Genomic DNA, 1,034,084 nt, shown 5'->3' on the forward strand with positions numbered 1-1,034,084 from the left:
ATAATGTCCAATAACGGACCATTTATATTGGTATTATAAATTTGCTCATTCAGGACAAATATTTCAGATTCCCTATGGGAATCAACATTTATATCATCTGATGGCCAAGCAGGCATCAATTTTTAGTGATGAGACAAAGTCTCTTAGTGCATTGGCACTGCCGGTGGCTCCAGTTAGCCTACGCAGTGGCCTCCACGGTATGCACTAGCCAGCGTATTGGTAAGTGTGCTGGGTACCAACTGATGAGCCCACCCTAGCACATGAGGGCGAAACGCTGGCAACCAAGAATGAGCTAGCTGGAAAATTTATAATGTCCAATAACGGACCATTTATATTGGTATTATAAATTTGCTCATTCAGGACAAATATTTCAGATTCCCTATGGGAATCAACATTTATATCATTTCCCTCGTAAGGAAGAGTTATTTCATTTTCCCAGTCCATGAGTACTATTTTTTCTTTAATTTTTACCTCTACTGAATCTTTAATTTCTTTATTCTTACATTCACTTTCTTTAGCCATTGCACGGATATGACTAACAAATAAAGTGAGGGGGGAATCTATCATTGACTCGCAATTTGCGGTCGAATTTAAGGCGAGTTTGGTAGGTATATACACGGACTGCAGCATATGTAAATGTAAGAAGTCTACAGTGGAAGGGTGATTGTCACAACTACGGGAACGCAAAATTTTCAGGGACTTGCTTAAATAGGACCGTAAGTAAGGAAAAATGTGAGGGACAGCTCCTGGCTTTAAGCTCCACTTTATTCTCGGAATATCAACTTTTTCCCCATTAATAATAAATGAGTCTACCTTTATAATAAAATCTTCAAAAAATGACACTCACAAATCCTAGTCTTACGCGTAAGCTGCATGTCTTTTCTTGGGATCGCTCTAGCCCACTGAGAGAAATGCTCCTCATTCAGGTGGAGAGAAGAAATGTTTACATTCACCTGACCTGTAAGCAGATCGACACCCCGGCACAAAGCACGACGGTATTTTCACACTCACTATATTTCAAAATATAGTTATTACACTCCAAAAATCACTCCCGTTACAAGTAAAAACATGTGCGCCCGGTATAAACAATGCCATCTGTTCACCCAAAGTGATCGTTGCACTGCAGTGGCAAATCTCCGCACTGTAGTCACTAGTTTCTCCATTGCTGTAATGGGAAGCGAGTCAAAGTGCTCTCACTTCCTCTTTCTATTCACTATGGTACGAGTGAACCCTTAAAATAAAAGTTCTTGTGTTATGCAGAGATTACTAGTGGAACTTTTCATGTCATCATGAATGAACATTCAATAACACTAGCTTTGTATAGAATAAATTGAACATACTCTTCATTCTATAATACTGTATTAAATTTTCTACAGACACTCAACGCAAAGGACATTGTATTAAAAAGTTCTTCGTCTATTTTAACTCTGACAAACATATGTTTCCTTCATGATAATTGATGCAAACCTCAGCAGTGTTCACATACATGGATAAACTTGTAAATATTCACAAATAATCAAAAATAATTTCTGGTGACAAGTGGTTGCAGGTTTGATTCCATTGACATTTGAACATAATTCATTTTCTTTTCACCTTAAGTTTAATATCTTAAGTGATAATATCAGTTAAATTTAATTTCTTCATGTGAATGAACTTAGGATTCACATTACAAATAGTACATCTATTCTGGCTGTATTCGGGAGACTTGTTCTTTCAAACTCGTGTAGTCAACTTGGAGTGAAGGTGAACCCCGCATCGAGAACTTGGAGAACTTCAAGAACGTCTAGAGCATCCATTGAGGGAACCAGGACATGATAACATGGGGATGACAGCAGGACATTGTTTCATGGTGCTGACACAAATTCCATGGACATCTCAGAAGTCGTTGCACCAGAATAGCACTCCTTGTAAAATTGAATTTGAAACATAAAGCCAGAACTTTTAAAGTAATGCAAGTTACTGTGGTGAAAAACTGAGTGTGTGACGTGACGCTGACAGGGTGGGTCTGGGTCGTATTTTATGTAAAGTATGTACGCTCAGAATATGATCTCGCCATGCACCAGAATGGGAATGGTAAGACAATGCACCAAGAAAAAATCAAGGCATAAACCAGGATACTAATCCAAGCGACGCAGTATCAATCAACGCACGTGATGGCGTAGCAAAAGGGGTGTAACAACACTCAAAAAAAAAAAAAGGGTATAAGTCCGTCCGTGCACAAGCCCACAGGTAGTTTTCAATATTCAAAGTGAAAGGTTTTCAGCAGAGCGCATAATGGAAGCATTTTCACTGAGTCCATATTTTCAGAGGAACCGAGGTAGGTACCAAATTTTGAGGGCAAGGAAAGGCGTACGACAACAAAAAAAAAAGGGACAAAGAAGAAATAGTTTTTTCATAATAACAATATATTAACAAAAACACCCAGAAGAAACATTTACAGGCCAAAGAAAACAACAATGATCCAAAGGTCAGTCAGTTCTGACTTCCAAAAGAGAAAAAAACAGATGGGACGACCATATTAATTTTCTGATTTGTTTTTCAAAGAAAACAGCTAGTCTCGAAACCTTCAATAATAATACAACCTCTTTTACATGAGGAGTGTCCTACCCAAGGAAAACAGAAATTTACGTGTGAACACGAAAAAACATTAAAATTTGAAAGACATATGGGCCACTGTACAACAATACATGTAGAAAAAAAAAAGCACGGAAGGGATGCGGAATAGGAAGGTGGGGAAAGGGGAGGGACGTGAAAGAAAACAGTATCAATGGCTGCCAACAGGGATTTGGAAAAATAGGATCAGTGAGTATCGATGAAATTCCAAAATAGCAAACAGAACCTAGGTGATAGTTCAATTGATTCTATTCATGCGTTTGCTCGGGAAAACAGTTGAATTTGGATGGTTCATATCGCAACAAATCACTTGACGTATCACAAAGTCCAACTTCGGAGTGAGATGGTAATGCAATTCCAAAGTAAGGTACCGCTACCAATAGCTGCAGTTAGCTTATTATCAACATGAACTGTCATGGGCAGCCAGTAACGGCAACTTGAAAATTCAGTAAGTGCAGCATTAAAAGAAAGTTCCAAGAACAACATGGAAATGAAATAGATTAAAGTTTTCGCTCACCCGTCCAGCAGTCGTAGCTTTTTCAATGGTATACAAAAACACATTTTTAAAGAAACATTGCACACAGTCCAGCTGGTAGCAAAATAAAAGCAAGTCCTCCCTCCACACAAATCGTCGTGTTCTTCCAAACTCGCTGCTCAAGCCCAGAGCAGGCCAATTTATATTCAGGTAGAAGCGTCCAGAAAGGACGAGAGCATACAGTACCCAATGCGCAGCGAAGCGGTAGGGGAAGGAAAGAGGGAGGGTAAGCAGCACGAGCAGTTGAAGCTGGACGGGCGAAGAGAGCACAGGCAGGTTAGTAGCGGCATATGCAGCGTAGTAAACGTAGAATCCATAAAACAGTAGAAAAATTCGGAGCACGTTATATACTCCCAGCAGCCGGAGAAATCCGAAGGATTGGGTGTAGAAGCGACGAAAGTCCATTGATGCTCCAGAGGGGCGCCGAACTCAGGAACATGAAGAGAGTGTCGTCGTCGAGGAGGCAAAAACAAAAGCAAAAACAAGCATGAGTTACAAGTAAGAAGAGAAGAGAAAAAAAAGGGAGGGGAAGAGGGGAGGGGAATAAAAGAGAAAGAACGATCCGGATCGGAAAAAAAAGGGGGGGATGAGACAAGAAAAGGAGAGAGGTTACAAAAAGGTTTTACAATAAAAGTTAAAATATGTATATATATAAGTGGCCGTACAAAAATTTTTACAAAAAGTTAAGTAAATGAAGGTACAATGACAGAGGAGTATTTAATAAGATGGTGTCCCATAAAAAAAAGAAACCCATCAAAGGAAATGATCGATGGGGGAGCCGGAGGAAGTGACGAAGTGTGTGGAGGGAGCATGACCGGGTGAGCGAAAGAAAAAAAAGCAAAGATATGAACCACAGAAAAAAAAAAGGAAAGAAAAAGGGGGGGGAGACATGGGTGAACAAACGCAAGTAAAGAAAAAACAATAGTACACTAGGAAAAAAGATGAAAGGAAGTAAGAATTGTCCATCCCTGCGGCAAGCCAAGGGGTTAAGCGGAGAACTTTTTTAAGAGGGAAAAATGAGCCTTACGAATATCATTAGAATTGTCCAAGGATTGCAACAAAGCAGTAACAGGGGACGGAAAGGAAAGAATGCGAAAGGGCCCAAGCCAACGGGGAGAAAGCTTAGCAGATAAGTGTTGAGAGGAGGAACTGATGGGATGGTTTTTGAAGAGAACTAAATCCAAAGGTTTGAAGGTGGGAGAGCGAACGCGAGAATTGTAAGTTTTTTTATGGAGGTCTCTGGCTTGAAACAACTTGTTGAGAGCATCTTGCAAATGATTAGGGGTGAGAAGATGAGGTGGAGTGCTCAACAAAGAGGACAAATCCCATGTCAAAGAGAGAGGGGTGTGTAATTCACGGCCTAAAAATAATTTAGCCGGAGTATAAGAGGTTGAATTATGAACAGTAGCGTTTGATGCCAAGGCAAAATAAGGCAATTCGGCATCCCAAGTCCGGTGATCATGTGAATGAAAAATAGATAGAAGGGACTTTAGATTACGATGATAACGCTCAACGATGTTAGCTTGAGGGTGGTAGGGGGAAATATTGATTTTCTTAATCCCATGAGAAAAACAAAAATTATAGAAGAGTTTAGAAGTGAAAACAGTAGCATTATCAGACACCAACATTTTAGGAATTCCAGTGATGGGGAAAATTTGGGTAGAAAGTAAGTTAATAATTATCTGAGAAGAAATAGTTCGTAAAGGACGAAGAACAATAAATTTAGAAAAACTATCGAGTAAGGTGAAAATATAAGAGTTAGATTTCGAAGATTTTACAAGAGGTCCCACAATATCAACATAGAATTTCTCAGCAGGGTAAGTAGGGGGGGAGGCAGCATAATTACCATAGGGCTGATGATTGGGGGGCTTATGTTTCTGACACAAGTCACATAAGCGGACCCACGAATATACCTCTTTGAGCATCTGAGGCCAAAAGAACTGAGAAGCAAGACGAGCATAAGTTTTAGACATGCCAAAGTGACCCCCAACAGGGGATCCATGGAAATACTGAAAAACCATTTGTCGGAGACTGGAAGGGAGAACGAGACGAGGAGTGGCGCGGGGAGTAGGTTTGAAGATTAAAAGCTGATTGTGAAGACGAAAGGGTCCAGAATAATCGGGAGAAGAAAGATCTTGACAAAGTTGTTGACAGTAAGGATCAAGTTTTTGATGATCAAGACATGATTGAAAGGAAAGGGGAAAATTGATAAGGGAAGAAATAGAAGTAACAGAGTTGATAGGAAGTTGATTAAGCTCAGAAAGATGAGATGAAGTATCATCAAAAAGCCGAGATAGCGCGTCAGCAACAGAATTATGATACCCGGAAACGAACTTAAGAGAAAATTTGAAACGGGATAGGCGAAGCAACCATCTACCGGTACGTCCAATTTTGGGGGCATTATGTAATAACCAAGAAAGGGCCTGGTTATCAGTACTAACTAAAAATTCGCGATGGTCTAAGTACTCCGCAAAATGCTCAATGGAAAGAATGAGAGCTAAAGCCTCCCTTTCATACACAGAATATTTACGTTCAACGGGGGTAAGAAGACGACTGAAATAAGCAACAGGTAAAGTTCGATCGTTCTTCGTCTGCTGGAGAACAGCACCTATGGCAACATCGGAGGCGTCAGTGGAAAGTTCAAATTTAAAATCAAAATCAGGGATTTGCAAAAGAGGGGCCTGAGAGAGCTTAGATTTTAACGTATCAAAGGCGGTTTGTTGAAGAGAAGACCAATGAAATTTGATACCTTTACGTTTAAGCAGATTGAGGGGTTCGGAAAGTAAAGAAAAATTGGGAATATATTTGGCATAAAAACCAATCATCCCAAGAAAAGAACGTAATTGCTTAAGATTTGAGGGAGGAGGTATTTTGTGAATGGCAGAAACTCTTTCAGGGTCGACCGCCACACCCTGTGAACTTAAGATGTGACCCAAAAATTTAATAGATGTCTGGGCGATAAGCACCTTAGAAGGGTTGACAGTTAAGCCGACTGAGCGGAGGCGACTCAATACTTCACGAACATGGAGTAAATGGGTTTCAAAATCTGAAGAATAAATAAGAATATCATCAATAAAAGGAAATAAGTATTTATATTTTATATCAGCAAACAAGGAATCCACAAACCGCTGCATAATTTGTGAGCCAAGATTCAAACCGAAAGGGACTTTTTTGAATTGGTATAGTCCATTCGGGGTAATAAAAGCCGTATAGCGAGAACTAACGTCATCTAAAGGAATTTGATTATAAGCCGAATTTAAATCAAAGATGGTAAAAAACTGAGCATTTGAAAAATGTTGAAAAGCAGATTGCAATTTTGGCATGGGATAGGCATCATAGAGGATGCGAGAATTTAATTTTCTATAGTCCACTATAAAACGAGAGGATCCATCGGGTTTATCGACGATGAAAGCGGGAGAGGCATAATTAGAAGATGATGGAATAATAGTCTCAGTTTGAAGCATTTGGTCAACTAAGGCATTCAAAATTTTCATGCGAGGGGGACTCAAAAAATAGGGAGAAGAACGAACCGGGGTAGGATCAGTAAGATCAATGTGAGCAGAGAAATTTTTAACGGTGCCCAAAGTAGGGGTAATGACATCGGAAAACTCTTCAAGTAAGGACTGAACGCGGTCAGAATGAACAGAATTTATAGGGAAACATGTAGAGGGATGAGAAAGAGGGAAGTCAAAACTATGAACCAATGGAATAGACTTAGAGGAAAAATGAAAGGAGACCGTAGAGTTGACCGAATCCAATATAAGTCCAGTATGGGAAAAAAAATCAAAACCTAAAATAATAGGTGATGATAAGGTCTGAACAACCAAAAAGGTAAAAGGCCAAGAAAAATCTTGCATCTTAATATTCAAAGAAATAGCACCAACGATTTCTAAAGGTTGATTGCAGGCAGAAAGACAACGTACAGTAGAGGGAGAATAGGAGAGCTGGGGACATAAAGATTGCAAAGATTGAAAAAATGACAAACTAATAAGAGAAACAGCAGCACCAGAATCTAACAAAGCAAGAGAGGGTAGGTTATTAACGGTGACAAGAACATGAGAGGTCGGAGGTAGGAAAGAGGTAGAACAAGGCGAAAAGGAAGAAGAGGTAAGGGGAATGGGTGAAATCACAGAGGTAGGACGAGGTGTCAGAAGAGTGTGGGAAGGCAGATTTTCCCCATGAATACGCCGACTGCCTAGCGGCGAGGGGGAAAGGCGTTTCCCACAGGTACAAAACTTAGAAATATGACCCGGTCCTTTACAGCGAAAACTGAGAATGGGGGAACGAACATTAGAAGGAGGCAGAGCAGAAGATGATGTGGAGGAAAAGGAAGACGGAATAGGCGGTGGTGGAACGGAAGAATAATAAGAAGTATCGCTTAACGCAGACAAAGCATGAGATTGAGCCAGATTATATAATTGAAGCATAGAAGTTGGAGGGTTCAGTGCATTAAAAAGTTGTCGAAAGGAAGGAGTAGCATAAAACTGAACAATTGAAATTAATTCAGCAACATTGTGGGCAATATTTAGTACATCACTATAAGTAGTGATAGAATCTAAATAATCATGTGCGGACTCAGTCGGAAGTTGGTGACGACGAAGGAACTCGGTACTGAGTTTAAAACGTATCTCATAAGGCAAAAAATAATTATGAATAGCATTACGTAACTCATACCAGGTGGAAAAATGAGACATGTTATCCAACCAAAATTTAGAAAAAAAACCCGTGGTCTTAGCGGATAACAAACCAAGCATTTGAGGAAAAGAGGCTAAATTGAGATTGAGAAATTTACGAACAGAGAAAAGCCACATAGTAAGGTTACGAGGATCAGTCGCTATTAACTGCGGAACCTGAAGTAAAGATTGTTTGATAATATGAACATTCAAAGAACTGTCAACAGCACTAAGTTGGGGAGGGGATGGAGAAGAATGGGGGCCTAGATCGGGAGCCATGTTGTGATGGGGAAAAAACGGGAAAGATTTATGATCAGAAAACGGGTTGGTGGATGAAGGAGTCGAAGGATAAGAGAAGGAACTCGGAGGAGTAGAAATAGAAAAAGAAATCAAGTCATTGACGGGAGGGTTAGGCAAAGAAAGATTATGATAAGTAGGAGGGGGAGAAGAATTGTCGTCACCCAAAGGGAAATTATCAGAGAAGCATGCCATAATGGAAAATTTACTAAAAGAAATAGAATAAAAAAAGTCTGCTACCATTTGTGGTGTGATTTTGGTGTGTAGGTGTGAGTGTGGCGGGACGGTAAGGGTAGGTCTGTGTCGTATTTTGAGGTAAAGTATGTACGCTCAGAATATGATCTCGCCATGCACCAGAATGGGAATGGTAAGACAATGCACCAAGAAAAACACAAGGCATAAACCAGGATACTAATCCAAGCGACGCAGTATCAATCAACGCACGTGATGGCGTAGCAAGAGGGGTGTAACAACACTCCAAAAAAAAAAAAGGGTATAAGTCCGTCCGTGCACAAGCCCACAGGTAGTTTTCAATATTCAAAGTGAAAGGTTTTCAGCAGAGCGCATAATGGAAGCATTTTCACTGAGTCCATATTTTCAGAGGAACCGAGGTAGGTACCAAATTTTGAGGGCAAGGAAAGGCGTACGACAACAAAAAAAAAAAGGGACAAAGAAGAAATAGTTTTTTCATAATAACAATATATTAACAAAAACACCCAGAAGAAACATTTACAGGCCAAAGAAAACAACAATGATCCAAAGGTCAGTCAGTTCTGACTTCCAAAAGAGAAAAAAACAGATGGGACGACCATATTAATTTTCTGATTTGTTTTTCAAAGAAAACAGCTAGTCTCGAAACCTTCAATAATAATACAACCTCTTTTACATGAGGAGTGTCCTACCCAAGGAAAACAGAAATTTACGTGTGAACACGAAAAAACATTAAAATTTGAAAGACATATGGGCCACTGTACAATAATACATGTAGAAAAAAAAAAGCACGGAAGGGATGCGGAATAGGAAGGTGGGGAAAGGGGAGGGACGTGAAAGAAAACAGTATCAATGGCTGCCAACAGGGATTTGGAAAAATAGGATCAGTGAGTATCGATGAAATTCCAAAATAGCAAACAGAACCTAGGTGATAGTTCAATTGATTCTATTCATGCGTTTGCTCGGGAAAACAGTTGAATTTGGATGGTTCATATCGCAACAAATCACTTGACGTATCACAAAGTCCAACTTCGGAGTGAGATGGTAATGCAATTCCAAAGTAAGGTACCGCTACCAATAGCTGCAGTTAGCTTATTATCAACATGAACTGTCATGGGCAGCCAGTAACGGCAACTTGAAAATTCAGTAAGTGCAGCATTAAAAGAAAGTTCCAAGAACAACATGGAAATGAAATAGATTAAAGTTTTCGCTCACCCGTCCAGCAGTCGTAGCTTTTTCAATGGTATACAAAAACACATTTTTAAAGAAACATTGCACACAGTCCAGCTGGTAGCAAAATAAAAGCAAGTCCTCCCTCCACACAAATCGTCGTGTTCTTCCAAACTCGCTGCTCAAGCCCAGAGCAGGCCAATTTATATTCAGGTAGAAGCGTCCAGAAAGGACGAGAGCATACAGTACCCAATGCGCAGCGAAGCGGTAGGGGAAGGAAAGAGGGAGGGTAAGCAGCACGAGCAGTTGAAGCTGGACGGGCGAAGAGAGCACAGGCAGGTTAGTAGCGGCATATGCAGCGTAGTAAACGTAGAATCCATAAAACAGTAGAAAAATTCGGAGCACGTTATATTACTGAACTAAAATCCTTTCCTTCTGTACCAATAATGAATGTACCATACTCGCCCTGCGTCAGTATCTCATGCTCTTCAAGCTATCACCAATGTACAGGCATTTCTGGGTACAGTATTAAACCATCGAAATTAAAACATTTCCAAACCATGCATGGTAGGGCAGCTCACAAGCCTATTGACAGTTTTCACAATCAGTTCACTGAACTTCATTGCATATAGATTTTAGGTGATTGTCGAGAGGCAAATTTTGACCCAGTGGTTTGAACTGAGAGATGAAATGTGTCTATTTCTCCTCAATGAGATATGCAACTTCAAAGACTTCTTCAATGATTTCTCATGGCTTGCAAGACTTGCTCATTTAGCAGGTATATTCAGTCACTTAAATTAATTGAATTTAAGTCTGCAAGGAATCAAGTCACACTTTTCACAGTCCTAGACAAAATAAATGGAACAATAAAGAAAATGAGTATGGGCATGTCAAACCAGCAAAACCAAATTTGATTCTTTCCCAACACTTCATGATTTCTTGCCTGCAAATGAAAAAATACTACCAGATGGTGTAAGTGCTATAATGGTGAAACACTGGAATTGCTAGGATCTACACTCAGACAATGTTTTTCACCTCTGGTTGAGAAAATCCCATGGATCAGAAATCCTTTCTTGGAAGCTGGACATGAACTGCCCTCCCTTGAAGATCAACTAGCCGAAGTATCTTGTGACTCTTCTTTGAAGACCCTGTAACACAACTTCACATCTCTGATTGAGTTTGGGATCCATGCACGTCCCCTATGCCCTACCATTTCTAGAAAGGGGAATACTGCATTTGATGCCTTTCATGACAACATACCTGTGTGAGTGTACCTGTTCTGCTCTCACACGAGTGAAAGTGAAATTCAGAAACAGAACTAACATACAGACTTTAAGTAACTTTCCAATTCTTTCCTATTCTTTAACCGGGCCTTGATCCCATATTAGCTTTTGCCTTGCTGCTCAAATTCATTTCTGAGAGTGTTGCTCCAGGCTGTCCTGAGTCTTTTTTCTTCTATTTATTTCAAGGGGACAGCCTCCGTGGCTCAGGTGGCAGCACCCTGGCCTCCCCATCGCTGGGTTCCCTGGTTCAAATCCCGGTCACTCCATGTAACATTCATGCTGGACAAAGCAGAGTTGGGACAGGTTTTTCTCCGGGTATTCTGGTTATCCCTGTCATCTTTCATTCCAGCAGCACTCTCCAAAATCATTTCATTTCATCTGTCAGTCATTAATCATTGTCCCAGGAGAGTGTGACAGGCTTCGGCAGCCGGCAAAGTTCGTATCCTCGCCGCTAGATGGGGCTTCATTTATTACATTCGTGACCCAGTAAAATGACTGGAAAAAGGTTGTGGAATTTTCACTTTCATTTCAAGAGGATTCCAATAGAAGGGTGTTTTGATGATATTTCCATCCTCATGTTTCAATACTTGTCCAATACATCTCCACTTTGTATTTCTGACTTTTTTCCAGATTTCATGTTGGTTTGTTAATTCCACAAGTCATTCTTTGTTATAGTCCAATGGGTATGGCTAAGATTGGAGATTCATATGACAATACAAACTTCATCTCATTTTTGAACAATTATTGCTATCCTCTGTACCCAGCAAATCAGGCAAGAAGCTCTTCCACTACAATTCAAAACTAATATACTTTCATGGAAACAAACTACCTTACTTAGAATTTTACTACTGCTGACCAGAAAGGCTGGTAATTAGACCCTGCCAGCACAAGTTGGGAGATTAGGTGCTGTCACACGTCTTTAACTACAGCAATTATCCGAGCACCCTTTCAGATCTCCTGAGGCTGAGTGGACCCCGTTCCAGCCCTCGTACCACTTTTCAAATTTCCTGGCAGAGCCGGGAATCGAACCCGGGCCTCCGGGGTGGCAGCTAATCACACTAACCACTACACCACAGAGGAGGACAAGATTTAGGAACTACGTGTTGTTTTTGGTTGTTTTGTACTCATACCTTGTACCTGTGACTGGCGGAGGGTCCAGTTCGTGACCACGATTTATTGAATTTAATGTTTCGTCATGACCACGAAAAGCTAGTTCTTGCTTACTTAAATAGAGCACTGCATCAATTACCAACTGAAGGAAAAGCCTATTTAAATGTACATTTTCACTGAATTGTGCAATTACAATATACAGTCTGGCATTTTCCTTCAGGAGTTCAGAGATCGTATTTTGGTTTGTTTCCAATGTCTTGAAATCTAGCTGCCATATTTTATGTTCTGCAGAGTCTAAGTGCTTATGTAAATACGTGTTATGTTCAAAAGGGCTGAAAATCCTTCTTTATGCCAAACGTTATTTTTATTGATAAAAGGCAAGCAGGCCCAACAAAACAATTTCTGTAGAGCTGGAGAGGAGCACAACCATGGAAATTCCTTAAACCGCAATCGTTTGAAACTAAGATTGTAAGATTTACCGGAATGTTTCACTTCTTTTGTAGCACAAATTTGCAGTGATTCAGTAGGGCGATCAAAACGTAGAACTTCATTCTGATCTTTGTTTCTCCAACGTGAAAATGGTGTTTATAATAAAATGCACACTATGTCATAAATAGGATACATATTTAAATAAAACAGCACAACACTACGAATGAACCACGATGCATAAGTACTCGTACTTCACACAGGATGCCGCAGGGAAGACGAAACATTCTGCTCTTCCGACAACTTTACTAGCACATTACGCTATGTGGAAAGTACGTGGGTGACGTCACGGTTGTCATGGCAACCGCCAAGGCCAAGCGCTAGGAGGGAGCACTTGGGAGGTAGAGGCAGCTGCGGAATCTCTCGTCTTCACTCAGTCTCACGCGCCGTACTGTGGCCGACAGCCGGCGCTTTCGTGAGTTCCCCTGGTTCTCATCAGGTGATGAGGTGCTCCAAACGCCATACAATAAAACATTCTTTTTTCCGTAAAACCAAAAAATGCCATAAGAAAAATAAATTTAAGTAATTCATTATGGTAAAAATAAGTGGTGAAGTGGCACTTCACCTACTTCAGCTGAAAAGCCACCCCTGGTGGAATCTTAAATGTGTAATAATCTTGACGTGTTTTATGTCATTGTACAATGTAGGCCTACTACATAATGATTCAAGAGACAAATAAAAATTAAGAAATATAAACATTTTCCTAGATACCACTATATAATAATATAATTTTGTGTGCCTAAGGCTAGCCTGGTGCAGCCCTTGTACGGCAGACCCTCTGATGAGGAGGACAGCATCTGCTGTATGTAGAAAACTGTGTGTAACTGTGCTGGAGAATAGTGTTATGTGTGGTGAATGAGCTGCAGGGATGTTGGGGACAGCATTAAGATCCAAGTGCCGAGCCAAGGGAATTAACCATTAAGGTTAAAGGGAACTGGAAATCAAGTAGGGATGACATAAAAATGTTAGTGCTCAACTGTAGAAGTATTGTAAAGAAAGGAATAGAATTAAGTTATTTAATAGATATATACTTACCAGATATTGTAATAGGAGATGAGCTCTATGGTATTAGTGATCACGAAGCTGTTTGTGTGCTAATTAAAAATAAATGTGAAAGAAAGGAAGATATTAAAATTAGGACTATTAGGCAGTACCATATGGCTGATAAAACAGGCATGAGGGTGTTTTTAATAAGTAACTATGATCGGTGGAAATCGGTAAATAAAAATGTAAACAGACTCTGGGATGGGTTTAAAGCAATTGTTGAGGAATGTGAAAATAGGTTTGTACCTTTAAAAGTGGTAAGGAATGTTAAAGATCCACTATATTATAACAGAGAAGTAAAGAGACTAAGAAGGAGGTGCAGGTTGGAAAGAAATAGAGTTAGAAATGGCTGTGGAAGTAAGGAGAAATTGAAGGAACTTACTAGGAAATTGAATCTAGCAAAGAAGTCAGCTAAGGATAGCATGATGGCAAGCATAATTAGCGGCCATACAAATTTTAGTGAAAAATGGAAGAGTATGTATACGTACTTCAAGGCGGAAATAGGTTCCAAGAAGGACATTCCCAGGAACAATTAATGAACAAGGGGAGTGTGTATGCAAGGATCTTCAAAAGGCAGAAGTACTCAGTCAGCAGGATGTAAAGATTGTTGGTTACAAGGATAATGTCCAGATAGAAGAGGTGACTAATACTAAAGAAGTATTAAAACTTGCCTATGACAGCAATGACATTTACAGTAAGATACGAAAGTTGAAAACTAGAAAAGCAGCTGGTATTGATAAGGTTTTGGGGGATATACTGAAGACAATGGGTTGGGATATAGTACCATATCTGAAGTACTTGTTTGATTCGTGTTTGCATGAAGGAACTTTACCAAATGAATAGAGAGTTGCTATAGTAGCCCCTGTATATAAAGGAAAGGTTGATAGACATAAAGCTGAAAATTACAGGCCAGTCAGTTTGACATGCATTGCATGTAAGCTTTGGGAAAGCATTCTTTCTGATTATATAAGATATGTTTGCAAAATTAATAACTGGTTTGATAGAAGGCAGTTTGGGTTTAGGAAAAGTTATTCCACTGAAGCCCGACTTGTAGGATTCCAACAAGATATAGCAGATATCCTGGATTCAAGAGGTCAATTGGACTGTATCGCGATTGACCTATCTAAGGCATTTGATAGGGTAGATCATGGGAGACTACTGGCAAAATTGAGTGTAATTGGATTTGACAAAAGAGTGACTGAATGGGTGGCTCTGTTTCTAGAAATTAGAACTCAGAGAATTAGAGTAGGTGAAGCTTTATCTGTCCCTGTAATAATTAGGAGGGGAATTCCTCAAGGCAGTATTATTGGACCTTCATGTTTTCTTATATATATATCAATGATAGGTATGTGTAAAGAAGTGGAATCAGAGATAAGGCTTTTTGCAGATGATGTTATTCTGTACAAGTTACAAGGTTGTGAGCAACTGCAAAATGACCTCGATAATGTTGTGAGATGGACAGTAGGCAATGGTATGATGATAAACGGAGATAAAAGTCAGGTTGTGAGTTTCACAAATAGGAAAAGTCCTCTCAGTTTTAATTACTGCATTGATGGGGTAAAAGTTCCCTTTGGGGATCATTGTAAATACCTAGGTATTAATACAAGGAAAGATCTTCATTGGGGTAATCACATAAATATGATTGTAAATAAAGGGTACAGATCTCTGCACATGGTTATGAGGGTATTTAGGGATTGTAGTAAGGATGTAAAGGAGAGAGCATATTTGTCTCTGGTGAGACCCCAACTAGAGCATGGTCCCAGTGTATGGGACCCTCACCAGGATTACTTGATTCAGGAACTGGAAAAAATCCCAAAAAAAAAGCAGCTCGATTTGTTCTGGGTGATTTCTGACAAAAGAGTAGCGTTACAAAAATGTTGCAAAGTTTGGGCTGGGAAGACTTGGGAGAGAGGTGACGAACTGCTCGTCTAAGTGGTATGTAATAATACCAATATAATGGTCCGTTATTGGACATTATAAATTTTCCAGCTAACTCATTCTTGGTTGCCTGCGTTTCGCCCTCATGTGCTAAGTTAGGCTCGTCAGTTGGGACTTAGCACACCACCCAAGACGCAAGGCTAGTGCATACCATGGAGGCCACTGCATAGGCTATTTGAAGCCACCAGCAGTGCAAATGCACTATGAGAGCTATGTCTCGTGGTATGTTCTGAGCTGTCAGTGAAGAGATGGCGTGGGAGGACATCAGTAGAGGAATAAGTTTGAGTGGTGTCTTTAAAAGTAGGAAAGATCACAATATGAAGATAAAGTTGGAATTAAAGAGGACAAATTGGGGCAAATATTCATTTATAGGAAGGGGAGTTAGGGATTGGAATAACTTACCAAGGGAGATGTTCAATAAATTTCCAATTTCTTTGCAATCATTTAAGAAAAGGCTAGGAAAACAACAGATAGGGAATATGCCACCTGGGCGACTGCCCTAAATGCAGATCAGTAGTGATTGATTGATTGATTGATTGATTGATTGATTGATTGATTGATTGATTGATTGATCGATCTATCCGGAAATCAAACCTGGGGCCCACTGAACTGCATGCCACTATACTGACCATTCAGCCAAGGAGCCGGACACAGCACTAAATGGTACCTTTAAGATGTTAGACAACTCTTCATTTCTCCATCACTTTCCACTTGGGATGTTTCTTCTTCCTGTCTCTTCTCTCTCTTGCTTCATTTCTCCATTGTTGCCATTGTCACAACTCCATATTTTTGTCAATACAGTATATATTTTTTCTACAATTGAAGTTTAAAACATACCTAGTTTGTTTAGGATTTGAATTTTTACTTTTACACATTTGGCTCTTGTTGCCCTCTAGAGCCCTCAGGGAAAGGATTTCATTAAATGAAATAACAGACACTGAACAACATAAGATATTTCATTTAATAAGAAACATTTACCATTTTGTGAATGGATTCATAAAAATTGCATTGATTCACAAATTCATAACAGACTACAATATCACAACAATATTAATTAATAATATGTTTTGAAAGTACGTACACAATTAATAGGAAACAATAAATACAAATGGAATTGAAATAACAAGAAAATTACTAAAAACTCATACAGTAAGTACAGATTCCCCATTTTTACACATGGAATGAAATGAAAAATATACAATCATGAATAAATGTTGTTAAGAGAGAGTTTTGCAAATACTTCATTGGGAAAATGAGCATGTTTAAAGCATGTGCTAACTAAACTGTTGTTGTGGAAAATACACATTCCACACACATTTCAGGAAAGATTCTAGGCTTATGCTGTGCTGTCAAGACATTTGCTATTCATTACAAACATTTTGTGATCATATGAATGTGCTGTTTATAGATTCAGAAATTCATCTCGTTACCATAATGAGATTCATATTTTAATAATAGACTGCATCAAGTCTCATATACCAGCATCATATTCACAATAAGTAATTCTTAACAAGGTGTAAAGCTTCCATGGTATGTAGAGTTACTTAGTCCTTCTTCTGGGTTGAACCATGTTGTTGTTTTCCATACATTCCATACAGTTTGCTGATGTTTTGAATACATTACAGTATACTTTGTCAAGGCGGCTGAAACACCTCTACTCATCTGAGGTAATCAGTCTCCCAGGCTCTAATCGACTAGGAAACTGATTATCTTGGATAGAGTAGGGGTATTTCAGTCACCATAACAAAGAATACTCGGCTGAGAGATAGACTACCTCGGATTGAGCAGTGGTATTTCAGGCAGCTTGACAAAGAATACTGTAAAGTCTTTGAAATGTCGGCAAACTGTACAGAAAACAACAACATGGTTTAACCCGGAAGAAAAACTAACTGAATCTTAATAATAAGATGATGATGAATAATTGCCAGTTGCAGAAATTTCTGCCTCTAAATTGAGTAGGCCCTCCTTCTGTACCTCATTGATCTCCATATATCACCTATTGTTCTATGTGGAAGATCAACTAATGAAGACAAAATATAGATGGCAGCATTACCTCACATTAGACGCTTCTTCCTCCCGTACCGTTGATGTTATACAGTAATATTGAACTTATAATTGTGTTCTAACCTACAATAGTGGAACCTGAATTATTCCTCTAATGATTAAACTTCCAGTGTATTATCAGTCATGAATACAAAAACCACTGCATTTTATAAAGTTGTATGGTAGGCCTATATAAAAATAACTAACAAGATACGGTACCATTATTTTGTACTTTTTCTGTTAATACTTGAACTAACATAATAATTTAACTTCAGGCACTTTGTTCAGATATTTCTTGCAGTGTATTCATCAAGTTGAGATAGAGAAGTTAAACAACTGCAAGCTATAGGCAAGTTTCCATATTTCTTCAAATGGCTTGCATAATATTACTGTTACTTTATCAATAGCCAACAGAAATCAGAAATTATATAAATGCTCATCAATGTCAGTCTCCTGTAGGGCTAGAGAGTACAAGTTACATGTTTTTTGTTCTTAATTGTTTACTATGTCCGCCTCTGTGGTGTAGTTGTTGGTGTGATTAGCTGCCACCCCCGGAGGCCCAGGTTCGATTCCCGGCTCTGTCAAGAAATTTGAAAAGTGGTACGAGGGCTGGAATGGGGTCCATTCAGCCTCGGGAGGTCAACTGAGTAGAGGTGGGTTTGATTCCCACCTCAGCCATCCTGGAAGTGGTTTTCCTTGGTTTCCCACTTCTCCTCCAGGCAAATGCCGGGATGGCACCTAACTTAAGGGTACGGACGCTTCCTTCCCTCTTCCTTGTCTATCCTTTCAAATCTTCCCATCTCCCCACAAGACCCCTGTTCAGCATAGCAGGTGAGGCCGCCTGGGCGAGGTACTGGTCATCCTCCCCAGTTGTATCCCCTGACCCAGAGTCTGAAGCTCCAGGACACTGCCCTTGAGGCGGTAGGCTTGGGATCCCTCGCTGAGTCCGAGGGAAAAACCGACACTGGAGGGTAAACAGATAGAGAAGAAGAAGAAGAAGAAGAAGAAGACGTGTTTACTATGCCTGGACAAAGTGAGGTATAGGCGTATGTCCTTTTAGTTTTTCAGTTTTCCTAAAAAATTTGATTTGCCATTCTTATAATTTTTTATAATTATCTATGTGAGTTATATTGTTTAGTGTATGACTATAGCCTACAGTAGATTGCAAATTTTGGTAGGTATATTTTCAATGATTCATTTATAAGATATTATTTCTGAAGGGCCATGGCTTACGACGCGACAGCTGCTCCACCCACAGGCCTGCAGATTACAAGGTGTCATGTGGTCAGCCTGATGAATCCTTTCAACTGTTATTTTTGGCTTTCTAGACCAGGGCTGCTATCTCACCATCAGATAGTTCCCCAATTGTAATAATAATAATAATAATAATAATAATAATAATAATAATAATAATAATAATAATAATAATAATAACAACAACAACAACAAGTCCACCAGTTCAAGTACCTCGGCAGCATAACAACAGACAGTATTAATCCAGATAAGGAAATCAGATACAGAATTGAGAACGCTAGAGCTGCATTTCGCAGGATGAGCTCTTTGTTCTGTAATAATCATCTGAATCTGAAGCTCAGACAGAGATTAATGAAGTGCTACATCTGGTCAGTACTGTTATATGGAGCAGAAACATGGACCTTAAAAGCCACAAGTATCAAACGACTTGCCGCCTTTGAAATGTGGTTGCACAGAAGAATGCTTAAAATACCCTGGATAGATACGATAACAAACGATGAAGTCCTAAGGAGAGCTAGGATGAAGCAAGAACTAATAACAACTATAAAAGTTCGCAAAATAGCTTATCTAGGCCACATATTAAGAGGAAACAAATATGGCCTCATAATACTCATTCTCCACGGTAAAATAGAGGGCAAACGGCGAGTTGGCAGACGAGAGATAACATGGTTACACAACATCAAGCAGTGGACTGGTATTGAGACAACTGAGAGACTCTTCCGACTGGCAGAGGACAGAAAAACTTTCTCCAGAGTAATCGCGGACGTCTGGGCAACCAGATATGGCACTTGAATAATAATAATAATAATAATAATAATAATAATAATAATAATAATGGTGTGTGGCCTCCGGAGAGGCCTTGTGCAGGTCTTTTGAGTTGATGCCGTATAGGCGATCTGCGCGTCTGTGAGGATGGGGCCTATCTAAGATAAAATCTAATGCTGAAAACATCCAAATACCCAGCCCCTGAGCCATAAGAATTAACTAATGAAAGTTAAAATCCCCTACCCAACCTGGAATCGAACCCAGGACCCCTTGAACCAAAGGCCAGCTTGCTAACCAATTAGTCATGCAGTCGGCTCCCAATTGTAATTAAGTGGGCTAAATGGACCTCAAACCAGCTCTCAGATCGAGGTAAAAATCCCTGACCTGACCGGGAATAGAATCCGGGGCCTCTGGTTAAGAGGTGGACATGCTCCCCCTACACCGTGGGGCTGACTCTTTTCTTTTGAATATTAAAAAAATGTGTTTGCATTGTAAGTTTCGTCAATTAGGCAGAGTCCAAGTGAGGGAAGCAGACTGAAATTTTATTCTAAATATCACACACTTCTCTTGTCAAGAAGTAGATTGTGTTATGTAAAAGTCTATTTTATAAAAACTTTAACACATCTGCCATTTTCAGCCTACTTCTATTCCATTTTAAAAACATTGTTTATTACACTACTTAATCATTGTCCATTTTTTTTATTTACTTATAAATCACTGTAACATAAAATTTAACAATTTTTGTAATGTCTATCCTATATGATCTAGTTTGAGGCTGATGATTATAGAGTTACCACATTATTTTTGACCTCAATACAATGAAGTCTGAAAATCAATCAGTGGCCACTAGATCACAGTATGTGTATAGTTACAGTATATGGGTATGGATTTGCAATGAACAATCAACATATCCATGGAAATTTTAGCATTTAGTGTTAGGAAATATTCATGCTCATCCCTGGATCTTCACATTCTATATATAACAGCACATTCATTTGGAAGTATGAGCATGAGAAGTTGAGCAACAGAAAGGGATAGTGATATTAATCTGTAATAGAAAGGCAAGTTTCCTAACAATAGGTCATGGAATTCTTAGAATTCATCTTCAGACCAGATATAAAGCTTGACAGAATTAATTTTCTGTTAAATAATACAAGTTTATAAAAATAAGAATTAAAAACACTGACCCATTAGGTACTGGATACCTCTAATGTACCTGCTCCCATTTTGAAGTAATCTAAATACATGAAATGTACATTGTACATATTTACAGTCTCCATACAAGATTCACAGACATTCATCTATATAACATACATTCACACTGATAAGTTCATTCTTTGTACAAACAACAATATTGCCGGCCAGTAAACAAAAGTGCTACTGTACCATATCTCCATCACACTTTTTAAAAGACAGTAGCCAAAACAAAAAAGAAAAAATCTTACAGATATACAAGCTTATAAAATAAGTGAATCTACAGTGCAGATGTCCACAGACAATATATATAGCATCTGGACTTTAAATCAGTAATGGCAAGATTTTATCCTGTCACATTCTAGGCAAATACCTAGGGACGGCAAGTGTTGCTGGGGCGGCATAGTGATTTGGACAACTCTTGAGAAAACCAATGATTCCTAGATGTTAAAGATAGGAGGAAGTAACAGAATGCCAATAAAAGGGGACAGTATTAATTTATCAAAGATGTTTTGTAATTGTGACGAATGTTACTTTCCTCAAACTGCTACTATGATAATTTCTTTCTTATGTTTTAATTTGAAATCAGACCATGATTCATGTAGGAGCACCTTAGGATCATTACTCCCTATTGCACTTTCTTCATTATTTAAAATCAAAAATGTGAGTAAACAAAGGGAGAAAAGTGCATTATTGACAAAATTACACTTAAATATAGGAAGTAAAAAAAAAATACAAGAAAAACCCCCAGCCTAGCACTACAGTCCCGAAGGGCCTGGGCCTACCAAGCGACCGCTGCTCAGCCTGAAGGCCTGCAGATTACGAGGTGTCATGAGGTCAGCACAACGAATCCTCTCGGCCGTTATTCTTGGCTTTCTAACTGGGATAGCAAATAAGAATTTTAATGAAATATTTGGTTATCTTACATCTTCATCTGGGTTAATAAATGATAAGTAACATAAAAGGTAAGTTTCCTAGCCAGAACTAAATTTCTTTCCCATGACCTGACCATGACTTCCATAAGGAAGTCTCCTCATCCATTTTATCTATCATACTTCTCACTCTGTGATTTTTCAAACTACGTAACATTTAACTTTTATGGAGTGATGTGATTTCTTTCCAAACTTTTGTTATGAAATACCATCAATCAAACCTTTAAAAATGATCAAGTTTCAAGAAGGAGAACAAGCAGATGATATTTTTAAGTATCATGTAAGAGGAAACTCAAGCTAACAATTTTTTTTCACCTATGAAAGAGTAAGAAAATCTCAATTTCATCATTGTTGGGTAACAGCTTCAAGGTCTGTCCAAGGTGGGTACTATATTGACCTAAATATGTTGTTCCTCTGAATCATTTCAAGAGAGTCTCTATGTAAACTGAATATCTTTCCCTTTGGCATTACCATACAAGATTAACAGTTAAATCTGTGAGCTGAAAATTGGTACAAAATTGTCTTAATAATTATACTTTAAAAAGTATGTAGGCCTAATCTTAGATAAGAGAGAGGGAAAGTCACCCTGTTTACTTTGTGGGCATCTGCTGTTTGTCATGGCTACTAGGAACTGACATCTTGTTTTAACAAGCCAACTTGCTAAGAGCATAGGAGGTTGATGGAGTGAGTCTCACCCCAGCAGTTGGCACTAGTACTGTTGTTACTGCTATTTGTGAGAATATGTAAATGTTTCTGGGGTGAATTATTGTCTGGTGGTTGCTTCTGTACTGGATTTGTTGTTAATCTGAAAGAAAAAGAAAAGATCAGCTTATAGGCTACAGTTTGAAAAGAAGAGGAACTTAAAAGATACAGTACTCCAGTCAGTACTCAATTCAACTGGGACTTGCTTGAGTCTAGCCTTGGAACATGTTTTAACAACACTAGACTGGTCATTGATCACACTAGCCTGCAATGATATCGCTGTTTTGGTGAAAATAGGTGGTTCATATGGAAAACAATGTGCTGATTTTGAAAACACTAAGTAAGCCTTTTGTTGTAATGGTTAGTCCACACCAAAGTTAATAATCAATATTAATGAAACAAAGTTAATAAACAATGTTATTGAAAACATTTCTCCACATGTTAATAAAATCTTGTTAACAAACTTCTTCAGCATTGTGTTCATACCAAATGTTACAATTGATAGGATCAGGAAGAAGAAACTATTATTTAAAAACTTTGACATTTCTTAAGACTGTAAAAATCCTTAATACAACACTGCAAGTACTGCAAGACATAAACAAGCTTTGTGAGGTTACAATTGATAGGGTCAGGAAGAAGAAAATACTTACAGCTGCAGCTTTCATTGTTTTAGTGAGTACAATTAGAGAAATGTGCAGATGCGAAGTGTGGCAAAGAAAAATACTAGAAAGGCAAGTAGAATTAAGTTTGGAAAGAACACTTATGTCAGAACTTTTAATTCATGATGCAGGAGGCTTTCAAAATTCTCTCGAGAATGCCCTCACATGACTTTCAGTTCTTGTTGACAGTAATTGGGTCTGAAATTGCAAGTATTGATAGAGATTATTGGAAAGTCGGCTCCACTAATGACAGGCTATTTTTTTATAGATAGGCTATAACTTTAAAGATTCCTAGCAATTGGTGATATTTCACTTAGAGTATCAAAACAAGGCAATTTCAGTTATTGTGTCTGAGGTGTTTGAGGCTTTATACAACAATATCAAGGAATTGGTAGGGTGTATTTTGCCCGAAGGCAGGTCAGAACCTCCGCAGAGGTATGCCTGAGCTGGAGTTTACGTATGGTAGGGTGGCCAGTTCCTTTCCGCTCCTCCAACAGTACGTGGCAACCCATCCAAATCTTATCCACGCCCAATGTTGCTTAACTTCAGAGATCTCACAGGATCCGGTGTTTCAACACGGCTACGGCCGTTGGCAAGGAATTGATAAAGGTACGAAATAAAGAAAATCTTCATTTAATCTACCTAGTTAGGATAGTATTATTTTGATCATATACAAGCGATTATGGGAGGTTAGGTTATTCAGCGAGGAGCGAAGCTGGAAATGAAACTACCAACACAGCTAAAAGAATATCATACAGAATTACAGGTACTGTATATGAGAACTTTTGCTTGCAATTTGATAGTCAATTTTTAGAAGAAATAAAAAATCATGGTATTCCACGCTACGAATCTGCGTGCTCTAATTGCATCCTTGCACATGTGTGAACCAAAATGTTAATGAACCCACGAAATGTTAATGAAAAGTTTCATTCACAAAAGTTAAAGAAATTTTTGTTTATCAACATGCTCGAAAAGTTAATGAACACGCTATTTTGTTTATTAACTTACAAAAATATGCATGAAAATTGCTCATAAACATTGTTTATTAACAAAGTTAATGAAAATGCACTTTATAACATGTACAGATGTTATGTAAATAGATATTTTTTTATATATCGATGTTTGAGATTTTAAATGTAAATTTGAATTCATCTCATCATGTTTCAAAATGTTTTACCAAGCTTAAAAATACATGAAAAACACCAATATTAGCATGTAGAATTCAGTGAAAAAAATACAGAAATGTTTTATCCAAAAGATATCCTAAAATTCTTATATTATGCAAATTTACAGAAATATCAGAAATATGAACATCATTTTATCACATTAAAAAAAACTGCCAGTCATAACATTTGGTGGAATACATAATATTATGACTTACTATCTGAAAAAAAACCCTACCTGAAAAGAAAATACAACCTCAATGTTGTATTGGATGCTTTGTATACCATAAGAAAACTGGACTCGGATACTGAAATCAGTGTGTTAAAATTATTTACAATCATCTATAACATCTCCGAGCTCAGAAAAAAGTTTGTTTTGCTGGCAAGTCCTTTACGGTCACTTGTTAAATAATTTTCTTGCATGTCTTTAATGGGAGTCAAAATTTAGTGAAATGTGATGAAAATCATGATATTAAAGGAAATGATGTGGCTGGTGTGTGAAATCCTTACATAATATGAAAAAAATGGAAAGCAGATTTGAAATCAGCACAGGAGTTTTATTTATGTTCATTTATATATTCTTTTTTTTTTTTTTTTTTTAAGATCTTTAAGGGGTGTCAAAATTCAGTGAAATGTGATCAAAATCAAGATACTAAAGGACATGATGAGACTACTGTGAAAAATCCTTCTGTGATATGGGAAAATGGAAAGCAAATTTGAACTCAGTACACCTAAGTTACTTAAGATCGCCTATTAAAACTTTTACAGAAGAAAAATATTATTTTGCAGGCTAGTGTCATTAATATGGTTATTAAAACATACTATGTTGTGTCTTGTATTCTTGTTTATACAACAAGCTCCTGATCATCCAGTTAAAATGGAACTAGGAAGAGCACAAATAAATGAAAACACAGATAAGAGAAAACAAGTACATTTTATGAAATGCTCAGTTCTATTTAAAGTGCATACTGAAACCGTTATGGGTATTGCATTAGTACTGCAAGACCTATTTCATGATACTGCACAATGGTACAGGAGATAGAGCACCTGGGAGTTTGAAACCGCGATGGTGAGGCGCCAGGGCAAGCGACCAGATAAGGGAGAGCACTTGAAGGGAGTTCCCTGTAAAGCAGTTAGAACTGGGTATCGCAGGTTTCACAGAGGAGAGGGAGCGTAAAAATCTACTTAACCATGCCTCCCAGGAATGCCAATTCAAGGATGCCAATGTCTAAGTACATTCAAATATTATTTCAAAACTTTGACATTTCTTAAGACTGTAAAAATCCTTAATACAACACCTGCATTTAGCACATTTTAATACCATGTTTGGTACTAATTAACCAGTTACTGTGAAACCACGCATAATTGTGAGTAGAAAATTTTTATGAAACCAGACGCTAACCTCATATCCAGGCATCCCGAGGTGGGGAACCTCTTGAAGATTAAAGGACACAATGGGTTTATTTGATTAATTGATGATCAAATTACATTCCAGCAGGTGCTAATCATCACTGAGGACCACCAGCTACATGCTGATTGTATCACCTGGGTCATAAGACCCTGCAGTGAAGAGTTGCACCAATTTGGGTGGGGGCGAACAGAGCTATCCTCTTTTGCTTTCTCCAAGGTTACTTAGACAAGGCACCCCCCCCACACTATAAGGGAGATTGACCATCTTGCACTCCAGATGTTCAGACATGTGGATTGTGTCACCTGTCATGTGAATATATTTTGTCTTTATGTGGCAGTGAAAGAGACTGTAAAATGCAATAGCCGCAAAGTAAATCAAGAGAACTGCATTTTGATTTAATCTGAGGACTCATAACCTTCCCATTAGTGTTGGCTACTGAGTGTATGATTCGAAGCAGTATATCGATTCATTCAAGTGTCCGAGTGAATCAATTCACAGGAACGGTGAGCTCACGGCACACGATTCAGATTACTCGCAGCAGACAGTGCTGAATGGTGCACTCAGGGATCAGTGAGGCACAATACACACACGGCTCACTAGCGGGACACTGTATATTGGCGGGGATCCATGCTTCCACTGCAACGAGACATGCAGAGCCATAGCACACTGAAAGAATCGTACGAAGTCATGGATCAGTTAGACAACACACACACAGTTCATTATTGGCACACTGGACACTAGCAGGGAGCCGAACATCCGCTGCAGCGATACATACAGAGCCATAGCACACTGAAAGGATTATTCTCTATAATGGACTCTCGTGCTCAGCTCATTTGAAATTAATATCCACTAAATAATAGATGGGTTTATCTGCAGTGTTAAAAAGGTCAAAATATAATTCCGAAGTACCTAGCTTGTAAGTAGATAGGCTATTAGGTTATTGTATTTACCATATTAGTTTAATCAATCAGTATGTTTATAACTAGTTGACGTTCAACAATTAATTAAACTCAGCTCTCTAGCCTACCCGCCTGTTTGAGTGGCTCAGATGGTTGAGGCCTGGCCTTCTGACCCCAACTTGGCAGGTTCGATCCTGGCTCAGTCCGGTGGTATTTGAAGGTGCTCATATACGTCAGCCTCGTGCCGGTAGATTTACTGGCATGTAAAAGAACTCCTGCGGGACTAAATTTTGGTACTTTGGCGCCTACGAAAACCGTAAAAGCAGTTAGTGGGACGTAAAGCCAATAACATTATTATATAGCCCACCCTATGACTATAAGTCATGCTCATGACCACTCAAAATTGTCTGTTTTATATTGGGAAGAACCGCTTGGTATTATCTCAGTTTGTACACCACATCATTGCACAAGACTTCAATAATCGAATCACGAGATCACCGGTGTATGTGGACAGTGAGTAAGTGAGCTGACTGATGCAATAACTTAAATACCGAGCTCGATAGCTGCAGTCGCTTAAGTGTGGCCAGTATCCAGTATTCGGGAGATAGTAGGTTCGGACCCCACTTTCGGCAGCCCTGAAAATGGTTTTCCGTGGTTTCCCATTTTCACACCAGGCAAATGCTGGGGCTGTACCTTAATTAAGGCCACGGCCACTTCCTTCCACTCCTAGCCCTTTCCTGTCCCATCGTCGCCGTAAGACCTATCTGTGTCGGTGCAACGTAAAACAACTAGCAAAAAAAAAAAAAAAAAAAAAAAAAAAAAAAGTCTAATGAGAAAACCAGTGGACTACTGTACATCTCGGGTAGCCTATACAAAATATGACAATTTAAAAAACCCTCTGCTGATAGAAAAAGACATTTTTAAAGATGACCAAGTTAGTTGGCCGTGCATTTAGGGTCGCATAGATATGAGCTTGCATTCTCGGGATGGTAGGTTCGAATCCTACCATTGTCAGCCGTTAAGATGTTTTTCCGTGGTTTCCCATTTTCACACCAGGCAAATGCTGGTGCTGTACCTTAATTAAGGCCATGGCCACTTCCTTTCCACTTCTATCCCTTTCGTATCTCATTGTCGCCATAAGACCTATCGGTGTCAGTACGACGTTGTTGGATGACGAATTGAATGCTGTAGCACACATGTTGTATTACTAAACAGCGTTGATTACTCTGGTAGTGGACTGTAGTTTGGTTAAGCACGTGATAAGACCATAGGGCCGAGTCATGCATCAATATTACACGTAAATAAAACATTTATTACAATTAAACATGATTAACAAACTGCGTAGAAATTATTTACACATTAACAATAAACTGAAATGCCTGGATGGCTATTGATTAAGTTAGAGGCCATGTGGCCGCGAATGCTTCTCTCGCCGACATGTTGTCTTGTTCGAGTCTGTCTCGTTTTCCTGCCGGAAACCAGATGCATTCTGGACACTCAATAGAGACGCGGACAAGAGCGCGCTCTGTATAAATTTTCTAAGAGGACGGAACAGACATAAAGCAACTTATTTGATTTATATTTAATATGTAAGCTACTTACTGTGGACACAGGTATTTTTACATCTATTTCTGTATATATAATAGAGTTGTGACTTTCAGAGAACTGTGAAAAACCATGAGGTAGTGTATAAAATTTGAGTTATATAAATTATTATTATTATTATTATTATTATTATTATTATTATTATTATTATTATTATTATTATTATTCACGGGGTTTGGTTTGGTTTATTATTATTATTATTATTATTATTATTATTATTATTATTATTATTATTATTATTATCTACGTAAGTTTTGTGCTGTAAAAAAACTTGTGCCCTCATCCTGAGGTGGCACAGCTCTTTTTCAGCTGCATATGTACCATTTCGACCACATACCAGCCCTCCTGCCATTCTTAAATTTCTGACAGTACGGGGAATTGAACCTCGGCCCCTGACGACGGCAGCTAATAACACTAACTGTTACGCTACGGAGGCTGACTTTGTGCTGTAATAAGCATGTATAGTATTGCACAGGTACCTATTTTTTCCTGCATTTCAATTTTTAACATATTTATTTTGTATGATGTACTTACTGAGAACATAATGAAATTTCCAAGCTCTTTGAAATCATTTAAGAAAAGTCTAGGCAAACAATTGATAGGGAATCTCCCACCTGTGCAACAGCTCTAAATGCAGATCACTGATGATTGTGTGTACAAATATTTTACATCTAACTCTATATACTTATTTAATGGAGTTGTCACTGTCAGGGGAAGGCTTTGTAACATCAAAACTTGATGTGAAGAAGTGGCTGCAGGAGGAACAAGAATCTGAAAGCTAGATGACACATAGGAAAGCAGTTCATAGAATGAAGACCAGATGGCAGCAGCAAGCACTGAATGTTGTTGCTGCTGTTTTATCAGTACACACTACATAGATGCAATAGGATCGATGACTCTAATGAGTCGTGAATCGGCACACTGTATCGATTCAGTAACATGAACGGAATCAAATTAATCGATTCAGTAAAATTAATCTAATATCCCATCACTACTTCCCATACTGGAATTGGACGTCTCGTGAGGGAACTTTGAAAATTCTCTGAGGCAGCAGTACAGATTTTTTCTTTGCATTTAGGCCATCTGTGGACCACGGTGCTTGTGTTTTAGCTATATTTTTGTCGTCTGCCCCTTTTGGCATACTGGATTGTGTTCTTAGTAGCCTCTTGAGCCTTCCTGTTGGCCCAGTATTCCTTCATTTTCTCACTGAATTCTTTCCTGCGATCCTCTGACCAATTCCTGGCTTTTTTGTGGCTAGCTGATGTAAGGGATGTTAGGAAAGGTTTAGTTTTGACCATTAAATGGTATGCATTCCTGTCAGTAATGGTGGCTTGATTAATATTAAGCTCTGCAAGATCTTTGTCCACTTGTTTGGTCCAGGGAAATCCAGTAGCTATGCCTTTGTTAGCAACCTTGAAGATCTTATGGGGTAATCTATTAGGATCCATTCTGTACAGGTGTCCATAGAAAGTCAGACGTTTTCTTCTGATGGCATCTATGAGGTTTTCTTGTGCTGGTAGAGCTCATTGTTGGGTTTGTACCATCGCCTTCCATCTGGTAGGATCCTTGGCCCTTTTATTCTTCTCAGGATTTTCCGTTCTTGCACTTCCAGGGTTCTCAGTGGGGTCTTTTTAGTTAGGGATAGGCATTCTGCTACATAGAGGACTGATGGTCTGACTACTGCATTATAGTGTCTCAGTTTTACTTGTATGATAGACTGTATCAAACAGATGATTTTTATTATTATTATTATTATTATTATTATTATTATTATTATTATTACTAGGAACTCTGTGATGTGAACAGGAAGTCTGAACAAAATCGGAAGCGTGTACCACGAAAATGGTAGTATGAGTATTAACAGCCGGGTAGCGAATAGGGCACATGTTTTTAAGAACAGTTACGGAAAAATTTACGCCATGGGCTTAAGAACAAAGGGGAGTAAGAAGATTGGCCCCAATAAACTAGACAGGCTACATCAGAGAGGTGCAGGAGTTTTTCAAACTATGTACAGTGCTGTAATTCAGTGGCGGAAACTTGAACTCTCATATCATTGTCTGTGCCAGAGGTGTGACTGACCGGAGGAAACATTGTGTTTAACGAAGTGTTCCTTTGCAACAGTTATTACCACTGCAAAGCAGCCTAGCAGCATGGATCAGCAGACAGAAGCTGAACCCAGGAGCTTGGATATCCCAGTGATCAGCACAGTCGTCATGGAGGTGTAAATCTCCCTTTGAACCTCTCGAGGTTCGAATGAAGTAAAACATAGGAATAGGATGAGTATACGTTAAATTATTATGTAGCTAGTGACTGCAGTGCCACCCCACAGTATAGAGGTAGTAGTATAGGCCATGATTCCCAGCCAGTTCAGGGATTTTTACCTGGATCTGAGGGCTGGTTCAAGGTCCACTCAGCCTATGTTATTACAATTGAGGATCTGTCTGATCGTGAGATGGCGGAATCGGTCTAGGAAGCCAAGAATAACGACCGAGAAGAATGGTCCTGCTGACCACATGACACCTGATAATCTGCAGACCTTTGGGCTGAACAGAGGTCGCTTGGTAGGGCATGGCCCTTCGAGGCTGTTGTGCCATGGGGTTTGGTTTGTGAATGCTGCGGTTTGCATATATGTAAATAATATAATTAGCCTTTAGTATTGGCCAGATCAAGGGTCATTTAAGATAGGAAGCAATTTTGAGTGGGTTATATTTTGTTTATTTGAGAAGAGATAGTTTTCTTGGGATTTTTACCATGTTTTATTTTATTAATTTTTATTTTATTAATTCTCAATTAAATTTCATCTGGGAGATTTGCCGATGATATTGTTATTTTGTCCGAGTCTGTAGAAGATCTGGAGAAATTGATGAATGGTATGGACACAGTCTTGGGGAGGGAATGAGATGAAAAGAAATAAGTCCAAAACAAAATGAATGGAGTGCAGTGTAACAGTCAGGTGATGCAGGAAATATCAGATTAGAAAATGAAGTTTTAAAGAAAGTAGATGATTACTGTTACTTGGGTAGTTAAATAACTAACAGTGGCACAAAACAACATAAAATGCAGGCTAGCACAAGCAAGAAAGACCTTTCTTGAGAAAATAAATTTGCTCACTTCAAACATTGATATAGGAATTAGAAAGATGTTTTTAAATACTTTTGTCTGGAGCGTGGCATTGTATGGAAGTGAAACATGAAAACAAGTGAAACTAGCGCAGAAAGAAAGTGAAAGAAAGAAGAAGCTTTTGAAATGTGGTGTTACAAAAAATGGTGAAGGTGAGATAGATAGATCAAATCATGAATGAAGAGATACTGAACCAAATTCTTTAGAAGAATACGGTTAGGTGAAATTTGATCAGAAGAGGTAGAATGATTTGGTTTTGAAATGTAAGCAGTAAGAACGATAGGGGTAGATGAATGTATGAATATGACAAACAGATTAGAGTAAATGTAGGATGAATAGTTACGTAAAAGTGAAAAGGTTAGCACAGAATAGGGTGGCATAGAGGGCTGCATTAAACCAGTCTATGAACTTATGACCTTAATAACAACGTGGAATATTATACAAATATTCTTATCATTTATATAGATAACTTAAATGATATAGTTTGATTTTAGGAAATCCTTTCTTTTCATATTCAGCTTGTAATTTATACATTCTTTCTCACAATTATACCTTTATTTTTTATTGAGCCAAGAGACTGTGTAAGCAAAACAATCTTTCCCTTCATTCTCTAAAAATACTTTGAAACAATTTGATGCTTTAGTGCACATGATGGAAAATTCCTCAATCATCGCTGATACACTCTCGAATAAATCTGTACATACATTTTGTCTATACATCATTCCATGTTAAGAAAACAGCACAGCTTTTATGGACCTAGAAGGAGTGAACACACACCCTCTTAGACACCCATAATTTCTTGTGATTAAAGAATATTATAAATGTAATTTATATTGTATTATGAAAGAGAGAAAAAGGACGAGACATATTAAAATAATTATACCTAACATTCTCTGTTTTATAAATACATTCGCTGGGAGGAAGCACAATGATGGGTACAGCCATCACTTTGTTGCCTTCCTTCACTTTCCTTCTGAGTTACTCTGGTACATGTAATATGTAATCCGTTACGGTGTGAATTGCCAGCAGCTTATCACTGTTGAAGAGAAGTCATCTATTTGTGTGTGTGTGTTCTAATATTCTCGTACTTACAACAGTTCTTTTTGAAGATTTTGATGCTGTGCTGTGCAGCGTACTACACAGCATGACTTGTACTGATACAGAAATTTGCTATGAATTTTATCTGTACTTGGTTTTATTATTTAGCTGTTGTTTCTTAAGTGCATTTTATATTTACCATGTTTTTCACAAGCGCATTTAATTTTTACCATTACTTTTGTGGGGCGAAGCAATGGCACAGTAGTATCTGGCATTGCTTGAGCAAATTTTTTAAATGCAATTAACTGCATCCCCCACCTCTGAGCCTATAACATGATCTGTCTATTTCTTCCCCCAGTTCGCCTTGAACTTCAGTACCAAGTTTTGTATGTGCAGTGAAAACCTAAATAAGCCCCCCTCCTAGATTTCATAAAAATAATTTGCTTATTATTTTCTTCCTCCTTTTATCTTGAACTAAAATGCAGATTTCACAAATGTATGCACCACTACTTGCATGTAGGATGGACTAAGGGTTCTGTCCCAGTGTCATGCTATAAAATTATATTTACCTTGAGAAATTGCTGTTGAGGTTATCAGTCCTGTCATCATCGAAACAAACCTGAAACAAATCAAATATATTTATCTCATAAACTTAAAAATATTTAAGGTTAAACACAAGGAAGGGGTTTGAGAAAAGAACAGCTGAACAAGGAGGAGAGCTTGCAGTATCTAGGCAACTTAAAATACAGAAAAATGGAAGAAATGATAAGGAAGAAATTATAAGGAAATTAGTGAGCGGGCGATACAAGCAGAAACATTCCTCAAAAATGTTAGAAGCTTAGTGTGATGTAAAGATGTCCCCCCTCCAAAACAGCAAAAGAGTGATATACTACACATGCTATATCCCAGTACTGACATATGATTCAGAAACTTGGGTAATGAAGGGAAGAGGAAGAGAGAAAAGCAAGATCCGGGTCAATGAGATGTTCGATTAAGCAGTCTGTTTTATTAAAAACTTGTGAACTCTCCTGTTTGACACAAACATCTTTAAGCCCCATTTTAAGAATACTTGACAACCAGCCATCCATTGGCTTTAATCCAGTTCATTTATTTCTTTATGTTAATACAATGAGCCACGAAAACCTACGTTCATTAATAAGATTATAATCTCTTCAAATCAAGATCAAATCAAGATTCCTTTTCACAAGAGTTTTTTTTAAGTAAGTGTGTTCTTATAAGAACTGTTACAAGCAAGAAGTTGTACTTTTAGGTTTTACTGACTTAGATGTTTCAATCATTGTATTCTAGACAGTATAGCTTAAGCATCAGGAGTACTCCTTAAAAACCTGTGTTTTTATTGTTTTAATTTTAATCTTAGTCAGTAGGTAGCGGCTGATGATGTCCAAATATTGGATGAAACATGTTCTGCAAATAAAAGGATAATGAAATAATAATCAATGGATTATTTTGTGTATTGAACAGGTGGACCTTCAAATTGTACTTGATCATACATAAGTAATATGTTCTGAGCTGTCAGTGGAGAGTTAGTAAACAAATAAGCTTGAGATGTTGACAATGGAAAAAAATGGTGTAAAATTTCACTTTGGGAAAGTCAAAGGAACTCAAATTGAAAACTATCAATTTATTTGCATCTAACGAATCGTTTTCGAGAGATGTCTGTACAGAATTTGGAGTCGAAAAGTGTAGAATTCAGTGCCTCAAAAGTGGGGAACTGACTCAGGGCCTACGAAACTGCCACGAATGAGATAATTTCTCTAGAGTATGAAATAAGGTCTCTTTGATGATGATGATGATAATAATAATAATAATGATAATAATAATACAGTCCCAGCATTTGCCAGGTGTAAAAATAGGAAACTATGAATAATTATCCTCGAAGCTGCTGACAGTGAGGTTCTGGATAATATTGTTTGTTATTTTAAGAGAAAAACAATGTATTTATCAGCTCCAAACCATTACCTCCTGAATGCAAACTTACAGCTGCAAGACTACAAGTAGCCAACTTACTTGGTGTATATTGAAATAAAAGCTAGAATAGAACTAGAGTTTACTGGCTTGAGGTAGCAATTTTTGAAAGCTGACTAACACTTGATTAAGAACTCTGACATAATAATCAATGTTAACATTTCTTTCAGAGCTTCCTTATACAATACATATGTGTAGGATCAAGTGAGACGTTACAAATGAGGAATTATTCTATCTCACTTGAGTTCTCAATGTTAGATCAATGATGTAAATTAATATACTGGATCTTTTACAAGCAGCCAATACTTGATGGAAAAGTCAGAGTATCATGCCCTCAGTGATGTGGGTATGTCTTGAGAATTAATGAGTTATGTTGACAAAGTTGTCCACCTATAAGACAGTCACCTGGATGCATGAGTATGATATTGGATCACAGAGAATAAAAGAGTTATGATCATCCCTCCATTCGTAAAGTGTGTTTGGAGAGAGGATGATGACTAACTCAACGTACCCATGAGTTTCCATTTTCTGTGAAGGGCTCAGGGTCTGCTGACAGGTCTATCAGTAGGCTTTTGCTGTCGTGTAGATGCTGCTTGTTACTGCTGTTCTCTTTGGCCTTCATGTTGTGGAATCCTCCTAGAATTTTTACAAATCTATGTTAGACAGCATGGAAGTGAAGGGGGAAAAAATGGTGACTAGCTCTATAATTAGAAAACTTTCAACTATGATATTCTAAGCTAATACCTGGGAATTTTTCCATTTCATTGTGTAGGCCCAGACTTTTCTCATGCATCTGCATTTGTGAACTGCCTTGCGACATTTGCCACAATTCATAGGCTGTGTTGAAGGACTGAGCGACTGTTAACGTAACTGCTTGAGCCTAGAAGACATAAATATTCTCAATTACTGTAGGTACATATAAGGTGCTTTAAATAAGTTATTTATGTCAATCAAAATATTATCAAATTATTTGTGTCTAGCACAGAAGTGGATACAGGAATTTGGAAATATGGGATGTTTTTAAACCATATATTCAGCGTTATTTGTGATTAAGTGTAAAAGAGGACCAAAGACCAGAACTTCACTACTTTCTTAATAATATCAATAAATAAACTGCAGGAAAGCCAATCAGAAATGAAGAAGACTTCTCTGTGAGGTGATACTGTACAATCAATGAATCAATGAATCAATCAATCAATCAATCAATCAATCAATCAATCAATCTTGATCTGCAATTAGGGCTCTCATCAAGGTGGTAGATTCCATAGCAGTTGCTTACCTAACCTTTCCTTAAATGATTTTATTGTGTTGGAAATTTTTTTAAGATCTCCCTTGGTACATTATTCTAATCCCTAATTTCTCTTCTATAAATAAATACACCTATTTGTCCCAGTTTTTCCTCTTGAAATCCAACTTTGCCAGCCAGCTCTGTGGTCTAGGGGTAGTGTGCCTGCCTTCCCCACCTCCTCCCCGGAGATCCTGGGTTTGATTCTCAACCAGGTAAAGGATTTTTACCTGGACTTGAGGGTTGGTCCGAGGTTCACTCAGTATACGTGATTACATCTGAAGAGCCATCTGACGGTGAGATGATGACCCCAGTTTAGAAAACCAAGAATAATGACCAAGAAGAATCATCGCACGGACCATGTGTTACATCGTCCTCAGGATGAGCAGTGGGCGCTTGGTGGCCCAAGGCCTGTCAAGGCTGCAGTGCCATAGGGGAGGGAATCCAACTCTATCTTCATGTATAGACTTTCCTACTTTTAAAAACTACACTGTAGCTTTTTTATCTACTAATGTAAATCCATGCCATCTCTCCAATGACAACTAGGAACATATCACTTAGTCCAGTTGCTTGTCTTCTTACTCCCAAGTTTTCCCAGCCCAAAGTTTGCAATAGTTTCGTAACTCTACTCTCTTGTCAGAAATCACCAAGAACAAATTTCATTGCATTCATTTGGATTTTTTACAGTTCTCAAATCAAATAATCCTGGTGAGGGTCCCATGCACTGGAACCATACTCTAATTGGGGTCTTACCAGTGACTTTTACACCCTTATGATAACCCCTAAATACCCTCATAATCATATCAATAGTAATGAAATCTTTATGTACAATTGTGTATATGCAATTACCCCAATAAAGATCTTTCCTTATATTAACACCTAGGTACTTACAGTGATCCACATGAGGTACTTTCACCCCATCAACAGAGCTATTAAAAGTGAGAAACTTTACCTCTCAGTGAAACTTACAACCTGACTTTTTACCCCTTTTAGCATCATACTATGTCTGCTATCCATCTCACAACATTATAGAGGATGGTTGCCAAAGTTGTATTTCCTCTGAAAACAATAATCGCCACCACTGCCACCACCACCACCACCGCCACTCATCTCACAACAAAGATCATTTTGCAGTCAGTCACAATCCTGTATCTTATTTACTACTCTGTACAGTATAACATCATCTGAAAAAAAAATTTCTCTGTGATTCCAGTTCTTTACTCATATCATTTATTTATATCCAGTATATGTATAAGAAAAGATTAAAGTCCAATAATACAGCCATGCAAAACACCCCTCTCATGGAGGCCACACACCATTAGTTAAATTTATAGGATCAGATAATGCTTCACCTACTCTAATTCTCTGAGTTTCTAGAAATTTATTCACCCATTTAGTCACTCTTTTGTCTAGCCAAATAGCCCTCATTTTCGTCAGTAGTCTTCCATGATATAGCCTATAAAATGCTTTGGACGGGTCAATAGTAATACACTCCATTTGTACTCCTGAATCGCGGGTCTACGTTGCTTTATGTCCATGGGTTTAACCACCACTCTGCCCTACACGTATCCGCCGGGTGGTGCTAAGAAAGCAACAGTGATAAGATGAGACCGAACTGTCGGAAACGACCTCTCGGTCAAGGAGCGAACAGGGAGATGTGTGGTCCTTTTCAGGACCTTCAAGTTCGTAGAATTGAACCATCGCTGCGCATTTAGCAATTGAATATCGAAGGGATTAGTTAAGCGAAATGTGAGTATCTTTCCAGAATTGCATTGAAATATGCAGTTGATGTCATTGTGCTTCAAGAAACACACACAGCAGATGAATTATAATTACAGAGTAGGGGGAAAATTCCGGGCTTTAAATTGATAGCATCTAACTATCATCAAAATTACGACCTTACAACTTATGTCAGGAATTATATAACAAATGTCCAATTATAGGCATGATATTGTATAGGCTTTTGGGCTTATGTCGTGTCAAGAAAATAAGGTGAAATATTTTACATTTCGCAGAGAACTGTGCTCTGTGTCATCAGAAGAAAATCTTGACTGTCCACGAGAAAGGCTTCTTAAACAATGACTATACCTGTTGTTCGATCACATCCTAAACCAATGTGGAATTTCAAGAAAGCCAACTGGGCTGAATTTGCAAAGCAAACAGACTCCAATAAAAGATGGATCAAACCAACATACAACAACTACAGCAGATCTGTAGCAGTTATAAAAGGTGCAGCTAGACAATGCATCCCTAGAGGATATCGTAAGGAGTATATCCCTTGTTGGAGTTCAGAGAGTGAGGAATTACTAAGAAAATATGAAGAACATCCTAATTCCGACAATGCAGCTGGTCTCCTCCAATCCTCGGATGAGAGTCGAAGAAGGATCTGGCATGAAACAGTAGAATCCCTAGATTACACCCATTCTAGCAGGAAGGCCTGGTCTATAATTAGGAAATTAGACTCTTCAAACCCTGCAACTAAAAGAACAAAAACAGCCATCAATCTGAATGATTTTGCTAATCACCTAATATCAGATTCCATAAACACAAAAGACAAGCGAACACAAAAGGATATCAAATTAAAGTTGAACATCAACAAAAGAGCAGCAAGAGCAAAACCACAGTCTTCTGTATTCTCTACTCCATTCAAAGAAGAAGAAACCAAAGCCGCAATCATAAGTATGAAATTTGGAAAAGCTGCCGGATTTGATGGAATTTATCCTGATTTTTTGGCTCATTGTGGACCAGCCACAATAAATTTTAACTAACTTCTTTTCATATTCTGCGAACTGGAAACATCCCACATTTGATGAAGAAAATAAAAATAATAGCCATACTGAAACTAAAGTGGAAAACTAACATCCAACAGCACTTCTAAGCATCCCATATAAACTCGTCGCGAATGATCTACAATTGAATTTATGAAACAATCAATAGCTACATTCCTTTAGAGCAAGCAGGATTTAGACCTAGAAGAAGTTGTAACGATCAAGTACTGTCTCTCACCACGTATATCGAAAATGGATATGAGAGGAAATTGAAGTGTGGCTGCCTATTTGGATGTATCAGCTGACTATGATACTGTCTGGCAAGAAGGACTCTTCCTAACATTTTTGAGTGTAATCCGATGTCTTAAATTACGGCCTTACTTAGCAATATGCTTAGTAATAGGTACCTCCAGATCTACACTGATAATGACAGAAGTACAGTGTTTAAATTAAACGATGGTTTACCTCAAGGATAAGTCCTAGCTCCCCTTCTTTTCATTCTGTACATATATGACTTCCCAGACAAATCTTCAAAAAAATTAATTTATGCTGATGAGATCTGTTTGGCGACTCAGTGATCCAACTTTTATGAGGCTGAGACTACTTTAGCCACAGACCTGGAAGCCTTGGATGCATACTTCAATAAATGGTGCCTGCACCTAAATCCTCAAAAAAACAGTTATGTCTACATTCCACTTATGCAACATATAGTCTACTTACAAACCAACAATCAGACTGCCATTCTGCAGTACACCAAAATACTTGAGAATAACACTTGATAGAACTTTGACTTTCAAGCAACATCTCTCAAATGTAGCTGCTAACATTAAAACTTCAGAAACTTGCTGGTACATCATGGGGAGCCAATACTCATGTTCCAAGATCAACAGCATTAGCCTTATTATATTCTATTGCAGAATACTGCTGCCCCTCCTGGATCAATAGTGTTCACACTAAGAAGATTGATGTACAACTCAATCAGGCAATGTGCATAATCACGGGATGCATTCGGAGCACGAACAAGCTATGGCTTCCTGTTCTCAAAAACATTCCACTTCCAGCCCTAAGATGATTAGAAGCTCTCCTAAAGGTTTGGTAAAACATTCAGCATAACCCCCAACTACCCATCCATCAAGATATTACAAACACTGAACATCAACGACTGAAATAAAGGAAACCATCCTGGTGTACAACAACCGATCTTGAAAGAACCTCTTTTCATCTTAAAAGTTTATGGAAAGCCCAGTGGGTTCAGTCATCAGTAGTCAACAAACATCTAGTTGAGAACCTAATCAACAAATATCTAGTTGAGAACCCTTCTAAACGTGTACAAGGATTCCAAGGCGACAGTGGAGAATCATCAATCGGCTAAGAACTGGACAAGGCAGATGTGGTTATCTATTGTGAAAATGGGGTTGGACTAACTCTACAAATTGTGATTGTGGTGCCCCTTCTCAGTCAATCCACCACATTGTTGCTGACTGCCCAATTCGAGCTTTCGAAGGAAAGCTAATGGACATTCAACACACATCGGATGAAGCAGTTGATTGGATCAAAAAACTAGACTTAGAGTTGTAGTATTGTACGGACTTGTGACTACGCACATTTATCCTGAAAAAATAAATATATATGTACATACATTCATCATACGATAAATACTAATAAAACTCCTGAATCTAAAAACCCTAATAATTTAAAGTAATATACTAAAGATAAAATTCCAGCCCTAGTGACAAGATATTTCTAATGTTATAAGTAAGTGGAAATTAATGAAATCTTACTTGGAATGCATCTCAGAGGAGAGATGTGTTCATTGCGATGTCAAGGAACCCACCATCCCGCCCCAAGTACTACATTTACTTTTATAACCTAATGAAGAGTATTACATGCCATTTTCATTTCTGAAGTAGCTACTTGCATTTCTATTGGCCAACGTAAAGGGGCGCGTGATCTCATTCCTGTCTATAATCTTAATCATGATCCATTACTAATCCCAGCACAATAAAAGCACACGGAAATGTCCCTATATCACAGGTCTTGTCCAGATCCTATCTTAACCATCCGCATGACAAGAATATCTCCTCACCAATCGTGTAATAATAATCACCACCACCAGCTATCGAAGCACTGCTCACTCATTTGTTCCTAAGTACAGAGGTTGGCAGCACTGAGCACCGCTTGACAACATCCTTCCTGAGAAGGCTGCGAGCATGTAAACAAACGACAGTCATTCCGCAGGTGTGAAAGTCTTGTCACTAGGGCTGGAGTAATGATATACTAAAATACTGTAATATCTTATTTGAAATTCTTACCAGTTTTCTTTTTGGACAGAGGAAGGCATGGCACTCCATGGTCTCATTGCTGTTGGTGGCGATGAAAGCAAATACATGGTCATACGTGGCATCCGCTGAGCAGTACGAGATCCTGAAAAATATAAATAAAATAGTATGATGTTTTCCTAATGAATATATATTTGATATTTTAATAATTTATTTGTTAATAAGTAGCTCATGTGATGATGATAAGTATAGAATAAAATAAAAAGACATGATATACTTTTAGATTTAGCCTGGTATTTCATTTATACTTCCTTGTGCACTTAACTTTGTATCTTTTTCACCAATTTTATCCCCCATTTTATGCTTTGTTCTCTCTAAGTCCCCATCTTGATTCCATTCTTTATTGTAATGTTTAATCTACCATTCATTGCTCTGAAATTGTTGCAAACTCTTCTTTTTCTTCTGCCACTTTCTCTGCACCTTAGAGGGGTCACGGGTGCGAATTGTGTCACACATTTAGACGTGGCCCTGTTTTACAGCTAAATGATCTTCTTGATGCCAACCTCGTGAGAAGCAATGTATTAACTATTGTGTGTTTCTATGGTGTTTGGTTATGTGGTGTGTTATGCATATATATGATAAAGTGGGTATTTTTTTTTTTTTCTATTTGCTTTACGTCGCACCGACACAGGTAGGTCTTATGGCGACGATGGCAGGAAAAGCCTAGGTTTGGGAAGGAAGCGGCCGTGGCCTTAATTAAGGTACAGCCCCAGCATTTGCCTGGTGTGTAAATGGGAAACCTCGGAAAAACATCTTCAGGGCTGCCGACAGTGGAGTTCAAACCCACTATCTCCCGGATGCGAGCTCGCAGCTGCGTGCCCCTAACCGCATGGCCAACTCGCCCGGTATGAAAAAGTGTGTACTGGGACAAACAATAATGCACAGTTTCCAACTGTGAGGAATTTGCCAGATGTGGATAAAATTCCTGACCCTAGCAACAATTAAACCCAGAACCTTCTGAGCTGAAGGCCTTGGGCTGACCACTGAGCCAACGGACTAGGCTAGGTGACTATTTTTATGAATATAATAGCACATAGCAACCAGGTGACCAATGAAGGTATCATTTCATTAATAGAGCATGGGACACAAGAATTCAAATCACTTCTGAGGAAGAGGAACAAAGTCTTAGGAAACCGTTAAGTTTCCTGGCAGTTTGTCTCATTTCACATAGCAAAAACCTAAAAGAATATCATGTCCATTTTTCTGGGCCATGAAAGCATCAATATAATAAAGAAAGAAGGAAAGAAGAACAAATGAAAGAAAGAATGTAAGCTTCAGTAGGAAGTTAAGCACTACATGCCAGTCCTGTGATGTAGTAGTAGCAGCGAGCCTGCCTCTTACCGATGCACAATCTTGGTTCTCAGCCAGATCACAGATTTTTACGTGGACCTGAGGACTAGTTTCAAGGTCCACTCAGCCTACATGAGAAAAAAGACTAGGAAGCTAAGGTAATGGCAAAAAGGATTCGTTGCACTGACCATGAATTGCCTCATAATCTGCAGACTCTTGGGCTGAGCAGCAGCTGTTTGGTAGGCCAAGGCCCATCAGGGCTGTAACACCATGGTGTGGGAGGAGGTAAGTGCTGCAAAGTTATGTTGAAAATTATAGTTCCTTCAATTAATTTTTCAAATATTAACACAAACTTTTGTCCTCAATATAATGAACAGCAATCAAGGATAAAATTATGAACCCTGAACTTATTACATTGTGCTACTCAGAGACAAAATAGTTAATAGTAATGGTCCGATTTTAAATTAATTTAGATCTTTACTGCTGTGGCAAAGTCTGTTAAAACAGACTACCACACCAACTTCCTTATATAATCGGATTCTGTATTTAGTCTGCAGTTGTACCACTATGTTACTAACATACATGTCCCCCCAGTGGGTAGAGGCAGTAGAATACACCCATGGTATCCCCTACCTGTCATAAGAGGTAACTAAAAGGGGTCCTAAGGGCCCTCAACTTGGGAGGATAAGTTGGCAACCATGGGACCATTAGGTGAGTCTAGCATTGCTTCTATGTAATTGTGCCAGGCTCCTCACTTTCATGTTTTTCATTTCTAATGTACATTAGTCAACTCTAGTTTCTTTCCATCCCCAATGGTCTGTCAATAATGGGGAGTCCGACTCGTTGGCTGAACGGTCAGCGTACTGGCCTTCGGTTCAGAGGGTCCCGGGTTCGATTCCCGGCTGGGTCGGGGATTTTAACCTTAATTGGTTAATTCCAATGGCACGGGGGCTGGGTGTATGTGTTGTCTCCATCATCATTTCATCCTCATCACGAGGCGCAGGTCGCCTACGGGAGTCAAATAGAAAGACCTGCACCTGGCGAGCCGAACCCGTCCTGGGATATCCTGGCACTAAAAGCCATACGACATTTCAATAATGGGGAATATTCAAATGATCGTGCAGATTGTGAGTTAAATGTAAACAATGAAACTAAAAAGTTAGGTATTTGTCAGACAAAATTAATTATATTTAATTATATTAATTATTATAATTATATTTAATTATATTAATATTTAGGCCTAATTGTATTTATGGTGATATTCTCACAATCTTCTTTTTCACTTTCACAATAAATGTTGTCGCTACTACTATCTATTTCTGTACCAATTTTCACTTGAGGTGCACACTCATCTGTGATACTGTAAGATGGGGATGGAATATAATCTGTAACTGTTTCACTAAAACTAGAACTAGGAGGAGAGAAAAGAAACCCTTTTCACTAATTTGCTTGTTGCTTATTCTAACTCTCACTTTTTCTTTCTTTTTTGTGCAGGACTTAGATGTTCGTACTTAACTTTAATTGATATAGATGTTGATTCCCATACGGAACCTGAAATATTTGTCCCGAATGAGTAAATTTATAATACCAATACCAATATAAATGGTCCATTTAATAACTTTAATTCAGCTACACTCTATCTGATACTGAAGTCACAGTTATAATCATTTATTTTATAACAACATCGAAACATATACGAACAAAATTAAATTAAACACTCTTCAAATAAAGTTTGAAAAATATCACACCGCACAACTGGTAAGCCTGTTGTTAACTTTGCACAAAGAGAGTCGTTCGAAACTGAGTTGACTGATTGTTACTACACCCACTTCTTCCTGGCATAATACATTGTTGCTGAATAAAAGTGTTAAATTAATAAACTTCATTGTTTGTTCATATTGAACCAAGATTACAACAATCAGCCAACAGTGAGGTTCGAACCCCTATCTCCCGAATGCAAGCTCACAGCTACGTGACCCAAACTGCACAGCCAATCGCTTGGTACCATTTCCGTTCACTGCTTGCTGTGCTTCATTGCGCTTCGCATGGACAACGACCTTTTGAGGTCTGCATTGAACTGGGAACGTTGTTCTTGATAACATCTCAAAGGACTTATTGCTCGTTTCCACCTCATTATGATTGCTCCATTAAAGGGACACTGTAGTTTTTATTGAATTATTTCTACTACGATACTACGTCAGGTTTTAAGAAGTGCGATAAATTAAGCACATAGTGCTTCAAGACTATTCTATTTTTAATTTGTTGTTCTTTTAAATCCACTTTATATCATAAGTGAGCAAACCAGTTTGCATATATTTTATCAGTTTATGGCATAAGACTCACAAGTCTTGGACTTGTAGAAAATATTAACTTAGAGACAGTATATTTTTAACACAGTTTCATGTTGTTAATACGGTTTTAAATTGTGATGAATTTGACGTTGATAAATTTTTCTACAAACTTCTATCAGCTGATGATGGCGCAGAGGGGTGACGAATCTAGTACTGATTGAAATATATGTTGTAATTACATCTACACAACAATTCTTATGTATTGAATAAGGTGGACCCAAATTATAATAAAAGTTGGAATGAAAGTGTGACAAAAGTTAAATGTTCAGCAAAATTTGTGCATAATACAATCTCAAGTACAAAACACATCAAGAATGTATAATTTTATAACTAACATTTGATTTTATTTATTTATTTGGTTACAATTTGTTTCATGTTGCACCAACACTGGTAGGTCTTACGGCGATGTTGGGATAGGAAAGGGATAGGAGTGGAAAGGAAGCATCCGCAGCCCTGATTAATGTAGAGTCCCAGCTTTTGCCTGGTGTAAAAATGGTAAACCACGGAAAACCATCTTCAGTTCTGCCAACCGCGAGGTTCGAACCTACTATCTCCTGAATGCAAGCTCACAGCTATGTGACCCAAACTGCACAGCCAGTCGCTTGGTACCATTTCCGTGCAGAATGACATTGGGCTATATATATTTGTAAGGAGTCTGTGTGGCCTCTTAAAGGCCCAGGCCCTGCAGGGCCTAATGTTATGCCCCTGGCCACACACCATTATTTATTATTATTATTATTATTATTATTATTATTATTATTATTATTATTATTATTATTATTATTATTATTATTATTATTATTATTATTATTTCCTTTGAGACCCTTCCTTTATTTTTGGTGATTACTTCATTCTTTGAAGCATCAGATCTATTCCACTTTTTTTCTCTGATTAGTGTAAAGAGAGGATGGTTGTCCAGTTGTACTGCTTAATACAATAATCACCACCACTAACATATATGTGGATAAGTGGTAAAGACAATTTTATCATAAATTTGCTATCACTATTATCATTAATATTATGATGGTGTTTTAGTTATAATTTTTATGGTATCTTCCTCAAGTCTCTGATAAGACCCCAAATAGAGTATGGTTCCAGTGTATGGACCCTCACCAGGATTAGTTGATTTGAGAACTGGAAAAATATCCAAACAAAAGCAGCTTGATTTGTTCTGAGTGATTTCTGACAAAAGAGTAGCATTACAAAAATGTTGCAAAGTTTGGGCTGGGAAGAACTGGGAGAAAGAAGACAAGCTGCTCGACTAAGCTGTATGAATGATGATACAGATGTTGATTCCCATAGGGAACTTGACATATTTGTCCTGAATGAGTAAATTTTTAATACCAGCTACATGACTTAGCAACTTAGCACACTGGGGCGAAACGCTGGCAACCAGGAATGAGTTAGCTGGAAAATTTATAATGTCCAATAACGGACCAACTATATTGGTATTATAAGCAGTATGTTCCGAACAGTCTGTGCAGAGATGGCATGGAACGACATTAGTAGACGAATAAGTTGGAGTGGTGTCTTTAAAAGTTGGAGGAATTCAAAAGGGCAAATTGGGGAAATATTCATTTATAGGAATGGGAGTTACGGATTGGAATAACTTACCAAGAAAGATGTTCAATAAATTTCCAATTTCTTTGAAATCATTTAAGAAAAGGCTAGAAAAAAAACAGATAGGGAATCTGCCATCTGGGTAACTGCCCTAAATGCAGATCAGTAGTGACCGATTGAAATATATATAGATGTTCTGGTGTTTCTTGAAACTATTGAATTTAGATGGATAATATTACAACTTCCATCATTTCAATGATCATTCGTTTTAAATATGGGGCAGGTCTTATATTTCTTTTTAGACAGAGGAGTTTTCAACATTAATCTGTACCAGTTTTAACACGATTTCTTAATACTACACTTTTCTCTAACAGAAGATGATAAAACAAGCCTGGACAAAGGAATTGTAAGACTGAGTATTAAGATAAGATAATAAGACTGTGCTAGAAATTAATCACAGAAACTCACCTGTAAATGGAAACATCCAGATGCACTTCATCACTGCCAAGGTCAACCATCTTAATACCTCTGAGGCTTACCGATAATGCCACTCGCTGCAGTTTTTTTCCGCTTGCTTTGGCCTACAAAATTAAGAAAAGAATTCTAGGTTAGTAGATGAAGGAAAAACTGAATTATTAGTAAAAACTATGTAGGTTGTGGAAGTTTCATGAAGAATTTTATGTTAAATTTTTGAACATTGGATTCTTTTATAGGGTAAAGCAGAGCAATGTTGGTGCTTGGAGAAGTGGAAAGTAAAGGCTTTCTTTGGCTTTCTTTGGCTCTGAGTGGAACAGAGTGATTAGCTCTATGGTTGGACACCTTTGTCCCTGGGAATTAACCTGTTACCCATTTCTAGTGTAGGCTAAGTGAACACTAGAAGTGGAAGTCTTGTTTATAATTTTCCAACTTTCTGATGAGAAATCGATCCTATGTCTCTGCCGTGCAGCCCCCTTTTAGAGGATAAAGTTACCTAAAATATCTAAATTCCTAAGGTAAAATATACTATTTGGAGGCTGTCTAGCTAAGTGATAAAGGCATACTCAATTCACCAACTCGATTCCCTGTCAGGAACTCAAAAATTTAGAGATCTGGAGGGAAACAGGCCCTGGAGGGAAATGCTGCACAGATGTATAAAATATCTGCAAAGTGTTCTGTTGGTGATCAATGATTCAAAGGTGGTTTGTGAATTCAACAGCAGGGAATTCAGTTTAGAAAATGTAGATCGTTCTGCAAGTTTCTCATTCCTTTCTTTGCTAGTGGTTTAACATTTCACTAACAACTTCCAAAACCAAGGATTTGATTTCAGATGTATTCACAACTATGAGTACCTTCCACACTCAGATGATCAATTCAGTAGGAAGCAGAAATTGCACAAAATATTCACCAGAAGAGGCCAAAACTTACAAATGTAAAGTGTGCCTTGTTCCACTGAGATAATTCTGGGTTTCATGTGTCTTTGGTGAAATACAAGAAGTTGCATGAGATTGGCTAAAGTGCCGTACCTCATCTACATATTCACTTGACATGAAGACATTCACTTGCCCTTGTATCAAATCTGTGCAGATTCTCAGAATGGAAAAGTATCTGATGATTAAAAAAACAGTACCAGTATGTTCTTGGATGACATCCTTGCCTCCAAGCCATCCCAGTTCTATGTAGAAGGTTACAATTGTCAGAGAAGTTGATTAATGTAATGTGACATTTCTAGGATTCTTTTGCTGGATGGGGAATTAGCCAATAATGCTCAAAACTTTCTGGTATATCTAATACTATATGTAGTTTGGCAATGATAATAGGATAGATTCAATAATTTATATTCTAACTAACTTTACTTCTGAACATTTATTTTACTGTACTTTGATGAAAATTATAAGACCAGCTAAATGGAGAAGATACAGGAAGAAACCATACTGGTACAAGAAAGAAAGTGGCTTGCTTCTACAGAATGTTGAACTAATCATTTACCATTGTGATGACTGTCTTGATGGCTTCTGCTGTAGCCTCCTCATTACTAGGAGTTTCCACCAATGTGCTACCCAGGTATTTGACATTAAATGTTACTCCATCTGGTGGTGGCTCTGATTCAAATTCCTTACAGTTTGCAAGGGCCCACTCTTCACACAGTTCTGTAACAGACAATCAGAGAAATTATATTAGTGAAAGCTATAAACAGCATGTAAAAGAAGTCGATAATAATTTTAAACAATGCAATTCATCATGACTTCCTTTATAGGAATGATAAAATATTACAGACAGGGTAAAATTATGGCACTCCAATATTTCTTAATATCCATAATAATTGAAGGGACAGGGCAGTTTAACAAGTTCAATGGGCTTGTTAAGAAAATTGCACAGCTATGATATCTGTAAAAGGAACAAAAACTGTAGATGAAGATGAACATTTGTAGCTCATGACAATAATATCAAAAAGGCTATTCTAAATTACTAGGAGTTTGTTCTGAAAGAGAACCATATATTCACTGGAGGTGATCATTTATATTTCATCTGGTTTTATCATTTGATTTCTCTGATCACCATAGTGAATTAACAATCTCTCACCTACAACATAGTACAGTAAATGCTGCCTAGTGAAAGGTTCATTTTCAACCAGTGCTGACAAATTCGTATCTGTTTATAATGCTTTGTAGCCTGTTTTCTATACCTTCCTATTCATTTTGAGACTATCAACACAAGAAGGATGCCTTATTTTGGAAAGGAACTGAGGCGTTTAATATGCCCTGACTACAGCATATATGGTCCTGCAGTGTAGGAGTAGCATGCCTGTCTCTTACCCGGAGGCCCTGGGTTCGATTCCTGGAAGGTCAGGGATTTTTACCTGAATCTGAGGGCTGGTTCGAGGTCCACTCAACCTACATGATTACAGTTGAGGAGTTATCTGACCGTGAGATAGTGACCCCCATCTAGAAAGCCAAGAATAACAGCCGAAAGGATCCGTTGTACTGACCACACGATACCTCATTATGTGAAGGCCTTTGGGCTGAGCAGCAGTCACTTGGTAGGCCATGGCCCTTCGGGACTGCTGTGCCATGGTTTTTTTTTACTACAGCACATTCACTCTGTTCTTCCTGATCCACAATAAAACCAGGAGTTGAAAATTTGGGCAGTGTGAAGCTCACTGCTTGTTGAAAATATTTAAGCCCTTTAGGCCATTTCAATCATGAAATTACCAGTGTTTCACCCTAGTGTAGCAGTGGGCTCATCAGTTGGATTGCTACACCTTTTCAAGATGCTGGTGGCTAGTGTGTCTCTTATGTAGGACAATGCAGTGATGATGCACTAGAGGAAGCATGTGCCTCCACTTCTATGAATGCCTGCCTTTAGCCTTTATATCAAAAATTAAGTTACCAGAAGTATTGTTGTTAGCCAGCCCTGAGGTGCAGGGGTAGCAGGCCTGCCTATGACCCGGAGGGCCCGGGTTCGACTCCCGGCCAGGTCAGGGAATTTTACCTGCATCTGAGGGCTGGTTCGAGGTCCACTCAGCCTATGTGATTACAATTGAGGAGCTATCTGACGGTAAGATGGCGGCCCTAGTCTAGAAAACCAAGAATAATGGCCGAGAGGATGAACCGTTGTGCTGACCACACGACACCACCTAATCTGCAGGCCTTCGGGCTGAGCAGCGGTTGCTTGGTAGGCCATGGCCCTTCGGGGCTGTTGTGCCATGGGGTTTGGTTTTGGAAGGATTGTTGTTAGACCACAATGTGACACTTTGTAAAAAATATCAATTTGACGTCATTTGAATGGACAGCACTCCTGAAGATCAATGCAATCTATGCTACTTTTCATAGTGTTCCTGTTAATGGCAGTGAAATGAACAGGTCATCTCTTTGTAAAAGATGTACCACGGAGAAAAAACACTGAGTCATGTACTCGGGTCCTGTCTTTTCAATTCAATGCTTATCAACCAGAGACATCATAAAGTAAAACATTTATTCACCAAACTGTTGAGCAATATGGGAATATGGAAAGGATCTGGTCATGACTTTCATAGACATAGAAAAGGCATATGATAGTGTCCCCAGAGAGAAAGTTCTTGGAAGAGAAATGTTAGAAATGGTGCAAGCAATGTACAACAACTGTGTTAGTAGAGTACAGACCCCAGTTGGAAAGACAGAATGGTTTAGGAATAGGACTGGACTAGGACAGGGGAGTGTGCTGTCATCTCTTTTGTTTATTATGGTCATGGACGAAATTGTAAAGGAAACAAAGGAATCCTATGCAGATGAAGAGATGAAGATACTGCTACTTGCAGATGATGTGATCAGGGGAAAGAACAGTAAGGAAGTGCAACAACAACTAGATGTACTGAATTAAATAAATGAGAAGTATGGCATGAAAATCAGTACAAAGAAAAGCAAGACTATGGTGATGTCGACAGGGGAAAAGCAAGGAAAGGGCACTGTGAAAATTGGAATTCAGAGTCTGGAAATTGTGGACAGCTTTAAATACCTAGGAAGTGAATTAATGCAAATTGCTAGGGTGGACATGGAGATTAGCAGGAGGGTACAGCAGAGTAATGCATTCTATCAAAGTGTAAGAAAACTTGTTTGGAGCAAAGAAGTATCAAGGAAAAGTAAAAAGTAAAGAGATAATGAACAAAATGTACTATGTACTCACACTGACTAATGCAGCTGAAATGAAATGGCGTATGGCTTTTAGTGCCGGGAGTGTCCGAGGACAAGTTCGGCTCGCCAGATGCAGGTCTTTCGATTTGACACCTGTAGGCAACCTGCGCGTAGTGATGAGGATGAACTGATGATGAAGACAACACATGCACCCAGCCCCCGAGGCAGTGGAATTAACCAATTATGGTTAAAGTACCCGCCCCTGCCGGGAATCGAATCCGGGACCCCTGTGACCAAAGGCCAGCACGTTAACCATTTAGCCATGGCGCCGGACAATGCAGCTGAGACTTGGACTTTGACTAGCAGGCAAGAGAGTAGAATTCAAGCCAGTGTGATGAAATTCCTAAGAAGTATGATAGGAAAGGCAAGGAAAGACAGAGTGAGAAATGAAGATGTTAGGGAGGAAGTTGGGGTAGGAAAGTTCGATGAGAGAGTTGAAAAAGAATAAACTAAGGTGGTTCGGACATATCAAGAGGATGGAGGTGAATAGAATTCCAAGATAGATTCTGGAGATAGTGTGAGGGCAAGAGAGCAAGGGGAAGACCTAGAACAAGGTGGATTGAATCAATGAAGAGCAGCATAAGAAGACGAAATTTAGAATGGGACAAGATCATGGAAGAGAAATGGTGGAAGGAAAGGGGAAGATGAAGAAGTGCCATAAATAGCCTGACCTGGCAGGAGCTGGATAAGGGGAAATGATGATGATGATGATGATGATGATGATGATGATGATGATGTTGAGCAAAAAGGGATACAAATATTTTGAAGAAGTTCACGGTTTAGATCAGTAGCAAGCTAACTGATTCATGGACATTGTAGCTCTCTATAAAAATTCCAACTCAGTCCTTATTATAGCTCCTGCATTCAGGTATAAAACAAACACTGTCGACCAAGCAGGAGATGTTGACAATGGAAAAAAATTGTGTCAAATTTCACTTTGGGAAAGTCAAAGGAACTCAAATTGAAAAAGACAAATTTATTTGCATCTAACGAATCGTTTTCGAGAGATGTCTGTACGGAATTTGGAGCCGAAAAGTGTAGAATTCAGTGCCTCAAAAGTGGGGAACTGACTCAGGGCCTAATGAAACTGCCACAAATGAAATAATTTCTCTAGAGTATGAGATAAGGTCTCTTTGATAAAATAGCCTTCTGTATGTCTCTCAGTCATGGCCATCCATCAATATTTCACATCACAGCTTAAACAGTTGCTAGATATTGTGACACATTTTGTACACGATGCAAATTTTCAGAAGACCTTCAGCCATAACATATTATATTTATGTCAAAAAGCTGATTAGAGTAATTCATATTTACTCATGTAAGTCAACTATTGTGTTTAATGGGATAATAATAATAATAATAATAATAATAATAATAATAATAATAATAATAATAATAATAATAATAATAATAATAATAATAATAATAATCGTATGGCCTCAGCCTGATAAGGAGTTACCGGACTCGTTCACGAAAGCCAAGCTTTACAATTGAGGATGTCGTTACGCTGACCGCACGGAACTCTCCGCAGGCCATCTGACTTGACAGCAGTTGCCTTGGCAAGCCAGGACCTCAAATGGGATGTTTTATTTTGAACTCTGTCAGATACGAGAGAAACCAGAACTCTATTGCTGAGATTTATTACATTTTCTTGTCTAAACATAGAATGATTCACACGAGATTTTTTTACGAGCCAGTATTATGCGACACTGAACGCCGAATGGACCTGTTCCACATGCGATCATAGGATCCAGAAGCCGACGCTTCTTTTAAGAAGCAAATCGGAATATTATATCGGCTATTTGGTAATCACTGATTGATTGATTGATTGGTTGATTGATTGATTGATTGATTGATTGATTGATTGATTGATATGTCAGGAACATGAATATCTGTATTACCCCCACTTCATGATAATCTCCCGTATTTTACAACGATGTCTAGCCGGCCCTGCGGTGTAGGGGACCCTGTCTCTTATCCGGAGGCCCCGGATTCGATTCCCGGTTAGGTCCAAATCAAACTCCTCGACGCAACAACCCCGATGAGCCTTGGCCTACCAATCGACTGCTGCTCAGCCCGAAGGCCTGTAGATTACGAGGTGTGTTGTGGTCGGCAGGACGAATCCTCTCGGCCGTTATTCTTAGCCACTCCCTCAAAGTCAGATAGCTCCTCAAATGTAATCACGTAGGCTGAATTGACCTCGAGCCAGCCCACAGATTCAGGCAAACATTCCTGACCTGATCGGAAATTGAATCCGGGGCCTCCGGGTAAGAGGCAGGCACTCTACCCCTACACTACGGGGCCGGCTTCTGGCCAGGTCAGATATTTATATCTGTATCAAAGGTCTGGTTAGATGTCCATGCAGCCTACGTGAGAGTATGTGTATGTGAAGAGCTATCTGACGGTAGATAACGGCCCTGATCTAGAAAAGCTAAGAATAACGGCCGAGAGGATTCTTCGCGCTGTCCACGCGTCACCTCTCTGGGCCAATGACCTATATGTTAGGCCTTTTAAACAACAATCATCATCATCCTCGCAATCTACCAATTCTTCGGGTTGAGTAGTGGTCGCCTGGTCGGCTAAGGCCCATCATGCAGTTCCATAGAATTATTTTATTTGCTTTTATAACGACGTCTTAGCATTGATTTAATCCAGTGCTATTTATACGATGCTAGACACGGTAAAGGTAGAGACTATTGTTTTAACGGAAAATGCAGCCAGATAATTATCCTACACTTCAGCTAGGTAGAATTGTTGCTCTGTTATTACATAAGTTAAATAAAGAAGCGACAGGATTTAGAAATTTATATTCCAATATTAGTATTAACATTTATTTGCTCATTAGTATGAAAGCCTGTCTTCGACAGTCAAAATTGCAATTTTAAAGATTTTTGAAAATTTGAAACTTAACATGATGTTAATTTACTGTATCTTATACATAAAAAATGCACTTTCCATGTTATATACATGTCAATTGTATAGAATCAGAACATACATTATTATAACATTTCCTTATAAACCATTTAACGTATAATATTGTAGAGGAGAGATATTCTTTGACGTCTATGGATCTAGCTTTGCTAAGAGTACGCAGATGGACGGAATTTCTGTGCACCAGCACAGTCTAACTCGTTGCACAACCAGCTTTGGTATTAGTGAAGAATTACAAGGCATCCATCGTTTAAGTCAAACCTGTGAAGTGGCACTCCTGAAGAATTAAGAGAGTTAAAAAATCAAGAGTATAATGTACTGCTTCATTAACATCAATGCATTCTGCGGAATCGGTACTAATATTCGTTGCTTTGTCACCTTTAAACATGTTTTGTTTCAGATCTTGTTGATTGATGACTTAACTAAAATTCCTACTTTCGAAAATATTTAATTCTCACTTCGATCCAAAAAGAGAACCTAATAAAATCTTAAACGATATGAAATCTGATTTTGAGGAATCCCGATAATGTCATTTTGCCCTCGATCTCCATTGCGGAATTTTGAAGTCGTTCACTCTAGTTGGAATCAACAACTCGTTCCTTTTTCTTTGGCCGAAAAGTAGAATATTTGAAACTTGACTGAACAGAACTTGCAAACAGCCTAGATATAAACTCGTTTGAAGTGGGTGGTTCAAAACTCGTGCAGCTAATATGACTTTCGGTTTTAGTTTCCTGTCATTTACATACTGTACGCAAATTTCTGATTTCGTTTCCTAGGAGCTTCCATTAATTTCTGTTTGAACTCATTTTTACAATTCAAATCATAATATAACATTCTCGTGCTTGCTTCATATTTAACGCAATTCTATACACATCAACCGGCCCCTAATGTTTTGGCCCAAGCAATATGGCGGCCACGCGTGTCCGTTAGCTTCGACCCTGGCAGCACAATGGCAACTCCAACTTCAAAGCAAGCGGCAGGAATTAGTTCACTCATATGTCAGTTGATGATTTTAATGTTGCAATACGCAACCAAATGACAAATTCACCTCGCTGAATGAGAGGCATTTTATCCAAAAAGAACCTCACCCGAATCATACATCTAAAATGGAATACCTACAATGAAGTATTCACCATCAAAACTTGTTAGATGTCATTCTCCAAATCTCAGCGGTAAAAGTTTCATCTCGCGCTTATAGGCAGAAGTCATACCGTTGTGCACGTCAGGATGGTGAATATTATTCATTCATTTCACTGAAAGAAAGGAGGCATTTTCCACTAAACAATTAAAGTATGATGGTCACTGTTGTATTGCTCTTATAAGCTCTATTTGGTGCCAATTTCAGCCCTCCAGACGTTCTCGTTTTCTCAGTATCGTTGTAGAAGGCGAAAGAAGTGACAACTGGGCGTTGTTCGAACTCTTGTCGATAGAAGGGACTGTGCACGTAAACAGGGCGAATATCGCATAATCAATTCTCTGAAAGGAACGTGTTTTTCTTGAAAAACATTAAAAAAATCATGGACCTGCGAGATTCGTTGTATTTTAATGTAAATGGGAGGCACCGGTATCAATGTATATCTGGTACCAATTACAGCTGCTGAAACGTCGCATCGTTTTCTCAATATAGCTGTGAATGACAGACAGAATAGAGATTTTATACATATAGAAGATAGATTTGTCTAGTATCTTTTTCGTATTCCCTTTAGTTTATCCCACAGCTAAAGTGTTCATGTGTCTGGGCATTTTTTATGGGATGTTTTAGTGCGATAATAAAGAAACGTCACAAGAGAACTGTGCTATCAGTCTTATTTGTCAGAGATAGAAATTATGAATGATTCTTTACGTTGTCTATGACACGCACTAGCCACTCATTAACAATTACTGAAGTTATCTTGAAGTTTACACCACGCGTCTAAGATGGAAGGTTATCTATCACAGCCTTGATCTTCCCCAGACTTCTGTCTACTATAGCCTACTAGGCATCACAGTTCATGGCTAAACAAATGAAAAGGCATGGTAAGTAAAGCCGAGATTTCGGGTCTCATCTCAGTTAGATACTTCATATATGGTGCATAGAATATTTAATTAAGAGGGGACATAAAAGAACTTAAAACATTTCACAGTTGAGAATTACAAAGAATACGTTTATCGTTTCTTTCGTGTACTGTAATCCGCGTATAATTTTGATCGCCACACAGGAATGTACAGTAAGTTCAGCTTCATAACTTTACAACTATAAGCGACATTTTAATGGTTAATATACCATTAAAAAGGCGAAGGATGAAAATATTCTTTGAAATGAGTTTAAATAATAATTAGTGACGACATGGCGAATGGTAGGGGCGTCCGCTATTTCGTACTGAAATAGATATTGCCACGACGCAATATAATTAGCATAGCTCGCGATTCCGTGGTGCTAGAGTGTTGCATTTGTTTCGTAGGACTGTCTCATATTAGCTGCCACTGGTGACCTTAACCTCCGGTCATCATCGCCATAATCATCATTACCCCTGAACTATTGTCACCTTAATGAAAAAATAGCTGCGATCTTACAGATTATCACGACTCTCGCATATCGATTGCCGTCAACGAGGCATCTACCTTGTAAGACCTCGACATTTGCTTGTACAGTACTAAAATTATAGACGGAAAAATTTGAACTGGGAATGAATTTGCGTGTATCGATAGATTCTTTCACTCGTCAGATAGTACCAGGAGATATGATTATTGATTTCAGAATGGGCTTTTTAGGGATGAAAGAAACTTGCGTCGCTCTCTGCAAGATAGTACGTCACACTTTGGCGCGTGGTAGTACGAAAACGTGTTACAAGCATGTCTTGAACTGTCAGGCCAGCCAGATGGCGATGCGATGTCAACACGGAAAGAGTCAGGAGCACGTGGTGCACGTGATTGGTTGATGTATGCTACACAAGGTCGTTCCGGCTCCAGCTGTGATCGTGTTGCTCATTAGTTTCTCAAAACGTGACGTCCCCCTCTCCTGAGAAAATCGTAGGGAACTACTTGGGTTGGTCCAGACCGGTTGCCATGTAACTGGGTTCGAGGATCAATATAATATAATATAATATAATATAATATAATATAATATAATATAATATAATATAATATAATATAATATAATATAATATAATATAGTATAATATAATAATGTTATTGCCTTTACGACCCACTAACTACCTTTTAACGGTTTTCAGAGACGCCAAGGTGCCGAAATTTAGTCCCGCGGGAGTTCTTTATGTGCCAGTAAATCTACCCACACGAGGATGACGTATTTGAGCACCTTCAAATACCATCGGACTGAGCCAGGATCGAACCTGCCACGTTGAGGTCAGAAGGCCAACGCCTCAACCGTCTGAGCCACTCAACCGGCCGGCTATTCGTCGAAAATACAGATCACATCTCATCTTCTCTTACCAAATAACACTCTTGAACATTTTGTCTCTTGTGTACGCCCTGCAACATTTTTTAGAACACCGATGATTAATTTTCCAGTTTAGTTCAGATAATTATGACGATGTACAGTAGTTTATTCTTTACCCGCTAGGGACACCGCGCGCAGTTTGACCTTACTGATAACTTTCACACGTCTGCCATGCTATCTTTTTCCTTCCTTCGGAAAAAAAAATGCAAGAGAGTTTCCTTCACTGACCTTCAATGACTTCCGCTTATTTCTATGTACTTCGTGCCCTCAGTTGTTGCTGTGAATTACAACTTTTGCACTCGAGTAAAGTGGACAGACATGATAAAAATGTATATATCCATAATAATGGATGAGCGATTTCGTCCCGAATCAGAACAACATTTATTAAAATAGTTCTCCTTTCATAGTAAGAATTTTCTTACCATAGAGGAAGATGTTTTAGATTTTTAAGATCGTTCTGAGGTGCATGAGTATAGTCCATTTTTGGGTTTATAATAGCTAACTTTTTTTTTTACATAGTTTACGCCCCCACTGGAGCACTTTAATCAGTCATATACATTAAAGTCTAATAGTATTAAATAGCTGAATTATAAAAGAAGAAACCTAAAATTTAAATAGGTGAATTGAGGTTTTTGTATTCGATTAGTTGATAGCTTTTCTTTAACTCCTGAGTACCGTACTACTGCAGATACCTACAACAATGATACTGTAATTGGTTTTAAATACAACCGAGCGAGTTGTCTGTGTGGTTTGGCCGCGAAACTGTGAGACTGCATTCGGGAGGTGGCAAGTTTCAATCCTACCTTCCGCAGGCCAGAAGATGATGTTTCATGGTTTAACATTTTCATACCAGGCAAACCTTGGATGTGTTAGTGCGACGTTAAACTACTAGTACAAAAATCAAACTCCATGGCGCTACAGCCCTGATAGACCTTGACCTACCAAGCAACCGTTGGTCGGCTCGAAGGACTGCAGATTACGAGGCTATGCGTAGTCAGCGCGACGAATCCCCTCGGCCGTTATTCTTGACTTTCTACACTGGAGCCACTATCTCACCGTCAGATAACTCCTCAAATGTTTCTACGTAGGTTGAGTAGACCTTCAACCAGCGGTAAATTTACCGACATGCTGGTGTATTTGAACACCTTCAAACATTATCTTCATGCAGGAAGAGTGAAAGGTAAAAGCTACCACTACCCATAACGTCAGCACTAATTGGGATAGCGTGGTTAACCCTATGTCCGGCCACCTTCGTCCGCGGGAATTAACCTAGTACCGTATTCATTTCAGGTGTAGGCTGAGTCGACCCTTAGTAGGTTATATGCCTCTTCAGAAGTGGAAATCTCGGGTAATAATAATAATAATAATAATAATAATAATAATAATAATAATAATAATAATAATAATTGTTACCGTGTTTTAGCGGTAGTTATGCGTAAAAGAAGGTGCGGGTGTGAATGGGTTTCAAGCTACGAAATTATAGTGCATGTAAAATTAATTTAAAATTTAACAAAGTTATATTTTCTTTTCCAAAAACAAAGCAATAACAGACATGGCAGGTACAATGTAGCAAAACAAGGGGAGTTACAATATTTACAGGTTTTGGGCTTCACGCCCTGACTTCAGCGATCAGCTCAGTTTTACCACAAACACAAGTTTTAACAGAGGGGCAGAAAACCCCATTCATCCCTAGGAGCCCCTGGCTCCGAATTACACAGAAAAGCCTCCACGAGGCATATGACACTCCATTTTCAAAAGAGCGATCCGCTCTCAAAATTTAAGCCTCTCAAAGGCCACACCAAACTCTACCTTCAAGCTGTCCTCTAAGGACGTATTCACAGGGGTAAAATACCCAACCTACTGAGGTCTATTACATGAAAAGAAGGTTGATTACATGACCTCTAAAATAACAATTTGAGAGGAGGCTAACCGCACTCCTGATACACTTTGTTTAAGACCTACTTGGCACTAGGCCGTTAATACAAGGGCTAATCCCATACTACTGAGGTGACTTAAGAAAATAACAATTTACATTACATCACGGAAGAATGGGTTTGAGAAAATAAGTTCACCTCAAAACAATATGAGTGGGAACTCGAGAGGGTTAGCACTCTCTATCCCAGTATGTAGTTTAGAAGATAGGATAGGTACCAGTAGTCTTTACATTTTAAAGGAAGGTTACATGGTGGAAGGCCTAGAACCCGCCCCGAAGGTTAAACTGCTGAGCAAGCAAAGAAAGAAGTTATTACTTGGCCATTACCTTGTTGTAGACGCCGCCGAAGAAAGGGGCGCTTCCCGCCTCCTGCTAAGTACTTAATACACTGAAAAATGGAACAGAAGTGGCCCCGAGACCCTAAAATCAGCAGTTTATATCCTCTCGCGGAAGATTCTAGGCGTTAGGGGAAAGAAAACACCCTCCCACAAAATTTTTATTGGCTAGGGAAAAGAAACCCCTACATAGAGGAAGAAGAAACACATTATTGGTGGAAAAATTAATTAAAGAAATTCGGGATTGGCTAGATCCAAAATAAGGGGAAAAAGAGGGGTATACAGCCAACTTAAACAATGACAGAAAGAAATTTAACAAAGAACAAACTCTTGAAATAAAAATTTCTCCAACAAAATAGTTCTTTGACTCCGCACTAGGTCGCACTATTGTTGATCTTCAGTAGTGTCCTCTAGAAGAGAAAGTTCACACTTCTTACTTCAAGCGAAACAAAAACACATCAAAAATGACACAGTTCACAAACTCAAAAATTTCCAGGTAGTGACATCTTCTGAGAAATTAGTAGATTAATAGTGTAGATAAAAGTTCAGACTTCCTCCAGAAGAGGAGTTTCAACTGGCGCAACTTTTAAATAAACCGAGTAGAGGTGTACCGCCCGGTACAGACCTCCCCCCCCAAAAGTTCCTCCAGGGGTGACACATGAAATCAGTTTGAAACAAGTTCCAAGTTATAAGGTGAATATGAAAATAGATTACAAGATTCTCAGAATGTTGTGTGATTCAGTTTCACAATTTGTTGTTGCAGGTGAAGCAAAGTCTTTCAGTTTGTAGAAGTTGAATTTTTGAAGATAAACTTTTAATACTTGAAAGTGATGAAAAATTTGGCAATGTCCACCAAATATTGTTGTTGAATTCCCAAGTGTAATCATTACTTATAGTAACTGTTCATGTAGTTGATGTCGATGAAGTGAGGTGGCCAGACCGGCCGTTGCAGCTTGCGTCCAAAGGAGGCCGCTCGAACCCCTCAAGTACCCTGAGATACCGCTCGCCCGCACTATGAGGGGAGCAGAGGAGTTGAAACACGCCGCGCCCGCGGTGAACATATACAGGCTGCGGGCAAGTAGCAGGTCGTGCGCCGCACATCAGCCTTGGCCGGGAGGAGAGCTCCGGCTCGCCGGGCACATGTCGTCTTCGCTGGAGAGGAGGGGGCCCATCCCCCTCCCCAGTTGCTGCACGGCGCTGCGTGGCTGCGGGGGCACTGAAACATTAAAGCTAGGCGGCAGCATTGTGTTGGACCATCATGTTTCTTTGAGGGCACAGGCTTGTAGAGAGATTGAGGGGCCAGCGGCGTGCAGATATTCATGGTATTCATTAAGCCACTGTGTAGAGTGGAGCAGGAGACGGGAGCGTGGTAATGGCCGTGGCAAAGACAGGATATCAGTTTAATGGGTCGGGGCAGGTTTCACAAACATGCTTACATAAGAAACAAAATCCTATAGAAGGGGCAGAATGCCTAGAATTTGGAAACTCAAAAAAAAATATAACCTTCATATTCCTTTCAAAATAATATGAAGCAAGTTAACACGTAAATTACACCGGTTTCACCTGTGACAGGTGAACCCTAAATATCCTCTCGGTGGCTGGATTGCTAACTAACAACGTAACTGGCGTAAGAAAATCGAGAATGATACAAGGCCCATGAAATCTGGGGGCAAGCTTGCCCGCGGGAACAAAATTCTTGACCATTACTTGGTCGCCTACCTTCAAAGGGGTGGGTCTCCGTCCACGATCATACCTTTCCCTAACCTTTTCATGAGACACTTTAAGATTGGCTTTAGCCTTCTTCCAAAGATTTTTAATGCTGTCCGGATCTATTGTCTCGGGTAGAATGTCATTCAGAGACCAGAGGTTAGAGAGCGGCGAGTTGGGAACAAACTTAAACATCAAAGAAGCTGGAGTTAACTTGTGAGATTCATGAACCGCCGAATTCAAAGCAAAAGCTATCCAATGCAGGGACGTGTCCCACCTGGAAGGATCTTCATGATGATAGGCAATGAGTGCGGACCTGAGATTACGGTTAACCCGTTCAGCCAGAGATGGTTGAGGGTAATAAGCAGAAGTAGTTACATGAGAGATGGACAAGTCAAAACAGAATTTACGAAATAAATTTGATGTGAACGCCTTAGCATTATCAGATACAATATATTGACACGGACCAAAAGAAGCAAAAATAGAATTTAAGCAGGTAATGGTAGACTGAGCGGTAGCCAGTTTAGTCGGAAATAACCAAGAAAATCTTGTAAAACCATCTACACATACAAAGATGAACTTATTAGCATTACCCTTTGACTGGGGGAAGGGTCCTACATAATCGATATACAGGCGTTCCATGGGGCGCGACGCTTGATGCGAAGACAAAAGGCCTACCTTGGTGGACATGGTGGGTTTACTAAGCAAACAAGATTTACAAGCTTTTACAAGTTCACGGATTTCACCGTCCATACCTTTCCAGATGAACATTTCACGAATCTTTTCACGAGTTTTAAAGATACCCAGGTGCCCCCCCAATGGGGTCTCATGATAGTATTTGAAGATCATAGGCACAAGAACCGCTGGAACGACAACCTTCATCATCTTATCATGCCTCGATGGGCAACATAAAACACCATTCCTCAGAACATAAGGGACGACATGTTCCCCAGAAGAAAGGGTTTCCATTATCGGACCCAGCGTCGGATCTTCACGTTGGTATTTCTCAATATCCCTAAAGAGCATGGGAGCATCTGTTAAGATGGCATTAACCTCAGATAGTATGGACTCGGGAGGTGATGAACTGTCGGCCGGTTCCTGGGTCTCGACGTCGTTAGAAAACATACGGCTGAGTCCATCAGCCACAACATTTTCAGTACCTCTGATATGCCGTACATCGAATTGGAAAGCAGAAATACGGATGGCCCAACGGGCTATACGACCTGTACGACGCGGCCTACCTAAGACCCAGCTTAAGGCTTGATTATCTGTCTCCAGATCGAATTTGACGTGTTCCAGATAGAGACGGAACTTTTCTAAGGCGAATAAGACTGCCAAACCTTCAAGCTCATATATGGAGTACTTTGCTTCTTGAGCTGACAATGTCCTAGACGCATAGGCGATGGGTCGCCTCCCTCGTTCAGTCTCTTGAAGAAGGACTGCAGCTACCGCCGACGACGACGCGTCGGTTTGGACGATGAATTTCTTCGAGAAATCGGGCATAGCAAGTACAGGGGCATTACAGAGAGCTAATTTAAGGTCTTCAAAAGCGGCTTGTTGAGAAGGTCCCCACTCAAATTTGATGCCTTTCCTACGTAGAAGGTTTAAGGGCGCCGCTCTATTAGCAACCTTTAATGTCCTTGGGAGGTTTAAAATCACGGATGGCCTGTGTTCTAGAATGATCGACTGCTACTCCATCGGGTGACACAATATGCCCTAGGAATGACATAGAGGGCTTAGCAAAGGCAACCTTGGACAACTTAACAGATAACCCAGCCTTACGAAGGCGATCGAGAACTTCTCGCAGATGATCTAGATGTTCTTCAAAAGTCTCTGAAAATACGACGACATCATCTAAGTAGTGATATAAGTACTCGAATTTGATGTCGGAGAAGACCCTATCTAGCAGCCTAGTGAGTACAGCTGCTCCCGTAGGGAGCCCGAAAGGCACGCGGTTGTATTCATATAAATTCCAGTCCGTGGCAAACGCTGTAAGATGTTTAGACTCTTCGGCAAGGGGAATTTGATTATAGGCCTGATTTAAATCCAAGATGGTGAAGAACTTGGCCTTACGAAACCATGAAAAACAAGAATGAAGGTCGGGAAGGGGCACAGATTGCAACACCACCTTCCGATTGAGAGCCCTGTAATCAATGACAGGCCTGAAGCCTCCTTGGGGTTTCGGGACTAGAAAAATAGGCGAAGAATACGCTGACTTAGAGGGCCTAATAATACCATCCTTCAACATCTGATCGATGATTTCTTTCAGAGCTTTCATTTTAGGAGGAGACAGCCTATAAGGTGGAAAGCGAACAGGAATCGAATCCGTGACCTCAATTTTGTATTCAATAAGGTCAGTAACACCAAGAGTATCAGAGAACACCTCGGGAAACGACTGACACAATTTGCGAATACTATCAGCCTGCTCCTCAGGTAGATGTCTAAGGTCTAACAATATCTCATCCTGGGTAGGCGAAATAGATGAACATGATGCAGAATTACACTTTAATAGAGGGATTTTACAATTAGAGGCAAATTTGAATGTGCACGACTTACTCAGAAGATCGAGCACAAGACCAGTGTGAGACATGAAGTCCACTCCCAGTATGATGGGGCAAGACAAATGCTTGGCCACAAACAATTTGATTTTCCATGTAAATTTAAAAACACGAATTTTGACATGTAAGGAACCTAGAATTTCCAATGGAGATGAATTAGCCGAAACATATTTAACAGGAGATGAGTCATAGTCAGGGAGTTTACAAACAGATTTCAATTTAGAATACCAATCAGCCGAAATAATGGAACAAACACTGCCTGAATCTAAGAGAGCTGTTATAGGCTCGTTATTTAACTCAATCTTAAGGAAAGGAACAGGTGCGGGGGTATCCGCCGCAATCCTAAGACACTCTCTGGGGCATTCAAAAAAAGAATTTGAAGATTGCTCATTCCCTGAATTCTCGACCTTTTTGCCCGGGGCTGAGCCTTGGAAAGCAGAATTAGTCGACTCAGCCGAAGCCGCTAGTCACTTTTTATTATTGGCATAGGTGGAATTTGCACCAGAAGTTGAGCAGGAGGGGGTGCTATTTGAGTTTGGGCAATTCTTGGCGATATGTGAGAAAGCCCCACATTTAAAGCAGCCTTGTGATGAACCAGCTCCATTCCTAGTCCCACTTGGCTTGATTAGTGGACACTTGTTGCGCAGATGGTCAGGCGACCCGCAAGCATAACATTTACGGGGATTGACTGGTCGGCGAGGTGGAGGCCGAGTGTTACTAAAGGAAGGCGGGGGTTCTTTCGCGACACGCAAAGAATCGGCGTATCTAACTCCTTCCGCTGAGACGGCCAATGCTTCAAGTTCAGAGAAGGTTTGCGGACACGCCGCGAAACACAAATATGACCTGTAGGATGGCGAAATACCTTCTACAATAGCCTGCACAATCTGATCTTCAGGAAAGTGCAGAGCAAACACCCTAGTGTAGAATTTGATATCTTGTATGAAATCAGCCAAGTTTTCATCCAAGCGCTGTACACGGTAATAGTACTTCTGAATCAGGGAGGACCTGGCCCTAGCCGGGATGAAGTTAGCTAGCAAATGGGCATGGAAATCCTCAATAGATGATTGCTCGGCAATGGCTCTTACGATTTTATCAGAGAGAATACCAATAGCATACGGATAGATAATTTGCAAAATTTGACATGGCGAAAGAGAAAAAACAAGAGCATGATCCTGAAATTCCACTAGAAATCTTAAAAATGAAATTACATCACTGGTGGTGTTGACGGAAAACTTAGAGATACCTCTAAGCAACATTGCCAATGGATGAGGCAAGCTACTGAACCCAGGTGACATAGTCGTTAAAGGTTTCAATGGCAAAGAAGTTAATTCAGAGCGGATGTTACCCAATGACTCACGGCGTTCAGATTCGTTGTTCGATGGAGCAGAGATAGTTTGAGCAGCAACGGTTATCCTATTGACTTCCCCCTGAGGAGGCTCTTCATCACTACCTACATTCACTGTGGCGGGTTGATCAGTTTTGGGAGGAACTTCGCCGGTTAGCAATTGAGTGACCTTATTAGACAATTCAGAAATAGTTTCAAGGAGCGTATTAGCGTCCTTCCTCTGAACGTCATTCACCTTTAGAGACAACAGATCATTAACTCTATTTGCAAAGTGATACAGCCTGCCTTGCACACGCTTAATTTGATTAGGAGACGGATCGTTTTCATCAAAAAAGCTGACTACAGATGCTAGCCCAGTAATATTCTCGACGATCGTGGAAAGAGAATCATCAATTTCTTTCTCTCCCAAATTGGGGATGGAAATGGGCAAATCAAGGGACTCTCTAAGCTTGTTGGTGTCGATTGCAACCGTGCCTCCAGATTGCACATTTCTGATAGTTAACTCGTATATCAACTCCTCTTTGCGCAAATAGTTAAGGAGGAGAACATCGCGAGGGCCGGGCATGATGACAGAACAATTTTGAAAAACTCAAAAAATTCCAGCAACTGAGAAAATTGTTAGAGTTCGAATCAAAGCAATGTTTAGCCGTCAAAAGGGGCTAAATTGAGACCCATTCAACCACGCTCTGCTACCACTTGTTACCGTGTTTTAGCGGTAGTTATGCGTAAAAGAAGGTGCGGGTGTGAATGGGTTTCAAGCTACGAAATTATAGTGCATGTAAAATTAATTTAAAATTTAACAAAGTTATATTTTCTTTTCCAAAAACAAAGCAATAACAGACATGGCAGGTACAATGTAGCAAAACAAGGGGAGTTACAATATTTACAGGTTTTGGGCTTCACGCCCTGACTTCAGCGATCAGCTCAGTTTTACCACAAACACAAGTTTTAACAGAGGGGCAGAAAACCCCATTCATCCCTAGGAGCCCCTGGCTCCGAATTACACAGAAAAGCCTCCACGAGGCATATGACACTCCATTTTCAAAAGAGCGATCCGCTCTCAAAATTTAAGCCTCTCAAAGGCCACACCAAACTCTACCTTCAAGCTGTCCTCTAAGGACGTATTCACAGGGGTAAAATACCCAACCTACTGAGGTCTATTACATGAAAAGAAGGTTGATTACATGACCTCTAAAATAACAATTTGAGAGGAGGCTAACCGCACTCCTGATACACTTTGTTTAAGACCTACTTGGCACTAGGCCGTTAATACAAGGGCTAATCCCATACTACTGAGGTGACTTAAGAAAATAACAATTTACATTACATCACGGAAGAATGGGTTTGAGAAAATAAGTTCACCTCAAAACAATATGAGTGGGAACTCGAGAGGGTTAGCACTCTCTATCCCAGTATGTAGTTTAGAAGATAGGATAGGTACCAGTAGTCTTTACATTTTAAAGGAAGGTTACATGGTGGAAGGCCTAGAACCCGCCCCGAAGGTTAAACTGCTGAGCAAGCAAAGAAAGAAGTTATTACTTGGCCATTACCTTGTTGTAGACGCCGCCGAAGAAAGAGGCGCTTCCCGCCTCCTGCTAAGTACTTAATACACTGAAAAATGGAACAGAAGTGGCCCCGAGACCCTAAAATCAGCAGTTTATATCCTCTCGCGGAAGATTCTAGGCGTTAGGGGAAAGAAAACACCCTCCCACAAAATTTTTATTGGCTAGGGAAAAGAAACCCCTACATAGAGGAAGAAGAAACACATTATTGGTGGAAAAATTAATTAAAGAAATTCGGGATTGGCTAGATCCAAAATAAGGGGAAAAAGAGGGGTATACAGCCAACTTAAACAATGACAGAAAGAAATTTAACAAAGAACAAACTCTTGAAATAAAAATTTCTCCAACAAAATAGTTCTTTGACTCCGCACTAGGTCGCACTATTGTTGATCTTCAGTAGTGTCCTCTAGAAGAGAAAGTTCACACTTCTTACTTCAAGCGAAACAAAAACACATCAAAAATGACACAGTTCACAAACTCAAAAATTTCCAGGTAGTGACATCTTCTGAGAAATTAGTAGATTAATAGTGTAGATAAAAGTTCAGACTTCCTCCAGAAGAGGAGTTTCAACTGGCGCAACTTTTAAATAAACCGAGTAGAGGTGTACCGCCCGGTACAATAATAATAATAATAATACTATAATAATAATAATACTGTAATAATAATAATAGGTGGCCATTATCATTAAGGCGTGAAGTCTGTATGGTCTAACCATGACGAATATAAGAACAAGTGTGAGGACTCCTCGAGTTCAAGCGCGCCCCGCCAGGCAGCGCTCCAGTAGGCAAGCTCCACAGTACCGATCAGCTGGTCTTAGGAATGATTCCAGAGGAAATTTATTACTCCGTACCTGTTAAGTAAATACACTGTCTTTTAAAAATAATGAGATATTACAATTAAAATACCACGGCAGGGTACAATGGAAACAATCATACATCCAGCATATTAAAACAAACACCCATGAACTAAATTAGTCGGTTACTGAACTTTCGAAAGCTTGCGTGAAGATTTGGCACCAAATTAGGGAAAATGTGAGTCACTGCACCTGGACGTAAATTCCATCTCACATGAGAGATATCCACTTTTTCAGCATTCACTATAAATTTATCTGATTTTACTATCAAATCATCAGAGAAAAGAACATGAAAAATACTGCTGTTACGCGTTAACTCAGTATCATTCCGTGGAATAGCTTTGACCCATTTTTCAAATTGATTTCTATCCTTCGGCGGTGAAAAAATTCGCATATCATCAACTAGTCTACCATAGCCTGACTTAGAGCCAGGCACAAAACAGTACGACATGCTGAACTATTCAATCAATCAAGTCACATGCTTGAAGTTCACAACACACAATGAACAGAGTTTAGGAACTGAAAGCAAAGAAACTTCAACTTATTCATTGAAATATCTCGCACAGTAACGTCTCCCGCACTTTTCTATACCCGGGTTACCGGGACTACTGGAGCACGTGTTGGATATAATCGCTTGCAGTGCTTGCAGTGGCGGGACCACAAACTACCATACTATAATGGCTGAGTCCTCACACTTGGTCTTATATTCTTCATGGTCTAACACCGTGGTTAGCCAGTTCGAGTCCCGTTGGTCGAAAAATATTTCACTACCAGAATTCAGAATGTTGGCCGACAGGGTAGGAGAGATGGTGGTATACAATTTTTAATCAGTATTTTTGTGTGTCAATAGTCTGGATTGAATTTTAAACCTCTCTGCAGTGCTCATATGGAGTGAACTGAGTGATGCTGTTGATGGTCATTCGTCATTGGGATGGGGACATGAAACATTGAGCAGACCTCTTGTTGCTATTCGACAGGAGTAGGCACCGGGTTTCACCCTCTCCCTTCCTATTATCATATTATTATTATTATTATTATTATTATTATTATTATTATTATTATTATTATTATTATTATTATTATTATTATTTATCATGCTTGACGTCAACAAAATAATATGAATTTTCTCTCATACTGACCTCTCCATTACGTGTTCGTATGAATATCCTTATTGGTTATTGGTAACACAGCTATTGTCAAAGCAGCTGGGGCAGAGTTGGCGGAAATGACCTCTCGTTCCTTTCTCTCTCTCTCATATGGCACTATTGCTGTTACCGAGCGAGCGGCACAGACCACTTTCAATATTGAGTACGAACGTCTGGCTTATGTCCTCCTTGGACTGGCTCATACCTCACAGGCATCTATTACTAGCGCACTGAATTCCTTTAGCAACTTTATGGCAAACTCCAACTGGATGTATTTTAAGAAAATTGTAGGGAACGCTGAACCGTCTTGCCTCCACCTAAAATCTACCAGCGCCAGTAAACTGAAAGGAATATCTCTCATGTTAAAATGAATGTAAATCTATTTAACTGAAATTAAGTGATCAACAGCAATTATGACCATAGAAATATCGTCAAGGGTTTGCCTAGTACATTATCACGATCCGTTGTCGAATTGGAAGGCTATATCATTTGAAAATCCGAGATATGAATTAACAACGACTATCCTCAGTATGGTTCCTTCTTAGTTTCTCTCCTTCCCCTTCTACTTATTCCAGAGATATGTAGAGACAGTTCTTGATTTCATATTTCCAAATATGTATGTATGTATGTATGTATGTATGTATGTATGTATGTATGTATGTATGTATGTATGTATGTATGTATGTATGTATGTATGTATGTATGTATGTATGTATGTATGTATGTATCCCAAGAGAAAGGCAAATGCTATGCGGTTCGAGCATTCGGGGGATGATAGGTTCAAACCCCACTATGGGCAACTTTGAAGAGGGTTTTCCATTTTCACACTAGGCAAATACTGGAGCTGTACCTTGATTAAGCCAATTGGCGCTTCCTTCCCAGTCCTAACACTTTCCTACCCCACTGTCACCAAAAAGACCTGAGTTCAGTCACTGGCAAAAGAAAAAATTAAGCCAAATATCAGCAATTCAAAACACAGCTAGAGACTCTACAATGATACAAGTTTATAAGATAAACATTAGTAAAACGTACTGATGACCAAAGATGTTCAAGACTCTCAAACGAACCAACAAAAACACCAAAGTGGCCCCAGTAAGAAAAATCAAGTCGGCCTAAACATTTTGGTTCGAACGTCTTAAAACTACTATTTAAAATACTAAAATATTTATGTGCAGAATAAGAGATAAATGTTCGTGTCGACGTGGGTTCACTCGATTGCTACTTGTATTACATTATCTTCTTATTCTGGCCGCACACGGCAAACGTGAAGTAGGACGATTACTTACTAAGGACAAGCTGACCTTCATCTTAAGTTGACAGCCAGTCATAACCAATTCTTCTCTTAGCGCAGGTCACGGAAAGGAAACACTTTACACATCTATTTTAACGATCAAATTTTACCGTATATTAATACCGAGTATGGCATTAACTCTAATGGTTTATTGTCTAAGAGGTGTTGTTCCTTGGGATGTCTAGGTCAACAGTCCTATGTCGAGTGGATGACTGCGCGCTGGATCCCAGCCGAGATCGATGGACTTTTGAAGATGGGAAAATCCCAAGCCATGTTCTTCATGTTCGTATGTAAAAGAACCCTAGCGAACACATTAGGTGTTCATTCGGCTAAATTCAGCATTCTAATCCGTCGATACAGATTTTCAATTTCACTTATAGGAGCGCTGACCGCGACCTATTAGTGAGAACAGAACTTCGAAATTCACATACAAGTCACCCAGATGGCGTCAACTGACGAGACTAGCATATCTGCAACTGAAGCCATAAATACCTTTTTTGTTGTTTGTTTACAATTTGATTTACGTCGCAGCGACACAGATAGGTCTTACGGTGACGATGAGAGAGGAAAGGAGAGGTGAGAAGAGAGGAGGATCGGGAAGGAAGCGACTGTGGCCTTAATTAAGGTACAGCCCCAGCACTGGCCTGGTGTGAACATTGGAAACCACGGAAAACCATCTTCAGGGCTTCCGACAGTGGGGTTCGAACCCACTATCTCCCGAATGCAAGCTGACAGCTACGTGACGCAAACCACACAGCCACTCGCTCGGTATTCTTCTTCTTTTTTATTGTTCTTATCAACACAATGGACTTAAGAGTTTATGTGTGAGGTCTGTCTGATAACATGCATGAATCAATACCACCACCACCACCACCACAACGTGGCCCCAATAACAAAAATCAAGTTGACTTCATTTTGGTTAGGTCTTAAAACTAGTATTACATAATTAAAATACTCAAATATGTGTGTACAGAACTAGAGATGAATGTTAGTGTTCGTGTCGACATGGTGCACCTTGACTGCGACACGTAACGCTTTATGGTGTCTGTAAATTGGTAACTGGAGCAATGGTTTGAAAGAAGGCAGCCTGTAAGGTACAGTTCCAGAAACAGTATGGAACTGATCTGAAAACAGCTTCCAGATTGACTGACAATGTAACTGAACTGTAAGAACGTGCTCGGTTCACTCAGAAGGACTTGAGTTAGATTCTCGGTCAGGGTGGGAAAATTTAGAAATGAGATTTCCAATTCTGGAGTTACATGGTTCTGAGGTTGACCCTACCTACATAAAAACAAACTAGTACCGGGTTTATTCCTAGAGGGCAGAGGCGCCCGGGTATAGAGCTAACCACCTTATCTTACATGGTGCCTGGGTTACGGATAGTGAAAGCCACGGTTCAAATCTTGGCCAATGCATATAGGATTTTTGGAATTAAAATTCATGCCCCTGTGGTCAGATTCCACTCAAAAGTGGAGGTCCCGTAGTTACAATCACGATATCAACAGTCACGTACGTTTACTTGCTTGCCATAAATTTAATTTGATATTTTTGTAACTTGGCACATTGTAAAACATTATTCTATGACGTTCAAAGCATCTTTATAATAAAAATTAGTAGTTTAAGATAGATCTGATTTTTTATAATTTACAAAATCTATACATTCTATCATACTTACTCATAAGAGTTCCACAACATAGGCTACATAACAAAGAAAAACAGTTTCCTCGAATAATTTACTTGATCATTTATCTCATGAGATAAGATCGACAGACTACGCTGAAAGAGGATTAATTACAAGTACTCGATATATACAGTATTATATGTTGTAACGAAAACACTTGCATTTTCCATAGTATACATATCAATGTAATGTAAAGTTAGATTAACCCAGTTCTATGATTTGAAGATACTATGATAATCGCAATTAAAACAGATAGGAAATCTGCCATTTGTCCGACTGCCCTAAATGCAGATCAATGATGATTGATAGTAGCGGAGGTAACTGGGTGCAAGGTGTAGACAAATACGGTTCGATGTGATTATTGAAAATAATTCAGCAGATGTATGTTGAGTATCCAGCCCAAAGACTAGTTTGATCCCCAAAATTTCCATCATTAGCTTTCATAGATGGCCCAGTTGTCAATGAAGAGGCATAGTATGGAAATGAGGAGTGATGTTTTCCATTGCTTTCCTCACTGAGTCAGAATTTGCTATTGCATATCAGTCTGCTAAGCCCAGAGAAATGCACACACCAGCCGATACTATGAGCGACATTTTCACATCATTCACAACAGGGACTGGCTGCAAAAGGAATGATAGAGGCAGGTCCACCAAAGTAACAAATTTGATTCAGTCTATACTAGAAAGACTTAGTACACTGTGAACACCAGATCTCGCCAGTAAAGGCACTAATTTAGCATAACAGTTTAAAATGAAAATAGTACTTTAAATCCTTGATAGCTTTCGACCATCCGTCTAAATTAATCTCTACAACTGATCTCATTTTCTAGGCTATCGATCTGTCTCAATATTTTTTCACATTAGAACCATTTTAACTTTGCCACCTTTGATCTTGCGAAATTCCAGATATTCTTAGTCAGTCTGTCATTGTTCATACGGAAGAAGAACCCGTAGAACAGTACTATTTTAATTTTAATTGATGTTATTGGTTCTACCTTCCTCATTTTCCTCATTTGAAGTGAATCCATCTGTTGCCTAAAATAGTTCGCAATAACCTGCGTTTTCGTTTTTACTAGCTGGCCAACTCGTCCTTATCTAATATAGTAGTACTACTAATAATTTCATGTGGCTATTGCTAGCCTGGCGCAGTTCTTGTAACAAATGTATTGAAAACTGCGTGTTGGAGTGGCAGAGGATAGTGCTGTGATTGCTAGGGACTAGTCCTTCTGGTTTAACAACCGTGCGGTAGGTGTAGACAAATACCGTTTGATGCAAGACCTATACTCAGCCTGTTCTTCTACTTGACATTTTTCATCAGCTGATATATACGCTATAATTTCCAGATCCTGATATTGCCAGATTATTATTATTATTATTATTATTATTATTATTATTATTATTATTATTATTATTATTATTATTATTATTATTATTATTATTATTATTATTATTATTATTATTATTGAATGAAAACCTGCAACCTGTTTTCCAGTCTTTGACTGGGCCAGGGATGTAACGAATGAATCATATATAGGCTATTATTACAATGGGGACGCCACTCCCAAAGTGATTTATGAATGATTGATAAATGCTATGAGATGATAATGGAGAGTGTTGCTGAAATTAAAGATGACAGGGAAAACCGGAGTACCCGGAGAAAAACCCGTCCCGCCTCCGCTTTGTCCAGCACAAATCTCGCACGGAGTGACCGGGATTTGAACCACGGTATCCAGCGGTGAGAGGCCGACGCGCTGCCGTCTCAGCCACGGAGACTCATTATTATTATTATTATTATTATTATTATTATTATTATTATTATTATTATTATTATTATTATTATTACCTCAACACCATGCTACCCCACGAAAGTAGCTTGAAGAGTGGACTGGTGTTCACATTCTTTTCGTTGGATTACCAGACAAATATGTAATAGCATCCTCTGGCTTGGTGAACAAAGACCGGCAAACTATGCCTACCTCAATGACATCTCAGCTGGCTGATGTCACAACCTGTGAGAGAATCTGCCCTGTTTTCGGAATGAATACTCTACATACATACATACATACATACATACATACATACATACATACATACATACATACATACCGAAGGAGTTGGGTAAGCGGTTTGAGTCATATAGCTGTGGGTCGAACCCCACTGTCGGCAGCCCTGAAGATGGGTTCCCGTAGTTTCCCATTTTCATACCAGGCTTTACCCTAATTAAGGCTACGGACGCTTTATTCACAGTCCAAGTCCTATCCTAGTCCATCGTCGCCATATTATCTGCCTGTGTCGGTACGACGTAAAACAAACAGAAAAATGCACATACATAAGTTACATAGATACATACTGTACGTGTAGCCCATTAGCCTACAGCCAGGTAACCTCCAAGTGTTGGAATGTCACATGGTCAGTGAGACGATTTCTTCCTCATGTTAGAAAGCTTCTCAGCTCGTATTATGAGGCTGAATCAACTCAGTCCAGCTCTCAGACCAGAATTACAATTCTTATATAGAGAAATCCATGTTCCTCCTCACATAACAGCAAACTGACTCGTGACTGGACAATGCTTGTGTTAAGTTTTTCAATACGTAATTCGAAACGTTACCAGTGAATGAGTGACTTTCAATAAAAATTCGTATCTCTGCTGCTTGAGTACAGCGAAGATTTGTGGATCATGTGGCTTATAATGTGTTGAATGGTGTGAAGGTGTCGCTTGAAGAGTGGACTGGTGATCACATTCTTTTCGTTGGCTTACCAGACAAATATGTAATAGCATCCTCTGGTTTGGTGAACAAAGACCGGCAAACTATGCCTAACTCAGTGACATCTCAGCTGGCTGATGTCACAACCTGTGAGAGAATACGCAGATTTCATTCACCGCAGTTTGGTAGTAAGACTGGAGGAGCATACAGACTTTTATAAAGGATACCCATTATATCCACCTTTTACCAGTGTTTCTTGCCTTATACGGCCGAGGGCTAGTCCATATGGGAGCTCTTGATGTGTACACAAGTCATGGTGAATCACGGAGATAAACGCCATCTGATTATACCACGATCGAGGTATCAGCTTATCACTTCATTCTGTTATCCAGTCTCGTGCGGTGAGTGGCTTTCATCGGGTCGGTGTTCATCTCAGGTAAGAGAACTGGACAATGAAATCACGACACTGCGGCAGGTGTTAATAATACTTCTGATTAATAATACATGCTTAATGTTGAGGGTTAGAACACCACGAAATAGGAAAGGATAAAAATCGCACGCACAAAAGTATTCTATAAGCTATTACTATTTATGACGTTAGATAACTCTGTAACTATTCGCCTGTCAACCGTAGCTCACAGTCAGAGCGAGCGTAGAATTGAGTTTCGCTCTTGTTCGTTTTATCTTTTAATTTCAAGCAAGGAAGCTAAATTCATCAGCCAGCCAATAAATTTAGAATTTTAGTTCATATATACTCTTTAAGGTTTTCTTCGGTGAATACGTATTATTTTGAACTACAGAGTCATATGGCGAGTTCATAATGACAAATGATGGTTGGCTTACATCCATTTATTTAACATACATGAGTTTGAATCTGAATCAATTACCAACATTATTAATAGAAAAAGTTTAATAAGGTTAACATTATTAATTGAAGATAAGTGACCAAACTAAAAAAAATCAATACAGTGAAGAAGTTACCAACAGTGAAGGAGAACCTCTTCGATATTTCACTTTCCTGATTTTTAACATTATGTTCTTTGGATCAGAATTGCAGTGATTAAGTTTATATGATTGTGATTATGTGCTTCTACTTACAATTAAACAGTTATGCTAAACAAAAAAAAAAAAAAAAAACTAAATTTGGATTTAAGTGATAATTTGTTCAGAACACAGTGAGAATTGATACTGAAGTTACGAACATACTTTATATGTTTTAGCATGGAGATTAAAAAGTAAAAGTTAAATGTACAGTAAGGAAGTGAAATAGTCTCAGTGATTGAAAATATGAAAAACTGATAAAGAAAATGTGTCAATGATAAAAACGAAGGACAAAAAACGTTTGCACGACATTAAAAACTAACACAGCCGCTGAAGCAGAAGTAGGAAGATGGGAGATGAACCGTTGTCCAAATTTCAGAATATATGTCTAAAGTGGTAAAATATTTTTCTCGTAACTCCACGACTTCAGGTGCTGCGATTGTCATGTCCAAACTCACGTTAGTATGTACATAAAATAATAACTGCAATGGAAAGATTAAACTACAAATCAACGGTTAAATAACATAGGGTGTGCAGCTGAAAATAGCAGCAGAAATATTGCACCGAGTATCTACTAATGACGTTATGAGATTGTTTCTTCATAGGAGTTTAACGTCACTAACACATTTATGTTTTCGGTGCCAAAAAGGGTTAGGATGGGAAGGGAGATGACGTGGCCTTTATTCAGGTTGTGTGACCATGAGAAACCAAGAAAAACTATCTTTAAGACTATCGACGGTAGGGATCGAATCCACCATATTCCGAATGCAAGCTTAAAGCTACACGACAATGCGCAGTTAACTCGCGGTTATGAATTTAACGTCCCTTCGACTACGAGACTGCGGTGCCAAAACCATGCCACGAGAAAAGAGCTCTTAAATTATCAGGAGTCTCTTGCATTTAAGTAGGTACTCCTAAATGCCAAAGCAGTGGCGCAGATTCAATTCCGAGCAGGGAAAGCTAGCTTAATCAACTGCACTTCTCATCAGGAAGGATTCAGAAATAATATCATGCCTTGGTTATTCACGACTTTGTTGTGATAGGAGATGATCTGAGGTGGAAGTTGCATCATTAAATCTTGTCAGCACCGGGATTACAGAAAAAAAAAAAAAAAAGAATTGGCCAATAGAGTTAGAACAAGAAAGACAAAAGAGCGAAGGTTATCCATATCTGCTCAGGAGCGAGAATTATCTCGATTTTAAGGGGGAAGGCTCTTACTTTTACGAATCAGGCCAATGCATGTGGAATTGTTAAAATTAAAAGTCAAGTCGTTGTGGTTCAGATTCCAAATAAATATGAATGTCCCGATGCTATGGTCACGATATTACCGGTCATGTAACACTTGAAGAATTTTGTTATAATTTTGACCCCAGACTTGAAGTGATAAAGATTTCTAGCACATCATTCGTTGCTTCTCCTCTGCACAATAATATACAAGCAGGCATCCTCTTATCTAACAGATTCTTTCCAGTTGCTTTCAACCATTCATAACATCCCGACAAGAGCTGCAACTAATTTAACCCTCAAAATACCAAATCACAGATCCACCCTCAGTACAATTCAAACATGAAATTCGTTGCCCAATGTCCCATCTTAACCGGTATTTTAAACAAAATGTTGGCAGCGGTACTCTGGACGGATCAAGTTGAGTGTAAATGCATGAATTCTGTTTCCGTGTTATTTCATTCCGAGGGTTCTACTAAACTTGTTTTCATTGGAGTATTAGGATAACTCTCTTTATTCTGGGTTATTTTATGTACGTTTCTTTTTTCTTTCCTTGAATGTGTTTTTATAATTATGTGTAGAGTTTAGTATTACAGTGTGTGTAATATATTGTTAAACTGTATGTAGCCTATATTATAAGACATGGTTCGGCAGAATAGCAGGCTTCATAGTCTGAGTCACGCCATGGAAGTAAACGGATAATAATAATAATAATAATAATAATAATAATAATAATAATAATAATAATAATAATAATAATAATAATAATAGTTAGTGTGATTAGCTGCCACCCTCAGAGGCCCGGGTTCGATTCCCGGCTCTGCCACGAAATTTGAAAAGTGGTACGAGGGCTGGAACGGGGTCCACTCAGTCTTGGGAGGTCAACTAAGTAGAGGTGGGTTCGATTCCCACCTCAGCCATCCTTGAAGTGGTTTTCCGTGGTTTCCCCCACTTCTCCTCCAGGCAAATGCCGGGATGGTACCTAACATAAGGCCACGGCCGCTTCTTTCCCTCTTCCTTGTCTATCCCTTCCAAACTTCCCATCCCCCCGCAAGACCACTGTTCAGCATAGCAGGTAAGGCCTCCTGGGGGAGGTGCTGGTCATCCTCCCCAGTTGTATCCCCCGACCCAGAGTCTGAAGCTCCAGGACACTGCCCTTGAGGCGGTAGAGGTGGGATCCCTCGCTGAGTCCGAGGGAAAAACCAATCCTGTAGGGTAAGCAGATTAAGAAAGAAATAATAATATTATTAATAATAATAATATCCCAGTGCTGCCTTCGATAACTAAACTGCTCGTGTATTGAATTACTTTATTCCCAGTTTTCACCTGTGGTAGACGTCGGTCATCTTCCTGTGAACATGGAGTCTATACAAGTTCTGAGCGCAGCCAAGATGTGGAATGTAGTGACTTTCTTCGAGGATGGACATAAAACATAGTGGAGTAATTTCTCGGAAGAACTCGGCTAGACTTCACTGAGTGTGGTTTAACGGTCATGTTCGATGCGCGTCGACTAACGAGAGCGCGGAGAAGTTATTGTGTATGCGTTCAGCTAAAATGTAGAACAAGAATCTACAGTTTTAAAATTCGTAAGTCTTCAACATCGCCCCCTAGCTCAGTCTGGCATTGACTCCACTTGTGCCAGGCTCCTCTTATTCACTCTATCTGACATCCTGTGATCAACTCTTGTTCACCCGCAATCTCGATAGCATTAGGAAACCTAGGGAGACTTATATTATCAGATCCTTCCTTGCCCTTCTCTATCTTTTGCCGACATCATAATTATTTCTTACGAAGTGTCAGGTATTGTGATAATGTTCTATAAATGTTTTTTAAAAAATAATTTGTTTTACATCACACCGACACAGATAGGTTTCATGGTGATGATGGGATAGGAATGGTCTAGGAGTGGAAAGGAAGCCGCCGTGGCCTTAATTACGGTACAGCATATGATTGGTGTGAAAATGGGAAACCACGAAAAACCATTTTCAGGGCTGCTGACAGTGGAGTTCGAACCACCTATCTCCCGGATGCAAGCTCAGAGCTGCACACCCCTAATCGCATGGTCAACTCGCCCGGTTCTATGACAGAAATAATACGATATTATCATAGGAACTTTGCTGTAGGATAATAATTCAGATTAATCCCTAGTACTATTTCTTTTATATTTATTTGTATATCGCAGTTATTTTCCGTTGAAGAGAGCTATTAGCTTAAAGAAAAACATGGCAGAAGATGAGACAGTAAAGCCTAGGATGAATATATGAAATATATGGAGGATCCTTCGCAAACTTTCAAAGCTTTAAAAACTCCCAACATTTTGGGTCAACTTTTCAGCAAAGAGATATATCATCAGCATGTCAGCTACCAGCATGAGACATGCCATGAATTACGTGATACTGCTGTACTCAGAACTGCTAACTGGAACTTTGAACATTACGGTCATAGACTGAGCATCCACAGATTAAAAGGGAGAGGAGTCGGTACCATGAAGGGATCTGCAACTATCGCAAATTATTACTGTTGAATGATAGTAATAATGACTGGAGACAAGAAGTGTAGCCTTTATCACAGTTCTTTCTAAATGCGGCCTCCAGACGACAGCATCTCTTAAATAGAGCCTCCAGAAGTGTTACATTAATTGACTATGAAGTGAATGCAGGCACAGGTACAGTAACGCACGAATTTTTGCTCTCTAAGATACACTGATAAAGCGAGACTTGAGTAGATTATTTAATACAGTACTTCGTTCGTTCGTTCGTTCGTTCGTTCGTTCGTTCGTTCGTTCGTTCGTAATCTGTTTACCCTCCAGGGTCGGTTTTTCCCTCGGACTCAGCGAGGGATCCCACCTCTACCGCCTCAAGGGCAGTGTCCTGGAGCTTCAGACTCTGGGTCTGGGGATACAACTGGGGAGGATAGCCAGTACCTCGCCCAGGCGGCCTCACCTGCTATGCTGTACAGGGGCCTTGTGGGGGGTGGGAAGTTTGGCAGGGATAGACAAGGAAGCGACCATGGCCTTAAGTTGGGTACCATCCCGGCATTTGCCTGGAGGAGAAGTGGGAAACCACGGAATGGCTGAGGAGGGAATTGAACCCCCCTCTACTCAGTTGACCTCCCGAGGCTGAGTGGACCCCGTTCCAGCCCTCGTACCACTTTTCAAATTTCGTGGCAGAGGCGGGAATAGAACCCGGGCTTCTGGGGGTGGCAGCTAATCACACTAACCACTACACCACAGAGGCGGACTAATACATTACTTTTGATCATTTTATCAACGTTGAAGTGAGGTTAGAGGGGGACAAACAATTTATAAGCAATCAAATGGATATTCCAAGATAAATCAAAAGCGACAAATCATAGAATTAACGTTTATGCCACGCGCTGTTGGTGGGGGGGGGGGGGGTACGTGAATGGAGGAGAGGAAATGAACTGGCCACCCCACCGTACGTAAACTCCGGCTCAGACACACCTCTGCGGAGGTTTGGATCTACCTTCGGGCAGAATACACCCTTACCATACCTTACTTAGATTTGTTTTATAAATAATTATATTTACTATTTTTATTTTATATTTAAATAGCTTATAGATAGAGGATAACACTGAAGAATTTGGTTATTTAACTTTTTAATGTATTTATAAACATTAAAATATTTATGCATTGAAAGCGTACTGTTTTAGCTATAAATAAGAAATATTAATGGAAATATACCATTTTTTTTGCTATTTGCTTTTCGTCGCACCGACACAGATATGTCTTATGGCGATGATGGGACAGGAAAGGGCTAGGAATGGGAAGGAAGCGGCAGTGGCCTTCATTAAGGTACATCCCCAGCATTTGCCTGGTGTGAAAATCGGAAACCACGGAAAACCATTTTCAGGGCTGCCGACAGTGGGATTCGAACCCACTATCTCCTGGATGCGAGCTCACGGAAATAAACCATTACAATAAACAGTTAACATCCGATTTCCCATAGTATTGTACAAGTTCCTCACGCGTAAACTTTTCTCAGAAACAACTGAACTTATACTGCAGATATAATGTTTGTTGTGGGGTATCCATAGTGTTTGTATCTACATCTATATTTTGAGATCGAGCGAGTGGCTGCGCTGTCAACTTGCATTCGGGAGAGGGTTCGAACCCCACTGTCGGTAGCCCTGAAGATGGTTTTCCGTGGTTTCCCATTTTTCACACCAGGCTGTACTTTAATTAAGGCCGTGATCGCTTCCTTCCCACTCCTAGCCCTTTTCTATTCTCTCGTCGCCATAACACCGATGTGTGTCGGTGCGACGTAAAGCAAATTTGAAAAACTATATATTTTAATAATTAAAATTCTCATAAGTCCACCTCTGTGGTGTAGTCGTTAGCGTGGTTAGTTGCCATCCCTGGAGGTCCGAGTTCGATTCCCGGCTCTGCCACGAAATTTGAAAAGTGGCATGAGGGCTGGAATAGGGTTTACTCAGCCTCGGGAGCTCAACTGATTAGAGGGGGGTTCGATTCCCACCTCAGCCATCCTCGAAGAGGTTTTCCGTGGTTCTCCACTTCTCCTCCAGGCAAATGGCGGGATGGTACCTAACTTAAGGGTACGGCCCTTCTTTCTCTCTTCCTTGTCTATCCTTTCCACATCCAATCTTCCCATTCCCCGCAAGATCCCTGTTCAGCATAGCAGGTGAGGCCGTCCGGGCGAGGTACTGGTCCTACTCCCCAGTCGTACCCCCGGACCCCAAATCCCACGCTCCAGGCACTGTCCTTAAGGCGGTAGAGGACTAGCTGAGTCCGAGGGAAAAACCAACCCTGGATGGTAAACAGATTAAGAAAGAAAGAAAGAAAGAAAGAAAGAACATTCTGATACAATATTAAAAGCGAGGAGTATAAGTGCCATGCATCCATTCTTATCTTTAATGAAATTCGCCTTTTTTCTCAAAAAGTTATGGAATTTCATTGCAAACTTAGTAACATATCCCACTATTTACTTTTAATATTAATTTCTTCTCTATGAACAGGTGCTATTCATAGGGAAAGCAAAGTAATATTGCATGCTCGATAGCCAGAGATCCTTGAATCTCTCTCCAGTTTTTCATTTCCCTCAGCTATATTTCACACATCCCTTCTCGTGATATTGGTTGTTACATGCTTGCTAAACCAGGGCTCGCGCGCTGGCCTCCCCGTTCCCAATGAATCATCTCCTCCTGGGGGATTTCACAGTATTACGCGTCCTACGAGGGTGATGCCAGCTGATTACACAATTCGCATGGTACAAATACAACAAAACCCAATAACTTCCACACATACAGTATCAGAATATTGTATTTTCTGTTGCTTTCACCTCCATAGTGAAACGGTTTGCGCTATTACCTGCCGCCCTCGGAGACCCGGTTTCGATTGCTAGTACTGTCAGAAATTTGGCAGGAGGGCTGATATGTGGGTAAAAAGTACATGCAGCTTACCTCCATTCGAGATTTGTCTGAAAAGAACTGAACCACCTCGAGACGAGGAAACAAATTTACTTACCGTCGTATAGTCTATATGAGACCAGTTTCATGTTGTCCGTATTTTCTATTTAAAATTCAAGTTGGGGATGTTCCACCCAATCAATACAGTATTCTCAATTGTATTGATCACGTGGAACATTCCCATTCCAACTTGAACTATAAATAGAATTACCGCTGCATGTCCGACTCGTTGGCTGAACGGTCAGCGTACTGGCCTTCGGTTCAGAGGGTCCCGGGTTCGATTCCCGGCCGGGTCGGGGATTTTAACCTTAATTGGTTGATTCCAATGGCACGGGGGCTGGGTGTGTGTGCTGTCTTCATCATCATTTCATCCTCATCACGACGCGCAGGTCACCTACGGGTGTCAAATAGAAAGACCTGCAGCTGGCGAGGCGAACCCGTCCTGGGATATCCCGGCACTAAAAGCCATACGACATTTCATTTCATTTACCGCTGCATGACAATGTATATTTGTTTACGATCACTCACTTTCCGGGTCTAAGGCCGAAGGCGCCTTTGCCCAGTTCCCATCAGTATGAAAGCCTGGAGAACTGAGAATGAAGACAAAATTGCAGACCTTCGAGTCAAGCATGAAGTCATAATTCTTCTACAGAAGTGAGACGTGGAAGGTGACTGGAGATACAACAGGGAAACTCCAGACTTTCGTCAACAAATGTTTAAGATTCATCCATAGAGAGTAGTGATATGACGTTTCGAACCAAGAATTGTGGGGCGCACCCAGAAACGAATGCCTGAAATCCAAATAAAAGAGCGTAAATGGAAATTGATAGGTCACACTCTGAACCGAGGTCCTGACAGCATTAAAAAAAAAAAAAAAAAAAAAAAAAAAAAAAAAAAAAAAAAAAAAAAAAAAAACAGGTTCTTGAGTGGAATCCTCAGGGGGTTGTGCCTGGATGCTCCACCCAGGAGAGATAGGAGTTGAGTCAAGACATTTACGGAATCAGCAAGGCATCTCACCTGAGAAGCACAATCAGGCAATAGGACACGGTCAATCCTGGCTACAACTTGGGTGGGGAGATCGCACCCACTAGATTATCAAAAACAAATGCTATTAGTTTTATGTTCCATTAACGTTCGGAGTCGCCGAGGAGCCGGAATTTTGTCCCTCAGGAGTTATTTTACGTGTTGGTACATCTGTTGAAAGGTGGCTGGCGCATTTGAGCATCTTCACATATCACGGGACTGAGCCGGGATTGAACCAACCAAACTGGGCTCAGAAGGACAGCGTTTTGCCGTCTGCGTCACTCATCCCAGCTAAAAGAACACAGTGTGAAAAATGAATTTATTCAAGCTATTTTTAATGCAAATATTTATTTGAAGCAGATCATATGAGGGCGCCGTTTACGAGGATACACGTTATAAACGACGCTGCAACTAATTTGTAGGTTCCCCGGTATTGCTCCAGTCCTCGCTACCACACAACCAATAATGAAGTCCCAGTCGATGATTGCATATTCAGCGCGCGCTTTCATCACAAGTAATTGGGGTGCTTCGATAAAATGGGAGTGATGAAGCAGTTTGATTGGACTATTTACCTGGCGGCAAAACCATTTATTAAAAGAAGCAGCATGTAGGTGCCCATAATAGAGATCGACCAGAGCTTAGAACCCCTTATTTATTCAACCATTAATTAATTAATTATATGTCTTCATCATTATTCCAATTATGGTATAAATCACACTGAAGCTATAAGTCTGGCAAATTCAATTTAGGAGTTAGGGAGCTTTTCGGCCATCAATCTTAAGTACTCTCGTTTGTGGAACCTGTCCAGTAACCTGTATTATTTTAGTACCTATGAATTGCACCTTCTTTTCCTTTCTCCGCCACTTTTCTCACACCCTAGTTGAGTCACGGGTGTGACGAGCATGGTGTGGACTCGGCCCTGTTTTAGAGTGGATGCCCTTCCTGACGCCAACCCTTGGTGAAGGGATGTGGAAATATTACATATCTCAGTGGTGTTTGGCAGCGTGGTGTTTTGCATATATACTACCTGATCAAATATATCTGGACACCCCTATATAATGCGGAAATGAACCCTGGATGTCACGAGAGGCGGACCCGGCGCGGAGTATTGTGTTGTTGTCAATAGAGACGCAGTAACAACAGAAGAGTTAAGTGACTTCGAACGTGGACTAGTAATTAGATGTCACCTGAGTAACAAATCCACCAGGGACATTTCAACCTTTCTAAAGCTGCCCAAGTCGACTGTTGGTGATGTAATGGTGAAGTGGAAACATGAAAGAACAACCGTAGGTAGCTAAACCAAGACAAGGCACATTTCATTTAATGCCGGACAGGAGGGACCGTCGAGTATTCGGAGGGTAGTTGTAAAAAGTCGCAATAAATCAGTGGAAGGAATCACTCGTGAGTTCCAAAGTGCTACCAGCAGTCCAGCCCGCATAATAATCTGCGTCAGGAGTTGAAAAGAATGGGGAGCAATCGTCGAGCTGCTGCTCACAAACCAAACATTTCTGTAGTCAATGCTAAGCGACGCTTGGGGTGGTGTAAATAGCGATGCCACTGGCTGTCTGGGGACGAGTGATTTGGAATGATGATCATGCTACACCATGTGGCGATCCGATGGAAGGGGTTGCATTTGGCGAATACCTGGAGAACGCTACCTGCAATCATGTGTTGTGCCAAAAGAGAAGTACGGAGGAGGTGGTGTTATAGTATAGGAGTGTTTTTCGTGGTTATTAGGGTATGGTCCCGCCTATTGCGCTTAAGAAAACTCTGACTCGTTGGCTTTTTGCCATTTGAAAGAACTCTTCTGAAACGAAATATATATACCCTCGATTTCGTAAAGTAAATAGCAGTTGAAGAGACATTAATAATAATAATAATAATAATAATAATAATAATAATAATAATAATAATAATAATAATAATATCGTCTATAGTATGTACGATACACTCCCAAGGGATATGTCTGGTAGTTTCGCAAGTGTTTCAGTTTATATTTTGAGTCGCTTCTAGTTAAGGTTAATTTAAGTCTGAATATCATACGGGGAGATGTTAATTTAACAATAATTTATTCTTCAGAGCTGTTTAAAAATTGTACAGTTGGATACTTTATGGATACTTCAACCAATGCATTCGACCTCAGTGATAAAATGTAAAGTCAGAAAATTCTCCGTGCCAAGTGGCAAACTTAAAGAAAATGCAGTAAGGACAGCACGATGAACATGTTTGAAAGTTATTTCTCAAATTTGATTGCAGATATTAGGACTTCCATATCATTCCATTAATTGCATTCCAGAAACAATGCCAACTTCATGAATTAAGATTGTCTTATCATTTCGAGAATAGAATTGTTCTGATTTCATGGGAGATATCCGTATCTCGACAAGGTTGCAGTGATAATATTGTTCTTGTTCTTTACATACGTCACTTGTGGAGACGGTACTTCAAGTCCTTCGCTTCAAATCTAATCACAACGTGACGTGCTCTTCCATTAATCCTTTCACTGTGCACGGTACACTTTGTCAGCTTCTTTAGTAACAACCTTTTGGACGACGAGTGTTGCAGTGAGTTCCTAAATATGTTTTTTGTTACAGCTGTAAGTAAGAGATTTGGGGCATCGCAGTTAATATATTCATGTACTTAGTGTGTGCGAAGTTCGTTCTGTAGTGGTGACCGGAGCGGTTCGTACATTTTTAACAAACTGGAGCAAAAATGTGGACGGAAGCGGCCGTGGCCTCTATTTTAGCACCATTGCAGCTTTAATATAGAGTTAATGTGGGGAAACTGACTTATCAGGCTTTAGACCCCAAGCTAAAAACCAAATTGAGTCAGAATGCTCCAGAAATTCCAGAAATACCTGAAATGAGCTGAGGAAATCTTTTTAAAAACCTTATAGGATATAAGATGCTACTCTTTCGGCCTAATCCGTGCCGTTTACAACATAGTGTATCGTGATTTATATTATTTAAAATACACTTAACAATTGTAAACGTGTTTTATGTAACTTCGCTATAGTTCCAATAATGGAAAATCTGAGCGAGTTAGCAGTGCGGTGAAGGTCGTTGTCACTGTAAGCTCGTATTCGTGAGATGGTGTGTTCAAACCCCCCAACCTGAAGGTGGTTTTCTATAGTAAGGCATTTTCACACCAGACAACTACCAAGGCTGTACCTTAATTAAGATATCGGCCGCTTCTTTCCCGAAAACCTGCCTGCGTTCGTACGACGGTGAACCAACAGCAAAAATAAAAAGATAGTGGGGATGATAACAAGAGAATATTAACTCAGATATTTCTTATAAAATATCAATGGATGACATTCGATCCACTCTATCTCCCGTTCAATCATCATCGTCATCATAAAAAACGGCCGGTAAACATTTGAACTAAGTATCCGCCGCGCGGTGCTTTTCCCTAGCGGTATCCAAGGCCAGGACAGATATCACAAAAGAGCTTTCAATATTGATTAAAACGAGGTAGTTTCACTTATATTTAACAACAGTTGTAAACAATACAAACTACTGGATTAGAAAAATCAATGAAACGCCGCGGCATGTTCTTAGTTCAAATGCAATTCTCACCCTGTATTTTAGATCTAATTGAGTTATTAGTACCAAATTACATAAATCTTGTAAAAGGATAAGCTAATAAGTTGTGGTGTATACTGTAGGATGTCGGAGGATGCCAGAAGCAGCCGAGTGCGAGGGCTGGCAGCACGCTGGGAGGCAGTGGCTGCAGCGGTACTCAGCGGTCACGGGGATGGCACCACCACTACTGGACCGAGCGGCCTAGGACGAGCTACAGTCTCTCTCCGCCAGGTGGAGCAGGTGCTCTCTGAGATAGATCCACACGACTCTGTGGAGGGCTTTACTGCGGAACCTGGTGGTGGAGATCCTGAACGTCATACTAGCTTCGTGCAGATCGTGACGGTGTCAACGGTCAAGGGAGGTGTCCTGCACCTCATCTTTAAGACTCCTCGTGCCAGAGCAGAGATGGCAAAAGTACGTAACAAGGATTAGCTTGGAAATTGCAGCCACTTCTGTTCACTTGAGGCACGTGCAACCTTCGAGAAGTAAAAGGCCCTTTTTCTTCTTCTTAATCTGTTTACCTTCCGTGGTTGTTTTTTTTCCTCGGACTCAGCGAGGGATCCCACCTCTACCGCCTCAAGGGCAGTGTCCTGGAGCGTGAGACATTGGGTTGGGGGATACAACTGGGGAGAATGATCAGTACCTCGCCCAGGCGGCCTCACCTGCTTTGCTGAACAGGGGCCTTGTGGGGGGATAGGAAGATTGGAAGGGATAGACAAGAAAGAGGGAAGGAAGTGACTGTGGCCTTAAATTAGGTACCATCCCAGCATTTTCCTGGAGGAGAAGTGAGAAACCACGAAAAACCACTTCCAGGATTGCTCATTTGACCTCCCGAGGCTGAGTGGAGCCCATTCCAGCCTCCGTACCACTTTTCAAATTTCGTAGCAGAGCCGGGAATCGAACCAGGGCCTCCGGGGGTGGCAGCTAATCACACTAACCACTACACTACAGAGGCGGACAAACGCCCTTTTTACAGATTCATTTCTAAGAAACTGTTCGTTCCAGGGCAACAGTTCACATTTGAACATCAACTAGGTCAAAATACTTGCGAGAGGCTCGTTCAGTGTACATTTGCTGGAAATTTGAAGAATTTCTTTTCTAGGGTAGCCAGGATCGGCCGATGTGCGGGGGGGGGGGGATAGTTACAAATTGCTGTTATGTTAATATCCAGATCGCAGTACACTACAAAAACTTACATTAAAATACAGAACAAGAACAATACAATGAAGGTCAACAGTTTTACAGCGAATTGTTTACAATCTAAATCCAATTTCCGAGGCTTCTTAGCAAATAGATTCAACACATCTGTTGGTTTACAATATTATATCTCGAATGTTTGTTTAGTTGTCAGTTTCTGTTTATATTATTTTGAAAAATTCCATGGGGGGTGGGGGCGGCTCTAACCCCCAGAAACCGTCCCTCACTAAGCCCCTGCTTTTCAAGAGAAACCTCCTGTTTTGCAGCGTTGACGGAACGTTACATACGTAACATTAATGTCGTCGTGTTCGTCACCGTTGTTTGTTGTTCTTGATTATGATGATGATGATGATGATGATGATGATGAAAGTGTTACTTTAAGGAGCTCACTCTTGTGGTCACCAAATTTCGGTGGCGAAGATGACGAGATCACTATTGAAAAGGATAATAAAATATAAAATGCATTTCCTTAACACACGAAGAAGGAGGATCTCGGGGCTTGAAATATAAATAGACTCAAGAGAAGAGGATAGGAGAGAATGTAGAGGCTCCAGTGTTGTTACCACTTTTGTCACAGGTAGCTCACGTGCTGTGGCTACAGGCAGAGCGAAAGCTGCTTCTTTGGATCAGTGGAAGATCCCAAGATAGCGGGTTCAAACCCGGCAGAGGTAGTCGGACTTTTGAAGGGCGAAGATAGTTCCATTCGACACTCCATGTCATACGATGTCGGCATGTAAAAGATCTCTGGTGACACATTTGGCGTTTATCCGACAAAATTCAATAAATCTCAGCCACAAACCCCCAAGAGAGATTCTGTTTACTCGGTCTGCCATCTAGTAGGCCTAGAGTAAAACGGAACGCCGCAATTGACGAGAAGACAGCCAGATGGCGTCAATTTAAAATGTCTGCACATGGTACCTGAAGCCATACGATGATAATAATAATAATAATAACAATAATAATTATAATAATAATACATACGTCATTATAGATGTTATACCTTTCAGTGTTTGGGGTCGATTAACTTCGATGTTACGCCCCTTTAAACAGCAACCATCATCCTGCAAGCCTCTGTGAATTAACTAAACGCCTCCACAATCCTCAACTGGTAACTCTGTGGCCTCGTATATTTCCATATCTATTATCTTTAAATCGTCAGAAACTGAGTCTAACCATCGTCGTCTTGGTATCCTCTTACTTCCATTACTCTTCATTAAAGAGACAACTGGTACAGTCAAGAGTTCTTAGGGGAGAAAACTAACCTAACACAACAGTCGTTAGCTCTTCTATTGTTGTATTGGGTGCACTATGAAAAGGTAGGCTGCAGCATCCTTCGATCTCAACTCAGTTACGTCCTCCTTTATCCTACACAGTTACCGTTAAGAGGAACATTCTGAAACTTTAGCGTTAAAACGAGATACCAAAAGTAGGAAATGGAACTGTAAGTTCGAATAACTATGCACAAAGCAGTTATCTAACAATTGCTTTGCGACTTCAGTGATCATAATACCTAGAAGAATAAGAATATATTACGAAACATACTGTAAAGCACTTCACTATAATGTATTACAATGGAAATAATATATGCTACCTGTTCATGTGCATTTATAGTAATAATTTTAGATCTGAAATGTATTTCTTATACATATCATCTCCCTTGTGAATGTCTGTTCCTTTCTTTACATGAAAACAACACTCTATTACTCTATTTAACAGGTTCTGGAAGATGCAGCACATTTCTGAGGGGTTAAATAATTCCACATAAGATGATTCTGCATTCCTTAAAAATATAATTCCTCTATGCAGTATTATGTCACACGTCGGTAGATGCAGAATGGGTCTCAGCTCATAAGTGGCCACAGCTGGTCCGTGGTCCAACAGCTCTACACTATGACCGGCCAACCGTGCAGAGGAGGGGTGGCCACGGCTCTACCGTGGCTCTACTCCTCTGCATTCCGGACACAGGACAGGACAGGGCTGGCCCCAACCGTCGGCTGTCCTGAGAATGGTTTTCCGTGGTTTTCCATTCTCCTGCACTAAGGCGAATGCCGGGATAGTTCCTCGTATAGGTCACGGCCACCAACCCCCTCACCTTCTCCAAGCATCTCATTCAACGTAACAAATCTTCCGACCTGAGAGACGGTGTCACCGTCTAAGAGGCCCCCCCCCACCTTAGGGAAGGAATTAAAACATTTTAGTATTAGTAGTTATGTTACACATGCTTCCGAACATTTTGCCACAGACGAGGTTGCTTACTCTCTATAATGCGAATAACGTCGAAGTGTTCAGCAGGTAGCCTATACAATTACCAGAGGAGATTGTGATGTCTAAAACGTTCGGCAGGTAGCCTATATTGGTTATATTATCGGAACGCGAAATTGTTAAGTTTCCGCGTGTTTGCGTGGACATTTTCCATGCAAACACACTGCTTAAAGGTAATATATTATCAGATTTTGTCTACTCACGAACTAGAATCATACTGGCAAAGTGAGCTTTGCAATATTATCAAGGCAAAATGAAGTACCAACTGAGCAAAGCGGTTAGTTAATGCACTTGACTCCAGTGCTAAAGACGCTTAACTGCGATACAATAACTTTACACACGAACGGGCTCCTTTTCAATACAAATCTCCCGTTTATCTTGAGAGCAATAGTAGCTGACAAGTGGTTAAACACATTGTGATTATCTAATGCGAATCACTTAACTTTGCGCAGACATTATTATTATTATTATTATTACTATTATTATACCTTTTTAGCGGTTCAACGTCACGCAAAGATACAGGTTTTCTGGGACAGTGGAATAGGAAAGGGCTAATATTGGTCCAAATTAAGGTACGACCACGGCATTTGCCTTGTATGTAAGCGGGAAATAATGGAAAACCATCTTCATTGTTGACGATGTTGTGGGTTGAACTCACCATATCCTGAATCTAAACTAGAAGCTACACGACCAGTATTTGGAAATGTTATGAGAAATATTGCTGGTAATAGAAAAACAAAGAATATCAGATTAAAGTAATAAACAAGTTTTCCTGTTCAAAGCAATAAGGCAGACTGCATAGCATAGTTCATTATGTGTTTAGACGGAAGGAAGACTTTACGGTGCGAGTTCGCTGCGCACTTTGGGTCAGGTACTGTGAGCTTAATTTCAGGAGATGGTGAGTTCAATCCTAGGTGTCGGCAGCCCCTTTTCACATCAGGTAAATGGTGGGGCTTTACCTTAATTAAAGCCATGGTCGCTTCCTCCCCAGTCCAAGCCCTGTTGTAACCCTGTCCTATGTCCGGCTCCATGGCTAAATGGTTAACATGCTGGCCTTTGGTCCAGGGGGCATCGGGTTCGATTACCGGCCGGGTAGGGGATTTTAACCTTCATTGGTTAATTCCGATGGCTCGGAGGCTGGGTGTGTTTGCCGTCGTCATCATGAAAATTCATCATCATCATCATCATCATCCACACAGAAGCGCAGGTCGCCTACACGGCGTCAACTCGAAAGATCTGAATCAGGCCTCTTCGGAGGCCAAACGCCATTAATTTATTATCCTGTCCTATCCCATCGTTTCTGTAATAACTGTCTGAGTCGATGCGACGTAAAACCAATATAAAAAATACGTTGTAGATCTGGAACAAGGAGAATAGTAGTGCTAAGTATCGGGATTTGTAGAAGGTTGAATGGTTGAATACCTAAAGGTGGTCAGAGACGACCTAATTCGATTCTAATCTGTTGATCAGCTCTTCTTTTTCAAACGGATGTCACGTGATGGGCGAGGGGAAGGGAACGGAAGCCCGTATTTCAAACATTTGGTAAACGTCAACGCGATTCGAATGTTAAGCATAGATCTGAAAATATCTGGCATGGTCAACATAGTTTTGAAGAAGTGATTAGGATAGAAAGGTGTGTAGTCGGAAGGTATCTAAGTGTGACGTCAAACAATATTAGAAAAAATGGTGCCTGTTGCTTGTAGTTTAAAGGGTCCTGACATCTATGTCATCGGCCGTAGAAAAACTGGAAATCCGCCAAATGGGGAGTTCTCTCGGGGATGAATGTTGTATTTTAAATGCAGCATTTCTTTTCCTTTTTATTACTTATTTTATTCGTTGTAGTGATTTCTGGTGACGCGTGTTTATGTATTTGACGTCACCAATGTCAAGGCAAACGAGCAAGTAGATCGATTACTGCGTCGAGTAATATGAGCTGCTCCTCCGTCCTCTCTCTTGTTGAAGCTGTGCACTGCACAATCACTTTCCAGTACTAGAGGAGGAGCAAGCTAGTTATCACGGTGCGGTAGTCGAATCACAAACTACCTGCAAACAACAGAACTTTGTTACAAGATCTGTTTTCTTTTTCTGGTCTTTCTTCTAGCACGAGATATGGATTGAGGCCAGTTTTATTGGTGAATGCCTTTCCTGACGCCAATTCTATGCGGAGGGAGGCTTTCACATACTGGAGTTCCATGTGGTCAGTGTGGCGATATCCTCACCCGTATTGCTTGATTGCCTAGTCCGGGCCCGCTGTCTCTACTGTCAACAGCTTCTCGGTCCAGGATTAAAATCGAACCCGAGACTTCCGGATAAGCGGGAGGTACACCATCTCTACACCATACGGCTGGCTGAAATATCTACGACAAATGTTAAAAAAGAAAGAAGCAAACACATCTCTGTATAGGTAATGAAGAATGGAAGGTAAAGACTTCCACTACACACAACTTCGGTACTACGTGGGATGGAGTGGTCAGCTCTATGCCCGACCGCCTTTGCCCTCAGAAATTAACCTGATAATCATGTCTGTTGTAGGATGAGTGAACTTCATGATATTTGCCTCTCCAGAAGTAGATGCGTCGATATTTTAATTTAACTTTGAATTACCAGGCTGAGTAGTTCAGACGGTAGAGTAATTCTGATCCCCCAAGTTGGCGAGTCCCATCCCAGCTCCGTACGGTGGTACTTGAAGGTGCTGAAATACGCCAGCTTCGTGTAGGTAAGTTTATTGGCATGTACAAGTAAACTCCCGGGGGGGGGGGGGACGAAATTCTGGCATCTTGGCGTCTCCAAAAACCGTAAAGGTAGATAACTGAACTTAAAACCAAGAACATTATTATGTTACTTTGCATCAGACCGAGTACATCTTTACCGCCTCCGCTAGACATCTCCCTACCGCAGATGGTGGAATAATGTGACGCGTGAAACTAGTTAAAAATCGCGAGCTTGTAGGCTGGTATTCGTCTTCTAGAAAAGCAATTGGGATGCACTTACATATTTTTTTCTTGCTAGTAACCGTGGTGCAGTTAATAGTACGATGTACTTCCGAAACTCTATTCGACGACCTGTTTCTCAGTGCTAATTAAAGTTGTCGGTTAAATATCAAAGTGTCATCACAGATCGTTTACATACCAACATCGTTCGACATAGTGTTCAATGGACTTTCTCTGCTCTTTGAAAAATTTGACTACCTCTATAGTATTTGAACCCGTGATCCTAGGACCCGGAAGGTTACGTTCAACGCTCTACCACTGAGATTATATTTATTTATCACGATGTGCCATAGTATTCCAATTTATAAAATCAGATGAACGAATTAGTAACGATATTTTGATGGACAGCGATGATTATTATTATTATTATGTCCGCATCTGTGGTATAGTGATTAGTGTGATTAGCTGCCAGCCCCGGAGGTCTGGGTTCGATTCCCGGCTCTGCCAGCCACGAAATTTGAAAAGTGGTACGAGGGCTAGAACGGGATCCACTCAGCCTCGGGAGGTCAAGTGAGTAGAAGGTGGGGGGGGGGGTCGATTCCCTCCTAAGCCGTCCTCAAAGTGGTTTTCCGTGGTTTTCCACTTCTCCTTGAGGCAAATGCCGGAATGGACCAAACTTAAGGCCACGGTCACTCCCTTCCCTCTTCCTTATCTATCCTTTCCAATCTTCCCATCCCTGCCACAAGGCCCTTGTTCAGCACAGCAGGTGAGGCCGCCTGCGCGAGGTACTGGTTCTCTTTCCCAGGCGGTAGATGTGGGATACCTTACTGAGTCCGAGGGAAAAACCAACCCTAGACGGTAAACAGATTAAGAAAGAGAGAAAGAAAGAAAGAAAGAAAGATTATTATTATTATTATTATTATTATTATTATTATTATTATTATTATTATTATTTTCTTTCGACAAGTTAACAGGTGTTAAGCTTATGTTGTTACTACTGTTCCAGATGCTGAACGTTCCTGAGCTGTTCCGCAAGGAAACCTTCATGTACAAACATGTTATTCATCATTTAACCAACCTGTGGCCAGACGAACCCCTCACTGTGTTCCCTCGTAGTTACTACAGCTCCCCCGAGCTGCTGGTGCTGGAGAACCTCGCAGCTAAAGGCTACATGGTAGCGGAAACTCAGCTAGGACTGGACGAGAACCACTGCACACTTGTTATGACGGCGCTGGGACGGTTCCATGCTGCATCTCTCGCCTACAAAGAAGCAGACAATCGAGAGGCCTCCAACACACTGTGCGAAGCGGGCTATGAACCTCTGTACACAGAATCTAGGAGAATCTTGTTGGAACCGTTGTTTGCTGCGGCCGCAGAAAATACTGTCAACATTATCAAAAGCAGCGCGGAGGTAGCAAAACACACTCGCACGATAGAGGCCATCCTGGCATCTCGATTTGATCGAATAATGAAGTTCCATCGCCCCGAAGAACCTCTCGCCGTTCTCCTACACGGAGACTTATGGGCAGATAATATCATGTTCCACTATAATGAACTGGGTGAGCCTGACGATGTTAAGTTCCTGGATTTCCAGATGTGCAGGTACGGTTCTCCAGCACTCGACATCAACAGGTTCCTCTACAGCAGCACTACGAGGGAGGTGAGGATCAAACATGGAGATGCGCTTCTGAGGGCGTACCACAGGGAGCAGTCTCGGGCTCTACGACAGCTGAATGTCAAGCAGCGGTACACACTAGCCGATCTGAGGCGCGAAGTTCACAGTACAGCTCTCTACGGACTGCTAACAGCGGACCTTCTGCTGAGGATTGCTCTTAATCAGATCCCACCTGGTGCTACTCCCTATGACGTCGTGACCACCAATGTACCCGGGGATCCCTTCTCCAAACATCTAGTAGATATTGTGCTTGAGCTGGACGACATGGGCGTTCTCACACCATGAAACTACGTGCCCAGTCACTGTACAAGTCTTCTGTGCAATTTATTTCAAATGATTAACGTATATTAAAATTGCACAGTCTGCTTTGAGATTCTGGGAGAAATGATAAGCTTTCATGATCTTATCAAACTATTTATTGATGTAATGATAAAAACTTCAAGAAATGTAAGTTATTGATACGGTCTTTATGTTCTTTGAAACTGGATACTGTGGTACTGTGGCCAGTTGTTGAAATGTCATTTCATTAGCATGAGATGTCAAGAACTTGTAACATACAATATTTTCATGCAGTGTAAAGAAATAGATTCTGGTGCCATGCTTGCTAGTTTGGAAGATTACCTTCCTTCAAATGAGAAAGTTAGAACTGTTATATAACAAATAAACATGTTTCACAACCATGTATTAAATATCAAATCAGATCTGTTAGATTTTATAAAAGCAAATTTGTAGCACATACAACCGATTAAATGCCTTGGTCTGCCAAAACGACTACTGCCCAGCCACATGGTCTGCAGACACCTGAGTGTCACTACTTCACTGTGATGACTTCTTCGACCCTACTACTTGGCTTTATTGACCGGGAGCACTGCCTCTCACATCAGTAAACTCCACAGTTTGACTTGGTGAATCTATTCTAGCCTTCAGTCCAGGATTAAAATCGTTAGGCTGTACTTCCAGATGGGAGGAAATTATTCCTAAATAACGGAGCTGATGGTTTTCATAGAGAACTGAAATACATTCTTCCCGTTCCAGTTCTCAGCAGAGAAATGATGAATTGGTCAGGTTGAACTATAAAAAACTGAGGTATATACTTCGCAGTGCATCTGCCTTCGTTTCTCAGTAATTTACTTTTATATTACATATTCATTTTTACAAGTATGTCTGAGTTTTGAAAAATTATAATTTGCTAAACTGGCCCTTACGTGTGCGGGAAATTCGTTACTTGCGACACTTAAACTCACATATCACTCTTACTGTAATTATTTAGTAAATTTGACTTTTTCTATTTAGCATCTATATATTAAAAGGTAACATTAATACCAAAGGTTTTACTCTTAGCTGTGTATTTTATTTCGAAAAATGAACTATTTTTCTAATGTGCCAATGTTGCTTCGCTTTCCTCAATTCGTGTTGTTTGTAGACATATCAGTATGCTATAAACGTTTGATGGTTTACGTGTCGAACCCCCTATGTACATTTTTTCCCTATTTACATGTTGGAAATGAGAGCGGTCACTTTGGATATATTCAACCCACGTAATCTCCATTAGGCGGGAAATAACGCCAGGTAGTAGATAATTTTTACTTCTTAATGGAGCACTTATCTGTTTTTGGTGGGAGCACTTTGCCAAACGGAGACATAAACTAGTAGTTAAGAGCACCATTTACAGATCGTAAACCAAATTCATCGAGGAGTTTTATTGTCTCTCAGGAACCACTTACAGGGGCTATCTGATGTCAGTTCAGGAATAACAGTGGGATTTATAGATATGAGCTTCTTGGGTCAGAAGGATAAGTTGTTGGTAAGCTTAAACGCTGACTTGGAAACCTTATAAATACGTATATTTTAAAAACGCGATCACCATGCCTCTGCAGATTTAGATGTAGACGACATAATTTCAATAGTCTCCGAGGAACGCCGTTTATGGTGTAGACTGAACATTTCAAAAGATTGTAGGATATATCTGACTACCCAAGACTTAAGTAAAAATTATAAATACAATTTTGACGTAATTTGAAGATTTGCTGTTACAGAATGGTCAGAGTTCTGTAAACATCTCCTAGTTCCTTATAATAATTGGTTTCCCTCTTTCCTTCTTGGGGACTTCCTAGCCGAGAAGGTAAAGGTGAGCTCGGTTATCCTGAAGGATATAATTCGATAAAATTGAAAAATTTCGAAATCAGATACTTCTGGAGAGACTCATGACATTGAAGTTTACTCTGCCTCCACCTGAAATGCTTTTTTTTTTTTTGCTAGGGGCTTTACGTCGCACCGACACAGATAGGTCTTATGGCGACGATGGGATAGGAAAGGTCTAGGAGTTGGAAGGAAGCGGCCGTGGCCTTAATTAAGGTACAGCCCCAGCATTTGCCTGGTGTGAAGATGAGAAACCACGGAAAACCATTTTCAGGGCTGCCGATAGTGGGATTCGAACCTACTATCTTCCGGATGCAAGCTCACAGCCGCGCGCCTCTACGCGCACGGCCAACTCGCCCGGTCCACCTGAAATGGGTAGGCCTACCTTGGCCCAAGGACGTCCTGGGATAGAGGTTTATCTCAGTTAGTGCCAAGCTTACGGATAATGGACGCCTTTATCTTCAATTCTTTTAAGGTCCTTCATGACCTGTACGGAGATGATGTTTTTTGTTTGTTTCCTAGTTAACTTTGAAATAGGTAGTTACTAAGTGGTTAACAGCAAGAACAATGCTGTAAGGAAGTGGTTAACAACAATAACAACAATAACATATGAAGATGACGTTCTGCCTTGCACATCTCTGATCTTTTAGGTTCCAGAGATGACAACGAATTGCACATTGGTAGTGTAACAAGAAGTCACTTAACAATGTGCTGAATAAGAACAGTTCCATCGTAGATAAGTAAGTAAACACGTGACCTCGCACCGAGGTGGTGAAGCCAAATACTTTAATACACCAATACCGGACAGCTCTATCTCAACAGCATTGAGTCGAGTGCGAACAGCGATGGTGGTGACATCTAGCGTGTTGGTGTGAACTGCATACTCGTCTATGCTACAGTTGAGAGGAATGCACTACACTCATTGGAAATATTTTTGTTAAAATAATTTAATAATCATAATAATTAAGAATGAAATTTTAAAATATGAAATGCCTCTTTCACAAACCTCCAAACGAGCATTATGTTAGCCGTGCCTTTCGCTATGTCCTGAAAATTAAAAGCAGCATTTGTTTGAGGATCCACCCATCCTCTGGGGGAAATATTTAACAACTACCTACTCTCTCCAGTTTTTTCTAGCCTGGCGAAGGACTTTGTATGGACTTAGCCTAGTTTTGCGGCCGTTTGCCTTTCCTACCACCAATCGTATGTGGAGGGATATATATTCACTACCTCGTGTTTCTGTAGTTGTTTCTCGTGTGACATGTTGTATATATTTGAAGATGCGTATGAATGCGAACACAAACCCGTAGTCCCCGATCTACAGGAATTAACAGACGCGAATAAAATCTCCGATTCAGTGAGGAATCGTACCAGGGTCCTCTGGACCGAAGGCCAGTACGCTGACCTTTCCGTGGTGGTGATTATTTTTTAAGAAGAAGTACAACTGGCCAGCCATCCTCTATTAACACTAATCAGAAGGGAAATGGAAGAGATCAAACACTCCGAAGAATGAAGGTATCATAAAAACGGGGGGCACGAAGCGCTAACCATTCAGCCAAAGCGCCAGAGCGGGCAGATAACTTAACAACATCCATGATTTATTACAATTTTGGAAAGAGAAGCTGTAATTAAGGAACAGGAGTTCTGATCCATTATTTTGACTTCTTCTTTTTCTTCTTCTGCTTCGATACGGCCGATCTTCCCGAATGCTACAGGAGAACTCAGCTCAAGCTGCTCTCTCGTTTTCGCTGTACTTTGAATTTTCTGTTGTACCTCTGAAGACAGAAATACATAATATGTTTAACACAGTGGGGTTACGGTGAGTGAACTAGGATGTTCTTGACAAGGAAGAAGTGTTCAGAATTTCCTAAAGTCTCTTTCACAAATTTATGCATGAAGAATTACCATACACACCTATTAAATTAGTTGGACTGGTGTTCAAGCCTATGCCTGTAATACACTGAAATAATTGTCTTGCCCGCTTCTGTGGTGTAGTGGTTCATGTCATTAGCTAATACCCCCGGAGGCCCGGGTTCGATTCCCGGCTCTGCCACGAAAATGAAAAGTGGAACGGGGTCCTCTCAGCCTCAGGAGGTCAACTGAATAGAGGTGGGTTCGATTCCCACCTCAGCCATCCTGGAAGTGGCCATCCTTCTCCAGGCAAATGCCGGGATGGTACCTAACTTAAGGCCACGGCCGCTTCCTTCCCTCTTCCTTGTCTATCCCTTCCAATCTCCCTATGCCTCCGCAAAGCCCCTGTTCAGCATAGCAGGTGAGACCGCCTGGGCGAGGTACTGGTCATCCTCCCCAGTTGTATCACCCGACCCAGAGTCTGAAGCTCCAGGACACTGCCCTTGAGGCGGTAGAGGTGGGATCCATGGCTGAGTCCGAGGGAAAAACCGACCCTGGAGGGTAAACAGATAAAGAAGAAGAATTTTCTTACGCCGGGCTGAGTGGCTCAGACGGTTGGTGCGATGGCCTTCTGATCCAAATTTCGCAGGTTCGATCCTGCTCAGACCGGTGGTATTTGAAGGTGCTCAAATACGTCAGCCTCGTGTAGATAGATTTACTGGCATGTAAAAGAATTCCTGCGGGACTATATTCCGGCACCTCGGCGTCTCCAAAAACCGTAAAAGTACTTAGTGGGACGTAAAGAAAATTATTATTATTATTATTATTATTATTATTATTATTATTATTATTATTATTATTATTATTATTATTATTTTCTTACAGTAAAAAAAGTGACTGGATTCGAAACTCATGGGCTTCAATTTTCAATTTCAAGACTACCGCGATAACCATTACGCTACAGGCTCACAAGTTTTCGATTGTGAAATTTATGGTACTGTTTAACAATGTGGATCCCCAAGTTTGAGTATACTAGAGTTCCATATATGTTAATATTATTGCTTTTACGTCCCACTAACATTTCAGTAGAGTATTTGATTGACTTTCTTAATATTAAGGGTCATAGAATGTAACCTCAACACAGATGCGAGGTCATTACTTTTTTAATACTTGCTGTCCTTATCAGTTCCTATGCCCATTATCTTGTGGGTAATTTGTTCAGCGCATAACACTTTTCTTGGAACATAACTGCAATGTAAGATTATTTAGTGACAAACACTGATACATTATAAACAACACGACAGTGTGCCAAGAATCATACAGATGGCTATGTTATTGAAGAGTTGGTCACACCAAGCCATGTAGGTAGCAGCACTATCGACTTTCTCACTGAAAACAGCAAGCTGTCCGGTATTATCATATTAAAGTATTTGGTGAAGCTCTTTTCAGACACAGCCCCAATGGAGGGTCCGGCCCCGTGGCTAAATGGTCAGCGTGCTGGCTCTTGGCTCAAGGGGCCACGGGTTCGATTCCCGGCCGGGTCGGTGAGTTTAACCATAATTGGTTATTTCCACTGCCCGGGGACTGGGTGTTTGTGTTGCTCTTAAACAGATAATACAAGAAAAACAAAGAGAGACTTAGAAAAATAAGAAAAATATTTCAGTAAAAGTCTAAAAATATATAAAAAAATAATGGAGGTGAGTTGCGCGTACCATTTTAACCACTTGCAAGACCCCGCTGCCATTCTTAAATCTCCGGCAGTACCGGGTATCGAATCCAGGTCTCCGAGGACAGCAGCTAACCGCTGTGCTACGAAGGCGGACTGTAGACAAGTTAGAAAATTGCTTTAAGCTATTGTAAAGGCAACACCTATCAAGGAAGGTATGGAGATAGAAGCAGCAACTGGTAGTGTTAAACACATTTAAAAGTACTTCTACTGAAGTAGCCGGGCTCAGTGGCTCAGACGGTTGAGGCGCTGGCCTTCTGACCCCAACTTGGCAGGTTCGATCCTGGCTCAGTCCGGTGGTATTTAAAGGTGCTCAAATAAGTCAGCCTCGTGTCGGGAAGATTTACTGGTACGTGAAAGAACTCTTGCGGGACTAAATTCCGGCATCTCGGCATCTCCGAAAACCGAAAAAGAACTTAGTGAGACGTAAAGCAAATATTATCATTCCACTGAAGTAACGTTACTAATTTAAACACGCTAAATAATTAGTGAAAACACCAACACATTTAATCCTCAAAAATGAATAAAAATTAATGACAAATAAATGAGCCCTTCATGCCAAACATATCAGTTTATCATATCAAAAACATATCGTTACTTTTACATACAAATAACTTACGAATGTAGTTAGTTATGGAAATGCTGGGACTGTACCTTAATTAAGGCCACGGCCTCTACTTTCCCAGTCCTTGCCCTTTCCCATCCTTCCGTCGCCCGAAACCTTCGATGTATTACTGCGACGTTAAACAAGTAGAGAAAATATATTTATAGAAATTCCTTTTTTTGCTAGTGGCTTTACGTCGCACCGACACAGATAGGTCTTATGGCGACGATGGGACAGGAAAGGCCTAGGAATGGGAAGGAAGCGGCCATGGCCTTAATTAAGGTACAGCCCCAGCATTTGCCTGGTGTGAAAATCGGAAACCACGGAAAACCATTTTCAGGGCTGCCGACAGTGGGGTTCGAGCCCACTATCTCCGGGATGCGAGCTCACAGCTACGCGCTCCTAACCGCACTGCCAATTCGCTCGGTGATAGACATTCGGAAATAGGTGTAAGTACGATGATTTTGAACCAAAATATACATTTTACACAACAAAATATTAAATACATCATTAGAGTTATAAATAGAATTCCTACACCACTAGAACCACGAAGGTGTTTCAAGACTGCCAGGCTGCCATTGTGCGTCATAATTGCAATGCAAGTTTATCGAACTTGTTTCTTAATCGCTAACAGCCAACAACGTCCTCAATGTTGACTTTTACTTCAGGCTTGACTAGTAAACAAAGTGTGTCAAGCAGACACACTATAAACAGACTTTGACGTAGGCATCGCAACCATGAATACACGAGAGACCTCCAGAGATAAAGTTGTTATCAGTCAAAGGGAAAAATGGAGCTGTTTATCTTTTTTTTTGTAAACGTTGCAAAATATAGAACAAAAATCACAGACAGGCGGCTAGCTATTTATAGGATCATATTTTTTAAAAGTATTATAATTAGGCTATAGTATGTAACGGTGTTTATTGGTAGTTCATTTTGGGATCATATCCTTGTATTTGTTGTGATTATGTTCTGAAAAGTTTGATTTTTCATATACGTAAAATAATTCCTGCGGGACTAAATTCCGGCACCTCGGCGTCTCCGAAAATCGAAAAGTATTTAGTGGGACGTAATGCCAATAACACTATTATTATTATTATTATTATTATTATTATTATTATTATTATTATTATTATTATTATTATTATTATTCAATACGAACGGAACCGTTTTTCAGTCCTATCTTGAAACTATTGCTACAAAAGTGGTTTTACTGGTTTTTGAAATGCCATTCTGAAAACCTACATTATTTTGTTAAGTTCTAATAAATACAGTAGACTGAGTGGAAAAGCTTTGGGGTTGGAGTGATTTAGGCCAGCACTTCATGAATTCAAATCTCATCTTCGGCCATTCCTCAAATTATTTACCATGATTTACACGGCCGTGACCGACTGCATTAACAAAATGCAGGCCAATTAGTAAATTATAACTCCTATTATTGTAATGATCGGAAGTCTCCGTGGCTCAGGCGGCAGCATGCCGGTCTCTCACCGCTGGGTTGCGTGGTTCAAATCCCGGTCACTCCATGTGAGATTTGTGCTGGGCAAAGCAGAGGCGGGACAGGTTTTTCTCCGGGTACTCCGGTTTTCCCTGTCATCTTTCATTCCAGCAACACTCTCCAATATCATTTCATTTCAACTGTCAGTCATTAATCATTGCCCCAGAAGAGTGCGGCAGGCTTCGGCAGCCGGCACAGTTCCTATCCTCGCCGCTAGATGGGGGCTTCATTCATTCCATTCCTGACCCGGTTAAATGACTGGAAACCGGCCGTGGATTTTAATTGTTGTAATGATCTGTTTTTGCTAAAGGTTTAATGACACGCTAACACACGGAAGCTTTCGGCGATGCAAGGATGGGAAAGGGCTATGATTTATATGGTAATGCTGCGGCTCTTATTGCTTGATGCGAAAATGTGAAGCCAAGGAAAACCATCTTCTGGGCTATCAACAGTGGGGGTAGAATCCATTATCTTCCGAGTGCAAGCTCACAGATACGGACCCGAATCGCGTTACAAACTCGCTCGGTTATTGTAATGCATTATATCTATAATCAGTCCGACTCCTTGGGTGAATGGTCAGCGTTGAGGCATTCGGTTCAGAGGGTCCCGGGTTCGATTTCCCACCGGGTCGGGGATTTTGTGTGATTAATTCTTCTAGCTCGGGGACTGGTTGTTCGTGTTTGTCCCAACGCTTTCCTCTACATATTCAGACAAGACACTACACTAACAACCACCACAGAAACACGCAATACCGGGCGAGTTGGCCGTGCGGCAATTAGGGGCGCGCAGCTGTGAGCTTGCATCCGGGAAGATAGGTTCGAACCCCACTGTCGGCAGCTCTGAAGATAGTTTTCTGTCGTTTCCCATTTTCAGACCAGAAAAATGCTGGGGCTGTACCTTAATTAAGGCCATGGCCGCTTCCTTCCCACTCTTAGCCCTTTCCTATCCCATCGTCGCCACAAGACATTTCTGTGTCGGTGCGACGTGAAGCATATTCTCTTCTACCCCGAAACACGCATTAGTGATTACATTTCTCGACAGAGGGTTGGCGTCAGGAAGGGCATCCTGCTACAAAACGGGGCCAAATAAACATGTGGAACACAGTTCGCACCCGCGACCCCATTAGGTATGGGAAAAGCGGTAGAAGAAGAAGATATAGTGAGATGTGTTTGGAGACCAGCCATGTGAAAAACAAATATCGGGAGGCCTAAATAAATAGATGCATAAATAACTGAAGATGCGAAACTTAAACCTCTAAATAAACATCGAAGTAAATTGGCTCGATGAAAGCAAATCTCTATAGAGGGCATGAAGAGTTGTGGAAGGTAAAGGCTTCCACTATCCGTAACCTCGGCACTTGATGGGGTAGAGTGGTTAGCCCGGCCCCCTTTATCCCCAGGAATTAACATGGTACTCATAGGCTGAGTAAACCTCAGGGCCATGAACACCTTCGGAAGTGGAAATCTCGTTTCTTACATTTACTGGGTCCCTGACGGTGAATCGAACACACGTCTTTCCGGGTGAACCGAGCACGCCTTTACCGCTCGATTAAAGGTATAAGAAACTGATTTAGACCAGTAAGGATAACTTGAATCAATTGAATATTCAACATTTACTTACAATGTTAAAGGCTAACAATGTTTCTTACATCGGCGTTCACCCAACATAGATTACTGCGATCTGAAATCTATGATAGCTGAGAGTAGAAATTCGTAGTCACGAAAAGAAGCAATGAGAGCAACAATATTTTTAGAAGAATATAATTGAGATTTTCTAAAATATGACCAAAATTGAAATATGTGGTATTTGATAGAAAACATGAAGCTGAAAGGGCCGAACGTCGCAATTTACTGCTATCATCTTGGATGAGTAGATTTCATCACTTTCATGAGAAGGACATTTTTCTCCATCAAATTTAGAGACGCAGAATGATCTTGTGAAAGGTTTATAATCGGTTACATCAGAATTACTTCGTCTTCAAGGTCCACTGTTTCTGTACTTCGACCCCTGGGTTCAGAGGGCACGCGTGACCACCATTCATGTTTCCGCATGTTTTTCAGGAGTCAGGATTGTTATGAACCTTCCTAACCCACTTATGTTTGCCGGTCGGACAAAAAGTATTACATAACACGACATCAACGTAACTGAGTGTGTACAAACATTGAGAGATAAAATATCCCTTCTTTGTTGCCTCTTGACCAATAGTTTCGGTCAGAAATGAAATTTTAAAATACCGTATTCAAACATCATCAGGATTTGGAACAAAACAAAACTAGGGTGTAATATGAATGTCTGGCTCACTGTATACAGAATAAAAAGAACGTCATGAAAATTGTGCCAGATCAACACATACTATACATTTTAAAAAGAAGGTACATTTAGGCAAAAACATTGTTTTAACATAGAGAATAATGTTGGTTTATTTTGAGGGGTGAAGCATATCTATTTATAAGCTTCAGATACATGTGTATGTAAATTGTGTGATGACCTGTATCACTGTAGTGCTTGTAAAATATAACTGTGATAAGGTGGGAATAAGACAGCAATTAAAATAAGACACTCTGCTAGAATTATTCTGGCTTGAGGTGGACAGGACGTGGTGAACCGAGGAAAATACAGTCAGCCAACGGACTGAATCATTCGGATTTTCAACATCAATTAAAAGCACGATATCTTGCAGTTTTACAAGACTCCTAATTGTGATCTTAAATACATGGGACCTACGGTTTGATGTGCAATCCAAATCAGTAACACATTATTTTTCATTTAAGATTTAAGATTTTACATGTTCTGGCCAGGATACGAACCATGGCTACCGTGGTGAGGAGCTAGTGTCACGCTGCTGAACTTGTACGCTTCTTCAATTCTATTTTTCACTTACAAAGCCATCACAACTCCGAAAAAAAACCTGATATTGTTTCTAGGTACGTTAAAGAACATGGGCATCGTGGTTATCATCTCTATAAATAAGGAGTTAAATGATTTCTAATATTTCGAAGGATGACGGCATCGGCTAAAGAAGGGGAAGGATAAAGACAAACAAAGAAAAATGACACTCACCGGGAGTCATAAAAAGAAAATTACGCCGTGGGAAAAGAAATACAGCTGATCACCTGAGTTCAGAAAAGATGAAAGAGGCGATTTTTGAAGAAGTGAAGAATTAGTAGATGAAGTTATTTTAATTAAGTTAAATATTTAATCCGTCAGACAATACCTTATAATATTATTTCAGTTTTTATACAATTATACTTTATTTGTTTAATATTGTTATTTTTGAAATTTTACTTAATATGTTATTTGGAATGATTGTATACTGGTATCGTCCATGGTTTGACCATATACATTGCTAATTAATAGTTTGAATATGATGTTGATCTAAAATCGCAGTAAGGAAGCCCTCAAAAAGGTAGAAACATGTTTGCAAGGAATTGAAATAAAATGACAAATTATTACCAGCAGATTGTGTTGAACCTTATTAACATTAATTGATCAATGTTGGCAAATAGTCAAAAAGGCCGTCTCTCTCCTTCTGCGGGACATAAAGATTAATCTATTCTATAGAAAATGTTATAATGATCATAAATTGTTCTCTCATGTCATTACCACCCGCACTTTTCTCTTTCCAGTAGTCGGATCAAATGAGTGAAGCATCGAAAGCAATGATAAGCTATAAATACAAGCCCACTAGGGAGAAGGCAAAGCCTGACATATGCATGTATATTTTTGTTTTGTTAGTGTTTTCATGCCACACTAATACACTGAAGGTATTCGGCGACGCAAGGATAGACAAGGGATGGACGGGATGGATTCCTTTTCAGTGATGGTTAAACCTATTGGCTCTCTTTACCACCAGGAATTAACGCTGTCCTGATTTCTGATATAGGATGTGTGAATTCAGGGACTAAATGCCTTATCAGAGAATAAAATATAGTCTCTTAATTTGTGACTTCCTGACGAGGAATAGAACCCACGTCCTTCTGAGTGAACCAATCACAGCAACGAAAGGCTGGTAATAAGGGATATTTTAAACGTGAATTTTCTTGAAATAATGCTTAAACCTTTATTAACCGGGCGAGTTGGCCGTGCGCGTAGAGGCGTGCGGCTGTGAGCTTGCATCCGGGAGATAGTAGGTTCGAATCCCACTATCGGCAGCCCTGAAAATGGTTTTCCGTGGTTTCCCATTTTCACACCAGGCAAATGCTGGGGCTGTACCTTAATTAAGGCCACGGCCGCTTCCTTCCAACTCCTAGGCCTTTCCTATCCCATCGTCGCCATAAGACCTATCTGTGTCGGTGCGACGTAAAGCCCCTAGCAAAAAAAAAAAAAAAAAAAAAAAAACAAAAACCTTTATTAGGAACACAACACGAATGCAGCCAATTAACCAACAAATGACTAATCTTTCTTTCTTAATTTCCCTCGGAGTCAGCGGGGGATCCCACCTTTACCGCCTCAAGGGCAGTTTCCTGGAGCGTGAGACCTTCGGTCGGGGGTACAACTGGGAAGGAGGACCAGTGCCTCGCCCAGGCGGCCTCACCTGCTATGCTGAAAAGGGGCCTTGTGTGTGGGGGGGGGGATGGGAAGATTGGAAGGGATAGACAAGAAAGAGGGAAGGAAGCGGCTATGGCCTTAAGTTAGGTACCATCCCGCTATTTGCGTGGAGGAGAAGTGGGAAACCACGCAAAACCACTTCGAGGATGGCTGAGATGGAAGTCGAAACCCCCTCTACTCAATTGATCTACCGAGGCTGAGTGGACCCCATTCCAATCCTCGAACCACTTTTCCAATTTCGTGGCAGAGCCGGGAATCGAACCCGGGACTCCGGGTATGGCAGATAATCACACTAACCACTACACCACAGAGGCGGACACAAGCAAATAATAATAATAATAATAATAATAATAATAATAATAATAATAATAATAATAATAATAATAATAATAATAATAATAATAATAATAATAACGCTGGGATTAATAATATCGTCGTATGATCAACGTAGCTGAACATTCGTCGATCTTCGGTCACCTAAACTGATAAGAACCTAAATGCAGGCTGCCCTTTCTTCGTGGTATAATCACCACTAAAAGTGCAATGCACTTGAAAGGCTGCATTTTAGCAATTCTAGCCGACTAAATGAAACTCTTTTGTAGGGACGTTTCGGCCAGTCTGATTTTGATTAAATCTATCCGGCCGGTAGCCTTGTGCCACCAGTGGTATGGTGGTATGCGCTAGGAAAGAAGGTGGAGTGGTCAGAGCATGTGGTGGTGAATGACGTGTAGAGCCAACTCCCTAGACCGCGTGTAATAAAGTCAGAGATCGATAATACGAGCGCCTCATTGATGCTTCTCTGGCTTTGTGATGCGTGGCCAGCCGCGGTAGCTCAACTTCCTCTTCCAATTTTAGAATGACTCTAACTTACTTCCTCTTCGTGGACAAGTCTGTTAAGCCTGTTTTGACCTCAGATGACCAACCACGCTTTCATGGGTCTACCGATATTTCTTCTTCCTGCAGGATGGCTTTCGAAAACAAGCTTCAGTGTTAAATCTTAGAACGAGGGTATGCCTTTCTTTCTTAGTTTGGAAAATTCGAATGTTTAAACAAGCAAATCATCTTCAGTAGCAGGAATGTATTCATTGCACGCTCGTCAGGTTGTTCGATACACACGCACTAAAGCCAGTGTTGGTTCTGCTAAATCTTATCATCATCAATTTTAAATCATAAAACACAACCCAGGTAAGAGAAGTCTAAGGGAACGGTAGCCTAGTTGTTTTTGCACTTACAACAATAATCACAATCACCAAGCTGGATATTTGGTCGTTCATTGGATGACGTCATCACGCCGAACTAAAGTAAGACCCTAGAGTGGGATAAATATTTATAGCACAAGGATATCATACTTTCGCTTATAATTTCATTGTTTAGCAGCCATCACTTTCAGTGTTGTCCAGTTTGAGTTAATATAATATCTCGGCCTTTACAGTCCAGTACAAGTAATTTTATATTATACAGTATTTATATTCTGATGGTTCGAGATATGGGTTACTGTAGTCACGTCCTAGTTTGTGAACCATAATCAACGGCTTAGTGGCCTAGTAAATGGTCCTGAGAGTCGAGATACCAGTTTTTAACATTTATTTATTGAAGGTATGGAATTTGGTCTGTATCGATCATACTATCAACAATATACATAGCAACACATATAATATATAAATGAGCAATTTAATATTCCGCTCTAAAGACAATAGAGTTCATGACGTAAAAAATTAGCCGAACTGCAAAAGACTAAGAAGAAACAAACTGTAGGCTGAAATGGATTATTTACCAAATATTATAGTCTATTGTCACTGTTACAACATGTTAAAAAAACACACACACACTCAAGTTAACACAGGAATCAATACTATGTGCTTCAGTCTAATATCTTGGAACTTTAAAATGTGTGCACTGAATATAATATGAAACTCTTTCTAAGATTAAAGTGATGTCAGTAGGGAAGGAACCGTAAGAGAATTGAATGTCAGGTTAAGAATACAAAACTGGAACAGGTAGATTATTTCAAGTAAGTAGGGTGTGTATTCTCCCAAGATGGTAGTACAGTAAGTGACATTGGTGCAGTAAAGCTAATGCAGTGACCTCACAGTTGCAATAAACAGTATCCTGTAAGAAAGATGTTAGCTCCCGGAACGAAACTATCTTTACACTGGTCTGTTTTCAGATCAATTTTGCTATATGGGAGTAGAAACTGTGTGGACTCAGGATATCTTATTCATACATTAGAAGCAATGGACATGAAAGTAGTGTCAACAATCGCTTGTATAAACAGGTGGGAACAATGGGAGGAGGGTTCTCGGAATGAGGAGGTAATGGCTAAGTTAGGAATTAACTCTATTGATGAAACTGTGCGCATTAACTGGCTTCGGTGGTGGGGTCATGTGAGGTGACAGGAGGTGGATATGTTACCTAAGAGAATAATGGACTCGTCCATGGATGTTAAGAGAATGTATATTCTGAACGAGTGTTTCACATATTGTTTAAATCGATCACCCTCCCATAATCAATTTGGGAAGTCCCCCGGATTTCCGCCCAGATCGGGGATTTTAGCCGCTTCTAGTTAATTCTTTTTTTTTTTTTTGCTATTTGCTTTACGCTGCACCGACACAGATAGGTCTTATGGCGACGATGGGATAGGAAAGGCGTAGGAATGGGAAGGAAGCAGCCGTGGCCTTAATTAAGGTACAGCCTCAGCATTTGCCTGGTGTGAAAATGGGAAACCACGGAAAACCATCTTCAGGACTGCCGACAGTGGGGTTCGAACCCACTATCTCCCGATTACTGGATACTGGCCGCACTTAAGCGACTGCAATTATCAAGATCGGTAAATTCTTCTTCTAGTTCGGCAATTAGGTGTTTGTGTTTGTCTTAAACCACACATTTTAATTTACTAGTGTTTACAGTGCACTGTGTCTTCTGGTATGGGCTAAAGCAATTTTGTTACTTTCATTGATCTGTCTCAGCTTTATCCTTGGCTTTGACAAAATGAAAGTGACTGAGGTATGCCATTCTTTCTGCAGCCAGTCCCTGTTATGAATGGTGTGAAAATATTGCTCATAGGGTCGGCTGGTGCATGCATTTCAGTGAGCTTGCCAGACTGATATGTAATAGCAACTTCTGGCTTGGTGAGGAAAGCAACGGAAAACTACCTCACTCCTCATTTCCCTAATACGCCTCTTCAGTGATGCCTAGGCCATCTATGACAGCTGATGGCGGAGCTGTTGAGGATCCAACCAGCCTTCGGGCTGAGGACTAAACATACACACACAATACACCACATTAACAAACTGAGAGACACGCAATAGTGAATACATCCCCTCCGCTCCAGATAGGGTTGGATTAAGGAAGGTCATGCCGCCGTAAAAATAGGATTAATCCACATGTAGTGCCAACTTTATGTAACTGGGAGTCCCTGAATGAAAGTCACACATACAGACAGGAAAGAAAAGTCCGGTGTCGACCGACTGAACAGCCTAAATTGTTGTTGTTGAATTTGTTATTTTGATTAAGGTAAGATACTTATTCATTAATACTTCAACCAATAGTGTTCTTCTATTCTCTCAAGCGCACTTGAAAGATGTGATTACCTGAGTTGTGAGCTTCACTTAAGGCTATAATTTAATAAAGGTTCTGGAGAACTGCCAGTGAGGTGGTAAGGTTATAGCTCCTGGAAGTAGAGGGAAATCAGATCACCGACCTCAGTAAGTCGAGACTAAGAATGGAATTAAGCGCCTTTGCTAATGCCTCTCTCTCTCTCTCTCTCTCCACTCTTGAGCAAAGTGAGAGTATTTACGTGGTTTATGACTGCATATTAGAGGAGAAAGTGAACTTCATCATTAAGTATACACTTATACTTTACTAGTGATTTCTGCCACTTCTGTTAAGTCACATTTCCCTGATTTGAACACTAGAAAACTTGAGAATATCCTTTAACTTGAAAGTCGACGGAGATCTCTTATGTTTTTTGTCCTATAACGTATTAAAAGTATCTGATTGATAAAAGGGACACTTTTCAGTGTCGGCTTGTCGACAGTGCGATTGTATTTTCCAGTCTGTAGAACAGAATTTATAAATGAATAAATTCATACAGGAAACTTGAAACTAGAAACATTATAGACAGCTTAATGACGTGTTTCGTTTAATTTAGTGAATATGAGCGAATTTCTGAATCACATCAACATAAAATTTAGAAAATGAAATGTGATTTGAGTGGTCTCAAGATATCCAACTGATCGGACGAAAGATGTCATTCTGACTTTAATAGTAGTTTTTGTTTAAGTTTTGATTAATTATTTATTATATCCTTTTTTTTACGATTTGCTTTACGTTGCACCGACACACATAGGTCTTCCGGCGACGACGGGATAGGAATGGTCTAGGAGTGGGAAGGAAGCGACTTTGGCCTTAATTAAGGAACATCCCTAGCATTTACCTCGTGTGAAAATGGGAAACCACGGAAAACCATGTTCAGGGCTGCCGACAGTGGGGTTCGAATCCGCTACCTCCCGAATGCAAGCTGATAGCTGACCCAAATTACGAGACCACTTGCTTGGTATTATTATTATTATTATTATTATTATTATTATTATTATTATTATTATTAACAGCCACAACAATTGTACAGCCTCAGTCATTATGTACAGGCCTTTGGATTTAACACCATTTAGACTGGATGTATCCGATTCGTCATTCTGTTTTACTCTTCGAAATGGGAGAGAAACTAATCCTCTATCGGGAGAACTATTGCCGAGTTTTAATTTCATCGGGCAAACACCGAATGAGTCACCAGAAATATTTTACATGGAGTGTCTTCTTTAGACACTTTAAAAAATAAAAATGTACGAGAATCTCGACCGATTTGAACCTGTGACCCTGGGATTCGGAAACCGACACTCTACCACTGATCTACAGTACTAAGCAGAGAGTAAGTGATATAGTGCAAAACTGAGCATCCTACGTACATGCTAAGTCGAACAGATATAGTCTATTTCACACACTTACCAGTACTTTATAACGGATAATTTTATCGATATTCGAATCAGAGAGGCGGACGAATCAGAGAATCAATACTCTGAAGTCCATGGCTGATGTGAATTCCAGATTGAAAGAATTTTCCTTTAAATGTCGATTAAAAGAAACCGAATAGTGCAAACATTAGAAGAGAGACAGGTATCTGATCTCGCCCCGGTGCAGTGGTGTGGTGTATCATGTACGGGTGGAAGTCCTCGCTCAGTTTCACACGTGTGCTAATGACGTACTTCATCTTGTGTTAGACTCCCTTCACCTCTCCATCAAATTGGACCTCTGACTACAGTGTCCGATCCTGCCTGCCAGCTTGCACGTTACCATAGCGACCCGTTGCCTGGTAACGCGCAGCTTGTTTGCCCCCCGCCCACACAGCCAACGTGGCACACGCTCTCTTGGAATTAATTAGCCCGCAACAATCCAGATCTGTACACAAATGATTAGTGATTTAAATATCACTTTTGCCTGCAACGAACGTTATCTTCAACTTTAGCTTTAGTATAGAATTTAATAACTTAAATATTTGATTTTTGCTTTTCCCTGTTCAGCGATAACAGAATTGGAACTGATATGTGGAAAATACGAAACAAGTATAAAAGCCCATTCGCAATGAAAATTAGATGAAAACTTTAAATATAAATATTACGCGCAAAATTTGCACGTGTTTGAAGAACTGAAAATGGAAAATGGAAACGTAGGTAATAAAAGCAAAGCAAATCAAAGTCTTCTCCGTACAGGCCATGAAGGCCCTTGGAGGTGTGGAAGGTAAAGGTTTCCACTATTCGTAACCTCGGCACTTGATGGGGTAGAGTAGTTAGCTCTACGCCCGGCCGCCTTTGCCCACAGGAATTAACCTGTTACTCATTTTTGATGCAGGCTGAGTGAACCTCAGGGCCATATGCACCTCCGGAAGTGGAAGTCTCATTTCTTAAATTTTATGACTTCCTGACGGGGATTCGAACCCACGTCCTTCCGGGAGAGCCGAGCACGCCTTTACCGCCTCGGCCAGGCAGCCCCTAAACGTAGGTAATAGCCAATCACAAATTATAATAAATTACTTATTTGAAACCTCTGTCAGCGAAGAGACAACAGTTATTTACCCCTCATTGGCTGATTTGTACGTTTGCCATAGACGCAAATACGAAAGCTAGTAATATGCTGTCTTCCAAATTAATATATTACGTTGCGATGCGAACGTAAGTCATTGTGAATGGTTTCACGAAATATTTGACCGTAAGCTTGTGTGTAATGCTTATATCTAATTTTATTTGTGAGTGGGTCTTAAGGAAGTTTTCTTTAATTTCAGTACAACTGATTAATTCATTTCAACTTCCTGGATAATTTACATATTTCTTTTCTAAAGACGAACGTCTGAAAGGGTACATTTGAGTATGTAAAATGTATGTTGGGTGCACACTCCTTTTTTTAAATTTCAACATTCTTTTTACAATTTGCTTTACGCCGCATCAACATAAATAGGTCTTATGGCGACGATGAGATAGGAAAGGGCTAAGAATGGAAAGGAAGCGACTGTGGCCTTAATTAAGGCATAGCCCCGGTATTTTATTGGTGCCAAAATGGGAGGGCACGGAAAAAACCGGCAGGGCTGGCGATAGTGGGGATCAAACCTTGCTTATTTTCCCAATTTCACTGATATGATCCATCTGAAATGCATCGTGGCAAATTTCTAATAGCTCTCCCTGGCTGAAATACAATCGTGTAAGGTGAATACTGATCTTTGGTTGCCTCTAGGATATTACTGCACTTGCATTGCTATTTTCTTATTTAGCCTGTATACATAGGATAATTAATACCCCTGCAGTGTCTCAACACTCATGGCATATTAATCACACAACTGCCTTCAAAGAAGTCACTTAAACTTGCTTCCGTAATAGAAAAAAAGATTTTCAAAACCAATATCTAGAATATGGATACACTCTAATAATAATAATAATAATAATAATAATAATAATAATAATAATAATAATAATAATAATAATAATAATAATAATAATAATAATAATAACAAATTTCAATCCTTGTTATACCGTATAGTCTAATTTATGGAGTAATTTAGATTACATTAAATAATGCAAAGACAGAGAGATGTATTCTGTTGATTGCATAGGCCCACAACTGTTTCTAGGAATGTGTATTCGGAAACTAATATCTAACGCTCGAAATAATATGAAAATCTATGGAGGTAACCAAAACCCTGGGTAGGCTTCTTAAGACAGTTAGGAAACATATCTATGGAAAGTAAAAACTCGATTGGTATTTGGTGCTCCTGTGGATTATGTGGCCTAACAAGCACATCGGTACTGCTGTTTGTATATAATTAAGGAGTACTGTATTCTTAAATGATAAACGAAGTTGAATCGACAAGGAATTAGTTGAAAAATCATGTTTATTGATTATTCATTGATGAAGGTTATTTGATCTAAATTTTAGTTTGAATGAAAGCAGCGTCCTTTCTCACTGTAGGCGTTGCATGTCCATCATTCACTCAACACCACTAACGTAAGCAGTAAACACAGGAATTGCACTCAGCATTGTAGTGACGTAACAAGAACATGTGCTCTCCACGTGCTCCTCCTGTCACAAAGAACATATACAGTAACAACGCTATAAAATTTGATACACTTCTTGAGCAGATTAATTGAATGTGTTCTACTCTTTAGAGCGGAGATAATTATCTAATCAGCTTCAAAGATTTCCTCGCTTCTTCCCTGTGTACAGTCTAAATTAATAATAATAATAATAATAATAATAATAATAATAATAATAATAATAATAATAATAATAATTTCTGAAATGACTGAGGTTGCCGGACCGACACAGAATATCGTACAATATAAATTTAGTACCTAATCTAACCACAATACAGAATAAAAACAATTACTCTATAGATAATGTAGAGGAAACTATACTTATTCACAAAGAAGCAGCAGATACATTACATTAATTGATTTAATTAAGTGGGTGAAGCGTTTTGGCCGGCCCCGTCGTGTAGGGGTAGTGTGCGTGCCTCTTACCGGAGGCGCCGGGTTCGATTCCCGGCCAGGTCAGGGATTTTTACCTTTACCTGAGGGCTGGTTCGAGGTCCACTCAGCCTACGTGATTAGAATTGAGGAGCTATCTGACGGTGAGATAGCGGCCCCGGTCTAGAGAGCCAAGAATAACGGCCGAGAGGTCTCGTCGTGCTGACAACACGACACCTCGTAATCTGCAGGCCTTCGGGCTGAGCAACGGTCGCTTGATAGGCCAAGGCCCTTCAAGAGCCATGGGGTTTGGTTTATTTGGTTTGGTGAAGCGTTTTAAATTAGTTTTTTCTCCTTCTTTTGATGCCTTCTCCTTTCAACGAAGGTTGACGGTTATACAGCTGATTTACGTTTGCCGCATGAAATAAAGGGTGTATCTCTTGTTGCTACCAATCTCGTATGATTCACAACCAAGATATCCTTCTTCTGTCAAGTTTACGCGTGCCATCAATTTTCTCATGCAGAACAGGTTGCAAACGTCTATACTTCTTGCCACGCATTTGTCCAAAATAATCGAACTTCAGCTTCTTATTTGTCGGCAGAACTTCTGTCTGTGTACTCACACGCTTCAAAACTTCAAAGTTTGTTATCCTTTCCAACCATAAGATAACGAAGAATTGGTCGATAAGCCCGCATTTCAAATGCCTCTAATCGTTTGTAGAAGTTCGAAGTGAGTGTCCATCATTCCAAATCACAAAAGCCCAGTGCTGAGGTGCTTATTAGTTTATTGAACGCGTTCAGAGCTTATTCGATTCTAGCATGGACTTCTTGTGACAACTCTCATTGAGAATTGAGAACACACCGAAGGTATCTGTAGGTTTTAGCACATTAAATGTTTTAATCAGCCATTTCTAGTTTATAGTGGTCAGTATTACAGCCTTCAGATCAGACGGTCCCAGTTTCGATTCCGGACGGATCGGGTTAATCCTCTGGCTGTGGGTCTGGGTGTTCATGTTTGTCGTTATACACCCTTCTTCATTTACACACACCACATTACAAAAACATGTAACAGTTGAATATGTCCTTCCACATAAGGTTGGCGTAAGGAAGGACATACGGCCATAAAACTGATCCAGAAGAACAGGAGTGACTAAAGTCGCACCCGGAATCCCACTAAGGAATGGAAAAAGCGGGAGAGAAAGAAGGTTGTTGTGTAGAGGGACAAAGGATGCAAAGCAATCTCCGACCAGGACATAAGATCCTTGGAGAAGTGAAATATAAAGGTTTTCACTGTCCTTAATTTCGATAGTATCTGGGATAGAGTAGTTAGATATAGTCGCAGCCATCCTTGCCTTCCCCCCCACCCCGCCCCTTAGGAATAAACTCGGCATGCATTTTTTGTGTAGGCTGAGTTAATATTTTAAATTTTTCGACTTCTGGCGGGGAAACGGACGCGCATACTGCTAGTTTTATTTTCAATTTTCTTTACGTCGCACCGACACACAAAGGTTTTATGCAGACGATGGGATAGGAAAGCTATAGGAGTGGTAAGGAAGCGCCCGTGGCCTTAATTAAAGTACACTTTCTGCATTTGCCTGATGTGAAAATGGGAAACCACGGAAAACCATCTCCCGAATGAAAGCTCATAGCTGCGTAACTCCAAACGCATCGCCATCGGTTATCCTTCTAGGTGAATCTCCTGGGCTAGGCAGTGATGTGTTAGGAACTAGCTGTATAATAAGATTTGTTTTGAGCTGTGACCGTGCTTGGTTTCAGTGATAGCCTTGTAATAGTACATTTCGCTGTAGTAATAATATTGCTTCAGCTATTATGTTTACATTACGAAATGTTAATGACGAAATTGGTCGGGCTCTCTGAAGACATAGCTAGTCTACGTCAACGAGATCTCAAGTGGTATCATATGTTGCACTGGAAATGAAGATATTTGACGATATGATGTGTGGTATGTTGTTGCTTCAAAGACATTTTAACATGTCAAGACCCACGTATCTATAGATACAACAGGCAACTGACACCCAATTCAAGCACATGCAGCGAGTTCGTGCTCTGATGAGCTCATGTTTATCCACCCTGAAAATCCCGGGTTCGATTCCCGGCCATCCCAGAGATTTAATTCTGGACTGAGAGCTGGAACGGGGGTTTATTTAGCCTCGTGAGATCAACTGATGATCTGCCTAATACGAGAGAGGCAGCGGACCCGGTTATGGAAGCCAAACAATACGGCTAAGGATGTCGTAACGCTGACCACGGGGAACTGTAGTATTTCCAGGCGATCTGGATGGACCGCAGTCGCTTTCGGCAGGCCAAGGCCTTAATAGGATGTTTGTCATAGATTTGTGGAAACCATGACTGCATTTCTAGAGTGGTCGAGAGTAGAATTTTTACCCACTTCTCTACTCAGTCATATCAACTGGGTGTGTCCCGTTACAATTCTTGAACCACATTTATATTCGTGGCAGAGCCAGTAATCGAACCCGGCAAGATACCGGCACTATGCCGGATTCCTAGACCACGAATTCGGAGCTTCATTGTCGTTTGATGCCTATATGGCCCTCGATTGAGTACCGTGTATAACATATTCTTCGGTCTTGTGTTATACTTAGCCTGGAATAAATTAGACTCTCCACATGCAAGTTAATATTTTGTAGTTATCAATTATAGAAAAAAAATAAAATTGGGAGAAAACTAAGAGTAAAAAACCACGGAAAACCATTCTCAGGACAGCCGATGGGGTGAGGACCAGCCCCTCTCCGTCTCTCGAATACAGAGGCGTAGAGTTATGGGTAGAGACGTGGCCACCCCTCCTCTGCTCGGTTGGCCGATCGGAGAGCAGAGCTCTCGGACCACGGACGAGCCGTGGCGACTTGTGGGCCGAAACGCACTCTGCATCCGCCGACAGTAATTTGGAAGTAAAATAACATCTACTCCACTGTCGGCAGCCCTGAAGATGGTTTTCCGTGGCTTCCCATTTTCGCACCAAGCAAATGCTGGGGCTGTACCTTAAGGCCACGGCTACTTCCCTCCCAATCCTAGGGGTTTCCTATCCCATCGTCACCATAAGACCTATCTGTGTCCGTGCGACGTAAAGCAAATTGTAAATAAATAAATAAATAAATAAATAAATAAATAAATAAATAAATAAATAAATAAATAAATAAATAAATAAATAAATAAATAAATAAATAAATAAATAAATAAATGATAACATCTACTGATTGTAGTTGATGTGTAACACTATTAGCTTTTATTTATCCTCTGGCGAGTTGGCCGTGCGGTTAGGGACGCGCAGCTCTGAGCTTGCATCCGGGATATAGTGGGTTCGAACCCCACTATCGGCAGCCCTGATGATGGTTTTCCGTGGGTTTTCCATTTTGACAAAAGACAAATGCTAGGGCTGTACCTCAGTTAAGGCCACGGCCGCTTCCTTTCCATTCCTCGGCCTTTCCTATCCTATCGTCACCATAAAACCTAACTGTGTCGGCGCGACGTAAAGCAAATCGCGTTCTAGAATCATCCTACTTTATCTGTGGTCTTCCATGCTTGTAAAGACAGGCTAATGACATCGGAAACCGCTGTCAGATTCAACTGCTACTCAACAGGGCGTGGGGTGAAGACATATTTGTTCCCACAAGAGTTACATCAGTGCTCTCTGGGAGTGGGGGCTTCAATTTACTTTATATTGCATCACACCATACAGGAGATTTCGTGGCAGAGGCGGGAATCGATCCCGGACCTCCGGGGGTTGGCAGCTAATCATGCTAACCACTACACCACAGAGGTGGACTCATAGAGGAATGTGAGATAAAATAACAAACACACAAATGATAGGCATGAAGAAGAAAAATACATACAGTACAACCTTACGTTAATATAAATTTGAAGGAACATGATAGCCGAGTGATATAGCCACTGGCTTTTCACAAACGCGGTTGCAGTTCTAATTGCGACAAATGCACGCATAATTTATGAACTGAAAAATCATGTCCCTGTGGTTCGGATTCCACGTGAACGTCTTGTGGGTGTGATCACGATATTAGCAGTCACGTTAAGCATGTTTGCCTGCTTGCTTGTACATCAGGAATAAAACATGCGCTCAGCTGCCTAGATAAGAATCGTACAAGGGAAAAAATGAACGAAGGGAGAAAACGATTTGCCTCTCCTGTGCTAAATGTTATTATGCGACGACAGTAATTCAAACTCAGCACAGACTGCCCTATTGAGTTTTCTCTGCCATCTGCTGAATTAAAATGAAGTTTAAAACTGAAATTTAGACAGCCTATATGAAGTCAAATCAAAATGCCTGTATGGTATAGTTACGATCATAGTTTCTTCTTTTCCTTTTTTTCTTGTTATTATTGCTTAGTAATTTTATCTTAGACAGCGACGTATTACATTATGACGAAGCAGATGTTACATAATTTTGATAACTGGCTTGTGTAGAAATACCACAACTTGTAGCGTAATCCACTGTTTATCATTCTAGCAAGCTCTCTAGACAGATAAATGTAGGTCGCAATCCTTTTCTTTAATAAGGCGTGAGGAAACTCCTACGTTTATACTATATAGTTTGTTTCCAGTTCCAGATAACTGGAAAGTCATTAAATGGAGGAATGGAACTTGCTTCTTCAGGCTGATTAATGAATACCACAGGACGACCGGTGGCTCGCATCTAGTCACAGTCTTGGTGGTATTTAAAAAAATACCTACAGGGGGCTATTTTAAGGTCTGAAGTCTTTATTGTCTGATACAGTTCGAGTTCGAGTTCCGTTCGTGGATAAAATAATCACTACCAGAATACTGACCGGAAAGGTAGCAGAAGTGGTGGTATACGATTTCTAATCACTAGATTGTGTGCTAAATGCCTGTGTTCATATGAAAATCTCTCCGCAGTGCTCATATGAAGTGAAGGCATATGACGTTGTTGATGGTGCTGTATCCGTCGGAGAGCGACGTTAAGCCTTGAGCAGACCCCTCGGTTTTATTCGAAAGGAGTAGACTGTTGTACGTATCGAGGCATGGTTTCATTCTTTCCTTACATAATCATCATCATCATCACCATCATCAAGCAGGAAGGTGGTGGGTGTGGTACATCAAGTGTATTCTTCATTTGGTGTGATTCATATTTGCACAACAGATGTTCGTAGAATTGTTATTGGCAGTATGGTGGTGGTGGTATAGTTAATCAACTTAACAGGACAAAACTGTTTTTATAACTGCAAAAGTGGTAACGGATACAAGACAAGTGTTTCTGGCACAAGGAGTAATTACTGAGGAAGAACATTCAAAAAGCGATCGAAAGCGCTTCACTGAGATATCCCACTTAACGTCAAACGCAGTAGTGAAGTTTAATTCATTATATAATTACTTGTATTACAGATGTGGCATTACCATGGTAAGACTGGGCGGGATTTGCAAGAATTAAACATTTCTTATGCAACATTACTTGTCTTAATTAAAGAGCTTCTAATAGCTGTCATTTGTCTGGGTTGACTTATCCTACACTGGCCACGGGTGGAAAAGGAAGTAATATTCCGCGAAATACTGGCGAGATCAAAAGAGAATTGTATGCCGACCTCCATACAATACCGAGTTGTCTAACTTCGCTCAGCTTGACAACAATAGCTCAGCTTCCTGCTCAAAGTGTTCGAGAGGGCGTACTCGCAGGAAGAGAGAGACAATGGTGCTATTAGACACAGGGTGACGGGAAACAGATATAGCACAAGCAGCTAATGTGCAACCTAGGTCAACAAATTGGCTCTCACAGCTGTCATCGGTCATGAACAATGCGATATACCTTATGTTTAAGGGCAAGTTTTCGCACTGTTGGGTACAGCTTCACGAGTCTTTACTACCCGATCGTCACAACCATATCCAGTAGAACTTCGTTAACGCAGACTAACTGGGAGAATAAGTTGAACGGATTAAGGAAAGTCTGAATTAACTGAAATAAACTAAAGGAAGTCCGGCCCCATGCCTAGATGGTTAGTGTGCAGGCCTTTGGTCACAGGGGTCCCGGGTTCGATTCCCTGCAGGTTCGGGAATGTTAATCACAATTGTTTAATTCGTCATCGCAACGCGCAGGTCGCCTATGTGCGTCAAATCAAACGACCTCGGACACTCCCGTCACTATAAACATACGCCATTTCATTTTTAACTAAAGGAAGAGTTGAAAGTGCATTAAAACTCTGTTCACAACAAGAAGCTACGTTTACTGTGGTAAGTTTACGAGGCATAGGCACAGAAAAAAACACTATTTTCATGACTTCCTACAAATCTGAAGAGTTAGCCTGAACTCGATGACAGGTTTATTCTTAACTGGTTCACCAGTATTTCGGTAGTAGCTTGCATTTCTGTTCCTCTGAAAAATAATCCACACGAACATAATTGTGTAAACCATTCGTAAACAGCATCATCTAGAGCAGGGCCTCTCAAACGTTCAAAATCTCACGCGTGCATATCGAGGCGCAGAGACTCCGTGCACTGTGCATCGTTCCGGCTCGACTCAACTCGGCTTGACTCGGATGGTGTAGTGCGCTGAGAGCCACGAAGCGTTCGGTGATAGACGGCTTGTTTATCAGTGAAATAGATAAGCGTAAGACAACAACATAATAATGGAGCAACCTGTTTCAAAGAAAGCAAAGACTTCCGAAAGTCCATTTCAATCGAACTGGGAACTTTCGTATTTCTTTGTCAGTCGTGACGATAAAGCCAAATGCTTAATCCGTGGGACAATAATTATTATGTGATAAGTTAATCAAAAAGATCTATTTTCTAATACAAAGGCTTTGTTCAAATTCTACGAGAATTTTTCGGAGGAAGATTTTCCTAAGCTGCATCGAGAAGCAGCTAAGATTATTTCTATGTTTGGTTCCACATGCATATGTGAAAGGCATTTTTTCCTGTTTTGACTTGTACGAGAACTAGATTGCGTGCGAGTAGGCCTATTTCTGATTGTAATTTAAAGAAGTCTCTCAAATTGCTGTCCGCCGGTCCCTTGTTGCAGGCATAACTGGTATCATTGCAAAGATAAAGGGAAAAGAGCTAGAGAAGATCAATTGTCTGCTCAAACCAAATTGAAAGAAGAATGTTTTAACATCGGTAACGTCCCATACTACAGTGTCACCGCTCACCGCACATAAACATTTCGCAGTGAGGGGAGGATCAGCGGGGAAGGTGGAGAAGGCGAAGACAGGCCGAACGGGTGAGACAGGTGTAGGGGAAGTGGAGTGGGGGTTTGCACTCTGGTCAACGTAGTGAACTCGTCTCCTGCACCTTGCGCCCGTGCACTGCACGGCGCATGCACCCTGAGAGGCCCTGATCTAGAGTGTGTTCTGCAGGCTTTCTCCTTCCCTTCACTTTTCACCATTTCACACATATCAATCAATGGCTCAGTTTTTATTTCTAATCTCTAAGAGAGCTTGTTTTCCGATTCTGTACTCTGTCCAAATATTAACCAAAGACGCAACCTTTCCAAGTTTTCGTGTTTCACTAATATTTCATGTATAGAAAGACCCTTGTGTTTATGTGACTGTCCAGGAAAGGGCTTATTCGACGACATAATGCTAGCACGTTAAAATTAAGTAAAATGCAGTACTATTCAATCCAAGGAACGAGATGCATTTCATAGAACAGCTTAATAGAAACTGACTTCACAATGGGAAAACAAGGAGTTATGAGACAAAAGCGACTGTTGACTTCCATCCACTTTTAAAACCTTGCATTCTAAATTTTCACAAGCCTTTTTCCGTTGTTTTGCTGTCCGGATTAAGGAGATTTTGCTATTTCCATGACCAGACTGAATGTATAGCCATCACATTCATTGCTACGCCAATTAGCGCAAACGACAGCGCAAGTCTTGTACTACATAATCCTGTAATTACACAGACATTGTTCTTGTCGACTTGCTAGTGTAGTCGCTGGCCGACAACAGTGTGTTCTGAGGAGCGTAATTTTGTTTAAATGTTTGCTGTGTGGTTTTTAGCGTATGGCTTTTAGTGCCGGGCATTGTTGCTAGATGGAGGGAATATTCCCTCGACATAGGGAAAAAATACAAAAGAAACACAGTGATGGAAAAAAGGGAAATATTCTTTTTACATGTAGCCCCTGTAGAAACGTCATCAGTGTAAATACAACTAACGGATTATTTCCTACAGTGACAACTTAGAAAGCCAACAGTGGTGTAGTATAACAAGTAGTAATAGTAGTTCATTATATTTAGTTATAAAGAAACAAACAGTGATAATATTTCGAGATATTTAAGCAGATGTTATTTACTACAACTTCCCTCAGTTGAAGGTTACCACAAAGGACAAAGCATAATGAGGCCATGCAATGTATAATTTCGACTTACAGTGATAGTTTTTTTCGAGACTAAGCTGTGACCCAAGTACATTCAGATATGTAGTCTAGGCACAATGAACGAAAATTGACAGAAATCTGTGATTTCAAGTCTAATGCTTAAAAAATAAGATATTATCAATCATTAGAGAGCGTTAACATTTTAATATGTGTAAGGACCTCCTCATTTCTGGCATTCATTTTGATATACGGTTATTTTACGCCAGGACATTAATATTAATTGGTATTCATTTATGTACATTAGTGTCCAAAAGTTAAGCATAATCACTAAACGAGGCCATACCACCTGATAGGAATGTCAGACGGATTGCTGAACAAATGGAAGCTGACACACACACACCATACGTCACACAACTTGTCCAAAAAGACAGTGTGAGAAAGGTTCTGATAGTTAAGGTACACCTTTGACAACAACTAACAAAACTTGGCAATGTCTTCCACAACAAAATATGCTGTTAATAGGGTGTATGGTTACCCCTAACGGCCACATATGCTTCGCAGCAACGTGGCATGCTCTTTATCAGATGATCCAAGAGCTCTTGTGGCAGTCGATCCCATTCCTCCGAAAGGGCAATGCGAAAGTCTTGGAGGATCCTTGGTGGAGGCTGACGGGGTGAAATACGCCTCCCCAATGCATCCCAGGCATGTTCTATATGATTCAGATCCGGAGACCTCGCTGGCCAGTCTATGCGATGAATGTCTTCCCCAACCAAAAATTCATCCACCAGAGCAACGCGGTGCAGTCAGGTATTATCGTCCATTAAGAGGAAGTCTGGACCAACCGCACCTCAGAAGAGTCGAACGTGTGGTCTCAGTACCTCATCCCTGTATATCCGAGTGTTAACAGTGTTCCTTGGGCCACCCATGAAGATGTGCAGGTCCGTACGGCCATTCAACATGATGCCGCCCCACACCATGACGCCACCACCACCATACTGGTCCCGTTCCACGATGTTCCTGTGGTTGTATCGGCTACCCGGTTCTCTCCAGATTAATGTGCGACGGGAATCGTTCTGCAAACTGAAGCGGGATTCATCTGTGAAGAGCACATGCCTCCATTCATTCGTGGTCCAGTTTCGATGTTGACGGCTTCACAGTAAACGGGCCCGTCTCTGTGCTGGAGTGAGCGGGACGCACACCGCTGGACGTCGGGCAAACAATCCTGCTGTTATGAGCCTCCGGTACACAGTTTGCCGGGAAACGGCAACCCCTGAGACGGCTGCAAGCTCCGCCGACAATTGTCTTGCAGGTGCACTCCGATTTCGTCGGGCGGTAAGGGCCAGATATCTGTCCTGCTGTGAGGTGGTTGCCTTTGGTCGACCTGGTACTGGGCTACGACTAACATCACCTGTGCCTCGAAATCGTCTCCAAAACCTGGAAATGACACTTTGTGGCACATTCAAGGATACGGCGACTTCGGTCTGTGTCTGGCCTGCTTCCAGTCGGCCGAGTATTCTACCCTGCAAAACGGGGTCCAAACGGCGTCGTTGTGCCATTATGTTGTCACGTTCACCACGAGGCTACACTCCGCACACTATAACAGGGCAAACACGACTGAGGGAATATGGGGCGCAGGCACTGGCTGTCTTTACCTTGCGGTTACGCCGCTTGTCAAAGCAGGTAACACTCCTTTCCTGTACAGAGCGAACACGTAAGGTTGGTAGGTGTATACATATGTCGTGCGATTTGCGGTCTATTTCCTGTTGCCCTGCTTACTCGTAACTTATGCTTAACGTTTGGACACTGGTGTAACATTATTTTTACATTTAGTGTAGGAGTAGTCGTAATACTAGCCGAACTAAATTTCAGCGTGACATTCTCTTGCATTAGTAGGGAAAACTGCTATCGACCATCTTGCAACACTGGTGTTGGGAGTGTCCGAGGACATGTTTGGCTCACTAGTTCTCTAGCTGCTTTTCCCAGTACACCCCATGGAGGTAAGCTACATGAACCTCTGTCTCTGGGTGTAGGTGTAACTGGACGAGCTAGGAATGAGAAGGAGGAGAACGTAGGCTTGAGAAAGATACCATCCCGGCATTCTCTTGGAGTTGAAATGGGAAACCACGGAAAACCTTTTCGAGGACGGCCGACAAGTGATTCGGACCCACCTGTCTCTCAAGTATAGAGCTGGCAACCATAACTGGCCGTGGCTCAAAGCACTTAGCTAACCTGTTCGGTTGCTGCACGGTGAAGTAATGCTTTTTTTTCTTTCTTTGCTAGTTGCTTTATGTCGCACCGACACAGATAGGTCTTAAGGCGACGATGGGATAGGAGAGGCCTAGGAGGGGGAAGGAAGCGGCCTTAATTAAGGTACAGCCCCAGTATTTGCCTGGTGTGAAAATGGGAAACCACGGAAAACCATCTTCAGGGCTGACGACTGTGGGATTCGAACCCACTATCTCCCGGATGCAAGCTCACAGCTGCGCGCCTCTAACCACACGGCCAACTCGCCCAGTGTGAAGTAATGCGAGCGGCAATTATGCGATATGATGTTGGTTGCAATTAATGATGTAGAAACTGTCGAATAACCTGTGTTATTACGGTGATTCATTATTATTATTAATAGTATTATATTCAGTGAATAGAAATGTGAAAATTAATCTAATGTTTATATATCACACATTTAAAAGAAATTGTTTTAAGGAGAAATACATAGACAAGTTTATCAACATGTCCGACTCGTTGGCTGAATGGTCAGCGTTCTGCCCTACGGTTTAGAGGGTCCCGGGTTCGATTCCCGACCGGGTCGGGGATTTTAACCTTAATTGGTTAATTCCAATGGCCCGGGGGCTGGGTGTTCGTGCTGTCCCCAACAGCCCTGCAACTCACTCACCACACATAACACTATCCTCCACCACAATAACACGCAGTTACTTACAAATGGCAGATGCCGCCCACCCTCATCGGAGGGTCTGCCTTGCAAGGGGTGCACTCGGCTAGAAATAGCCACACGAAATTATTATTATTATTATTATTATTATTATTATTATTATTATTATTATTTATCAACATAGTTATAGAGCAAGGAATTTTAAGTGTTATAATGTACAGACAATTTCACCGAATAAATATGGAGAACAGCCTCTTGCTATTTCTTTATGAATATAGTGTTTTTGCATTTGTCCTTTAGTACAGGCCAGAGAGAAATGCAGCTTCAACTGAAGTGCCAGCCGCATTTATGGCTGAAATATGAGGCGGTGCTAAGTAATGCCATTCGAAGCACGACTGGGTGTTGCGAAAGCTGCTATTCATAGAACCGGTCGTGCTCCAATAGCACTTTCTGGTCCAGTGAGGAAAGCAACGGGAAACTACTGTACTCCTCATCTTGCCTTGTACGCCTCATTACAGCACCGTCATTGGTTTCTGCGATTTCTGTATAACTCCATAAACTTTGGTGGTGCTATTTGAGGATCCAAACCAGCTTTCCAGCTGAAAAGACAAATAGGGCGAGGGAATATTAGGGATTCTAGTGTCAATGTTTCTAAACAAACTGCCTATTAATCTTACAAATCTACAATTGAAGGCAAAGCTGGAATATTTGCTCAAATATATACTGTACTGTATATTGCTAGTGGCTTAACGTCGCCCCAACACATGGAAGGTTTTCGGCGACACAAGGATGGGAAATGGCTGCGATTAGGTCTGGGCAGGTAGCGGCCGCGGCCTTAATTAGGTGTGAAAATGGAAAACCATATTCAGGTCTGCCGACGGTGGGGTTCGAACCAACTCTCACTATCTCCCGAATGCAAGCTCACAGCTACGCGACCCTCACAGCACGGCCAAAGTATGTTTTAATTTTTTATAGGAAATTTGTAAAGATGTAATATTTAGTGATTCATATGAAATATATTACCATCAATAATTAAACTGTAAAAAAACCACATGTATGCAGTTTAGCACTATAACTGTATCTCCTTTTAAATGAACACCTAGCATGTTGTGATAAAATGTATTATAATTACTCAAATGTAAATTGTAGACTAGCAAATACCGGGCGAGTTGGCCGTGCGCGTAGAGGCGCGTGGCTGTGAGCTTGCATCCGGGAGATAGTAGGTTCGAATCCCACTATCGGCAGCCCTGAAAATGGTTTTCCGTGGTTTCCCATTTCACACCAGGCAAATGCTGGGGCTGTACCATAATTAAGGTCACGGCCGCTTCCTTCCAACTCCTAGGCCTTTCCTATCCCATCGTCGCCATAAGACCTATCTGTGTCGGTGCTACGTAAAGCCCCTAGCAAAAAAAAAAAGACTAGCAAATACAAATTTGATATACCTGTGATTGTGCATATTAAATTAAGAAGAATAAATGGAAATAATAAATAATAATAATAATAATAATAATAATAATAATTCAGAGTGATGACAGGTGTTCTGGGACTTGTTACTTTTCTAGCCTGACACAGAAATTCTGAACCATGGCTTCCTTATTCAAACGCAGAGCATATGTTCGTGCGCTGAGATATTTTGTTATGCTTATACTACGTCCTTCGGCACGACAGTCTGTGAGATTCTGGCGGCGGTTGGCGTCCTCTGGGTGTTACACGAGGAGCTAGAGCAGATAACAGATTAAACAAAACCTTCATTCCTAAAATACTGAAGATATCGCTGACGACCTTGAACGAGTCATAGCGGGATGTGTGTGAATGGAGCAGTGTTTACTACGCAGCGGACAAACTCCACATGACACCACGCGCGCGACCCCTTCCACTCAGCAAGTTCACATGGTTTCGCTGCCTCAGCTTCCCTTATGTTTACTTAGCTTTCATTAGAATTTCCACACACTGTGGCTCTTTGCTGCGCCATGGAACAGTTAACTATCACGGGCCCTAAAGAACGAAATCTCATCATATGTTAACCTTACATGCATTCATGAAATAAACTTCATCGGTACATGTTTCGTCTTTTATCAGGACATCTTCAGTCCACATGACACGTTTCTTTTCAATGACTACAATACTTTACACAATGCAAAACAACACGATCAAGAACTGCACACGTACTTACATGCATTCAGTCTGAAGTAATGATTTTTCTACAGTATGCGGCAAAATACTGTCATTGTAACCATGCTCTGAACATCAAGATACTAGTCGCTCTCACAACTGTGTGTACATTTTATTTATTAACCTAAATATATACAAAATATGTTTATCCAATTGACATAGTATTTACAAACATACACTAGTGTTCTTGACACGTGTCTAACATGACACGTTTCTTTTCATTGACTACAATACTTTACACAATGCAAAACAAATTAAGAATCAAAATATCTGTGTTTTATATGCATCACACACTTGAGCAAACACCCCCCCTAATTTTGTAAAATTCCACAGTTTTCAGCAACCAAACCTCCTTTAGTTCCTATAATGGATACTAGTCTCCTAGGTATCGATTGTATCCAGAGTGGTCGGAAACAAGGTGAACCTGGTGTATGAGCGTTACAGAGTTGGTCGTACTGATATATACTAAATTGAAAAAAAAAATCGATATCTCGCGCCGTTGCAATTTTATCAACTGCTGAAGTCAGCCAATTAGATCGCTTTGCGGGCGAATGCAAATGGGTTTTGCGAGGCGGCGTTGCTAAATCGGCACACCACTGAAGACCGGCTTGAGATCACCTTCGCCATGGGAGGGGTTTAAACACAGAGCTCGGAGATGACAGGATCGCGCCATAGCGGTGACACCGGCTGTATTCCACGGCGTTTTTGTATTTGATGCTGGTCTTAAGCCACGTGCAGATTTAGCAACAGCGCATTTGAATTCGCCCGCGAAGCGATCTGATTGGCTAACTTCAGCAGTTGATAAAATGACAACGGCGCGAGATATCGAATTATTTTTTTCAAATTATTTATCAGTACGACCAACTCTCTAACACTCACATACCACGTTCACGTTTTTTTCCGATCACCCTGTATACTTGGGTCACTGAAGGAAGAATCTTCTCCCACTCGTTTTGCAGCATTTGTTTCAGTATTGTTGGTGTGTTATACATTTTCTACAATTTCATAATCCACGCTGTATACTTAGGATCATTGTCTTCCTGAAAATACTGAGATAGCCCCGAGCCTAGTTTCGTTGTACTTTCCTTCACATTCTTGTGTAGTATTAATAAAAATGCATATTTGTCCATAACAGTTTCAATAGACCGAAACTTGACTTACAGCCCCCACATTATGACGGAGCCACCTCCTAGTTTGACAGTGGGCCGTAGATTCTTCTCTTCTAGGACTTTATTGCACTGCTGTCCATCGGACCCAAAAGAGTTAAATTTGCTTTTGTCTGAACATGACCGAATCCCAAAATTCGGCATAACACCTAATATTTCTTTTAGCGAATATCATTCTCTTCTCTCTTTTCTGCCTACTCGTCCTTGAAATTCAGTTACGAATAGATTCACAGGAAACGGATTTTCCGATGTCAGATGCAATTGTCGCCGTAAGTTTAGGTACACTTTGCCGTGGATTCCTTTTCACTTGTTTTATTTCTCCGAGTTCGTTCGTTAAAAATAGGTTTCCTACCTCCTTCCTACTTTATTGACCAATGACTCCACATACTTAAATTTGCCAACAATTTACTTTACTGTAGAGTGTCGTCTACCAACAAATCAGTCCGATTTAAAAAAGATTTTCCTCATTGAGCAAATTTGAAAATATACTGCGTTCTGCATATTTCGTCTCTCTCCTGCCACTCATTATGCATATGAGATATCACTGCAGTCTCTGACACTGCCGATGTTGCACTGAACTCCCGACGTTCACCCTTACAACCTAGGCACGTAAACAAGCAGGGAGGTGTACGCTCAATTCTGTATTTCAGTTTTGTACGTCTTACATGACTTACATGAATGCATATATCTTCCGAAACATTGGAGGTAATTATTTTTGTAACTGAATGGATATACGAAGGTCACAGCATAGTACCATAATATCCTAGCTTCATATCTTTACTTACTTGTCAGTAAGAATATTTTTAACATGATCACTCAATTGTGACAGCAACTGTACGACATTCATTGTAACATGCAATGTGATGACGCTAACACATATCTAACTACGTCGCTGCAACAAGTGTTCAAACTGTCTACCCTCACGTCTCGTGTATTGTTCATAACGGTCCTGTAGACTGTAATACATGTTGATGAACATAGGTAGCTGCAAGGCAAAAAAGTGACTATATATATTCTCTCCTCCCTCTTCTCTCTCCTAATTCGGGGCATGCTGAAAGAATACGTTTTCCGGTCAGATAATTTCGTGTGGCTATTTCTAGCCGAGTGCAGCCCTTGTAAGGCGGACCCTCCGATGAGGGTGGGCGGCATCTGCCATGTGGAGGTAACTGCGTGTTATTGTGGTGGAGGATAGTGTTATGTGTTGTGTGTGAGTTGCAGGGATGTTGGGGACAGCACAAACACCCAGCCCCCGGGCCATTGGAATTAACCAATCAAGGTTAAAATCCCCGACCCGGCCGGGAATCGAACCCGGGACCCTCTGAACCGAAGGCCAGTACGCTGACCATTCAGCCAACGAGTCGGACTCCGGTCAGATGATCCACCTAGACATAATAATTATTTTGTATTTAATCCATTTACCCCCAAGGATTGGATTTCCCCCGGAATCGGCGAGGGATCCCACCTCTACCGCCTCAAAGGCAGTGTCCTGGAGCGTGCGATATTTGGTCGGGATACAATTGGGGGTAAGGGAGGGGGAATGACCATACCTCGCCTAGGCGGCTTCACCTGCTATGCTGAACAGGGGCTTTGTGGGGGATAGGAAAATTGGAAGGGATAGACAAGGAAGAGGGAAGGAGGCGGCCGTGGCCTTAAGTTAGCTACCATCCCGGCACTTGCGTGGAGAAGAAGTGGGAAACCACGGAAAAACACTTCGATGATGGCTGAGATGGGAATTGAACCGCCTCTACTCAGCTGACTTCTTGAGGCTGCGTGGATGCCGTTCCAGTCCTCGTACCACGTTTCAAATTTCGTGGCAGAGCCGGGAATCAAACCCAGCTAATCATACTAACCACTACACCACAGAGGCGGACACCTAGACATTAACAGAGTAAAAATAAGTGTCTGAAATTCATTCTTGCTTCTTTGAAGTTGTGTCAGCGAACTTTGAAGGGTCTTTGTAGAGTAGGAAGGGAAAATAGAAATTTCATTATATGTAGTCACTTAAAAAAATGTAAATACAAACCCTGTGGATACTAACAGCAAACATTATATCTTCTGTATATGTTCAATTATGTCTGAGGAAAGTGTAGCTGCGAGGAACTTATACCCACCCTCACTTCTTTTTCTTTTTAGTAACTGTACAATACTAGAGGTGAATAGAAAAATCTGCAGCTAATGACTGTTGCACTCCCTTTCAAGGACTGCGAGTCGCCATTTCACTTTCGGTGTAGGATTTCCAGTTCCTTTCATTCTAGGAAAGAGAAAGATACTTAAAAAATCCTGCGCCAGGGATTTAAGTCAGGCATGATTGAGTGGGGGAGACTACATGGTAATTCCAGCGAGTCGTATGCTCGAAGCAGGCAAACTAGGGTCCAGTCCACAGACTAACCGTTAAGCCGGCTTTACATTTACGAGTAACTCGTATACGAGCGCTCGTATACGAGTAGGAAACGCGTTTACATTTATGGTGCTTACTCGTATAAGAGTACAGTTTCCAATATGGCTCCAAGCAGATGAAAACGTCTTACTATGGCTGGTATCTTGCTGTTGTGTTTTAAAACAAGACAACAGAATGAAGCGAAAAAAGTCAGGAGCTTTTGGGTTAAAGAATCCTTGAAGAAAAGACCCGTTTTTGGAATACAGGAACATTTATTAGCTGATTTATTAAACGAGGGAGGAGATGGTTATAGAGACTTCTTAAGGATGGATTTTAGTACATTCGAAATGTTGTACCTTTTGGTAAGTGGACGAAATGACTTTTATAATACCGGCACCGATATGCTAAATACTGGCATATTATTAGTAATAAATTTTTTCTAGGTTGCCCCTCATATCCCCATAGAAAACACTCAGATGAGAAGTTGTATCAATTCTTAGCTGAACTGGCAGTGATTCAGATTTTTAGCTACTGGAGATAGCTTCAAATCATTAGAATTCTTGACGCGTGTATCAGCCTCAACTTTTTCCTTGTTCATTCCAAAAATTGTTGATTTTCTTTTTAACTAGATCCGTAGTTATGTTTAACTTCATAGGCCTTTTTTCTCGCATTGATGTCCCGATATTGAGAACACTTAACACTCCACAGGCACTCCGCTCTGTAGTATAAATTAATGAACTCCAGATTTTCACGAGACATCCTGCAGTATTTAGTCTCCGCCATTTTTAAAACAGTCTAACTCGGATGCAAGTCGGAAGCCTCTCTACTTTGATTGCTATTCGTATACGAGCTACGAGTACGTACGAGTCATCGTTTACATTTACGATTTCTTATCCGAGTCAGTCCGAGTAGCCTACTCGTATAAGAGTTACTCGTAAATGTAAAGCCGGCTTTACAAATGTCTTAACTGATAGCTAACATTATATGCAAAGGGGGGGAACAGACAATGCTTCACGGGTAAAACTAGCGTGAATCACGGAGTGCGTGCAGGAGTTTGTGCTGATCAATGGTGTTTTAGCGAGATCTCGGTCGCCAAGGAGGACTAACGTAAGAAATAGTGCAGTGAATGTTAATGTGAACTGTATGTTGGTTTATCGTCACAATTCAAGGGGGTTCGACACCTATACACTGTGAGCCTGGTGATGTAGTCGAAGGATTTTAATCCTGGATTGACTGTTGGGACGGAGTCCAGTTCCTTGGCTGAATGGTCAGCGTAGTACTCTCGGGTTCGATTCCCGTCCGAATCGGGGATTTTAACCGCGTCTAGTTAATTCTTCTAGCTCGGCGGCTTCGTATATATCTTGATATAAATATAACACATGACACTACCAGGCACCATTAAATCACGCAATAATGATTACATCCCACCATATACGGTGGGCGTCAGGAACGGCATCTGGCCGTAAAACAGGGGTAAATCCATACAAAGTGCTGACCCCAAGTAATTGAGTAAAAGGCCAGGAAGAAGAAGAATTGGCCTCTGGGACGGAGTTCCTCAGCCTCGTGAGGGGAGTTTAACTAAGGAGTTGTCTGATGATAGAGGTAGCGGACCCGGCCAAGAAGGCTAAGCAATAGGCTGAGTAAATCACCACCTCGACTCCAATACCTGCAGTCGTGGCAGTTCAGTGCCCTTGATAGGTTGTCTGGGCCATAGGGACTGTTTTCTATACATCTTTAAGCAGCATTCTTGCGCCATCAAGAACAGTAATACACAAATTAGAAACCATAATACCGAGCTGAATGGTCCAAGTTAGTGGATTAGATCCCGGTTCAGTTCGATGGTATTTGAAGGTGCTCAAATACGCCTGTCTCGCGCTGGTAGATTTGCTGGGACACGTAAAAGAATTCCTGTGGCACAGCATTTCGACATCTCAGCGTCTCCGAGAAACCGCTACAGTAGTTAGTGGGGCGTAAAACCAGTTACATTGTAAAATATTAATTAAAATGGAAATACATGTGAGAGTAATCGAAACAAATACGGAGTCTTTTTTTTTTTTTGCTCTTTATGTGCTAAGAACCTGTCTGCTGCACATGCAACCATAAGATAATTGAAGGTTGTCATGGTGACAAGCTCTATTACTATCAAAATTATAGGTCTGGCTCAAATCAACACTATTCATCAGGTACGCCAATTATTTACATGTGCATAGGATTACAGCTGCTACGCTTTAAAGCGTTCAGTCTGCAAGCTTCAGTGAATTAAACATGCGCCTCCACAATCTTTTATTTGCTACTAGTTCCGTGGCCTCTTTTTGTTCTGTATTAAATCAAGCCTTTGTTTCTCTTACTTACCCTCCACAGCAGAGCCCATATTCTCTAGATAAACTATTCCCCTCCATCTGGCTTACATGATCCGAGCATTAAAGCCGGTTCATAAGCAGAGCTTCAACCATCGAGTTCAATCCTAACTTGACCTCTGTCTCCTCATTCCGAGCACCCAACTGCCGTGGTTTCCAGCTCTTTGTAACAGCAATCATGTTCGCTACTTTCATGCCTTTTTAGTCCATCTTATGAATAAGATGTCCACCTAGTATTCACTCTCGTACAGCAAAGTTGATCTGAAAATACACCGACGTACATTCATTTTTTAATACAAAAATACATTCGAGAACTAACTCCTTTCGTATAGAATATCGTTGATCTCAACTGCGAGTTCACTGCATTAGCTTTGTTACCCCGTGATTCGGTTTCACTTACTGTGTTACAATGCTATTATCTTGAGAGAATTGAAATTTTAAGCATTTCAAATGTTCCAGTTTTCTGTTTCCTACCTAACAATTTAGTCCTACAAGTAAATAAATAAATGGCGCATGGCCTCCGGAGAGGTCTGGCGCAGGTCTTTTTCTAGTAGACGGGCTATTAGGCGACCTGCATATCTGTGAAGATGAGGATCCTACCTAGGATGATTTCTAATGTTGAATAAGCCACACACACTCAGCCCCCAAGCCATTGGAATTAAGCAATTAAGGGTAAAATCCCCGACCCGGCCGGGAATCGAACCCGGGACCCTCTGAACCGAAGGCCAGTACGTTGACCATTCAGCCAACGAGTCGGACAGTCCTACAAGTAATAACATATACGTGTGAGTATTCGGCTCGGGTTATGACGATGCGAACGTAGAAGGATGTAAAATATCATATACAGTCACGGACATAAGTATTAGAACAGGAGTGTTGTTGAAGTAATGATCTTACATTCACCGCATATTTGAGAGGCATTCGTTCAGTTGTTTTCGGAACAGTTTCCTCCCCTTCTTCCCTACAACTATCGAGAAGGATATTATAGAACATGCTTCATATACGACACAGCTATCATTAGTTGCGCATATGACCGCTGGCTACGAGGAGAGAACTACAGGAACGTTTCTCTTACGTTAGTAAATTAAGTCGTTGCTAGTTGTCTGTCACGGGCGAGTTGTTCAGTACCCTACCTCCTCTCCAGTGTGACAAAGTGCACGTCGCCAATGCTCGATCCGTAGCAACTACAGTCAACATGGGATGCAAAGGAGCGGAGACCACGCTAGTAGTGTGAACTACTGAGTGTATGATTCGAAGCAGTGTATCGATTCATTCAAATGTCGGAGTGAATCGATTCACAGGAACGGCGAGCTCACGACACATGATTCAGGTGACTCGCAGCAGACACAGAGAGTGTAAGTGGCGCAACACATACGCGGTTCATCACCGGTACATTGGACATTGGCGGGGAGCCGAATCTCCGCTGTAGCGAGACATACAGAGCCATCGCACACTGAAAGAATTGTACGTTATAACGGACTTCCTCTCTCATCTCATTTGAAAATAATACCCACTCGCTTTCACTGTCCTCTTCTTACAGGGAGATTTAAAATGATGTATGGATCTATTTGCAGTGTTATAAAGGTAGTCAAAACATTTGAGGAGGAAAGTGACCTGCATAGTGACGATGAATGTGATGATTGATGATTAAGGTTCGGATGTTAAGTAAAAGTCATATTTCTTTCCTGAGCTAATTTTATCCAAAACTTTAAAAATAACTGTGAATGATAGGTCCTTGACCCCATTTAAACAATTTTATGTTGCATATAGATGCATATTTCGGACATTTTTATGGTTTGGGTCATATTTTGCTTATTTTAATAATAAAGGGGCATAGTTTGTTACAGTTTGAGCATCTTTGTTTAAACTGAGGAGTCGCTTTTAACAAGGTACATGTTATCTGCGGTCACTCTAATGTGCCGTGAATCGGATCACTGTATCGGTTCAGTAACGTGAACGGAATCAAATGAATCGATTCAGTAGAATGAATCGAATATCCCATCACTACACGCTAGAGGTTTGAAACAGTGCTAAATCAATTCAATTCAATCAGAGCAAAACTGCCCGACTCGTTGGCTGAATGGTCAGCGTACTGGCCTTCGGTTCAGAGGGTCCCGGGTTCGATTCCCGGCCGGGTCGGGGATTTTAACCTTCATTGGTTAATTCCAATGGCTCGGGGGCTGGGTGTTTGTGCTGTCCCCAACATCCCTGCAACTCGCACACCACACATAACACTATCCTCCACCACAATAACACGCAGTTACCTACACATGGCAGATGCCGCCCAGCCTCATCGGAGGGTCTGCCTTACAAGGGCTGCATTCGGCTAGAAATAGCCACACGAAATTATTATTATAGAGCAAAACTTATGTCCGGATTACAGACTCAACAAATAGAAGTCGAACGATAGTATTATTATTCAGCGATATAAGAACTTTCACGCGGTACTAAATAAACCGTCCGCCTCTGTGGTGTAGTGGTTAGCGTGATTAGCTGCCACCCCCCGGAGGCCCGGGTTCGATTCCCGGCTCTGCCACGAAATTTGAAAAGTGGTACGAGGGCTGGAACGGGGTCCACTCAGCCTCGGGAGGTCAACTGAGTAGAGGTGGGTTCGATTCCCACCTCAGCCATCCTGGAAGTGGTTTTCCGTGGTTTCCCATTTCTCCTCCAGGCGAATGCCGGGATGGTACCTAACTTAAGGCCACGGCCGCTTCCTTCCCTCTTCCTTGCCTATCCCTTCCAATCTTCCCATCCCTCCACAAGGCCCCTGTTCAGCATAGCAGGTGAGGCCGCCTGGGCGAGGTACTGGTCATACTCCCCAGTGGTATCCCCCGACCAAGAGTCTGAAGCTCCAGGACACTGCCCTTGAGGCGGTAGAGGTAGGATCCCTCGCTAAGTCCGAGGGAAAAACCGAACCTGGAGGGTAAACAGATGATGATGATGACTAAATAAACCAAGAACTGGCCGACGCACCGAAGCTTAGTCAAAGAGACGATAGGAAAACTGTGCCACATGTGAAGGAAAATCCAAAGGTTAAATCACCGGAGATTACAACACAGTTGAAGAAAGACTAGGTACGCACTTTAATGTTAGGACTGTTCTCAGGGTACTTAATGAAACTGAGTATAATTCCAGAACTCCCAGATGAAAGCCATATGAAAGTATGGTTAATTTTAAAAAATCCAGTTTACAAACGAATTGATAACGAAAGGCGCGGACTTCCGGGATAACGTTCTCTGGTCAGATGGAAGTAAATTTAACATCTATCGAACTAATGGGCGAACACATGTTTGGAGGAAAGCCAATATGGAATGGGCCCTAAGAACATGATTGGTACTGTGAAACATGGGACCTGGGGACTAATGGTATGAGAATGTATGGCACCTAATAGTGTTGGTAATCTTGTATTTACAGATGATTATATGGATACGTTTCAGCAAAAGAGCATCTTGTAAAATAACCTCAAGAGTAGGGTTGAGAATTTGGGCTAATGAAACAACTCTTATTTCCAACAGGACAACAATCCTAAACATATGTCAGAAATCATTCGGCTATTGTTAATGTGCAATACTCCCAACACGTTAAAAACCTCATCGCATTCTTCTCCCGACTGCAACCCAATTGAAAACATCTGGGAAAACTTGAAGATCGTGTGAGTAAACACCTCATAAGATCCAAAGCACATCTGAAGGACATTCTTATGCAAGAATGAGAAAATATCAGTTCAGACGTAACTGAAAATTACGTTCATTTGATGCCCAAAATATTCGCACTTTCTACAGTTTTTGCAGTTGTTGCACATAACGAAGTAGTATTGAATTACCTGTAAAACTCATGTTACAATACTTTTGTCAAGTAGAAATACGTTAGTTTTGTTTTTAAACATTCATGCATAAAGATTCTTATGTTACAACAGGAACTGGTAGTCAGTATAATATTATTATACAAAGCTGTCTCACGCCTTCCATTTCTTTTAGCTTGTTATTTACGACTTAATATCAACATGTCCTGCCGAAATCGATCCGTCCCAATACGACTGCAGGTGTTCGACATTGGCAATAAAGAACTGACAACATCACAGGAGTACAGACTGAGAAGTAGCGAGGAGAGCAATGACTCTGGAAGTTGCGTCATCAGTTTAATCCCACACGGGAACTTCAGCACACTCTGAAGCCCTGCTTGTTTCTCTAGTGGGTAGATAGTTAATTTAATGTAAACTCATTGTTGGAAGTCACACTTATAAGGGCCTGTGTCCCTGACGCCACCCCAATGCAGTCTAATTATTGCTAGCTACCGCTCCGGGCATCCTACTCGCTACGGCTTCTCCCCCATGACGTAGGCGGCCCATAGTCTGGTTCGCCTATGCTCGTTTCTCGCTTCTGTCACGAATATAACTCAATTGTGCTCAGAAGTATATTTACTCAAAAATACTGAAAAATCCAGCGTTAGACCACGAATATTTAAAATCAAAAACACATACAATAAGAAATCCCTCTCTTGGAACACCAAAATAAGGCATTATAACACAGTAATTAAGTCGGAAGCACCCTATGCAGCAGAGACACTAGTCATGGAGAGGAATGGGAAAATGGAGAAATTGGAAATCAAGGAGAGGAAAATATTGAGGAAGATCATGTGTCCCAAATTCCAAAATACCAAACACGTTTTTTATAGAAACGAATCCCTCTACGTAAAGTTGCGGATACCATGAGGAAAAGGTGGATTCATTTATATGGATACATATTCCGAATGAATCCTAACAGAATAACTAAACAGATCTTTGACTTCTTTTACAAGCAAAAGGCTAAACCCAATTGGTTTAAGGAAGTTGAAAAGGATCTGAGAGATCTTAAGATTACCGAACTCATGTTAAAGAATGGTACAGCCAAAACCGTGACCAAAGACAAAACTAAGAGGTTCCAAGTTAAGAAAAACACCAGAAAACCGATTCAGATATCAGAGGAGGAAAGGAGGAGAAGATCAGTTAGAATGAAGAACTATTGGGAGAAGAAAAGAGTACAAGCATCTAAGAAGTGATTGTTCTGACGTACCCCAAATATGGGTGATTCGAAATGAAGAAGAAAAGGTATACTGTGTTGTCGTACCCTAAAAGTGAATAAAGAAACATGTTGTGGAAACGCGGCCCTAGATAGAGGTGCAGGATAATAATTTGCTAATAACCTTGAGAATACAGAGTGTAAGAATAAGGTACGGTCAAAATCTCAGGGCACATTCATCACCAAGGACAGGTGCTTGAGATGTATTCCAAACACAAGTTATCATGACCCCATAAGAAAAGTAAACTCGTGTCCCCGTCCTGAGGTGGTGCAGCTCTTCTCAGGAACATCCCGAGTGTACCATCTTAACCACATACCAGCCCTCCTGCCATTCTTGAATCTCAGGCAGTACCGGGAATCGATCGTGGGCCACCGAGGACGGCAGCTAATATCGCTAACCATTACGATATGGAGGCGGAAGCATTGCGAACGATGAAGTGTGCTGATAAAGAGTGGTCTGCATAGAACCCACAAAATCATTTCCGGAAGAAGATAAAAACTTGTGGGGTATATTTTACGCATAGGCAATAACAAATTTTCCAAAACGGCTCTGTTGTGTGCACCGCCAGAGTAAAGAAAGACCACGTAGCACCTGAAAACGAACTTTTGCAAACGATTTTGAAGTTTATGGACGTGATGTGGGATGGAGCCGAAAACGGGCGGCGCATCGGATTCGCTGGAGGAAATTTATTGTTTGATATACCAGATAGCATTGGAGGAACCAGGCCTAAGTAGGTCCTTTCTGTTTCGGGTTAGGTATACAAAAGTTAAAAGTAGTTTCGGTATAATTTCTGTCTGTGTCTTTTTGCGAGATTGTTTTGTTTTGAGATAATTGGAAAACGGTTCTACATATTTGTAGAATAAACATCCAAAAGCCAAAATGTTGAGGTTTAGCGTTCCATTTCACTTTAAATTCGTACATAGAGTGAAATGCACAAGCTACCCGCCAGGCTACCAACTTCTTTATGGGCCAGTCGAAAGCTAGTTATTTTGAGGTATAAACAATGTGCCTCAGGACAAGAACCACAGGTCAGGTAAATATGCCAATGTCTACGATAATGACAGTGTTTCACAGTGCAAATAGCCATGCAGCGCAGGTCTTATTAGCAGAGACACAAGAAAGCAGGCAGCCCATCACTCACGTAACGGGAACAGTGCGCAGCAATCAGCGAAACAGGAAAATCTCGTTTAGCGCGCGGGCCACGCTGGAGCGAGTGACTTTCCCGAACCAGCTTCATCATCCAGGAAGTGAAGTGTTTATTTCCTGCCTGTACAGCCTCAAGCACTCATTTCTGCGCCAACTCTAACCCAAAGTATCAAATGAGATTATTTCACCAGAGAACAATCTTTAACTTAATCAATGGCGTTGACTGACGTCCATTTTCAACTCAGCTCGCACGGTGGAACTGTAGATTTGGGGAAACTACACTGCTCGGAGATCCGAGGTTCGAATAATTACGCTAAAAACGGCTATTGTCTTCTCTCAGGGCTCTTCTATACACAGTCCACTCAAAAGCTAAAACAGACCTTGATGTTAAGTGCTAGCAAATGTTTATCAATTTTAGACACTTAGTTATATTCTTTTATAGGACAGATCAGTGTTGGTTGGGTAACGTGCCCATCTCTCACCCAGAAGCCCTGAGTTCGATCTCGACCTTTACAAGGGCTGAGGACTGGAATGGGGTTCACTCAGCTAAGGAGCTGTTGATACGGAAAGCAGGGAACCCGGTCAGGAAAGCGAAGCAATACGACTGAGGATGTCGCCATACTGATCTCGTAGCACTTCAGTATCTGCAGATCATTCGGCTGGGCAATGGTCGTGCTGGCAGGCCAACACCCTTAATGAGCCATCGATTAAAAAGTCACATATACAGCATAGTAACAAATATTTTGACTCATACAAGTTTACAAAGATGATGAACACGATACCTACGTAAAACTGAAAGAAAAGTTATAGTATAAACTCAGCAGTAGTACGTTTTTTTTTTTTTTTTGCTATTTGCTTTACGTCGCACCGACACAGATATGTCTTACGGCGATGATGGGATAGGAACGGTCTAGGAATTGGAAGGAAGCGGCCGTGGCCTTAATTAAGGTACAGCCCCGGCACTTGCCTGGTGTGAAAATGGGAAACCACGGAAAACCATCTTCAGGGCTGCCGACAGTGGGGCTCGAACCTACTATCTCCCGATTACTGGATACTGGCCGCACTTAAGCGACTGCAGCTATCGAACTGGGTCAGCAGTAGTACATGAGCTTTCTTTACGCAGATACTGGTACTAAAGGACAGATACCGATACTAAAGGAACAGTAGTTTTAACTGAAGGAGAAATGATTCCCTACTTTCAAATAACGTTACACAATCACTTGCTCCCCCAAGGAGATGGACCTTGGCCTACCAAGCGGCCGCTGCTCATCTCGAAGGGCTGCAGAATACGAGATGGCGCGTGATGAGCGTGACGAATCCTTTCGGCCTTTATTTTTGGCTTTCTAGACCGCGGCCGCTGTCTCACCATTAGATAGCCCATCAATTGTTCTCGCGTTGACTTAGAGGACTTCGAACTAGCCCTCAGTTGCTGGTAAAAATCCCTGACCTTACCGGGAATCGAACCAGGGGCCTCCCGGAAAGAAGCACACCGCGGGGCCCTCCAACGTTGCACAGCAGAAACGACATGTTGTATTCTCATTGAAGATATTAATAGCAATTTCTTTGATATTTGGGTGGTTAGTTCATAGTTTTCCAGATTCTGAACTATATAGGGCCCATGAGCGAGCCACAGAGACCTACTTTGCAATTTGGCTGTTATAATCCAGGCGATTCAAAGTACTGAAATGAATACCAGAGAGGTTGAAAGAGTTTGTAGTATGAAACCAACTTACTCTCAAGCCAATCTCCAGCATCATAATTCAAAGGCATTGATTTATGTAGACATTTCGAAGAATTCAGATTATAGCTCAGATAATTCCTCTTCGGTCATAAGGCCTGCACACTTCAGTGGAAGCTATCTTAATGCTATAATGGAATTTGTAGTAGTGGATATACGAGTAACGACCTGGGCCTAGGATGGACACGAGTGCCAAGTATAGGCCTAATGAAATCTCAGCATTTTCCTTCAGAGAGAGAGAGAGAGAGAGAGAGAGAGAGAGTGTGAGTGTTGGAGGGGAAGGTGAGCATAACAACACTGAAGTTAGCCACCACGTCTTTGTGACCTAGTATTGGACAACCCTACCTGCGACATGCTTTAGCGGATTAAGCTCTTGACTCACTAGTGTACAGCTGTACAGTGTAAAGATAATATTTAATTCAGCACTTAATTTATGTTTCTATACTGATTTCTTGAAAGCAGGGATAATAAATAAGCCAGATTTGTGATTATATGAAAATATGACAATGATTAATGGAAAAGAATGATTGTTATGTGTTATGAGATTTGACTTCTGTTTTTGGAAAACTGACAGGAAGATATCTTAATCTGATCAAATTAATAATATGAAAAACTGTATATGTACATAAATGAAAACAGAAGTGAAAAAATAAACACGTATTATTTGTTTCAAAAGTAATATTATTTCTTGTGCAACTTAAGTAGGCTTATTAATGGTTTATATACAGTATATAATATGTTGAACCCTTGGGCCAAAGGTCATGGGTTCAATATATATAAAATAAAGCTCTAGCTGCAGCAGATACATCATACCCAAGTGGCAATATGCATCCTGGCGTTATCGTAGTTTGTTCAGAAAAATTACATATTTGAAAATATTGAAACCTAAGAACGGCATGGGAGATATAATACTAGAGAATTCTTGGGCACTAATGAGTTAAGGAATATAACTTATGTACTTAGACATTGTCGGATGTGTCTACGATCGACACGACCGAATGCGCAATTGCAAGAAAATCCTATACAATGCTTGTTCATTTTTTACTTCAGTCTATAACAGAATACAGTTATGTTTTACAAGATGACTGAGTTACGAACATCCTTATATTACAGAAGTTATCAATTTGCCTGAGACCAGACTACAGATGTTACGATCTGTTACCTCCAGAATTTTCGTCTACCTTCAGTAAGAATTTCACACAGGTCCTTCTCGACTTTCTCAAGGGTTCTAATTATCTTTTATGAGCTGGTTTGAATATGACGCTACCTGATTATTATCAAGTTTCATGTGTGTCGAACTTTCGTAATATGCACCGCAATAACAATCCTGTCTGGGTCCTGGAGGGGATAATGTAATAATCAAGAACACGTTGTTTATGGAAGAAGCCAGCAGAAATAAGCTCTATACTATGAAGACGTTTATATGCTAATTTGAAGATGGCAGTTTCTTTTTAGAATCCATTAATGCAGCAAACATTGCTTCCTCAGAACTGGCGCCTATGTATATAGGCAACCCATCATACATCGTATAACAGCGGGTAAGCATGTCCAGAAGTTTCACATACTGTACGTTTCCATATTTAAACAATTCGAAGCATTCCTTGTTACAGAGTTGTATACCTCGTAGTCACGATGACGAAACTTGCCACCAACGATACAGTCAGTTTCCTCCACTATCTGTAACCAATATTTCTATGTTTACTCAGTACTCCTCACAAGACAGGGTCTACTTTGATCTTGTCTCTGATTCTAAGCAAAATCCCATGGAATGGAATTCAAGACTATCTGAACAAAACAGTTTGCTATCTACGGCGGTAATTAAAATGTCTTTCATATATATATCTTATAAAGTAGGAGTCGATTTCTTATTTTGTAGTGGGGTCTTTAAGTTTTAATTTTCAGATTAAAGTATGAAGGCTTTCACGGCCGGTGTCAATATAATAAAAATCTTCCGGGCTATTATGCCGTGGTCCACTCCTCTCGCTTCTTCCAGACGTTTCCACTACCACAATCGCCAGTGGGATACAGGAGAGCGTATCTACACGACGCCACAGAAGATGACTACCGCAGCAGTAGTCGAAACGTCGTAAATAGCATTATGTAAGATAATAATTTCGTGTGGCTATTTCAAGCCGAGTGCAGCTCTTGTAAGGCAGACCCTCCGATGAGGGTGGGCGGCATCTGCCATGTGTAGGCAACTGCGTGTTATTGTGATGGGGGATAGTGTTATGTGTGGTGTGTGAGTTGCAGGGATGTTGGGGATAGCACAAACACCCAGTCCCCGGGCCATTGGAATTAACCAATGGAGGTTCCCGGCCGGGAATCGAACCTGGGACCCTCTGAACCGAAGGCCAGTACGCTGACCATTCAGCCAACGAGTCGGACTTTATGTAAGATATTCAGCTTATATTGAAAACGTTAGCCAGTTTCATGCACCAACTTCAGTGTTTTAAGCAATGATGTCTGATCAGGTGAAAGCTTGTATTTTAGAAAAGCTCATACTCTTCCAGTGTACAAATACTAGACAAAGATTCTAGAGTCAATGCTCGTGAACAATGAGCTGGTGTTGAGCCCCAATAAACAAATACAACAGGAGCCCGTCTGTCAGATGTGAGCAAAAGTTAGTCACTTCCCGAGCTCGTAAACATACATTACAAGGCGACTGTCCCTATTATGTAAATGGCATCAAGTAAGAGACACGATAAGAAAGTAAACTGTTTAATGAGGATATAATTACAGTAGTGCTGTCCCGTTTTACGATATGATGAAGTTATTTCACAGCTGAGCCTCATTACTGAGCTCAAGGTTAAACTTCCGCTGTCAGTGCAATAGTTATTCGCTTTATAAGCACTTATCCGTTTACATACAGAATAATTACACTAGATAACGGGGTAACAGGAATGCAAGGGAAGTTGAGTAGAAACTAGACTAGCTACCATGCCTCTGTTTCTTAAATTAGACTGAGGGTAATTTATGGTTTGTTAGTAATTTAAACTATGTTTATGTTTTACAACACATAAACGCTTTCCGGTGACATTAGGGTGGTAAGAACACGGTCGTGGTTTTAGTTATTAAGGTATAACCGTAGCATTTTCCAGGTGTGAAATGGGATAGCACGGAAAAATAATGTTCAGGACTGCCGAGAGTTGGATTCAAACCCACCATCTTGCGAATGCAAGCTCACAGCTAAACGGCTCGAATCGCGTAGTCAATTAGCTTGGTGAGGATAATTTATAAAATCCATGAACAAGTATTAACAAAAAGATGAACGGACTCTTGTATCAAGGAAACAGTGTCAAAGTCTGTACACTATGTCTCTTCTTGTCTTATTCTTTAATATAAAATTAAACAGACTCTTCAATCACCAACACAGTTCTTTATTAACATGTAAAATGAATATGTAAATTTGATTAAAATATTACAAGTAATTGCTGAGATTTATAAAAACATGAACACTGTTCGGCTTCTTGGTGAATGGTGATTCTACTGGCTTTCGGTGCAGTGGGGTCTGCGTTCGAATGCTGATTGGGTCGGATATTTGAACTGCGTATGGTTAATTCCTCTGGCTCAGGGACCAGGTGTTTGTGTTCGTCCAAAAATGCGCTTCTTTTTATTTACGTACAGCAAAACACACTGTCAACCACCACAGAAGCACGCTATAGGGAATACATCCCTGCACAGAGCGTGGTCATCAGGAAGGGCGTTCGGCCGTAAAAATGGACTACATCTACATCAAGTACTTACCCCATTATATTGAGGAAAAGGGAAATAATAATAATAATAATAATAATAATAATAATAATAATAATAATAATAATGATAATAATAATAATAATATACAAATCTGAATACTATTTATGTACGGTATACTATGCAAGCAAAATTCTTGTTTAAGTATAAAGTGTAGTTGAGCTATAAAAATTAATTTCACTAAATTTAATCTGGTAAAAGGTGTACACCCCTCTCCCCAACCAACCTTCAGAAGAAGAAGAAAAAGAAGAATGATACAGAATAAAGTAAAATTGGAGGACACGTTACGGAGGATGTGTCTTCAACTGATGAATGATGAAGGACGATTGAACATACCCATTCGTTAAACATCACGTTCAGTAAACCGAAATGAATTGTCCATTGAGTGTCTACTTCGTCACATTAGGCGAGGCAAGGCCGACTTCCTGTGACCCTTAGAGGTGAAAGTATTCTGTCAACAAGGAGGTTCTCTCCGTGAGATAAACTGCCACACACTATTAACTGGGGGTGTCTCAAGATCACCAATCACAGACCGACTCGTCATTAAACTCTACTTAAATGTTTGAATATTAATTTGTTAGTACCTAAGAAACTGTTGGTATTTTACTGGACTGATTGGTTATACAAATGCCAGGAAGAATTGTAGCTGCAATAATCTTGCATGCAGGAAATAGCAGATTAGGACTGCACCATCGGCAACCCTAATCCTTTTTTTTCATATCCTAGCGTCAACCAATATTTACCTTGGAGGAAAAGTGTGGTCCATATAAAGAAAGATTGCGCACTACCTAATATGCAAGGTGATGCTTGCCTGTAACACAAATTAAACTTGAATGGAATACCATAGGATTAGTATACCGGGCGAGTTGGCCATGCGGTTAGGTGCATGCAGCTGTAAGCTTGCATCCGGGAGATAGTGGGTTCGAGCCCCACTGTCGGCAGCCCTGAAGATGGTTTTACGTGGTAAATGCTGGGAAAATTTGGGGTTGATTAGCGGAGACTGCTTGCCGCAAAGAAGACGTACAATTTAGAAACGAGATTTCCACTTTTGCAAAGTCACATAGTCCTCAGGTTCACTCAGCCTGCATAAAAAGTCAGTACTAGCTTAATGATTCGGGGGCAAAGACGGTCGCACATAGGACTAACCACTCTTTCCCACTTCGTGCCGAGGTTACGAATAATGGAAGCATTTATCTTCCACTCCTCCAAGGGCCTTCGCGGCCGGTACAGAGTGCGCTTTGCTTTAGACATAGGTTTCCTAGTAGTTGGCTGCACTGCAGACTTATAATACAGGTTATCGCTCAACATTCCGCAAATACTACAATAAGTACACAGTGCAGTTGTCCACGATGGTCCATAAAATATTAGATGTAGCCACAACAAGAATCCCACCACCATCAATAATAATAATAATAATAATAATAATAATAATAATAATAATAATAATAATAATAATCTCGATAGCTGCAGTCGCTTAAGTGCAGCCAGTATCCAGTATTCGGAAGATAGTGGGTTCGAGCCCTACTATCGGCAGCCCTGAAGATGGTTTTCCGTGGTTTCCCATTTTCACACCAGGCAAATGCTGGGGCTGTACCTTAAATAAGGCCACGGTCGCTTCCTTCCCACTTCTAGTCCTTTCTTGTCCCACCCAGCTAATGCCAGAAATTTAAGAATGGAGGAGGGCTGGTATTTGATTATAATGATACGTGAAGCTCTCATCCATTGCGAGTGAGCCTGACTTAGTTTTGGTGCCGTGTGCAACTCGCTAAGTACAGAATGTATTGCGGGCTAGCGTGAGCCTTAGCCAGCAATTACTAGAGTGGTCATTTAGTGATTTTATTTTATTTTAGGATTACTCAAAGCTGACTGAACTTAAGAAGTCTATCAACGTGTGATGATTCACCGCAAGGTAATTACGGGGAAAATAAAACAAAACCCACGCAAATAGGGCCAGTAGGGCGTCCGGACGAAGTAGAAATGGCTGTTTTTAGTAAACTTAATAATAGTGACTGAAAATGTTCTTGTCTAAGAGTGAGTGAGTTGATGACTGAGCCAGGATTTGTCCAACCGTGTTACTACCCTTGTGGTGGCGTGTGGGTTGCAGTTGTGGGCGGGGAGTCGAGGTTCTCTCTGGTGAAGGCTATCATTGGTCCTTTCGCATCGTGGTCAATAAAGTGATTATCGGGCTGACCTTTCACTGAGAGATGTGGTCAGCGTTACTTCAGCATCATTGATCAATAACACTTCAAAGATGCTCTTAACGAGTGCATTAGTAGTGTTTACACATATCAAAGAAAATAAATAAATAAATAAATAAATAAATAAATAAATAAATAAATAAATAAATAAATAAATAAATAAATAAATTAAATAAATACATTTTTTCTAGTTGCTCTACGTCGCACCGACACAGATAGGTCTTATGGCGACGATGGGACAGGAAAGGAGTAGGAATGGGAAGGAATCGGCTGTGGCCTAAATTAAGGTACAGCCCCAGCATTTGCCTTGTGTGAAAATGGGAAACCACGGAAAACCATCTTCAGGGCTGCCGACAGTGGGGTTCGAACCCACTATCTCTCGGATGCGAGCTCACAGCTACGCAACCCTAACCGCATGACCAACTCACTCAGTAGAAATATTTCACTCAATTTCAAAACGCGAGGATATTCGTAAACTATGGATAACCGGTGGCGGAAGATATGATGCTTGGAATTCTATCGAGTCATTTGATTTGAAAGAAAGTCATCTTCTGCGTCGACCAATTTTTGTGTGGTTAATTGTACATAAACGCTGGCCGTTTTACATAATAATGGAAAATTATTAAATTACATGTAATAAATAACGCACCTCAAGAGTGGTTCTTCTCTATTTTGGATCATAAAATAAACGGACGACCTCAAGAGAATAGTAATTGTTTCACTGTATAAATTGCCTTTCACAATTCATGATACTCACCGCATGGCAATCCCTTCTCATTCCGCCTTACATACCAGCATAAAGAGTTATCTGATACCTACAGCACTATATTTTCAGGCTACAGAGTGTCGAAACGAAGTCTTCGGGACATGAGTCCTTGGATAGAATGGGTTCCTTCCGGCACCTTTTATAAACCTCCAGTATTTAAATCAGACTCACACAGATTTTAAGCCCCATGGAGGGGTAGCGTAGTGTTCTATTCCCAGCCACTCTAAGCATTATTCTGAACTGGGGGAACGGACGAGATTCACTTAGCTTCGTCAGACAAAATGAGGAGATATCTAATTTGCGAGATACTGGGCCTGGTCACGAAAGACAAGCAGTACGACTGAGAATGTTGTCGCGCACAATACGTGGATCTCCAATATCTACAGACGTCTTGGGAAGGCAAGATTCAAAATGGGCTGTGTATACCACGAGCTTTTTTTTGCTAGTTGGTTTTACGTCGCACCGACACAGATAGGTCTTACGGCGACGATGGGACAGGAAAGGGCTAGGAGTGGGAAGGAAGTGGCCGTGGCCTTAATTAAGGTACAGCCCCAGCATTTGCCTGGTGAGAAAATGGGAAACCACGGAAAACCATTTTCAGGGCTGCCGACAGTGGGGTTCGAACCTACTATCTCCCGAATACTGGATACTGGCCGCACTTAAGCGACTGCAGCTATCGAGCTCGGTGAGCTTTTTTTACTCAGATTCTAAATATTATGGTATTTTTGCAACTTATGGGGCATCAGTGAAATGCTTTTATAGTTAACTGGACATAAGCGCCGGGTTTTGCGGTCCTATTGTTCAATGTGTGATTTTTCCCGGTGCGTTTATTGGAATCGAACCATGACAACCATGTTGAAGGATCCTGAGAGCACCAGTTTCTCCTCACGAATAATTACATATTGCTGGACTATATAAATCTGTACTTGAATATGATTTAATCTGGCCGGCTGTTACCGAGTGAGATGTCGCAACAGCATGTGAACATAGTACGCCGAGCGTCGCGTGACGTCACGAGCATGTGGCCGGTACCACCTGGCGTCCCTTCATGAGCGTGATTCGCGGGCAATGACATGACTCCACCTCAAAATACCAAAATAACTGTGCAAGCTGTGCATGGCATGCAACGTCTCCACTAATAGCGTACCTGACTTCTCCTCAGAGACAATGAGGTTTCTAACTAGACAAACCTTGATGACACAATTTGCAGCAACTAAGACTAGACATTAAAATCAATTTTACGATTTGTTGATTCCACATGCTTATGTTCAATAACTATACAGATGATTCAAATGGGGGTCCTATTTCGGTCCTGAATTGGTGAAAGACAACTCACACATGATAATTATGATATCCTCTTCTTCCCGCTTTTCCCATACCTGTGGGGTCGCAGATGAGAACTGTGTGGCACATGTGGATCTGGCCCTGTTTTACGGCTGGATGCCCTTCCTGGCGCCAACCCTTTTAGGAGGTATGTAATTAGTATTACGTGTTTCTCTGGTGGTTAGTAATGCAGTGCGTTGTCTGAATATGAAGAGGAAAGTGTTGGGACAAACACAAACACTCAGTCTCCGAGCCAGAAGAATTAATCAGACACAATTAAAATCCCAGACCCGGCCGGTAACCGAACCCGGGGCCCTCTGAACCAAAGACCTCAGCGCTGACCATTCCGCCAAGGACTCGGACACACACAATTATGACTAAACGGTAAAATGTAGTACTTTAACCTCGAACAGACCCTACGCGAACAAGCGTACCATTTCATCCACTGAGCGGTCGATTTCCATTGTTGAATGGTTAGAGCCTTCGCCTTCGGTCCTGGGGGCGCCGGATTCGATTTCCAGCTGGGTTCGAGAGATTCTAATCGCAAAATTATTAATTCTCTTTATTCGGGCACTAGGTGTTCGTGCAGTCCCCAACATTCCTACAACTCATCTACTTCGCACAACACTATCCTCCACAGCAGACGCCACCCACCCTCGCCGGAGGGCCTGCCCCATAAGGGCTGCAACAGGCTAGCAGCAGCCACAACACATGATTAGAACAATGTGGAAATTTAATTCAAACTTTTCAACATGATAAGAAAATGCCGTAGTTGAGTTCTGAGGAAAGGGAACAAGATCTTCGTGAAATGTTTTCCTGTAGTTTGCCTCGTTTCAGAGCAAGTCTTCCTAGGAACAAAAGAAAGTAGTTATGCTAAAGTTGAGCCGGCAGCCTAAACGTCACGACTGAATTATGCTATGGATATTTGCTGGTTTGCCTTCTGGGACTAATTTTCAGCTCTCCACTGGACTCTGAGCAGTTCAGACCGCAAGTACTGTCAAGTTAAGTACAGACCAAAGTATATTAGTTATTTGACAGGGGTAAGATTACTTTGCCAGACTGGCCATAGAAATTGATGAATCGCAATAGAGCTGTCATCTCCACTGCTAGCTTTTGCATAATAATGTGGAAACTTTTAGGTGGCGTACTCCTGGACATTACAGTCAAGCTAGGCCTAACCCCGTGCTGTATGGGTAACCTGGAGGTCACCGTGTTCGATTCCTGAGTAGTGTAACGATTTGGACTGGAATTCATTCAAACTCGCAAGACGAACTAAGAAGTTGACTGATATGAGAAACAGTGGACCCGGTCATGAAAACTTAACAATGTGGCTGAGGATGTCGTTTTGCTGAACAGGCGACGTACAAAATATATGTACAGTACGTTATCTGGCTGGGCAGTAGTATTCTTGGCAAGGCAAAGACTGTAATAGACTGTAGGCCTACGTCCCATAGCTTGTATTTAATTTTACAGTTAGGCCTAAATATAATTTGGAGCCGTAATATGAACGTGGCGCCTTATACGCGTCGATGCCATCACGCATGGAACAAGTTATTAGTGCCCATGGAGGACCCAGTGCCTACTAGGCAACAGAACACATGCTGTAGTTGTACCCAATATCACCCCATACCATAAAGCCTTGAGTTGGCGCTGTGTGTCTTGTGCGAATGAAGTCAATGTGGTGCCCACCTTGTCTACGGGGCGAACCAAAATATGGCCATCATTTTCACACAAACAGAACCTGGATTCGTCCAAAAACACTATCTGCTGCCATTCCTGTCCCCAATGATGTCGTTCCATATACCATTGCAGTCTAGCATGTTTATGCACATTCGTCAAAGGTAGGCGTAGAAGTGAACGACGCGCCGGCAACCCAGACCGTAATAAACGGTCACTGTTGCGCCAGAATCGAGGAGGACGCAGATCTCTCCTGCAATGCCATTCGGATGAGGTGTCGATCTCCTCGGGGGGTGGTCTGGGTGGTGCGATCAGACCCATCTCATCGTGTTCTACGGCCTTCTGTGAAGCAATCTGTACACACCCGTTGTACTGCCGACACACTTCGTCCCACACGAGCAGCAAATTCCCGGATGGATACATCACGTTCTCTCATGCCAATAATGCCCCCTCTTTCAAACTCACTCATTTGACGTTACGGTTCTCGCATACGTCTGCGAGGTATCCTGCACGTCTGCTCAAGTCACACTGATCCATTACCTTCGTTTTATAGTGACAACGAGAGGCTCAGGCACATTTTACCAGTCGGTGGTGGTGCGCCGAGATATCAATGTGGAACCTTGAACCTGAGGGACGACATGGTTCAAATGTTCTTCAGAAGATACTAATGCAGATGTCCTGTGAATATGAACTTCCTATCTCTGGTCTTTCAAGGTGTTCTGGTTTTTATGGCCATGCGTGTATAATGTATATTCGAGAACCGATCTTATTAGTGGACGTGTATTTCTTGCCCTAAATATGTGCATACGCAACTTGACTATATTCAATGCGACTTTTTTTTTTCAGCTCATCCAAGCTATTTCTGCAGTTGCTGGAACCACCCAGGCTCATTTTGCTTTTTTTTTTTTTTCCAGTGGCTTTACGTCGCACCGACACAGACAGGTCTTATGGCGACGATGGGATAGAAAAGGGCTAGAAAGTGGAAGGAAGCGGCCGTGGTCTTAATTAAGTTACAGCCCCAGCATTCGCCTGGTGTGAAAATCGGAAACCTCGGAAAACCACCTTCGGGGATGCCGACAGTGGGATTCGAACCCAGTATCTGCCGGATGAACGCTCACAGCTGTGCGCCTTTAACCACACGGCCAACTCGTCCGGTGAATTTTTGCTTTTAGGCTGGGGGTTTGTGGTCGGACGCCCTTCCTGACGCTAAATGATTTTTAGATTAAAATCTCAACCCAGGATCGACCGGGATTCGAACCTCGGATTTCTGGGTGGGAAACCAGCAGCTAAGCCATTAAGCTAATCCCCACTTCCAGGTTCATATTTTATAGCGCTTGAAAATCTTCGATATTTTCGCCTCACTAAACTTTTCAAACTGACGTCCCAATTTATAACATGTATATGCGTCATTCACATACAATGAAGGACATGATGAGCATTGATAATACTTAAAGTAGTGTACATGTTTTTAAATAATAAAATAAATAAAATAAAATAAATAAAATAAATAAATAATAAATCTGTCCTTAGGGTATGATAATATCTGAATCTGATCTTCAATTTTCTTGGCAAACATACAAGCACGTCCTTCAAACTCTGCTATCCTATTGACGCTTAGTGGAAGGTCATACACACAGACGAACGAAGAATATTTAAATGACATTGGGAAGTTAGAAGTCTGACCTTAATCCACATTGCCGCGCAGGGTCGTCTATGAACTTGTGAACCTTGCGTCGGGTAGGATATTGGAATACTAAACTGTACCTGACCCTCAGCTGTCAGCACAAAATACATTTCCAATGACAATGATTCCCGATCTGAATACTGAAACATGTAAAGTTATGTGAACTAATTTATGAAGGGTACGCCGAGATCTAAATTCACACAATAATCACAAGACAGGAGAGATTATTTATTTTAGGCGGTGTTGAGATTTCGTGACCCTTCATTCAAAATGAAATGTGGAAAAAGTCGCGCGATACGTAAATCACGAGAACCAGTACAAAGAGAGAGAAATATCTGAAGCGATATCTTCGTCTTCATCCTGATATTTTCCAGATTTTTTGGGGCCGACACTTAATTTGGATTTGGTGAAGTTTTACGACCGAATGTTCTTCCTGCCACCAACCCTATGTGGAAAGGTGGATTCACTATTGCGTGTTCCTGTGGAGGTTGGCTGTGTGATATCTCTGAGCCAGAGGAAATAACCAAACGCCACTAAAATCTCCGATTGACACGGGAATTGAACCTGAGGCTGAATCAAAGATCGAATGACGACCATTCAGCCAAGAAGACAAACAAATATTTGAAGTGTTGAATGTTGAAGGAAAAAATGATTGTAATAAAAAATCATCCTTTGTATAGTCAACTGCTGCTATTATTATTATTATTATTATTATTATTATTATTATTATTATTATTATTATTATTATTATTATTATTATTATTATTGGATTCGCGATATACGGGTAGCTAGCCTGCCTCTTCGAAAGCCTCGGGTGCGATTCACGGCTAGGTCAGAGACTTTTACCTGGGTCTGAGGTCTGGTTCGAGGTAGACTCAGCCCACGTGAGAACAGTTTCATTGAAGAGTTATCTGACGGCGAGATAACACCTTGATCTAGAACGCCAGCGTTAAGAGCCGAAATGATTCATTGCACCGACCACGTCTCACTTCGGGCTGAACAGCCGTCGCTTGGTAGGCCAAGGCCCATCAGGGCTGTGTTACCATGGAGTTTAACTGTTTATTATTATTATTATTATTATTATTATTATTATTATTATTATTATTTACTTTTGATATTGTAGCAATAACCACGGGATCTCCAATTTTATGAAGAATCCGAACGACAAAAACGTGACATTTTATGCACAGGCATTGGTTTGTTATTCGAACTGCGGCTATTTTGGTGATAATGCCACTTAGCTATCATGCCCTCCACCTCTTTCTCTTATTCTCCTTCGTCTTGTTGTTGTTGTTGTTGTTACAATCATATATCAAGATAGATTCTGTTAAAAGGTTTCATAAAGGATGAATGGCCTTACTGGATATCCATATACTCGAATTTCAATCCTTTTCGTTTCAGATGACTGTGGTTACGGGCGACCACAATTTCTTCGTTTCTTGTTTCTTTCTTTTTGGGCTATATGTTAAACGTCGCACTAACATATGTTTTCGGTAGCAATACGTTAGGTTAGGGCTAGAATTTTGTAGGTAACAGCAGCAGCCTTAGTTAAGGCGCAATCTTGGCATTTGCCTTCTGTGAACATGGTAAAGCGCAAAAAACCATTGTCAGATCTGTCGACGATCGGCAAGGGCGTAATGTATACGATTCGGGCGCACCTGCAAAAAAAAAAAAAAAAAAAAAACCTTAAATTGTAAAACCCTATGAATAACTAATATAATTTTAATTACAGAAATTGATTGCCTTCGTGGTTTAACGTCTGAGCTCCTGAACTGCCAACCATGCACAACGCGGCAACACTGCGCCCAATTTCACCACCCGGCCTGCTGTTAATCGCACTGTCCGGCGTGGACAAAACCTCCCTTCAATATTACTCTTCATAAATTCGGTACCACTCTGTACGGTTACAGTTGTTGTAGTTTCTGATAACCATGACTGCGTGCTTCAAAATAAGCCCAAGTTTGCTGCTGTACCTTTATCCTGGGCTGAGAAAGACTTGCTTTAGAAAAATGATAAGAACTTTTTTCGAAGTGGTTGAAAAACGTTGTAACTTGAGTATTACGCTAAAAATACATGTGGTTATAACATATAAAAATTTCATTAGAATCAGACAAGTCGTTTTCCTTGTATATATTCCTAAGTGAGCGCTTCGTAGAGGAGAAGCCAAAAACCCGGGCAATATTTATTACAACTACACATAAAAAATATTTAATGAACGTCGAAAAAATGCGTCTTATATAAGCTAATGTAGAATTAAACAAGGAAAATATTGGTATAACTCGAATTTCCATAGGCCTATTGATTCGTTTGTAAGTAAAGCCTAAACTCGAGTGTCCATAATAAAAAATCCGACTTTAGATGTTCGAACTTAATTTTAATTGGTTTCATTTTTCAGTAACTACGGAACTACATATACTCTGTAACTGATACCGAAGTCTCGGTTAACAATTTTTATTTAAAAACGAAAAAGAACAAAATGAAATGTAAAAGTGCTTAAATGAAGTTTGAAAATGATCAATCCGCACAACTGATAAGCCTAATTTATTAGTAACTTCGTGCAGACGGAGGTGAGGAGTCTGCAGGGTCCCTTAAAGACCTGGGCACGCCTGCATTGCAGGCCCTAAGGTTGCACCCGTGACGATGGGATTCGAACCCACCACCCCTCGAATGCAAGCTTACAGCACGTAGCCAACTTTCCAGCTGAAAGTGCTCTCCCTGAAACTTTTTCAGAATTCAGATTTACTGTGAGGTAGGTGCTTGTTAGTCGCAACTCGAGGTTACATGCAGACAATTTTGGCGCCACAGAATTACGACACGTAGGAAACCGACCTTTGTACGTCGCTAATCTTTCCGCTGCCTTGACCTTAACAGCGCATGTTGTATTTAAAAATTGTCTCAATTCCTCGTGCGTTTTAATAATACGCCATGAAATTCAGGTCACAAAGATGTGTGTTGACAAACAACTTATTAGAAGAAAAGATCTCATCAATACTGCACCTATAAATAGAGAGTTAATGACACAGGACTGGACCAACTTCATCCGAACCATAACAATGACAACACTTGCTATCCTCATTCAGTAAACACTGGAGCAGTATTTTGTAAATAAGAGGCTTATCATATGAGTAATCATTTGAAGAAGGAAAAGAAATGAATGATAAAGTCTGATTAATATCGTAGAAGCTGAACTAAATATATGTTTAGAAAATGCTTTGGAGGATAACTTCCCTTAAAACGAAAGATATAATTTTGAATACCGAAGTCGGTCACATTTACAGCTTTTTCGTCTTAAAATTATGACCGCTTTAAGAGAAATCTTCCTTTCAAGCCATACCTAACTTTGAAAATGTCCACACCTCCTTGGATGAAAAGTTAACATAGCAGCCTTCGGTTAAGGGGGCTCGGGGTTGGATCCCTGGCCAGGCAGGATTTGATAGTACGGCCTCGAGGACTGGGTTTGTTTTGGTCGTGATGCATACTGTAAGTTCATCTACATGGTGTTGGTACTAGCAACACTATAAATCAAAATCACTTATCGTAGCAATTACCCCAATATTACATATAATGAAGTTCATCACCATGAGTCAAAATACTAACCGAGGCTGGCTGAATTATCGAACTTCTTCTTCTTCTTCTTCTTCTTCTTCTTCTTCTTCTTCTTCTTCTTCTTGTACCATATCCTCATTGTCTGTCAGCTGTCATCAGGACAATATGGTTCTTGTTCTCCGCAACTCGGAAAGCAGTGGGGGTACTGAGACCATACCATTCTCGTGGATTCCGTAGACAAGATATTCTCCTTCTTCCTCGAGTTCTCCTTCCTTCAATTTTACCTTGTAAGATAAGCTGAAGGAGCCTATATTTATCATTTCGAATGATATGGCCCAAGTGTTATGCATAACCTCTAGCCCTACCACATCTCAAAGGATCGAAGTTGTTTGGTGGTGTTCTCTGTTAGGGTCCAAGTCTCGGCACCATAAAGTAAGGCAGAAAATACATCACACCGTTGTATACGGAGACGGAGATTGATCCTAAAGTTCCTGTTACAGAGAAGTTACAGCAGATGTCTCTTAAAACAGCCATTTGAACAACACCGAAAAAAAAGAATTAAACAAGTTTTCGTCTGCCTCTGTGGTGTAGTGGTTAGTGTGATTAGCAGTGGTGGCTGGTGGTATCTGAATCTGGGTGTTGCACCAAAATTTTCCGTGTCACATTTTTATAGCTTGCAGAAATAACAAGAAACTCGATTATCGTTCAGTAATGACGTATATTCCTACTAAAACTGAAATATATCTGGCACTTACAACACAGGAAATAAGATGCTAATTTTACACTATAACTACAGTTACTCTTATTAATAATGTTATTGTCTTTACGTCCAGCTAACTACTTTTTTACGGTTTTCGGAGACGCAGAGGTGCCGGAATTTAGTCCCGCAGAAGGTCTTTTACATGCCAGTAAATATAGTGACACGAGGCTGAGCACCTTCAAATACCACCGGATGGCCAGCTCCTCAACCATTTGAGCCACTCAGCCTTACTTGAATTGAAAATATGCCCTCCTATTTTTCATGGAAACAAGACGTTGATAATATTGTGGGTGGCCTGATATGGTGTGGATAAGAAATTACCGAGCGAGTTGGCCGCGGTTAAGGGTCGCGTAGCTGTAGCTTGCATTCGGGAAATAGTGGGTTCGAACACCACTGTCGGAAGCCCTGAGATAGTTTCCCACCGTTTCCCATTTTCACACAGGCAGATGCTGTGATTGTGCCTTAATTAAAGACACGGTCGCTTCCTTCCCACTTCTAGCTCTTTCCTATCCCATGATTTTAACATGTTTTAGAATATACACTGACTGACAGAGCAAATGCAACACCAAGAAGGAGTGGTCAGAACTTTATGCCAATTGCAGGGTAGACTGACGTCACTGAGGTATGCTCATGATGTGAAATGCGCCGCTGTGCTGCGCACGTAGCGAACGATAAATGGGACACGGCGTTGGCGAATGGCCCACTTCGTACCGTGATTTCTCAGCCGACAGTCATTGTAGAACGTGTTGTCGTGTGCCACAGGACACGTGTATAGCTAAGAATGCCAGGCCGCCGTCAACGGAGCCATTTCCAGCAGACAGACGACTTTACGAGGGGTATGGTGATCGGGCTGAGAAGGGCAGGTTGGTCGCTTCGTCAAATCGCAGCCGATACCCATAGGGATGTGTCCACGGTGCAGCGCCTGTGGCGAAGATGGTTGGCGCAAGGACATGTGGCACGTGCGAGGGGTTCAGGCGCAGCCCGAGTGACGTCAGCACGCGAGGATCGGCGCATCCGCCGCCAAGTGGTGGCAGCCCCGCACGCCACGTCAACCGCCATTCTTCAGCATGTGCAAGACACCCTGGCTGTTCCAATATCGACCAGAACAATTTCCCGTCGATTGGTTGAAGGAGGCCTGCACTCCCGGCGTCCGCTCAGAAGAATACCATTGACTCCACAGCATAGACGTGCACGCCTGGCATGGTGCCGGGCTAGAGCGACTTGGATGAGGGAATGGCGGAACGTCGTGTTCTCCGATGAGTCACGCTTCTGTTCTGTCAGTGATAGTCACCGCAGACGAGTGTGGCGTCGGCGTGGAGAAAGGTCAAATCCGGCAGTAACTGTGGAGCGCCCTACCGCTAGACAACGCGGCATCATGGTTTGGGGCGCTATTGCGTATGATTCCACGTCACCTCTAGTGCGTATTCAAGGCACGTTAAATGCCCACCGCTACGTGCAGCATGTGCTGCGGCCGGTGGCACTCCCGTACCTTCAGGGGCTGCCCAATGCTCTGTTTCAGCAGGATAATGCCCGCACACACACTGCTCGCATCTCCCAACAGGCTCTACGAGGTGTACAGATGCTTCCGTGGCCAGCGTACTCTCCGGATCTCTCACCAATCGAACACGTGTGGGATCTCATTGGACGCCGTTTGCAAACTCTGCCCCAGCCTCGTACGGACGACCAACTGTGGCAAATGGTTGACAAAGAATGGAGAACCATCCCTCAGGACACCATCCGCACTCTTATTGACTCTGTACCTCGACGTGTTTCTGCGTGCATCGCCGCTCGCGGTGGTCCTACATCCTATTGAGTCGATGCCGTGCGCATTGTGTAACCTGCATATCGGTTTGAAATAAACATCAATTATTCGTCCGTGCCGTCTCTGTTTTTTTCCCAACTTTCATCCCTTTCGAACCACTCCTTCTTGGTGTTGCATTTGCTCTGTCAGTCAGTGTATGTTAGGTTTATTAAACTAAAACATTAAAAGAAAAGACGACAAATGTAGTCTAAAATGATTGGGAGTTGTGCAACACTGCAACAATACAACGCAGCTGCCACCCCCGGAGAGCGTAAAATCGTATATATCAGCTCCCGGTCACAACTTCCATGTGACCGTAGAACAGATGTTGCAAGTGCATGGTCCCCAACCGTTGGCGTTGGCTATGTTGCTTGAGACGAGGCCTGCTGCAATGAAAGAGCCTCGGTCACAAGGCTATCTGAAGGTGAGATAACGTCCCCGGTCTAGAAAGCCAAGAATAACGCTGAGGAGATCCGTCGCACTGACCATGCGTCACTATGTAATCTGCAGGTCTTCAGGATGTGCAGCGGTTATTTGGTAGGCCAAGGCCCATCAAAGTTATAGCGCCATTGTTTTTTATTTTACTTTCCAACACTACACAATAGCCTTTACTAAGCATACGTGTCCGCCAAGCTCAGTTTCGTACTCCCCCAACCATTTCATGTGATCTGTGTGGACGTATGTTCATGCCAAGACTGGGCTACTAAGTCGCATCAAACAAATTCAGAGAGCTTTGTGAGTGTGAACATGTAAACTACTGAAGAATATGTTTATTCGGATACGTGTTGCTGACGACGACGACGATGTCCTAAGCAGACGTCGGTATAGAGTTGAGAGTTCCATGCTCTCACAGATATGTTGATAAGAACTTACTTGTATAGAATGTTTCTTCTCACTAACTGGTACTCACCTGGAAACAGAAAGAACAAAATAAGGTTATTCTTTTTTCCATTAGAGATTTCAAACAATTTCAATAATATTTTCTCATAAAGCATCTGCTGAACATGTTCATAAATACGAAAATGACAATAATGACAATCTAAAAAAGCTCTGGGAAGATTTTCACATATAAATAGTTTTTATTTGATAAAGGTTGATTATCTGAAATAAGCAACACTGTAATGCCGCGAAGATGGCTGAAACGTGGATATATATACCGTTACTTGATGTGACAGTAGTGAGTGCAAGCATCAGAGTTTGGCTCTAGTCCAGTTACCCACTGACATTGTAATAGGACGTATTTGTCACTGCAACTACCTCATTCTGTCCCGCTTTATCGTCAGCTCTTTCCAACGAAGAACAATTATCCGTTCAAAGTTAGGTCAGCCGAATAGAGTATATTGCACTTGAATACCATCTAATATTGAAATAATATTCCAATAAATAATTCCACTCTTTCCATGGTGTGCAGTTGATAGCAATGGCATCCCGACTGAGGAAATCTAACTCAAACACGAATTACACGCACCACAGAGAAGAAGGTTTTAGACATGTAATTTAAATGTAATTAATGTGGCGTACAACAGGGATCAAACCTCCCCTACTACATCACACCTACACATATACATGATATATTTTACAAATTTATGTGTGCTGTCTTAGTAAACAGTAATAATAATAATAATAATAATAATAGAAACAATGCGGAAGAGGCGATTGATATTTTTTGGACATTCATACAACAGGTTAACCAAACAGATCTTCAAATAACTTTGGAACAAAAAGTCAACAACAACCTGGATTCATGAAGTCAAGAAAGATTTTGAAAGAAACAATATAAGAGAAGAAGCAGCAACAGAGAGATAAACTTTTAGAAAGAAAGTGTTAAAAATGGGAGGATTCCAAGGTCGGGAGGGAAAGAAAACAGGCTCAAAATGGTCCGAGGTGAGAAAAAGAAGACATAGTGAGCAGATGAAGGAGTATTGGAATAATAATAATAATAATTGTACCGGGCGGTACACCTCCACGCCGCTAATTTAAAATGTGCGCCAATTGAAACTCCTCTGCTGGAGGAAGTCTGAACTTTATTGATGGTATTAATTTTCAAGTTTCTCAGAAGATGTCACTACGTGGAAAATTTGGAGTTTTTGAACTATGTCATTTTCGACGTATTTTTGTTTTGCTTGTAGTAAGAAGTGTGAACTTTCTCTTCTAGAGGACACTACTGAAGATCAACAATAGTGCACCCTAGTGCGGAGTGAAAGAACTGTTTTTTTTTTTTTTGAGAAATTTTTATTTCAAAAGTTTGTTTCTTGTTAAATTTCTTTCTGTTATTGCTTAAGTTGGCTGTATACCCCTCTCTTTCCCCTTGTTTTGTATTTAGCCTATCCCGAATTTCTTTAATTTATTTCTGACCAATTGAATGTAGCTTCCCCCAACTGGAATATGTTGCGGTATCCTACCCAATAAAAGTTTTTGTGGGAGGGTGTTCTCATTCCCCTAACGCCTCGAACCTTCCGCGAGAGGATATAAAGTGCTGATTTTTGGGTCTCCGGGCCACTTCTGTTCCATCTTTCAGTGTGTAAAGTACATAGCAGGGGGCGGGAAGCGCCTCTTTCTTCGGCGACAGTCAACAACCAGGTAATGGCCGACTAATTACTTCTTTTCTTGCTTGCTCAGCAGTTTAACTCTCGGGGCGGGTCCGAAGTTTTTCCATTATGTAACCTTCCTTAAAATGTAAAGAAACTTCTATCTATTCTATCTTTTAAACTACATATTGGGATAGAGAGTGCTTAACCCTCTCGAGCTCCCACTCATATTTTTTGAGGTGAACTTATATTTTTCTCAACCTTTCTTCTTCGACTTAATGTAAATTATTTCCTTATTAAGTCACCTCTTTAGTATGGGATTAGCCCTTGTATTAACGGCCTAGTGCCAAGTAGGTTTTAAACAAAGCGTATTAGGAGCGCAAGATCGCCTCCTCTCAAATTGTTATTTTAGAGGTCATGTAATTACCCTTTTTCATTTAATAGACCTCAGTAGGTTGGGTATTTTACCCCTGTGTCTATGTCCCGAGAGGACAACTTGAAGGTGGAGTTTGGTGTGGCCTTTGAGAGGCTTAAAGTTGAGAGCGAGTGGCTCTTTTCGAAAATTGAGTGTTGTATGCCTCGAGGAGGCTTTTCTGTGTAATTTGGAGCAAGTGCTCTGGGACATGAATGGGGTTTTCGGCCCCTCTGGTAAAACTTATTTTGGAGTAAGGTTGGGCTAATTGCCCTAGAAATGTGAATTCGGGGCTCGAAGCCCAAATCCTGTAAATATTGTAACTACCTTTTGACTTGCTACTCTGTACCTGCCATGCTTGTTATTTCTTTATTTTGAAAGAAAAATATAACCTTGTTAAATTTTAAATTAATTTTACCTTCGTAGCTTGAGACCTATTCACCACCCCGCACCTTCTTTCACGCATAACTACCGCAAAAACACGGTAACAATAATACTAATAATAATAATAATAATATTGTCTCCCTTCTGTGGTGTAGTGGTTAGTGCGATTAGCTGCCTTTCCAGGAGGCCCGGGTTCGATTCCAGGCTCTGCCACGAAATTTGAAAAGTGGTACGCCGGCTGGAACGGGTCCACTCGGCCTCGGGAGGTCAACTGAGTAGAAGTGGGTTCGATTCCCACCTCAGGCATCCTCGAAGTGGTTTTCCGTGGTTTCCTACTTCTCCTCCAGGCAAATGCCGGGATGGCACCTAACTTAGGCCATAGCCGCTTCCTTCCCTCTTCCTTGTATATCCCTTCCAATCTTCCCAACCCCCCGCAAGGCCCCTGTTCAGCATAGCAGGTGAGGGCGTCTGGGCGAGGTACTGGTCATCCTTCCCAGTTGTATCTTCTGACCCAAAAGTCTCCCTCTCCAGGACACCGCCCTTTAGGCGGTAGAGGTGGGATCCCTTGTTGCGTCCCAGGGAAAATCCAACCCTGGAGGGTAAACGTATTAAGAAAGAAAGAAAGAAAGAAAGAAAGAAAGAAAGAAAGAAAGAAAGAAAGAAAGAAAATTGCAACACCCAGAAGGAGTGGTGCTATATTGCTGCATTTGAACATGCAGGACGAGTGTTCGGTTGTGCTTCGATGATTACACTTTCAGGTCCCTCTGACCGCAAGTTTGGACAACAATCAATACAGGATGTGCCCACCACGAGCTGCAATACATTGATGAATTCGTCGAGGCATGGAGTCAATAAGGCCCTGGATCGCTTCCTGAGGAATTGTGGTCCATACTTTCTGCACTGCACGGGTCAGTTGTTCCAGAGTTGTGGGTGGCTGAGGACGGTTTGCCAGTTTTCGACCCATCATGTCCCACACATGCTCAATAGGACTGAGGTCCGGGGATCTGGCGGGCCATTCTAAGGTTGTGTTGTCGTGGAGAGCTTCTCTGGAGATGCGTGCAGTGTGAACCCGGGCATTGTCCTGCTGAAACATCCCATTAGCAATGTTCGCCATCATAGGGACAACCACTGGATTGAGTACCCTATCAACGTACTGTCGAGCAGTCATAGTGCCCTCAACAAGCACTAATTGCGATATCACATTAAAGCCAATAGCTCCCCAGACCATAATGCTTGGTGTTGGCCCTGTGTGCCTCTCGGCAATAAGATCTGGGCGGCCCCTCTCCCCGGTACGTCGGCGCACACGATTCCGGCGATCACTGCGGGCAAGGCAGAAGCGCGATTCATCACTAAAGACGACCCTATGCCATTTGTCGACCCACGTCGATCTTTCTCGACACCAGGCCAGCCTTACACGTCCCTGTTGTGGGGTCAATGGAACACCTTCTGCAGGGACACGGGCTCGTAAGCCAGCTGCACACAGGCGATTACCAACTGTTTGTTGTGTAACGTGGGGTGCCACAGCTGCTCGAATTTGCGCTGCTGTTGCATGGGGTTCCATCCGGGCCATCCGAATGATACGGCGATCCTCTCTCACAGTTGTCAGTCGCGCTGGGCCTGTGGCAGGTCTACGAGTGTGGGTACCTTCATTTGACCACTGCTGCCATACACGTTGTACCGTAGATGCCTGTCGGCCAACACGTGCAGCGACAGATCTTAGCGATAATCCAGCCTCACACAGCCCAATTTTCCGACCCCTCTCAAACGGCGACAGTTGTTGATAGCGTGCTCTTCTCTGTCGTCGAGGCATGTTTGACGGGGAACACTTCACTGCACAGACTGCAAGTCAACTACGCTACACCAGAGTCCGTATACTGGAGTTGATTCCTTCGCGACCAATCACGTGGGGAGACCTGTAGCAACAATCCAATGGGTCTGAAACTTTGATCGTTTACATACCTACATGGCATCGTTCCCTATCTTGAAAATGAACACAAACGACTAATGCATTCATGGTGTTGCAATTTCCATTTTCTTAAGTGTAATAATAATAATAATAATAATAATAATAATAATAATAATAATAATAATAATAATAATAATAATAATAATAATACAGAAACAATGCAGAAAAAGCGATTTATATTTTTTGGATATTTATACAGAATGAATTATGAACAGGTTAACCAAATGGATCTTAAAATATCTTTGGAACAATAAGTAAACAACAAACAGGATTCATGAAATCAAGAAAGATTTTGAAAGACACAATATAAGAGAAGAAGCAGAAACAGAGAGATAAACTTTCAGAAAGAAAGTATTAAAAATGGAAGGATTCCATAGTCGGGAGGGAAAGAAAACAGGCTCAAAATGGTCCGAGAAGAGGGCAATAAGACATAATGAACAGATGAATGAATATTGGAGGAAGGAGAATAAAACAAAGGATGAAGCATAGGAATTGTTACGTGGTCCGTACAAGACCCCAATGGAGAAGTAAATAAATAAATAAATATTATTAATAATAATGTCATTGCCGGTCTGAGTGGCTCAGACGGTTGAGACGCTGGTCTTCTGACCGCAACTAGGTTCCATCTTGTGGTATTTGAAGGTGCTCAAATATATCAGCCTCGTATCGGTGTATTTACTGGCACGTAAAAGAACTCCTGTAGGAATACATTCTGGCACCTCCGCGTCTCCGCAAGCCGTAAAAGTAGTTAGTGGGACGTGAAGCATTAATAGTAGCATTAACTAATGTCTAAATAATAGACTACTGTTACTACTTTCCCGTCAGGAAATTGAAAAATTTAAGTACCACCCGGCTCATGGCCCTGAGATTCACTCAATCTGCACTAAGAATGAGTATTAAGTTAATTCCTGGCAGCAAAGGAGGCCGGGCGTAGGGCTAACCACTCTATCCCACTTCGTGGGTTAGTGGAGGACTTCACCTTCCACTCCTCTAAGGGTCCTCATGGCCTGCACGGAGATGGCTTCACTACTACTACTGAAAATGGAAAAAGCAGTTCTAGGGGTGTTCAGAAGAAATGAACCAAATTAACAACGTGCTATTTCATACTTGCATTACATATAAGTTATAAGTTATGTCGTCACTGCGGCTGCAAAAACCACCATGTGAAATATTTCAGCTTAGAACTTTGTCCGGTAAGGTTCTGTCATCTAAGATTCCAAATGCGCGAGTAATTACAAACAATTTTCCCTCTTTAGGAGCCTCCGTGGCTCAGACGGCAGCGCGTCGGCCTCTCACCGCTGGATACCGTGGTTCAAATCCCGGTCACTCCATGTGAGATTTGTGCTGGAGAAAGCGGAGGCGGGACAGGTTTTTCTCCGGGTACTCCGGTTTTCCCTGTCATCTTTCATTCCAGCAACACTCTCCATTCTCATTTCATAGCATCTATCAGTCATTAATAAATCACTTTGGGAGTGGCGACCCCATCGTACTAACAGCCTATATTTCATTCATTACATCCCTGACCCGGTTAATGACTGGAAAACAGGTTGTAGGTTTTCCTTTTCTCCCTCTTTATGATTTAATGCTGCGTGTCAGTATTTCTCCCACATACCGGTCTTCACAGGCGCAACGACGATATTTAATTACTCTAATGTAGATGGATTTGCTGTACCTCGATTCTACGGACTAAACAGGACCGGAGGTGATCGGACTAAAGAAAATACGGATTTAAAAAAACTGGGATAAATGCTAATAGACAATATATTTTTGAAACAGTCACTTCAAACAGTTTAAGGTTACCGTGCTACACATAGTATTAATAAAAATCAATACAATATACAAAATAATGCCTACCATACTGTATACAAATCAATTATTGATCAGTTAATCAGTTAGTCAGGAAATGTAAACGCATATTTTATTCTTAATATTATAGTTTTAGAAATAAAATACTGCCGGCCCCGCGGTGTAGGGGTAGCGTGCTTGCCTCTTACCTGGAGGCCCGGGGTTCGATTCCCGGCCATGTCAGGGACTTTTACCTGGACCTGGGGGCTGGTTTGAGGTCCACTCAGCCTACATGATTAGAATTGAGGAGCTATCTGACGGTGAGATAGCGGCCCCGGTCTAGAAAGCCAAGAATAACGACCGAGAGGATTCGTCGTGCCGACCACAAGGCACCTGATAATCTCCAGCGGTCGCTTGGTAGACCATGGGGTTTGGTTGGTTTAAAAAAATAAAGCACTGTACTGTAATCTGTGTTAAATTATTTGTTTTTGCATAACGAATGATTAATAATTTTTGCATAAAATACAATTTACAAACATTTTTGATGAGGACTAAAGAGAGGGAAGAGTGGGGGCGAAGAAATGAAGTCAACTAGTCTATTGCTCATGTAATACAACTGAAGCAGAATGGACATTTTTCTGAAAGCGGTTACCGAGGTCCAGAGTGGCATTTCTTTTCTCGCACAAGAGTTAAACGTATTTGAGATCGTGTAGACTGGTGATGGATGATTAAGGGCCTGGTCGCTTAAGAGGTTTCAAGTTACAGGTAGCCTATGATTCAAAATGAACATCAATTCTACGGGAAAATATACTGCAACATTTCTCCAGACTTAGCTAGCAAATTGAGATGTAGAGCACTTTCTACAATTACATATTTTACTACGGACTCGAATTTATGCACGATCCAATAAAGTCTGAGAATGTGCTACTTGCCTAGAGACACGTAGGCCCTCTAAATTTATACTGTCTGGCGGTCAGACTGAGCCAGCTATAGGGCACTGGTCTGATTTATGTTCTCAAGCACTTCGTATGCATATATTCATTCAGCAGCAGTGTCGGAAGGAACTCTTTACGCATGGCTGTCCTTTAATGTCCCGCATGGTAATGGTCAAGGGCATCATTGGAAAGGCGGAGCCGATATAGATAATACTCGTAATTACATTTCCATGTCTGCGTTTTCTTAATGGCAACGCATACGTCTAAGTACCACTATTTAGACTAGCGCACGATCATATATCGGGACTAACGATCAGTGGTGAGATAACTAGCTTCTCAATGCCGTCATTACTGGTTCAATCCCAGTCATAGTGAACCAAGCTAACTGAAAGTCCACCTGCTGCTACTGCATTTCTTGATGGATGTAAGATTTTTCCATCTGTCTCTTTGCACAGGCCAGAGCAAAGTGTAGTTTCCAGACTCACAGGGCTGGTCGTGCTGCAATAGTACTTTCTGGTCCAGTGAGGAATGCAATGGCAAACTATCTCCTTATTTTACCTTGTAAGCCTCACTATGGCACCACCATCGGTTTTCTTGTGGTTTACCTATAACTGCACCAACTTTGTTGATGCTTTTTGAGGAGTCAACTAGCCTCCGGATTGAAGATAAACAGACAGGCAGTAAACATAGCGATTTTTAATGTATGTCTAATGAGTAGCCTATATTTTGTATCTTGTGGCAGATAGAATTCTGGTGAAATTAATGAATCAATTCCACTAGTTGTTGGTCACAATAATTATTATGAAGAGGTTAAGTTCGAGAACAAGAAATATTACCACACATTCTCAGAGAGCCTACCGGTGCGAGTAGCTGTGTGCAATGAAAACCAGATACAATGTCAGCGAGAACTCTTTCTTTCTTCCTTCTTTCTTCATCCGTTTACCCACCAGGGTTGGTTTATCCCTCGGAATCAGCGAGGAATCCAGTGTCCTGGAGCGTGAGACTTTTGGTGGAGGATACAACTGGGAACGATGATCAGTACCTCGCCAAGGCAGCCTCACCTGCTTTGCTGAACAGGGGCCTTGGGGAGGGGGGGGGGAGATTCGAAGGGAGAGACAAGGAAGAGGGAAGGAAGCGGCCGTGGCCTTAAGTTAGGTACCATCCCGGCATTCGCCTGGAGAGGTGGGAAACCACGGGAAACCACTTTGAGGATGGCTGAGAAGGGAATCGAAACCCCATCTACTCAGTTGACTTCCCGAGGCTGACTGGACCCCGTTACAGCGTTCCAGCCCTCTTAACAATTTTCAAATTTCGTGGCAGAGCTCGGAATCGAACCCGGACCTCCGGAGGTGGCAGCTAATCACGCTAACCACTACACCACAGAGACGGTCATATTAAAAGATATAGAGAAATTTACTCTAATAATAATAATAATAATAATAATAATAATAATACCGGGCGAGTTGGCCGTGCGGTTAGGAGCGCGCAGCTGTGAGCTTGCATCCGGGAGATAGTGGGTTCGAATTCCACTGTCGGAAGCCCTGAAGATGGTTTTCCGTGTTTTCCCATTTTCATACCATGCAAATGCTGGAGCTGTACCTTAATTAAGGCCACGGTCGCTTCCTTTCCATTTCTAGGCCTTTCCTATATCGTCCCACTAAGACTTATCTGTGTCGGTGCGACGTAAAGCAAATAGAAAAATATATATGTTTACGGACACATACTGTAGCACGATTGGACGACTCTCGGCTGACCAAACAATTCTTCTTCATCATTAACGGAACCCGACAAACCAAAGTAGGCTGGTTGGTAGGCACACAAAGTGATCTTACAGAAATTAATATTGACCCTCTCGGAACTACACGGACTACATTCAGACAGAAAATCAATTCAGAAGTTCACATCCAAGAACCCAACAGCCAGGAACTTGAAACCCAAAAATGCTTGGACACATGAGAGAAGACAAGCCAACAGTGAAAGGATGACGAAGTTTTGGGAATATAAGAAGAACAAGAAGACCAGTGCTAAATAATGGTTCTATGTGCTCCTTAGAATGCAAAACTCATTGATTATATATAAAATACATGTTTAACGTTCTTTGATGCAGATTTTAAGAGACGCCAGGATGCCAGAATTGTGTTCTGGAGGGATTCTTATAAGTGTTCGAAACCAACTGCGTGGAGTTGTCGCACAATACAATGCCACGAACAACCTCAGGAGATCAAACCCACCACCTTGGGAACAAGATTACAATGACTAACCGACGGCTCCACCGACGTCGGGGAAATAGTTTCTAATTTTATTGGATGGATGTGCAATGCGTCACCAGTGGTTTTTAATATGCCACAATTAAGATATGGAGTGCCAACATTTTGCCCGACTGGGATGGGATTCACGAACTTTGGGTTCATTAGTTGAACAGTACCAATCAGTATTTAAGTTTGATACACATGTGTCAAATTTAACTGGCACGTTCAATAATACGTGGTGTAATTATTAGCGTATCATCGAAGCAGCCGTAGTTCGAATACCGGCCAGCGCATGTTGGATTCTTGAAACGAAGCATCAACTCCCAGTGATTCCGATTCCATGTAAAACTGGACGTCGCCCTGGCTATGATCACTATATCAATTGTCATGTAAAGCTACAAGTTTGCTTTCTTTTCTCTTTTTTTAATTTTTACCTTTCCTGGGCGAGACTATTGGACACTGATGGTATATTATTATTATTATTATTATTATTATTATTATTATTATTATTATTATTATTATTATTATTATTATTATTATTATTATTATTAATAATAACACGGTATATAGATCTCAGATTTGTGGAGCCAGATAATATATTACGTTACTGGTGTTGAGGCTTGTGGGAAACTCGACATTGGGTTTTATAATTGCATCGTTGTGATGATCGGCAGGTTACATAAAGCATGTACCTGTGCCAGGCACGGTGCAGCCATCTAGAAGTAGTCAAACCTGTTACTCTGCACGGGCACGTAGTTACTTAGAAACTTAGAAACTGCAAGCACAGTGTATTCTGCAAGCCCGACCACCGGCGAGCGAAGTGTAGTGGGAACGTCAGACAAATACGGTCCTCTCCTTGCCGTAGGCACTCGCACGTGTGGTCCAGCGTGACGTCTTGTTGCACGAGCTTTCTTTAGACACCGATTTTGACCAGTGATGGTGGAACAATGCCCATAAACAATTTCCAATGATGTTGATGGTAGTGATAATGAAAATTACATTCAATTGCTTGGTATTCCAATCGCACTATATTCGCCAAAGCCTTTGGATGCCTAGTCTGCATTAAAGCCTTTGAAGTAGAATCTTATCCACACTCCAGTCTTGAAGGACCACCCTCTAAGAGATGCAGGCGGTCTTCCTCGAATCAAGCGTTACTGCCAAATATGCTTCCTCCTCCACAATGACTTGAGCACACTCCTGTTTTAGTTCTCTTTAGTGCTTTTAAATGTTTACGTAACTGTATCTCAGATTATTGTGTAAGCCCCGTGCCTCTCTGCGGAAGTGAGTGGTCAAGAGCCAGCTTGGCAACCGAGCGCAGGGACACGCCTTAACAGCGTTTGTCTGGTGTGAAAATGGGAAACCACGGGCCTTCTGACCACAACTTGGCAGGTTCGATCCTGGCTCAGTCCGGTGGTATTTGAAGGTGCTCAAATACATCATCCTCGTGTCGATAGATTTACTGGCACGTAAAAGAACTCCTGTGGGACTAACTTCGGCACCTCGGCGTCTCCGAAAACCGTAAAAGTAGTTAGTGGGACGTAAAGCAAATAAGATTATTATTATTATTATTATTATTATTATTATTATTATTATTATTATTATTATTATTATTATTATTATTATTATTATTCGCTTTATTTGAAGAGGACCCGAATTTTTATTTTGGCAGGCAGGCCCGTATCACATTCGTTACGTCCCTGGCCGTTAATAGGTTTCAAGGGTGCTGAGGGGTAAAAGCTACTGTTTGAATACTCAAAGAATGCTGACTGGGGATTCCATGGTTGTGGGAACAATATCCATCTCTGTTTACAATCGTGTTGAACGCTTTACAACAACTCCCAAGGAGTTAACCTTTGATTTTGATGGTGCGGACATTCGTGATCACTGTGACGCGTCATTTTACTTTCGCTACTCATGGTGCAAGTTAGAATATTTTGTGAACATCCATGATGACCTTTTCGCGAAGTGTATCAAATGGAAGGTTGCTTGCTGTCTTCACTTTACTACCCGCATATTTCCGCCGCGCTAGCGAATACTGACCCGCAACACAGATGTTATAAGAACGAGAATTCCTTCGCAATATTCGCACAATATTAATCCTTGGATGACAGAACATTAGCCGCCTCTGTGGTGTAGTGGTTAGCGTGATTAGCTGCCACCCCCGGAGGCCCGGGTTCGATTCCCGGCTCTGCCACGAAATTTGAAAAGTGGTACGAGGGCTGGAACGGGGCCCACTCAGCCTCGGGAGGTCAACTGAGTAGAGGTGGGTTCGATTCCCACCTCAGCCATCCTGGAAGTGGTTTTCCGTGGTTTCCCACTTCTCCTCCAGGCGAATGCCGGGATGGTACCTAACTTAAGGCCACGGCCGCTTCCTTCCCTCTGCCTTGCCTATCCCTTCCAATCTTCCCATCCTTCCACAAGGCCCCTGTTCAGTATAGCAGGTGAGGCCGCCTGGGCGAGGTACTGGTCATACTCCCCAGTTGTATCCCCCGACCAAGAGTCTGAAGCTCCAGGACACTGCCCTTGAGGCGGTAGAGGTGGGATCCCTCGCTGAGTCCGAGGGAAAAACCGAACCTGGAGGGTAAACAGATGATGATGATGATGGATGACAGAACATTACCGGAGAAAGTTTTAACTAAAATATTTCAAATATATATTTTTTTCAGGCTAATTCATTTTCTGTTGTTCTCCTATGCCAACGGTGAGTCATTAACAGTACTGACGTTCTCGAATCGTCCTAACTAGAAATTGCGCGGCCGATGACCTAGATGTCAATCCCTTTAAATAATAATAATAATAATAATAATAATAATAATAATAATAATAATAATGTCCGCCTCTGTGGTGTAATGGTTAGCGTGATTAGCTGCCACCTCCGGAGGTCCGGGTTCGATTCCCGGCTCTGCCACGAAATTTGAAAAGTGGTACGAGGGCTGGAACGGGGTCCACTCAGCCTCGGGAGGTCAACTGAGTATAGGTGGGTTCGATTCCCACCTCAGCCATCCTGGAAGTGGTTTTCCGTGGTTTCCCACTTCTCCTCCAGGCAAATGCCGGGATGGTACCTAACTTAAGGCCACGACCGCTTCCTTCCCTTTTCCTTGTGTATCCCTTCCAGACTTCCCATCCCTCCACCAGGCCCCTGTTCAGCATAGCAGGCGAGGCCGCCTGGGCGAGGTACTGGTCATTCTCCCCCGTTGTATCCCCGACCAAGAGTCTGAAGCTCCAGGACACTGCACTTGAGGCGGTAGAGGTGGTATCCCTCGCTGAGTCCGAGGGGAAAACCGAACCTGGAGGGTAAACAGATGATGATGATGATAATAATAATAATAATAATAATAATAATAATAATAATAATAATAATAATAATAATAATAATAATAATAATAATAATAATAATAAGAATAATAATAAATAATAATGGTCGTAATCATCAACAGCATCATGAACTACGCATTGCACTTGCAACTTCGTACTCAAGTAACTTAGGCTCCTTGTAAATATACGGGTCTGATGACCAAAATCTCCCAACCCTGTTACATGAAGCTTCAGCAGTAGTAACAACAACAATAAATGCACAAGCATTATTTAAGGGAAGGTTTAAAGAACAAGTCTACTGTAACACGAGAAACTATGAACGTAGTAACACACTTTGTGTTTTAGAATAATACATTTTTACGTAAGCATTTTATAATAACAATAATCGTATGGCCTCAGCTACCGTGTGCAGACATTTCGATTTGACGCCATCTGGTCGTCTGTTCGTCAATTTTGACGTTCCGTTTTACTCTAGGCCCACTAGATGGCAGACAGAGTAAACCGGATATCTCTTGGGCGTCTATGGCTGAGATTTAATGAATTTTGACGGGTAAACACAAAATGTGTCACCAGAGATCTTTTACATGCCGACATTGTACGACATGGAGTATCGAATGGACTTTTTTCCGCCCTTCAAAAATCCGACTACCTCTGCCGGGTTTGAACCAGTTATCTTGGAATCCGGAGGCCGACACTCTACCACGGATTCACAGAGGCAGCTAACGTTTTATAAAGCGGTGTGATGGTGGTGGTGTTGGTCATGATGATGATTGTTTTAAGATGAAGTACAACTAGGCGACCATCCTCTATTAATCATCATCATCATCATCATCATCATCTGTTTACCCTCCAGGTTCGGTTTTCCCCTCGGACTCAGCGAGGGATCCCACCTCTACCGCCTCAAGGGCAGTGTCCTGGAGCTTCAGACTCTTCGTCGTGGGATACAACTGGGGAGAATGACCAGTACCTCGCCCAGGCCGTCTCACCTGCTATGCTGAACAGGGGCCTTGTGGAGGGATGGGAAGATCGGATGGGATAGGCAAGGAAGAGGGAAGGAAGCGGCCGTGGCCTTAAGTTAGGTACCATCCCGGCATTCGCCTGGAGGAGAAGTGGGAAACCACGGAAAACCACTTCGAGGATGGCTGAGGTGGGAATCGAACCCACCTCTACTCAGTTGACCTCCCGAGGCTGAGTGGACCCCGTTCCAGCCCTCACACTACTTTTCAAATTTCGTGGCAGAGCCGGGAATCGAACCCGGACCTCCGCGGGTGGCAGCTAATCACGCTAACCACTACACCACAGAGGCGGACTTCCTCTATTAATACTAATAAAAAGGAAAGGCAAGGGCCATGAACGGCGTGAAAATGAAAGGCTTCCTACGTCTCGAATGCTCTAATACCGGCGGAGTCTGAAAAGAACAAGAGCTGACCAAGGGAGGTCGGATAGGTAAAGTGGAAAGCAATGCCACGACTCACCTCCGCCCCGTGATCGTCAACCCATGCTGCCAAATTAAGAGCACCTTGGGCCCCTTTTAGTCGTCTCTTACGATAGGCAGGGCGTTATTCTATCGCCGCCACCCTCAGAGGGTAATTTTTATAAGGTAAGATGGTGTTTCTTGCTCTGCTGACTCCGTTATCATGGGTTTTTCAATGTTTCGTAACGTTACATTCCCACTACAAGCACAGTCATTTACATACTCAAGCACTTTGAAGTCCGGTTTCTTGCAAGCACGTTCCGCCAAGGTCAGCGGGAATCAAGGAAGGATTTATATAACAAGTAAGGAATGTCCTCTTATACAATAGCACCACCACCATCACAACCACCATCGTGGAGCGCGTTTACAGTCGCAACGAATCGTACGGTATGTTGGCAGGTATTTTCAGAAATACTGGGGATATACCTTCGTCTTCATTAGCCCTGAAGTAGGCGCATGGGGGGCACACGTATTTTTTATTTCGTTATTCTATCTGCTATTTCATTTACTCCAGGTTCACATTTCTTGCACTATCTTTTAACGACACTGTCAAAAACAAAAAAACAAAAGCCCATGGCGCAACACCCCCCAAAGGGCCATGGTCTACCAAACGACCGTTGCTCAGCTCGAAGGCCTGCAGATTACGATGTGTCATATGGTCAGCACGACGAATCCTCGAGGCCGTTATACTTAGCTGTCTAGACCGGGGTCGCCATCTCACCGTCATCCCCTTGTGGGTGAGGGCGGTAGAATAACACCCACGGTATCCCCTGCCAGTCGTAAGAGGCGACTAAAGGGGGCCCCGGGGGCTCTGAACTCTGGAGCGTGGGTTGGCGACCATGGGACCCTTAGCTGAATCTTCGTGTTACTTCCACTTACTTGTGCCAGGCTCCTCACTTTCATCTATCCTATCAGACCTTCCTTGGTCGGTCACTTGTTCTTTTCCGACCCCGACGGTATTAGGTTGCGAAGCCTAGGGAGTCTTTCTTTTTCACGACCTTCGTGGCCCTTGTCTTTCTTTGGCCGATACCTGCATTCTTCGAAGTGTCGGGTCCCTTCCATTTTTTCTCTCTGGTTAGTGTTACATAGAGGATGGTTGCCTAGTTGTACTTCCTTTTAAAACAATAACCACCCCCACCGCATCTTACCGTCAGATAGCTGCTCAGTTGTAATCACGTAGTCAAGGACACTATCAGCAATAATATTTGATAAGTACAGTCTTCGTAGCTGCATTCGCATCAGAGTCAGAAGACGTTGAACACTGCTGGATTGCAAGAGTTCCCCACGCACCTATTCCCGCAACAACACGCCACGTTCTTATCCCATTTCTCACCAGCAATAAATATCAACATAAATTGTCCATGGCATCAGCATCTATCGTGTCGGCACCTAAGATGAAGCGGTCCCGTGGTCATAAGTAGTTGGCTAAATGAATCGTGTAGTGGCGAGGACGAAATATCCTTTGAGGATGAAGAAAGCGGCAGTGACCAAGAAACGGAATCTGAGCAACAAGAGGACACGCCAAATGAAAAGGGTCAGGATGTATCACCGAAATTTTATGCAGAGAAGAATGGGACAGGTGGAGAAATTAAATGCCCAGCCTTAATATTCGAACCCGTAGGTACGATGTTGTGTTGTTTGAGTCATCAGTCCATAGACTGGATTGATTCAGCTCTCCATGCCACCCTATCCTGAGCTAACCTTTTCATTTCTACGTAACTACCGCTCTAATCTGCTTGTCATATGCATACCTTGGTCTACCCCTACCGTTCTTACCACCTACACTTCCTTCAAAAACCAACTGAACAAGTCCTGGGTGTCTCAAGATGTGTCCTATCATTCTATCTCTTCTTCTCGTCAAATTTAGCCAAATCAATCTCCTCTCACCAATTCGATTCAGTATCTCTTCATTCGTGATTCGATCTATCCATCTCACCTTCAACATTCTTCTGTAACACCACATTTCAAAAGCTTCGATTCTCTTTCTTTCTGAGCTAGTTATCGTCCATGTTTCACTTCCATACAATGTACGCTCCATACGAAAGTCTTCAAAAACATCTTTCTAATTCCGATATCAATGTTTGAAGTGAGCAAATTTCTTTTCTTAAGAAAGCTCTTCCTTGCATGTGCTAGTCTGCATTTTATGTCCTCCTTACTTCTGCCATCGTTAGTTATTTTACTACCCAAGTAACAATATTCATCTACTTCCTTTAAGACTTCATTTCCTAATCTAATATTTTCTACATCACCTGCCTTCGTTCGACTGCACTCCATTACTTTTGTTTTGGACTTATTTATTGTCATCTTGTACTCCTTACCCAAGACTTCATCCATACCATTCAGCAACTTCTCGAGATCTTCTGCAGTCTCAGATAAAATAACAATATCATCGGCAAATCTCAAGGTTTTGATTTCCTCTCGTTGGACTGTGATTCCCTTTCCAAATTTCTCTTTGATTTCTTTTACTGCCTGTTCTATGTAAACATTGAAAAGGAGAGGGGACGAACTGCACCCTTGCCTCACTCCTTTCTGGATTGCTGCTTCTTTTTCAAAGCCCTCGATTCTTATCACTGCAGACTGATTTTTATACATATTGTAGATGATTCTTCGTTCTCGGTAACTGATCCCTATCATCTTCAGAATCATAAATAGCTTGGTCCAATCAACATTATCGAATGCCTTTTCTAGATCTACGAATGCCATGTACGTGGGCTTGTCCTTCTTGATTCGATCCTCTAAGATCAGACGTAAAGTCAGGATTGCTTCACGTGTTCCTACATTTCTTCTGAAGCCAAATTGATCTTCTCCCAACTCAGCTTCAACATGTTTTTCCATTCTTCTGTAAATAATACGATACAATAACACAATTACCAGTGAATATTGAATTTTCACGACCGTATTGTAATCGAAATCGGATCCCACTGGTGTCGGGTTGGCCATTTTTGTTTTGTACTTCACATCTCTTCAACACGTATCATGTACGTATAAAACGACCTTATACGTTGAAAGTTCATTTCGAGTACAATGCGGTCGTGAAAATTCAATATTCATTGATTTGGCCCACAACGGGCGACTTGCACGCACTCTACAGTTTGATGGGAGTAGTGCCAGACCGATAGCTTAGATCCTTTCTAACACAGCAAATTGACCTAGGCCACCATAGATCAATTGGTAGAGCAACCGATGTGAACTCGGGAGGTTGTGGGTTCGGATACTACTGGTATCTGGATGGCCATTTTTGTTCTGTACTTAACATTTCTTCAACACGTACTATGTATGTAATACACGACCTAATAGGTTGAAAATCGATTTTGATTACACATTTACCAGGAATGAAAGGTAGCGCTTAAGTTCAAAAGATGTGATTCTCGTTTAAATGAATAGGGCTTAAATATAGCCTATGACATGAAAACTTTACAGAAAAAAGTAGTTACAATAAGTATACAATAAATCAGGCTGTTCATGAACAAAGTTTATACAGTACATACAACTATCTTTACGATTTAATATAAACACTCTGGGTGACACCTGTGACCAGCATGACCATTCGTGTCACCAAAAAACACGCACCTGCTTTAGGCTTAATAAATATAGGGGGGCAATAAAATAATAATAATAATCATAATCATCTATTATCTCAGTTTCTGAGTTGCAGACAAGAAGTGGTGCCATCTAAGCAGCCTGCCTACCAATTTCTACATTCCAACTGTGCTGCTGTTTAGCGAATAAAGCGAAATTCTGCTAGACGAGAATTAAATTAGGTGAAAAACAGAATGTACTGGACAAGTTTCTTTTCCGGGTCTTCGGCATCATTGTCAATTTCCTTCCGACATCACTCCACAGTCATTAATTTGCCATTGTTTCAGACGTACAGTATAATACAATATATACAACTTCATTATAAACTGTTATGTCCAGCTTCTTGGCTGAATGGTCAGCATAACAGTCTTATGTTCAGAAGGATCTGGGTTCGATTTCCGGTCGGGCCATGTATTTTAGCTGCGTATGGTTAATTCCTCTGACTCAGGAATTGGCCGTTAGTGTTCGCCTTAATATTTATCTCTTTAAATACACCCAGTGTCCGCCTCTGTGCTGTAGTGGTTAGTGTGATTAGCTGCCATCTCCGGAGGCCCGGGTTCGATTCCCGGCTCTGCCACGAAATTTGAAAAGTGGTACGAGGGCTGTCAACTGAGTAGAGGTGAGTTCGATTCCAACCTCAGCCACCCTGGAAGTGGTTTTCCGAGGTTTCCCACTTCTCCACGCAAATGTCGGGATGGTACCTAACTTAAGGCCACGGCCGCTTCCTTCCATCTTCCTTGTCTATCCCTTCCAATCTTCCCATGCCCCACCAAGGCCCCTGTTCAGCATAGCAGGTGAGGCTGCCTGGGTGAGGTACTGGTCATCCTCCCCAGTTGTATCCCCGATCCAATGTCTCACGCTCCAGGACACTGCCCTTGAGGCAGTCGAGATGGGATCCCTCGATGAGTCCGAGGGAAAATCCTACCCCGGAGGGTAAGCAGATTAAGAAAGAGAGAAGGAAAGAAAGCAATACATCCAATACATTACACTACAATACAACCACGAGAGAATCGCGCAATAGTGAACAGGCGAAGGGTATCTGACTGTAAAACTGGGCCAGATCCTCATCTACTATTGTACCGACCGAAAGTAATTGGGAATGAGGCCAAGGAAAAGTATTATAGACTGCTATTCTCTTCAAAGTTCAGTCTACAAGCCTGTGTGAATGAACTAAGCGCCATCACGATCGTTATTTGCAACCAGCTTTGCGACCACCTTCAGTTCCACACTTCTTACTATTTAAGGGTTAAAGGATTATTATTATTATTATTATTATTATTATTATTATTATTATTATTATTATTATTATTATTATTATTGTTTGTTATCGCATCATTCTACTTGTGTATTCTGATTGCAAGTATTATTGTGGTGTCCGTAGAAATTGATGCAGAGACAAGCTGTTGCAGTTTAATTCCGTATATTTTGAGGGTATTACAAAACTCGGGAAAATCACAACCAAAACATCTACAAAAGTTATCTAGTGGCTCCTTACTCCATTCATATAAACAGACTATAGATGATACATTGCAAAGTGTTTTTACTTCCTGTTCATCACGACGTTGTGAAGTTGTAAGTAAGGCAAAAGTTAACCACAAAGAGATAAGTTTGTGCAATGAATGTAATAGGTCCGTTCCTTGGCGCCAGGCTTGTCCCCAGCCGCACTATGTCCAAAGGACTTTCCCCACTGCAATCTTATCAGCTGAAGATACTGTGCGCACGGAGATATATGCATAACTGATCAGAATGATAGAATCAGACAGCAAGAGCTGCAAACCGGTTGTCAAGATCTGAAAATAGTTATAATTGGACTAAAGTTCTTTTTATTTATCACTCCTATTTCATTCTTCGTTTTATTCTTTCTCGACTGCTTACTCTTCGCATTCTACCCTACGTATCATTCTAGGGTTAGAAAAATGAATTCCTTAGAAAAGTAACTCGAAAGCTTCTGCTAAATTTTGTGCCATATTGGAGTGCCGCTTGCGAGTCGCACAATCACGCATCCTTTTCTAAATGAGAATCTCGACCGGTGTTGTCTCTGTCTACCACTCGAAATGTTCTAAAATATTATTTGTACGTGTTATCTCTCTCTCTTACTGTCGTGCAAGGCTCGTTAACTCTCTCACACACAAAAGTTATTGTTCTTCTATATTGGTCTAAGTATCCGTAGATCCGAGTTAAAGGGGACCGACTTAGCGAGGTTGTAATATATTAATATTCTGTGAGGTCCATCGTTCCTCTAAAATGATCTCACGCCATCCGACGGGTTGGCTGAATGGTCAGCGCACTGGCCTTTGGTTCAGAGGGTCCCGGGTTCGATTACCGGCCGGGTCTGGGATTTTAACCTGCATTGGTTAATTTCAGTGGCTCGGGGGCTGGGTATTTGTGCTATCCTCAACATCCCTGCAACTCACCACACATAACACTATCCTCCACCACAATAACACGCAGTTACCTACACATGGCAGATGCCGCCCACCCTCATCGGAGGGTCAGCCTTACAAGGGCTGCACTCGGCTAGAAATAGCTACACGAAATTATTATCTCACGCCAAGTCTCTCTTGACCCCTCGTAGACAAACTGACTACTACTACTGCTAAACCAAACTCCATGGCGCAACAGCTCCGAAGGACCATGGCCTACCAAGCGACCGCTGTTCAGCCCGAAGGCCTGCAGATTACGAGGTGTCGTGTGGTCAGCACGACGGATCCTCTCGGCCGTTATTCTTGGTTTTTCTAGCCCGGTACTACTACTACTGCTACTAATACTACTAAATCACTGATCTGCATTGAGGACTGTCGTCCAGGTGGCAGATTCCCTACCAATTGTTCACCTAGGCTTTTGTTAAATGATTTCAAAGCAACTGGCAATTAATCGAGCATTTCCTCTTGCCCCAGTTTGACCTCTTGAATTCCAACTTCATCTTCATATTATGATTTATCCTACCTTTAAATGCTCTACTCAAGCTTATTTGTTTATTAATGGCATTCTACGCTATCCATCCTCAGACAGCTTGAAACATCCCGCTTAGTCGAGCAGCTCCTGTCCTTACTCCCAGATCTTCCCGGCCCAAAGTTCGGACATCACCCAGAAGAAATCGTGCTGCTTTCCTTTGGGGCTTTTTCACTTCTCGTATCAAGTAATCCTGGCGTGGGTCCAATAGACTGGAACTGCAATGTTAATGGTTTTTCATCCCATTAACTATTTTTACAGTTTTCAGCGACACCGAAGTGCCGGAATATTGTTAATTTACGTGGCAATAAATATACCGGCACAAGGCTGACGTAGACAAACTGAGTGGTACATTTTCTTTATCTGTCAACCAATAGAACATAGGGCAATACGCTTGGTGGTGGTGGTGGTGGTGGTGGTGGTGGTGATTGCTTTAAGCGGAACTAGATCAGTAGAAAACCTGAAGAATTCCAGTACTTCAAAGAATGGGGGTATCGGTGAACAAAAGGGTGGGCCACGAGGACGTGAGAATGAAAGTCTCCCTGGGTTTCGCAAACCCAATACCAGCGGGGTCGGAAGAGAATAAGAGACGACCAAGGGAGGTCGAACAGGAATGATGAATGTGAGGATGCCAGACATAAGTAAATGAGAGTAACACGTACTCAGCTATGAGCCCTCGTGGTCTACAACCTACGGTCCAAAGGTGAGGGCCCCTGGAAGTTTCTCCGCTTAGTCCTCTTACAATAGGCTTGAGATACTGCGGGTGTGTTCTACGCACCCCACATCTCCGTACAGGGCATGAAGACCCCTGGAGGAGTGGAAGGTGAAGTCTTCCACTAGCCTAGTAAGTGAGATAGAGTGGTTATCTTTATGCCCAGCTGCCTTTGTCCGGTACTCATTTTTGGTGTAGGTTGAATGAACTTCAGAATCATGCTCCTCGACAAAGGTGGAAATCCCGTTTCTAATTTTTACGACTTCCTGACGGGGAACCGTACCAACGTCCTTTCGGATGAACCAAGAACGCTTTCACAGCTTTGCTAGGCTCCTCCTAGAGGTGACCCACATTCTAGAAAAACTAGATCACCTGCTCATTAAGGACTCTGCCAAGATATTTCTACAGCATGGAGTTTTACAGGGGAAGATTCATCACTTAATCTTCTGCAAGTGATAATATGGAGGAGGGAGTGAACGTTAAGACTTTTCATTTTCAGGTTCATGAGGTGAGATGAAATGATCTACACCCTACGCAGTCTTGCATTGTCTCCACTGACTTCTGCCGTACCCCCCATTTCATTTCTAGCATCCCATCTTCTCGACGGTATTAGATGTGCAAGGCCGAGAAAATCTTTAATTATCACGTTTTTCATCCACGTTCCTGTCTTTTTATTTGGTGGCTTCACGTTTGGAGGATTGAACCTCTAACTCTTATGGTTACAGTTCAGAGAGGAGGATTATCCTGTATTTTCTCTCAGAACAACAACCATCATCATCATCATCATCATCATCACTTCTGGTTGTCCAATAGCTATCTGAAGGGAAATGGCCAAGAAGAAAACCGATATCAAACTTTCAAACCAGGAAACGTTTTGAAAGCATAGCTATTATTATTATTATTATTATTATTATTATTATTATTGACAGAAAATTACATACAGTGGGAATATTGGGATGCCCTTGCAAAGTGAAAATATGACGCTTTAAGGGTACGATTAGATCCACCACGTGTCTGTATATACATATTTGGCTTTCTTACGTGTCGGACCATGCAACCAGTCTCTGTTTCTTATTTTACTACGGTAGAAATACATTAGGTCTGCCTCTGTGGTGTAGTGGTTAGCGTGATTGGCTGCTACCCCCGGAGGTCCGGGTTCGATTCCCGGCTCTGCCACGAAATATTAAAAGTGGTACGAGGGCTGGAACGGGGTCCACTTAGCCTCGGGAGGTCAACTGAGTAGAGGTGGGTTCGATTCTCACCTCAGCCATCCTGGCAGTAGTTTTCCGTGGTTTCCCACTTCTCCTCCAGGCAAATGCCGGGACGGTACCTAACTTAAGGCCACGGCCGCTTCCTTCCCTCTTCCTTGCCTATCCCATCCAATCTTCCCATCCCTCCACAAGGCCCCTGTTCAGCATAGCAGGTGAGGCTGCCTGGGGGAGGTACTGGTCATTCTTCCCAGTTGTATCCCTGACCCAAAGTCTGACTCTCCAGGACCCTGCCCTTGAGGCGGTAGAGGTGGGATCCCTCGCTGAGTCCGAGGGAAAAGCCAGCCCTGGAGGGTAAACAGATTAAGATAGATAGAAATAGATGTAATGAAATATTTAAAAAACGACATGCAGTCCACCAAGACATTTAAATTCACATGATAATATTAGTACGATGATGATTTTCTTCGAAACCAACATTTTCAATCGACCTCAGACCAGATTTAGCAATTAGGAACGAAACAGAAAAAGTATAGGCGCTTACTTTCGATGCTAAAGGAGGGGAATCAGACTCCAGTTCTGTCGACGGGCATTTAAGAAAACTTACAACGGAGAGACTTGAACTCTCATTAGGGTACAGTTCCGGCTCTGTGACACTTAACATTGATAGGATTTGAAATTGTACTTAACGCACAATGCAATTATCTTGCAGTTATTGTAATTCATCATTAGTACTCCCGTACAGAATCCCAAAAAATAGTGGCCGGCGACAAATATATTCACTGACTAGAAATCAGGAAAAGGACGCAGTCTAAGAAGAAAGCAATTTGGTTGCAACGAAATTGCTACCGTGTTATCAGCGTAGATGGCCGCAGGAAGTACATTTCCAGGTCGTTATCTTGTTTGTTAAGACGTGCTCATATCTCTCTGTTTTCCGTTCGCTTTCATGCATGATGTCAGCCGTGTTCCGGAAGGAAAAAAGAAAAAGGAAAGTGTGCCGAGAACTGAGCAAACTGATATAGGCTTACCTCAAACTCGAACTCGTACTAATGGTGATCACTTCCTCTACCATTGCATGCGGTCTAATAATTTGAAATTGTATCTTTTTGTCGACTCCGATCTCCAGATGTATGGGTACATATGTCTATACATTATTCTTCTTTTTATTGCTAGCCTTTTCCCCAATTTATTGAGATCGGCATATTTGACCCAGTTTTACAGCCTGATACGCTTCCTGCCGCCAATCCTGTGTGATGGGATAATAATAATAATTATTATAATTTCGTGCGGCTATTTCTAGCCGAGTGCAGCCCTTGTAAGTCAGACCCTCCGATGAGGGTGGCCGGCATCTGCCATGTGTAGATAACTCCGTGTTATTGTGCTGGAGGATAGTGTTACGTGTGGTGTGTGAGTTGCAGGGATGTTGCGGACGGCTCAAACACCTAGCCCTCGGACTATTGGAATTAATCAACGAAGGTTAAAATTCCCGACCTGGCCGGGAATCGAACCCGGTACCCTCTGAACTGAAAGCCAGTACGCTGACCACTCAGCCAACGAGTCGGACGTGTGAAGGGATGTATACAATGTTGTGTGATCCTGTGGTGATTGGTAGTGTGGTGTGTTGTATGTATGTAGATGAAAGTAAGTACAGTATATTAAGAACATAACCACTCAGTTCCCGAGCCAGAGGAATTGCAGTTAAAATCCCCGCCCCAGTCGGGAATAGAACCCGGATCCCTCTTAAACGAAGGTCATTACGCTGACCATTCAGCCATGGAGCTGGGCTACAGTGTTGTTGTTGTTGTCTAACCCTTGTCCCGTTTCCCTACGGGGTCGGGTATGAGCTGAGATGAATCTGTCGTGGCGGGTTTTTATGACCGGATGCTCTTCCTGACGTCAACCTCATCAGAGGAGTTAATGAGATGAAATGAATGACGTGATATATGATAGTAGGGAGAGGGTGAAACCCGGTGCCGGCACATAGCCTACTCCTGTCGAATAGCACCAAGGGGTCTGCTCAAGGCTTAACGTCCCCATCCGACGGACGAATCACCATCAACAGCGTCATATGCCCTCACTCCATATGAGCACTGTGGAGAGGTATGGAATGTAATCCAGGCTTTTGGCACGCAATCTAGTGATTATAAATTGTATACCACCACCTCCGCTACTCTGCCGGCCAACATTCTGATGGTGAAAATATTTTCGACCAACGGGACTCGAACTGGCTAACCTCGGTGTCAGACCGTTTAGACTTCATGACCACCAGGCGGGCTAAGGAGCTGGGCTACAGTGTAATGAAACATTTCCTTCATTAGGAAGCTGTCTTTGTGGCTCAGTGATAGATTATACGAGGGTTTCAGATTTGTTGGCGGGTTAAAGTCCTCTGGTGGCACACTCTACATCTGCCCGATAGAATTAACTCAACCTTAAGAAGCGTTCAGTAGAGCTCCGCTTTGCCGCTTGACGGTAGTTCAATCGGAATGTGCAAACTGGTATATGACACCATTACAGAAGTTCGGAAGCCCAGTGACAGAGACAACACGATTATTATTATTATTATTATTATTATTATTATTATTATTATTATTATTATTATTATATTGGTTTTACGGTCTGCGGCTTTCGGAGAAACTGAGGTGCCGGAATGTTGTCCCGCAAGAGTTTTGTTATGCGGAGGTAAATCTACCAAGACGAGGCTGGCGTATATAAGGTATCTTGGGCACAGAAGGCCATAGTTTCTACCGTCTAAGGCATTTATCCCGAAGAAAGTAGTAGGGTGGGGACTATTACTGTTTTAAGAGGAAGTACAGCTGGGCAACCATCCTCTAATAATACTAATCAGAGGGAAAACTTGGAAGAGGTCCATCACTTCGAAAAATGAAGGCATCGCCATAAGAAAGACAAGCGTCGAAGGGCGTGAAAATAGAAGATTCCTAACACTCGTAAACTTACTGTCGTCACATCTCGAGGAAACAAAAAATAGTAACTCTATTACACACGACAACGTTAGAATTACAGAAAATATAGGGGAATTGGAGGGACATCATTCTGAAGACTTTCATTTCGGAATATTTATTGTTATGTCAACTTGGGCTCAGAAAGCCAGTGTTCTATCATCTGAGTCACTCAGCTCAGACTGGTTATTTGTGCTACCGACGAGTTTATTTTACTTTTTTTTTTTTTTTTTTTTTTTTTTACAAGTTACTCTTCCGTCGCCCCAACACATACAGTATATGTCTTATGGCGACGATGGGACAGGAAAGGACTAGGAGTAGGAAGGAAGCGGCCGTGGCCTTAATTAAGGTACAGCCCCGGCGTTAGCCTGGTGTGAAAATGGGAAACCACGGAAAACCATCTTCAGGGCTTCAAACCCACTATCTCCCGAATACTGGATACTGGCCGCACTTAAGCGACTACAGCCATCGAACTTGGTACTATTTATTTGAGCAACATTTCTTATATTAAACGGAGGAGGAATCTATCATTATAGCCAATGAAACATACAGAACTAATGACAACACAGATCCATGCCTGAGGGTGGACTCGAAGCACCAGCCAAGAGCGGGCTCGGTTGGAAGGCCAACATCGGCTGGCTGGAGGCAGATTGACACCATCACTCCTGACAGTCATTAAGCTCTTAAAGTGCTCCTGTGATCAGTCCGATGTAAGGAATGAATATAGTTGTATAGTATGAAACAATTAATTGAATTTGTTGTTAAAAGTGAACGATACGACTGTCGTTGTTTTAGTAATAGTCACTACACGGTATGTTGAAATCGTGCATTATCCTCAGAGTAGTTTATGAAGGGGGGGGGGGGGTCATCTTACGCGACTCCAAAATCCCAAGCAGCTGAAATGGAAGTATTTCTCCGTCAGGTTAGTATAGTATCGCTTAAACTGGAAGTGAAGATTAGTTGCATCTGATCGTTGTACAGTGTCATAGACATGAGTTACATAACAGAGCACTTGTTGATTCACGCTTCGAAGGACGGCATGGTTGCAACAGTCAACGTAGCAGGCGTGTCATGTTTCACTTCCTTCACTTGAGCTAACACGTGCTCTCGCCATCACAACTGTTTGTTTACTCCCAATAATAATAATAATAATAATAATAATAATAATAATAATAATAATAATAATAATAATAATAATAATAATAATAATAATAATAATAATAATAATAATAATAATAATAATAATGTTATTGGTACCGAGTGAGTTGCCCGTTCGGTTAGGGCCACGCAGCTGTGCGCTTGCATTCGGGAGATAGTGCGTTCGAACCCCGATGTCGGCTGCTTTGAAGATGATTTTCCGTGGTTTCTCATTTTCACACCAGGGAAATGCTGGGGCTGTACCTTAATTAAGGCCACGGCCGCTTCCTTCCCACTCCTAGCACTTTCCTATCACATCGCCGCCATAAGACCTATCTGTAAAACAAATTGTAATGCTATTGGTTTTTCGTCTCACTAATTAGGCTACCTTTATGGTTTCTGGAGACGCTGAGGTGCAGAAATTTTGTTCCGCAGGAGTTTTTCTTACGTGCCTGTAAATCTACCGAGACGAGGCTGGCGTATTTGAGTACTTTCAAATACTACCGGACTGAGTCGGGGATCGAATCATCCAACTTCTCAAAGAAGAACAGCGCTTCTACCATCTGAGCCGTTCAGCCAACCAGTCGGACGGAAAAGATGTTAATATGCAATGACTCAAATTTGAAGCTCCACACGATTTTACCTGCTGATTATAATCTACTTTTAAGCTGAAGTAATTGATAAAAGAATTATCACTGAAACATATTGCTGTATCACGTACAATTTAAAAGAAAATACTGGTTTAAGTGCACATTTACAGCTATGAAATACAGCCACTCTATTACTACAAGAGTACGACGACTGTACTAGGACTGATCAACATATTTTTAATTCACGTGGAATGCAATGTTGTAGCAGATACAATAACAATATTGTACACTCACCCTGAGAAGGAGGGATGTTCTGCCTCTCGTTGGGAATAATGAAGGGAACGTCACACTTCGGAAAATAGAAAGTATCACGGGACAGATTTAATTCGAACCCTGTATCCACTACTGACAATAAGCAGGGGATAACACTCATCGTGTTCTTCCTGGCTTTCTACCCCATTTTTTTTGGGTTCAACACTTACAGTGGATTTGGTCTCGTTTAACGGTCCGATGCCCTTCCTGACACCAAACTTACGTAAAGGAATGCATTCACTATTGAGTACATGTCGTACGATATCGGCTTCAAAATATCTGTGGCAACCCATTCTGTGATTAAACGACTAAATGAAATAAAAATAAGCAATAGGCCGCCCATATAGAGTTCCGCTTTCTGCACCATCTGGTTGAGAAAATAGAATATCAAAATAGACACGTAGGCTGCCCAAATGGCATCAAATCACATGGTAGTTGAGGTCATAGATGATGATTATTATTATTATTATTATTATTATTATTATTATTATTAATATTATTAATATAGACTGGGGGCTAGGCCTATTCTTCTTTACAAGACAAACGGCACCAGTGATGGACGTTGTGTAGAGAACAACAATAAATCTTGCTTTCTTATGTAATTCACTACATCTTTCAGGGAATAAAGGCTTGTTTTGGATGTTCACATACAAGCTTTATCTTCATCTATTTTAGATTCATCCCCGATAAGTCGCGACATCACGATTTAACGTTCATTGGGGAGGCAAACTATTTGAATAATGAGACAGTGGTAACTTTAACAATCCGTCTTCTTTAATTCTCCTTCCCTCAGGACAGTTGATGATGGATTACCACTGCACAAGGAAACTTTCCCAGAGCTAACTTAATGGACCAAACGTTTCTTCCTCACTTCGAATCTGACAGCTCGATGCAGAAAAAAACAGGGCAAGTCTGTACGAGCGACGTCATCACACTACTGGTCGCTCTCAATCAACAAGCAGGAGGCTGCAGATCTTCCTACGGAGTCCACTAACTGACTTTTGCTGGCACTGGGCATTTTGTACCACTTGACTGGCTGATTACCTGCGAAGTGTTAGCTAATGACTTTAAAATATTTAGGAGAGGACATTCCGTACCACTAGAGAGAGTGAGAAGTATTGCGAATTAAAAACGATATCCTAATGAATGTATTCATTTGTATATACATTGTCTATTACTGGCGCAGAAGCCTCCGCACCCACTACTGATGTTAACCTTACGTCGTGAGCAACTGATCTGATTGGCACACGTGTTAATTCTCATTTCGTATTCGTCATTCGCGGGGACCCAACTACTTCTAACTTTCAATAATTTCCTGTTTCCGCGCGACCTTCAAAGCCTGTAACGGTCAGTTCATCAGAATATCTTATTTTACCTACTTGGCACTGAAATAATGCAGTAGTTTATAAATATTCACAATTATAGTAGTCTAATATTATCCATCTATATGCTCACCAGGCACATTGCGCCCGAACACGATGTATATTTCTATTGTTTTGTTTCAGGCTTTGTACTTAAAAAATCAACTTTCTTATGATAATATTTACGTAAACGTAAGTGATAAGTATAAAGGTAAATTATTAAAATAGTATAGAAGTTTTCTTCAGCAAATGTTGTAATTTGTTTCTGATTCCTAAGGCGTGTCTGTAAGGCTCATTACGCCCGCTAGCGTGGAAATGGAATTCCAATTTGACATCAAGTGGTACGGATTGTCCTGGCGTAAATATGTGGGGATTACGGGAAAATCGTTGGCAGGTAGATAAAGACCTAGGTGGTACGAAATGTCCTCAAAAATGTCCATGGTACGAAATGTCCGGACACCATTGGTGTAGGGTGCACCCGATCGATATACGTTAGGCTAGGAATATGGTAGAGTTTCGATACTGCAGAAGAGCCTAGTTGTGCGCTATGTATATAGCTAAAAACAATGTTTAAACGGATCTAGCACCTCCGGTCTCCTACCAGGCTGTTCCGTCTCGTGTCTTTCACCGAGGAGGGTAGGCTTCGGCTTACGGGCGGTGACGGCTTTATTGTGGCTCTACAGCTCTGAATTAGGGAGACGGTGGGCTGGTCCCGCCATCGGCTGTCCTGAAAATGATTTTCCGTGGTTCTCCATTCGCCTGCACTACGGTAAATGCCGGGACACATCTTTTATAGGCGCGGCTTGGTTCACGTAGCTGTGAGCTTGCCTTCGGGAGAAAGCGGGTTCGAACCTCACTGTCGGCAGCCCTGGAGATGGTTTTCCGTGGTTTCCCATTTCCATACCAGAAAAAACCGTATACGATCGCTTCCTTTACAGTCATAGCCCTGTGCTATCCCGTCGTCGCCCTAAGATCTATCTGTGTCGGTGCAATGCAAAAAAAAAAAAAAAAAAGCAAGAAAAAAGAGAGAGAAAACTCGCCTATTTTCCGTAGTAATGGGGGGAATAATTTCGTGTAGCTGTTGCTAGCCTGATGCAGCCCCTGTATGGCTGACCCCCCGGTGATCACGGGCGGCGTCTGCTGTGTATGGGAAACTGTGTGTTACTGGTCTCGTCACGTTTCAATTATAAAGAGTTATTTTAATCACCATGTCACCCCATCAAAATATATGTACATAATTGTAAATAATACTACTCAACAAAATAATCGTGTATTTATATAAAGCTCTATAGGGTCATCAAGTTGTTTATATTTATTTCTTTTAATTCAATAGATATTCATTAACCATTCATTCCTACTTTCAAAAGACTAATGATTTTACAATCTTTCTTCAGTCAAAATATCGCAGCCCTTTAATATTTATCAGAGGGCAGGCCCGGACCTTTAATCCAATTTAAAAGGACATACTTTCGATATTCAAGCGAACATCCAACGTTCCTACTTCCTTTGTATCTACTTAAAAATCTGAACCCAGCACAGACATGTACTAGTTTTGACACTATTACGATCACATTCTAATTTTATAATTCATTGCAATATACTAGGCTAACAATAATCAATACATTAATTATAACTACTGTAACTGCAAGTAGGGACTCTTCACTGTATGAGAAGCAACGTAGATTGCAACCCAACTACTAGTAAATAACTGTAATCTACTAGCTTAAGTAGACTAATAGTGAGGGAGAAATGATGGAGAATAGGTTTTATTTTGACATTTGCTTTACGTCGCACCGACACAGATAGATCTTATGGCGACGTTGGGATAGGAAAGGCCTAGGAATGGGAAGGAAGTGACCGTGGCCTTAATTAAGGTACGGCCCCATCATTTTCCTGGTGTAAAATGGAAAACCACAGAAAAACACCTTCAGAGCTGCCGAAAGTGGGGTTCGAACCCACTATCTCCCGAATACTGGATACTGGCCGCACTTAAGCGACTGCAGCTATCCAGCTCGGCGCAATAGATCTATACAGCATTAAAGGCTCGTATGTCCGGTTAAATAATCTCTTTTTCCGGCTCCATGGCTAAACGGTTAGCGTGCTGGCCTTTGGTCACAGGGGTCCCGGATTCGATTCCGGCAGGGGCGGGCATTTTAACCATAATTGGTTAACTTCGCTGGCACGGGGGCTGGGTGTATGTGTTGTCTTCATTACAATTTCATCCTCATCACGACGCGCAGGTCGCCTACGGGAGTCAAATCAAAAGACCTGCACCTGTCAAGCAGAATATGTCCTCGGACACTCCCGGCACTTAAAGCCATACGCCATTTTTTCAATAATCTCTTTTCAGAAAGTAATTTGACTATGTGTTTTTTCTCACATAAGATTGATATCAGATGAAGGAATGTAAAACAAGAATCTTTAATTAAGTATAAGAGGGATTTAGATTTCTAACTGGAACGACATTGACGAACTTGGCGTTGCAATAAACTCTTTACAGAGGCCAAATACTCTTACTCGTAAAAATTCCATCAAGTTAACAACAAGAGGTTCCAGTGCTTATTATTTTGTGCCTACATAGTTATGTCGAGGTTAAAATAAAAAAGATGACTGAATAAATAAGTACAAAATAATAATAATAATAATAATAATAATAAAATAAATTACAAAGTAATAAAATATATATATTTTACAAGTTGCTTTACGTCACACCGACACAGATAGGTCTTATGGCGACGATGGATAGGAAATAGCTGGAAGTGGAAAGGAAGCGGAAGTAGCCTTAATTAAGGTGTAGTCTCAGCATATGCCTGGTGCGAAAATGGGAAACCAAGGAAAACCAACTTCAGGGTTCGAACTCACTATCTCCCGAATACTGGATACTGAGCGCGCTTAAGCGATTGCAGCTATCAAGATCGGTAATAAATAAATAAATAAATAAATAAATAAATAAATAAATAAATAAATAAAAGTATAAAAATTATGTTGTTGGTGTTATAAAGATTTCGAACTAAGCTCCAAGCACAATCTAAATAATAGAACACGCCGACGTACAGAGTTTCTGGCTCATAGTTTTCATCGCTATAACTTAAGTCAAATCCTTGAAAACAATCTATAAATAAGACTAATTGGTAAAACTGTGACTCAGAAACACGAAACAGACTCCTGATTGAAAACAATGTTAAAATCATTTGGAAGCATTCGGAAGCATTCCGCAGTAAACAAATTATTATTCAATGTGTGTGTCAGTGATGAAAAAACAGACGATGGAACTGCGCGTGTGAACTCATTTGCATTGCTATACTGTATGTGTGGTAAATAGGAGGTGCTACTAAAGTAGGAAAGTATACAATAACAACAATAAGTGAGTGCTGATCCTTACAACTTAATAACCGTAAGAAAATACTATCAGTGGTGTAGTGGTAGAATGTCCCACCTTACGCGGATGTTTATAATGTCCCGAACATCCCTGCAACTTGCACATTACACACACAATACTATCCTCCACTACGATAACACGCAGATGCTACCCATCCTCGTCGAAGGTCTGCCTTACAAGGGCCGCGTCAGGATAGCAACAGCTATACTAAATTTTCAAAAATGATCAAAAGCTACAAGGAAGTCTTGCAAAACGTATATTATTTTCGCTAAAATATTAGTAGCATGACATTAACAACCTCCAAATGTTTCAGAGAAATATTTTCTTTCTGAATACGGTGAAATAAGTGTTGGATACACTTGTCAATTTGTATAACAACAACAACAACAACAACAACAATACTAATAATAATCATACTATTAATAATAATAATATTAATAATAATAATATTAATAATAATAATAATATTTGTTTTAGATTCCACCAACTATATTTTTCAGTTTTCAGAGACGCCGAGGAGTCGGAATTTAGTGCCGGAGGAGTTCTTTTACGTGCCCGTAAATCTACTGACACGAGGCTGACATTTGAGCACCTTCAAATACCACCGGACTGAGCCAGGAGGTTAACGCCTCAACCGTCTGAGCCACTCAGCACGACTTGTAAATTTTGATGGTAGGTACTAATGTTATCACAAAGGTGATGACTCATCAATTTGTATGTCCCGTGAAGATAGTACGTAGATTTGTGGTAGGAATTTGTATTTTTAAATATGCTTTGTTGCTGTTTGCATCTCTATTGATGAACTAACGGAGATTGATAGTTGATATTATGACCTAGTCGCTGTTGAAAGGCGAGCAAGATTTGGTAGTCTTGGAACAAATAAATTTTACGTCCAAGTGCCCTTACAACAAATGTATGAATTTATTTGGGTTTTGTTTTACAATTTGCTTAATGTCGCACCGACACATATAGGTCTTACGGCGACGATGGGAGAGGCATGGGCTAGGGGTGGGGAGAAATGGGTCGTGGCCTTAATTAAGGCAAACTTTACCGTGTGAAAATTAGAAACGACGGAAAACCATCTTCAGGGCTCACTATCTTCCGAATATAGGCTATGATTTGTATTATTTCGTAGCGCCGTATAGCTTCTGAGAAACAAATTCCTTAAATGATTTGAAATTCATTCGCCAGTTTCTCTCAGATGTTTGAGATATTCTATTTCGATGCATTGCTCCTGAACCATACTATGGAGAAATTCCAGCGTAATCTTGCCATGAACCTGTAGAATAATTATTTCCTCCTGATGATACAGAACAGGCATACTGAGTCAATTAACCCCATGATGTAATATTCCTTTAAAACTTTACATCAAAAACTCAACCACCGTATTATAATTTCTAATTACGAAGAGCGCTCCTGGACACAAACTGGTTACAATTGCAAATTGACCGTCCTTGTTTTCCTCAACTCGTCTGAAACAAACAACAGTCCAACTTCAAAAAGTTCGTTAATGAACCAGTCCTGTACTAGCCATGTAATGCCCTCATTTTTAGAACCAATCACATTCGTGTATAATGACTCCATAAATAAACGAGTAGTAGAGTTAAATTTCCACGATTCTAGAAGATGGCATTTCATTTAGTATTATTTGATTGTGTTGGACAACTTTTGTACTAGAGTGTACATCAATAAGTAAGATTAACGGACAAGAAGAAAAGTGAACTTTAAGTCATTTTTGTAGTTTTGGCTACTCTTCACTCTCGGCGTGGGGAATATGAGACATAACGCGCCAAAATTAATTGTTAGATATTCGCAGCAGAGGTGGTGGTGGTGGTGATCGTGGTGGTGGTGGTCGTGGTGATAATTGTTTTAAGAGGTAGTACAACTGGGCAACCATTCTCTCATCGCAGCAGAGGAAAATCAGAATTTCAACTAGGTATACGTTATAATTAAACAAAAAATGTTACAAAAACTCTAATTTACTTTGTAAAAAGAAACATATTTGCAATGTTACAGTAGGCTCTACCTGAACTGAATCTGGACTTTTGGCACTCAATCTACTGATTCTAAATTGTATACCACCACCTCTCCTACCTTGCCGGCCAGCAATTCTGATGGTATAATAAAAGGAAACCCAACTACCGTAGAATGAAAAAACGGCGCTCACTTATACAGCTGTGTTCCGTCAGGTTTCTGCAATGAACGATCATTACTGTGTACTATAACCGCACTATTATCAGCCAACAGAGCGAGGGAATCACACTTGGCTGTAAATGTTAAGATAACGACACACACACACATTAGAAAATGAAGGGTGAATTAAAACACTGGGAACCACTTTATACCATATTCTAAACAACTGTTCCGCTTACCCACTGTACAATAATCCACTCTAATATCTTATTCATTAATTGATTCAACTAATTCTTTCATTTTCTAATTCATCCATTTATCACATATACTGACTTCGTTGTTCTTCATCAATCAATTCGTTTTTACTTCTGGTATATATTTCAATTATTTCAACGTTCCTTTTCACGGATTCCTTCGTATCATCACGTTCTTAAATCTTTCAATCAATAATTCCCATTCGGTCAACTACGCAGTCCTTCATTTACCTATTCATTATATTTCTCTCATTCTTTCTTTGATCGGTGGTAGAGCGTCGGCTTCCGAATCACTTAATCACGGGTTCAAACCCAGCAGAGGTAGTTGGATTTCTGAAGCGCCGCAAATGCTTCATTCGCCACTTCAATTTGTAAGATGTCGGCATGAAAAAGATCTCTGGTGACACATTTGGTGTTTACTCAACAAGTGAGGATTGTTGCCTAGTCGTACTTCCTCTTAAAACAAGGACCACCACCACCACCACCACCACCACCACCACCACCACCACCACCACCACCACCACCATCGAGAAATTCTTTGTTTAAACTTATTGTACCACTAGCTGTTACCCACGGCTTCTCTCGCGAGGATTTCGTAATTTAATAAAATTGAATTGTTCCTCGGTGCTGCACTAAGACATTATTTGAAAATCCCTCAAGTACGAAAACTCACCGAAAAAATGTATTTCATTTACCCCAGAACCTCTTTGTAAACCACGTTTGTTGCATTCCCTTTTGCGGCTAAGATGACCAGGCTACTGACAGAGCTAAATCTTAAACGTGCAACATCGAACTATACATGTGAGAAATAGTCCTCTTTTAAGTCGAAAAAAGAAAAAAAGCGGAAGGGGGGGGGGGGGAAATTCCTTTATTTCTAAAGGACATTCCAAATACCAATTTTCACGTCTGTAACATCTTAGTTTTTTAGATATAAGTATCATCATAAAGATAATTCAACTCCTCCTTCACTTATTTTCGATCTCCAGCTTAAATTGATTTTCCGAAAACAAAAAGTGCGTGTTTCTTTATTTTTAAAGGAGTTTACAAATACCAATTTTCAGTCCTGTAACATGTTAAGTTCATAGGATATAGGCCTACTGTAGATATACTCATTTTAAAAACTGCCCCACTCCTTGGCTGAGTGTTCACTGTCGAGGCCTTCGGTTCACAGGGTTCCGGTTTCGATTCCGGGCTGGGTCGGGGATTATAATCGCGTGTGATTAATTCATCTGGCTCGAGGACAGGTTGTTTGTGTTTGTCCCAACACTCTCTTCATATTTACTCAACACACCACATTACCAACCACAACAGGAATACGCAATAGTTTTTTCTTTTTGCTAGTTGTTTTACGTCGCACCGACACAGATAGGTCTTATGGCGACGATGGGACAGGGAAGGGCTAGGAATGGGAAGGAAGCGGCCGTGGCCTTAATTAAGGTACAGCCCCAGCATTTGCCTGGTGTGAAATACGCAATAATAATTACATCCCTACACATAGGGTTGGCGTCAGGAAGGGCATCCAGCCGTAAAACAGCGTCAATCCACATGTGCGCCACAGTTCGCACCCTCAACCTCACAGGTGTGGGAAGACCGATAGAAGAAGAAAAAATTCACCTCTTTTTTCTTTTCATCCCCTTAAGTGGATTTTCCAAAAATGGTATGTTCATTAAAAAGAGATTCCAAGTAGGGCCTACCAATTTTAACGTCTATAACATCTTCAGTTTCTAAGACATACGTATCCTCATGTAAAGAATTCAACTCCTTCATCACTTCTTTTCAAGCGGCCTACTCCCCCCCCCCCAACCTCACCCCTAAAGTGGATTTTCTGAAAAGAAAAAAAGTGTTCTTTCATTTTAAACGAGATTTCAAATAGCAAATTTTATGTCTGTAACATGTCTACTGTAGAATCCTGGTGCTGACGTTGCCATGGTTACGGCAGTTCATTTATTTATTTATTCGATTCCTAAAGCAGGGGTAGTGTGGTGCCAATATCTCCATAACGGTTGGTTTTAGGACCTTAAAACATGGTTTTCTGGCCCGCAGGGCTTAGCGAGTTTTTTCTTTGCGTCAAGGGGCTTAAATTGAGCTTTGTCTCGTCCTTGTACGATAAATTCTATTATTTTTATATCTTCCCCGTCCCCCCTCGAATTGTTTTGAAAATAAAATGCAGCCCATGTCCCTCAGGGATAATGTATATTCACATTAGTAAAATGACTTTTAGGATCGGTCCAGTAGTTCCTGAAATTATCCATTACATACAAACTTTACCTCTTTATATATTAGTATAGATAACATTTCTTTTTCATTCTTCGTATATCTTTGAATTAGAAATGGAGGCTTTTAAGATTTTTCAAATACAGAAATGAACATTTAGGTTCAGTATTCAGATTTTCACATAAAACGTAGCTGTTGATCAAGTACAACGTAACACTTGCACCGTAAACTGAAATATGCGCTGTAACGTCATTCCTAAATATAATATTTATCTCTGTAGTTTACCATTGCTTCTACGACCTGCAGTGACCTCATTTAATAACAATGTTCCTGGAAAAGCAGTATAACCAGAGCAGGTTTGGTTTCCTAGGAAAAGCACTAAGTTGTAACCTGTGTTTCTGTCTGCTAGCCTACTTTCAGGATGCGGAAGTAATAAAGGAAGAATACTTGTAAGATCTAGTTGACCGGGCGAGTTGGCCGTGCGGTTAGGAGAGCGCATCTGTGAGCTCGCATCCGGGAGATAGTGGGTTCGAACCCCACTGCCGGCAGCCCTGAAAATGGTTTTCCGTGGTTTCCCATTTTCACAGCAGGCAAATGCTTGGGCTGTACCTTAATTAAGGCCACGGTCGATTCCTTCCCATTCCTAGGCCTTTCCTGTCCCATCGTCGCCATAAAACCTATCTGTATCGGTGCGACGTAAATCAACTAGCAAAAAAAAAAAAAAAAAAAAAAAATCTGCTTGCCACCGTCAAACAACATGTGACAGCATATATTGCACAAACTAATCATGAAGCAGTACTCGTCCATTGTTTTAAAATGATTATTCTCTTCGTTTGGGTCTGTCGGGAGCTGCGCAGCGGAGGCGGTAAAGGTATACTCGGCTCACCAGGAATGACATGGTTTCGATTCCCTGTGAGGAAGTGGAACATTTCTGGAGTGGCATATGTCCCTGAGGTTCATTCAGCATATACAAAAAATGAATAAGAGGTTAACTCGTGCGGCAAAGGTGGTCGGGCATGGACCTAAGCAATCTGTCCCTCTTCGTTCCGAGGTTACTGGCAGTCTTCTCCTTCTACTTCTGCTTCGTCTAGCGCTTTTCCCACACACTGATGGGTCGCGGGTGTGAAATGTATCACACATGTGTCTTCTTCCTATTTTACAGACGGATGCCCTTTCTGACTCCAGCTCTAAGTGGATGGATTGTATTAACTGTTATGTATTTCTATGGAGGTGGTAGTGTGCTGAAGAGGAGTGTATTGGGACAAACACAATCACTCAATATCCGATTCCGAGGAATTAACCAGACGCGGTTAAAATCCTCGACCCGCCCGTGAATCGAACCGAGGGTCCTCTGAACCGAAGGACTCGTTCTTCCACTCCTCTATGGCCTGTATGGTAATGGCTTTGATTCTGCTCTGCTATTTTACAGTCTACAGGAACTGTCAACAAGATCTGAGCGACAGAAAAACATAAGTAGACAAATGTTTCTCGTGTGATGGCCAACGTCTTGTGTATCTGTACTTTTTGTATGATAATAGAATTGTTTGAACAGTGCTTGACGTCTTCAAGATGTTTTATCTACATAGTTTATAAGTGAACTCAATTTGTAGTTCTAGTGATCACACAATGAGGCTGTTAACAGTCTCCAAATGTATAGTCAACAATGACATATATCCGAAGGTTAGCTCCCACGGGACAGGGAGCAGTATAAATTAGAAATCGACCTTGGGAAGTGTACACTGACCAAGCGGAGAGAAACTGTCAAAGGAGGTAGCGTTCAGTCCATAACCATGCACACGAACTTTAACCGGTCACAACAGAAAGATCCTGGTTTCCATGCAGATACAATATCATATCTCTCTCCCCCACAGCAGTCACTGATAATTCGCAATGCCTCACAGTTCATTTGTGTTATCTACATCGTTACACTCAGTGCTCGCAGGCGAGTTCTTATATCAGTTATATTTAGAGCTGTCCAGATTAGAGAAGACTGCAATAATTACGTACAGAAGATGATAATAATAATAATAATAATAATAATAATAATAATAATAATAATAATAATAATAATAATAATGTGTCTGTAGTGTACAAAATAACAAAGAGGAATCCAGTTGCGTGGAAATACAGTAAGCAGGTCGACCTACTGTATTTCTAAGACTTGGGCTTCATGGTAGACTGCTGAAAGCCTGCAGTCTAATTATATTTGAGTTTGAAAAGAGATGCAAACAGGTGAGTTGACCGTTGGTCATGCGGTTAGGGTCGCGTAGCTGTGAGCTTGCACTCGGGATATGGTGGGTTCGAATCCCACTGTCGGCAGCCCTGAAGATGGTTTTCCGTGGTTTCCTACTTTCAAACCAGGCAAAAGCTGGGGCTGTACCTGAATTAAGGCCACGGCCGCTACTTACCTTCCCAATCCTAGCCCTTACCCATCCATCCTTGCGTCGACGAAAATCTTCGATGTGTTAGCGTGACATCAAACCACTAGAAAAACAATAACAACAACAACAACAACAAACCTCTTTGTGTGTCCAAGCCTTGTCCGGTTTCTGTACAGGGTCGAGTATGATGTGAGATGGATCTTCGTAGCGAATTTTTACGACCGGATGCCCGTATGAAATGAATGTCATGGTATATGATAGTAGGAAGGGAGATGGTGAAACCCTGTGTCGGTACGTAGTCTACTCCGGTCGAATAGCACCAGGAGGTCTGCTCAAGTCTTAATGTTCCCATCCGACGGAAAAATCACCATCAACAGCAGCATTTGTTCTCACTTCAAATTAACAATGTGTAAAGGTTAGGAATTGAATTCAAGCTTTTGGCACTCAGTCTAGTGATTTGAAATTATATACCACCACCTCTTCTACCATGCCGGCCAACATTCTGATGCTGGAATATTTTTCGACCAACATGACTCGAACCGGCTAACCAAGATGTCAAACTATATAGATTTGACACCTTAAGGGTCATGGCAATCACTCGAAGCTGACTAAATATATGAAAGCACTTCCAATATTACAGCGATATCAGCAGGGAAAAAACCTAAGATAACAGTATGTCAGGTCAATAATAATAATAATAATAATAATAATAATAATAATAATAATAATAATAATAATAATAATAATAATAATAATAATAATAGCAGCGTATTGCTGCAAGTCTTTCGAGTTGACACCCATGCACATTCCTACCTAGGATGATATCTAATGCTGAATACTGCACACATGCCCAGTACCCGAGTCAGAGAAATAAACCTACGAAGGTTTAAATCCCGACACAGCCGGGAATCGAACCCGAGACATCTTGGACCAGAGGCCAGCGCGCTAACCAGTTAGCCACGGAACTGGGCAACACAAAACTGGCACAGGCGGATCATTTCAAGTATGTAGAATGTACATTCTCTCAAGATATTAATAGAAACTGAACGAAGGTACAGCGAAGCTAATACAATGAGCTCGCCTTTGTGATTAGCTTTACACTGGTCTGTTTTCAGACCATGTTTGCTGTACGGGAGTGAAAGCTGGATGGACTGAGGTTATCTTATTCATAAATTAGAAGTAACAGATATGAAAGCAGCGAGAATAATAGCCGAAAAAAACGCGGCAGGAAGGTAGTCAGAATGAGGAGATAAAGGGTCAGTTAGGAATGAGGTATATGTATGAATCTGGACGCATACTTCAGTGGTGAAGTCGTGCATGGCGAATAGAGGAGGATAGGTTACCTAGGATGATAATTGACTCGGCAATGGAGGGTAAGAGTAGCAGAGGGAGACCATGGTGACGGCTCAGTGAGAGGTGTAGAACTAAACGAGCCCTCAGAGCTATATGCAAGTAAAGGATGGTGGCGGCGCGTAGTCAATTCTCAGAGCCTTGCAGAGTGAACAGTGCTAGTTGCTTTTTGCTTTACATCGCACCGACACGGATAGGTGTTATGGTGACGATGGGATAGGAAATGTCTACGAGTTGGAAGGAGGCGGCCATGGCCTTAGTTAAGGTACAGCCCCAGCATTTGCCTGGTGTGAAAACGGGAAACCACGGAAAACCATGTTCAGGGCTGCCGACAGTGGGATTCGAACCCACTATCTCCCGGATGCAAGTTCACAGCCGCGTGCCCTTAACCGCAAGGCCAACTCGCCCGGGAACTGACTGAAGTCTGAAAGTCATAGCAGATTTTAAAATAAAAATGTATGTATGTATATATGCATGTATGTATCATAGTAATATCAATAGTTTTATGTCCCACTAACCACTTTTGCACTTTTTACAGACGCAACATAGAGATGAACAGGTTAGCATACAATAGGGTGGTATCAAACCAGGCCATAAACCAATCATCCAAACAACGTAACGGAATACCCATGGCAGTGGCATTAGCACTTCTTTAAAGTAAGTTTCCTTGTACAGGATGTTGATCTATTAGAGGGGTCTAATGAGGTACTTACCCCAATTTGAGACTGAGAAAGCAATACATTATTGAAATCGTTGAAAGCTCTATACAACATCTAATGGAAAACCTTGTCCACAGAAAAGGAATGGGAAGGTTATCTTTGGATAACAAAAGAAATATCTATCTGCCCCTGCATAGGATCAATAAGGACATCGTCAACCTTTAAGCAGCATGCTGTACAGATATGACCGCCCTATATGTTTACCGCACTGAAAAAGTTCGTTTCTTTATTTAGCTTTTGTGATCATTCCAGTGGCTCTTTCTTAAGTCACTACCAATTGTGCATTTTAATTTGCTTTGATCATTTTGTGAACTATGATGATTGCGAAATATACGTAATGTCTCCAATATATCATCTTCCTTTTCAGAGGAAGATGAATTTTGCACCATCCAACGGTTTTCTTTTTGCTAGTTGCTTTGCGTCGCACCGACACAGATAGGTGTTATGGCGACGATGGGATAGGAAAGGTCTGGAAATGGGAAGGAAGCGGTCGTGGCCTTAATTAAGGTACAGCCCCGGCATTTGCCTGGTGTGAAAATGGGAAAACACGGAAGCTATCTTCAGGGCTGCCGTTAGTGGGGTTCGAACCCACTATCTTCCGGATGCGAGCTCACAGCTGCGCGCTCCTAACCGCACGGCCAACTCGGCCCGTTCATCCAAAGGTAAACTCTTTTCCAGTAGCTGCTAGCACTGCGTTTGCGAACTAGACGGTGTCAACAATTTACTTTCTCGATCTCGAGGAGGGTTAGTTTCTTCGTGAGTAGGTAGATTTTGACATAGAAGTCATGTAGAGAAACTCTCAGGTGATCGTTACCAGTTCTATACGTCAGTACTGCGGGTTGCATAACACATCATGTTTATTGCTTCGAGTGCATTGAAATTTACGTTAGTGCAATACTCGTTGACTATGTGAAAAATATCGTATTTAGCTCTATTTTCTTAAAAATTTCGAGTGAATAAGGAAATCGAATTTGATTAAAACTTATGTAAGTAGTAGAGGATCATATTTCCATACAATAGATGACATTCTGTTACGTTCCGTAATATGTTAGTTAATAGTAGATTTCTATTAACTTTTTTTGTTTACAATTTGGTTTATACCGCACCGACACAGATAGACACACGTAAGTCTTGTGGTGACAATGGAATAGGGAAAGGCTAGGAGTGGGAAGGAAGCGGCAGTGGCCTTAATTAAGGAATACCCCAGCATTTGCCTGGCATTAGATTTTGCCACACCGAGCTCGATAGCTGCAGTCGCTTAAGTCGGCAGCCCTGAAAATGGTTTTCCGTGGTTTCCCATTTTCACACCAGGCAAATGCTGGGGCTGTACCTTAATTAAGGCCACGGCCGCTTCCTTTCCACTCCTAGCCCTTTCCTGTCCCATCGTCGCCGTAAGACCTATCTGTATCGGTGCGACGTAAAACAACTAGCAAAAAAAAAAAAAAAAAGAAAAAAAAAAAAAAGATTGTGCCATGGAACTTTACAATGGGAGATACAGTGCATGTAGCTTAATGACTGAAAATATTACTTACACCGGGCAGGCTCGATCCTGGCTCAGTCCGGTGGTTTTGAAGGTGCTCAAATACGTCAGCCTCGTGTCGGTAGATTTACTGGCACGAAAAATAACTTCTGTGGGACAAAATTCCGGCACCTCGGCGTCTCCGAAAACCACAAAAGTAGTCAGTGGGACGTTAAGACAATAACATTATTATTATTATTATTATTATTATTATTATTATTATTATTATTATTATTATTATTATTATTATTATTATTATTATTATTATTATTAAAATATCGCTTTCACGATATTTAACACATTTCGGGATATTTGAATAGTTTTAAAATAAATAGAGCATTTTGCATTTTAAAACAGGTTCAACCAATGTGATAAATTATCAAACATTATTTAATAGTACTGGAACTTCAGCCAGTAATTATGGTACTTTTGAAATAAATATTCTTCTGAAACGTAAAATAATGGTGGCAAGACAGAGGTGTGACAGTCAATTCAAGCAACAAGTTATCTTCAATATATTGGAGGGAAGGGGGTGGGGGGTGGGGGCTGAACACAGGGCAGGGTTTATTTTCAGATAAAAAGTTACACTCCGGAAGTATGAATACAAAACAGATGATACGTAGATCCTTGCTAACCATTATGAAAGAATAGACGGCTACAATAACTTCAATGAAGATTAAGCAAATGCATTGTAGGTCTATATTTATTTGAAGAGTGCAGAAAACTAATAGATTAGAGATAAATAAAAACTCACCCTTTTAATGATGAATGACCAAAGTGAGAAAATATAAAACTTACATTTCAGTTCCCTTCGTATACCTTCCTGCATATATAAAGTGTTAAATATGTAGTCTTTCAACTTTCTGGAATGTTATCAGTTGATACCGATATTGTTAGTAGAACATTTATGTAAATGATTAAATAAAAAATGGTCGGACCCATGTCTATGGACAGCGTGCGTGACTTATCCGGAGGCCCCGGGTTCGATCCCCGGCCAGGTCAGGGATTTTTACCTGGATCTGAGGATTCAAGATCCACTTAGAGCTTACATGACTAGTTGAGGAGCTACCTGACGGTGCGATGGCGGTCCTGGTCTAGAAATCCAAGAATAACGGCACAAGGGGCTCGTCGCGCTGACCACGCGAAACTCATAATCTGCAAGGCCTTTGGGCTGAGCAGCAGTCACTTGGTAAGCCCAAGCCCAACAGGGCTGTTGTGCCATGGAGTTTGCTTTTGTGTTTTTAAAATAAAAATGATAGTGATATGCCACACAGTTTTAATTTGTGCGACTGTTTGAAATTTGAATACGACATTCTCAGTACAACTAATCTTAACACAATGGATCACTAAACTAAACACATATTTCTAGGAAGACACAACTGTCAAATATTGCTGCATCTGGCTGCCCTCCAGAGGATTACGTGAGATAACACTTCCTGCATCTGCTTGCCAGCATTTTGCTGTCTTGATGCAAGTGTATTGTTTGGCATGTAACTGCTGCGGATGAGCACATTACCTCCAAAAGTTTCATCATGAACATTTTTCTTTTCTGCTCTTCACCTAGTTCTAGAAGTCTATATAACGTTTGGCCTATCAAGGGACCATAAGATCCTTCAGGTCAGAGGTATCCGATTACTCTTTGCCTGGCAACGGGTTCACAAATTCGGAAGACTGGTGAGGGATCCGCGGATTCCATTTGAGTCTGGAATTGCCTGCTCGAGCTATCTCGTTAACGTTTCCGTTCCGACCATCCTTGGTTACTACTGAAGTAATTTGGTTCCGACAATCTACGAAGTACATTATCTCTTCCGTTTTTTTTGGCCAATAACCTCACTCCTCGGGGGTTGGAACAGCTCCTATTCTCCCATAAATAATGCTGAATGGGGTCAGTAATACCATTCCTTCCTCAAAATACCAGTCACCACATTGCCTACCACCATCAAAATGTCCGTATTCACGTCCTAAATATATACAACGTATCTAGCTATGACTGAACGTGTTTGCTACGTGGTGCGGATCATGTAACGATTAGTTTGCTATAGAGGATTCCAACCCTGTACATTAATCAAGACCACGAGCCCTGGCTCTTTCACAACGTCACCGAAAATGTCACATTTGTGCAACATAATCAAGCAACAAACCAAGAGCACGGTTAAACGACTACATTCCTAACGTATAATTTAGGGTGCACATCTGGGTGAAATTTGCACTGGAGAGAACCGTATACAGCTCGTATCTTCCATTTTCCCTGTTCGATAATTGGGATACGATATGATCCGGATAACTTCAGAGATTTCCACCAAGGATTATTGAAGTTCTTCGTCCTGTTCTCTGTGAAGAGTAACATTTGCAAAAACACAACTCATGAGTGACATCATGTTGGTAAGAGGATTTTTCTCAATGGTGTCGGCAATATTGATATGGACTTGATCAAGTTTTACGACCGGATGCCCTTCCTTATGCCACCCGATGAAGATGGTTGTACTTACCTTTTGCGTGTTTCTGGGAGGGGGAGTGTTGGTAGTGTAGTGTGTTGCATGTAGATGAAGAGATGTGCATTTAGATGAACTCCAACATCTAGTCCCTGAGCCAGAGGAATTAACCATCTATTTGCTGGCGAGATGTACTGTTTACACTGCACTTTGTCTTCCGGTATGGGCTAGAATAAATGTGTTACTTTCATTGACGTGTTTCAGTCTCAACGTTGGCTTTGACAATATGAAAGTGACCGAGGTATGAGCGATGCTAGTAATACCGTTCCTCATGCAGCCAGTCCCTGTTATAAATGGTATGAAAATATCGCTCATAGGATCGGTTGGTGCATGCATTTCAGTGGGCTTGGCAGACTGATATGTAATAGCAACTTCTGGCTTGGAGAGGAAAGCAATGGGAAACTACCTCACTCCTCATTTCCCTACTATGCCTCTTCAGTGACACCTAGGCCTTCTATGACAGCTGTTGGCGGAGCTGTGGAGGATCAAACCAGCCTTCGGGCTCAATACCGAACATCCACACAACATATATAAAATAACAACATATATAAAATAAGAGTTTTGTGTGTTCATCGTTCAGAATTCAAAAAGAATGGTGTATCTGTATCGGTCGTAACCACAATAACAACGAAATGCACTTTTTATCTATCTATCTTTTTTTTGCTAGTTGCTTTACGTCGCACCGACACAGATAGGTCTTATGGTGACGATGGGACAGGAAAGGGATAGGAGTGGGAAGGAAGCAGCCGTGGCCTTAATTAAGATACAACCCCAGCATTTGCCTGGTGTGAAAATGGGAAACCACGGAAAACCATTTTCAGGGCTGTAGACAGTGGGGTTCGAACCTACTATTTCCCGAATACTGGATACTGGCCGCACTTAAGCGATTGCAGCTATCGAGCTCGGTATCTATCTATCTGTATGTATGTACGCGCATCACGAGAAAATGGCTGAAGGATTTTTAATGAAAATCGGTATGTAAAGCCGGGGAATGAGGCACTAAATTCTGGGCTATAAATAATGTTATTCACGCTGAGTGAAATAGTAGTTTGGGGAAGGCCTGAAATGTAATTCTCAAATATCTAAATTATTAATGGTCCTATCGATTAATACTATATAACTGAAGCTATATAATTAAATCTCCGATAATTAATGTCATACATTTTTACCATATCGGCTATGATCACAGAATTCATGAATTTAGACTTTTGTTACTTAGTCCATATCAACGCCGAGCATTGCTAATATGGAAATAATAAATGTTATTGGCTTTACGTCACACTAACTACTTTTCAGTTTTCGGAGACGCAGAAATGCCGGATGTTGTCCCACAGAAGTTCTTTTACGCGCCAGTAAATGTACCGACACGAGGCTGACGTATTTGAGCACCTTCAAATTCCACCGAACTGAGCCAGGATAGAACCTGCCAAGTAGGGGTCAGAAAGCCAGCGCCTCAACCGTCTGAGCCACTCAGCCCGGCTAATGTGATTCAATATTAACTGGCGATGGATTTTGTAATGTTTTCTTAAAGTGTAAAACCGTCTGGTCATCGGTCCATATCGACAAGAAAAATGGTGAAGATGATTGTAAGAATGAGAAAAAAGCTGTAAAGGAATGATCGCGTGAAGAATAGGACATGAGGGAGTCATTAAAGAAGCAAAGGACTCCATTTATATTAGCTTTTTTTTTTTTACAAATTGTTCTATGTCGCACCGACACAGATAGGTCTTATGGCTACGTTGGGACAGAAAATGGCTAGGAGTGGGAAGGAAGTGGCCGTGGCGTTAATTAAGGTACAGCTCCAGCATTTGCCTGGTGAGAAAATGGGAAACCACAGAAAACCATATTCAGGGCTGCCGAAAGTGTGGTTCGAACCCACTATCTCCCGAATACTAGAATACTAGACACTGGCCGCACTTAAGCGACTGCAGCTATCGAGCTCGGTCCTTTACATTAGATGTCCTAATATCATAGGGTCGGAAGAAAACTAAATGTACCGGGCGAGTTGGCCGTGCGGTTAGGGGTGCGCAGCTGTGAGCTCGCAACCGGGAGATAGTGGGCTCGAACCCCACTGTCGGCAACGCTGAAGATGGGTTTCCGTGGTTTCCCATTTTCACACCAGGCAAATGCCGGGGCTGTACCTTAATTAAGGCCACGGCCACTTCCTTCCCATTCCTCGGACCTTCCTGTCCCATCATCGCCATAAGACCTATCTGTGTCGGTGCGACGTAAAGCTAACAGCAAAAACAAAATTTAAAAGAACTAACTAAATGTCAAGGCCCACAATATCGAAAGTTCATAAAACTGATCAACAATAACATTACATTAGTGTTGTGATGTGATTTGTTCAGAATTGAGACGGCGGTGGATTTGTCTCTTCTGCTGTAACTCATCTCCGATAGATGGGATCAATGCTGCGTCCCGAGTAAAACAACCTGTCTGAATACTGGCGGGAAGTAGGTGGGGAGTTAGATAACTTTGCACCTGCCATATGATTGTCCCGTCAACAAGTAGTACTACAGCTAGTGTCTGGCTCCGTGGCTAAATGGTTAGCGTGCTGGTCTTCGGTCACAGGGGTCCCGGGTTCGATTCCCGGCAGGGTCGGAAATGTTAATCTTAATTGGTTAATTTCGCTGGCATGGGGGCTGGGTGTATGTGTCGTCTTCATCATTTCATCCTCATCACGATGCGCAGGTCACCCACAGGAGTCAAATAAAAAGATCTGCATCTGGCGAGCCGAACTTGTCCTCGGTCACTCCCAGTACTAAAAGCCATACGCCATTTCTTTTTTTTTTTTTTTTTTTTTTTACTACAGCTAGTATAGAATAAAGCTCCCAGCCCTATGAAATGAAGGTCACTTCACTGACCATTCCCGCGGAATGAACCATACATGTAAATTTTCAGCACTGAAATGTTCTAGCTGGACATCTTTACGTACTTTTATCTGTGTTGTTTGTCGAATTTTGTGCCTTTATTTCAAGCTTTTTTTAAAAAAAAATGACAGATAGATTTGTAAAGCGATTGTGCTTAACTTGTGGACATTACTGTACATCTGGAGTCAGCATCCGTGATGTAGTAAGTGAATGCTATGACATATGCAAGGTGTCGCATGCTCTACTAATATTACTTTCAATGGCCACTTTCTTTTTCTAGAGAGCCAAGTGCCGTTACCTTGTCCACAGTACCTGGCGGAGAGAAAAGACGTGCCGTAGCATAGCAGCCGACATGTTATGTTATTCAGTGTAATATTCTCGAAGAACCGTCACGCTTTTTATAATCCAGTTCACTCTATTCCATAACGGGGCAGTAAAAGTGTACTTAGTTCAAGTCGAAGGGCATAGATCCTACTCATCGTATGGAAATAGGGAAATTTAAAATACGTGAATGAAAACGTGAGAAGGAAGAGAAATAAGAGACCGCAGACTCCGGTAGCCGCCTCATTCGTTCCGCAGATGTACGCTTGGTATTATCCGATCCCTTACTGAGTCTAGTTTCCTCTCGTAATATGTAGGCTTTTACCGCTTATTTTTTGCTATTTGCTTTACGTCGCACCGACACAGACATGTCTTATGGCGACGACGGGATAGGAAAGGCCTAGGAATGGGAAGGAAGCGGCCGTGGCCTTAAGTAAGGTACAGCCCCGGCATTTGCCTGGTGTGAAAATGGGAAACCACGGAAAAACAATCTTCAGGGCTGCCGACAGTGGGGCTCGAACCCACTATCTCCCGATTACTGGATACTGGCCGCACTTAAGCGACTGCAGCTATCGAGCTCGGTTTACCGCTTATTAGTTGTATTACCGGGCGAGTTGGCTGTGCGATTAGGGGCGCGAAGCTGTGAATTTGCATCCGAAAGATAGTGGGTTTGAACCTCACTGTCGGCAGCCCTGAAGATGGTTTTCAGTAATTTCCCATTTTTCACACCTGGCAGGAAGCGGCTGTGGCCTTAATCTAGGTACAGCCCCAGCATTTGCCTGGTGTGGAAATGGGAAATTACGGAAAACCATATTCAGGGCTACTGACAGTGGGGTTCGACCCACTATCTATCGGTTGCAAGCTCACAGCTGCGCGCCCCTAACCGCACGGCCAACTCGCCTGGTAAATTGCATGTTTCATTTATCTGTCTGCGAAGTTTGAACATACTATGGTTAAATAACAATTCTCTATTATAATAAAATAATAATAGTAGTAATAAGTATAAATAAATTATAAACAAGTACGTAATATTAATAAATAACGTCCGGGCTTAATCCCTTGGTATCTGATACTTGGGATAAACGGAAGTTCTTCCAGAAAAAGAGATAGTAAAGTCGGATAGTAAAGTATTACAAATAAAAATATTTCAGTTACATGTTTGTGTTCTTTCATTGTTGTGCAGAAATCGTATTTTATGCGTGTTTTCATGAAAACTGTTTAAATTTTTGTTTCTCAAATCCAGTGACACAGAATGGAAGGATGAATTGGAGGCAATTTTCACATGATACTATGTTGGAAATTTGTTCTGATATGTGGCGATCATCGAGAATTTTAATGCCGATTTACTGCTGATGCGTTGAACATTAGTCCAAATACCTGGAAATTCGTCTGTACTCTACTGAAGGTTTATAAATGATTCGAATTAACGCCAAACGTTCGTTATTGGCTATTAGATAGTGCCAGAAGCTCCATCAATGGGCATGTATAAGAAATGCAGCCTGCGCAATTGTCAGGTGTTGGCAGCCGTCCATCGCATAGGTACGGTGGTCATAAATGTTTCATTAGGTTCAGTACTACTTTGCAGACATAAACGGCACAAGTGTTCAGACATTTGACTTTCAATCGGCAGTGGATTGAACGGGGATTGCTTTCAAGTGCTGTACCGTTCTGACAAGAAAGATCTTCGCAAGCCTTGTGGATATATGGAACGGGTCTGAGATCTATACCTTTATTTGTAGGTTGATATGCGGAAGGTACTTCAATGTGTCGCAATATCTTCTTCTTCTTTATCTGTTTACTCTGCAGGGTAGGTTTCTCCCTCGGACTCAGCGAGGGATCCCACCTCTACCGCCTCAAGGGCAGTGTCCTGGAGCTTCAGACTCTGGGTCGTGGGATACAACTGGGGAGGATGACCAGTACCTCGCCCAGGCGGCCTCACCTGCTATGCTGAACAGGGTTCTTGCAGGGGGATGGGAAGATTGGAAGGGATAGACAAGGAAGAGAGAAGGAAGCGGCCGTGGCCTTAAGTTAGGTACCATCCCGGTATTTGCCTGGAGAAGATGTGGGAAACCACGGAAAACCACTTCCAGAATGGCTGAGGTGGGGTTGCAATATCAAGTGCCGAAAATACTCCCCAATGCATTTTCGTACATATTTATATAAAGAGGAAGCATAATTGGTGCCAGCTGTGTTCAGTACATTAGACCATCAATATTCTAAGTATCTTATATCTAAAAGTACTGTGCTCCTTCGTTTTGGATACTTTGAAGAATTTGTATTTTTCATTTAATATTAAAGGAACTAGTCGCACAAACACAACACTAACCCAACACATCGCCACATAACATGGAACATTATGATGTAATATCAAAGATAATCACATTGCTCATTATTTAGACTACATTATCTACATTTTTAAACACCATAAATTTAATATTCCACTACCGCTGTACTCTTATATACTCTCGCCACGCGCGCGCATATGTACCGATCCATTACAATCAACATAATCGTACAGCTTTTACGCATTTACATTTTTTTTCCCCCGACAGCCTGCTTGAAACTACGGGGAGTAGGAGCTTTATTTGAACTCATCGAATGTTTGGACAAGGAAAAAAGAAACGAGACTGTGTGGAAAGTACGGTTTATTTCCTTCAGTTAAAGCGCCTCTTTGGGCCGACAGTGTATGAATTCGAAGTCCGGGCTGCTTACTTACAGAAGCAGCAAATCTGACGACTCCATAGAGAAGTAAAGACCAGCTACACAAAGCATGGACATCATCCTATGTAAACAAACCTGTTGTCGAAACGAGGACCATGTGCCGTTTGCTAAACATCACATTTCGTGAAACGCGCCTTATCCGACCCCACTATACATCTTCCTCACCCAGTAATTACTAACGCAACAGTACTCATTAACGATCTATTGAACGATATTTCCGGGGTTTCAGTAACTCTTCAGAGACTGAAAGAAGAATTGGTTATTTGTTTCCGCCAGCAGTTTTGTATCTAATTCCTCTCTTCAGGTCACACAATACAACAGAGCAGAAGGTGGACGATGGAATTGGAAGCCACATTTCTTGTCGACCCACTTATTACTTTATTAACATCAATATGCATGTGTACTGTACACTAGCAATTTACTCTGTTAATTACTCCAGCTGCACGGAATTACTTGCTTAACTTGACCTCTTTGTAGTCAGAAGGTTGCTGTCCAGACCTTGCAGACTGAAAAAAACACTTCCAAGAAAATGTAAAGCCTACACAATCAATATGGTGAGCCTCCGTGGCTCAGGCGACAGCGCGCCGGCCTCTCACCGCTGGGTTCCGTGGTTCAAATCCCAGTCACTCCGTGTGAGATTTGTGCTGGATAAAGCGTAGGCGGTACAGGTTTTTCTCCGGGTACTCCGGTTTTCCCTTTCATCTTTCATTCCAGCAACTCTATCAATATCATTTTCTTTTTTCTTTCATTCATTAACCATTGCTCCAGAGGAGTGTGACAGGCTTCGGCAGTCGGCACAATTCCTATCTTCGCCGCTAGATGGGGTTTCATTCGTTCCTTTCCTGACCCAGTCGAATGACTTGAAACACGCTGTGAATTTTCATTTTCACAATTAGTATGTTGTCTGGCTCCTTGGCTGAATGGTTAATGTAATGACCTTCGATTAAGAGGGCCCAGGGTTCGATTCCAGGCCAGGACAGAGATTTTCATCCTAAGTGGTAAATTCCTTTGGCTCGGGGACACGGACCTTATGCTTGGTTAATTCCTCTAGTTCGGGGCTGGATATTTCTTGTTGGTCTTCATCTACATACAACACATCACACTAAAACCACCACAGAAACACGTAATGGTGAACACATTCGTCAATAAAATATCGGCGTCGGGAAAGACATCCGGCCGTAAAATTGGACTGAATCCATACACCGTGCCGACACCAGGTAATTGGGAAAAGGCCAGGAAGGAAGAAGAGTACTCGTGTGGATAACTGTAGTCAGAAATTGGAAGAAGCAGCCGTGGTAGGTTCGATTCCCCGAAAGAAAGTGAAAGAATTTAGAAACGGAACGACCAGGCGAGTTGGCCGTGCGGTTAGGGCCGCGCAGCTGTGAACTTGCATCCGGGAGATAGTGGGTTCGAACCCCACTATCGGCAGCCCCAAATATGGTTTTCATTGGTTTCCCTTTTCGCACCAGGAAAATGCTGGGGCTGTACCTTAATTAAGGCCACGACCTCTTCCTTCCCGATCCCAGCCCTTTGCTATTCCATAGTCGCCGTAACTCCAATCTGTGTCGGTACGACGTAAAGAGTATTGGAAGAACAAAGGAAAAAACGGAACGTCCACCTCTGGAGAGAAAAACTGTCGCATGGGAGAGCACAGAGCCCACCATTGTAACCCGCTTGATGTTTAGGTTCCTGAAAGTGGAAAACTACCTTCCACACTTCCAAGGGATTTTATAACATGCGAAAAGCTTACAGTTTACAAGGTGGCATTGGTCTAATTAAATGCTATCCGTAATTATCATCGTAGTCCACAATTTACTGTATTAGTGAAGCAGACTTAACCTGCTGACACACTGATTATGTATAGGCTATTATCCTCATAGTAAGCAGAGTTTCCATTGACATGCTACGTAAACTTCTTGGCTGCAATTCAAGGCAAAATTCTTTCTGCGCTGAGTGAATAATAAATCCATATGTCGTTGAGAGAGTTCCTGCTTATTTATCAACACGGGATGGTGAAGGCTACCCGTACCGTCGCCTTCCTGAATGGCAAGTACTGCGAAATGTTCGTTCATGATTATACTCTTTCGAAATATTAATAAAACACCCAGCGATTGGTACAGACAGTCACAAACCAAAAAGTAACATTGAGCACAAAGCTAGTTATGATCTCTAAGATTCATTCACAACCAAATTACACATCACCGTTGCGCCTAGAGAACCACTAAGCTAAATATTTCAGCTGGTAACTCTGGCTTGAAATGTTTTATCGCCTAAGGCTGAAAACTGTACGAATTATTACAAATATTTCTCGTTCTGCCGGGTTGAGTGGCTCAGACGGTTAGATCACTGTCTTTCTGAGCCCAAGTTGGCGGGTTCGATCCAGTAGTATTTGAAGGTGGTTAAATAATATTAGATGGACTATTTTCAATTTTCCAATTTTATTCTAAAAAAGGAACGTTGTAGCAATTAGCACAAAGGGACTGCGTCTCAGTCCAAGTGGTAACTCAGATAAAGTGCGGTATACAGTAAGAAGTGCTCTCGTCCGCCTCTGTGGTGTAGTGGTTAGCGTGATTAGCTGCCACCCGGGAGGCCCGGTTTCGATTACCGGCTCTGCTACGAAATTTGAAAATTGGTACGAGGGCTGGAACGGGGTCTACTCAACCTCGGGAGGTCAACTGATTAGAGGTGGGTTCGATTCCTACCTCAGCCATCTTGGAAGTGATTTTCCAACTCTCCTCCAGGAAAATGCCGGCATGGTACCTAACTTAAGGCCACGGCCGCTTCCTTCCCTCTTTTTTGTTTATCCATTCCAATCCCCCACCAAGGCCCCTGTTCAGCATAGCGAGCCTGGGCGAGGTGCTGGTCATCCACCCCAGCTGTATCCTCCGACCCAATGTCTCACGCTCCAGGACACTAACCTTGCGGCGGTGGAGGTGGGATCCCTCGCTGAGTCCGAGGGAAAAACGAACCCTGGAGGGTAAATAGATTAAGAAAGAAGAACTAGTAGTCCTCTCCAGTCACCACTGTTTGAAAATGAAACATCATTATTTGACATATAGTCTGGTAATGACTGCTACACATTGATGGAGAAATTCACCAATTCCAACCACTGCTGACGCATCTCAGTTGCATGTATCTTGGTTTACTAGCTGGGCCGATGACCTTACATATTAAGCCCCTTTAAACAACAAGCACAAGTAAGGTTTAGTAGCTGAAGATCTGACTGTAGACTGGACGACCTGTCTCTCTGTTTTGGTAGCTAATTTTGTGGGTTAGAGAAAATCAGCCTTATACAGGGTCTTTCACTCAAAGTGGGGCCGGCCGGTCAGCCACCCAGCGCAGCGGGTAGATGGGCGAGTTGAAATGTCAGACGAGCACATGGCAACTCGCTGAGCTTGGGGCCGGGAGAGCGCCCGTACAAATCGCATGTACATAACAAGCACACATAACAACGCATAATCAAGGTACTCTAAAATAATTTCTCACCTTGTCATCGAAGATGTTGAAAATGTCCTCCACCTGCATCTACACATTTCTGGCTTCATTTAAGGAAATTTTCATTCGTACGCATTAGTTCATCTATAGAGATAGCCTCAATTTCTCTCGTGATACTTTCTTTGAGTTCATCTAGAGTGTGAAAATGGGAGTGTTGGCGGCAGTAACTGCAGACAGGATAATAGGGCCTAGAGTTTTTGAATCCGCCATCACCGGGCAGAGATATTGGAATGACATTCTCGTACCATTTTTAACATTTGAGACAATGAATGCCAATCTGGATATTTCCAGCAAGACTCTGCAACCGCGCCTACGGCTAACGAGTCATTAAGTTTGGAAACCTACAACCTGTTTCCCAGTCTTTGACCGAGTCAGGGATGCAATCAATGAACCATATACAGTAGAGTCTCGTTAATCCGAACTAATTGGGACCGGAGTCTGTTCGGATTACGAAATTTTCGGATTAACTAAAACTATTTTCTAATAATAATGTTATTGTTTTAACGTCCCACTAACTATTCTTACGGTTTCTGGAGACGCCTAGGTATCGGGATTTTCTCCCGCAGGTGTTCTTTTACGTTCCAGTAAAAAATGAAATGGCGTATGGCTTTTAGTGCCGGGAGTGTCCGAGGACATGTTCGGCTCGCCAGGTGCAGGTCTTTCGATGTGACACCCGTAGGTGACCTGCGCGTCGTGATGAGGATGAAATGATGATGAAGACGACACATACACCCAGCTCCAGTGCCAGTGAAATTAACCAATGATGGTTAAAATTCCCGACCCTGCCGGGAATCGAACCCGAGACCCCTGTGACCAAAGGCCAGCACGCTAACCAGTTAGCTATGGAGCCGGACACGTGCCAGTAAATCTGCTTACACGAGGCTGACGTATTTGAGCACCTTCAAATACCACAAGACTGAGCCAGGTTCGAACCTGCCAAGTTGGGGTCAGAAGGCCAACGCCTCAACCGTCTGAGGAAAATAGTTTCTACAATACAGTGCAGTACATACTGTAATTTGAAATGCCCATTATTTAGCAGTTACATTAATAAAATACTGTATAAAATTACAGTAGGTTAGTTAAGAACCCGCAGAGGAGGAAACGACTAAAACAAGGTTAAAACTTGTCTCCTAAAACTGCTAAAATACGGTAACGGGTTACACTAGTCTCAGATTCAGATGCCGCGGCCGCCTAGAACTTGCCGTACGCTACGTCGAGCAACATCCGCTACTACGCCCATTGATGTGATGTTTATGAGATTCTGGTTTAACACTGCATCTTCGAGTAGGTCCCAATCACTACGGCAAAAGAAACTAACAGACTTTGTAAAGATGAACGCCCAGTGATTGATGGTTTATGATGTGTAATTATGTTTACATTTATTCTAGAAAAATATGACTAATAAAGTGAAGTAATATGTTCTTTCATTTCAATAAGGAGAACTTTTTTTTAAAAAAATTGAATATTTCAGTTTGGATTAACCGGACTTTCGGATTAACGGGACTCTATAGTGTATAGGCTATTATTACAATGGGGTCGCCACTCAATTTATTAATGACTGATAAATGCTATGAAATGAGGATGGAGAGTGTTGCTGGAATGAAAGATGACAGGGAAAACCGGAGTACCCGGAGAAAAACCTGTCCCGCCTCCGCTTTATCCATCACAAATCACACATGAAGTGACCGGTATCCAGCGGTGAGAGGCCGACGCGCCGCCGTCTGAGCCACGGAGGATCCTCAGTCATTAAGTTTAATTGAGAAAATTTTTGATCCCCAGATCTTACGGTTTGCGATTTTTATTTATGTGGAAAATTGAAAAATAAGGTTTATGCAACAAATCCTCATACTCTAGATGAACTCAAAATATCACGAGAGAAATTGAGGCTATCTCCGTAGATGAACTAATGCGTATGAATGAAAATTTCCTTAGATGAAGCCAGAAATGTGTAGGTGCAGGTGGAGGGCATTTTTAACATCTTCTGTGACAAGGTGAGAAATTATTTTATTTTGATTATGCGTTATAATGTGTGCTTGTTATTTACATGCGATTCGTATGGGCGCTCTCCCGGCCCATTGCCAAGTGCTCGCCTGACGTTTCAGCTCGCCCATCTACCCGCTGCGCTTGGTGGCTGACCGGCCGGCCCCACTTTGAGTGAAAGACCCTAAAACTATGCTTCTGCTACGTCTCTGCGTTATAGTTATGTGTTATTCAATAGCTTTTAGCTAGGAGAAGAAAATTTGTGATGGGTATCAAAAAGTACCATTGAAATCTCTGCAGGATTGAGGGTGCAGCAGAATTCAGTGTGGGAATTCACTTATGGACGTACAATTCCAGTGCCAAAATTCAGCCATACGTCCAATACTCAGTCTAATATTTTTACCGTCTGAGCTACATTGGTTGGATGTGGCTTTTCTTCATCAATATTCCAGTTTTTCTTTGACTAATCTTGAACACTGTAACTAAAACTGTGATGACCCAGAACCTATTGTGCAGTACGAAGTTAATGACTACATAAGGCCACATAATCAAGATGCAGAACTTTAATTTTGGCGTTTAATGACTTCAGATGGATTTTTAGCGTTCTGAATTCTTTAAACGCGCACATCTAGCGCCCAAAATGATTCTGAATTGACTCTGATCTTGGTTCCTCTTGCTAGTACCAAGAATTCCTTTTCGTCCTTTATGCCAGACCTCTAATTTCCAGCTTTCTTTTCCATTTGACCTCAGAACGACAATATTTACGAACGATGAGGAACCCCTCATTTTCTCGCCTTTCATATCTCTAATACTCCGTAAGCTGGCACCTTATTTTTAGAAGGAGTAGGACTATCTTCTTACATGGAGCAGATCTTTAATTCATCAAATGATGAGCCCAATTAAGGGACTTTTTTCGTGAATACATTTTGAAGCAACCCTTATTTGAGAGTCCCGCTTTGTTATTTCTATTGTTGTCCAGAACTTTTTCAAGCCCGATAATTAAGTGATTGCTGAATCATTGTTTAAAATATTTTAGTTGTGCAGTATTAGTCTACTTGTAGGAATATAACAGGTTCTTCACGGTTGTCTTCATCTGATTGTTTTTAAAACGCTGTAATTCCAGGATATTATATTGTTTCTTATAGTCTGGATACAAGAACAAACAAATCCGTGGTGCGACAGCCCATTAGGATCTCCGCCTACTAAGATGACTGATGCGCAGACAGATGGCCTTCGGATAATAGGGGGGAGGGGGGTGGAGTAACCAGCGTGACATCCTCAGTGCCTGATCGGGTTCGCTGTTTCTCGCACCTGACAGCACCTCAGTCTCACGAGGCTGAGTAAACCTTGTTGCAGCCCTCAGTCCAGAATTAAATTCCCTGGCGGAAATCGAACCTGGGGCCTCCGGATAAAAGGCAGACATATTATCCCCATACCGCGGGGCTGGAAATGGGCCAATATACCTAAATGTTTACACAGATTATTTTCTATTGCTGTGGAGAAAAAGAGTGATCCCCGTTTGGGATTCGTAATAAATGATAGTTATTCAAAACGTGTCTTTGACGACATATTCCCTGATTTAAAGAGACCTAAGGACGTGTTACATTTCAGGAGAAAATAGCCAGTTAAGGGATTAAGGTCATAATAATAATGTTATTGCTTTTACGTCCCACAACTACTTTTTACGGGTTTCGGAGACGCTGAGGTGCCAGAATTTTGTCTCATAAGAGTTCTTTTACATGCCAGTAAATCTACCGACACGAGGCTGACGTATTTGAGCACCTTCAAATTCCACCGAACTGAGCCAGTCGAACCTGCCAAAGTGGAGTCAGAAGGCCTCAACCGCCTGAGCCACTCATCCCGGCGTATTAAGCCCATGATTTGGCAGGCAATTACATTCAACAACTTCTATATTCGCCTGTCTGAGGGATTAATTTGCTTGGACAGTTCAGGTGAGTTGGTCTTGTTACCGAGGGCTCTGGCTAGTAACCATCCCGGGGGTCAAACCTTGACCCGGCGACAATGATAACTGGAGCAGAGTGCGGTATTGTTGCCAAGTAAGTAAGGCCGTTCATTGCTCTCGGTGACAAACTCCATGTCAGCCTGACCCACAGTTACTGACTTCTTTCCAGATATACTCTTTTCGTTTTATTTGTTTTTTGTTTTTTGGTCTTAAATGACACTTTCCTTGCGGGTCATGAGTAAAGGAGACTTGGAGACAGCAGAATATGAAGTAACTCAAAAACATAACAGAAATTAAACTAATCTTTGGTCATGTAATCTACATGGATTACATTTCAATTTGGTCCGAATATTAATCAAAATAATCTCTCTCTTCTGGAACAATGAAACGAAAGCTCCAGAATTTATCTAGAGATAATCTGGTGCTCGGGTTGTATTTATTTTGAGTGTTTAGTGATGATGATAAAAGTGCATACATATAAAACAAATCAAATATATAGGTACTCATAACATATTTAGAGAACAAAACTTCCTGCACGGAAATATGCTGTTTCATTTTTGCATTTAAACTCTCAGGATGGCAGTCTACAACTTGCTTAACGTCGCACTGACACAGATAGGTCTTATGACGACGATAGGATAGGAAAGGGCTAGGAGTGGAAAGGAAGCGGCCGTGGCCTTAATTAAGGTACGGTCCCAGCATTTACCTGGTGTGAAAATGGGAAACCACGGGCAGTGGGGTTCGAACCCACTATCTCCAGAATTCAAACTGATAGCTACGTGAACCACATCACGCGGCCACTTGCTCGGTGATGGCAGTCTGCAAATGTGTGCCTGTTCCTTTCATCAGAATTACACTGTTACGTAAATGTATTACTGAAGGCATGATATTAGAACGAAGAAGCAATGAAGATGTTTGGGTGCGTTAATTGTGATAGATTTATGAAAAGCCAAGTGCAGGTAGGTGCGGTTATACGAAAGTGATTTTACGAAAATGATAATACTGTGGCGATATCCAGCTGTTGTTTGTTTGTTGGTGTGATCGATTGAAGTTTCTGACAGCCTTATATCGGATTGCTCACTGGAGCCGTGAATTAAAGTCAACCAAAAAATCGTTCGCATGACACACAAAGACCTTAGAAACCACCGGTTCAGTTTGCTTTTGCATGTATGCATGTGCGAATGGCGCAGTCCGTGATATTTCCAAGTTAAGCGTTGTCACCACTTAGATGGGTACTCATGAGTAAAAGAGCGCTTCGTTCACTGTGGAGTTCCCATATACTCGATCCCTAGAAAAAAAACTAGGTTAGTACCCCACGTATTATTGCCCGGTGGAAAAGTGGAAATGAACTGGCCACCCTACCACAGGTAAACTCTGGCAGAGGATGGCTGCCTAATGGCCCTTGGCTTAGCTGAGAGACAATGACTACGTTATCAACATCCAGGTTAGGATAGGTTAGTATGTTGATTAGTATGTATGTAGAAAATGGAAAACGAGGACCAGAAAAACCAAAGAGGGATATTTAAACAAGTGGTCTTCTTACACGTATCTCCGAGGCTGTATGTGCCGCATTCCAGATTTCAAACCAGTCAGTCTTAACCCACTGGTCTTATCAGTCCTATCTCCGAGGCTATATGTGCCGCATTCCAGATTTCAAACCAGTCACTCTTAACCCACTGGTCTTATCAGTCCTGTCTCCGAGGCTGTATGTGCCGCATTCTAATTTCAAACCAGTCACTCTTAACCCACTGGTCTTATCAGTCCTGTCTCCGAGGCTGTATGTGCCACATTCCAGATTTCAAACCAGTCACTCTTAACCCACTGGTCTTACCAGTCCTGTCTCCGAGGCTGTATGTGCCGCATTCAAGATTTCAAACCAGTCACTCTTAACCCACTGGTCTTACCAGTCCTGTCTCCGAGGCTGTATGTGCCGCATCCACGATTCCAAACCAGTCACTCTTAACCCGCTGGTCTTATCAGTCCTGTCTCCGAGGCTATATGTGCCACATTCCAGATTTCAAACCAGTCTCTCTTAACCCACTGGTCTTATCAGTCCTGTCTCCGAGGCTATATGTGCCGCATTCTAATTTCAAACCAGTCACTCTTAACCCACTGGTCTTATCAGTCCTGTCTCCGAGGCTGTATGTGCCGCATCCACGATTTCAAACCAGTCACTCTTAACCCGCTGGTCTTATCAGTCCTGTCTCCGAGGCTGTATGTGCCGCATTCAAGATTTCAAACCAATCACTCTTAACCCGCTGGTCTTATCAGTCCTGTCTCTGAGGCTGTATGTTCCGCATCCACGATTTCAAACCAGTCACTCTTAACCCGCTGGTCTTATCAGTCCTGTCTCCGAGGCCGAATGTGCCGCATTCAAGATTTCAAACCAGTCACTCTTAACCCACTGGTCTTACCAGTCCTATCTCCGAGGCTGTATGTGCCGCATCCACGATTTCAAACCAGTCACTCTTAACCCGCTGGTCTTATCAGTCCTGTCTCCGAGGCTATATGTGCCACATTCCAGATTTCAAACCAGTCACTCTTAACCCGCTGGTCTTATCAGTTCTGTCTCCGAGGCTATATGTGCCGCATTCAAGATTTCAAACCAGTCACTCTTAACCCACTGGTCTTACCAAGTCCTGTCTCCGAGGCTGTATGTGCCGCATCCACGATTTCAAACCAGTCACTCTTAACCCGCTGGTCTTACCAGTCCTGTCTCCGAGGCCGAATGTGCCGCATTCCAGATTTCAAACCAGTCACTCTTAACCCACTGGTCTTATCAGTCCTGTCTCCGAGGCTGTATGTGCCGCATTCCAGATTTCAGACCAGTCACTCTTAACCCACTGGTCTTGCCAGTCCTGTCTCCGAGGCTGTATGTGCCGCATTCCAGATTTCAAACCAGTCACTCTTAACCCACTGGTCTTACCAGTCCTGTCTCCGAGGCTGTATGTGCCGCATTCCAGATTTCAAACCAGTCACTCTTAACCCACTGGTCTTATCAGTCCTGTCTCCGAGGCTGTATGTGCCGCATTCAAGATTTCAAACCAGTCACTCTTAACCCACTGGTCTTACCAGTCCTGTCTCCGAGGCTGTATGTGCCGCATTCCAGATTTCAAACCAGTCACTCTTAACCCACTGGTCTTATCAGTCCTGTCTCCGAGGCTATATGTGCCACATTCCAGATTTCAAACCAGTCACTCTTAACCCACTGGCCTTATCAGTCCTGTCTCCGAGGCTATATGTGCCACATTCCAGATTTCAAACCAGTCACTCTTAACCCACTGGTCTTATCAGTCCTGTCTCCGAGGCTATATGTGCCACATTCCAGATTTCAAACCAGTCACTCTTAACCCGCTGGTCTTATCAGTCCTGTCTCCGAGGCTATATGTGCCACCTTCAAGATTTCAAACCAGTCACTCTTAACCCACTGGTCTTATCAGTCCTGTCTCCGAGGCTATATGTGCCACATTCCAGATTTCAAACCAGTCACTCTTAACCCACTGGTCTTACCAGTCCTGTCTCCGAGGCTGTATGTGCCGCATCCACGATTTCAAACCAGTCACTCTTAACCCGCTGGTCTTATCAGTCCTGTCTCCGAGGCCGAATGTGCCGTATTTCAGAACTCAAACCAGTCTTAAACCTTTTAGACCCAGTGGTCATTATTTTTAAGACATTTTCACATTTCTCTTCACTCTTCACCTCAGCCTAGAGTTTTTGAAACGACTGGCACGAGCTCGCGAACTTGTATAACAGTGTTATGTTTTACGTCTCAACAAATAGTTCTGTGGATTTAAATGGAGCCAGAATTTTATCCCACAGGAGTTCTTTTATGTAGGGTGCAGTCGCTTAAGTGCGGCCAGTATCCAGTATTCGGGAGATAGTAGGTTCGAACCCCACTGTCGGCAGCCCTGAAAATGGTTTTCCGTGGTTTCCCATTTTCAAACCAGGCAAATGCTGGGGCTGTACCTTAATTAAGGCCACGGCCGCTTCCTTCCCACTCCTAGCCCTTTCCTGTCCCATCGTCGCCGTAAGACCTATCTGTGTCGGTGCGACGTAAAACAACTAGCCAAAAAAAAAAAATATGTAGGGTTAATCAACCGACACGATTCTGACATATTTAACCACCTTCAAATACTAAGAAGTACAGATATTTAGCGACGACCGGATAGGAAAGGCAGCGGTCGAGGTCTCAATTAAGTTACAGCTCCCGCATTTCGTGCAGTGAAAATGAGAAAATCAACTTCAGGACTGACCACGGATTAAAAACTACAGCGAAGACACAATCCATACCTTGTAGCTGTTTTATTTCAAATATGCACATGAAAATCCATACGATCGGAATACTGTAACTAACTGTCCACAAAAAAGAGTCTTGTTACTGAATGACATAATGGGTAGATACAACGAGAAAGCAAACACGATGAGGTTTTACAAAAGCTGAGTTGCTTCTCGTTCCTTTCCCCGAAAAAGCTTTAGCGAATCCATCCCATTCATTGAATGTGTTTACAGCGTGAAGCCTGATCAGCATACAATACAAAGTCTGAACTAACAGAGTATTCTCGTTTGCTTGCTTGTTTCCAAGATACATCCTGCGATCACACACACCGATGAGTGTTAGAACAGTCTCTTGTGTGAAGTGCTGAAATACCATCCTACTTCTAGTTCGACAAGGTTACTTTTGTCCCAGATATGACTGTCTATCGCATGGGATAGGAGAGGTAAATTTGCATGTTTACACTCCTTGCTTCATAAACATTAACATATATCTAGCAATACTATAATATCTCAGGAATACTCAATGGGTCGTGATAGCTGAGTGACATCATCACTAGCTTCTCATCAAGGCGCTAGCGCTTGGAATACTTTCCAATACACACAAGATTGTTCAAATGAGTAAAGTCACGTCCGTTTAGTTTGGATACCACGAAAAACTCGAGGTCCTATGGCTATGATAATGGTATCAACAGTTACATAAAACAAAGTACAAGCTCGACTGCTTTGAGATGTTCCTCACCAAATTTAACTTTTATTTGTTATTCCGATATATCGTTTTTTTAACAAGTTGCTTTATGTCGCACCGACACAGATAGATCTTAGGGCGACGAGGGGAAAGGAAAGGGCTAGCGGTGGGAAGGAAGAGGCCATGGCCTTAATTAAGGTACAGCCCCGGCATTTGCCTTGTATGAAGATGGGAAACCACGGAAAACCATCTTCAGGACTGCCGACAGGGTGATTAGAACCCACTACCTCCCGAATACTGGATACTGGCCGCACTTAAACGACTTCAGCTATCGAGCTCGGTCAGATATATCGTTAAACCTTGGTAAGATATTTTTCTATCAGAGTGAACAAATCTTTTTCACGTTGGAATTCAGATTACCGTAACTCAACAAGTCTTTATAAGCATTAAGACGACACATTTTATCAATATGGATACCTTGTTATTCAAATGTAAACCGGGCGAGTTGGCCGTGCGCGTAGCGCCGCGCGGCTGTGAGCTTGTATCCTGGAGATAGTAGGTTCGAATCCCACTATCGGCAGCCCTGAAGATGGTTTTCCGTGGTTTCCCATTTTCACACCAGGCAAATGCTGGGGCTGTACCTTAATTAAGGCCACGGCCGCTTCCTTCCACCTCCTAGGCCTTTCCCATCCCATCGTCGCCATAAGACCTATCTGTGTCGGTGCGACGTAAAGCCCCTAGCAAAAAAAAATCAAATGTAAAAAAAAATCAGCTGGTCGTATAGCTTAAACGTCGAATGCAAATAAATAAATAAATAAATAAATAAATAAATACTATTTTTTACAAGTTACTTTACGTCGATCGACAGATAGGTCTTATGGCTACGATGGGATAGGAAAGAGCTAGAAGTGGGAAGGAAGCGGCCGTGGCCTTAATTATGGTACAGCCCCAGCACTTGCTTGGTGTGAAAATGGGAAACCACGCAAAACCATCTTCAGGGCTGTCCAGTGGGGTTCGAACCCACTATCTCTCGAATACTGGACACTGGCCACACTTAAGCGACTGCAGCTATCCAGCTCCGTAATAAATAGATAAAATAGGAATCTATCTAAAGCAATCTTACCCAGAACAGAATATTTTTTAAATCTGCAGTCACACACTCTCTTTTTTTTGCTAGGGGCTTTACGTCGCTCCGACACAGATAGGTCTTATGGCGACGATGGGATAGGAAAGGCCTAGGAGTTGGAAGGAAGCGGCCGTGGCCTTAATTAAGGTACAGCCCCAGCATTTGCCTGGTATGAAAATGGGAAACCACGGAAAACCATTTTCAGGCCTGCCGATAGTGGGATTCGAACCTACTATCTCGCGGATGCAAGCTCACAGCCGCGCGCCTCTACGCGCACGGCCAACTCGCCCGGTGCAGTCACACTCTACGATGCGACTGTGAAACTGAAGTTCAGTGGTTCGAATTTGGGACACAGCGACTTGCAAATCCTAACCTGAAGATTCTTCTAAGCCATGCTTATCAGAGGAAAATGTCGTGAATGTAGTTAGCCTCCGGGGTGGAGTAAGAACTGTGAAAATCCAATCACAGACAAAATATAATGTACTGTAGTAACTCTGTTCACTACTGTAACTTTCATAGTTGACTTTGTCCTGTATACGGTTCTTAGTCAGAGCTACCTGTCAAGAGATTTAGCCGAGGAAAGTTCTGATTAAATGGAAGAGGAACGCGGATCGGGTCGTTAAAGGTCGTTACCAACTTAAACAGAGAGCACGTCATACACTTTCAAGGTCACGGTCAACAGTGAAAACCACCATGACCACTCCTACTCGCTAGGAATAAATTGAAAAATATCAATTAACTCACTGTAGGATGTACACATCGAAGGTTATCGGCGACGCAAGGATAGGAAAGAGCTAGGAAGCGGCCGTAGCATTAATTAAGGAACAGCCCCAGCATTTTCTTGATGTGAAAATAGGAAACCACAAAAACACATTTTTAACAGCTACCGACGGTGGGATTCAAACTCGGATCAAAGCTCACAGCTACGCGGACCCTAACCGCGCGGCCAACTCGCTCGGTTATCACACAAGGAACAAAGGGCCTATTGGTTATATTCAGACCTAGGAATTGAAGTAGAACGTTCCGTTTTAGTGTCTACCTGTTCTTGATTAAGTAAACAAACACAAACAAACAAACAAGTTACAGTTTTACATGACTACAGGAGTCGTGATCATAGCCACAAGACTTCTAATTTTACGTGGAATTCGAACCAAAGAGACATGACCATTTTGAAACTCCACATGCACTGGACGGGATTCGAACTGCCTTGGTGAATAGCCAGTGGCGATGCTCCCCGGATATCACGCCCTTCCTCCCAATTCTTTCAAACATGTATTTGTATTAAAATCATCATACTCACGCCACTGTGGCTGATATGCCGTGGTGCTTCAACATAAGAATATTCATCGCATAAATAATAATTTAACATCCGTAAAAGTACTTAGTGAGACGTTTATTATTATTATTATTATTATTACGCCATGGTTTTCATGATGTATTGGGGTCATCATTTAACGTGGAGGAATGTATTCTCTATTTCGTGTTTCTGTGGTGATCGGTAGTGTGTCGTATGTTGCTTAAGACAAACACAAACACCCATTTTCCGAGGGAGAGGAATTAACCATACGCAGTTAAAATCCTCGTCCCGGCGAAGAATCGAACCTAGGGCCCTCTGAACCGAAGGCCAATACGTTGACCATTCAGCCAAAGAGCCGGACTAACAACAATCAATAATAATAATAATAATAATAATAATAATAATAATAATAATAATAATAATAATATGATTTTGACCGTATCGCAACCGCTTAAAACTAAAACAACACAATATATAATTGTAGGGGAGATCACATGAGTTAAAGCAAATGGATTCGTGATTATAAACACCGACATCACGCGACCATGAAGCAGACACGCTAGACCAAAGATTTCACGCAATCTGGCAGGCTGTGTCTGTTCAGAATATCCCATTATAGTATCGAAACTAAATAATCCGTAGAATAATAATAATACGTCAATATCCTCTTAACTGTTATAGATTTTGAGAACAATCGGAGTGCCGGAATTTTTCCTAAGAAAAAAATTTATATCACGGAGTAAAACTATTGAGCCGCCTCTGTGGTGTAGTGGTTAGCGTGATTAGCTGCCACCCCCGGAGGTCCGGGTTCGATTCCCGGCTCTGCCACGAAATTTGAAAAGTGGTACGAGGGCTGGAACGGGGTCCACTCAGCCTCGGGAGGTCAACTGAGTAGAGGTGGGTTCGATTCCCACCTCAGCCATCCTGGAAGTGGTTTTCCGTGGTTTCCCACTTCTCCTCCAGGCGAATGCCGGGATGGTACGTAACTTAAGGCCACGGCCGCTTCCTTCCCTCTTCCTTGCCTATCCCTTCCAATCTTCCCATCCCTCCACAAGGCCCCTGTTCAGCATAGCAGGTGAGGCCGCCTGGGCGAGGTACTGGTCATACTCCCCACTTGTATCTCCCGACCAAGAGTCTGAAGCTCCAGGACACTGCCCTTGAGGCGGTAGAGGTGGGATCCCTCGCTAAGTCCGACGGAAAAACCGAACCTGGAGGGTAAACAGATGATGATGATGATGATGAAAACTATTGAAACGAATCTTTCGCATTTTACCATTCTTGAATGTCAACATACTGCGTAAGGATTCGAACTCGCAACCCTCTGCATAGAGAACGAACACCTAACCAATTATAATACATACTTGCTTCTCAAATATAGAAGGTTACGCTAAGTTGCTTCACTAAGGAATCATCAGCCGCGCATTTGAAACCTGATAAATAATAGCAAGGTAGTGTTATTTCAGTGTCCGCAGTCGTGCATATAACATGAAGGATTGAGAAAGGAGGATAGGGTCTGCAAACTGCATTGTCACGACATTTTCTATAGGGAACATTTTATTTACCGATATTTGTTTGTTTCTTTCTTAATCCGTTTACCCTCCAGGGTTGGTTTTTCCCCTCAGCGAGGGATCCCACCTCTACGGCGTGAGACTTTGGGTCGGGGAATACAACTGGGAAGGAGGACTAGTGCCTCGCCAGGCGGACTCTCCAGCTATGCTGAACAGGGGCCTTGTGGCTGGGTGGGGGGCTGGGAATACTGGAAGGGATAAACAAGGAAGAGGGAAGGAAGCAGTCGTGGCCTTAAGTTAGATACCATCCCGGCATTTGCCTGGAGGAGAAGTGGGAAACCACGGAAAACCACTTCGAGAACGGCTGAGGTGGGAATCGAACCCCTCTCTACTCAGTTGACCTCTCGAAGCTGAGTAGACGTCCTAACCAGCCCTCGTACCACTTTTCAAATTTCGTGGCAGAGCCGGGAATTGAACCCGGGCCTCGGGGGCGGCACCCTTAACGGACAGTCACACCCCGTTGGCCAATGCATCGTCAGGATTAACCTCAGGTCAACATAGAGGGTTACTGCCGTGCCTTCTACAACAGTAGTTTAAACAAGTCATTCTAGAAGGAAGATTGAGTACAACACAACGCAAAGTCAAACAGGAGTGAAAGCGGATAAGAAGGCGGGAGGGGGTTAGTCAGACAATGGCCGTGTTTAAAACTCGTCCAATACATTCTGTGTCTCCCATTTTAGAAGTCGTAACTCCTTTGCAAGCAAAACGTGCGCGAGAGCTTGTAAGATATACTTTCGGGATTACTCAAGCAGTCTTGTCTGACTCGAGATGGCCTTGCAGACTAGATCTCACGCCGGGAAGGAGGAAAGATAACCTCTGAACTGTAGCTAGCATTCCTCCGTTATGTAATACAGTACTTGGATTATCAGGTAAAAATAAATATGTACAGTATTTTTCCACGTACTGTATTCAGGGACGGCGCACTACTCTCCCATAATATTTGGATGCTTAGGCGTATCTAGAGGGATGCAGTGATCATAGTATCAAAGTCGAATAATAATAATAATAATAATAATAATAATAATAATAATAATAATAATAATAATAATAATAATAATATACAGATCAATAAAATTTTGCATAATGTTTGTTCGCCATGATGTAGAGCAAATCTGGGGTTTTGGGCTAGGGTATTAAAAATAGACTGCATTCTCATGAATAATTTATTAATGTCTGACAAGAAAATTGGAGAAGACACACAGAAATAAATTTTGACCCGTTACATAGAGAGGGGTAGTGTTTGCGTGTTGCCATACTGTGCCATTTCAATAAGAAACGTGGCCATCATGGATTTCCAGCAGGGCTCGTACTCGCCGTGGCACACCACAGATCAAGTTGTCTAGCTCATCTAGAGAGAGGCGATCCCACTCTTCGACGGTGGCCTCGATAACCTCTTGGCGGATTATGAGAGGGTGTGGACGTTGAGTAATAGCACGCTTCAGAATATCTCATGCATGTTCGACAGAATTCATGTCCGGTGGCATCGCAGGCCATTGCATTCGGGCAATGTCGGAATCCTGGAGGAAGGTTTGTACCACCCCCACTCGATATGGTCTTGAGGTGACGTCCAAAATAACGATTTCATCGCCGATTTCTTCACGGAATGGACGCACCTCACATATGTAACGCTCGTCCGTCAGTACGCCGTCAAAAAGCACGAGCGGCGTTCGCCATCCCAAAACCTGACTGACCCTCCTTACAAGGAAACTGTCCACAATGTCACATCGAAATCGACAATGAAATTTCGCAGATACCATGAGGAGACCCATAAAATAGCGATGTACGAAAATTTAGCAGCCATTTCGAACCGGAAGGTTTCGATATCTTGATACAAATTCCGTGTGACAACGCAGCTTACTGGACAACCCGTGCTTCTTGCTAGCTCGCGCGGCGCACAGCGGAGTGGAGTTACAGTTGTGCAAGAGAGAGAGAGAGCGAGAGAGAGAGAGAGAGAGAGAGAGAGAGTTATAAAAAAAGTGGGGAAAGCGATTGGACGCTGGAAAGTACGCGAGCACGCGGATATTTGAAAACGATACATTTAGCAACATCATGAGTACCAGTGTATGAGGCTCAAAACAAGGCTATGCAAAACTTTTTTGATAAATATAATAATAATAATAATAATAATAATAATAATAATAATAATAATAATAATAATACATTACAAATCTGCTTTACGTCGCAACGACAAGATAGGTCTTATGGCGACGATGGGATAGGAAAGGGCTGGGAGTTGAAAGGAAGCAGCCGTGGCCTTAATTAAGGTACAGGTAAGCGATATCCGAAATGTGGACAGCCAGTAACATGAATTTAGGAACGCAATATATTAACAGATCAAAAGAACCTACCCATGTTCACAGCGATATTACACAACAGTAGGCCTACATATTTGTTTGGTGTGAAAATGGGATACCACGAAAAACCATTTTCAGGGCTGCCAAAAGTGGGTGGGATTAGAACCCACTATCTCCCGAATGCAGGCTCACAGCGGCGCGCCCCTAATCACACGGCCAACTTGCCAGGTAATAATAATAATAATAATAATAATAATAATAATAATAATAATAATAATAATAATAATAATAATAATAATAATAATATGGTGTGTACGTCCGACTAGCCGATAAATCTACGAACACGAGGTTGTCGGATTTGAGCACCTTCAGATACCACCGGGCTGAGCCAGGATCGAACCCACGAACTGCTCACAAGGCTAGCGCTCTACTGTCTCGGCCAGTCAGCCAGGCACTCAGCTAATGTTCGTAGGTGGCAACTTCGGACAAAAAAAAAAATCAGAAAAAAGTAGGCTACATGTTCTGAAGCGATATGATACACCAACATTATAGACTTACACCACACAGTTTCCTAGGCTGAGTGTAGTGAGCCAGTTTCTGTTGCTCACCATCTATAAAGTGCCCGGCTCCATGGCTAAATGGTTAGCGTGCTGGCCTTTGGTCACAGGGGTCCCGGGTTCGATTCCCGGCAGGGTCTGGAATTTTAACCATCATTGGTTAATTTCCCTGGCACGGGAGCTGGGTGTATGTGTTGTCTTCATCATCATTTCATCCTCATCACGACGCACTGGTCGCCTACGGGTGTCAAATCAAAATATCTGCACCTGGCGAGCCGAACCCGTCCTGGGATTTTCCGGCACTAAAAGCCATACACCATTTCATTACCATGTGTAAAACGCTTAAGGTATGTGATATCCGAGACGTGGACAGCCAATAACATGAACTTAGGAACGTAATAGATCAATAGAACCTACCCTGTTCACAGCGATATTTAACAACAGTACATATTTGCCATTCACATATCATCAGATGTTGGTTCAATCGAAAGGGTAAAGCAATTCAAATATTTGGGGGAAACAATCCAAGAAAATGGTTTGGAAAAATATGCTATAGAGGCAAGGATACACAAAATGGAAAGAGCATATAACAAAAAATGCATACAACAAAAAATGTTTATCTAAAAATCTTAAAACAAAGCGCTACAGCACAGTTGTGAAACCAGAATGCTTATTTGCCAGTGAATGCTCAGTACTCAATTATAAACTTGAAAGACTGTAAGTACTAGAAAGAAGAATTATAAGAAAATATTAGGCCCTCTGAAGCCTACAGAATGTTGTAAATTAAGTAATAACAAAATTTATCAGAGCATGGAAAACATATCTATAACAGTACGGAAGAGGAGACTGCTATTTTTTTGGACATATTTACAGAATGGACGACAATAGACTAACCAAAAAGATCTTCACGTATATCTGGAAGAAAAATCAACAACCACCTGGATTCAAGAGATCAAAAATGACTTGGAAAGAAACAATATCAGACAAGAAAAAGCAATGGAAAGAGAAATTTCCAGGAAGAAAGTTTTAAAGATGGAAGGATCCAAGGGAGAGAGGCAAAGAAAACCGGCCTCATGGTCTGAAGAAAGAAGAAAGAAATATACTGAAATAATGACGGAAAATTGGAAGAAAAGGAAGGAACAGCAACAAAGGATGAAGAATTGAAATTGGAAGGTGGTCCCTAGTAGGCTCTAACGCAAGATGAAGAATGTTATTTGCTTTACGTCCCACTGTACTTTTAAGGTTTCTGGAGACGCAGAGGTGCCGGAATTTAATCCCACAGCAGTTCTTTTACGTGCCAGCAAATCTACCGACACGAGGCTGACATACTTGAGAACCTACAAATACCACCGGACCTGCCAAGTTGAGGTCAGAAGACCAGCGCCTCAACCGTCTTAGCCACTCAGCCCGCCATAGTGTGTAAATGGCGTAATTAAAGCCAATTCTGAAAATGAAACAGCGTCCTAGTCCGCCTCTGTGGTGTAGTAGTTAGTGTGATTACCTGCCACCCTCGGAGGCCCGGGTTCGATTCCCGGCTCTGGCACGAAATTTGAAAAGTGGTACGAGAGTTGGATCGGGGTCTACTCAGCCTAGGGAGGTCAAATGAGTAGAGGGGATTCGATTCCCACCACAACCATCCTGGAAGTGTTTTCCGGGGTTTCCCACTTCTTCTCCAGGCAAATACCGGGATGGTACCTAACTTAAGGCAACGGCTGCTTCCTTCCCCCTTCTTTGTCTATCCCTTCCAATCTTGCCATCCCCAACAAGACCTCTGTTTAGCATAGCAAGTGAGGTCGCTTGGGCGAGGGGCTGGTCCTTCTCCCCAGTTATATCCCCAAACAAATGTCTCAGGGTCCAGGATACTGCCTTGCGGCGGTAGAGGTGGGATCCCTCGCTGAGTCCGGAGAAAAAGCAACCCTGGACGTTAATCAGACTAAAGAAAGAAAACAGCTTCCTTCTTAACTGTTTGTAATCTGCTCAGTAGTTAAGAAATGACATCCATAGCATATCACAATCACAAATTTCAGAAAGGTGCTATTGCCTTCACGGGGATGACTCTGGGAATCACAATCTTCTGACACACGACGTCCACAAAATTGGTGTCTCGAAATTACTCGTCTTGGGTTCTGTCTCTTCCAGATTATTTGGGTAGGCTTTCGATAGTCTTTCGTTTCTATAGTATTCTTAGGTTTTTAAGTGGCTTGATGCTTAAATGCCGACAAGCAATTGATGTGTTCTTATATATAGACCGATTGAAAAGCTTTAACAAGGTAGCATCGAAGATGACTTGTAAACAAGGTATTCCTATAAGTATTAAAAAAGGCCATACAGTCCGTATGGGTCTTGGTTTGTCTGAAAATACTGAAGTGCCATGTGGTCCTCAGCCGTACTGCTTGGTCCGCTGCCTCTCGTATCAAACAGCTTCTTAGTTGGACTGATGAGGTTGAGTGAACTTCACTCCATCCCTCAGAGCCGGGCTGGCCTTCTGACGCCAAGTTGGAAGGTTTGATCCTAGCTCAGTCGGTGGCTTTGAAGATGCTCAAATCAATCAATCAATCAATCAATCAATCAATCAATCAATCAATCAATCAATCAATCAATCAATCAATCAATCAATCAATCAATCAATACTGATCTGCATTTAGGGCAGTCACCCAGGTGGCAGATTCCCTATCTGTTGTTTTCCTAGACTTTTCTTAAATGATTTCAATGATATTGGAAATTTGTTGAACATCTCCCTTGGTAAGTTATTCCAATCCCTAACTCCCCTTCCTATAAATGAATATTTGCCCCAATTTGTCCTCTTGAATTCCAACTTTATCTTCATATTGTGATCTTCCCTACTTTTAAAGACGCCACTCAAACTTATTCGTCTACTAATGTCATTCCACGCCATCTCTCCGCTGACAGCTCGGAACATACCACCTAGTCGAGCAGCTCGTCTTCTTTCTGCAAATTCTTCCCAGCCCAAACTTTGCAACATTTTTGTAACCCTACTCCTTTGTCGGAAATCACCCAGCCTCATGTCGATAGATTTACTGGCTCGTAAAAGAACTCCTGCTGGACAAAATTCCGGTCCCTCGCCTTCTCCGAAAACCGTGAAAGTAGTTAGTGAGACGTTAAACCAATAACATTTTTTTTAATTAATCAATAGATTGCGTACCAAAAGCCTGGATTCAGTTCCTAATATATGGCACTCTTGATGGTGATTCGTCCGTCGCATGGCGACATTAAGTTAGTGTTAGTGTTAGTGTGTGAAATATGTCTCATGATCTGTATGGCTGTTGTGAAGCTGTATGTATAATACATCTGGCAAGGAGGTAATCTTATGTGTTGGGTGCAACCTGTGTAATCATGTGGAGTAAGGAAAACACATATAATCAGAGGCACAGTTTGGTCATAAAAATATCTCCCGTGACTTAATTTGTACCCAGCCACACCGCATTATGTCTATTGTACATTAACGCTCTAGATATTAGTTTTCTATGTTGGCATTACGATTAAAATGTTCGTGGTTGCTGTCGAAATGACACGAGGTGTCGATATTAATGACTCTTGTCGAGCATTTCATCACCACGCTGAAATGAAAGTAATTATTAGTCTATTTTATTTCGGAATACTTTTTTTTACAAGCAATGTTTGTAAACAATGATTAAATGAGCATCACAAAAATAAACATAGAGCTCATCTGCAATGCAAAAGCACACTATTGAAAGTAAACAGACTAAAACAGGTGAGGACTGTCACGCGAACTCTCATGTAGCAAATAAATTTGTGAAATTATACTTGAACTTTGCCTGCTGCCATTTCTTGATGGATACAGTACTTTTGTATCCATCTCTTGGCACAGGCAAGAGTAAAGTGTAGCTTTCACCGAAGTCCCAGTTTCATCCATGGCTGTGACAATATGGAAGCTGCTGGGGTATGGGTGGTGCTGAGTAATGGCATTCAAAGCACGACTAGTGCATCTGCGTGTTATGAAATGTGTTGCTCATAGGGTCAGTCGTGCTGCAATAGCACTTTCTGACCCAGTGAGGAAAGCAATGGCAAACTACTTCGCTCCTCGTCTTGCCTAGTACGCCTCATTTTGGTGCTGCCATTGGTTTTTGCGGTTTCCTTATAACCGCACAACCTTTGGTGGTGCTATTTGAGGATCCAACCATCTTCTGGGCTGATGACCTCACAGACAGACAGACAGACAGACAGACAGACAGACAGACAGACAGACAGACAGACAGACAGACAGACAGACAGACAGACAGATACTTGAACTACTCAGTCAATTAAGAGTGCCACGCAAGTGGAAGAGCGGAGACCGGGCGAGTTGGCCGTGCGGTTAGGAGCACGTAGCTGTGAACTTGCATCCGGGAGATAGTGGGTTCGAACCACACCTCTGAAGATGGTTTTCCGTGGTTTCCCATTTTCACACCAGGCAAATGTTGAGGCTGTATCTTAATTAAGGCCACGGCCGCTTCCTTCCCACTCCTAGCCCTTTCCTATCCCATCGTCGCCATAAGACCTGTCTGTGTCGGTGCGGCGTAAAGCAACTAGCAAGTGGAAGAAGTAACAGTAGAGCACACAGTTTTACAACGAAACCGTCGATTATTGCTTCAGTTTACTATTCTATAGCTCCGTCTAGATTGCCGCTGTCAGTTGGTTGGCCATCTGTTCCAAGGATAGAGGGTTTTGAATCCGACTGAGATCGGGTATTTTTGTAACTCCGTATTGTTGCTTTCCAGCGCGTAAACGAACATCTGGTGGACGTAATTCCAATACTCTGGTGTCTATTAGATCATTAATTAGAACAGATGTTAAACACTTATTATTATTATTAACCAAGATTAGGATATTTAAAGACTGGTATACAGGGAAAGAAAATTATTATGAAAATAACGTGTGTTTCATCATCATCATCATGACAGTCCGGCTCCATGACTAAATGGTTAGCATGCTGGTCTTTGGTCCAGGGGGTCCCGGGTTTGATTCCCGGCAGAGTGGGGGATTTTAACCTTAATTGGTTAATTCCGACCGCTCGGGGGCTGGGTGTGTGTGTGAATCTTCGGCATTAGAAATCATCATAGGTAGGTACCATCCTCACAGACGTGCAGTTTGCCTGTACGGCGTCAAATCGAAAGACCTACACCAGGCGTCTCTGGAGGTCAAACGCCATTCTTCTTCTTTTTCTTCTTCTTATCATCGTCAACACAAATAGATTTACTTATTTCTGAGTGGCATGACCCCGCTGGCTTTGCTGGTTACATCTCTGCTGTAGCTTCGCCGTCCTGGACGATTTTCGTTTTTCCTCAGGGCAGATTAGAGAGAGAAACCGGTGATAGTCTTCACTTGTCTTATAAATCCTTCCCCGTGGTCTACTGCCTTCAACCTTCCCTTTCATTATTAACTTCTCTACATTTTCTTCAGGCCGTTTCGCAATGTGTCCAAAGAACTGCAGTATTCTTTCTTTAATACGAGAAGAAAGGCGTTTTAAATAATTAAATACCTGAAGAATGGATGCACTGGTTCTTCTTGCGGTCCAAGCCACACGTAGTTAGCACCATATTTCAAAGACATCGATGCGTTTTCTGCCCAGAGTCTGTTACGGTCCAGGTCTCTCAGTCATATGTGAAAACAGAGAATACAAGGGTTTCAACGAGATGGGTTTTTGTATTGTTATTGTATGCTTAGACTGAGTTATATAAACATGCATTTAGTCTGAAAACATCTGTGAATTCTTCGGTCTCTTTTGCTTCTATGCCTTATTTCTTGAAATCATTAAAACACTGCGTCCAAATATTGTCTCCAATGTCCTTCCTTTGCTCTCCATGCCAAGTAGCCAGCCATTCTCCATTCATCTCATATGACCTCACCATAGCAACATTCTTCTTTCTTAAGTTTGGTGGTGGTGTTGAGGAAGTGTTATGAGTATCGAAGATTTTAATACAATTTGCTTTACATCGCACCGACACAGATAGGTCTTGTGGCAACGATATGATAGGAAGGGAAGGAAGCGGCCGTGGACGTACAGTCTAGCATTTACCTCGTGGGTTGCCGACAGTAGGGTTCGAACCGACTATCTCCCGAATGCAAGCTAATAACTACGTGACCACCTGGTGACATCTACAGCCGTACCGCTTCATTTTCGTGACAGGATTGAAGATTCTAATGTCCCAATAAATTATGAGGGAACAGAGTCATCCCGGGCTACTCATTGCAGGTGCCACTACTACAGCTGCAGTGAAACAGGAAATTGAAAGCGGTATGGCTCCCGAGTTGAATTCGGCCCTTTCTCCAATTATAACAATGACTCCTCCATTTCTAATTTCCAAATCTCTCCTTCCACTGAAGAATAGAATATCCCCTTGAGTGAGAGTGTTGGAAAAGGGGGGGGGGGGGGGAAGGGAGAGAGAATTCTTAATGAGGGACTGCCTAACCAAGGCGGTAAAGGTGGGCCCGTTTCACCCGAGAGGACTGGTTTCGATTCTCTGTCAGGAAGTCAACAGTATTAGAAACGAGATTTCCTCTTCTAGAGAGGCACATGGCCCTGAGTTTCACTCAGCCTATAAAAATAAATAATACTGTAAGTAGCAAGTTAATTCCTGGGTCAAAGGCATAGAGTTGAACAGGCAATCCTATTTAGCGCCGAGGTAACATATTCTACAATGAATGCAAATTTGTGTCCTCACCGCGGGATGGTACACTTCTTTTAAGGCAGATCCCCAATGGAGACGAGCTGCATCAAAAACAAAGCAAAACGTTGATAACTTAATCGATTATTTAATGAATTTTGTCAAAATAATTTTGGAATAAACTTCGTAACGTTACTTATTCGCTTCGTAGCCCTCTCTAGAGTGTATACAAAAGTGCATGGCAAGTTTTAAGGATTAATGAAAAATTAGCTTTGTATAAAAATTTGGATGGAGAAGACACGTAAGTTATTGGGAGGAAAAGTTACATTTATTCCAAAATGAGAGTAAGTCCAAAGAAAATTCAATTGAATTAGTATTCAACATCTATATTTTATTTTCTAAAGAGTTAGGCCACCGAGCTCGATAGCTGCAGTCGCTTAAGTGCGGCCAGTATCCAGTAATCGGGAGATAGTGGATTCGAGCCCCACTGTCGGCAGCCCTGAAGATGGTTTTCCGTGGTTTCCCATTTTCACACCAGGGGCCGGGGCTGTACCTTAATTAAGGCCACGGCCACTTCCTTCCAATTCCTAGGCCTTTCCTCTCCCATCGTCGCCATAAGACATATCTGTGTCGGTGTGACGTAAAGCAAAATAATAATAATAATAATAATAATAATAATAATAATAATAATAATAATAATAATAATAATAATAATAATAATAATAATAGAGTTAGGCCAGAGCACGTGACACAGAGATAAATGCAGCACCTGGAAAGGACTCTGACCTCATATCTTCAATTTTTATAATACCTGTGTCACGAGGCCTGGTCGGTATGATTAATGTACATATACAGGAAAACACATCATCTCCAAACAGTTCTGTAGAGGTTAAAAGCATGCATTATTTTTGTCAAGTGATAAGAACAAGCACATTGGGATAGGCTGTCCTTCCAGAGGTCACCCGCCAACGCTCTTGGTTGACCTAAGACTTATTTTACCGAATGGAGTCCCACAAATAAGCTACTATATATATCTCAACCTCATAATGCATTGATGAGAATGATTAGAATGAGTTTGGCTAGTGATTTAAGAGCAGAAGGAGTACATCCTGAAACTCTTCTTGCTAGTGGCTTTTTCAACGTCGCACTAACACACCGAAGGTTTTCGGCGACGCAAGGACAAGAGAGGGTTATGACTGAGAAGGAAGAGGCCGAAGCGAATTAAGATACAGCCGCAGCATTTGCCTGGTGTAAAAATGGAAAACCATATTTAGGATTACCGCAATGGGATTCGAACCCACCATCTCCCGAATGCTAGCTCACAGCTACGCGACCCCAACCACACGGCCAACTTACTCGGTATATCTCGAACCTTTCTCTTTGTTTTCTAGGCGACTTATTATTATTATTATTATTTGTTTCTTAATCTGTTTACCCTCCGGGGACTCAGCGAGGGATCCCACCTCTACCGCCTCAAGGGCAGTACCCTGGAGCCTGAGACTTTGGGTCTGGGGATACAACTGGGGAGGAGGTCCAGTACCTCACCTGCTATGCAGAACAGGAGCCTTGTAGAGGAATGTGAAGATTGGAAGGGGTAGACTAGGAAGAGAGAAGGAAGCGGCCGTGGCCGTAAGTTAGGTACCATCCCGGCATTTGCCTGGAAGAGAAGTGGGAAGCCACGGAATACCACCTCGAGGATGGCTGAGGAGGGAATCGAAGCCCCTCTACTCAGCTGACTTCCCGAGACTGAATGGACCCCGCTCCAGCCCTCGTACCACTTTTCAAATTTCGTGGCAGAGCCAGGAATCGAGCCCAAGCCTCCAGAGGTGGCAGCTAATCACGCTAACCACTACACCACAGAGATGGATTATTATTATTATTATTATTATTATTATTATTATTACTACTACACACTGGTTGATGTTGGATGTTTGAATTAACTCAGATGGTTCTAGATAGTACACGATAGAATCTGGCGTTTAAAAGCTAGTTCACGCCCCTGAAAGGGTTTTGCTTTCCCCATTACAACTTTATCGAGATGCCGAGATATTAAGGTCTGAGCCATTTCCTTCCTTATGCCAAACCCAATAAAATACACACTACCGATACCCTACTCCCCACCCTCATACACACAAATGTAGAGATTACAGTAATATTGGTTATCTTACATTAAGCAGAAAATACACGTGGTTGTTGACTACAATATATAAAAATAAGCAACAGATGGTTCTTGCGAAGCGAACAGATAAACTAAGATTACCTAGACGACTAACGACTTAAAATGTTCAGGGTGAGAGAGGTAAATCAAACAATGTTAGAGTGAGGAAACGTAAGGGTATACCCGTAGACTTAAGGCACGAGCTATTGATTGAGGACCATAGGGGTGCTTAGCGGCACAACAATTGCTGATAGATATAAAATGAATTATTATTATTATTATTATTATTATTATTATTATTATTATTATTATTAACAAATATGGTAACAACGATATTATGCCATAGATATTCAGGTTCACTAACAGCGACAAAATAACAGATTTGTCTTTCTTCTTATCAAAACAGTTAGGCCTACTTGAAATCTATCACGGTTTACAAGCAATATTATAAACGAACTACGTAATAGTAAATTAACTAAAGGCAGGGATAATAATATTTAGGTCATTAACTATTTTGACTGAAACTGAAATACAGTCGGACATAGGAAAATCCAGCATATATATTAAGAGTATTTTGGAATAAATTATTTTGTAAATTCCTAATTATGGATAAGATTGGATTATTGTGTACGGTATAGTATGCAAATTTTTCTGGAGGACAAAATAAATTACACGAAATGAGTTACACGAAATTCAAATCAAAACATCATGTTCAACAATAGAATACCACGAGAGTTGTTGGAAGTGAACACAAAAAAGAGATATAACAGTGGAAATGCTAAAAAAATTAAAGATCTAACACCTAGCAATTTTTCCATCACGCAGGCAACACAACGCCGCATGGAAAACTAATTAAATTTCCATCAATTTCAAACGAAATGTTCAAATTACACAAAGCTGAATTTTTATTAAAATAATTGAAAATTACCGCAGTATAAATGTGGCTCTGAGGGATATTCAGATTATAAAATATACATCAGTATGTAAAACGACAGAAAATATTTATAGGAGGCTCTTTCACTCGGCATTTGCTTTAATTGAATTATTAAGTTACTGTATTTAAAAAAAATCAAATTCATATTAATTCCTGTATTAAGTAAAAATAGTGTTCCAACATTTCTACACAAAATAAGCGTGTAAACAAATTCCGTAAGCAATAATATATGTATAATTTGCACCCAGCAAATGCAGCTGCAAGATGTGAACTCTGCATCGATCTAATTTTAAAAAATGTGCAGGTAAATGGTATGGTCTTACATAGACATTGCAGAGGAAAGTTGAAGTGTGACATGTGTGCTAATGAAAGTAGCAGACACTTAAGATTCAATCGGTGTCTCATGCAAAATGCATTAAGAGAGAATCTGGTTAGCAAACAGAGGGGGAGGAGCTATGTTGGTAATCAATAACATAGAATCTTCACTGAGAGTACGATACATAATAGGCTGTATGAAGGCAAAGAGTACTCACTTTTGTGTTTGGAGTTGCCTCGCCAGATCGCCTTCAGGAAGGACATGGTTACTTCAGTTGCTGTTTGTTCTATCACACGTGCTACCGCTTCGCAGAGCAGATGGCTTGTGTCTGTTAGGAGGGAGCCGTGCTCAGCCAAGCTCTAGCTGGCAGGGCAAGCGACTGTAGCGCTGCCTGGTCCCGGCGCGCAGAACTACCAGCTGTACCAACAACACTCGCACAGCACGTGAACACACAGCCACGCTCTTCCGTACTTGGGAAACGACAAGGGCGCCAGCAGAAACTTTCCTTGTTAGAGAGGGAGAGAAAAACACATTGTTAAATGATTTCTATTACTATGAGTGCAAGTTCGTAAACAAGTCAAGTCTTCAGCCTGATTCTCTTACACGAGAGTATACAAGAGAATGAACTGTGAATATTAGGATATCCAGTGAATGTGTGTTTTGGAAAAGCCTGCTGCAAGTGCTGTTCTCAGCTTCCTTCCTTCAACAATATTATTATACAACTTTCTTTCCAGGTATCTGTTATATGTATATCTTTAAACATTGTTATGTAAATTGTAATTGTTCAATAATTTTCAGGCTGTATGGTTAATAGGGCTACAAGCCAAATACATTCTTTAAAAAACAGTCATCAGCTCAGAGGCTAGTTGGAACTTCAGATAGTACCACTAAAGATTACGCACATATAAGAAAAACGCAGACACAGATACAATAATAATAATAATAATAATAATAATAATAATAATAATAATACTCGTATGGCTTTAAGCTACCGTAAGCAGGCATTTTAATTGGACGGCATCTAGACTACCTGCCCGTCATTTTCCGCATTTCGTTTCTCTGCCAGATGGCGGAGTAAACAGGATCTGTGGCTAAATTTCGATTTGTTTTGTCGGGTAAACTCCGAATGTGTCACCAAATAGCTTTTTCACGCCGACATCGAACGAATGGACCTTTCCCCACTCTTCACAAGTTCGACCAATTCTGCCGAATTTGAACCCGCGATCTTGGGATAAGGCGAGCTAGGCAAGATGAGGAGTGAGGTAGTTCTGCAATGCTTTGCTCACTGAGCCAGAAAGTGTTGTTGCAGCACGCCTGACCCCATGAGCAACGCTTTTCATAGCATCCAGGTGCATTAGCCGTACTCTGAATGTATGGACAGCACAACTCATACTTCAGCAGCTTCCATAACATGAGACTGGGACTTCAGTGGGAGCTATAGACTGTGCCAACACACGGATGCAAAAATACTGTATAACTAAGCGTCTTAACCAAAATTCAATGGAAAACTAGCCACTGTTCGCAATTAGGCCAAAGGTCAGTGACCAGGCGTCCTGAACGGAGTTTACTTGCGTAGGGTGGCCAGTTCCCTTCTACTCCTCGTCTAGCCAACAAGACGTGGGCTCCGAATCCAAGTGCTGACTACGTCTAATCTCGCCTAACTTCGGAGATTTTATGTGATAAGGTGCTTCAAAATGGCTACGTCATTGGCCAAACAAATACTCCGATAGTAATAATAGTAATAATAAGCTGGACAAAGAGTTGGGGGAATACCAAGCACGGTTCAGTACAGCGAAATCCTGTACTGAACAGATACAAAACCTCAAGACCATCCTCCAATATAGCAAAAACGATCCAGACAATGGGTGGTTACTTCTAGAAGACGTACGACTCCGTGGATAGAACAACTCTTTTCAAAACCCTAAGGTAACTAGGACTTGACGACAAAATCAACAGGTTGATGCAAGCCACCCTGCGAAACACCACTTCCAAAGTTTAAGAGGACAGCTCTTGGAGAGCTTTCCAATCAAAACGGGGCTGAGGCAAGCAGACGGGATCTCATGCATATTATTTAACTGTGTCCTAGGAAAGCTCATCAGGGAATGGAGCAGATCACTACCAGTGAACACCGGATTAAGAATGGGTATTAAAGCAGACAACCTAAGGATCCCATGCCTGACCTTTGTTGATGACTAGAGCCCTGCGGGGATATACAAAATAACATCCGCACCCGCATCCGAATCCGCAAATTATTATCCGCGGATATTATAAATAGCTTACAGAATATTACACCCAAGGTATCGAAACGAATAGATCTGTTAACATAATACAATAGGCCTGACACCTGGCACCAGAACCCCTACAATCACGGGTTTGTGATGGATTTTCTCTTGCGGCAACTACCGACGTATTGACCTTTGTTCTTTTCTTCTACTAATTGCGGACAGAAGCCAGTTAGGCTTAGGTCAGATTTACGGCTTTATCGTTTCAAGGCTCTATGGACTATATCACCATTCTCCCATGCCAATGCCAAGGGTCGCCTAATTACAAGCAAAAGTAAGAGTACACCTGAGTGAAAATCAATAAAAATCATTATTTGGAAATAATCAGCAAATTTATCCGCAACGGCATACGGTTTGTATCCGCCAAGACACTAACTTCGCGGATATCCGTGGATATCCACATCCGTGCAGGGCTATACCGATGACCTGATCTTACTAACAAACGACCGAGCTCGATAGCTGCAGTCGCTTAAATGCGGCCAGTACCCAGTATTCGGGAGATAGTAGGTTCGAACCCCACTGTCGGCAGCCCTGAAAATGGTTTTCCGTGGTTTCCCATTTTCACACCAGGCAAATGCTGGGGCTGTACCTTAATTAAGGCCACGGCCGCTTCCTTCCCACTCCTAGGCCTTTCCCGTCCCATCGTCGCCATAAAACCTGTCTGTCTGTGTCGGTGCGACGTAAAGCAACTAGCAAAAAAAAAAAACTAACAAACGACATGCAAGAGGCTACTACACAGCTCCAAACACTACACTCAATAACGGATAAAACAGGTCTTCTGATCAACATCGGAAAGACTGGGTTTAATTGCAATATCAAAGATGCCCCTAGAACGACGAGTTAGTGATACCAAGCATATCAAGAGAGACAAAATTGCAAAGTACCTTGGAGTGTGGATTTCAGAAGACCTTAGTGAAACTGTTGCTCTCGAACAAAGGAGAATCAAACTAGACACGGCATACCATGCCTGCAGAAAACTGTACGTCTCAAAACATCTATCGATGAATGCCAAACTGAGACACTGTAATGCAATAGTCAGACCATCAGTCCTGTACGCAGCAAAGTGCTTATCTCTAATTGAGAAGAACCCACTAACAGCCCACGAAGTACAGGAGGGATAGTAGGACCAAGGATTCTCTCAGGTGAAAGGCGATGGTACAGACCAAACCGCGAACTCTACCAACACCAAGAACCCCTCACAGATGCCATCAGAAGAAGACGGCTGGCCTTCTACGGACACCTGTATAGAATGGACTCCCACAGGCTGTCCTATAAGATATTCAAAGTAGCCAGCGATGGTAAAACCACTGGATTCCTGTATATCCAGAAGGTATAAAAGTATCTCGGAGAACTTAATATTAATCAAGCCACAATAATTATCAGAAATAACTTCCGTTCAACTATTAAAACCATACCCTTCCTAACATACCTAAAAATAATGCTTGTTTTATTATTTATACGTTATTGAAAATGAAAATCTACAACCTGTTTTCCAGTCATTGACCGGATCAGGGATGGAATGAGTGAAGCAGATATAGGCTATTAGTACGATGGGTCGCCACTCCCAAAGTGATTTAGTAATGACTGATAGATGCTATGAAATGAGAATGGAGAGTGTTGCTGGAATGAAAGATGACAGGGAAAACCGGAGTACCCGGAGAAAAGCCTGTCCCGCCTCCGCTTTGTCCAGCACAAATCTCACATGGAACGACCGGGATTTGAACCACGGTATCCAGTGGTGAGAGGCCGACGCGCTGCCGTCTGAGTCACGGAGGCTCCTTATACGTTATTAAATAAGTAAATATTATTTACTGTCCCTCGTAAGAATACTAATAGGGTAGTTAGAATCTGTTACATATTCCTATAGCGGGCAGGCTATAAGAACTAACTCTTCCTGTAGTATCCGAGAAAGAAGTGTTGTGCTCTCGACATCTGCTGTCAATCAGTAATGCGAAATGAATGTCCTTATTGGTTCACTTCGCCCAGTTAACACCTGTAAAGCTCCTCCGGTGTTCTGCAGTATTTCAGGTAGCTGCTGGAGCTCTGTCGCTAACTTGTGAAAGCTCGCTACTCGAACATGACGTTTAACGTCAGCACTACCGCTGCCTAGGGCTAACAACACTCTCGTCATAAGGCTCCACAGTCTTTTCGCACCGCTGAATGTTCTATAGCTGTATTGGTTCTTCCTCTTTACAGTGAGATACTAAACACCGTTGTCGAACGTGTTGTCCATACATTATTACGATTTCAAAACTTCTTTTTTTTTGTTTTGTTTTACGTCGCACCGACACAGGCAGATTTTATAGTGACGATGGGAAGGAAGCGACCGTAGCCTTAATTAAAGTATAAACTCAGCATTTACCTGGTGTGAAAATTTAAAACTCCCGAGCAAGTGGCTGCGTGGTTCGGGTCAAGTAGGTAACAGGTTGCATTCGGGAGATAGAGGGTTCGAATTCCACTGCCGGCAATCTTGAAGATGGTGTTTCATGGTTTCCCATTTTCACACCAGGCAAATGCTGAGGCTGTACCTTAATCTGTATCACATGTACCGCATCCGAGGAGCTTAGCTATAGGCATTCGAACCAAACCGGCCAAATTCGAAAGGGGGTGGATTCTCGTGTGAAGTTTTCACCTGGAATGTTTCATGGCGTCCCTGTTTCAACTCCGAAAGACCTAATATTAGTCAATGACCCAATATTAACTGAGATATTTCTGGTTCCACGGATGAATGGTTAGCATGCTGGCCTTTGGTCCAAGGAGTCCCGAGTACCCAGGTTCGCCCGGTCGGGGATATTAACCTGCATTCCGTAATTCCTCTGGTTTGGGACTGGGTGTTTTGGTCGTCCTGAACATGAGAATTCACCTTAGTTAGGATCCCATCCACACTGACACCCAGGTCGGCTATACGGCATCAAATCGAATGACCTGCCCCAGACCTCTCCGGAGGCCGTAAGCCATTATTATTACTCATTCATATTCGGTTTTGGCCAACTATGGACCACGTAAATAACTCTTGATGATTTCAGCTGTCTTTGGCGCAAGTATTCCTTCATTCTCTTGCTTACAGCTTCTTTCTTTTCAGCCGTCCAATGTTGTTTCCTCTTACTCGCTGTTTCTCCCTCTAGGAATCTTGAAAATTATTATTATTATTATTATTATTATTATTATTATTATTATTATTATTATTATTATTATTATTATTATTATTATTATAATCAGGAAAGATAGACCTAAGAACCCTTTGTATAATAATCGAAGTAATTCCCTGAAAGATGACTCAAGGCCGTGACGATCCAACTCTTTTCCTCAACGTATTATGCTCGCTGGGCGCTACGCCAGATCCCTACGATGCAGACAAGCCCGCAGTACATCATACTGAGTGCATAGCAGGTGGAGGTAAGCAAGATCATAGTATTACTTTGTTTAGCAGCTTGCGTCACCTACTCCCTGTAAATTCTGTAATTGCCTTTTTTTACTATGCTATCTGTACTGTATGGATGTATGTATGAATTTCTTTACCGAGCTAGTTAGCCGTGCGGTTAGGGCCGCGCAGCCGTGAGCTTGCATTTGGGAGATAGTGGGCTTGAACTGCACTGTCGGCAGCCCCGAAGATGATTTTCCGTGGTTTTCCATTTTCACACCAGGCAAATGATGGGTCTGTACCTTAAATAAGGCCACGGCCGCTTCCTTCCCACACCTCTTTTTTTTTTTTTGCTATTTGCTTTACGTCGCACCGACACAGATATGTCTTACGGCGACGATGGGATAGGAAAGGCCTAGGAATTGGAAGGAAGCGGCCGTGGCCTTAATTAAGGTACAGCCCCGGCATTTGCCTGGTGTGAAAATGGAAAACCACGGACAACCATCTTCAGGGCTGCCGACAGTGGGGCTCGAACCCACTATCTCCCGATTACTGGATACTGGCCACACTTACCTTCCCACTCCTAGCCCTTTTATATCCCTTCGTCGCCATAAGACCAATCTGTGTCGGTACGACGGTAAAGCAACTTGTAAAAGAAAAAGAAAGGTATTTCTTAGGTATGTGATTGAGAAGGAAGACTCCATTAAATCGTATAATGTCACTTAAGAATGGTTACCTCGTATGTAACAAAAACCTTATTTAAAGCGATAAAACTGTCTTACAGTAATAGTTGAAAATGGATCAAAAGTGTATCTATTACGAATTAAAATTAAATTTGATTATAATTATAGTGATTGGTAAAAAAAATCGTTTTAGATTTTTATTTTGCGCTTGCGAGGTATCTTGTCTTCAAGACTAGTTTCATAATATACGCTATATGAGATGGCAGTATTGGTTCACTTTTAAGCAATTCTATTGGATATTTAGCTACAATGTCTGCAAAGACTGATCTAGTGCTAGAGGCCTTGTATAGCGCCCATAAAATAACAACCGAGCGAGTTGGTCGTGCGGTTAGGGCCGCGCAGCCGTGAGCTTGCATTTGGGAGATAGTGGGCTTGAACTGCACTGTCGGCAGCCCCGAAGATGATTTTCCGTGGTTTTCCATTTTCACACCAGGCAAATGATGGGTCTGTACCTTAAATAAGGCCACGGCCGCTTCCTTCCCACACCTCTTTTTTTTTTTTTTTTTTTTTTTTTTTCTATTTGCTTTACGTCGCACCGACACAGATATGTCTTACGGCGACGATGGGATAGGAAATGCCTAGGAATTGGAAGGAAGCGGCCGTGGCCTTAATTAAGGTACAGCCCCGGCATTTGCCTGGTGTGAAAATGGAAAACCACGGACAACCATCTTCAGGGCTGCCGACAGTGGGGCTCGAACCCACTATCTCCCGATTACTGGATACTGGCCACACTTACCTTCCCACTCCTAGCCCTTTTATATCCCTTCGTCGCCATAAGACCAATCTGTGTCGGTACGACGGTAAAGCAACTTGTAAAAGAAAAAGAAAGGTACTTCTTAGGTATGTGATTGAGAAGGAAGACTCCATTAAATCGTATAATGTCACTTAAGAATGGTTACTTCGTATGTAACAAAAACCTTATTTAAAGCGATAAAACTGTCTTACAGTAATAGTTGAAAATGGATCAAAAGTGTATCTATTACGAATTAAAATTAAATTTGATTATAATTATAGTGATTGGTAAAAAAAATCGTTTTAGATTTTTATTTTGCGCTTGCGAGGTATCTTGTCTTCAAGACTAGTTTCATAATATACGCTATATGAGATGGCAGTATTGGTTCACTTTTAAGCAATTCTATTGGATATTTAGCTACAATGTCTGCAAAGACTGATCTAGTGCTAGAGGCCTTGTATAGCGCCCATAAAATAACAACCGAGCGAGTTGGTCGTGCGGTTAGGGGCGCGCAGCTTCGAGCTTGCATTCGGGAGTTAGTGGGCTTGAACCCCGCTGTTGGGAGCCCTGAAAATGATTTTCCGTGGTTTCCCATCTTCACACCAGGAAAATGCTGGCACTGTACCTTAATTAAGGCCACGGCCGATTCCTTCCCATTCATATCCCTTTCCTATCTCATCGTCATAAGACCTATCTGTGTCAGTACGACTTAGTAAAGCAACTTATAAACTGTATTGAAGCGCCTTGAAGGATGCTATCTTCAATATAAACTTGCAACAACTTGTGCAAGAAGTTTGAACTTTTCCTCAAAGATGTCTCTACCAATAAAATCATATGTTATGCCCTCTAGTGTGAAGACGAACTGTTAAAATCCTAAAGAATTTTTAATTTTACGTTTACTACACTGAGTTGATTGTTCTTTGTTTTTCAGTGGGTTAAAGCTGTCAATACATCGATCTCTTTCCGCCAACTTCAAATTGACCGATGGGAAATTTTGTATATGTATTTTTCCACCAATAATATTCATCTTCTTCCTATTTAATTATCCAACAAAATTTGGAGGTGTGTCGAGCTTTAGCTCAGAGCCCTCTAGAACCTTCCTCTCGGGTATAAAAGCGGGCACTTTTTCGAGCTACCTTGTCTTATTGATCGCCCAGTTTACTGAGTGTGTGCTAATAAAGGAGTTTTCCTGCAGAGTAAGGTAATGGCAGCCATTTAATAACTATGTGATAGCCTCTGAAAGCTAGCTCGAGGAGAAGGTTTCCTATCATTAATAATCAGTTTCCTATCTTCTAAAATGCAAATTTCTACTTCTAATGTAAATTTCAAACAATCCGAAAAGCACTTAAGCTAAAATTCGGGAATAGAGAGTGTGACACCCTCTCGAGTTCCCTATCAACGTGACTTCGAGGTGACTATGATTTTGTAACCGTTTTCTGTCTGTAGCTTAACGTCGGGCCATAAGCCCAAATAAGGTTTTAATTATTTTGTGCAAATTTCAAGGAATGCCAGTGTTTGCCTCCGCATAATTTTGATTTTTGGGCCAGTAAGTTTAACCTGCAACCAAGCAACCAAGAAAATTGTTAGAATTCGATGTAGATTTCTATTAGTAGCCGTCAAAAGGTGCTTTATCTAGACCCATTCAACCACGCTCTGCTACCACTTGTTACTGTGATTCCGTGGTGGCCAGGGTGAAAGAAGGTGGGAGCATGAATGGGTCACGAAAGGGCAATCAGAAGATTGATTTAAAACTTTAAAATTATGGTTATATTTCTTTCTAAGGTATCTTTTTTTTTTTCAAATGCCAAATTTTAACAAAACACGTCGCTCAGCGACAGAACAATATTTCAGGTACATAACTAGTTCGTTAGCTTAGATACAAAGTATGAGAAATCAGAAAATCAACAAAATTTCTCAATTAATCACCTGAGCTTAAAGCTCCCAATCTTACAAACGTTACTTGAGTACTATGGCTCCATCCACTCAATAGTCAAGGAAACAGGTCCCCCAATTTCATTTACAGAGTATACTGACACCTCTACAAAAATAGGAAGAGCATCTATGCTCTATGTATTTATCTAGGAGACTGCGCTCCAGTGGCGGCTGGTGGTTTAAAAGTTCAGTGGTGCACAATTTTTACCATTGATATAGTATGATTACAGGCTAATTTTCAAATCCAGGTACATCAACAATACTTTTTATTATTAAAAATAAAACAAGCATTTTACATTTCTATTTTCAGGAATATTACTACAACCCAGTAACATTTTTTCATTTAAGAACTATTTACCATACTGAAATGAAACACTTTGACGTAGCCTAATTCCGGTACTGTATCTAGTTTCGAAATTAAACGTCGCGTGGGCCTACCCATTCGTTTCACCTCGGAGTTTCCTTCGGCAGTCCATTGCGGAAACGGCCCAGACATTAAAGAGTGCACCGAATTCATGATCTGGCAAACTACCACTAACTGATAAAAACGCACAATAAAAAACACACACACACACTGACACGAATGTTTACACAGTTAAATCAATAAGCTACTTAGCTAGTACGCACATAACGAAGTTCACGACTATATTGAAAGAAATGGCGGTTTATATTTTCAGATTTAAAGCCATTAATTATATATCCAGGAGATGAACTTTCATCCAATGTCGCTAGGTGACATCCCTGTTCTATAACAGACTCTCACATTGAGCGCCAACGGTCTCTAGCGACTTTGCTAGTAGTTGGTTACGTAGGAGCACGGCCGACCGGACCCCTCGCTGCGCTGCAAGGAGCTAGCTAGAGGGACGCATCAAGTCGGCCGTGGTAGGAGGAGCCAGGTTGATAAACCTCCATTTAGGCAATGTATAAGAAGCCACGCCTATCTTTACCTCTCCCCGCGTACCCCTCTAACAGCCCAAAAGCACCCCTCGGTCAGCCCCGCAAACCCCTCTGGCAGCCCATGTTTCATCCTACCTCAGGTTCACTCTCTGTTGCAAACTTTTCCGCTCCTGCAGTGAACATCTAAGTGTACCTACTTGTAGTCTCCTGTAGTCAACATTTTCTCTTTCAAGCTCTTGAAAGGTTTGTCTTGTTGAATGAAAATACAGTAGTTGAGTAATCCAAATTATAAAACTTTACCTAAAATAAACACAAACAATTAATGGGGGTAGCGCAAACCTGCAACCTTATGGAGAAACCGCCCCTGCTGCGCTCCGAACCTTATACCCTTACTGCCTTCTCAAGGCAACCTTCAATTTTTATATTTACAACTAGAGCATCTTTGCTCACTAAAATTTGCACTTTCCAGGCCTCTGGAGGCACAACCTACATGTTACAATTCAAACAGTGCTCACTGTCTTAAACACTCCACAGTCTAGTATCTTAACATAAATGATTGAATTTTACAGGAGTATCTAATACCCATTCTATCGGGCCTTTGTGGGCAGGAGGCCCTATATCCGGACGATTAAGATATTTTTGTATACAGCACATAGCAGTGAATATTTCTACCAATGAAGTATGTACAGTTTCATATAATACGCTTTTATGATACTAATGGGTTTAATAATATTTAGATAATATTAAATACTTACACAAAAACAATATTTTAAAAATTAATTAATACCGTCTCATAATAGGAACAGCTGCTCTTAAATCCGGACATCACTGAAACATAGTGTGCTATTTTACGGACATCATATTTTTGCCAGTTACTACGGTTTCGTTCCCCACTATTCAACTTAACACACGCACGGTACATTACTATTTACATTTCATATTGTTTTACAACACATTTGCCACACACAAAATCACGCTTTCATGCTGTTCCCACACAAACTTCGTGAAACCATATATGGCACAGGCCGCACTGAATCCATGATCCCATTCGTGCAGAAACGTCACTGAAATAGTCAAGACTACGAAAACACATAAACATGTATTGCCCTTATCATTTTTTAATTTTTCAGGACGGCGTTGAGGTAGAGCCTCATTTTCCTCTGTCTTGGATATCCATCTGTAACCGAAGCTGGTCACCCCTAAGGGTCATATCAAGTCTGTCCTGTTAAAAGTGCTAAATTGCCTGATAAGGGTTCAGTCGTAAAGAACTCAATGCACAATGGGCTTAGAGAAATGGCTTTTGAGGGTGTGTTTTCCCTGTAACTGTATCTTCCCTATTCCACCTGGCATTCGAATAAGAAGCAAGTCGTATGGTTGCGGGGTAAGGGGTGTGAGAGGTAAGCATTGCTGCCACGCATGTGTTTATCTCAATTCTCAAGGCCTGACAATAAACATCTGTTCCGTTCGTGGTGACTCTTGCGAAATGGGGTGTTGTTGTAAAGTTTTAAAGTGGTACTACAATTGTGCCTTAGTTATACATTTACTATAAGTACTGCAAAATGAACAACTTATTAGTGAACATGGATCTGTTTTTTTTGTCACGACTAATGTTTGTAATGAGTACAGTATCTGTTACTCCTGCCGTACCTACAAGCTGCCGCGACGTCCCGTCAGGCGCGGATAGTATCTTGCGTTTACTGAGTAGTTTCATCATTTCAGAATGTAATTAATAATGTTATTTGCTTTACGTCCCACTAACTACTTTTTAAGGTCTTCGGAGACGCCGAGGTGCCGGAATTTAGTCCCGCAGGAGTTCTTTTACGTGCCAGTAAATCTACCGACACGGGGCCATCTCAGAATGTATCTACAGCACTACTCTACCGACATGTGAAGAAAAAGGCATACCCCTTTATCTTGGACACCCCTCTAAGTTGAACTGATAGTTTGAGAATCGAAGTTATCAACCGTAAAAGAGTAATAATATTTAATAAGTGTCATTATACATGTCGGTGTTCTTTGTAACCTATGCAATTAACCATCTTTGAATATATCTTTATGTCGGTGTTCTTTGTAACCTATGCAATTAACCATCTTTGAATATATCTTGGTGTCAGGAATTGGGGACAATCGAGCTTCCAGAAATAGGAACAAGTCTGTCCATCATTCAAATTTCGCGCCACGTGCTGTGGCCTACATATTACCACCCACACATCGCCTCATTAAACCTTTCATCTTCAATATTACAGATTCTCTTACTCACAGGTTATACATTTTCTCAATTAATGTGGAACGGAAGATCAGAATAAATATACAGTCAAGAAAAAGTATAGGAGGTGCGTCTTACCGTGTTCATTTTGATACTGTCTGGAGCAAGAACCGCGCGAATCCTGCCATTCACTACTGTTTCACTCTACTGCAAGAGGGTGCTGTCATCTAGTTATCTGTTTCGAAAACACATCTGACGCTTATTTCAAATGTAAACCACATACGTTACGAGTGTCCGGAAATAGGAGCTGTCCGGATATTGAACCCCCCCCCCCCCTACCCTATGTCTTGTTTTGTGAAATCTTTCAAAGTTTGGAATGTAAGAAGTTCTACCAATGGTTAAGAATTACTCAAGTATTCATTGATTCTGGATTTGAAATTATTTTTCACAAAATTCATACTGGAAAACACATTTTCAAACACACATGGCCGAAACATTATCAGTATATATTTCGAAAACTTACACAAGTTAGGGTAAGTATCTCCATCAAGAGGGATCCAAAACGACACACCAACTTTCTCTGCCTTTATGTCATCTTCATCTGTAGTCAAATTTCCACAATACATTTACTGTGGTACATCATTCTCCTCGAGAAACGACGGAGAATGTTTTTTTTTCCACAACCTAAAAATAGTCTTACAATATGTTGAAATGCATGAAACGTTCATCAAATTCTCCCTTCAGGTGGTATAAAAATGCGACAATTTTCCCAACAAACCTTTATTACAAGATACCGACGGAAGTTTGATGAAATTAATTATTTCCTCCTTCATGTCTCGACTAGAGAGATCAAAGTTAGCTGTTGTTTGCTCCGCACACGAACTCAAAAATAACGGTAACTACTAACTGAAACAGGGAACAGGCTGCGGACTAGGGAAAACACAAGTAAAGACTCACTGCAATCTTCGGAGCAAATAGAAAACCTGTTCACTCTCATGTCTTCAAAGTATGATACTGCCATCTGAGGAGCAAACATTGTTCTATGCCAAGAGAAGTGTAAATCGTACCTTGCTCTCTGAAATATGCTTACTGTTTTACTCTTAATTTACTCTCCTTCTGTCCGGATAAATATTTAGCGTGTTGGCCTTTGGTCACAAGGGTCCCGGGTTCGATTCCCGGCAGGGTCGTGAATTTTAATATAATTGGTTAATTCCGCTGACACGGGGACTGGGTGTTCATCATCATTTCATCCTCATCACAATGCGCAGGTCTCCTACGGGAGTCAAATCAAAAGACCTGAATCTGGCGAGCTGATCTTGTCCTCGGACACTCCCGGCACTTGACACCATATAAACCGTGGAGATCCGGGAAAGAAGACATCGGGTTCCGAATCCGGACCGGATCCGCCATTTGAAGTCTCCTAGATTAGAATATTTGTAGGATGTAGTAGTAACATAGAAATGAAAAGGTTAGCACAGGATAGGGTGGCATAGAGAGCTGCATGAAACCAGTCTATGGACTGATGACTAAACAACAACATTATTAGAATGCACTCAGTGGTATATACTTCCTTCCTTAAATGGTTTCTTGTATAGGAATGTAAATATGTTTTTCAGATTGCCACTAGTTAATAGATCAATTGTGCATCTTTCTATAGATTGACAGGGCTAATCTGACAGTTGATATAATATGTTTTAGTAGCAGACATCAACCTACTTCTATCAATGATATATTTGGAGGTCCTTGATTTCCAAATCTTTTCGTACACAAAACATGCCCCTTATCTCCGGAAGTAGAGGACCTTCTTATCTGAGGTCTTTAACTGGATCAGAAGACCTTGCAAACCACACTGACCTTGCTTCTGTACAACCCAAAACATCAGAAACACATTTCCACTTATTTCTTGCTTTGCCATTTTGAAATTGCAACTAATTAACATTTGTTAAGAATGAAGCCATGTTTTTCAGTGTTGACTTAGTTAAATGTAACAAAGGTTTTTCAGTCTGTCAAACACACAGCAAATATAATATAAATTAAAACACTATAAACATACCTGTAAAAAATACACTAACATACAAAGAATGACATGTTTCGTTCTACAAGAACATCTTTTTTTTTTCTTTTTGCTAGGGGCTTTAGGTCGCGCCGACACAGATAGGTCTTATGGCGACGATGGGATAGGAAAGGCCTAGGAGTTGGAAGGAAGCGGCCGTGGCCTTAATTAAGGTACAGCCCCAGCATTTGCCTGGTGTGAAAATGGGAAACCACGGAAAACCATTTTCAGGGCTGCCGATAGTAGGATTCGAACCTACTATCTCCCGGATGCAAGCTCACAGCCGCGCGCCTCTACGCGCACGGCCAACTCGCCCGGTACAAGAACATCTTCAGATTCTATCAAATCACTTTTAAAAACAATCTTATATATGTACAGTATTGTTTACGTAGCGTAAACTTGTCAATGATAGAGAGTTCAGTGATAACGTGAAACAGTAATGGCAAAAATAAAATATATACAAGTATTAATATAATGAAAACTTACGTACTTGTCTAGACTGCCGATGTTAAGTCCGTTGTCACTAAATACTATTTCAATATATTTTATTTTTGTCATTACTGTTTCACGTTATCACTAAACTCTCTATCATTGACAAGTTTACGCTACGTAAACAATACTGTACATATATAAGATTGTTTTTAAAAGTGATTTGATAGAATCTGAAGATGTTCTTGTAGAACGAAACATGTCATTCTTTGTATGTTAGTGTATTTTTACAGGTATGTTTATAGTGTTTTAATTTACATTATACTTGCTGTGTGTTTGACAGAGTGAAAACCTTTGTTACATTTAACTAATTAACAGGCATTCTTAAATTAAATAATTACAAAAACTGTATTTATTCCTCACTTTTATTTCACTCTTGCAGATCTTATACTACATAATATTACACGTATATTTCATAGAAAATTAGTCACTAATTAAAGGCAGGTTGTTACTCTGGAGCAGGCAGCAGCATTTATCGTAAATGTACTTCAGCTTGAGTTCTATTAAATCAAAGAGAGTGATCGAAATATCAATTATTTTCAAGTGTGGTCCTAAATGAAGTTTCTACCTGCACTTTCTCCTCTTTTCGCATTCTGACATAATTCTCTTTATTCGAAAATTCATTTCCGTCCACTGTTATCATCGCAAAATATTTACGTTGGCCGTCAAGTTCGTACGGTATTAACTACGTTCTGAACGAGTTGGTTCCGCGGTAGGGGTCGCTCTCCAAGCTTGGAACTTGGGAGAGGTGAGTTCGAGTCTCACCATCGGCAGCACTGAACATGGATTTCTATGGTGTCCTATTTTCACAGAATGCAAATTCTGGGGATAATTAAGGTCAAGGCCGTTATCATTACAGTTCTATCCGCCCCTATACGATCGTTACAGCAAACCTATGTTAGTTAGTGGGACTTGAAAAAATAGAAAAAAAGAAAAGAAAAAGGAAACAAAACTCGTGGAACAACAGCTTATTAGACACTTGAGCTGCCAATACGACTGCTGCCCAGGCAGATGGCATGCGGATATTGGCATTCCAGGTGGTCAGCGTCGGCAGCCATCCTCAGCCATATGGTTTGGCTTTCTTGACCGGACCCACTGGCCCTCGTATCAGACAGCTTCTCAGCTGGTCTCAATGGGCTTAGTGAACCCCGTTCCAACCCTCAGTCCAGGGTCGTGGTTGAGAATCGATGATAATAATAATAATAATAATAATAATAATAATAATAATAATAATAGTAATAATAATAATAATAATAATAATTGTTCCGAGATATCTGTGGAACAGCTGATGCGAAAGAAGGTGCGGGCTGGAATGGGTCTAACTACAAGTCCGAAGGATGAATTAAAATTTCAATAAAGGTTATATTTTTAATAGACAACAAGATTGAACAAATTTTCCCTAGGTGAAATAACAATGAAAAATCAGGTACAAGTATAATTTTACAAACTCAGACACCAGTTCCGGGACATTTACAAGTTCTGGGCTTTGAACCCCAAATTTCACAATCCTTGAGCAATTAGCCCACCTTTACACATTTGTTCAAAGGGCAGAAATCCCCTTCATACCAGGAGCATAAGCTCCAAAAACCATACCGGGCCTCCTAGAGGCACTTTTACCACAAACAAAGAGCTGACCCGCTCTCAGTTTTTTAAGCCTATTGAAGGCAATACCATACTTTACAATTAACTGCCATCAAGGCACAACTTACAAATATAAACAGAGGTATCTCGTACCCAATCTACTGGGCCTTCGCAGGAAGGAAAACAAAACGGGTTAAGTTAATGGCCCAAAATACAAAGATGAATGGAGGCGAGTACTTGCACTCCTACATGAAAGCTTATTAAAACCTAAGTGGCGCTAGGCCGATTCAACAGGGGCTATTCCCACATTAGGGAGGTGACTCGTATAAGAAAATTTTAATACATAAAGAAAGATAAGAAAATCGGTTACGAAAACGTAGTCACCTCAGATCAAAGTGAAGGGGAGCTCGAGAGGGTAAAGCACTATCTATCCCCGATTTACAGTTAAAGTAACATGAAAATTTTATGTTATAGGTTACATCAAAAACGGTTTCGGACCTTCCCCGAGGATTAAACTGCTGAGCTAGCAAGAAAATAAAGATGTTAAACGGCCATTACCTTTTGAAGGGCTGCTGACTGATGAAAGAGGCGCTTCCCGCCTCCTGCTATACTTCCATACACTAAGCTAGATGTTGTACGAGTTGCCGAGAGACTAGAAAATCAGCAGGTTTTATACCCTCGTGGACGATTCTAGACCGTTCATGAATAATTAAGACACCCCCACATGCGTTTATTGGTCGGCTAAAAGTTACAAGTCAAAAATGAAGAAGAAACCTGTGATTGGAGGGAAATTAATTACAGAAATGACTGATTGGGTAAATTCAAAACAGGCGGAAAGAAAGGATTAATATTACCAACCCACCAACGAAAAACGAAATTTAGTAAAGACAACAAGTTATGAATACAAATTTTCTTCAAAAAAGGTTCCTTCACTTCGCACCAGTGTGCATGATCATAGTTTTTTAGGCCGTGACATCTATAAGAGAAAGTCCACACTTCTTGATCACTGAAAAACAACAACAAATCGAAATACACACAGTGACATCTTCTGAGAAACTGTGGAATTAATTCACTCTTTAAGGTTCAGCGTTTCTCCAGTAGAGAAGTACTTTAAGGCGAAAATTTCAAATGTGCGGCGTAGAGGTGTACCAGCCGGTACAATAATAATAATAATAATAATAATAATAATAATAATAATAATAATAATAATAATAATAATAATAATAATAATAATAATAATAATAATAATAATAATAATAATAAATAATTTCGTGTGGCTATTTCTAGGCGAGTGCAGCCCTTGTAAGGCAGACCCTCCGATGAGAGTGGGCGGCGTCTGCCATGTGTAGGTAACTGCGTATTTTTGTGGTGGAGGATAGTGTTATGTGTGGTGTGTGAGTTGCAGGGATGTTGGGGACAGTTGCAGGGATGTGTTGCGGGGATGTTGGGGACAGCACAAACACCCAGCCCCAGAGCCATTGGGATTAAACAATGAAAGTTAAAATCCTTGACCCGGCTGGGAATCGAACCCGGAACTCTCTGAACCGAAGACCAATACGCTGACCATTCAGCCAAACGAGTCTGAAATATAATAATAATAATAATAATAATAATAATAATAATAATAATAATAATAATAATAATAATAATAATAATAATACCTGCGAGTTGGCCGTGCGCGTAGAGGCGTGCGGCTGTGAGCTTGCATCTGGGAGATAGTAGGTTCGAATCCCACTATCGGCAGCCCTGAAGATGGTTTTCCGTGGTTTCCCATTTTCACACCAGACAAATGCTGGGGCTGTACCTTAATTAAGGCCACGGTCGATTCCTTCCAACTCCTAGGCCTTTCCTATCCCATCGTCGCCATAAGACCTATCTGTGTCGGTGCGTCGTAAAGCCCTTAGCAATAATAATAATAATAATAATAATAATAATAATAATAATAATAATAATAATAATAATAATAATAATAATGTTATTGTTTTTACGTCTCAATAACTATTTTTACGGTTTTCAGAGACGACAATGTGTCGGATTTTTGTCCTGTCGGAGTTTTTTTACGTGCTAATAAATCTACGGAAAAGGAACTGACGTATTTCAACACTTTCAAATACTACCGGACTGAGCCAAGATCGAACCTGCCAACTTGAGCTCAGAAAGCCAACGCCTTAACCCTCTGAGCCACTCAGCCCGGCATTGTCGAGAATCGAACCCGGAGCCACAGGTTAAGAGGAAGACTTGCTAACTCTACACTACCAGGTTGGCACGACGTAAAACACAAAGCAAACATAAATATTTCTTCTCATGATTACACTCTTTGTAGTTAAATGACACAATGTGTAAAATATTCCAGATATTGAAATTTAATTGTCTGTTTAAATTATTAGACTGCGATATGCAAAAACGCATGAACCAACACTGCCAGGAAACTAGTTGTTTCGTTCCCTGACTGTCCTTATTCACCAGTCAAACCAAACCCCATGGCGCAACAGCCCCGAAGAGCCATGACCTGCCAAGCGACCGCTTCTCATTCGAAGGTTTGCAGATTACGAGGTGGCGTGTAGTCGGTACTACGAATCCTCTCGGCCGTTATTCTTGGCTTTCTAGACCTGGGCCGCTATCTCACAGTTAGATATTTTCTCAATTGTGATCACGTAGGCTGAGTGGACCTCAACTGTCAGATCCAGGTAAAAATCCCTGGCTTTGCCGGGAGTAGAACTCAAGGCCCCCGGGTAGTATGCAGGCACCTATCCCTACATCGTGGAGCCGGCACCAGTCAAACATATAGATAAACTAGGCGTCATGAAATCGAATGATTTTTACTGTTTTATTTGAAGGGCTAGTGATCATTTCGTCAATATTGCCTGCGAGCGTCAAGCTCGTCGAACAGCATGTTCGGCTTTACTGCAGCCGTGAGCGAACTTCTGCTGGCGCCGTTTACACTCCTGGTATGCAACCTGCAGACAACTGAGCAAAATAATAGTGGAGATCAACGGGGGTTTGTATGGCATTGCCTACAAGATAGTTTGCACCAAACGCTTCGATAAATACGTATTCTTTCATTCACAATTGCAGAAGTTTGTCTGGCTTCTTGGCTGAATGGTCAGCACCGTGGCCTTCAATTTAGAGTGTCCCGGCGATTCTCAACTGTGTCGGGGATTTTAATAGCATTTGGTTACTTCCTTTACATCGACGACTGGGTGAATTGTGTTTGTCTCAATGCACATCTCTTTATACTGTACGAAGGTTGGAACTTAAATAGTGGCAACTATCTACACTGACTGACAGAGCAAATGCAACACCAAGAAGGAGTGGTCAGAACTTTATGCCAATTGCAGGGTAGCCTGACGTCACTGAGGTATGCTCATGATGTGAAATGCGCCGCTGTGCTGCGCACGTAGCGAACGATAAATGGGACACGGCGTTGGCGAATGGCCCACTTCGTACCGTGATTTCTCAGCCGACAGTCATTGTAGAACGTGTTGTGGTGTGCCACAGGACACGTGTATAGCTAAGAATGCCAGGCCGCCGTCAACGGAGGCATTTCCAGCAGACAGACGACTTTACGAGGGGTATGGTGATCGGGCTGAGAAGGGCAGGTTGGTCGCTTCGTCAAATCGCAGCCGATACCCATAGGGATGTGTCCACGGTGCAGCGCCTGTGGCGAAGATGGTTGGCGCAGGGACATGTGGCACGTGCGAGGGGTCCAGGCGCAGCCCGAGTGACGTCAGCACGCGAGGATCGGCGCATCCGCCGCCAAGCGGTGGCAGCCCCGCACGCCACGTCAACCGCCATTCTTCAGCATGTGCAAGACACCCTGGCTGTTCCAATATCGACCAGAACAATTTCCCGTCGATTGGTTGAAGGAGGCCTGCACTCCCGACGTCCGCTCAGAAGACTACCATTGACTCCACAGCATAGACGTGCACGCCTGGCATGGTGCCGGGCTAGAGCGACTTGGATGAGGGAATGGCGGAACGTCGTGTTCTCCGATGAGTCACGCTTCTGTTCTGTCAGTGATAGTCACCGCAGACGAGTGTGGCGTCGGCGTGGAGAAAGGTCAAATCCGGCAGTAACTGTGGAGCGCCCTACCGCTAGACAACGCGGCATCATGGTTTGGGGCGCTATTGCGTATGATTCCACGTCCACGTCACCTCTAGTGCGTATTCAAGGCACGTTAAATGCCCACCGCTACGTGCAGCATGTGCTGCGGCCGGTGGCACTCCCGTACCTTCAGGGGCTGCCCAATGCTCTGTTTCAGCAGGATAATGCCCGCCCACACACTGCTCGCATCTCCCAACAGGCTCTACGAGGTGTACAGATGCTTCCGTGGCCAGCGTACTCTCCGGATCTCTCACCTTTCGAACACGTGTGGGATCTCATTGGACGCCGTTTGCAAACTCTGCCCCAGCCTCGTACGGACGACCAACTGTGGCAAATGGTTGACAGAGAATGGAGAACCATCCCTCAGGACACCATCCGCACTCTTATTGACTCTGTACCTCGACGTGTTTCTGCGTGCATCGCCGCTCGCGGTGGTCCTACATCCTACTGAGTCGATGCCGTGCGCATTGTGTAACCTGCATATCGGTTTGAAATAAACATCAATTATTCGTCCGTGCCGTCTCTGTTTTTTCCCCAACGTTCATCCCTTTCGAACCACTCTTCCTTGGTGTTGCATTGTCACTGTCAGTCAGTGTATTTACAACAGATACAAAAGAGTTACATGTTAGCAGCCTTTACTGTCCTTCAATGTAGTCACCACCGTTGTGTATAACCCATTGCCAGCGATGTGGAAGTCGTAGTATACCTTTAGCAGAGCCTGTTCTGTTGATGGTGCGAATGGATACCTTTAGCAGAGCCTGTTCTGTTGATGGTGCGAATGGATACCTTTAGCTGAGCCTGTTGTGTTGATGGTGCGAATGGAGCGGTCAGCTGCCTGTCGAATCTCTGCAACAGTTCTGAAGCAAATGCTCACGAATCGTCTGGTTTCGATCACAGTCCAGTCACGCGGCAAGCACTTCTTCACTGACGCTCGTAGGACGACCTTCCCGATGAATGTCCGCCACAGTTTACCGATAATCGTTGAAGGCTTTTGCCCAACGTGCCACTGTTCTGTAAGGCAACGCAGATTCCCTGCAAGGCTCTTGAAGACCTTGATGACACTGTCGTGCTGTACGACCTCTGGCACATTGATCGTACTCCATTGTTCCTGTTTGGAAAAAATAGTGACAACGTTACGTTAGACCGCTAGCTCACATAATGTGTTTCTCTCGCTTGTGCTCACGCAGGTGATGGAAGGGCGAGTCCATTTGCTCTGAGGTAAGGTAGGTATTTAACCAACGTGTGCTATCAGAGACAATATTAGATTCCATTGCATAGCGTCTCCACAACAGTGTTGCCACTATTTAAGTTTCAACTCTCGTATACACACACCACAGTACACACCCAATCCCCACAGAAACACGTAATACTGAATACATCCCTTCACAAAGGGTTGGCATCAGGAACGTCATCCGACCGTAAAATATGCGAAGTCCACATGTGCGATACAGTTCGCGCCTGCGACCCTGCCAGGGTGTGAGAAAAGCAGCAGCAGCGAAAGTAGTAGTAGTAGTAGTAGTAGTATTTTGAGGGGCTTCGATATCGGCTCAGTCCGGTGGTGCTAAAATACGTCAGTCTCGTGTCGATAGATTTACCGGCATGTGAAGGAACTCCTGCGGGACAACATTATAAGAAGTGTAAAAATAGTTCGTTGAATGTAAAATCTATGTATGTTGGGTATTCAGCCCGAAGGCTGCTTTAATCCTCAACAACTCCACCATCAGCTGTCATACATGGCATAGCCGTCACTGAAGAGGTATAGTAAGGAAATGAGTGGGATAGTTACCTGTTGCTTTTCTCAATGAGCCAGATGTTGCCAATACATACCAGTCTGCCAACTCACTGGAATGCACGCATCAAACTACCTTAGGAGCGACATTTTCACACCATTTATAACAGGGACTGGAATGGCATTTCTAGCATACCTCAGTCACCGGGCGAGTTGGCCGTGCGGACAGAGGCGCACGGCTGCGAGCTTGCATCCGGGAGACAGTGGGTTCAAATCCCACTGTCGGCAGCCCTGAAGAGGGTTTTCTGTGGTTTCCCATTTTCACACCAGGCAAATGCTGGGGCTGTACTTTAATTAAGGCCACGGCCGCTTCCTTCCAACTCCTAGGCCTTTCCTATCCCATCGTCGCTATAAGACCTATCTGTGTCGGCGCGACGTAAAGCCACTAGCAAAAAAAGATACCTCACTCACTTTCATATAACTTATAACTTTGACTAAGTTATATGAAAGTGAGACAGGCTAGTGAAATAAATATGATAATAATAATGATCATTGTCCGCCTCTGTGGTGTAGTGGTTAGTGTGATTGGCTGTCACAACCGGAGGCCGGGGTTCAATTCCAGGCTCTGCCACGAAATTTGAAAGGTGGTACGAGGACTGGAATGGGGTCCCCTTAGCCTCGGGAGGTCAACTGAGTAGAGGGGTTCGATTCCCACCTCAGCCATCCTCGAAGTGGTTTTTCGTGGTTTCCCCCACTTCTCCTCCAGGCAAATGCTGGGATGGTACCTAATTAAGGCCACGGCCGCTTCCTTCCCTCTTCCTAGTCTATCCTTCCAATCTTCCCATCCCCTCACAAGGCCCCTGTTCAGCATAGTAGGCGAGGCCGCCTGGGCGAGTTTCTGGTCCGGTCCTCCTTCGCAGTTATATCCCCGACCCAAAGTCCCACGCTCCAGGATACTGCTCTTGAAGCATTAGAGGTAGGATCCCTCGCTGAGTCCGAGGCAAAAGCCAACATTCTGATTAGTATTGAGGAGACGATTACCTCATATTATTCAAAATAATCACCAGCAGGAGCACTATGGAAGATTGATGGAGGACTAATTTAAAAAGCAAATTTCAACTCCTAAGAAATCAAGCAATCAGGGTGTTCAAGGTCCATTGTCTCCCAAGACGACTTCTGCCCATACGAACACCTGTGGATGTTTCAGTATACATGGTCAGCGTGAAAATACCTATCCTCAATCGTATTGCTTGAAAGACAGGGCTGGAAGAAAATTGCATTTACACGACTGCATTAAATTCACATATGCGTTTCTAACTATTCATCATTTAAGTATTTATTTATTTAATTAATTTTGTTTCACACAAAAATGTTACTTCACTCCACTTCCAGTGTGCCGATCTTTCAGTACATGAATACTAACAACTACATTTCGACCGCGGCTTCGCTTGTTTGGAAATTGAATTTGTGGCCATTCAAAGAGAATGAAACTGTACCTAAAAATATGCTCGGTGTATTTTATTAATGTTGGAACTTGTTGGTTTCGGCTGATTTGTTGACATACGTAAAGCGGATTGTAAAAATAAAAGTAAATTGTGTTGCTAATATAATAAGAATACACCGACACTGATAGGTCTTATGGCGACTATAGGATAGGAAAGGGCTGGGAGTAGGAAGGAAGTGGCCGTGGCCTGAATTAAGGTATTTACCTGGTGTGAAAATTGGAAACTACGGAAAACTATCTTCAGGGTTGCCGACAGTGGGGCTCGAGCCCACTATCTCCTGAATGCAAACTCACAGCTACGCTCCCCCTCAACTCGCTCGGTGCAAATACAGTTTAAATGTGTTAATGTAGCAATTACGAAATGACGACGATAGTAATAATAATAATAATGTAATTGGCTTTACGTCCCACTAAATACTCTTACGGTTTTCGGAGACGCCGAGGTGCCAGAATTTTGTCCCACCGGATTTCTTTTACGTCTGAGCCACTCAGCCCGGCAGACGACGATAGTGTACATGTGTTATATTCAATGTTCGTCAGACTGAAAAGCTCTAAAGTTACATTAACTGAGTTGACACTGGAAAGTATGGCTTCCTTTTTAACACATTTTATGATTAATTATTTTTTTGCGAGTTGCTTTACGTCGCACCGTCACAGATAGGTCTTATAGCAACGATGAGATAGACAAAAGAGTGACCGAATGGGTTGGTATATTTCTAGAAAATAGATCTCAGAGAATTAGAGTAGGTGAAGCTTTATCTGACCCTGTAATAATTAAGAGGGGAATTCCTCAAGGCAGTAATATTGGACCTTTATGTTTTCTTATATATATAAATGATATAATATGTAAAGGAGTGGAATCGGAGGTAAGGCTTTTTGCGAATGATGTTATTCTCTATAGAGTGATAAATAAGTTACAAGACTGTGAGCAACTGCAACGTGACCTCGAAAATGTTGTGAGATGGACAGCAGGCAATGGTATGTTGATAAACGGGGTTAAAAGTCAGGTTGTAAGTTTCACAAATAGGAAAAGTCCTCTCAGTTTTAATTACTGCGTTGATGGGGTGAAAGTTCCTTTTGGGGATCATTGTAGGTATCTGGGTGTTAATATACGGAAAGATCTTCATTGGGGTAATCACATAAATGGGATTGTAAATAAAGGTTACAGATCTCTGCACATGGTTATGAGGGTGTTTAGGGGTTGTAGTAAGGATGTAAAGGAGAGGGCATATAAGTCTCTGGTAAGACCCCAACTAGAGTATGGTTCCAGTGTATGGGACCCTCACCAGGATTACCTGATTCAAGAACTGGAAAAAATCCAAAGAAAAGCAGCTCGATTTGTTCTGGGTGATTTCCGACAAAAGAGTAGCGTTACAAAAATGTTGCAAAGTTTGGGTTGGAAAGAATTGAGAGAAAGAAGAAGAGCTGCTCGACTAAGTGGTATGTTCCGAGCTGTCAGCGGAGAGATGGCGTGGAATGACATTAGTAGACGAATAAGTTTGAGTGGCGTTTATAAAAGTAGGAAAGATCACAATATGAAGATAAAGTTGGAATTCAAGAGGACAAACTGGGGCAAATATTCATTTATAGGAAGGGGAGTTAGGGATTGGAATAACTTACCACAGTCGTCTGTGAGACAGTGATCTGAGCGGATGTGCTGAGTGGAGCGCGGAGCAATGGGTATCACGTTGACACAATATAGGATAGCGATCGGCAGATGGAACTGTAAAAAGGGAAGCAGAATGGAAACAAGAATGGAGTTAAAGGGTGAAAAAAGGAAGATGGTGGCTACGTTACTGGTGGCGGCGGTGGTGATGGTGTTGCTGATAATAGGAGGAGTAGAGATTAATCCCGGCCCAGGTCCAGTAGGTTCCATTGGATGGGAAGAGTACGAGGCGATTAGAGAGATGATAAGAGAGGCTTGTCAGACGGAGCAAATAAAAGAAATGTTCCGAGAGTTATCCAGGGAATTTATGGACCTAAAATTGAGTGTCAAAGATGTAAAGAAGATTTTGGAAGAGGAAGGGTGTAATAAAGATGAATTAGACCTATTGAAGCAGAAGGTAAGAAGCCTGGAGTGGGACCTAAGAGAAACGAAGAGAGCAGTCGAGAAGAGTTTACAAGACAACGTAAGAAAAAATATCTTCATATACGGTGTCCAAGAAGAAGAAAGAGAGTCTAAAGTTGAACTAGTGTACAAAGTGGTAGAGGTGATCCAGAACAGGATGAAGATCAACTTCAGTGAAGTTGATATTGACGATGTACAGCGTGTGGGGAGAGTGAAAGGTAAGAGACCAATTAGAGTGAAATTACTATCGACACTGATGGCGGACATTGTAATAAGAAATTCGAGTAATCTGAAAGGAGAGAAAGTGTGGATAAAACGGGAGATGGACAGGGAAGCCATAGAGAAGAACAGAATTCTGAATAGACATTTAAGAGAGGCAAGAAAACAAGGTCTTAAGGCATATATTTGAGGGCAGCAGCTGGTGGTTGGAAACGGAAGGTGGAATCGAGTGTGGGGGGCGGGAAGGCTGAAAAAACTTGATGAAGAACACCAACAGCAGCAGAACGTGTCCTTGGCAACAGTGGAAGTAGCAAGGAAGGTCAGTGACGTAGAAAGGAGTGATATTACGGAAGTGAGCGAAGTCCACATCACATCAGGTGCGGGAAGTAGGGATGTGCTGAACAGCAGTGCCAGCAACCAGGTGGGCGGAAATGGAGAGTCCTTGAAGAGTCATCACAACACAGAGATGGAAGAAGCAAGTAATGTGCCACAATTGGTGAGGAGTACAGTGAAAATTGTGAATGAAGGTAACAGTAGGCAGGGTAAGAATGCATCCTCTCCGAGTAAAAGGAACACAGAAAATAAAATGGAAAAAAGACAGGCGCTAAATAAGGAAAGATCATTAAGTTTGAAAGATCTGTGGGGAAAGAAAAAAGGCGTAGGTATGGAGAAAGGGAAGGATGACGGGAGAAAAGAGGACGAGGAGAGATCTGGAGAGGACTCACAGGGAAGAGTGACAAGGAGTAGAGGTGGAAATGGAGAAGCACAGGTGCAAAGAGTGGGAGGGAATAAATAACTAGAGATGGCGATAGGGTTGTGGAATATTGAGGGGTTGATGGGGAAGATAGGGAATAAAGAATTGGAGAAAACAGTAAAGGAGTATGAGATTTTTGCCCTAGTAGAGACGTGGTTAGGAAAAGGGATAGAAATTGAATGGGATGGGTATAGAGTAGTCAACGTGATAAAAGAAAAAAGGGGGAGAATGGGAAGAAATCCGGGTGGGATAACAGTTTTAATAAAAAATGAGATAGTAGAGAGAGTAGAGAGAATACAGAATGAGGTAGAAGGGGTGGTATGGCTGAGAATTAAAATGGGAAATGATGCGAAGGAGGCAATTTGCCTGGCTCTATTATACAACCATCCTAAAGACTCAACTTATGCGAATAAAACATTTTTTGAAGAACTGATTGAAGAAATAAACAAAATGAAAGGATTATATGTGGAAGATGGAATGATATTGTTAGGGGATTGGAATGCAAGAGTGAGTAATAGGGTACCCGATTATGGGAGAGAGGATAAGGAAGTGAGTGAGTACAGGAGAAATAGTAAAGACAAAGATATAAATAGCTATGGGGTAAGATTATTAGAGTTATGTGCTATAGAAAAATTATATATTTTAAATGGATGGATGAAGGGAGATAGTAATGGTGAACTGACATTCATCACACCGAAGGGTGGGAGTGTAGTAGATATAGGAGTTAGCCCGGAAATAGCTCTAAAGAAGATAATAAGTTTTGAGGTGGTAGAATGTGTGATAACAGAACATATGCCCATCAAGATAAAATTAAGAGGGGAGTATGATGGAGTGAAGAGAAGGGCAGGAAAAAGACACAGGTATAAGGAGGGATCGAAGTACATTTGGAATGATGCCACGATCGAGAGATTGAGAACAGAGTTAAAAGAGAGTGAAGAAAGTATAAGGGTTGAAAGTGAAAGGATGTTGGAAGGAGGGGATGTGGATGAAGTTTTAAAACTAATAGAACGCCCAGTTTGGAAGGTGGGTAAGACAGTGAGAATAAGGGAAGAGATAGACAGAAACATAGGCGCGGGGTGGTTTGATGAAGAGTGTAAGAGGAAACGAATGGTTGTAATGACAGCTCTAGCGGACTTCAAGAAAGGAGGGGAACAAGGGAAAAGAGAGGAATATTGTAAATTAAGAAGAGATTACAAGAAGTTACTAAATGAGAAAAAAAGTGCTGGAAAGAGGCGGAAGCTGAGAGAGTGAACAGGTATTGCAAAGAGAAAAGATTTGATAGGGTTTGGGAAACTATAAATAAGATAAAGAGAACTAGATCGACAGGGGGAGGAACAATGATAACAGAAGATGAGTGGATAGGATATTTTGCAGAGCTTTTGGGTGGGAGGGGAGAAGGTCAGGGGGGTATGGAAAAGACGTATATTGTAAAGGAAGTACAAACAGGAGTACAGTTACTAGATGAGGAGATAAGTCAGGAAATAGTTAGGGTGTTAAGTAAAGTAAAAACCAAAACAGCGGGTGGGGCAAATGGTATTACTAACAGGATATGGAAGGAAGTAGGAGCAAATGAAGTAATGTTGAAAGTGATGGTGAAATTTTTTAACAAGATATGGGAAACGAATAAATTCCCTGGCGAGTGGAGAAAAGGAGTACTTTGTCCTATATATAAGAACAAAGGAAGTCGAAGTGATCCAAACAACTATAGAGGAATAACACTCCTGGACTCGCTGTCGAAGGTATATACAGGAATTTTAGCTAATAGGATTATAAATTGGGCAGAGAAATATGGAAGGATTTCGGACTATCAAAATGGATTTCAAAAAGAGAAAAATACTGTGGATAATATATGGATTTTGGATACTTTAATTACGAAGTATGTGAAAATAGCAGGGAAGAGATTATATGTAGCAACAGTAGATTTAGAGAAAGCCTTCGATGCAGTGAATAGAGAGGCGTTATTTACTAGATTAAGAGAGGTTGGGTTATCGGAAAAAATGAGGCTGGCAATAGAAGGAATATATGAGAGAGTATTGGTGATGATTAAACTAAAAGGGGGTGGGTTGAGTAAGTGTATGGAATCGAAAAGGGGTGTGAGGCAGGGTTGTAAGCTATCACCCATATTATTTCTACTGTTTATAAATAATATATTGGATAGACATGGAGGCGAGAGATGGCAATGCCCTTGGATTGGGAAGAGGGAGATACCGGGGCTGCTATTTGCAGACGATTTATTGATCTTGGCATTAACAGCAAAGGGATTGCAAGAAGGACTAAATGAGGTAGTGGAATATACTGGAAGATGGGCACTCAAGATAAATGTACGGAAGACGCAGATAATGATATGTAGGAAGAGGAAAGCCAAGAAAGAAAAGAAATTCTGGACAGTCGAGCAGCAAGAAATCAGACCAGAAAAAAATGGAGTATTTAGGAGTTATAATTAGTAGTAACGGCACGTGGGAAAATCAGATTAGAAGAGCCAGATATAAAGGGAGGGGAGCACTGACAGTAGTGGGGATATTAGAAAATAAATTTCCGGATATAAAATACAAAATACAGAGATTGGTGTTCCAATCAATGGTCAAAGGAAAAATGTTATATGGGGTAGAAATATGGGGATTAGAGGAAAATAGAAAAGAACTAAACCAGGTGGTGGCGAAATTTAGTAAGATTATTATGGGAGTCCCAAACTGTACTGCAAATGTGGGGGCTAGATTAGTATGTAAAGAATCGATAGACACTACTATAGCCAAGAGGGTGATGAAGTATTGGATGAGATTGGAAGAAGGGAAGGGAGGGGATTTAATACAAGACACATATAGGTTCCAGAAAAATATGGAGAACGAGAGGTATTGGGTAAATAAGTGCAAAAATAAAATACGAAAACTGGGGTTAGGAGATATAGGATATGAGAGGTGGAGAGAGAAGAAAGAATGGGTATGGAGAAGGGTTATAAGGAGAGTTGCCGATATAGAGAGACAGAGTTTAATAATGGTTGTAGAGAAAGAGCCTCACTATCAGTATTAAATAAATTGTTAGAAATCATGAACCCGAAAATCGAAGTGGAGGACCGGAAGGGCAAGAGAGGTTTATACTGGTGGATTTTTGGAACTTCTAGAAACAGAGGGTGGATAGGTGCAGAAAATGCAGGTAGATGTATTCTGTGTGGAGAAAAATGGTCGGACCTACATATATTCATCGAATGTAGGGAGTTAGAAGAGTTGAAAAAGAAAGCGTTGAGTAAAAAAGAGATAGAAAAAGTAGAAAAAATTGAAAAGATGACGGTTTGGCTGGCTAGAGAATGGGGAAGAGGAACAAATATTTCGAAATATTTAAATATGGTTAGAATGAGATTTATAAAGGAATTAAGAGAATAAGGGGTAAAAGAGGGTTACAGAGGAAGGAGAGGAAGGAGGTAGACGAAACTGCTAGGTTATATAAAAATTTAAGACAATAAGAGGAGTTCGAAGTACAATCTGATTGTATGATGAAAAGAAGATTTGTATATATTTGGAGAGGATTGCATGTGTGAAAGAACGGAGGTGGTAGTTAATGTTAGAAAAAAAAATAGAGAGTAGTTTTTAGTTTTAGTCTAAGAGTCGTAGGAGCTAGAGAATTGGCAACAAATACATTTGTAAACAGTGTTTGAATATGAATGATAGGGTTAGTGGACAAGAAAAGGTGTTTGGAGAACATAATAGTAGATAATTTTAAACTCTGGCTTAAAAATTTTAATAAGTAATGAGTGGCCGTGAGGAAGAGGAACTGTTGGACTGTTTAGTGATGGAAAGGATTGATAAGTGATGTGAGGAAACAAAAGGAAAAGACAGATTTGATTTGTGGCAATTCGGTGGTTTAATATGTAAGTTAAACTATTTTTAAAAAATGCAATTAGGAAGTAGCTTTAGACTAAGAGTCGCAAGAATAAGAAAGAAAAGCGATGAGCAAGGAACTGGAAATTGTCAACAAGTGCGTTTGTATATAGTGTATAAATATTAACTATACGGTATAGTGGATGATTATCTGTAAAAGTTAGCAAATAAGTATTATAAGAGAGATGGGCAGAGGCAAGGAAGAGTAAGAGGGGAAGATTGGGGATGGAAGGGGGGAGGGGTATAAGAGACAGACGGGTGGGATGGTACAGTCCCATCCCTAGGTGAAAGAGGAAACATGTCCGCTCACAGAATAACAAGTGAAGCAAGATGGTGGCAGGAAAATAAGACGACACGATTATAGGCGGAGCAGTAGATAAATGCGTGACGGATCGTATGATGGACCGGAAACCGCCTCTACGATTCGCCACGTAAAATTAGGAGAGAAGTACGAGTTATAGGTGGGGGTAATATCTAACCCGGGAGGAGTGGCTGATAGCGGCCAGGGTGGGATGGCTCTCTCCTCACAGGGAATGCCGCATGCAGCCAAGGTTTTTTTCTCTTTATGTTTAGTTAGCTGTAGAGAGTAGATATGGGTTAGTACATTAGAATTAAGGTAGGGGATGCCCTTACATGCGGAGGAGTTCCTCGCATACCAGAGGCATCTCAATAGTTTTAGACAAGTTGGTGCAGTGTTAGGCTGGATTCCGCCGACATGGACACCACTAAATAAGTAGAGTAGATAGTAATTGTTTTGTTTGGTTTCTATTATTTTGTGCGTTTTTTTTGGGTTCTTAGTTAATAGTTTTAGTGTAGATAGTTAGAGCTTTATATTATATATAATAGTATGTTAGTTTATATTGTTTTGTTTGGTTTATATTGTTTTGTTTGGTTTTTTGGGTTCCTGTGTATTTTATGCTCTTTATTGTCTGTAACCGATGGTGCAAACTAGGGTGGCAATAAAGAGTTATCTTTCTGTTATCTATCTGTTAAGAATAACTTACCAAGGGAGATGTTCAATAAATTTCCAATTTATTTGAAATCATTTAGGAAAAGGCTAGGAAAGCAACAGATAGGGAATCTGCCACCTGGGTGACTGCCCTAAATGCAGATCAGTATTCATTCATTTCATTTTATTTCATTTCGGAAAGGCCTAGGAGTGGAAAGGAAGCGGCCGTGGCCTTAATTATGGTACAGCCCCAACATTTCCCTGGTGTGAAAATGGGAAAACACAGAAAACCATCTTCAGGGCTGCCGACAGTGGGATTCGAACCCAATCTCCCGGGTGCAAGCTCACAGCTGCGCGCTCCTAACCGCACGGCCTACTTGCCCGGTGATTAATTATTTGTAAGTTTAGGTATTACTTAACTCTGGAGGAATAATAAGAAAGGAGGCTGTTGACGAAGGAAGGTTTTACAGGAAGGATATCAGGCACAATTAACTTTTACCATTGTCGAGTCACTGGGTATACAGACAGGTCTAATCCATATGAATACAGAAACGCCATTTGGTTGTTAGGATATATTTTCTAAACAAAGTGATCGAATAGTAAAATGATAATCCTAACTGGGACTTAACCCCACGAATTGTAAGACGTGGGGCTGATTTATTGTCTTGTCACCTTCTTCGGGGTCGGGTGACGTTCCATATGGAGGCAGCATATAATCCCCTTAGGACGCTTTCCCTGGGTGGCAGGTTGGGGAATATTCCTCAGATTTTCTGAAAGGGTATGAGTAAAGTAAAACAAGGAAGGTAAAGGCTTCGGCACTAAGTGGTATGGAATGGTTAGGCCCCGCTGCCGAATTGTGCTGCATTCCTTTGGATTATTTCCATTTCTTGAATCAAGTCATTCTGATAAGGGGCTCATAACTGGAACTATTCTCTAAAGACAATCTTACCGTGACTTATACGCCCTCTGCTTTACATTCTTACTACAACCCCTAAATACCCTCCCAATTTATAACCATAAGAAGAGATCTGTAACCTTTATTTATAACCTGGTATTAGATACGATGACGCTATCCTTAAATGTAAATAGGAAGCTAAAAATGTAATAATAATAATAATAATAATAATTGTTAGGGAGTTACCCGTGGAGCACAAAGAGGTTAAACAAGGTGCCGGGGGGGAATGGGTCTAACTACAATATTATTTTAATTTAAAACTTTAACAAAGGTTATATTTCTTTAGAATTAAAAAAATCAACAAATAACAACGTAACAGGAACAATTAGCAATTTAGAACCAAGTCAAGGAAAATACAGTATAGTGAATTCCACAAGTCCTGGGCTTCAAGCCCATCGCTTTACATTTCTTGACCTTTCAGCTCAAATTTACAAAGAGTACAAATTCACTCAAGGGCAGAAATCCCCCTAACTCATGGAGCACTTGCTCCCAAAATCAAACATCTAGCCTTCAAGAGGCATACAGTAATCTTACTTTGAAAAAGAGTTAACAGGCTCTCAGTTTTCCAAGCCTATAAAAGGCCAAGTTACAATTGCTGGATTATACAGGGGTATTTAATATCCAATATACTGGGCCTTCATGGAACAAGAATAATGGCCAGAACACAAAATGAATGGAGGCAAATACTTGCACTCCTAGATATGAACACTTAAAACCTAAAGGGCACTAGGCCGATGAAACAGGGGCTATTCCCAAACTATGGAGGTGACTCGTATAAGAATAAATTAAGACATTACGGAAAGGAAGAAAACCAGTTACATACCGTAGTCACCTCAAACCAATATGAAGGGGAGCTCGAGAGGGTACATCACTCTCTATCCCCGATTTACGGTTAAATATTTTATGCAGTTTTTACATTAGCCGGCAGAACGTTATATTTTTAGTAAAACTAGGATACGTAGTTAATGATTCGGACCTTTCCCTCATGTTAAACTGCGGAGCTAGCAAGAAATAAAGATGTTATATGGCCATTACCTTGTCGGTGTACTGTTGTCTGATGACAGAGGCGCCGCCCGTCTCCTGCTTTGACACACATACTAGGTCAGATGACGATCAATTGGCCAAGAGACGTGAAAATCCGCAGTTTATAAACCCTCGGGGAAAGTTCGAGATCATTCAAGATTAAACTAGCCACACCCTCTCACGTTTATTGGTGAATTTAAAAGTTACACTGAAAATCGAAGAAGAAGAAGAAGAAGAAGAAGACTGTGATTGGTAGAAAATTAATTACAGAAACTAGGGATTGACTAGATTCAAAACTGGCGGAAATAAAAAAGGAAATATTGCCAACCCAAATATAAATGAACATCAATTAGAAAAACTTATGAATACAAAACTTCTTTAAATCAAAGGTTCTTTCACTTCGCACCAGGGTGCATGATCATAGTTCTTTGGTAGAGTCATCTATGAGAGAAAGTCCAAACTACTTGATGAATGGAAAATAAAACAAATAGAAATTCACACCGTTCAAGAAACTTCACAATAACAAAATTATATCAGATTTTAGTGGTGACATCTTCAAAGTAAAGTTCTAACGTGTTGTATTATTGGTTTCACATTTGATAGATAGAGGAGTTCTTTTAGGCGCTCATTTGGAACGCGCGGCGTAGAGGTGTACCTCCCGGTATAATAATAATAATAATAATAATAATAATAATAATAATAATAATAATAATAATAATAATAATAATAATAATAATAATAATTTTTAAGTCCCACTAATTACTGAAATTTACGCCTTTTGGAGACAACGAAAGACCGGAATTTTATCCCAAAGAGTTCATATACGTGCTGTTAATCTACCGACGTGAAACTGGCGTAGTTTAGCACCTTCAATTTCAGTAGACTGTTCGGGGATTGAATCTACCAACTTTGGCTCAAAAAGCCAGCATTCTATGGTTTGATCCAAATAGCCCGGAGGAAATTCACTTCGATGATAGCTGATTATTGTCTACTCTCATTGTGTTCCCAAGGATGTGTGTGATGGTACACTGATAGGTGCTTGCAGACATTACATTAGGACAGATGTATATCAGCGTTTGTAATGAAGGAAAAATACTGTATATTAGTAACGCAACCTGAACCAGTTTTACGTCGGGAAAATTTACATTTTAAAAACCCCGTATACATTAGCCGGGAATCGAACCGCAGCCATTTTGGTGAGAAGTCAGTGAAATGCCAGTCACGCATCATTTCTTATGTAAGTATGTATGTACTGAACCCAGGACCTTTGAGTCATAAAGAGCCAGAGTCGTAAATTTATTACATGAGGCACCATTTAATTCCAGCGCGCCAGATCATGAGGAGCCACAGTTGCATTTTTATTTCTGACCGGAGACGACACGTGAAGAACAGCTGTGATATTCTCATTCTCATGCAACAGAAATTACGTCACTCACACGTGTAAAATGTGCAGGGATACAAAGTAATTTGGCGTGGAACTATTTTTGCTGAAATTCTGTTTTAAGAAGAATTGGCGATGAAATCGCTGCGCCGTGGTAAACTTTAGGATGTAGTAAATGAAACAATTTGGTTGTTAGTGATAAATACTTTAGGCCGCTAAGTAGCCCATGGAGGAAATGGATATAAACACGCACCTGTTTGTTCAATCACTGTTACATTGACCGAAATATAGTGCCTAACTTATGACTTAATTTAAAGACTCAAGGTTGTTAAGAGAAACCCTTAATGCTATCATCAGCATCGCCACTAAACTAAACAATTATGTGTTATTTCAGAATCATCCCTAATAACATTTTTTGTGACGTAAAACTGTGTCAGTAAACTTTTGGAGATAAATGTAAATGGCACGGGAGTGGGAGAAAAATTTATAAAACCACGCCGCGCCATTTGCTAGTCTCCGTTTTGTCAGATGAATTCGAGGCGAATCTACGCATCTCAGAGTAGCTTCGCAAAAGATAGGCTTGGCCGAAGGTGGCTATAACATCATCTCCAAGTGGAGATAGGTTAAAAGGTAATCGACGGTATTCCAAAATGTGGAATCATCATTCAGATTCAGCTTCAGGTACCAAACGGTCATTCTAATGCCGACATCCTGCAGTTGAATTAGCAAATATCGTTGTTGTATTATAAAGTATTGCGTGTGCGGATCGGTGTTTCGACAAACGTGTTCGGTCCGTTTAAGGAAGAAACATGTGAAGGAAATTTGAATTTTTTATATGTCATTATTTCAAGATGAATGATATAAAATAATCCATAAAACTTTACACACAGGTTAGGAATCCTGATGAAAGGAGAAGTATATTTTTTAAAGCTAATACCTGTTGGGATGGTTAGATAAGAGATTGAGAGAGGCTGGTGAACCTGTAACAATGCCAGGCCACGTACGACTTCCATGTTCTGTATGTAAGCTACCCTTGTAAAGTGAATTTGTTTATTTCATTATGTCACCATTTTATTTGTGTATATGTGACGCACTTTGGTCACCCTCTTTTAGTTCGTAGAAAGTCCGGCTCCATGGCTAAATGGTTAGCGTGCTGGCCTTTGGTCACAGAGGTCTCGGGTTCGATTCATGGCATGGTCGGGAATTTTAACCTTAATTGGTTAATTTCGCTGGCACGGGGGTGGGTTTATTTGTCGTCTTCATCATCATTTCATCCTCATTACTATGCGCAGGTTGCCTACAGGAGTCAAATCACAAGACCTGCATCTGGCGAGCCGAACTTGTCCTCGGACACTCCCGGCACTAAAAGCCATGCGCCATTTCATTTTTTCAGTTCGCAGAAATCTCAGAAGTATACGACGAAAGGTCATTTTATGTTTCTTGGATATCGGTAGAGCCGCGAAACTAACGTGTGAAATGTTGTACAATAGTAGATATGATGGTTGTAAACACGAAAGTAATGTGTAGAGCGGGGTATCATTTCCGTACGTTTATACCTCTATTTGTTGTTTCCCCAAGTTAAGATCTTAATTTATCACGAAATTTTGTTCAGTGTAAAGTTGCAATTCCCGTAAGTGTAATCCGTGGTTTACCATTTAAAGCGATCGTGTAGTAATGATGGAACACCAGCTGTAGAATTTGTCAAGGAATCTACGAGGTGAAACTGGCGCGTGATTTGTGGAAGGGAAGTGTTATTCCAAATGTCTTAAAATATGTGTAGAATTGGTGGGGAGAAAATAACGGTACAATTTTGTAAGTCAAGTTATGGGTTTCGGTTTTGAAATTTTTTTTTGTCCGACTCAGATATGCGATGATAGTTGGTTAGTTTTTCACAGACTGTTTTATTTAACAACATAGTGGATCGCGTAAGAGAGATATTCCGTATTATTGTCGTGCCTAGAATTTGAGGTAGCAAGTGGTTCAAGTCTTGCAGAGTTAGGAGGAAATGTGGCTCAGGTGGTTGAAATCCTGTAGTGTTGAAGAGCTATTTCTTGCCGGGATTTTTAATGTAGGGAACCCGAGGATTTATTTATGTATTTTAATTGTATGGGAATAGGATCATTCCATAATTAGAATCCCACGTGAAACCGTAGGACGTGGTGACTAGGAACATTTCAAGTGACGTTTTAAATAAATTCTTTTCGCATATTCTGTGTTAGTTAAGTATTGTCTTTCACGCGAGTTGTCAACGTGGCGAGAATTCATTTTTGATACAGTTAGAAGAGATAGCGTGTTGTTTTCATAGATGTCACGAGAAGGGTGTTCCTTCCAGGTAGTTCGACCATCTGTTGGGCGAGCGAGCCAGCTCATTTGTCAGAAAGGAATTGTAACTGAGATTTTGTCACTTATAATAAATGTTTGGAAACATATTTCATTACTTAAGAAGAGAATCGTGTGGTAGAGAACTTTAGATTCATTATAAGTGCGGCGGAAATGATACGATGTTGTGTTATGTTGCAAATAACCATTTTCAGGGTGTCAACATTTGAGAATCTATAGTAATGTTGCTTCGTGTTGTTGAGGATTGTCCAAGGTCTTGCGATTATTTTATTTGAATGTCACTATACATTGTCAATCCAATCAGTTTGTGATGGATGAGGTGTTGTTGTTGTTGTTGGTTTCCAAGGCATAAGTTTAGGTTCGTGTGTTATGAAGTCATGCCTGAGGAGCACATGGTGATGCAGTAGTCCATTCACCCTAGAGTTTGGGTGAGGTGCATTACGACACTTGAGTCTCATCAGCATGAAATCATATCGGAAGGATGTACCGGAATTCGTCCAAGGGATAACAGTAGACGTTATAAGAGTTTAATATGGGTTATTTATTTTGAGTTTCGTGTAAATTTATGCTGATTATAGGATTTAAGGTTGGTTATTAGTGTTATAACGTAAACTTGTTGAGTGACATCATGAAATAAATAAATGGCACCGGTAGTTATGACCATGTCTTTTGTATTCCAGCTGCTAAACAAGAAAGCTATGAGAATAAACAAAGAATAAATATTTTCTTAAAGGAATGTTTCTGGTAAACGTGTCCAAGTGATAGCATAAATTTAATTGAAACAGTTAGGGAGTTTAAAGAAACCACTTCGTCCGGGATAGATAAATTTGTTATTAATCAGGATTATGATATTACTTCATTTATTAATTTATTAAATTCAGTGACGCCGTATTTTGAGAATTAGCTTAAAACCAAGTGACTAACTTGAAAGTGTATTCTGGAAATCATAGTTTTATTTGCTGGGAAAATTGAATTTATTAACGTAACGATTAAGGGGACATCTACGATGGCAATGGACTTTACTGCCACAAGTGTCGTGAGCGTTTGTTGTTGTTGTTGTTACTTTGATTTTGATTTGTTGATTACCAGATGTGCCGGGGGCTTACTAACGAGGATACCTTGGTCATCAACTACTGAAACTTAATTTGTTCAGCCTTGAGCCTAGAAATTTGGATGGTCATGGGGTCATCAACCTCAGTGACTTAGATTAGGGCCATCTGCCATTATAGCATAATTTTTCTTGCGGTCATCATCCACAATGACTTTAACGTAAATTACAAAGTTAGATGTCAGTCCATGACATAGTCGCTGGCCACATCGATTCAATTAAGGGTCCATGCCGTACAACAACTGTGTGGCACATACCGATTGGACAGGCTTAATTATACCAAGAGTACAGAGCTCGAGTTTACAGGGGCTGGATTATCTCGAATCATTATTGCGGTACATGCCATCTCACATGGAAGCCGATCTTAGGGATCTCCAGACTTTCTTTATTTGATTCTTAAATTAAGACGGTGGTTTCTAGTAAAGATGCCCTTCAGGCAATTAGGTTAAGGTCTCCATAGCCAGCGTCTCTCATCATCGTTGTCATTATTTGTTTGTTTCTAAACGGACAGGTATGAGTTTGTTGATCAGCTGTTGTGAAGTGTCACAAGTTTTAGATCTCGTTTCAAATGGTCAATAAACCTACACTTTTAAATCGAGTTCACTCACTCTAGACATTAGTTTTAAATTGCTGTATCCCGCCTTTTACCTAAGCAAATGACGAAGAACCCATAAGCGACCCAAGAGAAAGATCTCATGCCAGTTTGCTGATAGGTAAGGAAGGTAGGTATCCTTCGTAGGGCCTTGAAGGGTTTAGTATGTATGTATGTATGTATGTATGTATGTATGTATGTATGTATGTATGTATGTATGTATGTATGTATGTATGTATGTATTGTACCGGTAAAAGAGCCCGACTTTCAGATTATATTTTAAAGTAAGCAAGAATATAGTTCTCAGGGCTAAAACTGGGTGACTAGTAGCTAGGGCTCGGTACAGGAGGTAGGGTCCTATCTACAAGAAAACTTTGACTCTGACTGAACATGAGTTTATTCATATAAGACATGAAATTGCACATCATCTCCAGGTAGATATAAGTTGTCTTCCACATAGTCCATTAATATGGCTCGGATTCTCCAGTTCACCAAGCCGAGCAGGTTGGAACACGTTCCAGAAGGTTCCAGGGACCCCGTACAGAAGCGGCCGGACTGTCTGGGTTGGTAGAAGGTAGAGATGCCTCGAACTTTCGAGGCCCAGGTTGAACCCCGATGATCCTGGTGATGTTGCAGATACTCATTTGCTACCTCAGTCCAATGTGACTGAGAGGGTTGATGTCTCCAAGGTCACTCGCAGTACTGATAAATCTGAGTTCATAAAAACTTGGGTGATTAACCTATTAGCGAAGTCACTGGTTATTATTCGTCAAGACTTTCAAAATTTAACACTCGTAAAATGATATGTCTCTGTATGCGAGGATTATGAATACTTTCAAAGTTCACCACTAGCAAAGTCTTCGTCTCTGAATAAATACTGGCAAAAAAACACAAGTCCCTTCTCATGAAACTATGACCAAATTTAAAGTTCATCACTGGCAAGGCATCCAAGTCTTTGAATAAACACAGGTGAACTCCTAAATTTATGTTTTAAAGACGTTGAATGAAGTTAGAGTTCATTACCGGCAAAGTTTATAAGCCTTTGAACCAGTACCGGCAAAAATCACAAATTTATGCTTACGGGAACTTTGAGCACATTCAGAGATCATCACTAGCAAAGTTTGTAAATCACTGTTTATTAGAGGAATGAGTCTCTTAACACTCGCAAATATTGCAGGTTCAATTTATGAAGAATTCGTTCTTTAACACACGTAAATAATACAAGCCCATTTCATGAATAATTGGAAAAATTCCAGTCTCGAACACCCGTAAATGTTGTAAGTTCAATTATGAAGACTTAGAAAATGTTCCTTAACACTCGAAATATTACAAGTCCACTTGAGAATGCTTAGAAGAATTCGTTCTCCCACACTCGAAAAAAATACAAGTTCACTTTATGAATACTTAGAAAATTACAGAGTTCCTCGTCGGGACTGTCACTACACGACGATAGTAGCAGCGAGAGTGTCCACGCTGACTACTCAGCTGTAACTGAGTGAACAGGCTACAGTGGCCCCTCCGTTTATTCGATCCGGGACGTCTACGTCACAATACGGCTTGACTGAATATCTCCTGAATCCCTCGATGGATTTACTTGAAACTCGAGCATTGCGACGTTCAGGTGATCCCAAACAGGATGACATATTGCTCAAGCCGCTAGCATAATTATTACGGGAGTTACAAAATTTTCCCCGTCGAACATTCTGGAAGATGTGACGTGGAATCTAGAATATACGAGTCCAGGCTGGGAACACGTGGTGTGACGGGCGGGCGGTCTAGCTAGCCCCTGTGGCTACGTCACAGCTCACAGCTGCCCTTCACTCGCTCGCTTGCCCCGCTGCACTGCCTGCTCGATCTGCATCCGATGGCTGCTTAAACTGCCTGCTCATTCCATACTCAAACGTGTAACACGCCTTACAAACAATCTGCCGCTAGATTGCAGCACCAAACGTACCAATTTACCGCATGAATACAACTAGATAAGCATACCAGCAAAATTTAAAATCTGAAAGTAAGAGAAATATTAAAGAATTTTACGTATAAAGTGGTGCTCTAGAGAGTTATAGCTTCAGCACTTTTCGAGAAGGATGTTTCGACGAATAAGAAAACCTGGAAACTTTGTCTGTATGGTACTTCCCTACATTACTAAGTAGAGGTTTCACGACTTTGGCCACCACAGTTTCTGACACAAGTTCCTGGTGCTTATTGTTACTAAAACACTTTAAAAACTTACATTGGCACAAAGAAGGTAGAACATAGTTTTTTATAGTCTGGAGCAGACTTGCAGATTTCTTGCAGTACGGTAGAGCCACCTCAACAAATTTCTGAAGCCGCATAATTAGGCCAATAAATCGTTGCTAGGGCTAGCGCAGCTATCAATGGGGATGAATTAAATGAGGTAGAAACGTTATTCAAGCACGTGCTGCATTCTGTTTTTTCTTCGATTACACGCACTAAATAACCACACACTAATCCCTGGTAAGCAGTTTCCGAAGTGACACACACTGACTCAGGGGGCTCACGAAAATCTTCCAGTAAATCAAGTACATACTCAGAGAATAATAATAATAGACGGCCTATTAGGCGACTTGCATATCTTGAAGATGAAAGCCCTACCTAGGATGATTTCTAATGCTGAGGATGCCACACACACCCCAGCCCCCGAGCCACTGGAATTAACCAATTAACTAAATAGGCCCTACTTGCGTAAATAATAATAGTAATAAAAAGAGCAGCATATTGACAGGATTTTATACTGCTAGCAAAAGACTCGTAATGGAATCTTAATCTGCTTACCCTCCAGGGTTGGCTTTTCCCTCGGACTCAGCGAAGGATCCCACCTCTACCGCCTCAAGGGCAGTGTCCTGGAGCTTCAGACTCTGGGTCGGGGGGATGGAACTGGGGAGGATGACCAGTACCTCGCCCAGGCGGCCTCACCTGCTATGCTGAACAGGGGCCTTGGAAGGGATAGACATGGAAGGGTGAAGGAAGCTCCCGGCATTTGCCTGGAGGAGAAGTGGGAAACCACGGAAAACCACTTCCAGGATGGCTGAGGTGGGAATCGAACCCACCTCTACTCAGTTGACCTCCCGAGGCTGAGTGGACCCCGTTCCAGCCCTCGTACCACTTTTCAAATTTCGTAGCAGAGTCGGGAATCGACTCCCGCCTCCGGCGTTAGCAGCTAATCACACTAACCACTACACCACAGAGGCGGACAATGGAATCTATGACAGCATATTATTCTGTTTTGTACCTTCACATTAACAGTTTAGTGTCCCCAGATATTATATTACTTAGTATGTAATACTTCAAACCTTTCTCTTACCATTTTCTGCAATGGTGTTTGAAAAGCTCTTGTTAGACGTCTCTGTGCTTGAATCCCTTCTCTTAATCATCGCTGAAATTAGCGGTTGTTTATAAGCTGGATAATCAGGGAAAGGGCTGGGTGCAGATCCTGTTTTTAATTTTCGCGTTTTGCTGGTCACTTTGAAATCGTCATTTACGAAATGTAGACTGCAAACCACGGAATAATCAGAAGGAATCCATTTACTTCCCTTGCTGTTTCCTTCCCAGGATATAATACTTAACCACTTTCGACGCAATTGTGTACTTGAAGGTATATCATGGAATGAAATATCACGGCATTCTGGTGTCCCTTTCTTTGATTTGCAGAAAGGCACGCAGCAGTACACCATTTTCACTGAAAACAAGTACAGTCTATCCTATTTCCCCCTATTTCATTCCGACAGGTCTGGAGCCGGTTGGTGCTGCCACCTGCTGTGGGTATTTGTAAACGGAGTGTTTCATTTAGTGCCATGTTAAAATGTTGTAATGAGCAGGCAGTATAAGCAGCCATCGGATGCAGATCGAGCAGGCAGTGCCCCGCTGACGGTAAACAAACCAGGCGTGCTCAGAACATCACGCGCGATAATTAAATGTTATTTATACTAAAAAAATACTCATGTACACGTCGTAACCGGTACAGTATGTATGTATGTATGTATGTATGTATGTATGTATGTATGTATGTATGTATGTATGTATGTATGTATGTATGTATGTATGTATGTATGTATGTATGTATGTATGTATGTATGTATGAGCTTAACAGCTTCTTGACAGCCGCTTTAACAACAATAGATACTCATTCATTTAAAAAAATATTTTCCCTAGTAGAGATACCAATGACACAAGCGAAGGCAGACTGATCACACACGCACAAAGTCCATGGCATTGCAAGCACGATGTCCCCATCAAAACAGCGTGTGCTGTTGTTTCTCTTTGGGATCCAAGTCCAATGCTGCGGTAGGTTTTCTCTCCATTATCTAAAGAAACCATTTCATCAACAAATGAAATTGAATGAGTAATAAGGAAGATTTACAGACATAACGACTACAAATAATGGAATAGCATGCTGAGGGAACGCCAGGCAAAAACAGATTAATAGCAAGACGCTAATTGAATATATCACCAGGGAAATGACTGGATTCGCTGATTGTTCTCCGAGATTCAATTACGCGGTACAGAGGTTACAGAGTATGAGGAACGTCGCCTAGATCCGGTGGAAGTCTCTAAGCTAGGCAGTTTATATTTCTTTATCCTCCACGATACACTTCACCTTTGGATTAAGTCAGAAATAATTTCTAGTGCAGGGTGGACAACCCTCTTAAACTTGGGCCAGTAAATTCTTACAAATAATCTGAAGGACTACCGTTAACGATCGTAAGGGGGGAGACCTAGCTTAACACAGGGAAAATATGCCAATATTCATTCGATTGTTATATATGCTACAAACGTAGTTGACAAATGCTGAACATATCCCAGTATTGGCATGCTTCAGAGCAATCAGAAGCAACTTCAGTAATGTCAAAATTCTAATTACAACATTTCAAAATAAAATGTTCAATATTTCCCGCATTTTTAACGGTTTCCTTCATAACTTTCTTACTGTTTCACGGATAATTATGAATTTTTCAGAGTTTCCTTCCATAGTGTTGTGCTGCAATCTGTACCTCATTAAGATCAATGGGACTGAAATTAGATTTTATATAACATATTTATTTACAAAAATATTAATATTTTCTGGTGCTCGGAATAAAAACCCAACAAAAAATCCAAATCACAGTCTATGTTAATGATTGAGGTTCATTTTGTAGCTGGAGGTTTGATACACACTTTAAAAAAGGAAAAGTACGACAATTCTTACAAACTTGGAATTTATAAGGGAAGCAGTGATATATTGTTAAAAAGGCGGAAAATTTTGAACATTTTATTTTAAAATATTAAAGTTATAAAAATTCTGACATTATTGAAGTTGCTTCCGGTTGCCAGGAAGCATGCCAACACTGGGATATGTGTAGGAATTGTCGACAACAATTGTAGTATATTTAACAATCGAATGAATATTAACCTTCTTTTTTCCTTTGTTAAGTTGAGTCTCCCCTCCTTAAATATCAATTACTACTATTAGATAAAAATGGGATTTTCAACCCATACATAATTCTAAAAAATTATTATTATTATTATTATTATTATTATTATCTGGCTCCTTGGATGAATGGTCAGCAAAGTGACCTTCGGTTCACCTAGCTCGGAGAATGGGTGTTTCTGTTCATCTTAATACACATCTTCATTTCCATGTTGATGTTTGGGTCATTCGTCCATAGGTTAGTTTGATGCAAATCTCCATGCAACCCTATTCTGAGCTAACTTTTTCGTTTCTACGTAATTACTACATCCTGCATGTACTGTAACCTGTTTGACATGTTCATGGTTTGGTGTACCCATACTGTTCTACCACTTACAATTCCCTCAAATTTTTATTATTTTATGAAATCTTCCTCTCATGCAGAGGCTGCCTTGCGACAAAGTATACTTTTACATTCATTTTTAGAAGAGAAATAGATATACTGAACAAGTCATGGGTGTTTTAAGATGTGTCCTATCTTTCTAGCTCTTCATATTTCTAGTTCCTATATCAATGTTCGAAGTGAGCAAATTTCTTTGTTAAGACTTCCTTTAAGACTTCGTTTCCTAATCTAATGATTTCTACATCCCCTGACTTTGTTCGACTACTGCATTCCATTACTTTTGTTTTGTATTTTATTCATTTATTTATTATCTTATACTCCTTTTTCAGGATTGTATCCTGACCATTCAGTAATTTCTCCAGATCTTCTCCAGACTCATAATATAACAATAACGTTGATTTCATTTCCGTTGATTGTGAATTTCTTTTTTCCAAATTCCTCTCTGATCTCCTTCACAGGGGACAGATTTCAGCCTTGCCTCACTCCATTTTGGATTGCTGCTTCTTTTTTTCATAGCCCTCGATTCTTAGCACTTCAGACTGACTTTTGAGTCTCCATACGTCAAAGAAACATACAATAGCGAATGCATCTCTTCAAATAAGGGTTAGCGACAGGAAATTCATCCGGCCGGAAAATGGGACATATTCCACATTAAATGCGAACCACAAGTGATTGAGAAAAGGCCAAGAGGATGATGATGATGATTAACGAGTGAGAGGCTGCGCGGTTTGGCTTACGTAGCTGTCAGTTTGCATTCGGGAGATAGTGGGCAGCGGATATTGGGGCAACCCTGAAGATGGTTTTCCGTGGTTTCCAATTTTCACATCAGGCAAATTAATCAAGCCCACGGACACTTCCTGCCTACTCCTAGCGCTTTGGTATTCCGTCGTCGCCATAATACCTCTCTGTGTCGGTGCGACGTAAAGCAAATTGTAAAAAAAAGAATCTTATTATATATTAGTGTTATTATCATCAACATTAAACCTTTCATTTTCCATGATGATAATGTTACATGTATTCTGCCTTTGATGAACTTTTAATCGGCTCTGATACGCTATTTTCCCCTGTTTTTGAAATAACAATCTGCACCACGCTCAGGTCTGTGTGAAAATCCCCCTCCACCTTCATACTGAAGTGACCTGCCGTTAATTGTGTGTGCTTTATTATCTGTTAGCCGATCCCGTGGTGTAGGGGTAGCGTGCCTGCCTCTGACCTGGATGCCCCGGGTTCGATTCCCGGCCAGGTCAGGGATTTTTACCTGGACTAGAAAGCCAAGAATAACGGCCGAGAGTATTCGTCCTGCTGACCACACGACACCTCGTAATCTGCAGGCCTTCGAGCTGAGCAGAGGTCGCTTGGTAGGCCAAGGCCCTTGAAGGGCTGTAGTGCCATGGGGTTTGGTTTTTTATTATCTGTTGAAAAGACTAGAAATTAGTGGATAGACCACATGAAGCGGGAGGTTCAACCTCAGTTGATGACGCTTGTTAAACGAAGAAGGTGGAATGTCTTGGGAATATTATGCGAAACGAGAAAAGATATCGGCTTCTACAAGTCATAATACTAGGGAAGTTAATAGGTAGAAGAAGACTTTGTTAATAGGCTTCTACAAGTCATAATACAAGGGAAGTTAATAGGTAGAAGAGGACTTTGTTAATAGGCTTCTACAAGTCATAATACAAGGGAATTTAATAGGTAGAAGAGGACTTTGTAAATCGGATTCTACAAGTCATAATACAAGGGAAGCTAATAGGTAGAAGAGGACTTTGTAAATCGGATTCTACAAGTCATAATACAAGGGAAGCTAATAGGTAGAAGAGGACTTCGTCAATCGGCTTCTACAAGTCATAATACAAGGGAAGCAAATAGGTAGAAGAGGACTTTGTTAATAGGCTTCTACAAGTCATAATACAAGGGAAGCTAATAGGTAGAAGAGGACTTTGTAAATCGTCTTCTACAAGTCATAATACAAGGGAAGCTAATAGGTAGAAGAGGACTTTGTAAATCGGCTTCTACAAAGCTAATAGGTTGAAGAGGACTTTGTAAATCGGCTTCTACAAGTCATAATACAAGGGAAGCTAATAGGTAGAAGATGACTTTGTAAATCGGCTTCTACAAGTCATAATACAAGGGAAGCTAATAGGTAGAAGAGGACTTTGTAAATCGGCTTCTACAAGTCATAATATAAGGGAAGCAATAGGTAGAAGAGGACTTTGTAAATCGGCTTCTACAAGTCATAATACAAGGGAAGCTGATAGGTAGAAGATGACTTTGTAAATCGGCTTCTACAAGTCATAATACAAGGGAAGCTAATAGGTAGAAGAGGACTTTGTAAATCGGCTTCTACAAGTCATAATACAAGGGAAGCTAATAGGTAGAAGAGGACTTTGTAAATCGGCTTCTACAAGTCATAATACAAGGGAAGCTAATAGGTAGAAGAGGACTTTGTAAATCGGCTTCTACAAGTCATAATACAAGGGAAGCTAATAGGTAGAAGAGGACTTTGTAAATGAAGAATTTCCTGATTGGTGAATTTATTTAAAATTGCTCTGGACAAACCAAAGATAGCTATGAAGACAGCTAACATCCGAAACGGACAAGGCGAACAAAAAAGGGTCAATATGTGCTGAAAGGGGATGGAAATAATCTTTTTGCAGGATCCTCAGATGTCGCAAAGATTTAAAAAAGCTGGGAAACACACCTGATACCCTCTATATTCTTTGTTTTTCGCCAAAAGAGTACGATATAAGTTAAAATATATATCAAATAAACATGATATGTATAATGGCAGTATGTTTAGTGTACACGTACACATTTAATACATGTTCAGAAATCAATGTTTTTGAACTTTCTTATTTGCTTAAAATTTCATATCCGAAGAACTAAAGAACACAGAGGAATAGTTTCTTATTTCAAAATAATTGTCTCAATGGCAAACTTGGTAAACAAATAAGCACTCACATAGCTTAAAAAGGTTAAGATCACGGATGAACTTCCAAAAATAAACTGATGGTCTCAAAATTTTTAGTAGGGAATGTGTATAGCAAAAAGAAGGTCTGCCACACGATTTTAGATATTATTATTATTATTATTATTATTATTATTATTATTATTATTTCTTAATCTGTCTACCCTCCAGGGTTGGTTTTTCCCTCGGACTCAGCGAGGGATCCCACCTCTACCGCCTCAAGGGCAGTGTCCTGGAGCTTCAGACTCTGGGTCGGGGATACAACTGGGGAGGATGACCAGTACCCCGCCCAGGCGGCCTCACCTGGTATGCTGAATAGGGGCCTTGCGGGGGGATGGGAAGATTGGAAGGGATAGACAAGAAAGAGGGAAGGAAGCGGCCGAGGCTTTAAGTTAGGTACCATCCCGGCATTTGCCTGGAGGAGAAGTGAGAAACCACGGAAAACGACTTCCAGGATGGCTGAGGTGGGAATCGAACCCACCTCTACTCAGTTGACCTCCCGAGGCTGAGCTGACCCCCTTCCAGCCCTCGTACCAGTTTTCAAATTTCGTGGCAGACCCGGGAATCGTACCAGGGCTTCCGGGGATGGCAGCTAATCACACTAACCACAGAGGGGGGCATTTATTATTATTATTATTATTATTATTATTATTATTATTATTATTATTATTATTATTATTATTATTATTATTATTCATGAATAGATTTTCTATAAAGAAACATTTTAGGAATTTACTTCGTATTTAGGTTTAAGCTATAAAAACTCAGAACACACAAAGAGTGTCAGTATGTTAATTATTACAATTGTCGAAGTCTTAATGAATAAGGTTGTAAATTAACGGAAAGGACTACGACTATGTATAACAATATATCATATTAAATATGTAACAACTTCACCAGCACAATAGTACATGATAATTTGCAGATATGAATAATTGCGAAAGTTATGTTATAATAACTTGTCAAATATTTGTAGATGCACTGTATTTGTAAACTAACCAATAAACTAAGATAATAATAATAATAATAATTTCGTGTGGCTATTACTAGCCGGGTGCAGCCCTTGTAAGGGTGGGCGGCATCTGCCATGTGTAGGTAACTGCGTGTTATTGTGGTGGAGGATAGTGTTATGTGTGGTGTGAGAGTTGCAGGGATGTTGGAGACAGCACAGACACCCAGCCCCCGGGCCACTGGAATTAACCAATGGAGGTTAAAATCCCCGACCCGGCCGGGAATCGAACCCGGGACCCTTTGAAAAGAAGGCCAGTACGCTGACCATTCAGCCAACGAGTCGGACAACTAAGATAATAATAATAATAATAATAATAATAATAATAATAATAATAATAATAATAATAATAATAATAATAATAATAATATTACCCTTTCCTTTCTCGCGCCCCTCACGCTGGCCATATGATTAGCGCCTGTCACATTCAGCTGAAACGTCAGTGAAAAGACATCCTAAGCAGGCGTTTCGTGAAGTATAGTGACTTTCCCACTAGCAATCACAGTATTAGGAAAATACCCAATTATCATCATGATGGTGGACAATTCTTATAGGACTAAAGAATATAATGAATTTTACATTCTTGATGGATCTGTCAATCCATCTGAAGGCTTTTGGTCAGCACTTTGCTAATTTAACCCCTTAAACACAGCTGTTTGAAACTGGGATCAGAAAAGGGCATGATATATGTAAGGTGCCATTTCTATGTAGGGGATGTCCAGCTGAGACAATTAAAGCGTACTTTGTTCTCCAGGAAGGACGTGGGTTTGATGATTCTCCATCAGAAAGTCAAAAATTTAGAAACGAGATTTCCATTTCTGGAGAGGCATATGGCTTTGAGGTTCACTCAGCCTACACAAAAAATGAGGAACAGGTTAATTTCTGGGGACAACGCTGGCCGGGCATAGAGCTAACCACTGCATCCCGCTTAGTGCCGAGGTTACGAATTGTAAAAATCTTCACCCTCCACTTCTTCAATGGCCTCCATGGCCCGTACGGAGATGTCTTTGTTTTATTTGGCTTGCTTGCTTCTTTGCTGCCGTAAAGTGGGTGGTGACGAGATATTGAAAGAAGGAGTTGATAGATATATACAACATATTATTTATTAAAACGATTGGCACCGGGCGAGTTGGCCGTGCGGTTAGGGGCGCGCAGCTATGAGCTCGCATCAGGGAGATAGTGGGTTCGAATCCCACTGTCGGCAGCCCTGAAGATGGTTTTCCGTGGTTTCCCATTTTCACACCAGGCAAATGCTGGGGCTGTACCTTAATTAAGGCCACGGCCACTTCCTTCCCATTACTAGGCTTTTCCTGTCCCATCGTCGCCATAAGACCTATCTGTGTCGGTGCGACGTAAAACAAAATAGCAAAAAAAAACAAAAACAATTGGCTCACTGTAATTGTAAGGAAATATTTCAGAATCTTATAGAATTTTTCAAAAATTATTATTGACTGGTAAACTTCCCACGGACAGACCACGTGGTCGAGAGAAAAGTCATTCTGGCTTGCTGGGAAAAACATAGAGTGCAAGCCAGGCTATGTGACTGAGACGGTTGAGGCGCTGGCCTTCTGACCCCAAATTGGCCGGTTCGATCCTGGCTCAGTCAGGTGGTATTTGAAGATGCACAAACACGTCAGCCTCACGTCGGTAGATTTACTGGCATGTAATAGAACTCCTGCGGGTACACGACACCTTGGCGTCTCCGAAAATAATTTCATTCATATCCTAAAGGCAAGGCCTTGTCGCTGCAACCACATTTGTGTCTCCTCTGCTGAGCGTTTCAGGTCAACATATTTTTTTTTTAATTCAGCCTGTCCATCACGGAATCCAGATACTTCTTTCCTCGGCCTTCCTCTTCCCTTCTTTCCCAGAACTTTTCCTTCCAGCACAGTCGTGAGCAATGTGTTATGTCGAAGTGTGTGGTCTAGGATTTTGATTTTCCTCTTTTCAACAGTGTTGATCAATTCCCTTGTTTCGTATATTTGACCCTATTGTTTGACTTTTTCTCTGCCCAACTAATTTTCAGCATCCTCCTCCATATCCACATTTCCATTGCTTCCAGGCGTTTTATATCCTGTTTGGCTAAGACCCATGTTTCGTAAAAGCAGTATCATTATTTATATTGTAGACTGCAAGAAAGCGTCATAATTTCGACATTTTAAGTACAAGTTTATGCAACTTACCATCGAAGACAAGATGGAACGGAAAGGCGGACCTGGACGAAGAAGGGGTTCGTGGTCCTACAACCCCCGCAAGTGGTAGAATAATTCATATTAGATTCTCTTCAGGGCTTTGCCACCTTGATATGAACACCAGAAAACAGAAAATTATTCCATGACATCCATGACGGCCATCTACATCTTGTGGAAAGGGGGCACGAAATGTTTTTTAAAAATATATTTTTACAATCCGTTTACGACGCACCGACACAAATCGGTATTATGGCGACGATGTGATAGGAAAGGGATACGATTTTGGATGAAGTGACTGCGGCCTTAATTAAGCTATAGCCCCATCATTTGCCCGGTGTGAAAATGGGAAACCATGGAAAATCATCTTCAGGGCTGCCAACAGTGGAGTTCGAACCCACTATCTCCCTCCCGATTGCAAGCTCACAGCTACGTGACCTAAACCGCATAGCCACTTGCTCGGTGGGATGAAATGAAGAAAAATATATTCCTTCAACATTTTAAAAGTTCTTTCAAGGTATCATTTGTAGACCTAATTATATTTACCCTTTGCTTCTCTTAAGCCTTTAAAAATTCGGGAGAGAAAATCCTGTCAGCCCATGGATTCTAGCTTGCAACACATCTAACAATTTCTACCACCAAATGGCCATAACTCACTGGTGAGAATATTTTAAACTTTCATCGGAATATAATTACGATGGATACGAATGGAACCTGCCATTCAGGCATGCGAAGAAAACTGTTCATCATTAATTACATTTTCTAGATATTACTCAATGACAAACTCAAGGATGTAGCACATTTTTCTCGTCGCAGTTTTGCACATGATACAGTTATTCAGTTCTTTGTCTGCAAAGTTAATACTTGAATAGGACTGTACGATGCTGGAGGAACTTAACCAGTAATTAGCCACAAAAACACGAAGACTCAGATAGACATCCTCAGGCCAAGCAAGCCAGACGCTTAAACACTAAACAAAAGGAAACATGAATTTTCCTTCCCCATAGTTATCAGTTATTTTACCGGGCGAGTTGACTGTGTGGCTAGGGGCGCACAGCTGTGAGCTTGCATCCGGGAATTACGCCTAGTGGGGTTCGAAAGCCCACTGTCGGCAGCCCTGAAGATGGTTTTCCATTGTTTCCCATTTTCACACCAGGAAAATGCTGGGGTGTACCTTAATGAAGGCCATGGTCGTTTCTTTCCAATTCCTATCCCTTTTCTACCCCATCGTCGCCGTAACACCTCTCTGTGTCGGTGCGACGTAAAGCAAATTGTATACAAAAAAAATCAGTTATTTTGCATCATTCATATACTTTATATTTGATTTTGTTGTTACTAGTTTTAATAACCATCTAACCACCGAGTATCATAAATGACGTGTTCAAAGTCTACCACTGTAGTCTAGGGATTAGTACTTGGTTGGACCAAGTTCGATTCCTAGCACTCTCACGGGTACAGAGCTTGTTTTGGTTACGCAGTACGGTCATGTAGTTATAAGTTTGGATTCAGGAGATCGTCAATTCGAATCCACCATCGGCGGTACTAAAAATGTTTCTCCGTGGATTCATGTTTCTACAAAAGGCTAATGTGTTAACGTCAAGGCACTTCCTTTCCAATGGGACTTTGTTGTCCCATCGTCGCCGAAAACAGTGTGACGTCCTATCCTGAGTCCTCAGTTACTAGCACCACTCGTACCTCAGTCACCTTCATATTGTCAAAGCCTGGATGAAACGGAGACAGGAAAAGAAATTAAAGTAAAATCTTGCTGTAGATCATACTGCAGTACACAGTACGCTTTACACACTTTATCTCACCAGAAACATGTCTCGGTGGAATGTGACGTTATTTAACTAAAGACAATAGCCCATTAGGACATTGGCCTGTCAGACGACTGCTGCCCAGTCAGATAGCCTGCAGGTAGTGGACTGTCACGTGATCAGCCGTACTGCTCGGCTTTCTTGACCAGGCAGCTGCTCCACAGTGTCCTCGCGAGGTTGAGCGCACCCCGTTCCAACCCTCAGTCTACAATTAAAATTCCTGAACTGGCCAGGAATTGAGCATGCTATCCCAACACCACATGTCTGATGACGTTATGCAGGGTTATTTACTCACCGGAATAATTTATAATCCATTTCGTCAAGGATGCATACTATCTCCCCTGCTGTTCAATCTGCACTCTGAGCAGATCTTCCGAACTGCTCTCCAAGAAACGGAAGATGGAGTAAAAGTTAACGACAGGATGATAAAAAATCTGAGGTACGTAGATGACACCGTCATCATGGCTGACAGTGGTGAAGGTCTTCAGCGTTTGATAGACAGAATCGTAGTAGAAGGGGATACGTTTGGACTTAGAATTAGCACCGACAAGACAAAGGTGATGGCCATTACTAGAATTCTTAACTAGCACATTCTCGTGAACATTTATGGGGAAAAAGTTGAAAAAGTACGGAAGTTTAAGTGCCTTGGCAGCTGGATTACTGAGAACTTGAACCCGGATCTAGAGATCCGTGTACGAATAGAAATGGCTCCTGCCAGCATTCTGAAAATGAAGATTCTTCTATGTGACATAATTTCAGCTTAGATAAACGTCACAACTTCGTCAGATACTATGTATATTCAGTGTTTCTGCACGGCACTGAAACGTGGACTCCGGAATATGGCACCGTTAGGAGAATGAATGCCTTTGAGATGTGGGTTTTCCGAAGGATGTTATGGATCTCGTGGACTGACTACATCTCCAGTGCTGTCGTACTGAGGTGCACGAGGAGGGAACGAATGTTGGTGTGTACAGTCAAGAAAAGAAAGACAGATTACCTTGGGCAGGTAATGAGGAATGATACGTGTAGATTACTTAAACTGAATGTCCAGGGTAAAATTGATGGACGTAGAGGTCGCGACCGGAAGAAACACTCTTCCTCATCGTTACCCAATTTCATTCGCCAACAATTTCATCCTTGCGAGCTCCTCAACCAAGGTTGGCGAAAGGAAGGGCATGCGGCCGTAAAAACGCCATATAAATTCATATCACCTGATCCCCGACTCACATTAAGAAAATGGACTGAGGGGTAGATGTACAATGCTGTATTACGATTCGAATATCAAATTCCTAAATTAAAAACATAACGGTCCGCCTCTGTGGTGTAGTGGTTAGCGTGATTAGCTGCCACCCTCGGAGGCCCGGGTTCGATTCCCGGCTCTGCCACGAAATTTGAAAAGTGGTACGAGGGCTGGAACGGGGTCTACTCAGCCTCGGGAGGTGGGTTCGATTCCCACCTCAGCCATCCTGGAAGTGGTTTTCCGTGGTTTCCCACTTCTCCTCCAGGCAAATGCCGGGATGGTACCTAACTTAAGGCCACGGTCGCTTCCACCCCTTTTCCTTGTCTATCCCTTCCAATCTTCCCATTCCCCCGCAAGGCCCCTGTTCAGCATAACAGGTGAGGCGCCTGGGTGAGATAGTGGTCATCCTCCCCAGTTGTATCCCACGACCGATAGTCTGAAGCTCCAGGACACTGCCCGTGAGGCGGTAGAGGTGGGATCCCTCGTTGAGTCCGAAGGAAAAGCCGACCCCGGAGGGTAAACGGATAAAGAAGAAGAGGAAGAAGGAAAGTTACTTTTTTCCAAATTTTTGGGTAACTTTGGAGCCTTGAAATTGTTCTCTTATAAATATGTACTTTGAAGTAGAAAAATCTCTACAGAAGCCAACGCAATTTCACCCTGCTAAGAAAACCACAGACTATCAATATGTCGGCTATCGCCCTCATATCAACAAACTTATGTCATTAGTATGCTCACGTAACCATGGTACCTGGCTTAGGATGAAGCTATTGCGCGATTTTTCGCAAACAATTTCCCAAATAATACATTTTCTGGTCTATGTTTTAAAAAGGGGCTGTCTGGCCGAGGCGGTAAAGGCGTGGTCGGTTCGCCCGGAAGGACGTGGATTCGAATCCCCGCCAGGATGTAGTGAAATTTAAGAAACAAGATTTCCACTTCCAGAGGTGCACATAGTCCTGAGGTTCACTCAGCCTACACCAAAACTGAGTACCAGGTTAATTCCTGGGGCAAAGGTGGCTGGGCGTAGAGCTAACTACTCTACCCCATCAAGTGCCGAGGTTACGAATAGTGGAACCCTTTACCTTCCACCACTCCAAGGGCCTTCATGGCCTGTACGGAGATGACTTAGCTTTGCTTCTTATATTTTAAAAGAAAACTTAGTCATATGACAGATCACTCTGAGAATCTTTGTGCGAAATGTCGTGAAATTCCATCCAGCGGTTTAGACGTGATATCGTTTGGAAAGGCAGACATAGAGACGTCGTTTCATTGTCATCTATAAAGAAGAAGAAGAAGAATTAAAAAGAAGAAGAAGATGATAAGGAATGTCATTAGCATCTACTGTATCGCAATTGAAAATTGAGCAAGAATTGATTAGCAGGCTTGACTGTCATCGTGTTAAATGATATGTCTCTCTCTGTTAGGTCATGAGCTCGAAGGCTAGTTGGATCCTCAAATACAACCACCAAATATTATTTGGTTATAGAGAAACCTCAAAAACCGATGCAGCACCAAAAATGAAGCATTGACCTACTATGCAGGATGAAGAGTGAGGTAGTTTGCAATTTTTCTTTCACTGGGCCACAAATTGCTATTCCAGTACGACTGACTCTATGATTAGCACTTTTCATAAAACTCAGACGTACTAGACGTACTCAGCAGCTTCCTTACTGTCACAGCCTTAAATGAGACTGAGACTTCGGTGGAAGCTACATGTTTGTTCTGGCCTGCATCAAGGAATGGTAGCAGGTGACTGTTAAATGTACTTTGTGTTTTGTATCCCACATGGTTATACTTCATCTCCACTGAATCACATTTTGAATCCTCGGTATATGAATACATTTTTGGACAAGTGTGAAATGTGGCTGATTTATTTTAGTTTCTCCCATCACTTTCATTCCAGTAATGCGCATTTCTAAGCTGTCGTCCTAAACGTGGTACGCCTCGATAGCTAGGATGTTTCTACACCTTTTATTAGGAGCTAATCATTAACACAAACAATTCCTGGAGTCAGATTGTTGCTATTATTGTTACTGTTGCTGCTGGCTCACGTAAGAGACTTGAGGTTATCATGATTAAGGTCTTGTCTAGTTAACTAATATAAAACCTGTATGAAAACCTGAGTGACTGTACTGTCTAAAGTGCGTCTCTACCTTAAAATACAGTACGCATTAAATGGGGCGCGCTGATGCCATATCTAATGCACATACACAGTTGGCAAGGCCAGGCACTAGATGCACTACAGGTGAGTTTATAGAAATTTCCGATATATTTGTTACATATAATTGTACTTCATGCACTACAGATAGAACGACGGTACACATATTTAGGTATGATACGGCAAAAATCATAGCGCGATTTAAATGCACACATTATAATAAATTATAAGTTTAAATTGAATTTTAAATTTCATAATAATACGTTATGATAAAACAAAAGTTCACAAATATAATTATATTAGGAATGTAATCGTTAAAATATATTACATAAATAACTTTTGAGCACCCGGTAACTTTTGCTTTCACTTCAACTGCCTGGGTAACGTTCATTTTCTTTAAGAAATAACTGGATATGTTTAGTACTATACATCGTTCTTTACAGCACCGTTTACCAGTACAAAGCTTTCTAGTTTCTTTATTCACAATTAATATAATATATATGAAATTCAATAATTTAGAAAGAACCACTTCACTTCCAAGTTGAAATTCACACCACACACCACACCTCACACTGATAACACTGAACTCTGAGAAACTACGGAATATTCCCCCTTTTCTCCATCAGACGCAAGAGAAAATAATGAACATCTGAATAAAAAAACCTTTCAACTGAGTCATGACTGCGAAGGCGAAGAGCAATAACTTACGAACGCTATCTTATACCGAGAACTTGTTTGTTTTCACATAGTTTCAGACATTTGTAAACATTTCTTCTCTCTTAGTCACCAGCGTACAGTCAAAAACAACATATTTAGTCACTACCTAACTTTTTTGAGTTACATCCGAGATTTTTCAAGTGATATTTAATAAAACAAAATTATAGCATTCTTCTTAGGTAAAATATACTGTACAGGGAAAGAGAATATTTTACATCAATATCAAGCAATCCAAAAAAATTTTTTTATCAATTTTGATCATTGGTCTTTTATACACTGACTGACAGAGCAAATGCAACACCAAGAAGGAGTGGTCAGAACTTTATGCCAATTGCAGGGTAGACTGACGTCACTGAGGTATGCTCATGATGTGAAATGCGCCGCTGTGCTGCGCACGTAGCGAACGATAAATGGGACACGGCGTTGGCGAATGGCCCACTTCGTACCGTGATTTCTCAGCCGACAGTCATTGTAGAACGTGTTGTCGTGTGCCACAGGACACGTGTATAGCTAAGAATGCCAGGCCGCCGTCAACGGAGGCATTGCCAGCAGACAGACGACTTTACGAGGGGTATGGTGATCGGGCTGAGAAGGGCAGGTTGGTCGCTTCGTCAAATCGCAGCCGATACCCATAGGGATGTGTCCACGGTGCAGCGCCTGTGGCGAAGATGGTTGGCGCAGGGACATGTGGCACGTGCGAGGGGTCCAGGCGCAGCCCGAGTGACGTCAGCACGCGAGGATCGGCGCATCCGCCGCCAAGCGGTGGCAGCCCCGCACGCCACGTCAACCGCCATTCTTCAGCATGTGCAAGACACCCTGGCTGTTCCAATATCGACCAGAACAATTTCCCGTCGATTGGTTGAAGGAGGCCTGCACTCCCGGCGTCCGCTCAGAAGACTACCATTGACTCCACAGCATAGACGTGCACGCCTGGCATGGTGCCGGGCTAGAGCGACTTGGATGAGGGAATGGCGGAACGTCGTGTTCTCCGATGAGTCACGCTTCTGTTCTGTCAGTGATAGTCACCGCAGACGAGTGTGGCGTCGACGTGGAGAAAGGTCAAATCCGGCAGTAACTGTGGAGCGCCCTACTGCTAGACAACGCGGCATCATGGTTTGGGGCGCTATTGCGTATGATTCCACGTTACCTCTAGTGCGTATTCAAGGCACGTTAAATGCCCACCGCTACGTGCAGCATGTGCTGCGGCCGGTGGCACTCCCGTACCTTCAGGGGCTGCCCAATGCTCTGTTTCAGCAGGATAATGCCCGCCCACACACTGCTCGCATCTCCCAACAGGCTCTACGAGGTGTACAGATGCTTCCGTGGCCAGCGTACTCTCCGGATCTCTCACCAATCGAACACGTGTGGGATCTCATTGGACGCCGTTTGCAAACTCTGCCCCAGCCTCGTCCGGACGACCAACTGTGGCAAATGGTTGACAGAGAATGGAGAACCATCCCTCAGGACACCATCCGCACTCTTATTGACTCTGTACCTCGACGTGTTTCTGCGTGCATCGCAGCTCGCGGTGGTCCTACATCCTACTGAGTCGATGCCGTGCGCATTGTGTAACCTGCATATCGGTTTGAAATAAACATCAATTATTCGTCCGTGTCGTCTCTGTTTTTTCCCCAACTTTCATCCCTTTCGAACCACTCCTTCTTGGTGTTGCATTTGCTCTGTCAGTCAGTGTATATAGCGGGATACATTTTTATCTGCAAAAATATAGTTCGCTAAAATAATGAATGATAACCTAGAACCTGTTTTCCAGTCATTGGCCGGGTCAGGGATGGAATGAATGAAGCCCCCATCTTGCGGCAAGAATAGGAATTGTGCCGGCTGCCGAGGCCTGTCGCACTCCTCTGGGGCAATGATTAATGACTGACAGATGAAATGAAATGAAAGGAAATGAAATGAAATGAAATGATAATGGAGAGTATTGCTGGAATGAAAGATGACAGGGAAAACCGAAGTACCCGGAGGAAAACCTGTCCCGCTTCAACTTTGTCCAGCACAAATCTCACATGGAGTGACCGGGATTTGAACCACGGAACTCAGCGGTGAGAGGCTGACGTTGCGCTAAAATAATTGTAAAATAGGCCTTATGTTAATTACTAGCAAATATACCCGTGCTTCGCTACGATATTCTACATTGTATACGGATATGGAGGTACATTTCTGTACACGCAGTGAATAAGACTTTTAAAATTACATGTCTCTTAGCGTCATCCGAGAAACAGCATGAGGAGGTCCCCATACGTTGGCTCCAATGCAAAGTGCGAGTTGTGGAGTTGTGATGATAAAGGCAGGCTAACTTACCTACTGCCATTCACAATCGATTTGGGAAGTTATCGTTATAATGGTAGGCCCCTTTGCCTACTGCCGGCCACAACCTATTTTTTTTCTAGGGGCTTTACGTCGCACCGACACAGATAGGTCTTATGGCGACGATGGGATAGGCCTAGGAGTTTGAAGAAAGCGGCCGTGGCCTTAATTAAGGTGCAGCCCCAGCATTTGCCTGGTGTGAAAATGGGAAACTACGGAAAACCATCTTCAGGGCTGCGGACAGTGGGATTCGAACCCCCTATCTCCCGGATGCAAGCTCACAGCCGCGCGCCTCTATGCGCACTGCACAACCTATTTTAGGAGTTTTCGTTACAATGGCAAGCCCCTTTACTACTTCCAGACACATTCCGATTGAGGAGTTTTCATTATAATAGCAGGCACCTTCCCTACTGCCAGTCAAAATTGACTTCTTCTGCTATCATTATAATGAAATGCCACTTTGCCTAAAGCCAGTCACAATTTAGATGGGTAAATTTATTTATAATAGCGGGCACACTTGCCTACTGCCAGACACAATCGGGTAGGGGAGTTTTGAAAACAGTTACACGCTCCCTTGCTTTCTGCCAGTCTAATCGACAAGGGAAGAATTCATTACAACGATAGGCCCTTCCTACTAATGCCAGATACACAGAAGTCCTTCTGCCAGTCAAAGTCGATGTGCGGAAAATTGATTACAATTGCAGGAGCCCCTCCTACTGTCCTACTGACGGTCACGATCGATTTTAAAGGATTGTATATAATGGCAGACACTCCCTTTCAAGATCACTACAAATCGACTTCAATAAATATACACACATCGATATACCAAAGTATATGCACGTTTATAATACTGCAGAACTTTTACAAATTAGGTGCTGTTTAACCATACGCCACTTTAATCAATCTACATGGTTATTCCTATGGCATTTTCTCGTATCTCGTCTATTTATGGGGTAGATTGAGTTAGAAACCTTGAATAGGGTGAAATTTGGGTACATTTATATTATTTTTCGCATACTTATGTGGAAGCTAGAATAATTAAATTTGGCCTGCATATGGCCATTGGTCGTGTCAAATTTGATGACTCTATCTTTCCTATAAGTGTGTCAATCAATGAAATATACGTGTAAAAAGTACAAAATTTGCAATCAAGAATTACAGCCAAATATAACGTAAGGGAGAGAGATACGACAAAATGTCATTAGGATCAAAGTTGTAGATCACTCTAAATTGTACAATTGAACGGAGATTGTGGCAAACTCTTAAAAAAAATGCTATTTGTTCGGGGCGTCGACCTATGCAGATCTTTTGCCCCTACTTGCATCATATGTGAGGAACCTGCGTGTATTATGTAAATGGCGGAAGTGTAAACTGTTGAATGTGGGGAAAGGAACGTTAAGGACGACGCAAACGCCCAGTCCCCAGGCCAGGGATAATAATCATTTACAATTGAAAACCCTTGACCCGGCCGGGAATCGAACCCGGGGCCGCCGGGTGACAGGCGGACACGTTGCCCCCTACATCGCGGGGCCGGATGCCATCCGCTTTGTGATACGACTTACCGTTTAGCCACCAAATACCTCGAAAGGAAGGTCTGCACCGTCATTAAAATTGCCTCCATATTTCGATAATTTTCAGGAGTTAAAAGTGAAAAATTTAAACATCTTGGAATTTTCCCGTCGAGGCCAAAAGCTATAATTTCGCCAAATTTCAATTTTCTAGTTCGTCTGGCAGATTGTGCCACCATCTTGATTCGGGGGAGAGGGAGGTAAAAAATGAGGAATTTCCTGAAAGTTTTAAGCCCATGAAACCTACAGGTTATTGCTTTGGATAAATATGTACGACTGCGCTCTTAGGCCGAGCCCAAAATTCGAAGCCCCCAGCGTGCCTCCTGGGAATTTTGAGAATGTTCGATTTTTCAAGGGATCCTGAGGTCGTTAGCTTCTCTCGTACCAAGATGTAAGTTTCTGAGATGCCTGGAAGTGCCTCATTAATTCACGTTTATTTTCATTTTTATACTTTTATTTATAGATCGTTCCAGACCGACTTGCTTTTATATATAGATTTACTGGCAAAAGTACCCGTGCTTCGCTATGGTATTCTACATTGTATTGGGATATCGAAGTAAATTACTATACACGCAGTGAATAATATCTTTTAAAATTCCACGTGTCTTAGTGTTATCCGAGGCACAGCATGGTGAGGTCCCTATACGTTGTTTTCAGTGTAAAGTGCGAGTTGAGGAGTTGTGATGATAACGTCCGGCTCACTTGTCTACTGTCATTCACAATCGAGTTGGGAAGTTTTCATTATAATAGCAGGCCCCCTTGCCTACTGCGCGTTCAGAATCGATTTGGGGAGTTTTTGTTACAATGGCAGGCCCCCTTTCCTACTTTCAGACATATTACACTTGATGAGTTTTTATTATACTGGCAGGCACCTTCCGTGCTGCCAGTCTAAATTGAGTTGTGTGGTTGTCATTATAATGACAGGCCCCTTTTCCTAATGCCAATCAGCTTACTGCCAGTCACACTCGAGTTGGTGAGTTTCGATTATAATAGCAGGCCACTTTGACTCATGCGAGTCACACTTTAGATGGGTGAATTTCTTTAAATGGCGGGCACCCTTGCCTGCTGCCAGACACAGTGGGGTAGGGAAGTTTTGAACAAAATTGCATGCTCCCTTATCTTCTGCGAGTCAAATCGGGAAGGGAATTATTCACTACAATGGTAGGTCCTCCTTACTAATGCCAGTTACACAGGAGTTGGAGAAGGACCCTTTCCTACTGCCAGTCAAAGTCGATGTGGGGAGTATTGGTTACAATAGCAGACACCCTCTTAATGACAGACTCTATCGATTTGTAAAGCGTTAATTATAAAGGAAGTTATCCCCTTTCTTGAGCGCTACAGGTCGACTTCAGTGAATATACACACATCGATATACGAAAATATATGCAGTTTAAAATATTGCAGACCTTCATTTACAGATTAACTGCTACTAAATAGGACGTCATATCGACTAACGGATTGCACCACAAAACGTCACTTTTAGGGGTCTAAGTGGATGATCCTATGACATTTTCTCGTATCTACTCTATGGGTTAGACTTAGTAACGTTGAATAGGGCAAAATTTGGATAGAGTTTTCGAACACTTCATTACTTTTCCTATACACATGTGACAGCTAGAAACATAGAATTTAGCTCATATATGGCCACTGGGTGGGCCAGTTTTCGTGATGAATTTGATGATTCTATCTTGACTACAAGTGTGTCAAACTATCAATTATACGTGAAAAAGGTAGAAAATTTACGTACAATCGAGAAATACAGTCGAACCTAACATATAAAGGATAGAGATACGACCAAAGTTGTAGATTACTCCAAACTGAACCAAGATTGTGCCATCCGTTTTGGGATACGATTTACCGTTTAGCCACGAAATACCTGGAAAGGAATGTCTGCACTGTCATTAAAATTCCCTCTATATTTCAATATTTTTCGATGGTAAAAATGAAAAATTGAAACATCTCGTAATTTTTCCGTCGGGTACAGGCTAAATATAGAACTTTGCCAAATTTCAGTTTTCTAGCTCGTCTGACAGATCGTGCTGCCATTTTGATTTGGGGGAGGAGGTTAAAAATTAGGACTTTCAGGAAACTTTTAAGCCCATGTTACCTATATGTTATCGTTCTGGTTAGATATATCTGACTGATTCTTAAGCTGAGCCCCAAATTTGAAACCCCCAACGTGGCCCTCCTTAGAGAATTTTGAAATTTTTGATTTCTGTAGGGATCCTGAAGTCATCAGCTTCTCTAGTACCAAGTTTTAAGTTTCTAATATGTCTGGAAGTGCCTCATTGATTCACATCTATTTTCATTCTTATACCTTAATTTATATATGCACAGTACAGTATAACATAGATCTCTCCAAACCGACTTACATTTATGAATATAGATTATATTTCGCACCCTTCCCTAGGGGTTCTAGGGGCATCTTGCCCCTAGAGTACTTTTTTCAGATAGGTAGTATTTGTACTCCCCCCACCCCAAAGGGGGCCGAACGTATACTTAAAAAAAATACGGAGTGTTACTATTCATCTTAGCGACCCCGAAAACTATGTATTCGATACTATTTTCTATTATTTTTATGTCTCACTGCCCCCTCGCCCCCACCCAAAAGGGGGCTGAACTTGGACTTTAAAAAATCCGGAGTGTTTCTACCCATCTCAGCGACCCCGAAAACTATGTATTCGACACCATTTTCTTTTATTTTTATGTCTCACTGCCTCCTCTCTCTTCCCTCACCCAAAAGGGTCTGAACTTGGACTTTAAAAAAATCTGGAGTGTCACTATTCATCTCAGCGATCCCGAAAACTATGGAAACTATGGATTCGACACTAGTTTCGATTATTTTTATACCTAACCTCCCTGACCCTCCACCCCTAAAGGTGCTACGGATGGCTTACCCCACAGTGCTCGTCTCCAGATAGTAAGTCACAAGTCTACCAAGTTTGGTTGAATTTGCTCCAGTGGTTTAGGAGAAGATGTGTCACTTACCCCCCCCCCAAACACACACATCCATTTATATATGTACTAGCAAATGTACCTGTGCTTCACTACGGTATTCTACATTGTATACGGAGCTCGAAGAAAATTACTGTTCACGCAGTGAATACGATTTTAAAAAATGCAAGTCTCTTAGCATGGGGAGGTCCCCATACGTTGTTTCCAATGTAAAGTGCAAGTAGCGGAGTTGTCGGTCACTTGCCTACTGCCATTCACAATCTATTTGGGGAGTTTTCGTTACAATGACAGACTTCCTTTCCTACTTCCATATACAATCGTGTAGGGGAGTTTTGAAGAAATTTTCATGCTCCCTTGCCTTGTGCCAGTCAAATAAGGAAGGGAATTATTCATTACAATGGTAGGCCCTCCTTACCAATGCAGTTACGCAGGAGTTGGAGGAGGACCCCATTCCTACTGCCAGTCAAAGTCGATGTGGAGAGTATTGATTACAATAGACCCCCTGCTGACAGTCACTATCGATTTGTAAAGTATTAATTATAATGGCAAACTCACCCCTTCTAGATCCCTACAAATCGACTTCATTGAATATATAGAGATAGAGATATATGAATGTTTACATTTTGCAGACCTTCATTTAAGATTAACTGCTGCTAAACGATACGTTATATCGACAAAGGGATTGCACCATAAGACTCCCCTTCTAGCGGCCTAATGGCAGATCTAATATCATTTTCTCGTATCCCCTCTATTTATGAGTTAGACTGAGTTACAAACTTTGAATAGGGAGAAATTTGGGTAACGTTTTCAGACACTGCATTACTTTTCGGATAATTAAGTGACATCTAGAAACATAGAATTAGGCTCACCTGGGGGGCCAATGTTCGTGCCCAATGCAATGATTCCGACTTTCTTATAAGTGTGTTAAACTATGACTTATACGTGTGAAAACGGCAAAATTTACGCACAATCAAGAAACACTGCCAAATCTAATATATTCGGGATACAGATACGAAAAAAAGTCATTGGACCAAAGTTGTAGATCACTCCAAATTGAACGGAGATTGTGCCGTCTCTTTTTTCTGTGGTGCGACTTAACGTTTAGCCACGAAATACATCGAAACGAAGGTCTGCACCGTCATTAAAATTACCTCCATATTTCGATATTTTCCTGGGGTAAAAAGCGAAAAATTTAAACATTTTGGAATTTTTCCGTCGGTTAAAGGCTAAAAACCTATCATTTTGCCAAATTTTCTAGCTCGTTTGGCAGATTGTGGCGCCATCTCGATTTAGGGAAAGAGGGGTAATAATGTGAACTTTCAGGAAACGAAAGCTAAAATATATCCAGATGAAAACGGATAACTTTTTAATGATTTCGCCAAAGTAGTCAACGTACAGACACACAGTCGTTATGATTTTATTTATATAGGTAGGAATCATAATAAAATTACTCCAACCCTATTTAACTTCTTTTGAAGTGGATTTTCCAAAAACAATCGTGCTTATTTATTTTAAATTAAGCTTCGAAATACCTATTTTTACGTCTGTAACATGTTCAGTTTTTGAGATTTACTGTAGATATGCTCATTTTAAAAATTCACCCCCTTTTTCACCTTTCCTTAAATGGATTTTCCGAAAACAAATTATTAGTGTTTCTTTAATTTTACAAGAGATACCAAATACCAGTTTTCACGTCTGAAGAACGTTACATTTTTTAGATATACTCTTGATATATTCGTTTTAAAAATTCACCCATTTTTATACCTGTTTACGCCCCGTTAAGTGGATTCTCCGTAAACAAAAATAAGTGTTTTTTAATTTTTAATGGAGATTCCAAATACCAAATTTTACGTCTGTAAACTGTTAAGTTTTTCAGATATAGATATACTCATGCAAACATTTCAACTCCCTTTTCACCCCCCTAGCGATGGAATACACAAAAATCCTCCCTTTCTGAGCACCTACACTGTAATATAAATGTATCCCATTTCTTTAGCGTTGTTTTGGCTGGGCGTTGATTAGAGCCAGTCGGAGATAGCTTTTTATATAGAGAGATATAGATGTCGGATAAGCATGGATACGTTCATAGGTGCAGACCTCAATTTTAAGATTTACTGCTTTTAAAGGTACATCATATCGACAAATGGATTGTGCCATCAGACGCCCCCTTTTATCATTCTACTTGGTTGGTCCTATAACATTTTCTCGTATCTTCTATGTTTATGGGTTAGATTGACTTAGACAATTTGTACAGAGCGAAATTTGGGTACATTTTTAACACTTTACATTATTTTTTGCATACTTATGCGAAAGCTAAAATAATGAAATTTGACATGCATATGGCCATAAGATGTGTGAATATGCGTGCCAAATTTGATGATTCTTCTGTATATGTAAATGAATATTTGTATGTATGTTTCGAATAGACTCAAAAACTACTGGGCGGATTTCGCTGAAAATTTCACAACTTGTTTTTAATACTCCTGAAAGGGTTTAGGAAGTGGTTTGAATGAAATCCGACGGGTAGTTTTATTATGATGAGTAATTTTATGTAATTAATTTAATTGCAAAGCCGCACCAAATTTGAATGTACTTGATGTACAGATTGTCGGTAGTAGACAGCAGCTTAAGTAATATCATGATAGTCCGGTAAGAAATGCTGTATATAGGAGGATGGGAACACTAGCGTGTCTGTGATTTGGAAGTAGCAATCAATCATGCCGTGATCGAGATGTACTTTCATGTCATAGAACAAACTTGAGAGGTCTGCCCCGTTTGAAGAATATAACTGTGCATTAGTTGTGAAAAATATTTATGAAAATGTGAAAAATATAGAATGTCAACAATGGAATGACACGAGTTATCCCCCACTCCTAACGAAGAGCAACTGGGAGTTCCGAATGAGCAAAGGCGAGTCTATGTAATCCATATATAGAATCAGAGTTTTGTTTGTACGTTGCTCAGAATTGAAAAAAAATGGTATTTCTGTATCGGACGTGTCCACAGTAATATGGATATGCACTGCCTGCCTGTCTGTCTGTCTTCTGTCTGTCTGTCTGTCTGTCTGTCTGTCTGTCTGTCTGTCTGTCTGTCTGTCTGTCTGTCTGTCTGTATGTATGTATGTATGTATGTATGTATGTATGTATGTATGTACAGTATGTATGTATGTACGCGCATCACGAGAAAATGCCTGAAGAGAATTTAATGAAAACTGGTATCTAAAGCCGGAGAATGAGCCTCTACAATCTAAGCTATAAATAATTTTATTCGCGCTGAGTGAAATGGTAGTTTAAGGGAACCCTAAAATTTAATTCTCAAATATTTATGTTATTATTGGTCTTATCGATAAATATTACACAACTAAAGTTATAGAGAATTAAAGTTCCGATCATTTATATCTTATACATTTTTTCCGTACCTGTTATATTCATGAAGTTGTACTTTTGTTGGGAGAGTCCATATCAACGCCAAGCCACGAGAAAATGGGTAAACAGAATTAAATGAAAATCGGTATGCAGAGTCGGGGAATAATAAAGTACAGTCTAGGCCAGGGATGGCGAACCTTTTCCAACTAGTGTGCCACTTTAAGTCTGGGTTATTATTCTCAACTGTCTACTGTGCCACTTGTTGTTTTCTTTGGAATGGCTAGATTCTCTCCCCCCCCCACCACGAATTCTGTCCCTAATTCCATATTATGTTTCATAATACGTTCTTACACACATATATATTGAAAAATAATACATTTGATTGCATGTTCCGTGGTCGTATTTTGCCAATACCGCAAAAATACATTTTTAAATATGTCAGTTTTAAGAATACCTAACATTATTTGTAAAAAAGATATATAATAAGCGACCATTGTAACACACTTCGTCATTAAGTATTATCAGACATAGAAATCAAAAATACTAATATTGCCAAGGGACATTAAGTGAAATACCATTCTCAACTTTAGTGTGAAACTTGTTGCTGAATCTTAGTATCCATGTCGTTTATGTTAGGTTCACAACTTGTCTTCAATAACACACAAGAAGCACTTAGGTCTGAACCAAGACAGTTTCTAACTGTTGACTTCACAATGTTCATTGTAGGAAATAGCTGCTCGCAGGCGTAGGATGACCAAAACAAAGGAAGTAGCGTCGTAGTACGTTTCTTCATGGCCGAAAACATTTGCGGAAGACTGTTCCACTGAAAATATGTCCTCCGGCTTGTCGAGAGACTATTCACCATCAACAGCTCATTCGATTTTCACGAATGTACGAATTTGTTTACCCATACACTGCTTTCTTGAAATTCAGTCAACTCCATTTGTAAGCTGTCAATTTTTAACCACTCAAAACCACTTTAATATCACTCAATTGTCCAATATGAGGTATTGAAATAAAGTGAGATATTTTCTCCAAATCTGGAAATTGGGATAATCTCTGGCAACTATTTGTCTTACCAAAAAGAAAAAGTTACATACTAAGAATAATTTAGCGGTGCTGGCAACCACACACAAGACAAACTTCACTAATTGACTGATGTGAGTGAGCGAATGGCTCGCCGGGCGCATCTGACATTTACTTGATTTGGCTTCCGGACTTATCAATGTTGCAATGTTGCCATAATGCACTTCCGAATGGAAGTAGAATTTAGATTTTCGGTATTTATTTCTTAAAACTGAAACACTATAACTATACGATGCACGAGATATGTATTGTCTATAGTACACGACGTACATAAAAACGTCAATATGTGCATGTGGTGTGCCACCGAAATCGTGTTCGCGTGCCACCAAGTGACACGCGTGGCATAGGTTCGCCATCCCTGGTCTAGGCTATACATATCTTTATTCGCCGTGGTTGAAATGGTAGTTTAGGGGAAGGCACCTAAAATTTTAATTTTTAAATACGTATGTTATTGGTCCTATCGAAAAGTACCTACTTCATAACAAAGATTATAGAGAATACAATTTTCGATCATTTATTTTTTATTCAGTTTTACCGTAGCGACTATGATAAGAGCGGTATTACAGAGTCGGAAGAAGAATAAATCTGAAGGCCTACAATATCGAAAGCTCATAAAATTGATCAACAATAACTTATATTGACCACTGTTTGTTGTGATGTTCTTTGTCTCTTATGCTGCCACTCATCTCCGATATGCCTAAATATAGGCGGGATAGTAGCTGGGAAATTAGATAACTTTCTTCTTTAGCATGCAATTCCTCTGGTTCCTCAGTTTTCTGATACTGCTAGTACGTAACACACTGGTTCATCATAGTATTCCAGCTATTCGATCCCTACTCTGAGGCGCTGATTGGAATGAGCAGTGTGCACACTTAACGGAATAATGGCAGAGGAGTTTTCAAGGCTGTCTGTGGCTGGTTATTCGAGCTCTGGAACTTTGGACTGTTAGATCGATAGCGTAGTTCTGTTCGTTAAAAGTGAGAAAATGCGTGATTTTTCATTTGATCGAGTATTTCAAATGATAGCATTAAAGGCGTTATTGGTATTGACGTCAATGTAATGAAATCTGTTGATTTCAGTAGGGAAAACGACTAACACAGTCTTTCTGAGGATGTAAAATGACAGGTGGCGGGTGAGTGTCTGTCATTATAATGAAAATTACAATGAAAAATCCCCAATTTGATTGTGACTGACGGTAGCCATTACAATGGAAATTCTCTATCCCAGTCTTGACATGAGAAAAGACATATGGTAACGTCCCCGTCGCGTTTCTGTGGTAACGTTAAGAGCTATTCAGTTTGATACAATCTTACTCACAACATGTACACTACCTAACCTAGAATTCTGTATACAATGTAGAATTCCGTAGCGAAGCTCGGGTACCTAAGCTAGTCTTTCCTATAAATGTGTCAAAGTATAAAAAATACGTGTAAAAAGTACAAAATTTACGTAAAAATCGAGAAATGCTGCTCTTTATAACGTATAAGGGATGGAGATACGACAAAATGTCACCGGCGCAGTGTTGTAGACCTCTTCATGCTGAGTTCGACTGTGCCATCCGTTTTGTGATACAACTCGCCGTTTAGCCATGAAATAAATCGAAACGAAGGTCTGCACCGTCATTAAAATTGCCTCCATAGTTCGATATTTTCCGGGGGTAAAGAGTGAAAAATTTAATCATCTTGGAATTTTTCCGTCGGTTGCAGGCTAAACCTCCCCTGAGAACTAAGTGACCTTGCCGCGGTAGGGATGCTTGCGTGTCCCAATGAAGCAGATAGCCGAGTCGGATGTGCAACCATATCGGATGGGTATCTGTCGAGAGACCAGGCTAACGAATAGTTCATCGAAAGGGTGGTAGCATCCTTTCGGAAGTTACAAGGGCTGCAGACTACATGATTGACTGATATGGCCCTGTAATCATTCTCAACATGGCCTAGCTCTGTTGGTACTGCTGCACGGCTGAGAGCAACGGGAAACTACAGCCGTAACTAACTCCCGAGGACATGTAGCTCTCTCTGTATGCTTGATGTACTGATGGTAGCTTCCTCCCGGGTAAAATATTCCGGAGGTAAAATAGTCCCCATTCGGATCTCCGGGTGGGTACTACACGAGAGGGGGCGATCATCAGGAAGATGGATACTGACATTTTGTGAGTCGGAGCATGGAATGTTAGAGGTTTGAATCGTTGTGGTAGGTTAGAGAATCTGAAAAGGGAGATGGATAGACTAAAGTTAGATTCAGTTGGTATAAGTGAAGTACGTTGGCAGGAAGAGTAGGATTTTTGGTTAAGCGACTACAGAATTATCAATACAAAATCAAACAGGGGAATTGCAGGAGTTGGTTTAATAATGAATAAGAAAATAGGGCAGCGGGTAAGCTACTACGACCAGCATAGTGAAAGAATTATTGTTGTCAAGATAGACACCAAACCAATGCCCAATATGTAAAAGGTGACGAGAATCTAATTGTGATGGGAGACTGGAATGCAGTGGTAGGCCAAAGAAGAGAAGGCAATGCGGTAGGAGAAATCGGATCGGGACAAAGGAGCGAAAGAGGAAGTCGGCTGGTTGAATTCTGCACCAATCACAGTTTAGTCCTTGCTAATACTCGGTTCAAACACCACAAACGACGGCTGTACACAGACGAGACCTGGAGACACTGGAAGGTGTCAAATAGACTTCATTAGGATTAGGAAGAGATTCGGAAACCAGGTGTTGGATTGCAAAACTTTCCCAGGAGCAGACGTGGATTCTAACCACAACTTGTTGGTCATGAAATGCCACCTGAAGTTGAAGAAATTGAAGAAGGGAAAGAATCCAGTGAGATGGGATCTAGACAAGTTGAAAGAAAAGAGTGTGAAGGATTGTTTCAAGGAACATGTTGCACAAGGACTAAATGGAAAGCTGAAGGAAACACAGTAGAAGAAGAATGGACAGTCATGAAGAATGAGGTCAGTAGGGCTGCTGAAGGGATGTTAGGAAGAAAGGTAAGATCAACAAAGGATCAATGGATAACTTAAGAGATACTAGACCTGATCGATGAACGACGAAAATACAAGAATTAAAAAATCAGGAAGGCAGAAAAGAATACAGGCGATTAAAGAAGGAAGTGGATAGGAAGTGCAGGGCAGCTAAGGAAGAATGGCTGAAGGAGAAGTGCAAGGATGTTGAAAGTTGTATGGTCCTAGGAAAGGTAGATGCTGCATACAGTGAAAATCAAGGAAACCTTTGGAGAAAGGTTGATGCTTGCTGTTTTAAGGGGTCTAAGACCGAAGGTCATCGGCCCCTTTTGGAGAAAGGAAAACTAGGTGTATGAATATTAAGAGCTCAGATGGAAAACCACTTTTAGGGAAATATTTCTTCACATGGTATGAGTGTAGTGAGGATGTAAAGGAGAAGGCGTATAAGTCTCCGGTAAGACTCCAGTTAGAGTATGGTTCCAGCGTGTGGAACACTCACCAGGATTACTTGATACATGTACTGGACGAGATCCATGTGTTCTATGCGAATTCCGACAAAAGAGGAGTGTTATGAAAATGTTGCAAACCTTGGGCTTGCAAGTAAGGATTTGATCGACTTAGCGGTATATTGCGAGCTGTCATCGGATAAATAGCGTCGAATGAAATCAAGAGACGAGTAAACTTGAGTAGAGCTTTTACAAGCAGGAAAGATGAAGATAAAGTTTGAATTATAGAAGACACATTGTGGAAAATATTAATTTATAGGTCGAGGAATAAGGGATTGGAATAATTAATTAAGGAAAATCATTCTATACATTTTCAAGATCTTTGAAATCACGTAAGAAAATACTACGTGAACAACTGACTGGGAATATACCACCTGGGCGACAGCACTAATTGCAGATCATTGATTGACTTAAGTATATTTTTCTTGTGGCTGACATAGGATACATTGGCGTTCTTCCTTTTTGCAGATTCCACTGTATTTAATGGACCTCGTCATCCGCCTGTTAACGAGCGCGCTACCAGGAAACCCGAGGAATGCAGCACCTACGCTGGAAGTGCACGTGGCTATCAGCTGGACCATAAGCGGGGCCTCGTCGAAATGAATGTGAGCCCTGACCGGCTCATGGTGATCACGTGTACAGGTATTTATATTTCCCAGTTGCACTTGCGACTGATCACTATTTCTGGAGGTGCAACTGCTTTGAGTGCACCAGTACTCGATCGTCTGTGACACGACCGACCTGTCATCGTTTAAGATCCTCTAACTATAAACAAGGAACAATCGTAAACATTTTCACAGTTAATTCCGAAGGTATATATTTTATATATTCGCCTCTGTGATGTAGTGGTTATTGTGATTAGCTGCCATCCCTGGAGGCCCGGGTTCGATTCTCGGCTCTGCCACGAAATTTTAAAAGTGGTACGGGAGCTGGAATGGGGTTCAGTCAGCCTCGGTAGGTCAACTGAGTAGAGGGGCGTTCGATTCCACTCTCAGCCATCCTCGAAGTGGCTTTCTGTGGTTTCCCACTTCTCCTCCAGGAAAATTCCGGGATGGTACCTAACTTTAGGCCACGACCGCTTCCTTCCCTCTTCCTTGTCTATCCCTTCCGATATTCCAACTCAAAACAATGCTCCTGTTTAGCATAGCAGGTGAGGCCACCTGGGCGAGGTACTGGTCAACCTCTCCAGTTGTATTCCCGATCAAAATTCTGATTGTTACTCCCGCAGTGCAGCAATTTTAGTACCTGAATATGGCAGCACTATTCCTCACCCGATGACGTCATACCGACGTCAGAGACTTGTCGCTAGATGCACTGATTATTTAAAATGAGATATTGAAGATGGTTTTCCGTGGTTTCCCATTTTCACACCAGGCAAATGTTGGGGCTGTACCTTAATTAAGGCCACAGCCGCTTCCTTCCCACTCCTAGCCCTTTCCTATCCCATCGTCGCCGTAAGACCTATCTGTGTCTTGCGACGTAAAGCAACGAGCAAAAAAAAAAAAAAATTAAAAAATGAGATATTGAATGCTGTCGTCGCAACAAGTGTTCCCTACAAATTATTTTGATTTGAAGACTTTCATGTCCTTTTAACCCTCACCAAAACTAGAGTTGTATATTACGAAAAACCCGTGGAGCCTTGTCCTGCCGAAACAACCGCTGCCCAGCCAGATTGCTTCCAGGTACAGTACTGGAGTGCTGGGTGGTCAGCGTGCGATATCCTCAGTCCGCCTGCTCTCGTATCAGAGGAAGCCAAGTGAACTTCGTTCCAGCCCTCAGTCTCAAATTTAAAGTTCCTAGACTGGCCTAGAATCGAACCCGGAGCTTCCCAGACAGCGGCATTGAAGGCATCCATACACCACGCGGTTGCTCGTAGAGCATAGAAAAACCTAATAGAGTATGCATGCAAATTTCATCTTGCACTGCATTATTATCAAAACAGAAAGATTTACTTGATGTTCTTTTTTAAAACTTTTAATGTGTCAACACTAAACCTTTCCATTAATCATGATTCTTTGCCGGCATGTTTTACTTCGGGAATTTTAAGGTGTTCATTTTTTATGTATTGTAGCTGAAGATGATACAAAAAACAGTTGAAACATGTCCTTTTATGAGTGTACATACCATTTTGTTTTAAGTGCCTTGTACCAACATTGTGTTGAACAGGCAGACCACTACAAATAAATTCTTCTAAATAATATTTTTATCAAAAGTGTATTATACAGGTACACAGTTACTGACAGCAGACACGCCCGTTCGCGAGCCAATACTTGTGCCATCAGCTTAGTGCAAGCCTAGTTAAATACGATGAACACTTTGCCGGCAAATCTATGCTGGTCTGCTTTGGTTTTAGTTAGTTTGCTAATCCTGGATGTTCGGCAGCGACAGAGACTATTATTACTACAGTGGGGCCAGGAGACAACATGCATGTTCCGAACGGTATATTCATAACCTACCGCCTTTATCATGAGTACTAACCTTTTATACAGGTGGCGTCCTTCAGCATTCAAATATTCCTCGCATCTTATAATTAAATTGCTATTCACACGCATAAGTTCCTGTTGTGTAATTGTCCTACTTCGTACGAATGATGTGTTAATGTCGTTGATTTTTTCTTCCGATAGAACCCTTCGTTTCTGATTAATAATTACAGCATTAAGTGATCCCACTGTTCTTAAATTATTCACGAGACATCTAACTGGTTCTCTACCAGAACCAGAAGCCCGGGAAATCTCTCCCGAAATCGCCTACACACCTATCTACATGGCTCGGTTGTAACATATGTGTCATACATAAAAACTCTTTGTTCAAGCGAGAATTTCACTGGTATTTCAGCGGTGTAATAATGTAGTTAATTTAATTAGTTCTACTGTAATTAAGCCATACGTGATCTTGCAACAAACGTATGACTTCACGGTTTGCCACGACACACAAACTCGAGTAACTGACCGCCTACCGAGCTCGATAGATGCAGTCGCTTAAGTGCGGCCAGTATCCAGTATTCGGGAGATAGTAGGTTCGAACCCCACTGTCGGCAGCCCTGAAAATGGTTTTCCGTGGTTTCCCATTTTCACACCACCCAAATGCTGAGGCTGTACCTTTATTAAGGCCACGGCCGCTTCCTTCCCATTCCTAGCCCTTCCTTGTCCCATCGTCGCCATAAGACGTATCTGTGTCTTGCGACGTAAAGCAAAAAAAAAAAAACCCTGACCGTCTTGTGGCTATGCAGTGAGTCAGTTATGAATACACCGCTCGCAGCGTGCATGTGCATGTCGACTGCCGGCCCCGATGGGAGCTGGACACATTATACAACCGATTGGTACTACTACTAATCCCGTTGGAATTTATTTGTTACCCTATTCGACGTGTTCCATGTGGCGGAGAGGTGGGTTCACCGGACTTGTCAGGAGGGTCTGAAGGAGATAAAATATCTCTCGCGGACCAAATACAGGCACAGCCAGAAAAATCTGAAGACACCCTAAGGCCCAATATCTAGTGTAGTTGTAACACTCTCTTCCGCTTACTAGCATCATGGCAACGACAACTAACGAACCAACTGCCCCAGACACTAGTAGATTTACTAGATTATCTCGGTCATCGTACTCTAGGGGCTGAGAACATCATGCAGCAATGTATCGGAGCTTTCCAAATCTCTTCGCCCAAAGTGCAACTAATTTATTGGCAGTTTAAACATTAATACACTTTTGAAGATTGGCTAGATAAATCACCTAACGAACACATTAGACAAAATCAATATCCAAATTTGAACACTCCTACAAACCAGGTACACTGATGAAAATCACTCTGAAACAGGAAGCTATAGAATCTACAAAGGCAAACCAGCAACCCTCCTGTCTAAGTAAACATTACAATTCGGTATGGGATTTGCAGTCAGAAGAAATATCACAAAATCAGTTTTAAGCTTTGCATCTCCTTTCGAAAGAATTTCTTTATTATAGATCAAATCAAGAAACAAAGCTTATACACTCAACAGTGCACAAGCACCTACAAACAATTACAACCAAGGAGACCCATGAAAAGTAGAATTCTGGGGACTATTAAAAGAAACCACAGCCCAAATTCCAAATCACCATATCAAAATTATGCCGGGAAAGATGCCCAAACAGAGAAAGAAAATAAATACAGGAAAAATGCAGGACTCTACCTTGCTCATAAAAGAACCAATGAAAATGGAGAAAGAATAATTAGCTTCTGCGAGAATTTCGATTTCAAATTAATGTCAACTCATTTCCTGGCGCTTCCACACAAGAAAAACCATGAAGATTCACGAACATACACTTAGGAGAACTTCAGCCAGACCGTGTAGCCATTTCCAAAGAAAACCCGAAAAGAATTTGTGAAAGCTAAAGGCAAAAGAGAAATAATTGAATCCGAATACTACCTATCTCTTATCAAAGTAATGTTTCAACCCAAAAGGCACAAACCTAAAACTATCAGAAATCCACTAATTTTCCTTCCCAAATCGGGCATCGAAATCTCCCAGCATTTTTGATATGATGTTTTCGAATTTGGGCTATAGTTTCTTCTAGTAGTCCTCAGAAGTCCTTTACTTTCCACGGATCACTTTGGTTGTACTTGTTTCTTGGTACTTGTGCATTGATCCAGTTCCTTACACAAAACTCACTTTTCTTATGAATATCCCCAATCAATCTCCTTTCAAATGGCTAGAATTCAAAAACACTCTCTTCAAAGCTTTCTAATACATCTGCATAAGCCCCAGGTAACGCAAACACAGATGATGAAATTATACCTGTTACAAAGCCACAGAACTTACAAATAGAGCCTGTAATAACTGGAATTTCCATAAAACTAAATGTATTTGGCATGGAGTCACCAGAATCCAAAAACAAAACTAAAAATACCACCTGATCCGAAAAACGAAAATATGATCAAAACAGACTGACAGACATCAAACAAGATTTCAAGAAAAACAACACATGCCACAGAACATTCAGAGAAAAATTTGTCAAATTAACAAGCACCTAGTCTCTGTTTCAAACGTTCGGGTGGGACTTCGGAAATATATAATAAGGAAAATTGTAAAATCCTAGCAAATTATGTCAAGGACCTTTTAACACTTTTTTTATTTTTACAATTTGTTCTCCGTCGCACCAACACAGATAGGTCTTATGGTGACGATGGGATGGGACAGGCCTAGGAGTGGGAAGGAAGCGGCCGTGGCCTTAATTAAGGTACAGCCCCAGCATTTGCCTCGTGTGAAAATGGGAAACCACGGAAAACCATCTTCAGGGCTGCTGACAGTGGGGTTCGAACCCACTATCTCCCGAATACTGGATACTGGCCGCACTTAAGTGACTGCAGCTATCGAGCTTGGTCTTTTATAATGTGAATTGGGCCGATGAGTTATACGTTAGGTCCCTTAAACGACAATCATGATGATGATGATGATCATCATCATCATCATAAAAGTGTGAATTCCAGAAAGAACAACTCACCTTTGAAAAACCCACACCATATCCAGTTCCAGAAACCTTAACATTAGAAATCAAACAAATAATCTAAGAACTAAAAGACAACGAAGCCCCAGAAGAGACGACATTAACTTTTGATGATGGTGTGTTTCTTACAGTTAGTTTAATCAGTTCTCTTGTCTTCCTGTCGAGTTGTAATTTCTGCATTGTGTTGAACAGTGTCTATCTACGGAGTCATATGCCTCTTTGGAAGTCAACAAAAGTGATAACTGTTTGGTTTAGCGAATTAGTGGAATGGATTTCAGGTTTAGGATTTGTTCTGTGCAGGATCTTCCTTTTCGGCATACTGCCTGATAATCGCCAATTAAGTGGTCTGTTTGTTTTTCTAATCTATTAAGGAGGACTTTATAGAATATTCTGTAGATAACTGAGAGGTTCCTCTGTAGTTATATATGAGCTTTTTCTTCTTTCTTGTAAAGTGGGTGAATTCATGTAGATTTCCAATTCTGGGGAATGTCTTCAGCATGCTAGATGTCCTGTAAGATTTCTTGAACACTTTGTTCCATTTCGTCACGACCTATTTTAAACATCTGACAAAGAGATGGATTACCACCAATACTATTACAATCTAGTTTTGAAAAAAGTGACGGCAATGAAAGAAAACCTAAAAGGGCACGTATTGGCAAACTTCTTAAAAACAAAATTCATCTTGATTTTGCAGATGACTTGCAATCTTTTCCAACAACAAAGAAGCAATCCAGTCTATACACAAACTTAATAAAGTAACGACAAAAACCTTGAAAATCGCAGGAACTAAAATACTTGAAAAACATTAATTACAGGCGGAGAGGGGAGAGAGGAGAGAAATTCCTGTCTAGTTATTTATATCTGATTTTTCCCTTTCTTGTAAAGTGAGTGAAGTAATGCAGATTTCGAAAATCGTAGTAATTAATCACCAAATTCGAAAACAAGCCTTTCAAGTAGATAAATTAAAACTATCTAAGGCGAATTATTCAACCATCAGGGAAAATTAATGAAGAAAACAAAGTTAGTACTGATAAATTGTAAAGAGTTTACAGAATCACCTGGAACAGATACAGCAACAAGATATATATATATATATATATATATATTTTTTTTTTTTTTGCAAAATTACACTACTACACAGTCATCAATCCAGAGGCACTTTATGCATCCGGAGCTGTGATAGCTGGTAGCAGGTCTAAATAATATACATCGAAAAATAAGAGGGGAAAATTCTCAGAAAAAACCATGGGAACAAAACCAAAATGGAATTTGGATGAAACGAGGAACCACGGGAAATTTATCAAATTATAGGTACAATTAGAATAAGGTGCTTAAATTCTATGGTCACCTATACAGAATGTGTAACAACAGGGTGCCAAAGAAATTCTAAAGCTAACGTTATCTCTCAAAAGCCGCGTGCGGCTGTGAGCTGCATCCGGGAGACAGTGGGTTCGAATCCCACTGTCGGCAGCCCTGAAGATGGTTTCCCGTGGTTTCACATTTGCACACCAGGCAAATGCTGGTACTGTACATTAATTAAGGCCACGGCCGCTTCTTTCCAACTCCTAGGCCTTTCCTATCCCATCGTCGCCATAAGACCTAACTGTGTCGGTGCGACGTAAAGCCAATAGCAAAAAAAGAAAATAGCAAAAGCCGCAACAATTGGTTAGTGGAAATAAACGAAGATGTAAGTTACAAGAAATCGGTTTACCGAAGAAACTATTCAAGACAGAACAAAGTTTAGAAGCTTAGTGAGCAAAAATACACCAAAGAGGAAATGTACAGAATGGACAGAAGAACGAAAAACACAACGACACAGTGAACAAATGAAGATATATTGGAAGAAAATAAGAAACATAAAACGTGCTCCTTCGTTGGGCATAACGAATTACTACTACTGCTACTTTTTTACAATTTGCTTACGTCGCACCGACACACATAGGTCTTTTGGTGAAAATGGGATAGGAAAGGGCTAGGAGTGGAAAAGAAGCGGCCGTGGCCTTAATTAAGGTACAGCCCCAGCATTTGCCTGGTGCGAAAATGGGAAACCACGAAAAACCATTTCAGGGCTGTCGACAGTGGACCTCGAACCCACTATCTCGCGGATGCAAGCTCACAGCTGCGCGCCCCTAACCGGACGGCCAACTCGCACAGTACTACTACAACAACAACAACTACTACTACTAGCTTAAAGTGCCTTCAACAACTACTGTTCGTAAGAGACGCCAATGTGCGTTGAAGAGGAATTCTTTACTTTTCATTTAATCTATGAATGCCTCTCAATTCAAGCATGAAAGAGAACCGTCTAGGAAGTATTTAGGGGTTGTAGTAAGGATGTAAAGGAGAGAGCATATTTGTCTCTGGTGAGACCTCAACTTGAGTATGGTTCCAGTGTATGGGACCCTTACCAGGATTACTTGATTCAGGAACTGGAAAAAATCCAAAGAAAAGCAGCTCGATTTGTTCTGGGCGTTACAAAAATGTTGCAGTTTGGGCTGGGAAGATTTGGGAGAAAGGAGACGAGCTGCTACTACTACTTTTTTTTTACAATTTGCTTTACGTCGCACCGACACACAGTACTGTCAGTGGAGAGATGGCGTGGGAGGACATCAGTAGACGAATAAGTTTGGATGGTGTCTTTAAAAGTAGGAAAGATCACAATATGAAGATAAAGTTGGAATTCAAGAGGACAAATTGGGGCAAATATTCGTTTATAGGAAGGGGAGTTAGGGATTGGAATAACTTACCAAGGGAGATGTTCAATAAATTTCCAATTTCTTTGCAATCATTTAAGAAAAGGCTAGGAAATCAACAGATAGGGAATCTGCCACCTGGGCGACTGCCCTAAATGCAGATCAGTAGTCATTGAGTGATAGCATCAAAGGCCAGTGCCCAGCCAACTTTCCAATGCTGCTGGTTCCACAAAGCAATATCATTTTATCAGATTCTAGTTTTGTACAAGGTCTTGGAACACTTTTAGCCATGGAATCCGTATACTGATGTACATACTACATATAAAATAACATTATTACATCTAAAAACTTTAACAGCTTTATTTTAGATAATAATCCCGTACTGACTATAAAATCAAGGGACTGTCCCTTAGGGGACGAAACGTGTACTAGATGTAATAAAACCGGGCGAGTTGGCCGTGCGCGTAGAGGCGCGCGGCTGTGAGCTTGCATCCGGGAGATAGTAGGTTCGAATCCCACTACCGGCAGCCCTGAAGATGGTTTTCCGTGGTTTCCCATTTTCACACCAGGCAAATGCTGGGGCTGTACCTTAATTAAGGCCACGGCCGCTTCCTTCCAACTCCTAGGCCTTTCCTATCCCATCGTCGCCATAAGACCTATCTGTGTCGGTGCGACGTAAAGCCGCTAGCAAAAAAAAAAAAAGATGTAATAAATTATATATGTATTGAATGGGCGGACCACTTAAATATAATATTTAAGTTAACCTTAAATATTCGCTACTTGATATACAATAACATTGTACAGTCCATATAATAAGCAGACTTGTAATTATTTGTACCTAGTATGTTAATGGTACCCCAGGACTAGAGAATAATGACGTTTTATCCCATCCCTTACTTTGAGTGAATGTTTATAAAGCTAATGGATAATGATTTTTTGAATATATCTTAAATTCGAACTTTAGCTCTTCCAGCGTGGAGCATGAGCTATGAAGGCACTTGGTGACTTACGTGAGCAAATTATTCCTCGATTAAGGCTGAGTGCAGAACTCATAACATAAAAGCGTGGTTTCGCTTAGAATATGACAATTTCTATTGGCTTTAGAAATAAGCGATCTTCCTAATTTACGGCTGTTAATATCGAAATCTTAGCCACAGGACTTCCAGTGTCACATGGGATCCAGATCATAACAAACTGACTTTTAATTTCCGCAATCTAACATGCATTTCCACCTTGATGAGAAAACACTATGTCATTCGTCTTTCAGGTCCCTCTGTTTTATTGAATTTTATTGACATCCAGTATATATTCTTCCTGTGGTAACACATAACAAGCAGTTTCAACCATTGTACCACTGTAATTGCTGCATATTGTCACCTTACTTATTCAACTTATATGCAGAGTATGTGATGAGGAATGCCAAATTAGATGAAACAGAAACTGGAGCTAAAATTGGTGGGATACATATAAATAACCTTAGATATGCTGATGACACCACCCTGTTGGCAGAAAGTGAAGAACAACTTAAGTATCTACTAATGAAGGTGAAAGAAGAAAGTGCAAAAGCTGGACTAAGGTTGAATGTCAAGAAAACAAAGATCATGGCAACTAAACCTATCACCTCCTGGCATATAAATGGTGAAACAATGGAGGTTGTTCCTAGTTTCATCTACTTGGGCTCCAAAATAACTGCTGATGGCGATTGCAGCCATGAAATTAAGAGACGCTTGCTCCTTGGGAGGAAGGCAATGGCCAACCTTGATAACGTTTTCAAGAGTAGAGACGTAACTTTAAGAACGAAGATTCGTATAGTGAAGACTATGGTCTTCCCAGTAGCAATGTACGGAAGCGAAACCTTGTACAGTAAGAAAGGCTGAGCGCCGAAGAATAGATGCATTTGAACTATGGTGTTGGAGAAAACTCCAGAGTTCCGTGGACTGCGAAGAGATCTAATAAGTCCATATTACAGGAAATCAACCCAGGCTGTTCACTGAAAGGTCAAATAATCAGGCAAAAACTAAAGTACTTCGGTCATATCATGAGAAAACATGTTTCACTGGAAAAGACCTTAATGCTGGGGAAGACTGATGGTAACAGGAGAAGAGGGCGACAACGGATGAGGTGGATTGATGACATCAAGGAAGCCACGGCTTTCAATTTAGAAAGACTTCGGAAAATAGTATACGACAGGAAGAAATGGCGCACTTTGGTCTATGGGGTCACGGAGAGTCGAAAGCGACTAAACGACTAACAACAACAACAACAACAACAACAACAACAACAACAACAACAATTGCTGTGTCCATTGCGACGTTTGAGAGAAGTTCGGAGAATGGTATCCAAAACATCCCATGCTGCTGACAAGACGCGAGGAGTTATTCTAAGGAGCATGCAATTTCCACGAACACATTCCATACACAGGAACTGACGTCAAACGTTCATTTTATACTCCGTGATTGATAATTGGCTTCAAGGAATAAAACTGAACTGGATAGCACAATATCACAGATTGTGCAGGCAATCTCACAACATAATAACAATCTGGAAGAGGCCGCTATTGCTATCCTGGTGGAGGCACTATTCCACACACTACAGGAATTCCAAGTCAAGAAAAAAACAAGGGAATTTATCGACGTAACTTTAACCAACACGATAATAAAATAAATTTCTTACTTTTTTCTACCTGTTTAACGTCCCACTAACACAACGAAGATTTTCGGCGACGGGAAGATGGATCAGGGCGGGAAGGTAGCGTCCGTGGCTTTAATTAAGGTGCAACCTCAGCATTTGGCTTGTGTGAAAACCACGAAAAACCATCTTCAGGGCTGCCGACGGTGGAATTCAAGCCCACAATCTCCCGAATTGAAGCTCACGGCTGTGCGACCCTAACCGTACGGCCAACTCGCTCGGTTAGTTAAATTTCTGAACTGTTCGAAATCAGAACCGGCGTCTGACAAGAACATAGATTATCGTAAAACTATTTCAATCTGATTTTGAAAAGTGACATGAATGAAAAACTAATTGGCAGACTTCGTAAAAACACAATTGACCCTGATTTACCTTACAAAATACAAAATACAAATAAGGCAGTGCAATGATGAAAGGTCCAACAGCCGAATTCATTGACAACCAACACTATGTAATCATACTTATGCCTATGTGACTTGTCTAATAACTCCAACATCTGCAGGTCATCGGACTCGACAACAATCGTCTTGGCAGGCTTCACTTAATAAGGTGTATGTGCGTTGTTGGTTTATCTGATAATCTGCATATGTGCTACGTCTGTCGTACAATGCCTTCCTGACGCCAGCCCTACACAGTGTGTCTAACAATAAGTTACCGAAAATTTATGGGCAAAATGAAACGAATAATGCCAGAGAGGGTCAATCATACATTTTCCCTAAACCGTTTCTTTTATACCTCTTATGTCCTCCACGAACCTACTACGCTGGCGTAGCTGGGAGAGAGGTGATACTCCCACGTGGCGCGTTCCAGGTGGCGGATAGGGGGGGTCCTAACCGGCTTGCCGGCGGACTTGAGCGAAATAAAATACCTCTCGCGGACCAAACACACAACCCCCTCTGGGTGGGGGACTCAGACGAAGAATACACCCACGGTACCCCTGCCTGTCGTAACAGGCGACTAAAAGGGGCGACCAAGGGTTAATCAAATTAGAACCATGAGACTACTTGTAATTAGTACCATTACGCAGGAAACACCATGGGTCGCTTTAACTTGCGCGTAGTACCACTATGTTAGGTCCACAATAGGTTTGTGATTAGTAGCGACAGTGTGTGGCTCAGGATGCATTTTACAGTACCCGTGATTCGTACCACTATATGAGCAACACCATGGGATGAGCGACACCATAGTTCTACCTTGCCTATGCTTAGTGCCCACTGTTTGAGGAACACCACGGGATAGAGCGGGTCCCTGTGGTTAGTCCACTTATTTGAGGAACGCCATAGGTTTGCGTTGCCTGTAAATAGCGCCGCAATGTGCGAAACACCATAGGTCTGTGTTACATGTACGCATTACGTTACTTGTAAGTAGTACCATAATGTGTGGAATACCGCGAGTCTACGCTGCTTTCGATTAGTACCGCAACATGACAAATACCATGGTTCTACTTTTCTAGCGTTAAGTACCATTAGGAGGAGCCGTTGACTTGGATTTTGGATCCTGTGCTTTAGAAGCAGTCCCTTGGTCAGTTAATTTTTAATTTCGTGTGGCTATTTCTAGCCGGGTGCAGCCCCTGTAAGGCAGGCCCTCCGATGAGGGTGGGCGGCATCTGCCATGTGTAGGTAACTGCGTGTTGTTATAGTGGAGGATAGTGTTATGTGTGGTGTATGAGTTGCAGGGATGTTGGGGACAGCACAAACATCCAGCCTCCGGGCCACTGGAATTAACCAATGAAGGTTAAAATCCCCGACCTGGCCGGGAATCGAACCCAGGACCCTCTGAACCGAAGGCCAGTACGCTGACCATTCAGCCAACGAATTGGACTCTTGGTCAGTAATATTATTGTTTAACGCTAGCTTCTGGGAATGTGAGGCATTGCGGGTCGAATGCACTGATTGTTTTAACTTCATATTCATCCATTCATCCTTCGTCCTCACGTTTTTGAATTCTGGTCAGTGGAGGATTATGGATTTTTAAATTGTCATAACATTCCGTTTCATTTCCTACCATTAGCGGCCGATGATCTAAATGTTAGGCCCCTTTAAACAACAAGCATCATCATCTTATGTCCTGCGGCGTAGTGCTCTGAATTCGCAACAGAATGTTAGCGGTGAAGAATGTTAATATTAGCATTCAAAATTCTCAAGTAAAATGCATGGGTTACGCAGAAATGATCAAAATCTCTACTAGTGAACGGAGTACAGACATGAGCGCGTGACTGAGGACCGCACCGTTTACATGTGCTGCGCAGTTGGGAAGCAATACAAATAGAGTATGTATTATCGGCACACTTTATCTTGGTGCATTTACACCCTAGTGCTGCATCGGTCGACCTCGGCAATCTTCGAGATTCGTACGGGCAACATTTGAAACACAAACTATGAATCGCTTAAGCATCGTTGTGCGACATCTAGCGTGCACTTAACGTACTAGTACTGTTGTTGTTTACACAGCAAAGCCAAACTATAGAATTCATGTTAGGAACAAGATTCGCATCGAGAAATGTTATATAATGTTATATAATGTTGTATAATGTGTATGTGACATAGTTGTTGGCTTAAGATAATAACGGTTTAGAAACTTCATATCGATCGATCATATTCTCGATTCAACTCAGATTTCATTTTCATTCAGTTGGCAGCACTATCGGAACCAGGACAGCTCGCTCCTTACTCCTCACCCCGTACACAAATGCACCAAGATAAAGTGTGCCGATAATACGCATGTAGTGGAGGGGAGTGGACAAGCGGGGCACCGGGGAAAGAGAAACTTAAAGCATAATTTCCCGTAAGTATTTGAGCGTGTGTCCTGCACCGGGTGAAGCACACTACAAAAATAAAATAAAAATATTAATGTTCACAGTATGTACGATTCTTAAAGGATGAACAGAAATCAATTATTACTAAACATATTTCCTCAATGACAAAAGGATTCTATAGTCGAGCTGTAAAGGTCCGGCCTGTTACGTCAGAAAAATAAATAGCGTAAAGGAAAATGTTTGGCATTAACAATGGCATACATTTCTGATTAACACCTGACAAAACTCAATAATAATTTACGGAATTAAGTTGGACTTCGTTTTATTAGCCTATATCCTAGGATACTGTGTTCTAAACTTAGCCTTTAGTACTTGTCAATACCATAGGACATGCTTGCAATGCTTACTTCTATTACATTAATAATGTTACGTGGGTATGTCATTTCAGTCATTATTGAGCAGTATGGCGCAATTTGACATGCACGAAATGTACTGTGTTAACCGATATGCTGCTTAAAACAATAAATTGCATTGTGTCTCCCGAATCCGTGAGGAGTTTTACTGCTAGGATTTCAGTTTTCTACGCCAGTCGGTTCAGGATAATCAGAATAAAGACGCTGCATTACCCGGGCTTGATCATCAAATGCTGTTCTGTGATACGCCGCCCTTTCCAGCAAGGTTGCATGTGAGCGAGGAGACGTCTGTATGCTACGGTAGCGCACTGTCCAAGGTTATCGAGCAAGAGAACTTGGTTGGCCACATGCTGCATAGGCTGACACAGAGGTTGTTCACGACTGAACTTACATTTCTTTGTCGATTCTCTGGTGAGCATTCACTAGGAGAAAATAAATTACGCTAGGGATCGGTTTTTTGTTTCAGAATACTATGTCCTCTTACAATTTCCGTAATTTATTTTCAGACAACCCCTATGTATATAGAGGGATGTATTCACTACTCCTTGTTTCTTTGTAAGTTGATAGTGTGTTGTATGTAAATGGTGTATTAAACCGATCACTATCACCCAGCGTCGGAGCTAGAGTAATTAACCATGTTCGGTTAAAATCTCCGGCCCGTATGGAAATCTAACGCGGACCCCTTCAACCGAAGACCACTACGCTAACTATTCAGCTTATCTCACGCAATTCTGGGGTCGCTGAAGCCACTCAGGCTCATTTTGGCTTTTAGGCCGAGTATTTGGAATCCGATACCTTTCCTGACGCCACGTGATTGTCAAGATGAAAGTCTCAACACAGGGTCGACCGTGATTGGAACCACAGACTTATTGGTGGGAATCCAGCTGCTAAGCCATAGAGGATAGAAGGAGAAGTGTGCTGACTTCTTCGTTCCTATCATAGTTTGTGTAATGTTCTGGCAACGCACTCCTATGTTAGATTTTGGTCTGTCTATGATTTTCATTGTTACCTTTATATGGCTTTATTTGTCTATAAGGATCCAATGTTTTCGGTATACCCTGAACTGCAGTGTATGCATATTCTTTAATAAAGCGCGGAGGGGCCATTTCTCACCTGCTTCTGAATCAGCTTCAGCTGACGCCTGTACTGAAAATGTACATGCGAAAAGTTGCTCCCAGCTTGACCATGACTGATCCTGCCCTCTCGCGTGTAAATTTTCCGCACAGGCGTCAGCCGCATCAGTGCCAGGGGTAGGCGAGGAATAGCCCCCAAAAGGGTTATTCCTCCGTGATATATTAAAGAATATTTATTACACCCTCGCGGAGTTGGATGAGAAGCCCCAAGCATAATAATGAGTCAGCGTAAACTGACGAACAACCACGGATGAGACTATATCGAAAAGCAGCTCGAATTGCCAACATGGGCCTCGATCCGCCCTCCTCCTACTTCCTGTGCTAGCCTAGGCATACTCGAGCGCTTGGTGGGTGGTAACGTTCGAGGAAAGAAAGGAGATAAATAAGAAAAATACTTAAGATGGAGTCTTATCTAATGTGAAAGTAGGGTTTCTGGGTTCAGCTATGTACTGGATACTGCTTAGCACGGCTAGAAATGACAAGAAACATGTGACGGGGTCACGAATATCAATTTATTCCTGAATCGTGACATAAGAAGAAAAATACACTATCACAATAAAATATCCGCACACGGAGGAAAGAAGAAAAACAGTACACAAATTAAATTGACCTGCCTGAAGGGCGTTCTATGATCTCACTCAACTCAGGGTTCATTTGGCAACGAAGTATAATTGAAGTCTGGCACTTACACATCATCTATCTTTCTACCCTTAATTTGCTTTCTTTCGGTCGATCACCACCATGTGATTTGAGAAGATGTCCCCTACATAATCCACTCTATTCTTAGCACATAATTAACGGTCGCTACATTACATAGTTAAGACATGAGAAAAATATTTACATTAACGAAACACACAACAATGATCAAAACTCCCCGGATTTTCCGTAGCCCCTGACACTAAGACACGCAACGATGAACATCGGTTCTGTTTGAACTCAAAGAAATAAAACAATACCGGGAATAAAATCATATGTACAATGTATGTACAAAAGGGGCCATTCCTGTAAGAAAAACATGGATATCACTTTCTTCTGCTCCCGGCGACAGCTTGATGCAACTTGCGCATGCCGGCTCATTCTGGCCTGGCTTCGAATCGGGTTCCTTCTGACTGAGAGGCACATATTTGAAAATCCCTAGTTTTTTTTCTTGCTAGTTGTTTTACGTCGCACCGACACAGATAGGTCTTATGGCGGTGATGGGACAGGAAATGGCTAGGAGTTGGAAGGAAGCGGTCGTGGCCTTAATTAAGGTACAGCCCCAGCATTTGCCTGGTGTGAAAATGGGAAACCACGGAAAACCATTTTCAGGGCTGCCGACAGTGGGGTTCGAACCTACTATCTCCCGAATACTGGATACTGGCCGCACTTAAGTGACTGCAGCTATCGAGCTCGGTATAAATCCCTAGTTTCCCGTTGCTTTGTATACTTGTACGTGGAGACGTGGGATATGTAATTATCATTGTATTATCATTTAACACAAGCGTTCTTAAACCGAACTATTGAAAGAAAACACACTGTGAAATACAGGGGTTCCACGGTCTTAAACGACAATAACAGGGCACACCGCTCTCCGTATAGGGAAGAGAGAACGAAAGGAAAGGCTTCTCTTCTATTGTACTCGAGTAGGTCAGTTGGACGGTCCCTCTTATTCACTGGGTGCAATGGGCCGCAACCCTTCACAATTACAGCGGCTAGTTCTCCTCCAAGGATACACTTATTATCGCCCCAATTCATCTATTTCATATCACCGCAGAGTTCCCAAGGAATGTTATTCATTTACTCTCTATTCTCTCTTCCTACACGTCTATTACCTTGGGGCATTATAACATTCGAATTCCTCATTTCACATTTCATCGCAGACTATTTTGGGCGTTCGGTCTTCTCATTACTTTTCATATCGCGTATCCTAGTTTTTTGGGCATAGGCCTATCATTATTCGTTTCTCAACCCTTCATATTTCTCTTCAATCACTGTAAACATTCTCACCACTCTTTCAAGCACCCGGCACCACAGCACTTCACACTGGTTTCACACAAAAAGGAACACTCCAGACAGATTCTGGTAAAAACCAACAATCAAGGGAAAATTGCACATTGTTCGTAACATTATCTACCTAACACAATTTTGTATCTCTCTCAATCAGAACTCTTCACTCTTGATGTTCATGCCTTAATAGTACGTATCAGCTAAGCATGCAATGTCTAAATGACCCGTGAGCTCCCCGGCTATTCTCTACGACAACCATATTGAACATTAATAGCAACTTCTTGGACACGATATCCCTCATTCATCACCTACTACTGTTTCCAGCTCGCCTTAGGGAAACTCAAAATGCTATTAGTAGTATAATACAGGGATTCGGCGGCCACCTCCACCTCAGGCTCCCAGTGGCCACCTCCACCTCCACCTCAGCCAGAGGCCTCCCAGATGCCTCCTCCACCTCCACCTCAGCCAGAGGCCTCCCAGAGGTCTCCTCCACCTCCCGCGGGAAATTTGAATTTGTAAACAAAGCCACGTGCTTTTTGACAGCTGTCATCGACAACAACGCATCGCTAACCTCAGTACTGCCATCTTGACGGGCCTAAACCTCAGTAGTGCCAACTTAACCTCACTAGCGCGAGGTAAACAAAGCCACGTGCTTTTTGACAGCCACGTGCTTTTTGACAGATTTGTAAACAAAGCCACGTGCTTTTTGACAGCTGTCATCGACAACAACGCATCGCAAACCTCAGTACTACCATCTTGACAGGCCTAAACCTCAGTAGTGCCAACTTAACCTAACTAGCATGAGGTAAACAAAGCCACGTGTTTGTTGACAGCCACGTGCTTTTTGACAGATTTGTAAACAAAGCCACGTGCTTTTTGACAGACAACAACGCATCGCTAACCTCAGTACTGCCATCTTGACGGGCCTAAACCTCAGTAGTACCAACTTAACCTAACTAGCGCGAGATAAACAAAGCCACGTGCTTTTTGACAGCCACGTGCTTTTTTGACAGCTGTCATCCGCCATCTTTGAGCACCGTGCTGCCCTCTTTCGTCACCTGTCATCGGCAGTGCTGCCATCTTGACGGCCCTAAACCTTAGTGCTACCAACTTAACCTCACTAGCTCGAGATAAACAAATCCACGTGCTTTTTGACAGCCACGTGCTTTTTTGATAGCTGTCATCCGCCATCTTTAATCTATAGAGCACAGTGCTGCCCTCTTTAGCTACTTACCTTTGAAATGTGGTGGCGGATAATTTGAAAAATGCTTTTCGACAAGCAGCCATCTTTAATCCAGAGAGAACAGTGCTACCCTCTATGTGGTGGCGGCAAATTGAAAAATTCCACGTGCTCTTGTTTGAAAACAAACTCACGTGCTTTTTTGACAGCTGTCATCTGCCATCTTTGAGCACAGTGCTGCCCTCTTTAGTTTGAAATGTGGTAGCGGTAAATTCCACGTGCTCTTGTTTGGAAACAAAGCCATGTGCTTTTTTGACAGCTGTCATCCGCCATCTTTAATCAACAGAGCACCGTGCTGCTATCATGCGGGCAATTTCATCACCTATCACCCGCCATCTTTAATCTACAGAACACCGTGCTGCCCTCTTTATGGCTACTACCTTAAGCATGTAGTAGCGGGCAATTTGAAAAGTTCTGTTAGCTATCATCCACCATCTTTAATCAAGAGAGCACCGTGCTGCCATCTTTAGTTGAAATGTGGTGGCGGCAAATTCCACGTGCTCTTGTTTGGAAACAAAGCCATGTGCTTTTTTGACAGCTGTCATCCGCCATCTTTAATCAACAGAGCACCGTGCTGCTATCATGCGGGCAATTTCATCACCTATCACCCGCCATCTTTAATCTACAGAACACCGTGCTGCCCTCTTTATGGCTACTACCTTAAGCATGTAGTAGCGGGCAATTTGAAAAGTTCTGTTAGCTATCATCCACCATCTTTAATCAAGAGAGAACCGTGCTGCCATCTTTAGCTAGATACCTTTGAAATGTGGAGGTGGCAAATTGAAAAATTCCACGTGCTCTTGTTTGGAAACAAACTCACGTGCTTTTTTGACAGCTACCATCCGCCATCTTTAATCAACAGAGCATAGTGCTGCCCTCTTTAGTTTGAAATGTGGTGGCGGCAAATTCCACATGCTCTTGTTTGGTAAACATAGCCACGTGCTTTTTTGACAGTTATCATCCGCCATCTTTAATCCAGAGAGCACCGTGCTGCCCTCTTTATCGCAGTAGATGTAAATTCGTCACCTGTCATACGCAGTGCTGCTATCTTTAGCTAGATACCTTTGAAATGTGGTAGTGGATAATTTAAAAAGAAAAATTCTACAGCAGTCCTCTCTCGACGCTAATTGCATAAGATGGCGGCTATACATGACTCCTTAAGGGTGCTTACGCAAGATGGCTGCTATACACAGGTTCTTATGAGACGCCCTTGGGATGCTTGCGCAAGATGGTGGTTATACAAGGCTCCTTATGAGACGCCCTAGTGATGCTTGCGCAAGATGGCGGTTGCTCTTATGAGGCGGCTTAAGGGTCCTTGCACAAGATGACTAGAGACGCCCTAAGGATGCTTGCGCAAGATGGCTGCGGCTCTTAGCTTAGAGACTAACGTGTCATGCTAGTTCGATTCATTAAATTTGGGGCTTAAATGCAAAATGTTAAATATCTCGAAAACAGTGCATCGTAGAGCAAAACGGACAAAATTTTTCCGCCCAATACCTCGGTTCGCAGTACGAGGAACATGATAGCATAAGTCTAATGATGAGATCGACGGTTCGGTTCCTACTTAGGCCCTATGGCATTCACTCTGTTTTAGCTTGTATTGAAGAAAGTCTTCGTAACATGATCAGGTCTAGCTATGGTAGAGAGTATAACGTGCCGTGCAGGTTCGATTCATTAAATTTAGGGCTTAAATGCAAAATGTTAAATATCTCGAAAACGGATAAAATTTTTCTACCTGATACTTAGGTTTGCAGTATCAGGAGCATAAGAAAAACATAGTCTAATGATGAGATCGACGGTTCGATCCCTACTTAGGCCCTTTAGCATTGGCAGCTATCTAATTCTACAAGATGGCGGCTATACATAGCTTCTTATGAGACAGCTTAAGAGCGCTTGCACAAGATGGCTGCTGCTCTTATGAGACGCCCTAGGGGTGCTTGCGCAAGGTAGCAGTGACAAGACGGTGACTATACACAGCTGCTTATGATACGGCCTAGAGGTGCTCACACAAGATGGTGGCTGCTCTGATGAAGAATGTTAGCTTTGCATCGTGCAGGTATCTTTACAGAGCACTAAACCTCATACCTTTGAAATGTGGTGGCAGGTAATTTGAAAAATTCGACGTGCTTTTTCATAAGCTGTTAAGGCCTCCTCTTATGTCAAGGCATAGCTCTATCGAACGAGTTTAAACCTGCATCGGGATAGCTAGAGTAAGCGCGTGCTGCAGTGATGACGTCATTATGCATGTTTAGACTTGCAAATCACAGAAGAAACGTAACAAGGCTGGAATCGAAAACTGCACTCTATGCTGTTAACTTTATCATGTGATCGAAACATTGATTGAAGTATTTAGAACACGCAATAAGTAGAACCAAACACTGTACTCGATACAACATGTGTTTAGAAAATGTCAGGGGATATCTTTGTTCTAAGAAGATTAGTTTACCGCACATTCCTTGGCTAAAGGGCTAATGGGCTAAAGGGCTAATGGGCTAAAGGGCTAATGGGCTAAAGGGCTAAAGGGCTAAAGGTGCAAAAACCTCGTCGATCGCTATCAGCAAGAACGCTTGTACTTTGTAGAAAATTAATCTTTATTTGTAAATGGTTTCATGTTCAGAACAAGGAATGGAACCTAGGGGTTACGTCTTACGTAATAAAATCCCCGAGGTGCGATGAGTTACGTTTTTCGAACTAGTGTTTGGAACACTGAACTTTTCAAGATGATAGCAGAGAGTTTAGCAATGTTCTGTTGTTGGATTTTAAATTCCGCGCTACAACATGCATAAGGTGGTAGCCCTTGAGGTTTACCGCCGTAAAGATGGCAAGAGTGAGGTTAGCAATGTTCCGTTGTTGGATTTTAAATTCCGCGCTATAACATGCATAAGGTGGCAGCCTTAAGGTTTACCGCCGTCAAGATGGCAGCAGTGAGGTTAGCGACGCTCTATTGTCCTTCAAAGTGAGGTTAGGGTTCGTCAAGAAGACAGCTGTCAAAAAAGCACGTGGCTATGTTTACCAAACAAGAGCACGTGGTCGTGACGTCACGGTCACGTAATCAATCCTTAGCTCGACGTCGTTAAGAGCAGTATTAGGATTAGCTATGCTTAAAAGTCTTGGGAACAGAGCAGCAGTATGAATTGCTATGTTTCAAAGCGTGTACACATGACCTATCGATTTTACATGCATCGACCGTCGAACTAAACTTCATCCGCTAGATCGTGCTGCTATCTTAGCATGACTTTAAAGTACAATGAATAGCCATGTTTCAAAGCGTGTACACATCACCTATCGAATTTGCATGCATCGACTCTCGTACTAAACTTCTTCCGCTAGATTGTGCTGCTATCTTAGCATAACCTATACGCGTGACCTTAAGGTACAAAGAATAGCCATGTTTCAAAGCGTGTACACATTACCTATCGACTTTGCATGCAACAAATATCGTACTAAACTTCTTCCGCTAGGTTGTGCTGCTATCTTAGCATAACTTATACACATGAACTTAAAGTACAAAGAATAGCCATGTTTCAAAGCGGGTACACATTACTTATTGATTTTGCATGCGTCAAATATCGTACTAAATTTTTTCCGCTAGATTGTGCTGCTATCTTAGCATAACCTATACCCATGAACTTAAAGTACAATGAATAGTCATGTTTCAAAGCGTGTACACATCAACTATCGAATTTGCATGTATCGACTCTCGTACTAAACTTCTGCAGGTAGATTGTGCTGCTATCTCAGCATAACTAAGACGCATGAACTTAAAGAACAAAGAATAGCTATGTCTCAAAACGTGTACACATTACCTATCGATTTTGCAAGCATTGACTCTCGTACTAAACTTCTTCCGCTAGATTGTGCTGCTATCTTAGCGTAACCTATACGCATGACCTTAAGGTATAAAGAATAGCCATGTTTCAAAGCGTGTACACATTACCTATCGACTTTGCATGCAACAAATATTGTACTGAACTTCTTCCGCTAGATTGTGCTGGTATCTTAGCATAACTTATGCACATGAACTTAAAGTACAAAGAATAGCCATGTTTCAAAGCGTGTACACATTACTTATTGATTTTACATTCATCGAATCTCATACGGAACTTCTTCCGCTAGATTGTGCTGGTATCTTAGCATAACCTATACGCATGACCTTAAGGTACAAAGAATAGCCATGTTTCAAAGCGTGTACACATTACCTATCGATTTTGCATGCATTGACTCTCGTACTAAACTCCTTCCGCTAGATCGTGCTGCTATCTTAGCATAACCAATACGCATGACCTTAAAGTACAAAGAATAGCCATTTTTCAAAGTGTGTACACATCACCTATCGATTTTGCATGCAACAAATATTGTACTAAACTTCTTCCGCTAGGTCGTGCTGCTATCTTAGCATAACTTATACACATGAACTTAAAGTACAAAGAATAGCCATGTTTCAAAGCGTGTACACATTACTTATTGATTTTGCATGCATCAAATCTCGTACTAAATTTATTCCGCTAGATTGTGCTGCTATCTTAGCATAACCTATACCAATGAACTTAAAGTACAATGATTAGTCATGTTTCAAAGCGTGTACACATCAACTATCGAATTTGCATGTATCGACTCTCGTACTAAACTTCTGCAGGTAGATTGTGCTGCTATCTTAGCATAACTAAGACGCATGAACTTAAAGTACAAAGAATAGCTATGTCTCAAAGCATGTACACATTACCTATCGATTTTGCATGCAACAAATATTGTACTAAACTTCTTCCGCTAGATTGTGCTGGTATCTTAGCATAACCTATACGCATGGCCTTAAGGTACAAAGAATAGCCATGTTTCAAAGCGTGTACACATTACCTATCGATTTTGCATGCATTGACTCTCGTACTAAACTTCTTCCGCTAGATTGTGCTGGCATCTTAGCATAACTTATATACATGAACTTAAAAGTACAAAGAATAGCCATGTTTCAAAGCATGTACACATTACCTATGGATTTTGCATGCATTGACTCTCGTACTAATCTCCTCCCGCTAGATTGTGCTGCTATCCTAGCATAACCTATACGCATGACCTTAAAGTAAAAAGAATAGCCATGTTTCAAAGTGTGTACACATCACCTATCGATTTGCATGCAACAAATATCGTACTAAACTTCTTCCGCTAGATTGTGCTGCTATCTTAGCATAACTAAGATGCATGAACTGAAAGTACAAAGAATAGCCATGTTTCAAAGTGTGTACACATCACCTATCGATTTTGCATTCATCGACTCTCGTACTAAACTTCTTACGCTAGACTGTGCTGCTATCTTAGCCTAACCTATACGCATGAACTTAAAGTACGAAGAATAACCATGTTTTAAAGCGTGTACACATCAACTATCGATTTTGCATGTCTCGTACTAAACTTCTTGCGCTAGATTGTGCTGCTATCTTAGCATAACCTGTACGCATGAACTTAAAGTACAAAGAATAGCCTTGTTTCAAAGCGTTTTCACATTACCTAATGATTTTGCACGAAACGACTATCATACTAAACTTTTCCTACTAGATTGTGCTAAAATCGTGTAAGTGCGCTGCTATCTTAGCATAAGCTATCGATTTTACATGCATCGACTATCGTACTGGACTTCTTCCGCTAGAGCATGTAGCAATCGCTTTTGTGTATCCCTAACCCATGTGCATGAACTTAAAGCATAAAGATGAGCTATGTTCTAAAGCGTGTACACATCACCTATCGATAATGTATGTATCGAATATCGTACTAAACTTCTCCTGCTAGAACGTACGAGTATCGCTTGTGCGTGCACGAACTTAAAGCATAAAGAATAGCAATGTAAAAAAATCTTGTAAACAAAGCAGCAGCATTACGTATAGTCAAGATTAAATGCGTGCACGCATCATGTATCCATGACGCACACAGTACTAAACTTATTCCATTAGAATGTACAAAGTTCGCATGTGTTTGTGCTGCTATCTTAGCATAGCCTATGTGAATGAACTTAAAGCATAAAGAATAGTGATGTATAAAAAATCTTGTGAACATAGCAGAGTGTTAACTACGTAGGTGTAGACATTGAACTTTGCATGCTGAGGCAGCATACTACGTGACCGTGACGTCACAGCCACGTGCTCTTGTTTGGTAAACATAGCCACGTGCTTTTTTGACAGCTGTCTTCTTGACGAACCCTAACCTCACTTTGAAGGACAATAGAGCGTCGCTAACCTCACTGCTGCCATCTTGACGGCGGTAAACCTTAAGGCTGCCACCTTATGCATGTTATAGCGCGGAATTTAAAATCCAACAACGGAACATTGCTAACCTCACTCTTGCCATCTTTACGGCGGTAAACCTCAAGGGCTACCACCTTATGCATGTTGTAGCGCGGAATTTAAAATCCAACAACAGAACATTGCTAAACTCTCTGCTATCATCTTGAAAAGTTCAGTGTTCCAAACACTAGTTCGAAAAACGTAACTCATCGCACCTCGGGGATTTTATTACGTAAGACGTAACCCCTAGGTTCCATTCCTTGTTCTGAACATGAAACCATTTACAAATAAAGATTAATTTTCTACAAAGTACAAGCGTTCTTGCTGATAGCGATCGACGAGGTTTTTGCACCTTTAGCCCTTTAGCCCTTTAGCCCATTAGCCCTTTAGCCCATTAGCCCTTTAGCCCATTAGCCCTTTAGCCAAGAAATGTGCGGTAAACTAATCTTCTTAGAACAAAGATATCCCCTGACATTTTCTAAACACATGTTGTATCGAGTACAGTGTTTGGTTCTACTTATTGCGTGTTCTAAATACTTCAATCAATGTTTCGATCACATGATAAAGTTAACAGCATAGAGTGCAGTTTTCGATTCCAGCCTTGTTACGTTTCTTCTGTGATTTGCAAGTCTAAACATGCATAATGACGTCATCACTGCAGCACGCGCTTACTCTAGCTATCCCGATGCAGGTTTAAACTCGTTCGATAGAGCTATGCCTTGACATAAGAGGAGGCCTTAACAGCTTATGAAAAAGCACGTCGAATTTTTCAAATTACCTGCCACCACATTTCAAAGGTATGAGGTTTAGTGCTCTGTAAAGATACCTGCACGATGCAAAGCTAACATTCTTCATCAGAGCAGCCACCATCTTGTGTGAGCACCTCTAGGCCGTATCATAAGCAGCTGTGTATAGTCACCGTCTTGTCACTGCTACCTTGCGCAAGCACCCCTAGGGCGTCTCATAAGAGCAGCAGCCATCTTGTGCAAGCGCTCTTAAGCTGTCTCATAAGAAGCTATGTATAGCCGCCATCTTGTAGAATTAGATAGCTGCCAATGCTAAAGGGCCTAAGTAGGGATCGAACCGTCGATCTCATCATTAGACTATGTTTTTCTTATGCTCCTGATACTGCAAACCTAAGTATCAGGTAGAAAAATTTTATCCGTTTTCGAGATATTTAACATTTTGCATTTAAGCCCTAAATTTAATGAATCGAACCTGCACGGCACGTTATACTCTCTACCATAGCTAGACCTGATCATGTTACGAAGACTTGCTTCAATACAAGCTAAAACAGAGTGAATGCCATAGGGCCTAAGTAGGAACCGAACCGTCGATCTCATCATTAGACTTATGCTATCATGTTCCTCGTACTGCGAACCGAGGTATTGGGCGGAAAAATTTTGACCGTTTTGCTCTACGATGCACTGTTTTCGAGATATTTAACATTTTGCATTTAAGCCCCAAATTTAATGAATCGAACTAGCATGACACGTTAGTCTCTAAGCTAAGAGCCGCAGCCATCTTGCGCAAGCACCCTTAAGGCGTCTCATAAGGAGTCGTGTATAGCCGCCATCTTGCGTCCGCCATTTTGAGCAAGCATCCTTAGGGCGTCTCTAGTCATCTTGTGCAAGGACCCTTAAGCCGCCTCATAAGAGCAACCGCCATCTTGCGCAAGCATCACTAGGGCGTCTCATAAGGAGCCTTGTATAACCACCATCTTGCGCAAGCATCCTTAGGGCGTCTCTAGTCATCTTGTGCAAGGACCCTTAAGCCGCCTCATAAGAGCAACCGCCATCTTGCGCAAGCATCACTAGGGCGTCTCATAAGGAGCCTTGTATAACCACCATCTTGCGCAAGCATCCCAAGGGCGTCTCATAAGAACCTGTGTATAGCAGCCATCTTGCGTAAGCACCCTTAAGGAGTCATGTATAGCCGCCATCTTATGCAATTAGCGTCGAGAGAGGACTGCTGTAGAATTTTTCTTTTTAAATTATCCACCACCACATTTCAAAGGTATCTAGCTAAAGATAGCAGCACTGCGTATGACAGGTGACGAATTTACATCTACTGCGATAAAGAGGGCAGCACGGTGCTCTCTGGATTAAAGATGGCGGATGATAACTGTCAAAAAAGCACGTGGCTATGTTTACCAAACAAGAGCATGTGGAATTTGCCGCCACCACATTTCAAACTAAAGAGGGCAGCACTATGCTCTGTTGATTAAAGATGGCGGATGGTAGCTGTCAAAAAAGCACGTGAGTTTGTTTCCAAACAAGAGCACGTGGAATTTTTCAATTTGCCACCTCCACATTTCAAAGGTATCTAGCTAAAGATGGCAGCACGGTTCTCTCTTGATTAAAGATGGTGGATGATAGCTAACAGAACTTTTCAAATTGCCCGCTACTACATGCTTAAGGTAGTAGCCATAAAGAGGGCAGCACGGTGTTCTGTAGATTAAAGATGGCGGGTGATAGGTGATGAAATTGCCCGCATGATAGCAGCACGGTGCTCTGTTGATTAAAGATGGCGGATGACAGCTGTCAAAAAAGCACATGGCTTTGTTTCCAAACAAGAGCACGTGGAATTTGCCGCCACCACATTTCAACTAAAGATGGCAGCACGGTGCTCCCTTGATCAAAGATGGTGGATGATAGCTAACAGAACTTTTCAAATTGCCCGCTACTACATGCTTAAGGTAGTAGCCATAAAGAGGGCAGCACGGTGTTCTGTAGATTAAAGATGGCGGGTGATAGGTGATGAAATTGCCCGCATGATAGCAGCACGGTGCTCTGTTGATTAAAGATGGCGGATGACAGCTGTCAAAAAAGCACATGGCTTTGTTTCCAAACAAGAGCACGTGGAATTTACCGCTACCACATTTCAAACTAAAGAGGGCAGCACTGTGCTCAAAGATGGCAGATGACAGCTGTCAAAAAAGCACGTGAGTTTGTTTTCAAACAAGAGCACGTGGAATTTTTCAATTTGCCGCCACCACATAGAGGGTAGCACTGTTCTCTCTGGATTAAAGATGGCTGCTTGTCGAAAAGCATTTTTCAAATTATCCGCCACCACATTTCAAAGGTAAGTAGCTAAAGAGGGCAGCACTGTGCTCTATAGATTAAAGATGGCGGATGACAGCTATCAAAAAAGCACGTGGCTGTCAAAAAGCACGTGGATTTGTTTATCTCGAGCTAGTGAGGTTAAGTTGGTAGCACTAAGGTTTAGGGCCGTCAAGATGGCAGCACTGCCGATGACAGGTGACGAAAGAGGGCAGCACGGTGCTCAAAGATGGCGGATGACAGCTGTCAAAAAAGCACGTGGCTGTCAAAAAGCACGTGGCTTTGTTTATCTCGCGCTAGTTAGGTTAAGTTGGTACTACTGAGGTTTAGGCCCGTCAAGATGGCAGTACTGAGGTTAGCGATGCGTTGTTGTCTGTCAAAAAGCACGTGGCTTTGTTTACAAATCTGTCAAAAAGCACGTGGCTGTCAACAAACACGTGGCTTTGTTTACCTCATGCTAGTTAGGTTAAGTTGGAACTACTGAGGTTTAGGCCTGTCAAGATGGTAGTACTGAGGTTTGCGATGCGTTGTTGTCGATGACAGCTGTCAAAAAGCACGTGGCTTTGTTTACAAATCTGTCAAAAAGCACGTGGCTGTCAAAAAGCACGTGGCTTTGTTTACCTCGCGCTAGTGAGGTTAAGTTGGCACTACTGAGGTTTAGGCCCGTCAAGATGGCAGTACTGAGGTTAGCGATGCGTTGTTGTCTGTCAAAAAGCACGCGGCTGTCAAAAAACACGTGGCTTTGTTTACCTCGCGCTAGTGAGGTTAAGTTGGCACTAGTGAGGTTTAGGCCCGTCAAGATGGCAGCAGTGAGGTTAGCGTTGCGTTGTTGTCGATGACAGCTGTCAAAAAGCACGTGGCTTTGTTTACAAATTCAAATCTCCCGCCAAAATTCAAATTTCCCGCCAAAATTCAAATTTCCCGCGGGCGGCGGCGGAGGCGGCGGTGGAGGAGGAGGCGGAGGAGGCGGCGGGAGGAGGAGGAGGCGGCCGAACCCGCTTATTATACTACTGCTATTCTATCCTTGTTTCCCATATTCGCTAGGGTATTCCTAATTACTAACAATAAGACTACCCCTCACGAAGGACTCATCAGAAAGAAAAATATAGTTCGTCCGGAAAGTTTAGCTCTCTTAATTTTACGTTAACATGACAAAGGAAAACTCAAAATTCCATATTATGACATGCATTATTGACAGCATTTATGTATTAAACAAAGAACATCCTGCATTATGTCATCCCGGTTATACTTTATCGTACCAAGGAATAAAATGACATCAACTCATCTGTTTGGTGGTCGTTTTTCCTTCCACGGGAAACCCATGGTAGAGTTCTACTCGTCCATCATTTCGGCGCTGTAGACGAGAGTATCAGCCTTCGAACCTGGTCTACGACAGTCCATCATCCTGATTGGCTCGTTCAACTGCTTCAAATATTGAATTAATCCAATTGGTATCAGCTCCAGCACTCGTCACACGTTCCCCTTGTCTGCGACACACACACAGAATTTACACATGGGTTTCCCTTATGGAGAAAGGTCACTCTAATCAAGGGCGGCACGCATTACCACAGTGAATAGGGTGACTCATAAGGCTTTGAGGAACCCTTACTCCGAATAGCGGATTGTGTCTGTTGACGCTATTCTCCACCGAATGTTATTGCTCCGAACTGGATGCCATTAATTTACTGATAACGGGTACTACCTTATGCCGGCATTGTTCATAGCCAATTCCCGCTATTCACTTAAACAAATTTTTCTAGCGACCTACTTCATTTATGCACAGCACTGAGACACTTGCCTAGGCTCGATTACCTATTGTTCAAGTTCCTAATACACAGTTCACAAAATGCGTTCCCAGGTAATAAAGTTTACGGTCGCAACAGGCACAATAACTTCGTCTTTATAAGTGGTCAATAAGCTCTGCTCAGCGAGGGCCAGGACCGGTCTTATATTGACAACTCGCTAGTCTCGGGGTGGGAGATTCCTTGACGCTGAATTGACACGCGAGAGGTCGCACCCGTTTTAGAACGCGAGAGGTCGCGCGAAGGCAAATTGCTCACGCTTAATATTCTAATGAGCTGCTATTTTCCTTTTGCAGTGAATGCTCTGATAAAAATATAAATATGTACCCTATTTAACTGCCTTTCAACTAGTACTAACATAATTACCTAGTAACAATATTTTCTCAATGTAAAAAATTAATGAAATGTTTTTGCAAAATCTGGTAAAATTACGTGAGTTTTTAAAGAACGCGAGAGGTCGCGCGTGAACAAATTGCCTCAACGTTTGCATTTGTACATTTCAATAAATGATTTGGTCACAATTCAAGATAAAACTACAGCGCCACACTTCACTGAAAGCCACCATAAACCTCATGAACTTTACTTAAGAAACTTTCTTGGAAATGCAGTCATGTAAGAATACACAACGCGAGGGGTCGCTCGAAGGCAGTTTGCCGCGGCAGATGTGAGAGTGAAAGAAAACTTAAACTACTCCGGAACGCAGCAGGCAATACACTCACTATAATCAAAGTCAGGCGTTAAAGAGGGAGGGGTGGGATGAAACGAGCGCCCTAAGCCCTACAGCGGCTAGCAACGAAATTATTAACAAATATTTAAAAAGTGCGGCAAATTGCCGCGGGTGCGACATCTCGCTTGTTAAGGAAATCGGCTCCGCTAATATCTGGAGTTCCAGATATTTAAAGGGTGCGTATTGTAGACCTCGATTCCCTCTTTCATTCGAGCCAAATGTGATCGCAATCCGATCGGCAGTTGTTAAGTAATCAAGCTCCCGCCATTAATTAGATCACTCGCGTCCCTTGGAGGGAGAAGCTAATTTTGGGCGCAATTCTCGGCTTGGAAGACGCGCTATATTCACACGTGTTAGCAGTACATTACAGCTGGACATCTGGTGACCTCAATTCACCCCGTAAATAAAGTATTCCATATTTTCAGTCTGGGATACAAAGAAAATTCAGCTCTATTCATTAATGTGCCCCACATATTTTTCCTATATCTGGATCAGAGTATCACACAATTTTGCTCTCCAAAATTCGACGTTGGCACACGTGAAGCATGCAAAAAAAAAAAAAAAAAAAAAAAAAACCAAGAAGTTTCTTCTGTTACTGTGGAACCTTGTAAAATAGTGGCCACACCTCTGGGCGCATTAGACTGTTCGTTGTGTCGCGTCTAATCTCCTACTTTGTCTTCCACTTGAGAGCGCTTTTCTCGTGGGCTTGGATTCAGCCGTACCTTCCCATTGTTTGCCTGGCTATCTTTCGCAGGTCTGGTTCTGACCGCACGCCGATCGAGTCCCGGGGTGTTCCTTTTGCTCAACATGCTACAAATAACGCGATTTCTGAAGTGATTTTAATGGGATGGAAAGATGCAGATGCTGTCAATATGCTGTACAGGACACTGCACGGTGTCAATATATATACACTGCAGGCCAAGGTATACCCAAAACGTGGGATCCTTATAGACAAAGAAAGCTATATAAAGATAACAGGAAGATATCAAAGATAGATCAGAGCCTTACATACATCTGTGTGACATAGGAGTGAATTGCCAGAACATAAAAAATAATAAAATACGGTGTTTGAAATGGCGAAAATAATATTTTCTTTCCGAATTAAGCTTGTTTTCGTGTGCGTGAATTTCTTACTGCTGTTTTAAATATTGCAATACTAGTGTGACGTGTTTCGTTCGAGGATGTAGATCAGGTTACAGATAATATGAAAGTAAGAACTTCGTTTTTTTTTTTTTTGCTATTGGCTTTACGTCGCACCGACACAGATAGGTCTTATGGTGATGATGGGACAGGAAAGGGCTAGGACTGGAAAGGAAGCGGCCGTGGCCTTAATTAAGGTAAAGCCCCAGCATTTGCCTGGTGTGAAAATGGAAAACCACGGGAGACCATCTTCAGGGCTGCCGACAGTGGGATTCGAACCCACTATCTCCCGAATACTGGATCCTGTCCGTACTTAAGCGACTGCAGCTATCGAGCTCGGTAAGAACTTCTTTAGTCCCCCTAAAAAGAGAGAGAAGGGCATGAGAAGTGGATTAGGTCGATTCTTAGAAAGGTAGAAAGGGCAAGGAGCTTTTATATAGCTGCTTTGTATGTGATTCTCATTTTTCTGATGAAGTTATAACAACATCCGATTCGTTTGTTATTGGAGGGGAACTGACGAAGGAGGAAAGTAACACATGGAGCGGTTCTTACTAATTTTCCCAATTCGGCGAAATACCTTTCTAAAAGTATGAAGGAAAGGAAATCAGCTAAACAAAGGGCAACACTACAGTGTTACTGATGTTAGACCAAAAATTAATTGAGAAGGAAATGTTGGTCACTCCGGTGTGAATTGTCAACAAGAAAAAATCCGACTGTTCTGACAGTAAATACGTGAGAAACTTTGATAAGAAAAGGATAAAAAAGGCAAAATCGTAATTCTATTAGATTACAAAACACAGAGCGAGTTGGCCGTGCGGTTAGAGGCGCGCAGCTGTGAGCTTGCATCCGGGAGATAATCGGTTTGAACCCCACTGTCGGCAGGCCTGAAGATGGTTTTCCGTGGTTTCCCATTTCACACCAGGCTGTACCTCAATTAAGGTCACGGCCACTTCATTCTCACTACTAGCCCTTTCCTATTCCATCGTCGCCATAAGACCTATCTGTGTCGGTGCGACGTAAAGCAACTTGTAAAAATATATATATATATATATATACTGAAGATTCCTTGGCCGCCACAGCCCACTAACCCGTCTCCTATGGAGAATATTTGGGGTGAGATGGGAAAGTACGTTCGACCAGCGCGGGATTCGACGGATCAGGAGCTTCAATTGCAGTATCTGTGTCAATGTCTCTTGAGGAGCACATTAGACGTCTCTATGCCTCCAATACTAGACGACGTATGATACTTTGCTCAGTGCGTCGTGAAAGCCCACCTCCCTAACCCAATACATTGTTATTGAGGCCTTATATTACAATCAGTTTCTTATATTATAAAAAACTGTGCCCACTTTCATGTCCTTGTGAGTGCTGCTTCAGAAAGTGCAAATTATTTATGCCAGTGAGAGTACAGTGTATCCTTTTGAGAATGTAGGACCTCTTAATCTACTGCCAAACCGAACTAGAAATCTCTCTTATTAAAAATACTTTACTATAGACACCAAAGCAAAGCAATAACTCCGACAATACAACAAAGCACAATGTCAGGCGATTAAACAAGGGCGAAGTAAATGAAGTAAGGACAAAATTCTTTCCAATGTAGTACACCACTCAGAATGGGCATGCCAAGACGATGGAAGGAATCCCTATTTTACAAGTGATCAGCTTTAACAGCTTCATTTCAAGTAATACTAATCCCGTATTGACTATAATCAATCAATGAATATTCAAGATAAACTTAAATATTATAATTAAGCGGTCCGCCTATTCAATACAATATATAATTTATTAATATCTAGGACATGTTTCGTCCGATCTGACTTTAAATTCTGAAGCATTTAAATTTTAGTATACCATCTAAGGAAGGCTTATTAAATTTGCAACAAATCTTTCACCAAGGAATACAAATCAAGTGTGCTTTTTACAAAAAATGATATTTTAAGATTTTATAAGCAAAACTGGTATTTTTCAAGAACATCAACAAGAGAAATATGGACATTTTGACTGTTTTACCTGTCTTATGACTTACAATTTTAACAAAATTTAAAGATCTTATTTTAAATTGTCAAAAATTTTAATGTGTCTTTCCAACTTTAATATTTATTTCTGATATATTAATATCAATTTATTACTAGCTGATGATGTCCCTTAGGGGACGAAACATGTCCTAGATATTAATAAATTATATATTGTTTCGAATAGGCGGACCGCTTAATTATAATATTTAAGTTTATCTTGAATATTCATTGATTGAGGAATCCCTATGTCACTCGTCTGGGCAGCTACTGAAAACAAGTGGGAGCTTTAAGGAATACGAGGGAGAGTTTAAAACTCTTGTAACGTTCAGAAATATTTCTTTCCTTGTATTTGCGAAGTCAGCTCATTACACTTTCAGCTACATCGGATCTTGTATGTAATATTCGCTTGAGATATTGCATAATTGGAACGTAGACCCTATCGAAGACTGCTAGTGTTAAATTGAGCCAGTTAGCAGTATGAAGGACGTAGAGACCTTGTCTGAAGGTAACGACCTCATCAGGTCTGCGAAGCACGGAAGTAGACAAGGCCTGGTAAATACAATGCAAACTTGCATGTCCATGCCATCGATTGGTTCTACTTGAAATGCAGATCTTGCTTACGACATATCAATCAACTCTAAGTCAGTATTCAGGCAGTATATAATTTTTAGACCTTTAGGACTACTGAAGCATCCCAAGTGTTTACTTTCATCTGCGTGGAGCCTTTCCCTCTTCCCATTCATCAATACGTGGACTTCAGCGTTCTTATCCCTAAAATTATTTAGCGATATATGTGGTCGCGTAACCTTGAAAGATAGTGATGGTGACTGCTGTTTTAAGGGGAAATATAGGTAGGCTATTTAGCTCATGGCTCCAAAGATCAATAATAATAATAATAATAATAATAATAATAATAATAATAATAATAATAATAATAATAATAATAATAATTGTACCGGGTGTACACCCGTTCCGTATATGTTCAAAACTAGCGCCTTGTATAAGGCCATCTGTAACATAAACTTTGAAACTACTAGTACAAGAAGTTTGGACATTTTTCGACAGATGTCTCTACTATAAACTTAGGTTGTGCCTTTTGGGGTGAAGATGAACTATTTAAATTAAAGAGTAATTTTGTATGTAAGGTTTCCCAAACTGGAATGCTTAGCGTTTGTTTTTTGATGTTCAAAAGTTATCAACACTTCTATCTCATCCCGCCAAATTAAGGCGTTGGCCAATGAAAATTTTTGTACATTTATTTATTCACCAAAGATAAAATTTGTATTTTTATTTGATTATCTAATGAGAATTGACCCAGAGTTTTCTGGAACCTTCCCCTCTGTTTTAAACCTGGCACATTTTCGGACCAGGTTGTCTTAGTGATCGCTCCAGTCTAGAGTGTGTTATCGGAGGCCGGGACCACCTTAACCATCTTTGGGAGGTCCACCCGCTCAAGGTAATGGCAGATCCTGTTTAACATGTGGTAGTCTTTGAAAGCTAGCTCAAGGGGAAAGTTTCAGATCTTTCGTAATGTCACTTCATTTTCTAACATGTAGATTTCTAACTTTAAATACACTGATTGACAGAGCAAATGCAACACCAAGAAGGAGTGGTCAGAACTTTATGCCAATTGCAGGGTAGACTGACGTCACTGAGGTATGCTCATGATGTGAAATGCGCCGCTGTGCTGCGCACGTAGCGAACGATAAATGGGACACGGCGTTAGCGAATACCCACTTCGTACCGTGATTTCTCAGCCGACAGTCATTGTAGAACGTGTTGTCGTGTTCCACAGGACACGTGTATAGCTAAGAATGCCAGACCGCCGTCAACGGAGGCATTTCCAGCAGACAGACGACTTTACGAGGGGTATGGTGATCGGGCTGAGAAGGGCAGGTTGGTCGCTTCGTCAAATCGCAGCCGATACCCATAGGGATGTGTCCACGGTGCAGCGCCTGTGGCGAAGATGGCTGGCGCAGGGACATGTGGCACGAGCGAGGGGTCCAGGCACAGCCCGAGTGACGTCAGCACGCGAGGATCGGCGCATCCGCCGCCAAGCGGTGGCAGCCCCATACGCCACGTCAACCGCCATTCTTCAGCATGTGCAAGACACCCTGGCTGTTCCAATATCGACCAGAACAATTTCCCGTCGATTGGTTGAAGGAGGCCTGCACTCCCGGCGTCCGCTCAGAAGACTACCATTGACTCTACAGCATAGACGTGCACGCCTGGCATGGTGCCGGGCTAGAGCGACTTGGATGAGGGAATGGCGGAACGTCGTGTTCTCCGATGAGTCACGCTTCTGTTCTGTCAGTGATAGTCACCGCAGACGAGTGTGGCGTCGGCGTGGAGAAAGGTCAAATCCGGCAGTAACTGTGGAGCGCCCTACCGCTAGACAACGCGGCATCATGGTTTGGGGCGCTATTGCGTATGATTCCACGTCACCTCTAGTGCGTATTCAAGGCACGTTAAATGCCCACCGCTACGTGCAGCATGTGCTGCGGCCGGTGGCACTCCCGTACCTTCAGGGGCTGCCCAATGCTCTGTTTCAGCAGGATAATGCCCGCCCACACACTGCTCGCATCTCCCAACAGGCTCTACGAGGTGTACAGATGCGTCCGTGGCCAGCGTACTCTCCGGATCTCTCACCAATCGAACACGTGTGGGATCTCATTGGACGCCGTTTGCAAACTCTGCCACAGCCTCGTACGGACGACCAACTGTGGCAAATGGTTGACAGAGAATGGAGAACCATCCCTCAGGACACCATCCGCACTCTTATTGACTCTGTAGCTCGACGTGTTTCGGTGTGCACCGCCGCTCGCGGTGGTCCTACATCCTACTGAGTCGATGCCGTGCGCATTGTGTAACCTGCATATCGGTTTGAAATAAACATCAATTATTCATCCGTGCCGTCTCTGTTTTTTCCCCAACTTTCATCCCTTTCGAACCACTCCTCCTTGGTGTTGCATTGTCACTGTCAGTCAGTGTATAAATTCCAAACAAGTCGAAAGAACTTGACCGGAATCAGGAAATAGAGAGTGAGGTACCCTCTTGTATTCCCTCTCAACGTGATTTTGAGGTGACTATGATTTTGTAACCTTTAACGTCTATCTTGTAATTTCTGCAACTTAAATATTTTTCTCCATCTAGTCACCTTCGTAGTATAGGCGTAGGCTCTGTAACGTCGGGCCATGGGCCCAAATAGAGTTTTAAACAGTTCTGTACATTTCTAGGAGTGCAAGAGTTCACCTCCTTAGCATTTTGGTTTTGCCCAGTAACTTCAACCTTTTGTTTTACCGAAGGCCATATAGAATGGGTACTTGCTACCCCTGTTAAACTCTACCTCATTTATTTCATGTTAAAGATATCAGGCTGTTGAGCAGTTAAGGCAGTGAATACTGTTTCATTTTGTTAAATGTAGGGTGTGCCTTTGATAGGTCCGGAAATTGTGAATATTCGAAAATAGATTCCTAAGTGTAAATTTGTAGATCAAGGATGCTATTCCTTGTGATGTAAAAATTGGGAGATCCGTCTCCTTGATTGTTGATTGAATGGAGCATTAGGGCTCAAGTAATATTCGTAATTGGGAGCTTCAAACACAATCTGTAAAATTGTTATCTGATTATTCTAGATTGTCTTTCGAGCTCAAGAGCTAGAATTGTAGGAGATTTTGTCATTTTATTGGCAAAGTATAAACTCTGAAAAGAAAAAAGGAAATAAAACAGCCAATTTTATTTTAAATTAATCTTCCTACTGTTTCACATCCACCCATTCATGTCCGCACCTTCTTTCACCTCTGCTCTCCACAATATCTCCGTAATAATAATAATAATAATAATAATAATAATAATAATAATGTTAGTTGCTTTACGTACCAATGACTACCTTTTACGGTTTTCGGAGACACCGAGGTGCGGGAATATTCTCCCGCAGGAGTTCTTTTACGTGCCAGTAACTCTACCGACACGAGGCTGACGTATTTGAGCACCTTCAAGTACCACCGGACTGAGCCAGGATCGAACCTGCCAAGCTGGGGTCAGAAGGCCAGGGCCTGAATAGTCTCAGCCACTCAGCTCGGCGCTCCAATGATCAATCTGGTATAAGAACTTCAACCAATCAATAGCTGTCTATCGCCAGAATATTATCATTTTCGTACTATCGCACATATACGCACTTGCTTTTTAATATTTTTACTTAATTCTTCCGAATGGCACCCTGAAACATCTTGAATAACGCACTGAACCACAGACTGCACAGTCAAAAAATCGTAACTGTTTAATTCTGTGGAAGCCGGCAGCCGATGTGCTGGGAGACTGGAGTCCAAAGAGATTAAATGCAAACAAAAAAACAGTATATTTCCGTAATTACAATCTGCTTACCAGGCGTGTTGGCCTTGCGGTTAAGGGCGCGTAGTTGTGAGCTTGCATCCGCGAGATAGTGGGTTCGAACCCCACTGTCGTTAGCCCTGAAGATGGTTTTCCGTGGTTTCCCATTTTCACACCAGGCAAATGCTTAGCCTGTACCTTAATTAAGGCCATGGCCACTCCCTTCCGTCTCCTAACCCTTTCCTGTCCCATCGTCACAATAAGACCTATCTGTGTCGGTGTGACGTAAAGCAAATTCTTAAAAAAGTCCTCTACGATCTGCTTGACGTCAAACCGACACAGATAGGTCTTATGGTGACGAGGGAATAGGAAAGGGCTAGGATTGGGAAGAAGGCAATCGAGGCCTAAATTCAGGTACAGAATTTGCGTGGTATGAAAATGGAAAACCACAGAAGACCATCTTCAGTGCTCGAACCCGCTATCTCCCGAATGCAAGCTGATAGCTACATGACCCAAACCGCATACCACTTGCTTGGTGTGTATATTATCGTGCTGGAAGTTCTGTTCTATATATAGGTTATGATACCTATGCATTTGATTTGACTTGTTGATGCACTTTTATTACCTTCTTCTTCTTCTTTATCTGTTTATCCTCCAGGGTTGGTTTCTCCCTCGGGCTCAGCGAGGGATCCCACCTCTACGGCCTCAAGGGCAGTGTTCTGGAGCGCAAGACTTTGGGTCGAGGGATACAACTGGGGAAGACCAGTAAATTTCCAAGGCGGCCTCGCCTGCTATGCTGAACAGAGACCTTGTGTAGGGATGGGAAGATTGGAAGGAAGAGGGAAGGAAACGGCCGTGGCCTTAAGTTAGGTACCATCCCGGTATTTGCCTGGAAGATAAGTGGGAAACCACGGAAAACCACTTCCAGGATGGCTGAAGTGGGAATCGAACCCACCACTACTCAGTTGACCTCCCGAAGCTGAGTGGACCCCGTTCCAGCCCTCGTACCACTTTTCAAATTTCGTGGCTGAGCCGGGAATCGAACTCGGCTCTCCGGGGATGGCAGCTAATCACACCAACCACTGCACCGAAGAGGTGGACAATAATAATATTTAACGCTAAAAATATATTAAAGTCTCTGCCGAGGTACCCTGTCTCTTGACAGTGTCTCTCAGATTTAATCACCATAAAATACCAACTGATAATTACAGGAGATGACTTTGCTTTGACTTACTTTGCTGTACTCTACATGTTGGAACATTTATCCCTTCACTTTCTTTGTTTAGTTAGTGGATTATGTAGGCAGTTGTTTTGATGTTCGCCCTCTTTTCTTCACAGGCTGCTCAAGAACTGTAGGTTCTGCGTACTTCTTCAGCTGTTGTGAGAATGTTCACCCCCTTTTCTTCACAGTTTGCTCGAGAACTGTAGGTTCTCTGTACTTCTTTAGCTGTTATGAGAATGTTCGCCCTCTTTTCTTCACAGGCTGCTCAAGAACTATACGTTCTGCGTACTTCTTCAGCTGTTATGAGAATGTTCGCCCTCTTTTATTTGCAGGCTGCTCAAGAACTGTAGGTTCTGCGTACTTCAACTGTTGTGAGAGTGTTCGCCCTATTTTCTTCTCAGGCTTTTCACGAACTGTAGCTTCTGCGTACTTCTTCAGCTGTTGTGAGAATGTTCACCCCCTTTTCTTCACAGTTTGCTCGAGAACTGTAGGTTCTCTGTACTTCTTTAGCTGTTATGAGAATGTTCGCCCTCTTTTCTTCACAGGCTGCTCAAGAACTATACGTTCTGCGTACTTCTTCAGCTGTTATGAGAATGTTCGCCCTCTTTTCTTCACAGGCTGCTCAAGAACTATACGTTCTGCGTACTTCTTCAGCTGTTATGAGAATGTTCGCCCTCTTTTCTTCACAGGCTGCTCAAGAACTATACGTTCTGCGTACTTCTTCAGCTGTTGTGAGAATGTTCGCCCTCTTTTCTTCACAGGCTGCTCAAGAACTATACGTTCTGCGTACTTCTTCAGCTGTTGTGAGAATGTTCGCCCTCTTTTCTTTTCAGGTTGCTCAGGAACTGCAGGTTCTGCGTACTTCTTCGGCTGTTGTGAGAATGTTCGCCCTCTTTTCTTCACAGGCTGCTCAAGAACTATACGTTCTGCGTACTTCTTCGGCTGTTGTGAGAATGTTCGCCCTCTTTTCTTTTCAGGGTGCTCAAGAATTGTAGGTTCTGTGCGTATTTCTTCAGTTGTTGTGAGAATGTTCGCCCTCTTTTCTTCACAGGCTGCTCAGGAACTGTAGCTTCTGCGTACTTCTTCAGCTGTTGTGAGAATGGTCGCTCCCTTTCATTCACAGGATGCTCAAGAACTGTAGGTTCTCCGTACTTCTTCAGCTGTTGTGAGAAATGTTCGCCCTCTTTTCTTTGCAGGCTGCTCAGAAACTGCAGAATTTGACATTAACCTGTCCCTGTTGTTTGGACTGTAGTCTGATCTCACGGTATACATACCATTGTCGTGCAGTGGAGAGGCCGGTCTGCTTGTAGGTTTCCTGGCTTACTTTCTGTTTCAGCTGACATAAGTTGGATGGTGGTGATTATTCTTTGAAGAGGGAGTACAACTGGGCAAGCAACCTCTGACGTAAGTTGGAATGGCTCTGGTTGCGAGTCAGCATACTTCTGACAGAATACCCCCTTACTATCACTTGCAAATGTGACATGGTGGAATGTATTGATTCTAGGAAGGCGTTTTTAAAACGGTGACAAAACATATCCCAATTCTGCCAGGGCACGATTTTCTTCTTTGTCACTCGACAGTATTTTGGTACTGGTAAAGATTGAATGACGCACCCCAGAATCTCAGAAAGTGTATAAATCGTGGTAGAACTTGTATACTTCAGTTAATAATAATTTCGTGTGGCTATTTGTAGCCGAGTGCAGCCCTTGTAAGGCAGACCCTCCGATGAGGGTGGGCGGCATCTGCCATGTGTAGGTAACTGCGTGTTATTGTGGTGGAGGATAGTGTTATGTGTGGTGTGTGAGTTGCAGGGATGTTGGGGACAGACAAACACCCAGCCCCCGGGCCATTGGAATTAACCAATGAAGGTTAAAATCCCCGACCCGACCGGGAATCGAACCCGGGACCCTCTGGACCGAAGACCAGTGCGCTGACCATTCAGATAACGAGTCGGACTATGCTTCAGTTTAATGAGGCCGAATAACCTATAAGGGCTACATTTCTTATGGCCCACTAATAAAAAATAACATTTTTATATTTATCTGTGTGTGTGTACACGCCAGTGCAAATATTCTAAAGCAGCGTTATTATTACCTTGGCTGACGCAATTTTCAGCAAAAATATGAACTTCGCCAAACTTCAATTCAGTTTCAAGAACGTAGTGTAGCATCAAATTATACTATTAGGACCTTTGCTAATATTGAGCGCACCTCATCAATAAACAATGTGTAGGCCTGCTGCTGAGCATATCCTTCACTGTTCACTCCAAAAAGGGAATCTTTCCACGCAGATTTGAAGTACGCTGCCCCGATATCTTGTGTGTATGATGGGTAGGAAATACTTTGAGCGTAATCCATTGAAATAACACACACCTTTGTCGAGGTCTTCTTAGCCTCTTCAATGGCGCTGAATATTGGCTCGTTCGAGGTGTTCGATGGCTGTAGCTCATGGTGCTTTATTTTCATCTGAAGTGTTCCGAGCACGCTTTATTTCTGTATTATTATTTCAGCACGTCTCACAAAGATCACTGGTTGGTTTCATTGAACTAATGGAAGGAAAATATTCCTGCCACATTAAAAAAAATTCTCGTTTTCCCATTGCCTTCTTCTTAAACGCCACACATAATTTGCACTATTTGCATACCCCAAGGACTTAGTTTCTTTGGAAGGTAGATTCATGACTGTATATCCTTGAAATCTGGTAGCCTGTTCGGAAGAGGCACTGCATTTGCAAGGATGAACATGACCACATACTTAGAGCGGGATTCGTTGTACAGTCTGGTACGTCGGGCTGGTGGTTTCCCAGTTAGCTTATGGACTCAAGGTCAGACTCGTTGGCTGAACGGTCAGCGTACTGGCCTTCGGTTCAGAGGGTCCCGGGTTCGATTTCCGGCCGGGTCAGGGATTTTAACCTTAATTGGTTAATTCCAATAGCATAGGGGCTGGGTGTATGTTATGTCTTTATCATCATTTCATCCTCATCACGACGCGCAGGTCGCCTACGGGAGTCAACTAGAAAGACGTGCACATGGCGAGCCGAACCCGTCCTGGGATATCCCGGCACTAAAAAAGGCCATACGACATTTCATGGACTCGAGCTTCTACACTGAAGTGCTGTCGAATATTCCTGTACTTTTTCAAACTTAAATTGTAGAGGGATAAGTACATCTTCTGGCAAATTTGTACTTACATGAATTTGCAAGAGTTCGATAATCATTCCGTTTGGCTGATCGTTGCTGATTCTGCGTTGAACGATTACTGAGGTACATTTCGGAAAAGAGTCTGTTTTCTGAGAAAATATTAGGTGAGCTTTAATCAGTGCTTCGTGCTCTGCGCTAACCAGTTCCAATAATGATTTCCTCGTACTAATGGAACCGCCATGTGGTATTCGTTTGGTACATTTCGAGGAACAACAAGGAGTCTTATACAGCTGATCAACTATTTTCTTTTCCTCCTGCAAATCATAAATGAAGATTGTCCAAGGCTTCGGTCAGTTTCTTGACGCGAATGAGCGTGATTCCTGCTCGGACATGCAGCTGGCTTAAATGAAGTTGACTGCTCATGTTCATCTTCTACATAATTTCCGATGGAGTATCGTAATCAGAACCATCAATCTCTTGGCTCATCAATACAAAATTTCGTCGATTTCACGAAATGCATCCATTCTGTAACAAAACTGAATACCACATCAATAATTAATTAATTCGTTTGAATATGTTTTGACCGGGCGATTTGGCCTTACGGTTAGGGGCGAGCAGCTGTAAGCTTGCATTCGGGAGATAGTGGGTTCGAACTGCACTGTCGGCAGCCCTGAAAGTGGTTTTACGTTGTTTCCCATTTTCACACCAAGCAAATGCTGAGGCTATACCTTATTTAACCCTCAAACACACGCGTATGGGGTGGAATCCACTCCAGGTCATTTCATTTCCTAGTGAAATGTACAAATAACTTTTCTGTGCTCTCTCCGCTCTTGTACCTTTCTGGCTGGATCCCTCCAGAAAGAGTCATTCGTACATAATCCATCTTAAAATCTCCAATTAATACAGTAATTCACATTTTACAATACAATGATATGTGGGGTGGAAAGCACTGCCACGCGTGTGTCTGCGTTCCAAGATCTGGCGCGTGCGCTTGAGGGTTAAGGCTGCATCCACTTCCTTCCCAAGTTGGAAGCCTCAGGTATAACTTGAACTATATTCCCAGTATTCTGTGAACTCTGTTAGAGACACTCAACAAAGACATAGAGAGACCTCCGGTAGTTAGAAGTTGTTATCTGCAACGTTCACTTGATAGTCCACCTTTGGATATCGATAAGATTGATTATTGTTTTTCTTTCAGGAAAAGGAGTGCTATGTTTATATTTTCTGATTAAATGTTTCTGTTATGAAACAACTTGTTTATTAAATACTGTAGAGCAATAACGTAATTTTCTTTGTAATTCCATTTCAAAACCTAATCGTGTTTTGTTCTTTAAACGTTGCTTTACGTCGCACCGACACAGATAGGTATTATGGCGACGATGGGATAGGGAAGGGCTAGGAATGGGAAGGAATCGGCTGTGGCCTTAGTTAAGGTAAAGCCCCAGAATTTGTCTGGTGTGAAAATGGGAAACCACGGAAAACCATCTTCAGGGCTGCCGACAGTGGAATTCCAACTCACTATCTCCCGGATGGAAGCTCATAGCTGCGCGACTCTAACCGCACGACCAACTAGCCCGGACCAGTTTCTTTTAACCAACATGTTAATCCTTTGTAGTGTCAGAACTCGTCCTTGTTTTTCTGTTGTTAGTCTCAAAGAAGTATTGAGTATACTGTCCGGCTTCATGGCTAAATGGTTAGCGTGCTGGCCTTTGATCACAGGGGTCCCGGGTTCGATTCCCGGCAGGATCGGGAATTGTAACCTTAATTGGTTAATTTCGCTGGCACGGCGGCTGGGTGTATGTGTCGTCTTCATCATCATTTCATCCTCATCACGACGCGCAGGTCGCCTACGGGAGTAATATCAAAGACCTGCACCTGGCGAGCCGAACTTGTCCTCGGACACTCCCGGCACTAACAGCAATACGCCATTTCATTTTTTCATTGGGTATACTGTATAGTACTTACTGTAATAGCAATAACCACCATCCCGACCATCGTTTAAAAAGGAATTGGTTTAAAATCTTCCTCTCCCCATCCCAGAATTAGTTTCACGTGGTTCCTGTCTATTAATTTATGCGAATGAACGGATGATATCTTGTTATTTTAATAATTATACAGGTCAGAAGTGATGCCCCTGCTCTTAGATTGTTAGATGGACTTCACATGCGTTATATTCACGGTACACCTGACCGTAACACCCCAAGCGGACCGTACATGAAGTGACAACAAAAATGACATTCCATGAAAAGATTCGGGTGTAAGTGGCCAAGTCAAAATGGAATGCGAATGAAAACAAAACAAAAAAAAACAGAGGATCGCAGTCTGTGAAGTATGATATAGCTAGATGTCCTTCACTGTGTAGTGGTGTAGGCCACATGTTAGCTTGAAGATAGGACTTTTTTTAGAGAACTGCCTGCAAGTGAATGATGCAATCCCAAGAGATGCATCACTTAGAGACGGTAGAAGACTTTAAGAGGTTAGAAGAAATCTCCAGGCCAGGGAACGCTCTATAAGGTACAAGTTCGGTGGGCACACTCATAGAAGTCTTAATAATTCTGAATATAATGATACAATGTGTCCGTTTGAAGAATTCGTATTTAACTAATGAATGAATATTAGTACTGCAAAAGAAAATCATGGAAGTTCACCCAAGATTTAGAGAAATAATGTTATCTACACATAGTATCTTCCATTATTAGTAATAGAAACATCATCACTAGGGGCATGATAACTAAGTGGCATAATGACTGGCTTCTCAACAAGGCGGCCACGGTTCGAATCTCAGCCAAAACTCATGGAAGTTTTTAAATGGAATTTACGTCCATCTGATTCGGATTACATGCAAGAAATGGAATTCTTTGGCTATGACCACGATACTGTTTTTCTTACAATCAGCTTTATCGACACAGATATGTCTTATGGCGATGATAGTACAGGAAAGGCCTAGGAGTGGGAAGGAAGCGACCGTGGTCTTAAATAAGGTACAGCCCAAGCATTTTCCTGGTGTGAAAATGGGAAAACACGGAAATCCATCTTCAGGGCTGCCGGCAGTGGGGTTCGAACGCGCTATCTCCCGCACAGACACTTGCTCGGTGACCATGATATCAACAGTCACGGAAAATTACAACATTGCTTTCTTTTAAAAAGCAAAACTAAACATAAGTTTAAAAACTGAAAAAATATAGACTGCTTCTTAACGTAAGATCAACATTTCTATAGTCAAGAAATGTTTATACAGGATCAATCCTTAACCCGTCTTCATTACTCTTGTACGCCCAGCTGTGTAGAATGTATGGCCACAACTAAAACCAATACCAGACAAGCGACGAATAATATTGATCTCTTGAAAAGAAAACGAATTACACGGAATGTCTATTAGTAATTGTGGCGTTGTCACCTGGGTGACACATAGGGCTTTTCCTCTTGCATATATCGGTCGTCAATTTTCTGCATTCTTTCTCGGTGTCAGCATCCACCAGTACAATGAGTGGCCAAAAGTCACTGGAAGGGGTGTCCCATTAGAAAATGTGCCATGTATGACCCCTGAGCGTTGCGGCTAACTGCGGCGTAGCTGAGCAGTCTGTCACAGACACCAGTGTCGTGATAATGATAACACGTCGCGAGTTAACCGACTTTGAACGTGGAATGATCATCGGCGAACGGCGCATGGGTCATAGCATTGCGGGGTTTACACGCGAATTCGGGTTTCTGAGGTCAGCAGTGTCGAGGGTGGATCTTTAATATCGCAGAGAGAATGTTACCACCCGCGTAAACCGCCGTGCGGGAGGACCACAGGTGTTTAACGAACGGACATCATGTCGCCTCCGCAGAACCATACTGGGCGCTCGACGGGTTACTGTGAGTCACATCACCGCCCAGTTGAATGTTGGCAGTCAGGAACCCATTTCTATCAGGACTGTAAGGAGGCAACTACACCGCATAGGCTTCACCAGCCGACAACCAACTCGTGTACTTTTGCTGAGACCTCGACACAGAGCTCAATGACGTGCATGGATCCGCGAACATCGACAATGGACCATGGAACAGTGGCGGCGTGTGGTATGGTCCCAGTTGTATCGAGCTGATGGGCGCGTGAGAGTTTGGCGTATGGCCCTGAAGCTATGAATCCGGCGTGTCAACAAGGTTGTGTCCAGGCGGGAGATGGCTTAGTTCTGATCTGGGCGGCGTTCACATGGTCGCAATTAGGCCCCATTGTCCGCCTGCAGGGAGCATTGACAGGTGCACATTATGTGGATACAGACCATTTGCATCCCTTTCTAGCCCTAGAGTACCCTGATGGAGATGCCATGATTCAACAGAGCAGTTCGCCATGTCACCGCTTTTTGGTGGCACGCAGATGGTTGTGGGGGCACTCCAGTGAAGTTACGACCATGGATTGGCCCTCCAGATCCCCCGATCTTAATCCAGTCGAGCATTTATGGGGTGCTGTCCATGCTGGTGTACGGTCCATGAACCCCTCACCAATTGTGGGTAGCACTGCATTGCGTAGGTCCAGATCTCTCCAGAACGATTCTAACATCTTGTAGAGTCGATGCCTCGCTGTATTGCTGCCGTTTTGAGGGCTCGTGGAGAGCAACTCATTATTAACATCACATTCAGTGTCTTCCCATGACTTTTGGACACTCATTGTATAATACAACTGCAATGTTCGACTGAAGATTATGAAATTAAAAATTCACTTAATGAGGACTGTGCCATGTTTTAGGGGAAGAATTTAGTTGTTGTTATATTCATATTCAAACGTACGCTGTAAGTTCTTTTTCTTGGCTAAATGGTCAGCTACGTGGTCTTCGGTTCACAGAGGGCCTCGGCTTCGATTCCTGGCCGGGTTGGGGATTTCAGCCACTTGTGATTAATTCCTCTGGATTGGAGACTGGATGTTGTTTTGTGTTTGTCTCAACGCATACCCTCTTCATATACATAGGACATACATACTAACATCACCACAGAAAAACGCAATAGTGAATAAATCCCTCCACGTATGGTTGCGTCAGGAAGGGCATTCGTCCATAAAACAATACCAAGACCATATAATGGATCCCATCAGGGTGTGGGAAAAGTGTCAGGAGAGAAGGAAAAATAGGAATCATACAATATTAAATTGTGTGTGGGGGAGACAATTTTGGTGGACACTCACTCTCCACAATAGCCTCCGTGGCTCAGGCGGCAGAGCGTTGGCCTCTCACCGCTGGGTTCCGTGGTTCAAATCTCAGTCACTCCATGTAAGATTTGTGCTGGACAAAGCGGAGACGGGACAGGATTTTCTCCGGGTAATCCGGTTTTCCCTGTCGTCTTTCATTCCAACAACACTCTCCACTATCATTTCATCTGTCATTCATTAATCATTGCCCCAGAGGAGTGAGACAGGCCTCGGCAGCCGCCACAATTCATATACTCGCCGCAAGATGGGGGTTCATTCATTCCATCCCTGACCTGGTAACTGACTGGAAAACAGGTTGTAGGTTTTCATTTTCACTCACTCTCCACACCCATCTCTGATGCCTGAGGACCACATTTATGAACCGCAAACTTTACAGCGCCCGATTGGAAACGAACTACGGTACGATCTGACAAATTCGTCCCCTATACTTGAGAGTTACGCAAAATACTATGAATTATGCGTAGTAATCATGGTGAGTAAGATAAATGTCAATATTTCCACTCTTGTTCACCCGTAAATTAGCACATCACTTACTGCAAGTCAGAGGTCGCTATACCACGCCTCATTACACTATCGCTTATGATGGTGAACTCGATACTGGATGCAACAGTAGACTGCAGGAGATTAAAAAATCCCACAAGGACGAACATCGTCTACACAGCCTCACGTGATCCACAGTAATGAAATCATCTGCTTCCTGGTCTTTCCCCAACTACTTGAGGTCAGCATTATAGAAGACTAGTTTTACAGCTAGATGTATTTCTGACGCCAACGCTACGTGAGGAATATATATATATATATATATATATATTAAAGATTTGCTTTACGTCGTACCGACACAGATATGTCTCATGGCGACGATGGGATAGTCTTAGTAGACAGTCTCTAGAGTGGAATTTGAGCTATTTTCCCGATGTTGAGTGAAGTCCGTAAGAACCTCAACCAACTTATAAATTTGAGCAGAGTGATGAATCGAATTTGAGTCATTTGGACCAGATTGACAATAATATTGTCCTAGACGGAGCTGAATATATCCAACCGTAATACGTGGTAGTGAAGGCGTGGGCAATCCACATGTGATAACGGCAGAGGACTCACCAGGGTCACCGGGAAAGGAGGTTATTTTTAATAATAATAATAATAATAATAATAATAATAATAATAATAATAGTCCGACTCGTTGGCTGAATGGTCAGCGTACTGGTCTTAGGTTAAGAGGGCCCCGGGTTCAATTCCCGCCGGGTCAGGGATTTTAATCGTTTCTGATTAATACTTCTGGCTCGGGGACTGGGTGTTTGTGTATATCCCAACACTCTCCCCTTAATATTCAGACAACAGATCACACCACCAACCACCACAGAAACACGCTATAGTGATTACTGTATATCCCCCCATATAGGGTTTGCATCAGTAAGGGCATCCGGCCCTTAAAACAGGGCCAAATACACATGTGCGAAGGAGTTCGCACCCGCGACCCCACAAATGTGGGGAAAGCGGTATAATAATAATAATAATAATAATAATAATAATAATAATAATAATAATAATAATAATAATAATAATAATAATAATAATAATGCGTAAAGGCAGAGTTCGCTTCTGCGGTCATATACGACGGATAATCGACTCTCGATGGACGAAACGTATCTTCAGTATATTTGAATCAAAACCAAAAACGGCAATGCCATGGTACGTTAATGTCAAGAAAGATCTTAAAGAACTGGGCATACAAGCAGAAGATGTACAAGACCGAAATATTTTCAGAGCAGCCATCAATACTTTTGGGACTTTCCGGAACGAAAAACGGGCTACTGGAGCGAAGTGGACAGAAGAACATCGTGCTAAACACAGTGAGGTAATGATGACGATGTGGATCAGGAGAAAAATGAAAAAAAATGCCAGAATGTAAATTGAGTGTTATCGTGGTCCCTAGTTGGCCGATTAGCGAAATTGAATAATAATAATAATAATAATAATAATAATAATAATAATAATAATAATAATAATAATAATATGGGGCCGATGACCTTCGATGTTAGGCCCCTTAAAACAACAAGCATCATCAATAATAATATGAGTTTTACCTTCCACTGCCCGGCTCCTTGACTGAATGGTCAGTGTACTTTCCTTTGGTTCAGAAGACCCTGGCTTCGATTCCCGGTCGGGCCAGGGTTTTAACAGCGTATGGTTAATTCTTCTGGTTCAGGGACTGGGTGTTTTTTGTTCGTCTCAGTACCCTTCTGTGCATATATGAACAACAACACGAATAACCACCACAGATATACGCAATAGCAAGTGTATCCCTCCACATAGTGTTGGCGTCAGGAAGAGCATCCGATCGTAAAACTGAACCAAATCTACATCAAGAGCTAACCGCAATAAACTGGGAAAAATGCCAAGAAGAAGACTACGATGACTATTTGTTTTACGTCCTAGTGACACATTTTATGGTATTTGAGACGCACGGATGCCAAAATATTGTCGTGCAGGTATTCTTTTACATGCCTGTAAATCTACTGACACGAGGCTGTTCTCAAGTATCTTCAACTACCACCGGACTGAGTCAGGATTGAACCTACCTACTTGGGCTCTGATGGTCAGCGCTGCTCAGCCAGGCAGGGTTCTCTTCACAGCCTACTTCCTAAATGAAGAACTGGACGGTAGCGTAGGAAAGTGGTACGGTTGTGAACGTAGGAGTCTCATCATCAATTGAGGTACAGCTCAGCCTGATGTGAAAATCGGAAACCATGAAATATCATCTGACGATGGGAGCTACTGGTAGTCACTTCGTTGAGCAGATCGAAGTTAGTGACACCGTCTCCTCACTCTAGATGAATGGTGTATTACTGTAAAAGTCACGATTGACTCGTCTCTCCGTGAAAAGAAACAGATGAGAAAGGAACCCGCTTGAGACATTGCTCTTCTGGAGAGAAGTTGGCGCCTATGATGGCTCCATATTCCTCTTGCTACAAAAAATACTAAATTACATTCTTGTGTTTAGACGACGTCGACGAATGGTTGTGAGGTCGTACTGGAAGTTAAATTCCACTGTCTGAATAGCATTTTCGGCGTAGACGCTCAACAATTCAACCTAGTCGCCAGCCCAGACGTCTGCTGTAAGTAGAGCAAAACACTTCTCGCGGCATTGACTTCCGCCCATACGGAAGAGGATTATCTCCTCACCACAAACGAGCACTGCTTATTGCGTCATCAAAACGATGCCGCACTTCCTGTATCGGGATCGATTCCCAACAGTATCCCAATCTTAAAGTTGGATATGGACTACGCTCCATATGGATTTTCCAAAGAAAACTTGTGCATACCTAATCTTTTATTTTCCGAGCGAGTTGGCCGTGTGGTTAGGGACACGCAGGTGTGAGCTTGCATTCGGGAGATAATGGGTTCGACCCCACTGTCGGCAGTCCTGAAGATTATTTTCCGTGGTTTCCCATTTTCACACCAGGCAAATGCTGGGGCTGTACCTTAATTAAGGCCACGGTCGCTTCCTTCCCACTCCCAGTGTTTCCTAACACATCGTCGCCATAAGACCTATTTGTGTCGGTGCGACGTAAAGCCACTAGCAAAAAAAAAAAGACCTGTGTTGATGCACCGTAAAGAAAAATGTAAAAAAAAAAAACGGAAAAGAAAACGAAGTAGTGATTTAGTGTAGAAGAACATCTCAAACTGAATTCTGTACACCTCCGTTAATATAACTCCTTTTCAGAAGGAGACAAAGAAGGAGGCCATTTTAAGTATATCTAGAAGTTTGAACTTTTAAATCATTATTTTTTGAACTATTTTAAAATTATTTTCCTCTTTTGCCTGTGTGTGAAATTATTATTATTATTATTATTATTATTATTATTATTATTATTATTATTATTATTATTATTTATTCATTCTTAGATTGAATGTCTGCTAGGACATGCTAGTACTCTTCTGCAATTACATCTAAAAATGAAGATACACGGATCCAATCTATAACGGTAGGCCTATATACACAACTTTTGTAATTGAAAAACTATATAATTCTAATACCTACAGTACATTTAGGTGCTCCTTGGAGTTTCATACAACGTGCTAATAATTGAAAACTGGAACCTACAATTAGCTGCATTAGTTTTTATTCAGCTTGGCAGAGTAGCTTACACAGTAGAACGCTGGTTTTCTGAGCCCAAGTTGGAAGGTTCGATCGCTGCCCAGTCTGGTAGTATTGTCCACAGCCGGCATACTTTGAATTGTAGCGGAACACTTGCTTTTGTCTCTTAACACCCTTGAAGTCCATCTCTGTGGTGTAGTGGTTAGTGTGATTAGCTGCCACCGCCGGAGGAAACCACGGAAAAACATCTTCAGGGATGCCGACAGTAGGATTCGAACCCACTATCTCTCGGATGCAAGCTCACAGCCGCGCGCTCCTAACCGCACGGCCAACTCGCCCGGTCAACACAGGTCTTATGGCGACGATGGAATAGGAAAGAGGTAGGAATGGGAACGAAGCGGCCATGGCTTTAATTAAGTTACAGCCCCACCATTTGGCTGGTGAGAAAATGGGAAACCACGGAAAACCTTCCTTAGGGCTGCGACAGTGAGGTTCGAACCCACTGTCTGCCGAATTCATGCTGACAGCTACGTAACGCAAACCGCGCAAACTACTCCACCTTGCATTAATCAAATAATGTGCAGCCTGAGCTGACTTTCTCTACATTAAGGCCGCTTGATGGCTAAGGCCTCAGTCTATATGTTCTGACATCGTGGTTAACCAGCTCGATTCCCGTTAAACGGAAAAAATAACGAACAGAATGTTGGCCGGCATACAATTTCTAATCGAACCTCTCCGCACTGTTGATATGGAGTGAGGACATAATATAATACTGTTGATGGTGATTCGTCCGTCGTATGGGAACATCAAGCCTTGAGCAGATCCCTTAGTACTGACTGTGTGTGCCGGCACCCCGTTACACCCTCTCCTTTCCTTTCATGAACTTCTCTGATGAGGAAGGCCATCTAGTCGTAAAATCTCGCTACGAAGATTCATCTTACTTCATACCCAATCCTGTAGAGAAATGGGACAAGAGATAGGCACACAACACTGAGTTTCGTAACTATAACGTTCACTCTTTTTTCACCTGATGTCATAGCAACCGTCCAGCTCTGTTAGAGGCACTTTGGGCCGAGGTTACTAGTTCTGAACTGGACTCGAAGCGTACCTCGCTAAGTAGATGCCACCCAATCTCCACGCAAAGCCCCCTAAGATCACCCAGGTTATAATAGCAAGACGGATGTTATTATAAAAGTCAAAGAGCCTACAGATAACAGTGAAACTGAGCCTATTTTAGGGATTTGTACAATAAGACCGAGATAAATATGTATTATGGACTTAACAATACAATACAATACAATTCGAACACATAGAGTCTGATTCAAGTGATCATAGATGGAAACGTAGAAAAATACCTTGGATACTGTCCCCATGAACCAAGAAAAATGCGATAGTGGTTCAACGTACACGACGTGGGAAAAGAAAAACAAGTGTAATTAGTCCGTGATGGTAGTCAGCCTTCTGACAGAGGATTATATACCGTGAGTTGGATCGCTGTATCTGCAGTAAAGCGTCCAACCTGTTAGTTGCGGTCAACAGGAATGATAAGAAATTTAAGAGATGGATTCACTTCGGAAATAAATGATGAAAATGTATTACAAAGATTCAAATTAATACTTCTAAAGACTCTTACACTTTGTGGGACGTGAATATCAAGCACTGTGTCCGGCTCCATGACTAAATGGTTAGCGTGCTGGCCTTTGGTCACAGGAGTCCTGGGTTCGATTTCCGGCAGGGTGGGGAATTTTAACTATAATTGGTTAATTCCGCTGACACTGGGGCTTGATGTATGTGTCGTCTTCATCATCATTTCATCCTCATCACGATGCTCAGGTCGCCTATGGGAGTCAAATCAAAAGACCTGCACCTGGCGAGCCGAACTTGTCCTTGGACACTCCCGGCATTAAAAGTCATACTCCATTCTTTTATCGAGCACTGTACAGACCGCTACTTGTGTCTTCGTTTACTCTCTCCCATCCTTCCTGTGTCAGCTAAACAGCTACATTTTCTTCACTTCATTTGTTCTAACATCCTATCCATTCTGTCGGCAGTAAAAAAAGCAAGCAAGCTTCTAGTTTTACGCTATTACTGATACCGTGATCACAGACTCTAGATCTACAGACTTACGTGGAGTCCACAGGTCATGACTTTTCATTTCAAAATTGCCACATGCATTGAACGGGATTCAAATCGTGGTCAGCTTGGTGCGAAGCCACTGACGATGTTACACGGCTACCACGGCTTGATGTCCGTAGAGTGCGGAAGAGTCAGCGAAACCTATTGTGCTGGATTGTCGTATTTAAGTACTTTGTGATTCGATCCGATCACTTTGATTACAAGAAAGCGGACGACACGATACAACACACCAACCCATTTCTTGTCCTCGTTTGATTCAAGTAGTGATTAATTGCTTGTAGCCTCCAGTGAGGCCTGGTACAGGCCTTTCTACTTAACCATGTGCAATCCGATCGTCTGGGTGTGTGGTGGTGGTGGGGTGATGATGATGATGATGATAAAGTTGGGAGAGAGTGAAACGCGGTGTCGGCACATTGCTTACTCTTGTCGATTAGCACGATGAGTTCTTCTAAGGTTCAACGTCTCCATCCGACGGACGAATTACTATCAACAATTATTTGTCCTCACTCCATATAAATACTGCAGAGAAATTCGAATTTGAACCCAGGCTTTCAACACCAAATCTAGTGTTCAGAAATTGTATACAACCACCTCACCTACCCTGCCGGCCAAAATTCTGATGGTGATTGTTTTCCTCCAACGGGACACGAACCAGCCAACCACGGTGTCATACCTTAAATATTATGAATATCCGGCGGAAGATCCCCATGGTGAGTGAATATTATGGTCAACAATACTTGAAATTAGTGCATATACTGCATAATTGCCTTGATCCTGCAATGGCGGTCAACTTAACGATACACCTGAAGGAAGCCTATCGGTGCTTGGAGACCAGTTGACGTACTGTGTCCAGCGTACAACATGAATAAACTCTTGAATTTATTTATTTTAAAGCTTCCTCTGGAACAGACGGCATCCACGAATCTGCGCCATCTCACTCTATTGCTCCCGATCCTATTCACCTCTCTCCAGCACTTTTCCCTTTGTCGACCATCATTCTCGATAGAACGTCTCCAGAAGTGCTTGTTCTTCCCCTTCTCTAAGCACCCTGAGCATTCCAGCCAAGTCCTTTATCAATGACGCTGTCTGTTTTCCTGAGTGTATGTCCTATCATCTCTATTTTCTTCTTTTCATTTATTTTTTTGATTTGGTTTTCCGATGTTCGTGGCCACGATTCTTCGTATGTAATCACCTCTGTTCAGTATATATTGAATGTACATGAACAACTAATTCAATCGTAGAAACGTGGGCAATGCAGATGCAGATGCACAAAACGAACGGTGTGAGTAGTGATGAGTTAATGATAGTGTGTGCAAATTAGATAACCAATTTCATTTGTTTAGCTTTTTTTTTACATTGTGCTTTACATCGCCCCGACAGCTAGATCTTATGGCAATGATGGGATAGGGAAGGCTTGTAAGTAGGAAGGAAGCGGCCGTGGCCTTAATTAAGGTACAGTCCCAGCATTGCCTGGTGTGAAAATGGGAAACCATGGAAAACCATCTTCAGAGCTGCCGACAGTGGGGGTCGAGCCCACTATCTTCCGGATGCAAGCTCACAGCTGCGGGCCTCTAACCGCACAGCCAACTCGCGTTTAACTATTAATATGCAGACCTGCATATTAGTTTAAAGTGATTATGTTGCATATATTTAGTATTAACTAGTGGACCCGCGCTCTTCCAGAGCATTCATTATAGATAGATCAGATAAATCTTCTTGATATGCCTGTCGTAGTCATATGGATTTGTCTGCCCTTTTAAATAGTGTTATGAACATTTTAATGCCGGTACGTAATGACTCATTGATTCGTAATGTAGTTTATAACACCATTTTCCATACAACATCCCATGTGCTTCGAGCATTCGGGCGTATCTCGATTTCAACAATTTCAAACGATCTTGCCCGAGATAGTGCAACATGCAATTGACTGTGACTTGATACTGGTTCGGGTAAGTAGACACCCAGTTTTTCAAGAGTTCGTACCTGCCGGGTGACTTAATACCTTCCCGTCTGTGCGTACATCGTGTGTTTACTCTTAGCAGAATGTAATTTATTATTTATTAGGAATCTGTTCAAAACCTGGAAAAGGTAAAATAATCAAAGAGTATCTAGCAGAGAATAGTATTCTTCCATGATCAGAGGCAGTGTATGCTCTCTGACAGGTAGTAATCAAGCATGGGTGCACGCAGTCATATTACCAAGGATAATATCAGAATATTGAAAATCATTCATGAAAGTGTTAGTCGCTTAGCAACTTGCACAGTACAGAATGTATTGCAGGCTAGGGTAAGACTTCGCCTGTAATTATTGGAATAATCATTTAATGATTTGATTTTATGATTACCCAAAGATCGATGAACTTCCATAGCTATCAATATTTCATGATTCATCGGCAGATAAATCTGGAGATAATAAAACAAAAATGAAGCTAATCGGTAAAGTAGAATGGGCGGACGGATTTGCCAGAGCTGTTTTTAGTAAACTCTTTTAATATATAGATATGCACATTAGATATTTCATACACTTTACTGTACAGTAATGTGGCTTAGTGTAAGAAAGGAACCTGAGTCCTAACTTCGCCACAACTCAAGGCAAAGAATATAAATATAATTAATAATTAATCGCGTGACAACGAGCACCACTCAAATACACCGTCATGAATGGGATGTATTTTCCAGCATAATCATGACAAGAAACCAATACCATAATTTAAAATATCCCACGAGTACTGTGTATAAACCCAAGTACCAAATGCGGCTGCAAAATTCTGATGTTGTCGAGTGCTTTTTTTCTAAAACAAAAGGTGGTGGTACTCATCCGAACTTCTCCATGAACTGAATCTCCACTTTATTCATATCTCCAGAGGTACCGTCTTCTCTTCCAAAGGTACTGATTTTACTACTGGCCCTTTCTGAAGAAATTTTCACTTCCATCTGTTTTTCTGGTTCCAAACTTGTACAATATTGGAACTCCTTACAATCTAGCATTTTATTTTTCGCATAAATTCACTCGTTTTTCTGGAAGAAGTCATATTTCTGAGTTAATGTCAATAATCGGGCCCGTTATGGTCAGAATTGTTACTCCCTTCAACTGCAGTAAATCTTTCGGGACTTTCTTCACATTCACTTGATTCACTGTTTGCAGTGATTCAAAAGAATCTCATGCTTTTTAATTTGTATTTATTATTTATTAATTCATTTCACTTCTCTAACTTGTGAAGCACGTGCATCCCTTGCTCCTACTAAATAACTACGAACTCGCTTGCCTCGGCAGCACAAAACAGATAAAGCCATGAAAGCAGCTAAAATTAAACATTGGCAGATTAACTATGACGGTTAGCTACTTACTAGTTGTTTGCTGCTATGTACTTGGTGCTATACAGATACCGTTAGACCGTCCTTGACAAGATCAGTTTGTTTTCTGAAGGTGAGAAAACAAACCCTCCCTACTCTATTGTGTTCCAGTAGTCAAAAAAGCAGGACAAAAAAGATCAAGGCGAAGATGATCTATTTCTTTGTCTTTTAACTCCGAACTGACAACACGAAATATTTAATATGACAAATAATTTTAGAACGGCAGTTAACAGAACTTCAATCGTGTGCTCGTACGTATTATATGTATATGAACGTAACACAAGCAGACAAATAAACTTGATTTTAAGCTATAAGCCAACACTGCATTAGGAAACGTGATAGGAATATTCCGAATACGATTCAATTCATTTTGTTGTTTCTTTAGAGAAAAAGGTACCGTTGCGTACCGCCACAAAAAGCACTGCCTATGTCAAACGTGACGACTGGTCACATATCGATCAGTGTTACCGGTACTCATTTGAAAGAGAGACGTGAAGAGAGCGAGTGAGACACATTCATCTCCTAACAACACTAGGGGCCGAATTCATAGTCAGCACTTATGTATAAGTGGAACCATTAAGTAATAAGGGATCACTTATAATACGTATTCACTTATGTCAGTTTACATTTCATAGACAGCACTTAAAGAGCACACTCATTGATACAGTAAGTATCACTGGAGATGTGGCAATGCTGTATATTATGCCCATGCTTCCTGGATCGTGTAGTTCTGGCTACCAAATTGTGGGATGATCTATTGCGCTTTGTTTATCGAAGGACATCGCACGACCGCGTGCGACATTTTTGAGGTTAAAAGATCGTCTATATTGTATTTGGTTATCAGAATGGATAACAAAACAGCGAGCTGAGACGGCACCTGCAAGAACATGCACATAATATATAGAACAAGCAGAAGGACGTAGTTTCCCATCAGAATATGAATGACGTGGGAAAAACTTGTTGTGGACAATGCAAACTACGAAAATGGCCAGTCTAATTTTCTTCTTAACATAATATGTTTATAGTTATCCAGGTACTCGAACCTATACAAATATACATCCAAATGTAGAATACATAACCTTACAACGCTTTTAATGATTTGACAAATATATCCGTAGCCGTTATATTGTAATAGGCCTAATTACTTCCCCAATAAAATGTAAATAGTATGTTTTAATGTGCGATGCCATAATTTCAGAAACTTCTGATATAATCTGGCAAACGATTGGTTGACTAACCTGATATAATTAGCACAGATCAACCTTAAAATAAATGGTGGTAACGCAACACGTTCATTTTTCTTATAACTCAGTATAGTTCTTTACTACTCGATAGGCCTACAGTCTTGATAATTTATCAATTTGTAACATGTTTCCAATTAATTAAGCAAAATACCGGTAATGATGATGGTGATAATAATAACAATAACAACAATAACAATAATAACAATAACCTGAAATTAAGAGGTGGCATAAAATATCAAAACAATATCTTCATTAATGGTGAGATAGTGAGTCCTCTAGAGGTTATGTTCACTCTCTCAATTAAAGGAACAAGAATATTCATGACTCTCACTTTACTCAAACGAAACAAGTGAGTCACTTATGTTGCAGCAAGATGGAGGATAATGATTTTGCTTGAATATGTTGCATTTCATTCACAGAATGCTTTCCGTGCACACAGTAGAGATGGAAAATCCTGTCGAAATGTAATGTGACCAACAATTTAAAGCAGGTTTCGTTTTAGTGAAGTGAGAGTTATGAAGCATATTCTTGTTCCTTTGATTGAGAGAGTGAACATAACCTCTAGAGGACTCACTTTCTCACCATTAATGAAGATATTGTTTTGAGATTTTATGCCACCTCTTAATTTCAGATTATTATTGTTATTGTTATTATCACCATCATCATTACCGGTATTTTGCTTAATTGGAAACATGTTACAAATTGATAAATTATCAAGACTGTAGGCCTATTGAGTAGTAAAGAACTATACTGCGTTATAAGAAAAATGAACGTGTTGCGTTACCACCATTTATTTTAAGGTTGATCTATGCTAATTATATCAGGTTAGTCAACCAATCGTTTGCCAGATTATATCAGAAGTTTCTGAAATTATGGCATCGCACATTAAAACATACTATTTACATTTTATTGGGGAAGTAATTAGGCCTATTACAATATAACGGCTACGGATATATTTGTCAAATCATTAAAAGCGTTGTAAGGCTATGTATTCTACATTTGGATGAATATTTGTATATGTTCGAGTACCTGGATAACTATAAACATATTATATTAAGAAGAAAATTAGACTGGGCATTTTCGTAGTTTGCATTGTCCACAAAAAGTTTTCCCCACGTCATTCATATTCTGATGAGAAACTGCGTCCGTCTGCTTGTTCTATATATTATGTGCATGTTCTTGCAGGTGCCGTCTCAGCTCGCTGTTTTGTTATCCATTCTGATAACCAAATAAAATATAGACGATCTTTTAACCTCAAAAATGTCGCACGCAGTGTCCTTCGATAAACAAAACACAATAGATCATCCCACTATTCGGTAGCCAGAACTACACGATCCAGGAAGCATGACCATAATATACAGCATTGCCACATCGCCAGTGAATACTTACTGTATCAATGAGTGTGCTCTTTAAGTGCTGTCTATGAAATGTAAACTCATATAAGTGAATAATTATTATAAGTTATCCCTTATTACTTAAGGGTTCCACTTATGTATAAGTGCTGACTATGAATTCGGCCCTAGGACTCCATTAAAGTAAGTTTCTGAAAGATGTATCCACCGTATTCAGCCAGCCAAACTTGGTCTCCAGTACATGAACCTACACTGGCAGAAAATAAAATCCCAACACCAACAAGGCATTAGTCTAAAGGAATGAAATTTAGGCCAAGCAATTGTCAAGGTAACATATATATTTGATTAAAATTTGCCGGTCACAGGCTCAAGTATGCGTGAGAAGACACGCGACATGGTGGCACATTAATAATCGCCGTAGTCGCCACGATTTTGAATGCAAGCATGCAGCCGTACCTTTTCCACGCCTGTTGCACTTGGTCTGTCAAATCTGTTGTTGTCTGTTAGGTCATCACCCCAGAGGCCGGTTGGATCCTCAAATAGCACCACTGAAGGCTATGCAGTTATAGGGAAACCGCAAAAACCAATGGCATAACCCAAATGAGGCGTACTAGGCAAGATGAAGAGTGAGGTAGTTTGCCATTGCTTTCCTCACTGGACCAGAAAGTGCTACTGCAGTACGACTGATCCTATGAGCAACACCTTTCATAACTCTCAGACACTAGTTGTGCTCCAAATGTAATTACTCAGCAACACCCATACCCCAGCAGCTTTCATATTATCACAGCCATGGATGAGACTGGAACTTCGGCGGAAGCTACAGTTTGCTCTGGCCTGTCAAATCAGCAACGGTTAATGTTGGTATTGGATGACGATGGATTTGTCGTCCAGTAATGTCCCATACGTGCTCAGTGGGCGAAAGGTCTGGTGATCTCGCAGGCCAAGGCAACTGCTCGCCACATTATAGAGCACGATGGGTGACAGCAGAGGTACGAGGATGAGCATTATGCTGTTGGAAAATGCCCTCTTGAATACTGCGAATGAATGGCAGCACAACCGGTTCAATCATCAGTTTGACATACAAATTCCCTCTCAAGGTTCTTGGGATAACGACGAGAGTGCTCCAGCTGTCAAAAGGAATCGTTCCCCAGATAATAACTCCTGGTATAGATCCAGTGTGTTGACGCTGCAGACAGCTTGGTTCCCAGCGCTCGCGCGGTCTTCTCCTTAGCAACCTACGGTCATGACTGGTACCAAAACAGAAACGGCCCTCATCTGAGAGCACAACAGGTCTCCACTCCGCCCTCTACTGAGCTCTAGGTTGACACCACCGAAGTTGCAGATGGCAGTGATTCGGAGTTAGTGGCAAGACGCTACAGGATGTCTGGCTCGGAGTTGTCCTTAAAGTAATCAATTTGTTACAGTTCGCTGTGCCACTCTGGTGCCAAATGAAGCTCTAATGGTTGTTCCAGACGCAGTACGATCCAGCACAGCCATGTGTCGAATACGGCGGTCTTCCCTCTGCGTAGTGGCTCGTGTGCGGACGTACCCCGGTCTTCTTGAGACAGTGCCTTACCGTGACCATCGTTGCCAACATCGATGCACTATGTTGTCTTGCCAAGTCTTTCTGCAATATCGCGGAAAGAACGTCCACCTTCTCGTAGCGCTATTACACGGCCTCGTTCAAACTCATTAAGCTGCTGATACTGCCTTCTTCGCCTCCTTAAGGGCACGTTGGACTCACACCTAGCTCAGACCGTCAACTCCGGACGATGACTAATGCTCACTAAGTGTACAGCGCGTATTTTAAAGCAAACTTGCCTTGCTAGACAATAGTGGCGCTGCACGCCTCCCGAATTTCGTTTATCTAGCATAATTCCTTCTTGATGGCGGGATTTCATTTTCGGCCAGTGTGTTAGATTCTTAATCTCGTCCGTCCCTTTCCTACAAAATTCTTCCGAACAAGAATGTGTTGCGGATCACTATACTGTATATACTCAACCTTGAAACCAAGCAAGCAGGCAAACTTGTAGTGTTACATGATATCGTAACTTTTTATGTGGCTTTCGGGCTGATCGACCTTAGAATCAGCCCCGCCTGTAACTGTGGGATGGGTGAATCACTATATTCTCTCGTCATGGGGCCTGTCATGGCATGTTTTCTGTTGGATGACAGGCCTCAGTAGGGAAAAACAGGGCGATGAGAGGGGTCTTTAAAATGCAGATAGAAAATGGATTAGTCTATTACTAGATATATTCGGGCAGGGCAGAGTGGCTCAGACGGTTGAGGCGATGGCCTTCTGACCCCAACTTGGCAAGTTCGATCCTGGCTCAGTCCGGTGGTATTTGAAGGTGCTCAAATACGTCAGCCTCGTGTTGGTAGATTTACTGGCACGTAAAAGAAATACCGCGGGACAACATTCCGGCACCTCGGAGTGTCCGAAAACCTTAAATTAGTGGGACGTAAAGCAAATAGTATTGTTACTATTATAATATTCGGTTATCATGATACGCTAATAAAGTTCTTGTACCGGTTAGTAGATGGGTATTTAGCTTGAGCAATGTTTCATTAAGTTTCCTGCAGCTAAGTAGTAGGTGATCCAAATCTGCTACCTACCTCACCAGGATCAGCCTTGCAGTTAAGTGATTTAAGAGATCCAAACCTGCTAAAACGACTTTGATAATAACCACGCCCAAGTCTCACTCTGATTGCAGGTGTTACATGTTGTCTGGTGAGAAATATTGCTACACCACGTTTTCTGGGAGATGGTGAGCTGAATTTTTGGATCATGAGTTGTAATGTTTCCGCTTGTTTAACCATTATAAGTGGAGTGCTTGAAATTGGCCCCGTCTTGCACTTGGTTTCACTAACTGATTTACAGTGTCATCATTAACTATTCCAACGTAACCTCTGATCTACAATGTACAACAAAATGTACAACGCTTTTCCACCTTTCGTGACTTCAAGAATATTACAGTTCAGTATACCTAGGATGTACTCATTCGTTCGTGTGTTATACTGCTGGTGTTTTAGTATCTGAAGAACACTTCTGTAATCTTTAAGGATCAAACTTCTTAATTGTTTATCTGATAAAAAAATGTACATTAAATGATGTTGCCTGAGAGCAGCATTTCAATAAAAGGTTAAATACTATGATGGTTAAAATTTCAGCAGTGCGCATAGAGGCTTCTTAAGGTAAGGAAAACGTTCCCGAAAACGGGCCAAAATATTCGTAACCAACTCCGTTCCTCTTCAGTATAGATCTGAAAAGAGTTAGGCCAGTAAGTGGCCGTATATTTTTTGACGGCCCTCCAGTTTTACGTGGGATCATAACCACAGGAATCTGACTTGTCATTTCAAAAATCTCAAATGCATTGTCCGGGATTGGAACCGCGGCGCCTTGATGAGACGGCAGTGGTAACGTCACTTCGATATCACGCTTCCATCTCCTCTCTTGGTTTGCTGATCAAGGTCATCATATTTTTCTTCGCTTCAGGAATTCTCGTCATGTTTATGTTTCATCATTCATACAGCCTACGTCAATTCCTCATCGCGTTAACGAGTCAGTCTGATATTACAAAATTAATTTGATGGGAACTCCACACGCTTCCTGTAGACTTAGCACGGTCGTAGCACGGGCAAATACAATGAAGCAATATCTGATGTGATCGATCCATTCCATGACTACTGCCGGTGCAGTGCCAGTAGGCTTCTCTTATGGACTCTGCGAGGTAATATGCTGTGTACATCAACTTTCTTCACTTCTCGCCAGGTACGTTTGTTAAAGAAAACCACGATAGCCTTGGATTCATTTCTTTATGGAGCTCGGACTCATATATTGGCACTAGCAAAGCGTCCGGCTCCATGGCTAAATTCGGTTATCATGATACGCAAATGAAGTTATTGTGCTGGCGTTTGGTCACAGGGGTTCCGGGTTCGATTCACGGCAGGGTTGGGAATTGTAACCATAATTGGTTAATTCCCCTGACACGGGGACTGCGTGAATGTGTCGTCTTCATCATCATTTCATCCTCATCACGAAGCGCAGGTCGCCTACAGGTGTCAAATCAAAAGACCTGCACCTGGCGACCCGAAGCCCTCGAACACATTCCGGCATTAATGCCATACGCCATTTCATGTTTTACTAGCAAAAGCCACGAAGGCCCTTGGACGACTGGAAGGTACAGGCTTCCACTACCCATAACCTCCGCGCTAAGTGCGATAGAAGTTGTTAGCTCTATGCTTAAACTTCCTGGCGGCGGAATCGAGCCCACGAGCACGCCTATACGCCATCTCAAATGTCATAAACATTGTCCATTATATAAATGAAAATCCACAAACTGTTTCCAGTCATTCGACTGGGTCAGGAATGGAATGAATGAAGCCCCACCTAGCAGCGAGGATAGGAACTGTACCGGCTGCCAAAGCCAGTCCCACTCCTCTGGGGCAATGATTAATGACTGACAGATGAATTGAAATAATATCGGAGAGTTTTATTGGAATGAAAGATGACAGGGAAAACCAGAATACCCGGAGAGAAACCTGCCCTGGCTGCGCTTTGTACAGCACAAATGTCAGATGAAGTGACCGGGATTTGAACCACGGAACCTAGCGGTGAAGGCCGGTGCGCTGCCACCTGAGACACGGAGTGTCCGTTACATAATGATGTAATAATTCTATGTTTGAAGTCTCTTCAAATTGCTATCGATTTTAAGAGTGCCGAAATGTTGCCTTCAAAAGGGCCAGTTAATCTGCTGGCACAGGTCTCTAATATTGAAGAATTTGTCAATGCAACCAACTGCAGCGGTATTTGATGATGATTTTGATTAGCGCTACAGTCACTTCTCCAAGCCGAGAACTTTAAGCAGCAGGATTAGAAACGCAGAGAGCATTACCGTTTGGGCATCTGGCCTATGCATCAGAATTGTGTTACATGTAGAAATGTACGACATAGATAGCGTTAGTTATTCCCGCCCACGAAAGTCATTGATCTCAGGATTAGACACAAGCGTCTCGTACGCAGTTGGAGTTACAAAGAGCTATACATCTGCGTGGACTAGTTCAGAAAATTTAGAAATATTGGATCGATGCATAAGTTCGTGCGGTTCTTATATTTTATATCTTATTTTATTTTACTGTCACTGTCACGCACTGTAACTCACAATTACAATCACAATCGCTCAGTAATGTATTCTCTATGATCTTCTGCCATCGTTCAGGTAGCAGTAGAATGCCTTGCCTGTAGAACTATTTTGGTTTTGACTGGAAGAAATCTGTTAGCCATTGGTCAAGAGAAGCTTCGTCAAGAAACACTTGCCACTGAATGTGGTTAGAAAGAAACGCGGAAAAGATGGAAATCTGAGGGGGCAAGGTCAGGGCCATGCAGAGGATGAGGAAACGGATCCAATCCTAGTTCAGCAATCACACATTTGGTAAATTGCGTTGTATGCGGACGAGCGTTATCATGGAGCAATAAGAGTAGTTGTTGTCTTTGTCTTTTGTTGTCAGTAGCAACGGCAAGTCGTCTTAGCAGGTCACTGTACACAGCAGAGTTAATCGTTACGTTTTTGGAAGAAGTTCATGGCGAAGAATGCTATCTTTGTTCCACCAAACACACAACATGATTTTCTGTGGATGGGCACTATCTTTGGCACGGGGAGTTGCTTTTTTTATGGGCTGAGCCATTCTTTCCTCTTCTTCATGTTGACATACAGGCACCATTTCTCGTCACCGGTGACAATGTTCGAAAGGAATGCTTCGTACCTATCACAAGCCAACCGGTGTCGGGCAAGCAATGACGAACAGATGTTTACTCCTTGATTTTTGTTACTGTCACTTAGCAAATGTGGTACCAATATACCCAATTTGTGTACCTTACCCATCGAATGAAAATGGCGTACAATAGTTGACTGATCACATTCAAAAACTTGCGCCATTCCCCGCGGTGTTGACGAGGATTCTCATGAAGTAACTCATTTAGCGATTTTCGTCAAAACCTGAAGGTCTTTCAGAACGTGGATCGTCAGACAAGTCAAACCGTCCTGCTCGAAAGCAGGAAAACCATCTTTGTGCTGTTCTTTCAGCAATTGCTTCATTCCCGCAAACTTCACAAATTGTTCTCGCAGCTCCTGCTGCATTGGATCATCGGATAAACTCAACGAACAAAATGTGTCTGAAATGCTCACTCTTCTCAACTTGTCATGCCATACCTGTTTGTCTGAAATACACACAAATAATACGTTCACAATTAAGAAAACCTGTGTTTCACAACACATAAACCCCAAACTGAGTTGAAATGAAATGGCGTATGGTTTTTAGTGCCGGGAGTGTCCGAAGACATGTTCGGCTCACTAGGTGCAGGTAGGCGACCTGTGCGTCGTGATGAGGATGAAATGATGATGAAGACGACACATACACCCAGCCCCAGTGCCAAACGAAATTAACCAATGATGGTTAAAATTCCTGACCCTGTCGGGAATCGAACCCGGGAACCCTGTGACCAAAGGCCAGCACGCTATCCATTTAGCCATGGAGCTGAACCCAAACTCAGTTTCCCTTCACGCCGCATTGTTGCGAACACAAAAGAGTACCGCACGAACTTACGCATCGACCAGAGCATCTACAGTTAAAGTCGGAATGTACGCTTGGCAACGCTGTACTATCTGTCAAGCGGAGACCGAGAGAAAAGGGGCGTGTTCGACTTTGAATTAAATGCACACTCTTCGTAAAATTATACTAAGAAACACACACATCAGTAAATGCATTCACTGAAGTTAGAAATACACATTTTACATGAATTAAAAAAACCTTGTAAAAAGATTCTTGTCCGCATCTGTGGTGTACTGATTAGTGTGATTAGCTGCCACCCCCGGAGGCCCGGGTTCGATTCCCGGCTCTGCCACGAAATTTGAAAAGTGGTACGACAACTCGAACCGGGTTCACTCAGCCTCGGGAGGTCAACTGAGTAGAGGTGGGTTCGATTCCCACCTCAGCCATCCTCGAAGTGGTTTTGCGTGGTTTCCCATTTCTCCTCCAGTCAAATGCCGGGATGGTACCTAACCTAAGACCACGGCCGCTTCCATCCCTCTTCCTTGTTTACCCCTTCCAATCTTCCCATCCCCCGCAGGGCCCCTGTTCAGTATAGCAGGTGAGGCCGCCTGGGCGAGGTACTGGTCATCCTCCCCAGTTGTATCCCCGACCCAGAGTCTGAAGCTCCAGGACACTGCCCTTGAGGCGGTAGAGGTGGGATCCCACGCTGAGTCCGAGGGAAAAACCAATCCTGGAGGGTAAACAGATAAAGAATAAGAAGAAGAATTTAATTGTCCGATTCTTTGGTGCAGTAGTTAGTGTGATTAGCTGCCACCGTCGGAGGCCCGGGTTCGATTCCCGGCACTGCTACGAAATTTGAAACAGTGGTACGAGGGCTGGAACGGGGTCCACTCAGCCTCGAGAAGTCAAATGAGTACAGGGTGGTTCGATTACCACCTCAGTCATCCTCGAAGGCGTTTTCCGTGGTTTCTCACTTCTCCTCCAGGCAAACGACGGGATGGTATCTAACTAAAGGCCACGGTCGCTTCCTTCTTTCTTCCTTATCTATCCCTTTCAATCTTCCCATCTCACACAAGGCCCCTGTTCAGTGTAGCAGGTGAGGCCTCCTGCGATAGGTACAGGTCCTACTTCCGAGTTGTATCCCCCGACTCAAAGTCTCGCGCTACAGGACACTGTCCATGAGGCGATAGAGGTGGGATCCCTCGCTGAGTCCGAAGGATAAACCAACCAATTAAGGCAGAGGAAAGAAAGAAAGAAAGAAAGAAAGAAAGAAAGAAAGATATATTTTCGACAGATTAGAACCTGTTGTTGTTGTTGTTGTTGCTGCTGCTGCTGCTGCTGTTGTTGTTGTTGTTGTTGTTGTTGTTGTTCGATCATCTGTCCGTAGACTGATGTGATACAGCTCTCCATCCTGTGCTAAAATGTTCATTTCTACATAACTACTACACTCTACATTTGCTGTAATCTACTTCTCGTGTTCAGACCTTGGTCTACTCCCACCGTTCTTATCGCCTATACTTCCCTCAAAAACCAACTGAACAAGTCCTGGGTGTCTTAAAATGCGTCCTGTCATTCTATCCCTTCTTCTCGTCAAATTTAGCTAACTCGATTTCCTCTCACCAATTCGATTCAGTATCCCTTCATTCGTGATTCGATCTATCCATCTCACCTTAAGCATTTTTCTGCAACACCACATTTAAAAAAATTCAATTTTCTTTCTGAGCTAGTTATTATCCATGTTTCACATTTCACTTCCATACAATGCTACGCTCCAGACAAAGCCTTCAAACACATCTTTTTAATTCCTATATCAATGTTCGAAGTGAGCAATTTCTTTTCTTAAGAAAGACCTTCTTTACTTGTGCTAGTCTGCATTTTGTGTCTTCGTTAATCCTGCCATCGTTAAGTTATTTTACTATCCAAGTAACAATATTCATCTACGTCCTTTAAGACTTCTTTTACCGAGCTCGATAGCTGCAGTCGATTAATTGCGGCCAGTGTCCAGTATTCGGGAGATAGTAGGTTCGAACCCCACTATCAGCAGCCCTGAAGATGGTTTTCCGTGGTTTCCCATTTTCACACCAGGCAAATGCTGGGGCTGTATCTTAATTAAGGCCACGGCCGATTCCTTCCCACTCCTAGCCATTTCCTGACCCATCGTCGCCATAAGACCTATCTGAGTCGGTGCGACGTAAAGCAACTAGTAAAAAAAGAAAAGAAACATCTTTTCCTGATTAGCTATTTCCTGCATCACCTGAATTCATTCCACTGCAATCCATTACTTTTGTTATAGATTTATTTTCATCATATACTATTCCCCCAACTATCTGTCGGTACCATTCAGCAATTTCACCAGATCTTCTGCAAACTGAGAAAAAATAATGTCAACGGCAAATCCCAGAGTTTTGATTTCCTCTCCTTGGATTCTGTTTACCTTTCCAATTTCTTATTTGATTTCCTTTACCGCCTGTTCTTATGAACGCAGAAAAGGAGGCCGAGATTGGAGGGGTGGCGGTGGAGGAGGTTGGGGGTTGGGGGGTTGGGGTGCAACCTTCAGCCTTGCAACACTCCTTTCTGGATTGTTGATTTTTTAAAATCAGTCGATTTTTATCACTGAAGACTGATTTTTGTACAGATTGTAGATAATTCTTCTTTTTCGGTATCTGATCCCGATCACCTTCAAAATCTCAGATAGCTTTGTCCACTCAACATTATCGGATGCCTTTTCTAGATCTACGAACGCCAAGTACTTGGGCTTGCCCTTCTTAATCCGATCCACTAAGATCAGACGTAAAGTCAGAATTAATTCACGTGTTCCTACATTTCTTTTGAAGCCAAGCTGATCTCCTCCCAAATCAGTTTCAACTTGTTTTTCCATTCTTCTGTAAATAGTATGTTTTAAAACTTTGCCGGCATGAGATACTAAACTACTGATACGGTATATTTTGCACAGTGCCGATGACCTCGATGTTAGGCCCCTTTAAACAACAAGCAAGCACATTTTGCACTTGTCAGCACCTGCTTTGTTGGGAATAGGTATAACAACATTCTGCCTAAAATCAGATGACACTTCTCCTCTCATGCATCTTACACACTAAATAGAATAACATCCTCGTGCTGGTTTCTTGTAAGGCAGTCAGTAAATCTGAGAGTATATTAGCAATCCAGGTGCCTGTTCCTACGTAGGTCTCTCAAACTTCTGTCGAATTCTGACCTCAAAAATTGAGTCTCTCATTTCAACAGCAACATCAGCCTCTTCTTGCTACGTTGCTACAGGACATTATCACCTACTTCTTTCCCTTGATACATTTCTTACATTTGTTCCTGCATTGTATATTTTCCCTCGAAGTTGTTTAGCATCTGAGCTCTTAATACACAAACACGTAGTTTTTTTCTCTTCTTAATTTTCGTATATGCACAATTTACATTTCCTACAACCATACAATCTTCAACATCCTTGCACCTCTATTTAAGACAGTCTTCCTTAGATGTCCTGCAATTTATATCTACTTCATTCTTTAATAGCCATTATTCTTGTCTGCCCTCCTCATTTTTTCTGATTCTTGTACTTTCGTCGTTCGTCAGTCAGGTCGATCATCTACCGAGTTATCCATTGATTCTTACTTGATCTTTTCTCTTTTCCTAACCTTTCTTCAGCATCCCTGCTGCTCTCATTCTTAACGACTGTCTATCCTTCATTTATTGTGTTTCCTTCAGTCTTTTAATTTAGTTCTTGTGCAACATGTTCCTTGAAACAACCCTTCACTCGTTTCCTTCAACTTGTCTAGAGTCGAAACTGAAAAGAAATGGCTTCCACCATAACAAACTATACGGAATGTACAACAATGACATCCTATTTTCATTAAGGCAACAGTCACTTACTTCCCAGTCTTAGCACTTTACTATCCCATCGCCGCCAATAGACCTGTTTGGATCGGTGTGACATAAATTAGTAGAAAAATGTTCGCCATTCTGTATATATTAACACTAAGGGTGTTTTTCATACTAGAATTGTAGCAATAAGATCAAATCCAAAATGTTGGAGGATGCAGTATTTAAAGATTCAGTAGATTAAATAAAAGACGTGGAATTCGAAAGGATAAGACGGTCCTGAAAGGGGATTCATGCCTTTGGTAAATCAAGTGAAATAATAATAATAATAATAATAATAATAATAATAATAATAATAATAATAATAATAATAATAATAATAATAATAATAATAATACCGGGCGAGTTGGCCGTGCGCGTAGAGGCGCGCGGCTATGAGCTTGCATCCGGGAGATAGTAGGTTCGAATCCCACTATCGGCAGCCCTGAAGATGGTTTTCCGTGGTTTCCCATTTTCACACCAGGCAAATGCTGGGGCTGTACCTTAATTAAGGCCACGGCCGCTTCCTTCCAACTCCTAGGCCTTTCCTATCCCATCGTCGCCATAAGACCTATCTGTGTCAGTGCGACGTAAAGCCCCTAGCAAAAATAATAATAATAATAATAATAATAATAATAATAATAATAATAATAATAATATAAGCTGGATGGAAACCAGTGTGGTTTCAGACCACAGAGGACTGTGAACATCAGATTTTCAGTATGCGCCAAGTAATTGGAAAATGCTACGTGAGGAATAGACATTGTTTATGTTTCGTAGATTTAAAGAAAGCATATGACAGAGTACCGATGGAAATAAATATTAACTGTACTGATAGATTTATGTTGACTATTGGGCTGGCACTGAGAATTGATGGTAGCATGCGTTCTTGGTTCAGGGTACTTACAGGGGTTAGACAAGGTTGTACTCTTTCACCTTTGTTGTTCATAGTTTACATAGATCATCAGATGAAAAGTATAAAGTGGCAAGGAGGGATTCAGGTAGGTGGAAATGTAGTAAGCAGTCTAGCCTTGTTTCAAGAAGCATTAGCCTGCAGTCTAATATCTTGAAACTTGAAAATAGGTGCAATGAGTATGGTATGAAAGTTAGCCTTTTCAAGTCTAAAGTGATGTTAATAGGTAAGAAACCTAAAAGAACTGATAGGCTGGTAATAAATAGCGGAAACAGGTAGATCATTTCAAGTATTTAGGAGTGTGTTCTCCCAGGATGATAGTATAGTAAGTGAGATTGAAATCAAGGTGCAACAAAGCTAATGCAGTGAGCTAGCAGTTGCGATCAATAGTATTCCGTAAGAAATAAGTCAACTCCGGGACGAAACTATCATTACACTGGTCTGTTTTCAGAGGAACTTTGCTTTACGGGAGTAAAAGCTGGGTGGACTCAAGACATCTTATTCAGATATCATAAGTAACACATATGAAAGTGGTGAGAATGATCGCTGGAATAAACAGATGGGAAAAATGGCAGGAGGGTTCTCAGAACGAGGCGATAAAGGCTAAGTTAGGAACGACATCGATTGATGAAACCGGGCGAATTAACCGGTTTAGGTGGTGGGGCCATATGAGGTGAATGGAGGAGGATGTTACCTAGGAATATAATGGACTCTGTTATGGAGGGTAAGAGGAGCAGAGAGAAACCAAGACGACGATGATTAGACTCAGTTTCTAACTATTTAAGGATAAGAGATATAGAACTAAGCGAGGCCAAGGAATTAGTTATAAATAGAGGATTGTGGTGGCGGTTAGTAAATTCACACAGCTTGCAGACTGGACGCTGAAATGCATAACAGTCTATAATGAATATGTATATGTACTATGCATGCATAATAATAATAATAATAATAATAATAATAATAATAATAATAATAATAATAATAATAATAAATGACGCTATTGGTTCTAGTCTTGCTTCTTATATGAATGCTTAGTGTAGTGACTTTCTGTTTAGAGGGCCCCGGGTTCGATTCATTGCCGGGTCAGTGATTTTAACTTCGTTTGATTAATTCTTCTAGCCCAGGAGCTAGGTGTGTGTATTCATGTTAATACACATCTTCATTTGCATACAACGCATTACTACAAACCACTAGAGAAGCACGTAGTAGTGAATACGCCTCTTCACACAGGGCGGGCGTCAGGAATGGCAGCCAACCGTAAAACAGCTCTAAGTACATACAAAGTGCCGACCCTAAAACTGGGAAAAAGCTAGGAAGGACAGGGCTGCTATTTCTGCAACAAGCTACCTACTTTTAATTTTTGGAGACGCGGAACTTTTACGTGCCGATAAATCCACCGGCATGAGGCTATCGTATTTGAGCACCTTTAGATACCACCAGCCGACTGAGCTGGGATCGAAACCACCAACTTTTAACCATCTCTTCCACTCAGCTTGGCTAACATGAACATTGTATCTCCATTACTATGGCACTGGTCTGTTCACTAAACAAATTCCGAGGATTCTATTACAGGCCGAGGATCGTAAAAAGTGACGTTATTCTATGGACCGGAACGGTGTAGTTGTTGAGGCCCATTAGCACGCGCGTTTCTCTGTACCTGGCGCCAGCGTACTCAGGTGGAGAGACTGCAGCCTGCCACCTTCATATTTACGGTAGCCATGTACGATACCCTGACGTAAACTTAACCAAAATGCAATAAAATATGGAGCTTCCAACTTGTAAACTTATGGACAATGTTATGTCAAGATAACGAAAATAGATAAAGTCAAATATTAGCTTAGTGTGAAGGAAGTCTTGTATGAAGAAGCAAGTGCTGGCAGCTAAACAAACATACTGATACCTTAATGTCTGACGAATACAGATTTAATTGTATTGATAAATATAACTTTACAAATAGATGCTAAGCACTGATCATTGGGATGAGTATTTTTATTTAAAGGCGATAATAATAATAATAATAATAATAATAATAATAATAATAATACTAATAATAATAATAATAATAATAATAATAATAATAATAATAATAATAATAATGGCTTTACGTCTCACAAACTATATTTTTGGTTTTCGAAGACGCCGAGGTGCCGGAATTTAGTACCGGAGGAGTCCCTTTATGTGCCAGTAAATCTACTGACACGAGGCACACTACCAATCTCAATTGTTATCCTCTTATCAAACCTAACTCCACAATCATGCGCTGAAATTTGTCAGTATTTACCAGACTGTAGTATTAAGTTATTAGTTATGACTCTATTGCAACCACGAATATCTACGAATTCTCTGTAAATGCTGGCCGCATGGTCTTCCGAGGCCAAACGCCATTAGTAGGAAAAAACGTAACGCGAAGTCTCACAGTCTCATCGGTTTTCTTTCCGACACGCAGCTAACTGGGCAAGTAATCGCAAACCAGTCGTATTTCAAGATCATACTTACTAGTCATTCTAGATGTAGTATGGCTCCTTGACTGCATGGTTGGCAAAGCGGCTCGGGTCATGCGGCCCCGGGTCGATTCACGGCCTGGTCGAGGATGTTCATCCGCCTTTAGTTCGCGGCTAGGTGTTTGTGATCGCCCCAGTGCACATCTTCTAGACTGGCCGTCTAGTGTCGCTGTGGTGTACTACAGCGGAGAGTTTGCACCACAGGATGTTGCCGCGACAGTTCTTCGCTAGTCCCAGTAAGACGCAGTTGCGTGCATAAAGTACAAGCAGAACTACGGTCTCTGTTGTAAAGAATAGTTAATTGTCAGTAGCGGAACTTGAGAATGTCGAGCAAATTTCAAGCTCTGCCAAAAATTGGCAAACCCACTAGAGAAACGTTTTGGATGATCAAGTCGAAATCGCCCAGAATACCACAACGGGAAATAGACGCGAAAAGGCGGGTCAAAAACTATGTGATTCTTGAACTGTTAGCGTCAGTCCACGAACATATTGACTGTAGTACGTACACAGGTGTACACTGTGTTGCCTACACTGAAAGCACTGGTCCAAGAAGTTACTGACATGAGAGTACACCGTGTTGCCTACAATGTAGGCGAAAACCCATGAGCTTACTGATAGTAGTAGCATATGCAACATATCGTACTACCAAGCAACCAGTACATATTCACGTAATAGTGAATACATCCCCCCACATAGCATTAGTGTCAGAAAGGGCACCCGGATGTAAAACTCGACATTAGTACCGACTCCAGATCGATCAAAAGAGGCCAGGAAAGGAGGCGGTCATTCTGGTTGTGCCTTTTCGTCATAATTACCTGCATATTTTAATGGTTATATTATCCAAACTACAGTACAGTACTACAATACACAACATGCTAGAACAAACTGGAAGAAGACTCCAGCGGTAGTTCAGAGGGACAATGAGAAGTTATGACTTTCAAAACTCATACTTCCTTCCTTCCTTCCTTCCTTCCTTCCTTCCTTCCTTCCTTCCTTCCTTTTCCTTCTTACCTTCTTTCTTTCTCCTTTCTTTATTCTCCCTCCTTATTCTTTTAAAATTCCTTTTCTTCTCCCTTTCTTGCTTTGAATCTTTCTTTCTTTCTTTCTTTCTTTCTTTCTTTCTTTCTTTCTTTCTTTCTTTCTTCTTCTTTCACTCATCCTCTCCATTTCTATTTCCGAACAATTCTCGTCGTACTCAAGATAAAATTTCCGCATATTTTAGAAATTCCTGCAAACTAATTTTTGCTTTGTCTGACTCCTTGTCTGAATTATGAGTGTTCTGGTCTTCAGGTAGTGGGATTTCGGGTCCGATTCCCGGCTGAGTAGTCGGATTTTAACCACATATCGTCGTTGCGCCTAGAACAACTGTTATGCGATATCTATATTTCAGCACTGAACTCTGACCAGAAAGGTTCTGTCTTCTAAGGTACATTATTGTATGAACTCAATCGACGAATTTTCCTTTTGGGGGATACCTGTGCTGCGGGTCAGTCTCAGTATTTATCCGATAACATTGTCACAATGGCGCAACGATGATATAATTAAATCTGTGCCCAGTGGTTAGGTGTTTGACCTGCCCTTAACCTACCTGCGAACCACATACTACACTTTCCCCCATTACTCTGAGATGCAGTTTACGCCCCCACGTACGACGTCACCCACCCTCATTGAAGGATTTGCCTTATAAAGGCTGTAATAGCCACACTATATTATTATTATTATTATTATTATTATTATTATTATTATTATTATTATTATTATTATTATTATTATTATTATTATTTTATACATCGAGTTGAGCCTCTATGGACTGCGTGGTAACAACCAACTTCATTTCAGTGTCTAGGTCTTGTTCTTGTTCCGGCTTTCACTTCCTGCCAGTATCTTCTGAACCCAGCGACGAGTGCCTGTTCATGCTCTTTAGTCAAAGGTCCTTTCCGTCTTCTGGAAGTTGATGTCATTTTGAAACCTTGATAGTTGTTCACCAATCTTCTGAAAGCGTTCCTGTCATGAATTTCTTGGTCTGAAATAACAATCTGCCTCAGATCTTTTTCGCATTACTGGAACCATCTCAGCCTTGTTGCCTTATATTATTATTATTATTATTATTATTATTATTATTATTATTATTATTATTATTGCTGGCTCCGCAGCTCAATGGTCATCGTCTTGGCCTTCGGTTCTGGAGGTCCTAGGTTCGATTCCAGGGCAGATCGAGGGATTATAATCTAAAATGACCAGTTTAATTCCATTGGCTAGAGGTCTGGGTGTTTGTGCTGTTCCCTATATATCTGAAACTCACGCACCACACACAACACTATCCTCCAATACACAAACATGCAATTTTCTATACACAGCAGACACTTCCCACTCTCATCGGGGGGTTTACCCTTACAAGGGCCTCATCAGGCTATCAATAGCCACGTGAAATTATTCTTCTTTTTATTATTCTTATTCTTAGTTTAGTTTTGCTTTAATATTGTTGGTTATTTCGGTCTGCAATAGAGATGTTTAGGATAACATAATACAGTAGGCCTATATTACTTCATTAGAGAGAAAGGATAGTGGACCAGTGGCCCCGGGTTTGATTCTCAACTAGGATGAGGATTTTAACCACGCCTGGCTAATTCCTCTAGCTCGGGCCTTGGGTGTTTGTGTTCATCTTTACTTACACAATACAATGAATCACACTACTAGCCACCAGAGAAATATGTAAGAGTGAATACCGTGCATCCCTCCCGAAAAACTGTGCTTAATGCACATATAGTACCGACTCCAAAAAAGTAGAAGATAACGAACATTCCTGTGTCGCAAAACGGAATTTATTATATAAGGAATATTTTTTTTGCAAGTGGCTTTACATCGCACCGACACAGAAAAGTCTTATGGCGACGTTGGGATAGGAAAGGGCTACGAATAGGAAGGAAGCGACAGTGGCCTTAATTCAGGTACAGCCCCAGCATTTGCCTGGTGTGAAAATGGGAAACCACGGAAGACCACGTTCAGGGCTGCAGACAGTGGGGCTCGAGCCCAATATCTCCCGAGTGTAAGCTCACAGCTGCGCGCGCTTCTAACCGCACGGCCAACTCGCTCGTTAAAGAGTGTTGTATGTGTGCAATCTGAATGTATTTTTTTTTGTTCAATATTTCAGATAATATTCGAGTCTACCTAATTAGTAAAATGCTCTAAAATTAGAAACGTATGTGATCTTCAGTGGTGTCCTGATTAGTTTTATAGTTGGTGATCTAGTAGGTCATCCCCTCTCCCCGGGACATTCCCTCCATGCACTAGGATGTTGGTAGCACTGGTTACCTGCACGCGTAAACCTCGTGTTACTGTTTACTACTGGCTGATGCAACATAACCACAGCACTTTCTACTCTGCAGTGGCTGATGTAACAATCACAACAAACGCACAAGTCCCGCCAAGCACCATTACACAGGTATGTGATTACTGCCCCACTCTCCCAGTTTTGCTCTGCGCGGCCACGATAACTGAAGACTGTAATGCACTCTGAATCAAAATTCACTTTGTAAACAGATTCAGACTAGAATACACGTGTTGAAACCTGCGGGCATGTATAAACAGTTCGACGCAGAATTACTCTTTACTAAAGAGCACTGCACGGCACCGTACGGGCCATATAGCTGTAAGCTTTAGGAGTTGGTATGTTACCACTCGTGCACTTAAGAACTACGTTGTCAATAAATAAATAAATAAATAAATAAATAAATAAATAAATAATAACATAAATGCATACACCTTAATTATAGACCGTTATGCCTTTCAGTGTTCAGTCTGCAAGCATCTGTGAATTTACTAAATGTCGCCACAATCCTCTATTGGTAATTAGCTCTGTCGCCTTCTTCAGTTCTATATCTCTTATCTTTAAAAGCGAAGTTCTTCCGAAAACATACCGGTGTAAAGATAGTTTCGTCCCGCAACTGACTTCTTTCTTACAGAATACTGTTGATCACAACTGCGAGATCACTGCATTAGCTTTGTTGCACCTTGATTCAATCTCACTTATTGTACTACCATACGACCATACTACACTACATCCTAAACACTTGAAATTATCTACTTGTTCCCGCTTTGCGTTTCTAACTTGACAATCAATTCTCTTAGTTTTCATACCTACTGACATCACCTTAGACTTCAAAAGGTCAATTTTCATATCATACTCATTCGACCTATTTTCAGTTTCCAAGATATAGGCTGCAGGCTTTCAGGACAGTCTACCATTAAGACCCAAGTCGTCGACAAAGGCTAAATTGCATACTCCATTTATACCTAACTGAATCCCTCTCTGCCACTTTATACCTCTTTCAGTAAACTACGAACAACAAAATTGAAAGAACTAGATAGTAAATCTACCGGCACGGGTCTGGCGTATTTCAGCACTTTCAAATACCACCGGACTAAGAGAGGATCGAACCTGCAAGAGACTCAGAATGCCAGCGCCTTAACTGTCTTTTAAGCACTCAGCCCAATGGAGGAATGTATTCACTCTTGCGCGTTTATGTGGTGGTTGCTACCTGTAAGTGATGCATGTAGATTGTGGTAAAATGAACACAAACACCTAGCTCCCGAATGAAACAATTGTGGCTAAAACCAGAAATCTAACCCTTTAACCTATGAGCCAAAGGTCATTATGCTGACCATTCAGCCAAGGAAACAGACGGTTTTTAATTCTAGACTGATCACTTAAAATAACAGTTTGGTTTCTGATTTGTCGAGCACAGTTTGAACAAGGTTGAACCGGACTAGTGCAGATTTGTGAACAACATTTTTATTTTTGTTTGGCATCCCAGAACCCATAAGCTCATATTATTATTATTATTATTATTATTATTATTGCTTGTGATTTAAGATCACTTTAACAGATCGAATATTTTTGGCGAAAAAGAATGGAGAAAGGCTAGAATTGCGAAGGTAGTGGCTGTGGCCTTAACTAAGGTACAGTCCCAGCATTTGCCTGGTGTGAAAATGGAAAAATCATCCTCAGGGCTGCCGACCGTGAGATTTGAACTCACAACCTTCCGAATGAAAATTATTATTATTATTATTATTATTATTATTATTATTATTATTATTATTATGAAGAGAAGAAAGTGAAGGAAAGAAGACTGACTTAGCAAGTGGAAGCGAAGCCAGTGACGTCACATTATGGTTACAACCGTATCAGTCAATGGATGGAATGGCAATTTTATTCGAATCATTGAAGTGGTCGAGATTAGATCTATGAAAAAAAAATGAAATGGCGTATGGCTTTTAGTGCCGGGAGATCCCAGGAAGGGTTCGGCTCGTCAGGTGCAGGTCTTTTGATTTGACTTCCGTAGGCGACCTGCGCGTCGTGATGAGGATGAAATGATGACGAAGACAACACATACACCCAGCCCCCATGCCAGGGAAATTAACCAATGACGGTTAAAATTTCCGACCCTGCCGGGAATCGAACCCGAGACCCCTGTGACCAAAGGCCAGTACGCTAACCATTTAGCCATGGAGCCGGTCATTAGATCTATGATAATGAACGGTAGGCAAGTTGACAACCGAAAACACTACTTCATCGAAATCTCCAATATTGAAAGTGGTTGCACTTTGTGTGGACCTATCTACGTAGTATTCCATTCCTCATTAGATGTTAGAGACGTTCTTTTTTCCTTTTCGCCGTATGGCTAACCAGATAACGAACTTCGAGCTATGGGAGTTGGAAAATGTAAAGAGCCACATGTGCCAACTATATCTCCCGATACACTTAACTCTCACTACGTAACTAACACAATAAAGGAATCTCAACCTCAAAATCATATCAATCTAAATGAAAGAATCAGTGACCCTACAGAAAGCAAACATATTTTTTTCTCTTTTCACCTTGTCAGTGTAAATGATGTAAAGCGTATTTTGAATTCAGTTAAGTCACAAGCTAAAGAAGCAGATAACATCCCAATAGACGCGGTCCTACCAATTGTAAACCACTGTCTCACCAGAGGGACGTTTCCAACTGCATGGAAGGATGCTCTAATAACCACAATATTAAAGCATACCGGTACCACAGCAAATGCGCCATCTGATTACCGGCCTATTTCGATTCTTCCCCCTCTCTCGAAAGTTCTTGAACGAGTTGTACACGAGCAGCTAGTAGAATTCTTAACCTGACATTCTCTTTTTGATCCATTGCAGTCTGGCTTCAGAAAGGGACACAGTACTACGACTGCACTTCTTCGGCTAACAGATGACATAAGACTAGCAATGGACAAACGACAGGTGACGATACTGACACTCCTTGACTTTAGTAGTGCGTTCGACACGGTAAATATACTGTAGACATACTATTATCCAAGCTACGCTCTCTGCATATTGACCCGATAGCCCTAAATGTTTTTAAGTCGTACCTTACAAATCGTCGCCAGTGCGTAGTGGTAAACAATCAAATATTCCAATGGGCTATAAAATCATCCGGTGTCCCTCAAGGGTCTGTTCTAGGGACCTTACTGTTCGTCTTGCGTATTAATAACATATCTTCCACACTTCATTATTGCAACTACCACTTACATGCTGATGATCTGCAGATATACAAACACACCATTACAAACAATTTACATGAAACAGTTCAGCTTAATCCTAAATCAGGCCCCTGCTGGCGAGATGTAGTGTTTACACTGCACTATGTCTTCTGGTATGGGCTGGAGCAATGTGTTACTTTCTTTGACCTGTCTCAGTCTCATCCTTGGCTTTAACAATATGAAAGTGACTGAGGTATGAGTGACGCTAGTAATAACATTCCTTATGCAGCCAGTTCCTGTTATGAATGGTGTGAAAATATCGCTCATAGGGTCGGTTGATGCATGAATTTCAGTGGGATTGGCAGGCTGATATGCAGTAGCAACTGCTGGCTCGGCGAGGAAAGCAACGGGAAACTACCTCACTCCTCATTTCCCTAGTACGCCTCTTCAGTGATGCTTAGGCTATCTGTTGATAGCTTTCAGTGGAACTATGGAGGATCAAACCAGCCTTCGGGCTGAATACCTAACATACATACAATCCTAAATCCTAGTAAAACACAAAATATTATCATAGGAAACTAAATTATTACATGTAATAAGCAATATCAATTTCGGGCTGAATACCTAATATACATACAATCCTAAATCCTAGTAAAACACAAAATATTATCATAGGAAACTAAATTATTACATGTAATAAGCAATATCAATCCTCCTCCAATCATAATCAATGACATTAATGTACCGTACCTTAAAAATGTAACTAATCTTGGAATCTCCATCAATGAGAATCTGACCTGGAATGAACACTTAACAAATGTATGTAGAAAGGTTCATGCAGCTCTATATCCCCTGAAACGTCACAAGAATTATTTTCCTCAAAAACTTAAATTAAAATTAATCCAATCACTACTATTCCCAATTTTAGACTACTGTGATACGGTACTGGTCAATCTAAATGCTGAACAAGCTTTGAGACTTCAGCGAGCACAAAACTCATGCATATGATATGCCTTCCAACTGCGACATGACGCTCATGTTACACCATATTTAAAAACATTCGGATGGCTACGTATAAATGAACGAAGGAATTTTCATTTAATGACACTTGTTTACCAAGTGCTCTCGACGAACAGTCCTACTTACCTCTCTTCTAATTTTCGTTTCCTTTCCTCATTCCATGAAATTAGTACCCATTCTGGTTCCCTACTCAAGATTCCACTAAGTCGAACGAATTCCTACAATCATTCCTTTTTAGTTACTGCATCGAGACTCTGGAATACACTCCCAATGGACATTCGGAACCTTACTTCGTCTCATAAATTCAAATCTGCCTGCCGAAAGTTTTTCCTGGGAGCATAAAACTGAGTTGTGTGAGTCATTGTGTGTATGTTGTGTGAATGGCTTTTCTTCATTTATTATTATTATTATTATTACGAGTAGTAGTAGTAGTAGTAGTAGTAGTAGTAGTAGTAGTAGTAGTAGTAGTAGAAGTAGTATTTCACACTAATTGCCGTACTGATATGTAGGCCTAATTTAGAATTATCTGTCCGTAGTATTATTTCTTTTTAGAATTTCTGTGTCTTACTTTTATGTTTACATTTTTAAATTTTATAGTGGATAAGTGACAGACAGGGCCGTGAGCCCTAACTTCGCCACAAATGTAAGTCAGGAATAAATTAAATAAATAAATAAATAAATAAATAAATAAATAAATAAATAAATAAATAAATAAATAAATAAATAAATAAATAAATAAATACGTGCTTGCCTTCTATGATCAGGCCGGGCTGAGTGGCTCAGACGGTTGAGGAGCTGGCCTTCTAACCCCAAATTGGCTGGTTCGATCCTGGCTCAATCCGGTGGTATTTGAAGGTGCTCAAATACGTCAGCCCCGTGTCGATAGATTTACTGGCACGTAAAAGAACTCCTGCGGGACTAAATTGTGGCACCTCGACGTCTCCAAAACCCGCAAAAGTAGTTAGTGAGACGTAAAGTAAATTATATTATTATTATTATTATTATTATTATTATTATTATTATTATTATTATTATTAAGCAAGCCCGCCTGATGGCAATGTTCGTTAAAGCATGAAGTCAATATGGCCTATATGGTCAATATTCACTATGAGAATATTGGCCGGCAGGTTAGAAGAGAGCCGGCCCCCGTGGTGTAGGGGTAGCGTGCCTGCCTCTCGCCCGGAGGCCCCGAGTTCGATTCCCGGCCAGGTCAGGGATTTTTCTCTCGACCTGAGGGCTGGTTCGAGGTCCACTCAGCCTACGTGATTAGAACTGAGGAGCTGTCTGACGGTGAGATGACGGCCTCGGTCTCGAAAGCCAGGAATAACGGCCGGGAGGATGCGACGTGCTGACCACACGACCCCCCGTAATCTGCAGGCCTTCGGGCTGAGCAGCAGTCGCTGGGCAGGCCAGACCCCTTTCAAGGGCGTAAGTGCCGTGGGGTTTGGTTTTAGGTTAGAAGAGGTACCGGGCGAGTTGGCCGGGTGGTTAGGGGCGCGCAGCTTTGAGCCTGCATCAGGGAGATAGTGGGTTCGAACCCCACTGTCGGCAGCCCTGAAGATGGTTTTCCGTGGTTTCCTAGACCTTTCCTATCCCATCGTCGCTATAACACCTATCTGTGTCGGTGCGAATTAAAGCAAATTGTAAAATACACCAGGTTTTGCTATCTCATTACAACCATTATAACCTAGACGCGCAGATCACCCATGAAAAGACCTGCACCAGGTGAGCCTCGAACACTTCCGGCACTAAAAGCCATACGCCAAATAAAATAAATACATAAATGGTCCGCCTCCGTAGTGTAGTGGTTAGTGTAATTAGCTGCCACCCCCAGAGGCCCGAGTCCGATTCCTGACTCTGCCACGAAATTTGAAATTGGAAAGTGGTACGAGGGCTGAGACGGGGTCCACTCAGCCTCGGGAGCTCAACTGCGAAGAGGGGTGTTCGATTCCCTCCTCAGTCATCTACAAAATGGTTTTTCGTGGTTTCTCACTCCTTCTCCAGGCAAATATCAGGATGGTATCTAACTTAAGGCTACAGCTGCTTCCTTCCCTCTTCCTTGTCAATTCCCCACCGATTTTTCCATCCCTCCACAAGGCTCCTGTTCAGCATTGCAGGTGAGGCTGCCTGGGCGGAGTACTAGTCCTCCTCACCAGCTGTATCCTCCGACCCAGCCTCACGCTCCAGGACAGTGCCCTTGAGGTGGGATCCCTCGCTGAGTCTGAGGGAAAGACCAACCCTGGAGGGTAAACTGTTTAAGAAAGGTAGAAAGACATAAATAAATAAAATACAGGTGAACCAGGTTATGGCGTTCTTCAAATTACAGGACTTACAGTACGTATTTATTATCCGGCCCCGCGGATAAGAGCTAACTTGCTTCCCTCTCACCCGGAGGCCCCGTGTTCATTTCCGGCCAGGTCAGGGATTTTTTACGTGGATCTGTGGGCTGGTTCGAAGTCCATTCAGCCTACGTGATTACAATTGACGAGCTATCTGACGATGAGATGGTAGCCCCGATCTAGAAAGCCGAGAATAACGGCCGACAGAATTTGTCATGCCGACAACACGACACCTCGTAATCTGCAGACCGCCGGGCGAGTTGGCCGTGCGGTCAGGGGCACGCGGCTGTGAGCTTGCATCCGGGAGATAGTGGGTTCGAATCCCACTTTCGGCAGCCCTGAAGATGCTTTTCCGTGGTTTACCATTTTCACACCAGGCAAATGCTGAGGCTGTACCTTAATTAAGGCCACGGCCGCTTCGTTCCAACTCCTGAGCCTTTCCTATACCATCGTCGCCATAAGACCTATCTGCGTCGGTGCGACGTTAAGCAACTAGCAAAAAAAAAAAAAAAAAAAAAAAATTAAAAAAATCTGCAGGCCTTCGGGCTGAGCAGCAGTCGCTTGGTAGGTCATGGCCCTTCGGGGTTGTTGCGCCATTGGGTTTGGTTTTATAAGTGTACTTAACGTTATTTTGTATTACTGAAATTATCAATACACATGATTTGTTCTTATGCATATTTATCTAATGCCTTTGAAAAAAGAAGGACGTGGATCAGGAAGTCGAAACATTTAAGGAACCAGATTTCTACTTATGGAATTGCACATTGTCGTGAGGTTCACTCAGCCTACACCAAAACTGAGTACCAGGTTAATTCCTGGGGGCAAAGGTGGCCGCGTGCAGAGCTAATCACTCTACCCCACCAAGTGACGAGGTTACGGATAATGGAAACCTTTATCTACTACATGGCCTGAACGGAGATTGCTTCTTTCTTTCTATTTCTTTTTTAAGTAGTTCCTCATTGAATGAAAATCATTTACGTTTGCCTATTTGTGCTGTTTTCTCCTGGTCCCCAATTGCCCCATCGGGGAGCTTTGCGAATTTTCGAAATTTAAGGGGTTCTTGGCAACAAGCTTTTATGTTTTCAGGCTGTTTGTATGTCCCTTATTAATTCACATTTATTTTCATTTTTATACCTAGCTTCGACTTTCATTTTATTACCTGTAGTATAGATGTCATCTTCTGTCTGTTACCTCTATGGGTTTACACATTTCGAGACGTGTACGATTGGCCTGAACTTGAGGGGCCGAAGAGCATCGGGACACAGTAACCGGGTTATACATTCACAGGATTCTCAAGGGTGCCAAGGGTTTAAATCCCAAACAGATTTTTGAGATGAAAAGCCACCTCTCTATAATCGGACACCATTTCGAACTGGAGGTTCTGTAGTTATTATAAATAATGGTATCAACAGACATTTAAAACTACAAGAAATTGCAGAATGTTGTTTCTACTGATACGAACCTCCAGTTCATATGAATTTTAATTATTGTCACTGCTGGCGCGGTAATTCTCTATCAGTCTCTGTGCTACTGCGGCTGATATGGCAACCTTTAATCTGCCACCTGCATACGCGTTAAGGTCATCCAAGGAAAGTTAAGGTGAGCAACAGGCCTGGGATCAGGGTCAGCAAACCGCAGCATGCGTGACAACCGTCGCATATTAATTACATGTCACACTGAAAATTATTTCCGTGATTCTCGTTTAACTGTATTCAAAAGGTATTGAAATATCTAATCATGTTCGTCATGTTATAATTACTAATGAAAACACGTATACAGAAACAGGAAAGTGGAGTTGGCAAGCTTCTTTCATCTCCTCCTTGAAACAGTAACAGTGGAAACGTGTTTACCGTAAGTTTCTTTCTTCGTCTGGTTAGTGAACTGCTTGATGTGAGAATTTCTCCTAGTATAACATGAGGCTTATGTAATAGGGCGTCCGTCTCGTTGGCTGAATAGTCAGCGTACTGGCCTTCGGTTCATAGGGTCCTGGGTTCGATTCCCGGCCGGATCAGGGATTTTAACCTTGATTGGTTAATTCCAATGGCTCGGGGGCTGGGTGTGTATGGCGTATTCAACATTAGAAATCATCCTAGGTAGGACCCTCACCTTCCCAGACATGCAAGTCGCCTAATAGGCCGTCTACTAGAAAAGGACCTGCACCAGGCCTCTCCGGAGGCCATACGCCATTATTATATAATAGGGCGCTGTAAGCTCCATTACCTGCGTTGTTAAATGTTACTTAGGAACATTTATCTGAGAACCGGCTCAAATGCATTATTGGCACATTGTTACTCCTTTCAATGACTTAATTGTTAAAAAATTCAAATTCAATTAAGTGCTACATTTATAGAATAATTATATATTATTCCACAGCCTTCCTTTGTTTTTCAAGAATATCTTGCTAAAACAAGTAATTAATGAAAACAAACATTTGAACTTTTCAAGGTTGTGTGTAAATCAGTTTCGGAGAAAAAGTTTTGTTTGTAGAGAAATAAGACTTCAAAGTTTTCACTGCGTTCCTGGCGTCATGGCGAATCATCTGTGTATTTTGCAACTCATCCCCCGGTTTCTTCTTATAGCTGTTCTTTTCTGTCTTGACACTTTTCACACTACTTTTCTGCTCATTCAGCCTTCATTTTATGTTCAGAATCCATTTTCTTCATATTTTAAGGAGGAGATTCCTAATTGTGTTAACACTTCTTACTTTATAATATTACCTTCAGTATGTGGTCACGCAACACCATAAAACACAGAATGTAAGGCACGAACACTCTCTTGGTAATTCGTGTTGAAATGGAATTATTTTCATTCTTGTTGTGGTTCTGAGTTCGTCTATGAAGACAGTTTTCAAAACGTTACATGTCTTTGATGATGAGACCTAGTATTTACAGTACACAATGTTTTTTTGTATGGGCTAGAGCAATTTTATTACCTTCATTGATCTGTCCAGTCTCATCCTTGGCTTTGACAATATGAAAGTGACTGAGGTATGAGTGATGCTAGTAATGCCATTCCTTGTGCAGCCAGTCCCTGCTATGAATGGTGTGAAAATGTTGCTCATAGGGTCGGTTCGTGCATGCATTTCAGTGGGCTTGACAGACTGATATCTAATAGCAACTTCTGGCTCGGTCAGGAAAGCAACGAGAAACTACCTCACTCCTCATTTCCCTAGTACGTCTCTTCAGTTATGAGTAGGCCATCTACCGAGCTCGATAGCTGCAGTCGCTTAAGTGCGGCCAGTATCCAGTAATCGGGAGATAGTAGGTTCGAACCCCACTGTCGGCAGCCCATAAAATGGTTTTCCGTGGTTTCCCATTTTCACACCAGGCACCTGTACCTTAATTAAGGCCACGGACGCTTCCTTCCAACTCCTAGCCCTTTCCCGTCCCATCGTCACCATAAGACCTATCTGTGTCGGTGCGACGTAAAGCAATTAGCAAAAAAAGAAAAACAAGTAGGCCATCTATGACAGTTGATGGCGGAGCTGTTGAGGATCCAGCCAGCGTTTGGGCTGAAGACCGGAAATACATACATGCATACATACATGCATACATACATACATACATACATACATACATACATACATACATACATACATACATGCATAAAACAAAATGCCACCATAGTTGAAACGGTAGAGCATCCGACGCGAAATCAAAAGGTTGTGGGCTCGGATACCATTGGTATCCGGTTGGCCATTTCTGTTCTGTATCTCTTCGACATATACGATATGTACTCAACACGATCTGATTTATTTTAGGTATGAATTTTTTTTTTCTTGCTAATTGCTTTACGTCGCACCGACACAGATAGGTCTTATGGCGACGATGGCATAGGAAAGGCCTAGGAGTTGGAAGGAAGCGGCCGTGGCCTTAATTAAGGTACAGCCCCAGCATTTGCCTGGTGTGAAAATGGGAAACCACGGAAAACCATTTTCAGGGCTGCCGATAGTGGGATTCGAACCTACTATCTCCCGGATGCAATAGGTATGAATTTGGAACGCTCGTCTTCAATTTCGAAACGAATACTAGAAACGCTTTCTCACATGCAAATACACATTTCGAAATTCGGTCCTCGCTAGTCATGTCAACTAATACGTAAAACCTGACTTTCGGCTTTTGTAACGCAAATATAATTTAATATTATATTGAATTTATTTATGTTTATTTAAATAAAATTATGATGAAGACATTATGCTTAGTTCAGGCCCACCATTCAAACAGTCAGCGTCCTCAATGAAAAACCACGGAAAACCATTTTAGGGCAGCCAACGGTGAGGACCAGCCCTTCTCCCGAATCCAGAGGTGTAGAGCCATGGTAGAGCCATGGTAGAGCCGTGGCCACCGGAAGCCGAAGCCTACACTGCATCCGCCGATGCAGTGTATTTAAAACTATTTTATAATTAAAACAGACACAAATGTTTATTGTTCATTAACATGCATTACTAAAAATTAATATTTCTCAGGCACTCGTCTGCTGGTCATGTTAAAATTATAATAAATATGAATGCTATTTTTTTTATTTCTGTTTGACTTTCACAGATCTCCTGAAGGCTATCCACATACCCTCAGGGGCAGTTCTTAGAATAGGTCACGGCAGCCAACCCCTCACCTTCTCCGTACATCACCTCCACCTCTGTCCGGCTCCATGGCTAAATGGTTAGCGTGCTGGCCTTTGGTCACAGGAGTCCCGGGTTCGATTCCCGGCAGGGTTGGGAATTTTAACCATAATTGGTTAATTTCGCTGGCATAGGGACTGGGTGTATGTGTCGTCTTCATCATCATTTCATCCTCATCACGACAAGCAGGTCGGCTACGGGCATCAAATCGAAAGACCTGCATCTGGCGAGCCGAACTTGTCCTCGGACACTCGCGGCACTAAAAGCCATACGCCATTTCATTTACCTCCACCGTTCCAAATCTCGTTGGCCTCAGAAAAGGCGTAACCTTCTAAGAGGCACACCGTACTCCCTCAGGAGCAGAGTGGTTTCGGCTTTACATCTCTGCATTCGGGAGGCGGTGGGCTTGTCCCACCATCAGCTGTCCTGGGAATTGTTTTTCGTAGTTTTCCGTTCTCCTCACCAAGGCGAATGCCGGGACACTTCCTTTCATAGGTAACAGCTGCTCCCCTCCCATCATTTTCCGCACCTCAAAACAACCGCAACACTCTCTTGACCTGAACTAGAGGCCTACCGTACCTCATCAGAGTATGGAATGAAAACTCTTAGTAGTTAGGTAGGTGTCCGCCTCTGTGGTGTAATGGTTAGCGTGATTACCTGCCACCCCCGGAGGCCCGGGTTCGATTCCCGGCTCTGCCACGAAATTTGAAAAGTGCTACGAAGGCAGGAACGGGGTCCACTCAGCCTCGGCAGGTCAACTGAGTAGAGATGGGTTCGATTCCCACCTCAGCCATCCTGGAAATGGTTTTCCATGGTTTCCCACTTCTCCTCCAGGCAAATGCCGGGATGGTACCTAACTTAAGGCCACGGCCGCTTCCTTCCCTATCCCTCTTCCTAACCCCTAGTTGCTTTACGTCGCACCGACATAGACAGGTCTTATAGAGACGATGGGATAGGAAAGGGTTTGGAGTGGGAAGGAAGTGGTTGTGGCCTTAACTAATGTACAGCCCCAGCATTTGCCAGGTGTGAAAATGGGAAACCATGGAAAACCATCTTCAGGGCTGCCGACAGTGGGGTTCGAACCCACTATTCCCGGATGCAAGCTCACAGCTGCGCGCCCCTTACCGCACGGCCAACTCGCACGGCCCGTGCACCATAAAGGGCAATAACCTCTAGCTTACACGATAGAGCTCAAGTTAGCTCGATCTCTGTCCCAACGATGAAAGCACTGTAATAAAGTTAGAGATCGACAATTCGAACCCCCTTTTGTGATGTAATGCACAATGTGATGCATTTGTTGGGTTGGCGGAGGTTTTATCAGCATCGGCAACAGAGTAGTGAATCAATTTATTATCCAACCTTTAGCTGAAGATTTGTTATCTGATCCTCTGCCGATGAGCTAAAGGCTAATATTACCTGGATATTGTAACGATGATCGTTTCCATTCCATACTCTGCTCCGAATGGCATCGATACTAGCTGCTCACTAAGACGACCACGATTCGAATCACGGCTAGTGCAAGTGCGATTTCTGAAATGAAAAACCAGGTTCAAATTTCACATAAAAATTTGGCTATGGTAACGATCTCAACATATACTTAAAACAAAATATTGCTTTAAAATAGCCATGTAAAAATATAGGGTTGTTTTCCTTCTTATTCTTCTTCATGACCAATTACTTCCCAATTATTTGTGGTTGAAATTACGTGACGATTTGTCCCAGTTTTACGGCCAGATGCCCTTCCTAACGCAAACCGTAGGTGGAGGGATGGATTCGCTATTGCGCGTCTCCGAGATCGTTGTTAGTGCGAAGTGTTGTTTGTATATGAAGTGGTATGTACTGTGATGAACATAACACCCAGTCTCTGGGCCAGAGGAATGAATTAAAATCCCTGATTCGACCGGGAATCGAAGGTTGGACCCTCCGAACCTCGGCTGATCATTCAGCTAAGGAGTCGCTTGCTTTACTAAGCTATTCGTCGCCTTCAGTGTGCCCGTCACCAAGTCATTAAACCAGTCTGGCCTGCTTTGGCTATAAATGAAGGATTGTTCCCAATTTGAAGCAAACCGCCGCGGAATTAAGCTCCCACCATCTGCATGATGCAACCTGGACCACAGTCACCTGCCACGGCTTATGTAACATTCCAGTCCAGCAGGTCAGCCTCACTTGCTGCCTCTAGTCCCCCCGCATGAAATAGTAGAATCAGAAGAAAATCTCCACGCGAGGAATGTTGTGACTGCCTTGCTAAAGACAACCAGTCGGGTTGGATAGCTCAATAGTAAACCGATGGCTTTCTGAGCCCTAGATAGCGGGTTCGATCCCGTCTCGGTCTGGTGATATTTGAAGGGACTCAAATACGTCAGCCTCGTGTCACTACATTTGTCGACACGTAAAGGAACTCCTGCGGGACAAACTTCACCACAACTCGGCGTCTACTAAAACTGTAAAAGACCGAGCTCGATAGCTGCAGTCGCTTAAGTGCGGCCAGTATCCAGTATTCGGGAGATAGTAGGTTCGAACCCCACTGTCGGCAGCCCTGAAAATGGTTTTCCGTGGTTTCCCATTTTCAAACCAGGCAAATGCTGGGGCCGCTTCCTTCCCACTCCTAGCCCTTCCCTGTCCCGTCGTCGCCATAAGACCTATCTGTGTCGGTGCGACGTAAAGCAACTAGCAAAAAAAAAAAAAAAAACTGTAAAAGTAGTTGGTGGGATGTAGGATCAAAAAGAAACTAAAATATCCTACGAAGATAAATGTCCTAGGAGAACCAGAACTCCTAAAATAAACTTTTATTTACTAGTTATGGATATTTTTGGAAAGAGATAAAATAATATCTATGTGTATGTTGTATGTTGGGTATTCAGCCCGAAGGCTGGTTTGATCCTCTGCAGCTCCGCCAACAGCTGTCATAAAATAGCCTAGGCGTCACTGAAGAGGCGTACTAGGGAAATGAGGAGAGAGGTAGTTTCCCATTGCTTTCCTCACCAAGCCAGCAGTTGCTGTTACATATCAGTCTGCCAAGCCCACTGAAATGCAGGCACCAACCGACCCTATGAGCGATATTTTCACACCATTCATAACAGGGACTGGCTGCATAAGGAATGGTATTACTAGCATCACTCATACCTCAGTCACTTGCATATTGTCAAAGCCAAGGATGAGACTGAGACAGGTCAATGAAAGTAACAAATTTGATATAGCCCATACCAGAAGACATAGTACACTGTAAACACTACATCTCGCCAGCAAAGGCATATAATATCTATATTGTGGTAAAATAATTCCGTGGGTTAATATGAAAATCTGCGACCCAGCTGGAAATCGGACCCTGGTCCCTCTGAACCGAAAGTCAAGGAGCCGGACATTCTGGTAAAAGTCAGAGTGATGATATCCTTAGCTGTGTCGCTTGACTTTCTTGACCTAGTCCGCTGTCTCTTTTATCAACCAGCACCTAAGTTGGTGTCACGAGTCTCAGTAGCTCTAGGTCTGTGGACTGGTCTGGAATCGAAGTAGGGGCTGCAGGTAAAAGACAGCCACGCTGCCATCTACGCCGGAAAACTAATTCTGTTCCGGTAACACGTGAGATATTAGAATGATTCTGAATATTGAGTTGTTGCTACTGATACGGCTACTGTTTAACTCACGGCCGATGGATTACAGTGAATGCATGATGAACACTACAGTATCCCTAGCGTACAGTTTAAAGGATCGCAGGTATGATTCCCAGACGTACCGGAAATCAAACCCGATGCCCCTTTCACTAAAGGCCATGGAACCTGACATCTAATGCCATTTCACATAATCTCTCCACTTACAGTTCGAAACATACCGCTTAGTCGAACAGCTCGTCTTCTTGTTTCCAAGTCTCGTGATTTATTTTCCGAAATAATTAAAACTCAGCAATAGGTCGCTCAGGTCCGCCTCTATGGTGTAATGGTTAGCGTGATTAGCTGCCGCCCCGGAGTTCCCGGTTCGATTCCCGGCTCTGCCACGAAATTTGAAAATTGGTACGAGGGCTGGAACAGGGGCCGCTGAGCCTCGGGAGGTCAACTGAGTACAGGTGGGTTCGATTCCCACCTCAGCGATCCTAAAAGTGGTTTTCCATGGTTTCCCACTTCTCCTCCAGGAAAATGCCGGGATGGTACATAATTTAAGGCCACGGCCGCTTCCTTCCCTCTTCCTTGTCTATCCCTTCCAATCTTCCCATCCCTCCGCAAGGCCCCTGTTCAGCATAGCAGGTGAGGCCGCCTGGGCGAGGTACTGGTCATTCTCCCCAATTGTATCCCCCGTCACATTGTGTCACGCTCCAGGACACACTGCCCTTGAGGCGGTAGAGGTGGGATCCCTCGCTGAGTTCGAGGGAAAAACCAACCCTGGAGGGTAAACAGATTAAGAAGAAGAAGAAGAAGAAGAAGAATAGGCCGCTCAGAAAAGTTCCAGTTTTTCTGTCATCTGCTAGAGTAAAACGGAACGGCGAAATTGACACGCAGGTAGCCCAAATACGTCAAATGATATTGCTTGCACGCTGAAGTGTTTCCAAGAGTATCTTCAGTAATTATCTAAGACTTCAACCTTCAGTCGTCGGTCACCGAATTCTGGTCTACTGTTGTCCTAAAAATGAAATGACGTAAGGCTTTTAGTGCCGGGAGTGTCCGAGGACATGTTCGGCTCGCCAGATGCATGTCATTCGATTTGATTTCCGTCGGCGACCTGCGCGTCGTGATGAGGATGAAATTATGATGAAGACAACACATACACCCAGTCCCCGTGCCAGCGAAATTAACCAACTATGGTTAAAATTCCCGACCCTACCTGGAATCAAACCCGGGGCTCCTGTGAGCAAAGGCCAGCATGCTAACCATTTAGCCATGGAGCCGGACACTGTTGTTCTGATGACTGAGGTTAACTCACAACGCTGTTTAAAATTGTAAGGTGATATACAGTATAACGTTATTGACTTAGCCAGTTGAGGACATCGGTGCAAGTAGTAGACATACTGGTTACGGAACCAATGTGCACACTAACACAATAATTTGAAATAATCTAGCGAGAGCTCCATAATGTAAGTAGAGAGAACCTCGTGCTCGAGTTGTGTTTATTTTGACTACTTAGCGAATAACTACAAAATGAAATAAGTAATGATAGTAAAAGTCCATACATATAAAACGAATCAAATACAAGGATATTCGTAACCTATAAACAGAACAAAACTTTCACCATGGAAATATAATTTTACTTTTGCCTTTCAACTCTTTGCCCCACAGTCTCCAAATACACTGACATGCCGTAATAGAAGAGTGGCCAAGTACGACTGCCTCCATAGCTTCATGGGGCCTGCGCCATATCCGAACCCTACCATCAGCTCAAAACAACTAGAACAGTGACTCATCGTACCAAGCTACATGCCACCAGTCCTCCACGGACCAAAATTGACATATTAAAAGCATGTTTAGATAGGCTGAAACATGCATAGGTATAGTCCCATCTAATATAGGCCTAGATGGATTTTTGTATTGAAAAGGTGGATTATGTAAGACTTTTTTTTATTTGTAAAGTGATAACCGTCAATGCGGAATGAGATTTATAAGATGCAGTACTACTGTGGAGCCTCCGTGGTTCAGGCGGCACGCTCCTGCCTCTCACCGCTGGGTTCCGTGGTTCAAATCTCGGTCACTCCATGTGAGATTTGTGCTGAACAAAGCGGAGGCGAGATAGGTTTTCCTCCGGGTACTCCGGTTTTCCCGTCATATTTCTTTCCATTAACATTATCCAATATCATTTCATTTAATCTGTCAGTCATTAATCATTGCCCCAGTGGAGTGCGACAGGCTTCGGCAGCCGGCACAATTCCTATCCTCGCCGCTAGATGGGGACTTCATTCATTCCATTCGTGACCCGGTCGAATGACTGGAAACAGGCTGTGAATTTTCATTTTCAATACTACTGTACTTATCAATGAAGGAATGCCGCTAGTTCTGTGAGGGCAATGTTTGGATACATTGAACACACACAGACAGCCAGACGGCAGGTTGCATCATCCTCCGACAAGGTTTGAACTTCTTGCCTTCACCTACATCGGTTACATCACAGGTATCAAGGCTTTGCAAAGACACTGTTATAAGAAGCTTAATAGTTCTCCTGTACGGCCATAGAGTGTGGTACTAAAGGAGCGTAGGTTCCCACGTATTCCGCCGGAGACTCTCAGTACCATCCGTATTCAAACTGTGGTTCCATTTCATTGATTTCTCCAAAATATCTGATTCACTCCGCACCTTCGCTTAATGTTGTTTGTACGTATATTAACATTTTAATAACATACCCATACAAACATCATTATTATAGACCTTTATGCCTTTCAGCGTTCAGTCTGCAAGCCTCTGTGAATTTACTAAACGTCGCCACTACTCCATTTGCTACTACTAGCAGTGCTGTAGCCTCATTTAGTTCTATACATGTTAATAATAACAACAACAAAAATAATAAACCGAGTAAGTTGGCCGTGTGATTAGTGTCGCGCAGCTGTGAGCTTGCATTCGGGAAATAGTGGGTTCGAAAACCACTGTTGACAGCCCTGAGGTGGGTTTTTCGTTGTACCTTAATTATGGCCACGGTCGCTACCTTCTCATTCCTACCCCTTTCCTATCCCGTCGTCGCCATAAAACCTGTCTGTGTCGATGAAATATATAATAATAATAATAATAATAATAATAATAATAATAATAATAATAATAATAATAATAATAATAATAATCTTTCTTTCTCTCTTTCTTTCTTAACCTGTTTACCCTCCAGGGTTGGTTTTTCCCTCAGACTCAGCGAAGGATCCCACCTCTACCGCCTGTAGGGCAGTGTCCTGGAGCGTGAGATACTGGGTCGGGGGACACAACTGGGAAGGAGGACCTGTACCTCGCCCTTGCAGCCTCACCGCTATGCTGAACAGGGGCTTCGTTTGAGGATGAGAATAATGGAAGGGACAGGCAAGGAAGAGGGAAGAAAGTGGCCGTGGCCTGCAGGAGAAGTGGGAAACCACGGAAAACCACTTCTAGGTGGGAATCGAACCCCCTCTGCTCAGTTGACCTCCCGAGGCTGAGTGGACCCCGTTCCAGCCCTCGTACCACTTTTCAAATATGGTGGCAGAGCCGGGAATCGTACCCGCGCCTCTGGGGGTAGCAGCTAATCACACTAACCACTGCACCACAGAGACGGCACAATAATAATAATAATAATAATAATAATAATAATAATAATAATAATAATAAATTATTATAATAATATAATATAATATAATATAATATAATATAATATAATATAATATAATATAATATAATATAATATAATAATTTATTATTATTATTATTATTATTATTATTATTATTATTATTATTATTATTATTATTATTATTATCCTATCAATTCTGAAGATCTAATCTGGTGAAAAATTCTAACAGTCACCGTTTACGTTTTGAATGATCAATCTATGTCAATTTCTTTTAAAAACGGTGTATAAATTGACTGTTGATCAAGTCATCGGCCTGAGAGCTGGTTAGATCCTCAAACAGCACCTCTGAAGATCAAGCAGTTATAAGAAAGCCGAAAAAGAAACTATGGTGGAACTGCAATGAAGCATATAAGGTAAAATGAGGAGTGAGGTAGTTCGTCATTGCTTTCCTTATTGATCTAGAAAGAGCTATTGACTCTATGAGTAACACGTTTCACAGCACCCATACTCTGTGTGCCATTGTTCAGCACCACTCATACATCAGCAACTTCCATACTGTCACAACCAAAAATGAGAATGGCTATTCAGTGGAATCTACATTTTACTCCGACCTGTGCCAAAGACAGATGCAAAGATACTGCAAGATATTGCAGTAGGTAGATCTTGGTTGTTGTTTTCTTCCTAGCGGTTTAACGGCGCAATAACACATTGAACATTTTCGGCAACGCAAGGATGAGAAAGGGATAGGATTGGATTTAGGAGCAAACGGCCGTGGCCTTAATTAAGTTACAGCCTCTGCATTTGCCTGGTGTGAAAATGGGAAACTACGGTAAACCGCCTTCAGGGCTGTCGACGGTAGAATTCGAACCCACCACCTCTCGAATACAACCTCACAGTGATGCGACCAACTCGTTCGGTGGCAGAGGTATAAATTATGTTATTGCTTTTTCATTCCTTTAGCTACTTTTAACGGTATTCGGAGACACAAAGTGGCCGGAATGTAGTCCTGTAGGAGTTCCTTTACGTGCCAATGAAACTTCCGGCAAGAAGGTGACGTATATGAGCACCTTCAATTACCACCGCACTGTACCGGGATCGAACCCGCCAGCTCGGGCTCAGAAGGCTAGCGCTCTACCGTCCGAGCTATCAAACCCGGCATTTATTTATTTATTTATTTATTTATTTATTTATTTATTTATTTATTTATTTATTTATTTATTTATTTATTTATTTTTATTACTGTATGTTGTATGTTTAGTCCTCAGCCCGAAGACTGGTTGGATCCTCAACAGTTGTACCATCAGCTGTCGCAGATGGCCTAGGCATCATTGAAGAGGCGTACTAGGGAAATGAGGAGTGAGGTAGTTTCCCGTTGCTTTCCTTACTGCGCTACAAGTTGCTATTACATATCAGTCTGCCAAGCCCACTGAAATGCATGCACCAACCGATCCTACGAGCAACATTTTCACACCATTCATGACAGGGACTGGCTGCACAAGGAATGGTATTACTAGCATCGCTCATACGTCGGTCACAGCCATATTGTCAAAGCCAAGAATAAGACTGAGACAGAGCAATGAAATATCCTGTCATATTCTTATTTTGACTCATAAAGTCACAGCATCATGGACTGGAGCAAGGGTCGACATTTTTAATTGATTCACACGGAGATGAACTATAAAATTCATTAATATTTTAATCAATAATTTGCAATAAAGCAATAAAATTTGTTACTTTCATTGACCTGCCTCAGTCTTACCTTGGCTTTGACAATATGAAAATGGCTGCGGTATGAGTGATACTAGTAATGCCATTCCTTATGCAGCCAGTCCCTGCTGTGAATGGTGTGAAAATGTCGCTCATAGGGTCGGTTAGTGCGGGCATTTCAGTGGGCTTGGCAGACTGATATGCAATAGCAACTTCTTGCCCAGTGAGGAAAGCAACGGGAAACTACCTCACTCCTCATTTCTCAAGTACGCCTCTTCAGTGACATCTAGTCAATCTATGACAGCAAATGGTGGACCTGTTGAGGATCCAACCAGCATTCGGGCTGAATACCCAACATACATTTGGGACAGGCAGTGGATCTGGATTTGACCCCGTCTTACGACCGGATGCCCTTCCTGAGCCAACCACATGCGGAGGGTTGTATTGACTATTGCGTGCTGCTGAGATGGTTAGTAATGTAGTGTGTTTTGTGAGAATGAAGAGGAGTGTATTAAGACGAACACAAACACCCAGTCCCAAAGCCATAGGAATTAACCATACACAGTTAAAATCCCCGACCCTGCCGAGAATCGAAACCGGAGCCGTCTGAACTGAAGACCAGTACGCTGACCAGCCAGGCAAGTAGAGGAACATTATTATTATTATTATTATTATTATTATTATTATTATTATTATTATTATTATTATTATTATTGTTACCGTGTTTTTGTGGTAGGTAGGCGTGAAAGAAGGTGCTGGGTGGTGAATGGATCTCAAGCTACTAAAGAGAAATTAATTTCAAAATTTAACAAGGTTATATTTTCTTTTCAAAACAAAGATATAACAAGCATGGCAGGTACAATGTAGCGAATCAACGGGGAGTCACAATATTTACAGGATTTGGGCTTCGAGCCCCGAAAATACAATGCTTGGGCAATCAGCCCAGTTTTACCTCAAAGACACTAGTTTCAACAGAGGGGCAGAAAACCCCATTCATACCTCGGAGCCCTTGCTCCAAATTACACTAAAAAGCCTCCACGAGGCATATGACACTTCATTTTCAAAAGAGCGATCCGCTCTTAAAATTTAAGCCTCTCAAAGGCCACACCAAACTCTACCTTCAAGCTGTCCTCTAAGGACGTATTCACAGGGGTAAAATACCCAACCTACAGAGGTCTATTACATGAAAAGAAGGTTGATTACATGACCTCTAAAATCACAATTTGAGAGGAGGCGAACTTGCACTCCTTAATACACTTTGTTTCTAAGACCTACGTTGGCTCTTAGGCCGCTGATGCAAGGGCTAATCCCATACTACTGAGGTGACTTAAGAAAACACAAACTTACATTACATTACTGAAGAATAGGTTGCGAAAAATAAGTTCACCTCAAAACAGTGTGAGTGGGAGCTCGAGAGGGTTAAGCACTCTCTATCCCGATATGTAGTTTGAAAGATAGAATAGATACAAGTTGCTTTTACATTTGAAAGGAAAGTTACATGGTGGAAGACCTAGAACCCGCCGCGAGAGTTAAACTGCCAACTCTAGCTAGAAAAGATGTTATTAAGAGGCCATTACCTGAAGTTGAACAGCTGGAGAAGAAAGAGGCGCTTCCCGCCTCCTGCTATGTACTTTACACACTGAGAGATGGAACAAAAGTGGCCTGGAGACCCTAAAATCAGCAGTTTAAATACCCTCGCGGAAGATTCTAGTCGTTAGGGGAAAGAAAACACCCTCCCTCAAACTTTTTATTGGTTCGGGAAAAGAAACCCCTACATAGAGGAAAAAGAAACACATTATTGGTGGAAAATTAATTAAAGAAATTCGGGATTGGCTAGATCCAAACTAGGGGGAAAAAGAGGGGTATACAGCCAACTTAAACAATGATAGAAGGAAATTTAACAAAGAACAAACTCTTGAAATAAAAATTTCTCCAACAAAATAGTTCTTTGACTCCGCACTAGGTCGCACTATTGTTGATCTTCAGTAGTGTCCTCTAGAAGAGAAAGTTCACACTTCTTACTTCAAGCGAAACAAAAACACATCAAAAGTGACACAGTTCAAAAACTCAAAATTTTCCACGTGGTGACATCTTCTGAGAAAGTAGAGAATTAATAGAATAGATAAAGTTCAACCTTCCTCCAGAAGAGGAGTTTCAACTGGCGCAACTTTTAAATAAATGGTGTAGAGGTGTACCGCCCGGTACAGACCTCCCCCCCCAAAAGTTCCTCCAGGGGTTACACATGAAATCAGTTTGAAACAAAGTCCAAGTAATGATGTTGATACGAAGATAGATAGCAGAAGCATTTACAAGATTTCTTAATTCAGTTTCAAAATGTTGTTGTTGCAGGTGAATGAAAGTCTTTATGTTTGTAGAATTTGAATTTCTGAAGATAAGCTTTTAATACTTAAAAGTGAAGGAAAAATTTGCAATGTCCATCAGATATTGCTGTTGAATTCCCAAATGTAGTTATCTCTTATAGTAACTATCCATGTAGTTGATGTTGATGAAGTTGGATGGCCGGACCGGCCGTTGCAGCTTGCGTCCAACAGAAGGCCGCTCGGACCCCTCAAGTACCCTGAGATACCGCTCGCCCGCACTATGAGGGGAGCAGAGGTGTTGAAGTACGCCGCGCCCGCGGTGAACAGATACAGGCTGCGGGCATGTAGCAGGTCGTGCGCCGCACATCAGCCTTGGCCGGGAGGTGAGCTCCGGCTCGCCGTGCACATGTCGTCCTCGCTGGAGAGGAGGGGGCCCATCCCCCTCCCCAGTCGCTGCACGGCGCTGCGCGGCTGCGGGGGCGCTGAAACATTAAAGCTAGGCGGCAGAATTGTGTTGGACAATCATTTTCTTTGAGGGTACAGGCTTGTGGAGAGGTTGAGGGGCCAGCGGCGTGTAGATATCCATGGCATTTACTATTATGAAGCCACAGTGTAAGGTGGAGCAGGAGACGGGAGCGTGGTAATGGCCGTGGCAAGAACAGGATGGCAGTTTAACGGATCGGGGTGGGTTTTACAAAAGGCTTACATCTAAAACCAAAATGTTACAGAAGGGGCAGAATGCCTTAAAAGTGAAACTCAAAAAAATATAACCTTCATATCCTTTCAAAATAATATGAAGCAAGTTAACACAAAATTACACCGGTTTCACCTGGGACAGGTGAACTCTAAATATCCTCTCGGTGGCTGGATTACTTAACAATAAGGTAACCGGCGTTAGAAAATCGAGAATGATACAAGGCCCCTGAAATCTGGGGGCAAGCTTGCCCGCGGGAACAAAATTTTTGACCATTACTTGGTCACCTACCTTTAAAGGGGTGGGTCTCCGTCCACGATCATACCTTTCCCTAACCTTTTCATGAGACACTTTAAGATTGGCTTTAGCCTTCTTCCAAAGATCTTTAATGTTATCCGGATCTATTGTCTCGGGGAGAATGTCATTCAAAGACCAGAGGTTAGAGAGCGGCGAGTTGGGAACAAACTTGAACATCAAAGAAGTTGGAGTAAACTTGTGAGATTCATGAACCGCCGAATTCAAAGCAAAAGCAATCCAATGCAGGGACGTGTCCCACCTGGAAGGATCTTCATGATGATAGGCAATGAGTGCGGACCTGAGATTACGGTTAACCCGTTCAGCCAGAGATGGTTGAGGGTAATAAGCAGAAGTAGTTACATGAGAGATGGACAAGTCAAAGCAGAATTTACGAAATAAATTTGATGTGAACGCCTTAGCATTATCAGATACAATATATTGGCACGGACCAAAAGAAGCAAAAATAGAATTTAGGCAAGTAATGGTGGACTGAGCGGTAGCCAGCTTAGTCGGAAATAACCAAGAAAATCTAGTAAAGCCATCTACGCACACAAAGATGAACTTGTTAGCATTACCCTTTGACTGGGGGAAGGGTCCTACATAATCGATATACAGGCGTTCCATGGGACGCGACGCTTGATGCGAAGACAAAAGGCCTACCTTGGTGGACATGGTGGGTTTACTAAGCAAACAAGATTTACAAGCTTTTACAAGTTCACGGATTTCACCGTCCATACCTTTCCAAATGAACATTTCACGAATTTTTTCACGGGTTTTAAAGATTCCAAGATGCCCTCCTAATGGGGTCTCATGATAATACTTGAAGATCATAGGCACAAGAACCGCTGGCACGACAACCTTCATCATCTTATCATGCCTCGATGGGCAACATAGAACACCATTCCTTAGAACATAAGGGACAGCATGTTCCCCAGAAGAAAGGGTTTCCATTATCGGAGCCAGCGTCGGATCTTCACGTTGGTATTTCTCAATATCCCTAAAAAGCATGGGAGCATCTGTTAAGATGGCATTAACACCAGATAGTATGGACTCAGAAGGTGATGAACTGTCGACCGGTTCGTGGGTCTCTACGTCGTTATGAAACATACGGCTGAGTCCATCGGCAACAACATTTTCAGTACCTCTGATATGCCGTACATCGAATTGGAAGGCAGAAATACGGATGGCCCAACGGGCTATACGACCTGTACGACGCGGCCTACCTAAGACCCAGCTTAAGGCTTGATTATCTGTCTCTAGATCGAATTTGACGTGTTCCAGATAGAGACGGAACTTTTCTAAGGCGAATAAGACTGCCAAACCTTCAAGCTCATATATGGAGTACTTGGCTTCTTGAGCCGATAGAGTCCTAGATGCATAGGCGATGGGACGCCTCCCTAGTTCAGTCTCTTGAAGAAGGACTGCAGCTACAGCTGACGACGACGCGTCCGTTTGGACGATGAATTTCTTCGAGAAATCAGGCATAGCAAGTACAGGGGCATTACAGAGAGCTAATTTAAGATCTTCGAAAGCGGCTTGTTGAGAAGGTCCCCACTCGAATTTGATGCCTTTCCTACGAAGAAGGTTTAAGGGCGCCGCTCTATTAGCGAAGTTAGGAATAAACTTCCTGAAGAAATTCACCATACCAATGAATCTAGCGATACCTTTGATGTCCTTAGGAGGTTTAAAATCACGGATGGCCTGTGTTCTAGAATGATCGACAGCTACACCATCAGGTGACACAATATGCCCTAGGAATGACATAGAGGGCTTAGCAAAGGCAACCTTGGACAACTTAACAGTTAACCCAGCCTTACGAAGGCGATTGAGAACTTCTCGCAGATGATCTAGATGTTCTTCAAAGGTCTCTGAAAATACAACGACATCATCTAAGTAGTGATATAAGTACTCAAATTTGATGTCAGAAAAGACCCTATCTAGTAGCCTAGTGAGCACAGCTGCCCCCGTGGGGAGCCCGAAAGGCACGCGGTTGTATTCATATAAATTCCAGTCCGTGGCAAACGCTGTAAGATGTTTAGATTCTTCGGCAAGGGGAATTTGATTATAGGCCTGATTCAAGTCCAAGATGGTGAAGAACTTGGCCTTACGAAACCATGAAAAGCAAGAATGAAGGTCGGGAAGGGGCACAGATTGCAACACCACCTTCCGATTGAGAGCCCTGTAATCAATGACAGGCCTGAAGCCTCCTTGGGGTTTCGGGACTAGAAAAATAGGCGAAGAATACGCTGACTTAGAGGGCCTAATAATACCATCCTTCAACATCTGATCGATGATTTCTTTCAGAGCCTTCACTTTAGGTGGAGATAGCCTATACGGTGGAAAACGGACAGGAATTGAATCCGTGACCTCAATTTTGTATTCAATAAGGTCAGTAACACCAAGAGTATCAGAGAACACCTCGGGAAACGACTGACACAGTTTCCGAATACTATCAGCCTGCTCCTCAGGTAGATGTCTAAGGTCTAACAACATCTCATCCTGGGTAGGCGAAATAGATGAACATGATACAGAATTACACTTTAACAAGGGAATTCTACAATTGGACGCAAATTTGAATGTGCACGACCTACTCTGGAGATCGAGCACAAGACCAGTGTGAGAAATGAAGTCCGCTCCCAATATGATGGGGCAAGACAAACGCTTGGCCACAAACAATTTGATCTTCCATGTAAATTTAAAAACCCGAATTTTGACATGTAAGGAACCTAGAATTTCTAATGGAGATGAATTAGCCGAAACATATTTAACAGGAGATGAGTCATAGTCAGGGAGTTTACAAACAGATTTCAATTTAGAATACCAATCAGCCGAAATAATGGAACAAACACTGCCTGAATCTAAGAGAGCTGTTATAGGCTCGTTATTTACCTCAATCTTAAGAAAAGGAACAGGTGCGGGGGTATCCGCCGCAATCCTAAGACATTCTTTAGGGCATTCAAAAGATGAACTTGAAGGCTGATCGTTCTCTGCATTTACAATCTGTTTACTAGGGGCTGAGTCTCGGGAAGATGGATTAGTCGGCTCAGCCGACGCCACTAGTCACTTTTTATTATTGGCATAGCTGGAATTTGCACCAGAAGTTGAGCAGGAGGGGGTGCTATTTGAGTTTGGGCAATTCTTGGCGATATGTGAGAAGGCCCCACACTTAAAACAGCCTTGTGACGACCCTGCTCCATTCCTTGTCCCACTTGACTTGATCAGAGGACACTTATTCCGCAGATGGTCAGGCGACCCGCAAGCATAACATTTACGGGGATTGACTGGTCGGCGAGGTGGAGGCCGAGTGTTACTAAAGGAAGGCGGGGGTTCTTTCGCGACACGCAAAGAATCGGCGTATCTAACTCCTTCCGCTGAGACTGCCAATGCTTCAAGTTCCGAGAACGTTTGCGGGCACGCCGCGAAACACAAATATGACCTATAGGATGGTGAAATACCTTCCACAATAGCTTGTACAATTTGATCCTCAGGGAAGTGAAGAGCAAACACCCTAGTATAAAACTTAATATCTTGGATGAAGTCTGCCAGGTTTTCATCCAAGCGCTGTACCCGATAATAGTATTTCTGAATAAGGGAGGACCTGGCCCTAGCCGGGATGAAGTTAGCTAGCAAATGGGCATGGAAATCCTCAATAGAAGATTGCTCAGCGATGGCTCTAACTATTTTATCAGAGAGAATACCAATAGCATACGGATAGATAATTTGCAAAATTTGACATGGGGAAAGAGAAAACACAAGGGCATGATCCTGAAATTCCACTAGAAATCTTAAAAATGAAATTACGTCACTGGTGGTATTAACGGAAAACTTGGATATACCTCTGAGCAACATTGCCAATGGATGAGGCAAGCTGCTAAACCCGGGCGACATAGTAGGTAAAGGTTTCAATGGCAAGGAAGTTAATTCAGCACGTACATTGTTCAACGATGTGCGGCGTTCAGACTCGTTGTCCAATGGGGCAGAGATAGTTTGAGCAGCAACGGTTATCCTATTGCCTTCTCCCTTAGCAGGTTCTTCCTCACTACTTACATTCACAACGGTGGGCTGATCAGATTTGGGAGGAACTTCCCCAGTTAACAATTGAGTGACTTTACTAGACAATTCGGAGATAGTTTCAAGGAGCGTATTAGCTTGCTTCCTCTGAACGTCATTCACCTTCAGAGACAACAGATCATTAACTCTATTTGAAAAGTGATATAGCCTGCCTTGCACACGCTTAATTTGATTAGGAGACGGATCGTTTTCATCAAAAAAGCTGACTACAGATGCTAGCCCAGTAATATTCTCGACGATCGTGGAAAGAGACTCATCAATTTCTTTCTCTCCCAAATTGGGGATGGAAATGGGCAAATCAAGGGACTCTCTAAGCTTGTTGGTGTCGATTGCAACCGTGCCTCCAGATTGCACATTTCTGATAGTTAACTCGTATATCAACTCCTCTTTGCGCAAATAGTTAAGGAGGAGAACATCGCGAGGGCCGGGCATGATGACAGAACAATTTTGAAAAACTCAAAAAAAATTCCAGCAACTGAGACAATTGTTAGAGTTCGAATCAAAGCAATGTTTAGCCGTCAAAAGGGGCTAAATTGAGACCCATTCAACCACGCTCTGCTACCACTTGTTACCGTGTTTTTGTGGTAGGTAGGCGTGAAAGAAGGTGCTGGGTGGTGAATGGATCTCAAGCTACTAAAGAGAAATTAATTTCAAAATTTAACAAGGTTATATTTTCTTTTCAAAACAAAGATATAACAAGCATGGCAGGTACAATGTAGCGAATCAACGGGGAGTCACAATATTTACAGGATTTGGGCTTCGAGCCCCGAAAATACAATGCTTGGGCAATCAGCCCAGTTTTACCTCAAAGACACTAGTTTCAACAGAGGGGCAGAAAACCCCATTCATACCTCGGAGCCCTTGCTCCAAATTACACTAAAAAGCCTCCACGAGGCATATGACACTTCATTTTCAAAAGAGCGATCCGCTCTTAAAATTTAAGCCTCTCAAAGGCCACACCAAACTCTACCTTCAAGCTGTCCTCTAAGGACGTATTCACAGGGGTAAAATACCCAACCTACAGAGGTCTATTACATGAAAAGAAGGTTGATTACATGACCTCTAAAATCACAATTTGAGAGGAGGCGAACTTGCACTCCTTAATACACTTTGTTTCTAAGACCTACGTTGGCTCTTAGGCCGCTGATGCAAGGGCTAATCCCATACTACTGAGGTGACTTAAGAAAACACAAACTTACATTACATTACTGAAGAATAGGTTGCGAAAAATAAGTTCACCTCAAAACAGTGTGAGTGGGAGCTCGAGAGGGTTAAGCACTCTCTATCCCGATATGTAGTTTGAAAGATAGAATAGATACAAGTTGCTTTTACATTTGAAAGGAAAGTTACATGGTGGAAGACCTAGAACCCGCCGCGAGAGTTAAACTGCCAACTCTAGCTAGAAAAGATGTTATTAAGAGGCCATTACCTGAAGTTGAACAGCTGGAGAAGAAAGAGGCGCTTCCCGCCTCCTGCTATGTACTTTACACACTGAGAGATGGAACAAAAGTGGCCTGGAGACCCTAAAATCAGCAGTTTAAATACCCTCGCGGAAGATTCTAGTCGTTAGGGGAAAGAAAACACCCTCCCTCAAACTTTTTATTGGTTCGGGAAAAGAAACCCCTACATAGAGGAAAAAGAAACACATTATTGGTGGAAAATTAATTAAAGAAATTCGGGATTGGCTAGATCCAAACTAGGGGGAAAAAGAGGGGTATACAGCCAACTTAAACAATGATAGAAGGAAATTTAACAAAGAACAAACTCTTGAAATAAAAATTTCTCCAACAAAATAGTTCTTTGACTCCGCACTAGGTCGCACTATTGTTGATCTTCAGTAGTGTCCTCTAGAAGAGAAAGTTCACACTTCTTACTTCAAGCGAAACAAAAACACATCAAAAGTGACACAGTTCAAAAACTCAAAATTTTCCACGTGGTGACATCTTCTGAGAAAGTAGAGAATTAATAGAATAGATAAAGTTCAACCTTCCTCCAGAAGAGGAGTTTCAACTGGCGCAACTTTTAAATAAATGGTGTAGAGGTGTACCGCCCGGTACAATTATTATTATTATTATTATTATTACGACAAATACCATTAGTACCTGTAGATGTACCGTGAGACAAATCCATTGAACTGCCAACATTAACAAACAGAAAGGTTTGTTAATTGTTTTCTTTATGTTGTCATCAGTACGAATATTCTAATCGACTGTCAATGTGAAATAGGTTGACAGTACATTTATGTTCCAGAAAAAAATGACCTTACAAGATGAAAGTTAAACACTGCAATAACAGGACCAAGAATCGCTACAGGACCGAAAGAAAGAAAAGCTACTGTACTGTTTGAACCACTTGATAAACATAAAAGGACAGTCTGACGAAACATATCTAAGTTATAGTTTGAACATTAATAACGAGCAGTAGGCTAGTGAATAGTAGATGTATTGTGTTCAAGGATGATGTTCTCTACAGCAATAAAGGAACGCATTTAACGTTTACATGGCTACTAATGGATCTGAACGATGCTGACCACAAAGAAGACTATTGTGACACTCGCGTTACGAACACTTTTATCGCGATAGACGCGGGTGCTTTATTGCAAATTATTGATTAAAATATTAATGAATTTTATAGTTCATCTCCGTGTGAATCAATTAAAAATGTCGACCCTTGCTCCAGTCCATGATGCTGTGACTTTATGAGTCAAAATAAGAATATGACAGGATATTTCATTGCTCTGTCTCAGTCTTATTCTTGGCTTTGACAATATGGCTGTGACCGACGTATGAGCGATGCTAGTAATACCATTCCTTGTGCAGCCAGTCCCTGTCATGAATGGTGTGAAAATGTTGCTCGTAGGATCGGTTGGTGCATGCATTTCAGTGGGCTTGGCAGACTGATATGTAATAGCAACTTGTAGCGCAGTAAGGAAAGCAACGGGAAACTACCTCACTCCTCATTTCCCTAGTACGCCTCTTCAATGATGCTTAGGCCATCTGCGACAGCTGATGGTACAACTGTTGAGGATCCAACCAGCCTTCGGGCTGAGGACTAAATATACAACATACAGTATTAAATAAATAAATAAATAAATACAGTAAGTAAATAAATGCCGGGTTTGATAGCTCAGACGGTAGGGCGCTAGCCTTCTGAGCCCGAGCTGGCGGGTTCGATCCCGGTACAGTCCGGTGGTAATTGAAGGTGCTCATATACGCCACCTTCTTGCACATAAAGGAACTCCTACAGGACTACATTCCGGCCACGTTGTGTCTCCGAATACCGTAAAAAGTAGCTAAAGCAATAACATAATTTATACCTCTGCCACCGAACGAGTTGGTCGCATCACTGTGAGGTTGTATTCGAGAGGTGGTGGGTTCGAATTCCACCGTCGACAGCCCTGAAGGAGGTTTACCGTAGTTTCCCACTTTCACACCAGGCAAATGCAGAGGCTGTAACTTAATTAAGGCCTCGGCCGTTTGCTCCTAAATCCAATCCTATCCCTTTCTCATCCTTACGTCGCCGAAAATGTTCAATGTGTTATTGCGCCGTTAAACCGCTAGGAAGAAAACTACAACCAAGATCTACCTACTTCATCGTCTAAAAGATTTGAAGATTTTGAGAGGGCATTACATACAGCTGTCCGTTATCCTTGGCCCATGATAGAAGTTAGAGGATGCAAATTCCACTTGGCTCAGGCATCGTGGAGAAAAATTCAAAACGTCGGCCTGTCTAACATTTTTAAGAACACCGAATCAGAGATCGGCAAACTTCTGAAACGTTCCTTTGCCCTGCCCCTACTACCTCCGTCACAGGTTGAAGACTGCTTCATTAATGGCTTTGTGAGTATGTATGAAGGCAGTAGACAAGAAGCCGGATGAAATTTTTGACTCTGTATGTAATAATTACTGTATATCAATAGATCTGACGTTCCTCCTGAAATGTGGGATAATTTTGGTAATATAGGAGACCGGACAACAACTGCTGCGAAACATTCCATGTAAAATTCAAGTTGAAATGCATTGTTGCCCATCCTAGTACACTCATGCTCATAAAAACCAGAACACCTTGAAAGACTAGAGATAGGAAGTTCATATTCGCAGGACATGTGAATAAGTATGTTTTAAAGAAATGATTAGCACTTGAACCATGTCGGCCATGAGGTTCAAGGTCCACATCGATATTTCCGCGCACCACTACCTACTGGTAAAATGTGCCTTCGGCTCTCGTTGTCGCTATAAACCGAAGGTAATGCATCAGTATGACTTGAGCAGACGTCCAGGATGCCTCTCAGACGTATGCGAAAACAGTACCGTCAAATGAGTGAGTTTGAAAGAGGGCGCATTATTGGCATGAAATATCGTATGGCTTTCGGCTCGCCAGGTGCAGGTCTTTCTATTTGACAAGTGCAGGCGACCTGCCCGCGTCGTGATGAGGATGAAATGATGATGAAGACAACACATACACCCAGCCCCCGTGCCACTGGAATTAACCAATTAAGGTTAAAATCCCCGACCCGCCCGGAAATCGAACCCGGGACCCTCTGAACCGAAAGCCAGTACGCTGACCGTTCAGCCAACGAGTCGGACATTATTGGCATGAGAGAACGTGATGCATCCATCCGGGAAATTGCTGCTCGTGTGGGACGAAGTGTGTCGGCAGCGCAACGGGTGTGTGCAGAATATTTCACAGAAGGCCGTAGAACGCGACGAGATGGGTCTGTTCGCACCACCCAGATCTCCCTCCCCCTTTCCGAGAAGATAGACACCTCATCCGAATGGCATTGCAGGACAGATCTGCGTCCTCTTCGGCACTGGCGCAACAGAGGAACAGTATAACACATCGTTCACTATCAGAAGTGACAGTCCATCGCCGCTTATTGTATGGAACGACGTCACTGGGGACAGGAATGGCAGCAGATAGTGTTTTCGGACGAATCCAGGTTGTGTTTGTTTGAAAATGATGGCCGCATTTTGGTTCCCCGCAGACAGGGGGAGAGGTATCACATTGACTGCATTCGCACAAGACATACAGTGCCCACTCAAGGCCTTATGGTGTAGGGTGCTATTTGGTACAACCGCAAATCACAGTTGGTTCATGTCCAGGGCACTGTGACCAGTTTGACCTACGTGAATAACATCCTGCGACCCGTAGCCATACCCTTTCTGTACGACACCCCAGATGCACACGTGCCTTATTGTTGTCACAGGATGTCAGACTGTTGCCCTGGCCCACCCAGTCACCGGACTTGTCGCCAGTCGAAAATGTGTGAAGTATGGTGAAACGACGGGCACGGCGACCACCAAAGATGAACTGTGAAACCTGGTGAATGCAGCATGGGTGGCTATACCTCATTTGCACCTTATACGCGTCGATGCCATCACGGATAGAACAAGTTATCAGTGCCCATGGAGGACCTAGTGCCTACTAGGCAACAGACATATGTTGAACCTAGGTGGCTGAAATGCTAATCGTTTCTGCAGAGCATGCTAATGAACATGCCCTGTGAATATGAACTTCCTATCTCTAGTCTTTCAAGGTGTTTTGGTTTTTATGAACATGAGTATATAGGCTATATAAATTCATGGAGCTATTGAAGGGAATTCAACTGACATATATTATGAAGCTTCGAAGCAATAAGGACAGCATAAAATCTAAGAGAGAATCAAAGAAAAATCAAAGGAAGATCACTAGACTGTAGTAAATTAAAAAGGTCGGCTACATATTTTCCAGTATATGTTTATAACATACTGTAGATGAGACGCACTTACGTTAACAACATTTTTAACCATGCCAATCATTTAGAATTGAAAGTCCTAAGCGTGTTAAATGGGAAGGGAAATGTTAACCTAGCAGGAGCCGTAACGATCTACCTTCAGTGTTGAAGCGGCAGCCAAAACGATCAGTCACAATCAAGAGCCAAGCGGCAAATTTAATATTTGGAGTAAATCCTGCTCCAACCTCATTCAGGATCTCAAGTCTCGGACGGTAGAGCACTGGCCTCCTGAGTCCAACTTAGCAAGTTCGATTCTGGCTCAGTCCGGTGGCGTTTGAAGGTGTTCAAATACGACAGATTCGTATCGGTATCGGTAGATTTATTAGCACGTAAAAGAACCCCCACGGGGCAAAATTCCGGCATCTAGGTGTCTCCGAAAACCGTAAAACTAGTTACTGGGACATAACACCAAAACATTCTTTATTTTATTAAATATTCGATAGTGGAGTCAGTATAAACTAACTACGTCCGATGCTACAATGTAAACCACTATAACGCCGTACAGTCATCTGTAATGTTTGCTGTGGTAACCATACTTTGTTTAGTTGTAGACTATTTCATTAACTTACGATTATTGAGAGAGAGGAAATTATATTAGAAATAACAAATATCTTTATTACCATTCTCCATAAAATTCCAAGGAAAACTGTGTTAGCAATATTAAATATCTTAATTACCATTCGAAAATGAAATCCGTCAGCATTCTCCACAAAATTCCAACAAGTAGGCCCCTATTGTCTGAGCTATAAATTGTTTGGTTTCTTGTCACATTACAAATAGCTTTGTCTGATAGTCTATATAATAATAATAATAATAATAATAATAATAATAATAATAATAATAATAATAATAATCGTATGGCCTCAGCTACCGTGTACAGACATCTGGCTGTCTGCTCGTCAATTTCGACGTTCCGTTTTACTCTAGGTCCGCTAGATGGCAGAGAAGAGTAAGCCGGACCTCTCTTGGGCGTCTATGGCTGAGATTTAATTAATTTTGTCGGGTAAACACCAAATGTATCACCAGAGATCTTTTACATGCCGACATCGTACGACATGGAGTGTCGAATGGACTTTTTTCCGCCCTTCAAAAATCCGACTACCTCTGCCGGGTTTGAACCCGCTGTCTTGGGATTCGGAGGCCGACACTCTACCACGGATCCACAGAGGCAGCTTGATAGTCTATATTATTTATTACGTAAGGCCAAAAAGGCAGTCACCCTCCAACTGGAAGCTGTGCCCTCGTACCCTGGACACGTGTGTCAACTGATTCCGCCACTGTAATGTAGGCATGCACTTGCTGAGGTAAAGCAGCTGTTCTTAAGAGAGAATTCAGTTAAAATTCAACGAGAGGCTTCTGTTTAACTCTAACCACTTAGTAATGAACGATCTAAGGAGCAGAATCCATGAAGAGAGTTATAAGTAATGACTGAAAACTATATATTATTATTTGTTTATTTATTTATTTATTCCTGACTTACATTTGTGACGAAGTTAGGGCTCACGGCCCTCTCTTACACTTAACCACTATAAACAGAATTTAAAATCTAAACATAAAAGTAAGACATAGAAATTCTAAAAAGAAATAATACTACAGACAGATAATTCTAAGACTACCGATAAGTTAGGCCTACATATCAGTACAGCAATTAATGTGACACATAATAATAATAATAATAATAATAATAATAATAATAATAATAATAATAATAATAATAATAATAATAATAATAATAATAATAAATGAAGAAACCTCATTCACACAACATACACACAATGACTCACACAACTCAGTTTTATGTTTTATGTTATGTTATATCTACAATATGTACGAAAAAATACCGTCCAATAATCATAGGGCGTGATGAACAGAGTTAAAATGAGAATAGGAACCGACCTCGTAACTCATTCAGAGTCAAGTGAGACAATTAACGTAATGTCATTTTAGGCGAGCATAAGGAATATCACTTTCCACGACGTTTTGAATCACCGTTATGTTTCTAAACTCACCTTTTCGGTGTATAGGTGCCACGGAACGTCAAAATCCGTCAAACGTCGGAGGTCTATTTTGTGTAGGAATACAATAGTTCCTTCATTCCCAGAGTCGTTGGAATCCCCTGCCTATTATAAGAGGCGATCTAATGCACGGTAGTGCGGCATGAGTATTGACTGATACTATGGAGAAGAAAGTGAATGTCTCGGAAAGGAAAGGATAGTAATTTCGTGTGACTATTTCTAGTCGAGTGCAGCTCTTCAAAGGCAGACCCTCCGATAAGGGTGGGCGGCATCTGCCATGTGTAGGTAACTGCGTGTTATTACGGTGGAGGATAGTGTTATGTGTGGTGTGTGAGTTGCAGGGATGTTGGGGACAGCACAAGCACCCAACCCCCGAGACACTGAAATTAACCAATGAAGGTTAAAATTCCCGAGCCGGCCGGGAATCGAATCCGGGGCCCTCTGAACCGAAGGCCAGTACGCTGACCATTCAGCCAACGAGTCGGACGGAAAGGAAAGTGTTGAGGAAGATATTGGGCTCAGTGAACGGAGATACGTGGAGGATTATAACCAACGAAGAAATAAGAAATATGAAGAATCTGACATGGAAGCGTCAGTCAAAATGGGAAGAATAAGATAGTTAGGACATGTGCCACGAATGGAAGAAGAAATACACCCAGAGAAGACTCTACCACAGAACCTCTCAAACGCCCAAAATCTCACGCGTGCAAATCGAGGCGCAAGAGCTCCGTGCACTGTGCATCGGTCCCACTCGGCTCGGGTCGGACCAACGCTTCGTCTCTGGGCTACTCGGCTAAGCTCGGCTCAACTCGGCTCTGATTTGAAGCGCTACGGAGCAAGTGAGAAAGAGGGAGACAGGAGGAGCGAGCGAGACATGCGTGGGGAAAGAGAGAGACAGCGCTATTGCTCCAAATCGAGGAGTGGGGGTCTGCACTCTGGTCAACCAAGCGAAGTCGTTTTTTGCACCATGCACAGTGCATGCACCAGGCGCATGCACCTGGGAGGCCCTGCTCTAACAAGACATCCAGGTCGTAGAAGAATGAGAGGTCGACTCCGTGTGAGATGGCTGAATGAGGTAGAGGGGGGTCCTGAGAGCTATTGGAGTGAGGAGATGGCGTAGATGTGCGAAAGATCTACTTTATCGGAAATCTGTGACCAAGGAAGCCAAGAGGACGGTAGCACCATGGACTAAGTAAGTAAGTAAGTAAGTATGTAAATAAGTAAGTAAGTAAGTTGTAAAAGGCGACCAAAAGGGACCCTTTGGCCTCTCAACTTGGGTACATGGATTGGTGACCACGGGCCCCTACCTGAGTCTGGCATTACTTCCACTTACTTGTGCCGGCTTCCCATTGGACCTGCCTTGATCAGTTTTTGTTCTTTCCCGACCACGGTAGTAATAGGTTTGCGAGGCCTAGAGTGTCTTTCATTTTCACGCCCTTGTGGCTTTTACCTTTCTTTTGCCGATAACTTCATTCTTAAAAGGATCGGACCTCTTCCACTTTCCCTCCGATTAGGGTTAAGAGAGGGTGCTTGCCCAGTTGTACTTCCTCTTGCAACAATAATTCGTTCTGAAATAACTAAGACTGTTGCCAGTCACAATGTTTATTAATGTTTATTCCATAACGCATTCCAGAGCTTATACTTTTTCGTCAGGTCAAAGATTCACGACCTGATGATAGAGTATAAGATCTTAAACGCGTGTTGGTATACAAATTAATAGAAACTATGACTGGTAACAGTATTCATTAATTCACAGTCACGGACAAGGCGTACATTAAAACACTATTATCTTTAAGAAAACAATAATTACAGAACAGGTTAGCTCAGTGCGTTACGGCACGCTCAGTTATGGTTCCTAGCTCCGCACCAGAGAGACAGCTGGGTTCGAATCCCTCGTCAGCCATCCTCAAAATGGTTTTCCATGGTTTCCCATTTCAGTCGGGATATCTTTCTGAAGGCCACGGTCATTTCCTTCTCACTCCTAGCTCGTACAATTACACCTACACTCACAAACAACTCCCTCACACAGAAGTACATGTAGCTCACCCCCATGGGATGTACCGGAAAAGCAGCTACAGAACTGGCGAGCCGAACATGTCCTCGCACACTCTCGACACTAATAGCCAGACGCTAAAACAAATTTTAAAAACCACACTACTCATCATCGATGGAAAGAAACATGAAAGAAGGACCAAGCAGAACGACCTCGGACACTCCCACCTGGTTATAAAACTACATTCGTACCTTTCGCCAACGGCCGTAGCCGTGTTGAAACACCGGATCCCGTGGGATCTCCGAAGTTAAGCAACATTGGACGTGGTCAAGATTTAGATGGGTTGCCACGCGCTGTTGGTGGGGGAGGGGCGAGGGTAAGGGAATGGAGGAGCGGAAAGGAACTGGACACCCTACCGTACGTAAACTTCGGCTTAGGCACACCTCTGCGGAGGTTCGGACCTGATGAGAATTGATATAGGAGGGTTGGTTTCTATCGTTATTTTAAACTGGATTACCTGTAGCACAGACTGTGGTCGTTGGGCGTCATTCTTCGTACACCCCATACAGTGTACACGTATAGGCCCTATGATAATAATTGGACCGAGTTAGTTGGCCGTGCGCTTAGGGGCGCACAGGTGTGAGATTTCATTCGGGAGATAGTGGTTTCAAACCACAATGTCGGCACTCTGAATATGGTTATCCGTGGTTTCGCATTTCCACACCAGACGAATGCTGGGGTTGTACCTTACTCAAGGCCACGGCCGTTCCCTTCGCATTCCCAGCCCTTTCCTATCTCATCGTCGCCATAAGATCTATCTGTGTTGGTGCGACGTAAAGCAACTTATAATAAAATAATAATAATTGGAACGTGTGCTGATTGTCAGATAATATCAAGTACCCTCAAATATCATTAATATAAGTGTTACGGGCATACCGTGGTGGACAGAGGTGCGGGCATGAATGGGTCGATATATGGTAATCAGAAGATTGATTCAAAACTTTAAAATTATAGCCATACTTCTTTCTCGGTATCTTTTGGTTTCTTTCCGAAGTTAGACTTTACAATTTCAGGTACCAAAATTTTGCTTACAAGTTATGTGACAACGTTTAGAAAATCAGAAATTAAATAATGACAAATCTTAGCAAAGTTGAGCTTGCAGCTCCCTAATTACCAATGTTACATGAGCACGAATGCTCCCATTAACAAACAGTGAAGGAGACGGGTCTCCCAAGTTCTTTTACAAGTTCCGAAATTTCACAGTTTTTAGGCCTATCAAAGGCACAACCTACAAGTTACAACCTCACACAGTATTCACTGTCTTCTGTGTTCAACAATCTACATCTTCACACACCGAGCTCGATAGCTGCAGGCGCTTAAGTGCGGTCAGTATCCAGTAATCGGGAGATAGTGGGTTCGAGCCCCACTGTCGGCAGCCCTGAAGATGGTTTTCCGTGGTTTCCCATTTTCACACCAAGAAAATGCTGGGGCTGTACCTTAATTAAGGCCACAACCGCTTCCTTCCACTCCCTAGGCCTTTCCTATCCCATCGTCGCCAAAAGACCTATCTGTGTCGGTGCGACGTAAAACAAATAGCAAACAAAAACATATTCACATAAAAGGAATGACATAGAATTTCACAGGGGTATTGAATACCCGTTCTACCGGGCCTTTCTGAAAAAACAACAGGTTCAATTACTGGCCCAAAAATCAAAATGGAGAGGAGGCGGACATTTGCGCTCCTTGAAAATCGAAATGAAAGTTTAAAACCCTATTTGGGCTTATGGCCCGAAGTTACAGAGGCTAAGCCTATACTACTGAGGTGACTAGATGGAGAGAATATTTAAATTACAAAGATTACAAACTAAAAAAGGTTAAAAAATCATAGTCGCCTCAAAATCAAGTTGATAGGGAACACGAGAGGGTATCACACTCTCTATTCCCTGATTTCGGCTAAGTTCTTTTGACTTGTTTGAAATTTACATTTGAACTTGGAATTTACATTTCAGAAAATTAAAGTTACATAGTTAAACATCGGAAACCTTCCCCTCGAGCTAGCTTTCAAAGACTAACACTTAGTAAAACCAGGACTGTCATTACCTTGAGCTGATGGACTACTCGATGATGGGCGAGGCACCTTCACCTCCTTTCTTAACACACACTCTGTCGACTGGAACTATCAATAAGACAACCAGGCTCGAAAAATGGGCCAGCTTATATACCCGAGAGGAAGGTTCCAGAAAACTCTGGGCTAAGGCCCAACCCCCCCACCCACCCACCCAAATTTTCATTGGGTAATTTAAATAGATAAAAGATAGAGCTTACTGGCTAAAAAATAAATACACAAAATTTTATATTGGTCAACATTTGAAGTTGACGGGCAGAGATGGAAGTGTTGTAAACGTTAACACACCAAAAACAAATAATAATCAATTCAGTTTAGGAAACCTTATGATAAAAAAACAATTACTTTAGAATTGTAATAGTTCCTCTTCACACCAGAGGGCATAGCATAAGTTTTTAGTAGTGACATCTGTAGAGAAAAGTCCAAACTTCTCTTATTAGTTGTTGCGCGTTTTAGTTGTAGATGTAACACATTCTTCAAGGCGCTTCATTTGAATGAACGGGGCGGGTGTACCTCCGGTACAATAAGCTCTCTAATTTCCAACTTACAATGTGTTTCACATGAACTAGTGCTAGTGGCTTTAGGTCGCACCGACACAGATAGGTCTCATGGCGACGATGGGATAGGAAAGGCCTAAGAGTTGGAAGAAAGCGGCCGTGGCCTTATTTAAAGTACAGCTCCAGAATTTGTCTGGTGTGAAAATGGGAAACCACGGAAAACCATCTTCAGGGCTGCCGACAGTGGGATTTGAACCCATTATATCCCGGATGCAATCTCACAGCCACGCGCCCGTAACCATACGGCCAACTCGTCCGGTACGAACGTTTGGTAAATCAAATTACTTGCCTACAATTTGACACTTAACAGCACTAGGCTAATTTTAAATAATGCATAGTATATCAGCTACTGCAAGGTATCTAATAACCTACAATATTTCATTTTTGAGAAATTTACTCGCGTAACTCCACCGTTCGAAGCAACAGCCAGCGGTATAATGCCCATGACCCCAAGTACCAAGTCGCTGGAAATATTTATCCATAATTATCCCACATTTCAAACCGGGCAAATGCTAAACGGGACCTTTTTCAAGGCTAAGATCGCTTAGTTCCTTAACGATGCCCTAAATCCCTAAAAATAGACACCAATACACTTGAGTAAGTCAAGCTCTTTATAAAGAGATGCGCTTAAATAGAACGTCAGATTGACGAGCACTGAACTTACTGTAGGCCTATGTGTGAATTCCACCTGATAACCTGTACTTATTGCTTTCGTGGTGGCGGTGAAAACTGTTTTTAAACGTTTTTGTGCAGTGTACGTTTTAACTAATTATGCCAAGAAATGGCGTTTGGCTTTTTTAGTGCCGGGAGTGTCCGAGGACATGTTCGGCTCGCCAGGTGCAGGTCTTTCGATTTGACGCCCATAGACGACCTGCGCGTCATGATGAGGATGAAATGATGATGATGACGACACATACACCCAGCCTCGTACCAGAGAAATTAACCAATGTTGGTTAAAATTCCCGATCCTGCCGGGAATCGAACCCGGGACCCCTGTGATCAAAGGCCAGCACGCTAACCATTTAGCCATGCAGCCGGACATTATGGCATGAAGAATACTAAACTAATGTAGTTGGTCGGCAAGGTCAAATACAACTTACAAGATGCCTAAAGGGCCTTGAGATAGTGAGAGAATTCGTACTTGGTCAGTCATCGGTGACACAGGAAACTGTAAACAAGATTTTAAAGATATTTAAAGGCGTGTTGCTCTACTCAGGGCCTCTCAAACGCCCAAAATCTCACGCGTGCAAACTGCGGCACAGAGTTCCTGTGCACAGTGCATCGGTCCCACTCGGCTCGGCTCGCACCAACGCTCCGTCTCTGGGCTACTCGGCTAAACTCGGCTCAACTCGGCTCGGATTTGGAGCGCTAGGGAGCAAGTGAGGAAGAGGGAGACAGGCGGAGCGAGCGAGAAGGCGTGGGGAAAGAGAGAGACAGAGCTATTGTTCCAAATCGAGGAGTGGGGGTCTGCACTCTGGTCAACCATGCGAAGTCGTCTTTTGCACCGTGCACAGGTGCATGCACCCTGAGAGGCCCTGAGATAAAGTAACATTTATTTGTTTGATACTGTGAAGGTACACAGGCGTAAGCTCAATTAGTTCCTTCTTGACATATCAGGTTTACACTATAAATATTTCAAAACAAAATAAGTAGAAGAAGAAGAAGAAGACCTCAGCTTCCGTGTACAGACATTTTAATTTGATACCATCTGGCTGTCTACTCGACAATTTTGACGATCCGTTTTACTCTAGACCTACTAGATGGCAGAGTAAACGGAATCTCTCTTGGGGGTCTATGGCTCAGATTGAATGTCGTCGTGTAAACATCAAACATGTCACCAGGTATCTACATCATACGACATGGAATGTCGAATGGACTTCGAAAACCGGACTTCTGCCGGCTTTCAACCCGCTATCTTGGGATCCGGAAACCGACACTCTATCTCTGATCCACAGAGGCAGCTAATAACAACGATAATCAATTTTTTTTTTTTTTTTTTTTTTGCTATTTGCTTTACGTCGCACCGACACAGATACATCTTATGGCGACGATGGGATAGGAAAGGCCTAGGAATGGGAAGGAAGCGGCCGTAGCCTTAATTAAGGTACAGCCCCAGCACTTGCTTGGTGTGAAAATGGGAAACCACGGAAAACCATCTTCAGGGCTACCGACAGTGGGGTTCGAACCCACTATCTTCCGATTACTGGATACTGGCCGCACTTAAGCGACTGCAGCTATCGAGCTCGGTACGATAATCAAAAGAAAGGGAAGACCCGCCCTCTCACCGCTGGATACAGTGGTTCAAATCCCGGTCACTCCAAGTGATATTTGTGCTGGACAAAGCGGAGGTAGGGCAGATTTTTCTCCGGGTACTCCGGTTGTCCCTGTCATATTTCATTCCAGCAACGCTCTCCATTAACATTTCATCTATCAGGGGAGTGCGACAGGCTTCGGCAGCCGGCACATTTCCTATCCTCACCGCAAGATGGGGGCTTCATTCATTCCATACCTGACCGGTCGAATGACTGGCAACAGGATGCAGATTCCCATTTCAAAAAGAAAGAGAGAAGAAGATGAAGAATAAGAATACAATTGAAGATTTAAACTACGAAAAAAGTAAAGGCTACAGATTAACCATAGACAATTAGGAAAAGAACAAAAAACTTATGAGTACCCAGCATTCCAGCAGAAAGGAATTCAATAATATTTAGTAAAATTTGCCTTTATTTGCATATTAAATAATACAGTGTAGTGCCAGCGAATAAATCAAGTTGAGCACCAATTGTTTGATAAACTGATGTTTACTGTCGTGATCTTACTTATGGTACAGGAAAAGGGATTCAATCATTCTTGACAGTTAATTTTTCCATACGAATGTTCCTTCAGTATTTGAAATGAAATTAAAAATCTCTTGTTTTTCAAAGGTGTGAAATTAAACACTGTAACTGAACAGCATATTACGGTTTCTTGAACTAAAATTTCCGAACAGGAAAGGTCTTCACCTCATTGCAGATAATTGTACGGTCATCGGAGCCACTCTTGCTCAGTTTAGTTTTACATCAGGAGTTTTAGACCCGATGCCAGTCTTTATTGACGTAGAATACATCTATAGATTCGGAGCCGTACGTCTACTTGTGCCGGTGAGCGTTACAAACTTATTTTTAAAAACCGGAATAACTTCTACAGAACGTGTTCGATGACAGTGTACAATATCTCATCGCAAAGAGTACTTAGTAACAGAATCTTACCTCGGTATGACGCTATCTGGTGGTGCAATAATGCCACTATCTTGAGGTGCTAAAATCACCACGCCGTGTGACGAGCAATAAGTGGAGTTCTGGACTCCGGAGTAGCAAAACGCCGTGTTACAGTGAAAAATAAATAAAATAGTATGAGAAAATTGCGTTGCAAAGTATTATCGAAAACAAAATTCACAAAATGTCGCAACATATGCGTAATAAATGGCTTCAAAATTATCAACAACGCATTCAGTAAGAAAGAGCGGCTTTTCAGAACTTCAAAAATAAAAGGAAATATTCTTCTTATCGGGAGCTTTTAAACTTTTCGAGTTCCGCGTGATTGGAGCTCCAGCGAAGCACATTTACTGCCCCGGGGGTAAAAATTTCAAATTCATACTAACTAGATACTTGATTTGGACAAAACCCACCATACAGTACGCGACCCCGACACATCTGTTTGGTTCTTTTTACTTGCGCTTTGTCACACTAACTGATACACATTTTAGACGACACTGCTTTATACTAAGTTCCAGACTTTATCTGTGTGAATAAGAAAAACCGCGGAAATGCATGTCTCCCCCTCGTGCACGTAGTGCGAGGCGGTAAGGCTGAAGTAGGGGTGATATAGAGCGAAGACTACGTATGCCCCATGTGAAAGCCCTACAGGAACCATGAAAAGTAACGGCTAAAGGAGGCTCTAGTGAAGACCTCAGCGGCAGGAACGGCGCAGGAATCCTTGGATACAGCGAAGTTCTTCTTAGTTTGAAGAGAGATCTTTAAAGGCTAAGGGATATAACCCCTATAAAAATTTCTTCGGTTCAGCACACACACACATGAGACAGACCCTCCTCTGGACTAGGGTGCTGTGGTCCAATAACTCGCACACGTGGATGGTTGCCCAGTTGTACTTCCTCTTAAAACAATAATCACCACCACCACACGTGAAATATTTTTTTTACGGAAACCAGACGCAATTTATGCCGGCCGAATTTTATAGAATACGGGGAAGAAATGTCGCCAAGGCCTATGTTCCGCCTAGGAATTAAAGGAAATAAGGAAAGTCAGGGAAAGCCATATTAAGGGCTTCCGATGGTGAGGATTGTAGCCACCTCTACAGAATAAAACCTTACAGCTACACGACCCGTACCACGCAGCCAGCTCATTTAGTCGAATGCCATTTTTGATACGAAGTTTAATATTCAGATGAAAATTTCACCCTGAATCCTCGAGATTCGAGTTTCTGCGATCTGGGTGGTAGGAGAGCAGCTAATCATGATCCTCAAAATCCAAAATTAAATTACACTTTATTTTTTTCTTTTATAGACTTTCTCTTTTGAGAGCAGCAATTGTTTATTGAACGGATTTCAAAGTGATCGTGAAATATTCTACGCCTTAAGACTTCAGAGTTGCTAGCCATTACCTATCTCACTTATACTCTAATCCCACCAGGCACGCACTTGCACATGGAACTATTTGAATGTCTGTTGTGTACAGATATCTCTCTTTATGACCCTTCATTGAGACGCTATGAGGTCATAGTCTTCGTATTATGATCCTATTGCAGGCAATAACCCGCAGACTACCTCGTTAAATGTCAGCCGGAAGAAGTCTCCAATAACATACTCTCAAGTCATTAGAAGGTCGAAATTCATACACTTCGGTTTTAAGCCTAAAGACTCTGGAGGCAATTTTGTCTTCCCATTCCTATTTCAAATGCATTTATAGATGAGTCATGGCCCAATATATAGAACAGTGTTTCCTATGTGAACTGAAACTGCTTAGACCATCATCAAAGCCTAACGGAAGAATGAGAAATGACTAAAAGGGACCACGGTGACACTGAATATCACACTCAGAATATAGTTGCAACCCCTAGAGGCCCGGGATCGATTCCCGGATCTGCTATGAAACTTGAAAAGTGGTACGAGAGCTAGAACGGGGTCCACTGAGACTCGATAGGTCAGTTGAGTAGAGAGTGTTTGGATTCCCAACTCAGCCATCCTTGAAGTGTTTATCCGTGGTTTCCCATTTCCCCTCCAGGGAAATGCCGAGATGGTACCTAACTTACAGGCCACGTCAGCTTCCTTACCTCTTACTTGTCTATCCCTTCCGATGTTCTCATCCCCCGACAAGGCCCCTGTTCAGCATAGCAGATGTGGCCACCTGGGAGATGTACTGGTCCTCCTCACCAGTTGTATGCCCCGACAAAGTCTCACGCTCCAGGACACTGCCCTTCAGGCGGTAGAGGTGGGATCCATCGCTGAGTCCGAGGGAAAAGTCAAGTCTGGAGGGTAAACGGATTAAGAAAGTAAGAAAAAAAGAGCTGTATTTTCCTGCATCAATTGAAATTTTCAGCAGGCTCTAAATAATGTTTTATAACGAGAAAAGCATGGTGAAAACATCCTGTACACGAAATACACTTTCAACGTATTAGGACTGCACTTCGAAGAGAAAAAGTACAGACCACACCAAGCGAGTTGGCCATGTGGTTAGGGTCGCGTAGCTGTGAGCTTGCATTCGGGAGATTGTGGGTTCGAAACCCACTGTCAGCAGAGCTGAAAATGGTTTCCCGTGGTTTATCATTTTCACACCAGGCAAATGCTCAGGCTGTAACTGAATTAAGGCCACAGCCACGTCTTTCCCACTCCTATCCCTTTTCTATCCCATCATCGCCGTAAGAAATATCTGCGAACTGTAAAAACGAGTTACAGAACATCAGACGCCAGTAGGATACGAAACCAAAACCTTTCGATTTCGCGTTTTATGTTCTATAACTGAGCTATGGTGGCTTAAATCATACTTGTTCCGTTGGAAAGGATCTGAGCTAAAGATCTGGCACCAGTACTATCACAGCTGTAGAGTACGTGCAGGCCACTATAATGAATATTATATTTTAACGACTGCGAAATACTCTAAATATATTTCAAAGTATTAGGCTATATGTAGTAAATACGATTCCAAAGTATCAGATTATACGTACTGAATACAATTCCAACGTGTTAGGTTATGTGTACTGAATAAGACTCCAACGTATCAGGTTAAATGAACTTTTTTTTTTGCTAGGGGCTTTACGTCGCACCGACACAGATAGGTCTTATGGCGACGATGGGATAGGAAAGGCCTAGGAGTTGGAAGGAAGCGGCCGTGGCCTTAATTAAGGTACAGCCCCAGCATTTGCCTGGTATGAAAATGGGAAACCACGGAAAACCATCTTCATGGCTGCCGACAGTGGGATTCGAACCTGCTCTCTCCCGGATGCAAGCTCATAGCCGCGCGCCTCTACGCGCACGGCCAACTCGCCCGGTGTTATATGAACTAAATACGACTCCAACGTGTTAGGTTATATGTACTGAACACGACTCCATCGTGCTAGGTTACATGTGTCGAATACGAATTCAACGCATTAGGTTATATGTACCGAAAATGACTGCAACGTATTAGGTTACATGTACTGAATACGAATCCAGCGTATTAGTTATATGTACTGAATACGACTCCAACGCATTAGGTAATATGTACTGAATACAAATCGAACGTATTAGGTTATATGTACAGAATACGACTCCAAAGCATCAGGTTATAAGCAAGGAATACGCATCCAACGTATTAGGTTATATATACTGAATACCACTCCAGCGTATTAGGTTATAAAGACTGAATAAAAACTTCAACGTTATAGATTATATGTACTGAATACGACTCCAACATTAGTCATATGTACCGATTACGACTCCAGCGTATTAAGTTGTCTTTAGTGAATACGACTACAAAGTATTACGTTACATACCCTGAATATGTCTTCAACGTCTCAGATATCATGTACTAAATACGACTCCAACGTATAAATTATCTCTACTGATCACGACTACATCGTATTAGGTTAAATGTACTGAATACAATTCCAACGTGTTAGGTTATATGCACCGAATATGAATTCAACGCATTAGGTTATATGAACTGAATATGACTCCAACGTGTTAGGTTATATGTACCGAATATGAATTCAACGCATTAGGTTACATGAAATGAATACGACTCCAACGTGTTAGGTTATATGTACCGAATATGATTTCAACGTGTTAGGTAATATGTACTGAATATGACTCCAACATGTTAGGTTATATGTACCGAATATGAATTCAACGCATTAGGTTACATGAAATGAATACGACTCCAACGTGTTAGGTTATATGTACCGAATATGATTTCAACGTGTTAGGTAATATGTACTGAATATGACTCCAACATGTTAGGTTATATGTACCGAATATGAATTCAACGCATTAGGTTACATGAAATGAATACGACTCCAACGTGTTAGGTTATATGTACCGAATATGATTTCAACTTGTTAGGTATTATGTACTGAATATGACTCCAACATGTTAGGTTATATGTACTGAATATGACTCCAACGTGTTAGGTTATATGTACTGAATATGACTCCAACGTGTTAGGTTATACGCACTGAATACGCTTACAACGTATTAGGTTATATATACTGAATACGACTCCAGCGTATTAGGTTATACGCACTGAATACGTATCCAGCGTATTAGGTTACATGTACTGAATACGACTCAACGTGTTAGGTTATACGCACTCAATACGTATCCAACGTATTAGGTTATATGTACTGAATACAACTCCAACGTATTAGGTTATATGTACTGAATATGACTCCAACGTATTAGGTTACATGAACTGAATACGACTCCAACGTGTTAGGTTATACGCACTGAATACGTATCCAAAGTATTAGGTTATATGTATTGAATACGAATCAACGTATTATGTTATATGAACTGAATACGACTCCAACGTATTAGGTTACATGAACTGAATACGATTCCAACGTGTTAGGTTATATGTACTGAATACGACTACAACGTATTAGGTTATATGTACTGAATACGACTCCAACGTGTTAGGTTACATGAACTGAATACGACTCCAACGTATTAGGTTACATGAACTGAATACGATTCCAACGTATTAGGTTATATGTACTGAATATGACTCCAACGTGTTAGGTAATATGTACTGAATATGACTCCAACATGTTAGGTTATATGTACTGAATATGACTCCAACGTATTAGGTTACATGAACTGAATACGATTCCAACGTATTAGGTTATATGTACCGAATATGATTTCAACGTGTTAGGTAATATGTACTGAATATGACTCCAACATGTTAGGTTATATGTACTGAATATGACTCCAACGTTTAGGTTATATGTACTGAATATGCCTCCAACGTGTTAGGTTATACGCACTGAATACGAATACAACGTATTAGGTTATATGTGCTGAATACGACTCCAGCGCATTAGATTATATGTACTGAATATGAATCGGACGTATTAGGTTATATATACTGAATACGACTCCAGCGTATTAGGTTATACGCACTGAATACGTATCCAGCGTATTAGGTTACATGTACTGAATACGACTCAACGTGTTAGGTTATACGCACTCAATACGTATCGAACGTATTAGGTTATATGTACTGAATACAACTCCAACGTATTAGGTTATAAAGACTGAATAAAAACTTCAACGTTTTAGATTATATGTACTGAATACGACTCCAACATTAGTCATATGTACCGATTACGACTCCAGCGTATTAAGTTGTCTTTAGTGAATACGACTACAAAGTATTACGTTACATACCCTGAATATGTCTTCAACGTCTCAGATATCATGTACTAAATACGACTCCAACGTATAAATTATCTCTACTGATCACGACTACATCGTATTAGGTTAAATGTACTGAATACAATTCCAACGTGTTAGGTTATATGCACCGAATACGAATTCAACGCATTAGGTTACATTAACTGAATATGACTCCAACGTGTTAGGTTATATGTACCGAATATGAATTCGACGCATTAGGTTACATGAAATGAATACGACTCCAACGTGTTAGGTTATATGTACCGAATATGATTTCAACGTGTTAGGTAATATGTACTGAATATGACTCCAACATGTTAGGTTATATGTACCGAATATGAATTCAACGCATTAGGTTACATGAAATGAATACGACTCCAACGTGTTAGGTTATATGTACCGAATATGATTTCAACGTGTTAGGTAATATGTACTGAATATGACTCCAACATGTTAGGTTATATGTACTGAATATGACTCCAACGTGTTAGGTTATGTGTACGGATATGTCTCCAACGTGTTAGGTTATACGCACTGAATACGCATACAACGTATTAGGTTATATATACTGAATACGACTCCAGCGTATTAGGTTATACGCACTGAATACGTATCCAACGTATTAGGTTATATGTACTGAATACGAATCAACGTATTATGTTATATGAACTGAATACGACTCCAACGTGTTAGGTTACATGAACTGAATACGACTCCAACGTATTAGGTTACATGAACTGAATACGATTCCAACGTGTTAGGTTATATGTACTGAATACGACTACAACGTATTAGGTTATATGTACTGAATACGACTCCAACGTGTTAGGTTACATGAACTGAATACGACTCCAACGTATTAGGTTACATGAACTGAATACGATTCCAACGTATTAGGTTATATGTACTGAATATGACTCCAACGTGTTAGGTAATATGTACTGAATATGACTCCAACATGTAAGGTTATATGTACTGAATATGACTCCAACGTATTAGGTTACATGAACTGAATACGATTCCAACGTATTAGGTTATATGTACCGAATATGATTTGAACGTGTTAGGTAATATGTACTGAATATGACTCCAACATGTTAGGTTATATGTACTGAATATGACTCCAACATGTTAGGTTATATGTACTGAATATGACTCCAACGTGTTAGGTTATACGCACTGAATACGAATACAACGTATTAGGTTATATGTGCTGAATACGACTCCAGCGCATTAGATTATATGTACTGAATATGAATCGGACGTATTAGGTTATATATACTGAATACGACTCCAGCGTATTAGGTTATACGCACTGAATACGTATCCAGCGTATTAGGTTACATGTACTGAATACGACTCAACGTGTTAGGTTATACGCACTCAATACGTATCCAACGTATTAGGTTATATGTACTGAATACAACTCCAACGTATTAGGTTACATGAACTGAATACGACTCCAACGTGTTAGGTTATACGCACGGAATACGTATCCAACGTATTAGGTTATATGTACTGAATACGAATCAACGTATTATGTTATATGAACTGAATACGACTCCAATGTATTAGGTTACATGAACTGAATACGATTCCAACGTATTAGGTTATATGTACTGAATACGAATCAACGTATTATGTTATATGAACTGAATACGACTCCAACGTATTAGGTTACATGAACTGAATACGATTCCAATGTGTTAGGTTATATGTACCGAATACGACTCCAACGTATTAGGTTACATGTACTGAATACGACTCCAACGTATTAGGATACATGAACTGAATACGATTCCAACATGTTAGGTTATATGTACTAGCCGAGTGCAGCCCTTGTAAGGCAAACCCTCCGATGAGGGTGGGCGGCATCTGCCATTTGTAGGTAACTGCGTGTTATTGTGGTGGAGGATAGTGTTATGTGTGTTGTGTGAGTTGCAGGGATGTTGGGGACAGCTCAAACACCCAGCCCCCGAGCCATTGGAATTAACCAACGAAGGTTAAAATCCCCGACCCGGTCGGGAATCGAACGCGGGACCCTCTGGACCGAAGGCCAGTACGCTGACCATTCAGCCAACGAGTCGGACACGTATTAGGTTATATGTACTGAATACGACTCCAACGTATTAGGTTACATGAACTGAATACGATTCGAAAGTGTTAGGTTATATGTACTGAATACGAATTCAACGTATTAGGTTACATGTACTGAATACGACTGCAACGTATTAGGTTACATGAACCGAATACGATTCCAAAGTGTTAGGTTATATGTACTGAATACGTATCCAACTCATTAGGTTACATGTACTGAATACGACTCCAACGTGTTAAGTTATATGTACCGAATACGAATTCAACGTATTAGGTTAAATGTACTGAATACGACTCCAAGGTATTAGGTAATATGTACCGAATACGAATTCAACGTATTAGGTTAAATGTACTGAATACGACTCCAACGTGTTAGGTTATATGTACCGAATACGAATTCAACACATTAGGTTATATGTATCGAATACGAATTCAACGCATTAGGTTATATGCACTGAATACGACTCCAACGTGTTAGGTTATATGTACCGAATACGAATTCAACGTATTAGGTTAAATGTAATGAATACGACTCCAACGTGTTAGGTTATATGTACCGAACACGAATTCAACGTATTAGGTAATATGTGCCGAATATGACTCCAACGTATTAGGTTACATGCACTGAATACGAATCCAACGTATTAGGTTATATGTACCGAATATGACCCCAACGTATTAGGTGATACGCACTGAATACGTATCCAACGTATTAATTTATATGCACTGAATACGACTACAACGTATTAGGTTATATGTACTGAATACGATTCCACCGTATTAGGTTGTATATACTGAATACGACTCCAAAGTGTTAGGTTATATATACTGAATATGACTCCAACGTATTAGGTTACATGCACTGAATATGACTCCAACGTATTAGGTTATACGCACTGAATACCACTCCAACGCATTAGGTTATATGTACCAAATACTAATTCAACGTATTAAGTAATATGTGCCAAATATGACTCCAACGTATTAGGTTACACGCACTTAAAACCAATCCAACGTATTAGGTTGTATGTACCGAATATGACACCAACGTATTAGGAGATACGCACTGAATACGTATTCAACGCATTAGGCTATATGTACTGTATACTACTCTACCGCATTAGATTACATGTACTGAATATGAATCGAACGTATTAGGCTATATAGACTGAATACGACTTCAACGTTTTATTTTAGATTATATGTACTGAATACTGCCTGCTGTCATTTCTTGATAGATACAGTACTTTTGTATGAGTCTCTTGGCACAGGCCAGAGCAAATTGTAGCTTCTACTAAAGTCCCAGTCTTATCCATGGCTGTGACAATATGGAAGCTGATGGGGTGTGGGTGGTACTGAGTAATGACATTCAGAGTATAAACAATGTGTCTGAGCGTCACGAAAGGTGTTGCTCATAGGGTTAGTCGTGCTGCAATAGCACTGCCTGGCCCGGCGAGGAAAGCAATGGAAAACTACCTCACTCCACGTCTTGCCTAGTACGCCTCATTTTGGTACTGCCATTGGTTTTTGTGCTTTCCCTATAACTGCATAGCCTTTGGTGGTGCTATTTGAGGATCCAACCAGCCTCTGGGCTGATGCCCTAATAGACAGACAGACAGACAGACAGACAGACAGACAGACAGACAGACAGACAGACAGACAGACAGACAGGTACTGAATACGACACCAACGTATTATGTTATATGAACTGAACACGAGTCCAAGGTATTAGGTTGTCTCTACTGAATACGACTACAACGTATAGGTTATATGTACTGAGTACGACTCCAGTGTATTAGGTTATATGTACTGAGTACGACTCCAGTGTATGAGGTTATATGTACTGAATACGACTCCAGTGTATGAGGTTATATATACTGAGTATGACTCCAGTGTATTAGGTTATATGTACTGAGTACGACTCCAGTGTATTAGGTTATATGTACTGAATACGACTCCAGTGTATGAGGTTATATATACTGAGTATGACTCCAGTGTATTAGGTTATATGTACTGAGTACGACTCCAGTGTATTAGGTTATATGTACTGAATACGACTCCAGTGTATGAGGTTATATATACTGAGTATGACTCCAGTGCATTAGGTTATATGTACTGAGTACGACTCCAGTGTATTAGGTTATATGTACTGAATACGACTCCAGTGTATGAGGTTATATATACTGAGTATGACTCCAGTGTATTAGGTTATATGTACTGAGTACGACTCCAGCGTGTTAGGTTATATGTACTGAGTACGACTCCAGCGTGTTAGGTTATATGTACTCAGTACGACTCCAGTGTATTAGGTTATATGTACTGAATACGACTCCAGTGTATGAGGTTATATATACTGAGTATGACTCCAGTGTATTAGGTTATATGTACTGAGTACGACTCCAGTGTATTAGGTTATATGTACTGAATACGACTCCAGTGTATGAGGTTATATATACTGAGTATGACTCCAGTGCATTAGGTTATATGTACTCAGTACGACTCCAGCGTGTTAGGTTATATGTACTGAGTACGACTCCAGCGTGTTAGGTCATATGTACTGAATACGACTCCATGGTATTAGGTTGTATATACTGAATACGACTCCAACGTATTAGGTTATATGTACCGAGTATGACTCCCAACGTATTAGATTATATGCACTGAATATGACTCCCAACGTATTAGGTTATATGCACTGAATACGACTCCAACGCATTAGGTTCTATGTACTGAATACGATCCCACCGTATTAGGTTGTATATACTGAATACGACTCCAAAGTGTTAAGTTATATGTACTGAATATGACTCCAACGTATTAGGTTATATGCACTGAATACGTCTCCAACGCATTAGGTTATACGTACTGAATACGATTCCACCGTATTAGGTTGTATATACTGAATACGAGTCCAAAGTGTTAGGTTATATGCACCGAATACGACTCCAACGCATTAGGTTCTATGTACTGAATACGATCCCAACGTATTAGAATGTATATACTGAATATGAATCCAAAGTGTTAGGTTATATGCACTGAATATGACTCCAACGTTTTAGGTTATATGTACTGAATATGACTCCTACGTATCAGGTTATATGCACTGAAAACGACTAAGATTCCACCGTATTAAGTTGTATATACTGAATACAACACTTAGTGTTACTAAATATGTACTGAATATGACTGCAGCGTATTAGGTTATGTGTACCGAATAAGACTCCAACGTAGTAGGTTATAAATACTGAATACGGCCCCAACGTGTTAGGTTTAATGTACTGAATACGACTCCAACGTATCAGGTTATATGAACTGAATACGACTCAATCATTTAGGTTATATGTATTGAATATGACTCCAGCTTATTAGGTTATATTTACTGAATGTGACCCCAACGTGTCAGGCTATATGTACCGAATATGACTCCCATGTATTAGTTTAAATGTACTGAATACGACTCAAACGCTGGGTTATATGTACTGAATACGAATCGAACGTTTTAGGTTGTTTGTACTGAATACAACAAAAACGCATTAGGTTTTATGTACCGAATACGAATTTAACGTTTTAGCTTGTATGTACTGGATACCACTCTAACGTGTTAGGTTTCATGTACTGATATGACTCAGACATGTTATTTTATATTTACTGAATACAACTCAAACGTGTTAGGTTGTATGTACCGAATACGAATCAAACGTATTAATTTATATGTACCGAATTTGACACAAACGTATTAGGTTATATGTACTGAATACGAGTCCAACGCATTAGGTTATATGTACCGAATACGAATCCAACGTATTAATTTATATGTACTGTAATCGACCCAAACGTATTAGGTATATGCACTGAATACGACTCCAACGCATTAGGTTATATGTACCGAATACGAATCCAACGTATTAATTTATATGTACCGTAATCGACCCAAACGTATTAGGTTATATGCACTGAATACGACTCCAACGCATTAGGTTATATGTACCGAATACGAATCCAACGGATTAATTTAAATGTGCCGAATATGACTCCAACGTATTAGGTGATATTTAGTGAATACGACTCCAACACATTAGGTTATATGTACTGAATACAACACAAAGTATTAGGTTATATGTACTACCGAGCTCGATAGCTGCAGTCGCCCAAGTGCGGCCTGTATCCAGTATTCGGGAGATCGTGGGTTCGAGCCCACTGTCGGCAGCCCTGAAGATGGTTTTCCGTGGTTTCCCATTATCATACCAGGTAAATGCTGCGGCTGGACTTTAAATAAGGCCACGGCCGATTCCTTCCCACTTCTAGCCCTATCCTGTCCCATATGCGCCATAAGACCGAACTGTGTCGGTGCTTCGTAAAACAACTTGCAAAAAATTTAAATGCACTGAATTCGACAGCAATATATTAGGTTGTATGTACCGAATATGACTAACACGTATTACGTTATTGGTACCGAATACGACTGCGACATTTAGGTACATTTACTGAATACGACTCCATCGTATTAGGTTGAATGTACTGAATACGACTGCTTCATATTAGGTTATATGTACTAAATATTACTCTAACCTATCAGGTTATATGTACCGAATAACACTCCAACGTAATAGGTTACATGTACAAAATACGACTCCAACGTGTTAGGTTATATATTCCGAATACGACTCCAATGTATCAGGCTACTTGTTACTGAATACGACGTCAGCGTTCTAGGTTGTATGTACTGAATAAGACTTCAGCTTATTATGTTATATATAGTGAATTCGACTCCATTTATTAGGTGATATGTACTGCATACGACTCCAACGTATTAGGTTATATGTACTGAAAAACGACTCCAACGTATTATTTTATATGTACTGAAGACGACTCCAATGCATTAGGTTACATGTACCGAATACGAATCCAACGTATTAAGTTATATGTACCGAATATGACTCCAACGAATTAGGTTATATGTACTGAATACGACTCCTACGCATTAGGCTACATGTACTGGATACGAATCCATCGTATTCTGTTGAATGTACTGAATTCGACTCCAACATATTAGGTTAATTGTACTGATTACGACTATAACGTATTAGGTTATATGTACCTCTTAAGAGTCCATCGTATTAGGTTAAATGTATTGAATACGACTCCAAACTATTAGGTTATGTGTACTGAATACGACACCAGCGCATTAGTTATACGTACTGAATATTACTAAAAGTTTTAGGTTATATGCACTGAAAACGACTCCAAAGTATTAGGTTAAGTGTACCGAATAGTATTCCAACGTGTTAGGTTATATGTACTGAATACGACTCCAGCGTATTAGGCTTTATGTACCGAATATGACTTCTACGTATCAGGTTATCTGAAATGAATACGACTCCAACGCATTAGGTTATACAGACTGAATACGACTACAACGTATTAGGTTATTTGTACTGGATATGTCCCCAACGTGTTAGGTTATACGAGTATGTACTGAATACGAGTCCAACTTGTCAGGTTGTATGTACTACTACGTTCAATGTGTTAGGTTATATGTACTGAATACCATTTCAACGTGTTATACGTACTGAATACGATTCCAACTTGTTAGGTTATATGAATAGAATACGACTCCAAAGTATTAGGTTATATGTATTGAATACGAATCCATCGTATTGTGTTAAATGTACTAAATACGACTCCAACATATTAGGTTAATTGTACTTATTACGACTACAACGTATTAGGTTATATGTACCGAATATGACTCCAACGTATTAGGTTATTTGTACTGAATACTACTGCAATGTATTAAGTTATATGTACTGAATACACAGGTGATATGTAACGAATAAGGCTCCAACTTATTAGGTTATACGTACCGAATACGACTGCAACGTTAAAGTATATGTACTGAATACGACTCCATCGTATTAGGTAAAATGTGCGGAATACCACTCCAAACTATTAGGTTAATTGTACTGAATACGACTGAAGCGTATTAAGTTATATGTACGGAATGTGACACCAACGTTTTCCTCTGAATGTGAATGGGGCACCCAAAGGAAACAAACCTTTCTAACATGGAGATTGTCGTATAGAATTGAATGCATAGCTGGTGAAGGGATGTGGAAGTTCCCTTGTACCTGGCGATATGTCAACCGCTTCTCTTGCTGCAACATTTTCCTCACAGCTTCAATGTTTTCCTCAGTCACTGATTCAGACGGTCGCCCAGAACGTGGATAGTCTTCAACCCCAAAATTTCCCTTCTGGAACTCTTTGTACCAGCGGAAAATTGTTGTCCGATGTGGACAGTCTTTCCCCAGCACAGGGGTCATTTCCTCCAGGCACTGGTCAACAGTTAATCCACGAGCAAATTTGTAGCGGATAATTGCGCGATATTCACCTTTAGACCACACTGACGTTTTAACTTGCTTTCAATCCCACTGCTTGGTAACAACCGGTGTGAAGGTCGCGCCTTGCTGTCTTTTAGGCCGGGTTTCACCCCTCTTTTCATTCCTCCCCATATCAGGGGTGTCCAGATAACCGTTTCTGCGTATTGCAAAAGTTTCCTAGTGCCTTTTGTATTAATGTAATTTCATCAATGTAACTGAAAATACGCGGAAGAGCCTGCCTCCTGGCCATGATCGTTAAGGCGTTGAAGTCCAAATATTCTGACACCGTGGATAGCCGGTTCAAGTGCCGTTGGTCGAAAACAGACTACATATTTTAATGTTCTCTTACAGAGGGATACGTTAAACTATAAGTCTCTTCCGACACCAGCCGGACGAAATGCACTAGTAAGTTTCATTTTAAGTGTCGGTCGATGAGGCATGACTGCACACGTCTGCCCTCATCGCCGCGTCATTCACGATCACCAGTCACAAGAGCAATCAGCGGAAGAACAGTTGCATAGAGCGAATTACATGCACTCTGGCGAAATTGGTGCGCCCTATCAGCCACTAGCATAGTGATAGAATGCACTGAAGTAGATTTTATGTAATCGGAAGAGTTATTTAACCTTCATAATACCTTTAATTTTTCCACTATTAAGATTCAGAGGGGATAGCAATCAATGTTCATGTCCTTTGTAACACAATAAATGCTGATATGTTGTAGAAACAATACATAAAGCAGAATACAGTTTCTTTTCCGCCCAACATTCAAGTTCAAACAAACAAGTCCATAACGTTTTTGTTATGTTACATGGAGGAATGATGAAGTGAAGGCAAGTCGGTAGATGCAGAGTGGGTCTCGGCCCATAAGTGGTCACGGCTGGTCCGTAGTCCAGCAGCTCTGCACTCTGACCGGCCAACTGAGCAGATGAATGGTGGCCACGGTTTTACCGTGGCTCTGCGCCTGTGCATTCGGGAGACGGTACAGGGATGGACTTCACGGCTGGTCCCAAACGTTGGCTGTCCTGAGAATGGTTTTCCGTGGTTTTCCATTCTTCTTCGCTAAGGGGAATGGCGGGACAGTTCCTAGTATAGGCCACGGCCACCAACCCGTTCACCTTCTCCGAGTATTTCCTTCACCGTTACACTTCTCCCGGCCTGAGAGACGGCGTTACCGTCTAAGAGGCCCGCCTCCCCCTTCAGGAGAGGAATGAAAACATTTTAATAGTAGTAGGAGTGAAGGCATCTTGTAAACGTAAAAAGAAGGCGTATCAGAAGTGGATCCGAACAAGGACTGATGCAGACAGGGAACTGTACGTAATTAAAAGAAAGAGAAGGAAACAAGCAATTATTGTTGAATCTAAGAAGAAGTCATACGAAGATTTCGGTAGTAACCTGGAAGGGTTTGGTTAACGGACAGAGAAACCATTCTGGACAGTAATAAAGAACGAAAGAGAGTGAAAAAGGAAATGAATAGTGTTTTTTGGATAAATCAGGTGAACTCATAGTAGATCCTAGGGAGTCACGGGATTGATGGAAGGAATATTTTGATGTGGCGAAATACCGAGCTCAAGAGGAGGAGGACAATGATGTAAAATTACGCTTGAAGAAGTGTAGAGATAAGAACTAAATTATTTTGTCATAAAGCATCAAGAAAAAATGTAATCCGACATGAAATGATGAAATATAGTGGGAAGGTAGGGATGAAATGGTTTCAAAGAGTAACAAGATTAACATGGAATGCTCGTAACGTACCTTTTGATTACACTAAAGGAGTAATTGCACCCATTTAAAGTACGTGAACAGGGAGGATTGCAACAACTACCGAGGTATTTCATTGATCGGTATACCAGGTAAGGTGTTCCCTGGCATTTTGGTAGGGAGGATGCGATCAATGCTTGAGAGTAAGTTTGGTGAAAACCAGTGTGGTTTCAGATCGCAGAGAAACTGTCAGGATCAGATTTTTAGTATGCGACAGGTAACTGATAAATGCTACGAGAGAAATAGACAGTTATGTTGATGTTTCGTAGATCTAGAGAAGACATTTAACGGAAAGCTGATGGAAATATTAACCGTATTGAGCGATTAGGGGAATAATGGTAGATGTTTGAAAACAATCAAAAGGATTTATATTGACAATTGGGCTACAGTAAGAGTTGATTGTAGAACGAGTTTGTAGTTACAGGGATTAGACAAGGCTGTAATCTATCACCTTTGTTGTTCATAGTTTACATGATGCATCTACTGAGAGGTATGAAAGTGACAGGGAGAGATTTAGTTAGGTGGAAATGTAGTAAGCAGTTTGGCCTATGCCGACGATTTGGTCTTAATGCCAGACTGTGCTGAAAGCCTGCAGTTTAAGTAGTTTCTTAAAAATAAGTGCAATGAAAATTAACATTTCCAGGACTAAACAGATGTCGTTAAAGAAGAAACCGATGAAAACTGAATTTCAGGTTGGGTATAGAAAACTGGAACAGGCAGATCATTTCAAGTATTTAGGATGTGTGTTCTCCCAGGCTGGTAGTATAGTAAGTGAAATCGTATCAAGGTGCAGCAAAGCTAATGCTGCGAGCTCGCAGTTGCGATCAACAGCATTCTGTAAGGAAGAAGTCAGCAACGGACGAAACTACCCTTATACTGATGTGTTTTCAGACTAACTTTACTGAACAGAAGTGAAAGCTGGGTTGACTCAGGATATCTCATTCGTATTGAACCCATAATTCTACGATGAGAAAATTATTTCTTAATTCCCAATATTTATTTCCGCTACAAACTACTTTCTGAGGGCAGCCATGTTTGCATTTCATGAGTCTGGCTGTCTCGTGGGAACGAGCTCCCCGTGTCAAGCAAATTGCGAGCTCGTGAAATACCGGGACACTTCGGTGGACTTCGAATACTGAACAAATTTTCTAATTCAAGGAATTCTTCGTAACGAGAGATTTTGGTGACATAGTAAATCCAGAAATAAAGAATCTAAATTATTCTTAAACCCTATGGGAAGACAGAACCCCCAGGGTAAAAATAAATGCAGTTAAGCCTAGAGAAGAATCTGCGCCCGGCTCCCGAACTAGCGACACGTGCCAAGGCCGATGGATGAAGAAAACCCGCGAAACGCCCAGGCAGAAATAATTTATTTCGCTTGTTGCGAGTATGGGAAAATTATGAAATTAACACCGTAATAAATCGTAAGTCTGTCCGAAGTTATGGAACAAATTTAAGGAAAATTGGTCTATTGGATGCGGAATTAGCAGATTGTGCAATCAAGCTTCATGGTGTGAGTAGCGTCACCCCATAGAGTATAAAAGAAAACTCTCTCCGTATATTTCTCAGTCTCTGTCTGGTTACTGGAGCAGCGAAGCCCGCGTTACTCGTCAGCAGAAAGTGTGGAGATTTGTTCTTCCAGTAACTTATTACATGTCCGTGTCTTTGGTTCAAATATACTGTTAAAGTGGAAGGTGATAGAAATTTGCTGAGCTGCTGCTAATGGGAAGGATTAGATATTTGGGTGAATAAGTAATTGAGTTTCTCTTTGTATTCAGTGTGTGCGTATAATATCTGTTAGAGTCTGGATGTGAGCTACAGGGTCTGGTTTCTTATCTCTTGGAACACCTGGACTTATAGTAGGGTGAGAGGAAGCAGAGGTCTTGCGAACGCTGCGGACGTGGTCGTTCGAGCAGGGAGCTCGTCGCCTGTTAAACGTTTGAAAGTGCGTTGTAAAGTGTTGTGTAATTTAAGTTACATGCATATATATATAAGAAGGCATCCCAGATAGCCATGTGAGGCTAGATAAAAGAGGTCTGCTGGCTAGATGCAGCCAGAATCCAGGATGATGGCTACATTACAGGTCTGTGAATATTTTGTATCAATGTTGTAGTTAGATTATTGTTTGTCTCAACCAAATTTCGTCGCGTATGTCGGGTTGATATTTAGTAATGATCAGGCGAGGGTATTATATTTCTGGCCAGCGTGTGAAACTCTTCAGTGTTGTAAAATTCACATCAAGAAACTATAAAATGCGAAGTTTAAATATTGTGTTAATATTCTTTGAGATATTGTCCGAATTGAGAAATTTAGGAAGGTGATAACGATAACGTAGTCATGGCGAATGTCTTAATTTCGAATATCGTTTGAATTCAGAATTTTTTGTCCAAATAATAATAATAATAATAATAATAATAATAATAATAATAATAATAATAATAATGTTTACCGCGGGATATAATTTTCTATGTTAAAAGTGGATTTAATAGGCATGTTCTACAAGGTTTGCGGGTGTCTATAAAATTCCAATGAAACCCGATAAAGTTAGGTTTTGTTCATGGGAAGTAAAATTGTGTGACATCGTGTATATCGGTGATATGGAAAATCACGGTGTGTTGTATTCTTGAGGTCAGAAAGTTGTAGTAACAGTAAAATAGAGATATTTCGATAAAAGTTGTTTGTCACGAGAGGATTGAGGTTGTGAAATATAAGAAAATGGATTGAGGGCGAAGAATTTATATATGTGGAGATAAGAGTTGTAGAGATGTTGAAGGCAGAGGAAGCCTGTATATTTCATATAATACCGCCATGAGAAGGCGATGAGAATGAATTTTGAAACAGGCTATATTTGCCGAGAGCGAAGAATTTTTGAGACAGACTGTATATTAAATGTGAGATTTAAGTGGCAGGTTGTAGTGTATTCCGCTAACAATCTGAAAGCTGAGACCTGGAGAAGGTTAGTTCGAGATAATTATTGTATGGGGCACAGTAAATTTCAAGTAAGATCCCAAGTGAAAAACGATTTCTGGTGAAGGTGGTAAATCTTGGTAGTAAAAATCAAGTGACTAGTTACGTAAAGTCAGTATAATGAATATTAGAATAATATGACCTCAAGGATAGAAGAGCATTTTGAATACACGGTTGGTGTTATTTGACTGTAATGACAAGTTTCCAATCAGTAAAGTTAATAAATTACAAGGCGGTAATTTATCATTAAATCGGAAACATTGTAGGATGAGATATTGGACGTTATTAAAGCGATATGTTTGGCTGTGTAGATTCATTGGGTTTCGTTTCACTGGATAGTCATGGATATGAATATCTGGAAGAATGACGGTAGGCGATTTGAGGGCTTCACCCTAAAACTGCAGTGTTTTTTGCGGTGGTGAAGATTATTGTTGAGCGATAGTCAAGTAGTGTCAGACGTGTGTTGGAAGTCATTATTCTTTTCTAAACTTCATTGAGCATGCTGAGATCGTGTTTGAGTTGTGGATTGTTCGCCACGCGAAATTTATTTTGAAGTTCACGTTTTAGTAACAAGATAGGGACTTTGTTGCATTTCCCGATTTGCGTTAATTCTGTTGCAAGATTCGTTTCATTGTGTGTTATTAGGTTCGACCAGATTTACAACCGAAATATCTAAGAGTTTGTTTGAAGTTACGATTTCGCCTGATATGCTAGAGGAAGCGTATACGACCCAATTTCCGCTCGACAGTAGATTTAGGACGTCACATGTTATCCTAGGATTATACTGATGATGAGACGTCCTAGTTCGCGCTCAACGATAGAGTTAGGAAGGTATGTGTACATAGAGGTTAGGGTGTGCAGACATTAGGTAAGCCCGACGATAGGTCTAGGATGTCAGCTGTACATACTCAAGTCTTAGATTAGATGTTTATACGAAGTGACTTGAGCGATGGTAGTGTCTGCAGTAGTGTATGCAATGGGAAGTGTGTTAGCTCAGTAATATCGAGGCCAAGCTGGCGTGCAGCCCTCAACAACTGGAAGGTGTTTACCTAAGATTGTGGAACCACTAACGGCATATGAGGGTTGTCCAACATTGGGTACTGAGCTAGCGGTGATTGAATATTTACTGCAGTTCGCCATGCGTGTTTGAGTGCAATGAACTTCAGTATCTTATTTTTTTACGGACTTTATTGTTCTCTCGTTATAACGTCCATTTTTGTCTTGGCAGTGTGCGTGCTGACATTCAACGTATTAGTGTGAGACTTGAGTTACGAATGCGAGTTCGATTCGTCAGCCGGTAATATATGTTATTTTCTATTTTTGTCGTTCTTTCATTTTATACGTAGTTGAGTTTGGTCAATTAATAACTTTGTAGGTAGTGTGTTGGGACAAACAATAAGTAGATGGATCTGTGATGGTAGTCATTGTTAAACAGGAAAGAATTCTATAATGTTGTTTCATTTTACTATGTGGACTTGTAATTTTATTAAGCGTAACGTAACCATTTATAACCTGAAAGTCGGTTTTATAATAATACTTTTCAAGTGATTTACCACCTTTATTTAACTTCAGTGTTTGGCATTTCTTCTAAATGCGTGATGAATAAGTGTTTCCTGCATTTCGCAGTTTTGTTCCTTCAGAACGACGTAACGTAAGGTCCTCTCGGATCGTGTTGTTGTTGGTTCCTTCTGAACAGCTGTTTGGGGTGATGCACGTTTAGCATCGAGATTATTGTATACCTCAAGAGTGTCATGAAATGACAAATACATGGTGGAATTTTGTTTTCAATTGTGAATGCTGCTGTTAACTGGTAGTAGTTAGGCTCTCTTCTGAACCCCAGCGTTTGGTTAATATCGTGATCGAATTCTCCCCACAACGACCCCAAGATTTAAGAGTTCAATATTGCTCTACTGCAGCAGCCGTGGCCGGCCAACGATGGAATGGTAAGTCAAGGGTTCAGTATGTTTGAAGGAAAAGGCATGAAAGCAGCGAAAAGGATCGCTTGTGTAAACAGTTGGGAACAATGGGATGAAGGTACTCGGGATGAGAAGATAAAGGCTAAGTTAGGAATGAACTCGATGGCTGAATTGGTACGCATAAACCGGCCTCGGTGGCGGGGTGATGTGAAGCGAATGGAACAGGATAGGCTACCAAGAAAAATAATGGACTCGGTCACGGATGTTAAGAGAATTAGGGGGAGACCAAAACGACGATGGTTGGACTCAGTTTCTAACGATTTAAAGACAAGAAGTCTGGATGAAAACGAGGCCTCAGAGTTAGTTTTAAATAGAGGAATGTGGAGGCATTTAGTAAATTCACAGAGGCTCGCAGACTGAACGCTGAAGTGCATAGCAGTCTATAATGAAGATTTAGGTATGTATGTATGTATGTATGTATGTATGTATGTATGTATGTATGTATGTATGTATGTATGTATGTATGTATGTATGTATGTATGTATGAATGAATGAATGTATATATGCATGAAAAGAGAACACAAGGGTCCAGAACATTAAAATGTATATAATATAGCAATCCTCTCATTTTTATTAAGATTTATTATTACAATGGATAAAAAGAACGTATAAATTTAAATGGTGATGCAGGATATTCTATGAGTCAATAATCACATGGATAAATATATCTTTAAAATCATTCGTTGTTGTGACCAAAGTATGTAGTGAATTCTGCCTCCAGCTTCGAAGAGTACTTTTGAGCCCTCCATTGGTCTACTGGGATATTGTAATGTTCACTTAACGCACGGCATGCGTGGCTCGTATTTTTTTTCTCTTTTCGTAGTCAATGTTCATTCCAATGAGCCCAGTCGAATCTCAAACGTAAACCTTAGATTGGTAGCGTATGATTGCTATAATATCAAGCCTTTCCTTCTTTCCTTCTTTCTTTCTTTCTTTCTTTAATTATTTCTTTCTTTCCTTGTTTCTTTGCTAGTGGTTTCACGTCACACTAACTCAGCTAGGATTTGACGACGATGGGATACGAGAGGGTTACGAAGGAAGTGAGCGTGGCCTAAATTAAGGTACAACCACAGCATTTGCCTGGTATGATAATGGAAAACCATGGAAAACGATCTTAATTGCTACCGATGGTAGGGTTCGAACCCAGCCTCTCTTGAATGTAAGTAATGCAAGCTAACAGCTACGTGGTACCTACCGTCCAGCCAACTCGCTCGGTATATCAACCCTTCTTGACGATACACTGCGCACTTCATCGAAGACTTCCCCTTATTTCGAGCTCATTAAAGATGCCAAGGTAGCCCTTACCGTACACCAGCATTGAAAAAACGACCACTGATGGCATTCATTCTCGTTTTGCCGAGAGCCTGTGCCCATAGCTCTTCGTGCCGAAAGGTCAGTCCTCTGCCCCCATGCTGTAAGACGGCAGTGAATGGAGGCTGACATTGTGTGAATAACTGCTGCGCCTTTTAGTTTCACGCACTAATTTTTTTTTTCTACAGGTTTAACGTCACACTAACACATCGACGGTTTTCGGTGACGGAAGGATAGTAAGAGCGAGGACTGGGAAAGTAGCGGCTGTTGCCTTCCTCAGCGACCCCGAAAAGTATGGATTCGACACTATTTTCAAATATGTTAATATGTCACCCCTCGTCCCCCGCCCCTAAGGGTTCTTGGGGTGTCTTATCCCCACGCGGTTTGTCTCCTGATACTAAGTCGTAAGCGTACCAAGTTTGATGTAAATCACTCCAGTGGTTTAGGAGGAGATGTAATACATACATGCATACAATGCCATTTATATAAGACTATGGAGAGATTAATTAATTCACACGATCACCCAGTTTTTGTTTTGCCATCGCTACCACGGAAACCACGAAGATGATGTGTACTGTAATATTCACGGCATTGCGTAGGTCACAGAGCCTGCCCTTACTGTCAGCCATCTTTTTTTGTTTTTTTTAATTTTTGTTTTTGCTACTTACTTTACGTCGCACCGACACAGATATGTCTTATGGCGACGATGGGAGAGGAAAGGTATAGGAATGGGAAGGAAGCGGCCGTGGTCTTAATTAAGGTACAGTCCCAGCATTTGCCTGGTGTGAAAATGGGGAAACCACGGAAAATCATCTTCAGGGCTGCCGACAGTGGGGTTCGAACCCACTATCTTCCAGATGAGAGCTCAAAGCTGCGCGCTCCTAACCACACGGCCAACTCGACCGGTCAGCCATCTTTAAGACGGGCAATGTACTATTTCTGCATGGCGTTGACTAGGATACTTCCGCTGGCGCTGCCTATAATACTGAAAGTCACGGTTTATCTCAAGCAAGAGACTAGTATAGTTCAGAATTTGAAGCTGCGTATAAGACGAGATCGCAAAATAGTAGTTTTGTATCTCGCAGTGAATGACCGCGCTGAGCAATATAATGCGGATTTTGATAAAGTCGTTGGTTTTGTTTCCTTTTAATTATGCTGATAGAGGAATGAAAGTTATGATGAAAGAGAAGAACGTTTAGAGACTGAAATTCACGCTGTACATCAAGTAAGTAGTAGTTGTCTTTTTTATTTTTTTATTTATAGAATTGGCTTTACGTCGCACCGACACAGATAGGTCTTATGGCGACAATGGGATAGGAAGGACTTGGAATGGAAAGGAAGCGGCCGTGGCCTTAATTAAGGTACAGCCCCAGCATTTGCCTGGTGTGAAAATGGGAAACCACGGAAAACCATTTTCATGACTGCCGACAGTGGAGCTCTAAGCCACTATTTTCCGGATGCAAGCACACAGCTGCGTGCGTGAATGATCCAGCTGAGCAATACCATAGAGTGTAATAAAGTCATTACTTTTGCGATTTCATCATGCCTCGACGACGTGCGAATATATGATACAACACGCCAAATACACAGTTCAAAATATTAGGGGGATATGTTTTGTAACGTCTGGTATGTGGACGTTGATTTGGTAGATGGGATTTCAATGGTCGTACAGCATACCTTGAGACCTTAGCTACTCAGGGTATGTCAAATTGAACTTATACTCCATCTGTAGGCGTAGCCATGCATTAAACTGTCAGGTGACCCCTCAAAACAAAGTGAATAGCGGTGCGTGCGTGTGTCGTTGTGAGGTACACAGACTACTGCGGTCATTTGAGCACGTTGTACGTAAATCAGCACATCCCATGAGACATCTTATCGAGGTTCGTCGTGTTGCTGTGACTCTCAATGTCTCTCCGTCAGTTATTCACCGCTTGTGCAATCGCTACAGTGAGACATGCCAGTTCACAAGGAGAGTTGGACAAGGTCATGGACACATGACAACCTCCCGGGATGACCGTTATCTGACCATCTGACCATCTGTGTGTTGCGGCGTCGTTCAGCAACTGCCAGAGAATTGGAACAAGTCCTCAGAAGGATCAGTGGAGTCACGGTGTCTGACCAGACAGTAAGGAACAAGTTAAGAGAAGTGTCCTTACGACCCAGACGTCCTGTTCGAGTGCCCCGTTTAACGCAGCAACATCGCGCAGCTCGCCTTCTATTTGCCAGCACGCACGTCAACTGGCAACTTCGCCAATGGAGACCTGTGCTGTTCACAGAAGAGTCCAGATTTCCCCTGACACAGCGTGATGGACGTCAACGCGTATGGAGACGCCGTGGTGAGCAGTACATGCCAAATGTTGTTCAGGAAGGCGACCGACTCGGACAAGGTTCTGTGATTGTGTACGGTGGCATCAGTATTGACCTTGGACGGATCTTGTCTCCGTCCGTGGTAATCTTACCGCTGCGGGGTACATCGAGCAGATACAGCACAGCATGTGTTGGTTGCTGCATACGGTGTTGGCCCTGAATTCGTACTCATGCACGACAATGCCAGGGCTCATGTAGCGCGCATCACCAGAGCTGTCTTGCGAGAACTGGACATTCAAGAGATGGAATGGCAAGCAGTGAGTCGCGACCTTAATACCATAGAGCATGTGTGGGATAGGCTTGACAGAAGTTTCGTGGGCGTCCTGTTCCAACACAGACTTTCCAAGACCTCGAACAGGCTCTCATTGAAGAATGGGACCCTATACTGCAACGTGACCTCCGTCGACTTGTACGGAGCATGCCATGTAGGTCCTAAACTATGATAAATGCTCGTGGAGGACATGCACCTGAAGCTCTCCAACTGTGATAAAATTCCACCCTGAAGGACTGTTATCACTTTGTTTTCGCCCCTATTTGGACATTTCCGTTTATGTTCTGAAAATGAACGCGAATCCATCGATGTTATTGTATATACTTCAACGGTAAAGAATAAAGGTTTAGTTGATAATCTACCTGGGTGTGAGGTATTGTTTTGTGGAGTATGGCATCCGCTCAGAAACATGTTCCCCTAATTCTTTTTGAACTGTGTACTTAAATACTACGCGTACTACGCCATTATGAAAGTTATGATGATTGAGAAGAGCGTTTAGAGACTAAAAGTGCACACCAATCTTTGCGGAGAGATAGGGAAACTTCCCTGGAACGAAACGATTATCTCAAGATTGTGGAAGACATAAGTCCCAAAGAGATAGAGAAACGTCTGTTGATAGAGAACAGCGTGTGCTAAGAGAACGCACCAGGCGTACACAACAATATCATAATGTGATTAGAACACGTAATTCCAATCATTTTGTAATCCATGGTAGAATCGTAATTCATTGCTGAACATTCTAACCGTTCAGTTGATGCTGTCCTGGATATAGAAGAGGCGGTATATTATCCAACTGATTTTTTTAATTCTTTGGTTCCTCCTGGACCTACTCTAAAACTGATTTTGAAGGTAGGTTCTCCTATATTACTGCTCCGTAAACTAAACACACCAAAATTATGCAATGGTACAAAACTGCTAAGCAAATCATTAAAAGAATTCTACTCTAGTGCACAATCCTCACTGGGTGTGGAGGCGGTGAAACTGCTTTGATCCCTCGAATACCAATTATTATAACAACCGACCTACCATTTTAGTTTAAAAGGCTCCAGTTTCCAATGAAAGTATATTTGTTTAGCATGGCCATTAAACAAGCACAGGGCCAAACTCTAAACATTACAGGTCCGGACCTGAGCGTTGAATATTTTTCTCATGGTAAACTCTGTGGCCCTGTCACGTGTTACTTCCAAAGAAAATGTATTTGGGTTAGTCCCAGATAGAGAGTCACGTAACGTAGTATAAACGGGAGATATTTAATATGTAAGGCCACCCGTGCGAAGCCGGGGCGGGTCATCTAATTATTATTATTATTATTATTATTATTATTATTATTATTATTATTATTATTATTATTATTATTATTATTATTATTGCATACAGTAGGCCTCTCAGCCCGTCTAGTGGCCGTGATCGTTAAGGCGCTGAAGTATAAACGGTCTGACACTGAGGTTAGCCGGTTCGAGTCCCGTTTGTCGAAAACATTTTCACGGCCGGAATGTAGGCCGGCAGGGTAGGGGAGGTGGTGGTATACAATGTCTAATCACTAGATTGCGTGCCAAAAGCCTGGATTAAATTCCAAACCTCTCCGCAGTGCTCATATGGAATGAGGGCATATGACACTGTTGATGGAGATTCGTCCGTCGGATGGGGACGTTAAACCTTGATCAGAATCCATGGTGCTATTCGACAGGAGTAGGCTATGTGCCGGCACCGGGTTTCACCCTCTCCCTACTATCATACATCACGTTATTCATTTCATCTCATTAACTCCTCTGATGAGGTTGGCATCAGGAAGGGCATCCGGTCATAAAAACCGCGACGACAGATTCATCTCACCTCATACCCGACCCCGTAGAGAAACGGGACAAGGGTTGGGCAAACAAACAGCAAACACAGTAGGCCTCTCCCTACAGTTAGGTAACACTTTAATCACCCAGAAGTGGTGGTGTATTGTGGAGATACGCTGAACATAGTACTAATATGTAGTTCAGAATAGCCTGCCAATAGCTTTCACCTTTTCTTGGTTAGGGGTGCCACCTAGCAGCTGCTACTTGAACTTTCTAGTTACTGCCAACTTTAAGGAGAATTGTTACGTCAGGGGTTTTTCTTCCCTTATTTCTTTCTTTCTTTGCCAACGGCCGTAGCCGTGTTGAAACACGGGATCCCGTGAGATCTCCGAAGTTAAACAACATTGGGCGTGGTCAGGAGTTGGATGGGTTGCCACGCGCTGTTGGTGGGGGGGGGGGTAAGGGAATGGAGGAGCGGAAAGGAACTAGCCACCCTACCGCACGTAAACTCCGGCTCAGGAACACCTCTGCGGAGGTTCGGACCTGCCTTCGGGCAGAACAACCCTTACCTTACTTACCTTTCTTTCTTTAGTTCTAGAGTTGCCCCTACTGAATTTTAAATTTAAATTAACCAATCACACCCCAGCTCGCCATTATAAGTAAGACAGCTTCTTGCCTCTCTCGGACTATCTTTACTGGTGCACCGACGAGTGAGGGTCATTCTTCATCTAAGACAGCTGGCGTTCTGGGGCAAATCATGTGAATTCTACAAACATCTAAAGGCAACGGGAAGATAACAGCGTTCCTCGTAGCATGGAAGCTTATGGTCGTACCATATCGACTTTATTTTAATGTAGGGAATTTATACTTAAAGCAAATTTTCATGATGTAGGATTTCTAGGTTTTTAAACCGCGAAAGTAACCCCTCTAATGGATGAAATGTACTAAACGGAAGTAGGAATGTAGACCCTCGTTTTCCTATATCACTTTGTTGTTTGTCACAAAGCTTTTCTAAATTTCACTTTATTTCTTCTTTCATTTTTGGTTGTTAATTATCCCCCCACCCATTTTAGCCACAAGGTTGTGCGGCTTGTCCGATGTGTCATTTAGCGTTCTGCCCCTTTAGGTTTCATTATATGTCATGTGATCACTAATGATAGTGCTATCTACATCCCATTCTTCTTCTGTTTGCCCATTTTCTATTACCCTGTATTTAAATTTCTCTTGGGCAATGAGTACCGTGAGCTTTAGTTCCTCTATGTCGGGAGCCTTCCGATTCAAGTGTACATCTCTTTTCTTAGCTTCCCTGTAGGAAGAAAGGGCAGCGAGTGCCGAAAGGTTCTTAGATATTGAGAGATATTTCTTCTTAAGTGTTAAAAGTAACAGAGTCCATCAAATTAAGAGCTCACTCTCTCAGGTTGTGAAATTTACCAAAAATTTGTCTTAACATGGTAATGGCCAATAGGCCTTGGGAAATTGGGAGCTCATTCTCCCCGGTTGTTAATGAAGCTCTCTTCGGCTCCAGCGTGCTGGCTGGCAGTATCGGGAATTTTAACCATCATTGGTTATTTCGCTGTTACGGGGGCTGGGTGTATGTGTTGTCTTCATCATCATTCCTTCCTCATCACGACGGACAGGTCGCCTACAGGCGTCAAATCGAAAGATCTGCACCTGGCGAGCCGAACATGTCCTCGGACACTACCAGTACAAAAACCATACGCCATTTCCAGTGAAGCTCTGAAAGCTTTTTATCGTTGTTCAGACATTTTTTATTGTTATTTTATGTGAATCATCGCGGTTGTTTTCGTTATTGATTGATTAAGACGAAAATAAATAGAAACAAAAAGAAAAGGGAGAAAAGTTAACAAATATATGACTTAATTTCTATGTGGTCAATGATTTGTGCCGTTCTGCGGCCCTGCCGCTTCCTTCCTCTGCCTCGGCTGTCCACCGTAACTATTATTATATTAAAATACAGCTATGCTTCAATATATCAAATGATAGATTTTGTATTTTATCTCGTTAAACTGTTCTTTTCATTTCCTGGCCTTTTACCCCCAGTCATATGGGGTCAGCACGAATCAGCGAATGTGGATTAAGGGCAGTTCTACGGCCGGGTGCCCTTCCTGGTTCCAACGCTATGTGAACAGGTATTTTCACTATTGTGTGTTTCCGTAGTGGTTAGTAGTTTGACATGCTGTGTGCAACTGAAGAAAAGTGTTAAGACGATCATAAACACCCAGCGCCGAGCCAGAAGAAATAATTAAACGTGGTTAAAATCCCCTGTCGGGCCGGGAATGGAACCCGGGGCCCTATGAACCGAAGGCTAATACGCTGACCATTCGGCTAAGGACTCGGACTATCTCGTTACCCTATGATTGTATTTACCGAATAAAAATATATGCATTCGGACACAGCCATGTGGTTGCCAGCACAAACCGTCCCCACTCGCTGAATCCGCTGTTGTTACGTCATCTGTCCTGACTTTCAAGGTCACACTGTTTTTTTTGTTTTGTTTTTTTCATTCCCTACCCTGATTGGGACGGTGGGCATCATAGAGAGTGACGGCCTCTCTCAAAACTGTGGTGTTTTGAGGTGAGGTGAAGGGTGGGAAGGGAGCTGCTGTGGCCTTTAAAAGGAACTGTCCCAGCATTTTCCTGGAGGTTAGAATGAAAAACCACAGAAAAACAATTCTCAGGGCAGCCGACGTTGGGGTTTGAACCCACTCGTATCACAAATGCAGAGTTTCACCATAGTGAACTGCCCGGTGTTACACTGTAACCTGGCCAGGGAGAGGGCATTACCCTTTAGGTGGCCCGCTCCACCCCCTCAGGGTGGGGAATAAAAGCAATTGTCATTAATTAACACTGTAAGCGTTGTGGTGGTAAATGAGCTTACAACTGTTTCTTAATGACGTGTATTTCTCTGCAGTGCAGTTTTCTTAAAGAAGTAATTTCTATGAATAAATGTTTTAATCTCGCTCGCTACACGTCTTATAGCGGCAACGGTTAGTGTTAATGCTTCTACTTGGAACTGCTCAAACGGAGCGACATCAACTCATCAAGAACATTTGCATGTGGAGGTGAGTGGATGAAAAAGAGAGCGTCCATGACCTTGAATCAGGCTAATGTTACTATCTCAACGCTTTTGAAGGCCAAGGTTTTCTTGAAATGTATTCAGATAACTTAAAATTTTGTTTCCAAGATCCAAGTCATCGTAAACTCACGAGCATTTGATGTGGTAGATAACTTAGAATGTTTACCAAATGGGGAAGAACTAAACATAAACTTCAACTCATGTTGATATTACAACGAATTCTAACAGTCAAGTTCCAATCATACCAACTGGTTTATGTAAGCACACTTCTTGTGGGAGAAAATGGGTCTTTCCTGGGAAAAAGCTTTATGATATGTCCAATTGCTCGTCTGTTCGATATTAAGTTGAGTGCATTGTGTTTACCAGAACGAAGTTCACTTCCAAGCCTAAAATAACTGTTTGGTCATAATAGCTACAATATTTCAAAGAGATAAATGATACCGAAGGGTTAGACGGACAATATAGTTCCTATCGGGGCAGGCAATACGTGAAACTGGATTAAGAACATTCAACTGAAGGTACTTCACCTGTAAAACAAGATTTAACAAGATTTTGAGTTACACGACGCTGGTGATCTTGGAATTAATCGAGCTTAACGGTCAGTATAGTTATACTGGGATTGATTGATAAAAAGTTCTGTATTTCTCGCAACTAAAGATTATTGTCAATGATGTGTTAGGTTTGATCACACTAGAAGCGAGGCCTCTTAGGATAGAATGTGACTCAACTACTTTGACGAGAGGTAAGGTAAGGGTGTATTCTGCCCGAAGGCAGGTCCGAACCTCCGCAGAGATGTGCCTGAGCCGGAGTTTACGTTCGGTAGGGTGGCCAGTTCCTTTCCGCTCCTCCATTCCCTCACCCCCCACCAACAGCTCGTGGCAACCCATCCAAATCTTGACCACGCCCAATGTTGCTTAACTTCGGAGATCTCACGGGATCCGGTGTTTCAACACGGCTGCGGCCGTTGGTTAGGGAAGGTTCTAATAGATAGCAAAACTGAGCTCAATTCTGGCTCAGTTCGGTGGTATTTGAAGGCGTTCAAATATGCCAGCCTAGTATCGGTAGATTTACTGGCACTTGAAAGGACTCCTGCGGTGCAAAATTCTGGCACATAATCGTCTCTGAAAACTGTAAAATATAGTTAGTGGGACGTAAAAGCCTCATTGCACATCAGCCCGGAAAGGCCTTCGTTTAAGAAGCAACCGCTGCTCAGCTCGAAGGCCTGCAGATTACGAGGTATCACGTGGTCAGCACGACGAAACCTCTCGGCCGTTATTCTTGGCTTTCTAGACAGGGTCTCACCATCAGGTAGCTCCTTAATTATAATCACGTAGGCTGAGTGAACATCGAATCAGCCCCCAGATCCTGACTTGCTCGGGAATCGAACCCGGGCCCTCCGGGTATGAGGCAAGCACGCTATCTCTACACCATGGGACCGGCTAGTGAGAAATAAAACCAATAACATTGTTATTATTGCAAACGGATGATACATTCAGTTAATTCACCAAGTACAATATGTAAGCTGCACAATATAATAACTGAATACATTAGGAGGATCGATGGTCTGTGGAAGAATAAAATAATGTCTTTTTTGAGTTAACAGCTTCATAAGTTTCAGACGTTTATACAAATTAGCATATGTCGGCTCGAAGTGTCAATCGCATATCACGGCTTCTAGTATAATTAAAACAACTAAGAGCAAGTGAGCGGGCCCCGCGATGTGGGGGTAGCGTGCATACCTCTTACCCGGAGGCCCCGTGTTCGATTCGCGGGAAGGTCAGGGATTTTTACCTGGATCTGAGGGCTGGTTCGAGGTCCACTCAGCCTACGTGATTAAAATTGAGGAGCTATCTGACGGTGAGATAGTGGCCCCGGTCTAGGAAGCCAAGAATAATGGCTGACCACACGACACCTCATAATCTGCAGGCTTTCGGGCTGAGCAGCGGTCGCTTGGTAGGCCATGGCCCTTCGGGGCTCTTGAGCCATGGTGTTTGGTTTTTAAGAGCAAGTGACGATCAAATGGACATACGCTGCTGTTCTTAGAAATTCTATTACCATGAAAGAGTTGTAATGATACTCTTTCGTACAGGAGAGATGATGATGATGATGATGATGATTGACGATGATGGTGATAGTGACGACGATGATGATTTTTGTTTTAAGGGGATGACTGTCAAGGTGATTAACCTCTGATCATATGAGATGAAATAAAAATTGAATATTTTCCCAAACCGAGGGTTGGATATGATAATGAATTTAAAATAGAGATGGATCGGTACCAGTTTTTGCCGATACTCAATATCAATATATGTATTTGGCCGATAATTATTTATTTTTTGCTAGTGTTTTTTAACGCCGCAATGACATGTCGAAGGTTTTTGGCGACGCAACCAGGGGAATGGGATAGGATTGGGAAATTAAAGGCCGTGGCTTTAATTAAGTACATCAAAGCATTTGACTGGTGTGAACATGGGAAAACACGGAAAACTTCAGGTGTCTCGACGGTAAGATTCGAACACTCCATCTCCCGCAGTTATACAGTAAATATAATAATAACATACATATATCATCATTATTGACCGTTATGCCTTTCAGCGCTCAGTATGCAAGCCTCTGTGAATTTATTAAACGTCGCCACAATCCTCTATTTGCAACTACTGTAGTGCTGTGGCCTCACTTAGTTCTATACCTCATATCTTTAAATCGTTAGAAAATGAGTCTAACCATCGTCGTCTTGGTCTCCCTCTACTTCTCTTACCCTCCATAACAGAGTCCTCCTCCATTCTTCTCACATGACCCCACCACCGAACCCGGTTTATGCGTACAGCTTCATCCATCGAGTTCATTCCTAATTTATCCTTTATCTCCTCATTCCGAGTACCCTCCTGCCATTGTTCCCACATGTTTGTCCCAGCAATCATTCTCACTACTTTCATGTCTGTTACTTCTAACTTTGAATAAGATATCCTGAGTCCACCCAGCTTTCGCTCCCGTAAAGCAAAGTTGGTCTGAAAACAGACCGATGTAAAGATTGTTTCGTCCGGGAGCTGACTTCCTTCTTACAGAATACTGTCGATCGCAACTGCGAGCTCGCTGCATTAGCTTTACTGCACCTTGATTCAATCTCACTTACTATATTACCATCCTGGGAGAACACACAACCTGAATACCTGAAATTATCTACCAGTTCCAGCTTTGTGTCACCAATCGGACAATCAACTGTCTTGGGTTTCTTACCTCCTGACATCAATTTAGTCTTCGAAAGGCTAATTTTCATACCATACTCACTGCACCTTTTTTCAAGTTCCACGATATTAGACTGCAGGCTTTCGGCACAATCTGCCATTAAGACCAAGTCGTCAGCATAGGCCAGATTGCTTACTACATTTCCACCTAGCTGAATCCTTTCCTGCTACTTTATACCTTTCAGCAGATGATCCATGTAAACTACGAACAACAAAGGTGAAATATTACAGCCTTGTCTAACCCCTGTAAGTACCTTGAACCAAGAACTCATTCTACCATCAATTCTCACTGCAACCCATTGTCAACATAAATGCCTTTGAATGACTTTAACAATCTATACTTAATCCCATAGTCCTCTAGTATGGCAAACATCTTTTCCCACGTTACCCTGTCACATGCTTTCTCTAGATCTACGAAACATAAGCATAACTGTCTATTCCTCTCGTAGCATTTTTCAATTACCTGGCGCATACTTAAAATCTGTTCTAATAATAAAGAGACTCATAGAATTCGAGCAAGAGTTTCTCAAAAAGAACACTAGGAATTTCTACAAAACCTTCCGTGAGAATTTATCCAGTTATCAACTACCATCTTTATGTTCCCATCGAGCAGATGGAACAGTAGAAACGAACACCAAAGAGAACGGCACAATTCAAGCTGACTACTTCCGAGACCTTCTCAACTGTGATCCTCCAAAAGAAAGACTGAAATTCGAAAAGTCCATGCCGAACTCTGATTCACAACCTCCGACAATACAGGAAACAGCAGAGAGGATGGTATCGCCGCGGAGATGTGGAAACTAGGATATGACCTCGTACGTAGAATTCATGCAATCCTTCTTCTTCTGTGGTATTCAATTCGAAGATTGGTTCGTAGCGGCTTTCCATGAACTCCGGTCTGTGCCTAGTCTCTTCAAGCCCAAGTAACACAACCCTTGTTATGAATGTATTTTTTTATATATCCTAGCCTTTGTCTACCTCTACATTTATTTCCTTCCACACTACCCTCCAGTACTGTGTGCAGAAGACTATCATGCCTCAAGATATGTCCAATCCGATTGTCTCTTTGGTGAGTAAGCATATTTCATAAACATGGCTTCTCTCCAATGCTTTTCAGCGTTTCTTCATTAGTGATTTTGTCCACCCATGGAATTTTCAGTATTTTCCTCTAGCACAATATTTCAAAAGCTACTACACGTTTCTTATCAGGCAAGCTAAGAGTCCAGGTTTCACTACCATGGAACAGTACACTCCACACATATATCTAAACAAGACGTTCCCTGAGGCTCATATTAATGTTTTTGCACGTAAGGAGCCTTCCTTTTTTGTTGAACGCTGTTTTTGCTTGGTTAATGCGGCTGACTATTTCTCTTCTACTTCTACTTCTTCCACCTGCTGTCAGTTTGCTACCAAGATAAGTGAACTCTTGTTCATTTGTCAACTGTTCTCCATTTAAAGTACAACGAGGTGGTTCATACTGCCGGCTACAGAGAAGGACTTTGGTTTACATTTTGTTGATCCTCATGTTATATTTGTTGAACGTGGATTCCACTTCTGCTAATGTATAATTCAGATCATCTTCGTTTTCTGCCAGGACTGCGATATCATCTGCAAAGCGAAGCATGGTAATTCTTTCTCCTTGAATCATGGGACCTCCAGTCATTGGCAAATTATCATTTACTTCATCTGTTGCTTTTTGGATGTAGGCATTAAAAAGAATCGGTGAAAGCGAACAACCTTGCCGAACTCCTTGATTAATATTGGCCTCTGTTGTGGAATCTCCACATCGTATAACAGCTACCTCGTCTTCATACAATTTCCAAATTGTCCTTGTACTTGACACCCAGTTCTTTCAACACCATGAATAGTTTATCCCACTCAACCTTATCAAATGCCTTCTTCAGGTCTACGAAAGCGATGAATGTATCAAGATCTTTTCGTAGTCGTTTCTCTATAATCATTCTTAAAGCTAGGATTGCTTCTCGAGTCCCTCTACCATTCCTAAATCCAAATTGATCTTCTGTCAATGCCTTCAATGCGTTTCGAGATAATACTGGTGAGTACTTTAGAGGCATGGGTTAGAAGGCTCAGTGGGCGATATTGTTCACATCTATTAGCAAATGATTTCCTTGGAATGGTCACTATGACACACTTCCTAAAGTCCGATGGGATATGTACCGTGTTATACATTTCACAAATCAGATCAAATAGGGATTTCTTCACATTGTCTTTAGTGGCTTTTTTCAGCTCTGCAGGTTTATCACCAACCCCAGAGGCCTTTCCGTTTTTCAGCCTTTCCATTGCTTGATTAAATTCATCCAGGAGAATTTTATCTCCTTCATCCTCTTTATCTACTAGCTCTTCATTTTCTAGTACTTCACAATGTGTATGTTTTCCTCCATATACATTTTCAATGTATTATTTCCATTTTGAGGAAATTTCGGAATCTTCATACACCAGTTCTCCATCATCTGTCTTCAGTCCATTGCACCCATTACACAGAAAAGGTGACAAGACGAATCCAAACAACTGCAGAGGCATAGTCATACTACCGATCACATACGAAATTCTTTCTAAAGCTCTCTTAAACCGTTTAGAAAACAGACAGATCACCTCATAGGCGAGTACCAAGCGGGTTTCAGGAAAGTTCGACCATGTGCTGAACAAATATGGAATTTGAAGACTATATTCAGGATCCGTAAAAATACCAGCACCATGGTCACTTTTGTGGATTTTAAGAAAGCGTATGATTCTGTGGGCACACAGACCGCTTTTCATACTCTAGCAGAACTCAAAGTGGACAGGAAGAACAGAGAACTAGTGCGGCAAACTCCCACGAATACGATTTCTAGAGAGAAATTCCTTGCGGAAATTTCTGAGCCTTTTGAAATATGTACGGGCGATCGTCAAGGTGACTGCATCTCGCCTATTCTGTTTTACTTGGTTATAAGAGAATGGGAAAGAGGCGTCAAAGGTGTGAGCATCGGAAACTTGGAAAGCAAAGTCAAGGTGAAATGTTTAGCCTTTTCTGATGACCTAGCAATCATTACTAAGACCAGAGATGAAACCAGATACGCCCTACAGAAATTACACAATATAACATCAAAGGCAGGCCTCCAGATATCGTACGAGAAAAACCAGCTCATGGAAAATCTACATCAACATACCAAAAAACTCCGCCAGAGATGGGAAACGGCACAGTTTCACAGGTGATCCCCTTCAAATACCTTGGAGAAATCATACTACCATCGAGACTAGACAGTAGGGCCAACATAGAAAGAGCCCCTAAACTCCATAAGGCATACAGACTAACGTGGAATTACTACAACAAGAGAGTCATATCGCGTAATGAAAAATTACGACATTACAAGACAGTTGTTTCGTCCGAAGCTTTATACGCCTCAGAAACCATATACCTTGGAGGTCACTGTAAAAATAATAGAACTTGAAATACAAGAAAAGAAAATTCTCCAGAAAATGTATGGTCCCGCGAGAGAAAATGGAATGTGGATTAAGAGGAAAGCAGCGGACCTCTACTGACAGGTTCGCTGATGCCGTACGCAAGAGACACCTGATATTCTATGGCCATATCTATTGAATGGACAGAAACAGACTCACCAAAAATTATTATGAGTAATCAACTCAAAGAAGGTGCAAATAAACTTGCTAGAAGAAACTAAGGCCGGCCTTCAAGAAATGAACATCACGGGCGTCATCATAGAAGGTTGTGGAGCTCATAGCACAATAGTAGCCAAGCAAAAATTCATGGATAAATCTAGAACGGAAACTGGTGGGAAGTGGTCCACTAAACGCAAGATGCAACGGTGTATTCATGAAGAGATTTTGGGAGGATAAGGAGGCGAAAACCATTAGACCAAAGAACAAGTTCAAATGCGCTCTTTGAATTGGCATAACGAAGTATAATAATAATAATAATAGTAATAATGTTATTTGTTTTAAGTCCGATTAACTACTTTTGCGGTTTTAGGAACGCCGAGGTGCCGGAATTTATTCCCGCAGGAGTTCTTTCACGTGCCACTAAATCTACCGGCACGAGGCTGAAGTATTTGAGCACCTTCAAATACCACCCGACTGAGCCAGGATCGAACCTGCCTCCCTTAGTTCTAGTTAGTAGTTAGTTACACATCTTTCCACAAAGCCTAGTATCCGACACCATTTAGAAAATAAAATGATTGATAAAACAGTAACCTAATATTGTGTTACAAGATTTTGTTAAAAAATACAAGCATTCTCACTCTGTCGGAGTCTGGCCTAATTCTTTTTCTGTCACATATGAACCGTGCTATACTAAACAGTCTCCCAGAAAATACAGTTTCTGGTGGTATACATAGATATCTCACAGCTAGTTTTCGCAGCTTTGGAAACTTTGTATTTGTTTTCCAATAATCGTAAACAGTTGAAAGGGGCCCCCACTCTTTGGCTGAATAATGAGCGGCGAGTCCTTCGGTTCAGAGGGTCCCGGATTCGATTTCCGGACGGTTAAGGAATTTTAATCGCGTCTGATTAATTCTTCTGGCTCGGAGGTTGGGGACACCCTCCTTTTCATATTCAGACAGTACGCCACAATGCCAACCATAACATAAACACGCAATAGTGACTCAACCCTCTATACAGTGCAATTCAGCAGCCCCTTCCAATATCGTTTGCTGCAGCCCAACTAACGTGCACAAGGTTATAGGGGTGCTATCCCCTGCAGGCGTAATGTATGGTACTAATGTTCAGTGAGCACATTTTGCACACGATTCTGAACCCTAGCGAAATATTATATATCATTCCTTCGCAAAACATGACGCCTTTAAATCATGTAGTAACGTCCTTTTACCACGTAACTATGTTACTGTGTCGTGTCTCGTGACCGTGAGTAACGAAGAGGGGAATCAACGTATAAAACTAGGTAACAGTGCAGTAATTAATGTCTTAAACACCGAGCCGGATGGCGTATGTACTCTGCTCTCGTCATACTACCAGTGTGTTCGGCTCGAATCTTGCATCGTTCGAATGTTCTTGCATCGGTATGATGTTTGAATACGTAAACACAGGCCCACGTTTGCCACATTCAAACAGTAGATTGACGCTGTTATTCATCTTATGCCCTATGTAAACTCTGCAGGTTAGGGCCTGAATGTACTGTAATAGGTGCTGTCATTTGGCGCGTTTTCCACAGAGGAATACGTTGACGTGCTCCTCATTTATAGCGAAGAAAGACAAAACAAGTGCGAGGCACTACGTTTGCACGAGGAACGGTATCCCGACAGACCCAGCTGCTACGATATTCCGCCGTGTTGAAAGACGCCTAGGGACAACAGGCGTGATTTCCAACCAGCCACCAGTCTGCGATAGGCACGTTACTTCGGGTGAAACAGAAGAGGCCGTACTGGAGGCAGCTCGTAATAATCCACACATCAGTACAAGGGCGATTGCACGACAGGTGAACACCAGTCAGCCGTCCGTCTGGCGAATAAGGCATGAACATAAATTTCACCCATACCATCTTGAGCTACATCAAGAGATCCATGGGTGGAATTTCGAAGCTCTAATGGAGTTCTGTCGGTGGCTATTAGGCAGGCTGGACAATGATGCAGCATTCGTATCGCATATCTTCTTTTCGACGAATCGCGGTTCCACAATAGTGGGAACGTCAATCGCTACAACATGAACTATTGGAGGCCGGACAATCCTTACTGGGTGCAACAGGCGGCCCATCTAGTACGATGGGGAGTGAATGTTTGGTGTGGAATCTTGGAGGATCGCTTGATTAGACCTTATATCTTTGAGGGTCACCGGACGGGACCAGCCCTTGCACTATCGTTTGACGATATGGTTGCAACAGGATGGAGCTCCACCACATTCGACTTTGCCCGTTCGTTACCATCTTAACGAGGAACTGCCAGGGAAATGGATAGGACGAGGAGGCCCTGTTTCTTGGCCCACCAGATCACCGGATTTAACGCCGTTCTTGTGGGGACATTTGAAGAAAGTGGTTTAAACTCAAGCGCCGGAAAACCCCGACCAGCTCCGGAAACTCATCATTGACGCCTGCCGAGCAATTACGAGTACATCTGGAATGCATCAGTGCCCAAGACGATCTTTTGGATACCGGGCTCGAATGTGCATAAACCAAAACGGTCATCACATCGAGCATTTGTTGCCATAAAACACTGACATGGCATTTGTGTTATTATTGTTTCCCGTCTGTATGTGTCCGGCCTGCTAACTAATCAGCCCTTCTTACGGCCACAAACACATTCATTCACACACAATTTCCATGAAAGCGGGCATTGAGCCTACATTGCGTGCGGTACGTATTAAACAAATACATCAACATTATTGTACTCTTCGCCCCGGACTCGAACCTCCCACCTGATATTCAAGCCGTCTCACCACGCCTTTACCAACTACACTACAGTTCTGTACGTTACACTTGGCAGCTTATAGCAAGTATTAGATTTACTGCGGTCACAATATCAATTTAGTGTTTCGCCGGCGTGTCAGGTTCATATGATCTACAAGGCACACGCATGTCTTCCAGTGTTTAATACGAGTATAACATTACGGCGTCCCATCATAGTGAGGCGGTAAATATCAAGATATCCGGTTGTGTTGACTTAGCATACCGGCAGGGCAGATGTTTTCAGGACGGAATGAATATGGTGGGTTGCATAAAACTACATTGGAAGGGGCGGCTGAATCACGCTGTAGAGAGCAGGCATCAGGAAGGGCATGTGGATGTCAAACACGGCCAAATCAACATGTGTGACACAGTTCACACCCGCGACCCCACAGGTGAGAAAAGCTGTATACGAAGTAAACACTTGAAGGGGCATGGGGATAACATATCTTCTTTTAGGTCTGTGGTGATTTCATCCTCAGAAGTGCTGACATTAAATTTGTTGTGTCATTTTCTCACATAATGCTGCCATACAAGCACCACATACCGGGCTATTTTATTGCCTCCGAAGAATGGATAATCTGAAATAATATTTTTTTTAAATATGATTCTACTACTAGCATGCACCCGCGGCTTTGCCTGCATTTTTTAATTCGACAGTTAAATGTTTTAAACAATTAATTAGTAAATAAAGTTATAAACATTATACTGAATTAATTAACACACATAATTTTTATATAAATTGCATTAAATGCATTATTTTATTTTTCTTATATTGATGTTTAAGATAGTCCGCCTCTGTGGTGTAGTGGTTAGCGTGATTAGCTGCCACCCCCGGAGGCCCGGGTTCGATTCCCGGCTCTGCCACGAAATTTGAAAAGTGATACGAGGGCTGGAACGGGGTCCACTCAGCCTCGGGAGGTCAACTGAGTAGAGGTGGGTTCGATTCCCACCTCAGCCATCCTGGAAGTGGTTTTCCGTGGTTTTCCACTTCTCCTCCAGGCGAATGCCGGGATGGTACCTAACTTAAGGCCACGGCCGCTTCCTTCCCTCTTCCTTGCCTATCCCTTCCAATCTTCCCATCCCTCCACAAGGCCCCTGTTCAGCATAGTAGGTGAGGCCGCCTGGGCGAGGTACTGATCATACTCCCCAGTTGTATCCCCCGACCAAGAGTCTGAATCTCCAGGACACTGCCCTTGAGGCGTTAGAGGTGGGATCCCTCGCTAAGTCCGAGGGAAAAACCGAACCTGGAGGGTAAACAGATGATGATGATGATGATGATGATGATGATGTTTAAGATATCGGGTTTATGGATAGCACAAATAATATTAAAGCAATATATAAGGCCGGGTATAGTGCGCATTCGTATCCCTGAAATATCACTATAAAATTTGTCACAAATGAAACATAATATTGCTTTTACACATATCAAGTGAAAAATCTGCGGCGAATTAAGAAATATTTGATTTTTGGAGAATATTATGTATACGTACTTTACCACTTTACAAGTACATTTGGTGTTACGCTCACAGTGACACATGTATGTCTTTTGTCTTACACTTTCAACAATTTCGTGTGTGATGTCTGTGTTCACTGAAGTTCTTTGCTTTCGTTTCATTGCTTCAGTTGTCAATGACATCATTTCCTGAATTGTATCGCGATATGCAATATTTAATAGGCGACAAAATGGTATAGCCAATGTACATAAGAAGAATTCTGTGGACTAGTGATTTATTGGTCCAGGGATCGAGCTACTTTCGTTTGAACAAAAATAAAAATATTTATTGGTCCAGGAATCATGCTATTTTTCTGTTGACATCCATTTTGCTTTTTGAACTGGCCGCTCTAGTTATATGGACAAAGATAATGAGAATCCACAGACATAGCACTCCCATTCCACGGTGCTAGCCTTGGACCTGAAGAAAGTAACAAAAGACGGCACCAGCAGCGTAGTACGACATTAACCAGTCCTGTCTACAAGCCTTAAGTATGTTTTCATATTTCTCAAATAACGACGATATTTCTTAATTTGCCGCAGATTTTTCACTTGATATGTATAAAAGCAATTATTATGTTCCATTTGTGATAAATTTTATAGTCATATTTCAGGGATACGAATGCGCATCGTACCCTATAAGGCCATATGATATTTTTTTTTTTTTTTGCTAGGGGCTTTACGTCGCACCGACACAGACAGGTCTTATGGCGACGATGGGATAGGAAAGGCCTAGGAGTTGGAAGGAAGCGGCCGTGGCCTTAATTAAGGTACAGTCCCAGCATTTGCCTGGTGTGAAAATGGAAAACCATCTTCAGGGCTGCCGATAGTGGGGCTCGAACCTACTATCTCCCGGATGCAAGCTCACAGCCGCGCGCCTCTACGCGCACGGCCAACTCGCCCGGTGCCATATGATATAAAAAGCCAATTTTTCGTTATAGAGCTTCCACATAAAGTATAGCAAGTGTCGTTCAAATTAGAGCTAAGATATATAGTGTTTGCCTTTCCAAATCTTGAACTACACACGTACAGTTGACAATGGGAGAAACACTGTTTAGGAAGTTGGAATCCTTAAACTTTAAGCGATGACCTTGTGCCATGTTGATGCATATATCGAAACTCATACAAAATCGTGAAATGCAGACGTCTACATTGAAACGGTATATCCGAAGGCACACGTATGTGACACGGCTGAAAGCAACGGGAAACTACAGCCGTAACTAACTCCCGAGGGCATGCAGCTCTCTCTGTATGAATGGTGTACTGATGATGGCTTCCTCCCAGGTAAAATATTCCGGAGGTAAAATAGCCCGTTCGCCTCTGTGATGTAGTGGTTAGTGTGATTAGCTGCCCCCCCCCCGGAGGCCCGGGTTCGATTTCCGGCTCTGCCACGAAATTTGAAAAGTGGTACGAGGGCTGGAACGGGGTCCACTCAGCCTCGGGAGTTCAGATGAGTAGAGGTGGGTTCGATTCCCACCTCAGTCATCTTGGAAGTGGGATTCCGTGGTTTCCCACTTCTCCTCCAGGCAAATGCCGGGATGGTACCTAACATAAGGCTACGGCCGCTTCCTTCCCTCTTCCTTGTATATCCCTTCCAATATTCCCATCCCCCGCAAGCCCCCTGTTAAGCATAGTAGTTGATGCCATCTGGGCGAGGTACTGGTCATCCTTCCCAGTTTTTTTCCCTGACCCAGAGTCTAAAGCACCAGGATACCGCCCTTGAGGCGGTAGAGGTGGTATCTCTCGCTGAGTCCGAGGGATAAACCGACCCTGGAGGGTAAACCGATAAAGAAGAAGGAGAATGAGGTAAAATAGCCCCCCAATCGGATAAACGGGTGGGGACTACGCGAGAGGGGGCAATCATCAGGTTGATGGATACTGACATTCTGCGAGTCGGAGCGTAGAATGTTAAGTTAGAATCGTTGTGGTAGGTTAAACCGATAAAGAAGAAGGAGAATGAGGTAAAATAGCCCCCTAATCGGATCAACGGGTGGGGACTACACGAGAGGGGCAATCATCAGGTTGATGGATACTGACATTCTGCGAGTCGGAGCGTAGAATGTTAAGTTTGAATCGTTGTGATAGGTTAGAGAATCTGAAAAGGGAGATGGATAGACTAAAGTTATATGTAGTAGGTATAAGTACGTTGCCACGAAGAGCAGGTTTTTGGTCAGGCGACTACAGAATTATCAACACAAAATCAAACAGGGGATATGCAGGAGTTGGTTTCATAATGAATAAGAAAACAGGGCAGCGGATAAGCTACTACGACCAGCATAGTGAACGGACTATTGTTGCCAAGAGAGACACCAAGCCAATGCCCGCCACAATGGAGCAGGTCTATATACCTACTTGTTCAGCGAATGATGAAATCGAAAGAATATACGAAGAGATAGAAGATTTAATACAATGATGTAAATGGTGACGAGAATCTAATTACGATGGAAGACTGAACTTTTCTAACGATAAGTACCATTATGAGGGGCAGATGACTTGGATTTTGGACTCCTTTCGACTACAAGTATCATCCATTCAGTATTGTGTTATAGAGACAGTCCCTTGGTCAGTAATACTATTGTGTTACGCCAGCTTCTGTGCATGTGAGGCACTGTGGGTCGGTCCCACTGATCGTCTTAAATTCACATCCATCCATCCGTCCGTCCGTCCGTCCGTCCGTCCGTCCGTCCGTCCGTCCGTCCATCCATCCGTCCGTCCGTCCGTCCGTCCGTCCGTCCATCCATCCATCCATCCATCCATCCATCCATCCATCCATCCATCCATCCATCCATCCATCCATCCATCCATCCATCCATCCATCCATCCATCCATCCATCCATCCGTCCGTCCGTCCATCCTCACGTTTGAATTGTTGTCAGTGGAAGATAATGGGTTTTTAATTTGTCATCTCATTTCGTCTCATTTCGTACCATTAGGGGCCGATGACCTAGATGTTAGGCCTCTTTATACAACAAGCATCATCATCATCATCATCATCATCAATATTCTTTGAACTGATTAGTCCGTCTTTCAGAGCAAGTTGTAGTGTATGAGCTACATACGGCAAATGGGGAAATTTTCCCAAAGTCATGGCACTCTCTGCATTCTGACCGTTGTCATGAATCACAATTTTATCCATTAAGCACAATTTTCTGATCTTCAAGAAATTGCGATGTTTTCACCTGTGTGTCTCGCTTCTTTAAATTGTAGTACTTCAATGCGCATATGTTAAAGTTTGTAGTCCTAGTCTACAAAGTCAACGGTGATACTTTAGATAGGCGTCGGTTGCTGCTGATGTCCACAAATCCGTCATAACAACGATGCTGTCTGCATGTCCGAGCTTATCTCTTATTCTTGTTTCTACTTCTTGATACAGTTCTGGGAGAATGCCCTTCAATATGGTTACGAGTATACGTAGTACTGTGAGTTTCTCTCACCGGTCGGCCGACGGGTAGGCGGTGCCTGCTTGCCGTTGACTCATCGCTCCTCGCTCTGCGGAATGCTAACAAGCACGGCACTTCCCTCACTTTGTCCGTGCATGGTACGCTGTAAAAATTAAAATTATGAAAACAGTGGAGGAGATGTTCGAAATGTTCTCCTTGTTCAAGTCGATGTAGGGATTTTGTAGGCGTATATTGTAATGTTTATGCGATTTTACTTTCTCTTCATCAAGCAAACTTTTAAATCCTCCATTTCTTATCGAGTAAAGAACTCGTTTCTCTCTGTTTAAGAGTTTCCGCAAGATATCTCTATGTGGAGGCATTATGAGAATTATACATCGAACTAACACTGCAGAACTTGAGAAAAGTTTGAGTTTGGAGCAACAGATCGACACTTGTTAAACGTTCTAAGCACGGAGCACAACTGAGAAAGTGAGGGAATTGCCGTGCTTGTTGCTCTGCCGCGGATGCGTGCCCACCGGCCGACCGATGAGAGAACTCACAGTAAATATAGGTTCAAGCTGCTGAATCAACTGTTTAAATCCTTTAACTTCTATAATGCTTAATAGTTGGTTGTATTCGTAATTACCTTCAATAGATTATCTTCTGGTTGAAATTTGTATTTGCTGTACAGAAATGATGTGGGAGTAGACTGGCTAGTATTTGAGTACCGCGAGGATGTTGATGAGGGGCTGCCTGGCCGAGGCAGTAAAGGCGTGCTCGGTTTGCCCGGAAGGACGTGGGTTCGAATCCCCGTCAGGTAGTCGTAAAATGTAAGAAACGAGATTTCCACTTCCGGAGGTGCATATGGACCTGAGGTTCACTCAGCCTACACCAAAAATGAGTACCAGGTTAATTCCTGGGGGCAAAGGCGGCCGGGCGTAGAGCTAACCACTCTACCCCATCGCGTCCCGAGGTTAACAATGGTGCTCTCTTATGCGAATCCCCCATTGCCCTACTACTGAGATGGCGTCGGCAAAATCCGCGAATCCCCATTGCCCTACTACACAAGATGGCGTCGGGAAAGGCATCTCACCGTAAAAGTGAGATTAAGCCCCTCCATAAGGTTAGGTTTTCTCTCTAATGCGAATCCGCATTGCCCTACTACTTAAGATGGCGTCGCGAGAATCCCCATTGTCCTACTACTCAAGGTGGCGTTGGGAAGGGCATCTGGCCGTAAAAGTAAGGTTAGGCCCCTCCATAAGGTTAGGCTTGCTCTGTTACGTGAATCCACATTGTCCAACTACTCAGGATGGCGTCGCGAGAATCCCCATTGCTCTACTACTCAAGATGGCGTCAGGAAGGGTGTCTTGCTGTAAAAGTGAGGTTAGGCCCCTCCAAGTTGGCGAGTGTTGGCGCCGGGAAGCGCATCTGTCAGTAAAACTGAGGTTAGGCCCCTCCAAGATGGCGACTATGTCCCGGGTTCGATTCCCAGCAGGGTCGGGAATTTTAACCATAATTGGGTAATTTCTCTGGCACGGGGACTGGGTGTATGTATGTGTCGTCTTCATCATCATTTCATCCTCATCACGACGCGCAGGTCGCCTACGGGAGTCAAATCCAAAGACCTGCACCTGGCGAGCCGAAGTCCTCGGACACATCCCGGCACTAAAAGCCATACGGCATTTCCATTTTTACTGACTCTTACCACGGGCTGTCTCTGTAGCCACCATGCAGCCAAGGCCTAGCTTAGAAGGTATCGCCCGGGATCCGATATTAAACGAAGCCGTATAGACATGTACCCTACAGCACATACAGACGGTTTCCACTTCAAGCATTCAGCTGTATGGGGAGATCTGTGTTTTCAGGCGGATTCTGCTGCCAATGTACATGGCGTTCCTAGCCAATCGAGTGTGGATACTGTCTGGTCTTTTGGGCGTAGTCGCACACGTATGAGGCCACCAAGCGGGCTTCTTTCCCTCTGTAATCCACTGAATCTCCCTAATAACAACAACAATAATAAATTAATAATAAAGTCATGTAGCCATTGGTCCCTTTTCGATGGTGTGACCAATTCAAAATATAATTTACGTGCTGTTCAGAGAACGTGCTTCCTTAGATTTTACAAACCCATCAGGGTGAAGAATAGAAAGCAAGAAAGATGTCCTGTATGTTGTCAGAGTCGCAGCGGAGATCCTACATGCTTAATTTAAGAAAAGAAAATGTTAGGCAGTTACATACTAAAATAGAACGTAGGCCTACACACAATTACATGGGTAGTATCCGCCCTACCTTCTCTATTCATCTCGAGTTCGGCAGTTCAGCCTTTCTCCTACCTCATGGTTCCGTACTCCTTCGTAGCACTAACACAAGTATCACAGCCGCTCCTCGAATAAAGTGTAGTCAAGTCCCAGATTTTTCGAGGGGGGGGGGGGGGGCGAAGCCCGCTCCCCCACGTGACCATCGACTCAATCTACATGGCCTCCGACATGCTATTAATTCTAAAGAAGGAAGAGATAGCAGCGAAAAGTGGGAAGTGATACAAGGAGTATCTGCCGGTTTCCGAGTAAACTCGCTACCACGGCTGCCTGCTTCCATGTTAGACACGTTACCAGGCGAGTTTGTATTGGTTGGATAGTGTTAAGGTGTGGCATTGAAGGGTCAGGGAGAAACCACATAGGCAGAAAAGAGAAAGAACCTACATGTAAAACCTGACATCTTGTGATAGCACATGCAAGGATGTGGGCTGGAAAGGTCCAGTGGTAGTGTTAGTTGAGAAGAGGTATCCTGTACCAGCCATGAGCCATAGTCTCGCCATTCTATCTGCCAGGGGATCAGTCCGTCTGGGCACTGCCGTGACTAGCGCGGGCCTTGCCGATTGCTGAGCCATGCGTTGAGTACCACTAGGGCCCGCCGCACAGCGCCACCTCCTTGGGGTACGTCGTACGTAGTCTCCGATTCCGGAGAATGAGGCCAAGCCCGCCGAGGCGGGGACCTCGTAGAAGAGGGGTGTGTCATGACGCCGGGCCTCCTTCCTCTCTGCCCTCGCCTTGGCCCGGTAGACTGGGCAACTGCGATGGGAGGCCGGGTGGACCCAGCGCAGTTGGCGCACACCGGCGCCTCCTTAAGTGTTGCGCAGGCCATGTAGTGGTGATCACCAAAACACTGCAAGAGCTGTCGAGGGGGACGTTTCGATCTCACCTGATTGCCGCTACCCGCTGAGGTCCTCTCCTGATTGGCTCCTCGGTCGGCTGCTGTCCTGGGAGCAATCCTGGGTTGCGGCTGGACAGCCTTCCCCTGGTGGGCCAGCGTCGTCTTCTGCCTCCTGGTTCGGGGGCGGCGGCGTCTTCTTCCCGAGTGTATCTTCTCGGTAGAGGAAGAGGTCTCTTCCTGGTGACCCTCCTCGCAGCCTGGTGACCCCCGGGTGGCAAGTGTCTCCGGTGCGTCGCCGTCTTCTTCCTCCTCCTGGTTGGCGGAGGTGGCGTCGGTCGGTGCTGACACCAGACTGCGTTCCCAGTCCTGTGGGACGCAAGTTGATGCCTGCACGCTGGGAGGCCGGGCCTGGGCAGCAGCCTCAGAAAGCCGGGGGGCGCCCTTCTCAACTGCTGTGCTGCCGTCTGCCGTCCGGGGCGCATTCCTGGATTGCGCCCGGGTGATAGGCCCCTCCTGGTAGGCCTTGGTCTGCGTCCACTTCGACCACATCACCGCTGGCAGGCTAGGGACCTCGGTCTGCGTCCACCTGGCAGAGCCGAACTGCTCGGCCTGGGTCGCATAGTCGCGGCTCCACGGGGCGGCGCGCACCACCTGGGTGGTGGCATCGTTGTTTTCCGGCTGGGTGGCCTGGACTAGGTCGATGTTAACCGCCCTATGCCGTAGCCTCCTCGGCGTCTCGGTGATGGCCTCCCTGGTCTCCGTCTCGGCCCTCCTCCTGAGGGCGCCGACGTTCGTCCCTGGCACGCCGTCCCTCCCTGGTAGGCGGATGACCTGGAACAGAGTAGAGAGCTCCTTCTCCGCGTCGCGGATCCGCTCCTGGTCGTGGTGCCTGATGATAAGGCCTCCTGGTAGTAAGCTCTCGATGGAAATGGTCGTCGAGATGATCCTGCCTCCGTGGTGAGGGCGTCGCATTCTGTCCAGGACTAGGCCCCGTTCAGAAGACATAGGGCGCCCCGGCCTGTAGTACACCAGCAGCGCCTCACACTCCGGGTCCATATAACCCTCGGAAAAGAAAAAGCCGTTAGGGGGACGCATGGCTCAGTCTCCACCTCGATCTCCGGCGCTTCCTGCTCCAGCTCTGGCTCGGATGCCGGCGTCTCCGGCTCTGTGCTGATCTCCGTCGCTGGTGGCACTCGGCTGAAGAGGTTCTGGACCATGAGCCCGAACTCCCTCGCAACTTCTTCTAGCTTCCTCTGTTCCATCTGGTTGCCCTCTCTGTTGTCCGCAGTAGTCCTCCTGAAATAGAAATCCTGAAAGAGAGAGAGAAAGCGAGCACTGAAAAGTGCTCAGCTCTGACAAAAGCTCTTTCGGAAATGTACCAACAAGTACAGTTGCCTGGCTAGCACTTAGAAAGTACTGGTCGCCTAGCGAGGAGAGGGACAGCGGAGCGAAAGGCACGTACGTCCTCCCGCTAGCGCAGTCAAGCTCGTCCTCCCTCTCTTCCCGCCGTTTGATGACATGCTAAATAGATATCAACATTCCCCTTCCTCTCACATGATTTGCCTAGATTCATCTTGGTCATCCAATCATGAGTGGATCCACATGTCATGACCACACCCTGAATTTCTTCTCAAGTCCCAGAGAAAACCCACCCCTTATATAACATGTTGGTGGAACTTTCGAGAGAGCGAGAAGGGAGGGAAGATACTAACTGGCTAATAGGATGCCAGGTGAGAGGCAAAATTAAAGTCACTTTACTAACAGTACAGGCAACATACATCAATCAAATCTCAATACAACAAAATTTTTCAAGTACTAGCATCAACAGAGGTGCCCTATAGTTGCAACAGTCCAAAACCTTTTCATCAGTAGTGACCTCTGTTTATAATCTTCCAAACTTTCCTATTTGGGCGCCCTCAGGTCGCCGAAGTCCGAACTAACTTTACAGATCCGTGGAGAGGAACAGTAGCATTGGCGGACAATATCAAAGCCTGGAGGGGGCTAACACATGGCCCAGTTATTACTTTCGACACCCATAAATAAAGGAAAGAAAACCAGGCGAGCTGCGTCAAAGGCATAACCGCGAGGTTTATGGCGTAGAATATCTTTTTTCAGACAGAAATAAAGTAGACTGAATTATATAAAAAAGAAAAAAATATACTGAATATGATTTTAGTGTGCGAAAGGTTCCCAGCGACCACTCCCAGTCCACAGGCTCCACAGGCGCGGTAGAAAGGCTGGGTTGTACGTCTATCCTCCTGAACGCATTTACGATTAGTCGTATGTACAGTATGTATTTAAAATATCGAAACAATATATTCAATCATTGTGTGCGAGGCAATCATCCTGCGAGGGTACTGAGGGTAAGTAGTATTCAAAAATCTAATTCTAGATTCCAATAAAGACAGATAGGAACCATGATGCTGCAGTACGCTACGTGTTTCTATCATCTAGTAACACAGGCATTAGTGCAGTATTATAAAATATTGTTATCGCACTGCTGGTGGTGATTATTGTTTTAAGAGGAAGTACGACTGTACAACTTTTCTCTCTTAACACAGATCAGAAAGAAGAAAAATGAAGAGGTCCGATCCTTCGAAGAATGAAGGCATCGGCAAAAGAAAGAAAGAAAGAAAGAAAGAAAGGAGCATGAAGGACGTGAATATGTGGAACTCCCTGAGCCTCGCGAACCTAATGCCGTTTGGGTCGAACAATAACAAGAGTTGACCGAGGGATATTATATGGGAGAGATGAAAGTGAGGAGACCGAGACAAGTAACTGGAAGCAATGACAGACTCAGCTACGGTACACGTGGATACCAACCCATGCTCCCAGTATGAAAACTCCTGGTCCCACAATTTTAGTCACCTCTTACGACAGGCATATGATGCCGTGGGTGTAATTCTGTCACCTCTACTTACATGGGCTATTACTAGTACGAACGAAAGCCAACTACAACTCTCACTTACCCTACTTTGTCAGCATTCAGACTGAATGATGATAAACATAGATACCAAAAAATTGATCGATGTAAGGCTAACAGATAAAAAATATAGGCGACGTCACTGAGTAATATGTTTCCTGAATACTCGTTGCAAACACTGTTAAAAACATACATCCCGACGAATGTTGTCCAGTTTAGACGCCTCATAAAACTGTGTGACGTTATTTTGAGTATAGAGATTGATACTGTAAAACAGTTAAATACAGTGCGATCTCAGTCTAAAATTTCGGTGGTGTTTATCAATGATGGGAACACAATCAGTCATAGTGAGAGGTCACATCTCTGACATAAGGGAGTTAAATGTATTATTTATGAAATATCCTCCTTCTGTGGGTCCTGTGTACGTGTTTTTCAAAAGAACAAAACTGTTTCTCCTTGAGTGAATGGTTTAGACGTTGGACACCTGCAGCTAATTAAAATATCACTACAATTATCTCACGTTACTCGTGTTGTTTTTGTAAAATATCGAGAGAGTCATTGTAAATATGACCTATAATTGTGCCTACAACTAAATCCTTATCGATTTATATTCTAATATTCTTATGGAAATTCACTTAATAAATTTAATTTTCTACCTGTGGCAGATGCTGTGGATGCTAATTTCCCTGATCGTGATGAGAAATGGTTTATACGCTGCCATGTATCCAGTGCTGCCGACAGAATCTCAAGTATCATCTTGCGTCTTGCAAATCGCCGAAAATTTCTTCAGTTCACGCCGACCTATCCAAGTACTGGGGACTGATGACATCATTCAAAGAGTGTTGAATACCCCTGCCAAATGGCTATTAACTCGAGCTCACCAGGAAAATAATGCTGCAGGTTCCATTGTGGTAGTACTGTCTCCTCACCAGGAAGAAGTATTTCAGCTCTTAACCTTACTCCCTAGTGCCCGTGTGCTTGTGATCGCCAAGTCTACTGGAGACATTCTCAAACATCTCTGGAGACTAAACATAGTGAACGCCATTGTGTTGAATCCAGTTTCTATGCAAGTACACGCTCTTAAGTACAGTGCACCAACAGCAAGATGTAGTGATCCTCCTCAGAGCTTAACGCAAGTTGACAAGTGCAAGGATGGTCATTTAGTAACAAAAGCAAATCTCTTTTTTGAGAAAATTCCACTCAATTGTATCTTTACCGTATCCGCTACTGAGAGGCCACCATTTGTTATGAAGCCAGCAGCGGGTTCCTGTTATAACTCTGGATTGGAAGTTAAGCTAGCACAACTTATCTGCGAGTTGCTTAACTTCGAACTGACGTTTCTACCTGCAAGCAGCCTAGGTGAACAATCTGCAAACGGTACATGGGATGGCTCTGTAGGTGATGTTCTGTACCACAGAGCAGATATAGCACTGGGTAGTCATGGCCTCACTGACAGTCGCTTTAGGGTGTTAAGTGGGCTGAGGGCTCATATCCACGACGGATTTGCATGGTTTGTTCCTGAACCAGAGCCTTATCCCAAATGGAAGAGCCTCACAAAGATTTTCAGTGCGTCTCTCTGGGGAGGAGTGTTGTTGGCGTCCGTGCTCTCTTCTGCCACTGTGTGGATGCTTTCAGGGTCCGAAATCACAACCTGTTACACAAACATTCTAGGAGCCACCGCTACATCCTTCGCAACCCTACTGGGAATCTCACCAACTGCCATGCCTACCTCAAATAAATTACGGTTTTTCTTTCTTCTTTGGATTTACATGTGCCTCCTCATCAACACAGCCTACCAATCATCGCTTATCAAAGTTCTAACAGATCCCGGATTTGAACCTCATATCAAAAACGCCCATCAACTCGTCACCTCAGGAATCTCCTTCGCTTTTGGGCGTGGTTTAGCGAAATTCTTCGAGCACCAGACAGGTTGGGAATATCAGTATATAATTAAGCACTTTAAGCATTGTTTTGGCAGTGACTGGTGTTTGAACAGAATGGCTATACAGAAATCCTTCGCCGTATTTACTGGAAGGCTCAGAGGGGAGTATTTAGCTATCAGCAGGTATTTGGACACAAATGGCAAACCACTGTTTCGACCAATGGGTGGGATTTTTGTTCCCGAACAGTTCCGCTCTTATATGAGGAAGGGAGATCCTCTAGTTCATAAAATAGACCAAGTTATTCAGAAAATAAAAGAAGCAGGAATGCTCGGTAAGTGGTGGGCCGACATGAAATTTGAGGCCCAGTTAAAGATGTTCCGGTCACGGAGGGAAGTTGAAGACACGGGAGAGAATAAAGTGTTGAGCTTATCTCATTTACAGGGAGCATTCTTACTTCTTATCATCGGCCTGGGATTGGCAGTAGTTGTTTTCTGCGCAGAATTGTTGTACCGCAAGCTTATTGGTAGAAAGGAAAATGCATTTTGGTATGAGAATGAATTAGTATAGTTTTTGTCGTTAATAACATACAGCTTCAATAGTCATAATTATGTAAAGGATGAGATTACATCGTATGACAACGGTATTATGGCTATTGAAAGTGAAATATTATGGTTTGGAAAGAAATTCTTCATATAAAATATTCTTCTTCTTTATCTCAGCCTTTTCGCACATCACGTAGGGTCAGCGTCGCTTTGATGGATTCTTCTCTTCCATAAATGTCTATCCAATTCTTCTTACAAGACGTCTTCCCCGGAGATCTGATTGGAAGACTATTACTCTGGAACATTTACTTTGAGAAATATCCATCCATCATTTTGGTTTTGGCAGTATTTTTTACGACTGGCTCCCCTTCCTGACGTCAACCCTCATCCTTTATCCGGGCTTGGGACCGGCAACAACAGTTAGTGAGCTACTCAATCCACCCATTACCTGCTGCAGGCGTATAAAATTCTTCATATAAAATAACAATACGCAGCAGCTCCAACTGTAGTACCTTCACTGTCTCAAAGTGCTTGCCGTTCGTATCCAAGCATAATCGATAACACTTCGGAAAAATACACACTGTTTTATGCATGTTTACCGAAATAGCACATAAAATTTATATTTTTCATATGACGCATTATTTTATGAAGGAAGTACATCATAATTATTCATATACGCTTTCCGTATTAGATCTGGGCTTTATTAACAGTTTACTTTTCAGGTATATTTAGGGTAACATAAATTTTTATTTTTGTTCGACAAACTAAAAATCGTATATGCTATATTAACTAAGTCGACACCAAAAGCATGGCTTCAATCTTAACAAAACATATATGAATTTAGTCACTTGAAATGTTTGAAACAATCTACGAGTATGTCCTTCCAATCTGTGGGTCTTCTTCCTTTTTGTAAATCCGTGGGATGAAAACTGACACATTTTAAACCCGAGTTCATCGTTTACAACAATCATTGCTTACGTCTCTCACGCTAGCGTCGATCGTCGACTTCAAAACTGTATGTTGTATCGCCGGCGGTAAATTGTTGAATTATTTACCTATCGCATTTACTTGCAATGTATGAATGGACATGCTAGATTAGTTAATCTTAACTGGGTGGGTTCGAATCGAATCCCACCGTCGGCAGTCCTGAAGGTGGCCTATCATTCTACACTACATTATTATTATTATTATTATTATTATTATTCGCTATTTTACGACTTCCATAGTGATAATATCATGTCCAGAGTCATCTCCTGTTTTAGTTGTTGATCTTTTAGTTATTGTTCCACTAGATCACCTATAGTAACGTCCGGCCAGCGTGCTGGCTTTTAGTCACAGGGGTCCGGTGTTCGATTCCCCACAGGGTCGGGAATTTAAACCTTAATTGGTTAATTTCGCTGGCACGGCGGCTGGGTATATGTGTTGTCTCCATCATAATTTCATCCTCATCACGATGCGCACGTTGCCACGCGAGTCAAATCCAAAGACCTGCATTTGGCGAGCCGAACATGTCCTCGGACACTCCCGGCACTAAAGGCCATACGCCATTACATTTACCTATTGTAACGTAGAGCTTGTTTGCTTTCCACGCCTGTGTCATGTTACGCATCATCAGATAGGTCCTCGATTTATTCCTTCCACTTATGTTACTTTCCCCAAACATTCAACACAAAAATTCCACATTTATAGCCTAAATTGCTAGTTTTTAAGAAATCTGATGCCTCATCCAGTTTCTCGTAAAGTTTAAATGATCATATTTATGTTTTTTTGCAATATCGGTTATTTCCCTCATTGTTTTCAGTATTATTCCTTTGGTTTCTATTTCACTGTATGCTTACTTCATTCACGGGGCATGAGAATTTAACCTCCCACCTGAAACCAGAAAACTGAACTCTGAGAACTTTAAAATGTCTTCTCTTTTTCTAGATTTTAAATTGTTAATTAATTGGTGCGAATAGCACCATGACTTAGCCGCCGTCTTTCCACGAGATTAGATACCGGTGGGGTTCTTCAATGAAATGCAACATATTTTTAATTAGGGTACAAAATTTTCGTAATAAATCTTCAGATAATGTCAACATTCTACAAACACAAGCCAAGCAAACAAAAAGCTTGGCGATCACCAGGCAATGTGTGTGGAGAGAAACAGATTGATCATGTAGCAATATCCAGGAGAGCGATTAAGGAAATAATGAACGTTAAAGTGCAGAGAGGTGCCCAGTTTGATTCAGATCATTACCTCTCCAAGACCAAAATTAACTACATTCCTCTCAACAAGGCCCTGATATCAGGAAACAGAATTTATAAATACGACCTTGGAAAGTTAAAAATCAATCAAAATGTCTTAGAAAAATACCACCAGCAACTGACATTTGAATCTCATAAATGGACGAACATCGCCTCCAAGATCCAACAAGCAGCTAATACTGCAATCCTGACAGCTAAGAAGAGAAAGCATAGGTGGTGGAATGAGGTCTGTGATGAAGTGCTGACCCAAAGGACCAATGTCTGGAAAAAGTGGAACTCGACCCGAAGATCTGAAGATTTCGATGTGTTCCGTGAAGCTCGAAAAGAAGCAGCCAGAACTTTCCGAAGGGCCAAGCGACTATATGAGAAGCAGCAGTCAGAACAGATCGATCTGCATTTCCGGAAAAATAATTCCAGAGACTTCTATCAAACATTCAAGACTAATTTGAGAGGGTACCAAGCCCCCACCCTTTGTTTTAGAGATGAAAATGGAAAGCTGGGCTTGACCAACAAAGAAAACTGTACGATCATATCTCGATACTTTGAAAACTCTCTTAATTGTGACGAACCAAAAGAAAGATTCCCTGTGTGCGACCCGATCCACAAACTACCCAACTCAACGCCTCCTTGTAAAGATGAGATCAAACAGATTATAAACAGCTTAAAGAATAATAAGGCAGCTGGTGAAGATTCGATAGTGGCAGAACTGCTGAAGCTGGCAAATGATGAAACTCTAGATACACTAGTCAAGCTTTTTGAAGATATCTGGAGAACTTGGATGATACCAACTGAATGGCTGTCAGCACTAATCCACCCTTTGTACAAGAAAGGTGATAAAAAGAATGTCAACAACTATAGGGGCATCTCATTAGTATCTGTTCCCTATAAGATTTTCACCAAAGCAGTTCAGGACAGAATAGAAGCTCACCTTGACCAACAGATTGGGGAATATCATGCTGGCTTCAGAAAAAGCCGTTCATGCCCAGAACAGATATTCAATCTGAAGAGCATCATCTGGTACAAGAAGACAGGAGGACACAGCGTTGTGTCTGTTGACATTCAGAAAGCATATGACTCCATTGACCGCGAATCATTAATGAATATTTTGGAAGAGTTTGGAGTGGACGATACATCAAGAAATTTGATCAAACAAACTCTAACCAACACAGTGTAAAAAGTAAAATTTATGGGTGAGATCTCAGAACCGTTTACAATCAGAACGGGTGTCAGACAGGGAGATGGACTATCCCCACTCCTCTTCAACTGTGTTTTGGAAAAAGTCATTCGAGAGTGGAGGAAGTTGTTAGTCCAAGAGGAAACAAAGGAAGATCAGTTCGTACTTGGTCCTAAGCACAAAGGGGTGTACGTTGACTTCCTGGCCTTTGCGGATGATCTGGCCATTTTTGCTAACAACATAGATTCAGCAGTCAACAAGATCAATAGGCTGTCAGAAGTTGCCGAAAAGGTAGGACTCCAGATTTCTATTCCGAAGACAAAATATATGACAAACATCTGTGAATGGATGATCACTAATCTTGGAAAAATCGGTCGTGTCAAGAATTTCAGATATCTTGGTAATACTATCGTATGGCTATTTCTAGCCAAGTGCAGCCCTTGTAAGGTAGACCCTCCGATGAGGGCGGGCGGCATCTGCCATTTGTAGGTAACTGCGTGTTATTGTGTTAGAGGATAGTGTTATGTGTGGTGTGTGAGTTGCAGGGATGTTGGGGACAGCACAAACACCCAGCCCCCGGGCCATTAGAATTAACCAATTAAGGTTAAAATCCACGACCCGGTCGGGAATCGAACCCGGGACCCTCTGAACCGAAGGCCAGTACGCTGACCATTCTGCCAACGTGTAGATATCTTGGTGAAGTCATCCAGCAGAATGGATTAAAAGAGGAAGCAATTAATGTCAGGATGAGGAAGTTAGACCAGGCATACCAAATGACAAATAATATCTATAACAAAAAGTCTATGAGTATAGGGGACAAGTTACGACACTATAACACAGTTGTAAAACCTGAGGGATTATATGCGTCTGAAACTTTGACCTTAAGTAGTAAAGGTCAAGCTGACCGGCTGGAAAAAAGATAGCGCAGGATACTGAGAAAAATTCTAGGTAATAGGTGGGTTGATGGACAGTGGCGAATGAGACCAAATGAGGATCTGTACATCAAGACAGAACCTCTCACAGCGTCAATTAAGAAGAGACGGCTATTATTTAAGATCTCTTGAGGATGACTGATGATCGACTAACAAAAAGAATATGGAATTTTATTCAATCTAAGGCAACAAGGCCGAGATGGTTCCAAGAATGCGAAAAAGATCTGAGGCAGATTGGTATTTCAGACCAAGAAATTCATGACAGGAACGCATTCAGAAGATTGGTGAACAACTACCAAGATTTCCAAATGGCATCAACTTCCAGAAGACGGAAAGGACATTTCTCTGAAGAGCATAAACAGGCACTCGTCGCTGGGTTCAGAAGATTCTGGCAGGAAGACCAAGAACAAGACCTAGACACTGACATGAAGTTGGTTGTTACCACGCAGTCCATAGAGGCTCAACTCGATGTATTAAAAAAAAATCGTAATAAAGATTTTACGTCCCACTAACTACTTTCACGGTTTTCGGAGACACTGAAGTGCCGTAATTTTGTCCCTCGTGATTTCTATTTCGTCCCGGTAAAGCTATTGACAGGGCTCAGACGTATTTGACCACCTTTAAATATCTCAGGACTAAGCCAGGATCGAACCTGCCAACTTGGCCTTTGAAAGCCATAAAACTCTCGTGATTCATGTGCCCTTAAGAGGGCCGTCCGGAATGAAACCCATGACCAAAATCTAAAGCAGTCAGGATAGTACTGTGTAATGTAAGAACTTATTCAGAGAATGCTGAAATACGATTGTGTGTTGAACAATGCATTTTATCGAGCTAGTTGGCCGTGCGGGTAGGGGCGCGCTGGTGTGAGCTTCCATTCGGGAGATAGTAGGTTTGAACCCCACTGTCAAGAGCCCTGAAGATGGTTTTTTGTGGTTTCCCCACTTTCACACCAGGCAAATGCTGGGGCTGTCTTTTAATTAAGGCCCCGGCCGCTTCGTTCCCACTCCTAGTCGTTTCCTATCCCAGCGACGCCATAAGACCTGTCTGTGTCGGTGCGACGTAAAACCAATTGTAACATATATATAAGGTTTTCCTCTGAGGACTGTTTAATGATGCTCTTGAGAACGTAGAAGACTGTAACAAAATAAACTGTGTGCGGTGTCTTGACGACGTAATTATGTTTACCAGGTGATTCTTCGCAATATTTCCTGCACTTGATAATGAGCTGAAATGGAGACTGGAGGTCGTGTTGGGAAGAAGTCGAAGTGATGGGTTATTCCTCCTCTGAGAGGTTCGGTGCTCTCTTCACTGTCGTATGTGGGCGTGTGGCTGTGACTATCCGGAAGAGGTATAATCATGTAGGGTGCAGCAGGCAAGCTATAAATTCCGTAAATGTGAGTTGAGACAGCATGGTCAAAACTAAATAAGACTTGCTCTGCGCCTTTTTTCCGAGTGGTGAGAATAAATTTTCGTTATGTGTGTCTCATAATCACGACCAAAGCACCACGATCCACAGAGAATGTATTTCTAACGGTATAAATAGAAAACTCACAGCTCAGTAGGTTTAGGTACGTCAAGCGCATGGTGTATAAATACAAGAAGTGAAAAGAGTATTGCGCTTGTGTAAAGTCTGTGTACATATAAGAAATACTGAAATATGATAAGGGAAAATGGTTTTAAAGAACAGATTTAATGTGTGTAAATATTCTGGCATAAATAGTTTAGTATGGTCGCCTTCAAAGGGTTGTAATAGTAAAAACAAGAACGATTTGGATAACCTCATAAATCAAGTAGGAAAGTATCAGCAGAGATTGAAATTCGGAAGTGTGAAAAACATGCTAATAGTTCTGCGCTCTCTTTATGCGGTTGTTTGTGGACAAGGATAAAGCAATTACCGGGCGAGTTAGCCGAGCGGTTAGGGGCGCACAGCTGTGAGCTTGCATTCGGGAGATAGTGGGTTCAAACTTCACTGTCGGCAGCCCTGAAGATGGTTTTCCGTGGTTTCCCATTTTCACACCAGGCAAATGCTGGGGCTGTACCTCAATTAAGGCCACGGCCGCTTCCTTCCCATTCCTAAGCCTTTCCTGTCCCATCGTCACCATAAAACCTATCTGTGTCGGCGCGACGTAAAACAAGTAGCAAAAAAAAAAAGAGACAAAGCAGTTTAGTGATCTTTAAATTTAAAAAAATCATGTTCAGATTACTGGAAACGTAGCTTTTGGAAGGCTGAATTATATTTCACTATTGATGGCAGCTGTTTAGTGCACACTTAGACACTACAGTTTTGGTTACTGTAGGGGAAGTTACCGGGTACACAATAATTGGAATGTATTTCCTCGAGGTAACTACGAGATGTTATCCTGTTAGAGTTACATAACTATTCTACGTTATACGATATCCCGCGTATTTTACAATAATATAGTGTTTTCGTTCACTTTGGAATACGATAAATTCCGCAACTGTGAGTTAAGACAGCCATGGTAAAAACTAAATAAGACTTAAAAACACTAAGTTCTTTAGGCTTTTACAATTGTGAAATACCAGCGTTGCGCCTACATCAAGGCAGGCATTTATACAAGTGGAGGTACATGCTTCCTCTAGTGCACCTCACTGCAATGTCCTACATAAGAGGCTTGCTGTAATGTCTCAACGGCACACTAGCGCCAGCGTCTTGGCAAGGTGTAGCATTCCAACTGATGAGCCCACTGCTATACTGGGGCGAAACGCTGGTAATTTCACGATTGAAAAAAGCCAAAAGAGCTTAAATGTTGATGAAACTAAATTATGGTTTCCTTCTAGCAACCTTTTTTTTTATAAATAAGACTGGGTGGTTTTTTTTTTTTTACGAGAGGTGAGAATAAATTTCCGTTATGTGGGTCGGCGCTCTCTTTATGAGGTTGTTTGTGAACAAGGATAAAAAAAATTAGTGCTACTTTTAAACGAAAAAATAATGTTCAGATTACTGGAAACATAGTTTCTGGAAGGATGAACTAGACTATAGTTCCATAACTACTAACTGTTATGGACTCGATGAGTAATAGTGCGTAAGATATCATGTATGATCATTGTAAACAGTGTTGAATTAGTTGTGTAAAACTTGTATTTTTGTTTTCTATGTAGTAATAAATGTACTTGTGCAGTTTTCATTTCACTGAAAATATCCATAGGCCCAATTGAAAGAAGTGTTCGGCATACATTTCCTATGTTCATTACACAAGTCTAACAATATTCTAAATCCTAAACCAATAATTGGAAAGTATTTCTCCGAGGTAGTTAGGTGACGTTAGTTTCAAACTACAAGTGTTCCTTCTTTCTACGTTTCAGTAGAACTAATTGGAGATACGACGTCACTTCGAGTTCATCCTAAATCATCACAACCAGCAATGGAAATGTAACCTTTCGTGATAATAAGGATTTTTGGAAGTACTTTAATTTTGCTTTATTATACCAGGCGGCCCGCGAGCGCTGTAATTTCTACTTATAAATGTCCTGCATGCACAAATGATGCATTGGATATCTACTAACGGATTTTCACGTGGGTACTACTACCAGCTGGCAGATTACGTTAGAATATGAAGACATAAAAACCGAACGGTCGATTACATCATGTTCCTCAGCGGTACCCGTCTAATTCAACCCCTTGCATTAGTAAACCTCATTTTCGACCGCATTGTACTAGGCTGGTGTATGATACAGCAGCACTACATATCGGCAATGGCTAGTGTGTTCAGCAACGACAAATACACAGACAGCATTTTAATCTATGGATCTATGGAGAATCTTGTCGGAATGCAGCCGGAGCTCACAGACGGTATACACAGGATTTTCCAAACAGATGTCTTCCTTCTACATATGTATTTCGCCGAACAGTATAAGTTATTGTTTCATACAAACAAACTTTTACAGAGTGGAATGTCTGCACATGTATAAATTAATAAGTCATTACATTATTAGCGTATTTACAAATGCACCCTGTTATTGAACGAGTGAAGTAAAATGACTGCCATTTGTTTCACATCCCAAATACAGTACGTTGTAGCGCTCCTTCGAAAACCAGTGTTTAGGCATTCCATGCATCACTACTGCATGCGGGACATTTGTAAGTAGAAAGTACGGCGCTCGCGGGCCGTCTGGTATACTTGAAATCACACAAAGGTGTGAACTGTACCGTTTTACATTATACTTGGAATAACAGCTACACGAGTTACGATGATAGTCACTATTAGTAAATGGTGTATGTTCCTATAGTGTAGCGTGCTTCACAAAGATACTCCGCGGTATGTTGGGTCACCGCACCTGTCCGACAATTCCGTATGGAAAGGTAACTTACAATAGCCTGATGCATTGCTAGTTTCACGTTTCAGTATTGAAATTCTCGTCAAATATAGAGATGATATGGTCTAAAATATCCAGCTAAACAGCAAAGGCGAACCGCCCTTGAATATGCAGTTTCCTACGGCAATGATGATTTTCATCAGCACTGTGGCGCTCGATGCTGCTCTTGTACACCCATCGCTCCCGAATACACACTCGTCTATCCAGAGCAGATTATTACCGGGCGAGTTGGCCGTGCGCGTAGAGGCGCGCGGCTGTGAGCTTGCATCCGGGAGATAGTAGGTTCGAATCCCACAATCGGCAGCCCTGAAAATGGTTTTCCGTGGTTTCCCATTTTCACACCAGGCAAATGCTGGGGCTGTACATTCATTAAGGCCACGGCCGCTTCCTAACAACTCCTAAGCCTTTCCTATCCCATCGTCGCCATAAGACCTATCTGTGTCGGTGCGACGTAAAGCCCCTAGCAAAAAAAAAGAGCAGATTATTTTCCTATAAAGCCATCACTGCCTATGTCATCAACACCTAGCAGAGTAGGCTTGTTTTCTAGCCTCGCAGCTCTGCATCGAGGAATCGGAGTGACTGGTCCCCGCCGGCTGTACTGAGAATGGTTTTCATTATCTTGTACTCAGGCGAATACCAGGACAGATCCTTTGATAGGCCACGACCGCTACCCCGTCACCGTTTCCACACCTCAAATCATCGCTAAAGATCTCCTTCGCCTGAGAGAGGGCGTAACCCTCCAGTAGACCCGCCGTACCCCTTCAGGATACAGAATGAAAACATTTTCGTAATAGTAGCTATCCTCAAGCGTGACCTGATAAACCAAATCAACGCAAAACATCAAATATGTCAATTTATAAACAGAAAAAATTAACAAGGTAATTTATGCTCAGATGTGTACTATTCGATAGTTCAGCGATGGACATGGTCATTCGCTTCCAGAATTGTGTGCCTTTGCAGATTATGTTCTTAACGTGTGGTATTCCCATTGAATGTGCCAGAGCTGTAGTACTTGCACGATGCTCTACGGCGAAAGGCTATCCCAACATTTTCACTTCTTCCGGATTCCTTTACCGTGTCCTAATAGGACAAGTTGCCACATGAAGTGTACCATGCTCGTATAATAAGACATTGGATTCAAACCACGGCTGCCGTGGCTGGAATCCCGGCACATGCATGAACCTTTTTATATGAAAGTCACGCCCGTGGTTCGGATTTCACATAAAACTGGAGTTCCCCCTGTCTATGATCACGAAGTCAGTATTTTTTTCTCTACATTCCGGAACATACCGCGATCTGAACGATGTCTGTCTGGACATTGCTGTGAATAACCCATGGTTATTTGTCGTTCGTTGCAAGTAAAAGTATCAAATCCTTAAGATAGTCCTCCGTATAACGTGGCCGTTTTAATGCTATGTTTTTCACTAAACTGAACGTTTACGCGCTAGTAGCGGCGATTAGGGGGTCGACGGGGTTGGGGGGGAGGAGCAGTACGCCCACCCCCACTTTGTGGAGAACACATTCATTTTTTATTCCATTTTACCCAGCTGAAACTATGAATTATAGGAATTATTTTTAAAAACATTTATACAAGCCCTGTTGTTTTCTCAGCTAATTCTTCCCTTTATTTTCTCCCCCCCCCTTTTTTTGCAATTTGCTTTACGTCGCACCGACACAGATAGGTCTTATCGCCACGTGCTCTTGTTTAGTAAACCTAGCCACGTGCTTTTTTGACAGCTGTCTTCTTGACGGACCCTAACCTCACATTGAAGGACAATAGAGCGTCGCTAACCTCACTGCTGCCATCTTGACGGCGGTAAACTTCAAGGCTGCCACCTTATGCATGTTATAGCGCGGAATTTAAAATCCAACAACAGAACGTCGCTAACCTCACTCTTGCCATCTTGATGGGCTTAAACCTTACTGTTGCTACCTTGGTTATACGCTTTTGTGTTAGTTTACTGTTAATCGCTAAGCTGTTCGCATCATCGAAGTAGAGAGTAACACATGTCAAGTAGATTCAAAGAAGAATCTGTTAGCAGAAGATTAAAAGTCCGTCATGGAAAAGCCTATTTCTAGGTATATTTGCGAAGAGTGTGGAAAAGCATTTTCCCGAAGCTATCACAGGAGACGTCATGAGATATCATGTAGGACAATTTTTCAATGCAAACATTGTAGAAGAGAGTTCAAGAACGCATACAACGCTCAACGTCATGAAGCCGCGTGTAATGTAGCTTCATCGGGAACAAAATACAAAGAGCTTAACCATATTCCAGCGAACACTGATCTATGTTTAAAAAGTACACCTCTGCGAGAGATTTTTAATTCTCTCTTGTTGTCTAGGCCTGCTGCAAGTTCTGTTACTAAGCACAAACTTCAAGATAAAGAGGCAAGATCATGATTATGATAATAAGGTAATGATGTTGATCAAAACAGTAGTAAAGGGAAAGTAGAAGAAGAAGAAAATTCATTGCCATTACAGCTTGATGATTTTACTTCATTTCCTAAACCTACTACACGTTCTGTCGCAGTGCAAACATCTCAAGAAGAGATGCAAGGTAAAGAAGAAGGAAATTTCAACGCTTCATCGCTATCGAAACAAGTTAACTTTGTACCTAGAAACGCTACTGCTGAAGCACGTATTACATCAAAACAAGTCCCTACACATCAACTGTCTGCATATAGACTCAAAGTTCACAACGAGCCTCTGTTACCCTATGTAGATATAAGGTACTGTAAAGACCCCAACGTACTGGTAAAACGTTTACAACTGCTAAGAGCCTATCATGATGCTGATTACACACAGTACAAAGAAGATATTTCTGAAATAGAGCATGAATTACGTCGTGTAGGTATTATTAAGTAAGCGCTTACCCTCACCTAAGTCATCCATCTGTAGTATATAGTTGATCGAGTAGCTATATTCGTATATATTATTTCCCAACATTCTCCCTTCCTTAGGGTGTTAACTCCGCCTCTAGTTGTAGAGCCGGTCTCAAGCCCGGATAAAGAGAGGAGAGGCACCCTAGCCCTTTAGCCCATTAGCCCTTTTGCCCATTAGCCTTTTTGCCCTTTTGCCCATTAGCCCTTTAGCCTATTAGCCCTACAAGGAATGTGCGGTAATCTAATCTTCTTAGAACAAAGGTATCCCCTGACATGTTCTAAACACATGTTGTATCGAGTACAGTGTTCTATTTTAGTCTTGATCACTTATTTAGTGTTCTAAACACTTCAATCAATGTTCCGATCACATGATAAAGTTAACGGCATAGAGTGCAGTGTTCGATTCTAGTCTTGTTATGTTTCTTTAGTGATTTGCAAGTCTAAACATGCATAATGACGTCATCACTGCAGCACGTGCTCACTCTAGCTATCCCGATGCAGGTTTAAACTTGTTCGATAGAGCTATGCCTTGACATAAGAGAAAGGCCTTAACAGCTTATGTATAGCCGCTATTGTTTAAAGATAGCTGCTGTTAAGAAAAAGCACGTAGAATTTTTTCAAATTACCCGCCACCACATTTCAAAGTTATGAGGTTTAGTGCTGTAAAGATACCTGCACGATGCAAAGTTACCTTTCTTCATCAGAGCAGCCACCATCTTGTGTGAGCACCTCTAGGCCGTATCATAAGGAGCTGTGTATAGTCGCCGTCTTGTCGCTGCTACCTTGCGCAAGCACCCCTAGGGCGTCTCATAAGAGCAGCAGCCATCTTGTGCAAGCGCTCTTAAGCTGCCTCATAAGAAGCTACGTATAGCCGCCATCTTGTAGAATTAGATAGCTGCCAATGCCAAAGGGCCTAAGTAGGGATCGAACCGTCGATCTCATCATTAGACTATGTTTTTCTTGTTCCTGATACTGCAAACCTAGGTATCAGGTGGAAAAATTTTATCCGTTTTGCTCTACGATGCACCGTTTTCGAGATATTTAACATTTTGCATTTAAGCCCCAACTTTAATGAATCGAACCTGCACGGCACGTTATACTCTCTACCATAGCTAGACCTGATCATGTTACGAAGACTTGCTTCAATACAAGCTAAAACAGAGCGAATGCCAAAGGGCCTAAGTAGGAACCGAACCGTTGATCTCATCATTAGACTATGTTTTTCTTGTTCCTCTTACTGCGAACCGAGGTATTGGGCAGAAAAATTTTTGTCCGTTTTGCTCTACGATGCACCCTTTTCGAGATATTTAACATTTTGCACTTAAGCCCCAAATTTAATGAATCGAACTAGCATGACACCTTAGCCTCTAAGCTAGCTTTCTTCATAAGAGCAGCAGCCATCTTGCGCAAGCACCCTTAAGGCGTCTCATAAGGAGTCGTGTATAGCCGCCATCTTGCGTCCGCCATCTTGCGCAAGCATCCTTAGGGGCGTCTCTAGCCATCTTGTGCAAGGATCCTTAAGCCGCCTCATAAGAGCGACCACCATCTTGCGCAAGCATCCCCAGGGCGTCTCATAAGGAGCCTTGTATAACCGCCATCTTGCGCAAGCATCCCAAGGGAGTCTCATAAGAACCTATGTATAGCGACCATCTTGCATAAGCACCTTTAAGGAGTCATGTATAGCCACCATCTTGTGCAATTAGCGTCGAGAGATGGCTGCTGTAGAATTTTTATTTTTAAATTATCCGCCACCATATTTCAACTAAAGAGTGTAGCACTGAGGTTTGCGATGTAAGATGGCGGATGACAGCTGACAAAAAGCGCGTGAGTTTGTTTACTAAACAAGAGCACGTGGAATTTTTCAATTTGCCGCCACCACATTTCAAAGGTATCTAGCTAAAGATGGCAGCACGGTGCTCTCTTGATTAAAGATGGCGGATGACAGCTAACATAACTTTTCAAATTGCCCGCTGCTCCAGAGGGCAGCACGGTGCTCTGTGGATTAAAGATGGCGGATGACAGCTGACGAAATTGCCCGCATGATAGCAGCACAGTGCTCTATTGATTAAAGATGGCGGATGACAGCTGTCAAAAAAGCACGTGGCTTTGTTTCCAAACAAGAGCACATAGAATTTTTCAAATTGCCGCCACCACATTTCAAAGGTATCTAGCTAAAGAGTGCAGCACTGAGGTTTGCGATGCAAGATGGCGGATGACAACTGTTAGAAAAAAGCACGTGAGTTTGTTTCCAAACAATAGTACGTGGAATTTGCCACCGCCACAAAGAGGGCAGCACGGTGCTCTCTTGATTAAAGATGGCTGCTGTCACGTGGAATCGCCTGCCACCACATTTCAAAGGTATCTAGCTAAAGAGGGCAGCACGGTGCTCTCTGGATTAAAGATGGCTGCTGTCAAAAAGCATTTTTCAAATTATCCGCCACCACATTTCAAATGTAAGTAGCTAAAGAGGGCACCACTGTGCTCTATGGATTAAAGATGGTGGATGACAGCTGTCAAAAAAGCACGTGGATTTGTTTACCGATTCAAATCTCGCGCTAGTAAGGTTAAGTTGGTAGCACTAAGGTTTAGGCCCGTTAAGATGGCAGCACTGCGGATGACAGGTGACGAATTTGCAGCTACTGCGATAAAGAGGGCAGCACGGTGCTCTGTGGTTTAAAGATGGCGGATGACAGCTGTCAAAAAGCACGTGGATTTGTTTACCGATTCAAATCTCGCGCTAGTAAGGTTAAGTTGGTACCACTAAGGTTTAGGCCCGTCAAGATGGTAGTACTGAGGTTAGCGATACGTTGTTGTCTGTCAAAAAGCACGTGGCTGTCAAAAAGCACGTGGATTTGTTTACAAATTCATATCTCGCGCTAGTGAGGTTAAGTTGGTAGCACTGAGGTTTAGGCCCGTCAAGATGGCTGCACTGAGGTTTGCGATACGTTGTTGTCTGTCAAAAAGCACGTGGCTGTCAAAAAACACGTGGCTTTGTTTACCGATTCAAATCTCGCGCTGGTTAGGTTAAGTTGGTACTACTGAGGTTTAAGCCCGTCAAGATGGCAGCAGTGAGGTTAGCGACGCGTTGTTGTCGATGACAGCTGTCAAAAAGCACGTGGCTTTGTTTACAAATTCAAATCTCGCGCCAAAATTCAAATTTCCCGCGGGTGGAGGAGAAGGCCGCAGAACTGTCCAATTATACTACTTATGTAATTGCCAACGGCCGTAGCCGTGTTGAAACACCGGATCCCGTGAGATCTCCGAAGTTAAGCAACACTGGGGGGTCAAGATTTGGATGGGTTGCCACGCGCTGTTGGTGGGGGTAAGGGAATGGAGGAACGGAAAGGAGCTGGCTACCCTACCGTACGTAAACTCCGGCTCATGCACACCTCTGCGGAGGTTCGAACCTGCCTTCGGGCAGAATACACCCTTGCTTGCCATGTTTAAATGTATTTTATTGAATCAAAATCACAAAAAGCTAGTATTACCGAACATCATCCAGGAACGAAATCCGATCACAAGTTGCACCTGCTGTGCCGTTGGAAACCGTCTGCATGCAGCAGATTAGGATCACGTGTGCCTCTGGCCAGGCTACCACTGACACCACGACACTGCCAAGCACGGCTACTCTGGTGTAGTGAAAGAGTCAACTGGAAAGGGGAATGGCGCTATGTTGTCTTCAGTGACCAGAGTAGGCTCTGTCTGTATGCAAGTGATGGACTTACACGTAAACGGAGTAGACCTGTGAGTGGCCTATTCCAAAGTGCATTCGCACACGACACCAAGGTTCCATCCCAGGCTTCATGGTGTGGTGGGCCATCAATTACAACTTGCGGTCCCAGTTGGTGCTTCTGCAGGGTAACGTAACCAATGCCCGCTACATTGGACACGCTTTTGTCCCATTTTGTGCAATTTCTTCGACAGGAAGGTGGTGTGCTTTTTCAGCAGGACAATGCACGTCCACATACAGCTGCTGCGACGCAACATGCTCAACGTGGTGTATAACAATTGCCCTGGCCTGCAAGATCACCGTATCTCTCGGCAATTGAACAGGTATGGGACATGATGAAGCGGGAACTTACGCGTTCTCCAGAGCCTGCAAGAACCATTGCCGAATTGCATCAAAAGATGCAAGATTCTTGGGACAAAATATCGCAGGATGCCATTCGGTACCTTTATGATCGTTTGCATAAGCGAATACACGCCTGCATTGCCGCCAGAGGGAGATTAACTGTGTATTGATAAGACTGTTTGGGCACCCTTTGCTGTGACATGGGTGTTTTATTTGGTCCGAATTTGTAATCGTATACTCCTGCAGTGATGAACTACCTGACACATCTCTTGTGAATAAAATGACTTTGTCCTTCAGGATAGCGCATGATATTTTTCCGGCAGTGTATTGTGTGATCTAGCATCCGTAGCTCAGGCGGCAACGCGCCGGCTCCTCACCACTGGGTTCCGTGGCTCAATTCCCGGTCATTTCATGTGAAGTTTGTGCTGGACAAAGCGGAGGCAAGGCAGGTTTTCTCCGGATATTTCGGTTTTCCCTGTCATATTTCATTCCAGTATCATCTCTCAGTAATTAATCATCGCCCCAGAGGAATGTGATAGGCTTCGGCAGCAGGCACAATTTCTATCCTATCCGCTAGATAGGGTTTCATTCATCCCATTCCTGATCCAGTCGAATGACCGGAACCAGGCTTTGGATGTTCATAATGTGATATATGTCCAAGATTTCAGCGTTGTTTGTCACCGAGGTGAAATTATTATGATCGTAGAAAATAGCAGAACACTCTAGTGAGAGGTCACACATTTGACATAAGGGAGTCTTATTTCTTAAATATCCTCCTCCTGTTGGTCATGCGCTCGGTTTGGACACCTGCAAGTAATTACTTTATCACAATAAATTTCACAAGTTACTCCTGTTGGTTTTGTACAATATCGACAGAGTAATTGTAAATCTGACACACAATTGTACCTACAACCACATTCTTGTCGATTTTATTGTAACGGAAATTCATTTATTAAATTGAACTTTCTACCTGTGGCAGATGCTGTGGATGCTTACTTCACTCATCATGATGAGAAATGGTTTATACGCCGCCTTGTATCCAGTGCTGCAGACAGAATCTCAAGTATCATCTTGTGTCTTGCAAATCGCTGACAATTTCTTCTGTTCACGTCGACCTGTCCAAGTACTGGGGACTGACGACATCATTCAAAGAGTGTTGAATACCCCTGCCAAATGGCTCTTAACCCGAGCTCACCAGGAAAATAATGCTGCAGGTTCCATTGTGGTAGTACTGTCTCCTCACCAGGAAGAAGTATTTCAGCTCTTAACCTTACTCCCTAGTGCCCGTGTGCTTGTGATCGCCAAGTCTACTGGAGACATTCTCAAACATCTCTGGAAACTAAACATAGTGAACACCATTGTGTTGAATCCTGATTCTATGGAGATACACGCTCTGAAGTACAGTGCACCAACAGCAAGATGTAGTGATTCTCCTCAGACCTTAACGCAAGTTGACAAGTGCAGGGATGGTCATTTAGTGACAAAAGCAAATCTCTTTTTTGAGAAAATTCCACTCAATTGTATCTTTACCGTATCCCCATATGAGAGGCCACCATTTGTTATAAAGCCAGCAGTGAATTCCTGTTATGTCTCTGGATTGGAAGTTAAGCTAGCACAACTTATCAGCGAGGTGCTGAACTTCGAACTGACGTTTCTACCTACAAGCAGCCTAGGTGAACAATCTGCAAACGGTACATGGGATGGTTTAGTAGGTGACGTTCTGTACCACAGAGCAGATATATCACTCGGTAGTCATGGCCTCACTGACAGTCGCTTTAGGGTGTTAAGTGGACTGAGGGCTCATATCCACGACGGATTTGCATGGTTTGTTCCTGAACCAGAGCCTTATCCCAAATGGAAGAGCCTCACAAAGATTTTCAGTGCGTCTCTCTGGGGAGGAGTGTTGTTGGCGTCCGTGCTCTCTTCTACCACTGTGTGGATGCTTTCAGGGTCCGAAATCACATCCTGTTACACAAACATTCTAGGAGCCACCGCTACATCCTTCGCAACCCTACTGGGAATCTCACCAACTGCCATGCCTACCTCAAATAAATTACGGTTTTTCTTTCTTCTTTGGATTTACATGTGCCTCCTCATCAACACAGCCTACCAATCATCGCTTATCCGAGTTCTAACAGATCCCGGATTTGAACCTCATATCAAAAACGCCCATCAACTCGTCACCTCGGGAATCTCCTTCGCTTTTGGGCGTGGTTTAGCGAAGTTCTTCGAGCACCAGACAGGTTGGGAATATCAATATATATTTAAACACTTTGAGCATTGTTTTGGCAGTGACTGGTGTTTCAACAGAATGGCTATACAGAAATCCTGCGCCGTATTTACTGGAAAGCTCAGTGGGGAATATTTAGCTATCAGCAGGTATTTGGACACAAATGGCAAACCACTGTTTCGACCAATGGGTGGGATTTTTGTTCCCGAACAGTTCCGCTCTTATATGAGGAAGGGAGATCCTCTAGCTCATAAAATAGACAAAGTTATTCAGAAAATAAAAGAAGCAGGGATGCTCGGTAAGTGGTGGGCCGACATGAAATTTGAGGTCCAATTAAAGATGTTCCGGTCACGGAGGGAAGTTGAAGACACGGGAGAGAATAAAGTGTTGAGTTTATCACATTTACAGGGAGCATTCCTACTTCTAGTCATCAGTCTGGGATTGGCAGCAGTTGTTTTCTGCGCAGAACTCTTGTACTACAAAACAAGTATGAGAAAGAAGAAATGCATTGTGTGTATGTTAATTAATTAGTTTACATTATTTTCGCTGATAACGTCTAGCTTCAACAGCCAAAGTTATTTACACGATGAGACAAAAGCGGTCGTGGGCTTAAGTACAGCCCTATCATTTGCCTGGTGTGAAAATGGGAAACCACGGAAAAAACAACCATCAGGGCTACCGACAGTGGGATTCAAACTCACTATCTCCCGGATGCAAGCTCACAGCTGTGCGCCCCTAACCGCACGGCTAACTCACCCGGAAGAAAATAAATTCTTTGCACTAAATAATGATACACAACAGCTTCAATTATAAATCCTTCATTGGCTCAAACTGCTCGCCGTTCGTGTCCTAGCATAATGGACTACTCCTTGGGAAAACACTCACTGATTTACGGTTAATATCTAGCACATAAAATTCAGATTTTATCATAAGGCATTCTTTTGTCGACAGTACAATCTACGATCTACACAATTATTCATATACACTTTCCTTATAGGGACTTGGTTTTAATAGCCGGCTTCTTTTTCATGTACGTATTAATGTTTCATAAATTTGTATTTAGGAGCCTCCTTGGCTCAGACGGCAGCGCGTCGACCTCTCACTGCTGGATACCGTGGTTCAAATCCCGGTCACTCCATGTGAGATTTGTGCTGGACAAAGCGGAGGCGGGATAGGTTTTTCTCCGGGAACTCCGGTTTTCCCTGTCATCTTTCATTCCAGCAACACTCTCCATTCTCATTTCATAGCATCTATCAGTCATTAATAAAAATCACTTTGGGATTGGCGACCCCATCGTACTAATAGCCTATATATGATCATTCATTTCATTCCTGACCCGGTCAATGACTGGAAAACAGGTTGTAGGTTTTCATTTTAAAATTTGTATTTAAAAGGATGGATGAAGTCCATATTAAAAATCATGGCTTCACTCTTAACAGGACAATAATGTACACTGACTGACAGAGCAAATGCAACAGCAAGAAGGAGTGGTCAGAACTTTATGCCAATTGCAGGGTAGACTGACGTCACTGAGGTATGCTCATGATTGAAATGCGCCGCTGTGCTGCGCACGTAGCGAACGATAAATGGGACACGGCGTTGGCGAATGGCCCACTTCGTACTGTGATTTCTCAGCCGACAGTCATTGTAGAACGTGTTGTCGTGTGCCACAGGACACGTGTATAGCTAAGAATGCCAGGCCGCCGTCAACGGAGGCATTTCCAGCAGACAGACGACTTTACGAGGGGTATGGTGATCGGGCTGAGAAGGGCAGGTTGGTCGCTTCGTCAAATCGCAGCCGATACCCATAGGGATGTGTCCACGGTGCAGCGCCTGTGGCGAAGATGGTTGGCGCAGGGACATGTGGCACGTGCGAGGGGTCCAGGCGCAGCGCGAGTGACGTCAGCACGCGAGGATCGGCGCATCCGCCGCCAAGCGGTGGCAGCCCCGCACGCCACGTCAACCGCCATTCTTCAGCATGTGCAAGACACCCTGGCTGTTCCAATATCGACCAGAACAATTTCCCGTCGATTGGTTGAAGGAGGCCTGCACTCCCGGCGTCCGCTCAGAAGACTACCATTGACTCCACAGCATAGACGTGCACGCCTGGCATGGTGCCGGGCTAGAGCGACTTGGATGAGGGAATGGCGGAACGTCGTGTTCTCCGATGAGTCACGCTTCTGTTCTGTCAGTGATAGTCACCGCAGACGAGTGTGGCGTCGGCGTGGAGAAAGGTCAAATCCGGCAGTAACTGTGGAGCGCCCTACCGCTAGACAACGCGGCATCATGGTTTGGGGCGCTATTGCGTATGATTCCACGTCACCTCTAGTGCGTATTCAAGGCACGTTAAATGCCCACCGCTACGTGCAGCATGTGCTGCGGCCGGTGGCACTCCCGTACCTTCAGGGGCTGCCCAATGCTCTGTTTCAGCAGGATAATGCCCACACACTGCTCGCATCTCCCAACAGGCTCTACGAGGTGTACAGATGCTTCCGTGGCCAGCGTACTCTCCGGATCTCTCACCAATCGAACACGTGTGGGATCTCATTGGACGCCGTTTGCAAACTCTGCCCCAGCCTCGTACGGACGACCAACTGTGGCAAATGGTTGACAGAGAATGGAGAACCATCCCTCAGGACACCATCCGCACTCTTATTGACTCTGTACCTCGACGTGTTTCTGCGTGCATCGCCGCTCGCGGTGGTCCTACATCCTACTGAGTCGATGCCGTGCGCATTGTGTAACCTGCATATCGGTTTGAAATAAACATCAATTATTCGTCCGTGCCGTCTCTGTTTTTTCCCCAACTTTCATCCCTTTCGAACCACTCCTTCTTGGTGTTGCATTTGCTCTGTCAGTCAGTGCATATAGCCATATGGAACTTCTGAAACAACCTACGAGCATCTCCTTCAAATGTATGGGTCTTCGTCTTCTTCTTTACCTGGTTACCCTCTAGGGTAGGTTTTTCCCTCGAACTCAGCGTGGGATCCCATCTCTTCCGCCTCAAGGCAGTGTCCTGGAGCTTCAGACTCTGGGTCGGGGTATACAACTGGGGAGGATGACCAGGACCTCGTCCAGGCGGCCTCACCTGCTATACTGAACAGGGGCCTTGTGGGGGATGGGAAGTTTGGAAGAGCAGACGTGGCCTTAAGTTAGTTACCCTCCCGGTATTTGGCCTGGAGGAGAAGTGGGGAAACCACGGAAAACCACTTCCAGGATGGCTGAGGTGGAAATCGAACCCCCTTCTACTCAGTTGACCTTCCGAGGCTGAGTGGACCCCGTTCCAGCCCTCGTTAACACTTTTCAAATTTCGTGGCAGAGCCGGAAATCGAACCCGAGCTTCTAGGTGTGGCAGCTAAACACACTAACCACTACACCACAGAGGCGCAGTCGTCTTCCTCTTTGTGTCTTTTTGATCGCACAACTCCAGTTTGAAATGTCAAACACATCAGACAGGTGTAAATCCGACTTGATCGTTCACCGCAATTACTGCTTAGGCCTACGTCTTCCACGCGAGCGCCGACCTCAAAACTGTTTATGTTACATCGCCGGCAGTAATATTGTTGAATAGGCTAATTTAATGAGCGCATTTACTTGCAATGTATGAACGGACAAGCGAGGTTAGTTAATCTTACCGGCTAGGAATTGAAGCTAATCAGTTAGCCACGTAGCCTGACTTTAGATGATTTACACATGCGTAACGAAACATTAACAGGTGGTAGTCTAACATAAACAAACGCCCAGTCGGCTAACTCGCGTGGAAATATTTTGTGTAAAAGTCAGATTTAACAAAAACTGAGATTATGAAACGGTAAGCAGTGGATTGATTCAAGGCATACTGTATTTCTTTCAGAGGTTAGCCAAGGGGTATATACCTCTCCCGGAGAATATCCTGATTACCTTATAATTAAGTTGTATTATATCAATATATTATTGGTTTATAGCTGAAAATATAACTATACAAATATACAATAATGAGAAACTCCGTACCGGTATTGACATTTTCTATGTTCGCGACGCTAACTGTTTACCGCTCAGAAATTTTGGCTCCCTTAGCGTTTCATAATTGGCATACCCAACAAATGGTTTTGAGTAATGTCTCTCATGTGTGTACATGTTTGTTACTGTGCTGCTTCTAAAGATGAATAAGGATTCTTCATTCTGCATCTAAATTAGTTTGTTACTGGGATCAATGTATTCAATGCAAAGTGTTATGTAATGTTTAATGCAGCGTAAAAAATAAAAATTATATCATACCTGACTTAAATGAGTGGCAAGCATACTCTGGTGTTATATTTTACGTCCACGGAGAACATGGAACCTGATGCTTGCACTTGGAAATAATAAATACAAAAAACAACTATCAGCCATACTGAAACCATCGAAGATACTAGCTGTCCTCTTGTAAAAACAACCGCATCAACACCCCAGAATGCAGTACCAGTACAAACTCTTGGTTCATCTGGAAATGAAACTTAGAGAAGGAATGTCTAAATCCGCGTACCGGTATCATGTTATGCTTGTTATTGATAAAAATCGAGGTGGTACTCTTTGTCGTATTTGGTCTAGGCACCGTACTTTCTGATGTAAACATACTTCGAAGAAAAAAAATAAGCAGACTAATAATATTAACGAGTTAATGTCCGACTCGTTGGCCGAACGGTCAGTGTACTGGCCTTCGGTTCAGAGGGTCCCGGGTTCGATTTTAACCTTAACTGGTTAATTCCAATGGCATAGGGGCTGGGTGTATGTGTTGTCTTCATCATCATCATCATCATCATCATCATCATCATGACGCGCAGGTTGCCTACGGGAGTCAAATAGAAAGACCTGCACCTGGCGAGCCGAACCCGTCCTGGGATATCCCGGCACTAAAAACCATACGATAATTCATTTTAATGAGTTAAAGAGGAGTTAGCTCACACCAGCAAATATGAATACATTTTGCGAAATTTAATGGTAGCAGGGTAAATTGCGGGCTTCAGCGACCTCCGCCTCCGCTGGCGACTGGGAGGAGGCCTCCTCCGCAGAGATGTGTTGGTTAAAAGTGCATGCTTTACCACATGACGTCATAACCTAACGCTGGTTACGAGTGAAAGCTTAACCTCACAACTTTGGATTCAACTCAAGACTTAAACCTTACAGACCTAAGTTCGATGATGAAGAGTGCAAGCTTAACCTTATAGCTGACGCCATTACGGAACCTACCTTAAACTTACGGAGTCAAATTTCAAAACCTGGGCAGGCTAACTGCATGACAGTGCAAGCTTAAACTTATAGGCTCGGCTTCAACCCCAAACTTAACCTCACAAGGGTGTTAACTTTACAGCCCTAAGTTCGATGCTCGCAGAATCATATAGGAGTGCAATCTTGACCCGGGCTTAACTACCATACTAGGCAAGGTGGCAACTACACATTATTCTTATGGGACTAACTCTGGAGCGCTACCGCAGGGGCTCATAACATGTTACTTAGGACCTGTTAGTTTTATTGGCCTAAAGTTTGAGAACTGACGCAAGGTCTACTGGATAAGATCCCTCCTATGGGTGGCAGTGGTGGAATAACACCCACAGTGTCCCCCGCCTGTCATAGATTACGAGTTTCAAGTGCGTTTGAACTCAAGGAAACGACCCCCGGGTCAAGTAAATACTAATGTAGGCTACTATAACTCTCTACAGTTCAAATCTATAATGTTAAAATCAGGGACTGTGTTCCATTCACCAAAATACTCGTGGAGGTCAACTCTGAGGCTAGCGCATTAGATTACATGTGTGTGAAAAAGGAGGAGGATAGAGCTTCTGGTGAGGAGGAGCAGCAGCAGGATAGTGCCACTATCAGTAGCAGAATTAGCTGAAGCCTACAAGAATCAAACCCTTGAACTTAGAAAGCGCTAACCACTACACTACTTCAGCCGGTGTCGAACTCGAGCTTGTTAGGTTAAACAAGGAATCGAACTCTAGTCTGCGAGGTTAGATAAGAGGGGCCTGTAAGATTAGTGTTAGCCAAGGAGTCGAACTCGAAGATACAAGTTGTGAGCCCCAGAGGTACCTCTTCATACAGTAGTTAGTCCCATAAGAGTAGTGTATAGACTCTGGGATGGGTTTAAAGCAATTATTGAGGAATGTGAAAATAGGTTTGTACCTTCAAAGGTGGTAAGGAATGGTGAAGATCCACTATATTATAACAGAGAAGTAAAGAGACTAAGAAGAAGGTACAGGTTGGAAAGAAAGAGATTTAGAAATGGCTGTGGAAGTAAGGAGAAATTGAAGGAACTTCAGGAAATTGAATCTAGTAAAGAAGTCAGCTAAGGATAACACGATGGCAAGCATAATTGGCGGTCATACAAATTTTAGTGAAAAATGGAAAAGTATGCATAGGTACTTAAAAGCAGAAATAGGTTCCAAGAAAGACATTCCAGGAATCATTAATGAACAAGGGGAGTGTGTATGCGAGGATTTTCAAAAGGCAGAAGTATTCAGTCAGCGGTACGTTAAGATTGTTGGTTACAAGGTAATGTCCAGATAGAGGAGGTGACTTGATACTAAAGAAGTATTAAATTTACCTATGACAACAATGACATTTACAGTAAGATACAAAAGTTGAAAACTAGAAAAGCAGCTGGAAGGTTTTGGGGGATATACTAAAGACAATGGGTTGGGATATAGTACCATATTTGAAGTACTTATTTGTTTATTGTTTGCATGAAGGAGCTATACCAAATGAATGGAGAATTGCTATAGTAACCCCTGTGTATAAAGGAAAGGGTGATAGACATAAAGCTGAAAATTACAGGCCAGTCAGTTGACATGCATTGCATGTAAACTTTGGGAAAGCATTCTTTCTGATTATATTCAACATATTTGTGAAATTAATAACTGGTTTGATAGAAGGCAGTTTGGGTTTAGCAAAGATAATTCCACTGAAGATTCCAGCAAGATATAGCAGATATCCTGGATTCAGGAGGTCAAATGGACTGAATTGCAATTGATCTATCTAAGGCATGGGAGACTACCGTACTGGCAAAAATGAGTGCAACTGGACTGGACAAGAGTGACTGAATGGGTGGCTATATTTCTAGAAAATAGATCTCAGAGAATTAGAGTATGCGAAACTTTATCTGACCCTGTAATAATTAAGAGGGGAATTCCTCAAGGTAGTATTATTGGAATTCTATATTTCCTTATATATATCAATGATATGTATAAAGAAGTGGAATCAGAGAACGCTTTTTGCAGAGATGTTCTGCTGTACAGAATATAAGTTACAAGATTGTGAGCAACTGTAAAATGTACTCGATAATGTTGTAAGATGGACAGTAGGCAATGGTATGGTGATAAACGGGGTAAAAAGTCAGGTTGTAAGTTTCACAAATAGGAAAAGTCCTCTCAGTTTTAATTACTGCATTGATGAGGTGAAAGTTCCTTTTGGGGATCATTGTAAGTATCTAGGTGTTAATATAAGGAAAGATCTTCATTAGGGTAATCACATAAATGGGATTGTAAATAAAGGGCACAGATCTCTGCACATGGTTATGAGGGTATTTAGGGGTTGTAGTAAGGATGTAAAGGAGAGGGCATATAAGTCTCTGGTAAGACCCCAACTAGAGCATGGTTCCAGTGTATGGGATCCTCACCAGGACTACTTGATTCAAGAACTGGACAAAATCCAAAGAAAAGCAGCTTGATTTGTTCTGGGTGATTTCCGACAAAAGAGTAGCGTTACAAAAATGTTGCAAAGTTTGGGCTGGGAAGACGAGCTGCTCGACTAAGTGGTATGTTCGGAGCTGTCAGTGGAGAGATGGCATGGAATGACATCAGTAAACGAATAAGTTTGAGTGGTGCCTTTAAAAGTACGAAAGATCACAATATGAAGATAAAGTTGGAATTCAATAGGACAAACTGGGGCATATATTCGTTTATAGGTAGGGGAGTTAGGGACTGGAATAACTTACCAAGGGAGATGCTCATTAAATTTCCAATTTTTTTGCAATCATTTAAGAACAGGCTAGTAAAACAAGAGATAGGGAATATGCCACCTGGGAGACTGCCCTAAATGCAGATCAGTAGTGACTGATTGATTGATTGATTGATTGATTGATTGATTGATTTGTGAATATCAAGCCTTCCACATTTTGAGCTGCAGCCAATACCGAACGGAGAAGCCTGTTGTGTTGTCAAGGCTACTTCACAAGCTACTGCCCTGGCCTCTGCTACTGCCAATGCTCAACCCCTGATCAGTGGAGATGGGTAGCCTAAGGTTTAGCAAATTAAAGTCTGGCTCTGTGGCTAAATGGATAGAATGCTTACCTTTGCTTCGATGGCGCCGGTTCGATTTTCAGAATCAACCCCCTCGTACTGTTAATTCCCCTGGCATGGGGACTGAGTGTTTATGATGTCTTCGCCATTCATTTTACCCTCATTAGGTCACCACCAAACCTATACAGATGCCATGCACTATAATAATCATTATTATTACTAAATAAAAATGTTGAATTTTACAGCGGTCGTACCTACCGTTCAGTGGTTAATTAGCTTCCTTGGGAGGTCAGTGGTTGTGTCCAACCCATGATCACGGGTTCGATTCCAACTAATAAAAGAGAACACTAAACCTGAAAGATTGCATTTAATTTTAGCAGATCTACCAATAAAAATAAAACTATATTGCTCCTGTAACAGCAGCCCTGCAGTCTTCCTACAAGGATGTAGAAGTAAACAGGAGTGAAATACCAGCACTCTGTTATCTATATAATTAAGTCAGAAATGTGAGGTGAGGAAGTGTATACGATGAGTAACTCATGGTTGATAGCAGTGGCGATTTGACGGACCGACACCTACACACCTATCCCCCGAGTCCCCGCTCTTATCCGATATACAGCAGCAAGCCGCATGGGGAGAGTCGTGGGGAAAGGGATGAGAGTCTGGGCTGCAATATCAGTCTCCGATGCCTTGCTCTCAGAAATACGTGGAACGTTTTTTTCTCAGTGCTTTCAAGTTTTGTAAATGTAACAATGTGTCAGATACTTACATTATAATGTGCTTTAGACTTCCATCATTCTCAATTGAGGTTTGGGCTTCACTGATAGCCTGGGTAGCCCTCAGTATACGGCACTGACTGTTTGTTCTCTCTATATTATTTCCCCCCGCACTTTTAACTCCCAATTGCCGCTACTGGTTCGCTCAGCTACATTTTCAAAGAATTCCTCACCAAACAGAAGTCCTGCTACTTGACCTATGTTTCCAGGTTTATTAGGCTGTGGTGGCATCAGGAAGAATGAACTCGCCCCACATACAGAACGCACCCTCGTGCACGATGCAACATTGCATCAGGGTGTATAGCTTCTTGAATGAGTGTCATTTCGGCGGCGTCGAGTGTGTATGAGCATGAGCATCACTTCTCTGTGTGTCTCGTTGGTGTAATCAATGTATCTTATCCGCAAAAGTGTACTAAAACTGTATGTGGTGGCTGTGTGTAAATAAACCCATTATCCATGAGGGCTGATTTATTTATGGAAACGATGTGGAACCGCCAACAACCAGGGGCCTATTCCACAAAAGTATGGTCTTGTACATTATAAGTAAATTCTCTAGTAACTAGTACAGATACCAGAGTTTCTGTTCCACAAAAGAATTTTCTACAATTGTACTTTACTACTCCATACTTACAAATTACCAGTGAATTTTTATGGGTGTGTTCCACAAAAGTACTAGTACTTGTAACTTACTAGTGAATTGGGAAGTATTCTCTACCAGTGAATATAAATGTACTAGTGCTATTTAAATATACTTATTTCAGATACATTTTGATAAATATGTGGTCTAGCAGTAGTGATAGTGACGAAAATGAAAACTGTCGTCTGTATAGGGAAAGAATAAACTTCCAGTTTAACACTGTATTTGAATACAATGAGAGTTTTTCAGGTGAAGCACAATACAAGTGGAAGAACTTTTGATTGATATTGGGAATAGGTTAAAACATCCTATGAAAAGAAATAAATCTCTCTCTGCCGAACAATGGTTACTAACAACACTGCATTGACTAGGAAATGGTCAGTACCATGGTATTGCAGATATGCATGGGATGGCAAAATCTTCGGTCTGTAGGTCAATACATTCTATGGTAGCTGCAAAAAACGATATAAAATTTCCTCAAATTGTTCGTTGGCCTGAAAATATTGAATAAACATGTTCCTAGGACATTCCTGGAATCATTAATTCCAATTAATTCCAGTCATTAATCCAACTTTTCCCCTCAAAAGCTCCATGAGCTTTTCCCAAGTCCAATATTTCCATCCAACCATTTATTTTGTCTTGTTTTTTCAGACTCTCGCCGAATGCACCGAAAATAATATCTTTTCTTCTATTTCCTTCAAAATGAATCACTTCCTCTTGACACCATTTTAACAGTTTAAGAGTTTGCAGTTTCATAACAATTAAGTTTGGTGGCCGAATATCGTTATTAGCGGTATCTGATTCCTGATGACAGATCAAGGTAGATATGTCAGATTATCGTGGAACAAATGCGAGGATCGCGGAAGAACAGAATGGGTGATAATAACGGAGTAATTTCCTACCATCAAAGAAATAAACTGAAAAATAACATTGTAGCATTAAGAAATTCACAGAAATATGAAAGTTCTTTGAATCTTTGCTACATAACTTACCTTAAAATACGATATTACGATACATGAGGCAAGCATAATCTAATTCAACGAATGGAATATGAAGATAAACAGCTGATGTATGTAGTATGTTTACCGATATGTCGTCACTTGTAAAACTTGTAACGATTCACTGGTAATATACAAGAGACTTTCAATCTTTTGCGGAAAAGAAATCTTTAACTCCATACATTACACGAACCCATACTAGTAACTTGTAATGTACAAGACCATACTTTTGCAGAATAGGCCCCACGACTCCATAAATGGTGACTCCGTGTATAGAGAACATGCTCATACCATAACCTATCTTGGACCACGTGCTTCACCACATATTACGGTATGTTACCCTACTTTATTTCAAAGAGGCATTAGACTGTTTACTAGACAGGAACTACCACGTTTTTGGAGTATGAAATCAATTCGACAAATGACAGAAACGTCGCCAGAGTTCTAACGATCGTTGGTGAATTCATCGCTTCAGTCCACATCAGGCAACTGCATGCCGCATCTGCTACTCTTCGAGAATGCAATATTTCATCTAAAAACTTGTATGTATATAACATATGTTATACTTGTTCCGGAACATTGTAAAATTATGCACAACTTAAATTCGTTGTGAATTTGTACGAACATTATAAAAAAGAAATCTATACAATGGACAGTACCTATTTTTCTATCCACAATTACGATCTTGGTGTTCAATTGATGCACATAATCCAGCAATCTTTTTCCTTTCTCTTTTTGCTAATTAAGGCCTAAGATACAGACTACTCCACAATATAGGCCTACCTTATTTGCTGTTCAAACCTGTACAAATACTTCATTATAGCCTACTCCTCATGCATTTACAACTGATTGAATTGTTGTACATTTTTTTATTTTTTATAAATCATAATAGTGCCTTTTAAGTTGTTACATTACACGTATAACATACAACTGCATTACATGGACATTCCTCAAGACATTGGAATGCATGGTTTATGCTTAATATCTTCATATATAACCTAAATCAATGTATAATCTCTGCAAGATTATTTTGTTAACTTATCATAGTTTATATGTTTGTGAATCTCTTATCATATGCTACCTGCATAATATTTTGTTTCCAGCTAACCTATAAGATTGCCTGAAGCTATTTGTAAATTTGTGCTTGTGTTGCTCATCCTCACACATCTTCATTCACTTACAAACAAAACTACACGTCGTACCTCTGACTACTACTTTGTAATCTTGTCCAGTATATTCAGAATTCTTTTTTCTTTTTGCTCCTATGTTGTTAACGGTACCCATCTTGATTATGGCAGAGGATCATTTAAAAGCTTTAGAAGAACAAATTACAACTTAGAGAACCAACTCCAACAACTTATTGCTTTGACGAAGCCTTCGCAAAAGCAGAACGAAGCATTACTAGCCTGGCTCCAGGATTGTAAGTCTGCTGGTACCGTTGCTATGTCTAGCAGCGTTGGCCAAGTTGCCAAAATCTCTGCCAAGTTATCACCGTTTTGGTATGACAGACCAACTGTTTGGTTCGCCCAAGATGAGACTCAATTCAGGCTCGCAGGCATTACGGCCGACCAGACTAAATTTGATAATGTAATTTCTTCACAGCTTGATACCAAGGTCATAGCCGAGGTAGAAGATGTTGTCATTAACCCCCTGCCACAGGACGTTACCAAAAACTAAAATCTGAACTAGTTCATTGCCTTTCCATACCTGAAGAGCAGCGAGTTCGCCAACTTGTTGGTGACGAACTCTGTGATAGGAAACCATTAGTTTTTTTTTTTTACGTCACTTAAAGTCATTAGTTCGTTGCCATAAGACCTACCTGTGTCGGTGCGACGTAAAGCCCCTAGCAAAAAAAAAAAAAAAAAGTCATTAGCTGGTAGCTCACTTCATGACAAAAGTATATTAAAACAACTTTTCATGCGTTGACTACCACAGCACTTGCAGGCTATTTTAGCGGCCCAGTTAATGCTTCTAGTTGATATAGCAAAGCTCGCAGACAAGATCACCTAATGTCACACCACCATATAGCCACTTGGCCAGACATGCTACAGCTGCACTGAACACTTTCGCTGCACAGATGGAGGAATTGACAAGTAAAGTCAATGCCCTGGTCCGTAGCCAGCCCTGAGGCAGGAATCACAGTAAAAGGAGATCTAAAAGCCGCGACCATTCTCTTACGCCACAAGGCTGGCTTTGTTGGTATCACAAAAAGTTCCAAAATAAAGCTGTAAAATGTACTAGTCCTTGTTCCTGGCAGGCAGAAAACGGAACAAACAGCTAGTGAAGACGGCAACTGTCTGTTCTACATCGGGCTGCCGTCTGTTTATTTTTGATCTGTATACCAAACCAAAATTTCTGATTGACACAGGATCTGACCTTTGCTGTTTCCCGCGTAAGTTTCTGTGAAGTACTTGCAAACCTGCCGGGTATGAGCTGAGCTGATGTTAGCACAGCCCTCATTGGTTCCGATTTTCGGGCTTACTATAACTTACTCCCCGACTACCGTAACAGATGCCTCCTCGACGGCACCAGCAGCCTACACGTTAAGGCATCTGTAGCCTCTATCGAACAGGCCAGCGTAAAGACTGCTGCAGTATCCACCGACTCACCTTTTAGCATATTGCTCGCTGTCTTTCACTCCATTACTTGCCCACCTGGGAACCAACATGTTATTAAACACAATACTGTACATCACATCAGGACAACCAAAGGCCCACTGGTCTCTTGTCGACCTCGTCGTCTGGGACCTCAAAAATTGCAGATAGCGAAGAAATAATCCAAGGACATGGTAAGGTGCGGTACAGCGAGACCTTCTAATAGTCATGGTTCTCAACCTTACACCTTGCAGCTAAGCGGGACAACTCATGGCGTCCATGTGGCGATTACCGGGCATTGAACACAAGCCCAATATGTGACCGCTACCTGGTATGACATATAGGAGATTTTTGCCATAACATTGCTGTGTCAACCATTTTCAGTACGTTTGACCTTATCAAGGCCTATCAACAGATCCGATTCACCCCAGTGAAATTCGCAAAACAGCCATAATGACACCTTTAAGGCTGTTTGAATTTCCCTATATGTCATTTGGGTTACGAAATGCTAGACAAATTTTCCACTAGGGATTTAAACTTCTGTTTCACATATACTGACGATATCCTGACATTTTCACGGGACGCTGAAGAGCATATGTACCATCTTTGCGTACTTCTCCAGAGATTGGCTGATTACGGTGTAGTCATAAATCCATTCAAGTGCATATTAGGTGCAAGTGAGGTAAGCTTCTTGGGCTATTGGCTCTCACAGGATGGTACAAAACCTCCACCAGAGAGAATTCAATCTCTCCTGGAACATCCTCTACTGAAGACTGTTCAGGGACTCCGCCGGTTCTTTGGGCAGGGTCAACTTCTATAGACGTTTCATACCACATGGGGCTGAATCGTAGGTGCTGTTGGTGAACGTCCTAGCCAATTCTAAGCTTAAGGGTTCTAAACCTGTCCCCTGGATTCCAGAATTGCAACGTGCTTTCCACAAATGCAAAGAAAGACTAGCGTAAACCACTCAACTTGCTCATCCATTGCCAGATGTATTTCTAGGTCTCTTTACCGATGCATCAAGTTGGAGGGCTGATTTATTTATGGAAACGATGTGGAGCCGACAACAACCAAGGCCATACCTTCATACGAGGAACAACTTCAAAATCTTCTAGCCTAGGTTCACTATTATCTACAGCATAACCCAGTTGTCAGAAAACACTACATTATTTATAATATTTACACTTGTAACGGAATTATCAGACTCGTTTTGCACCACAGAAGTTCCACACTGTAAAGATAAGACTGTATCCTCATCATCACTTGTAACATTTCCACTAGATGATGTTTCATTATCAAACTCTAAATATTCAGCATCAACTTTGTCAGGAAATCCAAAGAAAAGCTATAATATGAAGAACAAAAAATAAATGAGACTATTGATTGTGCAAAACCTTCCATAACAGAGTTCTATCACTCTTGACCTTCAAATAGTTCTGGTATAACCCAACAGATAGCACTAAACTTCAGTCTGCTGGTAACACGAGATAACTTGGGACCCGTCTGCAGCCATGCAAACACGAGTTTTCTCGGGTTAAAATGCACCTCCTAAAGTGGGAGGAAAGAAGCATCGTACTAGAGAGTTGTTGTAAGTTAATGAAGGATGGCTGAGACCATATCAAGCTCCAATCAGGATTTGACCTAAAATACAGTACATTTACTCAGAACAATCATGAGATTAAATCTCAGCCCCAGGTTGAATGGTACAATTACAACAGAAAACATCAGGAATGAAATAATACATACATCTGTCTTATAATAAATGGGATCAAGAAGTATTTAACTTTATTTCTGCTGAGATGTCACTGTTATAATATATATTACATGCATATGTATTGTATTACCATACGCTGAAAGTAAAAGTTGCTTGTAAGCCATGAAGACTCCACCAAATTTCCCAAGTTCTCATACCACAAAAGCTATGCAAATGATTATCGTCTTAAAACGTTTATATATTATATATAATATTTTACTTTTTCTTTCAAATAAAGGCAACTTTAAGAACTCTCTTGCTTTGGTAGATCAGGTACAAGAAATTCCCTAGAATTAAACTATTGTTAAACTCAAAGAATCATTTACTATCAATAATCTATCAGTAAAAACAAGAACAGAAAATTGTAGAATTTGTCTTTTATTAATAGCTAGTCATACAAGTTATTTTAAGAGCGAGAACAGTTACAAACTGAATTCTCAATTCAATAAAGATTTTAAGAGACTATGGAAATTTCCTACAACGAGGTGAAGTAGGAGTAAAGATAAATTTACAGAGAAAGAAAATAAAATACTCAAAACTTAAATTTTGTACTTGCATAGCGTGTATTTACTTATTTCGAGAAGAGAGATTGGGCATATAACTACAAATTGTATATACATTGTCGCGAGTACTTACTTGTTCATAATACACAGCTACACAACTTCAAGATTTAATACATTTTAGTTGCGTTCTGTACAGTTCTAATTCTAAAATTATGTTTATTTTGTAATATTGATATTATTATTATGATGAAGTCAACTTCAGCAGTAAGCACATTTCACAAATCGTCAGTAATTCATACATGCATTATACATCCTAATAATATATATATATATATATATATTTTTTACTATATTTGTTACATCAGCTGACAAAGTCTAACAAAGATAAGAAAAAAATATCACCTACATTATACATATATTATTATTATTTTATAAATTCCCTGGAAAGGTTGTGACAAGACATTTTGACACTGTACAATGGAAGTTAACTGTTACTGTCACCTTTCATCCACTAGTCTAATACAGAAATGAAGACCCAAACTATGCAACATATACCCTATAATATTAACATTGAGCAAACCGTATTCTTAGTTCCCTGACTGAAATAATGTGGCCAGTAAATATATGAAGGATATTTTAAAAATGGATTTCTTCTAATATCACATTCATTTATTGCAGTGTGTGTACAAAAGAAGGAAGGCATCTGTTAGCTCCAAAGAAAGCAGGACAGAAAACAAAGAGAAATTATTACAAGTTTCTAACTTAGGTGAATGGTCAAGAGGATCATGTCACACATTAATTTGCAAGAAAACTGTCTTATTAAATCCAACTTCTGGGAACCAAATTTTAAAGAAAAGGAGCATATAAGTTTAGTGTTCTAAACTGATCATATAATTAATCAATAAGTTATCATAAAAATTCATCCATAAGCATGTTGAATGTTGGTTACTTGTCTTTTATAAGAGAATTCTAAACAGTTTCTAACATGCTTCATAATGACAGGAGCATTAGTATCCTATCTTGAGCTATCAATCATCACCACCACCATCAGTTAAGCATCTCTAGTTGCCTGGGTGATGTATATGAGCACTTGCCAATGTTGTCTGTTCAGGTAAAAAAAAAAAAAACAACCTTGGATGCTTAATAGTGCAACTTGCAGAGTTTGCAGGAGAGGACATACAATTTACTTACAATGCTTAGTATATAATGCTTGTCAAACAGCACGAAAGTTTAGACTTCCGTAACACATTGCTACTTACATTGATGTAAAGTGTTTGGCTTCTCTTCATGTCAGGGTCCAAAAAGTCTCAATGGATATTGGAATATAATTAACAATACGTTTTTCACCATTCTAGGATTGTCAAAGGTGAAATTAAAATATATATGAGGCCACAACACTAGTTGCAGATCGAGGATTGTGGCGACGTTTAGTAAATTCACAGAGGCTTGCAGACTGAACGCTGAAAGGCATAACAGTCTATAATGATAATGTATGTATGTAACATATCAGTAAAATTTTGGGAAGTTCATGAACAGAATCAAACAAAGAGGGCTAAAATCAAAATGTGAATTTATGTCTTAGGATCAAAATCAAATGTCAAAATATTGCAGTAGGAACAAATTTCAGAATACTGTCCAACTGGAAACCATAATAAATATGAAGAAACATGGAATTATACCCTTTATCTCATTCAACCCAATAACTCATCCAGATACCAGGTTTGAGGGTTCAAACCCAGCAGAGATAGTCAGATTTTCGATGGGTGGAAAGAAGTCAATTTACCATTCCAACGTATATTTTTTGTTTCTCTGTCATTTGGTAATATGGAACACAGATAGACAAGCAGGCAGCCTAAATGGCATCAACTCAAAATAACTGCACATATTAGCTGAGGCCATTTGATTACTGTTATGTCCAGCTCCATGGCTAAATGGTTAGCGTGCTGGCCTTTGGTCCAGAGGGTCCTGGGTTCGATTCCTGGTCGGGTGGGGGATTTAAATCTTTCTAATGGCCTGGGGGCTGGGTGTGTGTGTGTCGTCTTCAGCATTAGAATTCATCATATGTAGGGCCCTATCTTCACAGGCTATGCCTATATGGCATCAATTCAAAAGACTTGCAGCAGGCCTCTTCGGAGACCACACACCATTAATTAATTAAATTTATTATTATAAGTCAATGATCTTACTTTGAACTTTACTTTGAACAATACTATGATAATAGCAGGATTATATACATAATTCCACTCTAACTGTAGGACTGACAATAGTTCCTGCCCTTCAGTCTGCATGGGAGGCTATCAAGTGACAATGCGGGCTAAGGGCCAGCGGGAGGTGATAATGCCAGCAGAGCAGTCACATGGGCAAGCAAAACAATAGCCCTGATGAATTGTTGAGGCATGCAATAAGGAAGTTGGCTGAGCTGCTTTGAAGATGCTGGAGGCAAACCAACAATGCAGAAGGCACCCTTAATGATCAGCAAGATTATTGTACATAATTCCACTTTTGGAAGTGGAAACTGCAACATAGTCAAGAACCTTCCACTGGACTGTAAAAAGAGCAAAGCTACAGAGCACCAGTTAGTCACAAGAGAGCATGCATAAGTCACAAGACAGTTGCAAGTCTAGACAAGTTATTTGGGAGCGCGACAGCAAGGAGAGAGTCAATTTATGCCAAGTTGATTCTTGGGTTTAGCTGTGCTGTGGAATGAACTGCTTTGGGGATGACACCGAGCTGAGAGAGGGCCTGTTGGAGAGCAGAAGTACAACACACAGGAGGACTGAAGGGTTGGCAGATTTAGTGATTACAAACTGTGGAAGTGAAAAACTTGAACTCTAGTGCATTTGTAACAATTAAGGCCCAGATAATTATGTCCTAAAATATTTTTTGACATAAATATGTTTTATGGCTGGTTGTCATCTGAAATTAGCAGCCATTGATGGATGGCAATGAACGGGAGACAAATTTCTGATCATCTGATTTTTGCAAAACAAAAAGTGGTTTCTTTTCATTTAACAAAATACTGCATGTTTGATTTACGTACATATTTTTGAAATTTTTATAATTAAATACCTATTCCATATTTACTAACAAGTACATATTATTCCCTATATTCATCAATATGTTCTTCTTCTTAAATGTTTCCTGCCCACGTATTTGATCTTTATCAGTTCCAGCAATTGGCTTCTCTATTTTGTCAGTGCACCCTGTCTCTGTATTCCACTTCAAGACTTCCCCAGTCATTATGGACAACAGAGGGCTGGAGCTGCAGAGTCTCACCAAGCCTCTTTTACACCTCCACTAGTCCGTACTTAAAGAGGATATCTTAAATGAAATTACAGTGGTCTGTCAAACATGTAAGACATAGACTGAAAGTGTGGAGTTCTCACTTCAACAAATAAGATGTATCTCAAAAGTGTGAAGAGTTTTACTTTGAACCATTCTGTGCAGACTGGAGACTTCTGAATCTGACAAAATTGTGTTATTTGGCAAAACTTGTGGGAAACCCATAGCTGCAGACATGCGTTTGCAAGGTTCACAACATGTGAAATGTGCATTGTTAAAGAATCCGAAACAATATTTGTTTCCCGAAATGCAAAATGTGAGACCTCGTCCAGCAAATTTCAAGTTCTCACAAGATATTTGTCTAGCATTTCTTGCGGCTGATATACTGCTTAACAAAATGCAACGTGGTGCTACGTGAAATGTTAGAGAAGTACAGCAAACTTCCTCTCCCTGACGAATCAACACTGCCCAAGTGCTATTTACCAAAATTGTACCCAAAAAGACTACACAGAATTCGTGATGAAACTGGTGACAATGTAGTATGGATTACAATGGGTGAGACATCTGACGCTACTGGCTGTTACATAGTCAACATCATAGTTAGTGGGTTAAAATACAATCTGCCACAATACTTTTTATTGAAAATGGTTCATCTTGACAAAAATAACAGTCATACAATAGCTAAAGGTATGTAGTAGAACATCAGGAAATGTGAAAGACAAAGAGACACACTGGTGGAAGGATAGGGTAAAGATTAAAGTGAAGGAAAAGAAAATAGCATGAAAAGCATGGAAAACATCTAAGACTAAAGAAAGAAGAACATATGTGGAGGCAAAGAATTTGGCCAAGAAAGTAGTGGAGGAAAAAAAGAGGAAAAGCTAGGCCTTATTCACACAGAAATTGAAAGATCATATGTGGGACAGCAAGAAATTATTGTATGGTATCTTAAGGAAAAAAAAGAAAGATCAAGTAAACACCAGATTTGTGAAAGATGAAGGCGGCATAATATTAAAAAAGCCAGAAGAAGAAAGAAATAGATGAGGAGAGTATTTTCAGAAGTTGCTGAACATGATAACTAATGACAGTCAATCAACGGACCACCAGGAAAGGCAATTAGTTGATGAAGAAATGGATAAAGAAATTACAATGAATGAAATTGAAATGGCAGTAAGAAAGATAAAGAATGGAAAAACTGCTGGAATAGATGAAATTTCAGTGGAGATGATAAAAACAGCTGGAGCAGTAGGCCTGCAGTAGACATATCGAGTTTTCAGGATTGTCTGGGAGAATAAGGAGATCCCTGAGGATTGGCAAAATGGTATAATCATTCCAATTTTCAAGAAAGGTGATAAAGTATTGTAGAACTACAAGGACAGGGCGAGTTGGCCGTGCGGTTAGGAGCGCGCAGCTGTGAGCTCGCATCCGGGAGATAGTGGGTTCGAATCCCACTGTCGGCAGCCCTGAAGATGGTTTTCCGTGGTTTCCCATTTTCACACCAGGCAAATGCTGGGGCTGTACCTAAATTAAGGCCACGGCCGCTTCCTTCCCATTCTTAGGCTTTTCCTGTCCCATCGTCGCCATAAGACCTATCTGTGTCGGTGCAACGTAAAGCAACTAGCAAAAAAAAAAAAAGAGCTACAGGGGAATTACTCTGATATCCCATGTTGCTAAGATAATGGAGAGGATACTGGAAAATAGGATAAGGTTGAGGGTTGAAAATCAGTTTGGTTTCAGAAGTGGAAGGTCAACAACAGAGCCCATTTTCATTATGAGAAAACTAATGGAAAAGCAATGGAAGTATGGGAATGATATGGTGATGACATTCATTGACATTGAAAAGGCATATGACAGTGTCCCCAGGACTAGAGTTTGGGACAGTTGGTGCAAAAAGAAATTGGACAGGGATTAATAAAAGTGATCATGGCAGTGTACAAGGAATGTTGTAGTTGCGTGCAAATACAGGTAGGTGGGACAAGTTGGTTCAAAATCACCAGTGGACTGAGACAGGGAAGTGTTCTGTCGCCAATCCTGTTTACAATACTAATGGATGACATCATGAGAACAGCAAAAGCAGCATATGGAGGAAGAGAAATGAACATGTTATTTTGCAGATGATATTGTGATCTGGGGAGACGAGGACATGCAGGTTCCAAAACAGTTGGATGTGGTGAATGGGAAGATCGAAAAATGTGGACTGAAAATAAGTGTAGAAGAGTAAAACTCTTGTTATGACAAGAGGGGCGAAAGAAGGGAAAGGTCAGATTAGACTTGCAGACAAGCCCCTGGAACTAGTGGATATGTTCAAATACCTGGGGAGTGAATTAATGGAGAATGCTCGACTGGATGCTGAAATTAGTAAGAGGATTCAAGCTGGAAGCTGTTTCTATTATAGTGTAAGAAACATGTTATGGGACAACGATGTACCAATGGAAGCAAAGGAAACTATGTACAAGATGTATTACGTATCCATAACAACGTACGGAACAGAAACATGGACAAAGACAAAGAAGGACGAGTCGAATACAGGCAGCCGAAATGAAGTTCTTGAGGAGTATGATAGAGAAGAGTAGATGATGATGATGATGATGATGATGATGATGCTTGTTGTTTAAAGGGGCCTAACATCTAAGGTCATCGGCCCCTAATGGTATGAGATGGATGACATAATATGATAATTAAAATTTAAAAACGTATCCACTGACTGGAGTTTAAAAGAAATGGTGATGAAAAATGATTATGAGATTAAAACAATCAGTGGATCTAATTTGCAATGCCTTATTTTCTAATAAAATTATAGAAAATACAGGGGACAATGGAATAAGGCATTGCCTGGAAGTACAGATATATATATATATATATATATATATATATATATAATTCAAGTTAGAAGTTAAAGTAACACACAAAAATACGCAGACACAAACTAAAATAGTCAACAGGATAAAAGCGCAGTTAACACAAATAAAGACAAAGGACATTACTACACATGATAAAAAAGACCACTATCCCTCACAAAACGGATGACGAGGTCTGCTGACTGCTCATCATCTCGCAGGATGACTGAGATGGTACTCGGGAGTTTTAGCCTACGACGCAGATCGACCAGGTCCACGCACTCCGTAAGGATGTGTACCGCAAGTACACACCGGAGGGGGTTCTCCTTTCAGTAAATAGGAGTGCGTGACTATACCGTGGCTGATCCAAAGACTACATAATACCACTGCTTCCCTCCGAGTAGCCCGAAGGGATAGAAGAGTAGAAGAGACAAAATAAGGAATGAGAAAATCTAGGAAGAAACTGGAGTGGAAAAAATGAATGATAGAACTAAGAAGGTTTGGGCACATAAAGTGAATGAGTGATGAAAGAATGCCAAAAAAGGTGATGTAACTTACATGCAAATGCAAGGAGGGAGAGGCAGCAGACGACCATGACTGAGATGGAAGGACACAATCCAACACAGCATTACAGAACGAAACCTGGACTGGGACACAGTGTCGGAGAAGGAGTGGTGGAAAGACTGAAGAAAGTGGAGAGGAACCATATTTGCCCCTACCCAGCTACAGCTGATATTGTGAAATGATGATGATGACAATAGCTAAAACTTTTAATGATGCTGTGGTGCTTTGTGACCTGATGGTCTCCAGTATGATGAAGTGCATTTACAGTACTTATTACAGACTCTGCACCTTACATAGTTAAAGCATGCCAAGGGTTGAAAGTTCTGTTTAGCAAGATTATTCATTTAACTTCTTTAACCCTTCCCGCCCTTAGCACCCAAAAGTTCACTTTGCCTTCCAGTCCTTAGTGCCCAAAAGCACCCGGCTGCATTATCTGCACACATCTGCGATCTACGAGATAGTTTTAATTTCTTTTAGCAGTGAAGTGTTTATAAGGCATTTATGAACACGCAGTACAATCTACAAGGCTTAGGAAATAAAAGAAGAGCGATAATCTGTCTTGAAGTTGTCTAGGCAATGGACTTGAACTTCCGCTAGCGCGTGTCATCTGTTTCGTTTGTAAACATGGCGGGATTGAATACTGCGGATATTGAAACTGAGCTGGATATAGGCAAAAAAAAAAAAGTCACAGAATCGCTGAATAGGGGCGGAGGTGAAATTTTTTGAGTAAGTAACACATCAACGAAGAGTGAAGAACATCAGCAGCGGTAACTAATATTCGAATAGGTGTATTTATAGGGAGGAATTTTTGTGATAAAAGTGATATAAATGAAAACGGATATAGAGAAATCGGACCTGCTGGCAATGTCGCGGCAATTCAGGTAACACAAATATTTTGTTTCGTTACTCCGAATGATTATGGATGATGTTGAACCTGTCCATAACTTCTAAAGAGTATTATGAGAAATAGATTTTTTTTATTTTTTACATATGTTAGGAAGAGACAAATTATTCAGTAACAACCAATTGCGTATATACCAATGCAGCATTTAAACAGGTGCATTCCAGCAAAATAGCCACAGAATAGGAAGAAACTTGCTCAGGGGAAATAAAAGCTGATATACATGGGCACCATTCCACTTCCAGAATCACATGATTATTTAGAGGGATTCAGACAACATGAGAATGTGACAAATACAGCCTACCTCTGTGTCGGGTATCACCAGCAGGGTGTGGAGGTTTGAAGCAACAACCTTATGTCTCAATGAATACTGTAGAGAAATGGATGCGATGGTATGTTTTCTAATATTATGGAAAATGTGAATACATTGGGATCAATAGAATTTACATTATTTAACTTTTCCTGACACAATGTGCTCTGCTTCAATGTTTCCTAAATAACAGGTTGAAACCTGGAGATAAGCGGAGTGAAAATGTTGGCGGGAAAGGGTTAATGCACAGTATGCACAGTGTTGACGAAACAGGAGAAAGTATTTTTTCAAATATAAATAGAGTATTAGTATCCATGAAGAATGTTTTCATTAAAGCACCCAGTCATGCAAGTTTATTCAAACAGTGTGCTGCTGATTTGCTGCTACCTCCACAACCAGTGTATATCAGGTGGGATACTTGGTTGAATGTGGCATGCTATTATGTGGATAATTTTGAGCTTATAAAATCAGTCCTCGAAAAGCTAAACAAAGATGATGCTGTATACATTACAGTATTGAGTCTTTAGAAGCTATGTGTGCAACAGGAGTTCAAGGAGACTTGATGTACATTACATCTAACTTTGCTTTCTGAAGTTCTACAATCACAAAACTTGAAAGGTTAAATATCCTACTTTTATCAACTCTGCAGGGCATTCTTTAAGTCTGAGAGAAGCTTATGAATTCTTCCGGGAAGCCCAGGAAACAAGTTTTGGCGAAACGTCTTATCAAAGAATACTATGTACAATAAATTTGTGCAAATAAGTAGCGTCCTTAGCGGCAACGGAAATCTAAAGCTTACTTGAGAAGAATTTTCACCATCAGACATTGTGTGTTTTAAAATAATATGCATCAGTAACTTCAACCAATGTGGAGAGAACCTCTTTGCAATTCAAAACTCATTTAGCTGAAAACAGGATGAGATTCCTTTTTCAAAACTTGAAAATGCTGCTTGTTGTGCAATGTAATGCTAAATCACAGAAAGAAGCTCTGACTTGTGCAATGTATTTTTTCATTTGCATTTTGAATGACAAAGAGTATGTACTCATTTTTTTTCCTAATATTAAGCATGGTAGTTTGTTGTTTCTGTATGTACGTGTATGTGCATAATAGACAAGCAAAATGGCCCAGTGTCAAGTTTCATGTATGGCCCCAAGTGGCATAAGTAGTGTGATCTTCTTTTGCATTATTTTGTCCTAGACATTGACTGTCACCTGGTGGAATTACTGGTGCATTCTTTGTGTAAGTTACTACTTGGAAATTGTGAAAATACTGGTGCAGTATTTTTTCATTTTCAAATTAAGGATGCTGATGTAAACGAAATAGAGTATCCGAGGGCTATTCACAGATAAAGGTGTTGCTGTGTTCAACTGTCAAACTGTGTGCGTTTGTATAGGTGTTTTTTTAATAAATGTTAAGCATGGCAGTTTGTTCTTTCTGTATGTATGTGTATAATAGACAAGCAAAATAGTCCAGTATCAGCAGTTTCATGTATGGCCCCAAGTGGCGTAAGTAGTGTGTTGTTCTTTTGCATTCTTTGTGAATCTTTTGCATTTTTTGTCAATCGAGGATATTTAGATACCCTAGTAGTAAGACAAAAACAATCAGTACTAAGAAAGGTTCTAAAATGACCTTTTCTTTCACTCTTTAGAATAAAATTTGAAAATAGCACCTACATGCACAACCTCAGCAAGTATTATAGGATTCATAAACTGCAGCAAGCACCAGCCTGTTAAGTGCAAAGTACATCTGACTGAACATTTGTACTGTAGACTGGTTTATTAAACTATATTTTCAAGTGATTGGGGTATAATTGTAATACAAATTTAAGAATATATTTTGGAAACTTAATAACATATTTTCCATCTTTAAGCACATAAATAAACATATTTCTGAAAAGTTAAACACATACATCACTTGAGCTCTAGTAATAACTGTGCATAGTAGTTCTTATGAAGTTGGTTGATAGCAAAACATGTCTCTTGGAATAGTCATACAGTATTTGTTTTTTTAGGACCCTCGTAACCTGCAAAATTATATATCAAATGCTTTTAGTTTTCTGTAGGCCACTGCTTTCCAGATTAATAAATTATGATAATGAAGGCATAAGACACAGAAAATATAAAATATTTATTTTTAAAGCAGATACCAAATACCAATTTTTACGTCTCTAAAATGTCAAGCTTTTGAGATATACACTCATTTAAATAAATCACCCCCCTTTTCACCCCCTTAGCAATGGAATATGCAAAAATCGTCTCTTAGCGAGCACCTACACCTTAATATAAATGTATCCCCAAAATTTCATTTCCTTCTGTCCAGTAGTTTTTGCTCGGCGATGATGAATCGGGCAATCAGTATATGTTATTTTATATACAGTATATAGATTTTCTCAGTGCCATTATAGGGACAAGAAATAAATTTATACCCTCACAAACAATAGAGATGCTTAAAAGTGCAAATTCTGTTTACTCTGAAGAAATAGCAAGACCTCTATCATACATAACCCAAGATATTCAAATTAAGCAAAGAATTCAACCACATTCTTTCCAGAACCTGAACACACTGATTTTCCAGAAACTATTTTATTTGCAATGTAATCTTTTAAAACTGCACATCAAAACTGTTTGCATCTACCACATTCTAAATTTACTAAAGACAGGGTTACACATACATGTTTACACGATGTTCATTCAGATCTGACCATTCTATACCATTGGACCTTACTTGTAAAATAGAATGAAAAAGAGATTTCAATAAAACCAAAATCTGGCCGGACCTTGCGGTCGATTCCTGGTCAGGTCGTGGAATTTTAATCCTCTATTGTTAATTCCCTTGGCTTGAGGGATGGGTACCTGTGATGACCCAAACATTCCTGCAACTCACAGACTACACTCTACACTATTTTCCACAGCACAAACATGCAGTTTCCCATACACAGCAGATGCCACCCACCCTCATCAGAGGGTCTGCCTTACAAGGGCTGCACTAGGCCAGAATAGCTACATGAAATTACAGTATAATGAAATCGGAAGTCCCAACATAAAACAAACAAGACTGGAAATCACAGAAGCTGGTACAATCAACACTGAAAAAGCATCATCCTTTTCCACCAACCTGCAGTTCTGACTCTTTTCTTCCTTTTTAACTTGTTGCTGTCAATAGAGGCTTTGGTTCCTGGCATGAACCGATACAGCTCCATCCTGTGCAACTTATCCATCTCTACTGTATCTACTACCAACTGTTTGTCATATTTATCCCAAAGACTTCTCCCTTCTGTCCCTACATGCAACAATTCCCTCAATATCTATAAGAATGAGTCCTGGATTACTCATATGTTGTTCTAATATTATCTCCATCATCTCCTGTGTAAATTTTTCCATTCATTCTCCTCTCAACAATTTAATTTTTCCTTTCATTTGTGATCTGTTTGCATCTACTAAATTCTAATGTTACTAAAGACAGGGTTACACATACATGTTTACACAATGTTCATTCAGATCTGACCATTACAACCAGACCTTACTTGTAAATACTCTGATGCAATATTATATCACTATTCTCTTTTTAGCACCAGTTCTCATCCATGTTTCCCTTCCACACAGCCTCAGAAATAACTTCCTAATATGAATAATGATGTTAAAGGACAGCAGATTTCTATTCTTTAAAAAATTATGCATTCTTTGGGTAGGTTAACTATTTCCTTATATCATTAGTTATTTTCCTACCCTAGTAGCAAAATTCATCTACTTCCAAGTTCAAACCCAGCTCAGCTCAGTGGTATCTGAAGGAGCTCAAATACATCAACTTCATGTCAGGAGATTTACTGGCACATAAAAGAACTGTTGTGGGACAAAATTCCAGCACTCCAGTGTCTCTGAAAACTGGAAGCATAGTTAGTGAGAAGTAAAACCAATAATTTTATTATTAAAATTATTCAAATGCTTCCTTTAAGAACTTATTTTTTAATCTCTAATTTCTTACATCACCTGATTAAGTTTCAACAGAGTTCCATTCCTTTCGTTTTCTTTTGTGCTTTGCCTAAAAGTTTGAGCCCACATCACACAGCAACATCTTAACATCCATTCCAGATTCAGGTAGAACAATGACAGTGTAAGCAAATCTTACGGTTCACATATCGTTCATATCATACAAGGGGTAGGCAAATATTTCTCACTATCATCCATGATTGTAGAGTACCTGGAAGGAGTAGCTGTAGTTTATTCTTAACTGCCAGTGCTTTGATTAAATTTAGAAATTATCTTCAGTAACTCTTTTCTTCTATTATTTACAATCTACTGAGGAAATGGCACAGCTAACTGTGCCCGTACCACCAGATTTTTCTTTAAAAAAATAATTTAATGGAGTTCCTTTCTCATTCAATGGTTTAGTTGTAGTTCCCAAATAACATCAAGTTACTTTCTCAAGGAGTCAAAGCACTGATATTAATAACAGTAGAAGAATTTTACCATATTACTGATGTTATCTTAACATGATTCTTTCCTTTCTCTTCTCTTACAAGTATATTTCTCCACTGAAGGCTCCCACAGAATAATTCTTATTTTATTCACTACTCAACTCGTTGGGTACACAGTCACTATACTGATCATTCTTTTGCCAAAGCCTTAAAATTAAATTAAATTAAATTTAAAAATAAACTCTTCCCTCCCTCTCTCTCCCACACATCATGTTTCATTTCTTAACCCAAAATGACCTTTCAAACATTATCAGATAAAAATCTGCATATATCATCCAAGTTTTATCAGAGAATATCAGTGAATTCGAATGAAACTACTAATGACTATACTGAGAACAATAATGACAAGAGCTACAGAGGAAGCCCATTTACCATTATTTTTTGACATGAATATGTCTAATAAAATCAGTCTGTGTTACGGGGTGAAAATCCACAGCCTGTTTCCAGTCATTTGACCGGGTCAGGAATGGAATGAACGAAGCCCCCATCTAGTGGCGAGGATAGGAATTGGGCCGACTGCCGAAGCCTGTTGCACTCCTCTGAGGCAATGATTAATGAATGACAGATGAAATGAAAAGATATTGGAGAGTGTTGCTGGAATGAATTATGGCAGGGAAAACTGGAGTACCTGGAGAAAAACCTGTACCGCCTCCGTGTATGTTAAAAATAATAGGACTACTTCAAATGCTTTTTCTGGCAGTCTCTCGCTCTTCATTCTGATTCTTGTACTTGAATGGGTTAGTGAAAGATTGGTCTGCAGCTTTAAAATATTTTGAGAAGCCAAAAACCAGAAATGATCAGTTCAGCATACAGAAGTCTGTTGTTCTTTCTTTCCAACCACACTAGTCTTCTGCATCATTTACATATTCAGGACCATTAAAGTCTTATCGTCTGATAGGAAAGTGTTTCTTCCCCTTAAGTGTTAATTGAAGCTGTCATACCACCATGCTCTGTTTTGAAACCAGCAAAACAGAAATGCATTATGCCCCTGTTGAAATACATTGAGGAAGAAAATCCAGAACATTGTCAACAATGTTAGTAGAAATGAAACTTCTAATGACATCTGATGAGTACCGGTGAAGATTTCTTTTTGACGAAAAGGTGTGACAAAATTACTTGAGTCACTAAATAATAGCGCTGCAGTTTTCTTTATACAGTATCTCACTGAGGATGTATATGCTTCTTGTAATGATCTGGCATATGAGCAGTTTGTATAATATTGTATATTGTTTGTATACTTCAATTCAGTATAGATCTGCTATTCCTATTTATGCCTTAATGATTGACAAACCTCACAATTTAATGATTCTCAGTACAGAACAATGAGGCTGAATGTCTCAAAAACCATTAACAATTAATTTTTGTTATTTTGTATATTTCCTTTTAAAACTTTTTATTAAATGTTTATTTCACTAGAGTACAACTTGTGTTCAGTATAATGATTATTTTAAGCGTCTTAGTAATAATCATTCATTGTTAAAAAATAGGTTTTTTTTCTTCACAATTTGCTTTACGGTGCACCAACACAGCATGGTGACGACGGGACAGGAAAGAAGCAGCCATTGCCTTAATTAAGATACAGGATTTGCCTGGTGTAAAAATGGGAAACCATGGAAAACCATCTTCAGGGCTGCCGACAGTGGAGTTTGAAACTACCACTTTCTAAATACAAGTTCAAAGCTATGCGACCCTAACTGCAAGGCCAACTTGCTCAGTCGAACAAGTTATTTAAGTACAACCACAATGGCAGGGTTGGTAATGACATTTCATTGATAATGAGTATATTTTTGTCATGTAGTACAATAATCATGAAGTGATAATAATAATTATTTTTAAAAAATCAAAAGTAACAAATGTAACAAATATCATCCACATGGATATTTCCAGAAGTTGATACTACTGCATGATGATAAATTTAACAATATGCAAAGGAAAATTTTGAACTTCAGTATCTCAGAACCAAGATTTTGCAGTTAAATAGTTATTCCATTCAGCTCCTCAGTTGGCAAGTTCAGTCAATTCTGGGATGGCGTGACTTGTGAATCGTAAGTCTGAGCAAAATAAAATAAGTGTTCATTGATAGTTAACAAGCTCATCTGTGCAAATAACAAACAAAAATAATGCAAAGACAAGATGATACACACAATTTGAGAAGTATAAGTGAAAAATTGCAGCAAAATACACAACAAAGTATTTGGCCAAGTACAAGCAGAAATCTACAGAAGTGATCTCCACAAATAGATAATGTATAGATGAATCCAACAATACCCAACGGACACAGAATTAAACAGCAAACAGACAAGGTAAAACATACTGCTACTCTGTATGATCATCTCTAAAAGTATTCTTTGAACTAAGGACGCAAGTGCACACCCCCAAACAACACGTGACGACATATTCACATCAATCCTAAAACCATGTCACCAAAGCCTACCTCTATTTCTTTTTCTTTCTTTTTTATGAACCATTTTTTGAAATATTTTGTTTACAGACATGATAATTTCAGAAAGAAAACCTATCAAAGAAGATGACCAGAAAATGATTGGCTGAAGTGGTCCAATGTGGCGTAAAAAGCAGAAAAATAAGAAGACATTGTAATCTTTTGGGATTTTACTGATGTGCAGACCATGAATACAAGCCATGAAAGAATCACCCATCTTCACAGCAAAACATACAGTGGAACCTTGATACCTCCAATCACCTCGGGAGCTAAATTTTATTTCGAGTTATTGAATTTTCTTTTGCAAGCTGTTTTACGTTGCATCGACACAGATAGGTCTTATGGCGACGATGGGATAGGAAAGGTCTAGGAGTGGGAAGGAAGCGGCCGTGGCCTTAATTAAGGTACAGCCCCAGCATTTGCCTGGTGTGAAAATGGGAAACCACGGAGAACCATCTTCAGGGCTGCCGACAGTGGGGTTCGAACCCACTATCTCACTATCTCCCGAACACTGGGTACTGGCCGCACTTACACAGCTGCAGCTATCGAGCTCGGTGTATTGAAATTTCGAGATATAGATAACGTTATTTTTGAGCATGTATAGCATATAATTGAATCGTATGTATCTACAGGCTTATACTGAATACATTATTTTTTTAAATATACAAACTCTGTTTTACGGCATCACTTTCATTAAACCCTTATTATAGTAACTTTTTAGAAGAGAGGATACAGCACATCAGAAACAAACCTCGGTTAACACCTTTGGGAAAAAAATCTGTTAGTCTCTTGAAAGTCACGTTGAAACTTCTTGTCAATACCACACAGCCGAGATGGAGCTTGTCATCCGCGACTTCGGGGGTTACTTCTGTACGTGACTGGCAATGAATTCACACCCGAGAAACAGTGGGGATTCACCGATTTTCTGATCATTAGATGTTTTAGTTTTTCGGCTCCTGTCGTATTAGCTTCCAGCATCACTATACCTCTTTATTTGTTAACTGTTCCTCACAATCCACAAATACCGTATTTCACAGTTAATGTTGCACAAAATTCAAGTTACAGAGTATTTTTTGCTTCAAGGGAGGAAATGTTTTCTTTGAGAAATCGAGAAATTTGTGTAACCGAATTTCGAGTAATAGAGAAATAAATACACGTGAAGAATATGACAAACTGCTCGGAAACTTAAGTCACTTCAAGATACTGAAAATTTGAGTAATGGAGGTTCGAGATACCAAGGTTCAACTGTACTAGGAAGTCACTGCTGAGAGGACTGATTCCATACTATGGTAGCTTATAGTGACTGTTCTGATTGTAATCATCTACTCAGGAGACCTCTGAAAATCACTTGGGGCAATTTCTGGAACATTTATCCAAGTCAATTACCCAAATAAACACAGATACAATCAATTCTGTACACAGCACAATAAAATGAAAACCATCAAGTTTCACAAACACAAGGTGGTGATGACCAAAGAAAACTCTAACCCCCACATGAAACTAACGAAAAATTGTTTATACAGTTCTATTAATGAACTGACATGTAACTTTGACTAAGTGTTGAAGCAAGCAAGCTTTTGTAGTAAGTACTGTACAGAAGAGACAACTACTACCACCAGTTGGTTTCATTAAGTACAACAAAAGTTATCAAAAGAAGCCTTCTAGTTTTCATTCTTCTTTGGGTTTGAGAATTCATTGTCTTTCTGTATGAACCTATACATTATAACTTCTTATGACTCGTTTATAACGTTCTTGTGTTACAACCAATTCATCTTCAGGAAATATCAACTAGTATGAATGGAAACAAGCAACTAGAGCCACCTAGGATAGGTTACTTCCCTTCCATATCAAAAGTCTGATTTACATGTCACAATCCTAATTACTTCCTACCTACCTCCTCTTTCAGAGACATCAAGAAGTCTTCTTTCTCTGGAATAGTGACATTGTTTTATGAACTCCTTTAACACTAATTGGTAAACTGTATTATATTGTTGCTCATTACCAGTCGGAGTATGCAAGTAGCATCGTTATTTTAAATAACATTTTAATATTTTAAATAATAATTTAAAAAATGATGAGTGATATGATGGATGTATGCACAGTATTGTATAAATTTGGTTTTCAATTTGATTTTGTCAGATGTTCACTGCATTTGGAACCCTTAACTATTAGGAAATAAAAGTGAAATTGGGAAAGTTTCATGTTTTTGCTAATTTTTCAACTTATAATTTTAAATATGGGAAATCTTTTACTAATATTATTTACTACCATACACCCTCTATGACTATCCAACCATTATAACACCAAGTAATGTGAAAGTACAAAGTTTTTCACCAACCAACATCTGATGTCCCAGATTACAGCAAGGAGAAGGTAAACATGTACAAGCCTCTACCTATTCTTAGTATGCAATTATTATTATTAATAAATTTAAGGATCTTATGTACATTTCTATAGATTATTAATATAAAGCAATGACAGACAAGTATTCAGTATTCAAACTTAATATAAGACTTGGATTAATGGTAAAGTAAAGATTCTATTCACTCCACACAAGTGGAGAGTAGGGGAGGAGGTAGGAAAGCTCATAAACCAGGTACACACACTGGAAAAAAAAAAAAAAAAAAAGTAACCTTCATTACTTTTCGAAGATTGAATTTAACGTAGAAATAAAACACAATATCCACAAAGTGAAAATAAAGAAGTTTAACAATACATCATGAATGTGGAATGTTGAGAATAAACCCTCTACTAATGGAATTAAATAAAGTCCTGCACAAAATGAAATTTTTGTCATGAATATGGATATATACATAGCCTGGGTCATTCTTGGACATTAAATGGCAAATAAGATACTGCCGTAAGAAAAGCACAAGGGAATGGGAGACAATGGGCCATAAAACACACATACGCACAAACATGCATGCTGACACTGCAGACACTAGCACCGTAAACAATGAGAAAACTGATGCTCAAGTTTTTTCTTGTGATATATTAAAGGAACGGAACATTTCGAAAGCTGTTGCTGCTGCTATTATTATCTTCATTATAGTATGCTTATGACAAGTAAAATGGTTTCAAGTGTGGATGATTGTGTGATGAATATCTTTCTATTTAAACAAGTCAAACTTGAGATACAGATTCAGAACATTCTAACACGGAGCCTTGAATGAAATCATGTTTGCAGAACTTCTTTGAATGATGAAATTGTTAAGCACCACAACAGCACTGGAAAATGATCAAGTTGGACACTAAATGAAACATATTTTTGTAGGAGTGGTTTTTGCACATAGTCCATTTTTGGCTCCAGTCTCACAGTAACATCACAGAAAAGTAGGTGACACTACAAATGCACTCATATCAGTAACAGAAACAAACCAACAAATAGGCTGAAACGTTAAATTTGTCTTCATACTCAGCCAAAGACAGTACATTTTAAAGTGTTGTCTGTGAGGCACTGGTATTGTGAAGCTGTCATTCTCTAGACAAACATATTCAGGCCTAAAGAACAGTAATGAATATCCTTATACCATCAAAAAACTAGCAGACCAACTCTGTCCCATAAACAGCAAGCAGTATCAATATTGAAGACATCTGTCACAGTTCAAATTTTAAAATTATCAAGCGCAAGTAGGATTTTGAAGCCAATTCTTTAGAAAATATCTCATTTTAAATACAATGATTTAGCAATTTTCATAAATAAGGAAATAAATTTCAATAAAAATACCTCACTGTTGTAAATAGTCAAACCCTGCCTTCAAAAGGGAATGTACACTTTCATTTGTGGTTTACACAACCCCATCTATCCCGCATGAGAAAAAATTCAATATATTATCAAAAATTCAGAAATTAAAGAAGTTACCCTAGATGTCTTACAGTCACCATTAATCACAACTTGAGTATAAGAAAAATTCCTTGAAAATACACTTGATCTAATGGATATGCACCACCTTCATTCAATGAGTAAGGCAGTCATTGATCTTGTGTTTGCTTGCTTGCTTGCTTCCTTCCTTTCAAAATAAATTAACTCAAAAAAAAAAAAAAAAATAATAATAATCATAACTGTGTAATAGCAATATACCTTTTTGTATATATCTGAATTTCCTAATTCATATTCGCTGGCATAAACTAGGAACTCCTGACAAATGTGGACACTCTGGAATGCACTGGACTTAAACCACATGTCAGTGCAATAGGCAGAGACATCTTCACTCGCACTGAGCAATGACAGCAGGGACAGTAGCATCTTGGCTCATGTCCTCACTGCGATACGAATGCTCGCTGTTGGTGCGCCGATGTCACGCACTCGTCTCTTGTTCACCCCATCCCTCACTGTCGTATTCACTCTCTGAAGCGGAATCAGAGTCCGAAAACTCTACAGCAACGCGCCGAGCAAGTATTGAAGCTACATCATGCAAGGCATTCACACGTTCTACTTCCTTCTGCTCAATCTTCTCAACTTTGCGAAGTTTAATTCCTAAAACATACCACACATACAATTAAGCAAACTTAAATGTAATATGAAAAAAATATTTAAGGTAGGTAAAAGATACTTATTTGAATACTTATATGCCAATAAGTAAATAAACAAAAGGACAAAAATGGAGGTCTGGCACAGTATCAAATTGGCACCTTCAATTAACCCAGGAGAGGGCATGTGGCCAGCACTTACATGAGAGTGCAGATATGGTCAATAAGACCACAGTTTATATTTACTCAAAGCAAATCACAGTTCATCATTTCTCAATTTATACACTTATTTGTTTATTTATGTTTGGGTTTTTTTTTGGGGGGGGTTACTCCTTTCGAGTTTCTTACAAATGATTTCTCTTTTATTAGAGCAACATTGTCCCTGCAGTATACTGAGCTCCTGACATTTATTTTACTGCTTGTTCCTGTATTTTTGTTGTTTTGTTCAATTAGGAGATTGTATCTTTGACTTCAAAGCACTCAAGAAGTTTATTTATTCTTTCCTGTTCTTTGATCCATTATGAAGTTAAAGATACAGTCCGCTAACTGAACAAAACAACGAAAATACAGGAAAAAGCAGTAAAATAAATGTCAGAAACTCAGTGCGCGCCAAAGAACCGCTAATTTACACTCTCAATCACTGCATTAACACAATCATGACTGGGATCGACAATGTTGTATGTGCGACCCAATACCTCCTAGTAAGATATGATAGAGGTGAGGAAGCCGTACAAAAATCACTTAACAACTGGCGAACAAACAAATAATACTGCGGTCCTCCCAGGTTAAGATAAATGTATACTGCTATCCTAACCCTAAAGGATATATCTCAAATAAGAAGTCTCCTGAATTACATACCACATCACATTTAAAATCATGTTTTTATGTTATACACTGACTGACAGAGCAAATGCAACACCAAGAAGGAGTGGTCAGAACTTTATGCCAATTGCAGGGTAGACGGACGTCACTGAGGTATGCTCATGATGTGAAATGCGCCGCTGTGCTGCGCACGTAGCGAACGATAAATGGGACACGGCGTTGGCGAACGGCCCACTTCGTACCGTGATTTCTCAGCCGACAGTCATTGTTGAACGTGTTGTCGTGTGCCACAGGACACGTGTATAGCTAAGAATGCCAGGCCGCCGTCAACGGAGGCATTTCCAGCAGACAGACGACTTTACGAGGGGTATGGTGATCGGGCTGAGAAGGGCAGGTTGGTCGCTTCGTCAAATCGCAGCCGATACCCATAGGGATGTGTCCACGGTGCAGCGCCTGTGGCGAAGATGGTTGGCGCAGGGACATGTGGCACGTGCGAGGGGTCCAGGCGCAGCCCGAGTGACGTCAGCACGCGAGGATCGGCGCATCTGCCGCCAAGCGGTGGCAGCCCCGCACGCCACGTCAACCGCCATTCTTCAGCATGTGCAAGACACCCTGGCTGTTCCAATATCGACCAGAACAATTTCCCGTCGATTGGTTGAAGGAGGCCTGCACTCCCGGCCCCGGCGTCCGCTCAGAAGACTACCATTGACTCCACAGCATAGACGTGCACGCCTGGCATGGTGCCGGGCTAGAGCGACTTGGATGAGGGGATGGCGGAACGTCGTGTTCTCCGATGAGTCACGCTTCTGTTCTGTCAGTGATAGTCACCGCAGACGAGTGTGGCGTCGGCGTGGAGAAAGGTCAAATCCGGCAGTAACTGTGGAGCGCCCTACCGCTAGACAACGCGGCATCATGGTTTGGGGCGCTATTGCGTATGATTCCACGTCACCTCTAGTGCGTATTCAAGGTACGTTAAATGCCCACCGCTGCGTGCAGCATGTGCTGCGGCCGGTGGCACTCCCGTACCTTCAGGGGCTGCCCAATGCTCTGTTTCAGCAGGATAATGCCCGCCCACACACTGCTCGCATCTCCCAACAGGCTCTACGAGGTGTACAGATGCTTCCGTGGCCAGCGTACTCTCCGGATCTCTCACCAATCGAACACGTGTGGGATCTCATTGGACGCCGTTTGCAAACTCTGCCCCAGCCTCGTACGGACGACCAACTGTGGCAAATGGTTGACAGAGAATGGAGAACCATCCCTCAGGACACCATCCGCACTCTTATTGACTCTGTACCTCGACGTGTTTCTGCGTGCATCGCCGCTCGTGGTGGTCCTACATCCTACTGAGTTGATGCCGTGCGCATTGTGTAACCTGCATATCGGTTTGAAATAAACATCAATTATTCGTCCGTGCCGTCTCTGTTTTTCCCCCAACTTTCATCCCTTTCGAACCACTCCTTCTTGGTGTTGCATTTGCTCTGTCAGTCAGTGTATATTGATACTAATTGCACTTATTTAACCACATGGCAATATCTTCGTAGAAAACAGAAAATCATACTTGTAAACTGAGATAAGCCTATTTTGTTTAGCAAACCATATTTCCTCGTGTATTAGAACTCCCTTTCTCCACTTTTATAGCTGTAAAAATTAGTGGGGTGGGTACAATATGCATTTCGTTCAGTGACTTCAGGCATAAAGAACTATACTGTACACATATGTATTTTACATACATAACGTAGTTATGATTGTATTCTGAGTCTTACTGGCTACCTTTGTTTAGAAGATACTATTTCTAAATTTTAGAAAATAAAGAAAATACGTGGTTAACACATGACATTTAGGCCTACATATACTGTAAATATAATCAGTTTTATTTACTCTTATATCACATCATTCGTTTCATCTCGTTTAAACTCTCAGGTGAGGTTGACGCCAGGAAGGGCATCCAGTCGTAAAAACTCACTACGAAGAGTCATCTAACTTCATTCTCGACACCGTAGAGAAAAGGACTAAGGTTCTGGCCATACAATTTTATTTATCATTGTATGCAATATTAATACAAAAGAACAAAAAAGAACTTAATGGCCAGTCATTTGTCTCTTGTCAGTTGAGCAGTAGGCCTATCGCACAGTAAACCTAATCACTGCTTTCATTTGAATTATTGCCGTCTAGTGCCACCAACTTTCCTGCTACCAGCGTTATCATACCAAATTATATCAATTTCACTGCCTTCGCGAGTATTCGAGATCCTGATCCTCTTTAAACCTTCAAAACTAGTTTCATTCCCATTTACAGAATCCAAACAGTGAGAATCTATTTGCAAATGGTTTCTAGAGAAGGTCTCTATATTTTCCCAGTTGGTGTATACGTGGTATCCCTTCCACCAGCTGATCGCTGTCATATGTCACGAGTTGTACTTCCGAATGTAATACATAGTGACTGGAAGCATTCTTTGGATAACTGTGGTTGTTGAAAGCCAGATCTTTATTATTTAGGTGTATTTCATGCTTGTTCTCTACATTTATCACATCAGGATTTACCTAAACAGCTGTAAATAAGAGACCGCATTGTTTCAGTTAGGTATGCTATCCCTAAGTGGCCGGATAGTGCCAGAAGTTACACAACGAAAAAAGAAAACAGAAAAAGAAAACAGGAAAGTAGGTGGTAGTGGTGGTGGTGGTTTTGGCTCTAGGAGAAAGTACAACTAGGTAGTCATCCTCTCTCGTATTTATGGACACTAAAGGTGCAGAGGTAATGTGTTTTGTTATCATAATATTTAATTTCATGCGTTCCTTGTCTCAATGTTTTTATTAATGTATAGTATGATTTGTTTGGCTCTTGAGAAAGTTGTCAGAGAGTGGAGAAAGGACCAAAAATTAAGGGTATTGACATAGAATGTCTAGCGTTTGCTGATGATATAGCACTAATTGCCAAATACATCTCTGATGCACATAAACAGATTGCTATAATAGAAAAGCAAGCAGGAAAAATAGGACTTAGAATCTCATGAAAAAACTAAATTTATGACAAATATCAAAACTGCTCCACCTGAACTTACCATTGATATGAATAAAATTATAAAAGTAAAGGAATTTAAGTACTTAGGTGAATGGATCACTGAAAATGGGAATGAAAACAAAACAGTAGCTTTAACAATTCAGAAAATGGAAATTGCTTTTCAACATACAAAGAATGTTTATAACAAAAAAAATGCCTGTCCTGGAACAGTAAAATTCCTCATTACTTAACAGTGATGAAACCTGAAGCCCTTATGGTTCAGAAACACTCAATTCACATCATAAACATTTAAAGGAACAATTAGAGATTTAAAAAAAGAAAATCATGAGAAAAATCTTAGGGCCAAGAATTAAAAGTGGAATACATTACCCCAAATCCAACTTGGAAAAATATCTAAACTTAAAATGAGACTGTGACGAATTCAATTTTTAAGCCATTTGGAAAGGATTAATGTTAAATTGCTTGTTCTTGAAGTCAGTCTGAATTGCTGGACCTGATGGGGCTCATTTTCTTGGTAATGCAGAGAATGCAGGAATTCACCCTGAATCTCCCAATTTATTTCATTTTCGGGATCAGTCGGATGAAAAACAATTTTTGACTGAAAGGGATTGGAGATAAATTGACGTTAGTTGGAATATTATGTAATTTAGTAGAGGCTCATAGTCCGAAACAGAATTAAATGAAAAATTAATACTGATAATTCTGTTTTTTTACAAGTAGGCCTAATATTTTAAAAGGAGATACCTGAATGAACATTTCCTGTCCTGTGCCGTATTTCAATTTCTATCAGATTCATATCCTGTCCCAACTGGTTTCCATACCATTTTTATTATCATACCTACAACTTCAATCTCACTACCATTGCATTTGTCAACACATTGATCTAATTCATAACAAATATCCTCCGCACTCAACTGGTTATGAGCAGCCATGTTGCTGCAATGTGTTTACATTCAGTCAGCTGTCTGTTCTATCTCAGAAAACGTATAAAAGAACACTTTATTTTAGGATTCCGTGCATGCCAGTTGTATCCAGGAAGCGTAGGGAATTCACTGGTTCCAAAAAGTTATATGTTTAGCAGACAGATGGCAGAGGAAGTCGGTTTGAAAGTTGAGTATGCTTTACTACACAACCCGCGGGAGACAATGTGCGACTCCAGTACTCTTTACTACACAATCCGCAGGAAAGAGTTAAACATTACAATTCAAAGGTTTTATCATGTGTCATCGTTTTAATGTAGAGGTCGTAGGGTTTTTATCTTATGTAAATAGGTTAATATATCTCATGAGATGTATATAATTGCCTGTTTTTCAAGTTCTTTGTACAGCTGAGGATGACGCAATAATGTGTCAAAACTAGTCTTGAATAAATTTAGAATGTTGTAATTACATCTAGATAACATTATTATTGTATTGAATAGGTGGACCCTATAAAGTTTCATCACTGTAATTTCAGTTCAGTACGGACAAAAGATTAACTTTCTTACGTTAACTCATAAAGAGGAAACATGCGAAAAAATTACGGTATTAAACTTAATAGTTAGGTTTGAACGTAAAAATAATTATGATAAAGAAGCGTTTACAATTATAATTAATGAAATAAATAAAGAAATAATACATTAAATGTATTAAAGATCATCAACATAGTAAAACATCAAGGAAAAAGTTCTTAGAAATGCAAACTATACATCCGTATTTGCATAAAAAAATTTAAATGTACAAAAATTGTCAAGAATTTGATTCAGAACAAACCAACACATGTTTAAATACACACAGAGTAACTTACATGTCATCACTTGCGTGTAAGAAACACATAAGATCACTTTTGTGAAAGAAACGTATCTATTGTAGACTGCTTCTTCTTTCATTCCAAATTACATACAACAGTATCGAGTTTGGCAACGCAATCCATTACACTGTCATCCATGACAAAACTTGATACATAATGCCGCACTATTTCCATAGCTTATATCGCTGCTGAATGAGTTGGTACTGCTGTGCGGATCTCATCGGTTTCATTTTCATCCTCGGGTCCTTGCTTGTTACTGTCTTTGTCAATCATCAGCTGTTCATGAATTTTGTCTACAGTCTGCACTACGCAGGTGGCAACACTGTCATCACAATCAACTTACGCAGCAAAATTCATGTCTTCTTTATCTGTCCCAAGCGGGTCACATTCTTCGTCTAGATCATCAGTGCTTTCCATCACTTCCATTGAAACATCATCAGTTGCCGAATGAAGCCCGCTTTGCGGAAATTTTTTCGAACTGTGGTCTCGTTTACTGATGCCTAAACAGATTTTAAGAAATGCATCCAGAATTGTGATTTTACGTGAAGCTGTTTCCAAGAATGCCAATCTCTTCTGCACAAGAATCATTCTATATTTCTGCTTCACACACCCGATGATGCCCTGGTTCAGCGGTTGGAGATGGCTTGTACAGTTCGCGGGCAGAAACACTACACGTACATTTCTCAAAGAAAATGTGTCAACTGGGTGCACGACACAGCGGTCAATGAACAACACAATTTTACTCTGCCGCACTCCCATTCTTGCATCAAGTGATCGCAAGAAGTTCTCAAAAATCTAGGACGCCATTCAAGCATTTGTATTCACTGTGTACTGGCAAGGATAGCTACACATATTCTTAAAACTGCGTGGATTCTTCCGCTTCCCTATTACAAGCGGCATCAATTTCTCTGTACCACTCTCACTGCAGCATAATAGCACTGTCAGTCTCTCTTTACTGTGTTTACCTCCATGGCATTTCTCATCCTTGAACACGTACATTTTATCAGGAAGGTAAGGGTGTATTCTGCCCGAAGGCAGATCCGGAAGCTGGAAAAATAGCCCAGCTTCATCTGCATTAAAAACATCAGGGATATAATCCTTTAAGATTTTCAGCAGTGTCGTATCTCTCCAAGTCTGAACAGTATAGATATTGACTCTGGCAGCCTCCTCACGGATGGATTTATATGAAAGTTTTTTTCCTTTTTTTCAAACCTTCAAGCCATTCATTAGACGCCTTGAAGTTATGGAATCCCATTTGGACAGCTAAATGTGATGCCTTGGCCTGAATCAATGTTCCATCAATAGGAATATTTGAAGCCCGAGCTTGGAACCAGTTAACCAGAACATCTTCTAAAGCTGGAAAATGGCTTTTACGGACATGTTTCATTTGGCTGCTTCCTCCTGCCAGACAAGCGTCCTCAATCTTCTTTCGGTTGCTTACTATTGTACTAAAAATTGTTGTAGGAAATGTTCAACATCCGGGCAATTGCACACATTTCATGTGTGGATTAGCATCCGCCTTCTCGATAAACTTTAATTTTTCCTCATTGGTAAACTGTCTAGCTTTCTTCTTCTCCATAACTTAATGTCCTGCAAATCACTAGTCCTATGTTTAAGTACAATAGGCCTAATTCAACGTAAAGATAACCGCTATACGTCAGTTGTATACATACGTACAGTAGCCCTAATTTATTACGTTACACTATTCACTTACGAATGAAAATTAAGCACCAAGATTAAGAAACAACACTCAGACCAGGGACTGTTGTGCTATCCAAACAACCACAGCAAAGGCAGGCTTGGGACTGGCACTACCTGTAGCCAAGGCAACTAGCTGTAGGCTGACACGCTAGGTTGTTTGGGCAGTCTGCGGCTGTGAAATTAAGTTCTCTGCCAAATCCTTACGCACGCCAGCTGTGGCTGGAGGGTCGTGCGTGCAACTTGGTCTGGAGTGCTAATTTAAATTCCTTATGGTGGGAGTTATGAACGTACTAAGGAGTGACATAAATGTGCTATCACATGTATTTAATAGGACATGAACTGGGACTTAGGAATAATGACATAATAACCAGGGAAACGTGCTAAAGAGGGATGTCCTAACCAGTTTCAACTGTATGCAACCAAGGAAGTGTTCAATTAGGATGAGACAGCTCTTTTTTAATGCCAACCAAAGAGAACTCTTGCTATGTAAGGACAGGCTTGTCACGGCAGAAAAGCTTTTAAGGACAGTGACAGTGATGCTATGCTGTAATGCAGATGGCAGTGAGAAATAACGCCCTCTGTTTATTGGCAAGTTCGCAAAGCCCCGCTGTTTTAAGGCTGTGAAGATGTTCTAAAAATGCTTGGATGACAGGAAATTTGTTCCATGAATAGCTGTTGTGTTTGGAAAGGAAGATGGCATGTAAAGACCACAATATTCTTCTTATTCTGGACCGATGTGCTGCCCACAATCTGTACTTGCCGGCAAACACTACTTGCTACATGCAACCATTTGATTAAGGGATTATTTATTGCGTGAAATGTGCATATCGGAAGCAGCTCGTTCCTTTTTTCAGTAAGAGAGATATCAAGAAATGTGCTCTATTCTGATATCAGGAAGTGGAATGCCATGGATGCTATACGGACTGTAGCTACGGCTTGGGACATTGTAACCCCATCTGTTTTAAAGAACTGCTTCCGGAAGTGTGGGTTCTTTGTGAATGATACAGCTGTGGCTGATGCCGATAACAAGACTGAACTGATTTACAACAGCATTTGGAGTTGGAAGAAACTTTCAAAGACTTTGTGAACATGGAAAATTGAGTACCAGTAACAGACGGTATCTCTTGTGACGCAACTGACCCATGTGAGCTAACGGAAGTGGAATCTCAAGCAGATGAAACATCAGAAACAGACTCTCTTCTCACATGCCTGCCGGCTAAAGATGCAATGACAACCTTATGTGCTCTGGACAGTGTCATCTCTACCAGCAATGCTCCAGAAAATGTTGTGAATGCAAGGGATGTAATAGAAGATTTTATTTCAACAACTTACAGAAACGCATTTAAGCAGTGCACCATTGACTCATATTTCAGAAAAGAACGACATTGTTTTCAGTGTTTGCCTAACGAGTGTGCCATTCCACTATTCCATCAATCAAGCTCAAACAAATTAAGACGGATGCAATTACTAGTAATGAAGTTAGACACAATGAATAAATTACATAAGATATCAAGAAATTAAGAGTAACGCAAAGTCGGAATGAATAAAATCGCGGTGGCAGTGACCAAGACAAAACAGATATTCAAATTGTTAAGGATGACACTGTTCAAAATTACAAATGAAAGCCTAATCCAATTGCATAGACATGTTCTGAAGAAGAAAGAGAAAAATGGCGTCAAATTCTTAAAAATTGAAAAGAAAATAAGAAAAGCTATTTAAAGGACACATATAAGCCTACATAATAATAATTACACATAAAATAATAAAATATGCTACATAAATTGAGTCACAATGGCAAACCAGAGGGCCGCGATTTCAAGAAAGAATATTCAATATATTGAACTAGAGACGATAGACAATTATTAAAGCCATTCTTTATTATAACAAACTTAAATATCTGCAGACATATTGGAGATCTGATAGAAACAATGCTATTATATAAAGTTATATTAAGCGGAATCCAATTAGATAATTCATGTTAGAAGGCTTTGAAACTGTTATTATGTCACAGCTGATTTCATCATTGTATTCTGTATTTTCAATTGAATTTTCGAAGGAAACTGTGGCTTGCTAAGAAGTTTGGAAGTCGACTATCTGGATGATTCCAAGCTAGACCGACATGGCTGAGATGACCCCTGGTTCACGATGATATCAACAAAGCAGGCCAAGCAGAATGACCAGAATCCAGAGCTGTAGAGGATGACCAAACAATAAATATAATTCTGGAAAGCGACGGAAAAAGATAAGTTTTTCAAAAATCATGTATATAGATAAATAATAACAAGGTTAGGATGTCTGTAGTTAAAGCCTACATTGATAGATATGTGTTTAGAGTCTTCAGAATTACATTATATTCTCGTGAGTGATTATTTATGCCAATGATATAAGGGTATAGATAGTCTTCATGAAATACAAGACAAACTCAAGTTAGGGAATGTAATAAAGTGTTAATAATGTTCTAATGAAAACAAAGAATCCCAATTAGCCATGTTATACTATACCTTATGTGAAATGCTAATAAGAGGAATAATTTTAGGATCTTTGATTCGCAATGCCAAGTGATATTATGATGTGTAGAGGTTATATGTTACCATAATAAAGTAGGATATGCATTAAATATGGAGATAATGGCAGACTGAAACATGTAAATGTTGTTTGATAAGATATTGATCCGATACTGCAAATAAATGGAAGTAGATTATTTGAGTGTTAGATAAGATATATAGTTGAAATATATGAAAGAATATGAAATGACATAATGTAAAATGAGTTATGACGAAAATGTAATAATGTTATAGGTTGTGAAATAAGAATTTGTTGACATGAATATGTAATGCTACGACGAGATATGAGATATGAATGATTTATTTGAAGAGTAAGAGAAGGAAAATTGATGCACAGCAGGATCATATACGTATGTTTATTACACAGTAGCAGTATATTGTCAGAGAATCAATATCCTAGATCAGGGATGGCGAACCTATGACACACATGCCACTAGCCGACTTCTGTGGCACGTCAGACAACATACCACACATTTTAATGTTTTTAACATGTAATAAATAGGTTGAAAATCTAGCAACATAGCATATTTTAACATTATGTTTTATAAAGGAGTATGTCTCAATTAATCCTATGGCCATATATTTTTAAAATATCAGGTTAGAGCAAAAATATACCCTATTCTTAAAATCTACCTGTTTTCAGGAATATAATTTTCAGTGGTTTTCAAAATAAAATCATGAAACAATCAGTCGAAAGGATTTATAGGTATGTAATGGAATCCAGTACCTAAATGAAGTCACATGAGGGGTTTCATTGGGATTTTAAAGGAAATTAACCGATGGCACACTAGACAGTAAAATGTACTTAACAAGACCTTAATTGACACGCTAGTCAGTAAAGGTTTGCCATCCCTGTCCTAAATTAATGATGACACGGTTATACATACATATACTTATGGAATGTCATGATTGTAGGTAGAGATCATCAAAAAGGAATTCTTATAACTGGCTATGCACTTGGATATTTTAATTTAATATTACTATTCTAAAATCCAATTTTTCCCAAATAATGATGGCATAACGAAGATTAACATGGATAATTACTATCATATGGTGTGATAGATAATTGAGAGTAGATACTATGTAATGTCTTCAAAAATGATTTCCCTTAGGCAAGATAATTAGAATAACTCGCACATTAGGTCATTTATTAATACATTTTGGTCATATTGGAGAATCTTATCATCATGTTAGAGACATCCAATGATTAGTTATGGCAAAATGAATTGATATAAAGTATGATGATGGTTAATATAGTAATTTTAACTTCAATAGAAGCAGATTTATACTGTCGATTGAGAAACTTATGTTTTCCAGAAGCTTACATTGAAATGCAACGAGATAAAATAAGAATCATGTATTAACAAAACTTGTCCTAAGTAAAGTTAATGAAAACGAATGTACAGAATGATCCTCAGATCGATACTACCAACAATTCCCCATGTTAAGATGCAATTTATATAATTTTCTTCAATGGATATTTTATTGAATATAATTAATGATCCATATAGAATAATTAATGCTGATTATATGAGCACAAATGATTATTACATATATGAAGAATGAATATTAATCGAATTTTAAATTTTAAACTTTCTTTTCTCATCTAATTCCTTTCTTGAATAAATGATATTAATTAAGGTTAATATGAGGTGTTATTGATGTTTTCCATAGTGACAAGGATCAACTTAGATTTAAGCTGAGATTAATCCATTTTCTTGAAATTTCCTGATACAACAGATGGAGACGCCCATCAATTCTGATGAGAGGTAAATTTACTTAGCGTATCAATGTTGTTTGTAATCCACGATAAAAATCTGTATGAAAATAACAATAACAAAGCCTGAGATTTAGATGGGAAATATTTACGTCAGCTATCCTGGATGCAGGAATGGCGTACGAGGAATATGTTAAAATGCATTATTGTTGGACCTTTATTTCTATGTTGGCTACATGTTAGAATAACTTTTTATTGGCCACCCTGTCATACATAGTTTTTTTCCATGTTTTAATTTGTTTTCGTGTGTTTCGAACATCGAGGTATTAATGGTTTCAAACAAAGTCAAATAGAATATCATGTGTATATTGTATCAGGATGTAAATATGATTGTATCCTGGATTATAATCAACTTATAATAGTTATGTGCGTACTTCATACCATTGATAATTGCAGGGTTTATTTTTCTTCGTAAATATCGGATATAAAGCACCACAAACCGGAAATGATTTGGTGGTGGACTTAAACCTAATTTCTGGCCTGTCAACTGTGCATAACTCATCAATTTGCTGCGTCTGCATTTTATTACTATATTCTTTTCGTGATTGTAGACAATGACTGTGAATTGTTTCCAATTGTCTAATGGACCGCTACAATCGCACATCCTTTCTGCCGATAGCAGGTGATTGACAATAGTTTTGTTGCTTCAGTTTATTGTTTTGTATTTACAAAAAAGTAATCAAAATAATGGATAGGAGTGTCCTAAACATTCAGGAAGAGCAGGCCATTCTATTTTAAGTACGTAAATTTTAAAATTGATGAACCCAATTTTTGCTGCTTCCTTTTATTCTTTTTGTATTCTAGACTGAAAAAAAGAAGAATTATTATCTTTCCTACAATTTCTGCTCTATCATAGTTTATAACTTTAATTTCCGTGTTGATGATTGACTTACATAACAGGAATCAGTCGAGGGATGTTCCACCCCTCAACACTTCATACATTATACATTCAACACTTTACACATTAAATAAAGTGTTGAATGGTGGAACATCCCTCGACTGATTCCTCTTATACAAATTTGTGTTCTACTTGTCTTGAGGATCGGAGGTATTCGGGTTTGAGTTGCAAATACAACACTAACATATTTTAAATACTTTTTTGTTATGTAGAAATTTGTGTAATTCGAAGTACGAATTTTTTGGTCCCGATCAGTTTGAATTATTAAGGTTTTACTATATTTTGATGCCTAACGTTAAGACTCACCAATCACCTACCCTAAAGATAAAGGCAGAGGCTAGAAATAAATCAGAAATACAACTAGATACTTGCCATCACGAATAGCCTTCAAGAGGTCACTTCTAGGATCAAAGGCTGGTGCAGGAGCAGCTCCTGATTTACCTCGTGCTGGATTCTCTGACTTAGGAGGAGACTGCTTAGGCGGGGATGTCGATATAATCTGCAATAGTAAGAGTCATGATGTTAATCTCAGTATTAGGCAATAACAGCAAATACCCTCTCCACATTACCACAAAACCAAACATCAACAAAGCTGTGTGCATTTCCATATGCACAGGGCTATAATGTATATCATCTAAAGGCCATTAAAAAGTACATGTTTAACAGGAATATTATACCCTCTAAAATGTTAAAAGATGCTCTGCAATTAGTTGTGAGAACTCAGCTGACATATTATCCTATGAAGGTAATTTTTATAGTAATGAGAATAATACAATGTCTTCAAATCATGAAGTACATGTCAGGTCTAAATTGACAAATAAGCTATTTAGAATTTGAATTGCCCAGATATACAGTTAACACTGATAAAATTAACCACATTTCTATGATATTAAATAATATTGCAATATATGGATTGCATGCCAGTATGATGAAATGAACAGCCTTTAGTTACAGGTTTCATTCCATCTCGTAAGTGGACAGATGAAACAGAGTGTACAGAAATGAATCATCCTCCCTCTCATAAACTTAAGCCCAGAAAGCTTCTGAAGAAATTTCTAACTGCACTTACTTGTTTGATAGGAGACTTTCCAACATCACCATTAACCAGCGGAGGTGATGTGGGAGGAGCTGGAGTGGAAGGAGGAAGAGGGCCATTTGGGAGAGCTGCAGGTGGTAAAGGAGGAGGAGGGGGTGGAGGAGGTATATTGCAAGGTGAGGGTGGACGCAGAGGTGGTGGCGGCGACGGTGCCGCAGGAGGTGGTGGCTGTTGTTGCTGGTCAGGAGATGGTGGTGGAGGAGGCAAATCCGATCGGGGCTCCGGCGTTGATCGGGCAGACTGTGCTGGTAAGGGGCTTGCCGAACGACTGCCATTCCGGCTCCCGGCCAGCAGGTGCGGTGGCAGAGGACCGTTCGGAGGGGATGTCACAGTTTCCACGGGTGGAGGTGGTGGTGGAGGCAAAGTCTCTCGACCTGCACTCATACTGCGGCCCCTAGTTGGTGTGTTGGTGGCAGAGGATACCGTAGGAGTGCTGTAATAAGAACATTGTTGATGATTATGAAAATAATCATAATAATATTACATTTGTAAACTCCAATAACCAAAATATATGATATTAAAAAGCAGTATTATATCTTCTTCATCCATTCACTTTTCCAGATTCTCTCTGGGTAGGGTAGTGTACCAAAGCCCTACAATTGACTCGATCTTTACACCATCCCTCTTCTAGTACTTTATTGCTATCGACTTATCTATATGCAATACAGTCTACAACAGAGCTCCTCCATCTCATTCTAGTAAAGAGCAATATTATATCTATATATATAAAATAAGAGTTTTGTCTGAACATTGCCCAGAATTTAAAAAGGATGGTATTTCTGTATCAGTCCTGTTCACAGTAACAAGGAAATGCACTTATTAAGTTTCCATAATTTCTGTCTGTCTGTATGTATGTGAGTACGTATGTATGTACACACATAACGAGAAAACGGCTGAAGAGAATTTAACCCTTGAACCAGTAGTTGAAATAGCTCTAACCGGTGGGTGTGCACCACACATTTGCAGTAACTGATGTATGTCACTCTGACAGATGTATTCACAGAAATTGCACGTATAATACACCAAAACATTCAGCAGGAACTGGACTATTTGAAAATTGGTTTGCATTTACCCTCAATGTAATATTTTAAAAAAAAAATTCTGTTGCTTTAAATGCCCCCTCAAAAAAAAAAAAAAAATCAAAAATATTTTTAAATTATACATCAAATACAAATGACATCAGTTTTTCTGAAACTTTTGAAAATAAATATTTTGTAGAGAAATTAATTCTGATGATAGGCATTCAAATTTTAGGTGAATAGTGTTATTACTTCAGGAATTATTCAATAAAAAGTACGGTAGTTGATAAAGCTCTAACCGTTGGGTGTTCATAAACTACCTCAGGTGGCACAACAGTTATCCATTCTGCTGCAGTAGGCCTTGAATTTACAGATGCATTTCATTCTATTACAATATCTTCATTGTTTAAATCAGAAAATGTAGCCATCGTGTGTGCATACCACACAGTAAACAATGAAAGCAAGTCACAACAAAATCAACAAAGAGAACGAGTGCAAAATCAACACGTGTTTCAAAGCTGTACGAATTGCGACCTTCATTTGTTTCAAAGATATCACACTTAATGGATGTATTTAACATTTCTAACAGTTCTATGAGTATCAATACAAGAAAGAGTCTGGATGATGAGCATACTCCAGATGCTAAGAATTTAGAGCTTAATTTATTTTTCAGATTTTACACTTAGTTCACCCAGATTTTAATCTTAATTGTGTGTTTTGTACATTAGTTTTCATGTCAATTGCATGTTTTTACATTTGTTTAGTTATTAGATGTATTACATTAAGTCTGAAGATGGCCAGCTAAGGCCGAAACTAGTCTGTAGTTTAGTAATGTAATTCAGTAATATTGCATAATATAGTACTGATATGTTATATGATAACATTGTTTTTAATCACTACATTCCTACTGACAATTTTGTAATGACCTATGTTGACTTCAGTTAGGAAAACCACAAAATCAGCCATACAACATTCATTTTAATAATAATTATTGTGATCACAATTCAATAGGGATCAAAACCATGAAGTTTATATCCTATGTGTAGCTGGGGAGTTAGATAAGTTTCTGATACTACTGGTACGTAACACACTGGTTCATCATAGCATTCCAGCTATTCAATCCCTACTCTGAGGCACTGACTGGAACGAGCAGTGTGCATATTTAACGGGATAATGGCAGAAAAAGTGTTCACGGCTGTCTGCGGCCTGGTCATTCCAGCTCTGGAACGTTGGACTGTTAGATCAGCACGTAGTAACTGTTCATTAAAAGTGAGAAAATGTGTGGTTTTTCATTTGATCACGTATTTTATATGATAACATTGTTTTTAATCACTACATTCCTACTGACAATTTTGTAATGACCTATGTTGACTTCAGTTAGGAAAACCACAAAGTCAGCCTTTCTGAGAATCCCGTAGCAAAGCACGGGCACATCAGCTAGTAGGGAATAAAACAATCTCCCTGTAAAACATAATATGGTACTGATAATTGCTTCTATGGCAGACTATTAAAACATTAAATTCATATTTAACATTTCATATACCAAGCTGGGTACAGCTGTACCAGAAGTCATTTTTAAAATTATTAATCAACATCATCATCATTTCCCCTTTTCCAGCTGACACCATGTGGGGGAAATATGGTTCTCTTCACTTTGTCGTGTCTCTACACCATTCCTCATCAAACACTGTATTCCAGTCCAGGTTCCGTTTTCCTATGCTGTTCTTCACAGTCCATCCATCGTAATCTTGGTCTCCCTCGTCCTCTCTTCCCTCTTATCTGTCTTTCCAGTACTCTTGGCAGGCTTCCTTCCACTTGACATGTACAATCCATCTCAATCTGTTCTGTTCAAGTTTGTAATTTAGTTTTTGCACATTTAGCTCTTTTCATATGTCTTCATTTCTCACTCTATTCCTCTTTGTCTTCTGTAGCATATTTCCCAGGAAATTCATTTCAGTTGCCTGTACTCTATTCCCATCCCTCTGAGAGTCATTGTCCAGGTTCCTGCTGTATATGCCAATATAAGTAAATAATATCAATTGTACAGTACTTCCTTAGCCATCATTAGTACATCTTTATTCCATATTAGTCTCTGTACCTGGTGGTTAAAAGGCACTCCTCGATGGATAAGAAGGGAATGTGTTGTCATCTTTACTGTTCATAATGGTGATGGACGACACTGTAAAGGCCGCAAAGGAAGATTATAGAGGGAAAAGAATGAATGTAATGATGCTCGCAGATATGATGATGACCGGGCGAGTTAGCCATGCGGTTAGGAGCGCGCAGCTGTGAGCTCGCATCCGGGAGATAGTGGGTTCGAACCCCACTGTCGGCAGCCCTGAAAATGGTTTTCCGTGGTTTCCCATTTTCACACCAGGCAAATGCTGGGGCTGTAACTTAATTAAGGCCATGGCTGCTTCCTTCCCATTCTTAGGCCTTTCCTGTCCTATCGTCACCATAAGACCTATCGGTGTTGGTGCGATGTAAAACAAATAGGAAAAAAAGATATGATGATGATGATGCAATCTGGGAGATGAGGAAGGGGTACAACAACAGCTGAATGTACTGAATAGAGCTTCATAGCCCTCAAGTCATTCGGAGCCCTTGAAGATGCCGAACACAGTCTTCAGTGAAACGTTCAGGACTATCATAGGTTCCTAGACCATGGTCTACAAGCCCGGAAAATGTATTGTTCATATTGCCTACCATGAAAGCCTCAACTGCTATATAGGATATGACTGTGATTCCTTGGTAGTTACCGCACTTTTCTTATCTCCTTTCCTGAATATTGGTATCATAACCCCCCTTGAGTGTTCTATTAGTCCACAGCCTTGATTATTTCTATAGCTACTTCGTCTATTCCTACAGCTTTCCCCACCTTCATCTTTTTAACTGTCAATTCTACCTCTGTCATTGTAATGTCTGATTCCTTGTCTGTTACTACTATCATTCTGCTGCCAGCATACCTTCTCCACATGTCTGGTTTCTTACGTTTAGAAGTTCACTGAAATATTCTTTCCATATGTTCATTATCTTTTCTGGTTTTGTCAATATTTCTCCTCCTTTATTCTTCTCAAACCTCGTGTTCACCGTTTCATTGTTACAGTTTCTTACAATTACAAATAATAATAATTTTTTCCCACAATTCAAATCCTTCTTTACTTCCTGGCTGAATGCTTCCAAACTTTTCTTTGGCTACTAACTTTTGCAAACTCTTTTCGCTTCTATGTATCTTGCTCTACTCTCTTCAGTCTTTTGTGTTTTCCAGCCCTTCCCTTTATTTTATCCTTCATTCTATTATTCCACCATGCTGTCTCTTTCTCTCTTACTTTTCCTGGTGTTCTGCCAAATGTTTTCTCTGCACACCTTACAAATGCACTCTTTAAAATTATTACATTCCTGTTCAACATGGCTAATTTCTATTCTTGGTATCAGTTCTTGTAGTTCTTTCCTAAACTTTCAACTTTGCTATCACTGCTCTATGGTCATCCCCAAATGCTTCCTCAAGCATAGCTGTAACATCCGTAAGATCTTTCCGATGTCCTTTTGCCACTAATGTGTAATCAATCAACGCTATCATTCTTCTGTCTCCCCATACATACCTGGTAATATTCTGGCTATTTTTCTTTTTGAACCATGTGTTTCCTATTATTAGTTGGTTCCTCTGACAAAAGTCCAATAATATATCTCCTTTTTGATTCTTGTTGCCATATCCATATGGCTCCAGAATCTCTTCACTTCCCACTGGTGCATTCAGATCTCCCATTATAATTACTTCCTTGTCTTCTATGTATTTCTTCACTTCGTCAAGGAATTGTTCTGTAGTGTATATACTTCCAACAGATCTTGTGCTCCTGTCTCAAACTGCTTGCTTGCCATGATCATTCTGTCACTGATTTTCTTCAAACAGCCTGTACTCTCCTTTCAGATTTATTTGCCCTCTTCTTCTCCATTCTGTTTCATTAAGACCACGGATGGCCATGTTCTTCTCTTTCATTAAATGTATTAGCTGTTCGGTCTTATTTGTCAGGGTTAGGATGCTGACTATCCGGATTCGGATATACTGCGATACTGGTCACCCACTTATAATAACTCACCCAGTACCTGAAGAACTGCGCGTCGCCTGCAGGGGACGCCCTAACATTTTCCAAGGCCTTACCATAACTAAACTCATTTTAGGCTGTTATGACGATGGGCCAAAAGCATTTTAGAGCTGCTACCGGCAGACGATGAGGCCGCTCCTAACATGGAGTACAGATGCCTTCTGCAGCCACTCCCTAACCTGCTTGATGGGTTCCAATGTAATTTCCTACACTGAGGTGATCATCATTCCACCTAAGAGAACTCATATGCCAAAAGCCGTTGGTCACCTGGGGGGGCAAGTTATTTCTCCCCGCCCAAAACTCTGCGCAGAATCACTGCTGGCTGTATGGTCTACTCTATAACCATAAAAGACTGAACCAGCCAAACCAGCTTTTTAATTATTGTATGCATTAAACTTTTCATTGGTTTAGCATCCACAGTCACACTGTCAAACACACCGGGCTGAATTTCATAATACAGCCAAAAGTATACTTGAAGTGGAACTTATTTTAAACCTCTGAAAATCATGATTGCTACATTTGTACCGAGCTTGGTAAAGAATGTACACTGGTTTGTTTTTTTCCCTCTACCTCTTACCCACACTGCATGCTAATTATTTCTTTATTGTCTCAACAATACAAAAATCTGTTTCTTGTAAGACAAAAATGCATACCTCAACAACAAGAAACTGAAACTCACACATTAGCTAGAGAATAAGCAGTAATAAGGAATGAAATGCAGTAAAGTGAGTTAGCCTTGACAGTGACCACCGTCTATTAGTAGCGGACCTGAGAAACTTAGATCACAGGGGTTTGTTTAGAGCGGTTATAAAGATTAGACTAGAGAGCAGTGGTGAGAGTACAGGAAGCTTGCAGTCAAGTAAGGATGAAATAAGTGTTTCTAATAAACACAGAACAACTATGAGTATGGACTCGTCCAGTAGCGTGCTTCCTGTTGAGTGTTGTTTTCACACAGACTGGTGAGACAGAGAGAGATTTGGCACAGTTTTACATTCGCAATTTGATATGATTTATTTATTTATCATCAACAGAGTCATTTACTCCTCCAATTACAGATGATATAATAAATTCAAATAATAATAATAATAATAATAATAATAATAATAATAATAATAATAATAATAATAATGTTATTGGCTTTATGTCTCACTAACTACTTCTACGGATTTTGGAGATGCTGAGGTACTGGAATTTAGTCCCGCAGGAGTTCTTTTACGTGCCAGTAAATATACCGACATGAGGCTGACGTATTTGAGGACCTCCAAATACCACCGGACTCAGCCAGGATCGAACCTGCCAAGTTGGGGTCAGAAGGCCAGCGCCTCAACCGTCTCAGTCACTCAGCCCGGCGATAACAATACCAACAACAATTACTACTACCACTACTAATAATAATAATAATAATAATAACAACAACCCAGTAGTATACATTATATACATATTTACAAAACACATATGGAAGAAGAGAACATGAAAACATTAAGGTACTTGTACATTTGAAATGACCAATAGATAAAAGAAGGAAATATAACTTTAGTTACCAAATACGCAGAAAAGAATACAAGGAACTCTCTGTCTATGAGGTATCCATAAGATGTCTACGAATTTCACTAGCTGATAAGTGGAATACATCCCCATCCCACTAATTTCATTCAGGGATCTTACGACCAGCATGGACCAAGAGTTCCTGTGTGATTCAGTTCTCCACCTTGGAAAGTGAAAGGTGAAAGCCAGTCGGGTGTTATGGGAAGGGACATGAATTGGTAGCAGCAGGAGTAAATTAGGACAATCAAGGAAATTGCCGGTACATTTCTGTATGAAACGTGCATTAACATACCTGCGCCTAGTTCTGAGCGGCTCTATACACATCTTTGTAGAAAACATAATCTATTGATGACAGCTTGATACCCAAACACTTTTTACTGATCCGTTTTGAGAATCTTATCTGGCCTCGCTCTACGGCATTAAATAAGTATTGCTGTGAAGGGACCCACACTTCAAAGCAGTTCTGTAGACTAGACCATATAAGCAGAAATACAGGGTTTTCAATGAGACAACAGATTTAAAACTCTTACCATTTCTTTTAAGGAAGCCTAACTTTTTAAACGCTTTGTTGATGATATTTAACACATGCTCACTTCAAGATAAACCATTTTGATTACTAAAAAAAGAACACCAAGATCAAGTCACTCAGAACTAGGGGCAGGTATGTTAATGCACCCTTTATATGATACTTGAATACATTAACTTGTGATTTTATCGTAAAGGATATTGCACTGCACTTTGAAATGTTTAGGGTTAAATGCCATTTTTTGCACTAATCACTAAAATTATTTATATCAGTCTTAACAATTCACAGTCACTCATCTTTTCAATTATTCTGTCGACTTTAAGATCGTGAGCATAGAGCAAGGGTTTTTTTTTTTTTTTTTTGCTTTACGTCGCACCGACACAGATAGGTCTTATGGTGACGAAGGGATAGGAAAGGCCTAGGAATGTGAAAGAAGTGGCCATGGCCTTAATTAAGGTACAGCCCCAGCATTTGCCTGGTGTGAAAATGGGAAACCACGGAGAACAATCTTCAGGGCTGCCGACAGTGCGATTTGAATCCACTATCTCCCGGATGTGAGCTCACAGTTGTGCGCCCCTAACCGCACGGCCAACTCACCTGGTAGAGAGAGACTGCAAGTATTTGCTCAAATGGATTTGTGATGGAAAATCATTAACAAATAGAAGGAAACGCAAAGGTCTCTAGTGACCTTGTGGAACTCCAGACATAGGCTGATAAGGACGAGAAATGAAACACTTGTATTTCACTGAATATCTCCTGTCGTGAAGACAGCCTTTAAACCATTCAGGTGAGCTTGCATGAATGCCGTATGCTGACAACTCAGTCAGAAGAGCATTATGCTGCAGAGTCTCAAAAGCTTTGGAAAGTCTGTGCACATGGCATCAACCTGCTTGCAATTGTCCAGTGTGCTAGATATGAAGTGGGAGTACACAGAAAGATTGGTGGTGGTTAAGAGTTTCTGGACAAAACCATGCTGATTAATATTGATTAAACCACTGACTGCACTGTACAATGCTTTGTACACAACTCTTTCCACTACTTCGGAGATAAGCGAAAGAAGAACTACCTGGTCTGTAATTGACAAATAAAGACCTGTCACCTTTCTTGAAAACTGGAATAACATATCCTTTCTTCCATTTGGATGGAGAATTGCCTGTAGAAAGAGACCAGTTGATTACCATGGCTAGTGGGGACGTCAGCCCCTCAGCACACTCCCAAAACACAATTCCTGGAATTTGGTCTGGACCACAGGACTTCTTCGTATCCATCAACTTCAAGATGTTGCAAACTTCCGATGCCGAAGTTACCACTGATGAAAAGTTAATTTCCCCGAACTGTTCAGAAAACATTGGGCGAATGAAATTTGTTGAAGGTGTCCACAAAATTATCTAGAATTACTTTCAGTGAGCTAATTTCCTTGTCTTCAGTAATAATTATAAGACGGTAGCCACCTATATTTTGATTTGTAATTAATAAATTTTCAAAATCTTTGTAGACGTCTGGTAATATCTTCCTCAACAAACAACGCATATTGCCTATACTTTCTCCACTGCATTTGTCTGTAATCCTATCTTAGTGCTGCAATTTGATGTCATTTGACGGAAGTGAAGATCTCACAGCTCTTTTCCTTTTTCTTTTCTTTGCGTGCATTTTGTCTGTAAGTTTGGAATTATACCAACAGGGAAGATGCCTAGTCTTCATTATACGGGAAGGTACGATGTCTTTAAGAGCACTGTGCAGTAAATTAAACACGTCAACTGCAGCATCAAGGGTTGAACAGGATTCAAGCAAGTTTCACGGACAGCTAGATAAGAGATTTCGTAGGTGAGGAATGTCTGATTTTGTCCATATGAATAATTATTTTGTAGTCTGTGGTAAACGAGGAACATGGGAAATATGAAGGCCGAGTTCAAGGGCAGAATGATCTGATGGTACTAACTGTTCTGTTGCTTCACGCAAGGTATTTTTAGTGAACTTTTCAGACACAAAACCAAGGTCCAGAAAGTTATTTCCTCATGCTGGAAAACCACATGCTTGGGGAAGGTTAAACTCATTGGTTAACTCTAAAAGAAAGCAGGCTTCCTTGTTAACATGGGTGAGGATAGGATTAACAGATCCCGAATCATCTGAGGCCCAGGTTAATCGGTTGGCAAAGTACACAACGTTCTCCTTAAACACAATGCACTCCGAATTGAAATGCATGTACGTGATAGAAACCCAAATCCTATGATTATCCATGCTTACTACAAAATTAGCACATGCTTATAAGGTCAAATAAATGTAGAAATTAATTAAATGGAGCCAGTTCTTGGTTATCAAGTCAACCTATCATCATCATCATCATCATCATCATCATTTCCCTTTATCCAGCTGTAGCCGGGTAGGGGCAAATACGGTTCCTCTCCACTTTCTTCGGTCTTTCCACCACTCCTCCTCCAACACTGTGTCCCAGTCCAGGTTTCTTTCTGTAATGCTGCGATGGATGGTATCCTATATTAGCACTAATAGGAATACACTACATTTCTGAAAGAATAACATTACCTTATTGACTGAAACAATCAAAACCCCTACAATGAAATGGTTAGAACTTTCTCCTCCTCCTCCCCTTCTTCTTAATTTTCACTTGTGTCTGAGTCCGAACCAATGTCCCTAGCGAGAAGGTTATCATTTCTCTACTAGCGCTTGAAATATGCTTTCATGATACATATAGTAGGCCTATGGTTAAATTAGGTTAGGTGACTCTGTTTGAATAAGAAAACTGAAACGTTCGCCACAAAATGTGATCGATCACCTTCGGTACGGTACAGTTTTCTCGAGCTCTCTCCGACATTCGAAAGCGAAGTCGGAGTCGATTAGTAATGCCCGTCAACTGTTGTTCTCTAAAATAAAATTCCAAATGAAAGAGGATAACATGTTTTTGTAATAAATGTATAAATAATGTAGCTAATAGCAGTTGTTAACTCTTTAGAGATTAAGGCTGAAGTAAACGATCGCTTAATTTTTAATGTTATATAGGCCTGCCAAAATTAAGTAAAAATATGGCAGATAACATCACTAATACAGAGAATAGTTTATATTTTCTCGCGTCTAGTTAAATTTCAGAAAGGCTGTTCCCATGTAAATTTGTAACAAGGAGATTATCATTTCTCTACGTGCACTTGAAATACATTTTCATGATACATATACAGTTAGGTTAGGTGACAATGTTTGAAAAAGAAAACTGGAACATTTGCCACCGAGCCCTCTGGAGTGGTACTAGAATTTTTTCAGAAATATATTAAACACACATTTTCAAATACTATTGGATTTCGCAAAATGACAAATGAGCGAGCCGTAGTGTGGATATCATCTGCAAAAACGCAAGTTTTGAACAAACTGATTGCTGTTTCATACTGATTTTAACGAGTATGGGGTTTTCCCTGACTTAAAAAAAATGGATATAATGACAATCTGTTATAGTAAGTAAATTTTTTGCTGTTATGAATTCTCGCTATAATGGACTTCTACTGTACACTCTTTCCACTGATATCTTCTGAAACAGCACTTCTACTTTTTATTTTATATATGAATATTTTCTGAAACAGTACAACTACTTTTTATTTTATATATGACAATTTACAGAGAGCAGATACTTATACTAAGCGCAACAAGAGCTTGCCGAAACTCCAACGTGCGCAGAGACCAATATCTGTTGGCGAAGTTTAAGCTCGTTGCGGGGCTCCTGTGTGCCGCCTGAATGCTGATTACCGGGCTCATTGTTACTCAACCGCTCACTGAGAGGCACAGTGTACAGCTCTTTATCAAGCGTGCACTGAAAAGAAGCAAGAAGCGTGTGCTTGTATTATTAATATTTTATTTATATTTCGTAGCTGAAAGTGAATTTGTTGTAGTATTATATTCAGTGTACGTAGCGATGCCCCCGTTTCATTCTAAATTAGGGAGTGCTAAAACTTTACACAGTCAAACTAGAGAAGTTATTTATAATGTGTATAAATTCATGAAAAACGAAACCCACCCCACTGGAAACTTATGTGCTATTCAAAAGAAAGTGGCCGAAGCTACGGGTGTGTCGGAAAGGTCCGTGCGGAATGTAATACGAGACGCAAAGAAGATCGAAAGGGGTGAAGTGGATTCGTTTTCAACGCCTGGAAAGAGAAGACCGAAGTCTGTCAAGAAGTGTGAATTAGACGATTTTGAGAAATGCGCGGTCAGGCGCACGATTCACAATTTTCACAATACCGAAGGCGAGAGACCAACGCTTGAAAAGATCCGTAAGAAACTGGTAGAGGATATACAGGGTAAAGGTTGCGTAAGAACACTAAGCAAGATAGTTCGAGGCCTAGGTTTTCGATGGAGAAAGACAGAAGACATGCGTAGAATACTTATGGAGAAGCCTGACATAAGGCTCCTACATGTGCAGTACATACAAAGCATAAAGCGGTACCGACAAGAGGGTAGGCCTATTGTTTACACTGATGAGACATATTTGCATAGTTCGCACACCAAGTCAAGTGCTTGGAGTGACGGTACTCTTCATGGACTGAAGTCACCTATCTCGAAAGGGCAACGATTAATAGTGGTACATGCCGGTTCAGATGCAGGTTTCATTCCAAATGCTTTGTTGGTTTTCAAATCCAACCAAACAACAGGGGATTATCACGATGAGATGAACTATAGAAACTACGAGAAATATCTGACAGAGAAATTAATTCCTAATTTGCCACCCAACTCTGTAGTCGTGACTGATAATGCCTCGTACCATAATGTCCAATGTGAGCGTGCACCCACATCATCATCCAGAAAAACAGTTATGCAGGATTGGTTGACTAATAAGGGTATTCCGTTTTCTACAGAGATGATAAAACCCCAACTGTACGCTTTGCTTAAATCCCATAAATCACGCTATAAGTCATATCAAATCGACAGACTACTTGCTACATATGGGCATATGATTTTGCGTCTCCAATCGAAATGATTTGGGCTCAAGTTAAAGATTATGTAGCACAAAAGAATGTTACTTTCAGACTCGATGATGCAAGAACACTGCTGATGGAAGGAATTGCGTCAATTGGGGCAGAAGAATGGTCGAGTCGATGTAGGCACGTAATCGACACTGAGAATAAGTACATTGCGAGCGATCACATAATGGATGAAGTATCAGACAGCATAATCATTAATCTGGAGGACGATAGTGACAGTGACGGAGAGAGTGTTAGTGATAGCGCGGATGACAGTGAAGGCGATATGAGCAGCTTTCAACCTTTTTCACAAGATGCGGACTAGAACAAGCCATTGGGTAAGTTAACTGCTATTTTATGATCACATAATTCTTAATCTCTTTGTTTGTTATTGTTATTTCATTAAATATTTTTGATTCTGCATGTACAACAATATCATTATGCTATAGGGTAATGTGTCCTGGCTCTGGTTATAATTACAATAAGGCATTACACATACGCGCTGATATTTCACTCAGTCCAGCTGGCCAGACCGCCAGCGCAGACGGTTCATTAACAACTGCTGGGAGTAAGGCGATTTAGCGAAGTGAGGGGGGCGTGCAGTGCTACTACCGAGCCCACCCGAACACTGCCGATGTTCTGCGCAGCTTTCTTTGGCAAGCTCTTGTTGCGGGACCTATACCAAAGTACAAAAGTAGTTGATTGCAGCAAAATTTTACGACCAATGCAATATTTTCCCTCTTCTATCATTCTGAATGTACACTGCCCACATTCTTACTTAGTAAGTTACTACTCTCCATCAGTTTCTTTAAACTGCCCCACACGTATACAGCTTTACTATAAAACTAATTTTTCTATATCGATATCATTCAACAAGAGTGCAGTAATGTAACTGCTATTTGATGATTCATTCATGATGCATGCATATCTTCCTTTTGTCTCACAAAATATCAGCCTATATTTCACTGAAATTAAAGTTTTCTAAAAACACTCTCATTAGAGAATTTACGTTTCCTGAACACTGTACATGGCAACTCAGCTAATAACATACCTGCCAACTTTACAAAATCAAAAATCAGGAGATTTTGATAAGAAAATCAGGAGATACAATTGGTTAAATCTGCTTATTCAACATGTCTTGCACAATACAGGAGTACTATGGTGTATATTATAACACTTATTGTCTCAAAACCAGACGAGGCTAACAGACTAAAAATTGCAAATCACTATTCCTTCACAGGAAGTACAAGGTATGTGAGCGAGAAGACTGATCTCTGAGAAACCTTCCAAAAATAGTATGAACTCATGCTTTACATGTGTGAAATCAGCCATGCACTTGGATGCCATTACTTAGCAAATGCATGGATTAATATATTGTATTACGCACCCGCATGATTTATTATAAAATAATAAACTAAAATCTGCCAGAATTGTCTCCTTAAAATCTCTAGAAAAGTCACTAGTCATTATCTTTCAAATTCTGTCACTAACTTACTAAAAAAGACTCCAAATATAGCGACTAGACTCTAGAATCGACTAGACTGATGTGAATGAACACTAAGATAGCACGTGAGAACAAGAGATCGACAATCGATATACGCGCCGCAATATACAGGTTTTAATAAACATCGTACATCTGCGTACATTTCACGTATTAATAAACTTCGATATTTCATTTGAAAGTGGCCAATAAGCGAAGAACTTCTGGGCACTGGCATACAAAGCTGAATTGGCGGGATTAGAAAACAAATGCTTGAAGTTCACCAAATAAGCTAAAATTGAGAGAAATAATAGAATAATCTCACGCCTAAATCGGGAAAGCTGTCAGGTATGTAATAATGATTTCTTACCGAGAGTGATAGCTTCATAACAGTATGTAACAAAATTTGATGAAGTTTTTGTTTATTTCATTTTTTGTGCATTTATTGCTTAATTTGGTGATGCTGATTATGAATATATAAGTAGTTTTTCTTAAGTGTCAGGACTCTGAAAGCCATTTTTGATATTCTAACGTGCCAATCCAACTGATGAGCCCAAATGGCACGTCTGGGCGAAACTCTGCAAAATGCACACGGCCTAACCACCCAAAAGCTGGTTCTATTCATGTGATTGTTTGATCTGCGGCCGTGAAAGCCATTTTTGATATTCTAACTCCATGGGGAGTAATATTTTTTGGAAACGGAGAATTCATTTCTCCTTTAGCGGGTTAGCAATCTCTATTTGCTAACACGGCAGGACCATGCGCTTGGTCTGCCACTGCTAAGCAGAGTCCTGGAGGGGCATGCCAATCCAGCTGATGAGCCCAAATGGCACGTCTGGGCGAAACTCTGCAAAATGCACACGGCCTAACCACCCAAAAGCTGGTTCTATTCATGTGATTGTAAGATCTGCGGCCGTGAAAACCATTTTTGAGTTATTTTCTTGTTGGCCATTCTTTCCTGGTGTAATGCTGATCATCCCCTCTGCTGTCCCACAGGCAGAGGAAGCAAGAATATTTGGTGTAGCCACCTTGAAGCCCCAGAAGAAATCCCAAAATCTTAAAATCACCACAAACATCCCATTTGTAACATCCATAATTTAGTTTTTCCAAGAGCAGCTTCATATTTTCATAAGTCTCCTTAAGTTGTGCTGAATGAGCTACTGGATGGAAGGAAACTTGTTCCCATTGTGCAGTAGGACAGCTGTGAGACTTCTACTTGAATAATCTATAAATAGATGCCATTGATCCGGTTCATGAAGAATCGAAATGTGTTCAAACAGACCATTAACAAAGAGTTCCGTACATTTGGTAGAAGCATGCAAAATCCTCATGCCTTAGCCTACATTTTGTTATTTTTTGGATTTATCGAGCAAGTTATATTGCTTCAGATGGGATGCAAGGAGTTCAGCCTTTGATTTAGTTAGTTGCAACTCTCTAACAAGGTCATCCAATTTCAGCTGAGTAAAGAGCTGTGGTTCCAAATTGCTGTCTTCAATAAAACTGAAATCACTGTCATCATTTGAATTTGTCTCTATGTACTTTTCATGTGTATTCTACTTTGGTGGTGATGGAATTGGCAGCTCTTCACTATGTGGTACTGGAGCAATAGATGAATGTATGCTAGGATATGGAATATTTTTCCTGCTCTTTGTACTTTCGTAATGTGTAATATCCACCATACAACAATAACAATTGTTGTCATGGTTTGTAGGCTTTTGCTATATTCGGAGAATTGCAAATAGCATACATTTTCTTGTTCCACGTACCCAACCCTCTAAAATAGACCAACAGCTGCCACAAGTGACATGGGGAGCCCATGAAACATGTTGGTCTTGAACATGCACACTGAAATAAGCGTGGTACGCCTCACAGAACTTCGTACCGGGCCCAATTTTATGTTTCACTTGTTTAGATCCAATGCAATGTCCACAAACATAACGAAACGCATCTACTGGCAATTTACAACATCTGGATGTTGACATTGTTTGTTAAAAGACAACAATTCAACGTTACTTATAACCACATAACTGGATCTACATTCACAAACAACAGGAAGACATTTTGTGAAAAATATTAATATACATCGATACATACAGTTGGCTTTTTATAAAAGTCGATATATTGAACCTTTCCAGATGTATACCAATACTGATGGAACATCACATTAAAGCGATCTAGTGGCGATCACCTTGAAGAACTATGACTGCCAGAAAAAGTGGTAAATTCACTATTTTTCACAAACCGTTAAAATATCAAAAAGTATCAACATTTGAAAAAAACAAAAAACAATGGCATATCCGTATACAGCATGTTGGTTTTATACAATAAACAATTTTTCGTTAAATAGTGAACAGCTTAATGGACAAATACTCACCTATTACTGGAGTTGTTTGTGCTGGGTGGTGCAGGTGGTGGTTGGGAAGGCCTCACAGATGATGCCCTTGACCCACGACTAGGAGTTACGTTATTGGGTGTAGGGTAGTTCTCACTGGGCACGGGTTGACCTTGTGCGTAATGTTGTTGGTAGATACTCTCATCGTAGCCCATTGGGTAATTGGCCTTGTAGTGCGTCTCTGTTGGGCTCTGCGCCTGGTTGTGCCGAGGACTGTACATGCCCGAGTTGCTGCTACTGTATATTACTGAGTTAACTTCTTCAGGATAGCTGCGACGCAGCTCGATACTGTTCGGGCGTGGAGGACGTGGCTCACCCATGGTCATCCCCATCGTGAGCAAAGCTTCATCTGGATGTTGCACGGGCTGATATAACAATAATTATACAAGAATGATATAAGGTTTCTTTCTGCATCATACTGACACAAGTGGGTCTTAAAGTGATGATGGGATAGGAAAGGGCAAGAATGGGAAGGAAACAACTGTGGCCTTAATTAAGGTAACAGACCCAACATTTGCCTGGTGAGAAAATGGGAAACCATGGAAAACCATTTTCAGGACAGCCGACAGTGGGATTTGAACCCACTATCTCCCGAAAGCAAGCTGATAGCTACGTGATCCAAACAGCGCAGCCACTTGCTCAGTAAGAATGGTATGATAATCCATAAGAATAATACAAATAATTCTACAGTGTGAAAGATGGAAATCAAGAGGACAACCTAGGGCAAATATACATTAAGGGGAAGAGGAATCAGGAATTGGAATAATTTACTGAGGGAGATACATTTCTACATGGATATCTTTCAACATTAACTGCTATCGGATGATTTGTTCATGATGCACTCATGGATTTCCTTTGTATTACAAAATATCAGCTTTTTTTAACACTCCCGTTATTATATTGATGTTTCCTGAACAATGTCTGCAGCAACTCAGCTAATAATGATTTCTTACCAAGAATAGGTTAATGGACAAATTCCCAACTTGCTTTGAGATCATTTAACTACATAAGCAACTGACAGGAAATCTCCCACCTGGGCCTAAATACAGATCAGTGGTGACAGAGATGGAGAAAACTCTGCCCTCATGAACTGGCAACTAACCACATGGACTGTTACTTCAAGCAAGTCTATTGAAGTAGAATTTATGATGCATTTTGACTGTACAGAAGCTAACAGTCTGGAAGGAAATGGGAAAAGTTCTGATGACAAAACAGAATGTCAGTATTAGCGACGATAAATATTAGTAATTCTCTTGTTAACCTGTCCAGTTTTCCTTTAAAAGGTTATACAACATTTATTATGAACACACACTGAATGAAAGGACCAAACTACAATATTACAATTTAGTTAAATGGTACACTACTTTTTATAGTAGTTGTATTATTCTCTTACATTCTCAACATACTGCACTTTCATCAAACTCCCCAGAAATTATAAAAAAATCATTATACTGAAAGTGTCTAATACTGATCAAGGGCAAATTCCGAATTCCAGAAAAAACGTGAGGATAAACTGCCAGGCTTCCAGGGTTCAGAGATTTACAGTAAATTCATACAGAATAGTTTCTTAAAGTGAAAATGTTAATGCCTTATAGTTACTATACATCAGATAAGCTGTACTTAATTTCATAGCATTGAGGAGAAAATATGTCAAATCTAAAAATAACATAAATGAAGAGAAAAAGAAATCATTCTGATTTATAATCACCTGTGGTGTCCGATAATGTACATTCTGGGGCATGATGTACTCTCCATGACCAACAGCCAGCTGCCTTTGCCTCTCCCTCGTGTTGTGCGGTTGACGGACTCTCTTCTTGTGACGACCCCCACTTCCCTCGTTTCGTGGGCGGTGAGGCTGGAGCAGAGCACAAAATCGTAATTTTCAATGGGTACTTTATATAATGCAGAGGTTACTTCAAAAACTAAACAAGCCTACAAATAAGAACAGCACTACCGCAGTGGTTAGTAAGAGGGAGAAAAGCAACATGCTTCATTAGTAACTAGACAATATATATATCAGAGACTATCTTGCTATAGAAAGTCTACAATGAATCCTTACTATAGTCAATAACTTTTGTCTCATTAACAGTAGAAACATATGTTCAGTAATTGTCAATTAGTATACTATCTTGAATAAAGCACAAAGGACTAAGTGAGAAATCAAAACCACCCAATTAAAACAGCCTATTATTGTAAAAATGACACAAAAAATGCCAATTTTATTACAAATAATAAACCAATATAATTTTACAGGGCATAAATTGTTCCCTTAAAAAAAAACATACATCTAATTAATTTATTAGTTCTTGTCTTATTTCATTTAAAATGTTTAGAAAGAAAGCTCTACTCCCCTTCTGTTCACTATCCTGTCTGCTTTCTGGGTCAAGCCTTTACATTACTAATTCAATATCGGAATTCCCTTCAGTCTATTATATGGCTCCAATAATCTAAACCATGTGCCGTTATTTCTGAGCTAAGAGAACACAAAAATTCTTCACAATCATAGATAAATATGAATGATTTTGTCAGGTCAGGATCATCCTGCTACCTTATGTGACAGACTGTACTACCTGCAACTATTTGGCCAAGGTCAAGTGGCCATTATTAAACTTGACAGCCAAAGGGGGGACCAATGGCTATGGGCAAAGGAGTCCCTTTGGAGGCCAGCTGAAGCCTCTGTGTAGAAAATGACATATAAATTCACGAGAAAGGAGAACGTGGGCAACAGTTTACGTAATGGAAAAGGACACCAGTCCCAACAGCAGATGAAACAGAAGGACTTTCTCCTGTCAGCAACATCTGTACTTCAGTGAAGCAGTTGCAAAAGACATCTGTACTCCTGAGGAGCTTCCTAAAGTTACACCACAATAATAACCTAAATATGAATACGGTACTTTTCAACTTGCCTCACGAAAGGTTAGAGCGTATGCTGCAAGCAATGCGCAGTTTCTTGAGTGCTGGGGGAACTGTGAAAAATGGGTGACCAGTGGCCAACATCATAAAGGTAGGCATAAACAACCTTATAATCCTGATAGGAAAGGCAGTAGTGGTGGATTTTGTGGAGAAAGAGGGTATAGGAATGATGGAGTTAAGCAAAGTTAATGAAAGGAGAAAGGAAAGAAGAGAATGGGGAAAGGATATGCACTATACTGGAGTGGTCGCCGAGAGGCAAAAAAATGGAGTGGGCCTGATAATTTCAAACCAGCTGGAGGAGTATGTGGATATGGTAAAGTAAATCAGCGACATGTCTTTGCTAGTGAGACCTGGTGTTTATACTAATCAGCGACATGCCTTTGCTAGTGAGACCTGGTGTTTATACTACACTATGTCTTTTAGTACGGGCTAGATTAAATTTGTTACATAAGGTCGGTTGGTGCATGCATTTCAGTGGGTTTGGCAGACTGATATGCAACAACAACTTCTGGCTCGGTGAGGAAAGCAACAGGAAACTATCTCACTCCTCATTTTACTAATATGCCTCTTCAGTGACACCTAGGCCATCCATGACAGCTGATGGCAGAGTTGTTGAGGATAAAATCAGCAACAGGATAATGAAAACTAGAATGAGAACGAAGAACCAAGCAAAGAACTACATACAAGTGTATGCTCCATAGACAGGGAACAAAGAGGACGATATCGAAGAATTCCTGGAGAAACTAGAAAAGGAGATAAGTGATGTGGAAGTGATTATAATGGGAGGCTTAAATGTACAGGAAGGAAATGAAAGACAAGGAAAGAAAGAAGTAACTGGACCATATGAATATGTGAAAAGGAATGAAGGACAGAAACTAGTTTACTTTTGTGAGAGGAATGGAAGAATGGTGGGCACATGTGGTCTTGGAAGAAAAACAGTAGAAAATTGACAAGATATAATAAATAATACATAAATATTTTTTTTTTTTGCTAGGGGCTTTACGTCGCGCTGACACAGATAGATCTTATGGCGACGATGGGATAGGAAAGGCCTAGGAGTTGGAAGGAAGCGGCCATGGCCTTAATTAAGGTACAGCCCCAGCATTTGCCTGGTGTGAAAATGGGAAACCACGGAAAACCATTTTCAGGGCTGCCGACAGTGGGATTCGAACCTATTATCTCCCGGATGCAAGCTCACAGCCGCGCGCCTCTATGCGCACGGCCAACTCGCCCGGTCATAAATAATCTAGGCCAGGGCCAATTATATTGATCAGCATTATATGTTTCATGCAATCTGTTTGCTGTGAAGATCCCAACTTATTTTCAGGTAGATTTGTAGTATTAAATATCCTTCACATGACACTTGAAGTTTATAGAACTGCAGCAACACTCATGAGGTCAAGAGTTTCCTGAGAAAACAAAATTTCCCATCCTTCATAGATTTTAGGTGGCTACACGTTTTTCATCACCATGGTGACGGAGAGCCTGGGATTTGCTCAGCCCTGTAATAAGGCGTTACTATATTGAATTGTTGCACACTGGATGGCAGCCTTCTAACATGGACGCGTAGCAACTGAGGATCGGGTGCGCAGTGGATGTCATGTGTCCATCCATACAGTTGTGTCTGTGGTCGTGATCAAACAGTGCTCAACAGAAGAATGTTGTTTGTATAGGAATTAATGGTACGTACAAACATGTCTGGATTGACAGCATTCTGCATTTTAGAACAGGACCGGCAGGTGCGAAGTGTTTGATGTAGGTGCTACATCAGTTACGAGGTGCAGAAGTGGACACAGTATGGGACTTGCTGTATCCACCTGGAGCGATTTCAGTGTGAAGGAAATGACATGTTCACTCACATTACTGCAACTGATGAAACCTGGGTGAGCATAGCCTCCTGATACAGCAGGACATTACGGACGCACATCCGTTCTTTCTCGTTGCCAAACCCAGCGGTGCAGCTCGCGTGATTCAGGACCTCAGCCGTTGGACCCCATACTATCAGACCCCGAAGTTCTCTCTAGCAGGACCCGCCAAGGCTCTTTCCCGGATACCTCCGTTCAGCCAGATGATCAAGATTGATCTTCGTTCCGGATTCTACCACATACCTATTAAGGCATCGGACAGAAGATTCTACGGCATGTACTATCGAGGAAGGACTTATGGTTTCACTCGTTTACCGATGGGGCACCCATTGGCTCCCTCCATTATGCAACGGTGGGCCATTGCCGTCACTAATATATTAGAGGAACAATTCGGGGTCAAATCCATGTGCTACTTGGATGATTGGCTCATCTACCATCAGGAGATACCGGTGGATGACATTATTCTTTACTTGGAACTCGTGATGGGCATCACGATTAACCGTGACAAATCAGTGCTACAGCCTACAACGCAATTAGTGTATCTTGGCGAGAATATTGACACCAATAGGCAACGCTTTCGCTTACACCAGACGTCATCACCAGAGTGCAGACCTATTTGCAAGTGTTACCATGAGTAGTGCCAGACGACCTAGCAAGGATAGCAGGCTACTTCGCCTGGATCCTTTACGTTATGCAGTGGCCGATGTTTATAGTGCGACATGTGCTTAGCCGGGAGGCATATTGGCCATGACAAGTGTTAAACCAAACTACTCTCCAGACAGTGCGCAGTGTCTCCACCCAAGGAATAACCATCTCAGTGTATACTGATGCTACGCCTCAGAGCATAGCTTACTGCTCACCTGAGCTAAACATCGCCTGGGCACAGGCATTCAGGACACCAACACGTATTAACGCTGCAGAAGTGGCTGACGCGTTATACGGAGCCACTAAGGTGTTAGATGTAATTATTGAACGTAACCTGCTTTGTAACCAACTGCTTGTATATATTGATTCTACTGTAACTTACTATACCCTTAAGACTGGCCGAGGGCCTCTTTTGTACTCATACACTGCTATATTGCCTCTGTACGTAAGACTGGTAAATAAAACAGCACGGAGAGGCATTTGCCTCTCGTTGCTGTGGGTCCCTTCGGCTGTGAACCTGGCTGACGCTCCCTCTCGGGCAGTGCTTTCCTCCTTACACGCGCTTGCCTGAAGTCTATAAAAGGCAGCGCGCCCGAGAGGAGAGCGTCAGTTTGGTCGTAGCCGTGGGCACCGACAATCACAACAACACTGGAATATGTGCAGACCAACTCACCGGCGAAGGAGGGCGGATATCCAGGCCTATGGCCATGGGCTGTTGAAGCAGAGCGGTCTTACACGCCCTTCAACCGGGATCACCACCTGCTCTCGACATAGCTTACCTTCTACCTTGAAAGAGCTATGGACTTCGTTCAATCCTGGAGATGACGACACTCCAGCAGATTACATCGACCACCTGCCGCAGCCGCCAGTCGTACGTGACGACTGGGATATCCTACGGGACTCAGCCCTGTGGGATATAGCAGATTTTGGTGATCCCTCCTCCTCGACGACAGAGGAGGATCAGAACGACGCAGAACCGGAGTACGCCGACGATCAACATGAAGTGTTCGACGACCCCATCTTTATAATACCAATATAAATGGTCCGTTATTGGACATTATAAATTTTCCAGCTAACTCATTCCTGGTTGCCAGTGTTTCGCCCCCGTGTGCTAGGCTGGGCTCATCAGTTGGTACCTAGCACACCTACCAAGACACTGGATAGTGCATACTGTGGAGGCCACTGCGTAGGCTAATTGTAGCCACCGGCAGTACCAATGCACTATGAGAGACATTGTCTCATTATCAAAAATTGATGCCTGCTTGGCATCACCCCAGCTTTTGGCGACCAGTACGTCTCCTGCCACCCCCAGAAGGACAACCGATACCTCCTCTACCAGACTTCACGGCTACAAGAAGAAAACCTACGACTTATGTCTCCATACGAACCTAAAGTGAAGCATCAGTAAGCTGAAAGGTGTCAACCGACATCACGAGACAAGGTGCGAGGGAATCCATCACCCACGAAGGTTATGCTAATTCTGGTGTATGACAGCAAAGGTGCTAAGTGTTGTCCTGTTCGTGAGGGCCATACCACCAATGCCCAGTTTTACTGGATATTTCATCAGGGTCATCTGCATTGTGCACTTCAGTGGATATGTGCAGCAATGCTGGACAATGCCATACTCCTCTAATAATGCTATAGAACTCTTCAGCTCTCATTACGGAATTTGTACAAAGGCGGGAAGTTTTAGAACACCCTCCCTATTCACCAGATCTCTGTCCATATGACTTTGATCTCATTCCAAAACTAAAGAAGTCATTGCGTGGGATGCACTTTTCAGACCACTGTAACAGCAACAGGTGATTACACACTGACACTAGTGATGGGATAATCAAATACTTTTAATAATCAAATAACCTCCATCTGATTATTTAAGTTAGCAAATAAAAGAATCAAATAAGTTTCAAATATCATTCAGTTGCATCGCATACAATTATCGAATACGTCATGAATAAAGTTTTCGGTTTAAGTGTATCAGATGGATAATCGACTGAATTAAGTGAATAGATGAACCCTTCTGAAAGATGCCTCTTTTTCAAATAAAACTTCAAATGTTGACAGTAAATGACTGAATGAACTGTCTTTTAATCTTTAATATCTGTAAAATCAAGTGACTTATTTAAGTAAATGCCATCTTCTGACCACATAATGGAAGTAAGCCCCAGTACTACCAACTGACAATTTCTTTTAACTAGCAGCAGGCAATATGCCTACTTTAATTTTATGTCAAAGGGAAAAAATAAATTATATTCATTTTAAGATCACAGCAAAGTATTTTGATAATAATAATAATAATAATAATAATAATAATAATAATAATAATAATAATAATAATAATAATAATTCAGATCAGATGTGATCTATTGATCAACGGACTGATTAATTGTTTGTTTGATCAAGTGAGCCAGTGAGCGAGGGTTGCAACCACAGGGCCAGGCATTCCTTCCACTCACTTCTGCCAGGCTCCTTACTTCCATCTATCTTAAATGACCTTCCTTAGTCAACTCTTGTTCTTTTCTGATCCCAATCATTAAAAAATTTCTGAGGCCAAGTGAGTCTTTCATTTTCATGTCCTTCATGGCCCTCATCTTTCTTTGGCCAATACGTTTATTTTTTGAAGCGTCCAACACCTTCCATTTTACGTGTGCAGTTCTTAATCATACACTCCACCTTTACAATACAAAACTGCCTATCTTTATTAACCAAGGCAAAGCAAAGTCATCTCCATACAGATCATGAAGGCCCTTGGAGGGGTGGAAGGTAAAGGCTTCCACTATCCATAACCTTGGCACTTGATGGGGTAGAGTGGTTAGTTCTATGCCCGGCCAGCTTTGCCCCCAGGAATTAACCTGGTACTCATTTTTGGTGTAGGCTGAGTGAACCTCAGGGCCATGTGCACCTCCGAAAGTGGAAATCTCGTTTCTTAACGGGGATTCGAACCCATGTCCTTCCGGGCGAACCGAGCACATTCTTACTGCCTCGGCAGGCAGCCCCTGTCTTTATTAAGACAATATCAAAATTCGATACATGTTTCATCCTTTATCAGAGCATCTTCAGTCGAAAAATAAATGTACAGACCTTAGGATTGTAACAAGGATACTGAACATATTAAGTATAAAAATTAAATGATGATTGCATCCATCTAAAATGAGACATAACTTTTTAAATGTAAAAAATATAATTTACACATGCTGGGCTTTATTTTGTGATAGAACTAACCATTTGTCATTCTGAATGCTAAACATCAGTAACTAAAATAAAAGTTATGGGGGAAAAAAAAGAATGAACAAGGCTGTGTCGAGCTCACAGCAGCAACTTTTGACATAAAATATGTACTATAGTACATAACAGATATTGTCGATGTAAAGAACTGTACATAGCCGGTATGGGTTTGAATACTAAATCAATTTATTCATCTTCTTCAAGACCATGAGTTCCAAATCATTTTCCACCACTGGGTCAGTAGATATGCTCAACTGAGGCTCCATCAACACAGAACTTACCCCACGACACTTGGCCGACTTAACTTTGCGACCATCTTGATAAGCCATGTGATGCTTGACATTGGTGATTTTGGACTTTTTGGAATTCTGAGAAGCCACCCTATTATCTGTAATTCATCTCCAATGATTCTGAAGCCAATTACTATCTATATGTAGTGGTATTTTACAAAATACATTCTTCTCATTTCTTTGCACTATTATTTTCTCAAATGGGCACAACTTATTTATTTTTGTCATACGCATGTAGAACTTACCGCTACAAATTGAACGACACCTCATATGACGCGCTTCCACGTCAAGGTCCAGAACTACACTAACTGTTAGCCATGCAGCGCAGAGATTGTAATACTTGAAGATGACAGCACTATTGCATCATCCGATGACATTACACCGGGGTCCATTACTAGATAAAATGGTTTTCCCTCTTTAAAATGAGATAATGAACACTGCCATTGCACATTGTGTTTAGAAATTTTTTTGATTTTAAAATTTCCCAACTATGGTTCCAAAACTATAGATGTATTCTGCAACAAAAATCATTCAGAAATTTCCAAGGTATCATGTTTTGTCTCCCTTAGTGGTGATAGCCACTTAATGCCTCTATGCTAAAACAAATAACTCAAATGAAGTAATGGAAACTTTGGTGTCATTCCATTTTCATTAGGAATAGAATGTCAGTGCTTTTTTTTAGACTGGCATTCTGTGAAGTAACTGTAGTTTTACTGATTAACTGTTAAAAAACCAAATTATGATTGTAGTTAGGTAAAATATTTTCCAGCATACTGTCATTCCACCAATACAGTTCCAACTATAATGATTAGTTGTGATGACATTATGCTCACTTCTATATCAAACATTCAAACATACTGCAATGCCGAGAATTTACTGGAAGTGTTCTTCATAATACATTATATTATAGACAACCGACAACAGTACCAAGTACAATACATTGTTATCAAAGAATCGCAGTACTACTTTCATTCATGTACCTGTACAATGCAACGCATAAGGATGGAGCTACCTCAGTGGTACTGGATTTCCAACTAACATTTTAAGAATTTAGCATGCGATTTTGTTTTGATTTTAATGAAACAAGTTCATTCTTAATATTAACATGTATATAAGCTCAAATATTCATTCACAGATCTGAAGCACTTCTGATTCATGAGCAGTTATTAAATTCGTGGGAATGACCAACGAACCTCGAATATTAAGTAGGTCTTGAAATCCCAATAGAATGTATATATAACATTAATAATGTACATATTGAGCGAGTTAAAACCATGTATTTGCTAGGAGTAACTATTTCTGATCAACAAAATGGAACGCACAAACAGAGGAAGTGAGATGGAAACCTACAGCTCCGTCTGCAGGGACAAAGAGGTGTGTCTTATACCCCGGTTGTGCTATCTGAGTCCTTCAAACTAGGTTTCTTTGCTCATTCAGTGCGGCTTTAGAACGACCTCCCCACCACATTAAATATAAAATGTAAATATACCGTAGTTAAATGTTATGTTAAGAAGCACGCGTGGTGAGAAAATGTATCTGAATATGTGGAAGAATGACCCAGTAAGTAAAAAAGGTTGAGTAAATGAGAAATATGTATACATTATACTTTGTTGCTTTACTTGTAAATAGTGTATATGACTATTTTAGTTTAGGATTTAGGTAATTATTTCAAAAGGTCAGGGGGCACTACGTGTAGGAGGCCTGTCCTTTTCCCCTGCCCTTCCATAGATACTATAAACGTTTATGGTAAATAAATAATGAATGAATAAATGAATGAATTAATGAATGATCATGCTTCTTGACTGCTAGGAAGTTCTGAGGTTCTACAGTTAACCACAACCTTCCAAGTAAAGGAATGGAAACAATACTTCTACAATCTAGAAGTCTTCGCTATTATGTTTCTGTGCTTCAAAAAAGAATATAGTCTACTTGCAATAGTCCTGGTCAACAAGAGCACTCTAGCTGTTTTGATTACATTGTATTTAATCAAATACAATCAATCACACAACATGTATATAATAGTTTAAGAACTAAAGTCTTGATTTCATTACCATTTCTATCTGTATGGAAGTACCTATATGATTAATGTCATTTTGCATTGTTAAACTTCTTGGGACAATGGCAAAAGGAATACAAAATTGTGTTCACTAACAGCATGTGACAAAGCAAACACTGGCTTGAAGTATGAAGAAGGCAGCATCATTTCAGATCATTTTTCTTTTAATTTTAATTTTATACTTGGTGCAAGAAAAGCAGGGACGAGTTAATGGATGAACTCACGCAGGGTGTAAAAACACCTGTACCCAATGTCTTCATTACAAACACAGCGGCAGTACAGACTCATTTAAGCCTTGCATGTTTATACAACCTCCTTTACACTAATCGATGATAAAGAAGTGATTAAAGACAGCACCTATTAATTCTGAAGTCAATGAATCAAAATAAGTTATAAGCTATTTAAGTATAAAACTAATAAAAACATAATTATCCACAAAATATTCAAATTATGACTTAGAAGAAATGATAAAGCTTTCTTCATTTTCCATGTCTCTTAATTGGTAGAAATACTCTCTGGACAAGAATGAGCGTTGGTATACAGTGCAAGCCTCTACCTAGTTGCTGGTTATTTCTTGCGCTATGTCTGGGCAAGTGAATGATGTAATAGATGCCTGACCCATATTGCTTACGCAGTGATTCCATGGTCTCAGCTAATCTGTGATAAGCTTTTGTATAACGTACAGCACTACTGCTTCGTTTATAGCAGTAATTCATAGGTTCAGTGCTTTTCAGGGCTTCTGAATTGGGTGTTGAACAGTGTATTTTTGTGTGCAGTAGGTTTTTCAAGTTTGAATCTGCTGGGAGAGTGAAAAAAATAATTCTACGAACAATTTCCTGGAACATGAGTGCCAACGCAATACAGAATTAAGAAAATTGTAAATAAATTCAAAACTGTGGATTCAGTGGTAAAAAAATAATTAAATAACCATCTGTCTTTACTGATGAAATAATTCTAGATATTTGTGAAAGACTTGAGTGATCCCACCCAATAATCTTTAAGGGCTCAGCAAAATCAGGTTCCATGTTCTCCTGTATGGCAGGCAGCAGCAAAACAGAAATTTAGGTAAGCCTTATAAAGTCAGTGAAGAGCAAAGATCCACCTCAACAGATTCAGCTGCAAGAGAAGATTATTCCAAATGGTTTCTTCAGTCCTTCAAAAGCGGTGAATTAGATTCTAAATTAATGCTGTTTTATGATGAGGCATGGTTTTATTTGCATAGACATGTAGACAAAATAAACAGAATTGATCACGTGAAAATAATCCATGAAACTCCACTTCATGACTTTAAAACAAAAGTTTGGTGTGCTGTTAGTGCTAAAAAAATTATAGGACCAATTTTTGTAATGATATCATTAATTCTGTCTGATACATAGAATTAATACTAAACAGGAAAGGCTGCTCAGATTATTCCCAGCAAGGCAGGGCTACAGCACATACCAATCTTAATTCAATGAATGCAGTGCATGATGTTTTTGGGAACAGAATAATTAGTGCAGGTTTATGGCCAGTTCGCTCTCCCGATTTAATGCCTTGCAACTTTTATTTATGGGGTAGTTTGCAAGATAGCATGTATAGAAGTACCTCTGCACCATACAGCAACTGAAATATGCAACCGACACTGAAATTTTAAAAATTCATGAGGTTGAATTACAGTAATGGGGTAAGTTTAATAGCTGGGTTTTCTACGAGAATAGTGGAACAGTGTGACAGTGACCATGCTCTCATTTATCAACACATGGTGTGCAAGAAGGATGGCAACCCTTGTAGGACTTGCCCTGTAGTTATTTAGGATATCTGAATGCTAAAGTGAGGAAGTAATAATATGAATCTGATCATGATAGGAAAAGAAAATATAGTTAATGTATTCAGTTTGATGACTAGGGCCCGGAAGTTCATGCATTTGCAATTTTTTTGTACAGTTTGAATATGTATCCTTATACATAATGTGTACAAAATATGGAATTTTCAGTTATTTGAAAATTATTTTATGGTGCATTTAATGGCATATTTTTGTGATTTTTATACATGCAAAATATTTTCAATACCTGAATGCCTACATGGCATGTTTTAATAATTTTGTTGGTTTCCCTTGTTTTTGTTTTTTTTCATCAGGATGGTACTGTTGGTGGTAAAATTGTAGGTAATTCATCACAAACAGAGAAGAGTTGCTGTTGCCATAAGTTGTGTCATGGTAAGAACTGTGGAAGAACAGGAAGCCTGTACCTTGCAGTACTGCTGTAATGGTGATGTGAACGGACTGCGTGCTAGAAAAATTAAGTTATGCATATAATGTGTGTGTTGAAAGTGAAACCAGTCCTTTATAAACATTCTATTAATCAAACAAATATGCTGAAAGTCGGATCAACTTCGAGTGGTAGATTAATTTACAGAAGGTGTTTTCAGGTGATTTAATATCTATGAGTAGCCCTAACAGGTTACCATTTTGTGGAGCATGTGAGAAAAATGTAGGGTGTGAGAAAGTTTTTCAAATAGTTCAGCATATTAACTCAGCAACACATAAAGATAATTTAATCAGAAAACTCTATTGGTGGAGTGTTTAGAGAGTAGGGTTAGTAAATTTTCTCATAACTTGTGCGAAGCATTTTTTGCTCCATTTTGGAAAATTAATAATCCCAAATTGATGATGATGATGATGATGATGCTTGTTGTTTAAAGGGGCCTAACGTCTAGGTCATCGGTCCCTAATGGAATAAAATGAGAAGAAATGTAATTACAATTCAAAAGTTCAAAATCATCCACTGACCAGAATAAAAAACACAATGATGAAGAATGAATGGATGGATATGAATTTAAAACAATCAGTGGATCGGACCCAGAAAGTTTCTCACATAATGGCGCTACTCATAGGCAACGTAAACCCACGGTGTTCCTCACCTAAGTGTACTAACCACAGGTGCCGGTATTCCCGTGGTGATCCTCATAGAGGGAGTACTAATCACAGGCAATGCAGACCCCCGGTGTCACTGATATGGTGGCACTAATCACAGGCAACGCCCAGACCCGCGGTGTTTCTCACAATGGCACTAAATCATGGGTACTTGAAAACCCATACAGATTCCCCTTCTGTTGCTACTTATCACAAAACTACTGAGTACCTAACACAGTGGTACTATTAAATAACACTTGAATGTTTTATTATTCATCCACCTATCCAATACAATACAATTTTAAAAATTAGGACATTGTCCTTATCAAAGTTGTTAACATGAAATTAATATATTATATGGTACATGTTTCACCTATCAATAGTAGGCATCATCAGCCACATTTTTCACCTTAGGATAGATCAGGTACCTGACTGGAAATAATTTATGAATGCTGTTAAAAACTATGTTGTTTAAAATGTACTGGAGATTGTTAAACACTATTACAATATAAAATGAAGTATGTTGTTGCCCATTGCCTATTGAACCTTCAATATAGCCTACAGCACCAACATTTCCATCTACTGTACTATTATCTCAAAAGGAACCAGACCATATGAAAATTCTCCAATATTTATAAGCAAATAAATGAAAATCAATATTTTATAACCTCAAGTACCAACGACCATTACCATTGCATCTATCCTAAGGTGAAAAATGTGGCTGATGATGCCTACTATTGATAGGCGAAACATGTACCATATAATATATTAATTTCATGTTAACAACTTTGATAAGGACAATGTCCTAATTTTTAAAACTGTATTGTATTGTATTGAATAGCTGGATGAATAATAAAACATTCAAGTGTTATTTAATACAAATATTTTCAATACGGACCCAAAAATTAATTTTATCACATGTAATAGTGGTACTACTCGCAAGTAAAGGTGAGCCATGGTGTTCCCCATGTGATGGTACTAATCACAAGTAGTTTCATGGTTCTAATACAATAATTCCTTGGATGCCCCTTTTAGTTGCCTCTTATGACAGGCAGGGGATACCGTGGGTGTATTCTTCATCTGCGCCCCCCCATCCACTGGGGGGTTAATCCCAGATTAAAAGATTTCCTTGCCAGATACAACAACATGTGCCCGAAGAAGGTACATTGTGTTAAGACTTATGTAAGTCGTCATCACGCTTAATTTTTTTTTTTTACAAGTGGCTTTACAACACACCGACACAGACAGGTCTTACAGTGATGATGGGATAGGAAAGAGCTAGGAGTGGGAAGGAAACGGCCGTGGCCTTAATTAAGGTACAGCCCCAGCATTTGCCTGGTGTGAAAATGGGAAAACCCAGAAAACCATGTTCAGGGCTGTCGACAGTGGGGTTCAAACCCACTTCCTCCGGAATGCAAGCTCTCAGCTGTACACCCCTAACTACACGGCCAACTCACTCAGTTGTCGTTACTATACCATAACCTCATATTTACTAAATCAACTAGTGGATCAGTTCGTATTTATTTTATTTATTTTATGCCGTTGTATGTGGCGAAGTTAGGGCTCATGGCCATCTCTTATACTTAACCACAACATACACAACATAGTCGCATGATTTGGAAAAATAACATTGCTAACAGTCTATAGATACTACCTAAATTAATGGAGTAATATTATAACATATTATAATTGTTATTTTTAACGATTAATATTACCTACCTACATCACCTAACAATAGCTCTGTATCATACTTGCACTCATACACACTAACATTCATACAAGCTGATCACGTATTTAAGAGGAAATCTCGACAAGAGTAGAAGTCGATCTGGTATTACGTCCATGGATAGATGAGAGGAAGTTGAAATGTGAGGATAGCTATTCAGGTGTATATTCATTCAGAAGTCAAAAAATTAGTGTTGCAGTATGTAGATTTCTTAGTTGATCAATTACCAGCCCAGATGCTTCTCATGATAAGGGGAAATATATATCCTAAAGTTCGAAGAAAATATAAACCGTATGCAAGAGTTCATTGCCCTTTGAAGTTTCATAGTTTGTTCTACTGTTGCATCGGTTAATACAACATCACAGTAATAAATTTTTGGAAAAATTAGAGTTATAATAAGTTTTATTTTCATGCTACGTGGAAGAATGGATTGTTTCACTTTTAGGGGGTGAAGGGATGCATATACCTTTCTGCAGACACTTGTTATATGGTCATTTAAGTTTAATGTGTCATTCATGACAACGCCTAGGCTTTTTTTACACACTTCTGAAAAGGTATAGCTTCACCATAGAGCATGAGAGTAAGCTGATGAGTGATGTTTAGATATTTGTAAGCCTAGATTGTCCTATTATGATTGCTTGCATTTTCTTCGGGTTGATTAATTGGCAGTTCTCTTTTGCATATGAGGTAATTGAGTTCATTTGGTGGATTACTTTTTCAATGTCGGAGACTTTAAAGTGTGAGTATATCTGAAGATCGTCAGCATAAAGGTGATAGTTGCAGTTTCATATGAGAAGAATTTCACTAATACAGATCAAGAATAAAAGAGGTCCAAGAATAGACCCTTGGGTAATGCCAGATAGCTTAGTCCTCCATTCTGTAGTGGTCATGTTTGATACAACTCACCATCATCTATTTTTGAGGTATGAACCCAAGAGCTGAATAGCAGAATGAGCCATGTGAAGTTTTTGTAACTTAGCTAACAATATGTCTATATTTACAGTGTCAAACTCACTGCTAAAGTCTAGAAGGATAAGTATAGTCAGTTTTCATTCGTCCATAGCCCCGTCTAATGTCATCCATGATTATGATTAGTGTTGTTGTAGTACTGTTTCCTTTCTTGAAACCAGAGACTCTAAGGGATCAAGTACAGAATGTTTTTTCAAGTATTTAACTATTTGTTTATGCATTATCTTCTCCAGAACCTTAGAAAGTGACGTGAGAATACAGACAAGTCAGATGTATTGCTTGCAGGAGAGTTTTTTGGGACTGGCACAATGAGTGCATCTTTCCATTTAATTGGCATATTGCCTGAAGCAAGGCAAGTATTAAATAAATGGGCAATAATGGACAGTATTATGTCGATTATGTAGGTCACAAATGAAATGGGAATTTCATCAGCTCCTGTTGCGTGAGATTTAATTGACATAACTTCCCTTCTTACTTCATGTTCTGTAACGGTATCAAATTCAAATAAAAATTCATCTGTTGATGAAAGCACTGATTCTGGGGGCTATTTTACTGCTAATATAATTATCAGTGCCTTAAAAAACATGCCTTATCTTCTTAATGTGTGTGAATTGCTGATGATACTTGTTTAAAGGGGCCGAATATCTAAGGTCATCGGCCCCAATGTGTGTGAATTACCAGTCACTAACAATGTAACTGACCTAGTGTGTGATGGACTCCTTGAAATTATTATGTCCTTCTGGTATTAAATACAACTGGATACTTTTATTTGTTACAGATGCAGCTATATGGCAAAATCAGAACGAACACTGAAATATATGGTGCAAAATATTCTTTGTCAGATATTAAGTTAGAAGATTATCTAGTTTTCATGTCTGCCCATTTTTTCTTTTTCTTCTTCTTACTTGCCAGTGAAAACTGTAGGAACTCCCTTAAATGAATCACTGTTTGTGAAGAAACAATATGCAATCTAAGTTGTATACCTGGGAGTATAGGACAGAAAGAGAAAAATTTTATTTCAAAATTCCGGTTTTAAACAACTCTGAGATATTCAAGACATTCTTGAAGGAAAACCGTATGTCATACCAAGAGACTCTCCTCTCTCTAACGAGCAATCAACATCATTCAAATATCCCCCAATAACCTCCTGTGACACGGAGAGAAGTTTCTCATGTTACAAAAGCATTTTTGAGGAAAACAAAAGAAGCTTTTCAGTTGAACACGTAGAAATGAAATGATAGAGATTGTATAAAAATTTGTAGTACATCTGAGCTGTAATTTAATTGCATTAATCAAACAATCCATGTAGTCCCTCTGAGGTAAGTTTATACAGAAACATGAGAGAGTTCTGGAAGGATATCACCAATATTTTAAAGAAACTTGAGCTATTAATTGCTCTGATGAATGTTGGATGAACAGTAAGATTAGATTAATGTAGTAGAGCAGAGAGAGATTTTAGCAGAGCAAATAGATGAAACTAGTTAAGCTTCTGCCTTCTTTTTAAAACCATACGCTAATTACTTTCAAATGGCATTCAGTACACACAAAGATTGAGTGGTGATAGCATCAACTAGGAAATTTATGAGTTATGAAACACTACACTCTTATCAGGTACCTACTGTATGGGTGATATGCAAAAACTATGGAATATTATATGGATATTCCAGAAAGGAGAACATACAAAGAATGAAGTGGCTCTCTTAACATTAACTGCAAAGAGCTGTATAGATCCAATGTACAGCGAATGGTCTAGTGGTGCCTACAAGAAAATAATGAAACAAAATGTGGTACTCTCAACAACGTTGGTAAACCTGATTTTCAGAGCAGGGTGGTTGAAGATATGGGCATCACTCAGAGCATAGTATCAAGAGCAATTTCAGATATTAAGGTGGCAAATTGAATCTAAAGCAAATGAGTGGGAACAGTTCCCAACTTCAAACCAAATGCCAAACATCAGTGGCAGGAAAATATAATATCCCTGATGCCACTGGTGCTGTTGACTACATAAATGTTTTAATTAAAAGGTCCTAGCAATATTGTGATGAATACATGAACAGGAAAAGAATGGTCAGCATTAATGTACAAGCCAAATGCAATGTAAATGAAGAATTTATGAGTGCAGACATATATTGGCCTTGATCAGTCCACGATTCCAGAATCTCGAGGAATTCAAATATTAGTGCATAATTTTAAATAAATGTAAATATTTACTTCATAATCTGCACTTTGTTCTGAGCGTAATATTTTTTAAGTCACACGACACTGATAGGTCTTAGATGGGACAGGAAAAGGCCAGGAGTGGGAAGAAATCGACAGTAGTCTTGCATGAAAAGAATTTTTGGTTCCCCTCCTTCCATTCCTTACATCTGCATTAATCCAGAATGTCAAAGTTTTCTGTAAGTCTCACAATATATGTGATATTTACAACACTAACATTAATTTTCCATTTTTGTGATTGAAGAATACATTGAGCATTTCTTCCTAATAAAGAAGGCAGGTGAAAGCTATACAAGTTCTTAAATCTCAGCTTTAATAGTCCAGTAATGCAAAGGAAGGAAAACAAAGAGGAAAGAAGAGACTTAATTTATAAGAATACTGGTCATGATAACATACAAACTGAACACCATATAGTCTAAATTTTGCATAGATCATCTATCTACTAGAGAAGATAGTACGGATCCCCTTTCTTCTTCTTTTCTGTTAAGTCATTGCTTTCCATCTGAATTAACGGACTTTATACCATTCCTACCTAGCTTTACTAAGCAGGTAGAGTTGCAGAGCAGGCAGGTAAGAATTTATGTATTTGGATACACCCTTTCCTACAAAAACAAGAAATCCAACCCAGATGTATGAAAAGGGGTTGATAATTAAATAGAGAAATATCTCATGGGAGAACCTCTGCAGAAAGCAATTATGCATAGATCACTTATATGTGCAACTGTCCAATACGAATAACTTTACTCTTCAGTTCTGCAGCTGATACCACTGATATATATGTTGTAGTTGCCCAACCTAATTGTCACTAATATGCAAAAGAAAGAAACTGGCAGCCAACTACATAAATAATACATAAGAGACATAACAAAATGAATACTAAGGCCCTTGACTTCTAATCCCACAGCTACATACGTACCCTACCCAGGTCATATTTAAAGGTTAAATTACAGAAAACCCACTCACATGGTAACTAACACTGTTAGATTATAGGGCTTAAACAATACTGAGCTTATTATTTTATTTTTCACGCCCAGTCACAGCAAACCACACCAGAGTGCTTTGTTAGTCCACACACTACAGAGCTGTGCGACACTTGCCTCATAACGCGTGCCCCCTAACGGCAATTGCTACGAGAGATGGAAAACACATAACATTTTTGTCAAACAGTAACATACAAGTTAAATAAGCAAAAGAAAATATAAATTTTTGACACTGTAAACATTATATATAGCCAGAAAATTCTCTCTTCCAACACCATAGCAAGTGAACACAGCTGAAACAGCACAATTTTACAAATAGAAAAGTACTGAATAAAAATTATCCATGACCTACTACACAAACTATATGACAATGACTCAATGAGTAAATAAGGCATTTATGTTCCATTAATAAAATGACAAGTCAATGACAAAACAGGATGTACACAGCATGTAAACACTGCAAGAATGTCAGATCCTCATCATAATGATAAAACAAAGAAGTAAAAAATAAACCCACAACTTTAATCAACTTTGGCCTATTTAAACATAAAGAATAAGTTTATTTTTAAAATGTATTTTTCATTGGCATAAATAAAATGCCGAAACAACACAAACCTGTACTAGAGGGAATTCTCTTACCAACACCTTTCTCCACTGTTAAGTTTGATTTTCCTTTTTAGAACAATATTAAACAGAAATAATAGTAGTTTACAGCTTATAGAATTATATGTAAATCTATTACAGTGACCAAAAACTAAGGATAGGGAAGCATGTTAGTTTTCCAAAGCCTGGTACAGCTGGAGAAATTCCTACATCAATTTGAGGGTAAAAATGAAATGGTGTATGGCTTTTAGTGCCGGGAGTGTCCGAGGACAAGTTTAGCTCACCAGATGCAGATCTTGTGATTTGACACCCGTAGGCAACCTGTCAGTCATAATAAAGAAGACAACACACAAACCCAGCCCCCGTGCCAGCGGAATTAACCAATGATGGTTAAAATTACAGACTCTGCCGGAAATCAAACCCGGGACCCCTGCGACCAAAGGCCAGCACACTAACCATTTAGCCATGGAGCTGGACAGAATTTGAGGGTAGAATGTACATGACACAAAACAGTGTCCAACTGTTATTGAAGACCAAAACCTCTTATCCTACTGTGTAATTCCAACAATAACAATTCCTTTGCACTTAGCGCATGAACGTCCACCACAATAGCAAAATGGTTAGTGTTATTAGTTGCTGTCCTCTGACGTCTGGGTTAGATTCCAGGAACTGCCAGAAATTTAAGAATGGCAGGAGGGCTAGTATATGGTACATGGAGCTCATCTCCTCACGAGAAGTGTACCTGAAAAACTGTACCACCTCGCGATGAGGACACAAATTTACTTTAGCACATAAATACCAGGTATTTCTAGATGCAATTCATGTTGAAACAGTATATTTTTACGAATTTTAGTTTTTATAAAGCAAACACAACTGCCAAGAAGGATGGGATACAGAAGCAATCAAAATGAGTTGTAAGGTAACTGCTGTCAGATCTCTCCTGGGAAAAAGACATGGCAAAACCTACTGCAGAAGATGCAATGAGCAAGAAACCTTAGCCCACGTGCTAGGCTTTATCATAAGTGAGAGTTGATGAGAACTGATCACCACAGTGAAGTACGCTCAACGATTGCAAGCAACTTTTGAGAGTGTGACGAATTTGATGCACACGAGGACATAGGGTGCCTATTCACTTAAGACTCAATAAGGTAAGCTGACAAAATTGAAGGGCGTGGTAGCTATCCCACCCTTCCATCTTTTTTCTTTTAACTTGGTTGGCCCATTCTCATTATTCTTCTCAATCAAGAAGTGAAGAATCAGTTCACTGTTCATTTCTTGGTGGAAGAAGGCTCTATCCAACATTAGCAACAATGACTGCATAAGTGGATAGTAGGCTCAATAGGATTGGCTGAAAGGATGTCATCTTTGTGCTTAGCTTCAATTATACTACTTCTTGTCCATATGTTCCAGCAAATAAACATGGCTGAGTTAGTAAGTGGTTCTATAAGTCCTGGTGAAAATAATTTGGACAGTAGTGATATAAGCAGCAATTTGTGTGAAAAGAAGTCACAGAAAAGGCAGAGACATCCTGCAGAGTGGAAGGACAATAGAAGTAACAGGCCTAGACGAGGGGAAACAGTACACAAATAGAAAAGGTAAGGTTGGATGGAAGAAGGCCTCTAGTGAAAATAAACAATGTTGCTCATCAGAATGGTGTGGACTCAAAATAACAACAAATGAAGAGAAGGAACACATATTACAATAATACTATAATTTTGGTGATTGTAACAGTCAGTTGGGATAATTGTTTGGATTAATAAAGAATCATCAACGTAAATGAGTGTACAGAAAGGACAGGACTGAAGCAGACATATCTAGGTGTACAAGAAGTCTAGTACAAAATCAGAAATCCTAATAACAGTTCAGATGTTAGGTTATGCAAGACTGCATTTTGTAACAGGTTTGATATTTCTAAAATTTCTTATATTTCTGCCAAACAGGCACGATGTGCTGCACAAGGTTCAAATGATCTGCAATGCACTTCAAAAGTGGTTGGTAGAGGCAAACATACCAACAGAGTCCAAGAAATAAAGGATAATGTTGCTGTAGCAGTAAAACAACCTTAATGCAGCAAGAAAAGAACAGTCAAGAAAAAGATAGCAATTCTTGTGCAGGACAGAACAAGAATGTTGTGATCATGAGCCTTTTTATTTAAATGGTTCAAATGCAGTGGTTTAAAGTAATAGAGCATCAGTTCCTTGTGCCGGGACATACCCTACTTCCCTGCGATGCAGATTTTGGAATGATCAAAACGCTGAAAAGAAAAACCCAGTATATTTTGCACCAGAAGACTGGATGGAGTCCATTAGATACTCCCATGTGGTAAAATCATTTGAAGTACTTGAAATGAAGAAGGTTATTTTTTAAGTTTCAAACCTTTGAAGGACGTTACTGGAGGAAAAGTACAAATTCGCAGGGCTACTGCTTTCAGGTTTACTGGAGAACATCAAGTGAACAGTAGGTATACGCACTGAACCCATCATTCACAGTCATCTAAGGAACCCCTAAACCTACTAGCCACCAAAGCCAATAGCTACATTGTTGCAGACAGAGCATCCATTTCGTATAATCACTTGATAAACACCCTGTGTCGTCTTCTTACTTCATAACTACCAGGCGAAAGAGTTTTGAGGCAGGATTGCAATCTCTTTAGGCAGGAAATGAATCCAGATATGCAAGATCCTAGGAGAGAATTTCATAAGGATTCAAGAATATCCATGGCTAATTAAAAAAAGAGATTATCCATACATAAATTAACAGTGAATAGCACAGTGGAACGCCCAGTATATTAGAAGGAATGATCATATTATCAACTCTCTTCTGGCCAAAGATAGGAAGATTTTATAGAACCGTGGGGAAAATCTGACCACGCGTGTACGTCATCATAGTGGGGGAAAATTATTTATCCAACCCACACTTCAGCATTTAGACCTTTTAGAGGCAAAGTAAAATTATGAGACCAGGAAATTTGTGTTCCCCAAATTTTTCTGATCATTATGGATATACTAATTACAGAAATGAGACCCACAAGACAACAAAGTTAGCAAATGTCAGCCATTCACTCTGCAACCATCAGTTTGCCAGTTAGGGTCTGCGTTCGCCTATGATCCATAATTATTGTGCGGAAGTGAGGAATTGCATATCGAGTGCTGGTGAAAGGTGTGATATTAATCCTGGGTGCAGGATAAGAGCCCCAGTCTGTTTCCAAGTAACAGAGAAGAATATTAAAAGTGTAAATACGGTAAGTAGGTGTTGTCATGAGTGACGCAATAGAATTACGCATATCTCAGACATGAACAAGTGCTAACTTATCTGTCTGATTTTTATGATAATTCTAGGTCATTGCATATCAATCATAAGAAGTGCAAAATAAGATATACGTTGCAAAGTGCCAAATAAAATAAGAAAAAGTGATAGACATATTCAAGTGCATCACAGAAGAAAATATTTTGCTTGTATAAATAATTATTACAATAAATTGTATGGGTATTATTAAATCATAAATTACAGTGTAAATTATCAGTGTGATATTAATTAAGAAGAATTTGTGATATGTCGTCCTTGTGCAGTGACATGGCTGGGTAAGAGATATAAGCACAGGCGGACTGCCTCGCCTGATAGCGTCCATCATTCAACAAACAAGGTTGGTGACATTAACTATGTTATCTAAGTATACAGTGTGAACAAACAATGCCGCGCTTGGAGGTCGAATGCGATTCCTCATCCCATTGCAAGACAAAAGTTTCTATAACCAAATCGGATCTGGTGCTGTTGGAAAACAAGTTGAAAACGAGAAGCTGGCAACACTGTCACATCCTGCAGCACATCGGAATGTAATAGAGAAACGTGCATCATCCCGCTCTAACGTACCCGGCGTCGCAGCTCTCTGAGTAGACGGCTGGGTTATCAAACCCACATGCACCATGGAGCTACGGCTCGAATCTACATCAGGTTGTTTTTTCTTTTGTGCGTGTGATGTCAGGTCCCTAGTTCCCATTGTGTAACTGTGTTTGTAAGCATGACATCCTGTTGTCACATAACAATAGTCGAACACATGACAGTGTGATCCATTCAAACGAATGCATGAGTCGACTAACCAAGCAGTGCACAACCATAACTGGTCCTGTCAAGTGCATGTAGGACGGCTTCCTGATGGAGTACACAAACGGCGAATACATCAATATGTTTTTAGTGTTGGGTGCATCCGATAACCAAACTTCTGCTGCTGCTCGTGAGTATTCAGCACGGAACCCTGAAAGGCGCCATCCTGATAAGAATGTTTTTTGTCCCCTTGAGCAACACCTGCGGGGAAACTGGTAATCTACGTCCACAAGTAGTGGACAGAGGTCATCCAAGGACTGGACGTACTCCAGAAACAGAGGACGACATTCTTGAAGCCGTTCACCAATCACCTCGGCGAAGTACCCGTGATATCGCAAGGCAGTTCCAGATATCTCAAACAATGATTGTTGATGTGTTTCACGGCAAAAAACTGCATCCATATCATTACATGTTAACTGAACACCCGGCCAGAAGACCGCATTCAATGAGTACAGTTCTGTGAATTGCTTCTGCAACAAGTTGAAGATAACAAACATTTGATAAAGAATGGGATATGGAGTGAGGAATGTAGCTTCACTCGGGAAGGTATTTTCAACCATCACAACAGCCATTATTGGTCTGACCACAACCCACATGTCACCTGTGAACGTGGCTTTCAGGCATGCTTTGGCATAAACCTGTGGGCTGGAATCGTGGGAGGAATGCTTTCAGGCCCTTGCCTATTGCCAGACAAGTTGAATGCGCCAGGCTATCATATGTTTCTGGGCAATACTTTGCCTAATGCTTTAGAAAACGTTCCACTTGGTGTTCGGCGACAGCTATGGTTTCAGCATGATGGTGCATCACCACACTTTGGAATGACTATGCGTAACTGGTTAAATGAAGCGTTTCCAGGGAAATGTATTGGTTGTGGAGGTCCAATGTTCTGGCCTCCACATTCCCCGGACCTTAACCCACTAGATTTTTATTTGTGGGGACACTTAAAGGAACATGTTTCTGGTACTCCACCCATGGATTTACAAGACCTAATAACTTGCTTGCATGCTGCATCGGCAATGGTGGATACAGGTGTGTTGCGTACGGTCCGGCAAAGTATGCACCAGTGAGTGGCGAAGTGTTTGCAAATGCAAGGTGGTCGCTTTGAACATCTGCTGTGAAGTGCACTTTGCTTGTAAGTGTACATTCCGGCTCTGTGAAGATAAGATTGGATGTCACACGCACACTATGGAATTATTGTGCATAGCATAATGTGCAATCCAGTGTAGCCTACCTACTGTACTGTATTGTGTTTCCCTGTACCGCATTGGATAGAGACGATGTTACTGTATCCACTATTATGTTCTACGTATTGGCTTTATTTGTGCCATGGACGAAACAAAGTGATTGTTTACGCCTGTAAGAACAACATGTTATGTTTGAATATTTAAATAAAGGTAACTGTAACGGTAAGACAGAACATAGTGTACTGCATAGTGGAGGTGTTCATTAGATACAATTTGATACATTAACTGAAAAAAAAATTGGCGCAAATGCAACTCGAACATGGGTGCGTCCGCACAACCGGCATTAATGGCATTACCTTGTCTCACTGAGCTAATGAGACAGCTCCGGCAGAGCGCCGAGCTCATGCAACCTGTGCTTGGCCACACGGCATGCCGTTACAGCTTTGCCAGAGCCTCGTTTCTTAACTCGCATTTCTATTAAACCTATTGGTGGGACTAGGTTTTGCAAGAAAAACTTTTGTCATGAATTTCGATGAGGAACCGCATGCCGACCTCCAAGTGCGGCATTTTTTGTTCACCCTGTATTATGTGTTGTCATGTTTCATATAAAGGAATGGTTGAAGTTTCAGGCTGATATTTTGCTGTTTGTTTTTCTTGTTTGTGTAAATAATTGAGTGCTTTGTGAGGCAAGATGTTGCTTGTGTGGTCATTGGTAGAAATATTGTGTGCAAAGTCAGATGTCAAAAATCTCTAATTCTCACATGAGGGTCGTAAATATAGTTCATGAAGGTATCAGTAAAAGATTGGCTACAGTCCATTATTGAGAATTCATGTGTGGAGATTTTTTGGGTGAAATAAATAATAGAAAAGTATTTTGAGTGTTGGGAAAATTTTCTTTTTGTCATTATCAGATAAGCCTAAATTTAATCAGGATTAGCGTCGTGTCATAATTTCCATGAGATAGTGAGAAGTTTGAGTAATTTGAAATAAGCCATGATGTTAAATGTAATATGTGAAATTAATGCAGGTCATAATATGGCCGTTTGAAAAATGATCTGAAGTCAATTAGGTATTTTAGAGCCAATGGCGCTGAATGAGGAAAGAACGAACCGCTGAAAATATGTGAGAAAATAGGTAGAGTGGAATTTGTCTCCGGGAAGATTTGAATGCCCCGTAGAGTTAGTTATTCATGCTGTGCAGATAAGAAGGCCCCTGATATGATGTTGAAGTGGTTTCCAGGAAGTACTGACTGCCCGTGGAAATATATAATGGAATGCCAGATGCGGCATTTATGATACACGTGGTTCGGATTCCAAGCGAAACGGTTTTGGCTTGAGAGTGTATTGTGCCATTTAGCAGAAAGGCAATAATGCAAATTACACTATGCAATCTCAGATATTTAGATGTCATGAAACATAGTAGAATGATTCCACCTAAGGTGAATGAGAAATCTGGCTTGTTTCACAGTGATTTCTTAGTAAAAAATTTACTACAGTTAAGCTAGATGGCCAGGTGCGAGGACAGTGAAATCAATCGACCCATTAGTGAAGGGGGAGCATATAGCTTGAACTGCGGGCCAATGACAGACAGTAGTTGGGAATTTTGAAATAAAATATTGTTCCTTAAGTTTGTTGGAGATGGACACAAAAGTTTGGTACTGCATTTTAGCATTCTGTAAATCTGAGTGAATTGTAACGGGAATTACATTGGTTGTGACACTTTCATTTTGGGATTTGAATGAGATTAAAGGATGTTTGAGTTGCAATATTTGTTGAGGACAATAGATAAGACTGGGAAGATGATGTATATATTTTTGTTGATATTGGAATTAATATTTGGAATTTTGTTAGCTATCAAATGGGTCCACTTCTCATTTGGTTTCGAGGATATGTTACATTCGTTGTGAGATTTAATCTGTGTGATTTTGTTAGTGTTTGCTTCATTACGTGTGAGTGTGGCTTTGACTCAGTTGATGAGTTGGTGAGTTGATAGGTGACCACAAGGGATAAACTGTTATAAATAATATTAGAATAATCTAGGGTTAAGAGACATAAGGACGCAAGAATAGTTTATCATGTCATTATTCCATGTTTTATGAATAACAATGAATTAACATCTGGCCTTGGAGAGATTATTAGTTTACAAAGTTAGTTTAATCTCGATGATAGTTGTTATCAATCTTAGATCGTCAGCTTAGTCTGCAATGATCAGTACCTAATTATTTTCAGTGATTAATTATTATTCAAGTTACACAGTCATTTTAGGATGCAATGATCAGTACCTAATGACCAATGGTTAGTTTATTTCAGTGATAGTTAATATTTAGTTTAGTCTGGAATGACAGTGTGTTAGCTTATTTTATTACCGAAGTTAAATGTTTAACATATCATACAGTACTGACTGTAGCCTCGGTGGCTCAGGCCTCTCACCACTAGGTTTCGTGGTTCAAATCCCGGACACTCCATGTGAGATTTGTGCTGGACGAATCGGAGGCGGGACAGGATTTTTTCCGGGTACTCCGGTTTTTCCTGTCATCTATAATTCCAACAACACTCTTCAATATCATTTAATTTCATCTGTCAGTCATTAACCATTGCCCCAGAGGAGTGCAACAGGCTTCGGCAGCTGGCACAATTTCTATCCTCGCCGCAAGATAGGGCTTCATTCATTCCATTTCTGACCCAGTCAAATGACTGGAAACAGACTGAGGATTTTCACAGTATTGATCATAGTTTTCAAGTAGTACATTTCTCCAATGGTCATGATCATGATGATGATGATCACTGAACCAAACAACAAATCTTCCGTTTATATGAGTGAGATGTTTCACTTCTGTTTCCTACCACAGAAGTGGTAATGATTATTGTAGTGAACAATGTTTGTCCACATTTTAATGAAGACCATTTGTTTATAGATGGTCACATCAGTTGCTCTTGATAGCCTGGTGATAATAATTATGACACCCTCCATTGACATTACTCTTTTCATTTATTTTTCTTTGTCGACACCCCTTCATAAATGGTCACACTGAATCAATTTAACTGTTATTCAGTGAGGTGATAAGATTAATTTTCAGATATCCGTGCTTATTGGTTTATTCATTTCAGATTAGTTTATTATAAACGAACATAACCTGAAAGTTATTTATTTGTTAACTTAAATGTAAACTCAAGGTTTCTTTTTATTTAATAAATATTGCATTTCAGTGAAACAGTATTTCATACAATTTGAAATAATTAATTATTAAAATAACTTCATTTCTGGGTGTCTGGTTGTTACACAACATGGTGTGATCATGCTTCTTTACAGAGAGATTAGATATTGATAATTTTGAATTTTGGAGCACCATGTCTTCCCAAGGAGCAAGTTAACCTGTGAGGTAAATTCCTTTATTGTGTATAATAATGGGTTCAAGTATAATCAGAGGTTGTTCTGGTTCGATTAAGGGTACATTCGATGGTTGATGATATCCTACATGGTATTTTATAATCGGTGGATAACCATAGTTAAGGAAAAGTTCAGAGTCCGATCACGAAAACTGGATCTTCATGGATCAAGTTAACCGACCAACAGAATTACTTCTAATCCGATAGTAATTTTCAGGTTTTTCTCTTTTTATTCTTTATTGGATTCTATTCTAGCAATGGCAATATACATTAACTGAACTCAATTTTATTCACATTTATATCAAACTTCCATCGTCTGTTTTATTAATGTCAAATTTCTTAGATTTGATGCCTCACATCTATTAAATTCAAATTTTTTAATAATAAATCCATTTTAGCCCACTTAAATTTTATTTCAACTAACTATAAGATTTAATGAATATTGAATTTTCACGACAGCATTGTAATCAAAACCAACTTTCAACCTATTAGGTCGTATTACGTACATTTAGTGCGTGTTGGAGAGATGTACAGATCAAAAATGGCCAACCACCAGTGGGATCCGAACCGACAACCTCCCGATTTCGCGTCGGTTGCTCTACCAATTGAGCTATGGTGGGCTACGCCATCTTTGTTCTGTTGGAAAGGATCTAAGCTACAGGTCTGGCACTACTGCAATCACACTGTAGAGTGCGTTTTAAATTGCCCGTTGAGGGCCAAGTCAATGAATACTGAATTTTCACGACCGCATTGTAAGTGAAACCGACTTTCAACCTTCCTGTAGGGTCACTAATAAGACAGGAATCTCTTTTATGCTCAATAACAATTGAAGGACTTGGTGGAGGAAGGGCCTACCGCACTTTTGAAAACATTAGGGATAAAGGCATTCAAGGTTCTTTAAGGGCAGAAAAATGCTGAATCGATGTAGGCATTTTATATTTTAGGAATACGTTCTTAACATACCAGGCTGTCTGGCTACAAATACTCAAGTAAATTGGATTGAAAATATCAGTGAAATTAAGTAAATAAAAGGATGACAGTAAAAATATATGTATTCAATTAATTTGCAATAGGTGAATATAACATTTTATTAGAATACTTCATCAAAACGAGCATAGTGAGTACTTAGTAGTACAGAAATAATATTTTCTACTAAATAAAGGTATGATTTTACCTGCCTTTTAGAATTACACTTGACACAGTACAAAATAAGAAATTTGACACACACACACTCTCTCTCTCTCTCTCTCTCTCTCTCTCTCTCACCCTCTGCATCATCCACACACTGTAGTTGGGATGGACTTCAAAAGGGAGATAATATCTTGCAGTTTCTTCTGTTTTATTGCTGACCCATTAAGGTTCTTGTTGGGGAACACTAGGTCTCTTAAGTGAAGAATGTTTAACCCTTCCTTTCTGGTATCTGCCAGTCATCAAGGCCTTCTTACTGCACTCTTGATTAATGATTGTCAATACTTACCTTTAGCTCTTCTGCATATAAGATTCTTCTGGTCTCAGGGTTTTCAGATTCTTGGATCACTTGTTGACATAGATCAGCAGGTGGCATAAAGAAATCCAATAGCTATCGGAACCGACTTTCAACCTAGTTCTGACGTACAGCGATATAATATTCTCGTCAAGTTCTGGAAATTTTGATTTAATTATAGAAGCTAAAGTCTGCATTACTCTTTCACATTTAGAAATATAAATCAAGTGAAAACTGCCAAACAGTACCTCAAACTGCGTAACTGTTTGATACCATTCTTCGGTTGGAGGAGTAAGGCCTCCTTTTGAAATGTTGTGAGACACTGCCTGTGGCAAGGTAAACATTTCACCTTTATCACCCAAGCTGTCATCAACAGAGTGACATTTGAATGCCAAGTAGCCTGCAAGGTATTTAATTTCATCCTGGTTTACGTCCTCAGTATCGAAGTCCTGGCTCAAGTCTTCCATCCTTAACAACTCCAACGTTTCTTCCTGTTCATCTAAGGGTACAGGTGTTAACGGCCCCTCAGAAACATCTATACATAGTTCATTACTTACGAAGCTCAAGAAATCTTCCTCATTATCAGCATCAGGATAAAAAATACTCAGATCACTCGGCGATGAATTATTTTCAGCCTCCACTGACACACTACAGGAGAGAGGAATTTCATTACTCCCCGTGAGTAATAGAAGTCTAATTCTGTTACGAACTTCAAAAGGGGACGGATTGCTATAAAAAATTCCTAGGCCACAGACATGTGAAAAGAAATTCTCCAAGCAGTCTTGGTTTAATCTGGCAGTTAAAATATAAGACATACTTGCATGTTTCATGTCTTCAAAAAGTCCTAAGAGAGAGCTTATAGATATTATGAATCCCTTCTGAAACGGAAGTAAAGTTTTCCGTTTACCAAATCTCACTTGTGTAATCACCTCCAGAAGCGCTTCAAGAGTATTTTCCTGGCTCCTTATGTTTAAACTGTATCCACTCCTAGTCTTTTCATCTTTAGGCACCCTGGAGTTCAAAACGTCGAAGGTGTCATTGACTAGCTCGATGAAGTTGCTTTCAGCGTCCTTGTTTGAAGTATACTGCACTGAGAGAGCTGTGTGCCTGGAAAATAACTGTGCAGCCATTCTCACATTCTGACGGGATCTGCCTGTTACACTCAGATGAGCCTCATTAATATGATGTGTAGTTGATAGGTCCCCCTGTTTGAGTTTGTAATAGGTGTTCTATTGTCTTCTTCTGAAATACTGAACCATCAGCTAATGACAAACCTTCATCTAAAAAGTGGTTTCTCAATCATTTCAAGAGGTGGGGTACATCACAGAACACCCACACCTTCCTTTGATCATCCACTGGATTGGCAAAAAAGCTCTTGTCCTTGTGAACGTTTAGTTCCTGCCACACTTCGGAATTTTTGCCCCCCATGTCAAAGTTACGGCTACAATATGAATGTCACAAGCCTCAAGTTTACTAATTATGTTTCTTAACAACTCTGACGTCATTGTCACGTCGAAATCATAAAAAATGGATTGCTTCCATGCAGCAAAGAGCCCTCGAACCATCGCTACCTGGACGTTGCTATGAGGCCCTAGTATGCAGTCATCAGATGAATCGTATGAAATACGTCCATCTATATTGATTTCATCAAACGTCAAAACCGCGATCTTTTCAGACTCCTTGTAATTTACTGTGCTGGCTTTCAACAGATATAGCACCTCTGTTAAAATTCTGGGCCTACATTTAAAGCGCCGAATCCATTTTTGTAAGGTTGACCGACATGATAAAGGAATGTTCCACTTCCTCAAATAATCATATGCTTTTCCGGAAAGCGATCTCAATGACAAAGCATTTGCTATGTCCTCCGAGGACCATTTCACTCCTTTAGTGCTTCCCACGGGACCTCGAATCTGCCCTGGCGTAAAACATTTGGACAGAATCTTAGCTACTTCCTCTCTCTGTGCACTCTTCTTCTCTTTCGGCGGAGACGGTTGTTGTCTTTTTGAGACTAGATACCCAAGTCCCTTGAGCTTCCTTAGAGCAGCTTCCCTTCGTCTTAAAATCGTGTTTTCCTTTTCCAAAATCTCCACCCGCTTACAGAATTTTAAGATTTCCTCATTTTGAAGCGATTCAGTGCTAGTCGCCTGGTCAACTTTCCTTTTCTTTGGTGACAAAGTCTCTAATGTTGACCGCGTCTGCTTCTTCACGTTCCTAACTTCATGATGCAAATCTCTATCACTGGAAATCTGTAAAATGAAGATAATCCTTTATGAGCGATCACGTTTTAAACATATATAAAATCAAAACTACATTAGTTAAGTAAAAGAAGCCTAACTACTAAACGTTCGAAGTGTATGAATAGTTGTAAGTTAATATGCTGTCGTAACTCGGTGTTCTTACATAAATCGTTCTGCTGGCAAACAACAGAACAAAGTAAAAAGATTCAAAAAACTGTTCCAGTACCAGGAATCGAACCCAAGACTTCTAAATGAAAGTCACCTACCCTAGCCAGTATACAATACCGTAGCACGACGGAATCAGTTTATTCATACTTCCACGTAGCTGGTCAAATTTATTACGGTTTATTAAATATTGTATTTATTAAATATTAAATATCATTAAATATTGTATGAAAAGTAGTAGACAGATAGGCCTTTCTGCTCTGCTGTTTGGCTGGGAACGGTGCTAGTGGTTGAGCACGAAGCTTTATCACCATGCCGATTTGCAATGGACAGAGACGGAACAGTATTTGCCCGCAAGATTTTTCTCTGCGGTAATCCCAGTAGTTCATTTCTCAAAACTCGTTCATAATCCTCCTGACCAAAATGTATGGAACATACTCTGGCATTATCAGGATTAAATATGTCACTTCGCTTACAGCGCAACACGCACACTTGCCTAATCTCCTCACGTTTTGGAAATCTATGGTACAAGACACCAGTTGTTTTCGATCCCCAATTAGTACATTGTGCCACAGCAAAAAATAGACCTATACTGAAAGTGAGTTCCTTATCGTTCAGCGCAACAGCTGCCAACAGGAGACCTTCACGTGACGTAAGCATGAGGCAACGTTACACTGGAAGCAAAGTCCAGGAGTCAGGAATGAGCCCCCCTGGTGGAGAGTGTTGCTGGAATGAAAGATGACAGGAAAAACTGGAGTACCCGGAGAAAAACCTGACCCGCCTCCGCTTTGTCCAGCACAAATCTTACATGGAGTGACCGGGATTTGAACCACGGAACCCATCGGTGAGAGACCGATGCGCTGCTGTCTGAGCCATGGAGGCTCCTTTACTATAAATAGAATGAAAAAATATTGAAATCAAAGAGACAAATAAATAAATAAGTAAATAAATAAATCAATAATATTTTATATATGAAATAAAATATAATATATGTAGTATATATTTTATTTAATAATATTTAAATAATTTATTTATTTGAGATATCGTGGATTCTGCAATAACGAGATCAATTTTGAACAGGGAACAATGTCTGAATTGAAAGCAACAAAACTGGCTGCTTACATTTCTTCTACAAGAGAAAGGTGAAAGGGATTACATAGGAGACAAGGTACACATGACAAGTAAGCCAAATGTGACTTGCATGGTGGCAAGAATTTCAGCGAGTATCTTAAAATGAAATGTAGACAATAGGTACATTGAAATAGTCTATGCATAAGAAAAATGCTTTACTTGGGCAAATGAGAAAAGATCACATGAAAGAACTTTGGAAAATTCCATAGAGGTTTACATATCAGTGTTGTTCAAGAAGTTGTATATTTTCTGCTGCTGCAGCTGGTTCAAATCAAAATGTTCCCCAATCCAGGAGATGTAATGTATATTTCACTTGAAACAAAGATATTTCTCTGCTTATTTTCCTAACCAGTTTCTTTATATGCTGCTTCACTGTGTATTTCATTGTGTAATGAATAGTCTACACCAAATTCAAAACCTGGTACAAGGATATATGATGACGACTTATTTTTACAACAAATTTTAAGCGTTGGAAGAGAGAAAAGAGAAAGAGAATACAATTAGATATTTTATATCAATAATGTCATCTAGAACTTGCATAGTTTGTACATAATTTGCAATTTGAAGTGATTAAATCCCATACTCACCTTCTTGCCACGGTCATGCATCATACGCTCCGTATCCTTGAGCATCTCTTGGCGCCACAGGTCAAAGAAGTAGTTGGCATCAGTGTAGAACTTGAGACCATCCTTACCGTCTTCCCTGTAAACAAGTGAAAGAATGTTAACAGCTGTTGGCTAAAACAAATCTTACTAACATATCATAATCATACAGTTTTCATTGAAAATTTTATTACAAGACCCATTTAAAGAAAAATCAATGGAATTTTATACAAAAGTTCTGATACAAGTTCTGATATAAATAAATGTGGACTATTATCTTAAAAATATCATTATAATTACTAAGTCATACGTCAGCAAAAAATGTTATAATTATTAGCAAAATAGAACTAGTACAATGTAAGGAGCAACCCTTATTGGAGAACAAACTATTGTTTATTTGGTGTGTAACCCCATGAGGGGCTAATAATCTTGTCATCGTACACCTGAAAATACCATGATGGTTTATTGTCTCATTAATACTTGGAAGATTTTTGACAATAATGTGATGGTAAGAGGCAGGCTGTGACTGGAAAGGAAGCATCTTTGGCCTAAATTACAATGGGACAATGTGAAAATGGGACACCAAAGAAAATAATCTTAGGACTGCCAACAGTGGGGTTCAAACCCACCACCTCCTGAATACAAGCGTACAACTATACAGTCTACAACACGCAATCAACTTGTTCAGTTTAAAAAAACAAGTATCCCTGCTAACATGAATTAAAGGAATATTTCATACTGAATAACAGTATTTCATGTAGTTTTTTAAAAATTACATTTTAAATAAGAACTGTAATTCCAGTTGCCTACAAGGCTTACATACTTTAGCTGCTAGTTGTTTTTTTCAATTCAATGTTTGCATATTTAAATCCATTTTACACCACATATATTTTCTTAATTACTAGTCTTGTATACAAGCGAGGGCTGTAAAATGTAACATATAACCAGGTTCACATAGTAACAAGAGATATAGTTGCTAACTAGGAGAGGTGTTTAGCATGGCAGGCAGTATTTTTTAAGTTTCTAGATATCTTGTTCAGTGGCATCACATGAAAGTGATAGAAAAACATGCAAAACTGAAAATTAAAGAAACTAATATTATCTGAAAGCTCTGAAGAGTTTTAAAGATTTTAATTAAATTATTCTTGCTGTAATAGCCCAAAGCAGTAGTTTGCTCTACTAGTATGATCCCTCTCCTCCAATGGCACAACAGCCCTGATGGGCCTTTAGCTACTAAGCGACCACTGCTCAGCCCAAATGTCAGCAGGTTACGAGGCAATGCGTCATTAGCATGACAAATCCTCTCAGTTGTTATTCTTGGCTTTCTATACCAGAGCCACCAACTTACAGTCAGATAGGTCCTCAACTGTAATATAGGTTGAGTGGACAACAAACGAGCCCTCAGATCAAGTAGAAATCGGTAACATGGCTGGAAATCAAATCCAAGTTCTCTGGGTAAGGGTACGCAAGTTAACCCTAGACCACAGAGCCAGCCAATTAGTATCATAGTCTGCTATTCTGCTTCTTTAGTTGATACTTCAATGAAGAGTACTTTTCACAACAAAGTATAATTTATTAATGAGATAAGGAATGGAGAACATGAGTGGAAACAACACTGAGGGCAGCTGTTGTCAGTACCAGAATGTCAACTTCTGATCCCCAAATCATCCATATTTCCTTCTAATACTTCTACAGAGGCACATTTAAGAACTGAGTTCCTAGACATGCCTTTAGATGTCCACTCGTGAGAGATTCCATTGCAGAACTGTGGTAACACTAAATTACAATAATTCATAATATAGTTTTCTGAGTTAGGAAAGGAATAAACTCAAGGTGCTGCACAAACATGTATTTTTGTTATGACCTGTGGAGAGGAGCTTGAGGCGATCACAGATTTCTATTTTTTATATTTTTAAAAATAAGTGTTAGGGTCTTCAGTCTGTCAAAAATAATTTTGAATAAACAAATTTAATTTTTTTTAAATTGACTTCATGTTGCAACAACATAGATAGGTCTTAGGGCAACTAAGGGATAGGAAAGCGCTAGGAATTGGAAGAAAGTGGCCATGACCTTAGTTAAGGTACAGCCAAAGCATTTGCTTGGCATGAAAATGTGGAAACCACGGAAAAACCACCTCTCAAATGCAAGTTCACAGCTGTTTGCCTCTAACCGGATGGCCAACTCACTTGGTAAATATCTAAAAAAAAAAAAGTATTGTAATGGACTTATACCTGAAAAGAAAAAAAAACTTATAAAATAGAATGCAATGTTTCGTTCTTGAAAGAACATCATCAGATTCTATCAAATCACACTCAAATATATTTAGAAATGTATAAACATTTATGTTTAATTCCATTTACTTAAACTTTGGAAATTATCTTAATGAAATCCACACTGCTCTCCACTCCAGCATAGAATGCCAATTAATGCAATACCGTTGCAATTGGCATGATTCCAGCTGGTTAATCAGTCCATTAACCTTCTGCCACGCCAGGCTCCCCACCCTGGCTAGGTCAAAGATACACTGTAGTTTACTCATAGGAGTTTAAATTTTGGTGCTCCAATAATGACGATGATGATAACTAGCCTATATATTTAAAACACTAGGCTGATTTTTGCAACACTGATTTTGAGAAAACTGCTGAACCGACTGACATCGTAAAGCATTCTGACGAAAGCTCTTGGCCTGTAGATTTGCAGAGAGTCTTTAAAAACATAAAAATTTCCTGCCATATATTTTTCAATTATTAAAGAAAAATGCCACATTCTCATTGGTCAATGCACTCTCCAATACTTCAAGACAGCCTGAACTGTGAGGGTGATGAGCAGGTGAAAGGATATAGGAGGTGGACAGGGGCAGCTACACATGCAGAGTCTTACTGATCAGCTGTACTTCATGGACAAGAACAGTCGCTAGTTTGCTTCCCAGCAGTTGAACAGTGCACATTACATTTAAAATTCCTCTAACTTTAAATGAGAGTTCGGTGCCTGGATTACAATTAAATTTCAAAGCAGTTGACGATATTGGATTAGCACGGCTCAATATGGGATAAAGCCCTAGTGGCAAATAGTCAGTCATTCATTAAAGTGTGTGAATCATCTTCTAAAATATGACAATCCATTCCTTCTGGTGGGAAAATTATTGTTCTTGGGGGAGATTTCAGAAAGGTTTTTGCCTGTTTTGTTACATGCTTATCGCCAAACAATTATTTAGTTATAAATGTATTAAATAGTCTCGTCTTTGATCCTTCTTTAAAACACGCTGCTTACACAAAACTATGCACACAAAACCACAGAAAAATTTAATTTGCTGCTTTTTGCAAGAAATCGGTAACGGCAACTGCCCCTTTGTAGATGGTGACAGATCAACTGTTATTGAACTACAAGCCAGAATTTTAGCATACATGATTGAAATTTATAGCAAAACGTTTACTTCTGCACGAGATGATATCATTTTCTCAAAAGTTACCATACTTAATTAATTTGAGAGTCATTGGGATTATACCCGGTAGTTCAAAACTATACACTAGCATCAACAGATCAATACTGATGATGATGAATATGAGTTTTGTTGTTTAAAGGAGCCTAACAGCTAGGTCATCGACCCCTAATGGTACAAGGGGCAACAAAATGAAAATTAAAACTTCAAAATGTACCCACTGACTAGAATCTAAAATGAATGATGACGAAAAATAATAATGAAACAAAACCCAATCAGTGGATCCAATTCACAATGCCTTAATTACTGGGATGGTGCTTATTGTCTAAAAGTGGTCCAAAATCCAGGTCACTGGCCCCTCATAATAGTACGAATCACTGCTAAAGCAGAACCATGATGTTCCTCCTATACATGTAGTGATACTAATCATAGGTAACGTACTCATGGTGTTTCTCGCATGATGATACTACTAATCACAGGTAATGCAGACCCACAGTATGTCACACACAATGGCACCACTCACATGTAACACACCTATGGTATTTCGCACATAAGGGTACTACTCACAAGCTACGCAGACTCATGGTGTTGCTCACATAGTGGTACCAATCATTAGGAAATGTAGACCCACAGTGTATGACACATGCCCACAGGCAACACAAACCCACGGTGTTCCTAACATAATGGTACTACTCTCAGGCAACACAGCCCACAGTGTTCCTCACATAGTGGTACTAATCACGGGTGTCAGCCAAACCCCTGGTGTTTCTCACTTAGTGGCACTAATCACAAACAACATAGATCCATGGTGTTTCTCATAAAGTGGTACTATCATAGGTGGTACTAGTCGCAAGTAATGTTGACCCATGGTGTTCCGCATGTAATGGTATTATTCACAAGTATTCTCATGGCTCTAATTTCATCATCCCTTGGTCGCCCCTTTTAGTTGCTTCTTACGACAGGCAGGGAATACCACGGGAGTATTCTTTGTCTGCATCCACCACCCACACGGGGTAGATCAATACTGAAGCTAGCAAATTCATTTTCCTGCACAGTTCTTGAATTCCTTTGAATTAATGGTATGCCTCCACATATTCTTACTCAAAAAATTGGAACAATAGTTTATGCTCCTTAGAAATCAGAACGTTTGCCAATGGCTCCTAAAGGGAACGAGATTAGGGCCCAAATCTAAAAAGCATGTACCACATTAGTTTATAATTGGAAATATTAAGAGGAGATAAAGCTCTAACCTCACAAACTGATAAACAACATCCAATAAAACATTTCCATTTTCTTTCAAGAAGCATATATTTCCAATTCGCTTGACATTTTGTATTAGGATCAAATAAACCTCAAGGGACGTGTAGGTCTCTATTTACCTCAGCCAGTTTTCAGAGATGGCCAATTAAATGTTGCTATGTCAAGAGAGCGATATTTTAAAGTTGCAATGGTGCCAAAAGGTAACTGTACAAAGAACACACTGAACAAATGGCTGCGGGATATGCATCACGTAACTATCAGCTTACATTCGGGGAATAGTGGGTTCTAACCCCACTGTCAGCAGCTTTAAAGATGGTTTTCCATGGTTTACCATTTTCACACCACGCAAATGCTATAGGGCTGTACCTTACGTAAGGCCATGGTTGGTTCCTTCCCACTTCTAGCCATTTCCTGCCACATTGTCGTCGTAAGACCTATTTGTATGAGTGTGACGTAAAGAAAATTGTAAAAAAAAAAAAAAAAAAAAAAAAAATGAAATAAAGGAATAACGTATATAAGGAAATCGTTCAATAAATATTTACCCCACTGACTGTCATGTCTTGACGGGTTTCAACTAGTTGTTGTTGTTATTATTATTGTTATTATTATCATTATTATTATTATTATTATTATTATTATTATTATTACCATCATCATCATCTTCATTTCCCGTTTCCAGCTTCCCGGATCGGGTTGTGAATCAAGAACCTATATCGCTGCCTGTCTCTCCACCACTCTTCTCCTTTTTTAAGTACATCTTCTGGTTTTCCTCCCCTCTTCTCTATGCACTCCCACACTGAATGTGTCTACCTCTTTCGGGGTCTTCCTTGTGGTCTCTTTCCTGTTAACTTCTCTGAAAAAGCTTTTTTTGGCACTTTCTCTTCTCCCATTCTCATCATATGCCCATACTATTTTAGCTTTGTTGTTTTTATCCTGTCTTGAAGTTTCAAAATTCCTGTCCTTTTCCTAATCTCTTCATTTCTAATTCTATCCTTTCTGGTCTTGCCCTTGATACTTCTTAGGAATTTCATCTCCGTTGCCTGTATTCTACTCTCCTCTCGTTTTGTTGTAGTCCTCGATCCAGCTGCATAGGTTAGTATGGGTTCATAACAGGTTGAACATAATACTTTCTTACATATCTTCGGGACATCTTGGTTCCACAAAACAACCCTTACACTCTGGTAGAAGCTGTTTGTTTGTTGTATTCTTTTCCCAATTTCTTCACTTATCTTTCCACTTTCTGTGACCACACTTCCCAAGTACTTGAAAATTTAACCACTTCCAGAATTTTACCATTCAGTTTTATCTTTCCTCTTTCTTCCTTCCTCTTGTCATCACTGTTATTTTACTTTTCTCTGTGCTTACTTTCATCCCAAATGTTTCTATCTCTTGATTCAATGCATCTACTTGTTTTTACACTTCTGTTTCATCCTCACCTCTTACCACTACATCATTTGCAAACAACATGGCTTTTGTTGCCTGTCTTCCCAATCTCTGTTTAATGTTCATATGAATTTCATCCATGACTATGATGAATAGTATGGGGGATAGTACACTTCCCTGTCGGAGACCAGTTTCAACTTTAAACCATTTTGTTTTTCCTATACTAGTCTTCACACTACTAACAGTAGATGACTCGTATATGTCCTTAAGTAGGTTGATGTAGGCTGCTTCTACTCCCTGTGGATATGGCGGAAAATGACCTGGCCATCAGATGATATAGATGTTGATGATGATTTGAAATATTACTCTTGCCTTTTGGATGAAGCAAAAGCTGTGTACCGCAACAAGCGACGCCGGCAACCGATCCAAAACGCCTTTCTTCTCCATGACAATGTAAGGCCGCATACTGCTGATTTAGCATGGGGAAAAACTGGAGGAAATTCACTGGACACCTCTGGAACACCTTCTGTATAGTCCAGATTTATCGCCCTGCAACTAGCATTTGTTTGGACCACTCACATTATTATTATTATTATTATTATTTTTTTTTTTTTTGCAAGTTGCTTTACGCCGCACCGACACAGATAGGTCTTACGGCGATGATGGAACAGGAAGGGGCTAGGAGTGGGAAGGAAGCGGCCGTGGGCTTAATTAAGGTACAGACCCAGCATTTGCCTGGTGTGAAAATGGGAAACAACGGAAAACCATCTTCAGGGCTGCTGACAGTGGGGTTCGAACCCACTATCTCCCGAATACTGAACACTGGCCGCACTTAAGCGATTGCAGCTATCGAGCTCGGTGGACCACTGAAATACGACCTAGGAGGACAGTGGTTCGATGATGATGCAAGTGTAGAAGTGTTTGTGCGCAAATGGCTCTACACACGTCCCTCTTCTTTCTATCAGGACAGCATCAAAAACTTACAAATCCGATGGAGAAAATGTGTATCGAAGGCAAGACACTATGTAGAAAAGTGATCTCAATGTGTGTGTTATTTTTGGTCGATGCAAAAAAAAAATTAAAAATAATTCCTGTTTATATTTGATTCGCTCTCGTATGAGTATTGACTTGCATCCTGTACCAAATGAAAATGAATCTGCTTGCCAACAATAGCACTTCTTTAAAAAAAAAATTAAAATCTGAGAAACCATCCGTGAACATTTCCGGAATTAACTGGAAACCCCACTTCCATTCTAGTACGTCAACAGTCCAATAAGTCCATAAGTTGTAAATTTACAAAAAACCAACAATAGGTTGTGATTTGATTTCAGCAATATATACAAACGGGCAATTCTGAGTATTCATAGAAGCAGGCAGAGTAGAAGACCTGTTCACAGTTTCACCATTACCTAAACAAAACATTTCATTATTTACTAAAGAAAGAAAGAAAGAAAGAAAGAAAGAAAGAAAGAAAGAAAGAAAGAAAGAACACTAGAAAGGGGAAGAGTGTTTGCTCACGTTCTGCAGATATGATTACAGAGAAACACCAAGATTTTTTTGCTAGTCTGAACAAATTTGTGACAGCACAATAGAAAAATCTAGATTAGATTAAGCAGAACTCAAGTTTTTTCTCACCTGTACATATTGAGCTTGTCTAGAGGTGGTGGCTTATCACAACCTGTATATGTCTCCAGCATGGCAGTTGGCATCGTGTCCCGAGAAACTACTTGCTGATCAAATATCACAGAGCTCTTGAACGCCTTCCTCATGTGAATATCTTGTAATGAAACTAAAAAATAAAATAATTTAGTTCAGTATCCAAGAATGTCTCTACAATATCCACATCATTTGAGGAACTGAAAATTTTACAAAATATGTATGATAAAAAACTAGGAGTGCAATAATGCTGATAACAAAGACAAAGACCATTCAAACATTTCTAAAGCCCCGTGGCTTATGTCTCCCAGTATTTTTCTGTTGTGTAAAAAAATATCATTTTCACACCTAAAAATGTAGCTGAATTTTTAAAAAATATGATGTCGAGCACTGCAAAAAGTAAAAATGATGTGTGCCATAGGGACTAAACACTGGAATTCTGAGGAAGATCAGAACACCTGAATCCACCAACCAGGCTATAGCAGACTCTGTGCTAAAACATTCATTAGCAATTGTCAAATATCACCCGTATTCTACAACATGACTGTGTGTGTTATTCTTAAAATTCCAATGAAGTGGAGGACAGGGAATCGAACAGACAACCCACATTCTGGGTAAGAGTTATAATGAATCTACTTGCTAGAAAGACAGCAATGAAACATAGAAATTCTCATTACAAAAATAATGAAAACTAAATTTCATTGCTATATTATTCTGTGTAAACTGATGAAGGAGGCTGACTAGTTTGATTACATACGAAGGGTGGCTATCTGTTGGGCCAACACTGCCTCCAGCTCAACAACGGCATCACTGCTTATGGGCAAACGCTATCTACCTGACAACTGGTAGGACCAAAATGTAACCAAATACAGTTTCATTCCAGAAAAGGCTTCCACCATCTGTATTATTCTTCATCATAAATACAAGTTCATAATAATAATAATAATAATAATAATAATAATAATAATAATAATAATAATAATAATAATAATAATAATAATAATAATAAAATTAAATGGTGTATGGCTTTTAGTATCGGGAGTGTCCAAAGACAAGTTCAGCTTGCCAGGTGCAAGTCTTTTGAATTGACACCCGTAGGCAACCTGCGCGTCGTGATAAAGGTGAAATTATGATGAAGACGACCTGTACACCCAGCCCCGCGCCAGCGAAATTAACCAATGATGGTTAAAATTCCCGACCCTGCCAGGAACACGGAGCCACTGTGACCAGCCATTTAGCCATGGAGCCAGAAATAATAATAATAATAATAATAATAATAATAATAATAATAATAATAATAATAATAATAATAATAACAACAACAACAAAAAATTCAAGTAAATCAAAGTTTTATTCCCTTCATTAGCAATTCAATTTTAATTATGGTTATAATCAGGATCTATTATTATAACACAAGTTTCACAAAAAAAAAATTTCTTCATTTCCACAGCACAGTAGCTATGCACATGTTAGATTTTATACTTTTAACATGAACTAGACTTAACTTTTACCACATTTTGGTCTTATAAATACTGTATTTGAGAATACACTAACCATATTTGGTAATTCCATGTAAAATCAACAAGGTTCACAACATTACCCTCTCAGATTTTGAACAATACTTCAGGTACCGTACTAATAATAATTTAATGTTACTGGCTTAACGTCACACTAACTACTTGTCTACGGTTTTTGGAGACGCCAAGGCGCTGGAATTTAGTCCCAAAGAAGTTATTTTACATGCCAGTAAATTGACCAACATGAGGCTGACATATCTGAGTACCTTCAAATACCACCAGACTGAACCAGGATCGAACCTGCCAAGTTGGGGTCGGAAGGCTGGCGCCTCAACCGCCTGAGCCACTCAGCCTGGCACTTTGGGTACCTGTTACAAACAGCTGGAAATGACAGTTTACAAAGAGTTATTGGTAAAAGAGGTACTGAAAAATTACTAACATTAGTAATACAGCCTTTCACATATTTTGGTGTATTTCTACTTTAAAAACTGATCTGAGTTTCAGCTTATTTTCAAGGAGAAATACCAATCTTTAATTTTAGACAGCTTTCGAATCCCATATATTTTTTAATTTAAATTTTCTAAAACAGACGGCCAGGAATCATAATTTCAATTTCTCAAAATCCTATAACTTCCACTAAAACTATATGCCGAGTCCAAATGTACCTAACATGCTCAAAACATCTTGTGAGTTGTTATTTATTTTGTTATGCGATGTGTTTATTCTGGGTCTGATGGTCTCTCATAATAATGGTTGTATTTTATTATAACATCTTTATGATGAAAAGTTTAATAAGCATACTCTATTGAGTTTATAAACTTTGCTCTTCCTGAGTTAAAAAAAAAAATTAAAATGAAAACATATCTATTACTTTTCTTATGAATCAGCTGCACAGTGTAGGACAAGAAATAATGTTTTTCACTTGTTTTTCACTTGTTATCAACCAATTTTGGAGTGTCTGGTAAATGGCATTTTTATGCAACATCCAGGGGAAGAGTGCAGATGATTGTGTGTCAGGAACGTTTAAGTGACCAGATGTACATGCCACCTTACAGTGACCCTACAACCACCAAATTATGGCACCTCTTCAGCTTTATAACTGGTGAGTAGAGAATAAAACCAGTTGTAATTCTGCATGTCTTACAACACATCAGCGTCACCAAGAAGAACTTATTCTACAACAAGGGTTTAAAAATGCAAGAGTAGTGTCAGGAACCCAGAGATTGCATACTTTTCATTCTGATCAGTTCACATAAATTAGCAAGAAAATTTAAGTCAAATTCTAATAACTCTTAACATCAAAATGTGGTAAAAAGTTGTCTAGTTCATGAGCATACCTATTGTGCTATGGGAATAAAGAGTTTTTAAAATGATATTTCTGTGAGAAACTTATGATAAAATAGATTCTGATTATCACCATAATTAAAACTGAATTACTAACAAAGATAATGAAACTTTGATTTACTTTCTTATATTATTATTAGGTCCTAATTCATATTTAGTATGAAGAATAATACCAGGGGTGGATGCCTTTCTGGAAAGAAACTGTTTTTGGTTATAGGTCTTTCCAATTGTCAGGTAGGTAGCGTTCGCCCATAAACAATGATGTCATTGAGCGAGAAGGCTTTGTCATCTCTCTCTGATTTCTAATATAATATTTTGTAAATGTATTTGAAGTCAAGTATTAATTTAATAGGACTTCTTCTGTGCTGTTATAAAAGGTGCACAAGTTAGCATATTTACAAATTGTACAAGTTGAATAATTATATGCTGTATGTTAAATGTATCATTCAAGTGTATGAAACTGTCAAGTGGATGATAAATGTCAACCAACCTGCAAGTCAAAGTATTTTAATATTTTAAACTATTTTAATACAGATATAATTTAGTAACTGCAAGCATTTTGTAAAAATTAGTATCAAGCAACAATTATTTTCATTGTACACTAGTAGCTTTCATTCAGTAATGGTGTCTTGTTCCCCCTCCTCCAGTTTATTCTATTCTCAAAAGCATGTGTACAGATGCAGGTGACCTGACATGTTAAGTTAAACCAGTGGTTAAGAACAATTAAAATAATGTTGTTATAATGGTTCGACAAGATCAATAAAATACTTTTTCCTTCTGCTTTACAAAGATATAAATATTATCAAGCAAAATGTAAAATTTACACAGTCATATCACATTATTATGACCACCTGCTAACATCCTGACTTCGTAGCATGAACAGCCGCTAGACAATGGATTTTGACTGGAGCTGTTTGGGGGCCAGGGAAGAACTTTTAAGTCTTGATTGTGCTCTTCCAGCTATGTGTGGCAGGGCACATTATCATGCTAGAAAATCCCATCTTCCCAAGGAAAGACAATCATAATGTACAGGTGGACGTGCTAGCCAAGGATGGTTTCATAATCAAATTGATCAAGAGTGCCTTCTATACGAATGATGGGACCTACAAACTATCACGAGAACATTCCCCAGACCGTTACACTGCCTCTACTGCCTCGTGTTCGTCCAGCAATAGTTGCAGGGTGTTGGTTCTCTGACGTTCCTCAACGGACGTGCTGACGTCCACCCATTCTATGCAGCTAGAAACGTAACTCTGAGAAGACTACCCATCGCCAATCAGCAGTGGTCCAGTCACCATACTGTTGAGCATTTTCCATTCTTCAATTCACCTGTGTTAGCACAGGTATAGTCACCCATCATCTACTCCAGATATCCACTCGCAGAAATGTTAGCTGAACTGTCAAGATAGAAACCTGTCTGGATGCCCTCTGGTTCATTTGGATGGTGAGCTGTTCCACTGTAGCCTATCAGTTGATCTTAAAAAACCATCATAGTCTATGTTCACCTCGGACATCAATAGTGCATAGACACGATCACGCTGGACATTCAGGCCATGCTCCTGTTTCCGTGATGTCGCAACAGAAGATGGCCCCACTGCCAACTGTGTCACCTATTCCTGCTCTGATTACTGGTTTTATTTTCTAGCTGTGATTAACTGCAAATCCTTTCATTTTTTCTGCTTTGACTGCATACAAAGAAGGGTAAAAAGAAATCACCTTAAATTTTTAGAAGGACTTCGTTGTTGTGCCCCACCTTTGTTTCGAACACAGAGCGCTACTCAGCGAGCCTTCCAGAAGCGCCATGTGTTCATGCCAGCAAGCATACGGAGCATGGACGTCATTCCGCTAGTGCCCATATATATACCGTCAAGGTGGAGAGCAAACGGAGGGTGTATGCAGGCAGTCCAATGACTATCTACACTGCAAGTCAGGCACGGAGGTTTCCTCTCTTTAAAAGGTGCACCGAACATGTGGACTGAAGTCTAGTCGTGAGGTTTCACCTCAAGGCAAACCCATTAGCCTCAATTACTCCCATTTTCAATATTCTAATCTATTTAGTCTTTGTCTCTTCTGCCAGCCCTTGTATTATGATTATAATATTCATGTAGTTTTCAGCTGTGTCCTTTCTCGCCCTCAGAATGTGTATTCTAGGCAGCAGCCTTCAGAAATTTTTATTTGCATTGTGTCCTGTAACGTAAAGAATTTGTAAAGATTAGGTTAGGCAGTTTGTTAATGATTTCTGTAATGGATCAACCAGCTAATGCATGTTATTAGTTAAAGGTACGTTTTCAGGTAGCATTGTCATTCAACAGCGGAATCTATTTAAAAGATTGTTTTCTTTTTTGTTAATCAAGTCTGGGTAAACACAGCAAGAATAATTATTGTACATAGTGAAAAGTATGCACAAATAAACCATTTACTTCATGTTGTGCATATCATCTCTGATGTATACAACAGACTTCACTAAGCTGTAAATCACAAATCCTTGCCACATGATTGACATACATCAAAATCTATACTGTCAAGGACATTGCACATCACAGATACTAGTACAGGTCTCTGGCATTTACAATTTAAAAATAAATATTCAAACGTTTTGCTAATCATAACTTTAAACACCTACAAACCAGTAACTACAGTATATATCACAATGTCTCATGGATACTTCAGGCTCCCCTTGCTATGACATTAAAATAGGAAAGAGCATCAGAACATCGAGTAATACAACAACAACAATAACAACAACAACAAAAAAGAAATACCTCTTTCACATTTAACATACATACTCCAATGTATGTAATGCTGACAACATCTTATTCACTTACATCCAGCATTTGCCTGGTGTGAAAATAGGAAAACACAGAAAACCATCTTCAGGGCTGCCGACAGTTTTTCAACATTTTAGTCACTGTCAGTATCGTCTTCATTTATACTAAAGTTTATATTTTTTACATCAGAATTTAACCAGAAAATACCTTACTAATACTTATTGTTTTGAGCTATTTCTCTGACTACTGTATCACTTGCACAACTGAAATAATGTGATAGTACATATATCACACCCCCGAATTATATGTAGAAATGAGAGATATTATCATTATTATTATTATTATTATTATTATTATTATTATTATTATTATTATTATTATTATTATTACTATTATTATTATCTGTATTTCATTTGTATGTTTTGTCATTTATATTTATAAGCTGGAAGATATCCACATATGTAGGTATTAGTAACTTGTTTTGCATGAGTGGAAAAACATTGCTTTAATAACCCTGGTAATCTGGATGAGTCATGTGGCTACCCCAGTGTTTGTTGTGATGTACTTGTGTCAGGAAATTCCATTAGTCATGTATATATCCCAGCCTGATGAGATGAGCGTGTTGTTGTACCAGGGAAATTTGACGATTCAAGTAAAACTCCCGAGTGTTTGTTTATAACTTGGGAGAAAGAAGAGGTTCACTCATGATTGGCTGGCAAGCACCAATCCAGACGTATCATCTGAGAGGAGGGGGATGTTGATGTCTATAAAGGTTGATCATATGGTGGCAACCAGAGACTTTGTAAAAAACATTGTAAGGGTGATTGTAAAGGTGAAGGTAAAGGAACGAGAAGGAAGATAACTACAACTACAACTACAACTGACGCACTGTACGGGAAGGAAGTGGTGCTGATACACGGTACTGGAGTGACACGGCTGCAATGGACTGGACTTCAAACGTTCGTGGAGCGTAGTCTTGTTATGTTCGTGGAAAGTGGCTGATTGTGGAGAGTACTTGCACATTTAGTATTGTAGCACTTGTGGCGGCCTAGCATTATATGTTGGTGAAAGCTATCTCAGACTTTCCATAAATTTATATGTTGAGGATCGACAGACGTGTGTATATATCTTTACAACAAGTGTTAAAATATGTGAGCACAGTAGTACAAGGTACAGTATCTGTGTGATGTGATAACTGCCGATTATGAGAATCGGTAAGTCGAATTGATATAGAGACAGTGAAGGGTATTTATCTTCATACATGTACATTGTTCATTGGACTATCTACAAATGGTAGCTTAGTTCTCGCTTTCGTTTTCCCACGATTTTCATTATTGTTGTTGTTGTAAATATGGAGTCTTCCAGCAATATTTTATGTGTGTATTATATGTATAATGTTGTATGTTGATGAGGTGCTCATGCACGGAATTTGTTAATATAGTTGGCTATTTTAGAATTAGTGTTATTGATGAACCTAGGTGCAGTTCCTACCTAATTAGTCGTTTTCAGGAGGTTAGGTAAGGCCTGCAGCAGATGTACCAGTACGCAGCATTATGTACACGCCCTGGGATATAAAGTTTATCATGCTCTTATCTAAATTCGAGGGATCCATTCTGGTGAACTCTGGCGCCCATACTACGGATATTTTGGTTAATTATGCTTATTAATTTTATTAAGTTTTTGAGTAATTTTATTTATATATTTTTATTTATTTATTATTATTATTATTATCATCATCATCAAAAAAAGTTACAATAATACAGGGTTATTCAAAAAGAAGGAACAGATTTTAAACATTTATTTCTTCCAAACTACAAAAGGTAGAACTACAATTTCAACACTCCGAGACAGACAAAGGTTTAAAATTTGAACAATCCATGTAGAAGCGCCGCTGTTGCAAGTTCCAAGCCCAGCCGCATTGGCGTTGGTGCTTGTCGTGCCCAGCTGCATTGCGCGTGGCACGCTGGCAACACAGCAGAAAAAGGCATTTTGTATGCTACAATTAGCAAAACTGGAGTCTATTATTGGAGTTCAACGTGCTTTTCGCCATCAGTTTAATAAACAACCGCCTCGGCATAAGCAGATTTACCAGTGGCATCAAAAGTTCGTGGAAGATGGTTGCATCTGCAAAGGGAAAAGCACATGATGCCCATGCACAACGAATGAGAATGTCGAGCGTATTCATGCAGTTTACGAAGAGAGCCGAAAAATATTCACAACATGAGGGAGCAAGGAACTTAACATTCCTCAACCAACGGTATGGCCAAGTTCTGAAACACCGCCTGCACCTAAAGGCGTACAAATTGCAGTTATTGCAGAAACTGCATCCAGGCGACTACAACAAAATGTACAACTTTTGCACTAGCATGCTAGATGATATGGAAGAAGAAAATTTTTCTGAACAATTAATTCTTTTAGATGAATGCACTTTTCATCTTTCTGGTAAAGTTAACTGGCATAACGTCAGAATTTGGGCAAGTGAAAATCCTACAGCAGTTATTGAACATGAAAAAGATTCACAGAAGGTGAATGTCTTCTGTGCCATATCTGTAAAGAAAGTTTATGGACCTTTCTTCTACATGGAGAAAACTGTGACAGGACTAACCTATCTAGACATGCTTCAAAACTGGTTATTTCCTCAAATGGAAGATGATTCCGATGACATCTTCATGCAAGATGGTGCCCCGCCTCATTTTTCTCAGCACGTTCGACGTTACCTAAATGACACCAACCCAGGATGTTGGATTGGAAGAGGTGGAGCAGAAGATAACCTTCACCACATGTGGCCTCCTAGGCCTCCAGACCTCACTCCTTGTGATTTTTATCTGTGGGGTTATGTAAAAGACTGTGTGTTTAGTCCCCCTACGCCTGACGCTCTTGAAAGTTTGCGACATCAAATTGTTGAAGCTGTGAATTCAATAACTAGAGACCATCTGATTCGTGTGTGGCAATAAATGAGCCACCATTTAGATATTTGCCGTGCAACACATGGTGCTCATATTGAAACCTTACCAAAAATGAAAATTGAACTCTTTCCAGGAACCCTGGAATCATGTTTCTATCTTTTGTAGTTTGGAAGAAATAAACATTTGAAATCTGTTCCTTCTTTCTGAATAACCCAGTATAACGAGCTCCGCTCAGTTGGCGATACTGCCCGAATGTAGTCTTTCTAACTCGTCTGTCTGAAATTTACCCAGCAACATGTATATAAAATGTAACACAGTTAATAAATACGAACCTATTTCTAGTACAATACTGACAGTGAGAGTCAAAGCTAACTGAGACTCTGATGTGAAGAAACCTTGAAGTTTTTCAGTCTGTCGAACACTAATTATAACACTATAACATACCTGTAAAAAAAAGCCCACTAATACACAAACTGAAAAACAGTTACGTAACTGAGTCAACACTGTAAAGTATGGCTTCTTTCTGAAATGCAGCCCCTCCTGCCCAAAAGCCAATAACCTTCTCCTTTTGCAACTCTGTTAAGTCGCTTCCCTTCCTCATGATAGCACGAAGTGCAGTGTGTATAGCCAGCCTGTCAGCTGCATTATATACCCACTTCACTAGTCCATGTCGTGGGCTAAACGCTACAGGTGGTGTTTCTAGCAGGTGTCATAATAATGTGATTCAACTGCTATTGGTTTTAACATGATGATGGAATGCTAAAATTTTGCCCTGAAAGTGATCTACTTTTTAGGTTCTAGTAAGTATACTGTAATTACACAGGTCTCTCAAATTTAAGCAGCTTTATATGCCCACCAACTGCACCAAAAATTGATCTCTTAACCTTGGCATAGGATGTAAGCATCTAATCAGTTAAACTACATGATGGTCAAACATTCCAGCTTCCATTCAGCCCCAAGTTTCAATCAAATCCTTGCTTCATGCCTTCTACCAATGGTAAAGATTTTATCATTCCAGAAGAACAAGAGATATCATAATCAGCACATTACCATCCCTTCTTAGTTACACTGTATATAAATACAACACATTTGATAAGCAGCTGGCACACGACTTAGGGATTAATCTTTTTGAGCAAATTGTGAAAGAATTCACCTCTAGAATACAGCAGAGAAACTAATTAAGGAAAGATATTAACATTTTATGTTTAGACAATAAAATAGTATGCTCAAGTTAGTCTGTAGTAGAAAAAAGTATACCTAGATAAGAATGAATAGAAAAATAAAGTATTGAATATAACCAAGTAGAATAGAAATTATCAATTCATCAATATCAACCTAAGGGGCACACTCCGATATAAACTGTCCTTCTGTTCCCAAGATGTTGAGTTTGATTTCAACTGAGATCCATGTCATTTGATTGTGCTTATAAGTAACAATTCCATGTTATTGGCTTCCAGCATGATAAACATCATCTCCACAACTCCAGTATCTCATAAAATCTATAGCGATTCATCAAGTTTAAAAATAATGTTGATGATGCTTTTTGTTTAAAGGGGCCTAACATCTAGGTCATTGGTCCCTAATGGTGCAAAATGCAATGACAATTTAAAAGTTCAAAATAATCCACTGACCAGAATAAAAAACGTGATGATGAAGAATGAATGGATGGATATGAATTTAAAACAATCAGTGGATCCGATACAGAAACTATTATAAACAATAGTATTACTGACCAAGGGACTTCTTCTAAAGCATAATCCTGAATCGAGGATGCTCATTGTCCAAAGGGGTCCATCCAGGTCATCGGCCCCTAATAATGGTACTTATCGCTAGTAAAGTAGAACCATGATATTTGTCATGTTGCAGTACTAATCAAAAGTAGCGTAGACTCGCGGTGTTCCGCACATTATGGTTCTACTCACAAGTACTGTACGTAGCACAGGTAAGGCAGACCTATGGTGTTTCTCACATAATAGTGTCACTCATAGGCAATGCAAACCTATGGTGTTCCTCACCTAGGTGTACTAATCACGGGCGTCGTATTCCCGTGGTGTTCCTCACATAGTGGGTACTAATCACAGGCAACGCAGACCCACGGTGGGGTTTCTCACAATGGTACTAATCACGGATACTGTAATACTCATAATGATTCGCTCTCTGTTGCTACTAATAACAAATCTATTGCGTACATAACATAGTGGTACTACTCGCAAGTAAAGGTGACCCATGGTGTTCCTCGCGTGATGGTACTAATCACAAATAGTTTCATGGTTCTAATACAATAATCCCTTGGTTGCCCCTTGTAGTTGCCTCTTACGACAGGCAGGGGATACCATGGGTGTATTCTTTGTATGTGCCCCCCACCCACCGGGGGTCAAGTTAAAAAAAAAACAGTTATATAACACTGTAATAATACAAATCTTTCTATTTCAGAGGTACCTTCAGCAACTTTGAAAAAAATGTACAAAAACATTTCACTATTATTACATAATAAATAAGGAACATTGCTGACTAAACTACAACAAACAAAGTGGGTTAGGAGACGGACAAGGTTCTAACTCTGTCACTTGTTTCTAATAACAATGACTGACTGATGTTTGTTGTTTAAAGGGGCCTAACATCGAGGTCATCGGCTCCTAATGGTACGAAATGAGATGACAAATTAAAAATCCAAAATCCTCCACTGACCAGAATTCAAAGCGTGAGGACGAAGAATGAATGGATGGATTGCTATGAAGTTAAAACGATCTGTGGATCCGACCCACAGTGCCTCACATTCATAGAAGCTGACACAAAACAATAGTAGTACAGACCAAGGGACTGCTTCTATAGCACGATGCTGAATCGATTAGAATATGCTTGTTTTCGAAATGGGTCCAAAATCCAGGTCATCGTCCCTCATAATGGTATTTATCACTAGAAAAGTAGAACCATGGTATTTCCAATGTTGAGGTACTAATCAAGAGTAGCGTAGACTCACGGTATTCCATACATTATGGTACGACTCACAGGTAATGAAATTTGCACATGCATTACAGACCTAATGTGTTTCGCATATTGCGGCACCCTTGACAGGCAACGCAAACCTATGGTGTTCATCACCTAAGTGTACCAACCACAGGGACTCGTACTATCCTGTGGTGTTCCTCATAGAGTGGGTACTAATCATAGGCAAGCCAGAACCATGAGTTCCTTCATCCCATGGTGTCGCTCATATAGTGCTACTAATCACAGGAACTGTAAAAGCCGTCGTGCCCACGTTTGCTACTAATCACAAACCTATTTGGTACCCAGCATAGTGGTACTACACGCAAATAAATGTGACCCATGGTGTTCGCCGCGTGGTGGTACTAATCGCAAATAGTTTCATAGTTCTAATTTGATCATCCCTTGGTCACCCCTTATAGTCGCCTTTTACGACAGGCATAGGATACCGTGGGTGTATTCGTCTGTGTTGCCCACCCACAGGGGGTAGAACTGTTTCTAATGTTTATGGAAATAAATGTTACAACATTACAGTATGTGGTAAATGACTGACCTACCTGAGAATATATATATATACCTGGGAATCATAACATTCTACATCATCCACAAAATAGAAAACTGCACATGAAAAGTAGGCCTAATGAACAACTGAGGAGAAACTACACTGCTGAAACTTGTCAATAATTAATAAGAGTTTCTCAGAGTAAATTATACTAAATTAAAGGCAGCTTATTTGCTTGGTCCACAAATGACAACATTTCTGAAAGAGCACTTTACAGGAAAATGCTACAGCCTCTTTAAAGGAAAAGCTACAGCCTCAAATTCCATGTAATACATTAATGTATTTAATGTATTAACATTCTACACTGTTTACCGACATGACTTGATGAGTAACGAGTGCAAATCAGTTTGTACAACCACTGACCAAACAATTGAGAATCACAACTAAATATATTTAAAAGAATTAACCAACAATCTTATCATGCATAGATCTTGAGATGAACGTGGAAGATGTTTAGACACTAAGGGGAAAATGTATATACGTCGTATGCAGGATAATAACACAGGGAAAAAGAAGTATGAAAAAGGAACCCCAGATCTCTGTCAATAGATAAAATTGAAGCAGGAAGAGGAATATGGAAGGAAATATGAAGAGTAAGCATTAGCAGTAGAAATGAGGTAACAGGAGGTGGATGAGGAAAGTTATGAAGATATCATGCAGTTAAAATTAAGCCTATAAAAAGAGGAATTGGCCTGGAAAACATAGTTTCAGCTAAGTTGGGAGGACAAATCCAACACAAGCAGAGAAATTTTGCAGATACATTTACAGGCACCAGAAGACACTGACAAGAGTGTGACCCTATCATAGGAAAGTCCACAATGGGTAATATAAAGGAGCCATTTTCAAAAATGTTAGAATTTTTCATCCAATATGATATCTATCAGTGATGTGTCATTTTTCAGTTGCATCACTTTATAAGAGTTGAGCAACCTTGCTTCATAAAGTAGAAAAGGCATATTTACCAACAAACATTAACTAGCAATAATACACAATGAAATAACATTTCCTTAGTAATTATTCTGTACAATTAGGGTGGACAAGTTAGTGATGAAAAAAACAAAATTGGATAACAAATAATCGGTATGTTAATATTGCAAAGAGTTGTGATTAAACCTGTTCAGAAATGCACACCCTCCTAATCAATACATACACTATATTTTGTCCTGTAATCATCTCCCAAGTTCATATTCAGAAAGAAATTCATTTAAAAACAAAAGAAAACAGCTGAGTACTCCAGAACATGACCTTAGTCAGGATATCAGTCGTTATGAAATAAAAGTATGTACAGTACCTCAGACATATTCTGTAAAACCTGTAATCTTAATGATGACTGATGATTGTTGTTTAAAGGAGGCCTAAACATTTAGGTCATCATCCCCCCAAGTAATGTTAAATTTAAGTGGAGGTAAAAGAGGCTTGTTGGCCATATCAAAATTGTAAATGGTTACGACCTACGTTTTCAGGCATTTTAAAATTCCATCAATTCTATATTAATTCCAGGCCATCAATTCTATATTAATTCCAGGCCAAGTGTATAAAGCAGGCTACTTTCCTAAATAAAAATCCCCAGGATCACTCCAGTGTATAAAAAGTGTGACATGTAATTATATAGTAATTATCATCTTATACCAATTCTTTCTAACATATCAAAAATCATTGAATATGCCTCTACTGCACAGTGGTTAATAATGTTTTATCAAAATCTCACGATGGATTCAAATATTAGTACATCAACACGATTAATCCACTGAATGAATTGGTAGAGCGCTTAATAATTATTTTTTTAACTAAATACAATATTTTATGGTTTAAGGAAAGTATTTAATTTTCCTATAATATGTAATACTAGTCAAATCACTATTCTATGGGTTCTCATGGAATGAAATTTATACTTGTAACCATACCAACAAAATCATACTTACTTAATAGTACCCATTGCCTTCTAACTGCAAAGTTGGTAATGGACACAAAATATCATGTGTGACCTGTTGCGTGGAAAGGGGCCTAAAGCTGGATGTTTCGTTTTTGAGATCTGTGTATCTTGAGAAAAATACCATTACAGCTTTCACTAATTTCCTTACCAACTGTACAAAGTTTTCGTGGTATCAACTGGTGAAGACTTTAACTGCTGCGTAACTCTGTTGGTTTTTTATCTTTTTCTTTTCTCTTTTTCCCAGTTGCTTTACGTTGCATCGACACAGATAGGTCTTATGGCGACGATGGGAGAGGAAAGCGCTAGGAGTTGGAAGGAAGCGGCCGTGGCCTTAATTAAGGTACAGCCCCAGCATTTGCCTGGTGCGAAAATGGGAAACCACAGAAAACCATCTTCAGGGCTGCTGACAGTGGGATTCGAACCTACTATCTCCCAGATGCAAGCTCACAGCTCCGCGCCTCTAACTACACGGCCAACTCGCCTGGTACTTAGTTTGTTAAGAAGACCCATAGATAGTGCAATAAGTCAAAACATAGAAATGCAATTTTTTACACCCCAGACACATTTGTTCAGCTCTGCTGTAAAATTTCCACTGCCAAACTTTGTGTCACTTCCTGTCCCACGAATCAGTTGCTGATGACTGTTATACAGAAAGAGGTTGAAGGCTCTCTGACGAAGTAATTCATTCGCTGATGTAAAATATAAGAAAAGGCCAGTTAATTCCATAAAATAAAATAAAAAGTCGATCCGTTGTTTTCAATCACTGGGAACGAACAAGTCTTGGTGATTGACATTCAAGCTACTAATTAGAACATTAATAATAATAATAATAATAATAATAATAATAATAATAATAATAATAATAATAATAATAATAATAATGTTACTTGATTTACGCCCCACTAACTACTTTTACGGTCTTCGGAGACGCCGAGGTGCCGGAATTTAGTCCCACAGAAGTTCTTTTACGTGCCAGTAAATCTACCGACGTGAGGTTGACGTATTTGAGCACCTTCAAATACCACCGGACTGAGCCAGGATCGAACGTGCCAAGTTGGGGTCGGAAGGCCAGCGCCTCAACCGTCTGAGCCACTCAGCCCGGCAATTAGAATATTCTAATAGCTCAATCATCATCATTATCATCCTTCCAAGTACTGGGGCATGTGGCCTGTTACGGTCTTGCATTTTCTTTCCATCACTTCATTGGATGTCCTATAGATCTGTGTCCTCTTGGTTGGTAGCGTAGGATCTCTTTCGGTAGTCTTCCAGATTCCATCCTTTGAACATGGCGTTTCCAGTTTTCTTGGTAATCATAGATGTAATTGAATACTGGTTCCACAATCAGTCCCTTAAGCACATCTTCATTTCTTTTACGATCCCATTTTATATAGCCTGCTGTTCTGCTTATGAACGTCATTTCACGTGCTGTAATTCTGAAAATGTCTTTAGTTCTTATTGTCCATGCCTCACTGCTGTAGTTGGTCTGGTTGAAGTGTTATAAAGATGTAGGCAAGTGTCTCTTTGGACAAGAGATGGCTTCATAATATGATTTCTAATTCATGTGTTCTGGTATACTTGTTTAATTTTATAGAGATATCATTTTCCCCTTGGTAAGATAAATTGTATCCCAGATAATTGAATTCATTGACTCTTTCCAAAATGTTATTATATACAGATTTTACTGGGGATAGGGTCCTTCCACTTGAAGGCCATTATTTTGCTCTTTTCTGGTGAAATGATCATCAGCAAAGACTATTGCATCTAGATGTGAGAGATATCTCCTGACTGGGATTGATCCATGCCTTCCATGCCTCCATTCCTGTATTATATTGTTCATATAAATTATGAACAAAAAAGAAGAAAGTCTACAACATTGTATCACACCTCTGCTAATCGGTTCCCATTCAGTCTGATGATTTTCTAACTTTACTGCAATAAGGTTGTCACTGTATTGTTATCTATTATTGTGGGACATTATCTTCTGCGAAGATATTAAGAAGTCTGTTCCTGTTATCTAGGACAAAGGCTTTCTTAAAATTAACAAATGCTATGCGATTTTCCAAGTTAAAATCCTTGCCTTTTTCTACTAAGACTTTCAAGGTAAAGTAAGCATCAGCACATGAGCGCCCCTTTCAAAATCTGTGTTGTTCACTTCCTATCACATTTTCATAATACCTGAATCATTTTTCTTCAACAATATTAGAGTAAATTTTATAACCTGACTTGAGTATATTTATCCCTCTGTAATTTCCACAATCTTTCACAATGTCCTTCTTAAGAAGAGGAATAACTATAGCTTTTTGCCAGTTCTCTGATGGTCTGTTGCCATTCCAAATTAAACTGATGAAATTGAGAAATCTTTGCTTGAAGATGTCACTGGAGTACTTGAATAGTTCTGCATTTATTGAGTCTTTTCCATTTCTAAGTTTTCTGAGTACTAGCTACAGTTCTTCCAATGAAATGGTTCCCGAAGGCTTGTTAAGTAATGTTTTGGCAGAAGAAGAGGCTCAATATTTGAACCCCTCCAAAAGTTCCAAAAATAAATGAGCCATTCCATTAGAGGTATTGCATTAATGTGTATGTCTTCTATTACCTCATTATTCAGTTTGAGTAATTTATAGGTCTGTGGTTGTGGTCTTGTTGTATCAGTCTCCAGGTGTGAAACAAAGTTTTCCCAGCTCTTTCTGTGCTTTTTCCACACTTCCCTTTTTGTTATTGCTCTCTTGTGGTGATACTCTATTTTACCTTCTAATTTACTAGTTGACAAAAAAAATTTACTAAGCATTTCTTTTGTCCGATTTAACATTTTTCAATTTCTTCATCCAAGATTCTTAAACCCTTTTTTCTCTGCCATTTTTTCTTAACTCCCAAACTCTCAAAAGCAGACTGCTTTAACACTGAACACAAATGAGACCACTCCAATTCCACGTTGTCACTAACTGGTGTCATCTGTTAAGATTATTGTCTGTTCTGGTACAGCCATTTTATACTGGGGTATCTTAACCCTCGAGCACTCGCACTGGTGCACCGAGTGTGCCACTTTTAAATAAACGGATGTTCATTGTCGCACCAACAATCTGCTGACTTGTGTTGTTAGTTTTAGCTATCTGTGTGAGAAGTCAAATAAATATTTCTCCAACAGAAGTGAATTAAACTGAGTTTTAAGTTCACCATGTCACAACTGGCGCACTCAGTGTACCACGCTCGTCATCATGTAAGTATATTTTTATTTAAGAATTACTTTTGTATTCACTAGAACTGTCTTGCATTAGTTTTCTGTGGACTGTTTGTTGCTTTCTACATGAGTTTCCAATAATTGTTCCATTTATTTAGGGCTGGAAGAAATCTGTGAAGTCCACAGCTGAACTGGTTACTGAATAATGATCCTGATTACGACAAAGCAGATGACTGTGAAAGTGAGGAAGACAATTCTGAAACTGAAAATGAGGAAATAATTTTCAGTGAGCATAACTCTGAAAATGAACAGAATTATGACTCAGGGACAAGTGACTATTCTGATGAAGCTGTGTTAGCCAAAAGTGATTGTTTCATAGGAAGAGATAAAGTTTGTGTATGGAAGAAACAATGTTCTAGTGGATCCTCTAAGACTAAAGAAAAAAATATTGTCAAAATATTTCCAGAACTAAAGGGTGAAGTTCGGGGTGTAACAAGTGAACTGTCTGCTTTTCACAAAATTATTGACGTAAATATGACTGACAATATTGTAAACTTCACAAATTTGTACATAGGTACCCAGGTTGAACGATATAAAAGAGAGAGAGATACCAAGGAAACATTGCATACTGAAATAATGGCTTTGTTAGGCTTGCTATACCTTATTGGCACAAAGAAAGATAATCACACAAATGATAAGGGACTCTGGGCTGAAGATGGCATGGGAGTAGAAATCACAAGGGCAACAATGAGTTACAAAAAGAGTTCTCTTTTTACTGACGTCTTTGATTGATGACAAGTCCACGAGGGTCAGAAAGAACGCTCATGGTAAACTGGCTGCGATACGGATGGTTCTTGATGCATTTGTGACAAAATGAAAGAACAGTTACAATCTTAGAGAGTTTGTAACCACTGATGAAAAGCTCCAAGCTTTTCAAGGACAATGCAGCTTTTTTCAGTTTATTCCAAACAACCCAGACAAATATGGAATAAAGCTGTTTTTGCTTACGGATTCCAAAACCTTCTACACTGGAAATTTAGAAAGTGTACTGTGGCAAACAGGAACAAGGATCTTATGACGTTTCAAACTCACCTTCAGAGATTGTTGACAGGTTAGTTTCTCACACTGAAGGCACCAAAAGGAACATCATCGTGGATAACTGGTACACTAGCTATCCCCTGGCAATGTCTCTATTGAAGAAGAAAAGCATGTATTGGAACAATGAGGAAAAACAAACGGGAAATTCCTGTTGAATTTCTGTCTCAAAAAGATCGACCCATAAAATCTTCTTTGTTCGGATACCAGAAGGACGTAACTTTGATTTCATTTGTACCGAAGAAGAAAAAGGCCGTGCTGCTATTATCCGCCATGCATGACAGTGGTGTCATAGATGAAGAAACGGAAAAACCGGAAATGATCCTGGGTTATAATTCAACAAAAGGGGGTGTCGACACAGTAGATCAAATGTGTGGCACGTATACCACTGCACCATCACAAGAAGATGGCCACTGGCAATATTCTATGCCTTCTTGGACATAGCTGGGATAAACGCACAAGTGATCTATTTTTCAAATGAAAATAACAGAAGAGACCCGAGGAGAATATTTTTGAAAAATTTGTCATTTTCTCTGATGGAACCACACCTAGTTGAAAGAGCTAAGGTACTGACTCCTCCTGCAGGTGTTTCTGTTTTCCTCCAATGTTTCAAAAGCCCTGAAGAAACAAATGTTGTGGAGCCTTCTCTGAAGAAACATGAAAGATGAGTAACTTGTGGACGTGCTAAAAATATAAACACTTATCATAAGATGCACTTCATATCACAGCTTTGTCTGCAAGCAACATGTAAACATCACATACACATGTGAAATTTACAAGAGTGCACCAGCCAGTGATACAGAATAAACAGGACAAAACAATAATGCCAGATTTGAATTTACGAGCTACAATATGCCATGATAATTATGTTTCTGATTGTTAATACGTAAAAATAGACTGAACTGATGTCATATTTGAATGAACTTATTGTATTAAAATACACTTCTTAATTTTAGTTTAGAAATTAAACATAACGTTTAAGTAGAGGGTTAGTGAATTTATATGACAATATTATATTGTAATGTAATTAGGGGGATAAAATAAAAACTAATATTATGTAAAATATTTCAAGACTTAATTGATCAATGATAAAACATAGAATATAGGCTTTGAATTTACTTAACTTTGATGAAAACATTAATATACCTAATGGATCACTCGGTGTGCCACGCGAGTGCTCGAATGATGAAAAAGAACGCAAGCACTCGAGGGTTAATAGGTAAACCTTGTAAGAATTTTGAATTTCTTGTGTTGTTTGTTTCTTTTATACCATCTGGGCCTCAGATGAACAGGTGCTACTAATAGATTCCAATTCAGGGCCTCGACAGAATCTTATATCCAAGGCTAAATCTGCCAACTTACCATTATAAATTATATAATCAATAATTGATTTGTTGTTTTGTGGAGACCACGTGTACTTGTAGCTGCCCTTGTGTGGGAAGATTGTGTTCATGATCTTTAACTGATTGAAGACAGTGAAATCTATTAATTTTGTTCTATTGTTATTATGGGTTGTTTCTCCATGAATTCCGATGTTATTCTGAATTTTCTCATTACCAACTCTAGCATTGAAGTCTCCCAGTAATAGTAGCATATCTTATTTGTTAAATTTATTGATTATCTTTTACAGATCATTATAGAACCCATCACTTTCTGTTGAACTGCCCTCCACTGGAGCGTATACCCCTCCCTATAACTGTAGGCCAACCCCTTGATAGTTTTAGTCTTAATTGGATAATCCTTTCATTCCAAAACGTGTAGCTATCAACAGTTGATTTTAATCTTTTGTGTACCATGAGCAGTACACCTGCCTGTGTTCTAGTATGTCTGTCAATCGCACTGTAAAACTAAATAATTTACCGTCTCTTTTGATCCCTGAAGCTTTCTTTTTGTTTCTGAAATTGCCGCAATTAAAATGCCTTTTTTGCGAGAATGTCGTCCAGCTGGTCTACTTTGTGTGAGATACCTTGTACATTGCAGATAACACATCTAAATATTTTTTTCTTCTTCCAATCTTTGTCCTTTTCTTTGCCAAGTTCATCATCTTTATAATCCGTCCATTTTTCCATTCTCTTGCAAAATATGAAAGCAACCAAATGTCCTAACGACGGGTTGCTAGTCTGAAGGAAGTAAGACCACCGATGTGGGTGCCATATCTCAGCCCATGGACTGGCTGTAGTACAGAATTTCCTCTATAATCGATGTAACTGCTGACTTTTATACAACAATAGGAGCACAATCAGCAGGGAGAAAATGGCACATTCCCCCTCAATATCTCCCTACTAACAATGTTATTTGCTTTACATCCCACTAACTACTTTTACGGTTTTCGGAGATGACGAGGTGCCGGAGTTTAGTCCCACCAGTAAATCTACCAACACGAGGCGAACGCATTTCAGCACCTTCAAATACCGCCAGACTGAGCCAGGATCGAACCTGCCAAGTTGGGATCAGAAGACCAGCGCCTCAACCATCTGAGCCACTCAGCCCAGCAATAAAAAAGTAAATAGAGCCTCAAAAAGTGGCTGGAATATCGATATCTCTGATATAAGGTTGTCATTATTTAAACTAAAACCTCTACAAAATTTATGTATTTAAACTTTTCAATTGTTAAAATTTTTCAGAAAATAGCTTTTCTCGTAGAATGTAAACTGCGAAACAATGTTAGGTTTTGGTCCACCCAATCAATACACATCACTTTACAAGTAAACTATTTAAATAAAAACATATTAAAAATATTTAGGTACATGTTTCATCTCTATTTGAGACTTCATCAGCCATAAAATCATGTGGTAGATTACTAAATGATGAAGTTCGTAAATTGTATGAATGTAAACTGACGTATATGTTGAAAGAAAGACAGTTGTTGTAATGGGTTCATAACGCCTTTAAGAATAAAACATTGTAATCTTTATATATCGTACTTTTAAGTGCTTCCCCCCCCCCCCCCCTTCCTAGTGTTCCCCAAAATGTACAGCTAATGGTGCTGATGACCAAAACCCCCCTAGATCACCCACAAATTGACACATGCAGAGCAATAACCGTAAAATGAATTAATGGTCTGTTTTTCTTTTCACAAAACTGTAATGAAGTGAATTTGAACAAAAGTTTCCCCAGTAAACAGATGATCAAAGGTTCTATGGCTTTCATTCAAAAAGAACATAATGCTCAATAACAAAAGCAGAGTTATGAAAGAGAATTAATAAAAAAGAATATGACCAACTCGAACCCTGAACCTCATCTTTTAATTAAGAGTAGTTTGAAAGGTCAAGTCTATACATTACCAGACAAGAGAACTACATCATTTCATCAAATGTTGGCAGTAGAATAACAATGACTTAAGTTAAATTTGGTTGTTGCAGTACAGTGATTCCTGCCTTGCAACTACAGTAGAATTCCATTAGTCCGGCATCCAACAGTCCAGAACGCCCGATGGTTCAGCACCATTCCAGGATTTATTAATCGTTCCTTTTTTTTCCCGTTTGTGATGGTTAAAGCGCACGGTGCTGTTAGAAACCACCCGGAAGTGTCCACTACGCGTCTGCTACTGTTAGACGCAATCAGCATTGTTGGCTGTCACCACACACAGGTTCAGTTCAATGTTTTGATTACGAGCAGTTTTTGCTACAGTATTGTTCCTTGCGATCTAGCCGCAAAGTACCTAAATAAATTTATCACCTTTGTTGAGTGTGATACTAATTATAATGCCACTGAACTTATTGATTTACATATCATCAGAATTTTTTTTTATTTTTTTTTTTTGCTAGTTGCTTTACGTCGCATCGACACAGATAGGTCTTATGGCGACGATGGGACAGGGAAGGGCTAGGAGGGGGAAAGAAGCGGCCGTGGCCTTAAGGTACAGCCCCAGCATTTGCCTGGTGTGAAAATGGGAAACCACGGAAAACCATTTTCAGGGCTGCCGACAGTGGGGTTCGAACCTACTATCTCCCGAATACTGGACGCACTTAAGCGACTGCAGCTATCGAGCTCGGTAAAATAAATTTTATGCCAAGCGACAACGATCTCGAAAACAAAAAGATTCGAGATTTTTTAAGTCACACTAAAATATTGTAAACTGAATGTGTTGAATGAAGATTTGGTGCTGCCCTAATTTTGAGCTAAATTTATTAAACTAATGGTTCTGCTGATCAACATTTTACTGCAAAACGCCTTGTTGCAGCTGTTTTCGCTGTACGCCTTAACCTATATCGTAGTAAGAGGTACCGCCTGATAGTCCGGCATTTTCGGTAATCTGGCACCGGGCCGGTCCCGAACGTGCCGGACTATCGGACTTCTACTGTAACTGCTGCACACACACACAACACTGTACATACCAGGAACATATACAAAGTACCCGATTGGTAATGGTATAAAATGAAATAAGACGGATAGTTCAGCTTTTATCAATGCTTATTGTACCAATTTTAACTGAACATAGCACTAATTATACATGTTTGTGAGCCTAGATAAATACTGGTATTTAAAAAATATGACAGAGAACTCAGCTACAAGTAATGATTTTTCTACTAATTTAGCTGCCCTTACTTAAAACATATTTGTGGGTCTTGATCTAGAAATCTGCTAAGCACAAACATAAATAAAAATAAGCACACTGGATGACTGATCCATGTGTACTGTTGGCAGTTTAGCAACCCGAATCTTCAGTGTCCCAGATAACATTATCAGGGGCATCAAAGGTATCAGATTCAACTGGACATGTAACTTTCTTCCAGGCACCCTTGAACTGATTATGGATATGTGCATGATGGTTGACAATAGTGATACAGCTCTGGATGTTAAGGTCAATGGCATTGAGTAAAACTCATTTACAAAATCATTCTTCCATTGACATCCAAAGAATGAACAAGGGAAGTTTCACCAGGTTGTTCCCTGCTTGTGGTTATCTGAATAAAGAGCAGACTCTCTTGATGGAGTGAAAATGAACAAGTTACTATGGGCAGCTACAACTTGAATTACTACCGTCTAGTAGATAATTTATGTCTTATTTACAACAGATGAGATATATACCCACCAGGCACTTCACGAATGTCCCTTGTCAGTCAACACCGGAGTGCTACGATCGTCGGGGCCTAACAAATCGCTCGTAACTGTATTAGGGTGTCTATCCTGCTGTCAAAGATTTTAGTAAATCTACAGATGGGAGTTTCAAATCTACTTTATTTACTGTTATTTACTTCTTGGTCAGAGAATGATTTTGTGATAGGCAACAGCCATCCTCAATCAAGATAAGTTTATATCATGGCAGCTTGTAAAGGAAGGTGTCCTCCAAAGGTCAACTCTGGCTCGTTTGCTATTTTCAATCTTTATCAATGACCTAGCTAAACAACTCGCACACTATGAACATCACCTTTACAATTATGACGTCCAATTACACAAAACTAGCAGGCGTTCCGACAGTAATCGAACAAATAAACATTGATCATGAAGCAGTAAGCAACTAGTCTTCCCAGCATGGACCTGTACTAAAACCAGACAAATCCCTAACTATAGTAATTGCTCACCGAAGACATTTCTAACAACAATCTCATGTCCTTCCTTGACGTACCGTACAATTTTAAGACAAAGTTTTGCCTTTTTGTCACAGCGTAAAAAAATTGGGGAATAACCATTGACCATCACGTCTCCTGGTCGAGCCAGACATATTAATCTCTATGTAGACCAGCTTTTACCATGTTACATATATTAAATAATTTCAATTTTACTTTCCCATTCAGTCTACAGAGAAAACTAGTCAAAATCATCATTCTTCCTATATTTGACTACTGTGACGTGGTTTTTGTAAATGCAGCTGATAAACAACACCGGGCAAAGAATGCCTGCGTGAGATGCATATGTGACTTGAAATTTTCTGATCATGTTACCCAGTCTTACGTTGAACTCTGACGGCTACACTTCAAAAGACAAATGCATGCTACGTACCTTAACAACATTGCACCAAACCCTTGCCTTGCTCAATTTATATATCTCTGACCCCAGTGAAAAAGCTGATAAGTCACACTGGTAGCAAAAATGAGACATCTACACCAATTTATTCACCTATACATCCTTCACATTCATGCATACACAGGTAAGCACTGACCCTTCCTCTTGTCACATATCAGAAAATGTATATGCATATATCTACATTTTGAGATATTTGATTACGTGTTTAACGAGACAAGTTCATTTTATGACAGCTTATTCACTGGGGGCAGAAATATGCGACCGATTTCATAGTCTTTCTGAACATCATGACAAAAATATCGGAGCTCTGAACACAGCACTGCTCGCTATTGAAAATTCACAGCCTGTTTCTAGTCATTCAACCGTGTCAGGAATGAATGAATGAATGAAGTCCCCAACTCACAGCAAGGATAGGAATTGTGCTGGCTGCCAAAGCCTGATTAATGACCGATAGATGAAATGTTAATAGAGTGTGTTACTGTAACGAAAGATGACAGGGAAACCTGGAGTACATGGAGAAAAACCTGTCCCGCCTCTGCTTTGTCCAACACAAATCTCACAAGGAGTGACCAGGATTTGGACAAAGGAACCCAGAGGTGAGAGGCCGGCATGCTGCCACCTGAGCCACAGAGGCTTCACTGCTAAACACAAATCCTCAACCTACAACAACTTCTTAACAATTGTAGCCAGCCATGAATGGAACCTCCTTCCTCTACAGATCAAAGGAATATAAAATCACTTTAGTTACTCATACTATCGGTGTGACTGACTTCATTAGATATTTGTATCACTGGTGTATTTAAGTACGTAGGAATTATTTGTCATGTTTGGAATTATAGTGTATCATCTTCTTCTTTTCTTCATGGGGCCCTCTAAATATTAGTTCCTAATTAACGTCGACCTCTAAGATCTTTTCCTACCATGTTTTTCCTTCATTCCCACCTAGATATACCTGCTCCCTTCACAAAGCTGCAGGTTTAGTGTAAGTATACTTTCGCCAGATAGTACCACAAATATTAATATTATTGAATGTATTTGTTTGATCCGACATTTCATAACTATTACAAATGATGAAGGAAATACGCGATGCATAAAAGAAACTACTATAATTATCGAGAATTATAATTCTCAGGGCTTGTCACTCATGTCACACAGCATATAATGTATCTGAGTATAAATGTTTTCATGGTTACAATGATCATAAAAGTGGACCAAAATATCGGCACTAATAACATCAGTGATCCTACTACTCTATGATTTGATATAAAATAGTTTAAACTATAGGTAACAGACTCCGCAAAATGCTGAAACCTAAGCCAGTACGTAAAAACGGAGGCCCGTTCGGCAACCGCTGGTCACTGTACTAAGGAGATCTCCGGGGCTATTATTTTTATACTTCACTCCCTTTCCATCCCCGTCCAAAGGAGTGCTATGAGTGTCTTACACAACAGTTTATTTTTTCCACACATTAAGTCATATGTGTATCAATTCTGGTTTGCAGCTATGCCTAAACGTACATGCATAATCTAGCTGCTGTAAAATCCTGGAGCTGACGCTGCCATGATTACGCCCATTCATTTATTTATCCGATTCCTAGAGCAAGAGTAGTGTGGTTCCAATATCCCCATAATGGTTGGTTTTAAGGCCTTAATACGTGGGTCTTCGGGCCCGAAGGGTTTACCGAGTTTTGTTCTTTGTGTCAAGGGGCTTAAAATGAGCTTTGTCTCGTCCTTGTACGACAAATTCGATTTTGCCTATATTAGCCTATTATTTTAATATTTTTATATCTCCCCCATCGCCCCCATCCCCCACCGAATTGTTTTGAAAATAAAATACAGCCCATGTTACTCACTGGAAATGTAGCTTTCTATAGGTGAAGTAATTTTTAAAATCGGTTCAGTAGTTTTTGAGTCTATCCGTTACAAAATAATATACAAATTTTTCCTCTTTATAATATTAGTACAGAAGTATAGATTACATCCTTACACATACGTTTGCCGTCAGGAAAGGTATCCAGCCGTAAACCAGGGTCAAATCCTCATGTGCGACACAGTTCGTACCTGCAACCTTGCAGGTGTGGGTAAAGCGATAGAAGAAGAAGATACTCATTTTTAAAAATTCACTGCTTTTTTATTCTTTTCACCCCCAAAAGTGGATTTTACGAAAAGAGTGTGTTCATTTTCAAAGAGATTCCAAGTACCAATTTTAAAGTCTGTAACATCTTCATTTTTTGAGATATGTTTCCTCATATAAATAATTGAACTCCTTCCTCACTTCTTTTCACACCCCTCCCCACTTAAGTGGATTTCCTGAAAACGAATATTTATGTTCTTTTATTTTTAAAGGAGATTCAAATATCAATTTTCATGTCTGTAACATGTTAAGTTTTTTATTATTATTATTATTATATTATATTTGCCTTTATTTGTAGTGGCAAAGTTAGGACTCATGGTCCTCTCTTACACTTAACCACACTTCATTAACATTGTACATCTGAGAGCAATATTCATAATCTTATCTTAAAACTACCATTACAAACTAGAAACAAAATATGAAACAAAATAACATAAACGCTATAAATATTCTTAGTCATGTCTTAAAACTATCGTTACAAATTAAAAGTTGATTGACACTAAATACCATAAGCACAGTAAACGTACATTCATACACACATTCACTCTACCAGATTCATTCAGCCTGGCATCACACATCGAGGAGATGCTCACGGCAAGACAACTTGAAGGAATTTAAGGATTTTATGGCTCTAATGTTGTGGGGGAGAGAATTCCATATTCTAGCTCCATTTGCAACAAAGGAACGGCTAAATGCTGCTGACCTGCTGAGAGGGATAGCAAGTGTACTGCCAGAGCGTGTGTTATGCTGGTGGAAAGAGGATAGGAAATTGAGTTGTGAAGATAAGTAGTATGGGATATTCTCTTTTAATACTCGAAAGATTAATACTGCCACGTGGAGATTTCTATATAATTCAAATTTTAGAAGGGAAAGTTGTCGATAACAAGGGGTAACATGAACATCATAGCGTAAGGAAAAGATAAATCTAATACACGAGTTCATAGCACGTTGTAATCGGTTTAGTTGTTCTCTCGTGTCATCAATTAGTACTACGTCACAGTAGGAAAAAATAGGGAGGATAAGAGTATTTATAAGCCTAATTCTCATGTTTAGTGGCAGCATATTTTGATGATATTTTAGTGAGTGAGGGGACGCGTACACTTTTCTACAGATATTTGTAATGTGCTCTCCCCAGTTAAGATTCTCGTTTATAATTACACCAAGATTTCTTACCGAGTTTTCATACGAATAATTTTACCAGATAAAGTTAGTGGAGGAATGTTTTTGTTTTTTACCGCACTGATTTGTTTCGTCTGCCCAACAATAATAGCTTTAGATTTTGATGGATTAATTAAAATACAGTTTTCATGAGCGTATGCACAGATATTATTTAAGTCAGAGTTCATATAACCTATTGCTTGATTGATGTCTGAAATTTTGGAATGATAATAGATCTGTAGATCGTCAGCATACAAGTGGTATTTACAGTGTCTTAGCCGTGTCGATATATCGTTAATATAGATAACAAAGAGAAGTGGTCCAAGTACAGAGCCTTGTGGTACTCCTGAAAATTTCATTACCCATTCGGATGACCTATTCTGAATAATTACGCGTTGTTTTCATTCCGTAAGATATGAGAGAAAGAATTCTAGAGCTGTCTGTCCAAGGTGAAGCGATTTCAATTTAGCAACCAGTACGTCTATATTTACTGTGTCAAAAGCACTGCTAAAATCAAGAAGTGTAAGTAACGTCACCTGCCTTTCGTCCATAGTGCGTCTCATGTCGTCTGTAACTTTCAGCAGGGCAGTGGCCGTACTGTGTCCCTTTTTGAAACCCGATTGTAAAGGGTCAAGTAGTTTGTATTTATTTAAATAGTCTGTTAATTGCACGTGTACTATGCGTTCAAGAGGCTTGGAGAGAGATGAAAGTATACAAACAGGTCGATAATCTGTTATAAGTACAGGTGAGGAAGTTTTGGGAACAGGATTTATAATGGCATTTTTCCATATTTTTGGAAAGAGGCCACTTGTGAGGCACGTGTTGTATATATGAATAATGGCAGGAAGAATAATGTCAATGATGTGTTGTATTATGAGTATGGGTATTTCATCAGGTCCTACAGCAGATGATATGATTGATAATACCTCACGTTTCACATCAATCTCTGTGACTTCGCGAAATTCAAAGAATGGCCTATTTGGTGGTGGCTGGTTCAGAAGAGATTTTATAGTCTGTGATATTGTGTGTATTTCCAGTTTAATTTTTACTTCAGAAAAATGAGCATTCAATCTCTCCAGAGAGATGTCTGGATTACATGGCTGGGGCAAAGCTTTCCCAATTCCAATGGAACGAAGTTGTTTCTAAGTGTTTGACACATTTAAATTTCCAGCCAGGTGATTGTAAAAAGAAAATTTTTTATTTCGAATTATTACTTTAATTCTATTCCGAAGTGTCCGATACTGTTCAAGTGCTCTGGAAGAGTGTGTGCGTCTGTAGAGCCGGTGTAACGCGTCACGGCGAGACATCATTTGTTTAATGTCATCGGTCAGCCATGGAGAAGGAGGTGATTTATTGTAGATAATTTCGCTGCTGCAGAATCCTGGAGCTGGTTTTCGGGCCTGTAGGGCTTACCGAGTTTTGTTCTTTGCGTCAAGAGGATTAAATTGAGGTTTGTCTCATCCTTATACGACAAATTCGATATTTTGCCTATATTGGCCTATTATTTTTATATCTCCCCCCCCCCCATCTTGTTTTAAAAATAAAATACAGCCCATGTTACTCATTCGCAATGTAGCTTTCTATAGGTGAAGTAATTTTTAAAATCGGTTCAGTAGTTTTTGAGCCGATTTGTTACAAACAAACAAATTTTTCCTCTTTATAATATTAGTATAGAAATATACATTATTATTATTATTATTATTATTATTATTATTATTATTATTATTATTATTATTATTATTATTATTATTATTATTATTATTATTATTATGTACAATTTTCTGTATGTCTCACCGACACAGACAGGTCTTATGGCAACGATGGGAGTAAGAGTGGGAAGGAAGCAGCCGTGGCCTTTATTAAGGTACAGCCCCATCATCATTACCACTATTACTAATATTGTTATTTCTGTTATTATATCACCATCATTATATTCAGGAAGCAATATGCCATTTTTATTTTTTGTATATTTGATATATTATGCAAGGCCAATTAGTTCAGTGTAGTATGATAGGAAATACATTTAGATTTCATGTTACTAGTGTATTTACAATACTGGTTAGGTATAAGAGAGGGCCAGGTAAAATAAAACTATCTATGTGCAAGAAAGACAATAAAGATAACAAAGGATGTTGGAAAATTACATGTTGCGCCTGCACGATTAGACATTTATATCTCCCAGCAATCTGAGAGACTAAACTGTCATGTAAAAATAAGACATTTTAAATATCAGACTTCCTATATAATTTGCTGGGCTGAGTGGCTCAGACGGTTGAGGCGATGGCCTTCTGACCCCAACTTGGCCGGTTCAATCTTGGCTCAGTCTGGTAGTATTTGAAGGTGCTCAAATACGACCCCCCCGTGTCGGTAGGTTTACTGACTCGTAAATGAACTCCTTCAGGACTAAATTCCAGTACATCGGCATCTCCGAAAACTGTAAAAGTAGTTTGTGGGACGTAAAACCATTATTATTATTACATAATTTTGATGAATGACTAGTTATACTTGTACAGAAAATTAAACAGAAACGTGGATTAATGTGTTCACAATCACAATCAGCCAGTTCTATCAATAAGTGACGTGGCCTCTTGAAGCCTGAAACTTGGGTAAGTATTTAGGAGTTGCCTCCACTTCCAGCGATCCTGAGTGATGTTTTGCCAATAACTCTGACGATTTTGCAGATGTCTTTGTCCCAGCAATCCGGTGGCCTTCCTCGCAGTCTCAGTTTATCTCTTGGGCTCCATTCGAGAACAACTTGGTCCATCTGCCATCCCTTCTTCGGGCCACACGTCCTGCCCATTGCCACTTCAAGGCTGATATTCTTGTTATGATGTCAATGACATTTGTGACTGCTCTTATGTCATGGGCCCTCTTTCTATCTCTTCTGGTAAACCCGAACATAGACCTCTCCATTCCTCCCTGGGCAGTTCTTAGTTTCTGTTTAGTGAACTCATTCATTGTCCAGGTCTCACAGGCATAGATCATGACAGGGAGAATGCACTGGTCATGAACTTGCTTCTTTAGGTTTACTGACATGCTGGATTTGAAGACTGCTGAATATCATCCAAATGCCTGCCATCCTAATTTGATTCTTCATAAAATTTCATCCTTTCATATTGATTTGTTGGCCAAGGTAGAGGTATTCACCAACATTTTCAATAGTCATTGCCTCCATCACTATGTTTTCTGAAATTGCCCACTTGTTATGCATGACCTTTGTCTTTGATAGATTAATCTTGAGGCCTACTTGCTGACAAACTAGTACACGATCGCATACTTGTGACTGCAGTTCTTGTTTATCGTTAGCCAACAACACTATATCGTCTGCAAATCTCAAATGATGATATGATAAATGTAAGAAATTTATTTCTTTTCCACCTATTCAATACAACTCAATTACTTTCAATAAGGATTTGCAATGATTTTCATTATTTGTAATCTCAAGTGATTCAGCCTCCTCCCATTGACTCTGATGCCTCCGTCTTTCCATTGAATTTTGGACATAGCCATTTCTAATACTGCAGAGAAAAGCTTTGGTGAGATGGGGCCACTTGTTTTACACCACGCTGGATGGGAAAATCTTCAGTTGTTTCATTAACACTAACAAAGGCAGTAGATGATTCGTATATGTCCTTAACTATGTTGATGTAGGCTGCTTCTACTCCCTGTTCAGCTAACGCCAAAAGGACAGATTTAATCTACACGCACACATATAAATATGGCCCCACAGAGACAATAATGATGGAAGAAATGCATACACCCACCTTCCTCAACATTACTGTCGAGCTGCGTCACCTTGACAGCCAAACGGTCGATGCGTGTCTGTAGAGAGGATGCTCGAGCAGCCAGGCCATGAGCCTCACGTGCAAGCTCTCCGAACAGATCCTCAGCATGTCGGCTGAGGCTGGACAGCTGGCGCACTGTATTGGCCAAGGTACCATTCGTAGCCGCCTCTAGTTCAGACGGCAGGGGGAAATCCTCCGGGATGGTGCCACGAGACACATGCACCGGCTCAACTACACGCTTAGGCAGCGGCATGCTGGGCCCCTCACACTTTCACGGCATGACCTAACAACAAGCAAAAGACATGAAACATTATGATCTCATTAAAAAAAGTAAAGTTTCAATATGAAATAATTCATTTATACAATGGCCACAAGATTCATGAGATCAATGTTAGCAAATTATCTCAACTTCATACAGTCATTGTACAAGTGTTCATCAAATATGTTAACTAAGAGAACGCATCCACAGAATTTGCAAACAAAAGTACATCAGATCAGCAATACTCACTACAGAGTATATCAATATAAGTTAAGCTGCAAAAAGAAATGATGGAAGTAAGTGAATACAGAGAATGCAACATTCTGTATTTTTAAAATATTTTTTATAACTTCATGCATGGTAACTTTGAACAACTGATATAAAAAGAAACACTTCTAAGTTATCACATTAAATTAATTAATTAATTAATTTAATTACGTTAATGGAAAAAATATAAAATTCTGTGTTTATTTTGTACCAGCATGTGCCCGCGGTTTCGCCCGCGTTTATTAATTCAACCGCTAGATGTTCATAAACCATTTATTTAAAAGCAAAATTTAAACAACAGTTATTAATACACATAGTTTTTACATAAATTGTATTAACTATGTTATTTTATTGTTACTCCTAACGTTTAAGATAACTGGTTGGGGGATGGCACGAATAATATTAAAACGATATAAAAGACCATATTATATTTTTTTTAAACTATTTTTTCCTTATAGAGCTTCCGGATAAACTATATTAAGTGCCCTTCTATTTGGAGCTAAGATGTATATAGATCTATATATATCAACCCATGTACAGTTGACATTTGGAGAAGCACTGTTTCCGAAGATGGAGTCCTGCAACTTCAAGCTATTGTCCTTGTGCCTTGTTGATGCATATAGTGAAACTCAAACAGGGACCTAACTGTAGACGTCTAAACTGAAACGGTATATCCAACGGGATGATTTGAATCCGAGGAATGAATACTAATTCGCCCGCGGCATGTCCAATCATGATGGTGGATATTCACTGAGAGTCATATTCCATTGGAAAGGGAAGGAGGACTCATATTCCTGAGAAAGATAATCGATGTCACAATCGTCCGCTCCAAGATGTTCGAGGGTATTGCAGATGACTCCCAAGTTGTTCAAAAGCTCTGTCGTGTAGTTGACAGACTCATCTGTATCACATGTGTCGATAGACTTGGAAATCCTGAGTAATCCTTGTAAATGTTGCTTGTTGATGACATTGACAGAGTAAGTTCTTGGCATTTGCCTGGTGTGATAATGTGAAACCACGGAAAACCATCTTCAGGGCTGCCGACAGTGGGGCTCGAACCCACGACCTCCCAATTACTGGATACTGGCCGTACTTAAGTGACTGCAGCTATCGAGCTCGGTAGTATTCGATTATTGTGACGTAGTTTACAAAGACGCGAAAGCCGGGCTTCGAGATAAACTACAACATGCACAGAATGCTTGTGTAAGATTTATATGTAATCTGAAATTTTCAGATCATGTTACCCAATCTTACGTCGACCTCGGCTGGCTACGCCTTGACGACAGACGCTAGCTGCATACCCTGACTTCACTGCACCGAATCCTTACCTTACAATCCCCATCTTACCTGTATGAACGATTTCATACCCTTTCTGAACACCATGATAAAAACACCAGAGCGCTGAGCTCGACATTGCTCGCTATTCCTCAAATTACAACAATTCCTTCACTGTTGTGGCCAGCCGTGAATGGAACTTCCTTCCGCAGGAGGTCAGAGAGAAATCAAACCACGGAAGATTTAAAAGTTTGTGCTCAAAATATCTCTATGAAACGAGCTCGTAGAGCGACAGATTTCTTCTTGTTCGTCTTCTCCTTCTCATCCTGGTTTTTCTTCTTCTTCTTCTTTTATTATTATTGTACCGGGCGGTACACCTCTACACCGTTTATTTAAAAGTTGCGCCAGTTGAAACTCCTCTTCTGGAGGAAGGTTGAACTTTATCTATTCTATTAATTCTCTACTTTCTCAGAAGATGTCACCACGTGGAAAATTTTGAGTTTTTGAACTGTGTCACTTTTGATGTGTTTTTGTTTCGCTTGAAGTAAGAAGTGTGAACTTTCTCTTCTAGAGGACACTACTGAAGATCAACAATAGCGCACCCTAGTGCGGAGTCAAAGAACTATTTTGTTGGAGAAATTTTTATTTCAAAAGTTTGTTTCTTGTTAAATTTCTTTCTGTTATTGTTTAAGTTGGCTGTATACCCCTCTTTTTCCCCTTGTTTTAGATTTATCCAATCCCGAATTTCTTTTAGTAATTTCTGACCAATCTGGTGTATCTTCCCCCAACTTGTATCTGTTGCGGGGTCCTATCCAATAAAAACATTGTGGGCGGGTGTTTTCTTTCCCCTAACGCCTAGAAACTTCCGCGAGAGTATATAAACTGCTGATTTTGGGGTCTCCGGGCCACTTCTGTTCCATCTTTCAGTGTATTAAGTACATAGCAGGAGGCGGGAAGCGCCTCTTTCTTCTTCAGCCGTTCAACTCCAGGTAATGGCCTATTAATAACTTCTTTTCTTGCTAGGTCGGCAGTTTAACACTCGCGGCGGGTTCGAAGCATTTCCATCATGTAACCTTTTCCTAAAATGTAATTACTCTTTTCATCTTTTTCTTGTAAAGCTACATATTGGGATAGAGAGTGCTAACCCTCTCGAGCTCCCACTCACATTTGTTTTGAGGTGAACTTATTTTCTCAAACTATTCTTCGTTTATGTAATGTAAAGCGTTCTTCTCTAAGTCACCTCTGTAGTATGGGATTAACCCTTGCGTTAGCGGCCCAGAGCCAGATTAGGTTTTAAAAACAAAGTGTATTAGGAGTGCAAGTTCGCCTCCTCTCAAATTGTTATTTTAGAGGTCATGTAATCAACCTTCTTTTCATGTAATAGACCTCCGTAGGTTGGGTATTTTACCCCTGTGAATACGTCCTTAGAGGACAGCTTGAAGGTAGAGTTTGGTGTGGCCTTGTGATAGGCTTACAACTTTGAGAGCGGATCGCTCTTTGAAATTTGTTTCTGTATGCCTCGTGCAGGCTTTATGTGTAATGTTTGGAGCCAGTGCTCCTGGGCATGAATGGGGTTTTCTGCCCCTTGGCTAAATTTTTTTTTGGAGTAAGGCGGGGCTGATTGCCCAAGAGTTATGAAGTAAGGGCACTGAGCCCGAATCCAGTAATATTGTACCTACATTTTTGCTACTCTGTACCTGTTATGATTGTTATCTCTTGTTTTTGAAAAGAAAATATAACCTAGTTAAATTTTAAATTAATTTTACATTGCACGTTAATTTCGTAGCTTGAAACCCATTCACACCAGCACCTTCTTTCACCTCTACCTACCGCTAAAACACGGTAACAAGTGGTAGCAGAGCGTGGTTGAATGGGTCTCAATTTAGCCCCTTTTGACGGCTAAACATTGCTTTGATTCGAACTCGAATAATTTTCTCAGTTGCTGGAATTTTTTGAGTTTTTCAAAATTGTTCTGTCATCATGCCCGGCCCTCGCGATGTTCTCCTCCTTAACTATTTGCGCAAAGAGGAGTTGATATACGAGTTAACTATCAGAAATGTGCAATCTGGAGGCACGGTGGCAATCGACACCAACAAGCTTAGAGAGTCCCTTGATTTGCCCATTTCCATCCCCAATTTGGGAGAGAAAGAAATTGATGACTCTCTTTCCACGATCGTCGAGAATATTACTGGGCTAGCATCTGTAGTCAGCTTTTTTGATGAAAACGATCCGTCTCCTAATCAAATTAAGCGTGTGCAAGGCAGGCTGTATCACTTTGCAAATAGAGTTAATGATCTGTTGTCTCTAAAGGTGAATGACGTTCAGAGGAAGGACGCTAATACGCTCCTTGAAACTATTTCTGAATTGTCTAATAAGGTCACTCAATTGCTAACCGGCGAAGTTCCTCCCAAAACTGATCAACCCGCCACGGTGAATGTAGGTAACGAGGAAGAGCCTCCTCAGGGAGAAGTCAATAGGATAACCGTTGCTGCTCAAACTATCTCTGCCCCATCGAACAACGAATCTGAACGCCGTGCGTCATTGGGTAACATCCGCTCTGAATTAACTTCTTTGCCATTGAAACCTTTAACGACTATGTCACCTGGGTTCAGTAGCTTGCCTCATCCATTGGCAATGTTGCTTAGAGGTATCTCTAAGTTTTCCGTCAACACCACCAGTGATGTAATTTCATTTTTAAGATTTCTAGTGGAATTTCAGGATCATGCTCTTGTTTTTTCTCTTTCGCCATGTCAAATTTTGCAAATTATCTATCCGTATGCTATTGGTATTCTCTCTGATAAAATCGTAAGAGCCATTGCCGAGCAATCATCTATTGAGGATTTCCATGCCCATTTGCTAGCTAACTTCATCCCGGCTAGGGCCAGGTCCTCCCTGATTCAGAAGTACTATTACCGTGTACAGCGCTTGGATGAAAACTTGGCTGATTTCATTCAAGATATCAAATTCTACACTAGGGTGTTTGCTCTGCACTTTCCTGAAGATCAGATTGTGCAGGCTATTGTAGAAGGTATTTCGCCATCCTACCGGTCATATTTGTGTTTCGCGGCGTGTCCGCAAACCTTCTCTGAACTTGAAGCATTGGCCGTCTCAGCGGAAGGAGTTAGATACGCCGATTCTTTGCGTGTCGCGAAAGAACCCCCGCCTTCCTTTAGTAACACTCGGCCTCCACCTCGCCGACCAGTCAATCCCCGTAAATGTTATGCTTGCGGGTCGCCTGACCATCTGCGGAATAAGTGCCCTCTGATCAAGTCAAGTGGGACAAGGAATGGAGCAGGGTCATCACAAGGCTGTTTTAAGTGTGGGGCCTTCTCACATATCGCCAAGAATTGCCCAAACTCAAATAGCACCCCCTCCTGCTCAACTTCTGGTGCAAATTCCAGCTATGCCAATAATAAAAAGTGACTAGTGGCGTCGGCTGAGTCGACTAATCCATCTTCCCGAGACTTAGCCCCTAGTAAACAGGTTGTAAATGCAGAGAACGACCAGCCTTCAAATTCATCTTTTGAATGCCCTAAAGAGTGTCTTAGGATTGCGGCGGATACCCCCGCACCTGTTCCTTTTCTTAAGATTGAGTTAAATAACGAGCCTATAACAGCTCTCTTAGATTCAGGCAGTGTTTGTTCCATTATTTCGGCTGATTGGTATTCTAAATTGAAATCTGTTTGTAAACTCCCTGACTATGACTCATCTCCTGTTAAATATGTTTCGGCTAATTCATCTCCATTAGAAATTCTAGGTTCCTTACATGTCAAAATTCGGGTTTTTAAATTTACATGGAAGATCAAATTGTTTGTGGCCAAGCGTTTGTCTTGCCCCATCATATTGGGAGCGGACTTCATTTCTCACACTGGTCTTGTGCTCGATCTCCAGAGTAGGTCGTGCACATTCAAATTTGCGTCCAATTGTAGAATTCCCTTGTTAAAGTGTAATTCTGTATCATGTTCATCTATTTCGCCTACCCAGGATGAGATGTTGTTAGACCTTAGACATCTACCTGAGGAGCAGGCTGATAGTATTCGGAAACTGTGTCAGTCGTTTCCCGAGGTGTTCTCTGATACTCTTGGTGTTACTGACCTTATTGAATACAAAATTGAGGTCACGGATTCGATTCCTGTCCGTTTTCCACCGTATAGGCTATCTCCACCTAAAATGAAGGCTCTGAAAGAAATCATCGATCAGATGTTGAAGGATGGTATTATTAGGCCCTCTAAGTCAGCGTATTCTTCGCCTATTTTTCTAGTCCCGAAACCCCAAGGAGGCTTCAGGCCTGTCATTGATTACAGGGCTCTCAATCGGAAGGTGGTGTTGCAATCTGTGCCCCTTCCCGACCTTCATTCTTGCTTTTCATGGTTTCGTAAGGCCAAGTTCTTCACCATCTTGGACTTGAATCAGGCCTATAATCAAATTCCCCTTGCCGAAGAGTCTAAACATCTTACAGCGTTTGCCACGGACTGGAATTTATATGAATACAACCGCGTGCCTTTCGGGCTCCCCACGGGGGCAGCTGTGCTCACTAGGCTACTAGATAGGGTCTTTTCCGACATCAAATTTGAGTACTTATATCACTACTTGGATGATGTCGTATTTTCCGAAACCTTTGAAGAACATCTAGATCATTTGCGAGAAGTTCTCAATCGCCTTCGTAAGGCTGGGTTAACTGTTAAGTTGTCCAAGGTTGCCTTTGCTAAGCCCTCTATGTCATTCCTAGGGCATATTGTGTCACCTGATGGTGTAGCAGTCGATCATTCTAGAACACAGGCCATCCGTGATTTTAAACCTCCCAAGGACATTAAAGGTATCGCCAGGTTCATTGGCATGGTGAATTTCTTCAGGAAGTTCATTCCTAATTTTGCTAATAGAGCGGCGCCCTTAAACCTTCTCCGTAGGAAAGGCATCAAATTCGAGTGGGGACCGTCTCAACAAGCCGCTTTTGAAGACCTTAAATTAGCTCTCTGTAATGCCCCTGTACTTGCTATGCCTGATTTCTCGAAGAAATTCATCGTCCAAACCGACGCGTCGTCGTCGGCGGTAGCTGCAGTCCTTCTTCAAGAGACTGAACTAGGGAGGCGCCCCATCGCCTATGCATCTAGGACTCTCTCGGCTCAAGAAGCAAAGTACTCCATATATGAGCTTGAAGGTTTGGCAGTTTTATTTGCCTTAGAAAAGTTCCGTCTCTATCTGGAACATGTCAAATTCGACTTTGAGACAGATAATCAAGCCTTAAGCTGGGTCTTAGGTAGGCCGCGTCGTACTGGTCGTATAGCCCGTTGGGCCATCCGTATTTCTGCCTTCCAATTCGATGTACGACATATTAGAGGTACTGAAAATGTTGTTGCTGATGGACTCAGCCGTATGTTTTCTAACGACGTCGAGACCCATGAACCTGTTGACAGTTCATCACCTTCCGAGTCCATACTATCTGAGGTTAATGCCATCCTAACAGATGCTCCCATGCTCTTTAGGGATATCGAGAAATACCAACGTGAAGATCCGACGCTGGGTCCGATAATGGAAACCCTTTCTTCTGGGGAACATGTCGTCCCTTATGTTCTGAGGAAATGGTGTTTTATGTTGCCCATCGAGGCATGATAAGATGATGAAGGTTGTCGTGCCAGCGGTTCTTGTGCCTATGATCTTCAAGTATTATCATGAGACCCCATTAGGAGGGCATCTTGGAATCTTTAAAACCCGTGAAAAAATTCGTGAAATGTTCATTTGGAAAGGTATGGACGGTGAAATCCGTGAACTTGTAAAAGCTTGTAAATCTTGTTTGATCAGTAAACCCACCATGTCCACCAAGGTAGGCCTTTTGTCTTCGCATCAAGCGTCGCGCCCCATGGAACGCCTGTATATCGATTATGTAGGACCCTTCCCCCAGTCAAAGGGTAATGCTAACAAGTTCATCTTTGTGTGCGTAGATGGCTTTACTAGATTTTCTTGGTTATTTCCGACTAAGCTGGCCACCGCTCAGTCCACCATTACTTGCCTAAATTCTATTTTTGCTTCTTTTGGTCCGTGCCAATACATTGTATCTGATAATGCTAAAGCTTTTACATCAAATCTGTTTCGTAAATTCTGTTTTGACTTGTCCATCTCTCATGTAACTACATCTGCTTATTACCCTCAACCATCTCTGGCTGAACGGGTTAACCGTAATCTCAGGTCCGCACTCATTGCCTATCATCATGAAGATCCTTCCAGGTGGGACACGTCCCTGCATTGGATAGCTTTTGCTTTGAATTCGGCGGTTCATGAATCTCACAAGTTTACTCCAGCTTCTTTGATGTTCAAGTTTGTTCCCAACTCGCCGCTCTCTAACCTCTGGTCTTTGAATGACATTCTACCCGAGACAATAGATCCGGATAACATTAAAGATCTTTGGAAGAAGGCTAAAGCCAATCTTAAAGTGTCTCATGAAAAGGTTAGGGAAAGGTATGATCGTGGACGGAGACCCACCACTTTGAAGGTAGGTGACCAGGTTATGGTCAAAAATTTTGTTCCCGCGGGCAAGCTTGCCCCCAGATTTCATGGGCCTTGTATCATTCTCGATTTTCTTACGCCGGTTACCTTATTGCTAAGTAATCCAGCCACCGAGAGGATATTTAGAGTTCACCTGTCCCAGGTGAAACCGGTGTAATTTCTGTGTTAACTTGCTTCATATTATTTTGAAAGGATATGAAGGTTATATTTTTTTTGAGTTTCACTTTTAAGGCATTCTGCCCCTTCTGTAATATTTTGGTTTTAGATGTAAGCCTTGTGTAAAACCTGCCCCGACCCGTTAAACTGCCATCCTGTTCTTGCCACGGCCATTACCACGCTCCCGTCTCCTGCTCCACCTTACACTGTGGCTTCATAATAGTAAATGCCATGGATATCTACACGCCGCTGGCCCCTCAACCTCTCCACAAGCCTGTACCCTCAAAGAAGATGATAGTCCAACACAATTCTGCCGCCTAGCTTTAATGTTTCAGTGCCCCCGCAGCCGCGCAGCGCCGTGCAGCGACTGGGGAGGGGGATGGGCCCCCTCCTCTCCAGCGAGGACGACATGTGCACGGCGAGCCGGAGCTCTCCTCCCGGCCAAGGCTGATGTGCGGCGCACGACCTGCTACATGCCCGCAGCCTGTATCTGTTCACCGCGGGCGCGGCGTACTTCAACACCTCTGCTCCCCTCATAGTGCGGGCGAGCGGTATCTCAGGGTACTTGAGGGGTCCGAGCGGCCTCCGTTGGACGCAAGCTGCAACGGCCGGTCTGGCCATCCGACTCAATCTACATCAACTACATGGACAGTCACCATAAGCAATAACTACACTTGGGAATCCAACAACAATATTTGGTGGACATTGCAAAATGTTTCTTCACCTTTAAGTATTAAAAGTTTATCTTCAGAAATTCAAATTCTACAAACATAAAGACTTTCATTCACCTGCAACAACAACATTTTGAAACTGAATTAAGAAATCTTGTAAATGCTTCTGCTATCTATCTTCGTATCAACATCATTACTTGGACTTTGTTTCAAACTGATTTCATGTGTCACCCCTGGAGGAACTTTTGGGGGGGGAGGTCTGTACCGGGCGGTACACCTCTACACCGTTTATTTAAAAGTTGCGCCAGTTGAAACTCCTCTTCTGGAGGAAGGTTGAACTTTATCTATTCTATTAATTCTCTACTTTCTCAGAAGATGTCACCACGTGGAAAATTTTGAGTTTTTGAACTGTGTCACTTTTGATGTGTTTTTGTTTCGCTTGAAGTAAGAAGTGTGAACTTTCTCTTCTAGAGGACACTACTGAAGATCAACAATAGCGCACCCTAGTGCGGAGTCAAAGAACTATTTTGTTGGAGAAATTTTTATTTCAAAAGTTTGTTTCTTGTTAAATTTCTTTCTGTTATTGTTTAAGTTGGCTGTATACCCCTCTTTTTCCCCTTGTTTTAGATTTATCCAATCCCGAATTTCTTTTAGTAATTTCTGACCAATCTGGTGTATCTTCCCCCAACTTGTATCTGTTGCGGGGTCCTATCCAATAAAAACATTGTGGGCGGGTGTTTTCTTTCCCCTAACGCCTAGAAACTTCCGCGAGAGTATATAAACTGCTGATTTTGGGGTCTCCGGGCCACTTCTGTTCCATCTTTCAGTGTATTAAGTACATAGCAGGAGGCGGGAAGCGCCTCTTTCTTCTTCAGCCGTTCAACTCCAGGTAATGGCCTATTAATAACTTCTTTTCTTGCTAGGTCGGCAGTTTAACACTCGCGGCGGGTTCGAAGCATTTCCATCATGTAACCTTTTCCTAAAATGTAATTACTCTTTTCATCTTTTTCTTGTAAAGCTACATATTGGGATAGAGAGTGCTAACCCTCTCGAGCTCCCACTCACATTTGTTTTGAGGTGAACTTATTTTCTCAAACTATTCTTCGTTTATGTAATGTAAAGCGTTCTTCTCTAAGTCACCTCTGTAGTATGGGATTAACCCTTGCGTTAGCGGCCCAGAGCCAGATTAGGTTTTAAAAACAAAGTGTATTAGGAGTGCAAGTTCGCCTCCTCTCAAATTGTTATTTTAGAGGTCATGTAATCAACCTTCTTTTCATGTAATAGACCTCCGTAGGTTGGGTATTTTACCCCTGTGAATACGTCCTTAGAGGACAGCTTGAAGGTAGAGTTTGGTGTGGCCTTGTGATAGGCTTACAACTTTGAGAGCGGATCGCTCTTTGAAATTTGTTTCTGTATGCCTCGTGCAGGCTTTATGTGTAATGTTTGGAGCCAGTGCTCCTGGGCATGAATGGGGTTTTCTGCCCCTTGGCTAAATTTTTTTTTGGAGTAAGGCGGGGCTGATTGCCCAAGAGTTATGAAGTAAGGGCACTGAGCCCGAATCCAGTAATATTGTACCTACATTTTTGCTACTCTGTACCTGTTATGATTGTTATCTCTTGTTTTTGAAAAGAAAATATAACCTAGTTAAATTTTAAATTAATTTTACATTGCACGTTAATTTCGTAGCTTGAAACCCATTCACACCCGCACCTTCTTTCACCTCTACCTACCACGGATATCTCCGTAACAATTATTATTATTATTATTATTATTATTATTATTATTATTATTATTATTATTCATCAATAGTGTTAGAGAATACTCAGCTGTGGTTCCCTGTTTGTGTCTTTTTTTATAATTCAGTATTCAAATATTTTTATTTTATGTTATTTATGTATTTCATTGGTTAAGTAGCTGCCTCTGTGGATCCGTGGTAGAGTGCCGGCCTCCGGATCCCAAGATAGCCGGGTTCAAACCCGGCAGAGGTAGTCGAATTTTTGAAGGGCGGAAAAAATTCCATTCGGCACTCCATGTCGTACGATGTCGGCATGTAAAAGATCTCTGGTGATACATTTCGTATTTACCCGACAAAATGAAATAAATCTCAGCCATAGACGCCCAAGAGAGATCCGGTTTACTCTGTCTGCCATCTAGCGGACCTAGAGTAAAACGGAACGTCGAAATTGACGAGCAGACAGCCAGATGGCGTCAAGTCGAAATGTCTGCACACGGTAGCTGAGGCCTTACGATTATTATTATTATTATTATTATTATTATTATTTATTTATTTATTGGTTAAGTGTAAGACAGGGACATGTGTCCCTAACTTTGCCAGTTAAAATAAACCCTATCTATCTATCTATCTACGTTGCCTAGCGACAGTGAATCTATGTATTTAATCCTGGTGACAGTACGATGGACTGTCATATCCCAACACACGCATCATACACATACACACTGAAAAATAATTCCAGATATTGGGGACTGAATAAGGTCGTGTCGGGGACTGAAAATTGGCTTCCTACGCCATGGAATTAAAATGGCTCCTTGACTGGTATTACCTATCTTATGTACGTTCCCTAGCGACAGTGAATCTGTATTTAATCCTGGTAACAGCACGATGGATTGTCATATCCCAACACACGTTTTGCGCTGGTTTTTTATTCATAACTCACCAACGAACGCGAAAATTGAAATTCCGCCTTCGAAGTGCATTTTGAGCCCTTCCATCTACTTCTTAAAAATGTCAGATCTCTGCGTTCCGTAGATTCTGCTGGAGACACACACACACACACACACACACACACACACACACACACACACACACACACACACACACACACACACACACACACACACACACACACACACACACTCTCTCTCTCTCTCTTTTCTTATTATTCTTCTTCTCATTTGTGCCGTTAGGCGTCGGGGCATTTCAGCCATTTATTAAAGTTTCTTCTGTCGTGCACCATTCTCTGAACATCACCCAGGGTATTCCCTCGCTTCCTGATCAGTCCCAAGATGTAATCCTCCCATTCAATCCGTGGCCTCCCTCGTGTTCTTCTTCTTGTTGATCTGGTTCGCCACTCCTTCTTCGCTTTCCTTTCATCTTCCATTATTTGTAGGTGACCAATCCAGCCCAATCCTCTCCTCTCAACGACTTCCATTATTGACTCCTATTGAAGCTCATCTCTCACTGTGGTGTTTCTAATATGGTCTCTTCGAGTTTTCCCGGCAACTTTCCGCAAATATCTCCTCAGCGGCGACCAAATGACTCTCCTGTTTTTCAAGCACCGTCCAACTCTCTGCACCACACAAGAGGGTTGGCAGGTACACGGCATGAATATACCCGCATTTTTGTGTTTCTAATAATTTCTTTCTTCCCTATGATTGTGCTGTTTATACCACAGTACACTTGATTAGCTTTTCTAATTCTGTTGTTTATTTCTGCCTCTAATTTTCCATCCTCGCTGAAAAGGGTGTCCAGGTACTCAATTTGTTCTACTTGCTCAATATTCTCATTGTTCCACTTGATCTCAAGCTGTACTTTTTCTCCTTTGGTGAACTGCATGACCTTGGTTTTGCTTGCATTCACTTCCATCCCACGGTCTGGAAGGCATAAGCCCATTCAGTAAGAGCTTGTTGCAGATAGTGTAGGCTACTGAATGCATGATTCGAAGCAGTGTATCGATTCATTCAAGTGTCCGAGTGAATCGATTCACAGGAACGGCAGGCTCACGGCACACGATTCAGCTTACCCCAGCGGACAGTGCTGAGTGAGCACTCACGGTTCACTAGCGGGACACTGGACGTTGGCGGGGAGCCGAGCTTCCGCTGCAGCGGGACAGTGAATCATGGTACACGGAAAGAATCGTGCAGCACGGCTCAGTGAGACACAAGACACACACGGCTCCTTATCGGCACACTGGACACTGGCGGAGAGCCGAGCTTCCGCTCCAGCGAGACATACAGTGAGCCAAGGCACACCAAAAGAATCGTACGCAGTCACGGATCAGTGAGACACACACACACACACACACACACACACACACACACACACACACACACACACACACACACACAGAGATAGTTCATCATCGGTACATTCGAGCCGAACTTCCTCTGAAGCAATACATACAGAGCCATGGTACACTGAAAGAATCGTATGCTATAATGGACTCTCGAGCTCAGCTCATTTGAAAATAATACCTACTTGCATTCACTGTCCTCTTCTTACAGGGAGGTTTAAATAATAAATGGATTTATTTGCAGTGTTAAAAGGTAGTCAAAACAATTCTAAAGTAGCTAGTAAGTAGGTAGGCTATTAGGTTATACTATTTATTAGTTTAATGAATCTTAGTACCGTATTATAACTTAGTTGACCTTTGACAATTGAAATGAAATGTCGTATGGCTTTTAGTGCCGGGATATCCCAGGACGGGTTCGGCTCGCCAGGTGCAGGTCTTTCTACTTGACTCCCGTAGGCGACCTGCGCGTCGTGATGAGGATGAAATCAACACATACACCCAGCCCCCCGTGCCATTGGAATTAATCAATTAAGGTAAAAATCCCCGACCCGGCCGGGAATCGAACCCGGGACCCTAAACTCGACTGTAGCCTGGCCTATGACTATGAGTCACGCTCATGACCACTCAAAAGTACCTGCTTTATATTGGGAAGAACGGCTCAGTATTCTCTCAGTTCGTATATCACATCGTTGCGCAAGACTTCAATCATGTGGACAGTAAGTAAGCCGACTGACGCAATAACTTAACCAACAGTATGTTGAATCAGAAAACCAATGGGCTACTGTACATCTCGGGTAGCCTATACAAAATATGACGATTTAAAAAATCCTCTGCTGATAGAAAAATACATATTTTCAAAAATGACATAGCGAGTTGGACGTGCGGTTAGTATCGCGTAGCTATGCGCTTGGATTCGGGGGATGGTTGACTCGAATCCCATCGTCGGCAGCCGTTAAGATGGTTTTCCGTAGTTTCCCCATTTTCACGCCAGGAAATGCTGGGACTGTACCTTAAATAAGGCCATGGCTGCTACCTTTCTAATCCCAGACCTTTCCCATCCTGCGTCACCGGAAACCTTCGATGCAGAGTCCTGCAGAGAGGCCCAGCCCATGAGCTGCTTCGGCAGTAGGCTGCAATGGGCTTTGAAAGGCTCGAACATAAGAAGCCCGTGACGTCATCGCACGGGCCGGTCTGGGCCAGCGCTCTGTCATTCGTACGCGGTGAGCCAAGGACAGCGCTGTGGTAGTTCTATGGGCTGACTGCTTCAATGTGTACAGTGTACTGCGTGTCAGCGGAGCGCGTTGCATTACGGTCGAGTGGAGCCGATCAAATTTGCTGTGGTTTTCAGTGTGACTTCTCAGTCTATCCTGTTATCGGAAATGAATGTGGACTGTAGATCCTAAAGAAAGGAAACCGTGGCAAAAAATCGTGAAGTAAAAAAAAAAGGGGAACAAACGAACTAAAAACCGTACAATACAAGACTTCTGAACCGGATCCTAAACTTAAAAGTCGTATTTGGATGGTATTCAAGCCTGCAGTTGAGGGTAATTGGAAAGAAGTTAATTTTGTGTGCTGTACGATCTGCAGTGAACTTTATGTACACACTAGCAGTTACCCGCGGCTTCTCGCGTGGATTTCGTAATTTGATAAAAGTAATCGTTCCTTGGTACTGTACTAAGACATCTAAAAATCCCTGGAGTATAAAACCTCACTGAAAAACTGAGTTTCATTTACCCCAGAAACTCTTTGTAAACCAAGTGTGTGGTATTGCCTTTTGGGGCTGAGATGACCATGCGACATAGAACTGTACACGTGAGAACGTCTTCTCTCAAGTAAAAAAAAGTTTCTCCTTTTTTAAAGGGGATTACAAATACATATTTCCACATCTGTAACATCTTCAGGTTTTGAGATATAAGTATCCGCATAAAAAGAATGCAACCCCTTTATCAGCCCTTCCTCCACCCCCACCTACGTGGATTTTCCGAAAACAAAAATGAGTGACATTTTATTTATTTTTGAAAGACATTCCAAGTACCAAATTCCATGTCTGTAATATGTAAAGTTTTTGACATACACTGTAGATATACCGGTACTCATTTTAAAAATTCACCTGCTTTTTCAATTCTTTTCAGCCTCTTAGGTGGTTTTTCCGAAAACAAAAAAATACGTGTTTATTTATAAAGGAGCTGCAAAATACCAATTATCACGACTGTAACATCTTCAGTTCTTGAGATATTTGTATCCTCATGAAAATAATTCAACACCGATTTCACCCCCACCCCCCAACTGAAGTTAATTTTACCCCCAAAAATGAGTGGGTTTTTTTAATTTTTAAAGTTGGTTTCAAATACATACCCATTTTCACGTCTGCAATATCTTTAGGTTTTTTAGATATAAGTATCCTCATACAAATAATTCAACTAATATTTCAGTCCTTTCATCCCCCCTTAAGTGGATTTTCTAAAACTAAAAGAATACGCATTTCTTTCTTCTTAAAGGAGACTCTAAATACCATTTTTTTACGTCTGTAACAACTTCAGTTTTTGAGATATCAGTACCCTAATAAAATTAATTCAACCCGCTTTTCAGACCCTCCCCTCCCCCACGTTAAGTGGTTTTTCAAAAAATTGATCAATTTTCACATCTGTAACGTGTTAAGTGTTTGAGATATATTGTAGATACGCTCATCTTACGAATTCACGCCAGCCCCCATTTCAGTCTCCCCTCCCCCCTTCCTTAAGTGTCTTTTCCGAAAACAAAATAATACATGTCTATTTATTTTAAAAAGAGATTATAAATACCACTTCACGTTTGTAACATGTTAAGTTTTCGAGATATATTGTAGATATGCTCAGGGATTATGTGTACAAATTTTGGTTGGCAGCTATGCCCAAACGTAAACGCATAATATCGCTGCTGTAGAATCCTGGAGCTGGCGTTGCCATGGTTACGGCAGTTCATTTCCTTATCCAATTCCGAGAGCAGGGGTAGTGTGGCACCAATATCTCCATAATGGTCGGTTTTAGGGCCTTGAAACATGGTTTTCGGGCCCGTAGGGCTTACCGAGGTTTGTTCTTTGGATCAAGGGGCTTAAAATGAGCTTAGTCTCGTCGTTGCACGACAAATTCGATACTTCGCCTATATTAGCCTATTATTTTGATATCTCCCCCGTCACCCCCCACCTCGAATTATTTTGAAAATAATATACAGCCCATGTATCTCAGGGATAATGTATATTTACATTTTAAAAAGGATTTTTAAAATCGGTCCAGTAGTTTCTGAGATTACCCTCCAGATATACACAAACTAACAAAATTCGCGCTCTCTCTTTATTATATGCCGGGCTGTGTGCCTCAGACGGTAGAGGCGCTGGCCTTCTGACCCCAGCTTGGCAGGTTCGATCCTGGCTCAGTCCGGTGATATTTAAAGGTGCTCAAATACGTCAGCCTCGTGTCGGTATTTACTGGCACGTAAAAGAACTCCTGCGGGACTAAATTCCGGCACCTCGGTGTCTCCGATGACCAAAAAAGTAGTTCGTGGGACGTAAAAGCAAATAGCATTATTATTATTATTATTATTATTATTATTATTATTATTATCTTTATTATATTAGTATAGGTTAAAGGAGTCGGACTGATTTTGTCTTTTTATGATTAGATAAAAAACTTACGTTGAACGAGGTGTGCTTGAATGACGAGCATTCTAATGTTTTCGTGTCATCGCACTCCACGACTATGCTACAACCTGCCAAAGTAATGAAATTTTCTTCGTGGACTGACGTTCATGATGCTCCTATTCCAACAGATGAGCTGGAAAGATATTTAAAGCAAAATTGTGGAATGGAAGAAGATGGATATAGCGTCCTATTGGAGAACAAATGGACAAAACTATTCAAAATTTCACCAGCTCGCAGTATATTGCTGTGTGCCTATTTTGTATTCTGAACAGGAAAAAAACAAGAGCAAAGGGACACTATCATTTCACGAATTCTCTGTAGACCAGGACAAAACTACGGAGTGGCTAAAAGGTGGTAGCACTCTCATCTTAGTTTTCCGTTTCTATTTCGGGTATTTACCTACTTTCTTTCTTTCTTTCTTTCTTTCTTTCTTTCTTTCTTTCTTTCTTTCTTACTCTGTTTACCCCTCCAGGTTTGGCTTTTCTCTCGGACTCAGTGAGGGATCTCACCTCTACCACCTCAAGGGTAGTGTCCTGGAGCGTGAGACTGCGGGTCGGGGATACAACTGGGAAGGATGACCAGTACCTCGCCAAGGCGGCCGCAACTTCTATGCTGAACAGGGGCCTTGTGTGATGGGAAGATTGGAAGGCACAGACAAGGAAGAGGGAAGGAAGCAGCCGTGGCCTTAAGTTAGTTACCATCCCGTCATTTACTTGGAGAAGTAGGAAACTATGGAAAACCACTTCGAGGATGTCTGAGGTGCGAATCGATGCACCCTCTACACAGCTGACCTCCCAAGGCTGAGTGGAACCCGTTCCAGCCTTCGTACCACTTTTGAAATTTCGGCAGGGCCAGGAATCGAGCCCGGGCCTCCGGGAGTGGCAGCTAATCACGCTAACCAGGTATTTTTACCCATGAATTTTCTTTCATAGAATAATCCTTTAGGCGGTGTCGTATTTGCCATGTGACAGCAACACAACACATTTTTATCCAAGATAATCTGAACTTTAACATTTAAACAATGACAAGTAAGAATCACTACTGCTATGACGGTAAGGCCAACGTATGAAGTGTTATTACCTGAGCAATGGGGCCGATGACCTACATGTTAGGCCCCTTTACACAACAAGCATCATCATCGAGCAGAGAACAGTTTACAATTTATTTACTCAAAATACTTTTCTCTCACTGAATTTTTATTTAAATTCTTCTTCTTTTTTCACTATTTGTTTTACGTCGCACCGACACAGATAAGTCTTATGACGCCGGTGGAATAGGAAATGGCTAGCAGTGGGGAGGAACCGGCCGTGGCCTTAAGGTACAGCCTGATGTGAAAATGGGAAACCACGGAAAACCATCTCCAGTGCTGCCGACAGTGGGGTTCGAACCCACTATCTCCCGGATGCAAGCTCACAGCGCTTGAAGAATTTTAAAACTCTAATTGAACAATGGCTCTTAATAATAACATCAGAAGACAAAAGTATTGTGGTAAGTTCTGCTATGTATCTGAATGCCATGATATAAAAACGATTACTATTATTCCTCACAATTAAGGAACGTCAGTTGGACTACTCCATCCTTCGCAGTTTTATTTCACGACGTTATTTTGGCAAATATCAACGAAAGTAACCTTTAGGATTAATCATTTTAACAGTATTAACTTATGTAACATTCTCCATAACTCTGAATTACGATTAATTGGCAATCAAAATCAATATATTTTCCATAAAGAAGTACCGTATGCATTTCTACCGCAAATAGGTCGGCCGCCAGTGCCACGTGTCGAGCTGTGTAACTACTCCGATTACAGTGCGTGGACCCGATTGTCAAGGCCGGTAAGGAGCTAGCTAGAGCGACGCATCAAGTCGGCTGTGATACTACACAGATGCAGTAGGAGCGGTGACTAATACGCCGTGAATCGGATCACTGTATCGATTCAGTAACCTGAACGGAATCGAATGAATCGAATGTCCCATCACTAGTTTGAGATCCTCCTCTTTCCCAGCCAAAATCAGAGTGTCATCTGCATAGACCAATGATTGGACATATATTGGTCTCAGGTTCCAGTTGCCAACTTTAATTCTTTTAGTTCTTCTTTTACACTGCTTAATGACTTGGTTAATGAAGAGCGCAAAGAAAAGAGGGCTCAAGCTGTCATCCTGTTTTACTCCCTTCATGATGGGTGATTTGTTTTTGAGTTATTGGATTGTGTTTGATATGCACCTTGTTATTCTACGTATGTATTGGTACATGTCCTCTCGGTATGTAATCGATGTTGCATGCTACAGCTGAGCGGTCCGTACATTTTTTGTGCATGTGTGTTCCTTGTGTGGGTTTTCCCTTTCTTTGCCATTCATAATAGATGTCAGTGATGGGTTTACTAGCATTGTATGGGATAGATACGGTTGAAATTTGAAGGTACTTGTGTGATTGCTAGGCCTACTCCTATTTCGTAAGGGATGCCGATACTTACATATATCGCACGCCTTTTGAACCTATTTATTTGAGCATTTAACGTGTGAATTGCTCTTGTCATGGGAATTTATCGTAGTAGAGATTCATATAATTAGCGGATATGGATGGTTCACGCTGGATGAATACCGCTCCAGTACCACAAATCGGTAGCTACTAAAATCGTGGCCGACCCGGGAATCGAACCAAAGTCTACGAAGGTTAGAAAGTTGCAGGATGAATTCTTGCGGTACGATGAGGTTAAATCTGCCTGACAAAAAGAGTTAAGCATCCAAAAGGACTAGCTGAAAGTGGATGAAACTACATATCGTTGCTGGGCCAAGAAAACCTCGTAACTCCTTCGGAGTAAAATTTACAGAAGAAGCCCGAAACTGAGCGGTCAGCAATGGCCGGAGAACTGTTCTTGGCATTTTCATTCTTAACGATAGCCCAATTATTGACCATTGGAGTATTTTGTTCCCTTATCAGGCAAAGCGGCAAGCTTTCTCAAGACTGATGGAGAAACGTGGTATTCTCGAGGGTGGAATTACGAGGTTTTCATTGTCTAACAACGATATGCTGAAAGACCATGTGCCTTTATTGAACTGATTACAACAGGGCCTCTCAAACGCCCAAAATCTCACGCGTGCAAATTGAGGCGCAGCGTTCCTGTGCACAGTGCATCGGTCCCACTCAACTCGGCTCGGACCAACGCTTCGTCTCTGGGCTACTCTCGGCTAAGCTCGGCTCAACTCGGTTCGGATTAGGAGCGCTACGGATCAAGTGAGGAAGAGAGATACAGACGGAGCGAGCGAGACAGGCGTGGGGAAAGAGAGAGACGGCGCTATTGCTCCAAATCGACGAGTGGGGGTCTGCACTCTTGTCAACCAAGCGAAGTCGTCTTCTGCACCGTGCACAATGTATGCACCAAGTGCAAGCACCCTAAGAGGCCCTGCATTACAATATGGGATGAAAGAGACAAGGCTGTTCGCAGATACAGGTGGAATGTTGGCGCCAGGTCAGTAGGGTGTCGCACCTTCACCCCCCTCCCGCTGGCCGCAATGCATGCCCTTACACGGTTTGGAATGGCATCAAACAGCCTTTGGGTCCTCTCCTGAAGCAAGTTCGTTCACAGCTTTTGCAGCTGTCCCTCCAGATCCCGCAGGTTGGTACTGGGACGGAGTCCCATTCCAATGTCATCCCACACGTGTTCAATGAAGGAGAGGTCCGGGGACCTTCCTGGCCTCGGGAGGACCTTAACATGAACTAGGCAGTCCATAGACACACGTGCTGTGTGTGGACGTGCATTATCTTGTTGGAACACTGCATCATTTTGGCAAATATCAACGAAAGTAACCTTTAGGATTAATCATTTTAACAGTATTAACTTATGTAACATTCTCCATAACTCTAAATTACGATAAATTGGCAATCAAAATCAATATATTTTCCATAAAGAAGTATGCATTTCTACCGCAAATAGGTCGGCCGCCAGCGCCACGTGTCGAGCACTTCATTGTCTAACAACGATATGCTGAAAGACCATGTGCCGTAAGGGGTAGGACGTGCGGACGCAGAATGTCTGTGACGACAAAGTTTGCCGAAGCACTATTAGAGATGACCTGAACGCCTTTCCTATGGCTCCCCGCATCATGATGCTAGGGATTACGCCTGTGCGTCTTTCCACAGGATCTGCCCTCTGCCCTCGACGCCGCCAAACCCGCACACGATGGTAAACGGAGGTTATGGAGAAGCGGGACTCATCACTGAACATGATGCGACGCCAGTCGTTCTCTGTCCATGCCTCCCGGGCAAGGCACCACTCCAAACGCAGGCGTTGGTGTTCTAGAGTCAATGGCAACCGACGCATGGGACGGTAGGACCCCAATCCAGCGGATGCGAGTCGTCGAGACACTGTGCGGGGACTCACAAGATGCATGTTCGCGTATGGCGGGTGCCGAGGTTACGGGTAGAGCCCTGCACGGATGCGGATATCCGCGGATTTATCCGCGAAGTTAGTGTATTGGTAGATACAAACTGTATAGCAGTGCGGATAATTTTGCTGATAATTTCTAAATAATGATGTTTACTGATTTTTCACTCATGTGACTTTTGCTTGTGGTTAGGTGACCCTTGACATTGGTATGGGAGAACAGTGATATATAGAGCCTTGAGACTATAAAGCCGTAAATCTGATCTAAGCCTAACCGGCTCCTGCCCCCAATTAGTGGAAGGAATGGACAAAGGTCAATACGTCGGTAGTTGTCGCAAGAGAAAATCCCTCATAAACCCGTGATTGTAGGGGTTCTGGTGCCAGATGTCATGTCTATTGTATTATGTTAACAGATATATCCGTTTCGATACCTTGCGTGTTATATTCTGTAGTTAAATATTTATGACATCCGTGGATAACAATTTGCGGATGCGGATAACCATTCGCGGATGCGGATGAAGGAAGTGCTTATGCGGAGCGCATATTATTTTGTATATACGGACAGGGCTATAGTTACGGGATTCCGCAATGCTTGGTGCACCATACGACGGTCCCCTCTCGGGGTGGTGTTTCTTGGTCGCCCCGAACTTGCACAACGTGACTGGGTGCCCTCACGGACCAATTGAGTCCAAAATCGGGTCACTGTGACATCTGAATAGCCCACATGCCTGGCATAGCACGATACGACCAATCAGCCTCATGCAGTACCACAATAAGGCCTCTGCCAAATGCTGTTAATTGGTGGATACACTATCTAACGCGTCTGCAATGCATCGCGAGTGCTTCGTACTGTACGTACTGTAGTCCTCTCTGCACGTCTTGCTTAACTGTCTGACTCACAGCAGTTGACTGGCTATAGCTTAACATTGCACTCTGGTGGGCGTTCTACACATTTCAGATCCTTGTAAATGTAATGATCTACTCGCACATCAATGGCATGCATGTATACCGAAACGAGATAATATTGGACCACTCCTCCTGGGTACTTAACTTTTTTTTTTGTCAGGCAGTGTAAGTGAAAGGTGCAAATATAATTCACTCTTAGAACAGAACGGCGAACTCACCCGATTGACTGTACGAATCAAGAACGGGGCGAGTGATGATTTCTTAACTATGCGTGCTTACTTGTTCCTAATAACACAGGCTTACCCGAAGTTTCACACAATGAACATTGTATTGATCTAACATTAAACCTGTACAACTTATTTAGTTCTCCAATAATATACACGAGCTCTAATGATCAGCAAGTTATTTCCAGGAAGAAAATTAAAGCAAGAACACAAGCAGCATTCAACAAAAACTTAAAGGATAGAAATAGAAAGATATTCATTTAAAGTTAGGACCAAATGTCCCTTTGGCTGTAACTGCCATTTTAAATTAAACGTATCAACTAATATACATAATCTAATAAAAAGAATACATAAAAAGCGTAAGGTACATTTTCCCTACTGTTAATAACTAAACATCTAAGAGATTACAATAATACTTTTACCATTTCATAAACACAGACTATACTAACAAGGAAGAGAAGACATAAGAGAAACCTAAGATCTTAAATGCCGAGGGTGAAATAATAAAACTGGGAATCTAAAATGTATCTAGGAGATTATGATATTTCATACTATTTAATTAATTTGGTGAAAATGTATTTAAGACATTTTTTTCTGAGTTCCGACTGTGTTTCATATAGTTTAAGATCATTGTATTTGAGAGTCAGTGACAATGAACGACTTACTGCACTTCACCGTACGATGCTGTGGAACCTGAAGGGTGTTGTTAGCTGTAAACCTATTGTCCCGATCATGCATTTGACTCATCTGAACGAAGGACTTGGTAAAATATGAGGAAGCATTCGATTTTAAAATTCTCAGCAGTAAACAAGCAGCTGAGTATGATCGTCTATCCCTGAGTTTCAACCAATCTGCGACTTTGTAGTAAGATGTTACGTACGTGACAGTCTTTTCGAATATTGAAGACGAATCGCACACAGGCATTCTGAATACGTTGGAGTTTGATATTATATTTCTCTGAGATATCGCTGTAAATTACAGCGCCGTAATCTAAAATAGGAAATACCACAGTTTGGATCAACATCTTTCTCACCGTAAAAGGAAGATACGGCAAGTTTCGTCGAAACTGATGCAAGACGCCAGACACTTTCTTGACCAAATGCTTGGCATGGAAGGTCCAGGACAAAGTGTTATCCATTAGAATACCTAAATTCTTAACACATTCCTGATACTTGACTACAGAACCATTTACAATTACTGGAGGAATGCCCCTGTTCACGATTCACAGGAAAATGGTAATAGATCTGCAAATCATCGGCGTACATATGATGCCTCGTGTGGCATAAAACTCCAGGCAGATCGTTTATATACAGTGAAAACAAAAGGGGACCCAACACGGAACCCAGAGGGACGCCAGACCAGGGATGGCGAACCTATGCCACGCGTGTCACCTAGTGACCCGCGAATACGATTTCGGTGGCACACCACATGCACATATTACCGTAATGTTGTTATGTACGTCTTGTACTATAGACTATACATATCTCGTGCATCGTAACATCATAGTGTTTCAGGTTTAAGGAATAAATACTGAAAACCTAATTTCTACTTCCATTCGGACGTGTATTATGGCAACACTGCAACACTGATAGGTCCGGTAGCAAAGTGAAATAAACGTCAGACACGGCGAACGAGCCATTCGCTGATCTACATCGGTGGATTAGTGAAGTTTGGCATGTGTGTGTCTGCCAGCATCGCGTAATTATTCTTCATGAGTATTTATTGTTTTCAATTTTGTAAGGCAAATAGTTGCCAAGAGAATATCCCAATTTCGAGATTTGGAGAAACTATCGTACTTTATTTCAAAACCTCATATTACACAAATGAGTGATATTAGGCCTAATATCAATTTTTTGAGTGGTTAGATATGGAAAACTTAGAAATTGAGTTGACAATTTCAAGAAAGCATTGCATGGGTAAACAAATTTGTACACCTTGGTGAAGCAATGGTGAACATCGGGTTGATGGTGAATATTCTCTCAGACACCGAACATAATACTTGAACAGTGGAACAGCCTGCCACAAATAATGTTTTCGGCCATGAAGAAACTTGCTAGTTATCTTGTTTGGGTCAGCATACGCCTGCGAGCAGCTGTTTTCCACAACGAACGTTGTGAAGTCATCAGTTAGAAACCGTTTTGCTTCAGATCTAAGTGCTTCTCTTATGGTATTGAAGAAAAGAAGTGAAACTAGATAAATGACATGGCTACGAAGTATTTTTGCGGTACTGGCAAAATACGACCACGAAACATGCAATAAAATTATTTTACAACGTATACATGTATAAGTAATAACATATTATGAAACACAATTCTGAATTAGGGATGGAAGTCGGTGGTGATGGTGAGGGGGGGGGGAAAGGGAAGGCGGCCATTACAAACGAAAATAACAAGTGGCACAGTAGACAGTTAAGAATACTAAACCAGACTTCAAATGGCACACTTGATGGAAAAGGTTCACCATCCCTGCACTAGACCCTTTAGAGAAATTTAGTTTGTCAAATACTACATGCTAAGACCTCCCTTTCAAGAACGCTTCAAACCAGAGAGAGCTGAAAGAGATATGCCCATTGTATGTAATTTAGTCAGAAGGAGGTCATTATGAACTCTATCAAATGCGTTACTTGAATAGAATAGTATCAAAAGTGTTAGTTCCTTTCTATCCCTTGCAAACTTGATATCGTTGGTGACTTTGAGAAGTGCCGTCGTAGTGCTATGGCCTGTTCGAAAACCAGACTGAAACGTGTTAAGTATAGAATGAGTACCTATTTAAATACTAAGTGAGTTGTTGGTAAACAATCCTTTCTAATCCTTTACCTAATATTGACAAAATACTGATTGGGCTGAAATCATCAAATTTTTGAGAAGAAGGAACTTCAGGAACAGGTCGGATATTGGCCATTTTCCATACAGCTGGAAAGACTCCTGATGCAAACAGAAATTATACGGGGGAGCCATGACCTTAGTGATTATATCCAAACAGTTCATTGCGAGGAAATGTGAGATACCATCTGGTCCAACAGCCTTGGTATTCATGCTCATAAATACTTTGACTACACCCTCTGCGTAAATGTATGAAAAGTGAAAGGGATAATGTTGAGGTTCATTTGTGTTCATGTAACTATGAATAATTTCGGATATTCTGTGAAAATTGTTCACTGGTGAAATTCTTAAGAAATAGTCGTTTTGCAATTCTGCAGGTATGAATGAGGAAGTAAGTTGTGAATTTTTCTTAGCAATACCTAATGATTTTATAGTTCCCCATATTGCAGGAGGAGTTGATCTCTTACTGAACAAAGAATGCATGTGTTTGACTTTGGCATCTCGGATCGCGAGTTTTAACTTTCCTGTTTTGATGTGCTTTCTTTTTGCCTTGTCCCGCGCAGAGATTAATTTCTTAATTTTAGACGTTTTCCACGGGTTAGGTGGGTGTTTGGCTCGAATTACTTTCAATAGGGCATGCTTGTCGTACAACGCAAAAACTAAACTGTCAAATTTGGTGACTTTATCATCGATATTACGCTGAGAAAATGCTTCATACTAGGGATCTGAAATTCCTTTTCTTCCAAAATCTTCAGGATTAAAACTACTGAAATCTCTAAATGTGATCCATTTTCTTTCATGTTTGGGTGTTGAACAGCATGTAGCATATGTCCAGAAAATCCACTCGCTGGGGTCTGCCCAAATTTCAGAAGGGTATCATTACAATTTGAAGCTATGCTATCGAGATTAGAATGACAATATGCAGTGCGGTATGTGTCATCAAATGGTATTCTAGTCAAATTGCATTATTCAAGTACAGCATCGATTACTACAGTTTCCGAGGACCCGGATCCAAAATGCCCATTCATATCATCTGCAAGTATAACATATTTATAATGAAAAACGTAATTATGCATCGCCTCTACAAACGACTCCATGAAAACAAATTTGGGAGGACGGTCACCCTGGGGCTGATGAATGAGCCCACAGGTTGTACAAATCGGTGAGGCCAATCAAAGGATCGAATCCACTAGCCTTTCCACTCTACACTCAACCGTGTTTACGTTCCATTCCCTTCCCCTATAAGGTAGGAGTAGTCCCAGTCGTACTCCACTCAACAGGGATGGAAATTAATACTACAAAGTAGATCATAAACTGGTTCACATACTACGCTACGTTACCTATGTGGTTAATGAACGATGAACGGAGAATCGTAACCCGTTCTACAGTATATCGGTACGCACCCAAAGTAAACTGAAAATGATTATGGGTTAATGTTACAGTTCACAGATTCCACTTTCCCACGTGAAGGCTCTCATTTGATTAGATTTGGATTCAGCTACGGAGATGTGAACTTACGGCCAGCATTGCTTCCTCATTCTTGTGACGCCCCCTTATTCTGAGGCACACATAGTCAGCCTTGTCAAGACGACTGCTGTCTGGTCAGATGGCCTACAGATAGCAGGGTGCCACGTGGTCAGTGTGACTTCGTCAGCCGTATTACCGGTCTTTAACGTGCCAAATTAATCTTACATGGGACTGCTAATGTTATTTTGCCCCACCATTCGTCTTCTCACTCTTAATCGGTCTCTGATGACCAACGGTTGCTCTTTAGCAAGCTCGATGTTGTCATAATAATGCTCAAGACTAGAATGTTTAATTTTCATTTCGTGGTGTAGAATTGTTTCTCGTGACTATACAGAATATCCATATTTTGCCAATATTAAAAAGTATCATAGCAGAATGTCACTTGCGGATGACTAAATAGACGTTGTAAAACAACCACATTGTAGTTTTAAGCAGTCTAAACATTTAAGATACTACATTGATACAACCGCATTTTTGCTCTGAACTTTTAGTAAAACTACCCAGGAATAAATTGCAATAATAACTATCAGTGTTTTTTGACTTTATGTTCCATACACAAACCTAGTTATTTGGTTGGTTAGTACGATTCGGTCAAGAATGCCATTTGAAAAGAGCGTACTAGGACTAACACTGAAAGAAATGTGTCCTATTCAATACCAACGCTGTTTGGAAAACGATTTGGACTGACCATATTAGACGCGTGTTCTTGATTGCCTTCATATAACAAAATGAAAATGTGCACGGTCAATTTTATACTATTAGCTCTAAAAGAAGATAAAATAGCCCCATACCCTTTCCATGTAGGGAATAATAATAATAATAATAATAATAATAATAATAATAATAATAATAATACCGGGCGAGTTGGCCTTGCGGTTAGGGGGCGCAGCTGTAAGCTTGCATCCAGGAGATAGTCGGTTCGAACCCCACTGTCGGTAGCCCTGAAGATGGTTTTCCGTAGTTTCCCATTTTCACACCAGGCCTTAGTTAAGGCCACGGCCGTTTCCTTCCCATTCCTAGGCCTTTCCTATCCCATCGTCACCATAAGATCTATCTGTGTCGGTGCGACTTAAAGCAACTTGCATAATAATAATAATAATAATAATAATAATAATAATAATAATAATAATAATAATAATAATAATAATAATAATAAAGAAATTAACAACTGGAAGAAAATGGACTCAAGACGAAAAGGAACAATATTCCCAGAAAATGAAGTTGGAAACGAAGAAGTTAAATGCAAAGAAAAGTAACCAAAGTTTATTTTTCGTACCCCTGAAAAGGGTTATTCGAAGAAGAAAAGAATGTATTTGGTTTTACGTCCCAGTAACTTCCTTTTCGGTTTTCGGAAAACCCAATATGTCGAAATTTTGTCCCGCGGGAGTTTTACGTGCCCATAAATGTAATGGCACGGGGCAAGTGTATCTGTGCACCTAATACCACAAGACTGAGCCGGGATCGAACCCGCCAACGTGGGTTCAGAAAACCAGCGCTCTACCGTCTGAACCACTCAGCCTAGCAATTATGATGTTGAAAGACTTAAACAGCACTCATTGGATTGATCACTAACAGAAAAAACCTGGAAGGTACCAGAAATTGGCAGTGTATTGTCACAAATTTTTAAAATAGCCCAAGATGGTCCACTTGCGAAGATAAAATATAAATACTTCTCGCATGATACAGATAACTGAAATTCTGTCACTTTTCTCGGATCTTTGAGTGCCTTACCAACAGAGAAAGTCGTCATTACCTAAGTTGAGAGTGCTGTTGAATAGGAGTTTCGAACTAACGTCAGGATAACAAATTTAAATAATTAATACAGCTGCTGAATGTCACAAAAAGAGCTTTCCAGTCTATTAGGGAAAATATCCTGAAGTATAGTCAAAATTATTTCACGGAACGTTTTAATTTCTGTAAGGCATTCTAATTAGTAAGAAGATCTCGTTATTCAGCAATGAACGAGGATGAAATGCTTTTGATGGTAGATAATTAGCCCCAACGTCACGCTCTCCTTATAGCTATGCTGGAACTTCCGGCTCAAAAGAAAGCATATGGAACGAGCACACCCTTTGCGTCTAGGATAAGTAAGAAATGAGCCAGAAACAGCAAGTACTGACGAGATTCCCCTTAGCCAAAAAGCTGTTTCTCTGAATACATTGTTCGCACCGAACTACCACTATGCATGTTCTTAGCCCATTCCCCTGGATATCTACGAATAATGAGTGGAGATCGCAAGATAACTAGAATGAGCCAATAAAGATCGGATAGCAAAAGGAAGAAGGAGCTTGATAATTTGCACCGTTTACCACCCGAGATTTGAAGGGACTTAACACAAAATTAAGGAAATCGTAGCGCCATTATTATTATTATTATTATTATTATTATTATTATTATTATCACTTCATCCATGAATGTAGTATTTTCGATAGCCTCTTGGAACGTGCTGCTTTGCTGTTGAAATAATTGCACCAACAAAACTTCTGTAGTTGGAACTTACTGGTGGAATCCATCTGATGACCCTGTCCACTTTCAGCGACGTTTCGGAAGGGATGCTACTACAGAAACTGCATACCAGTTTCTAGAAGTATGGTCTGTGTTGGGTGTGAGAAAGTCTGGCACTCTTCTTGATGTAGAGAGCAGAGGTCCATTATCATATGTTACAAAACAGAGATGGAGTGTATAGCATCGAAAACTATATGTTGTGTTCATCTGTCCATTCAACAAGGCACTCTCCGCATATATCATTGCTTCATAATTCCAAAAGGCAGCCTGTTGAAGTCCCCTGCATAGATTGCAGGGTGCCTATACAAGTTCAAACCTGAGGTAGGCAAGGAACTAAAGGTGGTTTATAGATGTTTTTAATTCTGATATAGACAATATCAGTAGTGACCACCTGTATATTGTCCTCATCAGAAACATTGACAATTTTGCGGTTATGCACTTCATTTCGAACATACGAGGCTAGTTCATATGCATGACGGCACACTGCACTAATACAAGTATATCCCTAGATTTTTTCTCTGGTACGCAGTTGGCTTTCATCTGCAGTATGAGGTTTTTGAAGTATGTTAATCTCAGGAATAATTAGATCCACACACTGGCTCCCTGCGTTCAGCCACATACCTCCTTCAAATCGTCGACGGAATGATTTAGGTCGTGAGCACAGGAAGATAAACAATAACCCCAATTGTCCAACACATACGGATATCCCTGCTACCACTAGAAACAGAAGCCTCAAATCATGAAGAACCCCACTCCTATGGCAACAGCCTTACGTCACACCTTTTAGTAAAATACAGCACCAGAATTTGTCTGGTGAGAAACAGGGTAACTAGGGCTGCGACGGTGGGTTTCGAACTCATCTCCCAAATGCAAGAAAAAAAGATTGAATAATACCAATATAAATGGTCCGTTATTGGACATTGTAAATTTTCCAGCTAACTCATTCCCGGTTGCCAGCGTTTCGCCCCCGTGTGCTAGGCTGGGCTCATCAGTTGGTACCTAGCACACCTACCAAGACACTGGCTACTGCATACCGTGAAGGCCACTGCGTAGGCTAATTGTAGCCACCGGCAGTGCCAATGCACTATGAGAGACCCTGTACCACTACCAAACATTGATGCCTGCCTGGCCATCAGATGGTATAGATGTTGATTCTCATAGTGATTCTGCAATAATTTGTTCCGAATGAGTAAATTTATAATACCAATATAAATGGTCCGTTATTGGACATTATAAATTTTCCAGCTAACTCATTCCTGGTTGCCAGCGTTTCGCCCCCGTGTGCTAGGCTGGGCTCATCAGTTGGTACCTAGCACACCTACCAAGACACTGGCTACTGCATACCGTGAAGGCCACTGCGTAGGCTAATTGTAGCCACCGGCAGTGCCAATGCACTATGAGAGACCCTGTACCACTACCAAACATTGATGCCTGCCTGGCCATCAAATGATATAGATGTTGATAGTGAGCCCAGCTTAGCGCACGGGGGCGCAATACTGGCAACCAGGAATGAGTTAGCTGGAAAATTTATAATGTCCAATAACGGACCATTTATATTGGTATTATAAATTTACTGTCCGCCTCTGTGGTGTAGTGGTTAGCGTGATTAGCTGCCACCCCCGGAGGCCCGGGTTCGATTCCCGGCTCTGCCACGAAATTTGAAAAGTGGTACGAAGGCTGGAACGGGGTCCACTCAGCCTCGGGAGGTCAACTGAGTAGAGGTGGGTTCGATTCCCACCTCAGCCACCCTGGAAGTGGTTTTCCGTGGTTTCCCACTTCTCCTCCAGGAGAATGCCGGGATGGTACCTAACTTAAGGCCACGGCCGCTTCCTTTCCTCTTCCTTGCCTATCCCTTCCAGTCTTCCCATCCTTCCACAAGGCCCCTGTTCAGCATAGCAGGTGAGGCCGCCTGGGTGAGGTACTGGTCATTCTCCCCAGTTGTATCCCCAGACCAAGAGTCTGAAGCTCCAGGACTCTGCCCTTGAGGCGGTAGAGGTGGGATCCCTCGCTGAGTCCGAGGGAAAAACCGAACCTGGAGGGTAAACAGATGACGATGATGATTTTAAATTTACTCATTCGGAATAAATTACTGCAGATTTCCTATGGGAATCAACATCTATATAAAAAAAAATATTGTCCTGGAAATAGAATTGCCTTACGTTTGTTCACAATTTCCTTTACGTCGCACTGACACAGACAGGTCTTACGGTGACGATGGGATAGGAGAGCTCTAGGAGTGGGAAGGAAGCGACTGTGGCCTTAGTTAAGGCACCGCCGGGCTGAGTGGCTCAAACGCTTGAGGCGCTGGCCTTCTGACCCCAACTTGGCAGGTTCGATCCTGGCTCAGTCCGGTGGTATTTGAAGGTGCTCAAATACGTCAGCCTCGTGTCGGTAGCTTTACTGGCACGTAAAAGAAGAACTGCGGGACTAAATTCCGGCACCTCGGTGTCTCCCAAAACCGCAAAAGTAGTTGTATGTATGTTTAGTCCTCAGCCCGAAAGCTGGTTGGATCCTCAACAGCTCCGCCATCAGCTGCGATAGATGGCCTAGGCATCACTGAAGAGGCGTACTGGGGAAATGAGGAGTGAGGTAGTTTCCCGTTCCTTTCCTCACCGAGCCAGAAGTTGCCATTACATATCAGTCTGCCAAGCCCACTGAAATTCATGCATCAACCGACCCTATGAGCAATATTTTCACACCATTCGTAGCAGGGACTGGCTGCAGAAGGAATGGCATTACTAGCATCACTCATACCTCAGTCACTTTCATTTTGTCAAATCCAAGGATAAAGCTGAGACAGATCAATGAAGGTAACAAGATTGCTCTAGCCCATACCAGAAGACATAGTGCACTGTAAACACTAGGTCCCGCCAGCAAAGGCATAAAAGTACTTAACGGGACGTAAAACCATTATTATTATTATTATTATTACTATTATTATTATTATTATTATTATTATTATTATTATTATTATTATTATTATCATTAGTCGCTAGAGAGCAGCGCCAGCATTTTCCTGGTGTGAAAATAGGAGATGACAGAAAATCATCTTCAGGGCTGCCGATAGTGAGGTTCGAATCCACTATCTCCCGAATGCAAACTGATATCTGTATGACCTAAACAGACAGCCACTTGCTCGATGCCAATATATATAAATACAATCGAGATACCCTCAAGCCGAAAGATATCATTAGCTATAAGGAGTATATAGACTAGAATAGAATTTTATGGTACGTCGTTTTTAACTAGTGAAGGACTTGATTGGATCTCAGAATCTTCGTTATTATTTCTGCAAAGGATGTCTTTAGGTAGTTAATGTCCAAACATGATTTTAACATACGGTAACTAAAGTCCCACCGCTGGACAATGTTTATTATTTTGTTAGTGGTTTAACGTCGCCACAACAAATGGCAAGTTTTCGGTGACGCAAGGATGCTGAAGGGCTAGGATTGGGAAGGAAGCGGTCGTGGCCTTAAGGCCTTGGATGAAAACTGGAAGCCACGGAAAACCATATTAAGGGTTACGGCGGGGTTCGAACCCAAAAAGCGCAGCCAACTAGCTCGAGAGATATTTAAAACCCCTGCTGGACATTTATCACCACCACCACTAAGAAACTCCGGTTAAATTTCAGAGAATTCAACGATTGGCAATGTGGTTGATAAGCCCTTCGAGAAGAAAGTGGGGGTGAATTTATTTAAATGCAGTAACTGTACTAGGAAATTTGTCAAGTTTAGTAGTGTATGTAGAGTTTAATATTCATAAAATGAAGTTTGTAAGTTTGTGTCTAATCTATTATTATCTGAAGTATTTAAAAAAATATTCAATCAATCAATCAATCAATCAATCAATCAATCAATCAATCAATCAATCAATCAATGTGTATTTGATTTCAGATACTACCCAATTATTGGGTGGAGCATAGATTATGTGTTAAGCTGAGAGACTGATATATTCAGAGGAAGAGGAGGCCATACACCACAAGGTTTTATTCGGAGCGAGATGGCTACGTAGCTCGCGTCGCGTAACTGTGAAACTGACGTAGAACGCTCCTTTTCGAGGTATAAAAACTTGGCAAATAATAGCAGTTCCTTTCTTTCGATAACCTGCGAAGAACGTTTGCAGTCCAGTGCAACTCTGATTAAAAGAAAATATAGCCTACTGTAATTTAGCATTAGAGGCCTATCTTATGTGGTTTGTAAGTTTGTGTCTAATCTATTATTATCTGAAGTATTTAAAAATATATTCAATCAATCAATCAATCAATCAATCAATCAATCAATCAATCAATCAATCAATCAATCAATCAATCAATCAATCAATTAATATTCTAAAGGCTAATACCCTGTCGATGTAACCACTCTATTCTTCCATTGGATGTTCGTTTCAGTTCCATGTAATTATCACAACCTAACCTCTTCTTGATGTCGTCCAAATAACTTACTTCGTCCTAGGTTTTCCTCTTTCCTTCTTTCCCAGCACTTTCCCTTCAAGGATGTTAGTGATTAAAGTGTTGTTTCTGATGACATGTCCAATAAATTTTCCATTTCTTTTAATAATCTTCTCTCATCTTTAACTTCCATTAAGACTTACAGATTGGTTTTTCTTTCCGTCCAGCTCGTTCTGGTTATTTTCCGCCATATCCACATTTCAGCAGCTTCAAGTCGATTTCTTTCTAATTCACCCAGAGTCCAGCTCACACTTCCGTACTGAAGTGTACTCCATGCAAATGATTTGGTAAAGGATTTTCTAACATCTATATTCATGTGTGTGCTGGTTAAAATGTTTTTCTTAGTCATAAATGCCTGTTTTGCCAATGCTATTCTTCTCTTTACTTCCAGAAAGCATCTATTATCCCCTGTTACCATACTACCAAATAACAGAATTGTTTCACCTGATCAATTCTGACGACATCAATATTCATATTGGTTTTAATTTCTTCCATATTTTTCCGTACTACCATTACTTTCGTTTTCCGTTTGTTTACTTTTAATTTCCATAGTTTAAGAGTGTCTGAAAGGACTTTCAGCATTCTATTCATTTCTTATCCTGAGTCTGCAATTAATACGATGCCATCTGCAAATCTGATAAAATGTATCCTTTCACCATTGAATTTTATTCCCTTTGTCTTCTCCTTCATGATCTGAATAGCTTCCTCAATGAACATATAGAATACATTTTATAATGCATTTTCTTAACTTTTAGGCCATAAAGTACATTTTGTAATTTTAAGTGCAATTTTAATATATATGTCATTTGTTTCACCTGATCAATTCTGACGTCATCAATATTTATATTGGTTTTAATTTCTTCCATATTTTTCCGTACTTTTCTGATAAACGTGTAAAAATATATGCAAATGATGTTAATGCAATCTAGCTCAAAGCTGCATTCTGGCGTCATTTGTGATTAGTATGGCACAAGCGTTAATAGTATTACTACAGATGACATGCTTCAATAGGACAAAAATTATTATGCAATTCCAGGAACGGTGTGCCGAGCTGTTACTACTATTACCTTTACTGAGTGTTTCATGAAGTGATGCTTTCTCGCAAGATTTTAGACGAATCGAAGTCTTCTCCCCACTGCCAACGATACTTGAATTATGAACCAAGTGAGCCTTTATGTGATCGGCAGATGCAGAGTCTGCTTCACCGTACTGGCGGCCAAAGTTGGTGCGTGGCTCTACAGATCTGCGTTCCGACCGACCAACCGAACAGACTGAGCTTCGGCTTACCGGTGGCCACGGCTCTACAAATCAGTCTTCGGGAGACGGAGAGGGACTGGTCCCCACCGTCGGCTGACCTGAGAATGGTTTTCCATTTTACTGCACTAAGGCGAATGGCGCAACGGTTCCTAATATACGTCACGGCTGCCGAACTCCTCACCTTTTCCGAACATCTACCTCGCCGAATCAAATCTCCCTGGACTGAGAGGCAGCGTTACGTCTAGGAGGCCCGGCGCCCCCTTCAGGGGCGGAATGAAAACTGTTGTTGTTGTTGCTGTTTTTGCAGAAGCAGTAGCTTAGGTGGCCCGCCACACCCACGTCAGGATGGAAATGAAAACTCTCAATAAGCTAGGAACTTATTTCTGTCCTATTCACATGTTGAGACATGGTTACTAAGGAGCAAACAATGGAATTATCAGACTCTCTTAATATCAATTATAGAAGTCTCGGCCCTTACAAAAATAGAAGTTTCATTTAAAGAAAGTATCGACCACACGAGTGAAAATGGAACGCGCTCCGTAGGCCTCGTAAACATAAACCATCCGAATCTGAAGAAAACTTAAGTTAACAAAAGATAAGATAGGAATGACGAAAGAAGGCAGAAGGAAGGTGAAGCAATGGCCGACTCATCTACGTCACGGCCGTTGCCACTTTGTACTCCTAAGAGAGAGCGTGGGAATATCCACGTTTTCTACAGGGAGAATTTTGAAATAAGTACCGAATAACTGGGAAATTTCTTCTCTCTCCGTGGCTTTCTCAGTTAACAATATTTTACATCATCCCACGAAATTACCATGCAGAATCTGACTCAAAACAGAATAACTTCAATAAAAATGTTTCTATTTCTTTCAGCCGTCCAGTGCCTTCAAAACTGTGCGTGTCCTTTATTATGGTCACGTTACACAGGTCTGAAGCGTAATGCAGCACAAGCAGCATTACGATATTGTAAGATACACAGTTAAAAAAAATGAGGGGAACATATTTTTGAACGTACGCCATACTCCACAAAACAATACCTCACACCTAGGTACATTACCAACAAAAACTTTATTCTTTACCGTTGAAGTATACAAAAGAACATCGATGGATTCGTGTTCATTTTCAGAACATAAACGGAAATGTCCAAATAGGGGCGAAAACAAAGTGACAACAGTCCTCCAGGGTGGATTTTTGTCACAGTTGGAGAACTTCAGTATAGTTTATGTCTTCCACTAGCATTTATCACAGCTTGACACCTACGTGGCATTCTCCGTATAAATCGACGGAGGTCACGTTGCAGTATCAGGTCCCATTCTTCAATGAAAGCCTTTTCGAGGACTTGGAGAGTCTGTGGTGGAGCAGGACACCCACGAAAACTTCTGTGATGGGGTAGTTTGGGACTCACTGCTGGCCATCCCATCTCTTGAATGTCCAGTTCACGCAAGACAGCTCTGGTGATGCGCGCTACATGAGGCCTGGCATTGTCGTGCATGAGTACGAATTCAGGGCCAACACCGTATGCAGCAACCAACACATGCTGTAGCCATATATGCTCGATGTACCCCGCAGCGGTAAGATTACCACGGACGACGACAAGATCCGTACGGCCATCAATACTGATGCCACCCCACACCATCACAGAACCTTGTCCAAATTGGTCGCCTTCCTGGACAACATTTGGCATGTACTACTCACCACGTTGACGTCAATCACGCTGTGTCAGGGGAAATCTGGACTCGTCTATGAACAACACAGGTCTCCATTAGCGAAGTTGGCAGCTGACGTGAGTACGGGAAACAGAAGGCGAGCTGCGCGATGTTGCTGCGACACTCGAACAGGACACTTCTCCTAACCTGTTCCTTACTGTTTGGTCAAGCACCGTGAATTCAGTGACCCTCCTGAGGTCTTGCTGCAGTTCTCTGGCAGTTGCTGAACGACACCGCAACGCACAGATGGTCCGATATAGGTCATCCTGTGGGGTTGTCATGCGTCCACGACCTTGCCCGATCCTCCTTATGAACCGACCTGTCTCACTGTAGCGATTCCACAAGCGTTGAATAACTGACGGAGAGACACAGATCCACAGAACACGACGAAAAGTCCATCCTTCCTGGATCAAAGTGACGGCCCTTGCGACTTGAACCTCGTTAAGATGTCTCATGCGATGTGCTGGTTGACGTACAACGTGCTAAAATGACCGCAGTAGTCTGTGTACCTCACAACGACACACGGACGCATCGCTATTCACTTTGTTTGAGGGGTCACCTGACATTTTAATGCATGGCTATGCCTACAGATGGAGTATAACTTCGATATAACATACCCTGAGTAGCTAAGGTCTCAAGGTATGTTGTACAACCACTGGAACCCCTTCTACCAAATTAACGTTCACATACCAGACGTTACAAAACATGTTCCCCTATTTGTTTTAACTGTGTAGTTACATGATTTAGTTACAATCAGCCCCTAAACCAGGTGATAAGGTGTCGAGCTTATCAAGTAGGTTTAATTATTAGTGTTAGACAAACAAGGAGAAAACAGTGTACTAACTAGAACTCCCACAATCGTCCGTAACAGTACTATGATCGTATCTATAAGAAACAGACACAATGAAATTAGGCCTAGTCATCAGTATGAGCACATATCCGCATTCCACTCAAATACATCATAACTCGAGAGAATGTTCAGCCAAGAAAATATTTCTACACTTTATACAAACGTGTTAACGTCACCTCCGCATCTATTAGTATTAGACAAACAAGGAGGAAACAGTGTACTAACTCGAACTCCCGCAATCGTCCGTAACAGTATAATGTTCGTATCCAAGGAACTTAGAATACTCAACAGGTATTCCAGGCATGTGTGCTGCCATTGGTCAGCGGTTTGTGACGTCATCGAGAAGAACACATCTGCGGTCTGTAATATTCTCTTGCATTAAATGCTGAATGCAAAGAAACATTTATCGTTTCTTTTGCGCTTTCAAACTGGAATGTCTTTTTTTTTTCATGACTTGGAACATGTATTTAAATCATAAATATGTTTAATGAAGGAGAGAAAAATAGAAAATATTTATCGTAGGGCACATTATAATGCATAATGTATGTGCCAGCCTCGTAAGCCTTAGGTGGGCATGTTTGTTGTTAATAATCACATTACAATGAATAGGTAGTTCTTAAAATTGTTTTAACAGTTTTCTTCTTTATCAGATAAGACGGATGTGGATTTCGCAAGGCTATCCTTCCACTATTTGCAGGCTACCACGACTTAGCAGGCTACAGCGCTCAGTGGGCTGTCCCGGTATGTTTTAAATATCCTTCAAAAGTTGAAGTTAGCGACACTGTCACCGGCTAAAGCTTTTTTTTAAATCTTAAGGCAGCAAATGTAATCTATGGCTGTTAAGGAGATGCAACCCAGAGTAGGTTTCTCTTTACTGCATTCTTCTTCATAGCTTCCCATTTGGCCTTTTTGTTCAAATGTCTGATACGAATGAAAGTCCTTGTCCTTACATATAAGGCAATGATTTTCCTACCGACTTCGGGAAATTTCGAGTGTATAGTTGATGTTAATATTTCCATCTTTGTAGCACCTTGAAATACAGGGCCCGTGGAAGGAAGCAAAAATAACTTCAAACTCCACTGTCGTAGCCAACCACTCAGGGCAAGAAGTAAGGCCACCTTTAAAAATAATAGTGACCCAGTCTTGTTCAGAGGATAGTTTCGGATCAAGACGACATATACCCGTTTTTGTTCCCAATGAACTGTCAATGTTTTTACACTTTTAGGTGACGTAACCTAGCAAGTATTTTAAAGCATCGTATGTTACATCTTCATTGGGAATCGTTAAACTGCTTAGGTCAGTATCAAGTAGCATCGGACGGGTTATCAGTCACTTCGATGCAAAGTTCGCTGGAAAGGAAATTCTGGAATTCTTCTTCAGTTCCTTCGTCAGGTGTCAGCGGGTCAGAAAATGTAGAAAGTTGACTTCTGTCCTGAGCAACAGAGGGTCCACGAGATAGAGACATGTCGTTCGCGTTCCCAGTTAGTATTAAGAGGCGCATTATGTTCATCACTTCGAAAGGAGTGGGATTGTTATAAAATATACCGAGACCCCGAAGTCTACAGAAATAATTTTCCAGACAGCCTTGATTCAGTCTGGAAGTCAAAATGTACTTTGCACCAATGCCTTTCACATCTCCAAAGAGTCCATTAAGAGGGTTTATGGATATTAAAAATCCTTTCTGGAACGGAAGGAGACTGCTTCTTTTCCCCAGCCGCATACTCAAGCAAATGTCAAAAAATCGTTTTAAAGTGTTTTCTTGACTTCGATGCTTGAGGCCATAATCACTTCTAAGGGGAGCTTTTTCGTCGTTAGGGACCCTTGAGTTCAAAACATTGAATACATCATTTATTAATTCAATAATATGTCCCTCATTATATTAATGTAGAATATATTTAATTGCTTGGGCAGTGCGACGTGAAAACAGCTGTACAGCCATTCTGACATTTTGACGAGCACGTCCAGTAACGTTCAGGTGAACTTCTGATATAGGGTGTACGATTGAAAGGTCACTTTTCTGATGCTTTAGGAGATCTTCTATTAGAGTCTTTGTCACAGCAGTCCCATCTGGCAAAGTGATTCCATCATCAAGGAAATTATTACGTAATAGTTTTAACAAGTGAGGGACGTCGAAGAACACCCAGACTTTCCGATTACTGTCCACGGGGTTGGAAAATATGTCTTCAATCAATCAATCAATCAATCAATCAATCAATCAATCAATCAATCAATCAATCAATCAATCAATCAATCAATCAATCAATCACTACTGATCTGCATTTAGGGCAGTCGCCCAGGTGGCAGATTCCCTATCTGTTGTTTTCCTAGCCTTTTCTTAAATGGTCGCAAAGAAATTGGAAAATTATTGAACATTTCCCTTGGTAAGTTATTCCAATCCCTAACTCCCCTTCCTATAAAAGAATATTTGCCCCAATTTGTCCTCTTGAATTCCAACTTTATCTTCATACTGTGATCTTTCCTACTTTTAAAGACACCACTCAAACTTATTCGTCTGCTGATGTCCTTCCACGCTATCTCTCTACTGACAGCTCGGAACATACCACTTAATCGAGCAGCTCGTCTCCTTTCTCTCAAGTCTTCCCAGCCCAAACTGTGCAACATTTTTGTAACGCTACTCTTTTGTCGGAAATCGCCCAGAACAAATCGAGCTGCTTTTCTTTGGATTTTTTCCACTTCTTGAATCAAGTAATCCTGGTGAGGGTCCCATACACTGGAACCATACTCTAGTTGGGGTCTTACCAGAGACTTATATGCCCTCTCCTTTACATCCTTACTACAACCCCTAAATACCCTCATAACCATGTGCAGAGATCTATACCCTTTATTAACAATCATATTTATGTGATTACCCCAATTAAGGTATTTTCTTATATTAACACCTAGGTACTTACAATTATCCCCAAAAGGAACTTTCACCCCATCAACGCAGTAATTAAAACTGAGAGGACTTTTCCTATTTGTGAAACTCACAACCTGACTTTTAACCCCGTTTATCATCATACCATTGCCCACCGTCCATCTCACAACACTATCGAGGTCACGTTGCAGTTGCTCACAATCTTGTAACTTATTTATTACTCTGTACAGAATAACATCATCTGCAAAAAAACCTTAACTCTGATTCCACTTCTTTACACATATCATTGATATATATAAGAAAACAAAGTCCAATAATACTGCCTTGAGGAATTCCCCTCTTAATTATTACAGGGCCAGATAAAGCTTCGCCTATTCTAATTCTCTGAGTTCTATTTTCTAGAAATATAGCCACCCATTCAGTCACTCTTTTTTCTAGTCCAATAGCACTCATTTTTGCCAGCAGTCTTCCATGATCTACCCTATCAAATGCCTTAGATAGGTCAATCGCAATACAGTCCAATTAGCCTCCTGAATCCAGGTTACCTGCTATATCCTGCTGAAATCCTACAAGCTGAGCTTCAGTCGAATAACCTTTCCTAAACCCTAACTGCCTTCGGTCAAATCAGGTATTAATTTCGCAAACATGTCTAATATAATCAGAAAGAATGCTTTCCCAAAGCTTACATGCAATGCATGTCAAACTGACTGGTCTGTAATTTTCAGCTTTACGTCTATCACCCTTTCCTTTATACACAGGGGCTACTATAGCAATTCTCCATTCATTTGGTATAACTCCTTCAACCAAACAATAATCAATAAGTATTTCAGATATGGTACTATATCCCAACCCATTGCCTTTAGTATATCCCCAGAAATCTTATAAATTCCAGCTGCTTTTCTAGTTTTCAACTTCTGTATCTTACTGTAAATGTCATTTTTATCATAGGTAAATTTTAATACTTCTTTAGTATTACTCATCTCCCCTATCTGTACATTATTCTTGTAACCAACAATCTTTACATACTGCTGACTGAATACTTCTGCCTTTTGGAGATCCTCGCATACGCACTCCCCTTGTTCATTAATGATTCCTGGAATGTCCTTCTTTGGACCTGTTTCTGCCTTAAAATACCTATACATACCCTTCCATTTTTCACTAAAATTTGTATGACCACCAATTATGCTTGCCACCATGTTATCCTTAGCTGACTTCTTTGCTAGATTCAATTTCCTAGTAAGTTCCTTCAATTTCTCCTTACTTCCACAACCATTTCTAACTCTATTTCGTTCCAACCTGCACCTCTTTCTTAATCTCTTGCTTGTAGATACACAAAGTTCTTTCCATACTTTTGCATCCCCCCCCCCAATGTCGCAAGTAATGGCAACTACACGCACCCCAGCCACTTCAAGCTCTTTGATAATTGTTTGCAACAATGTGCTTGTCATCGTAACATCGAAGTCATAAATACACAGGATGTTTCCATTTTGAAAATAAACTTCGAATCATCGCCACCTGAACATTTTTTGTGCGGCCCGAGTATCACATCATCGGAGGAATCATACCTCACGCGACCGTCAATATTCATTTCATCGAAGCTTGAAACAGCCACTGCCTCGAATGGTTTAAACATTTGTGACCTAGCTTTGATTAAATTTAACACTTATTTCAAAATGCCCGGTCTGCATTTAAATTATTTTGTCCACCTCTGAAGAGTTGACCAGCAGGGTAAAGGGTATTTCCTTTTCCTCAAATAAGCGAACGGTTTGGGGGAAAGTGCCCTTAAAGTGAGTGCATTTGCAATATCTTCATGGCTCCATCTGACACGTTTTTTCCTTTTCAGCAAACATCGTATTTGACCTGGTGTAAAATACCGGGACAAAATTGCCATTACTTCTTTACTTATAGTTTCACGTCTCATTTTGTAAGGCATAGGTCTCTTGGCAGATATCACGCGTTTCTTACATTTAACTTTCCTCAGAGCAGCAATTTTTTGTTCCAGGAGAGTAGTTTTCTTCCGCAGAATCACTAATTATTTCTTTAGCTCCAAAATTTCCTGGTATTTCATTAATATATCTGGATGAGGAGCGGGTTCTGTGTTGGTTGCCTGGTCTAGTTTCAGTTTCTTCGGAGATAAGGAGTCTAATGCTGTTATGGCCCTTTTCCTAACTGATCTCGTGTCACTGCGGTGTTCTCGCTCCCTTATAACCTAAACAGAAAAGAAAGGTATTGTTGGTTTCTGAGTATGTTACTATTATTTTTTTTACAAATGGCTTTACGTCGCACCGACACAGATAAGTCTTTTGGCGATGATGTGATAGGAAAGGGCTAGGAGTGGGAAGGAAGTGGCCGTGGCCTTAATTAAGGTACAGCCCCAGCATTTACCTGGTGTGAAAATGGGAAACCACGGAAATTCGAACCCACTATCTCCCGGATACAAGCTCACAGCTGCGCGGCCCTCAACCGCACGGCTAACTTGCCCGGTATATGTTACTATTAATAACAAGCATCTTCAGTCTGAAATGTAATTTTAAATTTAAGAACATAAAAATAAAAGCCGAGATTAAGGAAAGTGAATGTGACTTACTGCACTAGCTTCAGTTTTATTTCCATGCCAATTCGGTATTTTCTGGGAACAGCATCCGATTTCAATATCTTCCGTATTGGGAGACCAAGTAATTCATTTTTCAAGTCTCGTTCATAATCATCCGGAAGAAAATGTTCTGAACATATTCTTGCATTATTAACATTTATCTTGTCCATTCGGTTGCACCGAGCTACCCATGTATTTTGGAGTGCCTCATTCTTTGGGAATCGATGGTAAACTATGTCCTGAGTTTTGTAACCAATATTATTACACAGAGCAACGGCACAGTTAGTTCTATTTTTACTAATTTTACTTGAATACGTAGAACACTAAAGAAACCAATCGCCTGTTAAATGAGAAACGAAGTGTTTACACCGGTAAGTTAGATTTTATAACAGAGACCTCACTATTTATCACCCACAAATTCAACACAACCAAGACTTCAAAGCGAGTGGCGAGTTCGAAGCTCACTGTATCTTCCTAATGACGTCACGTTAGCCTTGAATCGTTTGCCACCAAATGCGCGGGAAGCCGGAATACACCCCCCCCCCCCTGATTCGTATCAATAAGAAACAGACACAAATTAGGTCTCGTCATCAGTATGAGCACATATCCGCATTCCACTCAGATACATCATAACTCGAGAGAATGTTCAGCCAAGAAAATATTTCTACACTTTACAGAAACGTGGTAAGGTCACCGCCGTTCTTGGTAAAGGCATACGCATATTTCTAATTCCAAAATTTAGAAATACCAGCATAACGAAGACATACAAAGTTTTAAGAGAGAGAGAGAAACCTAATTATTTAGGTCTAGGAATAAGTTAAGGTAGCTCAAAATTTGAAGAACTATATTATGGCGGTATTCCTGGAACGAGTATAGAACGAAATCCGACGAATAATCACACTCAGATAAAATACACCGAATGGTATCGTGGTCTGAGAACAAAATACTCAGGTGTACTTTTGCGCGTTCAGAATGCTAAAAGTAAAATAAAACCTTCCAATCTTGTCGTATTTCACTCATGTTTACACTTTGTAGTAAATTAACACTTCTATTTGATTATACATTTTGACTCTTTCTCACATAAAAATTCAAAACAATTTTCAGCTACAAGTTCATGTATCTTATTCACTATTCACAAGTGTTGTACCGTACTTGTTTTGCCTTACGGGAACCCAGAATCAAAACATCCATCTTTGGCTGCGAAGTACTCTCACGTACTCGAATATAGCTCCCCATCTTGTTCAGTGGTAGAGTGTCTGTCTCCTGATCCCAAGATAGCAGGTTCGACCCCGGCTCAGTCCAGTGGTATTTGAAGCTGATCAAATACGCTAGCCTCGTGTAGGTAGATTTACCGGCATGCAAAAGAATTCCTGTGGGACAAAACTCCGACACCTCAACGCGGTGACATTTGAAGGTGCTCGAATACGTCGTCTTCGTGTCGGTAGATTTACCGGCACGTAAAAGAAATCCTGAAGGACAAAACTACGGCACCTCAGCACGGTATGGTGAGAAGCGACTGACGAAGTCACATAGCTATCACATTTCATCATCATTCATTCGTTCATTCATTCATACTACAACCCCTCATTAATCGTAATGTCCCGGTTATAACTTTTCTACGGAGTGTCTCATTCTAGCGCGAATTTTAACTTAATTTACAAGTTTTCCCCGATTCCTTACTAAAGTAAGAGAATCCGTGTATTTTTCTCCTTGTCCAGATTTTCTTTTTCTTTTGCTGACGAATTAACGTCGCACTAACACCTACAGGTCTTCGACGCCGCTGGGATGGGAAAGGGCTAGAACTTGACAATAGGGGGCGTGGCTTTTAAGTACAGCCCCGGCATTTGCCTAATGAGAAAATGAGAAAGGAAATCCACCCTCAAGATTGCCGATAGTGGGATTAAAATCCACTGTCTCCCGAACGCAAGCTTTCAGCTATATGACCGTACGACGTTGTCAACCCTCTCGGTTGTCCAGACTTTCTTGATACCACTAACCGAAAATGTTTTAACGTCAAAAACATATTTTCTTAATACGTGTTTATGCTGTATACCGTACAACGAACTACACCCTCGCGCTGAAACATACCACAATGGAGCTATCACCGCCACTATAGGGAATCTCCCTGTAAATCGGTGGGACCTGAGTATGGGTTGACGCCATGCTGGTAGTTTCAACTTCCGTTATCCTTATTTGTTCCCTGTTTGTTGACGGCATAACCTACTGTAGATTTACCTCCTAGTCATATCCTAAGTTCCATTAAACGTTACTAACACTGGAATACAAAGAACAGGTTGTTTACAATTTGCTGGACAAAACGAAATCCATACCTTAAAAGTACGGAAACTTGGCCAGGCCTGGACACATTTGCAAGTCTATATTCTCATAGCGGTATCTTCAAGTTTCTTAGATGTGCAACATGCACAGTAAAACTTCTTGTAGGTAACCCAGCAGCCAACAGGAACTATTCTATAATGGTATGGGAGTTTTGTAACAAAGTATGATAAAAGTGAAAACGGATTTCAGACCAATACAGAAAACAGATCAGTAGACAAGTGAAAGAATGGCATTGCGATGAATAGATATATATTTTCGTCCCGCTTCTTCGTAGATGGGCCAGCGCAGTGGCCCCATATTCGATTCCCGACCGTAAATGTGGGCTCCATACACACTGGCGACCCCAGATAATGGGGAAAAAGGCCAAGAAGAAGAAGAAGAAGAAGAAGATGATGATGATGAATTTCTCGTGAATCCGCCAACTAGTGGAGCAGTCGGTTAGATGTCTTTGTTTCCAAGACAGGGGTTCGATCCCGGCTGAGGTCGGTTGCACTGGAAGGTGTTTCTAACTGAACAACACCACGGGGTCTGCTCAATGTTTTACGTCTCCACCCGACGGACGAATCAACAGCGCCATGTGCCCTCACTTCATATGAACACTGTAAGATGTTTGGAATCGAATCCAGGCTTTTGGCACGCAATAAGAAATGATATACCACCACCCCCTCTACTCCCTGCCAGCCCACATTCTGATGGTGATTTCTTTCCACAACAGGACTCGAAACTGCTAACTGCGGTGTCAGACCCTAAGTTACAGGTTCGACGCCTTGCCGATTATGGTCACCAGGGGGACGTTAAACCAATATTAAGTATAATTCTCTTCGGTTAATCGGGATGTCTTACCTTGAATGATGCTCCCCTTCAAAGGTACAGTAGCAATCGTTTCCACTCTAGTTCTAAGATATAAAGTTAAATCCACGCAGTTCAAAACTTCCTACGCAGGAAGGCACGAAAAACTATGTGCGAACACAAATTCTTCATATAGCATAACTTTATGTAAGCAAATACAGCTTAAAACAATCTAGTCGCGTTGTTTTACTTGATATTTTAACCGCAGTCTCTTCATGAAAGTGAAGATTTTTCCGCAGCTCCAAACGCGTGAAAATTAATTTTGTGCCCATATACAGAACTGATGAACACTAAAAACTATCAAAATAGGTTCAATATTGTTTAAAAATAATGTTGGAACATGCTGGATTCGCTCATGCAAGTAAAAGGGCCCACCAGTAAAGCTTGAGGACATAATAATCAACTGGTCTAAATTGTCAGTACCTCATCTTGTCTGAGGGCATCCTGAAAGTAGATATAGTCTCAGGTCTCGTCTGGTATGAGCACCCTTTCGGCTTCTATTTTTGCTTACATGTCGACAATACATGAGTGATGACAACTGAGTATAACAGACAAATTAAATCAACCCTCAGAAAATCGCAGTGTCTCGTCATATAGCAAGTAACGCTAGTATTGGCGGCTCCAAGTGATACACTACTAAAACCCGTCTTAAAACATGCGTGGCGCTAGAATTACCAAGGGTAGGGGTATAAGGATATTTAATTCAAAGATATCAGTGAAGCAACGATCAAAGAAGACAAAGTTTCGCAGGCAGTGCATATACACTGACTGACAGAGCAAAGGCAACACCAAGAAGGAGTGGTCAGAACTTTATGCCAATTGCAGGGTAGACTGACGTCACTGAGGTATGCTCATGATGTGAAATGCGCCGCTGTGCTGCGCACGTAGCGAACGATAAATGGGACACGGCGTTGGCGAATTGCCCACTTCGTACCGTGATTTCTCAGCCGACAGTCATTGTAGAACGTGTTGTCGTGTGCCACAGGACACGTGTATAGCTAAGAATGCCAGGCCGCTGTCAACGGAGGCATTTCCAGCAGGCAGACGACTTTACGAGGGGTATGGTGATCGGGCTGAGAAGGGCAGGTTGGTCGCTTCGTCAAATCGCAGCCGATACCCATAGGGATGTGTCCACGGTGCAGCGCCTGTGGCGAAGATGGTTGGCGCAGGGACATGTGGCATGTGCGAGGGGTCCAGGCGCAGCCCGAGTGACGTCAGCACGCGAGGATCGGCGCATCCGCCGCCAAGCGGTGGCAGCCCCGCACGCCACGTCAACCGCCATTCTTCAGCATGTGCAAGACACCCTGGCTGTTCCAATATCGACCAGAACAATTTTCCGTCGATTGGTTGAAGGAGGCCTGCACTCCCGGCGTCCGCTCAGAAGACTACCATTGACTCCACAGAATAGACGTGCACGCCTGGCATGGTGCCGGGCTAGAGCGACTTGGATGAGGGAATGGCGGAACGTCGTGTTCTCCGATGAGTCACGCTTCTGTTCTGTCAGTGATAGTCACCGCAGACGAGTGTGGCGTCGGCGTGGAGAAAGGTCAAATCCGGCAGTAACTGTGGAGCGCCCTACCGCTAGACAACGCGGCATCATGGTTTGGGGCGCTATTGCGTATGATTCCACGTCACCTCTAGTGCGTATTCAAGGCACGTTAAATGCCCACCGCTACGTGCAGCATGTGCTGCGGCCGGTGGCACTTCCGTACCTTCAGGGGCTGCCCAATGCTCTGTTTTAGCAGGTTAATGCCCGCCCACACACTGCTCGCATCTCCCAACAGGCTCTACGAGGTGTACAGATGCTTCCGTGGCCAGCGTACTCTCCGGATCTCTCACCAATCGAACACGTGTGGGATCTCATTGGACGCCGTTTGCAAACTCTGCCCCAGCCTCGTACGAACGACCAACTGTGGCAAATGGTTGACAGAGAATGGAGAACCATCCCTCAGGACACCATCCGCACTCTTATTGACTCTGTACCTCGACGTGTTTCTGCGTGCATCGCCGCTCGCGTTGGTCCTACATCCTACTGAGTCGATGCCGTGCGCATTGTGTAACCTGCATATCGGTTTGAAATAAACATCAATTATTCGTCCGTGCCGTCTCTGTTTTTTCCCCAACTTTCATCCCTTTCGAACCACTCCTTCTTGGTGTTGCATTTGCTCTGTCAGTCAGTGTATGAAAAATGTTAAAACAGTTTAGTTCAAATGACTCTTCATTCTACACAACAAGCAGAAGGCAAGACAGTACCAAACACAACAGCTATTGCTAGCAAGAGACCAACAGTGGTCCTGGGTATGGTATCGGTGGCCCGCGAGGGAAGTCGATGAGCTCACTGTTCACTTCTCTCTGACTGAGAGGCGATATTTTCGACGTTAAAATTTTTATTTATTATCTTCCACTAAAAGGATGAGGTAAAATCAAGTGTAGAGAAATTGAAGAACATGCAAGTATTCGTTTATAGGAAGCGGAGTTAGGGACTGGAATAACTTACCAAGGGAGATGTTCAATAAATTTCCAATTTCTTTGCAATCATTTAAGAAAAGGCTAGGAAAACAACAGATAGGAAATCTGCCACCAGAGCGACTGCCCTAAATGCAGATCAGTAGTGATTGATTGATTGATTGATTGTGGATGTACCTACGTTGATACCGGCAAGTTTAATGAAAAACGGATTAATGATATTTGCGATCATTTACAATGAATGACAGACAAACTAAAAATTAAAACATGACGAATAGTCTCTTCGTATCATGTATATTATTAGCCCTCTCAAATAATCACACACGAACAAAAAAGATATAGCCTACAAGGCATACTTCATTAAGTTTCCGACTTTCATTTCATAGGTATTCAGATAGAAATAAACATAAATATTTCCAAATACTGAGTGTGACTTGATAGAATCTGATGTTTTTTTAAAACGAAACATGTCGTTATTTGTTTAATAGCGTGTATTTTTATTTCTTGTTCAATAGTGTGTTGTTTTACGGGTATGTTATAGTATAATAATTAAATAATTATACTGAACTTGCGTGTTCGACAGACTGGAAAGCTTTTAACTTGCATGTTCTTTTAATTTCATAGTCATGTCCGATGCTCGAGCCATTCGCTGGAGCATTTTCATTCGTATCTGATTTCGTACATCAAGAGCTTTCTGATATTTTTCATCGAATCATTCGACGCTAACCACTGGAAGTAGCCTTCCCAGCCAGCACTTCCTTGGCTGTGGGTGTAACAGTATCTTTAATTTGCTCCCAGTGATTGTCTACAGAAATGTTGCTCAGCTGGGCGCCCGTTGGGACTAGCACACTGCGGCCGGGCTCATATCATACGGAATTAAGGTGGGTAAGCTGTGGCATGTGACAGTTTGGGTTTAAATTATCCGATAAACTCGCCAACAATCCAATCATGCTTACCGGGAATAACATTAGTGAGGTATCTGGTAGATATATTTACATTGTTGTTGTACTTTAATCTTGGATAGTAAATATCTATGTCCTCACTCGTGTTGAAACTCTCTCTCACTAGCTATTATCACCGGACGCCTGTTAAATTTTAAATACTAATAGCTGATGTACTCGTGCTTCGCTACGGAATTTTACACTGCATACAGAATTCTAGGTTAGGTAGTGTACACGTTGTGAGCAAGATTGTATTAAATTGCATAGCTCTTAACGTTACCCTAGAAACGCAACGGGGAAGTCACCAAACGTCTTCTCATATGAGGACTGGATTAGGGAATGTTCACTGTAATGGTAGTCCCGCTTGTCTACCATCAGTCACAATCATGCTGGGGAGTTTTCATTATAACGGCAGGCACGCACTCTCCACCTGCCTTTTTACATTTCCCAACTGAAATGAACATAGAGCCATTACGATGACGTCAGTAGGAATGGCACGATTAAAAGCAATGCTTTCATATGAAATACTCGATCAAATGAAAAGGCACACATTTTCTCACATTTAACGAACAGTACTACAGAGCTGGAATGACCAAGCAGCAGACAGCCGTGATGCGTGAACACTCTTCGCCTTTTTTTTTTTTTTTTTGCGGGGGTGGGGGGTGGAGTCGAATAGTGAAGAGTCCCGGGCAAAAACTATTCCCTTCTGCTAACGTTTCCTAGGAGTACCCGATGAGTCGGAAGATCTCAATTCACTACACTGGCGGCGGAAAAATCTGACTTGGAGGCAAATTTTTCCTCCAAGCCAGAGGAGAAACCCCTTCTTCACTTCTAACTTGGCTAATACTAAGTGAGCCTCTGCCTTAAGTGTCCACACTGCTTATTCAAAACAGCGCGTCGGAGTAGGGATCGAATACCTGGAATACTATGATGAACCAGTGTGTTACGGACCAGCAGTATCAGAAAATGTATGAAACAGAGAAATGGCATGCTAAAGAAGAAGGTTTTGTAACTGCCCAGCTATTTCCCGCCAATATTAAGTCAGGCTGTTATACTCGGTACGCAGCAATAATCCCATCTATCGGAGTTGAGGGGCAGCATAAGAGGCAAAGAACATCACAACAAACAATGGCCAATGTAACCTTATTGTTGATCAATGTTATGCGCTTTCGATATTGTAGGCCTTCAAATTTATTTTCTTCCGACTCTGAAATACCACTCTTATCATATTCGGTATGGTAAAACTGAATAAAACATAAATGATCGGAAACTGCATTCTCTATAACTTTTGTTATGTAGTACTTTTCGATAGGACCAATAACATAGGTAGGGCCTACATAATTTTTAGGTGCCTTCTCCTAAACTACAATTTATCCTGGGTGAATAAAATTGATTATGCTTAGACTGTAGTTTCTTATTCCCCGACTTTATATACCGATTTTCATTAAAATCTGTTAACCCATTTTCTCGTGGCTCGGCGTTGATATGGACTTAGCAACAAAAAATACAAATTCATTAATATCTTTGTTATCATAGCCGGTACGGTAAACATGTATAAGGCATAAATGATCGGAAATTGAATTATGTATAAGTTATGTAGTATTTATTGACAGGGCCACTAATAAGTGTTCGAGAATTAAATTTTAGGCCTTTCCCTAAACTACCATTTCACTCAGCGTAAATAAGATGATTTATAGCCTAGATTGTAGTGACTCATCCCCCGACTTTACATACCAATTTTCATTAAATTCTCTTCAGCCGTTTTCTCGTGATGCGTGTATATACATACAGACAGACAGAAATTACGGAAAAGTAAAAAGTTCATTTCCTTGTTACTGCGGACAAGGCCGATACAGAAAGACCATTCTTTTCAAATTCTGAGCAATGCACAGACAAAACTCTTATTTCATATATATAGACTTTCAGAAATTCAGTGAACAGAGAAAGTCACACAACACTACAACACTACGCAAAATCACTGTTGCATGATGTAATGATATTACTTTTTGCTTAATGAACAACAAGAATTTTATATTTTTTAATAATAATGTTATTTGCTTTTAGTCTCACTAACTACTTTCACGGTTTTTGGAGACGCCGAAGTGCCGGAATTTAGTCCCGGAGGAGTTCTTTCACGTGCCAGTAAATCTACCGACACGAGGCTGACGTATCTGAGCACTTTCAAATACCACCGGATTGAGCCAAGCTCGAACCTGCCAAGTTGGCGTCAAAAAGCCAACGCCTCAACCGTCTGAGCCACTCAGCTCGGCTTTTATTTTTTTTAATGGAAATACTGTCATTTCCATCCAAAGGTACGGTAAGGGTGTATTCTGCTCGAAGGCAGATTCGAACCTCCGCAGAGGTGTGCCTGAGCCGGAGTTTACGTACTGTAGAGTGGCCAGTTCGTAACTTGTACGCTTACACCCTGTACCTTTGCAGATTGTAACACAAAAATTATAAGGTCTCTGTTTTTTAATGAATACATATAAGAAAATAAAACAGACTGTTTACATCGAGCGCAGTATAAATCGAACCGAAATATCTTGTAAAGGTCAGGGGTTTTCTTTGTTGCGATTACAAAGTTTTATTTTAAATAATGAACCAAAATCAACACTTCGCTGAGTAGTGGAGGCGAACTTCGTAATCACACTAGAACGTCAATGCTCCCTCCCTTCCCTGCAAAGTGTGTTCGCTCTCTTGTTTCACTGTGACGTTTGCTTCCTACGTAAGCTGCCCGCATTTACGTCACGCCAGCCCGGCCGCACTGGACTAGCTTCAACGGGCACCCAGCTGAGCCCCTCTATTCTTGACCATGAATGCTGTGCCAAAGATACTGTTTAAGTTACCGCTATTGAGCAGGCCACATTGTTCCGATGCCTGAATTCCGTATGCCAAAACGAATTATGTATTCCCAGCAAAAGGATGGCGAAAGAAGACATAGAGGACCGCACAAGCGGTGCAAAGATACACTAAAGACCAACATGACGAAATGCCAGATTAAAAATGGCAACTGGGAAGGTACTGTGCTTGATCGTCTGGTATAGCCCGTAATGTCTTGGAAGAAACTCCGAGCTTTCAGCAACAACGTCGGAAAACAGAAACTGACAAGCTCAAGGAAACAACGGGAACTTCTGAAGAAAAACAACACTACACAGCCAGCCCCTACCAGACCAAATATGTCAAGAATGCAGTAGAATCTACAGCCATCTAAGAACCCACAAAAACTGAGTTTTGAAGAAGACAATCCTACTCGTTAGCGACTAGTAGTCCATCATTAAACAGAACATGTTCTTTAAAATCCATAATTCCAGTCCCTGCCCGGAGAAGCTATATTCACTCTTATATTTTCCCAAAACGCGATGAAGGTTCTTCATAGATCCGACTCTAGTGAGGCTCCGCACATTCCAAGTCGCAATCCTTATTAGCCCTATCATTTGGCCTTCAGCTTGTCCTGAGAGTCACATAAATCCGTCCGGCATCTGCCATCATTAGGTTTCGTAACAAGTGCTTCTTTTCCGGGGTGAGTCCAACACCCAACCTAAAGGGCAGGATATCCAATTGTCTGGATCATCACTTTCGACCTCTCCAACATGGGAGGCTCTACCAGTAGCTAAGTTACTGCCGATATAGCCCTCAGGATCATCTGACCGCACGCTCCACCAAAGTGACAAGGTAAGGACAGAAATGGTGGGGAGGAATATTGGTTGTCTAGGAAAATAATGGACCCAATTACAGAGGGTAAGAGGAGACCTAGGAGACAGCGCGTAAGTTTTTAGAAACTTCACGGTACAAATTATAACATACGACTATAGAGGCTTATAGACTGAATGCTGAAAGATATCTATAATGAAGATATATGTATCTATATATTTCAATAATTAGAAACATTAGGCGAAACAATAACATTGAAATCAACTGTGAAAGGTACATTCTGCTCACCAAATTAGTCAAAGAAAGACGGAAATTTGCAAAGTTATCCATGAAAATAATCAGAAAATTTACTGGTACGCGATGTTGCGACGTAGTATGACTTTATTACAATAACATAGATATTTCGGTCATTGACAGTGCTGTACATGTATTGCCTGAGTAGCCCAATGAGAGACGAGGATAGTTTTATTTCGAACTACAGTGTAGGCGTAAGATATAGTTAGCATTATATACAGTGGTTCAAAGTGACACTCGTACACTGAAGGATAACCTTGTACTGATCATGGCAATAAGGTAACTATGATGAAAGGTGAAACGAAATCTGGATTGTCTAATGCCCATAGACATTACAGATTATGTACTGGAAAATGCCGATCTGGTGGAACTATACATTAAATATAAAATAAATAGTTTGTGTGAGGTGTCTGCATAACACGTCAAAATGAAACTGATGATGTCAATGTAAACAGTACACAACCTATTCCCTCCCTCACTCCTACTCAGACTTGTGCTCAAGTTAGACGTGCATTCCGAGGTCTGCTTACAGTACGTACGGTACAGTACAAATGCAATGAAACGTCAGAATGGCAAACTTCAGGGGGGAGGGGGGGGGGAATGCCAACGAATCATCATCATAGGCAAGGTAAATCTCTAAGAGAAACAAACAAAATCGTAAATAGATCGCATTCCACTGTACAGGACATCGTCAAACGTTTCAAAGAAAGAAAAGTGTTAGTCAACAAGGCAAGCGAGAGCTCCAAAAAATCTTTAGTCAAAGGGATGAACGCTGGTTACTTGAGTTGAAAAAGAATCTAAAGTTTCTGCTCCTATGTTGACTTTAGAGGCTGAAAAGTTGTTAGGAAATACATGTAATCCTGAAACAGTGAGAAGTGTGTTACGGAAACATAACGGCCAAGTAGCAAGGAAGAAAACTTTCATTAGTGAAGTCAACAGAAGAAAGACTCGCATTTGCTAATGAACACTAAAATAAGGTTTCTGAATTTTGGCAAACAGTTCTCTTTACGAGTGTAAGATAAAACTCTTTGGATCTGATGGGAGGGCTTATGTGTGGCGTAAGCCAAATACTGAACTTCAAGAGAAGAACCTACGATCTATGAAACATGGTGGTGGGTCTGTCATGATGTGGAACTGTATGACTGCTAGTGGGGTGGGTTATTTAGGGTTCATAGAGGATATTAAGAGCCAACATGTATATTTAAATATCTTAGAGAAGAATGTGCAACCCAGTGCTCAAACCCTTGGGAATGGTAGTACATTCAAATGTTACCACGATAATGGTCCGAACACTAGGCTCTGAAAGTTCGCACAGCAGCACTCTACAAAATAACAAGAATGACTTGCAGGAAGAAATTTTAGAAGAATGGTACAAGATACCTGTGCCTTACTGTGAAAAGCTGGTGAAATCAATCCCCAGGAGAATACGGGATGTTATAAACATTAAACGGTTCCCTACAAAGTATTAATTATTTCGATTCGAATTATATTTCCAACATCTACTGTGGCAAAAAAACAATCATTGTGTTATAGTAAGAAGTGTGCGAGTATTATGTTGATACAAAAACTGTTCTACTGTGACAAAATGTAATTTTCTGTTGCACTGTTCCAAATTACGAATTGCTAAGAATGGATTGTATAAAGGTTATACTCTATAGTATTATCAAATAGTCATTTCGTTAATGCACTGCATGTCTTTTTTCTTTATTTACTGTTATATAAGCGTCATTCATTATATCACTGTACGAGTTGCACTTTGAGCAACTGTAGCTCTTAATAAGCACACTGAAATGAAAATAAATAAATGAAATGGCGTATGGCTTTCATTGCCGTGAGTGTCCGAGAACAAGTTCGGCTCGCCAGATGCAGGTCTTCTGATTTGACCCCCGTAGGCGACCTGCGCGTCGTGATGAGGATAAAATGATGATGACGACACATACACCCAGCCCCCGTGTTTAACCAATTATGGTTAAAATTCCCGACCCTGCCGGGAATCGAACCCGGGACCCCTGTGGCCAAAGGCCAGCACGCTAACCATTTAGCCATGGAGCCGGACAAAAAGCATATTGACTGACAACTACTTGCACAAGAAACTCTCAGAGGCATATCAGTGAATATGCAAGATTTCCTGCCAAAACATGGGCATACACGAGCAAATTATCCTCTCGCATACGTATAGACTATTAAATGTTGTATTATAGCACTTACAAGAATTTTCATGCATCTTGGTTTTTCCGAGTCCCATGCTTTGGATACTATACAGACGAAACTGTGTGAAAGTATAGTAACGTACAGTAAATGAGATGGTTATCCACGATAGATTACTGCCAAATGAGGCAAGACAGAGGTCACTTTTACTGTGCGGAATTAACTGTTTTGAGGTTTAAGCGGCAATGGAAACTGTCATTCACAAAGATGTAGAAAGGAATGTGATGTCACGTGAGGACACACGTGGTCGCCACGACGGGGCTCTCTCTACAGTCTACATTGATTGCGAGATGAGTCAGCCGACAGCCCCGCCCTCCCTCTGCCCGCCAAGTCTGATCAATACAACTCTCGCAGGCTGGCCCGACCCCGGCTACCAGCACATCGTCCAGCCGGTCGTCTCTCGTACGGCATGTAACGTACTACACCTGATATCCTATATTCAGCCTATTACCGTGTTCAGCTCCAATTGGATAGCATTAAGGATGTAATTTTCCGAAATATACAATTAAATAAATTCACACTTAAGTGAAGCACAACATCCAAAAAATTCTAGCACCTTGCGGGATCTCCAGTTTTACGTGGAACCCGGACCACAGGAATGTATGCCACTGATATGAGTGATTGACGTTCCCGTAACGATATCAAATCATTAGGCATACATATTTGCTATTATTAGATAGATAAATTAATGTCTTTGTTGGCGTAGTTAAGGCCATTGGGCCTTCTCTTACGCTAAGCCAATTATTATACATTACAGTCATAATTAATTATTACTACATATCAAGACATATTAGTATTTACAGAATGCAATTAATTGTAGTTCACTGCCACAAACACAAAGGACGAAAGAAAACAGACAACTGTCCCTTGAAAACCGAGAATAACAGCATATTTTCATGTCCTTCAAATGTTACATCCACAACAAACACGTCATTCAAGAGAATAAAATGCCTGTTTGGGATTTTATAATCGCCGGTTTCTTTAAATATTTCGAAGTCTGTGGATCTGGATTTGCACTCTGGCTGAGTCAAAAAAGAGGTGAATAACCAAACATCATTACATTAAATATTCTTCACATGACAGCTCTACAGATGGTCTCATTAGGTAACTCATTACGTTGAATTATGAGGTATAGTTCCACTTTTCCTCAACACAGATCACTGTATTACTGTTATACTTTGCGTTCCGTGGATAGCGTGTCTTAGGCTACTTGAATTCTTTACAGTTTCGATGTTGATTACCTTCTTGTAAGTTTTAATATATAATTGAGGAGTACGCCGCAAGAAGGCTGACTCCTGGACTGAATGATCAGCGTCGTGCCTTCGGTTTACAGGACCTTGGGTTCGATTCCCGGCCTGTTCTGGGCTTTTAATTGTGTATGGTCAATTTCTCTGGCTCAACGATGGGGGTTTTGTGTTCGTCTTAACACACAGCTCTTCACTCACACAGAACACACCTTTCTAAATTATCATAAAACACGCAATAGTGAATACATTCCTCCACATAGGGTTGGCGTCATGAAGGACGTCCGGTCATAAAACTGGGCCAAATCCACACAAAATGCCGACCCCATGAATATGAAACAAAAGAGCTAGGAACAATTAAAAAACCTCAGTTGAAAGCTACTCCTTATATCGTGGAGTGAAGTCAAACAGTGAAGCTACTTTCTAAGAAGCAACATCGCACGAATTACCCAAATTAAAAATTAAAAAAATACTGTGTAAAAGGTATTCCACTCGCTTTAACCATCGATGTGGTGCTCGAAAGAACTGACCCTGAAGTGGCAAGAATTTATGATTTTTCGTTGTATAATAAGTTGGATAACTTATCTTCAGTGGCATTTGCAGATGATTTCGCCTTAATTGCCAGAGATGAAATTAGCACCAGTGCTCTTGTTGATCTAGCAGAAAATCAACTAGCCTCCATTGGTCTTCGAGTAAATCCATCAAAGAACAAATTACTTTTTGTCGAAAAAGGTAGCATCACTTAGGTATAATATCTCAAATCATTCCAATAATCACTCTCTCACGGATCGTACAGTATCCATAAAATATTTTGGTATAAACTTCTATGGTGAATTCATCTTTGAAGAAAAATCAATAATTCAAATGTCTATAAGAATATTTCATATTTAACAAGTTTAACTCTCTTAAAATCTGACAAGAATTTGCCAATGACTAATGAATATATATAGTCTAGTTTGGTTTATCCCCTACAGTGTGCCCCATTAACTAAAATTAGGAAAGCATTTCTGGACGATGTTGGTAAAATACTGTTAGGCGCAGTTGCGGAAATAATTGGTTTACGTCACGATTGTCCATGACTGTGCACTTAAGAAATTATGTGGGCTTGGACTGATGAAAGCAGAGAGGGGAGCCTCCATACAGGTCTGTATCATTTATAGAGCATGCCGGGGAGACGTGAAGTACAGCACACCGCACACCGGTGGGAACCGAATCCACAATTTTTCAATTTCGTATCCTGATAAGAGATATGGTGGCCTCAGTCATTCTTGTTCTGTTGGCAAAGATCTGATTACAACTCTGGCATCGCCAGTTCAACTGGAGAGTTGGTAGGAGTGGACTTCGTGTTCCGTTGAAATTATCAGAGATTGTTACTGCATAATGTACAGGAAGCCGATTATCCTAAGTCCAAGTAAGAAATAGTATACATACAGGGAAGAAGACGGAGTTCCCTTGTACACTTCCAGACAAAAAGTGATCGGCTGAAGCTTTTAACTCCCCAAATGGAAGAAGCACTTTATCAGTTAACATTTCTTGGCTGGTTAATACGAAGAAGTGCCTATACCTAGCTAATAAAAGGATGCACTTTTAAGCTTTTATAACGAGTTTAAACAATAACATTAGCAACAAATTTCCCTATCACTTCACCTCACTCTCACAGAACTACGCAAGTTTATGTAAAGAATGTACACTGACGAGTAAGGAAGCGGCGAAGCATACAAGTTAAACGTTGATTGTTTCGTGCTCGAATCCGCTTAGATTTTGTGCGAGGAAGTGTACAAAGCTATTCTTTCTTTCGGTAGTTCAATTAATTAAAGGAGGAGAGGCAGCAGCCTAGCAAAGGTTCATGACCCGGTCGAGCAATAGCTACGGTAACGGTCCCAGTAGTGCATGTTGGCCACATTCCTGAAGACCTCCTGTTGATAACTTGTGGCACGCCAGCTGTTTATAATAGAACCGCGACTGAAATATATTTCCATCAACTCATCACTATACTTCAGATCTGCATCCACAAAAAAGGTATAAAATACGTAAGCATCTATGTCATTAAAACTTTTAAAACAAGCCCAAAAAGCACAATAAAATAGCACGGTAGTAATAAAATGCTTAAAAAAATATAGATTCGCAGAGAGACAAACCACACGTTTGTAATTTCTTTATTGCTCAAGGAAGATCTAAAAGGTCGCTTTCATTAAATCCACTCTCGGCAATATTTCACAGCAGAATACTTGAACGTTGAACTGGCATACCTCCCTCCTCATTTAGGCTGTGAATAACTTCTTTAACAGAACTAAATATAATTTTAATAGAACAGATCTGAACAAAACAGGTAATATCTATCCACGTACTGCAACTCTTTCAGTGTAGGTTCACGGGGTAAAGAAAGACGTGGTAATTTCTTCCTGTAAATGCTTACTCGAGTAGGAGCTTTAAAAAATACCCTTCGGGTGCTCGGCATTAAATCATTTACAAACTGTGGACCGTGGACTCCAACGGTTCTCCGAAGCTTTATCTGGAGGTCCGCGAATGAATATTTCGGATAGGGAAATTCTTCCCGCTCTTCAGAAGGATCCTTTTATGTGGAAACGATTCCAGAAGTTATAAATTCATTTAATAATTTTCGAGTCTTCATGATTTATTGACCCGTGAAAGACAAAGTTTAAACACGAACACAAACATTGTGTAACCTTTGTCTTTAATGGTCGTTGACTTAAAAGTAATCGTAAAACGGATTAAATGTAAATATGGTGACACTGATAAGCCGTTGGGTACATCTTTTAGTTCTGTTGCGTTTCGAGATGTACCAGTAAAATAAAGAATACAAAGACATTTTGTGATTAACAGGCAACAGATTTCTATGTAAATACATATCTATTTAGGAAACTGAAATTAATTATATTTTGTATTATCTTTACGAATCATGACGTGTGGAGTTTACAACAAAGCTATTCTTATTTTCCATATTTCTGAATTTAGCACACACATTCCATATTCTTAGTCATTAAAATGTCTCTCCCATAATTTTGTAACACGGGAAATCCCATTCATCAACAGTGCGAAAACAGTTGTCTGCGTTAAAAGTTACAGTCAGCATCATTTTGCATGCATCACAAAAGCACTCAAAGGGCTCCAAAACTCGCACCAGTCATTTTCTGAAAGTTTCCAAATTGTGAATACTGTGCAACAACTGAATCGTGGTAGAGGTAAAGTTGCAAATATAACAAAAATTAAGTTGAGCACTGTACTTTCAACGAACCCTGGATATGAAGAGATGGGAAAATTTGCTGCAATGTTGTGTGGAGTTAACAATGGACTTAACCCCAGTAGACATTGTGAAGTTTTAGCATGCCCTTATTACCTCTTCTAATGTTGAACGCAGTTTTAGTGGATATAAATCTGCCCTGGGACAACAGATAATGAATCGCTTTCCAGCACTCAAAAAAGAAAAAAAAAATGTAATCCATTGTTTTGGTAACAGAGAATAAAAGATCGTGTGTTCTTCACACATCATATGAAAATGAGAAGTGGAACGTTATGTTTCATATAGGCCTACTTCGTTTAGCTTCACTGAACCTTAATATTAAATTGAAATGATCGTTTTTTGTACTTTCAAATCCATATATAATTCCATATTTCAATAAAAATAACTATATATAAATGTACATATTTTATTATTATTATTATTATTATTATTATTATTATTATTACATATAAATCCGTTCCCTGGTGATGAATATCTACAGTACAGGTTAGTGCCTTCAACAACTGCAACTTGTAAGTTACAGTCGCTCGCACCGCAGCATTTTTATGAGCAGTACATACGTCATTTCATAAAAATGAAAGACTTGATAATTGATATTACTATGGTATAAGATAACATTAGAAAATAATGAAATGGCACATAATATACTGAACACTACTGAGCATCAACATCATAAAAATTAGCAGTCTCGATCATGCACTAATTGAAAATAGTTCACATCATGCAAAACGTATGGCACTCATAAGCATAAAGTTTATAAGACCACTTGTGTGCAAATATCGGTGGAGGTCATATGCATTATTTTTCACAAGGTTCGGCTTCGTGTGAGGGACGGACAGTTAAGTTTTATGCAGTCGATATTTCGTTCACACGTCTTCACTAAAGACTGATAGGCACTGTTCGGGAACTTCTTCGCGAAAGTGTTCAACTGGTCAATATCAATTAACTGAAGGAACTCTAGCTTGTTAATATAAGAAAATCTATCTGATAGTTGCATGGATATGATGTCAATTATTTCCAAATACAATCGCAGGCACGATGTTTTCTTAGTTCATATAAAATCAATTCTCTGGCGCTTTTGAGGGTAATCTTGCCTCCCTCCATTTTCTTGCAACTTTGGCCACAAAGTTTCAAAATTATTCCTGGTATTCTGGAAAAACACTTTAAACTGCTGGACCTCTTTGAAGCAGAACGCAATATCACGTATTTTCTTCTAAAGGGTCTGATACAGAAGATCAGACTGAGGGAGCACTTCAGCAAATAAACTTAATAGGAAATAGAAATCGAAGTCTTGCAGGGTAACATAGTAACCCTTAGCTTAAATTCTCGTCCCACCGTCCCATTCGTCTGCGATATCTTTCATTTCTCTGGAGAATTCAAGGAGATCTGCATAGATAGAGGACACAACATCAACCAGCCTACCAGCATATATCCATCGGGTAGGCGCTACTGTTGGTAATCGTCTCTGTATTACTTTGTCAAGAACAGCAGCCCTTTTAGGGAATGATTAAAAAACCTGCTAACACGGACAAGGTCTGAAAAAATACTTTACATTCCTTGATGTGGTTAACACATTGCTGTAATACCAAGTTGAGCCTATGACTATAACAGTGAACAATAATATAGTCTGGTCATATTTATCCCTGACTAACTTCTGCAAACCACTGTACTGTCCTGCCATCACTGCTGAGCCATCAAATGTTTCTGCTACTAACGTTTTACAACATAAATTCTTGTAACACTCCAAAGAGATGTTTAGAGAGAGAAACAGCAGAACGGTCCCGCTTACATCACTAAATCTCAAAAATCTCTCTTGAATTTCGCCTTCAGGACTAGCATATCTAAATACAGTCGAGAGTTGTGCTCTGTTAGAGACATCTGTACTTTCATCCACAATAACGGAAATAAAGCCTGCCTTCTTAACCTCATCTTTAATTAAGCTGGTCATTAAAGCAGCTATAGCTTCAATAATATCATTTCGTATATCAGATAAAAGTCCTGAGAAAATGTAGATGTTTCTAAGTGGTGCCGAAATACGTCATTTTTCTTAGCAATTAATGCTAGTAACTTCCTGTTATTACCCCTGTTATCAGATTCTTCAGTTTCTCAATGACCCCTTAAAGGTAATCATCGCTTTGAAAGAAAACACACAGTATCTATTAAAGTGCTGACAATATATCTTAATTGTTACTAGCTCATTTGCTCGCCAATTTTCTTTCTGTAAGCTGTACTCAAACAGAACTCTATGCTGGACCTTCCGAACTGAATTATATCGGCAACACTGTTGATGTGGGCATGAGACACCTCATGGCGTCTCTTTAAAACTCTGAAACTCTCTAAATTGTCCACACCTTCTTTATTTCAAGCATTGTTTTCTGACGAAAATAGAATACATGGCCAACAGTACAGTTTATTAATTTTTGCACAACCACATATAACCAGTCCAGATGTATGTACCACGTGTCATGAAAATATCGTACTGTTCTTTTCGATTCCTTGACTAAATTTTTAAGAGAAGGCGTGGGTCTACCTTTTTTCAATAATGCTTTTCTTTTCTTCAAAAGTTCTTCACGAAAATGGCGTGTTCATTAAGCTTTCTACAGCACAGACGCGATGACGACAAATGACTGGAAGGAAGCGAACTACGAGCTGAGGTACCTCGTGACAAGGTTCGCGATACACGGCTTTCACTTCAAAGTCTGTTGTACGGATCGATTCCATGAGCCATGTGAATACTGTAGTTGTTCATTGTGTGGCAAGCTATGCGATCGATACCACGTGCAATTTTGTGAGAACCGGCGTATGTCGCTTAAGAAATTCTGCTCGGAAGAGAGTTAATACTGTGCAGACTGAGAATTATTTTGATGAAATTGTAATTTATGATCATCTACTTTGTACAGTATGTAAGTTTCTCTATGGCCATTGGCTGCAATAAACGTATTATTATTATTAAGCTTTCTACTATACACTAGTGTCCGAAAGTTAAGCATAATCACTAAACGAGGCCATACCGCCTGGTAGGAATGTCAAACGGATTGCTGAACAAGTGACTCACACACCATGTCACACAACTTGTCCCAAAAAAAAAAAAAAACAGTAAGATTCTGACAGCTAAGGTACACCTTTTACAACAACTAACAAAACTTGGCAATGTCTTCCACAACAAAATATGCTGTTAATAGTGTGAATGGTTACCCCTAACGGCCACACATGTTTCGCAGCGACGTAACATGCTCTCTATCAGAAGGTCCAAGAGCTCTTGTGGCAGTCGATCCCATTCCTCCCAAGGGGCAATGTGAAGGTCTTTGAGGGTCCTTGGTGGAGGCTGACGGGATGCAATTCGCCTCCCCAATGCATCCCAGACATGTTCTATAGGATTCAGATCCGCAGACCTCGCTGGCCAGTCCATGTGAGGAATGTCTTCCCCAGTCAGAAATTCATCCACCAAAGCGGTCGGGCATTATCGTCCATTAAGAGGAAGTCTGGACCAACCGCACCTCAGAAGAATCGAACATGTGGTCTCAGTACTTCATTCCTGTATCTCCGAGCGTTAACAGTGTTCCTCGGACCACCCATGAAGATGTGCAGGTCCGTACGGCCAGTCAACATGATGCCGCCCCACACCATGACGCCGCCGCCACCACCATACTGGTCCCGTTCTACGATGTTTCTGTGGTTGTGTCGGCTACCCGGTTCTCTCCAGATTAATATGCGACAGGAATCGTTCTGCAAACTGAAGCGGAATTCATCTGTGAAGAGCACATGCCTCCATTCATTCATGGTCCAGTTTCGATGTTGATGGCTCCACAGTAATCGGGCCCGTCTCTGTGCTGGAGTGAGCGAGACGCACACCGCTGGACGTCGGGCAAACAGCCCTGCTGTTCTGAGCCTCCGGTACACAGTTTCCTGGGAAACGGGAATCCCTGAGACGGCATCAAGCTCCGCCGGCAATTGTCTTGCAGGTGCAGTCCGATTTCGTCGGGCGGTTAAGACCAGATATCGCTCCTGCTGTGAGGTGGTTACCCTTGGTCGACCTGGTGCTGGCCTACGACAGATCTCCTGTGTCTCGAAATCGTCTCCAAAGCCTGGAAATGACACTTTGTGGCACATTCAAGGATACGGCGACTTCGGTCTGTGTCTGGCCTGCTTCCAGGCGGCCGAGTATTCTACCCTGCAAAACGGGGTCTAAATGGCGTCGTTGTGCCATATTTTGTCACGTTCACCACGAGGCTGCACTCCGCACACTATAACAGGGCAAACACGACTGAGGGAATATGGGGCGCAGGCACTGGCTGTGTTTACCTTGCTGTTACGCCGCTAGTCAAGGCAGGGAACACTCCTTTCCTATATATATAGCGAACACGTAAGGTTTAGGTGCATATGTCGTGCGATTTGCTATCTACTTCCTGTTACCCTGCTTACTCGTAACTTAACTTTTGGACACTAGTGTACATGACCATTCTGCGCCCGCCAACTCACTTATTTTAGAGGTGGAAGTGACAGCACTCATTTTAATGTATAATACGTTGTGCAGTCCTATAGGCTATCCTTACCTAACATAAATTACATATAAATTCATACTTTAACAAGATAAGTCACATCGTATTATAATAGGAAAAAATAACACAATAATATAACAATGCACTGTTGAACGCGGCGGAAAGAACGGACAGAACAGCTCAGCACCGACGTTATAAGCTTTTGTTTCTACTTTCCACTGTGGTAACACGACCGGTGAATGTAGCAGGATACATCTCAGTGTCGAGGGAAGAGGTTCCTTGTCTGGCCCGGGCGCTCGCCTAGCTGTTACAAGAGATTCAAAGCGTAACCACTGCGTGGAGTGGTCCTCTCGCTCAGCTTTGACGGCGGCAAACTGCTGCAATCGAGTTCTCGCGACACGTCCAGGCAAAGAAACAAAAATATTAAGGAAAATTTGATTTTTATATTTTCAAACTGTTACCAGTGGTAATAGTGAATACTGGCACGCTTCGCCACTGGTAAATTATATATTTTGATATGTTCTTGAATGACTGTGTGAGGCCTGCTAAACTTGGTAGGAATCTTGCAAAAAAAAAAAAATCCCCAATCATTCTGGTAGGCTTTTTAAAGAAAGCCAGAAAAAAAAATCAACAAACAGGAAATATAATTTTAAAAAATTGCAGCGGGAAACTAATGAAAAAACCCTTGCTTCGTATGAATTGTCATTATTTACGTTTTGTTTAGTTCAGTTTAAATATACAGTTTATTGAATTTTGTTAAATATAGCAGGTATCACTTAACTTTAACCTAACTTACCTATTATTACACTGATGACTTTGAGGGGCCCTAAAGAATATAGATACACGGAAAACGGGTTCTAATGCTAAGAAGTTTGAGAACCACTGCTATAGAGTTCATTCACAGTATATGTGGATAAAATATTCATAAAACCGAATGAGGTAAAAATATGCAAGGTGATTATGAAAGTAAGGTTTCGAAATATCATTGCTTTATTGTAGCCACAGAACTTTTACGAGCACCATTAATAAAAATGGAACAGGAAAGTTTTCTGGAACACTTTGTAAGCCATCAAATAGGATCTTCCAGGTCCCATCACCGCTGAATTTGCCTACGAGAAAATTTGCTAGATCGGAGTGTGTAGTCCCAACCACATCATCTCAGATTTAACACTGTTTCACTGCTCCCTCGGCTACTTTAACTGTAGATCATTTAATAGACGTCTGCGTAATTATATCAATCAATCAATACTTATCTGCATTTAGGTCAGTCACCCAGGTGGCAGATTCCATATCTGCTGTTTTCTATCCTTTTCTTGAATGATTTCAAAGAAATTGGAAATTTATTGAACATCTCCCTTGGTAAGTTATTCCAATCCCTCACTCCCCTTCCTATAAATGAATATTTGCACCAATTTGTCCTCTCGAATTCCAACGTTATCTTCATACTGTGATCTTTCCTTTTTATAGACGCCATTCAAACCTATTCGTCTACTAATGTCATTCCACGCCATCTCTCCGCTGACAGCTCGGAACATACCACTTAGTCGAGCAGCTCTTCTTCTTTCTCCCAGTTCTTCCCAGCCCAAACTTTGCAACATTTTTGTAACGCTAATCTTTTGTCGGAAATCGCCCAGAACAAATCAAGCTGCTTTTCTTTGGATTTTTCCCAGTTCTTGAATCAAGTAATCCTGGTGAGGGTACCATATCCTGGAACAATACTCTAGTTGGGGTCTTACTAGAGACTTATATGCCTTCTCCTTTACATCCTTACTACAACCCCTAAACACCCTCATAACCATGTGGAGGGTGGATTTTAACGACATGTTACGATTACATTGTTTTTAAGAAACTCTTGAACAGTAAACTGCTGAGTGTATTTCATGGTGTATTCACGGCGATTAGTGTTACACTAACAAGGAAACCGTTCCACCTGTAGGTCTCTGATCTGACTGAGATTTAGTAAACTCCAGTAGGAATGTTTTATTCAGCCATGCCAAAATTAGATGTACAGTCGTATATTTAGCACCTGATTTGGGGTGTCAACGTTTGCTCATTTGCACACCGCATAAACAGGAGTGAGCGGCCGGCCAGCTCATCTGCCACGCTCTCACTCTTTCTCACTCGCACACACATTACTCGTACTTCCCTGTCTCGGCAATCGCTGCCACTCCATGAGGCAAACCGAACCGTGCGGCTCTCACTGCAAAATTTTGCAGTATTCGTGGAAATACCCTCACAGCTATCTGAGCCTGTCTCCATGAATCCATACCCAATTTGAAATCTTATTCTAAATAACATACGAATTTATGAAATAAATTAATAACATTAGTAAAATAAATTAATAATCGAAATGTCCGTAGTATGAGCGCCAGAATTCACCAGAATGGATCCCTAGAATTTTGATAGAGCATGATTATTCTCTCTCTCTCCCAGGGCGTGTACATAAAGCTGCGTCTGGTACATCTGCTTCAGGCCTTACTAACCTGAAAACGACTAAAATGGTAGGAACTGCACCTAGGTTCATCAGTAACTCCACTGATTCTAAAATAACTATATTCTGAATAACACCCGTGCATGAGCACCTCATCAACACAACAAAATATACATAAAATACACTCATAAATACTAAGGGAAGACTCCATATTTACAATAACAACAACAGTGGGGAAACCAAAAGCGAGGACTAAGCTACCATTTGCAGTCAGCCCGATGAAAGTCCATTACAAAGCATATATATGTGGATGAATGCCGTTCACTGTCTCTGTGTATCAACACAACTTCCATATTCTCATTATTGGCACTTGTTATGATACTGTACCTTATAATTCTGCATTCACTGATTCCAACACTTAGTTTATAAAGATACATCAACTTTAGCAACACACGCTTGTCGTTCCAGAACATAAATTCTGAAAAGTCTGAGATACAGTACCTCATAGCTTTCACCAATATAATACCAAGCCGCCACAAGTGATACAATACCAAGTGCCTAATCACTCCACAGTTGTAGGTTAATACCACACTTCACATTCCACAAACATTATAAGACCACGTTCCACAAAAGTTACATCTTTCCCTACTAAGGTTTGAAGTCAAGTCTCCTCCACCAAAGTTTGAAGTCAGGTCTTCCGCTGTTTTCACACATGCTTATATAGACCTCCTCCCGCAGGTACTGCCACCTTGACGAAGGCAATATGGCATTGCCGGGTGTTTTTGGAGGCTTGCGTGCTCAAATGACCCTTAGAGCTATGCCAGCGGGAGCTACGACTCCTGGTAGGGCCACCCAAGCTGGACAGGTTTAAGGCGATGGGCCAGACTAAGAGCAGTACCCTGGTCCTCCAGGTTGGGGGTTGGGCGTAGGGTCAACAACCCTACCCCGGAAAAAAACTCTCGTTACGGAACCCATGGACAATGAAAACCGGACGGATGTAATGGATAAACGACCCTGGCAACGGAAACGGCATATGAATTGGTATTGCGCGACATGGAATGTGAGAACACTGAATAAACCTGGAGGATTACTGAGCCTGAAAAACGAAATGAAGAAATATAATGTGATGGTGGTAGCATTACAAGAGGTAAAATGGAATGGAAATGGAGTACTTGCAACTGGAACACACACCTTGTTCTACAGCTGTGGAAACAGAGGATACGGAGGTACAGGGTTCCTTGTTGATAATTCATATAAGAGTGTAATATTGAACTTTAAGCCCGTTAATGACAGAATTTGTCTTCTACGAGTAAAAGCCCGCTTCTTCAATATATCTTTCGTATGTGTATATGCACCAACAGAAGATGCAGAGTCAGCAGAGAAGGATATCTTTTATGAACAACTGGAACAAGAATTATCACTAGTGGCAAAACATGATGTTAAAGTGGTTATGGGGGACTTAAACGCCCAAGTGGGAAGAGAAATTGCTTACAGGAAAACAGCTGGTAAGGAGAGTTGGCATGAGGTTTCAAACGATAATGGTATAAGGTTGATTGACTTTGCTACGGGTAATAACATGCTTATTAAAAGCACATGGATGCAAAGGAAGAATATAAGGAAAGTAACATGGTGCTCTCCTGATGGGATCACAAACAGCCAAATTGATCATGTGCTTATAGATAGAAGGCATGCTTCAGATATCTTGGAAGTGGATAGCTGTCGAGGTGCAGATGGAGATAGCGATCATTATCTGGTAAGAGTCAAATACAGACAAAGGATAGCCAATTACAGAGAGATTAAGAGAGTTGTTGTACCCAGGTTTGATGATGCTAAGTTAAGAAAGGATGAAAATATTGCACACCAATATTCAACGCTTCTGACAACTAGTCTTAATGAAATGGAAGATTGGACAGGAGAGAGTATTGAAGAAAAATGGCAAATGGTTAAAGGTATAATATACAAAACGGCCGAAACTGTTTAGGGCAAAAAGAAACAATCTAGGATTCCGCACTGGTTTGACGCAGATTGTAGGAAGAAGATTGAGGAAAGGAACGAGGCAAGAAGGAGAATGTTACAGAGAAGAACACGAACTACTGTAGAAGAATACAGAGAGAAGAGAAAGGAAGCAGATAAGGAATGTAGGAAGAAAAAGAGAGAATTTGAGAAACAGTGGATTGAAGAATTAGAAGAGAGAAAGACTACTCAGGAAACTAGACAGTTTTATATAAGGGTAAAAGATATAAAGAAAGGATTTCAACCCAGAACAGTTTTCTGTAAAGATAAGGAGGGAAATCTGATTAGAGGTAAAGATCAGATATTAGACAGATGGGTGGGATATTTTAGTGAACTGTTGAATAAGGAGTCAGGATTTGAAGGTGAGGACGAAGAGCTGCAGACAGAAGAGAGCGGGCAGGAACAAAGTAGAGAAGAGGTGGACCTGGAATCAATCAAGGAACCTACATTGCAAGAAGTTAAAGATGGAATCAATGCTCTTAAAAGCAATAAGGCACCAGGAGAAGACAACATTACTGCAGAAATGATAAAATATGGAGGAGAGAATCTAACAAGGTGGTTGCGTGAAATTATGGTAGAGATACGGCAAAAGGAGAAAATGCCAGAGCAATGGAATATAGCAATACTCTGCCCTATACATAAGAAACATGATAAAGCAGACTGTGGGAATTATAGAGGAATAGCATTGCTATGTATTGCTTATAAAATCTTAGCAAAAATCATAGCTGGAAGGCTGAGACCATACGTTGAAGAATATCTAGGAGATTACCAGTGCGGCTTCAGAATTAACAGATCTACTACAGACCAGATTTTTACTATCAGACAGATCCTGGAAAAATGTTATGAGTATAACATTGATGTTCATCAGCTGTTTATAGATTTTAAACAGGCATATGATAGTATCAGAAGGGATCAGTTATGGAAGGCAATGAAAGAGGCAGGAATACCTAACAACTTATAAGATTGGTCCAAATCACTCTAGCGACAACAGTATGTAAAGTAAAGGTTGAGGGTACTTTATCTAAAGCTTTTGAAGTTAACCAAGGATTACGACAGGGTGATGTACTCTCCACCCTTCTGTTTAACATTGCTTTGGAGAGGGTAATGCGAATAATACAAGGGGGCAACCCTGGTGGAACATTGTTTAATCGAGTGACACAAGACCTTGCATATGCGCATATGCAGATGATCTTGATTTGCTATCCAGGAGGAAACTGGATCTGGAAGAGAAGTTGAGAAAACTAGAAAAATATGGAGCTGAGATGGGACATGATTAATCAGTCAAAAACTAAGTACATGCTAATGTCTAGGAAAAAATATAATAAAGCAGAAAAATATGTTAATTTAAATGGGAAAGAATATGAACGCTGCAAAAGCTTTAAATATCTAGGGTCAATGGTAGCTGAAAACAATGATATGAAGGAAGAAATACATGCTAGGATAGCAGCTGGTAATAGGAGTTACTTTGCCTTAGGCAAGGTATTTAAAGCAAGGAGTCTTAGTAGGAATCTGAAGCTGACTCTTTATCGCACGGTAGTGAGACCTGTGGTGATGTATGCTGCGGAAACTTGGACTATGACACAAGGTGACGAGGAGTTGCTACGAATGTGGGAAAGGAAGATACTTAGGAAAGTCTATGGACCAATAAAGGATGGTGGACTCTGGCGAATCAGAAATAATAAGGAAATCAGAGAGCTGTATAATAAACCAGATATATAGTCCTCTCCGTGTAAGGACGTACCCTAAGGGTGCAACCTTACCCTTTCTCCCCTGTAATATTAAGATATTGATTTATGGTTACTTTTCTTGCTGTTGGGTCTTTTTCAGTGTCGGTAACCATACAGTTTAGGGACCCTACTTGCCGATACGACGTCTTACATTTACCGTTAATCTGGCACGTTGGCAACGTTCAATCACTGCTCTAGCGTGAAGTGCGTGTTGCCACCGCATCGCCGTTAAAGTCACTAGTGATACATTTGCGAGAATATTTAAAGCATACTTTCTTTTTCTGTGGGATTGTAAAACTATTTGACTAATACCAGGTAAGTAGGATTGTGGCATGTTCGGATAATGCATTTAATAACATAGTTTGTGTGAAATGATGAAAGTGCTCAAATACGTCAGTCTCATGTTTAGATCTACCGGTACATGAAATAACTCTTGCGGGACGAAATTTTGGCAGTAGAACTTATAACATTATTATTTTCAAATCCGCAGTGAACTTGAAAGCTGACCTAAATTCCGTTCACGGAGCTTGGCACATTAGTATTCCTATATGTTTCCTGATAAGCTTGAAGATATAACCAGCCTGCAGGCTGAAAATATGCCCAATAATCTCTCTCCTTACTGGTTACCGGTATTGAAGAGAGAAGGAAATATTCGCGCAAAAGAAAGGGAAGTCATTGGATGTCTGGAACTTTCGAAAATCACACTGCAAAGACTTATTAAATAAAATGCATCGTTTAACACGCCCCTCTTTTCAAGAATATGGTTATAGTACGCCTACTGTATATCAAAATAAAGACAGATAATTTAAGTGAGAAAGTGTGTTTATTTCCTTAATTCCTCATTGAGGAGATATTCATAATTATCTTGATTTATTTCATCTTATCTTTTATCATTTACTAGGGCAGGGAAACATTCATTATCGGTGTTTACATTGAGGTTAGTTTGTTATGGTTATGTCTGATGATTTTAATATGTAACCAGGCAGGTTGGCAGCAGTGATCAGCCATTACAAAAAAGAGAAAAGAAGAGCATCGGGCGGCGATATTTACTTTCTGGGGTATTTCCTTACGTGGCAATTACTATAGTAGCGGAAATAAAGAGTAGTAGACTGCGATGGTTGGGACATGTAGAAAGAATGACAAGAGAACAGGACAGTAAAGACTTCGAAGGGAATCCAGAAGGACGTCGTATGAGAGGAAGACCGAGGATCAGATGGTTGGACAGCGTGGAGGAAGATTTGAGACGGATGGGAGTTAGAAGATGGAGAACCAGAGCAGTCAACAGAGAAGAGTGGGTGGAGATTGTCCAGGGGGCCAAGGCCCTACAAGGGCTGTAGCGCCAAGGAGTAAGTAAGTAAGTAAGTAGGTTATATAGACCTCAGCTTCCCTCTAATCTTTCATGATACGTCTAGATTGATGTTGGCCATACAATCACGAGTGGAAGATCCTCTTGTTATTCCAAGACCACGCCCCGAACCACTTCCGGATCTCAAGAATATAACATCAACGGACTCTGGGCTGTTCCACATGACTCATACAAAGTTTCCGAGTTGTAAATAGCACTGTTTACCCATCCGTTTGTACAAAACAAATCACTCATCACATATGGAGACCTTCCAGCTTAAAATCTATATATAAGAGTTTTGTCTGTATATTGCTCATAATTTGAAAAGAATGGTATTCATGTATCGGTCATGTCCACAGTAACACGGAAAAGCACGTTTTACTTATCCGTCATTTCTGTATGTATGTATGTATGTATGTATGTATGTACGTACACGCATCACGACAAAACGGCTGAAGAGAATTTAATGAAAATCGGTATGTAAAGTCAGGGGATGAGCCACTACAATCTAGGCTATAAATCATTCTATTCACGCTGAACGAAATAGTAGTTTAGGGGAAGGCCTAAAATTTAACTCTCAAATATTTATATTATTAGTGGTCCTATCGATAAATACTACACAGCTAAAGTTATACAGAATTAAATTACCGACCATTTATATCTTATGCATGTTTGCCGTACCAGCTACGATAACACAGATATTCATGAATTTGTAATTTTGTTGCTAAGTCCATATCAACGCCGAGCCACGAGAAAATGGGTGAGCAGAATTTAATGAAAATCGGTATATAGAGTCGGGGAATAAGAAACAATATTCACCCTGGATAAAATTGAAGTTTAGGGGAAGGCGCCTAAAATTCAATTTTTAAATACCTATGTTATTGATCCTATCGAAAAGTACTACATAACAAAAGTTATAGAGAATACAACTTCCGGTCATTTATATTTTATTCAGTTTTACCGTACCGACTATGATAAAGAGTGGTATTTCAGAGTCGGAAGAAAACTGAAAGCGCACAGCACTGATCAACAATACACTGGCCATCGTTTTTTGTGATGTTCTTTGTCTCTTACACTGCCACTCATCTCCGGTAGATGCGATTACTGCTGCGTACGGAGTATAACAGCCTGACTGAATGATGGCGGGAAATAGCTGGGGAGTTAGAAAACTTTCTTCTTTAGCATGCCATTCCTCTGGTAGTACCGGAAATCAAACGCGGGCCACCGAGAACGGCAGTTAATAGTGTTAAGCGTTACGCTACGGAGGTGGACTTTAAGGCATGATTTAATATGTGATAGTATATATATCACATCCTCGCACTGTATTCAGAAGTAGGAGATGTTCTGATACTGCTGGTACGTAACACTGGTTCACCCCAACAAAAATCTCCATTCTCTGTTCGTTTTTATGAATGTTTAACAATACTAAGACTTTTGACTTTTATTTTCTCCTCGGGCTCTCAATTTGGGTCCCCTGCCAGATCTTGCCTGTCGTAAGAGGTGACTGCAAGGGGTCCCAGGGGTTCTAAACTTGGGAGCGTGGGTTGACGACCATGGGGACCCTTACATGAGTCCTAGCATTACTTCCACTTACTTGTGCCAGCCTTCTCACTTCCATTTACCCTATCCGACCTCCCTTGCTCAACTCTTGTTCTTTTCCGACCTCGACGGTATTAGGTATCGTGACCTAGGGAGTCTTTCAAATCCTTCGTGGCCCTTGTCTTTCTTTGGCCGCTACCTTCAGTTTTCGAAGTGTCGGACCACTTCAATTTTTTTCTCTTTGAGTAGTGTTAATAGATGAAGTGTTGCCTAGTTGTATTTCCTCTTAAAACAATAATCACCACCACCACCTCTGAACTTCGGGACGTGGATTGGGGACCAAACCTGCACACACAACCCCCCTCCCCCTCCCCCAATACTTGCATTCACCAATTGTTCGAACCTTTTTCTCCTATATATACCAGTCTATGGACTGATGACTCAAACAACAACATATATATTAATAAGATTGTCTTCTTGTATTTCCTCTTAGAACAATAACTAGCATCACAACTCGTCTTGGCTTTCAGGAATATAAACAAGAATATAACCATTTTTAACAAATATACATTTCGAAGTGCATTTTGAATGCTAAGTTATCAACAAATTGTTCTAATATAATATTTTAAACACCCGCCTTCATAACTCAGCACACTATCTTGCGTTCCTCAACAGAATTTACAACGTTCGGTGATTCGAGGTTGAATACAGACTTTGCTTTGACGATTTTTATTCGAATGTTCCTACACTCGCCCCGCGCAGTTGTTGGTGTTGTACCTCCAGTTTCGGAGTATGTTCCTCAGTCCTGAATTGAAAACTTTAAATGTTCATATTACAAGTAATACAGCATTTAGAGAAAGTGAATCCCTTTAGCCCACCCTCTCTATCGTCCTTAGTTAATGAGACCCTTGAATGTATACCGCACGTCAATCGTAATCTACATTCATTTAATAATAATAATAATAATAATAATAATAATAATAATAATAATAATAATAATAATAATAATATAAATCTTCATTATTATGGAGTAAATTTGCTGGCGAGATGTAATATGGTATAGTATGGGCTAGAATAAATTTGTTACTTTCATTGACCTGTCTCAGTCTCATCCTTGGCTTTGACAATATGAAAGTGACCGAGGCATTTACGATATTAGTAATACCATTCTTTATGCAGCCAGTCCCTGTTAAGAATGGTGTAAAATATCGCTCATTGGGTCGACTGGTGCATGCATATCAGTGGGCTTAGCAGACCGATATGTAACAGCAACTTCTGGCCCGGCGAGGAAAGGAGGAAAACAACAGGAAACTACCTCACTCCTCATTTCCTTAGTGTACCTCTTCAGTGATACCTAGGCTATCTATGACAGCAGTTGGCTGAGCTGTGGAGGATCAAACCAGCCTTCGGGCTGAATATCCAATATACACATAGGCGTACATGCCTTTCAGCGTTCGGTCTACACACCTGCAAAATCCTCTATTTGTAACTAGCTCTGTGACGTAGTTTAGTTCTATACCTCTAATCCTTAACTCATTGAAAACTGAGTCGTCTTGGTCTCTCTTTACTTCTCTTACCTTACATGACAGTCCATTACTCCCCTAGGTAACCTAACCTCCTCCATTCGTCTCACACGACCCCACCACCGAGGTCGGTTTATGCGCACCGACTTCATTTCTAACTTAGCCTTTATCTACTCGTTCCGAATATCTTCCTAGCATTGTTCCCATATCATTCACGCTACCTTTTTTTGCAAGTTGCCTTACGTCGCAACGACACACGTCTTATGGCGACGATGGGATAGGAAAGGGCTAGGAGTGGGAGGGAAGCGTCTGTGGCTTAATTAAGGTACAATCCCAGCATTTGCTTGGTGTGAAAATGGGGAAACACGGAAAACCATCTTCAGGGCTGCCGTCAGTGGGGTTCGAACCCAGTATCTCCCGAATACTGGATACTGGCCGCACTTAAGCGACTGCAGCTATCGAGCTCGGTGAAGATAGTTTCGTCCGAGAGCTGACTTCTTTCCAACAGAACACTTGTTGATCACAAATGCGAGATCACTGCATTAGCTTTTGCTGCACCTTGATTCAAACTCACTCACTACAGGGAGAATACACATTCTAAATACTTGACATGATCTACCTGTTCCAGTTTTGTACTCATAACCTGACATTCAACTTAGATTCCTTACCTTCTGACATCACTTTAGTCATACTCTATCTTACTATGAACAACATGGGGGGAAGATTACAGCCTCGTCTAATCCCTGTAAGTACTTGAACCAAGAACTCAATCTACCACCAATTCTCACTGCAGCCCAATTGTCAACGTAAATGGCCTAAAACCACACCGGTGTTTATCCAACTTACTCTCAACTACTGACAGCACCCCTCCCTTCCTCAATGCCAGCGAACACCTTGCGTGGTATACTGATCAAATAAATAACTCTATAGTAGTTGCAATCCTTCCTGTTCCCTTGCTTATAGACAGGTGCAATTACTGGTTTCGTCTAATCAAAAGCTACCTTACTAACATTCCCTGCGAATATTATTCTATGAAACAATTTCATCCCTGCCTTCAACTATATTTCATCATTTCAGATCTAATTTCATCTATTCCTGCTGCTTTATGACGGTGGAGTTTATTTACAATCATTTCCACTTCCTCAAGCGTATTTCACTAACATCACAGTCCTCCTCCCCATGAGCTCGGTTGTTCACAAGGTCGTCAGAAATATTTCCTTTTATGTCGATAAGATTTTCAAAATAGCCATTCAATCTACTCAGTGATTCCTTCGAATCTACTACGAGTTCACCTGATTAATCCAAAACACTATTCATTTCCTTTTTCTCCTCCCCTTCTAAGATTCCTTATTATTGTCCAGAAAGTTCTCCCTACCCCTTGACCAAGTCTTTCCATATTATTACCGAAATCTTCCCCTGACGACTTGGATTCAACAATTTATACGTTTCGCTTTGTTTCTTTCATCTATGTACAATATCTGCCTGTATCAGTCCTTGTTTGGAGCCATTTCTGACACCTTTCTACGTTTACAAGCTCATCTCACTTCATCGCTCCACCAAGATGTTCGTTTTTTCCAGTCTTTACACACATTTGCTCCTATGTATTGCATTGCTATTTCCACTATAACATCTCTGTATACACCCAGCTTACTGTCTATTGTTGGGAACTTTTCGCTAATCATATCCATGTACTTCTAATTTCCCCGTTCTGAAGATTCCCTATCCTTATTTATCTGCAGACATATTTCACTTTCTCCGTCCTAAGCCTTTAATTCCCTACAGATCAAAGAATGGTCAGCATCATAAAAACAAAACAAAAATACGCCTCCAATTCCTAACAGATATTTTGAATTCAAAGTCGGTTATGATATAGTTATGGATCTGGTACCCCTACACTTCCAACTGTAGTGGTGAACAGCCTTCCTTATGCTTGAAGAATGTATTCATAACTGCTAATCCCATATCAGCACAGAAGTTCGGTAAAAGGTTTCCATTCCCATTAGCTTCCATCCCCCCCCCCCACTTACCCATCACCTTCTCGGATACTTCAGTTCTATTTCCAACTCTCGCACCGAAATCGCCCATTAGCACAATCCTATCCTTTCTGTTGACCCTGACTATGATGAGATTTAGTGTTTCATAAAAATTGTCAACTGCATCTTCATCCGCACTCTCACATGGTGAATAGACAGGGACAATTCTCCAACTGTTTCATCTACCCACATCATACGTTCACTTGCGTGCTTAGCCAAATCTGTGCAACAATATTCCTGACGAACAGTCCTACCTCATACTCTGCGCTTCCCTCTTTAACACTCGTGAAGAACACCTTATAATCTACTGTATTTCTTCCTCGTTGTCTCTCCTTGCCGGAATATTATTCCCTCCTAAACACACACACACACACACACACACACACACACAGAGAGAGAGAGAGAGAGAGAGAGAAGCATCCTCTTTGTTGACTCATTCTTCGATACGCCCCTTTAATATTGATAGCTCCCTATCGAATTGCAATCCGCTCGTCAAGTTGTTTCAAATGGAAGTGGGTCTCCGTTACCCTCATTGTTCGGGACTTGTTAACATTCTGAGCAGTACCCTACCCGATTTACAGATAGTACCAGGGAGAATTTCTCCTCCAACGGCTTAGGGAGCACCTGTGTATTGTATAGTCCTAGCACCCTGAGCACAGGGGAGTCATGACTCCGAATTTGTTCGAGATGCCCAATCCTATGGCAACTGGAATCCCGACTCTCAGAACCACTTACTGCGTTACTCAATCGCTGTCCATGGTTCGCGAACTAGGACGTGACTACAGCAACCCATACGACGAATCACTAATAATAATAATAATAATAATAATAATAATAATAATAATAATAATAATAATAATAATAATAATAATAATGTTTTATGCCCTTCGACTACCTCGCTATGAAAAGGGCCTCTTCAACGCACCAACAAACCTAGTTACCAACGGATCACATACAGTACGTTATTCTTCCTATGTAGAGATGGGGGTTATAACTGCTGAATGGTATCACTGGCTTTCCACAAACGGTCTCGAGTTGAACTCCGACCAATGCACGTTAGATTTCTGAAGTGAAAAGGCACGTCCTGTAGTTTAGATTCCATGTCACATCGCCAAAATAAAGATAACAGTCACGTTAAACTACATGCTTGCTTATTTAAAGTTCGGCATGTGTCTAAACCATCTGTGTTGTTCGGCCAGCCTGAATTAAGCTTCTGTACAAGATCGGTAACCTCTGCCTCCTTCCCCAATTTAAGAGTGGGGGCCGATGACCTTCGATGTTAGGCCCCTTAAAACAATCATCATCATCATCAATTTAAGAGTCAAAACAAGTCCTTACACCAAATTGTAGCCTATTTACTGGATCTTCACATTGAAATGTGTAAAATAATGCCCATTCACTTTGTGATACCAGGTGAAATCTAATCACTAGTTGTAATCTAGACATCAGTTTACATTTGCTGTCAGATAACCTGAATTTTGAGGCTTACGTACCCCACTGTCGGCACCCCTGAAGATGGTTTTCCGTGGTTTCCCCATTTTTACACATGGCAAATGCTGGGGCCTTAATTAAGGCCACGGACGTTTCCTTCTCACTCCTAACCCTTTCCTATCCCATCGTCGCCATATGATCTGTGTCGGTGCGACGTAAAGCAACTTATTAAAAAAAGCAAGTCTACGTAATACGTCGAAGCTAAATGCAACTTGTGAATGAACACACACACACACACAGCACGAAATAAACATGATGGACAAAACGCATTTGCACTATGATAATATTTCCACACGAAAATATTCTATTACACCTATTCAATACAAATGTTAAACATAAATGACAGGCATAATCATTTCAATTCTTCCGAAAATCGTGTCCAGCAGAACGTGAAATTTAGAAATCAATGAGTGCTTCAGAGCATTTTTGTATCTCTGACTGTAAACTATGAAGAGTTCAATACAAGGAAGATGAACCTCCAATTGTTTCCCCACATATGATAAACATAGACAATGTTGTCTTGAGGCAGGTGTCAAGGAAATCACCTCATTCTTAAACACATCATACTGGAAATGTGTGTACAAAAATACATTTCATATCACTGTAGGTACAAAGGTATAACGTTACACAACACACACCAGTGGCCAAACAGTACATCTAAACCCGAATTCACAATGTTCCATGCAGCGTGTTCTGAGTACAATACAACCCCGGCAAAAAGCTGTTCAAGGTTCGCGTGTTAACCGCGTATTAAGCGAAAGACAACCAAATACGCACAAGTATATAATATAGAAAACATGTACCTTTTAAAGCATCTTTACTGAAATATTTCATATAGGCCTAAATGTTGTATAAATGCTGCATATTGCATGCCAATATATTATACAATATTGGTAACACTAGACCTATTAATGATATAGCTCCACTACGCTGAATTCTTACGAGGCGGGCGATTGAACCCAATCGTAATCTGTCTCGTTCACGAACTTAAACTATGAATAACATTTTCTATGCAATTTAACTGCGAATGTATACTCACTGACGTATCATCACAACTACTGATAATTAAGAGCATGGCCGCTTCTTTCCCCACTCCTAGCCCTTCCCTATTCATTCTATCGTCGCCATGAGACCGATCTGTGTCGTTGCGACATAAAGCAAAATTGTAAAATAAAAATAAATAAAAAATCACTGATAAACTGCACCACTTTCATCGATGCACTGGCATCTTGTCGCGTGAGAACCGATTGCTGATCCGTCTACTTCGTCCCCTCCGTCGTTAGCTGAGGCACCGGCATGATGATCTATGCTTTCATCTAATTCAAGAATTTCTGAAGAGAGTTTAACACTCATTTTTATCACACAGACACTTCAATACATCAAGGACAACATGAAACTGACAAGCAAAATTTTCCATAACGAAGAAATGAGAATAAAAGAGAGAAGTGGTAACACCACAGCAGTCACGGTACTGTTCTGTATATACCCCCCATGGCACTACAGCCCTTGAAGGACCTTGGCCTACCAAGCGACCGCTGCTCAGCCCGAAGGCCTGCAGATTACGAGTTGTCGTGTGATCAGCACGACGAATCCTCTCGGCCGTTATTCTTGGCTTTCTAGACCGGGGCCGCTATCCCACCGTCAGTTAGCTCCTCAATTCTAACCACGTAGGCTGAGTGGACCTCGAACCAGCCCTCAGGCCCAGGTAAAAATCTCTGACCTGGCCGGGAACCGAATGCGAGGCCTCCGGGTAAGAGGCAGGCATGCTACCCCTACACCACTGTTCTGTATATGGGTTTAATTTTAAAGAGGGCACGGTAACTTTGCAAAGTCAGTCGGTAAAAGTTGGAATACTTAACAGGTTAATGACCCTAGCGAGAACCAGAAACAATAATTTAACTTTTATTCCAAGAATTACAGAAAATTCATTGAAAATATTCCATGAATGAAGAGTAAAAGGTAGGTTCCAACCGCAATATAGGGGTAATTTTTAAATATTTTACAAATGAGATGTGCAGGGACCTGAGAAATCACGCGTATTACACGGTTGCGGTATAGTATATTAATTAGATGCGTATTGTCGGGGTTTCACTATATTTATATGACCCGAGAAGTGGAAGGATAATAACCACTACAGCGGTTTGACAGTGGACTCACCAAACAGCAGTATGCTGGAACCGAACTGCAGGATTCAAGGACAGCAGCGAACTGAGGCTCAGTTGGACCGCAGTAATTAGTCAAGGACTCGGACAAGAGGGTCACACCGTGTAATTAGTGCGTGATATGCTCTATATGCATCATTCTACCTTCTATGGCATAGCGTCGCACACTTGAACGTATCTTTCACGCTTTCGAACAACGCCCACTAAGAGCTAAAACCGCAATACAAACATTCCAGGTAGCCCACATTGTAATCACCAGCTATTTTGCCACTGAGAAGAAAGAGCCACAGCATCAAAATTCAACAAATACAATCTTTGTTAAGCAATGATGCTGTCAATTTACAACTCTGACAGCGCATGGTAAATGGTATGTGTGGTCCACCCCGCTGTATGGTACGGACTCTTGAAACAGCACACGGTTAGGGGCTTGGAAGCTATCGAAATGTGAATACACAGAAGAATGTTAAACGTCTGCTAGGTTGAACATGTAAGCAACGAAGAGGTTTTATAACTTGCACACAATAAAAGAGAACTACTCATTACTACAATTTTTTTTTTAAAGGCAGAAAGATAGCCTACCAAGAACATGTACTTCGTGGGGTTCAGCAACTTATTTTGACGGCCAAAATCGAAGGCCGGCCACTGGAGAACAACAACTTCTTGGCTTAGCAATAGCAAAGAATGGATTCGTTTGTTGATTTTTTTCAACCTGCTTTACGTCCTACCGACACAAGTCTTATGGCGACGATGGAATAGGAAAGGGCTAGGAGTGGGAAGATAATACACACGGGCGCAGTGGTGAAATGTTTAGTCTGAATAGACTGTAGAAGAATCTAAGTAAACCTAAAAACGTTGCCTGTTTTCAAGTTTCCAGGTAGAAACAATTGTGACCGTACTGCTTACAGTATGTTCGCAGTAGTTTCGCAGCCTCGATTACAGTACATACGTGACCGCTTCTGCAGCTAGCTGCATTCTGTATTTCGTAGTCTGGAAGTGCATTAAATGTAATTACAAAGCAAAATATTATGTTGAATTGATTTACCAAGGTCGTACATTTATATTTCATACAAATGCACTGTCATTCTCATTTTGGTGGACTGAAATTCCTAGTCAGGAAGAATCGAGCATACTCTTTAAGGCGATAAGACTTCACGCTGTACCATCCGTGTCCAAGCTTCAACTTCAGCAGGCCATGGTTACGTTTCTTATCTGGCATGGGTTATGGGCTGGCCCATGTTCCTTCCTAAAAACATCCTCTTTGCCGAATTTTATTGGGTCCGGCGTCTGCTTTCCTGGGATTATCGTCCTGCCTCGACGGATGCAGACGAATCAACGCAGCCTGAACATCTACATAGATCCTACCCCCCCCCCTCTTCCATGGCGGCGGTGGCACCCAGCATCGGTAAAGGATAGGCACAAGGCATACGGCAACGAGTCCCTATCAACGCCGCCGAGATCGCCGCAGCAATGACGTGCGCCTACTAGGAGCTACAGTACCTTACTCCAGTAAGGTATGACCACTTGCACACTTCTCCGTATGTTTTGTATACTTACGTGAATTCAATAAAAGAAGCAGCTGAGATGGGTGTAACCCTCACGTGGTGCTCCGTCTCCTCGCGGGACAGTTCGGATGACGCTCCCTCCAGAGCAGCGCTTTCTACTTTCTACAGTACACGCGGCTCTCCCTTTAGCCTATAAAAGGGAGCCGCGCTGTGGAGGGAGCGGCAGATCGAATACGTTTAATAATCGAATAACCTCCATCCGATTATTTAAATATTCCAATAAATAATCGAATAAAATAATCGAATGACTTTCAAATACCATTCAGTTGTATCGCATGAATAATCGGATACGTCATGAATGAAGTTTTCGGTTTAAGTGTGTCGAATGGTTAATCGACTGAAATAAGCGACGACGGGACCCTTAGCTGAATCCAGGCATTGCTTTCATTTACTTGTACCAGGATCCTTACTTGTATCTATCCTTCCGTCCTTATGTCATTTATGGTATGCATCGAAAACATTGGTAATATTATTCGTCCAGGAACATTAGCTGTCCGTTCAGCAGCCAATATAATTGCTGGTCATCTCCTCCTAACTGGCCCTTCCCTGGTTCCCTCAACACTTTCTATCCTACTTATTTCCCAAATACTCCTAATAAGGTTAGAATCAGCAGTAGCAATCATATGTTTTTGCTATTCTAGCCACCCTTTATTCTAGAGAAGTAAATTATGGTAACACATTCAAATCATTCTTATCACTTAGTTAATGCCAGACTCTGACCTTTAACAGGCGCGATCATCGCAGCTATAACAACAACTATAGGAATAATCAAATGATTCCACCAATACGATAACTCCCTTCTAAGTCTAACCTTAATTACTCTAACTATAATTCAATGATGACGAGACATCACACTAGAAGGAACTTATCAAGGTCTTCACACCTTACCAGTCAGTAAAGGATTACGATGAGGAATAATTTTATTCATTGCCTCTGGAATATTCTTCTTTATCTCCTTTTCTCTGAGCTTTCTTTCACAGAAGTCTCTCCCCTAGAATTGAACTAGAGAGCTTGTGGCCACCTTTAGGTATTCAGCCTTTCAACGCTTTACAAATTCTCCTTCTTAACACTACTATTCTCCTTGCTTCTGGTGTAACAGTTACCTGAGTCCGACCCCGCGGTGTAGTGAACAACGCGTCCGCCTGTCACCCGGCGGCCCCGTGTTTGATTCCCGGCCGGGTCAGGGGTTTTTAGTTGTAAGTGATTAATATCCCTGGCCTGGGGACTGGGTGTTTGTGTCGTCCTTAACATTCCTTTCCTCACATTCAACACACTACACTTCCACGCAGATTCCTATCACATGGTGAAAGTAGTAGCGAAAGATCTACAGAGGTCGACGCCATGAACAAATAAAATTGTAAAAAAAACAAGTTACCTGAGCTCACCACAACTTAATAGAAGGAAATTATAGTCAAGCCACCCAAACACTATTCTTCACAATCTTACTGGGCATCTACTTCACTATTTTTCAAGCCTATGGATATATTAAAGCCCCCTTTACTACTAGCGACGCCGTACATCAAACTTCTGTATAGCAACAGGCTTCCATGGGCTACAAATTGGAACTACCTTACTCGTAACATGTTAAACACGACATCTAATATGTCATTTATCCATTAGTCACCACTTTGGATTCGAAGCCGCCATATGATACTGACACTTTGTTGATGTAGTGTGATTATTCATATACATTTCTATCTAGTGATGAGGAAGATAACCTATTTATTTAGTATATAAGTACATTTGACTTCCAATAAAAAATCGATTAATTCAAAATAATTAATCTGAATCATATTCCTTGTTACAAAATTCACAATTATCTTATCAATTGTAACAACATTGGTCTCTGTTCTGCCTAACGTCTATTAACGGCTGGGGGAAAAAAAGTTCGCGGCTTCCTTTTTCCCTGCGATTTTTTCTAATTGCCGTAATTTTCCTTATCTTCGACGCGGAAATTGCCCTCCTGCTCCCGGTCATCGAATATCATATCATGAACAATAATTATAAGCACACCCTTTCGGTTTATCCTATTACTAGGCCTATACCACTAATGAAAGCAAGGTGGCTCTTGAGTGAGCTAACTAGGGTTGTAGTTACCTATTACGATTTGCATTCAAAACGTATCGATCTTCAATCTACTTTAAATAAGGATCAGTATATTGGAATCAGTTTCGACCTGGTCTTAGATGATTACATGCCCTTCGTGGCCCTTGTCTTTCTTTGGCCGATATATTCATTTCTCGAAGTGTCGGACACTTTCCATTTTTTCCTCTGATTAGTATTAACAGAGGATAGTTGCTCAGTTATACTTCCTCTTAAAACAGTAATCACCACCACCACCACCACCACCACCACCACCACCACCACCACCACCACTTTTTCCTTCAATGGTCTCAACCCTTACTGATTTATATCGATCATTTATACACTTTCTTGGGTGGGAAAAGAACCAGTATCACAAAATATCATCATCAGTGTTGTCAACTCCAGCGATCTGGAGTCTTTTTTGAAGTCATTCAGCGACAGAATCCATCAAAGTTTATCGATCTATTTCTACATTCCTCATGATGCAATTTTGCATATAACCAGCTGCATACATATGAATCTGTACATTGCTGAACAATATTTACAGGAATATCGTCACTTCCCTGTACTGGATTAATTACTGAAGATGACTGAATAGCAGATGGTTTACACTTATTCTGTAAATCCGACTGTAGACCTAAAAACTTACAACGAAAGAGAAACACCATAATCAAATCTAACACATAACCTATGAGCACAACCTGTAGGCCATTGTCTACTGTCGATTTATGTATAATTAATCTAAAATTGAGTTCGGCCCCGCGATGTAGGAGGCAACGCGTCCGCCTGTCACCCGGCGGCCCCGGGTTCGATTCCCGGTCAGGTCAGGGGTTTCTAGTTGTAAATGGTTAATATCCCTGGCCTGGGGACTGGGTGTTTGTGTCGTCCTTAACGTTTCTTTCTTCACATTCAACACTTTACACTTCTGCAATTTCCAAATACACGCAGGTTCCTAACATGTGGTGCAAATAGGGGAAAAAGATCCTTCTAGGTCGACGCCCCGAGCAAATAGCATTATAAAAATATATAAAATAGAATACTTTTTGTACAACTACATGTTAAACCTAATGTGATGTGTACGCTAACAGTTTATAATAACGGAATTTACTTACACTGTTTTGTTTTGAGGAAAGCGAAAAAAAGATTTCGATAACTTCACAAGTTCAAAGTTACTGCAGCCAAAAACAGCACAAACCTTACAAGATATGGTTCAATGCTTGTCTGTTGTAATTTCAAAAACTTTTTGTCCACGGATAAATTACATTTTCACGAAAAGTTTCTTAATGCAAACCCAAGAACAAAATTTCACACACCACCAGCTGATCGGTATCACTACTGCACTCCGCCTTCATTATGCAAAAGGTCGGATCGCTAGGTGCGCTGGCAATCAAAGTCTTGCGATATCTCGCTAAGAGGCATGTATTCTCCAAGACCAACTACAATATTATCAGACCTGAATGCATATATCGATACGTGACAAAATGACTGCCACATTGGGCCAAGTGTAGCCGGCGTCTGAGGCCATCTTTACATTCAGTGTGTGGTTGGCTAGGTTATCTTGCTACTGGAATTCGCGATTTAATTATCTATCAAATATTTTGGTGCGTTAAATAGTGTTGCGGTATCCTTTTATTTGTTCTTTTATTGATTATCTAGATATGTTAAATTTGTTGGTGATGTTTATAGTATTTAGAAGTTATTTCAGTAAGTGGTGTGAAGTGACAAAATTACAGATTTTACTCCATTTGTGAAGTTCGGAATAAATTCGTTAAACCATTCACTGTAATAGTGAAGGAAGATTGTGTGTTGTTTGTGAAGGTGGATGACGAGTCATTTATCAACGTTCCATCGGTGACTTGGAAAAGTTCCAAGTTCATTTGCAGTTCCAAGTGTTTCACAAAAATGTGTGTTTGCCTACAGAGCCTTTTACGTTTTTGGAATGTGATGCTTGTGAAGACCTGAAATGTGACAAATGGACGAAGTTTGGCACTTTGGTAAGTCATCTGACAAGTTATTCTGATGACAATATTGGTCCCACTAATAAAATTTCTCCTTTGATGAACCTTTTGAAAAAATGCACTTATGTTAGACTATGAGATTAATGCTGAGAGAACTAGTAAAATAAAATTTGTCCTGGAACAATTAGAGCTCTCTATAACTAACCAAATAAGATACTCTCCAGAAGAACTGATATGGGCTGCAACATTAAATTATACCAAATGTTGAAAAGACATTTGCTATTTTCAGTGAAGTGGTCAATGTTGATGTTGGTAGAGTGTCAGTCTGTAAATTTGGCAACAGCATCCGGTAACACCAGCCAACATGATTTTTCGTTAAAAATAGAAACTATGTTTCTTTTATGGAAATCGATGCCCTGAGTCACTTTCCTATCACGTCTAAGATGTAACGATGAGAGATGTTCTCATGCAACTCATTTTGGAATCATAGTATATTGTGCATCAAGGGAGGGAAACAGTGATTATTCCCGTGAGTGAAGATTGCAGATCGAGACTTAAGTGAGGGCAGAAGTTCTGGGTTCTGTTTTCTAGAAATTTAGATACGCATGAAGAGCGCAATGGAAGATGGATTGCAGCTATGGCAGAGTAGATTAACTATCTCAAACCACTTGTATAAACAGTAGTGTTTTAAACCCCAGTCCTTATCCGATGTTTACGTCGGGCTGGTATTCCTTTTCAAGATAAACTAGGCTGATATAGTCAATAGTGGATGAGACACCCCAAAAAGTACGCCTTTAGTGTGTCTCTTTGCGCGTGTGCATTAATGTGAGTATAGAAACTGTGTTTCAATCGATCGTTATTCATTAAACTTTTATATTTGTATTTTAAGGCTATCAGGGGTGCATAGAAGGCAGTGTAAATAAATTCCTGAAAGTTTTGCTACATTTATGTATTCCATTCCAAGGTGCGTAAAATAGACTCATTTGTGAAGAAACTTTATTTTTCTTACTTCCAATTGACAGTTGGAGATCAAGACAAATCTGTCGCAACTTGTATTTCCTGCAATACCCTGTGTCGAGAGACTTTGCTACTGATATGAGGGCAAACAAAACGCAATGACATTTGCCATACCCATGCAATGGCGAGAGTAGAACAATATTTTTGTATGACCATCGTCTTCGGTTACAGTAAGAAAATCAAAACCAAAATTAAATATCCAAACCTCCTGTCAGCTATTCGGCCCGTTACTCTTCGACTTGACTTACCAGTACCTACTCCACCTGGTAACTTGACTGGTGAAAATAAAAGCAGTTCTTTGCAATCGGACGCTGAAGAAATGGATTTCAAGCCACATCAATATGACACCCACAAACAAATTTATACCATCCGAATTGATTTGAAAAGCGATTTAGAGTTAACCAAAGAGTGAATTACTTGGCTCAAGACTACGCGAAATGAATACGCTGGTATCCGGGGTTACATTTTCCTGGTAAATAAATCGCGAGAGAGAATTTCCAAAATATTATACACAAGAAGAACCAGTTGTATTTTTAGTACGAATGTTCTTAATATTCTGCATCAACTGGGAGAGAATTATTCAACATTTGATATACTCGTATCACCGGTATTAGATTGATTGATATACATCAAACGGATGTGCGGTGGTGCTGGTAATTATTGTTTTAAGAAGAAGTACAACTGGGCCACCATCTCTCTCTCTCTCTCTCTCTCTCTCTCTCTCCATATATATATATAATAACATGTCTTGACTGACTGACTGATTCATCATCACGGAGCCAAACCTATTGGATATAAAGAAATGAAATTTTGGGGATACGTTTATATTACAGTGTAGGTGCTCACTAAGGAAGAATTTTTTGATATTCCGTCGCTAAGGGGGTGAAAAGGGGGCGGGGTGAATCTTAAAATATTTCAAAAACAACAGTTCAAAGACGTGGATTTTGGTATTTGGAATCTCCTTTTAAAAGAAACACGTATTTTTTGTTTTCGGAAAATCCTCTTAAGAGGGTAAAAATAAGAGAAAACAAGGTTGAATTCCTTTTATGAGGACGTCACAGGCGTAAAAATTGATACATGGAATCTTCTTTAAAAATGAACATTTTTTTCTCTCGGTAAATCCACTTAAGGGGCGAATTTTTAAAATGTGCATATCTCATAAACTTAACATCCTACACACGTAAAAATTGGTACTTGGAATTTCTTTTAAAAATAAAGACATAGATATTTTTTTCGAAAAATCCACTTAAAGGGGTGAACATAATTGAAAAACAGTGTGAATTGTTTAAATGAGTTTATTTCATAAACTTAACATGTTACAGACGTGTAAATTGGTATTTGGAATCTTCTTTTAAAATAAAGGGACATTTTTTTGTTTTCGGAAAAGCCACTTAACGGGGGTGAAAATAACTGAAGAAGCACTTGAATATTTTTTAGGATACTTATATCTCAAAATCTGAAGATATTACAGATGTGGAAAAAGGTATTTGAAATCTCCTTTAAAAATAAGGAAACACTTCTTTTTTAGTTGAGAGAGGACTGTTTCTCACATGTAGAGTTCCATGTCGCATGTTCCAGAGTTAGCTCTGCCAGTAGCCTGCTTAGCCCGAAATGGCAATACTACAAACGTGGTTTAGTGAGAGGTTCTGGAGTAAATGAAACTCAATTTTTCGGTGAGATTTTATATTTGAGGGATTTTCAGATAATGTATTAGTGCAGTACCGAGGAGAGATTACTTTGATCAAATTATGAAATCCATGCGTGCGAAACCGCGGGTAACAGCTAGTCCTCTATGTAACACTAATCGGAGAGAAACATGGAAGGCGTCCGACACTTCGAAAAATGAAATGGGCCAATGAAAGACAAAGGCCACGAAGGGCGTGACAATGAAAGACACCCTAGCCCTCGTAACCTAATAGGGTCGGGGTCGCAAAAGAACAAAAGTTGGCGAAGTGTGGTCAGATACGATATATGAAAGTGAGGTGCCTGACAAGTAAGTGGAAGCAATACCAGGACTCAGCTACGGGCCAGCCGCTGCTTGTTGCTGTGCGTCAAGGGAAGGGAAGGGAAGGGAAGGGAAGGGAAGGGAAGGGAAGGGAAGGGAAGGGAAGTAGGAAGTGGAAGACAGAGGTAATGATCGGTGCGAATGCACAAATTTCTCGTTTATTTAGCATATACGCTTCCCAGCCCCAGCAGTGTACAGTTTGTTCTGCACAAATTGAGTATTATGCAAACCCCATAGAACCGTTGTGAACTACGCATTGAAGTAGTAGGAGGGGGGCATCATCTACTGTAATCAAACCAGTTGACGTCTAGTTTCCTTCCTTCAGTATTTTACTCCATTTACAATGTTGTGAGTGAAGGAATACACAATCATGGGGCGGCAGCGTTGCATCTTCGACCACGTTAAATAATAGAGAACGGTACTGCGACCAACAGACGAGAGGAGAAACGATCTGGTGCATTCCCTTGACTGACAAGTGTCTCTTAATTCCTGTGTGTTCTTGTACAGTGTGTGCAGTTACGGTTGTTTATTGAACGAAATGTGAATATTGCCAGTAAGAGACAAGGGCAATACTGCGCGAGTCGAACGAGGAAACTTGTTGCAAACGCGCGGAACATTACCTCGGTCTCTATTATGTACCCTACTTTCCCTCCCTCCCCTTCTCATCCATGAAGCACGGCCGCGGCTTGTGCTCTGGCACAGCAAATACGGGGAGTTCGTCAATTTGAATCGCGCACCCGGAAGTAAGAAAGTAACCTCATTTTCTCGAAAAGAAAAAAATAATCTTCGCCAATCCGATTGCACCACTGTTCTTAACATAACACGAAGACTGTTTTGTCGGTATAGTTCTGATACGCTCTGTATAATATGAGAAATTTCGGCGAAATAGTTTTAGAACATTATCTCCACAAGTCTAAATGATGACATATGAATCTTATAATTTATAAATTAATTAATGGATATCGTCGTGGGAGTTTCACATTCCTTGACGTAAAATGGACGTGGTAATTTCAACTCCCTTCCTCGGACTATTTAGTGATTTCTAATTGTCAAAACTAATTTGTCCAGACTGATTGTTTTCGTAGGGTGTACAATAGATTGAACACTGCTTGCATGATGTACTGCGTTATACGATAGTGTATTAGATGCTAGCACTTTCTGGGGTAATGGAGTAATGTATCAAGAAATTCAGTGACCGACCGCGTGAAACAGTTTGCTCATGGTATTGGCAAAAAAGCAAAGTAATCTCCGTACAGGCCATGAAGGCCATTGGAGGGGTGGAAGGTAAAGGCTTCCACTATCCTTAACCTCGGCACTTGATGGGGGTAGAGTGGTTAGCTCTACGCCCGTCCGCCTTTGCCCCCAGGAATTAACCTGGTACTCATTTTTGGTGCAGGCTGAGTGAACCTCAGGGCCAACATTTCGATTAGCTTATTTTTATGCTAGACGTCATTCCTGATATCTCTCCTCACTGCCTTTTGAAGGAAATGGTCTTAATGTAAGTAGATTACAGAAAGAGATCGTTTATTTGAAAGTGTGTAACCTGCGCCATCTCTCCCGTAGTGTCCGGATGAGATGGTGTTATGTACTTAATATGCCAAGGAGGGAAGAAATTAAGAAGTAAACGATAATTACAGGTTTAATACATTTATTTAACTTATTTACATTCACTTGTCTATTATTCCTTGGTCATTAATAAATGTTAATTATTTAAACTTCAAGATTTATCCCTCAGTCATTTTAGGATATGTTTTGCTTACTCTCTCTCGTCCAACACTGAACACTATTCATGCAGCCACTTATTGCAGACGGTGCACTTAATTCAATCATCCTTTTCTGTCAAATAATAGTTCTCCCAGCACTCCACACACTTGTTGCAATCATCAGATATTGCATTATTTTGCCCATCTTGAATCATTTTGGCTGCTTCATTGGAATGAGGTTTTTCTCCTTTCCTACTCTTTCCCGTTGTGGCAATGGTTGCAATTTTTCTTTACACTTTGTTCTTTTCGTTCACTGAGATTCCTCTTTTGTAAGATATTACGCTTTAAAATTGCATTAAAGGCATGCACCACAAACTTCGATTAGGCTGTAGCTGCTTCCTCTTCTCTATAATTAGTATAATTTGACACAGAATTAAACAAAATACATATTGGCTATATAATATATTTTATTAACAAGCTGATCGGAGAATGGAAACACACTTTACACCTAAATGGAAATTCAAAGAATGCCGCGCCATCTCACCCGACATTTGGGGAGAGATGGCGCACCCCTGCCCCAGGAACTGCGTTGGCCCAACATGGCGTATATCACACCAGCATAGTCGTTGACTAACCTTAGTCACCCGCCTGTGCCAATGCAAAGTTAATTTAGCTTGAACAACCCAGTGAGTGGGCTTTTATATCATGCCGTGGCAAAATTTTGAAGGTGGAGAAGACGTACTTGCCAGAAATATCCAGGATTTCAGGCGAAATCACTCGCACTATGTAACATCCAACAGATAGCTTTTGTTTTCATGTACACACGAGAAGCAGTGGTCGAGCGATCTAGCGGGCGATTGCTGCACTGGCCGTGTGTGTGTGTGCATTTATTGGGTCATCCTGAAATAAATTAGAGTAATAAAACAGTCGCTGTTTTATTCGTAACATTATTTTCAGTTCAGTATACTACAAATATACAGCGCAATGTAGGCAACAGTAAATACGCTTTAAAGGACAAGAATCTAACTCCATTCTGTCGTAGGCTTGGAAGAATGCGCATGCTGAGCGAATGTGTGTGGAACGTCAGCTATCCTTCACTTGTTCTTGCTGCCTACGAGCTCTCTGTGAAAGAATTCACTTCTTCCTTCGTACTTATTCATCTTTCGATGATCTAGGAGAAGACTACTCTCTCTGACAGCTAAATTTATCGCTCAATGGAAAAGAATAAATATGCCTCATCCTATTAGACCTACTCTCTTGATGATGGCAACTTGCAAGAAGTACATCGCCATTTTATCACGCGATTTAGAAATTGCTGTTGGCTGACAACTTGCAGTTTATATCTCTGTTACGCCTATTCTCTTATTAGTTCCAATCCCACCATTTTCTGCTTGCTATCCGAGTTTGCAATCCAAGCTGTCCACGTAAACCCTCACCTTCGTCAGTTTAGAACTATTGATTCTATTATTTTTGGTATGTAGAAAAAATAATTACGTTTATTCCGTATTGGTTGATCGAATTTCAAGAAATAACTTAATACTGATTTCTGCCCAACAAGAAGGTATGCTTGCCAAAACTCTGCAAAAAATGTTAACAGTTTGTAGCACTCTATATAATGGCACTACTTATTTTGTACCTGAACCAAGAAAAACACTGTATTAAAGTATATTTTTTATTGATAAGAGCTTTATTGTCACAAGTGATTGTCCAAAACATTTTCTTTGTTAATGTGCGTTTCATTAAACACATAGGATAATCGTAGAAAATTTTCTGCACTTACACCAGTAGAAATATTCTCTGCTAAGAGGGGCGAGGTTTGTTTCTGTTATCGATATCCAGAGGGAGGAGCTTCACGATGCAGCAAAAACAGCCTCGCTAGAACATACTGCAGATGTGATGAGTGAATGGATCCTGTCGGAGGCGCAGTGTATCTTATGACGATTAAAAGGAAGAAGATTGTGTACACTACAGCTTACTAACTTGCAGGGGTGTCGTGCCAGATGCGACCGTGCCGCATGCGACCCGTGCCACTAGCGACCGGCGTTGACAACCTAGTTTTAATTTAACAAGCAATGTCATCATCCAAGATAAAGTAAGCTAAATCAGAACGAGAAAAGGTTACAAATTAGGTCCAACATTTATAGCACTGCTTCCCAGGTTGGGAATTACATTTTTCTTTGTTCTGTTCAAATAGCGAACTACTATAACCACAAACCGTGCACAACATTTAATTATGTACACTGAATTAGTCGTCGGTAAAAAAAAAAAAATATATATATATATATATATATATATATAGGGTATGACTTTTAGTGCCGGGAGTGTCCGAGGAGATGTTCGGCTCGCCAGATGCAGGTCTTTTGATTTGACTCCTATAGGCGACCTGCGCGTCGTGATGAGGATAAGATGATGGAGACGACACATAATCCCAGCCCCTCTGCCAGCGGAATTAACCAATGATTGTTAACATTCCTGAACCTGCCGGGAATCGAACCCCTGTGACTAAAGGCCAGCACGCTAATCATTTAACCATGGAATTGAGTCGTCGGTAAATACAGCCGATAAAAATCTTTACGGAGAACAATCCCAACGAATGCGCGAAAGGTTTATAAAATAATAATAATTAATGAGTACATTCCTATGACGAAAGTTCAAATAAAACATGCATACATTATATCACGCACAAAGGTAATAACTAAAACCAACTCAAGAACTCGTCGTTGGAAACTAAATCACAGTAATGTATAGTTTGGAATGCCATTAATTAATAGAGATATTCCTTCCCAAAAGAAAACATAGATGGGTCATAAATAATGCAAGAGATATTTAAGGCCAAAAGCCTAAGAATGCGGGGGAAACTGTACAATCAGGTAATTCTATTCTGAATACGACTATAACACAAGTTCAGTTATATTTTAACGAAGATTATGTTTGTAAATAATAATAATTTGGCTTTACGCCCCACTAACTCATTTTACGATTTTCGGAGACGCCGAGACGCTGCAATTTAGGCCCGCATGAGTTATTTTACATGCCAGTAAATCTACCGGCACGAGGCTGACGTATTTGAGCACCTTCCAATACCACCAGACTGAGCCAGAATCGAACCTGCCAAGGCTAGCGCTTCAACCGCCTGAGCCACTCAGCCCGGTAATTATATTTGTTTTACAGTTATCTTATCCAAAAACACAGTTCTTGGGGGTGATGAAGTTCAGTCCCTGGATTTTCGAGAAACAGAAATGACAGAGCAGCATCTTCCTAAGTTGCTTTTGAAAAATTTACTGTGGGAAACTGGTAGTCTTTTTGGAACACGAAATATGGCGATGCGTTTACGTTTTATCCTACAACATTCCCATATATCCAGATACGTTTCCATGTCTGGGAGAAATTACGAAACAAGTTATCTCAGTGCGTTACGGCTATTTCGGGAGACGGCTGCGTTCAAATCCACAAGTCGGCCATCCTCGAAAATTTTCATTTCCAGCCAAACGCAGGGATGGTACCTTTCGCATGGCCACGACCACTTCCTTCCCATTCCTAGCCCGTACAATTACACCCACAGACAACACCCTTCACACAGTAGTACATGTAGCTCACTCCCGTGGGGTGTACCGACAGATCTGACGAGCCGAACATGTCCTCGGACCTCCCAGCACCAAAAGTCTTGCGCTCAAAAATAAAATTTGGAAACGTTCAAGCTAATCATAAGAGGTGGCAGCATTTATTCAGATACTTCGAAGTCTCGTGAGATCGTGTTACAAAATCAAACCACATTCCAGTAGGCCTATATACACCATGGAAGGTAACTGATGCACCAAATTAACAGAGTAGATCTTGGAGAGAGGATGACAACGCCGTAATTTTCAGGTCTCATGCTTGCATCGTTACGCTAAGGGAGAAAGGAGACGAGTTGCTCGAATAAACGGTATGTTCCGAGCTGTCGGTGGAGAGATGGCGTGGAATGACACTGGTAGACGAATACGTTTGAGTGGTGTTTTTAAAAGTAAGAAAGATCACAAAAGGACAAATTGAGGCAAGTATTCGTTTATAAAGAAACTGAATATGCCTTTGCTGGCGAGATGTAGTGTTTACAGAGCACTATATCTTCTGACCTTGGTTTTGAACGGAGAGCACGGAAGTATGGAGTGGGTCGGGCATCCTCAACAAGGTTTTCCGTACTTCGTCTCTTCAACTCGTGGACAATGTCGAAATGGCTCCTAACATATAGGCTATGATTAATCATAGCCCCACGTAATTACAAAGGCACTCATAAGTACAGATACAGAACTTTCACTGATCATCATCATCATCAAATTGAGTTAGCACTGTTTAAACGTAACCGGGACAGGAAGCCACGAACCAACAACTACTAATAAGATACTGGGACCGGACGAGTTGGCTTAAACGCCGTGCATTTAGGAGATAGTTGGTTCGAATCCCACTGTCGGGAGCCCTCAAGATGGTTTTCCGTGGTTTCCCATTTTCACACCAGGCAAATGCTGGGGCTGAACCTAAAGGTCACGGCCGCTTCCTTCCAACTACAATGCCTTTCCTATCCCATCGTCGCCATAAGACCTATCTGTGTCGGTGCGACGTAAAGCAAAAAAAAAAAAAATACTGGTACTGAAAGAGACACTTGTGTCGAGGTAAACGATTGCATGCGCTTTCAGGAGTGAAATATTAGTACTGTACTGGACACACTCGAAGTAATTCCTCCTTTTTTTGAGGTGCTGATAGGTTTCGTCATCCAAATTTCTGACTATGTAAAAATTCACTTAAATCTCATTTGGCTGTTAACAGAGTGAAAATTACATTTAGTCCTGTGTTTCTACAAATACAAAGGGCACTAGGAAAGTTTTACAATACGCATCAAACGGTTGGCTGGACAACCCTATTATGGTGAGGGATCAAAAGAGGGGTGAAAACCGGTCTAGAAAACAGCAAGACGCGACCTTCACACCAGTTGTTACCAAGCAGTGGGATTGAAAGCAAGTTAAGATGTCAGTGTGGTCTAAAGGTGAATATCGCGCAATTATCTGCTACAATTTTGCTCGTGATTAACTGTTGACCAGTGCCTGGAGGAAACGACTCCTGTGCTGGGGAAAGACTGTCCACATCGGACAACAATTTTCCGCTGGTACAAAGAGTTCCAGAGGGGAAATTTTGGGGTTGAAGACGATCCTCGTTCTGGGCGACCGTCTGAATCAGTGACTTAGGAAAACATTGAAGCTGTGAGGAAAATGTTGCAACAAGAGAGGCGGTTAACACATCGGCAGGTAGAAGAGATCCATCACATCCCTGCACCAGCTATTCATTCAATGTTACACGACCATCTCCATGTTAGAAAGGTTTGTTCCCTTTGGGTGCCCCATTCACTTGCAGAGGAACAAAGGGCACATCGAGTGAAATGGTGCCGAAATATGTTAAAACAGTCTGAAAATGGAACTTCGCATAACGTCAATAGGATTGTTACAGGTGACGAAACTTGGCTTTATTATTACGATGTCCGAACAAAATCCCAGAACAAGGTGTGGCTGTTTGAAGATGAGGGTACTCCTGTGACTGTGCGAAAGTCAAGGTCAGTGAAGAAAAGGATGATTGCAGTATTCTTCACTAAACGGGGCATCCTGACTCGGGTTGTGCTAGAAACACAAAGGATAGTTACTGCGAAGTGGTTCAGTGAGACTTGTCTGCCTCAGCATCCAGACTCTCAAGCAGCTCCGTCCAAGGTGACGGCTCAACACTTGGCTCTTGCATCACGACAATGCTCCAGCACATCGTGCTGATGTAACAGTGGATTTTCTTGCCAGATCAAGGTTGACTGTGCTTGATCACCCTCCATACAGGATCTTGCCTCATGTGACTTCGCACTCTTCCCAGAAATGAAGATGAAGCTGAAAGGGCGGCGTTTTGCATCCGACGAGGAGCTTCTGGCAGCATGGTTCAAGAGTGCGAAAATGTAACCGAAGAAAAGTGGCAGAGTTGGTTCAGTGACGTATGGAGAAGTATTGAGTGTGGTGGAAATTATTTTGAACAGTCTAAAGCGTTCACTCAAGTTGCAAATCTTTCCCAGGGCCCTTTGTACATACAATTTCATAAACTGCAAATTAACTATTGTGTTTCTCGCAGAAAACATGCAACCTTGCAAACAATACTAATAATGTTATTTGCTTTACGTCCCACTAACTACTTTTACGATCTTCGGAGACGCCGAGGTGCCGGAATTTAGTCCCGCAGGAGTTCTTTTACGTGCCAGTAAATCTACCGACACGGGGCTGTCGTATTTGAGCACCTTCAAATACCACCGGACTGAGCCAGGATCGAACCTGCCAAGTTGGGCTTAGAAGGCCAGCGCCTTAACCGTTTGAGCCACTCAGTCCGGCTGCAAACAATACAACGTCTCTTTCAGGGACGCTTATCATTCCAGCACTAACGTTCATATATAAATCCTCCCTTAAAAATAGTGTATTACCCGCTGTCTAGAATATGACTCTTGTACCAACCCCGACCGAGACAATCTCTAAGACATAACAGTGATTACAGACCCATTATGCCAATAGTGGCCAAAGGACTCGAGCATATCGTGCATAATCAAATCGCAATCCAACGACCACAACATACAGTGACTAAAAATAAGTATCCATACATAACATGGTTTCAAACGGTACACAAACGGGAATTATCAGTAACCGATTTATGGCCGGTTTCTGGAATGACAGTTATCTGTAGATGCGTAGTTATCAGTGACTTAACATGGTGATGCTTTTAAAATGAGTTTCCGAAACAACAGTTATCGGCTTCTTTACAGTTATCTGCGCAACGACTGGTAACTGTAAGTTACCTCTATGTTAGAGCTGATTCCAACAAGTACCGATATGAGGCGCCACTCCATACCGTTTCCTACAAGGTCTTATATTAGTTTCGAAAATATTAGTAAGTGATAATGAACTGGTTATAGTATACTTACAGTCATTCATTGTAGTTGTAACGTACTTGGGTGTGCTGGAGTCGACAATATTTCGGTCAGTACGTTTATTTCCACGTTATCACTGGCTTTAGTCACTGATTACACTGGTATGGTGTTATCTGTCCCAGCTGTTTGGAGGTTACAATCTCCTCGGAGCATGATGTCTCTACTGCAGATCTATCTTCCATTACGGGAAATGAATCGTCAAATAAAATAGAACTCGAATCGAACGGATTTTCATCAGGCTTAAATTGATCTTTCGGGGCAGCTATAATGTTAAGATCTCTTCCGTCAGGCTTTGAATCATGAGTCCCACCAAGTTAGTGAACACCCAGTCTGAAATTATGGAGTCTTTACCTTTAATATTTACATATGTACTAAATAATAAATATCTTAACAATAACTCTATTTGCTTTACGTCCCACTAACTACTTTTACGGTCTTCGGAGACGCCGAGGTACCGGAATTTAGTCTCGCAGGAGTTCTTTTACGTGCCAGTAAATGTACCGACACGAGGCTGTCGTATTTGAGCACCTTCAGATATCACCGGACTGAGCCAGGATCGAACCTGCCAAGTTGGGGTTAGAAGGCCAGCGCCGTAACAGTATGAGCCACTCAGTCCGGCAATAAATATCTTAGGTACCGGTATGCATTTAGTAAAATGCCTGCTTAATAATAAATATCGATTTTTCATTGCTTTTTAGTAACGTTATTATATCTTTTAACCGCTGGCGTGAGGTCTTATAGACTCCCAATAAACATAAAACATCTGGACTTACTTAATTAAACTCTTGCAGGGAGCTGTAGTTTATGTTACCTTCTTATCTGTGCCAACACACTTCACACCCTGAGTCAGGGTTAGCTCGCTACGTTCGATTGAAATTCTCAAGTTTACTTTACGTCAGCAATTACGAGAGTAATTTTATCAATGCAAGTTGCGTGGTCAGTGTAAGTAAAACATCTCAAATTATTAGTCCGTTGCAGTTATTAAGAACTACAAATTCTCAGTTCGATGAGTACAATAGGGAACTACTAATGAAAAATTTAGTAATGTGGCTATTTTCTTTTGGTTATTGGCGATCGCAGTTTGTAATGCTTTCGTGTTGTTCAAGTTGTGTCATGAAAGCCTGAAAAAAATGGAATCGGAATTCTTTTTGAAGGGTTTGGCATCTGATCAGGTAAAAATACATGTCAAAACAAGAATGACAAATGCGCGAGTTCCCGAGACATAATACGAGCAGGAATAAGCAATATTTTGTGCGCAAGACTTGGCACCGAGATACGGAAGAAAAACTGAAGAAACGGCAATCTTGCCGTTGAAGAGAAAAACAGTATATGCATGTTTTAAGTAAGAGTTTTCGGTTTGTTTGCAATCTACTAAAAAATCTGCAACAACTGCAGCGAGAACAAATGGATATCGCATCATCAGTGCAGAACTTCAGTGCCGGAATGATAGGTTCCAAAGTGTGCTGCATGTTTTCATTAATGTGATTATTTTCGTTTACGCTTGTGTTCTAGATCAGTGAAAAGTGATCTGATTGATAATTGCTGTGTATTTTTGTAATTTTACTGACGACAACGATCAAGGTGAAATTTAAGACGATGTCTGCGTACTGTGAATAAGAAAGAAGGGGAAATACATCTTTGCATTATTAGATCGTGCATATATTATGAGACTAGCAATTACCCGCGGCTTTAATCGCGTGGATTTCGTAATTTGATCAAAGTAATCGTTCCTCGACATTGTACTAAGACATTATCTGAAAATTCCTAAAGTATAAAAACTCACCCAAAAATTGAGTTTCATTTACCCCAGAAATTCTTTGTGAACTACGTTTGTCGTAGGTTATGATCTTCGTTTCCGTGTTGACGTCTAACTAATAAGATAGAGTTCTTCCGCTTGCCTTTCATTTTCTGTAATCCTTCATAATTTATAACTATGTTCACAATTGTCCCTATGTAGAAATCAAATAACACTGTTTGCCTCACCAAAAAAGTACACGAAAACTGAAAAGTCAATGGATGTGTGTCATAAAGATCACCTGTTTAGCAAGAAGATCCTCAACATTATAGTGAGCATTCAAACAATACTGATATTGTTGTAGAGACAACAGACATGCCTGACGTAGCGACTGCTAGCGGTTTTAACCTCGCACGAATACATGTAGTTTTCGCCGATGTCGGGATATTTAAGAATGAAATGGCAGCGACAGGGGTCATATTTAAATAACAGCGACATTTGCCTAATACCTCCAAATACAATAACCTTTATAAGCAAATCTCCTAAACTATACGTACCACTGCGGTTCAAGCGAAGGCCATCTTAGCCTAATAACTGAGAGGATATAGACCTGCAAGGAGAGCTACGCTTCAGGGCTGTCAACGGCGGGATTCGAATCATCCTCTCCCGAATGCAGGCTCAAAGTTACACGACTCATACAGAGCAGCTAACTTGCTCAGTACCTATGAAGTTAATTGGAGAAACTTCGTTAGGAATTCTAACGTAATGTCAAGAGGGAATTAGAATGTCCATCAAGCCTAAAATAAAAGTTAAAATAATACACCTTCAGTTAATAGGCAGGAGGTGATTACTGGTTGAATGAAGGTGACGGTGATGATTGATGTTTTAAGAGGCACACACCGGGATAGTCAGCCCCCACTTGCCCGATTTCATGAAGAAAAAGAAAAAAAAAAAAAAAAAAAAAAAAGAAATAGCATATAAGGAAGGATCTAAGTTTAAAGAATATGCAGAAGATATTCCGTTTTGATAAACCTGAACGCGATTTATATAGGCTGAAAGGCGAGGTGAAATGAGAAATCAAAAAGAAAGGAGCTATTATGAACTACAAATTGTTAGAGCGATTTACCTAAGCGATCTAAAGTCTGCAATGTACGAGACAACCAGTGAAGTTTCTACGAGATGGAAATAAACAATTTTAATGCTTCAGTCCTGACAACCAGGGCTAACAAGATAACATTTTTTTTTAAAGAGTTGAGAATGAATGTGTATCAAAAACACTGACTGAAAACTTCATTATCTATTCCAAAAGTACGATGGCTAGTTTTTCTGGTACCGGTACTGCACACAAACTGCGCATGCTGTTCTTACTTATATCTCAAAAGTAACTGTCCGATTTTGAAAATACTCACATATTTGAACTTGTACGCAGATGAACTTTTAAATCAGCTGTATGAATTTGTGCCGTTCCATTTAAAAATATGGAGTTAGTATCAATATCTCGGTTGTTAATCACCCCATGAGACCAAGGAGCACGTTATTTTACAAGACCCTGCGTACTATTTACGAATATGAAAACAGAATGCCGATATCTTTAATGGTTTAGAAGTTATTTCCATGTAACATGTTAGGTGAATAACCCTGCATATTAGCTGTTTTCAGGAACTAACAGGAATTTTTGGATTGCGAGTTAAATAAAACATCCACATTAATTGACAGGCTCATGTCTGGAAAAAAATGAGAAAGAATGTTCAGTTCTTCATTAAACATGCATTTGTGAAAAGTTGTTTGTAATCCCTGGTCATGGCATCTGCGAACACCCAAATTAAAAGGCCTCGGCCACGTAGAGATAATCGATGAGAAAAGAGCAGTGAAGAACGTGTCTGTTGGAAAACCGGAAGAAGAAAGACGGACAGACCCTCAAAGAGATACCGGTAGTTGAGAGGACGGAGAAGTACCTGTGTGGGACGATAGATGATGGAGACAAAAGGAGTACGAAGAGAAGAATGGTCTAAAACGTAAAGGAGTACAAGACTCTTCGAGAGCTGAGCGCCACGACGGAAGGTAAGGCCAGAACCTTACGAAAACAAGAATTAGACCTTAAAATTCCAGTTGGAATGAGCAGTGAAATTTAATTATCATCTTCTGGCACTAGAATGGCGTGCCTGTTGGCTTGTACGTCAATGAAGGTATATATAGTATTATATAAAAGTAAAGATAAAATTAGGATGGACTTTTCTTTACTTCCTTACATGAAACCCATCGACGGAATGAAGCGCTGAGTGCTCATTAGCGCCTGAATGACGAGAGTAGGCTCGTTACACATGACACCCCTGATGACGTAATAGGCCAGCTGATCTGTCAGCCACAACTTCCGGTTTGCGGTTGTCTCGTGCCATATTCAAGTTGTTCAATAACTTAGTAACTGTAACTACAATAAAATCAGTCAACCGAAATTTCAAGATTTTAAAAGCTTGTCTCACAGCCTGTGCGAAGAAAGAAACATACCGGTCAAACAGTAACGAGTAGCCCGCCAAAGAAGAAAATGTAGTCCAGGCCTCTCAAAGAATGTCGTTCAGTTTTGGAAGATGCAAGATTGTTAAACGCAAAAAATTAAAAAAGATAAAAATTTGAGAGTCGAAAGGAAAGAAGTTGATGATCATTATAATTAACACCACCATTCAGTCCTGAAGCTGCTTGGTTGTCAAGAATGTTCTCCATGTCTTTCACTCTTTTGTTGCTCTTTTCATTTCCACATACAGTAGTTGTCCACGCCAATGGACTTCTGTTTTGTTTTATAAAGCATTTTCTTTCCTATAGACTTTGTTTCCTTTTGATTAGATTTGAGTCACACAGCACGTATCAGCCACCAGGAAAGAGTAGCTTCCGCACAATCGTGGTGTTTTTTTTCTTTTTGCCAAGGAGCTTGAAATGTAACTGTCTAGAAAAAAGCACAAGTATCACATACACGGACTCGTGGAGCTCTCTGGGACTTATCGATCGGAATGTACCTGCTATCAGCAATGTACCCCTGATAGTGACTTCATTCATCCAGAAGTTTCCTCACTGGTATGAGCGATGTCTATAATGCACAGGGTTCTTATTTCCTAAGTATCACATACAAATGTCATACTACTGGCTGAACAAACGAACACACACAAATCACTGGAATACGAATAAACATCCTACTCACAGACTTCTAGATATATAGTTGCTTTTTTCTTTTTTTTTTTAATGTTCCTTCAGCTTATCCCAGTTATTTCTGGGGTCGCAAAGCCACCAAGGCTCGTTTAGGTTCTGACCGAAGGATATAATACCAGACACCCTTTCTGACGCCACGTAATTCCTGAAATAAAAATCTCTATCCAGTATCGACTGGGATTCGAACCTCGGCCTTCTGGGTAGAAAGCCAGCAACTAAGCCACTAAGCTAATCACACTCCCCTTTCTAGATGCATGATTGTAGGCTTTCAACTGGTTAGTATCTATCTTCAAAAATAAGTATAGGCTATGTAGACAAATCATGAGAAATTTTCTTTCAATGAGTCACTCCTTGATGCAAGACTAAGCAGAACTAAGGATCAACGAGAAAAATGGTAATGTTATTGGTTTTACGTCCCATTGACTACTTTTACGGTTTCTGGGACCTCGAGGTATCCAAAATTTTGCTCCGCAGTAGTTCCGTTACGTGCAGATAAATCAATAACATATGGCCCCATATTTGACCTCCTTCAAAGACACTGGACTGAGCAGGGATCGAAGCAGGCTCAGAAAGCCAGCGCTCGACCATCTTAGTGCCTCAGTCCGGCGATTAACCAGAAACACAGCTTTTAACAGCTCTACACGATAAACCAGAAACTCGTTTACAGACGAACCCCAGAAATTGATCGTGTAGTTCTAATGACCGTGAAGAGATGGTCGCCCAGTCGAACAACCACTACTACTGACCCAGATCCGGAAGCAGGACGATCCACATGTATTGCAATTATCAATTTGTAGTAAATGTTTAGTTCTCTCATACTTCGCATATCTCAGATTAAGCAAAAAATTAATGGAAAACAGTCTTGATTCATTTCATATAGTTTTATCTGTTTGTTGCGTAATATGAAAACAGCTGAACGTTATTTTACGAGACTGGGTATATAAGATGAATGAAGAATTGCAAGGTGCGGGGGTTTAAAGATCTTAAATAAACACTCGATTCATTGAAAAACTCCGCATAAGTAATAGAGACATATTTTTCAGACTTCTAAATGCTTATGCGATTTCATCGTACGATGAATAGTGGAAATTTTTTTACAATATTTTATTAATTATTCTCGAATTCTTAATGCTATTTTTATTCACGACTATCAGTCGTACCTGTCGTTGACAAGTTAGTTTTTGTACAATCGTAGTTATTTTTCAGCTTATGTTTTTAGTGCCGCGAGTGCCCGAGGACAAGTTCGGCTCGACCGGTGCAGATCTTTTTATTCGACTCCCATGGGCAACCAGCGCGTCTGGGTGTATGATGAGGAGGTAGATAGGTAGATAGGTAAAGAGTAAAACCCGGTGGTGACACTAGAAGAGACAGAAGATACCTCAACTAACAATAGTCAGTAGTGTAATATTACAGTAGACCAAGGGTATCCAGAAAGGCTTGTCCTACCTTCCTCTTTTTTGACAATATTTACAACCGGTTCCCTCTGTGGTAAGCTTTTGCCGTTTTCCGGCTCGGCTATATTACAGTAGAACACCTAAGGCATCGGGAGTCTCAACGCCCTCCTCACCGTTTATTCCTTCATTCTGCGAGTAACTGTTCCTTCACGCTTTCCTTTTTTATTTTATGTTGATAGCCATCTTTATTATATCCCTCATCAATAGTGGCTAATGATCACGCTGTTTTGCATCTTATAAAAATGGTTACAACAACAACAACCAACACTACCGTCGCCAGTTAACTCATTACAGGCCACCGTAACGACTGAACAATATTTCCATTTTCCCGTTAATACACACAGCAATAAAGATGTGCATTCGCTAACATCTCTGGTATTTTTTGAAGAAATGCTATTTGTGACCCGGCCGGGAATCGAACTCGGGGCCGCCGGGTGACAGGCAGGCGCGTTGACCCCTTCACCCCGGGTCCGGACTCTGTTATTATAGATCGCGGAGTAAAATGTATCAAACAAAGGATCGGAAATTCCATTTTCTACAACCATTGATTCGTACACGTATGAGATAGGACTAACATTTGTGGAGATATTTGGAAGTACGTGAAACATGTAATATTCGTGAATTTCTCCGTTATATTCCCTGTACGACAAAAATGTACAAAGCATAAAAGATTGGTGATTGCAGCTTATACAACGTTCATATTTTTAATACTACCAATATTAATGGAGATGTCTTGACAATTCCTGTTCTGAGCCCGTCTCCAATATCACCACGCTACTATAATACCACCCAATATATACGTATTTAGCCTGCTGCACACCCTGGCCACACTCAAGTGAAATATTAAGTTTCGAAAAAATATGTCACGCCGTTTTCCTGTGATGCCTAAACAAACGCTGGACTGAATATATTTTGAACTTCAGTACGCCAAATCCGAGATTTAAAAATAGTGTTGAGACTAAATCTTGAAGTGTACAGACAAAATTATAATTATAATTTCAGTTATACGACAAATGTACTGCACTGGCCAGTTCCTTAACAGAATGGTGAGCGTCGAGATATTCGGTTCAGAGAGTCCTGGACTTGATTCCATGTCGGCACGGGAATTTGAATCGCGTATGGTTAATTCCTCTGACTAGGGGACTGGTTGTTCGTGTTTGTCCCAATACTCTCCTTTTTATAAACACAAGACACATTACACTATCAACCACCACAGAAACACGCAGTGTAATAGTGAATATTCCCCGCATAGGGTTGGCATCAGGAACATCCGACGGTAAAATAGTGAAAAAATCCACACGTGCGACAAAGCCCGCACATGCGACCTATCAGGGTGTGGTAAAAATTAAATGAAATGGCGTATGGCTTTTAGTGCCCGGAGTGTCTGAGAGGGTGTGGTAAAAACGATAGAAGATAGACGTACGTCAAACTGAGTAGAAGGATATTCAAGATGGTGTACTGACAGCGCTAGTGACTGGATTAGGGTAACTATACGTGTATATCTTTATCGAACTGGCTTCCATTACTGTACGGTACTGACACGAATTAAGAGACCAGTATAGGCATCTTCTCAGAGAATCACTGACGTAACAGTTTTGAATACCCGAGAGGAGGCTCTTACGATCGGCTATAATAGTTTATTGATATAATTGATCCCCATCTCACCAATTAAATACGTCAGTGATGGGTACTGCAGCTAGTTTTATACAAGTCTTGTCTGTAATTGAATGTTTGTTCCGTACACTATCTCGAATTAGCAATTAAAAAATGTCGAAAATTGGTCCACTTGCAAACGTCCATATCTTTTGACACACGTATCAGTAAAAAAACCACACTAAATATTCTTCTTTATGCAGTATATGAGAACTATCAAGTTTTACGTCTTCTAAATTCTTAATAAGACACACGTCCATACATTTGATATTAGGCTTGTCTAGTGAGACAAGCTTTATTAACTGTAGGCGGTACTGGGACGTGGAACTGTGTATCGCTGAGAGTCGGAGCAATGACGTCATGATCAGAGGGAGAGATCCCTCACACAACTTCCCCATTAAACTAATGACATTACACAGCACCAACGCTCTATGGTGACACCTGCTCTCACAATGTCCTTCCAGAAGTTAACACGAACGGAAGTGCATTCTAATACGATGTTAGTTCATTAATTAACAGTTAAGGAAACAGGCATTTAAAATCAGCCATTAACACGATGAAACAATAACAAATTGTTTTTCGGAAGGATTTCATAGAGTGCTAAAGCCAAGCTGAGCACTCGATTACAATGCGTCCGTGGAACATAAATAGGCGACAAAAATGAATAATATACTTAAAGGTCCCCGGTCATGGTTGTGTCGTTTAAGCTCTTCGAAAATAATGGCCATACGTCCTGAGTCCAACCAGTGTTCTGGAGTGTTAGTAAGTACATTTGCAAGTGTAAACAATGAATATAATATTTAAAAAAAACCATTGATCACTGTATCTCCAGTATAGGAAATTAAAATTTCGCACGATGGTTGTTGGCCCTGCGTGTTAGGTTCTTACTAAGAACGGTTTTGAAAAAAGGGTGTTCGGACATTTCGTACCACGGACATTCCGTACCAGTTGATTTTTGAGGCCATTTCGTACCACCTACGTCGTTAACTATCTGCGAACGGATTTCCCGTTTCCCCCCAATATTTACGCCATGACAATCCGTACCACTTTACGTCAGGTGGGAATTCTAGTTCCACGCTCACTACCACATTGACATCAGTAGTGATCACAAAGTGCGGCTTTTAAAATCTAGGAATTTTAACATGGAGTTGTGTACTACGACTCTTAAGGGCAGTTTGCGTGCACTCTTCGAGGGATACGCATAATAGAGCAGGCCGTATTGGCGCATGAGTTCGCAAAATCTTTCGCACTCAGTTTCTTTTTAATTCTTAATTATAATACTTCAGAGTAAGTAAAAACGCTGCTTGCCACCAAATATTGTGGTCGGGCTTATATTGGGAACCACCATTAAAAATGGCTGGCGGAATTTCTTTTCTGCTGAGCGACGATGGAGAAAAGAACAAGATTATAGTTTTCAACAGGGGCAAACAGAGTTTGAAATGTTTTAAAAACTTTCTTCATGGTTGGTACCTAAGTGCTCTCTAGTACCGTGGTATTCCAACTGTTTTACTTTCGTACCCCCGAAGTACGAATATATTGCGATTATACCAGAAATAACAAATTATTGTTGCTGGATGCCAAATAATATTAGGAGAGAGAGGGGTAATGGACACGTCGGGTAATGGGACGCACCCCTCTGAATCCCCTCCCCTGGTAGCAAGCATTCTGTAATCTAAACCGACTTTCAACCTATTTGGTCGTGTTATGTACATTTAGTACATGTTAGAGGAGATGTTAAGTACAGAACACGAATGGCCAACCGGACACCAGTGGGAACCCACAACCTCCTGATTTCACGCTTTTCAATTAAAAGTGCAAAATATGAAAATTAAAACTAATGTAATTTTACATGTAATTAGTTTGGAATTTTTCACTAAAAAGTTAATGCAAACCTTCTTCTAAACGACAGAAGTAATTAACTTGAAAATCTTGTGACGTGGCTACTGCACTAGCACTATGTCAGTATAGGCCTCAGCGCTCCGCCTAACATCAACACTGTGCGCGCCAGTTGTTGTCGCCATTTATGTGTTTAGTTTGTTAACAGTCATTGTGTTATTCAGATGAGTGTATGAATGATTTTGTGACGGTGTACATCGATGTCTTTTGTATTAGTGCCAGTGAAGCGAAATCACATCGAAAATGAAGATACACGTGTTTTGCAATGAACCGAATAACTTAGTACTTAAGTCTAAGGTTGACATTTTTTTAACAGTTCAGAGTGCAGCTGAGCGTCTGAAGATGAAGTTTCGAAACGGTGGTTTGGTTTGTTCCGTCCAGATGAAAAAAAAATTAAACATTTTCGTGGCACAAAGTGTGCCTTGCAATTTGTGTTAGTGAAGAGAAAATTAAAGGAAGGGAGAAAGCACTGGAGAAGCAGAAGCAGATTGACACTTCTGAACAACGTAACGAGGACGGTGGCTCTTCTTTATCAATTAATCCTCGACAATGTGGCCGAAGAAATCCTAAAGGTATGGACATGAAATGCACATGTATTATTTGCTGTCAAAAAAACCCAAAAGATGATAAATTATTTATTTTAAGCGAACGTCCGGCAGCCGAAATTTTTTCCAAGTAGCTCGAGATACAAGTGATATTGTATTTACTAGAATATGTACTTGTAACACAGTTGATGATTTGTCTTCGGAATTTTATCTACATTCCTCAGCAGAAAGGTACAAATTGCCAAGGCAGGAACGTCACAAATCAAAAGAATCTCTTGACGTTCAGAAGACTGTAATGTTATCGATTCAACGCGAATACGACCTGAAGTCTATTGCAAGTTATGAACCAGCGGAATATCCTTGAGCCTGTTTCATGAAAAAATCTGATAAACACGTTCTCATAAACGTTATTGAAAACTAATTTGATTGCGCTTTTGATGCAGACTATGTTCTTTCGTCAAGTCATTGTATGATCTATGTATTTGACAGAATGGCTCTTTTGTTCATCATTTAGCTGCGTAAGTACACAATGTTTGACGACTTCACAGACGCTTCCTACAAATACATAACTTCTTTCTATTTTAGACCTAACGTACAGCATCGTTTTCGATAAATATGATGACATTTTTATGAAGAATATTTAAGTGAAAAGGCGTGCAAAAGGTCCCAGTCCTGGAGAACTGAAAAGTTTAGGACCATCCACTCACATACCTAAAAATAACAAGAATTGTGTATGTTGCTCTTTAAATAAGCAAGGACTTGTAAGATTCCTCTGCAAAAGTCCAAATCACTACGCTAAATTGTATGAAAATGAACAAGGATGACCTAGGCCATCATAGCTAGAGCCCTGTGCGGATATACCAAATAATATCCGCACTGCATTCACACCCGCATCCCCATTCGCGAATGGTTATCCACATCCCCAAAGTGGTTATGAGCAGATAATTTAACTATTTAACCACAGTATATTACACTCAAGGTATTGAAACGGATAGATCTGTTAACATAATACAATAGGCCTTACACCTGGCACCAAAACTCCTACAGTCGCAGGTTTATGAGGGATTTTCTCTTGCGACTACTACCGACGTATTGACCTTCGTTTCTTTCTTCCATTACTTGCGGGCAGGAGGCAGTTAGGCTTACATCAGATTTACGGCTTTATGGTCTCAAAGCTCTTTATACATCACTATTCTCCAATACCAATGTCAAGGGTCGCCTAACCACAAGCAAAAACAAGAGTATACCTGAGTAAAAATCAATAAACGGCATTATTTAGAAATTATCAGCAAAATTATCCGCACTGTCATACAGTTTGTATCCGCTAAGACACTAACTTTGCGGATATCCGCATCTATGCAGGGCTCTAACCATAGCTCAATTGGTAGAGCAACCGGCGTGAAAGATATCAAAAAAGTGCAGTATACTTCTTTCAGTATTTTTAATTGCCCTTCATTTTTAAAAATCAAGAAAATTGGACCAGGGACCACGAAGATAATGGCGTCAACATGACGTGGCTCATCCGCCATCTTTAATGGTGGCTCAAGATAAGGCCGACCACAAAATTTGGTGGCAAGCTGCGTTTTAACATACTGTAAAGTGCCATAATTAAGAATTTAAAAATAAACTGCGTCCGAAAGGTTTTGCGTACTCTTGCGCCAATACAGCCTCGTCTATATAGAAAGAAGCGCAGGCGAGGGACGATACTGTTACTTGGATTTGTGTAAAGCAACAATAGGACAGTGTTGTGTGCTTAGAAAGTCAAGAGGAGATAAAGTTATTAGTAGCCCTTCAAGTAGTCACATGAGTTGAGTTCCTAACGATGCGCAGCTAGAAGTAAACAAACGGATGCAATTGGCGAAGAAACACCTATTTAAAAAATTCATACCCAGGTTCTAGGCGATCTTTACGACAAAGCTTAGTGCAATTTTTTCATTCTTCAGCTTCTTATAGAAAAGATCGCTAAAAATTCTCTATTTTATTTTATTTTACAACACAATACACCTATACGAGTACGTATCGTTCTACAGCTAATTACACTGGGAATTTTAAATTTTTTATAGCGAAAGATTAGGCCTACATAAAAATAATTATAAAATGAAGAAATTAGGTAGACTATATTATAACGTTTTGTAAGACTCATTCAACAATAACAATTATATCACATATTTACAACTAGACTAAGTCTAAGCGAGCGACTTGACCAATCTACTACGAGAATACTTTTCAAAAACGCTGCCTTACATGACAGGTTATAACTGGCGTTAGAAAATGTAATCTCGAGATTTTAATCCCAATTAGGTATTGATATTGAAGATCATAGATTAAAATCCCGAAAGTTTGACATAAATCGTTGTCCATAACTCTTAAAGACTCCCTTATTAGGCTTTTTGGTGATAATCAGCAGACGCAAGCACAGGCAAATAAGACAATCGAAATGAGTTTCATGCATCTGACGATAGATAGCACCACACTCGAAAGCGAGAAGTCGCTGAAAATCAGTCTAGCCAACATCGTATATCGGTGTCTAGCTCCGGGTAGCTACCTAGCGCTTGCGCGGAGGTGGTTGGACGCAAACCAAAGTACCAGCCGATATACACCTCCTGGTAGTTTTTCTCCCGGGCAGCTGCCAGCCACTTTACCAGCAGATGGTAGAACCGGTCCTAAGTCGTGTTACCTATGAATTTGCCGACAGGAACAATCTTTCTAACAATTTTAACAAAAAAAAAAAAAACCTACTAAATTAGCTGGCAAGGACTGAGCGTAAGGTTTCTAGAGAAGAAACCCAGAACTCCAGTCTGCGGAAACCCGAAACTACTAGCGTAAACAGAATTTTATCATTTAATAAAGTAGCAGTTGACAGACTTTATCATAATCTCTTGACTGAGAGTGAAAAACGTAAACTTCCTCTGTCACATATTTATAACATTGACGAAACCAGCATTTCGACCGACCAGAAGCCACCTCCAATAATTTCCCGCAAAAGTCAAAAGCAAGTAGGTACAGCGACGAGCTTAGAACGAGCACGAAATGTTACTGCATGCCGCGCCACGTGTCCTACGGGTAGTTATAGTATGTACCACCTATGCTTATACTGTATACCCTGGTGTGAGGATGCCCACTGCAATTACAGGTGGAGGTCCTCCGGGAAGCATTTACGTGTGCTCCAAGTCAGGATGAATGAATCATCAGAGAAGAATCCAACTCTTCTTTTAATGGACAACCATTCAAGTCGCACATCGTTTCCTCCTTTAATTTCTTCAACGAGAACGGAACTGTTAGTGTATCAATTCGTCTCCTATCCCTATCAGTGCATCAACATCTTGTGCGAAAACACGAAGGTCTAGGCCTAAGCAGCACTCTGAAATTTTGACAACCACACCCAGAAAATTGATATTAGAGAAGTTGGAAAAGGAAAAACAGAAACGAGTACACAGAGGTTAAAAAGATTCGAGTTGCAAATTCAAGAAAATGAAGACAAAGAAGGTATTTTTTCAAGACAACCACAAATCGTCAGATGAAATATGTGATGACGAACTTTGTCAAGATGATGATGATGATGATGATGATGATGATGATGATGATTACACGGAAAAAGTGATGTCCGGGTTGCCACAGAGAAATACCACCAACGAGTTTTGCCTATTCTGTGGTGAAAGTACATGCATGCCATTATCCCACATGGGTGGGTTTATGGTACGCAAAACTAATTTCTATATTTTGATAGAAGACTCGGGAACTTTACTACTTGTATACTTGTATTCCACACTCCGTATTCCTAAATATATTTCTTAACATACTGAAGTACTGTAGAAATTTTGGATCGAACATAGTACCTTCTACAGGTGTTTTGTCTTGGATGCGTGCAATTGCCCCTCTCTCCCCTAACATAATCAACATCACCTTCCGCAGGTTATCCCGCTTAATCAGGGTGCCTGCACGCAGAGAGGCATGAAAAAGTTCTGACCAGGGATTTAAGGTTGCATGCCCTTCCTGACACCAGGAATAAAACCATGATTGCCGGGATGATAGGCAAGTAGCTAAGCCGCTACACCATTCTCATCTCTAGTAACAACAATGCATTGTACATACAGTGTGATTCAGCAGCTCCTTCCAATATTGTTTGCTGCAGCCCAACTAACGTGCACATTGTTTTAAGGGTGCTATTCCCCCTGCTGGCGTACTGTATGGTACTTATGTTCAGTGAGCACATTTTGCACACGATTCTGAACCCTAGCAAAATGTAATCTCATCCGTTCGCAAAATATGACTCTTTGAAATCATGTGGCAACATCCTTTTACCATTTAACTATGTTAAAGTGTCACGTCTCGTGACCGGGTTTAACGAAGAGGGGAATCAATGCATGAAACTAATGAACAGTGCAGTAATTAATGTCAAACACCGAACCAGACGGTGTATGCACTCTGCTCTCGTCGTACTACCAGCATGTTTCCAGCAGTGTAGCGTAGCGGATGTCATTAGGCGAGCGCCTAGCAATCGACGGGATATGTCAGCGGCGGTTCGAATGCTGCACCGTTCAAATATGTTTGAATCGGTATGATGTTTGAATACATAAACGCAGGCCTACGTTTGCCACATTCAAACAGTAGAATGACGCTGTTATTCATCTTGTGCCCTGCGCATACTCCGCTGGTTAGGGCCTCACTGTACTGTAATACGTGCTGTCATTCGGCATGCGTTCCGCAGAGGAATACGTGGACATGCTCCTCATTTATGGGCAAGCAAGACAAAACGCGTTCGAGGCACTACGTCAGTACCAGGAACGGTATCCCGACAGGCGACACCCGGCTGCTACGACATTCCGCCATGTTGAAAGACGCCTAAGGACAACAGGAGTGATTTCCAATCAGCCACCAGTCCGCGATACGCCCGTTACATCGGGTGAAACAGAAGAGGCCGTACTGGAGGCAGCTGGTAATAATCCACACATCAGTACAAGGGCGACTGTACAACAGGTGAACACCAGCCAGCCGTCCGTCTGGCGAATACTGTATGAACATAAATTTCACCCACACCATCTTGAGCTACACCAAGAACTCCATGGGCGGGATTTCGAAGCTCCAATGGAGTTCTGTCGGTTGCTATTAGGCAGGCTGGACAATGATGCAGCATTCGCATCGCATATCTTGTTCTCGGACGCATCGCGCTTCCACAATGATGGGAACGTCAATCGCTACAACATGCACTATTGGAGCCCGGATAATCCTCACCGGGTGCAACAGGCGGCCCATCAAGTACGACGGGGAGTGAACGTTTGGCGTGGAGTTTTGGGGGATTGCCTGATTGGACATTATTTCTTTGAGAGCCATCGGACGGGCTCACGCTACCTGCACTTTCTGCGTCAGGAACTCCCACTGCTGCTAGAGGTTGCGCCCTTGTACTATCGTTTGATGATGTGCTTGCAACAAGATGGAGCTCCACCACATTCGACTTTGCCCGTTCGTAACCATCTGAACGAGGAAATGCCAGGGAAATGGATAGGACGAGGAGTCCCTGTTTCTTGGTTCACCAGATCACCGGATTTAACGCCGTTAGACTTCTTCTTGTGGGAACATTTGAAGAATGTCGTTTACACTCACGCGCCGGAAAACCCCGACCAGCTCCGGCAACTCATCACGGACGGCTATCGAGCAATTACAACTGGAATGCTTCAGCGCGCAAGACGATCTATTGGACACCGGGCTTGAATGTGCATTAACCAAAACGGTCATCACATCGAGCATATGCTGCGATAAACCATTGTCAGGACAGCTGTGTTCCTATTATAGGGTCGATGCATAAGTTCGTGCGGTATTCTTTTGGATTGGCAACAATGCGGCGTGAAGGGATTGCTTATCGTTATTCCGTTGTTTTAACTGAGTTTGGAGTTTGTTGTGTTGTGAAACACAGGTTTCCTTGATTGTGAACGTATTATTTGTGTATATTTCAGACAAACGCACATGGAATGACAAGTTGAGAAAAGTGAGCATTTCCTACACATTTTACTCTGAGTTTAACCGAGGATCCAGTGCAGCAGGAGCTTCGAGAACAATTTGTGAAATGTACGGGAATGAAGCAATTGCTGAGAGAATAGCACAAAAAATTGTTTTCCCGCTTTCGAGCAGGACGGTTTGACTTCTCTGATGATCCACATTCTGGAAGACCTTCAGATTTTGCCGAAAATCGCTTGAATGAGTAGCTTTTTGAGAATCCTCGTCAAACACCGCGGGAAATGGCGTTTTTTAATGTGATCAGTCAACTATTGTACGCCATTTGCATTCGATAGGTAAGGTACAGAAATTGGGTATGTGGGTACCACATGTGCTAAGTGACAGTAACAAAAATCAACGAGTAAACATCTGTTCGTCATTGCTTGCCCGGCACCGGTTGGCTTGTGATAGGTACGGAGCATTCCTTTCGAACATTGTCACCGATGACGAGAAATGGTGCCTGTATGTCAACATGAAGAAGAGGAAAGAGTGGCTCAGCCCGTAAAAAAAGCAACTCCCCGTGCCAAGGATAGTGCCCATCCACAGAAAATCATGTTGTGTGTTTGGTGGAACAAAGATAGCATTCTTCACCATGAACTTCTTCCGAAAAACGTAACGATTACCTCCGTTGTGTATAGTGAATTGCTAGGACGGCTTGCCGTTGCTATCGACAACAAAAGATAAAAACACAACCAGTCTTATTGCTCCATGATAACACTCGTCCGCATACAGCGTAATTGACCACAGGCGTGATTGCTGAACTTAACTGGGAGCCTCTTCCTCATCCTCCCTATGGCCGTGACCTTGCCCCCTCAGATTTCCATCTTTTCCCCTCCCTTTCTAACCACATACAGGGGGCAAGTGTTTCCTGACGAAGCTTCTCTTGACCAATGGCTAACAGATTTCTTCCAGTCAAAACCAAAACAGTTCTACAGGCGACGCATTCAACTGCTACCTGAAAGTTGGCAGATGGTCAGAGAGAGTGGAGGTGAATATATCATTGAGCGATTGTGAGTTACAGTGCGTGACAGTGACAGTAAAATAAAATAAAAATAAAATAAAATATAAGAACTGCACGAAGTTATGCACCGACCCAATATTTCCGGTCTGTATGTGTCCGGCCTGCTAACTAATCGGCCCTTCTTAGGGCCACAAGCACATTCATTCATACGCAATTTACATGAAAGCTGCACGGGACACTGGGCAGCTTATAGCAATACTGTATTAGGTTTACTGCGGTCACAATATCAATTTAGTGTTTCGCCGGCGTGTCAGGTTCATATGATCTAGAAGGCACACGCATGTCTTCCAGAGTTTAATACGAGTATAACATTACGGCGTCCTATCATTGTGAGGCGGTTGTGTTGTCTGAGCATACCGGCAGGGCAGATGTTTTCAGGACGGAATGAATATTGTGGATTACATAAAACTACACTGGAAGGGAAGACTGAATCACGCTGTACATCGTCGTTGAGCAAAGGAAACCTCGTAATTCCTTCGGAGTACAGTTTACAGAAAAAGCCTAAAACTGAGTGGCAATGGCCGGAGAAATGTTCATCTACATTGCTTAACGATAGCCCAATTATTTGACCATTGGAGTTTTCTGTTCCCTTTTCAGGCAACGTCGCAAGCCTTCACAAGGCAGATGGAGAAACGTGGTTTTCTCGTGAGTGGAATTACGAGGTTTTCATCGCCTAGCAACAATGCAATTACTATAGTACTGAATAAACTGAAGTGAGTAGATTTCGAAACAAAAACTTTAGAAAGATCAGTGCAGCATAAGTAAGCATTGTACATATTTAGCCAATGCGAGGTACAAACGGACATATTTTGAAAATGAATAATTCGGAAAGGAGACTTTATGTAGTGGTAGACAAAAACACTAAATAAAAACAGGATTTTATTGAAAATGAGTAGGCTCAGCTCTCTTTCTGAACTGCTCACTAAAAACAGTTAGAAGCTACGATAGATGTGCCCAACAGCCGGGCTGAGTGGCTCAGACAATTGAGGCCTTCTGACCCCAACCTGGCAGGTTTGATCCTGACTCAGTCCGGTGGTATTTGAAGGTGCTCAAATACGTCAGCCTTGTGTCGGTAGATTTAATGGATCGTAAAAGAACTACTGCGGGACTAAATTCGGCACCTCGGCGTCTCCCAAACCGTAAATGTAGTTAGTGGGATGCAAAGCAAATAACACTATTATTATTAAATTTGTCCAACAACGATATATGTACAATACATTATTGTTATTGGGGACAGAATGGTGTAGCGGCTTAGCTGCTTGCCTGTCATCCCGGCGACCATGGTTTGATTCCTGGTACTTTTCAGTTGAAAATCCCCCTGGTGTCAGAAAGGGCATGCAACCCTGGTCACAACTCTTTCATGCCTCAGTGCGTGCAGGGACCCTGAGCAAGCGGGATAGGCTGCGGAAGATGATAATAATGATGATAGTGACTTTAAAAAAATGAACTAATTTTTTGGCATCCAGCAACAATCATTTGTTATTTCTGGTATAATCGCAATATACTCGTACTTCGGGGGTACGAAAGTAAAACAATTGGAATTCGGGGGTACGCCAACCAGAAAGTTCGATTACCACCGCTCTAGTTATACATTTTCCACAGACACACAGCATTCATGCAAATTTTGGGAGTACGAATGAACCCCATTATTTTTGCTCTATTGCCCAACCAGAAGAAAGAAACATTAGATCGTTTCAATTAATCCGTCAAGCTGTTCCGGAGTGGATTCCCGAAACAGTGAACGTGGATTATGATGAATTGACGGCCATGGCTGCGATTCATGATGTACTACCTTCAGCACAGGTAAATATATGCCTTTTTTATATGAAAAAATGTCTTTGACGCAGAGTACAAGAAATAGGACTCTCAACTGAGTACCGCGAAATGGCGTTTTTTAATGTGATCAGTCAACTATTGTACGCCGTTTGCATTCGATGGGTAAGGTACAGAAATTGGGTATGTGCGTACCACATGTGATAAGTGACAGTAACAAAAATCAACGAGTCAACATCTGTTCGTCATTGCTTGCCCGACACCGGTTGGCTTGTGATAGGTACGAAGCATTCCTTTCGAACATTGTCACCGGTGACGAGAAATGGTGTCTGTATGTCAACATGAAGAAGAGGAAAGAGTGTACCCGGAATACTTCCAACTCTTTCCAGTGGTACGGAATGTCCCCTCCTAAATAGTTTTAAGTCATTAGCTGACACTTCGGAACTACTCGGCCGGGCATGATGTACGAAATGTCCGGGATTCTGAATAAATTCCACCCTTACGATGATAAAACGGGTAAAACTCCTCAAACTCCTCCTAAACTGCTCGCTGTACGAAGTTGAAATTTCATATAATGATGGTGGTTCCACGTCCTTAATGATAAATGAGACAAGGACTGAAAAATACCCCTCGGGGATAAATGGTAAGACCGAAAACAAGATTAATTATTCCTCCAAAAGCGTTTGACGCACGACGCTGAAATTTCATATGATGGTTGCTCTTCTATGTCTTGGATATTATGTATGAAACGGTCCTAAAACATTCCACTCCTGAGGAATTTGAATGGGGGTTAGAGCAGAAAAAAATTTCTACGAAAACATCTGATGTATGAAGTTAAACTTTGGCGTGATAGTCTTTAGATGTTAAATAAGAGAAGGTTTTAAAATATTTCAGTTTTACTCAAATGAGGGTTAGATCGGAAAATAAAACTATTCATTCCTTCGAAACCGTACGAACTGAGGGTGCATTCGGCAAGCTGTACCGACATTTGAAACACTGCAATAGAACCTTCAGTTTAAAAGTGTATCGGCGTTTATCGGGTATCTTGATAGTTACAATAACTTATATCTGCCATAACTAATCATCTAAAACTTCCGAAGTCCTTTTCTATCATCCAACAAAATAGCGATTCTGTAATAATATACACACCCACTTGCCATATAAGGTTATGTTCCATTCAGCAATACTGAAAATGATGCAAGCATAATTCAGCTGATAGGTCTAAAGCTCACACTAGGCAGAGGCTGTTTTCGAACTTCACGAAAATCAATAATCTTTCTGAGTACCCACAGTACTAATCATTGCTCACTCGTGCTGGTTTCATGTTCTGCAATATGTTCCCCATTCCTGTTAGCGGAAAAACACGTGCAAAATCTTGCATATAACGTTTATGGCGTTTGTCGGGAATCTAACAAAAAAAAATCAACTATATTCGGCTGCAATCTGCACCAATGGACGAAAACTACACAGTTCCAGTTACCAGGATCGAAAAGAGATTGAGTGAAGGTATCTCTCGTCCAGTGTTGTGTATGTATACAACAAAGAGCGGGAACTGGGTATCCTTGGGCTTCGTGGGATGTGAACAGTTATTGTGGCGTGTGGGCAGAGGAGTAGTTCGCTCTTGCATCACGGAGATACACTTCTCTTCAGTTGCCACAGCGAGACTTCATAACTGGAAGCTGGAAGTGTCTGTCCCACTAAAGATTTCGCGAATCCGCTGGGGACATTTACCATTGTGGATCTTACCAGTCCAGATCGATTACAAAATGAAAAACAGAATCTAAGTTCATTTAATTTAATTAAACGGTTCTACTATCTTCGGACCGCTTAAAACCGTTATAGAAAGTTCAGTGTATTATGTTTCCCGTAATACAGTACATTTCCTGCGTCTATTAAAACTTAAGATGTGTCTGAGGGACGAAATCTATAGGATCGGCAAGTTAAATTTATTAAACCAATACCCTTATCACGATAATACATGCATAGATTTCCATTATAGACTTATGCCTTTCAACGTTCAATCAGCAAGCTACTGTGAATTAACTACAGTCGCTCTCACAATCATTGAGCGTACGTGACGTATGTTAGAACTGATAGGTAAGGAAGTACACTAATGAGCAACAGAATTAGAGACAGTTGCCGTTTAGGCAAAAACCAAACGATTTGGCCGTGCTGTTAGGGGCGCACAGCTGCGAGCTTGCATTCAGGGGATAGTGGTTTCGAATCCCACTGTCCATGGTTTCCCATTTTCACACCAGGCAAATACACTCTCTTCAGCTGCCACAGCGAGACTTCATAACAAACTACAAGCTGGAAGTGTCTGTCCCACTAAAGATTTCTCGAATCCGCTGGGGACATCTATTAATCTTAATAATTAAGACCACGGCCGCTTCTTTCCCACTCCTAGCCTTTTCTTGTCCCATCGTCGCCGTAAGATATATCTGTGCGATACGACATAAAACCAATTGTTTAGGCAAAGTGCCGCTGTGATCGGCCTGGCGAACGTAGTAGTTCTGCGTGGTACATGACGGTGATATCGTCAGATTTCATAATGCCCGTGCGATTAACCAGGTGAGCAAGGGATGGGTAAAGCCCCTGCACACGGGGAAAGTAGAGACGATCGGTACTGGCGGCTAGAAGTGGCAGCCAGTGAAATTACCAGACAGTAGGCTTACACACAAGAACAGTAATGGCTTCCATTTTAATGTCCTAGTGGCAGCCAGTAGCTAGTTTCTGTGTGGACGCGGTGAGTGTAATATTGCCAGAGGATGCGTGAGAACATGGAGGAGGTTGATGAAGAGTACGAGGAAGCTGCTGATGAGGCTGTAAGTGATATTATACATTGTTTAAGCGAAGAACTTCAAGAAATATTAACCAAAAATAAGGTACCTACGTAGATATCAGTGCCAGCTCCACTTCCGTTTGATTCACTCGCTTTCAGGGATTCATCTTTGTACGTGGCCTTTATAACCCTTAAACGGGCTCTCAAAAAACTCAAGTCGAGAACTGCGACCCCTTCTCCTATTAATTCACCCTTTAACCGTCCAGCTGCATGGCTAAATGGTTAGCGTGCTGGCCTTTGGTCACAGGGGTCCCGGGCTCGATTCCCGGCAGGGTCGGGAATTTCAACCATCGTTGGTTAATTTCGCTGGCACGGGGGCTGGGTGTATGTGTCGTCTTCATCATTTTATCCTCATCTCGACGCGCAGGTTGCCTACGGGCATCAAATCAAAAGACCTGCACCTGGCGAACCGAACATGTCCTCGGACACTCCCGGCACAAAAAGCCATACGCCATTCATTTCACCCTTTAACTTTATCATTGAACTCTCCCTCTTCGCCTTGTTGGCATAATCAGAATGACGAACGTTCCATAGTAGTTCATAGTTTATGCAAGTTTCTAGAAATGTACCAATATTGTCCGTACTCCATTTTACACTAGCAGTTGGTTTTGTCTTCACTTCTTCAGACTGAACCTATTTCGCAATCAAAGTAAATATGTAAAGTAAATCACAAAAGTAATTCCTCCTTCAACAGAGTCCATCGCTCTTCTGGCGACCAGCATCCTTTAAGACTAAGTCAAGTGACTCTGTTACTGGACCTCTGACGTCCACTAATTTCAAACAGCCAAATGGACGTTGAAGCGGAAGTACCCCTGCACACGGTGATAATAGAGGGATAATAGTTAATAATAGCGGCCATTAGTGGCTAGTACTGCTGTCCCTATGTGCACGGGCCTTTAGAAACGATATTTCGACGCGTTTGATCGCGGCCGTATTGCCGGTAACACACGTACGGGCTGTTCCATCTCCGAAGTCGTGCAGACGATGGGCCTTCCATGGGCTAGCATGTCCCGAGTGTACAATGAGTACACAGATTCGAGCAAAACCACTGTCGCTAGGGTCAATTGCCGTGGAGTACAACGTGTTGTTGACAGGGGTCACCGTCGACTGACTTAGATGTTTAAGAGCGCATAGACGCGTCACGGTGCAACAGATTACTCGCGAATTCAATGGTGGATAACAACGAAGTGTGGGCAGCCATACCATCCAGGACCACCTCCTCGCAACGAAGTACAGAAGCGACCGTCCCACTTGGGTACCACTGACCATCGCACGTCACGAAGCAAAAAGAATCACACTGGCTCAGGACCACCACCAATGAACTGTCAAAGCACAGAGAATTTCACCTGGACAATTGAGTCGTGATACCGGTTTGTACATGTCGATGTCAGAGTACGCGTACGTCACCAAGCACTCGAGGCAATGGTTTCTCTTGTCAGCAGGGTACAGTTCAGACCGGACGTAGTTGTATGATCATATGGGGACTGTTCACGTGGAATGAAATGGGACCCCTGTTGCATATGACAACGCCCCTCACCGACGACCGATACAGGAACCTGCTGTCAGATCATGTCCACGCACTTTTCCACCTCCAGCATACTGCAGGAGACCCATATGTACAGTAAGGCAATACACCGTCCAGTCACTCTCGAATTGTATTTGAACGGTTCGATGAAATCTCCATGGACAAGAGGATGCTTGCCTGGTCCCTACGGTCACTCAACCACAATACTACTGAACACTAGGGTGCGGTCAAGAGATATGGAGAGCGCCGTTGACCCTGCTCCAAACTACCTCTGTACATTACGGGAGGTGTGCAGTGGTCACGGAACAGTATGACTTTCCACGCTTCCGGTATCTTGTGGAGTCCCTGTCATGCCGCACTGCCATAACATTCGGCCCCTATAGTACTCTTACTGTCACTTTTTTTAGTAAAATAAAATATATGAGGGCGTCTTGCATTGCTCTTTGATGCATAAATACTTCTCAGGTTTTTCAAAAACTCAGATTTCACATGGCGTGGACAGCTATCGCGTCCTCCGGGTTAAACTGAAAAATCACACTTGCATGTTTCACAAAACACAGAATTCGATGAAAATTTCGATGGTCTTAGGTGTTGAAGATTGTGATTGTGTACCAAATAGAGAATTTTCATATGTTTTACGGGTGTTAAGTGAAACGCATGTTTGTTTCGAAACTGACAGGCCATGGTTTATTACTTCTCTTAAACATACAGTAATCTGTTTCGTCACTATCAACATCAACATACGATAACACAACTAAAATTCTCTATCTGGTACATGATCGCGATCTTGAACACCAGGCAAGAAAACTCCTCCGTATACGGCGTACTACTTTCAGTAATGCTGATTCGCTGCAGATCGTTTTAATACACGGCCACTCTGCTCTTAAATGTTTTTACGTTCAAATAATATCCTGTTATTTTGTTTTATGCTGTCCTTCACTTCACCGAAATAAATACTTGCACTACATACATACATACCCCACGTCGTTCCATCTTAAGCGTTGGGTCGGCAAACGAGGCTTCTCCACCAGTTGCGGTCCCTGAACTTCTCTCCTTCTTCAATGCTTTCCAAAGTATGTCCTCTCTGTTGAATGTCAATCTTCACCATGTCCTTGTACCTGAGTCTTGGTCGCCCTCTTGGTCTTTTGTCTTCAAGTTTTAGATCGTACATTTTTTTGGTAATCTGTTATCACCCATGCGTTGCATATGTCCATACCATCTCAGTCGCTGCACTGTTATTTTGTCCTGCAGTCTTACAACTTGAGCCTGCTTGCGGATTTCCTCATTACGGACTCTGTCCCTCCGTGTTTTGCCGATCATGCTACGGACAAACTTCATTTCTGCTGCCTGGATTCTACTAACATCTTTGTTTCTCATGGTCCATGTTTCGCAACCATAGGTGAGGATTGGTACTTAATAGGTTTCATATATGACTCTCTTACATTTTGTTGGTATTTTCTTGTTCCATATTATGTCTTTAACTATTTTGTAAAAGTTGCTACCTTCCTGAATTCTGTGGGAAATTTCCTTATCTATAGAACCAGTATCAGAGATAACACTTCCAAGATATTTGAATTGATGGTTCATCTATAGCTGTTTCCCCTCCATTTCAATGTGTCCCATTGGTTGCCCATATCTCTTCATAACCATAACCTCACTTTTCTCTTGGCTGAAGATGAGAAATACTTGCACTACAGGACATAAAACTGCAACAAAACCAGGTAACGGAAGTAATAATTAGTAAAGTTGGTAAACCGAGGAAAAGTAATCGTATTACTTGTAACGAATGCTTCTTTAATAAACTTTATTAGTAGTCATTGTGTTTTACAAAATGTAATTTTTTACTCGAAATTTACTTCTTGAAATAAAACTGTAATCGTTATATTATAGTCATCTATATACATTGCATGGAAGCAAACACAGAAGAATATTAAGTGATGATCAAGATAACTTTTCAGTTCTACTACAGTAGCTTCGTCAGTGCTTGATGAGCCACCTTCTTACCTCTCCAGTACTTCTCAAGTCATCAAACGTACCCTACAATAACCATCACGGGGATGTTCTTAAAATTAAACAGGTATTCCTTCAAATGCCCCAGTAGAGTGCCTTCCCAGCGAATGCAAAGATGTACTTTCCCCCAAGAGGTCGAGACTTAGCAATGAGAATTTTAAGAACCAATTATCCTGCAAAATAAATGGAAAATTACTTGAAAAGTCACTAATTAAATTTAAAATAACGGAGGGAAAAAGCATGTTTTAAAGTTTCAAGGTATCATATTTACACTCACTTAGAAATGATAACCACCTACGCTTAAAAACACACAAGATGAAATAACGTCTTTCCCTCTGTAATTATTTGCATCATTCCAGTCCCCATGAGGAAAAAGACGCCAGTGGTTTTCTTAAGAAAGACCTTCTACGAAGTAACTGTAATTGTTGTTGAAAAAAATTTGTAATTGTAACCGAGTAAAATATTTCCTAGGCAAAGTCGAAATGTGTGCTTCAAAAGGCCATCACGAGTGATAAAAGTCGCTACACAGCCTCGAAGATCTGAGTTTAAGACAAATCCATTAGACTATAGTAAGCTGAACACACTATTCAAGAGACGAGCAGGAAATCATAAAAAGTTTTGATGATAATTAAGTCTACGTACTGTACTTTAAAAAACATAGGCCATTGCATATGAACTCGGCAAATCATGTTTTTGTGCATTATGTAGCATTTATGAGTAAACACCTGCAAGTTGTATCAGTTGTCTGGGACACGCTGAAGTTCTGTCATACAAACAGGCGAATTTATAATCACATTCTTCTTACATTATGCATTGTAGCGTACTTATTTAACGTCCCTTTAACTGCTACAGATTTGAAGTGACAACTGGCTGTCGAAAAACTAGTCCCACGGGAGTTCTTTGAGCCCGAAGCAGACGACACCGACTAGTTGCCATCAAACAACACCAAATAACATAGACCTCAAGCTAGTATCGAACATAGCCTACGAACGACTAACCGACTGAACAATGACGAGCGCTCATAATTCAGTCCTTGCACGCTTTGAAATGCAAATGGAATAGAAATATGTTTATTTAAAGTTAATTACAAGTAGCCCCAAAGGTCCCTTTGGTTGTAACTAATAATGTTATTGGCTTTACGTCCCACTAACTACTTTTTCGGTTTTCGGAGACGCCAAGGCGCCGGAATTTTGTCCCGCGGGAGTTCTTTTACGTGTCAGTAAATCTACCGACACGAGGCTGATGTTTTTGAGCACCATAAAATACTACCGGACTGAGCCAGGATCAAACCTGCCAAGTTGGGGTCAGAAGACCAGCACCTCTACCGTCCGAGCCACTCATCCCGGCTTGGTTGTAACTACTGCCACTGTAACTTAAATGTATCAATTAATATACACAATCTAATGAAAGGAATGCATAAAGACGCGTAATATACATTTTTCTACCGAGGACAAAAAAATATTAGAAACTAAACATATACGACATTACAATATTACTTTTACCATTTCAGAAATGTAGACTCTAGTGCTCTAGTAACCCCAATATTAAAGCATACCGCTACCACAGCAAATGCGCTATCTGATTACCGGCCGATTTCGATTCTTCCCCCTCTCTCGAAAGTTCTTGAACGAGTTGTACACGAACAGCTAGTAGAATTCTTAACCAGACAATCTCTTTTTGACCCATTGCAACCTGGCTTTAGAAAGGGACACAGTACTACGACTGCACTTCTTCGGGTAACAGACGACATAAGACTAGCAATGGACAAACGGCAGGTGACGATACTGACACTCCTTGACTTTAGTAGTGCGTTCGACACGGTAAATATAGACATACTATTATCCAAGCTACGCTCTCTGCATATCGGCCCGACAGCCTTTAATTTTTTTAAGTCGTACCTTACAAATCGTCGTCAGTGCGTAGTGGTAAACAATCAAAGATCCCAATGGGCTGTAAAATAGTCCGGTGTCCCTCAAGGGTCTGTTCTAGGGCCCTTACTGTTCATCTTGCATATTAATGAGTTAATGACATATCTTCCACACTTCAGTATTGCAACTACCACTTATATGCTGATGATTTGCAGATATACAAACACACCACTACAAACAATTTACATGAAACACTCAGCATATTAATTCGGATATTGAAAGGCTTAGCGCTTGTGCTAAAAAACAACTACTTACTCTTAAATCCTCGTAAAACACAAAGTATTATCATAGGAAACTCTAAATTATTATATGTAATAAGCAATATCAATCCTCCTCCAATCATAATCAATGGCATTGCTGTACCGTACCTTAAAAATGTAACTAATCTTGGAATCTCCATCAATGAGAATCTGACCTGGAATGAACACGTATAATGTATGTAGAAAGGTTCATGCAGCTCTATATCCCCTGAAACGTCACAAGAATTCTTTTCCACAAAAACTTATAATTAATGCAAGCACTACTATTCCCAATTTTAGACTACTGTGATACGGTACTGGTCAATCTAAATGCTGAACAAGCTTTGAGACTTCAGCGAGCACAAAACTCATGCATACGATATGCCTTCCAACTGCGACATGACGCTCATGTTACACCATATTTCAAAACATTGGGATGGCTACGCATAAATGAACGAAGGAATTTTCACTTAATGACACTTGTTTACCAAGTGCTCTCGACGAACACTCCTACTTACCTCTCTTCTAATTTTCGTTTCCTTTCCTCATTCCATGAAATTAGTACCCGTTCTGGTTCCCTACTTGAAATTCCACTAAGTCGAACGAATTCCTACAATCATTCCTTTTTAGTTACTGCATCGAGACTCTGGAATACACTCCCAATGGACATTCGGCACCTTACCTTGTCTCATAAATTCAAATCTGCCTGCCGAAAGTTTTTCCTGGGAACATAAAACTGAGTTGTGTGAGTCATTGTGTGTAGGCTATGTTGTGTGAATGGGTTTTCTTCATTTATTATTATTATTATTATTATTATTATTATTACTATTATTATTATTATTATTATTATTATTATTATTATTATTGTCACACTAATTTCTGTACTGATATGTAGGTTTAACTTAGTCTTAGAATTATCTGTCCGTAGTATTATTTCTTTTTAGAATTTCTATGTCTAACTTTTATGTGGTTAAGTGTAACAGAGGGCCGTGAGCCCTAACTTCGCCACAAATGTAAGTCAGAAATAAATAAATAAATAAATAAATAAATAAATAAATAAATAAATAAATAAATAAATAAATAAATAAATAAATAAATACTAACAACGAAGAGAAGACTTAAGAGAAACCTAAGATACATTTTAATGCCAAGGATGAATCAAGACCAAAACTAAACACCTAAAATGTATCTAGGAGGTTATGATATTTCGTACTATTTAATTAAATTGCTGAAAATTCACTTACGTAGCTTAATAAGTTGAAAAGTAGCGGTATTTAATACCGGTACATTCTTTTTCTGAGTTTTGACATTACTTTGCTGAATTTCATATAGTGTAAGGTCACTGTATAATTGAGAGGTAGTGACAATAAACGACTTACTGCACTTTACTGTACGATGCTGTGGAACCTGAAATGTGTTTGTCGCGATCATGCACTTGACTCATCGGAATAATGGACTTGGTCAAATATGAGGGAGAATTAGATTTTAAAATTCTCAGTAGTAAGCAAACAGCTGAGTATGATCGTCTATCCCTGAGTTTCAACAACTCTGCGGCTTTGTAGCAAGATGTTACATTAAAGTCTTTGCGAATACTGAAGACAAAACGCACACAGACATTCTGAACTCGCTGGAGTTTGGTACTATCACCGCCGTCTCTATCCTATATACTGCCTGCTCTATGCTATGCGGTTAACATGCTTCTCAGCGTGAGCGCTTAGTATCATGAACCTCCGCTAGGGGCGCCAGCTAACGCACCCAACTTATCTCTGTACCCACGTTATTGTGTTCCAGTGCTTTTGCATCGAGCATTTATGTGTTTGTCTCTGGTTGCAAAATAATGAATTGTTGTGTTCCTCTCCGTATATCATAGCAAGGAATCCAAATTCTTCAGATGTGAGGATTCCTGAAATACCCCCAAGTAAAGAACTTTGGGAAAATTGGCTTAACGCTATATCAAAGCAAGGATCAACCAAGGCTAATGGATTCCATCCGATTATTCTCGTGTTTGTAGCCTGAATTTTAGAGATGGAGATAAAAGATAAAACTAAAATAAAAATATATTGAAGCCAGAGAGCGTGCTTAGTCGGTCTTCGAATTATCCCCATTACCTTCAAACCAGAAAAATAGCTCCACGAAAGACCAGACAACGACAAGATATTTCTTCGGAAGAAATCTGTGATGAAACAAGCTCTTCAATTGGAGGAAATATATAGAATGAGTGCGAAACTCATTCGAACAACGATGTATCAAGCCAAGTCAATAATCCAACGGGTAAGAATGACAGCAGTAATCAGAAAATCAGACATTAGAGGTTCTGATCAAGAATTCTGAGACTGCTTATAACAGCTGATGAGTAACCATAATGAAGTCAAAAGGCTACAGAGACAATTTGAGGACAAGCCAGAAACTGATCATCTGAATAAAGTAAAGGAAGCACACAAATATAAAGGAAAACCGACCGCCTTTTAAAAATGAAATCCATAGTTTTCGCAAGACAAAATCCGGGTAGTCAGAACAGATCACGCGGTACTATGTGGCGTGGGGAATAGTATCCCAAACAGTTACGAATATGGTGGGACTCCTGGTCTAGTGTCAGCTCCGTCACGAAGTACTCTGGACAGGTAGCTAAATGGAAAATGTTGATAGTGTTTGTCGAGATCTCCCAATTAGTGAAGGAAAGACTTCGAGCTGAATGTACAGAAAACTCCCAGACCAACAGAGAGGTGTGTAACAGTGATCGCCGAATAAATGCTAATTAGGTACGGCTCCTCTACGACCGAACCAGTGACAAGTTCGTTTGCGTAGTTAATCTTGAAGGTGTATGCGGCACAGGTATAGTAAAATCTCCTGCTCTCACGAATTAACAGTTGTGTTTTTTTGTAATCCGACTTTCAAAGAAGTTCTCTAGTCCTTCTGCCTACTTCCCCGTCAAAGGCTAAGAAGTCTCCGATATATCCCTTTTAGTTCAGAAATGATTACTGTAATGCCTTTCGGCAAAACAATCCAGATTGTGTGCATTTCTCTTTACCAGCAGATAAAATACTTGCAATGGTTGAATGATGATTTCATCGAGTGCATTAAAATAATTCGGTTGGAATCAAAACGTGAAAAACTGAAGTGTCTGACTAATAAGACGGCACATGCTGTCTCGCTAACTGCGAAAGCTATAGTGGAATGTGTGTCTAATCTGTTACAAAATCGGTTATATTATGTTCTCACTAGATGATTTTCTGGAGACGCATTAGAAGCTCTGTTTAGTGCAGTGAGACTGGGTGGTGTATTTCATGACATGACGAACGTATCCTGAAAACTGGTCATGAATAAAAGGGCCAGCGAAATAGTGATAGAAATATTTTTTCGCCCACCACTGGTAAATAACAGTAAGAAAAGGACTCAAAAGGTGCTCCGTTACTCGTGTCGAAAATTCTGAAATGTGTATGTACTACGCAGCAGTGGGATGATCCTAATATATCTACTGTAAGTGGTAAAATTTTATACATTTTACGTATCTATATCTTAAGCCAAGCTCATATGTAAAATGTAAGTTTCTGTATGTGCATTATATTCTCAATTAGTAACATGTTAAGGATTATTTTTCATTCTATATTGGTGTTACGGACCAACTCTCATTTAACCAACATGTGCTCTGGGTGCGGTAATTGCTGCCATCTGCAATGTCGCCGTAAACACAATTCTTGCGGCACAGAGCAGGCAGTATGTAGAGATTGAGACGGCGGTGGGTACTATATTTCTCTAGGATATCGCTATAATTTTTTTTTTTTTTTTTTTGCTAGGGGCATTACGTCGCACCGACACAGATAGATCTTATGGCGACGATGGGATAGGAAAGGCCTAGGAGTTGGAAGGAAGCGGCCGTGGCCTTAATTAAGGTACAGCCCCAGCATTTGCCTGGTGTGAAAACGGGAAACCACGGAAAACCATCTTCAGGGCTGCCGACAGTGGGATTCGAACCTACTATCTCCCGGATGCAAGCTCACAGCCGCGCGCCTCTACGCGCACGGCCAACTCGCCCGGTATCGCTGTAAATAACAACGCCGTAATCTAAAATAGGAAATAGGATCAACATCTTTCTCACCGAAAAAAGAAGATACGGCAAGTTTCGTCGAAACTAATGCAATATACCAGACACTTTCTTGACCACATGCTTGGCACAGAATGTCCAGGAGAGAGTATTATCCATAAGAATACCTAAATTCGTAACACATTCCTAATACTTGACTACGGAACCGTTTACTGTTACTGGAGGAATGTCCTGTTGAAAAGATTCGATAAATTTCTTCGATATTCTAGAAAAATAGCTAAGGTTTTGTTTTCATTTAATAGTAAATTATGACTTAATGGATGCTGGATGTAGTCTTTCTATATCCAGATTTATTTCACTAATACATTCGTTAACACGATTCACAGGAAAATAGTGTCCGACTCGTTGGCTGAACGGTCAGCGTACTGGCCTTCGGTTCAGAAGGTCCCGGGGTTCGATTCCCGGCCGGGTCGGGGATTTTAACCATAATTGGTTAATTCCAATGGCACGGGGGTTGGGTGTGTGTGTTGTCTTCATCATCATTTCATCCTCATCACGACGCGCAGGTCACCTACGGGAGTCAAACAGAAAGACCTGCACCTGACGAGCCGAACCCGTCCTGGGATATCCCGGCACTAAAAGCCATACGACATTGAAAATAGTAATAGATCTGTAAATTATCAGCGTTCACGTGTGGCGTGAAACTCCAGACAGATCGTTTATATACAGTGAAAACAAAAAGGAATCAAACACGGAACCCTGAGGGAAGCCAGAATATGCAGTAGAGTCTAGAGTATTTAGAGAAATTTTGTTTGTCATATACTACACACTCTTGAGACCTCCCTTTCAAAAACGCTTCAAACCAATAAAGAGCTGATAGACATATGCCCATTGTGTGTAATTTAGTCAGGACTCAGGAGGAGGTCATGGTGAACTCTCAAATGTCTTGCTTAAATCGAAGAGTACTAAGAGTGTTAGTTCCTTTCTGTCCATTGCAAAGTTGATATCATCGGTGGCTTGAGAAGTGTCGTCATAGGCTTGTTCGAAAACCAGACTGAAACGTGTTAAGAATCTAATTAGTATTTAAATACGAAGCGAGTTGTTGGTAAACAATCTTTTCTCATTTCAAAAAATGGCTTTCACGGCCGCAGATCTTACGATCACGGGAATAGAACCAGCGTTTGGGTGGTTAGGCCGTGTGCATTTGCTGAGTTTCGCCCAGGCGTACCATTTGGGCTCATCAGCTGGATTGGCACGCCCCTCCAGGACTCTGCTTAGCAGTGACAGACCAACTGCGTGTTTGGCTCGAATTACTTTTAAAGGGGCATGCTTATCGTACAACGCAAAAATCAATTATTAAATTTGGTGACTTTATCATCGATATTATGCTGAAAGAGTACTTCATACCAGCAAGCTGAAATTAAGTCTTTTCGAAAATTTTCAGAATGAAAAATGCGGAGATATCTAAATGTGATCCATTTCCTTTCATATTTGGGTGTTGATATCCAGAAGCAGCATATATCATAAATCATGTCCAGAAAATCCACTCGCTGGGGTCTGTCCGAAATTTAGTAAGCTATAGTAACGAGATTAGAATGACAATATGCAGTGTGGTATGTGTCATCAAACGGTATTTTTGTTAGATGGCATGAGTAAAGTGCATAATCAATTACATCCGGCTCCATGACTAAATGGTTAGCATGCTGGCCTTTGGTCCAGGATGTCCCGGGTTCGATTCCCGGCAAGGTCGGGGATTTTTAATCTTAAATGGTTAATTCCGATGGCTCGTGGGCTGGGTGTGTGAGTGAATTGTCTTAAGCAATAGAAATCTTCCTAGTTAGAGCTCCATCCTCACAGACGCGCAGGGCGCCTATACGGCGTCAACTCGAAAGACCTGCACCGAGCCTCTCTGGAGGCCACGCGACATTATTATTATTATTATTATTATTATTATTATTATTATTATTATTATTATTATTATTATTATTATTATTATTATTATTATTACCATCATCAATTACTACAGTTTCCGAGGATCCTGTTCCAAAATGCCCATTCATATCACCCCCAAGTGTGTCCGGCTCCATGGCTAACTGGTTAGCGTGCTGGCCTATGATTACAGGGGTCCCGGGTTCGATGCCCGGCAGGGTCGGGAATTTTAAACATAATTAGTTAATTTCCCTGGCACGGGGACTGGGTGTATGTGCCGTCTCGTCACGCACGTCACCTACGGGCGTCAAATAAAAAGACCTGCACCAGGCCTCTCCGGAGGCCACGCAGCATTCCATTTACCCACAAGTGTAACATATTTATAATGAAAAATTTAATTACATATCGTCTTCACAAACGATTCCACGAAACCAATTTTAGACGCATGAAAATAATACTTTACCCACAGCCAATTCAAGTTCAAAAAAATATACTCTGGCTCACTACAATATTCTGCAGGGGAGGTGTGAACTATTTTACTATTAATTTAATGTTGCTCTTCACGTACACAGCTACTCCTCCTCTTCTCTTGCCCAATCTATCGTTTCTATAAGCCAGGAATGTCAATATCTGAGTCCGGTACAGCAATAACATTAATATTAACAAAACAGTCAAAAATAATAATCGAAAAGTAACTTATCAACTAATGACTGTGCATTTAAGTGAATTATTTTCAAATCAAAGGGCTAGATTTCTGATAGATCTTCAATGATTTTGTGAAATTAAGAAGACTTAAGAAGACACGCTTGAACTTGGATGGCTATAAAAATTCCGGAAAATGAATATTTAATTACAGGGCCTGATGAGAGTACATAGAGTTTTATGTTCCGTGAAGCGAGAGTAAAGAGAAGAGAATAGTGAATAGAAAATAGTAATTTAACTTAAACAAGGAGAGATCTTTTTACGTTCAGCAGTATTTTTCACACGGTGTTAAAAACACAATAACTGTGCCTTCAGAAATCCTCACCTGCTTTTCGCCGAAGACTGAAATTGCCTGCGCCGAAGATTGAAATTCCCTGTTTCAAAAGGTGATGTCAAATTCCCTGTTTCAAAAGGTGATGTCTCGTGGAGGGAGGTAAGATCTTCACGAATCGTCATCTTGGATCCACGTAACAGCCTCTTCGCATGGAATACTGCTGATCTCTTGATGTAGGAGACAAATTTACACATAATAGCCCTTGACTTCCCATGCCCAGGTGCTCCAACCCTATGCGAGCGGTCAATATCTTCCGCGCTTAAGGGGACCTTCAATTTTTGAGCCACGTTCAGCACTAAGCGAGTTGTATCCTCCCCAGATTCTTCGGGCAACCAAAACTTCGAATTCTCTTTCGCCTTTGGTATTGCTCAGTTTCGTCCATTTTATGATTTTATAAAGACTTTAGTTCCAAAATTTCATTTCCACGAGCTTTTAATTCATTTCTTAAATCACTGATAACTTTAAGAGTTGAAATCTATTGTTTCTTTTAGTTCTTCGCAAACATTTTGTGCAAGAAATGTTACCAAGGGTTGAAGGAAGTCCCTATTTTGTAGTAAGTTCTCCACTATGCCTTCACCAAGGTCATATTCTTGTCCTCTTTGAATACATAACGAAGGATTGCCTACAATGTAGATCACAATAAAGGAATGTTCATACAGGTGAACGTGTTCAAGAAAGTCGAATTAATAAGTTTCAGTATCGAGTGAGTTGGCCGTGCGTTTAGAGTCGCACAGCTGCGAGCTTGCGAGTGGGTTCGAATCCCACCGTCGGCAGCCCTGAAAGTTGTGGTTTCCTATTTTCACACTAGGAAAATGATGGGATTGTACCTTAAGTAGAATCACGGCCATGACCTTCCAAATCGTAGTCCTTTCCCATCTTGCGCCGCGCCGCCGAAAACCTTCCATGTGCTCGTGCGATGATACAACTAGCAAAAAAAAAAAAAAAAAAAAAAAGTTTTTGTTATTAACTGAGAAAAGGGCATCAATAAGCACATTTCACTCCACAAATTCTTGTCAAATGGACTGACTCCCTTTTGATGTTTTTATTACTAAAGCTTGTATTCTAAAGAGGTAGACTGGACACCTTTCGAAAGGGAGCGAATATCTTTATTGCCATGGAATTCGTGTAAATCATTAACTTGATTTGGCAATGATTTGCGTCATTAATTCAGCAGTGTGCTTCCTACTCCTGTAGAGGCAGGCTAACTAGTCTGAACTATGGATGACACATAGCCCAATTTTTTTTCTTTTCTTTCGGGGTTCCAATGAAGTTGCAACGAATATGGGGTATTTTGGTGATACTGAATCAGAACTTCCTAACAGCTTTTCCAAACTGGCTCTAGATTTTAAGACACAGAATGTTCAAATAAACCTTGTGTTCTGACATCTGTCTCCGGTGACTTATATAGGGTATCTTTATATTTCGGTGTTTACTCTCGTGTTAAATTATATTTTGTCGAATGAAATATTATTTTCAAATTGTCTATGTTTTGTTACAGTGAAAAACGAGGTTGCCTGAACTGCGCTGTTGAGCTGTGTTTCGTGTGTGGCGAATACATTCCGCTATAAAATAGAAACATCACGGACTTTGTAAAGCAAGCATATTTTGCAACTTTTGGTATTTATCTTGGGAACTAATATAAGTCTTGGGATGTCCATAGGATTTGTAAAACCTGCGCGGAGGGTCTACGAAGGGGGACAAAAGGAAAATTAACAGTTTAAACTTTGGAGTGCCTACGGCAATGGAGAGAGCCACCAAACCACCATGATTGTTATATTTGTGTTGTGAGTGTAAAAGGCTTCAACAGATACAGGAAACAGAAGGGGAAGTATCTTCATTTGGAGTCAGCGACCTGTGCCACACAGCAAAGATGTTCCAGTGCCAGTATTTACAGACATTCCCGAACGTTTATCGTCAGATGTTGAAGAATTACACGACGTGAACTGTAACATTCATGACGGTGTATATGAGGCCAGTATTTCCACACCTCAGCAGTTTTCCCAAAAAGAACTCAGTGACTCGATATGAGACCTCAGTCTGTTTAAGCGAGCATCTAAACTCTTGGAATCCAGGCTAAAAGAAAAGAAACATCTAAAGCCAATATTACAGCTTACCAGACTAGAGAAAATGGGCTTCTTCCATACTTCAATGATGATGAAAGTGTATATTGCAATGATATCTCAGCACTACTACTTGGAATGGGTGTGCCGGAGTATCGACCAGAAGAGTGGCGATTTTTAACGAGACAGGTCTATCAAAAGCTTGAAATGCGTGCTATTACACAATGGGAATCTCTATATCTATACCGCTTGCCCACTCAACATAACTTCGTGAAGAATACAACACGAACACGGTTCTGCAGAAAATTATTTGATGATGATGATGATGCTTGTTATTTAAAGGGGCCTAACATCTAAGTCATCGGCCCCTAATGGTATGAAATGAGACAAAATGCAATGGTAACTTAAAAAGTACAAAATTCATCCACTAACCAGAATTCAAAACGTGATGATGATGAATGAATGAATGGATGAATATGAATTTAAAACAACCAATGAATCCGACCCGCAACGCCTCACCTTCCCAGAAACAATATTACCGACCAAGGGACTGCTTCCAAAGCACAATCCTGAATCGGTGACGCTTGTTGTCTAGAGGTCAACTGTCCCCCATAATGGCACTTATCGCTAGTAAAGTAGAACCATGGTATTTCTCAAGTTGCGGAACTAATCAAAGGTAGCGTAAACTCACGGTGTTCCAAACATTATGGTGCTACTCACAAGTTTTGTACGGCGTACAGGTAACGCAGACTTATGGTGTTTCTCACATAATGGCGGCACTCGTAGGCAACGCAAACCCATGGTGAACATCACATAAGTGTACTAATCACAGGGACTCGTACTATGCCTGGTGCTCCTCACATAGTGGGTACAAATCACAGGCAACGCTCAGACCCGTGGTGTTTCGCACACAATGGTACAGATCACAGGCAACGTAAGCCCGTGATGTTCCGCATATAATGGTACTAATCACAGGCACCGGAAACCCACAGTGAACCGCTCTCTGCTGCTACTAATCACAAACCTATTGTGTACCTGACATAGTGGTACTAATCGCAAGTAAAGGGGACCCATGGCTTTCCTCGCGTGATTGTACTAATCGTAAGTAGTTTCATGGTTCCAATGTAATCATCCCTTGGTCGCTCCTTTTAGTAGCCTCTTACGACAGGCAGGAGATACTGTGGGTGTATTCTTCGTCTGCGTCCCCCACCCAAACGGGGGTCAGAAACGTCTTTATTAGCAAGGGAGACATATTTGTGTTGGCTAGAAGATGGTCTACGTCATCAACAAAATGTACATACAAAGCACCCGTGTTTCATCTGCATGTTAGATAGTAGAGCTATGCAAGCTCATTGGGAAACTGTGGCATAGCCTTCAAGGGAAAATATGACAGTTGGCGCAGCGGACATCATACACTAGCCTTTGGTTGATAGGAACAAAATCATTCTTCCTATGCTCCGTACAAAGCTAGCCCAACTAGCAAAATCGTAGCATGTTAGGATTCAGCATCCTAAAGTTAACCTAAAATCACTCATAACTGCACCAAAATGGTTGTTGATCGGTGCTATCGATTCATCCTCAGACAACGTAACAAAGGCCGTCAACCGCCACTCATACAACAAGCGAACGAACTTATTATTGCGAAGTCTCTATCTCATGAAGAAAACAAACAACAATTCAGTTTAGTTTAAGAGGATTGCTCCCATTTGAGAGAACAGTAAGCTAAACAGCTCGAAATGGCACTCCTACGGTTGAACAGAAGAACCTTCAGTTTCCACATGTGTTATGACTACTTTGCATAAGTAGTCTGCATCAACATAATACGACCTTTCATCACACCACCAACACTACCAAATGATGTCTATGAAGTGAACATCTTTATCCACTATGCAAAATATGCAACAACCTGTTGTTCTTTGAATTATTTGTTGAAAATGAATGGAATCTTGTAAGAATTGGAATATTTTATATCTTTAACTGTTCATACGATATATTTTCAGTTCGATTACAATCACGGAATGTAACCGTTAATTTATTACGGCTCGTATCAAGCAACCAAGATAACATTACCAACAAGTACTCTGTAGCTAGCGTTTATCGGCTAACAAATACCCACTCCAGAAAAACACATCACGTCAGTACTGGTGATCCCCGACAGCCCATATACATTCTGGAGGCATCAATTACCTGACATCCTGTCCAAGTGTGCGACACGTGAGGGAACGCAGCTCGTACATATAAATATGGCGTGTGATCTTCTCATTTCCTTCGTCGTTATACAAGAAAGGAAACCGTATACCGTACTCTTCCCGCTACTTCATGTCCGTCGAAAAGGATGAGACTTATGGTTCACTTGCACTTTTTTTTTCTAGTTGCTTTACGCCGCACCGACACAGATAGGTCTTATGGCGACGATGGGACAGAGAAGAGCTAGGAGTGGGAAGGAAGCGGCCGTGGCTTAATTATGGTACAGCCTGGTGTGAAAATGGGAAACCACGGAAAACCATTTTCAGGGCTGCCGACAGTGGGGTTCGAACCTTCTATCTCCCGAATACTGGATACTGGCCGCACTTAAAGCGACTTGCAGCTATCGAACGCGGTGCACTCTATTTTAATGGGTAGTCCTGGGAGTTCCGAGTGTCTCCTTATGTAGATATTTAACCAATTCAATGTGTTTAGGTTTGTTTTTGTTTGCTTCTTTTTTTTTTTTACCTTTTTTGCGAGTGATTTACATCGCATATACTCAAGACAGGTTTTCGGCAACGACGGGATAAGAATTGGCTAGGACTGGCAAAGAAGCGGCAGAGTAGCCTTACTTGACGTGCAGCCCCAGCATTTACCTGGAATGAAAAGGGAAACCACGGAAAACCATTTTCGAGCCGCCGATGAAGGAATTCGAACTCACCATCCCCTGAATGCAAACCTACAGCTACACAGCCTCAATCACGCAAAACAACTTGCTCTTTAAGAAAAATATTACTCATTACGGTATCCTCCATGTTTTCTATATACTGTAACTTCAGTTTCTTTTCCTGATAATATTAAAATTCACTTCACAACATAACCGGGTTGGCCTGCAGCGCAAGAAGACATCCAATATCTAATAGAGTAAAAAATCACCATGTAATTTTCTGTTCAAAGAATGTTATCAAGACAAGAAGTTTCACGTTGTCTTCAACACAACATCCTTAGTGTTCACAATTTCTGGCTTCTGCTATGTTTTGGTAGCAGTACATAATATCTGAGTTTATAATCTGATTGTGTAGAAGTAGCTCGTACAAAAAAAAATTCCTTTGAAATTCTATCAGACAGAAAAGATTAGCTTTCGCCTCTTCAGTGGGTTACGTGCCAGATGCGACCTTGCCGGATGCGACTCGGCCATTATCGTGACAATAGCGACAGAGTGGTTAAGCATCGTGCCGCATGCGACCCATCAATCACTTACAATTGATCTGCATTAAGGGCTGTCACCAATTGGCTGATTGCTTATAAGTAGCTAACTTGGTCTTTTCTAAAATAACGGTCTGACACCGTGGTTAGCAGGTTCGAGTGCCGTTGGTCGAAAGAAAAATAATGTTGCTGGCCTTACGTCCCAGTAACTACTTTTATGGTTTAAGGAGACGCCGAGGTGCCGGAATTTAGTCCCGCAGGACTTATTTTACGTGTCAGTAAATCTACCGACACAAAGCTGACGTATTTGAGCACGTTCAAATACCACCGGACTGAGCCAGGATCGAACCTGCCAAGTTGGAGTCGGAAGACCAGCATCTCAACCGTCTGAGCCGTCTGAGCCACTTAGCCTGGATGAAAAAACAATTCACCATCAGAATGTTGGCCGGCAGGGTAGGAAAGTTGGTGGTAGACAGTTTCTAATCACTAGATTGCATGCCAAAAGCCGGGATTCAAATACAAACCTTTTCGCAGTGTTCAAATGGAGTGAGGGGATATGATGCTGTTGATGGTGATTCGGCCGTCGGATGGCGACGTAAAGCATTGGGCAGACCCCTTGATATTATTCGAGAGGAGTAGACTACGTGGCGAAACCGGGATTCATCTATCCCTACTTCATTATAATCCCGCATACAGACGCGCAGGCCGCCCAAGGGTGTCAGGTAGAAAGACCTGCACCAGGCAAGCCGAACACGTCCTCGGGCACTCCTGGTACTAATAGGACACGATAAGTAAGTAGGCCTAAGTCGTAAATAATTTCAGAGAATTAGGATCTTTTTTATTGCTAGTGGCATTACGTCGCACCGACACAGACAGGACTTAAGGCGACGATGGGATAGGAAAGGGCTAGGAATGGGAAGGAAGCGGCCCTGGTCTTAATTAAAGTACAGCCGCAGCATTTGCCTGGTGTGAAAATGGGAAACCACGGAAAACCATCTTCAGGGCTGCCGACAGCGGGATTCGAACACACTACCTCCCGGATGCAAGCTCAGGGCCGCGAGCCTCTAACCGCATGGCCAACTCGCCCGGTGGGAAAAGACGTAAACGCATCACCATGTTTCGTGTTGTAAAACGAGTTTCCCCCAGAAGTGTTATGTAAAGTAGGGGCAGTAGCTGCTTGTAGGACTTGTTGAAATGGCATTGCACTTCATTTAGCTTACCGTATCTTGGGTTATGACTAGAGCCCGGATTTCCATGCACTATCAAATCTCAAAAAATGCATGCATTCATGCACTATCATATGGCAAAACATGCGCAATAAACTGGAAAATATGCACCATCAAAATTCAGTTCCTTTTGAAAGACTGTACAGAAACTACCCTAATTTCTCCAAATTGTCTTGATTTAAGCCCATCCGTTTATCTGTCAGCACATTCTTAAGCACAGAAAATGATCTTTTTCCATCACAGGAAGTGATGGAAAAATACATACTTCAATGAAGACATTTGAACAAAATTAGGTCAAATTGTATATTTTGCATTTTCACCACAATACGTCTTCTATAAGCTTGACGAATTCAAAATCACGATTTGAACCAATTTGTTCAACTTATCTCTAGCTGCGGCAGCTACTTCTCCGTGCGATGATTGCAGACACATTTGAATGTCCTCAGTTACTGGTAACGATTGCCTGCTGCGATATCAAAGGTGTGTGACGAGCGAGAGTTCCGGGTAGGACATTCCAGGATAACAACGGTAGAGGGTTCAATGAAAAACCAGAGTTTGTAGGCTGCTATCCCAGTAACGCGGCGCCACAGAAGTGCGATACAAGTTTTGTATTGTTCGTCTAACAGACGAAAAATGAGCCGTCAATGATTAATGCACAATTTACGGTTCGATTTATAGCAATGTACAACTGTAAAACTGGGACACCTTATTTCTAAGAAGTAGATATCGACGTGGGGACTTCCGAAATACGTCATTATTTACTCAAGCAACAGATAAGAAAGTATTTGGTTAATTGGATTATAGTATTTGTACCGCATGTAGGCTACTAACTTTGATTGCCACATAGGATGCCAAGAATACATCTCTCCGTCTCTCAGTAATAGACATACTATATAGCCTATAACGTGGAAAAATTGTCCCAAATTCTGCACACTAATATTCAGAAATGGCACTATCATGCATGTTAACAATTTATATGCGTAAAAATCAGAATAAAAGTCATATTATGCAACATTAAACGTCCAAATATTCGTTATTTAATCCAAAATCTTCCAAATATGCATTATGCATGAATTTTCTCCTAAAATGGTCAAAACATGCAAACATGCACGGAAAAAGGACGGTTATTTGGAATTGTTAAGTCGTAAAACGAATATTTGCCAAGTTTGAGAAGTGTAGCTAGGTTATTGAAAAACATGCATTTGCATGGAAATCCGGGCTCTAGTGATGACACAACTTATCAAATGACAATTTGCTTGTCAACGCCGGTCGCATCCGGCACGGTTGCAGATTATGTGGTCGCTAGTGGCACCTGTCGCATGCAGCACGGGTCGCATCTGGCACGCCACCCTTCAGTGATGCCCAGGCCATCTATGACAGCTGATGGCGGAGCTGTTGAGGATCCAACCAGCCTTAAGGCTGAAGACTGAACATACATTCGCTGAATAGATATTCAGGAAACTTCCAAACCGTTCTTACTAACAACTCCCCCCATCCCCCACCATTAATTTCGTAAATGTTTACAAGTCTGGGTAGGGTCTTTCCACATTTATAGAAAAACGTAAGTCGAAAATGAAAGTTTTGCGCATCCATATTTGAGACTCAATAAGAATGACAGCGACAGAATTTTACAGAGAAGAGCCACATGCCACCCTGAATGCGGTTACAGAATGTGTGCCTTCAAACAATAGAAAACTTACATATGCAATCGTAGAAAATCGCTGAGAAAATTCTAGTGTACTGATGTATAAAAGTAAGTTTACCGATCATAATAGCTAAGAACACTTAATGCACTCACATACGAAGGATAAATTAGAGAGCACTGACTTACGTAAAACGGTCAGCATTAACTACGGTACGTATAATATACTCTATCTTCCAACTATTTATATTCTACAAAATAGTAGGACCACCAGCCACTGTACTTCCGTAAACGCTCGTAGCAATAATAGGAGAGAGCTGGCGCAGGGTCTAATGGGCAAGATGGCCGCTATACATGGGCTCTTATAGGACTAACCCCCAAGAGCTGGGACAGGGCTAAATGGGCATGGGGTAGGGTGGTCGATCGGTTTCACATGGCCTCTTTTGACGCTAACTCCCGAGATCTGGTCCAGGTACTCTATTCGTATAGACCTAACTAGAGGGCTGCCTCAGGGGCTCACAATTTGTAACTTATGACCTATTAGTTTTATCGGCCTAACATTCGAGAATGGGGCAAGGTCTGCTGGGCAAGATGGCTGCTATACTCTATTCGTATAGACCTAACTAGAGGGCTGCCTCCGGTGCTCATAACTTGTAACTTATGTATGACCTATAAGTTTTATCACCCTAACATTCGAGAACTAAGACAAGGGCTGCTAAGCAAGATGGCTGCTATACTCTATTCGTACAGACCTAACTAGAGTGCTACCTCAGGGCCTCACAACTTGACACAGCAGCAGGGTGTTGTAAGCCTGTCTTGCAGAACTGTAGCCAGTACTCTATTCCCTCTGTGAGGGCTCTAACATCAACTAGTCAAAGCTTGGAGGTATGCAGGCATTAGGGTTACAAGCCAACTGGGATGTTAGAAGGTAGAAACCGCCATTAACACAGCAGCAGGGATTGTAAGCCTGTCTTACAGTAGTGTAGCCAGTACTCTACTCCCTCTGCGAGGGCACGACCGCATAAAGGATAAAAGGGCTAAATGGCGAAAGGGTAAAAGGACAAAAAAGGCTAAATGGCAAAAGGGAAAAGGGGCTAAATAGCAAAAGGGCTAAAGGACTAAAGGGCAAAAGGGCTTATATTTTTCTAGTATTTAGGTTGTCTCTCCTCCTTTATCCGGGCTTGAGACCGGCTCTACAGCTAGAGACGGAGTTAACACCCTAAGGAAGGGAGAATGTTGGAAAAGAGTCTGTACGAATATAGCTACTCGATCCACTATATGATACAGAAGGACGGCTTAGGTGAGAGTAGGGTGTGGGCTGGGAATGTAGGAAGGTGCTTAGGCGGCTGTACTGTCGAGAGATAGCTTACAGGTAAGGTCTTCACTTTGAAGAGCTATTATTCAATAATACCCACACGACGTAATTCTTGCTCTATTAAAAAATATCTGCTTTATACTCTGTGTAACCAGCATCTTGATAGGCTCTTAGCAGTTGCAAACGTTTTATGATTAGGTTGAGGTCTTTACAGTATCTTACGTCTACACAGGGTAACAGAAGCTTGTTGTGAACTTTGAGCCTGCATGCAGACAGTTGATGTGTAGGAACTTGTTTCGATGTAATACGTGCTTCTGCAGTAGCTTTTCTAGGTACAAACTTAACTTTGATAGCAAAGAAGCGTTGAAATCGAATACTTCATCTTGCATCTCTTCTTCTTGAGATGTTTGCACTGCGACAGAACGTGTATGGCTTAGAAAATGAAGTAAAATCATGAAGCTTTGATGGCAAAGAAACATTGAGATCTTTTTCTTTATTATCACTATTATCATCCTCATCATCATCTTCCTTCTCTTTATCTTGAAGTGAGTGCTCAGCAACAGAACTTGTAGCAGGCTTAGACAACAAGAGAGAATTCAAAATCTCTCGCAGAGGCGTACTTTTAAAAAATAAATCAGTATTTGCTTGAATAAGGTTCAGCTCTTTAAATTTGCTTCTCAATGAAGCTACATTACACGCATTTTCGTGACGAGCGTTGTAAGCGTTCTTGAACTCTCATCTACAATGTTTGCAATGAAAAAGAGTCCTACAAAGATATCTCATGACGTCTCTTGTGAAAGCCTCGGAGAAATGTTTTTCCACGTCCTCTGCAAATATAGCTAGAAATGGGTTGTTCCGTGATGGACTTTATCTTCTGCTAACAGATTCTTCTTCAGGAAGAAACAAACCAAATCTAGTAAACATCTGATACTCTCCAATATAATGTAATACAAAGCTGTGTAGATTAGAAAAGTAGCATATAGTAGCTTTAGGACGAGAGGTTTTTTTTTGCTACGGGCTTTACGTCGCACCGACACAGATAGGTCTTATGGCGACGATGGGATAGGAAAGGCCTAGGAGTTGGAAGGAAGCGGCCGTGGCCTTAATTAAGGTACAGCCCCAGCATTTGCCTGGTGTGAAAATTGGAAACCACGGAAAACCATCTTCTGGGCTGCCGATAGTGGGATCCGAACGACGAGAGGTTTAGCACGACGTAAACAGCTTGACGGTTAACAGTAAACTAACACCAAAAGCGTATAACTTATCTTATATACCTTATACAAGTTGGGTGGGAAGGTTACAAGGAATAGTCAAAGAAGAGGGAAAGGAAGCGGCCGTGGCTTGGTTCATTTGGGCAATATGTTGATATATTTCTGATAAAATCGAGCCTGTGCGTCGATTGACACCTCCACGTCCTCACCGGCTGCCCTTTCTTACGCCAGCCTGTGGTGGAGTAATTGAATCACCATGTCTTGTATTTTCTCTCTGTGCGTGGGGGTAATGGAGTAACGTGTGTTTTGGAGCAACATTCGTAACCTCATCTATTCTTGCAATGGCATGAGGCAGCCTTCTAGTTACGGTCTATACGAATAGAGTATAGCAGTCTTCTTGCATCGCAGCCCCTGCCTCAGTTCTCGAATGTTAGTCTGATAAAACTAATAGGGCATAAGTTACAAGCTGTGAGCCCCTGAGGCCACCCTCTACTTAGGTCTATACGAATAGAGTATAGCAGCCATCTTGCATAGAAGGCCTTGCCTCAGTTCTCACATGTTACGCTGATAAAACTAATAGGTCATAAGTTATATGTTGTGAGCCCCTGAGGCAACCCTCTACTTAATTCTATATGAAGAGAGTATAGCAGTCATCTTGCATAGCAGCTCTTGCCTCAGTTCTCGAATTTTAGGTTTATAAAACTATTAGGTCATAAGCTGCAAGTTGTGAGCCCCTTAGGCAACCCTCTAGTTAAGGTCTATACGAATAGAGTATAGCAGCCATCTTGCATAGAAGGCCTTGCCTCAGTTCTCAAATGTTACGCTGATAAAACTAATAGGTCATAAGTTATATGTTGTGAGCCCCTGAGGCAGCCCTCCAGTTAGGCCTATATGAACAGAGTGTAGCAGTCCTTACCCCAAATCTCGAATGTTAGGCTGATAAAACTAATGGGTAATAAGTTACAAGTTGTGAGCCCCCGAAGCAGCCCTCCAGTTCAGGTCTATACGAATAGAGTATAGCAGCCATTTTGCATAGCAGCCCTTGCCTCATTCTTGAATGTTAGGCTGATAAAACTAATAGGCCATAAGTTACGTTGTGAGCCCCTGGGTCAGCCCTCTAGTTAAAGTCTACTGTAAATATATTATACAAATTGAAATAAAGTTAAAAATATATTAGAATTTTTGGAAATTCCTAATTCGTTGCCCACTGACTGTATATATGTGTGTAGATTAACATTAAAGACACGTAAAGTGAGGCTTGCTACCTAATATCAGATGTGGATATGTAGGTATGTTGCAATACTGCAGGCATAACAGTCGAGTCATCGCTCTGTCATTGTGTGCATTTAGCGATGAGCTCATATTCAGGGAAACACCTAGAGTGCCCGAGGCAATTTTACAACAGCCTGCAACACTCTGAGTTGGGTGGGCGTGACATCATTTTTATTTTGGGAGATTACGTGTGGGTGTCAACTAATGCCTATATAAGCTGATCGTATATTATAGCGTCAGCCATTTGGACGGAGATGCCTCAGATGGTCAGTCACTTGCAGAGTTCGGTTAGTTGGAAGCTGTTGAGTGGAAGGAGATGAATGGAGAGACTTGCCACGAAGTCAGTTAGATGCCTAACCTTGCCACACGGAGTACTACTGAGATGGTGGTAGTCAGTCCGTGAGATGGAGAAGCAGCAGTCTCATGGATACTTAGTCGTCAGTCACCATAGGGATTAAATGTTCGGAGTGTGTTTCGTATATCCGTTCGGTCGAGTTTTTGTGTCAGTGTGCTGATAGCCGAATACTGAGTCGTCGTAATTCAGACTAACAGTCATCAGCGAACTACTTGTAAAGTTGATTGTCAAGTGTGAATCTAATTTCAAGCCATGCTATATCTCGTTAGTGAGACAAAAAGGATACATCAACAAATTAGGCTTGAGATACCTACAGATGACACCAACTCAAAGGAATACGTCGTAATTACACTCAATGTGTTAAAGGTACTGTTATATGAACCAGCGAAGGAGAAATTTCTTGTACAACTTTTAAATGTCCGGTCAAGAGGAATCCAAATTTAATGCCTAAGTTTCTTTCAGTTGTAATGTCATAATTTTATATTCCCATCTGTTATATCGCAGCAAGTCATACTATTTTAAGACAACATTTAAATAATATATTTTGTTCAATATAAAAATTAATTTGTCGTTTCATTTCAGTGGTGATTAGATAACCTCAAATTTAATGGGGAAACAAAACGACAATCTCCTTTTCCTAGAACCTATATGTTATGCTGTCTAAGTAAGCGTATTACCTTACACCCTAAGAGATATTCAAGACTCTCATTCTATTACTGCTGCATTGAGTTGTAGCTGGCGCCCATCAAATATTGTAGTAAGAACTAAGTGAGTACATAGTCCGACGATTATTTTATTTCATGAATATGTTAATATTTTTTCATTTTAGTTCAATTTTATATTTTATATATCGACGAAGTGTGTGTAAGTCAGAGTTGTTGCTTTTGGCGAGATACCATTCTGATGTAATTTTATCACATTGCCTACAAGGACTTACTAGTAATGAGACCTTTCATTTTACACTCTTGTACAATTTTCGATATTGAGAAATTAGCGTCGGAAAGGCCAACAATGTAGCCTTACCAGATATCTGCAATTCGGCAACCCATGGATCAACAATGGTACGATATGACTGTTCGCAGCACTTCTTTAAGTCACGCTGACCAGACAGAACAACAAAAAACTACATGCAGCTACTTCCAGGAGCGACACGTGCGCTCAAGGTCGCGCCCTGTATTAACTGGGGTAACCTTCTGTATTATTAAATCCGCACACTTCACTTATTTCATTTTCATATAAATGTACGCATTACATGCATTATGTCTGAACTTCCACATCGGAAGCTTTAGCTGTTGCTGGCGAAAACTACCTTTCTGAGATATAAACATGACTGGTGTTGCTGAACAAATGAATAGGTTACTACACTTGCCTTGTAACCGAGTTGAACAAGCAGCCATGTTCCTAAATCAACCATCAATTTGCCTCTTGAATACATTCTGGATTGGACAAAAGACTACACACAATAACCACCATGTAAATGTGAACTATATCAACTGATGATCGCACAGGTCACAAAGCACTGCGAATGGAAACTTGGAACATCTTGGCGCGTCACTGCGGAGAGATGCGCAAAATCAGTACTATCCTTAACATGCAGTGTTGAGTGTATGAGCTGAATACATCCTTGTAAAATGATCGTAACTCCGCTTTCACCGAACTTGTTATAGACAAGAACTTCAGTTACGGATTTCTTAAACTGAACAAATTAAATAATAACAGTTACGATGTTCTAAAACACTGACTAAACAAAAATATATTGCGAATAAGGATGGAATAATTTTCCTGTTGACAGAGCTTAATAAGTCAATATCTCATAATCACAAAAATGTCAGCTACGATGATCTTGGATGGCGTTCGCGAATGCGCGAATATGTTATGTTTCTAGTTAAGCTATTATATCCCCTGCTATTGGGTTAACTCAATGTCACAGTAAATTTCCATCTGACGTTCCTTCTCGTTGTAGTCTTTTTTCACTTCACGTATTATTTAAACTTTATATATATGTTTTGCGTCTGCACTCTATTCAACGCACTGATCGTTTTTTTTTTTTTTTTTTTTTTTTTAAGTTTGGGAGCGTTCGGTTCTCGAGCTTTCTGTTCTTTAAATTCTATTGGTCAATGTTGTCTTGTGTACTGTGACGTCCCTCATTACGTCATCCTGTTGTCATTTAGCTGATTTACTGCTTTCTAATCCATTCCTTATTGTTTTTATAACCACTGTAACCTTATTATATTTCTTACATTTAAGTGTATTTATGTACCAATTTCTATTCATAATCCACCAAATCTTCGTTACTGCTTTAAGCCCCGCCTTCTCCACTGGGTATATACACTAGTGTCCAAAAGTTAAGCGTAAGTTACAAGTAAGCAGGGCAACAGGAAATAGACCGCAAATCGCACGACATATGCACCTACCAACCTTACGTGTTCGCTCTGTATAGGAAAGGAGTGTTCCCTGCTTTGACCAGTGCTTAACCGCAAGGTAAACACAGCCAGTGCCTGCACCCCATATTCCCTCAGTCGTGTTTACCCTGTTATAGTGTGCAGAGTGTAGCTTCGTGGTGAACGTGACAACATTATGGCACAACGACGCCATTTGGACCCCGTTTGGCAGGGTAGAATACTCGGCCGCCTGGAAGCAGGCCAGCCACAGACCGAAGTCGCCGTATCCTTGAATGTGCCACAAAGTGTCATTTCCAGGCTTTGGAGACGATTTCGAGACACGTGAGACGTTAGTCGTAGGCCAGTACCAGGTCGACCAAGGGTAACCACCCCACAGCAGGACCGATATCTGGCCTTAACCGCCCGACGAAATCGGAGTGCATCTGCAAAACAATTGTCGGCGGAGCTTGCAGCCGTCTCAGGGATAGCCGTTTCCCGGCAAACTGTGTACCGAAGGTTCAGAACAGCAGAGCTGTTTACCCGACGTCCAGCGGTGTGCGTCCCGCTCACTCCAGCACAGAGACGGGCCCGTTTACCGTGGAGCCGTCAACATCGAAACTGGACTATGAATGAATGGAGGCATGTGCTCTTCACAGATGAATCCCGCTTCAGTTTGCAGAATGATTCCCGTCGCACATTAATATGGAGAAAACCGGGTAGCCGATACAACCACAGAAACATCGTGGAACGGGACCAGTATGGTGGTGGTGGCATCATGGTGTGGGGCGGCATCATGTTGAATGGCCGTACGGACCTGCACATCTTCACGGGTGGTCCGAGGAACACTGTTAACGCTCGGTGATACAGGGATAAGGTACTGAGGCCACATGTTCGACTCTTCAGAGGTTCGATTGGTCCAGACTTCCTCTTAATGGACGATAATGCCCGACCGCACCGCGCTGCCCTCGTGAATGAATTTCTGGCTGGGGAAGACATTCATCGCATGGACTGGCCAGCGAGGTCTGCGGATCTGAATCCTATAAAACATGTCTGGGATGCATTGGGGAGGCGAAATGCATCCCGTCAGCCTCCACCAAGGACTCTCCAAGACCTTCGCATTGCCCTTTCGGAGGAATGGGATCGACTGCCACAAGAGCTCTTGGACCATCTGATAGTGAGCATGCCACGTCGCTGCGAAGCATGTGTGGCCGTTGGGGGTAACCATACACATTAACAGCATATTTTGTTTTGGAAGACATTATCAAGTTTTGCTAGTTGTTGTCAAAGGTGTACCTTAGCTATCAGAACCTTTCTGACACTGTTTTGCTTTTTGTTTTTTCCTGAACAAGTTGTGTGACAAATGGTATGACAGTCAGCTTCCGTTTGTTCAGCAATCCGTCTGAGATTCCTATCAGGCGGTATGGTCTCGTTTAGTGATTATGCTTAGCTTTTGGACACTAGTGTATTTGGCAATGCACTCTCTTTCTTCGTCGAATACCGATCGGGCTGAATTCCTCAGACCCAAGGACTGGGAGTTTTAGCCGCGTCTAATTCCTGGGTATTTGTATTAAGAGTTAAAACACACCACTTCATATACACAGAACACATCACACTGCCACTCACAACAGACAGATACAATAGTGAATACATCCCTCCACATATGATTAGCGTCAGGAAGGGCATCCGGTCATAAAACAGGGCAAAATACACATGTTGTATCGACCCCAAATAACTGACAGATCATCTTAAAGATTATCCCGAAATCTCGTTAATAACTATTCAGATCACTTGCAACAACAACAACAAAAAAGAGCCTGTACGATATTACCTACTCCTAAAGCCCGTTTTGAAGAATGCAAGTCTGAATACCATTTTTAGAATGTGGACAGCTATGAGTTTCCAGCAGTAGAAGCAGTGCAATAGGGCCGAAATCTGACGCAGTGCACTTTTCTTTCCTATTTGTTATCAGCTCCGTGTTTTGTGAGAGTAGACATTGCCCATGCTCCATTTATGTGGACGTAGGACAAGTTGTGTTTGTGTAAAGAGAGCCCACAGAGACCATGCATATGAATTTCAAATGAATACTTAAACGACTACATACATACTAGACTGTTCTGCCTTTTGGTATTCAGACTACAAGCCTGTGTGACATAACTATGCGTCTCCACAATCCTCCATTTCTTACCAGTTCGTGGAATCGTTTAGTTCCAGACCTCTTATCATTAAATCATTAAAAACTGGGTCTAACCATCGTCGTCGTGGTCCCCCTTTTACTCCTCTTACCCTAAGTGCTAAAATAAGAACAATATCAAGGGAAAGATTAAGAATGAAGAGAGATAAATTCTTTCCCAAACACGTTGCTGATGTAACTCATCTGTTATCAGACTTCGTCCTCCCACTGCCAACACTGCACATCCTGCTTCAATTATTCACCACAAGGAAGTAAGATCGAAAGTGAGTGTCCCAATTCACTAACGGTACAATAATTTGCAGTGTATCACTGACATTTACAGAAACATCTCATTACTGAACACCTTGACCTAATGTCATGTCACAAGCATTTGTGAAGAAAGTATCTTTATCATAAATGGAAAACATCTCGACAAGAGGTTCCCACTTAATTCACCAATAGCGAGGTATTTTCAAAAAAAAAAAAAAAAACAACAAATAATCCATACCTGTCGGGTCTACATCGGCTGCAAATGTTCCAGAGTTGCAGGCTACGGGAATCTACAAAACAAAGAAAAAATTACAAGAAAAATTAAAAAATGTATGAAACCTGCCATCTGTAAGTATGAAACGCAGATCTCAATGTTTGCTATTAACATACTTTTAGAGTTGATAGGCTGCAAAGAACACTGCAATTATATTTACAAAACGTACGACATCGTTGAATCGAAATAAAATATAAAAAAATAAATACATTTCGAAAACCTATATTTTTAGTCAGAAAGTGACTACGGAGATTTCAGCAAGTCGTGTATTTCGGAAAAATGATACCTCCGAAGGCAGTTTAACCACACATGAAAACACAGTTTTGCGCAAAAAAAACCCCCCCATTCAAATGATATAAAGGCCGACAAAACAGAGAGAGAGAATCCACAAGGGATAGCTGCCCTAGAACAAGGGGTACCGTACGGTAACAGCATCAAATTATTATCTATTTGCATGAATTCCTGTCCGGATGTATATTCTGTACATGATAATTTGGTAATACACAAGGAGTTAAACCGGAAAGGATCTTTAGGGGAGTGTTTTAAATCCAATTAAGTGTATCTATTTAAGAAAAATACTTGCGTGAACAATATCAAATGAAATTCTAGAACTTTCATAGTGGATTCAAATGTTCTAGCAATTTTCTATCTAATAAGGGGCCGATGACCGAGATGCTAGGCCCCTTTAAACAACGAGCATCATGTATCTAATAACTAGTGAAAGGGTTTTAAGGTGAAGCACTTTTCCAAAAAATATAGGTATTTTCATAAACATATGTCTCAATAGTGCCTTTGCTGGCAGGACCTAGTGTTTACAGTGCACTATGTCTTCTGGTATAGGCTAGAGCAATTTTGTTACTTTCATTGATCTGTCTCAGCTTTATCCTTGGCTTGTACAAAATGAAAGTGACTGAGGTATGAGTGATGCTAGTAATGCCATTCCTTTTGCAGCCAGTCCCTGCTATGAATGGTGTGAAAATATTGCTCATAGGGTCAGTTAGTGCATGCATTTCAGTGGGCTTGGCAGTCTGATATGTAATAGCAACTTCTGGCTCGGCGAGGAAAGCAACGGGAAACTACCTCACTCCTCATTTCCCTAGTACACCTCTTCAGTGATGCCTAGGCCATCTATGACAGCTGATGGCGGAACTGTTGAGGATCCAACCAGCCTTCGGGCTGAGGACTAAACATACATACATACATACATACATACATGTCTCAATATATGTATTCCAGGGCCATGAAATGAAATGCACACAATTTGTTGCAACTTCTGCTTTTTTTTTTTTTTTTTTTTTTTTTTTTTTTTTTTTTTTTTTTTAAGATCACTATATTTTGCTACCTTTTCCCTTCTATTTACGCTTTAGCACCTTTTCCCCACACTGTTATCTGCGTTTCTAAAATATTACATTTTTTCTCTCTTGAACAGATCTTTAAAAATTTGTTTAATCAGAAGTCAACAGTAGTCAATAAATACATATTAAAAAGTATGGAAACCATCAGTAATTTAATGGCCAACCTGCAGCTGTGAAATCAAATTAAAATTTAAACAATGATGCTGCAACAGTTTAAACTAAGTTCATTTAGTATCGGCATGAATTTAACGGTTTCACGTATACACTGTGTACTCTTTTGTTGGCCATGTTAGTGTTTTACCAGTCCAGACCAGTACGTATTTTTCACAACACAAAATAATAACGGTTAAGAAGGAGAAGTTGTATCCACTTTCAGAAGAATTGAAGATGCAATTTATCGAAACTGATGGCATCATTCTTCGATATGCAATCCATATTGCAATCGATGACAAGCATCAAAGAAACGGAATAACCCAGCACATCAAATATAGCAAACATGTAAAGAACATTGAAATTCGCAAGTCGAAATCTAAGCGAACTACTCTGATACACGGTTTCGCTTCAGGATCTGAAAAGCAGCGGCCATTGCACGAGTTCAGTGCAGATCTTGTCATGTCATTAATATAGGAATTCCAGTCCACAAAGTAAACAATCCTGCATTCAAATCATTCCTTGAGAAGTACACGCAAAAGTCAATACCAGATAAGAGCACTCTGAGATAAAAGTGCATACAGTCAATTTATGAGAACGTCTTCGAAAAAATAAGAGAGGCGGTCGGTAAACATGAAACGTGATTCATTGGGTGTAGATGAAACTACTGACGGGCTGCAAAGATACATATATTTTAGATGTGTTGGTATTTCCATTATCTGGTGAATGGGTGAAACCGATTTTTTTTAAATGCACGAACCTGCACAATAATACAATCATTCGATGACTCATGTATGAACCTGCAGCCAGGGAACATACAATACGAAGTAGTCAGGCTTGTGGTGATTGATCAAGCACGCTCATGTTTTCCGCTTTCCAACAAATGAAGGGCATGTACCCTAACTTCAGCCATGTGACTATTATAAAAATATCAGGGAAAATTACAGCAGAATAAATAACTTCGTTGCCGTTCTGAAGAAGATTATCGTAAATGCTCCCAGTCGCCCAGTTTTATACCAAGAATTGACTAGGCTCCACCTTCCACAGTTTCCTGTCACCACATGGTAGGTATTTGTACGAAAACTGATAAAAATCAAATGCTTCATATGTGCCCTAGACTCAACGGACGAAGCAGCCATCAACCAGGTCAACAATTAATCAATAACAGAGATCTAGAGTTGGAACTTTTCGCAGTGCATGGCTAAAGTATTTGCTTGATGTGATTCAGTGTACGGAAGGAGGAGGAGGAGGAACGGTGAAGGATGAGTATCAAGGGCGCCCATATCCGGGGGCAAGGGGTGGCCGCGGCTCCCCTCTAGCTCTCTAACGTAATCAGGTGTTTTTCTTTTGTCAAAATGATTTAAAAGTCGGTATTACGGAGAAGTGGTAGTACCGCACCCCACCAACAGGCAGAGGATAAGTGGGTGTTATTCTACTGCAGAATACAAGTCACCATTCATCTTCCAAAATATTTAAAACACTACACACCCTCAGGTCTAGGCCCCCCTCTAAAAACTGTCATATGGGCGCCCATGATGAGTATTAGCGACAACCTTGATGGATTTGCGAAATAAATATGAAGGAACAATCCAGATGTGGAAACCTTTGCAAATCTGAACTCTATATACAAGTGCTGGCAAGATATGTATGTTCCGTTGGTTTCTGTAGATGTCCAGCGAAGTTTCTCTGTAAGAATCTACTGGGCTCTAAGCGCCAGTAACTTACTGTCAAACACATTGAAATGTTATGTGTAATCCAATATAACGAGTTTATTAACTATTAGAACCCAGTAAATAGGATATAGAAAGTTCGTGTAACTAGTTTAAACCTTAACAAAGTGATTTAATCAACACATTTTTTGCACCTTTTTGTATGCATTTTCAGAACCTACCCCGCTTTTTTTTTCTGGCCATACTTTCCACCTTAAAATCCTTTCGCTACTAATAATTGAATTATGATTCCCTATAAGTCCGTTAAGTATAAGGATGGTTAATAAAATACCCGAGTTTATTTTTTTACGGCGTTACCAAATTTTTTTGTAACTGAACTAAACATGAAGAAAAGAGACCTTTTAAGATTCGAAACAGAAAGTCTCAATCTATGACAACAGCTGTGGAGAAAACAGCATCACAATATTGCTATTAGTTTAACAACAGTAAGACAGGCTTACAACCCCTGCTGCTGTGTTAATGGCGGTTTCTACTTTCTGACATCCCAGTTGACTTGTAACCCTAACGCCCGCATACCTCCAAGCTTTGACTAGTTGATGTTAGAGCCCTCACAGAGGGAATAGAGTACTGGCTACAGTTCTGCAAGACAGGCTTACAACCCCTGCTGCTGTGTCAAGTTGTGAGGCCCTGAGGTAGCCCTCTAGTTAGGTCTGTACGAATAGAGTATAGCAGCCATCTTGCTTAGCAGCCCTTGTCTTAGTTCTCGAATGTTAGGGTGATAAAACTTATAGGTCATACATAAGTTACAAGTTATGAGCACCGGAGGCAGCCCTCTAGTTAGGTCTATACGAATAGAGTATAGCAGCCATCTTGCCCAGCAGACCTTGCCCCATTCTCGAATGTTAGGCCGATAAAACTAATAGGTCATAAGTTACAAGTTGTGAGCCCCTGAGGCAGCCCTCTAGTTAGGTCTATACGAATAGAGTACCTGGACCAGATCTCGGGAGTTAGCGTCATAAGAGGCCATGTGAAACCGATCGACCACCCTACCCCATGCCCATTTGGCCCTGTCCCAGCTCTTGGGGGTTAGTCCTATAAGAGCCCATGTATAGCGGCCATCTTGCCCATTAGACCCTGCGCCAGCTCAATCCTATTATTGCTACTAGCGTTTACGATGTACTAAGATTCTTTATTACTGTCCAGAAAGCTTTCCCTGCTGCTTGACCTAGCCTTTCCAGGTTATTACCAAAATCTTCCCACGACTTCTTTTTGGATTCAACAATTTGTTTCGCTCTGTTTCTTTCATCTACGTACATATTAAAAAAAATATGTATGTTAATTATTTTAAATGTTGTGGTTAAGTGTAAGAGAGGGCCTTGAGCCCTAACTTCGCCACGGATAAAGACGAATTACTTACTTACTTCCCAACTGAAATCAACATAGGTCATTACAATGACGCCAGTAGGAATGGCGAGAGTAAAAGCAATGCTTTCATATGAAATACTCGGAAAAACCACACATTTTCTCACTTTTAACGAACAGTACTACTGTGCCGGGAGGTAGCAGGTAGAGATCCCCCTTGGAGGCAGCTCTACCCAGGGAGTGGCGCCCCTGCCTATGTGAGTCCCAGAGCATACTGACCCGGTGTGTAGTATCTGGTAAGGGTCCCAGCTCAGGGTTACGAGTGAAGACCTCAACATCAACGGCGGAGAGGGTGACCTTCGGTACGGCGGAGATGTTGGAAGAGGCAGCCCTGTATTTGGGGATTAATACACACAAAGGGCACAACGGTCCCACATGTTAGTGGCGGTACACCGACAGCGTCTGTTCCCCATGTTAGGGGCGGCTGAATCACAACTCACCAACACGTCTGGCAAGCGTGATGTTTTATTACCGAACACCTTCCATAAACCCCTATGACTTCGAATTTTCAAACGAAACTACCCAGGTGAGTAGAGTTAAAGACTCAGAATCTCACACTGACAATACGTCAGTCTGCCTCAAGGATTATGGGGGAAGCAAAAATTCGAAAAGAACGACTAAAAAAAGTAAGAATAGCCATATACAACATAAGAACTATGAGACTAGCTGAAGACCTGGAAAGACTAGAACAAGAACTGCATGACATAAAAAATGGGATATTTTGGATATTTGTGAGACTCGTCTTCAAGGAGAAAAGCTGAGACCCTTCCATCAGGTCATGTCGTCTTACGTAATAACGGGGATGCTTCTACACATGGGGTTGCTACTCTTGTCAATAAAAATATCAAAGAATTCATACACAAGATGATTTGTGTCTGTCTCTATAGTCCTCAAATTGAATAGTAAATTCTCCATACAAGTCATACACGTCTATGCTCCAATCAGTACTTTTGACGAAGAGGAAATGGAACAGCTGTATGAAGATTTCACCAAAGCGAAACATTCAGAAAAGACAACTCTGTATCATCAGTGGAGACTTTAATGCAAAAGTGGGTCAAAAGGAAATCGGAGACCCAGAAAACATTGGTACATATGGACTAGGTAATCGAAACGAAAGAGGTGAAAGATTGCTAGAATATCTCACAGCCGAAAATCTCTATTGTATGAATGCTTTCTTTAGAAAACCCATCCAACGAAAATGGACATGGAAGAGCCCCGATGGACAAACCAAGAATGAGATAGATTTTATCCTGACCAACAAGAAGAAATATTGTACAGATGTTATTGTTCACAACAGATTTGATACAGGAAGCGACCATAGGCTAGTTCGAGCAACCTTCACATTTGACCTCAAACTTGAACGGTCCAAAATTACAAGGGGGTACACTTCTCCAAGAGTAGAGGACTTAGAAAAACATCAAACATCATTTCAACAAGCTCTTACCAAAAATCTTAACCCAATAGAAGATTTGAAATACTTGGACGTGAACGAACTTAATGAGAAAATTACAGTACAGTCAGTATTCAAAATGCAGCAAAGAAGATCAAATTTAAAAAAAAAACTAATAAGAGGAACCGACTTTCACTTAAGGACAGGAAGACGGTGGACAGGGATACAACAGAATACAAAAATCTTAACAAGGCCATTCGCAAGGAAATAAGAAAAGGTCTAAGGAAATTTATTAACAACATGATCATGCACACAATTGAAGAAAATAAAAACGTGAAGATTTTAAAGAACAATATGTCTACAGGAAGACCAAAAATTACAAAACTTAAGAACCAAAATGGAGAAATAGTCACAGATAGGCAAAACATTACTGAAGTTATTAGATATTTCTACTACAAGCTGTATACATCAACCATTAATAAACCACCCAGTGATGCAACAACTAGCCCAGAATTATACACATGATGAAGTAACACCGGAAGTAACCTCTGCTGAGATTTTAAAAAATGCACTTAAAACAACTAAGGAATAAAAAATCCCCTGGGATGATAAAATAACGAATGAAATGCTGAAATTAGGTGGAAAAGATCTGCTAGAAGCCGTGAGAATACTCCTCAACAAGTGTAATAACTCTGGAAGAATACCAGAAAATTGCAAAAAGGGCGAAGTGATACTTCTCTTCAAGAAAGGTGATAAGGAAAATTTAGAGAACTATCGTACTGTAAGTTTGTTATCACACCTTTACAAGCTCCTGACTAAAATTGTAACCAACCGCCTCACAAGAGAGCTGTGTTTTTATCAACCTGCCGAGCAAGCGGGATTTCGTAAAGGTTTTTCGACTGTTGAACACATCCAGACTATTTGTCCGACTTATTGCAAAAACCACTGAGTACAACACCAAGATTCATCTGGCCTTCATTGATTATAAAAAGCTTTTGACTCAGGAGATTTGGGCAATCATGAAGGCACTTCAAAATGTCATGAAAAACTCAAGGTGTATAAAGCTCCTGGAAAACATTTATGATCAAGCAACAATGGCAATCAGAGCGGACGAAGACCTCATCACCAATAAAATCCCAGTTGGCAAAGGAGTACGACAAGGTGACACAATCTCACCAAAGCTGTTTATCCTTGCCTTGGAAGATGTATTCAAAACCCTTCATTGGGATAGTAAAGGAATAAAAATCAACGGGTTATATTTGGACCACCTGCGTTTTGCCGATGACATTGTGCCCATAAGTGAAAATCGAGATGAGCTAGAAAGCATGATCCAGGAATTAAAAACTGCCTCTGCTAAGACTGGTTTGGAAATGAACATTAATAAAACGAAAATACTAAGCCCAGACAGTCAACCACTTAAAATGGGAAACCAATATATAGAAGCTGTCGGTGAGTACATCTATACTGGACACAAGATAAAACTTGGAAAAGACAACCAACGTGCTGAAATTCCTCGCAGGATAGGTATGAGTTGGATAGCATTCCGAAAACTAAGATTCATTCTGACCAACAAGGACGTTCCAATTAATCTTAAGACCAAGGTTTATAATACGTGCGTGCTGCCAGTTACTACTTACGGTCTGGAAATGATGACAAGGACAAAGGAAAGTGCTCGCAGGCTTCAGCGAACACAACGAGCCATGGAGCGACAGACACTAGGGATCAGCCTTACGGATAAGATCCGTTCAGAGGACATCAGGAGAAGAACGAATGTAATAGATATTCTAGAGAGAGTAGCAAGACTAAAATGGCAATGGGTAGGACACGTACCTCGACAAGACTACAACAGGTGGACCTCTAGAATTGTTCACTGGAGACCATGGGAACACAAGAGAGCCACTGGAAGACCCCAGAAGAGATGGCTCGATGACATAAAGCTGTTGGCTGGAACACGCTGGTTCCAAGTGGCTCAAGACCGAAGACGATGGACGATGGAAGCATATTAAGGAAGAGGCCTATATCCAGCAGTGGATTGAAATAGGCTAGAAAATAAACTACGCTGCCGATCTAACAGTCCAAATTTGCTGAGCTGTAATGGTCAGACCGCAGACAGCCGCGATCCGTGAACACACTTCGTCTTTTTTCGTCAGGGGGTGGGGTGTCGGGTCGAATAGTGGAGAGTTCCCTATGAGTACCCGATGAGTCGGAAAATCTTAATTCACTACACTGGCGGCGGGAAAATGTAGCTGACTTAGAGGCAAATTTTCCTCCAAGCCAGAGGAAAAACCCCCTCTTCACTGGTAATTTGGAATAAAATTAATGAAAGTGAAGAGGAAGAAGCTCTTCTTAAGAAATGACTCTTTTCACCGTTAAATTTTGAGTTATTTAGTGAATTGTGGTGCTATAATTTGGAATAGGCCTAAATTGTAACTCTAGACCAGGACATACTACTATTACTACTACTACTACTACTACTACTACTAAGTGAGGCTCTGCCATAAGTGTGTACACTGCTCGTTCAAAAACAGTGCATCAGAATAGGGATCGAATAACTGGAATACTATGATGAACCAGTGTGTTACGTACCCGCAGTATCAGAAAATGTATGAAAAGGAGGAATGGCATGCTAAAGAAGAAAGTTTTCTAACTCCCCAGCTATTTCCCGCCAGTATTCAGCCAGACTGTTATACTCGGTACGCAGCATTAATCCCATCTATCAGAATTGAGCGGCAGCATAAGAGACAAAGAACATCACAACAAACATTGGTCAATGTAATGTTATTGTTTATCAATGTTATGCGCTTTCGATATTGCAGGCCTTCACATTTCGTTTTCTTCCAACTCTGAAATACCACTCTTATCATAGTCGGTACGGTAAAAGTGAATGAAACATAAATGATCGGAAATTGTATTCTCTCTAACTTTTGTTATGTAATACTTTTCGATAGGACCAATAACATAGGTATTTAAAAATAAATTTTAGGCGCTTTCCCCTAAACTACAATATTTCATCCAGGGTGAATAAAATTGTTTATAACTTATACTGTAGTTTCTTGTTCCTCGACTCTACATACCGGTTTTCATTAAATTCTGTTAATCCACCTTCTCGTGGATATCTGTGTTATCACAACCGGTACGGTAACAATGCATGACCAATGATAAATGTAATTCTATATAACTTTAGTTATGTAGTATTTATCGATAGGACCACTAATAATATAAATCGTTGAAAATGAAATTGTAGACCTACCCCTAAACTACAATTTCACTCGGCGTGAATGAAATAATTTATAGCCTAGATTGAAGTGGCTCATCCACCGACTTCACATACCGATTTTCATTACATTCGCTTCAGCCGTTTTCTCGTGATGCGTGCACAGACAGACAGACAGACAGACAGACAGACAGACAGACAGACAGACAGACAGACAGACAGACAGAAATTACTGAAAAGTAAAAGTAAAAGGTGCATTTCCTTGTTACTGTGGACATGACCGATACAGAAATACCATTCTTTTCAAATCTGAGCAATGTACAGACAAAACTCTTTATTATATATATATATATATATATATATATATATATATATAATCCTTTATTTAGGAAACTGACCATTAACGGGTTTGTCGTCAACACACAGTATTGTACAATTGTTATGGTTTTCAATATAAACTGTCCCTTAAAAGAAGCACAGACCCACGCACAGCCGCTTCGGCAATCATGGCTAGGTAGCTTTCCTTGAGGACAAACCTCTTCCATCATGACCAGTATGGTACCTCTTGCACACACTAACAATACGCAGACGGTGGCGGAGTTCACATGATATTTCTCCATGATGTAATTGGATACTGGAACGTAGATTGCCTGCTTCTCAGAGTGCACATCGTGCGGCTGTTTATCGCCTGATTCTAAACGTACTTTTTGGGCTTCAGTTTGAATTACCATCAAATCAAATCAAAATCTCTTTATTTGCAAATGAGGTGTCACCTCGGTGGAAAATGGTACACTAAAATACATTATTGTGAAGCACTAAATATTAAATTAACAAGAGAATAAAATTTTCCTATAATACAATATTATACAATTTACGCTAACCATTTTTTTTATTAAACACACAGCTCATCCTTATTAAATTTATATTGTTTACAAAATTCTACTTATAATATCTCCTGTACTACTTACAAATTAAGTCAACTGATATACAGTATGTGGAATTACTTCAAATGATACTATACAACTGGTATAAGATTAAAATTTACATTGCTTTTTTTTTTTTTTTTTTTTTTTTTTTTTTTTTTTTTTTTTTTTTACCATTCTGGAACCTAAGTAGCATAACGACCTGCTGCGTCTTAACCAGAGCCCCTTTTGCCACCACTTTTCAGAGTTCCTGAAGGGCCTTCACAGCTACCGTAGCGGTCCCAGGGCCCTCGAAGTCCCCACTGTACTTCACCCCTACAGGCAGTCCCCTACTTTGGCTGTCCAAACTCCTTGGACCAGGGGATGGAATTAATTTATTCCCACACATTTCTTATTTACATTAACCTGCACTGGTCGAATGCCCTCTAACATTTCATTTATTTTCTCTGTTGCTGTTTGTTCTCTTCTTGAATATCTGTACAGATTTTGGAAAAGGATCAAACACTACCCCTGGTAAACTGCTCCACTCTTCACACCCTCCCCAATGAATGAAAATTAACCCCAATCGCTTCTGCTAAAATTCCTTCGAATTTTATATTTGTGGTCAGTCCTGCCGATATAATTATTTTCCAAATGAAGCCTCTCACGGATATCTTCCCATGCTGCTTCTCCTGTATAGGCTCTATATAATCATGTAAGTCTAGTTTTCTCCCTTCTCTTACTTAAAGTTTCCCACCCAAGTTCCTTTAACATTTCTGATACACTACTCTTTCTCCTGAAATCCCCTGTTACAAATCTTGCTGCTTTCCTCTGCACACTATTTCTTTTATTAGCTGCTTGTTCTTGCCAGATTTGTGAGTTTTATGTTTGTACAATCATTTTGAATATTATGAAGTTTTCTTCGTAACTTCAGAACAAAGCATTAAACCACTTTAACGAAAACACACATTGAAACAACCACTATTTGCAATGTCACTATGAGTTAAACAGGCGCGAATGCTGAAGCTAGGATGGTACAAAGCGATTCTGGCGGTGATTAGTGGATCTTCATGCAGCATATTTTTTTGCTAGTTGTTTTACGTCGCACCGACACAGATAGGTCTTACGGCGACAATGGGACAGGAAAGGGCTAGGAGTGGGAAGGAAGCGGCCGTGGCCTTATTTAAGGTACAGCCCCAGCATTTGCCTGGTGTGAAAATGGGAAACCACGGAAAACCATTTTCAGGGCTGCCGACAGTGGGGTTCGAACCTACTATCTCCCGAATACTGGATACTGGCCGCACTTAAGCGACTGCAGCTATCGAGCTCGGTCAGCATATTTTTAGCGTAGAACTGTTCGTATTTCCCGGCCTTGTATAATAACGAAACCAACGGGCTCTTCACAGACTGAAGGTGTAGATAAAACCGCGCAATAAACGAGGTGGAGAAAGTCCTTGGATAAGCATTTAGAGTGCTGGGACAAACCGTATTTCGGCAATATTAGTGCATTATGTTAATACAGCCTTATTTAATATGCTTGTTATTAGACTTTACATTCGTTGAACTTGACTGATCTTCGCATGTTTAGTGGTTACAAATTTTCCGAAAGCACAATTCTCTGACTGGTCATCAAATTATCTGAAGGCTTCTGTACATGTTTTCATAACCAAAACCTGTTCTGATTCGTGAACAGTTAACCACCTCTTTGCTCTTTTGGATGGCGCCTTTACATTCTGGAAAGATGCAACATATAAAAGCATTCGATTTATAGCACATGACGCAAGTGTGATAAACTGATATAACTTGAAAACAATATTATCTCATCCATGGGTAAATAATGCAAGTACTGAGTTCGAATTATTATTATTATTATTATTATTATTATTATTATTATTATTATTATTATTATTATTATTATTATTATACGATTATGATTATTATGACTTTTAATGTATGGCTATGATGTGTTTCCATCCATTTATTATTATTATTATTATTATTATTATTATTATTATTATTATTATTATTTACGTAATCGGATGATCGCATCGTTTGTGAGGTTATGTCATGAAACTTGTGCTGTATATAGACATTTATATGAGTTCAGTCACGGCCAACTCGAAGTTCCGGCCTGCTACACATGACATTTCCATAGTGATAACGTCAGTCTTTTAGTGCAGCGATATGGAGGCACGAGTCTTGTTTACATGGTGGTTTCGTAGCAAGTTGCCGTTATTTCAACGTTTTTAGAGGTCTTCGTTCGTGTTTAAAAGTAATAAATGTATGAAAACGCATCAGTAAAGGATGTATTTTCAGCAATAATATGTGTTAAATACTATAGCATTCTAATTTGAGAAGCATGATGTTAGGAAGTACTGTTAGGTTAGGTGAACCCACTGAGCTATTATGAATTGTCTGAAGTACTCTAAAGTGTATCATTTAATTATGATTATTATTATAATGTGTTAGTATAATGTATGCTCCCTTTTGCAAAATGAGGCGAACGTGTAGTGTGCCTGGATGTACATCCAATTACCATTCAAATAAGGAGGTGGCTATCTCAACATTTGCGTTTCCTAGCGATAAGGAGAAGCGAGCTAAATGGATTCATGCTATACACCGATCCAATTTTGAACCCAGTAAATATGCCTCGGTCTGTATTAAACATTTTTCCGAAAATCACATAATTCGAGTTGACACTGCAAATAGACCATATGGTTCCGTTGTAACTATTCCTAGGGTAAAGACAAAAATTAACTGACGATGCTGTGCCAACTACATTCCCTGGGCAGCCGTCCTATATGTCTCAACCAACACCTGTCAAACGAAAATCGCCAGAAGAAAGGAGGATGTTTTGAAGAATGACGAAGTAAACTTCACGACATGGTGTGAAGGAGACAATATATCAAATTAGGATGACTTGTTGCGTAAGTTAACAACCCTAAATATACTTGAATTTTCTACCAAAATTGATGTCGATAAAGTTTTGTTTTACAAGCTTCAAACCAGAGACATTCCGACTGTCGAGATATCTATTACAGTTTTCGAAGACTTAAGTCTGCAAGTTCGCTTAAATGGTCGCAAGATACCTTCTAAAAAATATAGCTGTACTTTAGGAGATAGTCTGCTGTGTACCACATGTTCAGCATTTGAGTGTTTACTGAGTCATTCGAATGCATTTAGCAACTCGTCTACATCAGCGGGATACAGTTAACAAGTTAAAAAATATGTGCTTAACGCTAGATGACTGTATTAATGAGTTATTGAATTGAATTTGGCTATCACTAAATCAAGGGATTGATTTCAATACTTCATCAATATTGTTTTACATAGCAGGGTACATTCCACACTGTTTATTAAGAAATGTCAAAGGATGTGCTCATTGTAAAACACTTATTACCTTGGACAAAGAATTGTCAACAGTAGGACTGAATGATGAAACAAATTCATACTTGCTAAAGATGTGCAGAGGGGGGTCGAAACAGCCTACAGATTTTGATTTTCAAATTGCTGTGAAGGGATACACTTGATATCTGATTTTGATGATGATGATGATGATGATGCTTGTCGTTTTAAGGGGCCTAACATCTAGGTCATCGGTCCCTGATGGTACGAAATGAAACGAAATACAATGACAAAATAAAAATCCAAAATCCTCCACTGACCAGAATTCAAAGCGTGAGGACGAAAAATGAACGGATGGATATGAAGTTAAAACAATCAGTGGAGACGACCCGCAATGCCTCAGTCTCAGAAACTGACGAAAACAATAGTAATACTGACCAAGGGACTGCTTCTATAGCTCAATACTGAATCGATGATGCTTGCAAGCTAAAGGGGTCCAAAATATGTCATCGGCCTCTCATAATGGTACTTATCGCTTGGAAAGTAGAACCATGGTATTTGACATGGTGCGGTACTAATCAAAAGTATCGTAGACTCGCGGTATTCCACACATTATGGTACTACTCACAGGTAATGAAATTCGCACATGTAATACAGACCTATGGTGTTTCACACATAGCGGCGCCATTTACAGGCAACGCAAACCTATGATTTTCATCACATAAGTGTACTAACCACAGGGACTCGTACTATCCCGTGGTGTTCCTTATATAGTGGGTACTAATCATAGGCAAGCCAGAACCCTGGTGTCGCTCATATAGTGCTACTAATCACAGGTACCGTGAAAGCCTGACGGCACGATGCTCCTGATTGCTACTAATCAAAAACCTATTTGGTACCTAACATAGTGGTACTACGCGCCAAGTAATAGCGACCTATGGTGTTCCCCGCGTGGTGGTACTAATCACAAGTAGTTTCATGGTTTTAATCCAATCATCCCTTGGTCGCCCCTTTTAGTTGCCTCTTACGACAGGCAGGGAATACCGTGGCTGTATTCTTCGTCTGCGTCCCCCACCCACAGGGGGTTGGGTGTTTGGTCCGCGAGAGGTATTTTATTTCCCTCAAGTCCGTCGGCAAGCCGGTTAGGACCCCCCTATCCGCCACCTGGGACGCGCCACGTGGGAGTATCACCTCTCCTCCTGTTACGCCAGCGTAGTAGGTTCGTGGATATCTGATTTTGAAGATGCATTTTTTGAACACCGGAAGTCACATGGATGTTTTTACAAACCTTTTGAAAATCAAAGTTGAAGAAAATGGCAATTGCTGTGATAAGTGTGTGTGTGTGGTATGGAGTTCATTAGTATTGTGTCCACGATCGAACACATTTTGGGAAACATTTTTTAGGAACAATTACTAAAAATAATTAACAACAACAACGTGCGCACAAAGAAGCGTAAAATAGTGACATTTTAGAGACAACAGTTCGCCTATTGAGCATTAAATAATTTGTTATGGAGGGCTACATGTTAATTCAGGCCTTGATATCTGATTCAAAGATGTATTTTTAAACAGTGGAAATCGTAGGGATGTTTCTTTCAATGTTTGGATAGTGAAGTTGAAAAACCTGGTAATTTCTGTGACAAGTGTGGATGTATGCTGCAGAGTTAATGAGTGTTGTGTCCAAGATCTATCATATCATGGCATATATTTTTCCTGTTATTCATAAATAATTAATTAATAACACTATGTGCTCAAATAAGTGTAATATAATGGCATTTTAGAAACAGCAACAGTTTGCCTAGTGAACGTCATACAACTTTTCAAATTGTGGAAAGCTACACATTAACTCAGACCTTGATATCTGATGCAAAGATGTATTTTTATACATTGGAAGTCGTAGAAATGTTTCTTTCAATGATTTGATAATGAAAATTGAAAAACCTGTGACAAGTGTGGGTGCGTGCTGCTGAGTTAACGAGTGTTGTGTCCAAGATCTATCATATTTTGGAAAATACGTTTTTAACTTATTCATGTGCTCAGACAAGCATTAAATAATTACATTGTTTTGAGAGAAATCCATTCGCCTAGTCACCGTCATCGTACAGTCCAGGTGAGTAGCCTTCAGTAGGAGTGCATATATTTGTGTATTCGTATGTATTCTTTTGATAGTGTTTTTTCGATGTTATGTGTTTATAGGCTTATTATTGCATTTTCTTTGTCACATTATGATAAAAAGTATCGTATCAGCAATATAGGAATTACACGCGACGACGGAGAGTGAGCACTATACGCGTGACGTCACAACTGTTGGTAACAGGCCTCTATATATCAAGATGGTCGTGGTTCAGTTAATGTAAGAACCTGTAATTAATAGTATATAATTTATTATTACCTGTATATATAATTTGTAATCCACTGTAGTATTGTGTAACGCGTTGCAATGTCCAGAACAGCACTGGGTACGACGAGAGATAGGTATTGAGAACTTTACATTATAACTACGTCATTTAGGCACTCTAGAAATTACTAGAAGATAAGTTATGACATATCCTTCTAGAAGCCTATATAGAGAGACGGTCTCGATGGCGGAGAGGAGTCACTGTTAAAAGGAGTTGTGTTGTGTTTAAAACCGACATGCTCTAATTTAGCAGTCAACTGTTTCAAGGTTGCAGTCTCATGTGCTGAGTGACAGGCAGTTGTTAAAAATGGTGGTTTGTTGATGTTTTCGGAGTGAAGTGTTTTGTTTGCGACGGCGGTGATTACGGTTATGTGTATTTAATTTGTAAATAATTGTGAATAAATCCGTGTACGCAAGTTGACAGCATTTTGTGTGCGTCTTTGTGGATACATCACACATTCCCCACCACCCTCCTTTCACACACACATAAACCTTTTCTCTAGAAATGATTTTATTGGATATTGAAATTCGTGCATTTTTATCTTATTTTCAGTGAGAAAGTACTAGTCACAAACGATTGCGAGAGAAAGCAATTTCTCAAAAGAAACTCATGTTTATATTTCAGCTGCCATCAAGTAAAGAGTGGAAAACTGTAGCTGAAGGCTTTAACTCACGCTGGAATGTGTCTAACTGCGGAGCTTCCATGGATGGGAAACATCATAGCACCACAACCAGGAGCAAAGGCATTACAACATTATAAAAACTTCTACAGCAGTGTTTGAATGGGCATCGTGAATGGAGACTATGAATTCTTGTAGGAAATAACGGTAGATTATCAGATGGAGTAGTGGATCATACCACATTTTTCCAACATTTAATAAACCATCGACTTAGCTCGCCTGGAAGAGGATAATGTTGCACATTTCGTGTTTATACGTAATCAAACGTTACCTTTGCACGATCATATATTGAAATCTTTCCCCTCAAAGAGATCTTAATACACGCATTTATAATTACAGATTGTCGAGAGGAAGAAACTTTGTTGGAAATGTCTTTTGGCTTGATTACAGCCAGATTTAGAATTTTGCATACACCTATAAATGTAGCCGTCAATAAAATTTGCTACTTTGTAATGGTCGTTTGTATATTGAATACCTTTCTAAAGAGGAAAGGGGATCGTACGTTTCAGGTAATGCCTTTGATTCAGAGAATGTGACGTCTCATCAAATTAACTTCAGTGTGATTGGCGAGGAAGTGAGATGCAACTTGTAGGCCCACAGAATGTACGTCGTAGTTCTTACTTGATGGCTAAAGAAAACCGCGATAAGTATATTATTTATTTCAATGGCAACGGTGCAGTACCATGGCACGAAGACACGCTGACCCGGGTTGGCAGGTTAAAACAAAATGTTTTAAAACAGCGTGTTTAAAAGTCGTTTAAAACGATACACATTGATTAAAATTAGTTTTAAACTCAATTTTTCAAACAGTTGTTTAAAACATATCTTTTAGAATATAATGTTTTGGAGATTTCTTTGGTTTTCATATTTCTAATTCATCATTTTCCAATACAGTAGAGTACGGAGGTCTCCTCTGTCTTCTACTGAAGGTTTTGCATTATAATACTATAAAGTTCACACAGTGATATTTCGTAATGGTGTTGATGTCCTTGTTTTATTGTTTTGCAAAAGAATGTCCGTCCGAAACTATAGTGATGTTTTAAAGATGTTATAAATGTTAATGTCGCTGCCACTTTATTCAATGGATTTATTGTTGAGTTCTCGATGTCACCATACTACAGGGTTACAGATTCCATTCAGTATATTTATTATTATTATTATTATTATTATTATTATTAACCCGATTCATTAGATTTTACATTCTGTTTCTCATCATTTAGACTGTAATAATTAGGTATCACGCATATTATTGTATTTAATCATAGGTTAAGTGAATTTTGTTTGTAATTATTCTGTATATTAATAAGTGAGATTTGTTGGTTTCAAATAGTCATGCTGGGCTTGTAACTCTGGCCAGATGAGCTGGCAGAGTATTTTGCAATCGAGGCTATGTTTAACCAAGAATGTACTGAGCAAGTAGGTTTCCCGCTGACACATGCAAGGTAGTCCGCGTGGGCAAGCTTATACGACTCATGACTGATGACATCAGTGCGTGGGCACGTGATTTCGACCAAGTGTCTGTATTCGCCAGCTACGGTATGTTGAGGTGGAAGGGATGACCAGAGAGTAGGGAGAGGAGTGGTCATCACGAGGTTATAAAAGTCGATGCAACAGTGGTATGGGAGATCAAATGGATGGAAGAAGTGAAGGAAGAGTGATGGTCAGTGGTCTTAGAGTGGTGGTCAGAGCTAAGAGGTGTGTTTGAAGAGGTTTTGGAATCATCGAAGAGGTCTACGAGTGGTGGTTGTATCCGAGTAGAGACTGGTACTATGATGATAGTGAAACATCATTTACTTGTGAGGATGGACTTCACAAGGTGGTTCAATAATATTTTCCAATTTATTACAATCTATTGAGTGAATGTAACTACATTGGAGCTTACTACACTCGTACGGGGAATGTAGGTCAACTCCCGGTTACATAAGAAGATAACAGCAGACGGCTCCCGACTTCAGCTCATTGGTTTTTTCAGGAATTTCAAGTTCAACAGCGGTGTGAGCAGACATCAGGTAATTAAAGCATCAGACATGTTATGCATTAATAACATGAAGAAAAATGAAATCAGCGGCAATATCAAATTTCACTTCAAGTTCATGCCAATAGCTTTTTTTGTTTAGATTAAATTCTCTCTTTGATTGTAACAGCAAATCTCACAATATATATTTTTGTTAAATTAAAATACGTCAATGCTTGTTCATTGTGACGTAAATTATAGCCATAAACTCAGTTCTATTTTAATTATAATAAGTGATTCTATTTCCAAGTACAATCCTCGATTGTGGAATTGCAACCGTAATCTAATATTCTCCTGATCCATATCCCTGTATATTGCCAGATGTGTGAGTTTATCACCTCACGCCTTGAGATAATTGAGATAAGAGGTATGCTCTACCGAATTTTGTTGTTTTTTCTTAAAAAGTAACTGGCGCTCAAACAAATGTTATGTATATTGTGTGAAAGAGATGAAGGTATAAGAATAGTGGTTAGAGTAGCCACAACGGAAAACACTAACTTATTCCTGACTTTGCTATGCACAAACCCGAAAGTGGAGAAAAGACGTTCTATCCCAGCCGATATGCTAGGCCTGAAGTTGTGTGATGAATGTTATTCCGCAGTGCAACCCACCATTTTAGGGGTGTAATTTCTTTTAGTATTGCAGGACCAAACAGGTATTCGTTGAAGGGTGAACATTTTGCTTTGTACTTAATTAGGTCAGGCATTGCAATCTGGATGGTAAGCTTCAACACACTCCATAGCAGAAAGATATTCTTCACTCAGTCCCTTTCCTCGATAGCATGGATCCATGAGATTGGCTAGGAGATGAGCATCAGTTGTAGCAGTGTTAAATCGTTTCGTGAATTCATTTATTGGGATTGTTTTCATTTTTGAAAAAAGTCAAGCCACCCCTCAGTCGCTTCCCCAATGGTACAGTCATCATGCTGCCTGCAACTTATCTAACGAGACTCGTACAGTTGTACGCTTTTTGAGATAATCTTGAACATTTTATTTCAAACTGATATCGTTAACCTTTGCACTTGTAAATGGTTCAATGGCACTTCGGTTTTCAGTACAGACATTGACAATAATAATATGCCAGTTACACAAATGGGACTCTATAGAGCCAGCTAAAGAATTCCAGCGTACATCGTAGGAAGAGCAAGAGCTGTTCTGCCAGCTTGTTTGTACTTGGCTGAAGCAAAGTTCCTGAAGTATTTAATAATTTGTTTGACATGTTCTGTAATGCCAACCATCTCGAAGTCATGTGCTACCGGATTAAGTAGGTGAGCTGAGCAACCGTAAGTTACCACTCCTTTGATATCTTTTTTGTCAATGTATCACTAATTTTCCCCATATTGGCAGCATTGTCAGAGAAAAAACTTCGAATACAGCAGCCAGCTTCACATTTTTAATTGATTTCTTTGCTATCATTAAGAGATAATCAGACGTATGGCTGTTATCTTCGGTATAAAAAGTTAAGTGAGTACCAATAGTCCATTACATCACTATGTGACACACAAAGAACTGAGTCGTTATTCACATTGCTCGAACCATCTAAAGCCATGCATGTAGATTCCTATCAGAGTTTTCTTTACTTTGACATAAATTTCGTCAAGAAGTTCACCTGAAATTTCTTCGGTTGGGAGGTTTATAGCCAGGCCGAAGAAGCTGAATCGTTTTTACAAACTCAGGATGTTCAACATGCCGAAAAGCTGAGTTTGTGCAAAAAACGAGATATTTGCAAATCCAATTGTTTTTCTCCTTAGCTGATGTGTACTGCAAACCTATCCAATCCGCCTTGCAATATTCTTGGACCAGGACCAGGACCATGAATAAACGATGGAGAACTGGAGAATGTACATCTTGCTCTTGAGCTTGTTGGTATTGAAATCACAGAGCGTGAACTGGAAGCTGCTTCATCATCGAAACTATCTTTACACCGGTCTGTTTTTATGCTAACTTAGCTTAACGGGATTGAAAAGCTTGGTGGACTCAGGATATCGTATTCATAAGCTAGAAGTAACATACACGAAGGTAGCTAAAATGATTGCTGGTATAAACAGGTGGGAACAATGCCAGAAGAGTACCCGGAATGAGGAGATAAAGGCTACCGTACGTTAGGAATTAACTCTATGAAGCTTCGGTGGTGGGGCTATGGAAGAGGATAGGTTACCTAAGACAATAATGGACTGTTATGGAGGAAGGATAAGAGGAGTAAATGGAGACCAAGACGAAGATGGTTAGACTCCGTTCCTAACGATCGAAAGATGAGAGATAGCACTAAATGAGGCCACATAACTAGTTACAAATAGAGGATTTTGGCGGCGATTAGTAAATTCACAGAGGCTTACAGACTGAACGCTGGAAGGCATAACTGTCTGAAATGAAGATGTATGTATGTCATCTTGCAACAATTTCGTAAGTGAACAATGCTTCCCCATACCTTATATTAGCACCATCAGTACAATATGAAGATGCAATGTCCAGACTCAACTGTGTGATTTAAGAGCACTCGTCAATAAATTGTGGATATCAGTTGCGGCCCCATTCGCTTGTTCAATGAAATCCAATAGCTTGTTTTGAATTACTTTGAAGGCGTCAACATATCCAATTACCATAGGAAATATTTTCTTATTAAGATAACTCGAAGCATCTGCTAATAACAAAATAAATACAAATTACTGTTTTTAGGATCACTCAAACTGCTAAAAAAATTCACACTTCTAGGCGCTAAGACGTTTTTCTCAATCATTTCGGCCTTCGATGCTTTTTATGCTTAAATTTGGATTTGCAGAGTTGACGAAACTTGTTATCTTACAAGAGCTTTTAGTAATCTCTTTACTGCTGTAGCCTGTAAAATAAAACGAGTTCAATTGCATAACTACTAAATTTCGCTAGAAAGAAGGCTTAGATATTACTTTGTTAAACATCATAGTAAATTCGTTCGTGGACCTCTTAAACGCACTAACTTGGCTAACCTGTTGTTTTCATGTGCGGCACACAATAATTTCTTCCGCTATGTGCGATGCTAAATTCACGTTTGCAGATTGAAAAACTTGCTTTGTATGAATTATATTTCACTGGTTGAATCTATGAAACCACTCAAGTACACAAATACGTTTGTTTCTTCTTTTGTTGTCTAAACTACTTCGTCGCTATTCATTTTACATCGCGTGTTCAATGTCTCGAGGTTGAAAACAAATGGAGTAAAAGAAAGCATATCACAATGAAGCGTAGTTCTCGCTTTTGCCACTATGAAATTGCAACTGTGGGGCAAATTTAGATATTTAAATATTGTTGTACACAACGAACAGTAAGGGAGAAAAGGGGCCCAAATAGGTCAAATATAGAAACCCGGGAGACTACTGAAAATTAGGACCAAATTCGGGAGCTTTCGAGAAATACGCGGATGGCTGGCAACCCTACTGCAGAAACGTTGTTCTCCGTGTCGTTCCCCACGTAGCTCATTACCTTATCACATAATTCCTCATCAGCGTAAGCGCCACATTTTCCAGGTCTGTACATAAAAAAAAACAAAGTTGCCTGTTATCGTTAGATATGAGCCTTATTCCTAGAATTACATGGTTTTCATCCTTCAATTTTTCGTACCTTACATATTCTTCTTTCACGTATGAATACTCCCCCTCCTCACGTTCTATTCTGTCTACGATTAGCACTCTAGATCAGTGAGAAAATTTCCGCAACCATAATATCACTTCACACCCATTTTATTTACTCGTGTCAGAAGTATACTTAAACATACAGTTAAAATAGAATAATAATAAAACTATTTACAAAAATTACAAAAATCAACCAACAAAGGAAATTGACCAAATTTACTGTACATCTAGATGGTGTTTTACCAAAACTGATACACACCTAGGGCGTTGGCGGCAGAAGTATTAAATGTTGCTCTGAGCATGAAAATGGGCATAGAAGTCAGTGATACATATGGTCACTATTTGTTCTTCACCACAGTCGCACTTGCTGTCCTCTGATGCGAAGCCTCATAACTTAAGTGAGGACTTAGCCCTGCCGACGCCAGTTCTTAATCGGTTAAGGGACCTCCAAACACTCCAGTCTTCATTGTAGCCAGCCGGAAGATGTCCACGCGGCTCCATCCATTCTGGCTACTTAGATTTCCACAAGGAAAGTCTTGCCTTATCTGGTGGTTCTTTCGGAGGCTTTGATGTCTGGAGGAAACTTTTCCTGGATTCCAGCCTAGATTGAGATTGTTGATGACCAAACAGCGAGTGAGCTTCAACGTTCTCAACCTTCAGTCGTTCTTGATTGGCAGCGACTTCTCGACGAATACTTGGAGGTGCAACGCCAGCAAGACAGTATAGTTCCTCAACAGGGGTAGGTTTCAGGCATCCTGTGATTAATCTACAAGCTTCATTCACTGCAGGGTCCACAATCTTGGTGTGGTAAGATCTATAGCACACAGGGGATGCGTATTCTGCAGCAGAGTAACACAGAGCCAATGCAGTGGTTCTACGAACTTGTGGCTTTGCACCCCAGTTAGTACCTCTCAGCTACCTCAGGATGTTGCTTCTGGCACTGACTTTGTGTTTGATGTTGGAACAGTGTTTTCTGAAAGTGAGGGAACGGTCCAGCGTTACCCCTAGGTACTTTGAGGTGAAATGATGTTCCAAGAGGATTCCATTCCAGTAGACATTTCCTTGATGCCTCTCTGTTCTTGAGGTGGAAAGCAGAGATTTTGACCGATTCAGCTTATTTCTTCAGAACACTGTCAAGAGTGAGTTCTACCTCTTCAAAAGTTGCACTCTGGCAAACTAGTGCAAGGTCGGCTGCATATATGAAACTTGTTTTATTAGGGAGTGGTTGGTCATTGGTTTGTATTAAATAGCAATGGAGTTAGTACACTTTCTTGGGGTAATCCATTTTTCTGTGATCTCCATCGGAGTCTTTGTCCTTATCAGCCATGATTCCACTGTACTCTTTTAGAGGACAGTTGCCCAGTTGTACTTGCTCTTAAAATAACAATCACCACCACCTGATTAAACTCCTATTACAATAGCTGGTAAATATACATGTATTACATTACTTAATTCTACTCCTGTTTTTAACAATACTTTTACAGTTTAACAATAACAACTCTGTCATCTCTACTTAATTTCCTGCTCCCTGTACTCTCATCGCCGCTCTCAGGTGGAGTAGTCGTCGTTATACCGTTCCCCCTGAATGCACCTACCTATAACACTTTCTGAACAAAGTGAAGGTCATCTGAGCGCAGATCCCTGTCTCCTACCAATCCATTAGAATCTACAGATCAATAACCCTCATGCACAGTATCCCCCTGATACCATTCTCTGCTCCCTTAAACTTTTCCTGCAGTGTCATAACTAGATACCATACATTCCCGACTACAGGGTCTCTCTTATAAACGCAGACCGTCCAGCGGCGTTTAACTCTCCGAGACCTAAGCAGCCGTACGAGAAGCGCGCGCATAATTCTTGACCTTGCAAGGAGCGTGGACGTGTTCGATCTAACATCAATAGCCAATCTGAATCTCAGCTGTTAATACGGTGAGACAGTTACCACTGCAACGCCGTATTTTCGTATGTAAAACTTAAGTACAAGTCGGCTCGACGGGTACGCGATGCATTTGTTCAGCAATTTCCTAGAGAAGTGCCACCTTCATGAGCACAAATTCACGTAATTGTAAATAAATTTGAAACTACTGGCTCAGTGCTCAATTTTAAAATTAAAAATAAAACATGCGCACCCAAACAGTTTTTACAGAAGGAAAGCTAGATGACATTGGTGCGAATCTTGGAACGGTCACCGAATAAATCACTCACAAAATTAGCACAAGTACGGGCTTCAGTTTCTTCTGCACAAAGAGATAAAAATTTGTTACACATAAAACCGTACAGATTTACACGGGCCCATTGTTTAAAAACCTGCTGATTCAGCCACAAGAGTGAGATATTGTGAGTGGTATCTTGCATCATAGAACGGTCGTTTATTCGACCCACAGCTTGTGTTCTTTTCGGATGAGGCCTGGTTTCATCGTAATGGTCGTGTGAACAGACAAAACTCTCGCTACTGGTGTGCAGAAAATACTACTGGTATTTATGACTGTGAAGGATGGCACTTCCAGCATCTTTTATAAGGTAAGATTTCATATAAGATGGTATACACGCTTAAAGCAGGGCGGCCGCGCGCGACGTAAGTTCAGGCTGAGGCAGCTGCTGTAGCGCAGGGTACAAACACTGTGCGTTATGTCTGTGTTTATATGTTTATATGCTAGTTCTTACTCCTGCTGCCGTAAGTTGTTGGAACCAAAGTCGAAAATGACCACCTTCTCCTTACCCCCTTCTACTTTCCATCAGACTCTTTCCCACCGAGCGAGTTGGCCGTGCCCGTTCTTCTGATATCGGTTTCCACGTAAAACTGGAGGACTCGAAACTATAATCTACAAGATTTTATTCTTTCAAGGGATCTCTATTCTCAACTAGGCATATGTCCAACATAATGAGAGGCAAGAGAGAATGTGCCAAATAGGATGAGTTATCTTCATGTGACTTCAAGGATGATCAGATACATCCCTCATGGCGTGAAGTAGTCTACTCCGCTGTCAACAATCTCGCACCACCTCCCGTTATACAGTATTTTACTTTCACGTGAAATAGGAAAGTGTGGGTTTGTCTCATTTAACTGGGAGATTCTTTATTTGACAAAATAAACAGTTTAAAGAACGGTATTTTTCTAGTAACTGATATGCCCACTCTCAAATATATCCCCTACATTCGACAATTTATAGCCCAATTAATGTAATGATAAATATGAAGATAGCATTTATGAAAATAGGTCGTTTCTGTATGTGCATTCTGCTTGAAAACGCGTACTATTTCACGTTCCCAGTCAGGGACTGTGAAGATAAGGTGTATTGTTCATGGAGTGTTGACACTCTTAGGTATGCGTCTTGTGTATTAAAAATATATTTTCTGAAGGAATATCTATCCAGATTGTGCTGTTCAAGTAAGTCTTTAAATCATCTTCATGTTCCTCTGATATCGGTTTCCACGTCAAATTGGAGGACTCGAGACTATAACCTAAAGGCTGTTATCCTTTTAAATGGATGATGTTCACCTGTAGGAGTCATCTCTATTCACAACTAGGCATATGTTCGTGGAAATATTCAATTAATTGTACTATTTATTGTTTAAATCCCATGTAGCTGCAAACAATATGCAAATTTGGTAACAATGTTTAGAGGGCTTCTTAAAATATGAACATTATTCCACGTGAACTCAGAAATAAAAATTATTTTGAAGAAAAGTGGTTGGAAATACTCGTTTCTGCGCTACATTAGCTTCCTCTGTTCGGCACTCATTTACAGTATATTAAATGTTGAATATGGTATATATTTTCCCGACGCTCGATGTTTAACATAAATATTATGAAAAAACGACAGGTAGTAACGATAGGACCTTCATTTCTTTACAGTTATAAAGGTATTACTATATGGAATACAATAAAGACTGTCGTTAGGAATTGGTTATTAACCAGTTCTGAAAACACATTTATTAAATTTGATCAACTTCCGCACATTTAAAAATATATTTTGAAAGTCTCTATAGTTTCCTCTTCCAAGCAGGAGACGGACAGTGACCTTCCTACATTAGTATGAAAAATAATAATTTCTAGGATGCTCGGGCTAAAGTGTATAAGTTAAAAAATGCCAACTGTACAACAGAAGCATTTTTTCTTTATTCAAGCACTATACCTACTACAGAGCATGTAAGTGTTTTAAAATGTTAGGTTCTTAGTTTAAATGCTGTAAAATAAATCAAAATTGATTTCAATGAAACATTTCAGACAAGTGTTCACTTATACTAGTTTTACTACCTACATTTTCTCACTTATACTGTCTGGACCATTCAAGTTTTCAGGTTCAGAATAGCTAAAAGTACATAAAATTGTATATGTAAACACAATGAAATTGGACTAATTTCAACAAGAGAGATAAAAAGTGTCACGAAATTAAAAGCATTAAAATGCTGCTAATAAAATGCTGTCAGTAATCATCCTGAGGCATTCGGTGAATTCGATCTATAAACTGTCTTTCCTTATCAGCTATCACTGAATTACTGCCTATGTTTGTTTCTAGCTCGGTCTTCATCCTCGTGTCCTTCCCCACCTGGATAAATGTCTGGAATACTGGATGTTTGCATATCCTAGTAGAACTGATGGAAAGCACTTGGAATACGAGAAAGCAAGTCTAAAATGTCCCTTTTTCTTCTTTAAACGGGAAGTTTGCCGTTGTAGCACCTATTTAGTCTAAGCACCTCTATGCGTCCTCTTCTTTTGAGGTCTAAGGTTCTAAACGAATCCTATTTTTTTTCAGGGTAGTTTTGAACTACATTACACCCCAATCCCTGGTAGAACGTATCTACTTTACATGATGCCAGCTGAAAGGATTAACACCAGTACCCTTTTTGCGGTGCATAAATGAAGTTCTGTACAGGTCCCCAAAATCCAGAAAGTCCTAGCGGGAAAGTTCGATGACCTGAAATGTCTTTTTCTTTCCCACAGAACGTATCACCTGGGTCCAGCCGTGGGGATTATAAATAGGAAACTGCAGTCTCTTCTTCTGCTTCTCTATGAGCCCGGGGTCAACATCACAATCTAAGTGGCTATGACGGCTAACCATGAATTTATGATATATCAATTCCAAGGTTTTTTGATATCGTTCACTGCACAGAAGAACACAGCGGAAACATGGGAGTTCATATTTTGCCTCTAGCATGTGTCCGAGTACATGGTAACCTTCTTAATATCTGAGGCCTATCAATTGTTTGTAAGTGCAGGTTGCGACCTGATTGGAACCACGTCCTCTCTGTCTCGTTTCACAAGTAGCATGTTACTTCTTTCTCGCTTGTTTTTTGCATAGTGAGATTAAAGGTCCACAACTGTCGCTTGTAAAGAGAAACATATGTCTGAAGAAATGAAGCTGGTAAACACTGTTGCATACCGAACGAGTAGCACCGGGCTGTAAGGTCTTCTTTGCACAGCTGTTTGTCTTCGTCCTTTGCTAAATAAGCTGCGTCTCCTTCTTTATGATGAAGTTCTTCCAGTTTCAACTTCTCTCCTTGGTTTTCCTCAAATCTTTCTTTTTGTGTGTGTGTGAAAAACATCACATTTGTGGAATGTGTCTACTTTGAGTTTCTTATAAGAAATGCTCGTTTTATGGAACTCTTTATTCGTATATTGGACGGGATACAGGGTCGCATGTTTTCTCACAATACAACTTGTACATTATTTGCAAATTTATGTGGGGTGGTAGATACGAAGACTCGGCCTCGTGTAGTGCGATTCGTACGCTGCGAAAGATGAAATGTTCTGTTTAACTTCTTGTAATTTACTGTAATTGTTTTTTACCTGGTGGGTGTCGCCCCCTCCGGTCTGGTTGGATGGCACCGGAAACACTAGCACTTTGATTTGTGATAACAACAGTAACGAACATTTGTGACACATCAAGTGTCCGCATGAAGCAGTCTCTACAAACTCTTAATCGCTCACCGTCAACTTTGAAGTGAAACAGCTGAGTCACTTTCCTAGTTTTTTTGTCTATCTGGATCATTTGTGCGTTTCCGCGATGTACCTGTTTCGTTTCTACGAGTTGAGCAATTAGCTCTTTTGTTCCTGTCACCCAAAGACCAAAATTCATCAAACAGCTCTTCCCTGATCGGTTTCTCCCTGTGGATTGCCTCCAGAATCCTCTTGCACTTCATCCGACAGTCCTCTTAGCTCTTATAACATTACCCTTTGCGTTTACATATTCCTTTCCTGTATTACTACTCAATTTCCACTCAGCTTCAAGTTTTCTGGAAAACACTGCAACACGATTTCTCACTTCTTTTGTATGAATTTGCGAGCAGGAAGTGCCTTCGTTTTGCGGACTGGCTGAATCACTGCTTTTGGGTATATAGGTCTTGTCAAGGTCAGAATCGTCGAAGTCGGATATTTCACTGTGGTTTTCATTAGAATTAGTAACCAATTCTATGCAAATATTGCTGGCATTTTTAGGAGTGGGCGAAGTAGATGAACTGAACTCTATATGGCACACTGTTCGTCACTGTCACTGTTCAGGAGCTTCTCAACTTCTACTGCTGTTTCCATCTGTTCATCGCTAAGTTCCAACGAAGACCATGAACCGACTTCTATGTGTTCAGCTATAAAAACTCCACTGGATTCATGCTGATCTGAAATGACATGGACAACCACCATCTTGTCACTAAAAATACTATAATGCATGGCGAAGAATTTGTAAAATTAAAAAAATAACAGATATTATACACTCTGTATGGACGTACTCTTCCTGAGCCAGAACCACCTACAAAATCTTCTTAGCCCTTGATACCATGTCGCATCACAAAACACTCACTCATACAGCAGTAAAAACTTCTTTTATCAACAGCAGCAAGTCGCAACCGAACTAACCCTTCTGATATTATTATACACTGTAATGAACAACAATAACTGAAATTGTTCTTTGGTATTGTATTGCAACAAGGAGGAAAATGGCTTGTACTCTTTTACTAAGTGTACCTTGTAGGAAGGTGCAGTGGTAAAATCTGTACATGTTGACATACTATTCTTACCAAGCACATAAATTCCATTCTCAGTTATACTACACAGTTAAAAAAATTAGAGGAACATGTTTTTGAATGTATGCCACGCTCCACAAAACAATACCTCACACCCAGGTATGTTACCAACTAAACCTTTATTCTTTACCGTTAAAGTATACGAAAAAACATCGATGGATTCGCGTTCATTTTCAGAACAAAAACGGAAATGTCCAAATAGGGGAGAAAAAGTCAGTCCTCCAGGGTGTATTGTTATCACAGCTGGAGAGGTTCAGTACGGTGTATGTCCTCCACGAGCATTTATCACAGCTTGGCACCTACATGGCATGCTTCCGTATAAGTCGACGGAGGTCAGGTTTCGGTATCAGGTCCCATTCTTCAATGAGACCCTAATCGAGGTCTTAGAGAGTCTGTGATGGAACAAGACGCCCACGAACACTTCTGTCAAGCCTATCCCACACATGATCGATGAGATTAAGGTCGGGACTCACTGCTGGCCACTCCATCTCTTGAATGTCCAGTTCTCGCAAGACAGCTCTGGTGATGCCCGCTACATGAGCCCTGGCATGTAGTTGCCAACACTGTATGCAGCAACCAACAGATGTTGAAGCAGTATCTGCTCGACATACCCCCGCAGCGGTGAGATTACCACGGACGACGACAAAATCCGTACGGCCATCAATATGATGCCACCCCACATCAACACAGAACCTTGCCCGAATCGGTCGCCTTCCTGGACAACATTTGGTACGTACTACTCACCACGGGGTCTCCGTACACTGACGTCCATCACGCTGTGTCAGGGGAAATCTTGAGTCGTCTGTGAACAGCACAGGTCTCTGTTGGCGAAGTTGCCAGTTGACGTGGGTAGGGGCAAGCTGAAGGCGAGCTGCGCAATGTTGCTGCGTTAAACGGAGCGCTCGAACAGGACGTCTGGGTCGTACAGTGACCCTCCTGAAGTCTTGTTGCAGTTCTGGCAGTTGCTGAACGACGCCGCAACGCGCAGATGGTCAGATACCGGTCATCCTGTGGGGCTGTCATGCATCCACGACCTTGTCCAACCCTCCTTATGAACTGGCCTGTCTCATTGTAGCGATTCCACGAGCGGTGAATAACTAACGGAGAGACATTGAGATCCACAGCAACACGACGAAAAGTCCATCCTTCCTAGATCAAAGTGACGGCCCTTGCGACTTAAACCTCGTTAAGGTGTCTCATGGGATGTGCTGGTTGACGTACAACGTGCTCAAATGAACGCAGTAGTCCGTATACCTCACAACGACACACGGACGCACCGCTATTCATTTTCTCTTGAGGGGTCACTTAGCAGTTTAATGCATGGCTACGCCTACAGATGGAGTATATCTTCGATTTGGCATACCGTACCCTGAGTAGCTAATGTCTCAACATATGCTGTACGACCACTGGAACCCCATCTACCAAATTAACGTTCACATACCAGACGTTACAAAACATGTTCCCCTATTTTTTTTGAACTGTATATTTGTACCACGTGCCCTTACAGCTCACTGCTTCTCTTCAGACTTATATAATTTTTTACCACAGCTGTGTGATGACTACCTCACAGAATCTGGACTTCTCATTTTGGCATTTTAATTTACTTATACTCTTTTGCCCGAGCATGCTAGATGTATTCGTTCAGTTTTCAAAACACACACTGAATGTGTTCAACCCTACACGAACTGCAATCCCTGTACACTTCCTTCAATTGAACGTTCGCAACTTTGCTACCCACTTTCTGAGCAGCCACGTGACTTTGGGGGGAGTTTAAACACACCACAAGAATTAGTAATTAATTTTTTATTCGTATATCAATAACGGCCCCGTGAATTTGAAAACGTACATTTATTCAAGTGCCAAAACTTGTGGAATGACATCAACATTTTAATGATTATCTAAATAATATCGTAAACGACAAAAATTATTTACGTAAAAATTTAAAAAAAACTATACACGTATGAAAACAAAGCCGGTCCCGCCGTATAGGGGTAGCGTGACTGCCTCTTACCCAGAGGCCCCGGGTTCGATTCCTGACCGGGTCTTTTTTAACTGCGTGTAGTTAATTCACCTAGTTCGGAACTTGGTTTTTACGGTCGCCATACAATGTACCACACTGCCAACCTCCACAGAAACACGCAATAGTCAATATATCCCTTCATATAGGGTTGGCGTCAGGAAGAATTATCGACAGAAAAACTGGCCTTAAGCCTTATTAATACTCACCCAAGATGATAGAGAAAAGGTCAGAAAAGAGGAAGATAGTAGAATAATGTATGATGGCAGAAATACAAAGAATGTAAACTATCACAAGGAAAGAAACTTGCTCCCTTCAAACATACGTACGCTTATTGCATTGATATTTCTGGAGCATAGCAAAGTGTGGAGTTGAAACATGGACAACGACTGGCGCAGACATAAGAAGAATGAAAGCTTGTTAAATTGTTACGGAAGAATACTGAACACGAAATGGTTAGAACGTAATATTGCATTCTCTTTAATGTCTTTGTACCGCATATTAATTGCATCCAGCACTGACTGTCTTACTCTAGCAAGTCCCGATCTACTGTGTGATGACTTTCTAAAGACTGTTCACAATGGGGATTGTCTCGGACACTGTCACTATAGAAAACTTAAGACGAATGTTGCTTGATCAAAAACGTTTAATATACTGATCAATAAGTCAATGTGTTCCCGTAGTGATACTATAAAATTTACAGCATGGGTGAGATCAGCAGATGCGAATACAATGGATCTCTTCTGAGTTTCGAAAACATTTCTGCATACGAGGAGTTGAATTCAGTCGTGTAGGTTTAACTCGAATCAGGCAGCTGTATTGCAATAAAGAAAGATATTTCTGTGCATCTTTAAGAATCTTTGTAGATTTTGAGAAATGCTTGAAACTTCCTACTAATTTTCTACATAACGCAATGATATTCTCAATATTCTTTGAACTGAAAGTCCCTCTTTCAGAATAAGTTAGTGTATGAACTGGCAAGAGAGAAAATTTTCCCAAAGTCATGGCACTTACTACATTACGACCGTTGTCATGAATCACAGCCACTATTTTATTCATCAAACCGCAAGTTTCTAATGTATTGAAGAAATTTAGCATTATTTTCACCCATTTGTCTTACTAAAAAAATCGTCGATTGCTCTTAATGTCCACAAATCAATCGAAACAGCTATGCTATCTGCATGTCGGAGCTCATCTTGTACTCTTTTTTCTACTTCCTGATACAGTTCTGGCAGGATGTCACTTCATATATACAAGCGGGTAGACATAGTGTCTTCTTCTTGCGTTACGGCCTATGTAGGACCACGGACAGCTCCTTCATGGATTGCATTTTCTTCTCCTCCCAGAACCTCTTCATCCTTTCTCTTCTTCTCTCCCGCTCTTCTTCCGAGATATTCAGTATCCTCTTCTCTTGTCTACTCCACTGGTGACTCTCAATCCTTTTCCTGTATCCATCCTTATCATTGATCTCTGGCATATTAGTCGGTATGTACTTGCTTCTCCAATTTTCCTTTTCTTTCACCTTGATCCCCAATTCAGATCAATCTTTCCGGAGTTCAACTACCCACTTGGTTCCTGTCTTTCCTCGTGTCCTCGCTGTTGTTTCCCATACTCTTTTCGTCATTCTATCCATATTCATCCTGATTACATGTCCCGCAAACCTTGCTCTTTTCAGTCTGATTTCTTCTGAGATTGTCCTCATGTTCCGGTATAGTTCTTCCCTGGGTCTCCTCATCCATCTCTCACCTCCTCTCTTAGGGCCTAGTATTTTCCTCAATATTTTTCTCTCCTCTTTCTCTAGTTGTTCCGCACCATTTCTTCCTAGTGCTATTGTCTCAGCAGCATATAATACAGCATTTCTCACCGTTGCCTTGTAATGTCTAATCTTTGAGTCTGTAGATATATTTTTTATTGTATATATCTCTGGTCATACAGAAGGCTGATCGCATCTTCTTTATATTCTCTGTTATTCCCTCATTGCTCCTATTCCTTCCTGTTATAAATTCTCCTAGGTACTTGAATTTGTCCACCTTTTGCACGGTGCCTTCCGGTGTTGTCCAATCCTCAGTGGTATTCAATGTCTTTGTCTTGTTGTAGGCGATCCTCAGTCCTACCCTTCCGGCTATATTGCTTAAGTTGTAGAGTTGTGTCTTTGCATCTTCTTCTGTCTCACTTACTATAGCTATGTCTTCTGGGGCTAACAACCTCAGTCGTATAACTGGACAGTCCCGAGCTGTCCCAACAATCATTCCTTTTAGCTCATGGAATGGATCGCACTGTAGACATAGTGAATCTACATTACTTTCCTTTTTGCTAGTGGCTTTACGTCACACTGACGTCTTATGGCGCTGATGGGATACGAAAGGCCTAGGAGTTGGAGGGAAGCGGCCGTGGCCTTAATTAAGGTACATCCCTAGCTTGTGCCTGGTGTGAAAATGGGAAACCACGGAAAACCATTTTAGGGCTGCCGACAGTGGTATTTAAACCCACTATCTGCCGGATGCAAGCTCACAGCCGCGCGCCCCTAACCGCACGGCCAACTCGCCCGGTATATATTTCTATATTTAAGGTGCTGAATCACTGCTTAAATCCTTTTATCTTCTACAATGCTAAATGGCTGGTTGTCTTTGCGTATCATGCAAGCTAGTTTGATGGTAATTACCTTCTATCGACTGTCTTCCGGTTTAAAATTGGATTTACCGTCCACATAAGATGTGAGAGTAGGCTTGCTAGTATTTGAGTACTGTGATAGTGGTGGTGATGATGGTAGTTACAGGCTCTTCCACTGCCATTTATTCACTTATACTTTCACTGTCTCAGTTTTTGTTGTTTCCGTTGTTGTTGGGATGTTCATGTTCAGCAAAAAAAAAAAAAAAAAAGATCTTAGGTGACATGTTTCAAGTTGCTAATGCTGTGAGATTTTCCTCCTCGTCAGAAACTCTTTACAAATGTGGCAAACAGCACGGTTATCACTGAAATGATCCAACTGGAAATAGTTCCATACTTCACTCATATTACCCAAAAGTGGTAGAGTACGAAACGCACCGGCTTCTGTCACTTCAAAATCACCGACTTGAAATTTAAAAATAGTAATCTAAAATCAAAATCAGGTTTCATACGTTGCTGGCATTCTTAAATTAAGTTGCTTCCATGTTTGTGATTTGATAGTTTTAATAGACCACAGGATTTGTGTAATTCAACTCTCTGTCATTCGTTACACTCGGAGCTAGGTTATTTTGTAAGGGGAGTGAGGTTTTTCTATAGCTGTCTAAATTGAAAATAAATGACGCCACAAATGAACGCAATATCACGTTCGAAGATAACTTATCTTCTTCAAGCTACAATTAGTCACGTTTCATTGCCCTGGTACATGACATATAAAGAAATTTGTACTTCAAAGGAATTTGTACTTCAGACATACTGACACCACAATATCTACAGAAATTCAGACGAAGGCCCTTTTTGTTATGGAATCAGTGGTGCTATAAACGAGCCCAATTTATTGCCATACCGAAACTTAGTTCAGACATGCACTGCTTGCGACCACTTAAAAATCTGCGATTAACACAGGCATCGAAACAGTATGGAGCTCATCTGTAGTAGTATCGTTTGATATCAATGCCACTTTAGTTTTTTTTTTCGCTAGTTGTTTTTACGTTGCACCGACACAGATAGGTCTTATGGCGATGATGGAACAGAAAAGGCCTAGGAATGGGAAGGAAGCGGACGTGGCCTGAATTAAGGTACAGCCCCAGCATTTGCCTGGTGTGAAAATGGGAAACCACGGAAAACCAATTTTCAGGGCTGCGGCCCCGCCTTCATTTTGGGATCGACTGAAGATGTACGGAGACACGTCTCGTCCACATTAACATTTGAATGTACACTAGGTAAGTAATCGCTTTTCATCTATTACACTTGTATTGACAATATATTTCCATATAGATTGCTTGCAGGACAGTATCAACGTTGCGAACGAACGTCATAGCATAATGTTCCTAGCGGCAACTACTTGCAGTTACCCGTTAGATCAAACGCGTATTTCACACGGAAAAGAATCCTACAATCTGAGACTATATTTTGAGCTTTCCTACCAAATTTCATGAAATTCGGAGCGTTCGAACACACATACTTCCCTCGTAGGAGGGGTCGGAGAGGAAATAAGAGAGGAACGGGATCATGCAATCTATGCTATACTCTGTTAGAGACCACGTGATCGTCATCCTGCGTTCCTTTATCTTCTACCCACAGTACGTTTGATGCACAACTAAAAATTCATAACTTTTGTCAATGGATGTTTAAATAATACTTGGATATTAACTTCTATCTCCCTTAAGTAAGAATAGTTTAACAAAGGCTCGCATTCTCAGGAAAGAAGTGGGTTTGGTTAGTCGGACTGTGCCCCAATGTATTCGTAGTTCGTCTCGAAGAGTCTGGCCATGGCTTGCCAGGACAAAACTACAGTGATACTTACGACATACAATGTAACTCACCTCTAACTGCTCCATAGTCAATGGAGATCTTGTTCCATTAAGTTTGGTTTAACCCCCATAGCTAGATGCTGGCGTTACAGGATGTTATTTTTTCGGTTTCTTATTTGTTTTTCACTGCTCGAGCGGCGCGTGGCGCGTCCTGGTGACAGGGAACATGAAAGGAGAAACAAAAAATTTAACGTATGGCTACACCCTCATTCCTCAAAGAAAGAGAGAAATCATGCAGGTCTAATCTTATGGTCTCATAGCACATCGCCAATGAAAAGGAAACTCTGGTGAAGCTCATGAATGTTTGAATAGTAAACTTCTTGAGAAGGACAACGAAGTACAGTTTTATAGAATGTGTTCAAAGGTATGTATTGTACCAGTAAAAGGTAGCCCGTACCAACTTGTTGTTTGAAAAGAGCATGAATAAAGTCCTCAAGGCGCTTCCTAGGGAAACATAGCTAGGGCTTGGTACAGGATGATAGGTTCTATCTACAATAAGCGAGGGTGTACTTTGAATAGTCTGTTTATTCAAAATATTGGCAAGTTGAAATTCATATCACCTTGGTGCAGTGAACCGCCATCTCCCGAACTGTCTTCCCGAATGGTTCTCCAGGCAACTCGTACTCCAGGATCCTCTCGTCACCATGGAACTGGACTCGTGTTCCCAAGTCCGCTCGCCCCCATGGAATCAAACCCGTGCTTCGCACCTGAAGGTCTCGAATTTCTCGGAGGTCTACGGCGACCTTGATGAGGGGTAATCACTCGTAGTTTAGCTTTATATGAGTGTTCACAGTCGTACAGTCCTCCGACATGTTCACAATCACTTGTCACCAAAACTTGCAAAATACTGCCTTTAATTTATATGGGCAGGCAACACGTTGTTTGGAATATGCCAAAAACTTCACTTGACACTTGCAGATAGAAATTAATGAATGTCACTTCATTTTGTTAGTCGAAAATGCGGATAGCATTGATTTAAGAAACGAAATGATGGAACACATTTCATGCTTATTTACCACTGAAAATGAGGAAACTAAACACAGTTCACTTACAATACACTGTCAGTGGTTACTTGCCACAACGAAAAATAATACTGGCGCACTTGACACACAAAAAGATCTATTAAAGAGTTTATCCGTAAGACACTGCCAATAGCGACGAAATAAATAATAACTTGTCAGTCACTCTTAGCACAGCGAGTCTCGTAAAATAATGAAGTAAATGAAGGATAATTAGAAGCAATTATATACAATTACGCGCAGAAATGAGTTAAAATCCAGTTAAGATTAACACTACAGTAGATTATCAGTTTAAGTCACTCGTATTTAACTGTACGGTTGGCACAGTTTATCGTACTCGAAGTTTATTATTAGTTAAAGAGCTCTTGTGTTGAATAGCAAGAAATATGCTCAGATAGTCTTCACTTAAACCGCAGTGGTACGTATAAGTTAGGAAATTTGTTTGGAACGGTAATAGGGAGATACATTCAGGGAAACGGGGTTGTCTAGGGAGCGGTGACTAATAAGGGTACAGAGATCTGGAAGTCAAGCAGGGATGACGTAAAAATGTTAGAGTTGAACTGTAGAAGTACTGTAAATAAAGGAATAGAATTAAGTAATTTAATAGATATATATTTACCAGATATTGTAATAGGAGTTTAATCATGGCTGAGAAATGATATAATGGATGCAGAAATTCTCACGAAACTGGAGTGTGTATCGTAGAGATAGGATAGGAATGGTGGGAGGGAATTAATTCTTGTAAAAGAAGAATTAGTAAGCTACGGAAAAGTTAAAGATGAGATACATGAAATTCTAGGTGTAAGGCTCATTTCTAAAGATAATAGGCAACGTGATGTCTTTGGAGTGTACAGTCCGGGAAAGGGTAGCGCTGACACGGATTCAAAATTATTTGGTAAGATAATCAGCTATGTGGGAAACGACATGGAAAGGAATGTGATTGTAGCGGGAGATCTAAATTTACCAAATGTCAATTGGGAAGGAAATGCGAACGACAGGAAGCATGACCAACAAATGGCAAATTAGCGAATATGGGAAGGACAGCTTATTCAGAAAGTGACGGAACCAACTAGAGGGAAAGTATCCTGGACGTGGTGCTGATAAAACCAGATGAGCTCTACAGAGAAATCGAAGTAATAGATGGTATTAGTGATCACGAAGCTGTTTTTGTCGTAGTTAAAAATAAATGTGATAGAAAGGAAGGTTTTAAAAGTAGGGCTGTTAGGCAGTATCATATGGCTGATAAAGCAGACATGAGGCAGTTTTTTAAAAGTAATTATGATCGGTGGAAAACGGTAAATAAGAATGTAAACAGACTCTGGGATGGGTTTAAGGCAATTGTTGAGGAATGTGAAAACAGGTTTGTACCTTTAAAGGTGGTAAGGAATGGTAAAGACCCACCTTATTATAATAGAGAAATAAAGAGACTAAGGAGGAGGTACAGACTGGAAAGAAACAAGAGTTAGAAATGGCTGTGGAAGTAAGGAGAAATTGAAGGAACTTACAACAAAACAATCTAGCAAAGAAGGCAGCCAAGGATAACATGATGGCAAGCATAATTGGCAGTCATACAAATATTAATGAAATTGGAAGGGTATCTATAGGTACTTTAAGGCAGAAACAGGTTCTAAGAAGGACATTCCAGGAATAATTAATGAACAAGAAGAGTGTGTATGTGATGATCTTCAAAAGGCAGAAGTATTCAGTCTGCAGTATGCAAAGATTGTTGGTTACCAGGGTAATGTCCAGATAGAGGAAGTGACTAATGCTAAAGGAGTATTAAAATGTTCATATGATAATAATGATATTTACAATAAGCTACAAAAGTTGAAAACTAGAAAAGCGTCTGGAATAGATAAGATTTTTATGGATATACTAAAGATAATGGGTTGGGATATAGTACCATATCTGAAGAACTTATTTGATTGTTGTTTGGTTGAAGGAGCTATACCAAATGAATGGAGAGTTGCTGCAGTAGCCCCTGTGTATAACGGAAAGAGTGATAGACATAAAGCTTAAAATTACAGGCCAGTAAGTTTGACATGCGTTGCATGTAAGCTTTAGTAAGGCATTCTTTCTGATTATATTAGATAAGTTTGCAAAATTAATAAATGGTTCGATAGAAAGGAGTTCGGTTTTAGGAAAGGTTATTCCACTGAAGCTCAACTTGTACCCTAGGATTCCAGCACGATATAGCAGATATCTTTGATTCAGGAGGCCAAATGGACTGTATCGCGATTGACTTGCCTAAAGCATTTGATAGGGTGGTTCATGGGAGACTACTGGCAAAAATGAATGCAATTGGACTAGAAAAAAGAGTGATTGAATGGGATACTATATTTCTAGAAAACAGAACTCAGAGAATTAGAGTAGGCGAAGCTTTGTCTGACCCTGTAGTAATTAAGAGGGGAATTCCTCAAGGCAGTATTATTGGACCTTTATGTTTTCTTATATATATATAAATGATATGAGTAAAGGAGTGGAATCAGAGGTAAGGCTTTTTGCGGATTTTGTTATTCTGTATAGAGTAATAAATAAGTTACACGATTGTGAGCAATTGCAAAATGACCTCGATAATGTTGTGAGGTGGACAGTAGGCAATGGTATATGATAAACGGGGTTAAAAGTCAGGTTGTGAGTTTCACAAATAGGAAAAGTCCTGTCAGTTTTAATTACTGCGTTGATGGGGTGAAAGTTCCTTTTGGGGATCACTGTAAGCATCTGGGTGTTAATAAGGAAAGATCTTCATTGGGGTAATCACATAAATGGGATTGTAAATAAAGGATACAGATCTCTGCACATGGTTATGAGGGTGTTTAGGGGTTGTAGTAAGGATGTAAAGGAGAGGGCATATAAGTCTCTGGTAAGACCCCAACTAGAGTATGGTTCCAGTGTATGGGACCCTCAAGAGGAATTCTTGATTCAAGAACTGGAAAAAATCCAAAGAAAAACAGCTCGATTTGTTCTGGGTGATTTCCGACAAAAGAGTAGCGTTACAAAAATGTTGCAAAGTTTGGGCTGGGAAGAACTGGGAGAAAGAAGACGAGCTACTCGACTAAGTGGTATGTTCCGTGCTGTCAGCGGAAAAATGGCATGGAATGACATTAGTAGACGAATAAGTTTGAGTGGCGTCTTTAAAAGTAGGAAAGATCACAATATGAATGTAAAGTTGGAATTCAAGAGGACAAACTGGGGCAAATATTCATTTATAGGAACGGGAGTTAGAGACTGGAATAACTTACCAAGGGAGATGTTCAATAAATTTCCAATGTCATTGAAATCATTTAAGAAAAGACTAGGAAAACAACAGATAGGGAATCTGCCACCTGGGCGACTGCTCTAAACGTAGATCAGTATTGACTGATTTATCATACAAATGGGTAAACAGAATTTAATGAAAATCGGTATGTAGAGTCGGGAATAAGAAACTACAATCTAGGCAATAAATAACTTTATTCGTCCTAGTTTAAATGGTAGTTTACGGGTAGGCGCCTAAAATGTAATTTTTAAATGGTATTGGTCCTATCAAAAATAATTACATAACAATAGTTATAGAGAATACAATTTCCGATCATTTATGTTTTATTCAGTTTTGTCGTACTAGCTATGGTAAGAGTGGTATCAGAGTCGGAAAGTAACTAAATATGAAGGCCTACAATGTCGAAAGCTCATAAAATGATCAACAATAACATTACATTGACCATTGTTTGTTGTGATATTCTTGAGCTCCTATGCTGTCACTCATCTCCGAGAGATAGGATTACTGCTGCTTACCGAGTACAGTGACTCTCTATGTACAGTGTGGCCAAGTTCAGTCCAGCCGCCATGTTTTAGCCAAGTACTCAATCAGCTGATATATGAAGGGGAGTGATATTATTATTGTTTCAATAAATAATAGACTATGTCTATTTATTTTGCTCATGCTGTGTGTATATAACCCTATCAGTATTTGTTACATTCAGAGTCTAACTACCTGACGTAAGACTTCAAAATTTAGATTTATACGTGGCATAGGCCAACAAGTCTCAATTAGTGAAGAGGTTAGAAATTCTGTGTTAGTAGCAAAGCCTATGATAACATTTATATTATAATACATGTAGCATAAAATCGTATAGTCATAGCCTTGAATAATGTCGACTGTAAATTTATGTTTTATTCAGTTTTACCGCACCGACAATGGTAAGAGTGGTATTCCAATTTAAAAATTAACATTACCATGTTCCAGGTCACATGGTTTTACGTACCAGAATATACAACGCAGTATAATTTAACTATACATAGAAATGTACTTTTTATATGACTTATCGGTATGCATATAATCTGAACACACGGAGAAGATAGAAAAGAATATGATTAGTTAAACGATGGACAGACAAAACAGTGTTACCTAACTCCATATGTATATTAAAATAAGTCAACTGTATCATTTTACTCGTGGTACTAATAGAAATAATATCGAAAACCTGCTACACTTTAGTGTTGAAAACAAGCAACTGCCCATGGTCTCCGGGCTGTGTATAGTGCTCCTTTAATGATGACTACGGTTTGATCCCCGCAATGAGGAATTAAATATTAGTATCACTAAACATGATCGTTAAGGCGCTGAAGTCCTAACGGTCTGACACCGAGTTAAGCCGGTTCGAGTCCCGTTGGTCGAAAATAATTTCACCGTCAGAATGTTGGCCGGCAGGGTGGTGGCGTGCTAGATGCGACCGTGCCACATGCGACCCGTGCCACTAGCGACCGCATAATCTGTAACCGTGCCGGATGCGACCGATGACAAGCAAATTGTCATTTGATAAGTTGTGTCATCGCCCAAGATAAGGTAAGCTAAACGAAGTACAATGCATTTCAATAAGTCCTATAAGCAGCTACTGCCACTACTTTACATAACACTTCTGGGGGAAACTCGTTTTACAACACGAAACATGGTGATGCATTTACGTCTTTTCCCATCGGGCGAGTTGGCCATGCGTTTAGAGGAGCGCGGCTCTGAGCTTGGATCCGGGAGATAGTGGGTTCGAATCCCACTGTCGGCAGCCCTGAAGATGGTTTCCGTGGTTTCTCATTTTCACACCAGGCAAATGCTGGGGCTTCCAGGGGCGCTTCCTTCCAATTCCTAGCCCTTTCCTATCCCATTGTCGCCTTAAGACCTGTCTGTGTCGGTGCGACGTAATGCCACTAGCAAAAAAAAAAACCTAATTCTCTGAAATTATTTACGACTTAGGCCTACTTACTTATCGTGTCCTATTAGTACCAGGAGTGTCCGAGGACGTGTTCGGCTTGCCTGGTGCAGGTCTTTCTACCTGACTCCCGTGGGCGGCCTGCGCGTTTGGATGTGGGATTATGATAGTGAAGTAGGGAGAGATGAAACCCGGTTTCGGCACGTAGCCTACTCCTATCGAATAACACCAAGGGGTCTGCTCAATGCTTTACGTCGCCATCCTACGGCCGAATCACTATCAATAGCATCATATCCCCTCACACCATTTGAACACTGTGAAAAGGCTTCGATTTGAATCCAGGCTTTTGGCATGCAATCTAGTGATTAGAAAAGGTCTACCACCAACTTTCCTACCCTGCCGGCCAATATTCTGATGGTGAATTTTTTTTTCATCCAGGCTAAGTGGCTCAGACTGCTCAGACGGTTGAGATGTTGGTCTTCCGACTCCAACTTGGCAGGTTCGATCCTGGCTCAGTCCGGTGGTATTTGAACGTGCTCAAATACGTCAGCTTTGTGTCGGTTGATTTACTGACACGTAAAATAAGTCCTGCGGGACTAAATTCCGGCACCTCGGCGTCTCCTTAAACCATAAAAGTAGTTACTGGGACGTAAAGCCAGCAACATTATTATATTTTTCTTTCGACCAACGGCACTCGAACCTGCTAACCACGGTGTCAGACCTTTATTTTAGAAAAGACCAAGTTAGGTACTTATAAGCAATCTGCCACTTGGTGACAGTCCTTAATGCAGATTAATAATTGGAAGTGATAGATGGGTCGCATGCGGCACGATGCTTATCCACTCCGTCGCTACTGGCACGATAATGGCCTGGTCACATCTGGCACGTAACCGGCAGGGTAGGGGAGGTGGTGGTATAACATTTCTGATCACTAGATTGCGTGCCAAAAGCCTGGATTAAATTCCAAACCTCTCCGCAGTGCTCATATGGAGTGAGGGCATATGACGCTGTTGATGGTGATTCGTCCGTCGGATGGGGACGTTAAGCCCTGAGCAGACCCCTTGGTGCGACTCGACAGGAGCAGGCTATGTGCCGGCACCGGGTTTCACCCTCTCCCTACTATCACATATCACGTCATTCATTTCATCTCACCCTAAGTCCTCTGATGAGGTTGACGTCAGGAAGGGCGTCCGGTCATAAAAACCCGCCACGACAGATTCATCTCACCTCATACCCGACCCCGTAGGGAAACGGGACAAGGGTTGGACAAACAAACATCACTATACAAAAGGCCTATAATTTGAGAAAATACTACTTGTTGCTCGGTGAAAACAAGCAGTTATCCTGGTCTCGGAGTACTTGTATTCAGGACTCAATTATCAACCACCCAAGGTTCGATCCCCGTGATGTGCGACTAATTCTGTGCCTCGGTTCAGTTAGCACTGGTAGATACCCGCTGTATTTTAAACATTATATTTGATACTATCGATTTTGCTAATACATTGTTATTACTGTTATCATTACCTTCTTTTTCTACCCCTCTTCCACATCTGTGGGGTTGTGGATAAAAACTGCGTTTCACATGTAGATCTGGTCCTGATGAACGGCCGGATGCCTTTCCTGATGCAAATCCGACATGGAGGGATGTAATCACTATTGCGTGTTTCTGGGGTGATTTGTAGTGTGGTATGTTGTCTGAATATGAAGAGGAGTGAGTTGGGACAAACACAAGCACCCAGTCCCCAAGCCCGATATATTAAAATATCCCACACGGCCGGGAATCGAACCCGGGACACTCTGAACCGAAGGCCAGTACGTTAACCATTCAACCACGGAGTCGGACTATTATTATAATTATAATGTATGGGAAAAATCAATTTGTTACTAGCCGGCACTTATAACCCCGTCCTTTAATAGATGAATAGCCATAAAAGTTTGAATTCGAGAATATATCAATCATAATATCTCATACGGTGAAAATGAATGAGACTTACAGTAAATGATCGGGAGTGACCTTTCCTATAACTTTTGTTATGTACAGGTTTTAGATAAAACAGACATTTTCGGGGATAATTGGACATTTGTGAAAAATAATATAATCGTGAAAGTCTGTTACTTTTCCTTACATGGTAAAATCGAACAAAACGTAAAAGGTCGGAAATTATGTTCTAAACAACTTTCGTTATGTACAGGTTTTCGATACGTCGTATATTAACGGAAAAATCCCCTGTGGCTGAGGGCGGTAGAATAACACCCACGGTATCCCCTGCCTGTCATAAGAGGCGACTAAAAGGGGCTCCAAAGGCTCTGAACTTTGGAGCGTGGTTTGGCGACCACGGGCCCATAGCATGTCCTGGCATTGCTTCCACTTACTTGTGCCAGGCTCCTCACTTTGATCTATCCTATCCGACCTCTCTTGTTCAACTCTTGTTCTTTTCCGACCCCGACGCTATTAGGTTTGCGAGGGCTAGGGATTCGTTCATTTTCACGCCCTTCGTGGCCCTTGTCTTCCTTGGCCAATATCTTCATTTTTCGAAGTGTCGGACCCCTTAAATTGTTTCTCTCTGATTAGTGTTATATAGAGGATGGTTGCCCAATTGTACTTCCTCTTAAAACAATCACCACCACCACTAACGGAGAAATCTGACATTTACTGCCTTGACCTCCATAAAATTACCAACACATTTTGTTATCATTGTTACCATTATGATGCATGAGACAACTCTACTCGTTGCTAGGAGCGTTTTATAACGTACTACTTTCAGAGCTAAAACAAGCAATTGTCCAATTTCATTTTAAACCCCTTTCCGGATTTGTTTCTGCATTCATATGCATAACAGCCTGGCGTAATTTTCTTCAAAACTCAGACCTCAGAAATACGTAAACCCACATACATTTCGAAACTAATAATACTAAATAATCTTACGTATTTAATAAAAACATGTTTTCGGTTGTATTGAGGTTAAAACAGGTAGCCTGTACTTCGCTGAAATTGCATAAAGAGTGATCTTACCCAGTCCGGAATGCGTGAGTTTAAATCAGCTGACGGGGCATTTGGCTTAAACATGGCAGAACCAATCAGAATTAAACACTCGTTGGCCACGCTGTACATATAGAGTCACTATTACATATACATACATACATACATACATACATACATATATACATACATACATACATACATACATACATAATCATTATAGACTGTTATGCCTTTCAGCGTTCAGTGTGCAAGCCTCTGTGAATTTACTAAACGTCGCCACAATCCTCGATTTGCAACTAGTGTTGTGGCCTCATTTACTGTAGTTATATACCTCTTATCTTTAAATCGTTAGAAACCGAGTCTAACCATCGTCGTCTTGGTCTCCCTCTACTTCTCTTACCCTCCATAACAGAGTCCATTATTCTCCTAGGTAACCTATCCTCCTCCATTCGCCTTACATGACCCCACCACCGAAGCCGGTTTATGCGTACAGCTTCATCCATCGAGTTCATTCCTAAATTAGCCTGTATCTCCTCATTCCGAGTACCCTCCTGCCATTCTTCCCACCTGTTTGTACCAGCAATCATTCTTGCTACTTTCTTGTCTGTTACTTCTAATTTATGAATAAAATATCCTGAGTCCACCCAGCTTTCGCTCCCGTAAAGCAAAGTTGGTCTGAAAACAGACCGATGTAAAGATAGTTTCGTCTGGGAGCTGACTTTCTTCTTACAGAATACTGTTGATCGCAACTGCGAGCTCACTGCATTAGCTTTACGACACCTTGATTCAATCTCACTTACTATATTACCATCCTGGGAGAACACACAACCTAAATACTTGAAATTATCGACCTGTTCTAGCTTTGTACCACCAATCTGACATTCAATTCTCTTGGATTTCTTACCTACTGACATAAATTTAGTCTTCGAGAGTCTAATTTTCATACCATACTCATTGCACCTCTTTTCAAGTTCCAAGATATTAGACTGCAGGCTTTCGGCACAATCTGCCATTAAGACCAAGTAGTCAGCATAGGCCAGACTGCTTACTACATTTCCACCTAACTAAATCCCTCCCTGCCATTTTATATGTTTCAACAGATGATCCATGTAAACTACGAACAGCAAAGGTGAGAGATTGCAGCCTTGTCTAACCCCTGTAAGTACCCTGAACCTAGAACTCATTCTACCATTAATTCTCACTAAAGACCAATTGTCAACATAAATGCCTTTGACTGATTTTTATAATCTACATTTAATTCCATAGTCCCCCAGTATAGTGAACATATTTTCCCTCGGTACTCTGGCATATGCTTTCTCCAGATCTAAGAAACAAACACAACTGCCTATTCCTCTCGTAGCATTTTTCAATTACCCGGTGCATATTGAAAATCTGATCCTCTCTGTGGTCTGAAACCACACTGGTTTTCATCCAACTTCCTCTGAACGACTGATCGTACCCTCCCTTCCAAGATGCCAGTGAATACTTTGCCTGGTATACTAATAAATGAGATGCCTCGATAGTTGTTGCAATCCTTCCTGTTCCCTTGCTTATAGATAGGTGCAATTACTGCTTTTGTCCAATCTGAAGGTACCTTACCAACACTCTATGCTAATTTCACTACTCTATGAAGCCATTTCATCCCTGCCTTCCCACTATACTTCACCATTTCAGGTCTAATTTCATCTATTCCTGCTGCTTTATGACAATGGAGTTTATTTACCATCCTTTCCACTTCCTCAAGCGTAATTTCACCAACATCATTTTCCTCCTCCTCATGAGCTTGGCTGTTCGCAACACCACCAGGATGATTTCCTTTTACATTGAGAGGATGTTCAAAATATTCCCTCCACCTGTCCAGTGATTCCCTGGGATCTATTATCAGTTCACCTGAATTACTCAAAACACTGTTCATTTCCTTTTTCCCTCTCTTCCTACGATTCTTTATTACTGTCAAGAAAGGGTTTCCTGCTGCTTGATCTTCTTGACACGACTTCTTTTTGGATTCAACAACTATTTGTTTCGCTCTGTTTCTTTCATCTACGTACAAATCCCTGTCTGCCTCGGCCCTTGTTTGGAGCCATTTCTGATAAGCCTTCTTATTACGTTTACAAGCTGCTCTCACCTCATCATTCCACCAAGATGTTCGCCTTTTCCCATCTTTACACACAGTTGTTCCAAGGCATTCCCTTGCTGTTTCTACAACGGCATCCCTGTATGCCACCCATTCACTTTCTATATCCTGAACTTGCTTACTGTCCAACTATTCTAAATTTCTCACTAACCATATCCATGTACTTCTAATTTCCTCGTCCTGGAGATTTCCTACCCTTATTCGTTTGCAGACAGATTTCACTTTCTCTACCCTAGGCCTAGAGATACTTAGTTCACTACATATCAGATAGTGGTCTGTATCATCGAAAAATCCCCGGAAAACTCGTACATTCCTAACAGAATTACTGAATTCGAAGTCGGTTAAGATATAGTCTATTGTGGATCTGGTACCTCTAGCCTCCCATGTGTAGCGGTGAATAGCCTTATGCTTGAAGAATGTATTCGTAACTGCTAAACCCATACTAGCACAGAAGTCCAGCAAACGCTTCCCATTCCCATTAGCTTCCATATCTTCCCCACATTTAGCAATCACCCTTTCGTATCCTTCAGATTCCCAACTCTCGCATTGAAATCGCCCATTAGCACTATACTATCCTTGCTGTTGACCCTGACCACGATGTCACTCAATGCTTCATAAAACGTGTCAACTTCATCCTCATCTGCACCCTCACATGGTGAATACACCGAGACAATTCTAGTCCTAATTCCTCCAACCGACAAATCTACCCACATCATTCGCTCATTTACGTGCCTAACAGGAACAATGTTGCGTGCAATGGTATTCCTGATAAAGAGCCCTACCCCAGATTCTGCCCTTCCCTTTCTAACACCCGTCAAGTACACTTTATAATCTCCTATCGCTTCCTCGTTATCTCCCCTTACCCGAATATCACTTACTCCTGCACATCCAGATGCATCCTCTTTGCTGACTCAGACAGTTCTACTTTCTTTCTTCCATAAGCCCCATTAATATTGATAGCTCTCTATCGAATTCCATTTCGTTCGCCAAGTTGTTTCCAAGGAGTCCCTCGCCTGTCAAATGGGAGTGGAACTCCGTTACTCCTATAGGTCCGAGGCTTGCTTAAAATGTTCTGAGCTCGGTAAATTCATGAATCAGGATGCTACCCTACTTGCACATAGTCCAAGTGAGGATCTCTCCTCTAACGGGTTATGGACCACCGGTGGATTGTATAGTCCTAGCCGCCTGAGCACAAGGAGGGCCATCTCACAATATGTCTGAGATGCTCCCTCCCATTCCATAGCAACTGGTATCCTGACTCTCAGGACCACTTACTAGGCCACTCAGCCGCTGCCCATGGTTCACGAACTAGGACGTGACTACAGTAACCCACACCAATACCGAGTAAAACAGTCTGCCTGAATATGGGCGGGAAAGAGCCGGAGAGTTAGATAACTTTATTCTTTAACATGCCTTTCCTCTTGGTTCATAAATGTTCTGAAACTACTGGCACGTAACACACTGGTTCACCATAGTATTCCAGCAATTCGATCCCTACTCTGACGCGCTGATTCGAATGAACAGTATGCAAACTTAACGGAATACGGCAGAGGAGTGTTTACGGCTGTCTGCGGCCTGGTCATTCAAGACCTGGAAAATTGAACTGTTGGATCGGCAGCATAGAACTGTTCGTTAAAAATGAGGACATGTGTAGTTTTTCGTTTGATCGAGTATTTTACATAACATTGCTTTTAAGCGCGACATTCCTACTGACGTCATTGTATTGACCAATGTTGATTTCAGTTGGGAAAACCACTAAGACAGTATTTCTGAGGATGTAAAAAAGGCAGGTGGAGAGTGAGTGTCTGCCATTAGAAAATTCCCAACTAGACTGTGACTGATGGTAGGCAAGACGCCTACCATTTTAATGAAAATTCCCTAACACAGTCTTTGCATGAGAAAGGACGTTTGGTCATCCCCATCGCATTTTTGGGGTAAGGGTAAGAGCTATGCAATTAATACAATCTTACTCACAATGTGTAGGCTACACTACCTAACCTAGAATTCTGTATACAACGTAGAATTCCGTAGCGAGGAACGGGTACATCAGCTAGTTCATACATACACCTACAGGGTTATTCACCTAAGATGTTACGCGGAAATAACCTCTAAACCATTGAAGATATCGGTATTCTGCTTCATATTCGTAAATGATACCCAGGGGCTTGTAAAACAATGTGTGACTCATTCTCATGGGGTGATTAATAACCGAGATATTGATACTAACTCCATGTTTTCAAATGGAACGCCACGAATATATACAGCTGGCCTAAAGGTTCAAGTGATGTGATTAAAGAGTTTGTTTCTTTGTGAATGTGTATAAAATGGGTTCTAAAAGCCAATGTGGAGCGAAGAAAAAAAGAAAATTTATTGGAAAAAAGACATAGTAAGGTGAATGTCAGTGTTGCTTGTGCTGTAAATATAAATAGTGAGACAGAAGGTAGGCCTAATGTACGGGCATCATTTGTTAGTGCTTCTCAGTCCAAACTTTCTTCTGTAAATATTGAATCGGATAGTGTTACTGACATTTACTATATCATTACTGACAGAGTGATTTGCAAACATATTATCTGCATTGGCTTGCCATAGTTGCTTCATTTGTAATACATTTTTTTGTAAGAAAAAACCTAGAAAATCTGAGATTTGGTTGGAGAATGTCCCTTGCATTGTTCTGCAGCAACTGTGATTATGAATTCCCCAACTTTCCAACTTCCAAACGACAGAGTAAATTCGTTGAAGTGAATAGAAGGTTAGTCTATGCTATGAGCGAGATTGGTTGTGGACAGACTGAAGCTAAGAAGTTTTCTACCATCATGAACCTGCCTCCACTTCCTTCACCTCCAGCATATTATAAACATGTCAAAGCTCTTTGTACTGTCACACGCGAGGTTGCAGAAGAAAGCATCAAGACACGACAGTCAATGGGGTAAATATTTATCGAAGGATTTCCTTATTATACATTCCTTGTACTTTATTTGTGTACAATTTTTCTACGCCGCACCGACAAAGGTAGGTCTTACGGCAACGATAGGATAGGACATGGTTAGAAGTGGAAAGGAAGTAAACAGACACTCGGCCCTAATTAAGTCACCGGCAACGTTTCCAGATTTGACAAAAAAGGTGTTGATTTTCTTGGTATCTTTCTTCGATATAACACAACTTACGTGTTTACCGGACTTCACATGATTACTTAAACCGTTTCTTCCACCATGTGCAATATTAATATCACACCCACATACCGTGCAAAAGGCAAATTTTTCTCCCTTTCTTGATTTTAGTATGCATGAAAAATCAACAGAATATGATTCTTTAAATGTCTGGTAGTACTGTTTTCTTGTTAAATTTATTCATGAATCCTACAATAGGAATATAGAGTATGAAAATGTCCGAGAACAAATGTCTCGATATCTACCGAAACATCGAAAGGAACCTGGATCACTGAACGTCACATAAAATTATAACAAGGCAGTCAAACACTTCATTAAAACATGTCAAAGCACACAAAGTCTTAAACCATTAAATGAACACGACGCCAACCTCATAAACAAAGACTATATGCACGTGGTAAAAACACACACACGTGGAACGAATGTATTTAGTCCAAGGAATACAGGAAACTGCGAAGCACGAAGTTATAACACAAAAACTCGAATACTTTATTAAAATATGTCACAACCTTAACCTAAGCGGTTGCCCTTCCTTACACCAGCTCGGGCGTAACGTTACACCCTAGCTAATTAGGCAGGCTTGAGTGCACGCTGACCACGCGTTAACCTAACCTCCCAGGACTTCGAACTGAACTTGGAACAAGATGGCGGCTATAGGCTCAATACGTAGGCTTTATTCATAGGGGCGTAACATAATAATAGAAGGCTGACGCAGGGGCTAATGCGCAAGATGGCCGCTATACAAGGGCTCTTATGGGACTAACTCCGAGCAATTGCAGCTACACCCAATATCAAGGTGTCAGTCAACGCAGGAATTTCGATTTCATCAGAAATATATCAACATATTACCTATATGGACAATAACGGCAAGGTTATCAGCCATGAAAGTTTAGTCCTAGGCACTTAAGCCTAGGGTCGAAGCCGAGGTCTGTAAAGTAAAGCCTGGACATGTAGCCAGCATAAGGTCATGTAAGGTTATGAACGCACTCTTCGCCAACCGCTCTAGTGAGGTCGAACAAGGTTAAGCATGCAGTCTTAGTCAGCACAGTCAATGAGGTGGAGACCTCGTCCAGGGGGCCAGAGGTGGAGGTGGCGGCAGAATCCGCTCAAAACCACTACTGATGAGCGCTAATGTCAAAAATTTAGGAAGAACGGCTCGATGGATTTTTCGCATGTCTACCTATAAATTTACCGTGGCCCATGTGAGAGGAAAGGACAACGATGTGGCTGTCTGTCACGCATGTTTGATAGCGTGGAAGTACCGGACGATAGCACTGAATGTAGTCCTGATTGCAATTTTTCATGTTCTTCAAACGCCTGGAGCTTTACTGATTTGGTTGTATTTCAGAAAAAGGACAATGAATGTGTTAAGATAATAGACGGAATTTCTAATAATGACACCAACCGGGTCTCCTTCGAGATAAAGAGAAGTCTCTTGTTGCGTAAGCGTCCTCGAAACAAGTCTTCAAAAGCCATGATTCATGCTTAGTTGACCACTTTGGCCAATTTAAAACCTCTGACATAATAATCCGGAGGTATTATAGGCCAAATTTAAAGAAGGATGTCTTTGAATAGGTCAGAAATTTTGACATTTGTCAAAAAACTGTGTAAATCTGTTCGAAATAGGGAAGTCGGTTTCCACTCCGCCGACTTTGCAAATTCTCCTGGGAAGAAATAACTTATCGATTTCTTTAGCCCAATAAATAGATCCCGGGACGGGAATATTGGTATACTGTCACTGATGCTTTCTCGAAATTCATTTGGCTATTTCCGGCCCGGAAACTTAACTTCAATGTCACTATCCTTGCCTAAGCGCATTTTCGCAATTTTAGGCCCTCCCAATACTTTAGTGTAAGACAACGCCTCTGTTTATACTTGTTCCAGTTTTCAGAATATGTTTCAGATGGGGAATAAAGCACATTCGTCTTAGCCTTCACCATCCCCAATCGTCCCTGGAGGAATGACTCCACCGTAATCTTAAGTCGTGTTTATTTGCCTTTCATCGTAATAATCAATCCCTTTGGTATTCTTATCTATGTTTTTCTTTAGTCTAGGTTTCAACACCGCTATCCACGAACCTAGCCGCATTACGCCGGCTGAACTGTTCCTAGGGAGAGTTCCGAATGATCCACTTATGCCAGAATACAACATCGAATATCTCTCTGTACCTTTTCGTTAGATGGGTGTAGAAGAGAAATGGAAGATAGCATCTGAACATTTGAGTAAAACCAAGAACAAAGTGGCCCAGATATACAATAAAGGAAGGAAGCCTGTTCCTTACCATATTGGGGACCTAGTTTTGACGAAAAAGATTCCTGCCAGTTCTGCAGATGACCACGTCAGCGGGAAACTGTATCAAAAATGGCCTGAGCCGAAGAAAATTACTGAGTTCCTGGGACCTGTGACTGTCAGATGTCGCTACTCGTGTATTATCCAAGGCGCGTGTATCCATATTAAATCCGTATCACCAGCGAGTCAAGTACAGGCTTTTAAGGTCTGTTTCTTTACTGTGCTATTTTGAATCTTAACTCTTTTATTGCTTGTCTTTTACGTATGTATAGTGTTTGGCAGGACACTAACAGGTTCTGTTTTTAAGGTTAATGGAAAATGATATATCATTACCGAGCATGAACTAGAGGAAGGATGTATTTTCCAAGAAAAGAGATTGTCCTGGATATTTTCGTAAATGATGAAGAGACACTGATCAAGTTTATGACCCACGGAACAGACAGTGTTACGAGATATTATAGATTAATTTTATCTGGACACAAAAAAATACACATAACATGTCTTTGATAATAGACTATATTGTGGTTTAGTGCTATAGCTATCAAACCCGGTACGATTCTTATTGTATGCCTAGATTAAGTTTAGATTAGGTTCTTAGATTTAGTATACGTCCGCACGTTTAGTTTTATCATTTCTGATTTTGGTGTATAGTCTGTTCAAAATGAGCCCTTCCTGACTTATCACCTTAGAAGGTCTCATTTTAACGGGAGATGTGGGAAGATTGTATCATATCAGGTTCGATTCATGGTACTGCCAGAAATGTAAGACTGTGCATCAGAAATTCAATGCAAATTTCCTGTACCGTTTGCGCCATATCCTGGCCATCTGTATCATTATCTGGTTCGCTTTTCAGACGAACTGCTTGCGCTATGTTACTTATGTGTACTCATTGACTTCGGTATCATGATCGACTTTGACTTTTATTGTACACGGAAGCTTAGCCCAAGGAGATCACAGATGTTGCCTTTGTCGTCCCGTGATTTTACGTTTGTTCCCGATCTTGTCTATCTAGTTTTTCCATGGCTCTTCTTCTAAGCTTTTTGTCTTGGTAGAGATGGGAACTATCGACTAATCTAGCGATAGTCCCTTCGAACTATCGACTGAATAGTCAAATGTTTTCAGTCGAACGAAAGTATTCATTACTTCCTGACTAGAAGACTGAATATTCGAATGTTTTCAGTCGAATAAAAGTATTCATATAACTAAGTAGTCAATCGTTCCATGAAAAACATTCGAATGTTTCCAGTCGAAACTCTCCGTATCAAAAGTGGAGTGTCGTACTTTTACGAATTCGACTTATTTTAACGCAATCTACCAATAATTAGAAATCACCTGTATAGACACCCATTAGAACAAAATTAATGTTATATTGAGTGACTTACAAAATTTATTCAAAGGGACCAACGTTCGCAGCTGAGAAGTCCACCCCGCTCCACATTACGAATAAGAAGCTGCCCCACTCGTAGATCTCAGTTTCGTATTCCATTCCTGACATCGGATACCGTAACTTTAATGTAGTTTTCCATGGGGTTTTCTACGTTCATTCCTGTCAAATGCCACAATAGTACTGAACCTTGGGTGCATTCCCCAATTTCGGACTTAATCACACTATTGAGGAACTCACAGTTGCGCAGATTAAAATCCTATTTACGCATTCTTCCCTACACGGGGCTAATAAATAGATAGATGCCCATATATGAGCCAACATCATACGAATGGCCTTTCTTGGTACTAACTTGACAGTGAAACGTACAAAGACGACAATGAGGCTCTATTACCGAACAATGCTAACAATAATATGTAAAACTTGTTGCTGTAGTACACAATCTGGATGTATATGAGAACAGCCAAACACACTACTACGCTACTACTGTATTTTCAAGATTGTTATTATAGTTATGCCTTATTTATGAATAACGTAATTAATGTAAACAAAGAGCACATAAACGACAAGAGGAAATCGCCATATCAAGTAGGTACTATACCTCTGAAGTTAACATAAATATTAACTACATTTCCGAAGTGACCATAAACCGATAGTTTCATTCGCTTCCGCGTCGCTGTGACCTTAACCTACAAGGAATACAAAGCCTGTTCACTCGCAGTGTTCTCTTCAGAAACAGTGTCCGCCTGGCAGTGCGCGTCTTGACCACTGCAGCGCTAGTATACCACCTCACATCAGCACTCAATAGCATTGCTAACGGGAGTTAAAACCTGCACAAATTTACCTCTGCACTATACTTCCTGTATATTATATACGTTAGTGAGCAGAATGAAGTAGAAAATAATAAATGTTCACCTTTTACCCCTAGGAGTTCAATTCAGCTGGGGATTTTCATTTCAGATAACACACATAACTGTCGAAATTTGTGTCATTTAAAAGGATATAAGGTCTGCACTAGATATTTTTACTACCGCACCGTAGATTTTCTGTGAAAAGGAACGACTTTAACCATTTTTATTGATATTTTCTTCTCATAAATTGATTTTCTTCTCGAGAATTATTCTCGGCGATACTCATCTGTCATGCCATTAGCGTAGTTAGTGACAGAGGAGCGCAGAAACTTCTGCAGTATTATTCCGTTTAGTTCCTCAGGATAATCACTTTTCCTACACTGTAGAACAGGATTTTTAGCAACACGTGGCAACAGTATTTCGGTTAATGTTTGTGCTATTTTTGGACTGCACAGTATTACCGATAACATTTCGTCCCTTACTTGCCCCAGTTTCATCAGCAGTGAAACAAAACTTGGCTTTGGATACCTGAGACGTGAGACCACCTCTGTCTTTGATTTTTATTAATGACGTTAGTTGAGATGGACTCTGGATATTACTAATTTTATCAACACACTATTGACGTGGCATGTGGTCTTCGACAACTCTTACCAAATACCCTCCAATATATGCCATTGGAGCACTCGACGGACCGTTCACTAGGGTTCCATAACTTATCTTTGGTACCACTTACACAACAGAATAAGGAAATTATTATCATAAGAACAGGAGCAATAATAAGTAATTTAATTTTTGCCGTCACAGGGTCTGCGTATTTGCTGTACCATACCTTGTCTGCTTATTGCTGTAATCCATAACTCCCCAGTTGACTCTTGGCAAGGAAATTCATGGAAACTACTTCCAGGAATTTTATTTCTAGAGCCTTGTTTACAAAACAGTACGCAGCAGTACACCAGTGTAATATAATTGACGTATTTTAACATTACCGTTTTCCCGTTTTGTCAGTGTGTGAGTTAAGCCCAAAGTATCAGGTTCCAAATCATCCTCAATTTACAAGAGTTTACCCATTTCACATCTGATGGCAAAATTATATTCTGTGACGTTTGCAGCAAAGAGGTGAGTGAAACTTGTTTTATATTCCCCGTAACGAATTATAATGAATTTAGCAAAATCAACATGGTATTTTCGATAATGCATATTAAGATAAGTAAAACTGCAGCTGCCTAAAAATATTGTAGAGCGTATTTGAGAGTCTGTTTTAGGCAGCTAAAATAACATTTTAGCACCAAAAAATCCGAGGTCTTGTAATCACTATATCAACTTCCTGTGGTGGTTGGAGGTGTAGTGTGTTGTCTGAATATGAAAGGAAAAGCGTTGGAACAAGCACAAACACCAGTCCCCGAGCCAGAAGAATTAAGTAGACGTGATTATAATCACCAATTCGGCCGGCAATCGAATCCGGGGACTTCTGAATCGAAGGCCTCAACACTGACGATTCAGCCAAGGATTCGGACAAAATAAAATCATTATTGAGTTTCATTATTTCTACCAGTAATAACATTCAACTTTCGTAGTAGACGTCATCAGTAAGCATACAACGTGTAGAAATACCGCCAACCGAGGTGTTCATGTGAGGTTGAATTGCAGCGCCTCTAGCGGCAAATATAGCATCCATAAGGCGGACAGCTATGAGTGGCTATTGGGCAGGCTTTGTATTCTTTGTAGGCTAAGCTGTGACGGAGACTGCGACTGAATTCAATCGACTTGTTTTTTAAAGTAGTCGACTATTACGAGTTTAAACTATCGACTAGTTCGATAGTTATCAGTCGATAGTGACCATCTCTATGTCTTGGTGAAGAGTTATGGCGAGCGACACCATGTTTCTATACGCTTGTTTCTAGAAGCGTTATTTTAAACGTTTTAAGACGTAAATGCATTTTGTCTTAGAGGTTTCCAACGTGCTTTATTGCACATACACAGTGACTCGCATAATTATTCGGACAGACGTGATTTATTATATTTTCCTTTGTATTTGATGATTTCAGTAATAATAAAGCAGTGATATGAATTACGAGTAAATACAAGATTCTGTAAGAAATATAAAAACTAAACGTCCATCATTCTTCAAACGAACACTATAAACGAAAATAATTAAAAACCAAAATTGCACAAAATTCTTCGGACAATTTCCATTTTACTTATGATCCTAAAGGTCCAGTATCTGGTGGGCTTTCCTTTCATTTTAATTACTTCCCTGAGACGACTTGGCATGCTCTCCACTAATTTCTGGGTGTAATCGGGAGATATATTCTGCCAATATTTTTGAAGTCGGTTTTTCAGCTGTTCTCCAGATGCAATTGTTGTTTTTCTTATTTCTTTATCAAGTTTGTCCCACATATTCTCAATTACATTCAAGTCTCGTAATTGACGAGGAGGATGAAGTACCTTTGGACAATTAAACAGTAACAACATCCTTACATTCCAGGCCATATACTTTGGGTGGTTATCTTGATAAAACTTAAAATGTTCACCAATCCCCATTTTTTCGGCACTCTTTTCCACACTGTCCCTCAGTATTCTAAGGTATTGAAAGGGGTCCATTTTACCCTCAATAAAAACCAATTTACCAACTCCATTCCCCGACATGCATCCCCACACCATTACATGTCCACGCCATACTTCACAGTTGTTTTCAGATTTTTCTCTTGAAGCTCAGTATTAGGACGCCGCCAAATTATCCTCCCATCAGACTAAAAATATGTTATATTTGCACTCATTAGCAAATATAGCGTCATTTCACCACTCATTGTCTACTCTAACATACTCTTTGGCAAACAGCGTTCTCTTTCTTCGATTTATTTGATTTAGGAAGGGATTCCTTCTTGCAATACGGTCGTGAAAGTTACCTCTTCTGAGCACTCTCCGTATTGTTTCGGAGCGCTTAACTTGGGTTCCTTTGTTTTTTTCTGATTATATAACCATCTTCTCTCGCAGAACAAGTTTTTGGACGTCCCTATGCGGTAGACGTTCAATATTATCTTCCTCCCGAAATCTCGTGATATCACTCTACTTTTCTTCATTTGTAACATTTCAGCAATTTTACATCTTTTCCCGTTAGCATGGTGAAAAATTACTAGCTGCTGCTGTTCGATTGTGCTCTCTCTTCCTCTGCGGCCCATTTTCACTTAAGTTGTACACAGCACTCTAACTCACTGAATATTTACGTTCACACTGTCCGTGGCTCTTCTACACACGACCTCTGCACGACAACTGACTTGTGTCCGAATAATTTTGAAGTACGTTAAGTGTGTTCTGAGGTTCCAGGGTCACTGGTTCTCTCCTGTTTACTAAAAACACATATTTCAACGTCTTGTTGAATCAATCAATCTGTTTCAACTAGTTTGCGCGTACAATATTTTCTCTGAACCATACGGCTAGTGTATACCAAAGGCTATAATTAACGTATCCGAATAATTATGTGAGTCACTGTATGAATGGCTTGATTAAGGCAATGTAACTACCGGCACTTTTTTATTTTTTGAGGTTTTTTTGTTATTTGAAGTTGGCCTCGTGGATCATGAGAGTTTTATATCGCCACGTGGCATTGTAGTTGGCCACTATTTCTTGCTCTCCATGGGTATTTATTTATTTATTTATTTGGTGACCCGTCCTGTTCTTTCTGTTGTTGCCCATGTAACGTTACTTATATCAGCTCTGTTTTCTTTGTGTCACAATTCGGTACACTGATTTGTGTCTTACTGTAACTGAGTGTCAGCATTGTGTGAATGAGCTCTTGGATGTGTGTTACGTCGATTTTATTCTTCGGTTTATGTTGTGGAGGTCTGTTTATTATTATTCATGTACCAAATTGCTGTCTAATGTCTCCGTTATGTCGTTGTGTATCGGAAGGGCCTGTATATGCATGGTTTGTGCTGTTTTGGCATTTGAATTGCATATGTTACGTATTGACGATGTGATTTGGGCCTCAGATCTTGTGTGGGTTTGGCTTCGAATATCCACGTGAGACGTTATTCATGGACCGTGCTTCTGCATTTTTGGGGTCCGTTTGACCATTCTAATCTTGTATGCGTTCCCTTTTTCTTGGACCCCTTTTTAACCTACTGTGTGTGTTCGAATGTGAGATATGTAGGACGCATATAATATTGCCTAGTTGTGTCGCTTTTTCTTATTTTTGCATTTTTTAGGTGTGCATATGTTCCCTTAGCAACGCCTTGTTTATCCGCGATCCTGGGCGCCATGTTTGCACATGTCTCCCTTTCCTTGATTTTTGGTTCGGCCATGTCTTGTCTGTTTTTGAGTTCGTTGGAAACCATTGTTGTGTGGCATCTCATTGACTGGCCATGTGTGATGGTGGTGGTGATTATTGTTTTAAGAGGAAGTACAACTAGGCAACCATCCTCTATCTAACACTAATCAGAGGGAAAATTGGAAGGGATCCGACACTTCGAAAAATGAAGATGTCGGCCAAAGAAAGAGAAGGGCCACGAAGGGCGTGAAAATGAAAGACTCCCTAGCCCTCGCAAACCTAATAGCGTCGGGGTCGGAAAGGAACAAGAGTTGACCAAGAGAGGTCGGATAGGATAGATGAAAGTGAGGAGCCTGGCACAAGTAAGTGGAAGCAATGCCAGGACTCAGCTAAGGGCCCCGTAGTTGCCAACCCACGCTCCAAAGTTCAGAGCCCCTGAGGCCCCTTTTAGTCGCCTCTTACGACAGGCAGGGGATACCGTGGGTGTTATTCTACCGCCCCCACCCACAGGGGGGGTGGCCATGTGTGGCGACCTGTAAAGACTCGTCCTGTTGATATGGATATCAAATAACTAGCTGATGTACCCGTGCTTCGCTACGGAATTTTACGTTGTATATAGAATTGCAGGTTAGGTAGTGTACAAGACTGTATTAAATTGCATAGCTCTTAACGTTACCCTAGAAACGCGACGGAGAACTCACCAAACGTCTTTTCTCATATGAAGACTGCGTTAGGGAATTTTCATTGTAATGTTAGGCCCACTTGTCTTTCATCAGTCACAATCAGGTTGGGGAATTTCATTATAATAGCACTCACTCTCCACCTGCTTTTTTTACATCTTCAGAAAGACTGTCTTAGTAGTTTTCCCAAATGAAATGAACTTAGGTCATTACAATGACGTCAGTAGAAATGGCAAGAGTAAAAGCAATGATTTCACATGAAATACTCCATAAAATGAAAAACAACACATTTTCTCGCTTTTAACGAACAGTACTACGCTGCCGATATAACAGTCCAAAGTTCCACAGCTGAAATGACCAGGCCGCAGACAGCCGTGATCCGTGAACACCCTTAGTCTTTATTCGGGGGGGGGGAGGGGGTCGAATAGTGGACAGTCCCAGGGCAAAAATTATGCCCTTTTACTAATCTGTTTCTTAGGAGTAACCGATGAGTCGGGAAATCTCAATTCACTACAATGGCGGCGGAAAAATCTGACTTGGAGGCAAATTTTTCCTCCCAGCCAGAGGAGAAACCCCCCTCTTCATTGCTAATTTTGAATAAAATGAATGTAGAATTTAATAAAAGTGAAGAGGAAGAAGCCCTTTTTAAGAAACGGCTCTTTTCAGGGTTGAATTTTGAGTTATATAACCCTCGAGCACTCGCGCTGGCGCACTGAGTGCGCCACGTTTAAATAAACAGTACAGTCTTAGCTATCTGTGTGAGAAGTCAAATAAATATTTCTCCAACAGAAGTGAATTAAACTGAGTTTTAAGTTCACCATGTCACAACTGGCGCACTCAGTGTACCACGCTCGTCATCATGTAAGTATATTTTTATTTACGAATTACTTTTGTATTCACTAGAATTGTCTTGCATTAGTTTTCTGTGGACTGTTTGTTGCTTTCTACGTGAGTCTCCAATAATCGATCCATTTGTTTAGGGCTGGAAGAAATCTGTGAAGTCCACAGCTGAACTGGTTACTGAATAATGATCCTGATTTCGACAAAGCAGATGACTGTGAAAGTGAGGAAGACAATTCTGAAATTGAAAATGAGCAAATAATTTTCAGTGAGCATAACTCAGAAAGTGAACAGAATTACGGCTTGGGAACAAGTGATGAAAGTTCTGCTGAAGTTGTGTTAGCCAAAAGTGATTGTTTCATAAGAAGAAATAAAGTTTGTGTTTGGAAGAAACAATGTTCCAGTAGATCCTCTAAGACTAAAGAAAAAAATATTGTCAACATATTTCCAGGACCAAAGGGTGAAGCCCGGGGTGTAACAAGTGAACTTTCTGCTTTTCACAAAATTGTTGACGTAAATATGATTGACAATATTGTAAACTTCACGAATTTGTACATAGCTACCAGGTTGGGATAAAAATATTATATTGTAATGTAATTAGAGAGGTAAAATAAAGACTAATATTATGACAAATAATTCAAGAATTAACTGATGAACGATAAAACATAGAATGTAGGCTTTGAATTTACTTAACTTCGATGAAAACATTTACATACATACTTAATGGAGCACTCAGTGCGCCACGCGAGTGCTCGAGTGATGAAAAAGAACGCGAGCGCTCGAGGGTTAATGAATTGTGGTGCTATAATTTGGAATATGCCTAAATCGTAATTCTAGACCAGGACATTCTACTACCACCACCACTACTACTACTACTACTACTACTACTACTACTACAAAGTGAGGCTCTACCTTAAGTGTTCACAGTCCTCATTCAAAACTGCGCGTCAAGAGTAGGGATCGAATAGCTGGAATACTATGATGAACCAGTGTGTTACGTACCAGCAGTACGGTATCAGAAAATGTATGAACCTGAGGAATAACATGCTAAAGAAGAAAGTTTTCTAACTCCTCAGCTATTTCCCGCCAATATTCAGCCAGGCTGTTATACTTGGTACGCAGCAGTAATCCCATCTATCGGATTTGAGCGGCAGCATAAGAGATAAAGAACATCACAACAAACAATGGTCAACGTAATGCTATTGTTGATCAATGTTATGGCAGAGGTGCCAACCTTTGATGGGGCTTTCCAGTAATCCCCACCTCCCATCAGAAAGTTTTCGAGTCAAATCCAAATCATTCCTCGATAATGACACCCCTTCTTCCCTCCTCGACAGAAATCTATTCTAAATTACATATTATACAATAGAAGTTGCACATTATCAGTCAGTTCTGTCATAAAACATTGTCGTCTTCTTAACAATAAGCAATTTCAGTGTAGATGTTCTCAATGTAGGCCTGAATTCCTTTAGTTTTTTCCTACTAACATTGAAAACTCATTCTGTGGGAGAGTTACTGTCAACTACACTTAATACTTGCAATAATACAACATTACATTTTCAAGTGGAGAAGAGCAGAGTACAGCTCTTCCTTTACAATGAATTTCACAGAGCTCACGGGTACCAAACTGAAGTGATGATTGAAGTATTGTTGCCAACTCACAAGCATTGAAACGAGGAGGATTGAGCAGTAATCCTCGAAATATTTCTTTTTCCCTTTTTCCCGTAGAAATTATTTTTTCGTGACAATGTCAATTTTCCGTAATAATTTCCCCTCTGAGCGTAATACCGAAAACGTGAGGAGAAACCCGTAATAATTACGGATAATCCGTATACGTTGGCACCTTTGTTATGGGCTTTCAATATTGTAGGCCTTCACATTTAGTTTTCTTCCGACTCTGAAATACCACTCTTATCGTAGTCGGTACGGTAAAACTGATTAAACATAAATGGTCGGAAATTGTATTCTCTACAACTTTTGTTATGCAGTAATTTCCGATAGGACCAATAACACAAGTATTTAAAAATTAAATTTTAGGCGCCTTACCCTAAACTACAATTTCATCCAGGGTGAATACAATTGTTTATAACTTAGACTGTAGTTTATTCCCCGACTCTATATACTGACTTTCATTAAATTCTGTTAACCCATTTTCTCGTGGCTCGGCGTCAATATGGACTTGGCAACAAAAATACAAATTCATGAATATTTGTGTTATCAAAGCCTGTACGGTAACAATGTATGGCATAAATGATCGGAAATTTAATTATATATAACTTTAATTGTGTAGTATTTATTGATAGGACCACTAATAACATACATATTTGTAATAACAAAGTTTTTATTCTAATCAACCTGTTCAATACATTATAATGTTGTCACATTCAAAATATCTTAATTAATTGAATTGAAAAGTTATTTGTGGGACATGTTTCGCCCCTTTACAGATCAGCCAGATCTGAATCTCGAAGAATGGTTATGTTTGTAAACAATGACTCCAGAACTATTGAAACATACTTTTACAAACTTAAATCTACTCTATTAGAATATCATAAAACACATGAACCTTGATCATGCCTAATAACATGGGCTTAGGAGATATACAATAAAATTGTCGTAGAATGAGTTATTCTAAAATACTTAAAACAAGTGGCATGTTTTACATCTTTGGAGTGGGTGAAATTCAATCTTAAGAACTAAATTTGAAAGTTTCTTTGTAATGAGACTTGGTAAAAAAAAGTTTTATATCTGTACCGGGCGGTACACCTCTACGACGCAAGTTCAAATCTTGCGCCAATTTAATTTACTCTACAGGAGAAACCCTGAACTTTAAAAACCGAACTAACTCTACGGTTTATCAGAAGATGTCACTGAGGGTTTTTGATTTACTTTTGTTTTTCAGTGATCAAGAAGTGTGGACATTCTCTACCAGATGTCTCTACAAAAAAACTATGATCATGCACTCTGGTGCAAAGGAATGAACCTTCTTGAAGAAATTTTGTATTCAAAAGTTGTCGTCTTTACTAAATTTTGTTCTTTTATTTTGGGGTTGGCAATATTAATCCTTCCTTCCGCCCGGTTTGAACTTAGCCAATCCCGAATTTCTTTAATTAATTCTCAGCCAATCATGTATGTCTTCTTCGATATGGATATGTAGCTTTAAGCTATCCAATAAAGTTGAGGGGGTGTGTCTACTCATTCTTGAAAGGTCTCGAATTTTCCACGAGAGTATAAAAACTGCTGATTTTCTGGTCTCGGGGCCACTAGTATAACATCTAACTCAGTGTGTGGATATGTAGCAGGGGGCGGGAAGCGCCTCGTTCTTCAGACAGCAGTTCAACTACAAGGTAATGGTTTTTTAACATCTTTATTTCTTGCTAGCTCAACAGTCTAACTCTCGGGGAGGGTTCGAATCCTTTAATATGTAACCCATCTCTTTAAAATGTAAATTCCTTTTCTGTCTATGTAAAATATATAAATCTCTTTCACTGTAAAGCGGGGATAGAGGAGTGCTTTACCCTCTCGAGCTCCCCTTCATTTCGAAATTGAGGTGACTACGTTTTCATAACCGTTTCTTCTCTTCCTTAATGTATTAAAGTTTTCTCATACGAGTCACCTCCCTAGCTTGGGATTAGCCCCTGTATTATCGGCCTAGCGCCACATAGGTTTTAAAAAAAACTTTAGTGCAGGAGTGCAAGTAATCGCCTCCATTCAATTTTGTATTTTGGCCCATTTATTTAACTCGTTTTGTTTTCCTTCCTGAGAAGGCCCAGTAGATAGGGTACGAGGTACCCCTGTACCATTATATGTGTGCCTTGAGGGCAGTTAGTGTGAAGTCTGCTTATGGCCTCCTGATAGGCTTGAACTTCGAGAGCGGGTCTGCTCTTTCCTAAATTTGATCTCTGTGTGCCTCTAGAAGGCTTAACATTGTAATTAAGAGCAAGTGCTCCAGGGCATGATGGAGTTTTCTGCCCATTTGTTCAATTTTGTACCTTGGTAAAGTTGGGCTAATAGCTCAAGGATTGTGATTGTGGGGCTCGAAGCCCAGACCTTGTAATAATCCCCTAACACTTGTAATTTCATTGTATCTGATTTTGGCTTGTTATTGCGTTGTTAAGTTTTCAAATTCTATGTCACCATTGTTAACTCCGTAACAATATCATTTAAGGATAAGAGTCTATAAAGATTCAAAGATCTCGTCGATTTTGATAATTGAACTTGTGAACAGGATCAACCAAATCTGAATCTCGAAGAATGGTTACGTTTGTAAACAATGACTGAAGAACTATTAAACCATTATTTCATAAATTCAAACATAAGATTAGTCACTTGCAATAAATATTTGAGAATTAAATTGTAGGTCTTCCCGTAAACTACCATTTCACTCAGTGTGAGTAAAATGATTTATCGCCTAGATCGATTTTCATTAAATTCTCTTCAGCCGTTTTCTCGTGATGCGTGTACATACATTACGGAAAAGTAAAAAGTGCATTTCCTTGTTACCATGGACATGACCGATACAGAAATACCATTCTTTTCAACTTCTGGGTAATGTACAGATAAAACTCTTATTTTATATATACAGATTTATTACTTTGGGTTGAGCTCTGCGTCATGGATTTGTTATATATTGTTCCTAAGGTACGGTTGAACCTGTTGGCTGAATCGCATTATGTGTAGGCACGATGCTATGACGATAGTAAATATGTTATTAAGCTCATGTATTGTTTCCATCAGGGCCTGTTTTCTCTTTTATTTTATCTCTTCATGATTTTCGTATGGCCATTTACTATTTTGATTTAATAATTATTTAATAAACTCATGTTTTTCTACTCGGCGTTATTATTATTATTATTATTATTATTATTATTATTATTATTATTATTATTATTATTATTATAGGAATAGGAGGGGTAGTCTTTTAAATTTAATCCTTTTGATTTAATAGGCTCGAGTTCAGTTCATATTGTTGATGATGATGATGCTTGTTGTTTAAAGAGGCCAACATCTAGGTCTTCGGCCCCTAATTGTACGAAATGTAATGACAAATTAAAAGTTCAAAATCATCCACTGACTAAAATAAAAAAAGTCATGAAGAATGAATCGAGTGAGATGAATTTAAAACAATCAGTGGATCCGACCCAAAACTAACATAAAAATAGAATTTCTAACCAAGGGACCACTTCTAATGCACAATCCTGAATCGAGGAGGCTTGTTGGCTAAAGGGGTCCAAAATACAGGTCAACGGCCCCTCACAATAGTACTTATCGTTAGTAAAGTAGAACCACGGTATTTGTCATGTTGGGGTACTAATCAAAAGTAGCGTAGACTCACGGTATTCCACACATGATGGTACAACTCACAAGTATTGTACGTCGCACAGGTAACGCAGACCTATGGTGTTTCTCACATAATGGCGCCACTCATAGGCAACCCAAACCGATGGTGTTCCTCACCTACGTGTACTAATCACGGACGCCGGTATTCCCATGGTGTTCCTCACATAGTCGTTCATATAGTGGTACTAATAACAGGAAACGTCCAGACCCATGGTGTTTTTCACAAAAATAATAATTACGGGTACTGGAAACCCACAGTGAACCACTCTCTGCTACTACTAACTACAAACCTCTGGTGTACCTAACATGGTGGTACTACCCGCAAGTAAAGGCGACCCTTGGTGTTCCCCGCGAGAAGATACTAATCAAAAGTAGTTTCATGGTTCTAATACAATCATCCCTTGGTCGCCCCTTTTAGACGCCTCTCACGATAGGCAGGGGATACCGTGGGTGTATTCTTCGTCTGCGTCCCCCAGCCAGGGGGTGAGGTCAGTTCATTACTTCATCTAGGGTCATTTTCGACCCGGTCCGCGCGAACATGATAGGTGAGTATTTATCACCCCGTTACCTCTAGTTGATTTGAGCTTCCACTGATTTTTTTAATTGCCTGTTTTCATTTTTCTTTATTTTTTGCCTGTATATGTGTTGTTTTTTCCGGCTACTTATTCCTCGGTGCTTATAGTGCCCAGACCTGTCGTGGGCATGCGAGAAGAATCACACGGGGCAGTTCTAACACAACATATCGTATTCATCGTAGAAAACTACTGGATCGCAAGGGGGAACACGTTACGGGATTTCCTCGAAGTCGGTGCTGTTAGCAGCCAAACATCAATTATAAACAGTTCAAAAAAATTAGGGGAACATGTTTTGTAACGTCTGGTATGTGAACGTTAATTTGGTAGATGGGGTTCCAATTGTCATACAGCATACTTTGATACCTTAGCTACTCAAGGTATGTCAAATCGAAGTTACTGTGAGCTTACATCCGGGAGATCGTGGGTTCGAATCCCACTGTCGGCAGCCCTGAAAATGGTTTTCCGTGGTTTCCCATTTTCACACCAGGCAAATGCTGGGGCTGTACCTTCATTAAGGCCACGATCACTTCCTTCCAACTCCTACGCCCTTCCTATCCCATCGTCGCCATAAGACCTATCTGTGTCGGTGCGACGTAAAGCCCGTAGCAAAAAAAAAAATAATAATAATAATAATCGAAGTTATACTCCATCTGTAGGCGTAGCCATGCATTAAACTGCCATGTGACCCCTCAAAACAAAGTGAATAGTGGTGCGTCCGTGTGTCGTTGTGAGGTATACGGACTACTGCGGTCATTTGAGCAGGTTGTACGTCAACCAGCACATCCCATGAGACATCTTAACGAAGTTGACGTCGCAAGGGCCGTCACTTTGATCCAGGAAGGATGGACTTTTTGTCGTGTCGCTGTGGATCTCAATGTCTCTCCATCAGTTATTCGCTGCTTGTGGAATCGCTACAATGAGACAGACCAGTTCACAAGGAGGGTTGGAGAAGGTCGTGGACGCATAACAGGATGACCGATATCTGACCATCCGTGCGTTGCGGCGACGTTCAGCAACTGCCAGAGAACTGCAACAAGACCTCAGGAGGGTCACTGGAGTCTGGCCAGACAGTAACCAACAGGTTTAGAGAAGTGTCCTTACGACCCAGACGTCCTGTTCGAGCGCCCCGTTTAACGCAGCAACATCGCGCAGCTCGCCTTCTGTTTGCCCCTACCCACGTCAACTGGCTGCTTCGCCAATGGAGACCTGTGTTGTTCACAGACGAGTCCAGATTTCCCCTGACACAGCGTGATGGACGTCAACGTGTATGGAGACGCCGTGGTGAGCAGTACGTGCCAAATGTTGTCCAGGAAGGCGACCGATTCGGGCAAGGTTCTGTGCTGATGTGGGGTGGTATCAGTATTGATGGCCATACGGATCTTGTCGTCCGTGGTAATCTTACCGCTGCGGGGTACATCGAGCATAAATTGCTACAGCATATATTGGTTGCTGTATACGGTGCTGGCCCTGAATTCGTACTCATGCACGATAATCCCAGGGCTCATGTAGCGCGCATCACCAGAGGTCTTGCAAGAGCTGGACATTCAAGAGATGGAATGGCCAGCAGTGAGTCCAAACCTTAATCCCACCGAGCATGGGTAGGATATCCTTGACAGAAATGTTCGTGGGTGTCCTGTTCCGTCACAGACTCTCCAAGACCTCGAACAGGCCCTCATTGAAGAATGGGACCTGATACCGAAACGTGACCTGCATCGACTTATACGGAGCATGCCACGTAGGTGTCAAGCTGTGATAAATGCTCGTGGAGGGCATACACCATACTGAAGCTCTCGAAGTGTGATGAAAATCCACCTCGGAGGACTGTTATCACTTTGCTTCCGCCCCTATTTGGACATTTCCGTTTGTGTTCTGAAAATGAACGCGAATCAATCGATTTTCTTTTGTATACCTAAACGGTAAAGAATACAGGTTTAGTTGGTAAAATACCTGGGTGTGAGGTATTGTTTTGTGGAACATGTCATATGTTTAAAAACATGTTCCCCTCATTTTTTGAACTGTGTATCTGCGAGCAGTTGACTGAGCAACCTCACTCAAAGCGTTTATGCCGCTGAAATTTCTATACGAAGATCCCCTAGTGTGGCCAATTTCCTCCTATACACGACATACTGCAAGATCCCCCAAACGTTGAAGTGTTAAGATACTGTATTAAAACCAGTGAATGTGTTGCGAACTCAAGTGTACCTCTTCGTCCTATCCAGCGTCCTTGCAGATTCTCAACGAGAATCCTAAATCAAACATTATCCGTCCACTTTCTTTCACTATCACATGTAAAAGGCTACATCATGTGATCTTGCAGTCACCCGTAGTCGACATCACAACAGATGTGAGCAATTTTAATTATTCAACCTAGACCAAGCAGGAACCCAAAGTTTCACCAGGCGGGAATGTTGGAAGAAGCTGGTAGGTCAACTAGGGCAGTATTGGCGATTTTTAATAAGGGTCGGGATACACGTATAGGTTTAGCCATTAGAATTTTTGCTGTAAGGGTCCTTGGAAGATGTTTGCAATTTTTACGTTTATGATTACAGTGAGAAATAAGTAACTGACTAATATTAAGGTGATCAGGTTTATTATAAAGTTTGAATAGGTGATGGATGGCCTCCGTGTTCAAGGTTTTAGTTGTCAGGTCAACAGATATCAGACCCACATTTTTTGTAACAATATTTCAAAAATATGGATCTGTGATACAGGCAACTGCTAAGATAAGAGATCACAATGTTCTTTTATAGAAGCAGAGAATAATTCATTGGAAGCTAAGCTTGTGGTATAAAAGAGTACTAATATCCCACCTCTTCTGGGGGTCTCCCAATGCCAGAAGAGATGGCTCAATGACAAAGCTGTTTGCTGGAAAACGCTGGTTCCAAATGGCTCAATACCGAAGACGATGGAAGCATATGAAAGAGGCCTATATCCAGCAGTGGACTGGAATATGCTAGAAAAGAAGATCTACCCCCCAAAAAACTAAAAATAGTATATGGGAAAATCAGAGAGAGGATGATATTATTCCTACGGTTATTGAGACGATACATGCTGTGTTATAGCTAGATGGTGGTTAGCTTGGGCGAATACAAGAAGCAAGTTAAAGGTAAGGATTCTATAATTCAGAGGGTAGGTTAGTATAAAATATTAATTTTGGAGATTAATGAGAAGAATATTCTTTCCTCTGAGTTTTAGAAAATATCTTAATATTGGACCAGTGTTTTTATTAAACTACTAGAACAATAGAAGATGAGCTATACTGATTTCAGTATTTTTTTTTTTTTTTGTGGGGGTGTGCGTGTTTTGTTCCAAGCATAAACGTTTGTTCTCTATGTTGTTAAGTTTCGAATTTATTGGGTTGAATTTGTTTAAAATAATACACTTCACTTTTTACGCGTATTGAACTGAGATTACAAAACTTTTAAAAGCTTTGAATTTGTTTGTCTTACTTTCTATATATTAAAATCATTAAGAGCTTTATTTTAGCATAGTTTGCCTAATGTTTTCTGTGTGTGAAGGGGCCTTAGGGCTATCTGTGCCGGATTCTATAAGTCGTACTCATGGCAATGATTTTTTTTTCAAACATTCAGAACTTCAAAATTTATGTTTAGGATTATATTTTCAATCCAACTTGTGTGAAGGGCGGAGGGGGGTAAATTATTGATGGAACGTTCAGTCGATAATATATTTTATAACTTTTGTGTTTTTCTTAGGGTGTGTTATCAGGGGCTACAATAAATTGAGATATTTTTCTGGTTGTGATATTTTAATGTATGGAGTTATTTTATTGAGTTTTTGAATTTTTGCTTTAATGGTTACTGATAGAGAAATAGTTTGTGTTAAATTTTATAATCAATAGATTCAAGTCAATATTTTACTTTAATTACTTTTATTTTACTTTCAGAAGAATAATAATGTTTTCTTTTTATTTGTATTTCAAAGTAGTTTGATTCCTACTTTATTTTTAATTTTAGGTTAGGGCTACCCAGCAGGGTTCTCCTGTGGATGTGTGTGGTAGAATAACACCCACGATATCCCCTACCTGTCGTACGAGGCGACTAAAAGGGGCCCCAGGGGCTCTGAACTTGGGAGCGTGGGTTGGCGACCACGGGGCCCTTAACTGATTCCTGATATTGCTTCCACTTACTTGTGCCAGGCTCCTCACTTTCATTTATCCTATCTAATCTGCCTTGGTCAACACTTGTTCTTTTCCGACCGCGGCGGTATTAGAGCACTGGAGGCCTAGGGAGTCTTTCATTTTCATGCCCTTTGTGGCCATTGTCTTTCTTTGGCCGTTCCTTCATTTTTCGAACTGTCGGACCCCTTCCATATTTTCTTTCTGATTAGTGTTGTATAGAGGATGACAGCCTAACTGTATTTCCTCTTAAAACAATAATCACCACCACTATCAAGCAGGGGTGTATTTGCTATTTTATACTTTGTTGGCTTCCTTACGCTTGTTGGAACGAATATTTAATGTCTATGGAAACTTGGATTTGAAATTGTTGATAAATGTTAGTTTATTTAATATTTTATTTGGTTTTAATTTTGGCCTTTTTAGTAAAGATTCCTATGTGTTTAGTTCATTTATGACTACCTACAGCTCGCATTGAAGCCCCTGTATCAAGGTCAATGATTCTATCAGGGGTGTTACTTAAGTTGAGAAAACACCATACTACTAATTGTAACGATAACACTAGCCTGAAAACAAAATGTTTTTCCTCCAATAAAATGTTAATAGGTGATCTTACCTAACTTAGGTGTGCTGAGTTCAAATTTGCTTATCATTTCCTCATATCACAAGGATTTTTCACAACAGCCGCATCATTCCTATAATATCATGATTTTGAACACATTTCACCAAATTTTGACACCCCTTACAGATCAGTTAAAATTGAAGAAAATTATTTCATAGGTGACCATAAATGACTTGCCAGTAAAGTACACTTTTTTTTCTAAGGTATGAGATGTTATAGGTGATTGTAATAATTTTAACACACTGAATTCAGTGTCAAGAGTCCAGTTTTCTTACAGTATACAAAGCATCCAATACAGTTCGGCCCCGCGGTGTAGGGGGCAATGCGTCCGCCTGTCACCCGGCGGCCCCAGGTTTGATTCCCGGTTGGGTCAGGGTTTTTTTTGTAACTGATTAATATCCCTGGCCCGGGTGTTTGTGTCGTCCTTAACGTTCCTTTCCTCACATTCAACACTCTGCACTTACTCCATTCCAATTACACGCAGGTTCATATAACATGGTGCAAGTAGGGGCAAAAGATCTCTATAGGTCGATGCCCCAAATAAATAGCATTTTAATTTTTTTTTAAACATCCAATACAACATTGAGGTTGTATTTTATTTTCACCTAGGAGTGTCGTAACCCTGTAGTTTTTCACATAGCAAGTCATAATATTATGTATTCCACCAATTATTATGACTGGCTATGTTTTTGTACATGATAACTTTTGTTCATATTTCTGTAAATTTGCAGAATATATTTTAGGATATTTTTATTGATACCTTGTAAACGGTACACGATAAAAGATTTCTGTTTTTCTTTCACCGAATTCTACACACTAACGTTAAGAATTGTTCACGTATTTTAATGCCTGTTAAAAGATTTTGAAATATAATAAAATGAATTCAAATTTCCTTAAATTTACATTAGGCTACATCTCAAAATCGATATGTATAAAATATCTAAGTACATAAATCTGCAGGTGTTACATCAAAAATGGTTGGTGTTTTTTTAAATCAGCAAAGGGACGATGTTATTTGAAATAACTTTAAATTGTTGGTTTTAGTAATAGGAATAGAATAAATTTATAGTTGATTAGGATCGTGAGAGAAAACTGAAAAATTTTGAAAATAAATTTTTAAGAAAGTAGTTTAATATTGGATCATATTCCATATGACAGACGTATTTTCACCAAAACCGGGAAATCATTGCAGGCTTACGTAATTCAATTAAACTTCAATAAACATACACAGATAGGTCTTTTGAACTGGGTGTACATTTCTTCGGTGGATCTTAAATTTGATATCCACTAGCGTCTCTCGACTTTATCCATATAATAATCTATTAGCTTCATTATCCGTATTGATGATTCTAATAATCGCAAATATAAACATAGGAACTTTCCACCTAATCAGTACATTTATTTCTTATAAGGTACCGTACTTAAAATATTTTTACATAACAGTACCGGTTTCGACCCTATTTGTGGGTCATCTTCAGCTGCTGAAGAACCTTCGTCTTAATAAAAATTGTAATTTAACATTAGTCATTCGTAATTAAGATAAGTAATGTTTTAATATTATATATTGTTTTATTAAGACGAAGGTTCTTCAGCAGCTGAAGATGATCCACAAATGGTCGAAACTGGCACCGTTATGTAAAAATATTTTAATTACCTTATAAGAAATAAATGTATTGATTAGGTGGAAAGTTCATATCTTTATATTTGCAATTTTTATCCATATAAACAATGTCATTTTCTGTTAACTGAATCATGTGTTTGCAAGGACTTTAACAGAACTCATTTCACAATGCGCTCAACTTCAAAAGCATCTTTTTCCAAGAGACAAGCTTTTTCCTACTAGTACTAGAATACATGCTTAATGTTAGATGCCTGTCAAAGAAAGAGGAAACACTAACACAATTCAACAAAAATTCACTTTATTGTAATGAATCCACATGGAAAAGATGCAGTTGTTCTTAAATAATTCCATGAATTCTTCTGTACGCTCTTGTTTCTCGTCTTCTTTGATTAAAATCTTCATTGATAGCATCCTTTTGGATTTGTAACAGTTTCACTACTGAATTCATCCGGCTCCAGGGCTAAATAGCGCGCTGGCCTTTGGTCCAGAGGGTCCCGGGTTCGATTCCCGGCCGGGTCAGGCATTTTAACCTTCATTGGTTAATTCCAATGGCTCGGGGGCTGGGTGTTTGTGCAGTCCCCAACATCCCTGCAACTCACACACCACACATAACACTATCCTCCACCACAATAACACGCATTTATCTACACATGGCAGATGCCGCCCACCCTCATCGGAGGGTCTTGTCCTACAAGGGCTGCACCCAGCCAGAAATAGCCACACAAAGTTATTATTACTACTATATACATCATGAATTACCTACTGTAAATTGTAAAGGGAGGGGAAATCAAAATAATATGAATCAATGAAAGTAAAAGTTCATAATAGTACCAATTCAACTATGATGATGATGATGATGATGCTTGTTGTTTCAAGGGGCCTAACATCGAAGGTCATCGGCCCAATTCAACTATCAATCAAGTTCAAGAACTGTCACAATACTTAAAGCAAACAGTCCTAAAGCAACTAGGTCTTCTTGAAACATCTGGAGCTTTTAGACACTATTTGCAAGCTGCTCTAAGCAGATACTGGGTCATCCTTTCAACATATTTTACCTGTATAAACACAGAACCACCAGAAAGTGAAAATTACAAATTATGTCAGCTGGGCCCTACTTTCATAGCTTATTCGATTTATTAATCAGTGCAGAATGCCTAAGTATACTATACAATATGTATCTCAGCAAAGTACATTATTTCAAAAGGCGAATCATATAAATCTTATCTTGTATCACAAGCAGGAGAGAAATGCCAAGGCTAAGGACCCACCAACCCACCCTTAGAAATAAATTTACTTTCATAAGGAAATATCATAAATCATGCAATATTTTCCAACAAGGTATCCAGTAGATTTGAATAAGCTACCAGATTTAAGTCCCATGGAACAATCATTACCTCTGATGGATCACCAGAAGCAGAAGTGAATTACAGTGTCCAGAAGGCAAATCAAGCATACAGTCAGTTTAGTAGAGGATAATAAGTGGAAAGGAGGAGGTCAATGAAGAGACAAAGATATTATTTCCATTACCATAGCGAGTAGAAAGAGGAAGTGAGAGCACTTCGACTCGCTTACCATTATAGCAATGGAGAAACTACTGGCTAGAGTGCAGAGATTTGCCACTGCAGCGCAACGATCGCTTTACATGAACAGATGGCATTGTTTATACTGGGTGCGCACGTTTTTACTTGTAGCGGGAGTGATTTTGTGTGTAATAACTATATTTTGGAATATAGTGAGTGTGAAAATGCCGTTGTGCTTTGTGCTGGGGTGTCGATCTGCTTCCAGGTCACATGAAGGTAAACATTTCTTCACTCCACCTGAAAATGAGGAGCATTTCTCTCAGTGGGCTAGAGTGATCCCAAGAAAAGACGTGCAGCTTACGCGTAAGTCTAGGATTTGGGTCATTTTTCGGAAGATCTTATTATCAAGGTAGCCTCGTTTATTATTAATGGGGGAAAAGTTGAAATTCCGAGAATAAGATGAGCTTACAGTCAGGAGCTGCCCCTCACATTTTTCCTAACTTACCGTCCTATTTAAGCAAGTCCCTGAAAATTCGAAAACCTCCATTAATTATTATTTATAAGTTTCATATTCCGTATTGATTGGATTCAATGTAATAGACAAGAAAAATGTTCCACCGATCAATACATTTATTGTGAATGAATTATACCACTAGTACCGGTTTCGACCTATCTTGGCCATCATCATGATCAAGATAGGTCGAAACCGGTACTAGTGCTATAATTCATTCACAATAAATGTATTGATCGGTGGAACATTTTTCTTGTCTATTACATTCAACCTCCATTAAAACGAGAGTTACTCAAAGAACATATTGGCAATGACAATATTAACAAAAGTAGCTTAGAATGTAATGAACTAAATATTCCCTTGACATCTAAAATACTTAATAGTGAAGATAATGTAAAAATAAAAGAACCTGGTCTCAGTTTGCCCTGTAAAGTAGCTGATAGTGACGTTGATGCTTCTAGAACTATTCTAAATTTGAAGAGACAAGTTAAAAACCTTGGTAGGAATTTAATTGGAACCGAAAAAAAATTACTTGGACCACAGAGCTAAATTAAAGCAGATTGCAAATAAAGTCAATGTGTTAAGTGAAGCTGAAGACAGTCTTACGTTCTTTGGAAAGAAACAAAAAACAATTGAGGACACAATGCTCAAAAAATGTAGCACCAGCCCAAAAGGTATACGCTAATCTAATGAATTTTTATTAGATAGTTTGCTGTCCGGTTCCATGGCTAAATAGTTAGCGTGCTGGTCTTTGGTCACGGGTCCTGGGTTTGATTCCCGGCAGGGTTAATTCCCCTGGCACGGGGACTGGGTATAGGTGCAGTCTTCATCATCATTTCAGCCTCATCACGATGTGCAGGTCGCCTAAGGGCGTCAAATCGAAAGACCTGCACCAGGCCTCTCCGGAGGCCACACGACATTTCAGATAGTTTGCTTTTGAAAATCAAATCCCCTAAGGGTTACAGACATTGATGGAAGCATGAGTTACTTCATCTCCCTACCGAAGCTCATTTGAGACGACTATGCAAAGGGTTCAAATGTAATTAATGGAAATTGCGTGAATGCAATTGAAGATTTTTATTTAAATGAGCAAGACAAAATCAAGTGACTAGGTATAGAGATTTTTGATGATGTGAAATTGAAAGAAGACATTAGATTTAATACAACTACACAGACAGTTGACGGATTTGTTGATTTAGGAGATGAAACTCCATATGACAAAAAGAACGTCCTTGCCAATCACGCACTTGAATTTATGTTCGTCCCTTTGTTGCACAGCTGGATCCAGCCTATAGCAGTGTATGCTAGCAAAAATGCACCTCCTGGATAACTATTGTCAAAAATAATTCAAGTCATAATTCAACTGGAACAAGCTGGGTGAAAGTAATTGGTTTTACGTGTGATGGAAGTTGGTGTAATAAAAGGGCGTGAATGAATTTGGGAATTTCAGGGAAGAATGATAAAATAAAATGCTCCATTGGAAAAGCGGTACATCATCTGTTTTTTTGCCAGTTTCTTTACGCCGCAACGACACAGATAGGTCTTATGGCGACGATGGGATAGGAAAGGCCTAGGAGTTGGAAGGAAGAGTAAGGTACAGCCCCAGCATGTGCCTGGTGTGAAAATGGGAAACCACGGAATACCATCTTCAGGGCTGCCGACAGTGGGATTCGAACCCACTATCTCCCTGATGCAAGCTCACAGCTGCGTGCCCCTAACCGAATGGCCAACTCGCCCGGTTGGTAGATCATCTAAGGTGAGTGTGGGCATTTTCTGATTCCGTGCATATTTTGAAGTACATACGTAATTATTTCCACGATAACGTTATTTTGCTGTATAAAGGTGAAGAGGTGAATTTCAACTTTTTTCTCCAAGGTTTCGGACAATTAACACTGTCGAGGGTGAGTTAAAACTTTTTGTATATCTCTTAGATAATGTGAAATGCATAATACTTTCAACTATATCACAATACTTTGCAAGTCATTTCAGAATTACTGATGTTCAAATCTTTTCAGAGGATAACATTAAGCCATTAAATTAGTGTGTTTACCAGCTTCCTCTATTCAAATATTCCTGGACTGTACACACGGCACAAGAAAGGGAATAACTCAAAGCTCATTCTGGCATGTGGAAGCTTTAGAGAATTTATTTTGTATATGTTTTATATAGTGCCATGCCCGCTTATTGTATTAACGTGAGCAGTGCTGTTCACCCATAGCTACAATAGCGCAGTCTGCCGCCACTGCCTATTAACTACGAGAGAGCACTCACTTCCTCTTTCAATACGTTATGCCATTACTTTACAATTTATTGAACTGGAAATAACATTAGCCATTACCAATATCCTTTCTTAAACAATGTTGAAAACAACTAGCATTCATTCTACTTCATGTTAAATATTCAGATATAAACTGAACACAGAAATTTTGTTTTAATTGCCACCGAAGTACTTCTCTTGAACCAACTAAATCAAACTTTAAGTCAGTCCATTTCCCTATATCAATTTTCTATCCATTTTGACGATTCAGACTACTAACAATTAGGTTGTAATTAAGAAAATGTCATTATATACCTTTCTAATACTATTCTAGTGTTTGGCCAGGAGTGATCCTGGTATGGTCATAGAGTAGACTGTACTGCCAGCTCTCTTAGAAGGGTTATAATCCCTCACTGAAGGAAATGTCCTGGAAAATCAACTAGTGGCATCTGTTTCCTATGTTAAGGGCAGCCTCTTACATTGACCCTCAACCGTGGTTGTCAATATTTCGCACACAACTTCGACAGTATTTGGAAGGTGGGTAAAATACGTAAAAATCATCTTCCAACACAATTTTTTGCATTTTGTACTACAATATTTATTCTTAAAAAAAACATAAAACGCATCAGGTTTACAAAATTTAGTTCCAACATTGTGAAAGTAATTTGTTCACGTTACACTCTAAATCTGCATCAAAATTTGCACACATGGACAGAAATCAAAATAAAAGGCATTTCCTTCCTGACTCACCGATGTTAAAACTGATGTGTTCTCGATAACAAAATACACAGGAAAAAATTGCAATACTCAAATTGATCATATTCAGCATCACATTTCATGCACTGTGGACACAACTTACTTGAACGTCTTCTTATTCCTAGCGTTTTCCCGCTGGTGCAGGGTCCGCTATTCTAATCTTGGCTCGCAATTTTGCATGGTCTTGGGCATCGTGGTCTTTAAGTCCAGAGTCTTCATATCAGCATTCACTATATCATGCCGGCGCTGCTTTGGAATTCCGTGTGGTCGTTGCCCATTAATTTCAAAGGTGTGGGTGAAATTGGCTACTGTTTCAGGTGCAGCACATAGGACGTAACCACACCATCGGACACGTTTTTGCCGTGCCTTGGAACTTTGCACGTGCAACACAAGTAGCCTGCTTTCTTCTTCCTTTTTGACGGACAAATTCGACATGCCTTCCTTGCATCCTTCAGCAGTTTGTCCTCCTGGCCCAGGTCCGCATGGAACATGTTTGTTCATTATTCCTTCTCACAGTGTAGATTCATCAGTTGTTTTGCAAAAGTTTTTCTGCTAATTACAGTGCTTTCATTGAAGGAGTGGTGAACAATATATGTGCTCATAACCCTCATATGAAGGACACAGTCATGGGCCAGTGCTGTGTACGGCACCTTGAAAAGTATTTGGCTCTCTCATCATCTACGGTATCACCACCATCTTTTGTGTTATTGTAGTGGGCTATAATATAAAATTTCCCTGTTTTCATGTCATCTTCTCTGGGGAGATGCATTGTTGATACGAGAACCACTGTTCTTCCCTTTTTCAGCCACATAGGAAAGTAGCACAATGTCTTTGTTGATTGCATGCAGCATTGTTCCAAATTTACATTTCTGTGACAACAAGAAAGATGTGGGGATTTCCTTATGGTTCTTTTTCACGGTCTCCACTACGGTCAAACGATTCTTTCGCAGCACATCTGCAAGTTTTGTCTTTTCCCTTACTACCTGTCATCAGCTTGCACAACTTCAGGACAGCCTGAGTAGGAACAACATACTTGCTCTCGTCTTGGGGAAGTCTCCTGCTCCATCAGTACCTTTCCCGAGTATTTTCTCCGAATGTCTTCAAGATTTTTATTTGTCCACATAAGTATTTCATTCAGAATGTATACACTGAAAATACAGTTTGGAGAAATGAATTTCATTTTATGGGTCTGTATTGAACTTTGATTAAACCAAATTAAAATAAGTGAGTTTAATTTGGTTCTGAAAATACAGCCCCAAAAATAGAGTCAGTCTACTTGAGTAATGTCTTCTTAGATCAGAATCCTCATTATACTGAGAGCTGAAATTCTAATATTCCTGAAAATGCTCAGTCGGTCACTGACTTAGAATACACTCACGGTCGTGCGGTTTCCCGAATGTCGCTTTAACCATACAAGAGACAAACACAGCTCCTCCAACACTGACTACCATGGTAACCGGCAGTAGACTGAGAATGAAGACGCTACTGAGATGCGCAGATCTCCAAGACCAATAGTGTTCCTAAAATTAGAGATGTGAAAACTAGCGTCGTTCCTGGGGCTGCACAACTGTAGTTAAAGGTTAAGTTTTCAACAGTGGATCAGGCCCAGGAGCACTAAGTTCCATGCATGGCTGGAATGGTGGATGAAGGACTAGGAATTCCTCAGTCTTGCATCTGCTTGCCATTGAGAATAAGTTCCCAATGTCACCAAGTAAAGTCCAATTATTAGAGTGCAACAATACTCTTACGATAAACAATACACGTACAGGTGTCTTCCTACTATACAGATTTCTTCCGAAAATTCCTGCAGCAATTGGGGAGTTGTGATGGAGACATGAATGATGATGTCCGGGAGCCTTTAGTGACAAACCAGCATGTAGGCTGTGCACGTGTGATCAGTCGTCTTGCTTGAGGAACATGGCTTAAAGTAATTCAGTAACTGCATCTGTGACTAAGCAGCCCTATGGAGGTTCCATTCTGCACACCTCACGAGGAAGCAGCTAGAAAAGGTGCTCTAAATATAGTCGCCACATTCATTACTGGCTGGATAACTGTAAGCAAAAGTATTGTTACAAATATAAAACTCCATCTGTTTCATTACTCTAATTTATTCCAGGATGACCTAATAAAGGCACACAAACATATTTAAACACAAGCAATTCTAACCAGTTATTAATGGCCACACTAATTACAGTCTATTTACAAATCTCTCTTCTGTACACACAGTAGGAGGTGTAGCCTGCTCGTCTACCTGCGGACGTCTAAGACTCACTTTCACTTCCCCAGGTCCAGTCAATCAACTTGTACACTTGCTGCGCGTAGATAGCTGGATTTGAACACACTGTCACTGGCTATACAACACACGACGACTGTTCATTGGTTCGAACTCCAATGATAGTCCAGTACTTCACACAATCACATGAAGTGAACAACAATCAGCAACAGCTAAACAGTATCCAACAGCAGGACGATACTCACGACAGCGAATATTAACCCACGTCCAATTAACCTCACACTCACGATAACTACTTCAATCGCTGATTCATGGCGGTCCTCAATGCACAGAAGTACACACACACAGTACTCTAAGGTAGTACACAGTCTTCTGTCCCGTACGCCGTCTCCCATGCAGCTATACTCACTGGACACTCCGACACCACAACAACAGCTCCTGGTTCAGACTTCGGTGGGACACTAGCGACAGCCAACACCTCTGTTGCCCTCAGCCCAGCCACCGAACCCCAACTCACTGAGTGTCACACTAGCTCCACCTCAGAGCCCAACTGTCGCTCACTCTAACACTGACTCCCACATGGAGTCCAACTCTGACTGACTATCTAGGGCTCGTCTCCCTTTTTATAGCTCGCGTAATTTGATCGAGAAAATTCACAATGTCACTGGAGGCAGCACATTCCCGTGAATCTCAAAGAAACACACAGGTAAGCCGGCCGCCGAGAACAATATACGGGAAGGTCGGCCCCACCCCACAGGCTGGCTGGGAGATTCCAGGTCACCTTCTCGGCTGTTCTTCGGTACGGCGCCCGTTGGTCTAGATGTACCACCTTCATCTTGCACCTTGGCGTCCGTCGTACTTGGTAGCTGACGTCGTTTATTCCTCTCAGAACGTGGCAATCGCATTTCCATGTTCTCTGGAGCTTGAAAGACGAGCCTTTCTTCCTTATGAGGTTATGTAGCCAACCTAGGCCGTTCTCATAATTTCTGATGATGTTCCTCGTCGGTCGTACCACGCCTTCACTCGGTCGTTATCTGTGCACGTACTCTCCCGGACAGCGGTGTGTGCATCCTCTGGTCTCCTTGTCAGATCCAGGCAGTACCTATCGGTAGGAGTAGGATGGTCCTCAGATAGGCCGGACCCCAAATCGACCGGAAGTCGCAGCTCTCTTTCAGACGGCGTCCTCGCTGGAGAAGATCCCGTGACCTCGTGTACTACAAACTTGTAAGCCAGGGGGACCAGGGGAAGGTGACGATCCCCGTCCATCTGCATTTCCATCCAGGCGTCACAGCTCCAGTTTCCTTCGAACCCCACGGTGATCACTCGGCAAGAAACTTCGTGCTCGGCCTCCCTCCTGGAACAGAACTCAGTCTTTTGGACGAGGACTACGGGGACAGAACGTTGACCTGCAGAACATGCTTTATCTCGTGTAGACCATAGTCGACATTTCTCTGTCCGTCACCCATCTTCTTCTGGCTGTCCCCTATCTTCTCCTGGTCGTCCCCCAGCTTATTCTGGTCATCTTCAGTCTTCTTTCGGCTGTCTTCCTGAATCTTCTGGTCGTCTTCCAACTTCTTCTGAGCGTCCTCCATTCTATTATAGTCTTCAGTCTTCTCTCGGCCGTCTACTAGCACTTTATGGCAGTCCTCCTCCTTTTTCTGGTTGTCCTCCATCTTCTTCTGACCATCTCCCATCCTCTCCTGGTGATCTTCCAACTTCTTCTGGCCGTCTTTTACCTCCTTTAACCACCTCTCTTGGCTTTCTACTATTCTATTCTGGCTTTCTTCCATCCTCTTACAGCCTACATCCAACTTCTCGAACGTCATTTTCTGGCCTTCTTCTGTCTTCTTTTGCCCGTCTTTCATCTCCTTTCGATTGTCTTCCATCTTCTTCAACATCATCTTCTGACTTTCTTCCAGTTTCTCCTCCAGCTTCTTCATCATCGTATCGAAGAGCGCATTTAACTGAGCCTCCATTTTCGTGTGGCCTCTGGTCTCACCTGCCTCGTAGTAATGAGTGTGCATATACGCATATATTACACACTGCCATTCTGGAACGTTCCTGATGGCGGTCGAAACCTGCAGTACCTGGTCCGCTGATTACAATGATGTATCACACATGGGGTCAATTTAACTTCTGACACCATTTGTTACGCATATAAAACTCCATCTGTTTCATTGCTCTAAGTTATTTCAGGATGACCTACTAAATGCACGCACACATATTTAAACACAAGCATTTCTAACCAGTTATTAATGGCCACACTAATTACAGTCTATTTACAAATCTCTCTTCTGTACACACAGTAGGAGGTCTAGGCCACTCGTCTACTTACGGATGTCTAAGACTCACTTTCACTTCCCCAAGTCCAGTCAATCAACTCGTACACTTGCTGCGCGTAGATAGCTGGATTTGAACACACTGTCACTGGCTTTACAACACAAGACGACTGTTCGTTTGTTCGAACTCCAATGTTAGTCCGGTACTTCACACAATCACATGAAGTGAACAACAATCAGCAACAGCTAAACAGTATCCAACAGCAGGACGATACTCATGACAGCGAATATTAACCCACGTCCAATTAACCTCACACTCACAATAACTGCTCCAATCGCTGATTCACGGTGGTCCTCAATCCACAGAAGTACACACACACAGTGCTTTAAGGCAGTACACAGTCTTCTGTCCCGTACGCCGTCTCCCATGCAGCTATACTCACTGGACACTCCGACACCACAACAACAGCTCCTGATTCAGACCTCGGTGAGACACTAGCGACAGCCAACACCTCTGTCGCCCTCAGCCCAGCCACGACCCCCAACTCACTGAGTGTCACACTGGCTCCACCTCGGAGCCCAACTGTCGCTCACTCTAACACCGACTCCCACACGAAGTTCAACTCTGACTGACTATCCAGAGCTCGTCTCCCTTTTTATAGCTCGCGTAATTTGATAGAGAAATTTCACGATGTAACTGGAAGCGGAACATTCCCGTCGAATCTCAAAGAAACACACAGGTAAGCCAGCCGCCGAGAACAATATACGGGAAGGCCGACCCCACCCCACAGACCGGCTGGGAGATTCCAGGTCATCTGAGTCACCAGCCCCTTCCTGGAAGTACCTAAAGGAGCTACCACGGGGCTGACACGTAACAGTATCACCTAGAATGCAGTCAAGAAAGTAGAAAACGTATTCTTAAATGTGGAACATCAGAATACTGAATGATGATAAATCTAGTGACAGACCTGAAAGAAGACCTGTGATTTTTTGTCTGAGAATTACAGCTGTAAAACAATGACATAGCAGTAAGACTTAACTTCCTGATGAAGATCAAATAACCGATTATGGTGCAGGATAGACCTTCTTCTAGAAAGGGAAAGCAGCCAATGAATGCCAAACAAGAACTTAATATCCTGTCCAGGTTCCCAACGGGACAGAATGAATACCCAATGACATTAAGACTCCAGTAGAATGGCAATCTGTATGCCACAGTGATCGGTGTATATGCCCCAACTTGAAAAGCTGAAGATGAAACCAAGGAGATTTTCTACTCAGACTTGGATACCATATTGTCAAACATCAATCAGCACAATAAAATCATCCTTCTCAGTGATATCAATGCTCGAGTGGGGGAATGATTACAAAGTGTGGAACAATGTCATTGGCAAGGAGGGAGAAGGTAAAGAAAATTCCAATGGAGTCAGACTCCTCTAAGTATGATGAGCATGGACTAATCATAACACAATATTCCATCAAAGAAATCAGTTCAAAAACATCACTGCAGTATCCAAGGTCAAATAATTGGCATCTATGTGACAGTCCACAGAAGAGATCTATGGGATGTTCTTATCACAAGAACTATGGTAGAAGAAAATAACTGTTGGACAGATAACAGATTCATCAAATCTAAAATGCACATGTCTGTTCCTTATCAGAGAAGAAAACAACAGAAGAAATTTAGGCATACTTTTGATATTGAGAGATTTTGGGTTACAGGTAAGATTCAAGAGTACAGAGAGCTAGCTACTCCATCAAAAATCGCCTAATGAATAGGCCCATCCCCCACATGCAATGCAGCACGGGGAGAGCCTGAAGTGTGGAACAATGTCGTAGGCTTGCAGCTCTGATCACAGAGAACAGAAAGGACCTGCAAAGCATGGCAAAATGACAACTTCGCAAGCTAAGAAAGAGATCTTCCTTCCACGTTACCAAAGCAAAGGTGTTATACCATGTCTATAGAAAGAGGAGGATCCTATAGCAAAGAGTCAGTTGGATGGAGCCTTGGTCGATGGATAGTCATATGAAGAGTGAGGCAACAGTTGGTTATTCAGTCAGTCAGAGGTAGAGCAGTGACGTGGATACGTAGTCGTCAGTGATCAAATGGATTAAATGTTCGGAGTGTTTCGTGTATCTGTTCGGTCGAGTTCTTGTGTCGTTCGGTGACAGCTGAATACTGAATCGTTGTAATGCAGACTAACAGTTATCAGCGAATTAATTGTAAAGTTGATTGCGAAGTGTGGTTATATTCTCAAGCCATGCTATATCTCGTTTACGAAAAATTATATATAAAGGAAGAGGAGGTACTGAAGATCCAAATGCTTATAGAGGTGTTGCCCTCGAATGCAAGCTGCTAAAGATCCTAACGAAACTCCTATGTTAACGCCTGACTAGTGAAGTGGATCCCTGATTACCAGAGGAACAATTTGGTTTTAGAAGAGGGAGGAACATGACACAGGCCATCAAGTGTCTACTGGATGATATTGAAGCAGTTACAACTACAGCGGGGGGAAAGCTATACACCATCTTCGTCGACTTCTCGAAAGCTTTTGACTTTATTAGCCGAAAAATTATAATGGAGAAAGTAGACAGATTAATTAGAAGGAATATATGTCTCAAACAACTAATTCGGAACATACTGGCCTCAAACTGAATAGAAATTAGTGACGGAATTGAGAAGTCCAACCCAATTCAACAAACCACAGGTTTACTACAAGGGGATCCACTAAGCCCATTACTATTTATAATTGCTACGGTTGATATTATAGAAGTAATCCCAAAAAAAAAATGCACATATATGTATGCATATGATATCGTGATTGCCTCAAGGTCCAGTGAGAAACTGCAAGAGACACTTGACGCATTGGTGAAGTGGACAAAAGAGAATAAACTTCAATTAAACGAGGTAAAGACAGTATCAATGACATTTAGGAAAGGAGGTAAAGCATCACAGCTTCATATAGGCTACATGGGAGACCTCTAAAGAATGTATCGAACTTCAAATATTTGGTGATGATGATGATGATGCTTGTTGTTTGAAGCGGCCTAACATCGAAGGTCATCGACCCCAAGTATTTGGGAGTCACACAACAAACTAGAAGTAATGTTTTCTCTACCCACATCAATGACAGGACAAATGCAGCATTCACAGCCATCAACGACACACAGAATTTGAATAAGTTGTCTATCAAAACAGCCCTGAAATTATTTGACCTCAAAGTCTCACCAGTGATCACCTATGGTTTAGAAATTGTATGGCCACGTCTAAAAATGAAGTAGTTCGAGCAACTAGAGAAAGTGAAAGCTACTTTTCTGGAAAACGCACTGTATCTCTTGAAGTATATGCCTTCAAGGCTTGTGTACGAGTTAACTCGCGAACCTTTCTACTTAGAGGATCTCCGTTTTAACATACCACTACCAACTACACCAACATATCTACAGTTCATAGAGAAATTAAGAGCAAAGAAGAGAGACATATGAAGCGAATTTTACCAGACAGACGCAATGATTTACAAAGACTGGCAAGGAGGATATGAGTTCAGACACTTGATTATACGCTTTGCAATTCATGGATTTCATTAAAAGTTGTGTAAAACTAAGAAATTCCTTCAACCAGACACAGACTGTGTATGTGAATGTTGTGGTAAGAGCTGTGAACATTATCATGTTATGATTTGTACTTGTCGGCACGAATCACTAACAGCCTTCTGCAAAGATGACTAAAGTTGTGTTATGAATGTAAATTTCTTTTGGCCACTGGCTGCAGTAAAATATATTATTATTAAAAAGAAACATGTTTATTCAATAGTATAAATATAAACACAGTTAACTATATGAACCATCATGATGATAATAATGTAGCCTATTTCCTCAATCACTACTTTTGAATGGGAGAATGGATCACATATGACAATATGGGTAATCAACAGCAGAGCTATCGGCATGACATTCTGAAGTAAAGAAGTTATCACAGATATATTTGTTTACTTTTTAAAAATATTAGTAACATATATAGCCTAGGATTTTCGTATCTGCTTAATTCCTCATGAAGATTATGCAGAAAACTCACGATCCTTACAATACACAACGGCGACGGCATTTACTAAGAATAATCTGCAGGGAGAAGTTACTGCATTTGAGCAACTAAACCGAACCAACACGTTGAAGAGAACTAAAGTTGGTTCTTCCATTCTGGCAAATACATCTTTAATTCCATTTATACTTTAAGCCAACCAATGTACGGCAAGAACATACAGGAATGATGGAGAACAACTAATTAAAATACTACATCCAAATGAGAATTAAACAGGAGTTGGAGTGCCCACATTAGTGCACAACACCCCCTAACCAGATAATAACCAGTGATTCACTTCCATGTACTTCAGGAAGTGTCATAACGTGTTTTGGAAATTATAAATATCTGAGTTAAGAAACTTACCAGACATACATATATTAAATCCAGATGTCAATCCATCATTTAATCACAATGACGGGAAATCACTGACATTATCAAGTGTTGCTACTAACAAAATTTCACAAAATATCCCAGCACAAACATAGAAAATGGCGTTATCTCGATAGGCCTGAATCACCGCCTTCGTTATAGTTTCTCGTCTAGCTTGTTCAAAATTTAAGTTTCTTGCAGTAGATGGCAGCACATCTGATACTGCTTTTTGAGCCGGTGTATAATTTACCGAGAAATACTCATAAAATACAATACTAACATTTTAAAAGTGTTTTATAGTCTATAACTCCACTGATAGCGTTTTGATGGCTGATTTTTCTATATTTTTAATCTGTTCCGAGAAGGTCTTCTTATTTTGACACAGAATATAACAGATATAATACGCCATTTCCAGAAATGCCTATGAAGGAAAAACTCCAGCGGAAACAATTCAGTGGACCTTTCCTTGACGAAATCATATAAATCATATGAATTTCCTTAATTTTCTACAAGGGGATTTCACGGCCTCTCTGAGTATGAACAAATGAATCGATTTATGACTACTTGATTCTCTTTCTGAATATGCTCATATTTTGCTAGGTGACTATTTCAGGGAGGAAAGCGGTATATATTGGTGTTCTGTGGAGGAAAGGTCTTCCGTACAAAATGGCGACACGACTGCTGAGGCTGAGCAGTGCTCTGCGAAGTAATCCAAGTTTGGTAAAAGTAGCAAAACAATGGAGATCGACAGCTCCTGCTCTTTCTTACGAACAGACACTCGTCAATGTCCCTCCGACACGATTAACCCAGCTTGATAGTGGTCTGCGAGTTGCAACTGAAGATAGCGGAGCTCCGACTGCCACGGTAGGTTTGTGGATTGATGCTGGCTCACGTTATGAAGATGAAAAGAATAATGGTGTGGCTCATTTCCTTGAGCATATGGCCTTCAAAGGAACATCGAAACGAACGCAAACAGATTTGGAACTGGAAGTAGAAAATATGGGGGCTCATCTGAATGCGTACACATCTCGTGAACAAACTGTATTTTATGCAAAGTGTCTTAGCAACGATGTCCCGAAAGCTTTGGAAATACTAGCTGATATTATTCAAAACTCACGTCTCGGCGAGTCTGAAATTGAGCGTGAGAGAGGTGTCATTTTACGCGAGATGCAAGAAGTAGAAACGAACCTACAAGAAGTTGTGTTCGACCATCTTCATGCTACAGCATACCAAGGTACTCCATTGGGTAGAACCATTCTTGGACCTACCGAAAATATCCAGTCCATTTCCCGCCGTGATCTGCAAGAATACATCAATACACATTACAAGTCTCCTCGCATAGTGTTGGCAGGTGCTGGTGGTGTGAAACATGACGAGCTAGTGAAGCTTGCTAATCAGCTGTTTGGAAATTTGAAGGGTACGTATGAGTCAGAAATACCTCTTCTTACTCCATGTAGATTTACTGGCTCTGAAATCCGTGTTCGTGATGACTCTATGCCATTAGCACACATTGCTATTGCTGTGGAAGGCTGTGGGTGGTCCGATGCAGATAATATACCTCTCATGGTGGCAAATACAATAATTGGTGCATGGGATCGATCTCAAGGAGGTGGAGCTAACAATGCTTCTCGATTGGCTGCTGCATCAGCAGAAAGTAATCTGGCTCACAGTTTCCAGTCATTCAACACATGTTACAAAGACACTGGACTCTGGGGAATTTATTTTGTGTGTGAACCTCTGAAATGTGAAGATATGCTGTTTAATATTCAGAGCGAATGGATGCGTTTGTGTACTTCAGTTACAGAATCAGAAGTTGCACGAGCTCGAAATTTACTGAAGACTAACATGTTGCTGCAGTTAGATGGTACTACTCCTATATGCGAGGATATTGGTCGACAGATGCTCTGCTACAACAGACGTATTCCACTTCATGAGCTGGAAGCCAGGATTGAATCGGTCACTGCTCAGAATGTACGTGATGTCGCTATGAAATATATTTACGACCATTGTCCAGCAGTTGCTGCTGTTGGACCTGTGGAAAATCTGCCCGACTACAATCGAATCCGATCATCAATGTACTGGCTTAGGCTTTAAACATAGTGAGAGCCTAGTAACTGGTAGATCAAGTTATCTTTATTATGCTTGGTGTGTATGAGGAAGTGGTGGTGATTAAAAGTATCTTGAATTTCTACAGTGTAGGAAAGATTAAGACAGCAAGCTATTTATTTTGTGAATACACCATGTACAAACACAAACTAAGAATTTTACTTTATTGTACACAAATTATTGGTCATGTATATAAAAGCTCGGTTTAAAATAAAATGATGTAAAGTAATACTCTTGTGTGAAATTTAGGCCCAGTCTTGAAATGTCAGCTTATGATATGGATTCTCTGTGTCTTTGTGATTTGCCAATACTTTGGAACGAGCATTCTCTAGAAAGTAGTGAGAGAAGTGAAATTTCATAGGTTATAATCTGGAAGACTCATTTGTATTCTCTAATTTCTGATGGATCTGAAGGTGGGTGGCAAATTAGTGTCATGATGAATACTGGGTAACACGGTCATTAAAACTGTAACAGGGAATTTGTGCGGAATGTCATATTACTGGCCTTCTTTCAGTATATATGTCAAAGAGAGGCATGTGGAATTGCTTATTTTTGTTAGGGTCGGATTTAAGTATGTGTGTGTGTGTGTATTAATTTACCGCTATTGGTCTCTCTTACAGAGAGGATATCCAAGCGAAACAAGGTATAAGGGATTAGACTTCATTCAGGGGTGTGTGTGTGTGTGTGTGTGTGTGTGTGTCAGGCATAGCTTCATAATACTGGTTGCATAACAACCAGAATGAAAGATATACTGTGATGAGCATTCCCACCCTTCACATTGTGCTTTGTTATCGAGCCAAAGATTGGTTTGCATTGAGTTACTGGTGAGCTGGCAACCTTGCTTGGATCTGTGAATGATAGCAAATAAAGAAAAGGGAGTACACTTAACCACCTATCAGAGAAAGCTATAGTTAAGGATCACCCATAAGATTCTGTATGATCAGTACAGCTGCTGTATTCATGTGTGTTAGACGTTGCAGATTGCAGTTTCTTGCGTCAGTTTCCGATGCTTCTCCTCTTGGAATATCACACTCTTTGGGACGACCTTGTGTACTTCCTCTTAAAACAAACATCACCATCTTGCAGAATGTGAAAGGAAAGCAAAGCCTGGTGGCTTGACGATTTATATTGAAATGTCATTGCACCGGGGTTGACACCTTGCTTTTGTGAAGAAATATGTAAAGGGTCTGACTGAACTACTTTCGACAAAGGTTTTAATAGGTAATCTTTCACTCTTTGTAATACAAACCATGAAAGTAATTACAAATAACATTCCTATCCTAAAGGCAAGACCTTGTCGCTGCAACCACATTTGTCTCTCCTCTGCTGGGCGTTTCAGGATAACATATTTTTCCAAATTCAGCCTGTCCATGACGGAATCCAGATACTTCCTCGGCCTTCCTCTTCCCTTCTTACCCAGAACTTTTCCTTCCAACAGAGTCATGAGAAATGTGTTATGTCGAAGTGTGTGGCCAAGGAATTTGGTTTTCCTCTTTTCTATAGTGTTGAACAATTCCCTTGTTTCGTCTATTTCCTTAAGGACCCTATTGTTTGACTTTTTCTCTGTCCAACTAATTTTCAGCATCCTCCTCCATATCCACATTTCCATTGCTTCCAGGCGTTTTATACTGTTTTGCTAAGACCCATGTTTCGCAACCATACAACAAAACACTTCACATAAACATTTTGGCAAATTCTTTCCTAACTTATGTTCCTGCTTGTCAGAAGCTGTTTCTTGTTACTGAAGGCTTGTGTAGCTAGAGCAGTCCTCTTCCTGATTTCTGTGGTGCACCTGTTGCTCTAAGTGATAATGCTTCCCAAGCAGCAAAATTGACTGACTTGTACATTTTCATCACCTACCTTAATGTTTATTGGTATTTCCTCTGTTGATTTCTTGATAACTAAAGGCCCGCTCCCACCTAGTGAAATGGAATCTAACCGAACCTAATTTGTTTTTAACATGTGTTTAAATGGGAGGTAGAGATGGTTATCGCCACGAATCAAACCGAACGGAACAGGGTTCTCTCCCAAGAATATTTTTCAACTAGCAGAGCGGAATCGAACAGAATTATCAAGATTCGTGCAACTTCGTAGGTGGTCAGGTCGAGATCTTTCGGACGTCCATTTTGCAGCAAATGTGCATCAGCTTCTGCTGGAAAGTCAGCTGTTTCTTGGATACGGTCGGAAACGTTCTGTTTTGTGATAGTTTATTTAATTTATTAATACTAGACAAGGAAAAACTTGAAGAGTTTAGTTCAAAAATATAATTTCTTCTACTACAAGATCCTCGAACATTACTGTAACAATGTAAGAAATAATGCCGGGGAGGAAATAAGCAAGGCTATAAAGAACCAAACTTACCAGAATATTCAATTTTGTGGTAGGTTACTATACAATTTATTTCATAATTTTTGTTGACTTCATCACAAAATCATGTTCTGTTGGAGTCCACATACAGTATATCAGTACGGTAATTGACATCACATCTTACATAGGATGCATCTTTAAGGGTCTATTATATTTACAGTGAACGATTTCGTAAGTGGCATTCCCTAGGTTTCAAACTGTCGTAACTTATACGTGTTCCTAACAAATAGTAAGCTACTGTATACGAAATTGCTCTGCTGTGGACAATAAATACACTTCACGGTGTTTAATTAATGTTAGAGAGTTGGCCATGCGGTTTAGGGTCGCGTAGGTGTGAGTTTTCATTCGGGAGATCGTGGGTTCGAAACCCACATCGGCAGCTCAAGATGATTTTCTGTGGTTTCCCCATTTTCACACCAGGCAAATGCTGGGCCTGTACTTTAATTAAGGCCACGGTCCTATTCTTTTCCTATCACATCGTCGCCATAAGACTTATCTGTGTCGGTGCGACATAAAAAAATTGTAAAAAAAAAATGCTGAGGCTACCTCGATTAATGATTTCATCCTGCTACGGTACGCAATCTCCAGCATTAAACTAGTTTTAAGAATGATCTCGGACTCCCATTGCATCTGAGGTAGCATTTCCTCTTATAAAATTTAAATTTTCTTTTAAATTCTACTATCTGAAATAGTTGTTGAAATTACAATACAGTAACTCTGAAGTAGACCTACCGTCGGGACTTGGCTTCATTGCGCAATGAACATTCAAATAAGTCTGAATATTCTCAGTTTGGCTCTCTTGTTAATTTCATGCACCCAGAAACTTCTCCGATCTCCCATAATTTTCTTCCTTCTCACACCTCCGATCAGACCGTCCATTACAAGCCTGAAGTTTCTTGCAGAATCCTGTTCGATTCTGTTCCGCTAGATGTGAGCGGTCGAGTGGAAATTTCAGCTGTTCGATTCGATTCCACTAAGTGGGAGTGGGCCTTAATACTTTTGTTTTCGAGGTGTTCAGTTTCAATTTTGATTCTGGTAGTGTTGATCTTAAAACTTGTAGCATTTTACTTATTTCCCTCTCTAAATCTGCAATTAATGCAATGTCATCGGCAAACCTTATATAGTGGATTTGTTATCCATTAATTTTAATTCCTTTGGTTTTTTGATTAAGTTTTGATATAGCCTCCTCAATGAACCTGTTGAACAAAAATGGAGATAGTGCACAACCTTGTCTCACTCCCCTTCTAATGGATGCTGTCTTAACATTACCATTGATTTCTATTGTTGTGCTTTGATTTTTGTACAGGAGTAAAATGAGTCTTCTGTCCCTCCAGTCCAGTCCTGTATTATTCATGTTCCTAAAGAGTTGTTTCCAGTTTACTTTGTCAAAGGCTTTCTCTATATCCACAAATGCAATGTATGTTTTCCTGTTAACACTCGGTCTTCTTTGTAGAATAGTTCTTACTTAATGCTAGAAGAGCTTCTCTTGTTCCCTTCCCTGATCTAAAACCAAACATCCTGCAATGTATATTGTTCAATTTTCTTTTTAATCCTGTTCTTAATTACATTAAGCAGTATTTTGGATGCCTGTGATAGCAGTGTTAGTGTTCTATAGTTGGAACAGTCATTATCATTTCCTATCTTTGGTAAGGTAACCGAACAAATATTCTAAAAGTAATCTTGAATTTTCTCCGTAATGGTACAGATGAAGGTGAACTCTTTAAAGTTAAGTAGTCATCATCATCATCTGCAGTTTCCAGCTGTTGGCCGGGTCTGCTTGGAACATAAGCCTCTCCATCTCCTCTTGTCTTCCCACCACTTCTCCCTAGTCACTCTTGCCCAGTCCTCTCCTCTTCTCTGTACACACTCTTCCACTCCTTTTATCCACCTGTCTCTTGGTCTTCCTCTTAGTCGTTTACCTGTCATTTCCATTTCGTGATCCTCCTCGGTATCCTTGCCTCTGTCATTCTCTTCATGTGTCCATTCCATCTAAATCTAGATACCTCTATCCTTTTACTATATCTCAAACCTTCTCATCTTATCCCATCTTGTCACTCTTATCCTGCTTCTCAGAAATTTCATTTCACTTGCCTGTATTCTATTCACGGCTCTCTGCCTCATTACCCAAGTCTCAGCTGCATACATCAGAATAGGTATATAGTACATCCTGTATATCACCCTTTTGCTTCTCTGAGGGACATCCTTGCTCCAAACCAGGCTTGTGACACTTTTAAGGAAGGCTCCTGCTTGTCTTCCACGCTCGATTATTTCCTTATCATTTCTTCCACTTTTCTCTATGATACTTCCTAAGTACTTGAAACTCTCTACCTTCCTCAGCTGTTCCCCTCTAAGTATTATTCCTCTCGTAGGTCTCTGCTTCTTTCTAGTTAAGTAGTCATGAAAGTAGGAACGTTAGTATCGTCAGATGATGATTCCCATCCTCCATTAAGAAAGCTGGCTCTGAAAGTTGTATACTGGTCTCAGAACTTCCGTAAATATGAGTATGTTGATACTGGGTCAAAATTATTTTCGCTAAGGGAAAGAAATGCTTCATTTTTTGTGCAAGTCAGTTGTTTATATTGTCAAAGTCACTCAAAATCAGTCTTATAAATTGAAATGTATATTAGTTGAAAGAACATGGAAGGTGGGGAGAGGAGGGGGAACGAGTAGTTTCAGGGTCATAGTGCAGAACCGCCAATATAATTCAGCAAGAGTTGCCACTTGTGAATGTCCAACCCTTCTCCAGTTTCTTCGAGAGATCAGGTATGAAGTCAAATGAATCTTCGCAGGGAGTTTTAACAACCAGGTCCCCTTCCTGACATCAACCTCATCAGAGGAGTTAATGAGCTGAAATAAATGACATTAGGGAGAGGGTCATACCTGGTGATGGAATATAGCCTACTCGTGTGTCATCATCAATGTCCCACTCCAGTCACCCGGGTGTGGTTAACAAGCCGCCTCCACTCCTTTCTGTCCTTCCACTTTTCCTGCTCCATTCCATTACTTAGCATATTACCATTCGCCCAGTAAAAGACTTTGTTCTGATGCGTGACTATATGTTTAAATATCACTATTGGGCGAGATGAGTAGCTTCTGGTGACTGCCAGTGGCACCTACCATTTGACAATTGTATGTTGATTGTAGTAGTGTGGTTTTGGTTGAAAAGTGATTATGGTATTTTGAGTATTAATGTATGAAGATTGTTGGCTCCTAAAACCTGAGATGTACAGTGAGAGCATTTGAACTAAAAGTCAGTCGTTATGTTTTTCCCATCAGTAACATGACAGCAGTCTGCCGAATTCAATCTATTGGAGGTGGGCGGGCATCTGTCCTGGCCGTGGATGCAAGACTAACTTTTCAAGTGAGCAAGTGCCTATAGAAAGAAGTGTTTGAATTGTGTGCTGTTCTGTTTTGTGTATCAAATCATGAAGTGTAGTATGGCTTAGTATTTGTGTACTGCTGCACAATGTGTTTCTTTATGATTCATATGTTTTAACTCGTCAAGTCTAAACATAATTTCAAGAAAGATTCACGGGTGTAAATGTCTCAGGTCGCACAACTGTTCGTACTCTTTTATAATAAAATTCAGGCTATTCAGTCTAAGAAACCAAACAGACAGCGTAGAGTTCTCTCCAAAGAAAAAAATGGAGGACATTGGTCTTTGTGTGGATAATTCTCCAAGCTTCCCTTAGCTGTCCTTTACAACACCCAAGAATTTCTTATGGCTCTGTGTGAAAGGCTACTAAATTGTTGAAGTTCGTGAGTAACAAAATAGTTTTTGATCCTGCTGTATGGTAGCATCATTGCCGCTGAACTTTGCCGACACGTGGCAACAACTGTCACATTCTCCGAAAGGAGATAGGCTGGTTCCTAATTCAGATACTGTATATATTTGTTCAAAAAAGGTTCTTAATGAAGTGAGTGGTTGTTAACAGTTTTGTGCAGATTGCATTAGTATTCTGTTTTTTTGGAAAGTAGTTAAGTAGTGCCCTCCACCCAGTGGTAATATATAGCTTAGGATGGAGAATCTTATAAGTTATAATTACAATCTTGTATGATATGTAGGTGAGATAGAAGTGTTCATTGCCACTGCTGAAGACCCTGGCCCTAAGAAGTGACATTTTTTAAAATAATGCTATTTGTTCGGGGCGTCAACCTATAGAGATCTTTTGCCCCTACTTGCACCATATGATATGAACCTGCGTGTAATTGGAATTGCGGAATTGTAGCTTGTTGAATGTAAGGAAAGGAACGTTAAGGACGACACAAACCCTCAGGCCAGGGATATTCATCATTTATAATTAAAACCCCTGACCCAGCCGGGAATCGAACCCGGGGCCGCCGAGTGACAGGCGGATGCGATGCCCCCTACACCACAGGGCCAATCAGAAGTGACTTTACTTTCATAGCAAAATATTAAGCTACCAACATTTTCCAAACTCTGCTATTGGCTGATACGAAATCAGCATAGTGTTACACCTAGAATTTAACGCTGATATATTTCATTACCTATAGAGGATGGTTGCTCAGTTGTACTTTCTCTTAAAGCAATTTCCACCACACATTTCATTACCAATTCTAAATCAAAAAGTTTTTATCAATGCTCGTAATGATTGTAAGTTGAGTACAGAGCGAGTTGGCCATGCTGTTAGGGTCACATAGCTGTGAGCTTGCATTTGGGAATAATGGGTTCGAATACCACCGTTGGCAGCCCTGAAAATGGTTTTCCATTTTGATGCCAGGCAAATGCTAGGGTTGTACCTCATGACCACGGCTGTTACCTTCCCTGTCCTAGCCCTTTTCCATCCTTGCATTACCAGAAACCTTTGATGTGTTGGTGCAGTGTTAAACCACTAGCCAAAAAAGAATTATGCACTATTATTAATTAGTTCCTTGAGTTGTCACAAAACAATCACCCCACCACATGGGGCTATGCTCCCTTCGAGAAGCTCTTTGGTAAGCACACCTGATGTGTTGGACCAATGTTTTATTTGTCACCAACCTAGACGTATGCAGACCAAGCTCTCTCTCAGGATTTATCTGAACAAATGGTAGCATTGTCCGAGCAACCAATGTAGCCACTAACAACGGAGCATTGTCTTCTGTGCCCAGGGCAGCACACTTTGCTGGGGGGACAATACCGAAGTTCTACTGGAAGGAAGTGCATTGTTTACACATATCAAATGGGCTATAGATGCAGTTCATGGCCCAACTGATGGTTGGCTTGAGAAAGCATTCTATAACGTAAGATATCTCATGGGAAGTCTCACCACTTCCGCTACATAAACTTTTATAACGTAAAGCTCTCTAAGAATGTGGAAGTAATTTCATATATTAATTACCTTCCTCTTGAATCAAACTAGAATGAGCTAGTTCATTCTAAGATCTGTGGTCAGGTTACTCTTCAGAATGAATGCTCACGATAAGCTGGCCTGCAGATCTCTTTCCATTTACCCTCGTGAGGATATATTGGCATTTTGCTTCAGCTGTGAAGCCAACAGCAAATATATGTGAGAACTTTCTCTAGTTTTTAGCTTAAACAGTACCATGTGGAGTTGTTTGCCAGTCTGACTGCTCTGTTCATGTTTTAGAGCTTAGTAAGGCAAATTGATTATTTAGACTAATGAGATGCAGAGAGTTGGTTGTATGGTAGGAACTGTGTAGTAGTGAGCTTGCATTTGGGAGATGGTGGGTATCCCATTTTCACATCAGGCAAATGTTGGGACTGTACCTTATTTAAGGCCACAGCGGTTTCCTTCACACTCCTAACTCTTTCCTGTCCCATTATCTGATGATATAGATATTGATTCCCATAGGGAACCTGAAATATTTGTCCTGCATAAGTAAATTTTAATATAAATTTTTAAAATGTATAATGTATAATAATGTCCAATAACGGACCAACTATATTGGTATTATGTCCCATTGTCGCCAAAAACCTATCAGAGTTAGTGTGACGTTAAACCTCTAGGGGGAAAAAAAAAAAAGGAATGTGACAAGATGGTGATGTATACTGTAATTGCAATCTGAATAGGTAGGCTCGTCATTAAGTAAAGAATATATATGCAGCTTAAGAGAGAGAGTACATGGGCAGGTTAGGGAAGTAAGACATAACCAAACCAAATGTGACAAGGTAATTTATGTCATTCTAGCCATTTATTGTAACTTTTTCTTAAATTATGATTTTTTTCCTACTTGGTGGGATGGTGGTCTTATAAACAATGAAATGATCCACCAATTCTGTTTGGCAAAGATTGTAATGTGCAGGGGCCTACAGTGTTTTAAGTAGGGTATTTAGAACTGTCATTTTTGACTGATATGTTGATGGTGTATTTACCTCCAAAATAAAAAGGCAACATCTCATATTTGTGTTCAAAAATATTGACGTAAGAATATTTTTAAAATTTTTTAAAATAATTTCCTTCAATCATAATTCAAGAAAGACACTATTGAAATAAGTGCAAGGTGCAATAAACGGGAAGCTATAGCCGACTTGTTGCTGTACAGAACTGACAAGAACAGATTAGAATAGGTGTGGAAATAAATGGTGCCACAGAGCTAGTTTTAAATTGTGGTTTGTGGAGGTGGTTAATTAATTTGCTGAGGCTTTCAGATTGAATGCTGCAAGGCCTAAATATCTATAATAAGATGTAGTACACCATATTAATCATAGACAGCTTCCACAAGTGTATTAATGTAATTATCAAATGTAAAACACTTGAAGACTTTATTTTTGACCTCACAGTCTAGTTCGACATAAACAGTCTGTTGAAAAGTACCAGCATATTGTTTGAAAAAGGTATGTTGCTCTAAACCTATATCTCTTTCTATTTTTGGTGAGATTAGCTGTTGCTTTTAGGAATGTAATTAGGAAGGAAGTAGTGCCTGTGCATTTTTATTTCCAAAACTAGCTGCTGTACCCATGCTTCGCTACGGGATTCTCAGAAAGACTGACTTTGTGGTTTTCCTAACTGAAGTCAACATAGGTCCTTACAAAAATGTCAGTAGGAATGTAGCGATTAAAAGCAATGCTATCATATAAAATACTCTTATCAAATGAAAAACCGCACGTTTTCTCACTTTTAACAAACAGTACTACGGTGATGTAGATGTTGATTCCCATAGGGAATCTGAAATATTTGTCCCGAATGAGTAAATTTATAATACCAATATAAATGGTCCGTTATTGGACATTATAAATTTTCCAACTAACTCATTCCTGGTTGCCAGGGTTTCGTCCCCGTGTGCTAAGTGCTACATCATCTGATGGCCAAACAGGCATCAATTTTTGGTAGTGAGACAAAGTCTCTCTTAGTGCATTGGCACTGCGGGTGGCTTCAAGTAGCCTACGCAGTGGCCTCCACGGTATGCACTCGCCATGTGTCTTGGTAGGTGTGCCAGGTACCAACTGACGAGCCCAACCTAGCACACGGGGCGCGAAATGCTGGCAGCCAGGAATGAGTTAGCTGGAAAATTTATAATGTCCAATAACGGACCATTTATATCAGTACTACGGTACCAATCTAACAGTCCAAAGTTTCAGAACTGGAAGGACCAGGCCGCAGACAGCCATGAACACTCCTCTGCCATTATTCTGTTAAATATGCACACTGCTCATTCCAATCAGTGCCTCAGAGTAGGGATTGAATAGTTTGATTTCTATGACGAACCAGTGTGTTACGTGCAGTAGTATCGGAAAATTTATGAACCAGAGGAATGGCATGCTAAAGAAGAAAGTTATCTAACTCCCCAGCTACTTCCCGCCAATATTCAGACAGGCTGTTACACTCGATACGAACGGGCCAGTTGGCCGTGTGGTTAGGGGCGCGCAACTGTGATTTTGCATCCGGAAGTTAGTGGATTCGAACCCCACTGTCGGCAGCCCTGAAGATGGTATTCCGTGGTTTCCCATTTTCATATAGGGCAAATGCTGGTGGTGTACCTTAATTAAGGTCAAGGCTGCTTCCTTCATACTCCCAGCCCTATCCTATCGTCGCCATAAGACTTATCTGTGTCGGTGCGACGTAAAGCAAATTTTAAAAAATACTCGGTATGCAGCAGTAATCCTATCTATTGGAGATGAGTGGTAACAGAAGAGACAAAGCACATCACAACAAACAGTGGTCAATGTAATGTTATTGTTGATCAATTTTATAAGCTTTCCATATTGTAGGCCTTCACATTTAGTTTTCTTCCGACTCTGTGATATTAGGGCGTGTTATATAATTATTTATAGTGTAGACTGTAATTACTTATTTTCCACCTTTACATACCGATTTTCATTGAATTCTGTTTACCCATTTTCTCGTGACACGGCGCTGATGCGGACTTAGTAACAAAAATCCAAATTCATGAATATATCTGTGATCATAGCCGATACGTTAACAATGTATAAAATATAAATGATCGGAAATTTATTACTGTATAACTTTAGTTATGTGGTATTTATCGATACGACCACTAGTAACATAAATATTTGAGAATTACATTTTAGGCCTTCCCCTAAACTACCATTTCACTCAGCGTGCCCTAGATTATAGTGACTTATTCCCCAATTTTGCATACTGATATTCATTAAGACAGGGCCACCAATAACATATTTGAGAATTCAATTTTAGGCCTTCCCCTAACCTACCATTTTCCTCAGCATGAATACAATTATCTATAGCCTAGATTGTAGCGACTTATTCTCCGACTTTACCTACCGATTTTCATTAATATACAACCACTAATAACATAAATATTTGAGAGTTAAATTTTAGGCATTCCCTTAAACTACCATTTCACTCAGCGTGAACACAGTTAGTTATGGCCTAGATTATATTGACTTGTTACCCCGGCTTTGCATATCGATTTTCATTAAGATATGGCCACTAATAACAAATATTTGAGAATTAAATTTTAGGCCTTCCCCTAAACTACCATTTCAATCAGCGTGAATAAAATTATTTATAGCCTAGATTGTAGCGACTTATTCCCCGACTTTGCATACCAATTTTCATTAAATTCTTTCAGCCGTTTTCTCGTGATGTGTGTACATACAGACAGACAGAAATTACGGAAAATTAAAAAGTGCATTTCCTTGTTACTGTGGATATGACTGATAGAGAAATATCATCCTTTTTAAATTCTGAGCAATGTACAGACAAAACTGTTATTTTATATATATAGATGGACTTCCCTTTTTTCAGTGGTAAATAAATTGCTTTGTTGGAGTGCTTTAGATATGTTATGTGGAAAATAGATAAGATTATTTGTACAACTTGGTTGTATCTGTTGGGATATAAATTTTTGTGTTCGTTAAGAATACTGATGTAGAGGATTTACAGGCTTATGTTGATATCGGAACATTCATGACATTGCTAAATAAGTGATAGGAAAGTGCAGATTCTGTGTTTCAATCGTGTGCTCTGATGTCTTCTGTGAAGAGAGTTTTAAAATTTCAGTTGGTTTAATATTAGGTTTGGGGCTTTCACTGCATCAAAGTTTGTTACTATTATTAATTTAAGGTATGCCCTCCCATGAGAAAGCATAGCATTTAAAAATCTGTAATGAAACTATGTACCAAGTAAGTTGGCAATATGGATTGGGTCACATAGCTGTCTGTCTGCATTCGGGAGTTAGTGGGTCGGATCCAACTGTCCGCAGCCCTGAAGATGTTTTTCCATGGTTTCCCATTTTCACACCAGGCAAATGCTGGAGCTTTACCTTAATTAAGGCCATGATTCCTCCGTTCCCAGTCCCAGCACTTTCCTATCCCATTGTCAATCAATCGCCACTGATCTGCATTTAGAGCTGTCGCCCACATGGCACATTCCCATTTGTTTACCTTTTAATTTTTTTCCTTGAATGATATCAAAGAAGTTGAAAACTTTCCGAACATCTCCCTTTGTAAATTCTTCCGATCCCTAACTCCTCTTCCTATAAATGAGCATTTTCCCCTAAATGTCCTCTTGAATTCCAACTTTATATTCATAGTAGCTGATGTACCCGTGCTTCGCTACGGGATTCTCAGAAAGACTGACTTGGTGGTTTTCCTAACTGAATTCAACATAGGTCATTACAAAAACGTCAGTAGGAATGTAGCGATTGAAAGCAATGTTATCATATAAAATACTCGATCAAATGAAAAACCGCACACTTTCAACGAACAGTACTATGGTGCCGATATAAGAGTCCTAAGTTCCAGAGCTGGAATAACCAGGTCGCAGACTGCCGTGAACACTCCTCTGTCATTATTCCGTTAAATATGCATACTACTCATTCCAATCAGTGCCTCAGAGTAGGGATTGTATAGCTCGAATACTATGATGAACCAGTGTGTTACGTACCAGATATATCAGAAAATGTATGAACCAGAGGAATGGCATGCTAAAGAAGAAAGTTATCTTACTCCCCAGCTACTTCCCGCCAATATACAGGCAGGCTGTTACAGTCGGTACGACCAGGCGAGTTGCCCGTGTGGTTAGGGGCGCGCAGCTCTGAGCTTGCATCCGGGAGATAGTGGATTCGAACCCCACTGCGGCTACCCTGAAGATGGTATTCCGTGGGTTCCCATTTTCACACCAGTCACACCAGGCTGTACCTTAAAGCCAAGGCCGCTTCCTTCACACCACTATTCATTTCCTATCCCATCGTCGCCATAAGACCTACCTGTGTCGGTGCGACGTCAGGCAAATTGAAAAACCTCGGTACGCTGCAGTAATCATATATATCGGGGATGAGAGGAAACAGAAGACAAAAAGCACATTACAACAAACAATGGTCAATGTAATGTTATTGTTGATAAAGTTTATGAGCTTTCTATATTGCAGGCCTTCACATTAGTTTTCTTTCGACTCTGTGATATTAGGGTGTCTCACAAAATTATTGATATCGTAGACTGTAGTTCCTTATTCTCAGACTTTACATACCGATTTTCACTAAATTCTGTTTACCCATTTTCTCGTGACTCGACGCTGATATGAACCTAGTAACAAAAATCCAAATTGATGAATATCTCCGATTATATGCTGTACGGTAACAATATATAAGACATAAGTGATCGGAAATTTAATAACTTCTTACATAACTACTACTAACTTACGACATAACTAAAGTTACGTTAGTTATGTAGTATTTATCGATACGACCACTAATAACATAAATAACTTATTTGAGAATTACATTTCAGGCCTTCCCTTAAACTACCATTTCACTCAGCGTGATCAAAATAATTTATAGCCTAGATTGTAGCGGTTCATCACCCGACTTTACATTCCGATTTTCATTAAATTCTCTTCAGCCGTTTTCTCATGATGCGTGTACATACAGACAGACAGAAATTACAAAAAGTAAAAAAGGCATTTTCTTTTTACTGTGGACATGACCGATATAGAAATACCATTCTTTTCAAATTCTGAGCAATGTACAGACGAAACTCTGATTTTATATATAAAGATGTGTGAACCAAAGGAATGGCATGCTAAAGAAGAAAGTTTTCTGACTCCCCGGCTATTTCCCACCAATATTCAGTCAGGCTATTATACTCGGTACGCAGCAGTAATCCCATCTATCAGAGTTGAGAGGCAGCATAAGAGACAAAGAACATCACAACAAACAATGGTCAATGTAATGTTATTGTTGATCAATGTTATGTCCTTTCGATATTGTAAGCCTTCACATTCAGTTTTCTTCCGACTCTGACATACCACTCTTATCATAGTCAGTACCTTAAAACTGAATAAAACATAAATGATCGGAAATTGTATTCTCTATAACTTTTGTTATGTAGAATTTTCGTATAGGACCAATAACATAGGTATTTAAAAATTACATTTTAGGCGCCTTCCCCTAAACTACAGTTTCATCCAGGGTGAATAAAATTGTTTAAAGCTTAGACTGTAGTTTCTTATTCCCCGACTCTATATACCGATTTTCATTAAATTCTGTTAACCCTTTTTCTCGTGACTCGGCGTTGATATGGACTTAGCAACAAAAATACAAATTCATGAATATCTGTGTTACCACAGCCGGTACGGTAAAAATGTATAAGACATAAATGGTCTGGAATTTAATTCTATATAACTTTGGTTATGTAGTATTTATCGATACGACCACTAATAATATAAATATTTGAGAATTAAATTTTAGGCCTTCCACTAAACTACCATTTTACTCAGGGTAAATTAAATGATTTATATTCTAGATTGTAGTGGCTCATTCTCTGACTTCGCATACCAATTTCCAATGAGATAGGACCACTAATAATGTAAATATTTAAGAATTTAATTTTTAGGTCTTCCCCTAGACTACCATTTCGCTCAGCATGAATAAAATTATTTATAGCCTACATTGTAGCGACTTATTCCCTGACTTTGCATACCAATTGTTATTAAGATAGGACCACTAACATAAATAACTGAAAATTAACTTTCCGGCCTTCCCCTAAACTACCATTTCCATCAGTGTGAATAAAATTATTTATAGCCTAGATTGTAGCGACTTATTCCCCGACTTTGCATACCAATTTTCATTAAATTCTCTTTAGCCGTTTTCTAGTGATATGTGTACATACAGACAGACAGACAGACAGAAATTACGGTAAAGTAAAAAGTGCATTTCCTTGTTACTATGGGCATGACCGATACAGAAATACCATTCTTTTCAAATTCTGAGCAATGTACAGACAAAACTCTTATTTTATATATATAGATTACATTTCAGGCCTTCCCCTAAACTACCATTTCACTCAGTGCGAATAGCATTATTGATAGCGTAGATTATAGCGACCTATTCCCCGACTTTGCATACCAATTTTCATGAAGATACGACCACTAATAAAATAAATATTTGACAATTAAATTTTAGGCCTTCCCCTAAACTACCATTTTTCTCAGCGTGTATAGCCTATATTGTAGCGACTTATTTTCCATCTTTGTCTAGCGATTTTCATTAAGACACGACCACTAATAACATAAATATTTGAGAATTAAATTTCAGGCCTTCCCCTAAACTACCATTTCACTCAGCGTGATTAAAACAATTTATAACCTAGATTGTAGCAGTTCATCACCCGTCTTTACATTCCGATTTTCATAAAATTCTCTTCAGCCGTTTTCTCGTGATGCGTGTACATACATACAGACAGATATATAGACAGACAGAAATTACGGAAAAGTAAAAAATGCATTTTCTTGTTACTGTGGACATGACCGATACAGAAATACCATTCTTTTCAAATTCTGAGCAATGTACAGACAAAACTCTTATTTTATATATATAGATTATGGTCTTTCCTACTTTTAAAAACTTTACTCCAGCTTATTGGTTTACTACTGTCATTGGAAGCCATCTCTCCACTGACAGCTCGGAACATTCCACTAGTTGAGCTGTTCATCTTGTTACTCCCAAGTCTTCCCAACCCAAAGTTTGCAACATTTTTGTAACACTACTCGTTTGTTGTATATTACCCAGAATAAATCATGCCACTTTCCTTTGGATCTTGCCCAGGTCTTAAATCAAGTAATCCTGGTGTAGGTCCCATACACTAGAACCATACTCTTATTAGGGTCTTACATACACCATTTCTTATAAGGTAGATGCACCAGTAGCTGACACTTTAATATATTTTGTTACATAATCCAGGGAAAATATTGCGTAACAAGTCTCACATTACCTTTATGTACCATCGGATAGATGTCTTTGTGCCCAACAAGATGCATAAAAAGGAAATATTCATGTAATCAATAATTATCCCTTAAAACTAATTTCCCCCTGTGGGTGGGGGACGCAGGCGAAGAATACACCCACAGTATCCCCTGCCTGTCATAAGAGGTGACTAAGGGATTATCGAATTAGAACCATGAGACTACTTGTAATTAGTACCACCACGCGGGGAACACCATGGGTCGCTTTTACTTGCATGTAGTACCACTATGTTAGGTACACAATAGGTTCGTGGTTAGTAGCGACAGTGTGTCAATCAGGGTGAGTTTTACAGTACCTGTGATTAGTACCACTCTATGAGCGAGACCATGGGTGAGCGACACCATGGATCTGCCTTGCCTATGATTAGTAGGTACTACGTGAGGAACACCACGGGGTAGTATGAGTCCCTGTGATTAGTACACCTATGTGAGAAACACCATAGGTTTGCGTTGCTTGTAAATGGTGCCACAATGTGAGAAACACCATAGGTGTGTGTTACATGTGCGCATTACATTACTTGTGAGTAGTACCATAATGTGCGGAATACCGCAAGTCTACGCCACTTCTGATTACTACCGCAACATGACAAATACCACGATTCTACTTTCCTAGCGATAAGTACCATTATGGGGGACCGATGACCTGGATTTTAGACCCCTTTAGACTACAAGCATCATCGATTGTGGATTGTGCTTTAGAAGCAGTCCCTTGGTCAGTAATACTATTGTTTAATGCTAGTTTCTGGGAATGTGAGGCATTGCGCATTGGATCCACTGATTGTTTTAAATTCATATCCATCCATTCATTCTTCGTCATCACGTTTTGAAATCTGGTCAGTGGATGATTTTGGACTTTTAAATTGTCATTACATTTCGTCTCATTTTGTACCATTAGGGGCCGATGACCTAGATGTTACGCCACTTTAAACAACAAGCATCATCTTAAAACTAATTTTCAAAATATGTTTTTCTGTACCTATGGCTGACACCTCATTTTTCCTTATCTCCTAAGGCTGACACTTTTTGCACCTATAGCTGACACAGATGAAATGGTGCGTGGCTTTTAGTACCGGGAGTGTCTGAGGACAAGTTCGGCTCGCCGGATGCAGGTGCAGGTCTTTTGACTTGACACTCGTAGGCGACATGTGTGTCGTGATGAGGATGAAATTATGATGAAGACAACACATACACCCAATCCCCGTGCCAGTGGAATAAACCAATTATGGTTAAAATTCCCGACCCTGCCGGGAATCGAACCCGGGACCCCTGTGACTAAAGACCAGGCACGCTAACCATCTAGTCATGGAGCCGGACGAAGGGTATACAAACTGGCTAACCACGGTGTCAGACCATATAGACTTGATACCTTAATGATCATGGCCACCATATCTGTATCTAGCTAGTATGAATTGAATGTTTCTAATTTGAAACAGACCAAAATAATATTTTCACCCTAAGCTGACACAAGTATCAGGTATAGGTATAAGGCCCCACTACGGTGTACCATTGGCTGACCCTCCATAATTTGTGTGATAATTTATAACTTTCACTTCAGCCACTATATAGAATTCATACACATTCATTAAACATACTATCAAACATTGAAACAACTTTCAGAACCCAATAAACAAAATATTCTACCTTATTTACTTGTAATGCCTTTGCTGGCAGGACCTAGTGTTTACAGTACATTATGTCATCTGGTATAGGCTAAAGCAATTTTGTTACTTTCATTGATCTGTCTCTGTCTTATCCTTGGCTTTGACAATATGAAAGTGACTGAGGTATGAGTGATGCTAATAATGCCATTCCTTCTGCAGCCAGTCCCTGCTATGTATGGTGAGAAAATGTTGCTCATAGGATCGGTTGGTGCATGCCTTTCAGTGGGCTTGGCAGACTGATATGTAATAGCAACTTCTGGCTCAGTGAGGAAAGCAACGGGAAACTACCTCACTCCTCATTTTCCTAGTACATCTCTTCAGTGATGCCTAGGCCATCTATGACAGCTGATGGCAGAGCTGTTGAGGATCCAACCAGCCTTATGGCTGAAGACTGAACATACATACATTTACTTGCTCTAGCCTCCTTATGAAAAATGCTTAGGTTCCCACCAAACTTTGTTTGTTGATGATCCCCTTCATACAAAGGCCTTGCAGATCTAGATCATAAATTTAATTACTGCCAACTCATTTTTTCTTCCAAAGGGAAACATTTAAACTACAAACTGATGCAAAAAGAAATTAAGTATGAGGGGAAATATTTATTTATATCTTAAGTTAGGCTGTCGGCTACAGGTACAGGGTCAGGCATAGGTGCATCTACCTTATATCCGTATTACAACCCCTAAGTACTCTCAGAACTGTATGAAGAGATCTGTAACCTATATTTACAATCCTCTTTATGTAATTACCCCAATGAAGATCTTTCCTTATATTAACACCTAAAAACTTAGTGATTCCCATGAATAACTGTCGCCCCATCAACACAGTAATTAAAACGGAGAGGACTTTTCCTCTTGGTGAAACTTACAACCTGACTTTTCACCCCATTTACTATCATAGTATTGTCTGCCGTCCTTCTCACAACTTTGTCAATGTCTTTTTTTCAGTTGCTCACAATCCTGTAACTTATTACTCAATACAGTAGAACATCATTCACAAAATGCCAGTTCTTCACTTGTATCATTTATATTTACAAGAATCCTCAGAGGTCCAATAATACTGCCTTGTGGGACTTCATCTTAATCATTACTGGATCAGATAATGCTTCGCTTACTCTAATTATTTCAGTTCTGTTTTTTAGAAATTTAGCCACGCAGTCACTTTTTTCTTAATCCAGCGGGCCTTATTTTTGTCTGCAATTTTCCATGATCTAACTGTCTAAGGCCTTGGAGAGGTCAATTGCAATACATTCCATTTGACCTCTTGAATCTACATATTATATCTTACTGGAATCGTATGAGTTGAGCCTCACAGGAGTAAACTTTCCTAAATGCGAACTGCCATCTATCAAACCATTTACTAATTTCACAGATATGTCTAATATAATAAGAAAGAATGCTTTCCCAGAGCTTAAATGCAACAAACAACTGCAGCTCTAGTTTTCAACTTTTGTATCTTTTTGAAATTATCTTTGTCATTACAGGTAAATTTCAGTACCTTGTTAGTATTAGTCACCTCTACCTGGACATTATTCTTAGATCTTGCCTCTGCAGATCAGTGGTAGCATCAGCCTTTGGAGCCCAAGATAGCCCAGGGGTAGTTGGATTTTTGAAGGACGGTGAAAGGTCCATTTGACACCATGTCATACGATGTCAGCATGCAGAAGATCTCTGGTTACACATTTGGTGTTTACCTGACAAAATTTATTAAAACAGCCATAGACGTCCAAGAGAGATTCGGGTTAATCTGCCATATTGTAAGCCTAGAGCAAAACGGAACATCTAAATTAATGAGCAACCAGCCAGATGGCATCAAATTCAAATGTCTGCTCATGGCAGCTGAGGCCATACAATGATGATGATGATTATTATTATTATTATTATTATTATTATTATATCCAACTATCTTTACCTGTCTCTTCAATCATGGCCTCCTGTAGGAGGTGTGATGGTTTTTTGTGATATAGATAATTTTTATCCATGATTCCCTGTCATTGATTTGTTTTAATTAGATTATGCATTGATCTTCCTCATGTACTGTTAATCTGGCTAATTCACCTTGTTGGGACTCTTTCCTGCATCCTCTGCCCCTTGGTTTTTCCACTAATAATAAAATTCTCCACATTTTCTGGTCTTCTCCTCGTTACATTGCCAAAGTATTTTAGGTGACGGCAAAACTTAGCCTGAGATTCTCCTTTCAATTTTAAGCTCTTTTAGGATGGAGTTACTTGTGCGGTGATCGGTCCATGGAATCCTTGGCATCCTTCTCCAGCAAAATATTTCAGTTGCATCAATCTTATTCATCTCCTTTCTTAATGTCCACAACTCGCATCCATATTGGTATTGAATACTACAGTTTATCAGTCTTATTTTTAGATTCTTGGAAATCTGTTGGTCCTCCCACAGTCTTGTTAATTTTTCATTGCCACCTTAGTCACATAGTATCTTTGTTTTATCTCTTTTCCTGATCCATAATTTATCAGAGATCCAAGACATGTATTCATTGACAACTGAACATCTCCAAAACAAAAATAATGATAGTGGACAGACAGATCTCTATGTATTCTGCTCACTGAATAGTTCTGCTTTCTCTAAATCCTCGTATATACACTCCCCTTGGTAATTTATAATTCCCAGAATGTCCTTCCTGTAACCCATTTCTGCCTTAACACTAGAATGCTGGGGGTTTACAACCTTCCTATAACACCCAATGGGAGTCATTTAGACTCCATGGTTGATTTTAAGCCAGTTGATATTATATGAACGCAATTATTTGCTTTTTTTTATTTTATATGATGTTTTCGGAACTTGGGAATTCATTGGACACAATATCAAGTCAATTGTTGTAACAATTACGGGTAAATTGGAAGAAATATTGCAAACAATCAATAATGAAAAACAACTTTATTGAATTTTATTGAAAATTATATATATACAGTAAATGTGTGCATGCATATGAAAAGGGACCACATTTTGGGTATTGAGATAAAGGTGCTGTCATGTTCCATAATATGTAGCTAATATCATGTAATTGAATTGAATGCCTCCGAAAGAAATTAAGGCCTTAAATTAGCAAGTAATGTTACAACATAAGATTTCATAACTTTTCAGGAGAGCTGTTTAAAAATTTGGTTATTTTATGACACAAATAACTTCTAAACTATTTGGAAGTTAATGCTGGCGTTTACATTTTCATGTTCACAGGTATTCTGACATAGAATTTTTTAAACGAAAATTACCAACAGATATTATTTACGGTCTAATTTTTTCATGGAGCTCTATCTATCGATGCTAAGTCTCAGAGGTTTTATGACTTGCAGAAGGTCACTGAAGACAACTAATTGCAACACTACTGTTCTTTACATAAATTAATACATACCTTAATGATCATTAATCACAGCCAGCATAAGACAGGAATATCAGTTCATGCTGAAGCCTGCGTTTTGGGCATATTATATGCCCTTTCGCCGTCTGGTCCCGATGTCCTGCCTCTCCACAGTAGCTGCCTTGATCGAGACCTCTTCTTTGGGGAGAATTTTCTCGGAGTTGGGGGTTTTCTCTTCTGAACCTTACTTGTACTTGTAGGCGTTACACTTTTTGAAAAAGATGATGATGGTGTAATTATTGGCAGAGGAGGAGAAACAGAAGCCGGCTCCATAAGATTTTCACTTGAGATGGTTGGTGGCGGCGTTGTTGGAGCAGGGAAAGATGTTACAGCAGGACATAGTATATCTTTCTTATTTTCTGATACGAAGGGATTATTTTTTTCATGAGATACATCTGTCTATCGATGCTAATTCCTTGAGGTTTGATGACTCGCGGAAGGTCATTGAAGCCAGGCGGTGGATCTTCTAAAAGGATGGTGTAGGGCACTTTGTCAGAAACTATGGATTTCTTTGTCAACACTACACCAGGCTGCTCTTTCATATACACAAAGCGATGTGTCTGGGTTATTTGTGGAATGTTTTTCATTTCAGCACGGAACTTGGTTTACCAGTCATAAGTAGGAATTGTTACATTTTCGGATCTGTGCCAACAGCAACAGGAATAATAGAGCTAGAAATCTGACAACTTTTACGGGCGACATTAATTACATCTTCAATAACTTCACTTTCATTTTTCCGGAATGCTCTCTTGAAACAACCAAAATACAAATCAGGTTGAAATTTCATGTGTCCCACTGGCAAAAATGAAATTTTTCTACTGCTGTTCTTTCCTGTCAAAACTCTCCACATGAGGTATCTCATTAAGATGTTTTTACTTTGCCCAACACCGTTATCAGCACGAAATTCTAAATGCTCCTCACCTACTGAAACCTTTTCAAAAAAGTGACGTACAAGAGATAAGACTGTATTTACTCCTTCATCTGCAATACAAGCTTCTGGAATAATGTACAAAACAAATTTGTTAAGTGTTTAACATGCTAGACCAAAGAGACCCACTTTGTAGCCTGTAAGAAAGAAAATGGGTCCAACTTGTTTGTGGATCGTATGGTAAGTACACCTGTTGGGCAAAATCAAAACTGTAATGCAGAGTGCCGTTGTATGTGTTAGAGTTATGTGGCCTAAGAGACAATGGAGTTTCCAGTTGTCTAATCCCTTGTCTACAATTGTCTATGGTGTTTTTATAAGCAGTCCGCTCTGCTTGGATGTGATTAAGATGTTATATAGCCTTCTCCATCAAATTTCTTCTTTCCTCCTCATCCATAATTGACAGTTTCCCTATTACAGTTTAATTGTTTCTATACCGGGCGAGTTGGCTGTGCGCGTAGAGGCGCGCGGCTGTGAGCTTGCATCCGGGAGATAGTAGGTTCGAATCCCACTATCGGCAGCCCTGAAGATGGTTTTCCGTGGTTTCCCATTTTCACACCAGGCAAATGCTGGGGCTGTACCTTAATTAAGGCCACGGCCGCTTCCTTCCAACTCCTAGGCCTTTCCTATCCCATCGTCGCCATAAGACCTATCTGTGTCGGTGCGACGTAAAGCCCTTAGCAAAAAAAAAAAAAAAAAATAGTTTCTATAAGTCACACAAAGATCAGTCTTGGGTTTCTGAACTACTATGTTACTGCAAAAGGAACGCCAGATGGGATGCTAGGACGAGAGTGATACAGGAATTCTCTTTAATGATTTACAACTGTCAGAGTATAATGTATGAACGCACTTCTTAGACATGCTGGTTGGGAGAAGCATGAGATCACTTCTTCGTTTTGTACGGATCCAGCCTGGCATGACCAGTGCATTTTGTTCACTGAAATTATTCATAAAGTCGACTGCATGTTTACGATCATCAAAAGGAATAGATTTTATTTGAGAAGTCTTTAATATGTTTCGGTGAATTTTTAGGCTGCACCCCTTCTTTCTTGAATTGTTCTTTTAATTTTTTTAGCCTCTTAGAGCCACAAGTGAATACAAATTGAAAGATTGACTGACACACCTCCTGCCCTCTGAAGTGATAAATTGTGTAAGTTTCTTTCCTGTCATAATTTTTTTCTCTTAGTAGCTGTCGTCATTGGCTGGTTTTGTACTAATGCATTCATCACACACTTCTCCACAATATGTAATACACTGAAAGACTGCATCGGTATCGGAAATGTTTGGAGCAGACAGGATGTTTATGAAACCTATTACCTTCATTAAGAGTGGCCAGCTAGGGTTTATTTATCGTAAGGTAAGATATCTGAATCATCTTATGTTCCTGCAGCTACGAGCACGGGCGAGTAAGTGTGTGGAGCCTCGCTTACGATGCAAAAAGTGGTCCCTTTTCTTATCATTAAATAAACCTCATGTTTTAGCAGTGATTATTGTCAGAGGGCTTTTAAATTCACGCAGTGAGTAGATGACGGTCTAAGCAACACATACGCATCAAAAATGAAAATTCAACACTTTAATCCCTTGAGTGGTTTTTTACAATTATTTCGTGAACTGCTGACCAAGAAGTGGTCCCTTTTCTTACGCACGCACTCAAATGTTAAAATATCCTACATTAATAATGTTTGCGAGTTTCTGCGGAACGAACACGACTTGTAAGCATTGTTACACATTTTAATTTTCATTGTTGAAAGGAATGAAATCTGAGCAGTTCAATACACAACTAGAAGCTATTGCATTTCTTACACTTTCTAGTACAGCTCGCAGTGCAAGAACCACAGACTGCTTTATTGCATGAAGAACATTTTCCTACTTTTCTTATTTTCTTGAGCTATCATTGATTTGACAGTACTTCGTCAATATCTCACCATCAGGCTGTTCCCTTGGGACAGCTGTTCGGCTGATTATGTTAGCACTGGCCAACTCTTCGGCTAGCTTCCGAAGAAATTGTGATCTTGTTATTCTCTCTGATGTTATTTCCTTGTAAATGATCCAAGCATTTATTGCAGCTAGATCTAAGGTGTTCTGAAAAAAATGAACAGGCCACCGCCTTGTCCCTGTTCTGGTAGAATATTTGCAGGCCATCGGGTCAACTACATCAACACCATACTTTGTTCCGTTATAACACCACTGTTGAACTTGCTTTCTTTTCATTGTCAGAGATGTCTATGTCTGGGTGGAGTGTGCTCAGAAGCACCACATTCTTCCTTCGCTTACTTTGATACATAGTTAGGGTCATATCATCCTTCTTGTAGATTGTTGTTAAGTAGAGTTCATTTTTCATAGTTTTGACTTCGCCTGGAATTTCCTGTCTTACTTTGTTTACTGTGCCAAAAGGCTACTGCCTTTCTCTTTCTGCTTCTTAGCAAGCATTGCATATGTAAAATAATTGTTAGTAGTAACGTTATGACCTTTGTTCAAATATGGACCCATTAGCTTCATGTTCTGATACACACACATCACCAGGACGAGAGTCATCCCTGCCAACATATGGGAAACCATTTGTTACATATTTACTGTCTTTATCTACAGCAAGCCAATATTTTTGGCCATATTTATCAGGTTTAGTCACAATGAACTAAGTAAATGGGCACCTAGTTTTACTGGGAAAGAGCTGCTCATCAGCTGTAAATGGCTCAGGTCGATAACAAGCAATTGAGTTCCCAATGAATTTTTTCTACACAGCCGAGAATAGAGCAAATTTATTAGTTTGCAGTCATAGAGAGCGAATGGATTTTTCATCAAATTGTAGGAAACATAAAATTTCACAGAACCTATTCCTTGATAAAGCTCTCTTGCATAAGGGCACTCCCCATTCTTCCTCCCACAAGGTGTGAAGATCCAGGTTATTCTTTCCGGCGACGCCTCTAGCATACATCACCGCTATAAAAGTCTCTAAACCTCGGCAGTAAGAGAAAAATTAGTACCTTCAACCTGTCTCTTCACTTTGTCAACTGTGCACTTGATTATTTTTTTTATAGTGGAATTGTCAATCATCAGCCTCCAGGCACTTGCCGGCCTGCCGGCCAGTACTGATCGTTCGGCATACCCAGTAGGACCCGGTATTTCTCTCAGCACATTCTTTTGAGCTCGACGTCCTTTCACATGCTCTCCAGGCTTCATAGGAGTCCACTCTGTACCATTGCTTCCCACCAAAGCCCGATTCTCATCATCTTCTCCACCTCGGCGACATTGTAGAGCATCAGTGGTTGCAGTATGGTGAACATGCCCCCGAGAAGCAGATCCCCTTGCGAACCTTGGAAGTTTTCTCTCCGGCTGACTCCTCCCATGGCCTTGGGAACAAGTTGCTGCAACACATCATGTTTACTATAAACAAGCCTTGTGATTGTTTGTATACATTAGTTACACAAGCGCAAATAAATTACGAGGATACTTACAATGTATGCTGGTGTCACTGTCTAGCAAAATTGTTTCATTTTCACCATCACTGACGAACTTGATATATGAATTTGTGGTAAAACAAAGTCATCATCTGAGTCACGGCCACTATTCTCACATTTGGATATATCCTCAGAAATACCATTCAATAAGGCAAATATTTCCTCTGATTTCAATTTTTGTTGGTGCAACATTATTGAAATGAGAGGTCTTTTCGAAACAGACTAACTAACCCAATCCATAACTTGCGACTGAACTGGGCAGGTCGATACACACTCGGTGGGAATATTGTCACCAGTCGCTGGTAGTCTCGCTTGCACGTAGCAGATGTGGTTCACGAAGAGGAGTAGACTAGACTGTGCAGTTCTTACCTTCAAATTCTCTCAACACATTGTTGAAACAAATTATTATCACGTCACCCAAAACAGTAATACAACTCGGTCATTTATATGTGTTGCTGTTGCATCCTACACAATTGTTGACATCTAATGTAAGACGAAGTAACATGACAAATTATATTGCTTGCAAGCATAAAATTCTAGGAGTCAAAATGACTCCATTTGGGCGTTTAAGGTAAATTTTAAAAATACAGGCATAATTTTTAATGAAGAATAAAATACGAGGTGGTGTAATTAAACTCTTCATGAATGATGAAAAGTTACGGAACAGATTTTTTGAATTCGGAAAATTAAGAGCTACAGCAAACTTAGAAGTAGGCTGAGGAGTCAAAATGACTCCACCGGGCATTCTAGTATTAAAGAACCTATACATCCTATTCCATTTCTTACTAAAACTTATATGAATGCCAATTATGCTTGCTATCATGTTACCCTTAGCTGATGTATTTGCTAAATTTAATTTCCTGGTAAGTTCCCTCAATTTCTCCTTATTTCTACAACCACCGGGCTGAGTGGCTTAGACGGTTGAGGTGCTGGCCTTCTGACCCCAACTTGGCAGGTTCGATCCTGGCTCAGTCTGCTGGTATTTGAAGGTGCTCAGATACGTCAGCCTCGCGTCGGTAAATTTACGTACAAGAACTCCTGCGGGAATATTCGGGCACCTCAGAGTCTCTGAAAACCATAAAGTAGTTAGTGGGACGTAAAGCAAATAATATTATTATTTCTACAACCATTCCTAAATCTATTTCTTTCCAACATTCACTTCATATAATTTAATTTCATAAAAATTGTTTATTCTTCCTATTTCAGTACTTTATGCTATTTGCAATACATATATTTATATTACAATGAGTCACTAGGGACTAGATTCAACCCTGCTTGGGGTCATCATCAGCCTTAAGTACACATTTTTTGTCAAATGTCCTAGAACAATACCTTCTTATAAGATAATAAAACTAGTAATATGAGCTATATTGCCATCATGTTACCCTTAGCTAATGTATTTGCTAAATTTAATTTCCTGGTAAGTTCCCTCAATTTCCCCTTATTTCTACAATCACCCGGCTGAGTGGCTTAGACGGTTGAGGCGCTGGCCTTCTGACCCCAACTTGGCAGATTCGATCCTGGCTCAGTCCGCTGGTATAACATTCATTATGATATGTGGTTAGATACAAGAAATGTTTACAATGGTGAAAAAATGAGTGTATCCTCCTTATTCAATACATTATATATTCCATAATTAGACGGAGTAATCAAATTCAAATATGTTTCGGCTTGTTTAAGCCATCTTCAGTGAAAAAAATGGTGGGGTGGGGGTGAAATAATTTACATATTATAAGTTAAGCTAAAAAATGCCAAAAAATAATTGAATAATGAAAGAAAAAGAACGAAAGAAAAAACAAAAGAGAGTCTAGACAGAAACTAAATTAGCACAATATACAATATTTAAATCATCATGTGGAGAAAAAAAAAAACTCACTGCAACAGAATTCAGTGAAATAGGGGTTAATACAAAAACATAATTGAAACTAAAAACTGTGTTAACCTAAGAAGAAAAGAAATGAAAACAAATGATACACATGGAAATGAACAACGAGTGCACATAGTGAGGTTGCGGACCTCTTAGTTTACAAAACATTGGTTTTGTAACAACACAAAACAGGATGAAATCACTGTTGAAAATTCAGGCAGAAAATTTATCTTTGTAGAAACTATCACATCGAATTGGCTAGGAGGGGAGCAGGAGTGAAAAAAGTTTGAGAAACCAAGCCTGACATAACGTGCAGGCGAAAAGCCTGTGACAAGGACAACACCAATGAAATTTAAAGTTTTAGAACAGCAGAATTCTCAATATCTTCTCAATCTAGTTGTCCCATTCTTGATTATTGTTTCATAATGTTGGCTGGTTGGTTTGCTTTATTATAAAAGGTTGGAGGGCCACGATATAAAATTGAGAAGTGTGTTAGGGAGATTACAGATTCATGGTAAACTGTAAGTGACCTAGTGGAAACCATCAATGAGTTCCAATCTGTAATGGAAAAAAATGAGGTTGTGTGAGAAACTTGGGTGTGTGGAAAGCTTAAACTTACGGTGTTTAGAAGGTGGCTGTCCTCTCAAATGGCCTGGCCTTCTCAAAGTAACGGCCTCAATCATGCGATTGAGTCTATTTGTTGTTTCAGCTGTGTTTGCAAGGATGGAAGGAGCGGAGGGAGAACGGCTGGTGTGGGGAGGGGGGAGTGGTGGTGAGTTGGACAGATGTAGGCGGGGCTTGTTTATTTTATGGAAGTTCTGACAAATATATGGAATGAATGTTTGAAGTAGAATGTTCTTTTTCTCGTTGACTTCATTTAAATTGTGAGAGGGGCTCATAAACTGATCTACAGTAAGTCGATGTGAATGCTCTCGAGAACGTTGAGCAAGGTGCCTTTTTGCTCATAATGCAAGATCTTAAGATCTTTATCTATTGAAGTGTATTCGTGGCTGGATGCTTTATGATGTTCACTCATAGCTGAAAAACGATTATAATTGAGAGCGTTCCGATGTTCGGTGTATCTTATGACAAAATTGCGGCCTGTTTGACTGATGTAGCTGGAATTACAGGATTGGCATTCTAATTTGTAAACTCTGGAGTTCAAATATTTGTTATTAATGTTGTTATTGTTGACAGTGTGTGGATTGAAAATGAGTTTGGAGTTGGTGTGCGAGGTTCAATATGCTATTTTGATGTTGTGTTTCTTAAAAATATTAGAAATTTGGTAAATGCTACTATTATTGAAAGTGAATGTGGAAAACTTTTCTTTAGGAGTGGAATCTTTTTCTAGGTTAGTCTTGGGCCTGCTCTTATCAGAGTCCTGCAGCCAGACCCACCGCGCAGCACTTCAAACCCATGGGCTCCGGCAGCCCAGCCCGTGCAGTGCCGTTCTCTTCTGACGCGGTAGCGTACTGGCCCACAGCACTGGGCTCATACAGTCCACCGCACTGGGCGGGCTCAATAGAATAACCTTGAGTACTTCTCCACAATAACATGTGCGCCGCGCACAACGAAATGTTCACGTCACACTACTATTCGGATCCCTCACTCTACGAATTCCCATACGCTAATAACATATTTCAGATCATCAGCAATTGTCTGGTTGTAGAAGAGAATGAAGCCCGCCGAACTGAAATTTCTCTGAAGCTGAACTTGAAGCATGCGTACATATTACTTTCTTAGAGATCTGGTGAAATTTTGAAGAGTTTTGTCCATTTGTGCTCCAATAGGACGCTATATCTATCTTCTTCCATTCCACAATTTTGTTTTAGATATCTTTCCAGCTCATCTGTTGGAATAGGAGCATCATGATTCATGAACGTCAGTCCACGAAGAAAACTTCATTACTTTGGCAGTTTGTAACATAGTCGTGGAGTCTGATGACACGGAAACATTAGAATACTCGTCATTCAAGCACACCTCGTTCATCGTAAGTTTTTATCTAATCATAAAAAGACAAAATCAGTCCAACTCCTTTAATCTATACTAATATAATAAAGAGAGAGCGCGAATTGTGTTAGTTTGTCTATATCCAGTGAGTAATCTCAGAAACTGCTGGACTGATTCTAAAAATCCCTTTATGAATGTAAATATACATTATCCCTGAGAGACATGGGCTGTATTTTATTTTCAAAACAATTCGAGGTGGGGAGCGACAGGGGAGATATAAAAATAATAGGCTAATATAGGCAAAATATCAAATTTGTCGTGCAAGGATGAGACTAAGCTCATTTTAAGCCCCTTGACCAAAGAACAAATCTCGGTAAGCCATACGGGCCCGAAAACCATGTTTTAAGGCTCTAAAACCGACCGTTATGGATATATTGGCGCCACACTACCCTTGCTCTCGGAATCGGATAAGGAAATGAACTGTCGTCGTAACCATGGCAACGCCAGCTCCAGGATTCTACAGCAGCGATATTATGCGCGTACGTTTGAGCATAGCTGCCAACCAAAAGTTGTACACATAAACCCTGAGCATATGTACAATATATCTCGAAAATTTAATATGTTACAGACGTGAAGTAGTATTTAAAATCTCTTTTAAAAATAAAGTGACATGTATTATTTTGTTTTCGGAAAAGACACTTTAGGGGGGGAGCGGACTGAAAATAGATATTTTTAATATTTTTAAAATAAAAAACAGGTATTAATTTGTTTTTGAAAAAACACTTAATGTGGGCGGGGGTGTAAAAGGGACTAAAAAGGGGGTTGAATTAATTTTATTAGGGTACTGATATCTCAAAAACTGAAGTTGTTACAGACGTAAAAATTGGTATTTAGAATCTCCTCTAAGAAGAAAAAAATATGTATTCTTTTGGTTTTAGCTAATCCACTTAAGGGGGGATGAAAGGACTGAAATATTACTTGAATTATTTGTATGAGGATACTTACATCCAAAAAGCTAAAGATGTTGCAGACGTGAAAATGGGCGTTTGAAATCACCTTTAAAAATAAAAAACACTCATTTTAGGGGTAAAATTAACTTCTGACGGGGGGGGGGCTGAAATAGGTGTTGAATTATTTTCACGAGGATACAAATATCTCAAGAACTGAAGATGTTACAGTCATGATAATTGGTATTTGGCAGCTCCTTTATCAATAAACACGTATTTTTTGTTTTCGGAAAAACCACTTAAGGGACTGAAAAGAATTGAAAAAGGTCCGCCTCTGTGGTGTAGTGGTTAGTATGATTAGCTGCCACCCCCGGAGGCCCGGGTTCGATTCCCGGCTCTGCCACGAAATTTGAAAAGTGGTACGAGGGCTGGAACGGGGTCCACTCAGCCTCGGGAGGTCAACTGAGTAGAGGTGGGTTCGATTCCCACCTCAGCCATCCTGGAAGTGGTTTTCCGTGGTTTCCCACTTCTCCTCCAGGCGAATGCCGGGATGGTACCTAACTTAAGGCCACGGCCGCTTCCTTCCCTCTTCCTTGCCTATCCCTTCCAATCTTCCCATCCCTCCACAAGGCCCCTGTTCAGCATAGCAGGTGAGGCCGCCTGGGCGAGGTACTGGTCATTCTCCCCAGTTGTATCCCCCGACCAAGAGTCTGAAGCTCCAGGACACTGCCCTCGAGGCGGTAGAGGTGGGTTCCCTCGCTGAGTCCGAGGGAAAAGCCGAACCTGGAGGGTAAACAGATGATGATGATGATGAAGAATTGAAAAAGCAGGTGAATTTTTAAAATGAGTACCGGTATATCTACAGTGTATGTCAAAAACTTTGCATATTACAGACATGGAACTTGGTACTTGGAATGTCCTTTAAAAATAAAGAAACATATCACTCTTTTTTGTTTTTGGAAAATCCACGTAGGTGGGGTTGGAGGAAGGGCTGAATTATTTTTATGCGAATACTTATATCTCAAAATCTGAAGATGTTACAGATGTGGAAATATGTATTTGTTATCTCCTTTAAAAACAAAGAAACTTCTTTTTACTTGATAGAAGACGTTCTCACGTGTACAGTTCTGTGTTGCATGGTCATCTCAGCCCCAAAAGGCAATACCACACACTTGGTTTACAAAGAGTTTCTGGGGTAAATAAACTCAATTTTCAGTGAGGGTTTTTTTTTTTTTTTTTTTTTTTTTTTTTTTTTGCTTTACGTCGCACCGACACAGATGCGTCTTATGGCGACGATGGGACAGGGAAGGGCTAGGAATGGGAAGGAAGTGGCCGTGGCCTTAATTAAGGTACAGTCCCAGCATTTGCCTGGTGTGAAAAAGGGAAGCCACGGAAAACCATTTTCAGGGCTCCCGACAGTGGGGTTCGAACTTTCTATCTCCCGAATACTGGATACTGGCCGCATTTAAGCGACTGCACCTATCGAGCCAGTGAGGTTTTATACTTCAGGGATTTTCAGATAATGTCTTAGTACTGTACCGAGGAACGATTACTTTTATCAAATTACGAAATCCACGCAAGAAGCCGCGGGTAACTGCTAGTGTGTACATAAAGTTCACTACAGATCGTACAGCACACAAAATTAACGTCATTCCCATCACCGTCAACTGCAGGCTTGAATACCATCCAAATACGACTTTTAAATTTAGGATCCGGTTCAGAAGTCTTGTATTGTGCGGTTTTTAGTTCGTTTGTTCCTTTTTTTACTTCTCGATTTTTTGCCAAGTTTATTTTCTTTTAGAACTACAGTCCTCATTCGTTTCCGAAAACAGGATAGACGGAGAAGTCAAACTGAAAACCACAGCAAACTTGATCGGCTCCACTCGACCGTAATCTTTCTTTCTTGATATTTGGTTGGGCTCTGTATGTAACTAACACCCAGTTCCAATACTTTGTAAATGAAACACTGTCGAACACTCAAATATTTAGTTATGGTGAGACCGTAATCAAATACAGTAGAGATTAATATGCGACACTGAGCGAGATATCGAGGGACAGCTACTGGAGCTCACTCTGGCGGATAGACCTTGAACAGTACTGATTCTTCCATAAGAACACGTGTATTTTTGTGTGAAGTTTTTGGTGTTATTTATGCGTTTTCAATGAGTTGACATAAATAAATAGTAGTGTGTGTCATTCCTTGATATCTCCTCTCAACATGAGGGGAAAGGTATGTGCTGTGTTTGACTGCAGTAATTACGAAGTAGAGAAAAATACGCGGTCGTTCTTCAGGTTCCCTCGTGACAAGAACATGTAATATTGTGTTTGCATATATATTCTTCCAGTGACAGAGATTTTTATAGTACTTCATAATCTTCTGACCTGCTCGACCCATATTTTAACTGGCATAAAAAGTAATACGCATATTTTATTCTATAGTGCAGCAATTAACCTTCAGTACCGATGTGTTGTTGTAGGTGTGATCTGTGGGTTTTGAAATGTCACAGAAGTGATTTGGATAAGGTGTACAAGAAGAAAGGGACGTTACGCTTATTTAAGAACTAGCTGATGTACCCGTGCTTCGCTACGGGATTCTCAGAAAGACTGACTTGAATTCAACATAGGTCATTACAAAAATGTCAGTAGGAATGTAGCGATTGAAAGCAATGTTATCATATAAAATACTCGATCAAATGAAAAACCGCACACTTTTTCACTTTCAACGAACAGTACTACGGTGCCGATCTAAGAGTCCAAAGTTCCAGAGCTGGAATAACCAGGTCGCAGACTGCCGTGAACACTCCTCTGTCATTATTCCGTTAAATATGCACACTACTTATTCCAATCAGAGGCTTAGAGTAGGGATTGTATAGCTCGAATACTATGATGAACCAGTGTGTTACGTACCAGATACAGTATGTTAGAAAATGTATGAACCAGAGGAATGGCATGCTAAAGAAGACAGTTATCTTACACCCCAGCTACTTCTCACCAATATACAGGCAGGCTGTTACAGTCGGTACGACCAGGCGTGTTGGTCGTGTGGCTAGGGGCGCGCAGCTGTGAGCTTGCATCCGGGAGATAGTGGATTTGAACCCCACTGCCGGCAACCCTGAATATGGTATTCGGGAGATAGTGGGTTCGAGCCCCACTGTCGGCAGCCCTGACGATGGTTTTCTGTGGTATCCCATTTTCACACCAGGCAAATGCCGGGACTGTACCTTAATTAAAGCCACGGCCGCTTCCTTCCACTTCTTAGACCTTTCCTATCCCATCGTCGCCATAAGACATATCTGTGTCGGTGCGACGTTAAGCAAAAAAAGAGGGTATTCCGTGGTTTCCCATTTTCACACCAGTCACACCAGGCTGTACCTTAAAGCCAAGGCCGCTTCCTTCACACCACTATGCATTTCCTATCCCATCGTCGCCATAAGACCTACCTGTGTCGGTGCGACGTCAAGCAAATTTAAAAAAAAACCTCGGTACGCTGCAGTAAACCTATCTATCGGGGATAAGAGGAAACAGAAGACAAAAAGCACATCACAACAAACAATGGTCAATATAATGTTATTGTTGATAAAGTTTATGAGCTTTCTATATTGCAGGCTTTTACATTAGTTTTCTTTCGACTCTATGATATTAGGGTGTCTCACAAAATTATTGATATCGTAGACTGTAGTTCCTTATTCTCAGACTTTACATACCGATTTTCACTAAATTCTGTTTACCCATTTTCTCGTGACTCGGCGCTGATATGAACCTAGTAACAAAAATCCAAATTGATGAATATCTCCGATTATATGCGGTACGGTAACAATATATAAGACATAAGTGATCGGAAATTTAATAACTTCTTACATAACTACTACTAACTTACGACATAACTAAAGTTATGTTAGTTATGTAGTATTTATCGATACGACCACTAATAACATAAATAACTCATTTGAGAATTACATTTCACACCTTCCCCTAAACTACCATTTCATTCAGCGTGAATAAAATAATTTGTAGCCTAGATTGCAGTGGTTCACCAAACGACATTACATACCGATTTTCATTAAATTCTCTTCAGCCGTTTTATCGTGATGCGTGTACATACATGCATACAGACAGGCAGACAGAAATTACGGAAAAGTAAAAAAATGCATTTCGTTGTTACTGTGGACATGACCGATACAGAAATACCATTGTTTTCAAAGTCTGAGCAATGTACAGACAAAACTCTTATTTTATATATATAGATTTATCGATACGACCACTAATAACATAAATTATTTGAGTATTACATTTCAGGCCTTCCTCTAAACTACCATTTCACTCAGCGTGAATAAAATAATCTATAGCCGAGCTTGTAGTGGTTCATCACCCGACATTACATACCAATTTTCATTAAATTCTCTTCAGTCGTTTTCTATTGATGCGTCTACAATCATACATGCATACATACAGACAGAAAGACAGAAATTACGGAAAAGTAAAAAATGCATTTCCTTGTTACTGTGGATATGACAGATACAGAAATACCATTCATTTCAAATTCTGAGCAATGTACAGGCAAAACACTTATTTTATATATAGATTACATTTCAGGCCTTCCCCTAAACTACCATTTCACTCCGTGTGAATAACAGTATTGATAGCCTATATTATAGCGACCTATTCCCCGACTTTGCATACCAATTTTTGTGAAGATATGACCACTAATAAAATAAATATTTGATAATTAAATTTTAGGCCTTCCCTTAAACTACCTTTTTTCTCAGCGTGTATAGCCTATATTGTAGCGACTTATTTCCCATCTTTGTCTAGTGATTTTCATTAAGACACGACCACTAATAAAATATTTGAGAATTAAATTTCAGGCCTTCCCCTAAACTACCATTTCACTCAGCGTGATTAAAATAATTTATAGCCTAGATTGTAGCGGCTCGTCACCCGACTTTACATTCCGATTTTCATTAAATTCTCTTCAGCCGTTTTCTCGTGATGCGTGTACATACATACATACATACGTATATACATACATACATACAGACAGACAGACAGACAGACAGACAGACAGAAATTACGGAAAATTAAAAAATGCATTTTCTTGTTACTGTGGGCATGTACAATATAGAAATACCATTCTTATCAAATTCTGAGCAATGTACAGACAAAACTCTTATTTTATATGTAAATATAGATTATAAGATCTGTTCAGATCATTTCCAGGCCAGCGACTTTAAAAATCCTCGACTATACAGCCAAGGGTATGTTACGATTTTACTGTAATTGTACGTAAATATTCCTCAAAGCATCACTATCGACATTTTCATACTTTTCTTTCTTTTATCCCTCTTCTCAGATTAAAGCCGGGATGTTATAGATTTTCTTTCTCTTAGTAGGCTTCATGTTAAGGGGAAAATTGTCCAGCTATTAAATGTTAATTCATTGCATCATATGTGTAAGGAATGTGCCGATATTTTTATTGACAAATGTCTTAATGTGATGATACAATGTTTTTAAATGAGGAAAAAAGACAAATCCAACCGTAAGAGTTCAGGCAGTAATTCTAAAGCTAAAAAAGTAATGCATGAATGAAAGATCAAGCCATATCACAGCAGTCCATTTCACACCTTGTTTATATGTCTAATTTCAGTCTTGGAATAATAACCTTTTAAATAATTCTTCATTCATTTATCCAGAATTGCTTTAGCAACTTCGAAGTTAATATCTCAATACCACTTTCTTTCTAGACGTAATTTATTTATCCATTTCCGTATATACATTTCCATTGATATTTGAATTTAGCGCGATTTGTTCAGGTCAAGTCACTAGGAGCGCCACCGTCGAAAATGTCTCCCATTTTAGCAAGGCTAAATCCGTAAGTGTCGCGTATTACCTCTACTGTATTTGCCGTAACGCAACGCACTCCGCTGACACAACACCAACTAGTTGGTCTTGACTGACATTCAGTACACTGTACATATTGATTTTTTTTATTTTTACGGGGGTCCCCGTAGCCCGCTCCCCCGCCGTGACCATCGACTCAATCTACATGGGCTCCGACATGCTATTAATTTCTAAGAAGAAAGAGATAGCTGGGTAGAGTGGGAAGTGATACAAGGAGTATCTGCCTGTTTCCATGTCAGACACGTTGCCAGGCGAGACTGTGTTAGGTTTATGGTGTTGAAGTATGGTATTGAAGGGTCAGGGAAAAACCACATAGGCAGAAAGAAGAAAGAGCCTACATGTAAAACCTGACTTCTTTTGATAGCACATGCAAGGATGTGGGCTGGAGATAGATCAGAGGTTGTGTTAGTTAGGAATATTTGTCATGCAAACATAACCATAACCATTTCCTTGCCATTTTCTGTTATTATGGGGATCAGTCCTTCTTGTCACTGCCTGGTGCGGCTCAGGTCTGCTAGCGTCTGGGCTCTGGGCCACAGGTGCGTCCCATTGCCCAGCAGCCAGCAGTCCCTGGTGCCAAGTCTCCTTTTGGAGAGGGATAATTAAAGCAAAGCCTTACATAATGCAAGGGGCTATCTTCTTTCGCCTGTCGATGTCCCTCTATGCGGTGTTGTTGGAACACGCTATTCTCTGCAACAATTTATACATATATACATTTAAAACTTTAGAGTGCGGGCCGCCCTCTTCCGCTCTCGTGTCCTGTAAAACAAGTACATCATATGATTAAATGATATTATCAGGGGTGGGTTATCTCTCCACTCCCTTGTCGCTGGCAGGGGCGGGGGTGGATTGGGTCGTCCTGTATTATGGCTGAGTTGCCTTCGTCATGATGTATTTCTTATACCGATCCTCCCTCGCTGGATTACCTGTGGTGACTAGATCTGTAACATAACATAGCATAACTTAATCTAGGATATAGGTGAACAGGTATGTACATATATACAGGTGTTGCAGTGTGGTGTGTGCGCGTAATGTTAAGTGGAGCGGTGTAGTAAGTTGGTGTCAGCTTAAGAGGGGGGCGGCTTTGGGCCCCCAGGCTCCTAACCCTGTGGCTGAACAGAATGTGCTTCGGCGTGGGGTATTTGGTGTATAGATCGACGTCGTAGCGTCCTATTCCACGGACTAGTGGGTTGATCTTATTACCCCATGATTTAGTGTACATTCGGAGTGTTTGCTTTCATATGTGTTGCCTTATCGAGCTGACTTTCGCAATTGCGCGTAGGTGGCGTATTGTTGTGTCATACGGTAGTCTAGCCGCTGCTTGAATGCATTTGTTTTGTATTAGTTCCAGCTTATCCAGGTTCGTCATAGCAGTGTAGCCCCAGGCGGGGACTGCGTACGTTATTATTGGCCTAATTAGTGACTTGTACATGTTGATTGCTACTTTCTTGTTAATACTGGATCTCTTATTCAGTATCGGATAGAGCTGTGCCATTCGTGCGTGTGTTTTCCGCTGGATGTCTTTAATGTGATATAGCATGATTAGTTTTCTATATAGGACTACTCCTAGATATTTGATCTTGTCGTGCCATGCTATATCTCGATTAAATAGTTTGAGCGGTTTTATATTGGCTGGCCTATGTGTACGTCTGTTCTTCCTAGTGAACATCACAGCTTGGCATTTGTCAACGTTGACCTTGATACGCCATTTGGTTAGCCAGGGCTCAAGGGTTCGCAGTGCTACTTGTAGTCTCTTTCGGGTGCATGCTAATTGAGGGTGTTGTACTGTGATAGCAGTATCATCCGCGTAGAGGTGCGTGGTAGCGAGTTCCGCTGTCGGCATGTCATTTGTAAACATAATGAACAGGATTGGGCCTATTAGTGACCCCTGGGCTACGCCCAACCTGATCGGTCGCATGCTTGACAGTGTGTTGTGAACATCTACTTGGAACTCTCGGCCTTCCAGGTATGATTTAATTAATCTTATGTACCCTGGGTGGAATTCGAGGTCTATTAATTTCGCTAATAGGCCTTCGTGCCAGACTTTGTCGAATGCCTTCTGGATATCAAGGAATACCGTGCCTATGTCTCTCCGCTTGTTTAGTCCGATGGTCGCTAGTTCTAAGACCCGGGTAAGCAGTTGCGGAGCGGAGTGGCCGTTCCTAAAACCGAATTGTTCATGTCGAATGATTCCTCTTTCCTTGATATGTGCTATTAGCCTTTTCAGCAGTATTTTCTCGAATACTTTGCTGAGGGCGTCCAGGAGACTGATGGGCCTGTAATTATTAGGGTTAGATTTGTCCTTACCTCGTTTGCCAAATACAAGGATTCTCGCCTTTTTCCACTGTTCCGGGTAATACTGCAATTGGAACATTGCACTGTATATTTTAGTGAGTAGTGCGAGGGCTTTCGGAGTTAGCTTTTTAAGTATTATGTTCTGAATCTCGTCTGGGCCGGGTGCCTTCTTCGGGTTAAGGTGATCTATTATCCACTTAACTTCGTGGATATTAGTCTTCTTAACCTCGGGCTTAGGTGCGTTTGCTAAGAATTCCGCTACCTTGGCCTCCTTTTGCCTAATGAAGGCGGGGTCTGGCGGTTCGTCATTGGGCGTAAAGGCCTCTTCCAGTGAGTCGGCTATCACCTCGGCTTTATCTTGGTTTTCGTATACTGGTCCGTTAGGTCCCTTAATTGTTGGGATCACGTGTGGTTCTCGCGTGAAATATCTCGCTAAGTTCCACACCGGTCTGGTATTTGTGTCAAACGTACTCCGTTTGTTATTCCAGATCCGCGACCTATACTCCATTAGTTCGGTTTCGATTTCGATTCTGTGTTCATTTTTACGTATCCGGTCTTCATCGCGGTGGTATCGGGCCCATTTGCGCTTGTGTTGGTTGCGCTGGCGTATTAGACCTTTAATGTGGGCCGGTATTTCGATGTTAGTGTGTTGCCTAGGTTTGTGTACCGGGATGCTCGCAGTTGTGGCTGCCTGGATCGCATTTATGAGTGTTTTTAGGGATTCATCCGTTTGGGCTGGGTTTACTATTGGTATGTCCTCAGTCCCCTGTAAGAGTGAATCGAGTTTTCTTTCGAATTTACCCCATTTGGCAGCTTTATAGTTGAGTCGGCGTTTGGGGTTATTCTCATATTCCTCCGGATTTGCTTCCAGTGTAAATATTACTGGTTCATGCCTTGACCCTAGGTCGTTAATGACCTTTATGCTGTGTCTTTGAGGAATATGTCGCAGTAGGGCTATGTCTAGAATATCGTCGACCTGTTTGTTTGGCGCTAGGAACGTGAGTTCACTGGGGGCTGTTACCACATAGTCCTGGGATAGTATGTGGTTGTACAGACTTGTGCCGTCTGCGTTAGGTTTCAGGCATTCCCAGCTGGCGTGTTTCGAATTTAGGTCTCCTCCTAGGATCGTGTTTCTATTTAGCCTTAGTACCGATTCAATGTCTTGTGTGCTAAGGTGTTTAGGTCTAGAGTATGCCGATATGACATTGACGAGTGTTCCTCGCACTGACATGGCAATTCCGCACGCCTCCAGCTCGACCAGCTCTGGTAAGTCTAGTTCCGTATGTTTAATGTCCTTCTTTACCAGAACTGCCACCCCTCCGACTCTGTTAGCCTTGTCGCTTCGGTGTATTTTATATCCTCTTATGGTGAACTTCTTCCCCGGTGGGAGGAAGGTTTCTGTTAGGAGAGCTACGTGTATGGTGTTCGCGGCTAGGAAGGCTTCGAGTTCATATTTCCTAGACCTGACGCCCTGGCACTTCCATATTAGAACTCGAAGCTCCTGCGTGTTATTGTTGTTATTATTATTATTATTATTATTATCTTCGTTGGGTTGTTCAGCCATCCGGGGTTAGGAGTTCGGAGATTGCATTAGCCAGGCCCCTTAGCCAGGGGTAGGGGAGCATGTTGGCCATCATAACCCCAGTGGTTATGGCTACCGAGAGGTTCAGGTTCGGAAATAAGGTTTTCAGGATTTCTTCTATCCATTCCCTGAACGCCTTTACTGCCATGTTCCCCACTGGCTTTTGTGCCTGTTCCTGTGTAGTTGGTGTGATTGGTGTGGTGAGAGGGGGCGAGGGGTATGGTGGTGCGGATGCCGGCTGACTATCGGCAGGTTCTCTGCGGGGGGTGGAGCTGGCCTGGGGCTGGCCCTCTAGCAGCTCGAGAGGTGCTGGCGTGGACTTAACCTGCCTTGGGTTCTTTACATGGGGCTGGGCCTTCTTTTTTTACTATTATTATTTGAGGTCTTAATTTGGACGGTGGTGGGGACTGATTGGGCTGAGGGCCCGGGGTTAAGTTCACCCTTCGTCCGTAAAGGTTTAAAATTTAATATGCCTCCGCCTGATGGGCGCTGGTTGTCTGAAGGACATTGCTTTTGGCCCTTTGCGCCTGACGGGCCTGCGGGACCTGAAGGGTCCTTTTTGCCATATGGGCCAGTTTTCTTCTTTCGTGAAGCGACTGTACCTGAGGGGTCTGCTTGGGCCTTAGGGTTGCCACGCTTGTTACCCTTTGGCCCTTTGCCTTGATGAGCGGCTTCCTAGTCCTTGCGGCTAGGACAGTCTTTAAAATTGGCCGCGTGTTTTCCCCCGCAGTTAGCGCACTTGGAGTACGCGGGGTCGTTGCCGTGGGGGCAGTCGAGGCACAAGTGGGAGGCGGCGCATCTGCGGCATCTGGGCTCCAGCCGGCACTCCGCCCCTGGATGACCATGCCTCTGACACACTCCACATTGGGGGCCAGTGGCTGGGGGGCGGTACGGCTCGACCGACACCAGCATGTTCGTGAGCATCCGCATTTTCCGCAGATTGTCCGCGTCTGGTGTGGCCGCCACGGCAACTAGGAATAGGTTGCCCTTGGCTGGCCTATTCCCTACTCGCATCCGCACCACGGAGAATGCGGGGATATCCTGTGCTTTCAATGCAAGCTGGATTTCGTCCGCATTACTTCCGTTAATGGGGGTCCTCACTACAAACCGCTTCATAGTGCTGTTGGGCAATACTTTTACAAAATTAATATTTAGCCCTTTTAGCACTCCGATAGCAGTTTCGTAGCTCTCAAAGCTTTGCATGTGGAGCCGGATCGCTTCGTGCGCATCAACTCTCGGCCTGGAGAAGCAGTACGTTCTCTGGTCATGCGGCAGCCTTTTGAGGAGCTCCGTTTCAAGTGTCTTCGTGTTGGTAGTATAAACCGTAAGGGGTGGGGGTTGACTCCTTACCGGTGATCGGTTTCTTTTGTTGTGGTGGTGGAGGTGGGCTCTGACGAGTCTGTCTCTTGTGTGTGGTGAGCTGGGGTTGGGTTGAGCCGATAGATGTTTCGGTGCTACTAAAGACTCGGGTACTTGGTTTATTTCTCCCGCCTGCATGGGCCTTGCGGCTCAGGGGCTGGGTTACCTTCCCTTTCCCCTTCCCCCTCTTCCACCCTTTTGCCTCCCTGAAGCCGTCAGCCTGGTTTCCCGGCTGGGTGGCTGGGACCTCGGGTTCGGTCACCCCGTACTGGCTGAGTCTCTCTCCCTCGGAGCTCTCAGATTCAGCCTCCCTGGATGCGCCTGAAAGGTCAATCACAGTGGGGCCTCGTTCGACTCCGAGTCCGAGTTTCCCGCTCGTCCGGGTGGGAGTTGGACTTTAATTGGCGCCATTCGCCGAGTCCGCTTCTTCTTCCTCCTCCCTCCCTTGTACGCTGATGCCTCTGCGCTCAGGTTGGCGGAACTGGGTCCCGATTTCCCGGAGTCCGGCTGGCTGGCCACTGGGTTGGGGGTGAGTGTTCGGTTCATGTTAGGGGGTGAGGTAGCCTCCAGTTCGTGTTAGTGTTGCTCCACTGTCACTGGCTCAGCGGAGCCATGTGACTGTTCCTTCCCATGCTCGGGTTCCGGCACATCGGGGCCTAGCTCCGGTTTCCGGTCGACCGAGCACACCATCACGCACCCCAGCTCGGCTTCCAGGCATCGCCTGCCCTTATTTCGGGGGTCAGCCCTGCGGCTGGCCGACCAAGTGGGGAGCGGCTGCACTGGTATCTGCGAGCTGGTCTGTACTGACGGGGTGGTAATTGGAGATGTCAAGGTGGTGGTAGTAGTGGTGCACGCATAGTTGTGCAAACCGCACCCCGTCAGGTAAACGTCCGTCTTTAGGTTTACTTTCTGAGAGTCAGGTGTGTAATCTGCTCCCAGCTCCTCTAACGCTTGTCGTTTCCTGCTCTCGGAGCAGGATTGCCGCTGAGTCACCACCAGCTCCCGCTCGGCCGGGTCATTGACCTGAGCGAGGGCCGATATTGAGACACTATGCGCGCTTGTAGCGTTGAACCCTGATGACATATTCAATGCATTATTACTGAATAATATATTGCGGATAGGGGTGGTTGGCGAGTGGCGGCGCAGTGATAACAGCGTTTTGCCATCCACTGATGAATTGACGGCCATAGAGTGGTCAGAGTGCCGTGATAACGGCAACTCCTCACTCTCCGTCAGCTCTCGGTGATCGTCGTGTGTATGGTACCAGGCTCATTTACAAATTGCTCTTTCGAAAGATTGCTCTTTTTGAAAGAATGAGCCTGGTCCCGTGTGTGTTCATGTGTGGACATTCGAAAGCGAACTAGTGGACGCGGGATGATCCCTTGTTAAGAGGGTCTCTGGGCCACGGAATCCCTAACTCTAACCCTAGGTACCGAGAAGCGGTAACCGGCTGGGACAGGTAGTGTATCCTCTCGAGGTTTTCTGAAGGTCTCGGTGAAAGGGAGGGAGGGGAAGGAGAGGGAGGAGTTGTAGAAGACAGGTGGTCTAATGTTCTAAGGGGAAGGAGATTGCAGGCCAAGGGGTCTATTCAGGATCAGAATTCAGGACAGGTGTCTGTGCGAAATCGGTACGAGTCACTCCAGGTAGAACAACAGAGGGAAGATGAGGGACAGGGAACTGTTGCTGAGATGCGTGGAAGTAGGAGGAAGGGAAAAGGTAGGAAAGGGAAATGTAGAGTAGAGGATAGGAAAAGACAGGTGGAACAGGGTCATGGGAAGGAGAAAAGGGAGGAGGAAGTAGCTTCTGCAGCTATCAGGAAAGATAGGGCTGACCAGGAGGGGAGGGGATCAAATGAGGTGGGTAGGGTTGAGGCTCTGGTCATGGGGGATTCCATCGTTAGACACGTGGGGAAAGTGTGTGGAGGAAAGGGAACCAGGGTAGAATGTTATCCAGGAATTCGGTTGAGGCAGATGTTGAGGAAAGTAGAAGAGAGGGAGGAGGGGAAGGAGAAGGTGGTAGTGTTTCACGTTGGTACCAACAACGTAAGGCAAGCTGATATAAGTACCAACATAGTTGGAGATGTGTGGGATCTGGTAAATGCAGCACGGGTGAAGTTTAAGAAAGCGAAGATTGTTATTAGTGGAATACTGTGTAGGAGGGATACTGACTGGAGGGTGATTGGGGATTTAAATGAGACTATGGAGTGGGTCTGTGGGAAACTGGGAGTGAAATTTCTAGATCCTAATGGGTGGGTAGGAGAAAGGGATCTGCGCTCGGATGGCCTTCATTTAAACCGCAGTGGTACGTATAAGTTAGGAAATTTGTTTGGAAGGGTAATAGGGAGGTACATTCAGGGAAACGGGATGGCCTAGGGAGCGGTGATAAGGGAACAGGGAACTGGAAATCAAGTAGGGATGACATAAAATTGTTAGTGTTGAACTGTAGAAGTATTGTAAAGAAAGGAATAGAATTAAGTAATTTAATAGATATATATTTACCAGATATTGTAATAGGAGTTGAATCATGGCTGAGAAATGATATAATGGATGCAGAAATTTTCTCACGGCACTGGAGTGTGTATCGTAGAGATAGGATAGGAAAGGTGGGAGGGGGAGTTTTCATTCTGGTGAAAGAAGAATTTGTAAGCTACAAAAAAGTTAAAGATGAGACACATGAAATTCTAGGTGTAAGGCTCATTTCTAAAGATAATAGGCAACTTGATATATTTGGAGTGTACAGATCGGGAAAGGGTAGCACTGACGCGGATTCGGAATTATTTGATAGGATAGTCAGCTATGTGGGAAACGACATGGAAAGAAATGTGATTGTAGCGGGAGATCTGAATTTGCCAGGTGTCAATTGGGAAGGAAATGTGAACGACAGGAAGCATGACCAACAAATGGCAAATAAGTTAATATGGGAAGGACAGCTGATTCAGAAAGTGATGGAACCAACCAGAGGGAAAAATATTTTGGATGTGGTGCTGATAAAACCAGATGAGCTCTATAGGGAAACTGAAGTAATAGATGGTATTAGTGATCATGAAGCTGTTTTTGTGGTAGTTAAAAATAAATGTGATAGAAAGGAAGGTCTTAAAAGTAGGACTGTTAGGCAGTACCATATGGCTGATAAAGCAGGTATGAGGCAGTTTCTAAAAAGTAACTATGATCGGTGGAAAACGGTAAATAAAAATGTAAACAGACTCTGGGATGGGTTTAAAGAAATTGTTGAGGAATGCGAAAACAGGTTTGTACCTTTAAGGGTGGTAAGGAATGGTAAAGACCCACCTTATTATAATAGAGAAATAAAGAGACTAAGAAGGAGGTGCAGACTGGAAAGAAATAGAGTTAGAAATGGCTGTGGAAGTAAGGAGAAATTGAAGGAACTTACTAGAAAATTGAATCTAGCAAAGAAGGCAGCTAAGGATAACATGATGGCAAGCATAATTGGCAGTCATACAAATTTTAGTGAAAAATGGAAGGGTATGTATAGGTATTTTAAGGCAGAAACAGGTTCCAAGAAGGACATTCCAGGAATAATTAATGAACAAGGGGAGTGTGTATGTGAGGATCTTCAAAAGGCAGAAGTATTCAGTCAGCAGTATGTAAAGATTGTTGGTTACAAGGATAATGTCGAGATAGAGGAAGAGACTAAGGCCAAAGAAGTAATAAAATTTACGTATGATAACAATGACATTTACAATAAGATACAAAAGTTGAAAACTAGAAAAGCGGCTGGAATTGATCATATTTCTGGGGATATACTAAAGACAATGGGTTGGGATATAGTACCATATCTGAAGTACTTATTTGATTATTGTTTGGCCGAAGGAGCTATACCAGATGAATGGAGAGTTGCTATAGTAGCCCCTGTGTATAAAGGAAAGGGTGATAGACATAAAGCTGAAAATTACAGGCCAGTAAGTTTGACATGCATTGTATGTAAGCTTTGGGAAGGCATTCTTTCTGATTATATTAGACATGTTTGTGAAATTAATAACTGGTTCGATAGAAGGCAATTCGGTTTTAGGAAAGGTTATTCCACTGAAGCTCAACTTGTAGGATTCCAGCAAGATATAGCAGATATCTTGGATTCTGGAGGTCAAATGGACTGTATCGCGATTGACATGTCTAAAGCATTTGATAGGGTGGATCATGGGAGACTACTGGCAAAAATGAGTGCAATTGGACTAGACAAAAGAGTGACTGAATGGGTTGCTATATTTCTAGAAAATAGATCTCAGAGAGTTAGAGTAGGTGAAGCTTTGTCTGACCCTGTAATAGTTGAGAGGGGAGTTCCTCAGGGCAGTGTTATCGGACCTTTATGTTTTCTTATATATATAAATGATATGAGTAAAGGAGTGGAATCGGAGCTAAGACTTTTTGCGGATGATATTATTCTCTATAGAGTGATAAATAAGTTACAAGATTGTGAGCAACTGCAACGTGACCTCGAAAATATTGTGAGATGGACAGCAGGCAATGGTATGTTGATAAATGGGGCTAAAAGTCAGGTTGTGAGTTTTACAAATAGGAAAAGTCCTCTCAGTTTTAATTACTGCGTTGATGGGGTGAAAGTTCCTTTTGGGGATCATTGTAAGTATCTAGGTGTTAATATAAGGAAAGATCTTCACTGGGGTAATCACATAAATGGGATTGTAAATAAAGGGTACCGATCTCTGCACATGGTTATGAGGGTGTTTAGGGGTTGTAGTAAGGATGTAAAGGAGAGTGCATATAAGTCTCTGGTAAGACCCCAACTAGAGTATGGTTCCAGTGTATGGGACCCTCACCAGGATTACCTGATTCAAGAACTGGAAAAAATCCAAAGAAAAGCAGCTCGATTTGTTCTGGGTGATTTCCGACAAAAGAGTAGCGTTACAAAAATGTTGCAATGTTTGGGTTGGGAAGAATTGAGAGAAAGAAGAAGAGCTGCTCGACTAAGTGGTATGTTCCGAGCTGTCAGCGGAGAGATGGCGTGGAATGACATTAGTAGACGAATAGGTTTGAATGGCGTCTATAAAAGTAGGAAAGATCACAATATGAAGATAAAGTTGGAATTCAAGAGGACAAACTGGGGCAAATATTCATTTATAGGAAGGGGAGTTAGGGATTGGAATAACTTACCAAGGGAGATGTTCAATAAATTTCCAATTTCTTTGAAATCATTTCGGAAAAGGCTAGGAAAGCAACAGATAGGGAATCTGCCACCTGGGCGACTGCCCTAAATGCAGATCAGTATTGATTGATTGAATTGAAAGGAGAGAGACAGCGGAGCGAGAGGCATGTACGTCCTTTCGCTACGACAGTCAGCTGCTCCTTCGTGTACACATTGAAGCAGTCAGCCCAAAGAACTACCACAGCGCTGTCCTTGGCTCACCGCGTACGAATGACAGAGCGCTGCCCAGACCGGCCCGTGCGATGACGTCACGGGCTTCTTATGTTCGAGCCATTCAAAGCCCATTGCAGCGTTCTGCCGAAGCAGCTCATGGGCTGGGCTTCTCTGCAGAACTCTGGCTCTTATATCTATTGATGATTCTGCTGACGAAGGTTCTGCTGAACCACGGTGTTCTGCAATATTGTAAAAGGTGTTAATTACTTTCTGTAATTCTTGCGAGATAAAGGAACAGTTAATGCCCTCAGGACCATGCTATTGTAAGCTGTTTTTTATGTATGCCTGGGTGCACAGAGGTCTGATGGATGGTATTGATGCTGTGGGTGGGTTTCCTGTATATATTGAAGGATAAAGCGTTGTTGCTGTTGTGCATAATGGTTAAGTCTAGGTAATTAAGGGCATTATTGTTTTCTGACTCTATGGTGAATTTTATATATGAAGTTGAGAAATTCAAGTACTGTCTTGAAGGTCTTATAGAATTGCGAGAAAGCTCTGCTTACGGTGGATTGAGTGGATGGAATTCTCAGTCCATAGCGGAAAAAATGGAGCCTTGTGTGGCAGTGCCAAGGATTTGTTTATATCCAGTCTGCATATATCTATTACTGAACCCTTGCAAGCTACATTACCACTTGGATTTTAAGCAAATTATATATTACCCTCTGCGCCAATGCTGTAAACATAAAATTTCACTCAGTTGATGCAAAGTACATTCGAGCTACAGAACTTACTAGAAAAATTTGGACATTGTACTCAGACTGTTAACGAAATTGTATAGTTTTATCATAATGCAATATTTTAATGTTCATGTAATATCTCAAGCACCGTCATAAAATTGATGCAAAGTACAATTAAACTACAATTCACAGAACTCACCACAACATTTTTACATTTGAACTCAGATATTTTAATGAAAATGTATACTTTTAATGTAATGAATCAGTATCATGAAATATGTTAATATTCATGTTACATTTCATGTATCCAACCACATATCACAACGAAAGTTATTGCACTGTACATATAGCTCATATTACTAGTTTTATTACTTTATAAGAAGGTATTGTTCTAGGACATTCAACAAAAAATGTGTACTTAATTAAGACTGATGATGACCCCAAGTAGGGTCGAAACTAGTCCCTAGGGACGCATTGTAATGTAAATATATCCATTGCAAATAATATAAAGTATTGAATAGGTGGAATAAACAATTTTTGTGAAATTATATGTAATCTCAGTTCAATACAGAACCAAAAATGAAATTTATAACCCTAGAACATTCACTTCCTCCTAAATCTTTTTATTTCTATGTTATAGTGGATCTTTGCCATTCCTCAACACTTTTAAAGGTACATAATGTACCTGTGTTCACACTCCTCAACAATTGCCTTAAAGTCACTCCATAGGCTTTTTATATTTTTATTTACCATTTTCCACTGATCATAATTATTTCCTCATGCCTGCATTAGCCATACGGTACTGCCTAATATTCATACTTTACAGCCTTTCTGTCACATTTGTATTTAACTATCTCACTATTTCTCTGTAAGGCTGATCGGTTTTGTCAGCACCAAGTCTAGAATATTCTTCCCTCTAGTTGGTTCCATCACTTTCCGATTCAGGTGTCCTTCCCAGATAAACTTATTTTTATTGGTCATGTTTCTGTCATTCACATTACTATCCCAGTTAACCTTTGCTAAATTTAGATACCTGCTACAATCGCGTTCCTTTCAGTATTGTTCCCCTTGAGCCGTGAATTTTATTCGCCCCCCTCCTTTTTTTAAAATCTTGGTGTATGTTGGTGTGCTTTTTAGCTCGTTTGACATCTATTTAATTATGCTTGTTTCCTTTGCATCACACCTGGTCGGTGTGTTATAATAAAGGTGTTCTCTCCCTGTTCCTAACTTATGGTTCCAGGTTTAGGAATTTTTCCGTCCTGGGGAGTCCCTTCGCTCTTGCCTTTTCTTTCCATCTTTGGTTCTTTCTTTCATGCCCCGCGCGCTTGCGCGCCGCTTCTCCCGGTTCTCCGAGAGAGGTGGCGCGCTGTCGTAAACACAAGAGTCTAGCTCGTTGCCAACACTATAATGCAAGGCCTTGAAATGCATTCATGGAAACGGGTAGCATCCTAGTTCACCATTCAGCCGCTAGGATCGCGCTCTTGCCCCCTCGTATTCGCATGGTCGTATATGTCAATAAGTAAAATATATCCTAAATAAAAAGAACTGAATGTTTTTCTACTTGAGTGGCTCGAAACAATGTGGTCTAAATGAGGTATCAGAAATGTTCATAGTAGAAAAAGAGATGGCTTGTCGTCTTTACACTTTATAAACTTAATTTCACTGTTGAACATGTCTTTCGAAAAAGAAAAAATACACCTTTTAGTAATTCTCTTCGGGGCAAGTACTGCGTAGCGGAGGTGACAAATCACTCAATCACTACTGATCTGCATTTAGGGCAGTCGCCCAGGTGGCAGATTCCCTATCTGTTGTTTTCCTAGCCTTTTCTTAAATGATTTCAAAGAAATTGGAAATTTATTGAACATCTCCCTTGGTAAGTTATTCCAATCCCTATCTCCCTTTCCTATAAACGAATATTTGCCTCAATTTGTCCTCTTGAATAATTCCAACTTTATCTTCATATTGTGATATTTCCTACTTTTAAAGACACCATTCAAACTTATTCGTCTACTGATGTACTCCCACGCCGTCTCTCCACTGACAGCTCGGAACATACCACTTAGTCGAGCAGCTCGTCTCCTTTCTCCCAAGTCTTCCCAGTCCAAACTTTGCAACAATTTTGTAACGCTACTCTTTTGTCGGAAATCGCCCAGAACAAATCGAGCTGCTTTTCTTTGGATTTTTTCTAGTTCCTGAATCAAGTAATCCTGGTAAGAGTCCCATACACTGGAACCATACTCTAGTTGGGGTCTCACCAGAGGCAAATATGCTCTCTCCTTTACATCCTTACTACAACCCATAAACACTCTCATAACCATGTGCAGAAATCTGTACCCTTTATTTACAATCATATTTAAAGGGCCGTCGTTCACTGCAGAATTGCTATGGACAATTATTTTCGGTATCTGAGGGCTCCTCGATCTTGAAAACGATTTTTTTTCTGGGGCTTTACGTCGCACCTACACAGATAGGTCTTATGGCGACGATGGGATAAGAAAGGCCTAGGAGTTGGAAGGAAGCGGCCGTGGCCTTAGTTAAGGTACAGCCCCAGCATTTGCCTGGTGTGAAAATGGGAAACCACGTAAAACCATCTTCAGGGCTACCGACAGTGGGATTCGAACCCACTATCTCCCGGATGCAAGCTCACAGCCGCGCGCCTCTACGTGCACGGCCATCTCGCCCGGTTTGAAAACGAAAAAGACACAATATTGGACTTTGAGTAGGTGGAGAAGAGATATGTTCTAAACAGCCTTTACAGTCTGTTCTTTTGCCACACGAACCATGTCACTGTATTCCGCGTGGCGTCTTAGGCAGCTGAAGAAGAGCTCGATGTCATCGCTTGTTAGGTTCCTCGTCAATGAATAATGCAAATGTATTTATGACGGGGCCATAGTGGATTGGGTAGTCAAGATCTATACCTGATACATTGCCCTCATGAATCTTTTTTATTTCCTCTGAAGGCATTTGAATTTTCTAAATATATGACAGGAAATCATTAACTAACCAACTGAGGCGTTCTTCTTTAGTACTAAAAGATGCTCGTTTGTTCTCATTCCTGGAATATGTCCCATGTGAGGTGTTGCAGAGGTCATGCGCATCGAACAATTTCATAAAATGCTCCATAAAACAAATGGTTTATTTTTAACTGTATTTAATGCTCTCGGGACAAACCCCCTCCATACTTTTCAAACCAGGGATTGTTTCAGGGGAAAATACAATATTTTTAGCTCTTGCTACATTAATTTTCTCCAAATTTGTTGGACATATTATTTTTCTGGTTGGTTTCCTAATTTAAGATTTCTGAGTTTGAAGAGGCCTCTCTAATGATCGCCAGTCACGGTAGCATTGTTTACAAAAAAAAAAGTCCACTGACAAATTTTGGGATCGCCCGATTCTTATGACGTAACTCGGATCAAAACTTAGGAACAGAGGCATAATTTCATCAGCTGGAAGTCGTATCTCATGCGTAATACTTCCTCTTTATAATGTTTCGAACATTGAACATTCACTGGAAACTTGTGATACGAAAGTCCACTACGTTTAATTTCTCGTGAATAAACCATGACTGGAACTGTGAATGCTTAAGATCAGACGAATACATTCACAACCAACTCAGTTAATAAACACGTATAAAGGTGCGAACCTGGCAGACAGGGGCAAGAAAGCGATCCTAGCGGCCCGGCATTGAACTTTAGTGTGACCACTTCGATAGCGTTTTACGGGCTCTATTTCCAGGCCTTGTATTATAACGTAGGCAACGGTCGGTGCGACGTAAGGCCAATTGTAAATATATATACACTATGTAGTATTTTTAATTTCTACTAGGACGTGAACTTTGCAGTCGCAACGACCTGACTCGTATGGGCTCTTCTTGAATTGTTGTGTGATACATTTACTCTTCTGTTTCAACTGTTGCTTCTCTGTCAATTTAGTAGGTCTACTTGAAAAGACCGCGCATGCAGAGGCCTTTACTTATCTCGTAGACAACGACACGTTTCATAGCTGGTTCGCAAGATCCACTGCACCAGCGCGCTCCCTACGTAACGTGCCATAGCTTGAAACTAAAGCTCCCTCACGAAAGTTTCCGCTGTCTTCCGATTATTTTCGTACAGCGCTATGTGGCAAAACCCGAAACTATTGCTCCCTCAGGAGCTAGACTCTTGTGTCGTAAACCTTGGGTCATTCTCCTCCCGCTGAGGCTGCCTCGCCTCGCCGGGCGTGGGATACTCACGTGCTGCACTTTGAGCAGATCACTTGTCTTTCGTCGACCCAAAGTCCGTGAGGGGGCATGGGAGGTAAGATGTTAAGGTTTTCAAAATGCTGCTAGGATAATGGGAGGAACTAAGAAGTGTAAAGCCATGTATCTGGCCACTTTGGTTGTGTGCTGATAACAGCAAGCTTGGTCTTAAGCTATCATTGTGAAACGTACCTTGAAACTAAGTGTAACTTCTTTTAAATTCTATGTCTTGTTATAAAGCTATCATTAGCTATTGGTGGGCACTTGAGCCTTCGTTATCGATGTTTTGCCTTGTAGTCACGGTAGGAGCTAAAGAATTGGCTCAAGGGAGTGAAATGTAAAGTGCCAGAATGTTCTGGGCGTTCAGTTTGAGAAGCGATGTGATTCGCTTGGAATTGTACCTAAATGGGTCGTCAACTTTATATTGACTTTTTGTTGATGTATAATTTATTTGAGATTTTTTGTGAACAAGATATCAGCCCAGTAGTCTCACTGTTCGATTATTGTCAGGTATCAAGCCAAATAGTTTATGTTGGTGTTAGTCCTCCTTGTAGGAGGAGAGAATTATATTACTGGTTTATATGGAGCTGGTTCCCTTTACAAGTGAATTATGAAAACGGGTCAAAAACCTTCTACTTAAACATGTTAATTCTCAAGCATTTCCAAACCTGTTCGTTGTTATTAATTTGTAAAATTAATGTTCTAGTCAAGTTGTTAAACCTATTGCCTTGGCATTGTAGCCTCTGGGTTGGTTCTTACGTTTGTTAGTCCAGATCCTTGGCCCGCACTCCTTTGGGTCGTCCTGCCAGTAGAATTATGGTACAAATTACTGGTAGCAGAGCGTGCTTCGATCTGGACTTTTTCTTAAGTTACTTGCGAAATTTGAGCCCTGGGAGCTCTTTCCGTTACGGTATTTCTTAACTCTGCCTTGTGCCTTGTATCAATTATACGATGGCTACCCGAAACATCGTTTATCCGGGAGCCTTACGGAAGGAGGAGCTACTATATGAGCTATTGATACGTAATCTAGAATCAAAAGGGCCGGTTAAGGCGGATGAACTTCGGTTAAGGAACAATTTACATAGGACTTTTTCAGTCCCCTGTTATACGGAAAGCTAGGTCGTGAGTTCGGTATCCCTTATCGAGGCTAATCTCTCTGATATCGCCTCAGTGATGGATTTCCTGGAGAGCGACGTAGCTTCGCCTCGTCAACTTAAAAGTGTACAGGGTCGTTTAATGCATTATATTCATCGTGTGGAAGATCTGCTGTCATTAGAATTAAAGGAGAACGTGTTGAATCAGGTTCAGGATTTAAAGGACAAATTCTCTAAACTTATAGAGAAAGTTGAGGCTTGCTTGGCTAGCTGGGCCTTCTATCAAAACAAAGCCAGTGCTACGTTCCACTGCGCCGGTAGTAGGCGAGTTAAACCAACCTACTCCTGACCTTGGATCTGACGGACAGCGAACTTCCCTCGAGCCGCATTTCTTCTCTTTAAATGTTCCTTCAAAACATCAGTCTACGAGTCAACAGCCAACCGTGTTTTCGCAAGTTTCACCCTTTTCGAATATTCCTTATCCATTGAATAACATGCTGAAATGCAGCCCTCGCTATTGTGTGAATTCGGCGAGTGACGTGGTTGCGTTTCTTCGTTTTCTTGTCGAATTCTTGGATCACGCTCAAGTATTCGGTTTGACGCATGTACAGATTTTACAGGTTATTTATCCGCATACTGTTGGAGTTCTTTCTGATAAGATTGTTAATGCAATATCTGGACATTTTTCATTACATCAGTTTCACGCACATTTACTAACTCGCTTTATCCCTGCTAGGGCTCTTAATTCTTTTGTGCAACAATTCTATTTTAGAGTGCAACCTTTAAATGAGACCTTATCAGAATTTATTTCTGACATTAAATTTTATGCCAGGGTTTTCCCACTTGATTATACGGAGGATAAGGTGGTTTCTACTATTGTGAAAGGGATTGCTCCCTCTTATCATTCTTGTTTGTGTTTTGTTGCTCAGCCTCGTAACTTTGCCGAGCTGGAAGCCATAGTTGTCTCTGCGGAGGGCATTCATCATGCCGATTCACTTTGCGTTGCTGTACTTCCTGCTTCTGATTGGGGTGTTACTGAGCGTTCGATTACTTGCAAACCCGCCCCGTTAAAAAGGTGTTTTTGCTGCGGCACTTTTGATCATCTTCGTAATAAGTGCCCTTCTCGATCTCTTCAGGCACAAGGGCCTAGCCGTGGTTCGAGTTCCGAGGTACCGCCTAGGGTTTCGAATGTTGTATGCTTTCGGTGTGGGACACCTGGTGATGTGGCGAGGTATTGTACGCAAAGGCCGAATAGTAGCTGACTAAACCGGTAAAAGGCCAGGGACGGGCTCATTAATTCGTCGCCGCCTAGTCAAAAGAATTGTATGTCTTCAGGTGAACATTTAACATCCTGCCCTCCCGAGTGTTTGCAGATAACTACCAAGATTAAGGGTGTGGCCCCATTTGTCAAGGCCGAAATCAATAATGAACCGGTGTCGGCGCTCTTAGATACTGGAAGTGTTGCTTCATTTTTAAGCGAGAGGTGGTTTGCTTTGCATAAATCTGTGTGCAAATTTCCCATCGTCCACCCGGTTTCCTTTTCCTGCGTCGCTGCTAATTATTCCAGAGTTGAAGTTTTAGAAATGTGAAGTGTAAGATTCGTGTTGCTAATTTTTCATGGAAATTCTCTTTGTATGTGGCCGAAGATTTACAGTCTCCTATAATCCTTGGATCAGACTTTTTGGCTTACTCAGGCTTGGTTTTGGATATGCAGGAACGGTCCTGCTGGTTCAAATTGTGTTGTACTGTTAAAATTCCTGTATGGCGGTCTAACTCTGTTTCTTCTTTTGCCGTGGTGCCCCCTCAGGATAAATGGTCTCCGATCTTAGCCATTTGCCTGAGGTTCAGGATCAGGATGATAAATGTTCCCGAGGTGTTTACTGAGAAATTGGGGATGACTAACATGTTGGAGCACAAGATAGAGGTCATGGATTCGATTCCAGTTAGGGGTCTGCCCTACCGTCCTTCTCACCCAAAAATACCAGCATTGAAGGAGATAATAAATTGTTGGATGAGGGAATAATTCGACTTTCTACTTCAGCTTACTCCTCCCCATATTTCTCATGCCTAAGCCTCACGGAGGTTACCGTCCGGTCTTCGATTATAGGGCATTAAATAGGAAGGTGATATTGCAATCTGTTCCACTCCCAGACTTGCATTCTTGTTTTTCATGGTTCAGAAAGGCCAGGTATTTTAGTGTTCTGGATTTAAACCAGGCATATAATCAAATCCCTTTGGCAGAGGAGTCCCGTCATTTGACATCCTTCGCTACCGATTGGAATCTCTATGAATTCTGTCGCCTGCCCTTTGCATTTCCACAGGCGCTGATGTCCTCACTAGGCTTCTGGATCAATTGTTTTCAGATATTAAGTTCAATTATCTTTATCATTACTTTGATGATGTAAGTTATTCGGAAACTTTTGAGGACCACCTTGACTACGTAAGCGAAGTGTCGTGACTATGTAAGGCTGGGCTGATGGTCAATTGTTTAAGGTGTCTTTTTACGAAGCCACAGATAGGACATACAGTGTCATGAAATGGAGCTTCAGTCGACCAGTCTCGCACCTGAGTCATACATGAGTTCAGACCCCAGCAGGTCGTTGAAGGCATCGCCCGCTTTGTCGGAATGGTGAACTTTTTCCATAAGTTTATTCCTAACTTTGCTAAGCTTGCTGGGCCTCTTAATGTCCTTCGTCGTAAAGGGGTTAAGTTCGAATGGGGTACTTCCCAACAAGCTGCCTTCGATGATCTGAAATTGGCGATATCTAATGCTCCGGTACTTGCGATGCCTAATTTCTCGAAAACCTTTATTGTTCAGACCGACGGTTCATCCTCTGCTGTTGCGGCTGTCCTACTGCAAATTCCGATTTGGGCAGACACCCTGTTGCTTACGCTTCTAGGACCTTGTCCCCTCTCGAAAGTACTCAGTCTATGAATTAGAGGGTTTGGCTGTGTTGTTTGCCTTGGAGAGGTTTCGAATGTACACTGACTGACAGAGCAAATGCAACACCAAGAAGGAGTGGTTCGAAAGGGATGAAAGTTGGGGAAAAAACAGAGACGGCACGGACGAATAATTGATGTTTATTTCAAACCGATATGCAGGTTACACAACGCGCACGGCATCGACTCAGTAGGATGTAGGACCACCGCGAGCGGCGATGCACGCAGAAACACGTCGAGGTACAGAGTCAATAAGAGTGCGGATGGTGTCCTGACGGATGGTTCTACATTCACTGTTAACCATTTGCCACAGTTGGTCGTCCGTACGAGGCTGGGGCAGAGTTTGCAAACGGCGTCCAATGAGATCCCACACGTGTTCGATTGGTGAGAGATCCGGAGAGTACTCTGGCCACGGAAGCATCTGTAACCTCGTAGAGCCTGTTGGGAGATGCGAGCAGTGGAGCAGTGTGTGGGCGGGCATTATCCTGCTGAAACAGAGCATTGGGCAGCCCCTGAAGGTACGGGAGTGCCACCGGCCGCAGCACATGCTGCACGTAGCGGTGAGCATTTAACGTGCCTTGAATACGCACTAGATGACGTGGAATCATAAGCAACAGCGCCCCAAACCATGATGCCGTGTTGTCTAGCGGTAGGGCGCTCCACAGTTACTGCCGGATTTGACCTTTCTCCACGCCGATGCCACACTCGTCTGCGGTGACTATCACTGACAGAACAGAAGCGTGACTCATCGGAGAACACGACGTTCCGCCATTCCCTCATCCAAGTCGCTCTAGCCCGGCACCATGCCAGGTGTGCACGTCTATGCTGTGGAGTCAATGGTAGTCTTCTGAGCGGACGCCGGGAGTGCAGGCCTCCTTCAACCAATCGACGGGAAATTGTTCTGGTCGATATTGGAACAGCCAGGGTGTCTTGCACATGCTGAAGAATGGCGGTTGACGTGGCGTGCGCGGCTGCCACCGCTTGGCGGCGGATGCGCCGATCCTCGCGTGCTGACGTCACTCGGGCTGCGCCTGGACCCCTCGCACGTGCCGCATGTCCCTGCGCCAACCATCTTCGCCACAGGCGCTGCACCGTGGACACATCCCTATGGGTATCGGCTGCGATTTGACGAAGCGACCAACCTGCCCTTCTCAGCCCGATCACCATACCCCTCTAAAGTCGTCTGTCTGCTGGAAATGCCTCCGTTGACGGCGGCCTGGCATTCTTAGCTATACACGTGTCCTGTGGCACACGACAACGCGTTCTACAATGACTGTCGGCTGAGAAATCACGGTACGAAGTGGGCCATTCGCCAACGCCGTGTCCCATTTATCGTTCGCTACGTGCGCAGCACAGCGGCGCATTTCACATCATGAGCATACCTCAGTGACGTCAGTCTACCCTGCAATTGGCATAAAGTTCTGACCACTCCTTCTTGGTGTTGCATTTGCTCTGTCAGTCAGTGTATTTAGAACATGTCAAATTTGAACGTGAAACAGATAACCAAACGTTGAGCTGGGTCCTGGGCAAACCTAGGAAAACAGGCCGTCTAGTTCGGTGGGCCATAAGAATCTCGGCGTTTCAGTTCAATGTTCGGCACATTCGAAGCTCGGACAATGTTGTGGCCAATTCTGTTAGCCGCATGTTCTCTGGTCAGCCTATTCAGGATGACGACACTTCAGACCCTAAGTTCCTAACTTCATTACCCCTTGCTGGAGCGATCTTGTCTGATGCCCCGTTATTATATCATATCTTGCTAAATTCCAAGTAGAAGATCCCATCTTAGGGCCAATTGTTCAGCAGTTGAATGAAGGCAAGATTGTTAATCCGTATGTGTTAGGGAATGGGGTTCTTTGTTGTCCCTCCCGCCATAATCACAAAATGAAAGTGGTTGTACCCTCGGTATTAGTACCTATGATATTTAAATATTTTCATGAAACTTTTGGCTGGTCATCAGGGAGTGTTTAAGACAGGGAAAAGATTCGACAAAACTTTATTTGGAAGGGGCTTGATGCTGAAGTCCGTGAATTGGTCAAGGCGTGTAAAATTTGTCGGGTAAGCAAGCCTTCCCTTAATACTCGTGTCGGCCTGTTGTCTTCTACCCAGGCTACGCGACCCATTGAAAGTCTTTTTATCGATTATGTTGGTCCCCTCCCCAAATCAAGGATGGATGGCAATAGATTCGTGTTCGTTTGCGTCGATGGCTTTACTCTTTTTTCTTGTTTTTTCCGATGAAGTTAGCCACGGCCGCATCCACTATAACGTGTTTAAAAACTATATATTCATATTTTGGTCCTAGCCAGTAGCTGGTTTCCGACAACTAGCTCAAAAGAAAGAGATGGTGGTGATTATTGTTTTAAGAGGAAGTACAACTAGGCAACCATCCTTTATATAACACTAATCAGAGGGAAAAATGGAAGGGATCCGACACTTCGAAAAATGCAGATATCGGTCAAAGAAAGACAAGGGCCATGAAGGGCGTGAAAATGAAAGTCTCCCTAGCCCTCGCAAACCTAATAGCGTCGGGGTCGGAAAAAACGAGAGTTGACCAAGGGAGGTCGGATAGGATAGTTGAAAGTGAGGAACCTGGCACAAGTAAGTGGAAGCAATGCCAGGACTCAGCTAAGGGCCCCGTGGCCGCCAACCCACGCTCCAAAATTCAGAGCCCCTGGGGCCCTTATAGCAGCCTCTTACGACAGGCAGGGGATACCGTGGGTGTTATTCTACCGCCCCCACCCACAGGGGAAAAAGAAAGAGAATAGACCATTTTGAAATGTGGTGTTACAGAAGAATGTTGAAGGTGAAATGGATCAAATCACGAATTAAGAGATACTGAATCAAAATGGTGAAGGGAGATCGATTTGACGAGAAGAAGGAATAGAATGATAGGACACATCTTACGACACCCAAACTTGTTTAGTTGGTTTTTGAGGGAAGTGTAGGCGGTAAGGACGGTATTTTGTTAAATTAACAAGAGTCAGTTGCCTTGACTTGAAAGATCACCAGAACTTTCATCCATTGAGCACGTATGGGACATTACTGGACGACAAATTCAGCATCATCCAATACCAGCAGTAACCGTTGCTGATTTAACTGACCAAGTGCAGCAGGTGTGAAACTCTATCCCACAAAATGACATACTACACCTGTACAAAACAATGCATGCAGGCACGTTTGCATGCCTGCATTCATAATCATAGTGACTACAGCTCTGTACCACCATGTAACATGTCTTTTCGCACTTATTGACACTGTGGAGCACGTTGGATGACAGCAATGGTATAAGGACGAGCGTTATCCTGTTGGAAAACACCCCCCTTGAGTATTGTAAATGAATAGCAGCACAATTTGTTCATTCGCCAGTCTGACGTACAAATCTGCTGTCAAGATTCTTTGGATAACGACAAGAGTGCTCCTGCTGTCAAAGTAAATCCCTCCCTAGACCATAGCTCCAGGTGTAGGTTCAGTGTGTCGACGCCGCAGAAAGCGTATTTCCAAGCGCTCACCTGACCCGACCTTACCAACCTACGGCCATTACTGGCACCAAGATTAAAACGGTTCTCATCTGAGAACAACAGATATCTACGCCCTCCAGTTAGATCCAGCCTGCCATCACTCAAGTTTTGATGGCAATGATTTTGAGTTAGTGGCATGAACTTTTCAGAATGTCTGGCTCAGAGCTATCCCGTAAGTGATAGATTTGTTACAGTTCACTGTATCATTCTGGTGCCAATTAAAGCGCTAATGGCTGCTGCAGATGCAGTACGATCCACCACAGCCATGCTGCAAATACGGTGCTCTTCCCTCTCCGTAATGCCCTGTATGCGGCCTGATACCAGACTTCTTGAGAAAGTGCCTTTCCGTGACCATTGTTTCCAACACCAATGTACTGTGGATACATCCCAGCCAAATCTTTCTACAACATTGCAGAAAGAACATCCACCTTCTCATAGCCCTATTGCATGGCCTTGTTCAAACTCAGTAAGCTGTTGATATCACCTTCTTCATCTCCTTAAAGTCATGTTTCACTCATACTTACCTCACGCCAGAATCTGATGATGACAACACTCACAAAGTGTACAGTGTGTATTTAAAACAAACTTGCTTTGCAAGGTCATAGTGGCACTACTAGCTACACCCTTCATCGACTAACGTGCAAATTTCAATAGGCGTCGTGTTTCAGATGTGAAAACACACATTTCGTTTATCTAGCACAAATCCTTCTTGGTGTTGGGATTACTTTTTTCAACAATGTAGTATCAAGCAAGAACTAAGTTATATGCAGGAGCACTCCATGTGGGCAGAGGTATAGAATTTACCCACAGTATCCCTTGTCTATCATAAGAGGCAACTAAAATGGCGACCTTGGCAAGACACTGGTTTGCGGCATGGTATTTGTAAATTTGACTCTCTGTGGGGCGGAGGATGTGAATAATCCAAGGTAATCCCGGCCTGTCATAAAAGGCACCTTAAAGAGTCATGTGGCCATCAGTCCCCTCTTGAGGGTTTGACTAGGGTGATCAGTTTTCCAAAAAAAAACAAAAAAAAACAAAACAAAACAAAACAAAACAAAACAAAACAAAACAAAACAAAACAAAACAAAACAAAACAAAACAAAACAAAACAAAACAAAACAAGGTACACTTTGAATATTTCCACACTTAACCTTCTGTTGGGCGCAACTGATCTGACAGGCACACTTGTTAATTATTACCTTGTATTTGTGATTTGCGGGGCCAGAACTACTTCCTCCTTTCAGTAGCTTCCTGTTTGTGTGTGACTTTCAAGCCCATATCGCCCAGTTTGCTACTGGCTCACATGGTGTTGTGAAAATGATCTGCTAGGCACTTTGTACCTGATCGTGCACAATTACGCGAGGTAGGTGTTCTCAATTTATTATCGTCAGAAACTTTTATTTTAATTATTTCATAATGAAATTATGCACTGGTTTTAAAATACCCACAATAACAGTGATATTATCTATCCTTGCACTTGTCAGGCACAATTGCACTCGAACATTTGAATTGGTCGGTGGAGAAAGGAACTACGTCACTTTTTGTACTTTTTCATGAAAAAGTCCACAGACTGTTTCCATTTATTTGATCAGGTCAAGTATGAAATTAATGAAGCCGCCATCTAGCAGCAAGGATAGGAATTGTGCTGGTTGTCTGTCGCACTCTTTTGGGGCATTGATTAATGACTGAGAGATGTAATGAAATTATTCTGGAAAGTGTTGCTGGAATGAAAGATGAAGGGAAGACTGGAATACCCGAAGAAAAACTTGAATTGCCTCCGATTTTTCCAGCACAAATCACACATGGAGTGACCAGGATATGAACCATTGAACCCTGCGGTGAAAGACCAGCGCGCTGCTGCGTAAGCCCTGAAGGCTTACACTTTATCATATTTTCACAAATTATCATTAATTTGACCAAGAATCATCGTCGTTTGTTGCAAGGAACTATATGTGTCATATTTTAAGTGGAGATAACTCATATCAACTTCAGTCGTCATGAGAAAGGAATTATGCGAGTGACATAGTTTCTTGCTCCACCGTAAGGTAGCAACTAAGACTGGCCATGACACTTGCTATTACAAGAAAAATGAACTGTCTACACAATGTAGAAGTAAGAGGTCATTAGAAGAATTTTGTAATATAAATGGGAGAATGAGAATAAATGTAGAGTTTATAACAAAAAAGAGAATGAGGAGCATAATATGGTGGTTAATGGGGATACATAAAAATAAAGCATATAGAAGGAACAGGGATGAAAATAAATGTTTAATATGCTCTGAAGAGATGGGATGGGCACACCTTATAAAATATTGCCCTATGGCAAAGGAAATACGATAAAAATTCATAGGCGATGAGGATGTAAAGAAAATTGAGAACGAAAATCAGTTGTATACAATTGTAAAGTTATTGAACAGAAAATGGATGCATCCGGGTAGAACTGCAAAATTATTAAACATTATTATGGGAAGGTGGTGCAGGAAATTGAAAGAAGGAAAGGATGTGATACATGTCAGCCAGGAACCGAATTGTGCCTAAGGTAACCTAGACAATATAACTCCGTTGAAGTCTAGAGCCATTAGGTACATAGGCTTAAGGTATAGCATGGAACTACCTCGTTACAGTAGTTCTATTAGTTTCATGTATTGTCGAGTAATAATTTCCGTTTTCTCTCTTTTCTTAACAGCCTGCGAAGGCAATATTATCTTTGATAATCTGAAAAGATATCACTATAAAAAAATGTTTTGGTTTTTTTCTGCCATAATGCTATATATGAACGTAACTCCAACATTCAGTTTATATTATTCTTTCTCTGTTCAATCTCTAAGTATCTCCTTTATATGAACATTCATCGCATGTATCAATTTTTAACACAATTCACAATAGTTATTTAAAGTTACTCCTTCTAATTTTGTATAATGCATGTATCACAAATTATGAAATGATTACAATAAATAATACCCTCTCCCTAATCTATGGTTTTCGAGATTAAGGGAGACGGGTATCTTGAATCTTGAATCAAGTTACACTCATTTGGATACCGGCACATAAAACATACCAGGCAATGAAAGGGCTGATCGATTAGCGAAAGAGGCTTCACTGTTATCTACAAACCCAGCTACATTGTCTGTTCCAGCCACAGATTTCATATCTGTGTTAAAATCACAACAAAAACAATTTTGGCAACACATATGGACAACATTTGCACGCGAGAAAGGAATTTTCTATCATAGTGTACAACCACTACTTCCTACTACTTTCTGGTATCAACACGCAACCTACACTCGTCGTCATATCATCAATATTTCATGCCTTCGCTTTAATCATGCTCTTACACCTCGATTTCGATTTCATTTACAACAGTATCTCCTATGTTATTGTGGATCCGTAGATGCCGATCTCAATCATCTCTTTTTTCAATGTCCGTTGTATAACTCCTCTTGACGCTGCCTGTACTCAAGCTTAATAACTTTCAATTATCCTCTTCCTACATCAATTGCATGTCAGGTATACAAGCCCTCTCACACAATAATAACTATATTAAATAATTTCTTAGATCACGCTAATTTACAACTCTAATCCCTCATTACCAACATAACTTGACGTCACTGAATTGTTTCATAATATTTTCCCTCAAGCTCGTATACTTTATACCATATTCTCATTTGACTCACGTCCCCTCTAAGGCCTGCTTTTTAACTACACCACATAGCTACCGTATATTGTCATCTGTCTCCCTCCCCCGATCGCGTGTAGACTTTCATTGCCGTCATATCATCACACTGTCACTCCCCTTGGCTTTTTGTTTACGATCTCAATAACACTTTCCGCTCTCTAAGTCCACAATGTACGTTGATCAAAAATTAATTTCCGTCTGTTCAACGTCCCACGCTGTAACATGTATTCACCCCTCAGTAGTTCCATTGCCCTCTCCTACTTCTCCCTTATATGTCGACCCGGTCTTGTTTGTTTTGTAAAAGTCGCTGAGATATGCCTTACTCTATCGTGAAGTTTAGTATACCTTGTGTCCCTGTGATTTTTTTTATATCTCCTAGTATTGTATACATAATTTAATCACTGTCATTTATCTAGGTGCTACGTCTTCTGGTGAACTATTTCAAGTGCTTCGAAACCATAGCGAACAGCATTTGGTGTCCTACTTTATCGGAATTGTGTGCGAGTGTAGAACTGGTACTTTTATAAACATGTATTGTGTCTGGGTGAAATGACGTGCCCAAAGAGCCGTCAAGTACAAGAAGAAGGAGAAGAAGAATAGTACCAACCGTTCCGGGGGCAGGAATCTTTACAGTATTTATTTTGAGGTTAAATTTGCTGGCAGTCGTTTCCAGTTATCGGTATTGTGTTTCATTTATCCTCTATGGCGGATGATACAGACCAGGTAAAGTGAAAATAAAGGCTTTTTTGTTTCCTGACTCTAATAGGACTATTTGGTTCAACAGTTGTTTGTATATTGGCTACATAATGGTTATATTTGTATTTCCTGGTAGGTTCCTGCAATTACGGTGAAAGAACCTCTCGACCTTGTTCGTCTGAGCTTGGACGAACGAATATATGTCAAGATGAGAAATGAACGAGAACTGAAAGGAAGACTTCACGTAAGTAGCATTAGGTGGTCTGTGAAATGTGTTGGATTTTACTTGTCTACTCATGTTAGGTCGTATGGAAAACATTTCGTGGACGTATTTTTCTGTTCGTGGCTTTTGCCGTAGTTTCATTCCTTGTTGGAGCGGTTCGCTCCTTGATGATAATTTTGGACCACGAACCTGCTACGCAGGCGCAGCAGAGGGAGAGGTGATACTCCCACGTGGCGCGTCCCTGGTGGTGGGTAGGCGGGGGGGTCCTAACCGGCTTGCCGGCGGACTTGAGGGAAATAAAATACCTCTCGCGGTCCAAACACACCCCCCTGTGGGTGGGGGAGGCAGACGAAGAATTCACCCACGGTATCCCCTGCCTGTCGTAAGAGGCGACTAGAAGGGGCGACCAAGGGATTATTGTTTTGGAACCATGAAACTACTTGTGATTAGTACCACCATGCGGAGAACATCATGGGTCGCTTTTATTTGCGCGTAGTACCACTATATTAGGTACCAAATAGGTTTTTGATTAGTAGCACACAGGAGCACCGTGCGGTCTGCTTTTGCAGTACCTGTGATTAGTACCACCATATGAGCAGGACCATGGGATGATAGCTACCATGGTTCTGCTTTGCCTATGATTAGTACCCACTATATGAAGAACAACACGGGATAGCGGAAGGTCCCTATGGTTAGTACTCGTATGTGCTGAACACCATAGGGTTGTAGTATATGTCGAATTTCATAACCTGTGAGTAGTACCATACTGTGTGGAGTACCGCTAGTCTCTGCTACTTTTGATTAGTACCGCAGCGTTACAAATACCATGGTTCTACATTCCTAGTGATAAGTACCGTTATGAGGAGCCGATAACTTAGATTTTGGACCCTCTTTAGACTGCAAGCATCATGGACTCTGTTATGCTGTAGCAGCAGTCCTTTGGGTCAGTAATCATATTGTTTGACGTCAGAACCTGTGAATGTAAGGCATTGTGGGTCGCATCCACTGATTGTTTTAAATTCATCTCCATCCATTCATTCTTCGTCTTCCCGTTTTGAATTCTGGTCAGTGGAGAATTTTAGACTTTTAATTTGTCACTCCATTTCGTCTCATTTCGTACCATTAGGGGCCGATGACCTCGATGTTAGGCCCCTTTAAACAGCAATCATCATCATCATCGATAATTTTGGAGTATAGGTACTATCTGCACACTTTTTAGTGATAGATTTACACCCTAGTGCTGAAGTGATCGACTTCGGTTATCTTCGAGATTCGTATTGGCAACCTTTGAAACACAAACTAAGAAACGCTTATCATCACTCTGCGACATCTGGCGTACACTTTAAGTACTCGTACCGTTGTTGTTTACACAGCAAAGCCAAACTATAGAATTCATGCTAGGAACACTCTTTGCAACGGGAAATGTTATATAGTATTATATATTGTGTGTGTGACACAGTTGTTTGCTTAAAATAATTAAGGTTTATAAAATTCATATCGATCGATCATATTATCGATTCAGTTCAGATTTCATTTCCATTCAGTTGGCAGTATTAACGGAACCCTTTTCACTTCTCCAACGAGTACAAAAATCTATCACTAAAAAGTGCGCATACTATAGGCATATGAGCTCTGCTGTCACAATCTACCATGTTAGTTACAACCCATAAAGGTAAACGTACATGCAGCGTTGCAAGCTCCTAATTCCTTCTCCCACTAAAACCATACCTGAGAATCCACTGAAATTCCATCAAAATTGAAACAAAGATTTCAGTGTATCATATCAGTATTTTCATTTAACAAAGACTTATACTAACCAAAGTTCATTAAAACAGTTCTTCAGTTTGTACCATCATCTTCATCTGCCTCCATTTCTGTGGTTGAGGTGCTGGTTTCCTCCGTCTTCTGTTAAGCTATCGTGCCAATTTTCATTAGTGGATTTTTTTTTTTTTAAGAATATAATTATGGTGATAAAAGTTAACACCAGGGTACCCAGGGTTTATAACACTATAAGAAGGTGAAAATTATGCTAATCTTACTCAGAATTCCTTCCAGAGGAGAGAGATGTTCATTACAATATCTAGGAAACCAACATCCCACCCCCAGAAGTACATTTACTTTTATAACTTAATAAAGAGCAGCACCTGCCATTGTCCATTGCTAAAGTAGCTACAGCACTTGCATTCCTGTTGGCCAACATGAAAGAAATGTGACATCATTGCTGTCAGTGATGATAATTAGATTGCATTACCAACCCCGGCTGAATAAAAGCACAAATAAAAAGACTATGTAAAGGAAACAATGTGAAATACACAACAGCAATAATTTTGTACGAAACTTACCTTAATGAAGTGGCGGATACAGGGCTGGGGCAGCCGTAGGAAATTTGTGCACTCTTGCGTCCAAGGGGAAGGAGCTCTTAAATAGGGATTTGGCAAGATATCCAATGAAGTGTTTCCTCCTGTTCAACTGTAGAACAGAAGAGTTACCGTGCTTAAAATGCTGCCACGTATTTTCAGTATTTTAAGTGTACATGGCAGGGTGATCGAAATACTCTCCGATGACCTTAGATGTTAGGCCCCTTTAAACAACAAGCATAATCAGAAATACTCTCCTGTCGCCCTAGGCGAAATAGAATGTGCTCTTATTGCCCTACAGAATGCTAGAGACTTAAAAGCCACTTTGCGGTCCTAACCTGGTGGTGGCTTATGTCCTCAGACCACCTTTCCTTGGTCATAGTCCAATGGCTTTGTTACTAACCGGACCTAACCAACCCAGGCTAATGGTTTTGTCACTAGCCTGACCTAACCAGTCCAGACCAATGGTTTTGTAACTAACTGGACATAACCTATCCAGACCAATCGCTTTGTCTCTGAACTTAATTATAAATTCATCTTGTCGCGACTGTCCGACATACAATGCGCTCCTATCGCCCTACAGAATACTAGAGACTTAACAGCTATTCACGGCTCTAACCTCGGGGCTTGCCCCTCAGAACCCCTTTGCTTGGTCACAGTTCAGTGGTTTTTGTCATTAGCCCAAATGATCTTAGTTCCTAACTAAACAGGTTGGCAGCATTGTTGACTGTCCAAGCACGTACTCTCGTCCTCAGCGAGAAGGCCGCGAGAAATATACATATTACAGTCATTCAGCGCACAGTTGAATGTAGTGAATATTGGATAGCACGGTGTCAGCTATTGATAATACGGCAGTTTTCAAAAGCCTTAGTCTAGTGTGCACAATTGGAATAAAGTTCATTTTTTTTTTTTCTTTTTTCAGGTCTCTGTCTGTTGTTGAGCAACATCCCAACATTTAGTATGCTGGAAGCTCTCTAGACATCAGCATTAAGTTAGACCATGGTGGAATTAGCAGCATCATGGCAAAATCAGAGAGATCTTGGAATGGGTTCTGAACAAAATAGCATTCTTGCCAACTCTTTTAAGATTTTTTTTTTTTTTTTTTTTTGCCACTTAATGGTTTGGAAATTCTGGCCCCTGAAAGTCAATTTTTATAATACATGTTGTTATTTTCTCTTGCTAATAGTGCTTTGGTTTCCTTTATCATCCTAAGGAAGTATTCTAATGGAATCATAAGCATTATATGCAAAAGACGTACACTTTGTGACAGTCGGTGCTGAGGTTCCTTTGCCAGACACAATTCTTCTTCTTTTCTTCTTTTCCTGCCGCTTTTCCCACACCTGTGGGGTCGCGGGTGCGAACTGCGCCGCACATGTGGATTTGGCCCTGTTTTACGGCCGAATGCCCTTCCTGACGCCAACCCTCTATGGAGGGATGTAAGCACTATTGCGTGTTTCTGTGGTGGTTGGTAGTGTAGTATGTTGTCTGAATATGATGAGGAGAGTGTTGGGACGGACATATACACCCAGTCCCCGAGCCAGAAGAATTAATCAGAAGCGATTAAAATCCCCGACCCGGCCGGGAATCGAACCCGGGACCCTCTGAACCGAAGGCCAGTACGCTGACCATTCAGCCAACGAGTCGGACTGCCAGACACAATATAAATGTTTTTAACTGTATCAAAATATTTCGTGGTGTGGGTTACTGTAATCCTGTCGTAGTTCATGAACCACGGGCAACAGCTGAGTGGCCTTGTAAGCAATCCTGAGAGTTGGGATGCCAGTTGCTATGGAAAGGGAGTGGGCAACTTGGACATATTCTCAGTCATGGGTCTCCTTGTGCTAAGGCAGCTGAGACTGTACAATCACTGGTGGTCCCTAACCCATTAGAGGAGGGACCCTTACTGGGACTGTGTGTAAGTAGGATATCATCCTGTGCTCCACAGAATATACTGAGTTCAGAACATTTTAAGATCAGTACTTCTACTCGCTCTACCAAACTTTCACCACAAACATGTACGCTCAGAACAATTGTCCTTTGTTTACATCTTGTGGCCTTCTCGCGACGGATGTAGTCGAGCAGTGCACTATGCTGCCAACCTCTCTACTTGGGAACTAAGGCCACAGGATGGAGCTGGGAAGCCTGGACGACCAGTGATATGGGGGACAAACAAAGGGGGTGTGGGAGCATAAGCCCCCAGGTTAGAAGCTGCAAAGTGGCTTTAGGCCTCTAAGTTTTCTTTGGAAACACCATTGGTCTGTACTGGTTAGGGTAGGGCCTGGACAAGACCATTGGATAGGGACAAGGAAAGGGAGTCTAAGGCATAAGCCCCTAGGTTAGAAGCCACAAAGTGGTGTTTGGCCTCTAGCTCTTTGTGCTTTTATTCTGTCCAGATTGCTAATAGCTAGTAGTTATTATCTAGTAGTTATGGTCGACGGGCATGGCGCAACATTCAACTTTACTTTGGCCAACAGGAATTTAAGTTGCTACTTCAGCAATGGAAAATGGTGTCTATTGCTCTTGATTACGTTATAAAAGTAAATATACTTATGGGGGTGGGACGGAGGGTTCCTGGACATCGGAAAGAACACATCTCTCCTCTGACATTCATTTCAAGTAAGATTTCATTAACTTCTACTTCCTCAGAATATTAAAAGCGTAAGGCAACCTAGTATGGGGTAAATTTTTACCACAACTTGAACGAAATGGAAATCGGTTGGGAGCTACCAACATTAATAGGGCTATGGAAGAAAGAAAGTAGTAGTAGTAGTAGTAGCCAGGCTGAGTGGCTCAGATGGTTGAGGCGCTGACCTTCTGACCCCAGCTTGGCAGGTTCAGTCCTGGCTCAGTCGGTGGTAATTGAAGGTGCTCAAATACGTCAGCCTTGTGTCGTTAGATTTACTGGCACGTAAAAGAACTTCTGCAGGACTAAATTCTGGTACCTCGGCATCTCCGAAAACCATAAAAGTAGTTGGTGGGACGTAAAGACAATAACGTTATTATAATGGATGAGTCAACAAAGAGGATGCATCTGGATGTGTTAGAAGTTAATGATGTTTGGGTATGGGAAGACAATGAGGAAGAAATAGAAGGTTATAAGGCAGTGGTAAAGAAGTAGAGGACTGGAGATAATAATATTGCATTGAAAATTACTCACATGTGTTCAGCACTCCATTTTGAATATTTTTACGTCCCAAAATGTAGCATTTTTAGTGATTTCATGGGTAATATTGGTAATAATTACTCATTATGAAGTAGGAGGATGTATTTATTATAGCCATCTTTGTTTTCAGAGGTGTTATGGGATAGACTGGTCACTTTGACTTTAGAACAAAGCATGGAATGTACAGTAGATGAGGAAAGCATGGAAGTTACAATGCATATCATGGAAGTTACAAGTTTTGTTTGTTTTTGTTATACCTCAATATATTTTCATAGGTTACTCTTGCCTAGTATGCCTCATTTTGGTGCTACCATTGGTTTTTGGGGTTTCCTTATAACTGCATAACCCTTGATGCTGCTATTTGAGGATCCAACCAGCCTCTGGGCTGATGACCTAACAGACAGACAGATGGTATGGTGTTGAGAAGAAGAATGATTTGGGGTAGTGATGCAAATTCCAGTGCCTCTGCTGACACTGGTGTGCACAGTGCCAGTGCCAAGTGCGTCACCAGGCCAAAACACCAGTGCCGCGGCATTATCAGTGCCACGATGACTGCTTATTCATTGGACTCGTATAAAAACGTTTATGCTTAATGTATTGACAACTACATATACAGTAGGTATACCTAATTTATATTTATATTTACATGCAAAATACTACAAAATAACCCTCAAATAAATTATCCATTCACATTTAAGAACAGTTTTTTGCACTTTATTCGCTGACAGTCTGTTAATGAAAATATGACCAGCTTTCGAAAACACACCTTTGGCAGGCGCGGATGTTGTTACAACACAGAACTTCCGGACAGCTAAATAGTAAATGTTGGGATACTGAAGCTTTCTTCCCAACAACCATTTTAACGGATCTGCCTGCCTGGCTATTAAGGGGTCTTCCATCTACGACGAAGCATATGCCATTTTAAACATGTTATCATCGATTTGAACGATATACATGATTTACAAATATCTCACACTGCTATGTACCAGTTTTTATCAACTGGAGTGATACAGCTCCACAAAGGGCTAGATTTTCGTCTGTCTGCCATTGACACGGAATTCAAGACAGTCAGTAATATTATAACGAAAGAGAATAAAGCATTGCATGGCACGGTCCGGCAGCACTTGGTAGGACGGGGTGACCAGTAGGTACTGTAGAAGCGATCTGTCGTGGCACTGCCACTGACACCAGCATGGATCTGGGAAGCACTGGCCTGTACGTGCCGTGCCGTTGGCACGAGATAGTCACGTGGCCACACACAATAGTGCTTCGTTCGACAAAAGTGCCAGCCGCCAGTGCCCGCCATACTGTTCAGTGTACTCATGGAAAAGCAGACTTGATTGATGGTTCTTGGCCTTACTAACGGTATATAAATAAGGTCAATATTCACGTCACAAACATTTTTATTCTTGTACACGTTTCACAGATTTATTTTTATGGCAGTGCCACTGGCACTGGTTCATTTTAAATCGTGGCGCGGTGCCTACCGTTCCTTCTCTGGCGCCAGTGCCTTCCTTACATCACTAATTTGGGGATAAGCAAAGGGGGTCTTGGGGCATAAGCACCCAGATTAGATGCGCAAAGCGGCCTCAGATCTCTATTTTTGACTGCTTGGCCCCATATTTATTTATTTATTTTCATGCCTTCATTTGTGGTGAAGTTAAGGCTCACAGCCCTCTCTTACACTTATGCATAATAAACTTCAAAAAACAGAATAATGAAATAATATAACAAAATATAAGTCCTAACCTCATTCATTCTTCCATTCATACTGCCATTCATACAAGTTGGTTATACATTTAATAGGTAATCTCGGCAAGACCGCTCGGAAGAAGCTAAAGAAGTGCAATTCCTAACACTCACTGAAAGTGAATTCCATAGCCTTGCACCGGACACTTGAAAGGAATGGTTAAATGAAGATGAGCGATGCACAGGAATTGGGAGTGTAGTAGTCGATCGTGTGTTATGTTCATGAGAGGGGGAGTTTAAATTAAAATTTGAGGATAAATACTGGGGTTTAGATTCATTCAACAGACGAAATAGGAGAGTTGCAATTTGAAGATGTCGTAGTTTATCGATTTTTAACCAGGAAAGAATTTCATAATAGGTGGAGATATGAGTTGAAAATATAAACTTAATGCATGAGTTCATTGCCCTCTGTAATTTTAATGTTTGTTCCATGGTGGCAATAAGTTTAATTTTCATGCTTAGTGGAAGAAGTGATTGGCGAGTTTTGAGAGGGTGAAGTGACGAGTGAATTTTCTTACAAATGCTTGTTATGTGCTCACTCCAATCTAGTGTCACTTATGATAATCCCAAGATTTTTTACTGACTTCTGAAATGGTATAGCTACACCACAAAGCAAAAGTGAAGGCAGTAACTTCTTATTACGGATATTTAACTGTCTTTGTTGCCCTATTATAATAGCTTGTGTCTTTTTAGGATTAATTAATAAACAGTTCTTATTAGAATAGGAGCTAATCAGATTTAAAATAGAATTCATCTGATTAATTCCAAACTCAATATCAACAGCTTTACAGTGATAATGTATTTGTAGATCATCTGCATATAAATGATACTTACAATTACTGAACTGAGAAGATATATCATTGATATATAGAGTAAACAGAAGAAGTCCAAGCACAGATCCCCGTGGAACACCTGTTTGCTTCATCTTCCAGTCCGTGGTCATGTCGTTTATGACAACACTTTGTCGCCGATTTGTGAGGTATGAAGCAAAGAGCTGAATAGCAGAGGAACTCGGATTAAATCTTTGTAGTTTCGCTAATAATATGTCAATATTTACTGTGTCAAACGTACTACTGAAGTCAAGTAAAATAAGTATAGTCACTTTCCGCTCATCAATAGCTCGTCTAACGTAGTCTGTAATTCTTAGTAGTGCCGTCCCTGTGCTATGTCCTTTCTTGAAACCAGATTGGAAGGGGTCACGCAGAGAATATTTTTCCAGGTATTGTTCAAGTTGGCTATAGATCAATTTTTCCAGAGCTTTAGACAGTACTGAAGGAATGTATACAGGACGAAAGTCAGATTCTGCATTAGCTGGCGACCTTTTTGGAACTGGGACAACTTGTGCATCTTTCCACTTTGTCGGAAAATAACCACGGGAGAGGCATGCATTAAACAAGTCAGTAATAATCGGCAATATTATATCCATAATGTTAGTCATAAAGAAAATAGGGATTTCATCAGCCTCCGTTGCATGGGATTTAATTGAAATCAGTTCTCATCTTACTTCAGACTCTGAAACAGTTCGAAATTCGAAACGTGGGCAATCAGATGATTGTTGTCATATTGTAGACTTGATGGTGGCCTGCAGTATATCGTGTTCAGGAGTAAAAGCATCTGTTAAAAAGTGTCTATTAATCTCATCAAACGGTATTTCTGGTTTAGCATAGTTCACAGGAGGCCTTCCAATACCTAATGAATGAAGTCAGCCACGGACAGGGTGGGGTGTTTCTTTCACACAGCGCTTAGGGGCATGCTTATTGTAAAGTCCACGAATATGAGAATTAATATTTTCCAGTTTTTCATCTGTGTCATTCATTAGTATTATGCCACCCCAACGACATTTACATGCATCTTCTTTTAGGTGATGGAAATCTATATTTTTAAAGTCTCTAAAAGTCACGTATTTTGACCTATATTTAGGAACTCTTAGCGAATATGCTAAGTATATAAGGTCATGATTTGATATTTCAGGAACAGGTATTTGACCGTGTTTAAGAACCTTATGTGGATTATTGATTATCATGAGATCAATGAGTGTATCATAAGAGACAGTGGAAATATGAACGTGGTTAGTTGGTTCCGAGGGCAATATTGTCATGTCACAGGAGAGAAAAATATTTTGAAAACGTATTGTTTCACTAGTCCGAGTTAACAAATTTGTATTAAAGTCACCTATACTAGACTTAACTAAAGTTGGCGTATGACAGAGGTAAGGTTGGAGGGAGGAGCACTGCACGTGCCTTTTCACGATGTTGCCACATTCCAGCATTCCTTTCTACATGCTCTTACCTCTCGCTTCCGGCTCACTTGTTCCCTCCTTCATTCTGACCGCTGTGATAAGTTGTAGACTACCTGGCCAGGCGGTGTCGTTTCATTTGCGATCACTCTTATACAAACAGTCAGGTTCTTATCAGTGACATACAAACAGTCAGGTTGCTGTGAGGGAATTCCTTACTGAAGGATTGGTACAGGAAGACATCCCTCAAGTAACTGGCGAAACTGGGAATCTTAGGAATCGTATGTTGAAAGTCATTAAATTACTTATATTTACCATTTGAGACTGATGCGTTTATATCGGGACTGACAGGGAATAAACAGGACTCAAATAAACCTTTTATTTAGAGTTACCAGATGGTTGTGAGTGTAAAGGCAGTTAAGTGAGTTTTAAGAAGTAGGACAAAAGATTAAAACCGTTGAATTTTACACTTTCCGATTTCAAAACAAACGATTTTGCTGTAACACCTAACTTCTTCGATGTTGCTACCCTTTTTAAAGCAATTGTAGCTCATCTCATACTTAACAGTTAACTTACACTTTCCTATACAATTGGGGACAATATTAATATTAAATGAATGCATACATAATGCTCAAACTGTTCAAATATTCATACTATGACGTTAAGTAAGCAGCTGCTCAAAGTATAATCTGCCTACTTCCCTCTGTCTGTATGTATGTCTACCACTCAGTCTCGTTTATTGATACCGGGTCAGGATGAGATGAGATTAATTTATACAGCATGTTTCTACTGCCGGATGCCCTTCCTGGCACCAACCTCAGTTGAGGAGCTAATGAAGACGAAATGTGTTATGGTGAATAAAATTGGGTAAGGGGTGTCTATGGATGGGAACTGTACCGGCATTTGCCTGGAAGTGAAAATATTAAACCACAGAAAACTATTCTGAGGAGAGCCGACGGTGGGATTCAAACCCACGCGTTTCCCGAATGCAGAGCTTAGCTCCATAGCCATAGCGTGTTAAAACGCGCGGCCACTCAGTCTACTTTCATCTGTATAAATTAAATTATAATTTTTGTCTGTACAGTTGGATTAGATGTGCAAGATTCCAGAACTTAATGTTAAGAAAATGTTTAGATTACAGTAAGTTGAAAAAATGACAATTCTATAATGATGGCGCGAAGAGATTATATTGTGTTTGGAAAACAGTGGATTCGAATCCCATTGTCGGTAGCCCTGAAGATGGTTTTCCGTGCTTTCCTATTTTCACAACAAGCACAGCAAGCCACGGTTGTTTCCTTCCCACTCCAAGGCCTTTCCTATCCCATTGTCGCCATAAGACTTATCTGTGTCGCTGCGACGTAAATCCAGCGGTAAAACAAATCCACGTCACCAAACATCCCTCACTTTTCCGTAAATTTCTGTAAGAGTATCCATTATGTAAAGCATAAGGCTCGCCTTTCTTCGTCTCATTGACCTGCATGTCGTAGGTAAGCACGCAGATAGCATACCAACAAAAGCTACATCAACATTGGATGTCTAAAGCTGGAATAATTACAGTATGTTAAGAAGTATAGACTAATATGACCTCAAAAAACGTTCAAGAGAGAGGGTACGGGTTGGGAGAATCCTTATTACGGTTGTGTGGAGTATGCCTTAATTAGCAGTTCCCTTGCTGCATTGAAGTTGGAAAACCCTGACAGGCTGCTGATAATTTTACAGTGATCATAAATGGGACAGGAACTGGTCTTTCTTCACATTCTTGTTTTCCACTGTAATGGGAGTGGTCGCAAATGGGACAAACTTTGCTGTGACTGTGACTGACTTGGTTTCACGTTACGTTATTTTTAACAGGGACCTGCCTGATAAGCTCAGAGAGTAGAGCGCTGGCCTTCTGATCCCAACCCTGGCTCAGTCAGGTGGTATTTGAAAGTGCTACAGAACGTAAAATCAGTAACATTATTATTCTTTAACAGGGATGCTACCTATAGCCCGACAAATCCTTCAACATGCCTTTTGTCCTATAATTTGTCTCTGCACACCTTATTGGCATAAATGTAGGACGTAAAACAAATAAGAAAAAGTGAGTTCAAGGGGAAAAGGATGCGCGGGGAGGACTGGGGTCATAAATCATGTGTACTCTTTTCCACACCACCCGGCAGTAGAGTACCTGGTGCGTTAAAAAAAAAAAAAAAAAATAGTGGTATCCCCAATAGGCCTAATCCACTGACGGTGTTCTTAATCATTTTGTAGTGGCTCAATCCCTTCCATCTCATCTTCGCTGCTGCTGCTGCTGTCAGGGCTTGAATAGGTGCTAGAACTGGAGGAACCTTCCAACCGAAGTATAAGTTCGTCCACCTCATAGTCCAAAGTCCTCTCCTTGTCTATAGTAGTCTTATTCTCCTTGTCCACGTGCGAAACTGCGTTTTTCCAGTCTTTGACAGTTACTCGATTAATTCCCTCAAACGCAAGTCTTTCGATCTCTGCCAGGGTGAATCTCTTGTTGTTTACCGCAACGTAACCCTTAATTTGAGACCATATAATTTCAGTAGGGTTAAAATGGTAGTGGTACGGAGGTAGCCTTATGACGTCATGTCCCTGCTCTTTGGTGATTTCACCGGGCGAGTTGGCCATGCGCGTAGAGGCGCGCGGCTGTGAGCTTGCATCCGGGAGATAGTAGGTTCGAATCCCACTATCGGCAGCCCTGAAAATGGTTTTCCGTGGTTTCCCATTTTACACCAGGCAAATGCTGGGGCTGTACCTTAATTAAGGCCACGGCCGCTTCCTTCCAACTCCTAGGCCTTTCCTATCCCATCGTCGCCATAAGACCTATCTGTGTCGGTGCGACGTAAAGCCCCTAGCAAAAAAAAAAAAAATTGGCGATTTCATCAATGTGATACACTGGTATTCTAGATTTCTTTTCCCTGATGAGGCCTAGAAGAATTCCCTTTGTCACGTTCTTGTTTGCTTTGACCCCATGACAAATTAACCAGTCTATCATTTCGTCCTTCCGACTAGCGTTTGTTGGGGCCTTATCAAGCTGGACGCTGTGGTAGAGAGTATTGTCCATCACTATCATGCTGTTCGGTTTGATGTTCGGGAGTAGTTGTTCCTCAAACCACTTTCGGAATCTGTTGTGGTCCATCTCTTTGTGGTAATCTCCTGTCTTTCCGGGATCTGAAGAGCAGTAACGCGTCAGTCACAAATCCATCCACTGATCCCACGTGGCAGACAATCAGTCGTCCTCCTCGTCCACTTGGTCCTGCGATCATTCCCTTGAGAGAGTCGTCGGTCCATCCCTTATTTCTGGTATGGCCAGCATTTACCCATGTCTTATCCAGCCACACAATAGACATTAGATCCCACCTTCGAATCTTCTGCAGGAATGTACTCCTTAGACCTATTACGTCACCTCTCTCCAACAGCAGCTTCCTACTGTTGATAGTTTTATGTTCAAAACCAAGGTTATGAACCACTTTCAGTAAGGAAGAATAACTGCCTTTAAATAACTCTTTCAGGAGTGTAAATAACAGCTTTTGAATTGTTGGATGTTCCCTTCTGCAGTAGTAGGAATATATGTGATGGTGGATAGCATCCCTTTTAAATGAATCCAGGTTTGTAATTCTGGAAGTTCTGGGCCGCTTCTTTCCAGGCGTAGACAGTTTTGATGACCCCTATTCAGAATTCTTATATTTCTCAATCTTAACTCTTGTCACAGTTCTTTTGCCAACCCTAAGAGCTTTGGCAGTGCGTTCCTGGACTCTCTGGAATGGAATTAAGGGAACATTCCTTTCCGATAAACTCGTAGCCTCCTCTTCGAAGAATTCTCTTGCAGCACATATCATTTCTCTTCCTTGGTGATGAATTGTCACACCATGGCCAGCGGTATTTTTTCATGAGGTGGACGAGTCCTGGGCTTCCCTCTCCCTCGAGGAGTACTCATCGTATTCGAAATATAAATTAAAATACAATGATTGCATGTGCATACGTACGTAAATAGTATTTAAAATACAATTAGAAACTTACTAACGGCCACTCACACTGAACTGCTTGCGATAAGATCTAGCTCACAAGCGAAGTGACAGTGAGAGGTTTGGCAACTCCCAGCAAGACGAGCTGCCCAGAAGTTTTATCTCCATGGCAACCGCAGTCTCTCCACCCTCGTTTCCATGGCAACCACACAGCCACTCCCTTTATCCCACCACGGCAGGCAGTAAACGGACCTCCCTCTAAGAAATGTCACACACCAACTCTTATTATTACTAGTATAGTATAATCATGTGTTCATAAGATGGTAAAAGTCTCATTAAATTATCCTCTAACTCACCAATGCCCCCTGCATTTGGAGGCCTATATACAACCCCAATGAGTACTTTAACAGTGTCTGTAATTTCAACAAACATAAATTCAGGAACAGGATTTGTAGTACTGTAGGTAGAAATTTTTACCACTGTACTCCTGAGATTAAGCTTACAAAACAGCGCAACACCACCTCCACGCCTGATCATCCTATCAAATCGATGAATAAGATACCCTTGTATTTCAACCATACTGGTAGGAATTGAACTACATAGCCAACTCTCACTTACAGCAATTATATGAAATAAACTGTTTTCAAATATGGCTTTCAGTTCATAATGGTGAGCTACAATAGATTGACTGTTGACATGAGCACACAACAAAGTGCGTGGAAATGCTTTCACTTCCATTCCTAAATTCCTACGAACAGATAGATCTGGGAAGAGAGAGAGGTAAGAGGAGTAAAACTAGAAATCGGTGCTAAGGAGAAAGGAGGGGTGGTGTCTGTGTCCAAGTCTATGCTCGCAAAAGAAGTGACTGACATTGTTATACTTAAATCCTCAGGCAGAAGTTGAGAATAAACAGATAGTGGCTTACCTCGATATAGCATAAAATATAACTACCACACAAACACGTACACTGGTCTATCCAGACTAATGCTCTTGTCCATCCCCTATCCTAACTAGTCCAGACCAATGGTGCTTGCAGTGCAAACTCGAAGCCTAAAGCCGCTTTGCGGATCTAACCTGGGGGCTTAGGTCCCCAGACCCCATTTTGCTTGTTCCCACATGACTGGTTTATCCACACCAATGCTCTTGTCCAGATCCTACCCTAACCAGTCCAGACCAATGGTCTAATCCAGGCCCTACCCTAACCAGTCCAGACCAATATTGCTTGCACTGCAAACTAGAGGCCTAAAGCCGCTTTGCAGCTATAACCTGGGGGCGTAGGTCCCCCTTGCTTGTCTCCAGATCATTGTTCTTATCAACACCATACCGTAACGTACGAAAATATAGTGCCTTATATCAATAACTTAAACAAAACTTGTAACATCCATGCTTTTCTCACCTACTGTAATTTCCATGCTTTGCAGTAAAGTCAAAGTGACCAGTCTATCCCATAACACCTCTGGAAACAAAGATGGCTACTATAAATATATCCTTCTTCATATCAGTAATTATTACCCCAAAAAATCACTAAAATGCTACATTTTGGGACATAAAGATATTCAAAATGGAGTGCTGAACACACGAGTAATTTTCAATGCATTATTATTTTTTCCAGTCCCCGACTTCTTGACCAGTGCCGATTAATATAAAGTGTTCTTGATGGGTGTTAAAAAGTGCTTGTGCAGAAGTGCCACTGTAGTTCAGAAGGTATTACTTTGAGTGCTTCTTGCTGCTACATTGATCTGAATGCAAGGCATGGCCTTGAGGCCGCCATTCGTGTCATCACACAGGATACGGAACTGTGATAGGTGGCCTCAGTGCTTTGCCTTGCATTCAAACCTGTGTAGTGGTGGGAAGTGCCCAAAATTTTACTTTCTGGAACATAGGAGCATACATTTCCCTCCTTCATTCATTGATTCAAGACTCCAAATAATGCTTGAACGGTAGCATGAGACTCAGATCGATGGTGAGTGAACACACAGCATGCCCCAATGGCACACTCGACAAGCCTTTGACTTGACCAGCTCGAATTTGAGAGAGGACAAATTGTCTGAAACAGGGAGACTGTTTGGATGGTTTGGTACGTTGCTCGTGACTTGAACAGTTCTGATTACATTGCATCGGCGGTGTTGGATGTTTTGTATACACGAGGTTACACACACATGTTGAGAAGGCTCTGGTTGACCCTATTGGACTACCAGCAGGGAGGGTCGTTTCATCATGCAACAGGCTGTAAGCACTCCATGGGGATTGCTGCACACCATTCAGAGACGTCACAGCAGTTGGAGATATGCCTGTGTCCACCAGCATTATATCCATGTGGCTAGCAGAGCAGGATCTGTCGCTCTAGCATCTCTTTAAGACGTCTACTATTATGACCTGAGTATTGCTGAACATGTTTGAACTTCTGCTAGGAACAAGCATCTTGTTGATTGGCAGCGAGTGGTGTTCAGTGATGAATCACAGTTTTGTCTGGATACAGACAAGTGCCGAATTTTAGACTGCAGAGATCTTGGCCAGCACAGTGGTGTACACTTCATTGTAGAGTGACAAACTTCCTGGGAGGTGTTGTGGTGTGGGATGCCATATCCTATGATTCCTCCTTCCCACTGGTGGTGATTGAAGAAACTCTGATGGTATGGTGATATGAACAAGAAATTTGGTATTTGTGCATGCTTCACTTCCTGATGCAGCCTGAGAACACCATTTTCAAGGGAAATAATGCCCAGTTTCACATAGCACGGATATCTCTGGGTGGCCTTCTTGATGTCAGCATGCTTCCTTGTTAAACAAGGTCTCCAGACCTGTGGCCCAATGAGAAGGCGAGCGGTTATTTAATTGCACAGTGATTATAACTATTGAACAAGTTCAAAAGTCCAAATTTTTGCAACCACTCAGCACCACCTTCTGTGAAATGAAACAGGTCATTGGGGCTTCCATAGTGGGAATGTAGTGTGTTTTGCTGGATTACATGGTCCATGGTTGCTCCTCATTTCATCCTCCACCCCCACTTATGAACAAGTATTAGCAGCGAGCATGCCTGGTTCTCTATTTGTTGAGGTGATAACAATCATTTTCTTGGTAGGTTGAAATCCTCCATTTTCTTTCTTGGGTTTAACTCGTGAACTCTAGTTTCAGATGTTGCATTTGACCACTCATCCTGCCAACACTGATTTAGGTTGAAATGATCCGTCTAGAGTTGACCGGCCAGTACACTTGCCGATCTCCTAGATTAAAGTTGCTGTGGCAGTGGGTAACAAGATTCCTGGTGAATTGGTATTGAGGGAGATACCCATATCATCTATGCTTCTTTCGGCAGAGCTTCCTTTCTCCTCAGATGGGATGGTGAGATATGACAGTTCAGGCAACCAATGGCGGGGGGGGTGTGTGTGTGTGTGTTGTCTTCACGGTACCAGTTATGCAACGCTTGTTATGTACTTTATGTACTTGTGCCCTTTCTATCCACCAGAGCGCAGTGTTCTGCTGTAGAGTAGACAATACTGATATCTGTTAATTGTAAGCAGTTAGTTGAGGCTCCCCGGGAACTGCCACAAAACTTGTTAAGGATGACATTTCTTGTAGCGATTTTATGAGAGAGCTTGCTGAGATGCTCTTTGTAGCACAGAGTGCTGTCCAAGGTTACTCTTAGATAATTTGGAAACTGGTCGTACCTTAATTTTTCACCACCGAATAGGGACAGTTGGCTCATAGTTTGCAAGGCGGTTGGAGAGATGGAAACATGAAATCTTAGAAGTGCTTGGGATCAGTCGCCAAGACTCGAAGAATGTTGCCATTTTGACCAATTCTGCTGAAAGAATGCCTTCTCAGTCCTCAATTTCTGCTTTGAGCTACCAGTGCAATGTCATCAGCATAAATGAATTTGGTAGCTAAGGTTGGCAGCAAGTCATGAATGTGGATGTTGAAGAGAACTGGGCCCATTACATATCCCTGAGGTAGACCATTATTTGGTTTTCTTTTATGATTTTTAGATTCACTTAGGAATATTACAAACTCTCTTTCACAAAGCATGTTGGAGATTATATTTGCCATTTCCAAACAGGGACTTACTTCTAGCACTTTCAGAATTAATCCTCTTCGCAATACAGTATCGTATGCACTTGTCAGATTGATCAAGATAGCTGTTGATTTTAACATCTTTTGAAAGTGAGCGATGACAGCAGATGGTGGGGTCAGTTACGCCAGCTGTGGCACGATTTTCCTCAGGAGAACATATGTTCATCTCAATGCCTGACTACATCACCACCTATCTCCATGCTACAGGTTGTCTTAACACCTTACAAAGTGTATCTGCAATTGTCTATAATCCTGCAATAAAGGCTTGATATGGTACACATACCTGCCAACTTTCCCGATTGAGGCGGGGGACTCCCGATTTTCGACAGTTTCTCCCGCATCCCGATTATTCTATTAATTCTCTCAATTTTAGAATTTTTTGTGAACTTCAAACATTTGTTTTCAAATTCCGCCATTTCAACTTTTTTGCGCCAGTGACCGGAAGTCCTTCGCTCATTGGCCGCTTTCAAACGAAATATCGAGAAATGCGAGAAATGTGCGCGAATGTGCGATGTTTATTGAAACCTTTATATCGCGACACGCATATCTCTCGTTCTCGCGTGCTATATTCCTGTTCGTTCACATCAGTCTAGTCGATTCCATTCTGTTTGGTCACTTCTAAAGTCTAGTCGCTAGATATGGAGTTTTTCTTAGTAATTTAGTGACAGTTTCAATGATAACGACTAGTGACTTTTCTAGAGATTGTAGGAACCATTTGGAGATAATTCTAATTTTAATTTATCTCAATATAAATAAAATAAGAGTTTTGTCCGTACAGAATTTATAAAGAATGATATTTCCGGACTGGTCATGACCACAGTAACAAGGGGAAATGCACATTTTAATTTTCCGTAATTTATGTATGTACGCACGCTCATCACGAGAAAACGGCTGAAGAGAATTTAATGAAAATCGGTATATAACGTCGGGGAATAAGTCACTGCAACCTAGGCCATAAATAATTTTTTTTTTTTTTTTTTGCTAGGGGCTTTACGTCGCGCCGACACAGATAGGTCTTATGGCGACGATGGGATAGGAAAGGCCTAGGAATTGGAAGGAAGCGGCCGTGGCCTTAATTAAGGTACAGCCCCAGCATTTGCCTGGTGTGAAAATGGGAAACCACGGAAAACCATTTTCGGGGCTGCCGATAGTGGGATTCGAACCTACTATCTCCCGGATGCAAGCTCACAGCCGCGCGCCTCTACGTGCACGGCCAACTCGCCCGGTATAAATAATTTTATTCACGCTGAGTGAAATGGTGGTTTAGGGGAAGGCCGAAAATTTAATTCTCAAATTTTTGTTACTATTGGCCCTATTGATAAATACTACATAACTAAAGTTAAATATTAATAAATTTCCTATCATTTGTCATGCATTTTTACCGTACCGGCTATGATAACAGAGATGTTAATGTATTTCGATTTTTGTTGCTAACTCCATATCAGCGCCAAGGTATGATAAATTGAGTGAACAGAATTTTATGTAAAGTCGGAAAATAAGGAACTGCAGTCTATGCTATAAATAATTTTATTCACCCTGTTTGAAATGTTAGTTTAGGGGAAGGTGCCAAAAATGTAATTTTTAGTTACCTGTCTTACTGGTCATATTGAAAAGTACTACATAACAAAAGTTATAGAGAATACAATTTCTGATTATGTCTTCAGTTTTACTGTACAGACTATAATAATATTGGTGGTGTTGGTGATTAAATTTTGAAGATTATTGTAAGAAGGAGAAAGTCACGACGGTACGATTGCTTGAATAATAACACAAGAGGGAGTCATGTAAGAAAAGACGACTCAGTTTACATTAGGTGCTGTAATACCACAGAGTCGGAAGAAAACTAAATGTGAAGGCCTCCAATATAGAAAGCTCATAAAATTGATCAACAATAACATTACATTGATCATTGTTTGTTGTGATGTGCTTTTTGTATTCTTCTGCCGTTTATCTCCGATAGATGGGATTACTGCTGCGTATTGAATATAACAGCCTGCCTGCATATTGGCGGGAAGTAGCTGGGGAGTTAGATCTCTCTTCTTTAGCATGCCATTCCTCTGGTTCATAAATTTTCTGAAACTCTGGTACGTAACACGTTGGATCATCATAGTATTCCAGGTATTCAATCCCTACTACTCTGAGGCAGTGATTGGAATGAGCAGTGTGCCCACTTAAACGGAATAATTACACAGGAGTGTTTGCAGCTGTCTGGAGCCTGGTCATTCTAGTTCTGAAACTTTGAACTGTTAGATCGACACTGTAGTACTTTTCGCTAAAAGTGAGAAGTGTGCTGTTTTTCATTTTAACGAATATTTCATATGACAACATCGCTTTTAATTGCGACATTCATACTGACGTCATTGTAATGACCTATGTTGATTTCAGTTGGGAAAACTATAAGGACAGTCTTTCTGAGAATTCCGTAGCGAAGCACGGGTACATCAGCTAGGTATTTGATCCAAATAGCATTGCGCTTTGCAATATGCAATATATTAATCTATGCATTTGCTAAGTAATAGCATCTAAGTGCATGACTGATTCACACATTTGAAGCTTGACTTCATACTATTTTCAGTACGCTTATCAGAGACTGATCATCTCACATAGAGGAATAGGGAATAGAGATGTGTAATTTTTAGGCTTGTAGCCTCGTATAGCAACAGTCGGGCTTTCAGGTAATAAGTGTTATAAATATATCATAGTACTGTATTGCGCAAGACATGTATAATAAGCTGATTTGACCAATTATATCTCCTGATTTTTCCTGATTTTCATATCAAAATCTCTTGATTTTTGGTTTTGTAAAGTTGGCAGGTATGAGTACAGTACGAGGGGGATCAAATATAAACAGGATTTTATTTTTTATTAAAATTCATTTATTGAAAAACACAAGGGGATTACAATTTATTTTTCCACATAGTTTCCTGCTTTAGAAAAGCATTTGTCCCAGCGTATGGGCAGCTTTTTGATGCCCTCATCGTAAAAAGAACAGGGTCGTGTCACCAGCTAGTTGTGCACAAAGTCTTCCACACTCTTGTCATCTTCAAATCGTTGCCCTCCTAGAGTTTCTTTAAGCGGTCCGAACAAATGGAAATCGCAGGGTGTTAAGTCCGGACTCTAAGGAGGATGATCATGTGTAGTCCAGTGCACTTCCTGTAGCTTGGAGACAGAGCTGCAGTATGGAGCCACGCATTGTCATGGAGGAGGATGACCTGTCAAATAGCCTCTGATAGACCTCCAAATGTCCAACTTCAGATTTTCGGTCAAAAGGCGAGGGACCCATTTGGATCATCATCATCAATGTCCCACTCCAGTCACCCGGGTGTGGAACATAATTTATGGAACTGTAGGTCGTTTGTGATGATTGCTTGACAACTCCCATAACTGATTCAGACTTGTTCTGCAATTTCTGATACTGTCGCCCGTCGATCGTCGTCAGTAATGTCTTTAATCGCACGAATGTTTTCGTCTGTAATGCTGGTCCGAGGATGGCGATCGTGTTGTTGATTTTCCACATGTTCTCGTTCTTCCTAGAACTTTTTATGCCAGGCAAACACACGCATCCCTGACAATGTTTGATTACAGAACTATGCAGTCAATCTAGCAAATTTCTGCCGCTGTAACTCCTTTTCTAGCTAGAAATTTTATAATTATGTGTTGCGCAGTGGAGGGGTGCACCTGTTGCTCCAGCATCGTGAGTGTTATTGACGAAACGGCGGGAAGTATCTTACAGCGCGCCCTCCCCTCTTCTAAGGGGCAAGTCCTACCAACTGTTGATAGTTTACTTTACAACCACTTTATGGGAATACAGTTCCTATTGCATGCATTCTGTTAATTGACTCGTATTCTATGATTGCATTGTAACCTTCCCTAAAAAAGTGATGAATTTGTATTTTGATTTGTGATATATAATTGCTGCATAATAGATGCGAACTTTGTGTAGATTTATGTTTTGAATTATGTTGGCCCCTTTAATCTCCCAGATTTTGTAGTTTCACCAAAAAAGTGCTAATAAACTCTTAAAGACTTTGTGAACTACGCAATTTCATTGCCATAGAATTTTAACCTTTAACTACTTTAGTGGCATAACACTAACTACATCGAGCAGTCCTAGATACTTCTTTCAGTTTCAAAGGTATAATGTTAGTGGATTTGATATTTGCCTGGATTAAATTTAAAAACATCCTGAATGGAAGTGAAAGTTAGATTTGCAAGGTCTGGACAGTATGGTGGATAAAATAGCAAAAATTGAAAAGTATGGCTGGGAGATACTTGATCATCTGCCATACAGCCAGACCTTGCATCATCTGTCTTTCATCTCTTTGGATCATTGCAGAAATTTGTAGGTTAAGGCTTCATTCAGATGAATTGAAATTGGTCGTGCATAGGTGACTGTATTTGCAGGGAACAGATTTGTATGAAAGAGGTGTATTCAACTCGCAGTTGGGTATATATTGAAAAATAGGTAAAACCTGCAGTTTTGGTAAATAGTGGTTTTGTTTTTCATTGTCTTGAAATATTTTAGTCCGCCTGGTGGCCATGATCGTTAAGGTGTCAAGTCTATAGGTTTGTGACACTGTGGTTAGCTGTTTCAAGTCCCATTGGCTGCAAAAATTTCACTATCAGAATGTTGGCTGGCAGGGTAGGAGAGGTGGTGGTATACAATTTTTAATCACTAGGTTGTGTGCTAAAAGCCTGGATTAAATTACAGACCTCTCTGCAGTGTTTGTATGAAGCGAATTCACATGGCACTATTGTTGGTGAATCGTCCATCGGCTGGGGACATTAAGCCTTGAGCAGATCCTTTTGTGTTATTTGACAGGAGGAGGCTTTGTGCCTCTGCTTTCCTACTATCATACATCATTAACTCTTCTGATGCTGTCAGGAAGGGCATCCATTTGCAGAAACTTGCTACGGAAATTCATCTCGCTTTATACCCGATTCTATAGAGAAACGGGGCATGGGTTGGACACAAAGTAGTCAGTAAATATTTTTTTAAAAATTTTCACCCAATTTCTTCATGTGCTTGAAGTTCACATTCTTCTCGATATTTTGACACAGGAGAAAACAACATAAGCCCAAAAAAGGCTGCAAGTTCATTCCTATCCAAGTTTGAAAGTACCCCCTTTTTGTTTCTTCCAAGATAAATTTCTATTTTAGTATTTGACTCTGAGAATATGATTCAGATTTTTAACGTAAAGGGGTCTTTTAGATGTACCTTGGTAAATATGCTTAGAAATTCCATTGTTATACAGTTTTATAGTAAGCATTTCTAGCAGCTTGTGTTGCAGGTGTTGTTCCACTTGTAGGCTGTTGCTATTTGCCATGAAAATAATTTATTTGTTAACAGGTTGAGTCTGTACTTTCAGAAGAGGAACCCATCTTCTGTTAAACTCGGTTCTGAGTATGTGTGCGCAGCTGTGAGTTTGCATCTGGGAGATAGTGGGTTCGAATCCCACTGTCGGCAGCTCTGAAGATGGTTTTCCGTGGTTTCCCATTTTCACACCAGGCGAATGCTGGGGCTGTACCTTAATTAAGGCCATGGCTGCTTCCTTCCTAGTCCTAGCCTTTTCCTATCCCATCGTCGCCATAAGACCTATCTGTGTCGATGCGACGTAAAGCAAATAGCAAAAAATTCAAATACTGTGTTCTGGTTGGACAGCCATGTAAATAAATTTAAACTGATTCTCCTATTTAATTTAAAAGACGTGGGCATGACGTTTGACACTTAAGATGTCAACAAAATTAATATCAGGGGAAAGTATAGCTAAAATAAGAATACGCTTTTAATATTTTGTTCTAGTGGCCACTAGGTTCTAACTAAAGGCTTGTAAAGTTGATGGTGGGCTTACCTATTACACCACCGAGTACTACAGCTGGTTGGTGTATATATCAATGCTACTGAAGGGCATTTTGAATATTTCATGTATGAAAGAGTTTCATGTGGTGCTAAATTCTGTTCTTGTGTGTTTCCCTTGATTAATGTATTATGCAGGGTTGTAGAAAATGATTCCTAACATGGAAATAGAACATTTCTGGACCCATGTCCATATAACATATTTTCTTTTTGTAAATGTGAGCAATGTATCCTGAAAGTTTGGCCATACCTTATTGTTACACCCTGTATAAGCAGTCACCTAAAGGCAGAAAATGTGATAGGGTGCCTTTAAATGCAAAAGAAAAAGAAGTAAACCTTGCAAAACAGTATCCTTATTGAAGTAAAGAAACATTACAGTTTTATGGTGGGAGCTTTCTGAAATGAATGGAACAATTAAAGGTATGGGAAAATATTAAATGTGGGACATGACTAGACAAACTGGACATCATTAATAAATGGGCATTCAAAAGATTTGCGGAAGCAAGAAAACATAAAATGCCAGTCGCACGTACACTTCTCCAATAGTGTGTTTTAGCAGCAGCTTCACGGTTTTCTTCATCTGAACTTTTGTAGCATCAAATGGGTGGCTGAAATCATTTAAGAAAACCCACAGAATACATCAATGCAAAGTATCGCAAAATTTAAAGACAGCACCTCTCTTCGGGTGACTTTCAATTCTGTGGAAAGGTTTCAGAAATGTATCGCCTCACACAAATCCCAGAATATAATTTATTTCATGTCATTAATTCAAAGTAGACAAGCTGTGAATATAGGGATATGATTGTTGAAGTTTATATTGGTGACATCAGTAAAATTACTTATTGTTACAGCTGCCTCTGTGGATCAGTGGTAGAGTGTCGGCCTCCGGATCCCAAGATAGTGGGTTAAAACCCAGCAGAGGTAGTCAGATTTTTGAAGGGTGGAAAAAAGTCCTTTCGACATCCATGTCATACGATGTTGGCATCTAAAAGATCTCTGGTGACACATTTGTCATTTACCCGACAAAATTCGTTAAAAATCTCAGCCATAGACGCCCGAGAGAGTTTTGGTTTACTCGGTCTGCCATCTAGTAGGCCTAGAGTAAAACGGAACTTCAAAATTGACGAGCAGACAGCCAGATGGCATCAAATTGAAATGTCTGCACAGGGTAGCTGAGGCCATACTACTACTACTACTACTATTATTATTATTATTATTATTATTATTATTATTATTATTATTATTATTATTATTATTATTATTATTTACCCTTTGTTACACCACCATGTATAACATTACAGCATCTGGCAGACTATTACCACTTGTGTTTTTATGTTTGCAATAACCAAAAGGATCTTTTGGACCACACCTTAAAAGAAGAAAGACACAATTATCGGACAAATGTAAGAATGTATATGTAACAGGATCTAAATTTGGACAAATTAAATTCCACAATTTTTGCAAGCTTTTTAGAAAGCTTAGTGAATTTGTTGGCCTATATTGGGAAAAATTAATTCCTTTATCATCGATTCTTGGGGAAGACAAACAAATTGTACTCTTTTCAATGAGAAATTCATTAATGTGAATGGCAAATATACAAGTGGAGATAATTCCACCAAGGTGCACTCCTTTCTGTCAACCATGCAATGTGTACTTTTTTTAGACAAGTAGAGCTCCTCATAAGCAAGCTACAAAATGGCCCATATTTTTTTACAAGAAGGACAACAGATTAGTAAAAAGGACAATAGATTGACAATAGACAACAGATGTTTCATGACATGATAAGGTATACATGGTTCACTTAAAAGATATTTCCCGAATGAACAGTGTTCATGAACATCAATCAGGTGTATTTTCCTATGGACTTTGGATCGAAGAAATGTAACTATGGAAACTTTTCTTTCATGACATGTACCATCCTAAACACTTCATCCATTCATACCCTAATAGCTATAGTGAAAAAGTGATGTATTTGAATCATTGTGTAACTTCTGCTGCCAAAAATAATATAATACTAGCTGAAGTATTAGTCGTTGATGGGATAATTACTTAGCATGTGCATGATTATATTTTTTGTCCTCCTGTCATGTTGTTTCCCAGATTCTGAGGCGCATAAGTGGACATGCCTCTCCCTGTCAGCAGCTAGTGGTGACATACTCGCTTCCTTGTTCTCTGTGGCCCTTTGCAATTCAATATTGTTTTGTATTATTGCTGATCTTGATTTGATTCCTTCCTTCCGGTATAAAAGAAAGCCAAGAATTGGGTTCCGATATTGTAGACCTTCACATCTAGTTTTCTTTTGACTGTGATATTAGGGCATCCAATGTAAAGGGAGTCCTTCTTCCTCCTTTCATTACGTTCCTTCACGACATTTTCTCATTTCATTAGTCATCTTTACTACTGTATTTTCCTTGCTGTAGCTAGCTGTAGTACCAGTTGTTGAGGGGACAGTGATATAGCATGTGCAAAGTTATAAAACTCCCCAGCTACTTTCCACCAACTTTCAGGCATGCTGATTTACTCGGGATGCAGCAGTAATCCCATCTATCTGAGATGAGTGGCAGCAGAAGATGTAAAAGATGTTACAACAGTAGTCAATGTAATGTTATTGTTGATCATTTGTATGAGCTTTCAATTTTGTAGAGCTTCACATTTAGTTTTCTTCAGACTCTGTGATATTAGGCCATCTAATATAAAGTGAGTCCTGCCTCCTTTCATGAATCCCTCTTGTCTTATTCTTCAAGTAATCGTACCTTTATGATTTTTTCGCATTTTAAAAATAATTATCTTCACAATTTTCCTTGTTGATATTGACAGAAGACCACTCCTTAAGACAATCATGACAAAAACCATCGCCAGATAACAGGATTGAGCAGTATTTCCAGGTTAGCAATGTACAGCATTGATATAGACTGAGCAACAGCGGCCATTGGGAATTAGAAGTGGGGGGAGGGGGGCAATAAAGTACAGACAACAAAATTTACGGGTTTGTTGGATATGGTGGTGGTGGTGGGGAGTATATATATATCAAAACTGAAAAAAAAAAAAAAAAAAAAGGTTAGAAGTGGTAAGCTTTTTAATGTTCTCCGAGCGAAATTGACAGTCTACCAAATTAGGTGAGGTATAATACACAGTTCAAAAAAATTAGGGTAACATGTTTTTGAACGTATGCCATGCTCCACAGAACAATACCTCATACCCAGGTATATTACCAACTAAACATTTATTCCTTACCATTGAAGTATACTTGAGAACTTCGATGAATTCGCATTCATTTTCAGAACACAAATGGAAATGTCCAAATAGGGGCGAAAACAAAGTGATAAGTCCTCCAGGGCAGATTTTTATCACAGTTGGAGAGCATCAGTATGGTGTATGTCCTCCACAAGGATTTATCACAGCTTGGCACCTACGTGGCATGCTCCGTATAAGTCAACAAAGGTCATGATCCGGTATCAGGTCCCATTCTTCAGCGAGAGACTGTTCGAGGTCTTGGAGAGTCTGTGGAGGAATAGGATGCCCACGAACACTTTTGTCAAGCCTATCCCACACATGCTCAATGGGATAAAGGTTCCATCTCTTGAATGTCCAGTTCTTGCAAGACAGCTCTGGTGAGGCACGCTACATGAGCCCTGGCATTGTCGTGCACGAGTACGAATTCAGGGCCAACACCGTTTGCAGCAACCAACACATGCTGTAGCAGTATCTGCTCGATGTACCCCACAGCGGTAAGATAACCATGGACGGCGACACGATCCATACGACCATCAATACTGATGCCAACACACACCATCACAGAACCTTGTCCGAATCGGTTGCCTTCCTGAACAACATTTGGCATATACTGCTCATCCCGGCGTCTCCATACATGTTGACGTCCATCACACTGTGTCAGGGGACATTTGGACTAGTCTGTGAACAACACAGGTCTCCATTGGTGAAGTTGCCAGTTGACGTGGGTGCGAGCAAACAGAAGGTGAGCTGCGCGATGTTGCTGCATTAAACGAGGCACTTGAACAGGCTGTCTGGTTCGTAAGGACACTTCTCTTACCTATTCCTTACTGTCTGGTCAGACACAGTGACTCCAGTGACCCTCCTGAGGTCTTGTTGCGGTTCTCTGGCAGTTGCTGAACGATGCCACACGCACAGATGGTCAGATATCGGTCATCCTGGGTTGTCATGAGTCCACGATCTTGTCCAACCCTCCTTGTGAACTGGCCTGTCTCATTGTAGCGATTCCACAAGTGTTGAACAACTGACGGAGAGACATTGAGATCCACAGCAACACGACGAAAAGTCCATCCTTCCTGGATCACAGTGATGGTCATTGAGACATGAACCTCGTTAAGAAGTCTCATGGGATGTGCTGGTTTACGTACACCGTGCTCAGATAACCGCAGTAGTCGGTGTATCTCACGACGACACATGGACGCACTGCAATTCACTTTGTTTGAGGGGTCATCTGACAGTTTAATGCATGGCTACGCCTACAGATGGAGTATAACTTCAATTTTATATACCCTGAGTAGATAAGGTCTCAAGGTATGCTGTACGACCATTGGAACTCCATCTACCAAATTAACGTTCACGTACCACACATTACAAAACATGTTCCCCTAATTTTTTGGAACTGTGTAATTTTTTTGATATTTTAATTCAATGCCGTAATATAAAACTTGCACCAAAGAAACTATATTACACATGTATTATGATTAAACGGAAGTACGGCATGATTATACAATTAAACATGTAATATTTGACTACATGCTAAGAAACTGGCAGACACTAAAGAGACTGACAAATGCGTACCTCAGTGTCCATGACCTTGGCAAAAGATATACCTCTGCTAACCTTTCTCATAGCACATGCAAAGTCTCCACTACTTGCTATGGCACTATACAAATCAGTTTACCGCGATGAACAATATTTTGTGCATATTTCTGCTAATAATTTTGATAATAATGGAAGAAAATAAAGGAAGGAAGCTGATAAGACAACAGGGCTTGTGCAAATTGCTTGTTTTAATAATTCCTACAATTCCTAGTTTCAACCAGCTAAAATGGAATAAAATGTAATGCTTTCACCACCTGTGGACCGGGGGGGGGGGGAGCAACTGCACCCCCATCTAATCGCCATTACTGCTGAGCAACGAAAGTCTAAATTCATGAATTCTCTTATCATAGTCGGTACGCTTAAACTGTATAAGACTTAAATGATCGGAAATTGTATTCTCTAAATCTCTCAGTAATGTAGTACTTTTTGATAGGACCAGTAATATAGGTATTTAAAAATTAAATTTGAGATGCCTTCCCCTTAGCTACCATCTCATCCAGCGTGAATAGAATTATTTATAGCTTAGACTGTAGTACCTTATTGACTTCGCAAACTGATTTTCATTAAATTCCGTTCATCCATTTTCTCGTGGTACGGCATTGTTATGGACTTAGGAACAAAAATTGAACTTCATGAGTATCTCTGTTATCATAGCCGGCACTGTAAAAATTTATGACATAAATGATCGGAAATTTAATTCTATATAACTTCGGTTGCATAGTATTTATCGATAGGACCACTAATAACAGATACTTGAGAATTAAATTTTAGGCTTTCCCCTAAACTACCATTTCACTCAGCATGAATACAATGATTTACTGCCTAGATTGTAGAACTTCATTCCCCGACTTTACGTACTGATTTTCATTAAATTCTCTTCAGCCGTTTTCTCGCGATGCACGTGCACAGAAAATTAAAAAGTGCATTTCCATATTATTGTGAAGACGACCGATACTGAAATAACATTCTTTTTTAAATTCTGAGCAGTGTACAGACACTATACATATATATATATACTAGCAAGATACCTGTGCTTCGCTACGGTATTATACTGAAATTCGTAATTGAATGCTTATTGTTTTAGATATATAATCTGCCGAAATTCGCGATCTGACTCGTTTTCTGTGAGAATCCGCCAAAATTCACGATGTGACTCGTTTTCTAATAGATCACGGCAAGTTTCCTCCCATTTTTCAATCTTTCTTTCCAGCAATCGGTTTTTTACTTCCCGGGCTGGGTCCAGGTATTCCAACCCGGTCAGTTGGGTCCTTAAATCTTTGCCATCTTTTCATATAAGCATTTTTAATATGGATCAAATCCTTCAGGAGATTCGGCGTGGTGTCGTCTTGGGTGCCTTGGTGGTACTGAACCCACGACCGGACTGCATTCTTAGTCATTACCCATCCAGGACCCGTTTCCAGCGCGGTTCGCATATTTGACAACGGTCCAGAATATTATTATTATTATTATTATTATTATTATTATTATTATTATTATTATTATTATTATTATTATTAGATGTTGTGGACCCCACAGCAAGATGCAAGACCGCTACTTGGCGGTAAATTACATCTGCTGCCATTGTCATTGTTGATAATGTGACCAGCACCATTGTCGCGCGTAGGCAAGTGTGCAGGATTTCTGGCGATACGAACGACACACATCGTGCATTATTGACCTTATTATAGAGGTGAACAATTTGACGGTCAATCTCATTCTTATCGTTTATTTCAAATGTGTTTAAATTTTTTATTTATATGCCAGGAGAAACTACTGTAATCTAAGAACGTTCTCCGAAGGAAAAGATGACTTGAAAACGAACCCAGGAAAGATTAAAAATGATCGGTTTATGATCAGAGTAAGTACATCGAATATCTACAGCCTGTTTCCAGTCATTCGATAGGGTCAGGAAATGGAATGAATAAAGCCCCATCTAGCGGCGACAATAGGAATTGTGCCGGCTGCCGAAGCACTCCTCTGGGGCAATGATCGATGAATGACAAATGAAATGAAATATTGGACAGTGTTGCTGGAATGAATGATGACAGGGGAAACCGGAGTATCCGGAGAAAAACCTGTCCTGCCTCCATTTTGTCCAGCACGAATGTCACATGGAGTGACCGGGATTTGAACCACGGAACCCAGCTGTGAGAAGCCAGCGCGCTGCCACCTGAGCAACGGAGGCTCCTTATAAGTACATTATGAACAGTAAAATCAATTGGTCTCACCTCCTTTTACACCCCACCGCTGTTAAGTTTATTTCCACCCCCCCCCCCCCCCCAAAAAAAATTAAATGTTCACGTCTATTACCTTCAATTTTGATGTATAATTATCCCCATAAAAATAATTCACATTTTTCACTTCCTTTCACACGCCTAAGTGTATTTTCCAGCAAAAAATTACTTGTTTCTTTAATAGTAAAGGATCTTCTAAATTCCAATTATCACGACTGTACCTTCTTCAGTTTTTGATTTATGTGTCCTCATGAAAGGAATTCAACTCCTTTTCACTCCCGCCCCCCAAGATGATTCCCCTCCCTCCCCAAACGCGTTTTTCTTTGCTTTTAAAGGAGATCCAAATACCAGTTTTCACGTCTGTAGCCTAACAACTTTAGTTTTAATTAGATGTATGTATTCTCATACAATTAAGTCAATTTTTCAATTCTTTCACCCCCGCCCCCTTTCATTGGATTTTCCGAGAATATGTGTTTCTTTACTTTTAAAGCAGATTCCAAATATCAAATTTCACGTCTGTAACATCTTCATTTTTGAGATATCAGTTGCCTAATTAAAAGAATTCAACACCATTTTCCGTGCACTTTTACTCCCCCCCACTCCACCCAAGTAGTATTTCCGAAAACTAAAAATACCCGTTTCTTTATTTTTAATAGAGATAAAAATACCATTTTTCACTTCTGTAACTTGTTAAGTTTTTGAGATATACTGTAGAAATTTTCATTTTAAAAATTCACCCCTTTTCAGTTCCCCTTAAGTGGAGTTTCCAAAAACAAATCACCTATATTTACATTTACAGGAGATTCCAAATACCCACTTTTTACGTCTGTAGCATTTTTTATTCTTTTTTATATTCTGTAGATATAGTCTTTCAAAAAATTCACCCCAATTTGTCACCCCTGCTTAACTGCCATTAATTGGATTTTCCAAAAAAAATACATGTTTCTTTATTTTTAAATGAGATCAAATATACACATTTTCAGTTCTGTAATATCTTCAGTTTCTGAGATATGTGTATCCTCATTAAGGGCATTCAACCCATTATTCACCCTTTTACCCTCTTAGCGACGGAATATCCAAAAATCCTCTCTTAGCGAGCACCTACATCTTAATATGAATATATCCCCAAAATTTCATTTCTTTATGTCCAGTAGTTTTGGCTCGGCGATGATGAATCAGTCAGTCAATCAGGACAAGTTATTTTATATATATAGATGAGTAGCAAATAAAGAACATTGAAGAAGTTTGGTGGTTTCAGACTCGCGAATTTGAGCCACAGGCAAGTGCCTGGAAGCTAACCTTCCGCAGAACATGATGCAGGGACAGATAACTGTGCCACCAGTTTTATACGCTTGTACTTAGGACCCTAATGGCCATTGAACAAATTACTAAAATTGTATTTCTTATTTTAACCATAATTTTCCCTGATATGATTTTTGTTGACATACAAGTTTCAATCATCATTGCCCGCTACTTATTAGTATAATTCCATAAAAATTCAGATTTTTGTATTCACATGTTGTCTTGTCCTTGAATTTAATTTTTTTACTGCAGAACTTGGACTGTCCATATTGTCGTCACAAGTCCCAGAAAAATAGATTATCGTTGTCAGTGGGGAGAGATAGAGAGAGAGAGACTGAGTGAACATCAGTCAGTCACTAGTTGTTTGTTGCGTAGATTGTGCAGTAGAATTATTGCACTTTTTACTGTATTTGTACGTTGTGTAATAAGCATAGAGCAAAGCATCATTCATTGAAAGGCACTAATGTAAAAGTTCTTTAATGATGGTTATTGATTTCTGGTCATTGAATAAAATGTCTTTTTCATGTAATGTGTCTTTATAAATACAGTGTTGCTTTTCATTTAATATGAGCTCTTAGCTGTACACAGTAGATTTTTTCAATAAATTAAATGCTTTCATTTAAATAACTCTGTTTTCTTGTTTTTTTTTTCACTGAATGTCCAGTAATCCGATAGATCTCTATAATCCAGTAATCCAGCTAGGCCTTGTCCCATATGTGTCAGACAAAAGTGAGACTACTGTATTTCCTTTTGCTTTTTTTTTTTTTTTTCTCTGTTCTCTTCTTGCCATGCTTTCTTTTCTCCCGATGTTTCCTTCACCTTCGCATTCCACCATGGCGTTTCCTTTTCTTTCACTCTTACAGATCAGATCTTATCGGCACAACCTACAAATGCTCTTTTAAACATGCATCGTTTCTCTTACATCCCAATTCTGTGACTGGAATATTATGTTCCAGGATCTCGTGAAATTGCTCCTTTAATCTTTTAATTTCTTATATCTTGTCTCCTTTATTCTTTTCATTTTTTTTTCCATTTTCATCCTTGCTGCTGATGATGGTCTCCATCAAGAGCTTCTCCTGGAAGAGCTGTTATGTCCAATAATTGTCTGAAATTTTCTTTTTCAACCAAAAAATAATTACTGGCTGTGCCCTCCTCTCCACCCCAACCATAACTTGTAATGTCCTACTGTTTTTCTTTCTAAACCATGTATTGCCTAGAATCAAACCACATCTTTCACAAAAATCTATCAATTTTTCTTTATACATAAGCTCCAGTTACTTTTTCCTTCCCTAGTCTTTCTATTCCCACTTGCACATTTATCACCCATTACTATCACTTCAACATCTGTAATTTCTCTTTCCTGTTTCTTCAGGAATACCTCAATATCCCCTTCTATTTCTGGTCTGGAGTGTGTACACTTGTATAAAGTCCGTCATTACATTTTTCATTCTCATACGAACTTTGATTATCCTATCGCTTCTGCAATTTCCACATATTATTCAAGAGTCCCTCTTCCCACTCTATTTCTTGCCTCTTTGCCGTGGCTCCAATATAATATGTATCCCTTCCTCGTTTTCCTTTCTTCACTTTGCTCAGTCCCATCATTGCTACAGCCTTTTTCTTCAAGAAATCGATTTCGTCTTTCCCAGTGAGGGACATCAAGTGTCATTCTGTCTACTTGATGGGTCAGCTTACACAAAATAACATTCAATGTCATAGCGTGGTTAAACTTATCATGGAAGTTTTTGCTAATTTACTTATAGGCAGTAAGAGCACAACTGAACTGATAGTTCTGGAACCATTAATGTGCTGGTTAGGTGATTTACTCCCAATAATGCAAAGGCTTTAATACTTGCTATGTTAATTAAAGGTTAAAATAACATGTATTTAACAATTTAAGGATGTAATCATATTTAAAGTTGTGTTCCTTACTTTTCAGGCTTATGACCAGCATTTAAACATGGTGTTGGGAGAAGCCGAGGAGACTGTGACAACAATTGAAATAGATGAAGAGACTTATGAAGAAGTGTATAAAACAACCAAGAGGAACATTCCAATGTTATTTGTTCGTGGAGATGGTGTGATTTTAGTGTCCCCTCCTATGAGGGCAGGAGCGTGATATTCCAGTGATCTTGCCTTTGTAACATTCAGTCTTTAATTGTTTCATATGCAGTAATAATAAAATATTTACATTTCTTTTTAGAAAATTCTAACATTCAGTTGCCTATAATGGGCATATAAATTATACCAGCACAGAAATACCCTTAATTTGGTATTTTATGAGGTAGGCAAGTTCTATTTTCCTCCCCTGCAAACCATGTGACCGTGCACGTCCCAATGAAGCAGATAGCTAAGCTGCAGGTGCAATGATATCAGATGGGTATCTGTTGAGAGACCAGACTAACAAATGGTTCATCGAAAGGGGAATAGCAGCCTTTTGGGAGCTGCAAGGGCAACAGTCTGGATGATTGATGTATATGGCCTTGTAATAATACTCAACATGGTTTAGCTGTGTTGACACTTCTACGCGGCTGAAAGCAACAGGAAACTACAGCCATAACTAACTCCCGAGGACATGCAGCTCTCTCTGTATGAATGATGTACTGGTGATGGCTTCCTTCCAGGTAAAATATTGTGGAGGTAAAATAGACCCCCATTCGGATCTCCGGGTGGGGACTACACGAGAAAGGGCAATCATCAGGAAGATGGATACTGACATTTCTGCAAGTCGGAGCATGGAATGTTAGAAGTTTGAACCGTTGTGCTAGGTTAGAGAATCTGAAAAGGGAGATGGATAGACTAAAGTTAGATGTAGTTGGTATAAGTGAAGTACATTGGCAGGAAGAACAGAATTTTTGGTCAGGAGACTACAGAATTATCAACACAAAATCAAACGAAGAATGCAGGAGTCTTTTTAATAATGAATAAGAAAATAGGATAGCAGGTAAGCTACTATGACCAGTATAGTGAAAGGATTATTGTTGTCAAGATAGACAGCAAGCCAATGCCCACAACAAGAGTGCAGGTCTATATGCCTACTAATTCAGCGAATGATGAAAAAATCGAAAGAATATATGAAGAGATAGACACCTGCACAAAAAAAGGGAACATCATGACATCAGAAACTATCGTCCTATTAGCTTGCTTTCTGTCCTTTACAAGGTTTTCACCAAGGTACTGACAAATAGAATCAGTTCAACGCTTGATTTTGCCCAGCCAATTGAACAAGCAGGTTTCTGCCGAGGTTTTGGAGCAATCTACCACATACTCACCCTTCGTGAAGTTATCAGCAGAAGTAATGAATATCAAATGCTGCTCTGTCTGGCCTTTGTGAACTTTGAAAAGGCTTTTGGCTCTGTGAGCCACGCTGCTGCTATGCAAGCCTTAGGCGAACATGGTGTCGATGCTGCCTACATAAGAATACTCCAGCATATTTACGAAACCTCTTCAGCCTTCGTGAACGTCAGTGTGCCAACCACGGATTTTCCAATTCAAAGAGGTGTAAAGCAAGGCGACCCCATTTCTCCCAAGCTGTTCTCAGCAGTAGTGATGGGCAACGCTCTCGCTCGAGACTCTTGAGACTGACGTCGCAGATCTCGAGACTCTCGCGAGAATCCTGAGACCGATCCTCCTGTAGCACAAGCTGTGCGACGTACCAGTAACTACGACTGTAAACATGATAGTATATCATTGGCAGTTATTGCGTGAAATAACATTCTCTTATGAAAACCTATGAGCCAATACATTTTGTCAAAAGCCTGGAAAAGTACTGCATGTTCAACTATGAACCACTTAATACCATTAACTAAAGTGGAAACAGAATGTCAGTATCTTAAACAGTTCACGACTTATTTGGGGTGGACATCTTAGGTGAATAACAATGCATAATTTGTGAATAACTGGAGATAGGATGTACACCTACTTGGATACTAGACGCGTGCATTATTCGAACCTGAGACGGGGAAGATGTTCTTTGCTACATATGCAACCCCTATTGCACATGAGTGGAACGTGTAACAGGAATGATGGGCAACGCTCTCGAGACCAATTCTCGTGTGCTGCGAGCTGTGCGACGTCCCAGTAACTACGAGTGTAAGCTTGATAGTTATCATCAGCAGTTCTCACATGAAAACGTGTGTGACGGTAAATTTTGTCAAAATCCTATGAAAGCACTGCATGTTGAACTATGAGCTCCTTACCATTTACGAAAGTAATTAAACTGTTCACGAGCTATGTCAGGTGGACTTCTTGGCTGAATAACCCGTATAATTTGTTAATAATTGTTATTAGGATGTAATCCTACCTGGATGCCTCACAATCGTTGTCGGCAGGGTAGTTTCTTGTGATTCAGACCGGGTCGGAGGTGTTCTGTGACGATTCCTCTTCATTGATATTATACGTTTGTAAGTGCCGGATCATCCCAGAAGTATGTCTGCCGATGTATTTTACTTCTTTTGAATAAGCAACACAGTGGGCTGTGCTATGTGACATCTCTTAAAAATAACCGACATCCACGACTTACGTTGCGTTTCGGACATCGTCTTCAAGTTGTCGCGTACAATTCCACACAGTTCACATTGCACCGTCATGTCGAAGTGCCTACCTAATTATGGCGCGAATACTCTATAGCAATTTAGATTGCACATTCCACTCATGCGTAATGGTGGTTGCACATGCAGCAAGGCGCATCTTGCCTCGTCTTGAGTTCGAATAATGCACGCCTCTAGTATCCAGTTATGTGTACCTACAGTAGCCGTCAGGTTCTGTACTTAAACCACTCATTCGTGTACCTACCAGTGCATACAATGCCTGAATGCGTATCCTTTATAATTATGTTATACTTCGTCAAAATAGACCTCGGTATAAATGAACGCCCTAGTCGCTTGTTGTCACGTATTTACGAAAATGAGAAGGCCCGTGGTTGGCTATTCGCATATTCGGAACAAACAACATTCAGCTCCGACTACCTGCAGGCCTACGACACACTGCTCGCCACACATTGTGAGTTTAAATCTAAGAATTTCATTTTTGTCCGTATTGAACTGAGAATGGAAGATAGGAAACTTAAAAGGGTCCACCTTTTCAATACAATAAATGTTATAGTTTATTTACAACATATATTTACACTTGGAACTAGTTTCGACGCTGTTTGGCGTCATCTTCATCATTTATTGTATTGAAAAGGTGGACCCTTTTAAGTTTCCTATCTTCTACACATTGTGAGGACAACGCACTCGAGATTTCTCAAAATTTCTCGCGAGAAATAATGCCTGCGCTGGTCTCGAGAAATCTCGAGACCTCGTCTCAGACTGCCCATCACTACTCAGCAGTATTAGAAATGGCCATGTCAAAAATCAACTGGCAAAGTACAGGAATCAAAATCAATGAGATAAGGCTAAACAATTTAAGGTTTGCAGACGACATTACGCTTTTGGCCAACAACATCGATGAACTACAAACTCTAATACAAGATCTTGTCTCAGCCTGTCAAAAAGTGGGACTATCCATGTACCTTTCTAAAACCAAAGTAATGCTCAATAAATGGGCCCCAGCAGGAAAGCTACATGTGGGAACTCCACATTACAACAGGTCAACGAGTATGTCTATCTCAGGCAGCTTGTAAACATGAAAGGGGACTTAAGACCGGAAATCTTCCGACGTATTAAACTAGGTTGGCAAGCCTACGGAAGAAATTCTTCAATCTTCAAATCCAACATGCCAACCCACCTAAAGAAGATAGTCTTTGACCAGTGTGTTCTCCCTGTACTGACTTACGGTTGTGAAACCTGGACATTGAGCAGGTTTGTTAAGCAGAAACTCAGAACAACTCAAAGAGCTATGGAACAGTTTATGCTAGGCTTTACGAAGACAGACAGGAAGAGAGCAGATTACATCAGGTCAGTCACAAAGGTCAGTGACATTTTAGAACGGGTGTTTACTCAAAAATGGCAGTGGGCAGGCCATGTTGCTCGGAGAACTGATGGTAGGTGGACAAGGCTTGTGCTTGAGTGGATTCCGAAAGACCATCTGAGACCTAAGGGAAGACCACCAGACATATGGGATAAAGACATCTGGATGATTACCGGGATCAATTGGCAGAACATCGCTCAAGACCATTCCAGATGGAGAGACCTCATGAAAACCTACCTTGCTTCGGTCTTAAAAAGGCCACATCGTAAAAACGATTGAATATGGCTGATAGTGATAGACACCACAAATGATGGCTGTATACTTGGATGCGACCTGGAGTCACTGGAAGGTATCAAATAGACTTAATCATGATTAGGCAGAGATTCAGAAACCAGGTGTTGGATTGCAAAACTTTCCCAGGAGCAGACGTGGACTCTGAGCACAGCTTGTTGGTCATGAAATGCCATCTGAAGTTGAAAAATACAGTTTTTGTTCTTAAATTAAAGTGATCCATTTTTTTGTCTGTCAGTGTATTTTATATTTAAAGTTGAAGATACAGTGGCAGGTAACTGTTTTAAGTGATTGTGGTGAATTACACCCACAGCTTAGAAAAGCCAATGGAAACTAGGAAAATACAAATGAATGGATGTAACTACAATATGTGCATATTTCTGGGAATGTTTTCTTTCTTACAAAGACATTTTTTTTCATACTTGAGAGGTAAGTTAGGGGGAGAGGTTCAATATATTTTTTGCTAACTTGACTTCCCAGTGTGGCAGTCTGTGAGGAGAGTTCATGTTACAAGTATTGTGTAAATATAGTCATTCATCGTAAACCTACCACTCTGAGATTTTGTACCTCAAAATGTTCACTTGATAACTTCATACAAGGAAATTTATTATTGTATGTTTCATAATATCCATAATCATTACTTCATAATTTGTTACTGCAGAATCTTCACTATTATAGAAGTTTCAGTACAGCAATTGCAGTTTTTGTTTGTTATAGTTTCCTGTTGTGCTGTGTTCTTGGATTGTGCTTTGTCCCATTGATAAAGGGAACAGTAGGAGTTGCATCTACTTACAGACTGGTTAAGCTTATTACTGAGGATCATAGTAAAACTTGGTCTGAAGCTATAGTTACATTCAACCTGTTATCAGACTCAATAAGCAGACTATAATTTTGTTCTAGCCACTAAAATTAGTTTATTTTATTTTTGTGTGACTTACATAAAATATAAAACAATAGGGAATGTTCAAAGAAAAAATCCTTATAAATTACAGTCTAGGTTCTTGAGCCATTCAACTACATTACAGGTCGCATCAATAAATCTTGTCTCTCGCCTGGGTAACATCTGATAGGACAGTCAAAGGTGATGTGGTAAATTGTCTGTCATTCCCACAGTTGCAGGCAGCTAATGGTTTCCAACTCTATTTATACCATGATTGGTGCATATCCACTTTAATTGGGCCCGTAACTAATGGTGTAGCTGGAATCCCAGGGTTTTTTTAATTATGCTGTTTGATTATTTACCATTGTGGAGGTGCCTTGGTGGACCATTCTTCATTCCATTTCTGTTGTAGCTTGAAGTTGTTTACTGAGTGGATCAATCCTGCTGATATTGGTGGATTTCTTGAAGTTATGCGCGGATGTAATATTATATGATCTGAAATTTCAGCATTGATTGGTAACTGTGGATTGGAAATAATTTTTTTATATTCTCGGATTAAACTGTTTTGTCTCCTAAAATGTGGAGGAGCAATATCACAGAGTTGGTAACCAGTAAACTAGGGTGGATTTAATGGTCCCAGATATTGGTCTCATAGTCTGGTTTAACTGGACGTCAATCTTCTTAACATGGCAGCTATGGGCCAAGCTGGTGCACAATATTCAGTCACGGAGTAAACTAGTCAATGAAAACTATTTTGAATGGATTTAACCAAGCATATACTAATATTGGCTTAAAAATTAACATTGTACGTAGGTTACTATGAATCCTCAGCCTGATGACTGGTTGGATTCTTAACAGGTCTATCATCAGCTATCAGAAAACCCAGGTGTCCCTGAAGAGGAATTAAGTAGTTTACCGCTGCTTTCATATTATTAAAGCAAAAGATCAACGTAGACAGGTACCGTATTTGCTTGCATGTAACCCGCACTTTTTTGACAAAAAATAAGTGTGAACATTTTCGGTGCATAATACATGCAGGGATTTGTGTGCAAAATATTGTATTCCCGAGAAAAAATTAAAATTTGCATTAGGCTATTGAAACAAGACAACTGGCATACTTACCCTATTCATTGTCACTGCCTTCAGTCTCCGAACTATTCTCACGTGCATCATTCTGGTCACCATCCCATACTGCATTGTCCTGACTTCCGTCCAACGCTTTTTCGATGCCCTTCTTCAAGAAACTCTTCACAATACAGTAATGTCTGTCGACACCATAACCTATGCCCGCATAACCCAATCACACGCGAGTTCAATTGACGGCCTCTTTACTTTTCCTGCTGGCATCAGCTCATGCTCCCCTCCTGCCATCCATTCGGTGTATAATTTACTTATGTTGCCCTTGAAGAGCTTGTTGATGGAAACGTCTAAGGGCTGTAGACAATGTGGGAGTCCACCAGGAATTACGAGATCAGTTTTCATTTCCTGAAGACGTTTCTTCGTGTCTTCCACCAAGTGTCTGCGGAAACTGTCCCACACTACTGTAACATTGCTGGGTGTCGAAGCAGTGCCCCTGGCCGTGATCCCCACACTGTATGGACTCAGTCCTGGACAAGAGCTGTATCCATCCATCCTTTCTGTTGAACCTGTACATGAATTCCCTTGGGAAACTTTGCTTAGGCACTGTTTTTCTTTTGAAAATAATGTATGGTGGCAATTTTCTTCCATCTGGTTATTGCCAGCATAACAGTGCAACACTGTTTTTCACACCCAGTTGTACGCACAAGCACGCTAGATTCTCCCTTCTTGTTGATGGTGGTGTTGCCTGGCATGTCGAAGTTTATTGGGGTTTGATCTGTGTTGCCAATTTGAGATAAGATGTAATTGTTTTTCTTCTGCATTGCTATCACCTGGCAATGAAAATCTAGGATTTTGTCGCTGAAATCGCTTGGCATTCTCTGGCAGAGAGATGTTCCCCTTCACAGACACAATCCCTTTTGTGTCATGAATGTATGGGTCCAACCCCGGCTCACTTTCAGATCCGAACAGCTGATTCCTCCTGTAATCGCTAGTTCACACGCTTTGAAACTTAGCATGTTGTGCGAGATACTAAAACCATAATTTCGCAACTCTGTAACATAAGGAAGCAACTCGTCTTCCAGCTCGGGAAACTTACCAGTTTTCGGCCCTCTGAATGTCTTGCGTGTTTGGTTGGTGGTTTCTAGCACAGTTTTCTGTTTATGCTAGCAAACATTAAACTCAGTCACACTGAATTCTCGACCAGCAGCTCTGTTACTATGTTCTTCAGCAAATTTTATCACTTTGAGTTTAAACCTGGCCATATTAACTCTCATGTTTCTCCATAACTTAAAAGATTGACCTACACAAGAAAACTTAACAGAGAAACAACAATGAAACGTGAAGAGAGAATACTGGTACTTGACTTAAGTAATTTTCTCTCTCCGTTTTAAATCAGAGTTTCTCTCTCAAGATACAAATTATCCTAATACTGAAAACACACAGTGATAGCTGGAAGTCTGGCTTACAACTGACTCTTTACACATTGGAATCATTCCAGTGTTACGGATGTGCATTCGCTCTATGCAGAAGTTTTGGAATGGCCCTCATAATTTACACTTGTGTGCAATGCACACACCCAAATTTTTTTCATATTATTATTATTATTATTATTATTATTATTATTAGAAGAAGAAATATTTGCATGTTTTATATGCCTGTTTTCTCAAATGTTTAGCATAGAGTTCAGAGCTAGTTTCAAAATATAGATTTTGTAGTTGTAACCTCTGGATTTTGAAACCTGGGGATTTCTGTACTGAGGAATGTGATATTTCTGTTCTGACTTCATCACATTACACTAAACGACTTCATCTGTTGATGATTCAACATGCACTTGTTTTAATTTATAAGTAATTGCGATTATTCAGGATTATCGCATATTACCGAGCTCGATAGCTGCATTCGCTTAAGTGTGGCCAGTGTCCAGTAATCGGGAGATAGTGGGTTCGAGCCCCACTGTTGGCAGCCCTGGAGATTGTTTTCCGTGGTTTCCCATTTTCACACCAGGTAAATGCCGGGGCTGTACCTTAATTAAGGCCATTGCCGCTTCCTTCCACATCCTAGGCCTTTCCTATCCCATCGTCACCATAAGACGTATCTGTGTCGGTGCACCGTAAAGAGGATAATATCGAAATATTTATTTAATTTTAAGGAGTTATATTTTTTACCGCGGACTGTAGCATAAAATCACTTCTAGAGGGCAGCCGGTTGGAAATAGGTATGTGCCATCACGGACTTTTTTGTAGAGGATTCTGTGCTCTGCATTTGAGTGTTGAGCAAACTCTCCTGACTTTTCTGAAAATAAATACGCTTTTGTCCCAATTTTTGGTGCTAGTTTGCAAATTATAAACTGCGTTGTCCTGCAAAGAAGGCTTGCAGCGGTGTCTCAGCGCCAGAGTCTTGGAAAGGTGTAGCAGTCCAACTGATGAGCCCACTGCTACACTGCGGCAAAACGCTGGTAATTTCATGATTGAAAAGGCAAAAAGAGCTTGAATGTTTTTAAGTTATACATTTTTTACTCAATTTTATGTATTTAGGATTTCTATTTCAAAGTTGATGCTAGCTGTTTTGTTTTTTTGATAAAACGGTCCAGAGGGGTCTCTTCCCGCACCGCGCTCACTTGTTTCTCTCCCTGTCCGCCTTCTGCGTGACGTCATGTGATATGAGACAGCGGTCACCCGTCCTGCTGACACGTATTACCACTACAGTCTAAAATGGTCATAACTTCTGAACCATTCATGCAAATAATGTCCTAACAAGGTTATTGTAATCCTTATAAAATACTGGAAGAGGTCAAACAATTTATTTTGATGAAGAACTCGAGGATAATATCGAAATATTTATTTAATTTTAAGGAGTTATATTTTTTACCGCGGACTGTAGCATAAAATCGCTTGTAGAGGGCAGCCGGTTGGAAATAGGTATGTGCCATCACAGACTTTTTTTTGTAGAGGATTCTATGCTCTACATTTCGTACGCTTACACTTGGGGTCTATCGTTGATTGTTCACGCAGCGTAAGCCAAGAAAGCAAGTGACCGACCAACATTTTTGTCTCTTTCTACGTATTTACTGTATATCGGATCACGGTTACATAATGATTTTATAGTGGTTCACTACGTGAACAGTGTTCGTGTTGTTAGTATCTGAAGTAGAACCACTGTACTGATTAAAATGCAGTCAACATATTATGGAAACGTGTGTGGTGCTATAAATTGTCGGCACATAAAAGAACTCCCGTGGGACAAAATTACGGCACCTCGAGTCTAAGAAAACCGTAAATGTTGTTTACTGAGACGTAACACAAATAACATTATTATTATTATTTCGCATATTATAAAGACAATAACAACAACAACCATCATAGCCAGTTAGTTTGCTACTGTGATGGCATAACAATACTTCCTTGTCAGCAATGCTTGGTTATTGAAACAACTTTGTAATAAACTCTTGAATATCTCCAGTATTACAGCTCGTATGGTAAAAAGGTGTCAGATATAAATGACTGAATGAAAATCATATTTTCTATAATTATTGTTATGTGCTAATAGCCGGGCTGAGTAGCAACTCAAATGGTAGATCGCTGGTCTTCTTAGCCCAACTTGGCAGGTTCGATCCTGTCTCAGTCCGGTGGTGAAGGTGCTCAAAAACATAGTGGAACATAAAATCCAATAACATTAACATTATTGTGTGCTAATAACTTATATTTCTGAATATATTTTGAAGCTCGTGAAATAATACAGTATCTGTGATCCGATATACAGTAAATACGAAGAAAGAGACAAAAATGTCGTGCGAGAAGAGACCTGTTACTGGATCTCGGTTATTTCAAAAGGGGGCCTCACACATCCCAGTCATGAGTGGTTAAAAAATATAGCACAGTTCGAAATTTCATTTGGTGTGTTTCACGGTAAGACTGTATCCAGATGCAAAAACGTGAAAACTCTTATTTCTATTATTAAGTCAAAATTTCCAGTATTCTATGACAAAATAATTTGTCTCTACGTAAGGACCAGGACATTTATTAGGATGTGGCATTTTAATGCAAAGAGTAAGGAACTAGTACTGAGAAAATATGCCAATAAGAAGGCTAAGCTTTGAGCTGGTTCATCAAGTAATTAATTCTCCTGACACGTACGTTTTAATAATTTAATATAATTCCATAAATATTTTGATATGATGCATATTTTCCTATGCCATTTGATCTAAATATTTACTTTATCAGGAAATAAATTAATTATTTTGAGTTGCATGGCAATATTTTATTTCTTATCGTAATATATGTAATGTATTTGATAGTTGATGTTCTACCTGCTCAGCATGTGACGAAATTTAACGCATTTTCACGTTTTTAAATCTATTGGAAGTGCCGTTACTTATCGAATCGGACTAAACCAGACTATTATTTGATGAAAGATTGAGAAGATGTTTCACAGGCTTGCTGTACTGTGACTGTGTACCTTACTCGCTATCGTTCATACCGCGTGATGTCAGAGTGCTTCAGCCAATGGAAGCTTCAAGCGCCGGAGTAGCCTACCTTATGTTCTAGTTACCTTTAAAACGAACATTCAAGATAAGGAAGTGCATTGTCTCCTCACGGATGGGAGCAATAGACGAATAGACATCATTTCAATCAACCCTCATACATTAGTAGGCTACCTAATCAACACTACTATCTGGTTCAAGACAAATGAAGACCAACCTGAAAAAGTTGACCTTAAAAAAAAACCTGTTCTATGAAATCACAATGCCTTATTACAAAGACAAATGCAAGCTAGAGCGTATAAGCATCACTAGCCTCATGATCGGTGTGCGAGGGACTACTCTTCGGCTACTTGTAGACTTCTTGAAAAGTTTTTGGTACTGACCTGCTCCACTCATTTGTGACAGCTGTATTAAAGGGGTAGTTAGCCATCCTCAGAAACCTCACCTATAGACCTTAACCACATTGAAGTTACCCTGTTTTAATTTAAATTTTAAAAAGTGATATAATACCTCTTGGTTATAGTACTCTTTGTCCTTGTGGAAGATATAGAAAAGTATTTTGCAATATTTACATAATCAATTACCAGTTTCTGAGAATGTTGAGCTATGACATTGAGAACTGCCTTGCACTTGGTTCTTCCATGAAACATTTTAAGCAATTTTCAGATCTGGGTAAATAATGGAATTTTATGGAGTTGTACAACACTGCAGTCAATAGAACAGTAGCTTTAAAGATGAGACTGTACTTTTGGCTGCTGATATTTTTTGTTGTTCTAGAGAGTCTGAAGGCACAAAAAAAAAAAAAAAAAAAAAAAAATTCCTGACAAGAGTCTACAAGGAAATCTTTTTGGTGAGATTGCAAACAACAGAGTTCATGGGGAGAGGGACAATGATGTTGGTGAAATTACACTTGAGGAAGTGGAAAGGATAGTAAATAAACTCCATTACCATAAAGCAGGAAGAATATATGAAATTAGACCTGAAATGGTGAAATATAGTGGGAAGGCAGAGATGAAATGGATTCAAAGAGTAATAAGATTAGCATGGAGTATTAATAAAGTACCTTCTGATTGGATGAAAACAGTAATTGCACCTATCTATAAGCAAGAGAGCAGGATGGTTTGCTACAACTTTTGAGGTATTTCATTGATCCGTATACCAGGCAAGGTGTTCACGAGCATTTTGGAAGGGAGGTTGTGATCAATGTAGTTTCAGACCAGAGAGTGACAGTCAGGATGAGATTTTCAGTATGTACCAGGTAATTGAAAAATTCTGTGAAAGGAATAGAATGTTATGTATGTTTCATAATCTAGAGAAGGGATATGACAGAGTACTGAGGGAAAAAGACTATTTGCCAGACTGGGGGACTATGGGATTCAGGGAAGATTATCAAAATCAATCAAATACACGTACATTGACAATTGGGTTACAGTGAAAATTGATGGTAGAAAGTGTTTTTGGTTCAAGGTACATACAGGGGTAAGACAAGGCTGTAATCTTTCACCTTTGTTGTTCATAGTTTACTTGGATCATCTACTGAAAGGTATAAAGAGGCGGGGAGAGAAAGTGTAACCTATGCCAACAACTTGATCTTAATGGGAGATTGTGCTGAAACCTGTGCAAACTGTGCAAGTACATTATTACATTTCCAATTTTTGATAAATTGGATAACTAGTTTTTCTCTTTTGAACATTTGAGAATGTGGTGTTTCTCACAGGAAAGACTGCATAGTTCACAGATACATTCTGGGTCAGGTTGGTGGTGCCCTTTCATCTTGCAGATTTATAGCAATAGCCATCCGCATCAGAATGTTTACAAAATGCTGGAACTTTTGACTCGTGCTTGTCCAAGATTGGTTCATCGTGGCCCCTGTTGAATAGAATTTCTTCTCATTCTTGTAGTAGTCTTGCCCAGCAAATTGTAGCTGGTAGGTAAAATTTCATTTGTTAATCTTCAATTAGGAATGCCATTTTGTTGGCAACATTGAAGATGATAATATGAAATGGCATTTTTTGAGAAAGGAAGGCGTTGATAGTAGTGATGGGCAGTCTGAGACGAGGTCTCTAGATTTCTCGGGATTTCTCGAGACTAGCGCAGGCATTATTTCTCGCGAGAAATTTCGAGAAATCTCGAGAGCGTTGTCCCCACAATGTGCGGCGAGCAGCGTGTCATAGGCCTGCAGGTAGTCGGAGCTGAATGTTGTTTGTTCCGAATATGCGAATAGCCAACCACGGGCCTTCTCATTTTCGTAAATACGTGTCAACAAGCGACTAGGGCGTTCGTTTATACCGAGGTCTATTTTGACGAAGTATAACATAATTATAAAGGATACGCATTCGGGCATTGTATGCACTGGTAGGTACACGAATGAGTGGTTTAAGTACAGAACCTGACGGCTACTGTAGGTACACGGAACTGGATACTATGGGCGTGCATTATTCGAACTCGAGACGAGGCAAGACGCGCCTTGCTGCATATGCAACCACCATTACGCATGAGTGGAATGTGCAATCTAAATTGCTATAGAGTATTCGCGTCGTAATTAGGTAGGTACTTCGATATATGACGGTGCAATGTGAACTGTGTCTAATTGTACGCGACAACTTGAAGACGATGTCCGAAACGCAACGTAAGTCGTGGATGTCGGTTATTTTTAAAAGATGTCACATAGCACAGCCCACTGTGTTGCTTATTCAAAAGAAGTAAAATACATCGGCAGAAATACTTCTGGGATGATCCGACACTTACAAACGCATAATATCAATGAAGACCGGGCGAGTTGGCCGTGCGCGTAGAGGCGCGCGGCTGTGAGCTTGCATCCGGGAGATAGTAGGTTCGAATCCCACTATCGGCAGCCCTGAAGATGGTTTTCCGTGGTTTCCCATTTTCACACCAGGCATATGCTGGGGCTGTACCTTAATTAAGGCCACGGCCGCTTCCTTCCAACTCCTAGGCCTTTCCTATCCCATCGTCGCCATAAGACTTATCTGTGTCGGTGCGACGTAAAGCCCCTAGCAAAAAAAAATCAATGAAGAGGAATCGTCACAGAACACCTCCGGCCCGGTCTGAATCACAAGAAACTACCCTGCCGACAACGATTGTGAGGCATCCAGGTAGAATTACATCCTAATAACAATTATTAACAAATTATAGGGGTTATTCAGCTAAGATGTCCACCTGACATAACTCGTGAACAGTTTAAGATACTGGCATTCTGTGTTCACTTTCGTTAATGGTAAGGAGCTCATAGTTCAACATGCAGTGCTTTCATAGGATTTTGACAAAATTTATCGTCACACACGCTTCCATGTGAGAACTGCTAGTAGTATAATACAGGGATTCGGCGGCCACCACCTCCTCCGGGCTCCCAGGGCTCCCTCCACCACCCGCGGGAAATTTGAATTTGTAAACAAAGCCACGTGCTTTTTGACAGCTGTCATCGACAACAACGCATCGCTAACCTCAGTACTGCCATCTTGACGGGTCTAAACCTCAGTAGTGCCAACTTAACCTCACAAGCGCGAGATTTGAATTTGTAAACAAATCCACGTGTTTTTTGACAGACAACAACGCATCGCCAACCTCAGTACTGACATCTTGACGGGCCTAAACCTCAGTAGTACCAACTTAACCTCACTAGCGCGTGGTAAACAAATCCACGTGCTTTTTGACAGCTGTCATCCGCCATCTTTAAACCACAGAGCACTGTGCTGCCCTCTTTATCGAAGTAGCTGTAAATTCGTCACCTGTTATCCGCAGTGCTGCCATCTTGACGGGTCTAAACCTTAGTGCTACCAACTTAACCTAACCAGCGCGAGGTAAACAAAGCCACGTGTTTTTTGACAGCTGTCATCCGCCATCTTTAATCTATAGAGCACAGTGCTGCCCTCTTTAGCTACTTACCTTTGAAATGTGGTGGCGGATAATTTGAAAAATGCTTTTTGACAGCAGCCATCTTTAATCTAGAGAGCACCGTGCTGCCCTCTTTAGCTAGATACCTTTGAAATGTGGTGACAGGCAATTCCACATGACAGCAGCCATCTTTAATCAAGAGAGCACCGTGCTACCCTCTATGTGGTGGCAGCAAATTCTACATGCTCTTGTTTGGAAACAAACACCGCGCTTTTTTGACAGCCGTCATCCGCCATCTTTAATCAACAGAGCACAGTGCTGCCATCTTTAGCTTGATACCTTTGAAATGTGGTGGCGGCAAATTCCACGTGCTCTTGTTTGGAAACAAAGCCATGTGCTTTTTTGACAGCTGTCATCCGCCATCTTTAATCAACAGAGCACCGTGCTGCTATCAAGCGGGCAATTTCGTCAGCTGTCATCCGCCATCTTTAATCCACAGAACACCGTGCTGCCCTCTTTATGGCTACTACCTTAAGCACGTAGTAGCGGGCAATTTGAAAAGTTCTGTTAGCTATCATCCGCCATCTTTAATCAAGAGAGCACCGTGCTGCCATCTTTAGCTAGATACCTTTGAAATGTGGTGGCGGCAAATTCTACATTCTCTTGTTTGGAAACAAACTCACGTGCTTTTTTGACAGCTACCATCCGCCATCTTTAATCAACAGAGCATAGTGCTGCCCTCTGCAGTTGAAATGTGGTGGCGGCAAATTCCACGTGCTCTTGTTTGGAAACAAAGCCATGTGCTTTTTTTGACAGGTGTCATCTGCCATCTTTAATCAACAGAGCACCGTGCTGCTATCATGCGGGTAATTTCGTCAGCTGTCATACGCCATCTTTAATCTACAGAGAACAGTGCTGCACTCTATGTGGTGGTGGTAAATTCCACGTACTCTTGTTTGGAAACAAATTCTATGTGCTCTTCAGCTGTCATCCACCATCTTTAATCAAGAGAGCACCATGCTGCCCTCTTTGTGGTGGCGGATAATTTGAAAAATTCTTTTTTGACAAGCAGCCATCTTTAATCCAGAGAGAACAGTGCTGCCCTCTTTAGCTACTTACCTTTGAGGCGGTTAATTTGAAAAATTCTATTTGACAAGCTGCCATCTTTAATGAAAAGAGCATCGTGCTGCTATCTTGCGGGTAATTTTTTACGTTACAGCTGTCATCCACCATCTTGCATTGCTAACCTTAGTGCTGCCCTCTTTAGCTACTTACCTTTCAAAAAAAATCTATTTGACAAGCTGTCACCCGCCATCTTGCATCGCAAACCTCAGTGCTGCACTCTTTAGTTGAAATGTGGTGGCGGATAATTTGAAAAAATCTTTATGACAAGCAGCCTTCTTTAATCCAGAGAGAACAGTGCTGCCATCTTTAGCTACTGCCATCTTACATCGCTTACCTCGATGCTGCACTCTTTAGTTGAAATGTGGTGGCGGTAAATTCGAACAAGTTTAATCACGCATCGGGAAAGCTAGAGTAAGCACGTGCTGCAGTGATGACGTCATTGTGCATGTTTAAACCCGTTCGTTGACTAAAAGCTTTAGTCTTCGAGAAACAGTGATAGAGTGTGGAGTGCAAATATGACGAAAACATTAATAGTTGATGTGCAAGGCTTTAAAGTAAACGGAAACAAATTTGTGTTTAAAGAGGTGGCTGTGTTAGATTGCAGTGTGTTGTGGGCTCCAAAACTTGTTAGTTTAGTATTTAGTCCACCGTTCCCTTACTATTTGCAAACAGATGAAGATAAAAAGCAGACTCAGTGGATTGAAAACTATTTAGGTTTGAAGTGGTAAGAAAAAGGAATACCTTATCGTTTTCTACCTTTTATAATGAATGCACATTTGTCAAGAGCAGATCTTGTTCTTTTAAAGGGTTGTGAAAAGAAAGAATGGTGCGTGATTTTCTACCATCATCATGTGAAATTATCGACATGCATGAATTAGGGTGCCCATCATTTAAAACTCTTCCGAAAGAGCATAGCAGAGAAACAAGTAAACAGTCTTTACAACATGTATGCATGCTCTTTGATTGGTTGTGTCGCAGTGCATGCCGGGAAGTGAACAACATATGTGCAGTGTCGAAATAACCTTAGTGTAAAAGAAACATTTGTAGAGTAAAGACATCATGTCATTTCTAACAGATACTAAGTGTAACGCAGTTGAAAAGGCGATCGTAAAGTTTTATGCATGCAAAAAGAAACTAAACACTTTTACTGAAGAAGAGTTAAATGCATTACCAAAGGCATTTTTGGTTAATGTAGCTGCGAATGCTGTAAAGAAGATTTGGGATAAGGTGCCTCATGAGTGGACTCAAGATCCTGTTTTGTCAGAGCTTCAAACGTGTAGTTTACATCATGAACACGTGAGTTTAGGTAGACGACCTTCTGTGAGACAGTGCCGTACATGTCAACTAATTAAACTGTATCACGGACCTAAAACTAACGAGTTGTCTTCGCTTATAAACACTTATCATGGCTGTAGAAAGAGTAAACAAGGAAAAGGTGAAGAAACGTGCTGGGAGAAAGATGAGGAAGCATGTTGGGCGTGGACTCATCAATAGAGTGATTGATCTTCTTTTCTTCGTGCTTCATCTCCCCTGCGCCCCTAGAACACGTTCGCCTGACACGTAGTTACATGCTGCCTGCATAGAGTATGTCGTGTAGTTGTTAAAATCTGCTTCGTACAGTTATGCTGTGTGTGTGTTATTACTTAGTGCTTTAGCTGCTCAGAAGAATATAGCAGCACTTGTCGTTGTTGGTGTAATAAAACGAAAACTGAGTGACAAAGACCGCAAAATAAACAAAGGATAAAAATGTATATATTCTAAAATAAATATGAATTGTCAAAACACATTACAGGTGTTGTTTAATCCTACAGCATGTCCTAGTGACTTAGAAGAAAGGAAACGTAGAGGATTAAAAGAAAACACACATAAGATTTAAAGTACATCCTCTTTATTAATCCATGAATTAAAGCTGTTATTAAAACCAAGCCATTTAACATACAGTTTATTGCCACGACGTCGAATAACACGTTCAACTAAATAGTGATCAGGATATTTTGTTTTCTGCAGTTCTTCGATGTAGAATCCTCCTTCAATAGGCTGTCCTCTGAGATCGCGAAGTAAATACGTAACTGGATTAGTAAGCTTAACACTTCTGATTTGAAAAATTTCAGTGCTCCAGTTAGGTGTGTATCCTTTTGCAAAGATACACTTGTGTTTGCTGATGCGAACAAAATCACCTTCTTTAAAGCGATGGCGACGTGGATCAGCTGTTTTAATTACAAGATGAATAGCATTTATACGAGGTGTATTCTTTGTAACAAGACGTGGCTTTGTTCCGATAGTGCGATGAGGTGTAGAGTTGTAGGTAGATAAAAGTCTAGGTAGCAGATAAATCCAACGATATGAACCTTGCGCTGTAAATTCTCGCCACATCATTGTTTTGAGTGTACGATTAAAGCGTTCTACAACACTTGCCTTGAGATTGCTGAACGTAGAGTAGTGTTGAATGCCAAGTAACTTGAGGTAAGAAGAAAAATCCTTGTTGTAAAACTCTTTACCTTGATCAGTTTGAAGAAGCCTTGGGCAGCGTTTCGATTCTTCAACAATATGTTTAAATGCTTCTTTAACTTGAGCTGCTGTTTTAGAACGCACGGGTTGTGCAAAAGCAAACTTCGAGTACACATCGGTAACAGTAAGTAGATATTTATAGCCCTTATTACTAGAAGCATATGGAATCATTTCTACTAAGTCTGCTTGCCAGAGATCATCTTTTCCTCGTGTAATAACGCGTCTGCGACAGTAGGTGCGACGTGCTGGTTTATGTAACTCATGTGCGATGTTTACCTTTACAGGTGAGATCTTCTCTTGACGAGCCATTACAAAATAATACCGGCATAACGCAGTTCTCTTTCTATTTCTAGAATTTCTGATCCGTGACCAGTGTGACCAGCCTCTTGCGATGCTCTTAAAAGTTGTAATCGTTCAACGAGTAAGTTTGGGTCATTCCAGTATCTTACATCCACATACGGCAACAAAGGCTTGTAGATAACATCTAGACTACGTGCAGTTGGAAACAGCTTAGAAATAAACTCACGATACTTGTAACTCTTATTCGCATTTACAGCTTCTGTTCTCTTGTAATTACGTCGTGTTGCATCAGTAGCAAAAAGTATTGCTTTATATTTTTTAAGATCATCTTGTAAAATTATATCCTTGTCAGGTATTCGTGAGAAAAGAAGTTCTAAGAGTCCTTTCGTAGGTTTATAGGTAACACCTTTTACAATGAGTTTGTTGCTATTAATCTTAACATTTGAATTTCCTATCCGGAAACAGTCATCTTCGTAGCGAATACCGTAGGTAGTGTCAGTTTGTCCTGTAAAAAGTTTTTCTATATAAGGCGCAAAGAGAGATCCATAGGTATCTTGAATAAAAGTTCTAAACTGATTGCGATACTCTGGTGTAATCATAACCTCAGACAAAGATGGTAGATTTTGGTGTTTCAGCAATAACATCTGTAGTTAAAAACTCAACACGCTTAGATGGTGATGTATCATTAAGTTCTTCTTCTTCTTCCTCCTCCTTATCTTCCTCTTCTTGATCTACATCCTGCTTCTTCTCTTCCTTATCTTGATCATGCTTTTCTTCTTCATGCTTCTCTTTATGATATGATGTTTGCATAGAAGCAAAACTTGAAGTAGACTGCGGTAATGAAGTAGAATTAAAAATTTCTTTGAGTGGTGTACTTAGTTGTGTTTTTAAAAATAAATCCGTGTCTGCTTGAATACGTTTAAGCTCCTTAAATTTCCGTCGAATATTGTTTCGAGCTTGGATGATATGTCTTGTGATCTCCTTGCTAGATGTTAACATGATGATGGTTTTTAATCAAGTAGTTACTGTAATTCTGTGTTAATGCATACAAAATGATCGAAACCCATGCGATATCGTCCATGCTGTACATCACTTTCTTTATCAATAACTAAAAAGCTGTAACGGTGTAATGACCAACATTTAGCACACATACGTTTAAAGTCATCGAATGTCATATCAGTGTTAACATGATCGTTATACACATGTCGCATGTTGCGCTCATCTTGCCGAAAAAGCACAATAACATTTGCGTTGTCGCGTATCAACTGCTTAGGCACACGAGAATAGGTTTGGCACAAATAGATGCAATCAACATATTTATGCCGACCCATACTAAAGAATGCACGAATATCGTTTTGCTGTTCTGTTGCGACATCATCAAAGATCATAAGAGAATTAGGAAGCACATCGTCTGGTGATGGTACTTGCTCATGCGAATTAAATTTAAAATATCTTATTCCTTCTTTAACTAGATCGTGCATTACAGTTTGTAGAATAGTATATAGCGGCTGATAGAGTGACTTTGCGAAAACGTAAATATTCTCGAAGCGTACACCATTTACAGAAGTAACAAGTGTGAGTAAAAGATTTGTTTTACCGCATCCCGACGGACCTGATATAATACATCGAACAGTAAAAGGAAACAACGTTCCATAACGTTTTCTTGTAGTTGTACTAGAACTAGGTAAGAGATGTGGTACAATGTCGGTAACAGGTAGCGTGTCTTGCTGCTTTATAATCTTCATGATAACTGAATCATAAAGTACGTAATAGTAATATATATATATTAAACAAAACAAGAGGCAACGGTTAGTTTATGATTTGCTCTTGACTAGTAAAGTCGTGTCCAGCATGGTGAAACAACGATATCCAAACGACATGAAGAAGAAGAAGAAAGTAAAAACTGTTGGATGGAAAGGCTGCGCAAAAAGCTATTCGAGGGGAATACAATCCTCGTGTAGCTATTACTAAAGCGTTACGCGCAGCAAGAGCGAGAATTTCTCCAAAGTGCAGAGCAATATTTAGTAAACGTGCACGAATTATTCCTGTACCAAAACGAGGAGGATTTCTTCCTGCGCTGTTTGCTGGCTTAGCAGCTTTAGGGTCATTGCTAGGTGGTGCTAGTGCTGTAGCGAGAACTGTCAAAGCTGTAGAAGAAGCGAAACAACAGTTGAAAGAGAGTGAACGTCATAACAAGACGATGGAGGCAATTGCGTTACGAGGCAAAGGTGTGAACATGAAGCTAGCGCCATACAAGAAAGGGCTTGGTATCTACATTTCACCAAAAAACGTATACTGAATGCACTGCCATATCGAGCTCTAACGCATGATGAAGTTTTTACGTTTGCTAAACAACTAGGAATTCACTATTTTCGAGGAGTGTATATGCGCGATCAACTACCAGCGCGCCCACGTGAACGTGAAAGTGCCGTGATTAACTTGGACGACAGTCGTGGACCTGGAACTCATTACGTTGCTTATGTAAAACGTAAATCTAAAGTATCGTATTTTGATAGCTATGGAGATTTACCTCCTCCTTTTGAGCTCATACGTTATTTCGGAAGCAGTGCAGACATTGTTTACAATAAAAACCGTGTGCAAAACTTTAATACACGCATGTGCGAACGATTATGTCTTATGTTCTTATATCAAACCCAGACAGTAGAAAAAGTGCATTAGTGTCTACGTGATGACGAACAGTGAAAGAATGTTTGCTGTACGTGGAGAAGGACCTGAAACAAGCGTCTATTTTAATCCACCAATCGAACTTGGTTATCAGCCGCATAGTCTTGGACTAGTATCGTTTGAAAGCTACAATAAAATCTATAATGTGCGTGATGGTTTAAACAAGTTCTATTACGATGAGTATGTGCTAACACTACCCTCAGGTAGTTATACAGTAGACGATATTCATGACTATATTGAAAGTACGTTAATTGATCAGTTTGGGGAAGATAGTTTTAGTAATCATAATTACAAGTTCTCTATCACTATAAGCAACATTACACATAAATGTGTTATTGAATAATCATTTAAGATTGACTTCAAATCACAACCTGATTCGATTGGACCACTGCTTGGATTTTCATCGAGGGAGCTCCTACCGAACGTACGTTACGAGTCTGATCAACCTATAAAACTCTTCGATGATTATAATGTGAACATTACTTATAATATTATTACAGACATGGATAGTAATCTACAACCTTCGCACGTCCTGCACGACTTTATTGTTACAGAGGAACGTGGATATACTATTTGTGAGAAACCAGCAGTAGTTCTTTATCATCCTGTGTCTGTAAAACACATTAGCAACATTACTCTTAGACTTGTAAATAAACATAATCAGCTTATTCATTTAGATCAGCAGGCGTACGTAGCTTACAAACTACATCTTAAACCAGAATGAAAACCATCTATAAAACACGGTGTACATTCCGAGGACATACTACATGTGCGCAGAGACTCATCGAGTTAACAGATACCCATAAGCAGATACTCCAAGATTTAGGATATACACTACTACAACAGAATGGAAGAAATGCTAGACATTACGAATACAGTAGAAAGTCGTGAAGGTGTAGTACGACGTGAGCTTCATTCCTATCGACCTTTTACGTTTGGATTAAATAACAATGATGAAATTCATTTTATTATTAATCAACAAGATGTTTACACCTTACCACACGAAAGCTACCTCTATATTGAAGGACGACTAGAAAAGTCTGATGGAAGTGGACCAAGCACTTCACAACTAAACAACCATGCTCTAGCTTTTCTCTTTTCTGAAGCGCGATATGAAGTAAATAATGTTGAAATATATCGAACGAAGAATGTTGGTATTACAAGTGCAATGAAACTCAACCCTTCTTTCTGTGATGAAGAAAGTAATCTTTTTCGGATGGCTGGATGGTGTCCAAAAGCTACTAACAACTGTATGATTAATGAGGATGGAACTTTTACGGGTATGTTATCACTGAAACATATTTTTGGATTCGCAGAAGACTTTACACGTATTATAATCAACGCAAAACAAGAGCTTATTCTAATCCGTGATCGAAGTGATTACAATTCTCTTAAAGCAGTAGAAACACAAGTAGAATCGAAAATAACACTGCATCGTATACTGTGGCGGATTCCACATGTAACCTTATCTGATCGTGAAAAACTTCGATTGCTCAAGATTGTAGAAAATGATACACCATTACCTATACGTTTTAGAAGTTGGGAGCTGCATGAATATCCTGTGTTACCACCTACAAACAAGCATAGCTGGGCTGTTAAAACATCACGTTTTACTGAGAAGCCCTTGTACATTATTTTTGGATTTCAAACTAATCGTAAATTCAATCACGAAAAAGATAGCTCACTGTTTGATCACTGTAAATGAAGACACGATAGACTATATCTCAACGGAATTACGTATCCCTACGAAAACATAGACATTAACTTTGAGAAAAATAAGTTTGGGATGCTCTATGACATGTTTTGTAAATTTCAATCATCGTATTATCAGAAAGAAGATCGTCCGCTATTTACACCACAATAATTTAAAAATAAAGCACCGATTGTAGTTATAGACTGCTCTTATCATGAAGAATCTATAAAATAATCTCCAGTTGATATTCGTTTAGAATTTGAAACATCTGAAAACATTCCTGCTAACACAGCAGCCTATTGTCTTATTATTCATATGAGTGATGTTACTTACCATCCACTAACGAATATTGTTACGAGACTATAAATAAGAATAGATCCTTATCATTTTCATTAGTGTGTGCTTCGACATCGTACGCTATGGAAGAAAAACTGTAAATGTGCATGCTGTTTGCATGCTCATACGCAACATCTTATTTACCTTACACGAGTGAGTGAGGCTATTAAGATGTTCTATAAACATAGATCGTCGATGCCGAAACATCTTATTCAATACTTACCACCAGGATTTTTATATACGTACGCTACCTCTTACGTATATAATTTTTGGGACATCCTTCCTCTACACAGTAAGATGTCGATCGAAGTAGCTTTATGCAGAACCTGTGAACGACATTACAAGCATCGAGGAGAAAATGGTGATGATGATTGGGATGGACCAAATCCGAGGATTGAACACTGTACACAGTGTATGAATGAACTTTCTCTAGTACCTCATGATGATGATGATGATTCCGAAAGGGAATAACAACAAGGTAAGAAGTATATGATCTTCTCTGTAAAGCATAACATACTTAGTATAATATATTTCTAAATGTTTTGTTTAATTTGAATGTTGCAGGAGGCATTTCAGAAGCATACGTTGTTAAGAAGCACACCAATCTTGTCAGCAGCAAAAACGAACACTGTTGTAGTACATTTGTAAATAAATATTTGATCGCATTCAAAAATGTTGTACTTATTGCATTGCTTTACTCCGACTTACTCTTAAGAAAAACGATCAGGTCTAAACATGCACCATGACGTCATCACTGCAGCACGTGCTTACTCTAGCTTTCCCGATGCATGTTTAAACTTGTTCGAATTTACCGCCACCACATTCCTTTACACCGACTTACTCTTAAGAAAACGGACAAGTCTAAAGATGCACAATGACGTCATCACTGCAGCACGTGCTTACTCTAGCTTTCCCGATGCGTGATTAAACTTGTTCGAATTTACCGCCACCACATTTCAACTAAAGAGTGCAGCATCGAGGTAAGCGATGTAAGATGGCAGTAGCTAAAGATGGCAGCACTGTTCTCTCTGAATTAAAGATGGCTGCTTGTCATAAAGATTTTTCAAATTATCCGCCACCACATTTCAACTAAAGAGTGCAGCACTGAGGTTTGCGATGCAAGATGGCGGGTGACAGCTTGTCAAATAGATTTTTTTCAAAGGTAAGTAGCTAAAGAGGGCAGCACTAAGGTTAGCAATGCAAGATGGTGGATGACAGCTGTGACGTAAAAAATTACCCGCAAGATAGCAGCACGATGCTCTTTTCATTAAAGATGGCAGCTTGTCAAATAGAATTTTTCAAATTAACCGCCTCAAAGGTAAGTAGCTAAAGAGGGCAGCACTGTTCTCTCTGGATTAAAGATGGCTGCTTGTCAAAAAAGAATTTTTCAAATTATCCGCCACCACAAAGAGGGCAGCATGTTGCTCTCTTGATTAAAGATGGTGGATGACAGCTGAAGAACACATAGAATTTGTTTCCAAACAAGAGTACGTGGAATTTACCACCACCACATAGAGTGCAGCACTGTTCTCTGTAGATTAAAGATGGCGTATGACAGCTGACGAAATTACCCGCATGATAGCAGCACGGTGCTCTGTTGGTTAAAGATGGCAGATGACACCTGTCAAAAAAAGCACATGGCTTTGTTTCCAAACAAGAGCACGTGGAATTTGCCGCCACCACATTTCAACTGCAGAGGGCAGCACTATGCTCTGTTGATTAAAGATGGCGGATGGTAGCTGTCAAAAAAGCACGTGAGTTTGTTTCCAAACAAGAGAATGTAGAATTTGCCACCACCACATTTCGAAGGTATCAAGCTAAAGATGGCAGCACGGTGCTCTCTTGATTAAAGATGGCGGATGATAGCTAACAGAACTTTTCAAATTGCCCGCTACTACGTGCTTAAGGTAGTAGCCATAAAGAGGGCAGCACGGTGTTCTGTGGATTAAAGAAGGCGGATGACAGCTGACGAAATTGCCCGCATGATAGCAGCACGGTGCTCTGTTGATTAAAGATGGCGGATGACAGCTGTCAAAAAAGCACATGGCTTTGTTTCCAAACAAGAGCACGTGGAATTTGCCGCAACCACATTTCAAAGGTATCAAGCTAAAGATGGCAGCACTGTGCTCTGTTGATTAAAGATGGCGGATGACGGCTGTCAAAAAAGCGCGTGAGTTTGTTTCCAAACAAGAGCATGTAGAATTTGCTGCCACCACATAGAGGGCAGCACGGTGCTTTCTTGATTAAAGATGGCTGCTGTCATGTGGAATTGCCTGCCACCACATTTCAAAGTTATCTAGCTAAAGAGGGCAGCACGGTGCTCTCTAGATTAAAGATGGCTGCTGTCAAAAAGCATTTTTCAAATTATCCGCCACCACATTTCAAAGGTAAGTAGCTAAAGAGGGCAGCACTGTGCTCTATAGATTAAAGATGGCGGATGACTGCTGTCAAAAAACACGTGGCTTTGTTTACCTCGCGCTGGTTAGGTTAAGTTGGTAGCACTAAGGTTTAGACCCGTCAAGATGGCAGCACTGCGGATAACAGGTGACGAATTTACAGCTACTTCGATAAAGAGGGCAGCACAGTGCTCTGTGGTTTAAAGATGGCGGATGACAGCTGTCAAAAAAGCACGTGGATTTGTTTACCACGCGCTAGTGAGGTTAAGTTGGTACTACTGAGGTTTAGGCCCGTCAAGATGTCAGTACTGAGGTTGGCGATGCGTTGTTGTCTGTCAAGAAGCACGTGGCTGTCAAAAAACACGTGGATTTGTTTACAAATTCAAATCTCGCGCTTGTGAGGTTAAGTTGGCACTACTGAGGTTTAGACCCGTCAAGATGGCAGTACTGAGGTTAGCGATGCGTTGTTGTCGATGATAGCTGTCAAAAAGCACGTGGCTGTCAAAAGACACGTGGCTTTGTTTACCTCGCGCTAGTTAGGTTAATTTGGCACTACTGAGGTTTAAGCCCGTCAAGATGGCAGCAGTGAGGTTAGCGATGCGTTGTTGTCGATGGCAGCTGTCAAAAAGCACGTGGCTTTGTTTACAAATTCAAATTTCGCGCCAAAATTCAAATTTCCCGCCAAAATTCAAATTTTCTGCGGGTGGTGGAGGGAGCCCTGGGAGCCCGGAGGAGGTGGTGGCCGCCGAATCCCTGTATTATACTACTACTGCTGATAACTATTAAGCTTACCGGGACGTCGCACAGCTCGCAGCACACGAGAATCGGTCTCGAGAGCGTTGCCATTCACCCCTGTTTAGGGTTGCCAGATGTACGGTTTTGCCCGGAACAATACGTTTTTTTCTCATTTTGTTCCGCGTACGGTGCACCCTTTAAACCGTACGCCCAATGTTCCGTTTTTAAAAATATCATGGTTTAGACAATAGTATAGTATAAGAAAGTGCACGGTTATGACCAAAATATTCTGTATGCTGACCTAAGCAATGATCAGCCATCACAGTTGAGAACAGCGCCTCTAGCGGGCATGTAGAGCATGAGTCTCCTCCATTTTATATATCAGCGGTTTAATTGGCCCAGAAAAACTGAAGAACACTTTGATCGTTGTCTTACATATATTTCCATCGAATGCTTATACTGAAAGAGTGTTTTCAGTAATGGAAATAGAGAGATGACAGAAACAGATGCTCAGTAGATTTAATAAAAAATGGAGTTCTTGTGTACTTCAACTATGATGAGAATTGTAAGGAATTTCTCAAGAAAGTTTTGTTGAATAAGAAACTTACAAATTGCTCCTTCAAATGACAAGTACTTGTGAAATGTTCATTTCAATGTAAAGACTTTTTTTTTGCTATTGGCTTCACGTCGCAGCGACACAGATAGGTCTTATAGCGACGATGGGACAGGAAAGGGCTAGGACTGGGAAGGAAGCAGCTGTGGCCTTAATTAGGGTACAGCCCCAGCAGTTGCCTGGTGTGAAAATGGGAAACCACGGAAAACCATCTTCAGGGCTGCCGATAGTGGGGTTCGAACCCACTATCTCTTGAATACTGGATACTGGCTGCAATTAAGCGACTGCAGCTATCGAGCTCGGTCAATGTAAATACTAACGCATTATTAGTTTAAGTACCTATATATTTCATGTTGACACTGTTATATTATTACCGGTATTTACTTGTTAGTATCACCCTGCTCTTTTTCTCTTAATCACGACTATGGTGCCATAATTTAGCACTATATGGCAGTGAAATGGAAGTGTTCCTTATTTGCCATCTGGAAATCTGGCAACCCTACCCCTGTTACACGTTCCACTCATGTGTAATGGGGGTTGCATATGTAGCAAAGCACATCTTCCCCGTCTCAGGTTCGAATAACGCACGCCTCTAGTAGCCTATCCAAGTAGGTGTACATCCTATCTACAGTTATTCACAAAGTATGGATTGTTATTCACCTAAGATGTCCACCCCAAATAAGTCGTGAACAGTTTAAGATACTGACATTCTGTTTCCACTTTAGTTAATGGTATTAAGGGGTTCATAGTTGAACATGCAGTACTTTTCCAGGCGTTTGACAAAATGTATTGGCTCACACTTTTTCATAAGAGAACGTTATTTCACGCAATAACTGCCAATGATATACTGTCAAGTTTACAGTCGTACTTACTGGTACGTCGCACAGCTTGCGCTACAGGAAGATCGGTCTCGGGATTCTCGCGAGAGTCTCGAGATTGCGACGTCAGTCTCGAGAGTCTCGAGCGAGAGCGTTGCCCATAACTAGTTGATAGTAACGTTTACTTTGTCTTTCAGGAAAATAAACATGCACCTGAACCAGAAAAAGCACAAAGTTTTCAAAAGTTTTGTGCTAGTATGTTTATGCTAGAATCTTCTTATAAACTCGCATGATCGAATTCATCCTGCAAAAGTGCGAGATTTTAATTAGATATGGATAGTATCGAAATGGTGCTAACTATGGACATGAAAATGAAGAGTAGTATTGAAGATGTTCGTATGAGAGTAAGAATATCATGACTTAATTCTGCAAGTGAGGTGCTTGTCAACAACAGAAGTTATCTGACTGATATCTTTACTTCACGAGTGTAACACACAGGACAAACACCTGCTGACAACGACATTTGTTGCTACTGTGCACAACTTACTATTATTGTAGACAAGTTCATCTAGAACTCAAAGCAGTGAGAAATAGGTAAATATTTGGATTCACACCTCCTGATTGGAATCACCCCATTTTATGGTATTTAGTATGTATATTGTCCCAGGATGGTAGTATATTGAATGAAATTGGATCAAGGTGCAGCAAAGCTATGCAGTGAATTCACAGTTGTGATTAACAGTATTGTGTAAGAAAGAAGTGAGCTCCCAGATGAAACTGTCTTTACACCGGTCTGTTTTCAGTCCAACTTTGCTTTACGGGAGTGAGAGCTGGGTGGATTCAGGATATCTTATTCATAAGTTAGAAGTAATGGACATGAAAACAGCGAGAATGATTGCTGGAAAAAACGGGTTGGAAAAATGGCAGAAGGAAACTTGGAATGAGGGGATACAGGCTGAGTTAGGAATGGACTCGACCGATAAAGCTGTTCGCATAAACGATCTTTTGTGGTGAGGGTCATGCGAGACGAATGGAGGAGGGTAGGTTACTTAGAAGAATAATGTACTCAGTTATGGAGGGTAATAGAGCCAAGACGACAATGGTTATACTTGGTTTCTAATGCTGTAAAGATAAGGATAGAGCTAAATGAGGCCACAGAACTAGTTACAAATAGAGGATTGTGGTGGCATTTAGTAAATTCAGAGGCTTGCAGACTGAATGCTTAAAAGTATTGAATTTATTATATATATATATATATATATATATATATATTTACAATCTGCTTTACGTTAGATTGACACAGATAGGTCTTACGGCAATGATGGGATAGGAAAGGGCTAGGAGTGGGGAGGAAGCAACCATGGCCTTAATTAAGGTACAGCCCTAGCATTTTCCTGGTGTGAAAATGGGAAACTGCAGGAAACCATCTTCAGGACTGCCAACAGTGGGGTATTGAATTTTGCTAGAAACATTTTTCTACATAAAAACCTGTAGAATTTTTTATCAGGCTGTTTGTTCACGGAAACAAACACTTGTTTCAAGAACTTACATTGGCTATGGAAACACTTGTTCCTGCTGTACAGATGAAGCACTCAACATTTTGTGCATTTCTTCCACATTTGAATGATATGTGCTTATTTGCTGAAGTTTTGCCAACTTGGCATCTATGTTTCAGCATTTTTCAAAGCTTCCAGATTTTCAGAACACCAATGAAACACTCACACACTCTCTCTCACTCACACACGCCCACCCACACCCCTTAAAAAGGCAAATAAGCTCAAAGGAATCAACTTCCAATCTGTGTAAATAGAACTTTATTACATGATACATAGATACAAACTGTTTTCCACCGAGCTCGATAGGTGCAGTCGCTTAAGTGCAGCCAGTATCCAATTTTCGGGAGATAGTAGGTTCGAACCCCACTATCGGCAGCCCTGAAGATGGTTTTCCATGGTTTCCCATTTTCACACCAGGCTAATGCTGGGGCTGTGCCTTAATTAAGGTCACGGCCGCTTCCTTCCCACTCCTAGCACTTTCCAGTCCTATCGTTGCCATAAGATCTGTCTGTGTTGGTGCGACGTAAAGCCAATAGCAAAAAAAAAAACTGTTTTCCATTATCTTGTAAATAAGTTTTTTGACAAAAATATGCATGCTATTGCATACTACAGTAGATTACTTCAGGGGCCTGAAGCAAATAAAACTGAAATAAGACGAAGTGACATAATTGAATCTAATTTTTTGAAATATCTAACATCTTGGAATTCTTGAAAATTGCTCCTGGCCTCCTAACAGAAAGTTAAAATGTAGCACATGTCCAGAAAAGGGATGATGTGTGGTCACCCTGTTCATGCAGCTCACCAATACTACAAACAAAATAGCGAATAACAGCATGAAAACTATCCATTTCCCAGCCATTGTCATCAACTTCACAGGAACAGCTGTAGCAATAGGGCTTGCTGTTTCTTTCGCACGCTATAATCAGACGTGCTGAATAACTCACAGCCTCGATAGTAGAAATAATACCACAAATATAAACTTGTAATTTAGTCGGTTTATTTCTTGAAAACCTAACAACACTTGATGTACCGAGCTTGACCGAGTCAGCTTTCCTTTTACATGACAGGACATGATATCTCACAAAATTATCCTTTTCTTTTTCTAAATAAAAAGCTGGAAAATTTTAAATTTGTTTCATCAAAGTCTCCAAAGGAGACCACAGCAGTCTGCAATGATGCAGATGTTGTAGAAGTAGTACAATAACATTGAAAAGAAATTTTTCACACTGGTGGTAACTGTCAACACTACAATTGCAAAACAACATTGAAAATAGCAAGAAATTAAATTCATATTTCAAGTTCCGTATTGACTGTAGTACAGTATCTAAATTAAAGTATTCATTTTCCATCTATTCAATACTAAGTTTACACATTATAATCATATTTAATTAACATTATACACAGAATGGCCAAAAGTCACGGGAAAGTGTGTCCCATTAGAAAATGTGCCGTGTATGACCCCTGAGCGTTGCGGCTAGCTGTGGCGTAGTCTGTCACAGACACCAGTGTCATGAAGATGGGAACATGTCGCGAGTTAACAGATTTTGAACATGGGATGATCATCGGCGCATGTATCATAGTGTAAGGTTACAATAATTAGTATTGAATAGGTGGAAAACCTTTAGCTTTTGTTTTACAATATATTGCTCTTCAATACGGAATAATATGAAATTTATTACCTGTGGGTCATAACATTGCGGGGATTACACGCAAATTTGGGTTTCTGAGGTCAAGAGTGTCCAGGGTGTATCTTCAATATTGCAGAGAGAATGTTACCACCCTCGTAAACCACCACAGGTGTTTAATGAACGGACATCACGTCGCCTCCGCAGGACCATACTGGGCGGTTGGCGGGTTACTGAGAGTCAGATCACTGCCCAGATGAATGTTGGGAGTCGGGAACCCATTTCTACCAGAATTGTGAGGAGGCATCTGCACCGCATAGTCTTCACCAGTCTACGACCAACTCGTGTCCCTTTGCTGACACCTCAACACAGAGCTCAACGACATGCATAGACTCATGAACATCAGCAATGGACCATGGAACAGTGGCAGCGTGTGGTATGGTCTGACGAATCCCATTTCCAGTTGTATCAAGCTGATGGGCGCATGAGTGTGGTGTATGCCTCATGAGGCTATGGATCCTGCATGTCGACAAGGTTGTGTCCAGGTGGGAGGTGGCTCAGTTCTGGTCTGGGTGGCGTTCTCATTGTTGCAATTATTCCCCATTGTCCAGCTGCAGGGAGCACTGACAGGTGCACATTATGTGGACATTCTTTCAGACCATCTGCATCCCATTCTGGCCCTAGAGTACCCTGATGGAGATGCCATGTTTCAACAGGACAGTGCGCCATGTCACCGCTCTGTGGTGGCACGCAGGTGGTTGGAGGAGCACTCTAGTGAAGTTATGACCATGGATTGTCCCTCCAGATCCCACAATGTTAAACAATCGATCATTTATGGGATGCTGTCGATGCTGGTGTAAGCTCCATGAACCCTGCACCAACTACACAAGACCAATTGTGGATAGCACTGCAAGATGCTTGGGTCCAGATCCCTCCAGAATGATTCAAACACCTTGTAGAGTCGATGCCTTGCTGTATTGCTGCTGTTTTGAGGGCTCGCGGCTGAGCAACATGTCAGTGTCTTCCTATGACTTTTGGCCACTCAGTGTATTTTAAAAGTGTGCATGTTTCAACTCAATTGAGTCATCATCAGCACTCAAAAGATATGAAAATAAAATATAACTATATGATTTTGGTATACATAAAATATATGTCTATTAGGTCTCTTGTGAGATAACTTAATATAAAATATGTATTACAGACATTTCCAGATGGCTCATTTGAACCAAGATATGTACACTTCGAAAATATAATGTTAATTAAATAATCTGTAAGTTTATAACGTGCAGTATTGAAGAGGCAGAAAATTTATAGTTTTAGGTAACATTTAAAAGGTTTACCCAATTAATATTTTTCTTTTCACAGCATCTTTTTGTCTTGTAACTGTTTCACAAAAGTAATGTTCTTTCACAGATTTGGTGTTTTTGTTGGTTTTCTGTACTACAATATTCATAACATACTCTCCTTTTATCTCGAAAAAAGAAATCCCTGATAGCAGGTAGGGACCCTTTTCGGAGGCAGCCCTACTCAGGGAGTGGCGCCCCTGCCTGTGTGAGTCCCAGAGCACACTGACCCGGTGATTAACATCTGGTAAGGTTCCCAGCTCAGGATTACGAGTGAAGACCTCAACGACTTCTACAGCGGAGACCGATTCTCGTGTGCTGCGAGCTGTGCGATGTCCCAGTAACTACGAGTGTAAACTTGAAAGTTATCATCAGCAGTTCTCATATGGAAACGTGTGTGAGACGATAAATTTTGTCAAAAGCCAGGGAAAGCACTGCATGTTGAACTATGAGCTCCTCGAAATATTTCTCGCGAGAAATAGTGTCTGCGCTAGTCTTGAGGAATCCCGAGAAATCTCGAGACCTCGTCTCAGACTGCCTATCACTACTTGATAGTATATCATTGGCAGTTATTGCGTGAAATAACATTCTTATATGAAAACGTGTGAGCCACTACCGGTACATTTTGTCAAAAGCCTGAAAAAGTACTGCATGTTCAACTATGAATCCCTTAATACCATTAACGAAAGTGAAAATAGAATGTATCTTGAACTGTTTGCGACTTACTTGGTGTTAAACCGTTCACGAGTTATTTCAGGTGGACTTCTTAGCTGAATAACCCGTATGATTTGTCAGACATCCCAGAAGTAATTCTGCCCATGTATTTTACTTCTTTTGTATAAACAACACAGCGGGCTGTGCTATGTGGCATCTCTTCAAAATAACGGACATCCCCGACGTACGTTGCATTTCGGACATCGTCTTCAAGTTGTCACGTACAACTAGACACAATTACACATTGCACTGGCATATACCGAAGTAGGGCCTACCTAATTATTAACAAATACATCGCAAATGGGAAATATTCCGGTGGCAATGGTAACACAGTAGCGTAATAATAACCAACATACTGTTGTAGGCAAGTTTTCCTTCGTAAACAGGACCATAAGGGATTGAAATAAATTACCTACAGCAGTCTTTGATATATATTATCTTCCGGCATTAAATCGTTTAAGAAGATAATTAGTGCTAGTGTAAAGTGAAAAGTAAAAGCTGTAAACAACGGACACTGAATTTATGATTTTCTGCTGGATTTAGAATGTTAGACTAGTAGTATTTCTTCTAATATTTTCTCTCCATGGAATTGCTTATTGTACTCTTGTTGTTGTTGGGTAATTATGCTAACTTTACATATGACACGAATACTCTATAACATTGTAAGGAATTATTTCCTTCGTCACCATAATATTGGTAAACACAAGCATTGGTCATAATATGATATTGAATGTGGGGTCTGATAACGATGCACACCTACCTGACGAAAGAATTGGAGCAAACTCGAGCTTTTTAGATTACACATTCCACTCATGCGTAATGGTGGTTGCATATGCAGCAGGGCGCATCTTGCCTCGTCTCGAGTTCCAATAATGCACGCCTCTAGTACAGTATCTACGTAAGTGTACCTACAGTAGCCTTCAGGTTCTGTATTACTCATTCGTGTACCTACCGGTGCACAATGCCAGAATGGGTATCCTTTATAATTATGTTATGCTGCTTCAAAATAGACCTTGGTAGAAATGAACGCCCTAGTCCCTTGTTGACACGTATTCTCCATGGCCAAATGGTTAGCGTGCTGGCCTTTGGTCACAGGGGTCCCGAATTCGATTCCCGGCAAGGTCAGGAATTTTAACCATCAGTGGTTAATTTCGCTGACACGGGGGCTGGGTGTGTGTGTTGTCTTCATCATCATTTCATTCTCATCACGACGCGCAGATCGCCTACGGGCGTCAAATCAAAAGACCTGCACCTGGAGAGCCGAACATGTCTTCGGACACTCCCGGCACTAAAAGCCATACACCATTTCATTTTTACGAAATGAAGAAGGCCCGTGGTTGGCTATTCGCATACTCGGCACAAACAATATTCAGCTTCGACTACCTGTAGGCCTACGACACGCCACTCGCCGTACAATGCAGGGACAACGCTCTCGAGATCTCTCGAAATTTATCGCGAGAAATAGTGCCTGCGCTAGTCTCGAGAAATCTCGAGACCTCGTCTCAGACTGATCATCACTAAGTATGAGTGTCGCTAGTAATGTCATTCCTTATGCAGCCAGTCCTTGCTATGAATGGTGTGAAAATATCGCTCATAGGGTCGGTTGGTGCACGCATTTCAGTGGGTTTGGCAGACTGATGTGCAATAGCAACTTCTGGTTCAGCGAGGAAAGCAACGGGAAACTACCTCACTCCTCATTTCCCTAGTACGCCTCTTCAGTGACACCTAGGTCATCTATGACAGCTAATGGTGAACCTGTTGAGGATCCAACCAGCCTTCGGGCTGAATACCCAACATACATACATAAATAGAAATGGCTTTCCACTAACACAAATATAACTTGAGGATCTGCCCCATAATACAGAACATTAATATAGTGTTTTTGTTACGTTCTGTTATGGTAATAACATATTTCTCTCTTGTGAAAAGTAGTGAAAACTGACTTAATGCTTTTCATCTCCGGCCGATTCAATTGTATTTTTATTTGGCTTCTTCTCCATCTTTTGTTGGCCACTCGCATATCTCACCATAGAAGGGTAGGTGCTCTTCAGGCATGTAATGTTGGAGTTGTTTGATATCATCTATTTTTTTAGGGTTAATTGGACACTTAACCTTGAATGCCTTCTCAGTAGGAAAAAGTATGGTTTTACATTTTGCCAACTTAAACTATGAAACGTCAATCTCTCAATAAATTCATAGACTTTCAACACTCCATTTTTGTTCTTGTCACATGGAAACATGTAATAGTGTGAAATGCTAAACATTCCTCCCTAAAGATTCTACAGATAAAAAATTTTTCTTATAAAATTTCTGCCACAAGTTTTTAAAATCAGTTGAAAAAATTTCCTTTTAATACACTGGTATACTAGCAGCTTGAACTAGCTTCCACTGACATTTTTTCATGTTCACTCCTGGACTGATGCCCCCTTTCAAAACACACAATATTTTCAAACCATTTCAGTTACCACAATATGCATTGGACTGGTGCCCTTTTCAATGAAAAAGGTGGATCTAGTCCTAAAGAACACAATGCAACTTTAAAATGATTTTCTTAAAAAATGACAAATGCCCTTTTCAAAGCCACTGATTCAGTTGTTCCATAATCTCCATCATTGCTTCCAGTCTATTTTCGGCTTTGTTGAAATCAATGTCTGAGCAGCCAATGATCTTCTGAAACATGTACATAAGTTCCTGAGGCTGACTTCATTGGAGTCTTTCTTTTGTACTTTTTACTTCCTCTCATTTGATCTCATTCTTTGGCAAGTCACACACACACACCTTAGGCCGTAGGTTTTTCTATAATTTTATCAGGGTACTTCTAGCTATTTGTTCTGAACATTCAAGAATGATATTAATAACAGTCTTATAACTGAATGACTTAAGAATCTCCACCACATCATCTTATCCTTCATTTCCTCTCATTTGGATAGGCATCTGCTGTCTGTAGACTTGACTGAAGCTCTCAAGGCCCCCCTGCTTCATTGGCTCTACCAGTGTAGCCACATCAGGCGATGAAAATTTGTTTGTAGCGTTCCTACTGGCCAGTACATCAACTGCCAGATGTAATAGCGCATTGTCAATTAGCAGGACAGCTTTGATAGGTAAACAAAAAAAAAAAAAGGAAACCAAACCCCACGGCACTTAACGCCCTTGGCCTGCCCAGTGACCGCTGCTAAGCCTGAAGGCCTGCAGATTATGAGGGGTCATGTGGTCAGCATGACGCATCTTCTCAGTCATTATTCTGGGCTTTCGAGACCGGGGCCGCCATCTCACCGTCAGATAGCTCATCAATTCTAATCACGTAGATTGAGTGCACCTCGAACCGGCCCTCAGGTCGTGAGAAAAATCCCTGACCTGGTCGGGCATCGAACCCGGGGTCTCCGGGCGAGAGGCAGGCACGCTACTCCTACACCACGGGGACCAGCTTGATAGGTAAACCGCACACCTTTAACTTTATTTTGTTACACCAGCTCTCTCCCTGATTATCGTGCACAATTTTGTAAACTTTGTATTTTTTTATTTGTTCCTCTAAATAATTCAGGGTTGTTTGCAAATCCAAGTTAAAGGGCCCGACTTTTTGTTTTGTTTTTGGTAGTGGTTTAACTACACCACTAACACATTAAAGGTTTTTGGTGACGCAAGGATGGGAAAGTGATAGGATTGAGAAGGTAGTGGCTGTGGCCTTAATTGAGTTACAGCCTCAGCATTTTTGGTATGAAAATAGGAAACCGCAGAAAGCCATCTTCAGGGCTGCTGATGGTGGGATTCAAACAAACCATCACCCAAGCCACACAGGAGCCTACTTATCAAGGTTGTACTGTAAGATTACTGCTAGAATCTTCATGCTGTTCTGTATCCAAGATTTCTTTTATCTGGATATCCACTTTCCCAACTTCATTATGAATCCATGACACATACACGCACGCATGCACACACACAATCTCTCTCTTGAATTAAAAAATAAATGTAAGAAATGTGCTGGTGATGTAGAATGTAAAAAAAAAACACAAAAGAAATTAGAGCAATTTGAATTTTTGAATTGAGCAAGTTAAACCTTTCATCTGCTTAAATTTAGTGGGTATATCAAACTCAATGAAAAGCCAATCCCAGACACTCGCTTCGTTTAACTTGTAAATGATTTTATTAACATAACCATTGTGGTTTGATTTTATAAGGGTCTGTATTTAGTACAGTCTCTTCCAATAAAAACACTTTTGATATTTAAAATCAGCCATGTCAATATTTAAGAGTTATTTAATTATTTGTTATCACCTCATACACCGTACGTGTTTTGAGGACCTTACTGTCATCTTCGTCAACATTTTTTTCACACTACCAATTATCTCTTGGACCTCTTTAATAATTAATAATCCTGTGTTGGCTTATACAATATTTGCATATATATATATATATATATATATATATACCATTCCCATGTATTTAGAAGTCTCCATGTAGGTGGAAAGCATTATATAGGGTCTCTGTATTTGTAGTATAGTTCATATTCATAATGATATTCCTGCAGACTGTGGATACTTTTTCAGACAGTAATGTCCTCGAAGCATATACGGTGTATGAGGTGATAACAGATGATTAATGAAATAACTCTTAAGAATTGACAAGGCTGATTTTTTAAATATCAAAGGTGTTTTTATAGGAGTAGAGATGTGAATGATGTAACCTTCTAGAAGGCTGAGCTAGAGAATTAAATTTCTTTGTAAATAATTTTCTGTTGAGGAAAATCTTAGGGCTACTGGAATGATAATATGGAAATATATATAACAGTGTTTCTTACTTTCAATCACTATGTACACAATATTTGCTACTCTTTTGTTTTATTTGTTTCTTTTTATAAGTGACAGATTTAATCACTTCAAGCTGTTGCGTACAGACAGCATATTTAATCTGATCAGAGCACCTAGAGACCTTAACCCCACATGGCGCAGTTATACAAAGAAATCTGTGGCTTAGTTCTAAAAGGGTCAATGTCAAAAAAACTGTTTTTGAGCTATGAGCATTTGAAGTTTTGCTTATAGTTTTCCAATTATTTTTTCAACAACAAACTTTAAATAACTTTATACTTTCTTTGTGAAAGTCACCTTATTAAATGCTAATTTTTTCTATTGTATTCTTTAAAAATTGCCAGGTGTCTAATATTTATTGGTAATCTAACATTATTGGCAAGGGCTTATTTAATTAAACATTAACTGTTCGTTTAGTACTTAACAGAGACATTGGCCCTTTCAACATGTTGCAAGCCAGGATAAAACGTGTTTGTATCAGTTAATATCTCAATTTCGATAAAAAAAAATGACATTGGCCCTTTTAGAACCAAGCCACAGAAATAAGCTTGTGGAGAGACATTTGGCTTATAGCTGTTTCCTGGTTCTCATGAACATCAATGATGAGCTAATATACATTTCTCTTGTTCCTACTGTATTTTTATGTTCTTTTAAAGAAGTGTAACTTTCATTTGAATTTACTGCTACCACTTTCTTTTCTGATGTCCATTCTGCAGTACTTCTCCACAGAGTAAAATAATGTCCAACATTGAAGTGTCATCCTTCTGCTCCATAAACTGAATGACACTCGCTAAGTCGCCATTTTTTAATCTCTCAGTAATTCTAACTTTTGGTTCAATGTGCACTTTGTGTTTTCTCTTATCAACTCGTTTTGAATGTATCACGTAAAACTTCTGTGCTTAAAGTGAGATCTGAAGCCACCACTTTCTTTTCTGATGTCCATTCTGCAGTACTCCTCCAGAGTAAAGTAATGTCCAACATTGAAGTGTCATCTTAATTACAATTGCAATTTTTTTAAATCTCATATATATATATATATATATATACAGTGTGATTCAGCAGCTCCTTCCAGTATCATTTGATGAGATGCAACCTTGTGAATGACCTTTTAAAACATTCATGGGTGATCTCAACAGCAGCCAATAAAGCTCCCACTAAGTTGACATATGAGAATACCGGGTGTTATGAATGGCAACTGTGCAAGGCTACAAGGTCTCTTATTGGACACTTTATGCCTTACTTTTATAAGAAACACAATACTTTTGTTACATTCTCGCAGCCGCAAATAATTTTACCAGGGAATATTATTTTAAAAATGGAAAGGCTATCGGATAATCCAATGATTGGTTAATCGAGAAATGGATAATTGAGGTTCTAATGAAATTGCTTTTCATTTTCTCTGGACCATATTTCTTGAATAATGTGTATAAATCTGCCCTTTGGCTTAAATGATGAATCAATGAAAAATGAACCCACTCAGCACAATTGCAAGATTGGAACAGAAGATTATAACAAGGAAGCTTGTGAACTACTATAAAACAAGCTGAAATTATTTCTAATAAGGAATATTTTTTATCACCACCAGCATTCTGATTGGACATTCTTAATTACAATTTTTTTAAACATACATATACAGTATGATTCAGCAGCTCCTTCCAATATCGTTTGCTGCAGCTCAACTAATGTACACGTTGTTATAGGGGTGCTATTCCTCTGCATGTATGGTACTAATGTTCAGTGAGCACATTTTGCACATGATTCTGAACCCTAGCGAAATGTTATATCATCCATTCGCAAAACATGACGCCTTGAAATCATGTAGCAACGTTCTTTTACCATGTAACTATGTTAATGTGTCGTACCTCATGACCGGGTGTAACAAAGAGGGGAATCAATGCATAAAACTAGGTAACGGTGCAGTAATTAATGTCTTAAACACCGAACCAGATGGTGTATGTACTCTGCTCTCATCGTACTACCAGCATGTTTCCAGCAGTGTAGCGTAGCCGATGTCATTAGTCGTTCACCTAGAAATCGACGGAATGTGCCAGCGGCGGTTCGAATCCTGCATCGTTCGAATATTTTTGCATCGGTATGATGTTTGAAAGCCTCCATGGCTCAGGCAGCAGCGCTCCGGCCTCTCACCGCTGGGTTCCGTGGTACAAATCCTGGTCACTCCATGTGAGATTTGTGCTGGACAAAGTGGAGGTGGGACAGGTTTTTCTCCAGGTACTCCAGTTTTCCCTGTCATAATTCATTCCAGCAACACTCTCCAACATCATTTCATTTCATCTGTTATTCATTAATCATTGCCCCAGAGGAGTGCGACAGGCTTCAGCAGCTGGCACAATTCCTATCCTCGCCGCTAGATGGGGGCTTCATTTATTCCATTCCTAACCTGGTCGAATAACTGGAAACAGGCTATGGATTTTCATTATGATGTTTGAATAGGTAAACACAGGCCCATGTTTGCCACATTCAAACAGTAGAATGATGCTGTTATTTATCTTGTACCCTACACATACTTCGCTGGTTAGGGCTTGAATGTATTGTAATCTCTGCTGTCATTCGGCATTATTTCCTCCACAGAGGAATACGTTGATATGCTCCTCATTTATGGGGCCCGTTTCACGAAACACAAGAGGCCATTCTGGAGGCAGCTCATAATAATCCACACACCAGAACAAGGGCGACTGCACAACAGGTGAACACCAGCCAGCCGTCTGTCTAGCGAATACCACATGAACATAAATTTCACCCATACCATCTTGAGCTACACCAAGAGCTCCATGGGCAGGATTTCAAAACTCAAATGGAGTTCTGTTGGTGGCTATTCGGCAGGCTGGACAATGATGCAGCATTCATATCACATATATTTTTCTCGGACGAATCACGCTTCCACAATAATGGGAACGTCAATCGCCACAACATGCACTATTGGAGTCTGGACAATCCTCATTGGATGCGACAGGCTGCCCATCAAGTACGATGTGGAGTGAATGGTTGGTGTGGAATCTTAGGGGATCACCTGATTGGACCATATTTCTTTGAGGGCCATTGGATGGACCCACACTACCTGCAATTTCTGCATCAGAAACTCCCACTTCTGCTGGAGGATGTGCCCTTGCATGATCATTTGACGATGTGGTTGCAACAGGATGGAGCTCCACCACACTCGACTTTGCCCGTTCATAACCATCTGAATGAGGAACTGCCAGGGAAATGGATAGGACGAGGAGGCCCTGTTTCTTGGCCTGCCAGATCACCAGATTTAACACCATTAGACTTCTTCTTGTGGGGATATTTGAAGAATGTCGTTTACACTCAAGCGCCAGAAAACCCCGACCAGCTCCGGCAACTCATCACGGATGCCTGCCGATCAATTACTCCTGGAATGCTTCAGCGTGCAAGACGATCTATTGGTCACCGGGCCCAAATGTGCATAAATCAAAACAGTCATCACATCGAGCATTTGCTGTGATAAAACATTGTCAGGGCAGTTGTGTTCCTATTATTTCCGGTCTGTATGTGTCTGGCCTGCTAACTAATCGGCCCTTCTTAGGGTCACAAACACATTCATTCTCACACAATTTGCATGAAAGTGGGTATTGAACTTACATTGTGTGCAGTACGTATTAAACAAATATTTTATAAATTTGTAATCTTTGCCCCGGGCTTGAACCTCCCACGACCTCCCACCTGACATGCAAGCCCGCTCTGCCATGCCTTTACCAACTACAATACGGTTCTGTATGGCACACTGGGCAGCTTATAGCAAGTATTAGGTTTACTGTGGTCACAATATAAATTTAGTGTTTCGCCGGCATGTCACCTGTCATGGTGAGGCGGTAAATACCAAGATATCCGGTTGTGTTGTCTGAGCATACCGGCAGTTTTTCTCAGTTTTCTCAGATGTTTTCAGGACGGAATGAATATTGTGGGTTGCATAAAACTACATTGGAAGGGGTGGCTGAATCACACTGTGTGTATATATGGAAAATGGCACACTTCTGCACTGCCACTGCTAGTAATCACATTGGCAGCATTTGTTCTTCTGAGTGCCAAGCTGTTGCATCTACCTTGACCGTTTGGAGCGCTAGTAGAAGGTGTCCGTTGTTTTAGCACAGAGTGTCCTGTATTGGCTTATACAATATTTGCATATATATGTACCATTCCCATGTATTTAGAAGTCTCCATGTAGGTGGAAAGCATTACACAGGGTCTTTGTATTTGTAGTATAGTTTATATTCATAATGATATTCCTGCAGACTGTGGATACTTTGTCAATACTTATGTATCACAGTCTCCTTGTATTGTACAGACAGTATCATAACTCATACAGGTACCAAATATTTTTTTCTCAGTATACCAGCTCCTTACCAGTTTTCCCATTTTGGAGTAACAATACAAGTTTAACAGGTTACATATTCAATTAAACATTAAATAGCAGTAAAGCCTGAGAGCTTTGTTATCCATATATGATATGCAGTAAATATTTAATATCTATTGCATCATATAAGCCATTAAAAAAGTAAAATGTTGCCATATACAGTTATTCTTGAATTAATATGTGATTTGTTAGAATTATACATTAATAACATTGAACACTTATTATGCACTTCTCTCTTCCACGCGATCCAGCTGCTTTTTTGTTGTTGTTATATTATTCTTACTTAACCTTCTTAGTTCCAAGCCTATTTACAGTGGGTATGCTAAGAATGCCACCCGCTTTACAACCAAATTGCAAGGAAAATGAACCGTAATTCTCCTAATTCTAAATACAGATAATTGATTATTGTTCAAAATTGTTCAGAAAGTTTGACTGGATTGATATTGATAGCAGATAATACCAACTAAGGTTACATTTGGGGAAGAAAATATTTTTTCCTGGGAAATTAGCATGGAGCAGATTATATTTTTCAGTTCAGACCTACAAAAGTTACCTGAAATACATAGGTACTCACCTAAGAAAGATGTGTCATGATGTCTTATGATGTATACTTGCTCAAAGCCAGATGTAAAAGAAACCAGGGATATTCTGCAGAGTATTTATTGAATTTTTTAACACTAACTACAAAAAATCATGTACTGGTATGTATTTACACTTTTTCAGTCACTACCACTTTTAACACTATTGGACTCCCAAGCATAATGGATGGAGCCCCCGTTTGCACTTTACGCACTGTAAATGGGATCTCTTGACTGGTCCACCATCTTTCTTGCTACACATGGCACCTCGTTTTAGGTTATGCCCCGGAAGTTTTTCCAGTAGCGCTCCGGGAGGATTTGGATCCGTCGGATGTTGTGCTGGAGATAAGAGGTTCTTTTCAGACATCCACTCATTTTCGAGTTCAAGAATGATAGAAGATGTAAATTTTAACCTCGTCATTTTCTTGGTAGAGGAGTTAATATATGCATTCAGCACCATTCTCGCAAAAATTGAAAAGATAGCCTTCTTCCAAAACTTGAGTGTCCGGCGCTCATCTAGGTAAGGTGTATAGCATCATATCCGAACCATCAACACCTCCCATAAATTTGTTGTACTAGTGTATAATTATTGATTTTGTTACCTCCTTAGGAGATCTGTTCTTTCTTGGTTTAATGGTAGTTTTGCTCTAGGCAATGGAATGTGTAGACAAGAGCAAACTTTGATGTCCTTTAGATTTTTTCTCCTGGTAGCCAACTAGCAGGACCTTGTCCTTTCTAAAGTACGTAGACTCACTAATAGCAAATTTAACTTTCAGTTCTGAAGGGATATCCTTCCTGTTTTGCCAGAGAGTACCTGTGAAGTATGTGCCATTAGAAAACAAATGCTGGGCCAGACTAAACTTAGTAAAGAAACTGTCCGTTATCACATGATAGCCTTACATTAGATAGTTGTCTCTCACCATTAGTCACAGCAAGAAATGCTAGTCCATGTTTCTGTGTATTTTTCCTATTGACATTGCACTTTGCTCCGTGGTAGCAGAAGAAACCCAAACAATAATGTGATATTCAGTCATACAGCATCCTGAATTTTATCCCCCATTTGTGATGTTTTTTGTTTGGAAGATATTGCAACAAAGAGGAATGACATTTTGTTCCAACAAGTGACTCGTCTATGCTAAGGTGTTGGCGGGGAGTGTAATGGTGTCAGAACAAATTGTTGGTGTGATCCATAACAGGACTGAAGCGAGCACATGGGTCATATTTCTCATGGCCTGGTGGAAACAACGAATCATTATTCACAAGGTGGAAGAATTTCAGTATTAGCTGGAATCTGTTCCTTGAGAACATCTTTGAAAAACCATGGGATGACTCAAGAATCAGTGTTCCAGTATGAAGGTAATCTTGGTCTGTATGAAAATTCCCATCTCTAACAATACAGCGATAAAATCCTTCATTTCCTTTAGAGTAACAGGCTGCCACTGCTTTATGCGGGAATTCGGCTTCAATTGTTGTGCTGACCTCAAGAATTGAGTAGTATATCTATTAGTTTCTGTCACCATTAGCTGCCGCAGAGTCTGAGTTAAGAAGAGATGAAAATATGAAATAGGTTTCATATTGGAAGGCAGGACATACTTTGGACCTGGATTTTCCAAGTAGGCAGATGCAGGGTGATAATGATTATCATTTCCTACGAAAACCTCCCGAAACACAAGTCTTTGGGGAGCATTTCTACTATCACCACCACCACCACCACCATCATCATCATCATCATCATCATCATCATCATTGCTATCCTCATTCTCAGGACTGTCATTTGCTCCATCACTAAATTCGGAATCCTCCAAGTTCTCAGATATATTCGCAGCACTTGTGCGGTTCCTGTCATAACCTCACTATCACTGTCTGAGTCATTATTTTCAGCATCACTCCTAATAAAGTGTGAAGTGTTCAAATACTCCACTAATTCATCATCGTTCGTGAACACATCACCGTCAGCATCATGCATTGCTGCCATTTTCACTAACTACTCAGCGACACGTCATAAAACATACACCAAGTTCAAGCACTGATGAAACCCGAACAAGCAAACTTACAATAATGAAAATTCTGTGCCTTTATTGCTGTACAACAACCAGTTTTTCCACCCATCAATGAAACAATACTCAGTAATTAATGTTTATTAAAGCACTAGCAAGAAGAGCGCAATTGCGCTCCCGGCAATGTTAATGAGAGTTGGGAGGAGCGCGATTGCGCTCCTCAGCACTCTAAGGGTTAAAATCATAAAACTAGTGTTGGCATACAGCTAGCGTTTCATAAACACACTGATTATGTATGTACACAAAGGATGTCTTGAAGAAAGATAGAAATTTGTATGTGTGCTTTATCTGTAGAGCACCAAAACTCAAGTTGGAATGTTCCGATCAAAACCATATACCTTTTCTGTTGTCATGTGCTAGTCCTATTGAAAATTCGTTTTGAGGTCACTGGTCCTTGAACTCACGGGACACTAAAATCTCATTGTGCCATGTAGTGAGAGAACAAATTAAACCAGAGATCATCTTGTTAGGCAGTGAACAATAAAAGGTCAGTTATAACTAGAAAAGTTCCATTATTTATGAACAGATATCTGAGTTGTCAGATGTCTTGCAGTTTGTAGCTTAGAGAAGTTGCTCTTCAGGTTAGTGAAAGTACCCATTGCTCTAAGGTCTGTTGTTTTCATAATGTTATGACCTTTGTAGTGCCTTTCAGAGAACATCTTATTCTGTTACACTTGTAAACTTTGTTAAACATTTATTTAACCTCAGTTAGGAAATTGTTTCAAGTCCTCCCGCAATTACTATCATTTTAGTTTTTAATTCCTCTTTCTGCTACTATTTGGCCGCACCCACAGGTGTTAGGAATTACAGGTGCTCAAGAAGAGAAACTCATTGTTCCAGGTGAAGAATCTTCGCAATCATGAGAGATATCGCTCGCTGCTACTGCAAATAAGTGGCTTACTACCTGACCCTCTGCAGTACCAAAAATTAAGTTTTCTGGCAACAGGGGACTCAAAGTGATCCCACCACAATCAACTCCCTGAGGCTTTTTTCATTTTTTCACTCCTCCTCCCCCTCTCGCTTCTTGCTGAAGATGTTAACCATTGTTCGAAGTATGCCCTGTTTTCAAGCATGGGGGAAAGGTTGAAAAGCAGCTATTGGAAGGACACTACTGCTGAAGAAATGAACTATCATAGGCATGAAATTTCTTATGAACTTGATTCACCAGAACCGTAGAAATGGCTGTTGAAAGAAACCTTATTTACCAAGCGAGTTGGCTGTACGGCTTGCATTCGGGAGATAGTGGGTTTTAATCCCACCGGCAGCCCTGAAGATGGTTTTCCGTGGTTTCCCCACTTTCATGCCAGGCAAATGCTGGGGCTGTACCTTAATTAAGTCTATGGCCGCTACCTTCCCAGTTCTAGCCCTCTCCCATCCTTCCATCACCAAAAGCCTTTGATGTGTTAACATGACGTTAAATCACTAGAAAAGAAAAAGAGTTATTTATTTAGATATTTTCCAATTTCATGTCTGTTCTTACTGCTTTTGGGGTGCATTTTCAAGATCCACTTGATCCACTTCACAAAATTCACCTAATGATGGATTGTTTCAATAATAAAATGAACGAATTATTTCATTTATCCTGCGAGCTCCTCGTAGATGAGAACATAGTATTGTAGAGAAGTCAGCTATGATGGAAACAATATATTCAATATAATGCCATAAATATGGTAAGAGGGGGAATCAAATATAAACAGGATTTTATTTTTTATTTAAATTCATTTACTGAAAAACACGAGGCAATTATGATTTATTTTTCCACATAGTTTCCTGCTTTGGAAATGCATTTGTCCCATCGTATGGGCAGGTTTTTGTTGTCATCATCGTAAAAGGAACAGGGTCGTGTCACCAGCCAGTTGCTCACGAAGTCATCCACACTCTCGTTATCTTCACAAATCGTTGCCCTCCTAGAGCTTCCATAAGCAGTCCGAACAAACGGAAATCACAGGGCAATAAGTCTGGGGTGTAAGGAGGATGATCAATTGTAATCCAGTGTATTTTCTGTAGCTTGGAGACAGAGCTGCAGTATGGGGCTGTGCATTGTTGTGGAGGAGGATGACCTGTTGAATTGGGTGGTCTCATCGTTTGCAGCGATATGCGACCCTCGCCTTGTTCAACAGCTTGCAGTAGTAAGCAGCATTGATTGTGCGTCGCTCATGCAAAAATCAATCAGCAAACTGCCTCGCCGATTGAAAGAAATGTTTGCAAGAACCTTGCCAGCTGACAATCGAGTCTCGGCTTCCACTGGTGCTGCCTCCCCTTTCCTCCGCCACTCCCTACTGGCTTGTTTGGATTTGGGAGTGTAGTGGTGGACCCATGTATCGTCGCAGGTGATGATCCGACTCAAAAATGCATCACATTCTTCCGCAAACCTTGCAATACACTTCGCAAACCTTGCAAACCAAGAATAATAGAAGATGTAAATTTTAACCTCGTCATTTTCTTAGTAGAGGAGTTTTCTTTATAGATAATATATGCATTCAGCACTATTCTTGTGAAAATTGAAAAGACAGACCTCCTAACGTCTCAACTTTAGATTTTCGGCCAAAAGGCAAGGGATCCATCTGGAACACATTTTACGGAACTGTAGGTCGTTGCTTGACAGTTCCCATAACTGATTCCGACTTGCTCAGCAATTTCTGATACTGTCGATCGTCGTCAATAATGTCTTTAACCGCACAAATGTTTTCGTCTGTAATGGTGGTCCGAGGACGGCAATCATGTTGCTGATTTTCCACACATTCTTGTCCTTCCTTGAACTTTTTATGCCAGGCAAACACACAAGTCCTTGACAATGTTTAATCACTGAACTGTGCAGTCAATGTCTGGCAAATTTCCGCCGCTGTAACTCCTTCACGAGCAAGAAATTTTATAATTATGCATTGCACAGTGGAGGGGTGCACCTGTTCCTCTGACATCGTGAGCGTTATTGATGAAACAGCGGGAAATATCTAACAGCACGCTCTCCTAACTCCTAACGGTCTCGTCTAAGCATAGCAGAAGCGCGGGGCCAGTCCTATAAAATGTTGATGTTCAGGAACAAAAGTCCCATGTATATTTGATCGACCTTTGTATGAAACAATATATTTTGGCTCAGCTGAATGGCCTTATCTATGCAATTCACGTATACACTGAGGTTAGCGGTTAGAAGCATGATGCAAAAGTGTTGAACAAGTTGCTGGCAGTGATGGAAGGGAAAAGTCATGCCTTCTTCATGGATCTTTTCTACAATTCTCTTAGCCCTACAGAAAAGCTTCTCCAAAAGCAGACCTATTGTACCAGAACTCTGCAAGCAAAGAGGAAGGGTAACCCAGCAGAAGTTGTAGCCGTACAGTTAAAGAGGGGTGAAGTGGTCAACTGCTATGCACAGGAAGATGAATGCTGTAGTAAATGTAAAGATAAGAGAAATTTTCTCACAAACAAGCGTGGGTAGGAGAAAATTAAGTCCAAAATTATTTTTTAGCTGTTAATCTTGCCCAGATTTTCCAGGTCACTGCCAAACTCCTTGCTTAAGGGAATATCATAGGTATACCATAGTGTGCTCTATAATGACTTAGGCAACGTCAAGCCAATGCTGAGATCGGACCAAGTGCATTATAGTGAACAATACATTCACCACCAAGTGAATCATTATGGCACATAGCTTACCTTGCATGAATATTCTCTTCATCAGCTCCTGCATAACAGCATTCTTCAGGGGTAACGGGTAAGGAAAGGATTACCGTAATAAAATAAATAAATGAAGAGGAATAAAAAATGTGCAAGGTGTTAACTAACACTAGCTAAAAATAACGATGGTTGAGCTGCACTTCCGATTTTAACAAACTGGTTTATTACAATGATCTAAAAATTCTGATAATTAACAAATATCAAAGAAATTTATATAATTGACATGATACAAAAATAAAACACTACAACACAGTTATAAAACCGGAAGCTACATATGCAGCAGAAACACTCTTTTACCTGAATAAACAATCAAAGACTGACAGACTTCAGAAAATTGAAAGGAGGATTGGAAGAACCTGTATCAACAAAAAATATCAGAAAGATGGACAGTGGCGGTTAATACCTAACAAAGTCGTGTACAAAGAGCTAGAACCCATTACAGATACTATGCGTAAGAGGAGACTGGGATTCTTTGGACATATCATGAGGATGCAGGACTCAAGACTTCTGAAACAACTAGTACAACACAATCTCGTCTCAAAAAATACCACAACAGGATGTAAATGGATCAGAGAAGTAAGAGAGGATCTGAAGGAAATAGGCCTTACAACAGAAGACACCAAAAATAAGATAAAATTGAATACAAAACTCAAGAATACAAACCTCCGCTTTACCCTTACGCAAAACAAACCAACAACACGCACATTTTCAACTGAGGAAAGGGCACGAAGATCGGAGCGTCTGAAGAAGTACTGGGAGGACCGCAAAGCCCGAACAATCCCTTCAAAGAGACCTGAACGACGGACTGACTAAAGTGATCCTATGTGGTCATAAAAGAAGAAGAAGAAGAAGAAGAATTGACATGATAGTCATAGACAAATTTAATCTGATTTCTTGGCAAAAACGAGTATCTCAATTTCCATGTGAACAATGTGGAGAAGATGTCTGCATCAAGTAAACATCAAGTGCTGCAACAACCACCATAATAGTTTTTTTTTTGTGCTACTTGCTTTACGTCGCACCGACACAGATAGGTCTTATGGCGATGATGGGACAGGAACGGCCTAGGAGTGGGAAGGAAGCGGCCGTGGCCTTAATTAAGGTACAGCCCCAGCATTTGCCTGGTGTGAAAATGGGAAACCACGGAAAACCATTTTCAGGGCTGCCGACAGTGGGGTTCGAACCTACTATCTCCCGAATACTGAATACTGGCGGCACATAAGCGACTGCAGCTATCGAGCTCGGTCCATAATAGTTAAATAAAATGAATTTAAACATAAAACTGCTAGCAGGCAACTCATATCTACAAAGAACCTAATTTATTTCTACCGTGAATCTATGCCTCAGTGCTCCTAATTATCCTACAAATTCTAAACAAGCATCCAATATACACTCTATTGTCAGGAATCGATCGCGAGACACTCCCAAGTACAACAACCATATGATAACACATCAATGAGAAGAAAAAATATTTTACTTCATGCAGATACATCTAATAAGTTATGTGCCTCTATGAATGACATCGACAATCGTGAATAAATTTTCGTCTTCCGGACCCTAATATAAAAAGGTCACTGCTCTCCTGTATTCTTAACACACACACAGTTTCTACATTCAGACTTTCGTGTCCTGACGTTAGAAACGACCCATATTAGCCTCTCAACACCTCGATTTTTTGTACAAGCTGAGCGGCCATTCCTTTCTGCCATAAATATCTCCCTCAGCTGACAGCATGTAAACAGAGACAAGGGGGTGCGACTCTCCCTTCTTCTTGGCCCATGAATCTGACATAGCTATTGCCCTCATTATAATATAATTACTACAGGCCATTATATTCCTTGTATTATAAATTCAACACTTTATCGCAGATAAACTCAAATGCAACAGGCCAGTACAACATTTTGCATTAGTGCTCTCACCGGCACATTTCTATACATACCGTGGCCTACATACTGGCACTCACATTCACAAATTATTACCTAACTCTTATATCTTATTCTCTTTAGGGCCTCAACTCAATACTCTGGGCACAATAACATTATACCTCAATTCTTATAGGCTTCTTACGATATGGCTTGCTCAGCTAGATACGCCAACCCGAGTGTATTTAAGAGATGTAGAAGATCTTAGGCATTCTTCACTTGACAACTAACATTACAGTTTACACTGCACATGCATCTGGTTAGTACCTAAACTGCTTGTCTTGGCTACACACATATATACGACCATATAGGTACCGATAAAATGAAATACACAAACTCAATTTCCCTACTTTGAACAGAATATCTGCAATAATGACACTCACGAACCAAATAAGACTAACAACATGCAAATAATAATAATCTAACCGAAGCTTGAGTCCTGGGGCATAAATTCTATTTACACGGGCATTCATATCCTAACTTATTTACATATTGGCAGAAGGCCAAATCTATCTACATTTTACCTAATCATTATCTAGTTGCTGCATGCTTAAACAATGGAATTATCTGACCTGTGTCTGATGATATAACTGAACAGTTCCCCTTGTGGACATTGCGAATTTAAGCCATCATGTTGATGTTAGAAGCTGGTGACAGCACTCATGGTTCGATGACGGGTGACATCCTGGTCAGCTTTGATGTTCTCTGCAGCTCCTTCAGGTGACTTGCTGATCGCCTCCTCGATGTTGTGATGATTGGACGTCGTCGATGGTCCTGGTTCGATGCCATGATGACTGCTCTGCAGCTTTGGTCCCAATTACCGCTTCACCGTGATGGATGAGCAGTGTCCAGTCCACTTGTGATGTAGGAGAAAATTTCCCAAGTATAAGGTGAACTTTGACTGCGTTGCTTATAGATAAAGGCGGTCTTCTCTGCGCTGAGCAGTGGCGTGACAGACACCTACGTGACAGCGATTCACACAGTGAAATGATTCTAGCGCGCTCGTCAGTCATATATATTAGCAGTCTCGCATCCACGCTACCAAGCTCTGTGTGGGTGGGCTTCCAGCGTGCGCCTGTGTGTGGAAATTTTTTCCCGCGATATGCATATTAAGTACTCAAACTTTCATTGTGATTACAACTATAGGCATGCTGCATATCAAAATTTTCAGAAAAATGTCCAGATTGTGGTTCTTGTATCCAATCCTCTGTAGTCTTCTTGTAATCGAAGATATTAAATAAATTCCTTTCCCTCCAATGTAAAAATTCCCGCGATATCTCTTGGAGCTGCGTGCTTCCCAAGCTGCAAGTGAAGAGGTTCGCTGGGGTAATAAATTTTAATGAGCATCTAGAAACTTCAGCTCGCTTCCTGATGCTACGTTCTCATGAAAAGCACGCACTCTCAATTGCTCTTACACAATAAAATGCCACCCAAGGCGCTTTCTTTGTGGTTTCATACAATTCCCATAATTATTATAAAATCAGCATTCTTTGACCATGAACAGAATGGTTCAATAGGTAATGATTTTAGAACATAAGGTAGATGTCTAGATGGTCTTTCTCTTCATTTGTAGTTTTAAATTATTGTAGTTCCCTCTGTTCACTAGGGAAACACTGATTATTTTTACATTGATTGATCACTTGGGTTAGACAAAGGGTTTAATTTTTATTTGTCAAATGCTATACTGAAGAAGTGTACATATTTAATTATAGTTATCTTTGCAACCACATGTTGTCCTTCTGTTTGCTATCTGCGGTAAATAATGCACAATAATGCACCCACACACCTGGTGCATGGTCTGCCTGATGACAGGTATTACCTCTTGATTTCAACCACTGTGCACATCACACACAGGTGTGTGAGTAGAATATCCTACCAAAGTTTGAAACTCCAATTATTACAACTTTTAAAGAATTCCATGCAAATATTTTGCTCAGGTTGGTGGGTATGCCATGCTCTACTAACATGCAGTGAACATACTGTATAAAAGGATAAAAATTAAAAGCCCCTCTGCTAGAAACACTGTACACAAGATGCTCATTCTTGTGGTTTTGTGATTGATTAGTGGTGATCTGACAACACACCCTCTGATGACAGTTTTCAGATCCTGTGGTATGTTAAAGTATGGCCATATTGTAATACTGTGCGGATGCCATTTAATGCCAGCCCCACGGTGTAGGGGTAGCGTGCCTGCCTCTTACCCAGAGGCCTCGGGTTCGATTCCTGGCCAGGTCAGGGATTTTTACCTGCATCTGAGGGCTGGTTCGAGGTCCACTCAGCCTACATGATTACAATTGAGGAGCTATCTGATGGTGAGATGGCGGCCCGGATCTGGAGAAACAAGAATAATGGCCGAGGGAATCCGCCGTGCTGACCACATGACACCTCGTAATCTGTAGGCCTTCGGGCTGAGCAGCAGTCGGGGCTGTTGCGCCATGGGGTTTGGTTTGGTTTTGGCCCTTTAACTAGCTACCAATTGTGACAACCATGTTTGCAACATTCCGCACCCCGCTATCATTAGCTACGTGGATTTGTGCTTGATTTACCTTAACATTGTACTGCTTCATATTTCGTGGACAGACAGAATCTGGAATTCTGATATATTGGATCGACTGGGAAAGAAGACTGAAGTCATGTAGACCATAAAAAATTGGAAGGGGGAACACTCAGCCATATACAGTAATGTGGAATGGTAAGTACAGAATCCTCCAACTTGTCATACAAGGAAGAATAGAATGACACAGCAGACCTGGCAGACAACAAACTCTGTGGCAGTGGCATCATCATCATCATCATCATCATCATCGTTCAACTGTTGATACTGTTGTACTATCTGCTATATTAATATGCAGGGGTATTTAACTTCCACTAGCTATTATTAAATGACATTACCACATGTGATACACTGTAAAAGACTGGTTGTACATGATCATTTTCCTGAGTCGCATTACTCATTCATTTGCTACCATATTTCCTAACATACTGAGGAAGGGCAGATTTGCTTAACACTCAAACTACTACTGCACATTGTGTATGAAGAATAGCAAAATATTTATACAAGCATATCTATAATCTCATGTGACTCCAAGCTTTAAAGATGCTCATTCTGGTGGTCTTGTGATTGATTAGTGCTGATCTGCCAAAACACTCTCTGATGACAGTTTTCAGATCCTGAGGTGTGTTAAAGTATGACATCATGATACTGTACAGGTGTCATCCAACTTGCTGCCAATCATGACATCCATGTTTGCAAACTCTGGGATGGATTTAAAACAATTGTTGAGAAATGTGAAAACAGCTTTTATCTTTCAAGGTGGTAACAAATGGTAAAGATCCACTATATTATAACAGAAAAGTAAAGAGACTAAGAAGGAGGTGCAGGTTGGAAAGAAATAAGAGTTAAGAGAAATCGAAGGAACTTACTTTTTTTTTTTTTGCTAGGGGCTTGACGTCGCACCGACACATATAGGTCTTATGGCGACGATGGGATAGGAAAGGCCTAGGAGTTGGAAGGAAGCAGCCGTGGCCTTAATTAAGGTGCAGCCCCAGCATTTGCCTGGTGTGAAAATGGGAAACCACGGAAAACCATCTTCAGGGCTGCCGATAGAAGGAACTTACTAGGAAATTGAATCTAGTAAAGCAGTCATCTAAGAATAACATGATGGCAAGCATAAATGGCAGTCATACCAATTTTCGTGAAAAATGGAAGGGTATGTATAGGTACTTTCAGGCAGAAACAGGTTCCGAGAAGGACATTCCAGGAATCATTGATGAACAAAGGTAATGTGTATGTGAGGATCTACAAAAGGCAGAAGTATTCAGTCAGCAGTATATAAAGATTGTTGGTATAATCTATAAAATCTAAATACAGTACTGGTTAGGTGAAAAACTCACCTTCATACTTGTGTGAAGATTGTTGGTTACAAAGATAATGTCCAGATAGGAAAGGTGACTAAAACTAAAGAAGTATTAAAATTGACCTATGATAACAAAAATATTTACAATAAGATACAAAAGTTGAAAACTAGAAAGGCAGCTGGAATTGATAAGATTTTGGGGGATATACTAAAGACAATGGGTTGGGATATCATATCATATCATATCTGAAGTACTTATTTCATTATTTTTTTCATGAACGAGCTATACCAAATGCATGGAGAGCTGCTATAGTTGCCCCTGTGCATAAAGGAAAGAGTGATAGACATAAAGCTGAAAATTACAGGCCAGTCAGTTTGACATGCATTGCATGAAAGCTTTGGGAAAGCATTCTTTCTGATTACAGTAGACATGTTTGTGAAATTAACAGCTGGTTCGGTAGAAGGCAGTTCGGCTTTAGGAAAGGGTATTCCACTGAAGCTCAACTTGTAGGATTCCAGCAAGATATAACAGATATCTTGGATTCAGGTGGTCAAATGGACTGTATCGTGATTGACCTATCTAAGGCATTTGATAGGGTAGATCATGGGAGACTAATGGCAAAAATGAGTGCAATTGGACTAGACAAAAGAGTGACTGAATGGGTGGCTATATTTCTAGAAAATAGATCTGAGAGAATTAGAGTAGGTGAAGCTTTATCTGACCCTGTAATAATTAAGAGGGAAATTCCTCAAGGCAGTATTATTGGACCTTTATGTTTTCTTATATATATAAATGATAGGAGTAAAGAAGTGGAATCAGAGATAAGGGTTTTTGCAGATGATATTATTCTGTATAGAGTAAAAAATATGTTACAAGATTGTGAGAAACTGCAAAATGACCTTGACAATGTTGTGGGATGGACAATAGGCAATGGTATGATGATAGACGGGGTTAAAAGTCAGATTTTGAGTTTCATAAATAGGAAAAGTCCTCACAGTTTTAATTACTGCTTTGATGGGTTGAAAGTTCCTTTTGGGGATCATTGTAAGTACCTAGGTGTTAACAAAAGGAAAGATCTTCGTTGGGGTAATCACATAAATGGGACTGTAAATAAAGGGTACAGATCTCTGCACATGATTATGAGGGTATTTAGGGTTTGTAGTAAAGATGTAAAGGAGAGGGCACATAAGTCTCTGGTAAGGCCCCAAATAGAGTATGGTTCCAGTGTATGGGACCCTCACCAGGATTTCTTGATTCAAGAACTGGAAAAAATCCAAAGAAAAGCAGCTCAATTTGTTCTGGGTGATTTCCGATAGAAGAGTAGCGTTACAAAAATGTTGCAAAGATTGTGCTAGGAAGACTTGGGAGAAAGGAGACGAGCTGCTCAATTGGGTGGTATGTTTCCAGCTGCCAGTGGAGACATGGCGTGGAATGATATCAGTATACAAATAAGTTTGAGTGGTGTCTTTAAATGTAGGAAAGATCACAATATGAAGATAAAGTTGGAATTCAAGAGGACAAACTGGGGAAAATATTCATTTGTAGGAAGGGGAGTTAGGGATTGGAATGACGTACCAAGGGAGATGTTCAATAAATTTCCAATTTCTTTGGAATCATTTAAGAAAAGGCTAGGAAAACAACAGATAGGGAATCTGCCACCTGGGCGACTGCCCTAAATGCAGATCAATAATGATTGATTGAATTGAAGTCCCAGTGTTACCACCACATCAGAATTAGCCAGCTGACTATGAAGGTTACTACCTCAAGTGGTAAATTCTAAGAGGACTGATAGCGCAAACTGTACATTTGGG

The 1,034,084-nt window shown here is 40.9% G+C and overlaps 5 protein-coding genes and 1 long non-coding RNA gene across 8 annotated transcripts; 4 read left to right on the plus strand and 2 right to left on the minus strand.

Moving 5' to 3' along the window:
- Positions 1-16,297: 16,297 nt before the first annotated feature.
- On the minus strand, positions 16,298-241,155 carry LOC136858130 (low density lipoprotein receptor adapter protein 1-A). Its single transcript, XM_067137451.2, has 8 exons — positions 241,041-241,155; positions 47,689-47,849; positions 46,192-46,304; positions 40,496-40,607; positions 34,875-35,010; positions 34,642-34,766; positions 32,714-32,763; positions 16,298-22,352 (listed from the first exon to the last, which is right to left on the minus strand). The coding sequence occupies exons 1-8, from the start codon at positions 241,084-241,086 to the stop codon at positions 22,208-22,210; spliced, it is 888 nt and encodes a 295-aa protein (XP_066993552.1). The 5' UTR covers positions 241,087-241,155; the 3' UTR covers positions 16,298-22,207.
- Positions 74,224-94,935, plus strand: LOC136858129 (uncharacterized). The gene is made up of 3 exons (XM_067137450.2): positions 74,224-74,289; positions 86,254-86,584; positions 93,566-94,935. Exons 2-3 carry the CDS (start codon positions 86,255-86,257, stop codon positions 94,517-94,519), a joined length of 1,284 nt encoding a protein of 427 aa, XP_066993551.1. The 5' UTR covers positions 74,224-74,289; position 86,254; the 3' UTR covers positions 94,520-94,935.
- Positions 241,156-241,372: 217 nt separating the features above from the next.
- LOC136858133 (uncharacterized) lies at positions 241,373-551,284 on the plus strand. Its single transcript, XR_010858608.2, has 3 exons — positions 241,373-241,557; positions 312,833-313,006; positions 551,195-551,284. It is a non-coding gene; the product is annotated as an uncharacterized lncRNA (long non-coding RNA).
- SCAR (wiskott-Aldrich syndrome protein family member 3 SCAR) lies at positions 517,504-878,496 on the minus strand. Of its 3 annotated transcripts, none has more exons than XR_011017601.1 (11): positions 878,347-878,496; positions 791,568-791,619; positions 640,947-641,250; positions 609,619-609,772; positions 601,887-602,001; positions 568,942-569,088; positions 567,216-567,598; positions 551,184-551,643; positions 550,487-550,613; positions 537,155-537,550; positions 517,504-517,560 (listed from the first exon to the last, which is right to left on the minus strand). XR_011017601.1 is itself a non-coding variant. In XM_068225425.1 (11 exons), the coding sequence occupies exons 4-11, from the start codon at positions 641,218-641,220 to the stop codon at positions 537,372-537,374; spliced, it is 1,839 nt and encodes a 612-aa protein (XP_068081526.1). In that variant the 5' UTR covers positions 641,221-641,250; positions 791,568-791,619; positions 827,275-827,413; positions 878,347-878,496; the 3' UTR covers positions 535,122-537,371. The 3 variants fall into 3 exon arrangements, 2 of the variants coding, with proteins under 2 accessions (XP_068081526.1, XP_066993554.1); XM_068225425.1 differs by lacking the exon at positions 517,504-517,560 and adding an exon at positions 827,275-827,413 and having other exon boundaries at positions 535,122-537,550; XM_067137453.2 differs by lacking the exon at positions 517,504-517,560 and having other exon boundaries at positions 535,122-537,550.
- A 483-nt stretch (positions 878,497-878,979) lies between these two features.
- Positions 878,980-880,687, plus strand: UQCR-C1 (Ubiquinol-cytochrome c reductase core protein 1). The gene has a single exon (XM_067150804.2). It carries the CDS (start codon positions 879,019-879,021, stop codon positions 880,444-880,446), a length of 1,428 nt encoding a protein of 475 aa, XP_067006905.1. The 5' UTR covers positions 878,980-879,018; the 3' UTR covers positions 880,447-880,687.
- Positions 880,688-943,949: 63,262 nt separating this feature from the next.
- LSm3 (U6 snRNA-associated Sm-like protein LSm3) lies at positions 943,950-978,255 on the plus strand. Its single transcript, XM_067150815.2, has 3 exons — positions 943,950-944,091; positions 944,201-944,308; positions 977,997-978,255. The coding sequence occupies exons 1-3, from the start codon at positions 944,071-944,073 to the stop codon at positions 978,174-978,176; spliced, it is 309 nt and encodes a 102-aa protein (XP_067006916.2). The 5' UTR covers positions 943,950-944,070; the 3' UTR covers positions 978,177-978,255.
- Positions 978,256-1,034,084: the final 55,829 nt, after the last annotated feature.

Source organism: Anabrus simplex, chromosome 1 (genome assembly GCF_040414725.1).
Source record: "Anabrus simplex isolate iqAnaSimp1 chromosome 1, ASM4041472v1, whole genome shotgun sequence".
NCBI lineage: Eukaryota > Metazoa > Arthropoda > Insecta > Orthoptera > Tettigoniidae > Anabrus > Anabrus simplex.

Excerpts from the sequence above, each read along its gene's own strand:
- LOC136858129 (XM_067137450.2), top strand. The coding sequence starts at position 86,255 with ATGTCGGAGGATGCCAGAAGCAGCCGAGTGCGAGGGCTGGCAGCACGC. Across the intron at positions 86,585-93,565 it reads CCAGAGCAGAGATGGCAAAA|ATGCTGAACGTTCCTGAGCT; the intron begins GTACGTAACAAG and ends CTACTGTTCCAG.
- LOC136858130 (XM_067137451.2), bottom strand. The coding sequence starts at position 241,086 with ATGTCCTTCCTGAAGGCGATCTGGCGAGGCAACTCCAAACACAAAA. Across the intron at positions 32,764-34,641 it reads CAGAAAATGGAAACTCATGG|GTTTGTTTCGATGATGACAG; the intron begins GTACGTTGAGTT and ends GATTTGTTTCAG. Across the intron at positions 22,353-32,713 it reads CTCAACAGCAATTTCTCAAG|ATTAACAACAAATCCAGTAC; the intron begins GTAAATATAATT and ends TTTTTCTTTCAG.
- SCAR (XM_067137453.2), bottom strand. The coding sequence starts at position 641,220 with ATGCCGCTGCCTAAGCGTGTAGTTGAGCCGGTGCATGTGTCTCGTGGC. Across the intron at positions 609,773-640,946 it reads CGACAGTAATGTTGAGGAAG|TTTCATTACAAGATATTCAC; the intron begins GTGGGTGTATGC and ends TTTATTTTTTAG. Across the intron at positions 569,089-601,886 it reads TGCATGACCGTGGCAAGAAG|CCTCACCGCCCACGAAACGA; the intron begins GTGAGTATGGGA and ends GCTCTGCTCCAG.
- UQCR-C1 (XM_067150804.2), top strand. The coding sequence starts at position 879,019 with ATGGCGACACGACTGCTGAGGCTGAGCAGTGCTCTGCGAAGTAATCCA.
- LSm3 (XM_067150815.2), top strand. The coding sequence starts at position 944,071 with ATGGCGGATGATACAGACCAG. Across the intron at positions 944,092-944,200 it reads TGGCGGATGATACAGACCAG|GTTCCTGCAATTACGGTGAA; the intron begins GTAAAGTGAAAA and ends ATTTCCTGGTAG. Across the intron at positions 944,309-977,996 it reads AACTGAAAGGAAGACTTCAC|GCTTATGACCAGCATTTAAA; the intron begins GTAAGTAGCATT and ends CTTACTTTTCAG.